Below are 1,129,352 nucleotides of genomic sequence, written 5' to 3'. Positions count from 1 at the left end.
GCTTTGCTCAAAGTGTTTACAATAGACCCTCGGTTCCTAGACCTTCAGCTGGAATGTGAAACCAGTGTGTGTGAATGAAGTGGCAATCACAGGCTTTCTACATGAAGGGTAAAATATTTCCTCTAAGCTCTTGCTTCCATTAGCATAGAATTCCTATATTTTTTGGCATTGTCATCAAACACAAAAAAATACATTCATTCATACTCACTAGCTAGCACTCTAATCATCACAGACAAGGGTCAAAACTTAGAATGGTGAAAACTCTCTCTAGACCAGATAGAGCTATTTTAAATGGCTTAAAGAACTTTCTGCATATGTAGTCACAAGCAGAAGCTTGGGAAGTTGCACTGCCTACATAGTGTATACATACAATATGTCCAGGAGGTCCAAAATCTTGGACCAGGAGGTTGTATCTAGGCAACATGAGAAACCATGAGATTCACCTCTTTAACGCAACTCACAAGAAATGCTATCCTTTGCATTCTGGCCGCTGGTACTGGCTAGCCATTGCATTTGAAACTAGCCTTTCTTCTGTATCTTAATGACATACCAGATGTTCAGCTTCTGCGGGTTTTGCTCACCTCTGTTCTATCAGTACCTCACTGCCTGGCTTAAACTTGACTCACTCCTCTATCAGTTATGTGATGTCTGTTCTTTGTACTTCATCACACCTACACACCTGCTGTGATGCCTCTGCCTCCATTCGGCCTCCTTCCTCCCATACAACAGAAACTAAACTGGCTTGAGTTTTCGTGTTTGAAAAGGAGGAATTGAAACCAGTGTCCTAAAACTGCACTGGTGATTTTTCTTTCAAAGAGCAGGAGCTAAGTTTTGCTTTGACCCATAGAGGCTGCAAATAAGAAGCCTGTCAGTCTTGTGCTATAATTGCTCTGACTTTGTCCTCTCTATTTTGGAATACGGGCTATACTGCTTCATAATATTCCATCTTGTTTCCATGGCAATAGCACGTGTTGGTTTTCTTATGTGAATCTCTAATGAGCTTCTGTAGAGGAAGATCAAGCTGAAGTTCTGTTCTTGATGTCACTGCAAGCGCTATAATGACATTCTGTTGTAAAAATCAATCCAATTCCAAAAGCCAGCATAATTGACATCTAAATGTCAAAAATTCAGCTAATAACCTGCATGATCACAACCCATCCCCACATGTAATCAGCTATAAACTGACTTAAACTCAGACACAGTGTACTCGGATCCACATTATCAAATCTAGTTTTGATGTTATACACAATTCTAAGTTTCATAATTTCCTCATTTTAAAGAGTAATGTAGCATTGTCCAAATCTGCTATGTGGTTTGTGAATGTCTCTATTGGCTCATTTATCATTTCAACCATGCAGATATGATGAGGGAGTGAGTGAATTACTGTCTCACTGTTTAATTGCGTGTACTTTGGAGTATGTAATGGTTTAAGAGAAGCACAGTAGCAGTTTTAGTAAATCCCTGTGCATATTGCAGAAGAACAAAATATCTACTTACCTCATAATGGAGCCTGGGAGAGAAAAGGCCTTGTTTGGATTGTGCCAAGGAATTTACATTCGTTGGACCCAGGAACAGAAGACTGATGAAATTTCATATGCATCAGTTTTACATGAACACAACAGCTTTTTACATGGTGGACTATATTCCAGGCTAACTTAGTGGGGAAAGATGTACAAAAACTAAAACAAAATGTAACTGTATTTCAAAACAGCTATTTGCAGTGATTTAAGGAGCCATCATGTTTAGCACTTTACTGTAAGAAAAACAAACAAGTAAAACTATACGTTGCAGTTTAATTGATAGGACTGTTGCCTCCAGTTTGTAGACCATGTTGTCCAACAGTCAAATTGTGTGTTCACATGGATAAAGCACTTTTATTCTTTTGCCTTGTAGGAGTAGGACAGCTTTTAAGCACCATAATTTTATTAAATTTAACCAGCCTTTATATCAAAGGAATCTACTGCCTGTATGCAGTGCAAGAAATTGCTAAAATTCTGTTTTTACAAATTGTACATTTCAGAAATATGCCATATTGCATCAAGCATTCATATTTTCTTAAGGTCTCCTGCACAAAAGCTCTGGGATTTGGATAGTCATCATTCCCACTTATACTTAGCTTGGCCATTCAGGGCCAGATTCAGCAGGGGCATAAGGACAAGCTTCAAATTATGTGCTTTCTTATTCTTCAGCAAAGAACTGAAACATGAGGTCAAGCCCTTTACAGAACAGAATAGATAGGGAAAGCTTTTCTGAATCAAGACATGATTGCTCGATCTTTCAAGATGACATTCGTTTTGGAGGTGCAATAGAGGAATGGCTGTATCAAAGCATACTTTACCAGGCATCTAGTCACAAAAGAGAGGGCTGGGATTTGGGGGAGGGGAAGCAGGGGTCGAACAGTTGCCTTCCAACATTTCTTATAGAAAATCATCCCTGAGAAAGTTTGCAGTTTTTCACTTATGCTGCCTCTTTTTTTTTTGCGTGGAAGGAGTCTGTATATGAAGAACAGCACAGGTAACTGTCAATTTGTAAACGCTGCAGTTTAGTTGTCTTGTGATTTGGAGAGTTGTATACTTTTTCCTCAAAATGCCAAATCTCACTCCTGAAGAAGAGTATGGCAATAGCCATCTCTGTCCATAGACGAAGAGGATGGGGTACTGCAACAGTTCAGAAATCCTGATCTGTCTCTGGCAGAAGATCGTGCGCTTCTTACAGAGCCAGTCTCCAATACTCTGGTAAGATATTTTTTTTTATGTACATGTTTGTGTGATTCTCCCACACCTTGAGTACGTCCAACGCCTGAGCCAAATACAGAGCTAATTCCAATCTCTGTGTTTAAAATGCAGTAGGAGAGTCTCTTAGGATCTGGTCATTGCTGAGGACTTGCACAAGGAGACGCAGTTCCAGGAATCGGCACGGTGACATGTGAGAGACAAGCCTGGCTTGCCTCCTGTGGAGCAGCTATGCAGTTTGAGAGACCCGATGAGCTCACAGCTTAGGGCAATACTGGAAATATTTTACAATTATACTTTGTGATTGGCTGGAGCTTTGATTAAAGATTCAGACATTCTTTAGAGCAGGGGGGACATCTTTCAGAGCATCTTTAAGGCTGAGCTGTATTTTTGTAGTGGTAAAACAAAAAGAATTTGTTTACTGATTCCTGATATTAATTTCTCTTTCATATGAAGTATAGCCAGTTATACAAAGGAAAATGTTCAGCAGAAGTTTTGAAAAGTTTTGATGGAAACTGCAAATGCCACAGGAGAATGAAATTTTTTCAACATGTTAGACTGCATTGTGAATAATCCCTAAAGAATTCCTTAGAGTTTGCTTGCTTTACTTCTGCATTTTAGGAAAAAAGGCAGCATTCGCTAAGCGATGCAGGTACCTGAGAAAGAAGGTAAGTCTTTAACTTGATAATTCACTTTAATGGGGATTAACTCTGTAAAGAGTTAATCACTTCTAATAATTCTTTGTAGGTGTGTTCTGCTAAGCTTTAGCGGTTTTCACTGCTTGATCCTTTCCTTTTGACCAGCTCTTGTGAACTAGAAAGGATCTTTTTCATTAAAATATGTATCTAAAGTTACTTTTTAACGCAAGTAGCTTCATTAATCTTCAAATTACTTGTCCCATCTGCTTTGCTTTAATTTGGCTGGCATTTACACAATGAGTTACAGACCAAAAACCAGACCAAGCCCGTTCCAGGATGCCTCGCTGCTGAGACAAGCAATGTGCTGTGAAATCAGGCTCAGTTCTGAGCTGCCAGTCTGCTCACCCTGGCAATGTGCAATTTGCCAGCTATGGAAGGTCTCATTTTAATTCAAGGAAGAGACACAGCATTTATGCACATGCACAGCATTTTGCTTCCAAAAGGCAAGAAAAATGTCTACATATTTTGTCTGGCAGAAAACATAAGAGAACAGCTTTGCATAATCACACAGCAGTTTGCAGAATGAAAGAAATCTCACTTTCAGAGCCCTTTTTCCCTCTCATTCATTTCTTCAATCAGCCCTAATAGATTCACAGTCCAGGTAATGTTTCAATGATTTAAATATTCTTGTTATTTACAGAAAGACAAGATGCTGTTGTCCTTCATCTCAAAGGAGGACAAAGCCAGGAAAGAAGTAGAAAGTCAGGGAAGGAGAGGAAACAGTCTGCAACGTATGAAGCGAGACAACAGCACAAAAGAAAGTTGGGTTGAAGATGTTACTAGCTAAAACACAATAAAAGAGATGGGCGGTGGTGGTCAGGTAGGACTCAAGACTTTTGATTTCTGTGGCAATAAGAATGTGGTTAGGGACAGTGGTTCAGGGAGCTGTGGGCTAATCTGAGAACAAGATAATGTACAGACCCAAGTGTAGCCAGGACATGTCACTTTGGGTCAGGTCTGGATGCACACTCCTCTCTGAAACCTGGGCTCCTCTGCCCAACACCTGGACTTCTCCCTAAGGGGAAGCACCAAATTCTCACTCTTTCAGAGACACAGGAGAGGCATTTGCCTTGCACACGGTAGCCCAGTGGGTGCAGCACAATCCATGCAAAGCAATAGCCAGGCTTCTCTATCTTCAGCCTGGGAAAGCTGAAGTGGACTCTGTGGGTGTGTGCCACACGCAGCAGGACATCACAGACATCTTTCCCACCTACCCTTGAGTCAGGGCCACCATGCAATGCTCACAAGATCAGGTGTAGAGCACAGCAAGAGAGAGCCTGACTCCAGGTCTAAGCCAACTCATTGCCAAACTGGAACATGTGAGAAGGAGAGATACAGCAGCTGCCACGCTGAGGGATGTTGGTAAGGTTTAACTTGCTAATAAGTTACATAAATGAAGTGTCTTGCTAAAAAGATACTACTGTTTTGTGGCCTAGAATGTCCTTGATTTAATTTCCATCCCATTGCTGGACATTCTACAGGTGGCAAAAACCAGAAGACATCAGCTACAGTCAGGGTACAGAGGCAATCAAAGCAATCAGCTGTGGCACAGCTAGGAGCAACCAGAACTACTTCAGATATACAGAAAGCAGAAAGTGTCTAAAGGGACACAAAAGGGCAGTGAAAAATCCATCTTCTCTACATCTCCTCTTTACTCTGCCCATGCCAGAGACCACAAGGCAACTCCACCCCTTCAGCTTTAAGGCCATAATTTATATATATTTAAAAATATATTATTATTATTATTATTATTATTATTATTATTATTTCACTACAGAGAAACCTTGAGTTGGGTCTGGAGACAGTTGTGGCAGAGGCTAGAATCATAGATCTAGACATGTTGGAAAGACTAAAGCTGCTCCACTCCCAGCCGCCTGGGTAGACAAGGGGATGAAAACTTCTATGTCACAGGGTTTTATGTATCCCATAAAAATATGACTCTTGGGAACTGGAGAAAGATAAGAGACCAGAAATTAGTCACAAGTGCCTACAGCAATGCTTGTACTCTTCTCACTTACACCACAGAAATGCGGCATGAAGGGATGTGAGATTCAGCTAAAGAAGTAACCAGAAGCTGCTTCCTCCCACCTTGTCCTTACTCCTGATAGAATGAATTTCCCAGCAGTTCCCTGTCGTCATCAAAAGCATTGTTCCAGTGCAAAAGGTGGGTTTCCCAAAAGCACATTTCTGAGACTTGCTTAAGTGGCTTTCACCTAAACTATTCAGTCTTAACAGTTTCAAAGACTTCAATGACATTGTAGCTTTTTTGAGTGTTTTCTGGTTTTGTTTTTTTTGGTGGTGTTTTTTTTTTTTTTTTTTCCTTCTGCCATATATATTACTGTCTTAACACATTGCAGCTGCGATGTTGCAGATGGAAACTGTTTTGATAACTGATGCTTTGCAATACCGTTTATGCATAGACTGAGATACTCAAGTGCTGTTTAGGGTGTCTGTCTATATCCATGTCTATTTTCTCTTAAAGACTCTGATTTATTCACCACAAAACAAACGATAAAAGAAAATCTGGAAACTTGGCTGAGAAGAATGTACTTCCCTGTCATACCATTTACAAACTGGATGCACAGAAAAGCAAGTCAAGATGAGATGTCATTCTACTTCCAGTCTTCTCACTGACCTCAGCAAGAGCTAGAGGTCTGTTATTTTCTCCCACGTATCTATCAGCACATCTGTGCTGCGTATATCGTCTAGATAATTCAACACACAGAGTCAGCACTGGTACAACAGTGCCACATGCAGTGCAGAACAATTGCAAATCAAGTACGAGACATTTTATAAGATAAAGTCCCTGCTCAGTGGAACTCAGCTGGAGTTTTGCTAGAAGCCAGGACTTCACCAGTGGGATGCACAGGGCAGGACGTTGTGAGTACAGTTAAGTACTTTGCTTTCTTACTACAGGGACCAAAGTCTCCTTGTTCCATCCCTTTTTATGGGTTCCACTGGTTTCGTTGCTGCTTTCATATTGTCACCCTGGTAGCAGTGTGGCTCGATGTGAAGTAATGCGGATAAAGTGGAAATGACTTTAAATAGAAACCTACGGAAAGGTTGTGCCACAGTCACTCATTTATCGAAGATACTACAGATAGTATAGAGGCAATGCATAACTCCGGCCAGCTAAATCTGGAGGCTGAGTCATTCAGCCACTTTTAAAAATTCATAATGATGACTGTTGCCTGGAGGAATTTCTAAAATGAGATGTGAATTGTGTCAATGCCAACAGGTAATATACACTGTGAATAAGGTAATTAAGAGAGTATTTAGCTTACTAAATGGCTTGTAATTTTTGTGTAGTCCTGCTGCTGCTGTTTCCTCGTGTAAAAATCTAAAATATTTTATTTATTAAAACAAAATACAGTCATTCTGGGGAGTCTAACACCCTCCACCCATATCAGGTGCTTCCTAGTCTCATAAAATTACAAACCAGGCAAACACCCGAGTGCACTCTCAATGCTTCTTTGCCAAACTAAAGATCTTTTTTCTTTGTTTTCCCGAGCAGTTGCAAAAAGAAGTCTTCCCGCCACGCGCTCAGATCCCAGCACGAGCCTAAGGCTCCCCAAGATCCTGGGCCGGCTGCGCGAGTCTCTGCTCCTGAATGCGCTATTTATAATGACCCCCCGCCCCCAGGGGCTGCCTTCCCCCGCACAGCTCCGCCCGCTGAGGCTCCGGCCCGGCTCCCGCTGCTGGGGCTCCGGGCAGAGCCGGGCAGAGCCGGGCACCGGCACCAGCGGGCAAAGCGCCTTCCCCGCCCTGCCCCTAAACCGGGACCAAACGCCAGGCTCGGCAGCCAAGCGGTAACGCAGGGTCTGAAATGGCTCAAAACACCCGTGAAAGCCGGGCAGCGCTTGCGGGATCTGCTCGCTAGAGGGAGGTGTTTCCGTGCCTGCCGCGGCCCGGGCGGGCAGCCGCCCTCCTCCTCTCCCCTCCCCGGGCCCGGCGGGAGCGGCCCCACCGGCAGGGCGGGGGGCTCCGGCGGTGCTGTCCCCCTCCTCCCCCCTCCACCTTCGCCCACAGGCCGCTTGTACACTTGTCCAGCCGCTGCGCTGCAAATTGTGGGGACAGGGGGAGCCCGGGGGGGTTCCTGCTCAGAGCTGTGTCCTGGCCGGGCTCCACCAAACCCCTTCTCTGCGCAATTCGCGGCCAGAGAAGAGAAATGCTGAATTTCTAGCTGACCTGGGCTTATTTCTGAGGGACTGCAGGCAAGGATAGCTATCTTTTTAGTCTTTTGTTTACCCCACAGCAAAAAATGTACTCAGTTTTGAGTAGCTCTGTAAATAAAGTGGCTCTGTAGAAAATAATAACTGAAAGGCACTGGTCTGCAAAATAACAAAAGCTTAGTGCTTTCAGCTAGGCCCTTCAAAGCTGTGCCCTGTCTTGCCCTATTCTACTTTAGAAGGAGAATGTGTGAACTGGAAGGATTTTGTGTGACTTTCAATCCCTCTGCACATTCAAAGCCCGTATGTGTAACTGCTCCGCGATAAATCTCCAGCACAGCTCAGCTAACTGGTGGAGGAACCCTCACTACCGCAAACCCCCATGAATGCCGACGCTGTCTGTGTCTAGCTTTGGTTCCCTCAAGCCTTTGAGTCCTAGAAGACTTTTCTACTTTTTGTTCTGAGTGCTTGTCCTCAGGCCAGCTAACTGCTCGGCTGACCTTTCTCCTCCAGCAAGGTTGACACTGGTGCACAGTATTGATCTCGCTGCAGCTGAGAGGTGCAGCTGAAATACCGATAGTCACTTACCTTGCGCAGCGTAGGACAGAGAACTTCCAAAAAGTAGAAGTGCTTGTTCAGGAGGCTGATAGAGTAAATCATTAAAAATACCTACTGTCCATTGTGCCTCTTGACATTCATTGTGCTGTAGCTGTGACTTGTTTTATTGACTCATTATAAGGATATAATGCACTGGGGAGTCAGTAACTTGCAAAGGGAAGTATCTGCTGTCCCATAAATTGTCTCTCTAATTTTGTAACACATTACAGTTTAAAGGCAGGTCATAATGTTCCCAATCAGTTACCAAAAGGTAGGTCTCTAACTAAAAATTACTTCATTTTGTGAGGAGCTGAGGAACTTGCTTCAAATTGGGGCACTGAAAATCAGGCCAGTTTGAATAACTGCTGGTGGAGTCTAGCTCTGAAAACACGGGCTAGGATCTCCAAGTACAAGGTTTGCCTTTTAAAAGAGATCCAGGGGATGAACAAGCATAAAAATATTCCAGACAACTTCAGGGTACTATTCAGGGGCACTGCCCCTGCCTGCGCCAATGAGGAGCGTGGCCTGAATGCCCTTGCCTTGAATGAAGACAGAGTAAAAATGCCATCTCCACTGGATGCGCATCTGCTTCACCCTGGACAGGTTCTTCACCTGGGACACCAGATCCACACTCTACGTGTTGTACAAGAGGAAAATGGGGAATTTGGATAAGTGAGGGTCTGTTTTCTCCCCTTCAGGTGCTCTTCCATGGACTAACTGTACAGCTAACTGTACAGCTAACTGATACAAGCAAGTTGGATCATACCGGGGGCTGCTTAGGGTTTTGAACAGCTGATTGACCTTTTTCCTTCCATTTATGAATCCAATACATATTAGTATGCTATTTTTTTTTTTTCAGCAAATTTTTGAGTTGCAGCATTGAGAGCTGCAGCTCATACATATATTTTAAGTTTTGTTTATTACTTATTTTTCAAATGTCAGCATGCATCAAAGGTCTGCAGGAGCCCATCACTTCTCAGGGACAGGAAGACTGCAAGAACCTTCTGATGGGGAACAGTCCGTGCAGTCTTCTGCCTACAATAAACTTTTTTTTCCCCAGTATGTGGGCAACAGGACAGAATATCACAGAGATTAAAAAACAGATTGAAGCTCTCATTGTGTTTAAGCTGCAGTATATATTAGGATATGGCATTTGTCTAATGATGAGTCTTACGGCTGAGGTGTTAAAAAAGAATTGGTCTAGGCAATTTAGCCACCAGTCAGCTATTGATATTAACAGAAGCAGTCTGATTGACTTTGAAAGTCTCCAATTATAATCCTTGCTATAATTACAATTATGCTTCTCTGTAGAGCACTATTGAGTCTCCACTTTTGACTCATACCAGATTCCCACTGAAGTCAGCAGGAGCTGTGCTTGCGACAGGCCTCTCATCGGCAGTACTGTTTGTCCGAAAGTAAACAAGCTGTTCCTGTAAATTGGCTCCCTAGTATGGACTGGTTTCCCCTTTGTATGGTAATAGCTCGAATCAGACGTACAGCTTTTGCTTTGTTCTGCCACAGGAACAAAGTAAGGTCTAAGGGACCGGTGGTCTGGAGTATTTTCAGACGTGGCCAGCACTGTAACAGTCTTAACTAGACTTTTCAGGCTGGCAGATTTAGCAGCTAGCTCGAGTCTCTTGACTCTCCATCCAATAGTTCACTACCAAGAACACTCTGCTTGCCTGTAAATCTTCTCCTCGTTAGTTTTTGGACAGACAAGTAAAATATCTTTAACTGATTTCATCATCATGATTAAAAAGAGGTAAGTAGATTTACTGCAAGTTCAGTAAATACTCAGGTTTATTGTGGAAAGCTGACACAGGAAAAATCTATCTTCAGCTCCTTACCTACTGCATTATATAGTCAGGAAAACTCTGCATATTGATTGTGAGTGAATTTGTTAATTGCCTGGCCAGCACTGCAAGTGAGGAAACATGTTTGGGAAACAGCTTTCCATTTTTGTAGAAAAAGAGGAAACAAAGACCATAAGCTGGAAAAAACCTGAAATAGCAAAATTCACGAGACTATCATTATTCATGTTAAGATGCACAATGTGAGAGGAAGATCGTCATACTAGGAAGTTTCTGCAAAGGTTAGCTTGCTGACAAATTGCCCCCATTTTCTCTATAATCATTTGCTAAGCTGTAAAAAAAAATCTCTCATCTTGCAAGCAGATCTGTGGAAGTAGAATCCCGTGGGATTCTGCCTGGCCCTACCAGCCTGTTAAGTCGATCAAAGGACAGGGTTAGGGCTGCCATCTCAGGCTGTGCTTGAATGTTGTCATATTCTTTTATTTCTGGGAGAATTGGGGTCTTCGCCCCTTCGGTATTTGTCTGGGCATCAGTGAGCGCATATATCCACAATCAGAAGTATATGGACATTTCATGGAGAGTTTTCAGAAATATAATTACAACTGTCCTTGAATACTGTGTTCTACACTTTCCTCTGTCCTTTATAGTGCTCTGCTACATGATGGCTGTGTTAACCTAAAGCCATACCAGTGTATTAATCTCAGGCTTTTTTTTTGATTGACTCCTCTTTCCAAACTTTGCAGTATCAAATACTTATAGTCAAGCACTGAAACAGAACAGAGAGTATCGCTCAAAAAGTTTTCCATTGCAGTGGTGGCTACAGCACGTTACCCTACGGTGTTTGAGCACTTGCATACAGGACCAGTTTCTGTCTCTTGAGAGCACTGGGTGGCAAGGAGTTGTCCTAGTTTTGCAGAGTAATACCACATAAGCATTTAGCAGTAATACCACATAAGCATTGTGGCCTTTTGAATGTGGTGTTAGGTGGGAGGCACAGCCTGGCCAGGTTTCATAGTGAGTCTGGGGTCTTGCAGGCCCTGGGCCCTGGGCACGCTGTGCTTTTGACAACCAAATCACTGCCCTCTCTCATTAATCCATAGCCATGTTGCACAACTCAGTAGGAGAAACCCCCTTTCTGAGCGCACAGTACTTTCCTTCTGTTGGGAGGGAAAACAAAATTTGAAAAGTCAGCTCATCCTTTTCTCTCACCGTACTTTTGCAAAATAAAAAGTGAGGCTTCCTAATGTGCAACCACTTGCATTAACCAGGCAGCGACTGTGTCTGAGAGGCGCTCCAGGAGCTCCCACCTGGAGAGGAGATGCCAGGTTAATCTGGTTTCAACATTTCTGCTACCTGCAGCCAGCGGCGGGGGCGGCAGGATCCCTTTCAAGAGACACGAGTGTCATCTAGTGGTGAAACAGACCCACTCGATCACACCCCAAGGGCCACCATCTGCCCACTGGTTTCCATACAGAGCATTGGGCGACACATTTTGTTTCTGCTGCACTTTAACAACCTGACGCAGAATGTATGTAGTAACGCTTATTTTAGCTTTTGTCCTCGCGGGATTTATTTTACGCAGGCTAATGGCAAATAATATGAGCCAACCACAGTTAAGGAAGCAGCAGACACTGATGGCTCTCTGCCTGAGGTTTTGCTATCCCTGCGATGAGATGCAGAAAGGGTATGTCTGCCTGGGTACAATGACCGCCAGCATCAGCCTTGCTCCCCAGGACTTAAGTGAAAATTTTACAGGATAAAGGGCTGCTTAAAGCTTTATTTACTTGTTATATTGTGTAATGTGTCCGTTGCGGGAATGGACGTTCAAGATCTTTGTATTTTAAAGTAGATTTTCTCCCAAACTCTTTTGCCTTATTTCACACATAAATCCAGATTCATTAGTGAAGCAGAGCATAAACATAGCAATTCTCTTTTAATCGGTCCAATACAAAAGAAGAAACACCATCTCACCAGAAGCATCACTAGCAGAGGAACACACAGGGAAAGGTAGCTGAGCTGGTAACAAAGCCGAGTGGGGAAATACTGGCTGGTTATGTATAATTTTCCTGATTTGAATTTCTGGCAGTTTATCACAGTAATCGCAATGCAACAAGCCCAGCTCAAGGTGTTGTGCCGATCTGAGGAAAAGCAGACTTTGAATGCCTGCAAGTCACCTAGAAATCATCATGTTGCAAAATTACTCACACAGTTGGGATCCACTTGAATGTAGTCAGTGCACATTTTCAAGTGCAGAACTGGAAACACTGTTTTTTAGGACAAAGGTGAATTTCCCATCTTTTCAGCTGGTGCCAAGGACTGAGGCTTAAGTAAAATCCCAAGTACTAAACTCAGGAGAGTTGTGTAAGGGCTGATGGATGGAGGAAGGAGAGCTACACAGCCTCGTAGCCCTGCTCATACCGTGGGCAGTGTAAACAGAGAGACCACAGCATCTTTTCACCCTTCCCTCCTGCTGGAACAAGGTCTGTGGGCCATGCCAGTGGAGAAAAGACTCAGGCCTATGCTCCCCCTTTTAACACGACCGTTTCTCTGAGGAGTAATCATACCCCAAAATGACAAGTGCCTGATGGTCCTTTGGGACTGGCAGGGGAAGAAATGTGCCTGGTCCCTCTGATCCCTGGGACCATGTTGTTCCATGTGTGTCTTGCCACCAGTTCAGTGCCAGAGAAGCAGTCCTGTGTTTAAGAAAAGGCACATTTCCAGTTCTGCCCTTGATGCTGTGAGCAAAGGATGCTCTATTGGCAAAGGATGCTCCAGCAGCACAGAGCCAAGGATGCTATATTTCTCTTCCCAGGGCAGAAGTTCTCCTTGCCCGCCCTTTCATGCCTTCTTACAATTGTCCCCAGGCTGTCTCCTGGCTCTGTGCTCTTCCTTTTCTTTGATGCCGGATCCTTTCCTGTTAACCAGACACCCCGCGTGGCTCTGCATCTGTCAACATCTGGCCTGCTGCCCAGCTGCTCACCCTGTGAGCTATGGTAGCGCTAATGCTGCTGCCAGGAGCTGGTACAGCACTGAAAAAGGTGCATGAACCTGAGAGCCTGGGCTCCCTGATCATCACCTTCCTCCTCCTGAACTATGCCACTCTGTGTGCTGCACGAAGATGAACACCGCTACTCCTAGATTTGCTCTATTCACCGGTGCATCCTGTATTGCACCTGCGATACAAGACACACCAGTTTGTGGTGAGGCTTTTGAATGAGCAGAATCAAACTGTGCCCCTGGCAGCTCGCTGATTTGCTGTGGTCACAGGGACCGTGCTGTGAGAATTTGAGAATCCAGTTCCTCTTCCAGGGAGGGAAACTAAGGGCATGCTTCATCGTCCTTCAAATGGCACTTCACCTCCCACTGCTTCACAGTGTTTTCTGCTAGAGCAGGCCTTGGGCAGTCACGCCACGCACGTTTCTTTATCCTAAGGGCGCATGCAAGGGGGGAAAAAAAAAGCAACAACCAACCAAATAAAAAGCACTAAATCCCTTTGCAAAGCTGCCAGCTGGCTGTGTAACAGTGCACTGGGCAGGGCTCAGAGCAGCCAGGTAGGCAGGGGCTCTTGGCAAGCCGAGGGCAGCGAAGCATATGGGTCTTTCCCCGCCTCGCTCCGCACCCGGAGCCACGGAGGGCAGGGTGATCAAGTGCCGCCGGCTCTTGCTGTTTGCCAGCCCATCAGCCTCCCTCTCCCGTTCCCCGTAAAAGCTGACCCAGCGGGGCTCACACTCGCTCCTTCATTTGTCAGCCCGCCTGCGTCAGCAGTAATACAGGGAGCTCAGCTGCTCATCATCCCAGCTGATAACGTCTCGGGAGGAATTAGGCAAGGCATGCTGGTAAGGGGGAAAGAGAGGCTTGGAGGGAGAGTAATCACAGGCACAGTGATGGGAAATAAATGAGATCGGAAAAACCCTCAAATGGGGTATTCTCAGGCTAGAAGGGAGTGTATTTTTAAGAGGATGGGGCTGTTTCAATCCCAGCCGTGGGGAGCCATGGGATCAGCGGCAGGTCTCCCCAGGGTTTCAGCGGGGTTTGGCTCAAGGCTGCAGCGAGCGAGTTGCCACAAGGCAATTGGCATTCAGCTCTGCTGCAGAAAAGCTAGATGGGTGGGCTGAGAGGCTGGGTTCTCCCCGTGTCCACAGATGAGATGTGGCAAGAGGCAGGGGAGGGCTTGCAGTGCTGTGCAGGCTTTTCTGAGCAGAAGCAGTGCTTCAGTGTTTTACCCACTGAAGCCCCAGAGCGACATTATTCTATTCTCCTTCTGCCAGTCATTCCTCAGCAGGATGTATCTCTTTTCATTGAAATTCAGTAAACATTGGGAAAACACTGTGGCAAGGTCAAGGATATTTTGCAAAATCATTGCTGTGTAGCCTAAATGGACCTGGCGGCAGAACAGATCATGCTCTGAACCTGGGGAAGAAGGTGAAATAACTCATCCTCATCAGTTATGCTATTTGTACATGGGACCAAAATCAGGCTGATTGTCCATCTATGTATCCTGCACTGACCTCCAGGTACACAGCATCCAGAGTTGCAGTGCCTGGATTGTCCTGTGATTTGCACCATGGAGCAGCTGGACTTTCCCAAATGCCACAAAGTGACCCTTGCGGGAAAGTTGCGTGTCCAGCGTGTCAGTGCTGGGCTCACTACAAAGCTACACACCACGAGTGTCAGCTTAGAAAGCTGCCTCTCATGGAAGCCGGGAAAGGAACAAGTATGAGGCCCTGAAAGGTAAGCCCAAAAAGGGGACACCTTAGTGATTGAATTCTTGGCCAGTGGCTACATTTGAATATTCAACTGCTGTGATGGTAAAGCCTCCCTTGAAATGAATTATTTTGCCTGATATCATGCCGCCAAGTCAAATTGCATTTCATATTCTTGCACAGAAATTATCCTATACCGTGTTTCCTTTTGGAATGTGCCTGGAGTACGCAGGCATCCTTTGCTAACAAGCCCGAGAGGAAAAGCCTACCTTACACAAATTAAAAACATCTGAAGGACTGATAATTTTGTCAGAAAGCACTTCATGCCCTCTAAGGGAAGATCATCAGCTATCATCTGTCGGCTAGCTCATAAATTATCAAGCCAGAGCAAGTCTGATTATTCATCCATTTATAAGAATATTTAAAATAAAATTCATCACTATGGTTTGCACATTGTTGGTTAGTTGTCTATAAATGATTATGCTTTGCAAAGCCTTTCACCAGGCAGTGTAGCTCTTTGGGTCTCAAGCAGCATTTGGGGATCAAAAACATTGGTGACAGAAATGGAAAGTTGTGTTCATCAGAAACGTCCCTTGCACTCGCACCAGCCTCAGTGCCCACTTTTGGTCTCCGGCTGTTTGGTGTTCTGCTGCCTCTGGGGCCTGGGAGCAGGGGATGGTCACCCAGCCACCAGGATAACCATCTTCCCTGAACAGCAAAAGTCTCTCATATTATACAGTGAGGTCTCCAAATAATCATGTTAGCTCAGCATTATGATAAACTCTGGCTTGTTTGTCCTTATTTCACTTTGATTTTTGTTTGGGAAATTCAAGAGCTGGTCCCACCCCTCCATAATCGTTGAGCAAAGCTTCACTTCATTACCGTATTGTGGGAAGTCTTCTGAAACGCATCTCATCACTGCCCAGATTTGCCTTGTTCCCTCGTTCTGCCCAAGTGAAGAGCTTGTTGTTGCACGGTGCGTACATGTCTGGCACAGCTTTTGATGCAGCTAGAGAGCAGCTTCCTGCTCAGGAGGTTGTTCCCTGCAAGAGCTATGAACACTTTTCTTCTTTCATTTGAGCTGATTTTTTTCCCCACAGGGCTTTGCTAGCTGCAGTTGCAATAATGGAGGCACTTAATTCCCCATATAATAACCTAACTAATTCCCTTCGGTGAATTCAGCAGTGCGTGTGTGCTCCTAGAAAAGCTGTAACCAGCAGCTCACAGGTGGAGCAGGCTTTGGTGTTGCATGCATGGCAGGCTGGTCCCAAGGCTCAGAGAGCCAGATGAGGCTTCATGGTGACCTTACCCCTCCTCCATACATACGTACCTCTCCGTTTGGCTCAGAAGACACTCTTCTCTAAACACTTCTTTAATTCCCTGCTCTGCCCTGTCAGCTCTGCTTCCCAAGTGCTGCGTCCCTGCTCTGACCCATGCAGTGATGTGCCAGCCAGGAGGGGGAAACCACTCTGGGGCCTCTGTCCTGACATAAGCTCAGAAAAAGCTCAGTCCTCGGGCAAATTAGCGCCTTCCATGAAAGCTGGGCCTTAGTGGAAGAAAGCTGAATGGAGAAAGCAAGCAATGCCTGGTGAAGGGACCACACAAAAAGAAACTTTGCCTCAGGCTGGCAGCAAATACAAAGTGGACCTCAGGGGCTTCTGCCTTGATATCAAGGTGTATTTTGGGATGAAGAAAAGACAGGTCTAGGTTAGCTGCTGTGAATAAAGGAATTTAGAGAAAAGTTAAACCATGAGAGGCTATGGATGAAGGGAGAAGATGACTGGGTACAGGCTGACAGTTTGAAAAACAGGCTTTTTCAGGATGGGTGTGAGAAGAGACAAGTACTGGCTGGTACAGCATCCACAAGGACTGAAACAATGCCTGCCATAAGCGATGCAGTGAGGATGGGGCCAGCTGCCAGCATTCTTCTGTGTCATGGGGCCAAGATGTCTGTCAGCATCTGGGTAACCAGCACAGTGGCTTCTACATGCAGGTAACAGGTTAGGCAGGGATGCGTTTCGGCTTCCTACCCTAGCTGCTGGGGATGGCTAATAGTCACGTCTCTCTCTCTCTCTCTAATGAAAAAAGCCCGTTTGGAATGTTTAAATATCCCAAGGTGCAGATCTTTCTGAAACCTGTCCATTGCATCCTAGTTTGCTGCCTGTGGCACATCATGGAACCAGTGCTGACAGGTCTAATTGGTGTCCATTTGTAGACTAGTGGGTGAGTTAACAAATTGTCCAACATACTCACTCCTTACTAAAATCTATTTATTCTCACTTCATAATACCAGCCAGAGGCCAGCAAAATCCCTGACATGACTGGGAACAGTCTGTGTGTATATATATATATACACACACCCCCTCCCATATAGGCTAGGGATGAGGCTTCAGGCAACCTGGTCTAGTGGAGGTTGTCACTGCCTGTAGCAGGGGGATTGGAACTAGATGATCTTCGAGGTCCCTTCCAAACCAAACTATTCTATGATTCTATGGTATATATACACACACATGTATATATATATGTCTGTATCTTAGTATATATCTACACACACAGAATACACTGCACTTGAAATGTGCAGGGTTCAAGACTAAAGGGGGAGAAGTGTAACCTGCATTTTACAGATGGAGTGCTGAAGGAACAGGAGAAGACGTGAGTTCCAGATCATACTCAACATCTGTGGTAGATCTGGAAACTCTGCCTAAACCTCCAGGGTCAACAAGAAAACCAACCCTCCTTCCTGGAATGGAAAGAAGGAAGTTAATACACAGGGCTAAATAGGATTGTACCTTCTGTAGAGTACTTGTAGTACTAAAATAACCTTAATTCCCTGCCTGAGACAGTCTCCCTGCTTTTCCTTCATTATGCATTCAGTAGTCTAAAGCATGAGCTGTGACATTTCTTTTTGATTTTTTTTTTTTTATGTCTTCATTTTTGCAGCAAAACCCACAATAAATCAGACTCAGGAGCTCTGTGAAGTTTGCAAAACCCAAGCCCTACTCAGCTCCAGGCATTTATACATGACGCATACACTCATCAGTACTCACTGCTGTTGTTTCTCTGCCAATCACCTTACCCAATGTGAAGATGTGTCACAACACTGAGCAAACATGGAAACAGCCACTTTAATCAACCATATTTTCCCCATCTGGTAACTTTCCTTTAACATGGTAGTCCAGCTTTGACACAGATTTTATAGAGAGAAAGTTTACAAGCAATAAAAATTAACAGCCAGTATATATGCAACAAACAAATCAACAAACCCCCCCTATAGTGTGTGCCTGAGTGGATCTAATTCAAACTGTGACTAAACTGTGGTTGCATTTCCATGAGATATTTTGCCTGAGGATGTGCAGTATGCAGAGTGTGTGATTCATCTCAATGAGAACCAGACCAGGGGTGACAGGAAGAAGTTCGGAGGACAAGCACAGAAAACCAGCCGTAACAGGAGAGGAAAGCTGCACACAACTGCTTTGCACGTGCCGTGGTGCCCGTTGCCCTCAGAGCAGTAGCTGGGCAGGGGAATGAGGGCCTTCCCTGCCCTTGTGCCTACAAAAAACTTAGCTGGCTCCCTTCATCTTTACCTATCATTCCCTGTAATGAAAAAAAAACCCAACAAAACAGAGCAATGTGGTTAAATGCTGAGAGAGTTCACATTTCCAAGCACTCTCTGTACTCTCCCTCAGATCACACTGCAGTTAGAGCTCCTCCATGGATGCTTGAAGGACATTTCTGTGAGCACTTCTTTCCCAGGAGAACAAGCAGTCTCTGAAAAACAGGGAGCGGGTGTCTTGCTAGAAGTAATCCTCTCAGTTGTCTGGTTCATGTGTTGTTAATGCACGGGCATCATTTCCACTGGCGTAGATTAGGAGTATTATTAATGGCAACAGAACAATGAATATCTATGCAACCAGAACCTGACATCTTGTATTTGTCATGCCACCAAAGAGCTTGTTTTCAAATTATAAAACAGTTGTGTGGTGAATGGAGTCAGGCTGCGATAATTTGTATGTATGAACAATATTTTAAGGTCCAGTCGTTGTTGCATCTTGTTCAAATACTGCAAGGATGGATGCTGGGTGAATGGAGGAGCATGCTACATTCTGCTTCAGAGAGGCTTCTCTTCCCATCCTTCACTGTAGCTGATTAAACTGTTCTCCTCTCATTATTCACTTTCGGTAAGACTGTTGGGAAGAAGAAAAACTGAACACAGCCTGGCATCTGAGGACATAGTGTTTTCAGAGTTGGCTGGGAGTGGTAGTTTCTTTTCCTAACGAAACAAAGATGATGTGACAGCTCTGCTCCAATCTTCTCCTTCCTTCCCCTTGCCCTTCCCCTTCTGTTCCATCAGCTGCATCACCTCAGTCAAATTCCTCAAAGGAATTGAGGGATAATATCTCAGCGATATTAAGTTCCTACAGTTTTTCCCAAAATCGGACACAGAGAGACCCTGCTAGTGCCTGCGCTGAGGGGGAGGCGGCTTTAGCCACTACCTTGCAGCCTTGAGGTAGCTGCTCGCTGGCCGGCCATTACACGCACTGCTCCCAGGTTCTTAGTTATTTGCTGCTTTTTGTCCAATTATCTTCTGCTTTTTGTCCAATCAAGAGGCCAAAGACAGGTGAGGCGGTGGGACGGAGCGGGACACAGAGGGATTGCAGGGGTGCTGGGTGCAGGAGATGATAGAAATCTGCAGCAGGGGTAGAAGTGGAGCTGAGGAACTGGAAGCACTGCAGATAGGGCTGAGGATATTGCCATGTGTGTGAGTGCAGGGGCCCTTAAGTTAGTCATGAGGAGAAGAGGGAATCCAGAAAACAAAAGTCTGCCTATAACACTAACTCATCTTGTCTATTTTCTGTGCAGAACTCAGAGTGAATTAAACGCAGTGAGTCAAATGAGATGTTTCACAATTTGTGTTTCCTATAACAAAATGTTTCTAAGGAATGCAATGGAAATATATTTTAAGAGAAACAAGGGAGAAGAGGGGAGAAAACCAAGAAAGGATAAGTATCTACATTTAAAGTATTCTTTATTTCCAGTTGTTTGTATGGCTGCTTAACCATTTCCTTTGATAAAATACACTTGACTGATTGGCATAATTTACTTTGTTTATAACAATGAAAGGTGATCTCAGACTCAGTTAAGAGATGCTTGGTGCTCTGTGGTGATTTCATGATAAAGTGGACTTGCAGTAGCTACTGTCCAGCTTGTGTTTTGGACTTAGTGAGAATAGGAGAGTATTGTTTCCTCTTTGCTGCTTGGGAAGTCTTGAGAGCTAGTGGTATCTGATGCCAAGTTAGCAGAGAGGAATGCCTTATGGGCAGATGCAAACAACTATCTCCAAGCATGAAAGGAGTGGGAAAATATATAGGAACCTGGGAAATATTTATGCACCATGATGGGAATACTAGGAAGACATAGAAAGCAAGAATTATTATGGCCAGAGCAATCAGGAGTTATATGACACCTATCTATGGGAACCTAGGCTTCCCCAGTTCCATACTGATGGAAATACTTGTTCTTGCAATGTTTGCTGACATGGTGACTGCTCTACTTAGCTGTATAGTGCCCAGAGGGTCTTTGTTTCCCTGGAAGGACTAAGGGAAGAGAGTGGAAAACAACTAAAATAAATGCTTAACTGAGGAGTCTTCCTGGTATGTGCTTATATTTTTGCTTGGTGTATTGAAATATATAATGTTGTTAAATGCAGAAATAAACTACATGGACAAATTTGACTGGAATCCTTTCATCTCTGTTGTTCTCTGAAGACCAATATGTAACGTACTTGTGATCTAATATGAATTTCATCAATACAAATTTAATTGCCAACTTCTTATCATCTGAGACTTTTCTTCATCATGGAATATTTCAGCATTAAATTTTGCACCCCAGCTCTACACAGCTAAGGTGCTGGATGAGGAATGCTCTTTAAACAGCTCCTCAGTTGAAAATGCCCAGTGATCATCTCCTGCAATTCCAACTGCACACTCAAAATGTCAGAACATTTCAGAATGGCTTTCTTCTGTGTTCCTTTTGTTATTGTTGTTAGTTTAGGTGCAGCTGAAGCAGTTGTGTGATGTCTGGACAGAGGAAACTGCGGCATTTTTGCAGAGCAGGTAAGCGCCAAGAAATTGTCTTATATTCTGTCTTGGCATTAACTCCCGAACTCTCCTGTTCACTTTTCTGATATCTTTTTTTTTTTTTTTTTTTAAACAATCTCACAAACAACAGGCTTCCTGAGAACTGATAAAGATTTTTTTGCTCTTTTGACTGTGGTAGTGTTATACTGTTCCAGCTCAGCTTATCAGCGCAAATTCTCTCGCCTTCATTAACTGCTAACCTTTCCAAAGATAACAAGGGGAAGATGATAGTTTTTCTTTTCCTGATGAAAAAGATTTGTGAGGTCTACCAAGGCATTGACTTTCTCACTCTCTAAGCCTTTTTTTTTTTTTTTTTTTTTTTACCTGGAGATTGCTGGCATGTTGGAGAGTGGCTGGCATTTTGGGCTGATGAGTACCTCACCCAGCATGAGGACCTACTGTTATCAATTCACATAGGGCCTCAGCTTATCCTAGAGATTAATCAACTGAATATGAATAGTGAGGGTGATTATCACATTAATAGCCAGCTCTCCAGTAAATAACCAAACCATTTATCCTGAGATCTGTTAATTAACTTTATCAAGAGTGGAAGATGAATAAACACCCAAGTATCTAAGTGCCAGTAAAATAATAATTTTTGCACATAGCAATACCAATCCTTTATGAAATCCCTGCCTACACTTTTAACTGTGAAGAAAAGCCTGAAGAGAAGAAAAAAGGATTTTCTGTTTCTCCCTTGACTTTGCCCCAGTGCCTGACCTTTGAGCAGACACGCAACAGCTGATGGGAATTCGGAGCTGCCTGTTTGCAAAGTCTTCTTCTGTAGGATGTCGTTTCAAGCCCATCTAGGTGCCAAAGCTCCTGAGTTTTTTTCACTATATCTGTCCGTCTGCAGTACTGAACCAAAGTGGAGGATAGGGCTGACACTCAGGTGTGATCTTGCAGGTGCTCCGACTCAGTTTTGAGCTTGCCCGAACACCTGCATTGGGCAGAAGAGCTCCTTAGCCTAGTTTTCTGTGGAGGTGAGGCTTGGATGCCTGCAGGTTAGCCGGTGATTCTGCCCGCTCTCTTTGTCCGGCCAAATTTGCTGGAAACACAGAGCTCACAAAAAATTATAGTTTCCCTGTGCTTTCAAACGTTGTCAGCCAGGAAGGAGGCGTTGGTACTGCTACTGAAGGTACAGCCTACTGGCAAGGGAAGACAGGTCTAGTTTTCTTTTGCATTAGTTCATTTTACTCATAAGCCAATTAATTAAGAAGGAAGACAGTAAGTCACAGTAACTTTCCATCTCCAGTCGCAATGCAGCCGAATGCATGTACTTCACAGGGTTGTTGCTCCAAAGTCAAATCCTACAGCAGTGCCATCTTGCTTTGAAGCATGGGCTGAAAATGAGCTGCCTGCAGAGATTTCTCTGTAAGATGGTACTCAGCACCGCTGTTAGGTGCTTCCTTTGGATCCAAGTGGCCCAGGCCCTGTTCTCTTCCCCAGGAAGTGCAGCAGTATGGCCCTGGCCTTTGCTTAACTCTCCTGTTACCTGAGCCCTTTTCAGGACAAAAAGAGTCCTCCGCTCTTCCCTTTTTTCAGGAGCTGCTCTGAAAATTCGTTCAGAGTCAGCTGCGTGTGCAACTCTTCCTGTGGTTTTAGAAACGGCAGCAGTGGAGCAACGTTTAATTTGCTGCTTCTACTTCTTAACCTCGAAGGAAAAAGGTGGTAACGGTTAATTGCATCACAGCGTGCGTGTGCTGGAGAGCACAGCAGTTTGCTCTGACTCTTGGTGCCCAGGGGCCAGCAAACTTAACCAAAGGCAGACCCAAAGCACCATGTGTACAAACCTAAGCCCAAACCACACTGCAAAATGTCTGTGTGTATTGTTCCCGTGGATTTGGATGCAAGAAATCGTTAACCATCCCTCAGAGCTCCTGACGCTAATGCACACAGATATCAAAGATTGTGGGAATGCTGACACATTCACTGGTGAGGGCAATTACACACTGAAGACGTACATGTGACAATTCTTTCAAAAAGAGCCTCAAGCTGTCCAGATCAGGCATGTTGCAAGAAATAGGTTGCGAAATCTGTTTTTGAGGCCCCGTTCTTTTATTTTGAAGTTTCCAGACCTCAGGGGTTTTGTTTGTTTGGGGGTTTGGTCTTCTTTTGTTATCTAATGCTGGCTGCAGGGTGCAGAAAGGAGTGTGCATTAGTCTACAGGGGAAGGATTTTGTGTGAAAAGGGGCAGGGGTAAGGCTCCGGGGTGAATTCTGCAAGGTTACGAATTCCCACTGTTGCTTCTGCCTCAGGCTTGACCATGTTCCTCTCTCCCCTTCCCTCCTCCTTTCCCTTCCCTGCTCATCCTTTGCCAAGTCTAAAGCTGTCACTGTGAGAGGTAAGAGCTGTAAAGGTCTGTGCTGCTCTATAGCAGCTTGCAGGGTAGCTGTGAAGATGGAAATACAATGAAAGTTGGACATATTCTAATTAACCTCGGGAAAATTGCCATCAGGAATGCGGACTATTCCCCTGGAAAAGATGCTTTTAAGTGGCTGATTGTGTGTTTGTCCATGAAGCTTTTATCAGACCACATAACAGCTTTGGGGAAAGCTTGTGAGGACTGTTCTTGAATAGGCTTCCATCAGAGAAGGAGGGGTGGGAAGCCAGCTCGGATGCTGAGAGGCAGTCTGTTGCATTTAGGAAACACAGTGAACAGCCATATCGGAGAGCAAAAGAAATGGAAAAAAACAACAGGGCTCTCTGTTTAGTGGCTGAAAGGCTTAGGGGCGCCTCAGCCAGCAGAACCCAGCAATTCCAAACTGATGAGTCCTTAATCATCTCACACTGGTGAAAGCTTTTCTGCACCAGAACAAATATCAAATCCTATTGCCATGCATAGTGACAGAATCTGGTAAATTATTTAGGCCAAGCTACAAAATGAAGATCTGAACCGGACTGGCAGCAGACAATAATAAGGTGCAACCCTGCAGCTTTACTGCTGTTCGTGATTTTTTTATTAGTAAATTCAAAACTGTTTCTGTGTGATTTTGAGAAGCCCATTTCAAACCGCACTGCGGGGTGGCATGGGGCATTTTCCCGGACTGTCTTGCCTGCCTTGGGGCTTGAGATACTTGTGTTTAAAATGTGTCTCCCCCTTCTCCCTCACCCCTTTCCAAACCTAGAGTTAATTTGTTCCCACACCTCAGTTTGTGTGAACAGATGCCTCCATCTCTGAGCTCACAATTGCTGGCTGGGAAGTGATTCAGCTACTAAACAGTTATAAGTGAGCAGGGGAATAATCACTGGGTATTGCTGACATCTGAAGAAATAATCTTGTGTTCATGACTTCGCTAGCAAATGAAAAGGGACAAAAATAGAGGCCCAAGCTGCCTCACAGCGCGGCCGCGTCTGAAGTCGTCTGCAGCGAGGAGCCGGTGAGCACCATGGCTCCTCGCTGCAGACGACTTCAGATACGGCCCCGCTCTGAGGTGAGACTTTCTGCCTGCAGCGCTGGACCTACGCAGCTGGACAATGTCCCCACATGGACAATGCTGCTGACTTTCAGTGCAGGAAGAGCACTGAAAGAACAGGGTCATTTTGGTAGCTATGGGCATTGCCTCCATGTCTTCCCACCATGGTCTCCTACCTCAGCCCACAGTTCCCAGGTGGGAGGTTTGAGTTATCAAGGAGCAGTACCAGCTCCATGGATGGCTGCTACTATGGCGAATGGATGGAGCCACCAGGGATGTGGGGACATGGTACCCCTGTACTTGGGGAGGTGTTGCAAAGCATGAGTACAGCCTTCAGTGCAGCTGAGCTCTGCTACAGAAGATGACATGAAGAAACAAGAACCAACTACAAAAAATCCCAAACTCGTGGGTTGTAATGAGCCAACGGAGGGCTGCAAAAATTTCTGACTCACTTTATGTTTTTTTAAAAATCTCCAGAATAAGCAGTTATTTTTGATAATCTTGAATGGTTTTTGTGCATGCAGTAAATACATTGGATTCAGTTTTAAGTGTTGAGTAGTTCCTAGCTTGAGTAATTTCTTAGACAAAATAGCTGAGATGATAGCTTTTCACAATTTATTAATCTTTGTAGATGCAGTCTCTTCTTTTTGAATAAATTGTGTTCAGTGTTATAAATAGAAATTTGGGGATTAAAATCACACACAGGTATTAGAGGAGAAGAATGTCAGTGTGCTGATTCTTTCTGCATTGTGTAATCTGAAGCGCAAAAGGATGAATTCAGTGAACAGCCAAAAATAAAACAAAAACTTGTGCCAGAACAATAGCACCTCTGCAGCATACTGACTGCTGCCTTGTCTTTTGTATTCTCTCCACTGCAACAGTCTGTTAAAAAAATAGACAACTCCAGTTAATAGTATAGGGGCATAACTCAGCATCTGTGGTTCTTTCAGGCTGATAAATCTAAATTGCAGAGTCAGTCACCAAAATAAAAAGCATAAACAGAGACTGTAGATCTAGCTCCAAATTCCTTTATCTCCATGATGGGCAAAACTATGATCCAGCATCAAAGTACTAATGTGTGATGGGACTGGAACTCCACATCTGAACCTCTTCAGACCCCCAGGTCTTAGCTTTTCTATGTACTGCATCCGAGGTGACCACAACTGTGGAAGCAAATTCCAAGATCCTCTCCTGAGTACAGGTGAGACTTCCCAGGTGAGGATGTGTTGTATGTTTTATAGTCTTTGTCTACTTTGAAGATCGAAAGCCATCATACAGATATTTTGTTAGGCAATAGATATTAGGACTGACCTGTTCATTGAGCCCCTTTTCGCCTCTATATGGAGAAATGGATTGGCATAGAAATTAGAGAAGTTATTCTGCTGCACCGGTTCCACAGAAAAAAAATCCCACTGTGTACAGACAGTACTGAATATTAACACTCATATTGCAGATAGTTATCTGCACAAGAGCCTGTTTTGTATTACAGTAGTAGAACTCATTGTACCATGACTACACTGATTTCACTCCTCATGCAAAGCAGCCGGTAGCAGTCCTGTCATCAGATTAGCAGGAGGTCCACAGGGAGTTCTATTTCTAGTTAAAAAGGGATTATTAGTTTTTCAAGTGAAAATGATCATGATAAAATCCTAACTATAATTCATTCAAGAAAGAGGAGCTCTTTCAATGAGCAAAATTTTTTACCAGTACCTAAAACAATCGTGACGGCTCACCAGTTTCTTCTTAATGTAAATCGTTATGCAGTGATGTCCTGCAAGCCAGCTTTAAACAGGGTGGATTGACAGAAGTGAATATTGGTAAGGAAAGAGACATGAACACATCTTACTACTACAAGCAGGCAGGTGCACCACTATAAATGTTACCATAGAATGGAGGTTTTGAAGAGTAAAGGATTCAAATGCTTTGGTTCAGGAGTTGCTGAGGATGGCTCTGTCATGTTTAAGATAGCATTGAAGCGGCTTGGTATAAAAGTGTCTCTAGCAGGAAGGAGTTTTCTGAGAGAATTAAAAGAGGGCAGTTTAGTTAACAAATATTTAACTCTGTCTTTCATCCTATTAACATATAAAAAATTATAATTATGAATGAGAGGCATCATATGCTCCGTCACAGAAATGAAGATGTTGAGACAGACTCTCCTGATAAAAACTGAAAGCTGGGTAGGCAATTAAAAACAAACCATGGAACATGAGTCCATGTTGGTATGGGTATTCCCTGGAAAGAATTGTTTGGGTGGAAGTTGTGATGATGGTGGGAAAAGAAACACAAAGGTATAATTAAAGACCACACCTGGACAAGATTGTCTGGACAGCTGGACACTAGCAGACTAATCTGGATAAGGTGGATTTATTTTATCTGCGTAAGATATTGGTGAACTTCAAAGCTGCCAGCTTGCACAGTGACCTGGCAGAAAGCTCTAGCACAGAGTTATGACAAAAGGGGTAGGATTAATTTGCAGATTAAAATACCTCAATGTAGATGTCTATGTGTAAACTGGTCTCTAAATTCCAAATATGGTCAATGGAAAGTTGATAAATTCAGGCAATGAATACGCAGCTGACCAAATGTAGTTCTCTATTCTAAAATGAGCTGAAATATCTTTCTGGACTGTTCTGGAGCTACACCAAAGTATCTTAGCCTGGACCTAAATCAAATCAAAAGTTGTCAAAATAAAGAGAGAAGTGGTAAGAGAGAAGAAAAGAGGGAGACAAGAAAGTAAAGAAGGTTAAAAGAGAGAGTAAAAGAGGAGTTCTTAATTTTTGTAATGACTCAGAAAATCCATTAGAGGGAATCCGAAACAATCATCACCTGTACTCTGTGAGTCTGGAGGCATGGTTGTGGAACATTGCACCCCTGTGGAACAGACACTACGGGTTCCCCTGCCAGGCAATGCCCCATCCCTTCTCCTTAAGGTAGGGCAGGAGACAGTGTCTCCGTGCCACTGGCAGAGTCCTAGGCAGCCTCTCTGGGCACCTGGCCAGCCTCTGGGGCACACACTGAACCTTACGTGTACAAATATAGCTGGAAGAGCTAACCCACACCTGGCCCACACGCACTCCTACATGGTCCCAGGGCCACTGCTGAATAATACAGAGCAGAATGATGTATGTATGTCTCATGAATAAGTCTGGGCTGGATTTTATCAAAGTCCGGGTATGTAGCATTGCTGCATTCTCGGGAGGAACTCCAGAATCGTTCTCCTGGATCTCTCATGGACCAGCTGAGGTGCCCTGCAACTGTTCCAAGCATGACCGGTATCTATCATGTGGTTGTGTGGGCAGAACTGGATACTACCCACTACGTCCTGCTGAACAGACCTCATTACCCAGTAAGCTTGGGTACAAACTCCACAATTATAGTTGTTTTTTCCCAATCCTCTAAGTGATTTCATGGGCTGGCAGCCCAGCCTGGATCTTTGAAGTGCCAGCACAGAAGACATCCTGAGCAGCATGCTTGTCACAGACAACATCATCATTAAATTTGCAGGTTGCACCAGGCTGGGAAGGACTGTGGATATGCTGGAGAACAGGATTAGAAACCAAACTTAATTTGAAAAATGTGATGAATTGAAGACCCTCTTCACAATGACACAAAATATGGAAGAGTTAGTTGGGCTGAGGAAGAAATGTAGGAACGCATGTGAATTGCTTGAGTAGCAGCTTTCCAGGGATGAATTCTGCTAGTGATTTCAAAGGGTAACAAGCTGATCAGGAGTCAGAAACATCGCACCGAAAAGAAAATAGCATATTTCATGCTGGGGTGTACTTACTGGAGCACAGCCTGGAAGACATATGAAGTAACCCTTGGCTGGATTGGCAATGGATGTTCATGTAGGATTTATTCAATTGGGCCTCTTTAAGCATCAAACCACTCCCTCCTCTCCTGTTTGAAAGAGTAAGCCAGATGAAGAGAAAAACTGATAAACAGATATGAATTATGTGCACAGCAAATAGAAAGTGAAGCCAGAGATAGAGTTATTTCCTCATTTACCATCAAACTGATTATGACAGTTCAATCTACCTCCCAAGTTCCCTTTTCCAGTCTGGAAGGCAAAGCAGACTGCCTCCTTTCACACTACCAGATGGAAGCAGCAATATACACATACTAACGTTGGCCCGGTGTCAGTTTTGCCCTACACCCGCCGGAAGGAATTGCAGAACGCTCATTGACTTGAGTGGAGCAGACCCAGAGCAGGTTACCGCATAAACCTTTTCCAATGTATTTGCAAGCTAGTGTGCATGGCTACATAGTCAAAGGCTTTCTTCAATGGGATTATTAATTTCAATCTTCTCTTATTTAATTATTTCATATAAACTATCAGCATCTCAGTCAGGGCTCCAAAAACCTCTGCCAAAGCCTTCAGTGAAATCCCTCCTTGGCAGCCACAGCTCTCAGACATTTGCCTGCTATTTACCTTCCTACATTCACCCCCAGCCACCGCCGTGGTGCTTGTAATCTCAGAATTTGGCTGTATCACACAAAGCCCAACACTGTACAAGCCCAAAACTTATCCCTAATCTTTAAGGTAGACTTTGTATGCAGTTTCTGCTCTTTATTTTCTGCACTTTTTGACTCAGCCTTTTAATTTACATATGCTTAGCTCATCCAAGCTTTGTCATATTAACACAGAATAAAGATTAGACAAGTAAATGTGCCTTGCCTGCATTTTCTGCCAGTTTGGGTCTAGCAAACCTGGTATGATGATATGATAATATTTTAGAATTGGTGATAGTATTATATAGTGATGCCAGCCCCACAGCAAAGGTCTCTATAGTGTGTAAGCTGTAGATGCTACTCAGCCATCTGGGGTGGCAGGAAAGGAACATCTGAAGAAGCAGCAAATCGCATCTTCTGTTTGCAGCCAGCCCACATCAGCCTAGCAATAGCGGGCTGAAAGGCAAATTCTTCCGGACTGCTAGGAAATATGTGATAAAACCTCGTTTGCATGAGGATTTGGATTGACTCAGCAGGTCTTGAAGCCATACTGCTTTCTCGCACCGGGATCTTTTTTTTTTTTTCTTACCTTCTGTTTTTCTTAAGGGTTCATCTTTAAAATCTTTTGCATGTAACTAATTGTGGCAAAGTGAATGGTAGACAAAAAGCTTGCCCCTGGCAAGAACAAGGATGAGACAGGCGTGGAATTAATCTTCCTTGTTTAGAAAGGAATGCTCCATCAAGCACGTTTTGATTGAAAAATAAATGATGACTAGCTTAAAAATCATAATAGAAACAGCTATTTAGAAATGTGCCTGAATGTGAAGGTGGCTGTGATCAGGACTTTGGAGACTGGCACCTAAAATGGATCTCATCAGCATCAGTCCCCATTGTGTTGGATCCCTTGGGACCAATAATTGGGTTTTAGCCTCCTGAGACTGGCAGACTCAGTGTACATAACAACTGGGTTTTTGTTTGTTTGTTTGTTTTTTTTAACTTTCCAAAAAGTGACAGCTTATCTTCCAAATAGCTGAGCTCAGACATTGCTGCGTTGAGTTTACCTGCAAACCTCAAGGCTCCTACTTCCATCTGGAAAGGTAGGCGCTCAGTTCATCAGGCCCAGAAAATGACTTAGAGAGGTAGCAAATTGGGGAGAGCTATGCAAAGCTTTCTGATGCTTTGTATAATAATGTAAAGTAATTCAAATATCCTACAGATGTCAGAGCAGTATTTAATAAAAGACTCTGCTGTCTTTCAAGTCCATAGGAAACCAGCTGAGGATTTCTTGACTTCAGAAGTCATACTGAAAATTATTTTTACCCCAGAACCCTATAAGATGACTTAAAAAACCACTAACAGCAGCTGTTTTCTGTGAAAAGATATTGGATTTTGGAAAAATTTATTGCTTAATTATCTATTATGGAACCCTCCCAATATGGTTATAGCAGGAGTCAGCAGATGGCACTGTTACTCATAGTGATAAAACAACTTTTTACAGCTGTGCAAAGCTTGCTACATCTTTGAATAAATTCTGCATTGCTGCTCATTTTCTAGTGAAATGTCCTTGGCCAAAAACTAGGCATTGGCTCCCCGCCTCACCTATCAAACCAAAGAAAATACCTGAGACAGATCTGGCCTTCGAGAACCGTTCAAATTCCTGAGAAAGGGAGTTGTTTGCATGCTGAGTATGTCTGTTGCCAAAAAGGTGTAAATAAATGAATACTTCTAAATGAATAGCCATACTTCTTGCCAGTGACTTCTGCTCAGCTGGGAAGTTGATGCTTTCAAGGATATTTGTGCATGGGCCACAGAGAGTCCATCTCGGAGCCCATGAGCACTGATGGAGACACTAGATAGATGGGCACTGCAAGACCAAATGTCTGCAAAGCAACCCGAGCCATGCAAACCGAGGGGGTGCTTCAGGTCTAGTAGAAAAAAAAAAATCTTTTAAAAAATACATGGTCATCAGGTCATAAAAACAGGGTGAAGAAGGTAATTGAGTTAAAGCTGAGGAATTTTAGAGGGCAGGAAGACGGAGTTGGAAACAAGAGGAGACTCACCAGCAGGTAAATGGTGGAAACATTTGAAAATTCAAGGTAGAAACACTTGTGTAATGTTGCAGAGGCAGCAAGACTGGAGAGAAATTAAAAGGGCAGTGACAGGTACAGCAGGCGGGCAGGGAAGCGTGCCCAGAGGAGGCTGGCAAGGCAACGCCATGGGCCACTCAGCGCTGCTTATTTGTTTCCCAGGAAGAAGCAGCACCTCTCAGAAAACTGCTGGTCCAGTCTGAAGTATTTACCTCACTGGTGACATGGACCAAAAGAAACATCGCGTAACACAGTAATTTTCTCAATAATTGCATCTGTCTTCATTAAAGTTGTTTTTTCTCCTAAGAGTCTTGTAAAACCTCTGCTAACAAATGCCACTTGTCAATGTTTTGCTGGTGTTTCTGCCTTCTGTTATTAAAATTGTGACATCAGTCACTTCAATCCGTCTGTTAATGATTAGTAGGCACACAGATGCAGACACACAGACACTTTTTGTCTCAGAATGACTGTTCCTAAGGTGAAAAGGATTTTACTATATGACTGAGGCTTCATACTGCATAAATCATCAGCAAAGTCTATACCTGGTGAAGATAAAAGCTTGTTTCTAGGAATTTTCTCTAGGATGTTCCCATCTGGCTTCAATTCTCTTCGGTACATGCAAATCCATAGAGATCCAGGTCCCACCAGAGGCAATTTGCTATTCAGCCAGGATTGAGGACTGATGAGCACCCTCAGCTCCTCACACCTGTGAGCCACAGCTGAGCCCAGTGGAGCAGAGCTGGGGGTGGATGGAGAGCTAATAGGGCTCCTTCTTCCTCTCTTCTACTCTCTCATTTAAAAATATCTGTCTTGCTCCGTTTCTGTTTCTGTCAGTTAATGTCAGCATCCCATACACAAGATATAATGTAGAGCCTCTATGCCCTGTGGAAATTTGGAGAGTGCATTCTTTCATCAAAGTCTTCACAAAGTGCTCACAACTGGGTAAGTTTATAGGCAATTAAGAAACACAGAGCTCTAAAAATAACAGTCTATTTATAGTCTATAATCTATTGTGTTGCTACCATAGTGGTCACAGTTTTCTCTAGTTTGCAAGATATGTTGTAGGTTTTTTGTGTATAAAAAAAAAAAGACAAAAGTAAATAAGGATGGCTATAATGGTTGAGTTGATTAACGTTATGCTTTAGGCTCTTGGTTTTCTTAAATTCTGCAGCCAAATTGTTCATCAGCTATGAAATTTATTAAATTAAAAGGACTAAAAAAAGACCTTTAAAACTGCAGGAGGAGCATAGGCTATATTCTCAATCTGCTAGCAAAAAAAAATCTGTTGCTTGCTTGTCATCTGTCCTAGGTTTGCTTGTACTAATCAATATTTGCTCCATTATTGATTAGAGTAGGGGTGGACAATAAGAGAAACTGGTAACATGGACTGATTGGCAATACACAAAAGGGACGAAAAATCCAAGTATGTAATAGACTTCTGTTTATGGGTTTCTGCACCAAAGCTAGTATTTTCTTACATTAGCTTCTCTGTAAAGTTTTGTTTAACTACTAGCTGAATTGATGAGAGAAAACTATGTCCAAGGCATTAAGGAGTGCGAATTGGATGCTAGAGAGAGCCCTGTTTACAGATTACTAAGTTACATGAGGACCACTGCTGTACAATGTGCAGAACATATGTTCAATAAGAACTGCAAGATTGAAGACCTGCTAAAATAATTGGAAACAAGTCACTTGCATGGCTTCCTTCATGTGCCTTTAGGCAATTACATATTTAAACTCTCAGTATCTTTATCTTCTCTTTCAATGAACAAAGAGCTACAAAAAATGCTTTTGAAATCCTTTTTAGTCAATGTCCGGTTTTGGGTTTGTATTCTTACTTAATTTTGGTAGGTTCAATATTTTTGAATATTTTATTTGCTCTACATAAAGGAAGAGGTCACAATCTGGAGGGGTGGGCGGAAAACACACATTTTTACAGTGAAGTACTATTATAGATAGTGATTCTTGTGTATTCATTTGGATGAGAATTGCAAGGTAATAATGCTTAAACCTTTCAGTCTATGTTTTGGAACAGATAAAAAAAGGCATAACCTTATTGTCTAGCAGCCATTTGATATCACCTGGAGCGTTGTGAGTTTGCAGACAGTGGAGTGTATGCCACTCTTCTTGTTATGCTTCATTTTTGGACTTGATTGTTTCAGTCTCATAAGGGTCTCATTGGTAGCACCCAGCCCAATTAGTCATTTGGCCTTTCATCATAGCCACCAGCTTATGGAGCAATAGCTCAGGGGGAAGGTCTGCATGTAGGACATGAGGAAGGGCAGCATCACTTCAGTGAAAAAGTACTCATTTCTAGGTTGTTATGTGCTGGGCAATAAAGAGTTGGGACAAGTTATCAGCAAGGCTTTATCTGGATGTATATCGGATATCTCTGGCTTAATGTAAGTGGTTCATGGCCAAAGCCAACTTGCAGTTTAAAAGCGAGTCCTTAAATCATCCTGCTTTCTCCTCCCTCCCCACATTTAAAGAGGGTAGGACACAATAAGTGTAAAAATGGTTGTGTAAGAGCTCCAGACAAAGCCTTTGGATGTAAGAGGATACAAATGAGAATCCAGGTCTTCAGCTGCAAGGGTTGAGCCTCATGGGTCTTCAGAGACTATTTTCATCAAAGCTGTGCTGGCAGAGACATCTGTTTAAGCACTGGTAGCCCTTTTATAGGCCTGTGGGATTTGTCTCCTTCTCTGATTGGGATTTCAAAGATGTCGTTATTTGGAACCAGGCAAAGTAGAGGGCTATCTTATCCAAGGAGATAGCTCAGGAAGAACCTTTCTGAATAATATCCCAGATCTTTCACAGGGGTAGTCTGTAAATTTAGGATAAAGGCATAGGACTTCGCTCCTGTTTCTGTTCTTTTGTGATTTAGCTCCTTCCCTTCCTGGGGAAGGTTTGTTCTTAGCTGTTCTGTGTGGCACAGCCTTGTATCATCAGATTTTTTGCAAACCTCAGCCTAAGGGCATGTGATCCTGAATCATGTCTTTTCTACTGAATTAACCCACGATTGTTTTTAGACAAGAGCTTTTGCTCATGGTGGTTTTTTACAGGAGAGGCAAGCAGAAGAGATGTCCCGGGCCACGTGTTGCTGCAGTGTTTGGATGGTCTGTCTGTGTAATTTCAAAACTGCTGATTCATTTCCAGACTTTGAAACTAGTGACCCCAAACATGGCCCTTTTCTAGCTTAAGGAACATTTTTTTTCATGGTATGTAGACAAATGACATGTTAATGTAAATAGTCAGGCTTAAGCTAGAGTTAATCTGATTTGCTGCGTGGACGGTAAAACAAGCAAATTCCTTCAAGGCTGTTCCTGAGATTCAGGCATTAGCTCCAGTCATAGCCTTTTTCTGTAGCTGCCAAAATGGGAGCAGTGGTCAGAAAATGTTGTGCTTCAGCACGGGGAGTGTAACAGCTAACAAAAGCAATACCTGACCCATCCCTCTGCGATCTAAACCAGCGCACAAAGGCAGCTGTGCGAGAGCACTTTCCAGACACTCTCCTTCTCCGTTAGCGCTTTTGAGTTGGGGGATGTGCAGAATTCAGCTAGGCAGAAACATTGTCACTTCTCCTTCTCTACCTTTTTTTCCCTCTGGGGCAGCTTGCTAATGGGGAGGGGGAGAATGGGTGGGTGGAAATTAAGCCTGAGAGTCATACAGGGAAAGTTCACTACAGATCACACAGTTGTATACCCTAGTTGAAAAGGGCTGGATGCATTGCTAGTGAAACAATCTCTCATCCCTGGGCTTTACTGTGCACTGTTATTGTGCACCTGCAGAGGAGATCACAGTACAGAAGCAGTATTTCTAAACTCAGATTAAAAAGCAGGTGCAGGATGCAGTAAATGCGTGCATTGGGGAAGTTACCTCAGAGGTATGGATGTCTGAGCTAGTACCTTTGCACATGTGTGGGGGTTGCTGGCATGACAACAGATTCAGCTAAGAATAAAGAGAATCCTTAGATGTGTCCCTTTGCTGTCTGTTTGAATTTCACTTCACTCTAGAAAAATGCATTGGGACTCAGATGGTTCCCTTGGGATGTGAAGGGTGTGTGAGCTGCAACTCTGCCTTTAGGTATTTCCAATTACAGAAAGTACAGATCTTGCAGAATCACCTCTTGGCTGCTTGCAGGTAAGCTTCTAGATGGATGTGCCAACTACTTGATCTAAACAAGCTAAATATCTGATTGAGCTACATTTTGGAGCAAAGAAACAATTAACCTATAGTAGAGTGCTCATCTTCCAATTGCTAAATGTGTAAATTAGCTACCAGTGAAGCAAATACTTGCAGCTAAACCAGCTAAATGTGATAAATCTGTCTTTGGAAAATAATTGATTAAGGTAATTTAAATTTAAGTAAACTAAGTAAACTCCAGATATCAAATCCCATTTCCCTATGCTTTCAGGTTGTTGTAATTTAATATTCCAGGCAAGAAAGATTATACCTGTTATTGAGATTGCTATCTAAGCTGTTAATGTAGGGTACAGTTCATGCTACTCTGAAAAGAAAATGTCTGAACAGAAGAATTCTTTTTTTACTCTTCCACAACCACCCGTGTTTAAAAGGGTAGAAAAATAGGTAGAAAGGCAGAGAAGATGAAACTTTGAACTTAGTGTTTTGGAGAGAGTATCCCTGCTGGATGACTCAGAATTCAAGCTGCTGCTCACTTTGCAATGCCAAGTGAAAGTCAAGTATAAACTTCAGTGATGTGAAAGAGGATACTGGATTGGACTGAAATACATTGGTCAAAAAGTGAGGTGGACCTGTTTAGTTGTATGCCGCCATCCCATTATCTTTCTGAGTTTTCCTCCAAGAGATGCATTCTGTAAAATAAAGACAGAGCAAGAAAGAGAAGACATGCAGGGTCACTACCTACAGTTTTTGATAATGAAAAATAGTTTGAATGGTCTATTGGCCATCTTTCGTAGCCTGCAGTGAACCTAGCTAGAGCTTTAAATATTTATCTGTGAACTTAGAGTTCAGGCTGGACAGCATGATGATGCCCTAAACTGAAAGAGATTTTTTGACATTATTTCACATGAAATTCTTGTGAATTAACTAGGGAAACATGGTCTTTAGGAAACTGGGTTGGGTGAAAAATTTATTATCTACAGATAAGCTGCTCTCTAGATGTGGTTATCAATGTTTCAGCTTCGAAATGGGTGGAGATATCGGGTTGAATTCTTCATATGAAATGGTGGTGGGGTTTTTGTTGTTGCTTTTACAAAGGATGAAGGAATAACCTCATCTGAACCCTTCAAAAATAGAGCAAAACCTCTGAATTCATCGAGTGTTTTGCTCAGTGAGCTTTAATTGCAACAACAGAGGTAGAGATCAGGTGCTGGGAAAAAAAAGAAACAAAACCAAACAAAACAACAATCTAAAAGATAACGAGATGTTGTCTTAGACTTGGGAAGCTGTGGAGGTCTTTAAGAACAGGTTGGACAAACATCAGTCAGAAATGACAAGACTGAAGTGGGACCTGGGCACACACTATGTGACTTCATAAAGTCCTTTCTAACCATCTTGTTACATAGTGCTGTAACTTATGCATAAAGCTTACATTTGAAAAGCAACACATACATATTGCCTTCATAGAAAGATTAACTTCTAAATGACTGAACCAGAAGTGAGGTCTTTTTCTCCTAAGAAATTGGAAAATACTAAATTGATAATGATGCACTGAGTAATTCTTTCCACTGCACCATCAAATTACATACTTGCATCTGTCAGCCATATGCCATTCCAATCTTTCCTGTCTTGATTTCATTAATAGCACTGGGCCAAACCAGGCAGAATTCCTGTTTGTGTAGGCAGGTGACCTCTCATTAATATCTGCTTGCTTTCTGTTTTAGCAAGTATAATCTCAATAGTATGACATTTCAAAATCACATACTTCATTAATATGTGCAACTTAGAGTTAGTTCCTAGATGTTAGAAATAAAAATGCACTGTTTATTTTCAGTCTGCTGCTTCTTGCTCCTTACAGGATCCCCATTTATGCTGTGATGTTCCTGGGTTGCTTGTTCTGTACCTCATCCCGCATGGTGGGACTGCAAATCCTAGGAGGAGCTGTTGTAATACTGACAATGATCTCAGCTGACACGAATATGAACTCTGTGCTTTGTCTGAAAATAATTATTCTAGTGAATTGATCCTCTACTGAAGTGATGGCTTGACCTCCCCACACTGAGTTATTTCCTTAGAAAACTCTGTGGGACACATGTGGGAGGCTGTTTTTGTAAGACTGGATGACAGTTCAGAGATACGGGAGGTAATTGTTCTCTGGCAAAAAGAAAATCTCAGTGGGACAGATATGCTAATAGACGACCTTTGCTGCTTTAATGAAAAGACACCTAAATGTGTGCTGCTGTGCCCAGAAAGCTCTTGGAAAATCAAGCCCAGGCTCTCTAATACAGCTAAGCAACTTGGATGTGATTGCAGTTTTAGGGCAGGGGGTGGGGGTTGTTTTCTTTGAAACGGTGAATAATTATCACCCCCCATTTTATTACCTTGCTAAGAAGGCACTGCAATGGGGTTAATTCTTAAACTTTCTCCCAAATGTTTCTCAAGCTTTTCTCTGTGCCTGTCAATATGAGCTGGAAACCCTCAGGCTTGCTAAATAAAACCCTTGCCATTCAGGTGGGTAGTGCAGTGATTACCCCATTGGCGCTGCACTGCTGCGAGCCAGGGGGAGCAGACAGGCCAGGAATAGGTTTCTGGCTTTTTAAACATTTGGCAAATGCTGTGAAGAGGTAACAAGGACAGAAAATTTGACATGTACAAGAGGCAAAGTGGTGCACTGCTGCAAAAATTATGGTGCAATGAGGAAGCTCTTTATATTTCAAATATTGTTCAGAGAGCTAAGTCATGCTACCCCAAGATACTTCCTCCACAAGTGGAAGAAAAGGGTTTGGATCTAGCTGAACCTCATTCATCACAGATGATGCCAAGTCAATGGCTTTTTTTCCCCTGATTATGTTTAAATTATTTTATTTACTGAAGGGGCTGCTTTTTCCAAAATTATGGTTTCCCTGACCTGTCTTAATGTTCAGCATAGTTCTGTGGTTCTATAGTCTCTTCACATTAACTTTACAGTAAAGTTAATACGATAGAATGACTTCATGCCAGAATCTCTCAATATATTTTATTTAAAAAAAAAAAATCAAAAATACAAACCAAAACATTTTGCTCTCTAAAGAAAAGGGATGCTCTATCGTTTCAAGACTCATCCAGCTGATGTGGAGGTGAGTTGTTTTTCTTCAGGAGTATTTTTAGAAAAGACCTAGTCTTCACTTGTACTCAAAGCAATTTTTTCTATCCTTTCTCAGTCCTCAGTTCCACCACTGACAATGTCTTTTCCTGGCATCAAGTCTCTGGTTAACAGAGATTTACAGCCCTTTCCCAGAACAGAGTAGATACTTGGCCCTCCTATCTAAATCTCTGTTTATATACAGACTGCTTCTGGTTTGGGAATCTTTAAGCTCTTTCAGAGGGAATGGTATTATCTTTTCCATGTAGATTTCAATTTTATTCTTATCTAGATTTTATTCATCTTTATCCATGGCTGTTTTGCCAAGAAAAAAATGTTGACTTTAAATTTCAGTTTGTTTCAGGAATCTATGTAAAAAAACTTAACAACAAATGTCACTTCCCTTGAAATTAAATCACCCAGCTGTTGTTTACTTTGCAAAAAATAAAACTTCCGATGGTAAATATACAGGTTCTTACGCTTACAGTAAAGCTAACAGCTTTGAAGTCTGACGTAACATGGTCAATTCTATTTTATTTTTATTATTTTTTATTTTATTCAGTTCCATTTCAGCATTTCTACTTAATATAACTGAACTGGCAGAAAAAAATATTTATTTGATTGTTGAGAAAGTAAAGCATAACTTTTTTTTCTCCCCCCCCCCAAGTTGACAGACTAAGACCTGCATCTACAAAGAGGTCCCCTTTCTATTCAAGAACAGTAGATGCAGGTTAGAGTGTGAAGACTGCCTTAAGATTAGCCAGGCTATCTCTGAGGTAGGAAGATGTGGGGCTGAAGTGGATTCTTCAGCTCTCAAGCAGGGGGAAAAAACCCACCATAATCCAAGGTGTATACTTGTATATATGCAAAGCAGTTCCTCTGGCATCAAGAGAATTCCCTTGGATTCCCCGCCCACAAGGTTCGGAAGAGGCTTTGAGTGGCTCTCTTGCCATGAATCCCTGAACTCTCTTTTAGATATGGACTCCCAGCCTTCTCCAAGTGTAGGTGCTCTTCTGTGCTGCAGGGAATAAGGGAGGGAACAGATTTGCTCAGAGCAGATTGCTCATGGTGGTGGAGGGAGCAACTGGAGTGAGGTCTTGCCTACATGTGGAATTATATTTTATTTTATATTTGCATATGTCAGAATAGGGTAAATAATAACTTTTACTCAGGCTAGTGCAACTCCTACAAGTGCCTATAGCCTTACAATATAGAAGTGAACCAGTAATTGATACTATTTCTGAGCTACCTCAAAAAGTATGGATTTTCTGCATAACTTGGCTAGAATAGTTGTAATCAAGTGGTGTATAAAAGGGCTTTTCATCATGTACAAGTAAACGCCAGACTACATTGCATAAGAACTATGAAAAGCTCAACACTCTTATGGCCTTATATGCTCATAAACTGAGTTATATTAATTGGGTGGAGTTTCCAAAGAGCAGAGAGCAGGAGAGCTGGAAAGAAGGCTCAACTGGACTTGTATTGAGTCAATGCCCAAGAGACTCAAATAGGCACTAAGATAAATAGGGCTGAAATGAGGGCAAGACATCTAGCATCCTCTAATCAGAAAGGAGAAAATTGTAGGGTCCTTGCACAGAATCTAGACTGGCTTTTTTTTTTTTTTTAAGGAGCAATAATTAAGTTTTATTGGGAAGGTATTTCTCACAGTTTATATCTGGAGACAAAATGTATTTCTTTACTTCAGCTATTTAATGTGGTGGTGTGTGATGTTATTCCTGAAGTTTACTTGATTAGCTTGGACTGAACCCATCTTGCTGCCCTTTGATCCATTTATGAAAGTTCTTATATTATTGTTTTATTGCAAAGTAAGCAATGGAAATGTTAAATAGCGTAAAGATTTCACTCTCAATTGTAGTCAGAATTTCAGTAGGATCAAATCTGTCACCAAAACCACTGGGAAGTGTAAATCATAGACAAACACACCTTCCTTCATCTACAGCTTCTCACTGGCTTTAGAGGAATCACTCATTTCATAAATAGGATTTCTAGAAGATTGTGGAGGGGGGTAGCTAGACACCACCTTTATCTTAACAGATCATGTAATGCTCATCTGCAACAAAAGGAAATGCACTTCAGTCTGTGAAGACTGCTGATCTCTTGTCTCTTTACTACCTACCAGTGACATACTATTTGCAGACACATAGCTGTCTCCTGGGCTGGGTGACAGCTGTACACACAGCCTTTCTGTGGCCACATAAGCTCTGGGCACGTAGCACGTGTGTTGCACAGCACATAGTCTCAGGTAAGCCTTTGGCCACTTTGGGAGCTGACAGAAAAAAGCAAGCCAGAAATATACTCAGCTGAAAAGGTGAGTAGGCTACATACCATCTATAGGTCACTGTAGAGTTCTGCTATACATGCTACCTCAAATCGAAGACAAAGCAGGAAACTGAAAACACAGTTCATGAAATAAATGTTGATCCTAGAAACGTGCCTTCCTAGTACTTCATGTCTGCAAATACTGGAATATTCCTGAAATTTGCTAGTTTTTCTAGCCTTTGTACAGGGAGAACACCAATGAAACAAAATTGGCCTTGTTTCATATACCCGTAGCTTTTCCTGCACTGAGGAGGCTGCAGACGATGTGACAATGGGGAAAAGAGGGGGATTTCAGGGCTTTAAGTGGAGCAATACACACATGAAGGGCTGCTGCCATTAGACCAATTGAGAGGAAAGACCAAGGGGTTTGAGCAACAGGGCTTGCCAGAGCACAAAGGCAGGAAAGCAAGAGAAAAATGTATGGGATGGGAAATGCAACAGTAGCATGAAATTTGACTACACGCTCTTTTCTTTGGTGGAAAAGTCCCGTCTTTTCCCTTGACCTCAAAGGATGCCAACTGACCTGGCAAAGATCCCTGTAACATCTTAGGTTTAGAAATGTGCCTATGAGTTTTTGGTATGGTGTTATTTGATAGGACCATGCTAACAACAGTATAGACCATCACATTCCCCAGCACAATCTCAAGTATTAATTAATGAGGACAGGCAGCACCAGTAGTCTCATTCTGAGACTCTTTGCTGGGTGTTCCTGGGGAGCTGCAGTGAAATGACAGAAGCTCTACTGATATTTAGCTACTGAAAATCTGATAGTTAATTGCCAAGAGGAAAGCACAGTGAAACAATTATCTCTGATTTCAAGAGATACCTGTCCTTTTAAAATCTCTTCATCTGTTACATGCATGCTTTTGTAGAGATGGTATTTGGATCCATGACACTTTCTTCTTGAAAAGCTGTCGGTTGTGGTAAACAGTATCTATATTTATCCTGTAATCCAGATAAGCTGCTGTTCTGGATCTGTAGTTTGGATGTATCTGAATTAATCTAGAAGTGAGGTGCTATGCATCTTCAACTTAATATGACAAAAGATACTATACGTCAGACTAAGGATCCATCCGGCTAGCTATCCTTGCTATTACAGTGGCTGCAAATGAAGGCATGTGGAAAAGTGAAAACAGTGCAAACATGGGTAACCCTTAATATTCTCCCACCTACAATGATTATTGTCTTGGAGAATGTTGTATAATGAACCTTATCCTTTTGTTTGCTCTGAACCTGTCTCCAAATGGCTTTCTTTAATGCCTCATTTATTTTAATGGCAAAGAGGGCAAACAATTGATCCCTTTTAACCTGTTCATGAGCTTCATGATTTTATAGATCTCTGCCATATCCCCCTTTGGTGATCTCTCTCTGTGACTGAGCAGTTCAGTCCTGTATCCTTACTCGTGTTTCTTGTCACCTCTGAAGCTTTTTCAAACTCTCACAATAGAGCAGGAGACTGCACATAATATTCATGACCCAAATGAACCATGGCATAAAGATGGTCTCATTTTGTTCTCTTTTTATCACCTAATAGTGCCTAAACTAAGTTTTAAAGCATTGCAAAGTATTGAGCTTGTGTTTTCATGGAGCTTCCTATTACATTTATATAGTTATTTATTATGTTCCTATTTCTGTTATAGTCTCAAGATACCACTTCTGAGTGGTAATGGTCAGCTCAGTTGTAATGGCCATTATTTATATGTGAAGTTGGGATTGTGCTTTTCTTCCTGTGCATCCTTTTTTACCACCTACACTGAAATTCCCCTGCTACTTTATTGTCCATTCAACTCTCTGGTCCTGCTGTTTTTCTGTTGGCTCTCATTCTTAATAACTTAATATTTACAAAACAAGAAAACTTTCTCACTGCATTGTTCAGCCTCTCTCAGGTCGTTCACCAGGATGAGAACCAGCATGAGTCTAGGCAGAACCAGTCAGCAAGAAATGACCACTTATTTCCAACTTCTCTTACCACTCCTTTAGCATAGACAACCAATTACTTGTCTATGCTAACACCTTCCTCTTATGCTGTAGTTGCTTGTTTCTGCCATTTCACTAAAATATCCCTTTGGAAATCTAAGTAGATATGATCAGCTTTATCAGTCTTATTCAGGAAGTTTCTTGCCCCCTCAAAATATAGTTTTGCAGGGCATAATTTGTCTTTAAAACCATGTTGACTCCTGCAGTTGATCATTCAGATGCCTATTAATTCTAGGGTGTTTTTTAAATTGAAGTTACCACTTGCCCACTACAAATGCTAGGTCAAGAGGCCTGGGGTTCCCTTGAAACTGTTTTTTAAAAACTGACATCGCATTTGTTGTGTTCCTCAGGTACGAATGCAATGAGAGACTGCATGGTATCCTTGGTAATTCAGTTGTTTCATCCTTGAGTTCCTTTAGAGCTCCTGGGTGAATACCATCTGGTCTTGGCAATTTGTTAAGCTCGTTTTGTCAGTTTGTTCCATAACTTATTCTATAGTAACTTCAATTTCACACAGCTCCTCTGAGTTGCTCATTAAAAAGAAGAAAATCCCTACAACCAAAAGACCCCCACCATTTTTTTTGTTTTGACATGGGAATCTTCCCAGCTTCTCCCAGAATGAACAGCAGTGCAAGAAATAAAGTGTCTTTTCTTCATAGGTTTCTGTCCTTACATTATGATCAATTGGCTCTTTGTAATCTTTGACAGGTTTTCTGTTCCTCATGTACTTAAAAATGAATTTATTACTGATACCTTTTATGAATTGTGCCTCAAAGTATTTTTGTCTGCTTCACTGTGTATTTAGGTTTTAATCTGCAGGAGTTCATGATCCTTTTTATTCAGCTCATTTGGACACATCTTTTCAGCTTTGAGGGCTGCCTCTGTTAAAGTACCATGTAGCAATATTGAACTCCTTTTGCTTCCTTTCTCAAGAATTTCTCTATAGATTGTAGTTATTGGCCCCATGCTTTCAATATGGTGGCTTTACACAGCTTTGAGTGTATGGATGTAATTTTTAGCTATACCTTGTCGTTAACAAGGTTTTTCTTTAATTTTCCATAGAGTACCGACTTTTTGCAAGTAACTTTTTCTGCTGTGAGGAAGACGAGTTTCTATTTTTTTCGCTCTGAGTGACTGGGTCGGAGACTCCTTGCTTTTTTTACCTTAAAACTTCTTCTAGATATCAGCAATACTTATGTAATCACTTAGGACTTTTGTACACTCATTGGACACTGAAACACACCCCCCCTTCCATATATATATACACACATATATTTTATGTATATGTAAAATATACATACACATGCATAGAAGGGAATTTGTGTGGTGTTCTGAATCAGTATTGCCACATAGGATGAATTAGCTAATTCAGGATAATTTTTATGACTTCATATAATAAATGAGTTCCTAATGAGCTTGTTCATAACCTTCTGATGTTTTTCTAGAAGTCTCTCATTGGATGGCAGTGACTGCAATGAACAGTTCAGATAGCTCATAGTTGCTAAGCACCAAGCAGGCCTTCAGTGAAAAGGAAAAGATAAGTGTGAGAATTTAAAAATACAGAAGAAATTATTTGAATCTCTAACTGCATTATTTGCTTTGTATTTTGGGGGGGTTTGGTTTCGTGTGGGGGTTTTTGGGGGGTTGTTTGTTTGTTTGTTTTAGTTTGGTTTTTTGGGTGGTTTTGGTTTTTTTTTTTTTTTTGTGTCATCCTAAAACAGGCAATTATGGATAGTAGTGGTGTAACCTGAGCTTTGCTTCCTCTGGTTGTATATGGCATGTCTTGGAGCATATCTTTAGGGGGATCTTAACATAAAGCTGAGGCTTCCTGCTTATAAATTAACAACTTTATCAGTTACTAAGAAACACAGGCAATATTATCTGTTGGTGGCAGCTCTCTGCATGTGGGCATCCTGAAATATTACTATCTCTTTGAACCGGAACAGTCCTGTGTAGTTACATCTTTAAGGCTGATTAAAACACCAGAAGAGTTGCATCCGAGTTTTAAATGTAATTATTAAAAGTAATTAAAAAGCCCTCATTGTTTATCTGCTTTCCTAATGCTACGAGCCCAGCTGAATTATGGGCACATTCTTGGTACTACGTGTACATCCTTGTCTTCCTGTGAAAGATGAGAAAAATGCCTAGTAACGAGATGAGTAAAGGAAGACATGCTGTTATCTTCCTAGCGACGCCAGGCTTTGCATCTAATGCTTTGATCACACTGGCCCATTAGCAGTGAGCTTTATGCCCTGTCCGCATGCTAAAAGTGGTCAGAATGCATCTCAAAACAAGACCGAAAAGGTTCATTTGCCAAACCCACCTTTTTTGTTCATATTGTGTTGAAATGCTTAATCTCAGAAAGGTCAAAAACAATTTAGTTGCGATAAGGTTGAGGCGTTTTAGTTCAATTTTATGCAGTGAGCTCTTCTCTTACACTAAAATAGAATTTCTAACATTGAGTATTTGAACCAGCTTTTAATGCTGTGTTGTGCCGTGACCAGAATAGCAGGCAGGGTGTCATGCAGAGGACACCCACTGCGGGCACCCCTCTGAGAGCAGTGCCAAACCAAAGCAAATATGCCTCAGTCCCTCCAGCTACTGCTGTCATCCAAGAAGAGGGAATATGATTGTTCCTTGTAAATAAGTCTTGACATAATATGACCAGCACTTCCACGTACGTATGCTATATTATATAATACAGTGTGTAGGCATTCATAGAACACTTTGCAATCACTGTCTTATTCTCAATTTCTTTCCCTTGATCAAATGTTAATTTACAAGAACTTTTTGATCTCTCAGTGGTGGTAGAATTGTAACTTACTATTTCTTCTGTGCTCTGATTCTAATACCAGCATAAATGCTGTTGCAAGTAATAGTTTATTTTTCAGAGAGACTGTTTAATTTTGTGTTATGCCATAATAGCTTGCAGCTGTTGATAGACCAATGAGAAACTGCGGTGGTATTTTCAGCCACTTGAATATGACTTTTAGTGCAGTTAAATTTGCCTGCTCATTTATGAGGTGCACTACATATGGTGAAATAGGAACTATTTTGCCTGAACTTTGTTCTCTGAAACTAGTCTAGGCAAGTTGTTTTGGACATCTCTAGCTGATGCACGAAGTATTTCCAATGCTCAATTCCTCCCATGCACTGGGGATGCCTCTATTTGGATGTGACAGATGGTCCTGTGGAGCAGGCTCTTTTTTTGTTGGCTACATGTCCAGCTCATGAATGGCTTTAAGTTGGATGCATAAAATCAGGGGTGTAGTTGAAGGATTAGGACCTCAGCAGTCCTCTGGTAGGATTAGTCTACGCAAGTAGGACAAGAGACCTCTACTTCTTTCATTTGCTAGCTAAGCCATGCTGTTTGCTCAGGCATGCAGTAATGCTATGCCATGTTCTTACTTTTGATCTGTGCAAAAAGAGTGGTGTCCACTGCTCTCAATATACAATCCACAATAGACTTCCTTACAAGCTGCAACTTGTTGTCAGCCTTATCAACAGGCAAACAGTTAGTATTTGCTGAATATAAAATGTCCACCCATGTTAATATGCCTGGCTTCTCTAAATTGATGTATGACTGCACTATTTTTCTCTTCATAAAATGCTAAACTGCTTCAGGAAGAAGGTTCTGATCTCCAGGTGAATGGCTCTTCTGAGGTAGTAACTTAAGGTTTGAGTATATTTTTACTAGGAAAAAATTCTCCCCCTTTACAAAGCAAAGGGACTGCAAGTGTTCAGAGGCTGTGATGGAAAATCATGGGAGGCATTGCAAACTGTATAAACCAAAACAATATCTCAGTGTGGACTGGTGAGTTAAATATATGGCTAGAGGCTGCCTCTTGGGAGAAGAGGTCTAAGACATTTTATATCATCTTGGAAACACTCTGGAAGAAAAAACAAAATGCACCTGGGGGAGTCACACTCCCCCCTTGATTGTCTCTGCCATGTAAGCTTCCCATAGAAACATGTTTTTGTATTGAATGACACTGCAATGTTAGCATCTGATAGTTTGTTCCTACGATTATAAGTTTTTCTCCCCTCCTTATAGTCCTCAAGTTATTTAGTGGTGAAATCAGCATTTTATGAGTGTCATTAAAGTTATACTGAAGCCAATAAGCTTGAAGGTTGGAAAGGGAGGAGACAGAATATATCTGTCTTGTCACTTACACCTGGTTATGCAGAAAGGTGAAAACATGTTCAACCTCTTTCCAGTGGGGATTGCAGTGCTCAAAGTGATTCCTCCTTCCCCCTTGATGTGGCACTAATACATCCTTTAGGAAGCACTGTGAACATCTGAAAGATGAAGGAAGTCTTCCTTCTCCAGCAATGAATATCTAATGGCCTCCAGGGTTTATCACTTGCTGTGGCCTGAAGTGGTAACAGAAGTTGAAGAGTCATTAGCAGAAAAATGTTTTTTTCCCAGGTAGTTCTGTTGGGTAGGGGCTGGTATGTCTAACTGCACTGCCAATGAGTTTAAAAACAAAACAAAACAACCACAGGATGCAGTGTCTGTAGTCTCCTCCTGTATACAGCCATCTCAGTATTGAGGCAAATTAACTGGCGAGAAACCTCAAAAGCATGAAGGCGACTGTAAAATGGTGCAAGTTAAATTACTGTGCAGCAGATGATATCATTTCATACGCAAGTACTGTCTGCAAGGCATGTCTAGCTAGTAGGATTATTATTTTTTTAACCAAGTCTCTCTTAATTGCAAAGAAGAAATTGCTGAGAAATAATTTCTATTGAGTTTCTGAAAGAGGCATTTTTCAGTTGCAAGTGGTAATTATGAAACATAATTCTACTTAATTTAATTTACATGTAAATTAAATTGTATTTCGGTTGCAACTCATGTCAGTCTTGCAAGATTATTACTAAGTGGGAAGAATGAGTCAGACCTGAAAAAGAGGCTAGACTTTATGAACTGACAATAAAATTCTAAATTATATTTCAAAATTCCAATTTTAACTAAATAATTGGTGTCACAAGTGCAAGACAGTTGAGAAGACAGAAAAAGATTTGTAATAAAGACCTTTAATTTTCCACACTCTGCTTGATATATTTGATATGAATAAAATCTGGCATATTTAGTCACTTTTCACAAGTTAATTCCTGTCAAATTCAGAGGGTCTTGCTTGAAAAAGGTGAACAAGGTTTGGCTGGTCTGAGTCCAGATACAGTATACAGCTAATTAAGTCCACACAGCACCCACCCACAGAATAACCTTTACATCAGCATCTAAAAGCACATTATATTTCATATGCATACTGGAGATGCAATCTAAGAGTAATGAGGGAGGAGGGAAAATATGCTTTTAGAGTTTTAGGCTCCTTCTTGATCACTCTATTGAAACAAGAAGCAACCCATCTTCTGGATTTGGAGTCTAATGGGAACATTTCCAGCCTAAGTGTAAGAGAAACATATCCCCATCAGCCAGGTACTTTTTTTGCCAAATGTCTTTTAAATTAGTAACCAAAATAGCATCTTTGCTCCTTTTGCCTGCAGTTACCTATTGAAGCAGCCTGGCACACGAGTTTGTTTCCCCGCATTTGCCTCCACGAGGGGATCGCTTGCCCCAGAGTTTATAACATTGCTGTATAGTTAGTATATAACGTTGCTGTGCTGAGAGTGGGGCTGATGGCTCCGGCGATGTGTTGCTGTTGTGCTCTGCGGCAGCGCAGCAGTACCGCCTGACGAGGTGCGGCGTCACAGCGTAGCCCGAGAGACAGACCAGGGTGCAGCTTCAGCCCGGCCTCTAAAAACAGCCCCAAAACTATTTGCTCCAAGGCAACGTAATTAAGCTGTACAGAGCATCCATTTGCTCCCAGGCACTTTTCTTATTGGGAAAACTTTCCTTGGAAAACTTCACCTTGTTGTAAGTCATAGCGCTTGCATTTGTGCTTTGACCAGCTTAGGGTCCCTATTAATTAAAAACTGTTTGTGGTCCTGGAAAACCCTGGCAGAGCTGCTCTGTGACAAAGGTAAGAGAGCCTGAAAGCCAGTGAAAATAACTGTGTAGAGAGAGGCATAGGTGTTCTAGCTGTTATTGGCTACAGTCATGATCCGGTGAAGTGCGCATCGTCGATTTTGAACAACAAGCTTCGTATTGCCTAGTGCAAACACTTTCTCTTTGATTTTTGTGACCAAAAACTTGCACAAGTTGCCACAGCTGAGCTCTGTTACCCAGTTTGTAGAGGGCAGGGAACCCAAGCAAAAAGAAATGGTTTTAAGAAATTCATGGGAAAATTTCTAAGTTGATGAACAAGTTAGTTTTTTCAGTAATGTTTTGAAGTTTGCTTATTTACACTATTCTATTCTCTATTACTGTATTTACACAATACAAGAATGTGTGCATCCTACCTTCCTCACTTTTGAAGGAAGAGGGAATTTTTTTTTATGGCATATTTAACTCCTAATTGTTTTTGGTTTTACTTCCTTTATTGGTGCAATACAAATATGGCTTATATAACTAGGGTCCTGTGTAAGAATACTAACTGAATCTCCTTGACTCCCACTTCTGGACAACAGCTAATGCAAGCTGTTATCTGTTGTTCTTATTAAATTATGTACCATTTAACATCATTTTTAAAAAGCTTCTTTTCAAGTATTTCTTTCAAATTAATTAAAAATGGAAAAATATACTAATATGTTCTCAATAAAAAAAAAAAGTGAAAAATGGGGAGAAATTATAACATTTCAATGTGGAACTTTACAAAGCTGTTTTTATGGCTCAACTTTTTTTTTTTTCCCGGATGGCTCAGTATGTACAGCATCAGACTTCTTTCAGCTGGCAAGCACTTGCTTCTAATCAATTAATGAGAGGCAATGTTCAGCTCCTCTCATATTTGAGCCTTTTAGATCCTGTGTTCCCATACTAACAACATTTTTCCTAATTGGAAGCAATCTGGGATCTTGCTGGGATTAGCACTAGGACCGTGAGTCCCCAAATTGACTTGTTTTGCTGGTTGCTTACGTATCTGATAAATGAGCCCTATCATCAAGAAATATGATAATAAAGTAGGAGTCACTTTTAAACAGGTATGTCATGACTAAAGCAAACTGTAGTCTAAAAATATGTGTACACATCTGTGTGCATATGCGTGCGTATGAGCAGACACCTTGTGCACAGTTTTCTGCTGAACTTGCTGTTCATTTCTTTTGTGCCAACAGTCAGAAGTCCACTTAGGGATTCCCAGAGGTTCCTACCAGGATTTATTCCAAGTGGTCACGCTTCAGCCTGGTGGGGCTTTTGGCACTTACACTCAATGAGAAAGATTCTGCTATGGAAACACCTTAAGCACTGCCACACAAAGCCAAAAGACTTTCACGTTTGCAGCTAACGTTCAGTGCAACTCCAGACTCTGTATCCACCTGTGCAGCAAAGACGAGTGCCTTTTCTGTGCAGGATGTCTGTCTGAGTTGGATTTCTGTTCCTCCATGTCTTATGTATTGTGTCTTTTGTAACTGTCCTTTTATACAAAATGCTACGTGATAAATTTATTCATTCAAAGGCTGGTTGAAGTTGTGAGTTGACCTTGTCTTGGCTAGTTAAGGTCATGAGGCAGTTAGCTGGTGAAATCCTGCTCCAGATGAAGATAATGATTGTTTTGTTACTGACATTGAGACAACATTTTCCTCCACCAAATTCTCCCAAAGAAAGGGAGTATCTGTGTAAGGGACAGGGTACAGATGAGTGTTTTGAGATGTCCTGTCTACTGATAATAAGCAATATAATCAGCCCAACAGTCAATACTAACAATTGTGCTACTAAACTGGCTCAAATTATATTTAGGGAGAAAGGAGGTCAAGAGGGGTTAAGGGTTTTGTTTTGGGGGCTCCACCCAACAATTTTATAGAACACATCTAGTTCCTCTCTAATTTCACTTCAATTGGTACACATAGACTCACTGGTCTTTTGCACTATCTCCACTTTTTTTTTAATTTCCACAGATGGAATTAATAATCTATGGCTTCAGTAGTCCGACATGACATATTAAACTGAGGGAGTGATGAGTGATCCACAGCTTGTTTGCAGAGATATTAAATATACAATGTTTCTGTTTTCCTGTGTTTGACAGAAATTTTCAGACTTGTCCTTCAGTCCAAAAAGCAAAGGCAATTGGAAAAGCTTCAACTTCTATCTAGTCCAGTGTGCAACTGAAACAGATGTTTAACTGCCCTCTATAGTATCTACTGGTAGCAGAAATGTTTCTGTAGGATAGAGCTGATCCTGAATGCCCCCTTCTCCCAGAAAGAATGTGCCTCCTGGCATCAGACTCGTGGCAAATGTGTTTGCAACAGCACCTTTCTGCACAAGCATGTCTTGCTTCCTTCTTTGGAAGTCCAAAAACAAAGCCAGGCCTCTTGAATTGCAGCCCCTAGAGTGTTATTTCCTTCTTTCTGTGCTGTGTGAAACAGCTATTTGGTTTCCTTTTGTTCAACCCAATACAACAATAATTCAGGAAAATAACATGTTCCTAAAAGCTAATGTTGTTCCAATTGGATAAACTGAAATCCATTTCACTGTTTTTTGGAGATGCTTGTTTAAAACTAAGCAGCTCCTTTTGCAGTCATTAAGGAAGTATGTGAAGTGTCTTTTGTTCATCTTTCCACTTTACAGAGAAGATGGTGAGATATAAAAACTTTCACAGACATTTCCAGAAAATTTTGTATTTCTCTTCCTCTACAGTATCCTATTCTCCTCCCATCCTCCTTTATAAATAGAAGGAAAATATGCTCAAATAATATGATGTTAAACATAATCGTGCAATATCTGTGTAGTTTTGGAAATGTGTGCATTGTAACCAATAGAGGCAATACTAGATGAATGGCACTATGATAATATTGTATTTATCACACCTTTGCTTAACCTCCTTCACTATTTATGAATTTCTTTGCGATCTGTGTGTGGAAACCATATTATTTCTAAGACTATATGCATGTGTATTGGTAAAAGGCCAGCTAAGCAACCTGTCATACACGCAAATAACTCTTAGTATTAGCAATAAAGTTGGAGCTTTATGTAGATATACTGCAAGTATTCAAATGGCTACATACGTGTCCGTATACAAGTCTGACATTCTGCAGCAGCAGAGAAACTTGCACTACTCCTAGGCACGCACTTCTTGTACTACCCCTCCTAATGGGGTGAGTTTCACAGCAGAATTTCAAACCTGCTTAGCTAAATCCAGTTGCCATCTCACCTGCTATTTACTGCTACTAAGGTATGCTGGTAGTAAACTCTCCAGGTATGGGTTGGATAGCAGTGTCGGTTACACAAGCCTAAATGGCTGGTGTAACTTCAGAGCAGCTGTATGTTCAGGACTTACAGATTCCCTCTCATGATCTTTTTCTGATTCTGAAAAGTATATTGCCTTGAGAGAGCTAGGTGTTAACATGCTCTAGGCATATACTTTTTTTTAGGGTTCATGGTGATATTTATGTTGCAGTTCTCACTGTAGTGAGACACCCAGAAGTGAACCGTGTGCAAACACGCAAGGTCTTGCTACCCTTGTACAATGCGTTTATCTCATATTTTATGGTTTCTCTTTAAAATATAAAAAAGATAAGCAGGGCAGAAGACTTGCAATCTGTTCAAAGAGTTGCTACCCATTTTCTGTGTAAAATACAGCCATGTACTACCAAGTGACTTCTCTATGTATCAGCAACCAAAATGCAAATCTGTTTAGGGCTCTGCATCTGCTCAAGAACAGCAATCGGGTGGGGGGTGAGGAGGTGGAAACCTATTTTTAAAAATAACTGGTTTATGTTTGAACTCACCCAAAAAGAGTTTGGATATTACTACTGTGTTACAACAACAATAACAATGCTGAGGACTCTTGCAAGAAAAGCCCGCTTACCTGTTGGGCATAAGATAAGGTCTTTCTTGTATATTAGAACTATCATAAAGAACAGAACACATCCAGTTTCAGTAAGGAATTGTCTAGCCCCCCAGGAAGAGTGTAGAGGAGAAGACAAGACTGTTGTCACACTCCATTTAGAAAAGAAGGTGGAACTAATGTATATTAATGCTGAAGAATCTGGCTAATATGCATGGCAAATTCATTTCCTACAGACAACTACATAAAGGAATATTCTAAAATCAAACCAATATACAATCCTTAACAAATACGGAGGTGGATAGGAACAGGCAGTCAACTGAGAACACGGCAAGTTGCTAATGATATCCTTCAAATAAATGATTCGTACACCAAGCCTTTTGCTATAATCTCACTCATACAGTGCAGGTCTCTGAGGGGAAAGAACAGAAACAAATTGTGTTTCGCATTGCTTGGCATCTCAGTATAATCAAAACCCCAGATCCAGGTGAGTGTGCTATTGAATTGTAAAGTATTCTTATCCCTTTCCTAAAAACATCTATTCACATGTATCAACTTTGAGTCCTTGTTCTCCTGCTTGAGCTCTGCTGCTGAGCCACAGGGAAACTCAAAAGCTCAGTTCAAACCAAATGTGATCATAAACAGCAGTGATACCAGGTTTTCTGTGAAACTTGCAACAATAGGATAGAAAGAAAGTCTGAATTTAATATGTGTTGCTGAGAGGTAAAACTTGCAAGTACCTATCTCCCAAATGTGGCATGGGGTCAGATTTTGTCAGTCATGATGCTGTGTAGACAGGAAAGTAGATGCTTATTGGGATTTTCAGAAGTATTTGAGAAGCCTGCCTTCCTAAAATCAGTGTTTACTCACATTGACTGTGGTGTTTTGGTCTGCATGCATGTTGATGATGGTCTATATATGAAAAGAATACAACTTTCTCAGTTCTAGGTGAAAAGGAGCTCTTTCAGTATGTCTTAGTTTTCAACATGCTCAATGAAATTTAAGCACAAATCTAATTTGTCTTTAATTCTAGTTGTTAACCTCATTGTGATCAGAAGCTTGTCTTCTGATCTGGCAGAGTTCAGTTTTATTCTGCATTATCTTGTACAACTACCAGTTGTACAACTTGTACTGCCTTGTACAACTGTACACCACCCCGTGAAGCTGAAACTGTTGAGTCTGAGACCCAGCCCTGACATTAGCTGCTCTGTTCAATGACAACTTAGTAAAGTGTATCTGACAAACGTATCTATTCAACATGTTTACCCTGAAGAGGGTTAGAGGCAGAAATTGTACGCTATTCCCTGATCATTTTGTTGACATTCAACTCTTGTGTTTTTCCCCTAATGCAGTTTTTTACTTTTTCTCCTAATGACCATATGTAATGACCAGTAACTCTTCCATAACTGTAGCAATAGTGCAAATGCTTTGCAAAATTTTTTGGGTTTGCAAGAAACCTTAAGTTTTCTAGATGCCATTTTTCCCCCCTAAGCTTGCAAGCTATGGTGTGCACCATGTGAGTGAATAACCAGAAGTGGAAGCTAGTACCACAACTGGGGTGTAGGGAGTACAACACACATTAGCAGCTTGACTATTTTCTTTCTCTCTGTTTAAATTGGCACAAGGCATTCAAAATAGTAGTACAGTCATGCTCAAATCAGAAGCAGTTCAGACCCTAGATAAACATAACCTGTCATGGGACCACCGCTAAATAACCAAAGTCCTGTATGATTACAACTTTGTACCAATCTCCATGCTGCTTCTCTACCCTTGAGAGTCTCAGCAGCGGTGACTTGGGCTCCAGGGACTTTCTGTTTCTGGAACTAAGCACTGCCACCAAGCCCAAAGAGGAGAAACTCCCTCATTCAACAGTGAAGTCTTACCAATTACCCTCAACCTTTTCAGTCCTTTAAGGAATGCTTTAGGTTCTCAGTATATTGCTGTAAGACTGGTTCTCTCCATCATTTTTAATAGCCAGAAATACACCTTTTTTTTCCTATCTCCTCCCCTCCCCCCATGGGACATCTAAGAAAAGTCATCCCTCCTGCCCTGGAGTCCCACAAGGAGCAGCAGTGGTTTGGGCTCTGAAACATCTGGCTCTTCTGACCCAAAGCGCACTCACAGGATTACCTGGGGTACTCACAAGTGACCATGACAAAGCTTACAGAGGAGATGCCACCTCCTTTGGGACCAACAACTGCTGCTTCTCTGACTTGAGTCCTCCTTACCCCAGGAATATCTAAGGCTCCTGTGGTCTTTCCCTAAGACTCAATCTCAGCCTGTTGTTGTGTATGTTCAGAAAGTCATGCCCTTCCCTTTGAAATGCAAAAGGACATTAAACTATACCAGTACTAGTCCTCAATACGAAGCCCTGTAGGCCCTGCAATGTTCAGCACTCATAGAGGAGGCAAAATTGAATTTTCCTACCACAAAGATGTGGGACAGGGACCAGGACACTGCTGCTGTAGGAAGCAGATGGGGAGGCAGGGGCTTAGAGAGGACCAGGGCTGAGATCGAAGGTGGCTGTGGGAGGTGCTGGGAGATGGAGTCCTACTGCTCCTTCAAGGCTGAATGAGGAAGAGATGTGGGGAAAGGAGAGTTTACTGCTGCTACAGATGCCAGCCATAGCTTGACCAACAAGCCTTGAGCCCTTCCTTGGCAGTAGGGGTGATACCAGCCCCACCACCCAGGGCTATCGCAATGACATAGCAGGCAGTGAATGGTAGGCTGCTTTGCCACTCCAGCAGCCTGTTGTCTGGAAAGCTGTTCTCTTCTGATGCCCAGAGATGTGATGTCCCACTGCCCACAAAGCGATCTTGCAGCAGATCAGGAACAGAGCTCAGCTCTAGCCATGCCCAACAGCCTGCTATCTGCTCAGATCTGCTAAAGTTGCAAAATTTGAACAGGAGTTTTAGGAAAAGTATCTAACAGATAAACAGATTGGTAATGAAACACTGTGGTCATTCTCTAGCTCTTTCTTTTTTCTTTTTTAAAAAGAATGCTTGTTATGAAGCAGATTAATCTTTTCATTGATTGATCAGCTCACTGGATTCTGTCCTTTAGCATCTGTGCAGTGTTTTGAAACCTGCAGTAATTCATGGGACATTCATCATAGGGTGTTGCTCGGGTAGACAGAATTGTGGAACTTTTGATCCTCTGCTGTGGTGGAAATATTTCCAATGAAAGGTGTATTTGTCTGTTTGCCAAAGCTTCTTCCTTCCTGTCTTCTCCCAGACTTGGAGTGTAGCCACGCTCAGGGCCAGATGTCTGAGTCTGCAGGCCTACTTTCAATTTCAACAGCAGACAGTATCCCAGCTTCATTAATAATTCAGGTTTTTCCTTCTGTTAAGAAAACAAGAGCTTTTCCTCCCTAATCTTTAAAAGATATTTTAGTCAATATTATCCATTTTTACATATTCTGCTAGGTGGCAATACAGTCTCTGTTGTATTCTGAAGGGGTTTTTTTCTATAGTTTTCACTTTGAGCACCCTTTAATAATGTATTAAGCAATGTGATCATCCCTGAGTGTCTGTTTTTTCACCTCCTCCCTTGAGACACAAATGTGTTAAGGAAGCTTCTTATTTTGGAAGGATGGGTCCTGCTCTGGTCTGAAGTGAAGGAAAAATTTCTCTTGCATTTTAGGGGGGGTATTTTAGATTTACTTGAATTAATACTTGCGTTACCTTGTGATTATGCTACAGAAGATCAAGTTCAAGAGATGTACCTTCCATTTGACTTGGAAGCAGCGCTTTTTGTTTGATTTTGGAAGTTCACTTTGGAATAGATATGTTCCCCGATTTCAGACCGGCCCTTCATAAGGCTTAATGTGACAGCCTTATAAAGTACAGAGTCAGAATTTCTGCTATGATATCCCTTATCTTTAATAATTTATAAAGTCTTGTCTTGCAGTTTGCCTTTCTTTGACATTCTGTGCTTTTATTTAAGTTTGAGTTTAAGCAGGACAAATGAAAAATCTAGGAGTCCAAGAAGAATTAGTTCCAAGGTAAGCATACTGGCCAGATGTATAAAATGTTTGGCTATGATTTCATTGCAGGCTCACATTCAGCTGATCTAACACGGAATGGTATATTGGCACTTCTTTCTCACTAACATTTTGTTCCCAGGAATCTGATTTCGTTCTTTTTAAATAGTCTCTAACATGGTCACTGAGAAAGCTCTAAAAGCTGAGTGTCATCAGTGTAGTAGTAGCACTGGGGTGCTATGGCTGCTTGCATTTTCAGGAACCTGAGAGAACAGCTTTGCAAAGGTATGAGCTGCTCCATTCATCACATTGCCCTGTCAGTGTTTTTAATGCAAGCCTCCTGATGTGCTGCTTCTCCAAGTGTATGGAAAAGCCTGGTGGGAAAAACTCTGTTTTCCTACTGCAAAGATGACTGACTGTGGCAGAGTTACAGAAATCATCAGAGAGGACAGTGATTATCCCACACTTGGAAACAAGTGGGTCTTTCTCTTCTCCCATCGTTTCTAGTTGATATGCAACCCTCAAAGCAGGAGTTTTTGCTGTCTATCCTGAAATGAAAAAGCTTTCTATGTGGAATGGCATTCACTTGTACAATTTCTATTACTCCAGTCTGCAAGGTCATCCATTTCTTCCAATGCGATTGTCTAACCCTATCACATCTCTGTAATGCCTCCCAACTTCATAGGGTCAGCAGACTTCACCGGCATGCTCCAAATACTAAGAACGTTATGTAAGGTGAGACCAAAAGACCAGTTGCTGAGGAGCTGCCTGCGTTGTTTCCTTACAGCTTGATACTCCCTTCCAACCCACCCTCTTTAGCCTCTTTCTTGCAGCTTACAATTCTCATAGGTATGCCCTATCTTCTCCAGTTTAATTAATAATTTCCTATGTGGTAGCAATTTAAATAATTTTCTGATGTTCAGATAGGTTAGATCAGCCATATATTTCCCTGTGTGAATACTAATTATCTCACCAGTGAAAGAAATCAGTCTGGTATGATCTAACACTGGCAAAATCACATTGTGTCTTGTCCTGTTTGCTGTTTCATTCCATGTCTATAATGATTCTTTTCTTTAAAATTGCCTTAAGTTTTGGTAATAGCAAAGCCAAACAAATAGCTACATTTCTGCCAACATAACTTTGTGGGGCCTTTATTAGAAAAAGGTATTGCGTTTGCTGTTGTCTAGTCAGCAAACTAGACCGTAACACTGCTGACCCCCACCTCTAGTGTAAACCTGGTAGATCTCTGTTTGCTTTCTCCAAAACTCTGGGGAGTGAATTGTCCTGTGCCTTCACTTCAAATGCATCAGTTTCTTCAAGTGTTTTACTTGTACCTGCCTTGTGGGTACTTCCTCTCTGTATGCTAACTTATAGCATTCCATTCTTGCTTTTCCTTAATGCAAATCTGAACCAAAATCTGTGTTTTGGGACCATAGTTGAAATGCCTTTACTCTAAATGTCCCTCTTTGGCAGGCTGGATGGGCCCCGTGAGGGCTCAGCAAAGCAGCTATGCCCTGTAGGTGCTGAGTCAGCAGGAGGGAGGGCTCCCAGCTGGTGGATTTAAATAGCATGTCTCTTGGGGGAGATTCCCAGAGGAAACTGAATTCAGTGAAAGTCTTTACAGGTGGAGGAGGTTTTCTTTCTTGACTCCAAGCTGAATGAAGGTATGGAACCTGAAACCTGGCATCAGCTGCTGCTTTTACTCCGTTTTAGAGGAGTATCTGTGGCAAACATTGCTTAGATTGGTAGGTGGCAAGAGCTCATGTGCTGACCTTTCCCAGCCTTAAAAACAGGAAGGATAGAGGGTGAAAAAAGAAGGAAAGAGTCCTCTTGGTTTAAAGAGGAAAAACACTTGAGGACAGATTTGTCTCAGTTTGGGAATGTGCCATTGTGTCTTTGTGCCAGTCTCAATGAGAGACAGTAGGTGCGTCTGTGCCACTAAAAATAAGTCTGCAGTTCACTTTCTTTCCACAATTGCATGAGCAGAAGCTGGAAACTGTTCCATCATGTAATCGGTAGAGACTATATCTTTCCTAGTGCTCTGAAGTTCCACTCATGCAGGCATAGTTCTGGATAGCAGTCTGCAGCGCTTCACAGTGAAAAGCCATATGTGAGTATGGCATAGTACCCTGAGAAGCTGTAAAACCTACTTCAGCCTGAATAATCTGAGATAAATTGAGCTTTTAGCCTACCTGTGATCCTACTTAAAATGAAAAATAAAAAATAGAAGGTATTGGAGGTTTTTTGCCCAATGTCTTTGAGGGGAAGGGTGTGGGGAGGGGACAGTCTGTCTCACATCCTACTTGGAGGGCAAGCTTGAGCTCCTTTCTCATCAAAACAAGCACAACACAGTGTGTGTTTATTTTCATGGTACTGCAAGCACAACTAAAAGACCTGCAGGCTTCTACTGCAAACCTCTATTCTGCAGGAGCAAAAAAGCTTCCATGACGTAGCATGATATACAAGACGATAAGCACAGATTGCACTGTTGATCTTCTGTGCACTTTGCCTGAGGAGATCATGTTGCAATTGTTTAACAACCTAATTGCAATACTGCAATGTAGTTTGGGATGGGCAGTGAAGACTATCATAGAAAGTGAATTAAGAAACAGATTGGAAAAAAACGTTAGTAACAAGACCGGGAAGTTGGCTGAAGTGGTGGAGGGTCGCACCTTACTTCTGTGAAAAATACTGTGAGATTGCTTTGTAAGACTACAGTTCTGATTAAACTCTGGGGAGCTTTGATTTTACTTTTATTAAAGTAGCCCCTTCCATTTTATTTTTATCTTAATCTGTATCTAAAATCTGAGAGGAAGAGCATGTACATTCTTCCATGGGCAGACATCGGAATAACAGCAATTCAGTATTTTCAGTACATGCAAAGAGCCTCAGCCATCACCTTCAAAATAAATTATTCTAATTGCTCCAAAAGAAGTTTGGCAGCCTTTGAGGCCTGCAGAACACAAAATGACTTAGTGTTGAGTTAAAAATCAAGACTTAGAATAGACACTGAATAACAAAATGCTAGCAAAGTGACCTCTTTGTCAGCAGTTATGAGAGTTTACTCTGCTTGACTGAGCAGACTGGACAGTCAGAATACTCTTTCACTGTAGAAAATTGAAATGAAAAATGTAATGGAAGTGGTGAAAGGCTGCATTCCTGCATGGAGTAGGTACATAAGAAGAAATTTGCAAATGAGTGATCAGTGATATAAAATTGTTAGGAGCTTTCCAAATTTGGAGGAAAAATGTTCAGTAGCCTTGAAATAACTTGGAATTTCTAGGCCAAATTCAACTCTGATGTTAGAGAAAAATTGTTTTGCTATTCTTCTCTAAGGGTTTAATACATCAGTAGTTAACAAGCCAAGGAACCTCACACTGTGAGCCATCAGATCTTCTCTTTATGACTGTGAAAGTAAAATAATCCACAAGAAGGAATACTTTAGGTATCAATGCAAGACTTGTGCCACAGCAATTATACAGACCCAAGTACAGAGCAGGAGAGGTGAGCAGGATGCATGCTGACAGTCTGACTTGTCCAGAGGAAAGTTTACCCTGATAAGACAGAGCTACTTCACTGTTATTTTGAATGCTGCAATATTATGACTTAAAACTCTCAAACATCTTGACTTTCCCCTGTCTGATATGTTTACTTATTACTACTTTTCCTAGTGTTCTGTGTGGCTCATTCTTTGAGGCCTGAGGTAGAGAAGAACAACCTTATTTTAAGCTGTCATCAGTGCTTCTGTTGAATGGCGATCAAGTAAGATAGAAACACTTTGTGGAGATGTATGGAAAATGTTTTTTTCTATTGTGTGATGAAATGGGTACTTGGCTTATTCTCATCCACAGCACCTCAGAAGGCACCCTGCTGACACTAGGTCTCTCTTGTGTGCTACAAGAAAGAGCAGCTCTAGTACAAATGTTGCAATCTCAGCTTTCAAGAAGCACTGAGCATTTTGACCTGTACTGTTTTCAGGACTCAGTATGAAAACTCAAAACTTGCATCAGAACTCAGCCATGGTCTCCAATCCTTCTCAGTCATAAACCACAGCTGCTCCTAGAAGCATATTGCAGGCAATTTGTTCAAGGTTCATTGAAATTTAGCCCGGTCTTATCATAAAGCTGTGGCTCCTGGTGAATCATAGCTGAATTGTGGAGCTGTGCTGGGACTGTCAAGCAGAGTCAAGGGAGCTTTGGAAGTGCAATATTTTGTCTGAGTGTTACTGAGCATGTGCTGCAATTAACTCTAAAAGTTAATTACAAAATGTTCTTTCCAAATAGGCTAAAGGGAGCTACCGCTAAAGCTCCTATGAATAAGATCAGGAGAGATTTCTGATAAGATTTGTCCCCAGCAATCCCATTTGGGGGCAGATGTGGAGTGGGGCTTGCAAGCCCTCCGCAAGTACAGATGGCAGCATGGTGTTATTCATGGTGAACTGCTGCTTCATTCACCGAACCTCTGTTTAAGCATTAGTTGGAAAAGGATGTACATGCAGGTGCTTCTTACTTAAAGGCACATTTTCACAGCTGTGGAGACATAAACCATCTGGCCTGACATTCGCAGGTGAATTATGGCTGAATCCGCTTCCTTGACTTTCGATAACCCAGGCAACATGTGCAAAGTGGGTGAGTGTGCACAGGGGCAATATAATGCTTTGTGTGGATAGGTGTAGGAGATGTGTTCTCTGACTATGCAAATCAGTTGATGAGTGCTTGAAGGGGAAGGTAATCTGTTATTCACATTTGCACATGTTACTTATGAGGCTATGCATTTAAAAAGAGGCATGTCATTTTTCTCTGCTGTCTGTGAATTGCTCAGTGTCATTTGGATGTCTATAGCCCTGGCATTAAAATGACATCTCTTTTATCTCCGATGATTTGCATCCGCAAAAAGCGCATTGGCCCTAATGTGCTGCTGTTTCCAAAAGCCTGATACTGGGGCTGCATTATAAAACACTTTCATAAATATTAAGTTTCATAAAATAAACTATACCCCTTGAAAATATTAGGATTTCAAAAGAGTTTAGAAACACTTTTTTTCATTCAGTGCAAAATAGAAGTATAGCTTTGTTGTTAAAGCCAGATAATAATTGACCTATATTTCAAACACCTTTGACAAAGGCAATGCACTCTTGAAGCTGATAAGAACTTGTACTGGAACCGGATTTACACTATTTGTGGTGGTTCTCTTTGCATAGGTTTTGAAGCTCCAATAACACTGGTAACTGCTGTACATTGAAACAGTTAATGTGATGAGCTGTACTTTTAGAGAGGAAGAACAAATCCTGTTCTTTATTACTGACAAGTTATGGGATGCTGTCCTAGCTAACCTTCACAAGTAAGCAAAACAGACTACTGCCTTCATCTTTCCTTAGCCAAGAGGTGATCTACCTAAAATGATAAGGAAACCATAAGGTTTCTGAAGTCTTTGTTGGCAGCAGCAGGAGAGAGAGAAAAATCAGAAGTTCCCAGTGAATTAAAATAAGTTGAACCCTATAGCAGTTTAGCAGTAGTCCAGAAATGAATTTAATTTACTTGCATGGCCTGCAGGGCTCATATTTTAACTTGACCTAAGGCTGCACAAATGCTTTAGTAATTCCAGCTCATGAAAGAAGATAAGACAATCAGATCTCTCTTTGCTTATGGTGGTAGTTAAAAATAAGCATAATATCCAAGATCTTTTAAAGTTATGTGTACAAATACTTGCAAGCTTACCTCAAACATAAATAAGTTTGAGCTCAGGCTTTTCATTCTTACCTTGTTCTTTTGTACCTCTGGTTCAGCCTAACTTAGATTTTTCAGAATAATAATCTCACAAATAACACACTTCCTTGAAAATGCCATTGGTTTCAGATGTTCTTGTCATCCTGGGATTGGTGAACTGCATATATAATTAAAGCATAATGGAGTAAGGAAGATCATCTGTGTCAGGAACAAAGCCTACACTGTAGTGTGTCTGGCTGCAGAACTGAACCAAGCGTACGTGAAGATGGGCACTCTCACAAGGTCGGTGCTTCCTGATAGCCTAGGAAAAAGGAAAACTGTAGAATTGTGTCTACTAAACAACAGTCTAGGTTAGGAAACAGGCTCCTGATATAGCGGGTCAGGAGAAAAAGGCTTATTTTAGAGAATGAATTAGACCTCCAGTGCGTTGCTGGCGAGTTCCCTCTCTCAAGGTGGCACAGTCTGTATATGGAGTATGAGCTGATTATATGTGTAAATTAGGTATGGCAATGAAGTCTCTAAAGACGCATGAATTGAATCAGAATTTCTACAGCCTTTAAAGAAGTTACAGGTGGGAACTGGAGAAATGTCAAAAGTAAGGAATAATAGATACAACATGCCTGATGGGGGGGGAAAAAAACCAAAATGTAGGATGTGACTCAATCTAGTGTAATTGTACTATGCCATGAATTTGAGCTTGTGCTGTGAAAAGGGAAATACCTCAAGGGCTGCTGTTGTTATAGAAAACTTTGCATTTATTTTTAATAGCTCTGCCTTCAAATGAAGGTTTTATGGAAACTGTAAGTCTTGCAATTCGAAAACTTTTTTCCCAATTTTATTAAAACACTGCTGTCCAACAAAATCAAATTTTGTTTGGTTTTGTTCAGATTTTCTGGCCAGTTTTAGTAACTAAGTAAAAATTAGACATGCTTAATCAGCAAATAATTTTTTGTTTCAGCTTTTTAATTAGTCAAGATTTGTTTTCTAAAACTCTCTTCCCCTACCCCAACGGACTGCTGTAATCATATGTTATCCCTAGTCACCTAAGGGAGACCGGCATTTCATAGAATAAGTAATGAAAGCAGAGCCAACCTGATGATGCTACGTGAAGGGAACAGCCAATTTTCTAAAGCAAAGGTAATGCTGAAATTAGCAATCTGCAGGTTCAGACACCTCTGGCCTCTTCCATTTGTGTGGAGTCCTGAATTCCTCACACGCAAGTGAAGTCTCTTCAAAATGGCCACGTTATTTTCTTTAGTGGTTTTTCTAACAAAACGTGCCTTCTGGTTTGGGGTTGGGGTTTCTTCTTCTGATTAATTTTAAATGAAATGCTCCCAAGCTGGAAGAGAAAATAGGATGCATGAAAGAACAGGAGAAGGCTACAGACAGCTGTTCTTAATGTTCCACACTTTATCACAAGATTGTTGTTTAGATTTGTTAAATTAAAACCAAAATTCTTCCTCCTACTACCAAATACTGCAGTCTAAGAATAAAATGAAGATCTATTAATTAAGGTGACAAATAAGGAAGAATATGGATAAAATGCTGGTCAAGGAGAGAAATTTGATCTAATTATCAGTCACGACCATGTAGCAAAATACAGTGCGTGGGTAAAACCTGCTGGCAACTTAAGGCTGAGATGCAAACACTCCAAGAGTTTGCTTTGCCAGCCTGTGTCTCCTCATTAGGCACTTCCTGCTTAAAAAATGGAGCAATTCCTATTCATCAAAGAGAATTCTGTTATATTCTCTGCTTAGGAGTATGTATTATTTTTGATACCGTGATGAGGTCTCTTTCTTTGTGAATTCTCCAAATCATAATTTCTTTTTTCTTTTAAAAATGCATGTTACAGAGCTTGGTTTATTACCAGGGAAAGACTTTCAGGTTATCTTCCATTTCAAACAAAAGGGGAAATGTTTTATAGTCAGAATTGACTGTAATTGACTGCTCGCTAGCAAACTTTCTGAGTACATCCACAGACATTCAGTGTGTTGACATTAAAAAAAGATAAAATAAAAGAGGAAACTGGGAATTTAAAGTAGATCCAATTCAGAGATGCATGTATATATTTGAACACTTGAAAAATATTCATATTTTGGTGGGAACAGGTAAATGGTTAGTTAAGTGTGATCAAGGCCTCGAATGAATATCTGGTACTGAAAGCATGATCGAGACTGATCCAGAGTTACTGAAAAGATCATGAAACTGTGGGCCAAATGACCCTTAGTCATAGATGTAATCTGCTCTGCATTCAGGCTTTGAGGGACAACAGCTGCCCTGGGTGCCCGTTACCGCGCTGGGAGCATCGCTGCCTGCTGCTCCCCGGTGAGGGCTTCTCCCGCCCCGCCGTGGCACGGCGTCGCACAGATGAGCTGCAGGAAAGCGGCCGTTCTTCCACCTCAAGTGCCATGTACCAAGACATTGTCAATGTAAATCCAGCCAAAGCAGCACGTAACTGGTAGCAGATCACAAGCACGGTATCTGATGAAAAGACTGGATTTCCTGACAGGGATTTTCTCACCCTTGAAAAAAGCATATTCCATAAGAGAAAAACAAGCTTTTTCTCAGCAAATTTCTAGTATAGTTTTTGAATTGTTTCTCTCAGTCCAGTAACATCCCAGCGCTGAGTCACTTTCAGTTCCGCTTTAATGCTTGAAAGAATAATAGTCTTTGATCTCTTAGAAGGACACGCTTCCCAGATAACAAGAACATCTGAAAAAAAAACTTGGGAAAGAGGCTATCTTCAGATCATTCTGGGTAACTTAGTGTTTCACCAGGTGACTCTTTTTTTCTGAGGCAGGACCACTAGTCGCTCAGTGTCTCAGAGTTTCTACCTCTCTGCTCTGCACCTGATACAAATATAAATGAGAGAAAAAATGTTTCTTAACAGTACCTAAACTGAAATAATGCTCTCCAATCCAATAATGAGTTGTGGTTTTCATAAGATTAATTTCTTATTGACTTGACTTCTTCCCCTAGCTTCAGTGAGAAAATTCCACTCAGTTTTGGGTTGGCTTAAGTCTTTTAAGTGCTCTCTAAAAAAAAAAAAAAAAAAAAACAAAAAAACAAAAACACCACCCAAAAACCAAAACATGACTTACGAGATTTTCCTCAAATAGACAACATATCTTTCTCACTGGCACCTGGGGATTTGTGTGTGCCTTGGCAAGTACAGGTGACCTCCTATCCCTTCAGCTTCCTGGGGCAGTAATGGCTACCACAAAGCTGCTTTGGGCAAGCAGGCTGGTGATGGGAGTAAATGACACCTTGGTTTCCCTGTCACTCTGAATTGTAAGCTACAGCAGAAAAAAAAGCTTGTAGGGATAAGAATAATCCAGACTTCCCCTCTGGTCCCTAAACTCTGGCGAGGCTATTTATAGCATGTCTATGCTCAGGTACCAGTGTAGGTACCTGGTACCATGGCAGGTCCCTGCCCACCACATTGAGCCAGGAGGATGAGATCCTCCTCTGGCAAGTGATGCCAACGCTGTCTGTCTGTCCAAAGAAGGATGATGTGGTGCCGGTACTGCCACATGTGCCAGTACAGCCCTGCAAGTGGCCCTGCTGAGCCAGGGGGCAAGCAGAGCCCTTCCTTCCCTGCAGCGTGGCCAGGGCTGCTCTGCCTGGGCTGTGCCTATGGGGCAGCACAGCCAAGTGCATCCCCTGGCAAAGGGGTCAGCCAGCTCCGCACATCCTCAAGAGACACTGTCTTAAATCTAAGCTGCCTGCCTGAAGGGAAGACTTGCTGCGCTCTTAGCTACTCTGGCACTCACAAATTGGAGCGGACTCATGAGCTCTGGCTTCTTTAATGCCCTGATGTTGTGGGTCTCTTGCACCCCCCTGCCTGAAACCTGCGGGAGGGCTTGTGAGTGGCAAATACCCAGTGAAGGCTTACCAGTGTTTGCCTCACAATATTAGCGAGGAGAGAGTATTTCTGCTGTCTCATGTTCATAGGTCATGCCCTATCTCCAGAAAACTGCCAAGAGGAGGGATTGTGAAGATGTTGAGGGGGGAAAAGGAGAGAAATAACGAGATATGAATCAGGGATAAATCTCTGGAGAGGTACAGGCTTCCTCCAAGTCATCTTCTGTAGGTGCTGGTCTATTCTGTCTTATTTTTGGTATGATCCAGCTTCAAAGTTTCCAATGATTTTTAAAATTTTTCTGCAACAATTGTTTCTACTATTTCTATCACTGGCTCCCTGGCCCCTGCTCTGCTGAGCTGTCTCAGCAGAAAAAAGCACTTCTGCAGGCAGTGGCTGGCAGCACGCTGCCCCAGCAGCACCTGAGAGCTGGTTTGTGGCAGTCAGCAGGGGATGTCATGCCTTCCAGGTCCTGCTGCTCCTCCACATGTACAGGTAGCACAGCTGAAGAGGAAACCTGCTTAATGTCTTAATGCACAGGCAGCACAGGATGCCAAATTAAAGAGCCTGGGCATCAGTGTTGATAAGGTGCCTATGAAAGGAATACAGTTTAAAGAGCTGCTGATCCCATAAAGAAAATCTGTCAAAAAGTCTTATTTGTGTCATTCCGTGAAACCAAGCACACTGTTTTCTTCCATTTGACACCTCTCATAGCAAAAGCTGTGTCCCTGTAGCTGAAATGGGGTTTTGGTCCTGTACTGCTGGAACATGGCAGATACTCTGTGCCAGTGTCTAGTGAGGCTATAGCTTGTTCACACAGAAGGCAGGAGAGAAAGGAGTGGTACCACAGAAAAGCCAGCTGGCTGCTCACTGACGTTGGTGTCAGTCATGTACAGCATTGCACAACAGCTTTACTAGAGGTTAATGTAAGGAACTACGCTGCACAACCACATCTGTGTGGAGCAGGCCGAGGAAACCATTTTGGTGGAAGCGTAATACATCTTCTTGCGGTTTGTATTTGCTCCAGCTGGTAGTTCTGCCAAAATCCTAGTTCACTGCGTGATGTCAGAGCTATGTCTTCAGCACCAAACCTTGCAGCAGGGTGCTGATATTGGGAAAGGTACAGTGCAGGTTGGGCTTGAGCACAACTAAGACCAGTACTTCTGTTCCTGTGTCCTATTTACAGCCGCAGCATTCCGACTGTGCTACAGGCAGCACGGCAGTACGGAAAGGCAGGTCCTGAAGAGCTTAAAATCATTACAGATGCAGACTTGACAACCAACAACAAAACGCCTTAAACTTAAACCCGTAGGACCTGAACTTTAAACTCAGATCAGACCCAAAGCAGCAACTCGCAAGGCGCGATGTGGGCCGTAAGCTGAGCCAGCAGCCCGCTGAGCGGATGCGCTGCCTGGAGGGGAGGCTGCTGGTGCTCGTGTCATGTCTAATACAGCCCTAACAGGCTACGGGCTTCAAAACGGGAGGAACGCGCTAACCTGGAGCAAGTCAGACCACAGTGCTTTACACTAGTTTGAACTGTCAAAGTCTTACTAGAGTCTTCCTATAGACTATCGAAAGCAGGTTAGCTCCCAGGCCACAAACTCAAAGCCAGCCACGTACGTGGCTCACGTGGTAAAGGGACTGTTGACTGCTTGGCTGACAGGGAAGCAGTAGAGTAGGAAGCTATTTCAATAAAACAGTTTTAAAAAGCAAATAATTGAGGATTAAACTTTAAAATATACATGCAAGCAAAAGAAGTGTGTAAACAAAGTGCAACCTGTGAAAAGCATAGTCTAGCTCCATGGCTGTTGTTAGAATGGAGCTTTCTCCTCTGTAGCTGCAGAGGAGTCGGTTTGCTGCTTCTGCACCGGAGTAGCATGTGAGAAGAGGGCCAGCAAGCAGTAAGAAGAAACCATCTTTACTGATGAGGATAGGTGCCAGCCAGCATAGGAGCAAGGCCTGTGCCTTACAGCCATGCCCACTTCTGCCTCTGGTCTCCTACGCTCTCAGAAGGACAGCTCAGCCTCAGGGTAGCAGCCACAGCTACAGGGCAGCCCCTGTAGCCCGCATGTCTGCGGCTGCCCTGCACCCAGTGTGGTCCGTGGGGCTCAGTGCGTGCGTGCATGCAATGAGGCAGAAGACTCTTCCCCAAGTAAAGCACAGGATTAGTTAGATGGGAACTTGGATACAATTAGGTATGCACACTAATTGCTCCAGAGCATTGTCACCCTGGGCTGCTCCAAATGCTGTGTAACAGGTAATATTTACACACTTGTACGTCCTGCAGGGATTTTCCTTTTCAGAATTCCTGTGCCCAGTGCAAATGGTTTTTGAAAGTCTGGATCTTTACGACAGTTGTAACCGAGCCCAGAGTAACCCAACTAACAAATGCTCAGTCTCAAATGGAAAGGCTAGAGACAGGTTCCTGGGAAAAGCCCTATCTTAAGCCTACCCCTCATCTTATATTTGTTTTCTTTCTCCAAAAGCTGCGGCTCTAGGACTGCTTTGTTGTTGGAGCTGAAACTAATGAATTCGTCTTTATATTCTGCTTTTCTTTTTGTGCTCTGGAGGCTACAGAGAAGCCAGAGCAGAGAAACAGAAGTAGCTTACAAAAGACCTAGCTGAGGTTTAAAAATTAATGTTTACCACTTTAGGTAATTGCAGAAATTTGCAGTTTAATTTAGGCAGAGACATCATGGCACAACTGCAGCTGCAGAGTGCCTCTTAACAGAGTGCTTTTAAGGTAACAGCTTCTCTTTTCCCCCCTTCACAAAGAGAGGCCGCAGACAAAACACGAAAAAATTGGCATCCTTGTTCCTTAGTATTTTTCACCAGGTGTTTGATGCTTTTAAAAGGTCATGGTAGGGTGTTGCTTGTTAGATGTACCAATCACTGCAAACTTTTTAAACTAGCTTACGTTCTCTGCTTGCTTTTAAAATTTCTGCTCAAGTGCTTTTGATGTTTTGCAATATTTCACGGACTACAAATACCTGAGAAGGTTAGAAAATTGCCATACTTACTGGCTGATACCTTCTTTCTGCTGCTGAGGCGATGATTTAAGACACAAAGGATGGTGAAAGGTTTTCATTTCGAAAATACTCGTATAGAAAACAAGTCACAGAGGCGACACTGAACAGACAGGATTAAATGGCATGCAGCATTGCTCAGAAATGCTACTTGAAAGATAGTGATAGCAGACTAATTAAAAGAGTAGCAAAGCATTAAATGATTGTCATCTAAAGCTTAAAAAAAAAAAGAATATTTATTGACAAAAAAGGGTGAGAAAATAAATATCCACACTACTTCTTGTATAGGAAGAGGAGGCTTTTTCTTGCCTCCTTTTTCTTGTCAAATCAAGTTTTGACATCATGCTTTGTATTTTGTCATATGGATATGCTTGTTGACTTAAAAAAAAAAAAAAAAAGGCAATCCCAAACCCAAAAAGCATTCTGAGCTTGCCAGCCTGGGTAAACATTGCTCCTGGTTACTCCTCCTCAAAGGAGTAATGACCACATGTAGTCTAGGCCATTAATTATCCTCCATATGCAATTCCGACTCCTTTTCTACCTGCTTTATCTCTTGTGCTGGTGTGTGCACACGTATAGGGTCCCTAATTCTCACTTAAATGCATTGACCTTAAGTTCTGGGAAAATGATAGTTCCTACCAAAAGTTAGAGGAAAATGGGACATCAGTATTTGTTTTAAAAAGGGCTGTAAAGTTAAACATGTACAGCACTCAGAGTGCTGGCTGGTACTTGAGTTGATGAGATTTTTAACGAAGTGATAATGGTTGATTCTTTGCTAAAGAAGAGTCAGTGTTCTTTCTAAGACCAAACCAAAACAAAGCTGTCATCTTAAACACTGCCTAGTCAAAAGAGAAAATGACAGGTTATGGGTTACTTTACTCTCTTTCCCAGTTTTTCTGTCCTCATCTCCTTGGATGACCCTGGTTCTTCCAGGTCCTTCCTATTTAAAATTGAATTATTTCCTTTGCTTATGGCCTGCACTTTCCAACATCCCTTCTATTTCTTTGGTACAATTTCCATCAGGAGTCCAGCTCCAAAATCAAGCTTTGTTAGAAATAAAGAATCTTTACTTGGTATTTGCTTTCATTGAGAAACTCACCTATGAAAAATTGTAGCAATAACTTTAGACCTTTAATATTTCTGCTTTTTTTGTGTGGGTCAAAAACATTGTAAAGAAAAATTGCCACTTGAAATGTAAATCCATGAACATTTATCTTATAAGTTAGAAGAGCTCAAAGAAATGGAGAAAACATGTTTATCTTCAAAAAGGAAGAAAAAATAGAAAATTCATCATAAAATAAGTACCATTGTGCAAAATAAAAAATTATTTTTTTAAACTAAAACCAGAGGAATTTGAAGTCCTTCTGTAAGTGCAAATTTATAAGCAGACTTAATTATATAACTTCTCACAAAGGTGGTATGTTGTATGGCTGAATAGCTGGCAATGTAACAGAGCCTGTTCCTCTGACGCTTCACACCTCAGGGAGTTCTTTACAAAAATGCAGACCCTTGCGTTCTGCTTGTGGTGAGTGGCTGTAAACGACTGACAGGTGCTCAGCAATAGCAAAAATGTAGGTCTTCCCTCCATAGTTTGATTTCAGATGGCCTGGATGCTGGGAAAGAGAAGTCAGTGACTGTGTATGTGTATTTATGTGAAGTGAAAGTACATTCCTCATCTGTGTGGCCAAAAGACACCTGAACTTACCACACAACACCCCCGTTGTGTCCACACCAAACCAGATACTTTCCCCATGAAAACTTTGGGTTTGCTACACTTGCTAGCAGAGGATGAATACATGAACCTTTCTAGGAATCAATGCACTCTCAGAGTTTCTTTTAGGCCAAGTTTGTGATTGGGTATAAACTTCCACCTGTATTGTACTGGTCTGGGGGCCAAAGAGAAAGAATAATTTCCTCAAATAGCAAAATAAAACCCCAAAACCTGCTAAACGTGCACTTTTATTAAAAGGATGGAGAAAAACCTGCTTGCTAGCTAGCCGTTTCATGGCTCACTTTATCATGTTGCAAAAGCAGAGGAACGGACAGGATTCCCACCTTGCCTCTGAAGTTGTGGCAGAGCACCTCAGCAGCGCCACGGCCAGCTAATCGCGCTGTGTCTCGCTGCCTTGCGCAGCAAACAGGAGGGAAGGTGTTGTGACTCCTTGGCGAGAGGGTTGTTTGCATTCTTTCCTAACTCACAGAGTCAATTACCTAGATGTAATTAAGAGATAAAGATACTTTATAACATCCAGGAAAACTGGGCCCCTCACCTAGAGCTATTTTGAGTGCCTTCCCTGAATGCAGTTGCATAAACAGCATAAGGCTCTTTTTTTAGCCATTCAGGACAGGGCAAGACTTTCCAACGAGTTTGCTCACATTGGCCTATCGCTGCACAGTTCACTACTGGGCTTTCGCTTTGCGAAGTTCAAGAGGAAGTTTCGATCTGAGGTTGTGGTTCAAGTGCGCTGTGAGAAAGGAAGTCAGATTTTGAGTGTAAGAGTGGCCTAGCCAGCTATGGAAGTGCTGGCTGCTTAGCTATTAGTACTTGTCGTTTCCATATGCTCGGAGTTTCAGCCAAATACTGAAAAGACAAAAGAGGCTCTTTGCTACGTGCCATACAATTATAGACCTGGGTGCAGGTTGGGTTCTCATTAAAACTAATCCATATACCTAAGGTTGTTAGACCTGCAGCCTTATAGCAGAAATTGGAGAACAAAGTAAAAAAGCCACCATGTTCCTCAAGCCTTGACTCCTTTCCTTTTGTTTTCCATTCAGCAGGGCTTCATGTTAGGACTAAAGGTGTGACATCAGTCTACTAGATAAATTAATTTAGATTCTCACCAGAAAGCTGGCAGTCAGTGCCAAGGAAGAGAAAGGACCGCAGGAGGAGTGGGAAGGCCACCATCTGCACAGTGAGGTGGCTGCTGCCAACTGGGCCCAGGGCTAAAGGATGGAGAAGGGGAGAGGATGACCACTGTTCTGTGTGCATGGCTTTTGTTGTTTTCCTAGCTACAGATGGGACATGTCCAGCATTTGAAAGTCACTGAGATTACTAGGAGAGAAGAAAGGTAGAGAACCTGTTTACTGGAAGCACATGGCTGGAATTTGTCTGGGGTACAATTTGTAGTGTCTAACTATGAAGGATGTGCTGAATTACATCAGTCCTGTCCTTCTGACTGTGTTTATTTTAGAGAGTTGGAGGGCTTAATGTTGAAAAAAAGATCAAAGAAAGAGTTACTTTCTCATGCTTAACTTTCATCAATTTGTTATCTGTCACTTTTATCAAAGCAATATTTTCCTAGTCTGGAGCATTCAAGACTATGATGATGCCTAGGAAATATCAGGATCTTTTCTCTGTGTAACCCCATTCAGTCACTAGGAATCTGGTATCAGCTGGAGACTGCTACTGTCGCATCTTCAGTTCAGACATAGGCTGTTGCAGAGGAGATGAAGACTGTTCTCCCACAGAGTATCTGCTTTTAGCTTCTTTTGTTGCTCCCTTTTATGCAAAAATAAGTATTTTTGAATATAAATATAAGATTGGGACTTGTATATGGAAAATGTGATTAGTGAGTGTGCGCCTACCAGCATGCATATTATTTTCATTAATCAGTGGTGACAGTCATTTTGTTTTCATGGTTTTTGGCAATCCGTTTGCTCTATTCTCAGAGACTCAGTATCTAAGGAGTTTGCTGGAAAACAAAATTTTGCAAGACGACACTGGAAAAACACATTCTTTCAACCAGCTAAATGCTGTCATTGACAGTTACTCTCACATTATATGCAAACCATGTGTGAAAGCACAACACAAACCCCCCTTCCCCTCTTGTCTGGTGAAGGCTCATGGGGCTGTATTGCACATCTTTCAAGATGAGGGGGGTTTTGACATGCTCTTTACCTCCCTAAAGCAGGTTTCTGACTTTTATCAAAGAAGCATTTGTATGTCCTCTAATCAAAAAAACAGTGAGATTTTAACTAGACCAGGTGCTATTACCTAACCTATCACCACTTCTAAACTAAGACTGTTTTCTTGCTGAGGAGAGAGATATCTCTGACTTTATGGCTGCGTCATTTGGATATCGGCCTAAATACGCATACGTATGACTGATGTGTCAATGGTAGATTTCTTCTTGATGAAAAACAGGTGTTTGACAGCATTGCCTTAGCATCTCCTCTTGATAATGTTAATCACAAAGAAATGAGATCTGTCTTTTCCAGCTGTAGCCATCAAAATGTTATTCCAGGCCATTCACCTAGGCTCTTACCATAAACCATGCAGGCACTTCTTAAGAATAATTTGTTCAGCCTTTATCTCTTCCCACCAGCTAAGGAGATAGAGATGTACATGAAAATAGCAGATATCTAACTTTAACATGGCTAACCATAAATTAGGTGGTTCTTCCTTAGTGTTAATGACCCAGCTCCATCTTAAAGCCATTTCTGTAGCCTTTCATTCAGTTCCCTACCCAGCTGCGACAGTTGAAAAGTCCTGTAGGGCTAAAGCTGCAAAAGGACTCACCTTCTGGGTTTCCACAATTCCACTTCACAATTTGAACCCACAGCCTTGAATCTGGTGCTTAAACAGTAACAGCCTTGGATCCCTTCTCCTCCCTGGGGAAGCTGGCACTTTGGTGGGATCTTTCCAATAGCTTGAGCATTGAACTCATAAATAGGAAATACTTCAGACACAAGTTTGTATCTTAAATCTTACCTTTTTTCTGTATTATATACAGCTTCACTTGTTGTAGAACTCCAGCTGTTACTTAGACTACATAGCCTCATGGTCTGGAGTACCAAATCACTTCCCAGAGCCAGGAGCCTAAAAGACTCAGGAGGCATAATTCTTTTTTATTTAAAACATCCATCCCTGAGAGAGTCCTACAAGTATGAACTAACCTCAGTCAGGCATGTGTTTGATGACAAATAATAGATGAATGAAAAGTATTAACAGGTCTTAGGGGGATGGACTCGAGTTAGTGCTTTGAGGCCCTGAAAGATTAGACATGTTCTTGCTGCCCAGTGATTTCACATCTGTATAATGGAAGGCCATGTTCAAGAGTCAGGATGGGAGTACTATATCAGCTGAGACCTGGTGGTTGAGAGGTTTTGTGTATCCCAAAGCTAGAGACAGCAAATCCAATGTGAATTAACTCATAAATAGGGTACTCCCTACTACTGGAGGGAGTAAGTATGCACGTGCTCATATGGTGAGGAAGAGATACTCAATGTCATTCTCCTCTTTCTCTGTAGCTTTGAATGATTACAGCTCCAGCACTGTTTTGACTGGGGATCAAACCTACTTATGTATATTTTTTCTAAAGAGTGTGCTGAGGATGGCTGCTAGGCCTGGTTCATTACGGCCGAGAAACATCTTTGGGAATTAAATACATTTTCTGAGCCTATGAGATGGAGAACTTGCTCTGGAGTTAAGCAGATGCAAAATATCTACTCCTTTAACTTTCTCAAAGAATCAAACAGAAAACTTGAGGAGCACCATCAAGACTCTAGGACTCCAAGTTGTCGATTCTCATGGACTTACTCCTTCAACTCTCTAATAACATCTAAGTACAAGGAGAATAAATTCTTAAAGTCACGAGTTTAAGATTCTGTGGCAGTCAGAGCCCCATAAGCACTCAAGAAATATAAAAAAGAAGCCTCGAGCCCTCACTTCAGCCACTCTCAGAACTGCTTTATGATATTAGGTATATCATTTATGACAGTTTTAAAATGACTGTTCTGCTATAAGGGTAGAATATTAATTCTAAATCCAAAGTGTATTTTGGCATCACACACACATATTGAGGCCTTCTTGCACTTTACATGAGGAACAATAAAAGTAGCATGAGACAATATAACAAAAAGAATAAAGAAATCAATTTCTTATTATTTGTCCCTTGAAGTATTATTCTGTTCAAGTTCAGTCCTCATTCTACTTGTAATACACTTACAAAGTTTAAGAGAGAGGAATACTACTCTATTGCATTTTATAGCAACCTGAGAGTAGTGGTCAATCTATTTTTTTTTTCTTACTGTAGGTATATTAATCTCATACTATTTCACCCAGCCGCCATGCCACAGGAACATTTATTTCATTGTGGTCATATGTTTCAGTCTCTCTCCCTTTTTATTTTGTGACTTTGTACCAGATGTCAGAGGCTACTGCCAAAGTCAGACTTGGTTTTCTCAATGGTCTTGCTTTAAATCTTCCCTGTCTAAAAGTGTGTCTATTTGCATGGCTCAGGGACTGAAGCTGTGACCTTCCTAGTTGCTTTCCAGGTATTCTTCAACCTTTTAAGGTCACAGGACAGTCTTTTAGAAGATGAAATGGTAAACAACTTTATTTGGAAAGGATGCAATATAGTCATATACATAAAAGTGAGCAAAACCCATTGCATCAGCAGAGTGGCCCACAGTCCCAGCCTTAATAACTGCTTGGCTTATTGGGGGTCAAAACTCTACCCATAAAATATTGCTTGTGCATCTGCAGCTTCCCTCATGACATTGGCTAGACTCAATCAGGTTGGCTGGTTGTTCTTGTGTGTGCTCATACCCCCTCCTGTCCAACGCAACCTAGGTGCCCAGAGTCCAGTCAGCCCACCCACAACCACCTTCTCTTCTTCAATAAGGCCGACCCTGCCTAATTTCCCTGTTCTTGCCAAGGCTACTAGTGCAAGGAAACGGAACAAAAAACCCTCCTCAAACCTCTTGTCTTTCAGAGACAGCCCTGTTATTGAGTGGAATTTTTCTACAACAGGAGCCTAAGTTTATCTGACCTTTAACATAAAAAGCATTGTTGCTGCAAAGTAATTCAAATGAGCATTTCTCTCAAGCACCAGCTATAAAACAGCACATTTTTTTAAATGAGTTCATGGCAAGTGCTCTGGGCATGTCGGTAACGGCTGCATCTCACTGGATAGCTGCCCTTAGCTTCTGTCTTTTTAGTTCCTCCTGCCATTGATGATTTTCCCTCATGTTCCCATGAACAATTCCAAACCCACTAGTAAGCCAAATGTTCAGATACAAGTACCACGGTACCCACAGTGATTCTGTCCTTCCTCCTTGTAGCCAGGACCAAATTCACCTTTGGTGTAATTTTATCACAGTCAATAGAGTTCCACAAGAAATGACTTTCAAGTAATTCCCAGTGGACAGCCCAGCAAGAGCTGTTCAGATTGATGCTGGCTCACCGAGCTGTCCCTGGTATTTTTAGGAGAGAGGCTGGAAAGAGGAATTTTGATTTTTCAGTATGATGTTTCCAGTGAGTATTTCCCTTCTGAGTTGAAAATAAAATAACTTTAAAATGTACAAAAAGTGACATAAAACTGTATGCAATCACTTTTATTGGACTAACTAAAAATAAAAGGCTAGCTTCCATTACTGTTGGGAAGCTGTAAAAGACTGGGGATGTGATTTAGTTGATAATGTTATTGAGCTTCTCTGACAAAGGTACACCCATCAATAACTTCTGTTATTATATTTTTATGTCCTCTAAAAATAGCTGCTTATTTGCTTTACATCTTTTTCGTCTCAGAAACAGTTTGTAAGACAGGCCCCTTTAAAGAATAATTAATTTTAGCTTATAAATTACAGGACTCCTTGAAGTTTGCATGAATAAGTTAGAACACATCATAAGTCATTCTTTCTCCATTTCTCTTTCTCATACTTGTATTCCATTGCCTATGGAGAAGGAGAAAACTCCCATGCCAGTGTGGAATTGAGCTGCAGTAAGGGAATCTGGGGTTGGCCCATGGGCCAGGAGTTAGCACAACTAGGCATTGCTGTGCAGGAACAGCCAGTTACCACCTGGTGACTTTAGGACCTTTATTAGGGCATGTGGAGGAGGTTTAGGACTCCTATGGTGTTCTCTGACAAAGAGAAAGAGATCACCATTGAACTCATAACAGAGGTGACAACAAACAGGTAAGCGTAAAGAAAACAAACCACCACCTCATCTCGTTTCAAAGAGCAACACCAGCCCCCATCAGGAATGTTCTCTGGGGATTAATATCTACTAGTGGTTAATGAGCCAAAGCACAATGTGGGCCATTAACTCCTCCCAGCTGGTTATCGGTTCCCCAGGAAATGTCCTACACCTCAATCATTATTGTTCAATTACACCCACATCGCTGGGTCCTGCAGCCTTGCTGTGACATCACGTTTCTAACAGCTGTGTTTGGCCAGCCACTAACTAAAAGGCTGCATCCCCATTTGAAAGTCAGTGGAGGGAGAAGGACATGAGGGTTGGTTGATGAGCAGCTGTGGCCAGTCCAGCACCTCCCTGGCTTTTGAGCGGAGTGTACTAACAGTAGATTCAAGTGGAGAGGAAAGAAAGCAATAGTCGTGCTGGCTCCTTAGCTTAGCTGTGGGCAATGATCAAGCCTGTGGAAATCAGGAGCCTCCTCCGAGCATCAGTCCCGCAGAACACGACAGCTTTGGTCAGTGGTTCCTGTGCAGAGGTGTTCAGAAACCTGACTAGCTGCATTGCATGGGCAAATCTCATTTCTCATTTTGTTTTGTAAAGTCTCATCTTTCACACTTCCTATGAATAGACACTGGAAACTGCAGTGTGAATCTGCTATCAAAATGTTTGCTTTTGATGCTGTGAAACCTTTCTTAAAAAGTTAAGCCACTAGGTCACTTTAATGTCAGGATACTATCTCTCTACATTATGTGAATCTGACAGCTCATTTAGTATTTAAATGCACAGTAAATCAAAGTGGTAAAAGTTGAGATGAGCTGTTTTCATAGCATAGAATTGAAACAAGAAGGCTCATTTTTCAAATGGGAAGAGTCCAAATGAATCAGTGCTGTCAACTTTCTGTGAAATGTGTCAATTTTAATAGAACTGTCTCTTTAATGGAAACATTATTCTGTCAGAATTTTTCCAACCAGTTATATACCCAACAGCAACTAGTAAAAATGCCAGCACTGACTTTAAAGGCTGTCCTGCTAGCCCAGGGCGGTCTGGCCAGTGAGCCAGCCGACAGCCTCCTTTGCCTGAGAGGAGCTGCTGCCGCTTCCATGTGAGGGTGCGGGCAGGTCCCCTGCCGGCCCCAGTGGTGGGACCTGCTCCCACCCCACCACACAGCTGCTTGCAGAGTCCTCAGTTTCCCTCCTTCTCTGCCACCTTTCAGCTAAGTATCATCTCCTGTAGCGTCACATACCAAACTGCCAATACTCCCTTTTCAGGCAGAATGACAAATTATGACATCCAAGGGGTTCACATCCCACCCAACTGCTCGAGTCCTAAGGGACATCTAGGGAGGCACCTTCCAGTCCCTCAGAGTATTTTTTTATTTGTACTTTTTGTGAAGGTGACTTTGGAATATTTTGCTTTATTCAGTGCATTAAGTGGAGTGAGTCAAGATTAAACAAATGAACATTTAAATACCTGGGGGAAAAAAGCTGAAGTTTTGAGGAGTCACAAGCACGTGGGACACTACAAATGAAGAGTTTGCAGGGCAGATGGCTATTTATTGGCTTTAAGGGACAAACTTAAAACCAAAAATCTCAATAATGCCATGAAATTTTAAATTAATTTCCATCCACTGAGAACTACATATGCAAGCACAGCAAATAATCACAAACAAAAATCTCAAAGTGCCACTTGTTTTCATGCATAAAAATGTAGGCGAGGTTTGAATGTCTATGGGGACTCTAAAAACAAACTGGAAAGTTTTATGCTAGTAGCTGCTTGCGAATCAAGGCACAGTATCTCTATCTTCTACACCTATTAAATTCTCACCAGGTAAGTGTGCGTGTGTGTTAGTTGGGTTTAGTCAGATAAACAGAGGTATCTGGGCTGCAAGAAGTCTGTTGTACAGTGTCTACTTTTTTCAATGTTAAGTTAAACAAGGTTTTTTCCCCTGGATATAGCATTGTTTATTTGTACAGCTGGAATCATGACTTGCAAGCTCTAGAAGCAAGGTAGTATGAGTGTAAAATAAAAATAAAAGATTTAATTTAAAAGCAATATGTTAAGACCAACATCTGTAGAGTGAATTCCAGACACAGTCTCAAAATAGACTTTTGATCTTCTGTTCTCATTCATTGCATAGTGAGATGCTGTTGCTACAGCAGAATGCACATAAAGTAGGTAATCTGTTTCTCTGTACTGACCCTTATAAATCTCAAGTCCACTTGTACTCCTAATCCTGTATTCAACTCATAAAAAATAATCCTTAAGAATAAAGGAAGCTAGTTAAAAGGTGTGAAGAGTAGCGATGCTGAGTGAGAGCCCTGCCGCGTTATGGAGGCCTGTGGTTTATCACCCTCCTCAAGGGGTGTCAGGGCCTTTCTGCAGCAGCTCTCAGGCAGACCTTGGTGGCAATGGCGATGCAATTCCAGGGAGAGGGCGAGTTGGGATGGCATTCAGACAATTTTTTCTTCACACATCTCAGAGGCCAAACTCCTCTACCTTCCCATTAGAAGATGCTATTCCTGCTGGCTCCTTTTGCTTTCTCTTTCCAGGGTTTGCTCTGATGTCGCCTTGCAGTTTTGTCTCCCTGCTCTTGGCCTTCAGGCCAAGCTGGACTGCCTAGAAGGCAGCAGTGCTTCCAGGACAGAGTGGAGTTCAGGGCAAGCCTCACCCCCGAGTATTTACCCAGCAGATCTCTGTGTCCTACATTATGTTCATTATTATTCTGATATTTTGTAGCTATCTCAAACACGGTTTACATGAGCCGCAGTTGCATCTTCGACAGGAATAGCAAGGGAAACTCCACTGCCTTCTGAATGGCAGGTGCTTTGTAATCTGCTCTTCAAAAATAAATCTAACCCAAACTGTCTAGCCTAAATGGTGGCTCCTTAGGCAGTGATTCCAGGAAAGCTTTCTCCTACATACCTGCCATCAGCGTTGTCTCCCGCGAAAGAAAAGGAGAAGCTTCTGCCATCCTTGTGCTTGTAACTCATAAATTGTGCTCCACAGCTATGCTTTGCAGGCTCCAGCAGCAAGGTTCCCAAAACGAGAGCTAAAACAGCTCCCCATAAATGCTAATGAGGGTCATGTGGATAGGTCATCATTCGCTGCACATTAAACTTACCCTGAAGGACAATTTCCAAGACTTTAAAACTTCAGTGAGATGGGGAAGGGAGGGAGGAATATTAAGACCCACTTCTAATGTCAGTGCCTTCTGGCCAGTTTCGTTACCTTCGTTTTATTTCTTGCCATTGATCCTTAAGTAGAATTTATGGTTGTCTATTTTGTGCTCACCTTTCTCAGACGGATGCAGATGTATCCATGCAGAATGATTACTATTATACAGCCAGAGAAAATAAATGCTCTGGGAAAAAAAGCTCCAGGAAAAAAAAGGAGGATAAAATCTCTTGGAAAAAATCGAACTTGTCCTGTCTGCTGTAGAAAAGACCCAAAAGGCACAGAGTAACTTTTCAGCTTTGCATACATTATGGCAGCAAACATTTGCAGTCAAGTCTCTCCACGTCCAGCATTATCCTTAGTAAGAACACAGCTTCACAGAAAGAATTCAAAGTTCATGGAGGAGAAGTTATGCTTGTCAGCATGCTGACAGAAAATAATCTTCCATTTACTTGTAAGTATTACATCTTCTCATGCCATGAGAAATATTATGCAGTTCCCTGAAAGTGCCATGCATAGAGTGAGGCAACAAAACATACACACTGTCCCAGGAATATCTTTGACAAAGCTGCCAAAATGATAGTTATACTTCACCTTGTTATTGCAACTCCTTTATGTGCCTCTTCACTGGTGGTGTCTTATCACAGGAACACGTAATTATGTTGGATTGTTTTTGTACATCAGACGGAATGGAGTACCATCTTTGATGCATCCTTTCAGTGATCCCTCCTTACTCAGGTCAGTGGTCTCGTTTCTATCCTGAGATGCCCCACATGCAATGCTGGTCTGATATGTGCATGTGTGAAAGCCAACACATCACCATCTAACCTGATGAGCCAAGGAAACATTGCTGAGAGGATGTGGTGCCCTGAATGTACTTTCTGTAAAGAGATTATGTAGTGTCTACAATGCCATCTGCAAAGAAAAACCTACATACACTAACAAACACAGAAATGGAGAGGACCCAACTGGTTTCACTGGGTTCTTAAGGATTCAGAACAAGGCCATGAATAATTTCATTCAAATTGGCTGAGCAAGATTTTGAAAATTTTCAGAACTTCAGCCTTCAAAATGAAAGATAACATAGTATTTACTCGAGAAAACTAACACTGCAAAACTGTCTTACTCAGCAGAAAAGTAGCTCTTATGTAATCTCTGTTAACTTTCGGCATTGTTTTGTTCTGAGAGATTGACTTTAGGATGACACTAGCCATGTTGCCTACTTATAATCATAAAATAGTTCACTGTCAAAGGGTAGAAAAGTTGAAAAAGTTTAACATCTATTTGTGAAGAAGAATGTAAAAGAATCTAAGTGAGCTGGTCGTGAATTTTGAGAAATCTATTTTTTTGTCTTATCTCCCTTAGCTCCTGTATCTTTCCACTTGGGACTAGAATTAGAAATGCCAGTACAACCATCAAAAAGTTGTTAGGCACTCAGATCCTGTTTCAGCTGGAGTTGAGCACTGAAGTACAAGGGGACCCTGTGAAAATCACAGTTTTCAGTGTTATTTGCTAGATACAAGGGATCCTAAAATATTATAAGTAATGAAGAAGATAGGGGGATACACTTTAAATGATGCCCACTGTACCTTAGGTAAGGTTACTGATGTGAAATGCCTATCCTCCTCAGAAGAAAGAATTCTACAAAATCTTGCAAACATTTGTTCTTATGAAAATTTCCACTGCTTTTTTTTAATAACCCAAGAACTTGTAGATCTGAAACACCCACATGTGGTAGTACTTAAAGTGAGGGAACTGGAACCTTTTGGAAATTTTTCACGCTTCTTTCACAATCAGCAGAGGGTTGCGAAGTGAAAGGTTGACATATGGGTCACTTTTGCTGACATACTTGCTAGATCGCAAGCAGCTGCCAGACAATTTGTTTCAAGGACATAGAAATCATTGAGTTACAGTAAGAGAGCTGCACACATCTTAGCAGGTAGCTCCTCTGCAGAAATGTATACGTAAGTTTGAAAGTGGTCTCCTTCATTAACTAGAGAATATACAGAAGAAAAACTGCTTTGTAGGTCTTTTAGAAGAATTAATTTGCTAACTGTAAGATATTTTGATTCATTTGCTCTTTCATAAGATGATAGTTGGACCAAAACTGAAGTGCACAAAAAATTCACAAACAAAAAATATTTCTAAAGAAATAAATTTCCTACAGAAAACCAAAAGCTAGTTTTGAGACTTACGAAATTTCTCCTGAAAAAAATATCATACTTCCTTCACTGCCTGCTCAGATGGTGGAATTACTGTGGCATTTGAAGTCCTTTGTGGCAGAAGTCTCCATGTAAGGTTTGCCGTTTCTATTTTTTATTGTGTGTGTGTGTTTGAACCAATCAGAGTCTGTTTATCGTCCCCAAAGCAAATGGTACTATTTGTATGTAATTCTTGCTGAATGAGTCTTCTCCATTGGCATGTTTTCTGCCTAAAAAGCTCTTACTAACATTCTCATTTGTAAAACCAATGCAACAATGGGAAAGTGAGCTGAGCGATACAGTGATTCACAGATAAGAGTTACACTTCAGCTGTTGGTCCTTATTACTGCAGAGGACACAACTTACTTTCAACTGGAGCTTAGGTTTGTTGGAACACAGTCAAACAGAAGTCACTGAGAGACAGTAAAGATAAAACCTTCCACTAACATCTGTTAAAAATTAACAAAACCTTCCTGAAAATATAAAATACATGCCATGTAAAGACAACTTCTGAGCAGAATTTTTTCCTCTCAGGGCACACATGGTCCAAAAGAAAAAATTATGAATGATGGATTAATCTTTTCCTGCTGCTTATTCCTCATATACACCTCAGTTTGTAACACTGCAGTGATTTGCTGTGGAGATTGTGATGGTTCCATGGAGAGTAATGACTGCAGTTGACAAATTAGGCATGGAACAGGCTATCTGCAGCAATATTCTTGTTTTTATCACTTCAACTCACTTGTAGCCTTGAAACTGGGCACATGGCTAGTTTGCGTAATTTGTTCTGCTTACCTTGGTTAACGTAAATTACTCCTTATTTCATCATGTCTTAATGTTGGCCTGAGACTCTTGAGTCTCTTCATGGATGTCCTGCCACCACAGGCATGAAACAGAGCTCCCAATCTTTCCCTGACAAGTCTTTTTTTTGCTTTTGTAGAAACCACTCCATCTTCTTTGCCAGTTTGCTCTTTACAGTAGTTTTCTCCCTGAGCCTAAAGCTGCATCAGATCTAAAGTTTTCCCCTTATTCTCTCCATACCCTTCCAAAAACTGGCTACCTCTCCTCTCCACCCTCACAGATAAATTTCTTATTCCCCTGCTATGACCAGAAGGCTGCTGCAACAATCCTTTTCCTGGCTTGTCAGTACTGTCTTGAAGAGGGCGGAGAGGTTGCATTCACTGGTAGAATGAACTATTCATCTAGAAAAAAAAAAATTATCACAGCACTACTTGTCACTTCAGCTATGATGCACTACAAAACCTTTCTCTGTCTCTCTGCTGCGAAATACCTGCCTAGACCATCACCTTCTTTCTGCTGTTGACCCCTTCCTCGGCTTTGCCAATAATACCAGTCTTCTTGTGTTCTCCTCTCATGTAAGAAGAGGCCTCCAAAAATTCCCCTCCTTCAAAACTGTCTCTTGTCTTAACACTGACAAAAAGCATATGCTTCTTAAAATTCAGGCAGCAGGCAAGCTGGGGTTACTTCATTTCAGGGTAACTAGTATTGAGTCGTCATTATCTCTCTGTTCCCCCTCCTGGTTTAGCAGACATTTTTCATTACTTACGCTACACTTAGGTTTTAAACTCCTATCTAAGGTACATACTCTACCTTGTAGGATGAGGCTCACATGCTGGATTAGTTTCTGACAGCTGCCTCAATACAATAACAGGAATGGTATGATACTACCTAAGTTGTGGAGAGCGAGACCTGCATTTATAGGCTTGTCAGTCTAATTGGCCCCTTCAACAGCCACCATAATTTGCATTAAAATAGCTGACACATAACACATTCCTGTTTTATATTAAAACATCTAGCTAACACAGACACAAAGGCTCAGCCCTAATGGAGAGAGTCAGAGGAAAGCTATTGAGGAAGCAATACTTCATGGCGTTTGGCATGTGTAGCATTACGTGGTGTGAGCACTGTGTGAGCTTGGGATGGGGAGGGAGGTTGGGGGTTGTATAGATACCCTTGAGACAGCAGCTCTGTATTAAGGAGCATTTCTAGTTGGAAAGGGAAAGAGGAAAGCAAATGAACAAACTTTACATGGGAGATGGTTGCCTAAAAAAAAACCTCTTTCAGAAATGAAAAGGCAGCCTTTATTCCACAGGAAATGGAATAAAGCCTGTAAGACCGAGTGGAGAAGAACTGGTCCCTCCCCAACAGGGTGCCCTGAGCAGGACCAGTACCTCCTGGGGTGACAGAACTGCCAGGGGAGGTTTCACCCCTCAGCAGCATTGCCTGCCCTTGAGCACACTAACAAGCCATGGCTGAGGTCCCTCAGCAGACCCCCTTCTCCTGTCCTTGGGCTTTTGCACAAGAAGCAACAGGTCTGCCTGAGAAGCTGCATTTGGGTGTCTGAGATGCTGCATTTTGTGATGTGGGCACAGCTTGCCCCAAGCAGCACTGCCAAGGGATGCTGGTGGCCCTTTGAGCAGAGGCAGGCTGAACAGACTGATACAAGATACACAATGCTGCTGAACTGCCTGCTTTTCACATCCCCATGAAGCATTGATAGCTTTGGAAATATATTTTAAAAATAAGCTTTTTATGACAATGAGTGAACTCAGAGCCAGGTGAAAGTGTGCCATTTAAAAGCTATTTTGAAAGGGGAAAGAGTATGCACAGCTATACAAGAAGTGGTTTTTATATATATTAAAAAAGCCCATAAACTAAAGAGATGATACCACAAAAATGAACTCTATAATGTGGTGCTATAAACCCAATATACTACCAGCATTTGCACATTTCTTGGCATTGATGTGTTGGGTTTTTCTGGTAGTGTGAAGAAACCATCTTATTTATGTCCTACTAATCCAATGTTATCATCTCCCACCACCACCATTTCAAGTCAAATAAAACAACCAATTCTGTCTCCACAGGTTAATCTGCATTGTCCTCACCTTGCCACTTCACTGGTATTTAAAGTTCTCTCTACAAATATGCTGATTCAGCTTGACCTTCATCTCACACTTAACATCCGCTCTCAACCAACTTTACAGCCACCTCACCAGAAGTCTTTAGTTCAGACAGTCTGGGTCCCTGCTCTTCTGCCAAACATTCAGTTTTGTGTGCATCAGTCCAGATTTTCCATTCCTCTGCTTCAGTGTAATTCAGTTATCCTTAATTGAGTTACCCCTGACATCCTCCAGTGGCAGAGAAGACACCTGGCCAATCGTCTTTGTTTTGTCAACTGTAATTCTCAGTTACAGTTTTCTTAAAACTATCATCTCCAATTCACTGCGTATTTCAGAGCAGGGGTGGACAAAGCTCAATTTGAATGGTGAGTCGTACGTAAGTGGCTTATTAGACCAGTCCCTGGGGGAGCACCAGCCTCCATTGAGCTGGAAGCTGCCTAGACGTCCAAGAGAGCCTCTGCACTGAATGGCATCCAGTTAAAATAGACAAGGAAGATGGCTGGAGGGAAAGTGTTACCATAGCAAAGATGTGGAGCTGAGGATCCGCTGATTTGCCAGGCTTACACAGAAGAAAACCGAACACACACCATTAAGGCTTGACTCAGTACCTCTTCCTCATGACAATACTCCTCTTCCCATCCACAGGCACATTTTAAAAAACATATTTTTTTTTCCATTCTTCCCATTATTTTTTTCCCCAGCTAAACAGGGCTAGAGTTGGCCAGTTCATTACTAGTTCATTCAAGGCTCGCTGTCCCCACTGAAGTGACGCTGTTATACATACCTCACACATGTTGAGGCTGATGACTTATATTTCCAGGAAGTACAGTGCTGCAGAAATAGTGTCCATAAGGATCTTTTTGCAGAATTTCTCAAGCTTTTCTGGACACTTCAGCTAGCATTTAATGACTTTGTATTTTCTGAGAATGATATTGGTGTCACCAGAGAACAGCATGGGAAAGACAGAAATAGTTAGTGTTTTGCCTTTTAAAGATTTCAGAGCAGAATTATTTAACAGATGTAGCAAGTATGGATTTGTATACGTGTTTACTCTGAGAAATGAGAATGGTTGATAACTTTTTTTATGAAGACAGTATAGAAAATGGGCCATGTCAGAACAAAAGTATTTCATCCTGATAACTCCTATTTGGAAGACACTATTAATTCTTTGTCATATGGCTCAGTATTTCAGAAAATTATTTTGTGCATATGTGCATATTTAAAGATTAGCTAAGATTCTTGCAACTTAATACAAGCAAGTAGAAAAGTACTTTGTAGTTTCCTTCATTACCATTATTCATTGTGTTTTATTGGTATGTTCTCTTTATTTTATTAGTACTTTATAGTAAATTTTTGAGTGTGTTATGCTTTTTGAAAGGAAAGCTTAAACTGCTTACTATTCTACAATAAACAGATGTAAAATAGAGGCAGCAATAAAAGCACATAGCCTTTTGGTAAGCAGCTGGATGTAGTATCAGGATCAGAGATTCAGTCTAAATAAATTTGCTATTTTAAATCAGAGCTGAAAAATAATCTTTAAAAAAGTCAGTTCTACATTTGTCAAAATATATGTCTAAATTTAACAACCATACCAGTATTGTAAAACAAAGCGACTGTACCAGAATTTCTTAAGCCTGCATTTCTCTGGTATGTTCTGAAAGCATGGCAAAAAATAAAGCTGATGGGAAACACCATTGAAACTGGCAAATTCCAATTTTCTTGCATTCATGAAATTTTGTTCTAGGGAATGCTCTTTCACTCCTATGGTGCCAGTGTATGTGCATATCTTTAACTTTACTGCCCTGAAAAGTCACATCAAATACTCTAAAACCAACCACAGTTTTAGAGTTAACAATGGAGATGGGAGCTTGCAGCATCCGGAGTGCACTTTAAGACCTTCCAGTCTTAAACTATAGCTAAAAATTTTCTAACTTTCACCTTCAGTAGAGTTCATCTAGTCCTTTGCAACATCTTGCTATTTTGCAAGTCAAGAAACAAAAGAACAGTTTGCAGTTTTGGGGCTATATTTTCTTAAGTATCATATTTCAGAGGCCTTGTTAAGTTTAGAATAATGCATAATCGAAGCTGAAAATTATCTTCCTCCTCTAAATTTGTCTCGGTGAACTTCTAGACCTCAGTATTCCTTGCCAAGTTTGAGTTAATAAAACATGAAAAGGATTTTTTTTGTTTGACTATGAAAATAAGTCTTTTCTGTTGATCAATTTATAAAATATTTTAGAAAACAAAACCTGTTTTCTGAAGTGAAAGACTAGATTCAGATGCTGATACACTTAGTAAATCATCGCTCCTGAAAACTGGTACTATTTTATAGTGTTTCATACCTTTCTATAAACAAAAATCATGTCATGCTAGTAAATGCGGCCCAAGGAGTCATATTTTTTCCTCTCATATTGTGTTTTGATGGCTTCTGTTAATGTCTAAGAGGAAATACTACATATTTCATTTAAAATACCATTTTATGCAAGACACTGTATATGAAGTATTTTGTTATTTGTCCTTTGAACAGATGTACCATCAAAGGTTTACAAAACAAAACCCCATTTTTTTATCTCTGTGAGCTCCTAAATGCCCCTTTGTTTATCTTATATAAAAAATAAGTAAGCAGGGAGAATCAGAAAATCTATTGTATCATTAGAGTTGTCTAATTTCACATGTATGAAAATGGGACCATTTCCAAAAGACATCTGCTTTTTTATCAAAACCTTTCCTGGTCTTTTTCCTGTATCTGCACAGTTGCCAGAATCTGTCATTCATTGACCCTTGCATCTGCACAAATGGAAAAATTCAAGGTAGTATTTTGTTATAAATTTGGATTCACAAATGAATATAACTTGTTAATTCTTAAGACCTAATGAGGGAACTGCAGCTTATACGATAGTACAGATGTACTCTGGATAGTGGGAATCAGTAACAAGTATTTGTTCATGTACTTTGGCTTGGATACTATTAACAATTTAAGTATCTTTTAAAAAATATGTACTATATATATATTTATATTCTCATATATTTGCTGATAACAGTAGTGGTATGTGGCTAAAGTACTGTCATGATATGTTCTCAGTTTAGACAGAGATACTGATTAATGCCTATTCATAAGACAGCTATTTAATATAAAACTATAACAATGGAAAAACATGTGATGTTAATATAATTAATGTGACAGCACTGATGCGAAGATCTCTCTAACATCAGCCAATTAAATCTGTGCACCCCACCTCTGGGCTTCCATTCTCTGTTTCACTGACCACACTGCTTGATTTCCTTCTCTAAGACTGCGATGCCCATTGTGGCCATGTGCAAGAAACAGCATTTTCCTCATTTCTTATAAAAATTCTGATCTCTGGTCGGCTGTAATGCCAGCCTCTGCTTCTCCTGTTAACCTTCAAGCACATTGTCTTCGTGTTTCAGGCACCCTTTGTACCCTAAAAGAAAGGTCCATGACTACTCACAGAGCTACCTCATAATTTTTCTTCCCTATCTTCCTTATAGTTTTCCTTTGCTATAAACTTTCGACAACAGCATGCTCAGAGCATATGTTGATCAATAAATACTATTTCTTTACTCTTTTATTAATCTTCTCACTTAGCCTAAGCTCTCTCAGAGGCAGAGGATGTCTCGTGGTTTCTGTTTCCACAGTGCCGAGGACATTGAGTCTTTCTCCATGACTTGGGCACCTACGTGCTGTAATATTCTGAATAGTAATTTGTATTCCCTATGAGTAGGTGTGGTGGGTTGACCCTGGCTGAGGGCCAGGTGCCCACCAGAGCCGCTCTGTCACTCCCCTCCTTCATTAGACAGGGGAGAAAAGGTACAATGAAAGAAAACTTATAGGTCGAGATAAGGACAGGAAGAGATCATTCTCTAATTATCATCATGAGCAAAACAGACCGAACTTAGAGAGGGAATTCATCTTATTTCTTACTAAGCAAAACAGAGTAGAGGAATGAGAAATAAAATCAAATCTTAAAACACCTCCCCCCACCCCTCCCATCTTCCCGGGCTCAACTTCACTCCCGGCTTCAACCTCCGCCCCCCTCAGCGGCACAGGGGGACGGGGAGTGGGGGTTACGGTCAGTTCCTCACGCGGTGTTTCTGCCGCTTCTTCATCCTCAGGGGGAGGACTCATTGTTCCCCCGCTCCAGCGTGGGGTCCCTCTCACGGGAGACAGTCCTTCACGGCCTTCTCCAACGTGAGTCTCCTCCACGGGGTGCAGACCTTCAGGAGCAAACTGCTCCAGCCTGGGTCCCCCACGGGGTCACAAGTCCTGCCAGCAAACCTGCTCTGGCGTGGGCTCCTCTCTCCACAGATCCACGGGTCCTGCCAGGAGCTTGCTCCAGCGTGGGCTTCCCACGGGGCCACAGCCTCCTTCAGGTGCCTCCACCTGCTCCGGCGTGGGGTCCTCCACGGGCTGCAGGTGGAATCGTTACACCCCCTCATCCTCCCTCCGTGGGCTGCAGGGGGACAGCCTGCTTCACCATGGTCTTCACCACGGGCTGCAGGGGAATCTTGCTCCGGCGCCTGGAGCACCTCCTCCCCCTCCTTCTGCACTGACCTTGGTGTCTGCAGATGTTCTTACATCTTCTCACTCCTCTCTCTGGCTGCAAAAGCGCTCTCTAACTGTTTTTCTCTTTCTTAAATATGTTATCACAGAGGCGCTGATTGGCTTGGCCTTGGCCAGCGGCGGGTCTGTCTTGGAGCCGGCTGGCATTGGCTCTGTCAGACACAGGGGAAGCTTCTAGCAGCTTCTCACAGAAGCCACCCCTGTAGGCCCCCCCGCTACCAAAACCTTGCCACACAAAACCAACACAGTAGGTCTCTAGCCATGAAACAGATACATAAACAGGATTTTAGAAGCTTGAATTAGGAAGTAATGTGTTCAAGGGCATTTTCATGCTAAAGCTTTAAGGAAGCAGCATGACTGACTTTTGTGCTGGGATTTCCCATTGTACATTTCTATTTTATACGCCCAAGGAAACCCTCTTCCACATCAGACTTCAGTTTGTCTTGTTCTGTAAAAACTGCTGGCTGCTCCAGGGGAACATTAGAAAAACTCTGTAGAGGAAGATTATGTAAAAAATACAATAGAAAGTTTGTTTAATCCTATCTGTTCATCACTGGCTTATATGCTGAAGCATGGAGGTCCAAAAGTACTCATTTTCTCTAAGGAAAAACAATTCTTCCTGTAAATTATTGCATGTATGATTATCATTCTGGCTTTGGAGATTTTAAAGGAAAGGATAACTAAAAGAAAAACTAAAAAAAAAACCAACCACCAAACTCAGAAACATACTCTTTGTTATACATTTCATCATTTTTCCCCATCTCCTCTCATTAGGAAAAAGCAAAGAACAGAAATAGTCACTGACTTCGGAAGAGAGATTAGGAAATAAGATGGACATGAGTTATCAGCAAGGTAGTAGGAGTAATGGCAAAAAGACAGTGATATTAACCTGGATAAACTCAGTAAGTTAGAGATAAAACTGTACTCATGACATGAATAGTCATTGCTAGTTCCTGTAGAAAAGAAGAAAAGTACCCAAGGCAATGATGGCTTAGGTACTCGTGTAAAAATGAAGATTTTACTTTTTTTTCTGTAAGTGAATTGAATGCTACAGGGAGAAGGATGATGAAAGAGCCTGAGAGCGTATAGCAATAAAAAGAGATGGCTGTATGAATGAACTCTGTGGCACTGGGAAGCAAATAAAGAGACTACTAGGTCTAAGGGGTGGCAAATGCAAAATGTCAGCATATGTGGAGGCATTCTTGAAAGAAAAGGACATAACAAAATTCAAAGACTTTAAATTCTAAGACACTATTACTAGAAGAATATGTTATGTCTCTTAATCCACTCACTGCAGAATCAATTAATGGAAAGTAGAGATATATAAAACATTAAGTGCAATTTTACTCCCTTTTAGAAAGTGCTCAAGCATGAAGAAATGTCTTTGCATAGAACAATGAAAACAAAGCAGAAACAAATAATTGAAAAGAAAGAAATCTGTAAGGCTACTTTCCTCAACGATACTTTCAGAAGTGCTGAGGGGTCTTGAACTTTCTCATGTCAATAATCTTCCTCACGCTGATTTTGTTTCAGGTTTTCCTAATGTGAAGTTTCTAACCTTGTTTGACTAACGTATGTGCGTAACCTGAGCATGTATGATGTCATTTGAAGGGTTACACCATTAAGATAAGAGCTTAGGGACTTCCTGAGCTAGAGGTCTTGTCTTTGACTGTGCCATACAATCTGATAACCTGCTGTGAAGAAGTGGTAATAAAATCCCTTCATACTGAAATAAATTAATGTGGCCAGTGTTATTTATTTTCTAGATAACTGCAATAGCAGCACATTTTGCTTTTGAGATTCCTGACACTGTAAGATGACATTCAGAGGTGCAATATCTAAAGACTCTAGGCTGCCTGTCTGCTCACTCACTGCAGCAAACTGGCACTGAACTCACCTCAGAAAAATGCAGTGTCCCTGTTCAGGGAAATACAAGACTTCAGACATGCTGTTTCTTGCATTTTTCGTATTATGTAATAGCCACGATTAAGAAAAGGTCTTTGAGCTCTCATTTAAAGAAACATGAGCTGAATCCTGAAACAGCATGATAGAAGATAGGCTCCCACTTGAAGGAATATGGTTATTTTTGTTAACATGTCATACCAGGGTAGTTTGTGAACCCCTAGTAGGGCTAAATCCCTGGATCTTTGGAGTGTCTTACCAATACAGAAAGAAAGGATGCACCAAGGATGACTGAGGTCACCTGAATGCCACCAACTTGTTCTAATTCATGCACATTAATGTACACCTAGACATTCTCATTGCCTGTTGGCAACAAATGTCGCCGTTTGCATCCCACTTTGGGGCTGTCGTGACCTTCCAGATGATGACCCGATCACTTTGATCACCCAATTGAAGGAAATCATGTGAGCGAGGAAGAAATCATCATGTGATCAAGGTGTTTCTTAAAAATAAGGTGTCCTAGACAAATAATTCCTGAATAAATACTTAAAGACACTGAGTTAATAAGGGAAACATCAATACAATTTATACTTCTAGCCTGCTGTCTTGGAAGAGAACTTAATAATCAAATATCCAAATGCTGTGCCATTAAGATAAATGCATGTTTACCCTGGGTTTAGCTTCACAAATTTGATTTGATAATTTACATTAATCTTGGAGCTTATTGACAGTTTAGCTAATGTCTCTTGCATCTTCTGTGCAATTGTTTGACAACATTGCTTTATGACTTTCCTGAGCTGTCAAACACACTGAATCTACGTCTCCACATGAGCATGCATGAATGGTTCAGTAGCTTCTGTGTACATGAAAGCCAGAATGATGAAGCACAGAAATACAGTTAAAGGCATAGATAACCAAACCCAATTACTCGACATGGTTTGCACTGTGTTGACTCTGGTAATTTTAATTGTTTTCAATCACAAACAAGACAAAGGTCAACACGAATGTGAATCATACTGTGTCATGTGGTTCTTGCAGACTTGCAAACAGGTTTGTCAGCATTTCTGGCATACAGCAGCTGCATGATGGTACCAAATGTTTTATGTCTAAAGCTCATTAGTTTTTTCCTTGCTTTACAAAAATAGAAATCTGCGCACACTTTGAAACAGGAAGCTCTGAACTCAAACTGTACATCACACTCAGTTATCTTTTCTTGAAATGCCTGCCTCAGGTAAAGACATTAGCATATTTATACTGATCCATTTTCATTCTAGAATGAGGAAGTAGGTTAGTTACAAGGAAAACGGATTTATTCCTCATAGAAGGAATCAGTCTGATGGTTTATTTGTAAATATAATGTAGCAATAGGGGGTGAGGGAAGATACACAAAAGTATCCAAGCTAGGATCAAAGGTTTCTTATGCTTTCTATACCGTTGCCCTTGCTTTCAAATGCCCTCTGCCCCCACTAACTATACTGAGGATTTTCTTTTCATAAACTCAATCTATAATAAATGATCAAATGGATGAATGAGATAGGTCAGATATGCTGGCTAAAATGGAATTGCTATTAGAATCTGTTTAGAAGGATAGTGTCCCTGTTTAACTTTCTGTATTTTCTCATTACAGAAATAATTTAGTTGTTGACACATACAAGGGCTTGTCACAGCTCACAGTTTATGACCTCTAGATGTTTTTTGCCCGTGACATTGATTGTACACAGTGTAACCAGAATGACTAAAAGCTAATGTATGCTCTTCTAAAATGTTTCATTTGGGTTAAAAATCTGTGTTAGGCCTGATTTGTTTAAAATCTATATGCATGAATAGATCAATGATACAGGATCCTAAATGATGAAACACTGGAAACTCTGCCAAGAGGCCAAGGGAGTGTTCACTTTCTGGCTTTCTCGTGATGGAAGCAGGATGGCCTGGAGGCAGAGCAATGCAATAATTAAATGGGCATTGCTGAGCAGAAATGGGCACAGCCAAGCTGGCCACAGGATGTCCTTATTCAGAGGTTTTCTAAGCTGCTGAAATAACTTGCAAATAAAAAGACTGGCAAACTGTAAGCCAGTGATGACCCACTTTTGGCTAGCAGAAAGGAAAGAGAATTCTTGATGTGACTGTAGCCACACAGACTTTCACAGCTGGAAAAATGGGGGAGGATTTTTTCTCTTCCCCCTGCCCCCCAAAAAACAGCAAGAATAATGACAATTGGCATCAGGGCTCAGATTTTGCCAAGATACCTTCTCTTCAGTGCTGTGATTTTCAATATGCAAAATTAAAGAATGATAATTCCTGTGCCTGCCTCCTTTGACACCAGGAGGAAATCTATTAATTTGCCTGGGCAGACTTTTGCAACTGATTGATTTGACATAATTTCCACACTGCCTCTGTGAAAAGTTCCCTCTGGGTGTGGGTAGGAAGTGGTTGCAATATACACGATTATATTTTCAGTGTCTGATATCCGTGCAGTGTCCATTACCTCCACCTCAGAACCTCATAAGCTTTAACATAATTAGTCTCTAGCTGTGCTGTGAGGACATGTAATGCTGCTACTCTTATTTATCAGCAGAGAAAATGATGTATTGGAAGGCTAAGATCTACACATTTAGATACTTAATTACAAATAATACCATCTGAAAAAAAAATAAATCACAGGCACCTTCATACTCCTAAAGATGTTGTTAAAACAGTTTGTCTAGGGGTACCACAGGAGGTCATGGGATCAGGGAAACTGGACCTGATTGTGTGCTCTAATGACAGATCCAGCCTTTCTCCCTAGTTGGTTATTTCCAGTATCTCAGTATCCACCCCCTTACAGGGGAATGTGTATTTAGTGTCAGGAGGGGAAATGAATTTATTTACTGATTGTAAAGTCAGTACACCACCTAGCCTGAAAAAATTTTAAAAAGCTATTATTACCCTGCAGTGTAACTGCATCCTTATCATTTGTTTCTGGGCATATCTGTCCTAGCATGTGCTTGTGTTACTTTACCTCTATCCATTTCAAAACCTATGAACTGGAATGAAACTAACCTTGTGTTTGAATGAGTCTTTAGTGCAGAAACGTAGCTCAGTAACGCAGGGAAACTTTTTTTTTTTTTTTTTTTTTTGGCATATGCAAAGCCTGCTGTTAATGTGTTTGGCCTTAGGGCACAAGGAACTCCACAAAGGTTTATTCACATTTGACTGCTATGTAAAAGGTAAATGCAGATACATGGGAATGTTTCACAGGAAACTGTAGTAGATTCTGGCTACTAGATTTTTGTTTCAGCTTCTGAGTTGCCTCTGACGTAGCTCATGTTTTTCCTTTTGCTTTCAGTGTTGCTCACGAGACTGTTCAGAGAAAATTATTTTGTTATCGCTTGTTATTGTTTTTCACTTGGACTGCTCATGATCTTACCCAAATACCTCAAAATCCATCAGCAGTGTTCAGTGAACCTTTACTAGCTAGAAGTTGGAATGGCATCTTCCCTTTTGTTCATTGTATGTTGTCCTGGGCACACCTGAATGGCTTTCTTCTGCTCTGCCAGCCATTTTAATACACACTTTATTGTAAGAACAATTGGCTACTAGGACAACATCAGCTTTCAGTGCAAGGAAAGGCTATTTTTGTATTTGAGAGCAACAACCATTTTCTTTCCTCATCCATAAATTTTCAGATGAGATCAGTTTGCAGCATGCAGAACTATGCTGAAGTTCAGCCCTGAGGCCTTTGCCAGATCATCGTAAAGATAGAAGCCATCTGTAAAATCTGGATCTCTGTGCAAACTTCCTCAAGACTGGAGCCATTCAGATCTGAGGCTTTGATTTGCATGACACACTTCTGAATATTGACATTTGGCTGTGTCAAAAAACACAAGTTAAGCCAGCCCAGAGCTTTCCTCTCCACCTGTTTGTACAAAGCTGCCAAGCAGAAAAATTAAATGCTTATATTACTAAATGGGAAAGCCTGATAAAGCTCCTGAGCTGTTAATTATTGCAGTTAGCTTTTGTTTACTTGTTCCTATTAAAATGTTGCTAGCATCTCTTATTAAACTTGTGTATCTGTTCAAGGGTGTTTAGAACAGTAAATCCCACCAAGTGTGGCTTTTCTTTTGGGATACAGGCTCACAGAACGGCAGAGGCTGGGAAGCAGCTCTGGAGATCAACTAGCCCCATCACCACAGCTCCGCAGTGGGGTCATGCCTAGCTATCAGAAACTCCTTTTGGTGCAGATAAGGGGTTCCTGTACAGCCATAACAGTGGTGTCGCTTGGACCAAAAGCTCAGGGACTTACTTACCATCACTGCACAGCCCTTGAAGACTTGTTCAGAACCAGTTCTGCTATGGCTGAGACTGTGGGGCAGGCTATGCCACTTTGTGTGTCTAATTTCAGGCAAGAACATCTATTTTACATTCCGCCAAAAGAATGGCACACAGGAACATAATGTGATAGCAACTGGAAATATAAGGAAGGCAAGGAGGGTAGTGAATCTAGCTTTGAACAGAGGAAAGCAAGTATGGTCAGCAGACGGGGAAGCATCTCTGTCCACCTCTTGCTCTTTCTCTGGAAAAGCTCAGGGTGACACTGACCACCTCCCCCCCTCCTCCCCTAACACTGCCCTGAAACAAATCTAACAGCTGACAGGCAAGTAGGTGACCAAAGTGATCAAACACCTCCCAGTGTGTGTCGAACAGTAGGCACAGCTGTATGTTTGTCGCTAGACTGCTTCCTCTGCAGAGAAAAAAAATCAAATGGCATTTGTTCAATTCTGACTGGGCTGATATTTCACATCTTGCTTTTGACTCTTTTTGATCTTCAATCTGTTGACTGTATTTCCCTTCAAAATAATGAGGGAGCCTGCTGAGGACCCACAAAACACATGAGAGCTGGGGGAGAGAACAGCACAGCCCAAGGTTCATTGTAATGGCAATTTAATGGGGCCTCCAGGGACCTGTACTTTAGGTGGTTGGGGGATCTCTTGCAGTGTAAATTCTTATTTCCCTTGGAGAAACTGCACTATATAACATTAAGAGACTTACGGGAACTTACTGCTATGCCTGCTCAGTCATTACTGAACTTCACAGATGTTCACACACCAAGCATCAAATCATGGTGCAAATCATGAGCTTTGTGACGGAGAAGCAGAATTCGACAGGGTTTGTCATTTGAAAAACCCTTTTCTGAAAGGCAAAAAGTAAATCTTGCCACTGCTTTCTAAGAGGAGGTGGTTTTGTTTCAGCTGACTCGGGTCTTTTTTTAAAAAGCTGCTTCTATTAAATGATCCCCATTCAAACACCTTCTCTCCCTCCTTAGAAGTTAAGCTACATACTGCCTATAACACATTACAGTTTGTCTCAGAAATGTTAAACTCAGTGTCTCAGTTCTCAAGATGAGGTGGCACAAAGCCAGTGTAAATTCATTCCTGCAGTGGATCCCTCTTTGGCTTAAAAAGTGGCAAATCCTACCAAAAAAAAAAAAAAAAATCCTAAGGAGTAGTGTAACATTTGGAAGTAGGAGAGCCTGTGAAGAGGCAGCACTGCCCTCTGTATGACATTCATGTACCACAGTGGGAACATGTCATATTCTGAAATTAATTTTCTGTTAGGGATTAGAGAGAGGAAGAAATGGGTGGAGAAGTTGGAAGGAATCAGATTATATTTTTGTGATGAGAAGGGAATCCTTGAAATAAGAATTCTTTCTGTGTTTCAAAGGAAGAACTTGTAGGGGCAAAGGTAGGGAGAAAGCTCTTGCAAGGAATGAATTTCAGAAGTCACTGGGAGCATTTTGGAGAATGCGTGACAGCATACTGGGAGGAAAAAGTTTTCTTAACTTGAAGTAAAGAACATAGCCCAGGAAAGAAACCAGCTGTTCCTGATGTACCCCCATCCTGTTCATCATCGCCATTGGTATCCTGCAAGCTGTCTAGTCCTGTCCTTGCCATCAGACTTGTGCAAATCCTGGGTCCAAGCAGAATTTGGCTCCTATTTTTCCACTATGAGAACCTGACAGATAGTTCGTTCTTTTCTTTCCAATCACTTTCTAGATCTAGATTTAATTTCAGAGCTATTTATCCATTCAGGCTTACCTCCCTGTCTTCTGTCTATAAATCAACATTGATCTCCATCTTCTTATTCTTTTAATTAATGCTTATTCACTGAGCAGTGTATTGAGAGGAGTTTTACAAAAGACTGCTGCTGCATGGCAAATGAAGCTGGGGGGCAGTGATGGGAAGGGTTGGAAGCAAACGGGAGGATACTGCCTTCTTTTTCCTTTGTTACATTTCATATATCTCATGTCTGCTATAGAAGACAGCGGAGTGTTGAAGCCAATCTTAGGGAAAAGGAAAGAGTCAGAAATAGGCAAATACCACCCTTAAGTAGCTGAATGGCCAGAGCACACATAGAAAATACACTTATTTGTCCAGGATAGCTTAGCTACAGGCTGTTTCCAGCAGTCCTTTTCCTTCTGGATGCACAGCTTTGATGCTGTCTGCAAGGAGTGCCTGGAGAAAAAGTTGCTTATGTTGGGTTAGAAGAGAAGGGAAATAAGAGAAGCGGAGGGAGGGGAGGGAGCCCAAGCTCATGTCCGCTCTACAGCTGCCTCAGTCTCTGCTCTCAGCTCGCAGTCACTGGTTCCTGATTTTCCAAACCAGCAAACTCCTCTGGGGGTGGCTTCTACTTTCCTACCTTCACCCTAAATCCCAAACACCATCGGTGCACCCTAGCCCCCACCCCAGAGACTACTGACAGCCACAGCCAATGCCCCGTCCTTGGCCTGGCGATGCCAAGTGCTGAACACAGATGAGAAATCCAACTCGTGTTAGGTATTCTGACGCCAGACGTTGAAATAGCTGAGAAAGACTAAGTCTCAGCTTAATAAGTTCCATTATAAGAAGACCTGTGCTTATGAAACATGAACTCTGAATGGGTCTAACCAGCAGTGAAATATCTTTCTCCGGGCTGTGTCTCAGAAGGCCTGGCGGGCCAGTTGCAAAAGCTCACTTTGAGATAAAACCAAAATTTCCTGCTGAGGATCAGTAATAAATGCTGATCTATGATGTGAATTTGGCTCAGGCTGAGATGTGGAAAAGCAGTGCATTGAGCAATGGGTTTTTCCCTCTGGCAAAGGAGGGGTGCAGCTCTGGGGGCTGAAAAGGGGCTCTAGGCTGAGCCCCAGGAGCTCTGGGCTTCCCACCAGACTTTGGGGAGGTTATTGACTGCTTCTGCGCGTCAAGAGGGAAGACAATTTACAGAAACTATGAGTTCATGCCAAAATCTGAGGTATAGTAAAGCACAAAGGGCACAGATCAGTGGAACAGAGCTCTCCTGGGCATGGGCAACAGCCTGCATTTTAGTACTGTCACACACAAAGTTCTTCAACCAGAAATGAAAAAAGAAAGCCATGATTACAGGAAGGAGGTCCCAGGACACAGTGACTCTGAAAAGGACTCAGGGAACCGATGAACTCGACATGAGAGCTCAGCATACCTATATGGCCACTCTAGTTCTGGGGATAATAGAAGGGGAATATTGAGTAGCAAACACTACTGACATTATGGTTCCACTGTATTCATTGTTTGCACAGCCACTATTAGAATACTTAGTCCAAATTTGGTGTTACAGATCAAAAACTGCACAGATAAATTGGAGAGAGATTAGAGCAATGAGAATCGTGCAGAAACGACTCCTGGAGAGAAAGAGTGAAGAAACTCAATGTATTTAGTTTACAGAGATAAACAGTGACTTGGTTGCAGTCTGTAAGTGTGAGAGTGAAGAACAGAAATAAGGTCTCTGAAGACTAGCAGACAAATGAATAACAAAATCCTGAGTGGGTGATGAATCCAGATAAGTTCCTGAACCTTCAAGAGCAAATTTTAAATTTTAGTAGAAAAGATAATTAACTGTTAAAACAAAATTTTATATTTTGTAATGGATCCTCTATCATTGGAAAATTTTTAGTCATTGTCAGATGCTTTTTAAACAATGGCCTCAGCACAAGCAGAAATTAATTCAGCCTCTAGCTTCTGCTACAGAGGAGATCATGAAGGAACCTTGTTCAATTTTAACACCAGGATTAATGAACGTATATTCATCCCATAGTCCCAGGAATATGTGTTTAATGTCTGGACTTAAAAGATCAAGATCCCCACCCACTCTACCCTAAATCTGTGACAACTCAGGGAGATGTCCTCTAGAGGAGTTTGAGCCATATTATCAGGTGATTTTTAGGAAGGATAAAACATTACTCAGAAAACCAAATTTTCCTCGAAACCTCCGGAGCAGAAAAGATGGTGAGAACTATTTAAGGCTGTTCTGCTGCCACATGTCACATGTTGTGGTGCGCTCTGTCAGTGTGGTTACACAGCACCGCTGCCTCCTCAGACAGAGCCACCTTTCTGTGCAGGGCCTGCAGCCCCCCTGCCACTCCCCGGTCCCCCACCATGCCAAGTGCAAAGTAATAAAACTCTGCTGGAATCTATCAAACCCATCAATTCTGAAGCAAGGATGCATTCTTCTCTTCCTATAGACTTCTTGCCTCTCTTGCTATGTTCAAAATACAATTGTTATTTTATTTTTATTAATTAGTTACTGACATTTAATTTGGTGTTCTACACACGTGTTAAAGGATGCTGGTATTGCATATGAGAGAATCAATCCAGCAGTCTTTCCACCTCCTGGCACCGGAGTATGAAGCTATACAGTAAAGGTAGATTTGCGTAGAGCCCTTCTGCAGCATCACACCCATAAGCAGCTGGGGTGAATCACTGGGTCTCTGTCCAAGCAATAGGAACGCTGGAGGGCCTTGAAATACTGTCTTGCAATAGTGTTTTGGTCAATATGAAAAAACATTAAAAATTAAATTACAACTATGATAGCTAGCAGAAGCTAGATAAAAACATGTAAGTAATTTAACATGAGTATTTTGCCTGTTTTTTGACTGAATTAAGAGAACTAGGGTTAATATATGTACTGCTGCGGTTATGATTACTTTTTAAAAATATTTCCAGGCTTTAGAGACAAGCATGTATTTACATAATAAACTACTGGCATGAAATATATATATATAACAAATAAGACTGCCAATAATCTCAAAGTGAAGGTTGCCCAATACTTTCCATAACAGGGCTGTGCCTTGAAGGATTTACAGATGTGCCAATTTTTTTCCTTTAAACTATAATATTATAATGCGGGCCTCTCCTTTTGAATGAATGTTTAGTGGGGAAAAAAAAAAATCAGCTATTTCTGACCTTGAGAATAAAGGAAAATATCCTGCTCTACCATTTTCAAAGTACACTTTCAACTGTTTAGTTAAGCAACGCGGACACCGCTGTGTTTCTTTGACAAGGGAGCCAGCTCAGGAGCAAAGGAGCTGTCCCTTGGGAAAACTCTGCTCAAATTAAAAGTCTTTCAAAATGTGCATGTTCAATGGAAAGTTCTTTGAGGATTCCAGCTAAACACCCCCACCATTCTGTCACGCTGAGAATAATCCAGTTCAGGACTGGGGTGAAGGGAAATGCCTGCGCTTGCTGTTTGTCTGTCGTGCGTGGCTCTGGCCTGAGCCATGGGAATACGGGAGCCATGGGAATACAAGGAACTGAAAGCAGCTGTCTCTGCTTTCGTGTCCAGGCAGTGTAGAGAAAAACAATGTGACCTGACCCAAGTGCATAGGAAGGGAGAGTAAATGAAAGGTAAGTATAAGTTTATAGGTGACTGCATCAAAGATATCTTGGGTTGAGAATGACATTAACTGTGAGGACTAAGTTAATGTTTTCAAGTGACATTAGTGATAATACTGAGTTTGCAAATTTACCATTCTCTGGAGGAAGAGAAAAAAACTGAATTTGTAAAGTTTATTCATAACAGAAGAGTCAAGCACTCTCAAAAAAAATCTTATCTTTTTTTTTTTTACTTAGATTTTTTAATTTTTTTGCCTGCACAAACCAAAGAGAGAGGCAAACTCCACTATTATTTTGATAATCCCAACCCATGAATGTCTCCGAAGGCAAGCCATGTTTTCTTTTTAAAAGAGCTTCACATAAAAACATCTCTTCCTTCTCCTTTACAAATACAAATACAAATACAGCAAGCTTTTCCAGAACCAAAGATCAAATGTGGCACTCAGATCTGTGCCCTCTGGCATTAGTCATGTTTTCAGTAGCTACTAAGAGCTTTCCACCCTTCTAAGCTGGCAGGAGCCCAAAGCACACAGGAACCTGCAGGATGTTCCCAGTTTAAAACTGCCCGGTGCTGCTTCTGTTAGGCTAAGTGCAATACACTGATACTTTGCTTCAAATACGATTTGTTACTCTCTTAACTTCACAGAATCACAGAATGGTTGTGAGGGACCTCTGGACGTCAGCTGGTCCAACACCCCCCTGCTCAGTCAGGGCTACCCAGAGCCAGTTGCCCAGGACCATGTCCAAATGGCTTTTGAATGTCTCCAAGGATGGAGACACCACAACCTCACTGGGCAACTTTGTGCCAATGCTCGGTCACCCTCACAGAGAAAAAGTGTTTCCTATTGTTCAGAGCGAACCTTCTGTGTTTCAGTTTGTGCCCATTGCCCCTTGTCCTGTCACTGCTGAAAAGCACCTGGCTCCTCTTTGCACCTTCCCTTCAGGTATTTATTTACATTGATAAGATCCTTCTGAGCCTTTCCCTATATGTGAGATAGTCCTGTCTCTTCATCATCTTTGTAATCCTTCATTGGTCTCTCTCCAATATGTCCATGTCTCTTTTGTACTGAGGAGCCCAGAACCGACACAGTGCTCCAGGTGTGGTCTCACCAGTGCTGAGTAGGTGGGAAGGATCACTCTCCTCAACCTGCTGGCAATGCTTTGTCTAATGGAGGATACCATTAGACTTTTCTGTAAAGGCCCATTGCTGGCTCACGTTCAACCTGGTATCCACCAGAAAATGCAGGTCATTTTCTGTCAAGCTGCTTTCCAGCTGGTCAGCCTCCAGCGTGTGTTGGTGCATGGGGTTGTTCCTCCCCAGGTGCAGGGCTTTGCACTTCTCCTTGTTGAACTTCATGAGATTCCTGTTGGCCCACTTCTCCAGTCTGTCAAGGACCCTCTGGATGACAGGACAACCCTCTGGCGTACCAGCCACTCAGCCCAGTTTTGTGTCATCCACAAATTTGCTGAGGGTACACTCTGTCCCATCATTCAGATTATTGATGAAGATATTAAACGTGATTGGACCCAATATTGACCCCTAGGGTACACCACTAGTTACTGGCCTCCAAATAGAATTTGCACTGCTGATCACCACCCTTTGGCCTTGTCATTCAGCCAGTTTTCAAACCACTTCACTGTCACTCATCCAGCCCATACATCAACAGCTTGTCTGTGAGGATCTTATGGGTGACAGTGTCAAAGGTCTTACTGAAGTCTAGGTATACAGCATCCACTGATCTGCCCTCATCTACCAGGCCTGCCACTTCATCATAGAAGTTTATCACATTGGCCAAGCATGACTTCCCCTTGGTGACTACTACTGATGATTTTCTTGTCCTTAATGTGTCTGGAACTGGTTTCCAGGATTAGCTGCTCCATCATCTTCCAAGGGATTGAGGTGAAGCCGACTGGCCTGTAGTTCCCTGGATCCTCCTTCTCTCCCTTCTTGAAGATGGGGGTGACATTTGCTTTCCTCCCATCTTCGGGAACTTCTCCCTGTCACCATGATTGATTATAGGTTATCAAGAGTTGCCCTGCAATGCTATCTGCCAGCTCCCTCAGCATTCCATCCATGGGTGCATCCCATCAAGGTCCATGGATTTCTGTATATCCAGTTCGCTTAAGTATTCCCTGACCTAATCCTCTTCCAGCAAGGGTACATCTGCCTTGCACCAGCCCTTCTCCCTGGTCTCTGGGACCTGGGATTTTTGAAGGCCAGTTTTACTAGTAAAGACTGAGACCAAGAAGGCATTCAGTACTTCCGCCTTTTCTATGTCCTGTATAACCAGTCCCCCATCTCACTGAGTAACGGGCCCACGTTTTCTCTAGTCTTTCTTTTGTCACCTGTGTGCTTATAGAAGCCCTTCTTGTTGCCTCTGACATCCCTAGCCAGATTCAATTTCATCTGGGCTTTAGTTTTCCTAACTTCATCATAAGTAACCTTACAGAATGGCAGAAATACTGACTTTCTGGTATTCTGCTACAATTCTCAGTAGCACCAAGGTCTGGCAACAGACTTTCTGAAAACAGTTCCAAATTCTGGATGTCCTGTTCTCATGCAAGAAATGTGAGCTTTTAATAGAAAAGGTCACATCCATCCATATGATTTTACTGCACTATTTTAAAACCGTCTATATGGTAATGGGTTCTGTAGCATTTCAAAGAAGTTCAGACCATGGAAATCTTACTTTTTCAGCAATACATCATATTTTATTTTGGAAAAAAATGGTCTCTCCAATAATCTTTGTAGGTGAAGTGGAAGTAATCATGAGCAGCCATACAAGCCAACTCAGCAAGGTGTTTTGGCCTTTTTTCTTTCAAGAAAAAGCAAAATCATGTTACAAGGGAACTTCATAATATGCTGCGAGCCATTGTGGCATTCACCTAATTTTGGAACTGTATGATTAGCATACAGCTAGTAAGTAGACCCAGTCAAATGGTATTTGCTGACTCATAGATGAATTATATTAAGCTTTGTTTTGGCATTAATGATATTTGCAAACCAATCCAATAATTTCATATTTACTGGTGGCTAAAAACATCCTTTAGATATTACCAGCAGATAAATGGCAAACTGGATTAATAGCTAAATACTTAGTGTTTGCATTCAGTAGTTAAGTTTGGGTTTGGAGACCCAAGCCATTTGCTACTTAAAAATTCTGTCTCTGTCTACTGGAGGCTTTACATCAATCTGCAGTCTAAAGTATTTGGAGATACATGTGTTTGATGTGGAAGATATATTCTGACATACTTTGAAATTGATTCAGTTCACTAACTAGTTCAGGTTCAGCTCAGCTGAAAAAGAGTTGAATCAAGCAAGACTTCAAAAATATTCCCTGTGTGTTTCTGACCAGCTCTAATATTGCTTGCTTTCCCAGGACAATTTTTTCTTTGCTCTTCTCTAAAATAGGAATTTTATTGATTTAGGGATTTGTTCAGCTAGCCCTGTACAAGTTACTAGAGTGAGCAAGCAGGCTGGGATCTCTGGGATCCTGGAACCAATGAAAAGAAAGGTCTAGTTGGCAAAAGGAAAGAAATTAAGAGTCAGCTTGTGGGAAATCATGTATCAGTGACATACGCTACTAACATTTTGTTTTTCTCAGTCCATTTTCTTAAAGCTTTAAGTCCTGAAGTCACTTGAAGAAATTAGAGTAGGAAGTGAAAGAGATGGGCTGTGTCTATCTGTGGGTAATTATATTAAACTAAAAGTGTACACCTCCCTGGTGTGGTCCTCTGCTCAAGATTTTTTCATGATGGAGATCCATGGAAATGCGCTTCTGCTACAAAGCCAGATGTAGTCTGGATAGAAAAACTACTGAGAGGGTAAACTAGAGCCCAAGGAGAAGATACCATTTTATTGGCCTTAAGAATATAACAGCTTGGAGTGCTGGGGTCCTGATGGAAATACAAGGGCGTAAACTAAAACAAATGAAACATCCAACCAGTTGATGATTAAGAACCAATTTTTAAATTGCCTGTGGTAGCAGCACAAGCCAGCAAGGGGGTATTCTTCTATGTTTAAATAGCTGCTAAATCTTTGAGGCAGTCCTTCTCTTAACTGAGGTAACAAGAACCAAAAAAGCATGAATTTCTACCCTGTCAGAGTAAGGTGTGAGTTCTCCAGCTAGATTAGTGTCATAGGGGCCCAGGGAGGTGATGGCCAGAAATTAAGGGAAAGGACTCATAACTGTGTTTGTCATGGAAGGTCAGGGAAGACTGGGATCTTGCACTACATCTTCATAGTGATGAAATAAAAGAAGGGAGAAAGTAATAGTTTGTGTCAGTGTGAGGGCAAGAAGAAGGGTGGAGAGGACTGCTAAAAGCAGCAACACATTCTGGCTGAACTTCTCAGCAGGGGGAAAGGCAGCCTTCAAACCCTCCCTTAGCATCACAAAGGCAGAAAATTACTGCAAATAGCTAAAGTGTAACTTATCCAGGAAACACATTCTGTCCTCTTTTGGGAATATGATGTATCCTCAGTGTCAGGCACTGCAAACTACAAGAACATGGTGTGGATCTCTGCAGATATTACACAAATGTACAAAAATCCATATTATTCAACCTGGCAGTACAGGCACATACATACAACATTAAAAAAAAATAAATTAAAAAGCAAACTTAATTTAGCAAAACTCACCAGATTTGGCCACTGCACTTGTGGCTACACAAACTCACTGAATGGAAAGGTCCTGTTATGTTCACGTGAGGTTTGCACTACATAAAATTCCATAAAATTCTGAAACTCAAGAAAGAGGTAAGAGTTAAATTCTCTTATTGTTGAGTGCTGACCTTTTTTTTTTTTTTGGTAATAGTTTACAATTTTCATTAGGTTTCAAGCTGTGTTGCGAGCATACTTAAGCTACTCAAGTATAGTCATCTTTGTTAGCAGTTAATCTCCTAAACCAGAGTAAGCAAGAGGGCAGAAAGCCCTGTTCCAGAAGGCAACCCACCCAGACACATCTCCTGCTGCAAATTGCCCCATGAAGCAGTGTCTCTCTCCATTAACTGTATAGGAAGCTGAAGGCAGCCTGGCTGTTCAGGTAAGTGGTTTCTAACGTTGCAGGTATGGAGAAGAATGCAAATGACAAGAGGAGATGGGAGAAGAATGGAGTTCTTCTTCTGAAGAAAACTTGCTAACCAGTAAATCAGACAGTTTCTTTTTTCTTTTTCTTCCCCCCATTGTCCCGCTAGTTTACAAGCAACACAAGGAATTACTAAGAACAGTGATCCAACAAACTATTTAAGTCTACTCTTGCCTTTAGCTATTGGATCATCTACTGTAAAAGGACTGCTTGTGTTCTTAAGAATGTACTTCAGAGTTTGCTGGCTCAAGGCCCATGTTAATCATCAACTATGAAACCATCAGAATGGTTTATTTGGAGGCTAGGTCTTGATAGAGTTTAGCTCTTTCTGACCTTATTTTTTCTACAGCACTGCTTGCTGTGCTTGTTTAATACTGTGATATATATTAAATCTACATAATTACCTGTAATGGGATTTGTTTATCAAGGTCTCCAGATTCAACAGTTTTTCCACTCGGTAGGCAAGTCTCTTCTGCTTTTGATCAAAAATATCTAAAGTTATAATGACTTCTAAGATTTCACTCTGAAGTAGTAGGGACAGGGGCTTTATCAGAGTGCTCAGAAATAGTGTTTGTTCTATGGTGTTAATTCTCCAATTTTGTTTGGGAGTTGTTTGTTTTTTACCCCTGGAAAAAATTTTATTTACTTAAAATCTGAATCACAGCTGGGTAGGGCTCTTCCTTCAAATTAAAATGATTTGCCCTGAGAGAATTTATGTAAATCTTTGGAAATTAATTTTAAAAGCCCTACTCTGGAGAATCCATGCTGTCCTTGTAGAACACACAATTATATTAAAAAAAACCCACCCACTTCTAAACCAACATAAAACACTGCAAATTAAACGGAACAAATTTATTCCTTTCTATAGGCCAAACCCTTGGCTTGTACAAAGTGGTACAACTTCCAAGTCTTCAGAATGTACCAGGTATCCTAGCCAGCCAACTGTTTTCAAAATCTTAATGTCTTGAGCCATACATTTAATTTTATTATATTTTGAATAAGTAGTTGATTAGCATGTTTCAAGCCCACAGCCTAGAGGATTGCTGGAAAACCTGTAGAAAGGAGTTGCCAATTGCTGGGCTAGGTTAGTCAACATTAAATTAATGTGATGTTTCATGGCACATTGAGTAGAGTATTCATAAAACCAATGGAGCAGGTCTTTGGTTTTATATAGGAGCAAGGGAAATCTGTTATGGAAATAATGTCGTTCAGGAAATACAAATATCTGCACCATTCATCTGCTGCCAATGTACTATTTTCAAAGGTCACAAGCCTTATATATAGTATGAATGTTCTCCTCAGCCTCATTTCTCTTGTGATTTTTTTTTTCCTATTTACTGTCCCCAGGTTTTCTTTTCTAAATGGACCTTCCTGTGGTTCCTTTCACCCTCCATTGATCTATATATCTTCCTAGAGATCTATATGTCTTTTCTCCTTTCCTTGGTGTTAGTTTCTTGGTGTGCTGCTTTTGCAGTCAACCAACTCCAAAATGGTCTAACAAAAAAAACAAAACCAAACCAAAAAAAAACCCCACAGACCAAAACCAAGCCAGTCCTCACAGATGCCTGTTTTAACTTGTTAAAAAAAAAATGCTAAACTGTAAATAAGAGTATCTATCTCTTCTATTCCAAAAAAACAGAGTTGGCAGACCGTAAACACGTGAGTAATGTGGTAATGAAAACTTTGCATACCAACAATGAGAATCCATGCCAACAGATCTAGCACTCTACTCTGTGAAGTAATTATTCATTTGATGTGTTGTGTATTATATACATCCAAACACAAATCCTTGGCACATTTGAGTGGAAAGCACAACCAATTAATCATAATTTGTAAAACTGCAAAGCCTCTGATCAGCAGTGTCAGACCCGTCTTATAAGAACAAGCGGTGGCTCACGCTAGCCATAGGAAGATAGTAAAGGAAATAAATGGGATTTAGGTGTCCTCTCATCAGAAATCAGAAAGGCTTTCATACAAAGCTGCTGATGCCTTGGAAAAATCTTTGAAGAATATAAGTAGTGCTACACTACATATAACTTCTAAATCATGTTCCAGACTTTATGGTTAGACATCACCAGATCGCATAAGCAGGAGTAACCATGTCACCAGTTAGAAAATGCAAATTAGCAAATCCCAAATTTTGATGGGACTGGCAGGTATATGTTAAATCCTGTTTTATTTATAGTTTCACCCAACTGTGTGTGGAGCTGGATGAATAAGAAGAATGGAGAGATGACTGGCTTGCTGTGCCTACTTTCGATTCTAGGTGCTGTACATTCACAAGAGGGAATTCCACTTGTCCCAGCTGGTATATGAATTCAGAAAAACAATGAATTTGGAAAAAACTTTTGTGATTTCCCATTATTCTCCATGATTTTCCTCTTGACTTTATTAAAAATTTAACTCATTATTTATTGTTCACATCTTTATTTTACACACAGAGTGTCTAATATATTGGCCCAGGAGCTAATGCAGTTAATATTGTCCAGGACATGTAACTAAACTCAAAAATTAGGTCCTGATCTTGATTTAAATAGGGAAACAATATGGGAATAGTTTTCTCCACAACAATATAATAAAAATAATATATATCCCTCCCAATGAGAGCAAAATTAACCTAAGATCAAAGACCTTTTATATGCCTTTTCAAGGGAAAGATCAATTTCTATGGTTTGTCCTCAAAAAATGGCAAATCTAGTAAAGTCTAGAAAGTGTTGTGGGACTTGCCACCAGAGCAGTTCTCTGATCTCTGTTGGCTTTTGGGCACTGCATTTGCAGCGAATGATGTAACTGAGAAACTCCTCCTTGCTCCTGATCCTGCACAGTAACTTGCAGGTCACCATGGCATACAGGTCCCTAAGTTACCTTCATACTTGTAGCTGCCCAGGACTACTGCATCTAGCCTTTATTCACAGTGAGAAACCCACAGAAAAGCAGGCATAAAGGATAAAGGTTCCCATGAAAATCAGTGGCATTCTCCACAGACAGGAGAGCATCTTTTAAATGAAAGATTGAGACCTAGTATTTTACCAAGATCTGGAAGGGTGTGGGTGTTGCTTTTAGTTGTTTGGGGTTTTTTGGTGGGTTGGTTTTGTTTGTTTTTGTAATGGTATGGGGAAGCCTGTAGTTTTCTTTCTTTTCCATCAATGCAGGAAAAATGAACTTCTTCACGTTTCTAATCATGCAGGTTTATTTGGAGAATCTCCCATTTCCAGAATGAACCACTTAAAGATAAACTGAATATATAATAAACTGAAGTAATCTGTTCCTGTTTGTATAGTATTTTGGCTAATGTCAGAACAATAATAAAGCCTGAAATAAGAAGGAGCAAATTAAATATTTATAAAGCAGCTGTGCATTTTTAAAGTAGATGAGGGGAATGTTGGAATTCCAGTGACTACTCACATCCAGTTGTGATATGGGACCTGATTTCATTTCACATCTGTAAATCCAGTGGTGTTTGTGACCTTCCAGCCATAGTTCTTTAAATGATGGTCATGTTTTGCACATGATTGGGAGGATTCATCTTTTTGGAGTTTATATATTATATGGACTAATTGAAAGAACAATACTCCCACATAAAGGCTTTTTATGGTCATATAGAACTGCCACCTGAAACGTAAGACCTGAAAAATCATAGCTGTGAAACTGGTTAATCCATAACCTTGTGAGTTTCTTAAGGCTCTATGGTGATGAATGGTATGTACATCTGAAGGCTAAGTTGATTACAATAGACATGAATCAGTCATTTTCAAACATGTCCATATAAAGTTGATGCTTTTGTTTGCTGTAATTATGAACATTAAGAAATTGGAATAAGCAGCCTAAGATCTTGAAATAAGGATGCAATACTTTACAGAATGTCCTGAGTTGACCTAATAGATAAGTGAAGCCATTTTGGTTTATCCTCAGATGGAATATTTAGTTCATGGAAATACCTATAAATGAACAAATCATGGCCTTGTGGTTTTGTTTGGGGTTTTGGGGGGGGGGTTTTGTGGCTATCCCTAACTTTCTCTACCAAAGTACTCTGGTATAATTTTGAAAGTTTCTGACCCCCTTCCCAGTTATGCATCTACTTCCATAAGTGTTGTGTTTAAAATAAAGGAATAAAAACCCTCATGCACTGAACAGCTAAGCAATTAAAGGCCCTGTGGATAGAAGCCAATAGCTTTAGTTTTCTTCCTGCAGTTATAGATGAGAGAATTGGAAGGTGTTCTTGTGTGCAAGCTCCAGTGCTGAACATTAAGTAGCTGTATCTAAAAATAAAGGTGGAAGAAGCAAAGGTCTTTCAGACAAATTATTAATAGTTTATTTTGATTTAAATGTAGGAAATAATCCCACCATCTGTCACAGAAAAAATTCCTTTACTGAAGTAAGAGAAACCATGACTCAGAGAAGCAAAATAACTCCATTGTTATTAGACAATCATATTTAAAAGTAAATAAGAAATAAATAAAAGTGACACTATATGACATGCTTGGGTCTGCAAAGAAGAGAAATAGTTATGTTGCAAGAAGTAAATACATTATTATGGAAATAAATATTATGAGAGTAAGAAAAGAGTAAAACTTAACTGGTCTTTTTTTATCACAGTAAATGGTGACATCTGTAAAAAAAAATAATCCAGAAACTTATCAAATCTCCATCATAAGACTCCTTTTGCTTCAGTAAATTTTAAAAAATACATTATTAATCAATGGAAATCTTCATGCATTTAAAATGAAACATATACTAAAATGTATTCCAAATGGAATGGAAAACTATATAAAGATATACTAACATCATCCTGTAATCGGGTCCATCCCACCTGTAGAATTTTTTTTGCACAAAATGCAGCAAAAGGAGTTACTCCCTGTAGTTTCACGGAGGCTGTAAGCTAAGAAAAAAAATAAATTTAAAGCTTTTCATTGAAAACCATGCTGGACTGAAATTGAGAGGAGTCAGTATTTTTTATTTTCTGTTAATTAGTCTCTGAATATTTTTCAAATATTTACAAGTTCTCAGATTTACTTCAGAGAGCTGTTGGTAAGTTTAATGTTTTTTTATTGCTAATGTCAACAGTTATCTCCAATAAAACCCTCCACAGCAGTCTGTTGGCATTTTGTTACATCCTTCCACGTGCAAAAACTTGTTAATGAATTTTATTTGAGAGTGCAGTCTAACATCAATACACATCATACTACAGCAAGTTAACTCCTCCAACGATGACTGTTTCTCCTAAAGATACTGTGTTCTGCTATTTGCTTTTCATATTTATGTCCTATATACATCTTAACCACCTTGGGTATGGCTAATAATGCCTAAACTTTCTTGGCTAAACAAATTAGTGACTTCAAGTTACAGGAACTGAAGTCAGCACTGATTGCAACCTTATGTTTTCATATTATTAGCACAACTATACTTTGCAGATGACTCATTAAAATTCCAGGCATCAAAACAATTCTGTTACCCAGTTCATATATCCTGATCAAAATTTTCATATGTTATTCTCTGTTCTCCTAATCAACTCTACCTTCTTTTGAATTAAATTAATTTACTTATGCCAGGCTGCATGTTATACAAAAATTTTTTCTGTGTGCTTTGTTGCAAGGCAAACACCTCAATAAATTCAATAGAAGTAAGGGTGATACAATCTACATCTAATTTTAAAAGCATGCCTTTGTGCATAACCTCTAGTTACCTGAGTCTGCAATGATTTTAGTGGGATGCTTCATAATTGCTTACTCCAGTGTGTTTCGTACCTCGGCTGACAGGCGGTAGTTTGCGTGCAATACTCCTCAGATCTGCTCCAGTATCACCAATCCCGTGTTCCTAAATAGTAGCCAGCATTACTGGAAGATCTAGCTGTGTACACCTTTAGTAAACAGAAAGAATTGATTGTAGGTAACAGTACTGCTTCTTGGACTCCTGGAATATTACAAGTAGCACAGAAGTCCCATTCCATTTTGGGGGTGATTTTTTTTCTCTTAGTTCAGATGTTTGTCAAAAAAACCCCCCCAAAACTGCCAAAACCTCCTTCCCCCCCTCCCCCCCCGCCCCGATCCAAAATGTTTGCACTTGGATTTGTTTTATTTCAATGAACATTTTCAGTGAGGGGCAAACAGTTTTTGTTGAAAGCCATTTCCCATTGTGCAGAGGGGTTTTTTTGTCAGCTCCAGCTGAAAAAGCACAGAAATGCTCCCTCACCCCCTGGCTCTTTAGCATATTAGCCATAAAAGCGTCACAGCATGCTATGTTAGTGAAAAAAAAATTTGCTTTGACCAAGTGCAGAATCCTATTTTCAAAAGCCTATAACTCAAGCAAATCAAAACAATTTTTCACTCGATTTCAGCTTTTAACATCTCTCCATTACAGTTGTACAGATGTTCAAAATAACACCAGTGCCTTTTCTATAATGAGAAATATCTGTCTATTTTCCCACGCTCACACTCTGAAATGAATTTCTGATCAAACATTTTAAAAATTCTTTTTGGATAGAAACCAAGCAAGAAATACTCCAGCCAAAAGTTCATTTTCCACACACACACACACCCCCCCCCATCCAACCCCCCAAGTTTAAGAATAACTGAAAAAAAAAGAGAAATCATTATGCCACCTCAACCAAAGCTTTAGTTGTCAGTATAATCATGTAAGAGGCTGGTATAATAAAGTGAGATTACCTGTGGCATATGCTCACTGGAGAAAGAGGTAGAATTAAATATAAGGCTTTATCAAAGTATAATTGTAACCCAGTGTTAAAAGTTACTAAATTTCTTGTCAGTGAGGGTTACTCATGCTGCAGACATCTGCGCAAAATATTTCCAACGTTGTAGTACCTGCCTATTCAACACTTATCTGCAGACACTGAGCTGAAATGCACAAAAGGACAAAAATTCTTCTTTAGTCCTTGTGAAAAGTTTAACAAGGCAAAATTAATTTGATATGTACACAGTAGTATTTTATTTTTAAACATATTTGGTTATTATATTTGCTTTTGAGGTTAAAGAGAAGGGGAAAGTTGAGAGACAATGGCTGAGGAATGTACTGACTATAGCAGTGCTAATCAGGAACTTTTGTGCTAGTCTTTTCTTCATGTCACGTTCATAAATTGCCTGAAATAAAGTCTGCATCAAAGTCCAGAAATATAAAAAAGAAGTCAAATTAAAAAAATCTACAGTAACCTCCATCCAGAAAGCACAAATATGATTCTCAACAGACCTACGCAGTCATGTTGCTGACATACACACATACCCTTAGCGGACCCACACTTATTGTGAAGTGTTATGAACTTTATGCCAAAGTAAAGTTGATGTTCAAGATTGTAAGAAGACTCCAAAGTTAAAAAAACCCCCAACCTTAGTAGATAAGGCTTGTATACTTTCTGATGATGATGATAATGATAAAGGATTTTGAACACTTCAGTCCCACTCATACTATACTGCCAGGTAGCAGGGACTGTATCAAGTCCAAATGGTGACTAATGGAATATTTCTGCTTCGAGTTCAGGCTAGGTTAAGGTTGCTACACTGCGAGCTCACTCACACCAGTGCTGAATTTAGCTTCTTGTGGCGTCAGAACCTATGACTGGTTTCACCAGCCTTACTTTGAGTCTTCCCTACTCACTGGGCGTGTTCCCATAGAGAAGAACTTTGAATCAGTTAAGGCTGAGTAAGGATGACATCCATGCAGAGAAAACTCTTGAAAGCAAGAAAATGTCAGATTACGGAACTCCTCTTAAAGGCACCTCAGTGCCCACACAACACATTTCCACTGACATGAGTAGACTTCACACCTCCCCACAGAACTTCCTTCTGCTTCCCAAATATAAGGGATCCCATCCAGCTCATTAATTTCACACTATAGAACCCCCACACTATAAACCTAGCTCAACACTGATTATTTCATAAAGTTAGTAAGGTCAAGATGATGTGTATGTGTGAGATTTTGAAATAAAGAGGAGATGGGGGTGTTTGAATTTTATTTATGCTTCCGATTTGTAGTTCAGAGCTGTCCAACTGACAGCATTTTTTATATATATCTTTTTTTTTTTTTTTTTAAAGAATAACATGCAGGATCTATTTCTAATTCTATATTTCAGAGTACCAGCTTGGAGAAAATGTTCTGCATTCATATAACAGGTGAGGTAGCAGAGCAGTTGGTCCAAAGATTAAATAAGGATAGCAGTAGCTGAGAAGAGTTATTAGGTTAAGAATATGAAGTGAAACATGCTGGATAAACACATGGGCAATTTTTAAATGGGATAAGGACACTACTTGGTTTCCACTGAGTTCCTTTTGAAAATATCTGCTGCCTAATGAGAAAAAAAGTATTTAGCATAATTTTCTAAGGCAGTAGATTCCTGTGTCTTTCATACATGACCCCGTAGTACTACTACCTCTTCTTACTGCTGTCATCTGATGTCTATACATTAAGCAATTCAGAATACACGCTTTATAACAGCACTTGCTCACATATATTCTGCCTAGAGTAGGTAGCTCACATTAAAGTTGAATGAAAATGTAAACTTAATGAGAAATAAAGTAAGCAGTAATGAAATTTTAATCACAGAGTCACCTGAATATTGCTACTGCTCAATAGGCAAACTGGTTCCGCAGACTCAGATTAGCAAAGCTCTTTAGGATCTTCTGGATACAGACTGGCACCAGGGAAATCTGCAAGTTTACATAATCACTCAGACACTTTTGTAGCCGCCCCCCCCCCCCCCCCCCCCCCATCTGCACGCCTAAATAGCTTTGAAATTCTGGTTTCATCATTTCTCTGGATTGGAATTGTGTCTTTGGTTGATAAAGGCTGTAGGAGCAAAGGAGACGTCCTAGTTAGGAATCTCAAAGGAATTTTTTTGCTTGCTTGCTCTACCACTAACAGTTTGGAGAGTAGTTACTGCATTACTCTAAAGTATACATAATTTGGACATCAGCTGCCACTTGTTAGAGTGCAGGTAGGTATTCTGGTCCAATCCCTATCAAATCAGATGTGTCTGAAAAGGCGGGAGAGTTATGAAAGCATGATCCAGAAGGCATCTGTATCAGCTTCACACCGCTTGAGTAATCCTTAGTGGTAGGAAAGGTTTGAACTCCTGATCAAATGAGTTTTCATTTTTCCTTTTGTGATTGGAGTGATGCAAATGGGACTTAAAATGGAGTTGAGCCCAAATTCACAACAGATTTTAAATCCTGTTGATTGATTCAAAGAACATTTGACTGTAGGTTAATGAGAGCGTGGTAGCAGAAATATAAGGAGATGGCACAATAAGCATTAGATTTGAGGCAAAGGAATAAAAATTAGTATAGCATAATGAGGGAACAATAAAAAGTGTCAATGTACTTTTCCCATTATTGGAAACAGTCTCAATGTTTTCCTGTAGGAGAAGATGGGGGGAAGGGTCTTTTCATTGTTCATTTTTCCTTCCAATGAAGTGCATTCCTGTGATCCTCTTGAATACCTTTGATGACAAGAAAGCAGTATTTCATTCTCAGAAAACCATCATACTTCATAGAATGCTAGAACTAGTTTGGGAAAAACAAATGTCTAACCCTCTAACTGAGTATTTGAATGCCACACTTTTTAAACAATAGGACCTGAACTTGGAGGATATAGAATAAGCAAAGTAGAGCTGAAACAGTGTTTTGAAGAGAAATTGCATACAGAGTTTGTTAAGCAGAAATAATAAGTCTTCTGCAAATGGATTTTCAGATACTTTGGAGGTTTGAAAATAGGAAATGTGCTCCTCCCTCATGAAAGCATAAGTAACTAGGTAGCAGAAATTAATCTTTAAAAGAGAGTTTTGGTAGTTCCAAGGCTTGGTTGGTTCTAAATGAATATGGCTTACAGAATGAAAGACCAGAATTTGCCACCAGAAACCTCTCTAAAATGTTAGGGAAGCTAAAATATCATGCAATGGTATCATATTCTGCCATCCTCAAGACCTTTAAAACATTCCTGAAATTTTTTTAAAGCTTTTTGTATTTTATTTGAATGCATCTCTTTACATTGCTATGACCATACTGTCAGTAATTCTTTCCTTGTAGAAGTTTATTGTTATTTTTTTTCTTTTAATTGAGTCAGATTTCCCCTTGTTCCAACTTGGGTCCATTGCTTCTTGTCCTTCCACTGTGTACCTCCAAGAAGAGTCAGCTTCTGGTTTTGAACGGTAGAAAGATCTCCCCTGAGCCTTTTCTTCTTAAGGCTGAACAATCCAGTTCTCTCAGCCTCCTCTTTGTACATCAAGTGCTCCAGCCCCCTTTATCATCCTGGCAGGCCTCTATGGGATTGCTCCAGTGTCTTGATGCATTCCTTAGCTTGAGCAGTATAGTTAGCTTGGGCATGGAAGCGCATGGATAAGCCAATCTGAGACTGGCAAAGCTGGGTGTTACTGGAGAAATGTTCCTGGCTGGGACTTGCTCAGGCATCTCTCCACTGCAGTCTTAGCCAGAGAGGAATCCACATCCTCGGTGGTGATGAACTAATCTTCTTTCTTCTGCTCAGACTGTTTAAATTTCTGGTTTTGTTTCAACAAATCAAATTCTAATCAGTTCCATGAATGGAACTGCATGTACTCCAGTTAGATTTAGGCCTCACAAGAGAAAATGTGCAGTCTGACACTAGGTTAGGACCAAGCTCTGTCTCAGAAACTCATGAGAAAAATAACACGTCACTGCTATCCCAGTCACTTCCACAGTGAGGTACTCTGAGGCAATGCTCCCAGACATTAGGAAGAAAATAACATGTTGGGGACAGTCTCAGGCATGGTTTATGAAAATCTGAGGTAATTATGAATAAGAATAATTAAAGCAGAACTTCTATTTAAAAATGAACAACATTTTTATTTCAAAAACTTTCAGACACTAATCCTTCCTTTGGGGATAGCAGAATGTCCCCCTTCAGCAAGAGAAGCTGTCAGTCATTCCCTGTTGTTTGCAGTATGTTCCGACAATGCAGCACTGTAAATAACCGCTTCCACCGTGACCCAAGTGTTTATTTGCTTTTCACCTCCTGAAATATTCACACATACTTTCAGTCTGAAATCTTAAAACATATTAATATTTGAAGATATCCAACTTTAAAATAAGAGGTCATAAGTCTCTATAATTTAGAAAGGAAATTATTCTTCTTGAGAAATCATGCTGAATATACTGCTTCTTTTCCCTAGACTGGCCACATAATTAGCCACTGGTTTGTATACAGTGAGGTTTTCTAGTCTGAAAATGCGAGACTGTTTAGGCATCTGTACAAAGTCTATAGAGGGTCCTTCATTCACAATTGCCACTCAGCAGCATCCGGAGCACAACCCATCTGTAGACTGGCAGTGCTTGCACATGATGTCAACAGTAGTAAGCAGGAACATTTTTATGAGCAGAACTGAAAACAACCTCTGCAAATGAAACTGTAGAGGACAGTAGACAATGGGCTTGGAAAAGGCATGAAATAAAGTTACTCAAGAGCAAATCAGTGAAGTGATGAGTGCTTGGGCTATTCTTGGCAGCTTCCAGAAATGCCTAATCACAATTTTTGCCACATATGTGAAGGGAGGATTGAAGTTACTTCTGTAATTCCAGTGGAGTCACCTCTGCTATGGTGAAATTAATTATTCTTGAACATAGTCTTGAATTTTAGGAATTTATTATTCATACTAATGAAGAAAAATAATATGCATTTATTTTATTTTATGACCTATCTCCCCTCTCATTAAAATGCATTTTTAAAGGGTCCTGTGGATTTCTGGATAGAGTGACACATCCATCAAGGTTTTTCTCCTAATCATATCTCTCAGAAGTTATTCTGACCACTGTACAGCTCCACTAGTTCTCTTTCTATAGTCTTCTGTGCATTAACATAAATGTCTTCACTAACACATACGTACTACACTCTATAATAATAACAACCTTTAAATATTATATTAACAGCCAGATTTTACTGATTTATCTTATTTGTAGGTTATTAATGTTATGAATAACACATAATACTAATACATTTATGTCTATGTGATTTTATTTCTGTAAATTTATTATTGTTCAGCTCATTTATTTATGCATACATATACTAGGGTCCAAACCCGAGGCCAAATAAAGGAGGCCCCAGTACTCTAGGGCCTTTTCAAATACATGTGACAGCACAGCCCTTCCTCAGAAAGGGAGAGAGCTCTGAACCAAAGGCATTAAAACTTGAAACACACATTGCCAAATAAAGAACTGGAAAAGACAATAGTGAAAAGGGACAGAGAACATGTTGTTGGTATTCTATTCTGAGATGTGCTTTCTTGTAGAGGCAGATTCCTTCTGTGTGTAGCTCTGACAGGAGGAAGCACAATAATGGCCCTTACTAGCACTATCCATGGAGCGTGGTGGAGCAGATTGCTTTTCCAGGCTGGAAACCAGAGGCCCTTCCTGAACCACTCCCAATGCCTACACAGCTGTCCCAGGCATTCCGATGATGGGCTTTCCCACATCTGTCCTAAGCCTGTAGCAGGAAACAGCGACAGAGCAGATAAAAACCTCACGTAGGCTGGATTGGATTCAGCCATTGGTCACTGCTTGGATCATCCTCTAACAATAACTTTTTGAAAAGACAGGTACTTTGATGATGTATTTTTCTTACCAGACTTGATCTGATATTTGTAAGCCTATGGAAATATTTCTGTAGGCAACAATAACTAAGGGAATTAACATTCATGTCTGGTATTAATTCTTCTCCTGAGAAAGTCATGTGCAACATCCATGCTACTATTGACACAATTTTTTAAGGTTTGACAGATATGGTGAGTCAAGCCTGTTTGTTCACTACAGATACAACTGGGACTGTTTTTAAGGAGTGCCTGTTTAAATATGTGTACCACACCCTCCATATCAAGGGGAAGGTCTTGCTCAACTGTGTTGGTTAATCCTTCTAATGTTTTAATGTTATTGCTATTTGTTCCAAAGTACTTAAGGTTTTCTGGTTTGCTCAGAACAATGTATAGATGTCATAGTACCTATAATATACACTGCACTATTCCATCAACATATGTGCACCCATTAACATCAATTTAATCATCTCTTTGTGAGATGTTTCATTTTCAGTGGTCTGAGCTCTGAAATTCCTACCTAGATAAAAACTACTCCTGTAGCTGCTGAGACTTCTGCAGAAATAAGTGTACCAAAAATGGACAGGCAGTCATTCTTACCACAGAATTAGTCGGGAGAATGCCAAGGTATGTCTTTGAGATTAATAATGCAGTATTAGAGTGCTTAAATCTTAATATTCTACTGGTGGTGGTTGCTGATGGTTCTTGCATACTGTCTATCATCTTTATAGCCTCAAACACTAGAGGAGGTGAAAGTAATTACTGGCTTAGAGTGTTGCCAGAAAGGTACAAAGATATCAGGGAAGTCGTGCCTTTTAGCATCTGTGCATCTGGTGTGTTGTGCTTACCCTGGTCGCACACACAGATGTGAGTATTAACACAACTGCTCTGCCCCGTTATCTGCAATATAGAAGCGATTTCCTTCCCCTCTTCTGGAAATTCATGTTTTTATCATGAGTCTCATGGTGTCTAGTGTTTTTTTATAAATCCAGTCACCTGGTATTACCAAATAAAATTTGCACCTCTTTTTCGTTTAACAAATTAAAATATACCTAGCCCTTGCATTTGAAAAAAACAAAACAAAAAAAAACCCAACAAAAAACCCCAACCACCCACAAAAAACCACCTCTCAAAGAATGATAAAAGCACACCTCAAGGTTCAAAACATAGACTGTGAGTGCAAAGAATCAAGTTTATCCTCATCGATTCACAGGGAAGTGGGGAAAGCTGATGTGTTAGAACTCCATTTATCAAAATAATAAAACACAGGCTTAACATTAAGCACATGAGAGTCACATACCCGTGAGCGCTTAAATTTAGGCCCATGATTTTATATTTTACTCAATCAACATTAGTATATTCATTTTATGAATGGACATTTACTTTCAAATAAAAAAAAATATCAGTGAAGAAAATAATTACTACAGTATTCCACTTTGCTACTCACTTGAAGGAGAATATACTAGTTTAGGGGGCTTAATATCTGTTTTTGAAAAAAAAGATGAAGTATCCACCATGCTGAACAGCTGTTTCTGACAACAGGGAAGACACTTAGGCAATTTATATTTGCAGTGTTGTTTACATATGGGAACAATACTCCAGAGCACAATATGTAAGCTAAGGAAAGCAAACACACACCCAATTTGTAAACATGTAATATGCTTGTTTTACCATAAAAATAGACTTGTAATTAGTTCCCAGGAGTTTTGATACAATAAGATGAAGCCTAATTTCATACATGATGAACAAAAGATTGTTGCTCTAGCTGAGACTTAGACAAGCATGCGAAGACCAATAAAATGAATGGGAGCCTTCCTACATGTTTAAATGCCTTTATATCAGAATAAATAGAATGAAATTGAGAGTGCTGACTGACAACCCTGAACCAGATGTATATCAGAGGATTTTCTTTTCCTATCTTTGGTCTCCGAGATTGCTGTGTAAACATAAACATACAGTTTTGATCAATTAAACAAGATAGGATGATTAGCTGTTCCAAGAGGGAGAAGGAGAGAAAGAAATCCTAAAAAGTAATTATGTTCTAGATCCACAAAAGCATTATGGTATAAAATGCCCTTTGATTGCAGTTTTACTGGATCTAGACTAAAAATCTAATTCTGTAAAGATTTATTCATGAGAGTAATGAATTATAGTCATCCCCTCATGACTACTAATATAAGTAAAATACCAAAAAAGTAGGCTTGCAAAATTAGGTCCAGATCATAACACAATATGGTGAGGCTCTGCACACAGAAAATAGATCTATCTCACATAAAATACATTTAAATGTTTACAGCAATTTTAACAACTCAGAAAATGAGGGAAAATCAGAAACTGCAACCTCTACGAGCATATTTGGTATAAGAAAATCAAATGTCTATGTGCAAAAGCTTGAAGGGTTTTCTGCCATAGTCATTAAAGACATAGTTTGGGGGTTTTTTTCTTGCATGTTTAATTTAGGTGATCAGCGCAGCTGTTTCAGAGCTAAATTGTCTTTTTTGGCATTACATCCTTTTTCCTCTCATCAACAACTCTGGAGATTCTGAAGTAGTTTTGAGCAACTTGAAGAAAAGCTTAAGGACTTCTTTTATTCTGTGGTATTTGTAATGAGCTCCTAGAAGATGCTGCATGCCTAAGGCCACTTCAGTAAACTCCCTTGGGAAAATATCCCAATATACCCTTTATATGCATCGATATGGTCAAAAAAGTAATAGCATATTCCTATTTCAAAAGATACCTGATTTCTATTCCTGCAATGTCTGATACAAAATCTTTGAAGGCCATTTCTATTTCCACAAAATAGCATGCAAACTTTCTCTGTAAATGAGATGCTTTTATTTTCTCTGTGCAAAGTAATTAAGTTATTATCAGTGCTGTAATATGTCTCTCTCTTCCTATTGCCTTCCTTTTAAAGAATTATTTTGGTGTATATTGCTATTCCTTAATCTGTTTTTCAAATTAATAACAGGGATATAAGCCCTAGAACTAATAAGTCCCGTTTGTTACTTAAACTCATCTGATAACGGAGTCCTCCCATGACATTGAGGGACTAAGGTTTCCCAAACATGACCACAGCATTCTCTATAACAAGGTTTGTAGCTCTATCATGTCTATCTAGTTGGTGGTGTTTGATTTCAGAATGGATGGGGTTTTTCTTGCTTGCTATTTGGTTGGTGAGAAGAGAATGTCTTGTACTAGTTTAATCAAGGAAGATTATTATATAACATCTGTCAGATTGACTTGTACCATATGGGCCCTGGGCCATCTTCTGTAAGAGAACTTACAGAGACATCTCAAAATGTCTGTGAAAATAGAACATATTTTTAGAATTGTAGAATATCCTCCTACACTGCCAAATGAACCTGTCAAAAGCGCATCTTGATTTCTTCAGCTCCTACAACTCATGCTTGTTTGCAGTAACGATATTTATTGACCAAAGGTGGGTGGTAGAGGTTTTTCGTATCTGCTTTTGCAGATAGTAAGGAAGGTTGGAAGGTTTTTTTAGGGTGGGGGTTTTTTTGCAAAGTTTTCTAGAAGTTCTGAAGCAACATCTTTTCTCTTTTCTCTTTTTTCTCTTCTCTCTTCTCTCTTCTCTCTTCTCTCTTCTCTTCTCTTCTCTTCTCTTCTCTTCTCTTCTCTTCTCTTCTCTTCTCTTCTCTTCTCTTCTCTTCTCTTCTCTTCCCTTTTCTCTTCTCTTCTCTTCTCTTCTCTTCTCTTCTCTTCTCTTCTCTTCTCTTCTCTTCTCTTCTCTTCTCTCCTCTTCTCTCCTCTTCTCTTTTCTTCTCTTTTCTTCTCTTTTTCCTCCTGAGAGGAGTAAAGATAAAAGAGACTAAATAACAAGAACAAAAGAGGAAAACAAGAAGTAACAAAGTAAATGAAAAGCATTTACATGGTACAGTCTTTGTGGTTATGATCCAAATACAAAGATGATATGTTCTGACCCTATTCATGATCGAAAACTCTAGATTTTCAGTAGCAGTAAGAAGAAAAAAATTGAAATAATAATGCTCAATTTGAGAGTGGCAAAATGGCATCTCCTGAGCCGTGTCATGAGCTACTGCAGCTGGTTTGAGGAGAATGGAGGAAACAAGCAGTAGGAGTGCAACTCGCCTGGCTAGGGTAGGAGGGCTTCAAACAAGCAGAAGGGAACTGGAAGGAAAGCATTTTGGAAATGTGGGAAAGCATCTTGTAACTCAGTATGTGGCTAGGATATAAATTTCTAAATGGTGATGTCTAACAAATGAAGAAACCTGAGCATAATTAAGACTGAACACAAACAAGGTTAAAAAGAAACATAAAGAAAAGGAAAGATCCAGAAATTGTTCTAAAAATGTCCCTTGTCCTGAGACTAATAGTAATATGGGTCTTTCATTAAGAGAGATGTTGATGGAAGATCACATTGTCTAGATGTATGCACTCACACCTTTCTATTGAGAGCATTAGTGTGAGCTGGGAAAGAATGATTCATGTCTTGTAAAGGAAGCTATGCCAGTGGCCCATAAAAATGTGTCTTGTACTGAAGAAAGTGCCTATTCCTGCAGTTATCAGGCTATTATCAGCTATCTATCAACTCTGGAAACCTACATACTTCTAGGACTACATTTTTAAAGACAGTAAGGGCAGGATCATAGATACTTATCAGCATCATGTAAGTACTAGTGTCAAAAGCCACAGTTCAGACACTACTTACCCTCTTAGGTGCCTACAGTAGAACTACAGTGCATAAGGAGAGGAGCGCATAGCTGTCTGAACTTCTGTCAAATGAGCTGGTATGACAATATGGTGTAGCACATGTGCCAGCATGCTAGTTTAGCCTCAGGAAGCAGTCTGGCTGTGAAAGGAAGCCAATGTGCGTGAACTAATAAGCTTTACATCTCAGCAAGACTAATGAGTTTGGGATGACAGTGTGCTGATATGACTATAGTGTGGACCATGCTCCTTTTTCCACTACGGACATATCCTTTTTCTCCATCTGCTAGCATCTGCTAGCAGTCTAAATGCTGCTTCCACCTCCCAGTTTGCAAGTTGCTCAGAGCCTTAGCTCAAGTCACAGCCCTGAAGATACTAAAGGATTTTAAGTTAGTACAGAGAGTGGCTCGAAGCATTTTTCAGGGCATACCTGATACCTGTGGCATGTCCCATAGAATCATAGAACAGTTTGGGTGGGAAGGGACCTTAAAGATCATCTAGTTCCAACCCCCCTGCCACAGGAAGGGACACCCTCCCCTAGACCAGGTTGCCCAAAGCCCCATCCAACCTGGCCTTGAACACTGCCAGGGATGGGGCATCCACAACCTCTCTGGGCAACCTGTTCCAGTGCCTCACCACCCTCACAGTGAAGAATTTCTTCCTAATACCTAATCTAAATCTCCCCTCCTTCAGTTTAACGCCATTACCGCTTGTCCTATCACTACCTGCCCTTGTAAACAGTCCCTTTCCAGCTCTCTTGCAGACCCCCATTAGGTACTGGAAGGCTGCTGTAAGGCACAAAGCCTCATTGTGAGGCCTGACACTTGGTACACATATGATAGCACTCCAGTGCCATGCAGCTTTGAGTAGGAATATGGACAAATGCCATTAATAAGCAGATGTACCAACACTTGCCCCAAGAATGCATGTCATGACATGTGAATGTTGAAAAGGAGGGATAAGACTGTAATCTTGCAACCAGGAGGTGTTAGGATTATGATGTACTTTGCTTACTGTTCCTCTCCATGTAGCTGCCAAAGTAATCCAGTCTGTTCAAGCAAAGTCAGCTTCAGGGACTAGAAATACTTGCAGTATCTTTTATCAGTTCTCACCCAGGAACCAGTAACTAACAGTTGAGCAACTTCTTGAATTGCCTCCTAATGCAACAGGCCATGTTTGTTTGAGGGCTGTGCCCTCAAAGGTTGGCTTTACATCACTGGCACTTTGCACTGAAATGCAGTGAAGGAGAAATATTCACAATTCAGGCAGCAGTCTCACCTGAGAGGCCACAACAAAAAGCCGAAGGATGGTCCCTGCTCCTTCCAGGAAAGGTCTTTCCCTGCCTGTGGGAGTGCTTGCTGCCTTCTGTTCTAGGACAAACATGGAGGAGCAACATGAAGTGCTTGCAGTACGGAAGAAATTTCAGCTAAGACGTTATGCAACTAAGGCTACCATTAATTTGAGAATACACTGGGCAGAAGCAGCAGTGAAACACCATTGACACAGTGAAGAACAGCTGAGAGTTAGTTTAGGATGCATCAAAGCTATTCTTGCCTGAAAGCACAGGTTAGTTTAGCATATGCTAAATACGTATTTGGCTGTAAATAACATTGGCATGACTTCTATTTTACTGGGTAAGCTGCTAATATTTCAAGATGCTTTTGGAAGAGGCTTTTGGATGCAGCTGCCAGAAGGTGGAGGGTAGTATGGTTCTCATCAAAACACAGCTGAGAGGCACAGTTACCACAGTGCACCTCTGTGAGATACTACATGTAAGGCAAGAGGAATTAAACTGCTGGACACAGACTACTAAGGGCTCAGAGACACCATCCAAATTTACCACAACATAAGAAATTACTCCTCTCTAGCTGTTCCTGCATTTGATCCTCATGCATGGTACTGTTTGGCTAAAATTCACTTCAACTTTATTCTTTGAGGCTTAGGCTGAGGGACTTCACCACTTTTTGTCACTGCTCTAACTTTGATGCATAACCATAGTCAACAAGATTTATGAGTTCTGCATGTGCCCTAGCTTTTGCAAGATTTACATAATGCAGATTCTTAGATTTGAAATCAACAGGGAAGTACAGATCAATTAATAGGTAATGCATGTAAGGCATGCAAAGCTCCTTTCTTGGCAAATTAAGTAAGTAACCCGCCCCGTGTACTGCATGGGAGTCTAACCAGCACGATACTTGCTAAAATCTATCAGGAATCAGGCAGCTTAGTGGAGAGGTGTTGCCCCACTCAAACAAGTAGTCTTTCAAGAATCTCCTAAAAATCTGACCCCATGCTTCCTGCTTCCTAAAAAACATGTGTAGTAGTGCAAGCAACCATTTCTAAGACTTGGGGTTTTTTAAGCACTTAAAATATAAAGAACTGGCATAACTGGTTGCGTGCGTGCAAGAGCATAACGCGCATGAGCTTCCACGGTAGGTAGTCTCGGGCATTACCCAGTGCAACAGTAGCTAACTGACACTGCTCACTTGAAAAGACCTGTCAATATGGAGCAGTTTAGAAGAGGACTTGACTTGATGGCAATTTTGTATCTCGTTTACCTTCAGAGAAGGAAAAGACATCAGCAGGAGGTCTACACTGCTCCCAGAAGGCTGAACGTAGACCAGATGCAGATCAGAAGCAGTATCACAATGTTAACATGCAACATGTGCTCAGGAGAGCGTATGCTTCTTTTTAGCAGAGATTTGTAGCTAGGGTACAATGCCATGCTAACGTGGCTACGTGACTTCCGGAGAACTTGGCAGTACAAGCAAGAGTCATTTGGGTACATCTATACCTGCCACGTAGCCACACACACAAGAATGCATCTAAATTCACTTTTTAAATTTTCATTGCAGTTATATAAAATTATGGTGCATCTGCATTGTTTCATTAAAGAGAAAGACAGCATCTGCTTTGAACATAGCAGGAAGAAAGCATTGCTGGCTAGACCAACTCTGAAAAGCTGAAAGTGGCTTTTGAAGCCTGTTCTTGCCTTTGAGGTAGCCATATGCATTCCAAAACGCAGGTAATTGTCTGATAGGCAATTACAAGGTTTTGATATATTCGTTTTCACAGGGGAGAAGATTTGAATGCAAATATAAATATTGCCAAAGCTGATTGCATAAATGGCAGTCGTCTTATGTAACACTGGGTATGTGTCATAGGTAAGCGTTTATAGAAATTCAGCAAGTTTCCTTCATTAAGTACAGATTAATTCTAGCTGATCTCTAGCTTCAGCTGCTTCAGGTCCAACTGAAAATGAGTCTGCAAAAATGTGTATTTTCTCATGTCAGTTTGAAAGCTTCTGAACCATTGATCAAACAAATTTGGAAGATTCTTGAAACATTCAGCAAAGGGAAAACAATCACGTGTATTTCTTGAGCATAAATTGGCAAGAGGGAAAGGTCATTCTATTGACAGGCTGCAAACAAAGGGCGCTTTTTTCTGGCAGCTGCAAACAAAAGTCACTGTTCCCTCAGAAGTGTAATATTTGAGGGTTTGAAATGTATTTCCACAGCAGGCAAAAGTCAAGAAGTGGCTTAGCCTGTCCAGTACATGCAAGAAGTCCCCTGTGCTTACTGTCCCCATTTTTCCTGCCTTGACATCTCCCACAAGATGGGTGCAGCACCTGCTAAGTAAAATTAAGAGAGTGAAAGTACCAAACTGGGCAGCTGAATACTTTTAATGTGTTGGCTTCTGCTGTGTAACTGCTATGGTAACCAACCACATCAGGTAAGAATTGGAGTCTACTAGCAAAATTGTCAATGTTAGTATTCTGAAGTAATGGTATTTACAAATAAGACATAGTTTGGATAAATGGAGCTAATAACATTTACAGCTCTTGTTTTAGTCTAAAGCACTTATGAATGCAACACTATATCCATTGGCATTTAGACTATTCTCCTTACAGACACATGCATGGAAAAAAAAAAAATGACATCTTAAAATCTGCTCAAGACAAACAACTTATTAGTTTTATAGTGAGAACATTTTTGATGGCTATAATTTGTGTCCCATAGGCATATAATGCTGGTTGATGTTTTTAGGGTTCTTATTAGGCGTGGCAGTGGCCTGTGGTAAGATTGTGCCTTCAATTACTGAGATCATCTCTGCTTTTACATTGCATACGTTAAAACCAAACTTAATACTTTCTATGCAGTAGCATTAAAAATAATTATTGGGAAGGATTGGCTTTTGGTGTTTTAGAGGTAAATTTAAGCATGTTTGCATTCTTTTCCATAAGTGGACAGATACTCAAACTGTCAGTTTTTGCAACAGCCTAATACTAATATTTATTTGCTAGGTTTAGATTTTGGTTTTGCATTCAATGTATAGTTCTTCCCTATCCTGATACATAACATGGGGCATCACTTCAACTGCCACATCACATCAATTTTCATACAACATACATTTTATTTCTTAGTTTTGACACAGATCCAACAAGACAACGGGAAAGTGAACCAGATTCTATATTGCCAATAATCAAAGCATTTATTCCACCTCCCTTACGTACTGTGTGATTACAATAGTGTAATTAGAGGCAAACAACTATTTCTAATATGCTTAGGGTGCCAAAGGGGTGGTCCATTAAAATGATACGTGAGTCAGTAAAATGCCAGTCTTGGTTTTCACATCTCAGAAGTAGTATGCTTTGCTGCCAATTAGAAAAACCTCTTTTGTCCATAAACTTGGCAAATTTTAGCAAAAAAGCACAGACAGTCAACAAACATGGAATTCTAATTTTTAGAATAGAATAAACAAACTTGAACACAAGCCTAGCAAATGCAATATTTAAAAAAAAGTCATTTATCACATGAATATCAAGAGGCACCACTTTTGTAAAGTTCATGTTGTCTGTTTAAGAAGTGCATCCTCCTAATATTTCATGTAAGGAAAGGAAGTTTCCATAGGCAAACAAGTTGTATTTTTTTATATTATTCTCAACTGCACATACTGTGAAGTACAATTTACAGTGCAGAGACTGCAACAACTACACTGATCTCTTGGTATATTTAGGAAAGTAAAACATACACATACAAATCTGGGAGGCTGTTCACCTCTCAAAATTAACTAATTTTCTTACCAGATGCAAGACCAAACTGAGGAAACTCTGAAGACTGAGTCATCTTTTCATATTATGAGAAAGTTGGCTGTAAAATTGGTCCTACCCAGAAGACTCCTGAGATTCTTTCACTGGGCAGGATATTAAAGACCCAGTCCAACTTAACACATCATTTGTCACACAGAGAATTTCTATTAAAAATTTCAGACTTACATCATTATGCACCATCTCAGCATCATTAAGTATGTTCTTCATGGCTGACTAAAGTTAGCAGAGACACACTAATAATCAGAGAGATATTACTGCTGAGAATTGTTAATGCCTCCTTTCATAAGGACAAGCTGCTGACCATGCTCAAGCATGCAATGGTTATATCTTCTTCCCAGCTATCTTTGGATACCAACAGATTCACAAATTATTGTCCTGCCTGGCACCTATTCTTTTTAGAGAGGATCTCCAATGGTGTTAGGTGGCTAAGTATAGACACACATAGAGACTTCATTTTACTTTATCTTAATCGGTCTGTACAGACTAATAGAATATTTAGCTTGATGGAAGGCCTCCTCACAGCAAGAATCAGAAGTAATTGTCCTGATTATTTAGGTCTTCTCACCATTGACCATAATGTATTTCTGGCCTATACAGATGTATTTCAGGGATTTCACTTTGATAGGGGATTCCAGACTGCTAGAGAATTGATTTGTTCTTTGAACCCTTTCCAGAAGAACTGACTGTACTCTCTTTTGACCCTTCTCCTGTTTGGTGAGTTATAAAAGTCCTCAAGGGGATTCCTACTTTTATAGTGAGTTTCACACCTCCAATGCTTTTTCATTAAACACAAATTCTGAATTTCTCATTCCTTTGCCAGATCTGACAGCACGGGACAGCTCAGTCCAGGAGTGAAGTGTGGTGGTAGAAAGGCATTTAGGGGAGCAGATAGAAGTTTTTTCTGCCCTGTTCTTTTAACAGCTTATTAGCTTTTACCTCCACAGTGATTTTTACTTGCAGGGTAACAGAGGAGTGGCTTTTCAGATGTTGATGTTGAGGATGACTGAAGCCCTGGGCAGCCTTGAACCAGAGGGTTCCCCGGCACAACTGCGGGTGAATTGTTCAGACCCAGCTGCAGACTTCAGTCAACATGTGTATTAAACACCAAGCTTTCTAGGATTAGGGATTTTGCAGAGTTTCTGCCACTCTAGTATCTGAGCAATTATGGAGTTAATCCTGCTTCATATCAATGTTGAATTCAGCCATATCCAGTGGCAGGAATTTCTCACTTGAGTGATCCTACCATTGGGATGTGCTGCACTTGAAGGCCTGAATCTCAGACCCTCCAGGGCACGATGCCCTGATTTTTCAGATTAGCATTTGATTCACTCTTCTCCTTCTTGTTTTGATTTTTTTATCTCCACTATAAAAACATTCACCAAACTCAATGCTCTTAAATTGAATTTTAAAAACAAATATATATATATATTAAAAATTGTATATATATATAATGATAGTATTTGCGTACTTTGAAACAAATAATTCAAGGGTGAATTTCATTGCAATGTTTGGGGTAAAAAAGCATTGTGATAATATGAAAACTTGTAAGTGAAATAACCAGTCCAGTGTTCAGTCTCAAAGCTCAACACAGCTGAAAAACAGACACACCATATTAAAATTACATATGACAATAATCATGTTAAGTCTGTAATACAGTAAAGAATCTTGAAGGAACTATAGGTACATACAGTGGTCTTTTAAAAGGCTCTTTGAGTTAGAAGTGCATGTCCTCCGTAACTCCCTTCAATCCTGAAACACTGCAAATGTTTCACAGAGGAAGCAGTTTCTTTGTACGCAGTGAAAATTTCCTGAAGATACCCAGGCATATTTGCAGCTTGAATTTCAAGTGTCTTCCAGGATTCTTGTCCAAATATTAATAAGTTTTTAAATGTCAGACACTGTGTTTGCCAAATATATATAAAGTTTAACATGGTTTCTCAAACACATACAAACAATACAGGGAATTTTCTTATTTATATTACTTATGAAGTTATGAATCTTCCCATTAACATTGTTTAGAGGGTGAAAAATGCTTGTTTCGAGATAAGAAGGGAAATTTCAGAATTCAGAGAATAATATCTGGAACAGAAAGGCTGTTGCACAGATGTTCAGTCTCTGCTAACAATCAAGAAAGTGAGATACTTATAGATACTGTAAGCAAAAAGAAACTCAGTCGTAAGTAAAAAAAGGTATCACAAAAGAAATAAATGCTGCCTTAGCTGGGACGAGAAGAGTTTACCAATGGAATTAAATCAGTGGTCCATATCATCCTGTTTCTAACAGTGGAAAATACGTGAGAGTTACAGGAAGTTAGAAAAAAACCTCCAAAATGAAGAAGTATAACTGATCTCTCTGTAGAGGAAATTCCTGCTTTAGTCCAGCTAAATTCTGACTAATTTAGTCATAAATGTCTATATGCAATATTTTTTCAAAGTTGTCAGCTAATTATCATAGGATGTTCTTATTAATCATCCAAATATCTTCTTTTAAAATCTTTCAAAGCTCTTGGCTGACTAATTTTTTTGCATTAAATTCCAACATTTCATTTTGTGTGTAGTATAAGAAATATTCCCTATTGTCAATTTTTAATTTGTTAACTCTTAGCTAACTATTTGTCATTTTTTTCTTGGATGACAGTATAAAGTAAACTCATCCCCTTCTCATAACCTCTCATAACCTTCTCTTTTTCACTATTATTTGTCTCATTCATCTCATTCATCTCTTTCCTGAATGACATAGACCTACTCTCCAATATCTTCTTACAGTTCTCCTGAACAGGTCAGACTCTCCTTACCTATTTTCATTTTGCAATAATCTTTAGAATGACAAAATTCAGTCTCAATTCCATATGTCATTAGTATCTTTTTAGAAATACATTCCTTTGATTGTGCACAGTAACAATTTATTTGTTCGCTATTACCAAGCACAGGTTCTCCCTGAGCTTTCTATAGGCATGATGCTGGCAATTTAAAAAGTGAAAATAAATACTCATATCTATATTTGAAATTTCCCCACTCTATACATTAATTTACCAGCATTTTATTTTGCTGGTCATATGGCTCTTCTTAGCTTTGTGAAGTCTTCTGACTAGTTCTCTCACATAGATATCATTAACTGTCTTTTCCAGATCATTACTAAATATATAATATATCAATGCATACATTAAGCATATCTTGTAATATTCTGATAGTATTATTATTGGTTTTAATTTGCTACTTATTCATGTTTCTTTTTACTTTCATTTTTTGTATTTTACACAGGTCTAGCCAATGACTTTTTTTTATGTAATAACTGCTCAGATGGACATCATTAAAGACTAGGTAAGATAAACCAAGTCTTCTTTTATCTATAGTTCCTTTGACAATCTACATTTCACTAAAATATTCAGAATAGTAAAGCTAGTTTTTTATTGTGCTTTTATTGGCTCTGTTTGGGTTTTTTCTCTGTTAAAGGTAAAGTAAATGCATCTCCACCTTTAGGATGTTCTCAGCATCCCTGATAATGTCAAGAAAGCAAATAGTCTTAGAGCAACCTCAGGCACTTAAAATAATTCTTATGTGTACAAAGATACTACAGAAAAGAAATGGTGCTCTTCTTTTTTTTCTTCTTTTCCCAAACCAATCTCCTGTGATGTTTAAGACTTCTGTCTATAAGGCATATCAATTCATATCCATTATTTTAATTTCTATTACTTTTTTTTTTTTTCTACATTGTTTACTATCTGGTGGGAAGGACAAGAAGTTCATACCGTGTGAGAAATGTGGTAAATTATATATGATAAGAGACACAAAACCCCATTTTCCTCCTTTTTTAAGCCTAACTTAGGCTGCATGAAAAGAATATGACTTTCTGAGAGGCTTATTCAGCCTTGTAAATCGATTTCAGAAACTTTATGTATACGCATATTGAGGAGCATGGAAGAGGAGACCCTCCGAAGCAAATAGTAGAAGTTAGGAATATGAGTATCAGAAAATAATTGAGGTATGTAAGGAGGAACGGGGTCTTACAGAACTTGAAAATGCTGACAAAATGCTTGAAGTTGAGATAATATCAGATAAAGAGTAAGTAGGTGTAAAAAGAAAGAATGACATAATGGTAAACGATGGGCAAGGATGATAACTTGTGTTGCTGTGTTTCATGGAAAAAAATGTGTGAAAAGATGTTTTTAAAGAAGCCAGAGAGATGTTGCATTAGTTGTTATGCAATGAGGACCCACGAAAGCAACACAGCCTTGAGAAGTGAAATTTTTGTGACACTGAGAAAGAAGATGAAAGCAAATTGGAGCTCATATTGCTGTGGAGAGGGAGTAGGGGGAGAATTCAAACACGCTACTTTTAGTGCTGGTAGTGTGAGCTCATGCTGTGAGCTGTGTCCGATGTATGAATAACATAATGTTCTAGGAGGAAGACCAAGGGGTCTGATTCTCTCTGTGTTAACTGAAGGCAAACAAGGGGATACCCAAGACATAGTTAAGAGATGCTCCAGGTCTTTGGTGAAGGGCGACAGGCTTACAGATCAGTATCAAGAGATAGTAGCTATCACTGTGATGAGACGGCACACAGGAAACATTAAGTTCAAAGTTCCTTCAGGGTGCATCAGAATAAAATATGAAGGACAATGAACCACATGGGGAAGTAGCCAGGATGGAGAAAAGCCAGTCGTACATAACATGTGATACTGCTCCTGATGATTATCTGACATCTGGTGGTATAGCAAGCACATATTTTTGTATCTTTTGTTATCCATTACCAGTAAGTTTTCAAATTTTATGCAAATCTACACAATAAATTATCTCGTAAATCTCTCCTGGTTCGAACATTTTCACAAAACTGAAAGTAATTTTTAAAGACTTTCCCCTTGGATTTGCTAGTATCACATATACCTTTACATTAAAGCAATACAAGGAACAGTTGAGGGCATGATTGTTGAGTAAAACAAGTCTAAGAGAAAAATGCATAAAAATAAGGGGGCAAGGGGTTACATTGTCCTTTGCATAGTTCTCCCTCATGTAACAGTTGAGGTCAGCTGAAGCACTCATGCTCACAACTCCACATTCAACCAGGCAGGAGCTGAAGGAAAAGGCCTCCACCAAAGTATCTTCAATCTTGGGATGTTTTCTCTGTTAATCCACTGGAACTGGAAGTCACTGACCTCCCGGTCACACTGTTTTTTACCCACTTGCATACTTTGTATTATACAAAATAAATGTCCAGCTTTTTCTGACTGGGGAGGGTGTAATATCGTACCACAGTTTCAAGTTGTATGTTTATTTCACAAACACTACCCAATGCACGCACATAATTACTTCAGAAATTAAATATCAGGCAGTGGTAGATTACAATCTTTTTCAAAATATATGAAAAGAAAAGCAGAATCTTCCTTTTCCCTATTTATGATCTTCCTTTATTTTGTTTTATTTTGGTATTTTCCAGCATGAAAATACATGAGCACATCTTTCTCCTATTAAATTTTAGAATGTTTTACTTCTACTGGGCATAAGTTTCACTGGTTGAACTATCCTATGGGTTTTTGGTAGCAAGACTTCTGTGGGGAAAGTTTATTTAAAAAACATTGACAATTTTTAAGTATTTACTTATTCTGTTTATGTTCTTAGAAGAAATATTTCTCTCTGCTTTCACCTTTATGAAAGCTTTTTCTTTATTGTTTAAACAAAGTTCTATTTTTTCACTAAATTTAATTTTCAGTTTTGATGAAATATGGATTGTCACAAACATTATCATTTTTTGCTTGAAGTGGAAGGCACATTTCTTTGATCATACTTTGCCTCGCATAAAAATACAGCAGCACGTATGTGCAACCAACTCCCTACCTCGAAGATAACTACCAAAGGGAAACATTATACTGCTCACATAGTTCTCCTTAGAGACTGAGAGAAAACAAGCTGCGTATGAGAGATGAGACTTATATGCTGAATGCAGAACTGCTGTTCACTCAAAAGCTACAGTAGTGATAGCGGTAATAAGAACCTATGCAGAACAGAATAGGGAAACAAGATAAATTTCTTACTTCATTTAATCATTTACTTAGCTCGAAGACACCATGCTTTCAAAAGATGTGAGGAAGAACACATTATTCTTCAGCATTATGTGAACAGTTTCATGTACAGGGTTTTTTGAGGCAATGGTCGTTAATGCTTATACGATGCATTTTGGAAGAGCTGAAGTTTTATCATAGTATAATTCTAATACACTTTTTTTTTCTGGGAAGACACCTTCTCAATACATCTGTCAACACCTGAAAGCTCCAAAGTCACAGGCATTATGAATCCAGATGTTAGAGATAAACTTTACCAAATTCATGCTTAAATGAGAATAATTCCTTGAAAATACTATTCAATGGCGTAAATTTTTTGATCTAAAAAACCTGTGTTGAGTGCAGGATCAGTGAGATGATAGACAAAGGTATATCTGAGCACCTAATGAAAGACAGAGCAGCCTCACAACTCTTCTAAGTATGCGGTGGCTTCTGGTGTGTAGTGGCTCTACGGGACTCCTGCCACAGAGTGTGTCTATGAGTGCCTCCAAACCGGAATGGAGTAGCCAGGAGGAAGTCTGCAGACATGGATATAGCACCTAATATACAGAGAATTCCTAAATACCTGGTTAGGAATTGAGGAATATGTAAGTGGTGGAAATGTAAGTAAGTGACCCGATGTCTAGCCTAGCCTAGCCATTGGTAATCCCTGATGGATTTGCCTAATTTCAAGGGAACAAACTATACTAAAAGCTAGTGCTAGGGACTACACACTCTTTCTGATAAGACTGGGGACAATGGAACAAGAACAGCAAAATGGATTTTGGAAATCTTTCCTTATCACTGCCTAAGATGCAGCATTTCTTTAATTTTAAGACACACACAGTTCTCCAAATCCATGTTAGGCTTAGAATGTATAATAAATAGGAAATAAAACTGTTTGTTTTCACTTATTTGTGGTGACTTATTACAAGTCCTGTTTCCTTTCATTGCAACTTGTGAAGTCACTATGTAATATTGGAAATAAACCGGAGAACTCTATTTTAGTGGCAAAAACTATGCAAATGAAAATACACAAGTGAGACAGACAGTGTGAGTGACACAGATCCAGAGAAGCTCAGGTTTTATTTATTCTTGAATCAGCTCTCACAAAATCAATGGACTCTCTTGCTTGGGAGTTAGACGACTGAGAGTGAGAAGATCTTTCCATTTACTTCCGTAATAGCAAGTAAGTGACATTGCACAATATAAATCTTAAACTAATTTTCACATTGAGTGAAACAAAATAAACAGCTTTAATAATATCACTCGTATTACATAACTATTATCAGATTTTCCAATTTTAAATTTGAGAATGGAGCAACTTTATACAATTTTCCTTATTTTCTAGGAATATGAATGCATGTCCACACTAAATATGCAGCAAGGGAATAACTCACATTCGATGTAAGGTTTATTTATGAGATACACTTTTGTCTTTAAAAAATTTTGCTTTTGCTGAACTTCTAGACAAAAATGGTCATGATATAGAAAAAAATTTTCATGGGACATAAAATAAGACTGCCCTTCAGATATGAATTGCTACTTTAGATGTCGGCATGAAATGCCAGGGCCTCAGGGGCACCACCAGCCCTGACTGTCCCTGCCCAGTCCCCTGGGGCTCCCCCACGGCCCACCACCCCACGCCAGGCCCCGGGGCCGTCAGCCCCTTCCCCAGCGAGGCCGCAGCAGGGCTGGTCTCCAGCTCCCACAGCCCTGCCTGGCCACAGCCCAGGTCCCAGCCCAGGCTCAGCCCAAGCCCAGGGAGGTTCCTGGTGTCTGGGGCTGGGGCTGCCCTGGTGCTCCTGGCTGGGGCTGGGTCGGGCCCTGCCTGCCCAATGGACGCCCACGGGCCCTCACAGCACCCTGACAGAATATGTATCAAACCATCTTTAATGAAACCTTCATGTCCCAGAGTTAGTGCAGTTTAGTATTTATTAGTCAGACTGGAGTGCTTCTCAAAAGCTCAGCTGCCGGTTTTGCCTTAAAAACTTCACAACATAACTAAGGGCTGCTCAGCCTCTGCAAGGAGCAGCATACTGTGTGCTGAGGGGAAGGACAGATGGAGTAGGGCTGGCCAGGGAAAGGGAAGAGGAAAACCGACCTTCTCATCCTGGCAGGGAGGCAGAGCTGTGAGTACTCTCAGGCTGTGCCCACAGCCTCCGCCATACCTCCGGACACGCCTCAGCTTTGTTACCGGCAAGCTATTTGCTCTACAGGTAAGGGGAAAAATGCAAATCTAATGCAGATTAAATCTGCTTCCACTGCAGATCATAATTTAGGCGTAGCTGTGTGAAGCAGTACAAATCGTACCGGGTACTTGCGCAGCTAAACCAGAACAGCTTTACTTGTGTGTGTGTCTCAATTTGCAGTTGCTAATTTCATAGAATCACAGAATGGTTAGGGTTGGAAGGGACCTTCAAGATCATCTAGTTCCAACCCCCCTGCCATGGGCAGGGACACCCTCCATTAGACCATGTTGCCCAAAGCCTCATCCAACCTGGCCTTGAACACTGCCAGGGATGGGGCATCCACAACTTCTCTGGGCAACCTGTTCCAGTGCCTCACCACCCTCACAGTGAAGAATTTCTTTCTAACATCTAATCTAAATCGACCCTCCTTCAGCTTGAACCCATTACCCCTTGTCCTGTCACTACACTCCCTGATAAACAGTCCCTCACCAGCTTTCCTGTAGGCCCCCTTCAGGTACTGGTAAACCGCAGTTAGATCTCCCCGGAGCCGCCTTTTCTCCAGGCTGAACAATCCCAACTCCCTCAGCCTGTCCTCACAGGAGAGGTGCTCCAGCCCTCTGATCAGCTTCATGGCCCTCCTCTGGACTCGCTCCAACAGCTCCATGTCTCTCCTGTACTGGGGCCCCCAGAGCTGGACGCAGTACTCCAGGTGGGGTCTCACAATGAAGATAATCTCTTTCTTGCCATTAACCTGTCTTGCCTAAAGAGGTGGGCCTCTGTGTCAAGAGCCTTTCTCCCGCTGTTTCTCAGAAACTGTCTTGTTGGCCTGAGAATCTCCATGGTAATGCATTATAGAATATAGGGATAATGAATAATTCTTGGCTATTCCTAATTGGCTCTGTAACTAGCTCTAACTGGGGTGCTATGGCAAAAGGGCTGGTGACTCGCAGGGAGATTTGAAGGAGCAGATATTAATGACTCCTTACACACCTTGCCTGAAGTAAAGCTCAAATCCGTGATAATACATCAAGTTGCTGAACCTAATCCCAGCAATAGGTCTAAATTCTGGTCAGGACAAAGCCATGCACTGTAGCGCTTGCTGAGCTGATCTAATTAAAGCTTACAATTTCCTCTAGGCTTTAAGTCAAGCAGTTACAACATGCCAAAGTTCAATTGCCTCAGTTAGGGTTTCAAAAAGTCTTCGATTAACTCACCAATTGGACTTAAAACCTGTCTTGGGATAGAATCTAAAAAAATGTAAAGAATGGGAGAAATGAGAATTCTCAGGCTTATTGGCTTTAATAAATTGGAATCTGTCCTGCATACTCTAGGCTTCTCCTACTCATTTGCCTTGTTACCCATTTACTTTCTCTGAAACAGTTCTTTGCCTTGTTAATTTCAAATTATTATGTTCTTCTTAAATTGGAGAGCACTAGTATTTTCACTGGAAATTCTCAGCTGTCCTTGCATTTCACCTCCCGTTTCACTTGTTGGGAGGGAGGGGCATGTTTCCCATGCTTGGAATAAAGTTAAAACTATATAGAATATTCTTGTTTTTCTGGGAAATCTTTGAATTGTCTTGAAATCTGAAATTTTCTCAGGTAACTGAGCTAATCAGAAAATTTAAATATATATCTGGTATTATTATTTCTGGACTGGTGTTACAAGAAGATTTTTACATTCACAGAAAAATGGTAACATGAATGAAATGTACTAAAAAAAAAAAAAAGCCTAAAATTAAATGAAGCGTAGATGCATTTTGGATCTTCTAGCTTCAGCATCATTAAAGAGATTGTCCACTTGCTTGCTTGCATGCTTAGCCTTGCAGTTTATGTAATTCACTGCTTTTAATCTAAAGTAAGAAGAAAAAATACCAGTGAAATAGTAGCCATTTTAAATAAAGGACTAATGTTTCTGTAGTCTAAATGAGTACTCATTTAGATTGTTAAAGTAGTGTATAACAGGAATCCCTTTCCAACTAATGCATTGTAATTACAATGACAGTAATAAAATGTGAGCTTTTTTTTCTAGTAGTGGGCAGTCATTTAAAATGAGTCATTGACGAAAGATTCTGTCTCAGAGGCTACACTTCGTACAAAATACTGTATATAAACACATCACTACACTTGAAAGACATTTTTTAAATTGCAGCACTATAAATCTGTTTTAAGAATGGATAAATTAGTTTTGTCCATCATATCTTAACTTTAATTCATTTAGTCCAAGAAAATCCTTCACTTGGCAGACACTCATACTTCATCTTAATTTGGCTATTTTATAAAGCTTGTGTTGATTTCACTTGTAAAATTTTGTTGCCTTTTAATGGAGACAGATTTTATTTCATATTTACTTTACTCTTAAAGTGGCACTGTAATAAGAAGCACTTGCATTATACTTGACCAAATACCATCAAATGTGTACGATAAATACATATCAAACAATATTCATTATTCAGTAAAGTATCAGCCCAGATTTTTCTAGATGGATAAAAGCCTTACCTTGTTTAAAACCTGTTCTGACTCTACTAGCATAGTACGTATGAGGTTTTAACCCTGGTTTAGGCCTACTATTAATGTGAAACTGAGAGAGAAAACAAATGCAGCACATGGGATGTGAAATTGTAAATTTATTTTGAAATAATGCAAAAAGCAGAGATTACAGAATCTCCATCTTTGGAGATATGCAAAAATTAGACATGACCCTGAGCAACATTATCTGACTTTGAAGTTGGATCCAACTTATGACTGAGTAGATTATTGGACCAGATGATCACCAGAGATCCCTTCTCAGTTATTCTGTGCTTATATGATTCTGCATTAATATGCTTCAAGTATCCATCAAAATAGATCAAATTGCAGAAGCAATATGATATAAGGCAAGTAATGATGCAAATTTTGTCCTGATGACAAGTACGTCACTATCAGTTGAGTAAACCATATCTTCTCCTGATGTACCTTAAGCTTATGCATACTGTTAATAAGGTGCACAGATTACATTGAAGGAAACATAGGGTTAATTACATGTTGAAGTGATGGCATAGATCAAGTTAAAATTAGAAATTCCTTAGTGTGATTATTTGTAATTTTGCTTTGGCATCTAAAGAACAACTACACCATATTAAGCAAACTTAAATGTTTAATGTACAAATTACATGCTCCTCCTGTAAATCATTACAATCCACTGGCAGCATCTGAGTAATGATTTTCTTATAAATATACAGAGACTAAAAACCCCAAACCACTTCAGTTCAAGTGAGAGATAAACATTATGAAATTAATTCATACACAAAAAAGTATCCATAAAAATACTATTAGTTAGGAATGGAAGAAATTGACAAAGTTTCAGATCCAAAGTATAACACACGTGGATTTTAGGAGTCTAAGCACAATACCGCACTTCAAAACTGCTCATTCTGTGGCTTCTGGTGGTGCTTACTCGTGACAATAAAATGAGAATTTTAATTCAGACACCCCACCTTCCACCTAATGAGTAGACACAATCTAGAGGAAAATCTCATGGAAAGAGAATCTCTCCTCTACTTATTAATTTTTTTCCAAAAAGAAAGTGGGTGACAGAAGGAGGCTACCTCTGCAGCTTACAGTGTATCTGCTTGGAAGGGAGGCATCCTAAATTGTGAACCCTGCTCCTAGGACTGTTTAAGCACTATACCCTAGAAACTCATGAACAAAATAGAAATACTCCACCACCAAAACTGCATGTTTTGATTGCACATGATATTAATTTAAAGGGTACAGGACAACTGAGGAAGCTGTTGCAACTAAAAGCGTGAAGAAGGAGAGTACAGTAGATGCTAGGGTTGACATACTTCTATACTTAGCACAGACCTGGCCCAGGCTCAAGTCAAAAGCGATATAGAAAGCAGAAGAAATCAACAGAATGCATGAACAAAAGAGAACTGTGCATTTTTAGTACAACATAGGAACAAAATTAATTAAATGCCTGCACTGGCCAAAGGAGATTTGGATAAGCAGAAAAATAAATTACTCCTTCAGACAGTGATAAAAGGAAAGGATTGGTTGGAGCCAAATCATTCAGACTCTGCTGCTAGGATGACCTAACCTTACATACTGAAGACATGGCTGAAAATAATGAAAGTAAATTTGAAAATAAAAAATGTGGTGTTAACATCCTCCTTAAATATGTATTTGGTGTTATTTATTTTTCATTTAAAGAACCTCTAGCTCATGAAAAAAGACAGATGGATGCTTAAGTACAACATTTTTTGAAGGGACCATGTATCATCAGTGAAGATGAGAATAATATGTAAATAAGTCAATAGATAATAAGCAATAACCATATTTTCATTAGATATAGTAATTTTTTGTGTATAGTTTAATAGCTGACACCGCCTTTGTCTGGTCCAAGATGATAGTGGTGGGACAAAAGTGCAAATAGGCATGTGAGTTACTAAGGATGATGGTGCACAACCTCTTTCACAAGTCTCACATTTCCATCGCATAGTGCTGCTGTCATTCATTCCTTTCACCTTATTTACTCTCCCTTGCTAGTGCATTCACCTCATCACATACCACTGGTAGTGGCCAGCAGTCAGAGACCCACAGTGGTCAACTGGTAACAATTCTTGAAATTCTTCCTGACAGCCACCCTCTCTCTTTTGCCGTGTTCTAGCTCAACACACAACAGCTACATGGGCACTGGTGTATTATTATCTATACTAGTTGGGTAGATCAATGCTGCAGAGCCCTTCCAGCTAATACTTCACCAACCAACGTATGCATTATGCTTGCTGACCTGAGCTGAATGTACAGGAATCTGGGTGCAGTCTCTGCAGCAGAAGGATGTGCCCCCTCTCTGCCATGCATGTCCATACAGCCTAATGGCATACATACATAGGGTATTAGTCACGTTGTTCCACAGATCTTTAATAAAAAATGCCCATGATCTGTGAGCCTCCCAAAGACCATACAGGCTCCCAGATGCAGGAACTCATCATATCAGTACAGGCACGGTCAATCTGGATGTTTCTGAAATAGGGGAATTTACAAACAGTAGACAGTTCATCTCCAATTGAGGTTATGGCATAGCTTTTTTCCAGGAGCTGACCATGCTCTTCATTTCCTTCTTGTTTACAGGTTATTCAAATTAAGCTGCAGAAATATCAAAAATTTCACCTGTAGCTGGAAGTCCTCCTTAGGATTTGTCACTAATGCCAATTACTGGGGGAAAAAAAAAATCATAGATGTTTGTTCGGCAACAGTTATGAGACCTTGAGCAGTTTGCCAGCAGCCAGGAAAGATTCCAAAACTCACTTGGACCTGTGGTTATACTGCCCTGTCCGATACATTTGAGTAGAACAACCTGAATAGGATTAGTTCAGAAATGTTTTCCAGCTTCTTTCTATTTATGGCAAGGAAATGTTTGGCTAGGGCTCAGTCGATCCTGATTCTGCAGTGTGAGTGACTAAGCACCATTAAGAAGTTCTCAGGAAAGATAAGCATCTTAGTTAGTCTTCAAAGCCTGGATTGACTGACTGGCAAAAGCTTTAGTGCATTTAGAGGTCAAGCAGAGATCTTGAGGTCACTTCTGATGGTCCTTTTCTCATATCCATGCTGAGTAGTACAATAATCATTATGGTGTACAAATCACCTGGAGTGCTCTGCCTTCTCTGGATACAACCGGTAACACTTTTGGGGCTTATGTACAAACTAATGACAACCACCATGAGTGGATCTGTCACTTCACTACCTACCCACTGCTCTGGGATTATTCTACCAAATCTTAGCATACATTATAACTGAGTAGGCTTTTACTCACTCTGGCTCATGCAGGACTACCATCATTCTGTTTCTTCTTCATGCTAACACTGGTAGTATACTACCCCACAAAAAAAGAAGGGGGAAAAAAAAAGACCATAAGCACAGTGATGGCTGCACCCTGCAGTTATCCATGAAGTTATTGTGATTACCTTGAGGCAAAAGACCCATCAAGTCTGACCTGCACCAACTGATAGTCTGTGGGATCGCACTGGTATGTAGGCCAATGCTACATGCCACATTGACTCAAATACCTCTTAGGAACAGTGGTTGCTGATGTGGTATCTGTGGAATACTGATCAAAAAATGAGCAGGTGATCTTCTCCTTTTCTAGGAGCAGTAAATAACAGAATCAGTAAGAAAAGGCGGGCAAAGATGACCAAAACCAAGTGGATTCATTTGGCAGCAGGGATTATCGGTGGATAAGAAATTGGCTGGATGGTCACACTCAGAGAGTTGTGGTTAACAGCTCAATGTCCAAGCGGAGAACAGTGACAAGTGGCGTTCCTCAGGGGTCGGTACTGGGACCAACACTATTTAACACCTTTGTCGGTGACATGGACAGTGGGATCGAGTGCACCCTCAGCAAGTTTGCCAACAACACCAAGCTGTGTGGTGTGGTCAACACGCTGGAGGGAAGGGATGCCATCCAGAGAGACCTTGACAGGCTGGAGAGGTGGGCCCATGTGAACCTCATGAAGTTCAACAAGGCCAAGTGCAAGGTCCTGCACATGGGTCAGTGCAATCCCAAGCACGACCATAGGCTGCGTGAGGAATGGATTGAATGCAGCCCCGAGGAGAAGGACTTGGGGGTATTGATTGATGAGAAGCTCAACATGAGCCGGCAGTGTGCGCTTGCAGCCCAGAAAGCCAACCGTGTCCTGGGCTGCATCAAAAGAGGGGTGACCAGCAGGTCAAGGGAGGTGATCCTGCCCCTCTAGTCCAGTCTCAGGAGACCCCACCTGGAGTACTGCGTCCAGCTCTGGGGGCCCCAGTACAAGAGAGACATGGAGCTGTTGGAGCGAGTCCAGAGGAGGGCCACAAAGCTGATCAGAGGGCTGGAGCACCTCTCCTATGAGGACAGGCTGAGAGAGTTGGGATTGTTCAGCTTGGAGAAAAGGCGGCTCCGGGGAGATCTAACTGCGGTTTACCAGTATCTGAAGGGGGCCTACAGGAAAGCTGGTGAGGGACTGTTTATCAGGGAGTGTAGTGACAGGACAAGGGGTAATGGGTTCAAGCTGAAGGAGGGTCGATTTAGATTAGATGTTAGAAAGAAATTCTTCACTGTGAGGGTGGTGAGGCACTGGAAAAGGTTGCCCAGAGAAGTTGTGGATGCCCCATCCCTGGCAGTGTTCAAGGCCAGGTTGGATGAGGCTTTGGGCAACATGGTCTAGTGGAGGGTGTCCCTGCCCATGGCAGGGGGGTTGGAACTAGATGATCTTTAAGGTCCCTTCCAACCCAAACCATTCTATGAGTCTATGATTTGTGTAGCCAATGAAGATGCACTGCTAGGGGCTGACTTGTGAACCTTTAACAGTGGCTCTGTCACAGCTGGACTCTGTCACAGTTGAGTACAAAGATGTTGCAAACTAGTTGGGTCTGATTGCTTCTTCCCCAGCTGTGCAAGAGACTTGGCCTTTGGACTGGGGGATAAAACACTGGCACGACATTGCAGACATCAGAAGCCGGAAGGTCTGAGTGGGCAACATGAAGTAAGGAGGTTAAGCAGAACTGGTCTTGTTTGTAAACAGGATGTGGTTATTGGGTAAGAGCTGGAGGCCCCAAAGCAGCTCAGAAATACAGCAGCCAAATCCTGAGAGATAATGGGGATGGTTCACTGAACTATAAAATTAAAAGGCCTACTACTGTTTCCACTGACGTCCCAGTGAGAGGGAATTTTTTACAGGCAGAGTTGAAGTCCCAGAAAGCATTCATTTCTTGAGTGGCATCAACTAGAAAGTGTGAGGGAAGAGAACTGCTGTTGTCTCAACCTTGTGTATATTTTATCAATTGCCTAAATGTTTGCAAGTGTTGATACAATGTTGCAATAATTAATGAGGTTCTCCTTGTGTTAGGTGCTAATGTAAACAGAAATTTAAATCCAATCTTTCCTCTAAAAATGTACAGTCCAATTAAAGAACGAATTCAAGGGCCAAGGACAGAGAAGGTAAAAAAATGAAAGTGACCGTAAGTACGCAAAAAGAGTGCTTTTTAAGTCCTTTACTTCTTCATCCAGTTTTGAGGTTTATTTTTTGCTGTGATTAACATTAGTATAAACAATGAGGCTAGTTGTGCTATGAAAGTTCTAACTAGAAGTGTTTGCAGGGCCTGGCCTAACACATACTGACAACAGAACTCAAATAGACTATAACTTACATTCTTAAAGTTATACCTGCACACGTGTCTTTACCTGTAACAGTCTGTGTTTACCATTTAGTCAATCATGGCCAAGTTCTAGAAGTTTTCTTCCCAGTTTAGTGTGTGAATAGATGGAAAAATTAGACATTATTTCTGTAACTTACAAACTGGATAATTAAAGACATACTGAAAATGCACACATTTCTGTCCTAAAATGAAGTTATTTTTTATATCAGATATTTACTGATCCTTATTTAAGTCTACTTATTTCTAGGACTTCTGCCATCTCTGGAAGCATGCTTTCACATTTTACCAAGATGATTTGAGGAAGTGTCCAACAGTCCTGGTAACCCAGGGGAACAGCTCTTTAAGTTCATGACTCAGTCACTTTGTAAGAATAGGTAAACTGTCTTGGTTTCTTTCAAATGATTATACATCATACACCTGCTGGTAACAGGGCTGTATATTGACATACAAGTCTAAGAAGAGTTTGTGGAATTTTTACTTTTGAGGTTATGGTGATGGCTGCATCGTAACTATTTTGTTGCATTCTGGTTACGCTTATCCTTCTGTGCACTATTACATTTACTGTGCTAATAAAGCGTGCCTGGCTATTAGGATGGAAACATCACTTAAAAGGACCATTTTACTGTGTGGGAGCCTTTTATTGCTAAGGCATTCACGCTATAGCTAGGAGATGTGAGCTGATGTCTTGAATCACATCTACAAGTTTTCCCTCCAAAACCGATGACTGATCTTTCAGTTCATTTTAGTTGAAGAAAGTTCAAGAAAGAGTCACAAATGATCACTACCTTCAGCAATATAACAACTGAGACAAGAGTAATATCTATTACCTGACCACTGACTAGATAATCCAAAAACGCAATATAGTGCTAAAAGAAACATAAAAGCGGAATACAGAATACTGTACAACAGCGGTTAGCAGAAAGGAACGTTTAACTCGCTGCCACCTGCTTGAATCGGTTTTGCTGCCGTAAGAATGAACGGAGGCACCTTCGTAACCCCAGCGGCTCGCCCTGCAACGCCAGGGCTGCCAGTGACTTCGGACGGCGCTGGGAGCTACCTCCGCGGTAGCCCTCGGTCCAGCCGGTTTTGGCGACGCACAGTAACGCTGCCGGGCCGGGGCCGCCCCACCTGCGCAGCTCTCACCAGCACGGTGGTTAGGGTGAGGGGGTACGGGGGGATCGCACCCCTCCGTTAACCGTGACTGCCGTTAGAAAAGCTCCTCTCGCCTCGCACCCAGCCCCGCCGCTGCTCCCCGCTGCCCCGGCGGGTGCCGCCGGCCCCACCGCCGCACCGTGAGGCAGCGCCACACGGAAACCGCCGGCCCTGGCTGACAGCCGCCACGACGTCCGGGCCGCCGCCGCGGGATGAAGCGCAGCCTTTCCCCTCCCCAACACACCCGCAGCCGCTGAGGGGATTTTCCGCGTGTAACCACGCGCGAAGCACGGCTTTCGCCTCGGCAGGCCGGCTCACCGGGAGCCTCCGTGCGCCTCCAGCGCCGCGCCAGCGGCAGAGACGGCTCTGCCCACGGCAGCCTCCGGCCGCCGCTGCCGCCACCACCTGTTACCTGCTCCCGCCTCCGTCTGGCCGGAAGCCAACACCCAGCTCACGCCCGGTGCGGTGCTCTCGTCGCCACGCCGCGCCCTGCTCGCCCGCCGCCGCACCCCACCCGCAACCCCCCGCACCCCTCAGGCCGCCCCGGCCCCCGCGCGGTACCCCGGGGGGGTGGGGGGGGGGGAGCGAGCACCACCACATCCGGGTGCCGGTGCTCTTAGCGCGCATGCGCGGCCGCTCCGCCGCTGCAAGCAGGGTGCCGCGGTAGTTGTCGTCGTCGTCGCCGCTCCTCCTCCCCGGGGCGCTGCGCTTCCGCGTTGTCAGGCAAGGGGGAGCGACCGTGAGGCGGGGGAGGCGCCCTCCGCGGCGGCAGGAGGAGGAGGATGGTTGTGGGGGCGGGCAGCAGCAGCAGCCGCTGGCAGCAGCCGGGAGAAGCCCCGCTGGTGACTGGCTGGCGGCACACGCAGCTCTGAGGAGGCGGAGGGTGCCTGAGCCCAGCCGCGGGGCGGGCGCCTGCGAAGGGGGGAGAGACTGCGGCGGCGGGAGGGGACCGGCACACACACGCACGCACACAGAGACGGATGACAGCGGCGGCCGCGGCCGCCACGATGTGAGGCGGGCTGCGCAGGGGGACGCGGAGGTTCCGCGGAGAAGAGAGGGAGCCCGCACACCCCCGGCAGCGGGAGGGGCGGCCGGGGCGGGGCCGGCCGGGCCCGGGGTGAGCCGTGTGCCCCGGCGGGTAGGGCGCGGGGTGCGGAGCGGTCGCGGGCGGCGCGTCTGGGACCGGCGGCGTCGGTGCTGGTGCGCTGACCCGCTCGTGTTTGCTTGGCTCCAGTCTCCGAGCCCGATGAGGAGCGCCCCTGCGCTGCCGGACTGACGCCTCGCCGCCCTCCCCGCGAACGAGGAGGAGCGCTGCTCTGTGGCGGAGAGCGCGGCGCCCCTGATCGCGGGCCGCCCCTGCACCGCCCTCCCCGGCGGGGGCTCGTCTGCCGCCTGCGGGGCGGGCGGCGCGGCGGCGGCGGTGACAGCGCGGCGGCGAGGCCGGGGGGAGCGGGGAGCGCCGCCGCCGCCGAAGACCATGAGGAAATTTAACATCAGGAAGGTGCTGGACGGCCTGACGGCGGTCTCCGCCGCCGCCTCGGCGTCGTCCGCTGCGCAGCAGCAGCAGGCGGGGAACCGGGAGACCGAAATTCAGGAGACGCTCCAGTCCGAGCACTTCCAGCTCTGCAAGGTGAATGAGTGTTGCAGCCCCGAGCCGGCTGGCGGCCGGGGAAGGGGGCGCAGCGCCGCGACGGGCTCTGCGGGCTTTGCCTCTCGGTACCGACTTCGCCGAGCCTGCCCGTCGCTCCTGTTTACTTGTTTGGATTTCTTATTCTTTTTTTTTTTTTCTTTTTTCTTTTTTTTTTTTTTTTGCGGGGAAGGGGGGGGAGGAGGATGCGGGGAGAGAAGGGAAGGAAGCGGTGGGTGTAGCTGTACGGGTCTTGTTGGATTTCCGTAGTCATCTTTCCTGGAGAGTTTCAGGGTTTGTCGTCGTCTAGGCGCTTTCATGTGTGTAATATTGACCGTGTTCACGCAGGCTTCGCAGAAGGCTAGAAGGAGTGGGATGGATGAGGGAAGGAGCGATACCTAGCTGTAGTGCAGATCTGATTATCGCGGCATTTGAGTAGAAGCCTCTGCTAATGGGCCCAAAGGACAGGGGATCTGTCGCTCTGCATTATTTGGAGATGCATTTATCCTGTTCCATTGCGCCTGAAAAAAGGCTGTAGACATTTGTGGTGGTTTCTCTGCAGCGTGTTGCCAAGTTGCCGATGCTGCTGTTGCAAATGTTCTCCAGAGACAGAGGAAAAGTTCCTGGTTTTTTTTTTTATTTGTTTGTGTGTGATACAATAACTGCAGTTTGTGTCTGCACCCTTCAGAAAATGATGCAGCGAATTAATCCACCAGCTGTACCAAGAGGAATAAAAACTGATTTGAATATCAATACCTGTTTTTATCTTTACAATGCACCCATGGCCTAGCTTGATATGGATGAGCTTGTTTGTGGATTTTCCTCCTTGTTTTATCTAGTGTTGCAGGCATTTCTGCCACTTTTGTGAGTTGTTCATGAAGGACGTGAAAAAGAACAGAGCTGTTAACGGTTAGACTTTAATTGCGAAATACTGAGAGTTGTGGGGTATGCCTGCAACTTCAGTGAAGTAAAAAGAGTATATCAGAAGTTTGCTCTGCATTTGAGGTCCTAAAATAACTTTACTTTCAACTAAAGGTTTTGAAATTAAAAAGCTAGCATTTGTGTGGCTTATTTCTGTTAAACATATGCAACATAAGAGTAGATGACACTTTATTATGTTCTTGAGTCTGATTAATTGCAGCCTGAGAAGTGTAATGGAGTTACTGCTTGGTCAATTACCGAACTAGTCCTGGCTAACCAAAAAGCTAATTGTGCCAATAGCTTCATATTAAGAAAGAATGCCATGGTTGAGGGGTTTTTTTGTTTTGTTTTGTCTATTTTGGGGGCTGTATTTTTCTCTTTGGGGGAAGCAGAGGGTGAGAGATTGATTCTGTGGAGCTTTGGTTGTATTTTTTCTTAATGTTCTGAGACAGGTTGCATTGTCATGTGGGGCCTGTTGGATTGAAATTGAAGTGATTCTCAGAAAAGCAGGTCTAGTAATTGGTAATAGTTTTAATGACAAGTCTGGCTTTGTTGCCAAACTTCCTAGGATTTTAATAGTTTAGTGCCTTTGTTAGAACTGAAAATAAGATTACTCAGAAAAAGAGGTAGATGAAAAAATAAAATGCTGAGTTGATACAGTCTTTGTACAGAAGAAATGTAGGATTCAAATTAAGTTTCAGTAAGTATGTCTGTCACTTGGTGATCAAAGATGAATGAGTAATTATGACAAAATCTTTCATAATTGGTTCATATAAGACAACTGTTTCTCTCAGTCTGTTGTTAAAATGCTCTGTAGTTCCTTTCTTAATTGTGATTAACACTGAATCCTCTTTCCTAACACACAATATTGATTCTGTTTATTTTTGGTCTGCTGCTTGAACCATCATTACTGCGATGCTCTGACTTGTTAGACTGTACGCCATGGTTTCCCCTATCAACCTTCAGCTTTGGCATTTGATCCTGTTCAGAAAATACTGGCCATCGGGACTCAGACCGGAGCACTAAGGCTGTATCCTTTTATATTCTGAAGTGGATTTAGTGTACCTCATGAAAGTGGTGTTTTAATTCAGCTGCTGGAACCATTCAGAAGTCTGGTGGGAACCAGGTATGCGGGAGGGAAGAAAAAAAGCTCTGTTTTCTGTTGGTGGGTGGCCTGGCTGTTCTGGTTGTTCTTTGTGTCAGTTCAAGTTGTGTTAGTGATGTGAAGTATGGCTGCTCAGTCCACGTTATCTCAAGTTAATATATAAGTTTTGTAGAGGGTTACTAGTGTGCTGACAGTTTACAGCAACTGACTGCAGATCTAGAGAGAGACCTGGCATGAGCTCTATTTTGTTGTTCTGTATCCTCTGGGACTGAAAAATTCTGTGCTGCTTGATGGGTTTTTTAGGGTGGGTTGGTTGTTTGGGGTTTTTTTTGAGGGGGAGGTTTAGGTTTTGTTCTTGAGAGAAGCTTTGTAATACTGTAGTTACCTGCTACTGCTTCTGTGTTGCCAAAAGATGGTTTCAAATGGGGACACTAAAGGGTACAGGAATTTATCTCACTAATAGTTTCCAAGTGACTGAGATAAGCAGAATTGATTTGTGGAACAAAGCACCAGTAACCCTGCTTCTTTTTGTTCACTAAAAAGTGAACTACCCATATGTTCTTAGCCATATGGTACCAAAGCCATATGGTACTATCCAAGCCATGTAATAACATATGTGTTTAAATTTTTATTTTTAAAAGATGCCCTGTAGATTCTTTAATCTACAGTGCCATTGCCTGAACCTTACTCTTCAGCAGAAGAGAATGAATTGAATTCTCTGTCCTGAAATTGACTGAACTCTGACCTTTTTGGGCTTAGGCCATCTTGCTAGAAAAAAAGATTTAATCCTCTTTAAACTGTAGGTAAATCTCTTTTTTTTTTTTTTTCTTTGCTGCTTATATTAGTCTGAAAGTAGACCTTTATTTCCCTTTGTAACATCAGTGGTGTGGCCAGCAGGACTAGGGAAGTGATTGTCCCCCTGTACTTGGCACTGGTGAGGTCACACCTCAACTACTGCATTCAGTTTTGGGCCGCTCGCTACAAGGAAGACACTGAGGTGCTGGAGTGTGTCCAAAGAAAAGCAAGGAAGCTGGTGAAGGCTCTGGAGCACAAGTCTTATGAGGAGCAGCTGAGGGAACTGGGGATGTTTAGCTTGGAGAAAAGGAGGCTGAGGGATGACCTTACTGCTCCCTACAACTACCTGAAAGGAGGTTGTAGCCAGGTGGGTGTTGGTCTCTTCTCCCAAGTAACAAGTGATGGCCTCAAGTTGCACCATGGGAGGTTTGGATATGAGGAAAAATTTCTTCACTGAAAGGGTTGTCAAGCACTGGAACAGGCTGCCTAGGGAAGTGGTTGAGTCACCATCCCTGGAGGTATTTGAAAAGAATGTAGATGTGGTGCTTAGGGACATAGTGGTTGGACTTGGCAGTGCTAGGTTAAGTGCTTCGTGATCTTAAAGGTCTTTTCCAACCAAAATGATTCTATGCTCACTACCCTGTCTGTAAGGTTAGTTGCCTTAAGAGGGTTGTCCTCTATGAGTTTAAAAATTAGAACTTCAGTATCTAAGGTTTAAAGAAGCTGAAGTAGCTTGTATGATATCTATTATGAACTCCCAAGATAACTTAATTCAAAGTGTGAGTGGCAGTAATGACCACACAGTGCTTGTAAGGGTACTTTCAAATACAGCATTAACTTCATAAATTTAGGTTTTAAAAAGGTGATAAAGTTGATTTAAATGAAGAATGAAGGGTGAGTGGTGCTGTTAATTACTCTCATATTGGTAGTATAGGTGAGAACACAAAAAGAGGCCTAAAAGTAAGGATTGGGATTGGAGGAAAAGGAGAGATCAAAATACACCTGTTCAGAAGTTACTCACTGGTAATTTTGGGCAACATGATGTTGTAGTTTGGGTAATGATTTGATAAAACCTGTTTACTGGCACTTATCTATGACTACACCTGTGAATTCTTGGAGTGTGAATTGCTTTCTAAGTAATTAAGTGAAGTATTGCAAAATTGTGAAGTTATTGTGAGAGGAAGCAGTAACACTGACAGAAAAACGTATTTCCTAAGGGAAGATGTTTCATGCAAAGGCTGAAACACTTGTGCTCCCCTAATTAGATGAAGATGAATATGCTTCTTGGTAGAACTGGCTAAAAGCCCTGAACCTCAGCTGATAAGTTAGCTCTGTGACCCAACAACACTGCAGAAGTTACATCTCCTGTCATTACTTGCTCTTTGGATTGGAGGATTGCGGGCAGAAGGGATAGACTCAGGCACATTCCCAATGTGAAACCAGCCTCTTGCTTTCTGCCTAGTGAAACCAGTTTGAAAAGCACTGTTTGGGAAGGAGTGAAACTTGCAAGAAGTGCAAGTTTCATTCTATTGCTCCAAGATAAAAACACAACCAAAAAGTGCTTGTTGACCTACAGGATGCTTTACCTGCTAAGGTTTTTATGAAAAATATATGTGCAAGAATTCATTAAGGCGGGAGCCACGTACTCTTTAGAACTGCAAAAGTGTTTTTTAATTGAAATGAGGTGTAGACCAGAAAGACTGAGAGTCAGTGAAGAGATATTCATTGAGAAGTAAATGCTAAAAGTGGGAGAAAAGTCAATCTTCATTTTCTTCTGCATTTGTGTTATGAGAGTATAGAAGTAAAGGAATGATAATGCTTCTTTCATTGCCTACCAGCTGATGGGAGGTGGATATTGGTGTCTTCCTTGCATCTTCAAGTATAGGTGCATCTTGTCAAGCTTTCACTTACTATTGCAAGTAAGTGATCTGAGGAACTGTGAAGCATTTTTTTTTTTTTTAGAAAGGGTCTTAAAATAGTTTTAAATCAAGGAATGAGCTAACCTGTTTTAGATTTCATTAATATGTGAATAAATTAATATTACAGTCCTGGTTGATTTTGGGGAATTTATCAGCTGCTTTATAGAATATGTTCTCTGTATTTGAGCAGTCTGCAATTCAGGTATTTTAACTTCAAAACCATTATTGATTAGAACAGATTAATTTGAGCAGGAATTTTCTTAACCACACTTCCATCTCATCTTTATTCTCTGTAACCACTAGTGAGGGAACAGAGAGAATTTTATACACATATACTAAATGTTGTTTCTAGTATTGATACAGTGACATGTAAGAATAGAACTAAAGGTTTTTCTGAAGAACCAAAAATCTGTGGATACAAATATACTGGAGTTCACAGACTTAGTATCTTTATCAATTAGAGATAAAGACAAAATAACTTCAACACTGCATTGAATTCTCTGAATACATAAAATAATTGTGAAAATGGAAATACTTAAACTATAGGTGGCATGTTTCACTAATTGGATTATAAGTAGAATTACTATTCCGTGAATACTCTTTGTCCCCAGTCCTAGGCTTGATGGGTTAAAATCAGAGGAGAGTGTTGTGGAGTTGGTGACTTAGTGTGCCAGAGGCAGGCCTTTGCTGTTCTATGCCCATAAGCAGCGGTTTGTTCTAGATCTTGCAGTTTTAAGAGGGAGAGAAGTCCATAAAAATATTAGGAGGACACTACTTTTAGTGTAAAACTTAAACCTTATGAGTCACCAAAGTTATGGTTTGGGATTGTTCACTAGCTTAACTTGAGAAGTGTATCCCTTGTATTCCTTTAAAAAAATATAATATTCTATTTCCAGAGTTACTTAGAAATATTTCTAACTCTGATTTAGCTACGAGACTTAAAAGCAAATGTTTCTGAGGCAGACTGATATTGCTCAGGTATTATCCTTAATTAGAGAAGCATTTTGTGCCCTCCATAAAGGAACACTTTGAGCAAGTAAGAACAGAGCCTTTGTTACTCTGTTTTCAGAGGTGAACATCAACTTGGTTCCTTTACTGTGTAGGAAGAAAAGTTACAAAGTGTATATAGCTTACTCCAATACAAACCTTGGAGGGAGGTCAGATTCTGGACCCACTGCTTTTGACTACAGAAGAGCCAGCTAATGTGACCCTTCTCCTTGACATTAGGATCTGTTGAAAATAGTTAAGCTGTTTGATAGTTTTTTGTATTGCAGGGGAAATTGAGTGATGAGGTAGGCACAAGAGCAGAAGCACAGTGCTGAGTGACGTAAAATCTTAAATTTATTTCTTGCATACACCTATGCTCATCTGCTCACACCGTTCCAGTTGTTCCTCTGAGTTTGTGGTGCTGATCAGGGGACACTTGTTCCAGCTGCTTGATGTGTTTGAGTCTTGGCTGGTGGCCTGGCTCTTATGTGTGGGAATTCCACCTCAGGCTCACCCTTTTGCACGCTGCTGGATTTTTGTGGATGTGTTCCCCACAAGGAGCAATTGTGCTTGCTGTGGATTTCAAAGTGCAATGGTCAGCGTAAGCTGCTGGTGGCCTCATTTGTCACTGCAGGCCAATATCTTTGATTTTCTCTGTACTTAAAGGGATTTAGTTGTTGTTATCAGGGTGGCTTTCACCTTTTAATCTCCTATCCCGAATGTGTTAGATATCAAGTAGTTAAAAGTTCATCTATGCTTTACTACTTTCCTGTGTATATCTGAACCATTATAGCAGGACACATAGTCCATAGTCTTTAGGAAGTTTTGTGCATAATTGGCTGTGCTTTGTTTTCTCAGCAGATATCGAAACCTTCTAATGAGTTACAGTTGAGTATATGTACTCAAGGTTTAACTTACCTGAATGGTGTAATTGAGTAGACTTCACCTTGTGAAATCCTGACAGCATTCAGTGTCATAGGTAATAGCCCTGTTTCCATGCTGTTTGTTGTTTTCACTCTTCTGCTTAAAAGTCCCTCTGGAAGTCAAATGTGATCTGAACAGGATAGCATTTAAACTATAAAGAGATTTGGCAAAGGTGAAGCAGACTTTTTCAAGATTTATCTGTCTTTAGGATGTTGCTTCCATAGAACTTTAAATTACTAATTGTACAGGGCTCCGGACTTAATAGTCGGCTGAGCTTTTTTGTTTCCTTTTATAGGAGGTAGAATAAGCTTTGAAGCTAAAGCAAAAAATTGAAGGAATTCTCCTCCTCTTGGTTGTTTAACTGCTCCATCTTAAGTTTCTTCAGTTTTGTGTGCTTTGATTTTGCAATAGCAAAACTAGGACAGCATATCAGATGAGATGCATTTTGATTGTCTGCCAATATGAATGCAATATCTTTATTGGTGCTTCATGCCTTAAAAATACTCATTTGCATCTTGAAGCTCAATTTCTCTCCTGATAGAGGGAATTCTAAAAAGCAAGACCATTTCCACTAGAAATTCTTCAGAATAAAGGGGATACCTGTAGAATAAGTGGTGTGCCTTCCACGCAGACCAAATTTTGCCTAGGACTCTCTATTCCCAAGCAGAAGAGATCATTTTTAATTAAAGTTTGGGTTGTGTTTTTTTTTTATTGCGAACTCAGTTCACAGGAAGGAGAAAAATTAGATTGTTTGTCATTCTGTCATTAAATATCTGAAGATCCCAATCATTCTGAATGTCAGCATCTGTTCATTTCCCCCCATTCTTTTCAGCAGTAAAAGATGACTTTTATGTAAGCAAATGGCTGAAGTCTTAATGTATTTGAGGCATATAGAACTTGCTTTCTGTGACTTCCATTCTCTGGCCTTTGTGAGAAGAACTCATAACTGTTACTCTGCTCAAAATAGCTCAAAGCCTGAATGTGTGGTTCCATGCAGTCAGTTTCTGATGAAATGTTTGTTTCAGCATCTGGATAGTTTTGCTGTAGATGTATACCAAAAAATTCAAGCAATTCAGTGAATTCTGTGAAGCTCTAACAAAATTTCATTTCAAACTTGAGATGTGATTATATCCATTAAAAATACTTTTCCTTTGGATCATTCAGACTATGCAAGGCAGCCTGGCAGTCTGTATTTTTTTCCTTACTGAAAACACTTCTGTTTCTTCTAACACTACCACATCTCTTATCATATCTTCCAGCACTTAGTTCATGTGAGTATCATGAGCTCTCTTACGTCTTTCTTTCAATGAAAAATCCCCATCCTCTAAATGAAGAAAATCAATAGATCTTTTGGTATGCTGAAATGAAATAAAACCAAATTGATGGAATGATGCAACATGTAACTCTTAAATACATGGAATTGCAGCAAGTTAACCTTACACAGGGAAAACTATGACTGAATTCTTCATAATTAGTAGGATGGTGTACATTTTAAATCTATGGTTACACTTATTGGGAGACTTGGTGACACTTCTATCAAAGTAAGGAAACCGAATGGATCTTTGAAGTATTACTGTATGCACTGTAATTCTACTAAGCAACACCTTTTAGTAGTAATTGTTTTTGTTCAAAAATACCTGAAATATAACTGTATTAAATCTCACACTGTAATTTACAAAATTTAACTTTAGAATGAAAGCTTTTCTTTCCTGTAGCTATTTTGCTGACAGAAGCCTAATGAATATAGCCTTGCAGCTTCAAACTTGCTGGGTTATAATGAGCTTGGGGAAGGAAATAACTTTGGAAAGTGTGTGAAGCTGTCAAGGCTGCAGGTGTTGCTGTAGCACTAGCATAGCCTGATTCCTTGTACCTCCTAACTGTTTGTGAAACACTGAGGGGGTATGGATTGTGTGATCTGATGTTAGGGTAAAATGTAACAGGGAATTGGAAAGCTGGGACCTAGCTTAGGCTTTCAGACTTCTGCTACAGTACTCAAAGCACTGGACTCTTAATTCGATGTTTTACTGGATTTGTTCTTTCTCAGTCACTGTGGAAGGGCTTTTAGAATTGAAGTAGCATTATTACTGCGGGAGAAGTGAGCAGTTCAGCAAAGTCATATCTAGAAAGGTAGAAGCAGCTCACAATTTGATATATGATAAGGCTTGAAAGCACAAGTCAAGATTGCAGACCTTTCCTAACAAAACTTCCAAAAATTTTGTAGCTGCATTAGACTTTTTCTAAGTGTCCAGTTCTCTCTTTTTACAAAGGTTTCACAAGGAAAGATAAGCATTCTTACACGTTACCTTTAAGGTGACTAGAAGAGCCCTCACTGACTATTTCTTTATGTTCTTCTTGCTCTTCTGGAACTGTTTTTGTTTCTCAGTGTAATGGAACAGTAAAAACCCACATTATTTCTTAGGGTTCCCATAGCACATCTGGTTATGTAGAAGCTCAGTGAAAAACAAAGTAAAACTTGTAAATGATTATATTCTATATGAAGTTAAACAAAACTGGAGGACGTGGATTTTGGGAACAGTTCACTCCGTCCTTTATCTTAGCTATCTGGTAATGGTTTCACATTTTGAAAAAAATTGAGTGCTTAGCAGTTTTGAGAGAGTTAATTCTGTGGTAGGCCTTTATCTTTAATCTCTTGGTTCTTCTCTTTTCCTCTTGCTAGTCTTGATGTAGCCCATCCTGGAGTGTACCATCAAACTGATCTTTATAATTATTTTTTTAAAAAATGCAGATTCTTAGTTCTGCAAAATATGTCTGCTTAAGTAGATAAGAGTCTACTTCTCCAGAGATCTAATTCTTTTACATGAATTGTATTTATTTGTTTGCTGGCCTGAGGAAGAAGTTTTGCTACTTGTGAACCAAAAACCGCATATGAGAGCACATTGCTTAGCCACTGCTAGTATGCTGTCTTTCAGCAGCTTTCAAATTACCTTATTTTACTGAACTATAAATTTAAATTGTGGTATCATAATTGGTACTTGAATGCTAATCAAGCATAGCCTCTTAGTATTCAACTAGTGATAACTTAAATGACCTTTTTCATGTCAACACTTCTATCCTCGGCACTTGATAATAATACAGCTTACATGTTTATCAAGGGGAACACTAAGTTACTACTTCTGTTGACTTCCAGTGCAAATACAGGTGAAGGTCTAATGACATAATTTAAATGTCTGGCAGTGATATTTGTATCACTGAATTTAGGCAGAGTTTAAAATAATGAAGGTCTTGGAAATAGCTAAAACTAAAATATATTTCATTAGTGAGGACTATAGTAGAGTGGTGTAATACCTTATTTAGTAGACTTCTAAAATGTAGCAATTCTGTCAGCCTCACGAGACTTATATTGAATCCTGATTCATATTGATCTTTACAATGCTTTAATGAAACTATTTTTTTCTATGGCTATCATTTAGCCTTATCTGACACATTGATGTTTAGTTTAAGACTCTCTGCCACAAATGAGAACCGTTTTGTCTTATAGTTAAAATCTCTCTTTAGTGAGAGATTCCAAAACTGCTTTTGTCTGAGATCTGTACAACTTGATGAGTGCTCTGGTCTGTGTACTAGTTGTTTGAACTTAATCACTTCCTGCAAAGAGTTTATTTTGAATCCCTAAGCTTGTCTGGTAACAAATAATTTCTAGTTATTGATAGTGCTTGTATTGAGGCAGTTATATCAATTGCTGAATTAAGATTGATTCTATCAGTAAAATTTTTTTTCATAGAAGTTCAGGAGTAGATCTTCCTTAGTCATTTGTCCACAGTAGTTCTACTCTGCATCAGCGGTTCTGTACTTAAAGAATTTTTCACTTACTTTGAATTTTATCTTAAGTGTCAAGAATAGTGAAAGTAGGTGAAACTTCAAATGTGTCTGCTTGTATAGAAAACAAAGTGCGAGTTTAAATGCTTTGAGGAATACTGGGTTATGCTGATAGAGGTAATTAAAACATGTGAAACTGATATTTTTTTTTTGTAATAATGATGCTTATCTTCTAATACTTGAAAAAGTGCGGTCTGAAGTGTAGCAGTTTGCAAAATCAACTACTTGATCACTCTTCTACAGAGAGAAGTGTATAGCTTGATAGAAATAACTAAAGGCTAGTTTATTCATTTTACTGAATGCTGTGGGATTTCTGTTTCATAAGTGCCTTAAAATAGTAACAAAACTTGGTTTCTGTTTAGGCAAATTGAAGCTTGATTTTCTTCTAAAATTCAGATGGTGATTGCAGTAACCACTGCTTCCATGTCCAGAATAAGTCTTAGCATGTCCCACTTGAACCAGACAGTATTCATAAGAGCAATACTGGTGGAGAGAGGAGGTTAGGTTTTCCATCAAGAAGGCTGTAGACCAAACTCACCCTTGTATAAGGTATTGCCCATGGATTCTCAAAGAACTAATTGTCTCCTTCTATATTCTTGTGAAAAGGCTTCACAGGAGCTGTTTTAACTTTGGAAACCAGATAACTAAGAGGATGCAGATTCAAAGGCCTTGCTTAGGCCTTTGTACTTCTGTTTAGTGAGCTACTTTTGTGTGTGTGTGTGATTTATGCCGTTTCAAGCAGGGGATTGCATTGCCTTGCCTCTTGAAGCTGCTGCCAGGCTTGTACTCTGTATGTGTTCAATTAACATTATTAGCTCTTTGGTTCATGTTAAGATGATATATTTAACACTTTGAGTAGCCTGCTGAAGAGGTAATCCAGCTGGTATCAATGTTTTTGATAACCTCTTCTGTTAAAGGTCCTGCCTCTTTCCCACGTAGTAACACCAACTTGTAGTCAGCAGCAGCAGATGGACAAAAGCAATTTGCATTTTTCCACTTGCTAATTAGGGGAAAAAAGAATAGAATGCTTATTTTTTTGTGATCGCTTAATGTTAAATTGATAGGATTAGTGTGCCTGTATTTTTTTTTTTAGCATATGCTCTATCCAGTCTTACTACCTTGTTAAACAGAGCAGATGTTCATCTTCACAGTTTAAAAACATTCTTGACTGAACTTTGTAGTGTTGATATTAGAAGTACAGTAACCAAGCTTAAGTGATGCTTATTAATATGCAGAATGAGCTGCATAGCAATAACTTTCCTGGCATTCCCTTTTATACGTGTTCCAAACATGTGCAGTGAGATTAGCTTCACAGCCACCTTTAAATGTCAGATAAAAAGGGAAGCCACCAAAAAAAGCCCTCAGTAAACTTCCATTTCAGTGACTAAATGTAATGATTTCTTCCTGGAATGGTGAATATTCCCCTCATTCTTTAAAGTAGTTAGGTGGGAAATATAACGCTGGGGAAAGAAATCCTGGTGAGTTACTAACTTGGAAAAAAAGAGATTAGGCAGCCTAACTCTTTAAAGTACAGTCTTATAAGTAAGGGCTGCTGGCCAAATGAAATAGTATTCACGTAGCAGCCACTCACAAAGAATACTACCACTTTCTTAAACTTGTTTTGTGCTTCTTTATCTTTCAGTTAAAAAAAAACAACATAGGTCCAAAACTTTTTTCAACTACCCACAGTATATGTGGCTGCTTAGGACTTGACTGTTGTAGTTGTTTTCTTTTAGACATTGCCCATGGAAGTGCTGTGTATATAGTCCCAATTATGTTAATAGTCAAATGGGTAGTAAAAAAAGTAAGATAGAATGGCATTTATACATGCTGTGAGGAAGGGGCAGCAGGAGTTAACTTTTATAATGTTGTTTCTGTTCTTGCATAGCAAAGGACAAAAGCTACTTAACTTTTGAACTATGGCAGTTTAAAAGAACTGTGGGTTTTTTGGTTTTTGTTTTATATGAACATTCTGCCAATAACTTCCAGATCAAATAAATGCTGTTCTGAGTTAGGAGGAAAAAAAAAAATATGGGGAGGAGGTGGCATTTCCTGAGTAAACTTTACTGACTTTTGATGATCTGTTCTTTCTGCTGGCAATTCTTAGTGGGAGAAGCCGCACATCAGAAGGTGCTAACAATGAAGTTTGGTTAGAAAATATTTAGGAACTGCAGTTCTGCATTTTAGTGTATCATAACCACAAGCAGTTACAATACTTTGATAGTCTAGTTGTGCATAATAGTGCATTCTGTCATTTCCAGACCAGTTTTTTGGTAACATTTGTGCAGCCTTTTACCTCTTGTAGTTTTCTGTAGACAAACTGACTGAAACTTAGTGAACACATCTCTTTTAATGCAGCAAAGTTACCTGTAATGCATTCAGTGTGGTATTAGTGCTAACAGCTGTAAAGACCCCTGTTACAGCAGTTTGCAAATACAGCTCTACCGAAATAAAAACTTCTGCAGATCTGCAAGTACATAGACATCACAGCTGGTGCACAGCTATAATTGGAGAGCTAAGTTATCAATATTTGAATGCATCAGTATCTGTTTGGTCCTCTACTTTGCAGCAGAAATGACTTGTATTTGCAGCAGACTTTATTTAAAGCTAGCTCTATTTTAATACCAGAGATTACAATTCCAAAGGGGCCCTAAATGTGATAGTGTGTTGCTTAAATGTGAGTATATGGTGATCACTTAAAAAATTGTCTTGATGGGTTTTCTCTGTTACAAAATAGCTAAAAATTAGGCTGTTATTACTCTTGCAGGATAAGGTCATCTGCCTTGGCATAAGCGCTAGAGGTGGTTACTATCACCACCTCCTCTGGCAAATAGGAGCTGCCTGCATTTCATTTCAGTAGACCAAAGTTGTAGAAATCCTTACTATTTTGTTAGGGTTACAGGCTCTTCTCCCTTAAGTGCTCAAAAGTGACCTTAGCTTATCTGTTTCTACTGCACCCTGGCTTGGGCAGAATACTTATTAGCTGTTACCTTAGTGAAACCCTTTTAAATAAGGATAGTTTTTAAAACCAGGAGGAGGGAAGTGTTTGGCTGTTGCCTACCTACAGGCTTTCATAACTCAGTTAAAGTTGGGTTGTTCTTTAGAAATGTAGTCTTCATCTATTTTCAGGATTGGCGTGTGTGTGTGAAATCAATTCCTACTCAGGCTGCAGAAACTTGGGAGACACTACTTCAATTCAAAGAATACTACTTAAATGTTCAATTCATAAGTTTTGTGTATAAATTCATTTGTCTGAATTCAAACTGATATTTACTTGAGATATGTATATTTAGAAACATTTATTTAATGTACTATATTACATGCAATATATATGATATATTAAAGAAAAATAGGATTGGCTTAAACTAGGTCTTTGAGACATAAAGATCACAGCAGTCAAAGCACAGAGCTTCAAATAGTGGATATTTATTTTCTCTGAACCAACTACTGAAACATGGCTTTTTAATTTGATTTTACCAAATCTGCCCCTCAAGTTGGAAGAGCATGGTGTACAAAAAAATCACAACTTTGCTGTCATGGAACAATAGTGTGTCTGTATTTTTAGTTCTGTGTTTTCCTGGTTTCTGCATTTTAAGTGGCATTGATTTAGAGGAGGGAAACTAGAATTATTGAGACTGGAGTGGCTGCCTTACAAGAGCATTAGCAATGCTTGGTCTCCTTGGTTTAGAGAGGAGGAGAAGGGGTAAATATGATCAAGGGTTGTGAAATCAGGAGGATATTGGTTAAAATGCATGCTGAGCTGTCATTTAGCAAATTTGCAGTGCAAAAACTAGAGGGCATTCACTAAAGTACTATTAGACTGATTTAAGATATGAAAAGCAATTTTTAGTTTGAGTAGTGTAATTCTAGAATTTGTGGGTGAGGGAGATGGTGTTGGCAGGCCATACTGGTGCATTTGGGAGGGGAATGGTCAAACTTGCAGACAATGCCTCTGTAAGCAAATGCTAAAGGGACTAGACTGGGATTTGTCCTCTGACATAATTAATCCACCAAGAGTGTTTGATTCGGGAGTGGAAGGGAAATAGGCTGCAAAAAGGGGCCAGGCTTGTGTCCTTTCCTTAAATAACCTTGTTTGCTGCTGTAGGAGACAGTGCTGGTCTGTATGGACCTCTGGCTGGAGTCAGTATGGTGCCTCCTGTGCTCTTTGTCTGACTCCTGTGAGAGGAAAGAATTTCCTAGCTATGAAGCTGTTCAGCAGTATAGTTGCACAAACTTCTTCATTTCAACTCTGTACTTCACAATGTAAAATTTTCTAAGCTTCTATGGTTTCTTAGCAAGGAAATACTCTTTGCTGCTTAAGCAAAATTTATCAGATGCCTGAACAGTTGATGAAACAATTTCTATGTTATGGTAAAAGATAAAATGCCAGGAGTGTTGGTGTGGTGTAATGGTGAGTTTTAATGTCAAGGAAGCTGGCGTGAAAACTCAAGTGTGGTAATCACATTGTGGTCTGATAATGTTCTCTGCCTTCACTTTTTTTGTCTGCAGCTGAGGTTACTGTTGCAATTAGAACAGTGTGCTGGGCAAGTTCAGGAAACAATGGTCTTGAGTAAGTTTTAAAGGGAAAAAACTACTTTGTGCCATTTTTCAAATGTCATAGTGTGCTATTACAGTAGTTGTATCCAATTTGACAAAGATGATTTTACTAACGCTTGCTGTTCTATCTAGAGCAATGGAGTGGCATTTTTAGGAATATGAACTTGCTGTAGGAAAGGTCATTCAAAGAGACTGTTATTCCAAAATAGTCCCGGAACTACATTTAGGGTCAAACTTAAAATTAGCAGATTTCAGTTGCAAAGCAGTTAAAATACTGAAAAGCATGGTTTGAAAACTTTGTTCACATAGTTTGTCCTACATTCCCCCCCACACACACACACCCCAAAGTAGAGAATCCCCTCATTAAAAAAACCCCTGTATTCTGAAACTTCTCATTGTCTGCTGTAGTACATTAAAAACATATAACTGTAAATTATACAAATGTACTTAATTTGAGGGGAGCTCACTTCTGATGAAATTAAATGCAGCTGGGGATATTTGTTGTTAGTGTTGTCTTAGTGTATTAATAGAGAATATTTAAAGATGATCAGTGTAAATGCATTCTGTATGAGTGATACTGAATAACTATAAATATATTTTCAGCTCCTAATAATCACTCTTTAAAATATTTAGTAGTCTAAAGTATCTTAGTAGTTCAGTGCTGGTCACAGCTATTATTTGGTAGTTAGTTCTGTAGTATTCGGCATGCTATTTTTGTTGATTTTGACTAGAATGCATGTGTCTGTCGTGGTGGTCTTAAGTAAAACAGATTTCATCATGGGTTTGTACAACAGGCTGCTAGTTTTCCTTTTTTCACTTGTATTTGAGGAGATTATTTGAAGAGATCGTTCCTCTTAGAATTGCTATTTTGAATTACTGGAAATTATTGAAACAATCTCTGCCTGTCTTTAAAACCTAATTTGTCTGTCTTTATCTTAAATATGTGATTTTCAATGTCTGTAGGTGACTGATTTATTTTTATCACTAAATGAGTCTTCAAAAATACTATTTCGCAGGTTTTGGGTGTGCTTTAGTACAGTGCTGCTTCTGGTAGAGTTAATTGTAGCTCTTTTTGTTAATAGTTTCCAAAAATGTATCCATTGTGGAAGAGGCCATCCTGGGTGGTCTGGGGCTAGTGATTTAACTCTTTCCTCTTTCTCCTCTGCTTCAAGAGAATCGAGTTCGTGTATGTATGCGGCTTGCGAGGAGGGATGAGGCTTGATGCTGTTGAAATGTTCCTTTGCCTTGACTGTGCAGCCTTGTTACCGCACAGAGCGTTTGAAAACCGCCTGTTCTCTGCAGACCTGCCACGTTAGAGTTGGGCATGCTCAGACCAGTGTGGCAATTTGTAGGTGATTCTTGATTAAACAGCCTACTTTAGCCTTTCCTGGAGGATGAAGATGGGAATTGGGAGATTCATGGGGAAAAATGAGTAGTAATCAGACTTAGGTTGCAGTGCTAGCATATCAATTGGGATTTTTTTGTAGTCCTTTGCTGCAAAAGTTGGGATGCTTTGCAAGCAAAACACTTCCAGACTTGTAATGCTTCAAAGAATTAAAGTGGATCTGCATGCAGTTGGCCAGTAAAAATTATCTTTTTGTAAGGGAAAATACACTTAGCTTTTTCTTTTAATACATATGTGACTTGAATTTCACTCGGGTGGAATTCTTTTCAGGAAGAGCATTAGACTTCCTGATGGTCATGGGTTTTTTTTTTTTTAATTCACACAGAGCTACTGACCACTGTAAATATATAATGGGATTATTTGTTCCTGTTTAAGATTGCCATTCTGCTATGCTAACATTTGAAGGAAGAAATAAATTTTGAATGGTACCTCGTAAAGATGGTACTATATATTATCTTCAAACTTTTCTAGGCAAATCTTGGAAACAATAGTTTTCCCCCATGTTTTTGTTATTTTTTTTCTTTTGAGTAAATGTTTAAGAACATCACAGGTAACTTAATGTGACAGATACTGACTTAAATGCTTACTGCTCTAGATGATATCTGAGCCCCCTGTGTTTTTTACTTCTCATGGTGCAGAGCATATGTAAAACATGTCGCAACTTGTAGTGAGTTGCGGCAGCTGTTTTGGAGTTACATTGCTGGCTTCCTCTTGCATTTTTTTTTGATGGCAGGTGTTGCAGAAGTGAACTTTCAAAACAAATTAACTTCATTTTGATGAGTAGAAAAAGCTGTCTGACACTCAAAACATTACAACAAATTTTTTAATCAAAACATTTTAGGCAGTGAGTTACACTGTATCAATGCAGGTTCTCTTGACTCAAAGCGGGTCTGAACTGAGTAGGCTACAATGTCACATTAAAATTAATGATCTGTATTTGCTACTTAGAAACCATCTTGAGGCTGGATGAAGGGTCCTGTTCCAGACAATGTTTTTCTTTAGTCTGAGCCCCTGGATATTTTCATGTTATGGCGTTTCTGAAGTGCTGTTTTCCACAGCTGGAAATTTCCCTAGGGAATGTGGGAAACCCTGTCCATTTGACATCTGCAACTTCAAGTTTTGACACTAAAACACAAGTAAAGCTCTGGACTGTGGTGATTCATAGTCTACCTCAAACAGTGAGTGATTGTTTTTAATGTCTTTTTAAATTTTATTTGTGGGAATAGTACTGTGATTAGTGATGCTAGAAATTGGTATATGATTGCTAGGTTTTAAAATACTTTTGTCTTAGCAGCAGTCATTTTACACTTTTGGAGTGGGTCTCATGTAAAGTTGCTGAGGATCCCAGTGGTAACCAAATTGCTTAAAAAAAGTCCAAACTTCCTTAGCTTTGTACTTGTAACAACTTTCTTTTTGAAGGTAACAATTTTTGGAGGAATCTGGCTGTATTTCTCCAAGTGCATCTTTGTGCAGACTTGCTCTGTACCTTGCTGCCTTTTTACCACTTAAAAAAAAAAAAAAAAAGCGGAGGAACAGTGAAAATGTGAATGTCTGCTCTTGGCATTTGGGGAGCAGGACGGTAGTGAAGGAGACAGCAGTACCCTGTGTGGAAAGGAAAACCTCTGCTCTGTTTCTGCAGCCTTTCCTTGACTATGCAGCAAGTGTAGACAAATACTCGGCTTTCTTTACCCCCCTAACCCTTTCCTTGCTCCTAACAAATCAGAAGTCAAATTATTAAATTTCAGTGTATGTATCTTTTTAGACAATCTCATTCTTACAGAAATTTCTTGCTAGAAATTTCAGTTAAGATACAGGACTGTGAAGGAACCTTGGAATTACTGAGTAGCATTAACAGGTATAGCTCTACATCTCTGAAGGGCTCAAAACGGCAATTTGCCATACAAAACACTTCCTTCAGGCCATCACATGAAGACAATGGGGTTTTCCTTTCCCTTGGAACTAGAAAAGTTTCAGTTATAGGAAGTGGGTTGTAATATATGTATATTCATTATTTTGGATACTTTTATCTGGAGGAAAGAAACAGACATTTTCTGTGAAACCTGCTATCATATGGCTCTGTCTTGTAGTGGTGTAACTTTTGAAATGTATCCTGTGACTGAAGCATTTTATACAGAGCCTCTATTTTAGGATGTTGAGGTAATGTTGCCACCTTTCTCCTTTTCATGAGATAGGGGCCTGATTTGGGTTTCTCCCTTCTCAGCTTCCTATTTTCATAAAACTTACAGCAAAGTATTATCTGCAAGACTCTTTCCTTCTGTCATAGTTGATCAAAATAGCTCTTCGGCCTCAGAGATTACTAGCAGATGACAAACGAGTAAAACATTCTTGCAAAAGCAGGGCAGATGAGCACTGCCTGAAGTATCAGACGTTACTTGGAATCTGACAGGAACTGGAAATACACAAGGCTAAAATAAGCAGATTCTCTAAAGTATCAAAAAAAAAAATCTCACTGAGGCTAGATTTTTGCAAGGTAATAACTTACTTCCATATGGTAGTTAAAGTGCCTGCTAGAAAAACTGCAAGAAAGATGCATAGGAGAACTACTTTGGACTGTGCTTTTGTGTTGATCTATTTTCCATCCTTTCGCAGTCTTAAACTGGGCTGTGGGTACTTGAAAATCTCATAACACGGTCTGAATTATCCCCTTCCCTATGCTAATAAGCTATTTGTTTCTGACATCTGCAGGCTGGATAAAACAGTAGCTCTGTGTTTATAGTCTCATGGGAGCTCTTTAGCACTGTCGAGTGGTACACTTGGGGCCAAAGAAAGGACTCGTCTGAAGTCCTCAAGTACACTGAGAAAGAGCAAAATACGGGATCTAAGGTGGCATCTGCAACAAGGCTGCATAAGTGAAAAATCTGCTATACCTGCATCACTACATTAATAAAGCTCCTAGTGAAGAACTAAACTTTCTCCAAAAGAATGTTTGCAAGAGGGAGTTATTTCCATCACTGATACAAGGCAAAATGGTGTGGGAAGCAGAAGGGTGGATTTAAGTCTCATTAACAAGTTAAGTGTTTGAAGGATTGTGTCCAAAGGGAGAAGCTAATATCAGCACTGAGAGAAAGACCACAGCAAAATCTGGTGGAGAAATTCATGTGTGTGACCAACTTTAAATTTAAACTTAAGACCACCTCATTCAAATCTACCAGTGCTCTGATAATGTGTTTTAGTTTCATCTGCTTTAGTCACCTGCTTTTTAATGCCTTCTTTCTCAAAGCAAGTGAAATAAAAGTGGATATATGAAGAATGATGAATTGAATAGCAATGGTGAAGGATGGGGCAAAACCTGGTTTGGAGTAAGAGCAGAGTTAAAAGGAATTAATAGTTAATTTGTGAAATAAGACATTGGTGCCAAAAGGAAAGGTGATGTGAGAATAACAATTTCTGTAAAAGGAGAGAAATATTAACTGAGTGGTAGCAGAGATTCAGAGGTGGGAGGAGGGAACAGTGTAGTTTAAGTTGTAATAGTACCTGTGATCTTATTCTATATAACCCCAAAATGATGTAAAGGATTAGCGAGAAACAAGTGAAATTGATTCAGCAGACTAGACTCGCTACTACTGTTTGTAGGGAGGGGATTGAAGAATGGGCTTGTATTTGAACAAAATTGAGATGGAGTGACTAGTGATTACAGTTAGTGTCTTCTGTCATCAATATCCAGTAGTCAGTGACTTAAAAATAACTGAAGAGGATTTGTTTGGAAGGCAAGAGTTCAGGGAAGTATTTTAGATCATGCTGTGTGAATGAAGAGAGACTTCTGGACCCAGCAAAGAATTGCTTTGCAGTCAGAAATCAGTGTTGATGGACCATAATTGTTGGGGGAAGGTTTGGCTCTGTTCTTTCAAAATGTTAAATTGTCCTTCTTATTAGAATATATCCATGGTTCTTTATGCTTTCCTAAGTTAAACTAAATAGGTATATAAATTCACTTAACATCTAGTTTAGAACATTATATTTGTTAATGCTGCTGTTGGCAATGTCTGTGCAAAATATTTGGACACTGGGAAGAGACATTCTTACTTCAAGTATTCTTCAGTTCTAGGAGCATAGAATGGCCTTGTCTTTAGTCTTGGCCAAGAAGCTATGGACATAAGAGGAAAAGCCTCATTAATTATTAATATTGTGATATAGTATGTGCTGCCAAAGGGATGGATGAGGTAGGATATATGTAATAACATGTTAAAATTTGACACTAAAATTAAGCTGGTTTAAATAGATGCAGATGAGCAGGACTTGGAAGCATGCAACAGAATACAAAGGTTTTGCCTCTGAATTTCGATTTCAAAATATATAATTATTTTCTGGGTGTAATTTTCTGTATATAGTCTTTGGAAAAACTTTAGTGAGTTAGTGGTTACCACCCATTTCACTGCATCTTGTGTAGTCAGAGGAACCATTATGCAGATGTATTTGTAGCATTTTCCTGCTTGCCCCTTGTGTTCTACCATTCTCCTTCCCTTCCATCCCACCCAAAAAAGTACCAGATTAGTCATCTTTTTTGCATTGTTAGTGCTGAAATGCAGCTTTTAGACTAGTAGAACCTGGATCAGAAAACAAAGTGAGTAAAATCAAAGAAAGCCTGTAGCCTTGTTAGTCTTCTGAAAATACTATGTTGTCTAGTCTAAATTGATGTTTTTACCTTTTCATTTAAAAGCATGCTTTGCTATCTGTTAATTGTGCGTATAGAAACTTACAATTAAAAACAATTTTGTTTCTTGTTTGATTTTAAATCACAGATTTTTGATCCTGTTTGCATCTGTACTAAATTTACATCTTGTTCTAATGAGTGATTGCCTCTCACTGACAGCTATGTGAAAACTCTACCAAATACAGTCTTTACAGAAAACTTGCTGGGACTTTTTATGGCTGTTTGAGAAATACTATATTCATGCATATTCATGTAAGCAACTTGGAAGTTTAAGATGTACTTTGACTCCTAGCTATTATCGTCGTTAGAAAATGAATTCAATACAAATGCTCACTATCCATTCCCTATCAGTTTCTATGCAAACTAGTTCAATAATTGTTTAATTTTAAAGTGTGTAACTCATACTAATTTAAGCAAAAAAGTGGTTTTGAGCTTAAAATTGCTGCCTACAGAAACTAGTTAATGAACTTTAACTGACGTCTATGTACTTCAGTATTTTTTTTAAAACAGAGCTCCTTTTTCACCCTACCAATCTAAGATTTTTTTTTAAGTTAACATTGAATCAGTTGGCTTCTGGTGTTTAAAGGAGCTGAACATTGCTTTATAAACAAACTGAATACTTGGGGAAGTTGATATTCATTTGTGCAGGAACTAATGTTATTGGTAGCTGTTTTGGAAGTTGAGAAGTAGTAGTTTGCTGTAACCTGTTAAGCTCATATAGTGTTTGTAATAAGATCTTAACATTAACTGGTTAAATACCATACCTGTTGTTGCCCTTTCTGCCCAACAGAAAAAGGACAAAGAAAATGCTTTTTTCCTCCCCCTAGGAAACTATGACCTCTTAACGAGTGTCAGGAGATGTAAAAATGCTGAACTCATGGTACCAAATAATTTCACAATAATACATCTCAAATACTTTTTTTTTTTGTACAAACAAACTGAATGCAGCTTTTCAGCCTTCATTGTTATTTAAAAAATAACAGCCCTATCTCAAAAATATTTAGGAATTTTGTATAATGTTGAGATTCCTAGAAAATGAGAAAAATAATGTGTTTTCAAAAAAATTTTTGTATGTAAATGATCCCTTCCAACTTACCTTCTTGTCTTCCCCCTTCCCTCCAAAAGAAGGGCAGACCTTTGGTGGAAAACCTTTTGGTAACCTTCCAGGACTGAGATCCTAACCTCCTCATCTCTGAGATGCCTTGCGTTATTTTCATCCTTGTGGCTAATAGAACGAAGCTGAATGTAGACTTTTTCTACTGCCTGGAAGCTATAGTTCTTTACTCTGTAGGGACACTTGATTTGGTTTCCAAGTATAATACGTAATGTTGACTTTTTTCTGTCCAAGTAACCAGGTCAAATTGTGTCTAGATATTGGCTAATTAGCAAGTGCTACGTTTGATGCACAGAAGTTGCAGCCAGTGTCTTCTGACTGTCAGTATCTGATGCCTTCCTTTTCCTTAGCCTGTTTCCTTGCTGTCTGTTTTCTTGCCTTCTCACTCTTAGCTGGCAGGAGGAGAATGCATCACCACAGTCCAGCTGGAATTCCCATAGTAAACAGTTACCCATAATTTGATAGTATTTCCACCTGACAAACAGTCTTCGTTTTAAAGGCCTAGTTTGTTTTTGCTTGGTGCTGTTATTTACATATAGGGAAGTAGATCTGAAATGTTAACAAATATTGTTGTATACTTTTGTAGACGTAAGTACTGCGACACTGGGAGGAGTAAAGATCTCTTAAGCTGAGTGATATAAACACAGCAAGATGCTATGCAGGGCTAAAGCTTTAGAAGGAAACTCTATAATCCTAATGCTGTTGAAAAATAGTGATGTGATACCATATCAGGATTGGTACAAAGTCTAAAACTCTCCCAAAAGTATCTTATGGATTTTTATCTTGTTTGGTAATACATGGATGTGAAAGGTCAAAGTTAGTTTTGTGGACAATGTTGACTGCAGTACTTTTGAACTTTCTGAGTATTCTCTTGTTAAATAGCTGTGTGTCTTGATAGATTGTTCTTTGAGATTTGTTTCTGTGAGAGATCATGCATTTGTATGTGCAACTAATAATACTGATTAGGTCTAGGTGCAGGTGAGATTGACAAACAGTTAGGAAAGTTGTGTGAAGCTGCTCTTGTACTGCTTTAGTCCTGCTTAGAGGTATCACCAGGACTTTATGGTACTCTGTAACTTCATGTGAATTAAGTCTTTGTTTTTATCTGTTGTTGAATTGTATCCAGATTTGGCAATGGTGAGTAATACCAGACAGACTTTTAATCTTTATATACTTGAAATACTACTTTGAAATCTCACCATCATTGTGTGTTTTTTATATGTTGGGATAATTCTTGGGGACCACAGCCACTGCACGTACAAAAGTGTGGGCAAAATAAATGGTGGCTTTGCTGCCTATAAAAATAATTCAGGGTCTGATTGAGTGGAAAACTGCTACATAGTAATAGCTATAGTAAAACGTACAGGTATAATATTCAGTCCTGGAGAGCTACATGCTACAGACTGGTATACATAAGAAAAATACAGTGAGTAATCTACTCCCCTTAGTGTTTTGCATGTGATTCAGATGTTTTCCTCTAGTCAGAGATCTAAATTTTGGATCAAAATTGACAAATATTTAAATACTGCAAGGCATTAGAGCTACAGTTTTGAGAGAAGTATCTAGGAATGAATCTTAAAAACTGCTACAGTTTCAGGTTTGTCTTAAACTTGAGCTATTGTAACAGTGGCAAATCTGATACAGGAACACGGTCCATATCTTGTGCTGTACTATCAAAACTTTTTATAGCGATGTAATGACATGAAGATGCGAGTAACTGTGTGGTGATACTTTGGAAGGTAATTTATATTATAAATATGTCTCTGTATACATAACTCACTTATGCTGGGGATTGATAGCTGCAGTTTTTGCAACTGCCTTCTGTGTCAGATGGGTCAATCACAGGTGAAGAACCCCCCAGTATTCCGGTCTATTTAGAGTAACTTAAAGAATTAAAAAAAGGACTACTCTTCTGAGCCTTTCAAAAATACTCTGGAATTAGTTTTCTCTTTCAAAATGTGACTTCTAAGGGCAGATGAGCTATAAATAATAATTTTTTAAAATAATGTTTTGCAGAGAGAGCTCACGTATCACTAATTAAATGACTTTAATTTTACCTGGAAAAAAAGTGAAGCTTGTTTGGAAAAATATCTTTTGGAACTGTTGTCTTTTCTCACAAATCAAAGTAAAATCAGTGTCATTATGTGATATTAGTGTGACACTGTGCTTTTCTTATGTATGACCTGCACTTCTAGCAGTTATGAAAATGACCACTGATGTTAGGACATGAATATGTTATCTCTTCCTTCTCTCAGCCACAGCTTTGGTCTCTTTCAAAAGAACATGCAGTGAAGACAATGAAATACACGTTTTCCATGGTTGATTTACTAATGGCAGTGGGAAACACAGAGCAATGTTCAAAGGTAAAGCTGAGAGGCTATTAATTTATCTTATTTGTTCATATTTGGAATAGGAATGAAGCAGGAATAGTAGAAGGAAATGCTTGGAAGGGAAGGAGGAAGGATAGGTCTTTGATTAGAAAACTGCTCAGAGCAGAGTATTTCCTCTAGACTTACCCTAGGACTCTGGCAGAGAGTTTTTCCTGTCTACAAAATTAAAGTGCTTTGCCCATCTTGTCACTATTCATTATAATTTTTGCCTGTTTTGGGGACTACTATGTGGTAGATGATCACTGCTTAGTACAGTGAGCTCTCTTGCCCTAAGCACACATCCGCAAGTGTAGAGGATTTAGACAAACTGCATCCCCTGAGATGCTACCCGTTTTGTGTGGTTGAGAAGTGCTTAACATGTACTGGAACAGGCATGTATTATTATCCTCCTACAGTCAGTGTTTAAGTGACGTACTTTTTCAACTCAGCATACCCCCCAAAACTGGGAGGCTTTGCATTGCTTTGGAAAAGAAGATTAATGCCGGTTAGGAGGATGATATTAATTTGAGATGAGAAGAATAATTTTAGCTACTAGGTGGAAAAGTGAACGTGACATAATCCTTGGGTAAAGGAACTAAATGTGACTAGTTGCAAGGACTAGTTTTGGTTTTTTTGATAACTGTAAGCACTATAAAAGATACCAGACTCTACTTTCTGATCTGTATATGAGGCTTTCACTAATTTGTCAAAAAGGCAAAACTTGCTCTGAGTGTTAAAAGCTTGTGTAAACTTACTCCCACTGCTGCATACTTACCGATTTCTGGAGAGAGAACTGGTTCAGGTGTCCTGGAAAATGCAAAATGATTTTTTATTTAAAGAAACATTCAAATATTCTTAATATTGACATTTTTAGTGACTTATCATAACAGTGCTTCCAGAAATATTTGCATCAGAAATGCTTAAAGACAACATTTGAGGGATAGAATTTGAAGAATCCATGGGCTTCTCTGTCTTTCTGGGTCATACTCCTCTTGTTTTGAGGCAAGGTAGCTGTAAAGCCTCAATTCCAAATAAACCATGGGTGGGTGAACAAACAAGGGTTGCATTTAATTATGTTGGAAGGTGATGTTCAGGGGTTAGAAAACTACCTGTTTCAGTGCAGATAAATAACAAGTTTTAAAATTCAGTTCCTATAAACATCTCAATTTCACTTTCAGAAATTGCTTTTGTCTGTACAAATAATTACTAATTCAAGTGAATGCAGAAGCATGAGCAAGGCTGAAACAAATTTCCTCTGAAACTTCTGGTATTCTTTGTGGGGTATTTTTTCCAATCTGGCAATTTGTGTAGTCAATCCAAGTTAATGCAAAACCAATAATTTTACATTAAGAGTACTCTGAATTTGTGTAGGAAGGTATTGTTTTTGAGGACAACCCTGCCACCACCGCAAGTTTTAAGCTCTTTTTTTTTTTTTTAAGAGCTATAAACTGTCAGTGGAATACAGATGATTTCTTTGTACAGGAACCATGTTGGTAAGAATGTAAAATACAAGGGAAAAAACAGGTGAGGCAAGCTGGCTCTTTAAGCCCTTCCATGCCAGAAGAAAATTAAATTACTAATTCTGTTCAGGGAAGAAAGCTGGTATTAAGTTTGCTGGATTATTCAACATCTGTTTAGTATAGCTTTCATCGTTTAGCTGAATGTTATGCGGATTCATTAGTCTAGGAGAAGAACGTGATTGAAGTTTAAAAGTTAAAATATTGCAGTGTGTTGAAGCAGACTTGTTCCTGTTGTAGTTCTACTTACATTTTATCGTGAAAACTTAGAGGCTGAGCAGGAGATGTGTGTCTCTAGTGTGAATGCATATGTTTGGGTTTTTTGTAAGAGTATTTGTATCCATTTTAGTTTTGACCAACAGTTTCTCAGTAAATGGAACACTTGCAGAATGGGTGAGAATTGTACTGTTTTATTAATTTCTAGTGTTTATTGAGAGAACAAATTGTACATTATATTCCCTGTTTTGCATACATTTTTGGAATGATTGCATTTCTTCCAAAAACTAAGGTGTTAAAACAAGAAGTGTTCGGTTCTTTGACAAATTATACTCCAGAAACCCTGGGCATACTATAATGATGAAATACTGACTGCTGTACATAATTTGTCTGGATTTGTGTTTTTTCTGGTCTGTTTCCTAGAGGGTGGAGAACTTCCTTGACTTCATATCAGAAGAAAGGGGATAACCACATTTGAAATACAGGATCTTTCTAACTAATAAATGAGTCAAGTATGGAGAATTGAAAGAATCTGTGTTGCTGCTGCTTCTATTTGATATTCATTATGGAACTATAGGACTGATTTGTGTGGGAGGGAAAATGAACAAGCTTTTGTTATCTCATAGTTGGTGCGAATCCAGGAGGTCTTGATACAGAGATCCTGGAAACTTACATTATACATAATTTCCCATTGACTCCTCCATATTTTGGCTACTGATCTTTTTATCTTTGTCACAGCAGATTTTTTCTTTAACATGCCTTGCATTATTCAGGTTTTCTTTCATCTGTAAGTAGTCTTTAAAAAGGAGAGAAAGCTGCTTTAGCAATTGAAAAATGTGATCACTTTGGTTATGATGTTTATTTAGATTAACTTCCTCTTATACTAGTCCTGATGGTTAACACTACTAAAATAACTCCTTTATCATTCTCCATTATGTTCTATTGATGAAGAATCCCTTAACTGTGTTAAGCATTTATTCATATCTTTCGTATTCCATGGGCATAAATAAGTTGGGTGGTTTAACTACTTTGTGTTACTTTGTGTTGTTTATAAATGGTATATTTGTGATCATTTGGATATACGTGATTAAATATGTTGGGTGAACTAGCTAGAAGCAGGATGTTAACCTGTTTGAATGTAGTATTAGTGATAGTGACAATGTTGGTTATAGTGGTTGGGTGTTTTCCCTGTTACATACAGTGATTATTCCTTAACAGTACTAATTCCAGCTTTGGTCGGCCAGGAGTTGAATGCTACTGCCAACATGACAGTGGAGCTGCAGTAATACAGCTTCAGTTCCTGATTAATGAGGTTAGTAAAATGTTGTACGTATTCCATAATTCAGAGAAGATGGAGTGTATTTTCTTCAGTTTCTCATTATGCAAGCATCAAAATCAGCTGACACAAATGACTCAGCATGAATGGCAAACAGTAATAACAATTATAAATAAATTAACTTTTTAAATCTTAGAAAACGCTTGACTAACTGTTGAAAATAGCTTTGTGTCTAGAGTACTCTTTTGCTATAAGCAAGAACTTTTTTTGTAGGAGTATTTATTTCCATCACTGAACACTCTAAATTGTCTCTTGAAACAGTGAAGTATGTTTTCAATAGTACTAGCAGTTTCAGTAGGCAGTTAATTTTATTTTGATAGTGTTACTGTTTTAGATGTGAGCTGAGCAAAGATCCCTAATCTGATCCCTCTGTAATTTCAGGTGTGTTTTTTCTAGGAGTGTAACATCTGACAGCAGTGCTGTTCTTGAGCTAGCTGGGACCAGATTTGTAGAGGGACTTCTAGCTCAGAAGAGTAGTGAAGTTGAAACCTCAGTAGCTTTGTCAGAACATAGCTATTAGCAGTTGAGTTCATCGCTTAATTTCTCTATGGAGGTGGGCGTGAGGGAGCTAATGTGCACACACCAGAAAAATCTTCTCCTTCCCCATCATCTCTCAGTATAGCACTGAACCAAATGTGAATGAGCTGAATGACACATGATCACATCAGTTATGTCACTACTGCTACTTGGAATTTACCTGTGCTATCATGTTGATACGCATGCTTATAAATATTTTTTTTATCCTGGAAGCAAATAATGTAATATTTTTCCACTATGATGATGATATACTGTTACTAGGGTTATGAAAATAAGTTGACTAAAACTTTTTCTTTCTTATAGGGAGCTCTTGTGAGTGCCTTGGCTGATGATACCTTACACCTGTGGAACTTGCGTCAGAAGAGACCTGCTATACTTCATTCACTCAAATTTAACCGAGAACGGTAGGGATTGGATTATTATTGCTTTGCCCCTTACCATCACACTCTGTGCTATTGTAAGATCAGATTTATTAATGCAGTCCAACTGAGTTGTTAAATAATTGAAACTGGATTTACATTAAGGTTTCAATTGCAGACTGTTAGGGCCCAAAGTACTTGTGAGTAGACATGCTAGTGACCTAAACTGAGATGACTTTTCTATCACTTTGCATATTGCATTGCTGAACATAAATTTTCCCATCCGTTATGGTTTAACCTTGCAGGCAGCTAAAACAACCCCACAGCTGTTCTCTCACTTCCCCCCTGTAGCAGGATGGGGGAAAGAATCAGAAAGTAAAAGGTAAAACTCATGGGTTGAGAGTTTAACAGAGCAGAAAAGGAAAATAATAATAATAATGTTAAAAGAATATTAAAATAAGTGATACAGAGCATAATTGCTTACCACCCAGGACCAACGGTCAGCTAGTTCTCAAGCCGAACTACCTCCCAGCCCACCCCCCAGTTGTACACCAAGAATGACATCATATGGAATATCCCTTTGGCCAGTTTGGGTCAGCTGCCCTGGCTGTGTCCCCTCCCAGCTTCTTGGGCACCCCCTGCCTTCTTGTTGGCAGGGCAGTATGAGAAGCTGAAAAGTCCTTGACTGCTTGGCAACAACTAAAATATTAGTGTTCTATCAACACTATTCTCATCCTAAATCCAAAACACAGCTGCTAGAGTTAATTTTTATTACTATCCCAGCTGAAACCAGGAAACTATCTTTAAAATGCAGAGGAACAGAAGACTTTTTGTTCCAAAATTCCTTTGGAGACATACATTGAAAGCGTGTGTGTATGCACCAACAAGACAAAAGGAAAACTAGTTCAATTTTTTAACTGGAAGCTTTTGTCCCTTGATGACAAACTGGAGTTCTGCAGTTAGAGCTCCTGTGTGTATTGGAAAAGCTGAAAAAATGCATTTTGACTAACAATTTTTAGACTCAAGTAACAGTGTTGTAAGCAAGCTAGGGGTACATTTTTAGACTAAACTTCTAAAAGTCAGTTGATGCTATTTCTGCAAAAAAAGTGTGGAGGTTTTTTAATAACAAGTAGTCCTTTCCTTTTAGGAATTAGCCCTTCTTTTCCAGTAAGGGTAAAGTCTCAAGTAATGTTTACTTTTGAGCCGCATGCTTCAGAGATGGACTGCTTGGGGAAACTCAAAGGATACTAGCAGGAACACAGAATAATCTGTGACTTGTAACCCTGTTGAATAGGGCACAAAGTACAAGGTTTAAGTAAAGGGTAGGAATAGAAAGAACTAAAATAAATATTTAATGTAAAACCTTCTAATATAATGTCATACAAAGTGCTAAACAGACTATTGGGTGGGTTATGGAGTAACCTTGTGGTTTTAAAGAGCAGGTTATAAACAAATATCAGCAATAACATACATGCAGGTTACTCGATTTTTGGGGGATAGGGGAATAAGTGATTCTAAGTCCCTCTAGAGGTTGTTTCTGTGGTCACTGTGCATAAACTCTTTACCGGGCGGAGCCTGGAGGGACAGGAGAAGGGTTAATGGCTCTAAGCTGAAGGAGGGTAGATTTAGATTAGATATAAGGAAGAAATTTTGCTCTGACAGGGCAAAATTCTCTGCCCCAAGGGAGCGATGGCATTTCTTTATGCAAGGTAAAAGTCAAATGGGGAGAAATGCAATTCATGACCACTAGTTTAACGAGGATTGCCCAACTGTAGGAGATGCAGTGGTGTATCCAAACTGAATTTTCTCCCCCTCCTTTTCCCCTTCTTTCTTAAATGACTTTTCTCTTACCTGTAGCACCTGTTTAAGTGTCAATATAAAATTCAAATTTGCAGCCTGAAACTACACTTGGATGTTGCCTTCTAACTAGTGCTTTAAAATAGATATCTGAGGAAGTGATTCTGATTGAGTGCAAATCTGTTGGATACTGGCTTAGTCTTAGATGTATGGGCATCTTTCTTTAAATAGAGTGCAAGTCTTAAACCATCCTTTTCCTGTAAATGTGGTGTTCTCACTAGTAAAACCTGTCACAGGGACTTGAACTGTGTGTACTCTTACCAGAAAGTGGAGAGGGTGGAAAGGAGTCTAGGTCATTCATGTCACTGGTTGTATTTGTTGTTAATTTTGAACAGAGTACTGATTTTTCGAGGAAAACCTGTGTCTTGCTAAAATAAGTAATGAGAGCACCATAGTTACTAAGACTGGTGAAGGTATAGTTTGCAACAAGGGCTTATTCTTCTAGTAATTTTAATCTTAAAGTATCCATTATAATAGCATGTAGAAGTAGCCAGAATACTTCAGACTCTTCCAGAGCCATACATTGTCATAGCCACTTATTAAGTCATGCTGGATGACTTAACTGTTTTCAAATATTCTGTGTTCTTTTGACTAGTTTATAAAATCTCTATAAAATAAAGTTTAACTCATTACTAGGGAATTATTTTGATTTTGAACTTTAGAGAATTGCACAATTTCACTGTTGAATAATTCTAAATCTGTGTTTTTTACTCTAAGAGTTCTTAGTAATTATTTACACCTAATAGATTTGTTATGTGAATTTGAAGTAAATGGGCTTTGCTTAGGCCAGTTTTATGATGTATGTTAACTACTAAATTTATTAAGAGTGATGGATAAAATTGGGTCTTCTCAATTCGCAAGTGCCAAGTTGTTAGATACCTAATTACTAAAATCTTTTAAATTTGTGTTGTGGGATTAAGATTTGCTCATAAGGATAACTAACTTCTCAAACAGGAATTATTTAAAATATTAAATACTACAACAGATCCTTGTAGAAATATGTTCTCTAATGATACTTCTAATTTGCCAACTTGTGTAAGGAACTTCAATATCTTGGAAATTAGTTTGGGTAAAAGAAATAAGTAAGTTGAAGTAGAAAAAATGTCCTTGGAGGAGAAACAAGCCACATTTTACAACGTGACTGAAGCAACTATTCCAGTTACGTCAGTATTTTCTCTAGAATGCTGTAGATGCTAAGGTTTAAAATTACATATCTGATTGGGAGTACCTGGAAGTGTGTTGACACTGTGGAAAAGCACTATGTGTCTGTTTAATAGGAGTTAAGCTCAACATGTCACAGGCGAATGTCTTCAGATTTTGTTTCCAAATCAGAGTTTAATGTGTAAGGGTTAGACGCGAACTAGAAAGTTGTTCGTAGCATAGAAAGCTAACTGTAGCAGTTAACTACCCAGATTAAAGGGTAATATATAAGAATAGTCTTAAAAACTATTCTTAAACCATGTTTAAAAAAAAACAACCCAACAAAACAAAAAAACCAACAACCTAAAAAATAAATAAGGCTATGACTTGTTAATGAATTCTGTATTTTCCTGGCACAGCCTTTTACCAGCTTTGGCTAATTCCGTCCTTTTAGCCATATGGAAGAATTACTGCCCAGTGTTTAACAATGCAATTTCTAGATTTCATATTTTTTTCTCCTATTGGTAATCTAGTTTGGCTAGCTTGCTTTCAGACCTGTTTTGAACATCTTTCAAAAAAGGAATAAAAACCAGACATAGCTTGTTTATAAATGCTTGTGTCATCTGTTAAGTATTCTGTATACTTACCTGAAAATTGAATTAGAGTATTAAATTACCTGTAAATTAATTCAGAATGCAGTCTCTAATATATGACTGGAGAGCGTTGTGAATTCTTACTTTTCTACTCATGAATTTTAAGAACAGGGAATAGTGAGAGAGTTGGTTTTTCTTTTAAAATAATTCTATGCCTGTTGCAGACTTTGTTCTGAGCTGTGGAAAATGTCTTCATTGGGCAACTTGCAGCTTTTTAGATTTGAGCAAAACATTTCTTTTAAAAGGAGTGGCCAAAAGTCTTTAAAGATACTGTTTTCAGTTGAGTATCTGGAGGTAAGAAACTGACCATTTATTTGATTCATAGCTCTTGACTGCCTTTTGTACCAGTGATGGTTAGTAATTTGAAGCCAATCTTCCAAACTGGTGATTGATGAAGTTTTTGATGTATATCAAAACTGTTTGTTGAAATGACTGGCAGCTGTCAGGAGCACGGTACAAAACAAACTAGTTCTGAAATTTTTCTAGCCTTTTGTTCCTGTTGCATTTGTGTGGGTTTTCCAGCTGCTTCATGTTCTAGTTACCAGACAAGTTAGACAATATTAAACCGAAGTGATGTGTAGGGGCCAGGAGAAAAGCATAATAGTGGGGAGGGGTTGCTTGCATGATTTGTCGTGCAAGTTAAAAGTATATGAGTAGTAGCTCTCTGCAGAACACGCAATTCAATGTGTGAAACTTTATCCTAGGTTTGGTACTTCTGTAAGCTTTCTTTGGGGAATCACAGTGTAGTTTGTCACCTACATACCTATATAAATATCCTACACATAATAAAATTGTGTGTTTACATGTAATGCAAGCCTCATGTCAAATTTGTTTTGACTTAATAGCAAATGTTAATATTAGGCTAGATTAACTCTGAAATAAGCGTAGCTAACACTTCTTACTAGAGTAAATATTGAAAGCGCGTTGTGAGATAGATATCCAATCTGGCTTTAGTTTTCCTAACTGTGCAGGAACTATTAAACTTTGTGCTGATTGAAGGTGTGAAAGGTGAAATACACATCACTAATGAGCCAGGGGCTTTCACACAACCAATTTGAGAGGGTAAAGTGACAGACTAACTTGACTTAAAAAGTGGTGTGGGATGACAAATTTGTGTCATCTTTGGTTTGGGGTTTGGTTTACAGCAATCAGCTCTATGTACAAGTATGCAAAAAATTGTTTGCTTATCTAAGACTTGCATCCTTCCTGATCTGAGATTCCCTGTTCTAATGCCAAAAGAAATAGTTTGCTTGCTTTGTGACTTAGCATAAAGACAAGAACCAGAATTGTAGCATAAAAATAGAACTGTTTAGTGTGTGAGTGCTTTGCATATCGATCACTGAATGCATTGGTAGCAGTTTAATTTTTAATATGTCAGCTTTGTGCTGTGGCATTTAAATAGTTTTCCTCAGCATGGAACTGTGCAATTCAGAATTATGAAATTATGCTTCAAGTATTGCTGGTTTTGTATTCTGCTATAAACAGCAACCTTAGTGTTGTGTTTAAAACACAAACTGTCTTGAGTGAGTGAAAAATCCCACTTGTATTACTTGTTATTAATAAACAAGACTTAGTTTTTATTATGACACATACCTTACCTTGTTAGATACTGTAACCTTGTACCCAGCCTGTGCATTAGCAGACATTAGTTGTGAGAATTTTTCCTTCTGCCTCACTGAATTTATAAACTGACCAATTCTGCCACTTTGTGGATAGCAGAAGGACATACAGGTCTTCTTGCCTGTGAGCAAGGTGATGATAGACACTGTTTGTGAGTTTTGGGTTGTGGGTTTTTTCTTCCCCTTTCTGTGTATCAACATCACTGTTTCACCTCCACTCTTTGAGGACTGGCTTTTTGCCTTTGCCCTGTGTGTTTGGGGGTAGGATTATAGTATAACCCACAGAAGGATTACAGATACATATCCAAACAGTACTTCTGAGAAGTTAAATGAGTCTTTGCATAGTCAATGATATACCAAGTACAAGCTTAATATATGACACAACTAAGTTTTTGACACATTAACTAAGGTGTGGGTTTTTTTTTTTTTTACACCTCTTGAATTGGCTTTCTTTTTGAGAATGAAAGGAAATTATTACTGGGTCTGCTTGCCTTTATGTTGTTACATAAAGCTGCTTTTTACCTGGTGGGCTTAAAAATGTTACTCAGTGGTGATCCACTATATGTATTTAGAAGTATTTTTATCTTGTTTCAAGAAGTTAGCAGGAGAAAATGAACTTCTTGACTGTCCGGATTTGCTGCAGATGTGAATGTCTTTCATGCAGGATCAGATTCCTTTGAAAAATGTTTTCTTGAGGCCGCACGTGCACGCAGAGTCCCATGTGTTGGTGCAGTTGATGGAACTGCAGTTGCATCAGTTGCCTTCTGCCTTTGGCACTGAGGAAGAACTGAAGCGCTTAGGTTTCTAAGAAACAGTGTTTAAAAACTGTCTCCATTGTTAGTTTTTTTTGCACACTTTCACAGTGGTAAGTAGCACGTAATGGCCAACTACCATGTTCCTGGGTAGAATTTGACCTTTAGTTTTTAAACCCTGTCTGTCAGACTTTTCTCTATCAGCGATGGGCATAAGTCTTCTGTCTCCCATGGGAAAGCTACATCTCTGACATGGCCACTTTAAGTTGTAGTGTGTGACAAAAGTATTCAGCCTGAACTGCATGTGTAAGTAGAGCAAGCTACCCAAGTGTCTTCTGATGCCAAAGGTGGTGGTTACTTTTTGAGTCATGTCAGATATACCAACAGGAGCTCGTAAGTATGTAGAGCAGGGGATTTTATCAGTGGTAAGAGATCCTCAAATCTTTAGGGTATTTGGTGTGAATTCCTTCAATGTTGAAAACTTGTCTTAGTTTTTAAATCAGTTGCCTCAAATGGCATGTGTGCATTGGTCTTTTGTCAGCCTTACAAGCAGTGAAGCAGCCCTTTTCTGTTTGTGTATAAATGAAAGTGTGGAGACCCCTTCTGAGTGAAGTACTGAAGCTTGAAAAGCCATCTTAAAACAGAGAGGTGAAATATGACTCCATAAAGGAAAGAATATGTAAGCCATGAAATATATTAGGAACATTATATTGTAAAAATACAAGTACCTGCAGCAGCTTAGGAACTCTCTAAAATTGTGCTTTTTTTCTGGAAGAGGATCTAAATGGCTCTAGTATTGATCACATCAGTGGTGACCACTTTATTTCTGTTCTTGGCTCTTACTTCCCCATTACTCCATCTTGACACCATTAGTGTACACCACAACTCAGGTACTGCACATAGGTACTTTTTAGCTCCCTTTAGAGGCAGCCCTTCAAGTAAATGTGTTTGGAGAAGTATCATTTGCAGTGCTGTTACGGGATCTAAATGGAATTGAAGTACATGTCCAGTTTCTAGGATATAGTGCATTTATCCATGTGGTCTTTTGAGGGAACAGTTTTGGGATGCATTGAAGAAGAATTCTTCCTCTGCATGTGCCTTCTGCCCCTTCAGGCCTTTTTCATACAGGTGGGTATTTTTATTGCAGTTACCAGATCTGGACGTAGACCCCTTGCAGGAGTCTGACAAAACCACAGCCTTTGTTCACTTCCATCAGTATGTCATTCTGACGCTGGCTCTTGACTTTTTATGCCCATGGAGGATTTGACAAGAGACTGTGGACATGGAGTCTAGGCTAACATAAGAATTAAACTTTTCAGCATGTAAAATTCAGAAGCTGGCTATCTCATGCATGAAAGGTTGAACATAGAGGTGTGCAGAATCCAACTTTGGTAGCTTAACACTTTTCTCTTTAGAAAATTATTTTGTGTATACAATAATGATCTGAGCAGCTAGTGTAATTACAGTAACTGCAGACCTATAATGATAGCCTGAAGTTCTAGAAATAGTTTTAGTGACTTAATAATAAAACCTGTTATCAGCATTTGTCATTCATCAAAGTATTTGTCACTGCTTTGTTAAAGCAGTGGAAAATTCTGAAGAACATAGTCTACTGCATTATAAATTATTATAAGGAAAGATAAAGATTAATTTAGAAGTATTTCTGTTGTCATAATAATACACTCAAGATAACAGCCTGTCATTTTTGCTTAATATTTCCCTTAAAAGCCCAATTCTTTGACTTGCATATTAATTTAGTAAATTGTATTCTTTGATATTTCTGTAATTAAATTCCTCTAGGGAGTACTATCACTTGCTATAACTACTTTGATATGCATTGTGAAACAACCACAATTAAGATTTTTCTTAACTAACTTTGACAGATTATCAGAAAAGACACATGGTCTGCAGTTAAGAAATGAAATCCTTTCAGTAGGTTTACAAACAGCTTCCCAAAGACTCTTGTCACTGCTAATACTCTCCCGTAAGCAATACCACAAATTATATTTTAAGTACCATAAGAACAAGAGACTTTGTGAGGGGTTTTTTTTATCAGTGTTTTCCACTGCTAGTTTACCACTGGGTTTTCTGTATATAACTTTGTTTTCTTGAACTATTGGTTCAAATCTCACAAATTAATTTCACAGGAAAGTGAAATTTCTTGTAGGTTTTTTTTTTTTGGAAGCAGGGGGACAGGGGAGAAGTGACTTTGAATATGTATACAGCGAGGAGGAAGATTTTGTATGTAGGGGAAGTACAGCCACGGTAGAGTTTAGAACTACCCTGACAGTTTTGGGGTTGCATAACAGTACCTCATTTTAGAAGTGATGTTAGCATTTATTGAAATTGTACTGTAGATATCAGACTTAAAAAACCCACCTCTTTAAAGCACTGCTTTTTTCTAGAAAGGGATTTTTTCTTTGTACAGGTATGGGGAAGTGAAATATTTGGAATAAAGTGCTGTGCACAATACTCGCATTATGCTAAGAGTTCAATCTGCTTCACAGAATGTACTAGATTTACTGAGGCAGCTGAAATTTCCTTGGAGATAACGTGAGGAATCTGTTGTGCTAGGGAGGAGCTGTCTGCAGAAGCCTGCTTTCTGTGATCACTGGCTCAGACTGTCCCAGGCTGTCTCTTTAGAATCATAGAATATCCTGAGTTGGAAGGGACCCATAAGGATCATCGAGTCCAGCTCCTGGCTCCACACAGGACCAGCCGAATCAGAGCATATGACTGAGCGCGTTATCCAGATGCTTCTTGAACTCAGTCAAGCTCGGTGCTGTGACCACTTCCCTGGGGAGCCTGTTCCAGTGCCTGACAGCCCTCTCAGTGAAGAACCTTTTCCTGACATCCAGCCTAAACCTCCCCCATCGCAGCTTCATGCCGTTCCCTTGGGTTCTGTCACTGGTCACCCTTCGCTCCCCCTCATGAGGAAGCTCTAGACCGCAATGAGGTGTCCCCTCAGTCTCCTCTTCTCTAGGCTGAACAAACCAAGGGACTTCAGCTTCTCCTCATACATCTTCCCCTCTAGACCCTTTACCATCTTTGTTGCCCTCCTTTGGACACTCTCCAATAGTTTTATGTCCTTTTTGTACTGTGGCACCCAAAACTGCACGCAGTACTTGAGGTGAGGCCACACCAGAGCAGTGTAGAGTGGGACAATCACTTCCCTAGACCAGCTAGCAATGCTGTGCTTGATGCACCCCAGGACACGGTTGGCCTTCCTGGCAGCCTGGGCACACTGTTGACTCATGTTCAACTTGCTGTCGACCCAGACCCCCAAGTCCCTTTCAGCATGGCTGGTCTCCAGCGTCTCATCGCCCAGTCTGTACATATAGCCAGGGTTGCCCCTTCCCAGGTGCAGAATCTGGCACTTGCCCTTGTTAAACCTCATGTGGTTGGTGATTGCCCAGTTCTCCAATCTGTCCAGATCTCTCTGCAAGGCCTCTCCACCCTTGACAGAATCAACAGCTCCTCCCAATCTGGTGTCATCCGCAAACTTGCTCACAACACCTTCTAGTCCTACATCTAAGTCATTTATGAAAACATTAAAAAGAACTGGCCCTAAAGTGGAGCCCTGGGGAACCCCACTAGTGACTGGCCACCAGCCTGATATAACCCTGTTTACCATAACTCTTTGGGCCCGACCCGTCAGCCAGTTGCTCACCCATTGCACTATGGTTTTGTCAAACTGTAGATGCACAGAACTGGTTTATTTTTTATTGATGCTTCTGTACTAGTATTTTTGGCCAGAATGGTTTGATATAGGAGAGGAAGAGTATGGTACTCTGCTTTTGTCTGATACCTTGTTTCAGGCAATTGGGGTTTGTGTGCAGGAAAGACTTGCAAAAGTTTTTTACTTGGGTTGAGTGTTTGTGTAGTCCTTTTGACCTGTTCCCAAGAATTGATTCTATTTTCCATATTTATGTACATATCCATTTGTGGGTAGGGAGAGAGAGGGAGGAATGCTTGAGTTGTAGAAATGGCCAGAGCATTATATGACAACTTCTACTTCTGTTGATCTTAAAGTATGTTATAGATGGAGTATATTATCTTGTGGTGACAGAAAGTTAGGTTTCTGGAAGAAAAATCTGCATTTTTCGGGGGGAAAAAAAATGCTGTCCTTGGCCAAGTGTTAAATAAGCAAGTATTGCCTCACTACCAAGATGACCTTGACCTTTTGTTTCTATCCTCCAAAACAAGTGTGAATCCCTTTAATCCTCAGTCCAATTTTCAATGGAGCAAGTGAGGCCACCAAATGTGGCCTGTATGTTGACATGCTAGTATTATGTCACTGGTCCTTCAGATGGTCATAGTTTCACTGAATTTTAGTTGAGGACTGTAACCTTTCCGATGTTCTTTAAAATCTAGTTTAAGGTGAAGCCTTAATCACTGAAGAGAGAGAAGCTCAGTATATGGACTTCAATACCGGAAATGTTATTCCGTAAATTGCTGAAGTAAATGCAGTTATCTGAAATGAATCACTTTGGACAAAAATATATTTGAATTTCTGAAAGTTGGAAGACATACTTTTTCTATTAGGAAAATAAAGAAATAAGTTATTTGCAAAGAAGTAACATTTACCACATTCAAGGTGAAACAGTGATTCATTATAGCAGGGTCAGTGTGACAAATTCCTTTTGGATCTAACTTGTCATCGGTTGTTCTGTGAAACATAAAAGGTCTAAGAATATTTTTTAGGTTGTATAAAAATCCTACAAGACTTTTTTCTGATTGTAGAAGACTGGTAAAAGTGCACTTTGAAGGATAAGGTTAAGAACCCCATTTTATATATGCCTATACTTGACAATTTTGAAGTATCTTCAACTTCCTGCCTTTGCAAGTTGGTAAACGTTTCGTAAAGTTACTTGTTCAAGTCTAATTCAGTCCTGGTGTGGAATCATTTCATTGCTTGCTAACTCTTGACAAAATTAATCTCACTTGCGCACAGGAGATGGTAGATTGAATACGGCTGCATATTCAATAAGAGTATCAAGAGTATTGAGGAGTTGGACACTTAACTTGCCCTTTTGCTTTAGCAATCAAAGTTGCAGCCCTAACTTACACTTTTGCCCACCTTTAAATGACACAAATAGATAATGTTTTATTAATGAAAGTGTTGGACAACTATAGTTGACAGTATTAACTCACAGATCAAGACAGATAGATCCATGACCCTGCTCCTGCATATTATTTCTGGCTGATAGGCAGCATTTTTAGATACAGCTGATCTGGCTGCCAGCTGCATCTGGCATGTGGAGTTCTGGTGCAAAAAGAAGCTGTGGTGTTGCAGAGTGCTGAAGGTTTGTTTTCATGCTGCCTCTCTTTCTCCTTCCACATGACCTGCTTGTAGGAGAGCTCTGTTGATGGTGGTAAGGTTTTGGGGCCTGCCTAGGGAGTGCATGTACAGATGTATGTGATTTAGCTTCCTATAAAATATTTTTTCAAGGATGTAGGGAAAACTCAAGTCTTTAACCTGTGGTGTTTGCAATTACTGTGTTTAGTAAAAATGTTACACCCTCTATAAGTTTGAGTTGGAAGAGCATTTTAAATCTTGTATATAGTCCTTTTTTCTGTGAAACATCAATGAAAAAAAGTTAGCGCAGCCTTTTGGCTTGAATATTCAAGCACAAGAAACCAAAGGAGTTAGAAAATGGATAAAACTAAAGATTTGCTTGAGCAAACTGCATTCCTTAATTAGAAATAAATTAGTGATATAAAAAGTGAAGAGGTACACTTTTGATCCAGGTAGTATTACTACAGAAGCCTTAACTCTTGAAACCTGTAGTACAACTTAACTTCTTCAGCCATTGGCAACTTTTTCACTGCTGCTGTTAGCCTTTGCTTTTGTGCTGAAGTTAAGTGTGTATATACATCTAACGCAAAGGATCTAAAGCTGTTCTTTGCATTAATAATTATTAACAGACTTGAAGAGATGTATGGATTTAGCAAGAAGGGAGTCCAACTGGGAGAAAAGAACACAAAATCTGTAAAGCTAAGGATTAGAGCTAACAGAGCAAATTTCCATTAAATAATTATTTTGTTATCCCTGCAACATTTTTGAAAGCCCAAGTTTGATAGCCCAAGTAATTTGGCAATTTCTTTCAATATTGGACCTTGCAGATTAAAATGGTTTAGAGTTTATGGTTTCCGGAAAATTTCTAGATTCTAATTTGATGTTAGTGTTTCTATTGTATAGAAAAATTAGATACTTTAGAAGCTTCAGTTCCTACAGACATTATATCCATATCCATTTTTAAGTAAACAATATGTAGAACCCAAGAGGACAGAAGTAACCAAATTTTCAAGTACTAATATTTGTACTGGATCTATGAAGAAAGAGTGCTCTGCTGGTACAAACAGTTGTTAGTTTGGGGGTTTTATTCAGGTACTTCCTTGTAGCAGAAGAGAAAACTATAAGGCAGAAAATTAAAATATGGTTGAAGTAAAATAATAGCCCCAAATTTAAATTACTTCTATGAACGTTTAGGGTTGGTTTTAGGTTTCCTTTACAGGATACTTTGGGTTACACGTACACTTACATTTCTTATGCTTTATTTCTGCCTTTGTCTCCTAACTTGAAACCAGCTCGATCTGCATAAGGTTACTTCTAAAAATCCTTTGTCCTTCAAAACTTGAAATTAGATGGATTTCAAAAGGAGATCTATAGATTATAACATGGCAGTATTGTACATGTTCACTTTAAAATGACAGCAATCTTGGGCAAATACATTCAATATGATAATTTTCAAAGGTAGCTGTGTGATTTTTATCTAAATGTCTTAATAGTTTTAGAATACCTTGGCTTCTATTTCGTGTTTATTCTAAGTCTTTACATTGTCTGTGCATCTCTTGTCATGTACTGGCCTTGCTACTTTTCTGTACCTGTAACTTGTCTTACTTCTTCCTGTTTGCCTCTTGCCTTTCATATACCTTTTGGCAACATAGACCTTGAAGTGTAGGATAGCTAGAAGACTTTCCTTTAATACCCTTTTTTGGTGGCTTTCTCTTTCAGGATAACATTTTGTCATCTGCCTTTCCAAAGTAAATGGCTGTATGTGGGCACCGAAAGAGGAAACATTCACATTGTCAATGTGGAATCATTTACTCTCTCAGGCTATGTCATCATGTGGAATAAAGCCATTGAACTGTGAGTTTAATCAAGTATTGTCCATTGAGGGGGAGGGGACAGAAGTGTCCCAGATGTTATTAATCAGTTGCAAAAGTGTTATTGTTACCTAGAATGGCCTCCATATTAGTCTCACTACAACAAATACCTGATCAAAGTACATAAATAGTCATGTAAATACTTTTTATTGTAAATGTGAAATGTTAATGTTCATATATATGTTTCTGCCTATAACACTATTTTAGTGCCTGGAATAGACAATATAAAATCAGACATAAAAATTATCATCTGTGGTGATAAAGAACTAGAAAAATAATATCTGTTAAAATACAATGTGGCTGGTACTTGGGCAGGCATGTCACCTCTATAGTTTTGGGGTTAAAGCCTGAAGTACAAAGACAGGCAGTGTAAGAAAGCTGATGGCATGCTGAGTATAAAATTACTGGCTGAAAGTGTAGATTTAAATAAGCCACTTCCAAGAATGAGGCTTTTTTTACAGCTATTATCATTGCTGCTCCTTTTAAAAAAAGAAGTTTCTTTATGCAAATATAATGTTTTGTTAGTGAAAACATATACTTGTGTGCTGCTGTTTCTCTGCTGTTGTTTTGTTCCCAGAATGTCATGTCTATCTTAAAAATGTGTGAAGTCTGTAACTTGCCAAAGGCAAGTTGAAACAAACACAGCTCTTCATTAGTCCATCTTCTTCAATAGCAAGAAGTCAATATAAAGTCCTAACTTTATATTGTTTTAACAATGTCCAGTTTGGGCAGTTTATGAATAATGGCAAGACCTGTTTTCCAGCGTAAAAATAAACATTTTACCCAACTGTGATTCTGTAACATCAAACATTAAATAGATATGCTAAAGCTAATGGCAATTTTCTTGTGTTGTGAATAAGCAGTGAATAAGTCTTTCCTCCTTATAAAAAGAAAGTGCCTACAAATAGACACAAAGTTTTTATAGGCTTGAAGATAAAAGTGACTCAATGCTGAAATGTCAATGGCTTGCTTACATGGAGTCTATATCTGCAAATCTGTATTACTTGCAGTCGTTTTGAGATGCAGTTTTAGACAAAGGAGTTTTTTTAATTAAATGGAAATGTTTGTTGTTTAGGTCATCCAAATCTCACCCAGGACCTATTGTCCACATTAGTGACAATCCAATGGATGAAGGAAAGGTAGGATATGTTTAAAGATTATTCAATACATTGTTTTTCAAGCAGGACTTTTTTAAAGTATAGATACTGCTGCTTTTTAAGGAAGGATTAAGTAGATAGGGACAATGTTAAAAGCATGAAGGAGGTCTAAATCAAGGTTTTAAGATCTAAAATACTAAAAGCAAGGTACAGACATGACATGATGGTAGGACACCTTACTAAAATAATTGAATGCATCTTGTAATCAGAAACATTTTAAAACACAGCTGAAAGTGCTTAATTGCAAAAATTCTTGAAAACAAAAGCAAAGAACTTTATATATGGTGGTTAAAAATTAAGATGTTATCAAAAACCCCCAGTCATAACCTGAGTGGAAAAATAGTGGGAAGGAAATTAAATAAACTTTATAATGCTCTTGGGTGTTGCTGTTTCACAACTTTAAAATGCCTGTTTATGTAGCATATTTATTTAGATTAGCTAAACTGAAGATGAAGTACAGAGTATTCTAAGGCAGCAGTTTCTATGGGATTTGAGGTCTGACATACATTCGTTTAGCAGACATCATCTAGTGATTATAATAAATTGCTTAAAACCTAACTGGCCTGTAGTACAACTAATACTTCAGAAAAGTCAGCTCAACTAAAACATTTCAGAAAGCTGTGTATTAGACTTTTCCCTCTTTTGAGATAGCATTATCATCATCGTTTTGTCTTGACAGAAGTTTCACAGTACTTGCAAGGGCTTCAAGAACAATTTTTGTCCTGTGACACAGCAGCCACAAAGAACAACTTGAGATATGAACTTAATGGTCATACGTTTGTTCTATATTACTAAAGTAAATCCACAAGTATTATTACCGTTTGCTTTGGGACATCTATTATGAGGCTCATGCAACACCAATGTAGAACACACAACTTTAGTTCGTAATGAAGACTTCATGAATTAAAAGAGAAAGCAAGGAGTTAAAATGTTAGTATTCCTTCTCTAGGTGACAGCAAATTACTGTAGTACCAAATCATATGTTCCCCACTTAAATCATGATTGCAAGACCAAGTCTGTGCTTCAGGTAATAGACCTCTTCTACAAGCCTTGGAATGGGATCACATGGGTCACCCACTCTATGAAGGTTCTTCTGCCTCTATCTTGTCTGCCCAATACAGTTATTTAGCAAATCTTAGTGGTCTACTGCAACTTTTGTTCAGATCCCTTCATCCAGACTGAAGGATAAGCAGGAGGGATTTTCCTTAGTTTTGACAACAGGAATAAAGCAAAATGTGAAAGAAGGATTTGAAAACAGTAGTTTCTACATGTATCTTTTCCAAAAGTGTGTAGACCCTGACAAAAGCATGGTTATAACTTAGCCAGAGACACGTTGATGTCACTCACTTTAAACAGATTCTAATTAATGATTCCACTTTAGATTAATCAGGCATAAGTGATTGAATAGGTTGATGAATTAAATTCTAAATTATTATCTTCACCAGTGTAGTGTCTCAAAAATATCCTAGCGTTTTGAACTCCCATTTGTGAAGAATCTTCAAGGAGAGAGAAAATAACTAGGCTTACTACTATTCCACATATGCAGGAGAAATATTTCTTTGTTTACTTGCTTTTCATTTGACATGTTAGTAGTGGATAAAACTGAAGAGAGAGGGGATGATACTACTGTCTGAGCAGTGGTTTGAATGTTTTAATAGCATGCTAATTATAAGCTTGTATCCTAGACACCTACAGTTTCAGTCCAATAAGAGAATTTCGTAAGTAGAGTTTGTTTTCATTGAGGTGAAGCTCACTGCAGTAAGCATGTAACTGATGGGTTTCTCTGTAGAATTAGGTTTGAATCACATTCCATAATCATGGACCCTAGAATATGAATGCAGTGAAGCTTTGCAAACTTCAGTAAAGACAAATGTTCTATTTATTCTGGTGTATTCCACCCCATGCTTAATTACTGTCAATGAAAGTTTAAGAATTACTGTTTTTATCAATCAGGCTATCAATCAGTGTTTTAGAATCTGGCCTTACACTCCTCTTCTTTCTCGTAAGAAAAATATTGCTGAAAAAAACCTGTAGTTGCAAGAACCTCCTGTGTACTCACTTTTAAAATTCGTTCACGTTATTAGCCTTCTAATCACTGTGACTTTTCTAATGCTTGAAGTTAAAATAGAAAAAATATAAAATATGGCTTATAAGCAAGATCACTTGAAATAATAGTATACAGACTGTAGTGAAGAAAATATCTCTAATATTCACTTTTACTAGATCAATTGTGTCTAATACTTTTAGGGTATTAGTGCTGTATAGCACTGAAATAGATCAAATATTTTATCTGCAAGCTGGTAGGAGATCATATGTTATTTTTCATACTGGAAATAACTATGCACCTTGAAAATCTCAACATAGTGAAAAGACTGTCTAGGCAAAACCTCTAGCTGCGGCAATAGACCATATTGATTTAGATCTCCTATCCTTGACTACAATGGAATGTGTGAAGGCAGTGTTTTCTAACTTGTAATATGAAGGACACTTCGCAGGACACTTCTGTTTGCTCACAGGAAATAGTGTGTTTTAACAGTGAGTAAATCCCAGCAGCCAACTACTTCTTTTTTGTATGTCCGTGTTGGGGGAAAAAGAACTGGGAGTGAAGGCATGCTACTTAATCTTAGGAGCTGCTTCTTCTGTAGCAACATTGCTCAAAGGACAGATCACATCTCGTAGTAGATCCAGCAACTATGGAAGATGAAACTGCATTGCCGCCTTCTATATAACAAGTGCCAAGACTGTTACTACTGCCTTATGTTGGCCTTGTTTTCTTTTCATTAAGAGAAGTGTCACTTAAGATAGAGCAAAACACATACTCAACAATGTGTTAGACCAATTATTATGAGCAATTGGAATCTTGACTCCCTGCAGAAATGTTTTAATCTTGGAAATCTAAGCAGAATGAATTCCAGTAATGAAAACACACAATAAAAAGTTCTTTTCCAACACTGTCATTTTCACTCAGGAAGGAATACACTTAAAGTTTAATGTTGGCCATTCTGGAACTCAAAGGGATTTCCAAGGACTCTTGTGAAGAATGCATTATTTTTTTTTTCTAATTTTGCATGAATGTAAGTTGTATTAACTGGAAGTTTAGGATAATGACAAGTACAAAGTAAACCTTTCTAACAGTCTTTGCTGCTTCTCATTAATTTTTGTCTTCATAACTACTTGCAGTTACTACATGTGGTATTATGCTGCATCTCTTTGGGGCAAGAACTATAGGCATTGCAAAAGGTATTTTGCTTCTTATAAAGACTTAATATATCTGCTTATCATTGCAGCTTCTGATTGGCTTTGAGTCTGGAACAGTGGTATTATGGGATCTGAAGTCAAAGAAGGCAGATTACAGATACACACATGATGAGGTAACATTTTTCATATGCATTATTTAATATGAGAATATCATTTGCTATTCTAGTCATTTTTATCTTTTTCATTTCTCCTGCTTCTGTCACCAGTGGATCAATAAATAGGTCTCTGAAGTTACAAGTACTTGAAGTTTTCTGCAAAAGACCCGTAGAATTTGAATAATAGAAACTTCAGAGTGAATAAGTGTTCACTGAGTTGAAGTTTGAAGCAATGAATGGTGACATGGGTTGGATTTCTTTACTGATTTCAGGGGCTGGGGAGGGAAGATTTCCCTTGTCTTTTTCTGTTATTGAGTACTGTGACTTTCACTTGTGTTAAGAGCTTGAGTCTTAAGTTGAAACAAGGTGGTTTAGCAATTTCTGTTACTTGAAATCTCTGACATTCTGAAAAGTGTATGTGGAAAAACTTAATAGTCTAAGACATTTCTATAAACATACTTTTTCTTTGTAGGATAAGATCAAGGTTTAAAATAAAACTGGGGGCTTAAAAAGGCATTTATTTCTTTAAAACTTGATTCTTCAGGATGTAGGTTTTTTGAAAGACCGGTATATTATGTTGAAAATTTTTTCTTAATATAAGTTGATGTATTTTATTTAAAGTAACATAAAATTAGTCTCAATCTATATTTCACTGATTGTAAAATGCCTATATCACTGTTCAGTACCAGTTAGGCCTGTTTCTTGTATCACAGAGGGTGTGTTTTCCTTAGCTCTGTGCTGAACTTCTCACAAGACAGGGTTTGGGTGTTTTTGTGGTGGTTATGGCTCAGTACTTCTGCTTGTGCGTGTTAGCTCTACCAGTGAAGAGTTTCTTTGAAGGGGGAGTCTCTGAAGTGGTCTGAGATCATCAGAGCTATATTAGAACATCAGAGCTGAATGAGGCTTCTTTGTGTTCAGAAATGTCTGTGTAAGACTCAAAGTATGTTATATGAAGAACAATTTTCTACCTTCCAGTTGCACTGCATGCACCTAATTCCCTCTGTTGCTTTGTTCCATAAACTTAGTTGTATCTCCATCTTTTCCTAGTCTTAATCAAGTTCTTATTCCTCTTACTCTTCTTGCTTTTCTCTAACTTTTTTAACCATTCTATTTTATCTTTGTTTTATGAGAGAGAAACACAACAACATAGTATATTCAAGATGTGGGCACACTGGATTTATGATGTGAAATAATTGTTTATATAAAGTTGTTTTTGCTGTTTCTAGAAACTTACCCAGCGTAGACATTGTGCTGCTTATTTTGGTTTTTTTCTTTGGATTTTGTGGTCCTTTTTTTAAATTTACTCAAAAGTTGTCATCTTCCTGAACCAACCCTGATTTAAGAGCTTGCAAACAGCAGTGAATAGTTCAGCTATTTCATCTTTGATTTCCTTTAGGATTTATTAGTGAATGCACATAGTTGTTCAGGTTGGTTTTTGATTGCAGAAGAGGTAATGAAATACCTCAGGTCAGATCCTTTGGTAAAGGAATGTGAATTATCATGTTTGCAGTGGATGGAGAGCAAAACATGCAGATCTATGGAGTGAACTTGATGATTTTTCACTGTTCTCATTAGTGAGAATCAACATACAGTAAAGCTGCTTAAAAAATACTGGCTTGCAGTATGCTTTTTATGTGAGTTTGGATTACCCTTTAAGAAAAATTTCTTTGGAAAAAGAATTACTGTATGCAGTAATAATTTGTTGGTTGTCATCCATTTAACATTGTATGACAAGGAATTTCTTCTTCAATGGGCAAGTTATTTAGATCTAATCTAAAGGCGAAGGCAGAATAGAATTAGGTCCCTTTTTTGAATTTGGATTTAATCCAGTTAGGCAGTTTCAAGTTCTTCTGAATTCTGACCTGAATGACACAGAAATAAAATGATTAATTTTGTCTAACAATTGAAAAATATGTGTTTCTTGAAAGGTGCCATAGTAGAGTGTGCTGTAATTGTTTCTGGACTGATGGCCTTGAGAGAAGATCCTATCAGATACAGAAAAGATAATGAATAGAAAGGTGCAGAAGGTGGAAGATATGTATACTATGTATATCTGTCTTTAGTGTGAGTCAGGTGAGGTGGAGGTTCTCCTAGATCTTTCACTTTATTCTTCGGTGCCTCTCAGTTTTGTGTTTAGCTGCAAAAATGGAGAATCTCCCTCAATTTTTGAGTGAAAGGAATATTCAACTCCATAATGTTCTCTTTCTAATATTATCATTGCTGACTAATTAGTGGCCTATATAAATATACTGTTCTTGCTATTTTTCTGCTAGCATAGTTTCAAGTAAGTGAATGTAAATGTTAAGAAACAGTAGAAACAGGGTTTTTTTAGGTGTATTTTGCAAGAATAAAATATTACCAAATAATAAAAACTTTGCTGGTTCTTATGAAGGAGATTCCTTAACAGAAAAGAGAAGGCATTCTCACTTGCTTAATGCTGAAAGGTGGGTAACTTCTTGAGTCTTAGACATGTAACACCATAACTGGTACTGTGAAAAATGCTGACTGGCTTTGCTGGAATTCTGATAAGGTAACCTGCTCATTCTAGTTGAATAACTTAGCAATTCAAATATTTAGCCAAAAAATGAGACATCTATATATATAATAAGCACATAATTCTTTTCAGTGGCAGGCTAGTAGGGTTGTGTAGATTTTAAACTTGAATGGAAAATCAGAAACCAGGGAAATAGAATTGAGCAGGACACGGGAGGGTGCAGGTAACCAAGGTTTTAGGTAAGAGAGTAACTAATAGAGAGGTTTAGACAGAAATAATTTAGCGTGTGGCCATTCTAAATTTGACTCATGCACCTTGATTTTTTTCTTTTTCAACATTTGAGACTGTTAATGTTACATTAAGAGAACAAAATTTACTTCAGAGTTTGAACTTTGGTCAAGAAGATGCAACACAATCTGATTGAGATATGTAACAGAAGTATTTTTACAAGGATGTTGTAACCAGGATGTAACATGATTCATAACTTCTAGAATTAAGCTTGCTCCTGAATGGTTTTCTGGAATATCTTTTCTCATTGACTGGAGCACTAAGACATCTGCTCCCTTTATAATAAAGGAGTCTAAAAAATTGATGGCCTATTAATTCCTTATTTAGCTCACTTCCCCCTCTATCCCCAATAACAAATAGTGTGACATACTATAATTATTAAAATAATGTAGTGTCTTGCCAAGACCTTTATTGATTAGCTCAGTCTAGTCTAAGATTGTGTTGCTGCTCAAAAAGGCAGTCTTACCCTGAACCCAGCAATATCTTTCTGTGATTAGTTGTGGCTACATGAAAATACAGCAAGTCACAGTATAATTAACTTGTCCCCTCTTCCTGTACAACCAAGAAAAGTATCAGTGGGAAAGACCTACTGCATGTGAAAACTTAAGGTGTGAGGAAAATCTTCAGACTTTCTGGCAATGCAGTGGTTTCCTTGCTCAAGAGTGCATGGAGTCTAGCAGTGGTGGAAGAATGCCTTATCTCATGAGATCTCTGCTTCTATTGCACGTAGCAGAGAAAGCTCTCTGCCATTTAGTTTCCTGCTAGCAAACCTTGTAAATTTGAATACTTCTGTGCACAGAATCTTTCTAGCTCTTGTTTCTTATTGGTTTCCTGGTTCGGTGGCTTTGCCAGAGGCTTCTTTTATACGCTGACTCAAAGGGCTGTATTTCATCCACGAATGTGTTTCACCTCTTCTCTCACAGAGATCATGTACATGATATTTTGCCCTGTAGCAGCAGCAGGATTTTCAACCTCAGGATTTATATTCTTGGTTCTCTACTCATTCTTGATGAGAGCTCTTCTGAGTGTGGAGTTGACAACCAGTAGGGAGAGCAACTCAGTCCAATCTTGTTGCACTTGAGATCTGGTGCAGAGCTGCTCATCAGACACAGGAAGTGCTGTCTCGTCTTCCTGACTGTGCCATCTCGAACTCCTGAAGTGTGGCAAGGCAGGGTCTCAGAGATCTTGTTCGGCGAATCAGGCCTGCTTATTAGCACTGGGGAAACATTGACTGGCTTTAACCCTATTGAAAACAAATTATTATTCTGGTACTGGTTAACTGTGTAGTCCAATCAGTCTCAATCCACCACTAGTCATTGCAAAGGTGATGACTGATTCTGTGGCTATTAGAAATTGCAGATGTGAGCTTGGTTGCTGATGGGAGTTGCAGGATTGACATCAGCAGAGCTTGGTGCTACAGCACAGCTGCAGTTCTCTATGAAGTCAAGGCACAAGATGTAGCTATTGGGACTCTGGAACTGGATCCTCTCCAGCTGTGCAGTCTTTCCCATAGAAAAAACACTTCTCTATTTGGAATGATAGTGACTGTTAATGGGTGGCTAGGCTTCATCAGGCATTATGAACAAGATAGCCAAGCATATTGATACCATAAAGACTGTTTGCTGGGAACTTTGCTGTTCAATTAGTCTCCTCCTTTCTCATCACTTTGTAGTTGACATTGGTCTTAAAACACGTAACTTGAGGGACTGTGCAGTCTACCACCGTCATTTGATGCTACTTTTTGACTCAAAACTTCAGATGCGCCAAGGGGTCCATCCGTTATGATTGTACTCTGCTGAGGAACAATGAGGGTCAAACTTCCTGCGCGATCAGAGGTTTATGGAAAGATATTTGTGATTTCCTCAGGGAAGAAGCTGAATGCTATTATCTTTTTGCCACTTCCTGCTTGGCTTCATTCCAAATTACCTGACCTTTAGGAGTCTTTCTTGAAGCAAATTCCCATGTTGCGGTGGGGCAGTCTTATTTATTGCCTGAAAGCTAGGTCATGCTGTCTTCCTGTCTGAACATGTGTACCTGCCCAGCACCCTGCTCTGAGAATTGCAGCACAAGAACACTAGGAGCGTTCATCCCAATGACAGGAGTGCTTATAGGGTGGGCAACACCACTACCTCTAAAACCTTTGTAATTGTATTTCTGCTTAACCATGGCTGGGAGAGGCAACTTTAGGTCGTGATTAGTATTAGTGCTGATTGCTGGCATATTCTTCCCTCCGCAACATTCTAGTTCATAACAGGGAATTTAGTTATAATTTGTTCTTGAATTTTCTATGTTACAAATGGCATCCTGCACTTCCAGTGCTGTATACTTTTTATTATAACAGCAATGTGTTGCATGTTTAGAATTAGTTAGAAGAACGCACAGATAATTTGGAAGAAATTATCTGTGACATAATGGAACTGCAGTTGTGAATGAACTTTTCTTTAGAAAGTTTCTTTGAAACCCTTGCCTGACAACATCCTTTTTGTCTTGGACAGACTCAGTGGAAAATAAGTCTGCAAATTCTTTTTTGCATAATTCTTAAGCCTTTTATGTTCAGACACTGGGGATTTTTAAAAGTTATACATATCTTATGTGGGATACAATTTATTCTGCAACGTTTCCCATCCTACGTTTTCAGCCATAAAAGAAATAAAATAAATTTCTCAACTATTAATTTTGTTTCTAAAAGATTGAAGAGCAACTTTTGAACACTAAAACTAGTTTTTTAATAAGTAGTATTTTGTTTGTTCTGATTTAAAGTAAGCTTTGATAGCATTAACTCAGCAAGTGTATTATAACTATTTTTAGACTCAATGTTCTGGTATATGACTGAGTGTAAGAGATTATTTTACAGCAGTAAAAACATGTCAAAGTAGCCTGTGGGATTAAGAGGAGGGGAAAAAAAAAGCGACCCTAACATGTGACTTGCCAGAAAACAAAGTGTGTCAATGCAGTCATTAGGCACTTGCTTATTTCATTGCATCAAAATGATCTTCATGATATATTACTATTTAAGTCTCAGTAGCTACATTCTTATTTGCAGCATTTTTTCCCTTTCTTTCTTAGGCTATTGTCAAGACAGTTAGCATAGGTATTCCCAAATTATTATGCTTGCTTTGAATATTTTGGTAAACCCGGAGAAAAGGTTTCAGTGTCATCACTTGTTCAAGTTTACCAGAAAATACTGTCCATGTCCACTCTTATTATGATAGTCCTCCATTTCTGTGAAATTTTACCAGGCTATGGAAAACAGTCTGGTTTGCAGAATAACTAATTTCATATCATGGACCTTACCAGTCATACACAGTATACTTCAAGCTGAATTAATGGCACAAAAGAGTAAAGAATCATGGTCAAATCCAAAGAATGATGAAAGAAGTTCTCCATGATTCTGGTGCATTCCTGTGGAGAAACATTTTACCACAGATTGTGTTATACTTGAAAAACAAGCAAGGAGTTGCATATTATTTAAAAAAGAAAAGCCAGTTTACTTTTTTTCCTGAGTTGTAATAACTGTATTTGCAGTAGTCTAAACTTGATATTAGAAAAATCAGGGTTTCTTTTTCCTGAAAAAAGCCTTTTAGAAACAGGGGAAACTGCTTAAATAATAGGTTTTTGTATTCACATCGAAGTATCAATACATTTCTGCATGTATCTTGTCTTGCAGGAAGGTAGGATATGAAGAGTAGTCTCAAACTGTTCTGAAAGGATATGCATATAATCAGCTGTAGGGTTAAAATAAGTCTGTAGGAATTGAAAAGGAATTTTTTTGTATATGTATTTCATGAATTGAAACAGTTAAATCCCCTTGGTGGAAAAATGCAATCAAAACTTGAGTCTCTATTGATGAACTTATCCCTTAAATTGTAAGGTTGTATTTAGAATTATTAATTTTTGTACTTTAAAGAACTAAGAAATAGTAGTGATTTCTAGGGATATTGACAAGCTATTGCAGCAGTAAAACTGAATTTCACAATGTTTTTAAACATGCATTAATCTCTTTAAATGCTAGTGATCTACTTAAGATATTTTTGTAGGAGACTTGCATAAAAATGCTTTTAATTTCTCTCTCAGACTTTTTTGGTTTCTTATTTGTGATTGCACTTCCAGTCCTACAGTCTCCCTCTGGTAACTGTTGCAGTCACTGCAAGAATGTTTCTTTCTGAAAATCAAGTACATCCCCCTTTTCAGGCAGTATAGGAGTCATTTTTCCGCACAGGATAATCCTTCTGGAACAGCTGGTGAAAGTGAGGCTTCCTTTGTGCACAGCCTGTCTCCACATAATACTCTAGGATGGTTAGTTTCCACGCTTCTGGTTAAGTTTTGACATATGTAGGACAGTGCAATCAACCATGCTGGGTTTATTTTTTTTTTTTTTAAAAAGTATTTGTTTGGGTTTTTTCCCCTAGAAAACACATAACTGTCTTGAAAGTTTTGAAACAAACTTCTGTATAGGCCAGAACACCTAACTTAACTTCACATCAAAGTGAAGGGGGTAGTAGGAATACCTTGAACAAGAAACGTTTAGTTACAATTAAGTAAATTTAAAGATTTGTTTAGATAAAGGGTTTTTTACATAAAGCATTCTCTGTGTAAGTCCCTGTACAGATTCCCTGTATTTCATGCATGTCTGTAAATGGAAATATTCAGAATGTTAGTGAGGCCAGTACTTGGGTTACCTGTGCACACGACAACTCTTAAGGATACAGACATCTTGTGCCTTAAATATAGCAACAGTCCTCTGTGGTACTAGTGCATGATCTTGTCATAAGGGATTACTGTCTGGGAGCCATATGACCAGTTATAGTCTACAAAAATATTTGACACAGTTGGATCAGCACCAGCTGATTTCAGCGTACTGCTGCATTATGGTACCAAAAGGGTACCAGATGAACTTTTAGATCAAGATGAGAGTTAGAATAAAACTCTCAAAGTTTTAATCATGGATCAGTAAGTTTTGTGTAAAATATGGAAAAAAAAATATTATCCCTAGGGGCTTTTGGTGTCTGAGAAGCTATGTATAGATTTGCAGCCTCAGTGGGTTCTGCTTGATTTTTCCATCTTGGATGTTATGCTTTCCTTCTAATTCTAGCACTAACATTAAACATGGGGAAAAATGTTAGAACTTTTGCTCTTAAGTATTGGGATGACTTTTCAGTTATTGGTTTTGTTTTGGTGATTGAGGCTATTGATATCAACCAACTAGTGCCACCTAAATTTATTGTACTTTTTGACTTGTCACTGTAGATATACTAGCCTGTTGTATACCTAGAGATTATGCTACAACTACTTACAGGTCTGGTTTTATTTTTCAGGCTTACAAAAAGTTGTGAATTGTGTAATAGCAAAGGATAGTGCTCCTGTTCCAAAGTTTATCATACTCAGTCCACAGGACTGTTAACTAGATTATTTTAAAAATATATAAAAATGTGGGTTTGTTATGCTTTAAATCATATTTAGCTGCTTTGCTAAATGTAACCAGATGCTCTATAAAACTAGGCAATAAATAGCCATAAAGCCAAAGGCCTCATTCTCTTTCAGTGTTCTTTCCATCCCATCAGGTTCCTTGGAGAAATTAAGTGATAGCAGTGATCCTTCTCTCTTGTGCTCAGTTTATCAGATCTTATGTTCACAAGCATTAATGCCATTTCAACGGTAATGGGTGGTTGTGTTTTCTTCCTCTTGACCTTTTTCAAGAAAAGGAAAAAAGTTCATATTTCAGATTTATCCTTCTACAAAGCTTTCTTACTGATTCTTAAGACCTGCTTCTATGTAAATGTGTATCAAAAACTGTTCTCTTGTCAGGGTTAGACTCCACATGGAACAGTATTTAAAACATACTTACTACATTTTATTGCTAATCATAGTATAGATAATTTCTTTTCTTAGTGAAACGAGCTCTTTGAAATGCAAACTTTGCTTTACCAAGTTGCACTTTCAAACTTGCTGATACCTGACTTTGGTACTACATTGGTAAACAAAAATAAATTTTCAATATTTATGCAAAATTTCTAATACCTGCTTTTATTTGCTAAATAATTATCTTATGGACAGAATGAGAAAGACTATTTCACTTTGACTCTAGGAGACTTTATGTGAGATGTCTAGCTACATATGTGTAGATGTGATAATTGTACACTGCATCTGTCTTCTATCAATCTGTAGTGATTCCACGTTACATAGGGAACATGATTAATTACTGAACTTAGTTAATCTGTAGTTTACAGATATCCAGATCTTCTGCTACTTTAAGTTGGAGAAGTTATTACTGGAGACTCTACACTCATGTAGTATAGTCATTTTCCTCTGTCATTTAATCTTTGAATTCTCCCAATCACATTGGTGGAAACCGTCTTGGTTTTCTGTATAATTTTATGAAATGTGAAGAGCTGATCTGTGTATAATCAGTTCAGGCAAAGCTAGCTTAGATCTGGCTTGTGTGATTTGCTTTTTACCTGTTAATTCACTGCCTAAGCTTTGACTGCAAGTTAGGGTTCCCCTCTACTCACACCCTTAGGCTTCCTCATAGAGGACAACCCTGGGTACCTAAGGAGTTGGAGCAAGTCTAAGCCCTGCTTACAGACAGAGCCTCTACTTGAGGGTATCCACTCAAAAGATGGTATTGGGCCCGTTGGGATTCATGTATTCAGGTCCTGCTTTCAGTTTACCTGGAGTAATGTCTTTACCATAAGTATTAAGCAAGCCTACCTTCAGTGATATCAAAGCTCCATAGTTCTTGCAGGTAGTACTTCCTTCTGCACCTTTTGGGTAGTAGAGAAATACTTTGGGTTTTCATTCTTTATTGATATTTTCATGCTATAACTAAACTTCCCTTGAACGTCACCTAATGGTTTCATAATTTCTCTATGTACTAATAGAGATACTGGAAATGGAAATAGTACTAATCTTTTCTTACTAGTTAATGTCTTTGTAGTCTTTGCTTCATTGTTTGCTTTTTCTCTCACCTTAAGGCAGCAGCTACATCTCATTTACTCAGCTTTCTTCAGCAGTAAGATTTCATGTGGCATGGCCTAATAATTGCATTCTTAATTTTATGAATATAAATATGTTTCTGTATTTATGGAAAGATTTACTAGTGGATTCCTATGCTTTCCTGTACCTCAAAACTGCCAGTGCAACATTAGAATGTTTATTCAAGCTAATATTTTGTCATCATCACTTCCAAAAAAATCCTATCATTACTTCAATTCTCACTTATGTTCTCAGCCCCCATTTGCCTCTCATGCATATCCACATAGACATCTCAAAATGCCATTTAAAACTTTGTATTAATAATCCCATTAACCAGATATTTTTGTTTGGGCAGTGTATTTTTTTCCCAGTAATATGAAATTTTGGCTAGCAAAGCTGAAATAAGTGCTTGCAGTTATTCTCTGCGTGCCACCTGAAAAATACCATAATGCTACACTTTGAGGATGATTCCCCCCCCGCCCGTAAACATGTAATTACAATGAAGACAGTATTTTTGATGGATAAAATATGTCTGAAAGAAGTACTTATGAACAGAAAACATACTATGGGTAAATTAGGACATACTAAGAGCAGTAGATTTAATTAGTACTTTCTCTAATTTCCTTTTGCTGTCTAATATCAGTGAGGAAGGAGTTAAGGATAAAATGGTACTATGATACTTGACTCTTACTGTTCTATTTTCTCTTTTCTTGCATAGGCTATTCACTCCGTGGCTTGGCATCATGAAGGCAAACAATTTATTTGTAGTCACTCAGATGGTACCTTGACCATATGGAATGTTAAATCTCCTACCAAACCATTCCAGACAATCACTCCACATGGTAAGCTGTGTTTGGCAGCTCTTAAATCACAGAGAACTTATTTTTTAATAGAAGCGTGTCTTGCAAAACCAAGTATTAAAAATGCATTTGCAGTTCAAGTAAAAACTTTGTCATATCAAATTCTGATAGAGTTCATTAAGAAAAAGCCCAGTCTTTATGAAATAAGAATCCAAATCAGTGCAGCTTTGTCTAAATCTCTGAACTTTAAGCTGGCCTTTAATACAATGTCATTGATCTCAAAGTTAACTAATGCATATTTTGCAGGGCTTGCTTTTTGCTTGACATTACAATCCCATATGTTGTTTAAAATACATATAAGCAAGCATCTGTTTCATGTATAAATGTGTAGATTACCACAGAAATTCTTGGAAAGGTTTGTAACAGAGTAAGACTAGCATCTGGTAAGATGTTCCCACTTCTGAGAAGTCTTGCATTAATGTTAATCTAGGAAATTAACATTACATGTTGTTCTTCTGTGAAATATGCTGCTTATCTTCAAAAAAAGTTCTATACAAATGCCAGGTTTACATGGTCTGTGTGTATGTCTAAGTCATGTCTTAGCAACTTATTTACCTCAAATTCTTAAGTGTGAATGTAGCAGGATAATCTGTGAGGTTACAGTCATAGTACAAGATGCTATAGCTAAACATCCTGGTTTACCGATCTGAGCCTCCAGAAAGTCCATGTTTACTGCGTTAGCTGTGAACTCAGTGGAAAAAAGGAAGCTGTGGATTTCTATATGATCTGGTAACAGTAAAAAAAACCGCCAAACCTGAACGCTGCTGTAATAAAACTGGTTAGTCAAGAATAACCTTATTTTAATAGGTTTTGGCCTCTTAATAAACATTTTTATTTGGATCTTGGGCTGAAAATTGAATTTTCTGTGGAGCTTTATAGTTGTATCAGATCTTTTCAATGTTCAGATAGAAAAGATACATATTTACACCATACTCTTAACTTCTACTGACTCCATGGGAAATTATATGTGTAGAAGCTTTAGTTGCTAATAGTGCATAATAGAGAAAGGGCCTTCATGTTCAAATTCAAGTCTTAGCCCTTAAGGATAACACTCAGAATAAACTTTATTTTACTTGTGAGCTGACCAATTTTAATTGCAAAATGATAGACACAAGAAATTTTAAATCTCCCAGTGCTACTTAAAACAACTTTTTTAGGGGAGGATTATAGTTTTAAACAAATAACTCTACAATATTTCTACACCAACCCACCACTTCCCCCCCCCCCCCCCGCACCCCCCCCTCCCCCCCGACAAAAAACACACCTAAAACCTAAATATTCTAGGTTGGGATATGTAGAGTTTTAATGATGTTATTCCAAGACATACTCTATAATTGTCAGAGGTGTTGCATATATATATGAATGGTCTACTTTGCAAGTTGCATAGTGAATTTCATAATTTGTCGTCATATTATGGAACTTTAAGATTAATATGAAAAAATAATTCACTTTAGGAAAGCAGTTGAAGGATGGAAAGAAGCCAGAACCCTGCAAACCTATCCTTAAGGTGGAATATAAAACAACTAGAGCTGGGTAAGACTTGTTTTGTATGCAAAATTAACATATGTGAAATAAATGCCTCTCTCTGGGAATGTACTCTGTTTCCCAGTTGTTGGGATACATATACTGATGGTACTGAGCTATGGTAAAACAGCTGAAATAGTTTTGGGGAATCACACATGTTTTTATAGTTTATTCAGCAATATGTGAACAAACTACAGACCTTAACTTAGGTTAAGATACTGCTAATGCATTACCTACATGCTTCTTCCATGCTATTAAACTCATGTGTATTTTTGCTCAAACTTTTGAGACTATTAAAGAAAAAAAGGCTGATAAAGCACAGAAAACACTGAAGCACAGATCTGAAAAACTGACAAATAGTAGCCTGATGCGAATATTCTTAATTCTGAATGTGTGTTCCTCCCCCAAAAATGTTACTGACAGATAAGCTCTTCTGGTAGAGTGCGGTAATTTGTGCAGTGAATTGTGCCTAATGATGCACATTGAGAATGTAACAAAGCAGTAATTGCAACAAGAGTCTCAGATGGAATTACAGTATCTTGAGTAGCATGTTTTGTTACCAAGACTGCAATTAGGATTGAAGGATTTCATGAACTGTATGGAATTTCTTTTATTTATGGTTCTAAAGTGCTTTAAATGTTTGAGTAAAAAGTGCAGTATAAAGATAAAATATTCATGGCAACCTGTTTGGCTATTTGCAAATGTTGATATTTTTTGGCATGTTTTTTTTCTTTGACTTGTAGGGGGGTTATTTAATTTACTTTCCAGGCATTCAAATCTATAGAAGTTTGTTACTTAATTGATGTAATATAGGTTTCTACTATATATTGCTATACCCATTGTGGTAGGTTGACCCTGGCTGGAGGCCAGGTGCCCACCAAAGCTGCTTTATCACTCTCCTCAACCGGACAGGGGAGAGAAAACATAGCAAAAGGCTCGTGGGTCGAGATAAGGGCATGGAGAGATCACTCACCAATTACTGTCACGGGCAAAACAGACTCAACTTGGGGAAATTGATTTAATTTATTACCAATCAAATCAGAGTAGGATAATGAGGCCAGGAGCCTGCTCTAGCACGGGCTTCCCACGGGGTCACAGCCTCCTTCAGGTGCCTCCGCCCACTCTGGCGTGGGATCCTACATGGGCTGCAGCCTTCTGTTATAAATAATCATTCTGAAGGAAAAGATTATTTGAATGTGGTTATAATATGACAGTCTGAAAACTAGTTGACTTTTCACACAGTTTAGAGGAGCTCATTCTAGTATAATTTCTAAGAACACATAGCTCTCTGGGGAGACTACTTTTTTCTAGTGTGGGCTCTTTTCTGTTACACCTCTCATTTTCCAGTGTTCATCCAAACAGTGTTTTGATGCATATAAATTTAATATTTCTTCTCTATTCAGTGTACTTCTAAACCTGTAACTATTGTGATACTTTTCCAGGACTTTAATTTAAAAAAGATAAACAAAAAACCATAAACCCAATTTGCGCTGTGATAGTGAAGCAGTGCACTGAAAATATCCGTTCATTTATTGCTACATGTACTTCAGTTCACACTTGAATTTTCAGTTTAACTTGCAATCTTATTACAAGAATTTTAAGGCAAGGCAGAACTACCTTTCAATGCTTAAAATTTTGATGTTTTTTCTCTTTACCAATTGAAATTGATTAGGTATGATGAACATGATACAATTCTGACTTTTAGCTAAAGCACTGTCATTTGTTCATGGCTTAATTTCCAAAGTTTTTTCTAGCCACTTGAAGAATATAAGAAACAAATCAAAAACTTGCTTCTACAGCAGTCTGTTCTAACTGTTCTTCAAAAACAAACCAAAGAAACCCACGAAAAACAACCCCCAAAATCTTATAACATATTTAAGAGTTTAATATATATTTAAGCTATTTCACTTCTTTATTGTGGAAAAACAGTGAGTAACTGTTCCATGTTCACTTTTTCCGTGCTCTACATGGAACTCTAACATCTTTGTCACCCCTTCTTTCTTGCTCCTCCCTTATCCATAGTGGTCTAGGATCTAGGTTTATTTCAGTATCTGCTCATGTGGAAAATACTTCATTAATGTGATCTTGTTTTCTTTACTGCTTCTAATTCTGATAAGGTTTTTGGAGAAAATACATCCAGAACCACACAGAAGGAAGGAACATAACTGATTGCAACCAGTAGTAGGGGCTACAGACACTATTCTTTCTACTGTTGCAGCTCTTATTAATCCCTTCTCACTTTTTTCTCCATTATGTCTTCCATACTGTGAAGCTGGAGTCAGGGAAACAGGAGGACACGAGACTACTGCTGGTTCTTATAGACTACCTGTTTATCTTAAGTTTGTAGCTTTTCTGTTGTTGGGTTTAGTTTAATGCACATGCTGCTTGTGAAGTCGCCAAAGCTTTTTACCCTACAACAATAGTATGTCTGTAGTTTTATATCCGGCAGAATATATGTAGAAACGTTACTATTGACAGTCATCCCATACCTAGGATAGGGAGTCGAAAGGCAAGTTTATGGTATATTCCTTGAGCAAACTGGCATAATTTTCCAATCCCAGAGCATAATGTCATTGTTCTCCATTTTTCAAGCGATGAGTTCTGGTAGGTTACCTTTTGAGCTTGCTGAAATTGTTTCCATGTTGCCTCTTATGCATACTTTTTTGTCTAAAGTGAATTTAGAGAAGCTCTTGAGCTTCCTAATGCTGTTTCCCATCTCTCCAGATTCAGTTCCTTATAATATTTACTCTAGTTGATATTAGCTTTATGGTAAAATTGCCCAAGGTTATTCTTTGCTACTAGAACTCTGTATAATAGAAGTTACAGCTCAAAAGTCTCCCCATAAAACATAACCAAAAGGGTATTGTCTTGGTAGCTAATGCAGCTGTCATTGACTAACTGTAGAGTTACCCCTTAAGATGGATGTATATAACTGGGACCCAGAGGTTACTATAATAATGAGGTCTCCAGATAAGTAAAACTTCTTGATCTGTTAATTTAGTTTGAATAGTACTATTTCGTTGTGTTCCCAAAATTAATTTGTAATTTATCTTCATTACTACTTTAAGATTTCCGGTCTTAGGCTAAACTAACTCTTGAAGTCTTTTTTACATCTTTATTACTAGGGATTAACTTCTTGATAAATTCACCTGTGGCTTGAAAAGTAAGCCAACTGGTACCAATGGCCTGACTTCTGTATATACTGTCCTGTCTTGCATCCAGATTGCCAGAAACTGACTGACAGTTTACTTCTAAAATTGAGCAGAAACATCCTTCAGGGTTGTGAGTCACTCAGCTCTCAGCTGGATTTTTTTCATACTCTGCAAGACCTCATCATGTGTCTTCTGAAAGTGTTTTTTTTTTTTTAAATGAAACATTGTCCCCCCTTTGTAGTGAATTTTTTATAGTGTTCCCCAAGAGATTTTACAGTTTTAACTGATGAGGAAATTAATGTAAAGGGATTGCTTCCATACTTGTTGAAGCAGAACTCTTTCAAAGAAGAGTCTCCGTGTTACAGCATTTTAGCAGCTACTATAGCAATTCTCTAAGAGCTAAGCACTGCTCTTTGTTAAATGTTTTCCATTGTTTCAGGTAGGTAAAATAACTGTCAAAGTTGGATCCATCTCATCTATGATGTAAAGTACAGCATTTTTTATTTTTCTTTTAAATTATCCATTTCTATTTATTATCCATGTGCACTAACCTTTTAATACGTATCATAACTGAAGGACAACACTGTAAGTAATTACAAAATGCACAGCTTGTCTTAGTGGTAAAATCAGTTTGAACATATGAAAAGTTCATATGCAAACCTGTATTAGTCTTTCTGGCAGACTAAAGTCAACTTTAATCTTTGACTCATCTGTGAAAAATCCATGTGACAGATCTATGTAATCTATTTTTAGCTCTTCCATTCTTTGCTTCATAAGGATACAGATTCTGGCAAGCCTGCTCAAAGCAACCTGATTACCTTGAGAAATAAAACCAGGAGAAACCAGCATGCAGTTTTCACTGTGATGTATGAAACTTAAAGTTAAATTTGTCACTGTGGTATTGTCAGTTGATCTTGGTGAACTTGCAAGTTCAATAATTACTTGCGATAATTACTGTAAATTGTCCTGGCAGCATTGTTGTTTAAAAAACTAATGATTTTGTGAAGACAAAAAATAGTGCAGTAAATCATTCCAGCATGATGAGATACTGCAAGTACATCACACCAGTATTTTTCTTTTCATTGACATCCTGAAAAATATCAAGTTAAACTTTAGTTTGCCCTTTTCCTGAAATTTACTTCATAGACCTGACCATAAAAGATTGTGTAAAGTTCCAGTATGAAGAATTGAGATTAAATGAAAGCTTGGAAAAAACTTACCCCTCTTCTAGAAATACCCTTTTAGCTACTGTTGGAGGCAGGATATTGAACTCGGCAGACCCATGGTCTAATTTATGGCCATTTAAGGTCTTTTTCTCAGCCAGCAGATCTCTTTGATCCTATCAACTCTTCAGTCATAGGGATTTCTGAAGGACCAGGCAGATTGTGAAATAATTGTACAAACTGAAAGCTTATCCTGGTCTGCTTTGCTTTCAGTGTTGCAAACACTGAGCAAACTTCAGCCAAGCCTTAAACTCATGAAGGGCAGCATGTGCATAAACTGAATACTTCATGCATAGTTTTCAAGTAGAAAGATGTACCTAACCTGTCATGTTTGTGTTTCAAATGCTAACTAGTGAAAGCCATTTAGATGGTATGGGAAAGATGGTGGTGTAGGAAAAGACAAAAAATAAAATATCTCTTCAGACTCATTTTCACAATATGTCAGGATGGCTTTTTTCCACATATTGACATCTTACCTGCTTCCAAGGTAGACGCAAACAAAGAGTAGGATTCCTACCTAAAGTGAGCATAAAAATAGATCAGAAGAATTTCATACTCTAAGTGCTTATTTTTCCTCCAGAAACATAACCTGGAATTTGAAGCAATAGTCAATAATGAAATTTCTTGTTGTGTATACTTATAAACAGTCAGTCTGCTCTTTAAAAGGTATGATACCCTATTTTAAACATAAACAGTATTGAAATGAGTGATGACTTCTGATAATTGGGAAAGAAGAAAATACCTAGTAAGATGAATATATTACTTTATCTTGTTTTTCAATAAATGCAATACTAAACTATATAATGTGCATATTGTTGAAAATATGGATGTATTTAAAAATGTTTCTGTAAAGACTTTTAAAAAATTTTTGAAGGGAAGTCTCTAATGCCTTTTTCTCAAGACTAGAAGAAATATTTTTGCTTTGCTATACTCAGCCATTTAATTATGCAGTAGAAGTAGTCTATGACATAAGTAGTTTCTTGAATTTTTTTGTGTGGTGGTAGGGAAATGGATAAAATGTTTACAGTAAATGTGTGATGAGAACACTATGGGCATTTATTTGTCCTTACTACTTAAAAGATGTTAGGTCTCTGAAGCTTATCAAGCAGCTGGTTGCTTCTCCAAGACAGGCATATTATTGTGATGGCAAAATTACTTTACACTGTTTGCAAAATTGTTCATCCTGTAAAACTTAGGCTAATACTATATAGGAAGTAAATGGGACTTTTTTCCTGTTCCTGCTGGAATATTTTATATCATGGATAAATGAGACTGTTGGCAAATCAAAATTTGCGGTTCAGTAGAAAGGAAGCAATTCTAAAGCTTAACAAAATTAAAAACAAACAAACAACTCTCATCTTGGCAAACAATTACAAAGATAAATAAGCAAGATAGAACAAAAACTTTGGAAGAGATGTTTGACTTGAGTTGTAGTCTTCCAACTCTTGGGTTTTAGGTTTTGAAACACATACCCAAGCTACACATTGCATGGAGAGCTGGTTTGCATTATTCTTTCTGTATCTGTTTAATGTTATATCATTGAACTTTATTATAAGGTTACAAAAACTGCCCAGTTTTACATATTATCTTGGCTTGATCCTAAATGCCTCTGCTTTTTTCTAGGGAGCCCTTCATCATTCTCTCAGGAGGCTTGTCATATGACACTGTAGGAAGAAGACCCTGTTTAACAGTTATGCATGGGAAAAGTACTGCTGTGCTAGAGATGGATTACTCTATTGTTGATTTTCTAACCCTCTGTGAAACACCATATCCTAATGGTAGGCTCTGTAAAGATTTTTATTTTTTTTCTTCTCAGTACTTCGACCTCTTCTCTCAGAGGTTTTATTCCATCAGAATATTCTTTTCTATGGCCTTTGTGTTTTGTCTCTGGGGATCAGACTACAGCAACAACATCTGTTATCCCTGTTGTCTGAAGTCTGTTTTGCTTTCCCAATGTGTTATAATAGTCTATTATAAAACCTATTTTGCTTCTAGGAGAATGCTGATTACTGGTTGCATGGTTTTTCCTTTTTTAATCCCAAAAGCATGTGCAGACAAAAAGTAGCATTACAATTTTAAGCTGTAGTTACTGCAGCAGATGCGTTCATCAATATTTGAGCGCATAAGACCTTTCCAGTCAATGCTAAGTCTTGATTAGTATTTGTGTAGTACTCATAACTTTTAGTGACTTTATTCATTCCAATACTCACATGAAGTTCATCACTAACCTGTAATCTCCCTTTTGCGGAAGGGGATATTTTATCATGCAGGTAGTTGTCCCAGATTAATAGTCTTATATTTCTGAATACTCCGATGTTTTTAGCTGTCAGCTTCCATCAGAGTTTATAAAACCACTTAGCTCAGAAAATGAGGTCTGCCTGAAAGTGGGCAAGATAAACTTTGGAAACTCTTTCAATTTTCTTACTTTAGTGTCAAGTTGACTGTCTTTCAATCCATTTTGTAATCAATTAGAATTTAAACCCTAGTGAATATGAGGAAAAGAAGTTTGGGGGTGGGAGTATGTTATTTTTCAGTAATTGGCTCTTCCTGAAAAATACTGCTTCTACAAGTTCTTCTACATGTTCCTTTTCCTGTTATTTGAGCTGGTTAAGTGGTTCTAGCAAATTGAGAGTTGGGAATATTGAATTAAAGGGATAGCATGGCTTTTCCAAACTTATCTTGGAGTATTCTGGGGAGTCAGTATATAAAATATCTTCAGAAACTGTATAGTCATAGAACTACACTTACTAATAGGTAACTTTTTCAGACTTTCAGGAACCATATGCTGTAGTTGTTCTTCTGGAAAAGGACTTAGTACTCATTGACCTTGCACAAAATGGGTAAGAATCTTGTGTAGTCTTTTTAATGGCTGGCTGCAGTGGTCAGCCTATTGTTCTGCTCTATAGTGTGTTAATCTACTGTAACATCTCCCTGTCCAGAACATAAAATTTTGAATATTAAATACAAGGTTTTTTCAGCAGAAATGAGAATCTTTATAGATCAGCTTTTCTCAATTTAATATGTTGTAGGTGAGTAGAATATTCAGTGACTTTTTCCAGGCTTGATTGACCGACAGAAATTACTCACAGATCACTGCTGCTTTTTAATTATCATAATTTATTCTGAAGTTGATTCCTTAGTGCTATGAGGGGAGCTTGGAATTTTGGGGAAGGGAGCAGGTGGAATAACTGCTCAGATAAGCCAGGTTATTTTGTCTGATACTGAGTGTTGTTGTCATTACATAAATATTTGCTGATTTGATTACCAAATGAATTGCTATCTGTATTGCTTAATGTAACTCAATACTGATGCAATAAATATTATATACATAAAATTAGAAAGGTAACATCTATTCCATGGTTCACTACTGTGGTAAGAGGTTGCTTAAAAGTAGTATCTTATGACAGTTTTCACAACTAATACTTGCTTAACACACTTTGAGTCGCTTTCCTTTGTCCATGGAGCAGTCCATATATTCTATTAGGTGGTGATTAAAAATTCTGGATCCTGCAAACTTTTTTTGTAAAGAGTTTTGAAATTATTATAGGCAGTAACAACTAACTACGAAGAGATTAGTAGCAAAGGATCCTGATGGATAAGATCTTTGTAGTGTTCCTGTTTAGAAGTCACCAATGGTCAATGAAGAAAAAAAAAATCCTTGTGAAGAACATCCTCCTAGGGCAAAACAAACCTGTAAATATGCATCATCAAATTCAATGGTGATAACTTAGATAATGAAGGCTCTATTGAATTTGGAAGGTTAAGTTTAGTCCTAATCTCTGCAGCAATTTCATTTAGATGTTCCCAATGTTACATGGCCGTATGCTGTATCCAAAACTTGTTTCTGATATATCAATGGTATTAAGCTTCCAACATTCATATGTTGACAGATTAATAAAATAAGTTTTAATGAGCTTGAAATAAAAAGGTTTGTTAACAGTACAAGGCTTTAAGTGAAATAATTTGCAGTGCCTGAAATTCAAAGTTATTTCAAAGTTATGTTAAAGCTTTTTCCATTTCATGTTAAAAAAAATCTTTAGCAGTTATTTTTTTAGAAGACTTATAATGGTCTTTGTAATGATTGGCTTGCAAAGTATTGTTTCACATCTTAAAAAAGCAACAGAATTAATAGATTTTTTGCTACAGGAGGTTTCCTTTTGCCCTGTGTTTTCATATGGATTTATAATATTTTGTTAAAATAAGCCTCTCTTCCATTCAATATTTAGAAGATTGCTTTAGCTTTCCAGGTATCCTGTATATCAATAACTTTATACAGAGCTGTTTTCATCTGTTATTGCTAATTTTTCCTTTAGATGGGTTGAGAAGCTGACCCTTTCTGCCTTTCAAAAAAAAAAAAAAAAGCAAAAATAAAAAAGCATATGCATAGTATGCATTTCTCTGAAGATAAATGTTTCTTTACACACAGATATATTTATTTCATTATTATTGGCTTTTTCCTCATTAAGACTATCACTTTGCTGATGAAGGTGGTGGTAGAGGGTATGTGTGTGTATGTATGTGTTTGCTTCTAATTGGTAACTGAGTGTTGCTATCTATAACTTTCAGGAAGTGATCTTGTAGTTGCGTGTAGGTTATGAAAAGTGCTGGACAACCTTCTCTCTGAGAACAGTATAGTAATACAAAGTGAGAAGTGGATTCTTCCTGCCTTTCTCCCTGGAAGAATATACTGAAGAGTTAGAAATAAATACACATTACTACAATTAGGACTTGGTAACTGCAGGTTTTCAACAGGCCGTTAAAATAGTAAGCTTTTAAAAATAAAACTGTCGGGAATAGCGGTGTTCTAGAAATAGTCTAGAAACAGTACAAACTTCAGGTTCTGTCTAGGGCACTACAGTATCTTGATAGTGTACTGGATGAACAGTAAAGTTGCATAGGATATTTTTTCATAATGAATTTGATGTGCATTTATTTTCATCTATAGGAAAAGAATGCAAACTTAGTCTTCAGTGGTTTTCTTGTATTCTGCATTTTTTTAAAAAAATATTTTCCCCCACATTAACAGTCTTCCCCTTTCATCCATTAAAGGTACCCTATATTTGAGAATCCCTATCCTTTGACTATACATGAATCTCCGGTTACCTGTTGTGAATATTTTGCTGATTGTCCTGTGGACCTCATACCTGCACTCTATTCAGTTGGTGCTCGACAGAAACGTCAAGGTTACAGTAAGAAGGTACAACATCTAGTACATACAGTATTTGAAAATACTGAAAATCAACAGCTCTAAACAATATGAGTGGCCATACTAAGACCAATGCTCCATTTGACTCATTACCCTGTCTTTGGCAGTGGCTAATAGCAGATGTCTAGAGAGGATATAGCATATGTCAAGCCTGGAGTCATGCTTTCCATATCACTGGAAGCTAAGGGACTTCCTGGAGCAGTGGTGGTGTTTATAGCCCTTGTTGTTTTGGGTTGTACTTTTTTTTTTCTCTGCAGTGGATATGTCTAATTACTTTTTGAAGTCACATGAAATACTGGAATCTGTAGTATCTGTGGTAATTTCAGTGGCTTAACGTTGCACTGGATGATATTTTCTTCCTCAGTGTATTTGTTAATCTTCCAGGAATGGCCTATCAGTGGAGGCAACTGGGGTTTGATCACTCAGAGCTACCCAGAAATAATTATTACAGGGTAAGTGATGCCATAGTGTAGTAATAACTTAGCTGATTAAGTAGAAGTGAGAATATTTTGTTCCTCTTGTAGAAAATAATGTTCTAAGTGTGATTTGAATGATTTAAGAAATTGTCTTGCATTCTTCTTGAGATGTTAACAAGAAAGTAAAGCAAAATGTGGAAGAGAAGGTAGGAACAAAATGATAGCAGGTGTTTTGCAGGGATTATTATTATTGTGATGTGGCATTGTTGTTATATCTGCTCGCTATCAATATATCCTGAATGAAACTTAGCTTTTATTCTTTAACTTCTGGAAGATAGCTGCGTAGAGTTTTAAAGCTAGGGAAGTCCATTAAATAGTTAGAGTTCAGTTCTCAAAGGGAAGCCAAGCTTATTTCAAAAAGGACAACCACATACTTACATCTGTTCATTTTGATCTCTTTTGAGACTGATCCTTCTAATAATATTCTAAGGAGCATAAATAAAATGTAATTTATAACCATGCAGTGCATCACTGAAAGTGAGAGCACTAAACTTTATTTTAGATCAGCCCATTAGCCCTAATGAGGATTACTGTCACTTTATACTAGACATTGCAGAGACTTTGAGACAGTCCTGAAAAAAGACTAGTCATCTGATTCTCATTTCAAGGATAAACAAATAAGTTAGGTGACTCATTTACATTGAAATGCAGTATACTTAGGCAGCTTTTACAAGTGTCATTCCAAATAAAGGGTATCTTTTAAGAAACATCACATGATAAGGTAAACCAAACTGCTTATGGGAAATGGAGGTAACTGAAATCAGTATTTGAAATGGTGAATTAGTATTAGTACAGTGGAATTTCAGGGAGTTAGCCTCCAAATGTTTTTTTAATCCCTTCTGTCTAAAGTAATTGGGGCACATATTCGTAAAATATCAGCTTCTAATAAATTGTGAAAACATATCACTAAGAATACTAATAAAAATAGAATGTTAGCTATATATTTTCTAATCGGTAGCAAAGACATCTAACACTCCGACTAACCATTTCACCTTCTTATTAATTTTTTAATATTTCATAGGCATGCTGATGGGTCAATCAAGTTTTGGGATGCCTCAGCAAGTAAGTGTTTTCAGTAGAGATTTTTTTTCCTGTGCAGTAGGAGTTTTCTAAATTTACTGATTTTTTTTCTAATGGAATGTAATTGAAGACTAGTCATTCTCATTATTTCCTGCCTCATGTAGAGTCAGTAACTCCATAGGAAACTTTGACATAAAATTAACATTATTTCTTAGTTAATTATTTCACTGTTTTTACCACCTCAGTGAAAATGCCCCAGTAATCCAAGGGCCAGCTAGAATGGAAAAGTTCTAACATTTTTTGGAAGCACCTTCAGAAGCACATTATTGACCATAGAGATGCATGACAGGCAAATACTTTCCCTTTTAGTACAATTGAACTTCAGTAAGTTATTTCTGTCTTTTTAGACAGGAGAGAGGCATGTGTTTATAAGACATCAGCTCCCCATAAATTACGGTATCTAAAAATGAGAATTGGAACCAGTAGTAGTTTGTGCTAATAAAATGATCTAGACAGTTGTGAAGAAAGGCAGAAGAACAGTAAAATAAAGACACTTTTCTCTGGAACACTGAATGTGCCTGAAAAGTCTAATACCATTTTGTGTTTCAGTTAAAGGGTCAATTGCATCTGATAGTCTATACAGCTAACAGCGAGAAATGCAGTAAGAATTCAAATTAGAATGGACTACACAGATGTTTGAATTCAGAATTACATGTTTTAATTATTCTAGTTCTGACTAACCTTACACTTGGTACTTAAAAGCTGTCTGAAACAATCTTGGAATCATTATCAGTTCTCTTTGAAAACTTGTGGAAGACTGAGAGTCCAAAATGCAAAGGGGTGTGTGGGTGTGGGAGGGAACAGATGCAATGTATATGTTTAAAAACTGGGAGGAGGAGTATCTGGAGTGTTAGAGATCTTTAATTTCAGTTTTGGGTGGGGGTGGAACCTGGGAGAGAGAGAGAGGTGGGGGGGAGGGGGGGGGAACCCAAACCTAATTGATTCTGTGTGCCTAAAAATTCTATTCTGTGTAGAACTGTCAAAAGGAGATCCTGTTAAAGACACTTAGTTTCTTTCTAAAACAGATAAATAAACCTGTTAAGGAAGAAACTGCAGGTGTCCTGTGTCTTGATTTTAAAACTTTAAATCTCTAATAACACAGTCTTACAGATGAACTAGGGAAGTGTGATTCAAGTAAAACCACTGAAATACGGAAGAGGAGAAAGGATGCTATAAATCAAGTTTTCCTAATGATATGATGAGTATTTGTAGCAGTGATTTGGGCCATTGACTGGAGAATATGCCTGTGAAGTTTTAAAGCAACACCAACACAGTTGACAGAAAATGTAAGAAAGAATTAGAATTACAATTGAGAATGACATTGCTAATTCAAGCATCCAAGACCATTTATTTGAATATAGGATCAATGATTTACACTCAGAACTTATTATCTGGAAAAAAAAAAGGAGGTCTAATGGATTGCAATGTTTCACAAAAAAATCATTGGGATAAATAAGTGGGAATATCTTTAAAACCAACATGGAGTAATTCTTTCACGATTTTAAACTGTAGCAAGGCCTCACTAGAACAGTTCTAGGAAACACACTGTCAAGAAAACTGTGGACTCGTCAGGGGCCAATGCTTTTGAATGATCAAACAGGACAAAATAAAAATTGGAGGAATTAGGGCTGTTAAGTCTGAGAATGCAGGTGAGAGGCCATGAATTTGAAATACTGTAAGGAGAAAGGAAAGGAGCTTCACTTTTGCTGCCATAGGTAGGCTTAAGTTGTGGGTGTGGCATAGTTAACTAGATGTTATAAAGAGATCCCAAAGTATAGTTAAGCCTTGAGAAGCTGTGAGGGCTTAGTTAATAGTTGAAACTTAGTACATATCTCTCAGGAAAAGTGTTGTGTTGTGGTTTTTAATACTAACTGATCCTGCATTGGGAAAATGGTGCACTGCGCAAAGTCAGCACTGATATTCAGTGCTTCTACTCTGTCCTCTTTTGTTGAATATAGTGGCTTTATGAAAAGAAGTTTCTAAGCTAGAAAAATTAAGGAGAAAAATATTTGGTTAGATCAAAGCTAATTTTTTTCTCTTTTGGTTTGTTCCTAGTAACGCTGCAAGTACTCTATAAGCTAAAAACGGCCAAAGTATTTGAAAAATCACGGAATAAAGATGACAGGCCAAACACAGATATAGTAGATGAAGATCCATATGCTATTCAGATCATCTCATGGTGTCCAGAAAGTAGAATGCTGTGCATAGCTGGAGTTTCTGCACATGTCATTATTTACAGGTTCAGCAAGCAGGAAGTCACAACAGAAGTCATTCCGGTAATTAATATAACCACTTCTTAACTTTGTAGTAGTAAGCTATAAAACAACTGTGGTAGCAATGTAGTTCTTCATTGTCTTTCATTAATGGAATGGACGAAAACAATTGCCTCAAAATGAGATGTATTTTTGTGGAGGAAAAAAATAAATTATGAAATTCAGCAAAAGATAAAATTGCACACCACAATTTTAGGTTTCATTGGCTTTTTGAAGTTTTGCAATAGTAGTTCTTTATATCTGTCAAAGTAAATTTTCGGTCAAAACTTGGCTGTATCAAAGGTAAAATTAAAACAAAAGTGAGTGAGAGGTGGAGTTGAAGAACTTTCAAAGCTTTTAGGGAGTTGATTCCATTTTTTTTTCTTGATTCCTAATAATTACCATCTGTCTTGGCAAAACTTCTGCAGTATGCAGAGCTAGAAGAGTGGAAATATGCCAGACATGCCATAAGGTCTGTTAAGGATTTTGCTGTGTCACTGTTAATCTGAGATACGATGATGAGGTTTTGAAAGTCCTTTGTTAAATCAGATACACACATGCAGCTTATCTGAATGTATGAGCTGAAAGCAAACTTGAAGCCATTTAATTATAAAATATTGTATGTTCTGAGTAAAGCATTAATTGTAATGTAGTTTTTTTTCCTCCTCCACCCCATTCTACCCCCTTCAGGTAAGTCTCAGTTTAAGGAAATGAGACTTGGGTTTTTTTTTTTTCCTTCTGATGTTTAGTTATGTACAAGTACATTCCCTTCTGAGGGAATAGTTTTTCTAAATTTTTTTGTTTGTTTGTTTGTTGGGGTTTTTTTTGGGTTTTTTGGGGTTTTTTTGCAAATCAGCACCTAGCAAACTATTCTTCAGTACTGGGAGTGCTTATAGTTCTTAGTTTTGGTCCATGAGTTAAGTTCTACTTTGCAGATGATGAGAATAAAACAGTGGAAAACTTTCTTTACATTTCACTACAATTAATACTAATATCGTTATAGACCCAGCAGAAGGAAATCTGAACTCATGATGAACCTACAGTTCTTTAAAATATATGGTCTAGTTCAGTGCAACGTTAAACATTGAAGTCCCGTGTGTACAGTGCTATAACAAAGTGGAGCTGTCTACATGCCTTTGGTGCTGCTTAGTTTTAGCATTCCTGAACTACATGAAACAAGTACATATGTAACTGAGAATTTATGTGCGCAGAATGATAAATGTGTCTTGTATCTGCTATTTAATTTCTTTCCAATATTAAGCAGCACACTTTTGAATATTGGGAAATAAGTTAGATTTTTAAGTTTTAACAACCTTCAGATATTCAGTCTGTAGTATAGTTAGTATGTATTTTTGAAGAGCATGTGTGTGTTTAGGTTGCACTGTTTATTAAACTGCTGTTATCTCTTAAAAGACAGAAAAGTCCTGGATGTCACTTTAATCACTAGTATCTTCAGTTGCACTTTTACTGATAATTCTTTTGCTTTCATTTACAGATGCTGGAAGTACGTCTGCTGTATGAAATAAATGATGTTGAATCTCCAGATGGTGAACAGGTGCCACCTTTACCAACTCCAGGCACAGGTTCCAATCCTCAATCCATTGTTCCCCAATCTCATCCATCTACTAGTAGCAGTTCATCTGATGGACTTCGTGATAATGTCCCATGTTTAAAGTAAGTATATTCTGTCATACTTTTGAGTGTCAAACTTTACAAGAATGTGATGAGAATACATGTACTTTCATAATTTTACAAAAATGTCATTGTTGGTAAAAATGTTTTATTTCTTGGAGCAATGTTTTCCAAATATCTGAAAATTGAGAAGTTGAGTTCTGTTCTAAGAAATTAATATTCAATCTTAGTTTCTTTAAACTTCATAAGCTGATTTTTTAAAAAAATCTGAAAATTCTTACCGTATGACTGCTGCCTTCTTTAGGAAACTTTGGCATAGATGTTAGTATAGTTCTAGATGCTTATTCTTTAGAGCAAACATTCTCAATAGCAACAATATAGTTACTTTGAAATCTTATTGTCCATTGAAATAAATAGGCAATTTAATGTTGTGGCTCTCCTTAACTTCAGGCCAAGTAAACTTCACCTGTTATTTTTCCAGAGCCTTAGATTTTTAGAGCCAAATCAAAAGCGATGAAAATGCTTACAAATGAATAACTGAGAGGTAACTCTTTTTAGGCTTATAAATATTTTTTCATAACTCCCTAAGGGAACTACTTCGTATTTTGGGAATAGGAAAAAGTTAAATAATATCCCATTCTCATGTATCTTCACTTCTCATGATCCCTCATAGTGCTTGCAGTGTTGGTCTTTGACCAATTTTCAGATTTTTTTTTTTTAAATTTGGAGGTTTTTTCCTTAAGGTTCTTCATGTGTGAACTTTGACTTACTTGAGAAATGAAGGTTAAAAGAAGACAATATCTTTTAATCCTCTACAAGAGTGCATTATGAGGCCTCTAATCATCACCTTTTCCTTTCAGAATGTATTTCAGAACTTTATTTTCAGATATAAAGTTAAGATATGTATGTACTTTCTTTTCTGAAGTTAAAGTCTGAACTTGGATTTTAATTCTGAGTGCATCCATCCAGAAAATAACTAATTCTGATGGGGTTATTTTCTCTGAGCATTTTCATATCTTATTAGTTATACTGAGTTGCAGAAGTGTCTTTCTAAAGAAAACTGGATGGAATAAAACAAAGTGGAAAATGCTGAAATTTTGTAAAATATTGCCAAACCAAAAAATGCATTAATGAGAATGAATGGGTAAAATAAGGGAAAATCAGGAACTGGAGGAGCTTATGTTCTATGTAACTTTCTTCACCTTGAACGGTGAAAGACCTAGTCCTTTCTGCAGGACATTGCATGCTGGTGAATGAACTTATAAAACAGAATCTTTCCAGGAGCTTCAATTCCCCCATTCCCAGATTCATTCCATACAACCAGTCTACCATTATAATAACTTACCTTGTTTTCTTTTTTCTCTACAATATCATCAGCTTTTTGTTTGTCTCAATACATTGTGCTTCAGTGTCCCTTTTCAGTACACTTCTTCCACATGCACCCAATCACCCCCTTCCATTCTCAGTTCATTTGGGAACTCTGAAAAGAATTGGTAACGCCTTCCTTTTAGACACTGAATGCCTTTATTCAAATCAATACAGTATGCTAACACTCTTATGCCTTGCTCTGAAGAGGGGAGAAATAAAATATTTTTTTATCATTGCTTAATTAGGTAATGAATCAAAACGGCCCTTAAAGAAGGGAATGACCAATTCCAATGCATTTTTTTTCTGGTTGCTTTTATGTGTTTGCGTTGATTTTTTGCAATGTTCCAGCTTTCTAAAGTCCAGTGTGGCACAGAATTTAATGAATTCTGAGCCCATAAGGAAGAAATGGAGACTGTGGAGAATAATAAAAAGATACCATATTTTGTTTACTTTGCAGAGTAAAAAATTCCCCTCTCAAGCAGTCTCCAGGCTACCAAATTGAGCTAGTTATCCAGCTAGTGTGGGTGAGTGGAGAACCTCCTCAACAGATAACCAGCTTAGCAGTCAACTCAGCGTATGGCCTGTAAGTATATTCTACACATTTTTTTCAGTATTCTGTTAAAGCGATTTAAAATTATCTATTAAAAATTAAGTTTCCATGTGTGTTCACATGAGCTACACAGGAACACAAGGGAGGCAATCGGTCTCCCGTGCATAAAAGATCATTCCTTTTGGGTCATGGCAGATCCTGATGATGTTAACATCAGAAACAAATCAGCATCACACTTCTTCACCTGACACTGTACAGCCAAGAGTAAATCTCACTTAAGACTGTCAGATAGGTTGGCAAGTACAATGACGGTGATCTGTTCTACTCAGTGGCACTGTTTTTATAACAGAACAATTAATACTGCATTCTAAAACAGTAATTTATAAATATGCATAATGTAGGGTAATTCATAAAAACTAGGAAGTCTTAAAATTCTGAACAGCAACAAATACCAATATAAAACTTTACCAACATTTGATTAGCACTATCTTTCCTTCCACTTCTCTCTTTCCAGAGTAGTTTTTGGAAATTGTAATGGTATTGCCATGGTTGATTACCTCCAGAAGACAGTGCTCTTGAATCTAGGCACTATCGAGCTGTATGGCTCCAATGATCCTTATCGCAGGGAGCCACGATCTCCCCGAAAAACTCGGCAACCATCTGGAGGTGAGTAACCCAAAACTTGTTTTAACCAACTGTGCCTTTCTTCTGAGCTTATCTGAGCTATTAGTGTATATTCTTTGAACACAAGCATACTTTCTCCATTGTGGTTTCATCCTTTCTTCTTGAGCTGTCCCTAATGTCACTGTTGCAGGTTTCTTACTTCATGTTTCTTGAAAACTGTTGCTTAGTGGAATCTACTGATGCTTGATATCATTACTTATTCTTCAGTGCAGTGTATGTTTTAAAGCAGACGGGAAAACATTATCTGTGTGAATAGATATAAGTATAAATGCAAAATGGATTTATGCAGTTTGCAAGAGTTCAACTTAACACAGGATGAAGAAGTAGAAGTATCCTGGTATTTCTGATAAACGTAGTACCCATATAACACATGCTTTAATGCTTGCAGATAGCCAGTGTATCTGCTGGGATCTTTAGGTTTCCTATCTTAAACTTTGACTAGGAATGTCCCTGATGAGTTAAAGCATGTTATGTTCTGTATGCCATTATGTTATGCTTGAGAGGAAGCTTTTGATTTAAATGAACCAAATAAACTTCCAAATACAAGCTGGTAAAATAATTTTTTTTTTTAAAAAAGGACTTTGATTTAAAAATATACTGAAGAAGAGTGTTTCTTTGCAGCTGAGGAGGAAAGTGACTTTTCAGTCAAAATTCCAAGCTTTTTATTGCCAAAAAGAAAATTTAGTATTTTTAAGGTTTTTTTTTTTTTCCTCCTTCATGTTATGTAGTGGATACTTTTAAGCTAATTTGGCAAACGGCTAAAGGCAATTATAAACTGTCGCTGCTGCCCCAAATGATTATTTTTTGATTGGAAATAAACTGTTCAAAAAACTTCTTCATGCTGTAGTGTTGGTTGCTTTATTTTGTGATCCAGAATAAAGTCCAGGTAAGTTCCTTAGGTAATATTTTATTCAAATTGAAGTGGGTGCTCCAAGATATATATTAGTAAATCATTGGTTTGAGAAAGATCCAGTTAGCACCAGTCAGCTTATTTCAACTGAGGAAGCTGGTCTAAAAATCATTAACACATAGCAGAACACAACTGGTATCCTGTCAGATGATAAAATATTTTCTTCTAATAAATAAAGCTTTATTTTTAAAATTACTTTTTAAGAGAGAAATAACTTTACTGGTTGACTATGTTAATTCATCTTGGGAATAAAGGGCTTAAATTCTACTTCAGGCATTTAGATGATAAACTGCCTTTTGAAGTGTTAAACATTACTTGCTTTGTTTTCTTGGCTTTTGTTGGTTTAATGTATTGGATCCACATAACTGAGTTACAACTGTGTCTAAGATGTTCATGAATGAAGTCTGGTTTGTTTGTGAATATAACTGTTACACAATCATATTTTTTCATCTTACATTTTAATACTAACGATCTGCATGGCAAGAGCGTTCTATAAACCTGGTTATACAAGTTATTCTGCTGGCTTTTCTGTCTCAAATGTACTGTTAGTGTCTCCGTCTTTCCTTTTCTCATTGCTTCATAAAGGTATGCTGACTGTGGCTTCTTGCATGTGCGGCCTTTCTAATTTATATTCAGAGTCTGTGAAAAAGCTTCGCACCTCTTATATAAGTAAGTCATCTCATGGCAATAAAATATTCTTGAACATCTGAATTTGATTTTTTTAATTGTTCACTCCCATAAATATTCGTTTAGTTCATTTTAAGTAATTGTTTTACTCTTAGAAACCAATTTTTAATCCATCGTGTGTCTATTGTGTTTCTTTCATGGAGTCTTCAAAAGAAACTTGAAGGAAAAAAAGCAGTCCTAATAGTCTGTGTATTTTGTGTTTTTTAAATATCAAAATCAAATGGAGATCCTGTGTCAGAAGTTACTGCTGTCTACAGACCCAAGATCTTACACATCAAACTTAGTGTTTTGAGATATGAGGCTAGAAGCTTCCCTTGCTTGATCCCCTTTCTGGCAGAAAAAGCTTCAGAACTCTAGTGTTAGATTATTAGTAATTTTAACAATGTAAAAGACTGATTTGTCTATTACAAACAAAAATTTACTTCTGCAGAGATGTTCTTTTTAGAGATGAAAAGTGGAGGTGTCTTGTGTAATGCACAGCCCTGTGGGGTTTGCAAGCAGTCTTGAAGTTAAGGTCCCTTTGCAAGGGAGATGGCCCATCAGAACCATGATTTACCTGAGGGCTTCTCTGACTTATTCCATCATTCACAACATCCAAGAATTTGGAGAACATAAAGCTGATTTCTAAAAGCATAACATTGTTCCTTTCCCTAGGATGCCAGTTTTCTCCAGCCCTTGGGCAGAGGTAGGTAATCTCACCCAATTTTTTAATGAAGGAGAGTAGAATAAAAATAAGGGAAGAATGACCTGGAGTTAATAAAAAAAGAGACTGTGGTCCAATTCTGTTAGTTCTGCTATGTTTTCTTTCTCCCAACAAGAAAAAAGCAGTACATTTCAGAGAGGAAAGGCTTAATAGCCAAATACTGCTTTCTGTATAGTCTTCCATTCTCTGCTGCCAAGGGAGAAAGGGAGCTGGGCATAAAAGAAATGCCTCCACCTTAAGATGATACAGAACTGAAAATCAAGATCTGCCACTGATTTATTATTGTGAAGGGAAGCAAAAGATGGGCAAAAGTCCCAAAACTGGTTTTTGAAGCCAACAATTGTGAAGCTGAACTTACTGGACTATTTAATTTAGGAATAAGTTAAAACAGGTTTTGTATGAAAGAGTTACTTTTTTAACCACGTAGTTAATTCTCTTTCCCTCCATTGTCCTCCCCATATCTTGATTAGCTGGAGCTACAGTCTTTTTAAGAACTGAAAATAATTTCTCTGGGGTTACCATTAATATTTCTCATTATTTGTAGTTCTTTCAATGTATGCGTTGCCCAAACTTCAATAGATTAAATAATAAAGCATTATTGCTGTGTAACTTTCCACAAATAAGTCTGCTACATTGAAGAACTATCCTTTGGTGCATTATAGGATTGGAGCTATAAGTTAGACAGAACACTTGGATTTTGCATTCTCCCTTCCTTGAACATTAATATCTGTGTTTAGTGTCTTCAAAGATGCAAGGAACTTATGTTTTCTTTGTATTATTTATATTTATTTTTCTACGAATAAGACATTTTCAACGACTACACAGCTCTAATAACCTTCAAGGAATATATAGTACGTTACTTCTAAATCTTTCTAGAAAATGCTTATCAAATTAATGTGGTTGTTTTGGAGAAACTGAGTATATGCCCTTTCTCTGAGACAGCCACAATATATTTAAAAAAAAAAAAATCATACTGGCCTATGCATGCATTCAGACAAGTTCTTAATTAGTTCAGGTTCAGACAGCATGCAACAGAGCAGCATATTGTTATTGTACATTGTATTCCAATATTGGCGGAACCACAAATTAAATTATTTCAATAGAGAGGGGAGTAGGAAAACATTCACTCTTAATTCAACCACTTCCATAGCTTTTGCCCAAAAAACACAGCAAGAATTGGTCCTTCCTCATTTAAGAACCCTGCTATTCTGCATGTTCCAGTCTAAAATGTCTATTTAATAGAACATCAGTATCTGCTTACGTATTTAGAATGTAGTAAATGGCATGTCCGGAGTCTACCAATTGAAAATTTAAAAATACTTTTTTAAAAATGCGAGATTTTTCCCTTCACTTATGTTGCAAGAATATGATGTATGTTTCTGTCATTTTTTCTACTCAGAAAAGAAATTCAGATTCCCGTCTTAAAGCAGCATCTATTTAGAGACAAGGCTCTCTACACTAGCTAGACTGTAAATTGTCATTTCAGGCTAGCTCAACAGATACAAGCTCCCAGTTGGGATCGTGTTTTGGAATTTATCAGTGATTCATACCAGGTATATTACTCACATGTTTTGGGTGGCAATTTATAGTTTGTGAAGCATGCAGTATGTGTTTTGTGAAGGCCTTCTAGACACTGTTGTCAGGTGCTTGTCAAGGATAAAAATAAGGTCAACCTTTGCCTTCAGGTCATAATAGTGGGGAGAAACAAAAACAACTTGGGCCTTGTGCCAAAAGACAGATGTGTAATTAAAAGCTTTATAGTGTGATGAAAACTCTATACAAAGTGGAGGCTTACATTGTTTAGAGACCTTTGCTTCATATACTGTTTGCTAAATATGACAGGAGCCATTAAGAAGGCAGGCAATATTGGTACCAAATTATAAAACAATTTGTAATTTTATGACCAAACACCAAAACTTGACAGCTGTTATTTTTCCTTGCTTAGTTACATAATTAAGTTCACATAGGACACCAGTTTTAAAACCTTGTAATTCACATCAACAGTAAGTTGCAAAAGAGTTATGTGACATCTCAAGTAGTACAATGTAATACAACTTTGTATAAGTTTGTACTACTTAGTTCTATCAGACACTTTAGGATTTTGACAAAATAGAAGCAGTTCTTGCATGCATGTAACTTTTCTATTTTTATAATACATGAAAAAGCCTTTTTTGAATGTAATCTACAAAGGTTTCAGAAGTGGAGTTGAGTCAAACCTGAAGAAAATATGTGCCTGGGGTTGCTTGTTCTAGTGGTTTTCCCTGTCCCCTTTCTCCTTAAACTGGATCTGGACATGAACTCTATTCAAATTTTTAACTTAAATGTCAACTAAACTAGACCAACATCAGCTGTGACCAAGCCAAATCCAGAACTGATTCAGAAGGTTTGATTGGGGGGTTTGGGGTGTGTTTTATTCCATTTTTCAGGTTCATTTTTTGTTCTAACTTTTGTGTTTTCATATCAAGCTAAAACTTAGGTGTAATTTTTAATTAGGCTGGTTTCCAGTCAATTTGTAGTTTCTTTAGAGATATATCTGCCTAAAGCTTATGTGAGAAACTAATAAATATCTTCTGAAACTTACTTTATGCATCAGTTCATTTCAGCAGTAATTCTAGGGAGTCTTTATTGCACCATGGTAATTATTATTGATTTATATATCTTTAACAACATTATTTGATTGTTTTCGTTCATTTTTGGGTTTTTCAAATTTCTTGCTGCTAGAGTTCAGAGAGACAAGCTAAAAGTTTATTAGAAGGTCACTTTTCCATATCTTTTATGTTCTAGTCAGGTTGTAATCTTTGCAGTTCTGAAATGGAAAATCTTGGGTCAACTTGCTTTTGTAATCCATAGTAATTTGCACGTATGCTGTAAGCCTGAAACTAGAGAACTTTTCCAGGAGAGCTGTCTTACTGCCACTGTGCGCACTGCTTCTATCAGGGTACCTGGGATTGTAAGAGGAACAGCAATAACAATTGTTATACTAGTTTCTTCTCAGTGATCACGGACAGACTCTCATAGTTCACAAACTTAACTGAGATCATTCTTGTTATTCTCTGCTTAGTTTAATTACTAGTACAGTCATAGATAAAGTTAATTTTTATCTATTCCTGTTCCTTCTTTCTCTTAAATAGCATCAGTGATGGCTTACATTTCCAAGGCTCATGTGTCATAATGATTGTCATAATGTCCACTTACTCTTTAATTTTATGGATTGGGTAAGATTTATCCCACTAGCGTATAGGTTTATGATAGAGTATTTTGGTGGTTTTCTGTTGGATCAATTGATATGAGTTACTCATTAAGATGTATATTAATCAAATCGTAGCCTCAAGACTTCTTACAAAAAAATCAAGCATGCAGGTGCGTGATTTCATTCTTGCCTAAAGACTATTCCTGTCAATGCAGGATTTCACTTCACAGGAAAACTAGTGTGAGAAGTTAAACTCTTCCTATGAAGATAATTTCCTCTTGTCCCATAAATTCTTTAGGTTCCTGAACTGCATGTTTGGATTTGTGCAGTTGAAGCAGCATGATCTAGAAACATAACTATTTCTAAAAGCACAGTAAAGGTTTGTCTTCCCAACACTGCTGCTATCTAAAACTTGTGTTGCTTGTTGGGAGAGGAGCACCTGGATTTTTGAAAAATCTTTTTACACAAGCCTGTCTAGTACAAAACATTTAGACTCCCATGCATTTTTAAAACTCTGGTGCTTTCAGTGGTTAAATCACGCTTTGTTAGAGAATATGTATCATGATTATCCCATAGTGCTCGTTGATTTACTGATAAAGAAATAAATTGGTGTTTTTTTTCCTCCTGTGTAGTGGAAAGGTATAGCTTCCATCTGAGACTTTACTATACATTTTACAATTGAAATCAATTCCAGGACTGTTAAGTGTAGGCTTTAACCAAGCCTTAAGGTTATTTGGCAATTTCACATCAATCCTAGTCATTGAGGTTTGAGGTTCAAGCTCTTAGTAATCTTGGAGCATGAGGTACATGCTCTTAATAATCTTAGTAAAGACTGTTTTGCATAAATGAAACTGCGTGTGAATGCAACATACTTTTAATGTGTTCCACATTGATATGATATTTCAGGAGACCCTTTCTTCCTTTAAATGATAAACTTCTGGTTTAGTATTTGGAAATTCTAAAGCTTTGATAAAGAGTAGTACTGTTCCCATATTTCTTATTGTTGTCTGTTAACAGATATGTACCGATGTGCTAGTGAACATGTAGGGTACAGCTGTATAAACAGGCTTTGCATGTGTAAGCTCTTGTTGCCTTAACCATTACACCTCAAGCTTTTTGACTGCTTGAAATATTTGTGTGCATGAAAAAACCTTTCATTTTAACAAATATTTCTTAACTACTCTTAGGTACTACATGCTTGCTTGCATTAGTATCACATCATGACATTTCTGAAGGAAAACTTTATTATGTAAACCTAAAGATGCATTACTAGCCTTAAAATACAATAAAATTAAACTTTTCTTAATCGTGGGCTGTCTTGACAGCAATTTCTTGTCAAAAAGAAAAATAGAAAAATTCCTTGTATACTTCTAGTTAGTGCTATGGAATAATATTTAGGCCCCTTATGAAGCAGCTTTTATCTTTAGCATCTGATTTGGACTCCTATGCTTTATTTCCTTCACTGGAATGGAAGGAATGAGCTTGTAGATATTAACATATTGCAGTTGATCAGGTTTGATGTGAGAATTAGATAGTAACATATTGCAGTTGATCAGGTTTGATGTGAGAATTTAGTGAAATTCCTCCATGTAAGGAAGAACACTTTCATAAGCACCCTAAAACTTAAATTCTGCACTGGACATCAATAAGGAGTTTTGCTGGAAAACAACCTTGGCAATGTAACAGTAAATACAAAGCATATTGCTGTAACAGTGAGAAAATAATTTGAAAAAAGGCACTGTAGTTCCATACGTCATACTGCACACATGATTGTAATCTTCAAGATCCTCTTTCATCTGACTTTCTTTTGCAATTACATTTTTAATATAACTCTAGGATTTTTTCAAACCAGAAATTATATTTGTACAGCATGTAAATAATTAACTGTTCTGATAAGTCTGTCTTGCTGAAAATATGGTGGGTTTCACTGAAATTTAATGAGAGAGTGTATTTTGTAAAGAAAACTTTAGTAGGAAGAAGTGACTCTACAATCACTGTGGGTAATGTCTAAATTAAAAAAAGTAGTATGTAACAGGAATTCTATCACAACTGGCTGGTTTCTAGCTAATAAGAAATGAAGTTCCTAACTTCAGTGGAAGAAAGGATAAAATAGCAGCTGTATTTATTATACACTGTTTTTTTGTTCCAGCAGGTCTTTGTGATATTAATGAAGGTACAATGGTGCCAGAAGATCGCTGCAAATCACCCACTTCAGGTAATCGTAACTTTCTCTGATTTTTCAGCTTTTTAATTGCCCAGAAGATGACATGCTTTAAGTCAATGTTTACTGGTTAAGTAATTATATAAACCCTGTTGTCTTCTCACAAACTGTTAGAGCTATCATAAATTTTGCTGTGTTGCACAACTGTATTCTGAAAACAAGGCTGATTTAAGAGATGCAACAGGAATATGTCATAAAGATGAGTGAATAGAGATAATCTGAAATATTTATGCTTCAGGGACCATACCGCACAATGGAATTTTGAAACACTTATGAGATGCATAAATTCCTGTAATAGTGCATGTGATTGTGTTTGAGTCCTAAAAAGTGGTGAACATTATTTCTGTAAAAAGAGCTACTTTACTTCTGCTTCCTCATAAGTGGTAAATTGCTATTTTTCTTTGTAATCAAGAGGTCTTCAGAAACTGGCATCCCTACTTAACAACCCCACCCCCCTTTTTTTTACTTACCACTACTGTATGTGAATATTTTAAATGAAAGCTTCAGTAATATATAGTACTAGTTAGTATTTTGTTTAATATTGACTAGTTGAGGCTATAGCCATGTAAATACTTAATAGTGCATGCCAATATATAGTATTTGAGATTATTATTTCACATAGTAGCTAAAACCTTGTCGCTTCTCTCAGAGTAATGGTGAAGATTTTTGAAATATGTCACTTTATCTTTTACTCTTTCAGTACAGCTTTGAATGAAAAGGACAAAATTGCCTCAAGTACCTAAAGTAGTATGTGCACTCTGCAATGTAGTGCAAAATGGTAATCAATGTAGGAATCTAAAGGTAGATTCCTTGTCTATTGTAGCCTGTACCTATCAAACCCAAGTTGAAAGCATAACAAAACAAAATATCTTGTTTGTAGAGCTAGTAGAAATTTAACATAAAATTTAATTTCTGATTTGACAACTGCTGTCTTTTGATGTTAATTTTAAATTGTGCACAACTCATCTAGATATCAGTTAATGTAACTTTTTTTTTTTTGCTAAACCTTTCTTAGAGTAAATTGGATTTATTATATTAAAGCAAAATTTGGCTGGAAATTTTAAAGTCTTAAGATGTGGTTTCATGACAAACCTGTGTAATGATAAGTATTGGCATGCTGAAGTTGTCAGCATCTTTAATGCAAGCATTTTTTGTGGTGTTTAGAATAAAGTTCATCTTTCCTATTTAGTTTTTAAATACTGACACCCATGTCTGTGAGCAACTTGCTGGGCAGTGCTGCAGTTGCACTAAATCACTTTCTCTGTCAAGATTAAGGAGGCTGATGATTCTTACTAAGGTATTTGAATTTGACCAACTTAAAGTCCAGGCTAAGTCTAGTTTCTGATAGACTACTATAAAATATGTACAGTGAACAGCTAATGAGTTGTAACCCTTAATTTGTATCCTTTTTCCCCTTGCGTCAGCATCACTCAAACATCAGCCCAAACCACTTCCAACTGGTGCTGCTAAAACTTAAAACACTGTATCATTTGAATTAGAGGATTTCTTCTGTAATCTGGAGTTGGAGTAAAACTCAGTTCACTGTTTCCATTAACAATGCAATGAAAGCAAGCCCAAAGATGAAAAATCAAGGTCTATATGCAAAAATCCTAAATATAAGTTGCTTCCCCTCCCTCTCTGTTTACCTCCCTCCTGAGTTGTGTTAGGTGAAGTAGGTTAAAAATTAATGCAATTTGGATATTTCTTTAAGAGGATCAAAAAAGGAGGAGACTTAAATAGATGAATTCAAATGTCATGAAAGAAAACAGAATTGGGGAAATGCCTAAGTCTGCAGAGGCAGAACTCAAATTGGAGATTGATTTGACTATTTTGAAGACTATTTTGAAGTTAGCTCATATTAGAATAAAATCTATAAGTTTGAAAACTGAGTATTCTGTAAAAAGAGTATATAATGTCTTGGGTACACATACAATACTAAAGAGAAGTAAGTCTAAAATACCAAAAATAGTGAATGCAGAAAAGATGGAGGGGAAAAGCCAGTGTTGCATTCCTCTAAAACAGAAACTTGAAGTACCAAGGTGGGACTGTGCCTGGCTTCCCTTGGTTCTGCCCTCTCCTACCAGCTCTTGGTGAATGAGATAAGGTTCAGCCTACACAGGCTTTTCCAGTGTTCCTTTGAGAATGGTACTTGGAGGAAGGCATCTCCCTGATATGGAAATCATTTGGTGATCTTTGTGAAGAGAGAAGAGCTCTGCAGTTTCTTAGGCTTGGTTTAAGTTTTACATCTTTCCTGGGCAAGAGCAGAAGCCTGGAAAGCGGCTTGAAAATGGCGTGCTTTTTTTCAGAGATGAAAGGACATTTTTGGGAAATCAGCTGCACAGTATTGGTGAGCTTGAGATGCAAGATAGAGGCTAGATTTAAATGAACTTTTTCCAGTCTAGGGGCTCTCTAGTTAAGAGGGAACTACACTAGCACAAAAAGTTTGCTTGTTACTAGCTTTAAGATTGAAGGATGGGATTGGCAATTGACTGCATTATTGGCTTTGACTGTTGCAATATGATCTGTAAAACAGACCAGCCACTGTTTTGGGCTGAAGTCTCCATTTGCTTAAGTGATGTAAATCTCCCACCTCTTCCACCTTTCCATGCCCTGGTGAAGAGAAGTGGAAGCTAACTTCCTCCAGTGGGAGGTTATACAGTTGTGAAAGGGACTACCTGCCTATGCAAGTTAGGAGAATATCCTACAGCTTTAATAACACAGAACTATAGAAATACTGTGCAAATGCAAGAGAAATGACTTTATCTCCTGCTTTTTCTACAGAAGTTAAAAAAACAGTTTTCAAAACTTGACTTTATTGTTATGGCTGTGTTCTGTGTATCATAATTTAAGTTAATATTTGTGTCTGGATCTATGATTAGGACAGCAATCTAGTCATTCAATGTAAACATTTTATTCAATTAGGGAAATATTTCTAGCTATAAACTTGCACTGTGCAACATTGTACTTTGCATTATAATTTTTGTGGTTAATCTCAATATGGCAGAATTCCTGTCATAACAAAATAATTTGTACTTTATAGTATCTAGTACAAGTACAGAGAATACCAGTATCAGTATTTGACATTTTAATACATCTTTGTATCTTCCTTAAACTCAAAGCTTGTATTAATACATTGGGTTTGTGTCAGATACATGTTTGTGTATACATTTCATTCTGTCTTCACTCATAGGTTCTGGTTCACCAAACAATTCTGATGATGATCAAAAAATGAATAATTTTATAGAAAAGGGTACAGTATTTTTCTTTTCTATAGTCTTATTTTTCTTCAGTTCATCCTTTGATACACTTAGATTGATCTTTTTTATTAAAATATTATTTACAGTGAAGACCAAAAGCAGAAAGTTTTCCAAGATGGTAGCCAATGACATAGGTAGGAACTAGAAAAATTCTGCTCTGTTTCTAATCCAGTGCCTTATTCTATGCAACACTAACCCAGCAGCAAAAAACAAAATAAAATTCAAATTTCAATCCATTAAGTTATTAATTTTTCATTCTTTGTGCTAATTGGTAATTCTTTGGGCTGTTTCTATACTAAATACATTGGGCACAATGATATTTTTTCTTTTTTTTTTTTTTTTTTAAATCAAGGATATTGGTGGTTTAAATGCTCTGATTTTACAATTGCGCTTCTCTGTTTTCTGGATGGGTGAAATTCTAATCTATACTAAGAGTTCAGTCTATGCAAGTCACAACACTATTCCACTACTTTTGCAAAGGTACCCTTTCTTTGAGAACATGTGGCTGATTAAATTTTTGTGTTGCATTCATAGCCATATGATCAGATCTCTATGTGACTATGGTCAAGATAGAGGTAGTATCATGTTTTCATTTAATCACCTGGAGGTCATATATGTATATATATAAAACTACACCCCATTACTTTTCCAGAACTATTTACTTTTCTGCATCCAACAGTGACACAATACCCTACTAGGTCCAGACTTGTGTCTTAGCAATTTGGTGACAAAATTGCCTTGGAATATGTTGTATGCAGGTAGATTGAACCCTTTTATGATTGGAATGGAAATTAACTCTGCTTCTGACAACTGGGTCACTAAATAAATGAAGGCAAGAGGCTGTATGATTTAATATTGGGAAAGGGACTTTTCTTCCCAAACTGGGATATGATTATTTTCATTTCAGAATTACTGTGTTAATGGTTCATTTTGTTTTCATTTAGTACCATTAGTATATCATTGTAGGAGGATTTCATTTTATCTCTTTAGTCAGATCAAAAGGTTGAAACTATATAGTAAAACTGTTAGCTAAACAACTATTTCATAGGTTGTGTTGAGCCATAGGTTAAAACTAGGGAGGAAGTGATTTCTTTTCCTATAGTGTCCCTTTGATTTGGTGTTTGGCACTTTGACTTTTATCCTAAACCATTAAATACTTTCATCACAATTCAGTAATTGAGGAGAAGAATCATTCAAAATTCAGTGAGATAAATATGAGTGATGAAGTCATCTTTGGAATCTGAGGTACAGAATGAGGAAGAGCAAGAATATTCCCTTTGCTCAGTACTGTGTTGAGCCCTCCTTGTCGTGATAACAGAAACGTTAAGGAAGATGAGTTCTGAGACTGTGGAAGCATGAATATAATTCAAGAAAGTAAATGGCTGTCAATATATTATGTCAATTCATCTGTAATTAAAAAAAGATTGAGTATCACTTACATGAGTATTGATTAATGTCTTCTAAAGGAAATTCAGGCTAACTAGAAACTTACATTCAATTCTTCTAATGAGAAAAACACTTAATCTCATGCACGTTATATCCATGACTGTCAATGAGATAGTGTTTCTCTTTTGTCGCAAAGCAGTTTCTTCTGAACTTAAGACAGCCTATCTTATGCAAAAAATAGTATCTTTGATTGGGACTTCGTTATTTTTTCACTTTTTGCAAAGAGTAATGTTACAGTATTAATAAAACATGCTAATGAAAATTTTATAGAACTATTGACATCTGTTTCAGCTTGAAGCCTTTCAAATGAAAGTATTGTGAATGTTTTTCACAGCTAAAAACCAAAAACGTTTACAAGTAATGCATTCTTTAGGGTATAAGTTAAACGCGGAGTTGAGACAATAATGCATTTGACATCTAATTCAGAAGTGTCTCCCAGTCAGCCCGTACTGTGATTTGTGTAACTTGCACAGTTTATTGGAAGTTCAAAGGAACTTAATTATTTCATCTTCATGCTGTTAGTTTTGTGTGGTTCGATGCAGTGCACTGAATGTTTGGGGGTTTTTCACTGCCGTGTTTTCTATACCTTATCTGGCATGTTTACTCTGCATGGGTCTTTCTGAACTTACATTCTAAGGTCTTCCACATAAGCAAAACACCTCTTTGGTGTTAATAGCTGCATGTTTTTGCATTTCGTTGTTTTAAACTGAATTGACAACTAAATGTGAATGGACAAGGAGTTTTGTAAAACGTGAGTGTCACTTAATATCATTAACGTCATGTTGTATGAAACAAATTGTTTACCATCAACTGTGTTCACATGAATGGATTTGATATAGCATGGTTGTAGCTCTCTGTACTGGCATACAGTGCAATCAGTTCAGGTTCTTTTCATTCTTTGTCAATGTGTGAAATGTAACCTTTCAAATGGATTGTGAAACAGAACAAGAATTATTTACGTTGATAATTTCAGTTGCTGTTAAGTCCTGTGTTTTTTTTGTCACATGGTAACAGTAAGTAAGGGAATACTGCTTGCAAAGTGAGAAGTAATTTCATTTCAGTGATAGGGAGATAAGGTGGTATCATGGAGCCATTGTCAATGTAATCACTTTATTGAAACTTATGTAGAGAGATCTTCATTTCTACAGTTTTCTGTCATTAGTGACAGTATCAGGCAAGGATCCTTGCATCACTAAAGGATCAAAAACCATCTAAGACTGCAACATTAGCATAAATAGAACAAAATGTAAATGCTTCATGTATACTGTTAAGATCAGTTGGTTTCTTTTTTTTTATTCCTAAATACTCTGTTGTTACTATCTGTTCCTTAGAATGGAATATTAACTCAAGTTAAAGACCTGTTGTGAGTGTGTTGCTTTTGGGTCACATTTCCATTTTATTTGCATCAGAGGTGAACTTTGGAAAAGTTACAATTACCTTAGATATATGGAGGTACTTGATTTAACTAACCATTTCTAGAAATTATAGAAAATACTGTGGCTATTATTAAAAGCAGCTGTTTGGCAAATATTTGAAAGTATAAATAATGTGCTGTAAGGTAATACAGAGAAGTGTACCAAGTGTAGATGAACTTACAGGAAGAAGAATTGGTAGGAAGCATTTAATTTCTAAGGTTGTGTCATTTTTTTATAGAAAGGCATTGTGATCCAACTTCAGTAGAAGCAAAACCTTAAGCTGTTTTACTTGTACTTAGGTCAGTTAATTATTTGGCATGAAGAGATATATGCGATTAAATAGATAGCTACGAATCAGGTCAGAAGCTGAGGTATTGTAACATCCATTACTGGAAGAAGCTTGAGTAAAGGTGCATGCAAAATATTGTAGACTAAGCCCTTCATAACTGTTCCACTAGGCTACATGTCAAATACTTTTCAGGAAAGTTTGTTTTATTTTCTGCGGTTTATAAATTTAAAAACAATTGCAAACAATATTAATAGGTAGATCTAAGCAGAGTGGCTTGAATTCCAAACTTTTATAATCCCTGCTGTTACTATTGACACAAGGTTTCTCACATTTGTTATATTTGCAGTGTACACCTAAATTTTTCAAACAGTGCTGAAATCATTGACTGTTAATGCTGTTTTCATGGAATCAGAGTTCTCATTTGCCCTAATGCCAGAGTAAGACTGTGTTTTTAATACTTTAATCTAACTTTGAATATATTGAGTGCATCTTTTCTTACATTCTCTTGTAAAATGGTTTTATTATTTTTATATCAAATGCAGAGATTTCAGCATTGATAACCTATTTCTTTATTGTACTGTCACCAGTACAATATTCAATTCTTTTACATGACCAATTTTGAGATGCTTAATCTTTCACTTCTATGTAGCTGTCAAATATAGAATAATTTGGGAACTTTGGTATGTCTAACAAATTCTAACCTGCTTACTGATTTCTTATGAAATGTTAAATGAAATAGGCTTTATGTAAACTCTTCTCTTGTCTGTCAAAACACCAAGACACTTGTCTCCTTTATAATGTTTAGAAATTTTTTAAAGACTGTAATATCCTTAAATAGGGAATGGATGAGAAATCAGTCTATAGCTTTCAAACTGATGTGCTATATGTTATAAAGTACCAGCTCAGGATAACCCACTGCAAATAAAATGTAACTATTACTTTTAAGCCACAGCTTCCTATTGGTAGCTCAGTCATGTCTCAGCCTTCAGGTTTTCTTCATTGAGTTGGTTGAGCTTGCTGTTACCTTGGCATGTGTGTTATATTTTTGGTACCTTTCATATTTTAACACCTACCACTCAAGCCTGACCTATAAGAAATCTCCAGGAATCCTGAACATTGTTTTTGGACAATTCTCCAACATCATACTTTTATAATACTTAGTTAACTATATATTAGCAACAGAAAAACTGTGTGTGTGCCTGTGTACGACTAGGTTTTCTAATTTAAAGGAGTATTAAATATAGGTCTAAACACAGGTGAAATAGTCATTGTTGCCTTGAGCAGCAGTGTGCCAGGAGAGGCAAAACAGCTCTTGGGTCTGTCTCCATGCCTCACACCAGCTGCAGAAGGGTAATGTTGGCTGTAAGTGCTGCAGCAATCACCCCACTACCAAGAGAGATATTAAACTCTGATGTGACAGCTACTTCTCAAGGTCAGTCACACCCAGCAGGAGCAGTCACCATCACCTTTGCCCTTTCGTACCACTGGAGTAAAAAGCCTGACGTTGAGCGCTCGCTCTGTAGATCTCCATCCTGTCGTTTCCATTTCTCTGATGTATCTCTTTGTGTTGTAGAACCTGCTAGCATATTGCTGGTTTTCATCTGAGAAACAGCAAAAACTGAATTTTCCGAAAATATTGTAAACCGTAAGCCAGAGATGATCACTAAGTCCTATTAGTTAAAAACTGCTTAGCTGGTGAAATATTCCTGTTTTCTTATTGCATCGTTAGGCACTTTTTTCTGTAAACACAAGATGGCACTACTGCTCTTTAAATAGGTTCTTGTTTCCTATTTACATTTGAATTATCAATGTTTTTGACACATTAATGTATGTTTTAAAATGTATTTTTTGCATAGCACATTAATTCACTATTACTACCTTTTTAACAGTTCATGTATCCTCTTATCCTATTAATGAGGTATAGTTCACTGTAGAAAGTGATGTCTTGACAAATTTGTTTTACCTCTATCAACCTAATTCACGCAGCTGGACTTTCGCTAAGGAACAAAAAGCTAAAATAGTGAATTGACTCTTAGAATCCAACATGCTTACCTGTACTTGTTATTACCTGCTATATTACCTGTTACCTAGTATCTTATTTTTTTCAATTTTCTCACTCATTAAAATTGTGTGTTAAACTTTTCTACTTGAAAAGCCAAAAGTGACTGCTCTGGTCTTCAGAGTGACTAAGTTAACAAATCATTGCTCGTATTCACACATGGTCAAAGCTGTGAAAAGCCAAAAATAGCTCAGATTATTTTCTGTGTGCATACTTAAGCTTTTGTTCAGTATCTCAGCTTTTATGGTTTACATGTTTAACACAGAAAACAAGTTTTATGATAAGGAACACCAATTTTTTTAATTCACAATTCCAGACAAGGTTTCATGATCTCTTTTCAAGCTGATGGAAGTTCAAGTTGACAGCAAAAAGATGTGCTCCTGCACATTAGTGCTGTATTGTACCATGGCTTTCTGTTTGTATAGCTGAGTTCTGATCTGAAACAGGAGTTGGCTTTGTGAGTTTTGGCCTCACCGTTAAGCAAGGCGGATGCCAGTGCCAATGCATGGATGAGGGTAGAAAACATGTAGTCAGGCTGTCCTTTTTGATTTCAGCCTACACTAAAATAAGTTAGTGACTAGCATGTCAGTCTGAGAGTAAGTAATTTCAATTTAATTTAAATAGGACATACTTTCTAAAATTGACACATGAAGGAAATGAGAAGATTATTTCTGGAGTCTTATTCTCAAATTTTTATAATGTATGACAGGAATAAAACTGTTCAACTATTCGGATAACTAGCATTTGCAATATTGATGAGCATAATTGATCATACAAAGAAGTATTTCACTTTGTGAAGGAGCGGAAGTAACTTTAAATCATATATTGGTCTTTTGGATTTGTAGAAAACAGGATAATTGCTGTTAAAACAATAATTAGAATGAGTTCACTTAATTTTTAGCTGAGAAGCAACAAGATTCAGGCTGCTTTATGACTGGTATCCATTACAAGGTACTCATAGAATTATGAGGGTATTCTCAACGCCCACTTTAGGTAGAGAAGTATTACCCTTACAAGATAGTGAAGAATTAAATGATATATCAAAATTCGAGCATGTGGCTGGGAAATGGTCTACCCTGGTCTGGTTGTTAAGCTACATCAAAATTCTTCCTTCTCCAGCAATTCTTGAAAGAAAGATGGAAGAGGGATGTATGGCTACTAGTTTACTAGTGACTTTTATTATAGCAGCATTTGTTAGTATTGTACTGTATTTTAAATGGGCCACAAGATTTCCATTCCTGTAAAGAGAATTTTCCAAGTCAAGGATGAGTTCAAGGGCTATTTTTTACTTTAGCAATAATATCAAAATTATACTGTCTTTTGTTGGACAGTTACAAATGTTTGTATACTGCTGATTTTATAATTATTTTCTATAACATCTTCATTCTTCTAAGGTTGTGGATTGCATCTCACATTACTAGATTTTTACATGTGCATTGATGTTTTAGCATAATGAAAAGTTCATCTTGTCTCTATTTTAAATATCTCTGGTTTGATCAGGAATTAGGGCAGAAGAAGAGGGGCTGGGATGTTAACTTTATGTAAACTTCAGTGCACGTTCTTGCAATAGCCAAGAGTCTGTATTCTGTCTTCTCACCTGAGGAGATAAAACTGGAGGTTGAGCCAAAGCAAAATTCATCCAATCCATCAAGTTCTGCCTGAAGCCTGAGAAGAAATGAAGCTTGGAAAAAGTCATAAAATGCTGAATTTGGGGATTTTGGTATCTTCCATGTTTCGTTTTGCACCCTTCCCTTGTGGGAGTGAGGCTCTGCTTTAGTAGAAATCCTGTTAAGTACTGCAATCAATGTAATAAGCAATGATATATTAAATGCTGGGAAAGAGGCAATAAAGGCCAGCAGAATCATGTTTATGCTTTTTAAAAAAAGGATATACTTCACTTTTCAGCAAAGATGTCCAGGAAGCTAAGTTTGCCAACTGAGTTAAAGCCTGATTTAGGTAAGTTTACCTAGTTGATTTTATTTTTACTAAAACTGTTTTACAGAATGCGAGTACATTAAAGTAAGGGTCCTAAGTTATGTAAACTATCATGACTTCGTTGCATTTATCTGAAGTGTAGAACTAAAATTTTAATTCCATTCTTTGGGGGGGCTCTCAGGCACAAAATATCATTGCTGTCATCATAAGGTAAGCCTGCAAATCTTGTACATGGCTTATCGCATGTTCATCATAGGTTTTTAGGCATCTGTCACTCACTTCATCAGTAGTTCTGTGATAGCCAAAGTGTGAATAAGCAGATAATGTAAGGAAAATTGCCTGTTTAGAAGCATCTGATACTTCATTTTTCAATTTAAAATGTATCTTAAGAATAACAGGATATGTTGAGGGCCACTCAACAAATAGTTGGACATAGTTTTACAAATGTTAATTGTCTTGTGACCACTCTCTCTAAATGAAAATAATATACAGCTGTTTGGATGGATGACCAGTCTGAGAATTTAATTTTTCTTGAAAAAGCACAGTACCTTTTTATATAAGAAGCAGTTCAGTTGTGAAGTCTGTAGTACTAAAGGTCATTAATTGCATAACTAAAGCAGCATACAAATGAGTAGGTTTATTGTTTTTTTAGTACTTTGGCTGCCAGCTTGTAGATCAGTTCCAGCCCTCCTGCCTTCTTATCTAAAGATGATGGGGCACAGCAGTAGACCTACAGCAGTAGATGCAGCCTGAATGTGAAAGCTGCCTTCTGCCTGCCACAGCTTGCTCCCCTTCCTGCAGCAGCATTGCTACCACAACCCCAGCAGAAGACAGACCAACATCAGCCTGGCAGGTGCAGAACTGTGTATTTGACAACTGCAGCTATCAGCAAGGAAAGAGTCCACAGCACTGGGATATCCTGAAACTGAGCTGGACCACCCTGATTTACAATTTACAACTACAGCTTGCTCTTCTCAGAGAAATGTGAAGTTAGAAGGAACCCTCAGAGATCCTTTAATCCATTGCTATGGCAAGGATCCAGATGTCTGACAATTTAACCTCTCATCTCTTCATGAGCCTCCAATAAATAAGTTCTTAGAAAAATCCCAGACAGAAAGTTTCAATGTTTTATAGTCAGTTAGACAAATTTCCTGTTATTTAATCAATCTTCCTTGCTTCCATATTAACTTTATCTTGTCCTTTTCACAATGAACAGGGATAAATGCTCCCTATCTTTTTGTTAGCCATCTTTTATGCTGCTGAATGCTGTCATCATATCTCTAATCTTCATTTTTGCAGATTTTTTTTTTTTACAAAACTCAGTTTCTTCTCCTTTTTTAGGTTATGTTGTCTAAAACTAGGATGGTTTCTGTTAATCTCCCCTGGACTTGGAATTTTTCCTCATCTTTCTAAAACTTTTGTGCCCAGAACTAGAGGGATTTAACCGTGGCCTTGTTGGCATGAAAGAGCAGAAAAAATTGATTTCTTTTTTCAATGTGTGTCTGTTTTTCCTTATTAGTTTACTGATGGGTTAGGGATAACTTCATTTTAGGGTAAATTTTATCATACTTTACAGACTGGACTACATTTGTATTTAATTATTATCCAATTCATTCTAATTCTACTGTTTTAGTACACAGAAGTTTTCTTTTTTTTATGAGGACTGGAGAAAAGAGAATGCTGAAATTCTTTTGGTATTTTCCGATCCTGAAAGAGTTTGTGTTATCTACATCACTTAATATTTGCTGTTCTCTCTACTGAAATAATGGAATTTTGTCATCTTCTGGTATACTCATAAAATAGTTTGTACCTTCCAAATTGTAATAGCCTTTGACTGGTTTACTTGACTTTGCATGTGTGTAGATCTCTGCACTTAGATGGCTCATTTTGTTCTGTGTAAAATTCTTCTAGGTTTTCAGGTCTGTAAATAACTTCCTTAGGCCATTATGATCTTTTTTTATTTTACTTCTATCATTTCTCCTAGTGGGATACCTTTTGCATATTCTTCAGATTGTCAGCTGAAATGCCTTTCACTATCCTTATCATTTCCATGATCTCATTCTTTCAAATTACTTTTCTGTCTAGATCTTTAACCTACCCCTTTTCCTCCCTAAATACCAAAACAAAATCTAAAGTATGTGCTTCTGTGTTTATCCTCCACTTTCTAAAACAGAAATTATCTTGAACATACTCTAGTCTGCATTATACCGTTGCTTTTCAATGTTGTAATCCAGATGATTAAGGTACCATGGCCACTAGGTCAAATCCTTTGGTTTAGTGTCTCGAGAGTGCCTCATCTTTCCATTCTTCAGATGAAGTGGTGTGTAGTGGGTCATCACATTGTTCCTTCCTCTTCGTCTGAAACTAATCTGTTAACAAACCATGGATTCTTCCTTGACTTCAGGATAAATAATATACACTAATGCAGTTAAACTCTTTACCTCTAGTTCTCTTTCCTGAATGAATGTCTACTCTCCACAATGCCTGTATTGTCTGGCAAGTTAATTTTTTTGAGGTTTTTCCTGTCTGTTCCAATCTTTCCGGAATTTGTACACATGCTCTTCAAATACTCAACCAGATGCAACTCAACAAATGCGCATTTAATCTGTTGCAGTTAACATGTGATTACATTCAGACTGATTAATCCATTTTAGAGTTGAAAAAACATTGTCAGTAAATATTCAAGCCTGAACAAACAAGTATTTAAGAGGTTGTGGTCATTAGAAGAATTATAAAAACAAATAATGGTTTTCATTGTTTTATTCTGAATTTGATTTTTTTTAAAGTGAGAACTTAAGATGTCAACATCTGAGTGGTTGACCTTAGTTTCTTTTTATAATCCATGTTTTACACTTGATTTAGCTAAAATTTGACAGAACAATAATTTTTCTATCCTTCTTGGAATAAGACAAGTATCTCCTGAGAAGACTTGGTTTCTGTTGAGTAGATGTCTGTATTTAGTCAGTTGAAATCTAGCTTGTATGCTTTTCAAATGCATGTTAGATGTTCTTTGTCGAAAGTTTTGCAATAATTTAATGAAATTAGCGTAGTGATACTTCCAGAAAGTACATGGTTAAATGTTGTTCTTCAGCTCTTAATCTTGCTTTAAAGATGCCCACTGCATCTATACCTTACCCAGAGATCTGAAACAACTTAATTTTTTCAAAGTCATGATATAAATTGCATCAAGCTTTTCCTAGTAAGGGTTTTCTTGTGCTAAAATTTTGGAATAATGAGTTAAGTAAAGCATTAATTTGTGAACGCACAGATAAATTCAGACATGCTGGTGTGTTGTCACCACTTGCACAGACAGCGCACAGCTAGAATGGAGCAGCACATTTACTGCTTTGAGGCTTTTGTTAATATTAGAATTCACTCTCTGTTCCAAGAACTGTATTTGCTGAGCAATGAGCAAGATGTCCTGAAAAGTTTTAGGGCCATTTTGTACAGTACTCAAAACAGAAATCTTCAGCTTTGCATACCAGGGCCTGGTGGCATTTACTAGCATTTGACATCTAAAAGTTTGGGTGTGTGTAAGTAGCCTGTTAGTCGTCCTCCATACACTTTCCTAAAGTGGAACAATATTATTGTGAGTCATTACAGGTTACATGTTATCATGCTGTCTGGATGTCACTGCAGTTCTTAAACTAAAATAGTTGCATCTTCGTAAGATTAAAGTGTTCCATGGAAGACAATATTTTTTAATCTGATCAATGAATTAATTGGCAGAGAGGTTTGTAATTCTGTTTTTTTTTAAAGGAGGAGTCCTGTTTGACTGTCATTCTCTGTCCCAAGGAAAAAAAATATGCATAACAATTATTCAGGACTATTACCTAATGGCAACCTCTGCAAAAAAACATGCAGTTCTTTGTTCAGGATACAGTGTTGAAAACTGGGCCAAAAGGAAATATGACTAAGGAAGAATACAGGAGTTAATAGAATGGTAGTTAGTATGTACTTTATGCTAAAGAACAAAAAACAAAATCTGAATTCTTTTAATGCCTCCATTTTGCCATTCTTTAATTAATATTGATTTACTTTCAGATGTCAAGGACAACTCTTTCAGTCGATCCCGGAGTTCTAGTGTAACTAGCATTGATAAAGAGTCACGCGAGGCAATTTCAGCTCTTCATTTTTGTGAGACTTTCACAAGAAAGGCTGATACATCACCTTCCCCATGCCTGTGGGTTGGGACAACGCTGGGTACGGTGCTTGTCATTGTACTAAACTTACCCCCAGGAGGAGAACAAAGACTTCTTCAGCCAGTAATTGTTTCTCCTAGTGGTACGTACAAAGCAGACAGGCTAACTTATACTTTAATAAAGTATTGTTGTCATTATTTTTTTAAAGAAAATGTTTTTCTCAATTATGGATTAATTGAAGCTTTATATACTTCATTGATTTAACTGCTAAGATTAACCATCTAGATTGGGTAGTTCATTACCAGAGTTTTAAAACTGCAAAATTGAAAATATGATCTCCTATAATATAAAAATATGTTTTTAATGTATACTTGCTGAGAAATGCGTGTTTTATAACCTTAATGTAGTACATAGCAAATGTTAAACAGAAATAATAGAAGATATGAGTATGCTTAGATTGGATATTAGGAAAAATTTCTTCACTGAAAGGGTGTCAAGCACTGGAACAGGCTGCCCAGGGAAGTGGTTGAGTCACCATCCCTGGAGGTATTTGAAAAGAATGTAGATGTGGTGCTTAGGGGCATGGTTTAGTGATGGACTTGGCAGTGCTAGGTTAATGGTTGGACTCAGTGGTCTTTTCCAACCAAAACAATTCAATGATTTTATTTCAAATGGTCTTTTTTTTTTTTTTTATCATGAGGTAGAAAACTTTCAGTTTTCTTGCATCATGAAAAGGGAATACAAACTAAGGGTTGTATATTGAACAACTAGCTTTAAATATTAGTGATAAAATATTCCTTTACATTGCAGTGAGAGGTCTTGTATCTTGTTTTCCTGATACACAGCAACTGATTTTGCTATAATTATGTATTAATGGTTTGCTGAATGTGCTGTTAAGCATAGAGTTAGTTGTCCTGCTACTACTGTCCCATGTAGAACATGCTGAACTGCTCCACTTTGCTCATGTAGATGGTATCAGGACACGGAAATTGCAATGCTGTTTGATTGAAATAATGATTAGGAATAGTGTGACCTCTAGACCGTATTTGTTTTGTGCTTATCAGGTATGGCATTGGCAGCAGTATTCAGATTTGGTAATATTTGATTGTAAAGGCAACGCTGCAGACTTGACAGTATCTTTAATCACTGGATCTGCAGCACAAACCTTAAATAGGGCCATGTGTATGATTTTTGCGTACTTAGCAAATGTTCATGTTTTTACTCACGTGTGAATTAATATAAGTAAAATAAGAAATGTATTAGCTTCAGATCTGGCCTACAGAGATAGTGATTTAAACAGTGGGGAGGGAAAACTTTTCCTCTTTCAGTTTATGCTAGAAAGAAGTGGATTCCAGTGTGAACTGCAGCGGGGGAAAAAACCTTACATGTTGCTTGTTTCTGAACCTGTCTAAAGAAAAAGTAGGTGCTCACCTTTCACTAATAACATGTATTGTTGATATTAAGCATACTGTGTACTCCTCAGGAGAAAATGAAATTAGTTGCATTTGTGACATTGAACATGAATACGAACGTGCATTCCAGCTTGGCTCTCCTATAAATGTATACATTTCCGTTGAAGTTAACAGAAGAGTATGCGTACACTTAACCCTTGAAAAGTGGTTTAACACTTCCTTGAATATGTACGTAGCTTGAACAACAATTTAGGAGAACTGCTTTAGAAATGTGCTCAACTTCTTTTTCCTAGGAACCATCCTGAGGCTAAAAGGGGCAATCTTGAGAATGGCTTTTCTGGATACCACGGGATCTTTGGTCCCACCAGCACATGAACCCTGGAGAGAACACAATGTTCCTGAAGATAAAGATGAAAAAGATAAATCAAAAAAGCGACGACCTGTCTCAGTGTCTCCCTCTTCCTCTCAGGAAATCAGTGAAAACCAATATGCAGTGATATGTTCGGAAAAGCAAGCAAAAGTTATCTCACTGCCGTCTCAGAACTGTATTTATAAGCAAAACATAACAGAGACTTCTTTTGTTCTTCGTGGAGATATAGTGTCATTGAGTAACAGTGTCTGCCTTGCCTGTTTCTGTGCCAATGGACATATTATGACTTTTAGGTAAGACCTGTATGAAAGTAACTTAAATATAAAAAGAACAAATAGTCTTCTAGATAAAATTTTCCTTTTCTGTAAGGAATATGAATTGAAAAAAATCTGCATTCGCTCCGTGTCGATGAACTTCTAACACCTGGGCCTGTATAATTTTGATTGTGCATTCCTACTAGTTATGCCTTTAACACATGAAAAAGTTTACCAGTTTAGCTCAAGCTACCCTGAGCTTACCTTTTTTGTTGAGTGGCTTGCTCATGTCTTAAAGGCCTTAAACTCAAGCTATAAAGACAAGATTAATTGCTAGCAGTTGTAGTATAGAAATAAGTCATCTAAAGTAAGGGATTTAAATGTGTAAAAGTAATGTTTGAATACTTACGTGTCACGTATGTAATTTTTAATATATCCTTCTTGAATATTGCCAAATGTTATTTTATTCGGAACAGCAGTGTGTATATATCTATACCCTTAAACCTACATTTTAGTCCTGGCTTAAAGGTGAGATGAATGTGGAATATGGCATTATAAAATTGTGCCAGTAAAATTCCTAAAAGATTATTTTTAAGGTTGCAAAAACAAGCTCTCAGCTTGGGGAAAATCTCTAAAAAGATACTTCTTCAGGAAGTTGTTAGGAATAAAACTAAAGCTTATCTGATGCATACTACAATTACAAAACAAGTTTTGATTGTGAAGTCTGTTAACTTTATTAATCTGTATCCCAACATATATTCTAAACATCTCTAGAAAATGCTGCTCACCTTGCAGGGCAAGCAGTCTTTTTTTCCCCTAATTAAAACTGAACTTAATAATGTTCAGGTAATATATATTCCAGTAAATTATGTTTTCCTCAGGATTCATTTTCTAAAGTTTTCTAAAGAACTTTGCATAGGTAGGTGCTAAATTATAAATATTGACTTGTTACATTGTCTAGGGAAGTTGAACTCCCAAGAATTAACTCCATTTCATAAGCATGAATTGCTGCTAGGAAGTGGACTTAATGTGCTGTCTGTGTAACATTGTCAGAGCATTATATCATACTCAAGATACTTACATACTGATGTAGGGCTAGATAGGACTTACAATTCCATTATAGATTTGATACTCTGAAAATGCTATCATGGATGTCATGCTTGTCCTATCTGATCTAATGTTTCTGTGTTTTGTCTTGAAGCTGTAAGGACATCTTATGCTTCCATCAGTCTGACGCAAAGCACTTCCCTGTTACTCACTCTTAAGAATATTTTTATTTTAGATAGGTGCACAGCAGATGTGTCACTTCTGGGTGATGTGCTTACAAAAGAATATTGGGTTTTTATTTCTTACCTCTAGAACTTGCCTCCAAATTCATGTTACCTGTTCTTCCTTTTGTTTGCCATAGATGAAGTCTCCTGCTAAGAGATAATCCACAATCTGTAAAATGCAAGCTTAACATTTAGAAATCTGTGTTATACAAAAAAATCCCAATGCTTACTGTTGCGGTTACTACATCTTTCTTCATTGCTTTCAGCTTCACTTTGCCCCTTTACTGCTCTTTTAGTTTCTAGAAATAATAGTCTCATGCAGATGGTATCTGCAGCAGAGGCTGCTTAATGTATTGTTGGTATGTTTGCAGCTAACATCTCGTCTAAATCATGTTTTTACAAAAATTTCACAGGGGATGTTTTTGAGACAGCGGTTTATTTTGGGTTCTCTTTATCAAGACATCAGGTGTTCAGTCACTTCTTACTTGCATTTATTATTACTTTGAGGGAGAGAAATGTTTGGTAGCAAGAGCATTGTTACAGCCCGAGTGTGTTGCATCTGTTCTTCAGTAGTTTGATGCAGTAAGTACTGCAGTTACATGTGCACAATCAGAAAATACAAGGTAAGTGAACTTTACTCTGAGGACTTCCTTTAAATATGCAGTCAGGCAAAAAAAGGATGTAATTCATAAGATTGTTGTTTGAGGCTTCTGAATTCTGTTTTCCTTTGAAAGCACACCCCTGCATATTTCCAAGTGTTCTTGAGGTGAGATCTTTTAGACTTGTATTTTTAGTCAAGGAGAAATTCTTCACGTGAGAGAAGAGGCAGGATGTTTAATTGTAAACTTTTGGCAGATACTTATCAAAATACTTCATTAGTAATTACTGAATAATGCTTTAAGTGAGTCTGTGATTTACATGCTCAGAGTATCATTTAAATGATGCTTTTAAATGCATCTGTGATGCAGATGTTTAAATTTCACTTTTGAGGTGCTACCTTGAAAATATTTATGTTTTGAGATTTTTCTAATTGCATTAAATGATACCCTGTTTATGTGGTACATATGCAGATGAAGAGAAAAATATTGTAACTTAAAAATGAGCCATGTGATAAATAATAGACAATCCTGCTATATTTAATGGGTTCTTTTAATTCTTTTTTCTTAAGTTTGCCAAGTTTAAGGCCATTGTTGGATGTGTATTACCTGCCACTCACCAATATGCGGATAGCCAGAACGTTCTGCTTTACCAATAATGGACAAGCACTCTATCTTGTCTCACCAACTGAAATACAGAGGCTCACCTACAGTCAAGAAACATGTGAAAATCTTCAGGTAATGAATTAAAAATAATGTCTGTTTTCTGACATAAATATATTCTGAGGTTCACAGTTCTAGGTTCACAATGCTTACAGTAATTAAGCTTGTCGTAAAGCTGAGCACTTCAGCTTCCGTGCTTTGATTTTTCTCACTGTAGATTCTAATTCAGGATGAATCACTTCCCCTACTCTTAAATTTTACTGTTTCATACATCCTCTTGAAACCATCATTTGAAACAGTTTGTTACTTAATTTCCTTTTTGATCAGTGGGAAATTTCCTTGTTTAACATGTGCAGTTAACAAAACTCCCTTGTTCAGTTGATGCTGGTGGAGGTACATGATGACACAAGTGGGGAATGCTAACTCAGGATACTTGAAGGAAGCCATTATGATTCAGGGGTGTTAACATCTTGAAAAGATTCTCAACCATGCTTTAGCTTGGAAGCTGTATAGAATGCTGAAATAGCAGAGATGCAGGCTGTCAGCTCTACTTTCATACCATGCATGGATATGAGCATTTGTAGGTACAGTTTTAAGAGAATAAAATCAGGAGTGTCGTGCAAATTGTTGGGGGGGGGCAAATACAGCTTTACTCGAAACCATTTCTTTTATAGCTGATGAAATTCAGTAGCAGCTTCCAACTATAAGAACAGATGGTTTGGACAGATTTCCTGTTATGTCTTTATTTTTTATTTCCTAAGTCACCTTACAAAGGCAGATGCCTATTAAAGCATATTCATTTTGAAATTAAAATCCACAAAATAAATCCTTAAAGTGAAAGAATATGCCATTAATTTGTCTGTGAAATAACATATGCCTTGTTGTGTGTCGTCTTTATTGCAAAGGAAATGTTGGGTGAGCTCTTCACTCCTGTAGAAACACCAGAAGCACCGAACAGGGGCTTCTTTAAAGGCCTGTTTGGAGGTGGGGCACAGTCACTTGACAGAGAAGAACTCTGTAAGTTTTTAGTATTAGTTATCTTTCTGGTATTTCTACTTAAGGAAGCCAGTGTCCTTGAGAAATGTATTACCTGTGTTAATAGAACATCTCGTTTGCAAAGAAGAAAGTAAAAAATGGAATGACAACTATATTTTCATAGCTTTCGTGTTGTATGCCTTACCAACAAGATCAGAAAAGCTTGGTACTGTTTTCTCACAGGCTTCTTTACTTCATTTATTCAGGAGTATATTATAAAACAAGAAATGGGACAACTGATCTTATTTTTATTCATCTTTAGGAAGTGTATAGTACTGACTTATTTTCTTAATGCAATTAAGCCAAAAGGGGCTGGTTCCAAAGAACATTATTCTGGACAGTGAGAAAATTAAAATTCCATTCTACTTCAGTTCATTTGCTGGATTCTTTTTCCTCATTTGACTTGTGCAGACGTGCCTTAAGAATGAGAGCAAGGACAGAACTGTATGATAGTTCAGTTCAGTCCTCTCTTTTATAGGACAGTAAAATTCAGATTTGGCAGGTTTTACTGCATTATCTTTTTCCTCATTGTTTTTTGATCAGTTTTTTTGCTGTGGTTGCGTGCAGAATTTTAATATATTTAAGGAAAATAACTTCCACTTATTCAGATATTTGCTAGATGAAACACTATATTATGCAAGTTTACTTATAAGAAGAAATGTTTCCTTTTTAACATGAAACATAGCTGTTAAAATGGACAAGGCTCCCTGGCAATCCTTTCTTTCTTTTATGGGTTCTTTTGATCTATCTAATAATAAAGTAGTCTTTACTACTTATTGCCTGTACACTTTGAACAAATATCAAATGTTTAGAGGTCACTTTCTGCATTAAAAATTCCATTTGTATTTATATATGTGTAATAGTTTGAAAGGTTGGTCAAGTATTCTATTAGAGAAATTTGTGTGCACAAAAGATATATGTTTAATTAGTATCACTGGGACAGGGGAAAACTGCCTCTTCATGGCAACAGAAAAACACACCTGTAACTTTAAAGGCTGTTTATATCATTTCAAGTTTCCACCATTTTGCCCTGACTCTTCTGACCTATTTTTAAGGAGATTACAAATTTTGTATAACTCAGTCTCAGATTTTGACTTCTGACAGAGAGACCTGTTTTGACTCAGATCTTCAAGAGGAACATAGTATTGATTTGGGGGGAAAAAAGCCTAATGAATTGTAGCCTGAAAATGAGTTCAATGACTATTTTCAAGAAATTTTCAGATGTCTTTTGAATTGTCATATTTAACATGAGGGTCATAGTAGAACCTGTAATAAGTGAAATGATTTCTTTCTGTAAATTCCCAAGTCTAACAATGTTTATAGTGTTAGTTGAAATCTAAATTGTTCTTCCTAGAAGCATAAAATCAAATCAGAAAATTGTGAAATACTACAACAAAACTTGTTAAATGAGTCAATATTATTCTTCCTAGAGATAAAAAAAAAATTTAAACCATAATTCAATTTTTTTAAAAAGCTAAAGATTATTTGATTTGACTTGAGTATCCAAAAATGTTTTGGCATTTACTTAAATTTTTGTAGAGTATACAATTCAGCATGAGATTGACACGTCCGTTAAGTGCCTAGACTGAACTAGGTGGCTGGCTACAGCAGCAAAGCACCTCCAGAACTGACGCAGCTTGTATTTTCAAAATTTTCTTGTTTTGTCTGCTGAATTCCCAACACCTTCCCTCTGAAGCGGTCTATTGAAGTGTTAAACCACTTCACCAGCACAATTCTGTTGTTGATTGTGATGCCAGCACTGTTGAGAGAGTTTTAATTTCACACTCAAGCTGTGAAAAGACTGTAATTTTATAACCTGCCTGGAAACTGCTGAAATATGTTTGAAAAATCTCAATTTTATTTAATATTAACATCTAGTAACAGTGAGTATTAGAGAGTACTGCTCGTAGTCATGCCTATGATTAGGAGTTCGGTATCCATGCAAAGAAATGACACCTCTTTATAAAGCAGTTACATTGGTATTTATGTAATAACCATAGAAAACCTTACTATTGTTTTTGCTGTTTTGCAAATGCCTCCAGTTGGAGAATCAGCATCTGGGAAGGCATCAAGAAGTCTTGCCCAGCATATTCCAGGGCCTGGAGGTATTGAAGGTGTCAAAGGAGCAGCATCTGGTGTAGTTGGTGAACTAGCACGAGCCCGGTTGGCACTAGATGAAAGAGGACAGAAACTAGGAGAACTGGAAGAAAAAACTGCAGCTATGCTTTACAGTGCTGATTCTTTCTCTAAACATGCTCATGAGGTGAGTCCATTGCATGTTAAACTGAGACCGTTAAACTGGTTCTCTAGCAAATAAATGCAAGTTTTGCAAGTAACTGACTTCTGAGAAGGCATGTTAGAGGTATCTAAAGGGAATGCAATATCATTGGTAAAGGACACTTCACTTGATCTATCAATCATTGCTCCTAGTAATTACTGTAAGCAGTTCTGTCTTATGGCACGTTGGTCTAGAGCAAACCTTCTGCCTGAGTGGCATGTAGACTTCCAAAAGTGTGGCTCAGTTCCCATTGCTTAAAGACTTTGTCACTGAATTGGATAAGAAGAGTAATGCTCTTGAGAGATTCCTGTGGTTCTTAAGATCCAGTTGTATGCAAACCCCATGAATCCAAGTTAATTTTTTTCCTCGCTACATAGGATGGCTGTTTTCTTCCATGTCCATGCAGATTTCTTTCTATCCCCTAAACTCTTGTGCTACCTCCTCATCCTCCCAAAAATGCCTTTCTTTTTATCTGAGGCTAGATCAGCAGTGATACTGCCATTAGAAAATTCATCCTGTTAAACCCTCACAGTGCAGCAATGTTGTTGCAGTTTGGAGAAGCCTTACTCAAGTCCCTCTTTCTCATGCCGCTTTGTAAGCGTGTAATTTGTTTGTATCATTTTACTTTTTGGTACATTATAGAAACAGTAATTAGAAAATTTTTGTTTGTTTTTTAGATGATGTTGAAGTACAAAGACAAGAAGTGGTACCAATTCTGATGATGCTCATCAATTACATCTGTTTAATTTTGTCCTGATGAAAAAAAATCTTGGTTTTTCATTAATTTTGGCAGGACCATTGAAACTTAAAGGAGTATTCACCATGGGATACTGTTGTTTCCTAGCACAAATCACACACTGTTTTACCTCAGTCGTGGCTTTAACTGAGGAGCTTTATATTTAAGAAACACACACAGAAAACCAAACTTGAGTGTTTCTTAGCTGTTAGTTAGCTGAGAGTTGGAACAGAAAGTAACTGGAACATGTGGAAAAGAGGGTAAAGGGAACACGTAGTGTGAGATGGGCAGGGGCAATGCAGGGTCAATCCTGTGTTAATATTTCATATGCCAAAAGTTTTTGTGCTATTGTAATTGCTGCCAGTGTTATACCCTCCTGTGAGGAGAGGCAATAAATCAGGGGTCCAAGAGCTGGAATAAAGTTTTGTCTCGCTGGACAGTAGCTGACTTACACTTACCCTCTAGGACTCGCTGTATTTACTATTATTGTTGAAGAGCTGAAGTTTGCTGTTGCTTCTTTCGTCGGAAAAGCTGGAAGCTTGGAAGATTTCATGTTGAAAATTGTATACATAGTTGACCTGTGCATAGTCTTTTCTTGGACCCCTGATCTAGTATTCTTGTATTCACATCATATTCTGTGAAGTGCAAAATAAGAGAATACACAATTTTTGCATTAAAAAGTCAAGTGAATAATATGACTGGAATGTGTCATGCTGGGAGTTTTCATTTGTGTTATGGCCGTGCTACGTGAAATGTGGTAACATCTTCATTGTGGTGAGAATACTTTAACTTCTGTTCAGTTAAATATTTTTTGCCAAAAATAGCTATTGATTCAGTTTGTATTACGTTTAGAATTGGCTGTGGGTTCCATCAATGCTGTGATTTTTTTATAAATGCTTAACAGAATGTATCTTTACAGCCATTAATTAAAATAGCTGAGATAGTTTTGCTCAAACCTTAAGTTCTAGGTGCCCCTTTAGTCATTTACTATGAAATCAGATAATCTTGGACTCAGGTTCTCAAACAATTTGACACTCTGTGGAGGTGCTGATGCATGAATAATGGCAAGCATCTAATATTTAATAATTGTCAGTATATTATTTAGCAAATTTGTAAATCCTGCCTAGTAGAGCTATCTTACAAGTAGCTATCTCAGCTGCACCCAGCACTACAGGCACTGGGCCTAAAGTTTGGATTTAGTCTCTAAAGCACTGTTTCCAGTGCGGGCAGTGGTAAGTGTCCAGTAAAACTTCAGGAACTGGTGAAATAATGTTCACTTTGGGTAAGGTCAATAAGATAGCTGAGCTAACTTCTTAATGACTGCTGCACTAAAGCTGTAACAGGGGGAATGACCAGAGCTCTTTTAGAAAGAGAGGATTCCTCAAAATAAATGTTTGCTTTTCAAAAATTAACTTAGACTTTTTTCCTCAAAGCAGAAATAGTTACTGACTAGTTTCGTTTTATAAAAGGGAGTACTTAGAAGCTAAGTCTACATTATCTGAAATTAGTCATTGGGTTTGCTTCTCCAAGCATCACATTTTGTGTGGGTTTTTTAACGCACATTCTGAATGTTCCCAGAGCAAAACTTTGGTTATATTTGTAAAGTGATGTTGCAGGTACATAGATAAGGTAACCTTACAAAACACTTAAAGGATGCAAAAATAGTAAAGTTACTGATGGTTCTTAAATAGTTTTTTCAGATGAAAAGCAAATGTTTGAGCTTTGTAGACAAATTGATGATTTTTCTGATTTTATGTATAGTAACATTTAAGACAAGTGAATTCTGTTGCCAGTACAAGGGCAGACCATACCTTGTCCACTGTTCAAAGAACTGAAATCAGAACATGACAATTTGAACAAGCAGCATTGATTTCTTGATAGCTCTGTCCTATACCTGCTGAGGCAATGTTAACTCCAGTTAACTCGGCTTGCCATGCGGTTTTTTGCCTCTGCTTGTTAATTTCTCTTTTTAGTGTCTAATTAATATGTATTTAGCACCATTTTGTTTAAAATCTAGGTAGAAGAAAACTAGATAAACTACTATCCATACAATTTAAAAAAAAACAAAACCACCGTAGCTGACATTTGTCCCCTTCCTTATCTCACATTTATAAATTGAGATGACTGATTATTACTTGACCTGGTGAAGATGAACTATATTTCACAGCAACAGAATCCTGGTCAGCCTCTTGCGGAGAGGATGGGAAAAGTACTCTTCAGCATATTGTGGTATCAGTTCAATGGAAGATGACATGGGCTTGAAAGAAAAGTGTACTTAACTTTCCCATCAAGAAACATTTGACAACCACCAGCAAGCAAAAAAAAAAAAAAAAATAAGAGGCAGTGAGAGACTGTCTGCCAGTACAAGAGGAGTAGTGGCTTATTTGGTATTACAGAATTTAGCATAGTTGAATGTTTGGTTTTTTTCTGTTGCATATGTTCAGAGCATGCTTCTAGATTTGAAAAGTAGTTAAATGATTGCTCATGAGATGACTACACAAATGGTTCTTGGTCAATAAAAGGGGCTATGTACAATTTTAGTCTAAAACGTTCCTTTTTCCTTCTCTGTGGAAGGAAGTCGATCATACACACATCATTGCATCTTATTCTGCTATTGGTGGTGCACTTTCTGTACAGCAAAGTACATTGAAATCCTTGGCGGGGAGCACCCCTGGTTTTTTCGCTAGTGTTTTAGTAGTGTGAAACTTTTTTAGAGTGTCTGGAAAACTATAAAATACAAATGAGCTATTACTTTTTTATTTTTTTTGATGGAAGCGTAAGAAACTGCTGCTACCTGTTTATATGTAGTGTGTCTCATTAGGAACTGTAAACTGAAGAAGCTTTTCTTCACCTTAGTCCTGCCAAATTGTAACTTTTGAATGTTGATATGTGTAAATATGCGTGTATTCCAAATAAGTCTGAAAGTGTTACACCACAGGCATTTCCAGTGATTGTTCTTCAGCAAACAGTCAGTTATAAAATATAATAATATATAGCTGTGTTCCTTGTCTGTCTTTATGCAAAGATTTTTGCCTGCGGTGGTACTTGCATGTCAGGTGATGTTGGAAAGCTACATCCAAAGGAGGACTTTTGGAAGCAAGTTCATTTCCTTTTTGCCTTTTTGTTTTCCTTTTCTCTTTCCTTTTTTTTTTTTTTTTTTTTAATTAATGGCACTGATCTTACCTGAACTCTTAAACTTGAATTTTTCCTGCACTTTAATTCAATCATGGTATTTTATTCCTTAATTTTCTTTCTACACTTGTGCAGTTCAGGTTCATTATTTGTATATAAACACACACATTCAATAAAGGCTATAGAACAGATTACTTTTGGGCATATTTGCTAATTATGTGACTATCATTTAGAATGTGTGTTTTCTTAGCAAAATATGTATATACAAGTATATACAATACAGAATCTAATGAAAGGCACTTATCCTGTGTCAGCATTCAGTTTATAAATTACTGCAACACTTTCAGATTTGTTACTAGATAATACAATAAAATCTGTTATATTTATACATACTGCTTAAGAATATACTTTTAGTTTTAAATAATTTTTATATGTACACTTCTATCTTTAATTTTAAAAAGATTATGTTCAATTTTTAAGTCAAAGTACTTAAAGTATGTATATTATCCATAGAAGAAGTTGTTTTAAGCTTATGAATACATTCATATCTCATATCGAGATGATAAAATTACTAATCAATGAAAACAAATAGCCCATTTGCTTTGCAGAAAATAATCATACTTCTTTTTACCTCCCATTTTGAACATTCTTAAACAATTCCCTAAGTATGGAGAGGGAAGATAGTGCATTCAGAAAACCTCATGTAAAAGTTTTCTCAATAGCTGCAGTCTGTGGCTGACTGGTTTTCTATGATTTCATAGTTTTTTTTAGGTATTACACGTGAAAGACTTTTCAGCTCTGTTCCTCAGACTTCTAAAATTCCCCAAAATTGAAGTGAGGTTTGTTCAATAAACATTTTCTTTGAGTAACGTATGACTATACATCAGCTCTTTACATGTAAATCAGTTTGGGCGGGGGGGGGGGGGTTTGTATACCGAAGGCGTTGGAAAACTTGCAGGCTGTGGCTGGGGTGCCCTTCTCTCTCTCATCATGGTTTCAGATCCCCAGGTGGGCACTGACAGCAGCGGAAGCTGGGTGCGGAGGGGACGGAGTGCAGCACCTTGCCTCCCTCGCCGAGTTACAGGGTAACTTGTTGGTTGAACCTTTGCTTCGTGCTAGCCAATTTCCTGTAAAATCTAGCTGAATCTGGTTTTTGGGTGGATGTTGATAGCTTTGCTACTACCACAAAATCTTCAATACTTTGTAGACAGAAATTAATGATGTTTGAGGGGAGGAAGTAAAACAGAAAAAAAGATATGTAGTGTAGGCAAATCAGCTAAACCGATTTTATTTCAGTTTTCATTGAAAAGCTAAGTTAAGCTGGGCCAATTTCTTCTTGTTATGCATGTTATAAAGATGTGCTGTATATCATCTGCTTTATTACTCTTGCAAGCCAGGTGAGTGTGCTGTGTTTCTGAGTTCTTTTACACTTCATAAAGTTTAGGCTTAAAGGTGTGGGTGTTGGGTTGTTTTTTTTTGTTTTTTTTTTAAAAAAGGAAAAAGGCAGAAACATAGAACAATCAAATGAAAGGTGTCCATCAGTATTCCTTTTTGTTTTCCATGTAAAGTGTATAGAAATGTTCAAGTCATACAGCTGTAGGTTACTTTGACACTTACTTTTTTGTTAGTATCTAAGTTACATATTACCAGGCAAATAATAACTAGAAGTTAAACTGTTTCAGTTGAAAACACGTAAGGAGTTGTATGTGGATTACCACTACCATTCGGTAACAGGTGATGCAAAGGGAGAGGGGTGGGAACATGTTTTAAATATTCCCTTTTAAAACAGACTTGTAAATAAGCAGTGCTGTGTTATTTTAGACCTGAGCTCTGCTAACTGTAGTGGTTAGAACTTAGGAAAACATGCTGCTTTCTAGTTATGCTGTTTCATTGTACCAGCACAATGGGGGGGAAGTAAAAAAAAAAAAATCAGTAAATTTTTCTAACATTGCCCACTTGTGGGTAAGCATGCTTGATGTGTAGCAGTTCTCGTTTATGTATATCTTGGTGTGTAAGTGTGTGTTTTCTTTTTTCTTTTTGTTCATTGCAACTTATTCTTCAGTTAAGTCTTGCTGAGCCCCACTAGCTCTTCTGAGGGTGATTACTGGAATATGCATTTTTTAGGTAGGGTTTGCAAATCCATCTGTCTACAAATATAGTTTCATATGAACTGCAAACTGTCCTGTTACAAACACAACTACGTTAGATTGCATAGAGTTATTTTACTTACATGTACTTGAACTGAACTATGTCATCATAACAAAGTTAAAAAATTAAGTATGGAATATTTTTGTAAATAAAAATACCTGTGCAGCTGGTATTTTAAATTTAAAATGTATTATACATTAATGTTTCAGAAAAAAGTTCATATATGTGTATATGAATGTGTCATTATGCTGAAGGGCTCTGATTGGGCAAAATAAACTATTCAAATCTCTCCTGAAATGAGTGGAGCTTCCTCCTTTTCTTCCTAACCAGTTCTTTTCCCGCTGGCTGGGGCGCGCAGTGACTCCTGGCCAAAAGAGGCTGTTTCATTTTGCCTCGGTTTGTGTGATGCGCTTCAGAACGAGCGGAGCGGCGTGCGCTGGAAGCAGTAGCAGCCAGCCTGGCAGTGAGTAGCTCCTAAGGAGCATGAAGGGCAAAATGGTTCGTGCACGGTGATATTCCCAAGCAGGTCTAAAAACATCCTGAAAGGCACCTCTCAATAGTGACCTGTGAAGCCCTGTTATCCTCTCTGAGCTATCAGAAAAGTTAAGGTCATTCATATTACATGCTCAGTAAAGCAAAGTATTTTCTGTAGCTGCGTTTTGACAGTGTTCATTAAGAATCCAGAGCGTGTGGGGAGAAGACATGAAGCTGATTTTTTTTTTTCTTTGCCATATTTACGGCACAGCAGATGCGTTCTTTTCTGTGGTTGAGGCTCAGCTTTGCCACAGACCAATTTCCAGCTTGCAGTCCATTAAATTTTCTGTCTTCGGGGTGGGAGGAGTACCTTCATAAACATGTTCTGAGTGATGCAGAAATACTGAATCTGGAGAGAGGCTGGGAGAGTAAATCTGAAGTGAAATTGCTGCACCTCAGTGAAACTTTTGGAATCTCATGATGTCAAATAGTAAAATATTTCAGTGTTTGTTTACTATGTGATTGATGTAGTGAGGATGCAGTTTCATCTATGGAAAAAACTGCTGGTTCCAGACCTCTTCTGCCTTCCTGTTTTTTCTCCAATATTTGATAGTTACATATTCTGAACTTTAAGCTCTGCAGCACATGAAGTTCTAAGTAGGACGATGCATTGGAATAAATTGTTTTAATCTCAGTCCAATTAAATTGAAGGCATGTGGAGCTGTCCCACTGCCTCCAGCCACTTGCTAGCTCTGGTAATCTCTGCTGTGATCACCAGTGGCACAGCAAGACCAGCTCCCTCCTCTGGGGGCTGTGGGGCTGCACATAGCATCACTGCACTGACAAGAGGAAGGGGTTGTCAGACTCAGGTTGCAAAGTGAAGCACTTTGATTTAGTGAAGGCCAGGATTTGATGAGACGTACGTAAAACTTGGTGCCTTTGCACACCATGTGTCACGGCAGTTCTGGTGCCAATGTACTGTAAATTAAATGCATCAAAGACCTACAGACACATGATGGTATGCCCATTACCCATAAACTGCGCCACCATCCAAGGGTTTCCTATCGAAATCCTTTGTTGGGATGGCCCCTGGCCAGCTGTGCCTGGGAGCAGGCTGAGACAGACGCAGTACAGAGGGACTGTAAATTGGGCAGTGCTAAGGACTGAGTACAGACACAGGGACCAGGCTTGTGTCCCAGCTTCTGGAGGCAGTCTTGTCACCAACCTAGGTCACTGAACCAGCTCCTCCTTGTTGCTCACTGGCCTGCAGGTGCTCAGGGCCATGGTAGTCCTGATCTTGCTTGCTCCTTCCTTCTGCCCTGGTGCACCTGGGCTGCTCCCTTGGCCATGGGTCTGTCAAGCAAGGGACACTGGCTGTTTCCTCTCTCTTGAGAGGTAGCAGTCTGGCTGGAGGCATCCCAGTCTGGCTGAAGGAAAGAGGATGTTTTTCCTCACAGTCTTGCACTGAGATAAACCCACGAGAGCAGAGTGCCAGCAAACACCAGCTTCTCACCGTCTGGGTTCCTGGCTGATTTTTCATAACATGTAATTAATGTTCCTTTAGTAAGGGCTTGGGGGCTTGCATATGTAACTCATTATAGTAGCAGAGTTCTGCTCTGTTGCTGTAGCAAACAGTTTTCTGCATTTTTCAGCCACAGGAGACAGCCTGGGCTGAGGCTTGTGTGCAGGCTGCTCGGGCGGGAGGGCGGGCGCTGTACCCCCTGGCTGGCGGAGACCTGGGGAGCACTCCTTTAGCCTCAAACACTCATTTGGAGCTGTTTGACTCCAAAACGACTCAGGAGGGGTGATGGAGAATCATAGCAAAGCCATAATAAAGAGAAAAATGGGAAGATTTATGTTCTGGTTTGGAGCAGATAACAGCGTTTCTGCATCTTGCTGCATTCACAGTGTGAGCAGGGCTTCATTGAGAGTTGATGGTTTGAAGGGGGTTGCAATCAATGTCAGACTGTGCTTATGTTTGGATAAGTTTACCAACTCCTCTGCCTAATTAAGCAGACATAATGAGAAATTTCATAAAACTGTCGTTTCTGTGGTGCAAGAGACTCCTGGGAAGAATAACGTGGAATGTAGTATCCTGTGTGGGACTGAATGGAAACCAATTTCAAGCTGGTATCTCCTAATTCTCTTGGGCACCTGCAAGTCTCTTAGCACCAGCTCTGTAAGTACTTTTTATCTGAATGTCAGTGTGTCACCTACCAACTGTGGTGCTTTTTCTTTCGGGATCTCCAAGCACGTAGCACAGGCGGCCAGGCCCTCACGAGGCTTCTCTTCGTTACAGTTACTGTCTTTAGACTGAGTATGCCCGTGCCTGTTGTTCAAGATGTGTATCACAACTTAATACTAATTCGTATGAGGAAGGACTGTTTTCTTAAATTCCATCCCCTATGAAAGGGGTAGATGAAAATGCAGTTATTAAAAAGAAAGACTAGTCAAGGTCATTGTATCAGGTTTTCTCTTTACTATGTTGAAACTCAAAGTCAATTCTAGCTGTGAACTTAGGAGACCCCAATATTCACCTAGTTTCCATTTTGTCCTTAAGCACAGCAGTTTCTGGTTGGTTTTTAGAGTTTTCAGCATCTTTTGAAAGAAATCTATGAAGCACCTGGGAAGATAGAAAGCAATTGTCTTATTCTACTGTTCCAGTTAAACCCATTTAGAAAAGTTTTGTTGTTTTGGGGGGTTTCTTGCACATTTTTAAATGTAATTTGTTGGCAGAGCAAGATTGATGGAACCTGCATTAACCTCTAGAGCTTTCCTCCAGTTGTAAAAAGTCAGCGGTCAGTTTGGCTCTAAACGTCTAACACACAACTGCTTGTTCTTGTTGGGATTCTTCTGGAAGCAGCTGCTTCTTCTCCAGTAGTCCAGTCATGCTGCGTGCACCGATTTCGGCAAGTAGCTTGTGGGCTGTAGTCACCAATGCAAACTTTCTACTCCTGTAGGTAAGAGAGAACTGAAAAATACCTAAACGTTGCTGGCTGGGAGGCTCTGATACCGGCATCACAACTACTTGATAGTATTTTGCAGGCTGTGCCCAAAGGAGCAACCAAAAATCCCCTCTGTGCGCTCTGCAGGGCGCAGTTCAATGCCTTGGGGCCCACGCCGTGTCAGAACCGGGGAGCATCGCGTCGGAGGCCTTTCACTATCTCACTGTGTTTCAGTTCTGGGAATGGGAACGGCTGTCAGTCTGAAGTGGATACGTAGTTTACTGAGGGCTTTAATACAGAGCTTCCAGCAAGGAATGGATGTGGTCTTCTAAAATATAAATGGTGACAGGACCTGGCCATGTACAACATCCTGAAAAGCCAATTTCAAGCCTGAAAACCCTGCAACTTATGGCTTAAACTGGGGGAAAGGCAAAGCTGATGTGAATAACGGTTGTTTGCCATAGTCCTACATGGGACTGATGGCAAGCAATAACCTAAAATTTCTCCTGTAGCTTTTGAAAGGAATTTCTTTACATCTGCATTGTAAACTCAAGGTTGTGATTTCACCTTGGTCAGAGCATGAGCTGCTATATCGAGAGTCCTAGTCATGGTCTACATTATTATTAAAGGTGAGGTAAAAACATGGGAAAAAATGTTGATCCAATCCTGTCTCCATAGGCTTCAGCCTGATAAAAGAACAACTGATGTAGGTGAGAGAGGCAAGAGGGCAGAAAAAGGGAAATGAGGTTTGGCTGACCTGGTTGGCACAACACCGCTTCACTACTTGCCACATTTTTTTGCAGCTATTATGGCAAAGAAATGCTTTCAAGAATGCATTTAAAATGAGAAGAAGTGGCTGGTTTGGTAGTTACAGGGAGCTGCTCCCTGAAATAAACAATAGCATGGAAAAAGTGAAGCGGGACTGTTTGAAAATCTAAGCAGAATCAATAGCTTTTGGTCTAGTTCACCAGTCATGAGAGATCTGGCATGCCACTAAAGGAGCAATGATAGCTCTGGAGGGGATGGGGTGCTGAGAAGGCAATAAACATGGAGACAAACTGTTTGCGCTTGCTGGTGTCAGGAAGGGGGGAGCAAAGGGAAGGCAGCACAGGGGGAGGCAACAAGCACGACGCAGCAGGCTTCGAAATGATCTTTGCGGCTGTGTTGCGGAGGATGGCATTTGTCAGAACCAGAGGAAAGGATCTAAACAAGCGCCGATGTGAAGCTTTGTCATGTGGACAAAGGCTTTGCTTTAGAAGCGGTGTGCAGAAAAGGGCCCATGAGACAGCAGGCAGCCCCATCGTCAGCGCCTGGGGAGAGGAGCTGGAAATGATGCCTGAGGAGCCACCTGTTTGACCAAGCAGAGCTCCCACATTACCCTAGGCATCACTTTGCATACAGACAGCACCAGAGATGGGCCACATGTTTCCAAACACAGTCACACCTGGAGCAGAACTGCAACTTGTGACAGGCTCCAAATTTGTCTGACAGCCAGGATGAGAGCGCTGACCCCAGGGCTCTTCTGCCAGCAGCGAGGAAACCGAAAGAGTGAGTCTGACATTGCTGCCTCCTCTCCAGCATCCAGACCAGGATCTCTGTCCTCTCAAAGTGACACAAGTGGGCTTCTTCCCCTTCACAGCTGGTGAGGGTGACTCAGGGACCCCTCATGCGGTCCTGCTGGCTGTGCTGATGCTGACATCAAGGCTTTGACCCTCGAGGTTTTCCAAGGTGGCTCTGAACCGAACATAAAAAGACAGGTTTTCTTTTAGGGTTTCTTTAGCAGAGAAGGTGAAAATTAATCAGCCTTTGATTTTATAGATCTTTTTCTTTAAGAGAAAAAAAACCAAAAAAAACCCCTCACTACTCTGTGCCAAATTAACTGGCAATGTTGCTTAATGTAACTAAGGCACGATGTGTGCAGCTTCCTTCAGTGCACTGACATGAGGCCACATCTGTCCGTAGGGCATTGCAGATGCCAGCACCCTCTCATGTGAAGAAGTTGCTAATTTGAGTGCCCTTCAAGTGGCATTTGGCTTCACAGTTGCTGTTCTGCAGGTCCGCCTTACCTTGGGACTCTTGCTCCCTGAAGGCAACATATGTGACATAAGAGCAGATTTTTTTCATTTATTCCCAGAGCTCACAGTGAAGTGTCACATTTTGGCTGAAGACTCATGAGACAGGGCTTCGTGGGCATGCCAAATTCCTGAGCTTCGCTGCCAGGTCACTGTGAGTGGGATCTGCAGCAAATTCACAGGCTAGGCAGCCAACGTGCCCTGTGAGTAATAAGCCCTGTGACTCTCGGGCACCAGATGGATGTTCATGGGAGCAGTATTAGTAATATTGCAAATTAATAAGAGCCATCCCCTTCTCATTGTTACCACCCGTCCTGCTCTGGAGTGAAATAAAAACCCCTCCTGCTCCATAATTATAATTAAAAGTTGTGCTGGTACATCATAGGGCATTAAGGATGACTGAAATTGCAGACTCCTCTTCCCCTCCGCTGAAAGGTTTAGTGCGCAGGCAACTGGGAGTTGTGTGTCTTCCTGACAGCATTATCCTTTAGTCCTTTGCACACCTGAGTAATACAGTTACAGTATATGCCATAGTAAAATTTCCCATAAAAGTTCCCGTATAACTAAAATATGGGTCTCTAGAAACTTTTTCTTTGATAGGGTCACTTAAAAGATTCACACACTCAGCTCGTTTGATTTTTTTTTTTTTTTTCATTTTAACTCTTCCTACCTGTGCGTGAGCTACAGGAAAAGCTTTCCCAAAACCTCTCCTCCAGTTTTTTGTAGATCAGCATGGCAGCTTGTTGTGGAGGGTTTTCCTTGCCCATCATGCCAGGCAAATAAATACAGCTGGGCCACAGGAGCGGAAGCATGACAAACATACCTTGCGGAAGAGGAAGACTCCTCCAAGACTTTGTCTCTTGACAAACAGCCACTCTTTTCCTGTCAGGTGGGTGAAGAGTGTGGTGTTTACACTGGGAGGAGGAGGAGAGGCAGGAGGCTGCAGGGTGGGACGGGGAAGGTTTTGTGTGGCTGGGGACACCTTGGGGGGGGACAGGACGCTGACGTGGCCACGAGGTGGTGGGCTGCGTGGGAAGGGAAGAGCCGGAGGGACCCAGGCTCAGCAGTAGTGGGGTTTGGAGCACAGGAGGGGGCTGGGCAGGGCCCCGGCTGGCTCTGCTGGAGCTCAGGCAGGGTGAGGCTGTGTTTTGGGCAGTTGAAGGACCGGGAGACGAAAACAAACCTGTGGATTGCCAACACAGTGGCGGGCACCTGGCAAGTTTGGGGATGGAGGAGGTGGTGCTGGCCAAGGATGGCGGGAAGAGGTCTGTGTGGGGAGTCGCTGCTCCAACCACACAGCAGAACCAGGCTTTGCTTGCCAGGACCTAGCGTCCTATTTTGCAAAAGTTAGGCATCACTGCAGACCTGTTTGGGTTCTCTGACTCCTCCAGCTCATGCTATTAGTTTTCAATTTAAACTCATCCTCTAACAAATGGAGTAGAACACAGGGATTAACTATGCAGAGCTCACAGCCTTTTACCCATCTTAAGCTTTAGGAAAATCTCCCAAGGACAGGAACAGCAGCACCCGCATGTGGGTCACCCAAAATCTGACCGAATGAAGCACTTGGGGATGCTGCACACTGTATAATCCTACTCACCTCCAACCTGTGTTTGCTGGGAAATCCTTTTTTCTCAGAGGATGGTCTACCGAGGCCTGTGATTACTGCCCGTCTAGGGGGCTAAGAGTTGGAGCAAGGGGAAAGATTTGCCTCAAAATATGTAATCAGGGCAACAGTGTGGATTTTTACATAGGTCTGACTGTAACAAAGTGAGCCCTGGGTCATTTAACAATTATTATGGTTGATCGATAATAAGCACTTCACGATTTAATGTACCCAGCTCCTATAAAAGATGAAGGTTTTACAGATAGCAACCTTTGCCATATTGCAACAACTCTGAAACAACCACCTCAGTCTTTTCTAGCGCTCAACAAATCAGCTTTTCTGAAAAGCACAGTGAGCCATTAGGCTCCTGCTCTGGGTTCAGATATATCAACCCTGTGGTTTCTCAGGAGTTTTTAAAAATAAAAACAAAATGCCTTTACTTAGCGTAGGCTTCTATTATAAAATGTCATTGTGTGCAGATTACAGATTTTGCTAGAGTTTAACAGTCAATCTTTTCCATATGAGTGCATGCTTTTGGCTGGGAAAACTATTATCTGAATATAATGGCTTGCTTTTCAAGCCAAAAACTAAGTATAGAAGGCACATCCAACTGAAATAAGAAATGCTGCGCTATTTCAGATTTTGTAAAACTGCTCTTATTTCTGACAGTGGTTTTGCTGAAGACAGTGGTTTTGCAGACGAGATGCAATCTTTCTTAAATAGACTATAAATAATAGCTAAAAACTGAATTGGAAGCTGAATAAATAGAGACAATTAATTCAGCTGAAAAAGGCTAATTTTCATTCTGATTACCCGTGCTAGCACACAATCATTGCTTAATGCCATTAGGAGACTGTAGGATGAGGAACAAATCATAGAATTCAATTGATAAAATAAATGGTACAATAGGCATGCTGTTCGCTTCAATCTGTCGGTAATTATTCTCCGTTGTGTTACACAAAAATATTCCCTTCCAGTTTGAATACAGTTTCAATACTCTCATTAGAAATTTCAAGACATATATGTAGACTATGTGGGTGAATGCTCAGTCCTCAGTTCGTCAATGTTGTGTGCGTCTTTCTGCCTTCGCTTTCCAAATACATACTTGGAAACCATTCTCAGTTGGCCAGTATGCTCGTGCCCGCTCCCCCACCCCTTATGTTCTAAAATATTTCACTGAGGTTATTCCTCTAATTTCAGACAAGTCTTACTGCTTCCCCTCAGCCAGCTAATTTCCTAAGCTAGCCCACAGTTAATTATTTTTTTGTTGTCCTACTGTGCTGGACATGTTTCATTCCTACCACCAGATGCCAAACGAAGTTCCCTGTAAGTGGCAGCTGTCACCCAAAATTGGATCTGGAGAAAAGCCCGTGCTGCTCTCTGCTGGGATGTACCTGCAGCGTTTGATGCCTGGGTTGGTTTCTCATTGCAATCACCATTTTCCCTGGACACCCTTTGCAAGAATGCCTTTTGAACAAAATTCCTCAATTTTATTGGTGCGGGCTTCCTTTTCTATTTGAAAGCATCACTGTCTGAAAGCTTAATTTTACTATAATACTGACCTCACTCGTTTCTGTGTTTCTGCCCATAGAGCAGGCTGGACCAGACCAAAACCTGTCCACACCTCAGCATTTCTGCCATGGGGTGAGGTGCGATAGTGCCAGTACGTCTGCTTTTCTCGTTCTAACTGTTGATGATCAGAGAATGAATCAGATTTTGGAGGGACTTACTTTTAGCATGATGTGAAATTTAACTGACATTGTTAAATTGAAGCTTAAGTTCAAAACCAATTTGCTCGGCATAGGCAGCTAGACTCGATGAGCACGTGAAACTTGTTTTCCCAAGAAACTAGGTTAAAGATCCAGTTTGAAATCCTCAGTACATTTGCATCAAACAGTATCAAGAAATCAATTAAAAAAATCATATAAACAATATCATTTTAAACATTAATTTCTAACTGGTGCAGCAATGTACTCCTAAAAAAATCCTGCTGTTTGTTAGCTGACTGAAAACTTTTCCGAGGCTCTATTTCAGCTTATCTCTCATCTTTATAGACTCTGGGAAGGCATGTTAGTCTCTAGGCAATGAATATGATTTGTTTACTCAAAGAGCTTCCTGAAATCACAACACGGCACTACTGTATGTTATTAAAAGATAAAAAATGTATTACTGTCAGGTGAAGGGTCAATGTCAAATCCTTGTTATATCTGGCAAATTCAGATTTAAAGCTGAAGCAGTCTTGAAGATGCTCAACTGAAAGCGTCATATTCAGCAAAAATATCTCATGATACCACATTGTTTCCTATGTCTGGGTCCATCTAGTGTTGTAAGGAGAGAAATATCACCCTAATGTGCAACTGCCTGTCAATTTACCTCTCTGGATACTTGCAATAAATTACAAGTTGTAAAAAAAAAAAAAAAAAACAACAAACCAACAAAAAAACCAAAACCAAAAAAACCCCCAAACCCACAAACCAAAAAAACCCCAACAAACAAACAAAAAAAACCCCAAAAAACCCCACGAGAATTTTGAGCAAGACCATCTTTATGGCAAGCGTGCCTGAGTTGGGGGGGAGCGGAGAGCCGGGCTGGTCTGAAAGGGTTTGCTGAAGTCCTTGTCTATTTCTGGCTGCGAGACGTGGTTCTGCACTGAAAGGAGACTTTTAAAATGGCATCGGTACGTACCGTATCTCAAGGGGAAGAGGCAATAAAAGTCACTGATGTCAAACAAGGAAGCAGATATGACTGGATATTGTAAGCAGCTAATCAGTCGGAAATCAGAAGTCATTTTTACATAACTACGCTCCAGAAGAAACATTCTTAATTTTTTTTACTTCAGGACTCCGTTTAGTCTTGCGTACTTCTCTTTCCATTCGGTTTTACATGGATACCCTCGTCAGAAGGGTTACTATAAAGTATTCTGTAGAAACTATGGTTATAACCTGAATAATTATTCTTGCCCTGGGGAATTATTAAAAAATATAGAAAGTGTGCTTGAAATACAGGCACAGCACTGTAATGAAGGTGAAGTAGCACAACTATAACTTTTTATTAAGAAACTAAACCAAATAGTCTATTTGGGGAGGGGGGTGGGAAGCAGAGCAGTGTGTTAGCATCACAAGGCAATCTGTTCTTCCAGCTAAATTGTAGGAATCCATCACATTGCAATGAGGTTCTCAGAGGCAATTTAGGTAGCTTGGTTTGATATACATCTCAAAACAGTAATGGTAACAATAAAACACAGAGAAAACAATTTACCCTGTTTCTGACAATTATTCTTTCAATATTGTGGTGACCCCATTAACCAGCCATGTGCATTAACAAAATCCAGCATTTCAGCTAAAAATAAGGGGAAAAATAACAATGTTTAAATGGGTTCATTCTAAATCTAATAGCCAGTTGAAAAACCTATAAAGCTTTTATCAGGCATATAGATTTGCCTAAATAGACAATGCTCTTACTTATTTTTCTGCTACAGAAAAAGATGAGATCCCTAAATCCAAGGCCTTTTCCACAAAGGGCTTGAATTTCTCTTGCAAATCTTAGCTACTGGAGACTGATTTTGTATTGACATTTTTCTGACAGCGGAGGATCAAATATTTAAAATGCATAACTTATTATTGCTCACATGCAAACAATTTCTCTCTTCCAGAATGAACAAGTGCAAATAATTACTTATGCATTCCTGACAAAAGAGGCACATGAATTTTTTCCTCCCATGTAGCAAGGCTGTATATCCATCAGGTACGTCTTCTGCAGTTGTTCTAAAGAAAAAAATTAATGTCTTTCAATGCCCTGATATGATAGCTGTAACATCGGTGGCTTACGATAAACCCTATTCTCAAATGATTTTGCTGAGACAGGAGTTCTGCTGAGTTTTCATATGAGAGATACTTGTTGACATATTTCTGCCACAAACAGCTACTGCAGGCGTTAACAAATCATGTTTAGTCCCCTGGGACAGCCAGAGCCTGGTGGAGTTTGTATCGTGTCTCATCCTTCCTTCAGTCTACTCGGGCATTTTACGCAGGTTGCGGTTCCCGTTTGCTAACACGGCATCTCTAGAACAGACCACGTTCTCCCAAAGCTGCTTGTGTTTTTACTTCAGAGTGTCTGTACCCCAACCACATTTCCATGTGCATTATGGCCGAGCTCCTTGGCTGGTAAAAGCCATACAGGGTGTAGATGCATCAATACCAGCTGCAAAGTAGCAACTTGTTAGTTTCAATTCTTCTTTTGGTCCATAAAAAACGGTGAGGTTTGGATGTTTCTCTTCAAGTGCAGATGTGATAGAGAGTGACTGTTTCAGATTCTTCAAATTCTACCACAAAATATTATGGATACAATGAGAACAGTGTTACAACACACAAAATATTATGGATACAACAGCCAGTCAAGCTGAGTGTGGTCTACGTAACACTTGGCCATATGCAAATCATTCTGGAGTTTGCCTGTGAGCACCCCTGTGTAAACTAGTGTAACAGCTAGTCACTGCTAATGAAAACACAAAGCAGCACAAGCTTATGGTCTGGCTCCAACTTACGCTGTGGCCCCATGTCATAAAGCAATTAGGACCAGATCCTCAAAGATACTTGGCTGCTTGATGCTCTTTGAAATTAGCAGAAGCCACATAGTGCTTATCTGTAAAGCTTTGCTTCTTGGGGAATCTTCAGAAGGAGTTAAGCACTGAATTTTCACAGCTTTCTGTGGGAGCTGTGACCCTGGGGGTTTAAGCATTGCTTTTGGGTGCCTATCTACATGCTTGGGTATCTACATATCTCTAAGACTCCTGCCTGTGGAGCTATGATCTCATTAATTCACAACAGGTAAATGGTATCACAGCTGATAAGTACTTGAACAATTTCCCTGCCACACCAACAAGCAGTAGCAGCCCCCTCGTGCTAGTCATGTCCTGTTTTATTTGATTGCTCGTGATCATTCATAATCCCATGGCATTTTTCATAAAAGACTTCAACCCACAATTTAATCACAAGCTTAAACTGCAGCACCAACACAGCTGCTGTTTGAAATGGTAGATGCAGTCTCACTGGGAGCCAGGCAGTGACGGAGCCAGCTTCATGGGGTGACACGGGATGGTTTGGTTGGGCTGAGGTGCTCCATTTCCCTCCCTGGAGGAGAAGGGTGGCAGGAAGGAGGAGAGTGGGACAGGAGGCTGGACCTCACACAGGTGGGGATGGCAGGGCCACCACCAGCCAAGGACAATGCGGCCCATGCCGCACATTGCTTGTTTTCCTTCCTATTGTGGTATAATCATCATTGTTATAAGCAAGCAAGCAAACGAAGAAATTAAAAAAAAAAAATGCAATAACTTAATCAAAAGCCATTACTGAAAAGCAAAAACAGAATCAGGAGCTTTCTTCAGAGATGGATTCCAGCAATACTGCTGTGTAGCTTCCATTTCTTTTCTTCCTCTGGATTTGAGGAACTACATTAAGTCTTCATGTCAAGCAAAGCAATTGTCTGTGACCCCAGGAAAATGACTGTACAGACATTTCATGTTTTGATTTGCACTTTCCTTGCATTTCAGAGCAAGACCTCTGTGGTATGGTAGCATAAATGCTGTACTCTGTGCTGGAACGTGCATCCCTGGTAGGATCAACTCTGAAAAATACAGTTTGCCCCAGGGTAAGTAAAGTTCATCAACCCGTGGTGGTGTGTGGGCTCTCATACAGCTGCTTTGCACTTAGTATTTATGAGCAAGAACCCAAGAGCTGAATGTGTTGGTTTATGAGGAGAGGTTTTTTTTCCTTAGAATTGTCTTCAAAGCAGTGTTATGATCATACTGTCTTCTAACAGTTTCCATCTGACAAGCTACTTCAGATGTCTGCCAAACAGAGACAGGCAGTCTGGATCCCATTCCCTTGACTCACAACCCTTCTTGTCACACTCAACGGTGACGTCTCTTTTGTGTCAGGCTGAAAGGTTTGCAGTCCTCCATATCTATTTGTGTTGCATGATCTGGTCACCATGCCCAAGCTTGTGTACTATCTATTTCATTTATAATTGTACCGAATTAAAAGGCAAGGAACAAAAATGCCATGCTGATAGAGAAGCCGTGCCCGCTGTCCATTTGCCATCAAACTCCTCCAAAAAATCTGTTAATCCAGGTTAAGATCTTGGAGTTGCCATTTCCCCTTCTTGCCTAGTTGCCATTTCCCTTTTCTCTGCTTTTAAAAATTTCTAGGAAATTTAGTAAATGCTGGCATAATGGCACGTGGAAATTTAATCAACTTCAGGCCAGACAGACGGGTCAGCATGGCTTATTCTGAAGGAAATTCTTTGAGGGAAAACAAACTGGATTAAAACAGAGTGATTTTTTTTTTTTTTCCCTTTCAAATCTAGAACAGAAATACGGACAGCTGTGATGGAAAGTTGAACATTAGATGTTAAGTTATGCTAATCCTTCATATTTTATGCATAAAATATTTATACTTTTCTTATGCTAACTTGAAACATAGCAAACAGGCCAGAACAGATTACATTCCTATTTTGGATAGTGAAAATTCAAGCCACTTAAGACAAAATAGGTTTGCCTTGGATGTATGTTGTAGGAGCAATTCTGGTTACAAGACAGACCTTTTCTCCACGCCCCTGTTCCCACACACCAGGTTTTCTGCCAGCACCCCCTGCCCCCGGGAGGACCCTGGAAGGTCCAGACAGGATCCTATTAACCCCACTTTGCTGATTATCCCCACATCTCCAGTGTCTCTATCCTCGCTAGGCTCTGCCCTTTCCTCCACGGCAGTCTGCTCCATCTCTGGTCTCCTACTGTGTCCCTTATAGTTCCTGCCAACCTGACTTTCTTCAGATCCTTCAGTGTTCAGGTTTTTTACTCCAATTCCATAGTCTGGTGTTGGCTTCCCAGCCCCATCTAATCTTCCTTCAACTCCCAAAGAGTTGAACCAATCATTTTCTGCCTGAAAATAAACAAACCTTGATAAGCATTTGCTGAATTGAATAGACAAGGTTTAACAAATGATTTTATTTTCACTAAGTCCCTCAGCGTTCCCCACCTCTGAGCACCAAGAAGGGTGACCAAGGCTCACTCTGAAGTCCAGGAGCGCTCCCTTCACCAGAGAGCCTGCTGCCAGGTGTAAGATGCTCTGTCCTCTCCACCACCCCACAGCTTTGCGCAGCCCTAGCGACAGTCTTGGCCCCCTGTGGGAAAAATCTGCTTTTTGTCCGCTTTAATAATTGCTCCATACAGCCATGTCCTTTCAGTCACCAAGCCGTAAAATTGCTTTTGTTATTTATGTTATAAAAGCACCTCGAGTGCAGCCTCAGCAGAGCTTTCTGTGCTAGGTGGTTGGGCTTTTTTCCTTTTTGCCTTTGTCTCACAATTTATTGATTGAGGTCCTTATACAGATGACTAACATCCCAGCACCTCCCAGAACTACTGAGTGTGGAAAGGATGCATTTACCTCTTTCTCCAGACAGGAGGTCAAAGAAGTGGCTTGTGTGTTTAGCCTTGAACATGGCAAATGTTTTGATCATGTCAGTGCCATGTTGTAGTGAGCTACAAACCTCAGATTCCTGAACCAACTGACAAGGAAACAAAACGAAACACTGTTCTTGTACAGGTAAGCACTCGTTCTGATCCAATTACAAATCCCAATTCCATAATCCGTTGGACTATGCAAACACAAATTACAATTTTTTCACAAAACAAGATGAATCAAACCTTTCCTTTGACTTGCTGTTAGGTATAGAATTACTAAAGACAGCAGGGCTGGGGTGATACCATTCTGATAACCTGTGCTACCTAGCACATGTCCTTTCCTCTGCCATGCTTTTCTTGATGCATAAAATTTACATTCATATTTCAAGCTTTCAGTTTAAAGCAGCATTTATCATACAGCTGTCTGAATTCAACAGGAAAATTGCTGCTGCCTTTCCAGCTGTCAGTTGGATCAGAAGAGCATCACTCTCCTTTCTAGCAAATTCTCCCATGAGATGCTTTCAGAGCCTGAAGAATATCTTAAGAATTTTGCTAGCCAAGTAATGCAATAATGCCATTTCTTTCCATGTCACATATTTATTAAATATTATAGTCATATCTTAATTAGGATTAAGCATTTTAGAGTTTCTATCACAAATGATGAGTCTTTTCAGAACGAGAAAAAACAAAAACAAACAAAAAAACCCTTTTCTGCTATTGAATTTCACCTTCCTGAGAGCAGGATAGCCACACAATTGAAAATTTTGCATTTGTTGTTTAAGAGTCTTTTGACAGTTCAAGCACCTCCAGTGTCTCACTGAGAATGAAACATGCCTGGAGGTCAGGCTTGGAGGTTAGGGTTTTTAAACCCCTCCCAGGGAGGAGGTTTGTGGTATAAATCAAAAGTCCAATTTTTTAGGTGTTTAGAACACCAAAATGTGTGACTGCAAGTGCACTTATTGTTCTGTGCTGTATGGTTAGCATCCATTTCTGTCTTCTAGATTTGTTTTCATATGACACACAGAACTTCTTCAGCTACCTGTAAGTCTATGGACTTAAATTGCCTTGAAGAATTCAGAATTTTCCTTGGTCTAGGTCATTAATAAAATGGTCTCCTGAAGGGAAAATGGACTCAGGCCATCCTGTTAGTAGTCTCTTTTCTTCTAGACAGTAGGGTTGAAGTCAGTAAACCACCTGAATATTACCTGCTCTTTCAAAGGACGAACAAAGCTCAGTGCAGGGGATTTTAGAGTCCTTGGATCAAAGGAAAGACCTGAGCTAGAAGAAAGTCAGTGCTGGGCTGTTAGAGTGACTAGGAAAAGCGCTGGTGGTGACAATGGCGCAATGTCAGGCCCTACCTGCCTTTAAGGTAGATGATTTGATGGGTAAAGTCCTCAAGGAGCCACTGGGCTGAAAAAGGCAAGGGGGGAGAAAAAGAAAAAAAGCACTGGAAACTGTAGTGATGTTGGCTATAATGACTATTTGTTTTGGTATTTTGCCTCCATTTTTGCCTAACCACTGAACTGGCCTGAAGCCATGTCTCACGTTGCCTTCAATTTTTAGGATCAGGAGGTGGTACATTCTAATGAGTGCCCTTCTTGGTGAAAAATTTGCTCTCCTAAACTTCAGTGCTTTCTCTCTTGTAAGCATTTAAAGGCCTTTTTGTATGCTTTTTGAAGTTTGGTGACCTTGTGCCATTCCCAGTCTTCAAAGCAATATGAACTGATGGACAGTGAAAAGGCCATACTTTGGGGCTATGTTTGAATTTCAGGGATTTGGTATTATCGCAGCAAGCTGAGCAAAACCAGCAACACTGAAGTCCCCTTTCCCTCGCCTCCTTCCTCATAAAGCAACAGCTGTGACTTCAGAACAAGACACAGCACCAGATATTAATTCAAGTTTGAGGAGTTTAATTTCAACTAATTACATGAGCAGTATTCCAGAGTACTGTCTACATTTCTGAGTTTCATCCATTTAATTTCTTCATTCTCGGCACTAATCCATGTGAACAGCAGATGACATGCAGACCTAGCAGTAGTCTTGTTGCTCCAGTCGTTTCTATTTAATCAATCATGAAAACCAGCCTCGGAGTAAAGTTTTCCACATTTCTCATCATCTCAGCTTGAGCTAGCTCTTTATCATTTCCCCTCTAGCATCAACAAAGATTCTACAGGAAAAAATAATAATTAAAAAAAAAAAATCCCCAAAACAAAGGACTGCATTAACCTACCTCAGAAAACAAAGAAAAGTTGATGGAGATGGGCATGCCACCAGTGGCATGACTTTGCTCCAAGAGAAATACTCGTGGTATTGGTCTCCAGAGACTTCATTGACGCTAGCACTGGAGGAAAAGACAACCTCTGAGTTCTGTGAAAATATACTTGGAAATTCAGTAATTATTTCTTAGTATTTTGTGACTCTGTGTGAATAATTATGGTTGCTAGCATACTTTGCAATAGAAATGGTCTGACAGGTTGCAGGTGATGGCGTGTAAGTTCAAAAATGACTTTGGTAATTTGTTATAAAAGCCACTTTTCCATGGCTGTGGGCACTTTGGCCCTTCTGCCTCCTGCTGCCTTTAAAAATATGCACTTGCATTTAAATCTGTGTTGGGGTTTTTTGGTTTGTGGTTTTTGTTTTTTTGGTTTTTTTTAATCCACTGAACATATTGAAGAGGATGTCACTGCTGATGATATTCTAATTCTCTGAACTGGAATCTTTGAAAGAGCTTGGGTACCCAATCTCTAAAGGCTGAACTTTGGCCTTACAGTGTTTCCATCTACTGCTGGGACTCACCTAGACGGAGCCCCTAGCTGCAACTTCCACTCTCCTGTCAGCAGTAGAGTCCTGTCACCCAGTCACTGTACTCAAAAGACTTTAAAGAAATCAGCAGATTTTACTCGTGTATATATATAATAAATGGGCCCTAAAGAAAAGAAAATAAGATACAACTCTGCTTTGTCACTATCCAGAGAATATAAGAGCTCTTAAGCCTAAAAAACAAATCCTTCTTCCTTGTGAGCAAGTAAGCTTCCCAGTCACAAAGAATGAATGCCTCATAAAGACTACAGTAAATCCAAGTTAAAATTTAGTGTACTTATAACTAGTGATGGATTCCCCAAAATAATTAAAATTACATACACTTGTACTTTTAAAAAAAGTATTGTTTTTTTGTTACAGTAGCACCAAGATGCTCTGTGACATTCACAAAACTCCAGAGGGAAGGTATCTTTCTTGCAGCTCAGTGTTTCACTCATTTCAGCCCCTCACGGGACAGCCTTCACTGCTTTGCTGCTCTTCATTGTACCGAACATGAGCTTCTAAGCCTGTTTTCCAAATCTCCTGTGATTTAGCTCTGACCAAGCAAGTTCTGGCTTAGCATGTGGGCGGGGGCGGCTGACTGCTATCACAGCTTTTTAAATGCAAATATGCAAATGACCTTCAGTTTGTCCTCCTTCAAGTTGCCTCTAAGCATAGCATGGATTTCCCCCAATATTTAGACTGCTAATACCACCCCTTTCTCCAAATCTCTAATTAGTGTTTCCTTCTGTGTTGGTGCCTGCTGGAATTAATTGATATTTGTTAGACGCCGAAGGGCAGGAACATACGGTGCCACCTTGTGTGCTGTGCTGATCTGTATAAAGCCCTGCTGCTGTAACTGCTGAGTCAGTTCGTTCCTTTCCTCTGCGATGACAGTAGTGCCGAGACTGACAAGCAGCGAAGGTGAAAATATTTAACCCGGTGTCAGAGCACTGAGGCTACAGCTGCCATTAGAGAATAGTGTTGCCCAATAGAAAGATATTTGTAGAGAGAAACACTCAGTGCTAAAGACCTGACTTTCAGACTATTCCCAAGTCAGGAGGGTTGCTTTGGACTAGGTCGATTCCAGTGCCCTGGGCTGAACCCCCACAGATGAAGCACATTGCATGTGTTGCTGGAGCACATTTTTTTTTTTAGTTTAGAAACCAGCTCCTGTGCTCCAAGGCTGCTCTGTGATGCCCACCAAGCACTTGCCAAGCTCTACCACGTTTATCAAAGTGGTAAGCAGGAAAAGTTGGGAGATGTGCTTCACAAGTGTGGTTCTGATCCAAATTAAAACACACAAGTAAGCACACCCTGTACATGCCAAACTTCTCATCTGTAGCAGCAATGCCCTCTGTGGGATCTAATATCCGATTAATTTCCCTACAGATGTCAAAACTGTGAGTTGTTAATTCGTGCCCTGGCTTTGAAGTGGGTTTGAACTAACCATTTCCTTTGGCAAGAAAACATGGCTGTGGTGAGAGGGCTGCTAATGCCAAGCCTGTGCAGATGTAAACAAAACTGTTCGGCTTTCTAAGACCGATAGAGTCTTCCAAAAATATCCCAGCAAGCTTTGTGACCTCTTTCACTCATAAGCCACATACAAGTCTCCATATGACACACATGGACACTGTGGTGTAAAACGTTGCCAGTGGTGGGCTGTGAAGCAGCCGTTTCATACCAATGGCCAAAGGACACAGGGCTTCAGTGACTGCAGCACTCCAGTTTGCAGTTGTGACTCGGACTTTGCTCCAAGCGGCACTATAAGGCGGCAGCTCAGCAACTGCTCGATGCTGGCTTTCATTCTAATTCATATACAAAAAGCAGCCTACCTGAAGCCCATGAAGAAAAACACAGCCAAAGGGCAGCAGAACATATTGGCCTTGTTTTGGCACAGAGACCTTTAGCACGGAGCCTGTGTCAGAAGGTCTGTTGGGGTTGGGGCCTGGTCTCCATGTAAGCTTGTTTGAGGCTGCGATTCCAAACCCCCCCTGCGAGTTTCTCAGCAACTGGAGCAGCTCCTGGGAACCGCGAGCAAGTCCTGCCCAGCAACCTCGGCCATGACTTATGGGGGCCTCTCCCAAACAGCATGCCTCCCCACTGCACAGCATGCCTCCCCACTCCCCAGCCCTGGGAAGTATCTCGTCCTGTTTTCCGTGTTTTGAGGAGAGAGAAGAGGGCATGGTGGCTGTGTGTAGAAGGCAAACACTGTCTGACACTGTACGTGGGCAGTGAGGTGTGAGGAGACAGGCCAGAGGGCTCAGAGGCAGGGAGAGGCTTCCAGAACTGCTGGACCATTTTTATTTCTGCCCCTTGACAGCTACACACAAGGTCTGAGCTGTTCAAGCTACTGGTTCCCGCGTCTGATGGGCCAGGCACCACTTCTGCGTTGCACTGACCCATACCACAGCCGCGCTGCCCGGCAGCCTGCTCCGGAGCTCGGGGCACACGTCCCTCCTCGGGAAGCTTTGCCCCCCTAGGCATCCTTGCCCTATTCCACACCAGTGGATAGGGATGCTGCACATCATTAAGCAAATATTATTTCCTAGAAAGGGTGGATTCTACCCTCATTTACATGTTGCTGCTGCAAGATTAAGGCATCTGTGTTCGTACTGCAATTATTCTGGGTGCCTTTTTTTTTTTTTTTTTTTAAATCGTCCTTATACAGGGACTAATTGTGGTAGTGTAAACATATAATGTATTACCAGCCTCCTGAGTTTATTGTTCACCACCTTTCCTCCAGAATAAATACATTGAAAATACACTGAAAGGCCCTGGGGGGGGGGGGGGAAAGAAAAAATTAAAAAACAAGAGGCCCAACAACCCAAAAGCTCCCCATTGCAAAAAAAAAAAAAAAAAAAGGTGGTGCCTAGGAACCAGACATGCTGAAAAACTGAATTGGCCATAGCTTTTTAGCACTGATTTGGTACACTTTGTTCCCAGGTCTTCAGCAGATGATAGTACCAAGGAATTAATGCAGAGCTGGGGATACAATCTAGACTTTGTTACTCCTAAACCATTCAGCTTAATAACTTCTTAAAGAGGATGCATGCATTGAATAGAATTGTTTTATTGTTTTAAAGCTATGCTGTAGACCCATCAGTTAAGATTTTTTTTTTTTTTTTAAAGTTTATGGACTTAACTACATACTAGTAGAAAGTTATATACACATTTTCTCGGCCAAGTAAAACCATAAATTGGCTGCATTTACTGACAGAAGAAGGTGCTGCTAAGGCAAACATGCTATTTCCTGCTGAGCGGTTGTGAATCATTGTGCACAAAGCAATACATACAGACTTTTTATTCCATTGTAAAAATACTGGGGTGAATTTGTTGCCTGGAAGAAATTAAATGCTGTGAGACACCTTAATCTGTTGCTTGCTGACATAATGTGTTTTGGATAGCTTTCCATTATATTACCCTAAACAGCTGGACATTTGGATTGATGAGATTTTATCACTTTTTCATAATTAATATAGGTTTTTTCTGAGGGAATGGTATTTCTAGCGCAGCAAAGGGTTATTTTATTTTCCTTATTTTACTCTCATTTATCTTCACATCTCTCTCACTGACTTTTTATTTCAGCACCTCTTGCTTTTCATGAGTCTTTAGTTCCATTCAACATCCAGCACTAATTAGACTCTGTTGTCTAAACTGTACCAACTGCTTCACTCAAAATCAAAGAGCATTTAATTAGTTAGTCTACAGGTTACACCCTATCTTGCAACAGTAACACAAATGAACAGTTGAAATGCTTGTTACAGCCTAGAGAAAATGTTAAAAAAAAAAAAAAAAAGACTTCTTTAATGGCAATCAAGATTCCATTTCGCCATTGATGAAGGCAGGCATGACAAGCCCTTTCTGCTCAGATGACTGCTGAGCTGTTTGTGGTGGAGGGAAGGTAGGGGAGCAGGAACGCTTATTTCTAGCCTTTCCCAGGAACAACTACCCAGGCAAAGCCCTGTGCCCGTGCCGAGCGCCCGTGGGGTCAGAGCTGAAGGGGTGAAGTGGCAGGGTAGCCTTGGCTTAGCGCTGCCTGCCACTGCCATGGGCGGGATCAAATTTCCAGAGAGTTCCACTCCTGCAGATTTTTTTGATCTCTGGGTGTTTGTTCTGGCATTCACATGGGAAGCAAGGAAGTCCAGAAGCAATTGCTAATCTGGTAATATCTAACTGTTTCTAAAGAATGCAGCAATAGGATGCTAAAGTTCAGTTTATATGTGTTTATTAAGTGCTTTGATCTCTCTGGATGTCCTACCACCATGCTACCAACCTCTTCTGATTACCTGATATTTTACTGAAGCTCAGGGAGGGAGGGTGTGCCTGCCAGATTTGGGGTGTATTGACTATAGTGGCAGCTCATTGTTAATCATAGAGTCACAGAATCATTTTGGTTGGAAAAGACCTTTAAAATCATCAAGTCCATCCATTAACCTAGCACTGCCAAGTCCAACCTCTAAACCATGTCTCTAAGCACCACATCTACGTGCCTTTTAAATACCTCCAGAGAAGGTGACTCAACCACTTCCCTGCACAACCTGATGTATCTGTCCATATCCTCTGACCATTCACAGGTAGAAAAGGAAACATTAAGCTGAAACAGACACATCAGACCAAACTAAACAAATTAAAGAGCTTAGGTCTTGTCCTTCTTTTCCAACTTCAACAGGGCAATAATGACTTTGATACAATTAGCCACATGGAGGTGAGGTAAGAGGAATTGAGCTACCATGTGCTATCAGACAGATCGTAATTCTTTCCAGACCACAGTAGACATATGGGTGAACTGGATGCCCACTGGATGCTAGACAAAGCATCCAATGCAAAGTTTCAAAGTTTACAGAAACTCCAAATCCCTAAAGCAAGTGATTATGTTAAAAATCTCACCTTTCTTTCTTAAAAAAAAAAAAAAAGTAAAGTAAACCCCACACAGTCTCAGCTGCCCCTCAAAAAACAGCTGTCATGAAAATGAAATTAATGTCATCAAACATCAGACCTAGTTCATGATTTCTGAATATTCTGGATTGAAAACACATTGGTTGCTACAGAAACAAAGAATATTAGGCAGCTCACTTATGAAGGAGATAAGTCTCCTAAGTAATGACTCTTCAAGTTGTCAAAACCACGAATAATAATTATTTGTGGTCTCTTGTAAAGCTGTATGTAGCTGTCTGAATGTTACGTTGAAAAAATGGAAATGGAGAAACAGAGCCAAAAACTTGATCTGAAAGTGCTTGAAATCTGTAAGATCTCTAGAATAGTTGGAGAAAAAGATCTGCTCGAGTGAACAAATTCTCAAAGTAGTTCAGACCAGTGACCAGCACTAATGTGTTCCAGGCATGCTTTACTCCTCCTTCCTTCTCTCCTCAGCAACAATCCTCTAGCGCCATTTTAAAAGAAAATTCTTTCAGGTTCAGAATCTGCCTCTATTTTGCAAGTGTCTGTTAAACTCCCCAAAGGAGCCTCCTCTTGCATATGAACCTACATAAGCGATTTTTCAAAGAAAACTTGTGCTGAAATATGCAGAACTGCTCAAGATGTGTTTCAGATAATTTGTTGATGACATTGGGTTAGGCAGCTCAGTCTGCAAAAGCAAGTTCTGCAGCTTAACAAGGAAAATAAAATTAACTACACTGCTAGATTCCCCCTTTAAAAACTGGAAAAAATATTTTTCATAGAGAAAAGAAAATTATTTGAAGCAAAACAGAATCCAATTTATAATGCTTAAATCCATTTCAGTGATTTTCAGAATGCTGCGCTTTTCAGTCACTTGCTTTTGTCTACTAGTATAGCTGACTATTAACAGAGGCAGATGTATTTGTGGTGTTCCCATTGTAAAGTATAAAACCAATATTGCCATTACCAGTTTCTAAGTATTATTATTTTTACAGTGCACTGCTGTCAAGAATGATTGTCACAAGTCGTCTCTCTTCCTTGTCCATTCTAGGAGTAAAAATCTGAGGAAATAAGGAAGCTTCTCCATTCTCCCTCATGAAATTAAAATCTCCAAAATTAAGTTGAACTGTGCACTGCCAAAATTATAGTAAATATTCCTGTTCAGTGTGTTGCTTTTTGATTGTTTGTTTATAATAAGACCTTGCTACAGCCATCCTTTAATACAATTACATTAAATGCAAGTAGACATGTACCACGTATACTGCTGCCACCTCTGCAGGAAGATTTCTAATAGACATGCAATTCCATGAGTTTGAGGTGTTTTGTTGAGGGGAAGGTAAGTAAATAAAGAAACATGTCCTTCTTTATATTTATTTTAGCATATAAAAAACCCAAAAAAGCCATGTCTGACAAGCAGTTGTGATATTTTATTGGAGAAATCGATCTTTAAACAACAAACAGAATTAGCACTTTAAAAACCATGTATTTGACTGATAACTGCCGCAATGTTTTAGGGGTGTTACATCTCAGGGGAATTGCAGAGAATATTGGAGCATAGGTCGGATCAGCCAATATTTAAAAAGCAGCATTAAATATCTTTGCTGCTTGTGAAAAATGACACAGTTTTCTATTTGTAGTTCAGGCAGAGGCAAAATTAAGATAATATGGCATTCCATCATTATTCTTCAGAGCTCTGAAACCCCTGACATCCTTGGTCTGGCTTCTATAAATACTGTTCATTACTATACACCACAATTAGGAGTAAGCTAGTGTTCAAATTTAGTTTATTCTAGAAGTTCAGTGAAGTCTTCTAGCATAATAAAGGTTTATGCACATGCTTTGTACACAGTGCCTTAAAAAATTCATTTAAAGTTATTCATTAAATTAATTGTTCATCAAAAGTTACATTCATGTGTCTTAAGGCTGAATTAGTAGGCAGACCACAGAGACATATATGTTTCACTTCTACAGTTTTCTTTCATCTCATTGATACAATCTTCCATTTTGTATTCCTTACCTAATTCACAAAAATCTTTAGCCTCTCTCTTGCTCTTACTTAACTTCAACAACGTGCCACTTCCAATGATCCCTCCTACAATTACAGTAGACGTGGTGCTTGGCTTAGCATAGCAGTGGGTAAGGGAGAAAACATCTGTGAAACAGGGACTTCAGGGGTTTAAAAGCTCTGATTGAAAGCATCCATAAAGGACTATCTTTTTCTGAAAGTAAAAGAGCTCATTTGGGTGAGATGGAATTTTATTAACACAAAACCCATGAGCCCTGCACTGGAGTTAGAGCATTTTGCAGAGGCTGCAGCTGATGAAGATTTGTTTGATTTGATTTTTGCTGCCATGAGAAAGGTGAGATTTTACTATAAAAAGACAGGGGATGCCTGCAACAGTAGCTTATACGCCTGCTAATGGAAAGGTAAACTACAGATTGCCTCATAAATTTACCGACTGGCATCACTAGAAAGAGTTGGTTTTTTATTTTATCTGGAGGGATGAAAAATAATTCATTACAGCACATCTCTGCAGAGTAATTCTGACACTTCAGCTGGACAGTCTGAACCAACGCTGATTTTACGAGGCTAAGACTGGTCAGAGATAAAGCTGCATTAATCTTCTAACTGGGTCTTCAGTCAGGCTTGAGTGAAACAGGAATTGCCCTAATATTTAACTAATCCAAATTAAGCTAATTCATCGTTACTGTATTAATGTTAGTTTTAGATCACACCTTGGATCTTAATTCCAAATCGGAGTCTTGAACTTGGTGAGGACATGATTTAACCTGTCTCACATCATTAGCAAGACTGAAACCCAGAGGCTGCAGTTAGATGGAAAGGTCGGTGTGTTTCTTGGCACACTTCTGAGGCCTCAGAAGTCTCTCAGCCGTGATCTTAATCAAGGTTTTGATTGACAAGCAATAGCTGTCTTCCAGGCTGTGTGACTGCTTTTCTTACCATATGAGTTAATACAAAGACAACTACCTGGACTACCAACTTCTACTCTGGTAAGAGGTTGTGACACAGCTGAAGAATTCACCTGGACACCTGGGAGCTCAGAAATGTCCTTGGTCCACCAAGCTGAGATACAGACTTTCTCTGATGCTCAGAAGGCAGAGCCATAAACTTACAACTGTGTTTTCTGAATTTGGCAACCTGAAATCGCGACAAGAATCAGGATGTTGACGAATGCCAAGGTGGTGTCAATGAGGCTGCTTCTGGACTAGGTTTGACCCATGCCTAGGTCAGAGTTGATGGATCATCTTGTATGTGCAGCCCCTTTTCACTTCCACAATAGTTAGCTCCTACATTGCATACTTGGCTGAAGTGGATGAGACATGAAAGCCTAAAGAAGCCTAGAAGAGAAGAAAACATTTCTTCCCCCCACCCCCCAACATTTCAAGGGTTAACAAGCATCAGCAATCTGCACATACGGTATTTTTTAAATCTGAGAGTTATTTGCTTTATAACTCGTCTTTCTCCCACCAGAGGTGCAGAGGCTAACCGACAGATCTGTCTATCTTTCTGCAGCCAAGGGCTGTACCCCTCAGCAGTCTTCCCAGATTCACTTCAAATACAAGCTGATAATTAAAGATGGACGAGGGTTCACTCAAATGAAAGGCTTTGTAAATGAATGGAAACTGCATGCATGCTATAGAGAAATGAAGACTCAGTTATACAAAGATAAAAAACTTCTGTTGAGCTACTGGTTGTTGAAAAAGGAATTAAAATATAATACATCAAAAACATAAAATTGGATATGTTCCCTGGAGATAAACCCCATCATCCCCACTTTGTATCTATGGAAAAACTCTGGGTTCTTTTAGCTGGCACAACTCTTTATAACAAGGAAGAATTGTCTCAGGACAGAAAACACATGTTTCTTCTTCCTTTTTCTTCCTTGCATTTCTAATTATGTTGTTATATCAACTTTAGCAGAAATATGTGTGCTGTAAATGAATTCATATGATTGTGAGGACTTTTGTTTGTTAATTCCCTGATCTCATAATATTCTGCTAGTCTTGTATTTACCCACCTAAACAGTTAAAACCCCACAGATGCACCAGCCATGACTGCCTGTGTCAGGAAGATAGTGGGTATCAGCTGCAGGAAGGCTCGAATCAACACTGACTTAATGAAGAGTCGGTGCCGTGTGGCGGTGTGACAGTCAGCGGAGGCAAGGTGGGCGCGATGGGCCGGGCTCCTGTGACGTGTGATTGACTCCTGACATGCCAAGGAATGGCGGAACGAGTCCCAGCCAGAAAAAAAGATCACACAAAAGTCAGGAGCTGGGATGCAGCGCTGTCTTTTGGGAGACCTAGTTGAATGACTGAAAAAATCTATTATGGAGAAAGGGGCGAGCATGACTAAAAGGTCTCACAGTGTTTATTCTGACAGGATGATTAATTTCTTATTACTCATCCAGAATGGGACTGTCTGAGGGGAATTCAGGGAAATATTTGATTCTTTCAAACATTGATTATTTGGAGAGGAGCTTTTGCATAAATCCAAACACTTTATGTCTTTGTTTTGAAATGGCACGGTGGGAGCTTTCTAATTTCTTGGTGGAGGTTCTTCTGAGTCTCAGCACCACCAGGACTCTTTATTTCAAAGCCAGGAGCCAAATCCTTAGCTGTTTCAGAGGGTCTAATTTACTTGGATCATGCTGTACCCTTTCATGCCAGGTGGTTTCTTCTCGTCCTCGTCTTCTAGGACTAGAGGTCCTGCTGATGTGTTGGCCCATAAGAGGAAAAATCATGACTGCTAACCTGCAGTGCTGCTTGGCTCCAGAAATACCTGATAGCCACCTGGATAACAATCTTGAATTCTTCTTGCAAGTAGGCACTTTATGTCTGATGACCCTCAAGAAATAGAATAAGTATTTGCTGCTTTACTCTTGCCGATTCTTACTTTGCATGGCTCCTGCTTTTATGTCTTGTGTCTCAAGTGCTGTTCAGGAAGCTCTGTGTGTGTTTATACCATCTACAGCAGCTGAGCTCAAGAGAGATAGCAAAAGCTAGGATAGTGCTTTCACTCTTCACATAAACCACACATAGCAATGGCCATGCTGAATCAGACGAAAAGTCCCTATAGCCCAATATCCTGTCTAGGTAGCAGGTGCCTAAGCAAAAAAAAAATAAGAATAGGAACAGGAAAAATATTACAAGGAAATTTTCCAACTTAACTATTTTTGTTGGAGAGGCAGGGGGAAAGAATCAGATCTGGACATAGTAGGAGCAGGAGGAAATACCTGAAAGTGAAGAGTGTTAACAAAAAAGCCATTCAGCAGAGAAGTCATGAAGGAAAAAGGGAGGAACTGTGGAAACAGGAGGTGATGCAAAACACAGTCCATGAGACAGGCAGAGCTGCAGGAAATTGGTTGGGATAATAGGCATGGAGGAAAGATGGATGAGTGGAGCACTTAGAGAAAGAGCCCATGGAATAAAGGAACTGAGCATATGCCAGCAGGTAATAAGAACAGCCAGTTTCTACTGTTAGCTATGTGTATAATAGGAATTTAAGAACACAGTTTTAATGCTTAGGTACTTAAGAGAGTCTGGGTTTTGAGTAACTTTGAAAATTTCATGATTTTATATCTATTTTCCCCTAAATACCTTCTACATCTGGGTCTTTGCCTATATGCCTCTGAAGAGAAACAGAGTAAAAACAAATATGGGAGAAACTAGGACCTGGCTGTCGCAGGGCAGCTTTTCTGAGAGCTCTGTAAAAGGAATGGGTGACATTGCTCCAGGAGTGCACAGAAGCCTCAGCAGTTCTGAACTGAATGGCAGGGGTTTTCCTCTAATTTTCCCTGGGGTTAAGATACTACCTTGCATTCCTAGGACATGGGAGGACTGACCCTTTTGGAATGGAGAGGGTAATTTCAGAAGGGTTGAAGGGTTTCCCCGGTCCCCTGACACACACTATGTATCCCCCAGTAGTTTCAGCTGGTAATTACAGCTAGTTCCATGATTTTTAGGGCAAGCTGCACAGGCTAGTTAAAAATGATGGATCCATTTTTGCCCATTTTATTAATTTTTTTTTTTTTTTTTTATTCCCCACAAAATGCTTTGGTGTCCTGGAAACCTGGTGCCTGATGTTTGCTGATTTTCACAATGTATTTGTTTAAGACATATGATTATGCTGACTGTAAGTGAGTTCAATTTTATTAGGCAGTAGCTGTATGCTCTAAATTCAATTTCTCACTGGAAAAAACCCAAACAACAACTTGAAAGCTGCATAAAGAGTGTTGTTTCATGGTTTGAGCACGTGTCTGACGAAGAAGCTCTTCTTGATGAAGAGAAGTGGAACTCCATAGAAAAAAGGAGACAGAAGCTCACAGTAAATGTCAAAGTAAGCAAAGCTTTCAGCTTTTTGTTCATTATGATTCCAAGATGGTATCATATGGAAGTGCTAGATTGTAAATTGTGAGGATGTAAATATTCATTAGTTTTCTACTCACTGTGCTGACACTCAGCTTGTATTTCTAGGGACAACTTAAGTAGTAGCAAGAACACTATTATTAGTAATAACTTAGGATTTCTTTTTATATCTACCTGCAGTAAATAGTTCATTTAAACAGCATTCAGTGTGAAGCAAAATGTTTTGAGTACAGGTAAAATTCAACGGCATGCACACCATATCGGCACTATCTTCTGGCTCAAATCCAACAGTAATGAGAGTTGGTCAGTGGTGTAAGTTTGTAAAGGCAAACCCACCCTGAATTGTTATATGGAACCATTTATTTATGAAAAAAGTGTCTGTCAGCACCTGGTAAAATAGCAGTCACAATATATTTCTAGGGATAAAGAGTATTTTTGTTTTGTTTTAGGATAATTTTGTTTTCTTTCAGGATAGTCTTTGCCATGAAAGGCTAAGAAGGTAGTACTTGTGCGAGTCAGTTTTAGCTTCTCATTGACAGTGACATACCAAAAAAAAATGTTAGAGGTTGACTGGTGAATAGAGAATTGGCTGTTCCATGGAAGAAGTTTAGCTCTTATACCTTCTCCTTCCATCACTGAGGAAAGAGAAGCTACATTTTTAGACTGAATTCTGGTTACAGAACTTGGTCTGGAGTAAAGAGTAGCCTTGATTTGGATATTTATTCCCATTTCTGTTCAATTTGCTTCTCTATTGCATTCAGAAAGTGATCTTCTAGTTATCACAGATTTGATCTTAAATTAATGCCTGTAAATGTTTATGGGAAAGGAGCATCACAGTAAATAAAATAGCTGCTCTGTTTCAAATGCGCTCTGAAATCCAAAATAATTTTATCTTCATGACAGAAAAAAGGGATGTTTCATCAGCCTGACCCTTTTACATTCTCAGTAAGATAGTCCCAATGAGCATGAAATTATTACATAGTAAGTAAATTTAGGGCAGGAGGCAATGTTTTGTATATTTTAAAATTTCCTTTAAAATTAAAACATCATTTTGTTTGTATAAAGTACTAAGTGATAAATTTGTTTTTGTAAACAATTCTATTTTTACATTTAAATTTTATATAAATTCCTTATTGCAATGTTCTCATTAGTCTTTTTTTTTTTTCTATGATAGAGCTTTTGCTTAAATAACCATTCATACCTCACAAACAGCACCTTTTCACATTTTTGTCTGCTGACAAAATATGAAGAGGCTAGGAGAACTTGGTTTGTTTAGCCTAGAGATGAGAAGGCAAAGTCTTTCACTGTCTATGGGGAAAGCTACAGAGAAGACAGAGCCAAATCCTTTTTAGACATGCCCAGCAAAAGGACATGAGACAAAGGTCACGATTGATTTGACTAGACAAGAGGAAGAAATTCTTCATGGTGAGAGTGGGTCAGTGCTGAAAGAAACCACCCAGAGAGACTGAGGAACCTCCATTCCTGGAGATTTTCAGAAGTCAAGGGGGCAAGCCCATCTGCAACCTGATCGGAGCTTGCAATTAGCCCTCCTCTGTTTGGGGTATGGGTCTGGGTGACCCCCAGGGGTCCTTTCCAATCTATATTTTCCTCATCTTCTATGAAAGAGTACTAAGATAATGGTCATCTGATGTTTCGATGAGGAAAATTCAATCTCCAGAATACTTAACAGCCAGTACTATTCATTAGAGTTAGCACAGCTCATGGGAGTGGACATGATGTGTACCAATATTTGAAGTTCTAAGCTTTATATATAAGCTTATTTCTCTGAAGAGTTTACATGACAAAATCTTCCTTTAGATGCTGAGTTTTGTTGCTATGTATTCTTTAGGATTTACACTTTAGATAAGGTGTGGGATATTTTCAAACCTTCTCTCACCGTCATCATTATTTTCCTCTGGATACTTTGCCAATGTATGCCAGGTACAGTCAAATAATTGCAACATTTTACAGAGAAGTATAAATAGCTCTATTTACCTGAACTAATATCCTGGTTCTGCAAATATTTGCCATTATGTCTGAGTAGTTCCATTCATTCTAGTGAATTATTCACCTTGTGCCCTAGTGGAAAGCCTAGAAAAGTATTTGAGAATCTGCTTCTGTTGTTTTAGAAAAGTACAGAAATATTAGCTTGCACTCATTCATTGCACACTATTCATTGCACCATCAGCATGTGGTTCTCCCTCACTCTGTGTGGGAACCTGTTTTCTTTCCTAGCTGAACAACTTCACAAATATCTTAACAGAATTGTATTCATTTCAGAGTCTTCCTTACATTCATCCACTATGTGATTACTCTTTCAAGTATTTATGCTCTTGTCTGGCTTTTTTCAACCATCAACACATCAGTGTATGGTTCAAAACACTGAAAAGTATTTAGGTATCCCGAGCAAAGGTCCATACTGCTTCCTTAATGTGTCAAAAGTTGAGTAAGTCTTGATAGAGGCAGAAAAAATAAACAGCTCTAAGGATTCCCAAATACATTTTGTATCTAGGTATAAATTAGTGTTCAGCTACATTTTTATTTATCTCATCCCAGGCAAAATAACTATATAAAATATCTCATGGCATAGAAAATGTGTGACCATAGTTTTGCAAAATCTATCATATATTATTGTCAGATAATGTAATCCAATAGATGATCATACGTTTTAATAGAATACCCTTCAGAACAGAAGTTCAAGTTCATTCCTTGGTACACTGCATAAATGTAGGGTGCCCTCTCTTTAAAGGATACCTAAATCAATGATTCAGTTAAAACATCCTTTACATTTGCTAAGCAAATCTGTCATTGCTATGCTGTATCTTTTTTGGCAATATCAGTCGCATTTATGTTGTATTACATGAATGATACAGTCTGTCATGGTGAAACCTGCCAGGAATATCAGTTTTTCCTCATAGTGGGCTTGCAAAGCTTACAGAGCAGAAAAAATTCCTCAGGAAAAATAGTATTTTTTCTGCCATGCATCTCATCTGGACTTGGTTCTTCTGAATACAAGTTAGAAATAACTTTTATCCATTTTGCTGGAAGCTACATTTAAATGCAAAAATCTGGTCCTTACCCTCCGCTACCAAACTGCTTACATGTAAAAACTCTACCAGCAACTTCATGGCAAACATTTCTGTACTTGCTCTCCATACGTGTGTACGTATGTTGTGGCTGCAACATAGCAACCCTGTATCGTTGGTGCAACTTCTAATACATCTTCCCACCTTCGTTATCTGCTGAATTTGAAAAAGAAAGTCAAGACTGAGTTTGGAAATGCTGCAGACAATCCAGTCATATGGCGCACTTCAGAAATTAAGCCCATTGTGTCAAATATTCAACAGCCCACACAATTCAAATACATTTCATACTGTGAATTGATTAACTTAAGCTCAGATAAGCTTGGAAAGAAGTGGTCTTTATCTGAATGACAAAGTATGGAAAGCAGGGACAACTATCCTTTTCTCACCTGTTTATAACAGGTAAGAAAATATTATTTATTATGTGCTGTGTGTCTTTCCTAGGACAATGCAGCTTATATTTCCTCCGGGAGGCTCATCCTTTCTTACGCAGTCCATTGGCAAGGTCAGAGACAACAGACCATCCCATAGCCTGTGCCCGGGCTTAGGTAATCCTAGAAAAGAGGATGACTTTGCACGATGAGAGCACGGTATTGTACTAAATGAAGGAAGCCAGGATGTGTGGCGCCAATATATTTACTTTTTAACTCATCATAGTTCATTCTGTTTATACTGGAACTGAAGGCAGACTCACCTGTATGCGCTTTCTCTCACCCATCTGAGTTATCTGCTTGTGCTTCTTTCATTTACAAATTGTTCGTGCTCCAGCTCTTTGTTTAGGCACAACCTATATTTCCAGCGTATGTCAGGAAACCCTATGCATTCAGGGAAAGCTTCACCCATCTTGTAACATATAAACACCTTAATTAGTACGTGTATAGAACACAAGTATAAATAGTGTACTAAGCTAAATTTAAGGTGATATGCAGTGTCTATATTCCACCACTGAAATTAATCTGCAAATACTGTAAGAAATTCTGTTCAGAGTGATACTACCCTATTGATTTTAATGGTTCCATAAATACAATATGCTTGATAGGTTGGGCCTTACAATCAGCAAATACACTCTTAGGTTTCTTAGGTGTATTGAAACCACGGTTCAATGTCTCGGAAATTAACTTTTTTTTTTTGGCGTTTAATAATAACTTTGCCCTTAATAAAAAGCACATAACGGAGATTTTCAAACTGAGTTTGCTGTTATCACTCAAAACATACCTCCATTTTCTGCTCTGCCACTCTGTGACCTTCCTCCTTTTTCACTCTCAAATTAACTCCCCAACATATTGACTACCCCTCCCAATTTGGTGTCATCTGGGAACTTGCTGAGGATGCACTCCACCTTGTCACTGAAAGCATCAGGGAAGATGTTTTACAGTGCTGGCCCCAGTATCCACCCCTGAGGAACACCCCTTCAAACTGCCCATCAAAACTTCATGTAAGTCTTCACAAAGACTTGCCCCAAAGTTTTCCTAGGGACTGAGGTGAGGTGGAGTGGTCTTTTGTTCCCTGAACTTCTGATTGTCTTTTTTTAAAGGTGGACATCACATTTTCTTTTTAATTGTTGTTTATTTTTGTATTTCACAGTCATGTAAAACTTTGCAGTATTTACTACCAGGTGAACTCATTTTGTGAAACTAAAATCAATGCCAAACACAACCAGAGAGAGTTTCACAATGTTGTAACCTGCTGCCAAACTCCACGCTCCCATGGGGGTGCACCACTTCTCCTCCTCCTGCCATCCTGTCAGAAGCTCAGGATCCTACCCTTTTACAGGTGGGATACCTGCACTTTGCCAAGTACATCTGAATCATAACATTTGCAATACTTTAAAAGCCTTCCAAGGCCCTTCCAAAAAGCACACATAAAAATGATATAATTCTGTATGTACTGTCAATAAGCCTGATGAATATGGGCTGTACCAGTCAGTTTTTCCTATCTCTCACACCATCAATTCCAGCTGCAGTTCACAGAACCTCCTTGCTAATTTCTGTCGTTGTTAGTCTTTCACCAGGTCTGTGAAGAGAAGGTAATTGCTGCTTCAGTCTCTGTCTCTGGCCTGAGAAGAGGGTTTGAAATATGATGTGGCCCGGAAGGAAAATAAGATACAGAAAAAGAAGTAAGATGGAAGGAAATTTTAAAAGGAATAAAATGTTGTTCCTCCCTTTCTCCCCTTTTAGCACATGAATCTGTGATCTCTAGGCTTTATACCCAGAGACTGCATTTTAACCATTTGTAAGTATCTAACCTTTTCAAAACACCTTGCAATATAATGCTTTTTGTGGGAATGCCGCTATGCTACATAATCCTGTGATGAACTACCATGAAGTCCCGAGGACAAACGTAGGCCTGTCTGCTAAAAAAGGTCCTTCGGGACACCTGTTACAAATAAACCCCAACAAATTACAAAAGGGAGTGTGCTCCTCCTCCGGCACCCCTGCTCCTAGCAGCGGTGTGCTGTGGGGAGACACCATGGGTGCCCCTACCATTGGTCCCCAGCTCCCCCCAGCCCAAGTAGGGCTGCCCCTGCCCCGTCCCTGTCCGTGCCCCAGCCCTCTGACGGGACCCGACAGGCAGGGCCAGCCCGAAATGCTCCGACCTCCCTCAGCACCCCATGCATCGGGGCTGAAGGGTCTGCCGGCGAAGAGGGATTTTCGTAAAAAAAAAAAACAAAAACCAAAACCAACAAGTTTCAATCTGTTTTAAATTAAAATGGCAGCGGGGTCCACGCCTCACCCCGCCGGGGTGGTCGGCGAGCGGAGCTGTGAGCCCCGGCCTCCCCGCCCCGCCGCCCGCCGGGCCGGGCGGGGCGATGGGCCGGGCCGGGCCGGGCCGGGCCGGGCCGGGCGGCGCTTTCCGCGGCGGCCTGGCGGGGGCGCTGCGAGCCCGGCGTTGCGGGTTGAGCGCGGCGGGCAGCGTGCGGAGCCTCCGCCGGCCCCGGGCAGCCCGCGGCGGCGGGTGGGAGAGCGGGGCCAGCGCCTCCCGCCTTTCCTCACCGCTTCCCGGAGACGCGGAGGGACGCTCGCCCCCGCCGACAGCCCCGCTCCCCCCGCCTCTCCCAAAGGGTCGCCCTTCGGCCGCGAAGGGGCTCGGTGCCCCCGCGGGGGAGCCGCCGCTGCCGTCGGTCCGGCTGTCCCAAGGGCTCTGGGGGCAGCTCCCCGGGCCGTGCCTCCTCGGCTCGGTGCCTCTCCCTTCCCGGGGGGAACGCGGACGGGCAAGCCCGCCGGATAGCTTGCGGAGCCGAGGCAGCCCCCCGCCGCTGCCCGGCCTGGCTGCCGTGCCCCCGTCCGACCGCACGCCGCCTCCCCGCGCCCTCGGCGCGTCGGGCAGGGGGGCGGCCGGCGGCAGGGACTGCGATCTCCCAGCGCGGAAAGTTGGAAAGGGCTTGGGGACAGCGTGGGGCAGGGGGCTGGCAGCGGGGTGACGGGCGCGGGGGGAGGAGCGGGGAGAAGCCGCACCGGAGCACCGGGAGGAGCCGGAGGAAATCTGCTGGCGGTGCGTCAGGCGCCTCAGGGGTAGGGGAGGAAGGAGGACCCGGGAGGGGAGCACCGCTCCGGGGTACCGCTGGCAGGGAGGGGAAAGCACCGCCACCAGCCGGGGGAGTGTGGGGGGAGCGTCAGTGACCTGCCGCAGATCAGCCCATCCGCCGCCGCCGCCGCCGCCGGAGGATGCACGGAGCGCCGGCTGCCCACACGGCCCCGCCGCCGCCTCCTCCCGAGGGCGGCTGCGGGCAGCGGCGGGAGGGCCAGCAGGGATAGGGGAAAGCGGGGAAAGTTGTGCGCGCCGGGCGCAGGGCTGCGTGCCCCGGAGGGGCAGGAGGGCACCGGCCGGCATCAGCGCGGTGAAAGTGGGGTTGGAAAGCAGTTTCTGGGCTCGCTGCCGGCGAAGCGCATTTAACCATTATCCCAGGGATGAAAGGGAACTGGGAAAGTAACTCGGAAAAGTGAGTGGGATTCTTATCTTTTTTTTTTTTTTCTTTTTCCTTCTTTTTTTTCCTCCTAATCCAAAAGGACCCGTTTAAAAGGAAAGCAAAAGCCGCCGTGTGCACCCGCTGCCGGGAGAGATACGGGAGAGGAGGGCACTGCACACCGGCACCCCTGCCTCTGCTGGGTGAGGGTGCGGGATCCTGCGCTCGGTTGTCCCCCAACATGACCGTGTACCAAAGCAGCTACACATAGTAAACAGATTCATCTTGCGACAGAGCGCAGGAAGGTGAGACAGAAGCAGAAACAGAAACTAACACTGAAAGGAAGAGGGGAAAAAAAAGACAGCGACTGCGAATTACTTCCAGAGAAAGTGGGTGGATGTTGTGCAGCAGCGACTTGGGATTTTAGGGGATGCACCCTTACATTTGCCTTCTCTCTAGTCCGAGTCTCCCTTCTCCGGTGACAGAAAGCGGCTGTACTTGGTAGCAGGAAAACAGGAGGAGGAATAAACAGGAGGGTTTTGTTCAACGGTGCTTGCGATGCCCTACTGATCTGCTTTAAGGATTTTTTTTTTCCTGGTGGATGTTGATTTCTTGACCTTGATTTTGAGACCTTTTAGTTACATCGCAGTTTTTGTTTTGCGTTTTTATTTCCTTCGGCGAGGAGTGGAAAGGGGGAGGCTGGCTTCGGTGCTGAAAGTTGCAATCATTATTATTTTGGAGCCAGCATGTGCACCAACATAGTCTACGAGTGGCTGAAGACCCTGCAGCTCCCCCAGTACGCGGAGTCCTTCGTCGATAATGGCTACGACGACCTGGAGGTCTGCAAGCAGATCGGAGACCCGGACCTGGATGCCATCGGCGTTGCCGTGCCCCACCACCGGCGCCGGATCCACGAAGCCGTGCGGCGGCTGAAGGAGGCGGACGAGACGGCGGCGGGGCTGTACTTCACCCTGGAGCCGCAGCCGCCGCCGCCGCCGCCCCCGCGGCCGGCGCCCCCCGCCGCCGGGCGCTGCCCCCGCCGGGTGGGGGGGCAGGAGGAAGCCCGGCGGGGGCCCCCCCCCCCGGCACCGCCCCGGCGGGCGGCGGGGGGCGGCGGGCGGCGGAGGGCTGGCCGCCTACCCCAGGCTGAAGCTGAAGATCATGATCCGTGACAAGCTCATCCGCGACGGCATCAACCTGAGTAAAGCCCCCTACTCCAACAAGGTAAGAGGGGCCCCGCCGGCCGCTGCCCCCAAGGGGGGGCGGTGGTCCCAGGTGTGGTAGGAGCTGGCCAAGTGCTCCTACAGGCAGCGGTTGGGTGGCATCCACCCGGAGATGCGGGGGTCCGGCGGGCCTGGTCCCACCTCTGCCATGCACTGATGCTGAGCGTTCAGGTGTGCCTGTGGCATTTTTTTGGAGGGAAACATGGTTAGAACTGAGCACCAGCCAGGTGTGATGAGGAACAAGGCCAGCGCGGGTCAGATCCACCGATGCTTGTTGGCCTGATGTGGACATACAGGGCGGTGCAGCGTTGCCTGTTTCGGTTTCACCTCTAGGTTTTTTTTCATTAACCGGTTCTTTTAGTCCAGTCTAGTTTGGGGTGTGAAGGCAGAAGTTGACAGGACAGTCTTAATGATTTGGGGTTTTGTTTGTTTTTCTTTTCTGTGAAATTTTTCCATTGTGTTGGAGGGTGATGGCTTCTCTCATCTTTTGTTAAAGGTCATATTTTAGTGTCAGTTTCTGTTGGCGAAGTAGCTCGTGAAGCAAGTGGTAGTGTGGCTGGAGGAACAACTCCTTGTGTTGCCTGGATTTATTTACTGGAGGACGGTAGTGATTAGCGAATGTCAACACTATTCATCAGCCGCTCCAGCACAGTTTGGTCCATCTCCGGGACACATGGTCTGCTGAAAGGCCAGAAAAGTGCAGGTCTCAGAAGAGTACTTTCCAGTTTGATGAAACCCCAATATTTACCTAATTCTCATCTTTTGAAAAGGTGAAAATGTAAGATTAATGTGTTTTGGAAGATAGAAATTGTTTTGTCTAAAGTTTTCTGTAGATTTCCTGCTGAAAACATCATATGCAGAATAAATAAAACAATAGAATTGAATGGAAGGTGTTACAATGCATGGTTGCTTCAGAGTTCAGAAGGAAGTGCTTTAAAATTGTTTGATGAGCCAAGTTGCCTGTATTTTCTTTAATGATTTGAAGTCTGATTTTTTCAGAAAGACTGAGCAGTTGCAGTCGACCTTCAACTTGTGGGCACTTTTTACCTTTGAAAAGCTTATGAAGGTATGGAAGCAAGGTGATGGGGAAGTCTGCGGGTCTGGGTTTACCGAAATGTGAGGAATTAAAATGGAGAATGAATTCTCTGCCATAGGGGACCTGGGTGTGAGGATGATGAGTAAGATTCACCTTGGATAACAATGTGGAGGTGCAGATAATAAGGCTGATAAGTTTCAGGACTCTAGTTTTTAACTCCAAACAGTGAGTTTCAGGACCCCGATTTTTTAACAGCTTGATGATAAAGAGCCACTAGTCACTTCTCGAGTACAGCACAGTTGACTGGTTTGAGATATTTATTTGTTCTCTTTTCCTGAAACATCTTGCTGATGACATTGTCAGCGACGGTGTATCAAATCGGACAGGACAGTAGCCAAATGAGCATCTAGTCTAAGTACAGTATCTTCCAAAAGTTACTGTACCATTTTGGAAAAGTTTTTTTGTTTGGGTTTTTTTGCCTTCCCTTTGATGTGATACATCGTTGGACTGACACCCTTCTGAAATTACCATTTCATGTCTTACATAAAACAACTTCTGTGGAAGTTCTGGCTTATCAGTGTGGCTGCAGCCCGTTACCCACCTCCGTAGCTATGTTTCACTTCTTGCTTTTGACTTTGTGTATGTTCATAGTCACCAATTCCGTCTTACCAAGTGGATCCTCTACCCTCTCTCTTCTATACCTCCTCCACAGGAATTGTAAAATTTCTAAGATGCCAGCCTATGCCATCAAGGAAAGTTAAATCTTTGCTACTGATTTCTTCTTTAGCTCACCTTATTTTAATTTGATGGGTTTGATAGTAGTGTGGATTAACTGCCACGGCAAGCTCATCTTACACAGAAAGTGTCACTCAGCTTTAATTGGTTTAAATCTAAATGCAATATTTTGAAACAGAAAGAGGAACCAAGCTTACTTTCCTAGTTTTATTTCAGCCCATGGTGTTAATGTATTTATTTTGGATAATAAATGCATATAACATAATTTTTTTACAGTAATAGAAAAACTTTCTCCATCTCCTCAGTGTGAATCACTTCACGTCATAGCATGTTGTAAGAAACTATAAAGCTGGCAAGGTTTGACTGTGTGTTGCTCAACATGTGTTATTCTGAATGCCACCCACCATAGCAATCCATCTCCAAAACGGCTTAAAGGGAATAGCAAAAGATCACGTCACTGCACATTATTCATTGGATGTTGTTTAGAGTAAGAAAAGTGAAATACTGTATTCTTTCATTTGGGAAAGAGCTGTATTATAACACTGTCTCTTTTTAAAAAAAAAAAAAAAACAAACCTTTAGAAAATTGTGGATATTATTATTATTATACATTTTGTATAGAATATGCAGTGTACAGACTTGTGCATGTCAAAAGAAACTGGATGCATTCTCTGCTGTGTGCAGAATTAAAGAATCAGCTTGAGGTGTGTGTGAAGTTTTTTGTATACATTTATCACATGTCCATCTACAGACGGTCATGTGGATATTCCGGAGCAAGGCACTAGACAGTGACCTATTTGACATCTATTTGCATTGATGGTGGTGCTGAGCTGCTGACTAGCCTTCTACTTCCCTCCATGGCTTACGTGGAGAATGCATCATCTTTGCCTCTTAATATCTATGAATGGAAAGTAGTATCTATGAATGGAGGAGCATGCTTGTGTGTGTGTATGTATTCATATATGTATATGCATTTTACTTGTTTCCTGAAGAATACTTCATGTGTTCAGTTACATAGTTCTCGGATGATTTTGGAGTTTTATTTGAAAACGTCCCTAAGAACTGGAAATGCTGCTTCTCTGTCTTGTTTATAGCCTTTTGCTAGCTGCTTGAGCTGTAGACGTGTCAAAAGATCAAAAATGAGTACTGAATGTGGCTGTGGAGATGTTAAAAGCATCCTTATGCTCTCCTTCCAGTGTTGTTGCTGTATTTTCAGATGAAGGGTGAAACAACAGAGTGGGAAGGATAGAAATGTATTGGGATGGTAAATTTTAGTTTAACTTAGCTTGATTACAGTCAGCAGAAATGACTAACAACTACTTAGCAGAGCTTAATATAAATCTCTTAAAGATGTGAAAACTTTGAATTGAAGCCATGTGTGTGGGCGACCAGACATGGAGAATTATCACAAGCCATCTTGATTATTTCTATGGAGAATTAGAACAAGGCCTCACCTCCTCAAATTGCACCTTATGTATTTTTCAGGTATAAACCAAGGAATATAACTGTAACTGAGGATAACTCTGCAGAAGTCAGATTTTGTTTCATGTTGGTAATGCTCCTTAATACTCAAAGCTTTCTGTTTTAGTTTCACGCCTGCTGCTGCTGGCCGATAGCCTTAGAAGTCTCATGTATCTAAGAAACTTCTCCTTCAAACAAGGACCCATGGTACCTCTCTGAGACAAGTGAAACATCTGTGTCTCAAAACATCTAGCTGCTTTTAAAAATTTCTCCTTGATGGTTGTAATTCTGTACTTAATTAGGAAATTAACTATGCCCAGTGCAGGAATAGTACTAATACTCTTTGCAACGTAGAAATTTTGGGGGATGGGGCAGAAGCAAACCAAAATGAGCAGCCCTCCTGGGCTTCAGTGAAGATGAATGAAGGAAAGTGCAGCGCTGACCTGAACCTGCTGGAGCAGAGGAAGTGGAGCCTTTACCTCCATGTGAAGACACTTCTTGCCTCGGTGGGCTTGTTGCAAAATCGATTATGCCCATGCTGGGTTTGAGCTAGGAGTAATGTCACTAAATGTCACTATGGTAGGGAAAGCAGAGGAGCACCTATTTTGTCAATATAAAGACAAGTAGGGTACCTTGTTGTGCAACATGCCAAGAGAAATTAAGTGTTCTATTTATCTGGAATATAGATTAAGTGACATTTAATAGTTTACTGGAATTTCATTACTATTTCTAATTGAAATAAATGGCCTGACCTGTTTCTTGAGGAACTTTATTCAATTTTTCATCTGTAGAGAATTGCAAATACATTAAAAATCACCAAAAACGTACATGTATTAAAAGCTCCCACACCAATTAAGATGATGTGCTTAAGCTCAGTAAGGTTATACTCATGTAGTTTTCAGTATTTATTAGAGAGAATAAAACTGTAATGTGACATATGTATGTGTACGTGATCTCATTGTCAGTCACTGTACTGTTCATGATTATCAGCATGCCTGGAAAAAAAAACCCACTAAAAATTCAGCTGCATTTGAGGTCATAATCTCAAGAGTTCAAGCAGATGTAGAAAAGTAAGAAGTCAGATCCAAGTGAGTATCTGCTTAAACACCCAACCGCATTTTTTTTTTAAGTCCTGTGCTGGTGATATAGCACAGATTTGTGGTTCTGATTAAATCTTTGTTTAATCCTTGCCACTACAAGATGAGGAATATTTCACATAAGTTAAATATTAAGAGGTAAAGATGCCAGCAATACTGCTTTGAAATACACTGGTTCAAGCTGAGTCTGGGGCTGGATAATGTAGTCAGAGCTTTAGATATCTACAGAAGTGAATTCAGTGAATTAAAAATATTGTGCTTTGAAGAAATGGCAACACTCACCCATACTGGAATTAAATATGAACCTTTTTCTAAAGACCTGTGTGCTTTGGAATAACTGCATCAACTCTGATTAGCAGAGCGTTCTCAAATATGCCTTGGGGAAAGCTGCCTATTGACAAAAGTACTAGTGCATTAAGTAGTAACAATATTTTCATGGCAATAAATTAGCAAAGCTACAGGCAATGTTCAGGAAGTGAAAAGGTATTTTATATAAGAAACCACTGAATTTGCCTTTGACTTCATAAGTCTGTTTTCTTTTAAAGAAAATATAGCAACTCATATATCGGGCAGTTGTTTCAAAGTCCTGGTTTATTAAACTCAGAGAAAACAAACTGGAAGAGATTTTCTTCCAATCAGACCATTAAGGCAAAATGTTGCGGAATATGAATAATACAGTACTGTACCATATTTGCATTTGAATTGTTCCTGAATATTTTAAAGTGTTTTCAATCTCCTCTGGAAATGTTGAATGTAAATCTTCCTGGGTTTCATTGCCTCTCAGTTTTGAGGGGAGGAAGATCCCATTAGGGTATATTAAAGGTGGAGTCCTGTGAGAGGAAAGGAACTCCACAGGCTTCTCGCTCCCTTCCTACAATCCTACTCAGTTCCCCAGTGCATTTTCTCAGCTCTGGTCATGGTGGGGGCTGGCAGAGGAGAAGGGGAGCGTGTGGGTCCCAGCTCTGAGGAGCTGTGCAGGGCCGAGCAGCGTGCCACCGCGAGCAGCAGCAGCTGCCCTGTGAGGGGGATCCTTTCTTCATCCGCCAAATGGCTCTGAGTTTGAAAGAAAAGCTGAACTTACAGGTCCCTCGCAAAAGAGAAATACCTACCTTGTTGTAGTTTCCCCAAAGGCTTTTTCTTCCCCCAAGGGACGTGAATCAGTCAGACCTCTGTGGTGCAAAGCTGAACTGAATTTTCTCACATAATGTGGGATTTTGTGTGCATACTGCACATCATCAGGGACGTCGCCAGTGGTGCAGCAAAAGTCTAACGACCAGTTTCATTCCCGCACACCGATAAACCTGTCTTGTTTTAAATAAGTTTGGATATCACACGTCTTTCTGAGGAGAAAATACATTTTAAGGAAAATATTTCTGATACCCCCACCCCCAGAGCTTCTGTCTCCACCATATGTAGGATGATGAAGCCCATGCACACAACCATGTGTGAGGAATACCAAAGAAACCAAGATAATTTCTCACCGATTAAGTCATCTTGTGAACCACGTTCCTAGTTTTGTTTATGACTAATATCATAATCTCACATATACCATAATATATAGGACAGCTCTGTCCCTGATTTCGGATATGAAATTGAACAATTTGCCTAAATTAATACAAAATTTAGACAGATGAAGCATTGGGACCCACTACTGCAGTGTTTTTGTCCATTGCCATAAGACTAAGAGTGAAGTTCCTTACATATAAGTAACAGAAAAGTGATCAAGGAATAACCAGTAACTTGGCTATATGGCAATTAGTTATGCCTGTTAATTTTGCTTGTTAGTTATACCCTGTGTGCATATGTCATTATGAAAAGTCCCTGACCGCTAAGGTATATAAATCCATAGGTATAATCGGAAACGTACTAACAGCTAGTGCAAAACTTTTCAAAAGTGCAGCAGAGGGGTTTGAAGTAACAGGAATATTGTTATTGTGGATTAGGAACAAATTTATTATATCACTTACAGGAGCTCAGTTACCGGTTTGAGACTCTTCCAAAGCAGGAGAGGACAGAATGAGTTAAGACTAGATTGGTAGGTTCAACTTCTGAATTTCTTGCTTTGTCAGTTTGAATGAGCCCCTTTGCTTGGTGTTTGACAAAGCTATCTGGCTCAATCTCTTTGTCTAGGCTAATATGACATCTCATATTGATGTGCTTATCTTGACAAATGGGGTGGCTCATACACACTGCAGGAATCGTCGTTTATTAAAAGAGCACGGCAGCGCTATGTTTAGCACTGCCACGTTATTTTGAGACTGGCTGTGCAGCAGGAAGGGGAGAATCGGGTGAACCTTCCCTGACACTGGCAGTCTGCGAGCTGGGCTGGCCCAAAACCATCACCAGTGACTCATCCAGCCTCTTTGGTTTGTTACTTGCAGATAGTAAAAAACTTTTCTTAGTGCAAAACAAAGGAGAAGTGGTGTGTCACATGAAACACAAGTAGAAGGGCCTTCAAATAGTATCTAGTCCGAGTTCTCACAAACTCAGCAGGATGTGAATGACAGTGATGCATGCCTCTCGTGGGAGCCTTGCTCCTCCAGTTGGTCTCATTCCCAGTGAAGTCAGTGGGGGTTTTGCCAGTGATTTCATTTGATGCTGGACTTGGCGTGAAATGTTCAAATTTAAATCAGCTAACAAGCACACTCTTACTGACTGTAATTGTTGTGCTGGGTAAGAACAAGATGACACAAGATGAGAACGATAAATTCAGCAGTAGCATGCAAAAAAAAAAAAATCAAATCAGAACTTTTCAGAGCTTTAAATATCACCATTAGCAGCTTGAACAGCAGCAAGGCAGAGTTCTGAACATAGATATTACAGGTTTGTGCTAGAATAAATGTTTGGAAATTATTCTCTGAAATCTCCACTAATGTATATTGGTTGGAATCAAGTGCACATAGTTGTTTACAGCTGTCCTCTCCGTAACTTAAAATCAGGGAGAAACGGCAGTAATGTATATCAAATACAACTTACAACCAGGTACAAATATATGTCTTCCAGAAGTTCTTTTTTCCCAAGAAGAATTACATTGGTTTTGAGTATCCACACCCTGAAGCAGGGATGTGGTGTTATCACTGCATATGATGTCAGTTGGAACTTCATGGGGAAATTAAGTCCAGTTCTGATGTCGGTGCCTCGGAAACCACATGGTAAATTTGGCGTGGTTAAGAAAAGAGTTAAAAAGCTGGAAAACCCCCCTGGCCTTTCAGTCGGAGACTAAGAAAAGCTTGTACTGTTTTTTTCCCAGAGTTAGTTAAGTGGCCACTTGGACATGCTGTCACATGCATGGAAGGAAATATTTTTATTAGCAGAAAAAGGGATTGAGAACTTCAGGGGCTGAGAGCTGGAGCTAGGCTATTTATGCTGTGAAAAGGCCAAAAGCCAGTATAAACCAAAAACTTAATAAGTCAATATTCCATAGAGAAAAAAAAAAAACCACCTCAAAAACCAGAACTAGGAGTGGGTGCCAGTGCTACGTCAATGCCCTTGGTTTGTGGATAGAGATGTTTGCTGGGAGCGACTCTTCTGCGCTAGCAAGATCCCGTGCCTTGGGGTCCACATTCCACAGCCCTGCTGTCCCTGCCTTCTGTGTGCCCCAGACCTACCCATTCCCTGGGTTCTCCTAAATCATTTCACCTAAGTCTACCTCAAGGCACACTATCTTCTTCCCTAAGAGCAATATCTTTCCCACCCAAGAATGTACATCTTTTACCTTAAGTCTCCCTGACCTTTTTCTCCCCCAATCTACATTCACTCCACAAAGCTGAGGAGTGTTAACCAGGATCTGTTTGGGTGGAAAGACGGAACTGGTGCAGTAATACGTTTTTGTACAGCTTGAGACAGTGCTGTGTCTTTCTGACTTGATCCCATCCTATCCCATTCCATCCCAAGCCCCTTATGAGTTTCATTCCATCTCCCTCTCCTGCTGCCCCGGAGTCCCAGGCTGTCCACATCCTTCTCTCTGATGAGAAGAGAGGCTTTCTCTCCCACTCGGGAGAGCAGGGCCATCACTTCTGTCTCGGCGCTCAGTGCCCCAGCTGCCTTCCCATTGACCAACGCATGTGGCTAAGCCCAGGCCGTTGTCTCATAGAGCCAAAGCTCTAGACTTCAATCTTCAAAATTTCTATCTTACAAGTGCTACAAGCTGCAGTTATACAAAGTCCCTCCAGCCCCAGCTCTGTGGCAGAAAGACGGGATCGATCTAGGAAAAGGAGGATGTATTATGGCTTTTGAACATATGTAAGGGACTAACTTGGTCTTTTTGAAGCAAGACCGAATGTATTGTTAAAACAATAAGTTGTAACCTCATCAAAAATTATGAGTTCAATGCAAATGTGTTGAAAGATTTTTTTTGGCATGATTTTTTAGTGCTAACCATGTGATCATGACAATTGCTTCTAATTGCAGCATTTCTGAATTCTTGTCCGATTGTTTAGTGGTTACCAGAATGTTTTTCTTCAAATTTTGTTTAAACCTGCTCTACTAATAACTGCTTGTGTTGTACTGCATTGAAAATTTTTATACAAATGCATCTCTGATCTTTAGTATACCTCATAGTTAAGGTTTCCCCCCAGATATCCAGCTATTAGTTTCACAGAGGTTTTTCCATAGCTAGGGAATGAGAAGTACCAGAACAAAGGATCATCAAGAATCAAATTTGCCCTTGAGAAGGTCTGTTACAGATCTTCATGTGTTAGTTCCTAGGCCAAAAATTTCAACCTAAAGATAAGAATGAGTGAGTATTTCAGCCTCTGACTCTACGATCTGTCTCATATCAGACCAAGCATCACAAGGAAATGTCATTTTAAAACTCTATCCTGAAGAAACTCAAGGATTAATAACAAGAACTATGGAAAGGTTAAGGTGTTAACATTCAAAAAAGGGGAAAAACAGAAAATAAGGGAATGGGACTGAAACTTTACCAAGAGATCTGGAAAAAAACAGTAATTTTGATTTCACCTGCTTTGTTACTTTCATGCGAAGAAAAGTCATTGGACTTTTGCTATGATAACTTCTAAAGAAAATTTTGCCAAGAGACTATTTCAGGGGGAGGATTTTTGCATACACTTGGTATTTACACAGTGGTAAAAATAATGCTCTGTAGCTTGTGGAGTAAGATGGAGCAAGAGGAAGTTTGACAGGAATACCACTAGCTGGTTTCTGTCCAGGTCTAAAAATTACATACAGTAAGGACATACTTCATGCAGCCAGTGACTAGAAGTAGTAAAATATGTCTGTGTCATTGCCAATAATGTCAAAACCAAACAAAAAACCCCAAAGTCACTTATTTTGTATCTCTTTAAGAAGTAAGATTACTAACCCAAATAAAGGTTATGGCAAAATTCTCCTAAAAATTTGACTTTATTTCCCAGCTTTGTGGTCTAGAAACTTGGTGTTTGAAGCAGTGTTGAAAAATTCTCCTTTCAGTAGTTCTTTGGGTCCTGATGCTATTATCCCCTGGGAAAAAGATTTTATTATTTTTCATAGAAAGGCATGCACATGCTGCATAGTGAAAGGAAGGGAACTAACTTAATTGCTATCAGGTAGCAATGGAAATCAGCTGAGCCAGCCTTGCTCCTGAGTATTCCCAGGCTAGTGGCCTCAGTGCTCATTTAATTCTATAAGTATGAGTAGCACTGCATAGGATTGAACCACTTTGGGGTATTTTTCTAATGGAGTTGAGATAATCTGCAGTACCACTTGTCATAGGTAAGTTTTGTGCATGTCAACGAAAGCAGAAATTATCATAATTAGAGGTAGTCTGAATCTCTTGTTGAAGTTGGCTTGTACTGATACTGTATCAAGTATGTGATAGTGTGGGTGCTGTGTGTTTCATAAAGCATCACTTACAAATTTGGGTGATTTTCATATGAGCCTTTAATTCATCTATATAGGAAGTTGTAAAGGATTAAGGTGTTTGCCTAAGGGATTACTTCATCCTAGAGCTGGAAACTTACTTCAAAGAGAATTTATGTTCTAAACTTGAGTATGTTAAAAAGAACTGCTTATGCAACCACTGGCTTCATTAAATTAATTCCTACGGTGTCTAACAGGAAACAAGCCATTGTAGTATATCTCTCCTCTGTGTGTGTGTAGATGATGCTTTAGGTTTTGGACAGACCACAGATTTGCCCAGGAGAACTAATTGTTTTCATAGAATTTGTTTTATAGATCTTTCAGTGGCTGAAATTGATGTAATAGTTAATAGTATTGATCTGGATTTGGAAATTCCTTTGTGCTGAACAGAATTCTTCATGGGTAAGGAAATGAGCATCATCTTTTTAATAAGAAATAGCTTCATACTTACAATGAATGTGAACCAAATTCAAGACCAAAGTAGTGAAAGAATTTCAAAAGCTTATTTTCCTTTTTTTTTTTCCTTACTTCTCTTGTCATATTTATCATGGAAAAATGTCTTTCTCTAATTTGAATTTGCTATGCAATTGGACAAAAACAATGTCCTCCTTTTAATTAATATACTAACTTTATATTCTTCCTTTTTTTGTAACTTACTCTGATAGTTTGTGCAGTATGAATATAAACTTCACGTACTTGATAGTTTTCAGTTCCTAAGTGTCTAATTTTAAATTTTCAAGATCTCCTATTTTTAACTGAAGTAGTAGCAGCATTGTTTTTCCTTCAAATAAAACACAATATTTAAATTTTATTATGAACGTTTAGAGATCATGTGTTAAGAATGAATTCCAGAATGATTCAGGTGTTTTCACTAGTGCTTCTTTAGGCAGTCCCTCCCAGAACTTATCTTGGCTCTTTAGTACTGTAAGCTTGCTCGCCTCCTTGCCCAATGTTTGCTGATATATTGTTTTACTTCTCTGGCTCCTGCTGACAAAAGAGAAAAAAAGTGCATTCTAAGTGGTATTGCTTTTATTTTAGGGCAGGTTTGGCTTGCAAAGTGTTGAACTTACCAAAATCCCCACTAAACTTCTGTAGCCTCTTTCAGATAGTTACCTGAATAGTAATAATCTATTAGTGATTATGTATATCACACAAACAAGGAATAATGTGCTAACAGAGTGATGTTTATGGTTTTTCTATTATGTGATTTTAGGGGCATGCATGAATATTTAGGTTTTAGTTTTAAGGAATTTTTTAATGCACTCTAAACTGACTGCAGCACTGAATTTTTGCCTTTCACGTACTTTTCTGCAGTCTGTTTTCTAGTTGCTTGAAAGGGAGACGTGCAGAACATGTAGCCGAAACGTGTATGTTGGTAAGTAAATGGCTCTTTGATGTAAGAGGAAACTTCAGCAGTTTAAGCAGCAAATGTTATCAGTTGCCTTTTCTATAGCAGGATTTTCAAAAGTAAAAGCATGTTTACAATAGATTCCGGCAGGTGTGTAGGCTCTGACCCTGTTACCCCCATCGTGAAAGTCAGTGGAACTTTTGCTATTGATTTGGTTGGGAACAGACCAACATGTTTGCAGAGGACCTACAATTCTGCTTTCAAAGTACTAAATTAAAAAATGTAATCATTATGGTTCCTGCTTGAAACCTTGCCTTGATCTAAATGGCATTTTAAACATATTGTTATTAGCTGCTATTTTAATGAGCTGGCGAAAGTCTTTTCTCTTTGGAACAAGCTGCTGAGATTGCGGATGCTGCCCCCCTGCTTAATGTTGCCATCCACATACAATTAAATTTATCTGTACCTCTTTTCTCCCTTAGTTTTTTCTTTCTTGCCTTCTCACCCTCCCACCCCTCTTTTCTTATTCAAGTTTGGAAACTTGTGAAGTAAGCCCTAGCCTGTCAAACAATATGATGAAATTCTGGATGGTTTTCCATTTTTTAAGCTAGCAGTAACGGAATAGAAAATGTGATCAGTAAGAAAAAAATGCTTTTTGGTACGTGAAAAATATTTAGAAGGCAAGAAATGGAAAAGGTTGATAATCGTGCTATAATTATTTTCTAACGCTGGATAGCCTTTTCAGAAGGATATTTAGCCCATTTAAGAAGAGTAATCCTGTCTGTTAGTTATTGGTGCCTTACTGAGCTTAAACAGCAGCGGAGGAGCTAGACTTGGAAAGAAGATATGAGCTGTAGTAAAGAAATGTCAAGAGCAGCCTGGTTGAGGAAAAGGTTTTTAGATTGTGAGTTTGTATCACGTAGTTTTGGAGCTATATACTCCAAGGAGGAGACTTTGGTGAAATGGTGAGATTTGTTTGGAAATGGGTAGACTGGCTTATTTGTGTGTTTGGTCAATCCTAAAGGTGGAAATTTGGCAGATATTGTAACTAATTTCCTGTTCTTTTTTTAATTTTTTTAAGTGATGTGTTCAGAGGACTTGCTGGCTGTTTGCCCATATGATCCTCTACTTTTCCTTCAGAATATCTGGCTTCTGCTCCCTTTCCCGATAAACACACAGGTTTTTAGACCCTGTAAACCCATTGCTTGTGCCCACGTAGAGCACTTTGTCAGCCTGGAATTGAAAAAAAAGGCATAAAAGGGTATGCAAATAACACTTTAAGGGAGTTTTCTTTCTATATTCCCCAAACTGTGTGTAAAGAATACTTAAATCTTGGTTTTCCAAATACTGTCAGTATCTTTTAAATACAAGAAAAAGTTGGAAGAGAAAAACATTTTTTTTTTCCATAAGTTTGTGTTTAAATTGCAGCTCTGGATGTTGTTTAGACAGCTTGCAGCTGAAGAATATGTTTAGAAAAAGACTCCTGCAGTTTTATGCAAGCTTCTTTTCCACTGTACAAATAAGTGGTAGTGCTGCATGGAACTGAACCAACTGCATATCTCTAGCGCAAAAAGCAGTGAAATTGGTGCAGCGGTTTTCCATGTGTTCACCTTCAATATACTTAAGGTTTGACTAAATGGATATTGCCAAATTTGAAAAAATAACTCTGATTATGCGACATCAGATCCACACTGGGAGTTCAACATCCTTCTGCTGTTTAGCTAATTGGTAGCACCAACCCTTAACGATTTTTGTGATTAAAATACTTGTCCAATACCTCTGAATAGAGGTGACAGTGGCAAGGGTTTTCCTCAAGTGTGAGCTGGATTTTGAAACTACTGATTGGCAAGCAGTTGTCTAACTTTACAGAGGCTGCATGTCTGGCAATCTTAATCTTGGTTATTAATCTTTTTGCAATGTTAAGCCGTCTTTGCCATTAGAATTTTTTTTCCTAGTATCCTACCGAAATCTTCCACGTAACAATTTTAGCTTCTTACTTCTTGCCACGTCTGCCGGGGCACAGAGAACAGAGGTGTTTTTCTTTTCTTCTGGTGGCAAGCTTTAGCTACCTGAGGGTACTACAAAGTCCTACCTAAATGTCTTTGCTAAAATAAAGAGTATGGTTCATTAATCTTCCTTTTAAGTTACACTTTCTAGACTAATTCTCATTCTTTGAAGTTGGTCTCTTCTATACTCTCTCCCTCGCTAATCTGAAGGAATCTGGACATGGTATCCCTGGGGGGCCTTACTGGTGTTGGGCAGAACATAAGTTACTCTGCCTTTGCAGTTTATAATTTGGTTTGTTTACCTCCATATGACTGTTACTCTTTTTGTAACATTATGATATTGCTGACTTGTGCCTTGGATGTACAGGAGGCCCCAAGACCTTTAGGTAGCAGAGCGAGCCATTTGTTTCCCATTGTTGGTGTACGTAATGATTCATAGTCAGGTGCACTTTCTTGCTGTTGTCCTTGATGAATAGCATCCCTGTATTTACCAGGCTCTCCCTCCAGTTTAAGGCCCTATTGAAATCTAAGCCTGGCCTTCTGTGCATGAATGCTCCAACCAGTTGAATGTGACCTGCTGATATAAAAGAACATCTTCTGTTTCACCATCCAAGTCAGTACTAAAAGATTATTTCTGTACTGAGGACAGCCCCCTGAAAAACTTCGCTTGATACCTCTTCATATTTTGGCATAGATAGTTTGCAAATATGGTTTTCCTCCTATTTTATACTGATTTGTTATTTTCATTCAGGCTGTGCTTCCCTGGTTTGCTAATACAATTGTCTTGTGAAACAGTATCAAAAGATGTAATGAAGTAAAGATTTTTTGGCATGTAGTAACTTCCTTTACTCTGGGAGGCTTGTTGTCTGGTATACAAAGAGATTAGGCTGATTTGACATTAGTTCTTGACAAGTCTGTGTTGACTGTTAAACATCTTGTCGCTTTTTGATTCATGAAACAAAGGCATTTGAGAGGATCAATAGGGTTTTCCCTATACAGCATAATAGTCTTGTTCCAACAAATACGGGTTTGTTTCATCCTTCTGTTATCTTCCTTTACCCAAAAAGTAACTGCTCTTGGTCACTGTTACACTACCAGTTTTGGGAGAGGGTAGCGTGCTTTCTTGGTACACAGTAGACCATCTCCTCCAGTTTCCCCCACCATGTTACCAATCTAGTCGTGATGATAAACCTAACCTAAAAGGTGAACTCCTATGTGGAACTGTTTACCCCTACATACACAATGTCTGTCAGGCACAGACACCTGTCTGTCCTCTGCATTTCAGCTCCTGCTAGTTCTCCAGCGGGTAGAGGGAACTGAGGATAACTCTGTGCTGCACTTTAGCACTTTGTGCCTGAGGAGTTCGTCCATAGGCACTACAGAATGTGTATGTGCAAAAGCAGGATCTGCAAAGGAAGGCCTTGAGACGCTTGTCTAAATCCTCTACTCGGGAGTGCTGTATGTGTTTTGGCCACTGCCAAGGATCTGGCATGGTGCATATTGAATGCTGTGTGGCATGTGGCATCCATTCTGTCGTTCAGGATGTAGTTGAAGAAAGCCGTAACGTGCCTGGGTCACACATGAATCATGATTAAATTTCTCAACCCTCGGACATATCTTTATTCTATGTTAGTCTGATGCAAAAGTATAAACTGTAGGAAACGCTTTTCCTACTGGGCATGTCGTAAAAATAAATGTGTCTGTTCTGCGTCTCCCTGCAGACATACCGACCTGATTCAGGGTCAGTAGGGGTAGGACTAATGTGGTTTTTTAATCACAGGCCTCTGGGATTTTACTATATACTTGCAAGGATATCTCCCTCCCTCTCTCTAGATAACCTGGTAGATTGGCTCTTCCCAAGGAGTCTCTGCTATTCTACATTTTTCCTCTTGCATCAAGACCTCAAAGTTTCCCAGACTTCTTGTAGGTCTGGCAGTGGGCAGAGAGGTATCCTTCAGGTTTTGTGGGGGTTTTTTTTGGGGGGGAGGGGTGTGTGTGTGTTTGTTTAGAAAGGCTAGACTAAAACCCAAACATGAGCCAGTTGATTAGTTTGCTCTAGTTTACACAACATGCCAGAGACAAAGGCCCCAGAGTAGCCTGCTGTACAAGTATGAGCAATTGAATGGTTGACACAGGAACAGACTGACAAGGCACACCAAAATTTTCTTTCATTCTGCACAGAGAAAAGGTGCCTTCTGCTTTCTCTCCGCATTGTGCTCTCACTGTTGCTTTGCCAGGAATTCATCATTTGTGCTTCTAATCCCTAGGATCTTCATCACTTTTTAAACCCACCTAACCTGTCTCTTACATAGGAGAGTTACAGCAGGACTATTCTAAATCTCTTCTTCTGTCAACAGTGGTCCAGTAATGAAATCTCTGATACCATTATCTCTGAATAAGGGCACTCTCTCTACTAATTGCACTGCATGATGGCCATACCTTGCGAGGATCTACCTGCTGTGATGTTGCAAAAGGCAGAAGCAAGAGCAGTTGACTATCACGCCTTAAGCATTTGGCCTAATGAAGAAATTCTTTCCTGACCCTAAACCAAGTGCTCAGTCATATGCGCAGCATCCTGAAACACAGCTTTTGTAATGTAACTGTGGGGAGGGAAGTGCTGCTGAAAGGAACCAAGTTCATGGAAAAGCCCTGGAGAGTTTAAATGCCCAGGCGAGAGAAAACCAGAGCCAAGCAATTCTTGCGTTTCCTTAAGCCTTAGCAGTGGAAGGGGAAAATAAGGAAAAGCAGCATCTGTATCCCCATGTCTGCTCCCTCTGTAGTGCCGTATATCTTACTCCCTGCTTGTATTATAAGCAGATCTTTCTGTTTAATGCAGTGAGAACACATTTAGTGTCTTTAAGTGCAGTCTGCATTATCATTCTGATGGACTGAATATGTTTTGATTCACAAATGCTGATCTTAATGTGAAAGGGGCAAGCTATAGCATACTGGAAATTATACTTAATTACTGAGCCACACATTCATCTACATATACTGATATGAAGTTTGGCATTTTCAACAGTTTATTTTTAAATAGCTGAAAACATTCTTAAATAAAGCTGATGTTACCCACTTTCAGCACACAGTGTTCTTGAAAACAAACAGTTCAATATATTGCTTTTAGGGGAAATATTTTGCGTGGTTGCTCTTAGCCTGGAGCTTTGGGAAAATTAGGAAATAATTTAGGAGAAGTTATAAATCAGTGAAAACGGACATTTAGATTAAGAAATGCTTCTTCAACCATGACTATGGGTCATAATAGGATGTCATAATCTGGTCATGTAGAAATTTTTGTATTAAAGTTGGGGGGGGAGAGAGGACAAAGTGTACTTTTTACCTTGTTCTGTTCAAATTCTGTCCCTGGAGGTTCTGTAGGATGGATCTACAAATTGTCTCTTACTGTTTGTTGTGGGTGTGGGGGTTTTGGGGTTTTTTTAGTGTCTTTAATTTAGGAAAATCCCACCGGAATGAACAACAATTGTTATCTATAACAAAATAAACTTTGGTGACCAGACAATGACATCAGTATGTACACGTGGAAGAATCTTTCTTATTTAGGAAACTGGTTTATCCTATCATTCATCCTAATAGAAGTACTTCAAGATCCTCAATACTGTTGGGGTTTTTTCCCCTTTCTTTTTTTAAATAGGACCTGTCTTCTAATTTCCAACCCATGTGTATTAGTGATTTTTTATTACTTTTTTTTTTAATTAGTGATGACTCTTAGTTTAAGTAGGGTACAGTGAAAAAAGAAAAAGAACAACACAGTGCCCCTCCACCTGTGCAGAGTCTCCAATATGGGTGTATCTCCTTGCACCCATACAGTAGGTCCTATTCAAGGAACACCCCAGATCCACCAGCATAATGAGAACAGTCATATCTCTTCAGTGTCTTCATTCTGATAGCTCAAACAAGGAAAGCTCTTCTAGTCTCTCCTTATAAATTGGGCTGTCCAAATTCAAGAACCTCCTGACATCCCTTTTCTGTACCTGTCAAAGTTTGTATTATCTCTTTTTTTTGTAGGTTTATTCCAGATAGGTTTTTTTTGTTCTAGTGTTCTGAGATGTCTAGCATACACTTTTGTGTTTCTAAAAACATTAAAAACTTTTCCTGTTATGAAGGATTTAATTTTTCTGATTTCCTTTCCACCCCTTCTAAACCCCATAAATTTCTAGAAGCCAATTTTCTTTTTATTGCTAAAGAAATGCAATAGATTTCCCAGGTAGTGTGTGGGCACTTAAAAATAAATAAAAAAATCATATACAGTTTTTTACTACTCTGTGGAATGTTCTTGGGTAGTGCTGTAGGTAGTAAGTCATACCAGGTGTTATAAGCTGTGTCTTGAAGTTTGTAATTACAGGTCCAAGCTACGTGTATGCTACTGCTGGCCTTTTCAGTATTTATACAGTTAGAGCAGATTTTTTTAAATTTTGTGATTTTGATGGCCAAATGTATTATGCAAACAAGCAGGAGTGCCAAATCTGATCCTCAACATTTTTTTTTTTTTTAAATACTCCAAAGCAACTACTACTGTCCCTGCCACTACCACTCTGTTAGATCAAGTAAATGTTTTTAAAGTTAATTCTGCAGGGCTGCAATTCTTGGCAACAAAGTAATCTTGAACACTAGTAAGGAAATTTATGGATTTCAATTATAGCTTGTAGTGTATCATAATTCTAGTTTTATACCCTGTGCAGTTCAGTGTTTTGGATTTTTAATGGGTATAGAGCAGTAATCATAAAAGTGATTCAAAATGCACCCAGTAATTACAGAGATTTGCTGTTGCTTTTGCATTAAAAATGATGATGATTTACAATCAACAAAATTGCAGTCTGTGGTTTTACTTCAGATACTCATGCTATTACACTGCTTATTAGTTATGGTCAGTGATTTAGAGCTTAAGAGCTACACGTTAGAAAGCTGTAAAATTATTTATTCTTTAATAGATGATAACAATAAATTTAAAACCGACATTATATTAATTATAATCTTGTACATTAAAGAATACATATGTAGCCCTTTGTATTTTCTTTTGTTGCTGGAAATTAATTACAACTAAAATGAAGTAGTTGAACTACAACAGCCGGAGTCACATATATTTTTTCCTCCTCGTTTCTTTTACAGTCCAAGTATTTTAAGGTTAGCTGCCAGACTCATTTTTGTCTGGCAAGTGATGTAAATAAGTCCCTTCCTTCACCCTTCCCTATAGTCCAAATGCATATCTAGGTATATATGAATTAAAAAGGTAGCTAATGTACTGCAATTGTGAACGTTCAAAATCATATAGAAAGAAGGATGACAGATTTTACTTGCAAGTTATTTTTCAGTATCTTTGGAATAAGGTAAGAATATGGAGGCTTTTTGCTCACACTTCTCCTTCCTGTCCATTTTCTTCCTTTCCTGAATATTTCCTCTTTTCTCATACCTTCAATGCTTCAAAACTCAAGGAGGACAGATTGCCACCTTTAAGAAGTATTTCTGAATTGGGCTTTGCATTTGGGCACCATTAAGAGTTAAAGCTATTTTAACAATAATGTGTTTCTTTAGAACATTCTCAAGCATTAGCATAAACAGCACTTTTCCCTTCTTATTAAACCTGGATTTTAACAAAGATAAGATAGCGATCAGGTACATTAGCAGTCAAGTCACGATGTAAACCCTACTGGCATAGTTACTGATTATATAGCTGTTTGTTAGAAATACTGACTGGAAAACTTAAAACCCGTGATTTTTCTGAACTGTTGGATGACATTGGGTTGTTTCTACAAACTCTCATGGAAAGTGTCCCAGTTATTTTTGATCAATAGTGTTACTAGAATAAACTTACAGTACCTTATTTTAGCTTGTGTTTTATGTGGAATCCATAGTTGACTGAAGTTTTAATCATTATCTTGCGGTAACGGTTGTATTCATCTTACTGTTTGCAGTTTGGGAACTGTCCTTGTCAAAACTCTTCCTCTGAAAAAGGGTTTTGAAATGCAGCGGAGACCACCTCAGTACTAGTTGCTTTAGGGTTTGCACACTCTGGCAGATTCTTTTTCACCATGGCACCTTGTTTAGGTGGTTATGATAGGGTGAGACGGGGTGCACCGGAAAATTAGAATAGCAAGATTTTATCTTTATTTTATCATGTTTAAGGACTTAAGTATTGTAAATGCAGTCAGGAGAGATGAAACTCAAATCCTCAACAGCAAATAGATTTTATTTCACCATAATGTATTCTGGTCTAGAGATTGTTGGATATTTTTTTATTAAAATTAAGAGTCTGAAGTGTTTCATTTGTATTATTCCAGGTTGAGTGAACTTTTGGTTTCTGATGAAACTAGGCCCAGGCTTCCAGCAGAATCAGTCTGGTCAGTAAAGTCTCATCTGTTAATTTCTCCTTCTCAACCTCTTCCTCACTGGGAGGACCTGAGAATCCCTAGCTGGTATCTGGCCCCAGTTTCTTCAGCCAGTCTCTGACATATCTGCGAAACCCAGGTGGTTTTGTGTAGTCAGCACTCCAGCATTTGAAGTCCAGGAATTGATTGTCAGGGTGAGGAAGAGTTTGCCCAGGAGCCATATATCCTGCAAGCCCTCACAGCTGCACAGTGAGATTGCATTCTTGCATGACTAAAGATGCCTTTTGCCAAATCAGGTTTTAACTTCAGCTAATGCAGTGAAGGTAAAGAGTCTGAATCAGAATTAGGCCCTTATTTTCCAGGTAGTTTAAACTGGTTGTGTTGGTGTTTTGGTTTTTTGGTTTTGTTTTGTTTGTTTGTTTTTTAAAAAAAAGGTCTTTTTTAGGCAGTTAGTTCTAAATTTGTGCTGCCTTCCTCTCTTGTACAAGCATACACACATGCAAAAGCTCCCCTTTGTATGAGAAGGATTAATTTTGACTTGGATTAGTCCTGTGGTATGGGCAAGTTCATGGTCATGTGAAGATGGGTGGCATAAGGAGCATTAGGAGACGGAGCAGAGGCAGAGACGAGGACATGAGGGATGGGGGGAAGTAATGAATGCTTCTTTAGAGTCAGGGTTTGCCTCTGCCTCCTTAAAATATGTGAACCTTCATCCTATGCGCTGTAGATTCATGTTTTGTGAGCAGGATTATTTTAACCAAGTATTAACTGGAAGGGGTAGTGATGATGGATGAGTAGCAAACAGCCCCGACAGAGTCCTTTGCTCAGACTAGCTTTTCTTCCATTTGTCAAGAGTTCTAGCCTGCCTGTTTCAGAATAGCTATGGATTTGCAGAAATAAAACCAATTCTTTGTTGATTTGTATAGTGGATTAATGGGTTAATACTTGCTTCTAATAATTCAGTGGTTTCTCTGTTTAGGCTCTGTTTTCCATGTAATACAGGAAGGACAGAAAAAGTAAGACCTTAAGTTTCCAATAAGTCTGTAAAGCGCGAACATCTGCTGGAGTCATGAACCGTGTATTGACTGTGTTTGGTATCAGGGCAAAGGCAGCTGATCATGATCGTCCTTCTCTTAATTACTTTGTCAAATGTCACTACAGTTCCATGTAGGGAAGAGAGGTATTTCCTTAATGTCAGGGCAATAAGATAAACAGCAAGCAAAAAATGGGCTAGACCGCCAGTATGCTGCTGCTCTTAGTATTATTTCATCATAACTGTCACTTGCTATGTTGAGTTCTTTCTTGCTAAGATCTCAATACCTTTTTTTACCAAAATATTTGGTCTCAAGTTCTAGTTTTAAAGGCTATTGGCTTTTCATACTTCTAGCAATTACCCAAAGTAAATATAGGTCGGAGTTAAAGTTTGAATGTTCCTTCTGCCACTTTCATTTTCTTCGGCCTTATGCTCATCCACCCTAATATTGATTTTTTTTTTTTTTTAGTGTCATCTTAGTGAGGGCTTTTATGCAGCAAGATGAGGAAGACGCACACTTTGAAAATGTGAATGGATTACCAAAATGTGAAATGGGCAGACTTCAAATGAATCTATGGCTTGAAGCTCAGCCTAGCAATAGAAATTACACTTGAGGCCCTTGGACCTTCAAGGGACAGTAGTAATCCATAGCTAATCTTTATGTTAGCAAAAATCAAAGACATGTTAATACAATTTTAACACTGAAGTACTTATAATATTCAACTCCAAAAGGGGTTGAATATATAAGCCAAAAGTGTATTATATCATGCTAATTCCATATTGATCATTTAGCTTGTGAAGCTTGAATAAGTTATTTGTGGTCTGTGAGGCAAAATAAACCCATGACTCTGTTAGTCATGACCTCTGCCTGCACAAAGGCAAAATTAGACTTTTTCTGGTTAAAGCTAGCTAGATGATAGCAGTAATATCACAGTTTAGATTTCAGTGTTGACTGTGAAATTCTGCTGGGAATTTTCTGGGCAGCAAGGCACGCACGCCAGGTAGATGTGCGAGTTACGCTTTCGCTGTCCTGGAGCTGAGTTTAGTCTTTTCCATTTGTTAAGTACTGTTGAGTCCCTCGAGCATTTCTCTCTGTGGGAGTATAAGACAGCAACAGTTTCCTGTGCAAAACAACCCGCTACAGCTGGTTGTTAACACTTACTATAAAAGTGACTGCTTGCCTTCAGTCATGCTGAATTATGTTAGCCTTTTAAGATGAAATATTCTGAAACAGCTGCATTTACATGCATTAGCTGAAGCTGTCTAATTAGTTTAATTAGCATAATTAGCTAAAGCTTCATTGTTCTGTGGAGCTATACCTCTGGGTAAGCCTTTGGGCTCAGAAAGGGTATTTGAAGTACCTGGGCTAAACTAGTATAGAGGGGGATGAACTGACTATTTATTTATTTATTAATCTCAGAAATAATAAAAGATGCTATGGAATTTATTGAAGGTATTGGTGGGGGTTAGTCTTTGTGCGTAAAGGAGATCTTTATGTCTGCTAGGATGTAGAGTCTTCTCATACGAACTTTATTTGAACGGTTTTTCTTGTGGCAAATATAAAACATGAGTTTGAATTATGCTACAGTGACTGCACATGAGACCAGAGTGTAACTTGTTGGGATGGTTTAATATAACTTATCAACAAAAGTTTCACTCACTGGTATCCACTTTTTATAATATAAATTCCATATAAGTTGCTTGGGAGCTCTGTTAGGTACCTGCGAATGGCAGCCAGGGCACTGAGGAGCACTGGCAGTGGAAGGCGCCGTGTTCACCGCTGCTCCAGACTCAGGTTGCTGGTGGCAGAGGAGCATCTACCCTCTGACATCTGAGAGCAGCACACCCGAGGCAGCTGGAGTGCTTTGGTACCCTGCTCTCCACACCCGCAGCCGGAGAGAGTGCTGGTCTCCGTGCCCTTTCACAGCCAGTACATGTGCAAAAGAGGTGGGCAACGGCTGCCGTGACCTCCTGCCAGTGCGTGCTCTCACACTGCCCAAGGGGTGGGTGCTTTTTCCCTAGGTCGAGTTGCTTCTGGAGAGAGATGTATTATTCTGTGTTCCTGTATGGCTGACAGCATCTTTCTTGACTGCTCACAAAACTTGAGGGGCAGGATGTAAAGCACAAAACTTTTGTGGAGTCACTGCAGAGTTGAATCTGGTGTGGTTTGTCTTGTGTGTCTTTTAAAACTAAAACAGTAGTTGCAGGATGAACAATATTCAGTAAAGCAAATGTAGATTTATATTTTAGATACTGTAAGTTTTAAGACATGAAGTTTGGTAAATAATACTGTCACAAGATAGATTTACGGGGACTTTAGGAAAATTGAAGCACCGCATTATTTGCTTTTAGACTAATTCTTTAATTATTCTGAATATAGTCACAGAGATATTAGTTCTTTTATATTCATTTACGTAATGATCTTCAGTAGTGTGAGAAAGAGGAGAGCTCACACCGCTCTTTCCCTCTTACTGGTTTCTCTCTTACTGCATTGCAAATGATCTGTCTGTGCATCATATGAACTTCTGTCGCATGCTCCTCAGCAAGCATGCAGTGCCAAAGCATGCAATGCACTACACCAGCAACCAAAATACTGAGGCTTATGTGGCAAATGTGTGAAAGGGAGGTAAGGCATTGTGTTATATTTTTCTTTACTTACAAGTTCTTAAAAAAATATTACAATAGGGAAATTGAGCAATAAAGAGTACATGTGTGAAATGGCAGCAGCTGGCATGGACTTACATAATTTCAAGTGTGAAATTGAAATTGTCTTGTGATTATAGTAAGTGTCTACATTATTAATACCTGGTGTATTGGTTCCTACAGCAATAGTGCTGTCACTTGTCTGTGAAGTAATATGTAGTAGACACTTTATTTCAGTGATTGGCCTAAAAATAATTTTAAAAGGTGCAATTTTAAAGGCTCAGTTGGAACCAGACACTTATGACTGATCAGTCCTAGGACACATTCAGTATCAAAGCTTACCATGAACACTTATTCATTCAAAATCTTGCCTCTTGTAAATAAATGGAAATGTTATTTTACTGTGTAAGCGTTTCCTTCACCAGCACCACTTGTTTCAGAAAACCTTGTAGATAAATGATGAGTGTATATAGGGGCCATATGGATAGAGAAGTGGTGTTGAAAGCCAGAGTAATTTATTACAATCAGCTTGTTCCTGGAGCAGGTGAGGTAAATCATTAGTTGCCAAGGACATCTCATGAGTGCACATAGAAGCAATATATTAACTGAGTAAAAAGCAGACCACAGCTTTAATATTCTCCTGTCCCAAATATAAATGAGGAAGAGGTACAAATAGGGTACTCTGCCTCACAAGGCTAAGGAAGACATTGTGTTCGGTTTTTTATGCTTGTGGCAAATGTATATTGCTGTGAGCAGCTAAGTTTTATTTGTCCTGCTAGTTGATGCTGATGTACAAATGAGCTCTTTGGAGTTTGCAACCCCTGTTTGTTCTTTAGACAGTGTTTTCTACACCTGATTATAATCCCAAAACTTGAGAAGCCTGTGACTTCCCTTGTCCAAATTTTAAAACCAGCTGTTGTTATACTTAATTGGACAGCAGAGCTGGTTGAAATTTTTTTTTCTGACAATATTTTAGTGAAGCATTATTTTTTCAAGTATGTGGGATTTGATACTACAGCATTTTTCTTTGTTTCAGTTTTTCACAAGAAACAACAACATTCATTATAGTTTTTAAAAAAAGGTTTTAAATGGTGAATTTAAAGTAGAGTACTTATTATTTAAATAAAAGTTTATACATCATAGACTCATAGAATGGTTTGGGTTGGAAGGGACCTCAAAGATCATCTAGGGCCAACCTCCCTGCCGTAGGCAGGGACACCCAGGGATGGGGCATCCATGACCTCTCTGGGCAACCTCTTCCAGTGCCTCATCACCCTCACAGTAAATGAATATATTGTGTTTTGGGGTTTGTTTTGTCTTGTTTTTATCCTCTATGGAAATTATGAGATTCTTTTCTGGAAATAAAAAAAATTAGTTGGTGCTGATGCAAGACTTGCAAGCTAAGGAATGTGGGAGACCGAAGTAAGGGATATGATGGGCCACCCAGCAGAGTCTTCACAAGTTTATTCTTTCTCTTTTTGAAACTGAGAAGGAAATGTTGCAGCGTAAAGGGAATACAAAGAAGTCTGAGATGGAAGTACAGGTTAGTATAGGCATCCTATACAAAAATACCAAACCTAGTGTGTGCCTGGTTATGGTTGCTTTTTGGGAGAGTTTGTTTCCTATTATAGGAATTAATTAAAGCTGTGGCAGGCCATATAAACTGATACTGTTATCCTTGCTGCATGTTTGAACAGTGATAGCTAAATGCTGTCAGGTAAGAAAGTGACTATTTGACTTGCTTTAGATAACTGGAATCTTCTAAAGCACGTTTGCATGCTCTGTGTGTTTGTTTCTACCCTTAAGGTTTGCATATCAGTATTCCAAAATAAACTTAGTCATGGCATTGTGTGACTGGTGGTCTCTTTGACCACCTAAAGCCTTTTGATCGCTACTTTTTGCAGAGGATTCCTTCCAGATCCTCTTCCAATCTGTGATGAATGACAGCAACTTTCTTCCCCATTGTTGTTCTTCCTTCATACACCCCAAACTAGGTCTCTTCTGCAGCTAGCACGTAGAATGCATCACATAAGGTTTACACAGAACTGTTCTGTTTATGTTCGTACAACTCTGAAATTAAATCAGACCTTGATTGCTGTATAGGATCTCAAATAATGAGATTTCCATCCTAATCAAATTTCTCTAGTTATAGCACCATTTCAAATTATACTGCTAACTTTGGTTTTCTTTATACTGTCAAGCTGACTTCTGTAGGTCATGTACAGAGAATCTCTACATATTGCTCCCTCATCTTGATTGCTTCAGGAATAAGATTCACACATATATGTCAATGTTGATAATTTGTTGCAGATTTTTATTTTTGTTGCTGACATGCTATGAAGGAGTGCAGCCCAACCTAAGAATGGTGTCTCTCTCAAGATTTCTGTTTGTCCAGACAAGATGATGACCTTTTCTTGTTCAGGAGGCTATTTGGCCAAAGATCTCGGGCCCTTGTCTTTCCAGCCTTTGCCCTTCCTATGTAGGGTGACATAGTTGGGAAGGGAGATGATTGGTGGATCCTCCTGTCCCTCTAAGAAATCTGTGTGGAGATAAGACAGCAGAGGAGTTGTATCACTCATCTAAGAATACTGGTATTTGAATAGCTGTGTGAATCAATTTAGTCTTTGACATAGGAGAGGGGGATTTTTTTTTTCTAACACTATTTTTATTATATTCTGTCTCTTTTGCCTCCTCTCCAGTTGTTTAATAAGGCACCCAGATGACTGAGTTAATAAATAACTTGCATCTTTCTCCTGCTCTGCATGCTAATCCAGTTCTTTGCGGCTGCTGTGTCCAGTAGGCAGTTGTGATTGGCTCTGGGGTTTTTTCTAAGCTACTTGGATCTCCTCTGAACTGCTCAGCCGGCGCTTTCCTGCTGCAGTGGAAGGCAGGAAATGTAATCTCTGATTGGTGTCAAGGAGATGCAGTGTCCTGCTGAGGGCTCTGTCATTAGTCTCCCTCTGTGTCTGGAAATCAGAAGATTCTTTTCCTAGTGGTAAAATATCAGTGATTGGAATTCATGTACGGCAGCATAAAGAGGTAACATATGAAACAAGTCATCTCCTGATGATGAATTCAAGAAATATCATATGTCACAGATGACAGAAGGGCTGTAACAGAGATAAATGGATGCAGTTAAATTCTATACTGAAAAAAAAAAAATAAAATCTTCTCAATAGCAGACTTGGTTGAACTCCTTATTGCTATATATGTGAAAAAGCAAGGCGTTTGGGAATGCAGATTGTTTCTTGAGTCTTAAAACCCAACACTAGCAATGTTTATTGAAATGGATGTTACTTTTTAAAAATTATTATTCTTTACTTTTACGTGATCCAGGTTTTATTAGAGTGCCTTTATTAAAAGGCACTGCAGTGTTCCTTCCATCTTTAACCAACTGAAGGACAGCGATTAAAGTCCTGGAGCTGGAATCAGGAAAATAGATACGTAATTGCAATTGAATGGGGTGTTTAATATGTACTTCTGTAATGTAGGTCTATATGCATTTCTTAAATTTCTTTTGCACTGCTTCAGTCCCGGGACTTCACGGAGTTAATCAGTGTGCAAAATTTATGCTATCGTCTGCACATTGTGTGTTAGTTTTCCAACTAGAAGCAGCAGCTCTCGGAAGATAGAAATTTTCGAGGATGATAGAAGGAAGAATTGGAGGTTAAAGTGTGGATCAGCCATTCATGGGAAACTTTCTGAGGAGAATTTGTTTATGCTCTGATCTTCAACTAAGTAATCAATGTGAAAGGGAGTCAAGTGCCATTTAAAAAACAAACAAACAAACAAAACCAAAAAAAACCCCCAAAACCTCCAAACCCCTAGCATTAGTCAAGGTAGCATTATTGCAGGCAAGTGTTTTACTGCAGAAAATCTTAGATAGTTCTCGTATCCTTTATAATTTCAATGTACCAGGTTCAGTCAACAGTGAGTGGTTTGGGAGGCTACTGGTAAAGAGCAGACCTGCAAGCTAATGGAGACTTGCTGAATTTATTATTCCATCCCTGGGTATAACCAGTTTAGCCTACAGGATCGATGACCTGAGGTGGCAGGCTGAAGAATCTCTGGTTTGGTACTGTCGTGGTGTTTGTTAATGAGAATATCTTTGTATTGGGTTAGCACTTGCTGCCATGCTGCTTTATGAATGTGTTAAGGAGAGTGTCGCTTGGACTTACCATCTGAATAGGCAAGATAAACTACGAAACGGAAGAAAAGGTGAAGGACAGAGCTGATGAATATAAGAGCTGGGACTAAATTTTCCTGTCTTCAAAGCTGTGCTGACTACTGCTGAAGGGAAATGGGGACCTTCCCCTGAGCTGCTCCTGTCCTTCGTTCAGCAGCCCTGCAGTTTTCCTCTGGGAATCTTCTTTTTGGCTGATTCTTAATGTATGAAGCCTGATGGTTTGTCCTGGGATATAGTCTGCATTTGGTGATCTGGTGCTGCCATTGTGCCAAGTGACATAATTTTTTTATCTTGCTTGGAGTATACAGAAACAACAGAAGAGTTTTCCTGTTACCCCCTTCAGGCAGGTAGCAGTGATGGAGGATGAGCTGGCTGGTGGCCTCTCAGTTCCCATCTGCTCCTCCTTTTCACCCCACAAACACTGTCATTTTGCTTCATCTTTCCAACCCTCTCAATGACAAAATTATTTTTCTCAGCAAATGTAAAGTTTTTTGAGTGTTATACTCAATATTTTCAGTGACAGAGTAACCTGAGCATAAATAGTATAATCGACAAAAATGCATTCGTTATGTATATTTTCAAGTAAGCAAAGACTTAGTAATATCTCCCCAGAGATGGGAAGACAGTAGTTCTGTAAAACATAATTGCAAACTACTTTGCTGTGTGCTTACTATTGACTTTTGTTTCTGCCAGTGTGTGTTTGTGGGTTTTTAAACAACATTGTTGCTAAGTATCAATGGTTTCAAGTTGGTGTTTAATGTTGCAGCAGTTTGGATTTCGGGGGGGTTGAGAAAGGGCCAGTTCATAGTTAATAAGTTTCTTGGTTTTCCAGCCAGTGCAGTCATATTTCTGAAGTCAAAAAATATAAACAAATCTAAATTAATATTTAGTTGAGCTGAATTGAGAGATTAATTTTTTTCAAGAAAACTATAGGTGATTTTTGGAATGAATTAATCACTTTCCAACAAAAGGCTTTTTCTTACAAATTGGGAACAATTATTTCAGTAGGGCTTTGGATTTTTTTAATCTGCATTATCTCAGCAGTGATACTCTCAAGGCTGTGGGAATACTTTTTAATATTGCATGTGATAATTTTTTTTTATTCCTTTAATCCGTAGATTCTGTAATCTCTTGACCTAGATGCCTACTTAGTGAACTGAAAAATAAAAGTACTTGATTACGTAGATGTCTTCATCAGTAGATCTCAAGTGTTTTACAATGGAAATAAGTACCATTTGAGAAGTAATGAAACTTAAGAATAGTACCAAAGTAAACCACCTGAATGTGCTCATTCGATCAGTTGAAGATCTGGGAATAAAACACAATTTTCCTGTGCCACTCTCTTGTTTTCTTTCCAATAAAAAAATACTTCCTTGTGCAGCTAGTTTTTTTCCTGAAATTTCCATTTTTCCTGAAAAGAATAGCTGGCAGTTACTAAAAATAGTAACAGGTAGCATATGCGTGCACATATAGTGCTATATATAGTGCTTGCCTGCTCATGGCTCTTTGCAAATGCTAATTATTCTAATTATCTGCAAGGTTAATATAATTATCTGCAAGGTTATATTTTATTGTATGTTATAAGTATCATTAATATTCCTAATTATCTACACTGTTAATATAATTTTTAAATTCAGACATAGCTGTCTCCAATGACATCAATCTTTATGGTCTAAAAGAATGTACAAAAAAAAAGTGTGTGTGGTTTATTATATAAAGTGAGATTTATCTTTTTTTTTTTTTTTCTATAAAGTTTGGTTTTGGTGTTTTCCCTTCTTAAAGATTGAGTTGAGGTCTCAGTATTGCCTTTTTGAAAAAGCTGTGGGATTGGTTATTCTTGGCCTCCAGCACAGAGCAAAGGAAGTCATTCTGAAGTGGGGTTAAACTTTTATTTCCATCTTAATGTAAATGGCGCATATGCATAAATTTGATTTATTTCAGCTGAAATTGAGTATTTTTGTTGTATATACCTTGTTTATCCATCACTGGATTATATTTGCTTTACCTGTGGTGTTATTGTCCTGCTGACACTCACAGTTAATTATAGTTTGATGTATATAATCAGGTCTTTCCTCTTCTAATTTTTTTTTTTTATATAAACTGACCTGGCACTCTGAAGCGTTATAGCTGTCCCTTTTCCATACATTAATCCTCAAGATCATTCAGTTCTGTGTGAGAGTGAACCTCTTGTGTGTTGGTGAACCCCCCCTGCTGTGACTTTCATAAATTCTACTTGGTCCTTTTTTCATATCAGGGAAAATACTAAATAAGATCAATCTTGGGACTGATCATTGAACAACACCAGCAACAACCTTGTTTACATTGCATAGTTTCCTTTTCATTATAACACAGCTATATCTCTAACTGCTTTCAAATTCATGTACTAATCACCTTGCAGTCCCTGTAGGGAAAAAAGTTGAATTTGCTGTGAATGTGGAGGAAATGTGAGACTGAACAGATGAGGTGTTAACAGGCCACCAGGACCAGATGCCATTCACTGAAGGGACTCGACTGTGACATGTAAAACTGCTGAGCTGTTGGCCAAGCTGAGTAACATCCCATTTTGGATGGCCACTGTGCAGATTGCCAGTATGGCTTCCACCTACAAAAAGGGCTTAAGTGGCCATCCTGGAAACTAGAGCGCAGTAAGTCTGACTTGTACCCATGGTACAATGGTAGAGCCTGTGATAAAGGATAAGATCAGTGACAAGATGGCTAAACGCTTTTGGAAGACTGTGAGCACAGCTTCAGTAAAGGGAAATCCAGCAAGGATTTTGTATGTGTACATGGTGTGTGAAGGAGGGGAGAGGATCACTTGGACATAAGTTCATTGGATTTTCAGAAAGGCTCTGTGGTTCCACACCAAACTGGAACTTCCACTAGAAGCCAAATTGTTATGGAAATGGAAGAAAGGTGCTTTCATGGGTTAAGGGGCAGGGAGGAAAGAGTTGGGGGCTAATAGTCAATTTTCAGGTTGGATAAGAGTCGCTGGGACGTGTTTTGAACAGTATCTTCAGTGATGTGGAGAAGAATTGAAATAGTAAAATCCCTAAACTTATGGATGATGTTGAGCTTTTTTTTTTTTTTGAGTGGCGATGTTGGGGAATTGCAGGAGGAGCTTCACCAAACTGGGTGGGCAAAAAGGCAGCAGATAGTTTTAATATAGAAAAATAGTGTATTGGGTTTGTTTGGCAAGGTTTTGGTAGCAGAAGGGCTACAGGAGTGGCTTCTGTGAGAAGCTGCTAGTGTGTCTGGTAGAGCCAATGCCAGCTGGAACTCCTGTCCCCCTGCAGCCCATAGGGGTCCGTGGTGGAGCAGATATCCACCTGCAGCCCATGGAGGACCCCATGCTGGAGCAGGTGGAGGCACCTGAAGGAGGCTGTGACCCCTGTGGGAAGCCTGTGCTGGGGCAAGCTCCTGGCAGGACCTGTGGAGAGAGGAGCCCACACCAGAGCAGGTTTGCTGACAGGACTTGTGACCCCGTGGGGGACCCACGCTGGAGCAGTCTGCTCCTGAAGGTCTGCACCCCATGGGAGAGACTCATGGTGGTGCAGTTTGTGAAGGACTGTAGCCCGTGGGAAGGACTCACGTTGGAGAAGTTCATGAAGGACTGTCTCCCGTGAGAGGGACCCCACACTGGAGCGGAGGAATGATGAGAGGAGTCCTCCCCCCGAAGAGGAAGGAGCAGCAGACACAGCATGTGATGAAGTGATCACAACCCCCGTTCCCCGTCCCCCTGTGCTGCTCAGGGGAGGAGGTAGAGGATTTGAAAGTGAAGTTAAGCCTGGGAAGAAGGGAAGGGTGAGGGGAAGGTGTTTGAAGACTTGGTTTTATTTCTCATTATCCTACTCTGATTTGATTGTTAATAAATTAAATCAATTTCCCCAAGTCAAGTCTGTTTTGCCCATGACAGTAATTGGTGAGTGATCTCTCCCTGCCCTTTTTTCGACCCACGAACCTTTTGTTGTATTTTCTCTCCCCTGTCCAGTTGAGGAGGGGAGTGATAGAGCAGCTTTGGTGGGCACCTGGCCTCCAGCCAGGGTCAACCCACCACAAATATGTAAGTAGTGCATTGAGAAGAAGAATAATCCAAACCAGGTCTACATATTTCTAAACTTGGAAATGCCAATTACAATGCAGGAACATTACAACAATACAGAGTGGATTGCTATTTGCCAAATCTTGTGGCATGAAAACTACGGTGGACTCCAAACTTGTAGGATAAGGGTGTAAAATGGATAAAGAAAGCATTCCTGACACAGCAAGTAGGGAAGTTCTAAAACTGCCCATCCTCACAACAGGGAGGGAGATGAACTGCAGAAAGTGGCCGTTCCCCTGTGCTCCCTCCATACCCCTTTCCCGTTGCTGCTGCTGGGGATGGAATACAGGGCTAAATGGGCCAGTGTCTGAAACAGTGGGACGTTTTTCTTGTTCTGCCACAAGTGATCTCTTAGGTTTATGCAAAAATCTTCCCACTGACTTGATGACTTTCATTCCTGCTCACAATTATGGAATGCAGGTCATCTAGTTCTTCAAATTCAAGTATAAATTGCCTTGATTAGTCTAAGAGTTCATCTTCTCTTGTTCATGATTCCTGCCCTCATGTTCTGTATCTTCTGCTATTGAAAACCGAGCCAAAGTAGGTTTTGGTCCATAGCTTAAATTTAAACACCATCATCCCAATTTTTTTTTAATGACTGATGAAAATAATCTATTTTCTACCGCTTCTAGCAGCCACTAAGCCTTGCTGTTGTTAGTTCCCTTTTTTAATTAATTAGTGTGGTAGATTCAGTAATGGAGATAACTGTGTATTTGTGGCTTCTTCAATACAACACTGTTGTTCACTCATAGCTTCATATTTGTGTTTAAGATGAATTTGATACAGCAAAATTTTGGTGATCTTCTGCGTGAAAGTTTGATGAATGCTGTGAGCAGCCCAGCAGTGAGCGTACGTTTATTATGGAAAGTTAAGCATAAGTATAAGCCTTCACAGGATCGTATTTCTGGGTTCCACTTAATCAGTTACCTAAATGTCTAACGTAGGCTACGACTTGTTCTTCTGACTTCAAAGCTTGTGTACGCTCATGTGGGAGTTTTCTTTCTAAGACCATAACAGAATGGAATAGAGCTGAAGAAAAGCTCTAAGGGACCTTTCAAAGGATTATTTTCAAGAGCAAACATCAGAGAGTTTATTTTTTTTATATTTCACTTACATGTCATAAAAAATGAAATACAACAATGCGTGCTGTATATATCCACTATAATTTCTTTAAGTTTTACAGTTCATCATTTGACTTCTGTGTCTCACTATCAACTTGGCTTAAGATTAAACAACACAAAAAAGAATGTTTTAAGTATTATAGTTCATTCTTTGTCAATGAATTTCACTAACAAAAGATAGATAGCGGGGGGTTTGGTATGGAACAACACAATGCCACTTTGTTGTTGTTGTATTAAAATATTGAAAATATTGATTTATTTCCCTTAGTTCAGTATTTTAATATTTAAAAAAAAAAAACAACAAAAAACAAAAAAAACCCCAAAACTGAAACACTAGTCCAAAAAGGTGCATGAGTGAAATTCTCTGTGTAATCCATCCAGTATTTTGTAGTTGTACTACATAACTTGGTAGGATACCGAATCAATTAATAGAAATCAATTAATAACAGTCTTGTAGTTAACATACTGGCACCAGCAGGCAATTATTTCAAGTGTGACATTTTTTGATCTCTAAAAATTGTTTGTTGTTTTAATGCAATTTAAAATATTAGTATAATGAAAAAAATATGAGAAAAATATGCTTTTGAGATATCCGTATGTGCTTTGCAAAAACCTTGTGTGATCTATAGACAAAGCTTATGTTCTTGATGGGGAGGGAAATTAAAATGTCTAAGAATACTTCAGAACGTTGGATTGCTTTTAATAGTAAAAGAAGGGGAAGGTGTTCCTGGGTTTTAGGATAGTAACAAATATGAGATCATCTAAGCATCTTCATATCACCAACCAAGGAATCTCTCCCAGTTTCACCCATGCTTCTACTCTTGGAAATCTTTATTGAAGTATACCCTTATGCTGACTCCTCCACAATAGCAGGTTGAGGCACAGACTAATGTTCCATTTCAGCTATTTGTAAACCTTTTAGTAAGATTTTTGTTGGTGCCTGGGAGGTTGCATGATCTGCAGCGAGGTGAGTGGCCGTTCCGTTAAAGCTCGCAGGGAGTGCTGGGGCTCCTCTCCCCAGCCCCTTCCCCTCCCGCTCCTGGCCCCGACTCTCCACCCGCGTCTCCCCCAGAAGAGTCAGGCCAGATGCGCAGTGATGCCCTTTTCCAAAGGGCTGACTTTCAGCCTTGACAGATGGGCCGTAAATCGTAAATTCTGCTCGTGTTCAGTTTTGCAGAGGCCGTCTTTCCAATGAAGGCGGTTAAAACTGTCAACACCTAACAGTGCTTGAAGATAATGAATGTAATATAAACCTGAGATGCCCGTGAAGAGCGCTGGCTTCCCACGTAGCAGATGAAATCCACTGGGTATCTGCATTTCAAGAAAGTCTCTTAATCCTATTCAGGCATTCATAATAATGCAGTGCTTATGTAAAAAATTCTGCTTGTTCAAAGCAGCATGTTAACAAAAAGTAAAAAGTCTTTAAGCATCCTATGTTTAATGTGTTCCAAAACCACTCCAGTATGTTGACAGCTGGTTATTAATTATAGTGCCATGGATAAATATGCCATTCTAATGCAGCACATAATTTTATGTAACTTATATACGCATTTTCCAGCGCATACTCAATGTTTCCTTGGTGGATTTCAGTAATAAAATATGATACAGTGGATTTCTATGTTCTTCGCTAGCTTAGGTACTTTTAGTTGAGTGCAATGCAGAAGTGAATTTCTTTATCAGTTAGTAAGGTTTGTGATATCAATTCTTGTAGAAGAAAACATCTTTGTCACTTTCCAGGAGTCTTTGGTTTGGGGTTTTTTGGGGGGTTTTTTGGTTTTTTTTTGAAGGAAGGTAGGAGAAACGAGCCCTTGGTGTAAGGCTCGTTCAGCAGGACTAAAAGTAGGAAACTTAAGGATGGAAGAGTCTTGTCTTTCAAAATCCTTTGAAAGGAAATAGAATATGAAGTATTGTAGTATTAGGTAATCCCCAAGGAAAAGAATTAAATGGAGAAAAGATCATGAAATGTGTGAAGTAATTGCTGAGAATCATGCATACAGAAATAATTTGTTTTCTGTCAGTGTGTGTGGCTTTGACTAGAAAAGGGTATTGTTTGAAGACGCTTACTGCTGCCACTAGCCATGGAGTATTGTGTAATTTCCCTTTTATTTGACTATTGCAATTTAAGTGGCTTGAGCTTTTTAATTACATGACCCTATATGATAGGAGGGATTTGTAGTGATAACATATGACTCTTGTAGAAATCACATGTATGCTCTACAAGTGTTCAGTAATTATTAAAAATGCTGGTCCATACACATATCCACACTTGTCCATAATATTTACAGAACTAAAGATAATAGTTTCTGCCAAGAATCAATTTTACTGTAATAAATGGCTTATCTGTGTTATCCTCAAACATTTCCATCACTTTGAGAGCTGTGCTCTTTGTTGTCCACCCTCTATATGTAGAGTAGTATATTATTAGTTAAAACAGTAAAGCCGTGTGTGACAATAGGATGCAAATTGAAATTCATCAGTTGCAAGCTCAGCGAAGTTCACACGTGCTATGCTTTTGGTAAGTTGTGTTGTTGTGGGAACACAAAAAAGATCAAATGAATCTGGGGAGAATTTACACCAGCTATGAAGGCAATAACCCATTTTATGTCTGTCCTTGAAGGTGCAATTCAGAATTTCACTTTCAGCTTTCTGGCATAGCAAGGGTGTCCAAATTAAATCTACACGGGGGAAAGGAACTATTTCTGCAGTTTTTAAGACAAAACATTACAGGGCTGCAGTGGATAGTGCACATCAAGGTGCACTACAGAATCAGGCCAGTAGTAATTTTTCCCACTGAAAAGTGCTGCTGAGGGTCATACCAAGAAACAAGTCAACTAGCTGAGGGGAAAAAAAGGAAAGTTGGACTCTTCAGCTAATTTTTCAAGTAATCTCCTCTGAATTTCTCGGGAGAATAAATATCAAAAGGCAAATTAAGTGAATAATAAAAAAAGAGATTTATTTTTGTAACTTGCAGCTTTGGGAAGACCTCAAAATTTTATAAATGTTAATATTAATTTCAGATCAGGCACAAATGGGTTAAACCCTGCATTTAGATCTAGTTTCTACTTTCCAGCTAGTTCTGCCAAGAAGTCATTCCACTGGAACATTAGGAAGGAAATAAACTTTTAAACATAATTTAAGACCGGAAAAATCTTTTATGGTTGTATTTTGTATCACGACTTTTATAAAAATGACAACATTTATTATTTCAAAAATGAAACAGTCTTACAAATACGTACAGGATAAAATAGTACATCCCTGAGACCAAATGTCAGACATGTCACTGTGTTCTGTATTTGCTTTAATAGTTCTAAGTGTTTAACATTCTTAGGAACTAGTTCATATACTTATGGTTTAATTCAGTAAAATCCTCTAAGAATACGGAAATCTGCCCAGTCCCTGAAAAATCATTCTGGGGCTAGTTCAACAATGCAAGTGCTTACATAAGAGTGTGTGGGGTCTTCATTTTTATTTAAATACTGTCCTAAAAGTATTTCCCTGTTTTTTTTTTTTTTTTTTGAGGGACCTGTAACGCTGAAGCAGTTTGTTTATTCTTTTCAAGACATCATAAATATGTTTTTTCCCCTCTCTGTCTTTTTACTTAAAGCTATTATTGCAGTAGAACTATACTTGATGCCATTATTTCCATTGAATAACACGTTATCCTTGAAGTATTTCCAAATTCCATCTATAAGCTGCTACTTGTAAGAATAAGGGTCTTGAAACTTGGTCCTTCTAGAGAAACCAACACAAGAAGCACAATTTTTCATATAGTTTGAATAACTTTAGTTTTATCATGACTTGCAGAATTCTATAGCTTATTATTTTTATTCTTGCAAGATCAACAAATTAGTCCAATGATGGCAGCAGTTTTCCCTCGCTTTTCCTTGGAAAGAACTTGTATGCTTTGGGCAGCTCTCAGACCTTCTGTATATTCAATGAACAGGGAGGTAATGGTACATAGACATTTGGTTTCCAAATTTTGGACAATGGGCACGTATTCTGAAAGAAAAAAATCTTTGGTGATTATTATTGTTGCTTTCTTTTGAATATTCATTGGGTTGCCGTTGAAAGCAAATCACGCTTGTGACTAAGTGTCAGAAAAGCATGTGTAGGGTGGTGAGAATGGTCTGCAGCTATGTGCCAGCTCCAGCCAACAGAAGTGTGGGAGGCCTTGTGTATAATTTGTCAAATGCTAAAATTAACACTTAAAATGTTGGCTGGACAAGGTGAACCACAAGCATATAGATGATTGGGACCTGTCCTTCTGGAGTCAAATATAGACGATTGAGGCCTCAAAGTCCATTGTGAAACAAAACAAAACAAAAGTCTGGTTTTTAAACTAGCTGATTGCGTGTGTAGGCAGGGGATCATCTGGGACATACGAAGAAGGTAAAAACACAATTCCCAGTCTTATAAATGAAACAATCTTCCAAGAATTCTACTGCCCCCATCATAAATACATTATTTCTTTTAAATGAAGGTAAACCAAAATGGTAATTTAAAAAAAAAGTTAATAAAACTGTCACTTGAGCTACAGCTACAGTCAGTCTCATAATAACACTTAATGTTACAGACATCCTTAATTCTTAAAATTAGGAAGAAGGAGAAATGAAGACAAAATATCTTGCTTTGGGAGCGCCTGCCTTAACAGTGGTTTCCTCATTTGCCTATGCATCTGTGGACCCTTCCCCCCAAGTCTGGTGCTCAGAAGCCTCACTAGGTTGAAACCCAGAAAAATACCAAAATCTAAAACCCCAAAAATACCAAAACTTAAAAAATAAAATCTAAATATTTTCAGTCACCTTGAGAGTCAGTTCCCCTGGAAAAATGGAAGACAAATGTATTCTGTCAGCCCTCTGAATGGAAGGGGAGAAGAGCTTGGAGAGTTGCATATAAAAGCCCAGGAAATGAGAAGTATGGATAGCAATAAGCAAAATAATAAACCCTAAAGTATTCTCCATAGGGAATTTGTTAAGTAAGGGGAGAAAATAGCTATGCATTCAATGAATTCGAACATGTGCTGAAGAATATATGAATTTATTTTGCTATCAAGTCAAGTTACTGTTAATTGGGGTAGAAAATTAAAGTACCTTGGAAAAATTCAGTCTCATTGAAATGTTTCACATGCCACCTCCTTTCCCATTCCTTTCTAGTGTACGAAACAGATGAGGAGAAAATCCAGCTGTAGGAACAAGTTGAAGCACTTGAAGTGCTTGTTACTTTGAGATGAGAATTCAGTCAAAAAGATCTGAAACTTAGCACAGGGGGTTTTGCATGAGTTTAACTTGTTAATGTTCTTGAAATGCATGTATTAGGATGTGATTGATTTTGGTTTTTTTAAGTGGTAGGCCTTAAGTTTGCATCTTGTTACTCTTCTGCTTCCATCCTGAAAATCCTTCCACTAGATTGAATGTTCCTATTTTAAATAACATAGGTTAATCTCACTTGTTCTGTATTAGCCATAATACGTATGGCTACCTTTCCTAGGTAGCTGAAATTCAAGATTTTCAATTAAAACTATAAATTCAGGTTCTAAAACAAGTATCTTCTGTAAATACCAAATTTGAATCACTTGTTTGTGTTAGTTGATCAGAATTTGACTGTTTTAGTAACTTTAAGCATAAAATAACAACTTTTAAAATGTTTAGGTGTCTCTGTGGAAGAAGTAGTTATCTTGATGATTGTTAATAGAGATTTACAAATCATGTTACTTGGTAGATCTTAAAAAATCTTTTAGAAAAAGAATGTTTTGCAGAATGCACTGGTTTAAATCATCTTATGTCAGTGAGATAATGTAAGTCTGGTCTCATACAAGTCAAAAAGCAGTCGAATATTATGCTAGTATATGTCTAAAATGTATTCTACTTGCTGAAAGAAGGTTAATTATAAAGGAGAAGCCTTGAACAAATTGTAAATGTGATTATCAATCATTTTTCAGGTTGCCTAGGGGCAGTGTGCATTTCTGTAATTAAGGGTGAGCATTTAACCAGCACAAACATGGGGAAAAAAAAAATCAATGTCTTAATACTGAGTTTGTGAAATTGTGTTCATTTCTTTCCTGGAGTACATATATGATTATTGTATCAAAATCAAATATCAGATAATTGTTGCTTACCTTATTTTCAGTGGTTTTAATGAAAAACAAACAAACAAAACCAAACTTCTTAAAGTAATGGAAACCTTTTATGTTTAAAAAGATTTGTGTAATGCTGTCTATAAATATTAGGTAAAGGATGATAGTCATTAAAGAACAGTTTCAGATAGTGTCCAGGAGAAGAAAATGTTACTTCTGTTCAGATGCTGGACTACCAAAAGAAAAGTTTAAATATTGTATGCTGACTCTTCTTGAAAGTCTTCCCCTCTCCTGCTCAATCCTTGCATCATTCTACCCATGTTTTGAATGACAAAATGGTATTTGTATGTCGTGGTTGGCTATGGTCTGGTTTAGATTAACCCGGGGCAGATAATCCAGTTTTGAGATGAACTCCAGCACGGGGGCGGAGGGACTCACTGGGGGTAGGCAGGGTGGGCTCTACCGCAGATCCCCCCAGGCCGCTGTGGGAACAGCTCTGCGCAGGTGCCGCTTCGCTTTTCCTTTTACACCTTCCGGTGTTGTGTAAACTCTCTTACATGAGAGTCAAGAACTTGATCTGTTGTTTTTTTCCCCTATGTTACTCATGGTGTGAATATCTCAGTAACCTACAAATGTAATAAAAAGGGACAAAAGTGCATGACTCTCAACCTGAGTTTAGAGTTTGTCAAAAAAAGAAAAAAGTAAATACAAAACAGAATATCCCATGCAATTTTTTTTTTACCTTCCCAAAGGTCTTCGTCCTCTCACTTTGAAAGAAAACTTGTGTGTTGGAGTTGCAACCATTCTAGTCTCCAATGTTTATCATGAAAGATGCCGGCTCTTCCAAACCAAATGTGTAGCACAGTTGGCATGATTAGATCATTTCTCAGGCTCCTGATGTGTGTTAAGAACAGTTAAATTGAACTGTCTTGTGGTATTGTAGGTGATCCCTGTGTCTCACTGAGCAATTTATGTGGCATGGATGCTGTCTGCTTTCCTTTTCCATCATTTTACCTTTTAGGTCTTCTACTTATTATTATATTGTTAACTGTATCCTTTCCCTCAGTTCATCCAGAAGTCATTTTTGTATTTGCTGTCTCTGAAGATTTTATTCAGGATCGTAAGTTTTAATACCAAGTCATGTCTGCTTCAATGGATATAACATACAACCATTTTGCTCAATATTTCCCCTGCGCTGTAATATTGCAAATATATTGAGACATACTCTGGTGGGTGGCTCTAACACTGTGTTGCCCAGAATAAGCTCATCATAATTCTTTGTTTCATATCAGCTTAAAAATAAGAGCAAATTTAATTAAAAAAAAAAAAATTGAAAACAAAGTTGTGTGGTTGAATTGAAATCCATCCCAAACAGCAGGGTGCAGTTGAACATCATAACTGCAGTTGCCTACAGTGTCATTCTGAATGACATTAAAAGCAGTGGCTGAATATTCTCTACTTAAGCCTTTTCTTATTTTCATCAGTTTTCCTACTTCAATCCTACCCCTTGTGTGTAAAGACAAAATATGTCAAGTGAAGAAAATCTAGTTGAACAATCACTTGGACTCTTTGTGAACCCTGTATTTTACTGCTTTTTGAACTGTATACTTCATTAAAAATCAAGGCAAGAACTTTGATTTAAAATAGCCTTTTTATATAATAAAAAAGAAAGCAAATGGAATGTCATGTCAAGCTGCAGCACAAAACAAAATTAACGTACATAGCTGTATATTTAAAAGGATGTGTTTAAAACAGAAGTTAAATTAAAATTCCAATGTGCTGTGTAGAAGTAGCCCAGAACAGAGACATCCTGGAGATGTGTACAGCAATATTAAGTAAATTATTGCAAAAACCAAATGCATCAAACTAATAGATCTATTAAATAGATTGTATTTCCAGAGTTAATCTGTGCATTTGACAGCCCTTCACTATGTAAAGCATTCTGAAATACGGCTATTTACACAACAGTTTATGTGGTCTCTTATTTCTCACAGTATTTCAAAATGTTCTTCTTCCAGTCTACCACTTGTCAAAATGTATTAGTTGGCATTTGCCTTTGTTAACGTTTCAGAATCCTGCCAAGTTAGTTTAAGGATTTGTTGACAATAATTATTAGGGAAGGTTGCAATATAATTAATATTTTATTTCATGTTGTATTATGGTTCTTTACACATTGAGTTGCTTAATAGTTAAAAGCGAATTTTCCTTTAAGGAGAAAAACCCCCCACAGTTTGTGTCAGTGAAGTTAATAAAGAATATTAATTTAGAAAATGAAAAGCTGTGTTAAATTATTTAGTATGGTAATATCATGATTTGCTTGAGATCAACAGTTGTTGGGAATAAAACAGCTACTTAACACCTGTGTCAGTTTAATAAGGGTAGATATGTTAGATATAAGGTATAGCTTGTAAAGTTTTACTCTTCAAAATTTTTCTATCAACAGACCTTGAAAAATAACAAAATTACTTCTTCCTTCTTTTTCTTGATCCTCACTGTTAAAAATCAATATGCTTTGTAATAGGAAATACTGTTTTGGAAGAGAGAGTTAGCACTCGCAAATGAGTTTCATTGGGAATTTGGGGATAAAAATGCATGCGTTACACTTACAAGGATGGAATAGTGCACAGTTTTATGCTTATGACTATTTTCCTTCTGCTGCCTGTAACTTGCTGTTCCTGAGGCTGTTTCAAAATGTCTTGTTTTCAAAATCGGGAGAAGGAGTATAACACTGGCTAAGTTTTAAAATAGAAGAACTTTTGGCTGTTTTAAAAAGGCCAAGATTTCCCAGCAGACCTTGTTGCTTGCTTTTTCTTGTTATTTAAATTTGCTATATAGGACAGTGCTGATCAGCGTGGAGAAGAGTCCACCTCATGCCCCTTGTGTTGAACCCTCTGATCCTCAAAATAGTGTTAGGTGAGGATGAAGGATTTCAAATGCTGACTAGTAAAGCAACAGGAACTAAATGAGGTGGTGCAAAGGAATAGACTTTCTGGATCTGCGTGGACCAACATCCAAGTAGCACCTGGCTACGTCTCGTGCTCTGGGAAGCCTGGCACGTGGTTTGTACCAGAGTTGTTCTGCTCAGTGCCCACAAATCCTCAGACTGTTTTGAACTGCAGCTGTTCAGGTAGCTAGAATATTTGGAGCATGTTCCCTGGGGTGATGTCCCCAAAAGAGGCTGTGTTCAGGTGATGCGAGTGCAGCACACGTGGGTTTTTAATGGATTTGCACTTGCTTTGGTACCTGAAAAGCTCCCTCAAACCTACATGTTCAAGGTCAAACTTGGTTGCTTGGCAGATCTACAAAAGCAAGAGCATAATTTGGAGAACAGTGTAAAAACATGTTTAGCTGCAGAAAGCATTGTTTTCCTAAGCTCTACTCTGCTGAAATTCATTTGAAAAATGTTTTCTTAATAGTAATTTTTAATATTCCTATTCTTAAAACACTTTGTCTTGTTGAGAAGCTGTTTCTTAATGTACCCTTTTTATGCCAGCTTACACTGTTCCTGTTTTCCCTTTACGTGCACAGGTGGAGCAAGGGATTGTCACCAACAAGATTGGAAGTTTTTAACTCCTAGGTCACAAGTTCAGTTTTTGTCCTGTGTCAGTACTGGTAGACAGGGTCACATGTGAGGAATTGTATGATGTGGACATGAGATCTCACTGACATTTTAAGTAGCCTTCATCCATAGAAGAGAAAACCTAATCTCATTTCTCTTCACAGCCTAGGTGTGATCCTCTGCACCACAATGGACTGAGTTTAAAAACATGCCTGATTCATCTACATTCTCTCTTTTCCCTGGATAAATAGACTTTTTAAAACTGCAAAACCCACATCTTTTCTCAGTACTAAATTCATTATTTTAAAAGATGTGATAAGAACAAGGACAAACCTTTAACTTCACCACTTAGTTGTGAAATTTGCTTATGACTCTAACATTAAAATAAATCAGCAGATATGATTTCCTATCAGTGCATTACTTCTAAATTGGTAGTGTATTACTACTAAAATTTCAGAAACAGAAATCACTTAGTGATTTATAAGTGTGTAATAAGCATACTGATTGGTTTGATTTTATTTCTAGGGATGAAGCAGAGCACAGAGCGCTACAGACCTTTGCTGAAAAAATCCTTGAGTTCTTGTCCTTGTGTGTGCTAAAGGAATAAGGACAAGTGAGGGAAGAAAGTTGGGTTATGATGAAAGTAGTGGTGTTGAGTTACCGTTGATTATATTTAGTTTGGCAGTGTTGCAAATGTAGACTCATGATGAGATACACGTTTTTCCACTTTCTGTTGCGTAGTGTAGAACATGTTTTCTTTGGAACTGATAGAGAAAAGTAAATGTCATAGGATACACTGGGCATACTGGTATCCAAGTGCACCTCCTCTCCCTGTAAAACACGTTACTATGTCACTCAAAACGAGAGCAAGTTTTTAAAAGTTCTACAAGTGCTGTATGGTTTTGTTATGTTTTAAGTGTAAAAAAGGCAAATGCTTTTTTGTGGAGTGGTTTTGTGGTTTGGGGGGGTTCTTTGAATGCTTTCTTAATGGATATTTTACAGAACAGATAATGAAGCACATGTTTCAACAGATGTCACAGGGGGCCTCTGGAGAGAATGGCTCTTCCATGCACCAACAGCATTAGAAAGCCACTGAAACAGTGGGGAAATCTAGAGTTGTGTAGTCTGAGATCCAGTGAGCTAGAAAGCAAAGGCTTTGAGATTACAGCTATTAAGAGTTGCAGGTTCTACTCTTCCTCTTGCATTAGGGCACAAATTCAGAATCTTTCATCACAAACAGTATTCCTCCTTCAGCAGCTATGAAATATCGGCAAGGATTGCGGTGGCCTTCTGCCAGTGCTTGTGCAAAGTGCTCCATCTCCAAGAGGGGTGTCAGAAGCAGATTCCCTTGCCTTGCGAAGAATAACCTTACTCAGGCCACTGCAGAGATGTGCTCCGTGGAGAAGCTGCCAGAGGGAAATCAGGCACACCTGTCTGGAAACATATTTTCTGGGCTGGTGAAAACTGTGGAAGTGAGGGAAGGATGAAGAAGAATACAGACTAAAAGCAACTTCACAAAAACATAGACCGAGATTTGAACTTTAGATTCTTGCCACACAGTTAAGTGGTACCAGTTGCAGCATTTAGTCAGCTCTAAATTGAGACTAATTTAATTTCACAGCAAGGAAGAATTGCAGCAACCTCCGCATCCTGTCTAGTAGTGCCTTGCTCAGGAAACAGCTTTCCTATCACCCTCCTCATTTTTATTTTTATTTTTTTTTAAATCAAAGCACTTTTCCCAATTCTAATAACCATAACAAGAAGGGGGGGGGGGGGGGGGAAGTTGGAGTTTAAAGATAAGTGAGTTGCCTGTCATCTAATTTATTGTATAATGTTCAAAAATGTTTTTTTTCACACTATGTGAATATTGGCTCTATGGGTCCTAAGTCAGCATGGTTATTTGTAGGGTGTTCATGCCATGAATGTGACATGCTCCATTCTGTAGATGCAATTTTGTGGAAAATGTCATCTTGCTAATGAATACAAACATATCCTAAGAAGAAAAAGGAAGACCTCATTTCATATGGGAATAAAAGCTTTTGTCAGTGTGGCCTTGTAGCTTCCAAATGTATCTGAATCTTCTGTCTGAATGACACAAAGCTACAGGGAAGATAAAGCAATAGGTCTTAGGAGTCAAGCAAACCTTTCGAAATGCAAAACAAGCCTTTGTCTTTTTAATTACCCAGAGTGGGCTGTTGAAAGTAGTGGGATGATGGAGAGGGCAAAGGTAAGGAAAGCAGCTCATGATTTCTGGTAGAGCTGAACTTGCCCAAATCTGCAGAGGCAGGAAACGTACAGTTTTCCAGTTCATTAAAAGCAGCAAGCTGTCAGTCAGATGCCTATGAGCCAGCTCAGTTGAGAGAGGGCACATGCCTTGGTTGTTTACACAGAAATCCTACGACTGCTGCACAAATGCTTTTGCAGCCACTGTTGGCAACACTTAACACAGTGGCATGTTGCTTTGATTTCAGACATGCTTCCCGGTTTGGACCTACTTTCCCATGTCCTCACAAATCAGCTCAGGGGGATACAGAGCACCCTAGATTTTTAAGTATTATTTCGGAACTAAAATTTACATGCTGTATTTTACCTGGAATTGCCTGTGTGTATCTATTCCTTTAATCTGTGAGTTACTGCTGCGAAGAATAAATTATTGCAATAAGTTATACAATAGAAATCTGTGGCACAGAAATAGAATTATTTCTCTATAAATCCATCCTTTCCCCTGCTGCATGCTGCAATATGAAGAACAGCCATCATCCTGCTTCTGAGGGGGAAAAGGATTGCTAAGGAAGGAAGAAGAGAGAGATTAAAATCTTAAGAGGATTTAAGAATTCCTGACAAAATAGTTTTTGCCTCATGCTTTTCCAAAACGTGAGAAGCACAAAATGAAGGGGAGATGAAAACCAGAATTAAACAGAGCAAAACAAAACCTAGGACCATGGAGCTGTAAGAATATATGAGGTGATTTTTGGGATGGAGTTGGGGGTTTTTGTCTGGGGTTTTGTTTACGTGTGTGATTTGAGGAGTATCTTTTGACTCTGGGAAGCAGCGAGCTGCATGAACAACCACGTGTGTATGAGTGTAGAAAACACTGAAGAGCTCCGAGAGGAGTGGAGCAGAACCTGGGACCATCCTGGGCCACCATTCCCAGAATGGTGTCATGTCCTGCAGGGATGGGATCAAATGGAAAACAAGTTTGCTGAGAGAGAAAAAAACCCTACAGGGGTAACACTCACCAGTCCCTTACAATACAGCAAATTATCGTGGCTTAAGTGTCACAGCATTTGGAGTATAATATTTTGGTGCAAGTATTGTGGCAGATTTACGGGTATTATCCGCTACCTGAATGGAAAGAAATGTTCTGCCAAATTCTTAGTTGTGAAAATGTAAATGGCTGGAATTATACTCAGAAAGATGTTTTCCTTTCCTTTTCATTACATCATTTAGTAGCTTCTGAAAAAAAAGAGAATGGTTTTGCTGATTCAAGGACCTTGGAGATGTTTGTTGCTATTTTTCCATGTGCCATAAATCTCATTATTTGTACTTCCAGCAGCAAGCTGATTTGCAGATGTAAAAACTGAAATTTACGGCAAGAAGTAGAGGACTCCAGTGGTTTTAATAGTGTCCACAGTTGAATTTAAATAAATCCAGAGCAACTGCATTTAAGTGTAATAGTTGCTTCAGAACTTTTTTATTGCAATACTTTTTTCTCCAATGTGGGGCTTTTCCCCCTTTATTACTACTTATTTACCAAGAATCACCTAACTTGATACCATTAAAAAGGGAATCAAGAATTAAATGTTGGATATTTGTGGCCCTTATTTAAACATCTGCATTATTCCTAAAAGCCAGCCTATTGTGGTGGCAGATCTCCTGGGTTGTTTTTTGTTGTGTGTGGTTGGGTTTTGGGTTTGGTTTGGTTTTTTTTTAAGTAATGCACAGTGAAAATATGTAAAGACAGTTTCTTGCATGGTAGAGATTAATCCAAAAGGATTTTTTTCTATATTACACTGATATATACACTTTTTAAATTTGATTTATAAAATCCAGTATAAGATATTCCATAATACAGCATACTGCAGAGCCATGAAAAATGCTGCTCTGTTTCAGAAAAGTGCCATTGCAGGTTGCCCTCCCATTGAAAATGAGAAATGCAAGCATTAAAGAAGCATAATTGCTACTTTTTATCATAGTTTTCAATATTTTCATGCATTTGTGATCTGAAGGTGAAGCAGGCAGTGGAAGTGTAGTTATACTTGATGTGCACATTAAATGAACCCCCTATACTGTGGTGATGTGGATATGTTTGTTTATAGTGCAGTTTTATTTATTTTCCATTGACGTACCTTGACAGAAAGCCCCATGGAAACACCTGGGCCTTTTGAGAGAAGAATCCATTGCAGAGCAGTGACATTCTTTCTAAAGCTTTATTTATCAAAAACCATGAGGTAGTTGTTAAATACCTGGGATAGAGTATGTATAAAAAAGTCAAAATATGGAAATGTGTATTACTTTTCAGCAGGGCCAGATTTATTGCCCAGAACACAGTCAGAGAATTCATGCCTCGAGGAGGATGATGTGAATGGGGGAGAAAGGATGCTACCCTCATGACTTACAGAGTGTATTTTAATTCTGTTCTCTGTGGTCTCTTTGGGAACCAGGGACTGTGTAATGCCAATGAGTACAATTATGTTACTTTTAAAAAAGAAGAAAAGAAAAATCACATATGTAGGTATGTGCAATAGATCTGCCTCTAAATGGTTGTCAACAACAGCATTGCTAAACCATCATGTGCTCATGCTAGAAAACCTCAGCTGTTTTCTCAGGAATAGGAGTGCCAGTCCAGCAGTGAGCATAATTTAACCCAGCTCTGGTCAGTGGAAGGTATTTGCTGCAGAGGCCTGTTTAGATATCTGCACAAAACCCTGACTTGGTTCGTCACCCTCACTCTTACCTACAAGGAACATAGTGGATTCTACAGTAAATCTCTCTCTTGTGCTGGATGTGGTGAGGAGCTGTTGTGTTTTTCCATCTGCGCATACCGGAGACTTTGATGGCGTGTTCACCTTGGTGGTACCTTCCTCTTGATGGCAACTCTCAATTACTTCAACTCCTTCCTGACTAGGTTTAGTGTACTGCCATCCACAGATCTTACTGAGAGTGCAGTAGCCCTTTATTTGTTCTTCCAGGCCACCACAGCTGTTTGCCACTCAAAAAAAAAAAAAAAAAAAAAAAAGAAATTGACTGAAAATCATGAGATCAAGTCAGGTTCTTCCAGTTCTGAATCTTATTCTTTGTCTGTTGTTTCTGCTTTTGTACTTTTTAAGCTTTTCACCCAGCTACAAAGAACACATTATTAACGAGTGGATGCTCATTGGATTGTCACTTAACCATATGCCATGGGGGAAAAAGCGCTGATAGCACTTCTGACAGTGTTGTAGAAGTTGGCAACATGCTCATATCCTCTCTGTGTTCATGACAGAGAAGGCAGGCTGACTTTGACACTTATATTTTGTCACTCTAAATTATTTGGCTGATATGCATATTAAAAACAAAAACCAAGAAAAAAAATCCAACCAACTACTGCTAGTATCTAAACAAAGAAGTGGGAATTACATTTAAATATACTGGTGTCACAAGACATTTTTTATGGTCAGGCACAGGTGTAAAAACCTCATTGTCCCAGATTTCTCTTTCCACACTGGTAGAACTCCAGTCCTCAGTTTTTGTGTTTCCAAATTGTTTGATCTTTTACAATTTTTATTTTATGACTATTGTTTTTCCCCCATATAAACTTCCTTTCCTTTCTTGTACATTCTGTCATCATAAAAATTAGCCTCTCTTAAAACAAATACATGTTTATTGGACTGGTGAATTGGGTTTTATTGCACTTTTAATTGACTTAGTCTGTACCACCCTAAATAATTATGTAGTTTGAATTATACGGGGTTTTTTAAATGCCAAAAAATAGAAGGAAAAAGGAAAAGCTGAAGAACCATAGAGGTGCTACTTACATCACCAATAGCGTTCCATGCTGGCTGTTTAATTCCAGTAGTTTGGCTCAATACATTCTCCTTTAAATTACTTTTCTGTTCAATTAGGCTCTTCCATGCTCAGAAAATCATCTACTTTCAGCTGATGTTTGTGATTTAAATGTCTGATTTGGTAAATGCTATGTTAGGAATTTGTGTGTGTGCGCGTGTGTGTCAGGTGAACTGAATCATTGATTTGTATGTGATACTTTCTTAAATAGGCCTCAGGAGGACAGGGGTGTCAAATGCAGAGGAAAAAGTAATATGTAAAGTCACAATATAAGTTATAGATAAAGGTTATTTTAAAAAATGTAATATCAATGATTTATCTTTAACCAGTTGATCCCACTTGGTCCATCTTTCTGCTGACACTTCAGTTATTAATGTAATTCAAACAATAAGTCGTTCAGTTCCTCTTAGTTCTTTTTATGCTTGTCAGACACATTTCTGTACAGACTGTTTTGGCAGCAGCAGTGATGAAATACATTTATTGACTGCAGTCACAGCAATCTAAATAGATATCTGTCTTTCCTTAACACCATGTAATAGGAATTTGTGGGGTTTATCCCTGAAGTAAATCTACTCAGAGAATTTTTCCTACCATAGGTTTTAATGTTTGGTTTTGCCTAGAGTGTTTTTGTTAACTTTTGGAATACTTACAGAAGGCAAGAAGGTGGTTTCCTGTAACACAACTTTCCTTTGAGCATATTTTGCTATATTTTGGACTTGTTTCTGAAAATTCATGTATAGAATTTTGTGTGCAGCTACTTGGTAGGACTTAAGTTAATGGCAAGTATCAGCGAAACTTACTTGACCCATATTCTGATAAGAAACTTCTGATTTATCATGCAACTGCAGAATTTTTGGGCATTTGTGACCAGGAATTTTGGTTTTTATAGGTAATATCCAAGCATTACACTGCAGGTAAAATAAGAACCCTGAACAAAACTAACAGTGACAAGTATCTGATATATATTTGATAGTTTCACTTCAGTTATAAATTAGATTTCTTTCCTGTTGTCATGTAGTCTAGTATAACAATGCGACATGCGTTCATGAAGTTTTCTTTGACTTCCTGGGTCAGAGGGAATTGGGCATAAAGAGTTGCAGTAGGATTTAATGAAAAATCCTTGGTAGTTCTTACCCATTCAGATGCTGCCAGGCACCTCAGTGAATTTTTATTTTACTAAGTAGCTTTTAGAATCTAGTGTGGAGTGGTTTCTTTCAGTTTTTGGCTTTGGCAATATGCCTGGTTTTCCAAAAATAAACAGCATACTAAAACTTAATAAGCTGAAGAATTCAAGAATGCAAGAAGAGATTATTATGGCTGCAGAAACATGCACTCAGAATGGAGAAAATACCAAGTTGAGGCTACCTGTGCAGTTTTAACTTCTTTACATTTTCTCTTCTCCTTCCATGTGTATGCTATTTCATAATTTTATTTTATTTTTTCCCAACTGGTCATAAATTTTTTCATTGCATGGGAAGTTTTATGTGCAAAATGTTACTTTTTCCTCACTATATCCCTAGTAGTTTTTTGTGTGCTAATTAAACTGTATTTAAAGCAAAAAAATTAATTTCTCTGTGGGCTTTTGAAGTGGATGTCAGTGAACCACCTTTGTGCTTCACAAAGTTCATTAATTTATTTTCACAATATCCTTTGATATACTCTTTCCATTATACATTTGGGTAACTTAGATACAAAGGAGGAAAAACAGTATCACAATTTTTAGCATATTTAACATCGCATAGACATACTGTCAGTCAACTATGATGGCAGGAGCATTCTACAATGACGTTTTTAGCTTGTTATTAAGCAGCACTCTAAGCTGGGTGTCATACATTGTAGATGATTATGGTTCATATGAAATACCTCATACAATTACAATATTTCTTTTGTGCAAAGGGGAAATGCCCATCTTGGTGAGATAAGAGCATTAAATAAGGATATTCACAAACACTGCAGCCCAGTCATAGCTTTGCATAGGCTTCTCTTTGCTGTTGTATATCGCTTGCATAACTTGATGATTTTAAATTAAATCATGAGGCAGCCTATGAGTATTACTTCTGTATCCCCTCACAGGCTTGGTATTTATAATTGTTTTTCTCATATTCCTACGTTGTTGCCATACTTCAGAATAAAGAAATAGGTAAATGATTTTTTTAATAGCATTTGTCTCCAGTGATATACATGTTAGAGACCAGAAATATCACAGATTTTTAGAGTTGCTCTGGGTGTTCCCACAGCACATACGGTCTTGTAAGGCAGTCGCTAGTTAGCTAACATGTTCTAGAAACGTGAAGTTAATCATGCAGATGGGCATTTAGGAAGTCAGCATTCTCTCAACTCTACGGGTTGATGATGATTTTCTTTAGGACTAATTAGTGGGGTTATTAATCCAAACAAATTCTCTTCTAATGCTACAGCTGTCTAATTAATGTATGTATTAATTAATCAGTAGGTTCTCCAGATGTCTACTGAGATACTGTCCCTTGAGCAGCAATATTAGTTGTTGAATTTTTGTAAACCAAGAACTAGAATCTTTCATTTGTTTGTGTATTAAACAGCAGCTGGATTTATTAAAGTATGAGAGTTGTATCTTTTCCTCTTTTTCTTTGAGTAGAAATTTATTTTTAATTATCATTGTTTATGTTTTCCATTCAACCACCTGACGTACTTGTGAATAGACAATGTGCGATTAAAATCTAAGGGGCTGTTATTCAAATGCCTCCTTTCCAATGACCCAGAAAAAAGCTCTTGCAAAAATGAATGTTACCATATAAACATGCAAATAGCTTAATTGCTTTCAATTTCAAAAACCTACTTAATTTGTGCTGGTAAGTCATGATCTTACTACGATACTCTTGCTGCTGAACTCTTGTGTTTACTTGGATGTTTTTGGTATTTTCCTACTACTGTATGAGAACACGCTTGCTGAGCCCAGGGTCTTTATTTGGTTCAAAACTTTTGGATAATAAGCCATTACTAAAGATCTGGTGAACCTACCTGCTGCCCTCCCACATGCTCATTTCTTCCCTCATTCAGAGTATACGCATGCAAGGACGGGGAAAGTTATTACGTCTGCTTTCACCTAGAGATTGCGTGTTGTCCTTCTCAGCCTTTGGTACAGGGAGACCAATCTGTGTGAGGGCAGTGTGCGCTGTATCATTCCCAACGCTCCGCTCTTACCTGCGACGGGCTGTCGTTTGGATCAAGTCTGGCAAAGTCATCCTGTCTGGTTTAATTTGACTGATACTGTTTATACCACAGCAATGGAAAGTGCTTTGACCACACACTAGCCATATCTTTATGTGCATGGGTTTGACGAAAAAAAGTTTCTCTGCCTACTGAAATAGATAGGATATATTGCGCATGTTTGTGCTGGTCTGCTTGGTTTGTAATTTCTTCTGAAAAAGTGGGGTTTCCAAAATTAAATATTAGATCTTGGTATTTACCATCTTTTGTTTCACAACTAAAACAGTTCTCAGTTTATTCAGTAATGAAATCTTAGTCATCTAAAAGTAATGAAACCAGTGATCATGCTTCCCTCTCTGTTCTGTAGAAGCCAAGGTATAAATTACCTCGTCAGTTCTAATTATCGTATAACAGGCTAGAATGTAACTGCTAAGCTGCCGTGGCTGCATTTTTGCTAGCACGTTGTCTCCTTCAGAGGCAAGGACCTATTTTATTTCTCCTCTCACTCCTTCCTCTTAAAATTCCTTCCCTTTTCATTTATCAAGTACAAAAGAAGGTAAGGAGGCGGAATTTAAGGCTCAATAAAACTGTATTCATTTTAATTAAAATCCTAGAATGCAATCCACACCTCTTATATTCCTGTGTTGGTGTGCATGAGACTCCAAAAGTTTCCAGCCCACAGCTGCCAATGTTGCTGTATTATTGGAATGTGTGCAGAGCTGGCTGCCGTTCCCAGTGCCATGCATCTATGCTGAGAAAGGTGCTGTACTGGGAGAGGATGGTGTCAGAGGAGCCGAGGACATATGTCCTCAGTTGGAGTTTGTCTGTAGTGACATTTTGCTGGAGGCTTGTGCTGTTTTGGGTGGTAGTTTTATTGAGGTAACAGGCTGGGTTTTGCCAGCTAGTATGAAACTTAAGCAAGCTATTGGCAACAAGAAACAACTACTTTGAGTAAAACTTTGTAGGAGATCAGACCTGAATGAAACTGGCTTCACTCAAGAAACATCTTGTTCGGGTTCCTTCAGCTTCTGTCCATCTAATTTAGTGTTAACACAGATATTTTAGGGAGTGTTGAGATTACATTGGCTCAGCTTCCAGCTGAGTTCTGGGAACTGAAGACTGAGCAAGGGTATAATTCTCTTTCTAGCTATAGACTGAGCTAGAGATAACTGTTCAGTGTTTATTGTCTGTATGTACTATGTTGTGCAGAAACCTACAGTTGCACTATGTCAATAGCTGTCTGCATGTGGCTAACCAAGCACAGAGGACTAACTGGAAAATAGAAAGAATGCTGAACAACCAAGGAAATAAATCCTCAATTTATTAAAGGAAGAAAATAGAAAACCTAGCTCTGTAAAACTCTTCTGAATTAGGAAAAGCTGCAATGTGCTTCAAGGGCATAAGCTTTATTTAGCTCATCTTAAAAAAAAAATAATTCACTATTCCTGTTCCTCTAAATTCTTTCGCTGGGATTTAAAAAACAAATCTGACATATCATTAATTGAAAACCTTTCAGTGGCAGCTGAGCAGTAGTATTTTGTGGGGTTTTTCTTGTAATTTATATAATATATTTGTATTCCAATAACTGTGAAAATCATTACTTTTTTAAAAATAGGTGTTTAAAAAACCAGAAAAACTCAACCCAAAACCAACACAAACCAACCTCTCTCCTCAAAAAAACCCCAACACCAAAACCTTAACTATGTAGGCATTTAATAGAAAAGAGTGAGAACCCCTAAAACAAATGATTGTGTTGTTGGAGAGCTTTGTATAGTGGCATCTTGAATATTTCCTCTGCCTAAAGAATCTTTGGAATCTGGCTAATTAGAAACTGGAAAACAGTTTCTGTGTCTCTCTCACATACCCCCTTAGCTCAATTCATTACCTAGTTTAGAATTTTATGGTCACTTGATACTGTATTAGTCCTTGTATATTCTGTGGATTTGAGGCAACAGTGCTAAGAATCGTTTGAGCAGTAAAGTTGAAATGAGCAAAACTCACTGTTTGCCTGCTTCTGGGCTCTTGACTTTCCACTGTGTCATAGAGGTTTTCACTCTGTGGTTCACTAGTTATTGGTGGTCTGGGAAGTATATGGCAAGTATTTGATCCTTAGAGAGCTAGCTAATCGTATGGCTTTAACTGTCCTCTTAATTTTCAATTTAAAAATTGCATTAAAAGTAAGACAAAACCACATTGCCAATATTGCTCTCTTATGTAAGCAATTTATATAGTCATTGAAAAGCTATTCTATGACTTGCGAATGGAAAAGGAAAGTTGTCTGTGCCTATGAAAGGAAAGATATCTGTTTAAGAAATATGTTAAGACATAGTCTGCAATATAAAAACATTTGAGAAATCCTTCTATCCAACCTCAGCCTCAGTGTTTTCATGGATTCAAATTCAAGGATAACCAGTGTGGTCCAAAACCTGGGTCTAGAAGTTTTCAGAGGCAGAATTAAGATGTGCCCGAGTTCTGATCTACAAGACAGTTTGGAGCATGTCCTTGTACTTTGTGCCTTTGAAATTGTTTCCTGGCAGTGAAATCAAAAGGTCCATGTTTTAATCTTGGCTCTATTAACATCTTGATTTCCCCTTTTTGTGTCCTAACCAGAGCTATATTTATAATGTTTACTCCAACCTCTTTAGTCTACTTCTGAAAAAAGCACTACATAGCTATTACTGCTATATTATTCTGCATCTTACACTAGTACTAATAAAGACAACTTTAGTAAGACAGAACCTTTTCCCCATCTTGTTTATATCTACTCTTTATTATAGATTTCCACATTAAGTGCTCAAGAAATATAGTTTTATGATCTCCACAACTTAATGAGAAACGTCCTTCTAGAATGGACAAAGTAGGTAATTTGTTGCAATGATCTCCACTTTCAGCTAGGGTTGAGAACTCCCTGAAGAGCATGGGTTTAAAAGCATACCTCAAAGGTGAGATTATTGCAGGAAATGGTAGTCTTTACCTCCCTGCCAAACTCTTCTATGTGCTTCAGTTTCTTACCACCCTGCTCTGTTTCATTCCTTTGACGCTAGCTACTCTTAGTGTTTAGAGACGCTTTTACTTTGTCAGGGTGTCTTGAGTACAGTAGATTCTTGCTACATGAATAAAAAGATCCTTTTGAAATCTGGGAGACAGTGATGTGCCAGCCAACTTTCCAAGCAGGTGTAAATAAATTCCAAAGTAGATTTCACAGAAATGGATTCATACCTTTGGTCCCATTTCTTCAAACATTAGGACAGCACAGAGGCTACACTATATTTGGTAAAGACAAGTTTTTAAAGGCAACTTAGTTTGAACCTTCTGGTCTTTGATGTATGTGGTAAGGATCCTTGAAATACGAATAGCTTTTTGTTCTTCCAGCCTACCTAAACACAGCTCCTGGAACGTCAAGCCCCGTAGTCTCCTGTTTGGACAGACTCTCTCAATATACAGTGCGTGATACTGCAGCACTTTAAATAAACGTGCTGTGTCAGGCATGCTTGATCAAAGGTAGACTTCTACTTCTGATTAGGGCAGGTGTGCCTAGAGCCTGCCTTTTCAGAAGTGCTGAGCATCTACAAAGCTCTGAGTCACTTGGATTTGCAAAGACTCAGCATCTTTGGAAGTCACACCACTAGCAATGACAGAATTGGAGTATCCAATTAGGTGATCTCATTATAAGTCCAGTTAAATTATATATGTTAGTTTACTTACAATGCTTACCTCCATTGAGATCAATAAATGTTAAAATACTCGGTGCTTTTGAAAATCCCATTAGGCACTGAGACAGCTGAATAACTTTAGAAACCTGATGTATGGCAACATTATTTTATACATATGGCATCCGTTATGTTAGGAGACTGTTCAAGAAAGCTGAGCTTTTTTAGAGGGAGTAAAAGGAATTAAATGCCCAGTCAATGGGGCATTCAATGGCTAACTGTCACAAGCTGCTTTAAAGCCCCAGATTGCTGCCTCTGCTTCCAGAGGTTTATGGCCCATATGTGGGAAGGGAACAACTAGGGATACTGCGACACTGAAGCCCAGCAGCATGTTTATAATATTCAGCACTGTTGCCCTTGGCAGAGAAGTCTAAATATTGACCCACTGCCATACTTTCTAACCGTTCTTAGCGAAATTCTCTTCTCAGACTGTTCATGCAATGCCATTAAGTTCAATGGATGGAACCTGATAAACATCAAAAGGGGTGATAGCTGGAAAAGCAGGAATTCTTTAGAGGTGATTATTTTTTTAGTATCAACACATTTCACTGGATTTTCTTTTTCTCCTGATCTTTGTGGAATACAATAAAATAATTTCTATCTTGAAAAGCTCGTGTGTAAGAAAGGGTTATAATCTCTTTACACAGGGAAGGGGGAGTTATGGGTGGTAATCGGAAAGCCTGAGTGGTAGAATTGCAGCTATAGTGTTAGTGAGGAGCAGAGTAGATACTTAGCCAATATGAGTCAGACGAGACGATGCGAAGATATGCAATCTTACTCATCTGACAGATGTTCAAAACCTTATTTCAAAGGCATGCCTAGAAGCCTTCAATGAATATGAATATATTAACATTGTTACTCTTTTTAATGTTTCAAAAAATAAAATTCATTAAAGCTACCACTTGGCTATCAGCTCTCCCATGAACTTTTCCAAATGCTAGACACAGATAATAGCAAAAAAGTTTGTTTCATCAGGTATTAGCAGAAAAGTCAAATGATGCCTTAGTTGCACTTTATTGAAACAAGTGACTTATAGAAAAAGAGTGAAAACTTTATTCGAAATTTCCTTAAGTTGTGTGTTTGTTGTCTTGCTTTACCTTGACAAGTCTAGACAGCTTTTTGAAAATAGATTTTTAAGATCTTAAAATGTTAGAGACCTTTATAATGAAAATTTTACAATGTGGTCAGTTAATCCATTTAGGAAAAAAAACATATTAAAAGCATGTCTTCATGCAATGCATTTACATGCTTAAACTTTTGAATACAGGAACTGCTAAAATTAAGGATTAAGTAACAATTTTCTATGGTCTGAATATATTTATGATCTCATTTTGTGGTAACAACAATAATCAAGCTATAAATTTTAACCTAAAAAACATCTGGTGAAATGCAGCTAAATTAGTGCTTATTCCTACAGTGCTAGTCCCTTTTCTTGGGGCAGGGGGGAAGTGAGGAGGGGTAGGTTTGGGGCTTTCTTTAGGACATCTTTGGGGAGGGACATGTTTTTATTGGGACAAACCTTGAGGATGGACATCTAGCTGAATTTTTAGCCTTCACAATTTTAGTTTCCTTTTTGAAGATAAGGGTCTGGGTCAAAAAAATGTTGTATGTGCTTCATGATGATAATGTTTAATAGTGCTGCAGACTAACCCCTGTGAATGGATAGTTCTGTACAACTCCTCTCTGTTGCGTGACATTATAATTTAGTGTGCAATAATCCTCAGTAAATAGCTGTAGATTTTTTTTTTTCCCCTCAGTATGGCATGTATTTGGAGGTAGGGTAATTTGCCATTGTTTGACTTCAGATAACTTTATACCTCACTGGAATGACCTATGGGAACCAAGACATAATATTCTTTATGGGACTCAGCACTACATTCGTATACATGCGTGTGTTAACTTTTCCATTGTAGTTGAATTTCTATTTTTAGTAGTTTTAAAATTTTTGGCCAAAATGCTTGCTCAGTTTCTGGAAATGAGGAGAAAAAAATGTTTTACATTTTAAAATAATTCCAGCAGCTTTTATTATTATTAGCTTTATCTACTGTGTTCCATAATTGGAGGTACAGCATTGAAATTTAGGAGCAGGTGGCCTTTTTGTCAGAGATATGTCTTTCATTATTCATTTGCCAAATTATAAACTTTGAAAGTCTGCTTGCATGGGCTGAGTAGAGACAAAAGTGAGGTATTGAAAAAGGCTAATCTTCTCTGTAGTTAATGGCAAGACAAGTTCTTCCAGAGCTGATTCAAAGAATCAAAGTTAGGTTCCTGCTGAGTTGCTCTCATCTTTCATTACTTCTGGAGGAAGTCAAGGGAGACAAAACGAAGTTGTCTGAAGCTAGCCCTGCTGAATACTCCTTTTAAGGTTTCCTGAATTCTCTGAAGTTGTGTGTGAGCATTTTGCTGCACCTTTTAGTTTAGCTAGTGCTGACCAGTCTGTGCACATAGCAACCCCCCTGAGATACTGAATATGCTTTAGCCTGGAGCTACATCATTAAAGTTGGATTCATTTTACTGCAATTGCTGCTCATAGCTGAAGAACTAGCACTGAAACTGATATCATAGCCCCTCTCTTGCTGTGCTCGTGGTGAACCCTGTGCTGGCCCTGAGGCAACGCTGTGGAAGAAGCTGTCAGATAGGAGTGTGCAAGGCAAGAGGGAAGGAGCATGGCTGAAGCGCTTTAGTGGCAGTGGAATGACAGCAGTGGGAGGAAAGAGAAATAGTAATCCTGATAGTTCATACCATTTTTGTGACACAGGGGAAGATAGGGATTAGAGGAAATCCAAAACAAAATCCCAGCAAACCTAAAAAACCACAAAACCAAACCAAAAACTCCTTGGTTCTTCAACATGTCACTAAACCTCTTGCTTTTACATGTTTTCTTTTACTTGTACATTGTTGCCCAATGTTTTTTCATTTCAGATTTACATAATAAGTCCATTTATACTCAAATGTATGAGAGAATGATGCTTTTGTATGCTGAATGTGTTTTGACATAATTTATCTAGAACTTGTCAGGGATGTCATCCTTGATGATTAAAAAGGCATTAATGAGACGAGTACTTGTCAAGACTGGATTATGGCCATCCCCATGTTAGTTAAATGGCAGTGGAATGACTCCTGGAAACAAATGTGAAGCACACATTTTTGCAATGAATTATCATTCTTGATAGAGTATATAAGAAATTAGAATGACTGGACAACAGAATATAAACACTCCTTGATATTTTACTCAGGCATATTATGATGTAGTCGACGTAAGACAAAAAGCTGCACATGATATGAAGTCATTTCTCTTTAAAGAAGCCTATTTCAGTTTAGACATGAAAAAATGAATGCATGGGGTTTTCTTTTTTGATTAAGCCATAATGCACTACGGTTTATGCAATATGCAAATAGATTTCTTCAACGTGTACATGGGAATTCTTAATTACCATTAGATAAACTGATAATAATTCAGCTAGATATTAAGCATATGGTTGACATTACATCTATAGTAATTCTCAGAGCTTAAAAATTTAAGCGTACACTAATGCTGATTTAATTTCTTAGCTATTTAGTTATCTATTTTCATTTGACAAACTGAAATAGGTGGCATCTTGGGGAACCAGACCAAAATCTGATGTGTAAAGGCTTATTATTTTTACAAAATGCTTTACAGGCACTGCTTTGCTGTGAAAGTCTCTTCACAGATTTTTATCTTGTAATGTCAAAACAATTAATGGGAAAATAAGCATTTCGAGATGCTTCATCTTACTTGTCTTCAGTTTGTTAACGAGCTCATCTATCGGGAAGTTTTTAATATGTATGTGTGAGGAAAGACGTACTGCAATGCTGCTGGTTTATAGGGCAGTAAGGTTTCAAGAAAATTGTAACTGTAAAGGAGTATTCCTTCATTCCCCCCCATCTAATCTCAGAAGTATGCAATGTGAGATACAGTAAACATTCTCTACTCACCAAAAATTTGTGTGTCTTCCAGCAAAAGATAAGGGAAACAGCATATTAGGGTTTGGCATTTGCAGAATTTTGCCAAAACATGTGGAGATATGTTTAGGGTATATTGGTCTCTAGAATTAGCCAAAAAAAAGAAATTTCTTTTCAAATCTTTTTTTTTTCTTTCTGTTGTTCTCACCATACAATTAAAAAAAAATAATGCAGGAAAACAGTTTTAATCACTTTTAATTCTGCAATACAAATTTTACTATTTCTCTTGTGTACATCAAATAGGCAGTCTTTATCCACTTTCCTGTTCATTACTGTCCCAGTGTGCTTTCCTATTTGAAACTGGATACGAGAATTTTAAAAAGTCTTTATTTTCACATCTCATTTTCAAACATTATTTTAGTAAACTGCAACAAAGTAGTAGTTTGGAAGATCTAGCACTGACATTAATATGTCCGGTCTTGCGGAAAACCATGTCTTCTGTTCTGAGTCAGCTGTGTACTTTTTGTTGGCACTTTGGTTCTGGGTTGCAGCACAGGGATTACAGGCTTAGGCTGTCCACTAGGTTATTAAACCATTCCTGCCTGGCTGCAAGGCAAGTATGTAGCAAGACGTACCTAAATTTTAGCTCTTCTTTTTTTTAACGTTTTTGTTTCTGAATGGCAATAACTTGGAATACTACGCCCTGTCTTCTCAATTCTTTCTAGTTGTATGTGTTTTTCCACTATGGCAGGTAATTTCACTTATAAATATCTAAGCATAGATGTCTTGTAACACACTTATGGATGTAAGCATGCCAAAATACCCTAATTAGTTTACTAGGAAGTGTGATCATCATGTGTACAAACACTATCAAGCACATGATCACTTGTTGTGACTTTAACTTCCCCCATTTGGCAATAATATGAGATACTCCGCTTCCTCTTAAGCAGTGCGAAGGGAACTGTTTCCTGCACTCTGGCCAAGCAGCAACGCTGGCAGAGGGATCAGCTTTGCTTCTCCTACGCTAGGATTACACCAGGAAGAATTTCCAAGCCAAGTCAGCCATCACCTGGAAATGGAAAGGGGTGTGTGTGTGTGTGTATGTATGTATGTGTGGTAGCGGGGTGGGGTGAGTAAAGACCATTTCATCGAGAGAAGAGTTTGGTCTGATTGGTTTTTCAGCTAAATTAGCACTGAAGCTAATGGGAAGCGACTTAAATACCTGCTCGAGCTGTAAAGTAACTGTTGGCAGAACAGAAGAGCACAGACATTTTCCTGGCTGGTCGGATTCTGCCAGGATGTGAACAGCTACATTTTAGACGTAACGTGTAGAGTAAAACCCATCCAGGTTTGTAATGCACACTAGGTCTTTCATTGTAAATGGTAACTTTGAGTGTTGGGCTTTTTTCAAATTGTTTCTGTTATTATAAAGGTTCTACACTTAGAGAGAAATACCCCTTTTTTCCAGTTTTATGACACTTGGGTGTTTTACCTTTATGTGAAGGGGTTTTAAAATAATGAGACTGTTTTCAGATTAAAATTTTCCTCTCACTGAAATTAGTAGGGAAAACTCATGAACTTGACTGAGAAGAATATCAGGCCAATAGTGGGTAGGAAAAAATGAACCATGCTCTGATACCAAGCTGGTTCCACTTGTGCCCAAGCCCACGGTATTTTCTCACACGACAGCTGCTGGGAGGTTACACGTGTCAGCCCCGCGCTGGAAGCCCTGGACTGACTGGAGCTGCCCCAAACAGACCAAAATATTACCAGATACAGAGGAGTCTCGTGCATGCTCCCATCATTCCTGCCCATAAGAAGAAACTCAAGGGTAGGTGTAGGCAGGCACAAAAAGTCTTTATGTCTAAGTTAGGTTGCCACAATAGTTTTACCAGATTTTACCAGATCTACCACAAAATTACAGTTTAAGAGAATGGTATGTCATAGCCAAACCTGTTACACCTCCGTGTTATTTAGTCCTTGCTGAGAATTTAGCCAATGTAGCAAATTGTAAGGCTTTATGTCAGCAATTTGCAGCTGAATCAACATAAAATATTACTCATAAGAACTGTTCTGAATACAAGTCCAAGCATACAGCGAAAATTAAGTTTCCTATGGAAACTCTCTCAAAATATTAACAGTGATGATTCCACTATAAGGTGTTAGATCTTATTTAGTTAAAGAATATTGTGGACATATAAGTAACTTGAGTGGAGAGAACTGTGAGAGAAAATAGGTTCTCTATCCATTTGGTAGGTTTAAAAGACAAATGACACTAAATTAGAGGTTTATGTTATCATTTATTGATGGTATTTTTATGCTTCCATAACATCTTAAATTTGAAAATATGAGTGCCTCAGGAAGGTAACTGATTTCTCTGTAGGTGCTAAAATTTCCATAAATGCGTGGCATGAAATCTGTTAGATTTGTTTTTTACTGAATTGAGATGTAACTGAAGCTCTATTAACTTGTTATAATCCCTCTGCTAAATTGAGTTCTGCATATTTTCTTACCGTTAAGTTTCACTACGCACTGTATATATTGCAAATATGTAACTCCACAATTGACTGGGAATAGTTGTGTAGAGGTTGTTATGGTCTGTCTTGTGTAAGTAATACATCTTTAGAAAACAGAATTAGGTCATTGGCGCACACATTTAACAGTGATTTGACTTAAACAGAAGAACTGGAACTGTTTCTTTGCCCCCTGGGGAAAAGAGCAGCTCTCTATGTACTAAAGTCCTTCTGACTTTTCATCGTAGGCTACATGTTTAGCTCACTGTCTTTCCTTCAGCGGACAACTAGACCTTTTTGTACCAGAGGATACTTCTCCCCTTCCCACCAGACACATGGTTTGGCGAGGATAACTGCTATGGCTGGACACACTCAAGGAGCTGAGCTCAAGCTCTTAAGTTGAAGCTTGTGACTATCCAGTTTGGAACATTTTTACAATTAAAAGTTCCAAGACCCGCAGTACACTTCCTTGGCAGTGATAGAAAACTCACAAACTTATCCTGGAATTTGCAGTTCCAGAGAATCTTTCAACAAGGCTGTCAAGGTATTCTGCAAATGTTAATTAAACTCTGCAAATGTTAATTAAACATTACACTTTGGTTTACTTTTTCTCCTGGCAACTGAAGCACCAGCAAGCTCTGGGCTATTGCTATGGCTGTACACTAAATCAGTAACACAAAGAGGTAAGAAATTCAGAAGTCCAGACTGCTCTATGTTACTATTGAACTACTATTTCCTAGAGTATATTTAATTAAATAACATCTAAAGGTTAGCTACACATCCAAAACTGGTAAGCAGTTTTACTAGTTTGTATGAGAACAACTGACAGAAGTCTTATTTTTTACAGGATCTCAGTGGAATGAAATTACTTCAGAAAATGAGGTCTGTTGCTGATGCTGGATGTTGGCTGGCTGGAGTGATACTTGTGCAGCCGAGTTCCTCAGTGAAGGCTTGAGTTGCTCGGTCTATGCATGTGGTTGTGCCTCTGCTCTGCAGGAAGCACTGCATCAGCATAGCCATGGAAAGGCACACACAGAGATCTCGGTGTCCTTCCTCCTCCCCACCCCTTGAGTATCAAATGGCTGTTCAGAATATTATATTTAAATCTCATTTCTTTTGTCTACACGAGACCCTGTTAAGGCTGGTTCTTACTCAGCTTTACGCAACTTTCACGTTTTTAAGATGGCTTCACATGGCCTCAGGGAACATCCCCCACTGGTGGGGTGTGCCTCACTGGTGAGCTGGAAATAAACTGTGAGCAGATAAACTTTGCCAGACTTGTACTGGTCTTGTACTGGTTTTCTGCATGGTCAGTTTGTTATTTCAGTCCCTAAATCTTGGTGCGGGAATTTTGTAGCCATGACAATTTCACAAGAACCACGGCTATGAAAAGGTTAGGAGTAGTTATTCTGCACTGCTCCACAGTGTGAAAGAATGTTCAGGAGAATTTGTTTCCTAGTGTTAAAATCTCTTCATAGATATGCTGGTCAAAACAGAATAGCTTTGCTAAATCCAGTGTATATATTCTGGACTCTCATTCAGCAAATACAGCACACTTTACTGCTTGCATATTTTGTTTCATGCTTAATACAATGTCCCTGACAGAGTAAAAATGTATTTGTATATATATATAAAAAAAAAAAATCTGGACTGCAGTAGTAGGTTGCATAAGAATCTCGGCACACTTTAAAAATAAATGTATGAAGTAATGCTATATGTAGCAACCGTCATATGGTTTAATCATAGTTTAATACAACCAAGTTCAGCCTGAGTCCAAGAGATAGTTATCCTATTAAAATCCAGTGTGATTACAGAGCTGTTTTCAGGAAAGAGAGGAAAAAGGGCTTGTCAGCTTTTGGCACTGCTGAGGTGCTGGACTTTGATCAGAAACTTTGATTCCTGTGGCTTCTATTACACAGGAAAGGAACTAGTCTTGGCACATCTTCTAACAGGTTGTGAAAGATCTGTTGCTCATGCCCATTGGAAGAACTTTCTTGACTATCAGACATCTTGGTTTCATTAAATAGTTTCAGAGAAGTCATGAATTAGAACTTGAGCATTCACAAAAATGGTTTTAATAATGACTTTCCAGGCACCATATTTATGAAGCATAGGAGAATAGTACTTCCCTGCCTGCCAGATATCTGGAAGGAAAAGTTTATTGAAGGTTATGAGATGCTGTACTTAACTGGAGATTAGAACATGGTAATGGAATGGAAGGTGAAAAGTAATTTGTAAATACTGGTATAAAAACTAGAAGTTACTGTATATGATTTATTTTAATAAGCATATTAAACAATAGAAATTATTGAGATTTATATATTTGCTTAGGTTTACATTTTCTATTAAACTTATAGTTTGCATGTTTTCATTCCCCTCTTAAAGTCAGTGTAGTGCTCTAAGTGGTCAGATTTTTCTGTGTTTACCCCTCAAAAGCCACTGGTGAACTTGAAATAGGAACATGTACAATTCCAAACAGTGCCAGTAAAAGGAGAGTAAAGAGTAAAAAGATACTGACTGAATCCACCTTATTCCTATTTCTTTGATAAAGCTGAACACTGCAAGCACTACACAGAACTCCACAGATGAGGAATGGATCTAGACGGAAATATAGTTGCCCATTTTGGAAAGCTTCTAGGCCGGCATGGGTTTTCTAGAAGCGGAGAAGTGTTGCTGCTTTCCCAGCACTGCCTGCTGCAAGGCATCTGGCCCATGTGAGATGGGAAAGACTGCGCAGGATCTCCTCTTAGTGATCAACCAGCCCACTTCCATGTCTGCAGATACAGCTGGCCACCTACTGCAGTTTTCAGAGCTGTGGAGCTCCCGCTGGCTGATCTCAGTCGTATCCCAGTTGTCAGCCACCTGAGGCCTCAATGTTTCTCAGCCTTAGCTCCCTTCCAAATGTTTCTCATTATAGCAGAGTGTGAATTTAGAGTGTAATAGCTGTGTCTGATCAGCTCCACATCCAGACCCTAGCAATAGGGGTGCCTATGTGTGGAGCTAATCAGAAACACTTTCATATGCAGATAGCCAAACTGGTTCATCCAAGGTGATGGAGACTGGGAAACAGATTTCAGGTACTGTAAATCCACGCTTGTAACCTTAAGATTTAGCTTATCTCTTTCTTTAAATGTAGCTGTTGTACTGTTTGAACAGTGTGGACATGTCTGCAAGTATGTCCCCCAGGGCAGAGATGCCCTAAGGTTATCCCAGCTGGATGTGGAGAACTAGCCTTTTTTATAGAGAAATAGGGACTGCAGGGGGGGCGCTGGAGGATCCTCAGTGTTATTTCATTTATATTCTCTCTACAAAATAGGCAAGTGCTAACTTGCTTTAAACTAGATCCTGGGCTCTAAGCCACACTGCCATCTGTGCTAGCTAGTCAGGGTTCAAGATATCCAGACTCAAGTTAACCATTTGTCTCTGTGGAGGTGAGGGGTTTCAGCCAAGATTCAGTAAAAACATTAAACTATTGATAATACAAAAAGGACAGGGCTTATTTTATTTTTCATTAGCTTTCTCGACTGAAATGGTTTGGTTTTGTATCTGTAGTTAGAGATAATACGCAAACAAATTGCAGTCTTTAAAAGAAGCTTGGGGTAATTGTAAGTTTCCATGCAAAATAATAATAATAAAAAATAAAAACCCCAGGACCTGACTGGAATCAATGTGGTTTTGTTTTTCTTACCATTCCAAGGCAGAATTCTTCAGTTCAGCTCTGGGCTTGATTTTTCACTTTGGATGACACAGCTCTTGTTTTAGCTGAATAGCTAAAGCTGTCATGATGTTGTAATAGTTATTTAAGCCAAAGATGTTATATAGATTTTTTTTTTAAATCTTCCCCTGTTGGGGGGGGGAGAGTAGAGTAAATTAAAAACATAAGGGTGGGGGCTTTTTTCCCCAAAAATATATCCTTTCTATGTTCTGTATACCATAATTTCCTGTTTAAACTTTTAACCAAAATCCAGCAGACTTAATGAAGGACAGCATGCAGATCAGTGGTTTCTGATTTTTCTGGTGTTTGTGAATCCAGTGACAGCATCACAGCCTTTTTTCCAGTTGCTCCTTTGGTCTGTGAACCCTGATTTATTTGAGAATCACTGAGTTTGCAGAACCATGGCTATGGGAAACCTCAGTGATGAAGCATGAGCCCTTTGTTTGCAAGAATACCAGTTCCCAGTGCTGCCTTGGCTGGTGTCCTGGCTCTGACAGTGCATTTGACAGCATCAGATAACTAAAGTTGTAAAAATGGCACAGTAGGCAGATAATTTTTTCTTCACAACTGTTTTCATCCTGATTACATATATTTGAAGACAGATTTTAAACCATAAACCATGAGACTAATAGCCTTTCAAAATGTGTTGGTTTCACAAAATCTGAGTATCCTTGACAGCTGTGCAAGTTACATATGGTTGTCAAAACTTTAGCTATATCCTTGCCCTTATTTTGTGGTTTGGTTTTTTTTTTTTCCCGTAAAACAATACCGATCACTTTTTTGTTTCTGAATTACTCTGCCTTCAGTTTCATGGCATGACTCTGTTCTTGTATTGTGAGACAGGGGACCCTGATTCTAACTTCTCTATGCAAATGCTATTTTACTTTTATATCCTTGCTGTTTGTATTCTTCTTTTGCTTGAACAAAGCAAAAAGACTTAACATTTCAGTCTCTCAGTTGCATGCTACCAGGTTTTTCCATTTCCCAAAAAGAATGGCACAGGTTAGTGGATGGACCGTGACAGATCATTGCACATTTCCCTGTGCGTACAGCCTCTCCCTTTTCCCCTTCACATTATTCCCAGCTGTGTATGCCTCTTATTTGCCTCTGCATTGACCCCACCAGTTCTGTGATGTCCTGTCTATTTTAAAATACTTCAAACATTTGGTCTTCTCTGGACAAGAGGTGGAGCAGCAGGGTGGATGAACAAGTGCTCTGGCTGGACGAGTAATGGAGGTGGCTGGGAACTGCTGGGCCAGTCGGCTTCTGTCTCTTGCCTGTCAAGAACTTGTGGCAATTTACTCTCTCATGGTGTACTTGTTTTCATAGCACAGAGGTGATAAATTTAAATTGCTGGTTTTTGAGCCTGGATTGCATAACTAAGTGTATTGCTATATTGTTGATATATTTACCATTTGAATGTACAGCTTCATTTTAGTAGGGAGCTGTTGGGAAAAAAAAAAGTAGTAACAAAAATGAGTATCAGAAAGGAAACTACTTCTGTACAAATATCTGAGAGCTGTTGGTGGAGAGCGACAGGACAGGGACATGTGAAAATGCAGTGGAGAGCTGAGGGAATGGGCTGGTTTAAGAGAGAGTATGACTTTTTTTGGTGAGGGAAAGCAGAGAATCAAACTAAGATGCTGGCTGGATTTATCTGAGGCCTTCCCTTGACGAGTCAATCTTCTCGTTGTGAATAATTTCACGTAGAAATGCTTTTTTTCTAGAGGCAGTGTGAATTCTACTTATGTTTTAAGTCTGCTTTCATCACTTGTGATAGATGGCTGGAGGCCCAACTGGACAGGCCGAGCCATGCCGGGGCCTGGCGGACACACAGTGGATGTGGGGGCTGCGAGGCGGGGGGCTCTGCTGTAGGGCTCTGCGAAGGCCACAGGTCTCCAGGTCTAACTGGATCAGCCCTCCAAGCAAAACTGAACTTTTTTTTCCTCTAGAAGTGAGGGGCAGTGCTGGAGAGGCAGAGAGAGGCAAGGGAGCTGGGGCAGGCCAGCTGCCTGGGAGGGCAGAGCTGGCTCTTTCTACTGCCATGCCTTGTGCCTTTCCTTGGTGTCACCCCTCAACCCTCTGGTTCCTCGGAGATCTGGCACGGGAAAGCAGGCAGCAGGGACAGGACTGTTTTGCTGTTCCCAGCCATCCGCTGCTGTAGGCAATTGTCTACTTCAGCTGCACGTGTTAGAGGCTCCTGTGCTGAGAATTCTGAAAGAGATAGCCTCGCGCTGTGGCAGCAGGTCAGTTCCACCAACCGCCACCATATTGGGAAAACTGAAGTTGAAAAGGGATGAAATTGTATTGCGTTTTGATAAAAAATGTCAGCACAGGTTCTTTTTTTTAATATATATGTGTGTGTGTGTGTATGTACCTGTATATATATTTATATATGATGTAATATATATGATGTACTAATTAAGCCAAAGGGAAAAGCTGCACGGAAAGATGCTGGGATGTCAATTCACAGACCAAAGCAGACCAAAGGACTGTACCCCTTAGAAGAAGATGCAGAGGTATCTTATGCAATACTTTCTACCCTGTTTTGGAATAGATGTCACTTTACAAAGATGTAATTTTGTATGATGTTCTGGGTGGGGCATTTCTTCAGTAAGTGGAAGAAAACCAAGAGAAAGACTTTCTAACCATGCTAGCAGTGAGAGTCTTTAACATTGGTCTGTTGAAGCTGTGTGAACTTATTTTGAAGGGTATTCATAAATCTCTTCTGTTCAGCTGTTATTTATACCTTGTCCTATAACTATTGATGAGAGCTGTGTTATACTCCATCTATGCTTGTGATGGACCCCAGAAATCATGGGTCTGAATTTTCTTGTAGGGCTGTAATGCATGTTTCAGTAAGTGTTCTTTATAATAAAGACTGTGATAAAAGATCTGCTCTGATAGAATATGCATGGTTTTTCAAATGCTTTGCTCAGATTAATTTTTTATTCCCAGTGTGTCTGATAGCAACTTATAACTAGAGGTTTTTTTTCCATTAAGTTGTTGGAAATAACTGTTCTGCAGCAAATGATAAATATGCTATATTATTCTGAAAATTCTGCACTGTAAAGCATGAACATAATTTTCTTACTTATAAGATACTTCCCATGCTGTGCACAAATCTCTTATTATGTGTCTTGTGTTGTGGTTGTCCTTATTTTCATTTAAATTTATTGCAGGGCTTTGTCTGAAGAAAATATTTTGATTGGTTAGTAAACATGCCACAGGGGGTAGGTAATTTACATCAACTGGCAATTCTGTTGAAATTGCTATTCAGCAGTATAAACTACCTATTTCATCCTCACTGTAGTTAAACGAGGGGAAAGAGCTCCCCAAAACATGACCTAGTTTAAAAAAAAAAAAAAGCCACTTTCAGAAATATGGAATAGGTGGTTGGTTTGGTTTTGTTCATTTGCTTTAAATCAGGGAATAACTTGCTGGGAAAATGTAGGAGCATGGTATATTAGTCTCTGTGAACACCCCAGTGATGTGTTTCTGTTGCAATAAACTCCTGTAGCCATTGATGCTGCTCTTGTTCTGCTGTAAAACTGGACAGGACTGAAGCTCATTACTAGTAGCTTCAGACAACTAAAGTTAATTTCTTAAACAGTCCAATTAGCACTGAAACGTGCTGACAAAATAGCAACTTCATTGACAAAATGAATCAAATGAAAACCAGTGTCAGAAATCTGTCAAGTATGAAGAATGCTATTTCCTCCAGAACATGAAGTTTCTTATAAAGCTGTTGTTTGCTCTTGTTATAATAAATCTGTGAAGTATTTAATAATATTATGAATTCTGTGAAATCATCTAATGCCTCAGATATCACCTGACAATTTATAAGGAAGGTTTAAGCTGCGAATGGCCTTCCAGGTCTGCTACAGGACTTTTGAAAGTTGTGCAACCCTGGGCCTCCATTTCCCAATCTTTCAAGACTGTCAGACTGCAAGTGAAAACATTTGTGTCTGGGAACCACTGAATTGCACATGATGCTGAACACTTTCAATATGCAAAATATTCTGCTCTGGGACATGATGCAATAGAAAATGTCCTCTGTTACTCTTGGATATTTCAGAGCATCTTGCACTCTAAGTACTTGCACAGTGTTCATTGACAAACTGTTTTCTGCTGTTTTGCTACTCTTATTTCCATTTTCATGCATTCCAATGAAATACTGAGGTACAAGCCCCAGTGGACCTAAGCTAGATAGCGAAAAAAATTTAGAAGCATAAGTATGTTCTCAAGATATACCTAAGCACACAGGTTAGGTCAATTAGTGCCCAGATTTTATTATTAAAACTTTCTGAGAGCTGGAAGCTCTGTTTCTGCCTAGGCATTGAAGTGTCTGCCCTATTCACGTGATTATTCCTGTCACTTTACTACACTGAAAAATCACAATGGGGCTGCAAAAGGGGAAAAAGAAAACAACACCCCAAAATGTGAGGGAGAGGAAGCCTTACCATATCTGTTTGAAAGCTCAGCAAGGATATGAGAGATTTTCCATCTGGGAATGTGCCTTGCAGATGACACTCATCTGGGCTGAGGTACAGTCCTCAGTTGAAATTGCTTTTTTTTTTTTTTTCCACAGAAAAAGATGCAAGACTCATCTAAAAACAATAAACAAGAGTTTAGATTTTTAATGTTTATGCATCTGACTCTCGGACCACATTCAAAGCTGTTTAAATGGGCACATTGCTGCTTGTGCTACAGGGGGAGTTGGGTTGAAGATGTGCCATTAGGTTCCCCACTTGCATTTATGGTTCCCATTAGCTAACTTCAGCATGTTGGCATGTTGCTGGTTTCTGAGGGTGCCCTGTGAGGCACCTCCTTTCCCTGCTCAGGGCTGTAAGGACAGTGCCTGGAAATTTGGCAATGAAATCTAGGCAGCAGGTACCTCAGCCAAGCAGAGGCTGTATCTCTTCCCAGAGAAGGTAATTATCAAGTTGCATTCTCTGTCCAAGAGAAAATAACCTGTAAACTTCCTTCATAAGTCAGGATTTGTAGCCTACCTAAACACTTCAACTTCATGATTAGTATTAGCCCAAGCCATTTCCCCATCTGAAAATTGCAAAAAGTTTGTACCAGGACAAAGGAGGCAGCATGTGCTTAGCATGTCCGCATATAAGGTGGTGGTCAAAAAGCCAGAGACTTTACTTTTTCCAGATAGTTTTCTCCAAAACATAGCAATGCTTTTAAATCCTGTACATCTAAGGAATTAACAGTAAATCTTGAGACCAGCTGTAACACATCTAAAGAGTAAATGTGGTGATCCAGGACAGAATAATTCATTCAATGCTGAACCACAAATCTACAGCATCCCTTTCTGTTGTATTTCATGATGCCTGTGGATGGTTTAGTGTGTGAGACTGACTCACTACCCAGAGTGTACAACAGAAGCTCATTAGCTTTTCACTCATTTTCAAATACTTTTTGCACCAATTAAAGCAATGAATTAAAAATCAAAGCATAAGATACTCTAATATTTCTTCTTAGAGCTACATGCAGGCAGTTTTTCTCTTTTCTTTTATTCCTTACTTAAACTCTTCTTAAGTGACCATTTATTTATGTAAATATAGTTTATAAAATGTACCTCAAAGTTCATTCCAATTTCTAAAACGGTTGAGTTTGGAATGCTGTCTCTTTACTGCAATTCTGTAATCGAAATACTTCATGTCATGCACACGAAGGCCAGGCTAAGCAGCAAGCTACATCAGAATTTTCCTGGCTTCAGCCTTAATAGGAAATGGTCAGGAATTTCCTGCTTTGAAATGTTTTTGATGTACTTTTGAAATTGTTGTGACATTCTAATTTAACACTGTTTAAATGAAATAGTCCTGCTTTACTCTTTGGTGTTTATTTCAAAAGCTGTAATAATTTATAGTAAAACAAAAAAATTGCAGCCATCAAAATAAAACATTTAGATTTAGTTAGGATTACTTTTGGCTTAAGGCCGTGTTTGGATTTTTGACTTTTTTCATAGTTAGAAAAAAGAAATTGAAATTTTGTGTGGCAGCAAAACAGCTTCCATCTTAGGTCTAGCATTAATATTGTGTATAACCTAGTTTTTCATATAGGAAATTATGAATGGAGGAAAAAATATGGTAAGACTATGTTTCTTAGACATAAGAAGAAATCATTATGAATGACATGAGAAAACTGCTAACCTTCAATTGACAAAGTCAATGTCATAAATATCTGAATATGTTTGTATATGCTCTAGTCTTAAAATATTCTGAAAGCAACAGCCACCGCTCCGTTTGAGCATTTTCTCATAGTTTAAATACCTGTTTTCCCTTTTGCTCCTGTTGTGTCTCCTCACTCATGCAGATGGGTTTGGTATTTGTAACATTACAGATAGTCTTGCTGCCCCAATGTGTGCAAAAGATCAGTATGTGATGAATATACAGCATAATAACAATCATGATGATAATGAAGACTAGTTCATTACTCTGTCCAAAGCCTAATCTGATGCGGTTGTCAATGTCAGATGTCTGTGAGGTGGTTGTTCTTTTCATATTACCAAGTTAGGACCAAATTCAGAGTTGGCAAAAAATGGCAGGAACATTTTCACTGAAATTATTTTCAACCTTTGTGAAATACCTGTAGCCATTTGAACTTTTACATTTGGAATGATTCCTGTGAAGTTATGTTGGTACTAAAGTGGAGAAGAGGAATGACTGCCTACCCCAGAAACTATGCTGTTGTTTTGAAATCTCGCATAGATTCTGGATGTGTGTATTATTTTATTGGAGATTTAATATGAGCCTGTGTGGCCATCAGAGTGTTTGAAAGCTTATCAACCACCACCTTTTTAGCTATATGCTAATCTATTTCGATGCATCTATTTTTGGGAACAGCCCATCCCAATGAATAACTTATTTCTGGGCAGTTAAGCTTGAGTTACAGAAGCACAAACAAATTTTTTGCTTCTCTGCATGTGGAGGGATTCAAAGCCCAGGCTGGAAGTGGGCAACAGCAAACTTCATTAAAAATTGCAACCTGGCAAAAATGCAATGTAATTATTACAAAGAACTAACGCCACTGATTATTTTATATGCAGAAAACTAGTTAAAGGTCACAGCTTTTACTAGGATCCCCTCTTAGTATCCTAAGGGATGGAGGTAAAAGGAGGCGTGCCAAGACTGCAAGAAAGAAATCACCTTTTGTTGAGGAAGTTTAAGGTGTTCAAGGCAGGCTCCCAGGCCATGGTACATGGGTTATTTGCCCACCTAAGAAGCAGGAATGTGCCTGCTAGGGAAATATACATGATAGAAACAGTACCTTCTTGTTAACTATGGCCATTTTAAATGGCTTAGAAATAGTAGCCATTTAAAAAGTAAAGATATTTCAAAGCAGTTTAGAATCAGAGTAATTTCAGTTGGGAGGGACCTCTGGAGACCTACGTCCAGCCCTCCACTCCAAGCAGGACCAACTACAGTGGGTTGCCCAGGGCCTCCATCCAACTCAGTTTTGAGTATCTCCAAAGATGAGCATTCAACAACCTGACTGGGCCCCTGTTCCAGCACTTGACTCTTTCATTGTGAAAACTGATTTCCTAATACCTCACTGGAATTTCCTGAATTACAGCCCATGTCAGTGTCACTCATCCTGTCCCTGTGCACTTCTCAGAAAACCCTCCCCTCCCCCCGCCCATTTAGCTAGCTTTCATTGCCATGTTATGCTGCCTGTAATGGAAAGAAAGAACAAGCAGCCTTGTTTCCAAGAGGAGCTGCACATTCTGACTCATATAGTTTTGCAGGGAGCTAGAAGGAGAAATTAAAAATACAAAACCAACATCTGAAGTGCAGCATTTTGCTTATGTGTCATATTAAATATCAGTAGCAACAGAGTAATAATTTTCTATCTGATTTTTTTCCTGGTTTAAAAAATGCATATCTTAATACAATATTTAAAATACAACCCACATCCAAAATACAACCCACATCCAGATAGACTCTAAATGTTATTACTGACAGGAGTCTAGTGTTACACCTTTCCTCCTTTTTACCATTTCCAGTCTAACTCTGTGTTGATAGTAGTTATTTAGATTTAATAATGACATGTCTTCACTTCTGTGGTGGGTTGACCCTGGCTGAGGGCCAGGTGCCCACCAGAGCCGCTTTATTACTCCCCTCCTTCATTAGACAGGGGAGAAAAGGTGCAATGAAAAAAAAACTTATGAGTCAAGATAAGGACAGGGACATCATTCACTAATTATTGTCATGGGCAAGACATACTGAACTTGGAGAAGGAATTCATCTAATTTATTACTAGGCAAAACAGAGTAGAGGAATGAGAAATAAAATCAAATCTTAAAACACCTCCCCCCACCCCTCCCATCTTCCCGGGCTCAACTTCACTCCCGGCTTCAACCTCCGCCCCCCTCAGCGGCACAGGGGGACGGGGAGTGGGGGTTACAGTCAGTTCATCACACGGTGTTTCTGCCGCTTCTTCGTCCTCAGAGGGAGGACTCCTCTCATCGTTCCCCTGCTCCAGCATGGAGTCCCTCTCACGGCAGACAGTCCTTCATGAACTGCTCCAGTGTGAGTCTCTCCCACAGGCTACAGTCCTTCACGAACTGCTCCAGCATTGGTCTCTTCCGTGGGGTGCAGACCTTCAGGACCAGACTGCTCCAGCGTGGGGTCCCCCACGGGGTCACAAGTCCTGCCAGCAAACCTGCTCTGGTGTGGGCTCCTCTCTCCACGGGGCCACAGGTCCTGCCAGGAGCTTGCTCTAGCGTGGGCTTCCTATGGGTGTCACAGCCTCCTTCAGGTGTCTCCACCTGCTCCGGCGTGGGGTCCTCCATGGGCTGCAGGTGGAATCGCTACACCCCCTCATCCTCCCTCCACGGGCTGCAGGGGGACAGCCTGCTTCACCATGGTCTTCACCATGTGCTGCAGGGGGATCTCTGCTCTGGTGCCTGGAGCACCTCCTGCCCCTCCTTCTGCACTGACCTTGGTGTCTGCAGATGTTCTTACATCTTCTCACTCCTCTCTCTGGCTGCAAAAGCGCTCTCTAACTGTTTTTTCTCTTTCTTAAATATGTTATCACAGAGGCGCTGATTGGCTTGGCCTTGGCCAGCGGCGGGACTGTCTTATAGCCGGCTGGCATTGGCTCTGTCAGACACAGGGGAAGCTTCTAGCAGCTTCTCACAGAAGCCACCCCTGTAGCTCCCCCCCCCCCCCCCCCCCCCCCCCCCCCCCCCAGTACCAAAACCTTGCCACGCAAACCCAACACAACTTCAAACATAACTTTGTCTTCACATACTCCTTGATACATATCCTAAGAGAAAGAAGTGCCCTCTCTCAATCATCCTTTTAGGCATTCCTTTGCCTGTCCCACTTTGCTGCGGAGCAGCTGCTGTGATTTATGGGATAGTTTCTATGCCAGTTACATAAACTGTGGGGTGGCAAGTTCATGATTAGTAAAGAATATGTACAGCTGATCACAGTAAACATAAACATTGATTATGCTAAATGTGATAGAATACAGTACAACACTGGTGCCAGTGTTGCTTTGATGAGCCAAGCACAAATGCCTGACACGTTTTTCATGTATATATTTTTGCTCTATTTTGTTGCCTGGGATGAGTTTCAAGTCACCTAAATCTAGCTGTCTGGACAAGGACCAGTCTTGAGCATCTCCACACTGTGTCTTTTCTTGCCTACCTCCAAAGATGCTCTCTAGCCTTTCCTGTGATAAGAGAAGTGCTTGGATTCCTTTTTTTAATTTTTTTTTTTTATTTTTTTTTTTACTGCTGGCCTAAACTGGATAGATAAATCCTACCCCTAAGCAGTATCTATTACTTGTGTGATTCCCAACTTCATTTTCATAACAGCATAGATCCTGTCATACCTTCTACTTCTCATTTATGGATTTCAAAATGCAGTGGAGATTAGTAGCAATATACCAATTTCTGGCTGGGAAATTGAAGCATCATGAGCTAATAGTGGAAGCAGATAACAAGAAAGCCATAATTAGAATCTGTATTTTCGAACTCCCAATGTGCTGCTTTAACCTCTAGGACAAACTGTAATGTCCTTTAGGGATTTTTTTTTTTCTTTCCTTCCAGAAATGCTAGTGCTTGGCATTAGGTTATTAGCTGATAACTTCCATTTCCTTTTTAAATTTCAATTAAACCCCTAGCTTGAAAATATAAGACTCAAAACTCTAAATGTGTAAGGAAAATAAAGGGCTTTACATACGGTCTCTAAAAGAAAGCCTGTTTTTAAACATAATCTCCTGAGCTTTGAAGAGGGCCTTAGTCATGGCTCTCCCTTCCCCAAATGCCTAAGACTTCACTTTTTTTCCCTAACTTTTGCTGTCTCTTCTTAATATGTATGCATTTAGCCAGCACAGTATGCTCTGTTTATGCAGCGATGGTGGTAAATAGTAATAAATATATTGCAGAGTAGCAGGTCTTTGCAGAGAGACTAGTGCAAAGATGATTCAGTATGGAAAATCTGGGTGGTCTTGGAGGGGAAGGAAACAATAGCCTGTTTTAAGTAGCTATATTTTAAGCAGGCCACCTCCTTGCTTTTTAGTAGATGAGGGAGAAGGGATGGGAGGAAAGAAAGTGAAATAATTTGATCTGTCATCAAAAGCCAAGCAAGTCTGGAAGGGCTCCTTTTCAACACCTATTACATTTGTTTCAGTTTGAAAACAAGAGATTCCTGTTGCAAGTTTTTATTGGGTTTGGGGTTTTTGCATGTTTTTTGCATAACATTGCTGCTTAGATACAGTGGTGGGAGTCTATCCTGGATCGATGGCAACTTACAGTAAGGCTCTGCATCTGTTGGTGTGGAGTAATTAATGATACAGAGCAGTGCAGGTGCTTACACCTGAACGGAAGTCAATGAGACCTTTTGTGTTCTTAGAGCTAATTGCAATAAGTCTGCATAGCAGGGCATTATACTGTAGGAAATACCTCTTACATTCCAGTTTTGTCCAATATGAAAGAATTTAGTAGTAAGGCTCATTAGGGTTAATGAGTTATGGGTCAAAATTATTTCTCTGGATGATTATGTTAGACTAAAGGTAATAGATTTTTGTTAGTGGTTTTCAGTAACCTGCAAGTAGGTAGATACTGGCTTTATGCCTAATATACTGCATGATAACATTTTGTATGGTGTTAAATAATGTTAATTTCCTAAACTTAACAAATACAAGTACAATGAATATCATTCTGGTAACCTAAATGGTGCTGAAAGGACATGGAAGGGAGTTCATAGAGGTAAACATTCGCTCTGTGTGTGTTCTTCTGGGGGAAAAAAAAAATCTAGTGAGGAATATGTAACTACTTCAGTGTATGCGGGGGGATAAAATATACGTACTCTTGTTATCACCTCAGCATATGTATATGCTTCATTTCAGTAAAGTGAACTTACTGCTCATAATGCAGCAAAAATCACCATTAAGTGATATCTAAGAGAGTATTTTAATTAAATTTAAGCCTCTAAAAATGAATTTAATTAATAGGTTGTGTTTCTTAATGGCCTCTAAATAAAAAGGAATTTGTTTTGTCTTCTGTTGAAGAACAAATGGTTCATACATAATAAGCTGCTTTAGGACTTTTCCTTTCTAAACCTTTAAAAGCTGATTTGGTCTTTACAGAAGAAAATTCAGTTGCATCTCTCACTTGTGTTGCCCTGCTGCCAACATATCTAGGGAATGATTAAGATGGTACTGCATGTTACTGTACAAGTTGAAGAAAATATAATGCGTTTTCAGTACTACTCACGATTTCACATGTGCATGTATGCAAACGTTATATGGGTGAAAAGTGAACACCGAGATCTCTAGCTGAAGCTGTTTTTAAGTGTTGATTAGCTCTTTTCTTTTTCTCTTTTTTTTCCCCCTTAAATGTATGGCCATATTGCTGTGTATATTTGACATAATTTTAGATACTGTTATTTATTTCTCTTCAGTAAATGTTGGCTGTCTGCCTTAATTTCTTTATGTCTGTGCCTGTGATAAGTTTCTGGACAAGTAGTGCTATACTTTGGAATCATGCTGTTGTAACTCAAACATTGTTTTAGCAGAGACTTGAAAAGGAGTATTTTTACTATTATATTAACTAAGCTGTGGACTTTTTTAATTGGCAATATAGTATACTTTCCCACACTACATTTATGAAATCAATTTAAAATCTTTTTTGCTCCTTTTTTTTTTTAATTTGGCAGTCCCTGAAAAATATCTAGAACCATAACAATTGTGGTTTATTCCTTGCATTTACATTTTTTTCTTCTGTTTCTTCTATTTCTCTTCCTCAAGGTTTGCTTGCTTTTTTTTTAATGTACTATCTTTAGATTCAGTCCTTTGCTTGAATTACAATCACAAAATTTTATGGTATCATAGTAAGCAAAGTGATGGACTATGGCCCTTGTTATATGCTCAGCACTTGGCTTGGATCTATTTTTCGAGACAGTACAAACAACCCTCAAATGGAGAATGGCTTCATGGGGAAGGGATAGAGATCTCCTTTTACGGCTGACTGTTGCTTACTTGAGTTGCTGGTAGGAAAACAAGAATAGAAACTGGACCTACAAAAGAAAGCAACCCTTCATGTAAGGAATTAGAAAATGTAGCGCATATTTTCAGGTGAGTTTGTGCTGTGTTCCCGTCAATGCAGTGCCTCAGAGAAGCATTAGGGAACATATATTGCAATAATACGGACTCTGTAAACTTTACTCTCTTCTGGAGCATGAGGAGGAGAAGAATACAAACTGAGTCAGTCTCCCTCTTAGACTGTTTCAGAGGCTGTATAACTGCATCCTGTTTGCTTGTGATCTGCATTGATTGCAAATTTAGGAAAAAATGCCTTTTTATAGAAACTTAACAGGGACCAGAGTGGTTTTATTTGCAGAACTGTCCTGCACAAGGCTGTATTTTAGTCCTAAGTATTTAAGCTTGTGTGGTTGAATATGTGACATACTGCTAATTGCAATAACACCTAGCTCCTAGCATTTGTAGTGCTTGTCCTGAGGAAATCTGAAAGCTTCAGTACGGTTATTGCCATCGGCCTTCATTTTGGATACTGGGAAATGGAGGCACAAAGTTGCAAAGTGATATATCTAGGTCAGTGAGGCTTTGGCAAGTCTTAGTCCTCCCAGTGCCAGCCCCACACACAGTACTATAAGCTGTTAACTTCTGTTTGGCCCATCTGTTGTCAGTGAAAGCATGATTGATTCAAGTGCTCTTTGGATACATGAGAGCACTATGTAAATGGACTATTTGTTCCTATTATGTTATGAAAGATTTTTTGTTAATGTTGTTAAATAAATGTCCGTATTCTGGAATCAGTCATTGCCTTTTGCTTTTAGTCTTTTGTTTTCATATTGTACCTGATTCATCTCTGTGCTTTCCTTATCTGTTAGTTTAATTTTAAAACTGTTTTACAGTTTGGCAAAGGTTGATGGATTTCCATAATAGTCTTTATGCTTACACATTCTTAATCTAAGATCAGTTTTCAACAATAAGGATTGTGCAGGGCCCCATCCCTGGCAGTGTTCAAGGCCAGGTTGGATGGAGCTTTGGGCAACCTGGTCTCGTGGAGGGTGTCCCTGCCCATGGCAGGGAGGTTGGAACTAGATGATCTTTGAGGTCCTTTCCAACCCAAACCATTATAGGATTCTATGATATAAAAGCTTAATTTTAAAAGGTGGAGTAGAAGTTTCTATGTATTGTGTGATTTTAAGCCATGGATAGCAGTGGCAAGCACAGTTGCTGCAGCTCAGGTGAGAGAGAAGGTGTTTGCCATGCAACACAGCTCAAGGAGCGCAATCCAGGGGTGTAATTTTACACCCCGCTACAGCCCTATGAGCACCCATTAAATAATGGCAGTACTCAGACAAGATTTTCAGCGATACTTCGAATGGGCATTTAGATTTATATGACTTTGAAGGCAGGTGACGTAATTGTTCTGAAACCGAATTGAAGTGGTGGGTATGATCTATGTGGGGATGGAGTTTATTTCAGTATGCTGCACAAGGGAATGTGTGAGCAGTGGATGGGGGACTGGGAAATGTTTTCTTCACTGACGTAAAACCCAACAAAACAAACTAGTCTTATTGTCTTATTGCTGCTCATCACAAGAACGCACTTCAAAAATCTTTAAGTAATTCCAAAATAAGTAAAAAGACTTTCATCTCTTGTTATTTGTCCATCAGCATAACTTTTGATCCAGGCCTACATACATCCAATCTTCTCTTTTTGCAACAGTGTTCGGTACCTCCTCTACCCACACCTTCTCATGAGCTATGGAGAATCATTGACTTTAGTGGCAGTGTGCATTTTACTAGTGGGACACTGTGGAGAAAAAAAATAAATCAAAGAGGTATTCTGTAGGCTTATGTGGTTCATTTTTGTAATGAAGATCGAATAGGTAGTAAATTTCAGTTTTAAAACAATTTTACATTTGAGGTACTCAAGTGGGGAGAGAAAAGCATCTGTATAATCCTTAAATTGGTGATGGAGGATTTTTATGCTTGGATGTTTTTTGTGGTTTGGGGGGGTTTGTTTGCTTTTGGGGGTGTGTGTGGTGTTTTTAATATGCAGTTTTACAACAATGGCAGATACCCTTAGAAATCATGGGAACAAATCAAGCATAAGAAATTTCATCCCAAAGGATGACCTTCCTAAGAAAACGTATGCAAGCGCCTGACATAGGGACTTACGATAAAAATTACTTTTCAATCATATCTATGACAATCATAGCGATTGTCCCTCTGATCCTGTTTTCAATGTAGCAAACAAGATTGGATTTTTTTTTTTTTTTGTTGTGGCAATACGTTGCTGGTGTTACTGAATTCTTCATGCAACTTGTTAGAGCGTTTATTCTGTTGTTCTGTAACATTAACTTAGAGCTAAGTATACCATAGGAATTCGCAGGTAAGCAGGAGGCATAATTAGAATGGATGCAGCATATTGTGCTTTTAACACAAAAGTTATCTTCATATTGTCAAGTAATTGGCAAACCTTAACATGCTGGGATTGGCTTTGGCATTACTAAAAATCTAATTGATACTATGCCAAATTCATTCATGCCGTAACATCATTGACTTCAATGGCATTACACCAGATCTGAGTTTAGTCTATTGTGCTTCTGTTGCTTGGTTTTTCCAGGCACAGATACAGGAAGGAACAGGGTGGATATAGAATAGTTGATATCTTCTTTGCCTTTCCCATGATTCATTTTCCTTGTAAATTAGTTTCATTGAAGGAAATGATATAACTTAGCAGATCTTTACTTGGCACAGTTCTTCATACAAACAAAACACATTATGGAAAAAAAAATCTTTGTCCATTACAGTTTGACAGCATTGTGTTCACTAACCATGTCTGACATCTGAAAACATAATGGGCCCATTCCATCTGAAGCAAGGAAGGAACAAAAAAAGCATTTCAAATATGATGGCAGTGACCAAATAACTTTCCACAATATGGGTTTTTGTTTTCTTTCTTTTAGATTTTTTTGTAACGTTGTGGTAATCTTTACAAAGCCCAACCAAACCAAAGAGCTTACACAATAGTTTTGTTTGGAGTATTGTCAGTTAAAGTAGGACACAAAGTAGAAAAATAAGCAAATTTAATCTATGCAGCAAATTTGGTCTAACCTGATGATTGTTACCATCATGTCTCATGGAAAGAAATTTAAGAACAGAGAAAACAACTTAGTCCTGGATTCTGCCCTGTGGGCAAACAGTAAAATGTGAATCTGAAAATGACGTTTTAAAGAACATCTCTTCATATTTTACCTATTTTTTTTCATTCATCATTTTTTCAACAGTGCTCGGAGCTGTCAAAAAAATGGAGGACAAACTTAGTGCTCATCCTATCTCTTCTGTAGACACTCACCCTTCTCTTTGCTTCTGTAAATAAAGCTTGCTTGTCTGTCTTCATTTCTGGTTGACTGCATGGTATGTCCTTTTCCCAGCCTATTGCATTGAATGTGCTGCTCTTTGAGTCTGTGCACTTGCCCCTTCTTTTCTACTACATACTTGTCTTTGATTGTTATTTGTGATCCATTCCCTTTTGGCAGCAGCCTGCTCTTTCACTGGATAGGTCTAACATGAAACTGCTCTTGGGGACATCATCTTCTCCCTTGCATCAGTCTATGATCTCTGTCTCTATTGCCTACTAAAGAGATTCTCAAATGAGCAGCCATTGCAGTTTCTCGCACACAGCTTTCTGTACTTGGCTGGAGCTCATCATGAAGATCTGCAGAACCACTTCGTTGCTCTCTTTCACATCCCTCCTTTAAATGTCCTTCATCATGAGGCCTATGGAAAACAGACTTTGTAGGTGGCTGTTGGCCCGACTCACACCACTCCCACTTCTTGTTTTATTTTACTTCCATCTTTCCAAATCCATCTCCCTTCCTTCCCTATTGACAATATTTTACTAAAAGGAAGGACCATCCTTTTGTTCTTCATTCTGTTTTCCACCACAGTGAGATCTTTATCCATGGCTAAGGCAGAAAGTAAGCCATCTTACTCATATTTGTTAGCATGTTGCATTAAAGAAAGACACAATGGAAGGATAAGGAGAACAACACTCAGGAAAAAGTGCTAAATTAGAAAAGTTGTTGGGGTATCAGGACCACTCCTTTCAGAAACAATGCCACCTGGCACTGTTCCTTGCAATAGGATTTGTTTCAGGACTGTTTTTCTTAATTGTTTTTTTTTTCAATTTCAGTGTCAGCACCCTGAAATATTTATCTCCAGTGCTCATGAGACAAAATTCTGTTGTGGTTTAGAGTTGGCATACAAATCTGAAAGTTAAACCAGACTAGTAGTTAAGCAGCTCTTGAAAGCAGCACTGCTTTGAAGTAAAATTCTATTCTTCCTGCAACCCTGTTCACCTAACATACAAGGACAGGTTTGTGCACAGGAGAGACCAGCCATGACATAATAGCAGTACAGATAAACATTAGTGGGGTTTTCTTTGGGGTGGGAGAGGTGGGAGAAGAGCAGCAGTGGGAGAAATTTTGATTATAGATTTGATTTATGACCATTCTCCCACTTTGCTGATCTGGTTGAACTCCCTTTAAAACTGTATGTTCGGGATGGGGCACCCTGTGTGCTTCTGAGGGTGCACAAAGCCCTTTGCTAAAACCCTTCACTATCCTTTCTCCACTGGTCGCTCGATGAGAACTGCACATTCTTCCTGATTGCTGATGTACTCTGAAATAACTGTATGTATTATTTCTTGTGAGATTTACAGCTCTGGTTGTTTGGGTTTTTTCCTTTTTCCCTAGTATTTTCTATGTATGAGTATACATCACTACAGTTGTAGGTTCTTCCTTTATAGGGCATCAATATCTACTCTGAACCTAACATTACGATTATTAATTTTTAGATGCGGTATTTGTGTTGCTCTGTAAGTCCACTGGCAAATTTCACAACCCAGTGAAGTAGCACAAGTGTCTAGGAACTATTTTAACTATTCCAGCAAATGCCGTAAGCCAAATCCTGTTCTGTTTTATACCAGTGTAACACGAGTTAAGGATTTGCTGGTCTAGCGTGGATTTACACTCATGTCATAGATGTTTCAGTTCTTTGGATTTTGCAAAATTATGCTATTAAATTAAGCATACTAATAAAATAGAGCACAAAGCAGAAATAAAATCTCTCAGTATTATTTTTACATTCTTTTCTAATAAGTGCAAATAATAGTGATGGGCCTGTTTTATGAAAAAAAAGGAAAACTCATATGAAAACAATTCAGTCATTTTCTTATTTTTTAAATCAGATGTCTTTTCATAAAACTTCATTGTGCTGATAATGCTATAAATGGGAGGAAAAAAGCCCTAACAAAATGCAGAATTCATCCTCTAGCTTATTTGTTATTAACTGCCTATGAAAATTAGGATTAGATTTTTTTTTGTGTGGTGGAGATAGAACTTAATGGTGCATATGACATTGTGGTTTACTGGAGCTTAATTATCAGAGGGATGATCTGTTGCTCTTTTGTGTCGAGCAACGGGGCATTTGTTTAGTAGCAGAAGAGAATCCAGAGTAGCATCAGCTATGCCTTTTCCAACAGGTGGGCAGCCGAGAGGGCTGCTGAGTTTCCTCTTGGACTGTGACAGGTGAAAAACGCTATTTAATGAGTTTTCTTCCCAGTCAATTAGCAGACGGAGGGAGCTTTTCCATCTGTGCCTGACACAACCAGGGTTTGCCGGTTGCCACATTTCTTTTGTGAGAGTGATTGGCAATTCATAGAATGGGGTAATGACAATGACTTTGCTGGCTGCAGTCAGTCTCACTAACTGCTCTGATCTGTTTAATCTCCGGGGTTTTTTTATGAAATACTTCCCACTGGTGAAAAAGGGCGATGTGGAAGAAGGGTTCTCACTAGGACAGTGCGGTGCTGTACGTGGGCTACAGATGTCTCACAGTAAAACAAAGAGGAAAAACAACTGCCAATTCCCAGGCTGTACTTAACTTTCTTATCTATACATGTAATGTATCAATGGGATGTGTATGTTTGTTTGGATTGCTTACTATCTGCAGGAGCTACTGGTAATGTTGCCTTATTTTTGACTACTACTGGATTTCTTGAAGATGTATGTTATACCCACATTGGCAAAATATGCATAAATCCTTCTGAAGACTGTATTAATCTTTTCCCACCCTTTTCTTCTCAGGGTACCCTAGTAAAGAAAATTTCGGTCTGACATCAGAAAGCACAAAAAAATTCAGTAGATTACAATTCACATGAATGTAATGTGCCTTCCTCTTTGAAAATTCTCTTCTTAATTTAAACAGAATTTTCTAATTGCGTATTTTATTCCTTCCTAGACTCGATTAATCCATCTAATGCACAGACTTTAAATTTCTTCACACATCAGTTCTGCTGAAGTAATGGCAATTAGAGCACAGTAACATATCACATCCTACTGCTGATACATTATATTTACTTGCAGTGATACATAGAATTTTCACAGAGAAAAGGGCAAGATGGGTAGCTATGCTTTCTGTACAGCAAATCAAAATCTCTTTGCAGGTTTTCCTGGAAAGTAAGGTTCTTAATAGTATATAGCATTTGGCTGAGAATCTATATATTGAATGGCATTCAAATGCCTGGTAGCAGTATTATTCTGGTTACCTACACCCTTAGTATTTATTTTTCACTTTCCAAAACCTAATTTTGGTCTTAAAAATCTACTTGAGCAGTTTTATTTCATATGTTTTATTGTGGGTTTATAAACTAGCATAAATACAGTTTTGAGTAGAGGGAATTGCTTTGGTTTTCTTTCTCTTTTATTTTAAATCTTCAATTCTGTGAAATACAGCTGCCTTGGGGATTCCTTTGAAAAACCTGATAATGAATGTAAGATGTGAGTGACTGGTGTGTGATTGTGTTGATGTTTTCCCTTCTCTTGAGCCCAGTTTGAAATTCAGCTCTGCACAGCAGGGATTGTCCTCAGCCACATATGACTATTTTGAGGATTGTGTGCTCGAGTAGCTGTGCAGGCTTTGGGCAACTGGCAGCAGTTTGTCATGGCTGCCTTTAGGCTAGTAAACCTTGGGGATTTTAATCCCTGTCCCTCTCTGTCAATCAAGTCTGTTTCACTTTTTAATGTAGTATTATATATTTTCAAACAAATGGTGTTCACTCTACAGTAGGTGCAAAAATACCAAAAGGCAAAATGCATAATGTAGGGGGGTTACCCATTTTACCCTGGCTGTGTCACTGAAAATTATTTGCTCTGTGATATAATTGTTCATATTTAAATCATCAGGCTCGCTTGCTTATTTTCTCATTGTTTTATTTTCATTGAGTACTTTGATGCTGTGAATCCTGGCTGCATTTAATTCATTATAATCATGTGAAACTAAACCCTGAATGGCTTCCAAATGAATATTATTTAATTTTCTTTGGCGTTCACACAAGCAGCAGCTTTGCCAGCTGAGTAGTAAGTACAGACATGTTTTTCACTTCTGTGTGACGTGGTCAGATTTTAGAGCTGTTCTTTTTGCATTTCCAAAGTATTTAATATGCTGTTCTGAATATTATTAGAAATATTTTTTCCTTCCTTTTAGTCCCAAAATGTGAAAAGTAAAGAATAAATGGTTAATAGTTGTTTTTTCAGTGATGTACAACATGAAAAGGGAGTTTGCACACTTAATAGCCAGGTACTATGCAAAGATGATCAGACATACTTAACGTCCAGGAAGAATAATTTGATGTTATTTGTGACACATCTTAAAATGTTCTTATATAATATGGAAAAAAAAAAAGACATTTGTATGGCTTTATGTGTATAGCCATGCTATTCAACTGCAAAACCTCACATTGTAATGTTGACAGGACTTCTAAAACTCCAAGTGAAGTGGTTTTGATTTTAGGCTTCTTCTTGTCTCTTGTTTCTTCTTGGGCAAGTCAGTGAATGTGGTTCACGGTCTCCATAGGTAACTCATACTAAAATATTGGAATTTTGTTTCCAACAAGTTACTCATAGAAAAAAAGTTAGAAACAAATTATGCTCAAGTATAAGCGATTTCAGTAGGAGGCTGAGGTATTATCTTTTATTGCCTGATATGGTTGGGGAATCAGTGTGGCTTTCAAGGGCTTTTTTGATTGTTGAAATCCTACAATTCCTTTCATGTCTGAAAGGAACAGGCAGCCAAGAAGACAAAGGTTGCTCATAGTGAACTGATGGAGCTGCACTGCTAACTGTGGTGTGCAAGAAGCAAACCAACAATACCCATCCTCTGCTGACTTCTTCCAGTGGAAATAGACACGGAGTCTAAACTGTGGGGCTTTGCAGCATTGGGGTTTGTTTGTTTGTTTCAAAGAAAAGAGCAATGTAATTTCTGTTCTGTGGCACCCCAGTCATTTTCACAACTCATGAAGCTTGCCCAAAGTCCAAGTATGCACTTTTTTTTTTCCCCCTGCCTTTTGAGGATTGTTACCCTATTGTAGAAAGATGAGTTTGACGGTTGGTGTGGTTTGGTTTTGGAGGGGTTTTTGGGGTTTTTTTTGTTGGTGGGTTTGGGTTTTTTTTAATGAAATTGCAGGATCATCATGTGAGGGATTTCCCTACCCTACAGTGGATTATATGATGAGCAACAGCTTTCATGATATGATGATATGGCTAATGCCAGGTTGCCTGTCTCCTGCCTTCCTGTTGAGTCAGAGAATGGGTAAGTCTCTAAAGCCATTGCTTAAAAGAGTGAAATGGTAAAAACCCTTCATAATGGACACCAGAGACTTTGTTCAGAACATAGAGATCATCTTTTAGTGATGATTAATGTGGGTCCTCTGGTTACCATAGTATGTGTGCTGCTATGAGAGAATGTCTTCCCTTCTACTTACTTAATTTGGTTTTTCTGATAGCGTTTGAATACATAAGAACTGCAGGCTGCGCTGCATGTATTAGAGTGGTATGAACATCAGTCCAAAACAGGAATCAAATGGGAATCCAAAGAATCCCAAAATGAAGTGGCAGTGAGTCCCAATACATGAACAGGAAAAAGGGAAATGGAGGAAAGGCTTAAATCCATGAAATGTTGGAGACAACTCTTGCATCCCATTTCGATATGACAGTAAGGAGGTATGCTAAATACAACATACTGTGCTTGCCCTTCTTGTATTCTGTGAGTCTGACCAGACATTTGATTTTTAGAACCCTTGGTTCTGCATGCCACCCTGAGACCTGCATTTCCTGAGGGACATGCTTAAACGTGTCTACATCTCCTGTAGTCATATTTTTTGAAGCCTTTTTCCCCTTGTAATTTCTATGCTGTTATTACTGTTACCTACTCAGTCACCTAAACACTGTGCATTTTGCAAAACTTTGACCCACTGTTCATCAGTCTGGCAAACTCCCATGGTACAATTACAGAATGCATGAGGGAGGTTTAAAAATTATTTGGTCCCCTAGTTTTTAACAGTTTTACATATGATTAACTATTAACTGTCTCAAAATGCTGCTGTAAGCACCATCTTTATATTCCACCAGAGATTTGCTCTCAGGAGAACAATGAGACATTTATGGTATTTGGGTGGGAGGGAGATTAGAAAGTGTAAAATAACTTCTTACTCATAAACTCCCAGTAAATTATCTTTTCATTTTGTAATAAAATACTTAGTTTCAATAAAGATATACATTAGTGGATCGCCAGAAAATGGCACTATATTTCTAGTCCTTACTGAAGTATAATAGTGAATTAATCAGACATTTTTGGAAATTGTTTCTCACAAATCTTTGGATCTTTATTTGTGTGAATTCTACTGTTGAGACCTTTGATTTATATTCCCCTCTCATCATCTCACTTCCATTAATTCAGAACTTCAAGTTACTGAATTGCAAAGCCTGCTTTTCTTTTCATTTAATTTAAATTGCAGAACATTGAACAACAGTGATATATTATACTCAGGTGGCAGTGCCATTTTTATCCTGAAAATAGAAGACATACAGCCCAAGACCCAGATCTTCCTCTGCCACAAGAGAATAGATGGTCCCATAGAAAGACAGCATCCTGCTTGCGCTGGCCACCTGCTTCCTTTACAATCTTGTCTTACGTCAAAGATACAGTCACAGTCTGTGGCTGTGTCACTTTTTGTAACAAGGTGATGGCCCTTCTCCGTAGCCTACCTGGCCTTTGGCATGCTTTCCTAAACAGGTCTGTATTAATTTTATGTGTGGAAAAATAATCAGTGTGATGGATGCTATGGAAGTATTAGAGATCTCTTTCTACCCCTGCAATTCCATCTTTCATATGTAAAACTGCATGAAGGTGAGATGATTTGGGCACAAGGATGTTAGGACATCAAGCTTCTCACAAGCTTCTGCAATTCAAATGATTGACTTTTTTTCTGGTTCTTTTTCTGGAGCAGAGCAGCTCACTTTGAGCTGGATCATCAGGCTGCAGCATCACATTTGTTCAAATCTCGCTTGGTGGGTTTGAAATTCTTCAGGCTTAACCCTGGGAATGGAGGTAGAATTACCTTTACAAATGGCATCAAAAACACAAAGTAAAGAGTCTGAAGATCATGTCCTTGGGCACGAAAATTATTCTTATTAAATCCCCATCTATGTACCATGCTTATATTGTGGATCTTAGTCTTAAACTGACCTTTGGAAAACCAGCCTGCAACACATCTGGTAACAATTGGTTAGAGATCTTCAATATCTATAAAGCAAGCTTTTGATATAGCTCCGTACAATTGGATAATGTCTAATAGATAAACTGAGGTACAGGCAATATTCACAGTGAATAATGAGTCTCCTTCATTCATTATAATCCTTATTTTTTTTATTATCTCTATTTTTAAAAATAGGAAAGAATTGCCATATTTACTGGTATTATCAGTGTGTAACTTTATTTTAAAAATTATACTTAGTCCATTCTTATGACTTCTAATTCTGCACTAAAGCAGAATGTTAGTAAGTTTAGTTTTCTTGATGGCTAGTCTTTGGCTTCAGACTTTTTTTTCCTGTCTGGTTGATTCAGATTCCTGGTATTCTCACTTAACATCCAGGATTCAACAGCCTAAACTAATGGACCTATGTGTGTGTCTTCCGATGGCTCATGTCTGTACGCAGCCAGCTGAGTGCTGAGCAGCTGGGGATTCCTTCACCAGTGACTCTGCCCAGCATTTTTTGAGGCGTGTGCAGTACCTGGCTGATCTGTGGATATCTTTTTAAATTGGGAACATTTTAGATGGACAGAATAGATTTGACAAAATGCACACTTTTCTAAGGGAGGTTCAACCAACTAATTTTTTTTTTTTTTGTATTTATGAATTTCAAAGTGTATGGCCAGACTTCAAATAGCTGATCAACTTGTTTGATAGGGAAAACTTGCATAAAATTACAGTCATGTTTCCACACTTGCTTCTTTCAATGCAATAGAAAATGAGAGATGCAATATGTGGATGGCATACTCAAAGCAATAGCTTGAGGAAATGGTCACAACTGAGCACTGTGGCATTTACCAGCTTTAGAAAGAAAGATAATACAATAATCAAGATGTGAGATGCTGTGAGCTTGTATAAGCATTGTAGACATGTGGATGGATACAAACCAGCTTTCTTCCTTCTTCCTTCTCCCAGCAATGCAGTCAGCTCATTCTAACTCCTTTTACTTGCACTAATGCATCAGTTTGTAAATCACAGAACTAAGAAAAACCCAAGCAAACCCAAAACCAACCAAACAAAAAAAAAAAGAACCAAAGAAAAACTAAACCCCCCCAAACCCCCTCCAAAACTAAATAAAAAACTCCTCCAAACCCACAAATGCTACATTCAAGTATAAAGAACTATTTTGCTATACTATCTTTCCATGCTTACATAAAAAATAATTCTCTATGGAATTGTTATTTTTATTTTTAAATACAGGATCATACCAATTATGAGGCCTTCTATTCAGTTGTTTTCTTCATTTGTAATACAATACATATTTATAAACTAGTAATACATATTTATGGATTGCTTCTGAGGCAGCAAGTATTCCACAGTTTGTATAGAAAATGATTCACAGGGCTCTACTGTGTAATTTTCAGAGCTCATGGAAAAATAACATTGTCTGTAACCTTCTCTTGAAGAGATACAACCTTAGCAGATTTCACTGTTAAATTTAAAAAAAAAAAAAAAAAAAAAAAAAAGAGCATGCCTGTATAGCTACTAAGGCTTTGTTTTTGAAACATGGCAGGAATTCAATTGCACCAAAATAGATTTTTGTTGTTGTTATTTCTTTTCCCCCTTCCTCCCCAAAGCACAAGGAACGGAGGAGGAGTGATGTAGGTAATCAGTAGCCTTCCCACTCAGACTATGTAGTACCATACGTTGTGTTTGGGAGGAAGCCTGTGGACCGAACAGAAACATTGCTCTGGCTATTTTGGGTTATGGAGCTGTCTGCTGGTAACTGGGGGAAGAAGCATCAGAGCATCCTCTAGGCAGTTTAATACATCTAGGAGGCATAAAGGTGTCTTTGGCTTCCTCATTCTCCTAGACTGAGTCTACTCTGCTGTACTTCTTTATTCACCCAACACCGGTTATAGGAGTTGATTATTGTGGTCCCAATTAAACAGAACTAAGTTTGTCGGTCAGAACCAATCACTTTTCATACATATGTTTGTGGCTGCTTTCTTAAAATTAGCATATTTTAGAAAGAATTGGACAAAACAAAATGACCAGACAACAAAATATGCAAGTCCCTCGGAAGTTGTTACAGGAATGAGTTGTCTGCTTTTAAAAAGCAGATAGCAATGGGAAGGAGTCATTTCCTAGACTTAATGTTCTGTCTTCATAGCATAATACTACTGATCACTGTAACTTTTGTCTTTCACTTCCACAAGGAAAAAACTGGGGTTTTCTGATTCCTCAATTGATTCATGCTTGTAGCATGAACATCTCTGCCTCAGGGCTTGGTTCAGTGGCCAACAGCATGTTTCCCACGTACGTAGGAGTTAATCAAAGATTTAGATTATTGTGGGTCTTAGCTGCTCAGAATACACATTTTCTGTCAAGTGAATGTAAGTTCCCATAACACTTCAAAAATAGCTTTTCCTCTTGCAGGATGAGGAATATATTGGCATATGTAACTTGAGGAACAGGGCACTTCTGTTTCTGCTGAAGCTTACACTGGATGGAGAAAAAGCGAGAAAGATGAAAGCCTATTTCTTCACCTCTGCTCATCTCTAAATTATGAGTCTTGTAATGTCCCAGCTTCATGTTGGGACAAGTCTAGACCACACAGTAATTCCTCCTACTCCTTTTGCCCCCCCTTTTTTTTTTCATCATTTCCCTGCACGCACACACACTCAGGTTAAGTGCCCTGCAGTTCAGGCACAGTCTGTGACTAACAAGCCCCAGTGCTGATGAGAATCTCCAGCTGCCTTGTTACTGCAGCACCAAAGGAGATAGCGATAGGACTACTAGGCAAATTTTGTTATATAGAGAGATTTTTATATTCTGAAACCCTTGAAATCTTGAAAATTTTACCTTTGAAGCTCTATTTTTGTGATTTTTCTATATTTGTTTTATTATTATTATTATTTTAATGATAAGTGCTTGTATTAGTTTCATGGAGGCTTTGCTACACTACTGCAAAAATATTTGAAGTGCAAAGAGAAATTCTTTAAAACAGATCTGAAATTTACAGTTGCTCAGAGTCCTTTTTGGTAAAATAGTTTCTATTCAGCTTTATTGGGGTCCAAACTAGTGGGTTTGCAAGATATTCCAGCTTTGAATGTTCTTAGCAGTATTAGAAAGTTTAGATTTTGTAGGCTGCTAGTATCTTACACAATTTCAGTAAAAGTCATACATGGAAATCACTTCACTTTGCTAATTTGGGAGGATAACTGAAGATACCTTTGCAGGTTTGCCTTTGTACTGCATAGTCCTCATTGTCTAGAAATGAGAAAGGACTCTCATGCTGAGGGAAAGAAGAAAGGAGCTTTCTAATGAAAATTCCAGAGAACCACAGTCACTGTACTTTCTTCAGAGGACATAAGTGGAGATGATATTTCTTCCCAAAATTTGCAGCCTGTCTCATGTGGCTGATGATTGTAGACAAAAGTAAGAAACCACACTACAAACTAAAACTACGTAATTTAATACCCTTGTCTGCAGCAGTACCAATTTGATGGATCTGAAAATAGAATTTCCTGTCTCAGGGTCTGGCACATAGTGTGCGAGCACAATGCGTGATGTTAAACCCATGGCTAGTAAATTGTATAAGGTAAACTAAGCTATGATTCTCAGCATTGTTTCAGGTATCAGCATCCAGACAGGTAGAGAGCTGGGGGCTATCTTGAAGTGAGCATGTATACCTGCCAGTCAGCAAGGGAATTCATAGTAACGCTGAGGCATTAAAGAGAAATATAGGTGGCAGATACTTTTTATTTCCTATTGCTTTCAGGGAAAAAAAAATTACTGTTAATGTTTCAAATGTATCTTTACACAAGCTTGGTAGGTGTTTAGGTTCTCTTCTTTCTTACAGGCTGTAATAAGGGATTTCTGCTCTTTCTCTTTTCCTTTTATTTTCTTAACTGAATCTGTTGCACATAGCAAGAATGAAGAGTTTTATCGTACTAGAAAATGTATGATGAGTTTATGATGCCGGTGTGCTCCAGGTAACCAGCCCATACAGTCCTCTGCTGAGAATGATATTTTTCCATTGCTACTGTGTTTTCATAAGGCTTTTTTTTTTTTTTTTTTTTTTTTTTTTTTGTGACTGTCGTAGTAGCAGTGTTACATGGAACTTATTTCCATTTTAAATGAATCCTCTTAGTGTTGGTAATTCAGCAAGATTAGTTAGTCTTAATGGTCATAATATTATATGCTCTCTCACCCTCCCTGCCCTCTCTCAATTTCTATTCACTAATGTTGTCACGCATCTTTTTGCTTTGTGTATTCTGTTTATGGTTTTGGGTGGGGATCCTGTGACCTAGTCATCTGTGGTGTACACATCCACATGTGAATTCAGCTACCTTTGCAGTTCATAGAAGTGGCACTTAGAGAAAATGATTCACACGTTCATCTTCTGACAGATGTCTAGAGCTGGTCAGGTGAATCACAGCCCAGAAATGCCCTTCTTTCATGGTGAGTCTAGGCAGCTAGCCAAGTTGAGGATGTCTGCGTTGCAGAAGTCTGAAGCTGTGTCCTTAAAATAAAATGTCATTGCTTTCATTTCCTGAACAATGCAAACTATGGCATTCTAACACTATGAGGCTATTCAGATAACTATGAAAAAAAAAAAAGTTTACTTTCAGAGTCTGAACTTTAAGAAAATAATTTAAAATTATGGTCAACTAGATGAGAAAGTGAATTTATTTAAAATGATGGCTAAGTAATATTGACATTTCCTTTATTTGTTTGATTTTTCGTGAGAAAAGTAGGACTTGTACCTTATAATATGCAAAAATTATTTTGCATATTATATGGAATACATTGTAGGCACATAGAAACTTTTTTTCAGTGACTGTAAAGGCAGATGCTCCCTCTAGTGCCTAAGACTATTTTCTTGTAATAGCAATAGCTCTGTTGGGCATTCTGCTATGTTTTAGTATACATTTGCTTGAGTCCTTCAGGTATTGATCTTAAAATTGGTAGTATGAAACAGGGATAACCTTTAGTGTTGTATGCCTCCTGCATCTTTCCCCTTGTGTGTAGCAGAGGGAGTCAGATAATGCATTAGGATAAAACCTATGGGAAAGTTAATATGTTATTTTAACTAATGTGAAGGGGTTTTTTATAGACTATCAGTCAGTAAACTGTTCCTCCAAATTAAGTATCATCTAGGAAAGCTGTGGTACTTGTGAGCATTTCTGGACCCAAGGGTGGTTCATTGTGTACGTGGAACATGAGGTACTCAAAAAGTACCTGGACACTAATCTCATTGCTTCCTTTGTGATAATTTTGTTAGCTCATGGTTTTAATATGGCTATTGAAGGTAGCAGACTAAAGTTATAGGATGTGTTCTAAACCAGTATATAAAATCACTGTGTAGAAAGAAGAAAGGCCTGAGCTATCTAGACAGCCATATACACTTTTTAGTAAGAGGGTGTAAGCTATGAGAATCTATGCTAACATCTGGGAGGAGGAGAGGGGAAAACGGAGTATATTTGTGTGCCATGGAAGATGCCTGAGGATGCATATCCTCCTTGCTGCTTAGGCTGTGGCTCTATTCATCTCGGCACACAGTCCTGTCTGAAGGCAGCTTCCAGATGCTGTGCATGTTCTAAAGTTTTTAAATATTATTTTTAAAAATATGCATTCTGCTTTTTTGTTTGTATCTGTAAATCATGCTTAAAAATAAATGATGTTAGAAATAATATGTGTAAGGAAAAAATATGTATGAATCAACGTATATTCCTAGCAACATTGCACAATAAATTGTAAAATCCAAGGTTATGAACAGTGCTGCAGTAATGCCTTGCCTACACCATTACCACACTCTGGTAGATGTGACAGCTGAGGGTTTTGAGAGAAGAGACTAGGTGTAGGGGTTTCTGAAAAAATTTCTCCCAAGTATGATGATGAGTGAATATTCTTGTCCTTTGTATTTATCCTGACTAAAAGCTGTCTGAAATGGTGAGGTTTTAGGTTGAGGGGTTTTCTGTTACTTCCATAGGTAGTCTGCATCCCTTCTCCCTCCTCTTCCTTCTCCCAATCTTTCTCCCCACAAGGAAAACAAATGGAAAAATCTATTGTAAAGTCTCTGTTGACATCAGCATTCAAACCCAAGAAAAATGTATACAAGTAAAATGCATGTTCTACTCAGGTGCACTGGGAATATCAGTAATATTTTTCATTCTGTAGCTTGTTTTTATACAGCTAAGTGGAAGAGTGATCCATTGCAATTTGAAGTAGCGGTCAGCAGCAGCCTCTCTTCTTTCCTGGATCCTTTAATCTTCCTCTTTCCCAGGAGCAGGGAGTGAGGAAGTGTCCATGTCTTTTATCAATCTTTCTTTTCAACATGTACCAATATGCAGTGGAATAAAAAGTAACTGAGAGTAATTAACTATACTTGATTACATTTTAAAGTAGTCTGAAACTAGAGCTCAGTACAAAACAAACAAATAAAAAAATCCAGTAACTTGTTACTATTGTAACTGATTGTCTATTAAAAGTTACTTTCTCAGCATTGCCATTGGCAAAGTCATTTGCCTGCTGTAAAGATTCCTTTTCTCCTTGTGGTGGCATTTTATCAGCATTAGTGGGTATGACAGTAAACAGCAAAATCATGTCGTTTAAGAGCTAGACTCCACTACAGATAACCCCTCCATGAAAAGGATGCTTCTTAGATTACCTCTCTTAAATTCTGACAAGATATGTTTACATCCTATTTGATGTCTCCATATGCCTTTAACCACTTGGAAGTTTAAATGCTGTGCACTTACTCTTTTGTTTCCAGCTGTGCATTGTTGATTTTGTGCAGTAAAATGTTCCACTTACCTGCTTCAAAATTACTAGGTAGGCTAAACCCTTAGCTAACTGAGTCTACATTTTATTGTGTTTCTTTGGGTTCTCAATGACCTTGTCAAGAAGGGCACATCTTTCCTAGGAGGGGAACTTGGCCCCTAACTTTTTATTGTGTGCTACATGGTTACCTTTGCTGAGGCTCTTTCAAGAGAAATGGTGTTTCTTGGCAATTGCAGTATAACTTCAGTAGAGGCAAATATGGTTCAACCGTGTCTTATTCAGGAATTTTAAAGATCAGGTAACATGTCAACATCCTGAAATACAGTATGGAAATGATAACTCTTGAGGATGCCGTTTGCATGTGAACATCACATTTCTCTTCTTTGAGGAAATGGGAAGGAATTTATCCATCATGAGCATTTGCATTCCTGCTTCAAATAAAGGGGTTTTTCTTCAAGCTGTGTTGAGTCAGCAGGATGTGGCCCATCCCTACAGTTCCCTCCTTGCTGCTGCTTCTCTCTATGACTATAGCAATTAGCTGATAACCTGGTGGAACAGCAAATTATTACTCCCCCTCCTGCTGGCTCTGCTTAAGGGAGGAAAAAAAGGAGGATAAGGTTTTGGATATGAAATGCTGAATTACCTCCTTTTTTATCTGATGATCAGCCCTTGTGTATTCAAATTGAAAATATGGGTGCTATTTCAGAAATGTTTAATGAAGTAGACTTTTTAGTGTAATCCATCCTTAATGTTGTCTCATAACCATTGCTGTTGCAGAACCAAGATGCTCAGGCTTGTGATCTTATGCCTGTTTCTGCTCTACTGCATGTGATTAGCTTCATGCTTCTTAGTTAAAATTGTGATGTTCATTTAGAAATTACTAAGAACAGAAGTGCACAGCATGGTGCTGCACTGATGCAGTTATTATAATTTCTGTGTAAACATCAACTGCTATGAGATTCAAACTTTATCAAGATATTTTTGATTTATAGTTTTGGTTTTATTAGTAAAGGGTAAAGTCTGCCCTCAATTCCAAAAAAATGCATTGGCTTTTGGTTTTTATACTATATAGTATTTTATCAGGTAAGAATAGGAGGATTTCATGTAGCTGACTATGTATTTTAAAAATGAACATTTCAATAATTATTCCTTGGAGCTATTTTGTTTTTGCTTCCCTGGTCCTGGGAATGTCTGAGCAGTGGGACACTGAACTGACCTGTCATTCTGTCATGAATTCAGGTCCCATCATAGCTATTATCTTTTATATCGCTGCTGAAGTTGAACTATGACTTTGACCATTTATATATCATGTAGTGATTTTTTCATGTAGTTTTTCTTTTGTTCAAAAAAGATGAGTGTTTACTTTCTTTAAATTATAGAATGCTTAATGTTTTCTGCTAGTCCTGTAGTTCTCAGTTAAAGTCTTCCCCAAACGTGTTTGTACACTGTCTGAAAGCTGATTTTAGTATGATGCAACATGAGGGCAGAACTTGGCTTGATTTCATTTCGTTCTATTGGTGACCTATTTGACACAGTTTGCAGTTCACTTTTTTTATAGATATAAATTCATACCTTGCATCTTATCTCTTTGTATTTCATCTGGATTTTCTCAGGATAGACCCAGTGGAAAATGTTGTCTTTGACAAAAGAGCTTTTAGATGCTAAAGCTACTGCCTGTATCAGATCTATATTGTTTGCAAAATGAGGCAGCTGTAATAATGAAACAAAACCCCATCAAACCCTTAGCATTATCCTACGTTCCTAACTTAAAACTATAAAATAAAACCATTGCTATTTCTCTATTTTTTTTCTTTTGTAACAGTTTATCATATCAATAAACTCATTTACATCATTCATCTGACATGTGCTACCAGGGGTTATCTTTTAAATGTAAATCAAGCTTTTGGAAATGTTCCAGAATATATCACAGTGTGATATATGTCATTGTATAAACATGTTGGCCAAGCTTACCTCAGTATAACTCTAGTGAATTGGAAGTATGAACCACTGAGTTCATGTGTTTCCAGTAGCTATTTTTTCTTTTCACGCTTTTGTGATAGTTGACCTGCTTATCTTGTATTCTTTTCTCTGATTAGTATGCTCTTTCTCATTTTCCATCTGAGTGTTATAGTGCTGTATGCATTTTCCTGACAGCCAATTAATTGGCTAGCTCTTCACACAGCCAAGAATAGAGGTAGCAGTTCTACACGGACCCCTCATGTCCATTGATGTGTACAGCAGACATCCTAGGAATGGGGACACATTTTCCTGGTCTTGTGGCTGCATGCTGTTCACATCAATTTCCCATTAAAAGGTAATTTAAAGGTATAGCCCCAGGCAGACTCAGGAGAGAGTTATAAAAAGAGTTTAATTAACAGTTCAGAGTAATATAATCTAAGGTTGAATAGTCTGTAACCAGCTCATTTTTTTGTTCACATTTGTCATTTCCTTCACTTGCAGATTAGAGGAGATTTCCTTGTTTGGTAAAGAATGCAGTGAAATAAGTCTTCGAAGAAGCTTTGTTGTACGTGTCTTGGAGCTAGATCACTGCGTTATCACGAGCTTTAAACCTGCCGCTGCTTATCTCCCCTCTGCATTAGCTCACCTCTTCTGGTCAACACGTTTTAAAGGAAGAGATTCAAGTCACCTCACAGTTGGGCCCTCCATGCTTTTTGAAAGCTTTATTGCTGTTCAAAAATGCATTTAGCCCAACTTGTTCCAAAATCCTCTAAGAAATACCTGTTTTCACATGGAAAAAATGGTAGAAAATGGGGCTAGCAGAGATATAGGAGGCTTTGTATTCAAAAGCAAGTACTGTTGTCTCTCTTTCCTCCACTTGTTAGTTGTATTTTTGATAAAACTTTGCGGGGGTTTTCTTTCTCTTTCTCTTTCTCTTTTTCTTTTCTTTCTTTCTTTCTTTTTTTTTTTTTAAACCACTTCCAGTGTTTTTGTTGTGCACGTTTCTGCACACATCCAGCTAGGCTGATATAGCAGGATGTGTTACTTTCATGACTCCTAACAGCCTGAAAATCAGAATGATTTTCTGTCACACTGGCCTGACCTTTTCCTCGAAAAATTTATTACCCAAAAGAAGGGAAGGAAAAAAAAAAAAAAGACATGTAAGGGGATCTGAAGTACTCTCTTCCTTGAGGGCTAAAGATATACAGTACTTGTTGTCATTTAACCATCCACCCACCTAATTCATTCTAAAATGCCAGCTACAAGTGCAACAATTTGTGGACATGACATATCTTGCATGGTTGGTGCATTAGGACTACAAACCTGACAATTTTATTCTCCCACAGAAATCTGTCTTGCTTTCTTAGATCTGCCTCCTTTTCTCTTCCAGTGGAAAATATGTAGATTTCCTTAAAACTTTTGTTTTTTACATAGATCACCTCTGAGGAATAGAGTGGAAGCAGTGACTGAACTCTTGTTTTGCCCTGTGGCCTAGTATGTTAAGTCATTCCGCAGTTAAATATGGCTATGCTGGGACATATTCTGCACAATTTAAACCTGACTTGTCAAGTATTGAGTTTGTTTTGATTGCAGAGAAAATGAGATGAGGCATAGTTTGATCTTAATTCTTTTGTGGGCCAACTTTGTAAGTATGTTATGACAGTTTAGAACAAAAAAAAAAAAAAAAAGCAAAACAAGAATCTTTTCATATGATTGACAGAAAGACCCCTTAAGAAGTGCTTGAAGTGACTACCTCAGTTAAAATTGTTGTGGAGCTAAATCAGCTTTTGCAGTATCTAATTAACACTGCCATAACATCCAGATAGTTTGTTAATTACTGTTCTGCTTCTCCCTCCAGTTGCTGTGTCAGGTAGGCACAAAAGTTAACATGCACCTTCCATAATACACATCAAATCTGTTAATTTTCATCATGCTCTCACAATGGAAAGCTGTAGAGGTGGTCAAAATAAATTTTAACTATAGCCATTCTGCAGGATTAATAAGCTTATGAGGCAAATGTTAATTTACACATGTCTATTTCAAACATATGGTGGGTTTATAATTATAACTGGAGAATGCTTTGGGGGTGGATTCTGTCTTGTAGAACTGAGGCTAAAAGCAACATTTTTCAAGTAAGCCTGAAAAACTCCCATGATGCTGACAACAGGGATTTTCCAAAGTGAGCATAACCCAAGCAGGGCTGATGTTCAGTGCCAGGAAAATCTGACTTCAGGGGTCTCTAGCATTCATGAGTTCCAGAGAGTTGGTGAAGGAAATTAAAAGTAATTTTAAAAGAGCTGTATGTATTAGCTGTATTGTAGACATGCTGTTTCATGAAAATAGTCACTCTGTTACTCCATTTTTTTCATTTTTTTTTCTCCCCACCCCCATTTGCAATGCAGGCTCCTGATCTGTATCTGTCCTATACAACAGACCACATATATCCAAAGGCATAATGTCTCCATACAGAGATGCGAGCACTGCAGTGAAAGTGGACTTTACTGTCCTATATGCATACACAGCAGTTCATTGCAGGATTGAGCACTCCTGCAGAAGAGGTCTAGTGCTTGACTTGTACCACTGCTGAAGGACACCAGCGGTGATGTGAGCAGAAACAGGCACATCAATAGCTGCATTTTATTCTTAGCTTTCTGTTTGCTCACAGGTAGTTGCTGACCTATCCAACAGTATATATGCTACTCACTAAGCAAGTCTGGCTAGTATATGTGGCCACCTGGAAAGAAAATTCTGCAGTAACCGTCTACTCTGAGAGGAATGAGGTGAAAGCAGTCCAAGTTTCTCCTGTGATATAGGCTTGAGGACTTGATAGCCCCGGTAAAGGAAGAGACTGGAAGATTCTCACTGGCTTGCATAGTGGAAATCTCTAACTTGCATAGGCCTGAAACTACAAATTTCTAAGAATGACAGTAAGATACATCTGCATCTGGCTGTCACTCTATCTTGTATTAGGATCTCCATCTTCTGTGAGAGTAAGAACATATCTAACCTTGCCCAAAACAGTGTACTGCAGACAGTTTACCTGCTGAGAGGGGCACTTGACAGCTTCTCCCTGAGGGCCATTGCAACGTGATCCTGGACATCAATCTGGCTTGTCTCTCAAAAGCTGGCCCAGCTAGCAGGGACAGTGAATTTTCTGTGGAAGCATCACTGAATAACTAATAACTTCTGACATGCCTCAGCCTTCCTACATGGCAGAGAGACAGTGCATTCAAGGGTTTGTTGACCATTCCTGTGCAAAGATGACTGGAGAACAGGAAAACAAGAGACACTGCCTGCAGAGTCTCATGCTTTTCAGACTCAGGAAACAGTGAGATCAGACAAGAGCGGGCAAGCCCAGTGCTTTTATTATTACGGTTTGGAATACAATTTCCAAACCTTTTAGAGTATCATGGCTGTGATTAAATAGTTCCCTTCTTTAGCCAGAACTGGTAGAACTATGAACAAGAGGAGTCTGCAGTCAGGGGAAAGACTGAGGAAGAGTGAATTCAAGGTGCACCAAAATATTGAGAGGAGATATATGTCAGACCTGGAGAGAATTGGATCTATGAAGAGCTAGTGGGCCTGCAGATGTTTTAACTGTTCGGTGGTGGACTGGGCCAAACTGTCACATTGAGCATCTTTTGATGGACATCCTTAATTGCCACAAAAACAATCAGGAGAAACTCAGCACTTTGCGGTTTTAAAATCTATTTGCAGTGCTCTTTCATTTCACCAGCTGTTCTGTCCTTACTTCGTTGTAACTTCCAAAGTTTTAATTATTCTTGCCCATAGTTAAAATTATGCTTGTGTGAGTAAATGCAAGTGTGTTGTATCTAATGTCAGAGATAATTGCTGGGTGCCTCAAGAGACTTGGTAGATTCATTACCTCTACCTATGGTAGGAAAAAACTGACAGATTTTATTTAAGCTTTGAATAGCCTTTAAAAAGGGTTAGAAATCATCAGAGAAAGAGCATCAGTCTGCTAAACAAGGTCCCACACATTGCTACATTAGTGCAGTATATTTAGGTCAATACATCTTTCCTACTTGTCTTACAAAAAACAGTCTGGAAACAAAATATAAAGGATATATAGTGCTCTCTTTCTGATGCCTGTAGATCTTCCAAAATGAAAGAACTTCATGTTGGACTCTGTCATTTTGTATGTCTGTAGGAGGTCTGTCAAATATACTGAGGTATTTTCCAAGCAAAATCTCTGATGCATCTGATGCTATCACTTACTAAGAATATGGCCAGTTCAGCAAACTTTACAAGCGGCTTGTTCACTTTGATGTCTTCTTATTTTATCTGTTTTACTGAATGTTTTCCAGTGTGATTGCACTTAATGGCCTCATTGAGTTTGAAGTTGTATTGCATAGAATGCAGATGAGACAAGTTCCTGTCCCAGAAAAGTAACTGAAGTGCTTGTAAGCACCTAACTGGAATTAAGGTTGATCCTACTGCTGGCTGCATAGTCCCACTCTCCTCCTTTCTTTGCTGCATAGTTTCATCCCATTCACTTGTGCCAGTTCTGGTATTCATCAAGCCAGTAAAATCCTGGTCCAAGTAGCCAGTAGCTGGTTCTTTTAGCCTGCTGTTAGAGCCTCAGCCTGAAGGTTCAGGTACATGTTACAGCTGAGCTCATTGAGAGCTGTAGAGAGGAGTCCTCCCTTGCTCCTCCTGTCTGCTGCTAACCACACGGTTCTGCCCATAGCCTTTGCTACAGCTTTGGCTCTCACCAGCTTTTCATTTAATTTGTTCAACTTGCTAATTCAGCAGAAAGTTCTTCAATTCCTTTTCTCAGGCTTTTTTTCTGATGAATGACTCTACCCAGTGCAAAATCGGACAAGCACTTGATGTGGTGCAAAGGAGGATGAGGGACAGATGAAGTGACTGGGATTGAGGGGGGAAATGGTGGAAGAGTTGGCAACACTGGGAGCTCCTTCTTCAGTTGCAGTGTACTTCAGATCAGCTCGGGTCATAATATGCCACTTCTCCCCAGCACCATAACCAGAGGAGCAGGTAAAGCTGAGGCCAGGAAACAGAGATGCAGAGAAGCCAGTAGCAGCAGAGAGCTGGTAATTAGCTCAGGAACCCTGCACCCACCAGACTGTACTGTCATCGTGGGTTTTTATGATCTTTGTGAACTTCTGGCAAGGTTTTGAAAATTACAGCTGCTGCAGAAAAAACTGAAACAGATTTTCCCATTTTAATCCCTCTGCCTTCCCTGAAATATTTATGTGAATGTAACAGATACTTTTTTTTTTTTTTAAAATGCTCTAGAAACATTACAGGCTAATTTCAGTGTGTGAATTAAATATTTAAGTAATAAAAGGAGAGGAGTGTGTAGTGGTAAGAACAACAGGTACTTTCACTGACACAGAGGAAATGTGAAGGCTGTAGGGCAGTGTGGTGGCCTAAAGAGGTTTCCCAGTGCTGCTTTCTGGAATTCTTAAAAGCCTGAATCCTCCCTTTGTGCTGAGCTGTCATGGGTGTTTAAATCTGTCATGAGCAAGCAGAGAACTGATCAAAATATAGCATGCATTTGAAGTAATGGCAGCTACAGAAAAAGGGATTAAATCTGCTGCAGATGTTGACATATTGCAGTTAGCTCAAGTGGAAATCTAGCTTGTCTTAATTAACACACAGAAAGCTGGAATACATATAAAGAGGAAAGTTCTTCAGAGCAGATATGGAATCTTTCAGCTGGTTAGCCAGCTTGCTCTCATCTCAAATTCAGAATGACATACCTTTGGACAGAAGAGTTAGATGATGAAGCACAATTCTCTCTCTCATTTTTTCAGCATTTAAGGTTAAGGAATCTGGTTATCCACAAAAAGCCTATTTGTAAAAAAGTTGTTGTGCCAAATATCTGCAGCAAAATATTGGGAAACTGTGGAAATCAAAATTGGTGAAGAAACAGCAAGAAGATTCACAGCTTTTACAGTTTTGAAGCCTTTCCTTCCAGTCAGCCAAGCACCACACAAGTGTACTACTACTACATATGCATTACTCTGATATGAATTTAATATGAAAGTAGATGAGAAAGCACAAAAAGTGGCTATATTATTATGCAGAATAATCTTGTAAAGCAGTGAAAGCAAGTGTGAAGTTTTTTTCCATGTTTGTCACACCTGAGAAGCAGAGGGCTACTCCGCAGACTGGCATGTAAGAAAGCAGTTAGTTCACGGTGTGATGTAATGTGCATAGAGTCTTAAAACCCTTCTGTAGGGTTTTATTTAGAAGTAAAAGAGCATTTGTTTGTTGTTGTGTAAGCCTCCTTTGAGGAGAACTTATATTGGTTCTTTTGTCCTTAATTCTGTCAGTGAAACAATTTCCGTGCATTCTGCATGTTTCTTTTTTTCTCTCTCTACGCTGCAATTTTCTCTGTTACTCTGGGTAAGAGAGTTTTTGTGGCCAATAACTTAGAAATTTTGCAGATGTCATCCAGAAAGTGAAATTTGTGTCATTATTTTCTGAGCTGTAGAAATTAGCTTATGTGGTTAACAGTGAAATAAAAAATGAGGTTTGCTGCGATCTTTATTGTTTGTGATTTATTTTTGGTGATTTATTTTTGGTAATAGCCTCTGTCATACAACTAATGACTTTACAAGTGTTCAAGGAGGACGTTCTTTGCTCTAGGGAACTTGCAGCATAAGGAAAACCAGTCAAGGGAATGGGGGGACAGTGACAGGCAATTTAAAACTTTGAAAGTGATGATAAGAAGCTTAAATTTGATGTGATAGAAGTGGAAGGCTTCAAAGGGGGAGTGACTTGACATGATCAAATTGACAGGTGAGGAAGACAGCTGTTGCAGCTGTGTTTCGCATGGAATGAGAGTCTTTTGGCAAATCAAGGAACAGGATTTACCAATGCTCAAGATGGGATATAGTGAGGGTCTGAGTAAGAGATTTGTCTGTAGGAAACAGCAGTAGGATCTTGGAGATGTTAAGAATGAAGTAACAGTGGAATTGGAGTGTGACTCAGCTGCGTGGTAGAGGAAATAGCAAAGTGAAAATTAACTCTGAGACGGTAAGTATAAGCAATGGTGAAATCAGTTGAATTGTTGTCTTTCATAAAGAAGTAGAAAAGTGGAAATAAAATGTTCATAAAGAAAGATGTGGATACTGTTGTCGCAGTGTTATATGATATCCATGTACTTTGTTACTGGACATTGAAAAATCAAATTGGAAGTGCAATGTCTTTCACTTTAGTTTTCCAGGCTACAGGACACAGACACAAAGCAAATCTTCCACTGTGTGCAAGTTATCAACAATGCAGAGCAGAATTGTGTATGCTGAGGAAAACACAAGAGCAGTTCAGAGTAAGAAAATTTAATTCATCCATGAAACTGGGTTTAAAAGCTTCTCAGAGCAAAGCCACATGAATTTTACTGATGGGAAAAAGTTTGTGTCTCAGAAGTCAGTGAGATACAGAGAAGCTGTGTTCAAGAGAAATCTAGGCTTTCTGGCTGAAGAAAGGGCTATAGAAAAACTCAAAGTCAAGCAAAACCATTTTAGTACTTCATATCAAGTTCTAAAATATTTCAGCTGTCTTCTATGTGCAGCCAGAAGCACCCTAGTCTGAGGAGCAAAGGCATAACTGAACACAAAGCGCTAACACAAGTCACAACAGTATAAAAACTTTCTAAGATATTTTTTCTTGTTGGTTATCGTTGATAATTTTTGTGGGGACTTTTTTGTTTGGGTGTGGGGGATCAAGGCTGAAGGAGATTTTTTTTGGAAGCATCCTAATAGACTACTGGGATTTAAAGCCACAATTCTTTCTTATCAGGAGAGTTGTCTAACCAAATGGCTTCGGAAGGGTTGTATTTGGGTGAGTATCCAATTATGAGGCAGTAACTATGGAGAAGATGCCCATTTCATAAGTCTGTATCTCACCTCTTAACTTCTCTGAAGTATGAGGGACTATTTTTTCTTGGCTGATGTCAGAGTAGTTGAAAATTATGAAGTGCTTTCTCTAGATTTCTACATATACTTTTTTTCCCTGCTTGTTTAACTTACAGGATATGAAGTCTGTGGCAAAAATTATTCTGTTGCAGGTTATAATTGTGCATGATATTAAAAAAAAAAAAAAAGAAAGGAAAAAAATCCTACAAAAATCAAATTAACACTCAGATAGCACTTAAAGATACTCTAAAACTGTTGCCAACACAAGAATATATGGAAAGGCAGGCACAGATAATTTTAAACAGTCTCACTGCATAAAAAAAATTATGATCTGCCACCTTGTCTTTTTTGTGATTCTTTTCTTAGCCTTGAGCTTTATGAAACACATTTATTTTAATTTTATTTTATATCACCACCCGAATAACATGGTGGCTGAATGTCAGACTAGAGTGAAATATGTTCTTCTCTACTATGGGCTTTTTAATTCCTCCTGTTATTGCAGAATCTCTCTTGTCTGGGCTCTCATAGTGAAATGTGCTGCAATTCTCTCTGGCTGTCCTGAGTGTTTATGGATTGCTGCTTTAAGAAGTAGAAAAGTTCACATTACCCTTAAGGTAGGGTAATGGAAGAGGCAGATAGTCCCTTTGCTACTGTAATGGCACAAGCAGCATTACATTTCAAGTTGCACTTGCTCGTGGTGACCCAAAAGTGCTAGTTTTTTACAGGAATTAGTGCCTGGTGGGACAGGACTAACAGAAAACTTTCTTTAAAGTGGAGTATCTGATGCATAAAGGCAGAGGGAACAGAGACAATGTATCATCATTGTCGTGATAGAAATCACAGGCTTCCTGGGAGTCATTGGCACTTACTGCAAATAAAATTAGTGGGCAGGAGCTGTATTGGCTTATGGCAGATCTGAACATGAACATGTTATAGGTTGTATTTTTATTTTGATAAGGTTGCAGAGACTTTGCCAGCGCACATCAACATTTTAAGGGAAATGAGGCTTAAAGTATTTACACAGATAGAGTGTGTGTGTTTTCATTGCAAGAACACTGTAGTTTTGCAGGTGCTTCCTTGTGATGGTGATTTCTTTGCTTTCAAACTTGCAAAGTGAAGATTTCTAAGTACTATTAATACGCTTGTTTTTTTCTTATCTCTCAGTGTATCTACCGGATTACATAATCCAGTTTTCATTTTACAAAGTCACGTTCCTCAGTGACGATGTCTTTTTTGGGTTTATATTCCCTTTCCATGGAAGTATCCTGGAGAGGACAACATGGGAAGGGAAAATTCACAAAGAAATGGCTGTCTGTTCAGAATAAAGTAAGTATCTATCTGTCATACTAAGTCATATTCTGTGTACTTACATATTATTTGCACTTTTCTACAAAGTAAATGTAATATGCAGGAGTTTTAACCTGTGAAAAGATGATGTTAAGTCTGACTGAAACAGCAAAATGTAATGTAAGGGCTCATCTGAAATAACAAAGATCAGATATTATTGTGATTCATGCGAAAAACCCTTGGTATTTTAACTTCTCTGTCTACAAGAGTTAACTGCTGTTAGGTGTGTGGGTGACCAGCTGCAGATGTTCACCACATATGAGTAAGGAAATCTTTTTTTTTTTTTTTTTTACATATTATCTATGTCTTTCAGTGGCTATGCACATATATACATAAATATATAAAATATTTGGATAGTAAGATGGGTAAATGCTGTATGTGTAGGAATTGTAAAAAAAAAAAAAAAAGGAAAAAGAAATAAAAAAAGGAACACAAAGGATAGAAAATGAGAGGTGTTATATTAGAAAGGTCTTCAGAGATGTGGAAGACAGAAACCCAAATTATACAATGAAAAGTTATTCCGTAAAAGAAGGTCTGTCTCCCTAGACTTGTATCTTTATTCCCCATATTAAATTCTAAAATCTCCAATTATTTACATATTTTGGTAAACACTTCACAGTTCTTATTCTATGTGCAAACTAGTATTATTTGAATGAATTTAAGTAGGAGGTTGTAGTAAAGAGAGACCTTGAAAGAGAAAGGAATTCTACTTGCTATTATTCTGTTCCATCTTTTTATTTAGTAATAGACCATAAATCTAAAAAAAAAGGGGGGGGGGGGGGAAGGGAGGGAGGAATAGCAGATATGTGACTTGGAAAAAAGTACACTTACATGTAATATACTGTAATATAGCAGTTATTGGTAACTTCTTGAGGCCATTGCTTTTAAAGTTTTAGCAGAAGCAGTATGAATAGTCATTCAAGCAAAATTGTATGCCATATTTCTTCTGACATATATGTTTTTTTCAAAATGTTTATATGTTGTTGGGAGGGGAATTTAGCTGTATATTTTGAGGAGATACTGTTTAGAAGGCTCTGTCCCAAATTCCCTATGATACGTGATCATGTTTTACATTCTGAGTATTAGAACTGACTTCTGAGTATTGAGAATGGTAGCAAAAGATTAGTCATTTGTGGACTTCCAGAGGTGAAAAGGAAGGTTGTTAATTTTTTTTTAATTTCCATTTCATACTTTCATTTCACGAGATAAATGTTAAAAAAGTCTTTGTTAGTTAAAAAAAAGAAAACATTAAATTCTTTGTTCAGATGAACAAAGAAAAGGCATATGGATATGTTGGTAAAACATATGGAGACCCTTATGTAAAGACAAAACAAAAGCAAAATAAAGTTACTGGCTGGACCCCCGAGGTGCAGCATGTAAGAGCATTTGGTGGAATGTTGCCAATTCTCTTTTCTTCTGAAGAACAAAAGTTCCTTTATATTCTAAACAAGCAAAACCAAATAACACAGACAGTATACATCTGGTAGCAGCAGAGAGTTGCACACTACTTGAATCTCTATTTTTATACAGGTTATTTTCACTCAGTGCTCAGAAAATAGTAACCTTAAAAAGTTCATGGCAATTATTGTATTACACTAGTTGGTTTTTTCCACACAAGTGCAATGCACTTTTTTCTTGGGTTGTATATCCACAATATACAAAAATTCCTACTGCAGGAACCTCCTTTCTGTTAACAAACATCTTTACCCTGAAGTGATGTTTTCCCACTGTAGTAACTTAACTACATTTGCAAATAAAACTTAACTGGCTGAGCCCAGAAACAGCTTACTCCTCTTACTGTTTCTCTAAATTTTATGCAAATTTTTGGTAATTTTTACTTCTTTAGTAATGGTTCATGTCTCCTCTTTTCATTCATGGCAGCCATTTAGACACACCAGCTGTGCAAAGGTAAACATGTACTTTAAAAAATTAAAACATTTATCTCTTGCTGAACACAGTAGCTATTAATAGCTTGCTCTGAACATATTTGAATCAACCTCTGGAATCTGCTATAAATGACACAGACTGTCATTACTAAATTAAACATACCAAGAACTGTTATGGCATATCCATACCCTCATAATACATTTTTGCACTCCTTTCATGTCCTCCAAAGCAGAGGCAGCATGGCTGCAGGCAAACTGCCTGTTAGGAATGGTCTCTAGTGTATACTAACTCCTGAACTGTGGCAGGAAATTTTTAGGGAGCGCACTGGTCATCACAGCCCGAAAGCATATTCTAGTGATTTAATAGTAGAGACAACTAAGGTTTGGCACCCCGGAACATTCCCTGGCACAGTAAAATTTACTGCTGTAGATGTAACGAAGGAGTATTTCTAATAAGTCGTCTTCTAGGCTACTACTGTCTCTCTATTCTGAGTTATTTTTAGAGAATATTGCTTGGAAAAAAAGACCTCCACACTGAGTGTTGCCCCTTTTCAAAGCACATACATTGACTAGAAGTCATGTAGCACTGTGCGCATTGTTTAAAAAAAAAAAAATCAAGTCATCCTCTTTGGAGATTTTGAGCTATGAGAACTTTCCAGCATTGCTGTTGAGTAGAAGGCTAATGAATTGTGTTGAATTTTTTTAAAGGTCTTGGAGTTGAGCATTCAGCAGCAACCAATAAAGATGCCTTAACAGCTTCAGGTTCTTTTAACAGTAATGGTCTCCATTTTTATGCTATCTTTTTATGATATTCTTAAAATTATTAACTAAAAACTCAATAACAATTACTGTTGTAAATTTATAAAGTTTCTTTTTGCAAAAGAGTAGAAGCTACACTGGACCTCCCAATGTATAACTGAGGTTAAGTTCTGAGATTGGAAATATGTATTTGGGAAAGCTGAATAGTTGCCGTGTTCTTCTCTACTCAGGTGTTATGTCCTAAAGTATATCTTTAAATTACAGACCACAGTGAAGTAGGAGCATGCATGGACATGAGGGGAGAGAGAGGGTATTAGACCCCCAAGGGGAACTGCCTACCAGAAGCAACATCATTCAGAGCTGTGGCTAAAACTCATGCGATGTCTGCATGGGCACTGTGACAAGACCGCTGCAGCACCGTTTCTACATCAGCTGCAAACTGTTTTAAATGCACAGCTTCACCTCAGTCCTGCCCAACCTAGTACATGTGAGACATGCTTCTGTTTCCAGCTTCTCCCAAGCTAAGATGATGTCCTGCAGGTATGAAGGATGGCACTGGCCTTCCTTTTCAGTCTGTGACCCCACATACCAGAGAGAGAAGCTCATACATCTGCCTCTTGGAGACTGCTGCACTGCAGCTGTGTGTGCTTCCTAGTGTAGCCACATGCTGAAGGAGGACCTACTAGAAGGCTTCTTGTTTTCCCTCCCCGCGTTTGGAGAGGACTGGCACAGCCCATCACCTCTTGTGTGGCCAGAAGTACTCGCTGTGCGTACCTCCGTTGTGTGGGGCCTTGTAAGAAGGGAAAGTTGGTCTCTGCCTGTAATGCATCTCAAGTTTCTGTAGTGTCTCCATTTTGGTTTTGGAGAAGATCTATAAATTATGTTGTTAAACATAATTCATTAGAAAGGCAGTTTACCATGGATAAGTATGTCCAGCTGTTAGTGTGAAACAAATAGACAAGTGATGCTTGGCCCCAAGCCGTGACTGAAGACCAATTGGGCAACGCGTGCTACATGTCACAATTTGTTTTGCCATTTGTTGGCTGTAATTCCCCTGATATGGAGAATTTATTTTATATCCCCACCTCTTCTTTTTTAAATGGCAGTAGAATTTAAATTGAGAACAGTTTCCCAGACAACTTTAGCATTCCTTAAATGCTAAAGACATTTCTGCTGTTTACTGTAAATGGGGTGGAAAAAAATCTTAAAAAGCCAAGCAAGCTATGTCTTAGTTTATGTCAGCATCTTAGCAATTTGCTGTGATTAGATTCAAAATTCATAAATGATCTTTACCTTTATTGCCTATCAGTTGTACCAAATGGGGTTGCATTTTTTTTCTCTGTAAGTGTTCTTAAATGTCAGACTGATAGAAACAAATGCAGAATATCTTTGCTCAGAAAGATGTACTAAAAAACTTTGAAAAGAGATATTTGGAACATAGATATAGTTTGGAGAGTGAAATTCTACTGCAGATAGAGCAATTTCTTCTTTCCATTCCACACCCCTGATTCGATCATGTTGATAAGGGTCTATGTTATGCTACTGCATTAGAAGTCTAAAATATTTGGGGGCGCTTATGCAGAGTGTCCCTGCAAGTAACAGACCATCTTTTCAGACAAGTCTGTGCAATCCCAGAGAGCAGGATTTGAGATAGAAGTCATGATAAGCAGGAGAAAATCAGGAGAATTGGTACATCTGCTCCTACACAGGTTTAGCAGCCATTCTACAGAGAGTCTGGGCATGGGAGAGACCAAGGGGCCGCTGCTCTGCAGCACAGTTAAGGAAGAAAGATAACTTTCATCCTAGCTTTATTACTATCAAGTATTTCTGCTAATAAGTGTTTTTGTCCCGTGGCAGTTTCAATATGCCACATTATTAAAAAACACATAAGAGAAGAACAGAAAAGCTGGAAATTACAAGACTGTCTATGCATGAAGGCAATTTTCCAGAAGACTTACATGGCTAATACATTCAAATCTTTCTAATATGATGCTGCATTTAGTATTTTTTTAAATTTCTGCCAGTCCAAATTATTATGATATTGTGATGAAAAAAATGAAGACATCAGTGCCTGATGTTATCCCAAGCAGTAGGTATCAGCAGTGTTTCCCCTACAAGTACATAAATAATTCCTTTTAAGGCTTCGATCCTCAGGTAGGTTTCACCATAGGTTCACAATATCTTCCTGTTTCTGTAGTACAAGATGGCTACATCGATTTGAAGTCACGCACTGCCACAGTATAGAGCTCCTTCTATTGAATGCTCAGATAGCAGCTCTGGCTGAGTTCTAACCCACTGAGCTCCATGTCTTGAACTTTTCCTCATGGTTGCTTAATACAAGTAGTTTGCATTGTTATTGCTTTGTAAGAGCTCAGTGGCACACTTGTACATACACAGTTTATAAGAATATTTGGTTCTACAAACACTCCTCAGACTATTTCCCAGTCTCTTGAGTGTGACCTATAGGTATCAATTGGATGGGTTTAGGTAGGGGAAGCCTAATATTGAAATAAAACATAACAGCAGATTAAAGGAAAATAAATTGGAAGTCAGCAAAAGGTAGCTGTTTTTGTTGTTGAAGTACAAGATCAGTTGAAACAGTTGCACCAAGTAGCACGACGGTCTGTCAGCATTGCGTGTTCTACAGAAGGATTTTGAGAGGCTCAGACTAATTCTCTATGCAAGCAGGGTATTCACTATCGGATTTACTCAAGTAGAATACCTTGATTACAATTTTTTGTCCTCTTTCAGTAACTTCTATTAGGTTTTTTGTAATTTTTCATATTGACAGCAATAATAATTACAACTAACTTAGGGTATGAATACAACATACTCCTACAGGTGTACTGAAATAATGGGGAAATACTGTTTTAGATATTTTTAAATTTAATCATACATGCTTTATTATTTTTCTTTCTCCTTCAAATCAAAAAGGTGCTAATTTCCATTACTAAACTGCTTTTGTTGTATTAAATAGTTTTAAAGTATACTTTAAGAATAACTTTCAGTTTTGAAAATTTAATTAGTAATTTGAATAATGGTAATAGTAATGGAAGTGCAGGTTTGGGATAATACGTTTGCCTTCAAAATCAAAGGCTCAATTTTAATCAGAATTACAATTATAAAACTTCCTGAAAAGGAGCTGTGATACATCTTCATTGGTCTACATGTGTGGAGAGCCTGCTGATATCAGCGGTTCAAGGACTGCGAATGGTCTCATGAGTTCTGGTAACTTGAGGTCTTCGTCTCCCAGAGTGGTATCTTAAGTTTCTGTTGTTGGGGATGTAAGTGTGTGCAGAAAGGCGGGGGACTAAATATTCAGTGAGCAATTACCTTCTGTCAAGGAAATTTATCTTTTTATCACCGAGTGATTTCTGAATTTCTTATATTGTTAGTCAAGATAGTACATTATTGTTGCCTTTCAGAAAGACTCAGACATGTATACCTTAATTTTACCATGTTGCTTTTTAGAATGGAAGTTGCATTTAGCACCTCTGGTTTCCTGTATAGCACACTGAGAAGACATTTGTATGTATTTAGCAAAATGCACAATGTCATTTAAGACTTTTAATCCCAGGTTATCAAAATTATTTTTGACAGCCAGAATTGTGGATAATTTAACATTCAGAAGTACCAAAATGTCAAGAGGGAAAAGAGATGTAAAAAAAAAATAATTAAATCTTAAGCATGAGAGTCATTTTGTAGAGCTAAGACAAACTAGAACTTAGTCACACTAAATCCCCTTAAAAAACCTGAAGGTAACAGCTCTCTGCCTGCCTTCAACCTTCATGTAGATACTGTCCAGGTATGACAAAGCATATCCTTATGACTGAAAAGTTGTCAGATCCTCTGGGTGTGTAGTGCTCCCATTTACAAAGCTTCAGCAACATGAAGATTCACTAACTTTAACAAATTGAAGGGAGCTTGAGAGGAAGATTAGTAATAAAATTAGTTAAGATATCTATAGCTCCTTCTTACTGCTAACATGGTCGTGTGTGCATTTTATGCCTCTGACCTTGCAGCTTCATAAGAGGATGTTTACTTTAGGAATGTGTGATAAACCATGTATCTGTAAATTTTTATAAGTATTAGTTTTTTCCAAAAAAAAAAATGATAGTGCATCGTTTAAAATGAAAGCAATTCACATAAAAAAATGTTATTACCAAAGAAATGAGAATTCCACTTGGTTGTTAGTTTGCTGTAGATTTTTAAAGAAATTATAATATTCTAAACCATATGGAAATTTATAACCTTCTGCTATAAAACAGCTGCACTTTTCATAACTAGTAAAAATTATGCATATTTTATATTTGTCAGATTAACTGCTGCATTTGGTTTTTGTCAGAGCTGCTGTTACAAGATAAGACAGAAGTATTAAGTTCTTCTTTTTAGAGCTCAGTCTGTTATTGCTACTGTTATTATTCTTTCCTTTTTTCCCCTTTTTCCATTCCCTTATCTCACTGTAATCATTCCCACCCCATCTCCAAAGATCTTTTTTCAAACAGGGTTAAGTCTGTTGTCGAAATTGGTGTGAGTACACCATTAAGAAGGTGATAGAGTGGTGCTCCCAGGCCTTTGCAGTCAAGCAAATTTATGGAAGAGTAAGTGTTTGATATTGAAGACTAAGTGTTTTAGTTCCTATTTTTTTTACATTTCCCCGAATCAACAAAGTTGGTCCTTTAGTTATATGCAGAGCTGAGCAAAAGGCGTCTCACTGGGCTACACTGACTCCCCATAACCTTAACCTCCCAGGTCCTCCAGCTAGATAAATGTGCTGAGTGTCTGCACAGGGTATTAACTCTAGATTTCATTCAGGAGGTTTGTGTGTTAGATCATCCTATGAAAAGCAAGCAGCTGAGCCTGAGTAATAAACACCTCACTCCAACTTTGCAAAGGACAGGTGGGAGTTCTCTGTTTTCTTCCCTTCTCTCTCCACAGCTGCTCCCCTTCTCCTCCATTTCAGACCGTGAAGATATATCTCCTTGAGTGCTGGTATTAGAATATTTGACCAGAGGTTTCAGGTTGCTTCCATTTGTCTCTGTTGATGTAGATGAAATTAATTTTGAATGATGAGTTATTTCAATTACACAGTCTTTTCTGCTTGCTTGTCTTTAGAAAGAGTCCTTAACTGTCTTAGCTATACATACTGTAATTATTGTTTTCTACAAGCTTATTATTCATTGGTTTAAAATAGAAAATCCATTACTAAGGGAAGAAGAAATCTCAGTATGTCTACTGTTAATCTGGATATTTTTTCCCATCTGGTTTCCTAGTAATGATAGGTTGTGAAAAAAAGAATGTTTATATTTACAGCTGTAACGAACTGCATGATCACATGAAGAATTGGTAGGGGCCTGCTGGGGATAATTCAGGAAGGAGGAAGTGAGACACAGAACATAAGTGCTGAACGCTGTGTGTAATTAGAAAATCTGCCGTGCATTCTTATGAACTGTGACCACTCATCTGTGCTACGTATTTGCCCTTAAAGGCCTGATCCTGTGAGATATGGACCGTGATGCTTGCAGGGTAAAATTTCTGTTGATGTTAGTGGGAACTGAGGGCATATGTCACCTTGCATGAACATATGGTCAGAGGGGTAACATCAGTTACCTCCCTCCACGTGCATGCCCGCTTTGATCCGTCACAATGCAGTTTCCCAGATGTGTCCTGGGTCAGATCTCTGTGCTCAGCCAGTATTTTTTGCCTAGAGGGCGAGTGTCCCATATCACTTCTCTACCCCTTCTTATACACAGGAGCCTATTGGAGCCAGCATAGCTCAATTACTGCAGTAACAGCCCTCAGAGTTTTGTGGGTGGGTGAATCTTCCTGTGTGAGTGGTGATGGGGTATTTACTTTTTAAAAAGAAGGAAACTCGTCAGCGGAAGAAAACACAAAGCTTAATTCTCCTTCTGGAGGAACTCAGGCTGATGGGCTGTTTTACTCTGTTAAAAGTGCTCAAAATGTACTTACACTACCTCAGTGATTATCATGACAAAAAATACACAGGAGGAATTTTGCTGGAGGCAGAGACAGCACCAGAACGTCTGGCAATTATATTACCACTTAAAAAATGATCTTAACCTCTGCTTTTAATCAGCATCTTCAGCAAAGTTATTTGTCGAGGGGGTGTGTGTGTTTGTGTCTGTCTCTTCCTTCCCCTTCACTTTCCACATTGTAATGGAAATGCAGGATGCCTGTATACAATCTTTCACCTCTGACAGCATGTACTGCATACTGCACACAGCTGTCATGGTAATGAGAAGTCTGGTGCACCAGGATAATTGGGTACTTGAAGAAGATTCATAAGGCAATATGCTGCACAGTACTGTGTTGTGCCCTGGGGCAAGGGGCAAAAGAGAAAGGGTACCAGGCAGAGTAGGGAGTCTATTTGTGACAAATGATATTCTAGTAATGTGATTTTGTTTGCCTGTGAAGTGGTTTTCTTCATGCCCACCCTCCCCACAGAATTACGTTAAGGGTTGCAAAGTTGGTTTGTACCATGTTGGAAATTGGGTTCCGTTTTATAAGTAATGGAATTGAAATATCCCAGCAGAGTGAAGGAGGTGTCGTCACAACGCTGCGGCTCTCTGTAAGTAGTAGTTTGGTGTCAAACCACACTATAATCCTGCCATCTGACAGCTCATTATTAAGAAACAACAAGAACTGACTTTATTACTGTAGACTATAGTTGGCTTATCTGCAAATTAGCATCTTTTGTTCCCTTGTGACAGATTCTGTCTGCTTTTCTGGCATCTGTCATAAGGTGTTAAAGGGGAGCATATTTTTAGAGTTTAATGTGATAACAATTAACCTCTGATCTCTTTTTCTGATATGTCTCTTTTTTCATTATTGTTGAAGTTACTTGTCTTGGAGTGAAGATGAAATGCTTGGAGACCATGTATTTATGCGCACTGATACTGGTAGTCCGTGTAATGCACTATTAGATGTTTAACAGATTTCTCATTAAAATTTTCATGATGGCTTCTCTCCAGCAAAATGAAAGTTAGTGCTGGTCACCATTAACAGCAGGTACCTAGGATTCAGACCTTCCATCTGAATCTCTGATTTGTTTCTGCATCCTTGAAGTCATTTAATCTCTTGATATGATGGAAATAATAGCCATAGTACCTCACCAGCATGTTGAGAAATCTAATTAATTACTGTTTATATAGCACTTGGGTACCAGCAAATGACGTGTGGCAGAAATATGAAGTACTATTAGGAATAATAGTTTGGAAAAATTAAAAAACTGCCAATATTGTTTTGCCTGGAGAGTTTTTTGTGGTATCATAGAAACAGAATTTTCATCCAAAAAATAAGTCATTGAAAAATGAGATCTATAATACAATTTATGCTGTAGATAATAGTGATAATGATACCAGCATAACACAATATAAGCACTCGTAAACAAGAGCTGACTTGTAGTTATGTAGAGGAAGGTCATGTGCCTGAAAACCTTTTCTAGCATCACCAATTTTGACTATCACAGAAAATGAATGATGTATCAAGGCATCCTTATCTTATTAAGAATAATGAGGTTGACATAGGCCACAGAGGATGCTGGAAGAAGCACTTCTTAACTGCCTAAGTGGTAAATTAGGCTGAGAGTCCTTTTCATACGTTTTTACAAAGAACATTTATTGTTTTTTAGATCTCACCCCTTGGGAACCCAAGTTTTTTGGATACCCTTCAAGGAAATTAATTTGCTGAGTTTTTCATTTTGCAGTAACATATTCAAAAAGTAATCTAGAAGCTATTGTGCTGTCTTCATATAACCTCTGTTTCTGGCAGACTGAGACTGTGTATGTTGAGTGTGTTTGGTCTTCATCTGAACAGATGCTTCTCTTCATTCTCCCTCATTCCTCTTATCAAAAAAGGATCTGAGCTTTTTCACTGCATCCCTATCCAAAGACGTCTTTGTATTTTAACCATCTGAAGACGGCTGTCTTAGGACAGTCCAGTTCCCATTGGCTTGAAGCGAAACTTCTAGTGCAGAGCACTGCCACCTCACAGTGTCCTCAGTGGGAGATAACGGCTCTTCATGCGCTTGAAAGGTTCATACTGCCTTGCAATTTATTATCATTATTATTATCATTATATTATAAATGGATAAGTTCAAAGGCAGCATACAGGTGGAAGTAATGTACTATTTAGCTGCTGAGTCACTGTGTTTGCATTTTGATGACTTCTGATTTTCATTTTTTAAGTATTGAAGTAGATAACCTTATATAAATAAGGATAAAATCCACACTTTGTTGCCTAACTAGCATTGTACGCAGTTCCCTCAGATAACTCTTAATGTATATGCAAACCCTATATACATGGGACTTTTGATCAACAGTGTACTCTCTTGGCCAAATTTTCCAAAGAATGGAATTTGTTTTCACTCCTCTGAGAGCTGCAGACCTACATTATCTCCTTGGATGTTATTTTCAGTACTGTGATGAAGCACAAAGGATTATTTTGTGCTTCTGAAATCTCTAATGCCCGATCTTTATTATTTGTTAGCACCAAGATGATTCAGGCTATACTGTGTGGAATTATGCCTCTGTCTTCTGACTTTTGAAGACACATAATGCAGGAAAATTTCACTACCAAACTGATAGTCCCAACTGGATATCTGGAAAGCTCTGAGGTGGGGTTTTTTGTTGTTGTTTTTGTTTGTTTACTTTTTAAATTCAGTACAGCAAGACTCAACCTTAGTTTAGCTTCTAAACAAATTTCTTAGTTTTTCAATAGGATGACGAGTGCTAGAACAAATTAAATATATTGTAAAGAATTTTATTCTGTTTGTGTTACAGTTGAAAGAAAAGATCAAGTAAGGAATTAAATTTGTACCAAATCAGGCACAAGTCCATGACACTATTTTGTATGCTGTGAACTGAGGCGTAAGCTTCAGAAAGTATCGTGATTTGTCCTCTGAGGGCTTGTAGGGTTTTTTGTTCTTACCCCATTGGCTTTAGTTCACTTTAAAGGATCTTCTGCAGGATTGTATCCATGCAAATTAAAGCTCATTTTGTTCTATTTTTGCACAGAATGATAACCTGGGACCTTAATTCATTTTGTGAATATGCTGCAGGTTGGTGATGACAGCAGGCAGATAACCAAAGCTACTTACAAAAACAAGTAAAGACAGTGGCCTGGATTTCTAGCTGCCCAAAAGTGCTTGGTTGCAGCTCCTGATTCTGATGATGGTCTGTGCCCATGTGGGCCTAGTACAGTCTTTTTTTTTTCAGTCTGTCCTGTATATGAATTGGCCAGGGCTCTATTTTACTATCTCCTTTAACGTATTTGTTCTATTGGGTGATAGAGAGGTAAAAGTTAGATATGCCAGGTGGGATGATCTGCCTACAATCTGTCCTTATTGACCTGCCAAAAAGGCAGGGTGTTGCATCCGAGGATTTGACCCCGGTTATTTTAAGTTATAACTGAGCCTTGTCAGGTTATCAGGGTATGAGTGCGTATACTTGAAAGGGCGCAGACCTGCAGTAGGTGGGAATTTGTGTTCTTCATCCTCACATATTTGTACCATGTTAAGAGGCCTTTTGAACCTTAGGGAAAACATATTCCACTTTAATGATACCTAAGGGGTTAGACTTTCTTTGCTTTCCATAATTCTTGCTAATTATAAATGTGCATGTGAAGAACTAAATTGTAGAACAAATAAAGACTAATACAAATATGTTCACTCATTGAGTTCATTGCTGCTATTAACAGTCTTTACTCATAAAAAATTGGTATAAAATGGGTATAAAATATTGTTATTCAGAGGTTTATTTCTCATATGAGATTTTTGAGATCTGTTCACCACATCAGCTCGTAATTTTAAGGGAGTCTGCTTTCCATAGTACTGAATGAAAAAAATGTTAACTTTTAACCCTAAGCAGAGTATATAAAACCACAGTAAAAATTATGTTTGCATAATACAATCAATAAATCACAAGATACTCTTCAGTAACAGCCTGATGTTCGACATCTGAATTATAGAGTTTATAGCAAATTCTCTAGGAATAATAATCTGTAATTAGTGGTTTCATTTTAATATCAACTACAGAGAATCATAAATGGTTGGAATGAAAGAACCTACTTTTAAGAAGTGAGTCTTTTTAGTGCTAATAAATTCATTAGTTGTTCACCTTTCACCATTCATCTCCCCTTTTTTTCTTTCTTTTCTTTTGAAGACCATTGTTGCAGCACCTTTTTGCTCAGTGCCTTGAGCTTATATGCAAAACTGTCAGACATTCAGATTGGCCTGCATTTTAAAATTATAAATGTCACATTTATTTGGAGGAAGCTCTTCAGTCTTCCCTTGGTTTTGTTTTATTTATTTATGTACTATAAAAATCATAATGATCCCTGTTTCCCCACTCCACAAGAAAGCAGGTAACAAAGGAATTAAGACCTTTAAGGATGACAAGGAATTACCCTTAAGCTGCAAACACAGGTCTTCAGCATTATAGGCCAAGAAAATCTCTGAGGAAGTCTGTTTCCATCTTTGCAGAGCCTGTAAGATCCCTTGTAGGGACTTCTTTTGTTGTGGCTTTAGGGCCCTTCTCACCTTTTGCAGTCTGTTCCCCAAGGTAGGCTGTTAGCAGCATCAGTAGGTGGGAGCCTCATAAAGTCTTTCCTGTTGCAGCTACTACGCAGTATGAGACATTTGGGGGGCTCTTTGGTGTAATCACCTGGGATATCCATGGAAATCTGATGGTATATTTATTATGGTAACTGCTCCTTGGCTACTTCAGCTCCTGTCCTAGACATGCCCGTGATTCACAAGGAATGGTAATATCACAAACTAATGATAAAAGGTGCCTAGGAAGAGCTCAAACAGAGCAGCGGCTCCTCTACCCTTTGTCACTCCTGCCCTACTCACACAGGTTTAGTTGATCTGGTGACTTACTTTCTCTTGAGTTATTTTGCTGAGACCATTTGGATCAGTATCCAGAAAGTAACAGAACTGTAACTGAGGTATGAAAGTAATTTAATCATCAGTGCACATATGATACTCTGATTCAATCTTTTGTAGCTGAGTGGTTTTTAGGATATATGGGACCAGGGCAGGAAAAGGTAGACAAGCAACTGTCCTGAGGCATTAGATTAAATTTTGATGATATTTTTGATGTGTGGTATGCTGTGGAAGGATAGAAAGTTGCTCCGCAGGGGAGCTAGCACATTCCTTTATGCAGATTGAGGCTTAATGTGACCAGATTGACAATACTGAAGACACTATTTAAAAGTGAGACAACAAAGCACCACATCGTTTAAAAACAATATTATTGGAAACAATGATGGTAAATGTGATTTGCTGGTGGTAAATTGAAATCACTGATTAAATTACATCTTTGGCTAATAAATTCACTGGGGGAACAGTGCACAGCAAGTGCCAACACAGCACAGCCCTAAGGCATAAATAAAAGTTGTTTAATTGATGGCAAAGATAAATCAGAATAGAAGCGAGTGGCTTGTTAATATGCTTACACAGAATTCATTACAGCTGGTAGAAAAAGCTCTTCCTCCCTGCACACTTCACTGCGCAAGGCAACCATGGTGTCTGTCACTTTTACCCACCTGAATTTGTTACCTTAAAGTTTCTCGTGCATGTGGGTTCTTTTGAGGGGGTACAACTGGTATACTGTGAGACACTCTGTTCTTAGTGGTCTACATCATGGTTAAATTGACACTTGAGCTGTCTTTAATTGCTTTCATAGTATTTCTCTGTTGCTCAAGAAGTATTTTACCAGGAGATGTCTTTTCTTTAGTTACTGGAGTGAGCAGGGTCCCAAGCAGATTTCAAACCTACCTCTCTCAACATAGTGAATGAATTCCTGAACCAGCTCTGATGGGGAACTACAGTTGTTTCTAGTCAGTGCAATTGCCTGTACAGAGGGAAGGGGATGCACTCTTCTAAGATGCTTTCCCTGGAGTGCCCATCAGATCAAAGTCAAGTTTCAGTCTGATGACTGAGCAGCCATTAAAAGTCTCAAAAAAATGTAGTATGGAAATTATCTTTTCTTTGTAAAATACTTTGTAGTATCCTTGGTTGCTCTTTTGGCTCTATGATCATGTGATTAGCAAATTAATGCTTAAAAAATCAATTTGTTCAATAAAAAAAAGTTAATCTGATTCTGCAGCCTTTGAGATTTATCTCTAGGAGAAATAAATCGGAATTTGGATATCGTAGTTCTTCAGTTCTGCACTAATACATCTTTTAGATCAGAGTCATCTCTAGCACAAACAGGTAAGCATCACTGCATATACCGTGCTGTCTCATCTGCTGCTATTTATGATTGTGTTCTGCTCTCAGTGTCACTGAGTAAGACTCTTGGGTAACTGCTGCATTTAAGAAATTTATTATTCCTCTAAACAAAGCTGAACAGAACTTGTCCTGCTACCTCAGGCTGACAATTAGTAAGGATCTAGTCACTTCACAGAGGTTATATTGTGCTGCTGCTTTGAGATGGGAATTTTGTGATTGATATTCACAGTGTTTCTACAGATTAAAGTTTAAACATAAATATGCATGTTCAAATAATGGCAGCAGACTTAAGCTTCAGTAGAAATCCCAGAAGCATTTTCAGTTGTGTAGAGGCAACACATGTCCCACACTAGACAAAGTATAAAAGAATATAGAAGTGTTACAAATGCAAGTAACCATTGCATTTCAAGAAAATAACAAAATGCAGTTCAAACCTGACAGTGATAAACCTGAAAGACTTTATGGTCCTTCTATGCTAGCACAAGCAGTCTGGTTTTTCATTGTACTTTGAAAGTCTGGAGCTGCAATTTAGTGGGGAAACCATCATCATCTCCCTTTGTGGTAGAAGCGGTAATGGTTCAACTTTTCCGATCTCGGTAAGTTAAGAAAAGAGGCAAAAATTGCCTTACTTGAAATGATTGTGTAGTTCTCCAGAGACAGAATGACTGAGCAATCATGATAACCTTATTGACTTATTTTACGTGCCTTGTTGAGTGGACATGTCATTCAAATGAATGCTAGTCAGCATTGAACAATCCTTTGAAGCATGTTGCTGATTATTTTTCTTTCATCATGAAGTGCAACTTCAAGCACCGATGAGTTTTTGTAAAAAGAAGCAGGGTGAGGATCAGGAAAAATGATTGTAGTGAACAGGAGACTGGAGTGGGAAGAAACTGACTGTTAAAAAAAAAAGTATACATAATAAGTGGGACAACCTGCATCTTCACCTCCAGGTGAAAAATTTTCTTGCCTGTTGCAGCATATTTTTCTCTAACCTAGCTCATAGATATGTCTGGCGAAAAATATTCAATTTTGAATGCAAGAAACTAAAATTACACTGAAACAGCTAAAATAGGTTTGTCTTGTTTGAAGTTCTGGCAGCCTTTGCTAGAGCCATTACTCAACACTTCTGAAAAGAGTTTCTTTTGCAGGGAAGGCTAATTGAAGGTGCTCAATTCTGAGGTAAAAATGGGCTTTTTTTGTTTTTTTTATGTACACAGGAATCCATTCAGAGTCTAATGCTATATCTACCACATGCACGTATATGCTGAAAGCTATTCATAACTGGATAGGGAAGGCTCTTTTTCCTGGTGGGTCCCATAGTGCTCATACTCAGTGGCAGAGTGGTGGGTCCATGGCAGCCTCTGAATGCGGTAAAAGAGAAGGAAGGTCTGGAGGTAAATCATTCACTCCTTGAGCTAGAGATTAAAGAAAAAGAGGTTATGGAGTGGTAGGGCCTTTCTGGTGGTTTACAGAGCCAGCTCCTGCTTTGGAAATGGGTTCTGTACCTTGGAGGCCTCCATAATTCCTTGCCCAAAGCCAGCTGCCGCTGCTGCTCTTATGCGTGGGGAGGAGTAGATTTCCCCTGTAATGAGTATAGCTGTCTCTTTAGCACTGAAATGCATTACTTATTATAAATGGCAGCGATGGAAAACCTCCTGAGATTATTGTCACGGCTATGTGCTATCACATGACTTGACATCCCCATTCAAGGTATTAGAGGTACAAAGAAAATACTCAATGAGCTGATTAAATCAAATAAATAGATTTTTAATTCTCATTAAAAAACATTAAATAGTTACTGCTTTTACCAACGGAGGGGGGAAAAAAGCCTAATAAAATCTGCTGCTGTAATTCAGAAAATTTAAGGTAGTGGTTTGTATTAGAAATATTGGGCAAATGTTAGTGTATCTTGCTGAATGTTGTAAACCTTTTGCATTATAAGCAGCAAAAATGCCAACATACATTTTGTATTAATCAGTCAAAATGCAGAAAGTAAAATCTAAAACCTCATAGAGCAGCAGAGGATATTCCTCAGGGGCTGTTTCTGTGGAATTGCCTGACTTTTGCCACTGCACAATCCAGAAATCCAGCTATTGATTTAAGTCTAATTATGTGCTTTTTAGTAATAATACTTGTGTATTAGAACAGTTTCAGGAATGGAGTAAGGAGGTTGAGAAGCAGAGGTAAAATGCAGGAGTTATTGGAATTGAGGAAGATAAATTCAGAAATGTCTTTGAATTGTTGTGAAACAATTTTGTGCTTATGAGATGCGAGAATCACAGAATCAAAAAGCCATTTCATTGCAGGCATAAACACATGTTTTGTTTAGCATTCTTGCTGTTATAAAGGAACATTTATTTTGCTCACTGTTTGGAGCACCGTAAAAGCAGAATTAATATGTTTGTTTAGTTTGTAAAATTGTAAAATGTGCTGAAGGAAGGGCAACTGGTTTTCAGACTGGAACAGACAGATAGACAGAAGGGAGGAAAGAGGAAAAAAGAACTGGGAAGAATTAGACGAATACCATCTTGACTTGTCTGTCTGGTTCCCTCTTTCCTTCATCCGTCGTCTTTTCATCCTCCTCTTGGCCATCTGCTTTGTTAGTGGCTCCCACAGGTGCTGGAAAGATGAGCCCATGCAGTGAGTAGTTTCCCTTTACTGGAACTGGGGGTTTTTAGCTCATTATAAAAATGCCAACCACTTTTGACCACCTTCTGAACCAAATACTTCATTAAAAGTTCCATGGGAATTTAGCAAAAGAAAGTCTCCCAGTTCGAGCATAAGGTAGGCACCTGGTGGTTGGGAGCTTTTCTATAGGCCCCCTAGCAGCTGTGGATTTAAAGTCTCTGCATTTGAAAGGTTCTTTATTAAATGAAAGTAACAAAACAAAGAAAAAAAAAAAGTCAAACTAAATTCTTTCAAGGCTCTGGTATATTACTATGAGATTTCTTTAGATTGAATAATATGTGTAGTGCTGAACTAGCTGTACTTTGCAATTCTCTGTTTTGAGATTACTAAATTAATGGTGAGAATGTTGAGGACCAAGTAAATAATGGTTTTTCCTTGAGGGTCCATTTTAGCAAAACACTTAAGAACACACAGTACTAAATAGGCAAAAAGAAAGTAGTAGTTAAATAACAGCTAATGCACTTGAAATATATGGACAGCAATGAAGACACACTACATGCTTCTCAGAAACCTTAGCTTGCTAATTTATACACATTTAGTAAGAAAAATTAGAAATTTATTTAGATAATAGTTGCAAATCAATATTTGAAGGTAAACTTTTACAAAAAAGCTAAGTAGAGAACTGAAAAAAAATCCTATGCTGTCATTACTATAAGAAAAATTTTTTTCTTTTTAATCAGATTCCTAATGATTTTCCTTGGTGAGTTGATCCTATTTCTTCATTTTCTCTTCATTCAGACTTATTACAAAAAAAATATTTGTTATAAAAATAGTTGACTTCAGTAGTAGTCTGAGGTAGGAAGAGATCTTATTTTCAGGAGGACCTGGTATCAAAGTTAGGCATTTGAGAAGGTCCTGAGCTGCCTGCCTGTAGCAGTGAGCACCCAAAGACCTTGAGCATTCTGGTAGTGAGTTATTTAGGAAAATAGTACAGTTTGAAAGTGGAGTCTAAATTACATACCCTAAACTAGAATTTATTCACTAGGATGACTATTTTAAGCATTTTCCACTCAGTACTATGACGTGTGCCAAAATCTTTGCATGCACACAGCTTCCTTATCTTTTCTGAGCTTCAGCAAGACAGCAGCTGAACAGTTGTTTTATTTAATAAAGTCTTTGGGTTGTATGCTTTGTATGCTCATCTGACCTTGTTCCTAGATAATTTGATTGTACTTTTTTCCCAAGTAATTATCCCCACTGAAGATAGACAGTCCCAAAATATTAGGAAATGAGTAATGGAATGATACCATAGACTTTAAGTGACAAATGAGTCATGCAGATTCTATTTACAACTTGGGTGATATCCTTATCAAATTCCTCTTTTCTGAATCATATGGTTAACTAATTGTGTTTATTGTTCCCTATGGAAGAACACTACAGGGTATTGTCCAGAAAAGCCAGTGTGGACAGAGGTGATATATAGACTCTTAAGTAAATATTAACAGAAACTTTTTTGTGCCTTAACATTTGTAAATTATCTGGTTTATCTTTTTTCCCTCGTCAGTCTCACTCTAATTCTTTAGTCTATTTGGGGGGGGGGGGAGATAAATTATGTCTAAATTACTACGTGGAATTAAGATGTAACTGCAAAATAGGTATATTTTTCTGACTCTCCCTTTCCCATTGCCTCCTGAATGATTAACTTCTGTTTATTTCTAATTAGAAAAGCCACATCAGACTAAGCCACAAAGCATGTCAAAGAGTATGCAAATAATGCAGAGTACTTGAAAACCTAGGGCACTTTGCCTTTAAATGCCCTGCATGGTTTATTAAACTATAATTGCACTCTCTGAAATGTCATATTGCAATTATATCCTGAGTTATTAATTAAAAGAAAAGAAACTATAAATGGTAAAAGATAATTTTGCCTGTAAAAACTTTATTGAGATTTTAAAGAAGGGCATTCAGGCAAAAAGTCATTTGTGAGAAAAGCTCCGACTGAAAGAAAATTAGATGTTTTGATCACCTTCTGGGGAAGTGAACCTCCATCCATTCTCAGCAGGTTGGGAACTGTAGCTGAAATACAGTGAACCACAGAGGAAGAATTGTACGTGATAATGACAGATACTTATGCAAATTCTTTAACACCAATCTATATAAGAAAGCTCTCATTTTCTTTATTTATATCTTTGAGAAAAAAAACGGTTTGTTTTTCAAAAATATGTTTCTGTGTTGGAGTTACCATAATGTGGAATTTGTTAATGTTCTTTAAAAATTGATGCAGATGAAACTTTTGAGACTATCACCAGCACCACCACCACCTCCAGTAGAAGTGGGGATTATGTGCAAATCTTCACTATTTAGGAATAACACTTCAAAACAATAAGTGTTTATGTACCTGATAGGAGTTTACTTTCCATTTTCTATAGAATACTATGGCTTTTTTAAAAAAATGGAATTTAATTTTATGATATACAGAGCAGACCTAAAATACCTATCTGCTAAAGTAGGAAAGAAATCTTCTGTAAGCCACAACTCACTCTTGTATGACTTCTCTTTAGGAGTTTGTTTATGATTTAATTCATCCTGAAAATGAGGGATTTCAGTTTGGCCAGACCTTTCTGGTATAAAAGGATCAGTTTCCTGGGTCCTTTTGTGTGAGAATGCATTTATACTCAGAAATCATTGTGCTGTTGGACTGTGATGAGATGGAGCACATCGAAGCATTTGTCGGTGGTTTTTTCCATTAAAGGGTTCCTCCTGTGCAAACTGCATGCTTACACTTTATTGCTTTGCATTTGATGTCAGAAAAAAATATCTGGCAGAGCGCAGTATGCGTTTCTGTCTACATGGATATTCTCAGTCAGACCATAAATAAACTATGTTTTTACCTCTCTATGTAGAAACGTGGGAATGTTTGGGGTTTTCTTCTTCTTCAAAAGAATCCTGCAATTAGCTGTGTTTGGGAGAGGGAGAGGAATGTCCATCAGATTACTTGGTAGGTTTGTCTCCAAAACCAAATTTTCTGTGCTTCTACATAATAGCAGCAGGTCAGGATGTGTGCAATGCTTCTGAAAAGATGATACTACAGTAGCTGTTTTTTTTCCCTAGTATTGTTCTGTCAGTGCAAGTCATAAGGTTGCTAACATTGGGAGAGCGTTCAAGTTATGTGTTTTTAGCATACGGTTTTCATTTAATTCCAGAGGGTTCGGTCAAGAGGTACTGGCAAAGAGGAGACCAAGAACAACTTTTAAAAGTCAGCTTTTCTGTTAGTTTTGCAGGTGTAAGTAATTCTTATGGTCAAAGGGGCTACTGGAATGAATGGAAGAGTGTACAAATAATAAATAAACTGCACCTTAGACTGCACAGAAAGACAGCTTTTTATGACAAAAAAGTCTCTAGTTCCTATCTTTTCCTTTCAGCTGTTGAGAGAACAAGCTCAAGTCGTTGGTGATTTTGTGGAATACTAATCAGAATATGGTTTTTGTTATACTGTGTGTTTTAATTGGGAGAACAAGAGGCAAATAAAATAAATTTTTTTAGGGGGATTTATATACGTCTCAATGAATGAAGAAAAATCAAATCCTCTCCTCCTGTTAGGAAAAAAAACCCCTACCTCACAGTCCCACATAGAGGCACAAAACTTTAAATTCACCTCTGTATCGTCTCTTTTGGAATGTGCCAGGCACAAATGCATTTAGGATAGTAAGAAAGTTTCACTGAATCTGGTGTCCCTGTTTGAGAGTTACTGGAGGAGTGGAGCACTTCTTGGAGACGTGCCACTATTAAACCCATTCCTCTCATAGGAAAAATGATATATTTTTTGTTTTGGTTTTTTTTGCACAAAGCAAATAACTGAAAAATATGACCTCTCTGAACCGCCCGAAAGTGCAGTACAGCCTGGAATGAATCAGGAGCTCAGTGCTTCATTGTAGCCAGTGATCTTTGGCAAGCTCACAAACGTTAAATAGTAATCAATCAATATCGATATATGTCCTTATCTGCTTTCTCTCTCTGATAGAGGCTGTATTTCACCTTTCATTTTTTAATTTCTTGTATTAGAGATATATCAAATTTAGGAGGTCTTGGAAGTAGCTGGGGAGAATAGCTGAAAAGTTTGTTCCAAAGTAGAAGGTTTATTGAAAAAAAAAACCCCTTCAAACTGTAATCATCTAATTGTTCAAAACCTAAGTGATGGAAAGAAAATATTATACCTTTCAACAATAGGCTGTAAAGAACTGAGAGCATGATGTTTGACACCATTTATTTTTAAGGGAGAGAACACTTTTAATCAAATAAAGAATTCTTAAACCTGTATACTTTCTTGCCACTAGGTATTACAGATGTTTCATTAAAGCAAGCTTAAAATAATATCAATATAGATGTAAATTTAAAATCAAGTTCTTTTTTATTATTATTATTACTTAAACAGTACAATTTGGACTCATTAGCAGCTCATCAGTAGGGTCAGGATTTGAAAAGCTCAAAAAGTTTCATCTGTTAATTGCTGTGAACCTGCATTACCATTATTGTGAGGTTCTGAACCAAAGCATACATTTAAATAACTATTTAATTGATGAGTGTTAAGGCAACACTGAAGAGACTCTGCCATGCAGGTGTAATAAAAGTAAAGTCATAATACGGTAAAAGACTCATATTTTGACACTTTTACACTACTTTTAAATCCTTATAAAACTTTAGAAATTAGTTTTTCAACTCTGTGTGTAAAGGAGTAATGAAGAATTGTATTTTCTACAGTGTAAGGCTGCACTGAGCTTAAGCTCAAGGAGGTGTGGATGGACTGCCTGAGAATGGAAATTACTGCGTCTGAATTTCCAGAGCTTGATGTGCTCAGTTCTGGAGAACTGCATAGTTTATACCCCAGATTTCTGAGGAAATTTGCAAATAAGATTGTCAGTTTGGAATTAATAATTTTGAAGGGATCTACAATGACAGGAGTAATATTGAAGCATAGCAAATTATTTTTAGAGAGGAATGCCAAAAACTATTTACAAAACTGGGGAAGAGGGGACTTAGTATGTGAAATATTAGGAAGTGGAAGAGCTGGCTAACAGGACATGACAGTGGATTGTATTGAAAAAGAAAATACTGGCTTGAGGGGGGGAAAGCAGTGGAATTTCCCAAAGATTAATAAGTTAATGGAGTTAGTTGTATTTTCATTAATAATACTGTATCAAGTTGTAGTGCTCTGCTGTTGCAGTTGACACAAATTTCAGAGGGACTGTCAACAGAGAAAGAGGATTGAGATAGTGGGATGAGAAGAACCAGATGAACTGGAAGATTATAGCAACAGAAATGTAATGAAATTCAGTTTTAGAAAATGCAGAATCATTCCTGTAGATTACGTGTAGACTGCTAAATAAAATGGAGATAGATCATGAAATCAGGCAGTGACTACGGATTTTACTGCTTAATTTTTAGCATGGTGCCTGATGTGGTTTTGGGCCATGCCAACTAGCCCTCTTCAAGACAACAATCAGGTATGGCTCAGGGAATAGCATGCTCCAAACACCACTCCTGACAGCCAGTTTGAATAAGACAATATCAGTGTCGACACCACCTAACGCTCACAGGCTTTGCACTTTCGAATGTTCCCATATGCTTTCATACTGCAGCCTTGTGCTGCACGTTATACATGCTCTCCACTTTGTAGCTTAAAAATACTACAGTGGTGGGCTACAACATGGGGTTCTAATTATTTCAGATGCTTTGAACATAAAAAACCCCGTACAACAGCAATAGTAATACTAATGGTAACAATGATAGTCATTGCCATCATCACCATGTCCTTGGGCCAAATATTCCTGATCATAGACCCTAATGCTGTGCAGTGTGTGCATGGCTTTAGGGATAGAGAAATCCTGGAACTTGTTTTCTTTAGCCTTACTGGCTACCAGTTTCTGCATTGATGTGCCCCCTTCAATCACAAATTAGCACGTAAAACTGTGGTGGGTTGACCCTGGCTGGAGGGCAGGTGCTCACCAAAGCTGCTCTGACACTCTCCTCCTCAGCTGGACAGGGGAGAGAAAATGTAAAAGGCTCATGGGTCAAGATAAGGACGGGGAAAGATCACTCACCAATTACTGTCACAGGCAAAAAAGACTCAACTCAGGAAAATTAATTTATTACCAATCAAATCAGAGTAGGATAAGAAATAAAACCAAACCTTAAAACTCCTTGCCCTCACCTCTCCCTTTTTGCTGGGCTTAACTTCACTCCTGATTTCTCTACCTCCTCCCTGAGTGGCACAGGGGGACGGGGAATGGGGGTTGTGGTCAGTTCGTCACATGTTGCCTCTGCTGCTCCTTTCTCCTCAGGGGGAGGACTCCTCATGCTCTTCCCCTGCTCCAGCGTGGGGTCCCTCCCATAGGAGACAGTCGTCCACCAACTTCTCCAATGTAAGTCCTTCCCATGGGCTGCAGTTCTTCACAAATTGCTCCAGTGTGAGTCCCTCATGGGGTCGCAAGCTCTGCCAGCAGACCTGCTCTGGTGTGAGCTCTTCTCTCCATGGTTCCACAGGGTCCTGCCAGGAGACTGCTCCAGTGTGGGCTCCCCACAAGGTAACAACCTCCTTCGGGCATCCACCTGCTCCAGCGTGGGGTCCTCTATGGGCTGCAGGTGGATATCTGCTCCACCATGAACCTCCATGGGCTGCAAGGGGACAGCCTGCCTCACCATGGTCTTCTTTGCAGGCTGCAGGGGAATCTCTGCTCCAGCGCCTGGAGCACCTCGTCCCCCTCCTGCTTCACTGACCTTGGTGTCTGCAGAATTGTTCCTCTCACATATTCTCTCCTCTCTCTCTGGCTATAATTGCTCCTGGTGGTTTTCCCCACCCCCCCTTCTTTACTATGTTCTCCCACAGGTGCTACCACAATTGCTGATGAGCTCAGCCTTGGCCAGCTGCGGGTCCGTCTTGGAGCCAGCTGGCATTGGCTCTGTTGAACATGGGGGGAGTTTGTAGCAGCTTCTCACAGAAGTCATCCCTGTAGCCCCTCCACTATCAAAACCTTGTCGTGCAAACCCAACACAAAGAAACAAAGACCTGCTAAGAACCCACCTACCAGAGCTACTTGTATGCTGAGTCCATAAATCAGGCTGTGGTATTAGCCAGTGGGAAACCGTGCATTTTGGTAGAGAGAGGAGAGCGTTCATGACATTGCACAGGACAGTGGAGAGACCTCACCTGACAGTTTCGTTTAGCCACATTCATGGAAAATGAATTTGAAATGGGACAACTGGAGCTAGAGTAATTAAGGAAATGGAAAGCTTGCCACGCAGAGGGGACAAAAGGAGCTTGGCTTGTTAAATGTAGTACAATTAAGGCTAAGTGTGATTACTCCTTCAGGGGCAGGCACCAGAGAAGGAAGTGAAATAGTTGTTACAGCTAAAGGGCAGTGGTAGCACAAGAGCAAAATTAGTGTAACTGTCCCTGAATATATTTGGCTTGGCAGAAGGTTTCTCACCATGAGACAGGTATCGTTCCGGAGCAACCTCCCAAGAGCAGCAAAGGGAGCGAAAAAACTGATTAGTTTTACAATGTATCAGTGGTGACTTGTGAAAGGACCAATGATCGGCATAAAAGTTTAAAAGATGGAATTGCTTGCACTTCCTGGGCTGCCCCTTCCAGGTTTATCTTTTTATTTTTGTCTAGTGGAATGAACAAAACTATTTGGCCATTCAAAGAAATATAAGCTTGAACATCTAACGCCTTCAGGACAATACTGAGAGTAGTCTTTAGTTTTCTCAGGTTAAGCTGTACTGAGAAGCTGCAAACACTCAGTGATCCTCTAGTGCTAAAGAATAAAATCTCTCTGTACATCAGGTTAAACAAATTATGTGAAAACAGTGCAAAGAACCTTTTTTATATTTTACTTATTAACTAAATCTCTCAGATTTAAAAATCAAGTTTGAGTGACATGAAGTACCATCTATAACATGCCAGTGTTTTCCTACTTTTATTGTTGACCTTTTTCAAATATGAAATGTAGTTTTGAAATAAATCTAGGCTTATTTGTTTGTGTACCACAAGAAACCAGTAATATCCCCAAGGACTCGTTTCTTTCAATTTAGCTTGGATGTAGCATGAGCTTATAATCCCAACGAAAAAAACCCCAACAAATTCTTTGTGTGCTCACAGTGAAATTAATTGCATAAATCCTGTATGCTTTTAATTAAAACTACAAAATAGTAATGCTTTTATGGAAGGACGCATGATACATATGGTATATATTGTCTACAATTTTCCAGTTTATTTTTTATAAAAGTTGATCAATATTTTATGTATTTGTAATTACAGTGTTCTTTTAAGAGAGCCTATTTGATACAGAAAAATATTTAATGCTGTATTTTCTAATCTTACAGCAGTTCTGAGGATTGTGATTTCTGAAGTTCATCCAGGTATAAAAAGAATAATAATATTAGGTTAGCCAAAGTTTACCAAATGAAAGTATTGCCCACCTTTTAGTAGTGAGATAATATTCAACACCACAATTAATTTGGCAGTCTTATTTTGGGTGCTACTACCTTTTGCAGCTCTTGGAGATAGTTGGGGAAGTGGAGAATTTGGGAACATTTGCTTTTAGAGAACTTGTGTCCAGTTCTGGTTTCCTTTTCCTGTATGATGATCTGATGATGACTGGGCAAATTCTAGAGGGAGAAGGTCAGTAATAGAGTAAAAATGTATTGTTCCTCAGGAAATAAAAAAAGCTGCTGCTATTTAAAGAAAAAGCTTGTTATTTTAGGGAGAGACTGAAGAGTTTTCAGGGTAGTGCCTGTGGTCTGGGGCTGGACATTCAATGTTACCTGTGGTGGAAAAGTTGATTCATTAGGGACCATGTCTGGACATCTACCAACCTGAGCTGTTGTTTGTAGGATATGCTGCTATAATCTCAGTTGTTCATATACCCCTATTTTTTAACATGATAGCCTAGTCTTATTGAAATTTCTGTTTGTGCTATATTAAAACTACCCATTCCAAGCAGTATTACTGGGGGGGGGGGGGGGGGGGGGGGGGGGCGGCGGCGGGGGAGGCTAATATGTTATGCAATTATCTTTATATATTGACATTCTCAAACATTACGTATGTCTAATAACTTTTCCTCTGAATAGAGAGACCCAATATATGCAAATGTATGAGGAGGCATCCATTGTTCATCTGCTTTAGTGCCTGAGGGCACTTTATGAAGTGTCAGTGATTACAGGTGCTTTTGTTTCAAACAGCATTTCCCCTAAAATAGCAACAATCACCAGTAAGAGGAAAACAAAGCCTTGCCAATATCAGCAGCATAAATGAACTCCAGGGTGCTCAAGGGCCCTTCTAGCAAAGATAACTGGTAGGGAGATGGTCTCCTCTTGGCATATTAAATGTGTGTTATTGGGCTTTTTTTTGAGAGAGAGAGGAGAATTATGCCTCTTGGAAACGCAGTGGGAGTGGCACTGCAGCATAATGGGGCTAACCTTTGAAGTTGCCTCATCACAGTAGTGAGAGATTCAGGGAATGGGAGCTTCTAACCATGGCTTGCGTACAGTCCCCACTGTCTGAAGAAGCTGGAGAAAAACTAATATTTTGCAAGGAAATTTAAATAATCTAAAAGGCTCCTTTAGGAAAAATGGTCTTGTATTGTTAGAACCGCAGAGGTTAGGCATTCTCCCACTGTCTGTGCTCGCCAAGGACCCTCTGGCTGAGGCTGGTTGTTGGAAGGCATTTTCTTCTGAATGATGCCTTGGGTTATCTGTTGCCACATCAGCCACTGCAGCTCTGTGCAGGAGCCCCTCCCACCCTGCCTCCCGCTTTTGACTGCTGGTGTTGGGTGCTGTCAGAGCTGTTGAGTCCCCCACTAACTATAGTTAGAGGTATGGAAGGATGAATAAAAAACATCCTTAATGAAAGACAAATGTTCACATAAAATGAAGATGTTAATACTTAGACCATGGTAAATACAGTATTAACACCTGTATTGGAATTTGAGATGGCAAAATACAGGAAAAATCAAGGTCATATCTTCCTATTCTTGTGATTAACTCAAAAATATTTTTGTCTTTGTTACATCTTGTTCTGGGGACACTAGCATGACATCATAGCTGGGATCCAGTGCTTTTTTTGCTAAGTAGAGCCCTCATTTGAAGATGCAGGGGTTTTTTATGTGTGCAAACCTGCCCAGGATGCTGTTGCATTCTCTTCCCTCCGTTGCTGTGGAAGAGAGTAATTCAGAATGCCTTGACAATATCCCTGACTACTGAATGTAATGTCTAACTTCTAGAAATGCAAACCTGGATGTGGTATCAGGTTGTAATCTCATATCCAGGTAAGGGGAAGAATGCGTAACCAGGTCTCAACATTTTAGCAGTCTTGCATCAGTGTTAGCCCATTCTGAGGTAAACCCTTGTATCTGATTGACAAGCAGGGGCTCACAGCTCATGTTGTTCATGCTCTGAGTGCTACGTTTTCTGTACAAATGTAGACAGACAATGACTCTTTATGCAAGCCTGTGTTTAGATGAGAAAAAAGCATCTGACTGATTACTAGCTCTTGAATGAAACCAGACGTAAGATAGCCATTCTGAAGAGAGAGCATGTTTGGAAGAAATATTTTGGAAGAACATTTTTTTCTGTTAGCTGTATTTTGTTGGAGCAGCAATATTTTGTTGGATACTGCTGCAAGTGTAAAATAGGAATTAAACGAGTATGTTCCTCTTGACATGAAATAAAAAGTTATAGGCTTACTTAAAACAATCTTGAGTAGATTTTAAGATTTTTACTTTTAATTAAGATTTACCAACCTTGGTAAGAAAAAGGGTTGATGTAAAAGTAAAGTTAAAAATTATTAATAGATTTCACAGATGGAAGTGATGCCAACTTGAACACTAGGGGATGAATGACTATATGATGCGAAATCTAAATAGCAGAGAGCAAAAGAAATAGACATGCCCAGCAATGTTTCTTTGTGCCAGGCTACTGTGAACGAAAATGTATGATAGCTCCAAAATCAATAAGAAAATCCATTTTGGGGAAACAAAGGATGAAAAAATTGTGGAAAATATGTTGGTTCCCCAATAGACTCTTTAAAAAGCCATTTTCAATTTCTAGTGATGCGTCAAAAGAAAGATAGCATCATTTTCTATAGCGGTGCTCTTCTAAGGCAGAACACATGAAGAGTTTCTATGATGAAACAGATGAAACATCAGATGCAATTAACTTGCATCCAACTCCTTAATTTTGCATAGCAGTAAATGCCATTAGCAAATCTGATCTTTCCTTTATGATAGAGTGTATCATGTCCTTTGTCTCATATTTGTGTCTATGTGAAGAGCAATTAATTTCAGACTAGTTTTTACTGAGGTTCTCACTGAACCAGTTTGCATTATAATGCGTATTACTTGCCAGAGAAAAATAAGGTCACATGGTTTTTAGTAGCAGCCTAACTCAATAGACTGTAGTAAGTAATCCGTGTCTCAGTTGTCAAAGACTGATCCAAAAAAAGAAAGTCCAGTTTATGGATACAGTCTCCTTTCAACAGTATAAAAGGCAGTGAGCTGAAGTGTAGACATGTAGAGGCCTTGCAGTATAAGGTAGGTGCAATACATGAAATAAATTAATTTGGAGAAATGTACATTTTGCCAATAACCAAGTAGCTGTCAGGTGTTCAAATTGTTTTCAGGTTTCTAGAAGGTCTTTTGGCACACTATTTCATTAAATGTAGGTTGTACAAAAGTTCTACAAGCAGTTTTATTCTGTATACCATTTTTAAATAAAGCAAGAAAAATCTTGTAAAGCAATTCTTATTAAATAAAGTCAAATAGTTCTAAAGCATGAAATTCCTTGCATGATCTATGGGCAAATACAGTATTTAAGAAGGCTTTTCAGTATTTGGTTAGTGAAACAGTCATAGAGCACACATAGCCTATTTGCTTTGTAATTGAAATTTCCTGGGCATCTGAGCAGTAATATGACCCTAAAGAAGAGCATTAGTGATTGCAATCATATCTAGCTAATCAAGGCTTCTGCAGTGAGCCATATTTGAAAATTCTCCACGTACACAGGATGTTTCAATAGACTTCTAAATTTTTTTCTCCCACATTTTCACAACAGTCCAATGTTGCATATTTGCTAATATTCCCTAATGTCATTAAGCAGAGCGTGGAAGATGGAAAGTTGGTAGAGGAGGAGAATAATGTCAGAGACTTCTGCGAGCAGAAGTTCAGCTGCTGTGGCTGCTTTGTAAGAACTCCTGTTCTGTTTGTTGCTCTGATGTGAGAATTGAGAAAGCTCTGATGTGGAAAACCAACATCTCTTTTGAGTGAGAAACAATGGCTGATCCCCTAGAGAAATTCACTGGCTCTGGTTTTTTTCTCAATTGATTTTTCATTTAGTCAAAAACATGACAATGCGCTAGATGATAATAATAATCTCATAAATAAAAATATTCATTTTTATAGGAAGTATTCTTTATCAGACTTCTTTTTGAGACGTCTTAGCTCTAGCCTGCAAAATCACAGTTTCTTCCATACCTACACTGTCACTCATGTTCAGGTAGCAAAATAAGTATTTTCTGCAGATTCTGCCATAAAGAAGCAGCCTTATAAAATTATTTCAGACAAGAAAAAACCCAACCAAACAAAAAACGTAACCCTGAATTATTTAAACTATGACAGAGATCTTTTTCCTGATTGGTTCCAAGCAGCAATTTAATGAGATTTTTTCCATACACGTTTAACATGTGCTAGCTCTCTTTCCCATTTAAATTGTCTCACTGGAGGAAGAGGGGTTTTGTCTCTATCTGGCTGAGCTACAGCTAAAGACAGCAGCACAGGGCAAGACTGTTTTATTTGCAGTAAAACACTGGCTTTGAGGCAAATTTTGTATGCCTAGTTCTATAAATTATCAGGGAATTGAGCTTGGGGTTTGAAATCTGAATTCTTGCATCGTAACGGCAGTTCTCTTTATTGATTCTCACTGTCCAGCCTCGTACAGAGAAGGTGGGAAGTGTAATGTCAGATTAGATGATTATAATATCCTTCTCTGGCCTTAAAAATCTATGGATAAAGCACATCAACCTCTCTGTTCCCTGGTCCCTCCATTTTTAAATTGAAATAATTCTTGCACACACAGGTCATGGGTTATGCTAGGATTATTTAGTGTTTGTTCATGCAAGGAAAATAGAAAGGCATATATTTTTAAATAGAAATAATACTCAAATACTGTTAGAGATTTTCTTTAAACATTTACCAAAGTATCATCTAGCTGTCAGAGTTAATCTAATATGATTAACAATTATATTATTGTGATAGGCAATGCAGACATTTCAATACACATTCACAAGGGATTGCTTCTGATTAATTTGTATGGTAATCCACAGTCATTTATTCTACTTTGTGCCTGTTTGTATGGGGTGGTTATAGTCTATGTTAAGGTGTTTGCGTGCTGGATAGGCAGCTGGATTCATGCTCATTAAGCCTCAAAGCCTCTCACTTTCTCCCCTGCTAGCAGTGTTCAACGTGCTGTGGTTTTGTGATTTGGAAGTACAGCACTGAGGGAACCAGGCTGAAACCACCAGTCTAATTTCACTTTGGTCTTTTTTCACTTGACTGATCAGAATGATTTTCAGTCACTCCAGTCAGGGCTGGAATCCCAGAGGTGAAAAGTCAGTGAGTAATCCTTTTAGCCACCAGGTCCTCCAGGTGGAGCTTAGCAAATGATAACAATTATTGCATTCTCTTCTCTCTTATCATAGCATGGCCATTGCTAATGCTGTGTCGAAGCTTCCATTTTAAACCATGCTTTGCAGCAGGTGTAGAATTTGTTGTAAAATTTCCCTACGTGATGAATCCGGACACAAAAGGTAGCAATGCAAGAGCAATTTTTGGCACCGATATAAAGATGAGCTTCAGTGACTTTTAATCAAAAATTGACTTTTCCATCCAGGATAGGTTCCCCAAAAATCCATCCACAGAAGAAACCTTCTGTGAGGGGGAAAAAAAAGGGGTATTTGGTGGGATATGTGTCACCATTTCTCCCCAGCTGCTGCAGAAGTTGCAGAGGACCCCTCAGTTTAGTATTATGAGAAATGTGGAACAGGAAAGGAATACCTATGCACTGACTCATTAGTTAAACATGGTAGAATACATTTATTTATTTATTTATTTGACCAGTAAGACCTCATTTTGTTACACTTAAAGTACCGTTTAACCACTGAAATTGCTTTTCTTGCTTTATGGTTTGGTTAAGCCCTTGCATTTCTTTCAGGTTGGAGAATAGAGATCTGAGAAGTCACTTGTGTAAACAGGAAATTTCAGTTACTAAGTTCCTTATACTTCAACATCTGGGAAGCAAATATCACAAAATTGTTTGGTTTAGTACAAAATGGTGGAATCAGGATGACTTTTTTTTTTAAAGAAATACATTTTTTGAATCCTTGAGTTAGAAAAAGCTCAAATTTTTGATAAATTAAAAGTAAATTCATATTAAATTACTCTCCATCCCTTTTAAGTTTCTCTTGGCAAATCGCGCGCGCGCGTGTGTGTGTGTGTGTGTGTATGACATATCTATATTGTCACATGTGATTTTTTAACTTAGAAAGTAACCTCTCTTGAAAACATGAAATCTTAAGGTGAGAACCAGGTGGAAGATGACTAGGTCAGTGTTTTTATTTTAAAAGCAACTCTTTTTAAACCAATCTTATGTTTTGTGAGGCCTTACTGTTAAGGACTACAGACACTCAAAGGCAATATTTCTGAACAGTATTCCATTTACTGTCATTTCTCATGTTTGGGCTTGGTTTTTGGTCTCATATCCTTATATTCATCTCACTCCCAAGAAGAAAACACTTGAAGATTAATGGCATTTCTGTTCCCAGGCAGGAAACAGGATTATACCCTTAACTTGTTACTGTTGTTAACCACACAGATACCTTCCCAGACATTATTCTTCCAGTTTATCTCAAGTGCTGCCATTTCTCAGGACTCGATGGCTCCATGGAGTTGCATAAAATCTTTTGGTAGATGCACAATTTATACTTTAACCATATCTTTGAAAATTCAGCCTCCAAAAAAATACCTGGGGATAAAACCCACACAAACCCCAGGAAAAAACTTTCTGTTTTGTGTTACTGACCTTTCATAGCTGCTGTGCAACCCTTATAACTTTATCCTGCATTCCCAGTAAATGAGGTAACATTTAGCAGTATCACCAGGTCTTCTTTTAAATCCTTTGTACATGGATCTAGTTTTGTACATGGAACAAGATGATATGTATGAATTTTACGCACTCAGGATATCCCAAGTGTTTTCTCTTTGGGAACTCAAAAATAGGGAGAATTATCAAATAGTGGGAAATATTTTGAATGCATCTTTCAGTGTACAGAACACAATGGAAAAGCTGACAAAGCATTCCTGAATTGCAGATCCTTTGTTTATTACAAATCTTTAATAGTCTCTCGGTTGTTAGAAGTGAGATGGATTTAATTATTTTAAAAGTGACAAACTCTAATCAATATTCAATTATTGGTGTGTTAATTAGTAGATCATGCCTTGTCTCTGTTATTAGCACAGGCAATTTGCTGCTGAACTTGTTTTCTGTTTTGACTGTGCAGTCTCCAGCTAAGAGTTGAGTATCAGTAGAGAAGCACAAGCAGTGTAGCAGCTGCCTTCTTGGAGTTTTAGGTTAGCATTTGGCCAATCAACATTATTAAGAAACATGAAATTTCTGTCAAGAAATATTTCTGTGGGATAATGTTGCATAAAACACTTTTAAAAGCTTTTTCTTAATTAAGCAAAGGCAAAACTGCAAGGGATATTACAATATCTGCCTGTGCTTGTTTGTAAAAGGCAAGTGCGCTGCTTTTGAGTCAGTTGCAAAATGTTCTTTGACTTCAATGCAAGCTAGCTTGGATTATTGTTGTGCACTGCTATTGGGATGTTCTTTCTATGAAGCTAGCTACACATTAAATTTGTGTCTGGACTCCACTTTCAAACTATTAGGCATCGTACATACACTCGCATATATCGAAGGTACATTTCAATTTAGGGCTCAGAGTGGGGAAAAACAAGAGCTGGAATTGTTTCTTACAGTCATAAAAGCCTAGAAATTTATATCCTATCAAATGGCTGAATTGTTACTTACAACACTATTCCTAAACAATGCCACTAAATTTAGGACACTGTTAATCTGTTGTCTGCTTCTGAAAGTTCGTTTATGTAGGACAATAGAACATTAATGCAAAATGAAATGGTCTGAGTCAAGGATTATTAGTAGAGGGAGAAAGTTGAATGCAAGCTCATTTTAATCTGCGAGAATGATGTCAGTAAGTACTGGAGCACTATGGCAACATGCTTTTGGTAATACCCAGTAATTCTGAAAAATACCACGTTTGAGTACCATCACTTTCCAACCACAGTATAACACTGGCAGCTTTTCTCTACAATGGTTCCATCTGCCTTTATGTATTTTTTTTTTTCCTCAGAACTTTCCTGCTGGGCTACTAATGCACATTGCAATACAGCTTTGTTGGTTTTTTTTTTTAAAGTATTAAATATGAATTAGAACACATGCAGTTTAGCGTTATTAATTTTTCCTTGTTTTATGATACTGCTTTTCACCCTTTGTGTATAAGGGGGAGAAAATGAATGTTGCATGTTGAAAGGGATGCTGTGGAGAGGAGTGAGAGAATTTTTGCTCATTAGAAACTGCCACTGTGTAACCCACTCTAGCTTCAGCATTTTTTCAGATGCAGCCTTTTGCCTGACCGCTCTGTCTTACCACCTCTGTGCAGAGCTGAAGTCCTCAGTATTCTTCCCACCTCCTTACGCTTTTCTCAGTGTGATTTAGCTGGGCAACACTTAATTAAACTCCATTTCCTCTCTTTACGCTTCAGGTATTATTATGCAGCTCCCTTCAAGAGGTAATTTGTGGGCTGTTTATCAAAGCTGTGACTTTAATAATATCAAAGCCATGCTATTGCACTGTCACTGTAATGAGATGTATTGACATTTCTTATGAACAGAATTTTCTCTCAATAGGTGTGTTGTTCCTCTCCTGAATATTGTGGGCTTTCAAAATAAATAAATAAAAAACCCCAAACCCACGACATCTATGTTAGTCATATTATTCCATTACCCTCACCTCATTCACAGTTAGATATTGCCATCTAAAAAACAGAACTTCAGCACCGTAGTACTTGGACTGCAACAGGAAAACCATCCCATGTTTTAGCTAGCAGTGTTACCTGCAGCACTCAACTAATATTTCTGATATGAGGCATGAGGGGAATGACAGCAGTGCCCTTTCAAACTGTTGGAGATGCAGGTAGTCTCTGCTGTGGTTCCAGAGCAGCACTGAGTACATAATTCTAGAACTGGCCAAAACCACAGATTTTTTTTCCTGTGGAAATTGTGTATGATTTTTTTTTTTTTTTTTTTTTAGGAGAGAGACTTCTGCATAAAAACCATAATTATTGTATAGAAATTAGATGCTGTATTTGATATAATGGAAAATTACTTGGCGATTTTTTCTATATAGTTTCTCAATAATATGTGGTATGATTACGATGTTTGTTCTTTTCATAACTAATGTGTATAGCTCTGTTTTTTGTGTAGTTTGCTCTCCTTTCCATAATTCTTTCCCTTGCATTCAGGAGGTCTGCTGAGATTGCATATCTAAAATATAACACAAATATTAAAAAATTATCATGGAAGGAAGTATGGAAAAGACAGACAAAATTACCAAGTCTAACTCCTACTCCCCCCCCCCCCCTTTTTTTTTTAGGGTTTTTTTTACTTTAAATTTCAGGAAAGCAGTAGAATGTGAAAAGGAGCATCTTGTAGACATTATAAAATCTGCAATGATTTAGGTAGTTTTAAATTTAAAGGTCACAATATGCAGTATATCTACATATTAATGCTAATGTCTATGGTAGCATTGTGGCAGCCCTGTGGTATTTTTGAATGAAAAATTATTCTTTAATATTCAATCCAAATTTTTTATAGCTTTTTATTTTAAACTTGTAGATTTTGTTGTTGCACTTTAATGTTTTTGAGCTTTTTGGGTTATGGGGTCGGTTTTGGAGGGTTTTTTTTGTTTGGGGGGGGTTTGGTGGTGGTTTGTTTTTTGTTTTTGAGAAAGTATGAATTAATTATTTTCTTAGCATTAAGAACCAATGACTGATGTTTCTGCTCCTCTTATCTTTAGGGGCAACCCAATTCTTGTATTGTTTCTTCTTTGACTGAAACCCTACAAAGATTCTATATTTGGTTCATGTGTGACTCATGTACATGACACTAGATTTACTAGATTTACTACTGTAAATATTGTGGTCATGGATGCTACTGTTGAAAATTCCTGGCGTAAGATTACCCTTGCTTATCTAAAAACTTGTTTTCTGTTGACAAAGTACTTCCTTAGAGCAACTGCAGTTATGTGCTGGCTGGAGAATCATTGATAAGATAGTCCTAGCTAGGCATTTTGACTGAAGTGTTTCAGAAAGATCCTTAAAAAAAAAAAAAAGTCCTCATCTGCACTATCCTGTAATCTCATCTGCTACCTCAGTGACTGTAGTTGCTGGTATAATCACATAGTAAAATCCAGAGGACTTTCTCGTCAGCAGTACTCTGTTCCTTTCTCTCTTCCCTTCTTGGCGATTCTGCTCGCAGCCTTCTCAGGATGTGAAAAAGTAATGTACACTGATTATTGTGGAAATGAACATCCAACAAATCTAAATCCAGAGATGATTTTGGATGCTGGAGATTGTGGAACAGCTGCACACCCCACTGAAAATATGCAGCGTATCTTCAACTACTTAATCAGCATTGTCCAACGACTTCAGTGTCACAGTCAGAGAAGCTGAGGGTATATTGGAACCTCCCCCAGGTCGGCTGTCCCAACACTGGTTAGCAGAAAAAGGATCAAAATGGTTACTAGCTTTATCTATGTTGCTTGTACTCTTCTCAGATCAGTAGCAAACGACAAAGAAATCAGTCTTCTCATTTTCAAAGATAATTCATCTTTTAGTTATGAGGAAAAATACAGATCTGATTTTCACTTCACTTGAAGTACAATGATACTACACTTTTTTGCATTTCTCCCTGAGTCTTGGATTCTGTACAGTCACCATATTCAACACATTGAGCTGTTGGAGTAGCACAACCTATGCTGGATTCTGGAGTTTCACTGTCACAACCAACACATCAAATGCGGAGGGCATACTGAGATGTTCTTCAGTACTGGATGTGATCTGGGGTTTCATTTGCATTGGGCTGAGTACACACAGAATAACAAAGTCTAGGATTCTCAAAAGGGACCTTTGCTGCCAGGTACCTAAGCAACAAAAGAGGAGCTGATGGTATTCGATCAGCTCAGGAGAGGAAGCGTAATTAAAAGTAGTCCTGCAGGGGAGACAACACAATATTTTAAGAAGAGCCTAAAATGCTCCCTTAACTGCTCCATTAACTGTGTTAAATTAGTCTCAGTGTATAGTGACTAGAGGGTTTAAGCTGAGAAAACAAATCAATTATGGGACTACCATAGTGTTTGTGGTGAAGCATACATTCAGGAGAGAGAAGAACTTCAAAGAGAATTAGTCACCACCTTTCAATTGTGTTAATTTGCTTAGTTGACTTGTAACTGTGTTTGTTCCTCAAGTATCTGTCTGTTCTCACATGAATGTTCACATAGACTGTGTGAGTACATTACAGTGAAGAAATGGTTGTTGACCACAACAAAAGACCAAGAAGTCAAGCTTAGTGTGAGACCAAATGCTGGCCACGTGTTCTGTCTCTTCTATGACAGAGCTTACATATGGAAGGTACAGTTGCATTCTCATTTTGTGATTGGATTTTATTTCTCCTATTTTTTGAGCTTCTATAAATTTGGTCTTTGAAAGGAAAAAAAAGTAACTTTGCATTTATCTGTACACCTAGTTTCTCCCTACTGACTACCCTTTTCAAGAGGCTACTTCAGTCAATGGGGCAGATCCCTAGGGTCCTGGCTTTTAGGCCTGCCTGCCGTGTTCTTCAGCATGCAAAGATTCTTGTGGCTTCATCAGCTCTGGAGACAGTCAAACAATTAAGCTATTGCTGTTAGAGGCTCCAAACTAACTGTTTCTTAGAAGCCAGGAAAAACTTCACAGTTGCTGTTTTCAAGGGCTGTTGTTCTTGATTCTAGGTTCATTATTCCAAGACTTGTGCCTGTAAGCACGAATATTTCCTTTGTGTCAAAGGATTATAATGCATCTGGTGTTTTCTCCTCTGCAGCATCTCACACAGACACCTGTGATTTCCGCAGGTTTGGTGTTAGCACCAGTCAACTCTTGTCAGGCCACATAGCTCAGCACTGAACATTTCATCACTGAAGCTGCTCAGGACGTTAGCCAGTGAACCACGTTAGTGCAGTGTTGAAATCTGCACTACTAAACTTCATGAAAGGTATGATATTCAGGTAGTTACAAGCTGCAGTTCCACTAAACCAGCATGAGGTAAAATTGGCACTCTGCAGATCCAGGCCCTCAGTGGATGATCTTGTCTCTGTTTTATCTGTTTCTGAAGAGAAGCCAGGGTGCTCTCTCCAGTCACTTCTCCTTCACAGATCTCACAGAAGGGAGCAATACATTGAGTCATTTTCAGAAAATGAAAAGGGGACATTCTCCTTACAGCGACAGATCACCTGTTCTCAGTGTTCTGTGTTTTTCAGGAGCCCTATAGGTCTTGGATGTCTAAATCTCACTGAATTGTGAATTTCCTTCAAAGAAAGTTCTTCTAAATAATCCTGTTGTTCCAAGGTCTCTCTCAGAGGAATTGAAGTACATGGTTGCCTTTCATACCTCTATTTTTTCAGTCACTAGAAGGCAAGGAGTACTTTAGGAAAACCTCTTTTAATGATGGTGCCTCTCCAAATTTATGAGGCAGTCCTCATCAGGTGCTTTCCACACCTAGTCCACCTCCTAACATATGGTTTAAGAATTTATCAAAGGATAAGTTGTAAAGAAAAGTAATCATGGATAACCTGGGAGAGGTATCACAACATTTTTTATAACATACACACAACAGCGTTAGAAAAACTCATCTTTTGACAAGAGTGCTGTCAGCGCACTGAAGTCATTGGGCACAATCTCACCTTTCCCAGAAAAAAGGAGTAGGAAGTACTGTTAGGTCACTGCCAAGGAAGAAATCTGGGATGGTAAAATTTAAGGAATGACCCTATACAGTGGGGGACACATGAAGGGTGCTATGGTTCAGCTGACCCTGTGGTAAGTGACTACTAAAGGAACCATCTGTTTGCTCTCCTACCCCAACATCATGTTCTCATTTCTCTACTTTTTGTTGGATCAAGTAATTTTATCACTAGAAGGTGAGGTGATATATTTTGTTGATCCATCAGAAAGCTTTCCTTCTCTTTTTCTGTGTTGGCAGAGTTAGTTTTCCACAGGATGAGCCAATTGAACTAACTTGCAATGGAGTTGCATAATTCACTAAATCTGACACAAGGCAGAGAGACATGAATCCTTGACATAAGAATGCAGAGAAACTAAATTGTTTTGGATGTAAAATCTATTCAAAGGCTAATATCCAAAGTGAGGGTAGCCAGTGCTCAAGATCTCAGACTTTAAATCTGACTTTCTCCTGGGGATCCTTTCAAAAAAGGTGAATTTGTAAAATAAATGTTATTAATATTGTATGCTAATAATGTGACTCATAAATGAAAAAAGATAAGCTATCTATTAAGTTGACTATGCAACACATTGTTATATAATGAACATTTTGCACTTTGTATGTATGAATGTTATTGCCAGTGCTCACCAGGATGCATCTCTTATTTGCTTGGATACCCTTTTTTTTTTTATGCTTGTTTTCTCCTAGTCGTACACACAGAGGCTGTATCACAGATCAGCTCCATTTTGAAACAGAATCTTAAACTTACTTTTATACACGTGTCCATTAATATATACCTGGACTAAGTTTTGAAATGAAATAATCTTGATGCTTTTCTGATGCAACTGTGTATTATATAGTCTCTTGTGGTGGTGCTAGTTACTCAAAAATGAGAATATAAATTCATTAAAAGGTAAGACTCATTACATTTTTAGACCTCACTGAAGGCTTCTCTTTGAATGTGCTACAGCTGTTCTATGATCTTCTGAATCAAATACTAGATTGCTGAAAATGAAATGAAGTAAAGCACTTTGTTCTTTCAAGTCAACAACAAATGTAATAAAGTCAGATGGCCTAACTTGTAAATATTCCTATGCTTGTCCTTTGAATAAAACAAAACAAAACAGAGCAGAACCCAAATCTAAATTTCCTTCTGCTTGACTTGTCATGTGTTTTAAGGCTACAGTGCCTTGTAGCCATGTACTGTGTTATAGCATTTGAAAGGAGTTTTTTCAAGTGTGCTTTAAAGATTTAGCAGCAGAAACATATATTGTTCTTCTGTTGTATACAAGACAACAGATGAGAGGAAAGATGGGTATTTGCCATAGATAAATATGCATTTCTAGAAACATTGAAAACAACTAATGATCTGAAAAGCTTGTAAAAACACCCCAAATTTATCCTTCATTTTGACGTTTTCCCTTTGTATTGTAGAAACTGAAATATGAGAACTATTAAATGACAGGTATAAGCTCCTTACAGTAAGCATAGCAATTTTTTACTTTCTGCCAGACCACAAGGTGAACTCTGGGAATGCTGTGTTTTCTCTGAGCTGATCTCAAGGAACTTTGCTCATGCTCTGAATTGGGAGTGAGAACTGTGTGGGCAGCAGCGTCTTACTTAAATAATTCTGAAAATATCTTCAATATCGTCTCTAGGAAATTATTCTCATCACCCACATGAGAGCAGCAGTTAAAATATAGCAGGACACTGCCACCATAAGTTTTCCTTTTCCAAATTATGTCAGTGATGGTCAGTGCAGTAAAAGCAGTAATAAAAGTGAAAGCCTTTTTTCTTCCTTTAGTTTGGAAATCTGACAAGGACAGGGTGTGCTCTTGCCCATTAGTGTCATGTCATGTTTCACAACTGGAAGAAGACAGCCTCATATTCAAATAAATTCTTTCTCTGTGTACCCCAGAGTATGTGCCCTTTTTGCTTTCTTTCTGTATCCCAGAATACTTTCTCTGAGGCTCACTCAGAAATGCCTGCTGAGTAATACACATACTACTTTATTTGCTCCCTGTTGTGTCCTACTGAATTGTTTCTTGCTTTAATTATCTGTCCCCCCATGGGATATCACAGAATGTGCTCCAGCATAGCATGGTGAGAGGCGGGCTCATTCAGCCTTTCTCCTCTTCTTGACTCTGCTAGGAGATCTGTACTTTTTCTGAGGGATTCCTGTGGTGCTTTTCTTCTTTGGTGATGTAGCCACCATGTGAGTCATATAAGGAGGAGAATTAAATTCTAGCACATGGTAAGGGAAGGTATAAGTACAAGTGAGAAATTCAGGGATTATTTTGAAGTTTGCTTGAGATGTTTGGTTTAGATTTGGGAGAACCAAAAAGCAGGAAAAATACGCGATAATGTGAAAGTGGGATCATATTTTCAGTGTCTTAGGAAGAACTACTAATGGAAGACAGGAAGGACTTGGACCATGCAGATGCTGCATAAGAGAAAAGGGATGTTCAGAAAAGACACAGAGGGAGATTGAAATAGCTTTAGTGATAGGCACAGCAATTGCAGCATAGGGAAATAATGGTAGCTGGGGGCAATAAAGGATTGCATAACAAAGGAAAATAAGAAGAAAAGGTAATAATATGGTTAGAATGGAGAAAGATTTCTAATAAGATAGACATGAAAAAGAGAAAAATAAATGGAATGTGCAGGAAATTAACCACAATTTTTTTTCCACATTTTATGTAAAAATAGTTTAATGAACAGCTCAAATATAATGGTTTTTAAGGAGAAAATAAAAAAAGATTGTGACAAATTGGAATGTATGAAAATGCATAAAGACAATAAGAGCAGTAGCAGTATTTGTAGGACACGTGGAGCAGCTGTTCTGCATTGTCCAGGTTTGATTTCTATTCTGAACAAATTCTTTTACCTGTGTCATGGCTTAGCCTGGTGGTCAAGTTTCTCCAAGGTTGCATTTAAGGTCAAAACCAAATGTGGAATCAGTGTGGTCGTCTTATCCAAAGCTTCATTGCAAATGGTTTAGTAGAAGGTCGCTTCCAAGCTTGCACTATTGACCAGAAAAAGTCAAGGCAGAGAAAGGGCATAACGCGGAAGAGGAAGAGGAGAATAGCAGACACAGTATGTCACTGCGTGTGTGCACCACACCTCATGCTGTAATGCCCTTTTCAGGAGGAAGCAAGTGAGGACGTGTTATTTATCCCACGCTTGGTTCTTTCCATGTGGCCATAGATTGGATAGCGTCAGCAGCCAAGTGTCTAGTTGTATTGAGAACTTACCTTTCGCCAGGCTTTTAATTAAACCAGGGATATTAATTAAGATCTGAACATCATAAATGCATAAAGCGTTAGGATTTTAAAATCAAATTACTACTTATGAAATGTTCCCAATGACTATTAAAACAAAGCACAGCAAGGCATTAAAACCACTTTTCACTGCCACATAGAAGGGCAGTGCACAGTAGTAGCCTAACACAGCATTTTCTTTTGCTGCTCTGATAGCTCCTCCATTTCTGCTGCCATCAGATATACAAATCAAAATATTGTAAGAACTCATCTTGCTATACCAGGATCAGGCGGACTCAGCTGTGCTTTCAGCTTCAAGATTGCCCTGTGCTATATGTAGGTAGCTATTGCGTGGATGGTGAACAGCAAGCTCGCTGCTTTAATAGCAGGGTGCTCAGACATGGGAAACTTCATGTCTTCTCTTTTTTTTTCCCCCAGATTTTGAAGGAAATTCATTGTCAGAAGTAGCCAAAAGGGTCAGGCTTTTTTTTGCCACAACATGAGATACTTATGGACAAGTTACTTTATTGATAAATAAAGCCTAGTGTTGCGGCAAAACATCCTGTTCATGCTGCTGCCAGATATTGCTACTAAAAATAGATGGAAAACTGTTATCTTGTGATGTACTTTTGATCTTAATACTTTAATACTTAAAGGGAACATTTATAAATTTAATTCAATAACACTTTCAGTTCCATTGAAGCTAATGGCAAAAATCCCTTCAAATCTTCATAGTTTTCGCTACCATATTTCTCAAATCTACCTTCTGTAGTTTTGCTTATGTGTTTTTAAATTATTTTCAATGCATGCAGTACCTTTGTAACTATAAAATGTACAAATATTTCATGTATCTCTCCTTTAAATCTCAAATCCATTCCAGTTATTCTCAGTGACTCTTTTCTCCATTCTCTTGGCTGTTTTTCAGCATGAGGAAAACCCGTGGCAATTTCCTGGGGAGATCTGCCTTAGGCCATAGGATTCTGAGACTGTGGTTCTCGTCTATTCAATTCTCACTTAAAACCAGAAGGCTTAGGGTTTAACTGTGGAGAAGTATTTTTCTGGACTGCTTTTCTATTTGTACATTAAAATTAAAGATATAATCTTTAAGGTAAATGTAGTTTATATTTAAATTTAGATTAAGTTATAGGTGCAAATTATAGGATAGTTGAGTATCTTTGTTAGGCTTTCCTAGAAAGTGAAGGATTCAGGATTTGCTAATGTCTAGTGATTTTCTGAAATGTCATATTTTGATAGTATTTCCTTCCATCTGATATTTTGTGTAGCTGCTTCATTCCTCAGCTGTAAGTAACTATCAGGCCTAAAGTTTCATTCCAACCAAGTCCTTGGATTTGGAATAGGTGCATATCTTCCATTGTATTTTCAATATTGGATTGAGCAAGAAAAGAAGGTGTTGAAATGGAAGTCCTTTCTCAAATAAATTCTTACAAGCAAAAGTAAAATATGACATACATTAACATACATTACATGCTTGAAAGATTGGTCAGTCAGAAAGTTTTCACTAATTTGGATCCTCTGTATGGTATGACACACTCACAGTTTTGTTCACTCTCAATCCAAATGTTTTACTTGAGAGAAACTGTTAAAAGGTGTCTATTAATTACCTGTGTAAGTAGCCTTGCTACTCCCCTAAAATTATTCTTTAGCCTATAGGTGCTTTTTTTTTCTTTTCCCTTTTTTAAAAAAATTTTTACTTTGGAGACATTGATATGAAACATTATCTGTGTCTTTTTCAAGGCTTTTAGCACATTTCTTTTTTAAAATCTTAAGGTACAGGCAGGAACTGTTAGTTCGGTTATGACTTTGCAACTGTTCAGGGTATCGGGTCCTTCAGAATCTGCTTCTACCGATGCTTTTCTATGAAATGTTAATTGAATGATAAAAGCAATAATTACAGCACTTAAAAAATGACAGTCTGTACGGTTTTAGTGAAAACATGCAAAATTATGGTTCAGATTTGATTATTTTATAATAGTTTCTAATTACGTTATTGTTAGCAAAAACAGAGAGGTGTTTATACTTGTAGCAATTTGAAAACTAAAATTTTCCTACATAATAGCCTTGTTGGAGTAAGACAAAATTGACCCCAGCAAAGCGTCTGGCCTGGGGTAACTGCAGCATAGCACCTTTGAGTAAGAGTGAAGGGGAAGGAGGGTGTGCTCAGCTGCAGGCTGAGGCATGTCGAGGTTTCTTTGGAATTCAGGGCTCTCCTTTCAGTAATACTCAGTGTGTGCTTAAGGTAAGAGCATGTTCATCCTGGTCAGTTTGAGAATTACTGTAATTTTCTTTTACTACGCTACTCCATGCCTGGTAAATTGCTTTACAGCACAAAAATAATGTAACACAATGCCTTTGTCACTTCCAGGAAGACTTTTGTTCCCTGGAAGACGTGACTGACTGGCACTGAATAAATCCCACGATACCGCTAAAAGGACAGCATGCTAAAAACCAGTAACTTGTCTCTCCTCACAGCATCAGCTGAATTTTCTTTCTTCTTGTTAAATTTGACTAACACAACAAAGCTGTTAAAAGCATGTCTGAGAAGCACTTACGTGTTTGAAGGATACTATTTTTGTAAACTGGCTTATAGTCTAAGAGTCCTCTTCCTTTTGCAACCCTTTCTCTGTCACCTCTTCCAGGGCTGTTAAAATTCAGCTGCATATTCACATACAAGGTCTCTGCTGTCCTGTGTATTGCTCAAGAAGAGCTGTTTGACAGGTTTTTGGACAAACCATAAAATCCTATACACACAAAAAATGGTAGGTAGTAGCATGAATAGAAGTGATAGGAGGTTTCTTGGATAGAAAGTCTAGAGACATTTTAATCACCAGTATAATATAGGTGCACAAGTATGGTATGATGAAATGACTGTGTCAGTGTCATTGTATCTTGCATAGCTCCTATTGTTTCTGGGCAACTATAAAGGATAGCTGCAATATAACCAGAGATACTGCAGTACGAATAAATGATGACCTTGCCTTCACTCTGTATACATACAATACTTGTGATTAGATGCATTACTGAAATATTGTTGTCTTTGAATTTCAGTAAAATACACAACAAGAAAACGCTGTTGAGTATCTGAAGAACTTTTCTTTATTCCCCTCTATGGTCTGGTCAAATGCCCAAAGAGACATTGTTCTTAGCAGAGAATATTTGACAAAATATTTCAGAAGAGTGAGTTTCTGTTCAACATGTCTTTCTCTCAGGCTTATGTTCTCTATGGGAAATAATCTTGACCTTTATTAACCCAAAGATTTAGACTGGAATTTTCTAAGGCACAATAAAATTGAATATGAACCTATGGATACTAATACTGGATGAAATATCAGCATATGACTGCTGCCAAATCATTTCTGGAGGATTTAGTGGTTTCCAGATGAATGAAATGGTGGAACCAAACTGTTAGCTTCTCTCATAAGAAGTCTGATTATCCATCTGTACAATGACTGGTGTTCATCACTGCCTGCAGTAACTTCACATAGCTTCTTCAAAAGTAGTTGGGCATACCTACAGAAATCATAGAACTAAATTCTTTTCTAAACATTAAGGTGTTTTTAAGCACGTATAACATATGGTATGACACGAGACAATTTCCTAATAGTCTAATGTGGGCCTCAGCTTTAAGAAAGGATCCTGTAGAAGAAAGGATAATTTTTTTATGAGCTTGCTTTAAGAATGTAGATTTAGTTTACCATTTATTTTTCAACTGCATCCAATTTTGTCTATGTTTGATTATAGTTTTACCTAAGGAAGGACCAGGGGTTGAGAATTCTTAGATATTAGGGAAGTTCTGTTAAGTTACCTGTCCTTCTGTCTGCCTCTGCACCACTGCTCTCCACAGGCAATTTTCCAGTGGTTTGTTTAATTTGCTTTTAAAAATGAAAAACAAATTGTACTTTTGCCATGGAAGATGATATTCAATGAGTCTCAACAACCCTATATATAATTTATTTCAATTATATATGATGTCATCAGAACTTTGTCATCCAGATAAAATTCAAGCAGAAAAAATATCTTTATTTATATTTGTTCAGACAACTTCTAGCATTGTGGGGATGTGTTCTTTTTCAAAGTATAAATTTTATGCCTCAGTGCGCAGCAGCTGCCTACACTGCCATGTTCTACAGGAGACTACGGAGGAGACACATTTATATAATATAGTCATAATTTGCAGTCATTAATATGAAGATATTTTATCAATTACCTAAGCAAAAATACCCTGCAGAATTGATATCTTTTAGTTATTAAAAAGTGGTGACTATCTTAAATTAGTTATTGGAAATAAAGAATTCAGCAACAGAAATTAATCACTGTCACATCCTTGTTCGTGTCTTGTGGATGCTAGCCCATGTAGAACATTTGTTTGGAAAAGGGAAAAATATTGTTGTGATAGCCTTAATAGAAACAGACAATCAAACAAATCTTAATTTGAAAAGGTTTTTGCAGTCATAAATCATAATGGCACTGTGCTCTAATGGAGGAAAAACATCTTCATAACTGTACGACCTTGGTGCAGAAGGCCACGTTCTGGGAGGGATATGCTCTCATCAGGCATCTTTATTTTTCCGTTTCAAAGATGGATGACATTTTTGCCAAAATACAAAGCTAAAGACCTGCATTCTACCTCTTAGTAAAATCATGTTGTAATTATCCTTACATTTTGTGGCAATTAAATATGTATTTGATCAATGTGTTAAGATTATCTCTCTCTCTGTATTAATAGATACCTCATGGTCATTTGCAATGTCACTGACGCTAGCACAAATTAAAGGTCAATATATGTTTAACATAGATATAAAGACCAATGTGCTGCTCTTTGATTGTTAGGGTCATGAGTACTTGGGCTGAGCAGAATGAAGTCAAAAACAAACAAACAAACAAAAACCTCCAAAAGGAAAAAATGTAAAATATGGAATTTAGGCTGCACCAACATCAGTTGGGGATGCAACGTAGCTTAGCTGCCATTTAGGCAATCTGCCCATACCATCAGGAGAGGATTTATTTTTACACACATATGTATATTAAAGATAGTAATCGCATTTTCATTCCCATTGAAGGGGAGAAGATAGTAGGATATTGAGCAAATTAAAGGCTGAAATTATGAAGATATTTATCTTCAGCCTAAGAAGAGATTAGTATGAATTTAAACTAATGAAGAACTGGATAGCAAATTAAGATAAATGAATTTTAGTTATTTATGTAGTTTACTGTATTCTTTATTTACAAAAGCTACTGTCATCTCACCTATCACGCCAGTGGGAGGAGACTAGCATAGTTAAAAAAGATGAGGGAGATGTTTTGTGAATTATATGTATATGTAGTTGATACAATTTATATAATCAAAGTGACTGCCACTCACCTACAAGGCCTGTTTGTCTCCCACAGTCATATCCCTGAGATGCACTGAGAATGGCGCTGCAATGCCCATATAATGCACGTATGTTTAGAAAAAGATGATCTCCCTGCCAAAGAGCAGGGTAAAGGGTGTAAAGGGAATATAGTGTAAAGACAAGAGAGAGAAAAGTTATAGTGATGTGGAACTGAACCTATATCTGCCAAGCCCAGCTCTGATACCTGAACCACATCTAGAGTCGTTCAACAGCCTGCGCTGGTTGTATTTTGAGATATAGTAGTGATTAAAAAAAAAAAAAAAAAAAAGTAAAATTTGACCTATATCTTCTGAAAAGGAAATAAAAATGTGTCACTGCTGAAGCAATGAAGGGCATAGCAAAAGATTAGTGATATTGTTCCCTGGTATACGTTTGTCATCTATCAGTGTGTGAACTTGTACTGTATCTGGCTTACGTCATTATTGTGCATGTCTACTGACTGTTTCTCTTTGTGCGCTGGGATGCACTTCCTGCAGGTTTTCTCAAACAAGGTGTTTTGGAGTAATGTTTTGGAGTAATTTTTGAGTGTGGCAGGTATTCTGCTGTAAAATGAACAGGCCTCATAATAAATAGCTCAGCAGCATCACATAATTTTTTTTCAGGTCACCCTTAAAGACAGACATGGTGTTCCTACTGTGCTACATGCCCCCAACAAACTGCTTCCTTAGCAGGAGCTTTGTTGTTTTATTGATAGCACAACTAAGTAAGGATAAATCCTCTGATTTGGTAAGTCCCTCGTTACCTCCCTGAAACAGGGCATCTCCTACTGTGTTTCCTAACTATCAGATGATCAAAAAACTGAGCTGTGAAAACAACAGTAACCATGAATCTTCCTTTCAGAATCCAATTTTTGAAATAAAAACCTTATCATAAATTAGTAGATGAATGAAATATATCTCATTAATATACATTATAGCAGTGAGAGAGAGGAGATTTTGTGCTAATTAAGGAAATACAGCAAGGTGGAGACAGTTCAGCTTTGCTCTTTTACTAATGAGCTATATGGTGTGGACAGTTAGTCATTTAAATTACGGCATGGTATGTGATTCAGACAATGCCTCCAATTGCAGATCTGTAGAGCAGAAGAATAATGATTGTGTATAAGGTGGTGCATTATTCAGCTTATCTGTACACAGGATCACTCTCTGATCTTGGAATATTTCTCTATTTGCTTTCACTGAAGAAGGCACTCACAAGGGTTCAAGACTCACTCTGAAAGGAGAATCTGGAAAAGTTACTGACTTGATTGTATATATCAGCTCTATGTCAAAGCTTCACAACTTTGCTTTAGCAAATCTCTGATTTAGGATGTACTGCAGTATTTACTCCATAGGGGTAGGAACTAGCAGGTCAGAAATACCTTAAAGAAATTAAGGGGCCTTTGGTCCAATCTTGGTAACAGTCTTAGTACATATTAGGAAGGCTGATTAAGTCTCTGGAATAGCTGCTTTATATAAGAAAAGTGGGTAGTGGTTTGGGCTGTGGATTTGTATAAAACAAGTCTTGATAGTTTTCATGGGGTTTTTATGGAGCTGTCAGCTAATAAAAGTAGCACTTGCTAGAATGCAAGTGTTGCCTTTCCTAGTATTACTTCTGGAAGAATTTCAAACAATTTGAATATGTTTGCAGAAATCCAGAGGACTGTTCACTCACTGAATATATTGACTCCACAAACCAATCCAGGACAACTGAAAAGAAACTTTCTCTGCTTCTCATCAGTCTGACCACAAGAGTGGCATTTTGTCTGATATTCCTGTGATCCGGAGAGCATAGAAAAAGAAAATGCTGATGGGAAAAAAACTAGCAGATTTTTTCAAAGCTCAAAAAATGTTCAGTTTGACTGTGATTTGGATTTTGGATAAAGAGGCAGTGGAAAGAGAACATAGTTTCTGTTGTCAAGACTGGTTTTGCTGCTCATCTGATTTCGTGTTATTTCTGGATGTTATGTATTATGAAGATCTAAAGAGCAATGGGTTATACTTCTCGTATACATATATAGATATACAAACACCCCATTTTCTTTGAGAAGCCAGATCTGCATTTTTTTGTCTGACATAAAATACGGCAAAGTGAATGTATTTATTTAAAGAAATAAGGTAATATTCCCTGATTGTGGCTATAATTAGAGAACATTGATTCTGTTTCAGAAGTAGACATGTGCTCAGATCTTGAAATACAGGTCAAAAGCTCGAGTCAGTGTAATTGCATTTAGTGTGCTTACTATACTTTTACTGAGAGTAAAGATGGAGAGATACAAGAAGGGAAGGGGTGGAAAAGTAACTAACGTAAACCAGAGGCTACTGAAACTTGTCAAACTGCAGTAATAGCATAATGAGCACCTAAGCACTATTCCCTGGGTAGTGCATTCCTGGACTTAGGGCAAGGGCAGGAGAACTTTCTGTAGATTTTTCTCCAGTTGGAGAAAATCCTTTCTTGCTTTTTATTACTAAAGTGCTCCGGTGAAGCACAGGAGGTTGGAACTGTCACTTTGGTTTCTTTATGATGGTAAAGGGCTCAACATAAAAGGGTTGCAAAATGCTAGATTTTAATGTATCACTTCATAAATGGTCTTAAAAAAGAGGGCAGTCTCTTTTGGAAATAGAGGACCACACCCTCATCAATTGGACACTATCATTGTAATCATATTACTTTTTCACTAAAAAGAGTAACATAGATGGTTTAGGGTCCAAAATGATGAAGTATCAAAATTAAAATGGATTTTATGCTCTCATAAAACATATTAGAAACTTTCCAACTATGTGGTATTCAAAAAACTGAAATTGTCCTGTGCCCTTAAGGAAGAGGGCAGAGAAGGCAGCTTTCATTATTTACTGATTTAAAAGCCTTTACTCCCAAATTACACAAGCTTATTTTACGATGAAACAAGTTTATTATGTTTTGATTATAGATAAGAAGCGTATGGATAGCATATGATAGCCAAGACCTACATCTAGATGATTTTCGACAAAGTAGAAAATTATCAAATGTATATCCAGTTCAGAGAGTGTCTGAGGTTATCCCATCCTGGAGCTCAACACATACTGCAAGCAGATGACATCCAAACCAGATGGACATCCAACTAAGACATCCACATTCTCTCTTCCTTGAACACATACATTCCAAATTTTTAAGAGTTTTGGCTCTAATTATAAAGATATCTTTGACTCACAATAATACACAAATGATAGAGAAGCAATGTATAGGCTGCCTGAAAGTAACTTGTCGTTTTACAAAAGCAATAAAGATTGTTAATTGTTTGCACAAGATATTATTTACAATAATACTTTCTGAATCAGGTAATGATCTTTTAAACTTTGTGCAATGGTTTGGATATTATATCATGCTCCAATGCATTTGGACTTATTACCAAGTCATTACAACAAGAGTAAAGTTTCCATAATTTATAGAAGTGATTATGCTGTGTAGTGTAGGATCTGACCAAATAAATAATTGAAAATGGCATTTTTTCCTTAGATCCCTTCCCACTAGCACATTTCTCCACTCTGACTATGAGGAAAACGTGTCCTGAGCTACTATTCAGACAATACAGAACATGGTTACAAGCATCTTCATTTCCATCAGTCTGAATTTGGTATGTGCTTAATTCAATCACGTAAGCTTTGTATACTGGTAGTACTGTATGATAACTTCTGATGTAGAAAATGGAGTTTTCAGATGCTTGATGATTTCATTCCATCACTTTTTTTTTACAGTTCCATATGTTGTACAGATTGTCACAGCTTTAGATCTGCAACCTATATCTCCTTAGGGCTTTTGCCTCAGGGCAAACCATAAATGTCAAGTTTCCTTGTTTCAATTAGCTTGTTTAGAGTGTGCAGCAGGAAGAGACTAAGTAATGAAATCCATTTCCCAAATGTATTTTTAAAACCCCCTTTTTTTTCTTACTGAGAGATCTGAACCTGTGTATTAATTTTGGGCTGGTTATAGAAAGGTCTGAAGCACCAATTCTAGACTTGTAAGCAGTCCTACTTGTGAAGTAAACCAAAAAGTGCTCCAGAGCAGTCTGGCTTCTGAAAGAGCAAATTAGGGGTACAAATTATATTTAATTCTCAGCTTTTTACAATTAAAGTCTTAAGTGAATGTCATATGGCAATCAGCTGCAAAAGATTAAGACCAACCAACCAACTGCCTGATCCTGCTGGACAGCTGCGTCAACAGGTCATGTGAGAGTTCCTCAGCCAGTGCAATGTTAAGTGTGTGTATTTTTTACTGTCATTGAAATGTGGCTTGGACTGAGCTGCTGGATTTCACGCTAAGTGGCTGAAGAATGCAGGTCAATGCAGTAACCTTAAACACCAAGTCAGTAACATTGCTGTGGAACAGCAGCATGTTCAATTACCGTGGGTGCTTGATAGGCAAAATATACATCTGATCCTTAAAATCTGTATTCATTTCGTGAAGACAAGGATTCATGACATCCTTTGCCTGAGTTATAGTACCTAGTTTAATAATTGAATCTTTGAATATGAGCTTGATTTTTCATTTCCATTTTTTAAAGAAGGGTTAGTTTTTGAAGTTACATTGTCTTTTTTCTTTGTTCATGCTATTAGGTTAGTCTATATGCATACTTTCAGAAATCTAGCTGCTCTAGAAGGAGGATTTAAGCATTCTGACAAGTGCTTTCCTTGACAGCTGATGTGTATTTTTTCATACACAAGAGTGAGGTGGTGTGTTGATTATAAGGGTTTATTTAGAAGTATAATAGAAGATGAAGAAGGTAAAGAAGAAATTGGGACGACTTTTTAAAACAGAAACCAAATCTTGAGAGCTCTTTCTGACCACACCAATATACTGAGTTACTGGCTTCTGTCATGCTCATAAGACTGATACAGGATTCTTCTTTGTTCCTGGTTCTTCTATAGAGTATCTTAAGATTTTCTATTTTAAAAATCATAGCAAAAAGGAAGAGGATAGGGTATGCCAACCATCTGCAAGTTTCTCAATAAACCGTCCACAATCATGTGTTTGAGTAGAGAGATATATCAAGAAAGGGTAAGGAAGAAAGCACAATACTTTCCTTTAAAAGTTTTGAATCTTAGGTCAACAAAACAACATTCTGAACAAAAAACCTTCAGTAGTATAAAAAGTAATAACCTGTTGTAATCAGAGTGTGTCAGGTTGGTAAACTGCCATTTTATTTCAAGGGCTTAGCTCCACATTGCAGCCTTCCCTTTGCAGTGTCATCTTCTCTGCCTGTTGGAGTGGGTTACAGCAACAATTTTGTTGCAGATGCTTGAGAGCTAGTGGAGTGCCAGGCTGCAAATGGTCACCGTGCAATAAAAAGCCTTTGAAACTCATTTCCCTATTACAATGATAGTTTCTCATTTATAATCTCTCTTTAGAGAAAATAAAGGAGAATATGTATGTGTGGGATTGGGGGAAGAGAATATGGAGAAGGCAAACCCCTGAAATTCTCCCGTGAGAAGTAATCATAGTTAGCCAGGTCCACATAGGCAGGCTTAGCCGCATAGCCCAGTGAAACTTGTTAGCAGAGGGATCAGTGCCACATAAGGAGTGTACTCTTTTCATGGCTCTTTGTCAGTCTGATAACTCTCTAATATATTTTCTTCAGACAGAGGTGTTATAAAGTTAAGGAATTTGATTGCTGAGACTCAATTATTTGCCTTCTTGCCATGTTTCTCCAAGAAGGTTTAGCTCATCAGCAGAGAAGTTAATTATGTAGGGGCAATGTCTATGGACAAGGACCCATTCCTTGGCCCTAAGCTCAAGTAGCACAACAGAGTTTGCACCCATATAGCTAACTTTTTTCCTCCAAAACATATCTTGGCCTCATCCACACAGCCTTTTCAGAACAGTCTGCTACAACCAGGCTGCTACCAAGTCACACCAGTGCTAGCTGGTTTCTGGGATTTCAGAAATGATAGCGCATTTGAGAGCTCCAGGACCACAAGACGTCATTAGTCACTAGACAGACTCAATGGATTTTAAGTCATGTGGGAGGCAACAGGTATACCCATGTGTTAGAGGCATGTCCATCCAATAGAGGACTCACTAGGTCATTTCCATGTTTTTACAATAGCTTGCTTACAAACCTATGCAAGTACACAAGTGACGGAGAAAAGCTGAGGAGAAAATCTTGAAGAAGATAAAGGAGCTATACTGCAGCTGCCACAGTGTCACTTCTTACTCATGTTTACATAATGAAACTCACAGGTTTACTCTTGCTTATGTAATGCTCTAAAATTGTGCTGACCGTTCTTTCACTGGGAGAGTTTAATCTTCAATTGCAAATGACTAATGTAAAATGGAGCAAACCTGCAAGGTCATACAATTACTGTAATGGTATGTTTGAAAGTTTTCAAAGGATTCAAAGTTGATATACAAAATTCACCCTCAGAGTACTCTTTAAGATGTGAAATGTAAGCAGTATACATATATGTGTGCATATAGACTACCTTTCAGTTTCTAATGAGTGCTTGATTGAGGGGATTCTAATCTGATAGCAATTTTCATCTTCACTTCCTTATTTCTGGCATGGAATACTCTATCATAAAAAGTAGACTGTGTTCTTTTCAAGTATATTCACAATAACTGTAGGGAAATGCATTTCCTGGTTTTATAATAGGACTTCAGACTTCACAAAGCAACTGTATTGGGTTTTATGCATCCTTTCAGCATCTAAGTAACTTTATTCAGTAGTAATCACCAGTAAAAGGCATAGCACTCTCCTGAGATGTGAAGACATTGATTGTAAATCATAGTTTTGTAGTGGTTCACTACAGGAACTAGGAATATCAAACCATAAGTATTATTTTTATTTAAGTGGCTGGAAGTATGCAGCATCTTTCAAGTAAATCACAAATAACGTGATGTAATAGCAATGACTTTTGTTTAGGTGAAAGCTTCAAGACTTGGTTTAGTGGTGATTCAAGGGGAGGAGGGGAAACAGGAATGCAGATGTATGTGGAGGGCAGCAGTGCTTCTTTGGGTGGCAGAGCAGATTTAACCTGGTACAGGTCATGAAACTCCACTGAGTACCTGTTTCCCCTTCCTGTTGTCTGAGGACAAGGCTTGGTTGAGGTATGGGTTAAGAGTAGAGCAAGGTTAGTGCTTCTGCAATTCATATAACTATTATAATCACTGTAGAGCAAACCACGTTATTCTGCAGCCTGGATTCCACTGTTAGAGCAATGCCTCAATGTGAAAGCAATACATTTTTTGTCCATGTCTACAAAGGTAATCAGTCATCTTTTGATTTGGATATTAGCTGATTTGGCCTTCAGCCCTTCTGTGCTTCAGATCTTGAACTCTGTAACATGTATTCATTTTTTCCTCACACTTCACAGGAATCTTATATAAGAAATTTGTTTAAAGCTATGAAAATTCAAATAATGAAGTGTGAAAATGGCTCCATTATTGTTTTGTAGAAAGGATAAGAGACAGCAGTTGAATGGAGGATGTGGAAGATAAAAGGTGCTGAGAAAATGTCAGAAGGGTAGAATATATAGAAAGTAGGAGAACCATTCTGGAAGTTTGGGATGCTCTGCCTGTAGGATACTGTAACTTTCTGGGTTTACTTATATAATATTTCACAAAATCTAGCAATAATGATGACTTCTAAGATTCCAGAGATAATAGCAAACCTGAAGCCAGATCGTGGCTTGGTCCTTCCATGAATATACCAAAGCTTTTGCTCCAGTAGGAGCAGGCCAGTTGACTCAATTTAACAAAGCACATATCCCCCCTGATGCTTAAAACTGCAGGTTCTGCTGGCAGAACATTAGAAATTGTAATCAAGGCTGAAGGTGCCAAATTTCAGAGCCTAAGGCCTTCAGAAAGTCCCAGCGCATCGGGAAGGTCTTTCAAAGGCTCTAGGAAAGGGTTGCAACAAACGAAACTGTAGCTTTTCTCAAAAATAGTTTTCTAAAAAGCAGAAGCGATTATTTCTGAACTCCTTATGACACTGAAATTTCTATAAATTACCTCAAAGGGGTACTTCTGTCATCTGGAAAGGTTAATACCTCACTGTAGTCTCTGTTTATCTCATTGGTCATTAATTTCCAGGAAGTGCCTGGTGCATCCCGTAATGACTCTTCAGATAATAAATAAATAATGTAAACCAAGTAAACCTTAAATTTAAAATATAACAAACTGTTATTAAAAATTGTAGTCATGTGCAATAATTAGATTCAACAGTATTAGACAGTCAGCATGTAATAACTCCCTCTCTTCTTGGTTGATTTGCTCTGATTTCTCAGACACAGTTGCCAATAAATAAATACATTTCTGGATAGCTTTCCCCTGCAGTAATGTTGCCACTTAGCCTGCTGAGTCACTTCTGCCATTAAAGTCATAGATATTTTTTACGTGAATATCACCAATTTTTAATGGGAGTAGGTTTTGCATGTGTCCTGCAGATAAATGTCCTTCAAGACTTGGACTTATATAAATTAAATTTAATGAAGACCTTCTGTTTGGACACTGAATAGTCATGCTGGCATTTTCTTACTGGGATACTAAAGTAAGGTATCTAAGTCCAAGTCCATGTTTAAACATCAGAAAGAAACATCCAAAGAAGAGCACCGAAGCTGGTGAAGGATCTAGAGCACAGATCTTATGAGTAGTGGCTAGGGGAACTTGGGTGGTTTAGTTTGGAGAAAAGGAGGCTGAGGGGAGACCTTATTGCTCCCTACAACTACCTGACAGGAGGTTGTAGCCAGCTGGGTGTCAATTAACACAAATGTATCAGTTTGTGGCCATTCAGCATCATGGAGGGAACCTGTGTTTCAAATTCATCTGGTGCCTCTTCAGAGTCAGGATCCAGAAAGGAGGCAGTCCTCTCCCTGAATATTCAGAGGGGCCTGATGCACTGAGTGCTTCAGAAGATCCCAAAGATGTGTTGGCCAGCAGAGCTTCTCATAGACTGGCTGCAGCTACCATGTGTTGCTGAGGGAACTGGGATACAGATCTGTGTCATCTGCCTTTCTACTGATTGCCTTAGCCTTAGGAATGCATTGAGGATCAACAGGTCCTGGTTGACTTCCTTCTCAACATTCAGGCAGAGCTGTTCACCAGCAGCTTATTTATTCTCATTTTTGTAAGTTGTAATTGGTTGAGCATAATTTTAAGAGAGTCTGGCCTGCTTCTGCCATGCCAGCAGTGGCTTTTCCCTCAACCCTGAGGAATAGTGCTGGGACCATGCCCAGCTGAGGGGGTGAGCAGCTGTTTTTTGCGGTGCCAGAAGCTTGGGGAGAAGCAGCCAAACTAGTGGAGGAGGGTCCCTCCCTTCTCGCTGTCATCTTCTCCCACTGGATGTATATCTCTGTCAGTTGTAATCTGTGGTCAATGCCCATTCAACTGCTGTTTCTAAACTTTTGATGCAACTGCTGCCAGTGGAGGTGGAAATCTCTGCCCGGGAGAAGGGGAAAGGAAACAGCAATTATAATTTTTACAGTTTGTATTACTGCTGGCCTCTTTTTTTTTTTTTTTTTTTGGTTGTAACTGTTAAAGAGTTGGCTCTCTAAGTTTTGAACTTACACTGGAAAGGCTTGAGGTGAGTATTTTGATCTTTGCAAGGTTCAGGGAGGCTCAGAAGGGGCCTGAGAGGACTAGTTGCCAGCGCTTTTGAGCTGAGCTCCAAGCTGTTTCCTTTGTTCTACTTGGAGCCAGCATTGATTCTTATGAATTGTGATGGTGGTTAGACTTTTTTTTTTCCCAGTGATTTTAGGTTTTAGCATAGTTTAGGGGGTTTTATTCTTTATTATTTTCTCCAGGAGGATTAGGTATGTTAAAAAAAATCAATGGATAAATTATTCCAATCTAAGTGTGCAGAGGGAGGACTGCAACCGTTCTTCCCCTCCCCTTCAAACCTGCATATTTGATTGTTTCAAAAGAGACCTGCCCTGGGTTTTGTTTTGCACCTTGTTTTAGCAACTAGTCCGCTGTGAGATTGGCTTGTCATCATTTTGAAGGAGTATTTCATATTCCATTGAGGAGTGTTGTTTCTATATAACTGTATAGGACACAAATTACAACATTCGTGAGGGAGAAGACTGCAAAGATTTCTTTGTTTTGAAGTGCTGTTTCAGATAGCAGGCAATGGGAACAAGGTAGCCTGTGAAAATATACATTATATTCACATTTGTTTGGCATGTGGCTGTATTCTTGTGTTCTCATAGTAGACAGAAATGTGTTTATGCTTAGACTTGCAGTTTGGAGCAAAGGCTACCATAATAGGAATGATATGTTGAAATTTAACTGCTCTGTGATTTGTAGTACAATAAAGCAGTAATCTGTCTCCCCTGTGATGGTTCTAATTTTTTATTCAGCTGTGGCATTCTGTACCATACTGTTTATCTTGTACTTTCATTCACTCATGGATCTGATAGTTGTGAAACTGGCAGATGGTTTGTGATGCTTTGCTAGGAGTGGTTGTATCAATCCCAGTGATTAAAAGGCTTGCTGATTTGCTTACCCAAAAGGATTAATGGCAGGCAGCAAGGGCTTTGTTTGAAAAATCCATGCCCCATAATTCAACAAGGGGACAAAAAAGTAGACTGGAAGTAATCCAGTATTAGAGCTTCTTTATGGAGAAGCTTTATAAAAAACTTACTGACTCAGCAGCTGGACATTTCCTGATGAGATCTGAACTATCAAGGAAAATGCAGCTTTACACTACTTTCTCAGTCATTCCATGAGAATAAAGTTCAAGTTTTTAAGCAGGTCAGCAGAAGAACTGAATGACATGTAAATCTCTGGAGAGCTGCCCTGCATATTTTTCTTCTGTATAAAATCAGAAATGCAAAGTAGAGAAGTTTGACCTTGACCCATCCTCTCTTATGTAATTCAAGCATTCATAAATTGCTGTTTTTCATTGGTATAGTCGAACGCTCCGGCAGACCAGACTATGAGCGCTGTAACCTGCTGCTTAGGCTTCTGTAAGTTATTGTGATGGTTTCCTAGGAAATTGTAGTTGCAAATTGCAAAGTATAGTCTACTGTAAGCATAGGCTATTTAAATTTAAAGTTAAATGTCAAGTACACATGCATAGCCTAGTGAAAAGCAAACTCCTCTGGGAGTTCAGGATGCTGGTCCCTGTTCTCAAAACCATTGTTAAAGTGTATGCAATGATCCTTGAATGGGAACAGAATGTGTCAGCCTTTCTCGTGCTCATTCTTTCTTCAGCCCTTCGCCTCTTCCATTCTCGGTTTCCTAGCTCTAAGAGGGGGCAGCTCCCTCTCAGTTCTGCCTCTTGTCAGATGAGCAGGACACTCCTGAGTGGTGGATTTCAAATGCTCTCAGGCTGGGAATGCCTGGGTCCTGCTTCTGTCAGCAACCATGCTAACTACTGGATGCCCCACGGAGACAGGCATGCCTTCATCCACCCAGCGTGAGCTTCCCGTTTCAGTCAATGCAGGCTGCCTTAGTCATTTGTGAGAGATTTGTTCTAAATGTATCTACTGACTTTATTTCTCTGGGGAGTTTTGGTGGAGATAGGTACACTAGAGCTTTAATGACAGATAGATGCCTCTCCACAGACTAAGGTGCTTCTCCATATGCAGAAAAAACAATTTTGTGGCTAGGAAATTGAAATGGAGTTGTTTCGTGACTACAAATTTCTAAAAATGAAGAATGGGCATAAGAGTAAACAGTCTAAGTGTGCCTAGTTTGGGACTCTAATGGACTGTAGACAATTGGTATAGGGTGACATACAGTCACAGTGCTGTCACCGCTCTTTCTGTATGTCAGCTGATTCTGTATATTGGTATCCTTTATTAAAAATTAATGGCACCCCTTGTATTTTTTTGCTTCATTACATTATCTCGATTTTGACACTTTGTGCAAGCTTCAGGTATTATTAAATATACATTGAACTGGCTCCACTTCTTTTTTGCTTCCAGCCCTTCCTTGTGATACTTCTCCATTTTCAGTCTTTCCTATGAGGTCAGAAACTTCAGCCTGGTCAATGTGGTGGCTGTTGCTGGGAAAATGAGAATCACCTTGTAAAGGACTAATTCTAAGCCTCCTCGAAATCTCCGAGATTTCTGTCCTGTAGTCTGATCAAGAATTGGCCTTTTGTCTCAGCTAATCCTTTCAAAGTTGCAAACAGCTTTTCAGCCTTAGATCAGCCACACACTTTTCTCAAGGTTTAATTTATCTTCTGTTCTCAAGGTTAAAACATACGTGTTTTTAAACAAACGTGTCTGTCTTACATGAGCTATGCCTCTCTGCAGCTATACGCAATGCACTTGCACAGTTAACTCCCTCTGCATGATTGCCAACCAAAACACATCAAGAACACAGCAATCTGCTGCTATCAGACTACTCTCTGCATGTTTTTCTTTTCACCAGCACCCATTCCTTTAAAATACAGAATGCAGTTCAGACCTCTTGCAGTTGTCTTCCATATATCCAGATGTTTCCATCTTTCCTGCTCAGATTATTTTCTGTAATTTCGTTTTCTTCCCGGTGCTAGATGCTGTTCAGAAATTGCTTTGGACCGCAGTGCTTGAGACCCTTATTTAGGGATGCATTTTCAGTCACTTCTGCTTAATAAAGAATATGCTTCTTCACAAGACCTTCCCGGGTCTTCCAAAGAATAAGCAGAATTATGTAAAGTTCCAGTTCTTATATCACATAATATTTGTAATCATATCAGCCAAGTTACTCATCTGGGGGTGTTGTCTACAGGATCTCAGACCCAGCTGGAAAACTGGTCTTACAGACCAAAGATAAAATTGTGAAATGTGTCCAAATAACTTATGATCCTACCTGCAAAAGAGAAAAAAATACTTAGGATTCTGAACTTCATTGAAAGTACTCCATCTACATTCTTTTGCATTCTTTGCTCTGCTAGATTTAAATCCAGGGATTTAAAATGTGCATATTTTCCATATTGTCTCAGCATACTCTGGAGACGCTCTATGTAAGCTAGTTTTAATTAGGTTTGTGTTAAAGAGAGACTGCTTTTATCCTAGTTGAGCAACTAGACGTATGTTGAACACTTTTAATGGCAGTCTCTCACTGCTCTAATTGTATGTGTGATTGATTATTATCTTTTTCCAAGTTAGAAGAAGAAACCAAAATTAGCTTCGGGCAATAGAGGCATGACACAATGTGATTCTCATCTCACAGGTAGCAGATGGGAATAAACTACTCCCCCCAGAAACACCTGAAGAGTGAATGAATTTAGGATGCCCACTTACCTAAAACTCAGTGTTACAAGATAGCTTCAAATAATTTTCCTTTCAATTAATTTCTCTATATGCGGATAAGGCACTCTTCAGTAGAAATTTGCTTTAGACAATTTTTTTCCCCCAGAGCTTTTGTTTTGACTAGAAAGAATTAGCATAATGGACAAAAAAAGTCCTGCACATGAGTAGTTTTTGTTGCCATGAGGAAAAGTGAGCAGTTAAACACATGTAAGGGCAGTAAATTCTTTTCTGTTCATATTCTCAATGTATGGAAAAGCTTCTCAAGCAATCCAATTTTAGCTTCTACTCCACAAGTACCTAATATATTCCAGCATTTTGTTAACCTTGTACATAAGTTATTTGTCCAGCCCAAACAGCTTAGGTTATATCACTATTTTCCTGTGTCCAGGAATTGTTGATTAAGCTGAGCACATGGGAACTTCTGTGTATCTGTGATTAAGCACATGAGCATATCCCAGTGCTATACAGTAGTTTTGGGGAAAAAGAATATGACTTCTATTATGGAAGAGACTTGCAGTATTTCTGTACAGATTTGTGACATTCAGTCTGATCATTTTATAAACACAGTATTTGCTGCAATGAGCAGAAATGCAGTGTAAATGTAGTTTTGCATCAGTCTTTACAGTGGGGAACTTCATAGAGTTCCATTGTACCTCAGGTTAAGGGACAGTTAATTTCATAACTTTGGAGTTGAATAGATTTTTGTTCAGGGTTTTGTTTTGGTTTGGGTTTTTTTTGGTTTTTGGGGGAGGGGGGAGGGGTTTGTGGGTGGTTGTGCTTTGGGTTTTTTTTTCTTCATAGTTAAAAGAGTATCATTGCATTTAACCTGTGGAATCCACGGCTTCCTGTTTGAAAACTGGTAAAACGGGTAAAATTGGTTAGGACAAGAGTAAAGCTCATTCTACTTTGAAAATCCTCATGCGGACATAGGGTACTAACATTAATAACATAATTTTCAAGTTGTTGGGGTTTTTTTAAAGGAAAATGTTTTTCTTTTCCTTTCTGATTTGATTGCTAGGTGTTCACCTAATGAAGACCTGTAGAATCTACAGATGCAACTCTAATGGGGCATTTCCCTGATTTTAATCACGGTTTGTAGTCTTTAACCATGGGAAAAATATCCCTGTCACAAGTTTGATCTTCCTAGTAACGCTTAGAATGACTTGACTTTAAGACTCTGCATAGTCTGTAACTATAAGATCCCGTTCCTTGGACCATTGTGTGATACCTTATTTCATCATGCTGCTTCTATTGTATAAGGCATAAAAGACTCAATACTTTACTCTTCTGTGCTGAATAAATATTCTCCCTATTATACAAATGAATATGTTCCCCAAAGTGTAAATACTCCTAGGATAGAGTGCCACAGGTGATCTGTCATCTGACTTGATGACACAAAAAGTGGAACTATTGTCTTGTGGGGACCTTGAGGCAAGTAGGTAAAGAGGCTGGATCCTATCCACGCTGTTTTCTGCAGGATTAGCATTAAGATTTTTTATCTTCTCCATAGAGTACTGGTCCTCCACAGTGTAAGCCTTATTGAAACTAAACCTCATTCAAAATCAGATTGCAGGTAAAGAAGAAAGTAGCAATCATTATGGAGTAAATTCAGAGAGAGCAATTACAGGGATAAATTAATTCATTGTGATTTCATTCAACAATAACCTAAATTCTTCTGAATAGACTTTTATATGTTTAAGATGTTTCAAGTAAAACAATGAAAAATATGGGTGTGCACATATGCATACGTATGTGAAGCTGATACTTTTATATTAGTTTATACACAAATCTGAGGCTTCAAAAGTCAATATAAATAGCAATATTTATATACTGTGTTTTCAGTTCAATTTTAAATGTGCCTGATAAGAGGGAACCTGTAAGCTAAAGTGAATTTATCTTTGCCCAGTATAATTTTTTTTTGAAAAAAGTAAACAAACTCATGAGTATTGAAAACACATACTAAAAATTAATAAAAAATTAATAAAAATTAATAAAAATGGAATAGTTAGAAGTACGAGAAGGAAAAATAAAATCCTAGGTATATTATTAGTAGTAATTGTCTCACTGTATCACTGAAATATTCCAGTGAAGAAAAGATCACAGTGAGGAACTTAAAGAGACAAAATAATAGTTCACAGTCTAAAGATTAAAAGCAGATTGAGGTTAGAAAAAGAAAAAAAATCATATAAGGAAATCAATTTGGGCAAAGAAAGCCCTGGCTTTTTTAACTATGTCTACTTATTCTATTTCCTGACTGTAATTAAGTGCCGGATATGTTTTTATTTGTTGTGTTTCTTACATTTATTTTACTTATGTAAAGAATGAATAGGTCTCACCACATGCTTTGTTTGAGAGTTATTTGAACATATGATTCAGAACAGGTCAGCATACCCTGGTGCACAGATGTGTTTCTCCATTTGCACACTATCGCTTTCCCAGATGAAAGTTTGGCTGTGTCTTGCTGGGTTGCTAGTGAGTTTGCCAATACTGCCTTTGGACTGTGATCTATCTGGTATCTATCTCTCTTTGAATCTGTGTAATGTAGTCATGAAAGAGAGGAATTTTTTCTTAGCATGGACCTAATTGACTCTGCTTGTTTAGTGACATGATAGCTTAATGTGTTGTCCATAATGAAGCTAGTCTGTGATGATCTCACTTGGGATGGAATAAGCTTTAGGAAACAAAAGACCACCAGCCAGATAATTTTTTTTTTTTTTTTAATACCTTCAAAAATCTTGTGGGCTATCTTCAGCATCCTCCTGCCTAACCTCTTTTCTGCCAGACTATATAACATTAAAAAAACCCTAACACCCACAAAAAAACCCAGAGTTATTTGTCAAAAACAGATATTCAGAAATTTGGAATCTGCACTAAATTTGGAAACAAGGTGTTTTGTGTGTATTTCAAGAGATTGTTTTTCAATAACTGATGAAAATCAAAAGCTAGAATACCCTACCACCTACCAGTGAGAGACTGGGGATGTAGTTTTTTGAGAGATCTTCCAAATAGGGACAGAAGGTTCATATAAGAAAACAAGAAATAAGAAGAATTCAACTTTCTCCCCGCCCCTGCAAATGAGATTCTGATTACAGATTTGATTAACTCTGCTTTGGAACAAGCTAGCTGTAAATTTTTGCCACTGTATGGAATAGTAAGATTGTATGAGATGAGATTTGTACAGCAAATGAAAAACAGGGAACTGGTGAAGCATAGGAATGACAGGTGCATCAACTTCAGCTGAAGACAGTATGCATGTTTGTGTCTTATTCCATGTTCATGAAAAAGATGTATTTTTGTCCCGTTTCTAGAATTTCAGTGTTTCCCTCCCTTGCAGTTATAGGTAAACCATTTGCAGTAACAAGGAAGTCAAAAATAGACCTGTGCTTTTTGGTTCTTGTTTTCTACTGGTTGTTGTGTGACACTGGTAATCTCATCAAGTCATATATTTTCAAAAGAATAGTTCTGTACCCTGTTCAAGTAATTTTTAAGAGAAGTGATGACTTTAGTCTGATTTGGAGTGACTTTAGTCTGACTTGATCATGAGACTGAAAGGTGAATATATTTTTTCTGTAAAAAACTACCATATGATAGATGAGTTTCAATCAAACAAACAAACCTATTAAAGATGCTGGCACAGGTGGTAACTGGTTTCTGCCAAACATGCACAGAGAAAATGACTTAAGTCATCACAACATGATACAGAATAGGCTGCCCTGTATGATTTCTTTATGAAGGAGATAGGTGAACATATTTGTAATACTGTTGAAGAAGAGCTTACATCTCCTCACTTGAATTGGTGGCCATCATAAGGTTTTCTAAAAAGTACTGCATAAATCTTACTTTTTGATGATTTCTGAGATTGAATTCAGTTGAGCTGAAGCCTTTATTGCATTGAATCGCAATGTGAGTCAAGGACCAATGGATGTGAATAAGAATTAAAGAGATGCAAGAAAATAGCGCTAATAAAAAAAGCACAGCGCTTGGATGGCACAGTTAGATTGAGTCCTGAATTGTCATTGATGGGTTTCTCAATCTTGTCAGTAATGATGGTCTCCCATGGTGCCAGCAAACTGCAAGCAATTTTCTGCAGTAGCTGCTGTGACCAGATTGTGTTAAGATGAAATGTTGTCATGAGACAAATACACAAAAGCTTCTACTTGCTTGTGTCTGATGCAAGGAAGAAAACCATCTTTCTCTGCTTGGTGAAGCATAGAGAACCCTCCTTGAATCAAGGCTGGAAGAAAATGCACTGGTATTTCAGTCACATGCCATTTATTGTGTCTCTAATAGAGACAACTTTTGTAACCAGAATAAAATGAGATTGTGTATGTACAGACTCTTTTCAATATATTAAATATTATTTGGCCATTTGTGTGGACATATTATCTACAGTAATGTTTTCCTCATGTATTGCGTAGTAGAACAAATGGTTTTTGCATAAAGAGTAACCTAACCTAGTATGAACATTTGTAGATAGCATTGCATTATGGCTAATGCATGTTTTATGTACATAATTCAAATTTGCATTTCTTAAAAATAACCCTGAGTAGTGGTGGTTGCCGGTGAGACAGCAGAACAAAATTGTTTGAATGGGTTTACTGAGAAGCACTGACATAGATGACAGGTATCTGCATCAGACACATTCAGTTCTGTTAAATCTTTCGCAGTCTTTCATTTGAGACCTTTAAGGTGAGAAAAGTTCACAACAAAACAGCTCTCAGAAATCTAGATATTTTCAATTATAATTAAATATGAACTTAATTACACCAAATTCTGGAGACAACAGGAAGTCATCATGTCCAATTAAATTTAAGCAGGAATTCTTGGGAAGGGTGCTGTTTAAGGTTCGAGTTCTTGTAGTTGCTTTTGCCAGTAGTGAGAGAGACAAGCTAGCAGGTACTGCATACAAACCAGTTTCTGGTCATAATCAGTAAATCAGAAAATTGCTATCTTTGGATAATTGAGAGGGATATTACTTTCGATTTTAAGTGGATAAAGTACATATGCAGACAGATGCAGTTGAGAAAAAGTAGAGCAACAGCTCTAGATCCTTTAGACACATCATTAGCTGAAAATGACTTGTTTTGGTTTGGTGTTTATTCATCATTTTTGTGTAACAGCAGCCTATAATTCATCACATAAACTACTCTGGTACTTGAGGATTGCAAGGTGGCAAAAGTGACACCAGTTTTTAAAAAGGGAAATCAGGGTTAACATAGACCTGTAATCTATACAAGTGTTTGTAAGACAAACACAATTTTCAGGGAAATTAATAAAAACTGTGGTAAAAATAGAATTAATGGACACATGGATAAATATGATGAACATTTACAATGGCTTTTTAAATGGAGTGCTTGACTCACAAAGCTACTAGAATTCTTCAAAGTTGTCAGCAAGTACATGGGTAAAGGAGATTGTCAGAATTTCCAAGTGGCCTTCAAAAATACTTCTTTCCCAAAAGTTTTATGGAAATTAAGTGAGTAAAGGGTTGCTGCCTATACAGTTTCTTCTTTAGTCAGGTAGTGGATCAAAAAGCTGAAACCAAAGAGTAGAAATGACTAGCATGAATATAGATGTGACCAAGTCTGACGATGATATTAAAATTAACTCAGCATAGTAAAGACAAGGATCATCGGTAACAAACTGCAAGATGAACTTAAAAGAATCAGTGACTGAGCAGTGAAATGACAAATAAAATGCAATGTAAATAGATATAAAGTGATGCATATAGAAGAAAAGTCCAAACTTCACACAGAAAATGAAGGCTTTGAGCTCACCATTAATACTCAGGAGAACTAAGAGTGGCCTGGATAGGCTAATCACATTTTCCTCTATAAGTAAGAAGGAGCTGAACAGAAGCTTGCAGGAGGCAGGTTGGAACAGTAAAAGGGGGGATTTTACCAGTCATGGAACTCTTTGACACAGAACAAAACTTTACCCTGACCCAAGGTCTTATGTGTTAAAGTGAAGGAGCTAAAATAGCCCTAGAAATTATTTCAAGGATAGTTCTCTCTCTGACATTCCCAAATCATGGCTTATATTAGAACTAGAAGATGATAACAAATAATAACGTTCTTTAACTGGCAGACAGGAGTTCTGAACTGTGCGGCTGTCAGCACCTTTCACAAGCAGCCATATAGTAATACTGACAAATCTGTGAGGTGTTCCCTCACTGGTACTGTTTTCAGTCTTGTGAAGATACAAAGGACAAATCCCACAAGTACTGTGCTGTCCTGGGTGAGAAAAAAACCTAAAACACTGAGGTTGAAGCACTCACAGATGACAGTGACAGCTGAACAAACAGGATGCTTTTGAAGTGGTGAAAGTGAGAAATTGCATTTCTGGACTCCTGGACCCAAAAGCTGAGACAGGATAAAGTGAAATGGAGGAGTTCAAAATATGAGAAATACACCAGCAAAGGTGATTGAGGTTGATGGATACCTGTGAGCAAAGTGCAATAGCTCGCTGCTAGAGAATCCCTGAAGCTGCCTGACATCATGAGTAACACTATCTCAGTTTCTGATACATAGTCTCAAGTGAGACTAGAGTAACTTTTCAGAGCTCTGCCAAAAGGAGTACTTCCAAACATATTTTAGGTGTATTTGATTAAGTAGGTGGAAAAAATTTCTTCCAAAAAGTTTGTGAAGGATTTTCCCCCCACTCTGATCATGACAAGATGTGGCAACTTTATAAGTGCACACCCAGAACAGGAAAAAATATAGTGCCTTTTCTTTCTTTTACTTTGTCATTTCCTGTTAATTTGATGGAAATAAGTAACTGATCTTTTCATATCAATATCACAGCACATGTCTACTCCCTGGCAGGGCTTAAAACAATAATAAGTGCTTGTTGTGTAATGTTGGTTATCATCATCTTCTGAGATTGTTTTGAGTCCTTCAGTAATTTAAGTTGCAGTTTAGACAGGCAGTAAATATATACTCCAGTAATCAATTTGAGATGAGGATTTGGAGAGAGCTGTACATACTTAAGTGCTGTTAATATATCCTTTAGCCTGCAGGTGTACAGCATGTGAAAAAAATAGAATATAGCAGGTGGGAATACTAAAGACCTCTGGAAGTTGATGAAAGTCATGTCTATTCATCCTGAGAAAATATGTGGGTTTAACTACTATTAAATATGATTTCTTTATATGTTGCCTTAATTAATTATTTGCTTATTTAGGATGCTTAGATTGGTTAATGTTGGTTCTGCCATTTGTCATGGATGCGGGTAGTTTTTTTATTTCTGTTGCCAACACTCATTTACTTTTTTCCACTAATTGCATCTTTGGTTTAGCTTCTGATCTTTCCTGAGGCCCACTCAAATTCTTCATCCATATCTTGTGTACCTTAGGCATCTCTGTTGAGTAGATAGTCAGCATTTTGAAGTGGAAAAATCCCATACAATACAAATTTCCTGATTTTTTTTTTCCTTAAACTACTCATATTTTCCGTATCATCTTTCTATCAATGGCCTTTTCTCTTTATTAACCATTTAACTCTGAAGCTCCTTTTAAAAACAAAACAAGCCTACCAAGCATCAATTTCATTCCTCCTCAATCTAAAATTCTATTTTTCTATTGCCTGAAGCCTCCTGGTAATTTTCTGCCAAATCGTCCTTCACACCATCCCTAGATACTTTCCACTTCAAAATATCGCTCCCTATCTGCCTTCTAAGAGGTGTACCCTCTTTCTTTATCCTCTCCTCCTTGCAAGCTCCTACATCTTTCTTCTTTCCACATCTCCTGGCTACTCAATATATATACCCCTCCTTTTGCCTCTCATATGTATATTTCTATATTTTAACTGCTCAAGATCACTTCTGTTGCAAAAATGACCTGCTTGCTTTGCTTCCATGAATTGTATGTATCTCTAGCCCTTTGACTCATCTCACCAAGTTTTCTTCTTTTCTAACCCTTGTATTCTTCTCCATGATTGAGGGGGCAGTTACATTTTCTCCTCCTCCTTCAAGAGACCCTCTAACTCTGTTACAAATCCTTCTGCTAGTCCTTTTCTTACATCTCACTCTCTTTTTTGCTTCCCCTCTCAGTCACTCAGAATGTAAGGCAAGGAAAATGATGTTTTTCACAGCAGTGCTATGAAATTGAGACCAATATTTCCTCCTTCTCCTTTGCAGCTTTCATATTCTGTATTGCTGGCATGAAAGGACATTCCTGTTCTCTCTAGAAAGCATAGGTTCCTGCTTAGGGCATCACTATGAGTAGAACTATGCTGCTGAAAAGTCAGGGCTGTATTTGGCGCAGTGTGTGCCCAGCCAAAGGGTCAGCTCATGTCCCAGAAGGTTAATTTTGACCATTTCTTACTGTGATATGAGTTCTTCAGATGTTGGCTAACCTCAGTTATAACTTGGAGCAAAATAATCTTTGTGAGCATTAATAAATAAGGCCAACAACAAAAAATTGCATCAGAAATGTTCTGATAATGTTTCCAACAGTGCACAACTAGAATGCTGAATCTGTAGGACAGGTAGACGTAAAAATGATTGGCCAAAAGATTACACTTCTCTGCCAGACGCTCTAAAGATATTAGGCACCTAACATCTAAAATATCAGCTGTCAAAACCCTCAGAAACCTGCTTCTGAGCAATATGATGTCTGAGCTGGGGTGGGAGGAAAGGTTATCGCGTACAAGAGTCTGAGATGAATGTGTGTTGTGCCAGTTTCTTTCAGTTCCTCCAACCTTCACCAGGCTTTCTGTGTGCAAAAGCAGAAAGAGATTAAAGTGGAAGACAAACTTTAAAATGTGGGGTGCACTGTATGTTATTGTGGGGTGACTCCTACCTGCAGAACTGCTGCATGAGGCAGTGGCAGCTTTCAGGCATGGGACGAGACAGAGGCATTGGGTGAGGATAAGGAAAAAACCAAAAAGCTGCTTACCGGATCATCTTGCAATAATTTTCTTGATGTATGACATAGATGGATCTGTTCTGAATATTTTACACAGAGATATCTTAACCAACCTATTTTTAAGAGTTGTCCTTGAAATTTCTTCAGTTTCTGAAACTAATTTTTAGATTATGGATGACAAATACATGTGAAATACTCTTATGTCTATTTAGCACTGAGGTGAAGTCTTTATTTCTGCTTAATACACCTTGGTCATGCCCAAGGATTTCAGTAGTACTCCTTGTCATAACATCATCCTGGGAGTTCATGTTCCCTCTGAATCTTTTTCAGCTTCACCATTTTCCAGGGTTCAAACCTCCTGTTCTGTTAGCATGGCCTGCATGCTCAGTTCCCCTTTGTGCTTACCTTCCCAGTAACTGATTTCTATGCACTACTCCCTTCCCCATATCACAGTCTTACAAGCAGTCTTTGCATACTATTAAAAATCAGCAATAGTGGGGGGTTTTATTTACTCCTAGATTATTTTTTTTAAATTGTTTCTAGTACTCAATATTACAAAATCACACTTTCAGCATTTTGAGAATGATTCATTATTAGATAATTTTAGGTCACTTAGTATTCTGAATGTACACTTTACTGGGATTGTCCAGTGCTGTACTATTTTCTAATTAGCAGTTAATGTGGTTCTAACTGAACCAATATAAAATTCTAAGAATATCCCAACTTTGTAGTTACCAATTTATAATGTCCTAAAATAGTTGAACTAGGTATGGCTGCCAAGACTTTCTTTATGTAACCCCAAATGTAGCGTTTAGTTGTATTCCCAACCTTTAGAAACCAAATATTTGCCAATCTTTTTTTTCATCATGTACAGCATTCATACTTCTTTGTTTGCCTTCGTTGCATACTGAAATGTTAGCATGCTTCCAAATTTCTTAAGTTTCCTGAGTATTACAAGGTGTATATAAAAACTGGTAACAGTGGTTGAAATATCTTTCCAACCATCTCCATAGAGCTTTGGGAGGTCATTATAAAAAATAAGCTGATTTAGTAATCCTTATCCCTAGTACATGTTAGATATTTATCCACAATAAAGAAATCTTTCATCACTCTCATGTGATGAGTACCACATTCTGCTTTTTGCAAATACAAGTATTATTTGAATACTTGAGCCTTGTTGGCATGCTATGAAGTTTTATAATTTCCATCTATAATTGAAGTTTTTCCTATTGCTAAGTCTTCTCTTGTTACTGTATTTTAAAGGCTTTTTCATAATGACTGTATACCTGCCATCTGTGATTTGATTCTGGTTGATCTTAGATCTCATGCCCATGTTTGTACTAACATCCATCCCACTGGTAATGATAGCTAAAAAATTTCCCCCTTATTTTATCATTCTCCAAGCCAAAGTCTCCGATGTGGATTTGACATTAGCTACAGCCCTTGGGAAGATGGGGGTAGAAAGGGAGAAATATCAACCAGTTGAATCCTATGATGAAGTTCAGTTCAGTCCCTGTATAGTTGTGCTTGAATAAAGATTGCCTTTGCTTATTTTTAAGTTTACCAAAGCAGTGACAAATTTACTATTTCGTTATTTGCATAGAATTTGCTAATTAATTTTAAATGAGCTCCTAAAAATCATGAAAGAAGCAGCTCCGATAAATAATCCGAAAGTCAAGGATTTTTTTTTAATATATAAAAAATAGCAAAGCAACTGTATTTGTCAGTTTAGCTGAAGAAATCACACATTGCTTTTGCAGATAGTTGAGGTCTGACAGAAATTGTGGGTATCTTTTGAAACAAGCTTTTATTACCTTAAACTCCAGTGTAGTTAAATTGCTTTCATGTGCAAATCCTTTTCTAAATATCTCTGTATCAGCAAGCCAGGCGTCACATCGTGAATCAAAAATCATGTTGCTTTTTGCTCCCTCTGGAAGTCAGGTGTTGATATTTTCTGAGAAGATCTTTGCTATGTAGTTACTGTGCTGGAGCAAGTCTGAAGACATATTACCATGGAGCCAGTGGTTTTTTGAACATAAATGGAACACCCCTCCAGCCTGCTGTGACGAATTTCCTGCAGAGTCATGTCCTTGAATCATAAGCAATCAGTGAAGCACAGTTGCAGGAGAAGATTCTGGGAAAGAGACCTGGGGGATAACTACCTTTTAGAGGGACAAATGTAAGCAATAAAACTATAGCTCTGATCCCACAATCAGGTCCATGTTAATTCTTGAAATTATGTGTATTGAACCTGCCACAGTATCTTAGTCTTGAAAAAGCACAGGTATGTAGTAACGATTTTAATCTTAATTGATACAAGAGCCATCCTACTAAATTAAAGACTCTCCTATTCTTAAATAGACATTGAATAACACGTACCTTCAGCTATTTTAAAAGATGGTGAATGCCTTCAAAAAGACCTGTTTGTTATTCATGCCAAAAAGCCAAACCTGTTAGATACCCAAGTGTAGATTTAGGAGTCTATCTTTTGCCACTCCTGTTAAGAATATTTTGAGTGCTCTTCAGGGCAAAAATCTCTATTTCTTTCTCTGTCTTGGATAAATGGAACTAAAAAATCTAATAAAACATATACAGAAACTGGAGTTAATATCCTAGGTACAAAAATGCAAGTGCAAACAACTTTTGTTAAGCCCCTCAAAAGAAACTTTTTTTTATGGATATCAGAGATGATCGGACATTTTCTTGTTCTTAGTTTCTTAAAATTCCAGCCAGCTCCAAGCAAGAGGTTTATCTCGGCACCCATTCACCTGGAAGAGTGCAAATTTCCATTTTAATATGCATTCTTTACAGACTCCATACATACTTGGGAGAAGAAGGATTGAAAGTAATTTTTTGATATATTGAAAATAATGTAACTGATAAGAAAAAAGAATCTCAAAAGATAGACTCAATAAATAGTAGAAAACAAAAGGTTAACTATTGAAATACAAGACTTTCTTTTTTTAAAAAAAGTGTATTTTGGATAGAATATGGCTGTGGAAAACAAATTTAAAAGTGCAATCTAACTTGAAATGCTGATAAAATCTGTCTATAAACCAAGCAGAAGTCTCTCATATGCTCCTTTGTTTTTATGTATTCCTCAAAAAAATATTTGCCCAGTAGGCTACAAGTGACATTGTAGTTTGTTAGTGTCCTAAATATTATTAATTATTAAAGCAGCTGTGTTCTCTTCTTTAAAGTAGTTATCCATCTGAATAATTCATAACTTAATTGCTTGTGCTTATTCCCATTACCTAAGGGCTTGTCTATTTGCTGCTTTAACACAGCTATCTGGAAGGAGGCTACTGATAATATGTAAAACATTTTTAGTGCTTATTCAAGAGGATAAAAGGGTATTATAATGATTTTTGGTGAAGAATTTCTACATACTTATACAAAACCTGTGCTATATCAGTGTCTCAGGGAGGAAATGTCACTACGATTCACCTTGGGATATTATACAATAAGCAGTTGGTACATTTTGGTGTTCCTCTGATTTTCTTTCAAGCAAGCAGTTGCCGAACTCTATCCCTTGCACAGTAGCATTGTTTAACAGCACCCACAATCTCCTAGCACTCTGTTTCCCACATCTTTGATCAGATGGCAGCATGCAAAGCAGTTTAAAACCAGCTAAATGGCTGTCAAGGGATCATAGTGGTGAACTGGTAAGGCTATGAGGATGGGAAGAAGGATGAAGAGGAACATGGACTGATCTCATTATTATGTGTGACACATGGAAGCCATGCTTCAGTCCTTGGGTCCTTGAGACTTGGCAGATTTTTGGCTAATACTGTGAGAAAATTATAAATGGTGAATAGGATTTGTGTGGGCATTGTCTAAAGTATTCATTGGTTGTGCAGGAGGATGGGCTATTGAGCACCAGAGTGGTGAGCTGCACCCTGATTGCTGAGCCTCCAGTCTGTACTGCAAAGTGGAGTCTTTCCAATTGCATCAGATACCTCCTGGAGGTCCTAGGTGGTTTCTTCACTTGCTACTGTAAACAGAAAGAAGAGCAGCCTCTCCAGTTATGTCCAGCTCCACCAGTAGTCATAGGCGTAGAAAACATGACAAATGGTTCATGATTCATTCTTTGGCTTCCCAGGTCTTTGACCTGGGAAGGTGTGGTATGCAAAGGGAAGGAGCTCTTTGCCCAGTCATAAAAATTGAAAGTTGTCTCAGCATGGTAAAAAAATTATTAAGATGAAGGAAGTTGTAATCTCTGTGGAAAGGAGGGTTTTAATCGTGATGCTTCAATAGGGGAGTAGCTGTTGTACCAACAGCTTGAGAGCTTTCTCAGCTTCTATACTAGACTACACAAAATTCATATAATCTTACAGGGTCTACTTCTGTGATTACTACATTTTTGTAAAGAACTAAAGACCAGGAGCTCTGGAGAAATTCTAGGCAGCTATTGCTTTGTAAAGATCTAGAGAATCAATTGCAAAAGTTTTGTAAATGGAGATTCTTGCTTATTTTTACATGGTAACAAAAAGTAGCTACCACTTCTTCTCAGTTAGTGCCACTCTAAGAATTCACAAGTGTGCTCCCAAGACTTCTCTTTAAGCAATTGTCATGCTGCACACATAACAATGTGTGTGTTGGCTGCCTCCCTACACTACTTTGTGACAGCAAAGCAAGTACCATTTACATTCGTTGCTGTGGAAAATAAACATCTGGCTATCTTTCTCTTCAGAAAATATAAAATGCAACTTCTAAGAGACTGTCTACATACTAGAGCATTGCTTTGTCAGAGAAATGCTTCATCGAAGAAAAAAAGCCCAGAGAACTCCAAAAGCACAGTGTACAGCATTAACATCTGGTTTAAAGTGTGTTAAGAGCCAACAACTCAATGTCAATTTGGTCTGACTTTACGGTATAACTTGCTTGATTATGGCTCTCACTGGGGGAGCCGAGCATTTCGATATCATCCAAAGCCCCTGAGAACGATTCAAACCAGCTGGTATTCTCTATATTACATAATTACGAAGCACACGGTGCCATTTGGCATACTGAAGAGGCACTGGGGGCCCACTTCTCAAAATATTTACAGCCTTTTATTCTTCTCTAAACAATCATTTGCATAGTAAAAGTGATATACAGCACACCATCATGCGGGTTTACTTTATTTGCACTTTCTCAAACTTACCTGGAAGTGGCTGTGTTTAGCAGTGAGGAGGCAGAAGGGAGATGGAGACAGCAGGAATAAAGGCTGTAATGTTTCCAGGAAAAACTTTATGTTGACTCGGTCAGTGAAAGATGAGGAAACTTTCAAAGAAAACCTGAAAGATGTATAAAACTTCTCTTGCCTATGTGAAAGCATAGCATGAAACATCTCCCCTGGAAGCAAAGAAGCTAGAAACCAGGAGAAGTTGCAAGTGTGCAAGCTGATCATGGCGAGGTTGTTCATGTGTAGATGAGATGCGGTGGCTGCATCTTGGTAAGAGATGTGTGTGCATGTCCTTGTTTTGAGTAACGTATATTTGATCGTAAGATCAGCTTCTGTATAAGGCAAAATTGGTACAACTGTATTTTATCTAAAGTGAACGCAAAGCCGTGGAAGTTACCAATACTTGAGATGCCGGGAAAAAAGGAAAAAATCTGTTGGAATTCCATCATTATGTATTAGTCCGAGACATTTAAAGTTACAAAGGGATAGGTGAAGGGTTAATGGTAATTGTTTCTTTTCTCCCTACTGCACCAATAAAATGTACACTCTTCTTGTACACACACAGGTCTTGAACTGCAAACCTCTATCTGATCTTAGCACCCACAACTTACCATCATGGGAGATACTGCACAATGCAGCTAAAATCCTTCAAAGCCCCAAATTCTTCTCAAGTTTTCTCTTATTAAATTCATGTTTGTCAAAAGGAATCACGTACGGCAATGTTAAATGATAGATTAATGAATTTTTAAAGGCCTTTGTGTTGCAGAGTACAGGTTTTCTCTCTGTTTTGTTTTGGTTTTAATTAAGAGATCATTTAAAGTACTTAGTTATATTGTGTGTAGGGCTAAACCCCAAATGCTTTGGTTTTTTATCCACAAAACTTCAAATCTGATTTGAACCAAACTTTTACAGCTTATAAAATTGTTTTGGGGAGGAAAAAATTATTAGCTGAAAGTGAGCATAGACAAATTATTAGATACACTATAGGGAGCCTGGTATTTACATATTGTCCAGGATCAGAATGGTTGGTACGAACAGATATGATTACTTGTAAGTCTCTGCACCCCTGCAGGGAGTGTTATCATTCAATTTCCACACAGCAAGGGCAACTGAAACTAATTTTTGGTGCCTGTTTGCTTCCCACTTTCCAGATGTTTTAATGCATTGCATAATTTGGACTGTAAGTGAAGGTATTATAAGTGCAGAATCGAAATGAGAAATGTAATGGCAGTCTGAACGGACCATTACAAGTGGTTTTCTGAGCACAGTGACACTCTGTAATTAAACCTGCAGATTGCAAACCTTACTAAATTCTTAACTATTTTTTGCTGTCTGGTCCACTGCAGAATTTGACTGAGTGCCAGTGAGTTTCATAGACAACTTCCTAAACCTGTGCAAGAGATAGGGCAAAGAAATGATTTTCCTGTCACACAGAACAAGGAGACAAACACTTTCACCATACAATGTCATGTTAAATAATCAGATATAAGCAGACCATTGGATCTCCTATTGCACTGTTTCTTAATTTAGGCATACCACCAGAATACCTGCCACAGGAGATGCTAGAAAAAATTAACTTAAGCCTGCTGGACAGATGGAGATGAATTTGTCTATTGCCTTAGTTTTTCCAAGAAAATACCTGACTACGTTTTAATGCATGCTGTTTCCGTAAGAGCTACATGAATGCTCAAATAGGAAATCATACCTTTGAGAGTTGCTTTATAACTAATTTCATCCTCTGGTTCTCTTTCTTTATGCTTCTGCTACTTTTAGTTTACAAACAAGGAAGAATTTTGGGGGGGATTTGAAGGCCAGGGGCAGTCTAGAAATGGAGACGTTCAGGATGCTGCAAGGAGGTAACAAGACAAAAAGCAGGATCACAACACTGGGCTTTTGACTGTTGATGGACCTACTTGGAAGGATCCCATGGGATATGGTCCTGGAGAGAAGAAGAGTCCAGGACAGCTGGTTGATTTTCAAGGATCTCCTCTTCCAAGCTCCATAATGGTCCAGCCTGATGTGCAGGAAGTCAGACAACGTTAGCAGGAGGCCTGCATGGATAAACAAGGAAGTCCTGACAGAACCCAAACATAAAAAAAATAGCAGACAAGAGGTGGAAGCAGGGGTAGGTGACTCAGGAGGGATATAGAGACACCGTCCAAGTGCACAGGGATAGGTTTAGGAAAGCCAAACCTACAAGCAAAAAGCCATATACGAAATAAGTGCTGATATAGACTAAAGGTTTACCTCTTGGGTCTCACAGACTGTGAAATTCTTTTCAGAAGTGGATCTGTGTATCCTAGAACCTGTTATTTACATAACAGCCATAAAGCATAGAAGGAAATCTGGATTTTTTTGTTATGTTTTTTCTGTGTCATTTTTAGGCTTTTCTGAATATTCTGTTCTCCTAAGGATAACATAGATTTAGCCACCCACTCAACTGGAGTGCAAGCTTTTATCAGATATCCAGTCTTCCAGAAGAAATATTTTTTTGTTATGTTCTGACATCTTTTAGGACTCTTCTTCTCTAGTTACTCAACACAGTGGCAAAACCTAATTCTATCTTATATGACTGTGTAGATGAGACAGGAAAGGAGGCTGCAATGCAGGGCAGAAATACTCATGCACTTTTGAGAACTTATTCAGAAATAGCAGAAACCTCCTGCACAGTAGCTCACTGAACTCCCAATGATAGCATTTCCCCTTCTAATCTAGACAAATAGTGTTCCCAGTCTATAACATATACCTGAGAAGTGCCCCAGAAAGGGGGACAATTATATCCATCTGCTCTCACTACAGAAAGAGAACACTCAAGATAATGACGTATCATCTGGTGAAGTTTATGTTCTTTCAACACCACTCGTTTTAACACTATGGTGACTTTTTCAAAAGCCATGCACTGGAGCATCCCATTAGCATGTATATTTGTAAACATAAAAATGCCTGTCGAGTTTGTATTTTGAGGTTGAATTTAGAAGTCTGCAGAGGCAGAAGCTTGGAGGTTTCAGCTACATACTCCTTTCCGTATACTCTCTGCTCATTTGGTCTGTGAAATCAAAGGAGAAGAAGGAGGGGTAACAGAGTCATTGACATAATCAAATCTGGTAAAACAGATGATGGATTTAATGGAATTCCTCTGGAGCCTCAAAGTAAAATCCATAAATCAGCTATGAATAAATCAGCAAAAGTTTACCTACATGGATTTCAGATTTGTTGCCGTAGCACACGACCTATTAAGGAAACTTGAATCAGTGTAAGAACATTTCACAAAAAAAGTCTGTTTTCTACTAATATGAAAGATGCCTTGAAGAAGGTTTCACACAGATCTCTAACCACACAATGGGTCCATCTACACCGCGGCTGGAAGGATGTTGTGGATTGAACACCCACCTTCCTGAATGGGCTCTGGTCTGCACACCAAAGAGATACGGGCTTTGCATTTCACCCTGACACTTCAAACACATGTGCATGTAGATGAAAGGAGGATGTTTGACAAGAGTCAAATTTAAAACAGATTTTTGTCCCCTTGCTTGTAGGTTTTGCTCAGCAGTTAAGGCAGCTTTCAAATAGACAGTCTTTCTCTGTCACATCTCCAGAATAGTATTCCTTTGCATTCTGACATCTTTTAGCACCTCTCTTACCTTTCCAGCTACTTTAATATAGTAGTGACACCTAGTTCCATCCTGTGTGATTATGTTGTTTATGGAAACTGGAAAAAGCAGTTGTAGCTGGAAGCCTGTCTGCCTCAATATAGATAGACCTTACTAGTAGCTACTCAAAGCTGACTGAAAATTCCGTTATGTGTGAGTATTTTGCTCTCCACAAACCTAAGATATTTTACAGTCTAATCTGCTTCTGAAACAGAAACTTCAACAAGAAGTAGCCATAATCCTCTTAAATGATACAGGCAGAGTGGATAGCGAATTGCATGTAAAACAGATAATGTACCTCTCCAAACCTATGTAAAATAGTGTAGCTCCTTTGTTCTTTGCTAAGTTTAAATCCATTTTTAGCTAGCAGATTCAACAGTCTGTGTGGTGCTACTACACAATTGAATGGTATTTAATGAATGCATTCAACACTATTATTAATAAAGTTCAACAAAAGGAATAGTGTTGTGGAAAAGCAATAATATCTCTTATGACAGTTCAAATAAGGAAGTAACCATTATTGTATTGAATATGTGCTGTGTCCTGATATGATTAACTTTAATTCATGTTGAAAAGACTTTTCACCTGTTACAAGAAAATAGGCTTTTCACACATGGTTCAATTTCTTTTACTAGCTTTAATAATTAGAGTTATCTGGTACTAATTTTTTTCCTTTGCAAAAATGTGCATAGTAATTTGTGTGTGTGCATATATTAACTTGAATTGCCTAATTTCTTAAGTCTGTAAAGCTGCACTTTGAAAGTCCATGCATCTTGCAGCAGGAAAAGAACCTCTGTTGTACACAACTACTGTCAAGATACTCGAGGTGGATGATGTAGTTTGTGTTCTTCTGAATATTTGTGCAACTTTTTAAACATTGATCCGTATGCTGCTGTTATATATCATAATCAAACCCTTATTTGCTGAAAGATTCTAAGAAACATTGCTGTAAAATGTGCCTTAAACCATTCAGTTGAAAGTGATACCTTTTTAAAATGCATGGCAGCTAGCATTTTGCTACTTGAAAAAAGAAAAAAAAGCTAAAGCTTAATGAAGCAAATGCATCAATTAGGTAATTAGCTTGAAAAGCAAAAGGGAATTTCATGTCACTTTTACTTACTAAACCTTAGGATGTCTTACTAATTTACACATTAGATTTTTCTCATAAAGAGGTCAATAGATTGTGTGCTCGTAACTTCATTTACATAAATGGTAAAAATAGCAGACATAGAAAAGGAAATTTGTAAAACTTGAAGAATGGTGCTTACTATGGAAGAGTGGTTTGCTCTAAAATAGGTCTCAGCATATGAAATTAAAATGTTGATTAATAAAATCATGCTTTGATTTCTTTAATTCAGTTGCAGGAAGAACTTAAATAAGAATAGTGCACAGAGAGAATATTATGTCTCGAATGCTATGTTGCAGAACCGGTAATTATTCTTACAGCAGAAGATTTTCGTTTCCCTCTGTTAGAAGCTGATTACCTCTGTTAGGGAGGCAGAGTTTCCAACCTCCCATCCTCTGCCTCTACTTGATGGGATCAAAATGTGATTTCCCTGTTATGACTTATCTTTGCTTACTTGAACAGCTACAGGTGTATGTCCTCACCTTTGTACTGCAAATGCAGGACGAGGCAGGTGAAAAGAAAGGATTCTTGCAACTGTGTCCTGATTTGTAAGATGGTCTGATCTCCTTTAAAACGGCCAGTAATCCATATCCATTTCTAAAAAGCACCTAATACCTCCCCCTTCCTGTGAATTATGTCAGCTGTTTTTATTGATCTTCTTTTTGATACGCACAATATTTTCCAGCCACTGTGTTCTAAGAAACTTGTGCAAGACTACACGGGAAATGACATAGAGAACTTTTCTCAGTTTTACCTATTTCATAGTACTAATATGTAACCGGTGAAGGCCCAAAGAAAGGGCTTCAGTATAATAGTTTTTAAAACAAAGAAATTACTGAAAGATGTTGCATATCTTTATAACCTGCCTTTGCAGGTTTTTGGTGTAATCCTTAATCACTGAGTATCCTTCAATCTAAAGTTCCCTTGCAGGCGGATTTTATAATCAAGTACCGTATCAGTGCTGCTACGGTTCTTGATGCTCTCATTAGAAACTTCTTTCAGATCACACTTTGATCATTTCTAGACTTCTGTTATTGCTTTCTCACATTGATTAATATCCAAGGAAAATAACTAATGAAAGAGATTCTCTACCTAGTTAAAACCCTGACCTTGACTTCTGACATCCCGTCTTTGCATGCGACATCTATTCTTGGAGACTGATTGACAACTGAGTTTTCTTTGAAGCCCTAGGTCTTACCTATTTTTCTAAGAAAGGGATTTTCAGAGGCTCACCTAATTCTTCAGGGTTCTATGAAAACCCCAGATTAATTCGTGATTCATTTGGTTATTGACTGCACAGCTCTTTTTTTCCATTATACTATTAGCCTCTGTCTTCAAATAAATTAAATTGTGTTTAACTGGATTTTATGGGTATCTTCCTTAGAGGTACTTGTAAGGACTTTTAAAACTCAATTTGTAACTATTCTATAAAGCTTAACTCTAACTCAAAATTGTAAATTCCTCAGACTGACCCAAAAAACTAAGCCATACCTACAGAGAAAATCTTACCACCAGACTGTTCTGTAAGTTAGCTTTCTGTAATAAGCTGCCAGCCTGGCTGTGTTTGGGATGTTTCTGTATGGCTGCTATAAGCCAGCTGAGGGCTTCTGTGCTTCAGCAGAGGAGCAATGGAAATGCAAGAATTTACTTGCCTATATCAAATTTCTATGTGAACTCCTGTAACCTAGTTGCAACCAAAACAAAATTTTTGACAATAAATCCTTAAAAAATAAACCAACATGCTTCAAAAGCCAATTTATATTTCCTTATATCATGAGGCAATGTGCTTGAATCAGGGTCAATTAGATGCAATCAATCTATTTCAGTTCTACATTTTATCTTTGCTTTCTCCTCTTTTCCCTCCTTCATTTTCTACCTCTCAACTCCACACCTGCTTTTACTGCCATTACTTGTACTGCCAGTCTGCATAGGCCAACAGGTGCAAAAGTAACTGGAATATGCTTGAAGAGGTTCAATTAAGCTACCCTTCCCTTTCCCCTTCCCTTTCCCCTTTCCCTCGTTGTGCCAGATTGGCTTAACCTGAAAACTTACTAAGCCTAGCAATGGCTTTTATCTAAGCAACGTTGCTGACCGTGTCTAATTTCTTGCCCCATTGGCCTGCCAGCTCCAGTGGACTGGCTAAATGGTTGTGAACCTGTCAGCACTAAAGGACAAGAGGGCAATATTTTGTTGTACAGCTATAAAACCACTTCAGCAAAGCCATAAGAATTGCTGAACATTATTGTACTAGAATGCATAATGTCATCTGAACCTTTCACAATATTGATACTAAAAAGTTCGAATCATGATACTGCAAAATATGTGATGTTATGAAACTATTTAGGTTATGTTTTAAGAGTCCAGGAGTCCCTCTCTTTCCTCATTTAAACTCCGTCTTCCATGACGGTCTTGGTTTTATTGTGAACATGAGGACAATTCTCTGGGAGATTTTGCCTTACATTATCAGCTCTGTTGCTGCAGCTGGTGAGGACTCTCTCTCCTTCATCGGCGCCCCCTCCCAGCTTTCCTCTAGGTCCCTCTAGCAGCCCCTGACCCCACACATGGCATTTTGCTGGTAAAAGTCCCTTTTGCTGGCGTGCACAAGCCACGCTTGTAGTACTGTCCCCATGCTTGCCCCAGGCTGGTGTGAGTTTGGCATAACAAAATGTAGTGGCTTAGTGAAGGGCCAGACCACGTGTGGGACTAAGAACGAGACACAGGTCTGGTACCACCAATACCACAGTAACATTAATATGTAATACCTTTGATAATACTAACAGGTCTCACTTTGTTGCTGTTCCAGGAAGAGGCTCGTAGCAATCGAGTTCATTCCTGATCCTTTGTCTATTACATGTATGCTCCTTATCTAGCCAGGATGATGGGTTATCTTGAAAGTGGAGTATTTCAGGGAAAAAGGATATTAGAAGAGTTCATCAAGTGAACAATCTTATTTAATATTCTCCTTAACGACCTTGACTCATGACTGAAATTTGCTGATAAAGCAGAGATGGGGTCAATCTCAATGCAGAGGAGGAGTTGAATAACAAGTAGGATGAACTGCGTAATATCAAGAGCTGAAATGAATAAAAAGAGATGGATTTTAATAGAAAAGACAAAGCCGTGCATCAGAAGCAAGTAATAATTTCTGCTATATTCTGAGCTCTCATCAGTTAGAATAAAAAAGACTTAAGTGCATTACAGAGTCATAGGATGTTTATGAAATACTGATGAGATTTGGCTGTGCGAAACACAAGCTAGCAAGAGGCATATGATAAGGTATTTCTAGCCCTTGTACTGAGTAGTATCAACTATTTAAAATGTTGATGAGATTCCTTCTGAAATACCATGAACATGTCTGTCTTCAAGAAAGATGAAAATGATACTGAAATCGCTGTAAATAAGGATTTCTAGGATTGCAGGTTATCAAGGAAAGGACATGTTTTTTCAAGAACAAATAGGTATAAGCCAGTTGTGTGTACCTCTTGCCTAGAAAATTCCTGCAAATACTGAGACAACCACTGCACTAGCTTTCTAGTGGGAATAGGAAATCTAACCAGATTTAAGATGACACTTGATAAGGTTATAAACAGGATTATGTGACATAACTGCTTGTCTGGTATAGCAGGGGACTAGATTTGGTGGCGTGCAATTGCTTCAAGTATATGTTTTCCCTGTGAAGAGAGCTCTTAAGATTTGAAGCATTGAAAATAAAATTTAATAATCCACATCAAAGAGGTGCATTCTCACAACTATTTAACCTCTACAAAAGAGGCAGTGAAGGATAGAGCTGTGAATCACTTTTGCCAGAAATATTTACCTTTTTTTTTTTTTTTTTTTTTCTTTCCATAAGGGATTCTGGAGGGGTTGTGTTTAAGTTTCTTTGTAATAGAAGGAGAGATTTGCTCAGTATTGACTCTTCCCACCTGACTGGAAGAACCTTTTCTTCACAGAATCTAGACCTCCCTGGTTTGGAAATAAAAATATTTATGTCCTGGAGTTTCATAATTTTTCATCATCCTAAAAGGAAGCTTGCCCTTCTGTGTTAGTTTTGCTGAGTCACTAGTCCTTCTTGAACTTTGCCATAGTGCAGACTGATTCTAGGCCATGCCTTTTCATCCTCTTTGGGTTTTTTTCTGTCTGCAATGTGTGTCTGGACTGTGACAGGAAATGCATATGCAACTTGTTGATAATGATAACATTTGTGTTTAGTGACAGAATCTTTCAGCTGAAAACACTTTTCAGCTTTTTCATCTTTTTTCCAGATGAGTTCCTTTATTCTCAGCCCAGGTTTGGCTATTCTTTAAATATATTCCAGTTTTAGTTCAGATACCAAAGAAAAAAAATCCCATTGCTTTTTTCCTAAGAATTTCTAAGTACTTACTCTCAAGGAGCTCCAGTTACATTGACAGTGACCAGATATAACGCTGGTTATTTTCCAAGTTCTCATTAAAGATCATTTCAAAGACCTCAGAAAACAGGCATCTAATTATTAAAAGTGCCTACTTCTGAACAAAAAACGTCAGTGGTTTTACCAGATCCAATAGGATTTGTGAGAATGAGAATAAGAGAGTCACTAGACAGTTCACAGAAAGGTAATAATTCAATTATTATCAGAGTTTTAACAGATACCAATTCAGGATCCACAAGCAGTTTTCTATCAGACTCCTAGATATTCATATCTTAGGCTTCAGGACAAGAAACCAAGGGATTTACCTTCTAGATGATAAGCATCATTGTAAGTCTCAGTCAACCTTAGAAAATATAAGCTTTTTTTTTTTTTTTACTTAGGCATTCATTAAATAACTTGACCTTTATTGTGCTCCAGAAAGGACAAGATTTCAAAATTCAGCTGAGGCATACATTAGTGTTCCTGTGCTGGTAATTATACCCATATCCTAGTTTTCTGAAGTTCTGGGTTTCAGTGGAAGAAACATTCTTTAATTTTCCTTCTAGTTCTGGATCTCTTTCCCAGCATGTTCTAATTTCCCAAATTCATAAACTAAGTCTGCAAGAATAAGTATAGAGAATTCTAGCAGGAAAATATTTTACTTAATCATTTCACTCTCAATATTCCTTGAACTCTTGATAATTTTACAGAGAGTCTTTTTTAAAAAAAGAAATTTCTATTCAAATTTTCCTATTAGCAGGCCCACAGAGTTAGTATGTAATGACAGCTTATGCATCTGGAATCCTTATGTGCACATGTTTCCTTTGCATACTGTGGCTCTCAGGCCAAAAGCAGGATTTTCTATCATCTAAAAAGTTTGGTTAGAATTAAAAAAAATCTATCTATCTGCTCCAGGATTTTCACAATTGGAGCTAGCTGACCGCGAGTTTGGTTGACACAACCAAATTAATGCAACAGTTACCACTGAAGAGAAAAATTACGCTAGTAGTTACTATTAACCACTGTTCACTACTTTCAATCTGTACACCTAAAACATTTCTGAGTGCGTGTAATGCTTCATAAAAAGTTACCCTTGCTCACGTAAAGAACAGAGGTGCTTCTTGAGGAAAGAAGAGCAGCGTTTCAATTTTATCAGTTTGCTGCTTGGCTTCTGTATTTTCAGTGCATTTCTGCACTTGGCACTTTAACAAAGGGAAGAGAAGAAGAAAAATACAAGTTGTTTAATAAATGGCACTATTACATCCTCACAATCCCTGTCTTACTTCCTCTGGTCTCCCAAATGTCTTCACCAGTTCTTCATCTCCTCCAGCATTTGCTATCTTCCCAGCTGGGCAGGAGTCATCTGCTGCTGGGACTGGCTTTGAGTTCTGGACATACTGGTTGCCTATTTGATTTCTGCTGCTTAAAATGAGTAAAATGTTCTTACTTTCAGAAAAAAGGAGGCACTTATATGAGTTTTACTCCTCTACCCAGGTGATATATAAGAACTTAACTCCCTTTTAAAACATAGTTAAAACATTTAAACATAGACTACTATAACATCCAATCATCGTATTTAAAGAGGTTCAAACCAGAGGAAATAAAAAAAAAACAAAACAAAAAAAAAAACCAAACCACAAAACCAAAAAAAACCAGGAATCACATAAGGGTCTAAAATTTTTTTTAAAAAAATCCATCCTTTTCCCTCATTTCTATTTTTTTAGTCCAAGATGTAAGGTTTGACCCACTATAAATGATCATAGAGCGCTATATGCACATTAGTGAAGGGAATACCCTTCCTTGTTCGGCATGCTTTTAAACAAAAGAATATCTAGAGCAATTTCTTAAATAATTATTAAAAATACCCCAGATATATAACTAACTGGTGGGAAAAAACCTCAAAGAGAATGAAATGGGTCCCATAGGAACATGAACATGAAACATAGATGATTTTGACTTCTTAGATTTCATGGGAGGAGGGTTGATAACTTTGGTTGATCTGAACCTGAGATCTACAATGCAAAACTGTAAGATGTGAAAGACTGCAGAAGCAATCTTTGGGGAAGCAGTTTATTAGACAAAAAGAAAATAATGGCAGGATGGCCAGAGAGATTGTTCTCAAAAATATTTTCTGTTTTGTCAGTAGAAGGGAGAAAGATTTACATCATTTAAAAATACAAGTACTATCTGGCAGTCTGGTTTTAAGAAATGTTTGCTGTTTGTTGTGTTTTCCACAGGGCTGCTCTAGATTAGCCAAAGTTGCTGAAGTATGACAAGTGTGTGGTCCTCCTTCAGCATAGTCTTACTCTTCACCTTTGTCAAGGAACATCTCCAGGTGAGATCTGTTCCCAGCAGGTGGTGGTGGTTGAATGCATGACAGGAAAATAAAGTAATTTCTTGGTTTAGAAGTACAAAATCTGATGGGGAAAAAGAACTCTGACATTTTCGTACTGTAGTTCTTTTTCTATTAAGTATATCTAGAGAATTTTGAGACCCTCTTCTAACTTTAAAAAAACATAAAGCCCCAATATGTGTTACTCCCTGAGAATACTTCAATTTATTCACTGCGATTTTAATCAACACTACTTTTCTCCTTTATTTTTCCATTGCTTTCTTATCTCACCCATAGTTTTTAACTCAAAATACTGTCTGTAGCTATTCCATGTTCCGGTACGCGTCTTGAACAATTATCAGCTATGATTACCAGTTCCAGTGGAGAATATATTGGGTGGCTTTGTTTTCTTTTTCTTCTTTCTCCCGCATGCCGCTCCAAAAGACACTGACACATGGTACTTCAGCCTTTGGACACAACAGTTGCCATGGGAATCTGAATGTTTACCCCCAGGTCCCTTGCAAAAGTACACCTTTCTTGTGGCAAAGGTGTTTCTATAGTAACATTTTACTGGAGGCCATAGAACTTACACGGGATGTGCCATAAGGCTTCTTTTGCACATTATCTGTCTTAAATATGTCAATATAGGTTAGCTATATTAAGGCAGGTAATAGTGAGAAGAAATGTTTTCCTCAGTGACTAGACTCTCTAGGAGTAGCTGAGCAGAATTCATCAGAATTTTACTTTATTCCAGGTTTTTATTCTGTGCTCTTTCATTATTTCTGATGGGGTGTCCTACTTTTTCAGTGGTAGTCATTCTCTGAATAATATTGGCTGATTTTATTACCTTCAAAGAAAATACTCTATCAGTGTCACTTCTGGTCCTTCTTTAATAAACCCAATAGGACTTTTGATTTCTGAGAAGATGATGGTGGTTTTCAACTTTCTAAGATGTCATTTTGGTGTTTGCAAGGAAGTCGCTATCTGTAGCAAATGTACTGGACTGAGGGGTTAAGTATGGGCATTTTTTTTGTTTCTTTTGATTCACTATAGATCTTTGTCACCTCTGATAATGGCTTTCGCCTTAAAAAATGAGATGACACTTCCCAAATTAAAATGGGCCATGTTTTCTCGCTGAGAGTCATCCATTGATGTCGGCTTCCATTTACAGCAGAGCCTGAGCAGGCAGCAGTGTTCTTGCCTTGTAATAAATAATTTCGGGTTATCATCATTGTTTTATTACTGTGCTATCAGCCTTTATATTTATTTCTATCCATCAGTGAAGGGGCTCTTATTGCTGCCAGGTATGTGGGCCCATTTTCTTTCCCTGCCTGTTTAAAAATGCTGGTCCTGGCTTTGCATCAGCCATTGCTTTGCTTTCACTATTGGGACTAGCTACAGCATGGGTTATTATTAATGTCGATCATTCTCTGCTGGCAAGGGTACAAAAGAAAGCTTCAGCCAACACTGTGCTACTTTTAACAGGAGTTTTAATCAGATCATCTTCCTTGGCCAGGGAAAGGTATAGAAGAGAAAATGAGATGAGCTAAAAGAATTAGGACAAATAAAGGCATTTTGTGAAGGCATTTGTGACAAATTAGCTCAGACTGCAAATGGAGATTGATTTGTTTGGGTGAAATGAATTGGTTCTCAGGAATGTAAAGATCAGACTCTTCAAGTTTAAGGTGAGGGAAGGTATATTTAGAACCAATGTTAGATTTTCTTCTGGCCTTAACCATAAACTGAAAATAGAGTCTGAAGTTAACACTGCGGAAGCTTCATATATATACAGGCTTCTTGCGTAAAGAGCAGCTGTTCTCACACAGAAAATGCAAATTCTGGAAGTGAGAAACAAATGGGGTCTCACTCTGTAGAATACCGCCTGCCACCTTACACATACTGCCACCATGGAGGAGGGTGCCAGCATCCCTCGTGCTCACTTGCCAAGAAGACTGCAGAGTCTTATTTACTGCTGGGCCACTTAGATTCACATCCACTCAAGGTGAGTCCCATTAGTCTCCTCACACTAAATACTCTGAGCTCTTTGCCAGCATATGATTGATGCTAATTTTTACCTTTGCTGTGTAAAAGCATAAAGAGGGGAGAGGAAATTATTTCCATCCAACCTGTTGGCATTTGGAGTCTTTCATTCAAGACAACATTACTTTATTCTGCTTTATAACATAGGTGCCATGCAATTAAAAGCTTTACATATGAAAAATTCATGTACACATGACTTTATCTGGCATTAAATCTTCTACTTGGAAAAATAAGCAATTCAATAAAATATGGAAGCTATCTTTTCAGAAGGGTCTCAGGGAGGCATCTGAACATACTCAAGTACTTTTTAACAAGAATTCATTGCCATGCATAAGTTACATGCCTGTGCACACAATCATTAGATCCTTATGTGTACCATTTGGTGCTCAGTTTCAGACTGACTCAAAATTGGAACATTTGTTTACTTAGTTGGATTATTTAGAAATGTGTTTTGCCAGGACCTTAAGCAAGCCAAATATTTATAGATGCTATTTGCTAAGGATTCTTCCTAGGGTCAAATCTCCCAGACCCTGAGAGGTAAAGTATTCAGCCAGTTTACCTGAAAGGGGATAAGAAATGCTCTGTGATGCTACCTGCTCCCCCTCCTGCATTTCTGTGGTTAATTTCCATCCATATATCTTTACTTCTCTGAAATAAATCATTTCTGTGTTCAAAATAATCAGTTTAACCCTTTTGTAATTGAATTGTGCCCAGCCAAATGAAGTCAGTTAATTCTAGTATCTTGGCCAAATCAAATTAATTAATGCTGGCCTCCACTCCTTCCTCAGGTCTTCTCTGCTGTTACATGAAACTGCACCTTAGATAAGTAGCAGGCCTTCAGGGCACCCTTCATTTCTCTTTAGTTAAGCCTGCTGCCCCCTCTTCTCAGCAGTTCAGAAACTATCGAGGCACAAAGGTTAGCATAAACCTTGTTCTCATCTCGTAGACTGTGAGAATATAGCTGCTTCCTCAATTTTTCCTTCTTCTCTTCCTTTAACTTCTATATCTATCAGCATCTGTATTTATCTTCTTCTGTACCTTGATTCTCTCTTCCCACTCGTGCTTGTTGCTCTTGGAGTGCAGGCCACTGATGGAGGACAGAGATCACGCGAAAGGATAGCAAGGCATTTTAGTTTTTTCATGACTTGCAGGAAAAAGAAGTCCTGATGTTTTGTTTTGTGGTTGTTTTTTTTTTCATGGTGTTAGAAGAAAATGATAAAGTTAAATAAGGGATGTGGTATGAAATTTTGCATGCTGGGAATTCTCCCTTGAGATTGCACAGCTCTACCTGTGCTCCACCTGTGTCCTAGGAGCTGAGCAGTTTTACAGAAATGGAGGGAAGGAGGTCCTGGTGATGAGCATTGTCCTCTCCTTTTTTCCCTAGCCAGCAGCAGGTTTTCCTTATCCCTTGACGTGCCAGAAGAGGGCTGTCATTTTCCTCCTGTCTTAGGGGGAGCACTGGCACGGGGAGGCAATGCAGTACCCAAGGAAAAGGGAGAATGTAGAGAGGGTCCTAGAAGTGCTCTGGGCTGCAGCCTGCACCATGGGATCCTGGCCTTTCCTGCAGGACTTAATTTGGAGTAAGGGTCTAGTTTAGGGCAGAAAAGGAGATTCCTGTCTTTGCTCACCATCTCCTCTAACCTCTTTAAAAATTTTTGTAATATTTCCGTTTAATCCTTGTGGAATTTTGGTGAGAAAGACAATATTCCTTGAGAAGAGGAATATTTGTATCTAAACAAGAAAAAATAAAACCTGGAATTTCAGATAGGCTGACATGGGAGAATGCGCATTTTTCTTGTTAAATACTTAAGTATTTAATTTTTATAATGGTAAGTTATAAAAATGTGTTGTAATGAAGATTTGTAATACAGTAATTGTTAAGAGTTAGCACTGTAATTTGACAGTAGATTTTTCTGTCAATGCACTTGTATGGTGACCATCCTTTCTTTTGTTTCTCATTCTCATTTATGTGAAATGATTGATGATACATATATTGTTTATGTGTGTTCAGCAGTTAATTGCTAGTTGGGATGAATATGGGTATACTCATATGCACCTAGTAGCTTGGCAAAACTAACCTGCTGTTAATGCCATTACCTTGAAATCACTCTAGATAGAAATAAATCCAGGACTCCTACTTCCTGGGCAAGTTCTCTAGCCACTAGGCTGAGACTTGATACCACCTTTCTCTTTCCAGTCCTTAAACCAGGTAATTAATCACTGCCGAAAGTTTGGAGCTTTTCACATCTCTTGCAGTGATGTTATTTGGGGGTGGAGCTTGGCTGGGGGGTGTCTGTCTCACCTCACCTAGCCAGCAATTTCAGTGTCACTCATAATATGATATATAGGGTTCAGTAATACAGCACTCAATTACAGTTTGGATATCCTATGCAGCTATGTTAAATGAAATTTTAGCAGTAGATTGTGTGAACTCAGTTATGGCTGTCACAAGGTTTTGAAAGAATTGTTGTGACTGTTTTTGCGCTCTCTTAACTAGCAGCCAAGGTAGGAAATATCAATTTTGTTCTATAGGAGCAAAATAGTTTAAAAACATATGAATGAACAGAATTTATTATTCTTTGTTGTACCAGATTCTTCTATAATGAATTTTGGCTGGAGGATCTAATTAAACTAAATAGTAGTAAATGGTGACAGTAATACATGTAAGCATGTCAAATAAATAAGTAGGTATCTTGAGAGACTTGGTTGAATATTTTTCATAGCCTGTTCAAGCTGTAATATTATGCAGTGCTGTATTTTGCATATTGCGTAGTGACTTGTTATTGTAAGAGATTTTTCTCTTTTTTTGGTGGTGATTAACTGCTTTTGGGGGTACAGTCACATTAAGTCTAAACTAAAGCTTTACTTGTCATGTACTTTCTTCCCAGTAAAACAACAATATGGCCTGCCCTATTATTGAAGTGTAGCTGGCTGAGCTATCTTAGCTGTCTTTTTCTTTTGGAAAATATAGATTCCAGGTTCTAACACTTAGTACCATAATACTGATCTCTTTATGTAAAGACATATGGGGTGGGTTTGCTGTAATCTACTAAGAAATAAGCAATTCTTTTAGAATTGCAGTGCTTGGAAATGTTCTCTTAGTTTCCTCAGTTTGTCATGAGCAGAGGCTGGATAAATTAGTAAGGAATCTATTACCAAACTTCAAATCTTCAGATTGCAATTCAGTGTTTTCTGTCTTTATGTGCTGGGATCACTCCAGAATAACAAAACCTATAGGCAGAAGATGTCATGTGAAAAACAACCTTATTTCAAAGGAGAGTTGAATACGCAGTCACATCATCTAATGCTCCAGTTCAATCTAGCCCTTATTAAAGGTCATTGGGCACAGAGATGCAACTACCATTTTATGCAGATATTTTAATTCAAGGAATTCCAGTAATGTAAAAAAAAAAAAAAAAAAAAAAAAAATCTTTCTTGTCTTTTATAAGCTAATTTAAAAAAAAAAAATCAGTCACAATTTCTTTCTGTGATTCTGGCTTTCAGTTATATAATACCACATTGCCCCCCCCCCCCCCCCCCAAAAAAAAAAAAAGGTGGTTAGAAGATTAGGATGGGAAAGAATTGTTGGGTTGTCTTCTCTGTTATCTCAAACACATTGAGCACATTGGATAGGGGGCAACATCAAGATACAGGGATTCAGAGAGTTTTTGTTTTTTTTTTTTCTCAGCACTATTAACTTTGATTTTGCATAAATTCCATGTGCCTCAGGGACCTGCTAGCTTGGACAGAGGTTAGCCAGTAACTGCTAACCTTGTCTGCGTTACTATTGATTCTGTCTTTCAGACACAGTTAAAAAGACAACTTTCCAAACAAAAATTGTGTCTCGGTCCATTGCAAAGTGTTCACCAAAGCAAGAGTAAAAAATATCTAAAATGTGCCCTTCTGTCTCCCCCTTAAACAGTGGGATTAATTTTAAATAAACGTGGATGCTTCAAATGTGCCCTATGATTAATATCATAAATGGATATACGGTTCTTTGATAAGCAGTAGAACTTTCTGGATGTTTGTTCATATTTCTTGGTTAAATATTGAATTTTAAATCATTGAGGAAAGACAAGATAAAGGCATGATGGATCTCCCTTTGACCTGGTCACCTGGGGTTTAGCCTTCCAGAGAAGGCTTCTCTTTCCCAGGAGCCATTGAGCTTCCACGGCTGTCACTCGTGGCAGAGCAGAGGACGTCAGCCAGCAGGAGCCTTCAGCTGCGGCACAGCCGAGGATCCCTTGGGAAAGCTGGAAGCTGAAGGGCACCGGGACACCCAGTCTCTGAGCTGATGAAAAGAGGAGGCTGTCCCCTGCCCTCTGATATGATGGCAAGGAGTTTAAACCTAGACACTGAGAGTTGATGAGCTGAAGGAAAGGCAATAGTCTGTCTTCAAGCCCTTTTGCTTACTTCTTGTCACTCAGCAGTTCTGAATTTCTTTAGCTGCAATTATCTTTTCCTAGTAATTCTACCTGTTTCCTAAAAAATAAAGTCTTAGAGACTGCAAATCTCCAATTAAAGACTGCAAATATTTGGTGTCGTTAAGGATGCTTGACAGAAAGAGGGAGGCAGTTGTATCCCAAGGCTCCAGAAGACTTGAAGTTATGTCAGGCTTTTCTTCAGCCACTCTCTGGTTTGCACCATTAACCTGAAATTCAAACTATCCTTACAGAAAGGGATGGGGGAGGGTCAGGATCACAGTAGTGATCTCTTATCCGGCCAGTTTAGAGTCACTCTTTAAATCATGCGTCATGTAGTACATTGTGTCACTTTGTTCAGTCTAGTGTTAGGAAACCCAAATGAAAATTTCCTTCCTATGATCTTCTCTCCTTAATGACATCATAGTTCCATTTTTGTATCTTCCTTAGAACACCTTAAGTACTCTAGTCAGTCTACAGGCTGCTTTTATACCTTTTCAAATAATTTAAATGGAGATTGTTTTGCTGAAAGAATTGAGTGTGTTTATTTACATTTTTAACAAGTGTTATCCTAGTCTTCAGGTGTTTATTGGTGATACTGTAAAATCATTTGTAAAACCATTTGTTCCTGTGGCATTCCCCAAAATTCACAAGGTGGTGAATGACACCCAATGTCCATCAGCACATAACCACCTGCCTGCCTGCTTTTCATTTACATGGGTGAGTGGTCTGCTGTGAGAAGTCCTCCTCTTTACCCATTACTGGATAGACTAGCATGAGGAAAGAGGTTATGGTCTGAGTGAGTCCCAAGATCTTTGACAGTGAGCTTTGCCTCACAAAAAAACTAGTTCCAGCACTTAAATATTCTGAATGCTCATATATTTTCTGTAATAGCAAATGGTAAAGTTAGAAAGTTTTTATAAGTTGCTTCATAATAATTTAATCACACATCACAGTTTCTGCTGTGCATTTTTCTTAGCTGTGTAGTAAGAGCAATGTGTGCGGTGGGGCTTGGGCAACAATGTTAGGGGAGAAATGGGATGGAGAAAGCTCAAGGGAATCAGTACATCATCTTTCTACATGAAAATGATGTTTCAGTAGTAGTGATATTGTTCTTACTGAAAGCTATTCTAAATAAATGAAATATTCCACTAGAGGAAACGGAAAGCAAATTTGTTTTGACTTTACAACATACCAATAAATATTGTATTTTCAGTGGTGTGAAAGGAAACCTTTGCTATAGCCAAAGGAACAACAAATTTCTATTGTACGAAATAGCCTTAAAAAGCAAACCAAACCATGCAATACTTTTTCTTTAAACAAACAAAATGTCTTTAATTAGGAAATGGAGAAAAAAACCTCATTATTTTCACTCGACAACTAATCATTATGCCCTTCCTTGCCCTGGTAAACATATATTTCTCTCAGTTTAGCTGCATTACATAATAAAATATTCTGGTTTCAGCAAGTGTGTTTTCTGCTGAGTGTTGTGAAATTTAATAGAGAAGTAATGTCTTATTGATGCTTAGTTTTTGTGACCTTTTCCGTCTTGTATTAGTGACATATTGGTCCTCTGTCTCCAGTACTATGGGATTCTAATGGATAGTATAGAATGGGTCAGATAATGAAAGTCCCTGGTACATTAACTTTCAATTTCATGAATGTCTGAATACTGCCTAGAAGATGAATAACAGGCATTTCCTTCCTTTTGCATTTTAACATTCATGGCCTGGTTACGATTTTTTTTTTTTTTTTTTTTTTTTTTTTTTAGTGTATTACCTCACAACAGGTCCTATATTAACATATTAAACTGTGTATTATTTCTGCTTTTGGCAAAGATCAAATATTGTAATTTGCAGAGGGAGGCAGATAATGCCCAAATACTGCTAAATGAGATAGTCTAATGCCCATTCTTTATTAGCAAATGCAAATTTTTTGTCCAAAATTACATTCCTTGTTTAATAAGGTCTCACTCAGCCAGTTTAGGAAAGCAGTTAGACTTTGTTAGTGGTTGATCTTTAACTGAAAACAATGGTAATTACTTTTTATAAGCAGCATTTGAGCCTTGTAAGATTGTACCAGTAGGCATGATATATGGAAGACAGCCAAGGGTAAGAATTAACCAGTATTTGTAGGATGCGTGTAAATGTACATAGGGTACAATATTACATATATAATATGTATATTATATTGTATATAGGATATACTGGGAAGCTAGACGTAGTTAGATTTGATGTTGCCACTGTTAAAAGAAAGAAAGAACGAACTACTAATGATATGACCGAGGCTACAGCAAGGTGGGAACTCAGTCAGTCTTCCAGCTCTTCATAATATGTTAATATAGCAGTCAGTCTTTTTGCAAAGTGTGTAAGAGCTGACCTGAAGTTTTCTAGGCAGGACTTTTAGATGATGTTTTAGAAGGCATTACCTTGCAGGTCAGAACAGCCTCATCTGCTGATTTCAAGAAGCCTGTGCAACGTCAAGTTGTATAGAAATGGGTATCAGAAAATTTCTGAGAACACAGGTGATAATAATGCTTAACGTTAAATAATGTCAGTGTAGCATCTTCAGAATCTTTCTGTCAAAAACACTGGTTTTTGACACATATTTTCAGGGGAGAACAGAAGAAAGCCCACATTCTGTAGAAGAGTTCAGTTGCATCTACTCTCCTTCCATTCAGCAGCATTCAGAAACTGGAAACAAAGTTATTAGTGTCAGTACTTGTTTCATCCATTGAGATTGATGGATATAGATGAATAAGGTGGTTAACAAGATGGGAATATAGCCAGTGCACTATGTCTAAATAGGAATTGGACTAGATTTCCTCACTAAAGTGAGGTCTGTGGTTTCTCTTCCAGGTTTTAAACTGATCTGAGGTTAGGACTAGTGGGAAAAGAATGTTTTTCCCATGTCAGGAAGGAAGAAAATCCACAAGCATCTTAGATTTAAGTGAGATTTTCTAGAGGGAGGTATGAAACGTGATGCCAAAAGCAGGGTAGGTTACATCAGAATGTTTTATTGTTTTGTGGCTGCAACAGCTGAGTCAGTTCACAATACATCTTGGAGACAAATTATATGTCAATGATTTTTCAATTCCCAGCATCAACTTTATTTATGATCTCAAAAGAAGAATTCAAAACATTCTGGAGCTGGATTGAATCTGCTGCCCAGGATCCCATTCTTTCTCAGAAAACATTTTATGTTGGAGTATTTCAGAAATGAGCAACGTGTGACACAGTGTGAATTTAGCAGAGGTTCTGCGGAACCAATCGCAACACTCCTGTGCCTGTGTAGGCACTTTATAACTAACTAACTATTTGATAGACATTCTTATTTTACATCTAAAATTGTTAAAGAAAAAAAAAAAAAACAACTTTTTTGTGAAACAGCCCATGTTGATATTTTTGCTTTCTCCAAAGGTGTAATTTAAAGGTCAACTGTAATTTAATAATGGAGTATGAATAGCAAACACATTATATATTTTATTAAAAAAGGAAAAAGCACATTTTCTTGGGCAAGCTGTATGCAGGAAGACCAGAATTTAACTGCAAAGTAAGACTTGCAAAGTAACTTCTGTGTTGTACCTTTTGATCTAAAAGATGCCTTTTTAAAATAAGCAAGTATTTTTGGAGGAGGGATTCCTCAGCATGGGTCGTGCTTGCTGTCATTAGCAGTCCCATCTGTTGCAAGAGCAAGGACTTTTTTGTGAACAGCTGCTGATTATGCAAATGCTGCGTCTTTTACAGAGGTTCTGTCATGAAGTCAAACATGAACGTATATGCACATGGGCATCTTTTACCTGGATTTAGAGGAGTGCTTCATCTTTGGTAAAAAACATAGTTGCAAAGACTGTGCCCGAAGCCTTGTTTAGCATTTGAGAGATAATACCTGACAGGCCATAAAAGCCTGTTCATGTACTTGGCATGTGTAAAAAGGCTGCCTTGTACAATAGCCTATTATAAATAGCCAGCTAACTGCTGGCTGGTTCCAGCATCAAACAGGAAAGCTGGTGTTTGGAGTGTTGCTGAGTGTGCAAGTATACAAGATAACTCAAGTTGTCCTCCTTCCACCCAGGTCTGGTTGCCTTTGGAAGATCACAGCTGGGGTTGTGGGGTTGCTGTTGTCCCTTTCCGGACAGACGTTTGACTGTCACTGTAGTTGATGATATTGCCAAAAGCAGGTCTAATGGTATTTGGCCAGAGGTAAATTCTACAAAGTACAGATGTCATCTATTTCCCCAGTTAAAAAAGATAGCCTACCATATTCAGCGTGAAGCAGAGCAAAACTGTGATACAAGGGAGAAACAACGAATCAGGCTGCCATCTGGAATGAACTTGATTTACTTGTATTTTAAAATTAACTGGATTGCATCAATCGGTTTTGGTCTACAGTTAAAATTTCATTTATTTTAATGCACAGACAAAAAGGTATTGAAAGTCATCATTTCAAAGTGCAGACATAAAACATTATACAACATGTTTTTCCCAGATTTAAGAATGAATCAATAGAATAAAAAACAAAATCTTCAGTTTAATTTTATTACTTTTAAAGCATATACAATACAGCCAAAGAAGATATACTGTTTGTAGCAGTGATGACTATACGGTTCTTTAAAATGAGTGAAACAAATCTGGTAAAATTAATTTAATATGCAATCTGATAGTATATTTTAAACCTAGACATGTGACTCTGTATGCATTACATGGCACATTCATGATTCAGTTTCAGACAAATCTTACAGGTCCCATTTTCTGTCTGAAGGCTCTTGTCTGCCTGGTCATTACATGAGTTAAATGGGAAGTTTAATTTGTTTTGTGCTACACACAGATCTGAGGGACTTTTAAGATGACTGGGATTGCATTGCTCTCCATCATCTTACCAGGGCAGCGACCATCGCAGCTTTCTTACAGTGATGAAGAGTGTGACCTCTCTGGGAGGTAAACACTGTTTAACAGCCTCGTGAAAATCAGAGAAGAAGCACAAGGGGGTATTCCTGCACTAGCACCTTTACACACATCCTAAGTATAAACCTCTGTGCTCGAGGAAAGGGGGAGTTTGTGAATAACTTTTTCTAAATAAACATCTTGTACTAAGAAAATTCCCCGGCTCAGGAGTGCATCAGGGTCTGTTTAAGTGAGAAGTGGCTCTGGAAGGCCCCTGGGTCTGATCCTACTAAGCAAAGCATCTACAATACTAATAATGAAGATACTAGTTAAAATTTCACTTATCAGCAGTTCAATTCTCTATTAGGTCTAATCAAAAGTACATCCTGTTGAGGTGGTCCTGCTGCAGCCTTGCTAAGAAACGCTGCTCTGAAAAGGTATGGATGGCTGTTCTGCAGAAATGTGTGTGCCTGACCCAGGGCAGAGGCTGGAACAGTGGCAGTGTGAATACAGCTGGTGTTTCTTAGAAAAGGCTAAGAAATTCTCTAAGACAGGAGAATTCTCATTAGAAAAAGGGGGGGGTGTGTGTGTGTGCGCGCGCTCACAGACATAAAATGTAACTACATATTTTCAGGGTGAAAATCCAGGAAACCAATGTGCTTGGGGAAAGCGAGCTGAGGGGATGTGCTTTAGCAGGGAAAGGCTGATTTTCACTTTCCAGTGATTACAGCTACAACTTGATGGATTATTGGTAATAAATTCATCAAGTTACATTTGAAAACTAATTAGAACAGTTGCCTCCCTTGCTTATACAGATGAGTAATTTCCTTTTAATTCCCAGACTAAATTTATTTATAGTTAGCTTATACTCAGTTTTTCTCTTGCCAACATGACCAGTTTGCTTTGATGTCTTTTGCTCCTCCCTAGCGTCTGTACCCCCCAAGTGCCTGGTTCCTTATATTATTTGTATGCCCAAATACAAATTGTCAGAATTTTCCTTGTCTGTCAGAATTTTCCTTGACATATGTGCACCCACCCTAATTCGTCAAAAAAGCCATTATAATTAATTACTGTGCTCTTATGCCTCACAGTTATATCCTCCTCTTTCCCATTCAACCCCATTTAATCTTTCTGAAATTATACTGCCCGATGCTAAGAACTTGGGCTAAGAACCTGGGCTAAGAACCTCTCCTCTTATGAAGGCATATAAAATGCTGATCTTTGAACATATTCTTCCTGGCCAATTCAATCAAAGCAGAACACATTAAAGGCGGAGATGACATTTAACTTCCATTCACCAGAACTGGGAAAAGTGCAACCAGGAAACCCTATGACAGTTACCATATTTTTCTCATTTTGTTGGAAAGTTCCCTTTAACCCATATTAACATCTTACACTAATTGAGAAGGAGGTAATAAATTACTTCATGGATCGTTCGAAGTCTGATGATGCAGTGACATACAAAGGTTTTCTCTGAAGAGTCATTAACTAATTATTTAATCTTTGCCAGATCCTGAAATTCTATATTTATTTCCAAGACTTTTTTGGAAGACGTAAGTGAAAGATGTGATGGTCATATCCTAGAGATATGGTGCCAGAAAATTAACAGTGAATGTATAATCAGTATTTCCAACATCTATTGATTTATGTCAGTAATTACTCGTGAACCCATAATGCCGACTTGTCAAAATAACCTGCTCTTTATGGTGTAAAATACTAGATGTGCCAAGGGATTACTTATTTATCTCAATAAATTGAGTATAATAGTGATAACTCTAAGCAAGTGTTTATATTATATGGCACCTTTGACACTAGCCAGAGAGTAATTCATTTAGAAGGTTTCCAGGCATGAATTAGTAAAGAAAATAGTAATTCCAGTCAGAGTCAGACAGCAAAACCCTTGGGCTGAGTCAGCCTGGGAAATGCTGATGTAAAATACAGTTGAAATATAACAAGTCGGCTTTCCTGAAAATTTGCACAGATTCTGTTTTGGTTTGACACTTGTATTTGATTATTTCTTTTTTTTTAACTAAGAAGCAACACTCTAAGATGTATTGCTGGGAAACTCTTCATTACACAATAAATTAAGGTTTATCAAAACTGAAATACAGCACTGAATTTCTCTAGGTTAGTAGTTCATACCTGATTCTGAAAAAAAGAGGCCTGCAAATTTACCAGTTAATTGCAACTCTGTCCCTGATGGTTTGAGCAGTTCTTAAAACAGGAGCTTTAATTTGCCAACTACACAATGCTTTTTCAAGGTGTAAGGTGTTTGCAATTTGATCAAAATTCACAGGGAGCTGCAGAGGACTGGAGTCATGGATTTTCAGTAGCTTGGATGTATACTCAGCTCCTTTCAAAAACAAACCCACAGAAACTGTGGCAGTGTATCGTGGTAATTGAGGAGCAATATTGAGGAACAGCAGTTGGTACAATCACAATTCAGTTCAGTCCATCTTAGAATGTTTACAGAGTGGCCTCAGCTTTATACCCGATTTGGTTGTAATGATGTTAATTATCACAGCGGTAATTCATGTCTTGAACCACTTGACTATTTGAGTGTTCACCTGTTGCCTAAATGTGTTCTTGTTTTGTTTTTGATAAACACCGTCCTTACTCAGCCCCCTATTTTTGTGTTAAAATCACCAAGATTTTAAAGGAAGAAAAATGATAAAACCTCTTTCTTTCTTTTTTTTTTTTTTTTAAACTGAAAAGAACAGTAAGAACATGGGCTCGGATTAATTTAGACATGATGGCAAAGGCCATATGTTAGAGCTATCAGTACTCCATTACACTAGAGCTTAAAATACTTAATGGAAGTTGCTAAACTTTATTTTTCTACCATGATTTAACATTGGCAAAAGTTTTTTGCTGATCCATGTTGCTTTAAGATTAATTGTTCAAATTAGCGTGTAGTTTGCACAGTTGAAACTAAGTCTATGAAAGGTCCTTTAGCACAAAAGTCACCAAAGATAGAACAAAAACATTTTTATCACAGAAATCCTCTGAATGAAAAATGCTTGTCCCTTATGTTTTTCTGAGTTAACAGATACTAAAAAAGTTTTGGTGTCTATTATCTATGTTTAATATTCCATTATATCTTAATGGTCATCACATAACTTGGTTAAGTGACAACAATACTGACACACACTAAATCTATTCAATTAAAAATTCAAGTGTAAAGCTATGGTGAATTAGAAGAGCAGAAGACTTGCAGACATTCCTCTGGTTTCTATTACATCTTCAATAACTTCATTTAAGAATAAAACATATTAAATGAGAATCTAAAATATCTAAAAAGAAACTATAGATGAATTATGAATAGTCTACGTTACTGGAAATCAAAAGAAATAGTACAGAGATTAAAAATTCTCATAATGAGTAGGACAACTGAAGACAATGAAAATGTAAGAGCAAATTTGAAAAAAAATGAGGTGGATAGAAAGTATGTGCTGAATGTTTTACAAGCATGTTGGATGTGCAAATTTAAGAGAAATTGTAGTCTTTTTGTAAATCTATTACCTATGAACATCTGAAGTTTTTTAGTAAATAGTTTTATAAATTAAATGGCTATAGTATATGTTGTATAGAACAAAAGAAAGAGAAAATTTGGGAATGGAGGAGCAACAAAACAAATTTCTGCTGTTCCTGTGTGAAAGCCTAAACCTGCCAGCTTGACCTGACTGCAGCAGAATGCAGTCCTCCTCTGAGACACCAAGGTCTAGGTGCCACAGGGAGCCTCACACTGTGGGAACAGCCTCCGGGGGCGAGAGCTGCAGGAATCAGTCCTCTCTTCTGGAGTTACCGTGTTTGCTCCTTATGGGACATAGCTGAAGCCATCCTCTGCTGATGCCCAGCTGCCGTGCTGATCTTAAGGGAGAGGTAACTAAAAAATTAAGACTGGTAGAACAGCAATTTATAGGCTACTGGAAACCACAGTGAAGGACTCACCTATTATGTGACTCCATCAGGGACACTAAAGAATAACAGCTGCTGGCAGCAGGGCTACCCATCAATTGTTTTTGCTGGTTTCATGCTTAAGTAAATAATACTTAAACTGGAAGAAGTTTACAAAGATAGCATTAATAAAATTTCTTATATTTACCTAATCTGGAATATCAGGAAATTAAATTGTCCTATACAAGTTATCATAGTAATTAATTTTATCTGTACTTCTCATGAAGTTAAGATATAATTTTTTTTTCTTTGATTACATGATTTTGAACACATAATTTCACATTCTGACATGAGAAAAGAAAATCACAAGATCACTTTCCTTTAAGTCTCTTAGCTTCTGATTTGTCATTCAAGACTATATCACCTTACTCATCTCTATGATATGTTAGAACCTTGAATTTTCGTTGATGTTCATTTACAATAGTTAGTATGATCAGAAATTAGAGAACGTCCTAGAAAAATTATACAAGTGCCTGACAAGAAAAGGTGGATACAAGAAGCAAGCAGTGTGTTCAGAGGATAATGGTTCAATAAAATTAATTGAACTGAGCGAAAGAGCTCCAGGTAACTCCTCCTTCTCTAAAACTGTTCAATTATCCTAACTAAACTTCTGTGGCCGGAATGTCAATCAGATAGTCAGTCCCTTCAGGCTTCCCTGATTGCAAGCGAAAGGATTTTTTTTCCCCCATTTGCTACAAAATTAGCATAGGTGCAGGGTAGAAAGTAATTAACTATAATTTGACCCCTAGCACCAGAGAAAAATAATGCAAAATAATATTTGGGAGGAGTTTTGAGTTTATAGGAAGACCAGACAAAAAAAAATAGAGGGTCTTCATCTCACTGCAGCACAACACTACGTGCCTACTTGGAGGAGTAGGGACACAATTCTTCCTCCAAGCTGGAGAGGCAGGGCAATAATTGGGAGTTCCCTTCTTCACCCAACTCCAGTCCCCTCTCCAGAGACCGTGGGAGCCTACAATGTTTCTCTCCCTGTATCGGAGTATGGTGTGTGAGTCTCTTCAAGCAGCTTTTGAGTTTCATCTTGAACGGCTTCATGTCTTTCCCACACATAACAATTGGTGGCTGAGTATCATCTCTGACCCGCCTGGGATTTCAACAGACACATAATTCACATACGAAGTCTTCAGTGGCTTTAACAGGAAATTTCACTCTTTCTCATCCTGGAGCACATGGGTGCTCAGCCTTGCTTTACAACTTTTCAGATTTCCTCTATCCAAATCAAGTAAAGGATGAGACATTGCTTCCTAATTTTAAGCAAAAAAATCTCCCCTGCTAAAACTATAGTTTGTGAAGAACAGATTTGGGTGTTTCCTTGAGAAAGATGAAATACAAAGCAATATCCTTTGAGAGGTCATGCCTGCTAAAGTTAACAAGAGGAAACGCGTATGATGCAGTGAGCTTCTGTCATTCAGCATTTCATGTGTGATCGGTAATGCTATAGTCACCCCTTCTGCAGTCAAGGGCATAAATTAAACCCTTCAAATTTACTTACATTATTAATGCTTCAAAAAGTTAACCAGCAATAAAAAAAAAAGTGCTGATAAAAGGGTTTTTTTTGGAGTTACATTATAAAAGCATTGAATCCTTTTTGTCAGAAATGGATGTTAATATTTTAATTACTATGAACCTGCGGCTTCACCTGAGAGAAGCAAAGCTATGGAGCTAGCATATAAGGAGGAGAGATAACATTGCAGCCTAATTTTAGGATTCTTTTTTGGTTTATTTTTATAGATATAACCTATCCATTATCAGAAGAAAAACCCACAAAACAAACAAAAAACAAAAGCAACCCCCCAAAAACCGAAACACCTCTAATAACTCCAGAAAGATTCAAGCTGAAAAAAACCCTATGGTCCTTCAGTTTGTGACAGACACAGCATTAACAACCTTTCCCTCACTATCAGCAGCATTTCTGTGAAGGCTGCAACTAGGAGAGTATTGCAGCCACAGCTGCAATCAGCAGATTCTGCTGCCACGGCTATTGCGTAAGACTGTTCTTCAAAGAGAAAAGCATCTTTTTTGATGAAGAACTTAATACCTTGAGCTCTCCGCATGACACATGCAGTCCCAGTTGCCTATGGAAAGATTGAGATGGCAACTCGGAAGAAAAGTTTGAATTGCCATCTGGTCCAGAAAAAGAAGTAAGCAAGAAATTTCATACTCACATGTCTGCCTGCATACCATGGTTTCCTTTCAGGCTGGAGATGAGGGATTGCTAGGGATATGTTCATATTTTGAAAGGATATGGTGTCCTTTACAGGCAGATTTTTCCCTGCCTGGTGACCATCTATCTCTGTGTTTCTAAAGACCATGGGCTACACAACAATAATGTTTTTCTTGATCTTGAGGAAAAGCCCTGGTGACAGCTGTTCCTTTGTATTTTCTTCTGCTGTAATTCCCAGAAGTTAGCACCTCTAGCATTAGCAACTACTTTGAAGTGTTTCTTTCAACGTAATTTATTTCTGAGTGAGTATATCTGAAATATATACACCTTCAAGGTTTTACACCTTTGTTTTATCACCTCGGGTATGGCAATCTCTTTAATAAGTATAAAAGAATTTTTAGTACATTTAAAATCTGCTGGGTTAAGAGAACCAGAACCAGAAAATATAAAATAAGAAGGTTTTGTTGACAACCCAGACTGGGCTGTGGAAAGATTAAATCTTGTAGGGAAGGAAAGTTGATATTACGACAAGTGCTAATAGCTATAATGGTTGTGATGAGTGGCATGAAGTACATAGCTAGCTGAACAGCTCATAAAAATATCTGCTGTTACTAAGATTGAAGGACAGACCAAATCTTACCTTTGCCAGTGCAGTAAAGATGTCTAGCTATGGCCTTGTCCTCCATCAAAGGAGTCCAAGCAAATGAGTGCAATGCAGCATGCACGTACTCTTTTTCTGAACAGAAACTGCAAAGCTGTAGCTAGGGTTGTTGTTGACTTTATCAAAGGTGTTAGCTAACTTGACGGTTTGACCTTTCTCTTCTGATGACAAACACTTGGGAACACGCACTCAAAGTTAGCTTGACTTGACTTTTTTGTGCTATTGCTGCTGCCTTTCGGCTTTTGTGAGGGAAATTGCCCTTTTCCTGCATTCTCAGCTCTAGCTGTAAAGCAGACTGCAATGAACAAACTTCTGCCCTGAAAACCTAATATATAGTATCTGCTTGCCAGCAGTTTGCTGGCTGCTATTAAATACAAAATCGGTGTCTTTGGGTATGATCAAGTTTTTACCTTAGCTTTATAAATATTCATTATCTTACATTTTCACTAATTGCTCTAGAGCAAGAGAAAATGTTAATTTTTAATCAATAATACAGCATCCTTGAGAACATTTTTCAAATTAGGAGTTCATTTAAGTCCCAGCATATGTTGTTAATGTTGGTTGTTACATGCTAATTAGTTTGGATTTTTTTAATCAGGAGAAGCACTGGAAATGCAAGCTATGAAACTGGCATTGAGCAAAAATTTTCCAAGCAGAGGTCAAGTAAGAGCTCCTGTATAGAAGCAGCAGGATGTAGTTACTTGCTGTTTGAGTTTCATTTATGAAATCAGTTGATAAGGAAATTAATTCCTTTTCCTGATATAGGTTAACCAACTGTATGTGTAATGCTCAAGAATTTCTTCTGATTAGTGATTTCACCATTTTAAGGCACCATGATTATAAATTGATGGGTTTTTTGAAGGTTAAGTATTTTAAAGCACACAGATTTATTCATGCAGACTATCAATTACTTTGATATCCTTTGAATTAGCATTAAAGTTAAGGGTCTCTGAACTGAAAGGATTTCATTAATTGCAGGCAAAAGATATGGAGTCCATAATTCCTTTGGATGTACCTGTCAAGAATCTTGAAATGTGGCAGCAAGAGTCATTAGCAGAGTGCCATTCACGTTGGCTCATCAGAAAGGGAGTTTGATGTGATTGCCTCAAGCAGAGTACAGAAGGTCAGCACGGGCCAATACCCTCAGCTAACAGAAATGTAGAAAGTTCAGAGAGCTGCATGACAGCTAGCTCCAGTAATCCTGACTCCTCCGTCTAGATGAGTTGTTTCTCTGGGAGAAACCTATTGTCAACTGCTCAAGGCTCTTGCCATTTAAATTCTTAAAGGGTTTTTTATTTTTTATTAGGTGACATTTCTATAATATTCTACATGACTTAACATTATTTTTAGGGGTAGTAGTAAGGTTCAATTAGAGATTAAGGATCAAGACGATGACCCGCTCCCTATTTTCACGTGTTTCACTTCCAATTTTTCTCTGTGTTTAATGTTCTCCTACTGTAGCTCTTGTGTAATTTCACATACTATTAAATGCAAAAAGAAAATCTTGAATCTTTGCAAACTGAAAAGATATGTGACAGATCAGGAAGGGACATTTCTCCAGTTCATTTAGCAGAGCTTGAGCACAAAAAAGATGGATGTGTGAGAGAGAGAGAGAACCAGTCACCAATTCTCAGTTCTTTTGTGCTTTAGTTCATTCAGCTGGTGCAGGACCAGGAAAGGAGGCACACTTGAATGACTGGAGGCATTTACCTTTCCCCCCCGCACCACTAACATGGATGGGCACAATTCTGAGAGCGAATGAGGAGGTGCAGGCTGGCAAAGCCACCAGAAGCAACGTAACATCAGAAGTGTCCAGAGGCTCTTTGTCCAATATAAGAAACTTAAAATTATGTTAGTAGGAAGGGGAATATTCCTCTAAACTTTTGCTATTCATCTTATCCAGCATCAAAAATACAAGATCTGGAGCTGTTTCATCTGCTTCACTAGATTTCAGTTACGAAAGTTTAAATCTTAACCAGTCCTGTAGTGGAGAACAAATACTTTACTCTTACTATGGCTGTTGAAATTATATATATGGTTTTATGGTTGCTGATTGACTCTCAGAATTCATTACAAGGGGTATCTGCCTCAGTCTTCCCTGCTGCTTAATCCTTCTACCACCCCATTGTCCCATGTTAATGTTAAAGTGAATATTCCCCAAAAGGAGAGGCTGAGACACCAAAATTGACCCAAGTGACCTGCCCTTATGGCTGACACAGATTGTGTGTCACTTACACGCTTACAGAGAAGTAAAGGGAGGAGAGTAATTGTTCTGAACCTGTTATTTCTCTTGCTTCTGCAGAACAGATCCAGTTTCTTCACACGATACTTACTGGTCTCAGCCTCTAAAAGAAGGTTATTTGAGACTGGGGTTGACTGAACAAACCACTTGATTCATAAATCTTTCAAATTACTAAATTGATAGAACTGGAAGGACAAGAGAAAGGATGAGAGAGGCCTGGATCTGACTGATTGGTAGCAAAAATTGGTCTCATGTAAAGATTACAGTGCAGAGCAAGGCTCATTTTTTCGCTTTGGGAGGGAGAGGCTTTCTGTGGTGGCTTTTACTGTGGTCGTTATTTATCTTTTTATACAACTGCCTTTTCGGAAGTGTGTGAGATGCACTCGCTTCTGGTTGCATGAAAGTTCACACTTAGCCTCTGGGGCCGTGAAAAGGTTCAGTTGATAGTTAAAATAAAAGGTAGGTTACTTACTGCTAGTCATATTTTAAATATGGTGATACTTTTGGGGAACTACTTTCCATGCCATAACAAGCAAAGGTGCTTTTTCCTCTTTTAATTGGCATTACAGGTTCTAGCTATATTTTCTCTCATAGTCAGGTCTTGAGCTTTTATGTCTTCTGTCACAGTAACAAAGTGTTAATGGTTTCATTCAAGCAGCCAGTCAGATTAAAATCTCACACCATCTATATTGTTCATCTGTCTTGTCCTACTATCTTTTAATAATAATTTTGATCTCTAATGATCAATGACTGTTAAACCTTGATCAAAGTTTAAGTCTTGACCAGAAGTTTATTATTTTTTATTATATATTATTTATCTTTATTAGTTAATTAAGTATATTAGGTCTGTACCCCATCACAGTATCTGCTTTACTTCAGTCAGATTCATAAGTTTCAGTGCTGTATATATTCTCAGATTCAAGCCTGCCATGCGAGTTCCAGACCTACTAGTCACCTCTGAATCAAGTCAGAAATTTTAGAGACTGGAAAAATCATAAAGTCACAAATATTTGTATTTAAATTAACAGCTTCCCAGATCTTCCATGTACCTCCCGTTTTATTCTCTCCTGGCATGTGAGCTACATTATTTTGACTTAGCTATAAGTACATGCAGTTTTCCTGGTGGTAAATGCCATGATTTAAAAAAATGGTATTGGTGGCACTACTGCCAAACGATGGAGCTTCATTATTTCTGTCTTTTGCATCCAGATCCAAACACATGCAGTATCTGGAAATACTAGTATGCTGTATGAGTTATTTACCATGTACAAGATGCTTTTTCTGGTAAAATACACCCCTTTTAAAAAAATGTTTAGATTTTGTAACTGGTGATGCTGACCTGGCCAATGGTGATACAGCGTTTTCCATATGACTTCACTGCTGTCCAGTAGGAAAGGTGCAATAGTCCCATTTTGTGGGACCCAGAGATGATAGTATCATCGTGAGGGAAGAAAACAGTGAATGGCAAGTTGGATGATTTATATATTATTGTGTCTGTGTGTGCATATGTATGTATAAAGAGTAGACAAATCTGATAAGATCAATGAGTGGTTTAATTTGGTCTGATTTTCTAGTTATCCCAGAAATCCACTGAGCAACCTTCTTTTTTTTTTTCAAATGTAGATTAAATCTAAACATAAATCCAAAGCAAATTGCATATCCATTTATTCCACACAAGGGAAGAAAACGCCTAAATAAGCTTAGAATCAGCTTAGATTTTGTTTTAATGTTCACTTTATTACACATGCCCCCTGATAGTTATTTGATTTTAAATGGTTTGGGTTTTGAGTCATAGATTTTGAGCACATATCTCTTCAAAGAGATTATCAATGCTGCTGCATTCCAAAATAAACTATGATTTAAAAATAGCACAGTAAAAATGTTTCAGTAAAAAAATTTAAATGTACTTAATGTTGTAGTTCACAAATCTCAGATAATTTTAAACACCATTCCTTTTCATATTTAAAATTGTAAAAAATAAGTAGAATATAAGCTATAAATGTAAAAATATACAGTGCATTTAATAAAAATGTAACACAATATTGTATACATTATATACATACTTTCACTTTAAGCTAATTCAAAAAACTGCAAGTCAAATTCAAGTAAAATTCACAATATTCAGACCACCACACCTACTAATACACAGCTTGCTTTGGTTCAGATCTGTATAATGGGGTCTAAAATGGGTTAGGAGGAAACAGCTCTGATGTTTAAGTATAAGTTTATATCAAAACCCATCCAACTGAGGTGATGCTATAGATGGAAATATTTCAATACAACTATAATAGGGGACGTAAGTAATGTTTGCTTGTTTGTTGTTTTGTTTTGTTTTTAATTTAGCCCTTGAAGGATAAAAATCAGTCAGGACTTTCTTTAAAATACATATTGCAAAACAAAAGACAGAGAGAGAGAGATGCACAGGCATGCAGAGAAACAGAGCCACTAAACATACTGGGATGTTAAAGGTTTTTCTAGCAGAAACCCTTAATCAAGGTAATATATTGACTTGTCCTAGGGTGGCCCTCCACCTTTGCCTTGTGTTTCTTCAAGTACCCTCATTAGGACTTAGAGAACTCATAGCCTTCCTAGGAAGAGCCTTATTGGTGAAGAAAGAAATTAGCATGGAAGCACTCAAAATAGTTAGAAATGTCACTACCTGACATTAATTTAAAAGTAAAGATCCCAGCAACATTGATTTTTTTTTTCAGATGTTTCAACATTTTCAAAGCCACAAAATGATCTCTCTCAGGCTATCAAAGGCTGCTCTAAGATTATGTGAGCTCTTTGTAAGAAGAGTCCTTGAGGATTCCCTGCCATTTTTGATCCAAATGTGTAGCTTTCATATTGATTGAATTGAAATTTTCATGAGAAGAAATCTCCTTGTAGCATCTTTCGCTTTTATACCTTTGGGTAAAGCTGTGCTCTCCAGATCTCAATTAAATCAGCATTGACCTTGCAACTCCCGGTAGAAAACACAAGAGTTCCTCTTGTCACTTTTTTCCCCTGCTGCTTTCAAGAAGTTGTTGTGCCCTCCAGAACTGCAGGAGCAAACCTTCAAAAATAATATATCCAAAACACACCATGGAAGTATTTCAAATGCAATCTCTATATTAAAGGTAACCAATCACACAACTCAATATGCTCCTTCTGGAAATAGTTAAAATAATATGGAAGTCCATCAAAATTAATTTTTCAGTCCTCATTGGCACCATTTGCTAACTTGAGGTCTCCCTAAATTTCTGTCTAGGAAGATGCTGTGCCTCGTGCCAAGGTGAACTCGTGTAGAGGGGATTACTGGGATAGGGCAGAAGCAGTATCGGTAGAGCAGGGTATATCATAAGGAGGTTTTAACTGCCCGTTGAGGAAGCAGGTGTGCCTTTATCTGTGGGCTCAGCCAAACTGAATGGCACACAGGTCAGCCACTGGGTTGTATACCAACTAGATGGCTGGTATAGAGGACAAGCTGTATAGGAGATCTATAAAGACTGGGACCCTGAGAAAAGTTGAACCCTGCAAAACTGACTTTTTTCCTTCACCCTTGCAGAAGGGCTTGTAGCTTACACTAAACACAGAAGATAAACCTACAGTGAAGCTGATGCTTCCTGAATTCTAAAGATGGAGGGATATTTTTATAGAAGCGTAGACATTCCCAAATAGGGAATGGTTAATGCAAAGAGAGTTATAATTGATTTGAAGGCACTATATTTTCCATGTTATTCTCTACATTTTATTGAGCATTAACTCAAAGAGAAATTGCAGCATATTTTGCATTGTGATTATTCTGACTTTTAAAAATAGATTTCTCCAGTAACTTCAGCAGTTTGCAGTATTTTTTCATATGTTTAGAATGTGGTACAGGTGTTTTATTTTTCTTCTCTTCCATTTTTCATACATAAATTTTGGAAACCCTTTATTAGGTATTGGAAGTTATGCCATGCTCTATTCCAAGAGTACAACAAACCAAACCCTAAATCCATTCCAGTAGGTTCACTAACAGTTGTGCATTTTAACTATTGCCTGGTTTTCAGAGTCATCTGTTCTATCACTTGAAGGGCTTTTTTCTCCTAAGAAGCAAGTTTGTAAGGATAGGCAGCTCAGAGGCTTGTTAAACCTGAGATCAGAGTCGTTTGTCCATTTTAAATCTCAATCTGTTCTGGGTTTTTTCTCTGTTTTACTTTTAGATTTGGATGAGTACTAAAATTATATTTGTTATAGGTTTGGGGAATTTTCTGCCTTCCCTGCTATGGATTCTTCGGTAAAATATGTTTCTTCGTGTGCTGTCCCCAGAACTGCAGAAGTCAGGTCCAAACTCAATTGTCCTTTTCTATTTACAAACCAAATAAGATGTTCTGACTGGCTATTTTTCATTTTTCTTGCAGGCATTTGGTGTGCATGAGTGCAGGTATTTTTTGCTCAGCACTTTCTGTTATAATTACGTGTATTATAGTAGAATTTGTGGAATCAGAGACAGAGACACTTAATAAATTCTCTTCTTTATGTACTCTAAGCACTTACTTGTCTCCAGTCAGACTGGAATATGTGTGTTGATTGTAATTTCTTCTGCAGATGCTAAAGGGAGACAAGAAGAGTTGACACTTGTTTTCCATTTTACTAAAAATTTTGGGAGAGAACAGTGTCCTGGTAAAATCATGACAAAAAGAAAACAAAAGTAAGGTGTAATTGGGCTTACAGTCTGAAAATCTGGGACTCGGAAGTTGTCCAGTCATAGACTGATCTGCTGTGCTTAACAGAAATAGGTCATGTATTCAGGGGAAGAAATACAAAAGTGGCAGGCATTTTTGCCAGTTTGGATCAGTTTGTTCAGGTGTCGTTAGCCGGTACAAAAAGATGTAGGATACAGAATATATATAACATAAAGTATAAAGCAATTGTTGTCTAACTAGCGCACAGAAGATATAGATAAGATTTAATGAGCTATTAGGCTAAGCATCAGTCCATAAGCATTAGTGTCAGCTATTACGCTATGTATGTGGCACCTCCGTCCGTCGTGAGCCCGGCGGGGAACAGTCAGCCTCTGCACCCCCCGGCACTGGCTCCGCAGTGCTGCTGAGCTGCCGTCTGCCATCAGCTCTGTCATCACTGCTGTCACTGGCAGCTCAGACCCGTGACCCGATGATTCCCAACTCGCTTGACCAGCATCCATGTCTTTTCCCCTTAGGATTTCATACCTTTCCCTGTTGGTGTACCTTTCCCTCTTGAATACTTGAGCTACTAACAAGCCCTGTCTCAACAACTGTACCCCATTTGTAATTTTTCTTTTCTTGTCTTTCTACTCTTTCCACAGCTTTTTCTGCAAACTTAGTAATTTTCTCAGAAACTGGAGGCACAATTACAGTTGGGCTGGATCAGAGTTGGGCCTTCAGTCCTGGAAACACAGGCAGCCAGGGCCCCAAGAGATGAAGGGGGAGCTTATACAGCTGGTTTTACTATAGCCTGTTTTTATTACTGTTAATATTTAGCTTTATCAATTTTTGGCAACTAAACTGTTCTGAACAATTGGTTTGTGGAAGCATAGCATTGCATCCTACTTTCCTCCCTACATCAGTATAGGCAGCTGTTCTATATTGACCCAGTATTTCATCTTTCTACATTGACTTATATTTCTATATTGATCTATTTCATCTTTCACTACTTTTCTGAACCATTGACATTGTTTTCTTTTCACAACCACTTTCAGGTGCATAGCATCTGCTGTAGGTTTGTAATACAAATTCTATAACCAAGTAATGTATGTGTTGCATACATTACAAAGGAAAATAAGTCATATTTCCATGAGGGCACCTGTGCTTTCACTTCACAGCACAACTATGTTATCTTGCTGTAATCACAGAAGCAGTCCTTACAAACTGATATTTATGTAAATGCTGAAAAAACAGACATCCAGTGAATTATTTTTTTTCCAGTATAGATTTACATTTGGTCCAAATCCCTTTCTTGAATGCAGATTGAAAATCTATGTTTTGAATATCAAGGAAGAATATTTTCTATTTCAATGGATTTTGTGTACTTATGCAAATTAGTATTTGAGTTATATAAATTTAGTTTGAGGTCATTATATGGATAATTTGTTACTTAGTAAAGTAGTTTGTCAGGTTATGAGACATTAATCCTCCAATAGGTCTTTAATTAGGAGAGATGAACTAAATAATTCATAGCAAGACTTGGCCTGAAAACATTTATACTACTCGATTATACCATTTTACATGCAGTGACAAATTGTTTTGGTGTAGTCTGGAAATAGCGGGACTTAATTAATTACTTCCAAGGTTTTAGACATCTGTGATAGGTTCTTTAAATGCATTAGATTGGAAATTCATACAGAGGCTAAAAATAGAGTTCAAGTCCTTGGGGTTAAAAAGCTGAGATGAAAAGAGAGCAGCATTCTGCTTGCTGAAAGAGGAGAGGAATAGCAGCTAACTAGCGTGTCCAATTCCCCAAATATTATTTTTGCAAAACTGAGCTGGAAATCATTAAATACTGAAAATGACATGGTTTTAAATTTGAATAAAAGGAATGCACTAATTACTTGAGCGCCTTTTACTCATCTGGCCAATTAGATGGAAGAGGTGGCTGAGAAAGGAGTTCTGAATAGTCTAAAGAGCCTACAAACAAATGAAAAAAAGATGAGATGTTTCTCTATTCTGAAATCACCTTGCAGATGAAATCGACTCAATGAGAATAATTTACTAGCCTGGAAGGAGAGATTCTTTTTCTCAAAAAAAAAAAAAAAATACCAAGAGAAACAAGCTGAATATTGTAGTAACCCAAGGTTTGGTATATGTCATTAAGTGGTATCTTCAGATGATGAAGTGGTGAATCACACTGCTATTGCACTTACAGCTAGTGGGAAGAGCAAATAGCAAAGGGTTATAGCCATATGATCATATAAATCTGAGAAAAAATTCATTTTTATAATAATATTTACCAATTTATGCTGTGGGAGAGGATATTTTTTACAAATTAGGTATATCTCCTTGAACACTTGAGCTGGGAACTGTAAAAGATTGAAATTCATAACCCCAAATCTGGAATTAATCCCTGGAAATGTTCCTTCTGAGTGTGGAAAATTACCTAATTTTTTCTTTTACACAGACCAGTTGCTGACCTTTACATGTAGCCTCACAATTGGAGCACTCATCCAGTGCTTTCAAGTTCTGGCTTTACCTTGCCCTATGGCCTGAGAAGACTCAAATGCACATTGCTACCTTGCAAGAGGACATCTGGGTTGGTTAAAAGGAACTGAACGTTGTGCTGAATGTAGCTGTGGGAGACCAGAAAATGAGCAATCAAAAAGGAGAGTGATGGAAAAGATGTGTCATTTGCAGACTACATGATGGGAAATGACAGTTTGAACACCATAAAGACTGAAAAGGGTCTTTTATCTATGACTGCTTTCTACCTTTTTGCTATAAATAACTACTACGTACCTACCAGCAGGCCTTAAGATTATGCCTGTTTAATTTATTGGTACAGATATGGCTTGTGGGGACAGCTGGAAGTGTGTGAAACATCCTCTATGGATCCAGGCCACTATCTTCCACTTAAACTGCACGTTAGGTGCCTCAGCACTTGTGCTCTTTTAGACCTTTGTCACTTGAGGTTCAGGTTATCTATCTGTTTGTAAAAGTGCTGGATTGAAAACCCCCTCTAACCAAAGCACTGGTATTAGGAATAGTGGCACAGAGGACAGCAACAGGTATGAAAACAACATGAGGTGGAAGAATGGAAATAAGAAAGAAAAAAGCAGTAGCCATCCAGTAACCACTACTGTTAGAGTGCACATACCTAGCCTCATTCATAACAGATTTCACAGTGATCCTAGGAAGTCTCAAAATATTTCCCTCTTTTGGGATGATTCTAGACATATGTAGAAAATTTCAGACAGGTATGGATTTAATGAAGAAAGAATCTGACATCCACCTCAGAAGCAAAATATCCCCAGGTATTATAAAAAGATACTGATAATAGAGATGCAAGAGGCAGAAGAAAAGGGATTTGTAGAGTTTCAGCAAAACAATGAAGTTATGTAAAGAAGGCTAAATGCTAGAGAGTAGACTTACTGATTGTGTTTCTCCAATGCAGAGATGTGGATTAGGTTGAGACTGAATTTTATGGGTTACATGCGAGTAAACAAATTGCATTTCACAGCTTCAGAGCAATTGCTTTATTTCATAACCATCCAAAATCAGATGAAATTTTCTTGTTCCATTTTTCAGTCAGAAACACGTTTTTACAAGACCTACTTTTTAGCAAGTCAAGGCACTTAGCAGGAGCCACAGCAAACTCTTTCAATTCATTTATCAAAGCATTTGCAGAGCCCATTATAAAACAACAATAGATGTTAACAAAAGGAAGTTAATCTGTATTCTATAAATAAAAAGCTAGAGAACATCAAAGCTACTTGCAAAATCTTGTGTTTCTTTTAAGTTTCATTCAATTTCCTCTCTTTGCATCTGTGTGATGAAAGTTTACGGAGCGCAGCTAAAATATTCAACATTGTAGAAAAAACAAAACAGCCTACATAAAGAGAAGTGAGAAAAGTGCAGCTGAGTGAGAAAGATGTCAGAAAACAGGTTAGCTGTCAGTAGCTGTCATATGCCGCTGAGGGAAAGCCCTGCAGACAGGCTTTAGTTGCCTGCTGCCCTCCTCAGCATGAGAGGTCAGCGCCCCGAGCAGGTCCGGCAGCACCGCTGGAAGGAATCACAGGAGCACACTCTCTCCCTTCAGCATCCACAGCCCCAGCGCCTGCCTGAAGCTGAGCCTGGGTTTCAAATTAGCTGATGCTGCCAGCCTGGTTCCTCCCAGTCCACTCCAACAAAACATGAGCTGTTGGCCTTGCAGGGGCTGCTCTGCTTTCTGTGTGAAGCTTTGCAATCCTGCTGCAGTCTGCTCTGCTGTTTTGAGTTTGTTCTGAAGGAACTGATTGATGGAAGTGACGGTCACTCCTGTGCCCCTGGCACTAGGAGTAGCACTGGTGGCTGTGGCACTAAAGCACACATACCAAGACAGCACCGAAACAGTCTCTGCCTAAAAGTCTTTAAATCAAAATAAACAGGAAAAAAAAAATAATAAAGCGAGTCTCAAGACAAATTGAAAGGTCAATGGCAGAGTTTGAATATAGAGCCCAGCAGAACATCTTCCTCTGCCAGGATGATGCATTACACGCAAAGGATGCGGGGCAGAGGCAGTGTGATCTATCTCACCAGAGCCTGGCTGCTGAGAGCCAACATCAGGTAGTGGCAGACGCAATCCAAGTTTCCTTCCTTACAACAGAGTCCACAAAACCTGAAATAGGTGTCCTTCCAGGGGCAGATTGTCTCTGTCATTTTCTGAAGAGCTTTTCATTATAAAGCTCGTTGTGTGTTGGTCTAGCGTTAATGCATCTCCATTTGCTGCATAGATTTTTGGGGGGCAGAAGAGGTGGTTGGTTTGCCTGGTTGGAAAAGCTACCAATGGTAAAATCCTGCACTGATGATACCAGTCAAAAAGGTTAATCTCTGCTTACATCATAGGTGAATTCAGCCTGTGAAATTGTTTAAAAGTTAAGCTGACTTTTATGATTTATGGTTTTTCAGAGCAATTCTCATTACTGGATAAAATAGATATGATTCAATTATTTTTCTTTGTGTGTGGAAAAAAAACCCAAAATACCCAAACCAAAACCACAAGAGGCACCTTCAAAACATTACTCTGTGTTGTCGTATATTTCTTAATCATTCTCACTAAAAATGTTACTAAAATGAAGAATAATGACCATTTCTCAATCGACTTAATATTTTTCATTCCCGTTATTTTTCGAATTATTACTCAGATGCATACCACCATCCTAAGTGAACACTGCAGTCATGAGATGGATCTTAAAACAAGGAGATAGTGTATAACTCAAGCAGCGTTTACGTATTTGACTGTTTGCAAAAAACATCTATTAAATGCTGAGAGTTGCAAGAAATGTAAAATCTAGCAGTGAGAGGAAAAAAAAGAAGAAAGGGGCTGTGACATGCAGGAGCGGTCACGCTGTGCTCAAGTGTGCATGCTGTGCCACCTCTCAGGTGTGGCATTTCAGGTAAAGGGGGTGTGTGTGCTTGTGCAGCTTATGCCTTTGTTGGTGTTTGGTAATGGTAAAATCTTTCTTTCCCAGGGCAAGGCAGATGAACTGCTCAAACTTTGTTGCGTTGCATAGATGTGTACAAACATCTCCCAGATATAGGGATTTGCTGAAGTTTGTTTGCCGAAGACAGGGTCGGGAGGGAAGATGTGCAACAGAGAGCAGGCAGGAGGCTCACCCCCCTGGGAGCGCAGCAGCTGCCCTGCCCGCACTGCTGGTCTCGCCTGGTGTCCGCGGTCTCGTGGGGATCCGTGTGCTGCTTTTGAGGCATGCGTGTTGGGAAATACAGAAGTATTTGTAATGAACATACTGCATTCAGAGATACGTGTATACTAATCTTTTAAGAGCAGCTGTATCTTCCATGGAAAACTCTTCTATATACATGAATCGGAAAAGGCTGAAAAACACTGAATTGGCAAATAGACAGCCGTTGCTGTTATCTGAACTGTGGTGTTTTCACTTCATCCTGGTTGTAGTGTGGAGAGCAGTTTGAAAGGTTCTCTCTTATACTTCCTTGCTATGATACTGCATTAACTTTTGGATAGAAATAAATCAAGTGTTAATACTGCTTTTGTGGAAATACAGTATCCATGATTACTGGTAGTTAAGGAAATAATTCACTCCGTTCCAGAAACTCTTGACTCTGCTTTCATTTACTGCTGGTTGTCAAAGACAAGAGATACTGTGTAAAATACCTGCATAATAAAGTAATCTGGAAAACTAATGGTCATATTCAGAAGACACATTCAGGATACTCTATGTTCACATCATTAGGTAGCATATTGTAGTTCCGTGGCTCTGGGTGTGTGCTGAATTTGCTCACCAACATTCAGTGTTTTAAAAGCTTCATTAGAGTGGAAAACGGAGCTAATTTTTAAACTGCCTTCTGGTGCGCTTGCAGAAATGTTTCAAAAGTGAAATAAAGCTTTTGAAGCCTGCCTGTACTCAGCCCCTCAAGGTGATGTTTCTCAATGGCTCCTGCCAGACTTCTGCACAGCCAGATCATCTGGTGGATTAAACTTGGTCTGTAATTAGGCACAGTTACATGCCTGCTCTCTGCTAAATGATGGCAGTCGTCCAGTAGCGACTTAAACCTTTCCTGAACTTTGTTTAAGAATTCAGGTGTAAACAAATAACTAATGCCCTCTCTCCCCTTCACCCAAATGCCAGTATCTTAGAGCACCTGCTATGTGCTGAGAGTTCTTCTTCAGTGCCTTTCAGTGTGCTCAAACTGCGTCTCTCTGTCATCCATACAGACCTCCATGAGAATTTCCAGGAGAAGGCATAAGGAGTATTGGGAAAACGTACAGTAAAGACTTAATGGGAAGTCTTTTGTGCGATCCATGTCCTCTGCCCACCAGGAAAGCCATTTACCTCCCCTTTGTTCGATGTGACCTCACCCCAGATATTCTGACCCTGTAATTCTTCAGCCACTAATGTTTCTCTCCACAGTATTTGTTTATAACTTTGCATGGGGATCTTTTCTCCCTCTTTGGCCATTAAATACACTGGGAAGTGCTGGAGGAGGAAGCTCCATGAAAATATTACTTGGAAATGAGGGGGGAGGGAGATGAAGTTTTCTTCAGTCTACAGAACAACCTCCTTTGACTGGCTTGTGAAACTAACTTTTATTCAAAATGCAATTAAAAAATTAAATTTGAAATATCTATGAACAAGAATGTATGAAACAGCATCTCTGGTTTGAAATATATTCTGCAACTCTTTTCAGGCCAGCATTGTTTGGGGTCCCTCTGTATAAGCGGTGTGTGCCTGGGCCTAGTTTTGGTGCAGAAAGCTCTTATACCCTGTCCCTTGGTATAAGCATAACTGTGTGATATATAGATTGAATTTGTCCTGTGATAACATTACCATTGAGTGAAATTGCTAATTTTTTAACTCTTAATACTTTTTGAATAGTATATTCTATTGTAATATTCAAGTAATCAATCCTTCTAAAATAACGTATCACTTAGGCTACGAGACTGTGTATGTAGATCTTTCTTATACTGATGAATTTATTTTTACGCCTCTCTGATATTAATTCAAGGGTATTGGAGAAATATTATATGTCTGCATGGTGAAAGCCAAAAAGCAGAGGTCTAATATGGCCTGGAACCCCTCACACATGAGTAGGCCATAGACTTTTGCACTGAAGTCTCAAAGGGAAACAGCCACAAAATCTGTGTTGGAGAAAGAAAGGAGCATTTGACTACTTGTCAATATATCCATATCCTCCAGAACAGGAGGCAGGAAAAACCACGCTGGACCACTTCCTTTAATATAACATATGAAAAATGTCTTAAATGGAAACTTCTATTCCATAAATGGTCCTTTGCTTATGACATCTTGGTAATAAAGGAGAAGCGTGTTCACAAGTCGATTAGATAATTCTTATTATCAAAATGCTGTTTTCAATCAAAGATGACCTTTTCTTACATTTATTGGGAAGCTAGCTTTACAACACATTAAACCGAAGCTTTTGTGCTGGCACTGAAAAGCTTGCTGTTCCACAAAGATGATCTTCAGTTTGTTTGCTCTCTGCAACCCTTATTACAGACAGCTGGCTGCTTGATAAGATTTAGGGTGGGGGGTGCGTGTGAGGGGTGTTCTTATATTTTGGCTGACTTCCTGGTCTTTCAGTCTCTGCTGCATGTTATTAAGTGAGCTTTACAATGCTTTTGCTCTGCTTAAATTTTGGGCATAAAGAAGGATGGATAAGAGGGGTTTTTAGTCAAAAGATTGTCCCCTGAACATTATGCAGCAGCCTGATTACATGGGGTACTGCATCAATGTCATCTTTAGATGTTGAAGAAGATGATTTTGTTTGAATTAAGTTATTTTAGAGAATCTAAACTTGCTATTTTGAAGTTTGATTCTTATCTCCATTCTAATTCTATTATTGGTTGTTGTTTTCTAGTAATGGCATTTTTATATTAAATAAACTTCTGGCTCCTTTCTGAGCCTTTCTCAACCTGCTAAACAACATGGGGAGTAGAATCAAGGATCTAACTTATGCTGGCTTTTGAAAGAGGGAGAAAGAAATTGTAGGAGTTAGGTGCTATTTGTCAGAGCAATGCTTTCACCTGATGTCTTCTATGTTTCTTTTGTCTGCTCAGTGGTACGTTTTTCAGAGTAGAATTTTTATGCTTCTCCGGCATTGCTTTTTGTGGGGTTTTTTTTGTTAATGATCATGGCAAGGAGTTGTTATCTCAGAATACTGGCTTTTGCTACAAACCATTTAATATTTCGTATTTTTCTGCAGCATTCGGAAGTACTGAAGCATCTGGGTTTTGTAGATCAGTTTCTCCTGTATGTGTGAAAGTGGAAATAACATTCTTGTTAAAGATGTTAGCTTTGGTTTTTTCAAGCTGTAGTTTTTTGCTAATCAGTCATTGCAAGACTTCCTTCCAGACACACAAAGTGTTTTGTATGTCACAGCCATGGTATGTGAATCATGTTCCTCTACCTGTTGCTAAACAAAGTGTTCACTATATTTTTTTCCATACAGTCTTCTGTGTTATGTAACCTATAGCAATGCTAAGCAGGACAGAGCTGCATCCTTGTTTTGCACTGAGAGTATGGCACATCTTGCTTAACTTAAAACATTCCCAACATAGACAACTACACGTGAATGGGTGGTGTAGATGTCCTTATGTGGTCAGTGAAGAGAAAAAGGCCTTCTAAGACGTGGTCAAGATCATCCTGAGGATAGGGTCAAAAATACAAGAGAAATGTCTGCTTCTCTCCACCGACAATAAAAGTCATCTAGAAGTTGTCATTCTCTAGATAAGTGACATTTCTGTCAACCGTTTCCTCAGCTGCTGAAAGCCCACAGAAAGACAGAATTTGCTTACTGGGGGTCAGTAATGCCTCCAGGTGTTCAAGTTAATTGCTGTGTGGTTTTTAAGTTCTTTCAGAAGCAAAATTGTGGGGTTTGAGAAAACAAGGGTTTGCTTTTAGATGGGTGATAATTTTTAAATAGTAGCTATGCCTTACGACTTAATACCTAGGGATGTCAGAAATACTAGAGAGAGAGAGAGAGAGAGATGGATTTGTGGGCAGAGGGCAGGTGAAGATGGCCTGAGGTGCACGGTTAAAGCAATTTATCAAGTGGTTTTACTGCACAAAAAATGTAATTTATTCTGTAGGTAGTTACCACATAACATTTTTTGCAGTGATTCATCGTAAGCTGAGCCTCTATCATGCCACTGCAGGGGGCACAATGTAGACAGTGACTTTTGTCCTGTTCCTGTGCAGGAGACTAGCAGAGGCTCATAATTTTCCAAACTGCATCTCACGAGGCTTTGTGAAGGCTCTGATTTGTGTCACACTTTACCTAAGATTTTGTGGAATACATCTGTCCACAATTTCAAAGAATTATAATAGATTTGGAGAAAGCTTGCCTGTTATTCCCTAACTGCTTGATGACCTGACAGAAGAATGCAACCTTTCTGCTAATGTTAATGGTATACAAGCTTCTTGGAATTATAAAAGACAAGCTCCTGTATTTGTTTAACATGGCAAAGTATCAAATCAAAGAAACTGGGGTTTGGGCGGGTTTTTTTGAAGCCTGTTTAAATTGGGATGTCTGCAGATAAAAATCTTCTAGAAGACAGAGAAAATTTTTTTAATAAAGAATTCTGATATGTATGTGTCAGACAAACAGGCATAACACCGCCACAGGTAAATGTTTTAAATCATTTGAAGGGTAAATGGAGCAGAAATGATGAACTATCTATACTTTTCTCCCATATAAAGTTATCCATATAATATATAAATATGAAAGAAGACTGGAATTCAGGATGTATGTGTCAATGTTTTTACATGAGGAAATTGTTTTCAATGCTGTATAATTAGCCAGGTATTGTAAAATTAGCATAGAGAACTTTTTGTCTGAGAGGCTGATGTGTTTTATGTTTTTTGTGATATGGCTTACCTCTCATATAAAACATTGAATTTAACCCATGTTACCATTACAAATACTACTGAAGTCCCAAAGATTTCATTTAGAAAAGTTTTGACAGAGACATGACAGTTCATAACATGAAGTTAAAGCATGTCTTTACTTCAAGCAGTTAATGTTGTTTAAGCTTTAGAGTAAAAACTATTGCACTTTTTAGTTATGCCTTAAAAAAAGAAAAATAACAAAGAAAAGGTTTAATCAAAGTAATTCCAGAGTGCAAGAGGGAGCTATTAGTGTTTGTATGCAGTGTTGTGTTATAAACTACGTGAGATCTACCAGAACCAGTCCTTATTAGTGGTGTTTGTAACCTAGGGCATCATTTGAAGATTCTAGGGTGGCTCTCAACTTGAACATCATTATGTGGAAATATAAATTATATAATCTGGATTATAGTATCAGTGAATTGTGTGAAGGAAGAGCAGTCTGGTAGTAGTAACTTAACTCTGAGGAAACAAATACACCACTCAGAAGACAGTTGTTTTCCTCCTTCAAATGCAAAGATGAAACGAGGATAGAAAAATACTTCAATTTGCTCTTAATGTACTCTGATATGTGAGTCTGTGAATGGGTGGGATAATTTAGTTATTTAGGCGATTTTCTGACTTTATGCAGATGAAAATTCAAATGAGGCAGAAAATGGAAACTCCACGCTAAATAGAGGCTGTTCTCCTTACTCACAGTTTACTGACTGGAACAAGTGGAAGTTAAAAGCAAGCCTGGAATTTAGTGACCCACTGATAAGATGCCTCTGTTCAAGTAAGACAAGGCTGGGAGAAAAATTCATTGGGTTCAGGAAATAATATGCAAGCGTGCTGTTATCAGACAAAGAAGGATCAATTTGCAAACTGTGTGAACTTCACCAGGAGTTTCTCTCAGACTTCCAACTACATTATAGATATATAAAAAATACATATATAATATAAATATTATAATGTATATTTTACACATAACTTTTTTTTAAAGCACATTCCTTTTCAAATGGCATATTAATCTGCACTCCTTCTTTTGATCTCTCGGTAGTTCTTAAAAAGAGGTTATTAATATTACATTCCTGGCTCCTTTAAGGTTTATGAGGACAAGTTGTAATCTCTGCAATTGCATTCTGTGGGCATTACAAGCCCTGTGAGGAGGCACGTCTTTCTTACACAGATGTTGCAGCAGAAGCACTGAAGTCATAGTTAAATACTTCCAGTATCTCTAGTGTGCAAACGCATTTTAAAACTCAGTTCTGATCTACTGACACTGTCTTTTTAATTTATACATTTTATGATTATGTAAGTGCATCTCCAGAGGGGGCTTTAAAATGAACAATTATTTGGGCTTTTCGCTCACTTTTTGATAGACTTCTTTTGTCTCAGTTGTCTTTGTAACATAATTTCCCTTAAGTAATTACATAACTGAGCAGACTAACCTTCATTTAGTCTCTGTTGATCTTTCTCAAGTTAGAAACAGTCATAGATGGATACTGAAATGTCTGTCTAATGGCAAAAGTCTCAGTTGCAATCCTAAGAAAGGATTCTAAAATCTGCACTAAAACCTGGACTTTAAAATTTTTTTTCAGGGTCTTATTTCTTAATAGTGAAGCTAGCAAACTGCTAGGGAGAGAATAGATTTTTAAAGGTGGCAATCACAACACTTCTACACTTCTTGCCTCTTTAAGTTAGCACTTTCTAGATTGTAGACTTAGAAACAAAGTTGAAAGCTATAGGATTTGAAGTGGGGTTTTATGTTTGTTCGTTTGTTTCAAATTTGGTTTGTAGCTAATGCTGAAATAATGCATCCATATTTAAAAGGAAAGAGAGAGCATTCATTTGAAAAAAAGAATTATAAACGGACTTTTGTTATAACTTCAGGTATACAATTGCAAATGTTGCATAAATAAAAACTCTCTTGTGCTTATGAGTTCCCACAATATATGTATATTTATTGAATATTTTAGCCAAAAACCACAATGAAGAGCCAGCTCTTTTCTGTGCTTAAAATGAGTGTTGCCAATTTCAAAACACAATGGTAATGATCTCTAGCATTATATGTAAAAACAAGATCTTTTCCCAGGACCAGAGTGGATACAATTTAGAGCCACAGCTTTAGAAAGAACATACTTCCTTCCTACCTTGGCAGTTGCAAGCGGCCAGGACTGCTCCGTGTTCTCCCCGTGACTCTCTGACAGCCACAGTCCACGTTATGCACTGGAGGGGGGAAACTTAATTTATCTTTCAGGGTGTTGATAACGCTAATTAGCACACTGCAGTCTGTGGTGTGCCGTACTATTTTTCCTTCCTGTAGGGTAGTTTTGAGAGGGTTTGAGGAGGACTTACATGCCATCAACATTCCTTTGCCTCTTTGTTGGTCTGGTTTTGCTTTTGAAGCCAGACATGTCGTGGTTTAACCTGACAGGCAGCTAAATACCACGCAGCTCTTCCTTCACTCACTCCGTCCCTCAGTGGGATGGAGGAGAGAATTGGGGGAAAAAAGAAAAGGTAAAACTCATGGGTTGAGATAAATACGGTTTAACAGGGCAGGAAAGGAAAGGAAATAATAACAATACTGGTGATGATTATAATACTAATAATGATAATATATACAAAACAAGTGATGCACAATGCAAATGCTCACCACCCACTGACCAATGCCCAACTAGTCCGCAGCAGCAGTCCCTCCCCTGCCAGCCAATTCCCCCCAGTTATATATGGAGCATAAGGTCATGTGGTATGGAATATCCCTGTGGCCACTTTGGGTCAGCTGTCCTGGCTGTGTTCCTTCCCAGCTTCTTGGGCATCTCCAGCCTACTCACTGGCAGGGCATGAGAAGTTGAAAAGTCTTTGACTTAGTGTAAGCACTACCTAGCAACAGCTAAAACAACAGTCTGTTATCAACATTATTTTCATCCTAAATCCAAAACACAGCACTATACCAGGTGCTAGGAACATAATTAACTCTGCCCCAGCTGAAAGCAGGGCATGTGTTCATGGGGAACTTAGACCCATGGAGAGAGTTATGACATTAGGTAATGCTGTTCCTTAACAGTTCCTCCCTTCAGCTCCTGTTCTCACAGGATCTGTAGTCATACTGGTTTTCCTGCTCTGCTCCAGCCCATGTTGGAAAAAGGAGTACAACTGACTGGGAAAAAAATGCCTGACTAGGCCTTTTCCATGTATATCTAGCGCAGGGAGCACATGTGTATAGTATTCCTTTACCTGATATAAGGAGAAAGGATGTACAAGTGGAGTTGCATAAAGCCAACAACACTAGGTTGGAGATTAGTAGAAACTTACTGGGGGGGGTTTGCTGAGGTTGGTTTTTTTTTTTTTCTTTAATGATAGGGTTTACCGGTTGTACATTACTAGGAGGAACATGGCAGTGATATCACTTATCATTGAGTTCTATGAACTTTTACCTGTTACTTATGTATTTTTTAAAAAATGATAAAAATTTTGCTTTTCCACTTCTATGCTTCTGTATCTAACTTTCACTTAATTTAGAAGGGAGGTTTGACACACAAGGGTCACTTGCTTATAATGAATGTAATCCATAAAATAATAATTTCCATGGCCCAGAGGGCTGGGAGGGGTATTGTTGTTTTTATTAATACGCATTCCTAATACCCTCTTAGAAAGCATGCTTCAGCCAACTATCAAATCTGCTATAGCTTTTCTAACGTGGTAAGTGGAGAGGAGATGCTCTGCAATTAAAGAAAGTACTTGTGGAGCCTAGTTGATGCAAACTGGTACAAAACTTTTCCTCACTTCACACACGTCACCCGAGAGGTCTCATCCTTCCAGAGTTCTCTCCCTTTGAGCTCTTTCTCTGACGTGCAGGCACGAGGCCCTGGCAAAGTTTTGATGGTTGCGCTTTGCTTTCTGTTGTATTCAGTAGAACTTTTCAAGGAAATAGAATCAAATCCCTGTGAGTTTTCAGGGAAATATCATTTTGATGTTGAAGTGTAGAAATCTTCTCTGACCTAAATATTCGGAAGTGACTAATGCTTTGGGGAATTGCATTTGCTAATGCTTGAGCTAAGGTTATGTAAGGAGACCTTTTATGGAAAATGAGTGCTAACAATTGGGGAATTGACAAACCTTAAGTGATCTAAACTGGTTATCTGAATATTCATGCCTTAAAAATGTATGGAATATAGTTCCTTTCTCTCTAATTATATAATATAAATACATTTTTTTCAGTTTTTTTTTGCAAAATCTACTCAATTATTAACTGGTGCACAAAGATGTGTTAGCATGAATCACAGCAGGATTATTTTTTTTTCCTGTTCTGATTGACTTACTCAGATCTTTCCCTCTCTCTTTCTGAATCACTTTATGAAAGCTACATTAAATTTTATGGAAAACAAACATTAGGATATGGATAAAAAGGTAAATCCACAGAAGTCAGGAAAATAAAATGTAGGGTCCTTGTGATCTCTATCCTTTATAGATATGAAGTAATTTGTTACTGAGGTTTGCAGTGCTAAACGTACGGTATAAGGGAGCTGCTGCTGGAAAAAAAAAATTTTCTTTTGATTTTTGTGCAATTTTTGTGTTTTTCAACAGGACTCCTTCAAATTTGGGGATTTTTTGTTTATTTTTTTCTGGTTAGTGTAAATTGTTTCAATTAAATTCCAGTTGACTTTGGGAAGAAAATGTGAGTAAAGAGATACTTCATTTGGAAGAGGGATAGAGAGAGATGGATGTAAGGTTTCTGTATTATCTGATGGAATACAGTTTGCAGGCTTGCCCCCACACTGACTGAGCAGCTTTGGGTGGTGGTCCAGCAGATGCAAAGCAGCTTTCGTAATTGTGCTTGTTGTAGCCAGTTTTTCATGCTGATGTTTAAAACTTCAAAGAAGTATATGCCAAGAAAAACTGTGTTCTCTTACATAGATAAAACAATAAGGAGTTGCGCTTCTTTAAAGATGATCTGATGTCTTCATAACATTCCTGCATTAATTTACATATGCTGTATAAAGTGTATAAATTTGTGCTTAGGAAAATGTATATCAGTTTTGAAATGTAAATACCTATTTGTCCTCTAAGTAGACAATCCACATGTACCTTCAAACCAGGTGGCAATCTTCATCAATGTAATGTAAAACAATGTAGATCACTTACAGAGAAGAGATTTAGCCAGAGAAGCAAGGTATTAAGTTACTTATGTCTTCTTACCTGTTACAGAGAATAGGCTGGAGTTTAGAGAAAAGATGGAAATATAAGCCATCAAAATTAAGACTTCCTGATTTAGAGAGCTAGAAATGTGTGTTTGGTCTCCAAAACCTTTAAGTGGTTTTCATATTCAGTGTCTTTAGAAGTGCTGCTTTGCTATAACTGAAGTTAATTTGTTGCATATGAGAACTGACAATATTTTTTAAAGTGCGTTGTAGAAGATACTTTTTTACTGCTGAATTACAGGCAGCTTCTAAAAACGTGTTGTTGACTACATTGGATGAAATTTAAGTCAGCTTTACTTGATTGAAATTTACATCCAGAAGGATCGTGTATTTCAAAAGTCATCCTTTAATACTTAGCATTCCATGTCCCTTCTTAAGTACTACCTTGAGCAATTAGGACAAGATTTCTAAATGTGTGGGCTGCCTAAAGATGCAGTGAACATGTGGCAGGATTTTGGAGTCACATGCGTCTGATGTCACTGATTTGTGGGGTAGCTCCTGACACTCAATGTGGAGGGAAGAGCCTACATAAAGCCACAGCTGCCTAGCAGTTTGACCAGGCTGTGACCTTAGGCACTCTGAAAGTGATGGAAACATGCAGGTTTTAAGACATTTCTGTAACTTAGAAAAATTTTCTCATTGTCTCAGATACTGAAAATTGCTTTGTACCCTTATGTAAGGTTTAATGGCAGGAGATGGCAGAGGGGAAACTCGGGATAAAAAAAGACGTACAGATACCTTATGAACAGAACACTCCCTGCCAGGGAAAAGAGAAGGGATGGCCAAGCAGATGGTATTATTACAAATTTAATTTAGTTTAAGAAGCTTTTAAATCTGAAAGGCAAGTGCAGAATTCAGCTGCAAAATAGGTAGCCATGAAAGCAGCTGTTAGGAATTACCCCATAAGGTAATTTCTTGCTGTTGAATGCTGCATTCAATATACAATAGCTGGATACATCCTCAGTGCACAATGTTCTCTCATCACCTTTTTTTCTAAGTACATTTGTGTAAAGAGCTCAACAAGAATTTTCCTCCACTTGAATCTTTTTCTCCTTTCCTGTGCAGAATTCTACAACAATGCTTTTGAAGACAAGATTCCTCTCTAAACATGCTTGGGGAGGGGGAAAGGCGGTTGTTATTATTAATTTATTCAACACATCAGTCTCACTGATCTCATAGGATTTAGTAGTCTTCTACATTAGTAGTTCACCTTTATGGCTGCTGAACGAATTATTTATTTTTCTTTAAGTTGGCATGAGAAAGTTTCTTGTTACTCTTATGGATACTTTTGAGTATCCAGGCAGCTAATTTGGAGGATTAAGGCCAGCAGTGTATCAGTCTATCAGTGTAAGTTGTGTATGATCCTTTAGTTCTTCGATGAAATTGTGCAAAAACAGCTCTTCAGACTTTGAAAACCTCTCTTTTGGCTGCTGAGTATTAAGTAAGAGCTATAAGCAAGTCTGAACTGGAAAAGACAGAGTGGAAACTAGCACATCTACTAGCAGGAGATTCTGATGGCCTGACTGAATCTTTGCTCAGAGCTATGAGGGGATGGATCCTACAGGATTTATCTGAGTTCACTGTGTTCACAGAAACTGTACACAGATGGTAGTGGAAATGTTCTGAAGTAGTGCTCATTAAGTTACCTTCAATAATAAGATACTGGTCATTTGTTGCAAGTATTACAGTAAAGCACCTGTAAAAGCCCTGGTTACAAACACCTTTGCAGTTAAATCCTTGTTTTGAAGTGATGTTGAAATGTTCATAACTTCTGTGAAGCCCTTTTATGTCCATAGAACCAACAGAAAAGAATAAAATATGAGGAAGTTACATCTAAAATCCATTTGTGGAGGGAATTACCCAAATACATTTGAGCTGACAATAAAATTCTTCTTTCCTTGCACCATGCAATCGTTTAGATCTTTGGCTTATGACTTATATGCAAAATGTTAGTACAATTACATTATTCCTAACTAGAAAAACACCATCAGATGTGTGTAATGAATAAAGGTTGCTTACATTTTCAACAATGAAATGTTACACCAAACAATGGATTTATTGTAGAATAACTGTAATACTTTGCACACACTTAATTTGAAAATACTTGAGAATCTTCTTTCTTTCATGCACTTCCTTCCTCATTCAGTAATAAATGCCTGTGGTTTATATAGCTGTATTAATGACTACACATGTGTGCAGGTATGGATAGTTTTAAATTTCCTTTGGAAAGCTGTATGGTTATATTTGAGTTCGTAGTTTCCTCCTATGCAATGTGAGCCATGGGAAGGACAGTCTAAGCTGCAGCAGCCTCCTTTATTACAGCACAACCACTGATCCCGTGAAAGGGCTGTGCCATGCTGCATTGTGTATGTGTATTATTTCTCAAAGAGAATCACCATTCAGAATAATTAATCATAATTAGCAGCAAAGCCAGGAACAAGGTCAAAATACTAAATGATTTTTTTCATTCACATCAATCCCACCTATTTATGGTGCAGTCAAGAAAAAAAGCGGTGTGAATTGTGTGGTTTTTGTAGTTTGGATCCAGCAACAAGAGACATTAAAATGCAACTGTTACAGCTGAATTTATGCAGGTTTTTTTTCACCTGATAGAGTCTCCCTTTGAGCACTCAAGTTAGGCAGTATTTATTTTGTCATCCCTTAGGAATTCTAACTAGGATGTATTCATCCTATTCAGGGCTGTAGGTTGTTGGGGTCTCTTTTAGTTCCTTCTAAGTATATTCCTGTCAGTGCTGGTGACATATGTCAGCACCACAGAGTGAAATACAAAAATGAAAATAGAATTTGAGGATCGCACATGTTTGCTAAAAGCACCAAAAGAGATGTCCTTAGCAATAAACAAGAAAATAAAGGGTAGACCACAACAGGATTTTGTGCATGTCCTCCAAACATGCACTGATGCTATAAAGCTGTACAAATGGAAATAATAAAGGGAATGGTTTTACCCCTAGGCTTGACTCCAATAACTGATTAAAAGTAAGAGGAGGGAAAAATCTGATGACCTGTACACTGAGGACTGAGAAGCTGGAGAAAAGGTTGTGAATTATTTGACTCTGGATACATAAGGATATCAAGCTGAATGCAAGACCATTACAACATGATGCTGTATGCTGGTTATCCTTGTAGATAAGAACCAAGGTTGAAGGCAAATTTGAAAGTAAGAACTAGACATTTTGTCCTTAATGGGTCAAAGCACTCTGAAAATGTTAAATCAACTTAGTACTAGTTTAGTTGCTATGCTTCTACTTGAAATACAAAAGGCTTGACAAATGTAAATAAACTGACAAAATTCTTTCTATCCTTGAAAAGTTAACTTTTCAGATAGTTAACAGATCTTAATCTTTACCCCTTCCCCCTTTACATTTCTTTTTTTTTTTTTGTAAACAACAAGAACTCACTCCTGATATAAGAGAATTATTCCTGACGTTAAAACCAATGTTTTAGGTGTCATTTACACGCTCTACATCAGATGTTGTAACTACAAATTTTGATAACTTGGAAGCATAGGTTTCTAATGCAAATATATCCATGTGCTAGCTACTAAAGCTCAGGAGAGAACACTGCTGGGACACATCACACACTATTGAATCAAACCAGAGAACACAATGAATTGCTCCTTAAGTAACTGCAAATCATATGAGGAAAGGGAAATACTGCTGAACATTTTCTACAATTGATAGGAAAGTTAAACTCTGTAATTTTTTTAACCTTGTCAAGTTCTGTAAAATACCCTTTAGAAGTGACAGTGTTTCAGAAAGGTGGGGAAAAAATATAAATAGGAAAATGAAAAAAAAAAAAAAAAAGAAAGAAGGCCTTGAGTAACATAAACTTGGAGACAGTAGCATTTCAATGCCAGTGAACCCAAACAATTTAAGCTCTAAATCAGAGATTGTGGAAGAGGTCTAATTACAGTGGACCTAAAGAGTGTGTTTCAGTGCACGAATGCCACATTACAGATTTGGCAATGAGATTTTTCATAAGAAATATTGATCTTTAAATCTGGTAGAAATGTCAAGTAGGTCTCTATTTTTCTCTCTCCTTCCTAGTATCTCTTTCTGGTAGGTTATTTTAATGATGATATTTTTTACTTTGTGTTCCCCTCATGGAAGATCTGACATTAGATTTCTGAAATACATCCCAATTCTGTTCCCATTACCTCAATATCAAAGTGAAACAATATAGCATATATTTTTGTGTATTTTATATACTTTGTGAATATATGTAATGAAATATTTAACAAATAAGTAGCAAATTAGGAGACTTTATCCACTTTCCTTTCTCTGAAGGAATATGAGGAGCTGAAGGCTTGGCTCTACTCAGATACGGCCAAGCTATCAGAAAACTGACTAAGGCTGGAAGAAGTCATGTGCTAATCACCTTTGCCTATTTTCTGTACTTGTATATTCATTTCACTAAGTTACTGGAAAACTTAGGAACAACTGAGGACAAGATTTTAGACAGGAAAATGTGGGAATGACCATAGGAATAATTAATTATTCTCTTACTGGAGAACAGACGTGAACTGGAATGCCATTGTTTGAAGTGCTTGCGACCGCCTCATAAATTACTTCAGTGATTTTTTTCATTACTATAGAAGAGTAATTGTTTATTACTGCTGCCCTCTGTCCCAAAGTGCTGCATCATTCTAGAGTGCTCTGCTGAAGGGATACTTCCCCAGCATCCTAAACGTTGTGTTTTAATGAGCAGATATGTAAAGCATGCTATTAGTTTTTTCCTGATAATTCCTTGCACATTAATGTTTCTGAGGTGTTTTCTAGAAGGTGATTGAAACAGGCTGTTTAAAAGCAACAAATCCAAGCCACTAGGGCAAGACAGACTAACAAAATTTAGATGAAAAGCATAAAGCAGCTTTACGGCTGCCTTATTTTGCCTTAGTATCCAATATGCCCTTGACTAGATAGGGTCTAACCATCTAGTACAAATTCTTATACTTGCCGCTCCAGTGGGTTTTGTTGAAGATACTGGTTTCTACTATATGAGTCAGCAGTGTTAATCAATTTTAATATCATGCCTCAGGAATATTGCCACTTACACTTCAATATGACTTGGCTTGTCAATCCAAATCTTGTTTTTTTCAATTTTGTACTCTCATAATATTATAATTTATAGGGCTCAAAGGTAATTCACGAAACTATGCCTGTTCATTCTTAGATAAACAGTTTAGGAAGATGTGGCTTTTTGTTCTTGCAATGAGGTGTTTTATTTGGCAGGTTTTATTTACTATATTTAAAGGTATAACATTGAGAAAATTTTAAATGTAAGTTTAGAAGTTCTTATTTCAATCACAGTGGTCATATCAATTGGAAAATGCTTCTGTAGAATCCATTCTGTAAAGATTTACTTCTTGTTGCTGTTATGCCCTACAAAATCCTTTGTACAGTGACGTTTTAAAAATCACACCTTTTCTAAGCTTATTCATATGGGAAATAATCATCTTCTGATATAACCCGATGCCTTAATTCATTGTACCAGCACCTCCTAATACCCATCAGAAGAGCTCTGTTTCCCAGTATGAGCACAGACCCAAAATCATGACTCCTTGATACAGCCGTTGGTTTAGAATTTTGCAGACAACGCACCATGGGAATTTGGGGGATTTGCAGTGCTGTTCTCAGCTTTGTATAGCCTTTAGCAACTTACTTGCCTCCTTGTTGCTTCAAAGTTCCTTGAGAGAGGAACTTCTTCCTGCTCACCTCTCTCCATGTAGATACCTTAAATTAGTCATCAAGTGACTGGCATGTTAGAAGCCTGAACTGAGTTTCTGAGTTTGTAAACGGTGTGACATTAAGCACTAATGGCATCTTCCTGTGCAGGAAAGAATGTGTATTTCATTGCCTTGGCTTTTCAAATATAGAGATAGGTTGTTTTATCTCTGTCTTAAAGACCACTTCGAATTTTAGTGGCAAAGCAGTTTTCATTGTTTATATAAAAGAACAATATATTTGATTTAAATAAACAGTATTGCTAATTTTGTATCATCTTTCATCCCAAAGTTGTACAAATCTTTTTTAAAAAGTCTTAAGACATGCTTGTGAGGTATCATGTAAAGACAAATTCTTTACGTGCATCAACTATTAGTAAAACAAAGTTGGTTTTAAACATTTGCTGTGTATTATGATGTAAAGCTGGGAGTGAGAATAGTGCTGCCTGTGCATTGCAGGTACCTAAATACTAGATTTTGGTTGGCACTGGGACTTTTGTTTTCGTGTTTGGAGTTTCTTCAAAGGGAAATATAGTTGCAACACCAAACAGTTCCTCTTGTGTTTCCCTAGGCAAACCATGCTGTCATTAACAAGAAAATTGCAGAGCAAACTCAACTATTTCCTTTATAGAGGATTTTGGCTCACAGATACGGCAGTGCAAACCTAAATCATTCTGAATGAACACTAAATCCCACAAGCGTGCTGATAATTGAGTATACTGCTGAACAGTGGCTTTCAAGATGTTTGAGCCTTGATTATGGGGTGTGGTGGGGTTGTGGTAAGGGTTTAGGGGTATTTTGTTGTTGCTCTCTTACCCAGCATTTTATCAGCCCCATTTTTTTTTCCCCTATTTTCTTGTCTGTAGTGCTCACATCTGCAAGTTACTCAGTACAATTTTTTCTTATCCCTCCTGCCACCAAGGTATTTGTACCATTTCCAAAGTGATACCCCAGGTCCATAGACGATAACTGGTGAGTTAAAATCTTGATCAGCTGTAAAAGAGTAGTTTAGGGAGGTGGTTTACTGTGAAGTATTAACCAGCAAAGGTGGGCTCAAAACATCTGCTTTTGGAAAACAGTATTTCCAAAACATGTTGCTACTGTACTGACTGATAGAGAATTCATACGCCTCAGTTGTTGGATATCACAGTCTACATACATATGCTGACAGAATAAGGGAAAACAGACGGAGCTCCAAGGATTTAATTTATAGTATATGCTACAGTTGTAAAATTGTATTCTTGTTTTATGTGTTTAGTTTTCTCTAAACTGATGTTGATGGGGAAAAAAATATAATGAATCCCTATATATCGCTTTCCTTTATTCCAAATTTATGGCTTTAACAGTCTTCAGTAAGAAGCTGTTTTTCTCAGCTCTGTGCATTTTGACATAGAGGACTCATGTGGCTTCATTTATTTAATCTAGAATGCTTCTGAAAGAAACACCACTTGCAATTGTGAATATTCAGAAACGTATTGTGATTGTCTGTAAAAGCGGGACATTTTCTTTACTGCATGGTCTCGATCTTCCAATATTTTTACTCTTTCATGAATAAAGTAAGCATTTAGGTATAATTTGTATAAATTTAATATAATTCTTTAAAAAAATCAAAGTGAGGAAATGAAATAACTTTTTGTGGTTTTGTATGTGTGTGTGTATACATATATATGTGTGTGCACACACTAATTTATTAAATACTGAGCTTCAATATATATAATGCTCTTACATTTACAGAGAATAACTTCATTGGAGTTTCCTGACAATAAAACCTTACAGTTGTGCAGGTTTTCTTCTGCAGACATCTGCCCATTGCCATTCCAAAAGCTGCATTTTGGGTTCAACTGACAGCATTTGGAGCATGTTAATACTACACAGAAGTTAGACAAAAGAAGGAAGCTGCAGTATTTCTAAGGTTTTCTGTAATTTATAATTTCTTACAGGTGCTTTCCATTTACATGCAGGTTTATTGTTCTGAGAGTAGAACTGAGTCAATCAATGAGCTGGTCCATAATTTTAAATTGGGCAGGTGACAGAGGTGACAGGCTTGGGCTGTCGGAAAAGGAAATTTATGATAGCTTCTTAGAGATGGGTTTGGGATCTTTTGTTTGTTTTTCCACAATGCTCAGCAACTTGATGATCTTAAGTTTTCTTGGTGTCAGAGTCAGCTCTTCCTCCTTTTTCATGATCTCCTTTCCAGTCACATTGCAAGAAACCATTTAAGTGATCTTTGTGATATTTACAGTGAAGCTCTCCTTAATACACATTAAGCATTGGTTCCATAAATTGGTCTGTTCCCTCTGGGCAGAGCTGTTACATCTGGGCCCATGCAGAGCTGAATAGGCGTTTGTATTAATAGAGCGCTGTGTGGTCACTGCTGCCATGGCTATCTGCTGTTTCACAGATAACATCACAGTCTGATCTGATGCGTATAAATAGCTCCCTGCACTGAAAACAATATTCTAGTGAACCAGCCTTCCAGCTCTTTCCTGATCCGAAGTACTGTGCCCTGTGGTTTTTCTCCTAGACGCTGAACTTTTTTTGTTATGTAACTGCTTAAGTTCCTGAATTTTCTGTCCTTATTTAAATGCAAGGAACACTTACTGTATGCCAGGAACATTTACATTCCTTCCTTCAGAAAGCTCTGTGTTTTATTTCTCCCTCCAAACCCAACATATCCTGGAAATATATCATATTTCTGAGAGATTCAGACTTATCATCCATCTCCTCGTCCATTTGTGCAACATCCTGTATCACTTCCACACACCTTTCTGACCATGGGATAACTCAGTTTTCCCTTAGAAGACCCCCATGATTGAGTTTTGAATTAGGATAGTGTTGTGGTTTGACACCAGCCAGCAGCTCAGCCCCACGCAGCTGCTCACTCACTCCCCCACAGCAGGATGGAGGAGAGAATCAGAAGAAAACTCATGGGTTGAGATACAGACAGTTTAATAGGCAAAGCACCAGCCACACACGCACAAGCAAAGGAAGACAAGGGATTCATTCCCCACTGCCCATGGGCAGGCAGGTGTTCAGCCATCCCCAGGACAGCAGGGCTCCATCATGCGTAACGGTTACTTGGGAAGACAAGCGCCATCACTCCAAACATCCCCCCTTCCTCCTCCGTCCTCCAGCTTCGTATGCTGAGCCTGACATCACATGGTCTGGGATATCCCTTTGGCCAGTTGGAGTCAGCTGTTCTGGCTGTGTCCCCTCCTTGTGCACCCCCAGCCTCCTTACTAAGGGGGCAGAGTGGGAAGCAGCAAAGGCCTTGACTCTGTGTGAGCACTGCTCAGCAGTAACGCAAACATGCCTGTGTTAACACTGTTTTGGTCCAAAACATAGCGCCATATAAGCTATTATGAAGAAAATTAACTCTATCCCAGCGTAAACCAGTGCAGATAGTTAAATAAACTCTATGATCTATATCACAAGAACAGTAAGGGAACATGTCCTTTAACAGCAACGGATGAAATTACTTAGGACGGCCAAAATTTTAAGTAGCTCCTGGTAGACTGGTCAGGAGGAACTGCATAACAGAAAGCACGTCTCTGAGCTCCCCTGCCCGGCAAACATCTCCCGCCTTGGCTTTTGGGTAGATTACGGCTACTGGGTCACTTCTAGCTCCCCTGTACAGACCAAACACTTTGACTATGTGTTTGTCTGTCACTGTCCTCATCTAGTGAGTCTTTAGGAGACTCTGTCTTAAGTGTGATGGCCTTGGCATATGGTAATGTTTTACCACACAGTAAGCTCAGTGTTTCATGATATTGCTTATCTGCTGTGTTTCTTTGTGATTTACCTATAGAGGTTCACACTGCCCATTTTAATGGTCTAAGTATGTGTAAGTGGTTCCCGACCTTCTTTTCATGACTGACTGCATCTATCACAATGAGGCGTAAATGAACTGTGACTGTCAGGAGCAACATGGAATTTTTTTAGTAGCAATGTATAGCCCAGCTGATTGCTAATCAGACCCACAGCCTGGTTTACTGCTGTAGATGAGTGCAGAACCATGGCAGTTAGCTGTAGCAATGAATTTTGATCAGAGTAAACACCGAGAGCTCATTTGTTATTGAGATAGGCGAGAGTATGGCAACAGGCAATGATGGAGGAAAGCAGGGCTGTGTGCTGCTAAGAAATGAGACAGTCAAATAACGTTACACTTCACAAATTTTCAGACACGAAATGTAGTATGAGGGTTTACAAGGCTGGTATATAGTTAAGTGCCTGGCATTATCTGGTAGCACTTGGAATGTTTTAGTACTGGGTAACTGAGTGTCTGTGCCTACACTGTTCAAATAAATCATTTAGGCAATGCCTCTAATAAAAATTAGAGAAAATTGAAAATGCTTTCAATAAAAAACTGCCTATATGTGCACTCAGTCTACAGCTGTTTGCATATGTCAAAAGAACATCTGTGTTAAAATTGGCTGCTTCATCAGATGGAAATAATATTTGATGTCCAGTTAGACGTTGTTAATTTTGCTTGTCTGTAACATTTCCTTTGATTTTTTCCTCCCACTCTTGGTAACAGCATCTTGGAATTGTACAGATTCTGATATTCTATTTAGCACATTGACATCGTCTATCAAAAGCAAGTAATCTCTTCTCTCCACCCTTCTATCATGTTGATTTTATTAGTTTGCTCACCTGCTTATGGTAAAGATATGCTAAAAGTGAAGGCACATGGGGACAGGTGGGACTGCATTTGAAACACAAGTGACATTCAAGATCTGGGTTACATTTCTAATTGTTAAGGTCCTAAATGTTTCAGGAAAAATTATTTTGTAACTCTAGGAACTTCATTTTCTCATCTTTAAGCAGCTCTCAGTTTTACAACAAAGGACTTCTTGTGATACTTTTCTTTAAGGAATATTAAGATAATTGGAAAAGATACTGTTTTGTTCACTGTTTGCACTGTGCAGTATTTCTAAGGCCCCAGTGAGCTAATACATTACTACATTTAACAAAAAGTTGGTCCCTGCCTCTAAAGTTTTACAAAGTCTGTTTTTTAAAGAACATAGTGACATTGCAAAGTCAGGGGCTCAGAAGTTAAAGTGCGGCTGCCCAGGCTGCCCATGCAGCTTCCAGCCAACTCCTTGGTCTCTGAGAAATACAGCGTGCTGTTCCCTAGTTTTCCCACTCCCCAAAAGCCACCGCCTCATCCAGTACTCAAGATCTTGAGAAGTGCTATATGGAAAACCAATGCCATTGACTGTGGATCATCAGCATTGTTTGTTCTCATATTTAGACATTTGACACGCCATACACACAATTTTAATGCCTCCAGTTGCACAAGTACCTTGGGTATGTGTGTGTGTGTATACATATATCGTCTTAGAAGTGTTCAAAGATAAGTTCATCAGAGTTTGTACACTGCCCCGATTCTGCCATGATTGAACACTGTATAACTAACCATGTACAATTTAACAATTCTGCCAGGATTTTGTTGGGGTGCCAACTTGGGCTAACATAAAATTTCAGAAAGATGAAGTCTGACTCTCTGAGCAGGTGCTGCATGGAGATAAAAGTTTTGGCACCAACTATGTACAACCAATACTTTTACTGTTGTGAAATATATTTATGTATGCAAGTTTTATCCACTTGAAATTTATTTTTTGTTTTATATTTATATTTAATAATAGGTCATTTAGGTGCCGAGATACCAGATGCAGAGAGTTTACGAAGTTATGTTCAGTAACTTACTGAAAGTTTGTCAGTGAAAAGAAGAATTTTTATTTTAAAGAAGATATACACAGAACCAAAAGATTTCTCAAAGACGGGCAACATTTGGCAGAGATTTTATGATTAGCACTGATATGATGTATCTGTAGCATGGTTTTATGAATCTGGGGTCTGTTTTATGTCGTGACCAACATTATATTGAAAGGGATTCACCTGACATTGACATTAATTCAGTTCACAGAGAAATACTGAGCAAAGCAGAAAAATGAAATATTTTATTTTTATTGGAAGTAATTTTTTTTTATATTTGTATGGAGGAATTGCAAAAATATGCCAGAACTAATATGCACAAACCTATTTTATAACATGGCTTACTATTTTATTAAAATAATACACACACCCCCTCAACTTTACAGAATATTTTATAAAATAATAAGCAACAGAAATTGTTCTGGGAAATATATTTTCATGTTTTATACAGTATATGTTCTAGAAGTCATTAATTCTCAATCACTGGGCCTCTGTCAATTTTCTCAGTTCCACAGTAGATACAGCTCTCAAAATATGATGAAATTGTATTTCATGTAGCATTTCTTTTCAAATTTTCTTTTTTGGCTTTTGGTTGGTTTGGGTTTTTTTGAGAACACAGTGCCCTTGCCAGTGAGATGGTATATGCAATAACTATATTATTTGAAATCTCTGTAACTTAACAAGGCATCAGAGGCTGAGCTGACATTATCTCCAGTGGCTGATTACATTTCCTGCTGGTGGATTACTGTCAGGAGTGAGGGAAGAAACTCTTGGTGGGACAGATAGAATCTACCAATCAGTTCTGCTGTAATTAATGTAGAATTTACAGCAGAAAATCCAGACTGTCAGCAATGTGTTCAGTAACTCGTGCCAAGGCCTCTTTATCAATAATGCTTATCTTTGGATGGGGCATAGTTAATTTCTTCAGTAGTCTGTAAGTTATTACAGAACTTAAATATCTGCTAGAAAATCAATACAACTAATTGTAAATTAATAGATTTCTAAGTGTGAAGGAGCATGTAATAATGTAGATGAGTCCTTGAATGAGCATGCCAGTTCTGGTGTCAGGGGTGGGAGCTTCCCACTGTTTTATGTGACATCTTCAAGTGTAAACACATTTCTTTTCCTTTCCCCAACTGATTTAGCCTGCTACTGTAGCAAGTAACATTTCCATTAGCCTCCTACCGTTAAATCGTGGAGTAACTATAATCACAAAAACATCCACCATGCAAGCAAACTAATAGAGCAGCAACTGTGGCCATAGCTTATCTCCATCTTACAGACATTTTTTGTGAGTTCACCACAGTTGGTGCAGAAACAAATCCCTTTAAACTGAATCTAATGAAGGAGAATAAAAATGGATGGTTACAATACAGGCTAAGGGTTTATAGATATTCTTGGGTACGCTTGCTACAAAGAAAAATGTTGTTTGTTTTGTTTTCCTTATGCGCAGGACCTAGCAGCAAGGCAGTGTCCTCTGTGTTGATGCCTAGACTGCTCGGGATTGAAGTGGCAGAAGAGGAATAGTCTGACTTCAGGATACATCAGATTTTATTTAAAATAAAATCTATGTAGATGCTGATGGGGTTAGCTGTGTTACAGTCAGTAGAACAGAAACAATTTTAAGGCAAGAAAAACTTCCCTGTTTATTGCTTGCACTATTTTGGTTCTGGACTAAACCAAACTGTATTTGCATATGTGCCATAGCCATAAATTTCTGTGATTTAGCCTTTCTTTTTAACTAGAATTAAATAAAAGATAGCTTTCATGGGATAGCATACTAAGCTTTTGTTTTTTTCTAAAATCTCAGTTTGCTAAAGCATGTAGACTTGAAGCTGAAGTGACTCTGAAGCAAGGTTAACTCTTACACACAAGTTTTTCTGATCTGGGATTTCAAGGTGTCCTTATCTTCCTCTGAGACTGAAGTCTGGAAACTTGGCAGAAAGCCATTTATGCCAAAGGCTTATCTTGCAGCACAGCTCCTCTCTTCCAGATACAGCTATACCTGTTAGTATTCATGAACTTGATGGTAGCACCTTCAGTCCCTATGTGCTGTGAGTTTGATTGGTGGGGTTTTTTAAATAATAGAATCATGAATAGGATGATCAGAGAATCATAGAATGGTTTGGGTTGGAATGGACCTCAAAGATTATCTAGTTCCAACCCCCCCCTACCATGGGCAGGGACACCCTCCACTAGACCGGGTTGCCCAAAGCCCCATCCAACGTGGCCTTGAACACTTCCAGGGATGGGGCATCCACAGCCTCTCTGGGCAACCTGTTCCAGTGCCTCACCACCCTCACAGTGAAGAATTTTTTCCTTATATCTAATCTAAATCGACCCTCCATCAGTTTAAAGCCATTACCCCTTGTCCTATCACTCCACGCCCTTGTAAGAAGTTGCTCTCCAGCTTTCCTATAGGCCCCCCTTAGGTACTGGAAGGCCGCAATTAGATCTCCCCAGAGCCTTCTTTTCTCCAGGCTGAACAATCCCAACACTCTCAACCTGTCCTCATAGGAGAGGTGCTCCAGCCCTCTGATCAGCTTCGTGGCCCTCCTCCGGACTTGCTCCAACAGCTTCATGTCCTGCTTACATTGGGGGCCCCAGAGCTGGATGCAGTACTCCAGGTGGGGTCTCACAAGAGTGGAGTAGAGGGGCAGGATCACCTCCCTCGACCTGCTGGTCATGCTTGTCACATTTGTTAAAAGTCAACTATTGTTCTGTGTTTGTAACTATCCTGTAGTGGCAAGATAGTTGTAGAAATAAGAGGTACCTTAGAAAGAGTATCTGACCTGTGGTCAATGTCCCCAATCCTGGTTTGTCAAATGTATCATGAATACGAATTTTCTTGTCCAAACAGGAGCATTTGTTTAGGGCCCATTTTGAGTCTTCTCCTGCAGAGTGTCTGGATGAAAGGACGCAGAAAAACAGTGGTTTAGCTATGAATAATATGCAATCATTAAGGGAAAGGTTGAAGGAAAATGTATTTCTCAAGAGGTCTTAGTTTAGTATTTCTCAAAAGGTCTTAGAGATTATATGAGTTTTGGAAAAAACTGAGAGTCAACAAAGAGCTTTACATAGATTGACAGAGGGGTTTTATTGTGTCATCCCCATCGTGTCAAATCCTTCCCCCCCCCCCCATCCTCCCCTCTCTCCCTTGGGATAAAAGAGGGGTGTAATAGGTGAAATCTGCTGAATGCTGGGTGTGAGTAGAAAACATCTATGGTGTGCCAGCATTGATCTGTACTCTCATGCCCAGCCAGGAGGTCCCAGTGGAGGAGCAGTCCGCTATGGAGCTGCTGAGTGACCACCCTCGTCTGCCAAGAGTCTGGTGAGGGGGAGCTCAGTCCCTCTGGACCCAGGGGGTGGCTCATCATCCATTTTCTTCTGCGGCTTTATGATGAAAGGGGCTCTGCAACTATGCTGCGTGACACAGCCTTGTGCTAACTAGATGCCGTTTCTGTCTCCAAAATAATAGGAACATTCTTGCTGTGTTAAAAAAAAAAAAAAAAAAAAAAAAAGGATGCACTTTAAATATATGTTGGAATGGTATAGCTGCATATAAACTATTTAAAATCTTCTGAGAATTAGAGGTTTATGATATAGTCAACCATTCTCCATAGAAAATCCTTTGTTTCTCCTTCACAGGCTTTCAAGGCTCCTAATTTCAATGCACAACATCATGTTTTAAATGACTCAAACACTTCCTATGATGGTGAATTTAGAAAAGGAGCAGTACAGTTCAGAGGTGGTATCAATTGTAAATGAGTGGCTTTGATCTCTTCCTTTTTCTCTCCTCCTAACTGCTCTTTTAAGTGTCCTTATGCATTAAGCATTTCATGTGGTGGAACAGTGGCGTATTCTCAAACTACCCCTTCTTTGATAATACATGCTAGTAATTATACAGGTTTTAAATGTCTGTATACACATTTACGGTGGAGACAATATGTTCTATTTTTTAAGCCCAATGTTTCAGACATTACTTCATTTCAGATTTTGCTAAATTCATACTTATTATCACAATTTTTGCTTACAAAGCTAATGAATTATGGAGCACTGCTGCTCTAACACCATTCCATTTATTAAGAACTGTTTTATGCATACTGGATTAAATACTACGCCAATTGTATAGTTCTTGATTTTATATTAATGTATGAATTTAGTTTTCACTGAAGGCCACTGAAATCGATGAAAGCATTCAGAAGGGGTGGGGCTGCCCCAGGTGTGCCTTGGCTGAGTCACCCTTTGGCTGTTGCCCCAGGCAGAAGGTTTAGTCCCGACACAGCCCCGGAGGGAGAGGGTAGGTGAGCTGGGGGGCTGCCCCCTGGTCAGGGAATTGCCCAGAGCAGCCATTCCATTCCTCCCTGCTGGATGGGGTTTGTCTCCCCACCACCTTAGATTATATATCCTTTTCCCAGTATTCTGAATTTCTGCACCATTTTGGATAAGAGGCATATTGATGTTGATCTGTATTGTTTAAATGTATGTACTGGTTGTTGTACGCATGCAGACTACTATAGTTTCTTAGCCCCTGCAAGACGTTTCCTTTTTTTGTTGTGGGTTTTGTTTGTTTGTTTTGGGTGTTTTTTGTGGCAGGAAGGGGAAGAAGGGAGAGTCAAAACTGAATGAAGTAAAACTTCCTTCCCTCCACTAAGCTTCAGATCTGTAACATAGGTTTCCTAAATATATTATTTTCATCTTCTCTCTTTTTTTATTTATTTTAGGTAAGTGGAAGCTTTCTCTTTGTGACTTGGGGACGTGTTTAATTGGTGTGGTAAGTGTTCTCCATCACATGAATATGGGGATCAGCTGTGTGTAAACTGACACCATAAGTTGGCTTCACAATGGGTAGTGGAGGGTCTCTAGAAGGCTGCATATATATATATGTATGCTGTTTCTCCTACCAAGTTGTTGGGTTTTTTTGAATACAGAAGATTATTTGTTCTCTACAGATCTGCTCAGTTGTACAGCTTGCAGGTATCCTTGCTCATTTTTATTCATGTAACCGTGGTTTAGCATTAGTTTGTCACGTTGTGTTTGGTCTTACGATACAGAAGCTTGTTAGCTGAAGTGGTTTACCTGTGTCTCTGTTTTGGCTGCTTGTACTCCAAATTTCCTGTGTTCAGTTATAGTAATAACTGTTTTCCTCAGTACCTATAGCATTATTTCACACTGCTTTGCAGTAGCACAGTTCTGGTTGGTAGTGGCTCAAACTTCTTGCTGTATGCATTTTTTAATTGCAAATTACTTTATAAATTGCATGTGTGTATTAAAGGAGAAAAAGAAAAAGCAGACCTAGCCGTGAGTTCTTTTGGAGTAAAAATGAATGCTTGGATTTGCTTTGGTGCACTAACTGATCCTGATATACTGTAGCTGGGTAAAAGGGAAGGTCAGACTGTTGTTTAGGAACTTGAATTTTAGATGGTAAGGGGGGAATATTCTATTTGGGGCTTGTAAATTCCACAGGTTGTTTTATTTAAGCAGGTGTGTGATGAATGAGGCAGTGGGCTGCAGGAGAGAGAGACCTCGCTGTGTGTTTCTGGCGTTGTCCTGGGAATGGCGATACATGTGTAATCCTCCTGTTGGAAGGGCTGTGATCTCACATTCTAGCATCATCTATTCAGTCGTGGCTTTGAAATGAAATTTTATGATCCTGCTTGGTTTTTTTCGTTTCTTTTGGAGGAGTTTGAGGGTTTTGTGAATGTAAATCTTTATCCTATGTGTTTTTCATTTATGTATTGGATTAAAGAACACATTGCTTATTGTGGTAGTATTTTAAGCATATCCAGCAGGCTCAGCCTTTGCCAACAGCATTATTTATATTGATAGTATTTTTGGATGCAGGTAAAGTAGGTTATGTTAGTGTGGAATAGCTCTTCACTTTATTAAAATGACTTTTTTCAGGTGTTTTTTTAGATATACGCAGTTTGTACACTATAGCAGAAAAGGACAGCTCACCTTTTTAACCCAATAAGGTTGAGTTATTTTTATTGCAATTATCTTTTGTTGCTTTATCAAAAAGGTAATAATGGTGATAGTTATCGTAATTTTTAAATAATTGGTTATTAAATACGAAAGCAGTAAAGCTGTAATATGTCCTGCTTCAGAACGATCATACGAAGGCTTGGCACAGTCCATCTCCGCTGGTGTAGCTATTTTCGGTGGAAAAAGATCATTGCATAGTTAAACTCGTTCTTATAAAATTCAGGTTTTACTCAAGGCATTTGTAAACTAGCTGGAGGATACCCAGTTGTGCTTTCTTGTTTTCTAAGGTCTGTTGCTTGCTTAAGGGAAACATTTACTCAGTATTATACCCAGATCAAAATTGGATATATATTTTTTTTTTTAAAGGCTATGGCTTATTGCAACTGCAGAGCTAATATTGGGGTGCAGGAGAAGCTAGTACAGCAGATAAAATCACAATGCATGTGTGTGATTATGTACATATTTAAACAGTTGAACTTTTTATTTAAAGACGTTGTCCAATGATTCAAAAGCTTTCCAGTGCTTAAAGTAAACCCCACAAAACCAAACCTTTTGATAACATATAAGTCTTAAGTAGGTTGTATTCAAATTATTTTTCATAGGATTCAGTGACCTGATAAAGAATGTTTATTTCGTGTTTCAAAAATTTTGAATTTAGACTGGGAAAGTACTTATTTTGTTTCAAGTGTCCTTTCCCCTCACCTACATTTTTCACTGAATGCTTACTAAAACATTTGGGTTTTCTTTCTTTTTTTTTTTTTTTTTTTTTGGTCTTACCAAAATGAGTTTAAATTTATTGTCCAAAGAGACAGGTAGGAAAATTCAAAAATAACTAAAAAAAAAAAAAAATCCAGTTACTCCTTATCAACACAAATATTTATTGCCTAGTGATGTACAGTAGAAAGCTGACAACTCTAAGAAGTAGAAAATGTCCGAATGGAAGAACATTTCATGCCAAAGTTGAGTAAACAAACTCATGGAAATTGTCATCCCTGTTGCTTTAGTTGAGTGTTGGCTGTATGGTTACAAAGCCCAGAAACTATCCTGCTGGTGATACCTATCATAATGGGGGGAGCTGTGTGTACATGTAACATTATATACAAACTGTCTGCTGATGAGTTGCCAGTAGTTTATGCGTCAAGAAAATTGTGTGCTTGAGTACATAGTTATATCAGTGTCAAACCTAGTTACATATTATTTTTCAGCTTTTAAATTTTATGTCCTTGTTGGGTAAAAACACTTAAAAAATGAATTCAAGTTTTTTCTTGAAATGTACTAAAGACAGCAGATTTTACTTTAGATACTACATTGCGGTCCGTGCCCCATGCTGTTCCCAACCCTGTTATAGTTTTCTATTAAAGAAATAGGACTCGAAAGATCAGAAAATAGAAAAATAGGAAGGTGAAGAAGGTCAGGTTTTGTGCTTGCATAGGCTTTTTCATACTCGTGCTTTGAACCCTTTTGAGAATGAGAGAGGCAAGCAAATCCAGATGTTGTTTGAAGAGCTACCTCAAAGGAGGTTGGCCAGAGCAAATCACACCAGTGTCAGGGCAAACCTGTGTTGTGGCTTTTCATGACCACATGCAGTCCAACAGCTTGACAGCTGCACCCCATTTCAAGTGGTAATGGTCTACTGATATGCCTCTCTCGCTTTTGATTTGAAGGTACTGGTTCTTGACACCTGAAGCTCTTCACTGTAAAAGCTGCAGTTAACAATTTGTCATAGGTTTCTTGGGTTTGTTTTCTTTAATACTGCTTACCCCCAGTGATCCTCATTTGTACTCGACATCATTATATATGAAGCTTTTTTTAGCACTGATAGATATTCTTAGTTCGCATTGTACCTCAGCAATCTTCAAAATGCGAAGAACTGAATTTGAGATTAATGCAGAGAATTCAAAATTTTTCAATTCATTTTGCAGCTCAGGTTGCTGTCAAATTTATGTAGAGAAACCTTAATAAAACAAAATAGCATTGCAGGAACTGGGAAAAGTCTTGAATCCTTTATACACAGCAAACATTTTAATTAGTTTGGCTTTGCAGGTGTTCTTGGTCATCATTATTTTAGGCTGTAAGTCACTTTTCCATCTTCAGTCACTCATTATATTCTTACTGATCAAGTTTAGTTTTGTTTTCAGAATCAAATAACTTTTTTAAAACCTTTAGCTTGCAGCTCTTATTACCATGTTGCTTGTTCTCTTGCATTAATAGCTAAGTCAAAGGCTCCAGTAAAGATATTAAAACATCAAAAGCAACAGCTGTGCCTTTTGCTGCTGCTCAAAGGAGATGCCAAATGTAAAATTACACTATCAAAAACACTAAAAATCTTATGTTTCAGAATAGCTATTCAAAGTAACAATTCAAGTAATAAATGTTGGATTTGGTATTCATAACAATTACTTTAGACCTGTGAGGTTTGCTACATGTGTATGGGAAGGGAAAGGATTTCCCGACAGCTCAGCAGGTCACTTCAACTGACCATGATTTTGAAGCGTGCCTGGAGTGCCTGTATTCCTAGGTGGATGAAGGCTATCACAAAGTCTGGCTAATGGGATAACTTCCCTTTCAAAAAGAATCCTGGATTGATGACCTTTTAGGGGTGGGGATTGTTGGGGGGGGTGGGGAGGGTTGTGGTGGTGTGGTGTTTTTGTGGGGTTTTTTCACTTGCTACATTTCCCAAAATATTTTTTAAAATGTTTTTTGCCAGACTGTATATTCATTAACAACATTGATTTTTTTTTTTAAAAAAAATATTTGATTCTAGGAAATGCTTTTAAAGCTTTTTATATTAAAATATAAATCATTGCATTTCAAGATGTTTCATGAACAAGAACGAAGCAAATAAGTCTTCTGACAGTACAAGGTGCAAAAAAAAAAATCACCCACCACCCAACCTTTCCTTTGGAACAGATGTGAAATTTGCAATGACAGATTGCTTCTAATAAATTTACTTTCACTGCATTAATCTGTTAAGTAACATCTAACTTTGCTTTTCATGATAATACTATTGAGATTTTCTTAAGTAGCCTTATTTCTACGGCACGCTGATTATCTGTCAAAGAAACTTCAGCTTCCACTGAGAAAGAACCGGTGCCTTTCGTTGAACTAAACCACTAAAATCTACAAATTTTGAAACTGTATACATGTGAATATATGTATGCATATATGTAATGAAGCAGGTTTATAATATCAATCTAGCTAGATTATACTTGCCAATTTGTTTTGATGATCAGAACTACATTACTTTTCTGATTTTTTTGCCCAGATATTTTGTATTGCATTGTGATCTCTTATAGCTCATGACCTCACCTTTGCTTTAGTATGTTTTTGGTGGGATTAGTTTGAATTGCATTCCATAAAGCAAAAATCACATTAGTTGCATTAATTCAGAAGTCCACTCTGGAGGGATTGTGGTGAGAAGCTTATAATTATACTTTTTAGTCTATTAAATTTAATTTAAAAGGCTTAATAATAAGCTTGTGGCTGCAGCTTTTTTTTTTTCTTTGGTTTCTTAATTTTGGAAGTGAGGGGTGAATTTGTACGGAAATAGTTGCTACAGTCCCAGAACATGCACACGATCCTCCATAGCAGGATTTGTTCCTTTATGCTAGAGTGAATAGAACCGCTCTGGGCAGCAAGAATAGCGAGCTGCTGGGTGTTACGGCTTCCGATTCCTTGTTTTACTTGGTTTGCTCCATGTCCCTTGTACAAACCCAGTATGCAGCGAGTTGGAGGTGACACGTTGTCTTGTTAAATTGGAGCTCTCGGATTTGACGGACATCCTGTTGAGAGCACTTAGCTCAACGTTTACCTGCCCTTATTTATGCCAGTAAAAGCAGGGCACTGAAACTAAGCGTCTGCTCCTTTACATGTTAATGGAGCAGTCGGCTGGCCTTAAACATTTGATGAAGCCTTGAAAATATCTTGATATTTTCTTGTGCTTTTTTCCATCAGTTAGTGAGGGCAAACTGAAAGTCAAGTTATCTGGTGGTGTGTATCAAAATCGGATGTTAAAAAAGAATCATAGTTTTGTTTATGGAACAGAATAACTCCAGTGTATTTAATTGCTGTGAACGTGCAAAAATTAACAATTATATCATGGATTGCCACATAGGTAACGATCTATGCATTTTACTACCATGAAACTTTTGAAACAAAGTGAAATTGATGAACTGCAACTGAAATCTATTTTTTAAATGATTTATGAAATATTTAAGTGAAATATTTGTTACTTTGCAATTATTATTTGAATGAGTGCTTTCCTAATTATATGAAATATCTGTTTTCCTCAGGGTCTGCCTGACAGGAAGCAGTAAAATGCTATTTTATAGTTGGCTGACAATAACTTCTTTTTATATATTTTTAATATTTTGCCAGCTGTGAGGATTTCTTTCTTCTATATTCAGAACTTTTTTCCTTTATGGAAAAGAGATGGGAAGAGAAACTTGTACATAACACCACCAGAACAGAGTGACAGGAGAGGTGTTGACAACAAATTGTTTTAACCTTTATTTACAAATGTAATTAAGAACTGAAAAGATAAGCTTAAAATAAGATCATGGGGGAGAGTCTTATGCATGATAAAATCTGCTCTTTCATTACTGCACACTTTCAGCACTCATTTACATTGTTATTTCCCGAAGTCCCTGCAACTGTTAAATTATGCAAATCAAGTTACCATAATATTCAGTGCCAAAATGTTTTATTTAATAGCAGTCATTAATTTATTTCTCTAATCGAATCCACTAGGAAATCATTTTAAATGTATCATTTTGTTTTAAATAGGTCCCAGTTCAGCAGAATGAAAACCTGTTGGGCCTTACAGTCATGAGGTATTTTCAACACATACATGAGAATTCAGTAGTGACGTCTCCTCTTTCCTGCCATTTTACCTAGTAATTTTGCATAATGGAAGAATCAAACAATGTATTTAAATGCGACATAACCATGTATTTGATAATGCAATGAATAACTACTATTTTTAATGCTTCTGCTCAAAGTGGAGCATTGTGAGAAAAAGGAGTTGAAGCAGACCTGAGAGAACTAGGGTAGCACCTCTGAGAGATCATGAAGGCAGTGCTAATGAGATTAAAAAAGAGCAGTAATTCTTGCATAGCTCCAGGTCCCTGATTCACGTGATCTTTAGAACAGAATACAAGGATGTGTTGAATGCTGCAGTGAGGTGAGTTCAAGCAGTTTCTGGACCTTCCCAGGAAAGTGATTTTTTTAAAAAATTTTATTTTTTTCTACATCTTAGCAAAGGGGAGGCAGGGGAATTTCCCATTGGTTCATCCCTCTGCCATGTTATTTTAGACATGCTCTTTAGGGAAATTTTGAGGAACATGATTTGGTTTACTGCAAGCACAAGAAGGAACATGATTATGGAGTTAGAGCTGCCCTGGGCTTTGGGAGGGCTAAACAAAATTTAAAGGTTCTGTGATCTGAAAATACTACTCAAGTAACGTACACAGAATTTCTTTTTGTCATAGGAAGCTATTTCATTTGAAATCCTGAATTTTCAACATAAAATATAAAGATTTTTATGCCCATATTTATAAGCAAAACCTGGATACTGGATAGATTTTTCTCTCCAGTACACTCTAAACCTTTGCACGTGGTCCCCCCTCACCTTGTGCAGCTGTTGCAGGAAATTAAATTCAGTGCAGGACTGGAGATTGCAATCATCTCTTCTCCTGTACCTGACACATTTTACCTTTTTCCATTGCATGAAAGATCTGGCAACTTGTTTGAAAATGCAAGTGAAATATTTTTGCAGGGACAAGTAAGGTTAACTTTGCACCATTTAAAAGCCACAGGGAGCAGAATATCCTGTTGTCTTTGAGAATGCACAAATGAGATTCTTGTCTAATTGAAAAATAGGATGTTTCTGGGTTAATTACTAGAAATGACCAATTATCCAAACACCTCCAGTAAAAGAAACACCACCACCCCTCTGCTATCTTTCTTCAAAGAAATTATTATCATCTTTAATCTGTAGCACATTCACCAGAAGACTACATGATTCTTATTATTCTGCTTTGTAAATAACTGGTAAGATTGTTACCCAGCTGTCTTATTTGCCTTTTGAAATTAGATGGAGCAACAGTTCTGATAACAGTGCATTCCCTCAAACGTGCCAGTGTTCATCTTAGTGACAAGTTACAGGACCTGAAGCACATGAAGTGATGTGAAAAAGTAGGTAGGTGGCCATAACCTCACATTTTCCCATCTTTCTTCCATCCAATTTAATCCAGCCCTAAACAGGTTAATTCCTTCTATGTCCATTCTTCCTTCTCAGCTTTCCTTTTAGAAGCGTTGGAAGCAGAGGAGTTAAAGGAGTGGAGAACCTGGCCATTGTTCATATGGGGTGAAGGGCAAGCCGAGGCTGCCCTGCTCTTGTCAAGCTTCCTCTCTTGCCCTCCCCAGCCCCTCTTCTGCGGGTAGGCTTCAGGAAGCTCTGGCAATGAGGAAGAAGGTTCCTGGCTTTAATCTTTAAAGCAATCTCTAAGTGTTTTACAGGTTTCTTCATATACTTATATAATATCTGTTTTTCATGCAAACCCAACATAAATAATGCGATGGGGTGTGTCTCTTTTGCCTAGTTAATGGTGCTTACTTCAGGTCACTGATTCTTTATATGTAAAATATCAGGACTTAAGACATGAGAAGAATAAGTAGGTCTTTTGGAGAATTCTGCTTCTATTTCTTTAATTTGAAAGCTAGGAAGTTCTTAATACTGAATAAACACTTATTTTCATGCTCAGGATGAGGGGTTTTTTTGATAATTATCTTCTGAATCAGTAACAATTTCAAAACAAGAACAGCACATAGAAAAAATATATTAACATAAGATAAAATAATGTAAACTGCCTTTGACTAATCTCCCCATATATAGAAGTGATGTTGTGACAGAATTAAATATTGCATTTAAAGTAAAATAAAACAATAAACAAAAGCAGCAAGTAAAATTTGTAACTATTTCTTCTTTTTTCCTTCCTCTTGACTTTCTTCTTGGCAGATTTCCCATCTGTGATTATATACCCCTTCATTCCCAAGACATAAAGCTCTCTGCTGAATCTCAATGACAAGGAAAAGTCTCAGCAGGTTTATTCTTTAGCAATCTGACCTTTTCTCTGTCAACTTGTTTACTTGCAAACTGTTCTGCATCTTTGATTCAGCCCACAGTTTACTGAAAAGCAAGAAACAAAACTTCTGAGTCTGGCTCTCTACTTCTGTTGGTGTAGAATAATAGTTTGGAAGATTAAAGGGAGTATTGTGTTTTCTTTTTTTAGGAGCTCAGGGTCTTAGACTTGGAATTTTGTAGGCACTATTCGCTATCTCGAAACGCTGTTTGCCTCACTGTAGTGTCAGATGTTAATCGGATCAAACGGAGGCAAACAGCTGCTAACACTTCCATTCTTGTCGCCTCTACATAGAGATAAAATGCAGGAGGTAAAATGCCAGCTCATCAGTCCTAGGCTTTTTCCAGTTCTCTGGTTGAATTTCTTGAGAGTGATCTAGAAATACTTTTACAAACTCACCAGTGTGAGAGAGGCCACTTGGAAGGGGACCGTGGCTGTGGGCTTGAGGAATGAGGGAAACCTCTGTCAAACCTCTCGGCACCTTCCCTGTCAGCCTAAGCCTTGCTTGCAGGAATAACAGTTTTCATCTAGGTCCCCCTGCCTCCTAACAATGCTTTTATCTGTCCCCAGTGACCAGACTCAGCTAAACTGAATCTACCTTGTCTACCTACCTCACCCTTCAGGTGAGCATACATGATTTTCTGTTTCACTGGTCACAGAAAATGTGTGGGTATTGTGATTATTTTAATCATAACAACATGGTAGGGACTGAACTGATACATTCAAGTGTTGGTGAGGTTTGGTGGGTTTTTTTAAATCTAACAAAACTTCCTTAGCTGAAGACTGTCCAAAGCTCAGAAAGTGCATCTCCTTTTATAAGGATGTTTATTCATGTCATGTATCATAGTGTATCCTATAAAATAATCTTGACTTTTCTTTCCCTCCTCCTCTTTTCAGGATTTTGATGTCCTGATGAGTTGGTTTTTTAAGGTAACAGAACACTGACTTAGAAACTGTTTAGACAGAGAAATGTTTGCATAAACTGCTACTTTGGTCATCTTTTGTAGCAGTCCCTAGGCTTCCTGTCCCCCAGATTTCCCTCTAGAAGAGCCTCTCTCTACTCGTGGCTTGGGAGGATGATTGGGGACCTTCCCATTGCCTGGCAAGTGCTGGGCTCTCTGAGGGTGCCCAGGGTGGCAAGGTGGACTTCTCTACCAGCACTCAGTGAAGACAGCTGGTAGTGAGGACTTTTTTCAGTTAGGAAATTACTTCCTTGATGATTTGCTGCACCAGTTACCAATTAGCATTACTTACAAATAATGTGTTGGTTACTCATTAAAGCCCAGATTCTTGGTTATTTATATGGCCAACCTCTGTGGGTTTCAGTATGGAAAACTTGAATAAATTTTGTGGAAGATAGAAATGCCTTTTCAAACTTCACAAACATCTACAACCAGTTTGCACTCAGCTTCGCTTCCTTGGTAGCCATCTGCTATGCTGCTGCACGCTCCTTCATGTAGAGAGTGGGTAAGGGAGCTTTCACTGTATTTGCAGACTGGTTGCTTGTAAGTTATTTTCATCAAGAAGATGGTGGCTAAGATTATTTTTTTTTTTAAACCATGTGGTATGAAGCACCTGAAGATGTTCAACTGAAAATTAATACTAGCTATTTTTTTACTGGCAACTTTTACTGTTTTGTATCCTGCTTTATTGATCTTCATTATCACAAGTGTTTGTGTATCTGCTTCTCCTGGGTTTGTATTTTTAGCAAGATATGATTAATTTATAAGGAATAAGTAGTGAATGATTTAAATGCAAAGATTGTTCAAACTGTACAAAGGATCAAACTTAGCAATATTTAGTGCCCTTTAATGATGCCTGTTTCAAGTGCCAGCTTTGAAGCCATTAGTATCTGTTAATAGCCTTTGGAGCTATCTACCTGAAAATTTGGAGTGGTTCAGTACTTTTACATTTTATCAAATACATAATTATATTTTTATTATTCAAACAAGTCTATGTAAATTAAATATACTCTGTACTTCTTTCTCCTGATAGAACTAAAATTGCAAATGTATAAGATTATTTTTCTTGAAGAGTAGGCTGAAATCTTGACAAAGAATGTTGACTGCAAAGGACTAAGCTATTTAATGTTATTCTGACTGAGTTAATGACAGTGCTGGTACAGCCTATACCCTCTTTCAGGTAGAAATTCTATCTGTTAGGTATCTGTTTGTCTTGGTCATATAACTTAGAATAAAACTTTCTTGAAACTATCTGCCCTTTCTGATTGCAGTCCTAAAAAAGCTAAAGTGCAAAAAAAAAAAAACATTTGCTGGATGAGGCTCAAGTCTGATTATCGAACTAGTTTTTGCCTGCTGCAGGAGTGTATTCAAAAAGAGATGGGGAAATTTATATTTTTGTAGGATTCAAATGTACAAGATTGTCAGCTCTTCTTTCTGACAAATTAAATTTGTTTGTTTTCAAGTTTTAATTATTTAATTATTTTTAACAGAATGAAACTATGTAGAGTTAGGGAAGTGATTTAAAATTAAATATGGTTTTGGAGGTTAATGAGCAATCCGTTCTTCAAATAATCTGAAGACCATTAAGAAGATATTGTATAAGTAAAATGTATATCATCTCTAATTATATAGAGAATTTGATTTGAGAAGGGATCAAAGTCTTAATTCTAGCCTTAGCAGCCTGCATAAGATTTCTGACTGTGCAGAGTCCTTTCACACTGAAAGTGAACAAATGAATGATATTGGTAAACAGTAATAGAATAAACTGAAGGGGCTAGAAAGCATGTAATGCTAACGTTTTCAATATTACATCATTTTGCATTATAGGAGTTCTGGAAATTGCTTGGCAGGTTTATAAACTGTACTCCTGAGGGAAATGTTCTGACCAACAGAAATGGAACAGCAGCTAGAATGAATATGTATCTGTTCACATTTTGTTGTGTAAAAGCTGTGTATCCTTTCAGCCTGTCGTCTACCTAGCTCGTCAAGGAAGGAAGATGCTTGTTTGCCGATATTCTTCCTATTCTGTGTTTTAAGTATCATAAAACCCTCAAACTTGTACTATTCCTTTCTAGTAAACTGTTTGCAAAAGAAGGCCAAACATAGAAGCAGCGCAGCATTTTTAGCGCAGCATTTTTGCAGTAAGGTATATATTATGTAATAAGCTCAAACCCATAGTTTCTTTTCTGAGTCGGAGATGTTGGCCTTTAGTCAACTACATCATTGCTGCTAATGGACACCACCAGAGAACTGATGACAAAACTCACCTCCATTAAACATATTTTCTCAGCAGATGTGTATTGCTGAAAATAGAATTATATTAATATTTCGCTCAGAAATCTAGCAAAATTATCTTTGGTATGCTTTAACCCTGCAAATTGAAGTGATAGCTGACTTAATCTTCTCTGTCAGATATTTATTTACATTTCTCACAGGGAAATGCATTGCACACTTAGAAAGGCACTGGAATGTGTTTCAAAAAATAAAAAATTAGTGTTTAGAAAAAGATTCATCTGTCGTCAGTATGGATGACATTTTGTTTAAGTGTGATGAATGCATATTTGTGTAAGAAATGGGACATTCCGATGCTATTGCACATACATCTTTGCAATTACTGTTGTGCTCTCTTCTAAGGAGCAAGTTTGTTGCAGATAAATATCTTATTTTTGCCAGTGTGCTTTAGAATGCCACTGGTATTTGATGCTCTAGTAATTCCCAAGATAACCTGAGAATCTGTTACACGGTGCAGAATTGTCCCTGGAAACAGCAGTAGATCCTAGAAACCACATGGATGATTTCTTAGGGTGGGCTAGTGGCTACGGTAGCAAGATCCCAATTTCCACGTACTTTGCCATGTTAGTGTGCCTCCAGTGCTTTGTTGGACTCTGTATGTTGATGAGGTGGAATGCCTTTGGCATTACTGTGCCTTCTATGTGGCCGTGGTGGCAGCTCCAATATTAAATGTCTGCTTTTATATATATATATATGCCTCATGCTTTCCCATCAGCTATTCTTCATCTCCCCTAAAGGAAAGTAGAAAGTCACATAGCAGCGGGCTAGGTTGTTCTCACCCTTGCTACCTTTAGGGTAAGGAAAGTTAAGAGGAGGAGAGCTTGAAACAGCAAAATTAAGTGGAAATACCAGATTTTTTTTTTCCATTTTAAAGTTTGGTTGAAGTTTGTTTTATTAGATACCTCTCAATTATCTTGCTCAAAAAGAAGAAAAAAAAAAAACCCAAAACTAGGAAAGTTATTTTCAGATCTTTATTTTGTTTTATAAGACCTTAGTCTGGGCTCTTAAAATATGATCTTTTCTTGTGCATTTTTTTGTAAAAGTATGATTGATATCTTAATGTATTACTTTGTTAAATACAATAATACACTGAACATCTCTAAAGTGCAAGCCTTCACTTTTGGAGCCCTCTGATTAACTGACTTGCCTTCATATTCAGAGTAATCACATCATGTAATTTTAAATAAAGTGAAGCTATAAGGAATTATGTAAGATTCTATAACAGAATAACCTGTTTTGAAGCAGATAATATGTCAAATTGTAACATGATATGGAAATACAGAAAAAAGTTGTAAATGTGTAAAAATACTTTGAGAGCAGCGCCATGTTTTCAGTGCTCTCTGATGTATGGTTTGATCATGGGAAAAGAAGGGAATATTTTTGGAAAATCAAAAAAGATCACATACAGGGTGGACTTTATGGTTCACATAAAGTCTGAGCTTTTTCTTCTAAAATTCATCTGACACCTGCAGCTTCATCTGTGAGGGTTGGTGACTTTCAGTATAACAGAATTTTGTTCTATATAGCATTCAGTGAAGTGACTATACAGTCAGTTATAATTTCATCAATAGGGAATCCATTGTCTGTGATATCAGAACAGGAATACTTTAAAGGAAGGTCAAATCTATACTTTTAAAAACATACATTGAAAATCTATTAGTAATAATCAAGTTTATCAAATACCTTAGAACCTGATCTTAAGGGTTACTTGACATTTCACTTCAATACCATTTGGAATATTAAATTTGAACAGTGTTACAGTCGATCCCACCTGTGGGCAGATAACTCTAGTCTGTATACAGTAGATCAATGGCACAGTACTTATTGCACACGCTCAAAGTGTATGTGCATGTATATAAATGTCTGGTAGTTTAACGCATACCAGGTGAAATTTAACAAACCCGAAAAAGAGCAGACTCCCTGTGGTTTGTGTCAGTTGCTGTACATGCCAAATAGAAAAGAAATTCCCTCGCTTAACCATCAGTGAATAACATGGTAATCTTTCAGCATTCTAGTATGGCTTCTCCTGGGGAAAAAAATGTTTGAGTTAAATAGAAACAGATAATACTAAAGTCAAGGATGTATTTCTGTTCCAGTTGGCATTTTAAGTAGCAGACTCCTGATTTGTGGCATTTGGTTCAAGTAAGGGGGGATTCCTTTCAGAAGGGCAGAGGAAATACTCCCCCAAGTACTGCAAAAGCACCAGCAGAGCTGCCCTTCCGTGACCCCACCGCGTGTCCTGGCCCTTGCGTATGCCTCCCTCACAGCATGGGCATCGTGACAGATCCTCAGCTCCCTCGTTCCCTGGTCTGTCTTAAACCTTGCAAGCGCTTGCACATCTGTCTGAATCCAGAGACGAGCCTTGTGCCAAGTACTGGATGCAAATGTAGTGTGTGGCTGCTTCAGTTCGTGCTGCCCAGCCTTCCTCTGAGCTGCTGATAAAGCTGCGGTTTCAGCTGGAAAATAGGGGTGTAAGAGTTTGCTCCTACCTGCTTGTTTGGTTTTCCTCTGCTGTGGTCTTCAGCTATCAGTCAATGTAGTCTATTGTTAAAATGAGTTGCCTGTTCAGCCACATTTCCACCATATTTGTTTATAATCTTCTGTTTGAACTCTGGCTTCCTCTAATTTTACTACAATTCATGTTGTTATCATTACACGTGGCAACCTGTTCCCTTATCAATGGGAATAAAATGGCAGAGAGCAACTCTATCTTTTTTTCAAATGCCTTGCAACTGGCCCAAGTGCAAGACTAAAACTCCTAGCAAGCTGAACCCTCAACATCTGCAATTTAAAATCATTTTAATTTAATTAATTTCTGTTTTGTATTGCACAAGCTTGCTCCTTCAAAACTACTGTTATTCTGTGTTTCAAATACCTGATCAGATCCCCCCAAAATCATGGCTGGCTCCCCTACAGACACAGTCTGTGTACTTCCCAGAGAGAGCAGAGCAGGAACCATGGATGGTTCTTCCACAGCTTTTCAAGTTGTGCTTATGAAGGACTGGGGGAAAGTCATAAGTCTGAGGAAGTAACATAGTCTAGTACCTGTTCTATAATAATTTTGTTTTCTTAAATGGCATGCTACGGGGAACTTGATTCCTTGCTGCGTGTCCCATATCAGTTTGGGCCACTGCAGGTAGTTGCTTTTTTCTTTTAAACTTGTGTGCCATGTCTTAAACTGTATATAAAATACAATATGGAGATTGTATCAATGGCATTTCTAAACATAGGATTTTTAGTTTCCTTTCCCTACTTTGATGTCAGGGTTTTGACAACTGCCCTTTACTTGTGTGCCTACCTGCTGCAGTTGGGGGCCCAGCTTATATGCTGTATTCTGTCTTTAAAGCTATATTATTTTTTCCTTGACCTTTTTTTTTCTCTTTTTGTTTTCTACCCTCAAAGGATTTTGTGTTTTCATGCTGGTTTTCTTTTACTGTATTTTTTTGCAGTAACAGAAATGAGCCCACCCAGGTTCAGTACCTAGGTTTTTGTGGTTTGGTTTGTGGGTGTTTTTTTTTCTTTCTGTAGTTTTTCAGCTTCCCTGTTGTTCACAAGGTTTGCATGGACATGCTACACTTTACAGACTTTACACTCTAGTCTGGCATTACATTGTATAATCATTTGTAATCAAAATTGCTTCAGACGATTTAGCAAGCAACATTGAATGCAGCTGCTAAGTATAGGAAGTATGGAAGTAGAGCCTGCTTTTAGGTCTTAAAAAGTAAAACTAATGGTGCTAAGATGGTAATGTGGAGACAACTATATGTTATGTGAGGCTGGCATGATAGAAGCCTAAATTATGTTATCACTGTACTGTAGCCTTCATATGTAACAAATACCGGTATGCATAAGCAGAGCACAGAGAGAAATAAAACCAGCTCTGCCTGTCAAAAGTGAATTCACAGGTACATCTGAAGAGGATGGGCAGTGTATTTGTACAGTTCTGTTCCTGATGGTTTCCTTGTTCTGAAATAGTGCAGTTCTGCTAAGGATTTTAAGATCAAAAGGGTTGTTTTGCTTCAAATTAAAACTGAGTCAGGGGATTTAGATTTCTTATTTTTATTCCACTTTTTCCCATAGTAATAAAATGCAAATATTACATAAGTCTTTAAGAGCATAATAAAAATTCTGCTCTGAATAATATGCTGTTCAGAGGATGCAGGTGTAATTTATTTTCTCTTGTGTATCATCTTGAAAAAGATTGTATTAAAATTTTAATGGAAATATATTTTTGAACCTCAGTCTGAAGGATCTGTATATAGCTATTAGGATATAAGAGAAAAGTTCTGATTCCAGTTTTAAAACAAACTTTTCTTTTAAAGATATAAGCAAGTTACTTGTTTTCTATAAATCTTAGCATTACTATACATTTAAAAAATTAGGAAATCACGTTTGGACATTCCGATGAAAAGCTAGGAGGTTGATGGTGTAAAAGAACCACATCCAAGCTACATTTCATAGCTATCCTTGGGGAAAACTGTTTGAGACGGCTTTTTCTAGCAAACGTTTAATTTCTGAAGTGTTTGGGAAAAGTAAATGGAAATACTGATGAGGATAATCAAAAGGAAGGGAGCCTTCACATTGAGGGGGGAAAGTTGAATTGAAACTCTAAAGCTATGGCATAGGTATTTCAGTTTCTTCGTCTACTATCCAAAAAAGCCTTGTTCATAGTTTTCGACTCAACTAGTAAGAGCGTATGGTACGAATGGACAGACAAAAAACTGGGAAGGTGAAGTGCTTGGGAGAGATGGGCTTGTTGGTTTTTACTTGGAAAGGCTAAGATGGAGGGAAAAGTGTTTCCCCTGGAAGAGGAAAATAGTTCCTGTTGAAGATGCCAAGGAAAAGAAAGCTAATGGGGATAAGTATGGTTGTGTTTCATGGTGCAGAATGATGAAGAGAAATATTTTTGCAGTCTGTGGCTGAAGAGATTAGATATGATTTTTACTTCTGCAGGTGGCTATAAGCTTTATTTGTTAGCTTTCTCTAATACCATCTCTGTATTTAATTTACAGAATTCAAAATTTAGCACTGACTTTAGTGGTGCTAGCATTGATTTGCAACAATTTCAGACAAATGTAGCTTAAATGGGTTTCTAACACAGACCAACATGTTGTTCTATTGATGTGTTAATTAAGCTCTTAATTAGGTGGTGGTAGACTATGACAATATTGTGTGATGTGGCAGCATCCCCAAACTGTTCCTGAAAAGTTACGTGTTTAAAAAAAGTGGAGGGTATTGCAGGTGGGATGTTCATTTCCATGAAAATGGTAATAATGCAGTTTTTAAAATCAAACACATTTTGTTTTGCTTTGAAAAGATATGGTTTCAGATTTATTCTCTTACTGTGCTTAACATTTTCATTTAGTAATCTAATTCTGAAATGTTTTCGCTTAATATATTTTTGTTTATATTTATTTATTGGCCTTTTCGTTTCCTTGCAGTAAGTGTGTTTGCAATTTAGTGGATGTTAATTTAATTTTTTTAAAAGTCTTCAGAAGCTGGAGGTTAGCACTGCTTCATGTAGAAATGTCTGGGTACCAAATGCAGCACCCTCCTGGTGAACAGCATAGAAGACAGAAATCTTCCCCAGGAGCATTTCATTTGTCTATGGAGACAGTGTCTTTTCAATTGCAGGAAATTTATTATTACTGAAAAATCAAAAAGCATTCAGTCTTTTGGTGGTAAATTGTCTCATTGCAGTCAGACACTTCTTCTAAAGACAAAGGCATTGATGAAATATTTACACTGAAAGGTGTAGCAGACAAAGGGATTGTGAGGTTCTAATTGTGAGGTTGCCAAGACAATTATGTTTGGGGATATTTTTAACTTGGGTGATCTGAAGGTGAAGCATAAGGAACTTACAGAATACATCGGTGAGTTAAGCCAGAGTCAGAAGCCACTGATGCTGCTGTTTCTCTTAGGGTGGCAAACCCAGCAGTTCCAGTGTCAGTAGTTTTTTTTTTTTACATCTGAATGATGTAACCTGTGCCTGGGCAATAGTACTGTAGTTACTGTTAAATAAAGATAGAGAGGGTGAGGTGATGATAGAGAATTATGTTTTAAATACTCTGATTGTTACCTTAACTATGCTTGGAATTTTTTTTTTTTCAAGTTTCCCAATGTCATTTCTGGCTGCACAGTGCAATGGTGGGAGCACTGGCATGGAAAGACACAGCTGTCCCCTGAAGCTGTTTACAGACCCTGCAGTCTCAGTAGCTCCTCTGTACGCTTCTACAACTCCCACATTCTAACAGGTGGTACAAATATTGGCTGTCCCAGGGGAAGGAGAGGGGGGAAAAAAGCTGTTGTAAATAAGATATCTGTATAGTAATTTTGATTCTGTAATTACCTACTAATGCTGTGAACTACAATTATTTAACCCACCTCCAGTTTACAATTTGACAACACTGCTATGCAAGCCCAGAGTTATAACAGTGGATAATTTCAAGCTTCAAAGCTCCCAGCATAGATGTGTCCAGAAGTCCATTCTGCCCTCTGAACTCTTTGCGGTTTTCAATTACTACACACAAAGGTCATGATTTCCAACTCTATTGTTCTGCTCTCCACTAGCTTTTCCAACCTCTGATCTATTACAGTAGAGAGTGAGATAAGAGCCAGTAAGTTAAAGTGTGTATGTTTTGAAGGAGGATGGGGTGGGAGGAAAGGCTACAATTCCTTTTAGTAAAACAGAATGCTTTCTTGGTGGCTGCTTTGCTGGGGTTTATTAGTTCACCTGCCTTCAAATGAGCCCTGCAGGTGCTTTGACAAGTGGATTGAGATTGCCTAGTAAGTTCCTCTGCTTCTTGTAAGTACTTCTGTGTCCTATGTAGAGGATTTGTAACTTGCTATGCCGAGATGTCTAGTAAATCACACTGGAGACCCCTATGCCTTCCAAAGCCATATTGTGGCTTGGAACGGGAAAGGAATGAAAGCTGAAGAAAGATGCTGACAGAAAAAGTATTAGTAGAATTTCAACACTTTCATTTTCTAAATGCGTATCGAGGAAAGTGATGTTTTTTCCCCTCACTAGCTCTTCCTGCTCATGGCAGTATGTGCTGCTTGCTCCTGGAGTTATAAGACCAGTTCTCTCTTCTGCCATGTACCAGGGTCCTAATATGAATCTCCTCCTCGTGAGTCTCATTTATGTTGTGGCTTTTCCCTGTGCTAGTTTTGTTCCTCAGGTGATACTTCAAAACTACTTGAGTTTGGCTTGTCCCAACACCACCTCTGCCTTGAGAAAGAAGTTTAGTTTAACTAAATGCTTTTAAAGTATATTCAGTGTGAGGTTAATCTTGTATGCAGCTCTGAGATAGGCAAGTGTGATGTTTGCACACAGGGAAGAAGGGAGGAACACAGCATAAAGTGTCATTTCCAAGGCTCAGTCTCAGAAGCTGAAAATTCCAGAATCCCCCATTTCAATGCCCTCCCCATTTATAAAGAGCTTTTTAATTTTCTGCAAGATGCTGCAGGTTGAAATTCAGGGCAGCACCCACAGGTGAAGGACATCTTGGTGGTACTTAAGCTAAAATGACAACTTAATTTTTTTTCATAATTCCAGAGCATGCTTTAAGTCAAATGCAAGACATCTGGCTCCATACTGGGATACTTGGGTAGAACTTAATTTGCTGTGATTTAGTAACACCTGACTGATTCTTCTTTGTGGGAAGAACTTGTTGACCTGACAGGTCATGCTTGTTTGGACTGAGGAAAAATTGTTTTACAGAACAGGTGTTTGGGTCTACTCAATTTTGGAAATGTTTCCTTCTCTATGTATAATATTCCCATGCATATATATTTGTATGTATATATTAAGGGTGGGAATAGTACTGCCATAACTCACTATGTGAACTTCTTGTAGATATCCTTACTTTATAATTTCTTCTAAAGTGTTTACTATCAAAGCCAGACTCAACATTTTAAGATTGACCTATTAAATTGCATCCAAAATGAATAGCATTTGAGTGTCAAAGACATTGACCTTTTTCCTAGTAGAAAAAAGCTTTAGAAAGTAGGAGTTTCAAGTTTTAAATCTCTTGCAAATTCTGGTGGTACTTTGTTCTGATTTCATGTAACATTCTATACTCTTTGACTTCAGAATCAAGCATTGCTATAAAACTGGAGAGAGAGATTATTTCCAATAGAGAGAGCACATACTAAATTTCACTAAAATCTTTGTTCTGCAATTGAGCAAGTTTGGGTCCTTTTTCTTGTTTATGCAAATGGCTGGGGTGGCAGGGGGAGGGGCTTTCTGTTTCCCCTCCTTTCCTAGAGGGTTAGCCTGTACCCTGCTCAGCCCTTACTAATTTCTGTTTCAATTTTGGATCTGTATCTTTATCACCTATTAATTTCAGAAAAATTAGGGGATTTGAGCAACTCTTCACCTGCAGGTACTCTTCCTTCTTGGTACAGGAGGATAATTTTTGATCCCACTTGGAAAGTATAGGTCCCTCTTCATCAGCTGTATTTTCCTGTGGCCTCCAGCTAGGGAAAAAGTTTTCTGGTAGGTCTGACATTTCTCCTACTTGTTTTGTACCTTAAGTCTTAGGCTGTGGCTAAAATGTGCTAGCGTGCTGACGTTCCTTGTTTTCAAAAATGTTGATGTAGCCTCTTAAAATTCCTGATGGAGAGAAATTAAGAAAGATTGGTAATTTTTTAGAAATATTGTTTTACCTGCTGGGAAAGTTATAGTGCTTCAGGTGATGTAAGTGATAAATGCAATCCCAGGCAACCTACAGGTTAACAATGACCTTTGATTGACCATATAAAGTCTGAATAACTGACTCCATACAGAGACAACTTGTAGCCCGCTGTAGGTAGCAGTAACTGAGGGCCATTATAGTCTGGTGGAGATTTGGAAGCTTGTATAAAATGAGGTGGCTCTTGCAGGCTAAACTTGGGTTGACAGATACCTATACCTCCATAAATTCTTTTATTGGCAAAGGCACAATTCAGCCAGGATTAATATAAATTGCCTTCATGTTAAAATCATAAATAAGGACATAGTTCATTCTTTGGCTAAACCAAATATTTCATTAATTTTTTTTGTTGTATTCCCGATTTAAAACAAAATAAAAGAGGAGGACTGATACAGATATGAGTTCCAGAAAAATATTTTAAAAAATATGTATAGACATTAGACTTGATCAGCATTCATTAATGTAAGATAGAAGAGCCTTCCAAATTATTGACCACGTTTTGTATTTAATTTGCTGAGCATCAGGAAAATCTCTAATATATTTCAATTTTAAAGAGAAATTTCAAATGTCACTGCAGGCCATATATAGAACTAATACTAGTAAAAGACCTCTACTTCTTTCTTGGTATACATATGCATACTTGCAGTGTTCTTTCTTTTTTTTCTTATGTAGTGTTTGCTAAGCAATGGACTATGTTCTGTTTTCTGATGATGATTACCACACAGTGGGATACCTGACCTGTCTGGGCCTCCTTAGATTACTCTTTTTTTTTTTTTTTTTTTAACTTCTCTTGTGTGAAGCTGAACTAATAAAATTTTCTGTCTTTACACAAGAGAAGAAAAAAACGTTCACTATTTTAAATTATCGATCTTTTCATTTTACGAGCTTGGGAGGTGATAGAATTTAACAATAAGAGTAGTGGTGTTTTCTGAAGCATTTGTTAAGGGAATAAAGACAAGAAAAATACTGAGTTGTAATTCTGAAAAGACATGTGGTAGATCACCGCTTACCTTCTTGATGATGCTTCTTCAGCACTCTAACAGTGAAAATCTGAAAGCACAAAATCAGTCATCTCACCATTTAAATTGGCATGTAACTTTATGGAGAAATTTCTAGATACTTTGAACAGTCTAAGCTTTTCTTACAAATGCTAACTAAAACTATTTCCCAAGAAAAGAAATTGCTTTCCTGTGTGTACTTATATCCATTTTACTTTTTATTATCTTTTTGTTACTTAATTCTTTGCTGTAGGAACTGTCTCTTCCTATGCAGAAGAGAAAAAGTGTTCTGTTAAATCATTCAAGTTTCCGAAGCTGTTTAGGAATAACATAATAAAATGCTTCCAAATTTATTAATAAACAACAAAAAAACCCCAAACCAAACAATCAAACCAAAACAAACTTATGTTGGCATTTGTCTTAACAAATCTGTACACACTAGGTATAGTAGCTTTGAATTATACTTAACGAGTTAAACAAATTTTCACTTCCACTCTGCATTTTCAGGGTCTAGTTTTATATTGTGTGGGTATTTGAACAAGCCAGGCAGATTTATAGTAAAGTGGGGGTTAATAAGGTGGTGAATTTGGAGTTTGAAGTGGCTTAGTACTAGATCAAAAACATCTCAACCATGTAGACGGTGAACAATCCATTTCGGTTCCAATTTCTTTGGACAAAGCTATTCTTTCAGAGCTTTGCAAGAAGATTCAGAATGTATTGGGTGTTTCCTGCTTGCTTACAACATTTGGTATTCAGGCAAACTTTATGCTGGAATGGTGCTTCTGTCTTGCCACAGCATAACAACCTGCATGCACTCTGTCTGCATGGAGAGGATGCACAAACATATCTTCAGGCCTAATCCATTTCAAACTGGTACTACATGGTGCAGCATTAATGAGTACAGCATCGTGGTACGAGAAGCCCATGTATATGAACTGAACTTGGAAACCTCTTGTTGGAACCCTTAATATAAAACAGAGCAAAGCCACCTTGGTCAGTAGAAGGAAAAATAGCAGTATGGATGGCAGCACCACAGGATGAGGTGCCTACTGAAGAGAACCGAAAGCTCTGTTTGTACTGAATGATTTCTGGATTCTGCCTCGGCCTTTACAAATAGATCACAGCTGGAGTATTTGCAGAACTTCACATCATTGGGGCACGCTCAACACTGGCTTTTAGTATAGATCTGGTTTTCTTTGGCTGTCTCAAAAGGAATTGGAGTATAGGTCAAAAAGAGCATCTGACTGAAAATACCCAAGTCAAGATAGCAGGACAATTAAAACGGGAAGAAAAGGGGAGGATAATAGCAGGACTTAAGCAATCACCAAAGCATGGTAACCTTCGTAGCTGAGTCTGACCTCCTTGCCTTTCAACTCCCCATGTCGTGCTTACATTTTGGGAACATGTTAACTGAAAAAAGAAGAAAAAGCAGGCGCTAATCTAAGAATGCTAAAATAGTTCAGCAAAATGGGGTATTGATATTGCAATCTGAATGCTATTCAAACATTGTTTTAAAATGCTAATTTTCCATTTTTTAGTCTTTTTTTTCATAACTAGGCACAGATATACCCGTGAAAAATGACACTTGGCATGCGGTGATTTGAAAATCGCTGTCTGCCCCTTGATGTCTTCATCTGACAACATCTATATGTTGCCAGGTTGCCATGACAACTAAGTACAGTTGTAATTGCAACCCTGGAAAGGTAATTCTTTCACTCAAAATGTGGCATACATTTAGCCTGTCTGAAGTTTCAACAAACCATCTTTTAATGACAAGTATTTTGAAAGGCCTGAATGAGGTACTTTCTTTGATGTCAATTTTTTTTTATTATCTCATGTAGCTTAACTAGATAGATGTGTTGGCTTTTATTCAGTGCAGTCTGTATTTTTTTAACCTTTTTATGCTTTATTTAAGTTTCAAATATATGGTATCAACTGTGAATCTGAAATTAACATATGAAAGCAAAATACCACAGAAAGTATTCATTTACTTGTATTGGCAGTTCTGAAAGCAGATCTCGTTACGTTCCTCATACTCACCATCCTTTGGGTTATGTCAAATGAGTTTAGTTGTATGGTTGACTGTATTTTCTTAACTTGAAAAAAAACAACAAAACACACCCATCAAAACCAACAAAAAACTCCAAGTGTTTGTACTCAGCAGGCCACATAGGCTTTATACTACCACAAAAGCAATCTTAAGAATCAGCAAAACTGCAGTAATTCTAAGAAATTCCCACCTGATTTGTATGGGGGGGGGGGGCAGAGAGGGGGAAGAACTGGGGATTATGTGTGCATAGCTGAGCCTTATTATTCATCTACAATCCCAGGTACTGAGATCTGGCAACATGTAGCTGCATTTTCCCCTGTTGACAGCCTGACCTGTCTTCTCCATCTAAGATGATGTACGGTCTCTCACCATCCATTTCCATTGCACAGGGAAAGTAATACGTTGGTCAGCTAGATCACTTTGCAGCAGTGGAAAAAGCCACATTCCTTGGATGTTTTGATTGTCATTTAGGGCTAGAATATTGGGCTTTATAATCTCTGAGGGGGTATAAACTAGCTCTGGAAAGTAGGAGTGAACGTAGCCCTCAGCTTTCAACATTAATTTCCTCAGACTGCAGTACTATTCCACGAGGACATGTTGGGAGCATTTCTGTAGGTGGCTGAGTTCTTGCTTACTAAATGATAGTACTGTCACTTTGGATTTCTGGGGTAAACTGGGCAACTTTTTTCTTTGAATCTGTTAGAGCTTCAGTGAAAGCTGAACATAAATGGTGTGGATTTAACTTTATATGGGAAAAATGCCTGCATTTAGCTGCTTATTTGTCTCAGCAATCCACAACACTAAAATCACCCTCCATAAGAGAGATACAGAGATGTTTGTGATTTTTCAGGGAAGGAAGGAGAAAAAAAAAAAAAAAAAAAAAAACCAAGAGCAGAGTAGGCCTTTAAATCTGTTTTGAAAATCAGGTTGATTTTGCTACAACAGCTTTGCCTATTCAGCATAAACTTCAACTGTCAGTTGCAAAATACTTTAAATGTATCAAGGCCATTCACACTCCTGATACATTTTATTTTTATAATAGAAGGTCTTCTTGCAAGTTTAGACATCTCTGACCGTTTCAGAAGGATAGGTCCTCTGAAACAGTTGTGACATTATGCTATCTGATTTTATTATTATTTTTATCTGTTCCTTTGTACTTGAAATTATTCAAAACATTTTTCTTTGGCTTTTTTCATTGCCTCCTAATGAACCAGAGGACAAAACCAGGACATTCAGCAAAACAGAACTTGTATATTTTGAAACAAGTCACAGATGTGTCCCTAGAGATGTCCTAGAGCTCATTGACCAAAATACTGAGGGAGGCTTTCGATATTGTAACACACAATGCAGTGGTATAAATTGCAGAGAAAGAATCATGATTTCTAATTTGAAATAATCCTTTTATCTCTGAGGCCCGTGCTTTGCATAGATGTGCTGTATCATTTGAACATTTTGTGTGATCTGGTAAACAGTGTTCTAATTGGTTTTGCAGATCATTAGTTTCAAAAGCAAGGCACACCTTCTTCACAGGGTAGAAAACAACCATTCTGTGACTAAAAGACATTGAGTAGCAAGCATATAACCATACCAACTGGTAAGGCAAGTGGAGTAGGAAAGGGACCACAGCAATCTTCAGTATCTCTCTGTGTATATTACTCTGAATATTAATATAGAGAGATATTCTAGTGCCTCTGGATAAACATACTTGGGTGTGCTGGCATAATTCAGTTCAGAATTTGCTGCTTAGTATATATGAAATATGTAAAGTGTTTTATTTCAAAAGTTATTTTTCTGCAATGTAAATGTAGATAATAAGCTCTCATTTAATTCTTTCTATGAACTTTAAATACTCACTTTGGCACACAGGAAGATCAACTAGGGCCTCACATCCTGGTTTTTGGTTTATGCTGTATTTGTTACTCTTCCTTTTCTGCAAATATCAAGATCTAAAAGCTGGCCCAATATTCTTGCAGGAAAATGGGTCGTATGCGTTTTGAAAACTAGTTATGACCATGACTTTCAGTTCTTATCCCTGTTGCCACTGTTTCCTAGCAGAGGCATCATGTTCTGCCATCAAAGTTCAGGAGTTATCACAATCCTGTAGCAACTCTGTACTGTTGGAGTTTACCTACTGGACTGCTCTGCTCTGAATCTTCTCTTGGCACATGAAGCGACAGGATTGTTTCTTCATTTGCTTTTTCTTCTTTTTTTCTTCTTGCCTTCCTGTCATGAGAACTGTGCTTTCAGGCTGTCCTGGAAATAGCTTACGTGCTCTAGTAGTCTGCCTGATGAATGTTCCACATCTACAATTTATCTTTTCAGGGGTGTTTGGTAGGCTATAATGTACACAACTGCTCACGTTGCATAGGATTAGAATGTAACTACTTCTTAACTTGCACAAGATCTGCAACAAATAGGAATCCCTTTAGTGTGTTTTCTCAGTTGCCTCAAGGTCCTTCAGAACCCTTCTCCTTCTGTTTTAAACTCATTTGCTTTCACCCTCTGTCTGACCCTGTACTTGAACAGGACTTGACCTCCTAAGAAAGCAGGCTTTTCACTTTCTCTACTGTGCCAATGCTCTTTAGGGGCTCTGTTCCTTTTTTATTGACCACATCAGCACCCCTTTGCACAGGACCTTTTGACAAACTTGTTGCCCATCCGGGCAGCTTGCTTAGCCTGCCTGCTCCTGGGTCAGGGCAGCAATGTTGGGGTTAACCACTTCACCTGATCCTGCTTCGCACCGAGGCATGTTACAGGGCCCTTTCCCGCAGACACGCGCTCTTCCTTAAAGCAATTACATGTCAACATTATAATGGTGCGAAGAATTCATAAATTATATATAGGCTGCCTGTACCATTACATTTCTCCTTTGTCAAGGAAACCTCATTAAGACAGAGGTGAGCCAGTCCCCTGGGTGCCTTTCTGATGTTCTGGTATCTCAGTCACAACACACCTGCTTATAATCCTTATAAAATGAGACTTCCAGCATTCACTCTGTGTATGGCCCCCTATCACGAAATTGTTTTAGGTCAGTTTTCATCTCCCTGTGTAAATCTGCTTTCTCATTACATGTGGTAAAGCTGTACAGAAAGAAGCATTCATAGCTCCCACTTCTCCTTAAGTTCATTCATCCATGAAATCTGTTTTTCACACATGAATATTCAAGAAAAGGATTTACATGAGGTAGACGTGAATTAACCTGTGATGCTTTTGCGAACCTCTACATCTGTGTGATCATTGAGACAAATGGGTGACTCTAAGTTTGTAGGAAAGAGGAGCCACTTATGTGCAGTTTTGCCATTGCTGTAGAGCCACCTTTGAGAAGTTTGGAGTCCAGAGCATGTTTGCTTGTCAGGAGGGACTTGTAGTTAAAAGAGAGTAAAGACTATGTCTTTTCTGTTGCCCGTTCAGTGTATGTGAAGCTGGCTGTTTCTCAAATAGTATCTCTATACCACATTTCTATCTTGTGTACTCTGAAACAGTTCTGATCTTGAATATGCATTCTGTGATTAATACAGTCCTCGTGGCCTTTGGTTATAAATGTGGAAACATGGGTTAATCTGTAAAAAAAAATAATCATACATTCAAACTGTACAATCTATGTTTATAAATCTAAGAACCTATTTTGGCAATGAAAAACATGTTTAAAGGGAAAATAGTATTTAAATTAGAGGGTCACACAACATTTTCTTGAAATCATAATTCAATAAAGAAATTAATGCTAATTAGTGTTTCAGTCTCTCATCTTGCCAGCTCTGTGTGGTGCCTTGTTTGAAGTGAAATGTTTTTTTGACACAGTCTTCCTAATGCAAAATTTGTTTTCCTTAGTTCTTTGATGTTGTTGTTAAAGGGAAAGAAAAAAAAAAGCTTCTATTTAGCAATACTAGTAAAGGAGGGGAATTGATTTGATATTCATATTAAATTCTCTGGGGCTTTGCATATAAAGCATCAACAGCTCTGACCTATCTTTATCAAGAATAGAGGGAAAAATGATTTATTTTTTGTATTATAGTAGCACCTAGAGGCTCCTTTCAAAATCGGCTTTATCATATTTGACATTATACATGTTAATGAGCACCTGTCTTTCGAAAATTCACAAACAGGCCAGGCAAAGACTGTAAGTAAAACCAGTGTTGTAGTGGTAAGCTGAAAGGAGGTACCCAAGGTCATTCATAGATCCAATGTAGAGCTGGAAAAAAATGCAAGGTTACAGAGGGTAGGACCCAGCACAGCACCCTTATCCCCACCGGTGTGCCAGTGCCACCACAGCAGCGTTTGGGGGGGTTTGGGCTACCGCAGCTGGATGCTTTACATCAAACTCTGCCCCGTCGGGATAGCTTTGTGTAAATGAGTGGGGCAATGGCAGCGGCAGCGGCTTGAGGTGAACGGAAGGAGGAGAAAATAGTGACAGTAAAGGCCCCTGCAGGAGCACTGGTACTGTACTGAATGGCACTACTTCTGCACTCTGTACTCTTAATGCAGTGTAGTATAAAACAACACGAGCTTGCTTTAAAAGCTGTGATAGTACAGTGCGTTATAATCTGCAGTTCATCTTGCACCTGGCAGATGCATAAGCCAAAATATTCCAGGTGTAAGTGAAACAGAAATAATATGTGCTATGAAATAATAATGTGAGGATGTGTTTGGGGAATGCATGTGTGTGTGTAGACATCATAGAAGTCACAAATAAACCAAGATTATATAACATCATGTACAAAAGGCAGTGTTAAAGTAGTCTTATTAGGGTTGTAACATTTAGCTTTCAGGAGCTAGCAGATGTTTTTGTGAAGGTTTTCTTCATGGTCTCCATTTAATCCTGTTCAGGTACAATGTAATTATATTGCATACACTATGTTTTTTTCACCTCCCAAACTCTTAATTCATTCAGGTAGGATTGTTCCTCTTTTCTTCCCCTCTCCTGTACATTCTTTGTGTACAGTCCCTATAGCTGCTTTACTGCACGTTATTCAAATCCTGTTCAAATAGGACAATTTATATCCTTGTGAGTTTTCAAAGATATTTTATCATTGCACAGTGCAAACAATTAAATGTTAATACACCTATAAACAATACTATTGTGAAATGCTATTGGCATCATTATCCTCATTCAAAAATTAGTTTTTCCAGAGTTTTATCACAGAAAGCATCAAAATGGCTGGTTTATGAGTAGTAGGAAGTCTAAATTATGGTCAGAAATAGCAATTAAATTTATTTACCTGATCGAAGCTGTCTGGGATCATGCTTCTCAGGGTACTGTTTGGTTCAAAATATAGCTCGTGCTTGGATCCACAGCTAAGAAATCTGGACCTACATCACTTCTACAAACAAGAACCCGACTCTTCAGCTGAGAACCTAGACACTGTGAAATGCAGACATATAACAGTCTATGAAAGTTGAGGTTCTGATTTTACCCAGTATTCTGACTTCTCACTCAGTGAATACGCAGAATTAAATTCACCATGGCAACATCATTAAGACATGATTTTTTTTTTTTTTCCTTTTCCTTCTCTGCGGTATCTAGCCAGCTTTTGGCAGGGGAGAGGCCAGGGAGAACCCCAAGCCTGAAACAAATGACACAAGAATTTTCTTGGTATTAGTAATCTTTATGCATCCCTGTCATGGTTTAACCCATCAGACAGCTAAAACAACCTCACAGCTCTTTGCTCACTTCCCCCCTGCAGTGGGATGAGGGAGAGAATTGGGGGGGGGCGGGGGGTAGTAAAACTCTTTGGTTAAGATGAAGATAGTTAATAGGACAGAAAAGGAAGACAATAATAATAATGATAAAACAATACACAAAACAAGTGATGCATGCCACAATTTCTTACCACATGAAGCTAATGCTCAGCTAGTTCTTGAGCCAAACTGCCTCCCAGCCAACCCCTCAGTTATATATGGTGCATGACATCATATGATATGGAATATCCCTATGGCCAGTTTGGGTCAGCTGTCCTGGCTGTGCCTGCCCCCAGCTTCTTGGGTATCTCCAGCCTTCTCGTTGGCAGGCAAGCATGAGAAGCTGAAAAGTCCTTGACTGCTTGGCGACAACTAAAAACATCAGTGTGTTATCAACATTGTTCTCATCCTAAATCCAAACCACAGCACTAAACCTGCTGCTAGGAAGAAAATTAACTCTGTCCCAGCCAAAACCAGGACAATACCTAAGAGGAGGTACATGATAGCCAACCCCAGTTCACATATAGAGTGAAGAACAATAGTATCTGGTGAATTTTAAAGATAGATAATGCAGTTAGCAGCCAACGTGACACATCTTGTTTATTATCTGCCTTATGTCATTGGTAGGAATGGAAATGGTAGGACAACCTGCAAATGATGACTGAGTTAACAGAACACCCAACAGTAATGGAAAGGTTTTTTTCTTTAGGTCAAAGGGAAGATATTGAAGGATTGGTGGGGGTGGAGCTTGGGTTTGGCTTGGGGGTTGTTTTGGGCTTGTTTTTCTATGGTGGTTTGCTTTGGGTTTTTTCTTCTTGAAGCACAGTTGCTCAGTCTTACAACCAGAGGTCTTTTCTGAATAGCCTGTATCCTAATTTAATTTGTATAAGCATGTTCCATTTTAAGAAGAAATCAAAAAAGTTTTAAAGCTTTTTCTCTGAAACTAAATATAATAAAAACACTAAAAAAAAAAAAAGTTATGTAAACTCTGGATGTACCTTTTTTATGTCATAAATTTTTTTCACGTCACCCTGATGACTCTTGAGTAGGTACAAGAAATCATAAGCTGGGGTAAACTAAGCCTGATTACCAGATCTGGGAAATAGAAATCAACACTAAAATACATTCCTTTCTATACATAGCACAGGATTAGCTATAACGTGGGATACAGCTGAAGATTACTTCAAATGCTGTGTTTGTATTAAAGGATGTTTTATTTCCAGTGTTTTTAAATAATAGTCAATTGCATGAAACTTTAAATTGCTAGATGAATTGATTTATTTTGTCTATATTATTAATGATGAATTGCAGTTGCAATGTTTGTTTATATTAATGATGCATCTTCAGGCAATGAACAGCTTCTAGCAAATATTTGAAAACTGCAATGAAATCTGTTGGTAGTTTCCACGGCTTAATTTGTATTGTATGACTTCTGATTTTCCGCTCAGAAATTTCTTCTCAAAATAGCAATAATTGTAATGTGAAATTTGTGTGGAATATCTTTTATTAAGAAACCTGATAACTATTGGTTTCTGTATGATATCAAATATTTTCCTTTATCAATGCTATTATTTCCTAACTTGACAATTTGGAAATTTTCAGTTGTCTTTCACAGTCTAAGGCAGCCCTAAGTGTAGTATGATAGTGCCAGTGAGCAGCAAGTGTAGAGAAACCATCTCATGGAGCTGTCTGAAAGTCAATGATATTCATTAAAAATAAATTCTAATATTTGCCTTGCTACTGCCAGATTTTTCCTCTCCTTGGACTAGGTTATGTTCCATTTTGGTGTTTCTCCCTTCTTTGCTTGTTGCGTGCTGTAAAAATGTTAAAGAATTCAGGCTATTTTAATAATCTATTTAAGTACCCCTAATACTGTTGGTTAGCTGATCCGCAGTGGAGCGTCATTAGTCAAATAAGTCATTTCACGTGTTCTACCAAAATTGTAATTTTTAGAGATATGAATTGCACCTTTCACTTTGTGTAGCTGTTGCACTGTTATTTCAGTATATGAGTAGCCTGGAATGGCCATTAAGTCTCACTTCCATAGGAAGAAATGATTTTTCTGATCTCCAGGGCACACCTCTGCCAGCAGTGCACTTTGGGAGGGCGCGCTCTTCTGTTGTTGGCTGTTTTTTCCTCTCATGTTGTGTATTTGTGTCTCTCAGTCTATGACTTCCACTTAGGTCAAGGGCAAGCTTTGGCTTGCCAAAGGTTGTGCCTTTCTGTAACTGGAGCTAAAGGCTGTCTGTTCAGGCCTCAAAGAACTCATCTTATTGTTCATACGGTATTTCAAAACACTTGTACAGTCAATATTCACAGATTCTTTAATATAGCACTAGCTTTTAGAGTTTTCTCAAAGTAAGTGGAAGATCATGGATTGCAACTGCAATTGTTACTGGTGCCAGCCACCTACGGAGCCATATGAACACCTAGTGTCTGCAGGAAGTATTGTAGGTGTTCGGCTCTTGCTCTGCCTAGTTTGAAAATGTCATTTTGTCGGATTGAACGCATCACTGTTAGTGTTACCGTTTAGATGGCAAGGAAATTTCCTCTCATCATAGGGTAATATGTTAAATAGAAAACATTAATAATGTCAACCTTAAAATAAAAGTTTGGGGGGGGCGGTTCCTATTATGTAGCAAAAGACCTGCATCTTAAAGGTCAGGTACTCCTTGGTAGCATTTTGATAAGTAAACTTTTTGCTTACTGCAAGATCAATTTATCTCAGTAGCACCAAAAATATGGCTAACTATCCGTGTCAGACCTTTCCCTGCCTCTGTCATATTGCCACCAAGTGCTGCCCACTTCTGAATTAGTGAGAAAATGATGGATCTGTCAGAGCAGTTTAAAGATTTAGGAAGTGTAGCCAGGCAGGAGGGATATTCTAATGGTGCTGGGGCTGCAGCACAGGAATAATTTTACTAAGATTTATCTTTTGCCACATATAGTTATGCTGAAGGTCTGTGTGTATTGGCTTGCTGCACCTGTCTGACATCTATATGTAAATCTATTTTGTGTCCATAGATAATTCCTTGGTATTTCATTTGACAACAAGCATAAAAACTTTAGGAACATGTTACTTTTCTCTTTGATAATGTCAGAAACGTGGGTTCAGGGCTTTTAATCTCTGATTAATCAGGAGTGTAAGAAATCTTTTGCAGCAATGCCATATGAATTTAGTTAGTTGTATGTGGAAGATAAATATGTATTCTAAACATAGCCCTCAAAGGCCCTAAGTTCACAGGTACCCATGCTGTGTCTAGATAATTCAGACCAGTATCCTGTGTGGAATAATGTATATTACTTTTTAAGCTAAAAACTCCTGTACACTTGAGGCTAATATTGCTAGTGGCTGTGCAAGTAAGAAATAATTTAGCCTTTGTATTACATCAATATGGTTTGTCAAGAAGAAATGAAATAGCTATAATTTTTCTATTCATGAGCAAAACTAGTAAATTCCATGACTTTTTTTTTAATCACTGCATTGTGCATTTAGATTACAATAAAAAAAAATTTAGGGGGCTCTTTTCTCATGTTTTCCATATAATTCTAGTATTGAAAATCTGATCTTTTGGTTCACCTCTTCACTGAAAATGAGGATAACAAAATATATCTAGATATGTATATGGATAGATCTAGATATTACAAACATGTCTTGTTATATATTCAATACATTTAAATGTAGAGGTAATTTTTAAAAATGCTATGAATAGGGCTGACTATATCTGTTGAAATGATATCATGCTTTAGTATTTCTGAACTTTAGCTTACTGGGAGAAATGTTTTGCATTCTGAAACTCGGAACACTTGCCTGTATCATTTAATATTTTTGCTGCTGAATTATATGAAGAAAAAAATAAAAAATAAATACATCTGAAATGAGTATAGAGAATTAAGAATTAATAGCAAGATAATGCTCTAATACTTTCTCATTTTGTGGGTTGCCGACTGTTTAAAGTCATCAGCCCAAGATACCAAAGAATTTTATACCTGTAAAGCTATTCCATAATGAACTGGAGGATTAGCCAACTCACTCCAATCTCCAACATTTCACTGGTAGCCTTAATATGTTAAATCTTGAGTTACATTTTTAATAGCTGGAGAGATATTTTTCTGAATTGGAATATGGTACCTTTGCTTCACTGTGTTTCATACTGACCTTGTCTCCTTTGGTAAGGAGACAGAATGGTAAGGTGTGGAGTCACGGAAGGTTGGTGGTGGGCTTCTGAGAAACTGAAACTATATACAGATATTAATGTCAGTAAAATAACTTTTATTTTTTCCTTTGAAAATGGTCATTTTGTCTTTCTACCACTTTATGGTAGCAAATGTTAATTACATTTGTAGTTAATAAACTTGTTACCTGGCAATCAGAAATTTAGTTCAGTTGCTCTTCAGCTTGAAAACTGAATAAACTCATGAAAATGTTGTATCTGAATATTCAGTTGGTAGAAAGAGGTCTTGATGCAGGGTTTAAATGTCAGACTTTCTGAAACTTTATTAAAAAAACATGTTTATTTTCTTCTAGGGACAGGTTTTTAATGGTTTGCGTCTTTTCAGCCAGTTTTTATGGGAACTGTTTGGAGTTCAATCTGCCAGATAAACAAGCAGGGGATTTTAAAGGAAACTTGCCTTTTGGTGTTTCAGGAGACTCAAGATAATTTCCCTCTGTTAAAGGAACTAAAAATAAGCAGGGAATGGATGTCCTGGCACCCCAGAGAAGGGGAAAAGCTGCACCTCTGGGCTGGAGGGAAGGAAGATCAAGTGGAGAGAGTGCACTTGGCAGGATGCAAACAAATGTAGGCTTCTGCAATTTTTGCCTTTATGTCCACTGATATAAGGCTTTGATTTGGAAGAGTACATCTGAAGGTGCCTTTACCTATGCAGGTATGGGTTGCAAATCAGAAGGAGCAGCACAGATTTATATTGTTTGGGTAGATTGAATGAGGGAGATTCAAAGGCCCTTAAGCTTCAGTTAAAATTCCTGGAAGACAGAACTGAGTCTGGATCTCATGTCTCTGAAAGCAGTTAAGGTAGCTCGTGAATAATTTTGCATCAAATGATTTTTGAGAAAGCATAGTCCTCAGGCCCAAAGACTTTAAATCTTGATTAGATTCAGGCCTCATGGGTTGGGCTTGAAATAAATTTATGTATTCAGGGCTAGATATTAAAAGAAATTGCTGTCTCTTGAAAAATGAAAGTAAGCATTTGTTAAAGAATCCTTTTAATTATATTCCTAGTCTACATTTAAAAAAAAAATCATTCAGCATAATCTCCAACGTTGTCTCCAAAATAAAACTTGGTTTAGTTAATTGGCTGCTGAAAATGACCGGGCTTTTAGGTAGTTGCAGCATGACTCTTTCAGTGATAACATGGGAAGCGGGGTGTATCCTCTATGTAGAACTATCAGGACATGCATGTTGCTGTTGGCAAGAGTTGCTGCACTTTCCGTTATCATACTTGTTTTCCTTCTGTCTATATTCCAGACAAGCACTGAATACTTGTGTGTGTTTTCACATGTAGTGCATTTTATCACTATGCAAGCCCCCTTTATTTCTTTGCAAGAGCTGATAAACATCAAGCAGTACAATGGTTTTTATGATGAAGGCTAGATGACAGTGATTTGTCTGAAGCCACCAGATCAGTTTTCAGCTTTGGTCAAAAATGGATTTTTAAACTAGCTCATGGTGATAAGTGGTACAGAAGAGTCATAGGTGATATTAAAGCAATAACTTGGTAATACTATTCTTCTTATTGGACTGCATATCAAGTTGCAATAGAAAATATGATTAAAAATAATTTAAGAAATCTTTCATTAAACAGAATTAAAAGGCTGAGAAGTTCTGATCCAATTTAGTTGCCTGGTTTTAAATACTTGAGAATAACTTCACAATAACTTAAGAAAAAATAGGTCCTTTGTGAAAAATGTTATTAGTGGAGTCCTTGAAGCAAGTGCTGGAAAATGGCTTTTCCATTACTTCAGAGGCAGCATTAAAGTACCATGAAATGCAGAGTTTCTGGTTTTATCACAGACATTTTTATACTAGTATTTAAGTATTTCCCTTATAGACCTTGTATCTAACAGCCGGTATTTTAAGAGAACTGATATAACTGGAGATGGATCACCAAGTGATCATTAAACAGCAAGTTATAAATCCATCAGACTTTCTAAGTCTTGTAGATACTTGTATATCATCAACTGATACTACAAAACATATTTGGGTTTAATTAAAATTCCAGTATATAAAGAATTTGCTCTTGTAAAAGGAAGTTGTAAATTTAGCTCACCTGAAGCCAGCTCTTCGATCTTTTTATTTATTATTTTATCCCAGTTAGGTGAGTCTTTACAAGTTAAATGAAATTATTAGGGGTTTTTCTTACATAAAAAACTTCCAGAGATCATTCCAATTATTGTACTTGGTCATGATAGGAAATTTTCTTTCCTGTTGCAGTGTCACCTGCAGTTTATAGAAAATATTTGTATTTTATTCCTCCCTGGAGACAGGTTATAAGAAAGAAGAATTAGTAGGTAAAATGGAGCAAGTCTGAAATAAAGCACTTGTGCTGACTCTCCACCCTACCATCATTCTCCCCTTGCCAGCAAATTCATCGAAGCAATGGTTTTTTTCAGACCTGTAGATTATTTAAGGTAGCTGTGGCTGACGACTCCAAGAGCACAGCTCCTAACACCTGGGTTATAAATAGGGGTAACTGCAGAGGAAGAGCAGATACATACCTGTCTCCAAGCCAAACCATTTTACTGAAGGACCACTTTCAGAAAAAAAATGGACTAGGACAATGGGAACAGATTCAAAGAAATATGCTTAAATGGCACTGTACCAGGGCAGGGCAAGAAGGGCTGCAAAATAAGAGCAAACACTTTGCTCCATATCCAGAGCTACGGCTTCCAGGAATCCAGAATGAGGGAGGAGCTAGGCAGCTCAAGAAGTTAGGGGTGCGTTGCCACGCATCCTGCTATGCCACTTTTTCTTTCTTAAATAAGGATAAAGGAACATGGTATTACACGCCTCTTCCTTTTCAGAAATATTTGAGTGCCTGCCTAGTACATACATAAGGCAGACGTATTGTTCTTTTCTTCAATTACTGGTCAGAGGACTGCTCTTTGAATATCACTCGTCAGTGTTAATGTTACAGGAAAATATAGTGTATTATAGCCATAGTGTTTTGTTGTCTCCTTTCATTGTGAAAAAGGACAAGGCACAGTGAAGGCTGGTCAGTGCTTGGATGGGAAACCTGTCAGGAGCTTGAAGATTCACAGGAGTGATTGGTGAAGGCACAGGGGAATAAATGACTGCCTTAAGCCATTGCATAAAGTTTATTCTCTTGGAAAAGTTGTAAATCTGAAGTTTGATCACTTAAAGTTTTGACATTGCATTTCACGTTTCATAGGCAGCTTTCAGAAGTGATAACTAGTGACATCCAGACCAAATTTGACTCTACCTAATTGTCTTCTATGTTGCAATTCTTGTAAAACAGTGTAATCACATCCTCTCTCCAGTGTTATTGCATTTTATAAAATAATTGTTCCTTCTTCCCTAAAGCATATATATTGAAGGGGAAATAGGCAAATTGCTTCTGACAGAAGAATTTTAGGCAAACTAGCAAGGAAATAAGGTTGTCTAATGCTTTCATTATTGAAGCCCGCTTCCTGTAGCGTATAGGTTTACCAGACTTAAATTTCTGGTTTGGATTTTTCCATGTTTGATCTCTGTCTTAGGACTTTTTTTTTTTACCACACTAAACTTGAGACTGTAGGTATAAAGTCTTTGCACTGAACAAGGTTTATAAGTATTACATACACCTGTAATTATAAGACCACATCATGGGAAATAAATTTGATTTGAATCAGTGACCTTACTGTTAAAATTTTGTGAACTCTTGCGTGCTTTTAACAAGGTGAAACATTTCAATAAAACTAATGTGGCAGTCTTGTGTTTGGATAATGTAAGAAGTAACTAAGAACTGAGAATTCACAAGTTACCAAATATTGCATTATGTATAGTGTTCTTTCCAGAAATTTTAAGTTAGTTCTTAGTATGATGAAGTCATAAGCTTGAAAGGAATGAATCTGGTCATTAACAAGCTAGAGGAACCACCCAGAGGAAGAGCAATGGCCTCTACTTCACATGACATTCTTTCATTTGATCACATTTTTAATGTCAGTATAGTTAGGAGACAGTTATCTAGAGTTAATAAATTTTCATTTGCTATGAGATCATATGAAATGTCATTTGGAAATATATGTCTAATTGACTTAAATTTAAATACCCTTTGGATGAAAAACTGACAGGCAGTAACCCAAAACTACTGAATAGTCGATGACAGTGCACTGACTATAGGAAGGAGGATCTATTTGAGGTCATCACTGGTCATCGATAACCCTGCCTATGCTGAGTGAAGAGTTTCAGTAGTACTTTCTTTGAAAAAATGCCACATATTTATAAAACACATTGATTACACTAAACCAGAAAAGAAAATAAGAAACGAAACACAAAGCAACTATTAATATAGACAACCAATAAAAATTTAGATTTTTTTTTTTTAAATACACCATAGGTGTTTAAAAAAAAAAAAAAAGCAGCTTGGTATTAGAAAGATGTGAGCTGAAAGAGGAAATCGTGAGTTGAACCTACAGTAGTAAATCAGTGATTAGAGGTTGATGTCTGGCTTGCAGAATAAAGAGGTCCAGAGTGCCTCAAGTCCACAGCATTCATATTAATCTCCTCTACACTTGACTTGATGGAGTTCCCACCATGTACATATTGGTCTCCCCTGCTCTACATGAGGCACCCCTGTCACTTCCATTGTTTATAGAGGTATGTCTGGATGTGGGACAGAAGGGGAGAAGTTCAGTTTGTTATTCTATTTAGAGAGAAAGGTAAGTCACAGCTCACCAGAGTGGTGGTTTATGGCATAATGTCAAGGCCATGACAGACAGCATAGTCAACTTCAACAGGAGAGCTGGTCCTGGCAGAAGGTGACATTAAGTGGTGCTGCCTCATTCACGCTGCCCGTTGGGAAGAAGCCGCCGAAGCAAGTCCGCACAATCTCACCACAGTTGTGTCTGAGTGAACATTTTCTCTTTCTTCAAAGAAAGACACACTTAGCAGGACACGAACCATGATCACACTAGAAATCTGTGCTGCTTGGTGGCATACATGTATCCTCACAATTGTCTGTGTTGGCTGGGATGACTTTATTTGAGTCTGTTCTCTGTAACAATATATTAAGTAATGACCTACAAAGAAAGGTTAATAAACTAAATTAAGATAGAAAATCATGATAGCTTGTGCTGGACTAGTTCCAAAAAACTTATAACCTGATGGATCAATGGATCATTGTTTTTTTGGTTTTTTTTGGTTTTGGTTGGTTTGGGGTTTTTAGTATCTATATCTCCATACCATTGAGACTAATAGTGGATGCTATATGCCTTTAACAAGCCAAGAGTGACTGTATGGCAAAAACATGCCATTACTGATTATTACTGTTCTTCCCAAGCTAATGCAGTTGATGACTGTTGGCCTGAGAATTATTAGGTATGGAATCAATGATGGGTGTCATCTGTAACAATGAAATTGTAACTTTAAATTGCAGAAAACATTAATGTCTAACACTTCGTGTTAATAAAAAGGTTTACGTTAGAAATACTATAATTGACAAAATCGAGGTACTAATGAGATCTCATGTCTAGTTCTATTAATTTCAAACATCTAGGGTTTGGTTTAGAATCTAAAATAGACATCTAAATCTAGATAGATATTCCCAAGGGGATGTATCTGTGCATGTTGTCAAATTTTAGTAAAGTATAACTTTTGAATTTTTTTACAAAACCAAGAACGTTTTTTAGTTGGTTTTATTTTTCTTTTTTAATGCCTAGTGTATTTCCCATTTTTCTGTTAAGAGCAGAGCTGTTGCAGAAATTAGAAGCTATTATAGGATAAACAATTAGGATTGAATAAGGGTAGACAAAGTCTGTCAAGATTTTTGGTCAAAATTGCTACTTGAAATATATTTCAAGTATACGAATAATTCTGACCACCTCATTATTTTTTTAATACGTATAGGTACTTATAACATACAAAATATACTGGTCACTAAGGTCTAGCATGTTGGATATAGAAAATAATCCACAATTTGATGCCATTACATATAATGTTATTTCTGTATATTGAAGCAGATTTTCCAAGGTAAGAGCTACTATTACGTGGCATGTTCTGTGATGTTTTCCTTTAAGATGCTACTTGATCTTCATGCACTTCCTGGTGAGTCCCTTGCTGCCATATGAAAAATATATTATAAAAGTTGCCTGTGAATATGTTCATGTCAGTCACTTTGTATGAAAACAGAAATTCCATCTGAGCAATGACCTGCAGAGAAGAGGGCAAAAGAATGAGCAGTAGGATCTATGCCAATAGTATGTCTTATGTCTTGAGGAGAATGACTTTCTAAGATTAATTCATTTTAAGCAAGAGGAATCACCTTGTTTTACGACCAAGTAGTAATCTCAAGGTCTGTGCATTAAGTTTTGTCATTATGAAAGGAGGATTCTGAAGTCATATAAAAAAACATGACCCGTTAGAACAGTCCAATGCACAAAGTCTTTTTGCAAAGATTGTGTTATAAATCATGATTCATTGTGTGATTGTGATCAGCATGTAGTAGAAAAAATTCATCTTTTTCAGTGGCATATTCTTTTTATGGCCTTCTTTTTATACAGTTAAATTGCTTTACTGCTTTGTTCTTTATCTGTGTTTAAATAATTTTTACATCTTTGCTTGCATATTTTCACTGTATCTATTATACAGCACTGAAACCTTTAAAAGAAAAAGGAAAGCTGCTTTTTCTTTCTTTTGTTCTTTACAGAATCTTACATTTGCATTCATGCATTAATGTTTCAAACACAAGACAAGGCAAGTAATAGTGAAGTATCACCTTGCTCATTTTTGACCCAGATTGTGGCTGATGCCTATTGCAAGAGGAAGAATCACATAAAGCATCCCAAAGTCCTCTGCACCAGTGGCCTGGGCTGTAAGTTATAGCCCAGTGGGGAGCAAACCAGTGCTGTTAAGCATGGATAAGAAATGAGGCAGACACCCTTCCTCACTGCTCCTTTTCTGCTAGCCAGCGTGCCTGAGCTGACACAGGGGTGGGAATGATCTGGACCACCATAAAGCTGTCACTGATAATGTCCCTTGCCTTTGACTGACTGGCTGATACCTCTGCAACCATGTTTCTCCCTTGGGTTTTGTATCAAAGGTAGAGTTTAGTCCTTTATAAGCAAAGGGATATAGGTATTTGCAGTTTGTGTGAAAACTTCATTTTCACTGAGTCTCAAATGATTTAAAAGTACAGTTCTGGTCTAAAACTTGATGACATTACAGACTTGTAACTTTCCTTTACATGACATGAGCTCAATTTACACCCCCCATTTTTTTCATTCTTCTGTGCTTGAAGTAATTGAAAATATTTTTCTCTGCCAGCAAGTGCGGATAGCTTACAGACCCTCTGTATTTAAATACCCCTTGTATTTAAGAGGGTTGCCAGTTACCAAATTCAGCAGTGTAAGGAACAGCAGATGGAGAGCATAATAACTTTACTACCTCGGTGGAAAGCCAAAAAGCATCAAACTGTCTGACAGTGGGCCCAAGAGCACACGCAGTGATACCTTATTTTTTTTTCTTTCCCACTAGAGAACTTGGAACCTAAGATCTCATTTGACCCACAAAAAGTGAAAGGAACACTTGGGCATGTACAGTTTTTAATATAAAAATGCATTTGTGGTAGCTTTCTTATTTACATTCAGATGATCGCTCAAGGATCTATAACCATAATCATTTAAAAATAAGTAGTTATAATACTTCACTCTAAGAATTTTTGATATAGAGTACTCTATTATTGAACTGATTAAGACTGTTATGAATCTTTCACTTGTTTTGTGTGCAGAATCTTGAACTCTTCTACCGCAGACTATCAAACAAAATGTCATTTCTTTTGCACACTATGATTAAACATGTATGGGCCTTTGAAACTTTGAGCTAAGCTTTCCTAAACATATCAGTGCCTGATTTTTCTTTCTTTTTATTCCAATGACATGACCCCTGAATCAAATCAGGCAAGGCTTGCCTTAGAATTAGTCTCTGTTGCTTTGAGAGCAAGCCAACAAGGGATGTGTAAATTATGCAGAGAGCAAATCCCAACTGTGTGCCGTTTACTTGCACAACAAGCTCAACTTTAATTAAGCCAGGGCCTAAGATCCTTTGCCAAGTTGCTTTCAATACTGATTTTACAGTTCATAGAGCAACATCCTCACTTATATGAAAGCCTTTTTAACCCTTCAAAAACCTGCCTGTGGTAGAATGTACGTGGCCCTCGGAATTCCATGGCTGACAGAAACACTCTACAATAAATACAATTGTTTTAACAGATTGCAGAACTGAATTTAAAAATGCAGATTTTTAGACTTCAGCACAACAGGCATAATGATTGACATGACCTACCACTATAGTGTCGGTATTAAGTCTACAAGATTACCACCTGCTAACATCAAACTGAAAGGATTAGAAAGAGGTGACCTAAAGGGCACACCCAGGATTTTGAACTGAGATAAGTTGTCATAACTCAAGAACACTGAAACTCCCATGTGAACTGTGAAGGTATTTTTCAGTGAGTGGAATCCATTCTAGGGATGCTCATTACCATGTGAATTCTTTCCTCCATGAGGAAATAAAATATTAATCAATTTTGCTTATATTCTACAGAGCAATATATTTCAGTTCTTTTACAGCTGCCAGCTAGCAACTGTGACTGTTTCACTTCAGAGGGAATGTGGTTCCTGTAATTTATATTTTAGTGTGTTAAACATTATATTTAAAAATTATAGGGTTTGATTTCTAGTACTAAAATTCAGTGTTGCACCTAACAATAAAGTTGATCTAAAATCTCATTTTAACAAACAAGAAATTGAAAAAAAAAAAAATCACCTTACAAAAATTAGTGATAATTAGGTGCATATGGTTAAACTTGTCATGTGCTTATAGCGGTTTGGACTTAATTCTAAGTATTGAGAGAAACCAATTTCACTAGATTAAAACAAATTATCAAGAAAATAAGAGAGAAAGGAGTTTTAAAGAATAAATTAAGATTGGAAGGATTTTCTGATTTTTTTTTTGGTTGTGTTTTTTAAAAAAATCACTGTACTAGCTCTCATAAAAGACTTAGTCCCTTAAAATATGTCCAAATGCAAAACCTGGGGGGGAGAAAAGGTTGTATAAAAAATAGTGGTTAATTGGGAGGTGGAGCAGGGGGGATATGTTTTGGTTTGTGCGTGTGTTTGGTGGTTTGTTTTGGGTTTGGGTTTTTTTTGGGGGGGTGGGGTGAAAAATTAGACCTTTACAATGCGCAAAGCTCACTCTTGACAGTTTCTAATGAGCTTCAACAGGTTCTCTTTGCTTACTCAGTTCACTTCTAGGTTCTGGTAGACCTCTGTTAAGGATGGGAATTTGGACTTTTAATTAAGATTGAAGTGAAATTTTAGTTGTTGACAGTCTGTTCTAATTATGCCACTGTATTGCAAATACATCCAAATATGGGTCTGTCATTGAATTTCAAATCCTTTTATTAGAAATTTCAAAAATACTTCAAGCTCCATTATGCCTCAGACCATTTGAATGAAGCTGTCTGGGACTTGATGGTGCAGGTTAAAATAGCAAAGTGCTGTTAGTCCTGGTTATTGAGCTGAAAGTCATTATCAGGTACTACAATTTCTAGTGCACTGATCTGGCATATACAGATGTAATGCATGCCATGATACATTTTTATGTGAAATTTCCTTTTATTGTCATATCTGGAACTATAAGTAACAATAGTAAAGTGTAACCTCTTTATGTAAATATGAATTCCTGGTTCAGATGATATCTTCAACATTATGTGCCAGCACTGTTTCTTTTCTGAGTTTTTTAATTCCCATAAGACACTCAATGGATTGTTTAAGGTATATGTTTCTGTTGGTATTTTCAAAACTCTGCATAGTATCGAAGAGTAATAAATATTCTACTGGTAGTTTTTAATTTTCAACTCATGGTCATACAGTATTTCAGCAGATGTTAGTTCCCCACTAGGCACCCTTAGTTTTACTGAACTTTCCTCTGTGTAGTTTGTCTTCCTCATAGGTTGGCCATTGGTGATCATGTAAATGTTAGGCCTAGAAATATTATAAAGATTCAATATTTAGTTGTCAGCTATACAGGCACAGAGAATTCATGCATTTTTGTTTCTTTCTGAAGGACTGCACACATCTTCATAGCTTTTCCTAATTCTAGATTTTCCAGGCTTTTCAGTGGCTTTTTTTATATATTTGTTTCTAGTCATTATCTGATTCTATCATGAAATCTGTAGTCTCATCGTTATGTCTTACTCATTAGCTTAAGATTAGTCAAAAAAAGTCACGTTTTCCTTTTTCAGCCTCATATAACTCTTGCTCCTCCCACCCAAATTTCATGCAGTATTCTTCGATGTAATCACTATAACTTACTGCCCAACTTATCTTGTATTAGTGCATAGCAATTCCATAGCTCTCAGTCCTGTGGTATTTTAGAAAATTACTGAGTTTTCATTCTTTCTGAGCCCAGTTCCTTGTTTCTGGATCTTGAAGCTTTGCACCAGTATTTTTTCTGTGGAGTCTACAGATAAGGCCTAGCTCTTTTCAACTTCTGAACGTTCTGGTTTTCTTGATGTTGCTGTTTCACTCCCAACAGTCTTCCTATTTGGTTTTTTTTTGGGGGGAGCATCTTCTCTTCTTCTGATATCCCTTCTTTTTTAGGTACTCAGTCCTTGTTAAGGTAGTGTTTGAGTAAGGACTTCTAGTAGTTTATAGAAGTTTTGATAGAGATCAAACCTACTGTTTAGAGACACATGATGTGTTGGAGAGCCTACAGCTGCCTGACTCTTGGTAACAGATAATTCTCATAGTCTCATATGCCCAGATGACCAGAAGGGTAAGCTGGTTGAAAGAAAAACAAAAGTGTAGATTAACAATAGCAAATATAAATAGAGCAAATACACATTATGGAAAACATACCAAGTTTTTTAAAAGAAGGTTTGTCTAGCATGTGCCGAAGAAGACTTCCCAGTATTGCTAGCACTTAAAACCATCCCTTGCAGTTCTTAAAACACCAAAATGTATGTTGGGTAGTATGTAGTCTACAATAACATCAGCCCTACCCCCCCACCCCAAAAGAAAAAGATTTAGGCGGGGAACGTACGTAATATTAACCTAGCTTTTACTGGAAATTTCTACAGGGAGATTCACTAGTTATGCAGAGCAAACAGCTCTGTCCTTCAGGGCTCTGCTTCTAGGACACTGAATTTCAAAGAAAAACTTCAGAGCTATTTGCTGGGCAGAAGTCAGCCATAGCCTTGTTAATCACACTCCACTTCAAAGATGAAACAAGAATAATACTGAAAAGCTCAAAAAAGCAGAGGATGATTAGAAAGGTTAGGAGGCTGGCAAGTATAATGTAGGAAGAGAGGCTGAGAGGTAGGTTTTACAGCCTGAAGAAGACAAAGATGGGCATATAATTACAATTTTCGGTTAACATGTGTGAGAGAAGGGTTTTAGAGAAAGTAATTGGATTCATTTTGGAGGTGCACAGAGAAAGGACAAGTGGCAGCAGACACTTGGCTGGACATACGGGTGAAAAAATTCTTCCCCATGAGGCTTCAGCACTGAAACCAAAGCCCAGGGAGGTAGTCATCTCTCCACCCTTGAAGATTTTTTTCAAAACTTGGCTGGACAAGGCTCTTTGCAACTTTATCTAGCTTTGAACTTGCATCTAAACTTGAAAGTTATCCCTGCTTTGGGTAGGCAGTTGGACCAGGTCACCTTCAGAAGTTGCTCCTAGCCTAAATTACTTGGCAACTTTATGATTATTAAATCGTCTACATGGCATTTGATTTGAAATCACACGGCTAAAAGTTCAAAATGAATGACATACACAGAATAGGTTTAGAATTGCTAAGCCATGTGTGTAAACAGAGAATAATTCCCATGGGAGTGTTTTCTAGTTGAGTCTTGTAGGAATTTATTCTTGTTCCATTGCTAATTAATATTTTTACCTGTCACCCCCACTTTCTACCCCAAAATAGAAAATATTCCATGGCTGGTGAGGAAAAAGAGAAGGGAAGGAGTCTTCTGCCTCCTGACTATATCCTCCCTTTCCCTGCACCTCTTAAATACTTCTTGGTTTAAAATTCAACCTGTAAAATTCTCATTTTAAGCTATCAACCATTTATTTGAAAACTAGAATCAAGCTGTCGGTTCTAGTGCTTTTTTTTTTTTTCTTCATTTATTTATCTCATTATAAAAAGGTAAAAGAGGGGGAAAAGAGAGAGGAAAAGAACACCCTACCAATTGTAATGACTGGCAGAAAGGTCCTTAAGTGAGCATTTTTATACTTTGCCATTAAAATCTATAAAAGAAGACTGAATCGATTCAGGACTGATTGTTGCAGTGCAAGTCTTTGGATGAGCCGGGATAGACGTGGGGTAGACAAAATACTGGTGTAGTTCTTGCTCCCTTTGCTGAGTTTGTATGATGGGGAACAGGTAGAGAGTTATCCAAAACTCAGGTAGTGTTAGCTATTTCTTACCTCACACTCATATGCAGAATGGATTTGAATATGCCCTAAAGAGACTATCAGATGTCTTTAGTACATTGGATTAACCCAACTTAGGTCTCTCAGGTATTACCAGCAAAAGGAGGAGGGGAGGAAAAAAAAAAAAATTCTTCACAGGATTCTGCTTATATTGGCAAAAGAAACCTCCAAGAAACTGAGTTACACCCAAGAAAGAATGCTAAATTTGTACTATAGGAAAAAAATGTTAATTAATTAAAGTGGCATTATGTAGCAGGAATTTGTATTTGTTTCGGTTTTATTTGGTTTCATTTTTCATTCACGCATCACCCCTAACCTCTAGGGTAAAAGGTATTTCACATTAACATAAATATTAAACAGATGCCATTTCTGCTACATAAAGAACTTTCAGCTAATCATTTTTCTATGCATTTAAATAGGAATATTAGAATGAGGGTAATTACTTCAGTTTTCCATGAGTGATCCATCAAGACATTGACTTTCACTGTATATTGTTGCACAGATTAGTAAGTGTAGAATTAAATTAGAAACCAGTGTTGGAATATTTGAAGTGTTTTGACAAGTTTGATATTTTTTAGTTTTTAACAAAGTTAGGATTTTATTTTTAAAATGCATTCTCTTCTTATGGAGAGATAATTTTGTCAGGGAAAGGTACATCAGATTGGATACAGGAAAATTTTAGTTTTAAGATGTGACCAGTTATATGAAGGAATAGCCTAGCAGGAGTGAAAATAGAGCGTGAACAAATAAGAGGAGTTGCTTTAAAAGTAAAGATTCCAAATTATTATTGTGAATTTTATTTCACATCAAAAATGTCACTGTTGGCATTGGGGAAGGACAGTACAGCATTGTTGAAGCAAATGTAATTGTAACAAACAAGTATGACTTCAACAAAAGTATCTCTGGAAGATTCCGGTTTGGCTATTATGAAATAAAAAGAGTTTAAATTTGCTCCTCCAGTTTTTGGCCGTTGTACCTAGAAAAAAAGTTATTTTCCCAGTCCTTACAAGAGCATTCCACTTTCAAAACATGAAGCTGAAAAAATTGTACTTTTATATACTAAGAGGCTAAGCAGCTGCCTCAAAAAATGTCTCATTAAGCTAGGCTTATAAGGAACTGCCAAGAATTACACACCATCATGTACTACCCACCTTACTTAAGTGCAAGAATGTCCCATTCATCCCCTGTCCAGGTGTGGAAGCAATGCCTTTTTTGTGTCCCTCTCTGCTTGACTGTAGGCTTGAAAGCTGATCAGCAGCTAAGCAAGTGATGGGACTTGGAAAGGAATTTGCTTTTTGAGCAAAACAGATTGCATTGCCAGAATGAAGTATGAGAGGAACTGCTTATTGCATGATCGCAGATCTGATATTAACAGGATGCTTTGTCAATGGTTGGAAAAATCCTAAGTAGGCATTGACTTCTCTTGCCAATATCAAGATTTACTGGCGCGAGAGATATTGACTTCAGCAAATCCATGACATTATTATATCATGTTACCAGCCAAAACCGTAAGTCAATATAATTATGCTTGATGATGCGTGTTTTCCCTAAAGATCTCAGCTTCATATTATACTTCCAAGAAATATCAAAATATCGAGGAAAAAAACAACGAAGGGATAAGTCAGTATAAATAGCCACATTCACATTATCTGTCTCGTAGTCTCTGGGTCTTTGTGAAAGACACTTGCCTGTTTCTGTGCTATTTCTTATGCTTTTTGAAATGAATTGTTGGCTCTTAAAATTTGGACTCCTTTTCAGCAATAGGATTCAATTTTTATTAGTGAAAAATAACAATGACACATATATGTGTCCACAGGAACTTCTTGAATTCACAGATAGTCTTGTTTCCAACTTATATTCTAAAATATGTAGGCCTAATGGGCTGCATAGGATTGTGGTCTGCTGAAGGGACCATGTTTTATAACGCCCAAAGGAAAACAGTACTCCAGCGTGCAATTTAGATAAAAAATCAAAAACCATGCTCTTTAATACCCTGATTTTTTTTTTAAGCCCATTTATTGTTTTGTGGGAAAAGTAATTTTTCTTTTAAAAAGACTCTCTGATGTTGATTATACCCAGGGTTCGTTTTCATCCAATTTTTGTCTTGGATTGTGTCCTTCAAAGCAGAAGGAAGGCGAGGGAAGCCCAGGAAGGCTCCTGGAGCCGAGCGCAGGCTCACTGGCTTGCTGCGTCCCTGTCTGCGGTGGGAGGGAGCCTCGCTGCCACCCCTCCTGGGGACCGCACAGGACCCAGCTGAGATCTGGCGCACGGATGCTCCCTGTGTGGGACGTGGACAGCAGAACTGCTCAGGATTCACAGTTTCTGCAGTGAATAGTTCAACATAAACAGCGTCACTTTGGGACTGTTTGTACAGTAATTCCTGGATCTCTGTGAAGTGTACAGAATGTAATTAACAGTGCAGAAGAGGGGAACAGTCATGAAAATCCCTTTGCACTGGATTGGGGGGGGGGGGGCAGTTTACTTCTTTTTGAATTTATAACTGATTTTACAGATCTGAAGAAGATTTTGTCTGAAAATATGAAAACTTTTTTTTATTATTTCCCAAACTATTCCATGATTTCAAAAAGTTCTTTTAAATGATCCTCTTGCTGAGCTCTTCTGTTTTCCTCTGGCATTTTCTTTACCTGTTGACATCATTAGCATTAATAGCTGGGGGTTTTTTTCCAATTTACAAAGTAAGCAGCAATCATCTTATTGTGTAAGTTTTGGGCTAATCTGATGACTTAGAAAAAACATATAATATCGAATGTATAAGCTAGTAAAATTCTGAAGTAAAATAGGAAGGTTCACAAAATGTAGCCATATGTTAAATTGCATATTTGCATTTTTTGAAGAGAATTAAAAAAAAAAAGGTGTGAATGTCTACAATCACACAACAGTGGACGTAATAGCTCTGCACAGGAGTTAAATTCAATTTTGTGACAAACCAGTTACTGAAAATACATTTTAACAAAATGGAGATACTGATAGGGTTGAAGAAGAAAAGTTTTAAGTTTGTCCTTTCTTCTCAACTACTTTAATTTCAAATTTGTCACTAATTTGAGGTGAGAGGGCTTTAGCAAAATATTAGAAGGTCACCTTTTTTCTGAGAAGGGTAAGCCATTTATCAAAGGATAGTTTTAAGAATAGGTGCTTTGTCACATCTGATATAGTTGGGGTTGCAAAACAATTTTCATATAATGTGAGGGAATGTAAAGTATTAATGGCTCCATGAAATCAGGAAGCAAAATCCCTTCCTATAATCTTCCTTTTGCTTCCACAAATTAGTTGGAAGATTGCTTTACTTCAGAGCAAATAAGAATTGTCAAGCTCTTCTCAAAAGCAAAGATTAGATCAGGGAGATTTATCATGTTACAGGATCATATCAGTTGGTATGTTAAGCTTTTTTTTCATGCACGATGTGGTTTATACGTTATTCAAAAGTTGAGATAGTCGGTCTTACATGACCTGAAGCAATTTATAGAGATTAGGGTTGGAGCATAAAAGAATAACAACAATCTAAAAGTAAAAAAAAAAGCTGCATACAAATGCTTATATAATTACAACAGCTTTTTAAACCCTGTCTGTCCTGTGCTACTCAAGAAGTTTCAAGGTGACACCCCTCCTAGAACTGAGATCTTCACTAATAGTGACAGTACTAGCACTGAGGGAAGAAAACAGTTGCCACTTCATCTGTAGACTCAAAACAACATAGGGGGTTTTATGCTGTGAATTAGCGTACGTTCTCCAAAACAAATTTTGTTGTATACGCCCTTTAAGTATTCCAAGTATTGTACTTCATATTTTAAAGATGGTTTCACAGATGTAGTTTCGCCCTTAATGTGGTATATCCATCACAAAACAGCATAGCACAGGCGATCAAAAAGAAGAGGTAACAGAACCTATGGTAAATGAGTGTATAGTAAAGTCTACCATGATCACCTTCTGTTTTGCTAAACTTACTGCCTTTCCCTTCTGACTTGTACATTCGTCTTTTTAGCTGGTGATTCTCTATGGCCTTTACAGTCCTTTGGTAGAGACTTGTAGATTTGGCATCTACAAGGTAGATGCAGGCAGGTATCTACCACAGAGAATGAATAAGTGGAAAGAATATACTTATTTCTAGCACAATTTCCCTCCTCTCAAAAATTGAGAAAGGTGTACTTTTGTTTCTCTTGAACATAAACACTAGTCTCTCAAGTTTTTTATTTATTTTACATAGCATTGTAGATTTGGCATCTACAAGTCTGCACACTAATTTGGGGGGAATTTGTGGCAGTATTGCACCATCACGTTGTGGTTGAGTGCAGCATCACGTTTTGGGGAAATGTGAACACGTGGTTAGATAACTGCCGTCTTCTCAGAAGGTCCTAGGAGTGCAAAAGAATGTGAAACTGTGCAGGAGGAGAGGGGGAAGCAACGTCTGTGGGGAAGGCATTGAGGGGAGTTGTGCCAGAAAAAGGGAAAAGGCACTATAATAAGTACAGATACAGTGAAAAAGTCATTCTTTTTTTGTGAAGGTAGTGGGGATTAAAAAAACCCCAAAACTGTACAATGAGGGAGTTCCATGTATATTAAAGACAAATGTTTATCCACTTGGGGTGATAATGGGGAATTGTTTACTCTGGGACTGCTTCAGCTTCTCTGCACTGCTCTGGAGTCTGTGTGTATCTCTGATATAACCAAGGCAGAACTGTGACTTACTGAGGTACACATGACAGAATTTCAGCATTTTACAAAGCAGGTAGGTCAACCCTCTGTCCTAGTACAACTTTAATGCAATAGCTCTAAACTGCTGAAATCTGTAGCTAGGCAGCATGTCTATAAGGAAATAATTTTTCATACTTCTAGTAGTCGTTTATACCAAACTTCACCAAGTCCTTTTAATTCTCTATTTTGAGTTGGTTATAAGGATAGCGTGAGATGCCTGAGTCACTGTTATAATACTATATTATCTTAATTTTATTGACATATATTGCCTTTTCCAAGGTGAAACACAAGATTTCTCAGTAGGTTATGCAAAGGCAAAAACAAATATGGCACCTGTGGTTCTTTAAAGGCTTTAGAGTAGCACGGCTGGAGTCAATTTATACCGCAAATATCAAACCACATGCTATGAATTTCCTGATGAATTAGTGACTTGTCATCTTGCTTATGCTGTATGAATAGACCCAAAATACAAAATTCTGTACTATTTCCCCAATCTACTGATCAAATCATTTTGTTTATGAGCAATATAAGATAATGGTATGCTGTACTGTGTGTGTAACTGAGCTATAAACCTTTGCTGTCTGCTCTGGTAGGGGTTCAATTTGTAATCTTTGATTCAAGCTATTGCTCATTCCTTTTATATTCTTCCCTCTCGGTTGGCTGAGTCCCCACACAGTTTGTTCTTCAAGCAAGCATTGGGAGCCATAACCATTAACCTTTTTAAAGTGGCTTTTTAGCATGTCATGAGTTTAGATGTCTTGTTTCTTTTTGCCATTAACCTTTCTGATGGGACAGTGCGCTGTGTTTTGCTTACTTCAGCATGTCACACACATTTTCAGCCCTTGCCCGTTTGCAGGCGCTGTACTTCATTACAAAAACAATGGGGGAATGCAGTGGGGAAAGGACAAAGGTGCTGCGTGCCATACCTTTTTCCCTAGGCATATGAGCAGCTAGTGTGACCCTAGCTAAGAAAAATAGCCCATTAAAGTAGTATCCTTGTTCGGGTGCAGAAGTAGTAGTTCCTCTAAACACTATCACTGGCGCTTACTACAAGGCCTTAATCGTCAACTGTGGTAAGGCATCGCAACCAAAGCCCTCGAAACGAAAGCGTTCATCTAAGGCCAACATCAGTGAAAGGTTCAGTTATTCTTGCTTTACTGAGCATGAAATGGAATTGAAAGGCAATATTAAATGGGTTATTAAACTTAAGACATGGTGTCTTGTGATCTTCTCTTGCAATTACCCTTACCACATGCATGTGTAATGTGTGGAATATTCTCTATAGGACTAGTCATTTGTATGGCCTTTAAGTTTCAAGAAATGTTAGCATTGCAATTATTCACTCATCATTTTATGATAAATTAAAAATATGGCTCCTTTGGAAACTAAATGTCTGTTTTCTGGTTATTTTCATCCTCTTTATATGCAGGCAGGTATCTACCACAGAGAATGAATAAGTGGAAAGAATATACTTATTTCTAGCACAATTTCCCTCCTCAAAAATTGAGAAAGATGTACTTTTGTTTCTCTTGAACATAAACACTAGTCTCTCAAGTTTTTTATTTATTTTACGTAGCATTATGACTTGCCTCATGTCCCATTGATATGGTCCTAGGACAACTGACGTATGTTTCCTGAAAACAAACCAGGTGTTTAAAAATGAATGCCAGTGTCTAGAAGCCTTTTGATCAGAACCTTTTCTCAGGTGACCACTGAACAGTTGTTTCCACAGGCTTTAGCTGGCTTGCAAGCAGGCCCAAGGGAATTGCATGAAGGTACATTTCTAGTGCTGGATTCAGTGTTTGTTCAGCTTGCCTAGAAACTAAAAAGGGCTGGAACATTAAACAAAAGGAATTGATCTAAAGGGCATTTGCCAATTAAAGCCAACAGCTAATAAAGGTGCCTGGTAACATAGTATTTCCATGGTTGCTCAAAAACTACAACCAAACTGAACTGGGAAGCTCCCTTACAACTCTTTGTCATTTGCCTGGCAACACAAGTATTTTCTAGATATTAGCTATTTCTGTAACTAATTGAAAGACTTATCCAAACTGGTTACTTATCTTCAGAAAAGACCATTCAGTATCACTTCAGCAGCATGAAGCAGCAGTTGGAGGAACTGACACTGTGCCTAACTGGCAACTAAGCAGAAGATAAAGAATCAGGTAATTTTGTAAACTGAAGCTTAGCTGATAGCCAATTTGTGTTTAACCATGTACCTGAGAGTTCTTGCTAAAGAACTGTAAAATCTAGAAGAAGGAGAAAAAAAAATATTCCTTGTGAAATGAAAGAAATGTTAGAAGATAATTCCCAGAAGATATTGCTAGAAACGTGATCGCTTCCACTAGGATTTGACTGTCTTATGTGAACAGTTTGTACTGAAACCAGCAACTGGACTTGGGAGTGGCTGAGAATCATGGTATACATGGATAATCTGCATTAGAATTTCTAGTGCCTATAGCTGCAAGCTATGATTCTATTTCTAAACCAGTAGTAAAGAAATTCACCTTTTTCCTTTAGTGATTCTGAAAATATTTTTAATTACTATTTCTTTAATAATTCACCTAACTCTGTAAGATCTGTCAAACAGCAAAAGAAAAAGAAGTGGTGATACAGTCAAAACACTCACTGCCTAAGAGCAAGAAAAAAATTGAATGGAATTAAAGATGCCACTGGGGAGGATTTTAGTTTAATGATTTGGTTTGGTTTATATCTGCTAACAGACAGGTCAACTGACACAGCTTCATTTTAACACCTTACAAAATCATCTTCCAAATTGCTAGAATCACAAAGAACATTTAAAGGCAACTTTCACCTGAAAATAGATTTCTGATTCAGAAGAAAAGTAAGGCTAAAATTAAATGCTTCGGTAGATCAGGTTTGAGTTGCTTGGACCAATACAGATGCTGTAGTGTTAATCTGAAGATTCTCTGAAATTAGGGTTCCATCTTATTCAGAGCTGAAACTATTTAGTTTCAGATATTTAAGGTCCTACCGAATTTTGGTGTGTTTTAGGCATGGGATTTTGGCTTATCCTAATGGTCTTTCACAAGAACTATAGAATGTGACTTTGTGGGGCCACCTCAGCCTGTATCTAAATCCTGGATGTACTATTCATAAATCACTTCTTGGTCATAGTATTTTAAGGCTATACATGGGAAAAACAAGGATTTGTGCCAATGATCTTGTCTATTTTCTTCTTTTTGTTTACAGTAATGAAATTCCGAGTTGTACTTTTTTTTCCACACCAGGCACTTCCTCTCCCTGCCATTAAATCTTCCATTGTTCTTCAGCACAACCCCTGGAGTCCAGGTAAATGTACAGAAGTGGGTTGTTTTTTTTTATTTCAAACACCAACAGTACTGATCCTATTTTCTGTATTAAGGAAATAAGTAAATCTATCCTTCCTGCATGGCTCAACCAATTTCCTTCTGAAAGAGAAAACCTGTGCTTGTTTTACCTTCAGATGGTATGTCAGCATTTGTACTGTGATATATAGGTAATGGATTTAGAGGGATTTTTTTCCCCATAAACCAACTAGACTGTTTGCTCTGAAGTTCATGTTTGAAGTACGCGTACTTCAATTAATCCTTCAAAGACTGGTTTTAGTGTTGCAGTTTTTGCCTCTGCCTAGGTGAGGTTGGTTGTTCTCGCTACTTCTGCTCTCTTATTTCATAGTGATTCAGGGACCTGCCACACAGATTTGCACTGGTTGTGCAGTGCTCTATGCAACCAGCGATACTTGGTGGGTTGAGTCTTCCAGTGACTGTGGTGACACAGTAAAGTTTTGAGCTCTCCCTGTAGCGATGCCAGTGGTCTCTGTGTCTGAGCTGGGCATCATTCACATTTAGCTTGCTGAGCTCCAGTGAAAAAGCAGTAGTGCAATACACAAAGATGTCAGGGTGCTTTGTGATTTTTGTACAATAATCTTTTGCAGCCTTATTAAGACATGAGATCTTAGAGGTTCACTCTAAAATTATCAGAAAAACAAAGTTTCTAGTTTGTGGGAAACTTCAGACCTAAAATTTGCATTAGGTCAGGTTGGGCTTGGATGTTTTAAATCTACTCTTAGCTTCTCTGTAGAAGATCAATTTACTATATCAGGAGCAGGAAGCTCCAGCATCTTTCCCCTGCACCCAGCCTGGGGAAACCTATAAGGAAGCCAGTCACACTTTCTTTAAACAGCCTTGTGGTCAAGAAACCCAAAACGTAAGCAAACAAACAATAATCCAAGTAAACAAGCCAAACCAAAACCGCAGAAAAAAACACTAAATAGGCTATAAAGATTGACTTTTTAAAAAATTAATTTTAAAAGATAAGATTTACTTGCCTGAAAAATTTTCAAGCCAGTTCTTGATGTGAAATGCAGCGCTCTGATGCTGGTAAGGGCAGGGCCTCGAAGAGGTGAAAGCACCGTCTTCATCACATGCAGAAACTTTATGGTGACATCTAAGAATTGAACACAGGCTTTTCTTTTATTTTTAGGTCCTACATCTTACCTTTTATCTTTCTGGTTTTCCATTTATAACTTACAAAGCATATCTATCAATCACACCAATAAAAAAATGAATAATTTGTGCTTGGTCTAAATGTACACGGTTTTAAGAGAACCTCAGTCTGGCATTTGAAAACCTGGGGGACAGAAATAAAAGTACAAGTTTATGTTGGTTTTCAGGTCTAGGATAGTATTCTAAAAAATATGGGAGAATATGGAAGAGAATTTAAAACAGTATGGCTGTCAATCCATGCTACCCCTCACTGAGTTCCCTTGGTAGAACAGTGGCTTCTGTAGCCTGCTGATGTATTCGGAGACATTTCAAGCTCAGCAGCTTTTAAAAGATTGGAAACGTTTTGGGTTTGGTTGGGATTTTTTTTGTTTGTTTTTTTTTGTTTTGTTTTTTACAGTACTTCTGAATCTCATTGGTGTCTGCTTTTACATGCAGCAGACATCCTTTTTAACTCTGAGGCGAGGCCTGAGGCTCTAATCCATGTCTCCAAGTGACCTGTAGTTATGGCTTGTCAGAATAATTACATCTTGCTGTGGATGGGCATAAGCATTCTCTGCCTTTTTTTAAGATTCTTCCCTGTAAACTACCTGACCTGAGCTGACTACCCTTCACAACAGGGGAGAGGATCGTAAAGTAAAATTAGCTATGCATGTCCTGCTGTCAGCCTGAGATCTCCATCATTGACTTCTGTCAACCTCCTTGGCAGGAAAACAACCTTTTCAGCCCGTGCTTTGCTTTAGGAAAACAATGCCTGCTCATTAAAATGGGGGGCGGGGGGACAAAAAGAAAGAAAAACACCACAAAACCAAACCCATCATCATATATTCATTTACATCAAATTGTCCCAGAAACCAAACCACACATGTTTATTAAGATGTGTGTCCCTGTTGCTGTGACCACCTGGCATTGCCTTGAACTGCAAAGAACAGACAAGGAGTGATTGAGTGTGGATTTTTCTTCTTTATGTATTATACTTGAGTTTAGTCTTGGTCTGGCTCCTAAATAGAATAATCAATGCCATTATCTCTTCCTCCCTTATCTAAATCACATCAGGAGATCAATAACTACAACAAAGATGGCCAGTGCTTTCTTTCCACTGGGACTCATTACTGTGCTGCCCAAGATGGGGGTATAGATATTCTCAGGAAGGTTATCTGGTGTTCCCTGGTAGTTAACAACAACTGTCAGTTATTAATGGTGCTCTGTAGCCTCACCTTTACAGTACTGTGACTGATAACAGGACATGTTTATAACAAAATGAATCTCTGTTGGCTTTTTCTCCTCGCCCTCCCGATTCTTGTTCATTCTTTAGTTTCCTTTCTCCCCTCCTGTCTGCTGTTGCAATCTAAGGCAGCATGTCTGAGAATATCAAATGTTGGGGGCCTTCTCATTGAGATTCCTCGCAAGTGCAGGTTTGCTTTTATACAGGCTAACATCTGCTGCAGTATTACAAAGACTAATTAAAATAAATTCAGATCCTAAATTAGTCTTTTCAGTAACATTTACTACACAAGACACTGGGTGATAAAGTGTATAATATGGTTAAGCTGAAGCAAAAGTCCTATTTTGATTGGGTTTGCTGGCCAGTCAGAAGCAATCTCCCCAGAGAAGTTCACATTTGCAATACAGTACTTTCCACTAGACGAATAATGAAGTCTACCACAATGTTTTTCTCATGTTTATTTATACATATCAACTAAATGTAAAAAATGATGCTTAAAAAAAAGAAAAATACACTTCTGTCAGTTTGCACTACGCTCCCAGTTTTTCTTGTCAAAAACAGACAGCCAGTTTGCAAATCCTAGGTGAACGGTATGACAGACAATTCACACATCAAGTCATCAAACCCTCACAAGGGTAGTTAGCCGCTAATGTAATGGCTTCACTTTCTGCAGTGGTACAGCCTTGCTGTAAGTGCAGATCCCACCCTACACCAAGATCCTGCCTTGGGTGGGATGGCCATGGAGTTTGGGTAACCCCGAATGCGTATTTCTGTGGAGCAGTGAGCAAGGAGAAAAGCCAGGCAACGGTACCTGAAGTACATTGTGTATCGAAAGTGTTTACAGCAGCTGGAGATATCTGGATGACCAGGATCCTATTTATTCCTCATTATGTGCTTCAGAGAAGCAGACCAGGGTGCCCAAACACCACCACTGTCACTTTTCTGACCTGTAAGGCTGTAAATGAATGAAAATGAAGAGAGAGTAGTCGTGAAGCTGCGCTCCAGATGCTGACAGTTGTTACCCTAAGCGAAGGAGCCAAAGCATAAAGGAGTTGCAATAAGTCTCTCTTCTAATACAACATCAGGATTTCCTGTGGAATCTTATAGGCCTGGTCGTATGCCAAATGAAAATAATGGGAATTTAGCAGGTAGATTCAGGTAGGAACAAGGGTCACCTTTCTCTGCATAAATACTAAGGGTTTTCTGATATACAGAGTAGAAAAGAATTTGTGATGTTTTAAGCCTTCAGATGATGAATGAATACCAGCACAATGTGAAATGTGTAGCTGTAAAAAGGCTCATTGTAATAAAGAACTGGATTACTCATATTTCCAGTCATTATGCCACTTATTAGGAGAGGTTATTATGGCGGGGGTGGGTTGTGGCTCTATTAATAATTCCTTTTGGACTTTTTGTTGGACTCTTATCTGCAATCTCTCCTCATTTTCTGTGAAATCGACTAAGAAAGAGCAGAAAACATTTTTACTTTTGCATTGTCTCTTAACGTACCTAAGGAAAAGTATCCAGGAACGTGGAGTGTGGGAGTATTGCTTTCCTTTTCCTGTACAGTGTTTCAAGTGCAAGACATCTTGGCCTAGACTATTCCTACTTTTATTTCTTTATGCATTTTAGGTGCCTTTTTAAAAAAATTTTTTCTTTAAAGATTTTGAGACCTTTTTTTAATTAATAACTTGGTGTCTGTCCTGCTACTCAGACTTTGTGTGCCTTCCAGTGGATGACAAATAAGTTAGTTGGAAAGAACCTGCATTTCTTTGTGTATCACAGAGAGAGCACCCTCACATATACTGTTTGCTTTGATACTATTTATTCAGGACTAAAATATAATCTGAAGAAATATTTTCCAGTAGCTCTCCCTTGGCTACTTCATTTTTCTTACATGAAACAGCAAAGTAGTGTGGAAGTTGATAAAAGACAGATCTGTAAAAAGGGCATAATATGTTACAGACCACTCAGCACTGATATTTATGTTTTCTTTTACTCTGTCAGTCCCCAGATTATAATATACAGATCAAGTGTTTCCAAGGACACCACAGGGAAACCTGTGGAAAAATAAAAATGGGTTATGGTAGGCTGTAATCATAACAAACAAAAAGTATCATAAAAATACCCTTGAAACTAACCAAGCTTCAGAGTAAGATAATCTCAGCAAAAAACTTAAAAGTAGCATAATGAATGAATGAGATGAGCAGCAGAAGTGACTGAAGCCGTCTTAAATTAGAAAGACACAAAGGAAAAGGAGTTGTACGTGTCTGAATTTCTTGAGAAGTTGGTATAAAGTTCCTTTTTCTCTGATAATTTCGTTTTGTGGCATAAACAAACTCACTTGCATTTGGTTTGCTGCCTGAGATCTGTCTATGAGAAAACATGAACTGGTAGTTAAATTATGGATAAGGTGATACCAACTTTTTACGCCTTTGTTACCTGGGTGACATTGTATCTCCATCTGATGTGATGATGAAAGGTTTATATCTGTCAGAGTATACCATTCTTTTCTTCATCTGGCAATGTTTTTGAGCTTTTCTCTGCTAGTTTGTGGGCTTTCTATACACTAGTAGCCATCCACCATCGCCTCTGCATTTCTGTTGCTGTCACTACTGTTCAAGACCAAGATGACATCAAAGGAAACTGCTTATGTCTTTAAATCAAAGCGTGATCATTAACTAACACAAATACATATCTCTGCTGTGTAAACTGGGAAGCTGCGTTAATGCACACCTTCACCTTCGCCATGCTGAAAAGTCAGTGGTACTGGAATTTGGTTTCAGTCTTGCAGGAACTCCTAAAATAGTGAAAGTTTAGTCATACAGTTTGCAGCACAATGTTTGGCTGCAGTTCAGCAACAAGATGAGAAGGGAGGAGCAAGGCAGCAAGATAGGCACGCCACGCGGGAGCGCTGATGCTGATGAGACGTTTCACTAAGATGATTAATGCCCATTTACAAAATTGGGCTATTTACAAAATTGAGCATGTAACTTAAAGACTGCCTGGGTTAAAAGGAAGTGTCCCTGCCTGCTGACACCACTTTTATCCCACACTGTTCCCTCTGTCCCATTGTGCCGTAATTACGGCTGAGCCTTGTGCAACGGCCTGTCTCAGGTGGCATTAGTCCAGGTCCTGCTCGCTGCAACTGCTCCTGTCTCTCTCAATGCGTTGTGCCAGGCTGCGGGGACAAGGGAGCACTTAATGGAAGGCAAGAGGTTTCCATTTATGGCTGTTATTCCACTCTTATTCTGGGGTAAGAGCCATTATAAGGGTGTTTCAGAGCACAACAGGAAAAAACTACCATAACTAGGAGTAATGGGATAAGATTGAGCAAAGGCAAATGGAGGCCATTTCCTGACAGTGAGATCTATTAGACTGTGGAACAGATAAGACTCCCAAGGGAAGTGGTAGAAGTCCAAGCACTTGAGTCATTTAAAACTACAGTGGACAAAGAGCTCAGGAGTATGTAATAGGGAATAATCTACCAGTGGCCACAGAATGAAAGATTGACGTAGTACATCCTTCCATCTCTAATTTCTGGGATACATACAGACTGATTGAAGCTTTCCAGCTTGTAGTTTCCTGCTAAATGTTTTTTAGAAAGTGTGGTTTCTAGAGGAAGAGTAGTAGCTGCAGGTGCCTCTTAAAGGAACTACTGCTTGGTTTACAATGCTGTTCCACAACCCATTCTGTAGACATCTCCTCTGCAGGTGACAAAGTTCAGGCTTTTGCAGTTGAGTGAAGTCCAGCTCAGGGGACAGCTTCCCTTTCAGAAACAACATTTTGCCTCCACCCTTGTTCATCACACCCTGTACCCAAATATGCATAGCATTATTAGTATTAGTTTCAGGCTCTTGCATGCTTTGTACCTTGTTTAACCATTTATATAAGTAACCTAAAACATAGAAATAAGGTTTAATCTAAGTGCTAGACATCTCCTTCATCTTACTGCCATATGTTAGCATGATGGAGTGGACCTTTCAGGAAGAGAAGTCCGTGGTCCTACAGTTAAACTCAGAAAAAGCATGTCATACATGAGGGACATTAAGAATGTGAAGTACAAAGAAAGTACATATGAGAAACACAGCAAAGTCTAGAATTATTAAAGGAAGAAGAGATGGGGAATGATGTGGTGCGAGAGGAGAGCAGTGAAGGTGGGAGCAGCAGAGTTCTTAAGTTTACTTGAGCATGAACATGATGCAGAGGGATAGCGATGGTGAGCAGTGCAGTGCCCTACAGCAATAGACTTGAGACGCCAAGTTTTTGATAACTAGAAGGTAAAATTAAAGGTGTTGCACAGGAGTCACTGGGGAGGGCAGAGAAAAACGTTAAATTCTTCTAGTTTTGGAAATGCCACTGCCTCCAGTAGGCAATATTGATCTTATGATGTGTTGAGCTAAAAAATGCATCTAACCTGTAGCTTTGTCCTTCTCTCACTGTTGCATGCATAATGTAAACTTAGATTAAACCACAAGTTGCAGAATTCATAAGCAGGTTGTGCCATGTATCTGTGACTCACTCCCCCTCTCAAGCTATACCCCTTAGTGGCTATTGGCAGAACAGTACTACGAGCACAAGAATTGGCTTGATCTAATCTGTGAATGTTGTTTGCGCTAGAAAATGGAGAAGAGAATAGTTACTGAAATGGATCATGTTCAAGAAGCCCTAAGGGTGGCTAATATACTAAAAAATTTTTAGCACCCTGTAATGATTTGCTGTCTTCAAGAGACTGGTTTGTTTTTTTCTGTGACTTGTATTTCTTTTAGCATTGCAAGATTCATTTTTAATAAGTCTGATATGAACATTGTATTGTTTGCTCCATATTTTTTATCTCCTCTCCCTGTTTTTTTAACATTTACATGTATCGTGTTTCCTATTTACATCTAAGCACACATGCTTTGCTATCTTAAGTTTCTCTAGTTAAAAGCCTTAGCTGAGAACTGAAACAAACACATTAACCCACTCTGAACTATGTACATATCACATTAAGTCTCTTTTTCTTTTTTGTTTTTTTTTTGTTGGGCTGTGTGAATGTATGGATCTTTGCTTTGTGCCTGGATGGTGATCAGATTATTTATTATTATTGTTATTTATTATTATTAATTATTATTTTATCTAGCAACAATGGTTAATTCCAAAATTTTGACTTCTCACTAATATGTTCATTTGGTCAGCACCTCCTTATGTCCATTTCACCGATGTGAGTGGTCAAGATATTGAAGACAATGTATTGTGGTGCAACTTGCCTGTCAAAAGAAATGACAAAATTGTTTATTGGTCTTTTTCTAATTCTAGACCTCTATTTTGCTTGATGTGTTATCTCCAATTAACAATAGCAGCTTAAGACAATTCTCTGTGTGTTCTGTTGTCTATGCTAAGCAGACAGATCTTCTCCTTCTTGTTTCATCTTCTCTTCTGGTTTTTGCAGAGCAAATCCATAAGCTTTCTGTCTCAGAATTGATTTGTATAGGATAATAATAACGTATGAAAAGTGATACCAGAATAGCAGTTACTTTATATGTATTTTATATCTATAATGCTCTTCTATATTTAAAATAATAAAGAAACGTTAAAGGAGGAGCAAAATTCCAGTGACTATACCAGTATTTATTTGCTAAATGAATATCTTTATTGTACCATTTAGGTGAAAGATAGGTATATTAAAAAGCATGTGTTATGGCAGGATACAGAGTGTGTATGCATACTGTATCAGTCCAGTAGAAAGCTATGTTGAAACATGTAAATGGATGAACACAGCATATGTAACCATAGTCTATCAATATATATATTTCCATATTATTTCTTGTAAAGCATTTTCCAAGAGGGAAAAGCAAGAGCATGTGAATGGAATACTGATTCCACTGGTAATAATGGCATCTGATCTACAGAGATCAGAGATGGCTAGTAGATTTAAATAATTGATCTACAGATACAGAGATGGCTAGTAGATTTAAATAATTGTCAGTCCCTGCCTTCTAGGCAGCAATCTTTCAATGCAGGATTTACCATAAAGATCAGAAAAACAGATGGCAACTAGCAACTTGTCACATAAAAGACCTTTAAATGTCTTCTGCTATCTACCTGTGATGTGGTGTGATTTACTTAAACATGTAGCTACTGAATGCACAAAATTATTCAAGACCCAGAACTCAAATTAGTTGATAAAATCCAGTTATGGCTTTAATTGTTTTAAGGTTTCTGCAGGGATATGAGTCTGTGAAGAGCTGAAAAGGGACAGGGGGTGGGGACGGACTGTGTTCTAGAAATTCAGTTTCCTAACTGTGACAGGAATGTTTCACTGGACACATTTGCACTGTCATTAGTGAGCAGGAAGTCACAAGGCAAATAGTAAAGAAGGATAAGATACAGCAAACTGCAGGAAAATATAGTCAAAAGGAAAAAAATGAATTTTGGGGCTGAAGGGCATGTTGGACATTTAAAGCAGGGGAATACCAGAGATAATGATTTTCCTTGACACTCGATTAGAGTACCCATGCAGGTATACAGTTCATACAAACCCATCCGTACTCTGTGCTGCAGGTGGGAATGATGTGTCTGCACCACTGCAGTCGCTACTGGCAGAATTGGATTGGGATGATTTTGAAGGTGGATTTTCCAGGCACCTTCTTTCCAAAGTAGAAAGCTATGAGAAAATGTAGTTGTCATCAGCAGGATTTTTATTTCTATTTCTCTTGTAAGGTGCAAACTTGTTCTTCGGTCATCCGTACTCACCCTTTTTTTTTCTTTTTTTTCTTTTTCTCACCATGATTCCTGGAGCGCTCTCTGTATTACCAAGTATCTAATTCAGCTTTCATATCTGTTTTAGCTATCTATCTCTCTGTTATAACTACTATAGCTGTATTTCAACAAGCTATCCTGCTAAAATATCCTGTCTGAAAACTCAGACTGACAGCTTAGAGAGTGAGTTTGGATGGATAGATAGATAAACGGTTATCCAGAATAGCTCTTAGAGCTGTCTATTTTAGCAAACTATTTAAGCTGTCAGCCTCTGTGTATTTATAGCCTAGTTATCACACTAGTATCTGAACACCTATCAATTTAGCATTAGAAATCCAGTCCAAGTCTCAATCCAATTGTGGAGCCTCACTGGCTGTTCCCTATTTGCCGTAGATGAGTAGAATAAAAGATGCGATATCAAGCCACACTTTGCTTTTCCCTACCTCATCTATTATCTGAAAGCTTGATCTAGGGCTTCCTAAACTGTCAAGAGAGGCTATTTTCGGTGATTCCTTATAAAAGATAGTCTGTACTTATTCAGAGATCTTCTCTGAAAAAGGTTTACCCTTTCTGAAAAGGAACTGTCATTTAAAATTCTTGCAAAAATTTCAAACTAAAATTTTAATTTAAATTTTTCACAAACTTTTCCTGCTTTTTAAAATATTTTACCCTTTTCTATGTTTTTTTTTTATCCATGAAGGTGTGTTTGGTTTTCACATTATTAGTTGGGCAATATGCCAAAGAGACAGTGAAGATTATTTTTTTTCCCTAGTAAAAACAACGGATAACACTTTGACTGTATCACTAAGTGGTAGAAATATTCACTTGGCAGTCAAAAATGCTAAGCTTTGAAAGCGAAGCAGTTCTGCAGTATGCTGAGCTGAGACTCATCTAAAGAGAGGAAAAAGGAAACTAAACAAAACTGAAAGTTTCACATCTGATAATTCGGTGAAAATATTTAAGACAAAAGAAATGAATAGTTTTCCGTGCTATGTTCCCAAGCGTGAGAAAGCCATCATGAACATGCGGTAGACTGCTCTTGGGGTTTATGCTGATGACAAAACTGCATCCCACATGTATCAAAGCAGGCATTTACATCTTATCTTTAGAAATGGCCAGCATTATAGACTGCATAAAAGAAAAAATGGTTTTCATTACTCCCTAGGTTAAAAGGCAGAATAAAGTCAGGGTATGACAAAATACACTATGATAGGGCAATACAGCTTTTTGTGCAACCTGTGATAGTGATTGTTAACGCAGTCATATGTCACTAGTAGAGCTCAGTCCATTTGCACTCATGGTAAGATCCTCACAAAGGCCCTTCTGCAGCACTGGAAGGTTTTTGTGTTACCCCAGGTGCTCTGAGGAAGCACAGATAAAAGAAACCTGGTCGGCACGGTCACGAGTTACACACGTGCCTACAGATGTAAGTTCACACCTCCATTATTGCTCAGGTCAGATAATTTTCTAGTCATACCACTCATGAATAAGTAAAGAGGAAGACCACATGTGTGCCTGCTTTTGTTCGAGAAAGAGCACTTGATTCTTTTCAGGGTGAAAAGCGTCCTCATATGGTGTTCTCAAGGAGCAGAGAATTTAAATTTTTTTTTTTGTCCTTGCTCAACCATAGCTCTGAGGCATTTGAGAGAGCAGTCACTCTGTAATATATGAGAATCCACCCCTTGGCCAAAGGGAAGTGGCATTTGTGGCCAAGGTCAGAGTTCGCAGTTTCTTAGCCTTTGTTGCCAAATCACACACAGCTCATTTCTTCCATGTCAATATTTCTGTCCCATTTCCGCTAGCGGAGATCAAAAGGGAAAGAGCTTGGATTACACTGCTTCATTTTCACTGAATTTGAAGTTCTGATGCAGATAGGTGATTAATTCCCTGATTAATTCAGTATGGAACTGAACTGCAAGTGTATTGATGTATTTGTCTCTTCAGTTAAATGGGAGAGATCACAGGGCAATGTACTAGATGTTTTTGTAGACTCACTCAGCAGGCTGCTTTTTGATGCAGTCAGGAATATGCGTATTCTTTTTTCCTTTCTTCTTTGTTAATAATATTTTTTTTCATATTAAATCAAAACAAGGTGTATTTGAAATACTAAAGCACTGGTTTTCATGAAAACAAGAAAACCCCAAAACATTTAACTGGTTGGAGAAATTCAAGTTAGAATTGGGCAAAACATAGCAGAGAGTTGTCCAGATATCTGCTCTCCTGAAAGTGCTGAGGGAGAGAGCAACCAAAAGACGAGGATGCTGCAGGATGGATCTTTGTATTTGGTTAGGTTGAGACGGGGGTAATGTTCTTCAGAGCAGACTGTATTGTGCTGTGCTTTAGATTTGTGGCCAAAACAATGTGGATAACACACTGATGTTTTAGCTATTGCTGAGCAGAGCTTGCACAGCTTCAGGGCCTTCTCTGAGTAGGCTGGGCATGTGCAAGAGTCTAGGAGATGAAGCAGCCGGGACAGCTGACCTGAACTAAGCAAAGAGATATTGCAGCCCATATAACATCATGCACAGCAGTAATACGGGCATGGGCAGATCTTCCAAAGCAGACATTGCTCGGAGACTGGCCAGGCGTGGATCTGCTGGTGGGAGGTGGTGAGTGATTGCCTTTGTACCACTTGGTTATTTTATTTTATTTTTTCTTCACTTATTAGACTGTCTTTATCTCAACCTGCAAGAGTGAGAGCAAGTTTTTCTTGCTTTTGCTTTTCTGATTCTTTCCCCCATCCCACTGCAGGGAAGGGAGTGAGTGGGCTGAGTGGGTGCTTAGCTGCCTGGCAGCATCAACCCACCACTGTCTGTGATGACCTCACTCTGGCAATGGTGAAAAAGGCCAAGTTTCTACTTTTGAAGTTAAGAACTTAGTATCAGCTCCCCCCTGCTATGCAGCTATAGTTACTACTAACACACTTGTTGTATTCATAGGTTACTTGCAATAAAAATATAATGGGGAGAACAGGACACACATATTAAATATAAATCTCTAGAGGTGTTAGAGACAAGTTGCTTTTAAAGGAAACAGCTGATCAATGTATAGGAAAGATGAAGGGGTGTGATCATGATCAGACAACAAGGTTAGCAATAGCAGCCTATCAGGTCTCCTAAAATAGATGGAAGAGTTGCAATTTCATGTCTTCAGCTACAACCTGGCCTTGTTTGCTGGTTTCAAATCTAAAATAGCAATAAAGTATCCATCCACCTGACATCCTTTTATGTTACCTTTCAATCATGGGCCACAAAATGTTTCTTTTCAGGTTTACTCTGGTTTGGCAGCCCTGTTATTGCCTATCACTTTAAGGAGTTGAAAGGCTGAGGATTGATTTCATTTTCTTTTAGCTTGCAAGCTTTTTTATGTGGAATCTGTTTCTCACTTGGTTTGCATTTCATCTAGGATAATGCTGGCTATCAGCACTTGAATAATAATTGAACTGAAGCAAGCTGTTCAGCATTAAGGTCTCAAGCTGGGAAAGCTGTGTATGTCGTGTGCGTGCAGGTATTTCAAAAGAATTTAACGTTCCAAAATTAAGTTGCAAGTAAACACAAAGGTAGGGGAAATCTGTGCAGCTCTGGCTACGCAGCTATGCCGCTGCCTTCAGCAGTTCCTCGGTGTACCTCAGAGCTAGCCCTTCATGTCCTTTAGCCATTTCCATCAATGGTATGTAGTAAAGCATTACAGCACTGGGGGGTGGAAAATAACATACTGGTAATTTTTGAAACATGGATGAGCCATTGGAATTGTCTGTCCCACCCCTTCACATGTTTAGCTTCTGCTGAATGGGCCTTCTTAATAGTTACCTGACTTGAAACTGCACTTTTCTTGAGATACAATTAGTGCTGCTAAAACATAGATGCCTGTGGTAGCTTTTGTAATTATGTTGCTACACCTTTAGTTTACAGTAACGCTATACCATTATTGCTCTACCACCTGTAATCTCTGATAATAAGAATTTGAAACTGTGACTCAGCTGGCAGGAAAAGCAAGGTTATTTTACAGTACCAGTCTGTAAATGGATTGGTGATTATGCAGTTTGTAGATTGCTTATATTGAATGTCACTGTTTGACAAATCCTACTTGAATTTGGCAGATGTTGGAGGTAAATGGTTTGGGGTTGCAGTCTGGGCTCACCTGCAGTGAATGACGAAAAGTGCCAAGTACTCAGAAAGCTCCTCCTGTCTCCAACAGGCTTGGGCCATGACGTGAGGGCAAGGTTTTAGTTGGGGGTAGAGGAGCAGAAAATTGTTCACTTCGTGAAACAACATGTCTACAAAACTACAGAATGGTTGTTTTGGTTTTTTTTCAATTAGATTGCTGTTTCAATCATTCTAATCCTCTTTATAGTCTCTTACATAAACAACTTTTTCTTCAAGTTGGGGGAAAAATTCCATTAATGGTCCAAATAGTAATTGCATCTACTAGGTCACAATCTGATGGCTCAAAACCATATGATTTCTCTGTGCTCTGGAGATGAGAGACAAGGAAGGATGTGTTAATTAAGAAAAGGTCTTTCTATAAGAAATTCTGACATTTGCATAAAAGACGCTACAAGACACAAAAGTGTGAGTTAATCACAGAGGTTAAACTATAAAAGAAAAAGTCATGCTTAGAGAGAGAGATGTTCCTGTTGTAGCTATCTATGAATTTATGATACTGCTGACGGATATGTTTTAAACTTCAGAATTAACGAGCACCCTGAGGACAATGAATGATAGCTGGTTAAAAAGGAATAGAAGAGTGAAGGGGCAGCATTGAATATGGGATTTTTTGCTCTGCAGGGATAGGCCATGCTAAAATCCTTTTGCTGATAAATATAAAATATGTTGAAGGAAAAAGTCACGCTTCAGCCAAATAAGAAATTGCACAAACAAGCTGCAGTATAGCCCCTGCAACTTTGTTCCGTTATGTAAACCAAGAGACAGCTAAATAGCATAACTCAAACCAAAATCCCAGCTTTTTCTTTACCTTTGAAACTTCAAGGAGAAATGCCAAGCTTTCAAATATCAGATCGTATCCAAACTGTTAGTGACTTCCTTTTGTAAAAGAGAAGAAAGGAATTGGGCTGCCTTGGAACTGGTTTTTTTGCTGTGTACATAAAGTTAGGAGAGGAGTGTACAGGTTTGAAACATCTCTTCCTGAGCAGGTGCCTGCAGAATCCCATAGCATGTACGTTTGCAGTCTTTCTGAACTGTAAACACATTGCAATTCAGTGTGAAGTACTTGCTTAATATTTTCTTTCTTAGGTTTAAAGTGCTTCTCATCAGTTTTGAGCACTCCAAATCAGGGATGAGGTTTGCTACTTTTGTTGGGCTGCTCAGGCTGATGCATGTGATCTTGATGGGTTGATTGAGAGTCAGATGAGCCTCAGACTGGCATGGGGTTTTTTGGGGTTTTGGGGGGTTTGGTGGTGTGGTTTTTTTTGAGTCCTGCTACAAAGTGAGATTAGTGACACGTACAGCAAACCTCAGGAGGTATTCAGCTTTTCAAAAGGCTGCAAGCTTTTGCATGGGCATCTGCTGGCAGTGGATGATCGGTGTGGTGGTGCGGATTCAGCTTCCCTCTCTTGTGGGTACGCACTTCATTAACACCCTTGTGCAGGGCTTTGGGTTGCACCTGGTCTCTTGCCTGGCTGTGCCAAACGAATGGCCATAAATTTGTCAGCGGCCTCGCAGTAAGTAATTCTTCAGGTTGTGAATCTGCCACCAGCATTTTGGAGGGAAGGGAGCAGTGTATTTTACAGGTTTGTCTTAGTCTATTAACATGTGGGGTTCTTCTCCACACTAGATGCCTTCATCTTTGCTCTGTTTGTAAAATATTTGGGTAATTGTCTACATCTTCCAAGTTACGTGACATTCAATTGTGAAATTTGATGAGTTTTTCCTTGGTTCTAGGAAAACTCTTTATCCTTTAAACATCAGTTCAGGCATTTGTTGAAAAGCTCTGCACGGCTGGCAAACTGCTTTTAATCCCACATACCCCTCCATTCTTCTGTATTGTCAGCCCTTTTCATGAAAAGCCCTCTTTCATGTGAGTAATTTGTCCTTATCAGGGCAAAGAGTGCCTTGCTGTTTGGTATAAAGCCCTAAGATTTCCCTGTATGATGGGGTTAGAGAAGGTTAGACAAGCAATTTCACCTATCCTCATACTTTTTGTGTCTCAAGCTGATCAGGTTTTTCTTTACTGAAAACAAACTTTTTGATAAGTGAGCAAACCGAGGAATATGTGACTGCAGTAAGTAGGACAAAATCTTCCCTCCTGTTGCAGAGGTGGAGTTCAAATGGTGAAGAGAAGGAACTTAAGCAGTCCTCCTCCAGTTGGGGGGTGTTATCTTGGGAAACAGTAGTTCTGCAGCTGTTATTCACAGCGGATACTGGTTGAACATTATTTCCCAAGGCAAAATATGATCCACGATCTGTAGATACTTACCAACTTTAGATTTTGAACTTGGTATGACTGCAGCTGAAGTACTGTCTAGTTCTGACATCCCCGGTACAAGAAGGAAACCAGCAAGTTGAGAAGGTCTCGGGTGAGACCCTTGCAGTGGATGACTAAAGGATCTTAACTGGTTCAGTTGGTCAAGAAAATGATTGAGAAATCAACACACGTACGTAATACACCCTCCATCTTTCTCTTTAATTCCATTATGTGCATTCTTTATACTATGAAATAATGCCTTTTGTTGTGTTTGCAGACTCCACAGCAGCTTCTCCTTCTGCTAGACACAGTATCTGTACTGCGTATCAGGGACAGTGATGTGAAGATCCTGACTGTGGGTTTGGTCTCAGTACAGAAATAGCAATATAAAAAGTGAGAGCAATTATTTTCCTGGGCTTTGAAGCTGCTGCTTTAGAGGACAAAGCAGAATAGAGCAACATGAGAGCATTTCTAGTCTTTGTTCATCCTCATCCCTTTTTCAGACCTTTCACAGTTCCTACTTGATAAACAGGTCTATACTAGTGTTAGGTTTGTAGTCTTAGCATTAGACTGCCCTACTAGTAATGTAAAGGTAGATATCTATGCATGGCCAGCAGGTCAAGGGAGGTCATTCTGGCCCTCTACTCCACTCTGGGGAGACCCCACCTGGAGTACTGCGTCCAGCTCTGGGGGCCCCAGTACAGGAGAGACATGGAGCTGTTGGAGCAAGTCCAGAGGAGGGCCACAAATTTAGATCAGCAGGGCTGGAGCACCTCTCCTATGAAGACAGGCTGAGAGAGTTGGGATTGTTCAGCCTGGAGAAAAGAAGGCTCCGGGGAGACCTTATAGCAGCCTTCAATACTTAAAGGGGGCTTATAAAAAAGATGGGGACGGACTTTTTAGTAGGGCCTGTAGTGATAGGACAAGGGGTAACAGTTTTAAACTAAAAGAAGGTAGATTTAGAGTAGATATAAGGAAGACATTTTTTACGATGAGAGTGGTGAGGCACTGGAACAGGTTGCCCAGAGAGTTGGTAGATGCCCCATCCCTGGCAGTGTTCAAGGTCAGGTTGGATGGGGCTTTGAGCAGCCTGGTCTAGTTGCAGAAGTCCCTGCTCATTGCAGGGGGGTTGGACTAGGTGATCTTTAAAGGTCCCTTCTAACCTAAACTATTCTATGATTCTATAAAGCCTTATGTTAAGCTTATACCTTAATTAAACATGGGGGGTTTTAGTAATCATTCCTGAAGCCTATTCCTTCACTCTACAGTTCACTCAGATTCCTTGCATGGATCTCTTGAAAATGAGCCCTAGTTCTGCAGTCTCCTGAGCCTTCACCAGGGCTGTGGATGGCAGCTATGCTGTGTGATGATCTTTTTTTTTTTTTTTTTTTTCTCTTTTTTAATAAAGGTGGTTCAGTGCCTGCAGTACTTCATGCTCAGAATTGAGAAAATGGCAGTGTGCTCCCAGCAAGCATCAGAATATTTAATCCCCAGGGCTAGGAGATGCAGTGTTTAGATCTGTATTTATTTCTCAAGTGGTTTTAATGTCTTGGCTTCCTTTTACAAAATAGGGATACTTTCTTCTTTCCTTTTTTTTTTTTTTTTTTATGACAAGGAGAGCATGGACAAGACAATAATAACTTCCATTTTCATTAGCTACATCTCTGCCTGTCCTGACATTTTCTGATTAATACTCCCTAGAATTTCAGCAGCAGCAAAACTAGCAAAAAATACTGACTGTACTTGAGGTTTATTAGCAGGTTGAGAGACAGGGAAGAAAAAAAGAATATTTCAAAAGTATGTTGACTGTGGTGGAATTTGGGTCTGCTTCCAAGTGATTAATATAACCAAAAATACACCTGAGAAATAAATGAGTAGGAAATTATTTATATTCTCAGAGATACTCTCCCTTAAGCATATAATATTTGTTTTTCCTCTCTCTCAGTTTTTAAAAATACTTTTCTACATAGCTAGTGTGTGTGTTCTCCCCACGAAACGTGACTCTTCTGAGAATGAGAGCCACTGTATTTTTAAAGCTTCATCTGCTCTGTAAATGGTACAGACCAGCTACGACTGGTGTTGTTTGTTTTAAACGCCCCGTTGAATGGAATTGTTTTATGGAGAGTTGGCTGACACAGTGGCTTCAGATAATGGCAGTGGCCAGGAGGGCAGCTATGCCTACAACTTTGTCAGCAGTGCTGTTGCTATTTGGTCTGAGTCCTCAAAATAAATATGAACAATTTTTTGCAAAAAACTTAGTGGATAGACAAGCCTTTACTGGTTTAAAAAAAAAAAAAAAAAGGTATTTCTAAATTTGATCTGCACAATTATATATCTGTCCCAGTGTTTCTGTCTCCAGCAGTGGAGAGTATTAGATCTTGGAGTAAAGTGCGAAAAGTCCCACAGTGGACAATTATGGAATAAGCTGCTCTAAGGAAAAGATCTTTCCTAACCCCAGGATGCCTTGAAGTATTTCTGTTCCATCTAATGTAATTGTAGATCTTCATATTAGTCCTATAAATGCCAAATCCCTTTATTAATCCTTCTGCAAGATTAGTTCTTTTAAAAGTCAATTCTGTGCAGTGGCTGTTCAGAAGAAGTAGAAATTAATCTTAAAATAAAAAGAGATTTTTTTCTGTTTTCAAAGCAGGACAAGATCTAACTGATAATTTATACATATATTTCTCCTCATGACTAGCCTGATACGTTCCAGCTGAAAGACAAGAATGATTATTCAGCCTGGTTGTATGCAACTGAATAAATGATGTTGTTGCTAGAATATTCTTGAGACTTCTTTTTAATGTTGCTGGGTTTTTATTTATGTGTTCCAGTAATTCCTATAATTCTTCATACAACATTCATTCCATAATCCTTTAAAACATACCTCAGATGGTCTTCAGAGCATCCTACACCTTTTTTTTTTTCCCCATGCATGTTCATGATCTAAGTCTTAAATGAGTAATTCACTACTAATCTTTGTAAGAAATAGGATCATAAATTCAGGCATTAAAGATAAATATTAGGTAAATTATAAGGCTAATGTGTTCCCAACTAAGTCATTTTCTGATAAGCATTGACATTTCTGGAAGACATTTAATTATTGATGTACAATATATCAGGAATGATTAATCAAAAGGGTATCATGAGTTCAAATGGATATAAATTATATGTTTTATAATGCTGACATTATTTAATTTACTAGGATTTTAGTTTAGTAGTCATCTCGGATTAGACAATGTAGGGGCACACTGTGGGAATATTAATTTTTGTCTGACTTCCCACAGATTCTGAACCAGCAGGAACTGGGCACAGTTTCCAAGGCTAAATCCTATGTAGAATTTCAATATGAATGCACGCCTGAAAGACTGTTTAACTTGTATAATGGTGTCAAGCACAAGCAATCTTTTAAAATAAAATTACGTTGGCTTCACTTTTCCAGGACTGGGGTGGGGGGTGGTGTTTAACCCTTTAATGATCTTACCAGTGAGACCTATGTTGTACCATAAGGTGGTGAAAAATACCATCCATTTTTATCCAAGATTTAATATTCTAGGGTTACACTGAATAGTTTACATTCTGTAGATTTGATTTTTCCTTGTAACACAAATTTTACTCTGGTAGCATAGTGCTGATATTGCTTTCTCATGAATATGTAACAGCATAAGGAAAGAACTGGACAGTATGTGTTCTATATTAAGAAATCTATTTTCTCTTCATTATAAAACACAAATATGTTCCTAACAGAACTATCCATACTGCACGCATGTTTAAACCAGCTGTTACATACTGGTCTTATGTAAAAATGCAGTTCTTTTATATTCAGCTCCTGGACATGCTGTCTGTTCTGCAGGCTATGTGCTATCTGACAGATTCATTGCTAGTAGGGTTGGGTCTACGGTGGTGATTTCTCAGCACTTGTGAAGGTTGGTATAAAGTTTGTAGCCTTTCAACTCTGAGATGAGTTTGTTTTTCAAAGTCAAACTCATCTCTAAAATGCCTTTTCAAGTTGAATAGTCAGCTTACCAAAAATCTTCTATGGTAACACAGTACCAAAGTAGTTATGACTCTAAAGCTTTCAAAAAAAAAAATCAAAACAAACAAACAAGAAACATTTTAGTGGCCTTCAGGCAAAACACATTTTCAGTGAAAATCTGGGTGCAATTTTAATTAGAGAATCTGTATTGGGAAATGCAGGCAGATAAAAATGTTTGGACAGTTTGGTATTTTCTCTCAATCTGACTTGCTCAATCATTCAAAGCAGATAGAAAGTCCATTATTAGGGCTTTCTCGTCTCGTAAGTGTACTGGGATAATACTGCTCTTCCCACAGCTTCCATGGCAACTGAGGAATATTTAGAGGTTTAGTTCAGCAGCACGCGTCAGTGATAAGTAGGAAAAAGACAATAGCTGTCTGACAGTAACCTCTCCATTCTCAGTTACCCTGGAGAGCAAGCTAATGGAAGAAGAAAAAGAAATACCTCATCCCTGTTACAGGTGAGAGCAGTCCTGGGTTTGCCGGCATCTTGTGTGCGGAAGTATAGCTGGCTTCTTAGGCCTTTTGCTTTCCCAACATACCATCCAGCCATTACTGGAAGTCATGCAGACACATGTCAATGTATCACTTTTTTGCTTTTTTCTTGAGAGAGGTGACAATGTCAACTGTATGGCAAATGCCTTATTAAAAAAGGAAAAAAAGGTCGTCTCCTCAGTATGACAGACATCAGCCCTTGTGATGATGCCATTGCTGGAAATTCATGCAACTTCTTTTTTATTACTACAATATCTGCACAAGGATTGTGATAGTATCTTTTGTTCAGTTTGGAAGAATTAAAGATCAAAATATCTTAGGTAGAATTCACTGAAAGGCTTTTGATGGGTTTTGCCTATGCGCTGATCATTTTCAGTAAACTGTTTATAGTGGAGGGGTAAACACTGCAGTCAGTCAATTGTTAATTACTGAAATAAAGAGATCTTGCTAGTTCTTTTTCTCATTCCCATTGAAGGGAGAAATATGTGTCTAGGGGTGGAGATCAGTGCAGTTTTAAACAGTCACGTTAAATCACATTTTTAGAAGAGACAGTTCTGTATCAAAAGAGAAATTGTCCAACAGGCTGAGTATAGAATCTGGCTATAAGTTATTTAATAAGCTGTAAGGTTATGACTGTGTAAGAAACCTTTCTGTTCTATAGCTATCGGTATAGCTTTTAAAAAAAAAAAAGTTTGGCCTCCACTACACTTTCTTCAGGCTTGTTGTGCCTTTGAAAACACCATGGTACAATAACATCATTTTGAGCCGGCAGGTTCTGTACAAGTGGAAGTATTTGAGATGCGTCTGCAGATGCCTTTACAGAGCTTCGCCGTTGTCTGCTCCGACTCCTCTATGCTCAGTGGCTCTGCTCCTGATGTCCAAAGTTGAATGATTACCTTCATGAGTGGCCTTTTACTGTAGGCATTATTCAATTTTTCTGGTGTGTGCACTGCTTTTTGAATTGTGTGTTTGAGCTACTTTGCAGGTCAGCATGGCTAAGATTTTGTGCAGGAACTTAGCTTGATTTTTTGATAAACAATGATTTTGTTAATAGCAAAGCAATAATGTAAGCGGATACAATGGAGCTTTAAGTAAATGAACAAAGAATAGAGAAACATGATTCCCTCATGTATCTTGTGGTTCACCTGCCTATGAAAGGGCTGAATACCAAGGAATCGCTGAAGATGATGAAGGGTGAGGTGGTGCATGTTGGAGGTATTTTGTGCTTACTGTCACCCCAAAACAAGTTCTGATCCCTAGGGTTTAGGAATTCGACTGTCATGATTAACTTATGGCAAGGAAAGATTGTAAACAGCAGAAAATACCAGGTGGAATAAATCTCAAAAGCTCCATATATGTTTGTGGAGAGTAACTTTAAAAATCACGTATTTTAATCCATGAAATGCTAAGATTGGTTTGTAACTTTAGAAGAAACTGCAGAAATTGTTTCACTGAAGATAGTTTCTGTATCTTATAGACTACCTCTTTTCTTCTTTGCTCTTTATTGATCAACAGAGCTTAGAAGCTTAAAAAGCCCCGTATTTTCTTGGCTAATGAAATTGTTGTTCTGTGGGGAGTGAACCTTGAATGCTTAGAGCAAAAACCCCAAGCTACACGTTGCATTTGGCCAAAGAGTTAACTTTAGGTTTTTTGTTTAAGCTTCTCTCTGCAGGGGTCAGACAGCCACAGTATTCTGGAGTGGGCTGCATTTATCAAAAGGGGTTTTTGCTCTTTTCTTCTAAAAATGTTTATGAGTGCTGAGTCTACAGCATGAATTTGGAATGGGGAAAAATACAGAAAAGGAGGAGAAGAGTAAGGATTTTGCATTTGAGGGACATTGGTGTATTCAAGGATGGTCTTATTTACCAGTAGAGATTTTCTACTTCCTTTCCTCTTACACACCATGAAATGTGGCTTAATATTGTTGATCTATTGCATCATTTTTACAGTGGCTGGCTGCATGGTTAGGTGTAGGGGGCACTTTGCCTATCTGAAGGCAACCTGGTAAGGACTCATTCCACTGCTGCTGAGTTAAAATTAATCTATTTAGGGAGAGAATTCATCTATGCACTGCTCTTTAAAGAGACTAGAAAAGGCCTCTTCTGCCAGGGTTAGCGGGTTTTCAATAGTCAGAGTTGTCAGGCGAATGAGCGCTCTGTCGGCTTTCCCTCTGTGGGGGCCTGTGTGCAAAGTGGAAATTCAAGGTTGAAATGGGATCTCTGCAATCATTTATGTGAAAGTTGTACAATGATGCCCCTAGATGAAAGAATACATAAAAATTCATAAGATACATGAGGAGCAAATTTCATTAATATTTATCAGCCTTCTCCTTTGTGGAATATACAGATGTTAGCTCATTGTTGCATTTAAATGCAGTATACTCAAGACAGGAAAGAAGTAATGGGCAGTAAGTTTCAGCAGCCTAATACTTCTGAGTATATCTGTACATGGCCACGCAGCCAGAATGATAGTATCCCTGCTTTTAAAACAGCATTTTCAGCTACTTTTTTCCTCATGTGAGTTTGTGAAAATTAATCAACTTAAATTAATTAACATCCCAAATTAAGAGCTGCATTAAGGCAATTTGGTTTTTAAAGCCTGGCCTTCAGACTGTTCCAATTGCCTATCCGCATAACCCCAGTAACACTGGAAAATTAAATTATGATGGTAAAACACCATTTCTGTTAACATAAATGGCTTTCAATCTCTTGCGCTCTTTCTGAGGACAAAAGTTCAACCTGTAGCTCATCATTTAATGCTGCTCCAGAAGTGTAGCTGGAGATGGTTGTTTGGAGTTACAAATGTGCTGAAGCCTATCAAAGTCTGCTGTGGCTACTTTTGTTCTCATGCTAGGGCATAATTACTTGGAACCAAGGGGCTTGGGAGATGTACTTTGTGCCATACCAGAAAATCAGGCTGAGCAGTGCAGTGTAATAGGCAGTATTGTATAACATGTTCTGATTAGCTCATGCCAGGACGTATTAACAGCACTTTCTCACATTTTTATTTCCCGGCCAAACACAACAGTAATACCACTGGAAAACACAAGAAAACGATTACAATCAATCCATCGGTTCCAACTAAATGGCAATATATAATCAGTTACTGAGGGGTCCTGTACTGTTTTGTGTTGACTGACAGGGCTCCCCTGAAGTAAAACCAGAGTGTGAGCAGGCTTAACTGTGGTAATCCTGCTTGTGCCTCAAACTCTGCGGTTTCATCTGTTGTGGTTCTCACCTGAGACTTTCTCAAGCAAAACAGCATCCCACTCTTCTGGGATGTGGGAAAGATACCACCACCTACTTCTGTACAAAAAGAGCCTATCTTGGTTGACAACTTCACGGAATACCACTTTTTGTGATGTCCTGCTATCTGCAGCCATAGTTTTCCATCACAGACGCTTGTTCTTTCCATGGTAATCTCACATGTTACTGGCTTTTGCCTTCTCTCTATCCTTAAGTTACTGCAAGTCCTGGCTGGGTCTGATGTTAGTTTCCAGCAGTGCATGCCTTCTCCTTGCAGTTTTTGGTTGACCAAAATGCAATAGCTATTCAGAGAATTTCTCCTCAGCCCATGTTTTAGATCAGGTATTTGGGCAGATCCAAGATATACTGAAGTGCCAGAAACATCTGTGTGAATTTCTGCAAAGTGGCCCTCCAGTTTCACACTGCACTACTGTGAGAGTCAGCTGTCAGCTGCAAGATAGCAGCTAGATCCTTGCACATTCTCCAGGCTATTCAACAGACTTCAGAGAATTACAGCATTAATCTCTGTGTCAAAGGTGGGAAAAAATTTAAATAAAATGATCAAAATTGATGCAGTTCTCTCCACAGTGGAGGCTGGCTCTAATGGACTGTCAGAGGCACACTCTGGTGTGGAACTCTGTGTGTCAGACCTGGGAGATGCTCACCACACAACGGGCTATTACACAAATGCTACCAAATGAGCAGTTTCAAATGGCCCTGGGGGGGGGGGGGGGAAATCAATGATCTAGAAAAACAGAGTTGAAGAAATGATGATAGGACTGTAAGAGTCCTGAAGGAATTGAGGGCTCTGACCCTGAGAGGATTTTAACTAAATGGCTACTTAGTTGATTGGATTTACTTGGGGACAGAGGGGTGGAGGGGCAGGGAGGAAAAAACTTAAATTAAGCTGAATGGAGAAAAGATTCTCTAATAGATCAGACCGAACAATAGTAAGAGCTTTATTACAGTCTTATTAAAATTCCCCCAGCTGAATAGTTACTCAGTTATTGTGTTAAGATCCCACTATAACATGTTCCTAAGGTTTTTTTTCAGTCTCAGAGGTTGCATCCATGCCATAGTAGAAACAAGTAGTTTCCCAGCTTTCATTCCAAGGCAAGACTGTGAACCCTTCCTTGTGAGACATCACCAGAACTGCACCAAGCTCATCAGCCCAACGTGAGCCAGGTACAGACCATTAAGATCAGATTTCTGCACCTGCCTTTTCATCCAGGTCATAGAACATGTCTTTAATTTCTTGCTCTTGCCTACATATGGCCAATTTGCTGCTTTTTTCTGGCATTAAAATGTCACTCCTTGGTTTTCCTACACTGAATGGCATGTGTCTGTGAGTCTCCCCAGCAATTCTTGGATCTTGTTTTTAAAATCTACTACTAAGAACTACTGTTTTGTATTATTCTGAATATATTCCACTGCCCCAAACATCAGTCTCTCTCCTCGCCCCTTGTCTTCTAAACACTTCACTTTGGTTGTAGCTCAAGATCATTCTGATCTCACTGTAGGGCACTTCAGCTCAAGCGATGGCTCTCCAGCTTCAATGCCCTTTTGCTTTCTCCAGCCAGGAAAATATGTGGTAGAATCCCAAAAGTATGTGACTGACTGCATGAGCACCAAGGCAGTGCTAAAGGCGTACTCACTGCTGTACGTCATACACTGCATACAGGCACGTTCATGAAACCATCATACTAGGTCTAGTAGGGGGATGGTTAGATGTTTCTATACAAATGCAAAGATGAAATGTAGTGCAAAGGACAACGTCAGATGAAAATATGTCAGCAGATGGCAAGCTGCTACTACTAGTACTACTAGTTTATTTGTTTCCATAGCAAAAAGTGTGTAGGAAAAAATATCAACTAACTGAGCACACAGCAAGCCTTGGGGACGGTGGGGGTGGGGGGGTGTGTCTTTATCACTGATTGGCAAGAAAGATCATTTATATCATGCAATTTCTGACATCACAGATTTGATCAAACTGTTCTTCATGGAAGAGGCTGCTAGGTTGGACCAAATTCTTATCTTGCTGTTGCAGGAATGCTGTCACAAGGCACATCTGTTTGGGACTTTCTCCTCCTAAGAACTGATTCCTGTGGCCCAGCTGTCTGAGGATTAGTAGTGACCTCTCAGACTGATAAAACGAGTCTTCCTCCAGAACACCATGTGGATTCTTTGGGGCAACTTTTTACCTCTTTAGAAGTGTTGTAATGGCTGAACTTGTCATATGATATCAGCACACCATTTCTGTTCATCCCCAACTTTTCACTAAGAAGGAAGACTTGGGTAAGCGTAGATATTTAGAAACCAAAGGATCATGATCAAAGTTCATTAATATAATGCTTTTCTTTGTGGTTTAGTCTTCCTTGGGAGTCTAGCTTGTTCAGAAAGACAGGATTCTGCTTTTGCTTCAAGCTCAGTTACTTTATTTTAAGCAAGTAAATCAGGATCCAAATGTAGAACATCTCTGATCCATTTATTTTCTTGTTATCATAAAGTGACAGAGCGATTCCAAGCAGAGCTCACTCAAGGTTCTGTTCTGAGTGACCTCTACCCATGGACACCAGTTGTCAAGGGCAGTGCCAGCCTGCTGCTTAGCAGGAACCTGTTTAAATTGCTTTGTAAATATGGAAATTAAAAAAAAAAAAAACACTTCATATAGAATTTTAACTTAAAAAAACCCAAACCTAAATTAGTCCCTAATCTTGTTGGGATTGTTTTTAGTCTTTGGGGGTTTTCAACAGCTGGATTCATGATTTATTTTCATACAGAGTTTGATACATAGAGGTGCAACCTGAGCACACCCGCTTATAAGCGGTATTGGCACCTTGCCTTGGTATTCCTGCTTGGTACTGACCCACTGTATCCTACATTATTTAAAAGCCTTGATTTTGCATACATTTATCTATGTTCTTAATTTACTCTCATAAGTAGTCTATCCTTCAGAAAGACTTTGTCTTATGCTTAAAAAAAGCTTTCAAAGGCTAATCTTAATAGGTTCCTAAATAAGTAGTGGGATCCTTTCTCAGTTGTGCTGGTTTTGGCTGGGATAGAGCTAATCTTCTTCATAGTGGCTAGTACGGCGCCATGCTTTGGATTTGTGCTGAAAACAGCGCTGATAACACAGGGATGCTTTCGTTACTGCTGAGCAGTGCTCACACAGAGCCAAGGCCTTTGCTGCTTCTCACCCCACCAGCGAGGAGGCTGGGGGTGCACAAGGAGTTGGGGGGGGACACAGCAGGGACAGCTGACCCCAACTGACCAAAGGGATATTCCATACCGTATGACATCATGCTCAGTATACAAAGCTGGGGGAAGGGGGGGGGATGTTCAGAGTGATGGTATTTGTGTTCCCAAGTCACCATTATGTGTGATGGAGCCCTGCTTTCCTGGAGATGGCTGAACGCCTGCCTGCCCGTGGGAAGTCGTGAATGAATCCCTTGTTTTGCTTTGCTTGCATGTGTGATTTTTGCTTTACCTATTAAACTGTCTTTATCTTGACCCACGATTTTTCTTGCTTTCGCTCTTCTGATTCTCCGCGCCCCCCCCCCCCCCCCATCCTGCCATGCAGGGAGTGAGCAAGTGGCTGCTTGGGGCTTAGTTGCCAGCTGGGGTTAAACCATGACATCAGTGTAGGAGCATGCCGTGCATTTCATAAAAGCTGCTGAATGTTCCACATATTTGAAAGTAAGGCCTTTATTTTTATTAGCATAAAGAGGTTGTGGTATATGAGTTGATAGTTTTCATCAAAATTTTGGGCATATTTGCTAGATGAGTACATAAAACCAGAAGCTTGAAGGGCAGGGGTTGTGTTTTGGATGGGGTAGAATGAATAAACCTGCAAGGACATCCTCATGTCCCAAAGGCATGGAAGAGTGAAAATTCTGGGGTCAGAAAGAGATTATATGACAGAAAACATCAAAAATGTTTATACGTTAAGGATGTATTGAAATAGGCTGATGTTAACCCATGATGAATTAACAGCGGTATTAAATGTTGCAACCAACCGAGTACTGAAAGAGAGCATTGGCATAAATGCGAAGTCAGCAAATACTAGGAAACAGAAATCAGTTGCAGATTGTTATGACAGGTGTTATCTCAACTGTCTCAATAACACAACTACATTTTATTTATTAATCAAGAGGAATACAGAAGTTTTACAAAGAGGAGGATGGAAGTTGAATATTTTGTACAAACTTCTGTTGTGTTGCTTTTAGATTTTGATCTCACTTGCAGTTTGCGTGGGACTTGGGTGAATGGTGTGTACCGGTGCTCCGGATGGGATTGCATGCACGAGAGTGGTTTCAGGCTCCACAGAAGCCCTGCTTCTTTCTCACCCAGGGCGAAGGCACCATCAGGCTCATCAGTAGGCCCTAATGTGATTATTGCTATGTTTCTTAGGTATGATCGGCACAGAGTACTGGACTCGGGTCTCTCACAAAGGCAGGGTAGGATTAACGTCAGCCTGGGGGAGAGAGAGGCCTCCATCTTCCGCTGAGTTCCTGCTGACGTTGCAAGTGCCTATAACTTTGGGGCAAAAAAAAATATTCCAAATAAAAGGGGAGGGACATAAAAAGACAGAAGGATTGAATACCTCAGCATTATGAACAGCTATGATAGTGCTAGAGAGCTCAAGGAATGATTTGCACTTTACATAGATGTAAACACGTAAATTGTCATTATCTCAATTTAAAGAAAAATTATGTGGTTTTAATAATAAAATTCTCCATTTTAGAGGAAGCACTAGAGCTATAGCAAAGTATGCTTAGTGACTTGGAACTTTTCTCAACTACATATTTACCTACTGTAGACTAGTTATTTAAATAATTACACATCCAGTAACATTTGTGAGTTCAAAGAGGTAGCAGAAAATGGTGCCTGCAGGTAAATCGCCTTTGTGTGTTTGGAAAGTAAAGGATTGAAAGACGAGCCTTTTCTCAATGAAAATACAATTGGAATTTCTGACTGTACCGCTGCTCAGCCTACACCTTGGTAACGGGTGGGTTTCCTGTGCTGCTGTCGAAGCGTAGAATCCCTAGAAGATGTTCTGTGTTTAGACAGCTTGCTATGAATATTCATTCACTGAAGTCACATAAATTCAGATGATGGTTGTTACGCTATTTAGAAAACAGACTGGAAAATTATTTCCATAGTTCTAGTAATGGTTAACCTTCAGCAGAAGAATAATAGAGGAACCAATAGAGTAATAGTGCATTTTTTAGATTTTCCGTATTTTTACTGTGCCTTGTAGTTTATTAAATATAAGTACTTGATACGTTGTAACGTATAGGGAGTGTTATACTTAATAGTTGGTCTTTTACCCAGTTTGAAGTTACTGAGCAGTTTTTAGGACATATTCTGCTCAATAAAGGACACCAGCACAATTTATAACCTCATTTTTCTGATTTTTTTTTTTAAAAAATAAAATCAGCATGACTAAAGGTCTGGTTATAAACTGAAATGCAGAATTTTTAGAAGAATCCAGAAGTTCTTTAATTGTTAGCATAAAGCGAAGCATCAATTTGCCTTCTGAGGAGCAAAAAAGAAATTTCTGACTATTGGCTATTTTTCAATGTTTAAAATATTTGTGAGGCTTGCATATCATGTAAATACTGTGGAAAACTTAATAACTTGAGTTATCCTGTTATCACAGACAAGTCAATTTTTTGTGCATCTAATTTTGATCCTGGCTATAATCACTTTGACTAAGGGCTCTTTACTAAAGCTTCTTCTGTAACATTAGCTATTTGAGGTAATTTCAGGTTATTTTTTCTTTTAATATAAATTTTTTTAAATGTATCTGAACAGTTATCAGTGATGTTTATACAATTTATTTCCTTGCATAATCTTAGCAACAGCGCTATGAAATTGTTCTTTTTAAGATATATCACATTTATGAAATTCTTATTCCTAAAATTACTAGTGGAGGTTTTTCTGTGTTTGCTTTAGTGTTTTGTTGAGTGCAGATGGACCATTATATTGAGAATTAGTTTACGAGACTTGTAAATCTAGGGGTGAAGTCTGTGAATTTAAATACTGATATAGGAATTAAGCTTTCCTTCAACAAAGACAATTCACGGTAGATCTTTTGGAAATGCTGCAATCTGTTAAAGCTGAAATGACATTAAAATACACATATTAAATATGTATTAGATAAATCTTAAGCCTGAAATATGCAAATGTCGGAGCCTGTAATTGCATTTATTTGTTTTTCCTGATGTGTCTATTGATTTTTTTGATGACACCAAATTTTCCTCTTCTGATCTTTTAACGCTTAAAAAAAATAAAATACAGCCGTACTAGGGTTATTTGCATTATCATTGAATCCATAGTGGATTCTCTGTTGAACTAGTGACTCACCTCACCTCCAGTATTTATAAAGTACATTTGGTACATCTTAGATATCAAGGGAAGTAAATAGCTATATAAAACCAATTTCCAGTCAAATGCCATTTGAGAATTTGGAGTAAATATTGCGTTATTGTATGCGCTATCATTTATTATTTACGTGGAATAAAAATAAGACTTTGACCTTCAGCAATTCAGCTGTTTTCTAGGATACAATGGGTTTACTAAATGTAATTTAATGTTCTGGAACATGGGTAAAAAGATGTGCAGATACAGACTGTAAGGAAAATGTTAATTATCTTAAATTTAATTACAGAAAAAGATCGTGATGAGAATACATAAAAACACTTGAAATGCAGCCAAAACATTTTCCAAAGAACATTAAAAATGATTGCTGTTTACTAATCACAGATGATGCAGACACAAAGCTGCGGTGAGAATGATGCTTAAATTTCACCTCTGTGGGTAGCAGGAGAGATTCAGGGCCAGGTGTAAAGTAGCCTGGAACCTTAGTCTTATAAAAGAGTGATTTGTCTCAGTCTGAAGCAGAGCGTTCCCCGTTACCTCCCAACCGTGCCAGCTGGACAGGTCAGCAGCCTCCCGAAATGACAAATGTCTCCATACGGGCTTCCTCATTCCCAAGTGCCGACGCACACAAATCGCGTGATCTTTGTCAGGAGTCCTGCAGCTTTCAGTGGTCTCCTTTTTGTGTTTAATGTAAAGTCTGAGGATTGTAGGTAGGGAAGAAGTAATGGTACATGACAGCAGCATTACTTACGTGATAATTGCGGGTGTTTAAGGATTACTGTCTCTTACGTCCAGCTGGGAGCTTCCTTCATTGTGGCAAAGAGGGAAAGTTTCACAATCCTGCACTTTCAGACAAGAAATGTGCATTAGCCAGGGATGAAGCAGAAAAGTCTGTTTATTGGAAGAATTGCCCGTGACTATTGATTTTCATCTGAGCACTTGGACTTGCATTTCCTTTGAACATAGTGCCAATTTCTGACAAGCCTCTTTTTTACGTTGTTTTATGCCAAGCTGAAAGTTGCCTGTTCGGCCAAGCTGAATCCCAGAAAGCTTTTTTTTTCATATTAAAAGTAATATTTGAGATTTAGATAAGTCATTGAATTCAAGCGAGCATTAGAACATGCACAATTATTCTTTCCTTTCAGAATTGTTTGAGCTTTTTCCAGTTTTGCTTAGACCGCTCCCTTCCCCCCCGCTTCTTCCAAGGAAACAAAGTGTAGGCAATTGTGCTGGCCATTTGTCTGGCCGGCTTCCAGTTCTCCTCTGTTTAGTTTGACGTGAATAGGCAGAAAAGACAACAAATAAAAATATCCACACAGACACGCTAATGAAAATGGATTGGACTTATCACTCCTCCTTAATATCCAGGTGGTTTGTATGAACCTTTATATTCCACAGAATACTACTGTTTCTCAGGCCGCCAGGAAATCTGAACTTAAACTTCCCAGATCTGAAGGTAAGACAAGTGCAAATTTTAAGGTAAGACAAAGGATAAATCTTCAGGTAATGCAAGGACAATCCTGAGACAAGGGTTCAAGACCATCTTCCTGGCGGGCTGTAGCATAATACTTGAAAGCATCAACTCGCTCATCCCACCCCCATCCTTTTTTATCGCCTTGACAAATGAATTAATTACCCCAGTGCCAATTAGTCTTAAAGTGAGAAGAGGAAAGAGGCCTGAGATACTGCAGGAGAGAAGGGAAGGACTGGAAAGGAAATCAAAGGGACCAGGAGCAGGGCAGAGCAGGGGGCAAAGGGAACGCAGAGCAGCGCAGCTCAGCCTTGGCCCCCGGCCCCCCAGTCACTAACTTACCCCCTGACATCTGTTGAAAAACCGAATTGCAGAGCGACAAGGAGCCTTGAAACATCGCGCTCCATCCCATGGACCGCAATTAGAAACCTCACGCAGACTTGGCTGTGGACTTGGCACGCGTTTGCAAGCTGTTTTCGGGGAGGTTTTGTTGTGACCTCTCAGGCAGTGGGCGCCGTGAGCTGGTGTGGGGCTGGCCCCCGTGCCTGGGTGGGAGCAAAGGGAGCTAGGGGAGCGAAACAAGCACCCGGCAGAGCCCTGGGAAGGCTGTTTGGCCTGCCGTGTTGGGGGAGAAGGGATTCATTATATTTTAGGCAAATCAGAAACCACTGTGGCTCATAGACCTTCCAGGCTGCGCAACAGATGGTGTTGTTTTGGCTGGCGCAGGAGGCAGGTGTTAAAGCAACTTCCACAGATAATGGAGCTGCAACCGGCAGAGTCGAAAAGAGCACAGAGAATCACAGGGCATAACACAGTTACATGGAGGACAGGAGAAGAGGAACTTTGAAACTGCACTCGGACTTTGGAGGCAGCCACCTGATTTGTTTGCTGTTTCTAGCAGGAAAGGAGATACGATGGCATGAGCTGCTTTGGGCTCCCACGGGAATGGTGTGAATTGCTGAAAATACGTAACCTTGTCAGGGCTGAGACATTGTGGCTATCATCTTTTATTGCTGATGTTTTCCATCCCCATGTATCACTGAAAGAAGAGATGTGCTGTCTGGGAGAAGTAAAAGTTGTGAAAAATGGGTGTAGATGGTCCCTGAGCACAGTAGTATTTATCCCCCGGAGCAGTCTGAGAGGGGAAAAAAGCATTCAGCCAGGGAACGGGTCTTCAGGCTGCAGAGGGTCTTGTCCTCAGCGATGAATCCCAACCTGTCAATTGCTGGGGTTTGTTTCTGCAGCTGAATTTCAGATCCAGATTACAAGCCCTTGCTGGGCACACCTCTGCTCTGACGGTGGGCCTGGCCTGACCTCGCTGGCGTCTGCATGGCAGCTTCACCACCCACCGGGGTGCCTGGGGTGGTGGCAAACCTGCCGCGTCTCTGCTCTGGGACACGTGCCGCTTCGGCTCTGCTCAGCCTCTCGCCGCTGTGGCCAGACAGTGCTGGGCAGCTGATCCTGCTACCTGCCTGATTCACTTACTGCTCGCTTCACTACAACCACTTGCACTGCAACCTGGGCGGACATACCTCATGTTTAAGTGAAATTCCAGAGGCCCTTAATGAAAGGGCAATATATTAAATCTTATTAACTCTGTATTCATGTTAATTTGCCCCTTGGCAAAGACCTGCTACCAGTCTGCCCGATTTATTTTGTGACTCAGGCATAATTTCCCATAATGGGACACTTGAAATTAAAAAGAAAGGCTATCACGCTGGCTGTGCCAGAGCAAAGAAATGCGGGGTGCACCTGCACAGTTCTCTTGCAGGTCAGACACCGATATTGCTGCAACCTCATCAGGTCAAGCAAACCTTAATAACGCAGAGAGCAGTGCATGTGATGCACATACTGCTGTTTTTGTGTACCCAGCTTCAGAGCCTCTAACTGGGAAAATGACTTTTTAGGTATTGATTTTTTAGGTATTTCTTTCAAGCTGTAATTTCAAGGGTTATTTCCTCTTCCCTATCTTATTTTAGCTGATTTTATTTCCATTGTCACATTGTGACATATTTCATCACTGTTATTGTGAAAGTAAATAGTAGCAGAGTTGCTATAATAGTTACTGTATACAGATAATTAAAATAGAAAAAATATTATTCTACTCGTTTCCCTTCACTAACTTAATGAAGAGTCATTGAACATCTCAAATGCCACTTACTGTTTAAGATGTACTTCCTGATTGTTCTAGCTCCTCACTTGGCAGATAAAGAAATACAAGCTATGTATCCCAGTTATAAAACTGTAATAATACCTAGGTTATTGCATCATGGGGGTGCTTTTCATCTAAGGAACAGCATGAATAGATTTTGCAAAATATTTTAGACCTCTAAATCTCTAGAACTCTTTTTACAGATTTGTCAATCACGTGATCTGTTCTTGAAAGTATGTATGGATTATAACTGGTGTATGCAGATGAATAGAACATAAAATAATCTTCTTTGGAAATGTAATCTCTTGGTTTTCTAATTTAGACTGCCAAGGTTAGTACCAAGTGTTAGTTATGATCTGCCAGGAAGATTGATGCTCATCTTGTCTAAATAGTCAACTGGAAATCTCCCTTTACAAAGAGAGTTACAAAGCTGCTGGTTTTCCAGTGACTAAATGCTACAAAATATGTATTATTCTTGAAGTACAACTCTAGATTTTAAGTGATTTAGGGACTTAGCTTGCAATAGGACATTGTGTCTAAATTATTGTGTCTAAATACAGCAGTGTTGTGATATCATCCATGTTAAAATAGGGGCAGTAGAAATTATTTCTTTGGCATGTCTGTAGGAAAGTGAGTGACAACAATATTTGAACTATCTCTGATCTGTGCATATTGCTCTTGGCTGCATGCTGCCTGGTAGCCTCAAACCCATAACTTTCAACATTTGAGGTTGACTTACCAAATGACAAAATAAACTCAACACCCACCCTGAAAAAAAAAAAATGCTGAAACATAATGCAAAGAATATTTTAAATTTTTTGCAGGGCAAAATGCTTACAGACTTATTTTTAAGTATCAGGCGGTATAAAAGGATAGGGGTTTATACTTTGTTTATCATTGTCTAGTCAAGCAGATTTTCCTCGCTTTCAATTTGCATTTAATATAATGGGAGCTTTGATAAACCTACTGTAATTTAATTTGACATGTAGTTTGTATATCTGCACAAATTTATAATATGTGGCACTTAAAACATACTAAAGGTCTCAATCTTACTGAGTTTTGCTAGGCAAAGAAAGATGAACAAAATAATCTCATCATGAGTCTTTAGAAAACTCTCGCCTGTTGGCCTAAGTTATCAGTGTTCTCAATAAAATGTGAGATTTCGCATGGCAGTTGGTGTGAAGTTAGCAAGGTGCGTAATTTCTTGGTATTATCAACAAGAGATTTGAATATAAAAATATAGTTGTTATCATTAGTTTAGAAAATTTGAATTTTTTTAACATTCAGGAATAAATTGGTCTCATTTTCATTTATTCCAGCTTGAACATATCACAGCATAATTCAGGTTTGAAGAAAGATCAGGATGCATCCGCTCCAACCTCCTGTTCAAAGTGCAGTGAACTATGAGTTCAGATGAGACTGCTCAGGGTTTTCTCCAGCAGATCTTGAAATCCTCTAAGGATGGGGATTGCACAGCCTCTCTGGGCAATCTGTTCCACCGTTTCACTGTCCAAGCAGTGAAAGAAACCTTTGTCTGATATTGAATCTGAACTTCTCATTTCAACTTACACCAGTCATCTCCCATTCTCCTGCCATGCACCATTGTGAAGAGCTGGCTCCATCTTCTCGGTAACCTCCTTGTAGGTACCCCTTGTAGGTACCAGGAGCTTCTGTCAGGTCTTACCAAAGCTGTCTGTTCTCCAGGCTGAACAAGCCTAGCTCCCTCAGTCTCTCCTCATGAGGCAAGTGTTCCAGGCCCTTACCACGTTGGTAGCTCTCTTCTGAAATTGGTTCCATTTATCAGTGTCTTTTGTGTATTGGAGGGCCTAAAACTTGGTCTATGAAGTGCTGAGTAGAGGAGGGCTGTGGCCGTGGGGCTCCTGTTCACTCAGACCCAGGTGCTGCTGGCTGGCTTTGCTGCCAGGACCACTGCTGGCTTCTGCTCAGCTCGTGCCTGCTCACACCTGCAGGGCAACATCCTCCGAACTGCTCCCCCACCAGCACCGTTGTAGGCATTATTCCCCCTAGGTGCAGGATTTTGCATTTGTCCTCATTGAGTTTCATAAGGCTCCTGTCGGCGCTCTCCTTCAGCCTCCCTAGGTCCCCCTGAACAGCAGCTCTGCTCCCAAGCATATTGACAGCTCTCACCATTTTTGGAGTGAGGTGCAAACCTGGTGACAGTGAGCTCCACCACCTCCTCTGGGTCACTGATAAAGCTGTTAACCAGGACAGGTCCCAGGGCAGACTCCTGCAACGCTGTGCTTGCAACCAGCCTCCAGGCAGAGCACAACCCATTGACCATCATCCTTGGAGCCCAACCAGCCAGTCAATTTTGTGCCCACATAGGCTGAAACATCCTAACGTGGATTCAAGGATATTGTGAGATGTGTTGAAAACCTTGCTGAAGTCAAACGGACCCACTTGTTTCCTTGTTTGGCCTTTTACTTCTAAAGTATCTGTGGGTTTTTCCCCTTATTTTAAGTGCTTTTTGCTGACACTGTTATCCCTGTTCTTTGGAAATTTTTGAAGCAGCTCTTTTTGACTGACTGGACTAGAATCTCTTCTTTTAATGACTGGTCTCTTGCTTTATTGAGTGAAAATCAGAATGAATGATACTTGTCATTTAATAAAAGAAGGAGCGGAGACTGTTAAGGAAAGGAATACGAAAATTTCATAGGTTGTTCAGTGAGTAACAATTTGTTGTGCTAGACTCTTTTAGGCTTTTTAAAAATGTATATCTTTTAATTATAAAGACAACTTATAATGCGTTGTAGTGGAAAGCTTTGTTTTCAGAGCACTATCTTTCAAAAAGGTCAGCCTTCGGCCTCAGTATGTGCCTTCAGGCAGACTGTTTAGGCTGATTTTTAAAAGTGTTCTTACAGCTGTCCCACCCAGGTAAGTCCTATTAGAATAAAAAAGTTCATTTCTAAGTAGCTGCAGTCCCTAAACTGTCACAGTTAAGGGATCTGAATGTAATCTTTGCAGGTAAGAAACTCCATTATGTCTGTACGCGCGTGCACAAAAATTTGCGTCTTTGAGACGAGAATGCTGAAGAACCTGAATTCCATTTTCTGATATGGCAGATACTGCAGGTCAGGTTTCTAAAGCTACCTAGGTACCAAAGGATTTATGCAAGCAGTGGGATTGTTAAAAGACTCTGGGAATCTATTTTCATCATACTTTACCTGCCTCAACTTTAGTCATCTTCAGCATGTAGCGACATAGAGTATCCTAGGTTCGCCCAGCCCATAGTAGAGTGAGGCAGATTCACCATACAGTGAATTCTTCAGTGCAGTGCAGATACCTCCTGGACCGCTTGTGTCCTGTACAATTTTAGACTGTATAGTGCTGCCATGATTAAATATGTAGTTATATTTGAGCCTAAATAACATGATTGTGCCTACTAAAAATTTAATATCTAAGGCCTGAAAAATCAAAATCTTGAAAGCATTTATAAAATGGTCTTTTAGAATTTTTCAGCCCCGATTTTTTTTATTGTCTGTATTTATGGCAAAGCCCACAAGGCTCGCCTTTAAGTCTGAAAGACTTTGCAGACTCCTTTTTGCCTGTAAAAACAAAATGGAAAAATCAAAAGCATTCATAAACTATGTTAAAACATGCTTTTATGTAGTGGGGGGGATCTTCCTTCTGTAGTATTTGTACAGCAGCTTTCGTGAAGGTAGCTATCTAGCTGTCCTCTGCTATGTACGTAAGGAGGCATGAGCTAGGTACTTTTCAATGGTGGAACCAAAACCAGAATATATGCACAAGCTGCAGACCAGCTGCCCTGGCCAAAGCCCACTCTGTTTCATCAGTTCAATTACCTTTTTCTTCATGCATTCAGATAATAAGAAAACAGTGTATTCTAATTTCTTCATCCTGTTAAAAAAGAAATATGTATGGAGCAAAGACTAAGATTTTATTAATATTTAGGAATAGAAGTGTGCTTAGACAGGTCCGAGGTACTAAATGGAAATACTTCAAAGAAATATTTCATGTTATATCGAAATCTTTATGCATGTGTCAAAAGATTGCATAAACAGTCTCCTTTTTATTCAGGGTGGTAAGTAGTAGTGAACTTCATGCGGAAAGGTGTCTACTAGAAGCTATGGGACAGGATAAATGAGAGAAAGATCCTTGTTTGGGATTTGAGCTCATCAGAATAACCAGACTGTGGGCTCTCAGCCCGCAGCTGTTTTTCAGGGCACGGCAGTCAAGCTAGAAACAGGAACCGCCTGTGTCAGCCTGCAGTGCAGAGGGCAGGCAAGAACCCGCGCCTCTGCTGGGAGCAGAGTTTGAAGCAGCAGCCCTGGGCAGGAGGGTCAGAGAGAAGGGGAGCGAGGGGGGCACGCACTAACGGGTACCTGGCGGCACACTGCAACCGGGATGAGCAGCCAGTTCTCAGGCTCCTCGGCTCTGCTACCCTTCAGCTCGAAAAGCTCTGGGAATGAGATAAGTCAGTCAAACGCAATAATTATATTCCTTCAAAAGCAAGTGAAAGTGGCACATGTTCGACACAGATCTCCTCCCCCTCTTCTTGATTGTAACAGAAGATTTGGGCGGATTTCCTATTCAGAGTCAATCAGTGAGTGTGGAGAGCGAGGGATGCAGGATGCCCTGGCTGACCTTCAGAAGAATTATTGTTTCTTTCACTCATGGTTTCTCCCCCCGTTTCCCTTGTACAAGGCTTGGGAGCTCCAGAAGCTTTCTATTTAAAAACAGGTGCATAAGTGGAGCTGTCTGCTGCGGGGATGTAATTGATTCAGGACAACAGTGCCCCTAATCAGACAGCTGCTTTTGTCGTCTTGCCCTTTTGTATGAGGGAATAGGAAAATAGCTATCGCTACGCGTTTTAGTCAGGAAATATTCGGCAAATATTTGTCAAGTAACATGTGTTTAGAATATTGCTTGAAATTATACGTATATTTAACACTTTCCCCTCCTTTACTGCTCAAAACTGTCAGGCTTTAAAGGATACAATTTAATTAGCAATGGTATTTTAATACACTTACTGGCGCTGGCTGTGCTGCATGCAAATAATTTATTTCAGGGAAATTGTATTGGGATTGAAAACGTTTTTCCTTTCCCAAGAAGTATTATAATTCTTAATTGACTGAAGCTTTGCTGATTTAGAAATGCATTCAAAGAAACCAAGACGCAAGTCAAGGGTGTAGGGGGATTAAAGTTACTGTCACTCTTATGCAAATGTCTGTCACCCCACACAAGGCTCACAAATTAAAATTGAAGTACTGGTTTGCTGCTGCAGTCATGCTTTCAGAATAATCAGTGATGAATTCAACTGACATACCGCAACTGTTTCCTAAAACTAGAGCATCGTTCTTGTATAACATGGCACATTTATATTGTTAGTGGAGATTTATATCAATTTCATTCTGCATTCAGATTTTTGAAAGATGCTAGATATGAACCAAGTGCACTTGCTTGCCCTTAAGATGAGTTTTCCGTGTGCAGCACCATGCTTGTCATTACAGATTAGTGTGTCGTTTAGAGGGAAAATGGATAGATAGAATAGATAAAATATTTTGCATATGCATAATCAACACAATTGCAAATAAAGGCAAAAGTCTTGGGAGGCAAAACACAGCTGTAATGCTAATGCCGAGTGAATAATTTTCTTGATGAATTTAGCCTCTGTATCTGCTCACCAAATGTCCTCAAACACATTGTAATTTCTGAAGATTTGGGTTTTCTTTAGAATTGCTGCACTGGTTTGGGTTTTTGTTTTATTTTTCACTCCAGATTGCATGCAATTCATGATTATAAAATATTTGATATTCAGCCTGCAGGCTTTATTAGCTAGTAGTCATCGATCATGTAAACGTACCTCATTTCTATCTACTGGTTGGACTGATGTAATTCCTTTAGGAATACCGTCTGCAATCAGTTGGCCCATAGTAAAGTGCTAGAACTTTATTTGTGGTGTATTGTGGCATGTCCTAGAATTAGTTGCTTTCTGCATGTAAGGAAAACATTTAAAATTTACATAGTTGCAGTGTTTGAAGGAAGGGCAAAAGATAAAATGATGATATGTTTCCCATAGGATATATAGCCTTTTCTTATCACATTTTCATCTACTTGGTCTAGTTGGACTTTTTCTTGCTATTTTTCTGTGGAAAGAGATGTTGATTTGCTTTTTTGTTTAATGTTTATAATTTTATTCATAAGCAAATTAATAATGATCACAAGCATTTTGAGAGAGGATCTGTAAGAATTCTCTATCTGAAAAGAATTAGAACCTCTTTCAGGTACAATAATAACCAATTTACTAGCAAGGAATAAGGGAACAAGCGTTATTTCAGAACAGTGTCCTTCCTAGAGTGATTAGATGATTGGTTTGCATTTTGTGGAAGGAAATATTTACTGTAGTGGTAATAAGTTTTATTTCACTTTCTTATTCTAGTTATTGGAAACTGCTGCAGTGAATCTAATAGGGCAGTTTAGTATTGTCTTAACATATACACAGGCTGCCCAATGATTTGGGAATATTCTCTGCGATCATGTGCTAATGGGCAGCAGATGGGTTATATCAAGAGCCATTACAGAAACTATAAAGCTATAAACCTTTTGAAGTATTTTCAGTAAAAAAATCTTGTGTCTTCAAAAACAGTAAATCAAGCATATAAGTGTCCTTACAACTTGGGGGTGGGGGACGACACGTTAAATGGACTTACATTCGTTCATGCAATTTAAAACTATTTAGATGTACAAGCACCAAACAACAGACAGCTGCTTCCAGTAGTGACTGTATTCTTGCATTTGCTTTTCCAGAAATCCATTAGTCAGGCACCACTCTTCAACAGCCTCTATATTGGGTTTTACAAAGCATTACATTCAGTTATTCTAAAATCAGCAAGTTATATATACCAGGAAAAAAAACCATCACAAATACTGTATTTGTCAGTGGCTCTGTACTGGTGGTAGGGTTGCAGTCAAGCTCCCATATGTATGATATTGTTAATGGTTCTGATTGCGTAATCATTGCTCTCATAATGCAGGAGGATAAATGATTGACCAAAACAAAACAGTGTTTGCAAAGAGCTCATCGTATACTATTTTCTTTCATGATACATTCAATGACTAAGTACACCACCTTGGTAACTCCATAGCTATTATGCAGCAACGTGATTTATTCTGATGTGGGGAAGGAAGGTCAAGTTCATTTAACAATACTACATTTCCCCCACCTGTGCTTTTACTATGTTTAGTGTCTAGATGTTGCCTATCAAATCATGTTTCTCAAGGCCTTATTTGAAAAATTATCCGGATGCAATGTTTATGTCTGTGACGCGCACTACGTTTTCAGGAATTACTAGAAATAGATCAACTGGATGGATCCCTTTAGCAACCATAATTTTTATTCTCCATTTTGTGGCTTGCTGTCACCCCTACCCACAAGCATTCATCCCCGGCGAGGCACGCAGTATTGCTGTTGGTCCAGTGGCTGGCTGGGCTCTGAGGGCTTCGCTTGGGGTTAAAGCTGTTCCCTTGTAGGTCCTAACTTTGCAATTTATTAAAGCAGTACACCTCAGTGAGGCACATTGGCTATTGCTGTCCTTCCACATCATGAAGCAACAATTTACAAACTGGAACTACCTTTTCTTTTTCCCTCTGAAAGTAATTATTAGCTACAAAGCTGTAATAAATCAGAGCACTTAAAGAGGTCCTGAGGGAGCTTTTATATACGTAAAACCTTGTCAGTCAGGGTTTGGTTTTGCAAAAACTCCAAGGAAAGTTCCTTGTTTCATTTTTATTTGAACTTTCAGAGCAATGAAGTTGAGAAGGTTTGGATTAAAGGTTCTTGTTGAGCTTTGTTTATTATTTTTATGCTGTTATCAGTGCTAATTCAGATATTAGATATATTAAATCAGTTCTCTTTAATTCCCAGACTGCAAAACATTTAAGCTGGGATGAAGATAAGATATACATTTTTATATCTTTCGCAAATCTACCTGTGTCTAGCCAGACCATATAATTGCTTACGTTACTCTGTATTTGAGGATGGTTTGCCTTGAGCAGCTTGCAGAAAAGGACACACCGTGCTCTCAGCAGTGCTGGAGAGCTAACACCAGGCTAAGCCAGAGCACTGGCAGGGGTGGTGTTCGAAGGGTGCACTTACTGCACTGGGAGCTGCGGACTTCTTACGTGCTCACAGAGGTTACTGTAAGTGCAAGCACCTCAAGTCCTTGCTTTACAGTGGCAGCTTTATTTTACATACTGCAGATGTATTTTTGCATCGTGCACAATGTTATTGAAAGTGCCTTGAAGTACTTCTGGTAGAGGGAACAAAATACCTCACAAGATGGGTGGGGGTTGGACTAAATTATCTTTAATGGTCACTTCCAACCCAAACCATTTTGTGATGCCATGATGATATGCTGTGCAGGAAGAAATCTCTTGAAAGAGAAGTTAGCTCCAACATTGTCAAAGACTGTGCTGTTGCAGTGATTTGGGCAAAGAAATATGACAACTATTGCTCCTGCAAATGCTGAAAACTGAAATGATTTCTAAAACTATTTTAAGTACTGAGCCTTTAGTTTTATCTCAGTAAAATGGATTTCTTTTCTTAATAGAAAAGTCATTCCTTTTTTACAGTGAATTAAGTCAGAGTTTCCAAAGTTGATATATATACTCTTTTAACAAACTGAATGGGACTAATTTAATGGCAGTTTTTGGTAGGGCAGACAAGGTTAAAAGCATTAGTGGAGAGAGCAGAGACATAGGTTGTCTAGAGAATATCTGTTGGAATAGTTGAGGTAGTTTTAGCAAGGAGAGTACAGTTACAAGCCATTTTCTGTTTGCTGTGTTTCTTCCAGGCAGTAAATCTACTAACCAATTAGTATTTCTAATGCAAAAAGTGGGGTGGCGGGAGAAGAAGTTGCTGGTGCAGCTACATTTGGGAATATCGGAGGCATAAAGATGAGTTGGCACAACTGCAGAAGGAGCGCAGCCCTGCAGTGTGGTTCAGGTGGGAAGGGGCTGGAGCTATTGACTTCTCATGTTTTAAGTCTTTCCTCTCTGTTGTCCCTCTGCTCCACTGCAGCAAAGGTAAAGAGATCACAGGAAAAAAAAAGTTATCTTCCAGTGGTGTATATTACAAGCAATTTATTGTAGATACCCTAATCTAGGAATGAAGCTGTTACTGTAATTCTTACTGTATTTGTGGAGTAGCTGCAGGCCTGATTAAAAAACAAACCAACCAACAACAACAACAAAAAAAACCCCACAAAAAAACAAACAAAAAACAAACCAACAAAACCCAACCCCAAAAAAAGTGTCTTAAAATAGCGGGGAGTGTTAAACTACTGCATGGGTGGTTAGATGTATTTGAGAAATGTAAGTGTTACTTTAGGTAAGACTAGACCAGGGCATAGTGATAATGCATTGATACGCAGGGCCAGCTATCTAAAAACACTAGACCCCCTATTAAAATAGACACTTTTTTCTTATTATTATTAAAAAGTCATTGAAGTATGAAATACAATGTTAGAAGAACAATGAAAAAGGAAAATTAAAGAATTGCAAAAAATTCTTCCATTTCAAACACTCTCCAATTAAATGCCTGTGTAATCTCTGCTAGTCATTAACTGAGATCAGTTAATGAAGAATGCACAGAACAGTTGGGCTGTAGCTCTGCTGTACAATCAGTCCTGTGAACAAAATTGTTACTCAATAGTAACGAAGCGTTACTGAAGCTGATTGATAGTAAAGCTCCAGATGACTTTGGGGAAAGAGAGGAGCCAGGATCTCACTCTCCACTTTCAGCTAATAGACAGACTTTTAACGTCATTGAAAAGGGAAAGAAATTCTGCTCCAACTTTTCACTGAAACACCTCCAATAAATAGGTTTATACGTTTGTAAGCTCCTCTGATCTCATATAAACTCAGCAGACTAACAAGCGCTTGCTCGAACTACTGAGTGGTCTGATTGCGGACAGTGAACAGTAACTCTGAAATGAGGGCGGTGTATGTAGAGTCAAATCATTCCCTCTTTCATTTCTCTACGCATATATTGGGAGAATTAGTGAAAAAAACTGTTCTCAACTGCCAATGATGTAGTCATAAAAGTATCACAAATCACAGTCCCACATACATTTAATGGCAGGTTCCCAAATGACAGCAATCTTCTCCTCTTCTAACATGTTAAAATCTATGCACAAAATCAGGCTGTGGGTGAAAAGCAGAAAACATAAAAGTGACACTGGATGAAAATGTGAAACATTAAAGAACAAAACCAACAGGTTACTTTGGTCTTACAGTCCTTACGAGCAGTGAGAAGCATGAGCTCCTTTTTGATGCTCCACAAAACTTCAGTACCCTTTTTTTTTTTTTTTTTTTTTTCTCCTCTCCTTAAAGCTTCAAGCTCTCTTGGAGATGTCACTCCTTCCTCCCTAATAAAGATTTGTGAGTCGTGCACATATTAACTCCAGGCTCAACAATCCTAATTCATAGGCTTTGTAGCCGCATTTGAAAATGCGGTCGAGCTCCCAGCTGGCGGGCTGTCCGGCTGCCCTCTGGGACAGCCCCTGGGACGGTGCTCATGCTGGGCTCCTTCCAGCAGCTTCAGTCACCCCTTGCTAAAACTGTTGACAAGGATCTGTTGCCCATTTTTTGTGTGGAGGGTGTAGCAGCAGCAACAACAGCTTGTTAGTTTTAAGCTTATTTACTCCTTTTTGGCAACTCCTTCCCCAATTCAAAGGGGCATCTGAGAGGTCACAGTTGCAGCCTTTCTGCTTCCCTTCCCGCTGCAGGCATGTGTACTCTCTGTTCACCTTGCTGTAACAAGGTGAATCTTTTAATCTTCCAGTTCAAAGCCAAAACCAGTGGAAGGGTGTTCAAAAGCAACAATTATTTTGCATTTCTCTATAATGTCACCATCTTGAAAACGGTATTTATCAGTGAACCTCTGTGAGAAAGTCAAGAACATCTGGTCCTGGAAAGGCAAATATTAGGTGAAAGTCTAGTTTGACAATTGTTCACCATGAAAAATTACTTTCCATCATAAGAAGATGATATTTACTTGGCATTGCTTTATATCCATAAATCTCAGCTCCTTTTACTCTTGCCAAAATAGTTTTTATTCTGAAAAGAAACTGTCAGAGAGTTGAAAACTTTAAGACTTTTGTCTAAAGTTGTTGCTGTTATATGGAAGATGCATGAAAGTTATAATGATGGGGAGAAATGTAAAAACCTTAAAATAAACTTTTTTTGGAACTGGAATGATCCAATGAAATGAGTAGAATTACTGTAGTATAAATCATGGTTTGGCCCAAAGTCCAAGCACTTCTGCAGTTTTTGGTAATTCCATGTAAGGCCTTTGTAATTTTGTCAGTGTGGAGTCAGTGTTGCCCATTTCTTTTAGGTTAGCCCTAGTCACACTTGTTTCCATTAATTTCTAAATGTGCTTTTAGGGCTGAGTGGTGGCAGGTTTTTTCTTCACCTGCGGAGAAACAGGGAAAAGGATCCCATAATGCTTCCTTAAACCAGACTGTCAACAAACCTTAACTAGTTTTCAGAGAAAGCAAATATTCACTTATGTTTTCACAGCACAGAAACCATCATCTCAAACCAGGAATAGTGCCAGCAAACTCTGATCCCTGAATAAGTAGCTTACTTGCTCAGACTCTTAGGCTTTATGGGAATTGGCGCTTTTCTCCCCCCAAAATACCTCCGTTACTTCAGATAAATAGTCCAACTGTTGCACATATTCATGATCAAGGGTTCATACTTTGAATTTCAGTTGAGAGTGTTATTTGCATGTAAAACCTGATACCTTCCTTTCACTCAGCCTTTACTAGCTATTTAGAGTTGGTTAATAACAACTATACAAGTGAATTTTTCACATCTTTGTATGGGATTAGATGGGATCTAATCTGATGGAATTGGATCAAATTAGCTCTTTGATACATTCGGTGTGCCTAGTTTGGGAAGTTCAAGTTTTTGGGTAGGCCCAGTACTGCTTGAAAGCTGCTGACTGGGGAGTTGTCCTGGTTTCAGCAGGGGTAGAGTTAATTTTCTCCCCAGCAGTGGGTATAGTGCTGTGTTTGGGATTTGGGATGAGAGTAACGTTGATAACACACTGATGTTTTAGTTGTCGCCAAGCAGTCAAGGACTTTTCAGCTTCTCATACTGCCCTGCCAACGAGAAGGTGGGGGGTGCACAAGGAGTTGGGAGGGGACACGGCCGGGGCAGCTGACCCAAACTGGCCACAGGGATATTCCATACCGTATGACATCATGCTCCATATATAACTGGGGGGAAGCTGGCCAGGGGTTTAGACTGCTGCTCAGGAATTAGCTGGGCAGCGGTAGTCTGCAGGTGGTGAGCGATTGTGCTGTTTGCCAGTTTTTTTGTATATTCCATTATTATTCTCTTCCTTTTCTGTCATATTAAACTGTCTTTATTTCAACCCACGAGTTTTGCCTTTTTCTTTCCAATCGTCTCCCCCATCCTGAGGTGAGGGGGGAGCAAACGGCTGTGGGGTTGTTTTAGCTGCCTGTCAGGTTAAACCATAACAGAAGCTGTCAAAACCTAGGTCATAACCTAAATGCTAGTGTCAGTGTGACATCTAATGTTAAGTTTCTTCAGGTCTAGCTTGGGCTGCTTCTAAAATTGTGAAGGAAGATGCTGAATAGTCTCAGACACAAGGTCTGGGGGTATGTGTTCGGTCTCTTGCTTCCAAAGCAGCAGGAACAAGTCGAAGCGTCAGGAGGTCACCTGGCTGAGACCTTGTAATGAGCTTGCGGCACAGCTTGGCACTTGCTGTTGTGGTTGAGTCTGCTTTGGACCAGCGCCAGGCTGGAACAGAAGAAGTCGGGGGTGCTTTTCATCAAGTGTGCTGTTAAGAAGCTGCATGCATGCTTCTTGTTGGTACTGTGCAGTTTCTCTTTTTTCTTTTTTTTTTTTTTTTCCTGGTCAGTTTGCTTAGTTTCTTTATTGGCTTCCTGAAAATGTTCAAGGAGAACTGAGAATCTTTAATAGGTAATAAAATTAAGCCTTTTATATCAACAACAGTGAAAAAATGACATTAATTTCTCAAACTATGTGGTGCTGGTGTTTTTAACGTAGTATTTGGGGATGTGTGTGTCTTTGTTATTTTTTTAATATTTTTTATTATTATTTCTCAAGTAATATCAGTATTCTGAGAGATACGGAATCCTTATTGCAGAAGTGGGAGCACAGGAAACTCAGGTATTCTGAACCAAAGTGATAGGAACTGGGAAGTCCAGGGTTGCACGTTATTCTTGCTATGGGTAAAGGCACTGTAAGCACTCACAGACTTTGCAAAGGTGAAGAGACATCAAGGTGATTGTGTCCTGAAAAAGAGTCAAAATTAGCTCTTTTAATGCTTGTCTGCAGGGAAAATTTGTCAGTGTAATTAAACTGGTTGAGTTACACAGGTACAATTCCTTGTTCGGTCGCTCTTGTTTCAGGAGGAGTGCCCAGGCAGGGAGTTTATACCAGAGAAACCACGGCAATGGGCCGCCATACGAGTACAGTGAGGCCATTTGCCAGCTGGTGCGTGCCAGGTGGTTGCCATCTGAGATGCTCAGGACAGCATTGCTCATAGTGAAAAAAATTGCCAAGCTGCGCCAGGGCCTGAGGCAGGACACACATTCCCATCAACGCCCTGAAAATAAACATTTTAAGTCATAAGTCAAATGATTTCCCTATGTATATAAGCTCCAGCTGCCTTTGAAAACCTCCTATCGCAGCTTTCTTTCACAGTTCCATTTGACAAAAAGATGAGTTTAACCGTTAATATTCAGCAGGCTTCTGATTTTGGATCCTTAACCCAGTTTCTCACCACCCCGCTCTCCTGCTGCCCCTCTTTTTCTTCATCCTGCCCATGGCTGCAGAGTGAAAGGCTGGGAAAGGGTGACCAGCTGGAAGCATGGGTGACCTGGCTCTAAGTCCTTGCTTTGCTTCAGACTGTCTGTATGGTCTTGGGTAAGACAACCCCTCCATGGTTTGATTTCTGCTCTGCGAAGTTGAGGAGCAGCATGTCCGCGACTCCAGGAAGAGCTGTGAGTTGTGATAACCACATCAGAGAAGATGAGTTGCACAGGTTGTGCAGGCTGAGAGGTCGGGCTGGTATTTCACCTGCATTGCATTTCACATAGGAACTGAAAAGTTGTTCATACCTCAAGACAGGCTGCTTTTATGGAGCAAATTCAGTTTGCCCTCCCTCCTCTTCCCTTACTGAGCAGCCTTCCACAGCCTTAACTGCCCAAAGCAGCTTTCTGTTTGTCTTAATGCACTAGAAAATATCTTTCTGAAAATGGATAAAACCCCCTTGAAAGCCCTCGTGACCTTGAATTATTACAACCTGAAGAAATAATTTATTTTAAAGCAGGAAGGTTCTCGACACTTCTCAGTTCATTTGTCTTATGAAGATTTGGCTGGAGAAAGACAAACCTCATTCAGAGAGAGATGTTCTAAAGCAGTTGACTTTTCAACGTACAAGGTATCACAGTTCATTACAGGACAGGCTCTGCTGTTACTGTCAACGTTTGCTAACAACGGGTTCAGAAAAATTGGCAGCAATGTATGTTAATGTTGGATACCAAATAAAGAGAAAAAGTAAAAAAAAAAAGGTGGTGGTGGGGGAACCATTAAATCTAAGCTACAACTAGGTTTCTCTTCATCACCCCCATGTAGCCTCCCATGCTTGGCCTTGTCTGGACTGGAGTTATTTATTTGGTTAGTGGGTTTTTTTCAGGGTGTTCTTGAGCTGCTGAATATTTTGTGTTCATCAGCTTGCATAATTTGCTCTTACTTGTCTTACACAAGTTTCTGTCTGAGGGGGGGAAAAAGTATGTATCTTATGTGAGAATTCTATTATACAGTTGTTAAAAGCAGCTGTTTGAATCCTACTATGCAATCTTTTCTTTACTACATTTCAAATGGGACAATTCAGATTGTGAGTTTAACTCAAGGATATACAATGAGGGTAATCAAATGTCTTTATATACCCTCAGATTTGTGTCGCAGAGAACTGCAAAAAAGGCATCCAAACACAACATTGAAAGTTAGATGGCAATTTATTTCTACAGTGTAATCTGGCAGTCATTTCCCTGGCCTACAACAGGCTTGGAAGTACTCTGCTGTGGTTTGTACACTCTAGAGAGAAAGAGACCCTCATGAAAGTAAATACACACTGATGTTAAACATACCTTCTGTGTTTCAGAATTTGTGTTTACTTGTGAACATACTTGTAGGCATACACTATCCCTGAGATAAAAATGGATAGGCTAATATTTTATCTGTAGTCATCTATGTTCCCTCTGTTGGCCATACCACTTTTTTGATGTTAGATGTCTGGCGAGGGGAGAGAAAAAGCTGTAGCTTTTTAACGATAAATGGATTGTGCTAGTAATCCAGTCTGGTCCTTGGTCAGAATACTGGATGGGGTGATAGAGATGTGCTTAGTGGGTAGGACCTGCCAGGTCCAGTCCCTTTCCTTATCCAGGCTTTGGCTGGCCTTCCCTCCCTCCCCAGGCTAGCGAGCAGCTCGGGGGGGGGGGGGGGGGGGGGGGGGGGGGGGGGCAGCACTTGTCTGAAATTCACCCACCCCTGTTTTCTCTTAAAAGCTGTCTCTGGTTGAGCATCTCTTCTCTTTTTTTTTCTTTTTTTTTTTTTTTTTAATAGTTCATTCTTGTTTCTTTCAACGTGGAAAGCAAAATAGTGCTGTGTTCTTGCAGATCACTAATAGATCTTTGTTGCTTTTTTGTGAGGAGGCAACCCAGGGTGGCAAAGCCAGACTGGGCCTCCAATCCAACAGGCACTATTTGACTGTGCATAAAATCTGAGATGCTTTTGCAATCGTAGCTATTTATGGGAAAGCGCACAATATATTCAGTACTTTGTTGGATTTGTTTCTGTGTAATTTCATCGGTGATGGAGCTCGCTTGCTTGGACTAAACAGAGATGGTGGGGATGTTTTCTTCAAAACATTCTTTGCTAAATTAAAAAAAATCAAAACAAAAAAAAGTCCCAAACAACCCCACCACAGTACCAGCTGTAAATAATTAATCCTTGAGACCTGGGAAGTTTTGTAGCAAGTTTTATCCAAACGCGTCCTCTTCAGAAATCACAACACATACTCGGGCTACTGTAGGTGTAAATTTGGGGCAGACCGTTTATCCAGTAGCGACCGCCCGAGAAGGGCCTTCCTGGCCAGCGCCCGGCCAGCGCCCAGCGTCCGGCACCGCTGAAGCGACGGCACAGCGCGGCGGCCTCAAGGCCGGGCGGCCTAGCAAACGCGGGCTGACACCTAGCGGCGGCCGGGGCCGGGGCGTTCCTACCTCAGGTGGTTGTAGTACACTTCGTCACTTAAAAAAAAATAAAAAATAGCCAAACAAGCAACCCCCCTCCAAACCCAAAATCAACAACAACAAAAGGTGAAAATAAAAGCAAGGGGGACAAGGGAAACCTAGGACATGTCCCTTGGGTTTAAACGGTAGGGTTTGGGGCTGGGATTGGGTTGGGGGGGTCTTTGTCATTAATTACCTGGGGAGGAGAAAGCCCACAAAGCGCTGAGTCCTTCTGTCCCCGGGCACACGCCTGGCCGCTGGGGTTCGACACAGCCCTCGCTGGAGCTCTCGGGGGTCTGGGGGTGCAGTGGAGGGGGGAGCTCTCTGGGCCACCCAGAGCAGCCGCTGTGGGGTGCCATCAGGGGCTTTTGGGGTCTCCCGCAACATCAGTAACAGGGGAGGAATCGGCATTGTGATTCGCTTTTTGTATTTCAAAAGAAGTAAACGTTTGCTGAAGGAATACCCTGGGTCTGCTGAAAAAGTCCATGCCAAACAGCCTCCCCTCCCTGCACGCCCCAAAACCCCAACAAAATGAAGGAAAAAGGAAGAAAACCATACCACAACTTAACTTGAAAAGGCCAAAGACAGGAAAGCATAATTTGCTTATGTACAAGATCACAACTTATACATGATATAGAGGAAAGAGCTGATATTTTGTCCTGACTTAGTAATCATAATTTTACTTGCAGGTTTTGTGTTGTTTTGGGGTTGTTTGGTGTTTGGTTGGTTGGTTTTTTTGGGGGTGGGTGTTTGTTCAAAAATTAAATACTTCAGATAAGGATGATGACGTGACTTAAATAATTTAGCCATTCAAACTGTTCGTTCAAATTATCTGGCATCTATTCAGTGAAATGAAGTTATGTCTTTGGCTTTTTTCAAGTCCTAGATCTGAAATTACAGATTTATTTGCTATTTACTGTCACTTCATATCCAAAATCACTACTGTAAGGTTGCTAGTATTTGCGTTGTATTTTGGTATTAAACATTGCAAGATTAGTAGTCTGCTTATAGCACATAAAAGTTGTTTCGGTGTGTGATTTCCTGCTAAGCCGTACTGCCTTTCTGAAATCAATGGAACCTAATGCATTGGGAGAGAGAAAATATTTTGGGTTGTTGATGATATTCTGGACAGAAATAGATGAGGCAACTGAGTCCATTGTGGTTTATGCTAGAGAATTGTGGATATAAACAAAATGCTGAAGGATCCATTGGTGCTGAGAGGTTTTGGTTTCCCAATTTCTAATGTCAGATATCTAAAAAAAAAAAAAACAAAAAAACCCAAAACAAAACCAAAAACCAGTTTTATTTACCTTATCATGTTTAAAGCTTTTAGGCATCAGATTTTATGTTGCTTCTCTGTGACCCTGAGTACTTAAAAACATGCTGATGTTCTTCATGAAAACTGAGCTCCTCATAAATAACATGATTCCAGGAGCGGAAGCTTTAAAGAGAGCGCTATGGTTATATAACTTTGAGGAAGCTCCAAGTTGCAAAAATTATGTTAATTAATTGACAGTAATTGGGGGGTTTTAGGGTTTGTGTGCCATTTTTAGTTATCAAAGTATCTGTGGGTATTATATATACACATAATCTGGAATGAGACTCACCAACAATACTGTTAAGTATTATTTGATTAAAGCTCTGTGCTGGGGAGGCAACCACCTCTTTTGCTAAGAGCCAAGTTCAGACTATACTGACTTCTAGCCTTGGACATTTTTTTTCCCATCAACTATCAATGCCTGACTTATCCTCTGTATAGTACTGTCAAGGAGTATGATAAATCCCTTGCTGATTATTTATATATTTTATATAATTCTGGCTTATTTTTGACAGGTAATCATATCAGTCTTTGCTGTAATCTAGCTTGTGCTATAAATGTTTTTCCCATGCTGTCAGGTTCCTACGTTAAGTTGAACACAGGAGCTGTCTGCCATAGATGGAGGGAAAATAGAGCTGCACGAGAAAACTATGCTTAAAAAACTCTGTTTGCAAGTCTAAACAGGAGACAGGGAGAGTGTTGTTTACTGGGGGGCTTTATACAAGAACAAATCAACTTGTTTTTGTTTCCAGGCAAGTCCTCTTGACTGAAAAATACTTTAGCTTCTAGGATTTAGGATAGTAACTCTAATAATTGGTAGCAGCCCCCTATTAATGGGTAAGAAAGTTGTGTAGGAAGTCGGCAATATGAACAGCATCACTTACAGAGCCACTGGAAAGTTCAGGGTAAGATGTCTTTTTCCCTCTCTGTTTTTCTTGGTAAATGAGATGGTAACTCTTTTTAAAATCACTGTCAACCTTCGCTGCATTCTTTCCAAAAAACACATAATGTTCATGTCTGGGTAGGCCTGACTGCACAAAGAGCATCGGTGGCTTTGTGACCTACCTTTCAGCACGGGCAAAGTGTAGGATAATGTGCTGTATAAGAAATTCATGTAAGCACAAACCCACTTTTCACAGAGATTGCTGGCACCGCTCCTGCGGAGGTAGCAGAGCTGCCTAATGGTTTTCTCTTCTCCCTTCGGAGCAGCAGAGCTCTGTGTACGTTGTCTGCAACACACAGCACAGCCTATGTGGTCAACAACACGCGTACACAAAACCTAGGTCAGATGAAAGTAAGGCAGCTAGCAGACATCAAATATTTTCAGGAGTAAATGGGGGTGGGTTTTGTTTTGTTTTCATTTGGTTTGGTCTTTAACTAAGCTTAAAATTGTTGTTGTCAGTCTGTCCAAGCTGGTGAACTCTGCTAAGGAAGAAATACTGAGCCACTTCCTTGGAAAGTAGCTAAAAATGCTTTTTTAAAACAGTGAATATTTTATTATGCACTCCCTCATTCCCTTGCTTTGCTTGTGTTAGTGCCCAAGTGTCATGATCTGTGCATGGGATGTGTACGCACAGATAAACGTCTTGAGTTAGACCATCTCCAGATGGAGAGCAACACCATCTGCTACCTCTAACTCGCAGCCCCAAAGACCGTAGATCTGATTCAGAGGAATGCCTTTGTGCTCCTCTGCTTGCAATATTTCTTAAATGTTTCTCACACCTCCCATAGGAGTTGATCTTGATGTCCCAGCTTCATTTCAGCAGTGAAAGGACACCTGCTACTGTAAATTTTTGTTCATACCAGGGTTTTCTACTACAGGATCCATAAAGAAGAAAAAAGCAACGAGAACTCTTCCTGTCAGCACCCTGATTTCAAAAGACAGCAGTGTTCCAGCAAGGAGGAGGGAGGAGAGGGGGAAAAAAGCATAAATAGTTAGAAAACTAAAATTAGCTTTCACTTGCTCCTCCATTTTGGCAGAAGTATCTGGGAACACGACAAAGTTTTGGTACCTGTTGATGCTGAAGACCTGTGTAGGTCTTCCCACAGGGTGAAGGTGCTGACCTCTGCTTTGAATTCCCAAACCTGCCATGAACTTTACTGTCCTCAGTGTCCCAACCCCTTTGAAGTCTCTGTGCTCTTCCAGTCTTTGTGCTCTGTGCTCTCTGTGCTCTTTTCATTTTAAATGAATGAAAACAAGGACTGAAGAAAATGCAGTAAAGGTGTTTTTCCTCACCAAATTTTGCCTCGATCCTTAGAAATCTCTGTAGTATAACAAGCAAAGTCAAATGGTAAAATTTAAGGTACCTTTAGCACAGGTACATCCAGATTTACTATATAGTTTGCATTTGGAGTCACTATTAGAGATATTAGAGACCTTTCTGCCCCATTTCCTCTTTTTTAATTGCCAGAGTCATTTCTGTTGTATCTTCATGTACTGCTCTGTAATAAACAGGAAAAAGAATTACTCTCACCCCTCAGACTATGTAGTTAGAGCTGTTACCTTTTCATGTAATGGGAATCTCAACTGTAAAATTGAATCCAGCATGGAGAGTTTACTTAAAGTTCAGTACTGTAGGCTTTTATGATCAAAACTCACTTGGCATTTCATGACCCAAAGAGTATTTTTGGAGTGTCAAAAGGAGATCATGTGCACAGGTAACAGTGGGGACTTATAGCAGGGTTGTGTTTAACCACTTGCCTTTGTCACAAATAATCCAAACCAGCTATTTTCAAGGATCTTCTACCATGGTACTTAGTAAGCATACAATAATTTTTAATATACAAGGTCTAGAACCACCATTGCTGCTTATACCTTACCACACTTCTAGCTTCTCTCATGTATTTTAACGTGATGAATCTGATCCAAATTCCATTGGCATTAATGAAGAACACTCATTGACTTCACTAATCTTTGAATTGCATCTAGTATCAACTATATTAGCATAATCAAGTGAGAGGCAATTGTTATGGATGCATTATTTAGCACTGATGGGGGAGGTACTATCAGCTCCCAGTGTCAGCTGGTGTGAGATGTTACTTTATAAGGGCTTGATTATTAAATTACTATTGCAGGTTATGAATCTTTCAGTTGTGCTTTCACTTCTTACTGTGAAATATTCTGTATTTATGTTATAGTTCCCCTAAAGTGTACGTTGGAAGGGTTCAGCCACTTTATATAATTTCCAAATCTGTAATATCTTCTTCTACAAAGTGGTATTTCTTACAAACCTGAGTGAAGCGATGGCCACAATGTGCCTCACATTCCTCTCTGCATCACGTAGTGAGATGCATCCTGCATTGCTGCAGATAAGGCCTTGACCTGACAGCACTCATCCCTGCATAAAGTGGGAGGAGGACTGTACCAGTTTTCTGACGCTGCTAATTCGAGTCAGACTCCTGGTACGCAGTGCTCCTTAGCTTGAAAGTCGCTGGAGGCCGTTAAGACAAAGAATATCAAACTACTGATGCCACATCCTGGAATAACTTCATCAAGCCCTGTTCAGGAGGTATGATCAGCAGTCATAAAATAGGCAGTTGGGAGTAGGAAGTGAGATGCTGGCAGGTCACATGCCTATGGCAAAGCTCTCATCCAGCTGGTTTTAGTTGACAGTGTTAGGTGTTTCCCTGTCTGCTAGAGGCTTTGCCTGTGCCCAGGACGTGAGCGCGGTTGGGTTGGTAGGTGCAGTAACGTGTGTTTTTAAGTTTTTTAATATCGGTATTTAGCTTGACTGAATCTAGAAATATCTGTGGTGCCAGTTGCCACCAGTTTAAAAGCCATACTTGATCACAACTTGAGTGAGCAAGTTCAGAGGCCGCAGTGGTGTGGAGACAGGATATTTTCTACAGTCATAATCTCCGTTTTGTTACTACTTGTAGAACAGTTAAACATAGTTTTGTTGGTGATTAGGGTTTTTTTCCCAAGAGCTGCAGGGGACCTCCACTGCAAGTTAGCTGCTTGCTTTCCAAGAGCACATAATTTGCTCTTAGTGAAGTCCAAAATGATTAACTGTCATATTAGCCAATGCATATGCTTGTGTCAGCGGTTAGAATTTCACTGTAGATCCTAACATTCAGGCTGATGGACTTCTGTGCCGGTGTAAGACTTCATCAGTCAATAAAAGTTGATTTGCAACCTTATTTCATGGTGCAAAAGCCAGACCTCACCCAGTAAACCAGAAGTGAAATCTTCCTCTGCCTTGTCAGATTGGAGTGGAGATGCTGGAAAACGGTGTGCTTTAAATTTTGGGACAAAGACACATGTGTATGTCATATTTGGCACAGTAGTGTCACAATGGGTTGTCCTAATCACCCACAGGATAAGGGAAACCTGCAGCGTTACGCCAGTAGGTAAAGACGACCCCTCGCTGGGATGAACTGCTGCACTTCAACAGCAGAGAGAAAAGAGGTGGCCCGTTAGTATGTAACTGTGGTACCGAGGTCTGCTTCAGAAATAGGTCATTAAAAACAGAATCTACTTGTGATTGCTACAGAAACAAAACCATGGAAATCTTTCTCACAAATCAAAGCAGGTGAAGTGTGCCGAAGTGCTAAGGAATAATATTTATAAGACATTAGTACAAGTGTAAGATTTTAACATGGAGCTTTTTTCATAGGTATTGAAATTAAAATATAAAGTTGGGCGGGGGTCTGCCTGGTACAGGCAGAAGCATGGAGCTAGATGATGGACATGTTCAGAACGTGTTTTCTGGGGGGATCAATATAAAAGAACTTCAGGAAGGGTACATAAAGGTGATTTACTTTTCACCTTTTTCTGGCTTACTGCAGAAAAATGTAATTGAACTTCAACTGGTCTCTGAATTATTTGGCCTTCTGTTAAGGTAGCAAAGAAAGATCTTTGATAGATGTTTATTATGATCCTGATGGAAGATTTTATGCTGTGTAGCATGAGAATCAAGGGAGAAAAAAATAAAAAAATAGGCTTTTAAAGTTGGTTTCTACTGTGTGCCATTTCACCTCTGTGGTTTTCCTTGCCGTCTCTGTCCTGAGTTCCTGCTTATAGGATCCAATAATGCACAAGCTGCTATCACTCACCCTTTGCTCTACTTTTTCACCCTCCCCCTCCAAATATTAGTTTGAGGCCAAGAAGTTAGTAACTTAGAGTTTTCACCGCAGATTTTCACCACAATATTTCTGTCAAAATTGTTTTCTAGTTTTTTAAATAACTGATCTAAGATGAGGTAATTTTCCCTGTAAATTAAATTTCATAATGCAAATTCAAATGCTCTTCTGTGCCTGTTTTGGCTGGGATAGAGTTAATTTTCTTCATAGTAGATGTAGTAGCTTGTAGATAAGGCTCCACTTGGAGCAGGTACACCCCTAAGGGACCTCAGCCTGTGGATAACTCCAAGCCGGAGCAGGGACCAGGGGAGGAGTTCATTGCAGTGTTAAACCCCATAACCTGGCCCAGAGGGACCAGAGGTGGAGATTGTAATGGAAATACCTTTAATTTGTTGTAACCTGGGCTTTAAGTTGCATGTTATAGGAATTACTATAGCAGAAACCACCTAAAACAGTGAGGGACAAAGCTTATGAGAAGCCTGACTGGCTTTGGTGCCCAGTAACTCCACACAACACACCACCTCTCCTGTCCTGAGTGGCCACCATAACAGATGGAGTCCAAAATCACAGACTAAGTGAACTCAGTGGACATTTTGTGGACATTTTAAAGACATTTTACACTAGACATAGACTAAGGGAATGATGTCTGTGTATTACATCAAAGGATGGGAAGGGGGGTTAATAAGAATGTATTGGATAGCATGGTACCTGAGCATGATGTAAACGGTATGGAATAAGGGGTGGAGAATGCACTTGTTCTGGCTGAGTTAGAGCTAATTTTCTTCATAGTAGCTAGCATGGGGCTATGTTTTGGATTTGTGCTGGAAACTGTGTTGATAACACAGGGATGTTTTCATTACTGCTGAGCAGTGCTTATACAAAGTCAAGGCCTTTTCTGCTCCTCACACCATCCGACCCCCGAGGGGTGCACAAGAAGTTGGGAGGAGACACAGCCGGCACAGCTGACCCCAACTGACCAAAGGAGTATTCCATACCATGCATACGAAAGCTGGGGGAAGAAGAAGGAAGGGGGTGATGTTTGGAGTTGTGGGGTTTGTCTTCCCAAGTGACTGTTACGCGTGATGGAGCCCTGCTTTCCTGGAGATGGCTGAACACCTGCCTGCCCACGGGAAGTGGTGAATAAATCCCTTGTTTTGTTTTGCTTGCACATGAGGCTTTTGCTTCACCTATTAAACTATCTTTATCTCAACCCACGAGTTTTCTCACTTTTACTTTTCTGATTCTCTCCCCCATCCTGCCGTGCAGGGAGTAAGCGAGCAGTTGTGTGGTGCTTAGTTTCCGTCCGAGGTTAAACCATGACAAGCTCAAAATGAAATGTCCAAGTAAAATAAAGTAACATAATCATGATAGAGTAACGGATCTACAAAAATTCCTTCAAGCTTACAGTGGAGCTCAGTGACAGGACACGTTTCCAGCCCACTGGGTTCAATATACATGGTTCAAAACAACAATAGAGTACTGGAGACATCCTGGTTATAATTGGAAAGCCCAGAGGGTTAAGGATCCTTTGCAATAGGACAAAGATGTCTATGTTCCACAAAATGCCAGAAGAATTCTATTCATTTGCCAAGTTGCAGGATTCACAGAATAAAGCAGGAAAAACATACATGCCAATAAGGAACAGTTTGCCAGTTTTTGCAAATCAAAAAGCACTAATAACGGGTTTATTGCTGAACAACATCCTTTGTAATTATTTATTTCTGGACAGATACAGGATGATCGGCATCCTGTTTTATTTCATTTTGTTTGTGTAAGTAGAACACTGAGGTGATTAACTGGGAATATGTGCTGATTAAAGGGGCATCTAAATTTATCCCACATTGTTTGGGGATGGCATAGGCTCAGGAAACCTGCATTCAGATCATTGGATTGTAAGTGTTGATCGGTGTGTTAAACAGCACGAGTATATCCCAGCCAAAATGTGCAGTCAGAGGCCGGTAGGGATGTTTTACTAGCCTGGGCAACTCTATTGGGTGAAAACGTGGTATTTTTATTCTCTTTTTCATTTTGTCCCACTGATCTAATTGAAACTGTCTGAAAGTGTGTAAGTGGTTCAGTCTATAATAGTGTAGATACTATGCTACTATATGTATATTATATTATTAGGTATCATATATATAGGTAGAATTTCCTAAGCTGTAAGAAGGCGGAAGGCTTTTCCTGCGTTTTAAATGATTTAACGGGGCGATGGCATTACTACTATCTTACCCAGCGGAAAGCCACCGGGTAGGTGTTTCCCAGCCCAGCTGTTGAGGGGGCACTCCGGCGGCGAGCACAAGCCGCCCCCCCGACGGGCTGGCCCCGGCGCTTCCCGCCGCTCCGGCCGCCCGGCACCGGCAGAGGGTGCTCGGGCTCCCCCGGGAACCCCTCGGGCTCCCCCGGCAGCCCCTCCCGCTCCCATCCATCCTGGTTTTGCCTGATCACTTCTCCTCCTTACAAGAAGAGCCAGCAAGCACAGCAAGGGCGTCAGAGGAGGATGTTAAAGATAGGAGCTTGGCAGAAAAATGTAAGAGTTTAAATATTAAAACTTGGAGCTGTGGGCAACGTTCGTTCTGGATTGTCTCAGCAATTCCCAAGCCACAGCGCCTGCACTGGTCCCAACTCATTAGGAAACGCCAAGAGGTGTAGAGTGAATACTACCTCAGACCTCAATGTGTCAGAAAAGCAAAAGCTTGCAAGGGAAGAAAGGTTATCTGGTAAATCTGGTGAGGGCTTGATGGTCGTGTAAAGGTCTGCAACGGCCTTTTTTTTTTGCTTGGAGTGATATTTTTAGTATGGGACTTGAAAGATTTTGAAACTTCACGAGGTTTACCTGTGAAGGCAGCTGACCAAAAGCTTTAAAGATAGGCAGATTGAAATAAATGACAAATGTTGGACTGGAGTTTCCTAACCGGCAGGCAGTCACTAGCTTGTTACATATTTCCCTCCTTTTCAATCTACTGCAGGCAGTTGTTACCAAACTCTTTAGCCTCTCTTCTCAGGGCACAAACAGGTCTGTGTGCCTGTGGACAAGGAGACACAGCGTTTAGATTCTCCCTGGATTTTATTATCCCCATTTCTCAGAAAATGCGCTGCAAATTCTTCTGTACTTTTCTTGGGGGGGGGAGGTGGTTAAATTGTTAAAAGTGGCAATTATAAGCACATTTAAATATGTTTTTGTAACTTCTTTCTATTGCAGTAGTTTTGTGCGTTAATCTAGTAATGCATTGTGGCAGACTAGATGTCTTTAACGTGTGGCTTACGATGAACTTTATAATATTTATATATGTAGCAAGCAGGAATCCACAGTTACGTTCCACACGCAGAATGTAACTTCATACACCTTAGGGACTTGCGCTTCAGAGACTTTTAAATATGAGCCTCTGGCTTGAAGCTATCTTTCTCTTGGCTGCACATAGCACCCAGTAAAAGTTTGTATCTGGCACGTCATTTTTGAGGTGTGGCAGAGTTTATAGCTGGTAATGCGAGTTGAAGTTTTACAAATTATTATGTTAGAGACACGTATGAATCCTTGAGTTCCTTTATTATACGTTGTGCAAGCATTCAGTTAGCTGAGGCATACTTCACTTTTGAATCATAAGGAAAATGCCACTACCCAGCTTGCTTGCAAACTCGTTTGCTTAGAAGCCACATTGCATCAGCGAAAACAACAGTGCGTGTTTAGTGTGCTCTGTGGAGCACAATGTTTCCTTTTCTTCGTTCAGTAATTTAAATGATTGGAGCGATACTTTTGACAAGGAAGACATTTCATTGTTATGGATCACTTTTCAAGTGAAACTGAGTTTTGGAATAAAGTGATGGTGAGTAACCCATGTGAGTGGGGAAAGAGGGATTATTTTTCTTCTGAGTTTTATTCAGTAGTTTCTGAAAACTAAGATGGAAGTGATTTTGGTATTCTGACTGCAGGGCTATATGGTTTTTATTAAGAGGAAAACATAACGTATTGATTAAAGAAGGGGTGAGACAGTAAGAGGCATGCTTGCTGTCGTGTTCCATGAGAAAGTGGAATGTGAATTCTCTTTTATTATTGAGATACAAATCTGATTCACAGTTAGTTCATCTGACTGCTTCTGAAAGGGAAATATATCAGCTCATTACATAGATGCATTTCATCTAAGTAGCTGCTTTTAACAGCTATTAGTAACCTAGAATTTCAAAATCATTTGTGCCATTGCTATCTAGATATTTAAAGAGGTTTGGGTGGTTTGTGGGTTTGGTTTTTTTTTACTTTAATAAAAAAGGGAAAATAAAATCAAAATGTAATTTTATTTCAGATGGGGGAAAACTTTTTAAATGACTAATTATGATTGTTCTCTTTCTGGAAACTGCATTCTCTGTATTAACTGTATTCTGCATGTTCTGTAAGTAGCCATTTTCTTTTGTTCCTTTTTTCTCTTTTTTACCATCAGAATAAAAATAATACTTCAGTCACTCAATTATGGATTTCATCCAAAGAGAGCGGGTGGATTTTTGAATCCAAGTTTTGACCATAAGAGCGAAAGGGCCAGAGAAAATAATGCTGCTTCAGTATAGGGAGGTAACCATATGCATAGCTGCAGGTTAGGGCAAGTAAACTTTATTGTGCCTTCTCTTGTTGCTGATGGTAATCAGGACATTCATATTAGCCTGATGAAAAGAAAAAAATCAACCAGAGGTTTTCTAAAGTAACTTAAGGAACACTCCCCCCCCCCCCCCAGAGGGAGAGAGGTAGTGTGATCTATTTGGTAAAGCATATAATCAGTGTGTCTGGCTTACCGTCTCAGGCACTGCCACAGGCAGCCTTCTATGAGTTTGAGGAAGCTACTATACAACCAATTTTACTACACTTGCTTACAAAGTGAATTGTACTTTATTTATGTAGTTAGGTAGCCCTCCTCCCTTATCTTTAGGTTTCCATATTTTTAAAAGATCAGTAATTTTTGTCTCCTTCACAAGGCTTCTATGCTTCTTACTTCATTGGTGCATTCAGTCTTTGATGACACTGGTTCAGCCATCTCTAGATCTTTCCTCCATAGACAGCGCTGCAGCTGGGAGAGAGTAATTAATATAAAACTTGTTCAAATTTGCGAGGACTTATTTGTATTTCCTTGTTTTAAAAAAGGCAACTAAAATAACTGTTTGGCTGTCCAACTGCTGAAAATACAGGAGTATATAAACAACCTGCATTTTAGAGGTATATGAGTTAAGCTAATCTTTTTCCATATAACTTAGTTCAAGTTTGCAAGCTATGAAGTTCTTAATTTTGCTGTCTTGTATATATGATTTGCACAAACATATGACAGCAGGTTTGCAAGTGGAAATGATCGTCCTGTTGAACCTTTAGGCTGTAGTCATGCAATCTGCTTGTAAACCAAGAGTTTTGTGGGTAAAGACAACCTCTGTGGTTGTTTGAACATATATATTGAGTTCCCATGTGCGGAAGTTACCTTTGCAATTTAGTTATTTCAGGTGTGCGGTGACGACTTTGAGAATGCGTCTCCTTCGTGATTTGCTAACTAGTTTAAATGTTTCTTAAAAAATAAAACTGAGAACAGCTCAGTTTTTTGTCTTTTTTTTTGCAGTGACTGAGGGGTTTTACTGCCTTTCTCTCAGAATAGTAGCATTTCCATCTTCACTTGACTGTACTTTCTTCTCGGGTGAGCTCTCTCTGCCAAGAGCAGAGCCCTACACTCGGAGCTGAGCTTTATAAACACTGCATGAAGAAAATGCAATGAAAACTTGTCTTTATGAGATTTCCCATCTCTTGAAATCAAATTTTCAAATAAGCATCCATGTGTCCTAATGCTTTCCTGTCACAGAGCGTTGCTTGTAGGATGGTGCAATTTTCTTCATTGTTTTTTGCACTTGAACACAGCTTAATAATTTAAAATATCCAAAGGAGCAAAAACTATTTTTGAAAAATAGGGCTATGGTTGTGTGAACACTGTAATTTTCAGGAAGGATTTTAAAAGAAAGGTGTCTGGAAATATTGTTTGTAATTTCAAAATAGAACTGTAAATGCTTTGCATTCCTGTGGAAGAGGCCAGCTGATTGTCCTGAAGAAGATATGCCAGCGTCCTCATTCTTAGTGAGGTTTGCACTAACACTGCTGAGCTGAGCCGAGATCTGGAGGGGATTCTCAAGTCGCTCTGCAGAGTATCTCGATGCTGGAAGCTGGCAAGCTGGTTCCCCACGTGTCTCGAGCACGGGGTTATCTAGCCAGCTTGGTAAAAGTGAGTCAGGATAGCTGATCTGTACTGGATCATTAGACTGAGCCACATCTCCTGTCAAAGATAAAAAGAAGAAAACACTTTGAGGCTTGCTAATGCTTCAAAGACAGTAGTGGACCCGTTCTCCTGATCACAGGCATTTTGCTTACCTCAGTTCTGGTTTTGAGTTTTGGTAGAGAAATACACGATCACCAGAATGTGGCTAATGATGTCAGGATAGAAAGTGTAACAGTGGTAGAAAAGCGTTTAATCCTATAGTCATCTTACATTGAAAACTGGGGAGCGGGAGGAAGGTCATTAGAGCAAAACAGCTGTTTGATGCAGGGCAACCAAATCCCGTGGAAAGGTTGGGGTTTCTTCCTCAGTTCCTGTTAGACACTGATTTGCTGGCGCTTTTTTGTATTTGTGGGTCAGGTTTGAACTGTGACTCTCAACAAGGGCTGATGAATACGGAAGGTCTCTTGACTTCCCTTCGTGGCTCCCAGCATCCTGAGCCCAGACATCACTCTTGTGGGCTCGGGACTGCCCTGCCGTCCTTATCGTCTGCTGGATCATTTCATTTTGGGGTGCAGCAAGTCACCAACCCAATCTCTTAGTGAAGGGGGTTTTCTTTGTATAAATTCAGAACTGCTGTGGTGTGCCAGTTGGTGTCAATGCAGTGTTTGAACCAGAGAAGGAGAGTATAACAGAACTGTTAATTGCCGGTTCATGGGGTCTGCCTAACCCTAACATGGGGTGCCAGTGTTTGCTATTGGCAAGTGCAGCATCACTCTGCTAAGATTTTTGGGATGTAGTTCAGAAACTTGGCTCTGCAAAACTGTAAGTTAACTGTGTGTGTTGTCAGCTTCACCATATAATGGAAAGAGTGATCACACTTTCCTTTCATTAAAGTGCTTAAAGTAAAAAGATAAGCTAAAAAGTGCTTTAGCAATAACATAAATAGAAGCTCTAGTAGGTTTAAAACGTGAACACTGAAGAAATCACAGTTTAAAAAGCAAGTAACCTTTCTTCTGAACTCAACTCTTCTGCAGTCCCGGGTGGAGAGGAGGGAAAATCTGACTTGTAAGCTCAGGCACAGCAAAGGAGCGGGCTGCATCTTCTACTCATTCCAAGTTCTGGAAATGCTGCTTGTAGCCAGCTTCCCTTGCCAAGAAGAGGTCTCACCATTTTTGAGAGGCCTGCTCTTGTCTGCATAGAATCCACCAACATCTGAATTGTTTTACCCATCAGTGACCAGGTGGAAAGTTCAAATTCACGTACATGAAGAAACTGCTGATCCATTTGCATGATATGCCACAGTTCCACTGCTTTTTGTGTTGTTGGGTAGTAGATAGCAAAAGATACTGAAATATATTTTTCCAGAGTAGTTGCATATAGAATGTCTTTTTTCTCCCTTCCTCCTAACTTTCACTCCCATTTTACTATCTCAATTTATATTTTGTTTCTTTTTCACCCCATCTATGGAACTGATCTATGGCACTGTATCTACTGTGCACCTGCATTTGTTTTCTGTCAAGTCATCCAAATTCTAAAAATCCAAACCCAATATTTACAGGTAATCTGCTCATCTAGAAGCTGATAATTTTTTTTTAAAACAGGTTGAAGGCTATATGCTTCCCCAGAGAAAAGACACATATATTGATGTGTTTATGCTTTGCAATAATAATATTTGTCCATGTGAGAAAGTGTGAAGTTTTTTTCTTCTGCCACACCATATGGCTTATGACTATTTACAATCCAAACAATAACAGCTGCTGCTGCATAAGAGAATCCATTCCTCTGAGCTGGAGATGCGCTGAGTAGTGAATGACAAAGTACATGTCTGCAGATGTATTCCAAATATCCACATTTACCACTCAACATCCTGTTTATCATTCTCCTCTTGGAAACTGTTGGAGCTTTTTTCTTATATGCTTAGCTAATGGGGGGGGGCTCTGACAGCTTGGTTTGGGAGCAGAGAAGCTGTGTCCAATGACTGCTATCCAAATGGGAAAAGGGGAGGACATTCTGGTTGGGTGCTCAGCAAAGTGAAAATGTGAATTATGCTCTTAAACCCTGTCAAAGAAAACTCAGTTGACTCTCTTAATAAATTAGAAGTTTCTAGTGTGAAGAATAAACTAGGTAGTCCTTAGACCTTTAAAATGTGGGTCACTTCATGCCCTTCATTGATGGCATGCTTAAAGTTTGGAATTCCATATTACAAAGATATATTTTGCATTTCTCAGCTAGTATCAGTCATTTTGGTCTCCTATAAGTTACCTCCTTTTTTTCTGTGGTTTTCTGCTGGCCATTTTGATAATTCCTGAATTTTTGTATCAGGTGATGTAAGAGGTGACTTACCATTGTCAGTCATTCCTGTCAACAGCAAGAGGACAATTTCCAGATATTATACGATTGGGCTACATACCTGGCCTTTACCTATAGTGCTTTGATTGGAAATGGCATTTAAACCATGTCCGTGCCTGTCAGCAGGTTCTCTCATATTTGCACCGAGTTGGTCATGTACCTGCTCTTTCCCGATGGGTTAGATGATTGGCACATTATATTTATTATGACTTATCTCACAAAAGCATATTCCAGGGAGGATGAAATGGGGGAGGGGAGGTGTGTGGTATTCCCCAGGCATATTCTTCCTGTCACACAATAATCTAACAATGCTCATTAGCAAAAAAGCATTGCAGGTTTCTTGCAGTTGACGCTTTATCTGCCGTGAAGCTTTGCTGGTAAATAAAACCCACTGGATTTCATCCGACTTCACAGTGCATTGAAAGGTGGCTATGAATAGAAGTGATCGCACTTTCTAACAGCATTTACTGTTACAGTGGAGCCTTTCTCACTGAAAAGCCTTAAAATCAAGCCAGATTAATTCCTTGACAGCATATAATGATTTCTATCATTTACATTTTATTTTCTTAAATGTATCTGTAGTACTCCTGTGCCCCTGGGAATTTTTCATGTCAGGGCCACAGCTACCATAGAAACAAAAGGACCGAGAGGAGCCTTCGGAGCCTTACTGGTAGTTAGGCTGGCAGCCCCAAACCTCACTGCTTCAACAACCCTTTAATTTGGGTGCCCTTGTGGTCGTCTTACAGAGAGATGTTTTTAACTTAAAATAGTTTTCTTCCCTCTGCTTGATGTGAGCAGGTTTCCATCTCAGACTCCACTTTACTAAGGTCAACAGCCTCTGGTCCTCTCCTCACGTACGACAGATGCTCTGTCACCATGATTACACTGGCTGCCTACAATTTCTCTTTCATGACTGTGCAGAGACCAGAAGGGTTTTGAAGAAGGGACCCCACAGAAATGAAGTGGCACTTGTGACCACTGAGAACGACCTGTAGGGTGCATCTCATGTGCCAGTTCAGCAAATAAATAAAGTAGGGCTCCAGGTAGATGCAGGTCAAATCCCTTTATTGTAGAGCCCAAACAATGCTGCTTATAGTTAATGAAAAATCTCCTTTATAAATCTAAGGGCTGTGGTATGGCACTGCATAGTTGTGATTCCATAATTGATGTGCTGAGTCAGGTCATTCCCACGTGAAAGAAAGAGTTACCTAAGAACATGCTCCTCAGTGTGAATTTCATCTCGCTTGCCAGAGATAAAATGGAATTTACCGGAAATATTTGTATGAAAACTATAAGTGCAGGCTTAATCTATATCAGTGCTATGGGAAAGAGCTTCTAACATATTCCTACCAGAAAAATGGTGATAGGTACCGTCTTCTGCCCCATTTCTGCTTCGCTAGAAGAGACAAATTACTTTAGCTTTCTTGGATCAATGCAGCTGTGCCCGGGTTAAACTTGGAACTGCATGGGGAGAAATCAATATAAACCAACTGACAACAAAAATGGCAGATGGGAAAAATTGCTCTGTATAAACCAAGGCTACGTTTTGTCATGGCCTTTGCCTGCCAAAGCTGTTCTGTGAGCAGTAACAATGGGTTGTGTAAACAAATTTAAGGGATTGATGGAATTTGATTTCATGCTTTGGTCTTGCTAGCTGTCTGCTATGTTAAGCAGAGAATCCATTTCAATACCCACTATGCAAAATTCTAGAAACAGCTGTGAGTATTTACTTATCTAGGGTGCTGCCTAGGGATAGCTGGGCTTCTTGGCAGCTCTGTGTTAGAGCAATCACTGTCAAGAAATCACCTAGTGAATAAAATTATTTTGCTGACCTGTGACATGATTTGATGCCACTATTACCAGATGTTGAAGCCTCTGCTCCTCCTCCAGTCCCGACCTTAGTTCGTGCAACACTGAGATGAGAATTTGCTATGGAAAGCTATCTCTGCTTCCCAAGCATGGAACCCCTGAGCTTCGTCTCTAGAGGAAAGCCACTGTATTGGCTTAATGAAGGGAACATCCATATGGACTGTTGACTTCATAAAACAGAGAAGACTATTGTCCCACTGTCCAAAGGTGGAGACAGAATTTACACCCATTCCTTTCAGCTGCCCCATGGCTTTGAAAACTCAGTAGAAATAAATCATGGAGGGTCTGTGATTTGCTATCAACTTTGCAAGCTGGTGAAATTGAGCCCCTCCTGTACAGAGGCAGCCTTGTGTACTAAAATTGCTTAGCTTTAGGACTTCATAGGTGTTGTCTGCATTTTGGCTTCAGACCAACAAGCTGGAATCTAAGAGAGTAATCTCTCAAAACCCATACACTTGCTTTAGCACAGCAAGTTAGAGCAAGAAGCTGTGTTTGGACAGCATCCCAGTGAGACAGCATGGAAAGTATGGGACCAATTAATGTCAGAAACCTTTATCTTGATGTGAACCCTAGTGTCCCTGTGTTGCTGAAGCACACCTCTCAGAAGTCTCCTCCTGGAAGTTAGACTCGTTGATTTGCCCAGAGACCTTTGCCAGGACCGGAGTGATCTGAACGCACTTACGCAATGACCTTGTGAAAGTGCATCCATTAGCATCAGGCAAGCACCTCCAACAGCGATTGTTTGTATGGTGTCTACTTGGTGTGCCAGAAAAGGTTGAGCAAGGGATGAGGTAAGAGGGAATTTGGGGACGTCTTCTCTCCATCCTACTCAAAAGCAAAGAAGAAAGTCCTGCTCCTTACATGTCCTTTCTGTAAGGGTTCTTCTTTCCCCTGTTTCCACAGGCTGATGATATGAGGGCTCATTTTGCTGGCAAATACAAGGTAGGGATAACAAGACAATGCAACAGCAGTCTTACAAGAGAAGAATTAAAGTGTAAATCCCCTGTCTTCCTCCTTTCCCCTCCAGAAATGCCCCATTTCTTATCTCTGCCAAAGAGCAGGGATGCCTGCAGTATAGAAAGCTCAGCAATGCTTGGACTTCGAGATCCTCGGGGGAGCCTTAGACCCCGCTGTACCACAGGAAAAGCATTTGGGGCCATTTTTCCATAGTGTGGCTGTCACTCTGTATCTCGAGAGTGCAGAACGGTCAATCAGTGCCCCAAGGAAGGCTCTGACAGGCTGGAGCTGTGCACTGGCAGAAGAGTTCACAAGGCTTCAAGCATCTGCATGATCTGCTTTAACATGGGCTATTTTAGATTTAAAATGTGCTTCAACTATCATCCTAAACTAATTCCTGCAACATGAATTGCTCTTTATAGTGCCATTGATCTCATTATTTCTGCAATTTCAATCCTTTTATTGTGAATTCTATCGGGGGGGGGGGGAAGAAAAAAAAATTTACCGTTCACCACTTTGTGCTGTCACAGGATGAACTTTCTTTCCCCAATACCTTTACTAAACTGGCGGTGCAGATCCCCTGTGAAAAACCTGCAGCTGCTACAAGAATTTGAACATATATCTTCAAAATCCATCTTTTGCCTCTTGATTTAATAGTCTTCTAAGCCATTACTTCAAAAGGAGATGTTGCCTATTTTTTATTTCTTGGGTTCAGTAGTTAGTGATAAATGACTCTCAAGAGAGAAAATAACTGAAGATGATGAATAGAAGAAAAATGTTCATTATTAGCTCAGGCAGAAAATGAATCCCTTTTCAGAAATTCAGGAAGTTGATAATAGCGGATTTTTTTTTTTTTTATAGATGATTACCCTCATGACAAATCTATCACTTTGCCTTCTCAAACAAGTATGATATGTTTTGTCTTTTTTTTCCTCTTGACAAGGGAATTCATGACATAATGTCACCTTGTTGGAAACTGTGTATGTTTCTGGTAATTACTGGAAAATGATGCTGTTCTTAATTTCCATATTACACAGGGTGGTTGTGATTAAAAAGTTAGACTTTGACAGGCAAGAAAGTGCTGGGATAAGTCAGTTAATTTCTCCTAGCTGCAGCAGACATTTCTCTGTGAGAAGACATACTACCATTTGCGTGTGGGGTTTTTTTAACTGTTTAACAGCAATCCCTGCACAAAGCAGAGCTGCGATCCCACCACACAGATGCTGAATTTCTGTGCTATCTTCAGCGAAGGTACCCCATCCCTCATGTAAATTTTTACTTCATCATGAACTCTGCAATACCTTTTATTATTGCCACACAAAGCAAAGATAGAGCTGTCATCTTATCTATTTCCAGGTCTATATGTATTATTTTCAGAGATGCAGAGGTGAAACTTCTTCTAAAGCACCCATCCCCCTATAGTGTTGTGCTGCATTTGAAACTCAAGCGGAGAACACGCTGTCCTTATCCGTAAATCAAAAGAGTGTCTCTGGCTTCTTAGACATACCCTGCCTTTGGACTTCATTTAGTATTTCTCTCCAAATTGTTCTGTTACAAAGTCAAAGCCAAGGGTGACAGAACCACTCTTTCACCACACGTACTGGTCGTTTCTCGCTGTCGGCTTAACGAGTGAAGTCACAGTTTGTATTAAATCTTGCCCAGCCCTTTATAACTCCTCAGCTGCACTTAACATGTCACATCTGGCCACCCTTAGGTGTGGTTGGCATCTTTATTCGAAAGACGTGATGGCATGCTTACCTAAAATGTTTGCCAAAACACAGCCAAGGCTTAGGGCTCCCTTGGGAAATAGGAGGAGAGGCCGGCAGTGTGGTCCCTAAGGGGTCCTTCCAAAAACCGCTGGGAGAGAAGTACTCAGTAAAGAGGGGGAATCAGAAGGCAGCTGATCCTCTTACCAGTAGCCCAAAATAAGGCAAGATTTGCGTTAATGGATTGCTGCAACACAGGCAAACCCTTAGAGCTTTCTGAACATAAAAAGGGTTTTTTTCTGACTGGTCGTGGTAGAGAAGTAATCTTTTAATGCAGTGAGAATTTATAGTATTTCAACACATTTTTCACTCTCAAAGTAGGATGAAAAGCCTAAATCCTGGCAAGCATCATAAATTCACAAACTAAAAATAAATAAAAAATTGATCGCAACATCTCTTTTTGTTTTCTATCCCTTTCCCTCCCATTTTGCACCTTGTTTCCCAGGTTTTTTGGTCTAAAATTACTAATGCTTCAAAACAACAAAAAAATACTGTCACAGAAAATACAAACTTTTGCAATCAGTTTTGTTGTTGGCAAATTAAAATCTTTTATAACGATAACGTGTTTACTGAAAAAATTTGCAGTTGACTCTACTCTCAAAAGTAGTCCCTTCAAATCCATGCAAAATGCAGATAAAATCCCCTTTAGTAGTGCCTTTCCCTGGACCTTGGTTAAGGAGTCTGGGTCCCATGGGCTCAGGACATAAGCTGAAAACCTGTTATATTGACTAGACTACGGTATAATCTGGGTCGAGAAATTGCATTGATTTGTATAGCATGTGGCCCAAAGTCTTCTAAATTCCCTGTCTGGAGAGGAAGAGGAAAGAAATCTTGTGTTAAGTGCCTAGATTAAATTCCAATAATCTCACTGTGCTATAATGGAATGATTGATAAAGAATAGCACAGTACAAAATGATATGAAAATGTGAATACTGTTCAACAAGATTAATATGCTAATAAAGGGGATTTTTTTGCTCCGAACTAATTATAAAATCCACCTCCTGCAAACAGCTGAATAGGCTCAAGTTGCTTCTTCCTAGCATTTCTTTCCCATTGGTTATCTTTTAGCAATAAAGTTCATTATTTGCAATGTAATGGTATAATGAAAATTAAGAGAAAGAATTTTCATCAGTTCAAGAGGGTTTGGATATTTTTCATCTTTACAGGCTTTCTGGCAGTTTAATTTAGCTTTCAAACATCCAGAAAGCTGCGTTTAAATTTTAAACCTTGGATGCAGCATACAAAAATTTCAAGCAGATGTTTTAGCCTGAGCACCGGGCAATCAGCGTGGAGCCCTGCACATACGCTCTGGAAGCTGACGTGTGGTGTTCCCTGCTTGTGCTCCGGTGAGATGCCTGCCGGGTGGCTTTGGCTGATTGGAAAGGTTTTGTCACATGCAACAGACAAAAAAAAAAAGGGGGGGGCCTTTCTGGTATGATTCCAGAGAAGCTGTGGAGCGCAGGGAACTGTCAGAGTGGAGATGATGGAAACGCAGGATAGTTAAGCCAGAGGAAGACAAAGACCCTCCATCTACTCCTTTGCTATCAGTAGTAGGAGGTGGTAGTAGGAAGCAGGTGGTTCTGCATAAACATGACAGATGTGTGGCGACTCTCTCAAAAGATTTCTCTTTCTCCTGCAAGGCCCTCATTTTCAAAGTCGCCTTGCTTTCGCACAGCTTTTGTCTGATCTCACCTCTCTCATCTAGCATCAGAGGCTTTTTGGTCCTACCAAAGGCTGCCGAAAACTTGTGCTGCCTGAAAGAAGCCCTCCTTTATCTTTCTGAAGCATCTGTTCACCATCTAATTTCAAAGCAGAGCTAAAAATATGTTGGGTTGTTGTTTGTTTTTTTCTTTTTCCCCATGCTAGTGCTTTTAAATTTCTTAATCGCTTTGTTTAATTTGTAAATTTTTAGACTTTTTTAGGTCTGTTATTTTTCTTTTGAGAGCAAAAATATTGCCTCAGATTGCTGTATCACAACATATATCAGAAATTTTTTAGTTAATTATACTTAAAAAACCCCCAAACCACAACACCCTCATTCTGCTTAAATCAGTGTAATGATTTGGACCTGTTTTGTTTCACCAAACAAAAAAGCACAAGGAAGAAATCAGCTCTTTGACTGAGAAGATGAAATAGTTAACCTTGGTTGATTTTCACACATCAGTTTTGGTCAAGTTTTTATGTTTGTTTCCTCTAATACTGTAAGTCCCCTGTCTGATGCTGGGATGCTTGCCATGACAGTATAATTCCTGACTTACAGAGACTGTATGTTCTCCTTGGTGCATGCAATAATAACTTCAGTTTTCCTTTCCTATCTCTTATTCCACCCCCGCTAGCTCTTTTACCTCATCCATATTTATACCAATAGTGATGAAAAAAAAGGAGGGAGAGCTGCCTCCTACCATTTCCTTCAAGGCCTAAAAAATTGGGGTACATATCCAGCTGGGCTACAATATTCAGTTTATGTGGACTTTTTTATTCTCTCAGTTTATAGACTGAAGGCAGGAAATGCCTTCCTCTTACAGCCAGCCACACTCTGAGGCTCTTAGAGAAGAAAGTGGAGGGACCCTGAGAGCTTTTTCTTTCCCTTCCCTCTCCCCCCACCTCTTCCCCCTTGAAATCACTGGTCCAGACAGTTTCATCTCAGCCAAACACATCTTTTAAACTGCACAGATACATTCCTTTCAGATCTTTTAAAACTTATTTTTCAAGAGAAAGGAGTGGAAAATTTGCAGTCCTTAGTGTGGGTGGGAAAAGCCTTGAGAAAGACGTATCCAAACAGACCATGCTGAGCTTATGAGAGAGGCTCCTCCCCCTGAGCACCTTCTGAATTGCATTACCCGAGTCTGCTCGATGAGAAAAGATCACACCGGGCATTTTCACCAGTGCAGCTTTGCCGGACATTTTGCTGTGTTGTTGGCCTGCGTGCTGCATCACTGTGTGTGTTTGAAATCTGAGATTTAGACAAGACAAAAATCTTTTTTTCACTAGAAAACTGGAAGTTGCATCTTATTGCTCCTTAAATAATATTTTGGTACCAAATATTTTTCTTCTCATGTTAGGTATTTGGTGATAAAAACTCTTTTTAAGAAATGGTAGAGATTATGACAATAACATCTAGGTTTTCATAGTTCTCCAAAACTTTTGAACTGTGGAAAAGTCATCCTCCAAGAACAAGAAATACAGATGATGTGAGTCTAGAAAGTAATAGTAATTGTAGCTGTAAAGGTATGAAAATCAAGAGGATCCACTAGAGGTATTCGTGCAACACGATAGTTACTATTCTTCCCTCTGTGATAGATGCCTATGTCTGAATACATGGGTTTGGATATATACACTCAGTTACTGTAAAACTGGTCCTACTGAATCCAGAAATCCTGAGAACTCAGTTGAGAGGTTTTGAAAAAGTCGATGAATGTTGAGTTACAGCTGTAGCAAATAAGAATTCTGCATCTATCATCGATGCAATAGTTTGGCAGGGGGGAAATCTCATCTAAAAGCAAGTACAACGAGTATGATTTGCCTGAGTTTTTCCTTTGAACTTGGAGAAAAATGGTCTCCACCTAGGTGAGCAAGAGCCAGCTGCTTTCTTGCCTATACACGTACGTGTCTGGTCCTGTAGAAGGGGCAGAAACTGAGCTGATGCACTGAGCAAGTGTAATTTAAATAACAGGTTTAATTACAGACCTAGAACTGGAGTGTCAAGTTTGTGACAAATGCATAGTAATTTCCACTGCACTTCATAGAGTCAGCAAATGTTGATCAACAGGTACTGCTTACTCTGTCTTTCTGAAGTTTTGATTTAAAATAATCGAGATCAAACCAGTTCTAAGAACAAGATATGCATGCATTGGATTCTTAAAGTTTATTAATTTTACCAATTCAGGTTTTTTTATGGTACACATTCTCAGTAGAAATAGACATTGCAAAACAACTGCTGTGACAAGAGAATATGGTTTTAAAAGTCAGTGCTGATGAGTGCAGGACAAAGTAGTAGAGAAACGAGTAGCTCTTGTGTAGACTTAGAATTTGTGTGTAGTGACAGTTGTTTTCCTGGATATCAGTAGTATATCAATAATCACATCCTATTCAGGGGATATGTCTTCAAACCATTCTAAAGGCTACTAACTATACATTTTTCATTGAATCAGAGCTGTATTCCCACAGCATTTGGAAAATCTTCCCTTAAATCTTCCTTTTAGTTTTAGAGTATGAATGAAGCCCCTGATGTTAAAATTATTTTGTCTCTGGATAATAGAGAATAGTGTTGTTAATGAGGGAAGAAAAAAAATAAGGTAGAAAATGGTGCACAAGCACTTTATTTTTAGAAGCCATTTTCTAAACATTTGATTTGTTTTATGTCTATTACCTGCACTAAAAATGAATGCCAAAGTGGGAATTGTGTTTTAGAAAGAAACCTCTTTTCCTCTTTAAAACTTATTTTGTACCTTTTTATGAGGCTCTCTGGAGAATGAAAACAAATAGTTGATTCTCAGGAGGACTTTCATTTGCTTAAAAGTGAGGGGTTTTCATTTTTATTTTTTTACAGCGGGTGTTAGTTTAAACAAAGTTATTCAAGCTCAATGGGTTATTGCTTTCTTGTTTCTTCGTTTTTCCCAGTAATTTTTGCTTTTCCAGAAGACTCCAAATAACCACCTCCATATATTTCGATGTTCATCTGTTACTGTTAAATCAGTGCTAGAAATAAATTACTCCAGAAGATATTTTAAAATTCAAAATCTCTCCATTTTATTTTTGTCCTTTTAATTCAGGCATACTTATCCTGCTCCTATTAGGAATCTGGGCCCCTTCAATTTTTCTTCCCTCTCCCCCTCCCCTAAACCTTTGCAGCATTTTAGTCAAATACATTGATGACTGCAGGATTTTTGTCTTGCTCTGTGCTCCGATACTTGAATTCAAGAAGCAGGTTGTATCTAATCTGTTCAATTTTGATGCTTCTGATGTCCAAACCCAAGTGAGATGCACTGAACACCACCTTGGTCTCTCCATGATGAGAAGCCAATTTTATGTTGTCTTATATCTGCCCCTATGTTTTCCATAGTGCACAATTAATAGACAACAAAAGGGCTAGTCCCCTGTAATTTTAAATTGATCAGTTCCGTTTTCAAAAAACATTAGCTGAACAAAAAATATTACCATGTGTTAACTCTCTGCTCTTTTTCTTTGCCAAACTTTAGACCACCTTGCCACTTTCAGTCATACTTGAAAAATAGTATTTTGGTTTTATTTGTCCAGTTACGGAAACATAGCATCATTTAGGTTGGAAAAGACCCTTATGATCACTGAGTCCAGCCATTAACCTACCACTACCAAGTCCACCACTAAACTATGTCCCTAAGCACCACATCTACACGTCTTTTAAATCCCTCCAGGGAGATATTGTCAAGACCTATGAAATAACTGAATAGAAAACATATATTCCATTTATATGGGAGCAGATTTTTGCTTTCCTGTTTACAACATGAGGATAAGCAATTCCGTTAATCAGCTATTGAATATAGGGCCAGATAGCGAGACAGGTAATGGGAGCTCCATGAACACTACTGGATGTGAGCCATTCCAGGTAATGGTGGTGAAAGACCTGTGGGTCCCATTATGCAGTCCCCCAGCCTGGTTTCTTTATCTTTATACCTTTCCATCTGAAAATTCCCATCCTCAGAAAGTGTCTTGACATCCATAACTGACAAAATTGTGCACTATCTTGCAGTGCATTGGTTCCAACCGTTCCCTATTCCATGCTCCTGAAGGGACCACCCTAAAAAGATTTATGTAAATTCTGCCCTAGAGTATCTTGTGTGAAAATGATGCTTGAACTTTTGTCCATGCATAAAGTCCAAGACTTGACTTGACCATTGCTGTTCCTTAGTGTGATATGACACCTTAGATCCATGAACAGGGCTCCCCTCAAGTCCTCCTCAGGATGCCTCCAGAAAGAGAAGTTGCAGCTCATGTCACTCCACCACAGGGAGAAGGGAACAATGCACATTCCCTCCAGGCTTTCTGCTTCTCTTTAAGTAGCTGTCTTGGAACCAGAAGACTTAGGAGATCATGCTATAGGGGTGTTCATGACTTTTTGGTGCAAAATGGAGGAAAGATCTTCAAGAAAGGATCACAGCAGAACTATCCATGCTGGTTTTGCACTCTAATAATATTCATGTTCCCCCTCAAGTGCTGATGAAAGCAATACCTCCATTAGATACCAGTGGTCTCTTTCTGTTATTTATATCAATCTTGTTAGGTGCTACTGTTCATCTAGAAGCAATCCAAAGAAAGGCAGGCTGGTTAAGAAACAGACAGTTTTCTGGCGTTATAAATATTGGCCCACGGCTTTGCCCTTAGTGACCTAAGAGGTACCATAGGTTGAATTTTTATTAGCAGTACTTCCCCAATAAAGCTATTTTCCCTCAAACATCACATATTAAATTGATTATGCACCATGTCATTTTAAAAGTATGCAGTTGCTGTTTGATTTATATGGTCAGACTGCCTGCCAATTCAGCAATTTCCATCCTAAAATAACAGATCCAAAAAAACCCCAGGCCCTGCAGTCGGCTGCTTTATGTTGTAATAAGTCAGCTGCAGATCTGTGCAACCACTAATTTCAGCCCATTTGTCCAAAGGGACAAGCAAAAACATGCAATTTTCTAGCAATTACAATCAGCAAAGAACTCTACGTGGAAATGGTCGGTAGAAATATCAAGAAAAAAATTTTGACCAGGAAGCATTTTCTGCTGTTTTCTGCACTCTCTCTTTCTCTATACATGTTTCCAGTAAACAATTAAATGACAATCACAGGCCTCGTTGGCCAGTTCTAGGAAAAGAAAAAGAAGGGAGGGGAAAAAAACAAACCAAAACCAAACAAAAAACCCCAAACCTGGTGAAGTCAATGAAGTTGCTAGAGGTTTGCAACTAAGTGCGTAATTAAGTGAGTGAATGCTGGCAAGGCAGTGCAAGTTTTACTAATGTCTCTTAATGCCATAAGAAAATGAATGAAAAATTTTATTGGCAGCTCTTCTATGTGTGGTTATTTCAGATGTAAACCAGACAGGCCTGTATGTGTCATGTATGTGCTACTCTGTCATTGCATAGCACACAGACTAACAGAGAGCAGTAGTAGGTATGGAAAATACAAATGTATGGTCGTATCTAAAAGCAAGAAAAAATAGGGAGGCAGCCTACGAAGCTAAATAATGCTGGTATACTCTTCATGTTCATAATATGCATCTTGGTATTAATTAGGAAGGAGTAAGAGAAGAAATGATTCTACTCTTACTTCTAGTAGTTCAAGATATAGAGCTTGCTCTTCAGGATATTCTGACAGAGACACCATGTGCTGACCGCGTAAAACCTACTGCACCATAGTGCTACAGTCCTTGCTTTGTGACTGGAACATGAAAAGCTGTAGGGTAAATTCAGGGTAAGAAATGGCATTCTCAGAGTTCTCTGGTGGCAGCAGGAAGCAAAAAAAAAAAATTCAACCCATGCAGTATGGCATCTGGGAAACAGGGAGCCGATCTCCATTATCTTCCCTTTTGGCACTATGAAGGTCACCAGGAATTCAGATATCCTTTTTGATGCGAAAGAGCCAACAAGCATCTGACAATCACTGCGGATGCCAGCTTTTATCAGTCCAATCACTTATGACTGTAATCATGTGTGACTTTGTCGTTTTAAGGTGATCTATAGACCCTCATACTCAACTTGTATATTGTTTCTGTTAATGATGCATAGTTAAGCCCAGAGCAATAACGTAATGAGACGAATCCAATAGAGTTCATTTGTGGGGCCTGTGAAAGGAACATCTTTAACAAGCCTTGCATTTAATGAGAATATGGTATTGATTAAATTAGATCCACGATGGCATAAACAATAACACTGAATTTCCAAAGTGTGCTCTGATTGAGCTACTATTTCAGATTTAGGCTCTAGGGTTAGGAATGGGGTAAATGCATATCCATAAATAGCATTTGCATGGCATCAGTACTAATTAGTATAATTATATCCCAATGTCATTTGCTTAATTTATGAGTTGGCAGCGTGGCTGAAAGTAGGGGTTTTTTCTTGCCTTTTCTGTTTAGAATTTGGTTATTAGGATGAGGTCGTTAGTTTACAATTAAGTCACTTTATTTCCTCTAGCACTAATATTAATGGAACACTTCATCACTGGAGCCCATATCTTGCCTTTCTGGTAAGTAGAGGGAGGAACTCCTATGGGGTTTAGCTTCCCACTCCATCATTAAAGCTGCAGGAGGAATTTCTTACACGTGTTATATGAGACAATGAGGCAATTTCTTATGAAGTCATTTCTGTACACACATTCCCATCTTCATGCCTCCAGTGGGCCTTTGGATTTCCCCCCATCCCGCTGCCAGCACAAGCCATCAGTTCGGATGTGGAAGAGGGCTTTGCTTTGCAGGGGGACAAAAATATGAAACTTAGCTTTAACTACAGAGTTTTACCAACCCAAACCATCCCTAAACACTCAATTCTAGCATATGTGTCTGGCAGCAGTTGACATCAGATTCCTCTGATGAAGGCTTTTTCTCCTTGGTGTGGAAGGGGGATAAGGGAGGAGACCTGTTCTTTGGACCGCTCTGGACTATCAGTGTGCCACATAAATAAAACCCTATTGTTACCATCATGCGATGCTTAAAAACAAACAAACAAGAACATAAAAAGGAACAAAAAGGTAGGAGAGAGTCCTTTTTTTCCCACCTATATTAAAAAAAAAAAAAAAAATGTGGCTCACGGCTTTTTATTATTAGTCACAGCACGATCTGTTTTAAGGATCCTTCTCTCTCTCTCTGCCGTTCCCCTCTAGCGGTGGATGAGAGGAGGAGAGCCGCCGCGTACCCGCAGAAGCTGCTGCAGAGCAGAGCCAGCTCCTTGCTTATGGAACTGGGCAGCAAATGTTTGGGTCACGTTTTAGGAGGCAAGTTTAGAAGTAGTTGTTCTTGTTGTTTTAAATACTGTTTTTTCCAGTCACGTAGTCATATCCTTTCATAGGTTTTCCTTTTTTCCCCCTGAAACTAAATGACCTACAGCTACATACCACTGCCATAAAGCACATACTTCCCTTTTACGGCCCTCTTTGCCAGCAGCATCTGCTCAGAGCGCGAGGCGTGCTGTTATAATAAAACACTGTATTTTAATCCCAATTCACTAGTTGTGTCTTTTATCCTTCTAAGTTATTCTAGATGGGTTTTAAAAGAATCCCAAATCTAACCGCACCTGAGAATGTGTGCTATGGCTTTTTAACAGTGTAGCTGTGTTTTGTGTACGCATAGGGGATGCATGTCCCTGCATATAAACTCTATGCTTGAACCTTCTGAACTGAGATCTTGAGTTCATTGAAAAATCCCCTCTGCAGTTCCTGATGGAAGCCTTGGGTGGCTGCTTTGCAGCGGGTGACCACGTGAGGATGTGTCAGAGCGGGCCTCTTGCCGAGACTGGCCTCCTTCCACCCTCTGTGTTTGCCCATCAGCCTCTGGAGGAAGGTGCGTGCTGAAGAGCTCTGCCCCTTGACAGGAGGATGAGCTGTATTCCCAATTTTCTGGGGTGGTGGTGTGCAGAAGGGCTGAAGCTGAGCAGCTGGCAGGGCTGTCAAAACTGTTAAATGGAGAGCTGGGGGTATTGCCTGAGAGTGGAAGTCCTGTCCTGGCGTTCCTTCGTCCATCCCACATTCCAGCCTCCTGCATTCATCTCAGATGTCTTCCAGAAACCTTCCCAGGAGAAACAGCTGCCTCATGCTTAAGAGAGGAAATACTGAAAGCTCCTGAGGTTTTAAGTCTGGGGGATTGATGCAATTTCTCCCCTTTGGCAACACAAACAGTGATTAACTCATCTCTTGCCACAGGCAGGGGCTGAAGAACTACCCTAAAATTTTTTGTTTGCTTGACTAAAGTTTGGTACCTTGTGCACACTCTCAGTGGTCTTAAAAGTAGACAGCTCTTTGGTATTAAATCACATAGCTTAACAGGATTTGAAAAGCTATGTTGAGAAAAGAAGTGATGTGATATTGTCACGTGGGCTCAGATTTTCAAATCTAAGGTACCTTTAGCTTGTTTATCTAAAGGCGACTCTTTAGTGGGGTTTTTGAAGTGTCTGCTAATAGGAGAATAGATAGATCATTTAGCAAATCTCATTTTTTGCCCCCTTGAGGCCCTAAATAGCTGTAAAAATAAGCATGGGGCTTTCTCTCCTACAGTGGCTGAAGTTCTGACTGTAATGCCTTGGGAAGGGACGGTCGAAAATCAGTCATTGGTACAGGGCTGACTCCTAGTGATAACTCACAGACAAGCAGCAGCCTTAGAGGAGTCTGGCAGAGAGGCTGGAGTCTGAACGTCCACATGCACTGATGTGTTCGTGCATGTATTGATGTAAACAGGCAACTTGTGAATTGGACTTGCAGCAGATTAATGTTAATTGTTAAATAAATTGCTGGGTAGGTATTTTGAGTCATGGACATGTTCTCCCATTCCCGTAAGAGTATGGTTCAGTTTGTGTTAGCACTTGCAGTGCTGTAAATCCAGAGTAACTCCCTTGAGACAGTGGCTTTAGCGTAGATTTTACCACAGTGTAAAAGGGAAGAGGTACCTGAAGAAGGGTGGTTAAGACATGGAAGAGAAATTAATTGTTGTCATATACACAGAATTTTGCAAGCTAAACAGAGGAGGTAAAGACGACATTTGTACTCTTTAGAAAAATGAAACAGCAATTCTTCATAAAAATAGAAGCCAAAGTCCCTGTAGCTAAATTGGATATGAAGTACTTTTTCTTGTATTAATTTCTTCCAACTTGTTTGCTTCAGGTATTTGACAGCATTTTGAGGATAGCTGTGTTTGCTGTATCCCCTAGCATATCATTTAATCAGTTTTCAGTGCTGTGCCCGGGTCGCTGCTGTTAAGTGTTTGCAGGAGTGCCAGCTGTATGCTTGGCACTGTTTAAGCACTCGAGGATGGCAGCTTGGACAACTGGCAAGGCAAAAAGATATAATATTACTCTGTGCAGCTTAAAAATCAATGTATTTGCATAAGCAGCATGTTGCAACTGGATCTGCCAGGTTCATAAAGCAGGGCTTTTGGGGAAATTTGAACGGCAGAAGTGATATGGGGCAAAAGACAAGGAAACTCTGAAAACTTGGCAGGCAGGAGGGCTGGGAGGAAAGGGGCGGGGGGGAAGAAGTTAAGATAAAACCTAACAAGGGCAAGATAAATTAAAAGGACCCAGAATTACATTGAGCTTGGAAGGTGCTGACATCTGTTATGATTTTGGAGGGAAGCCAACCATGAAACTAAGAAAGGGGGGGGGGGGGGAGGAAAAGAGGTGATCAAACTTCCAGGCAAGAAACACATGTTTATTTGGCAGCACTTTGATTTGTATGTCTTTGTGCAAGCGGGAAGCCAGAAAGGAGGAATGGAGGCTGCAGTAATCAAAATAGGATATGTGTGAGAGCTGGAGCAAAGGATTGCACTCTAAGGATGGAGAAAGGGTGGATTTTGAAGATACTGAAGTGATAAGTGCTGTGACTTGGAGATGATTTGGATGTGGCTGAGGGGGAAGGAATCAAATACACCCCCCAAATGTGGGCCAGTGATAGAAAGAGGAGTGGTATTGTCAACAGCACTAGAAAAGTTTTGTGAGGAAAGGTAAATTTGTTTTGGCCATAATCCATCAAAAATGACAAAGAATTACAGATTATTTTGGATAGCTAATTCATACTTGAACGATGATTTTTTTCATGGAATTAATACAGTGTTAACTCCCAGCAACTGAAACAGTTGGCAGCTAATTTAAACTGCTCTTCCACGGATCTGTGAAAGGTTTCACGTTTCATGACATAGCTCTGTTAGTTCTTGAATTATATAGGTCTTTCAAATAATAGTGTGGTAGGAGAAATACATGTATTTCTAAGGGCAAGCGTAATTGGAAGATCCCAGGAGTTGGCAAGGAAACGTAAGGCAAAATGTTAGTACCTTAACTAGGTATATGGATATGCCCGTAGTCCCTCTTTGGGTGGCCAGATTTCATGAGAGCCATATCTCTTGAATTTCCATGGATGTCAGTCTTTCTCTCTATCTTGCTCTTTTGTATTTCACTAGTACAAACAAATGCAGTATCAACTTGTAACTAATCAAATATGATGGCTAGTTTTACTCTTGATGCCTTCCTGGACCACAGTTCAGAAAAAGCTGTTTTTCACCCAGTATTGATGTAGCTACATAGAGCTGTTTGTTCCAAGAATCTCTACAGTAACACAAAAGTTACCAGGTTTAGTTTACAGAGCTGAAAGTCGTGGCTGTTTCTTTCAGGACTGACAACAAAAGTTTGTTCCTCTGGCAGCTGTCAGGTCCAGGGCACCCGTGAGAAGTCATCTCCTAATTTACCATTATGGAGCTAGCATGGGAAAGAGATTCTTGACGCCAGTGGGTATTTGTAGAAACTGGTCTTCTGTGTGACAGCATGGATCTAAATTCTTAGGCAATGCAGTGCCTTTTGTCTTATTTCAACATACAGATGAACGTACTGCTTCTTTTCAGTGTCTTGGTGCAAAAGAGAGGCTGTAGCGCAGTTGAGTTTAAAGTGCTAAAATGTATTTATAAACCTAAAGCTTCCTCCAGCTGGGAGCTGGAGTAATTCCTGTAGTTCCTCATTAGCTACCCAAGGACAGTTGTGGCTGGTCTGTGATGAGAGAAAATTATTCATGCGATCTATCTGGAATACAGATAGCATCCTTTTTTTTAAGTTACTAGAGGAAGAACGTGCACACGAGAGATGGAAGGAAATAAAAATGTAAGTTTTAGGAAAGTCAGTCCAGCTCCTACTTCTCCTCTCAGCAAATGTTTCCTTGTGCAACATCAGGAATTTTGCTTTCTTTGACATTACTAAATGCTATCATTATCATCTTACAGCACTCATTACTGAAGAAAACTGAGCCGGAAATCCCCTATTTTTAACCCAAACATTGTTTGCTAATCAGGGTATACATTTCATTTAAGGAAACCACTGTCTGATTTCCTGCTAAGCAAATCTATTATATTGGCGTGGGGAGGGAGCTGTAGCTGCTGCTGCTGCTGCTACTGTTGTTTTAAAATGCTTGTCTGCATTTGGTATAAAGTTTGGGGCAGCCTGTTTCCTATGTATGTAATGATTAGGGGAAAGGCACTTTAAAAAGTTTTGATGACTTTCCTCCTGAACCAGACTGTGCCGTCGCACCCATTGCTGGCCACCTCCTGGGGACGCTGTGCAGGATTTGTGGTGTTCAGAAGACCAGAGAGCAAACAAAAGTGGCAGCTGTGGAGAAGTGCCAGCAGCGAAGGTCTGCCCTTATCCCTTCAGCCCCGGGTTGAAAGTTACTCAGACTGTGATAGCTGAACGCTTTCTTTATAGCAATTAGTCTCAACATAAGCTTCCTCCAGGACGTAACTGGGTCACTTGCAGTGGGTTTTGCTATCTGCCTGCTATGAAGTCGTGCTTGAAATGTATAAATTGGTGAAGAACACTAAAGCTTTGTGGGGAACTGTTTTCAGGGTTAGATCAGGATTTCTGCGTACATGCTCGCAGAGGCAGGGCTTAAGGCACGTAGCCCTGCATACGCAGACTGCCTGCTGGCAGAGGGGAGGTCTGTGCGTACTGAGACAGATTGACTTCTTTCCACTTGGACAGTAACAAGAATACAGGAGCATGCTAGGTTAGCCAGAATAAATTGAAACTAGATTACTCTATACTTGCTGCTGAGAAATGCAGAACAAGAGCATCTCCATTCATATAACATTTCTCCACTCAGGCATTTGACTAAGAAGGCATGAGGGAGTGCAGCTTTACTCTTGCTAGAAATAAAACAGCACTGGCCCGTATTTCCTGATTTAAAAACAGTGCTCTGTGGCAGTATTGCTTCTGCTTGGCTGGAGCAATAGCTCCCGTCTTGTTTTCTTCCAGTTTTAGTACTGCTCACCTAAATATAGTTTTTCTTATCACAGTCATCTAATCCTTTACAAGAACAAGGCTGGTATTTTTTAAGGAAAATAATTATCTAAAGCCATTCTATTTCAAAGCTCAAACCATCAAGTTAATTGATTTATTTTCTTGCTGCTTTTCCAGGCTGACTTGTCACTTCACTTCCAAACACTGTGTTGGGGGATATTTGGCAACCAGAGCTTAATTTGCACCTATAGTGTCCAGGATCAAGGGCTGAATGATCCAGTCATGTCTTAACCACTACCTCTATCCCTAGGGTACCTATCTCTACCTTTAGCTGTCACACTGATGCCTATGCTCTGCTTTGATTGCCTCCACTGTTCAGCTCCATGTTGTCCTTTCGTTGCTGTGATTCAGCTTCCAGCATGGTTCTAGAGCACAGATTTTAGTGCCAGAGAATCACTGGTATCACCTGCACAATACAGTGCCAGGGATTTCAGCATGGAGCGCATTCAACCTCTCATTTATGTTGGATCAGTGCTAGGGATCCCAGATGCAGTCTGGAGGACAGGGTTCATCTTTGTCCCTTAAGTTACAGAGGAGCAGTTGTGAAACCATAAATAGCTTGACTTCAGCACTTTGATTGCACTGGTTAGTAAAGTCTGAAGTGGACAAAGATGAAGAGGAAGGCTAGGGTGAAGGCAGCACGTTCATCATCTGCCAGGCAGAATCCATCAATCATTAAGTTTAGGATGCCTAGAGCAGTAGTGGCTGCCATGGCCAGTTCTGTCTCTTTCCTGTGTGCATGCACACTTACGCGCGTACGTACACAAACACATACACACCCTCAGTCTTTGATACAATAGAATTTGTGATGTTAGCTTGTCTCCTTTACCTACGTGTCAGTCCTTCCAGGTGTAACATATGCTTCTGGGAGCACAGAAACATCACTGTGCCAGCTGAGATCTGTGAGCAGTTGTCCTCCCCTGCTAAAGCAAACATGCTCTTTGTTCTGATGAGATGCCGTTTCTCATTTACATCAGCCCTCTTGCAGTACTGCATCCCTCGGGCTGTGGTCCTAGGAGGGCAAAGGAAGAAGGATGGCTTCAGCGGAGGTTATGGCTCATTTCGAATTGGCTTCCGAATGCCCAGGTGTTATCTCACCAGAAAAATAACCCGTTCGAGTATCCATGTGTGCCAGTATAAACCCCATTACTCAGGATGTGCCTGAAAATTTTGCATATATTTACTATAAAAGCAAGAGATGCTTTAAAAAAAATAGAAAAGAAATGTGACATGCTTGTGCGATTTGTATAGTGAAGTAAGTGAGCATGAGCACTAATGAGCAAAGTGTGAAGCATGGCTTGGAAAGCATGCAAATCTGATGAAAAGTATGTTGGATTTCAGATGAGACAAAGAAGAGGGAACGCAGACATGAGAGAGAGTTTTACCTTAAGCCAATATTGTTACTGTGCTTCGTGAAAAGGAGGAACTGCTCTGAAATGCTGAAGCAGTCCAGACCCAAAAGCATTAATTCCAAGTTCAAAGACTATCACAAACCAATCTGGGGCTGGGTTTGTTTTTTGTTTTTTGGTTTTTTGGGGTTTTTTTTGGGGGGGGGTTATCTTTTGTGATCCACCTGCACGCCAGGGGTAAATCCTACTTGCATTCTTAAAAGTTGCTCCGTCTCTCACTGGCGATGCCATGGCGAAGCAGAAGGCTCTGCGTGGGCTCACTGAGCTGGAACAGCATATTGATATAAACAGACCTGGGACCTGCTGAAGGAGACGCCTGCTTGGCAGTAACACCACCTTGAGTTCAGACGGGACGTACATCTGTGCCTCATTGATAATGTAATAACCTTCATTACGTTTTTGGCTGAGAGCACCTGTGCACAGCCCGAGACGTCAGCCCAGGGCAACCATTTTGATTGAGGTGATATTAACAGCTCTCATTAAAACTGATGACTATAGCAGTGCCCAATAGCACTGCTGTACTAAAGCGTCTGTCAGCATTTCTATTACAGAGCTCTATTTTAAGGAGTTAATAACTTGGCTGTAAAAGTTTGCCTACCTCTGAGCTGAAACTTGAATACAAAATATCAGACTGGAGTTTCTTCAAAGCAATGTAACTATTGCAGGTCTAACTTTCACTGTTTTCTGAGGATGTCTTGTGTTTTGTTAACAGTGCAATGGCATTTATCTGGCAATCATAAGACGCCAAAAGAGCCATGTGTCTTCCTAGGCTGGAATGGGAGAGCTGGAAATGCCTGAAAAGTCTTGGGAGTCCATTGGAGGAGGCGTCCTCCATCTGCCTGGAGAGGAACCGAAGCAGGCTATTAACCTTCAAAATTGGGCATTGTTCTAAAATATGATTATCTTATTTGTAATTGAACTTTGGCTTTTTTTTTTTGCTTGACTTGCATGTGTAGGCTGTACAGTATTTTTCTCTGTCTGGATAATAATTGTCTCAGTAATAATTAATGAATAATTCTTTCAGATAAAATATTCCTGGATAACTTTCTGCAGGTAGACATGCTTATTTCAAAGTAAGAATATAATCTTCGTACTAAGTTTTCATACTTTGGAGAATGCATTTAAGTAATTACCAAAACTTAGGCATTCTGATTTTGGAATATAAAATTTTGCACTGAGTTATTCCTGAATCATGTTAAATTTAAATATACTTGCCAGTGGGAACAGACCCTAAAAGATGCGTAGATTCATTTAAACATGTAAAGCTAATGCATAAATATAGACCCTGAAAATGTCCTCTTTCCCATACTGAACTTTACTGGCAAGTAACATTAATGTGTTTGAAAGGTTTAAATCACAATAATTATACAATTCCTTACAGACATAAAATGACCAGCTAAATCAGCAGGACCACAAATCTGCAAATACATGTCAGCAAAGAAGAATGTGGATAAACAGCAATTATGACACAGATCTGACAAGTGAAAAATTCAGCTGAACTCTAGAAGTTTATATTTTGGCATCTGGCTCTTTGCCAGCACCAATGTTTCATACTTGACACCTTACATGGACAGCGTGTACTTTTGAGAATATTCTTAGACAATGATGTGCATCTTGGCGAGCCAATGTCCGCCTTAGGGAAAGGAGGGGGTGGGAGAGAGGAGAGAGCAAATAAGGGGAATATTAATGATGCTTCTTATTAGTCATAAATTATAGAATCACACAATAATTTAAGACAGAGATCATGTAGTCCCAACCACTGGCTTGAAGCAGGGCTAACTTCAAAGGTAGATCAGGAACTGTTAAATTTTGACTGTCTTCAGGGATGCTGGTTCTGCTAACTCCCCGGGAGCCCCTTCCGGTGCTGAATCGCTCTCGCTGTGAAGAATTTTGTCCTTGTGTCCAATCAGATTTTATCTTGTTGCAATTTGTGACTGTTGGCTCTTGTCCTGTTGTCATGCATCTCTGAGAAAAGTTTGGCTCTGTCTTCTGTATGGCCCTGCTTTTGGTAGGGGAAGACTGGTTAGGTTGCCTTTCTGCCTTCTTTTCTCCAAGGTAAACAAACACGGCAGCATTTGGGTTGGATCCAACCTCACAACTCTCTGGCCGCTACTGCATTTCTCTCTTATTTATCAGTATTTCTCTTGTGGCGCATGGCCAAATTGTCTGCAGTGCTTTGGATGTGGTTTCAGGTGCTGGAGAAAAAGAGGAAAAAAAAGATTTCACTATACTTGCTGGTCATTATCTTGCTCATGCAACCCAGTATACAGCTAGTCTCTATCACTCCAAGGGTGCATCGCTGGTCCACGTTCAACTTGACGTCCAATAGGAGCCCCAGTGTTTTTCTGCAAGGCTGCCAGCTAGCCGGGCAGGTCAGGCTGTATCAGTGCTGCCTTTGGTCCCTCAGCATATTGATGGGTGATGGTTTTTAGGTTTTGGTGGTGTGGGTTGGTTTTTTTTTTTTAAAAAAAGGAAACATTCTGAGATTTCCATGTACTTTTATTTAAGAAGCAATAGAGATGTGAGGGTAGACAGGAAAATCAGTTCCTGTAGTCTGTGGAATTAATGCAATCAATGGAAAAGGTAACCTCACCTGTAAGTTGTATTCATTGTCTGTATAACTGTTTAACACATATATATAAAGTTTCATCAAAATTTGTCTTTTATACAGGTGAGTAAAACATGCTAAGCATCCTTTCTATGTATGTTACCTAAAGCACTGCACAAGGGTGTGCTAATTAAGCATTCCTCCAAATACTTCAGCAAGGTAGGGGGATAACCATTACAACCACCATAGAGGGGACAGGAAAACTGAGACACAATGGTTCAGCTTTTTCCAGAGGTCCATGCAGTAAGTCATTAAGTAAGCCAAAAGGAAAACTCTCTAATCCTCCCCCTCAGTGATGTAGCCATCTCAGTCACTTAAGCTACGCTATATGTGTATTTTAAATCTTTACACATTTAGTAAAAATGATTTGAAGATGGTTTGAGGAATGCATGAGTGTTTTACATGACACTTATGACTTAAGCAAATGGTTCTTATTTCTGCCTTAAAAAATGTTTATGATAGGATATACCTATAAATTACCAGAAAATCAAAAAAATGTTTTCCTTTTCCACAAATGAGAATAGGATTTGGCTCTCAGTGTTAGAATGACTACAATTTACAGGAACAAAAAACCTCAAAAGTATATTAAAAAAAAAAAAATCAAATGGTATTAAAATGAGCAGTAAAGCTGAAGTTAAAAGACTGAGAGAAAGCGACTGTGATTTGAGGAATGCGGTCCTCAGAATGCAAAGACAGATCCTTAAATCTTCACTTTCTGGAGGAATCCATCGAAATAATGCCTTTGTGATCAGTCCTTCCCAGAGCAAGTAGACTGTGCTTATCGTATTGAGTGGTTTAGATTAATTCACATGGGGTATACCAGCCAAACCGGAGAGGTGGGAAAGCAGATCAGTTGCTTGGCAGTCCTCTGCGGCTGAGCTCAGCCAACAAGCTGTTCATGATGGCAGCACATGTTCCTGACTTTACCTTATGCCAAAGTTCACCATACGGACTTAGTCCGTGGGTCATTCCTCCCAGCTGCAAATTCCAGTGCAGACAAAAGCCTTTCAAAGGAGAAAAATTGGATGCTGGGGCATCAAGACCTGGCAGTAGTCAGTGTTTTCAAAAAGGTGAATGACAGAATAACAAGAATCTGCAATGTAACAATGTGGATGTCGGAATTGCTTTCTTTCTAGTCTTTGGCCCAGTGTTGTTCTCTTTTGTTCCAGTCATAAACACTGAGGTTTTTGTGGCTGGACCACATTAAAATTTGCGCTTTGCAAAGTCCGTGTTTCCTTTGATGTAGGCCGTGAATGTTTGGGGACAAGGTTCCTCGATGCCATGATCCAGCCCTGTGGAACAAATGTTAGCATGGATTTGCACAAGCAAATAATAATATAAGAAGATTTTTTTTATTATTATTTATACTTCTTTTACCCAGAGAAATCCTGGTTTTGCTAATGAAGGGCTTCACAAATAGCAAACTTAAGACTAAGGCCAGCTCCTGTGCAGAGGAGACTATCTCAAGAAGGGAACAAACTTTGTCACGTGCCCCAGCGAGGTGTAAGATACGAATGCAAACTCTTTCCTCCTGGAAGCTCCGCATCCCCTCTGAGCCTCTGAAAAGCTCCATGTTCTTGAAGCCATCTGGGGAGCGCAGGTGTACCCCACTCCTGCCTTGGTCGGGGAGCCAGGCTGCGCTGCCTGCAGCACGGATGCACCCAGGCAGACGTGGCTCAGGCTGCGGGGATGAAGCCTGCGCTCCAGGGGGAACGGGGCTTCAAAAATCGCAGCCTTAAGTGAAGAGATCAGAATTCCTTTTCAGCTTGGGGTTTTGGGGGGGTTCGGGGTGTTTGGGTTTTTTAAGGAAAAGAACCAGGTGGCATATTGCTCATAATTTCAGAATAAATAGGTCATTTTTTTCAATTACTCATCTAATCTTGCTCTAATAAATGCATTCATTATTTTTAAGCACAGAAAGTCAATTAAATGGCTAGTTTTATAATCCTGATTTTTTTACGTATTAGAGAAAGATAAATGGACCTGCCTTCAATTTTATATTCCTTTTTGTGTGGTTTTATCAGGGTATACCAGTGATTAGTAATTTCTCTATTTTGCTTTTGAAAAATTAGAAGTATTATGCAACATGTCAGAAGTTCTGATCATTTGTCGCAAAACTTTTTTTTTCCACACATATTTTACCGTAAGACATGCTGATTAGTCCTATATGGGACGAAGGCAGAAAGCACACGTGGGTGCTCTTGCAGAAATACAACATCAGTATTTGTATATTTATTACTGCAAAGGCATTCTTAAATATATACCACTTTTCAGTTTTCATAAATGGGAATATTGGAGTCATTGGCTTTTATTCAAGAGAGAAACCTAAGAGCGGTAATACTGCTGAACAGGATTTCAGTGTCTTTGGACCTCTGTTCCCGATTTTCAAAACTCAAGCAGTTAATGTTTAAATTGATTTTGAAAACAGGACTTGGGTTGCAAGACCGTGTAACTGCTTCAGAAATCTGTTGCCTTTTAACGACACTACAATAGAATCGCAGCATCTGGTTAGAACACGTTGAAAATGTATAGCGTGGCTGGCACCTAATGGCAGAGCTTAACATTTTGTTTATTTTTTAAGAGGATACATTGCAACCCCCATCTTTTTCCTTTAAAATTGGTTAGTTATGTAAGCCCTAATTTTTCCGCGTGCTTACTGACAGTTTGATGGAATCCTAAGTAAGCCTCGGGAATCAATTCCTCTGTTTTATACACCATGCTAAGAGTGATTTGATTATCCCTGTGGCTAAAAAAAAATAGCCTGCATCTGTCCTGAATTGAAAACAGATCCGCATTAAAGAGCATTACATCAGTATTGCTGATACGCTAGAAATGAGTCAGTTGGGAAGCACATTTTCAAATAAAATATGATAGAATTACAAGCAATTAACTTCTTCCTTAGAGTAACGGAGATATACAAGATATGCGTTGTTTTCTTTAAAAATACCTCCCACTGTTAGTTAGAGGGTAAGACAGGAATAATGCGCTTAATGAGTGGACTACACAGGTAGCAAGGAAATTCGTGCTGCGCAGCATCAGGGACTGTTGGCTTCAGCCTCACCCATGCAAGCAGGAGGTGTTCAGTCAGTTAAATGGTCATCGCTGCTTCCTCCTTCAGCTGAAAATATGGCCTAATGTCTCTAATCATGCTGGTGCCTCGTTAGCCTCATATCAGGCTCTAATACGTGTTTTAGATTTGCTCTTACTCTGCAAGAGACCGCAGGTCTATAGAGCCAACACGTATTTGTACTTCATACAGTGCAGTTCTTACTCAGATTAATCTGTCTTTGGTACACCACGAAAAATTACTTACATCATGGGCATTTTTACCTCTCTCTTGTAATGAGGAGAACACAGTAGTCAGTACTGCTTCTTGATAGCCACCAAAATTTATTTAAAAAATCCAGTAGCGAGGTAGGTTTTTCATAACCCTTTCCATCTTAAACATATGTGTGATTGATCTAAATTTTTTTCACCAGAGAAAACCTCATTTTAGCCAATTAAAATGCAATATGTCAGTATGTGAAGATTTAAAAACTATATGAAGCATACTGTAATTATTATCTAAGTCCTTTGGCTTTTCTGCTTCTTTATTTATTTTGCTTCTCAGCAGTTTGATGTATTTGAGGACCAGCTTATGCCAGAGCTGACTGAACAAAGCATGGAGCGGTTTTGCTGTAGCTAGTCATTCGCTTTGAAGCTGCCCTTGGCTGTTTCACATCCCTTTAAAAAAGCTAATGAATAAAGTTACACTGCTTTGCTATTTTAGTTCATTGTTTTGGTGATTGCATGTAAAATGAAGTCTCTTCTTGGCATTTGGGACAACAGTGACAAAAATTAAAATTGAATCATCTAGATATATGTTGAGTTCAAGCAGCGGTTAGCACGAAGAGAGCTGGGACACCCGCTTTGTTGATTGCTTTTGGACTGTCTGCTTGGGACAGGACAAGACTGTGGCGGCAACAGGCCCAATTTTTAAGGAAATGAGGCTGTGAATCAGAGGTTGACTCCCTGCAGGAGGTATGAGTTACATCCAGTGACTAAAACCACATGAAGGATAGGGAGCCAAATAGCTGACAGAAGTGGAAAAGAAGGATTTTTGTTGATTCATTATAAGAGAAATAATGAAAGCTAAAAAGATTTTGGAAAGCTGGGGTAAGAGTCACTCAGAAACTTTCTCCCTTTCTTTCTTTCAGAGCTGTCAGAAAAGTGGGAGCAAAAATCTGACCTAGTCAGCTACCACTTTCTTTTTTCCAAGTCCATTGATCATAAATATTGTGATGGTCCTAAGAGAATTTATGTTACACGAGATTCCCATAACTGAAGTAACAATATATTGGCCAGGAGGTGATGTTTTCTTTAGAGGATCCAAAATTTTGTTGTGTTTTGAGAACATGCCAGCATCCCTTAAATGATGTCAGATTTTCATGTATGCCAAAAATGACTGCAGATTGCCACGGGACCATCTTTGCCTTATGATCAGCCAGATTTTTTATTTGGGGTTTTTTTGGGTGGTTTATTTGTCGTCACCTAACACTGAAACCAAAAAAGTCGATTGGTAGAATTAACAGATTATCAATTGCTCAACCTATTTGAGTAATACGTCGTTGAGAGTCAGTTAAGGAAGTAGATTAGTGGATAACTCTTTCACCTCTGAAAACCTAGATCACTCCAGATCAATAGTAACAGAAAGTTACCTTTTGATGGTTGTATTTGTCTTGCCCTTGAATTCATTTTGATCAAAGTTAAGTACACATTCCTTGGTTTTGACTCACTGGCACTGCTGATGATGATCTGGTTATGGCAGTGGAGCTCAAAGCACAGAGATAGCGCTGTCTTGGGGGTGAGATAGGGATGTGCTCTTTGCGCTCAGATAAGTCCTTCTGCATTACTTATGTAAAAGGAAGAAAACTGTTACTTGAATGTTTTACCACTGCACAAGCTGAGTTTTTAAAGAAAATCTACTGCACCGTTAGTATTAATTTAGGCTTCTGTATATGCTATTACTGAAGAAACATGACAACATTTGTGAGAAAAATATTAACTAATCTCTACATTTAATTTGTTTTTTTCTCTACAGTTAATTTGTGTGTGTGTGTGTAAGATTACGTCGTATTCATAGAATTTTACTTAAAATATTTGCAAAATTGCTGAAATGTCACGAGTTACTCCTGGCCTTGCATGCTTTGCAGATTGTCATTAGGCTTTAGTCACCTCTATTCTGTAGTCTGAGAGCAGGAGAAATAGTGGGCAAAAATAGCCAAAAGCATAAGTATTATTTTACTAAATTATTCAGGTACAAATTATTAGCATGAAATATGTTCTCATTAACAGACCAAATGAAGGTGCCACATAGATTAGCGGAGAAAGAAAGAACAATGCAACGATGTGGGCACTGTGCCGTCACATGAACCAGTGTTACTGAATATCGGTACGATCAGGGAAGGGCACTGTCTCCTTAGCTTCTCCCTGAGAAATCTGCATTTGTCATCTGTTAGATTAGATAATCAAGCTTTTGTGTAGAAAAATACATCAACTTTTGCTTAGTGGTAGTCAACTGGCTCTGCTGTCAGTGCCCAGGGCGCAGCGGTGAATGGCCTATTGCAAACCCTGATATATCTGCCGTGGATGCTACCAGCTGATTTGCTCAGAGTGTTACACCATGTACTCAAGTGACTCTTACTTCCTGTTCTAACATAACTAGAGCACAGCCTTCCAAGATATACAGCATTTAAGCATGAGTTTAACTGTAGTCACATAAACGGTTGACTTGACATGACCCACATTTTTAGTCTTAAATATGTGAATAATTGCCCTGATGGACTAACACCACAGCACTTTCCAGCACCTCATCAGAACAAGACATTGGTTTATTATTTGGCAGAATGAAGTGCATAAGCCAAGTGCAGGTTTGTCTGCACTATGCTTGTGACCATATCAGGACATTCAGCTGTAAGAAAACTGGTTTTAGAATCATAGAATGGTTTGGGTTGGAAGGGACCTTTAAAAGTCATCTAGTCCAACCTCCTTGCAATGATGTCCTGGTTTTCAGCTGGGATAGAGTGACTTTTCACAAGAAGCTGGGAGGGGACACAGCCAGGACAGCTGGCCCAACTAGCCAAAGGGGTATTTGAGGGGGGAGCTAGCCGGGCAGGAGAAGTCGCTGCTCGGGGATGGGCTGGGCATTGGGTTCTGGGCAGTGAGCAAATTGCATTGTGTATCACCTGCTTTGTATATTCTTTTATTAGTGTTGTTGCTGTTTTCCTCTTCCTTTGCTGTCCTAGTAAACTGTCCTTATCCCAATCCACAAGTTTTACGTTTTCCTTCTGAGTCTTCTCCTTATCCCACGGTGGGGGAGGAGTGAGCGAGTGGCCGCGGGGTGCTCAGCTGCCGGCTGGGGCTAAACCACAACAAATGAGCAGGGACATCTTCAACTAGATCAGGTTGTTCAGAGCTCCATTCAACCTGACCTTGAATGTTTCCAGGGATGGGGCATCTACCACCTCTCTGGGCAACCTGTTCCAGTGTTTCACCACCTTCATCGTAAAACATTTCTTCTTTATATCTAGTCTGAATTTACTGTCTTTTAGTTTAAAACCATTACCCCTATATATAATCCCCTGTACCCACAACAGGTCCTACTAAAAAGTCTGTCCTGCCTTTTTTATAAGCCCCCTTTAGGTACTGGAAGGCTGCTATAAGGTCTCCTTGGACCCTTCTCTTCTCCAGGCTGAACAACCCCAACTCTCTCAGCCTGTTTTCATAGGACAGGTGTTCCAGCCCTCTGGTCATCAGTGTGGCCCTCTCTGGACAGGTCCATGTCCGTCTTTTTCCCCACCATGATTGTTTCTTTCCCTTTTTACTTGGTTGGTTGGCTGGTTGAAGGAATTTTTGTTTCATGTGTGTTGAACCACCATTAGAATGGCTGAGGAATATCCCTGATGCTTAATTCTCTCTCTGTCTTGCCTCTTTTGTAACCATCCTCCGCAACTGGGTTCTTCCCACGGCCAAAAGTAACATCGCCAGTACTAACAACGTACATTCTCTCAACTTTTAAAAGGTTGATACTCAAGAGAGAATAGCTTTCTAGTTTTGAGTAGGGAATGTAACAAAGAAGAATAACGATAATAAACCAGATCATGACTTTTTATTGACCATATCATCAAAACTTTCTATATCCTGTATATCAACACATATCCATATCTTGAATAGTGATCTTATTAAAAGGGGTTTTTTTAGGGTAAAAAAAAAAAATCCTCATTTTCAATGGGAAATATTTATTTTATATTAAGACATGCGGTCTGTGTCCTTAGATTTTCATGTATTAATTTCAGGAATATAAGTTTATTTTATTTATAATTTTGGAAGGCTTTTTACCATCTCAGCATCTGTAAAGGGAAATGGGTGATGTATATTAATTAATATTCTATATAGTTTTTTTAGTAAGCAGCCATGCCAAGTGATTTGCAAGCAGGTTAGTACAGGTTTAGAAGCAGGTGACTACAGCTATCAAAACAGTTTTTCTTCATTTGTTCAGTTATAGACCATATGACATAAAGGACAAATGAGTGTCAAGAACTCAGGTGTAAATTATTTACTCTGTTGTGTTCTGTAATGTTTTAAGAGTCTTTTATTTAAAACCTCTGCTTGCTTAGCAATACACCAGTTTTTTAAAGTTCAGAACGTACGAAAATTCGGGCATGCACATAGAAGGTAAGAACTTACATGTATTCTTTCTTTTACCATTATTGTGAGCAATTACTGCTTTGTCAAAACCAAAAATACTCTGGTCTGCAAAACATGTAATCTTTTTCAGACTATTGAACCTAAGGGGAATTTAAATTTGAGAGCCTTCAAAGGAATTACTAGTGACACTTTAAAGTTTATGACAGAAAGACAGATAATAACGAGCTCTCTAAAGGGAAGGCACCAAAATAAGGCGCTGCATTTGCCTTTTCGCAGTCTCTTGAGCGCCAGCTTCTGCTCCGGAGGATCCAGCGGCATCGCTAACAACGTCGAGATCACTTCAGCTAATTCTCTGGTTTCCTTAGGGTAAATTTCAACCTGAACTAGCCTGTTTGAAAACATGCAATTTATCTAAGTAGTCTGTAACCTCCTCTTTTTCCTAATCTGACCTGAATTCTCACCCCTTTGTCACTCATCTTAATGGTGTTAGACACCTGATAACAGTTAACATGGTTAGTGAAACAGAAGCAACAAAATCTTTAAATGCATTAGCGGTTTCTGTAGTGCCTGTTTGCTTTACATTCCTCTTGAACTGTGGATCAAAGCATTTCCTGATCCTTGCAGTTAATCTACTGTACTTTCTTGTTAGGCCTCCAAACACAGGAAGTTTACGGCTCAGGTTGCACTTTGATTCAAGTATAAGATAATGTAAGTACAGGGAAGGTATTTGCCTGTAAGTCTTAAGGCAGTAATTATTGCATAGAGTAATTTACATTTTGACAAATGCATCTCTGAATCTTACCTAAAGGAAAAAAAATACAGCTTTTCACTTTCGCCCGGTATACGTGATTATTCAACATTGTTCTTCACATGTCAAAGTTCATCTGGCAAGATAATTTTATAAAGGTATCCTGTAAGGAATCCAGGAAAAAACATGGTTTCTTTTTGAAATGGTCGATACTCCCCTTTATTCTTAGGGGACTGGAAATTACATCCTGAAGACAAAAAAATCCCCATTGGAACAGTTGATCCTACCTGTTGTACAAAAACACAGCAGACTAACTTGGCTACCATAGTAGTTTTCTAAGCCAGCAGATCTTTTGTCAGTCACGTAAGGTTGTGCAAGCACTCAGAGCAAACCTCAATGGAGAAGCACTGCCCCACACTGTCAGGAAAATATTGCTGAATTCCATTATATGAAAAGTTAAGTGTTCTTCACGCATGAAGACCTCTTTGCAAATGTTTTCCATTATCTAAACTGTTGGCCCAGATCCACTGGCAAAAGCAATAGTGGGAGTGTAGAACAAGTGGTGAATATTGTTGTCTCTTTTCGTTTTATTATATTTCTCATGATATTTGGTATTTTTGCTAATCCCTAGTTACTGAATATAGTGATTAAATAAGAAAGCTTTCATTAAAATAAAATAAATAAGAAGTTGCATCCGCGATAAAATTCAGCCCTTGCTGTTGCAAAGACTTTGAAAACATATATGCTGGAGGTGCAAAACTCCGAATGAAAAAAGAGTCCTGAAATCTGCCTCTTACATGTGAATTTAAGCCCCTGTAGGACATTGGGGAGTGCAAGCTATGGTATTTGAGAGTGCGATGTCCACGATCTAGGGTACAGGCATTGCAGACCCGTTGCTCCTTGCTAGCTTCCGAGGGTAGCACATGAAACAGTAGTAACCAGCTCGCCACGTCTGTGCAAAACCTCTTTCTCCCAGTGAGGCGGGAATGGGTGAAGTTGCTGGGGGACCAGGCACTTCCAGATAACATCAGATGCATGTTAAAAGTGATATGCAGCATCCTCCTGCTCTTTTAAAATAGCTTTGAAAATCAGAAGGTGGTGGTGTTTTCAGAAATGGAAAAATTCAAATTTTTAAATGTTAAGCCGGTAAGATTTAGATGGGAAGATAATGTAGTTGAGGTCACATCTGTTTGCCTTGCTAGGACTAAAACAAGACCAAAGAATAAATCTCAAAGTGCAGGCTCAATGCAGTGAGCGGTGTGGGTGAGCACAGCCAGTCTGTGAGCAAGGCGATGTGAAAAATCCATCTGAATTCTTCAAGAAACGGTGTTGATGTGAACCGGAGCAGGAACTACGGGTCGGCAGCAGGGATCAGGAATCCCCCTGGGCAGCGATATTCCTCTGTCCCAATTCTGAACCCGTGCTCCAGGGGGCCCTGCTCGGCCAAAAGTGATGCTCCCTCCCGCTCACCATCTGCAAGCCGGGGATTTGTGCTGCTGCAAGCACTGTGAAACAACGCTTTGCTGCCCTGCATTAAATAAAATATCGCAGGGGTAGTAGCTCCCTCCTGCCCAAGGCCTGCATGCTTCCAAGAGGTTGCTGCTTGCTTTTACCTCTGTGTTTATCGGGTTGGCGTGATGCCGCTCTGGCTGGGAAAGAGTTGCTGCGTTCTGGCCTGGCAATGATTAGGTTTCAGTGCGAATGCAGCGTTCTCACTTTATCATACATAAATGTTGGTTTATATGTCATCTTTAGACTCCTTCAGAAGTCCTTAAATGCTGTAACAAATCAAAGAGTATTGGAGGAGTGATGGTTTATTTAGAGAGAAGTATTTCATTTCCAAATAAGAACTGAGCCAACACATGAAGAGCAATGAATTTTGTGTGTGCTGTGTTTGCATGCTTGTGATTGTTTTCGGACTAAAAAAAAAAAAAAACCAAAACCAACAAAAAACCAAATTAAGTTAAAAAATTACCTAGCTGGAGCTTGCAGTGCTTGTGAATTGTTTTCTGTTTGTGAACTGTGGTAGGAGGAGGAAAGAGAGTATTTAGTTCTTAGGTTTTATATGATCTTGTTGCTTAGCAGGTTTCAAAACAGTTGTATCGCACCTCTCGGAGGGCTCCTAATCTCCGTAAAGTTAGTGAGCACGTCACTGCTGCTCTTCTCTTCCCACAGTCTTCCAAGTCCTATCTGCAAAACTGAGACACGTTGCAAAGGGTGAGAGCAGCCGATTCAGTTAGCTGTAAAACCTTTGGACTGTCCAACACCTCTTGCTTCCTTTAAATAAAGCGTGTTTCCATATCACAAATGAAGGGAAGTTCGGACTTCCGCCCTTTCTTTTTGTTGCTTAGGTTTCAGCTGTACTTTGCCATGTGGCCTCTGACATTGTACAAGAAAAGCACCCCGTCCTTTTAACAGTTCCTGTCACCAAGACAGCCCTTCTTCGAGGAGACACGGGGATGTTTTAGCCAGCAGTAGTCCCCGGGGCTTGAAATGAAGCTTCTTGGAGCTTGGCTAACTTCAGGAGTCACAGGCAGCCTTATTTCTGATAAGTTTCAGTTATTCCAAAAACCAGTGATTTGGAAGTTGAGGTTTTAGAGTTGGAGGTAAAGATTTCTTCTTTCTTTAGCAGCCTCTAGTTTTTCTGTACGTAACAGTAGACACAAGACAGTTTTCTGGAGTAAAGGGAGGGAATGCAATGAGTCAGGCTTGCCTGTTACATGTAGTTGTTTTTGTCTATTAAGATTAATAGTAACTGTGATAGGTCACGGAGCAAGCTTCAACTTCTTCAGTTTCCTGCAGATTTGTACAAAACGCTTACCTAGTTTTGTCTCATTCATGGCTGGAGTTTAAAAGACATAAACCTGCCTACTCTTAACAACAGTGATCATTCTTGCTTCAAAGCCCTTCAACAATATTAGTGTGACAGACTTGGGACGCCACTTAAAGATGCAGTTAGAAACTGCCATGGTTGTAATCGTGGCCGGTTTCCACAGGGCACTATTACCAAGCTTATAAAAACGGTGCCTAGCTTTATTTAGCTTTACAAGGGTTTAACTTCATTCTAGCAGAACCACACGAGCCCGTTTCTCCCCACACCCCCGTGAGAAGGAGGGAAAGTTTAAAAAGGGGGCCCAGCCATTACTAATGAATGCCTGAACTGTGCACGCAAATCCCACTTCTCAGGGACGCAGGAGAGCGCTTTGGCTGTGGCTCCACACCCAGGAGCAGCTCTGTTTGAATAGCACCTCCAATAAAGCGGCCTTCACTCTTTCCTCTCTCCCACCCCAGGCTACGCCAACAAAAGCGTTCATGTGGCTTCCTGCTGTACCTGATCACAGAAGTGATCTGGCTGGAAAAATAGCCCAGAAATTTATTTCAGGTTTCTTTTCTCCCCGCCCGGATCAGCTCCTTGATACATTTCACCACGCAGCTGCATAAATAGTTGGCTTTGGCAGAGCACATGGAGAGGAGTGGGTTGGGCACCAATGTCCGAAGAAGAAGGGGAGCCAAGACTGTTTAAACTATCCTCGCCATCAGAGAAATGCTGCAAGAACCACGGTCCCAGCTGTATGAAGTGCAAAAGCACAGATTTAGATTGCCAGCTGCTTTTCGTGCGTGCACGAAGAACCTCTGCAAAACTGGGAAGCCATCGCGTACAAATATGAGGCTCACCCTGATCTGTTTCTTTTGTGTGGGCTGCTCTCAGTGTGCTGTTGCTACAAACCACGCTGCTTACGGTTGTTCAACATGATGATGTTGGATACTATCCAGAAGTAGCTTTGTGCCTCTGAAAAGCAACCTCCACATGTAAATAAAAGTGACCGTCGGAATGGGTGGTGCTAGCACGGTGGTCCCACAGACATCCATCCTGCTTCCCTTGCCGTTAAGATCAGGTGGGTGCAACACCAGATCCAGATCAACTGGCCACATAGATGTATGCCGAATCAGACTTGGGCACGTGGTTACTCTATTAGCCCAAGTCTGCAAAACAGCATGTGTTTCAGACTTCTGGTTATGCTGGATTCAGAGGACAGACAGTTCCTAGTCAGGAGTAACTTCTGCCAGAACAGAAGTTGTTCTTCAGAAATACTGTAAAACAAATTAGAACCAGAAATGTAGGTTTGGGCAGGTTCGGTGTTTTAAGTCAAACAGCTAGTTTTCATTTTATTTGGTACTATGTGCCCTAGAACCAGAGGTACCACATCATATGACAACAACCTGATATTCTGCACAAGAGCTACAAAAGGAATGGGGAAAAAAAAATAGAATCTGCCCAGCTAAATCTAGTTGGTTAACATCCAGCTAACAAACTCTGAACCACCAGTAGGTCATGAAGTCTAGCATGCAGTTTTCTCTACTTTTTTTAATGCCTCAGGCTTGCAAAACTGCTCTGAGGCAGCTGAATGAAAAGTAACAGAGTTTCCTGGTTTTTTTTTTCGTGGTGGTCCTCTTTCACGGAGGGCAAGATGGTTAATTTTGGTAACTATAGCAACCGAGAGCAGCATCCTTGTATCTTAATGAGTCGGGGAGGTGTATTTTTTAGGTACCCAAGCAAAAGCTTTTTACACAACGAGTTTAGCTGTTTGCGATTTGAGGTTTCTGAAGCCATCTATGGAAGTGGTTGTACTGCAGTCTGTGTGGACATATGACTGGACTGAGCACCTGCCAGGCGGCTGCATCTGACTGTACAGGGCGTTTTGCAGAATCCTTCTGGAAGGAAAACTGGCTACAGAGGTCCGTTTGAACACTTGGGATGATAGCAGAAGGGAGCAGACTAAACTGTTATGGAGTACCTTGCTACAGGTCACAGAAAGCAATTTGCAAACGTTGGAGAAATGTCAGGGAAAAGAGAGGCAACAAGGTCCACCCAGCAACGAAAGCATCTGTGAAAAATTACATAGCCCAGATGGCTGAAATGGTTTTCACATTCATTGCACATGTAGTCTGGTTTTAGCTATCTCCAGTGCAGTCGTTCTGCTGATCTATGGTAGTTATTGCCCCCTCAGTGCAAGAGCATGTTTCCCATTCACATAAATAAGAGTTACGTTCTTTGTATCCAGAGAGAGGGGATTTTATTTGTCTAGTGCCAAAGCAGCTTCTCACAGGACTGTTTTCCTCTCGCACTCTCGGTTTTGTTCAGCTCTCATGACCTGTGTTTTCTTTGTTTTGAACTGTTTGGACTTTTATATTTTAGGTAATAAATGATAGTAAACTATTGGAGAAGGTGACATGGCTAGAAATGGAGTCCTTAGTGGGTTTAGCCATCTAAGTAAAGGAGCCTGAAATATGAGAGGTAGCTAGAAAGAGAGAAAAAAATCTTGAAAGTTTCACAGCATAGAAGTAATTTTATTTTATGTGATGATATCACCACATTTTTCCCTTTCCTTTCCCCTAGTACCTGTCAGTGAGAGTGTTGCTTTGCTATATGTGGGAAAGCTTGTGCTTATTTACAGGGCTTTTGTTTTATTTAGCTATTTTTTGTCAATTGCTTTTAAAATCTCTGTCACAAGGAACTATTCAAGCAATGACAGTGATGACTATGGCTATCGCTGCTAAAAAACTTCTAAGCCATGGAGCTGGGTTTCTTTTGTATGTGAGTTTAGGGTGTTCAATTAATGGAGTGCAATACTGATGACCGGAGCGCCTCGGGCTGTACAGACACTGATGCTGTACTCCCAACCACAGGGTCTCCTTTCATACCTCCTATTTGTTGTCCAAGACTGTTGCTGGGAAGGTGGAGCCGGTGATGTTCACTCAACATTAGGTTTGATGTACCGGGGTTCTCAAAGGAGCAAAGGTTTGTCAAGTTGAAATAGTCCATTTTTTGCTGTTTGTTCTGCTCCCTGTGCAGTTCATTTGGTGACAGCCATGCTGTGACGAGGAGGTTAGGTGTGCTCTCCTCCCTGTGAGCTTCTGGAAGTGCTGCTGATGTGTCTGCTTCTCTCCCCCTCGCTTTTTCTCGGGGAAGAGGGGGGAGATGGGAGAAGAGGAGGAGAGGTGGCAATACATTTTTAGTTTTTCTATTTTTAATTTTTGTTTATTTCTTTTTATTCCTCTGCTACTGTTCGGGCCCAGGCCCTCCACCCACTCCAACCTGTGTCCTTTTGTGTGACTGAAGCTGTCATCTGACTTTCCGATGGTGCTATTTCTCTTTACCTTTTGTATCTCTTCTCCTTACAGTCCACAATTTTCCTACCCTGCTTGCTGCCTGGTTAATCAAATTGGTGTGCAGCCACAAACAGATGTATCACTGAAGATATCGGGGAGAAGGCAGGGAAGGATTTCAGCAGTGTAAAGTCGGTAGCAATGCAGGAGGAATGAGCTCCTGGATAGCACTGCACCCTGCTAGCGTCCCCTCAGCTGGCTCCTGTGTAAGTCGGGGTCAGCTAAAACCACCGGCTTTTGTACTCGTATTTTGCGCAAGGCGCTCGATCCCTGTAGCTCTAGGGTAACTTTGCCTCGGGCTATGGATAGATCCTGCTCTTTTGCATCCTCCATGCTGGCAAAAGGCAGTTTTTCCTCAGCTGCTCATGGTGCTGGGCGAGTGCACTGTTTGCCCGGCCGCTCCCCAGGTTATCAGGGGCCGCAGGAGGAGCAGATTAGGGCCATTCACACCGGCAGTTTCCTTAGTGCCTTTGCGAGACTGATAACTTCTGGCAGAGAGGCAGTGACGCCAGCGGGCAGTAATCTTTTCCCCCGGGAGAGCTGCCTGCCCAGCGTGTGTGTTTATCCCCGCAGGTGTGGCTCCCGGCTTCTGGAAACCCTGTCTCTGCTTCTGGCTTTTGGCGCCTGCAACAGTACCCCAGGCCGGTCACTGCGGCCTCTCAGGCTCCAGCGGTCCTCCCCCTGGAGCTGCCTCTGGACAAGCTCTCAGGGAACAGCTGCTCAACAGCAGCTCCATCCTTCCCAGGTGCCGTTACGGCCCTGCCGAGGGGGCATATGCTGAGGCAGCCTGGCTGTGGCAGGTCACCGCCTTCACCTCCGTTGCCTCCCTGCTGCCTGTGGGGAAAGGTGGTGGCTCGCAAAAACAAGACGGGCTGGGCGAGGAAACAAGAAGAGGCATGAGAATTGCTCGGTTTAATTCCAGGCCTTCGCGTTTCAGCGCTGGCAGTCAAAAGGGAGGGCGCAGCCCAAACAGCCCGGGATGGGTGGCAGGGGAGCGTGCCCACTCTGGGTACACGGCCAGCGTGCAACGTGCTGCCGCAAGAATGTGCTGCGGGCACAACTGCGATTGTGCGAGGCAAACGCCTGCTGAGCAGCAGCACGGTACGGGTGCTGGCCCAAATCACTGCACCTCGCTGAGTCCCTTCACACCACGGCAGTGCTGGGTACGGGCATGCCCTTCATCTTTGTTTCCTACCCTCACCTTCAGGGGAGTTACGAAAGCAAAGTCCCGCTCTGCTGGAGAATTTTTAAACACGGCTGTGAATGTATATTAGCTTGGTTGGCCCAGGATATAGTGAGCTACTGAGAAAGAGTGTTTACTGAACTGTACCCTGGCATCCTTATCCTTCCTTTGCAGCTGCTATTTACCAGACAGCATTTGTGGTGAATGTAGCTGGCAGGAAACATCGTCTAGGAATGAACTGGATGAGTTAAAGAAATTTTCACACTAAGGTTGTCACAGGCATTTGAAAATACTTCACATGAAGGCATATTTTTGTAACGCTGAATTAAAATAACATTGCATGAAGGTGGCTCAACTAAATCAAATTTACCATCAAAATATTTGGTGTTTTTGTTTTGAGTCCCTGCCTCGTTTACAGCTCCTCTGTGTTCTGCTCTGCATAGCAGAGAACATCTCCATCCGCTCTATTGGCGCGTTGTTTCACAAACGTGGCAGCAGCACAGCTAATTCATCAGTGCTGGAGGTGGGCGGGGGAGATTTGGGCTTTTTCTTGACAATTGAAGAAACTGATTATGAAAACACACTTATTCCTGTTTTAATCAAAAAGGCCTGCTATGCTGCTATTTCTTTAAGAAGCACAGATTGCTTAGCTAGTATGAGAATGTCTTCATTAAAAGTTATCAGAATAAAATAGCAGGATTGTTCCTTCCATAGGCTGTTCTGAGATTCAGAATTCACTTTCTCCGTTCTGGGATTTAACTTGCCAGTCAGATGTAATTATTCTTCTCATAGTTTTGTAACTCGTGACTGGACTTTTTTTCTTTTTTTTTAATCATCATTCCAGAAACTGAGACAACTGCTTAAAATTTATAAGAGATCAGAACCCACAAAACCAGAAATCCGCAGCCATTAATATGCACATCAGTCCGCTGTGCCGATTCTTTCTTTGTGGGTTGTGCAATCTACGCCTTCCTTTATCCATTGCCTTTGTTTTCTTATTTAGATCCTTGTTTAGATTTCTTGTAGGTCTGTAAGTCTCTATTTTGTTTAGAAAGTTCCTAGCAGACTGTGGTTGCTATTGCTGTATGGGAACAGACTATTTTTGCTATTTATTTGAATTGGGACTCTAAAACCCCCTCCTTGTCATCAATCTAATAGTGAAGTTCCGGCAGTGTATTAGTCATTACTGGGGTGATGTGAAGCAGAGCATAGTGTTTGGAGATGCCCTTCCAGTGAAAGACACTGAGGTTTAAGCCTCCTCACAGATATGCAGAGCTGTACTAGCCATGCCTAACTCCCTTGCATGCTTAATAGGCTTTTTGCCTATAAATCCCCGCGGGCCATTGAGAGATGGGTTCTTCGTAGAAGGGCCGGATTTAATGGGAAGCCTGGATGTCTCTGATGGATCTCACAGCTCCTGTCCTCAGCGTTGCTGACGGGGGTGGGTGGAGTATGCTGCTCTGACACCGACTTCTGTTGCCAGCCGGGTAAAAGGAGCAGAGAGGGAAGATCTCCCTGCCCAGCACCCAGAAGCAGGCTCAGAGCTGGGGCTTTGTCTCCAGAGCTCTGACAGCAGCAAGGCCTTGAAACAGCTGAAGTAAACAAACCAACAATACAACCATTTTTGTACAGAATAGATCCATTATTCTTCCTGACAGCATGACTTGGATTTTGAGTTCTCATTCTTTGTATTGTTCCTTATTTAAAAAGAAAGAGAAAGCAGAACAAGGAGTAATACAAATGAGACAGCCTAGGGCTTGTGCTTGCCTATAGGATACTATTAAGGTCCTGTCTGCGCTACAAATTGGAACCATTTTGTAACCAGGTCCCTTAACCCAGCTGTATTTTTAAAGCAGTTGGGCCCTGAAGTCTTAACCTGCTTGCGTGATCGATTTGCCTAGGACTCTTACATGGAGGGCAGACTAATAACCAAGAGGCGATAAGCAATCACTTACCAAGCCCAGTTCATTGATCATTCAACGTACAGACAACAGAGTTTTTCTTAGCCAGACAACGTGGCTCAGGCAGTCATATAGACTGGCGCGTGTGCGTGTGTGCCTTTACTGCCCTTCCCGCCTCAGCCCCAGGTGGGATTTAGGCTGGAGGATGCTCGGTGGGGGGCACGCTGCTGCACCTGGGCATGCTGAGCGGTGAGCCCTGTCTGCAGCTGGTTTCTGCCCTGGCCAGCCCTACTGGGCAGGGGGCTTGGAGGGAGCCGGCAGCCAGAGGGCTGCTGGAAGGGTGCATGAAGGTGTCAGGGCTTTCAGACAGCAGTTTGTTGCAAGGCTCACACTTGTTGTAAGGCTTCACAACACTTGTTGTAAGGCTTCAAAAAGTTTGCGTTATATAAATTGTGAGCCCTTTCTGGTCATTTGGACTGGAAGTCCATGCTGTCCGCTGAACGCAGAAAAGCCATCATGGATTCTGGGAAACAATCTATTTTTTCCTTACTGCAGCAGACGCTGGCTGTGCCTGAGAAACAGCCCTTGAGCTTGCTGAAGCATCAAGGGTGGAGACATTTCCCGCCTACATCAAGAGAATCTGGATTCCCATGCTCCCAAAAGCACGTGAAGTCCCCACCGAGGGGTAATGAGTCTGTCTGGTCTGTGTGGTAACCCCCTTGCCTGGCCAAGGACGACTTCTGGGATGCCCCTCCGGCTGGGGAGGTATGGCTGTGGGAGAGCTGAGGGAGAGTCTGTTGAAACCCTTACAGTCTCCACATGCTGACTTTTTCCCATCTGGGCGGCCATAGCAAGGGACAAGCGATAAAGCCATCATCGCTGAAATGAGATGCACTGTTATCATAATCAGATTAGCTATCCTGAGCCCGCTCCTGGAAAAAGCACATCAAGAACATTAGGCAGAAAATTGCCATATGTTTGCAAATTGTTAAAGCTACTGATTGTGTGTGTTAGAGATATAATGTCTTGGGTTGTTCCATGCCATTTTTGGTTTAATTTCTGCACTTGTGATTTTTCAAGGAGGTACATGGCGTAAATCCTTATTCCACTTTGAAGACTGTGTGTAAACATTTTAACTGGGCAGTCTGGAAGACCTTTCATTCAACTAGTCACCATTTCTGTTTATACATCTGCAGCATTTAAACATTGTGGGATTGTTTAAATACAACATTTAAATGCATTTAACATTTAATGCATTTATGTTTAGGTTTAAATGCATAAACAATGCATAAATTTATGTTTAAAAGCATAAACATTGCGTGACCATCTCAGTTCATGGTCTTAAACATAAATAATTGGCCTGAAGCAAGCAAACTGGCAGTGGAGGAATTAAAGGAAATCACAGAACATCTCTCCATTATTGACAGATAATAGATAACAGAATAACTTTATTGACGGATAAATAAATAAGAGGCTGAGAGTCATATCCATTAACAGCGACCAGCAAACCAGCTTCTCCACTTACTCTCCTGATACAGTTTGAGAAGCAGACGCCTGGACGCCCGGGAGTGCTGTTCTCTTGCAGCAGGAGGTGGGAAAATGTAAAGGACAAGCAGCGAGGAGGACAGGGTGCATGAGGGGAGGAGGAGGAGGCATGAGGAACTCGGGTAGGCAAGCCAGACACATTGAAATATCTTTGGCCAAGAGACATGGAAAAATGTAGAAGTGAGAGCTGACAGGCATCTAGCAAGAGAGGTAAATGAAAAAAGATGGAGGTCCTGGTACAGGAGAGCATTAAAGCATCCTGGTCAGGAGACATGGAGGGGGAAGTTGAGGGGACACAAACGTTTTATGTGGAACAGGCTGTGGCATTCAGTGAGGATCAAGGGATGGAGGCACAAGGGAGGGAAAGAGGTCACACATGGGTTAATGTCCATGCTTACTTGAAGGACCCAGGTACCTGGGACACAGGGACATAGGCGGCATGGGGGGATTAGAGAAGCCCTCACTGGGAGGACACAGGGTACACGCAGAGTTGCTGGCACTGGGACGCTATGGTCAGCTGCAGGAACATCCTGTGTGGCCCTCGGTGAATTTCAGGCCTTTTCCCTACACCTTTATTGTTCAGTGCATAGTGGGGGCAGCATATGTGGCGAGACTGTCCTCAGCAGTGCACTTCCCAGGACTGACTGCAATAAAATTTCCCTGGGAAATATATTGCGCATCTGTTATTTTCAATGGATGTAAGGTGGGAGAAACAGCCCAAGGTAATTCAGTGGCTTACTTCCCGCTCATACACTAAATTTCAAACCTTACGCCTTTTTTCTTGGCAATGTGGCTGTTCAGCAGACGTTGTAAAGCTCTGCTTTCAGTGGGGAACTCGATCAACTTGAAAACAAAAAATTCTCTATCTGACACTGTCTTAATAATTCTGTAGTTTTTACTGTCCTTTTGTCCTTTTTCTGGTTTTGATTTCTCAGTGTGGGGTAGTTGTGCCATTGTGCCATGTTTTTGAATGCATGCATATGTCTAATTGAACATTTGTCATTAAACATATATAAAATTCAAACACACACGCATTAAGCATATGGAAGTCCTGTTAAGAAGGATTTATTCCCTTCATGGCCATATACAAACATTTGAAATACTTGAATCAGACTGAATCACGAGGTTAAAAATAGATCGGTAAAGTCTTCGTATTTACTTTATAAATTTTAAACCCTGTGGAGGCGTAAGGAAGCATTTAAAGTTTTCCCACTTTAATCTTTTTCTCTGATACCAGAAGGAGTAAACAGAGGGTTTTCTTTCCTTTTCTTTTAATGAAAACAGGAGATGCTCAAGACTTGAAATGAAATCCCGAGAACAGGCGACAGCACGTTTCCTGCTTCCTTCCCGTGTTGTTCCTGCCAGGGATCCTCAGCTTTTGGGCACAGCCCCAACCCTCCCGCACTCCCCTTCAGCCCACCCGCTGTCCTTTCCCTCCGTGCTTCTGCCTCTTGCCCCTCTTGGTGTTTGCTCGGAGGGGCTAAGGTTGCTCCCGCTCCCTTCGGCCCGAAAGTCACTGCCACCGGGTGTACCTGCGGGTGTAAATCCCTGTCGCGGAGCCTGAACGCTGAGGCTGTTTGTTCCACACACCTCGATCTCAGCCCTGATTCCTGTTTCCACAGCAGCAGGGACGGTTGGTGGGGTCGGGATGATGTGCAAGCTCTAGCCTGCACTGTTTGTCCCTGTAATATTGAGGTCAGGCCCTCTTTCTCCTCCTGGGAGTGCAGGAGAACCAGACCCTCCAGGAACTGCCCGATTTAATAGCTGCAGATGGAAATGCCACCTACAGCGACTGCCCAGAGCTCCTGCTGCTGCCAGAGCGCAGCTTTGCTCTGCGAACACAGGAGCTGCTGAGCTGCAAAGGTGAGCTAATGAAAGTAATGGAGTGCAGGGAAATTACTTAAAATCACCACAATCACCATCATCTGTAGAAAATGGGTTTCTGCCCTTCCAGTACTCCAAAATAGCAATGCCATTTTTGGTTATATGAGAAAGAAATCAAGATGTTTTTAACCCGAAAAGGGAAAGTCTGAGAACATCAGTGACTTCCAACAGCGTGGAGGGAAGTCACATGGCACTCCAGCTCAGAATCATTTTACCCCTTTTGAACTCATAGCAATAGATGTCTTTGATAGAGTTTTTTCTTAATTTTTAATTTGCTTCCAAATAGAACTAAAAAGGTATTTTAGAAAATTTTACGCAGGGATCTTTCTAAAGGCCTAACATTTAAAATCTTCCGTGAGTGTGTGTGCATATATCTAAGAGAAATTTGTGTGTGTATGTACATATAGGAACAACTCACAATTTTCAGCACATTTGCTTGCTTTCTGCACTCCAAGTTCACTTTCATTTGTGCAGTTACAAAGCTTTTGCTGTATTTAGTCCTAGATAAGATTCAGAGGACCACGACAAATTGGCGGTACAATCCTTATCAGCGTTTTTCATAACTGGCAGGACTGGGGTTGGTGCAGGAAGTTGGGAAGGGCCCAGCCTGGGCTGGGCACCGAGGGCCAAGACCCCGACCTCCGGGTGAGGGGCACCCTCAGGGTGATGCTGGGGTGATGCCAGGGAGGGGGGCCGCCCGCTCCCCTCGCAAGCCGGAGAGCCCAGCCCCGCCGCACCGGTGTTTTGTCAGTCGGCGTTAGCGAGTAGCCGGCGCGCAGTGGTGGAAACGACACGTGTCCAGCAGAAAAGGAAAAAGGTGTTTGTCAAAGGAAGGCCAGTGGCTGGGCAACCGCAGCTGGGTGGCTCTGCCTTTGCTTGAAATGTTGTGCCGGGGAGCCAGCAGAGCCTTTAGCTCGGCTCCTCTGAGCCTTTCTGTCTGCCCACCAATGCACTTTTCCGTGTGTTAGGGGGTGGTTACCCAGCGTTTTTAGGAGGCATGGCTCTTCTTCGGGAACGGAACGGTTTGGCTTGCTGATGCTTTTTGTCTGGAGAATGAAAGGCTGTTTTGATGGCTGATGGGGTTTTTCCTCTCGCTGGGTCTGGATGTGGTGGAGAAGTGAGTGGCACAGATGCTTTGGAGAATAGTCTGGGCTGTAAAGAAGAATTAACTTAATAATCCCTGTTGAGGCAGTTGCTGTTCATTGGTGTCAGATGGTAAGTCATTCAGGTCACTCCACCCATTTACCTGTATTTCCAAACTACATTCAGATACATTGATGCTTTTTACAAAGCTATCTTATGGTTAATTATAGCTGAATTTGAACAGGCATGACCTATTTAATTGAAAATAGTTACTTTCAAACTGTTTTCACCCTGAGAAATAGAAGCATTACTTCTGATATTACTGGTTGTGAACAGTTCGTCTGCTTGCTCTCTTCCTATTGCAAAAAAGTAAGAAATTAGATTAGACAGTTATAATTACAGGTAAGATTTTAGTGTTGGTTTGTATTCTTAATTTCTCCCTTTAAAGAAAAATTGTGGATAAATACGAAGGTGAGGAATGTTTAAACTGAAAGGAAAGAGACCAATAAATCCAAATGTGGAGCAGCAGGATGTGGATAAAGGTTAGTTGTGGGTTGTTTGGGTTGTTTGTTTTTTTTCTCTCTCTGCTTTAAATACCAGTGAAAACTTGCTTCTTGAATTTAGCTTGAGTTCAGATTGCTTCTCACTTGCTACATCTTCTAATTCCTCACCCATTCACATTGGTTTAGAGCTAACCGAAACTGAATGTTGCTCCTGTGCATTCACTTGGCCTAGGTGTAATTTTCTGTTCAGGGCACTGCTATCGGAGAACATAAAACTTCAGTGATTCGTTGGGTGACTGAAGCTGTTCCTACTTCCCAGAGATGGCACAAGAAATGAAATCTCAATTAAGAGTGACTTTCCCTTACAAAGTAAAGCCTTTGAATCAGAGCATACTTCTGAGCCTTTTGTCTGCCAAATGGGTGGGGGTAAGTCACTTGAGAAAATGCAGTCAAGATGTGAAAAAAGGTGCCTGGGGGCATGCGAGGCCTGTTTCCAATGATGCACGGATGTTAGCAACATGCTGAGCTTTAAGATCCCAGAGCACAATAAGGCAGAATATTCCCTTCTCACTCTCTGGGAATTAAATTAGGTGTCAAACCAAAGGGCTTTAGGAAAATAAAATCAGAAAATGTTCGGTTTTCAGTTGGAACGTTTACGTAACTTACAAATTTTCTGTGTGTGAAAGCTTGCAAAAATATGGTTCTTTGTTGGCACTGAAATGAAGAGTTGTCACTTTTTCAGTGACAGTATCTTTTATGTAAGTGAGTTGTAACTTTAACTCAGAAGCTGTTCAATTATATGCCTAGTTTCCAAAAAAATTGCAGACTACACTTCAGCACAATGAATTCTAAAAATTTTAAAACTATAAATATACTTTATAGTATATGGTACTTTACAGTATATATACTTTATAATAGATGGTATAAAATCAAGCTTAAGATTCTTAATTCCTACAATTGTGTGTAGAACTGAACCAAGTTATTTTAAAAGCTCCAGTAGAGACTCTTGTTCCAACTAAATAAGCAGGTTTCCACAAGTGTAATCATCTCGCATATTGTGCCATTATACTAGTGCATAAGAATTTAAAATGAAAGAAAAGAAAAATCTGGACTGTTCAGTTTCACTATTCCTTCAGTGGTAATAAATAGAGAACGCATCCCCGTCGAGAAGTACTGAAAACATATTTTCAAAGTCCCTATGATTTCAGAAGACTCATTTGGGAAAATGATTCTGACAAAAATAGGACTTGAGTCATTCTGGCTGGTGAAGACTTGGCTCTTTGCATCCCTCCCTGTATCAGTGGGAACCGCTGCGCCCTAAAGGGACTGAAGCTAAATGTGTATTCCTTTGAAGAGAGAAAGTAGAGGAAGTAAATAAAAAGGAAAGACAATGTACTGGCCCTATACATTTGGTTTAAATGAATTTGGAAGATATCACTTGAACGTTGTATGAAGATATCACTATGGAGGGATCTCTAAGTGCAGATTGTCTACTTTAAGAGAAAATCACAAAAAAATAAAAGAAACACGGCTTTATTCTCTTTCTTCATAAAATATGAAGAACTTTTTTTAAAAAAAAAAAAACTTTCAGTTTTCTTCCTTTTATAGTCTGTTGTAAGTAGGTAGTATTCTTGACCTCAGCTGCTCAAGCTTAGGTTAGGCTTCCTGAATAATGAGAATTCTTCTTTAAGCAATTCTCCTCAGTACATTTTTTGGTATCTTTTTATGCCAGGTGGGGTTTTGTTCAGTATTTGAGAGATGCTGAAGTTGTATTTTCATGCACTGTAAAATCAAGAGGGTTAAAAATTCCTGCTTTCTTCTCCTAATCTCTATTTCCATTTAAAAAATAAAAATAAAAAATTGTGTCCACAGAACTTCGTGTGTTTGTAGATGGGCAAGGAAATGCCAGCTGTCATAAATTCTTAGGTTGAAGATCTTCCAACTGAGCTAGCGCTAACTCCCAGGCAGTTGTGCGTTTGGTTTTTGTTTTTTTTTTTTTTTTGAAGGACCTGTCTTGTAGACCTAATAACTAGGCCTCTAGGTTATTTAAGGTGTTCTCTTCAGGACTCTTCTTAATTGATTCAGACCTTTTTTTGAAGTGCAGTGTCAGCAATGAGTCTTGTAGCCCAGCTGATGGAGGTCTTGCAATGCTGAGAAGAGCAAAAGATTTATTTTACGTGCTGTCTGTTAGTAAATCTTGATATAATGGTTGCTTTTATATGACAGCAAGAAAAAAGTTGACTCATGTTCAGCCTGCAGATCCTTCTGTGAGAACTGCTGCAGGGCTAGCTGTCTCCCATCTCCTGCTCATCCTCCTAACTTATTTCTTCCCAAGTGAAGTATTTTGCAACAATAGATCCTTTTTGCATACTGCCTCCTGTTTGTGTTAGCCCATTTCTCCAATTTCCATATCCATCTGTGAATCATGCTCTCCGATATGCCTGCAGCTCCTTCTAGCTTTGTGCAATCTGAAACGCAGTAATCGGGTTGCATCATCCGCATCAGAGGCTAGCCTACGACATGGTCCTCTCTTACTCACTGTTTCCAGCGTTTTCTGTTGGCCTCTGCAGGCTCAGGCACTTCTTGCAGGTTGCTGCCAAGCATCGTGATCTGGAGAGGATGGTTCCTGGCCATGGAAGAGCCTCAAAATGGATGTCTTGGTCACAACTCTCAAAATGTGAACAGCCCCTAAAGGAGTATGCTGTAAAAATAGTGGATAGTGTCAACATGTCTTGATGCATCTGTCCAATTTGATGAGAAACCACTGATAAATACTCTCTGATATGGTTTCCCTGTCATGCACTGACATGCACTGACAATTTCATGCAGCCCATTCTCTTCATGCATATGCCATGTTAAGCAGCATAGAGAACTGTATGAAAATGGAGATATATCTCATCTGCTTCCTTCTTATTTGTAAAGTATATCATTGTACCATTGAACAAAAATTAGCTTTGTTTGACAGTAATTCATATTGTTTCTCACAAAGGCATGTGACCTTGAAATCTACATGTGCTTGCAAATAGCGTGTGTGATTCTTTGTTCCCAAGCATTTTTTCCTGTAAATGTAGGTCAGACCTAAAACCTACTTTTGGCCCATAAAGATGAGTGTTGATTTGCCTTTTTTCTGTCTCCTACAACATTAACCATCTGTATTGTTGTGCCTGAATCTATGCCATTGGCCTCGCCAGACCTGTGCCAGGAAGATTTTGGTGTCCATGGCTGAGGCAGCCGGAGGGCAGAGGCAGTGTGGGGCAGGGCAGCAGCATGGGGCGGGTCGGTGATGTGGGGCAGGACAGCAGCATGGGGCACCCCTGCAAGGGGCTGGCGGGGACCCAGACCGCTCAAGTGACCTCTCTGGGGATGGATAGGGCTCAGTTTCTCTCCCTGTTTCACACCCAGGCTGCATCTGCCGTGACTACCTCTAGCCGCTTTCTCTCGCCTACGTACCAAGCGGCCTGTGGGTTCTGTGTCTCAGCAGCGTTTGGGTAGTTAGGTCTTCCTGCTTACCAGCAGGTTCTGCTTTGTGTGATGCTATTCACAAATAGTAACTTTTTGTTATTTTTCCTGCTTATTAATGCCCCAGAACTCCCAACAGGGCTTTCTGCTCTGTCTTTCCAGAGTTTGGGACGAGCGTAGGTTACCTTTGAAATACAAATACAGGCCTCTCCCTTGCCTATCATTCCCAAACAAGCTGTACCTTTTCTATATTAATATTTCGGTTGTGTGAATTCTCAGCAAGTTTCTGTTATGCCAGTTAAATCTCATACTTTATTATGCATGAAGACTTCCAGTTCCTCCTGTTTTATTCCTCATAGCTCTTTTATTAGCACACAGGCTTTTAATGTATTTGCCAGACTGAGCTGCTATTTGTTCCTGTCCCCCTTGTGACCTTACAGTGAACCCCAGTATCTCTTTTCCCCTCTCCCCCTCTTCAGAGTTTGTGCTCTTTTTTTTTCCTCCTTTCCATCACTTCCCTGGGTTTGACCGTTGTCGGCATTGTTTTGGTTGAGAGGGGAGAATTTAGTTCACTTTGTTGTTTTCTGTCTGTCTTCGCTAGATGGATAACAGCAGAATAGCAGGGATTCTGTCGTGGAGCCATTATCCCATGATCAAAGAAGTCAAAGCACGCTTGGCAGTGTCCTCTGCACAGGCTCTGCATCCAGCCCCAACGTGTGTTTGCGCGTGTGCGTGCACGTCCATGCATGCCCCTCTCCTCTGCCTGGTCTTTTACGCTTGTTTGGTAGGGTCTGAGGTGATGCTTAGGGAGCTCCTGCACCTTCTCCCTTAGCCCAAGTATTGTCTAAATTTGTCCCACTTTCCATAAGGAATCCATGGGTTTGTTTCTGGGCTTTCCTGCTCTGTTTTTTGAAGTAAGAGAAGCTTTTTGCTCCTCCTGAAAGAGGCCAGAACTGTGGATGGAGAGAGGTCACTAAGGTGCCTAAAACACCTGGAGAGGAGCAGGAGCACGTCCCACTCGGACTGGGAGTGCCTGGGCTCCTGACAAATCGAAGGGCAAACAACAGGCAAGGGAAGAGGCTCAAGACCTTAACACAGGGAAACAAACCTCTAAATAGTTTTTTTAAAAAAAAAAAACTTGTGAGAAAAATCCTGTATACCTAAGGGTTTAGATGTCTTAAAAGAGACTTTGTCCTTTCCTTGAAAACATCATGGCCACCTCCTCCTCCTGATCGCTTCTTCCTCCTTCCTTTAAAGACTGTGCAGTTCAGTGCAGCGTACATGTATCTGAGTGTCTCTGTACTACTTAGCCACGTAACTGCTAGGACTTTGCCATGTTAAACTGACTACTAAGCTGCCTCAGAATAACTAATTATCCCACAGACTTTTTGCTTGCAACAGTTCCTACACATTTGCTGTGGCTTCCGTTAGTCCATACTGTCATTTAATGGCATATTCTGCATGTGTAACCATTGATCTGGTACTGTAACTTAGCTAGTTCGTTTCAGAGTCTGGTTGAAACTCAGCAAAAGTGATTTGCAGCCTTTCTGTATTCCTGAAGATGTCTAGGCATAGATGCAAATTGGTGTGGTGAATTTAAGGCTATTAGAAACTAAGACATTTTCTTAATTACTTTATAAGAATGTCAGGAGATATTTAGTAAGGCCTCAGAAGTTCATGAACCACAAGCTGAAAACCACAGCTTCAGAAACAATATATTAGGAATTAAGGGTGAATTCCCAGTGTTTGTTACCTGCATTGCTACTAGTAAATAAGAGGAAGTCACCTGCTATCTATTTAAGCAGTGAAGATTAGCAGTAGAGGTTTCAAAAGCAATTAGTTTACTCCACTGATACTGATATTGAAAGAACTTCAGGAGCTAGATGATTCTAAACGTCTCATTTCTCTTTCTCTCCTTTCACCATATTGGTGTATAGTTTTCAATATGGGGAGGTAACGTGAAATCCCAACGATGCGACAGCCTGAAATGAAGAGAGATGAAACTATTGCTCTGATTCTTATGAGCCTAGATTAGGGCGGTTGTAGTTGAACACTTCATGATTCCTCATCTTTAGTACTGTGTCCGCAAATGATGACCGTGGGTCACTATGATACAGTTCTATAATTATCATTAATACAATTTTACACAGAAAATGCAATTGAAATATGATTGCCTGTCACTGTGCTACCTTCCAGAAAGATCACGGTGCTGATAAAGTTCTCCAGATGACTATAAAGCTTTTTGTTCTAAGTTATCAAGTTTCCTTGCAAAAAGACTTGACTTTAAAAATATTTGGTATATCAGTTTGGTTTCCTGTGAAACTGCATTTTGCATGCACTTTGTAGTACAGAAGTATTATTTTCCAGCAAACACTCCCACGTTTTCACATGGTTTGGGACTTCATTACAGATCACTTTCCCTTCCCAGTTACAAAAGTAAGTGTCTGCTTACAGCTGCGTATTTTCTGTGGTTGTTGCTGTAATGTTTTTGACAGGTTTATTTCTGTTATGTTATGTCTATTTCATTGTGTAAAAGGTGTCCAGCAAACCAGATAATTTCCTAAGACACCTTTGCTTTCTTAGAGTCATGGAGCATGTGATGTGCAGCCTGGACTGGTGCAGGGTTATTTACAGCACGAGGAGTACAGCATGGTCCAGCTGGCAGTGCCCTGGGCCACGACTCAGGAAGATCCTGATTTCCTTTTTGGCTCCATTACTTACTTGCTGTGTTTTCCAGTGTAAATATCTTCATCTTTGTGCATCTTCATCCTCTATTTCCAACTCAGATAAAGAGTGAAAACACCCTTAATCTATATACAGTGCTTAGTACAATAAGAGCGAGCTTGTTCTTTAGGTCAAGTGTCCAGATGCTTCTGCAATAAACACTAAATACATGCTAAATGCTAAATAATATTTGAAGATGTAATAAAACATGTTCAGAAACTGAAACTACATAAAAGATCTATTTGGGCAAACACTTGTCAAGAAAATTTTCATCATGGTCTCACTATCTGTCAGTTCCTGCTCCTGAATTTATTCCTGCATTATTTATTTCTAGACTTTCTGGAACCTTATGTGTAGACAAAAGCTCCCATTTTACTTCACATGTTCCTCTGACTGGTAAATCTAACCTTGGTAGCATTGTCACTCATTATTAGTGCAAGAATATCTTGAATTGTGGATGGCCGGCATCATGGCAGTTCGGGCAGTAAGAGCAAGTTGCTTAGAAAAGAGGGAGCTCCCTTCCGCAGTTGCCAAGGTAATCGTCAGCTGTGATAAAGTCCAAGCACTGATGATTTTAGATTGAGTTTGGGTTTTTTAACACAGAAGATAGTCATACCAAAGAAAAAAAAGCTCTTTTTCAGGAGCTGTGGTTATTGCTTTATAGCCACATCAACATTAATTTTCTGAGGTTTGTGCAAATTGTATTGGTTTTCAGACATTTTAAAGCAACCATAAGCAGCTAATGCAGAGAAGCTGCAGGGGGGGAGGGCTGGGATTTCAGGGGAGATCTTCTGTCTGTTCAGTGCAACAGGGAGAACGCAGTGGCCCTCCCCGGTCCTGCCTGGATTATGAAGGAGAAGGGAAACCTCTTGCTGCTCCTTTCCAGAAACTGCTCTTGTGCCAGGGGAAGCGAGTGGGAGATTTACCATTGGCATTATACCTTTTGCAATGTGCAAACCTAGAATTTACTAGGAATGGGTTTAGACCCTTCTGGCAGGAAAATGAGATTCTTCAAGTGTAAGTTGCTGACTTCATTCCTCTTTCAACATTTGTATTTGAAGAGAGTGTTTTTCTACCAGTGGAGTCTTTAGCTACAGTTATTGCACCTTCAAAGTTACAGCAAAACTCACTCTGACTTTTGTGGTAAGGCATTTAGTGTGGAAAGGGTATGTATATGTTTTCTCTTTTTTCACCCTCTGATATAAAATACTACTGCAAAAAATATTCCAAACGACATTTGCTGCAGAAGGCACTAGTACAAAGAGTCCATTGTTTCGCAGGAGTATCCAAACCTGTGGTAAACTCTTGCTCTTCCCCCCCCCCCCCCGCACCAGACAGGTGCCATGAAGCTCTTTGACATTTGTAGAACAGATGGGATGCCATTTTACTGTTGTATCTAATTGACGGAACCTTACTAACTCTCTCCACGCATCCTGCCTCAGAAAGGGTGGGCTGTGGAGCCTCGGAGAGCACTTTTTCCTCATCTGCAACTTGCTTAACTCACTTGCTGCTGGGTGAAGAGTGAGAGCGATAACTTGCTAACTGGCCTGTGAAGCCTCTTGGGAATTCATAAGCCAGGGAAGGGATTTCTTGCTGCTGAATTTGCCATTTTGGCTGGTTGGTCACTGGCTGTTGATTTGGCTACCGTGCATTGTATTATGTATCTCTGTAGCCACAGATGTTATTGCGTGCCTGTATTTTAATGTAAATAGCAGTGTTGTCTGTCTATGCAATCACATAATGACATAAGTAATTGAATGTGTGTAGAATACATGAAGATGTCTGTGAAATGCTGTCTCTGGGGATGTGTGAAGGCACACGTCTCTCCATGCCTCCTCCCCCTCTCAGGCTCCCAAAGGAGGGATTTTGGAAATGTCCAGTTTTGGGATTCCAGACACAGTGAGGGTCTGATTTCCAAAAGGCTGGTGCCTGTGAAGGTCTCAAAGAAGAATGTGGCTGTCCCAATCATTTCTGCTAATCTTGGCATGCCGTCCCTGTGCTCAGTTCTTGCACGTATGTATGTCTCACGTGAAAAACACAGAATAGTTGTTTTGAGGGTAAATTCTGCTAAAGGTTGTACAGAAGAAAACCACATTTGCAATGTGGTTCCAGCATTTAAATCCCAATAGACACGTATGCTTCCCCAGAAGTTCCTTCTTTGAATAAAGCAGGCGATGATTTCACTTTTGGAAAGGTAGCTAAACTGTATTTTATGGTTATTGTCATTGGATATGACCAGGAGGGGTAGAAATACCCAAACAAATATTTAATGCATTTCAGTTGGAGTATAAATGAACTAACAAACCCCTTGCCCTTGAGCAGCTGTAATTTTTAGGATTATTCTTACAAAGCGTATTGAGTTTGAGATTCTTGGCTTCCTTGGCAGCAGCCTGTCCCTCTGGCAACTGTCATCCTCAGTCATATCAGTTACATACTGCCACAGCCACTCAAACATCCTGTGCAAATGTTAATATAAAAGCAGGCCACGTGGTAGCAAACTCTGGGATAGATCTTCAGGTCACTGTCAGAATCACAGGATTTACAAATAACCTGTATAAAAATTCTCCAGGTGTCAATAGTTGTTTCTGTGGCACTGGCACACAAAGCATTTCAATGCCTTCTGTGGTATCCTTGATACCTGTAAGCTCTAATTCTAACCTGCAGCATTGTATGTTGGCCTTTTGGCATGAATGCCATTCAGATATCCTTTTGAATAAATGCTGGCTGCTGTACATAGGGCTTTCACAGTCTGGTTTTAAAGAATTAAACCACCAAAAAGTATTAAAAAAAACAAAAAAGACTAGGAAGAATCTTAAGAGCTTATTTAGCCAACCCCAAGCCCCAGAGGAGAATCAGTTGTACCAAAATAATGGGATGTTTGGAGGCTCTCAAGAACAGGTTAGACAGTGATGAAGGCCCCACACTGACCCCAGGCAATCAATTCCACCACTTTTACGAACCTTGCAGTTAGAAAGCTTTCTCTAGTGTTTAACCCAACATCGCCCCTGCTGCAATTAAGCCTGTTCATTCTTGCCCTATCCTCAGTAGATAGAGAAGTTTATTTTTCTTAGTGAGGCAAAGCTTTTACATATTTGAAAATTATTATCCTGTTCTCTGGCAATCTTCTTTTGCCTTGGATAAAGCATCCTCATCCTTTCAATCTCTGCTTGTAAATTTCTCATTCATGTCTTCTACATTTTCTCCCATTAGTCCATGTATGTCTTGAGGTCTAGGGCATGCTGGGTCAAAACACAACCAGAACTCCAGCTGAGGGCTTGGGCTTGGTGAGCAGCGTATAGATTGCGACACGTCTTGCATGTGGTTGCGTATCCTACTGGCTGTACTGGGTATATCCTACAATGCAACTTGCTGCTCTGCAACAAGATGACTTGTTTGATTCATGTTCGGTAGTTATTTTCAAGCTCTCTCAGCTTTCTGTCATCTGTAAATTTAGTGAGCATATTCTCTATTCTACCAGCCAAGCTGTTAATTAAAATATTGAAGAACAGATCCCTGCAAAACCCCACTCAATATATTCTTTCACTTTGGCTGCCAACCACTGAAAACTAATCTCTGAAAGTGTTTTTTTCAACCAGTTGTGTACCACTTTATAATGGCATCAGCTGACTGTGTTGAATAAGGTAGAAACCTTATTAAATTCAATATGTACTCCATCTGCTGCTACCTCTTATCCAGTACCAATTATCCTCCAAGGAGGGGAATTAGATTGCTTTGACACAATTAATTCTTGACAAATCCATTTGGCTGTTTTAAACTCTTACAGGATAATAGGATAGAAAAAGAAATGTTATAAAAGTCATCCGTGTACCATTCCAGCCCCATGCTTGCCCTCCCTTAGCCTCCTCGAACTCTCCTCTTCATGAGCCCTCATTTGTAATTACCATGGTGCAGGAGTGGGAACAAGAGATGGAGGCAGCAGCCGTTATTACTGCCAAAATCTTTGTATCTTAAAGCCAAGCCTGGGTGTTCTTGGACAAACGTGAACAGGTTAAGCTTATTTGAAACCACCAGGCATGATTAGCCCTTTGACACTGACATGAACCCTCTGTCATATCTGGAGCCTGTTACAGTCATTTCTTGTACATCCGTATAAAAACAATTCCTCTATTTAACCTTTGTTACCTATATATATACACACACGCTTCTTTGGGAAATAGTAGGTGCTAAAATATTTTAAAACTGTTTCTGCCTTGCCAAAATCTTTGGATGTATTTGAACTTGTTAGAGATCAGGAAAGTATCGTGCATGTTTGGGGGTGCTGTGAATAACTTGGTCCTTTGAATTCCTTTCTGGTTGAACAATAGCTGGGCAAGTACTGGCAATCAATAGAAGGCGTAAGTTTAAATGATGTTAATAATTTAATGTAATACATTGAAAGCTGCCTTGAGTAACTATCCAAGAGAACAATTGTATTTCCTTTCTAACATAGGAAGTCCATGTCTGTTAGTATGTTACCTGGATAATACTAGGAGATAAAAAGGTATGACATTTGGCAAATGCTTTCAGGAGGTAAGGAATTTGTCTTTTTGACAAGTCAAAAAGCAGTCTTTTCTTAGCTCTGTCTGCTCATGCAGTTTAGATTTACAAATATGATAAATAATAATAATAAATATAATAAAGATTTTTATCTCCAGGAGTTTAAAATTTCTATATAAAAAACCTGAAAGCTGATGAGTAATGAAAATCATCTAAACGAGGCCCAATACTTTGCTGGTGTCTTACCACATGCTAAGGTATTCCCTAAATGTCGCGTGTGTAATCATGGGGAACCTAAGGGCCACAGAGGCTTTTTGGACTTCTTAGGCAGTTGCCCAGGTAGCATACCCCTTAGAATTATCCATTAAAAACACCCAAAATAATCCACGTAGCTGCAAGTCATGTGAAATTAAGTCATGGATTGTATCTAGCCCAGAGCCTTATGGGCTCACCACCCCTGCTGCTGCCTCCTCAATGGTGGCGATGGTTGATAATATAAAGTGACTCCAGAAGGTCACCGGGCTTGTCCCCAACACACAGAGTTACTGCTGCTGTTTCTCATATTCCCCACACCAATATAGCAAATTTCTTTCGTTCCTTTTAGTCCATTTTCACATATTTTTTTCTCAATGACAAATCACGATGACTTCTGAAATGACCAGAGCTTCTTTTGTATACACAAATAATCTCATCGTTTTAGGAGCCAACAATTCAGGGCTTAAAAACACATATATTTATCTCATTGCCCCGAGTTACACCCTCTTGAGCTTTCTTCAGCAATCTGACTTTCCCCTTGGTGTTTACACACCCTTCATGCTTTCAGATAATCATTGCATCCTTTCCAGTCCCTTTAACCTTCATCTAGCTAAGCAACAGTTGTTTGTTTAAATTTATTCTCATAAATCACATCTTCCCACAGAAGTCAAAAGGAACGTGTGATGCACTTCTGGGATCAAGTGGATTAGTAACTTTCAAAAACCCAAATCTCAATTACTTTTTCTTAGGCATATTTTGTTACAGGATACATATTGTAGCGCAGAAGCATATTGGCCATCTTCAAATAGAATTGCCTAATTATTAAATCCTTGCAAATGAAGATTCATTTTTCTGAGAACTAGAGATACCAGCCTACTCTACATATACTTAAACAAAATGACTTCCTTGTAAAACTGCATCAACACGGAGCCAACGCAGTTAGCTCATTGCCCTCGAGGGCTGTTGTATCATCATCGATGCAGTTGGTTGAGTTGTGGAGAGTAAATTCCTCCCACTCACACCACCGCAGTCACAATAATCCTTCTGTTCACAAACTTCCCAAAATATTTATTGAGAGAATAGCTCGGAGGTATGTTTTCAGCAATGTTTAAGCCTGTTTTCACTTGTCTCCCTCGCTTGCTTTTTTTTTTTTTTTTTTTTTAATTACATTTTGGGAGTGGGTTGGCCAGTGCTTAAAAGCTGGAGTTTCAGATAGATGGCTTCTCCTCACTTTAATTAGTTTGACAGGCACCTCTGCTTTCCAGCTGAGTTGCCCTAACTGGAAGCAGCTGCTCTTTGGAATTACTCCCTCTCACTGTGTTACAGAAGCACTAAGCGTCTCATGCCCCTTCAATGAGTTTATGGACGTAAAATGCACAGTTCCAGGGCTTCAGGTGTGCCTGACTGTGAAGAGATGTTTCTTTCCTTCCTCTATTACTTAATGAAGTTTTATGAAGTGAAACATGTCATTAACAATATAGGGAAAATGAAATGTACAGATCGGATACGATTCTCCGCTTCTTTGTTAACTCTTGTTAGTGAGAGTGGAGCAGGTTTTAATATATTTTTCCATGGCAATTTGAAACTCCGATTTGAGAGAGACCTGAATGATTGTACAGCTTGCAAGGTGGTGAGGAGTAAGGCTCCTCCAGAAGAGCACGGGCTCTGTGAATCAAGCTCATGCCTGTGTTTACAGCCACAGCTGAAATGAATACTTATCGTCTTGACTACATTGTCACAGTCTTGTGAATGCTTCTGATTTCATCACTAGCTTGATGATTTATTTAACATCCTACCACCTGGAGCCAAGTGATGTAAAAACCTCAATTTGCTGCTGTTCTTTTTTAATAATGGAAATGTAAATTCTGGCTTTTATTTTCCAATAAAAGCATGAAAATGTGACCTAAGTGCACCGTGATGACTCAGACAATTGAAGATGAAGCACTCCAAAAGTCTTACTTTAAAAATTCCATTATATTTAAATACAAGTGTAATTTTCAGGTGCCTGACATCTGTGAGTTTTGAACACTTATCATTACAACAGAAATTGCAACACCACGTGTAACACAACTGCTTGCCTACTGCTTGCTAGTCAACTGCTGTTTGTTTTTCCATAAATTATCTCTTAATGTACATGTCTGGGCTTGCTGAGTGGTGCACAGGTCAGCTAACCCAGGGGTGCAACTCTGAGACAGGGAGGACACCCGTGTTTTGGTCTGATCTGGTACTCTGGGGAACGGGCAGGAAGCGTTTAAAAGGAAAAGTAGGGCAGCTGTTTGGAAAGTGAGAGAAAATGGAGTGCTCTGCATCCATCAGACCCTGCTGATGAGAGCTGTTTCCAGGGATGGAGGCAGGAGGAGAAGCTCTGGTGATGGAGCACCTGAAAGAAGCCAGTACGTTCTTCACAGTGGCAGCAGTAGGGAGAATTGACCCTAGGCTGACATGATCTGTAAGCAAACATCAAATAATCACATCTGGTCACTGGTCTATTTTCTTCACCTGTAGCTAGCTGAGATCATCAGGCAGGTTTTTTTTGTTTGGTTGGCTTCTGCATTAAGTAGGCCCACCTACTGCCCCACTAATAACACATCTATGTGACTTGGGATATAGGCTTAAAAAGCATGAAGTCTGAGCTCAGTACTGAGTCCTTGTGAGACTGAAAGTTGGGTTTTGGTAGGATCTGTTTGCTGCTTGTTCTGAATGGTGGTGTATTAAGAAGCAGTTGAGAAAATGCTTTGTGCTCTGTTTTGGGGCAATATTTAATTGGTAAATTGGGGAGTGGGTGCTAGGTGGAGCATGGAGAGGTGATTTTTGAGTGGAAGTAGTCTATTCTGGAAGAGAAGCTAAGCAACTCTTTCTCTTTTGTTTTCTTGCCATGTTTGTGTCATGTGTACTTTGCTCTAATATTTTGCCAGGGCAGCTCTGTAGATTTTTATCTGTCCCCTGAAAGCAGGTAACTTTTTTTTAAGATCTACGTTGCATTTCATAATTGGCTGCTTCTGCAAAGATACAATTAATGAAAGTTCTTGAGTTTCTTTTTCCAGAAAGTATTAATTTTAGAAAAGATATTTTTCCCTTTGAAAGGGAGATGCAATAACTGTCTTCTTTGAGGTGTATCTGTTCTTATTTGAAAAATTTGAGCTGGTCATGTAGTGAGTAGTAATAAAACAGTCACTGTGTGAGGTTGGCCATCTCTTTGGTGCTCCTCCCATCTTACAACAACCAACTTGGCATGATATTTATGTCAGTGCTGAGCATCTCTGAAATACACGGCTATCGCACGCTACCAAGTTGTACCTTATTCTTGGCTGATTTTATGATGCGCTTTGGGATGAGATCATCAGACTCCTTTTCATTAGTAATTTACTAAGAGCTTCAACAAAGGAATCAAAGGACACCGTGTTGGAAAAAGGAGAGGCCAAAGTCCTATTCCCAGTTCTCAGGCATGCTTTTCTCCTTTTTCACTTCCCCAGTTCTAAAATTATTTGGGATAAGAGCAGCCAAAGGACGCTGAGCTAAATAGTTCTCTCTCTGTGGATTTTGTAAGTCTCTTACAAAAGAAGATTTCTATGCATTCTTTCTACTAGATGCTTATGAAAAGAATATAAGAAGTTGAGCAAGCTCCTGTGACCAACAGTGTAAAGACTGCCCCTAGACATCCCAAAGGATGCTAAAGTCCTGTCTGAAAAATTAATTGAGGTTTCTAAAATTTTTGTAAAAAGTGCTGCAGAAAACTAATAGAAAATGAATGCTAACTATTTAAATGTTGACAGGAAATAATAAAGCTTCAAAGCTGGCTTTGCCACACAGCTAGAGAAGGGGGGATGCTGAGTTTGGGTGGAGAAGGCAGAAGTAAATAATGTGAAGAAGCCAGAGTCTCAGTATATTTGGAAGTTGTTCAGACAGTGCTTGACATCATGGGAGGCGAACAGAGTCCTGATCTGCCGGCGGTTTTGGAGCAGCGTGCTGTGCACCTAAGCAGGATCGTGGCTGTGCTGCCCCCAGGGGTGTCCCGCTCCGGCTGCCAGAGCCCCTCCGCTGGCTGCGCTGGTGCTGCTGCCTTCCCGGTTCAGAAACGCGGTGCTGTGCTCCACGGTGGGGAGGGGAGCTGGGCAGGATATGAGAGGCCTTTGTGGAGCACATCTGCGGGCAGGAAGGGAGGATAGGAACCTTTCCTTTCTCCTTATGAGTCAAAAGGTATCCTTCCAGAAGGGCTGTGATACTCGTCGTGTGCTGTGGTTAGATTTCTTTTCCTTATATGATTGCTCGTGCAAAGTCACAGCCACCGTATTTTAAGCGAAGCCAAAGCTTAGCAGTGTTTGTATGTCTACTGAGCGTGGTGCTAGCCTGAAGTGTTAAGACTAACAGAATGATTTTCCTGGGCATGTGTCTCTCCTTCCTCCTTATATTTTAATCTAGTAGGGTACTTGTATGTAAGGGAATAATGGATCAGGTGTAACGTGGAGAGTTCAGACTTTTATCAGAATAAAGCAATTCGTTGCTCTTAACTGCTTTCTACTGATAGAATTAAACAGACTCAACTCCATCTCGTTCGTGTTGGGCGTATTAGTGTAGTGCTCTGGCTGTGACGTGATACTCTGTAGTCATGAGGCTGGTAGTAAGACTGGGAGCTGACAGCTTAGCCTCTAAAAGAATAATTATTTCTAACTATGCAGCAAAGAATATATGGTCTAAATACTGTCTGTTTTAAAGCCACTAGAAAAGTATTGTCTGCACCACTTTTAAAATCAGGAATATTTTCTGTAGTTATCTAACTGGCAGAGGATGCTGAAACTTGATCATGGGAATATGTAGCAGTCTGATGTGCAAATGCACATGTTGGATCTAGCGGTCTCTTATAATTTATGCTTGTACATACCTAGAGTGCCTGAGCCCAAGCGACAGCCTGTTTGGCAGAGCGGCTGATGGGCTGGGTGCGTGGGTCCCCACCTGGTCTCGCACTAGAGGCTTTTTGGAGCAGCCGCTGGCACCTCTGCTTTCTGCTGGAGAGCAGCTGCCGGCTCCTTTGGCTGATATCGGTGATACAGAGAACCCCACTCCGAGGGACCCTGCTACCAGAAATAATAATCATACTTAAATAATTCTTAAGGAAAATACTTTAAAAAAATAAGTAGCAGGTGAGAATTAAAAGAAATGATGTTTTAGAAGGACTTTCAAAAAATGTAGTGAGGACCATGAGATAAAATTGTTCCAGAATGGATCCTGACAGGTTGATGGGATGGAGCCAGCAGCCAGTAAGGGTTGCAGTTCCGACCAAAGGCTGTGATGTGAAACTCTGTATGTTTCAATTTGATGACATTCAAGGGGAAAGAGGGAGAGAGCTGAAAGGAGATACAATCACTGCTAATAGTGTTTTGCATTGTAATTTGCCTGTGTTAAGAGTTTTAGGACTTCTGTGGGTCACCTGTAGGGACAAGCTGGAATTTTTATTTCTCCCTTCCCCTGTACCTATTCTCTGCGCACACAATGGCTTGTTTATTTATTTCTCTGTAGCTTTGATGTTCCGATTTAGGCTCGATATACTAGGCAAGGTGTTGTTAGTGATGTTGAGAAACCTCATGTGTTTTGTTCACGCACACAGAGGTAATTGCCAGGCCTCTGAGCAGGAAGCAGTTTCCCTCAGGTCATCTATCAGGAACCCATAAAGTTCGGTGTCCATTACGCTTTCCAAGGCAACTTGATCTCTCCCAACTTCTTGCATGTAGTTTAAAATTCATATCAAAGTCCTCAGGGTTGTTTGTGGTATAGATTTCTTGGATTGGTTGCCAGCAGTTGTGAGAGTCTGGTTCTGATGGCACGCATAGGTTTTTCCAATTTATTTTGATGCATATTTCAATTTTTCACTATTAAATGCTTTGTTGAAACCATTGTGTCACTTCTGTGTGACATGGTGGTGAGATGATACACACTAGTTCAGGATAGAGAGATTGTCATCTTTGGTCTTAATGACTCAGAGGTTTGTGTTTGGAGTTGTACTCGTGAAGAAGTATTCACAGAGAAAGAGTTTGGCTGGGTGAGGGTCTTCCTGAACACTCAGTAAAGAAAGGAGAAAGATGAGCTTCTCTACGGCCACCTTAACCTGGAGCTAGGATCCTGCTCTGAGTATCCTTCTAGAAGAAAGTCCATCTCTCTTGAATACAGAAGAGTGCTCTCCAAGTTGTTTAATCCTGCCTCGTGTCTAGATGTGGGAAACTTACGAACTGCCCACCCACGCATAGCTGATGGTGTGATAGGAGGATACGCTCATACGCACAGTGCATCTGCCATAACCGGGCGAAACTAGATTCACCACATAGGTGTTGGTCGTTTCCATCTCCTGTGTAGAGATTCATGGGAGAACAACTGCAGGGAGCTTCGTAGCTGCCCTGTGGAGGGACTTTCAATCCAGAGTGCGCTGGAGTGTATGTGAGCGCAACCACGAGCCTGTGCGCTGCGGGTGTGACACACTGGGGAATCGTATCAGGATCGCTGCCCCGCTGCCTAGTGTTGCCCTCTAGGTGCACAGTGACCATTTGCCAGGATTTCCAAATGTTAAGTGCCTGGTCAGAGCTCCTGTGAGATGTCCCAAAAGTCTCAGAGAATTGACCAGATTTATTTCTTCCCAGTAGCATACAGAGGTCCAGTACAATATGCTTCTAGAACGTGGTCTTTTGTGGATGCTTGAGTTATCATCTAGAAAACTACAGATAAAAATGCAAACAAAAAACGTATTCTAACATGCTAAATTGCAATTAATTTGTAATTCTACAGTAGCAGTTGTAACACAAAACAAATAACTGCAGTCATAGCTGGGCTTCAAAACCCTTGTAAGATCTGAGTTTCTGCCTGTTCTAAAACTCCCATGTTCTTGTTGCAGCCGGTTTTTGTAAAATGCCCCTGGGATTTATAACTGCAGAACACTGGCATCATTAAAAGAGAGGAACTCCGTGATATCAAGAAGGAGGAAGGTCTGTCTGAGGGCAGGAGAGCAGGGAATATTTTAGCATGTCATAGTCATTGGATGTCTTGGGGGGAAAAAAAGGCACCTTGTGAATGTCTGAAGATGAATAGATACTAGAATTGCGAGACCATAGAAGATGGCAGCTATTGTAAACTGCTATGGATTTGTCGTGATTCTCTCATGTCAATTTGTTTCTTAAAGCAACTGCTCCTGGAGTCAAGTGATTTTGCAAGACCTTTTTTCCCTTGTCTCCCTTTTTTTAAATATCAGAGGCTCTATGTCTCAGATAAATTTAAAGTCAACTGGCTGAGGGCAAGACTGCCGCAGCCATGTGTCATGCTCTTCTGATGAAAATTGCTGCCTCCACAAAAGGGATGACATCATAGCTCAGGAAGCAGCTCTTGGACCACCACAATTTATAATCTAGTTTCTGTTACCTGTAGTGCAAGGCTGAAAAGTGCAGATACTTGGGACCTCCCTCTGTAAGTAGTGCAGTCATGGCTGCACAGGAGCAATGACCTCCATCGGCAGGGAGGGGCAGGTGGGAGTGCTGCCTCTTGCACCCACTTCATCTTAATCTGTTGCTGCCTGAGTCAGAGCAATGAGGGGATTTTAGACTTTGTGCTGCAGAGATTTGCGTTTTGGTTGGCTTTTTTTTTTTAAATATGCCTTCAAAATATAAAAAAGACAATGAACCTAAAACAGTATGCACAAGAGGAGATCAACAGTGTGTCTTGTTTTTTGGGTTTTTTTTTAAAGTAGGTTCACATTACTATTGTAAGTGGTTCAACATGGATTTCAGAGGGTCCCTAAGTAAATTACCCTTTACTAATTAAACCAGTTTTGAGTTATGCAAGCCATCTCAGAGTACAGAGAGACTCCACTGGCACGCCTTGATTCTCATACTTCATAGGCTTATAGTCGCATACAATTTAAAGGTCAATTAGTAGAGATTTTATACCTGGTTTGAGCCTTTCATTATTTCTCATTATTAGTCAATAATATGATAAATTACATAGTGTGTATCCTACATATTAATCCTAAAGAAGGATCAGTAAAAATGTGCATATTTCTACATCATCGATGGTTTCTTTACCACTTTCTCTCAGCATAATTATCTCTCAGTTTTTCTATCTGTGACCCCTACCTCCTTTTCTCTGTTCTGCGTGTGCTATTCACCACACCCGCAAAAGGTGCGGTAGCACAGTGCTTAGAAAGGTCTCGTCCCTCTCTCTGCATACCAGTTGCTGAGAAAGGAAGAGTTTCAACCAGCTTTTCTCTCTGGTGCTAGCCTAAAAAGTAAAATAAGCAATCTTAGCTTTGAGGGCAGAAAAAGACCATCACGGGGAATGTGGAGAGAAGATGAGGAGCACGTAGTCATCCCACTTCTGCTTTATGCCTTCTCCAGAAACTATTTTTAGCCCCGTTAGCAAATGGTGTCATTTGCTGCTCCCGTCCTCCCAGGCTGCCGGCGCCGCGCGATCGGTGCGAGCCTCGTCAGCTGTGGGGCCGGCCGTGGGGAGCCGGGTGCTGGGAGACCCTGCAGCTGACCGGGGAGCCCCAGTGCCAGGCCAGGCCCTGGGTTGTGTTTGGGTGGTGCAGCGCATGCGATATCCAGCCTGGCAGCAAGCAGGGCTGGTGGGGTGCTGGAGAAGCTACTAACTGCCCAAAGAGGTGAGCTCTTAAAATGCTTGGCCAGTGCACGACAGCTGCATAGCCATTAAGTACATCATTTCCCCACGCACCCACCTGCACAGATAGGTGCTTCCAATAAACAACAGCTTGAAACAGTAGCGTTTCCAAGACCCATCCAACGGTTTCACAGCTTGGGGAAGAGCACTAAGAGTAAAGGATGTCGTTGCAGCAGAAGGCAGGAGTGAGGTGGCGGGCAGGCCCGGAGCAGCACTGCATCCCTTGGGCTCATCCTCCCACGGGCAGCGGGGTTCGGCCACCGTACACCTCCCCAGCAAGCGTGCTCCAGTGCGTGTGCATGGGCGCTCAGCTGCTGCCTGCTGCTCTCTGTAATTAATGATTACTTTTACTATAGCATGGGGGGGAAGTAATAGGAAGCAGAAGGCATAGATGGAGGCAGCGTTTCCACAGGAGAGCTTTGCCTTTTATGATGCGATCGGTGACAGATTTCTCCTCTCCTCAGGAGAATGATGCGGTCCAGGTACTTAAACTAAAAATCTGAATTAACCGGGCGCCTCTTCCCTTGCCGGCCATGTAATGACCGCGGCAGCTGACACCACGTCCCAGCTAATCTTTCCCCGCTGTTAGGGCTGGTGGCTTTGCCACCGGCGCTCCCGGCAGTCAGGTGAGGCGCCGGCAACGGGGGCAGCCCGGTCAGCAACAAGCCCATCCCCGGCGATCACACGTTCCCCCCGCCGGGCCCGAGTTCGGGCCCGGCGGGGGGAACGTGTGGTCGCCGGGTCCGAGCCCGGGCCCAGCGCTCGGTTCTTGGGGTGGGGAGGCCGCCGGGGGCCGGGACCCCGCCGGGGCGGCGCTGGGGCCCTTTGTTGCCGCCCCGGTGCGGCCACGTGCGCCGGGCGAGCCCACGGTCAGGCGGGGGGTGCGGGTTGGGGGGGGGGGGAGGAGAGGAGGGGCTTTAGCACCGGGTGAGCGCCCCCGCCGCAGTGGCACCGCCGGCCGCCCTGTCTGTCGCTGGGCCGAAAGTTTGAGGGGAGGCGGCGGCAGGGGCGGCCCGCGGTGTCCCGGGGCGGGCCGGGAAGGCATGGCTGGGCGGGGCGGGCCGGCGGCGGCGGCGGGGAGCCGGCGCTGATCCGGCGGCCGAGCCGGGGCATGGAGGGGGAGCGGGCGGGCGGCCCCGCCGCCCCGGCGGAGAGCGGCACGTCGGAGGCGTTTGCCCAGCTGTGGGCCGACGTAATGGGCATCCTGGTGAGTGCGGCCGTGGGACGGGGCGAGCCTGCCGTGGGACGGGGCGAGCCTGCCGTGGGACGGGGCGGGCTGCGTGAGCGCCGCTGCCCAGCGCCGCTTCCCCCGTCGCGGGTGTCGCGGGGACGCCGGGTCTCCCCGGCACCTGCTGCGGAGTTTGCCCGAGTTGGAGAGAGTCCTCGCCGTGCTCGTACATCCCCGAACAGCTTCTTCCACGGGCAAACCCGAGCGCTGTATCAGCGACCGCTTCAGTCACAGTTTTGGAGGAAAGTTTCCTGGGCTGTCACCGTGGCGGGGACGGCAGTGGAGCGCTCAGCACCGCCGGCGACCTGGGGTTGGGCTGGGGGTTGTTTACCGGCGCGGACCGGACCCCGCATCTGTTTACACACCCAGAAGCGCTCCTTGAGGTCCGTCAATGGGCGCATTGTTTCCTGTTGCTCCGGCGCGCTGGCGGATTTAGTTAAATTTGGGCGAAAGGCCGGTTTGTTGCCGCCTTTACATTCCACGCACGTGCTCCGGCGTGCCCGCGCGCAGCCCCGCGCGCGGGGGGCGCTGCCTGCCCGTGGGGCTGCGCGTGCCCGTGGGCACCGTCCTGCAGCGCTGCCCGGTGCCCTGCGGCGCTCCCCGGCTCGGAGCTCTCGGTCCCGGTAGCTTTTTGGAAATGAGTTGCTCGGTTACGGCCCGGGGAGTTTCTGCGCTGGTGATCTTCTGAGGAGGGACTAATCCTCGTCATTCGCTGGTTACAAACAAAAGAGATGGCTCCAGTAACAAGGGCTCGAGGAATTATATTTAGGGGGCACGTAGCGTGCCGACAGGACGGACTGGATGGCAAACAGTAAAAAGACAGGAAGAGTCAATTCTTTATTTCTACTTGCAGCGAGAGAATAATATTTACTTTAGGTGTAAGATGATAATTACCGCGGAGGACTGCCACTCAGCAAAAAAACAAATACTGATGTTACATGCGTAGGGGAGCTGGCAGTTTTCCAGTGATACAGGAATGTGGTAATCAACAGTAGAGTGCCTGTTGATTCATTTTAAAAGCAAATGGATAGGCTTGATGCATATTAATTTTTGTTGTTAACATTTAACCAACAGACATTAAAGTATATTGTGAGAAATACCTTATGGAAAACTGCTGCGAAATGTAATGATCGGTAAACCAGTAGCATGTAATTCAGATGTGTTGCAGAATCGAACAGGGAATTTAATTAGCATTTTATGCTGCAAAATTTTTTCCACAGGAACTTTATTGTTAATATATAAAGTAAGATTAAAAAACCTGCCTCGTTCTTTTTCCTTGTAGAAATTATCCATTGATATGGCATTCAGTTTAATAGCACCCAGCTTTGTACACTCTTTCACTGTTAATGATTTTAATCTAAGAATGCAAGCAGAGTCAGTTCTGCCAGTTTGTAGGGAGCACACAGTTGGTACTTTATGAACAGTCTCTTTCTCTCTTTTTCTGGCAGGTTTCAGTACTGCATTTAGTAAGAGCAAAGTGCTATTGGATGCCTGGGAAGGAGTGTTGGAGGAGGCCAAACCAACAGCCTAGCATGCTGGATCTCAGTGCAGAAAGAGATCTGATTCTCACACAACTAATAATTTGAATAGGTTTCTTCTGGCTGTGCAAGCTAGTTTCCTTCCTGGGAAAACAGAGCTATTTAATCATTATTTGTTTTCTAATAAAACTAAGCTAAAGTCATTTGTCTTAGAGTTGGTCTGCTTTGCAGGAAGGAGTCATCTTAAGACTATGAAGTTGCTGGTTTATATCGGGTGCAAACATCACCCAGCACTATTATCTTTCCTTACTTGCAGTGTTTTGTGTTGCAACACAATTACGAATATGAAAAGATACTCTTGTGTTGGGCCTCAAATAATAACTTTATCTGAGGGCATGCAGAAGCTCTTCTCACTGCAAACTGTCAGCCTTCTTCAGATTTAAGGCTTTTAAATAGTTTCTACTCTTTATGGTAGTAAACTATGTCTTAATATGAACCGAGTATAAACTTATTTGGTGCTCTGTCCTTGTCTGAAGGCAAGGAAGAGGTAGCTCCAGTGCCTTTTTCACTGCTCAGTACATACAGGTTTAAAAGGGAGAAAGCTTTGCTGTGAAAGGCAAACGGTAAAGTAGATTTGTGGCTTCCAAATGGAAGTCTGTAGATGGTTGATCGTGGTCCACGAGGCTGCAACAGTATCCTGCGTAGCTAGCTGGCTTCTTTTGCATTGTCAATTAAGTGAGAGTGTGGGTCTTAAATTCCTGGGACTTACAGTAATCCATGATCCAAAATGTTTAGGGAGCACAGAGGTAGACACTGGAGTGATTCACTGGGAACTGCTCTATGAACCAAGAAGTTGGTGCCATAGTGAGCTGGCTGGGTTGGCCCTGCAACAGCTTGAAAGCTACCAAAGGAATGTGCTACCAGGGTGGAAGAGGCAGGAGAGAAGAACCAGGATCTTGGGAGGGGAAAACTAGAATCAAATGAAAGAAGGTGATCATCAAAAGCTTGATCGAATGAGAGAGAGAGACAAAATTGCATTCTTATGCAATGATCGTAGGATGATGCAGGTTAGAAAGGACCTGAGGTGGCATCTACCTTGACCTCGAGCTGAAGCAGGGAGAGCTCAGAGGCCAGGTGAGTTTGCTTGGGGCTTTATCCCGTTGGGTCTTGAAAACCTCCAGGGACAGAAACTGCACAACCTCTCTGTGCAGCCTGTTCCACTGCTTTGCTGTCCTTATGGTAAAAAAGATGTTCTTCATAAAAATGATGAAATGCCTGACTCTGTCCTCCTCAGACTGAGGAGTTAGAGGAGGAGGAGGGAAAGGTTTCGCCTTTCTCCCACTGACCCTGTTGGAAGCCTTTTGGGGCACGGTGGTGGCCATGGTGGTGTCTCCTCTAGGTGCAGGTTTAGGAGAGGCGATGCAAGTCAGCCCAGGTGGTAGATTTGGTACTGCAGTTACTTAAAATAAAACTGAGCCCCACTCACTCAGTGGATAAACGTATTTCATTGCTTGTGTACCTTTAGTTAGGTTCCTTAAAATAGGACTTCATTAGCGGGAACCTGTGATGGCAGATCCCAGGTCCGGAGGGGAAGCAAATACTTTTCAAGTGTTGCTTGTAAGCAGCATATTTTACGGACTTTGAAGTCACATAATTACTCTTTCTATACTTGACAAATATTGAGTGTACTTGCAGTTGTACTGGGATTTTGCTGAAGTAAATGTGACTTTTCCCTTTTGCACTTATTCTAATGAAATATTCCATAGTTGCAGCTGTGGTATAAGCGCCTCAAAGCTATTTGTGCTGTTAATGGGGCTCACTAGATAACATAATTATACTTAAAAGCTTTTGCTTACTCTGTAGCAAGCTCATGTTGGAATGTACTGGTTAATTATAATTTGAAGTGTCTCAAAGCAACAGTGGATGGTGGAAGTGTATTAAGGTTTTAGAGAGAGATTGCAGTAGGTGGATCATGAGTAGTGATACAGAAACTTTCAGCATCTCCAGAACTTAACACCATAAAAAGGGATATTTTTTGGCATAGAATCATGTATTGATATGGCAATAACAAACTCTTTGTTGCTGAGAGTCTGAAGGTTTGTATGTGATCAGATGTGAGAACAAATCGTAATATGAAGTAAAAATCATGAACTTTATTCTTTTAAAAGTGTGCTTTCAAAACATGGGCTATTGACCTTAGTATGGGGAAGACCCTCTGGCGTCTTTCTTGTTAATGGGATGTTCTTCCTTCTCGCGTACTATAGCTGGAACAGGTATCTGGGTCAAATCCTGACATTAATGAGATCCCTGGCAAAACTGGTCACTTTCGATAGAACAGGGATTTTGCTGAAGAAAATGTCTATTTGTGTGAGGAGCCTTTGCCTTCAAGGACCAAAATGCAAAAGACAGAGGAACTTGCAAGAGATGCAATGAAATTAGAAGTCTTTCCAGCTTTTTATTTCAAAGTGATAGCTAGTTTCTTGTTTCAAACTGTTGAATCAATTATAAGAGCTGAAAAAAAAGATAATTCTTTATTTTTCGATAATATTTTGTGCCTATGCTAAGAGAAAACCAGTGCTTTCCCACCATCTGCTATTAGCTAAAGAGAAAAGAGTATTTTGAGGGCAATAAAGCTCACTTGGGTTTGTACTGGGAGCCCTAATATTTACATTTATAATCTATCTCTCTCTCTCTCCTTGTTTCAGTAACTATTTGAATTTCTTATCAAAGTAATAAAGAAACAAACCGAAAGAAAGACGCCAGCTGATAATACTACTGTGATAACATGTAATTACATACTGCCTAGCATACTTTGGGGAGAGGAATTTGATACTAAGCCAGGGAGCCTGGATATCTGGAGAGATCGGGGAAGTAGATCCCTGACTGATAACAGCAGTCAGAGGACTGCCAGGAGGAGTTACAGCAGCTCACGCCAGCTGCAGATTTCTCCCAGGATTGCTCTTCCTTAAACCATCGCTAGTTCACTGTGACCTCCCATGGAAATCTCTCTACTCCATCGCCCTCCCAACATCTCGTTTGGGTGACTCTGTTTCTCTGAAGGATGCTTGGCACCAAGAGGCCGCTCCAGATGAAGCCATCGGCGCTCACCATGGCTCTACGGAAAAGCACGGGCAAATGAGTAGCTGCTCCAGGTAGAATGTGCTTTTGAAAATGCAATATACTTATTTTTTCTGATTTTTCTTTTTTTTTTTTTTTTTTTGTGATGTGTTGGCAAAATGGCTGTGGCACTGTGTAATTAGCTCAAAAAGCACTTTGGGACATTCTGATTCAAAACATTTTTGTTCTGACTTCTACTTTGGAGTGCATTTTTAAAGTATATCCCAGTTGCAACAGTAAGGATAAACCCAGAAGGCCTGACCTCTGCTTTTCAAACTGGCAGGTATTGTTTTCTGTATTCACAAAACCATGGAGTATATTTTGCCTTCAGATAAAGGAATCAAAACAGTAACTGACTGTCAGTTTAGGTGTTGGATTCAGTTTTATATCTTAAACTTGACCTGTTGCATCTCCCCTTCCCTCTTTGTCATCTCCATGTAATGTTATGCCTAGCAGCGCTAATCCCTTTATGAAGAAAGACAGCTCATAGAGATAACCTTTGGTCTAGGCTTTTTCTTGCACGTCAGGTCACATAAAACAGATGTCTCCATCAGACAGTACAGTCTTCACAAGAACCTGTGCAGCCAGGAATGATAAGGGGGTTTGGTTCTGGTGCCCTCTTCGATCTTTGTTCAAAGCAAACTCTGGGCTTCCCTGGCCTTTGAATTACGGAGGAAAAAGTAGGGAAGTTTTTTATACACCTATTTTTTGACTGCTATGAACTGTTGTTTACTAGAGAAAACTATAAACTTAAGGTAAACTGGAATCTTGGTGATAAAATCTATTTTCTAGAGTGTTGCTGGTTTGCTGTGACTACCAGCTCCGTTATCAGTATTTGGAAATCCTCTTTTTTTCTTTGTATTTTTTCATGTTTTGAAAATCAATCAACCAGGATCTCTCTGTCTCTTTAGAGGTGTAATACTAGATTGCCAGAATTTGCTTGTAATGATGCTGTCTTCCTTTTTCTGGATGTGAAAAAATGGGATTCTTTAAACAGAAAGAAAATGTGCAAATTGATGCGGAAAATGAAAGTGGTGCACATGTGGGACAATGAGCACTTAAAGGAATTTTTTTTACATGGGACGTAATGCATTATTCTACATGTGCTGCTTACAATCTTCCGTAGGCAGGTAAAAAACTCATTAGTATACCTCAGAGCAAATGACATTTTATGGAACTAGACAATGATTAATCTAACTTAGTCTGATGCTGTTTAGAAATCAATGTAAATGAGTCCTGATGCCCAAGATGTTGTGCAAACAGAGGTGCAGAGAGGTTAAGCTGCATGGGCTGAGCGGAGGCAGTGTGGCAGAGCAGGGTCCCTGCTGGCTGTGGCATGGGGCCGAGGGACAGAGGGAACGGGCAGTGCCCGGGGCCAGGGAGTTTGAGTCAGAGCGGAGGGAGGACTTCCCTCTCCTTCCGGACCCCAGTTGAACTGGTCCAGCTTTGGCCCTGGGCTCAGGGGCCAAATGTCCTTCAGGACATTTTTTCTCTCTGGAGGTGGCATGGTGGAGGAGAGGATGCCGGTGCGGCCAGCCCTGCTGCCTCTGCCTTCCTGGGTTTCCTTCCGTCATCAGCAGTCTCTGGTTGTAGCCTTTCCCTCATGCAGCAGCACAGGCTTTCTCCTTTTCCACTTACCCCATTATCACTGTATTAATGGTTGTAGAGAACACGCTGTGCTCTGGCTTTAGGAGGTTCAGTAACGCAGGATGAATAAGAATTACTTTGTAATGACCTAGCAAAGTGGTTTGTCACAGTATCTGTTTTAACATAAAGTGCTGCTAATAATTTTCCTCTTTGTGATGATGTGACACAGACGATGACTAATGAACCTGCTGCTTTCTCTGTTACCATTATTGGCAGTGGGAGGAGGAGGAGGAGGAAGGTGGTTGTGACTGCGGGAACGCTGGAGTGGCTTTGCAAGAATTTGGATGCCAGGTTTTTCACGAGGAAATGAACAAAAAGAAGGAACTGGGTTTAATATGTGCAAGTCTGTAAAAATTAAGTTTCTACTATAAAAGCATATTCTCCATTAAGGAAGTAGGTGGACATGTTGTGTCATCAGATAAAGGGGTACAAAAGGCTTTTATTTCTCACTGCCATCAAGAGACTTAACGGTCCCTTTGGCAGGAAAAAAATAACAGCCCAGTTCACTGAAATGCATTTGAACCTTGGAGTTCACAAGACAGATTTCCATTATGGAAAATAACTGCTCTAAAAATAAAAGGAGCTGGCTGCACCGCAGGGCAGTAGCTGTGGTGTGGGTCAGGTGTGGGCACGCCAGCTCTGCTTTGATCTTCTTGAGGTGAGGGGAACGTTTCTCCTGGCTTACGGTAACAGCAGACCTTTCTTGTCTGCTGCTGTGTTTTGAAGCACAAAGTTATAATGTACTATTTTTATCTGAACTAAGATTAGTATAATAAAAAACTTAATGCTTTAAGTTTTTATGACACCTGGATAAGCATCTTTGAGCCATGTACTAGTTTTAGAGGCACATTTCCTATGAAGAGTTTGAAATTGAGAGTGGGGATTGTATAACCTATCTGGAAAACAGTTTTAGGCAGAATATAACTGGAAAATTAGATGGACAAGCTTAAGAATATAATACAACAATGATTTATAAATCACACTTTCAGGCTTTTTTTATGGAAAGTCATACAAAAAATTGGAGAACTCATTCTTAATATCCATGTCATGGTCTGGTTGGAGCGCTGTTGCAGGTCTGCTCTGCGACAAGCCCGTTAGATTTTGCTGATTTGACTTGTCTGTGGCCCTACATGGACACGGGGATATGCTATCAAGATCAGTTCACATGATCAGGCCTCCAGATGGAAAAAATACAGTTGTTCTTATGTGCATGGCTAAACACACATATCGAAGCTTACAAGCATGGTAATATAATTATCAGGAATATAAATACATCCTTTTCTGTTTCATTATTCCCACTGTATTTACGATGATATACACTGTTTTTTGCTCTTTGGTAACAGCATACTAAAATTTTATATTGCAGTGTTCTCCACCTTCACTATATTCTCTGCGTGTGGGAGTATGTGTGTAGAGGAGGTTAGGTAACTATTTAATACAACAATAAAAGCAATATTTTGAAAGCTTTGCAGGGAGCATGGCGAGAGTCGATAGATGGTAGTGAAAACAGTACCATGCTTGTTACAATATTAAATTGAGAGTACATGACTAATCTCTTGATTGCTGGACACTCCTGACCCTCTCGCAACTGAAGATGCTTTGTGCAGTGCTGATGGGTATGATGGAGACAAAAGATGAAGAAAAGAACAAAAGATAAAGGGTCTTATTTCTGCCCTGTTTACATAAAAACTTCATGAGCCTAATGCACAGAGTTTATTTATACTGGAGCGGTGTGTGGCCAGTGGGTTTCAACATGAAAGGAAAAAGCAACTCTTGTCATTCCTTCACAAATTCAGATGAGTTGAACCTCCTGGTCCTTTCAGTGCCAGCACCAAGCTGACCCTGCTGCGCAGAGGTCGCTCTCAGCTTGACTGTAGCCCCAGTCTAACTCGACAGAGGGGAAAAATAGATTGAAGAGCACTTATCACAAAAGCTCATTGTACCACAGTGGCACTGTTAAAAGTTCTTAAGTGAGTATACATCCACAGCTGGAGCTTGGGTGAAAAAACGTGGTAGGGCTGATTGCATGGCATTACGTTGCACTTCAGGAAAAGGCATTTTAGGCTTTTAAGGTATTTTACTTGCCAGAGTAGTATCTTACCAGTCATAATATGTACCTCTAGAAGTGATATGTCATTGCTGTAGAATCTGTGGTTTTTATGCATTTACACCTGAGGACATGTTTGTTTTGTCTATGTTTATCATCTTTGTTTATCTGTATCTGGTACAGTTCTGAAACACATTCATCCTCTTTGGATTTTGTGCTTGCACTCTTGCAGCAGGAGCTTCTTGTGTATTCTAACTCAGCTAAAAGAGTTTTTTACACCAGAAATTTCTAGTGCAGTCTTAGGGATGGAGTGTAAAGTGAAGATACTTATTTTCCACTGCTAAGCGGAGTCTCATCTCTTTTCACCATCCCTGTTAGACGTATTTCATGTTGTTATCAATATCATTGCATAGACGTAAACGTAGCCTTCAGTTATACAGAATAATTTTTAATACTTGTGAGCTTTGGAGCTTTCAGTGGTTGGCCAGCTTAGTGACGTAGCTCTGGAAGCTGACAGTAAATGCTTTGCGTTTAAACTGAAATGTATACTCTGTGAGGATGAAAATAAGAAAAATCCTTGTGCAGAAGTATATTTATATTCATATGTAATATACACCACACCTTGCAGGTTGTGATTTCAATTCCATTATTAGGCTTCTTTCCAACTTTAGAATTCATAAATAATCATTCTAAAATGGGAAAAGGTAGAGGCAGACTGCCATGATGGTGTATGTCAGTCATCATTTCTGTCTTCAAGTTTCTATCTTCAAGGTGACTATATGCTTCAAAAAATCAATGTTTCAGAGTGTGTTGTGGGAATATGTCATGTTTTATGCAAAAGTTGGGGAGAACAGATTTCCATGTGCAGTGTTTTATCAGAGGACTAATAAAGATACTGTGTTTCAAAACAAACAAACAAAATCTAGTAAGTTCAGGAAATTTCTAGCTTTGCAAGCAAGCAAAAGTTCATGGCCAACTTGCGTTGGAGATACCAAGAAATACAGCAGTTGATGAGCAGTGGAGCAGGGACACCAGTGCCTGTGGCACTAAGCCATGTTGGCCAGTTTCTGACCTGTTCTTTGTGAGATTTACATGATGCTTCGTGTCAGAATGAGGACGAATTAGGCTCAGAACAGGTATTTGCTTTTAGCTGTCTCTCTGGCATACAAATACTTCTTTTTCAGCACAGCAAAAACAGTGGGTGATCTCCACCACAGAAGCTGTTTATGTTCCTGCTTCCCTTGGGGTCGCTTGTGATTTGCCGCTGATTTGGTGGAAGTAAGAGCAGGCTGCAGATAGCAGAGGTAGCTCCAGGAACCGGAGTGAAGGTGCGCAGGCACTGACGTCCCAGCGTGGCTGGAGCGCTGGTGTGGCTGCAGTAGCAGGCGTCTCTCTCTTCCCCCCCGGACATGTTTCCTTAGGTTGGTCTGTTTTCATTTCACTGGAGAAAAAGGACTGAGTAAAGGCAGATTTCCTGCTGGCGAGGCATGTTGTGAATCTTCGTACATGGCAAATTCTTTGGACGTTTTTCTCTGTGTTTTTACATACCATACTTCTCTAAAGTTTCTCTGAGGTTTTCATTATTGAGGAAAATGGCAATTTCTGGTGTCTCTTCTTAATGATCCAGATTTCTCTGTCAGTATTTCAGCTTGTATGTGGACATTCCCACCTTGCTTGCTGTGCACTGTACAAATAAAAATTGGAAGATGTATATCTTTTGTTTTATTTTATGATGGTGTGTCCTGTTGATTGTCTGGAGAGGCTTGGGGGAAAGGTCTATTTTATTTCTTATTTCGTCAGTGGAGACTGCTCAGCTGTAGGTAGTGCAAAACAGTTGTCAGTCCTTGAAAATTCTGTTTTCCTCTTTAATTACTGCTACCTTTATTCTGAGTGTTTTGCAATGAGGCATGAAAAGGAGTCTAATCCTGTGTCATCCCTCTCCACCGTGGTGGTGTGTTCTGTGGTGTACTGAATTGAAGGGAAACCAGGATGTTGGCTCAGTGAGGTATATTGTTTCTTGCTCAGCCTAGATCCAGCAATGTATTGTTTAGATTTTGCGTCCGGGAGTGAGTATATATGTGCAGATGGATAAAATTTGTAAAACCTAAGCTTTGCATGATAGCTATCTAAACTCAGGAAGTTAACAGAGAACATAAGGTCGAGGATTTGATCAAAATAATTGGCATGACGATGAAGAATTGCGTCATACCACATATGGTGTGTGTTCATGCATAAATGAGAATGGAAAGGAATGCTTCTGTGTATCCTTGTTACAGACCTGTTCATGATGAGTCTCATTGGGTTTGGTCAGTGTGGAGATTGAGTTCCTAATTACCAAAGTTGAGAGAAATGAAAGAGGTGAATGTTCACAAAATTGCTTTTTTCTTTCTCATGGAACAGTACTTTATTCAAGTAATCTTTGCCAAGTTACTTATGGTTTTTAATCCTCATCTCAAATGTACTTAGAATACAAGAGATTGTACAAATTTTCATTTTGCATCTGCCAAATCTAATTACAACTACTGTAGAGTGCTTACAGATAGCTATTTATTTTGTAAACTGCCATGAAAAAGGAGAGGGGAGGGAGGTAACAAAGTATGTTAGCTCCTCTCTGGCCTTTCTGCCTTTCTTGGGTAGATATGTTGCTGCGTGGGTTTGAGCAATTTAAATAAATAAGACAATGAGGTTTTTTTCTCCAGACTCATGCCTCTTTTAGGAAAATATCTCTCATATAAAGAGAAACAGAAGATGACAAGGGGTGGAAGTGCAGTGACTCAGTATCCAGAGTTGTTTTTCTGCGGCTAGAAGAGTGAAAAGAGAATCCCAGACGAGAAGGGTAATGCACAACTGTTATGAAGAGGGATTTAGGAGGATCATGTGAAAGGAAGAAATTGCTGCCTTCACGTCAGGAAGTGGCTGGAGCACGCACCGGGACCTTGGCAGGGGAAGGTCAGCGTGCAGGCTGGCTTCGGGGAGCCCCAGAGGAGGTGGCTGAACGGTGCGGGACAGGCAGGGAGCACGTCGGAAGTAAGTAATGGAGATTTAAGCCCTACTCAGGCACTGAGTAGGGAAATCAGAGGGCAAAGTAAGCCTTTGTGTCTCTTTGGTTGCACCTTGGTTTGTTTTTGCTTAAAGACAAATACAGACTATAGGTGGGTAGCCGTTGATGTGCATATGAGTCACGTAAAACCATTCAGGTATTGCCAGCAGATGCTTCAAATGGGTAATTTGTAGCAGAGGGCTGGTTAGCTAAAACAGGCTGAGGATGAGAGCGTGATTTACTATTTTGCTAGAGACAGTCTGAGGCCCTGACTCCATGTTAACACATAAGTCATTCTGAACCAGCCTTTGCGTTTTGGGTTGTACCTCTCAAGCTTTGAAGAGCTCTCCACATCTGAAAACATGTGATTCTCCTTTCTCCTTGAGAGAGTCATATAGCACAATCTTAGTTTCCCTTCAAGTCCTGATTCTTTATGTATGAGGAAGCTTATTTACTATACATACTTTGATTTGAAACCCATAATGGTGCATACTGTGAAAAGTGGTGTAACATCTTCCTTTTGCTCAGGGAGCTCCCTGCTGTTTTTGTGGTGCTTCAGATATGTCCTGGTATGTAGGTTGTCCTGCCACTCTTGCTGGGTTCGTGGCTTGGTGTTCCCTGGGACTGCAGTCTCTTCTTTCATCTTGGAAGCAGAGTCTGTGAGCAAACTCCTTCCATCTGAGACTTTCTTCTCGTGTTACAGTTGCTTTTACAACTAGGTGAGATGTTTTTCATTGGCATGACAACTCTCCTGACAAATGGTTAGTTAGCGGGATGCTCTCCTTTTGATGTTCAAGTTCCTGTGCATAGAGAAGTTGCTCAAGTGAGAACTTGTCTTACCCTCTGAGTGCAAGTGTCTTTATGTACAGTTGTTGTCTTTCAACCAGTGGTTCAGGGCCATGGGTGGGTCAGAATCAGCTACTGGGTTTTGTAGAGATACACAATTCTTTGTGAGCTTTATTGACACTGGGGTTCTGCCAGCTTCTGCTTTTTATCATCTCTTTAGCCACATGGGGCTCTTCAAATTGTTTCACGTTCAAGGTGCATCTCTGTGACGTGCAATGCTCGAGTAATGCATTCGGTCTCCATTAAAAGCAACATAGAATAATAGAACACCTCAAGTTGGAAGGGACCCATAAGGATCATTGAGTTCAACTCCCTGCTCCTCCTAAAACTAAACCATATGACTAAGAGCATCATCCAGACGTTCCTTGAAGTCTGACAGGCTGGGTGCTGTGACCACTTCCCTGGGGAGCCCATTCCAGTGACCATCTGCCCTCTGAGTGAAGAACCTTTTCCTGATGTCCAGTTTGAACTTCCTCTGACGCAGCTTCATTCCACGTCCTCATGTCTAGTATCAGTGGGCAGAGCCACTGGACTGGCAGCACCCGTGGGCTTAAGCCTTGAAAGAAGCCCATAGCATCCTGCTGCTTGGGAGCTCCTGTAAGTAATAAATTGCATGTTGCCCCTTCAGAGAAATATGTGCTTGAAACACCTGGGAGATACTGCAACCATACAGTTATTCAAGGCCAGACTGTAGGATTTGTTCTGTAGGTAAGCAGAAATATTTCTCTTTTATTTGGGTAAGAGGCCTATTTAGCCTAATTAGGAAGTGCTTTGGCAATGATGAAGCAGTATGAGCACATAAGAACACAAAAAGCCCATCTTCACTGTACACAGATAAAGGGAAATGAGCAAATAAAATACGAGATCCCAGAGTAGAAAGGATTATAAGCTGGCAAGAGATAGAGTTCTTATTGCTAAATTGATATCCCTAATTGATACAAACATGAAGCCCTGTGCAGTCTGTGGTAGTTAAAAGATACGCATCTAAATAATATTTAAATAGATTCCTGCATTTTTAAGACCCACTGGAGTGTAATTGTATTCAACTTAATTAAATGAACTGAAACCCCCTGATAACTGTGCATTACTGCTCCTAAATAAAACACTCTCCAAAGAGACTTCAAGATGCTTAGTTAAGGCGATAAAAAACCTGAGCCCAGCACCATGAAGTTTTGCACGAGCAGCTTCATTTTTAGTGCATCTGTATGCTACCTGCAGTGGTTGAGAGTGTGTGTTAACAGTGCCGTACGTCTGCTAGAGTCAAAAGCTGAGGCTTCACTGAAGTGCTTCAGGGCAGAGTCAGTCTTTCTGGTTTTACATTATTTGTATGAATGTGGGGTGTCCATTTAAGCTAGCTTATTAATGCCACCAAAGAGTGGGACCCCCTCTGCGCCTGTGCAAGGAGTGGGTACCTGTTTCCCACAGAAGCGAGGGTTTGGGCAGGGAGCATGGGCAGGTGGGGTCGGTGGCATCGGCGAGGGGGGGGCCTGGGTGCAGTTTGCTTACGGGAGCTACAGGAAACCATTTCTTCTGCTGCTAAAATTACACGGGGAAACATGGATTGCTGCCATGCTCAATTACGGCTGTTTCCTTTCCTGGTAAAAGACGGCCCGTCAGGAAGCGGTAGGAGTGAAGGCGAGGTTAGTCCCTGGGTACGCAGAAGTGTTGGGTGTATCCTCCAGGCTGCAAGCTGCTGAATTTCTAGCAGGAAAAAAATTAGAAGAGTTTGAGAAAGCAGTTTAAAAGTCGACATTCTGGTTTTCCACCACTGACAGCTAGGCTGCCCTCCATGCTCACAGCTGTAGATCAAGGGCTGCGCGTCCCTGGGGCGCACAGTGCCCTGCGCTGCTGGGCGCAACAACCAGGATAACACATTTCCATGTCTACTTCCCAAAGAGAGAAGAGACCCCATTGCACCTTGGTGTGCAGAACAGTATTTTTTCATGCTTGTGAAACTGGACTTTGGGGTGAAGGCAGATACCCCAAGATTCCCTTTCCAAAACCTTCACATGGATAGCAGGAGAGTGCCTGTCTCATGGAAATTAGGCTTTTAAATGGCACATGGAGGAATAAGGAATTGTGCTTGCTGTCACACGTAACTTCATAATAGCATAGTAGCATTTCTAAATGTTGGGAAGCTCGTTGCTGAGCTGGGTGCTGCGTGAATAAAGGCACATTGCTGCCCCACAGCTCTCGCTGTATAAGTGCAGATGAGGCGACAGGCTTGTCCAGCCAGAAGAAACCTGGGGTGACTGATCCCTGCCGGGCTTTCTTGGGTGCTGGCTTCCCTGCAGAGTGGGATGGAGCTGTGCTCTCTCCTCCACTCCCCGGTAATTATAGCTGGGAGGAAAGGTCCCGGTGAACGATTCTGCTGCTGAGATGGTGAGAAATTAGGGATGGAGGGCTCTGCTCCTTTGGTGCATCCCTGAAGCCAGTACCACCAGGTTTCAGTGGGCTGGGGGAAGCTGTGGTCCTTAGGGAGGGCCAGGAGACCTGTTCAGGATCTCACGCCTCGCTCTTGAAAAGGGTGGGGGAAAAACCCCAAACCCAGAGAAGCAGAAAAAAGGGGTGAGGAGCACACAAAGATACACTGAGGAAGCAAGGAAAAGGGGCAGGGGGAACAGAGAAAGGAGGATAAGAAGGCTCATTAAGTGAACTTTCCTTTTTCTGGGCAAAGTATGTCCTGCTTGTGCCAAACTGTCCTGCTGAAAAGCATAGCAAAGCTTAAGATAAAGATGGTTTTCCTTACTACTGTGATGCTTGGAAAAATATATGAGTAGAGAGGAAGAAAGGTCAGGGTAGGTACTTGTCACTGCACTGGGTTTTTTATACAACACCTAGCATAAGGTAGAATAAAATACAGTTTCTTCCACAAAGAAATTACAGATTGTAAGAGCTTCTCAGTGTCGGGGGGGGGAAAAGAAAAATAAACATTCCATAGGCCAAACCAAATTCAGTGCCTTTTATTTGGAGAAACTATTTAGGGACCACCAAATTGGATAAAGAGTTATTTTATTAAATAAGTATTTGTTCTGCCTTGAGTAGTGTGGTGACAAATACCTATATGCCCCTTATGCATATACCTGTTAGGAACCTGTGTATTTTGTGTCTCAGGCAAGAATTAACTTGCGCAGTAAACATGTAGAATATAGAGTGCTATAAAGATTTTACTGCCATGTGTTGATGCAATAGAGATTCACAAATCTGAAGTTTAAGTGCTTTCCTTACTGTTTTATGATGTCGATGAGATACTTTCATGACAGTGGGATCGAGTGCACCCTCAGCAAGTTTGCTGACGACACCAAGCTGTGTGGTGTGGTCAACACGCTGGAGGGAAGGGATGCCATCCAGAGGGACCTTGACAGGCTGGAGAGGTGGGCCCATGCAAACCGCATGAAGTTCGACGAGGCCTAGTGCAAGGTCCTGCACGTGGGTCGGCGCAGTCCCAAGCACGAGTATAGGCTGGGCGAGGAATGGATTGAAAGCAGCCCCGAGGAGAAGGACTTGGGGGTATTGATTGATGAGAAGCTCAACATGAGCCAGCAGTGTGCGCTTGCAGCCCAGAAAGCCAACCGTATCCTGGGCTGCATCAAAAGAGGTGTGACCAGCAGGTCGAGGGAGGTGATTCTGCCCCTCTACTCCACTCTTGTGAGACCCCACCTGGAGTACTGCGTCCGGTTCTGGGGCCCCCAATGTAAGCAGGACGTGAAGCTGTTGGAGCGAGTCCAGAGGAGGGCCATGAAGCTGATCAGAGGGCTGGAGCACCTCTCCTATGAGGACAGGCTGAGAGAGTTGGGATTGTTCAGCCTGGAGAAAAGGCGGCTCTGGGGAGATCTAATTGCAGCTTACCAGTACCTGAGGGGGGCCTACAGGAAAGCTGGAGAGCAACTTCTTACAAGGGCATGGAGTGATAGGACAAGAGGTAATGGCTTTAAACTGAAGGAGGGTAGATTTAGATTAGATATAAGGAAAAAATTCTTCACTGTGAGGGTGGTGAGGCACTGGAACAGGTTGCCCAGAGAGGTTGTGGCTGCCCCATCCCTGGCAGTGTTTAAGACCAGGTTGGATGGGGCTTTGGGCAACCTGGTCTAGTGGAGGGTGTCCCTGCCCATGGCAGGGGGGTTGGAACTAGATGTTTGACGTCCCTTCCAACCCAAACCATTCTATGATTCTATACTTCATTTAAAGGATAAAAGGGTTAGGAGCAGAATATTAGTGTACCAGTAGATGGTATTCATATTTTGGATATTGTTCATGTATGGAGGTTGGCTTAAAGACAAATAGAGTTGCAGAAACAATAGGAAAATAATTCCCTATTCCTAAAATAAAATCACCCTTTGAATACTTCTCAGAATACTCCTAAGAGTATGTTCATAGTGAAACCTGTATTTTACAGTAGTTTCTGACTTTTTTTTCTCAGTTGAAAATGAAACCAGAATTTCATAGGCAAAATCATTGTTAAACAGGATTTCAGTGTCTTTTGGTTTATTGACCTGAGACTAGTGCATTTTATTGTTTTATTGCGTTTCACCAATACATCAATCTATGAGGGAATGTCCCTTTGTGATTGCTGGTATAAAGTAGAAATCAGTTTGGACTATGCTTTCTGTAGTAAAACTTGGACATAAGCATGACCAAAGTTCGCTTTCTCTGAATCCACCATGCAACTTTAACACCTGGGGAAATACTGTAAACCACTGTTTGTTTTTTTCAGGCGACTGTTTTAATGAGTTGCTCACACCTCAGTTATGTAGACCCAAACCGTCACAGAAGATTTGTTTTTGTCATATTGTGTTACTATTATATATAAAGAAAAGATATGAATTTTAATGAGACCTCCTTCACTCTTGCAGTTGATATGGCCAGCTCACTGAGATAAAGATTTATTTTATCATCTACTTAAGATGTTTGGCTTCTGCATATCTAATTCATTAGACTCAACTCAAACATGAAGCCACCCCATCACGTATCCTAAACTTCCTGATTTTGAAACAAGGAATTAATCTCCATCTCCTTAATGGTGCTTTAATCACATACCTATTCATTTCTTAATTCTTGCCATGCTTTTGTTTACCATTTGTTTCTGCTCCAAGTGTCAGGATGGGAGTCCACTGTGGCTGGTGTGCATGAAGAGATGCATTTCCACTCAATTTGATAAAAAGTCTCGGCAAATACAGTGTGCAAAAGGAGAAGGCAGCAAGAGGGAAGGAAACAAAACTAGAGAGAGGTGATGTCAGGTGCAGCTATTACATAGCTTAAGGAATTGTTAACTTACTCTGCTTTACAGGCTGGCAGTGATAACCGGTGCCTGACTGCTGACCAGCCTGGTGGGTAGTGGTGGCCTGGCAGGTATTGGAGCAGACAAGAGTTCTGAATTACATTTTGATGAGCTTAGTGCAAATCACCTCGGGGAAAGGAGGGTAGAAGATAATATACTGTTATTAGGGAAGCTGGACATTAAGGGTACTTTGAACTAACTTTTCATGAATAAAATTTGCATGTAATCTTGTCTGTCAAGATAATGAGCATGTGAAAGCTGGTTCTACTTGTGATAAATACCTACTTTTTAAGTATGTTGGAATGTACATTTGCATGGATAGAACTTTTTCGTTAGCATGCATACACACACACACACACACTCTTTTATTTTTTACATAGAGGACTTCCTTGGTTGTATGCCAGAGAGAGGGATCCCAGTAGTGTGCTTTCAAATTGATTTTAATATACAAAGGGAGAAATGTAAATTGCATTCAGAATGCTTTTCCAGAGATGCTTTGTTACACCTTCTTGACAAAGACTTCAGGGCTTTACAGTGAAAAGTGAGGAGAAAAAAGATTATGGTGCTGCTGGTGGAGGAAACACTTTATTTGCAGAATTTTGAAAAGGGGAAGAGTTTGTTTTGGTGTAAAGATAGGGCAAGTTCATATATATTAGAAAAAAGCTTACATAGCTGTGTGGTTTAATATAAAGTTTCTGGGTCTAGAGTGACTGTGCTCTGAACTCAGTGGGCTGTATCAGTTATTTCAGATAACTACTGCAAAAGCTTTTATATCAAACTGTACCATTGTGCATTCTGCTTATTGTACAGAATCTAGAACTGTTTTAATCATGCTGTACAGAGCTTGACACAGTTTTATTAGATCTATTTTTGTAACTCTGTCTGTAAAGCTGCATAGCTTAATGACTCAACCCTCAGATGCCATAAAAATTAATGGAAAGTCTTCTATTGAGTCAGTCTGATCTGTATGTTCTCTTTGTTCTCGCAGTGTCCAGCTATAGAGAGGTCAAGGGAACCATGACAACCTTTCAGCATCCTCTAAAATAGCTCTTCTCAATATAAAAATGTCATGACTTCTACACTGCGTATTTTATGCCTTCCCCTGAATATCAAGGCAAGTGCTGGGCTGTCTGGCCTCGCACTTCTCTCTCATTCACATTTCTGACCCCACTGACTGTCAAGACAGACTTTGAACCTGTCACTTCATGGATAGAGGAATTGTTACTTCTGCTGAATGGAAGATTGTCTTTTCTGAGCCCTAGGAAAAGAAGGGAATGCTTCTCTGGCAGCTTGTTGGTTTATTTTTAATGGCAACCATTTTGAAGCTAAGCCAGAAGGCAAAACATCAGCCTTCTTCCTGGCAGAAATACATTGCTAGCAAAGGACAGGTAAGAGGGTCAGAAATGTGTAACAGATACAATTATCGCAAAGCTCTGCAGGTTTTCCTACAGATGGCTGTCCTCATCGTGCAAGTCTGTATTACTGTAGCAAACTGAGAGCGAAGCCCTAGCTAGAGAGGCGTGCGCACGTTTTAACTCTTCTGTTTTGAAAAGGCTCGGATCTGATTTAAATCTGCCTCCTTAGAAAGAACTGTGGAGGAATGTGAAATACAATGTGTCTCTCAGATTAATCACTTGAAGTCTAAATTCATGTATTACTTTATTTTGCAGTGCAGGGAGGTGCGCTGCCAGTCGGCAGTTGCCTAGGGAAGGAGCACAAGTCTCTTGAGCTTCTATGAAACTGCATTAGGAAAAATATCTAAAAAGGACTGGTGTCTTATTCAAAGCTGTCCCATGAAAATCTGAGCATCCCTTGCTTTCTAGGTAAGCTAGTTCTGCTTAACTTGAAACATCTCGTAGGATGTGCACTATGTCGGTGACGTCCTGGTGAAAACAGTGAGTTTATTAGGCACAAACATGTTTCCCTTCAGCAGATGGTCTCATTTCACCACTTTTTTGGTCCCTCCTCCCTCTTACCGCTCTCCCCTTCCCAAACAAGCCTGTTTGCTCTGGCCCAAGTTCTGGCTTCCGTACTTGTTACAGCTATCCAAACCAAAGGTATTATTGAAATGCAGGGTCGTGTTCCACAAATTTTTGGTAGGCGTCCCTGTTAAGATCCAACTGCCAGAAATAAGCTGCTAATGTTTACAGTGACTCTCCACACAGTAGTCCTGTGTTTCAGGCAAGGAAATGGATTTTTTTCTCATCTTGGGCTGTGAAGGTCAAACCCATGCCTTTGCCAGGGCATGATTGCAAAGCGTTGTGAAAGAGCATCTTCCCTTCATCTGTGCCCTTTCCACATGCATTTATACTTTAATAGGAAAAAATCAGATATTATTTATTTTTTTCCTCCCAGTTTCTGACCTGTTCCTCACCTCCCAGTTTATGCACGTGCTGTGGCCATAGCTGGAGTAGTTTTTAAGTTAGGAGCCTGTATAGCTGCATTGTGTGCTGTAATCTGCATTGCCGTGTGTCAGTGGAGACTCATCTGTCTTGCTGACCAAACGGGCTTGTAGCATGCACATCTTTTTTTACATTTTTAAGATTCATGCAGTTACATGAATTTTACCCAGTGTCTTGGAGGGTGAGCACGTATATCTGATAATCAAGACCTCTTTCCTGACATTCCTAATATCTGCTGGAATAGGAGGAGGAGGATATGCTGGAATATGCAGCTTTGTAATGTATTTTTAAGAATCTGAGATAGAAAAGTACAAACTCAAATAGTTGTATTTTTGGTAGCTTTTTCTAAAACTCTTACTCTGCATGGAAATTTATGCAGAAAGTATGTATGCTGTGCCAGTGCCTAGTATTTAAGTTTGTATGCAGGTTCATGAAATGCCTACTTTACTTAGCAAAGTCCATTATTCCTCCTTAGCTAATAGTGGCTTTTATTTTATTATTAAAATATGAATGTATTTTTACTTAGTTTTATTGCCAGCAGAGTTCTCTGACAAAACATTTTTCTCCTTTATACTTTCAACAATGTCAAATACAAAGGATTCTACCAGCGTATTAAGCTAACTGATGTGCAGTGACTGATAAATCCTAACTTTATAATAAGCATCAAATGATTCCAACTTCTCTTTGTAGTCACTCCATTAACAGGAATCTTGACAGATTCCTTTGGTATTCACATGCATTTCGGAACTAATTCTCTGGGAATTCCAGGGCAATTCATCATTTACTCTGTGTTTTACGATGCCAAAAAATGTTGCACGCGTACATTATAAGATGGAAATTTACGAATGTATTTGACAACTGAAAATAGAAATCTGAGATAACTTCCATTTTCATTATAGTATTTCATTAAATCTTTATTTTAGGTTTAACCCTTTAAAACTAGTGGGTTGTTTACTTTCCTGGCTGTCAGACTATTTTATGGAAAGGTCTCAGGCAGTAGTGAAGTCTTAGGAGAAACACGTTGTAACTTTTTTTACAAATAAATTAAAGCATTTCAGGAATGGTATTTCTGCTCAATATTTGTGTTGCTTAGGAATTTTTTCCACCAGAGAAGATCTGTGGGATTATATAGCCGGAACATCGCAGTTTGTATGGCACTAAAAGCAACTGGTGCAAAGCAGACTTCACAGTACGGCTTTGTTTAACTGTTAATTTGTAACAAAATGAGAAAGAGTTTATTTTGAGGTCTTGGTTTTAAAAATACTACTAACCTAAAGCAGTTAAGCTACTGAATTACAGATGTATCAGTAAGAATAAAGTTGAAAGCTGTGTCTTTTTTGATTACTCACATAAGCTGTTTCAAATATAGGACCTGTCTATATCAAAATGGGACATAGTGGCACATAACTGAAGGCTTATTATAAGTTGCATTCGCTGCTTATTTTTGGTATCAAATAGCCTTATGCTTTTTCCTGCCTGTGAACTAAAATGGCCATTCATGTTTGTTTAGACCCTGGTGTATTAGTATTGCAATCAAGCCCACAGTTTAGGGCTATGTTTAAGGAAGAAGAGGAATGAACAAACTGATGGGTTTAGACTTTTATTTCCATTGTCTTAAAAAGTCTCTAGATTTTGGCTTCCATATGAAAGCAAGAAAGTAAAAGGATCTTAGAAAAATTATCTTAATTATTAAAATTATTGTGAGCTGAAGGAGGGTTGATTTAGATTAGACATTAGAAAGAAATTCTTCACTGTGAGGGTGACGAGGCACTGGAACAGGTTGCCCAGAGAGGCTGCCCCATCCCTGGAAGTGTTCAAGGCCAGGTTGGATGGGGCTTTGGGCAACCTGGTCTAGTGGAGGGTGTCCCTGCCCATGGCAGGGGGGGTGGAACTAGATGGTCTTTGAGGTCGCTCCCAACCTAAACCATGCTGTGATTCTATTATGTGAAAATTTAAAAAATTATAAAATATTGTTCTATTTTATTAATAATGCTAGGGATTTTTTTTTAAACATTTCAGACAGTTCCTTTGACTCTCTGTGCTTTTAAGGGAATGAATGACTTCTCAAGCCGGAGCTAAAGTTTTACATATGAATATTTTTAAAATACTCAATTAACTTGAAAACAAAATAGAAATACAAAGTACACTGGTGGTAATTTTGTGTGAGACATTTTAGAACTGTTTGGAGAAGCTGGGGGTCAGTTTAATGAATATACAAGCAAAATGTCATTGTTCAAAATTCATCTTCTGATTAGTTGTATTTGTGGCTTGATGATATCTAAAGTAGGTCTTCTCTGCCATTATCAATGCAGTAGAAAACTGAAGCATCTTCTCTTATTTCAGTTTTGCCACGTTCTTAATAGTACTTGAAGAGAAAAGGAGGATGATAGAGGTAACTATATGTAGGGATAAGATTTGAGGTAATATAAATCAGATATACAGTCCTTTGTTAAGTTATGACGTTATTTCCTTATATGTAACATGAATGGATGCCGTGGGATGTGAAACACTTACTGTCTTTGGCTTGGGTTGATTTGTGTATCTGTGTTTCTTTTTTGGACAAAAGCAATACTTTCTGGATACCCGCGCATATAAACTCATAAAAGAAGTTCTTTGCCACAGGGACAAACAATTCAATCGGCATCTTCCAGTGCGACTTTCTGGCAAGCTGAGATGTCAAAGCAAATGTTTGTATTTTTGTTCTCATTTTTCGAAGCTAGAGGCTTCAAGCCCCAAAGTTGTCTGCATCTAGTCAGGAGGTTGCGTGCCGCTTTTGTGGAGCGGCTAACTCGTAAAACCAGCTACCCTCGGTCTGGTAACCCAGCAAAAGTGTATGGCAGGGTTGCAATGAGTATATGTTCCAGTTATCAATTCTCATCTCTAAGATCTTGTGAGTTTTTGGTTCCTTCATCTTTTTTTGGACATTAATTTTGCTTTCACACAGGACTGGCCTTCCCTGGAGAGCTGGCATGAGCCGTATGTAGAGCATAGCCCCTAATTTGAGTCCCGAGCGTTGACAGCAATCCCTTCTGTCAGTCAGGCAGGCTGGTGCCTGCAGCTCAGCTTCTCTGGACGTGGCGGCACTGGCAGACAGGGTTGCTTGTGAATAGGCCTTTCTTCGCAGCCACGTGCTCGCTGGCGGCAGGGCCACCCGCGGTCTGTGGGCTTTAACCTGGGTGCTGCATTCGAGCTAATTTTGCTCTAGGGACGGTCACAAGCCTTCAGCCTTGTAGAGACCACCTTTTAAAAAAGCACAGCGAACTGCACACCAGCGTAAGTGAAAAACGAGCACTTGTTCAGCTTGGTTGGATCCGTTGTGCAGCGCCGTTGCTATCCCACCAGCAGCCCGTCACCGCCGACCTGAGGAGCGTGGATGTGGGAAGGTGCGTGGAGGAGACCTGGAGCATGCTGCGATCCTCACCACAGCTCTACCCGGCTCTCGGCTAAGCTGAAGTTCACTTGATGTGTTTGGATTTGGAGCGTATCACTCAGTTTTGGAGTCATGACTTTACCTTCACAAGTTACACCTGTTTCAGAGCAGGTTTACTCCCTGAAATTTAATGGTTTCCAGAACTGAGAGAGGAGATGGACCAATGCAGTAAATAGGTAGATTTCATATTGTTCTAATAAAATGATGTTTTCCCATCTTGCCCTTCTATCGTTACTGTTTTCAGCTCCTATACTTTTAATTGGCAAAGCTTGTTAAGGAATAAACAGACTCCGGCTGGGGAAGATTCTCCAAAGTGGGAATTTTTGGTAACCCTTAGAGAGGGATGTTTGTTATGATGGTGTGGCTGGGATTCAGATGTCATGTTGTCTCTTTGGAAGTCATACAAGTTTTCTTTCTGCCTGCAATAGAGAGCAAATGAAGGTTAACCTTTGGGGTTACTTTTTCTATTTGGCGTTCATTTCACACACCCCCCAGCACTGTGGCGGTAGTGATCCCTACGGAGTGTGCAAACCTCGTGAAAGCAGCTCGTTGTGCGCGTGGGATTGGTGAGCGCACCCTCAGCCAGGCCTGTGACAACCCCTGGGAGAGTGCCCCCTTGCATGGGCAGATGTGTGGAGCTTGTGGCACGGGTGGAGAGTCAAAGTTCCTTCTCCAGCTTGTTGGGCCGTGATGGATGGTGAGGAGGCAGCTGGAAGAAGACGTGCTCGCTGAGTGGGTAGCGCTGCCGCTCGGGTAGAAGGGCAGGGTAGCACTGTTGTGCTCTCAAAGATGCTGTTGTTTTGTCCTCATAAACTACACGCTTGTTTAGTGGTGTGGAAAGTTGTTTGTCCAAAGCTCTGGAAAGTCTGAAGTTCCCAGAAGGATATTTGCACTAAGAAACCCAATCTTGTAACGTTTGAAATATCTCCTGTTTGAGATCTTTGGCAGGTTGAGAGATAGGAAATGCAGTAAAAAATACATAGGTATGCATAGAAGAGGGAGTGTGTGTATAGATATGTATTTAGTGTAGTTATTTTGCTTCTGCTGCGGCAACAAGTGACATACAAGTTCTTTTCTACCTGTACTGTACACAGTTTAAGAAAGTGCAAGCTGTTCTGTATTCTGAGAGAGTGAGCTCTACAAAACTTTCTGGAGCATTTGAGAGAACTGTTGCACGTGTGGAATTGCACTTAAAAAAAGTAGAATGTGTGTTTCACAGAGTCTGAGGTTTAAGAGGCTCTCACTTTGATTTAAACTGGAATGTTTTTTCCAATTCTCTGGAAGTGATACTTCATTAAAGCGGATCTGCCTCTTCAGTATAGCCAAGAACCCCTAGAGCAGGACCACGTACTTATTTCCAAATAGCAATAGTTTCAGTAAGGTGTGGTTTCTAATTAAGATTTTGTCCTAGCTCATATGCTAAAACTCTGTATTGCAACTTATGTATATTATTAGCATAATTATTTTAAATGATTCCTTGATTGCTTATTTTTTCCTTAATATTAAAGCCATAATTTTATATTTATGTGTTGCATCTATTAACAGCAGCAATGAAATAACGTGCTGCAGTCTATTCTTGTTCTTCTCTTAGAATATTCACAAAGTATAGATTGTTATCTTTTAAATAATGTCTATAATAATGTATATGCTTTTTCATAAATTGGACAAATAGAGAAACAAAGTTACTCCATCCCATCTTTTAGACCTATTTTAAGTATGTGCATATTGTACCAAAAAAGTTGTTAATGCACCCTGCCCACCGCCTCGCCTGGTCCTCTGTGGCACACATATCTGGAGTTTGGAAGGATTTCTCATGCCACTTAAAATCCAGCCTGTTTTTTGTTTTGTTTTGGGGTTTTCCTTATTTATCCATCATGTTAAAAGTATGAATTTTGAGTGTAATTAACAGATGATTACAATTAGATTCCTGCCTATAGCCATTTTATTAACAGGATGGCAATCCTGCCTAGCAAAGCAGACATTTGGGTCTGAGCAAACCATGATTCTGCCTCCAGTATATCTTAAAAGACCAACTGGCAGAGTGTCTTTTTGGGTGGCATAAACTCGCCTGTTGAAGTCATTTGGCTGGAATTGTTTGCAGTCTGGCCGATTGTGCTTATAAGCAAGAAGTTTAATGTTTTAAATTGCTGTTAGTCATTGTCAAGGAAAGCAGGGCTACTCCCAGTAAATAAGGTCAGTGAAATGTATGTAATGACTGGTTATTGGATGAGTGGGCAGCTACTTGGGAGAACCAGATGGAATATGAATACATGTGAGTGGGAGGGAATTGGGGCAGATAGTGCCTGGGGATGTGTTGTTCCTCTGCTGTGCGTTGCTGTCCCTGCCTTCTCTCTCTGTGTAGGAATTAGCAAGGTCCCACCTGTTTCTGAAGAGCTGCTGTGGTACTGCAGTTCCCAAATGTTCTTGTGTGCTTGGGGCTAGGGATTAAGAGGATGACCCAAGAGCTGTGTGCTGGACATGCTGCAGGGAGAGGGTCTCCCTCAGAGTGGTGGTATTACTTTAAAAGTAGAATTTTAAAATTGGTTAAGCTCTTTTTTTTTTTCTTCTTTTCTTTGTCTTCACCATAGGATGGGTCACTGGGAAATATTGATGACCTGGCACAGCAGTATGCAGACTACTATAACACCTGCTTTACAGATGTGTGTGAGCGGATGGAAGAGCTGCGCAAACGGAGGGTTTCCCAAGACCTTGATATGGTATGTAGAGAAGTTACGACTTTATTAACAAATGATTGCCATTCATGCCCCAGATGAAGAATCAGTATTTCAGCTTGAAGAGTTCTACCCAGGGAAATACGCGGTTGTGTTCACACACACAAACATTTCAGCCTACTCAATTAAACACTTGGAAATTAGCAGGATTAGTTTTTTCTAGGTATTTGTTGTGATTCATTAAGCCTTGGAGTCTGCATTTCTTAATTCTTCTTTAATTAGAGTACTTTTTGCTTGCGCACATTTGCTTGCAAACCTCAACTCTGAGAGGCAAGATAGTGTCCGATGAAAGCATCGTTTTCTTGCTCCAAGATGCTCCCAGTGTGAGCACAACAAAACTGTGTGCTGTTTTTCAGTTGCTATGTACAAACTGTTAAAGTACTGCTGCTCAGAACTCCAGGGTGCAAATACTAGTTTCAGGCTCCCAAATGTAAGCAATCTTCAGTTTTGTGAACCCTCTGCCATTACTGTGCATTACAGAACCTGTAGCGGGGGACATTCTGTCACCAAGTCCTTCAGGCTGGAAGGGACCTCAGGAGGTCTGTAATCCAACTTTCAGCTCAAAGCAGTGTCGACATTGAATTCAAACAAGGTTGCTCAGGGCTTTATCTGACTGGGTTTGCAAACCTCCAAGGATGGAGGCTTTGCACCGTCTGAGCAACCTGTTGTACTGCTTCAGTGTCTTCATAGTGAACTCTTCCTTTTTCCTCATATTCTATGAGATACCCTCCATGGCAATTTATACCTGTTGTCTCTCATTCTCATGCCATGCGCTGTTGTGAAGAACTCCATCTTTTTTTATAACCTCCCCATCGGTACCAGCAGGCTGCTAGTAGGTTTCCTCGAAGCTGTCTTTTCTCCAAGCTGAATTTCCCGTCTCTTCTTGCAGGGCAAGGGCTCAAGTCCCTGAGTACCTTTGGTGGCTCTCTCCCAGACTTACTCAAGTTTATCAATACTGGTCTAGCACTGGACTGCGGAGCCAGAGGTGGTGGTCCAAGCATGGCCTGACAGGTGCCAGGGAAAGAGAAACAATCGCTTCCCTCCATCTCCTGGCAACACTGTTGTTGATACGGTGTGGGATGCTGCTGGCTGTCATTGCTCACTGGACACGCTGCTGGCTCATGCAAAATCTGCTGTCCCTCAGGCCATTTCTGCAGAACAGTCTGGCCCAGACAGTCAGTCCCCGGCCTGTGCTGGAGCATGGCCTTGCTCCTTCTCAGGAGAAGGACTTTGTGTTTGTCCAAACTGAATTTCATGAGGTTCCTGCCAGGCCACTCTGAACAAAAACATCATGTGTTTTCACTTGTTGGATAATTTCCTCAGTGTCCTGTAACGTTAGTAAATGTTTGTCACTACTTAGGGTGTGTATGTGTTACTGATTACTGTGCTTTTTTCATTGTAAACTTCTTTGTTAGTTTTCATAACATTCATAAAGATCATCTGTGACAGAGAAAAAAGCTTTTAGGTCTGCTTTGTTAGGTCTTCAGTGTTAAGTTTGTGTTTCCCAACAGTATCATATGTTTTTACATACAGTCTTATGGATATTTCCTTCAAGTCTTGTCTTGCAGAAAATGGGTTACTGAAGGAATTATTTTTCTCACTTATGATTTTGCTGTGGTGGTAACTTTTGTATAACACAGAAACTCTTAACCAAAGCATGGTTAATACCTCTGCTGAGGCACAGTGCTGTGGCAGAGCCAGCATGGGATCTGGTCACTGTTCTGCAGTGCCTTTACAAGATCAAATTCTTTAAGACAAATTTGGGAGCTGAAGTTGTGTAATTGGGTCTTCTACCTTTGCTTGCCCAGATCCTAGCACTGACTAGCAGTGGGGAATAGTTTGTGTCCTTTCTTTAGCAGAGATGATGTGGATTACGTAAGGCTACTTACTTTCTTCTTGGGATTCCAGTTTAGGAACTGAGAGGCTTCCAGAGCTTGTAAGGACTACAAACTTCAGTTGCACAATGAATGGCTGCAGAGGGAGTCATCTTCTCTGCCCCACTGAAATTTGCTACATCCTTCTTTATTTTTAAATGGAAAAAAAAAAAAATGTATTTTGTAGATCTGTTGTTGCCAAGAAGTTCCAAGTGTTAAACAAAAGGTTATTGCAGGAAATCCCCTTGTAGATAGACCCTTGAGGCTTCCGTGCAAAGAAGCTGACAGCACAGAATCATGGTTCTCGTGAAAACCCCCCTTCCCTGCTCGGCATACCTGCTACTCTGGGTGGCTGTTGGCAGTGACGAAACCCCCTTTCCTGGTGCTCTTGGAAGGCAGCTCCCATGCTGGGTAGTGAAGCATGCCTTATGGCGGGAGAGGACTCCCTTCCATTTAGACAGATGGGCCTAATTTGGCTCCCTTTGCTTCCGAAGCTGCAGAAGCCAGGCTGGAGAAAGCCATGTGAGCTTAATTAACTCACATCAAAGGTGCAGAGCTTCACACTGGTTTAAATAGATGTGAGCTAGCCCAAGACAGACCAGCGAGTGATTCACTAGCTCATTTCTGCTCAAGAGAAGCTACGGTCAATGAAAGCGGCTGTGTGAAAAGACATCCTGGAGAGATTCCTCTTTAGTGGCTTTCGTATTGAGTTTGCTCACTCTAGCAGTCCAGTGATGACTTCTTGAACTGTCAGGTCAGAGAGAAGATACTGCAATTGAAAATGAAATTAGTGCTCAATTTTTGCTACGTCCATCACCACTATAATACAGTTTTTGGACATCAGATAGCCGTTCTGCTGATACCGCATGAGACCATAGATATTAGTTCACTTCCAACAACAACAGCATCCAAACAGCACTGACTGCAGCTGAAACTTGCTCTCATCAATAAGTAGGCAGCCTTGGCTTGGGTACACAGGGAGTGGGAAATGGCCATGTTGACCAGAATGCGTTTTCAGTGTGACAGAGCAATATGCCTGCTTGTAATCTGCTGTAGAAACAGGAGTTGGTTTAAACAGCAGAGCTGTCAAAGTGACTGCAAGAGTACTAATGTGAAAGACAGAATTGAAGAGCGACTCGTTTGTGGTGATGTTTTTCCTCTCTTTACAGCTTGAGCAAAGGTAGTATATTTGCAGAGGTGTTTTGGAATAGTCAATGGGGAGTAATGCTGGGGGAAATGCACCCATGTGTGTTATGATAGCAAATATACACAGCCCCAAAATTATTATGTGCCAATATTATGGGGCTGTTAGTCTAGCCTGGCTTTGCTATGCCATACGTTGCTCTCCTAGCTGGGGTGAGGAGAGCCAGTGCTGTCTATATACCCTCTCTTCCCAGTGGTGGGGTTGTGCCAGAGCTGGAAGTGGGCAGTACTTCTGCTCCCCCCACCCCAATGGTCTTCTCTCTCTCTTTAGGAAAGTGCACGAACAGAGCAGAACTGATACACATGTAGTGATAGTGCAAATTTCCAGGGTTTTGCTGGAGTGAAGGTTACTGAATCATGAGAAGGGGTACCATAGGATAAATCCTATCGCTGCACTGAGATCAGACCTAAATGAGGAATAAGAGGATAGGAGGGAGTCTCAGTTGACACATATCGCAAAGCTACAGATCCTGTGTGCAAAAAATTTCATAAAGCAAAAGGTCTTGGGATACATCTTTAGATTTTATAATCATGAAAGATCAGTCAATCAGCATTTGTGATACAGCTGGGAGACTGCAGCTTGATTTTTGGTTGACAGTTCCGATGTCTTCCTCTGAAATGCGATACGAGTGACAAATAACACATAGCATCAACACTGAAGGCCAAAGTTAGGTTTGAAGTTGCTTTTACCGAATGCTCTGAACAGAGAAAGAGTCACCCCAGGGGTCGAAGAGTCCTCTAGAAGTTGTGCAGGGAGGCTGTGTTGAGAGGAGCAGCGTACTAACAAAGAAGTGCCTGAGCTGGCACAGCTTTGCCAGGAACGTGTATTTAGTGCCGGCTTGCCCAGATTGCCCTTTGTAGCGTTTACACTGGAAGGACAGAAATATGAACTGTTTATTGCTGCTTCTGTACACTTTGAAATAATTTTAAGCTGTTTGGGAGCAAGTGTTGATATCTTGATTGTATATTGTACTTTCTAATCAGCTCCCCAACCCTTTCCTATCAGACCACGGCCATTTCAGTCTAGATATCCTGCTCTGGAGATGAATTTTTTTAAAAAAATCACTTGGTAAAATTGTTTGGGAGAGCAGCATATCTTGTAACAAAACAGTAGCTGGAGCTGAACACAGAGTATTTTTCCAAATGGTAGTGCCGTCAAGGATTGTTAATTGTCCCTGACCACGGTAACTGCTTTTTGCGTTTGGAATTTTGCCTCTGTTTTTGTAATGGCGAATGTGCTTTGGTTTGGATATTAATGTTTGTGACAGCATGGGAGTTGCCCACATTTCCTAGCATTTGGCCTATCCCTGTGCACCATGTGTTTTTTTGGCTGAGGGAAAAACTGCAGTCCGACTAGATACAGTGGATATTCAGGCCCGTAATGGATCTATCACTGGTCATGTTGAACTCGACATCTGCTAAAATAGGTGGTTACAGCCAGAAAAGTGACTCTGTAGGAATGGCATCTTGTTACTGCTGTTATATCTGCTTCCTTTGTCTTCAGGATCATATCTGCCTGGCTCACTGACAAAACCAGGTTCGCCTTGCCTGTCAGCAGGGCAGGATGGCATTGATAGAGCTGTGAAAGAGCAAACTGCATTCTCTTATCTCATCCATCACTGACAGTGGCCAGCTAACTGCTGCTGCCAAGGTCTCTATCGTAGCTGATGATATTCAAATCAAAGAACAGCTTGAGGTTTTCTGATGGACTCTGACAGCTACGGTTGTAACACTGAGAAGTTGCACTGATTTTTTGACTTGTAAATTACATACATTTAAAATGAATGCCACTGGAAAGCTATAAGGCACACAAGTATACCTTTTTTTTTCTCTCCATCCATTTAATTAATTTCAATGAGTAAAAGGGGAAGTGTTCAGAATCTCTCTATATACATGGTGGTAAAGTACAGTGCATGTTTTTGACAAATTGACTTGCCTAATCCTGTGTGTTTTTACAGTACCTTCTCATGTACACATGCAAAGTCAGAAAATAGAAATTAATGTAAAACCAACATAAGTTTCTTGCCTTACTGCCGAACACTTATGTAGTCCTCATAAGTCTTGGCTGTGCATGGTTTTGTAAGATGCTCAGCAACCAGTTGTTTGATTACAAATGGAGTTGATCATCTAGATCATGTCATCATGTATAAATGGTATGTGTCCAGCAAGGCAGAGTGGAGGAAAAGTGGCAAAAGTAGAGTAATTAGTAATTTCAGTGATAGAGTAATTAGGCTTTAACCTTTTTAGAAGTGTATTTGGCTGATATTGCTGGCTGGCGATATCATAAAACTACCTGAGAAACTAGCCAACCTTCACTGAAGGAGACTAAAATATCCAGAACTGTTGCAGTCAGTGATTGATGCGTATTTAAGAAATCTCTGTGGGAGTTAGCCACCGAAGCTGGAGTTACGACGCTGAGTATCTTTGTGGAGTCCGCCCATGCCTGCTCTATAGCTTACTCTAGCCACATCTGCTATTCTTTGCATCTTACATACATTAAAATCACAGGATTCTAAAACAGACTGCTTATTCCCTGCCATGAAATGATCAGCTCTGCTTTGCAAATGCAATACTGCCTGCTTTTACCTTTGTCCTGAGAGGACACCTCTATATCTTGCTGGAACAGGATCCCGCTATTTTGTTTTGTCTTGCTGGCTGCAAGAGGCCCTTCAAAGTATAAACAACATCTGAGTTGGATTAAAAAGGTATCTACAGCACAAAAAAAGAGCTGGAGAACACACAGATTAGACTTCCTAAATTTTGGAGAGTTTCCAGGCCTTATCAGGTAGACACACAAAAGAAAAAGTAGCAGTAAAAGACATGGACTTTCAAGCATTTTTTTTTTCCCCCTATAGCTTGAAATAGAGGGGGGGTTTGCCTGAATATGAGGTGCATAAAGCAGATTTACACAGAAAATATGTAATAGAGATTTACTATGTATGCAGTCTGTCTCTCAGCATTCTAGGCTTTATCTTCATAAGTTAAATTCACAGTAATTTTTTCATCATTAATGGTGCTTTTCAAAGGTAGACACAATGGAAATTCTGGAGCAGATGGGCTATTTTTAGTGTCTCATGTATCACACACCAAGACAGCAAAGGCATTTAAATACAGAGCTAGCATGAAAATAAAGCGAGGCTTGTTCTATACACACCAAAGTGAATACCACTCTTAAACAGTTCTTAGTCTGCTTAGTGCTAGCAGACTAAGTAAAAATCTCTCAACTTTTTGTAAGCCAATGATCTCTTGCAGTCTTACTACTGTTTTTGTTGGAAGCCCATTTATGAATAATCCCTTAAGCAAAATCTGTCTGTTTATAGGCAGACTTTATAGGCTGGAGACTCAGCAGAGTGTGCAGCTGTGGTGGGTTGGGTGACCTTATCTTCCTTTCATACATTTGGAGGGTCCCTGGTTTTTGGAGCAGGATCTTCAGTTTAACACTTCTGGTCTTCTGAAAATATTTGTGTTTTTGGCAATGTCAGCATTATGGGAAGAACAAGTTGTTAAAAGTAGTTGTTGGGGTTTTTTTTCTGAACTTACAATACTGTTGTGAATAAAATAATATTTATGTAAGAAATAAAAAGGATAATTCTGGTAGTCTGACTGGTAATTGTGGAGGGGAGAAATTCTCCTTAATGTTATAAATGTTTTTCTAGTTACTCTTAATCTTTTAGCATCATCTGTAGTCATTTTCTTGTCCCTTTACATTCAGCAGGACTTTTACTTTGAACCTAAGATCAGTTGAATGTATTCTTACTCTGCTGTTCTTTTATCCTAGAAGCAGTGCATATCTGCTGGAACTGACAGACAAGATTTGTATTAACTCTGTGATTTAATCTCATCGAGGCCTGAGGACTTTGGGGGGAGGAGGAAATTGGTTGACTAACTTCAGCTCCCTTTCTGTATTTTTTTTTTTTCTTTCTCCCATCTGAATTTAAAAATGACAGTAAAAATGAAAATGTACAGCGTCATGCTATCTGGACCATTAGGTAAATTTCATTGCAAAGGATACAATTGTTAAAAAAGAAAGCAAATTAAATTGTCATTTATAGAAGGTGCATCTCGGGGTGGGGGGGGAGAAAAAAATCCACCCCAACAAACCCAGAAAAAATAAAACCAACAAATTAAAAAAAAAAATCCCAAGACACCCAGACTCTGTGGTGAACAGTTTCTGTGGCATGCAGCCCAGCTTGCCATTCACATATTGCTAGAAGAATTCCAAAATATCCAGCTGAGCAGCATTACTCTGGGAAGGACACCAATGTTTATTGGCTGGGTCAGAAGAGTGTCAAGCCTTTGTAACGTGGTAGCAGCTAAACCAACAGAAGAATCGACCTAGAAGGTGTAACATCTTGTATTTGGATTACTCCTCTTTTGTCCTCATATAGCTTTGGTCTGATGCCCGAGGCAGCCTCTGCGTACCCTCCTTCTGTCCTCCAGCCACTACTATCCAGTCCACCTATGTGTGCTGAAGATGGCTGACGGCAACTTCAGATGTCAAGTAATTGTTGTGCTAGCTTGCACGTCTTCTAAGTCCTTGGGTAGAGGAACACCACCCTGGATCCTAAAGGAATAGTAAGGATATTTCTCGAGACAAAAGTTTTGAAGTTAGTGAGGTATTCAAAAACCACACTTGTAAGAACTGTAACAGTCTTGCAGGTCATCAGGGAAAACAAACAGGTCTTAATCAAGAATAAAGCAAGAGCATGGTGTGATGAGAATGAGAAACACATCACGAGTATTTGTGCACATCTGGATGTGCTTTGGACCATCTGTTTCTCTGCAGCAGCAGGACGCTCCTCCAACAAAGATGCCCAGAGGAAGGCAGGCGTCCATCTGTGAATTCAAAGCAGTTGGTTTCGGTTTTTGTTGGGTTTGTTTTTTTTTTTTTTGCCAGCCTGGCCCTGTTCTTCATGAAGTAGATTCTGATGCTGCACAGCTACTCCCCTTTGATCTCTCCATGCTTTATCTTCTCTGTGTTGTGTAGGTTCCCTGTTTCAGCAGTGTCGCCTGAAGGACACAGAGAAATGCTCTGTTTCAAGCAAGATGGTCTGTGAATTTTGTGTTTGAAGGAGGACTCAAGCAGTTTGAAGAGATGTGATTTCTTTGGTGATTGATAAATCTGTTTCCCACAAAATAATAAAAAGGAATGGCTATCAGCTGGAACCCCCTCTTCCTGACTCCCATATGTCATATCTATTTGATTTATAATTCTAAGTTTCCCCCACCAGTTTAGATTGCAGCTGTATCTTACATCAGGGAACAAAGTAATTTGAGATTACTGCATCCAGATTTTCCCTGATTCTTAAGTCTTTTTTAGCTGTTTAAGCAAATTGACTTGGGGAAGACAATAATCCTGTAAAAATATACGTATCAAAATTAATGGGTAATATTTTGCAAAAGCATTCACTTTCAGTACGTTATCAGAGGGATGAATTTCTTGTGTTGCTGGGCATGATGAACAAAGTCAGTCATGGATTAGAAACTAATTAAAGAAGAAAGACTTGAAATTATTAGCAAAATTAAGAATTCAGAAGTTCCTTATGAAGCACACACTGGTAATTTTTTATGTCTGTGTCTTTTGCCTGTTGCTGTTGAAGTTCCTGATAAGACCACAGTTATAATCATTTGGTTTAGGCTCCATGTGAAAATAGTGGCAGTATGGTTGTGTACCCAGGCTCAGTTAAGGACATAAAGAAGGCGAGTGTTTGCGGGAATAATGTCTTATTAAATCAATTGATGTAGCTGTGGAAAAATAGACAAGCGTTTCATCATATAAGGCTTTATTCACAAGCCATCCAGAAAAATTAGGAAGATAAAAAAGCTTGCAAAAGACAAATCAGAATTTGGAAGCTTCTTTTAAGACAAACTAGGCTGATAAATGAAACAGTATTTGAAAGAAGTCCATCTGCCCCTTGCCTCCAAGGGGCACACATCTCGGGCTTCAGTCAGCTTTCTGTCTTGGTGAGTCCACAGACCTGTTCAGGTGTTGTCTTGTTCTAGTATCCCAGTAGAGGTTAAGCCATAGTTCAAGTCCATTTTGACAGAAGAGATAGCTTTTAAAGTTTTGCAGCATGTGGGAGGTGCTGAAAGTCATACAAATGAGAAGTAAGAAGGAAGTCAGTCGTCAGAGTCATTTTATTATGTTCCTGTGGTTAACTATTGAAAACCACATAATTGGAGCCTTCAGTTGCTAGCCTACACAGAAGCTCACAAAATAATTTTATTTCTCCTTTGTGTAGCACTTTCCACCCTCTAAACCTTTAAAAAACATTAATTAGCCTTTGTTGCATCCTTTGAGGTTGGTAATTTGAGTACCATTATCCCTATTAAGGCCTCGCCTCCCTGAGATTCAGCTGCTGATGAAGATTTACCTATGTAATTCCCTAATTCCTACTCTGTAACTAAGTTTGCAACAGGGTAGCATGAAATTTATAGTAAGTTCAGAACAACTTAATAACAGACAATGCCATTAGTCAGGGTCTGCCCCAGTGTAGATGTAAACAAATACTGGTGACAGGACCTCATTAAGCAGTGCATGGTCACTGAGTGACAGACAATCTAATCTAGGTGACGTGTGACTCAAACATAAAGTCCAGTCTGCTAGGCCACACTTTAAAAAAAATGCAAAAGTCAAATGTATCTTAAAATTGCGCTGGACTATTATAGCATTCCTGATCTAGCATCTTTCAGAGAACTGTCCTATTTTCCTCTGGAGTATGGAGATCTGGTGAAGAGTCTGGCTCTACTGGTGAATAGCTCACTGCCAGCCATCTCTTCTACCATCCTGCCTCTACTTTAAATGACTGACTGATGTATGGCAGGGATAACGTTAATATAAACGCAGAGGCAGAGAGCTGTGCTACTTCACTGTGGAGCAGGCTTACATTACTTCAACAGTGCATTAGTTCCACTGGAATAACGTTAGCTGGTGATGACTGGAAAAAATGCTCTTTCATTAAGCCCCAAACTAAATATTCATAAAATGTTCATTTTGAACACCTGTGGGAAAGTACGCAAAATGAAGGGCATGGTGTGCAAAATAGTAGTAGGTGGTGGTATGATCCAGCAGTGTAGAAAACCAAAGTTTGGTTCTCTCCTCTGCCTGAGGAAACTTGAACTCTTATCTGCTACCTTGAAGCAGAGTGCTCTGAAATTTAATATTCTGCAATCGTCTTAACTTTATCTGGTGATCAACCCTATTCACATACATAAACAGTTCCTGGTGTAGCAATGGGAACACCAGTGTCTCATCTTCCAGGTAGGCATCTTCTCTACAAAGCTAGTGAATCTTTTCTTCTTCACTTGCAGGTTAAAGAATTTAAATATTTTAAACAGGGTTCTGCAGCTTTATTAGGAACAGAGTAGGAATATGAATCTTGGCCTAATGGTTTTTGTTGTCTTTTTTATTATTTTACATGTTTTGGTTACTTCACGTCAGAATGATACTCTGAAAAGGAGCTGAGCTGCTGAACCTCTAGCAAAATTCAAGTTTCTTTTTCTTGATTGCTGTTTTTGACTCCATAACTAGTTTGGATAACTTTTTGTTTGTAGGATAGACGATAGCGGGCAAATTATCTCCCTTGATCTCTTTGTTTATGAGTAGCCTCCCAACTTAACAGCAAGAGTAGAACTTAGCTTAATGCTTGGCTGGATGAGCATTTCAGGGGACTTGGTAACTTTATTTGTTTTTCCTCCTTTGAACTCAGTTATGTTTAGCGTTAGTGGATTAGTTTTGTTGTGGCTATTGAATTGCAGATGGTACCTGTAAACTTAGACCTCTGCTCTTGAAATATACAGATGTCTTGTAGCAGTCATCCCAATTTGCTCAGAAACGTTAATGTTCTTCAAAATTTCTTTAAACAGTGGAAATGGAAAAACACCGTGATTTATATCAGCTCTTAGACTTGTCTTTGGTAACGTGGAAATATGAAGTATTTCAGGAAGCTTTCCGTGACTGAATGACAAAGGGTAGTTATACATGGAATACGTGTTGTTAAAAACATGTAGAAAAACAAATTAAATATATTCTTTTCATTTTGTTACAGTTTGGCTAAGGTAAACAGTTATTACAGAAGCTAAGTAGCCATGAATTTTTCTCACCAAATTTTTGGTCCAAAGGGAATAAAGGAAGTTAGGAAGAGACAAAGGTGAACATAAATTTTGGCCATCAGACATGCTCTTTGGAGCTTCCTGCACAGTTTTTCCAGTCTTGTAGGTTTTGTTGGGATACTTAGACTTTTCAGGTACAGGAGGTGACGAGCGCTGAAGGAAGGAACTTCAGCTTTGAGGCACTGAGGGAGGAGTAAAGAATCCAAGAGAGCCTGGAACAGGTGTCCCGGGAGCTGGGACCTCTCAGGTCCCTTTGTCAGGCGGAAGCAGCGGAAAGAAGGGAATTTGGTCATTGCTTGCTCACTAGGGTGGGGAGTGAAATGCTAGAAGGTTCAGCGAGTAGGTCACTAGAAAAGTAAGCACGAGTGAAGAAAAACAGGTGATGCACTCTGGCTGCAAGGGGAAAAACTGCTACAAAGCAGCGAACTATTTTTGCTTATGTGAGCCCTGAACTGCCTGTATTTATCAGGCTACCATAACAGTATAATATATTTTAAAGTGTGATAATAAATATATTTTAAAAAAAACAGTAATGTAGCACAGTTTCTGTTATTTTAAAGCATTTTAAAAATATGTTTCAATTCTGTTAAGAGTTAGAGCTAGAATGGAAGCCACAGTTTGCCAGAAACATCATCACTCAGCGCTACGCTCTTTTTCTGTGGATCTGTCATGGTCACTAGCCATAATTCAGGTTCAATTTGATGAGGCATGAGGCCAAAGGAGGAGATTTTGAATAGCAGTTTTGACCTTTTAATTATAGGTACTGCAGGAGAAGCAGTGAGCCACAGTCAAAGCTCTGATTCCCACTGCAATAGGTTGCTCTGAAACTTTGCAAGCTCCAAGATGGAATGAATGAGAAAAGAGAAATGAAAGAGTGAAAAAGAGTGTCATGGAAAGGTTGAACAGTTTCGTCATAGAGTGTTTCATGCACTTGAAAGCGGCGGGGGGGGGGATGAAATTGAGGTTTGCCATATCTTAGTCCAGCTTCACAAAATGACAGGACTTAAAACTGTTAACTTTTAAGAATAAACTGCACAAGTTCAGTGAAAACCTGAGAAGATCCTGGAATACAAAAGGTATTTATTGCATTATAGCCTCATTTGGAGCAATGTCAGGGCATGAATATCCCTAGGGTTTGCATCTTTAATGCATTTCTTCTACTCTTAAAAATTACAAAAATAGAACTGTCTTCCTGACCATAGTTCAGACAGGGAATGCAGAAGGCGGCAGGAAGACATTTTAGCTGAGTGAGTGATATCAAAAATATAATGTTCATAATGAAGTTTGAGATTGGCATTTTGCCAAAAGTCACTTTCATGGGAAGCATAGCAAAGTATGGTAGGAAACACTCTTTGTATTTTCTCCTATGTCCGTGCTACATGGAACAGGAAATACTTATTGTTTTCTCTAAACAATGCAAACACAATTGATCTTCTCTTCTTAGTAGTGATGCATTGAGATTCTTCTGACTGAAATTACTGAAATTTCTAAACCAAGAATTATTCAATAGTGGCCTTTGTTGACAGTAAAAGGAGTATAGTTAGGGCAAGACATCGCAATTGGCTCTAAAGATAATTTGGCTTATAGCAAATTACCTGTTTTGTTTCCTTTCAGCCTTTGACATAAATGGCTTCTTTAATTCTTCTCTATTGAATCTTGGGGTCCTCCTAGCACTGAAGAATGTTTTACCGTTATCTTTGAGATAGTGCTTCAAGTATGAAAGCTTTCATTAGAGATGATTATAGCATTTTTCAAATCTCTACCTATAAGCTTCTGGACTCTCTTAAAAGGCTAGCATTCTTGAAATTTTTTTCATGATCTCTGGGGCGCAGTGAGTTGTTGGGGTTTTTAACACCCATTTTCCTTTATCATTTTATGATCATAGTCCTTTTTCACCCTCTAGCGGACTTGAAAACAGGAGTATAGTATTTTTCTGTATGAGATCACAAGAGTTTGGCAGGACCCGAGGCCTAACGATTTCCTTCTTTAAAAGAATCTGAATTTAATCTTACACATAAGACAGGGCCATTCTGTTTCTTGCTGCTGATGTGATTCCTTCTGGTTGATCTCTGTTACCTGAGAGACACCTTGAAATTTACCGGCTTCATTTACTTGCAGGGAGAGTCTTTGTGAATGAGTAAAACCTAAAAATTTGGTAGTAACGTTCCCGTAATGCTTTTTCTATATGAACACACATTCTATTGTAGCAATGTTTTATGTAATGTAACACTTGTAATGCAGAAATGCTGACCCCTTGGCACATAGAATCTTGCATTATTCATACCCCAAACCCACCCAAAATGGAACGATACGAGATGAGCTGTGTCTTGTCTCACCTCTTTAGCTGGAAGGAAATGACACATTTCACTTAACAGGTAATAGAAACACCAAAGGAGGTTTGGAAAGCTAAATGTCTTACATAAATTGGTCTTTCAGCTGTCTGAAAAGTGGAATGAAAATGGAATTGAGGCTTCACAAGTGTGACTTATGAGTATTTGATGTAATTTTAATAGCTCTTTTTATTAAAAGTGACCTATTAGAAGTTTTTAATGAACCTATTGACTGTCCATGTCTCCAGCTTTTGAGTTTGGTATCTGTAATAAGGGTGTGCAAAAATCCATCTTATGTACTATACTAAGAAAAACAACTTTACTTGGCATGAATCACGCTGCTTATCCTGGCGTCAGTAGCTGCTGTTGCTCATCTGAGGATTGGATAGGTGAGCAAAGCTTACAGAAGTTGGACCTATTTCTTAACCTGGTTCATTACCTGCAGAACATGGTAAACCCTTTTAAGTAAGAATTTACAAGCCTGCAGAAAGAGATTTCACCAAAAAAAAAAAAAAAAAGTTTCTTGAAACACAAATATGTCAACCTTTGTACCCCTTCTGTTACCAGCACCTTCAGTTGGTTGCAGTTATGTTGAGTGGCAAGATACGTTCAAAACAGCAGATGTCATGGACTATTACCATGTGTCAGGCATTTGTATTGTTCTAATGTACCAGGTTTTATCTCTGGATTTGACTGTAAGACTCTTATTTCCATGACTGTTACAGAGCTGCTAAATGGCAGGTGAAAGGTTTTGATTACCAAAACTGGATTTGTTAGCCTCTTTCCCAGAGTGGATGTAGGATAAAATACCTGAGGAAACTGTGTTGTTCCAGAATTAACACCTGCCTGTCCCTCAGTGATAGTTCAGATAGTGCCTCTGATTGCCTTGTTACAGGAGACTCAAACCTGTGGGAGGAACCTCCATCTTTTATCTGTGATAACTCTCCTTCCCTGACACCATCTTTTTTCCCTCAAGTTATTCTTACTAGTCCCTATCAATCTTCCTCTTCCATTCCTTCCCTTAGCAGCTCAGCCTATGCCCTCCTGCCTTCCTCATTTCACTCCCCCCATGCATTTTTTCAAAGCTTCACGACCATTTCTCACTTCAGTACTCAGAGTAGAAGAGCCCTTGCAGCAGCCTTTCTTCCATTCACTTTGTCCCACATGCTTCATTTTCTCTTTTCCTTGAGTGCCTCCTGCACCATACTTTTCTTCCACCCTTCTGTATTCCTTATTCTTTCTCATACTGAGTTGGATGTTGTTATCTCATGGAGAGCAGGAGCTTTGTGAAAGAAGCTATGCTACTTCTGCAGAATAGCAATAGAAAGAATTTAAAAGATCGGAAATCTACACACAAACATACCCTTGAAGACTGAGCTGAGGATGGTGCAAATGTAAAATGTCTCTCAAAACACAAAATAAATGAAAAGTTAAGCTGGTGTATTTAGCTACTCTACTTGCAGTTTTGGGTTAGACATCACTGTAAGCAATCTGCATCTCAACCACACCAGATTATCCCAGAGCAGGTGTTGCAACCTTGTTGCAAATGAAGGAGTGGAAATTCTGTTTGTAGTTGTGTGTGAAATATATAAACCAGAAGTGAAACACAATTATAGCAAGATCTGAATTTTTTGTGTTGTTGTGGTTGAAGATGGGGTTACCAAACTTACTCTTTTTAAGTTTTCTGCTGCCTCATCTCTGCTTTTTAATTATGGCATGGAATTTACCTTGGCTTCATCTTATAATTTTGAGAAATCACTTGGTGCATCCTTTGCCGCAAGACAGATTCAGGTCTGCTTATCATTCCTGACAGATGTTGATCTGACCTGTCTTTAAAACTGTCCCAGCATGTTAATTCCACCATCTCCCTAGGCAAACTATTCTAGTGTGCATAGTCCTTACCACTGAGTGTTTTTATTGGTGTCTTACAGACATCTCTCTCTAACTTTTACTGTCTTCATGGATGCCAAAAATGTTCTTCTTTACAGCAACTTTTTTTTTATATTTATGAAGGCCATTGTGTTCTCTTCCCTCTCCCTTTTTTTCCCCCTCCTTTTTTCTCCCCACAGGTTAAACAATGCTAATTTCCACCATTTCTTAGGCCGTTCACAAATACCGCTGTTTCTTTTTCTGGACTCTGTTCAATTTGTTGCCTTGTTTCTGAACAGTAGTACCCAAACCAGAGCACATGATTGCACCAGAGGTCTTAGCAGGACTGACTAGATCAGGAGGATTGGTAGCACACCATTATCTTGTTTATGTTTGTAATACAATGGAGGTTCTTTACGCAACAGCGTAACACTGAGACTCATGCATAGTTTATGATTCGCGGTAATCCCTACATCCTTTTCTGCCAGCTTGTTAGCTCTCCAGGTGTTCCCCACCCTGGATCTCTTTCGGTAATTCTGTTTAAATGCAGTACCTTTCAGTTCTCCATATTGAATAGCATCTGATTTCCAAACCTTAGGCCAGAATAACCTGCTTTTTCCTCAGTTATTTTCCTAGCAGTGGTAGTGGATTGACATGTTTTTCTAGAATGGAGCCTTACATGAAAACAACCTCTGTCTGTGTAATGGATAATGACAGTACCTTCCAGCCCTTTGCTCCTTGGTGATAGAAGCAGACAACAGTCTCTCTTTGTACCTTTCTCATTTGATCTATCAGCAGAGATCAAGCATATATTTATTGATCTAATATGTATATGTGTGTGTATATATATAGAAATACATATGTGTATGTTTATACAGATCACGCTAGCTTTGGCAAAAATTAGGCAAGGTTCTGGGGTGGCAGTTTTTAGTTGTGCAGTCCCATTATGTGTTCTCTTAGTCTTCCCAATTGATGTAGATATTTTTTCAACTCTTTCTGAAAAGCACATGCCACTGTGGGTGTTTGTAGGAAAGGGTCAGTCTGTAAGTAAGAGTGACAGTGAAGGGTCCAGAGAACCCCCTGTATTTACATGTGACCTTGCAAAAAGATGGAAGAGGACTTAACCTGTCTCAACACTGAGGTCATGTGCAAAATGGTAAATAGTTTATTCAATGCAAATTATATTCCATGGGTTGATTTAGTATATACTTACTATGTAGAAAATTTTAGCCATCCTCTCAAGTGGAGCTACCAGTGTTATTAAGTTGTTTGATTCATAATGCCTTCTTTAGTCACTATTTATTGATTTCTGTAGGGGAGCCTTCCATAAATTTAGCAATGAATTACTTGATCTTGAACCCTGAAGGCCGTATTTATTGCTAGCTACAGTAAAGAAAAAACAAGAGGTCAACTCAGGCAGTGACATGACTGCCATCTGACCTTCCTATCAATAGAACTGAGCTGTAAAAATAAGTGTCTATTATTTTTTCTCAATTTTATGTAATATTAATACCTTCTCATTTGTATATGTTTTTAAATGTTCCTGAGGTGTTTGCAAACTAAACACAGTTGCATTCCTTCTGTGCCTGGTGACTTTGAAATCAAATGACAAACTATGTTGCGTAGATTTACAATTATACAGTTGCTTTGTATGAAACAATTACTTGTGTAACTTGTTTCCCGTTGTCAGACATTCTGTTATTCTATGGAATTGTATTTTAAAATCCTGAGTTAGTTTTTACTGTTTCAGAAACAATAACCTGAACATGTCTTATGATGGGGAGAGCTCTATTGTTTTTAATATAGGTGTTTGCCACTTTTTTAAGTCATAGACTATTTTATGATCTCGTTTTCATTAATATGAGATAGTACCCTATTCACAAACATTGCTGCTGAAATTTCTTTCATGTGCTGTCCCCTTGTTTGTGTGTCCCCCCACCTTTCTGTGGAAAATACCATTCTTCATCCAAAAAAAAGTTTAAAACCATACAGGAAAGGAGACTTGTGCAGTGCTCACTTGGTTGGTCTGTAAAAAATCATTTTAGAAGTGTAAGGCCATATCATGCAAAATATCTTCTGTCCTTCACCATCATCATGACATCTCTTTCTGAAAACACATTTTCAGGTAGTGGATTATGACTACCTGTCCCTGAAGAGGACAGACTGTATCTACAGCACTGCGAGCAGTTACTTTCATTGTGCCATGCTATTGCTGTGTATGCAGACAGATTATGGTTACATATGATTTGCATCTGTGCGTTGCACAAAGGTGGATGCTAAAATATCCATTTTACAGATGGCTAAACAGAGCATATAGCAGTTAAATAATTTGGTGGAAGTATTTGGTTTTGATCCGATGCCTGTTGACAAAGTCCATTCTCTTGATTGGATGTGGATGAAGCCTGCGATGGGAGAGTGACTGGATGTGAGTAATGACAAATGACAGGGACAGTGAGAAATAACACAGCACATGAGTGTTCCTGGTGTTTGGCATACAGGATGTTCTGCTGCTTTGGGTTTCCACATTTTCTTGACAGTTGGCTGTAGGCTGTTTGTGGATTTTCATTTGCCAAGATAAATTTTCTCAAAATTGCAAGAAAATAAATTAAGCTTGTGAGTGTTGAATGTTGCAATGTTCATTCTCTGAAGCTGATGAAAATTTCAGGACATCCATTCAGATATGCGAAAGGCTCTCCAAGTGCAGAAAGCAACAATCACCAAAGGAACATAAGTTAGCATTTGAGTTGCAACAGAAATTAAGGACACCCTGTTTAAGGGATGCTAGGTCAGAAGAAGAAGGGGAAAAAAAGTATATTTATAATGCTGTCCCTTTAAATCATCTAGAAAAGGTACTCTTGTACAGTCAGAGATTTTTCTGGAGGAGCGGAAGGCTCTCTGTGGATGGCTCCTATTTCTCATTAATACGCAGCAGACAGAGCTTAAGTCTCCTCTGCGTTGCTAGATGAGAACCTTATCTTAAGCATTCAGCAAGGCAGTGCTGATAATATGAAAACATTTGCATATACTGTGAAATTGGCGTATAGAAACAATTACATTATGGCTACAGAGGGAATTTATGGAGACCATAAATATGTTGGTTTAATTAGGGGGCATAGTGCTAATGCTGGCACATTCTCCTCAAAGTCTGCTCTTAGAGCACAATTACTAAATGTTTTTTTCCAAACAGGGAAAGTTTGAGGAAGAAAATTAAGTTGGGTAATTCAGTTGGGTTTTGTATGTGACTGGAAGTATAGTCACAGTCCGTGAAGTCTGCAGGGCTGCTTGTGTGTGTATCCAGAATCAGAGCCAGAGCTGACAAAGCAAATCATGAATTGCTTCATAGATCAAAATTATAACAGTAAGAGATGTTATCCTGAGTTGGCACGCACGTGCAGGGCGAACTGAGAAGAATGAGTTTTCAGGGAATTGGATTGTCATAAAAAAGCAGCTATATTCTTTTGTCCCCCTCATTTATCTTTTCAAAACGATTATTTACTCTAAAAATTAAGGACCTGACAATAGCCGTGCAGTTACATGAGGTAGGGTGAACTATTTAACCTACTCAACAAGACTTTTATCTGTTTGCTGGGGCCTTTGCCAGCTTTGCTTTCACAAGAGCTATTTGTAAAATAGCTCCTCTCTCTTAGTGTTGCGTCTTTCTGCTTTCTTCAACCCCTAGAGATAGCTATTCCTGCCTTTAGTGATCAAGTGTAATTAAAATCTAATCTGTCTAATAAAAATACACAGGCAGAAACACCATATACATTCTTATATCCTTATAAGAATATGAAGAGAGGTTTGTCTGGGACTGAGTGGGAGACAGTCACAGAGTGTTTTGTGGTTATTTACTCAAGCGATCATCTTGCTGATAGTTTTCAAGGTTGGTTTTGGCAGCTGCGTGGTTGGAGCAGCAGAGTCCTCTTGGGCACCATGGTCTGAGTTGAGACTGCATGTGTTGATGGCCATCAGCTGCAAATGCAGGGCACTGAGGAAAGGAGATGCATGCTGTAATACCAATTATTTATACCTCCGTATGTCTTTTCTGAGGTGTTCAGGCAGCTTCACAAAAAACTTTTACAAAGCCATGAAGTGCAGTAGGTAAGAATTCTTGTTTCCAGACAAATATACTGAGACACCAAAGGTTTAAGTAACTCCCTTGAGATAATATAGAAAGCCCATAGCTGAACTGGAAGAGGGACTGAGTATTCTTTATCTCTAGACTTCTCTCTTACTGTTTTGGGAGTGCCATTCATAGGAGGTGACAAGGGAAACACTTTAGTTTCTGTGCTGCATCTGTCTTTTTTTTTTTCTTTTTTTTTTTTGGGGGGGGGGGTGTCCCACCCCCCAGAGGTCAGGCTTTTTATCTTTGTAATAAATGATTCTCTGTGTTGTCTTTGGGCATTGTAGGAGGCATGTTATCAATATTTTTGGCAATTTGAGGCAGAATAGGCACCAGTAACAGCTACCTTTTCCTTTTTTGATGTGATAGCCTGGGTAATTCCAGTTCAGGGTCTAAATCCTGGAGAGGCTTGTTCAGAGTATTTGCAGTCAGAGCACATGAAAAAAGTGAAGTGGAATGTTTTTCTTTGTAGGTTTGCTGGATGAACCTACCATAGAATCACTCAGCGCAGCATTGAGCTAGTTTATTGCAGGAGGAGCAGTAGGTGTGAGGAGCCTCGCTGTCCATTGGAAGACCACAGCAGTCTGAGCAGTGTCAAGTGTAATCTACACATACATCAGGACTTTACTGCACTGCTGATTTTGTCTCAAGCTGTTTCCTCCCCAAGAAGCACCATCTTCTGAAGCAGTCTGCTGTGTGTTTGGGTTTTGCACCGAGTTCTCTTCGGACCATCACACCATGCTCTTCCCAGTTTTGCCTATGGAGCTGCTGATCTGCTCTTCAGCAGTGTGAATAAGAGAGTTCAAAGCAGTATGACAGACGTGAACCCAGTGGCTGTCCTGGCGGTAGGTGTAGTCACAAGGTTGAGTGGATTTGGGGTTTGTTTTTCTTTTCCTGGGAAGAACAGTGCATTGTGTGTTTCATGGTCACCACATAAATCACTTCTCTAAGTGTGTAGCTGTGGAAAAATCCCTTGGGAGCAGGTTCCAGAGAGACAAGGACAGTGTACAGTAAAAACAGCTCTAAAAAGCAAATATTTTGCTTGAGGCAGTACAAAGTACAAAATATGCTAGAAGAAAACTCTAGAGGAGACTCTTTTTTCCTCTTTGAAGACTTCCCCTTTCCCTGGTGCGGAGGACATCAAAATTTATGGCTTGTAGTATGCCCAGAATTAGAGAGATCGGAGATACAGTTGGAAAGAGAGAAACAGGCTCAAATTAGCCTTTCATGCCCGCCTTTAAAACTGCAGTGGTCGTCTTTTTGTAACTCCTCCTATTTTACATGGACTGCTAACCAAAACAGTTTCATTATTTTCAAGCTTGTTGAAAATAATGATTACAAGTAAGCATATTTATAGCTACCAAGAAACTGATTTTCAAGATATTAAAGCAAACAGATCATTTTTCATTCTGACCAGCAACATTTTTCTTTTTTCAGTAAACTGCAAAATGTCTTTTTGTCCTCTAACACTGAGACTTCAAGTGATAGAAGGGGATAGTATAAAAGATGAGTATTTGCCAGTGCTAGAGAAGCCAAGGACGTGCAAAGAAAACAGATTAATTTAGTAGCAAATAGGCAAAGGCCACGAAGAACAGTTTTTACAGCAGATATCTTGCATAGCCAGCAAAGGGACTGGAGTGGGAGTGATCTACTGAGATAACCTCACATTTTAGTACCTAAACAACAGTAGCAGCAGTTTGAATCTTTGCAGGCACTTCAAGGCCTCGTCGAGGGGTGCAGTTGCAGAAGAGCTGTGAGAATCCATTCAGTTCATGCCTTCCGAAACATGCAGCGTTATGGTGTTAAAAGTTGTTTCTTGATTAGATCGGAAGGGTACTGAAGGAGTGAGCAAACAAAAGTGTTAATACAAAAGGCTAATAATTGAGTTTACGTAATTAATAGTGTCTAATTCAAGCTGACGGCTGTGAGGCAATTGAGTTATTTTTTTTTTTAAAGTGTGAAGATAAAGATCATGTCAAATTTTTAAAGTTCTAGCGAGCTACATGTGATTTGGAAACAGGCCTCTGTTTCAGTATATACATTTGCCATCCATTTTTTACAAGGAGCTAGAATTGAGTACTTGTCCAGGATAGGGAAATATAAGAAAGAATTGAAATCAGGTCTGAATACAAGTATAACTTACCTGGTCTAGTGTCGTCATGTACTTTGGAAAAAGTTAACAACAAACAGTTGGTGGATTGATTTTCAGGGCTTTTTCTCTTCTTTGTTTGAAGCATTGCTTCAAATCAAAAATTAATCTGGTTTTGGCATTGCAATTTTGTCAAGATTTGGAGGTTGTTTTTAGAAGTGCAGAGTCCAAGTAGGTCTCTGATGTCCAAGCAATTCTGTTACGTCTGCCTTTGCAATTTAGCAGCCATAGGAGCACTCACAGAGTTTCAGTGCATAAGGAGCATACCTGGGTGTGAGGATTTGCATGCATTTATGAGGAATGGTGAATAATGAAACTGGCTTCAGGTAATCTCCCTGTCATTGCTGCAGCCCCTGCTCTTTCAGTTTCCTCCCTCTTGTCTTCTTTCCTCATGTCATCCAATGAACTGACAAAGAGCAACCTCTGGATATGCTTGGACAGTGAGTGACTTTTTTAGGTTTTTTGCAGATTTAGAAAAATCTGTCTATCCTCTAAAGGCTTGCTTAGTTGTGTAGAAACTGCAGCTTATGCATTGTGAAACATGAAAGCTGTGGTTTCTACAGGAACTGCAATCCCGTGCAATGAAAAATTAAGATATCCTGTATTATTTTCTAACTTCTCTTACTGCTTCTCTTACCCTGTCCTGTGGGATCAGGACTCCGTCCAGTAAAGCATGCAAAAACATGCCGAAGTTTAAACACGAGTACTGTTGCCAAGTATGTGCTTCAATAATTTGTTGTCCTAACCCCTCAATTTTTCTGAAAGGTAATATTTTTATATATATATATATATTAGAATGATCATAGATTAAGCTAAATGAAGAGCAGACTAGAAAGACAGGGAAGGTACCTTGATGCTGATGAACTGCGCTGTGTGTCTCTTTCTGGTTTGAAAGCTGTGTGAGGTAGATAAAACCATAGTTTCTTTGTAGAAGTAAGTAGCAACCTGAGCACATTGCCATAGACTTGATCTGATTTATACAGCAGGACCCGTTGGTATCTGTGAAAGCCTAGTGTAGTATGTGGGAGATTGTTCTGTATTTTCAGCTACTAATGCACTGTTTTTATTTCACTTGTTTTTAACAAAACCTTGTGTAATTGAAAACCCATTCAGTATCCATTGGCATGCACTTAATCACAGAGTGCACATAACCTTGAGTAAGAGACAAAAAATATTATTGAGAAGCAGCTTGTGTTAGACCTGGATCTGAAACAAGAAAAACTTTTAGAGAAATGGTGTATGCACTGATGAGAGCCTCAAGCTGTTGTAACTAAACCCTGTTAGGGCCATAACCTGGAAGAAAAATGAAAGTACTAAGGGGAGTCTGAGCAGAAAAAAAAAAGAAAAGAAAAAAAAAAAGCTTTTGGTCAAGACATTTTGTTGCTGTCATAATTAGAGCAAACTTGTTTCCAAGAAGCCAGGGAAGCTTTCCCATCTGAAGACAGTTGAGCAGAGGAATTTGTACCATGGACACTCCCATAACAGTGGCAGCACCTGCCCAAACAAGAAGGTCTTGGCTGCAAAAACCCAGGCATTTAGAAACTCTTGCAGGTGTTTGTACAGCTTAAATTTTACTTTGCTCAGATTTTCCTTACCACAGTAAATTAATTTAGTTGGAGGGCCTACCAGCAAACTGAGTCATAACGCTTACACAAAGACATTTGCAAAGACGGGGTGTTTGGTCATTTGTTCTCTGGGTTTTGCATGCGTAATTTATATTTGCTGGAGGGAAGAGGAGACAAGACACAGCACGCTTCTTCCCGCAGCAAACTTTGCTTGTTGCAGACAGACAGCTTGCGGTGCACTTGCTCCATGGGCTTGCCAGCAATGACAAAGCAGCACTGAAAGTGCTTGGCAGCAAAGCTTTAACTGAAATTATTTGACTTCAAGAGATGTTTGGGGTTTTTTTCCCAGTCTAAAGCTTTTGACTGCCATTTAGTTTAGATTGAAATTGAGAATTGTTATCACTCATAGCAATATTACAATGTCGTTAAGAGGCACCAGGGTCTCTGGACCTGTAGGTCTGATTTACTAGACATTTGTGAGTTTTACGTTTCTTTTGTACCTTTGCTACCGCCTTTCTCTTTGAGGGGTTTGTGCAATTGGTTGGATTTTTTAATGGTTTTGCTGATGATTCTTTATTCCAGATATTTTATATGTCTTCAGGATGAGGTCTTGCTCAACACTTCTTACCTTGAGGATTGCAGTGTACAGTCTGCTTTGCTCTTTCTCTTACTACACATGCATCCCAGCTGTCAACGTTTTCTTTGTTGCTTCTAGTCTTGTTATTTCATTGCCCATAATATTTAATTTATTCCCTGGGTTTTTGTTTGTTTGGTTTTGGTCTGTTTATGTTCAATGTAGACACCTGTTTAGAAGATGATTGGGAAGGCTTACTTATATATGAAGTAGGGGTCGTGATGAAGCCCCAAGTTTCTGCAGCAAGATGGTAGAAGATGGCCTTCATACTGTCCTTAAATCACCTGGGCTTAATGCGGAGCATACTTGCTCTAGCTGGCCTCCAGGGTTACAAAGGCATTTCTTGCATTGACAGTTATAAGTGACTTCCTTCCGATTACTTAGTTTTACAATTCTGCTAAGGCACATGGAGGGCTGACTCTCTGCAGCAGTACAGGTGGGGCGTGCTCACGTAATTCGCTAGTTTTACCTAGTTGGTCATGGCATCTCTGGAAGTTAGGGCCAGCTCTTGTGCTGCTCCATAGCCTGCGTAAGTACGCTGGTTAGCGCGTTTAGCAAAGGGGCTGGGTTTTGAATGGACCTCCAAACAGAAATAGTTACTGGTTGCTGCAGGCTCTGTTCCACTTTATATATGTTGGGAAGACAAGTTACAAAAATTCAAAGCAATGCATGCCAGCATTTTTAATGCCATAATTTGATTAACTGTGACTGCAATATTCCTGTAATAGTAACATGTGGTGCTGAGTGGATAGGTGAATAAGAAGGTGCATGAGGGAGTACAAAGCTGTACAGGCTTTGCTGGAATGAAGTGTATGTGCTACTTGTACATGCTGCGTCACTGAAAAACTGCGGGTGGCTCTTGGAGTGTAAGTCTGCACTGCACGTCTGCTTTGTTGGTTTCTGTGTTGCCAATTCAGCGCATTCTTCTCAAAGGCAAGTGTGATCCACAGGCTGGTGGAGAGAAAGGCTGAAGTTGCAAGTGGAACTTGGGAAGAATCTTGCTCACTGTAGTTGCCACTTCGGGAACTTCAGGTCTAAGCAGCTGAATTGTGAGTACGTAGTCTAACTGCGCAGGGAGAAGAACGTTACGTGAGAATCATTTTGTAAAGCTTTACTGGAGCCCTCTTAATTCTCTGGTGAATTGTGGATGATGACTGGAGATGATTTGCTTGGAGCAGCGGTGGCAGCTTGCTTTGCAGATTCCACAGGTCTGAGTTCTCTGTGATTACTGAAGGACAGCTGTTTGCTGAGGTCCAAACGTTTTCTCTGTAAGCAGCACGTAACAGTGTCATCATTACATTTTTTGCACAGACATTCTTGGTACTAGGTTTGTTCATCATTCAGCAATTGGCCTTTTGTTCGAAAGAGACCCTGGCTCTGTCTGCGATGGGATAACTGCCATGCTGCATAAAAACAAGGCAAAGCAAAATTGTGCATTGCTGCCCTGCGCTCGCCTGAAAGCGGTGCGATGCCCCAGGGCCGGAGGGAGCAGGAGTCAGCCCCAGGGACCACCCAAGCCTGATGTCACCAGGGGGCTGCTGTGGCCCTGGGGAGAGGGATCTGGTCCCCACTGTCCTCTCCTGGGGAAAATCTCTCGGCCTCCTGCTTTGAACACAAGAATGGATGAGCATTATATGGATCCTCAGTATTTGAATTTGTTTCCCTTTAAATTTAAGAACCACTGAAACCTGTATTAACCACTTTTCTGCTGTCTGGCCAGTGTGCCAGGGCACCTTCTATCCCAAGTGCTGGTTACGTGGTAGGAGCCCACTTGTGCCTTTTCAGCAGAACAGCTGAGCTTTGCGAGAACTGGCTGGAGCTCTGCAGCTGGGCTGGAGCCTGGCCTCACAGTGGGAGCTGTCAGTGGTGTGATTGAAGCCTTGAATTTAACCCCTTACCAGCAGTTGTGCCAGTTAATATTGAAGCTGTCAGGTGTCACTGTCGCACCATTACCCTTCAAAGTGAAACTTGCTGGACCAGTAATCCCATAGAGCACGGCTTCCATTTGCTGCACCACCATCTGGGGCCATCACTGTTATCTACTCCATGAGAGTTTCTAGTCCAGTCTTACTTTAAATGTAAATAGAAAATGAAGAATATTTCTATCAATAGTTGTGTAGATATAGATTTCTATCATGAATGTGGAGAAGGCAATAATTACTTCTTAATACTACCAAACAAGGAGCTGTGCATCTTCTTTGTGAATACACAGAGTTGTGCCAAATGGTATAATGGCCTTCAATAATAATTTTTCCCCCTGATAGGAACAACCTTGCATGTCATCTTTGGGCCTAAAAGTACTATATAATGCATCAGAGTTGATTTCAAATTCAGTTTGATAATAATCACCATGTGATGGCCAGTGATGAAGACTTAAATAAGAAAGGATCTGGCCCAAAGCATCCATCAAGTACAGGCTTCAATTTCAAAGGTAGAGAGAGAATGGCTAATTTTAAAGCCTCTTTATCAAAGGCAGTTTTTATGGAAGGGAGGATGTAGAAATACAGACTAGCAATTTGTGGGCTAATCTTTTTTTGCATTAATATGGTTAATTTGTTTTCAGTTCTCTTGTTCAAGAAATTAATTTCTCCTTCACTTTCTAGGAGACTTTGAAGTTAGCATCCAACTATCCACCTCTGTCTCTCTTCCCTCACCCCCTCACATTCCTGGAGTGCATTTATGGAGGTTGAGGGCGAGCAGTTCAATGCCTAGCTCCAGGGAATGAATTCATATTATCCACCTTAATTTTCAGGTGTTCAGTTTCACATACCTACATAGTAAACAAAACCAGTTTGATGTCAAGTTATATGTTGATTCTGCCTTTTAAATTGTTATAAAAGTCAGATTAAAAAAAAAAAAAAAACACCACATAAAAATTTATCCTAGTATGACCAGGTTTTTTTCTTCCAAGTGTGTCATCTTAAAAAGGATCCTGGAATGGTTTCTTCGGAATGAGTTTACTGTAATAAAGAAATGTTAGCAAAGAGTCAGTTCCCCATATGTTGACATAAGCTTGTCAGATAGAAAGTTTTTTTTGAAACCTTTTCTCATCTGTATTCCTGCTGTTTCCACTGTCAGAGAAGCTGAAATGGGGGTCAACACACACACACACACACAGAGCTCTCCATGTTTATAAGTGATGAAATACACAGCATACATTACAGCTTTCCGACTGGGGTCTTCTCATGAAATAATGAACGTAGGAGCCACTAAGGGGGAAATGAATTGGATTAAAAACATTAAATTGAAAGTGCAAATCTGCAGAAAAGGCCTACTGAGTCTCAAACACTGAGAATGGATGGATTCAAAGCTAGGGCTGCAAGGCTTTCTGCCAAGGAAGACCTGAACTCAGGATGTCTGCATTTTTAGCTTGCAGCTATTGATGTTTTTAACCTCTGAAAGAGGAAAAAAGAGGTACAGCTTTACTGTCACTTGGAAACCAAGAATCATTTTTTCCCAAATGTTTAAAGTTTTGACAAAATTCTTTTTGCATAAAAGGACGCAACAGGAGGTGGTTTGAATTCCTCCATGGAAAGAGGAGAAAAGCAATAAATGTGCATATAGGCATAGCCTTATGATAAGACTATTTGTTGAGGCCGTGGGATAATTTGGCTCAGGTCCTGGCTCAGCTTAACTCTGTTACATGGTTTTGTTGCCTCTTTTTCCTGTTTTCTACTGGATTCTTTCACTTCTCTAAAAATTAAAAAGAAAAATCCTTTTCCTGAGCAGTAGCACTAAAACTTTCAGAAATTCTGTGCTGAGTGTGCGAAAGTCTTAAGTCTGGTAGATTTTCTTTAATTAAATAAGGGTTTTAGTCCTGCTCTGAAAGGTTCGATTTCACATTTAAAAGAAAACACAGAGAAGGTGTGTTACGCCTCTATACATACAGACTTTTTAAAATTGGAAATGTGGCTATAGGTGCAGATTTTCCTGGAGGCGTCCGAAGCCAAGAGGAGGTCATGAGCTCTGAAGAGCTTGGCCTGATAGCAGCAACAGGCAGCTCAGAGGGGAGCAATTGTAGAAACAAGGTTGGCGCCCGGTTTCTCATGAATTGGTGCTTTTCTTCAACTGTTCACCATGCTGTCGAGTTCTGAATTTTGGTTTTGCCCACCACAGCTAAAGGATCCAACGGAAAGAGTCAGATCTCTTCCATATTTGTTTGTGTTTTGAGTCTCTCTGATGTGAGGTGTCTCAGTTAAAAGAAATGGGGGGAACTGTCTAATTTTACTGCCGTAGCCAATGTGTGCACTACAGTGTCTGTAATAATGGAAATTTCTGACACAAAATGCATTTCAGGTTATTAGCTTGACATAAAATTAAAAAAAATAATTAAAAAGTAGGGGGAAGTTTTACACTAAAATATCTTTTGTTTTCCACTAGATAACTTTTGTAACTTTTCTTTAATGTTTCCTTTTTAACAAAGTAAAACAAATCTACTTTCTCAGAATGAAATTAATGCAAAGTTTTGTGGGGTTTTTTCCCCCTAAAATGTGGGACTATGTTGCTGGTACCTCATGCACCTGTGGTAATAAAAAAAACCCCAAAAAAACCAACAAAAAAACCCCACAAAACCAAAACCTTTGTGGATTTCTTAATGAGTAGTGCTTTCTTCTGATTTACCTACTCCTGAATTTCACCAGGGTTTTTAAGGCCTTATGAACTCCAAGTCAACTGTATTTTTTGTTTTCTGCTACAGATCTTCAGAATAATTCATTGGTAACTTATTGTTTGGTACAGCATAAAGTGAAAACAATGTAGAGTTTTAAAATGTTAGCTAGCACAATAAATGATGAAGTGAAAGGGAGTATACTTGCAAAAATTCATCAGTATTACGGTAACAACCCGTTTCACAAGGATCTCTGAGGCTTCAGTGTATTGATTGATTGAAAGCAAAAGCTTCCATTCATTTGCAGTATAGATCATCTGAAATTTCATGTGCTGGAGGCATGGATATTGACATGTAGGTGCACAAATACAGTTTCAATACAAATACGACATAGAGTGGACTTGTGTTAGCCTATGTTTCCGTGGTACATCTGAAAAGATTTATAGCACAGCTGTAGAAGTTTCCTGGAGGCATTGGTCTTAGCCTGGGCTTCCCCTTCTCTTTTGTTGCCACTTTTCAAAACAAAAATACATCTTTAGTTGTTCTTGAAAGTATTGAAGAGAAATTGCAAGAAATGTCAAATAAGCTTAATACAAATGTAGTACAGCTTTGTATACATGAAAATGAAAAATTGGTAAGATCTGAACAGTGTTTCACAGAGGGAAATGGAGAACATCACTGACCCTGAGGAATGGGTATCCCGAATTTGAAGAGCATGTAAAACCAGATCAAGACTGTCAATATTCAGAACAAAGTTTGGCATATTCTGTGATGGCTTTCAAGATGAGGAGCTGCTTGTGATAATTTTCATCTTATCAGCGATGCTGTGAGTGCTTCACTGCAAAACCAGTCTAAATTCCTGGCCCTGCAGTTACATGAAAGCAAGGGGCGGGGGGGGAGGTATGTGGTTCACAGGGATGCTGCCTTCCTAACTATTTGAGGATATCGGGTCAGATGGTGACTGAGGCCGTCGTTATTTCTCCTCACAAAAGTTCTTTTTGGCCTTACCCTGTACAATAAAAGTGCTGACAGACCCGAGGAGTTTTAGGCAAAGATGGCAGGTCTTACTCATTCTATTTATACTAGCAAGAGCTCTAGTATAGATGTAGTTATGCCAGCACAAGAGCGCTTTACTATTTTATCGTTTGAGTAATGAGTATAAAATACATCAATCAAAGACCTGCTGTGTCCCAATCACATATATACGCCTTTATAATAATATGTTTTTAGCATAGAGACAGCCACCATAGTTCTGGGCTTGCTTCATCTTGTTTGGAGAATTGATCAGAAGGTATTTGATTTCCCTGCTGCAGAATGCTGCGTTCCCATATCGACTTTCCTTCCTCTGAAGCCCTTTGCTGTTGGGTTTTTGTCTTTGTGCCGTAATTTCGCTGGATTCAGCCTCTCTTTGTTACGAGTGGATTTATGAGTTAACGCTGCCTCGCTTTTCATTGTTACTGGGCTTTACAAAAGCTGCAGTTTTTTTGTAATTGCTAATGAATTATGTTTTTCAAAATCATCGTGGAATGTTTTTCAGCCCCTGTGGCTTCCAGCTTTAGTGTTGAACGCAATGTATTTGAGATGGACAAAAAACCCCTTCTGTTTTTATTGTTGGCAGAGGGGAGAGTGTCAAACGCTCCCGCCCGTGACGTGTTACGTTCGATAGATTCCAGCGTTTGCATCAAGCTGAGAGGCATGATTTTTCTTCCCTACCTAATACTAAAAGCAGACATGTGAGTGCTGTGGCAGCGTGTTCTCCCTGAAGCTGCATTTCATCAGTAGTTAAGCAAAATGTTTACCTATGTCTGCACTGCTGTATGAGGCACTGAGACACTTGGACTGTTATTTCATGTGTAGAAGTATTTATTGTTTGAAATCCCATTTTTTTTAACCATTCCTCTTGCATAGCTCATTTCCTTGATCCAGAGTTTTGCTGCTGCTGCAGGATGTTATCATTTAGCATGTGTCAGCTCTGGCTCTAACGTGCAAGAGTAATGGAGCAGAAAGCCTTCCCTCTTTGCTGAAACAGCCAAGGGGATGGTCCAGAGGTTACGATTTGAGGCTCAAATTGGGACTTTTACTAATCTGTACCACTGGAAACTCACTGAGCTGGTTAATTCCCTCAAACACTTGCTGAGGGGCTTGCTGCAGGGATAAGTCTTTTCTATTTCTTTATTTTGACCTGTGACTTGTAGCTAGTGTCTTGTAGGCAATTTCCATTACACACCTGCATACCTGCTCTGTCTCTGTGCAGAGGCTTCCCTTCACCTTCTCCAGAACCTCTGCAGAGGCTGAAATATGGTGTGTGGTGGAGAACGCCAGGCAGAACGGTTGCTTTCAAAGTAAAACAAATTCTTAGAGATCCTTGGTGCTCTGGCTATCTTTCAGATGTAGCTTTGTTTAATCATTTCAAAAGCTAGGCTAGAGCATGCACTGTGCATTCAGAGCAAACAGGGAAAATGTTTGGGTTCGGAAGAGACTGGCAGAATTTTCTCACAGAAGTTTTCTGCTGTAGGTGCCTTATTTACACCTGCTGAAATGGTTTCATAAAATTATTTACAAACTTATGAGCATTTTAGCCATCTCCTTTAACATTGGTTATGTCACTGAATTTTCCCACCACTCACCTGGGTCTCACTTGACACAGTTGCTGTCTGCACAGTGAGATTAATCTTGGGATCTGCAGAGGAGTGTTTAAATTTATAATTCAAATGGATACAGCTCCTGTGGCAGAAACTGTGAAGATGTTCATGAATTTCTAATTAGAAGGGATTCATTCAATGAATATAATTTCCTAAACTGACTAAGTCATGGTGTGGAGCATAGATGAAGCTTAATGTTTAGGTAATTAAAATATGTGCATTCCCCCTAGAACGTGTGAGCCCTACCCCGGGTGCCCAGGTTTCCTTTTGGAGGCTGTCCTCTCCCGTGCTTGTGTATTTCCGGAGCAGAACAGCAACGCCTTCAGATAAGTGATGTCCCTTATCTGTTATGTTACATACAGAACAACTGAACTGAAGTTATCACAGGAGGAAAAGTCCTTCATGAATTCAAAACCTGCCGTTCCAGTCAGGAAATGGGTTTCCAGCGTCTTCCCCATGTATTTTGGGCTTTGCACTTTCTTCCCATCTGTGTTTTTCAGGCTTAGCTCACAAATGATTCTAAAACTGTTTTCAAGATTTTTGTGAGGAAGGTAGTATCTGAAACCAAAATCATAGTATTTAGAAGCCTGCAATAATTTGAAAAAAAAATACATCCAAATGATCACGTAAATCACACAGTGTACAAAGTAAGCAGAAAAGCTACCTGTGAAGAAAGCTTCTTTCTTGAGCCCTGAGGCAAACAACTTAATGCTTGAAGCATAAGCCACAAATCCTGCTCGTTAAGCTTACAACTCACGTTTTCATTCAAAATGAGATTTGTAAGAAGCTCTTTGCTGATTTGCACTCTTGCACCAGAGCTCCCAAGCCTTATCTGTTCGGCTCCTCAGTTGCTTTCTGCAGCGCCCGCAGTGCAGAAGATGTTGGTGACACCAGGCAGCACCTGAGCAGTGTGACCCCTGGGAACCTTCCCTTCCTCTAACTGCTGGATCACAGCTTCAGCCAGGACCTCTGGGCCTTGTCCTGCAGCCGTCCTCTCCATGTCATCGGCTTCGAGTGAAGGAAGAGACAGGAAGGAAATAGGACTGATAAGAATATGTTTTAAAGCTGGGAGAACACAATGTTTCTGCAAGTTGAGATTGTTTTAAATCAGCTGTAGGTGACTTAATGGAGGAATCCCTAGTTTAAATTCAGTGGGCTTTGCTCTACAGGATATTAGCATTACTAATTTTTAACAGCTCCCTCTGGCTTTATTATCAGTATTTGAGATTCTGTGCTGCACTAATCTTGGGCCTCAAGGGGAGCTGGACAAGCTGGTGCTAAGCCACTGTTTGCCCTCCCTCTTATGTGTTCCCTGGGGGCTAGATACAATTTATGAATATCTCTGTTTCTCCAGAATCTTCAGATCTTAGTTGCTGTGATTTAACAGTGTATTGGATGTGTGCAGTATGCACCAACAGTGTCTGGGTACTGGATGGGTGATTCAGGCAGGGGCCCTTAAATACGGAAGCCATGCAAGTAAATCAGACACTTCTGGGAAACAGTGGATCTAATCACATAGCTGAAGGAGTCTGCACTCCATTGGGTACTTTCTCAGATGATTGGGTTTCTTGCACCAGCACTGTGTAGTGTGTAGGTGACGTGAGTGTCTGGTGCACTTTGTGGGCACACGTGAAGGGCAGTTCCCCAGGGCAGCAGACTGCTGGGTCAGAAATACCCATTGCTCTGATGCCTGCTTTGTCTAGACCAGTCTCCTGGATGGGATGTCTGTTACTGCAGCGGCTGTTTCTATAAACCCAAGCCCTCCTTTATTTCAGTTTTTAAGATTTGGTTCAAAAGGGTGAAAGGTATACTTTCATTAAACTAATCTTTGAAAATATTTTTTGAAAAGTTGTTACAGCGTGCTTGAGAGCATGCCAACGGTCAACATTTGCTCAACCTTCTAGAATTAGCCCTTGGTATAAAAAAGGCCCTGATCCTACTGGATTAAAGTCAACACAACCTGTGGATTTTAATGTGAGGTTTAATGGATTTTAACCTAAATAAATAGAATTGCTCAAGGCTGATAAAAGTTCTGTAATCTGTGATATAGATCTATGCCAAAAGTTGAGTCGAGAGTAGTATTTTCCTAAGTATTTTCCTTTGGTTTCTTGTCTAAATAACAATAGAAAAAATATCATTCTGCTGGAAAGGTAGGCAGGTAGGAATATTAATCACAACAGTACAAGACTATCAGGTGTTTTTCATTCCAGCATTGCAAAGTAGAGCTTTAGAGGGGAGAGAGGAGAGTTGTCCTTGCTTCTGTCCTCCACAGTCATCTTGATCCTATAAAACTGCTTCTGTTCTAACAGGGTGGGCTTAACAGTAAATGAGAAAAAAAGAAAGCAAATACAGTCAGCTTTTTTAGGATTTTGTTGCACGGAATGCAGCTGGCTATTCACCTGAATAGTTTTAGGCTGAAAGTAGTAACTTTCCATCTAATTGCAATCTCATACTACAACTTAACAAGCAACTGCTCAAGCAAAAGACTTCTATAAAGCCTTGGGAACCCAGATAGCATCTTGTAAATGATAGTTTACAAAACTAGCAAATTTTTTAAAAAAAAACCACACTTGCAGCAAGCAGCTTTTTAAGGCAACAGATAAATCATCAGGAAGTTGGGATCTAAAGGCTTGTTGGGGACACAGTGGATTCTCCTGACTGGCTATGTGAAACTTTAAGGTGGGTTAGCTGATAAAATACTCCCTTTTTCATCTGTGCAGCAGTGTGTGGACAAACAACAAGGCACTCATGAATAGGAGGAGTTTGGAGCATGGGGCTTGTCTTTCCCTCCCTCCTTGCAGACTGCTAGGCGGTGGTGGGAGAGTGCCCGAGAAGGATTTGCAGCGATGTGCCTGCCATCTTTTCCAGGTGCAAAACTTTCTCGGATTCCATTTTGACAGAGCTAATGGAGAAAGAGAGGGATGCCTGGTGCCAAATAGCTAATTTTGCTTTCCTGATCTGTGAACATCTGTGGAATTTCCCTGGACTCAGTCCAGCTTCTGCTTGACTAGAAGAGTCTTGGTGGAGCTATCAGTAAGTGAACGTGGTCACCTTTTCATGCCAACTTCCACTCAAGGACTTCAGTTCCCTTTTCCTGCTGTAAAATCAGCAGAAGCAGATACACAGACCACACGTGGTCAGGCAAAATCCCCTAGCTGGGCAATGACCCTGTGTCAGCCCTGTTTACTAGCAAGCACATGGCCATGAGCTGTCCTGTGCCCTCCTGGCTGCCATGTAAGCCCACTTACTCATGTGTTGGCAGAGTAGGCTCCTCTCTAGATCTTGCAGACTTTCTGTGTGGGCTAATTGTGTCTTCATGGCACTCAGTGGTAACTTCCTGTTTAGTATGAAAAGGCTGCATTTCCAGAAAATTGTGTCTGGTTTTCTTTTTTTTTTTTTTTTTTTTAAATTAAATCCTTAAGAAGGTTTTGTCACCCTTTCTGTAAACAAAGGGCATAGGAAGTATGGAAGTATAATTTCACAGAGATAAGAGATTTATATGTAGGCTGAGAAATGTGTGAACAAAAAGACCTCCAGTATTGAGAAATCCACGTCCTTTTTTTATTTTTTTGGAGCATGTATGCTACTGTGGTTTGCTTACTCGGCTATGATGGCCTTTTGGTTACAGTACTCACTTTGCAATACTTCACTTGGGGTAGGACTGGCTGAGAATAAAACAGCCATACGTAGCTTACCCCCATGGTTTCACACACAGATCAACCAGCAGAGTGTAGTTCTCAGTACTGACAGCTATTGTAATTTCTTCTTCCATTATAATTGGAGTTTTCCCACTGACTTCAGCTAGATGTGTTGTTAATAGTAGGTGCCTCTTAGGCAGCTGGCTTGCAATCTTAAATTAGATACCACTGGTGGGACTCACCTCATCTAACTTGAGGCAGCTGAAACCTGTTGGGTGAGTTGTTCTGTAAGAGTTCCTGTCTCTCTCCATTAACTGTGAAGGGAGCCTAGATGACCGGGTCCTGGAGTAGATGGTTATATCCTAGATGTTTGAAGGAAGATGATTTGAATTGTGTCCTGTTGACAAATTTCTGTGTGAGAAATGGGCTTTGCTGAAATCTATCAGAATCCTCTCAGTATTTTTAGCTCAGAGAATGCTGGTTTAGTGGCAGATTTTCCCTGTACATTCTTTCTGAAGGTAAATTTTGGGAAATGTCACTTGAGCTTACCTAAGAAATTGTGTGATGATCTAGTGAAAATAACACATTCTTCTCTCTATTTTGTATTGAATCACTTCTGTCTGGTAATGTTACCTTCTTCTATATTCTCCAGTGATAAGGATGGAATTAGCTGTTTTATTGGAGTATTTCAGAATTTATCCTGAAAATTATTCCTTCTAGAGAGGTTAATGTTTCCCATTTGAATGGTTTTGAGGTAGTCCTAGGTTCTGTTACCCTGTTTCTTCTTCCCTTTTTCTCCCCTTCCAATTTTTTCTTTCTAGTGTTTGGATATTTCATTAACCTAACATCTGTTCTGTTTTAGGAGAAACCTGATGCCAGCCCCACATCTCTACAGCTGCGATCCCAGATTGAGGTTAGCACTTTGATTTTGATAATCTGTTTTTATTTGTTTGTTTGTTCTTTAATTTGATATTCTGCATAAATAGAGCAAAGGCTGCTCTTATGCCTGCTCTCACCGCGATGTGTCTTCTCTTGCAGGAGTCACTTGGTCTCAGCAGCACCGCGTCAACACCCGACACTGAAAGAAAGTAAGTGAAGACACAGGAGGTGAGAAAGAAGGCAGGGGAAATTTGGTGTGTTTTCTTTTTCCTTGGAGTAAATTCATTTTAGATCATATTGGTATTTCAAGATTTCAGATCCAGCCACTATCAATGAAACCCATTTTTCAACCTGCTCCTTCTCTCATTCTCTTTTGGCCTTTTATTATTTTGGCTTTTTAGATCAAAGGAGGCTTATCTTTTTCTCTCCTCTATGAGCACTTGGAGTGTGCATACAGCAATATGACTGGTAGTCATTTTTGAGGAACATCGCTGATTTAACATTCTCTGCAAATTAAACCTGCTTACAAAATAACTTTCTGTGACTAGACCTAAATGCAGCCAAAACGAGATAGGGGAAGGGAGAGTTACAAACTTAAACCACTTTCCTTTTCCTGTGCACTCCTGGGTTTGTAACTCTGCTTTTGAAGAAGGTGCCAAGGGAATGAAGTATTTAAAACCAACTTAAAAGGAGCTTTAATTTTAGCAGTCCTTAATAAAAACCTCTTTGTGAGGTCTGAGAGGGTTTCTGTTTACTATCACCTCCTGCTGCAACGTGTGTGCTTGTTTTCTGCACTTCCTTCCTTTGATCTGAAGATCTTGGATCCCTACTGCTAAGGGTAACGTGCAGCAGTGCATGAGAACAACTGACACTGTATTTCCAATTGCCTGCACTTCGTGGGGTAGTGCCAGCTGGATTGGTTCAGAGGGAGTACATGGAATCCAGTTGTGATGTGACACGCTTTCGTAAGGTTTTACAGTCCCACATTTGAGTATCTTCTGATGATTCAACACTGGACTGTAATAGGAAGGTTGTAAGAAATTGCCGCCCTTGCTTCTGCTAGTTCATTAGAAGGAGCATCAATCCCAGAGGGAGCTGTGGCGGATGCGGGGTATAGGACTTGCCTGAGCACTGGCCCTGTTAAAGTCCAGTGTATGGTAGAGAACAGCTGCTCAGGGGCTTTGTGTGGGGTTGTCTGAAAGCTGATTCATGCTAAAGATCTTAGAAAGAGATAAATTATCTTTTACAGGTGCCATCTCTCTCTTAAAGCAGTGATGGTTTGCTTGAGGTAGATGCTCATTTTCAAAACAGCGTAAGACAGATAAGGTGAATTTTACCTTGGGTACCATCGCTGCCCCCATGTTACATGCTGTTAACAGAAAACCTAGAAGGCTTAGAGTTTAAAAGAGATGCTTCAGATACTGAAACATGGAAAGGTTTCCTTCAAGGATACGTCCCTGTCTAACATAATCAAACCAGAAGTGCCAAGTGGATGGGAATATTATGAGAATTGTAATCTGGGAAGTAAGCTTCCAAGATTATCCTATAATCATACTACTTTTCTCTCAGTCTCAAAGCACTTTCCCCATGGGTAAATATCATCATCCCACCTCAAGTAATAGTGAGATAAAGATCTCACAGGAGGACAGCACACAACTGGGAATAAGCTCCTCTTACAAGTTCTAGCCAGCTTCCTAAAGTGTCTTTCTGTGTAGGTGTTGTACCACAAATAACTGAATGAGAAGGCAATATCTGCAAAAACATCTTCTGAGTGACTATTTTGAGAGAGCCCATTTAGCTCACCAAGAGGAAATTAACCTCATTATCTTAGTTCAGATGGAAGGGACCTGTGATTTTTGTGGACCTTTCAAGAATGGAAGTGTCCTGTTTGAGGAGGTATCTTGTCACTCGAAGGGCGTACGTGATTAATCTGATCAGATACACGAAATGGGTGTAGGGCAGGTTGTGTCTAATATTTGCGCAAGAAGAAACAAGGCAAGGTGATGAAAATAATAAATGATATCTACTCAATACCATACAAATTATTCAAAACTGAAATTATACAGGCTTGTGCCTGTTAGTGACCGCCTGCTGCATCAATGTTAGTTTCATCCCTCTAGCGTGGAGGGATTCATTGATGTGGGAATGCCTCTTCCAGGGAGGCAGAGTTTATAAAATTGATCTGCAGGAAAATGACCACTTCAAGTCCATCTGATGTGTCTGTACTTGCTGCTAACATGTTGAATTTGGTGGGTTTTGGGGGAGAACAGCATGTTGGCCCTAGAGGTTGTTTTTTTTTTTTTCGTTCAGTGTTTAGTTTATGGCTTTCATCTGAATTTGCTGTGTGGGCATGCTACGAGACCGGAAAGCTTGTCCCTTCAGGGACACTGCTTTTGTGGCCCCCTCATGCTGCAAGATAGATCTGGAGTAAACCTTTTACAAAACTTCTTTTGTAATGAGAGGACTCCAGTTTGCCAAACCTAAAACTTGATGCAGATGTGCATTGGTTTCTCATATTTGCACAGAGATTTGAAGGGTAAAAGGAAAGATTTGTCCCAAAATAGCCATCCAGATTTTCAGGAGCTGAAAAATCTGTTGTTGTAAGTACTTTTCCAAAGCCCAAGTAAAAGCTTGCCCAGGAAAAAGTTATATTTCTGCATATTGAAAATACCAACGGTTTCCTAGGGTGAGGTGAGGCAAGTTGTTTCTGATCTGGTGTTCTGAGTGGGTTGCTTCAGAAAGTAAAAGCAGTCCTGGGGAAAAACCTGCGCTGGGATGGGGAGGAGATAACAAGCGCCCAGCTGGAAGGTGGCCTCTCTCGGTAGCTCCCTCACCCAGCGCTGCTGCCTGCACGCCCCGCAGCTTAACGCTACCAGGGTATAAAGTTTTAAAATAACACACCTGGATGCTTGTTTAATTTGCCAGAGTTGAGAGATTCCAGACAGAAGGAGTCTTTGAGGGAGTCTGGAAGAAGCTATGTTTGTTTTAACCTGGTTTGGTTTTCCTTTTCTGTGGTGCCCAACTGAAGAGAGAGCCTGACAGGCTCTACTGTACGCTGCACTGAAAACAGATTAGCCTTGATGATCCGTGGTAGGAAAAAATCCTGTTTGTGTGGACAAGCAGTGTATGTTCAGTCTTGCCTTGAGTCTTACTAACCCTGCTGCCCAGGCCGTTCAAAGCCAGCGTGAATTTAGTCTGTGCCCTCAGTCCAGCAAGTTGCTCAACAAGTATCTGTCCGGTGGGTGGTGTGCTGTAACACAGAAGAGCAGTCGTAGTGCCTGGAGGGAGGCAAAAAGGGTTAAATAAGCCTGGAGGCAGAGTTGCTTGTCACTTCAAGTCATAGTCTCTCCAAAAGGCCTTTGGGGCAATAGTATCTTCTTCTGTTGCAGACAACACTGTTCCTGTTAATTAGATGAAGCTACGAAAAAGACTGCACATATGAACCTACTCTGTACATTATAAATGCCCTACCAACGGTGGTTTTCATTTGATTGATTCTGACAGAGAAGAGTCTTTGCTGTAGCAAAGGCCTCTGAGATTTATGTGGATAACAGCAAGGGTACTGATGTGGCCTCAAAAGCTATCCATAAACAACAGAAAACAAAGTCATGTTTGTTCAAGCTTTGCCTCACAATTGCTCTGATTTTTTGGAGTTCCTTCTGTAAATTTGAAATGGTTGGGCAGGCTTCCGAGTCATATAATATTCAACAAATAGCACAAAACATGGAATGAGATGTTCGTAGCTTTCTTCTCTTAATAATAAATTTCATTTCCCTTTGCCCTTTCCAAGATTCCTGTCTTTTAAACCACAGTCTTGCTGTTGGTTGTGGTGCTAGTGTAACTTTGCAGATTCTCAGTGTGCCTTCAGCAAAGTGGCAACAGTGTCTGTAACAGTGATATTATTATTTTTAAACAAAAATCTCCCCAGAACTGCAGGTGCTCCTCTACAGACACGCTGACTTCTGCTTTTGCCAGAAGAACCATCAATGTAACAAATAGGAAGTAAATGTGTTCTTAGCAGTTACTATTGCTGCTTTGTCCCCAGACCACATTGATCTGGGGATATATTGTATATACAATCCCTATTATTTCCAAGTGATGGCAACACCCCAAGGATGTTTACTCAGGCAGGGGACTGAGCAGGGTTTTCTCATAATTGTAAACAGAGCCTTTAAAACAATGTAATCCAACTTTTAGCCTGTTCCCGTTTTTGAGCATTCAAGTCTACATGACAGACTGATGAGCTCTGCATGTTTGCAGGAAATCCAGGTTAAACCCAGTCCCCTGAACTCGGGCTTCTGCATCCTGACACTCATCCTGTTTTTAGAAGAACTGGGGATGTTGCAGAGGGGAAGTTGTGTGTTTTCCTTCTTGGGAAATAGATCTGTTTGCTGTCACTGTTTGCTCCAGCGGCCTCTGGGCAAGTTTCAAATGTGGCGTATCAAAGAACTGCCAGGAAAGAGAAGGAAGTGGGTGAGAGACCCAAGAGCACTGCGTACAGATAGGATGAGGTACAGTCACTCCTGTATACTCATTTTTTTCTTTGCAGCTGCTAGAGAAAGGAAGGACAAAAAACCAACGCCTGAGGTAACAGTTGTGGCTGTATCTGGTGTTTCGCAGGCATTCCCACCACCTTCGCATGGCGATGGGTGCTACGAATTGTCACGTCCTACATGAATCACCTGCTGTTTCTTGAACTGTACCACTTGAGCACACTCCTGACTAAGTAAATGGTCATACTTCATATTAAGTGCCACAATTCATCCTGCTGTACTTCTCAGCCTGCGACACATTACAGTTTAAGCATTCTCAACCCTGTGATTCTCAGAACCTAAATCCCAGACTCTGCCAGAGCAGGGAGCTGAGCAGAAACAGACTTGTTGAATGGAAGGTGCTGGAGAAAAGCAGACATGTGCAGGGTGCAGGCAGTACAGGGCAGCATTGCTCGGGGGCTTTGCATTCCCTCCGGCGTGGGGGAGCTGCTGTGCCTCTGGCAGCTGCGTCCTCAGCTCCCTGCTTCAGCTGCTCCCGAGAGTGAATGCCTTTGTCATCCTCTCTGCCCGTGCAGGACGTGCATCTTAAACCGAGCCCCTCACGCATGAAGTTTGTACGGTTTGGTCAGATCCCTGATGGCTTGTTGGGAATGTTGGAGCAGGGCTTGTAAGCTGCTCGGGCATTACGGCTTTCTCTGAGGTTGTTAGCAGGCAACCAATGAGGCCGCAACACAAGTGGCTGCTATCTACATGCTGTTGTCTCTGCAGGAGAAACTATTGACTGAATCTGTTTTTAAGGATTTTCTGCAGTAGATGTGCTATAGTAAAGCCCGTCACTCTCCCGTGGTATAAACTTGAACGCCAAATCAGCCTAAGGCTGGGAGAGTGCCTGCAGTTCAGTGTTCCATCTTCCACAGTGATTTTCAGTGAAAGCAGCAGTCTTTTTGAAAACGACTTTCGTTTTGCAAAAGGGGTTCATGTAAGCCTCAATTCTGCCCCCTTTGGTGCACTAATCTACTGGCCTTTGCCAATATTTTTTAACACTAGATTTCCTAATCCTCTTTCCCTGCAGCATCCAAACTGCAGGTAAAGCTTTGAATGCAGGAGGTTATTAAATCATCCCTCCAGGTCATGGATGGGGGTGCTTAAATTCCATCATGTTTGATTCTGGCAACTTCTCAAGGTGCCCAAATTAACTTTGGCAGGTATTCATAAGCTCATCTGCAAAGAAACAAGAGCATGGGTCTGACAGAGGATGTGAGGCAGAGAGAGAGCAGAAACTGAGAAGAACAAAGCAGAAAACAAACAGTTTCCCCAAACCAAGGATGCTAAAGGCTGCACTTAATTACTAACAGACTAAATTGTTCTTTTTTGTGTCGTTTAAAAATGGAAAGGAATATTGGAAGAAAAAGAAGTAAGAGCTAGCTGTACTTGAGATGTCTGTATTTAAGATACAGGGGGTGGGGGGGGTGGGGTTTATACCCTGTGCTTGCAGGAATCGAAAAGAATCAGTGAATGTGTACGGCCCTGTTTTCACTTGTTTGAGGCCTGATTTAGTCAAAGCCAAATTATTCATGCTGCCTTTAAACAGCCTCCTCAAGAGAAGTAGGGCAGGAAACTCCCACAATAACCCGCACAATGGGAGCGAGAGGCCAGCCAAACGCCGCCCGGGACACGTGAGGAGGGAAACCAGTGCGCCTTTGAGCAGCTGGAAGAAGATTTCAAGCCTGGTAATTTTGTACGAGGAAGCATGAAGGGCGCCTTTCACAAGAAAGCTCGACTTGTCGGAGCTAGTCGACACGGCACGGAGTGAGCAATGCATGCAGAACGGGGTGCATTGCGTGCAGTACGTTTGGGCCCTGCTCTTTGCTAACGAAGAGTTTTTAGCTGACAATTATCTGCCTCCTGGCTGGGACCCACCGGTCGGTTATAAAATACGTGACATAGCCTCATCTGCCTGCCACCAGTCACCAGACCAAGCCCGTGGGACCAACGTGGTGGCTTCTGTGCTGGTGGCGGCAGAAAGTACACATCCGCACGCACGGCCCACAAGCAGCTCAGTGTTTGTTTCCACTGAGAAAGTTTTGACCTGCTTAAAGAGCCATTGCTATGGAAACCTAATGAGAAGATAATTGAATGAAATGTCTTTGCTTTCCATCCCTTTCTCACACTGGTGCCAGCAAGGTCAGAACCTTGCAGGCCTGCTTTCTCTTCAGGTTCATGCAAATTTGATAAAAATACCAAAGGCCCATTTTCTTCCCTGTGCCAGCTCTGGTTAGATAAATTATCTTGTATTCAGTCAGGAGCAGTTACAAGTCTGTCAGTTTTTCATACTAATTATGTGACTGGGCCATTTCTAATGTACACGGCTAACCAAATGGCTTTGTAGCAGAGCCAGCATGCGCTTTTGCATTGGTTTATTCACCGCTATGAACATGTATAATATTTGTAGATTGAAAATCCCATCCAAAGCATTTTCCTCAATGGGCTATAAATAGTCATTGGGAGGGAATAAGAGGGCTACTATCAGTTTATTGAAGATCATAACAGTAGTGGTTTTATTATCAGATGGTGCTATGCACCTGTGGATTTTATGGTCCATAAATGAGATGCGGCCGTGTGTTAAAGCACATCTGCATTTAAAATACTTAGCGCTGAAACAAAAACCCATCAGAAATCCTGTCATTCTCAGTTCCCATGTTTGTTCTGTTTCGAGAATGGTGAGCTTTCAAGATTCAACAGGCGCATTCATGAAAGCAGCACATGGTGTCATTTGTTTCCTTTCCCAGTTCTGCGGTGTACCAGCACATTCACATCTCAGGGCACGTGTGACTGTCTCTGTTGTAAAAATCAAACCGCTCTATATGCGAGATAAGCCCTGGTGTTTTTCTGTCTGAGATCAGAATCAGTCCAGAGTTAACAGGGAAAGCTGTAGCCTAGTAGCTCGATACAGCCTAGTTAAAACCCATCTTAATAATCAGATAGTCTCGCTTGGCTTGTGACGTAAATTGGTTCTTCCTTGCACTCCAAGTTTTGGAGCCAACCTCCAGGATTCAAGGGTTAATTAATAAAAGGGAGGGATTCCTTAGGTATAGCAAGGTCATCCCCACTGCAGCACTTTTATGGAAAGATAGACTCAAAGATGGTTTTGGACGCCTGGCTTTGCCATTGTTCATAGATAACCCACAGGCTGCAAAAGAAGACCCAGAAGTGCCCTCCAGAGGCAGTCCTCATGTCCAGATTTTTGTTGTCAAAGACCTCTGGTCTGGTCTCTATCTTTCAAGCACCCTCTTTAAAGCAGTTAGTTTTTAAAGCCACCCTCTCTTTCTCTGCCTACTGTTGGAAGTTTGTCCAAGTACTTAGGAAACATTAACTCCTCTTTTCTAATTTCTTTCCAGCTTATGTCAACTTGTTCCTATGCCTGGTTTATTAATCTTCTTGTAGTTTTCAATTTTGACAGATTGAACAGGCAAGACTTTTCTAGCTTTCTCTTGTAAGATAAGCTGTCCAGTTCCCTGACTGTTCTAACAGCTTTTCTCTTTACCACTTCTGGTTTGAATTCATCTTTCTTGAGCGTGAGTAATGACGCTTGTACAGCTATTCCCATATACATTCATTCTTTGTACTACCATTGGAATTTCCCATCCTTGTGCCTTTTAGGATTAATGTGGGGTTTTTTTCTCAGTTATCCTTCTTCAGCTGGTATCCCCAGGTATTCTGTCATTTGCAAACCTCCAGCATTTGAAAGACTGACTTGAGTGTCAGTCCTGCTTGTGTACTTGCATATTTTTTAGCTTTGAATGTAAACTCATTTCTGTTAGGCCAGTCTTTCTAATCAGCTAGTTCCTGGGACAGGTTCTGTGCTCCAGCTTTTGCTACTAAAGTTTGCATCATTGATCACTGAGTGGTCTGATGTAATTTACTAAACTCCACTGAAACCCATTATCTCTCTAAGACAGTAATATTTGGCTATTCCCAAAAGTAGCCCCATTTTTAGATTATCTATTGTGCTGCTTTTTTTTTTTTTGTTGTTGTTCTTCCTCATTTGTTTATTTCAGCAGTTTGGCTCCAGGAGGCCCAAACTATCGTCCTAGAGATCGGTTTGAATTTGTGAGATTAATCGATTAAAGTTTTGACCCCTTCTGCAACTCGCTTCCAGAGATGATGGGTTGATAAGACAGTACTCCTTCCCTCTGGCCATAAATCTTTTTTTCTTCCTTCTTGTCTGAACATATACCCATACATTTCTTCTGCTATATGCTATGACAGAGTACATTTCATGTGAAAGCTTGCTAATGAAGTTGTACATCAGACCACAACAAAAATGAAGGCCTCCACAGTGGAGTAATGGCATTTGGCTCCCTTTCAGACACGCAGTGCTGAAACTTCTGCCAAGTGTCACTGCATCATTAACTTTCAGTACAAGTTATCAGTCTATGAATGGAAGAACACAAATCACTTTCAGTGCACGTTCACAGAGGAGCTGCAGATTGAACAGAGTAAGGGAGTGTAATTGGCAAATCAAACATACAGCAACTCCGAGCTACTCTGGAATTTTTCACCAGACATCTAGGAAGTAAAACGCTTGATTGATTTCACTGAGGATTTTTAAGCATCAGAGTTGTCTGGTGGAACTAAAAAGCAAGTGCCTTATCAGGCATTATGTGGTAGGTTTTGTTGGCATTTCCATCTCTTCAGACCAGCTGTTAGCGTTTTCAAGGTCAGCCCAGGCATGGAAGATTTCCTCTTTAGGGAATGCATGAAGCGATAATTGGAATTTGCATCCTCTGATGAAATTCAGCATAGTTCTTAAATCAGTTATAAATGAGAAGATTGTCTGCTTGCTGTGGATCCCACTCTTCTCCTCATCCCCTCTGGCTCAGGCGTGTCAGAAGTTTGCTCCTACTGCTCTTCCCCTTCTTTGGAGGCCAATGTGCGAGGAGTCGGTGGCCTAAGGCTAATTCCCAGTGAACAGATGTCCGCATCACAAACATTGCCGCTACACCTGCTACTTACTTGCATCGTTGTTGGCAACTGTGCAATAGAAGAAAAGGATTAAAATGGATTTGGAGGCTGAAGAGTCCAAGAGACTGCCTCTCCACTTTGAGGCTGATGTCACTAGTAAGGCAAAGTTCTGATCATTAACAGATTTCAGTTTCTAAGGATGGTGATTTGGTGCATTTCATGGATACTAGATAAATGGAATAACTGCTTGATGGGTGAGGTCTGTGCTCGGGTGCAAAACATGTAGTGGATTAATTCTGTCAGTTCCAACAGAACTTGGCTTTCTTTTTACTTGGTTGTCTCCGTATACAAGTCCACATACTTTTTAACTGATTTACCTTTATTTAGAAAAATAAGCGCTGACAACTTTACTTTTAAGTGTCTGGATGAAATCCTGCCCCTGTTGAAAGTCTTTAAATTTTGACACTGGCTTTTCTGGAGTTTATACCCAGAAAATATGGGGTAGGTATTTTTGTCCTGCATTTGTTATTCAGGCTTCTTAAAAACTAAGCGTTTGGTGGTATATCACCTATATCATTAACTTTTCCCCTTCAAGGGTAAACTTTATCAGCAAGGAAAACACTAAATGTCTCCCTCCACCCGGTGCGCTACAAATCTGAAATTTGGTTGCTTCAATAGGTTTGCAGTTTGTGTTGGATTAAATTTCTAATCAGTCTGAGGTGGAAGGAGGTTACATTTCAGAGCTTCGCTGTGCCAAGCCCTCCTTGTCTAGATGAATTACTAAATCAAACTGAAACTTCATACTGTCTCATTTCCCCTTTAATGATGTCTTTGCAAATTGATGAGCATGTTTTTCATGCTTACAAAATGTTGGCCGGTAATTGCTTACATCTTCTAAACTCCAAACTGGCTTGAACTAAAATTTTTCTTCAGGTGGTTTACTGAATTGATCAAAAACTCTTCATTGCCCTCTTCTGGAGGTCTAAGAAAAAGCAAGGAGCCTGTGCAAACACTGTGGACCACAACTAGAGGATGGCATGTGTGTGTTGTTATATGGCCTCATACTAAGAACAATTTGGTTTGAGGTCACCTTGGTATGCTGGGGTACTCATGTTCCGTTCTGCGTGGCTGCAGTACAGCCACGGCACAATAGGGCATTGTCATGTTGCAGGGCCGAACTCTTGGCAAAGACGCTGCAGTAATGTTTTGCATTTGGAACCTCCAGCAAAGCCATTGAAGCTGGCAGAAGTCATTTCGCTGGCATGGCGCAGCTTGGTTAAATAGTGATTCCCATAGGAAGGCTTCAGAGAATTGCAGAAGGTTTGGTAATTCCTATTAGCTCCATTTACACAGACAGAAAAAAAGAAAAGGCAGTGAAGGGGAATGATGTTGTCTCATCAGAGATCCCACAGTGAACTGTTGGCACTGAGTTGGAATCCATTATGGAAAACTAGTTCAATGAACATAAAGACCGAGAACAAAAGATTTACTTACTATTTTAGTGGGTTGTTTGTAAAGTCCATGTTCTGTTAAAATAAGTCTTTCCAGCTAGCTTTTGAGGAAGGGACTATACACTGGTGGGAAAGCACACAGAAGAGACTCCGGAGAAAGAAGCTGTAGTCTCCAGTCATCTATGGTTACACTTCAGAGGGTCTGGACGAGCTTTCTTCACCTTGTCTTTAAAAAAATCTCTACTCCTCTCTTCCACACAGCGGCTTCTGAAAGTTTAATGAATGCATATTTATAAAGCATTTTCAGATAAAAACAAATAGGCCGAAAACTGTTATACAGCTAAAAAACCACACCATCCCTGTGCTACAGTTTCTAAGGCAGCCAAAATACTGTTTTACAAATGGAAAGTGGGAAACTATGTGAAAAAGTGTTTTTCTGAGGGATCCTTAGATTCCTGTGCCTTAACCATAGGTTTCTGTCGGTATGCATTTTCCTATGCTGGTCACAAAAGGCGTGTTTAAGAGGGGAACTCAGTTACTGTGGTCAGACCAGCGGGTTTGTTTTTTGTTTCCAACTTACTGTGTTGGGAAGAAAAGGGAAGAGAAAACAGCTCATGATATACTGTTTGGAAACTATAATTTACTGTAATCAGACAGCTCCCATGAAATGTGAGAAGCCTGCATCAATAAGTCCATTTCTCTTTTTTGTCCTAGGCTCTCCATTCATAAATCAAGTTCGGAGGAAGGCTCTGTAGGTCAGTATATTTCATTTTATTTGATACTCCTGTGGAATTCTTAAACAGGTTTTGAGTTTTGCTTGTGCTGGGATGTGAAGAGCTGAGTAAACACAATGCTGGCAGAAGTTAGCAGCATTTGTGGGGGCATGGGGAGGCAAGTCTTAGCAACTTTAAAAGTCAGATGCTAGGTGTCTCGGTGATCACTGACTGCCTAACCAGCATTGTCATGTGATAAATAGGCATCTTTTGACTTGTTATATTGAATTTCAAATGTCTGCATGTTAGATCAGTTAGCCTATCCGTTTGTATTCTGAAAATTACCACCACCAGTGAATAACTGGGGTTTCTGTTATTTTTGTTCATGTCATGCCAGAGTCTCTTCCTTTGTTTCTGAAATATTTTGCATTCTTAAGTTTGTGTTTTCCATTGTCTTTCACTTTTTCCTTTTTTTTTTTTTTTTGTCACTTAGTATAATTAGTTCATATTGCTATCCTAACTTATTAGCTGAGCTAGTACAATTCTGGACAAACTTTATTTTGCTCATTAGAGAGGAAGAGAAAAACTGGAAGGGTTTTTTGTTTGTTTCTTTTTGAATTTTTTCTAGGGGCATTTACACAGTCTAAACTTAAGCTGCGTTTCAGAGAGTCAGTAAACCCAGCTCTAAGGCTTCTAGGGTGAGATCTAAAGCACTATAGTCACATGCTGAAACTCAGTGGCACAATATAAACTGTGTTAATTTGAATTTTTCAAGAGCAGCGGGATGAAGTAACTCTGTATCAGTAGCATTTCTGCCAGATCAGGCACAGTATGTTCTTTTGCAGATGGCATAAACTTTATAGCATGTGGCCTGGTTAATTCAACAGAACACAGTTATATGCCCTACCTTGAGCTGGATTCCGTTCTTTTTTAGAACAAATTATTTACTTCTGGATCATGAAGCCATATGCACATCTGGTATTAATGGACATGGAGACCCAGCCTTATACAGTCCAGGCATACAGACAGCAAGAGTCAGATGTAGCTGGTGGTCTTACAAAATTTCTCATGCCAAGTAGCAGAATGTACGTGTGCGTGCGTTTATATATATGTAAAGTATTTCTTTTCTGTATAGATAGACACAGACATACTAGAAAATTACTTATCAGAGTTGTGGCTTAGTCTGCATAATTGCGGTTCAGTTAAGGAAAATGAAACAACAACATACTTCAAAAACGCATCCAGACTTGACATTAACAACTCAACAGATACCAAAATGAATGTAAAATATTTTCTGTTTATAATTCAAAATATGTAAGTAACTGGCTTATCTCAGTCCTCTATAGCATTGGCAATTATAAAAGAATGTGCATTTCCCTGAAATAAGCTACATCAGTGTAGTTGTAGTGCAGAAAAAAATCAAGAAAAACAAGAAATTTGAGATTTATTTTTTTTAATTATTAGTTTTGACTTAGAAAATATAACCTAATGCTTGAAAGCTTCTCTAGCATTTACTAACTAATGTTTCTTTCTGAAATTCTTTTTCCCTTTCCCCTCATCCTCCCTCCCCACTTTCCTTTTAGGGAAAGCAGACTGGAAAAAGAAAAATAAATTTTTTTGGCAGAATTTCCGAAAGAACCAGAAAGGACTAATAAGGCAGACTTCAAAAGGTAAATCTTTTTTTTAAGGACACACAACCTATCCATATAAAATAGAAGGAGCCAGCATCAGAAAGGAGTAAAATTCATTTACAGCCATGTAGCAGTTGGGAGTCTGTGGGTCTGGAAGTGTCGCAGGTTTGGCTTGTCATGACAGCTCAGAAAGATGAGTCATATTCTGTGAGACGGCACCTGCATGAGGCTGGGACGCCTTCCGACCCGGCTGCCAGTGAATGCACACACACAAAGCGATGGGGTTAATATATATTTATAATATATGTAAATGAACAAGATGCCTTTTTTTTTTTCTGATCCTGACTTGGAGAGAAATGCTGATCTGTTTTAATTAGAAAGATGTTTCTCTTTTCTTTGGCGTTTGCTTACTTTGACCTGTTTGCTTTAGGCTTGAATCCAGCCTCTCATTGTAGGAGAAGACACTACAAGGAAGAGTAGTAAAAGTGACTAGTGCAAGTGTAGGATTGATTTCACCTAAACTGTCAGGTGTCTTTCTCTAGTTCTTTTCCAAAAGATGCAGCTGTGCATTGCTTTAAGTATTTCTCTTCGCACAGAACATTTCTGTTTCCCCATCTGTATCTATTAGATCCTTCTGTTGTAAACAGGTGCTTCCCCATGGCACTCTGGATTGTGAAAGATGACAGGAGCCCACTTATGAAGTTGAAAAGGGGCACATTTACGCTCTCAGTTAAGCATGGGTCCTTGCTGGCTCTCAAGGCAAGTTCTAACTGTGCTGACACACTGAGCTCATCCCAAAAAGAGAGGCCCTGGAGTTGAGAGCCCCAGTGCTTCCAGCACCACGTGCCAGCTCAGTGGCTGGCTAGGTAGCCCACGTAGGTCGGAGGATGTGGCCAGTCGGCAGCAGAGAGCTGCAAGGGCCCAGCACACCGTTCCTGGAAGGGCTTCCCATCCACTCTGGCAGCTGACTACAGTATTCCGCAGGGCTCAGTGCAGGACTTCTCTGCAATTAGCACTTTCTCTTTCGATTCATGTCTTTCAGGGTCAATAACTGTGTGATGACAGTCACGTTTTATTTCTCCCTGTCGTGCTCTCCTGCTTTCAGTGTCAGAGCAGACTTAGTTTTCTAGGCCTAACTTACTTCCTTTTCTTGCTCAGTTACTTCCAAATCCTTCAGTCCTTTGAAATCATACTGTGGGACTGCTCCAGGGAAGGTCTGTTTCTGGCCAGCCAGATCCACGTGGCGACCAGATTTCAGAGCACTGGGTAAAATCCAGTTTCAATAAACCCCGCTCTGTGCGTGACCTCTTAACATATGCTTGTTATCTCTCTGCTTTGTCCTGCAGGTGAGGATGTAGGGTACGTGGCCAGTGAGATCACGATGAGTGATGAGGAACGAATCCAGCTGATGATGATGGTGAAAGAGAAGATGATCACCATTGAGGAAGCACTTGCTAGGGTATGATATGTACACACTTCACTATCCTGGAGAGGCGTGTTTTAGGATGTAGGATATACCAATTTGGAGTTTTCATTTGCTCAGAAAACATAGGAGAAGGGGAGAAAGCTTGCCTGTTTGCCCCATTGTGCTAGGTAGCATAAATTAGATAGCAATGACTTTGTATATTAGAAAAAGTGAGATTTAGCTCAACAAAAAATAGATGTCTAATATATGGCAAATTAGCGAGTCCTAAAAGCATTTGCTTCTCTCCGTTGGCAATAAAGGGTGCCAGCCAGACAGAAACCTTAAGTGTACACATTTTCATTGCAGCTGTCTAAAGGTAAGGAGGATGAATCCCACCTGTACTAGTCCTTATTTATCATGCATGCTCATTGGTTTGTTTAAGTACTAAAAGGAATGCTTCAAGCTTTGCTGCGCTTGTCTTATTTGTTTCAGAACACATATATTTCTTATTATTTTCCTGCTGCTAATGGCTGAAGGGCAGTTTGATTGAAGGCTTCCATTATCAGCAATTAAGACTTTTAAAAATACTAACGTTTAAGCTGAAATTTCTTCTGCTTGTTTCTTAGCCAAAAAGGTGGAGTTTTGTTTTAATAGCCTTCAAGAAAACATACTCAGCTGTTTTTGGCATTTGACATTAAAATTAACACAGGTGTATTTTTTTGATAAGCGGCTGTCGCAAGTGTTTCTTTACAAAATCTAAATGTTAATAAACCACAGGAAAAATAACTGTAATGAATCGTATTTGTGCAGCAACAGGGCTGAGATTTGAATTGCTCTGGAGCAAAAAGGTCAGTGTTAAAGTTTCCACACCACTTTTGATTTTTGTACCCTTGTGCAAAATACTGTGATGGAACATAGGGTACTCTGTATGGGCTCCATTAGAGGTGCAGGAAACATGATTTTGATCATGAATTGACACTCAGATAAATTTCTATACTGACATACTACATCTTGAAATAGGTTATGGTATTGTCTGAAGAAAATATTGCTTTGCTGGGAATCGTATCATGAAAAAATGCAAAATTTTAAGAATTAACGGGTGATAATATTGGAAATTCTTTTACTTCTCTGTTGTTAAAAATTTTTGGGCAGGGAGAGTTGTACCTAATCTGTATGGTTAATATATGTACTCATACTGTTTCCCTCTAGTGGTTTGAGCTACTAGCTGCAACTTTTTTTTTTTTTAAGTATCATCAGTTCTTGATCCTCTCAGCAGTTTGACTCCCGTAGGATTGGGTTTATGTCTTAAGCCTTTTATTGGAAAACGGGAAAGATCGTCTTTAGTTTTAAAATTATGAGAGATAGTTCCTAGTCTTTACTGCAGATCATTTTCTTTATGAAGGAAATTGGCAGGTTGTTGTGATTTAGTCTGTCTATTGGAAACTGTGCTTCTGAGATGGGGATGTTTAACTTATTTTTTACCGAAGACAATTAATCAAAATTCAGTGTTTACAGATCAGTTCCTTTAGAAAAAAATAATCTTGCCATTGAAACTTCTGATTTGAAAGCAAATTAATTTATTTTGAACAAGTGAGACATACAGTGCAAAAGTTCTGATTTTCCCAGTTCCACGATGATTTGGGGGAAAGAAAACCTGAAAGAACATTAACTCTTGCTGTATTAATGAAGATTGATAGCTTCTTCTCACTGAAAAACATTCTCTTTGTCGTTTCAAATTTCAGCTGAAAGAGTATGAAGCCCAGCACAGGCAATCGAGTACTGTAGATGCTACAGAATGGCCTGATGGTTCTTACTCAACATTTGATGGGTCTTCCAATTGTAATGTAAGTACCTGCCATTCTGATATAGCTCATCGGGATTATTTAATATTTAAATTATTTTATTGCAGTACAGAAATATCCTGATTTACCTGGTGATTTCCTTAATAGCAAATGTCCAGCCAAAAATGCCCATGTTCCAAAATGCACAGGAAAGGTTTTTTACGTTGTTTAGAGGGAACTGTTTCATTTTACAGTTTCCCAGCCCTTGTTGATGCATCCTAGATGAGGGTCTGGCTAAGCCCTAGCTGCCTGCTGCTTTCAAACAGTTCTATCTCTTTATTTGCTAACTCTCAGCCGAGAGAGTTTGCAGCTTTTGCCAGACCCGTAAGCTGTAAGGCAGCTTTCCTCCTTCATTTTTACTTCTGAGCTGTGTAGCTTCTGTTGTTTTTATGGGCACCAGACAGTCTTTGTGTCATCCCGTATTGAATTAATTAATTTTTCCTTCCAAATATCTTCATTTTCACTGAGTAGTTTATTCCACTTCATTTCTCTAATTGAAAGTTCACAGATAAATCTTAGAGAAGAACACTTTCGTCTGTCAAATCCAAGCTCTTTGTAAATTGAATCATAGTCTTTTGAGACCATTGATTGATTTATTTGTTTTATTGTCAATGGAATTTCCTGCTAACTGCAGCAGACAGTTAGCTTCTCCTCCCTAAATGAAAAGAGGAATGCTGTATCATTTTATGAGATGTTTAAAATATTTTGTGGAGAAAGATTTTCTTGTTTGTATTAAAAAAAAAGAAAAGCCTATCTTTATTCGGATGGGAGCAGAAGGGGACTGATGTTGCCTTATACTCTGTTCTGATGTATCAGAAATGTGTAAAGCATAGAGAAGGAAGGATCCTGCACTGATTTCTTTTTTTTTTTTTTTTAGTAGGATAAAAGATTTCTCGATGTTTTCCTCATTACTATTTACAGCCTGAACTTTCCCCTCTTAAGGCCTTTGGCTAAGGTACCTGTAGTATAAAAGCCTCAAGACTCTCATTTACCGTGGTCAAATCTCAGAAGGATACTGAGTTTCTCTCTTAAATCTTCTGATAGTAGTTTACGCTTGTTTTGAAGTTACTGAAAGCTGTGTATACCTCTGAGGACCGAACGTGACTCAGTATTTGGAAAGACTAGGCGCCTTTTCTCTAAAATCATTTTCCTAAGCCGTCTTTGTGCTTTGAGTCAAGAGCTCAGTTGCCTCTCTCTGCTGTTCTGGTAGGATTTGAATCATCTTCCTGCTACCTTTGATGAGGGATCTCTATTCCATTGTTGTAGATACCTCTCAAGATCTTTGCCCTCACTCCTAATTTTTATCCTGGTTACCTTTAACAGAAGCTGTGAAGCTGCTTGCCTTCATGGGAAAATCAGATCGTCCGCAGAAATGAAACTTCATGTTAGAACAAAAGTCAGCTTGGCTTCTTTTTTTGTGGAAAATAATGAAACTAGAGTTAACTGGGGTGAAGGACTTTGGGCTATAATTGACATGCAAGAGGGAAAAATAAACAGTGCGAAGTAGCAGATATGTCTAGAGATAGGGAGTGTGTTCACCTAGACTGTTTTGCCAGAGGACATCTCTATTAATCTAAAACAACCAACTTTTGAGAGGTGCAAAGATGATTCTGTTTTCAAGCCCGTTCTTTGCCAAATGGTTTGATTTTCAGTGTCATTTGTGTGATTTGTACTCTGCAAATTTGGAATGTCAACTTAAAACTACCCCACTCATTTTTATAGAGGCCATGAAGCAAAGATATTTTTCCATATATTAAAAACATTCTGTTAGATAGCCCACTGCCTTCTAACCTCAGAAAATAATTGAAAATATGAGTCACTGAAAATGAAGTTTCTGGTTTGAATTAAAACTCCTTGGGCAATGGCTCTTCTGGTTCTGTTGGCATTTTTTCTGATTTTTTTTTTTTCACTGTCAAGGCCAAATTGTTACTAGGCAGTTTTTAATGGAACATTGTGCTCATATTTGATCATTTTGTAGACATTTTGTACACACAAATGATGAAAGCAAATTGCAGGATAATTGCAGATTGAAGGAGTTTAGGAAAAGAATAATTTTTAGTTTACTTGCTGTACATTTGCTTGGTAACCTTGGGGATTTAAGACATATCAAGACATTAGAATAATGGCCTTGGTTTTTTTTCTTTTGCTTCTCATTTTATCTTTGCAGGAAGAGAGACCTGGTAGTTAGGAGGACTTGGGAGGATGGGTCACTAGGTTTTTGTGGAGAATCTTGGTTTAGCTTTGCCCAATGACTACAATTCAGAAAAAAAAAAGTAGAATCTCAAAATGCAGACAGAATCTCTGGAGTGTTCTAAGGGTTTAAGTACTCTGTTGCTTTCAGGTTAGCTCTGCCCACAGCATAAGAACAGCCACCTAAAAAATAACATCTAAAGGGCAAATATAATTACTTGTTGTTTTCCTTTTTAGGAAAAAAAAGACCTTTTTTTTTTTTACTTTTATAACTATCATGTGTTTATGACTAACATCACTGGTGTTGATCTTTAACTCATTTTAAAGATTTATTTAAGAATTCTTTTTCCCAGCTCCTCCTCTTTTAAAGTATTGTACCAGGAAATGGAAACTTGCATTTCGTACCCTTACAAAACTGAACCACAAAGGATCGAAGGGTCGTCATCTCAGCATCCGAAGGGAGGCAGCCTGGTGTCATTGCTGTGCTGTTAATTGTGTGTCCTGTTTGTTTGCTCTTAAGAAACAAACAAACAAAGGCCTTGCCAAGTCAGTAGGTGACTTGGTTCTCTGCCACTTGAGAGCAGTTTGTAGCTTTCAGTCTCACAACTGTAGTCTGTTTGTTTCACAACAAAGTATGCGTGTTATTTATTTGCTAATGTGGGAATGCAGTTGAAACTGTTTTTCTTTTTAGTTGGGTGTATCCAAAGTCTGAAATGCCTCATCATTTTTTTATAAATTTATTTCTCAATATTTATGTTTCATCTTTGTTGCAATGAAGGCTACTCACAGTAACACTAGACAAGCTTTCATTGCCTTGTGCCAAGTGTTGGGATGTAAAGCAGGTGCAGATTACAAATGGATCCCTTTCTGGATTGTAGATAAGGGCCTATTTGTCCTCAGGAGTCAGAAAGTCCAGGGAAAGAGAGGACTTCAAAATTGTATCACGTTCTTTCTTTACACTGAGGTGCTTTTTATGCTTCTTAAAGATAGAAGCTCATTTGATAACTCCTGGGGGCTGAAATTCTCAGTTCGTCTAAAACAGGGCTGCTTCGTCCCCAGAGCCCCACTGGTACGGCTCCAGCCCAGCTTGGAGAGCCAGTATTAGGAGAAAACAGTATAAATCCTTTCCTGTGCCCTCTGCTGAAAGACTGCTAATTGGTACCAGTTGCTGTGTTTGATGCAGGAGTGGGGGAAAGGAGAGAAGCAGGAGGGAGGTTGTGACAGAAGTGCATATCATACGTATGCAACCACTGAAACAAACCACTAATGAACTTTGCTGACAGTGTCTGTGGATGCAGGTTAAATGAAGTTGTAATTTTTCCTGGACTGAACTGTTCTGTTGGGCTTCTTCAGCAGATAATGGTCAGCCACCCAGAACTCATTAATGCGAGCTTCCAGGTGGCATAGCTGGCCTTCCTTTGAAGGGTGCCACAGCGAGCTGTGCCGTGCTCCCCCGAGACCTCCCCACCTGCCACATGTGGCCTTAGCAGCCTCAGGAGAGGGGCCATAAAATTTATGAGCAGGGAGAACAAAACCAGCATCTCCCTCCAACAGTATGGCCCGCGGGTGGCTGGCGGGAGCCCCGCAGTGCTCTTTTACCTCCATGGCCTCCCAACACTTCTTCACCCAAGACTGTCAGCGTGGCACTGTAACCAGTATGAAACTGGCACCCCATTTGTTTTCGCTGGGCAGAGTGGCAGCAGTTGTGCAGATGTGGAGGCATGCCATGCACATCTGCGTCTGCTGTGAGGCCGATGCTCGGGAAAACTTCCCCTGCATTGCTGCTCCTTTCCATCTTCTGTCAATCCACTTCGGACCAGATGGCAGTGACTTGAGTCCGCATAGCCACAGCTCTAGCTGGAGCGAGATAATCTTTTGTTGCTCCTGTTCTTCGTGTTATTTCCTGAGGACATTTCCATTTACCAAGTCGTTAAATGGGGCTAAAAGTTGAAAGAGTGTGCAGTAGTGGGTTTGTGACTACTATCATTGTCAAAGGCAGAATAACAGATGAGAATGGACATTGCATCGTATTCGTTTCAATCTGAGAGATGCTGAAGCTGTTGAGTCAGGGTTGTATTACCGATGGTACAAAGCTGACTGACAAAAGACAAAGTCTGATAGAATGATCTCTGACTCACAACAGTCATTACTGTGTTGTTTGGTAAGTGTGAAGAGTAGGAAGAAAAGAAATAATTACAGTATTACTTCTGTAGCACCAATTACCTCAAGAGTAAATCTGAGTGTAACTACAGCAAATCCACATTATTCAGAGTTATACTGTATTGCAGTGATTCAGATTGTGGATGCTTTCTAACTACAGCAATTTTAAAATTTATTTTTATTCATGTTGCAGATAGATTCTGAAAATGTTTAACCATTTGTTAACATTATTATTGCTCATACTGCAGGACTGTTACAGTAAACAGGAAAAAGCCCTACTTTTGGTATAGTCAGTTTAACTTATCAGAAGTAAGCTTAAAGTTGATGCATATTGGGAACCAGCATTGGATATCAATGGAGACTAGGGTATGATGGGGGGGGGTTTAATTTAAATAGTAGTGTTTAAGATGAAACAACATGGATACTTTGAGCATTTTGAAAGCTATGCACTATTTTAGCCCTGTTTTTGCTGTTATCACAGGACTTTCCAGTGTTTGTATGGTTTGGGGGGGGGGTTTGCCATGAAAGGCTAAAGGGTGGAAGAGGATGTTTCTATGTTTCAGTTCTTGGAGAGCTTGTTGCCACCTTCAGGCTCTGCATGGTCTTTGAAGTAGCGGAAAGGAGCTGATGCTGAGCATGGCTAGGAATGAATGCAGAGCTTTCATCTTTGCTCCAAAGAGTCTAGTGACCCAATTTCTGTTAAGATTTCCTGAAAGGCACTGATGTGCCTCATTGGATGGTGTGTTTATTATTACTATCCAAGTTCCTATAATACTGTCAGTGCTTAGTAACAATTATGATGAAGAAATAGCCAATAATGAGATATGGCTTCAAAATGATAATGCTAAATTCCCACGCTATGTGCCTAACACAGGGACCTGTCCTGGGAGATGCTGGCTGCCCTCCCTTTCCACTGATCTCGGGGATGGTGTCCAGCATCGCTTGGTGAAAGCCAGTAGCAAAAGAATTACAGTGTATTTTGTTACGATTGTTCCCCCCACTCTCTATCCATGCATAAGAGCAGGGTTTCCCATGAGTATAGTAATACAAAAACCTTCATGAGAGAAACGCAAATCATCATTACAGTTCCCAGGACGCCACGCAAAGTTTTAAGGTCAGCACTATGGAGTGATGACAGCAGAGCGAGAGACCATCGATGTGTTTATATTTGAGTTTGTAGAACACTGTAAGGAGTTTTTCACCTATTTGGCCTAAAATTTTCCAGAACACTTTAGCATTTGCAGGAGAAACGCATTTATTTAGGAATAAAACTATATCACTTCTTTAAGTATTATTTACCATGCAAGACCTGTCCGTGTTGGCATCTGATACAGCTTGGCTAGGTATGTGTCCCTAGGGGTACTAAGCATTGTCACCTCAGGATTGTACCGAGTGGTTAGCAGTAATGTAGCCCAAGTCTGCTCACTGCCAGTAGGAGCTGCTCCTGCGGATGTGAAGACTGGATGTAATTAGGCCATCGTAAGGTCTCTGAGAAAAATCTTCCTGCTATCATGACTCAGAGAAGAGAGCTTACAGTAATGCGCAGGCAGTGACTGTAATTAAGCGTGTTTGTAACCACTTCTGTTTTGACTGCATTCAGACAATCCCTATTGCCTTACTTTACCACAAAATGTTTGGCCACGTATTTGGGGAGGGTGGGAGGTGGGAAGGCAAATTAATTTAATATTCATTCTAACACATTACTTGGCTTTTTATACCTTTTTGCCCTTGGGCAGCTGCCTAGTTTCTCTGCCTAGTACCTAGAGGGTGGGGGACAGTGGTAACAGCTTTTTCCTATGATTTCTCCCTGCATGCATCCACCAGCAGGAGATGCTGTAATCCATAATGTGGTCTCCCTACCCCCATCTTTTCTGAGACCAAGCCTATTAAATTGGAACAAAGCCTTGCTCAGTTTAAGAATTAGGAATCTCAAAAGCCATGTGTTTCACTGCCCTATTTGGCAGACTCAGGCTGAATAATCTTTACTTGTGGTACAATAGAAAATTTTAATTGTGCTCCTGTCGGTTACCACTTGCTCCCCCTCCCCGCCGCTGATGTTTCCTTCCTCGCACTTAGGACAGTAACATTAACACTTAAATTGTTTGAAAATACAATAAGAATGTAATATAAATTACCACACCCTTCACTAAAGGGCTCTCATTCTCTCTTTTTATTTTCTCGGGTACGAATTTTCCTGTTTTTCATGCATTGCTGTTCCACCCTTGGTTTTCTGAATTGCAGAGAGGTTGGTCTCCAGCACCAGTGCTGTACTTCATTCATTAATAGTACAGCCTACACCAAAGAACAGGGATTCTCTCCAGGCCCTTGCAGCCTTGCCAAAACACAAGATGCAGTTGAGAGCGCCTTGTTAGAGACTCTCTTTGCCATGCATAGAGGAGTCTGCAGGAGAATGGGAAAGGAATGATGTATTCTAACAGATATGGAATAATGTAGTGCAGAGCTTCATTCTGCCACGTATACCTATGACGAGTGATACATGAGTACAGTTGTAATGTCATTAAAATTAATTATGCTAATCAGTGAGAGAAACAGTTCGCCATGAGGAATGTGTCTGGCTTGCAGATGCAAACATCAGCAATGTGCTTCTCAAAATTATTTAAGTAAAACGTGGAAACAGTTAACATCTAGGAATTTGCCTAAGCGACTATTCTGGTATCAAGACAGACCTCCTGGGAGAATTAAATTTTTGTGCTCTTGTTACTTATGACAAATATTTCCCACTAATTTCAGCAAGCAATGTCGTCACCAGCTAATGTGTAATATATCTTTCACCAAAGTAGCCGTTGGATGCTCCTTTGATTTCATTGTAAGTAATCACAGACCGAACCCAGACATGGGATTACAGTTTCCTGCAGTTTACCTGGGGGGGCTGACACTACCACTGCACGTTTTAGACTTCCACAGCCTTTGTAATTCATGCTTTTGCAGTTAATTATGTGAAGTGGCAAAACCATTTATCACCTCTGTTAATTTTCTTAAAAATTTTGGAGGCCTTTATTTGTAACCTCAGGATATGCTGCAGATTATCACATCTGAGCTTCACAGTTTTCTACAAACAGCCTCTGCAAGGATTAGAGGTTTGCGCAACTTTCTTAATGAAACCCAAAACCTTCAAAACTCAAGTTGCAAAGCTCCAAACTTAGATCAGTTTCACTCATGGCCATGAACTTCTAAGGGAATCTGGGATGCATTTCAAGGAAGTCACTGTCATGTTTCACTTGATGTGGGTTGGTATGTTATTGAAATTGGAGAACACTAGCTGGTTTTATCTGAAGCTTAGAGTTTTCCATAGGGTTTTACATCAGAGTTTTGGGGCTGAAGTAATTCAAGGGTAAGAACCCAGCTGCAACATGCCAGTAAATCTAGTTTACATGACCACTAGGGAGTAGAAAAGTTGTGTACGGTCAGTAGTACAAAGGTGGAGAAAATTGGAAAAGGACATTTGGCTAGGTGGCTCATTAAAATCAGCCCGTCATAAAAGGAAATAGATATTTACTCCCACTGTGATTTCACTGTGTGATTGATCTGTGGTGAATCCAGTTTAACTGGCCATTGATGGTATGGTCCTGAGTAAGGGGAACATTTTCTTGGCTTAAAGAGGGTGCTGTTGTGGTATGCCTTTGCTACTGCTTTCCGCCACTGGATAGCAGTGCTCCTAATTAGTAGAGGTTTTGGTCTGTGTTTTCTTGTGCTCTGAGAAGAATCGTCTAAATTCTGGATTTGTCCCAAGGTTTGGGATTAGGTATGGTTGACTATAAGAGGAATGTCAGTTGGCCATCTCAGAGACTGTTTCTTAGGAAGTGAGATCTGAGCCCAGCCTAGGAGGAGAAGCTGGAAGTCACGCTACAATGCTTCATAAAGCCGCAATGTGGCTAATTCTAGACCAGTCTGAGACCTCTGAATTAAACATCATTTGCCTTTCCAGTTCTTAGTGATGTTCTTTTTTTTTTTATAGCACTGAAACCAAGGGGAAGGGGAAAAAAAAAAAAAAGGATCTAAGTTCACTAATTTAAAAAACATTTAAGCAAGGTTTATTTTTCTGTCAAATTAGCCCTTTATAAAGGGAAATTCTATGGGGGGCTTTTTGTCAAAAGAATTAAAAAGTGAAAATAAAAAGAGCCTGGTAAAGGGCTTAAGTTATATTTCCTATAGACACAGCTTCCACTCTAGTGGTCATGTTTGAGGGTCAGTCTTCGTCCTGGCTTTGCAGAGATTCTCTGTAATTTTTTTCTTTCACTGAAATTCCATAGACAGTAATTAAGGAACTGGAGGCCAGCAAGAGGTCAGCAAGCCTTCGTCAGTGAAAACAGGGATTGTTTGCCATGTACAACACTCCCTTTTTTCCTTGTGGTGAATAGAAGATTTGCTTAGAGCTGATGACTTATGCCTTTCTTGCAAGTTATGCAGCTAGCGAGTAACTGGGGGAATCAATCAGTGAGCAGAAAACAGCTAATTGAGTCCAGCATCACGCTTTTTTCTTCTTTACATATTCAGCACTGGAATCGGAGCCAGTTTGGTGTCTGATAATGTAACTCCAGAGAAGAGGCATTTTGTGCGCAGGATTCGGAGCGAATACAATACTTAAGAAGAAGTGTCTGCTCCTAAATTTTAGGGTTACGAAGCTGACAGCAGTTGAGGACTCAGGGGGAATTACTCGAAACTGAGCTTTAGGCCTATAAATGCCGAAGCTGGTAAGTCACTGAGCATGAAGCGTGATGTGGAGAGGATGTGCCTCCTGTTTCAGAGGGAGAAAGAGAAAAGGCTTTTGTGGTTATTCTTAGGCACAGCACAGCATGCATAGCTTTTCTCAGTTCTTCTCTTCTTTTCCTTGGGCTTTTAAGTTATTTTCTGTTCTGTTTTCCTGTCTCTGACTTTATCCAGGCATCTTTAATAAAAATTTTTAAAAAGTTAGAATCGTTGTTTTTTTTGGCGAATGTAAAGTGCGTGTTAGAGAGAAAGAAGAAAGGACACGTGTAGCCACGTCTCCTAAAGGGAACAGCAAAATCTCTTTGCATTCACTACAGAGCTCGTAGTTCTGAAGGGAGCTAGCCAGGGCTGGGGGGTGTGATGTGATATGCCCACGAGTCTGAATGTGGTATTTTGCCCCACTTTGCTGGACAAGGATTGTCTGATAGCCAAAAATAATTGCAGCTTGGGCTTAATGAGATATTAAGAGATTTCCTTGTTTCTTAAGTGGGAGGTTTCCTAGAGATTTCAGTTTGAGGCTGAACTATCACTGAGCATAAAGCAAATTGTAAAATTTTAACATCACTCTAAATGGCTTTACACAGCTCATGTAAAAGTCACATATGTTTTTGTTTATGGAGCTGTAACAGATTAATCAGTTATGATAGCTTTAACTGGATATTGTCCTAGCGTTTCTTAAACATTTTTTATAAGGACCTGGCTAGCAGGCTTTGTCTATCTTGTGTTTTTTAAGGGCTGCTGCTATAACTATGAAGTGTTTCCAAACATAGTCCTGCCGAAAGCTGCCTACTTACTTCTGGTTTACATTTTGCCAATTAATTCCAAGTACCCTAATAAAAGCTAATTTTCTGTGTGTGTGTGTGTGTGCATGTGTGAAGCACTAATTCAAAGGGGGAGGTTAAGATTGTTATTTCTATGGTGTGTGAAATGGGCTGGATGTTAGAGAGCGACAGAGCAAGGCATGTGCCTTGCCTCTAGAGCAGGCAGCAGCAAAGAGACTGCATGAGAAAAGTGGGACAGAGAGCAAAGAGGGCTCCGGGAGCAGAACTATAGAGATGTCCTTGCATATCGAAGTATATGTGCTAATTTCCTATTTGTTCCTGAACAAAAGGCTTTTTACTTTGATCTTACGTACGAGATGATGCAAAGCGTGGCCTTTAGAGGTGCACGAGTAGGAGAAGTATTCCAAGTGGAAGAGACGCTAGAGGTGGCGGCAGGAATTGATCTCTCCTGGATTTGAGAGCATCTTCCTATTTTTGTGGCCATGTTTGTTAGCGGCAAAGAGCTGGGTGGTGGGGACGGGCCTTGGCCTCTCCATAGTTTTCCAGCCATGTGGTACGTGGTGGCCGCAGTCCTCTGCATGCAGTCCTTGGTATTTCCAGATGCTGTTAATTTAGTCCCTGTTTCCCTGAAGTCCTCTGCGCGTTTGTGCAGCCGAGCTCTCCAAGCTGGCGGGTTTCCGCACCGTGAGAGCATTGCAGATGTCGGGGATGCACTTGCTCCAAGCGGCACGGGGAAAGGCGTCCCCGCCCGGCCAGCCCCGCCAAGGGGGCCCCGCAGGCTTCACCGGCTCCCCGGCAGCCCGGCCGAGCCCTGTGCTCTCTCTTTAAAGCAAGCGCGATTTTTGTGCATTGGCTTGGCCAATTTGTTATGGTTTAAGGCTGTGGAGCCAGCTGTCTGCAATCTGATGTAATGTTGCCCTGGAAACCAGAAATGAAACACTTAAGCATTCGCCACAGAATTACTACATACAGCATTAGCCAAAATAATTAAAAGTTGAGCCATATGGGCTTTAAGATGGAAAAATTTGGAGCAGAGGAGATGGAAGTTAAGTTGTTCCTATTTACAGTACTGCAAATCCATTTGTTTTCCCCTTGGAGCGTGGGGAGAGGCCTGCTCTGGCAATGCGCGGGGGAACGGGGAGATGGAGCGGCCCTGGCTGTTTTACCGGCACGTTAATGGTGCTGAGGCTTGGCCTGACGGGACTCTGGGGGAGCAGGGGGGCATGCAGCATGGCCTCCTCCCGTGCCGGCGAGCCTAGCCTCTTGCATATGTGTCATTCCCTCTTTAACAGACTATGTCTACCCTTTTGCAGTGCTGCAGCACACTGAAATGCTTGTTAAGGGGGGGAAAGGTGGGGGGGCGGTGTGCCAGCAGCCAGCTGCATGGGAGCCCCATGCCAAGAACTGGCTGCTAGAGCTGTCCGGGAAGCCATTTCCCCGTCCTGCTGCACACTGGGGAGACTGGGGTGATTTTTCCGATCTGAAGTCAGGAACAGCCACCAAAAACCCCCAATTCGGTCACCAAGGAAGCGGGGAGGGCAGAGTGGGTTGGGACAGTCAAAGCATCCAAGTTCAGTGATTTCCAAATATGTCGCTTACAGTCTGAATGCTTTACATTTCTGTTTTCTGTTTAATATTAGCTGTAAAAGAAAGCATTGCTTGAACTGGAAAATTAAGCTCTGTTTCCCATGTGCCAAAATGGAAACTTTTGATAATTTCAAGGCCTTTTTTTTTTTAAAATTGTCAAAAACAGGAAGCGAATCAAAAGTAACCATTTTTCAAAATGGTTTCATTTTCATGGAATAGTATTGTTTCACAAGAAATTTTCCTAAGCGGCACCACTGGCGTAGTCACCAACATTTTCAGTCCTTTTTGCATAAATTTATTAGCCATCCTTTTCCTTTACAGGAGATTTTCCATGCCATGTGCTATACCCAATATGATAGGAAATAGGCTGCTGGAGAGAGACTGACTTTGGTTTTATTCTCGCCTCTCTCAGCCAAGCACCAGCGCTAGGAAGGGTGGGGGAAGACCCAGGCTCAAAGGGTGCCGGGAATCCTGATGCATTGGGGAAAAGCAGCTGGCACTTGGATCCAATGGGACTTCATTTTGAAGTGTGGTGGGGACCTGCTGTACTACCTATTCGGGTCTGATGTCGGTACCTTACGTTGAGGCTGTTTTGGTGCTCACTTTCACTGCGGTGGTCATGAGTGCAAATGTCAGACATTGTAAAAGTTTTTGTTGTTATCGTTGGGTCTTCATAACACAAAGGGGGACAGTTCTTTATCAGATACCAGTGGTGCAAAAGTAAAACTTGTTGCTTATTCTTTGATGAAATCCTGGGTGGGAGGACCATGTACAAGCCATTCTCTAAATCATACAGAGCTCACAGTTTTACAAACAGTAGTCTTGCAAACTAAGGGTGTCCGAAAAGTAATGAAGGAAAGCGATGACTTAGAGTAATTGCATTTCAAACAAACATAATTTGAGTGCAGAGTATGCATGATGGGTGCTTGCCAGGATGTGCTTCGTGGCCTAAGAAGTCTTGACTGAACTTCTTGGTTATGGTTAATAATCCATTTGTCATCTTATCTAAATATGTCTGTCTTGTTGTTTGACATGCCACTAAGTTGTCCCAGCCATAATCTCTGAATTAATGCTCAGCTTGCTGCTTAATTTCTCTTGATATAAACAAATCTGGTACTCCTCTTTACAGCCCTATTTTTCCCAAAGGAACATTATTAATTACCTAGCCAGCCTGTACCTGTAATAAACTCATTCCTGCGGCTCTCGGATGGCAGAATGGCAATTCCTGCTGCCATATGTGGCCCATTTGCTATTCCTTCTTGTTTTGGAGTAACATGAAGTTTGTGGGAGATCAGTAATTGAGAGTGCCCTTGCAGAAAGTGGCTGAAGTTTGCTCTGGTGTGGTTCTGCTGGCCTTGTGAGGTGCGTGCCTCTGAGGTTGACTTTCAGAGCTGCCCTGGCTCCTGCAGGCACTGTTTGTGCCTTTGAAAGTGTACCCATGCATCTGCAGCTGCTAATTGATGTCCTGCCCCGTGGCATCTACCGTTGTTACCACATCCTGATATTTAAGTGTATTAGAAAAGCAGAAAGCATTTTTTATATTTGGACTGTCTTTTATTTCTTTTTTTCAGCCTCTGGGTAAGAAAAGACAGCATTTTTGGTGGGGAAGAGGAGAGGGTGACTTTTTTTTTTTTTGGCTTGCATTTGGGTTTTTTTCTTTTTTTAAAAGTTTAATTAAGGAGAAGAAGAAAAAAGGATGAGTGTGCTGTGGAAACCCAGATAGCTGTGCCGGCAGGAAGTTGCATGAGGGTTTTAGAGCCGACCATTAGGAATGCGGCAAATTGGCTGGGACTGCGGGTGAAAACAAAGGTATACGATCCATACCACGCTCCAGCTGGAGCCCGCGCAGGAACGCGCAGCGGCGTGCAGTGCCAGGGCTGTCCTGGCCAAGCCGAAGAGCCCTGCCGGCCTCCTCTCCTCTCTCCCCTTCCCCTCCCCCCACTGCTTTCCACATTCTGAACTGATTAAGACAGAGGAAGTAGCACATAGAACGTTGGATCTGGCTCGAAAATCGAAGTCGTCGTCTTGTTCACAAGGAATGGATTGTTTCAGCTTGTTGTGTCACTGCTGCTGGAGAGAAGGGAATTTTTTTTTGTCTCTGTAATGTTTGATACTTGAGGGAAAACAGCTGGAACTGAGCATACTGGATCAGATGCAAAACGAAACGGGATGCTGGGGAATATGGACTGCACTGTATATCTGAAAAGGTCAGAGTTTTCCCTTGGTCAGTGCTGGAGGAATGCTGTGTCCATCTTAATTCCAGCCTCGAGAGCGTTCAGGAGGAGTGTAGGGAGCAGGGAGGAGGAAAGGAATATTTTGTAGCTGTGGCAGTTCGTGAGCGAGGCAGATGAGGTCTCCTCCTTCCTTTTCCTTCCCATCCCTTTCTTGTGCTGCTGTTTTTGATTTTCTGGGAAGACTGGGGGGAAAAAAAAAAAGAGAAGTCGTCAATGACAGAGCTTCAGTTTGGAGAAGCTGTTTATAACCAGGTTTAAACAGCAAGTTCTGAGATGCCAGACAGACCAGTGACTGACCCAAACCACAGGAGCATAACTGGTATGGTAAGAAGAGCCCTAGGAAAGAGCCCTGCCTGAAACGTACTGAGAGAGGACGTTGGAAGTAGTTATTACACAATGCATGGGAAGAAAGACAAGGGCAGGAATGCATTTTAATGCCTAGGATCTTACGTTGCACATATTTAGAAATCAAAATGGTATGTCATGCTCTCAGGAAAAAAAAAAAAAAAAAAAAAAGCCAAGAAAACCCTCAGTAATTTAAATGTTTCTGTCTGATCTGGGATGAAAATACAATGCTAGTTACAGAGCTGCATTGACACAGCGCAGCAGATGAGCTGGGTTAACTTGACTTGAAGCACCAAGCCGGGGAACTACTACTTTATTAATATTCCCTTTGTTTCTTTGCCAGTCAAGAGAACAATCCGATGATGAAACAGAGGAGTCCGTGAAGTTTAAGAGGTTGCACAAGCTGGTGAATTCTACTCGCAGAGTCAGGAAGAAACTCATAAGAGTAGAAGAAATGAAAAAACCCAGCACAGAAGGTAAAAAGTATTGTGCATGTGTTTAAAACTGTGTGTGTGAATGAATGTTTCTATTGAGAGGGCACAGAAAGTGGAGGGCTGGAGGAGGGGAGGGGTGGAGTGTTCTTAAGGGACAGTGGGAAAGACTGCCTTGCCTATGGTGCATGCCTTACCCAAGTAATGCATTTTGAGACTATGGAAGGAGGAAGGTGACAGCCTAGAATATGGTTACTGCTGATCTCCTGGTACTCCCACAGCAGTGCTGGAGAGCCCCTCATTAAGAGATTAGAACTTGGTTTATGTTTTATGCCCCATGCTGGGGAGGGAATGAGACTAAGAGCAATCCCAGCCAGCAGCCCCACAGGCTCAGCAACGAGGTCAGCAGAGCCACCACCATATTGCTCCCTACTCCAAGGCCTGGGACAGCATGCAGGTGAAGCTCTCACTAGTTTTGGGAGGGTAGCAGCCGGTTGGTAGGTACAGTCGTGCCATGGCATCATCGTGTGGCAAAAGTACAGAAACTCTATCAGACACTCTTGTGGGATGGTGACTGCCTTGTGTAATATTAACTCCTACTTCTAGGGGAGCCTGCTTGCAGTTTGGTTCCTGAATGAGCCCTGCTGCCAAGAGAGAGGGGGAGAGGTGGAGAGAAGGGAGGAGGAGGAGGGTGGGGAAACGGGAAGCAGAGTTCAGCCCCTGGGAATGCCATGCTGCAGAATTAACTCTGGATGACCTGTACCCGTGTGTGAGTACTCAGATTAATGGAGCCTTGGGAGCTTCTCTGCACAGCCCTGTTTGAGTCCTCACTGGAGTTGTGGCACCCCTCCATGTTAGTGGGCTTCCTGGGATTGTGTGCTGATTCCTCTCAGCTTTGCAGTGAGCTGAGCTGTATTATGATTCCTTCCTAGAGCATTTAAGGAGGACGTGTGTATCTTCTTGGGGATGTGGCAGGAAGCTGTTGGCAGATTTATGATCTAGTCTGCCTCTCTCCTGCGTGGTGATGGTGTTACTGGCTGGCGTGAAAAGCACAACCAGTCTAGAGCTCTGGACCAGATAGCTGTCTTGGTCTGAAACGGTTTTGTCCCCTCATAGGGTGTGCATAAAGCTGGGTTACCTTGGAAGCAAAAACATGGATTATGAGATGGGGCAAACAAAACAGGGCTATTTTTCCTCCTCTCTGAGGAAAGAAGGACCCCAGAGAGGCCTGTCCTTCCCTGGGTGCCTGGGGAAAGCTGCAGGGAGCAATCAGCCAGAGGCTTCAGGAGTGGGAGCAGCTGCAGGAGCAAGCAGCCCAGGGGCCACTGGACATGCAGACGCCTTCCTGCGGTTTGACCAGACTTTCTCTTCAGCATGTTAACTGTCTGTTTTGCTGTCTATTCCCTCTCTTACAGCGCTTCACCTCCTTATTTTCTTTTGTCCTTCAGTCTTTCATTTAAGTGTCCCAGTTCCTTCCAGGTTTTTTTCCACAGTTTTCCACCCCTGCCCTCCCACCACCCCACCCCACACCCCCGCACACACACCCCCCCCCCCCCCCCGAAAAAAAATTGCTCTGCTTCCTTCTTCTCCATCTCCTACCTGTCTTCTCTGTTTGTACAGGCTTTTCTGAATAAATTATCTATAACTCTGAGTTTGTACTTTATCTAGCACTCTGGAGTTCCTTTATAGGTTGGCTCTAGGGAAACTCTGTAGCAAAAACAGTTATTGCTAATTAAGAACATCAATTACTTCTGCATAACTTTTACATAAGTAGAAGGGACCTTAAGTAGCCAAGTCTATATTAGGAGTAGATATCTATGGCTTTCCTTTCAGTAAATTCTCCCCATATCCAGATTTTCATGTGGCAAATTAAAAGTGCTTCATGAATGCTGTCCACCCCCATATCTCATAATGTACGTCCGTATTCCCATTTGGATATGTCAGAGGGCTCTGCAAGATCACACAAAATACTGTGGTCAGATTTGGGGATTGCCGTCTGGCCTTCCAAGTTACCTGTGGTTGACTGGATCGGTTCTTGAGCTGTTGGCTGCTGCTGTTTGAATCTGTGTTATGAATGTTGAAATACTAAATTGCTAGGTTTTGGGAGTTGACTATAAATTTTGATTGACTAGCATCAGTAAAATTTCAATAAATTCATCAGTGTTCAACAGCCTTTAACAAAGTGTGAGAGTAGGTTTGGTTTGAAAACTTGATGTGCGGTTCCCCAGAAGAAAGATTCCTCATAAATCCTCCTCAAGAATTTCTTCACAAAGAACAACTTTGCCAAATTTCCCTTATACATTCCTTTAATTTTTGAAGAAAAGTATACTAGTCCCAGATCCTTCTCCCACATTTCTACTATTGACTGTGTTATCACACTAAATATACATCTGGATGATCTGGTACTCACTAGAATGTGCCAATGTGTGAATCTGTGTGTATTTTGTGTTAGTCTGCTCCTAGTGAGCTAAATAACTGAAGCTTCCTAATTCCTGGGCACCATTCTTATATAGCATTTAAAAACAAATCACTTCTACATCTGTGTCATTATGGCTTTGTGTCATGGACTCCCTCCAAATAACATCTGTTACAGTGTTGACACACAATGCATATTTTACAAGCTGTTTAAAAACATATTTACTCGATGGACTAAAATTGTTTATCAGCACATACTTAGTCCCAGGAGAATGTCTATTTTCTGTTCAAATTGAGAAGTAGAGGGGAAAAAGAGCAAGTTGGGCAGTCCAGTGAAAGTGGTGTCAAAATCAGACTCCAGTCTACAGACCTACCCCAGAAAAGTTCTCAAGAGTGAAAGTTATGTGTCAGATGTGATCCACTATCCCTTCAATGTCACAGCAAGTTTTGTCTTGGTAAAATAACATCTTAGGTTTCAGCAAATGTGTGTCAAATATGTTTTGCCAACAGAGTGAACTGAAGGTAAGACAGGAAGTCTGTACATGGCAACTAATCTTCTCTCATCTTGAAATGTGTCCTCTGCTATTGAATTCAGTAAATCATAGTAGTGGTTCAAATTTAGCTCTGCTGTAAGGCTGTGGAAGCAATCAAAGATGAAGGCAGATTTGGGTCAGGCAAGAAATTTATTTTGGCAAGAAATAAATACAGTCACATTTCTGTATGTGTTTCTGATGCATATCTATGAATGCTGTGAAATTTGTCAGGCAGGACTGAGGAGGATGTGTACTCTTGTTTGACTCTTTCCTCGTAATGGTATCTAATACCTGAGCCCATGCTTTGCTCAGAAGAAAACACCAGAGAAAAGCTTCTTAAATGATAAATGTGAAAAGGATTTGCAATTTCAGGTCCTTTATTCCCTTCCCTCCACTCCAAAAGGGAGACCTGGCTGTTTGCCCATCTCTAGTGCTTGCACTGCAAAAAGTCTTCTTCCATTTCTGTGTACTACATATTTGGTGAAAAACAAGTGTTTCTGTCATTACCAGGGCACTGTTGAAATTGGCACACCTGCAATTCGACCTACTTTTTTTTCTTTGCATCTGTTTAAGTAAATTCTGTGTGATGAAAATTGGTGCCTCTTCCCCCATCGAAAAGCCAGAACTTTTAATTTCATCCTGGAGCTCAGCTCCATAACTTTCTGGGGAAAATACTGCTTTCTGCAGCAGCAGCAGCAGCACTGGGCATTGGAAAACTGGACCTGAGAGATACTTGTTTGGTTTTTAATATCTGACTATACTTCTGGCCTATTGTAATCTCACTAGAGTGGAGCATCATATGCAAGTATCAGAAGAAAAACATGAGAAACAGATCCCAGTTTCAGCTTTTAAGGGGTTCTTAGTGAGAGCATCTGTGGTCTTACTTAGCTGCAGATGAAAGAGAGAAACTTAAAATAACAAGGAGTTTACTTACAGGATGCTCTCATCTGTCTACTGTTAACTCATCCCAGAACTCTCACTTCATGAATGGAAGGAACTGCTTCAGATTTATCCACTTGCAAATAACTTCTGGGCTGCTTATATCAGGAAGAGTTTTCTTCCATTTTAAGTGGGTGATATCTTAAATAAATACAATAAGGCTCTACAGGGAAACATCTTAGAGAATTATGATCAATGACGTCCGTTGTGCTGCTTTTGTCCCCTGTAGGTGTTGAAGAACACTCGCTTGACAACTCTCCTATACTGGATGACAGGTCAGCACTTTACTCTGGAGTTCACAAGAAGCAATTCTACTTTGACGGCTCCTGCGAAAAGCAGCCAGAGGATGAGTCGGACTCACTTACTACTTCTCCCTCATCCAGCAGTCTTGATACATGGGGAGCTAACCGGAAGCTGGTGAAGACCTTCAGCAAAACTGATAGCCGTGGCCTTATCAAGCCTCCCAAGAAACTTGGGACATTTTTCTCTTACCCAGAAGAGGAGAAGACCCAGAAAGTTTGCCGCTCCTTGACAGATGGGGAAATGAAGAAGAGCCTCGGCTCACTGAGCCACGGGGTAAGTACAGAAAGCATTTGCTTTTATGACAGCAACAGGCACAAGCACCATCTTCTGGTGTCCCTGGAGGAGATTCAGAGTGTAAGGAAGCAGATCCGATTGAAGAAAATGGATACTAACTATTCCTGTTCCAGAGCTTTTCTTTGCCAGCGCCCTGCTAGGAAAGGAGCATCCCCCACAACTTGCGACCTACAATTACTGCGGCACAAAACAAAAGGGGGTGGAGGTTGTGGCTTCCCAAACAGAAGGCTACGAGGGCGCACTTCTGTCAGCGAATTCAATATCACCTATGTGGTGGAGAGAAGCCTGTACAGTCACCTCAACCTCTCACAGCTGGTGCGTCCCGTTACTGACAGGACCCTGAGCAAGGCCGACAAGCAGGACCTGAGGAGATGCCTGCTGGAGGAGGATGAGGAGGCCAAGAGGAAGTGGGCTGCTACAGTGGATCGCTGTACTAAAAGGGTTCTCTTGAGAATCCACCAAAAGTCTGTGAGTCAAAGAGTTGTCATGAAGGTGGTCTTCCAGTTTCTGTGAGGTTGCAGTCAACACTTTCTGCTTTATACTTTTAACTAAAATTCAGTGCTTCTGGTTTCTTTGCCGTTAGAAACTCTTAAGCACTCTTATTCAGCTGTAAGGGAAGAGTTTGATATAATCTCGTCAGAGAAGAGTTTTGTTGAGTCTGCAGTTTCTATGCGCGCAGAATAACTCGATGAAGAGAGAGCAAATACGACAAAATGCTGCTTTTTAAATTCACCTAGTGCAGAAATTGAGGTGAACAGGTGAACAGAGGAACTTTGAGATGCTATAAATGTGTTCTTTGTGATGCTTTGGGAGTCGGTATTCCCTTAAAGGGATACCAATAAATGAACAAAATTTTCAGAGGATTAGAGCATCCTTAGTCAACTGTGCTCTGTTTCTCTCCTGTTGTCATTGCCCCGTACTGGCCCTCCACTTCTCAGTTTGCATCTTATCAAGTCATCCACCCAGCTCTGTATTCTCTGTTACATGCACAGCTGCAGAAGGACAGGGAGTTTTACATTATGTAGACACTGCCCTCCTGCTTGCTGCTCACCACCACCAGAAGTGCCCCTTCTGCTCTGTCCCTGGCCACCGCTCCTTCTATCTAGCATGGGGTGAAGGTGGTACCTTCCTTCAGAGCATTGTGGAAAGGGAGTAAGGGGTGGCCAAAAAAAGGAAACTATGCTTTACAATGGGAAATTAAGTGATCTGAGCACTCCAGAGATATCCAAAGCTGCTTCCTGATTATATGACCCAGTTTTTACAGTTCCCTTTACCATGATGCTGAGTTTCCTAGGAACTTGCCTTTGAGGCCAGCCAGGTCTCCAAAGCTGACAGTCTGTTGTCTAGTTGACAGTGTAGATATGTTCCCTACTTCAGTGGGTGGAAACAGCAGCACACCCGTAACATTAAGCAAGATGTTCCAGTGAACAATATAGTAGAAACAGCTTTTCCTCTTGAACTACAGATTTTATTTGGAGAGGTCTCTTCTTCATTTCTTGAGATGTGAGGTATTCTTGATTGTCACAGCCTTGGTCTCCTTGAATAACCTGTGGGAGGTGACCAAGCCTTCATGGTTCACTTTTTGCTCTTCAGCCACAAAATAGATAGGTTTTTCCTACCCAGTACTGTGAACATTCTCTCTTGGCAGCTTCACTATTTCGTCTGCATTGACTGCTTGCCCTGCCACTCACAGACATTGTTTTCCCCTAAGGATATTACAATGATAAGAGAAACCGTCCTTTTGTGGGTTGAACAATAGGAGTAACTCAGGCAAAAGAGCATACTCGTATGTTCTAGAGGTGCCCCATAATTAAAAATACCATCTAAAACTCTTTGTAAATACAGATGACAGAAACAAGCTTTTCAGTTCTTCTAATAGGTAGTCTCACTATAGTAAACCATCTAGACTGACTTGCTTATTCACAGAGACACAGACAGAGAAGAAATGGGTAGTGTTTTGTTCTTGTTGAGGAACTCCTCAGTCAACTGCTCCTCCAGCCTTGTTTGAATGGGATAAATGGTGGAGACACGCTGCTTTTACTGGCTTTTTCAACACGCTTCTTCCTGAAACAGCAAAAAGCTGGCAAACTTCAATTAATTCCATTCCTTTTTCCTAGAAACACTTAATGTTTGTTTGCTGCAACCTCAGGGAAATTGCAATGCCTATGTATTCAGTGGAATTGGTCACTCTGTCTTGCCTTGCCATTCATTTTGTCATTTATATTTGTTTCAGTGACCTGGACATGCATGAAATTTTCAAATCGCATCAGTTTTTCTTTTCTCCCAAAACGATAATACTTTTGATTGCATGGCCATTCCATTGAATATCCCTCTCCTCATCCACAGACCTTTTGTTTGGTACAGTATTGCCAGGGTCACTACTGGAATCTGAAGGCAGAAGTTAACCGTATGGGGAGATCCATAATGAAACAATAAGCATCCTTACTATGGTACATTTATTCAGAAGCTTTTAACCAACAGACATTTTGCTCTCTGAGAAGAGAGCTTTAGGAGGAGCTCTGGCTGGTTTGACAGACAAGTTTGCTCAGAGCAGTTCCAGATGTCCTCTCTTCATTGCTGGGATTACCATACACTGTAGGATTAGTTAGAATGGACTCTTCACAGAAGGACAACATTACTCATAGCTAAACATGCTGTGCTTTAAAAACTGATCTTATTACTTGTGGTTGGTCTCAAGTGCTTTCCAAAACCAATTTTTAAAAGCTATGCCATAGTCACATTGCCTTCTAGAAAAGAAAACATTAAATTATTTTAATGTGTGTGGGGCCTAGACAAAGCTGGCTTTGAGTTCTAGTAGAGTTGTGGTGGGTACAAAAGCTGTCATCCAAGCACTGTAGGTACACAGCACCCAACATAGAAGCTAGAAAAGAAAACTTTTTAAAAGCTATTAATACGTATGCTGATTAGTGGTGAACAGGGCAGGAAGAATAGTTACTTTAATAGAACTAATTGATATAATTGTTTACTAAGTGGCACAGTTTATAGAGCTTGCTTCTTCCTAACAGACTGTCAAAGCAGAGTGGTAGTTCTCAGGTGGTGGGTTTTCACTGACTCTCAAGTACACACTCACGGTACTGATTGGGCAATCATTTGTAGGTCTGATCTGATGCTTAGCTGAGTCTGAAGGTGTCTTTGAAGTTACTCTGTTGGGTAGTTCAGGCCCTAAAAACTTACAGTTCGCAAGTGGTTGATCTTCTGCCTCCTGTCTGTCTCAACTGTACTGCTGAAGAGAATACTTATAACAGACATCTGCCTGTCTCGCAACCCACGCTCAGCGCCCAGAGTTGAAGTTGTGCAAGTAAATTGTAACTGCCATACCTTCATTTCCCTGGATTGTTATGTGAGACTTCGGGCAGGGCCAGATACTTGAGTACTGTGCAACTGGTTGTTCAGTGGCCAAATAAAAAGTCAAAGGTTTTACCTTTTGGATTGCAAAGCAAAAGCTGGATTCTTTCTGAGCCCCCTTCTAGTGTCTAGTCTTTTTTCAAGTGATACCAAAGCTTTAGCAGAGATTCGTCTGCCACAGTTAAACAGTGATTGGCTGTGGAAATGCAACTGTACTGAGTTTGGTTGCCCTCTCCTTGTGGGAGGGAAGCAGTGTCAGAGTGCTGATATTCTTTTCTTTATTCAGGATGATTATGATAAACTGCATCTGTGCATTCAGCCAAAACTGAGTCACTCCACTAGGTGATTGTGGCACTGTAAATATAGCATACTTTCTCCAAGAAGTAGCAGAGCTGCCACGTTATCAGCACAGGTGTGATGGTACATACCTAATCTGGAATCAGGGCTTGCTGAGTCTCAGGGGGCACAATGCTTATGGAGAGCTGGGCTGGTTCTTCCCTCCTCTTACCAAGAGCTTGCCTTACGAGGCCTCTAGTGTTTCCCTGTATTTCAGTGGAAATGGAGTCTATGCAGCTGTTCCCAGAAGGTAGGTTATGAAATGCTTTAAAAGATTGGTGGTTCTCTGTTTCAGTGCTACTGTGGACTTATTTATGAAGGCAGATGGGAGTGCTGAGGTGGAGTTGCCAGCACCGTGGAAAACTTGATGCATAAGATCAACAGTTTCGTCAGACCAAGAAATCTTTTTTTTTCTTTTTAAAAAGAAGAGTAGGCAATAGATGACTCAACAGCAGCAGACCTTAGGCCAAAGAGTTGTCTCTGGAAAAGACGAATTATTCAAATTGCTTTGTAACAGATTTCTTGATTTATAATCTCCCATCCTTTTGTTTGTTTGTTTCCATTTTTGCAGACATTTGTGTTTTCACTGGTATTCTCCAAGTCATAGATGTTTTGAGTGAGCTAATCATTGTGATAGAACTGTATCCATCCTTATTTTTTGCAGAGAACCTGTAGCTTTGGAGGATTTGACTTGACAAATCGTTCCCTTCATATTGGAAACAGTTCTGACCAACTGGTGAGTTTAAGACAAGAAGGCGCAGACTTGAAATAGCATAAAATGAAATATGCAATAGAGTTATAATAGACTGAAGTGTAATTTAGGTCTGTAATAACAGTTTGGGGATCCAAGAAAGCAGAGTATCTTTGTTAACCTCAAACTTCCTTAGCTTTGAGAATAACATACCCACCCATATCCATGTGTGTATAAGTATTTATATATCGTATGTGTAGAGGCAGGAACAAGTGATCAAAGTGCGGATCTGGAGGCACATCTGTGGGCTACTCTTATGTCTGACTTCCTCAAAGCATCACCCCAGGCAAAACATACGATTGGTATACTTTCTTGGTAAAAATATTTACTGTTTGGAATGATGAGGCAAACTTTCATTCGCTGAAGATCTGCAAGTTATTTGGGTGGAAGTCATTATGTAAGAGATTTATTATTTGTTTTCTCATTGTATCTAAGAGTTCTGGAGTACAGCAGGATCCCATTGTGCTGGGTGCTGCGCAATTCATCTCGGAGTTCTTTGTATTTAAGAAAAAAAACACCTCCCCTGAGAATTAATTCCATTTTATGTTACTCATGTTGATCCCAGAGTTACTGTTGGTCAGCCCGCGGCCAAAAATAACGGAACAGAAATGAGCCAGAACATTATATCAAATGAAATTGCCAACATTTTTTTTTTCCTTTTGCCGATATATGTTTTTCTTTTCTATTTGAACATTGGTTCTGATAACTTCTCTGTTCACTTAAATCAAGCCAAAATTGTGAAACATTTTATATGGCAGCATTATATCATTTTTTTATGTCAGCTGGGTTTTTTGGGGTTGTTTTTGCTTTTCTTATTTTTTTTAAACATCATCAATTACCCCTAAATTGGCCAAAACTGTGGGTGATTATTCTTCAATTTTCAACTCAGTAAAAAAGTTAACTTCCAAAGTTAGTGTTTATCTTTAAACATAGATACTTTGGCATATTTTCTTCAGATTGGTTTTGATATAGGAAAGTGTGAAATCTAGATGTTACATTTTTCCCTACTAACATCAGCAGTGGGAGAGATGTGGTGCACCAGAATAACATATGCAGATCAAGGGTTTTTTTCCTGAAAACATTTAAGTCCATTAAGTGGAAGGTTTTTTTCCAAAAAGATAAGGCAAAGAGCTGTCCTTAATTTCTGCTGAAAGACCAAAAGTTACCAAAGAAGTTGTAATCACAAACAGCTTGTAAAGGAAAAAATTGTTGGAAATGAAATATCAGCTGAATTTCAGAGAAACTTTTGGGGAGAACATTAGTAAAGTAGCAAACATACATAAAATTATAAAAAAAGATAGATCTTTTATGTAGAATATAGTGAACACTTACTTTAGGGTTTGTTATCTCATATACCTAGATTGTCCTTAGAAGGATTATTGAACCACGTCAGAGACCAACTCCAATAGTCACTCTATTTGGTCAAACAGATTTTGGTCCTTTTTGCGTTACGATTTTTGGTGCACCCTTGACAATGGAGGGTGCTGGTGGTAGCTCTAATGAAGCTGCCTCGCTGTGGTTCCTGACACGCTGTAGAAGGAAAAGCCGTGTCTAACATGCTGCCTGGACAATCTGAATAAGGGCTGAGTCATACAAGTAAGTTTGGCAAAATGTCAGCCGATCCATGTTCATTCTTTGCATGTGCTTGTGGTATAAGTAAATGCTAGGTATCTTAAGCTGGGTTAGAAAAGGTTAAATGTGTTCAAAGCAGCTGGCCTTTGTCATCCACTATATATGAACCAGCTAATTTAGTTCAGCAGTACCCTGTTGTGTGTCTTAAGAATAGCCGTGCAAGTGTAACTTTCTACCACGGTTGATGGATTTAGTAGCTTTTTTTGGGTTGTTTTTTTTTTAATAAACAATCCACAGTAAAACCACAGAGATGGTCATCAAGAGAGGTTAATGCCTGTCTGAAAATAAAAAGTAAATTTGGGTAGCCAAATGTAGGTATCCATATATATACACACACACACAGAGATATATATTTGGCTAGGATCTCAGAGGTACCTTTACTCCTGTTAAACTGTATGTAATATTGACCGACATGAGCCACAAATAGTGTATGTCCTGTCAGGAGGGCTTAGCCTGAAACGGTGGTGCTTTCTGTCAGGTCACTTTCCTGAAACTCAAAGGGATAAAGGCATCCTAACAGACCCCAGCACATCTACACTCAGTACCTGCAGAAAAGGTTACGAATCAGGCCTGAGGAGTAAGGTAGAGTGGACTGCTACAGTGGTTTGCACAAGGTCTCAGCGGTGAATTTAGAGCAGTAAATTGGACACCATGCTGGCCTGTGTCTGCTCTGCAATGACTGCTGACTGAGGAAAAAAATGGCTGTTGTATTTTATGGGCTTAAACCCTGTTTTATTTTGCAGGGCAAAGAAGGAGACTTTGTTTATAAAGAAGTGATCAAATCACCCTCTGCTTCCCGTATATCTCTGGGCAAAAAGGTGAAGTCTGTCAAAGAAACCATGAAGAAAAGGATGTCCAAAAAATACAGCAGCTCTCTGTCTGAGCAGGTATGTAAGATCTGCAATGGAATCCACTTAATAGTGTAGAAGTGATAATCAATATTGATTCTCATGCTTCAAGGCATCTCTGAAGAAATTTCTAACAAGCCTGTGGTGTGGCTTATTCCTCTGTTCTTATAAAATCCCTCACTGTGAAATGGCTTCCTATAGATACCAAACCATGAAAATGCATTTTCAGATTTTCATTCAAGTAGCTCATCAGCAGAAGCCTGTGGTTGATGGCATTACACATCTTGCTGTATATTTCCATTCCTTTGTCTATCATCATTATTTATTAAGGGAACCAGTCTGTGACACGGGGTCACAGTAATATATTTAATCTGCAATTTACCCCTTAGTTTAAATTCCCAGCATAGCCTCATATACACGGTTGCTCTCTGCTATTACAGATCTGTTCTCCATCATAGCTTGCCCTCCGCAGCAGCCCATTAAAACAGATGCACAATGTAGTCAGAAAGGGGCATCCCACAAAAGAGTTTCCTATTCTTTCATTACAGGTTTTTATAGCTTATTCTTAAAGGCAAACCTGAAGTAGATTAGTCGTAAATTAGGCTTTGAATTGCAGTGGCCTAGGAACAATCGCTGTCTTGTTCTCTTTTGGTATACTTTGGGTTCCGTGCTTTGGTGGAGTGTCAAAAATTCTTCGGCATTTGTTTAATCTTGGCGCTTGCGAGGTGTAACAGCTCCGGCAGCCTGCGGGGGAGCCGAGCTCTCCCTGGCTCACATCGCCCCCGCGTGGCCCGGGCCCGGCCGCCGGCTCGCCGGGGATGCCCGTAGTCGGACGGGAGCGGCGATGGGGCGGGAGTCGTGTCCCCCCACGTCTGCCCTTTGGTACTAATGCAACGCCTTAGTGCCTGCAAAAGGAGCGTTTCGGACACTCGAAATAACAACCCCGAACTGCAGAATCTGGAGACGTTCGTCATACTTATTCATAACTAGGGGCAGCGGTACGGTTATGGTTATTTAATTTAAATTTGCAATTAAAACATTTTAAGGTCTCACATGATTTAATATGGATAAGAAGATGCATTGATATCTGAGTGGCCTTACAGTGCCCCTCTGCAAAGTCTGCCTGAGAAGGCCATGCTTTGAGAAATTGGTTTACAGTGAATTAGCAATACTTCTGCTCTCTAGCTCTCTCCAAGATTGACTTGACCTTTGAAGTCATATGCTGGGATTACTTTTTTTTTTCTGATGATTCTGCAGCATGCAAATAATAGCTTTCATCTGAAAGTTTTATGACCACACATCTCCACAAAAATTCTTCTTGTATGCAAGCTACAGTTCTTTTGTTTTCAAACTTTTTGGCACAGTTGTTTTAGAATATTTGTACCTTTCTGGCATCATGACTCAAACTATATGCCGGTGTCTCTCTCTGCATTCAAAAAAAACAAGCAAAAGCTATTCTGGCTACAAGATCTGCTGCTTTGCTTTAACTGTGCTTCACAGAGGCTGACAGAATTTCAGTTTAGGAAAGACCCTTTTTGATTTCCTGTGATACTTGACTGAAGGAAAAGAGAAATAGCTTCACCCATTGCATATGTGGCAAAATCTTTTTATATTTATGCATTTATGTTTATGAGTATTGATACTATGCACAGGCTGCATTTTCTGGTTAACTTTTTTTGCTTCGAGGTAAATGGGCTAAGATATCAACAATTCACTGCAAAAGATGATGTACGTTGCTGTGTGTCTCACGTTGTCTGATTTGTTTGTATTCGTCTTTGTACAAAATTCTGATTTGGAAAGCTGAATTTGGCGTTAGCTGGTTTGCAATACTGCTGGCAAAAATACGTGTCATTAAAACCTTTGAATTGGGAGTTTTGTGTAATATTTCTTTCTACTTACAATGAGCTTTTTCAGACTGGACTATTTGCTCCTGTCCTTGCTATCATGCCTAATAAAGGCATGCTTATCATGCCTAATATTAGGCTATCATGCCTAATAAAGTGGGGTTTCTGCCACAGATGAGTACCACTCAATAAGTAGATAAACATAGAAGGTTTCATCCTGTCTGGTAAAGGGCAGGAAAACAGAATCTCTTTCCTCGGAGATGAACAAACAGCTCCTGTCAGTGCCTCTGTTCGTTTACCAAATTGAAATGATTCCATCCCTTTCAGGAGTCGAGCCCTGGGGTCATGCCGGGTTCTCCGCAGTCGCCGCCGGCAGACTCTGACTCCCTGGACAAACCCAAGCTGAAAGCCGGAGGCTCAGTAGAGAGCCTGAGGAGTTCCTTAAGCGGTCAGAGCTCAATGAGTAAGTTCAGTTGTAATTGCGTTGCTCTGTTTCTGTGGCTTTGGAGAGAGAGATCTCCACAGTAAGCAGAATCAGAGAAAGTCAAAGCAGAAGCAGTGGTTAAAAAGTAGAAAGCCTGATGGGTTAGTCATTAAGGGTTTACAAAGAACCATAAGCTCTTTGGTGCAGAGATGATCTATTTTGCTTTGTGTTTATACAGAGCCCTGAAAAAGTGAAATCTGCTTTCTGGCTGACTCTGCTGGGTCCTGCTATTTTAATATCAATGATTGGAGTGAGAATTACAGTCCCTGGCCAGTAGTAAACAGGCTCATCTTTACATGAGATTTCTCCTGGACACTCCTGATGGGCTTCCCACCCTTCCCTCCAGTGAGACATTGATGTCCTCTCAATAACTAGTTACAGGAGTATTATTTAAAACCTCTCTGGTTAACATAGTCTCTACACAAAACAGAGCTTAAGTGGGACACGGATGGTGTGAACTTGCTTCACTATGAACTGACCTATATTACTGACCAATAGAAACCAAGAACATATTGGGGAAAAAAAAAATGAAGAGAAAGCTCCATTGTTAAATAACTAAAAGTGTGTTCTGGAAATCATCTGGGGTTTATGTGGTTGTTGGGGGTTTTTTAAATATCAATACAAAGTGTTGCCATAAAACCAAATTTCTGGAAATGAGGAGGATTCTGGAACCCTCATGCAGGATTCAGAGCTTATTTTTCAGGGTAAAACTTCCCAGAAAGATGACACCTCCTGTGATGTACCATAGATGAGACACTAGTTAAAAAGCTGCTCAGTTAAATTTTGAGGAGCTGAATTTGGGAAAACAGGGGTGCAAAGTAGATTAACCCTCCCATCACTTGTGTATGTAAGAAATAGCAGCATTTAAGGACTTTTAACCTTTTTGTAGAAAGAAGATCCATTTTCTGCCTTGCCTCTCTTTCTGACCCTTCTTCACGAAGAGATTCTTTTTTGTGGACTGGTACTATGTCTCTCACACAGGTGGTCAGACGGTGAGCACAACAGATTCCTCAACCAGCAACAGGGAGAGCGTGAAATCAGAAGATGGTGATGATGAAGAGCCTCCTTACAGAGGACCATTTTGTGGGAGAGCCAGGGTTCACACTGATTTTACCCCAAGTCCTTATGATACAGACTCTCTGAAGCTCAAGGTACCAGCTATATTTGGTTTTAAGGGGTCAAACATTTATTTTGGCAAAATTCTTAACTAAGAACTCTTTGCAAGAACTATACAATTCTTAGTCTTTTAATCAGTTTACACGTGTTTTTTGAAGCCCTTTAACCTGTCTTATTCTGATACATTTAAGATTTGCTTGAATTATAGCAAAATGTTACAGAATATAAGTAAGCATTAGTATTTCTGTATGTGCAGGGAAAGACACTTGGGTCTTTAGTTTCTGGAAAAATAAAAAGGTGCCACAAATTCATTTCCATTTTGCAAGAACTTTGTTTGAAAGATTGGAAAAATACTTTGTCTGCCATAATGAATCAATCCATCAAGGGAAAAATTTTCAAAATCCATGGAAAAAATGTAGATGTGCCTACACATAGGGTCTCTTAAAGGCATTTCAGTTAATGAAATTCAGTAATACTGAATTACTTTACTGACTGTGAGTTGTCACCTCCCGTTAATTTTCCTGGATATCAGCTTTTATTACTTTTAGTTGTGCTATATTTGATTCAAAGTATCTGACTCCTTACATTCATTACTTGAAATTCCAAGGGCAGCTAATTCCTATTAAAGCAGATATAGGTAAGGTAATCTCTTTAAGGATACAGCAACAGTTGTGCGTCCACTTCTTTCTTATGGTCAGGAGCATATTAGGAAAAGCAACAGTGTTGCACGGTTCCTTCTGCATATGTCTCCTTTCCTCAGGAGATCTGATGTGAGATTGTGCCCATACACACTGAGCATGTTCTTATTTGCACCAGTTTCAGATAGTTGCACAGCTTAGAGGTAACTGTACAAAACAGCAGTGATGCACTACTGGAGTGTAAGCAGGGTTGTGAATCTGGACAGTTGGGGTCCGTTCCAGGTTCTTTTGTTGACTTGCTTTGTGGTCTTAGGCGTGCCACTTAATTCCCTTTTCTTCCATTTGTAAAACAAATATAATCAGACATTTTTGCAAGACCAGTCATTAACTAAAGTGTGTTGTCCATTCTGTGTACGTGAAAATTGAAGAGAAAGAGAGTGTGTTTGCTTGAATGTCCATCAGAAGGCATGCCTAAATGGTTTTCTTCCTTCTTTGGTCTGCAGAAAGGTGACATTATTGATATAATCAGCAAACCCCCCATGGGCACTTGGATGGGCCTGTTGAACAACAAAGTTGGCACTTTCAAATTTATCTATGTGGACGTGCTAAATGAAGAGGAAGAGAAGCCGAAGCGACCCACCAGGAGACGCCGGAAAAGCAGACCACCCCAGCCCAAGTCAGTTGAGGATCTCTTGGATCGCATCAACTTAAAGGTCCATATTCTCTCCTTCTGTTTACCCTTCAGTTTTGCTTGTGGAAAGGGGACTACACCTTTGGAGTTGTTAGTTTTGAAAGCTGGACACCAGATTCATAATCCTAAGGATCATGGCCCCACTTAGCAGAATCGGGTCTTAGCTGCAGAGTGAAAATAGCTGAGGCCAGGCAGAACTGCCTGTCAGGCTTGATGGAGTGCTGCAGGCTGCAAGTCTCACACACTCGGAGACCGTAAATCGTTGCATAGTGTGGCTACTAGCTAACACACTTCAAAAGCAAGCAAAAAGTGTGAAATAACAATAGTTACCTTGTCTTTAAAGAGGAAGGTTTTTTCCACGTTTCTGTTCAGAAGAGCTAGGGATAAACTGGTGTAGCTGTAATTCACCATTTTTGCTTCTCCCTTTGTACAGAGCTGTGCCATATTGTGTGTCCGGGTAGCGTGCTACCTAGGCCATTTAATACAGTGCATTCCAATTACAAAAATATGTGTAACATTCTAGTTCTGGCACAGCTACCTTCCTGAACTCTGAGCAATGTTTATGCAAGCTGTAATCCTATGATTTTGCTGTTAAACAGTGGTTTGCTTTTGCTAAATTTTTGCTGGTTGTGAAAGTCTCTTCTAGTATCTTTATTGACAAAATAAATTGAATAAATATGTTGTCTTACAGCTCTTTTTTTTTTTCCCCCTTTTATGCAGGAACACATGCCCACTTTTTTGTTCAATGGTTATGAAGATCTGGATACCTTTAAGCTTTTAGAAGAGGAGGATTTGGATGAACTGAACATCCGAGATCCTGAGCACAGAGCTGTTCTCCTCACAGCAGTGGAACTTCTACAGGAGTATGATAGTACGTGGGATGTTTGAGGTTTTCAGTTTTACTAGAGCTCTGCCAAGAATCTTGTGAACCCCTTAAAGCAGAAAACTGGTTCCAGGATTTTGATCTTTTTTTTTTTTTCCCTAATGTAATTATTTCCAGGGTAATCCTGCATAACTACATGTAGATTTTTGAGGAGTGACTTAAGACTTGCATTTGTTCTGCCAGAATTCTTTTGTTCATGTAAGCCCTGCTACCCAACTTATTCAAGTGATGTCAAATGTACAACACATACCCTTTAGAATACTGATGTTGAGGAATAAATCCTGAGATAACCTACTCAAGAAGCTGAGGCATGGAGAATAGGAAAGAAGAAACTTCTAGACTAGAGGGAAGAGATAGAGGTTATCAAGGGTAAGAAAAAGATCAAAGCCCAGAGGGCTGTGGAAAAGGGTAATGTGAATTAAACTTTCTCTTATTTTACCTGCACACGCATATGATTCTTGGACTGCGACTTGCAGGATTGTACAGGTTAGCTTCAGGTTGTACACATGACAGCACAGCAATTTTCAAAGGGAGAAAATATGTCAGTCAAGTGCAAAGAGTGAAAGACCGTGACCCAACTGTCTCAGGTGCAGCAGTGCAATTCTGGCCGTTGTACAGATGGCCTCGGGCAAGTGGTTGCAAAGATGAGGGGAGGCAGAGTAAGTCATGGCAGTCAAATTCGATGGTGTCTTTACTGCACAGGAGGAAGTGAGGCTGTACCATCCATGCAGTAGTCATGGTAGAGTAGAATCATTTGAAAAGCAAGTGTAGCTTGGGAAAGGAATTCAGATGCGCTCAAGACCTAGTTGCAGCAACCTAAGACAGCACTGAATTTCCCCTTGGTCCCTAAGTGTCAGCAGAAGTTTAGTATCCCACCGAGCAGAATCAGTGGAATGGGATTATGTGAAGGCTTTCTCAGCTGCTTCTGTGCAAAATCCTATATTTTAGCTTAAACTGCCATAGCAGCAATTTAAACAGCTGCTTATTAAGTGGGCAATGCTTGTGTTAGAGATGTGTGGTTGGTATCTCTAGACCTTGTTGTGTGGCCTGACTTTCACTGACGTGTAGCTTGCTTGTTCATTTCATTTCCAGAAGAGGCATCCACACTTTCTGCACCCTCCTCTATCCCCCAATAAAACTGCAGTTGCAGAATTAGATTCATTTATTTCAGAGTAGCTTTTCATCTCCTAATAGGAGCTTCTCTTTGTTATTTACAGACCTATTTAAAATGCGCACTTCCCTGAAGTAATAATTTTTTTAGGGCCCTTCAATTTTGGTTTGAAAACTTGAAGAACTATGTGGCGTGGTGGTTGGAAAGTATAAATTCCAGCTCCAAGTCAGAGTGTTGAGGAGAAAGAGGAGTGGGGACCAGACAACTGGAACCTGGGAGGGGCAGCAGCACTTAGTTCCACCCCATAATTACCTTTTATGTGCTGAGAATAGGAATCGGAATAGCCATTTCTGACATTTTATTGCAGGGGAAAAAAAAGAGCATAAACTATATCCTTGCGTCATGAAGTTGGTTTTCTGTATCTTCAGCTCCAGATTTAGTTTCTTTACAAAATATGATGTCTGACCAAACATTCTGGGTAAATTCCTGGAATCCAGCCTGTGCAGCCTGGATGGACCACACTTGAGTGTTGGCTCTTTGCACAGACCAAGGAAGGAAGGAATTTTTATGACTAGTCACTCCCCTGTCCCTTCCCCCTCCGTTAGGGGACAATATCTAACTTTGCCAGACCCCTTCCTGATCCTTCCTCTTGGTCCCTTCTAGAAAGTAGGTCATGGTTCGGATTTTACTCTTTTTTACTTGATTTGGTTCTTTTCAGTGCTTTTTTGTTTCTGTTTTTGGTGTTGGGGTTTTTTTTTAAGTCTTAGAAAGAACTTTGAGACCATCATTTTGCATAAATCTCCATGGTTGTAAGTTGCAGGACTTGGCCCCAAGGCAGTTGAGGCACGTACACAGTCCATTCTTTTTTCATTATATACCATACTGCTCCCTCACACTCCTGCTGAGGCTGTTGCTTAATCCTTTACCAAACAGAATGAGTGTTTCCAGCATTTGTGATGGCTCTTGCTAATGGTCACTCTTTCTAAAACAGTTATCTGATACAATTAATACAACAAGGAAGATAATGGTGTTGGAAGGTTAAGTTCAGCTGGATTTTCTGTTTACCTGTTTTTCACTGTATTCTTGCATCCTCTAGGTAACAGCGACCAGTCAGGATCTCAGGAGAAACTTCTCATTGAAGGCCAAGGCCTAACTGGATGCTCTCCTCGGGATTCTGGCTGCTATGAAAGCAGTGAAAACCTGGAGAATGGTAAGGGTGACAGCAATGAGCCTTACAATCCCTGCAGCCTTTTTTCAGTAGATGACTTCATATACTTTCTACTCCTGTTCCTAGCTAACACAAGCTACTTCATACTTACTCCTTTGCTCTGACTGCCTCTTTCCCTCTTGGCTTGAGCCATTGGTTTTCATTGCTACTGTTTCTAATTTATTTATTTGCATTGGTAGGAAACAGATCACATTTCACAAACCTTCTTTCTTTTGTGATCTTAAAGGCAACAGGCACTCTCACTGCTGTTCCCTGCCTTCTCCACTCCCTGTCGTATTCTCATGCAACTGCGCCTCATGAGGCTTGCACTACTGACAGTCTGACAGCCCGTGTCTAAGGGACCACTGGCAATGGAGAAGTCGCTGAACGCCACTGAGATTAGGAGTATTTCTTGTAAACCCATACAAAAACTGTTTAGAAAAAATGGTCTCTGTTTTAGGCCGTATTATTGTGTTTGCTTAGGTTGCATGTTGCATTCTGCTCTGATTGGAAGCCAACTGCAGAGATACAGGACTTTTTAGTGTATGAACACTAGCAAGTTTAATTAATTGAGAAGTTGGCAAGGAAATAAACTATGGGGAAAAAATGCTTATGATATCAATTCCCATTACCTTGTCTTGCATCAGTGAAAGGTGATGCACTGAAAAATTACCAAGACAGATGATAATAGAGATTACTCTCTCTGTTCTGAATAAATCAGGTGGTTGTGCTGACTGAGCGTGCTTTACTTGAGAGGTGGTGTAAACTTGTCATGAGGGATGAAATACTAAAATGGATAAAATTGGTTTGATTTTGGACTTACCACCCCAAGCATTTGAGCCCCGGCCTGGCCTCAGACTGCCTGGTTTCATCGCTAGCATCCAGTATAAACAGAAAACCAAGAACAGACCTAATATACTGTATGCCCCTTGTAGTGGCTGTTTTTCCAATTTAAAAGATGAGCTAAAGATCTATCTCTTAGTATGTGCATTTTCTGTCAGTCTGCCACTCAGAAATAACCATTTATTGAAGAAAATTGCAATTTGCTTTGAAGCTGAAGGCCTGAAATCAGCAATATACTAAATTCCTGAAAGCAGAGAGAATTTTTTTTCTTGAATATGAATCCCCATACAGTAGGCATGCTGGAATATAATCATAGCTAAATATATGGCATATGTGACAATTTTCTTTGCTTTTTATCTCTAAGTGCCATCATAATGATAGCTGTAGCACTGAAGTTAAATTGCTGCCTGTACATTTTCCTTATTTTAACAATATAATAAAACCTTTAGAAAGCAATTGTCATTGCCTGTCTGCTTAGATACTTACTATTACATTTAAACTAATATTTCTATCTGAGTTTTGCAGAATGTGAAATACCACTGATGATTTTTATATTGCTTTTCATTTATGGCTTGCTGCATTTCTGCGTCATTTTTGCTCACGAATGCATTTAGTGCTTGCTTTGAAAACCGTTATGAAAAGAACATTTGGCATGGGATTCATTCAGAGATTTTGTCAAGGCTGGTTAATCTGAAATGTGCTCCACCTTCTTTGCAAAGTTCATGGAACATAGTTGTTTATATGCATATTTTTTCAAAATATATTGGATTTACATCTGTGAAAATAAGGATGATCATTTGTCTAGTATAAACATTGCAATGTGCAGATTGGCAATAATAAACTGCTCTTCATAAAGGGGAAATGCATTCCAAGAAGAAATTGGTCTTCAGATTTTCTGGGGAATGGTTATATATAATATTTTGATGACCAGTATAGTGTCCTGTTTTGGGCTGATATTGGGCTTTTTGGCATCAGTTCAAGATTTCAGAGCTGCTCTTACATTTTGGCTAGAAAATGCTTTGCCGTGTACTATGGCAGTGATACAGATGTATCTTTTATAGGTACTTCTCTGAGTCCTACTGCGGAAATATTTGGGTATTCTGATAGGCATCCACAGTGTACTTAACAACAGCATTCTGATTTTATTCCAGTTTACAGAGAACAAGGAACATACAGTTTGTGACTTACTCAGTGTTAGACAGGAAGAACATAAGAGCAGAAAGCAACCATCCATGATCCATTAGTTCACATAGTCCAGTCCTTGGTTTGAAACAAGGCAGAGCGAGCAAGCTCTCCTTTAGACTTCTGACAACGGTGCGGCTATTGAGCTCGTTTTGTGAGCTCTGTCTGAGACACATTTGGAAACCATATCGGAAATCCAGTTCTCACAGGACTGGCCAAAAGCAGATAGCTAGAGAACAGTATAGGAACAGAGTAAGCATATTGGATGCTTCCCAGGGTACTCTTGGGGAATGAGTGACTTAAGGACTTAAAAATTGGGTACTGTTTCCTGGCACTTGTCCATTTTCCTGAAACTGTTTCTCTTGATGAACATCCCTGGTCTTCCTTAGAACCTCCATACCTAGCAGTGTCTATGTATAGACCTCTGTCATTCTCCTTCCCAAATCATCTCTTTCTAGTCTGGGAAGGCCTGATAATTATTCCTTATAGGTCCTTCATGTCTCTGATCACGCCTGGCTTCTTTGAACCTTTTCTTCTTGTGCTGCATAGTTTTTCGAAGGAGAGAAGGGATGTGAAGAGATCAGAATTGCACATGCAATGCGCAAAGCTGAAGAGGCAGAGAAACCGTGGCTGTATCAGGTGGGATAAGGGTGTTCTCTGACTTGTTCAGAAACTGAAGCTGAGATTTCCATAGTGCCAAGTGGACATCCTAAGCACTTAAGCGTTCAGTGCTAATTAGTCAGAAAAGGAAGCAACAGAACAGATGGCCTCATTGCCTAACGTAATGTGCATTTCTGCTGGTTTGTAATCGGTAAAAAAAGCAATGAGGCTAGGATTGTCTACCCTGTCATCATCTTTGTCGTGTCAACAGAGCTGTTTGAAATGCACGCAAAATATAGCCACTGAAAGCAATGCCAAAATGCAGTTAAAATCTGGGATCTGGACGGGCCACTGAATACATTCTGTGTCTGGATTAGAGTACTTAAATTTCTGAAGGTGATCTTCCATACAGAAAAAAGTACTGAGAGAAACACTGAAAAATTGTTGCTGTAGCTCTGGTACTTCTGGAAATATACCCCAAGATTATCTCCTTTCTTCTGAGGCAGATGATGACAGGGAATTGAAAAGTTCCTTCTCTGTATTCTAATAACAAGAAATATCATGAGTGGAAAATGCATTGTCTAACAAAAACCGCACCATGACATTAAACAAAAGAGTTGAAGCCTGTAGCTTGAAATGAATCTTGAAACAGTATAAATTTTCCATTCGTTTTGTGGAAGGGCCACCTTTGTGATCTTAGTTTTTACCCAGACACCTGTGCCTTTCTGCACACATTTAAATCAGAGATGCTACTGTGGTTGACAGCACCATGAAAGGCATTAAACTGCTTACCTGTACCGAGGAATCATAAGTATGAATTATTATAAAAAATGCTAACATTAGAAATGTGTTTTAAACCTTACTAGCTATACACTTTAACCCTTGTAGGTTTTTTCATTATTTTTTTTTTCCGAGATAGGGAGGGAATGTTACATTTGTGGACATTGTTCATATAGCAGTCTGCTTTATGAAAACAACTTAAAAACATATTTAAAAGTCTTTTTTCAGGAAATATTATCTTCCTCTCTTAGTGTCTCAGAAGCGTAATGAAATTACGCATGGCAGTCAGGGGGAGGGAAGGAATAGCTAGAAAAAGAGAGATCGCAGCTGCCCTCCTACTATTGCTCTTATATCTACGTAAGAGCAATTACATTCTGAACCCCTGTCCTTTGTACAGAACAGTAACATCGAACCCAGCACTTTTTTTTTAAACCATTTTGAAGCAGAGAGCTTAAAGATTGCATGTTTGGTTATATATTTTATAGACAAAATCTTTTGAATTCTCTCCTCTTCACATTTGTATTTTTATGCAAAACAGGGCTGCAATGAACTAAAGTTTTGATTTGACTCTCCAAAAAATTTTCTTATTTTGCTCATTTTTTTCTTCTTCCTTTTCCTATTCCCCATTTCTTCTTTTTCCCATTCCCAGGCTACTGGCTTTACACAGACATATCCCATTTCTAAAAAATGAAATATTGTTTACTAGATACCCTTATGGCCTCAGTAAGAGCTTATACTGCACAGTAGTAGCATTTCTCACAACTTTTCTTTCAGTGTTGAGGTTCCTGAGTGTGCCTTCCTAAAACCAGTATAACCCCTGATCAATATTTCAGATTGAAAAGAAGGCACATGGATTTTGTGATGTGAGCTGTGACAGCAAGCCCCAGACAATATGGTGAATTACTGCACAAGTCAGACACGTACTCGCAAATATGAATAATGAAAAGAGAACGTTCCTTTCCATACTCATTACATATTGACATTAGTGCCTGAAGGCACTAAAAAATGAATGTAACTTTTCTTACACATGTCTTTTTAATGTGTTTGTAAGTTATTTTCAGAAGGCGGTGGCCTAGCTCCATGGAAAGGTGCAGGCAGAGAAGTCTCTCTGCTGCTTCTCTGAGCTATCTGAACTCAAGGTAGAAGCAAGGGAGCCAATTTAACGTGTGATGTGTTTTGTTAGCATTTTGGGGAAATGGCAATATTTAGCTTGAGTCGAACTGTGAACCGTACAGCTTCTGATAAAGGAGTTCCTGTATGCTTGCATTTATCCTTGTAGGCACACCTTGGATTTAGATAGAATAACCTTGCTGGCATACCAGTAAACACAACCAACTTTTTTTGAGCAGAATGTTTTCCTTATTTCTCTTTAAATGTAACCTCCATTTTCTTTGCTAGTTTTCTGGATACTTTGCTTTTTAAACTCCTTGAGCAGAGAAGGAGGCAAAGAGAAAGAGAGAAAGACAGCTAATTCTCTTTTAGGTTAAACAAGTTCTTTCATTCATATTCAAAGCGAGCAGTGTGTATTATTCAAAAGCCCAGCATTGAGCTTCTTTCAGGATAAAGTTTTGAAGGCAGGCTGTATGAGAAGAAAGCATCCATTTCTCAGAAGTACACCAGATTCACTTAGTTCCAATGAAGTTAGCAAAACTTCTCAGAACTCTAAAAGTAACTGGTACTTTAATTAGCAGCTATTGATTGCTTATTATTACAGACTTTTGATACCATTTAGCCTAATCTGTTAATCTGTTGTTTGGTTTGGTTTTTTCTCTGTGAGAAAAAGAAGTTTCAAGCTCTGTCTATCTGTCTGTCTATCCTGATTTTAGAAAGCTTACTGTACACGAGGGGGTAAGTATCCCTGTCACCCAGAAAACAATAACTGTTCAGGATGTGCTGTCATTCTGAGAGGTCGTCTGCTTTGAGACAAATTTACGTCTGTCTTGTTAAAAAGAAATTAAAAAAGATCTATGCAGTATTCAATAAATGACCTTGTATTTCATACTAATGAATACTCTAATGACCTCAGTCCCTTTGATCAGAATTTTTCTGTCAAGCAGATTTGATGGACTTCACTGTTTAAAATCAGTGGTGCATATCTCATAAAACTTATAAAATAAAGCTCACAAAGAACATGTGGTTCATATTGATTCATGTCATCTCATCTTAAGTGGTTATAATAAAACACCACATTTCTGACTTTCCACTTCAATAAAACACTATGACATGAGAATAACACTAAGATTAGTCACACTTCAAGCTCCCTTTTGAAACACTTCTCCATTTCATCGTGTAAGACCTTTTTCCATTAAACACTGGTGTCCCTGAAAGTAACTTTACAAAGGAACTGGTGCAACACCAGTCTTCCAACACTTTTTTGTTCTCTGGTTTGCCATTGCAAATAGTTTGCTGCTCATATAAAAGATTAAATAACACTATTGGCACACTGTGTAATTGAAATGAATAAACAGGATCTTTTTTTTAAAAAAAAAAAAAAAAAGCTTTCCTGAGCAATCTAGTAAACTTCATTAGAAGGTGAACATAATTATTGATATCCTGAACAAATTAGGAAAGTAGGAAAAAATGGCAGGTCTTTTGAATTATTTCTGTGTGGAGTCAAACCAGTACATATAACAGGTGTAGGGTATCAGGTCTAACTGTAGGATATTCCTACACTGAAAAAGGTGTACATGAGCTAAACCTCAAATCTCTGCAAATTGGGGAGCAGGAAGGATATTAAGTATTTTAAATGTATTTTTCTTACATGATTACGAAGTTCTTCATTAATAAAGCTGAAGCTCACATATTCATATGCTTAAAATGGCATCAAGTTTTTGTACGCTTAGAGTTAACAAAAAGAGTAAATAATTTCGCTTCAAAGGCATTTAGAAGTGATCCGTTATTTACACTGCAGAGTTATTTGGGGTTTATTTTAACGATGGATTGTGTTTTATTTGCTTCTAGGTAAAACTCGAAGGACCTGTCTTCTGCCCTCAAAATCAGCAAGTGAGCATAGTTTTAAGGACTTCAGCAGAAACCAGCTATCAAATTATCCTACGCTTCCACTGACCAAGTCAATAGAAACTCTACAGCAAGGGGAAAAAGAAAGCCATTTGAGTTGTGCGCATCGTGCTCTGAAGTGCTCTGTCAAACCTCCAGCTGTTACGGGTCTGAAGAACCGTAGAAGTTTACCAGTTGCTGTCTGTCGGAGCTACGAAACTCTGGATGGCCCCCAAGGGGTAGACCCATGGCCAAGATCCCACTCGCTGGATGATCTCCAGGGAGAATCCAATACAAACCTACAGGACACTAGCAAGAAAGTAGGTTCTTTTCCTCAGGATTCGCTGGATATAGCAAAAAAGGCAACTGGCTCTGCCCTGCTGCTTCGGTCTCATGGAGGCAGCTGTATGGTAGATGACTTGATGCCTAAGCAGGGTAAAGGAGCTGCTAGTTCTCAGAAGGGAAGAGCTAAGGAATTGGACTGCTCTGTAATGGAGACTGCAGGTGGAAAGCCTGCTCCATTCCCCTTGAAAAACTGTGAAGCTCAGCCTGCCTTAGTGACGCATCTTGCAACAAGGATGCCTCTGGAAATAAAAAGTAAAGGCTTTCATGACCTTGCGCGAGCTGATTATGCTCCAGTCCTCAAGGGAGGTCTAGAGGCTGAGCAAAAAGGCACAAATGAGGGGAGAATGCAACCAAAAAATCCTGCTCAGCCGCCACCTGTCCCTGCCAAAAAATGCCGAGAACGCCTTTCTAATGGATTATATCATCCTCCCATGACCGCAAGTGGGAACCACTCAAGTCTAGAAGCACCGTGTTTGCCAGTAAAAAAGACCAGCTCATCCACTCCCATTGATTGTCATGGAGTACCTGTCCATCGGATATCTTCTGAACAGGAGCCCAGTACCCCTCCTAGCCCACTGCCACCCTGGCTGTCGGAGCTCCCAGAGACTGCTAGTGTTCAGCAGCACGTGATAAAGCTGGGTCCTGCTTCAGCAAGGAAAGTCTCTTGTAGCAGGGGAATGGATCTGGAAATGGTAATAGAAAACAAGTTGCAGTCTGAAGACATTGATCTTACTGAAGAACCATACTCTGACAAGGTAAGTGGAGAGGACATTGCTTCAAAGGTTTTATTCCACTAGCATCCCAAGCAAGGAATAGTCTTTCATTTATCGTATATGTTGTGTTTTTGTCAGTGACCAGCCTAGATAAACCATAAATCATTGGGACATTAGACATTCTATAACTGTTGTTACTATCTGGCCTTATGGCTAAAGTAACTCTTGTGTTGTGGGGGGCAGGGACTGAGAAATCCGAGGCCTATTCTGAACCTTCATCTTTTCAGACCACTAGTACCTTGATGGCACTGGGCATGGAAATGTCTCTTTCTCTGCTGGTGTGGGGAATTAGAGCTGAAAAAGGAAGTCATGATTAGATTTTACGCTTCCAAGAAAATCTGAATTGATAGCATAGTGATTGGGATAGCTTTTGGGGAAAGGAGTCTTAAGGTCCAGTTCTTCATGTAGGGATTGCTTTTTTGGTTTTCATGGAATCTCAAGGAAAGCTCCTTCTTGTTCCTATCCTGCATTTCTCTTTTATGTTTGCATTGGTTGGTCTGTATCGATACGCTTCTTTCATCTATCCTCTTGCCTTTTTGTCTGGCTGGGAACATTCAGCATGGTCGCTGTGGCATTCCTGAGGCTTTGGTACAGAGGTACTCCGAAGACTTAGACCAGCCTGAAAAGGATGTTGCTACAAATATGGACCAAATCCGGGTAAAGCAGCTGAGGAAGCAGCATCGCATGGCAGTGAGTATTTCTACAAACCCAATTCTTTTATTGATGAGCAGACTTTTAAAAAGGACTGGCTGCTGGTAAAGGCAGATACCTGTGAAGTCCTGGTACAAAAGCTCTTCCTCTGTTCATCCAGCAGGTACAATGTAGGTACCACAGTGGCAGGAGGTACCTCCCCCTGTCCTGAAGGAGGACAGTTAGTTGAAAGGAGAGCGGGTAGCCCTGTCTCAACTGAGTAATAGTCGTTAAAGTCTAAGGTGACTGCAAGCAATGGTAACAGAGACTTGCTCGCTAAGGGTGGCATGTATTAAATGCTTCTGTATTGAAATCTAAAGGTTTTACACTCCTTTTTCATTTCTTAAATTATGCTATTGTCCACTCGTCCTTAGCAAAAGTCGGAGGGGGAAACCATCAAAAGCTTTCATGGCTTTTTATAAAAGAACTTGGTCTATCTGGGGAGGTAATAGGCAAAATCGGTATTCTCTTGCCCTATTGAGAAATTAAATGGATCACCCTGGAAAGTCTTGTCACTGGGTATTTTATACTGATCTTGGACTAAATCAGAATGGCACATGACGGTCGCCCAAGCAGCTGGATACAGCCCACTGCATGAACATGGCCAAAATTGTTGCTGTTGCTCTTGTGCCAAGTGATCTTAGCCTTTCAGCCCACACCACTCTGACAAATGTGACGTGAGAGAAATTGAAACATCTGCTATGAAATTCTACCAGTTTGGAAGGAAAAATAAAAGAAGACTAGCTGTAAACTGAGAAGTTATGTTTAACATTAAGGGTTGTTTTCTTTTTTTTTTTTCCTTTACTGTCCAGATTCCAAGTGGAGGGCTCACTGAAATTTGCCGAAAACCTGTATCCCCAGGACTTATCACCTCTGTATCTGACTGGCTGATTTCCATTGGTCTACCTATGTATTCCAGACTGCTCACAGAAGCAGGATTCAACACACTGAGCAAAGTGCCTTCTCTGTCACAAACTTGCCTTCAAGAAGCTGGCATCACAGAGGAGAGACACATAAGCAAGCTCCTGGCAGCGGCAAGACTCTTCAAATCTCTTGATCCAGAGGCAATTTAACATTCTCCATAGCATGGCATTGCCTGGTCGAGAATCCACTGCTTCTTCCTGCACCAATATGGCTCTAATTACTTCACATAGCTAAAGGGATCAAGGAAGTGGCTCCCAAGGACAGGCAGGTATCTTCAAAGGATATGAAATGTTTCTGTTGCTGTCTTTGGCAACTGAAGGAGAAGAGAAGCAACCACCAGGTAACATAGATGTGGTACTTCCCTCCCCCCTCACTCCCCTGTAAAGTATTCTTATTTCATAAAGTGCACAGGGTTGGCCTGAGAATCAGACAGCTTCACAGAATTAAGGGACCCTTGCACATTTTCCTGAAGTTTGTGAAAGTAATACTACTAATAGGCCCCATTTCTATGGAGAGCTCCTTAGGTTGGGGGTCTTCCATATATCTAGGTTCCAGGTATCTGAAGTCAGTCCTGAAGACCAGGTACAAGCCAAGATGCAAATTCCAGTGGAAGCTGTTTGGCAAATGCCTTTTGTTTATTTTAGCAGTCTAAAGCTAAACACACCCCCGCCCCCGGTCATCTTTGCTGTTGCTTGGTATAGGTCCCAATACACCACAAAGCCTTTAGCTAGGCCAAAGTTAATGGACTGGAATTAGATTTCATTATGGTCCATACTGTCACTCCAATGCAACTAACCCACGGAGAGTCAGAAAACTTTTTATTTGTACAGAGCTGAGGTCATTTTTATAACTGCTTTCTAGCAATCAGCTTTTTATTTGCCTTAAAATGAGCTTTTAAGCAGTTACCTAGTGTTCACTTACCTGTATTCATGTTTCTCAAGCCTTGTTTCAACCTTTCGCCCTTAGGCTGCACTTAGGGTGATTTCCAGCTGAAGTTGCTTCTATAAAATGCCTCATCATAACACCTTCTGTTTTGTAGAGATGCTTTTATAAATGCAGGGTTATGCTAGGTTTCAGTTGTCAGGATAACTTCTTGTTCACTACAGTCTGCATTTACTGTTGTTACTAAACTGTTCCAAGATATACTGCCTTGTATATATGTAACTGCTTCATTTTAATCATATTCTGTGTACTGTGTTATATTGTCAATCATTATGCTGCAGCTTTGACTTGGTATCCTGACCATATTGATTCCAAACAGTGGGTTTCTGCAAATGAAAATTCACTTGTGGGAGATAAAATGCATCGAAAAAGCAAACTGTGTCCCACAGAAATCATCAGATCCGGTAACTCCATTGCATGGATGAAAAAAAATCCTAGATAGTCTTACGAATTACACTGTGATTTTAAAACAGTTGATATCCCTCATGACTGTACGTTAATGTTACCTCTCACTGGAAGAGAGCATTGTTCCAGCATATGTGGTGAACCATTTTTCCATGATGTAATGATATTTTTCTGCCTAAATCCATGTAAAACATTCCATTCGCATATGTGGCTAATGACAGATTTTATTTTTCTATATGGGTACACGTTTTATATACCAAATACAGATTATCATGAATAGCACATAACTAACTATTTGTTTGGGGTCTATATATGGTGTGTCCTTCAGCTTCTTGTAGCACAAGCACTCCATGGAAGACAGAGCAAGCTTACTCTGGCAGGTTGAAGGGAGATAGTATCAAAACCGTCTCCAGGACGTGTGGCTGTTTCCAGTATCAGTTCTGACATCAGCTTACTGTAAAAAAACAGACAAGGCACTTCCCAGTTTGGTGCCTCGGTTATCCCAGCCTCACATTGAGCTAATGACACTTTTCCTGATCAAATGCTCTCAGACTGATGAATGAAAAATTGTGGTTTACCCCATGATTCCTTACTATATACGGTCCTTTCGTGATCATGATTTAAGTCAGAAGATCTATTCATTTTACTATAGGTGATAATTAATTTGGCTCCTGGTAGAATTGATAGGTATTAGGTTTACTCTCCTCATTTCATATTTCACCACTGTCTACTGCACACCGTCATGTGAAGGCAACTAATTCACTGATGTAACTTGAAGTTATTCTCGAGCAAAGCTCCTCTGGATCTGTTTCTGTAACGTTCTCCTTGGTGTGTGGATAATCAGCATGTTCTAATATTGACAGCATCAGGAAACATACAGTATAGGTGTTGTGTAAACACCTATAGAAAAAATTGTAAAAAAAATGGTCAAGTGTCTTTTCAATATGATGATGATTTGTGTGTTGTTCCTCTCTGAGGCTTACATGGCGACTATCAGTAAGCAGGAGATGGAAAGAGTAGTGAGACTTCCTGGGATTGCTGGCAGGGGCCAGAACTGAGTAGAAGTAAGTAGACAGCAGCTATATTGGCGTGAAGGAAAAGTCCAAGCTGGCTGTATGCGATAAAAAAGGAAACAAATTTCCTCATGTTGCTGGGAAGGCAAGTCACATAATAAAGCTCTCCCGTATTAATTACTTTCTCCCCTCTCTTAATAACAGAAGGAGAATTATGGGAATAAGCTGAACCTGTGTGCCAAACACTCTTTGTAAATCCATGATTTTTAAATTATTATGTAGCCCTGGGAAACCAAATCGCACCCATCAGGGCTAGAGTGAGCAGTTTGAGATTTGTGGGGTTTTATAGTTGCTTTGTTTTTCTTTTTAAGACTGTGCTCTGTGGTCTTACTTGAATTACAATTTTCGTTTATATTTAATCTAAAAAAGCCTTAAGCTTCTCAGTGTTTGAGCTTCCCTGCTGTGGTTTCAGTGACCTGTGGCGTTCCCGGAGCAGGTGAGGCGGTGTAGTATGAGAGCCATAACCTCTTACATTTTCTTGCAACCGTTCAGTGCTCTGAGCAGAAGTTCACTCGTTGACTCTTGCGAAGCACGAAAGAAACCTGCTGCTGGAATCCAAATCTGCTCCGCTCAGGCTAACAATGTTAAGTATCTATCCATTGTACCATTGTAACTCAAACAGCTATTTAACAATAGAAGCAGCAAGCCCAAAATATTACCGAATGCCATCATAATCATAAGCTTTGATCGACAACCCTCTGTTACTGCCCAGGTGGCAATGATGCCCGTAGTTCCTGTGCTCTCTTACGAGCCTGGCTTTGAATGCGAACTGGGAGCGTGATCAGAAGCATTAACCATTGTATTGTTCAAACAGGTCATCATCTCTAAAAGCAGCAACAGTGGTCGATTCACCAAGTCACAGCTGTGCAGTTGTACTGTATTATTTTTAGAATAAATAATACTTTTGGTCCAAGATACTTTTATCTTTAATTGACACCCTCTGGGGAATCAAAACTGTCAAGCAAGTTATGTAACAACTAACAAAGTTGCACTTTCTGTATATGAAATCAATATTTAAATAACTTATTTTTCTCCATTTGCTGTTCTTAAATGATGTAAGTAGCTGTAATATACCAGTACTCAATATGTCCTTGCAGTTTGCTTCAACCCAAGAAAGCTGTGTATTGTAAAGAAAAAAAAAAAAAACAAAACAACAAAATATGAATGTGTAAAGATTATTGTGCTGTTTCATTTAGCAAAAAAATGGTTGACAAAAGGGTTTTCCTGTGTATCAAAACTTGTCTATAATTATATGTCATACTGTTCATAGATAAAAAGTAAATAAATTTCCTTGGTCTCTCTCTTTTTTTTTGGTTGTTTTTAGTTTAGCTAACAGATCTTCTGTTTACTGGTCTGGTAGCAGTGTCCAGCTATTTAATTTCTTTGCTTGTATCCCGGGCCCTCTCCCTCCAGCTTACCAAGCCTGTAGTTCCTCATCATGTAAGCACTCCCATCACGTATCTACATTGGGAGAAAAAAGGTTAAACATAAAGATTAAAAGCCCTGATAATCCAGGACTAGAAGCAGCCCTCAAAATGTGTTTACATGGGATGTGGATCATCACTGTGCAAACTTTGTCTCTCATATCCCATGAACATCCGTCTGCTGGGCTCAGGGAGGTGTGTGTGAGAGGTCTCCCAGGTCCCCCCTTGGCAGCTTTCCTACATTGCAATGGAATAATTGAAAATTGGTGGAACCAGAGAAACAGCATGTCAGTATAATGCTCCGGAGTTGCATTTGCAGCTCTTGCCTGAAAGAAGAGATTTCAAACCTGGTTTTCAAATGCAGCTCCGCTTCATTGGACTGTGAGGTGCCTCATTCTGGAGAGGGTGGCCGTGACTCCTGAGCAGTCAGGTAGTCTCTGCAGTCTGTAATAAGGTGCCAACGTCCTCTGGGTTTTAAGGCAAAGGAGCCTTAGATGTGACTCCTGGCACTTCCTTCTAGCTCACTCTAGCGACTTACTGCTTAGTGTGTTGTGTTTGTTGATCTAGCTAAATGTCCTGGTTTCGGCTGGGATAGAGTTACTTTTCTTCCTAGTAGCGGGTATAGTGCTGTGTTTTGGATATTCCATACCATGTGATGCCATGCTCAGTACATAACTTGGGGGAAGCTGGCCGGGGGTTTAGACTGTGGCTCGAGAACTAGCTGGGCATCAGTGGTCTGCGGGTGGTGAGCGATAGTGCTGTGCATCATATGTTTTCCATATTCTTTTATCATCATCATTATTATCATCATCATTGTTATTCTCTTGTCATATTAAACTGTCTTTAACCTTTTATTCCCCAATTCTCTCCCCATTCTACTGGGGATGGTGGTGAGTTTGTTTTAGCTGCCTGCCGGGTTAAACCACTACCAAATGGGTACGGTTAGCTACCTAGCAGAGTGCTGGCAGGCCCACACGGCAACAGCACGCCATAGCTGGAAGTTAATCCTTTGTGGATTTAGCCCTAAATAGCAAGGGTGGACTGTGCCTGCATTAGTTGTCATTAACCAGAAGCTTAACTCTGGAAATGACATAAAGAGAAAACAAACAAACAAAAAAAATCTATCATTAGGGTTGGATCCAGGCAGCTGAATCTTCGGTTCCCCTCGGGCAACGCTCCCCTCAGAACTGTACAACGTGGCAAAACGTTGGTCGGAATGAGGTACCGTGTCGGCTGTGAACTTTTTGTTTTTCTCCTCTGTGAAGCGTGTCTCGGCTGAGCTGAGGAGCCGGCCGCTGCTGTGCTGGCGCGCCAGAGGGCACTTGCTGCGCTGCTGGCTGCAGACAGCCAGCCCCGGGGCTGCAGCTGGCTCCAAGACAGGCCGTTTCCAAGAGTCTCTCAAGTAACAAAACAGAAATAAAAAACAAAACAAACACCGCGCAACATGAAAAGCCAGAGCGCTTGCCATTTCTGCAGCTGGAAGGAGTACTGCTTCCCTTCCAAGACTGCTACGCTCCAGGATTGCTTTGGGAGCAGCTGAAACACAAAGCCCCTATCTATTGCTCTCGGCGTCCTGCTAGTGTGTTTGATCCAAATGCGTGCTAACCACCATCGCCGCTGCCAAAACCAAACACCCCGCAACACATACATACCTCTCCTTGTTCTAAAAGACCTCTCTCCACGAGGAAGTGTTTGCACCAGAAAAAGAGACATGGGAGAAACGTGTTAAAATTCTTGCTACTAATACTTATGAAAAGAAACTTTATGCCTGAGCAGAAGGTTCACATGTGAGCCCGTGGAGACTTAAAAGCTATGAAAGTAATGTTACATATACCACCAGAGCTACCTCCTGAGACTACTAAAGGTTAATCATTTAACATTCAGGAAGTGATATAAAGCAAAAGTCTTACTAGCTCTTAAGCTTGCCCTTTTTGCAGGTACTACAGTCTTTCATTGCCTGAATGGACGTAATTATTGTTTTCCTTCAATTCTGCAACATTGTGAATTCATGCTGAACTTATGCCTGCATGACTGTGCTTTCAGATGTAAGCCCTGACCCCAAAGCTCTGGTATTACTGGGATTCTCTCTTTTTCCGGTGGGTTTGGGCCTGTCTTCACAGAGAAGAAAAATTTTTACACACGTAAATGACCTTGTAACATTCTACACTGAAAATTCTACACTGAAAAAAAAAAACCACAACCAAAAAAAAACCAAACCCAAAAACACCAACTTAAAAAACTTTTCAGGACATTTATGATGGAATTAGTATGCTTCCAAAAAGAGTCAGACTATAGGTCTGAAAGCTATAGGTCTTACTTCAAGGGAACCTTGTTGCTTAGGCTGCTGTTTGGAGTTCATGAAACCTCTAGGTGCCTAAGGTCAAACAGACACCTGGTGGGATTAGTTGCTTCCAAGACTAGACAGGTTGGAGTAGGAGAGAAAGGTGAATTGGGATTACAGTTCTGACTTCAAACAGCTTTGTTGTTTGTTGAATCCAGCCTTTTAACTTCATCTCTGAGACAAGTCCTGCATAGGCTTGGAGGTTCTTGACATGACTCTTCCAAGGCGGATCCCATCCCAGGCAGGCTAAGCTCTTTGTGTCCCTGACAGGTTCTACATTCGTTATGGTGGCATATACTTTTTTGAAAGTCCCACGAGTTGTATTTCTCCATTTAGACACAAAAAGCATACACAGCTCATACAAGTTTATGAAAACAAGACCTGTATTTATGTCCACAAATCCTGCCTTAAGGGGACGCACTTGAGAATTAGACTATCAATCTGCTACTATTTCTTTTGCTCTTTGTCTCCACTGACTCCTATGATACTGAATAGATACTCACCAGGAACTAAAAATGGAAGTTACATTTTTTTATATTTTACCAAAGCATGGGTAAGCTGTTATCTAATACTAGCATTCACTTTTAAAGTTCTGACTGAAGTGGCTGATTTGCATTTAGCCAAACAAAACCCCGCCACCTGTGACCGGTTCTCTGCCTCAAAGAGGGAAACTGAATTGCCTCTCTTGCAGGTCCAACGTTGATTAAAAACAAAATGCAATGCCACCTCAACCATACGGTGAGCCTTTCCTGTACAGTACTAGCAGTGTTAGAATAATCTGTCTTTCACTCTGATGTCGGTGTGCCAGTGTCCCCACTGGACCTAGCTTGGTACCAGGAGCTAAGGTTAGCTCAACTTCCAGGTCTTAACAATCTGGATCTGCTATTCAGTTCTTAGCAATTCTACAAAGCCAAAAAAAGGAAAAAAGAATGGCAAAATGGCAATGCTGTGGACCATCTAATATACCCTGAGCTGTGAGTAATTGTATAAGTTACAGTGGCTATCTGAAAGCAAGGTTAATGATGCTGCTGAGCACACTAAAACTATAGACAAATGCTATACACCTTTTTGTTTTCTTTTAGCAGCACCAAATTACCTGCCATCCGCAGTAGCTGCTGCACGAGGAAGACTGCATTTGCTGACAGTGACAAGCAGGACTGCTCCCCTTCTGCCTCTGCCTGCTCACCACTTCAGGTCTGCTGCTGTTACGGAGCGGCACAGGCTGTGCTTGCTTATGAGCATCAAAATACGAGCACCGCAGAAGATGCTTTGGATTTGGAGCAGTGCGGTTTCTGAAGGTAGAAGAATGACTTAGATAAATTCAATTACACAAATAAGCACTTATGTGCTTAACAAAGTCATCTAGTGAGATGAGAGATGAGAGGCGCTCTCAATTCATTAAGCTTCATTCCTTTGAGAGAAACTTTTTTATCCCCCAGGGGCTGGATTTAGTGCATTCCTTGGGACCAGTCGCTTCCTTCTGAGTTTTCTCCTCCCCAACCTAATGACAAAGCAGGAAAGGGTTCCAGGCTGCTCTCTAATATCCATGCGAGCGTGAGTCAAAATTTGCCTTTTGGCACATAGGAAAAACCTCTGGAATGAGTCCAAGGTGCTTAATAACTTTTGGGTTTGTTTTTTTTTTTCTTTTGTGTATATTTTAGCAATTCAGTCAGTCATGTCTTGCTTCAGGAAGATGGGAGGCTTCTAGCTAAGCCTGTGAGGATTCATGCAAGCTAACGTGAAACACAACGGCACAAGCCCCCATGCGATACTGCTCAGTGAGTAGCTATGCCTCCCCTGGAGCAGATGAGCATCTGCAACGCACAGTGTTTAACCTTGTGGGCAAAGCTTCCCAACCATAGATCTTTCATGCCCAGGAAGACATAAACACATTTGTCCACGCTTGTCTGCATAGATTCAGCCTCGCTCCTTGCACCTTTGCAAGCTCCATCCTACTGTCGTGTTAGTTGTTTGGCATGTGAGAAGACCAAAACCAAGGGTTTTGTCAAGTTCTGGTCTCCAGCTCATCATTTGGTGCTCACTTAGGTGTGTGCAAGAACAAAAGCGGCTCTGTGATCCCTCATGCGAGCAGCACCAGAGGTGTAAAGTGTCATGGGGAAAACACAGCTAAGACGACGCTGATTTGGTGAACACCTTGTCAGGGGCTCACAAAAATCCCACATTCAAATGGGACACAGAGGTGAAAAACCAAACAGCCGGAAGCCCTCCAAGCTGGTAACTATTTCTACTCGTTTATCCAGGTGTATCTACTTTGCTGAGCACTTGTGTAAAGTTCTGTGAAGCCAAGATGCTATTTGGAGAAGAGAAATTCAGTTCAATTGGGTGAGAGAAGCATCCAGGCCAGATGCACTGTTTAATTTTGAGTGATGTTGGTTTTACCAGGAGCGTTGGGTCCTGAGGCACAAGCAATGAGAGGCCCAGGAGAGCAGGAAGGTACGGTGGATAATAGCGAGATCCCACAGACGCTGTCTTCTTGATACAAGTGAGGTAAATCTAGATAAATCCTATTTAGAGCAAACTTCAAAGATCTGTCAGGTTGCACCCTGAGGCTTGTGCAAGGTTTGCACAGTGCCAGAGTAGGAGACATTTGATTTCTGTTACTTGTCTTCTGTTATTGCCAATATCATCCCCAACAGTGCTCCTTACCTCTGTTCAGTCCTGCGAGTGCGGGGGGGGGAGCAACATTTGGGGGCTGTGCCTCTCCTCTTCCTTCGTACCCTCCCGAGGCGTGCCTGAGCTGCCCAAGCACGGCGGTCCCTCCGAGCAGCCGAAAACCGGCTCCTGAGTATTCCTGGTGTGTGTTTGCTCTGGCTGCGATGGGGGCAGAGGAGGAAGGAAAACAGATCAACCAGCTCACGGAACAGCTGAGGTGGCAGTGAGGGTTACTGGGAGAGAGAGGGGGGAAAGACGGAAGGGCTGGGTGAGGACACTAGTGGAAAGCTGATGAATGACATAAAAAATAAGAGCAGTGTTTCTACCTGCTGGGAACACAGAGGTCTCGCATTCTCAGATGTATATTTGGTGTGTATGAGACGAGGCTGTGCCATGCATTTAATGACTTAGTTAAAGAAGATGTTTTTGAAAGAACTACTGAAAAACATATAAAGAATTGAAGGAAAAGAAGAAAGTTCTCATTTATTTCTAAACACTTGTGGGAGCTGCATGCTTTTATCCCCCAGCACAGGCATCTCGTGACTCAGGGCAATTGCTACTGAACAAGGCAAGATATCAGGCTCTCAGCATGGACCAATCTTCTCTGTTTCTATGTTGTTCTGAGCAGGCTGTCGCTAACCCCGAATCACAACGGCATCTGATTCATCCTTTCTCACACATAGCAGTGGGAACATAAAATAGATTGTTAGTTTTTCCAGACATATAGTTTCTGCTCACTGGTTTGACTCAGAAAGTAGCAACTAAAAGGTTTGTCATGACCATGTGTTAAGTACCTCCAAACCCCAAGGGCTTTTAAAAAACCAAACAAACAAAATCAAAATTATGAGAGCACACCAAATCAGCAACCCCACACTTGTTGCTAATGACCCAATTAGACAAAAACAGCGTGAGCATCTCTGAACCACGTTTACGTAGAAACTCTGCCAGTTGGTGCCGTTATCTGCACCCCATGCAAACCTAGAGTTTGCTTCCAGCTCCTCTTCGATCCAAAGTGGAACGCAAACAGTAATTGATGTTGGTACGAGGCTCTGAAAATGTAAACTGTGCTGCGAGCGCTGCTGCTTTCATCTCTGTTACGGAAGGGTTAAATATTTGACAGAAGGCCATTTTTGCCTCTATCAATCTGTACTTTTGGAAATCACAAAGCTTTAAAACGAATGTATAAATGAAACAATGAAGAAAACCTAAGAAGACTTAGAGATGGGAGAGGTTATTTAATATTAGCAAAGTACACTTGGATCTCTATTGATGCGCTGCCTTCCCTTCGCTTTGATGCTTACCGACTTGTCGCCCTTTTTCACAGAAGAACGTGTCCTGCCGCCCTTCAGGTAACCCAGCTGGACTACGGCTCTCCCTGCCTGTGCAGCCCTGAGCCGGGACGCAGCTGTGGGATTGTGAGGAGCACTTCAGCCACCACTGTGTCACGCAATGCACAGCTGGTGCCAAACCCCCGATCTCTCTTCTGGTGCCCCTAAATCCATACCTCCCCCAGCTTCCCTGCTCTGGAGGGCAATGCCACCACTCTCACCCTCCCCAAGCTCTGCCGAAGGCTCTGGAGACCTGGGCAGGTGGGACAGGCGAATAGCTAGGCTACCAGCTGAGGCAGGGCCCACGCCAAATCTGACATGTTCTGAGGGTTTGATCTCACAGTGACAATCCCAGAAGTGGCCCTGGAGCAATGTGAAGAAGCAGGAGAGGCACAGACACTCGTGTGACACACGGTCACGGTCTGGAGAGAAAGTAAAACAGAAAGGAGAGGATTCAGGGAGTGCTGTGCAATTGTTTCTTAAACACAAGAAATGGATTTACACTGTTCCAAACAAGCGGACACTAAAATTTACGTTTTTACCCCCCAAGTCTTCTGAAAACATCAGTGTAAGAGACTGTCATCACTAAAACAACCAGCAGCCTTTAAAGACATTAAAATCCTCCCCTTTGCTGAAAGGCACTGCCATTTGCACACACGCTTCTCAAGTCTTATTTGTTCTGGCGTTGTCTCATGCTGGCCAGCAATATAATAAAACACCAATCAAATGATTCACTTGGATAACATTTGCAGTCCTAAGTTGCACTCAGAATATATAATTAAAGCCCCCATGGACTTGTATACAGAGAACTCTCTCCACATGATTGTTTTATTGGCCAAGTACTGGATTGCCATCTACTGGAGAGTAAAGAAATAAAATCCAACAAAAATCCCCTTGCATAGTAAGGGAACTATGTTGCCTGTGCATTTTTGGCTTTAACATTCCTAGCTTCTATACAATTGATCCAAGTCTGTGACAGCCTATAAAATTGTTTCTCTGGTATGGTAAACAACTTCTGGTCTTCACTATCTTCAAAGTTAGACCACATAAACATTACTTTTAGAGTGAGGCTCTTCAAAAAATTTTTTAAAAAAAGTTTTTTTCAAAATGAGCATATATGGTCCAGTTAGAGCTGGAGTTACTAGATAAGCAGCCAGAAAAAAATGTTGTTAAGGATTAAAGCTTTCTTAGTCCTGAATGTCAGTATTTGTGTGACCTTTGTGGTCTAACAGTTGTAAGAATGGCTACCAGATAGCTAGAGTATTACTACTGAGAGATAAAATTACTACTAGCAGAATTTATGCCAAAGGCAAATTAAAAAGAAATATCTTTCTCCCTCTGTCCATCTCCTTTTGCCTGTGTAATGAATCTGTGTATTTAAGCCTATTAATATAAAGTAAGCTTTTGCTGCCTTCCAATTTTATTTTTTTTTTTTTTAAAAAGACTATAAAGTCAAATGTTCGTAGAAGATAGGAACTAGAAGAATTTAAATGGGTGGTACAGCCTCAATTCACCCCACCAAGTGCTCTACAACTGCCTCTGATGAGCTGAACGTGTTTCCTGCAGGATGCTCCTCTCCATCGCTGCAGAACCTGACTCTGCATTAAGAGACTGTCCAGGTGGCAGATTTAAAAGGGGCTGGGGGGGGGGAAGGAATCTATAGGACTGTGGACTGCATTGCTGAGGAAGTCTGGGGCAGACATCAAATGAGGCAGATATGTACAGTAACAGAAAGAACGGTTTCATGGCTATGTCAGTTGAGGCTGGTTTCAGTCATGCCTGTAACATAGAAAATATGAAAAAAGCAGATACTTTGCTTAAAAAGACAGATGAAGGGTATTGGAGTGCTGGCTGTGTTTCAAGAAGAACATGCTCCAGCCATCACAGCTCTTCTGAGTCCTTCTGCCCACCTGCACCCCTGCCTCCTCCCCATCTTTCTTTACGTCTATCCTGTGTATCATACGTCTATGCCACATTTTACGTCTATCCTGTGCCCCTTTTCTCCTCATCACCTCTCCTTGCTTACCTTGTCATCAGCTCATCTTTTGAGGTGCTTGTTCCAGCCTATTCCTCTCTGTTGAATACCACAGCCATGAGTATTTCACTGAACACAACTTAGTCACTCATTGCTGCCGAGGCTCAGCTGGTGCAGCAGGAGAAAGGCTTTTCAGGGAACGTCCCGTTCAGATCCTGCAGCGTTACAGCAAATCTGCTGAACAGATTTGCATGGTGCACAGCAGCTGCAGCCAACATTAAGACTTGCTGGACTGTTTTCAGTGCAAAATAAAAAATACCTCATCATTTACCTGTTACGTTTTGCGAGCAAAAGATCACAGAAGTGATGAAACCCAGACTTTGCCAATAGCTGTGATCCTAAAGTGATGAGGCAGCAAGTGCTCAATGACAAAAGAGGAATAAGTACAGCTGAGGAATTGTTGCTGTTGTTGTTACATCATTCTCTTTTTTTTTTTTTTCTTAAACTGTTGAATGATTTTTCTTAGGAGAGAAAAGAGATCAGTCTGCAGCATAAGCAGGGCAGTCCAGCCTCCCAGGGCTGGACACTAATACTTCTTAGAATAGTGTTTATCACATTAATTTGGGGGGGGTTCCCTTTTCAGGAGAAAGTATATTTCTGCTAATCTTTCCTTGAAAACAAAGCATGTTGGTTTTATTCTCTGCCCCTCATACAGGGCATGCTGCCTCTCTCTGAAGAAAACCTACCACACCATCTGACTTTGATTGTATTCCATTTTGTAGCAACCCTTAAGACAGAGCAATGTATGACTGGGAGGAAAAAATAAAAAATCACTTTTCTATTGGTACAGTTATCCTCCAGGCTCCACATCAGGAGATCAGGCTCTTGGTTCAATTTTCTGTGCAGCAGTTTGGATATTTTTCCATTTTGATGAGACTATATTTCTTGAAAACAAAGAGAAAAAGCCAAACAGGGTGGGGAGCTGGGGAAGTTTCCAAGCAGAGCTCTGAGAGACAGTGTGCGAGAGACAGAAACTTCAGAAATAATAGTATATTATTAGTCCAATAATAATAATAATAGTATATTATTAGTCCAATAAATTATCTGAGTGGCATCAAAATAAAGAGCTCTGCAATTCGTTTAATAACATTCCACGCAGCTCTGTGCCGTGCCATTTTATTTGCTTCTTGTACTCCTACAAGAACCAATTCCAGGTGCTAGCCGGCCGCGCGCCCCCGCAGCCCCACCGCCTGTGCCATCTGGGTGCCACTGCAGCCCCCCGCAGCCGGGCGTCCGGGTGAGGGGTGCTGTGCCGCGGCGGCAGCTCTTCCCTGCAGCCCACCCACGCCGGTGGCCCAGCCAGAGCCCAGACGGCCGCCGGGTTTGACGTGCGGATGCACAACTGGAGAAAGTCCCACGTCTGCTTCAACAATTTCCTGTCTTCGGATCTAGAAATCTGGGCTTAACAGCAAATGATCACTGTCTTGATTTTGTGTCTTGCTGCCGGTGGCTACTTTATATTTGCCTGAAAATGAGCGGTCACGTTCCCATCCTGGGTCAGCTCATACCTCCATCTCTGGTACGGACAGCAGAGCACTTAGCCTGGATAGCCAGCTGTGTCTTGGAGAAGCTGAAGTCTTTTGCAGAGGGAGTGGGAGAATGAGAAGTCTGTGAACTGTTTTTTGCAAAACCTTTTAATAATCTTATTCGGATACTATAGCCAAGTTTACGTGCTATTTGTTTAAGTTTTGTTATTTTATCCTTAAACCAACAAAACATAGTGACATTCTGCAATATACTCCCATGGGCTGCCCTGAACTAAGGCACGTACTTCTGCCCATCTCGATTCATCAAAATGATAGACCAACCTATTGCTGGCCCTGGTGCCATAATGAAGTCTAGCATAAGCTTGATATAATCACCCAAGCATGGGTTTGTGTATTTATTTATTTATTCTGTGCATCCTTCGCCTTCAGTGGTGTGACTTGAGGGCAAAAAGACAGACCTTTCCTCCCCAAAATATGCATATTCAGCCTTCCTTACCCCCACACACAGTACTTCCCTCTACGCTGTCCTCTGCTAATTCTTGCAGGGGCTCCAACAAGCCTAGCCACTTTCTTTTCTGCTACTATCATTAACCCCTCCCTCAGTACTTTCCCAATATTAACCCTATTTTAGGCTCCACTACCTTAAAAACTGACCGCCCGCAGTTCCGACCCCTGACAAGTGCCCCTCTTCTTCCCCCTCCGTGGCGCGAGTCCTACCCAGCAGGCTGCCCCCGCCTGTGCCATGCCTTTGGGGGGGCATGTCTTTAGGGTGGCACGTGTTTTGGGCAAACTCCACTCTGTGCTACGGCAAGTCTAGGATTGCCTCGGCGCAGTCGGAAGAGTCCGAGAGGACACCTCTGGACTTCTGCAAGGCCAATGTGGGTCCCAGCGAAGCAGGGGGGGGACTTCTGTTCTTTCAGTGCAGTTATCTGAGGTAGTAATATTTAACTGAATAACTTACTTCCTAACTTAATAGCTGTGGAGTTTGTTTATCTATATCTTACCTACTGGATGTCATTCAGGTCACTGCCATCTCAGAAAAAGATGTGTTAGAATTATAGGAGGTACAGGATGAGGACAGGGATGTTCAGTGCGGTGCAGGTTTCACATGAAGAGAGACTAAATAGCTCTGAGGTCTGAAAGGAGAGACCGAGGCAGGATAGGATGAAGACCAGTGAAATTATGATGGCCAGGGAAAATGTGAATGGGGAACAGTTTGCTCAGCGACTTCACAACACAGCGAACCACTGATATTAAATCAGCAAGAGGAAATAATTATTCATGACTGTGTAGTTAAATCATGGTGGTCCTTACAGCAAGCTGCTCCAGAGGCCACAAGAATTAAGGAACCGGAGAGATTGTGGCATATAGTTTCATTCATGGCTGCTGAAAAGATTACGGTGTGAATGCAGGATTTACATCAGGACACACTTAAACCACAGACAGCTAGGAGAGTGTACGGGGGAAAGGTCTCATGCTCTTTGCACAAACATAGCTTAGGATGCATCTGAAGGAAAGATACCAAGATGAATAAACCCTTAATCTGACCTAACACAACTGTCCCTACATTAATGCATTTGGGAGACTTACCGGTAGACTGGAAGGTGCAGCTTGTGCTTTCCTCCTTGTATATCATTTTTTCCATAGTCCAGACTAGCAGTAATGACAAGGATTTAGCCACAGTGGTCAAATATGAGATCACTTTTCTTTTGGCTAAGAGCAGTCTGCAGTACCTCAAACCCCAGTTTAATTGCCCAGAAGCCTGTGAGAATTCAAATTAGATAGGAAAGGGCCTTCCCATTAAAAAGTGAGTAGCTCACTACTGCGTTACTCCATAGGACTTCTCAAACTTCAGTTGATGCCAACAGCAGCAGCAGAGGGATGATCTCTCCTGGCTGACACTCCATTTTTGTATACCATTTACGGAGCTCCGTGTTAATATATGGCCTTAAACAGATGTTGCTTTTCTCCTTCCATGTGATGATGAAGCTTGTGACAAAGCCAGGAGTACCTGATGAGAAGGAAAGGAAGCAGAAGTGTTTTCATTGCAAGGGTCATCACAGGGAGACTGCTGTGAATTAAGCAGCTGTGCAGTGAGTGCCATAAGCGTGTTTTGGATGCTGTCATTGCCCCCCGTCCTTCCCTTCCAGCTTTCCACTAACGCCTCGCAAAGTGGGAAGCAGAGAAACTATCCCTCCCGTTTAGTACAGACAAATTCCAGACATCTATTTTCTCACTGGAATTCCAATTACTAATGTTTCAGGGTCAAAGCGACTGCACAAACTAGAGAATCAACCAGGGCGGCCACCGCCAGACCTCCAGCGCCTGTCTCTGGGAGAGGCTGGGGGCTGCCATGGCTGCGGAGGGGGAGCCTGGCGGAGCATCCCCGGCACCGGCGGCCGCCCTGTAGTGCTCCAGCAAGTTCTCCCGGGACACGCTCCTCCGGGCTCCACTTCACTGCCGTTCCCATCAAATAAATGGCTTTTTGCGACCCACAAAGCCCACATTCACCACCCACAGCCTGCGCATTGAAGCCTGCTCCCTGCCATTGTTTTTCTACAGGAAAGTGGCTAAAAATCCCTCTGTCGGTGCCATGTTTTTCCACAAATAGGGCCTGTCGTGATTAAGTATGTGCGCATGAGGGAGCTTTCCAAGCTTGAGCAATCCATCTGGCAGCAGTACGCGACGCTATAAGATTTGTTTCTGCGGGATGGGACCGAGAGCTGATTTAATTGCATTAGTCACCAAGCAGCAGTACCGCTGATCTTGGACCCAGCGCGCTGGCCGGCCAGCAAGTCTCATGGTTATTTTCACTTTGTTTGTTTGACCTTTCCAGTGGTCCAGACCCCTCAAGGAGCTGAAGAATGCTTCATCCCCTCGCTGTTGCCTCTGAAACGCAGAGCGGCTAGGGCCAAGTGTTAGGCTAAGTATCGGGATGCACAGGCTGAGTAATGCTTCATCTTCACAGGGAAAGAGTCTTACTGACTGACTTAAGAGAATCCGATTTTTAAATCATGACCGAATTCAGTGGGAAAGAAAGAAATGGAGCTGGTGGCTGTTTATTGCTTTGAGGATCATCAAACATTTCTTTCTTCATTTATTAGCTGTGAGATTTCTTTGTAGACAAATAAATCAGTAAATTTGTAGAACAGAACCAAAACCTGACATTTAGACCCAGATTCAAGTTTTCTCAAAGTTTGTGGGTCTACGGCTCATGTTACGTACTGATTCAAGCAGGATAAAAAGAAAGAAGGTGAAAAAGATTATGTCCTAAGAGAAAGTTTTCCAAGTCCACCAGGGCTCTCTCTTCAAAGTAGATCACTTGAAGATATATATTGTGTATCTAATACTGTTACTTGCTGCAATTCCTATTGCTGTAGACAAAGCATTGCACAAGTTTAAGTAGGTCTCCAAATAATATTTCTAAAAAGCTGTTTACTGCCAGACCATTATTTTTTTAACCTCTTGAGCCAAATTCTCTCAAACTGCACAGCATCTGGGGAGGAAATTATTGCTCGAATTGCCAGTGTCAGGACAGACGCCAGACAAACTTTGTTCCGTAGCAATGGTATCTCGCTCATTGCTGTCTGAACTACACACTTTTGTCTTGGAGTCCTGCACTCTTCAGCTTTCAGGAAAGCACTTGTCAAAGCTGAGCTGACACAAGAATTTGTACATGAGGAACCACAGTAACAACTGCCTTTGACTCCTAGCATCAGCTGGATTACTCCTGCATGGCAGGTTCAGAAAGAAGAGAAAAGCCAGAAGGTATTTTGCACCAAATATTCTAGAAAAGTGTGATACTAAAAGACAAGTCATATAGAAATAAGGATCAAATATATAAAATCTATGATATGATACCTGACATCATGGACTCCGTACCCTATGGTGTTCGAAAGCCTTCCCGATAAACCACAAACTTGGTAGCCCAAAACAGTTGAATCATAACAAGCCACCACAGGAATCAGATCTCTGTTCTCATAATCTTTATCTCACAAGATTTGGTAAGATTTGCCAACGCAGTCTTTTTAAAAGATCCCCCACCACCGAGTTTTGAGGATGACAAAGGTGCTCTACCTGTCCTAATGGGTTATTTATGCTCAGTCCAACACTGAGCTCACAGGCTGGTGCTCCCAAAGTCAGAATAGTTACCCCTCAGGGAAAGACTGCTTTTAGCTGGAAATACTTCACTAGTTGAAACTTCCCGATTAACACTTCTTGGGAGTCTGTAAATAGCTGGGGAGGAAGACGCCTGTGCCCAGATAAAAGACGCTCGTGGATTTGCTCTCGAAGACTTGCAGTTCCCGGAGCAGCATTAGCAGGGATCCCCGTGAGCCAAAGGAGGTTGTGAACAGGATGCTGCTGCTGACACAGCGGGCGAGCGGGAGGGACAAACGGACAGCCACATGCAGACGCTGGCTCTGGAGGTCAGTTAAGACTCCAGTAGATTATCCAGTGAAATTTTCAAGAGGGAGAAAGATAACATTTAGATTCCTCCAGATTTATTTTTGCTCGGTTTTACTCAGACAAGAGAGTCAGGGCAAGCAGCTGTGTTTTCCAAATTCACTTTTATGGTGTGAAATTGCTTTACGGTCTAAGGGGAGGGGAGGGACCTGAGGCTTGGGTTTAGCAGAAAGTTAACATTTCAGACTAAACTTCTTTTAGCTAACTAAAATATGATAACCTTTCTTCCTACACTGCCACATAAACATATATGGTATGGCTCTGTCCCAGCTTCTGAGGTTAAGAGCTCCAACTCAACCTCTACTCTGAAAAGACACTCTGTAAAAAAAAAAAAACACATGTATTTACTGGTTCTCAGTCACTCAAACCTTATATCTTCTCATTTAAAAAAAAAAAAAAAAAAAAAGATGTTTTTTCTAGCAGCCAGTGCTTAAACTGCACCTGGCTCACAAATCACCCCTTCACTTCAGCTGCACCTTAACTGCGCCTGCGAGGCATCTCGCTGGGCTGGGATTATGGACGGGGCGGTCGGTGCCAGGAAGAACACAGCTTGTCTTTCACAGCCCCGAGAGGGTGTGCAGCGCTGGCAGCCTTATAAAACATCTTTTTTTGCTTATAACCTGAATGCATTCAACCAGCTGGTCAGCTGAAACGTTCCAGAAATCACCTGAGGAGGTGCCGAGTGCCCGAAAAGCAGAGGTGAGAGGTGGTGCACGTTCATCGTGTAGTTAATGGAAAAGGTGACTGTTCTTCCTTTAATGAGGTGGGCCAGCTTCCTCCCAACATTTCTGGCTTTCTCTCCAATGCACTTCTCAGAAGGAACCCTGCAAGGTACATGAACTACAAAATCGTACTGGAGGGAAGAAATAGTCTGCACAGGTAATTTAAGTGTCTCTTTTTTTTTTTTTTTTTTTTTGTGTTGTTTCTTATAATTGGGAGTCATCTCAGAAGATAAATTCCCCATAGCTTTCTAGACCAAGAGGAAAACACGAGGACCCCGCAGAGCAGCATGGCTCCCAGGGAACTGCTGAGCCTCCGGCAGCGGCCGTGGGGAAGATGTGCTGTCAAGGGAAGCTGCCAGCCCATCCCCAAACGCTGCCAACCGCGGGGCCTATCAGCAGGAAACACTCACACTCTGTGGCAAGAGAGGTTGGGGCTGAGGAGACACTAAAGCATCCGTGGGAAATGCCGAGCCCATGCTGGAAACAGGCAGGAGCACGGAGCAGCAAGGGTGAAGGCTGAAGCAAGCCCTAGGAGCCAAGCTGAGGGGCACAAGGATAGCTGCACCTGTAACTTTATTTAAAAAAAAAAAAAAAAAAAAAAAAAGGACAGTTCGTCTGATAATTGCTAATTAGGCCCTTCTTGCAGGGATCAGAGGCTTTGTCAGAAGGAGGGAGTGAGCCCCTGAGCTGGTTTTGCCAAGGTAAGCTCTGCACCGGTATTCTTAGCCTGACTTAGCGCAGAGGCTGTGCGAGGAGGTCCTCTGCTTTGAGGCAGGGCGAGCCCCGTTGGGGGGGCAGATATGTGATGGAACTCAAAAGCAGCCAGGTCTGGGTCCTGCTAAACCTTCTTTCCCAAGCTGAATGTTCTGCAGGTGTTCACCAACTGCTGTGGCTGCAGGAGTAACGGTTCTCTGTGGTCAGTTGTATTTCTTGGGGAAAGTTCTGTGGTTTACCCTTGAAAAAATGAAATTGTGTGTTGTCAGGAAGCAAAGGGTGAGCTGAGGGAGTGTGTGGGCCATGGTTGGGTTTGATGTAGGGTGTGCTGCAAGGGGTAAGTGATTGCTGGCCCTTGTCCCTGTGGGTGAGTCTTCAACCTGTGCCTACAGAAGGATCATTCCTTCCCTTTTTCTCCCTTTTTTAGTTTTATAGGTTTCCCTCCCACCTTGTCCTTTGGCTCCTTAAGCTAATGGATTATCTTTCAGCTTTAAAGTCTTCTAGCTTTAGCTGAAAGCCTTCATTGCAATTTAACTCTTCCTGATTGTCCAAGCCATGGTGGAGAGCTCTCAGCATGTTTTCCTCTCCTTTTGCAGCTTGTTTATGTTTCTCTTGTGTAATTCTTTGAATGACCTTTTCCTCTTGTCTACACTGCCTCCTACTAATTTTCTACCTTCCAGATCTGCTTTTCCCCTGCAGTGGCAGTTTTTCTCTCTCATCTATATATGTCTGACTGTGCGTACGCTAACAATAGGGTTCAGTGTTTTGCAACACAAGGTGATTGTTCTTGCATTACAAACACACATAAATGTTCCTACTCTGAACCAGTTTGGTCTATGCTCTCTCTCATAGCAGAATGATAGGAAACTGTTTTGCTGAGTAACTGCCCGTCTATTTTCAAGCAGTCCACTTTGAAGAGGAAGAACGTTGGCAGCTCATTTATTAAATCAATGTCAGTGCAGTTATGCTTTTAAATGGGTGAGGTCTTTTATTGGAGGGGGGAAAGCTGCCTAGTATAGGCCATCAGAATGTTGTTAAAACTTGTTTTTAAGTGGCAAAGCTGATGTAAAGAATCGCTGTGTGACTAATAAATGTATTATTATCTTTAAGCTATACAAATTAAACGATTCCCTTCTCCCTTAAGAAGGAAGGTATCATTTATCAGCCACTACAGCTTCAGGGTGTAAGAGTTCAAGATGGTCTGCGGTGATGTAAGCATGCTTTTTGCACAGTGCTTAACCTGTAGGGAATATTTCATTTTTATTTTGAGGCTGAGGCAACCGAACCTTTATCATGGGTCTAAGGAATACGCATATACATATAGTTTCCAGTTCACATAAATCTCAGTAAACAGGGTTATGCTTACAAGAATAAAAATAATTTTGGCAGTTATGGCGGAGAGCAAGAGAGATTAGGATAGTTCACGCCACTAAGGAAAAGATAATGCCTTCTAATTCAGATAAAGCATGCTGGTGTGAGATGTGGGGGACTGGTCTGTCTGTCGTTCACCCTCCCCAACAGCACAAGGGGAGAAGTGGTTTAGTTCCCACCCACTGACAGTAGCTAATTCTCCCTGCGCTGTGGAAATAAGAGGGAGGGTTTTTCCGAAGCAGAGAGGGGGGGAATGAACGTCATGAAATGGATGAAGACTACGCTACTCATTGGTTCTGTTCTATGCCTGTTGTAGCTCCAGGGAGCACAAGACTTCAGCCTAGCCGGAGCTATTGGTGACTGTAACTTGTACCATCCCTTATCTTGGGAAGATTTACCACAGCATCATTTCTCTAAGTCACTCCACAGAAGTGACTGCACTTGTAAACAGATGATGATGAACTACCTGTGGGAATTATTCCTCCTACATATAGTGCTGTTGGAGGGTAATGTCTGCCTGGTAGCAGGTGGCCACAGGAATCCACTGAGAGCAGAGAGGCTAAAGAGACTAATCTTCATCCTGTTCTTCCTGCCCTGCAACAGCTTGACTTTTGGTGGGACAGCTTTGAGGCTAGTATATCGAACATGTGCGGTTTGCATTGCCCATTCAATGGTATGCTTAAATGTCGCATTTGCTGAAACAAGAGGCTGGGACATAAGAAGGGAATAAAAAGGGAGGGATCTGTAGCTCGCTCCTATGCAGAAGTATCAGTGCCGCACGCTCGCTCTGTTTCCCTCTGCAACACTGACTGTATCTCCAAAGCTCTCCAGCAAATACACTCCTCCAACACCATCTACATTTACCTTTTTCACAAAAGCATCTATCAAAGTCTGTTTAAAACCTGAATATGCTGCTTGACAAGACCTAGTCTAGGATATCAAAGGATCAGTCTGGTAGAGCCAGAATAATCTCTGGAGATGGGTACAGTCCTCTGGGGATGGACCTGCATCCAGCTTCAACTTCTGTCAGCACTCACAGATGCTACCCGCACCAACAGTCAAGCCTCACGTGTGCTGCCAGCTACCTGGACAGACGGCGCTGCCGGTGCCCCAGTGGTACCCCCTCTCGTACAGTGCCACGCACCCCATCCTGCCTGCCAGCACTCTTCGGGACATGGGCAACAGCCTCATTGCTGGGAACCTATTTAACGTGTTCTTTAAAGATAGTTCTTTAAAAATAGAAAGGAAAGCATGTTTCCTTGGGTTTTGGTTTGGTTTTTTTTTTTTTTTTAAAAAAAAGTCCCTTCTCCCATATGGGCATGTTGAGTGAAGAACTGTGTAAAAACGATGCTCTCTTCTCCCCTCGCTTTCAACTCTAACAGACTTGTTCAGAATATAATCTGACCAAAAAAAGCCAAAAGTATCAAAGGTTTCTTTCCCACCTCAGGGAAGTGCGATCTTCTACTGGCAATCAACAAGACCATTCATCTGTCACTTGTCATCATGTTTCATGAACTTTATGACATTTTAAGCAACTCTTTTTATGGAATTAGGAACAAACCTAGCAAATATTCTATATTGCTCACTGAAGATTTCAGGCGTGCACACACACAATAAGCCAACACAAAACAGCTTTCATTCAGTTATTTCCATCAAAGAATATTTTATTAATTTTCTGTATTGGGGAAAAAAAAAGCTTTCATAAGAATACAGAAGACATACAACATTCTTCTAGTATTAAGATACGAAATGTACATGTCGTGGCTTGGAGTTTATTGAACCTTACCATAGGCCTTATGCTTGGTGGGGGTTTGGGGTTGGGTTTTTGTTTTGTTTTTTAAGTGCACATTAGTAACAAAGGGCATAACACCAAGGAGGGCAGACTCCTGTAATATCTAGGAGCTAGTCAGTATCCATTTGAATAATTAGGTGTTTTCTAGTGTGCTTTATGGTCCTCTCCTTCCACCGGGGCCTGCGAGAAGAATGCAAGATGCTGTGTTTGTGCACCATTACATTACATGTACTATGTCTAAGTGATTTCTGAACACAGCTACCTCTACCCCACCCAGAGTAAGAGAGACTGGCATGATGAAAAAGCATGGATAATAGTGAGAGCATTTTGCACAGGCAGGCATCCAGGAGGCTTTGTTAGGAGGGTGGCTGGCATCGAACCGCAGGTGACAAGCCCTACAAGCGGGTGCCTGGTGCTCAGCCTGGCCCCATGGTTGGGGGGCAGAGCTGCCCGGTTGCTCCGTGCTGCGCTGCTGCGACATCCACAGAGAGCACTTTTGCTGAGGCGCTCAGCAGCCTCCCCTGACGGGCTCCAGAGAGTCACGCCATGCCCCGCACCACAGCGGGAGCCTCCCCAGAGCCGGAGAGCTGAGCAAAGGTGTCCAGTCATGGAGCACTGGGTAAGGTTTTTGGCTCTGGTCTGGCTCTGCGCTGGGCGTAACAGCTCCTGGCTGAGTCCTGACCTGAGCTACTGGGCTGTGTCTGTCGCGGTCCCAAGTCTCCGTGTTGTGCTGGGAGCGTTTTTGCCCAGGACTCTTACCTGGGGCCTCTCTGAAGCTGAGCAGTGCTGCATGGTGGGGCAGTTGGAGGGAATGACACTATCCGTAGCTTAGATATGGAAAACCACAGGAATTCAGGCTTTAGGAAGTTGACTGCTACTCTTTTAAAATTTACTGAACTGTCTGTTATGATCACACTGACTTTTCTTCTCAATACCAGACTGAAGCCCTCTGGGAATTATGACTTTTTGAATATATAGATCAACATATATATTTGCTGCATGGTGTTGTCGTGACCTGTTGCCCAGATTTCACAGGGTAGAACTCAAGCCATGAAATGTCTGCATGTTATTCCATTTGCACATCTAATGCATAATTTCTGTAATGCTTACAGTCATGTGCTGGATATAACAGAGTTTGATGAACCATATTAACAATTTAACAATGTATGTAAGATACTATACAGTATAGCTAACTGAACAAGGAAGAGATTTAATCTATGATCTTTATCATGCAGTGTACCTGAGCAGCTGAGTCTAAATTTAGAGACCAAAAGCTAATCGTGATATTTTCAGATTGATGTTTGCAAGTATCCACCTTTACCTTTCTTGACCGCCAGTTCTACATTGTAAATGCTGCAAGAATTCCCTTGGTGTTCCCACGTGATCCAGCATTTGCTGGAGGCTAGTCCTCTCTTCCCCTTACCTGAGCAAATACTTTATACACTCTGTGAAAGAAGAGGTGCAGAAACAGACTCCCAGCTCACAGAAAACCACATATTTGAGTGCCCTCAGAAGAGGTCCTCCATCCCCAGTACCGCAGTATCTAGATAAAGAGATATTATGAAGCAATATTGCACTGCAAATCTGGATCACCATCACCAATATTTGAAAATTAACCTACTCAGATATACTGTTGTTTAAACACGCCCTGGTAAAAAGGCAAAATATCTGCAGAGTATATCTCATTTGGATCAGTTGAGGTGAATACCACTGAGGTTGCAGAGTTTTGCACTCTGTGTGGGAGTAAAGCCAGATTCAAAGCCAAGTTCAGGAAACCTTCAGTAAAATCAACACAAATTTTGATTGTTGGATTTGTTTTTCTCCTAGTGAAAAAGCAGATAAGGGTCCAGGATAGCTAGCAGCATGCTAGCTTTAAGTAATGCAGGAAAATCTATCAAGTGGGATGACAAATAGAGTTGTTGTACTAGGTGTTGGCCTGGTTTACATTTAGATCATTTTCTGAAAAGAATGTTTCTGTTTTATTGTGGCTGAATGTTTGTCCCATCTCCATTAAAAACTTGAGACAGACCTTAAAATATAAAAATTGATGACACATGCAAATAAAACCCTGATATAGGGGTCTGCAGTTTTTTTCGTTGGAAAGGAGATGGCATGGCCCAGTGTAGAATGCATATATAGTATATGCATACTATACGTATACATTCCTATATGTGGTTTGGCACTTTAAGTTTGGATAATTTTCCAGTATTGACCTAGGCAACTTATCTAAGCTCCACCTCCCATGCGTGCCTTACTGCTGCTTGGTATGGCTTTACATTTTCCTCATCACTGAAGCTCACAGTATATACTAAAATATCTGTTGCCAAGAGAAATACTGATCGTCATAGTGTTTTTAGCGATGAAAATGGTGGGTTTTTAAGGCTCAAGTGCTAATGCCAAACTCATTTACAGTTACTTTTGGCATTGTAAGAAGGAGGGCTGTGCATTCTGTTCAGAAAGTATGTGACAGCTTAGGTTAAATGAATGAAAAAAGCTTTTGCATTCTTTTTTATTATACCTCCTATGTAGGAAGGAGGTAGCCTGCAGAGAAGGTGTTAGAAACTTATTTCAAAGGCATGCTATAGATTATTGAGGAGACACCCTTTAAAATCTGGGATGAATGATCTGTCCCAAAGCCAAAAGAATTTGAAGGAAAAAGCTTAACCAGTTGGAAGAAAACAACAGATGATTTTGTCAGCTTGAATCAAGCAGAAGAGCGAAACCCGATTTCCTGGGAATTCATGAAAAGAGGTATTTAAAAAAAAAAAAAAAAAAAAAAGAAAGAAAGAGAGGATGCTGCATCCAGATGGTCAAAATCACAGTGTGAAGAACTGTCTTTAGCAGGTGGAGATTGCCAGCCTTTTTAAGTGGTGGTGTCAAGTCTCATCAGCTAAAGCACTGCAGATGCGAGCAGTAGCTGGGCGGAAGGCATCAGAAAAATGTACAAGCACCGTGCCTCTCTCAGGGACTCACTGGATGTCATTTCCTACTCCGGACAGAGCACGTGCTCTCTCTCAGTGCTGAAAGGTGCCATTTCAAAGTGAAACAGTAAAACTGAGCTGCTGACCTCCACAGCAATTTGAGAGAGATTACTGCCATTTTTTCATAAGAGTGATGATTTCTACCCCAGCTACTTGTTTTATTGTTTGTTGGGGTTGGGGGGGGGGTGGTGGTTTGGTTTTGGTTTGTTTTTTTTTTTTCCATTTCCAGGAGGACAGAATGTCTTGAAAGTTTTGAAAATAGTAATATAGATGTAAATGTTGGCACTGAAATCTCAGAGCTGGAGAGGACAAGGGAGCTAGCTCAGAAGTCCTGGCTCCAACCCTTTCAGGTTCTGGATGCCCTCTAGAGAAAACTGCTCGTGGTGCTGCCAGTCTGCTGTGGGATGAAGCGTGAGGAGCCTGGCAGTCAAGGAAGAGGGGTTGGTGGCCACAAAAGTTCCAACCACCTAAAGCTTTCTTACCCTAAAAAGTAAAGGTCTAAGTACAGCTCTTACAGCTGCGCTACTGTCTCTTCAGGTACTGGTTTGGACCACTTGCTCTGTTGCTGCTGGCTTAAAATTCCGGGTGGAACCTTCTCACTTCTGCATTCTCTCCTTAATCTCCCATCTGGTCCTCTCTTGTATCAATGTGTGGTTGTTTGGGGTTGGGATTTTCTTTTTCCCCACGTAAAACCTAAGCATTTACCTAGCATTCTACATTTGTAATTTTGGAGCAATAACAAGAAGTTATGCTTGCTGCACTCATCTGCCTAGAGTGTTGATGTGAAGTACTCTGGGTGTGGGGTTTTGCTTGATGGGGTATTTTCTGCTGTTTTCATGGGCAAAGATTGCTTCCTGTCTTCTGTGTGTACCACCATCATTTGGGAAGGAGAGGCCCAGCCCTGCCATGGAGGAGCAATGAGTTTGGGGCTATTTTGGCTGATACTGCCTGAACTAAAATCCGTGGACCAGCTGATTCACACAAGAGTAGTGACTAAATAATGATAAACCTTAAAAAAAAAAAAAAAAATCACCTTCCATTTTGGGATAGTAGAATCAATTTTCAGCTCCTGACTCTAGAATTTTTTCCTAGATGGCCTTGAAAAATTTTAGAGCTCATCACAAATACTCAGAAAAGAATAATTTGTGAACATACTTTTGTGAGATTTACTTCTGTTCAGAAATACCAAGTACAACCAGTTTGATTGTACAATCAGGCTGATTCAGTGCTCTAAGTAGAACATAAACATATTCTTGTCTTTAAGTATGTTTTCTATGTTAGCTAAATTTCTACTAAGATGATCAGCAGTAAGAGAGTTAACAATGTTAACGTTTAGTCTGTCATCTTTAGATTTCAGAGTCAGTATTGTATAGGGATGAACAGTTCAATCATCCTTTTGATTGTCTTTGGTCCCTTGAAGGTAAGACTGCGTCAGTTCTGCTTGATTCATGTCTTCAAGGATTTCTTCACAGCCATGACTCTCAGGAACATAACTTTATTTTAAATGGGATGTGAGACTTTTGGAGCACCAGCTTGATAAAAAAATCTAATAACAACATAAAGTCTTGTGTGAATGCAGCACAAGAAATTTCAGAAGCACAAGAATTCAATTGAACGTGACCTTCATCCTTCCACCTTCTTGCTTTCTCCCTGTCATACCTAAGTTCAGATTGGTGTGCGTTTACAGAGCACACAGTAAGCTAACACCAGCTAACATCTCTCAACCTCCCCTGCCTGTTTATTTCCATCTCCATGAAATATTTATTGCTGTTTCTTATATTCTTATAACCTGAGGGGTATGCCTTTTGTTTACATCATAACAGAATTAAGTAGCAGGATGTGTTTGCACAAGCCTTACAGGCATGCTCCTGCTCAGTCTGTTCAGGTATTAATTAAAGCTGCTTGTGAGAGACTTGAAAACTGCAGTTTTGCAAGCAAAGGTCTATGTTTCCGGTAGAACAGAAAGTGTTTTACATTAGTAACAAGAGAAAATGTGTAATTTTAGGACCATTCACCCAGCTGAGCAGTTTATTTCCCTGCAGTAGTAAATGTATTTTGTATCTTTCTACTCTTGCTGTGATTCACAGTTCTGTATGTTTACCTGTAACAGGGCATGGACACAACCTAATCATTTGGCAGAAGGTTTACCAGTTCAAAATCTGTTTGCCTGTCCCTAAATCTACCGCAAAACAAGTTCTCAGTAGTAGTTAAATTTACAAAAGGATGTAGCGGTCCTAACACCACAAGACTTGATTTACAGGCAAGCATGGCCCTCCCGTGCAAGGTGTAGGAGGCGAGCATGGAGTCTTCCTCTTGCCTCAATCAATCTAAACTCCGATCTGTCACTTTTCTGCAAAGCTCCCTCCTTTGGGGGCTGCTGGTGTCTGCTCCTAAGCCCAGGGATCTTTAAGTCTTTATGCGAAGCGGAGCACCTCTGAAGAGGGGCAGCGTGAGACTGTCTGCCCCTGCCCAGTATCCGCCTGGGTAGGAGGCTCACCCGTGGGTGAGAGGGAGCTGAGCCTCACGTCCTGTCTTCTCCGTGCGCTGAACAGACTGACAGAAATTGCCAGTGGAAACAAAACCTCTTTGCGTGTCTATCTGGCACCTGAGAGCTCTGAGGAAGATATTGTCTCTATGTTTCAGTCAACTTTTGTGGCAAGAAAATGGGTATTTATTACAATCTATCTGATTTAAACTATACCCATTAACTGTGCATACTGTGACATACTTTTCCCCTGGAAGTACTAAGAGGAATATGTGCGTGAAATTGTATTTACTATTAAATAACTCCTCTTAGCTGCTTCTGAGCAAGTTTCATTGGGTATGCCTGTCCTGCTAAATAAACCATGGCAGGAAGCAATACATGGCCGAGTGCTATAGGGTGCATCCTGTTGGTCCTCCCGGTGCCGGGCTCCCCTCTGAGCAGAAGCTGCCCGTAAGTCCTGCACAGTGCTCTGCGCCTCCTTGGGGGCTCATCTGCCGTGCTGAGCCCCTGTGAGGTGAGAGTTAGGGTTTGGAGGAGGTTGGATTTGGGTTTTATTTCCATTTCAGAGCATCCAAAGCAATCTGGGCTGCATTACAGCCCACAATATTGATGGTTTTACAGTGTGAAGCTGAGAGTATTGTCACATGCCACGGGGTCAAATGGGAGACATTTTGTAGTACAAAGCCTGCTAGAATAATGTCAGCAAACTATGTAAGGTGCAAGGAGCCAAACTCAGGGCAGCCGTGTCCATATTGTTCTTCGGGAACAATCCATGGAGTGAAATATTTCCAGAGATTCACCGAGTCTTTCTCCTGGAGAAGGTTATCGGGTGTAGCCCACACCAGGGAGCTCGCGGGCATCTGAGCAATATACCATGTGCTAAGGTTCGCTGCATGGCCATTTTTTCTAATTTAGCGGTAGGGGTGTGCTCAATGAATCTCAGCAGAGGCCAGGAGCTACAATTTCTGTCCTTGCAGAGGTAGACTGTAATGAGGGAAAACGGACTGCAGAAGGAATTTTGCTTCCCAGTTTACATAAGGGCTTTTTATTTGAGCCATAGGACGCTGTTGGCTTGGGAAAAGAGAAACAGAGATGACTCTTGCAACTTTTTTAAAAAGATGTATATTTAATATGGCTTTAATGGTCAAGAGGAATAAAATACATCTGGGGAATATCTATCTCTAAAAAAATAATCAATGAACAAACCCAAAACAAATTGGGACTTGAGCAGGACATAGAAAGAATGATTAGGAGGCAAACATAAATTAAAATATGTAAACATATTTTAAACATAATGCAAACTTACACTAAAAATAAATATTCTATTTCTGGTTTTACATTGTCATTTAGGTCTAGGCCACATTTTCAAAAGCAGATTTCAAAAAATTAATCTAACATCTTCATAGATAATTCAACTCCTAAATCACTCAGATGTTACAGAAAGTAAACCCCTCCCTCCCATTTTCTAATTAACTAATTAACTTTCTTAGGAAAGAACAGCTTAGTTAACACACAGCTGAAGTTAAAGTTTTGCATAGTCTGTCATTTGTTGGAGGGAATAAGAAAGGTTCCCTAAGAAGTCAGAACTATGATTAATACCCCTGTATCTGTAAGAGAAAAGGATTTAGACTTCTTTTGTTACGTTTCAGGGAAAATGCTAGTTGGAAGATTATGGGTTGGTGTCCAACTTTCAAAGCTAATTCTCTTAACTGGGACTCTCGTTTCATCACTTTGCCATTCCCATTGTCTGTGAAAATGAGAAGTTTGGGTCCCAGAGAGCAGACTTAAATGGCAAAAGGTAAAACTGCCTGCCCTGGTGAGAGGTCATCAAACCACAGCTCTGCCCCTACTTTTCAGCACTACGTGTAAATAGAGTACATACAAAAAGGGTATTCAACAACTGAAGAGTCATGGGCAGCAACAGCAGTGAGCAGAGCTTGAGGAAATGTGTGCCTGTGACAGAAGTCACAGGAATTTGGTTTGTTTAGCTTGGAGAAAAGGTGACTGAGAAAAATGGTAATAACAAGCCTCAGCAATGCTGGAGGCCACCAGGAAAAAAGGGAATAAAACTGTTCTCTGTGACCTCTGTGACTAGGACAAACATAACGATCTCAAACTGCATCAAGTGAGATGTAACTGAGACATCACTGGTCAGAATAGCGAAGGACTGGAGTCCAGTGAGGTGGTAGGCTCTTTGCTGTCAGAGGTTTTAAGAACATCTCTTCAGATGTTTAAGTACAAACATCTGTCAGGGTAGTCCAGGCACAGCCAGCTCTGCCTTGGGAGAGGTGGATGTGCTAAATGACCTACCAACGCTCCTTGTGGACCTACTTCTATCATTCTACTACTCTTAAAACAAACACAGCAATTTTTAGCTACTGTATATGTAAAGGAAAAAAAAAAAATCCTTTTTTGTTTTCTAATGGTGTTCTCCCCCAAGGTCACAAACGATATAGGGATCCTCATGCTGTAAGGCTTCTGAGCAATGGTTTAGCCAAATGTTTTCTGAATGCATCATTTCTACCCCTTCCCACTCCCTACATAGTCCTAGAAAATTGCTTTACTTTTGAGCAGAAAAAAAAATCTCTTGACGCTCAATTTTCACCGCAATAACTTGGAAAGAGAGGTGTTTTACATGAGCAAAAACATGCCTGCCTTTTTGGAAAGTGTTTTTCATGTTTATGATCTTGGCCGCAGAAGCAAAGAGTGAATGATATATAGCTGCACCCATTGCATACAGGGTTTTTTTCAGTGAAGGCAATGGCAGAAACCACAACTACAGCACAGCCTTTTTCTGTTACACCCTTCAGATTCCATAATTGGCTGGGATTGTTCCTGGAGTCACTCCATGCCACATTTAAGGTTACTCAAAGGGAAGAAATTCCTACCTCTATAATTAAAGCCTTTAGGCCTTTCATGTTAAACTATATGTGAGAGAAGTTTTTAAAGTAATGAGATGGATATCTATTCAGCAAAATATGTACACGTTTTACGGAATACATTTAGTTCTCGATACCTGAACACACTCAAGCATGAGCCTTTCTGAATCACAACTGCAGTGCCATTAAACTTTGCTGGTTCATAACTATGGAGCTGAGAGGCATAGCACACCCTGACAAAACTTTAATACCTCTGTGTGGTGGTTTAACCTCAGCTGGACACCAGGTGTCCACCAAGCCGTTCTATCACTCCCCTCCTCAGCAAGGCAGGGAGGGGAGAAAATAAGATGGAAAAAAACAACCCCAAACTCGTGGGTCAAGATAAAGGCAGTTTAATGTAGCTAAAGCAAAAGACCACGCATGGAAGCAAAGCAAAAAGCAAAAGATTATTCTCTACTTCTCATCAGCAGGCGATGTCTGGCCATTTCCTAGGAAGCAGGGCTTCAATATGCATACTCCTTACTCCAGAAGACAAAGGTAAAAAAAAAAAGAATGCCCCCACCCTGTTCCCCCCCCATCTCTCAGTTTCTTATTGCTGAGCAGATGTCATATGGTGTGGAATATCCCTTTGGCCAGTTTAGGTCAGCTGTCCTGGCCGTGTCCCCCCCCAAGATCTTGCCCACCCCCAGCCTACTGTTGAGGGGGGAAGAAATGTTGGAGAGACAGCCTTGATGTGTGCTGGCACTGCTCAGTAGCAGCCAAAACACTGGTGTGTGATCAACACCTTGCTAGCTACCAGTACACACCACAGCACTGTGAGGGCTGCTGTGGGGAGAATTAACTCCATCTCAGCCAGACCCAATACACTCTTAAATGTAGAAAAAAAAAATGTGAAAATGCACAGTACAGAGAATAGCAGCTTTATTTTCTTCCAGTCTACTTACATACCTCTAATCTACACTCTTTTCTCTTTCTAGTCCTGCTATGCTTTTTGCAGGCTGCCTGGTCAAGCTGACTCAGTCATTTTCTTTTGAAGATCTTCTGTTAACCAGTGGTGACTTTCAATTCATCATTCAGCACATCATCTCCTCTGCCATGTCCCTTGCTTAATTTCGGTGTCCTTGATTGTCCTCTTTGATTCTATGATTCTTTCTCATTTCAGATCATCTTAGATTAAGATGAAAGCTTTTAAATGTCCTCTTTATCTGTCTTAGTCTATATCATATCCGCAGCTTGCTTCTGTCCCTTGAAATGTCTATTCCTTAGGAAGCGTGCAGATAAGCGCCCTTTTTACTTTTGTTCTTGTTGCTGGTTTTCACTTATGCCTTTGCTGTTCCAGTTGTTCATTAATGTATATCAGATTCAGTCATCTTCTCACACTGTTATACTCTCCAGGGTTTTAAATTTGAGGCTTCAGTAGGATCAGAAAACCTCATGCTGAGGGCAAAAGGACATTTAAAAATGTACCGACTCAGATCTCGGCTACAAAACGGCATATATCTCCCAAATTCTATGCTTGGAAGGTGTGACCAGGAAAAGATCAACAACATTATGCACAAGAGCTCTGACTGGGGTTAAAACTAGTAATTGGGCCATAAAGCTTGTGAGATGAGCCAACTGTACTCCACCTGAGGGTATCATTAGGCCTGCTGAATGCTGATGGGACCCTGGGTCTTCACATGGAGCTCTGGCCCATGCAAAGGGAGGGCAGAGTGGTGCTTGTATTTTGTTTTAACGGATTTCATTTCTGGTCTGCTTTCCAAAAGTTCTTTCTTTCCTTGTCTCCCATTAGCTTGTACTTCCAAAGGGACAAAAATGGACTTAACTCTGTAGTTAATGCCTCACCCCATGTTCTGCTTAAGCTGTAATCAGAGAAGGACAGAGAAATAAATACTACTAAAACTGAGACGCAAAGTAAGCGCCTAGAGCAGTTTAAGCTGAACGAATGGGTAGGCAGAGTAGGTTACAGTGAATTGGTAACGTTTAGATATAGCCTGGGTTGTTGAACTCAGAGGTAACGCCCAGATGTCAGGGCTGAGAGACTAGCAGGATGGCCAAATGCATGAAGAAGAAAATAGAAAAAGAACATGTAGAGGAAGATTGAGTTCTTTTCCTACTGTACGAACAGCTAATGATCCATGAAGTGCAAGGGAGACGGGCTGCAACCTTAGCTTGGACAGGAGGTGGATCTGAAGTGAATCTGCAAGACAACAAACCAATGATAACTGTGTTTGTGTTCACAGCTCATGTTGCCCAGAAATGAGGTGTGGAGGGAGAACAACAGTGCCCACAGAAAGCTGGGGAGGACAGCAAGGCTCCTCCGAAGGAGTGGGCAGGAGGGAGAGGAAGGAACCACAGAGGGTTGTGGGAGCTGGGGAGCACCTGGCTTCAGGCAGAATCAGCAGTGTCCACAGCACCTGACAGGTCATGGAGGAACAAGTTCTGCACCCAGCTTTGCGTTAAGGAAATGGGCATCTGAAACCTTGCCAAGAGCAGCCTGCCTGTTCTTTAGGCAAGAACTTAGGTTTTCTAAACATTTAAAAGAACAGTAAGTGTTCCTATAGCACTTCTAACTGCCACAGAAAAGGCCCCATGTCAAAGCTAAGTATCATAGTTTTATCACCTATTAATTTTTTCATTCTTCCTATGTTCAGAAACCTTTTACATGATAGGTATATCTGTAACATCAACACACCAAAGGAATTGTACTCCCGTAAGCTGATACATCTTCTAAATCAGCTAGATTATATTCAACTATCAATGCCTTACCTGAAAGGGAGAACTGATAAACTAGAAGGGGATAAACAAACTACCTTTTTGTAGGGAATTAAAATGCAATGCATAATGTTTATATGTCCATTATACAAAAAGCATAAAACTGCTCTGCTTCCAAAACACTAACTCCGCAACTTGAGTTAGAAAAATCCATCCACTCATTCAGCTACATTAGTATTATACAAAGAAGACATGACATAAAACACTGGTGCCTTTTTCTCTTCCCTTTTTGCTTCTATTATTAATAAAAGCAAGAAGTAAGAAAAACTTGTTATGCAAGGTAGGTTATTCAATAAGCTAGTTATAACTCATATGGAAACATAATACTGATTTTTATAGAAAGGCTGAAATAAGATGAAGAGATATGAAGGATCCTTTTGTCAGGTAAGTTTCTGGGACTACCTACTTGAACCACATTCAGATAGAAAAACTGCACTTCTAAAAAGAGAAATAATCCTGAAAACCAGACTTCAAGACATGACACATTTATCCAAGTAATAAAATTTCTCTAATGGAAATGACAATGGATAAGAAAAGGAACATTTATAGCAGGCAAAATGATCCATTGGAAGAAAAGAATAGATTCAAGTTTCAGTCTAACAACTTTTTTCCATGGAAAATCAATGATCTATGGTGTATAGTAAATTAGTTAATTATGTAAGCTGTCAAACCCTGTAAGATTCGATTTTACAAATCAGTTCTGCCTGTGAGAAGTTTTGCAATAGAAAGTACTAGCGATTAAAATGTCGACATGAAAGACTGCTGCAGATTCTACCACTCTAATAACAGAATGCAATAATTACATGCTTGGAAAGTCCACATGATAACAAATACAAAGTTCAAATTATTCTAAAGAGTGGTTTCAACTCAAAATTAAAAAGCAGCACTAAGGTGCAGCAAGGTGGTCTCCATATGTGGCCCTATTTTTAATCAGAACATATTCTACAGCTGCCTTCGCAGCACATTTACCACCCTGCCAGCCACAGGACCTATGTTTGGGGACAGTGTCAGATTGTCTGTGTCTGGCTTTTGCAAAAATTGCACATATTCTGACTATGATGCATTTGGAATTTCTGAAAACACTCTCCTATTCTCAGTTATTTGCATTCTTCATTTCCCAGTCAGCCAAATCCCAACAGGGCTTGACAGTTTCAGTGACAGCAGTTTCTTCTCACTTTCCAGAGCATAACATAAAGAAAACACAGCAGAATTCCTATAGGCTTTACCTTACCTCTTGATGTAGCAGTTGCTTTCAATATAAGATCCAGTCCTTCATTCCTGACAAGTCTGGTACTACTATTTTTAAGTGCGAAAGGAATGTGTTGCATCACACAGTAGTCACAGCTCAAAACTGAACTCTGTGGTGGCAGTTTAGTTATATTTGATAGGCAATGTCTTCTTTAAAAGACAAGGTGACATTATGTGTATTTCACATTTAGCAAAATGTAGACTGTTGGAAAATAGTGGCAATGGAAAATTTTTTTGGACTCTGAATTTGGAAATTTCCCTACTGTAATTTTTTTTTTTGCATTTTTTTCATGTTTAGCATTGCGTTCCTATAGTTTGCTTTCATTTAACTAGAACTGTATCTGCTCGCAAGAACACAGCTTGTCCCATTTTGCTGTTGTTACAGATGTGTTCTGCACACTTCAAGACCTGTGGTATTTTTTGCATCTTAACTTTCTCAAAAGCTTTTCTTTGAAGCATTGCTGTCCCTGAAGCAACGTCTTTAACGATTTCTTCTAGTTGGACACACCTGCCAAAGCAGGTATGTGAGTATTCCTTTTGGAGACTATGTTACAAAGCATGCTCAAAGTGCAAACATCTGGCAGCCTCTCTGAAGCAAAGAGCTGAGATGTACACAGTATGTTCAGCGTCCCACCTCAGCTTCTCACCGCAGACATCCCCAAAGCATTAACATGGTTTTATATTCAGTCAGTAAAGGACCGATAGAGTTTAAATTAGGAGGCACTGGACAAACTTTGGGAATTCTCACCTTGCTATCATCAGCTAATCCTTGCCTCTAAGCAAGTTAGCGTGCAGTGCCGCAGGAGGGAGTAGATTTCTACTCACAGTAGAAATCACACTATGAGTAATTTCCCTTAAAAAACATAAGACAATGATGTAAATGTTATAAAATGTTTCACATTCTCTCTGCCAAACTTCTTTGGGATCTTCCAGCCCTGCTTTAATTTACAAAAGTCTTGAGCTATGCAGAAAAACAGCACGTGGGGTAATCATGTGCCTTCACCGTTCCCCATTTAATAAGTCCCACCATTAAGCAGTGTTATCCAAACTCTTCTGAAATTATATTGATTTGTTTGCTTCTCAGAGTTTACCCAGCTGTAAAACTCCAGTAAAATGACTGCCATCGCCCCCTCCCAGTTTTGGTTGCTTAGCTATAGGTTTGCTCTAGCAAACCTATTCCATCTATTGGATGAAAAACCCAGTGTAAGGAACATCTGTCTGGTTGAGATACAGGAAATATGTGGGACTATCTTCAGGTGAGCTGTGGCTCTGCCCCAACAGCAAATGGGTTCCCCAAGCAAAGGGAAAGACTTGGGAAAGCAGCCTATAAGGTTCAATAAGCCAGGATTCACCTTTCTATAGACTTGTAGGAAAGGGGTATCCTTTCAAATATTTGCAAATAAAGCAAAGACCTAGAAGCTCATACTAGGTAGGCATTTGGTAGCTCATTTTTGCAGAGGCTGGAAAGGAATTTGCATGAGAAGATTAATTAATTGTGCCACCCAAGATTTTGGCTTTCTGTATATCATCAGGAGACAGGTGTGGCTTTTAGGAGAGGAAGGCATGTTTCTTCGTTGCAACTTGAGGGCAACAGGAGTCCTGACTTTCAGTATGCAGGGTAATAAAACTGGCCTTCAGAAGGCAAAAGATATAGGAGCAGGGTGGAAGACTGTAAGCTGGAAATATTCCAAAAAGGACCTTTAAAGAACATGGAGACCACCAGACCAAGTCTCTTATTTAATAGAGTCATGTTGTAGGTGGCACATGCAACTCATGTGCTGAATTCTCAGTATTCCTGGTTTTAGATGTATAAAAAGTGATACATAAAAATAAAACTTCAAGCTTGCTGTTTCAACACTATGGCAAATAACTGGGCTTGTAGTTCTTGCTTCCAAACCACACAGAAAATGGATTTAGACTTCCATGTCCGCAAGCCCAGAGAAGTTGAAATGTCTCAGCTATAAGACTTGCAGCTACAAGAACCTCAGCTGTCTATTAATATTAGAAACTTGATTGATAATTAATAGGTAATAAAAGTCTTTTACTCATATTCCCTTAAGAATTCAGAGAACACAAATGAAAAGCCTTTTTAAAAAGAGAAAATACAGTGAGTTTCAAAAGGGATATAGGAGAGAAAATGTATCCTCTGTAATGAGAGATGAATGTTTGTCATTAGTTTAATGAAGGGGCCCCAGAAACCTCCTGCAGCCCCCCATTAGTCTAACAGTTAGTCCATTGTATACATATACAATACACAGTCACTTGTCCTTGTATGGGATCATGTCTGGGGCAAGTCTCAAGGCTAAAAATGAAGCCATTTCCACATTTCTGAAGCTTAGATTTAAAGCATGAGGAATTTGGAAAAAAAAAAAAAAAAAAAAACCAAAAAAAAAACCCAAAACAAACCCAACAAACTTTTGACATCCCTATCTTTCGAAAATAATGTCTCATCACTGCAACAAACTTTCTTTCTCCTTTGGTTTTGGCTGAGGGCTCGGCCTAATTGTGATTTATTTCCATCTAATATTTATGTTTCTGGTTAAAAGAAGAATTTTCAATACATCAGTGTTCAGTTTTGCACCTACCTCCCCTGGCTTGAGCAAACATACTACATTTGTGAAGACAGAGACATTTTGGCTACTTGTGTGAGCAATTTTAGCTTTCTATCTTGAGAAGATTGAGAGGTACACGGCAGTCATTTGGAAGGGGAGCTTGTATGAGGATAAAAGGTGCGGTTTATCCTCTAATTATTATGATCCATAACTATATGGATGCTGATGGTGTAACACTCAAACGAATAACAATTCAAGTAACTGTTAAAGTATCCTCTTGGGGTGAAATTCAACTCTTGCAGAGATCAACAAGCCAATCAAATCTCTGAATTCAGTGGGAGAATCACACTTTTGACCCTGTATCGTAATTTCTTCCACAGCACTTGCTTTTCATACATTTGCAGCACAGTGCTGTAGTTTTTTCCTGACCTGGGATCAGACACAGATGATTGCAGGAGGAATAATTCTTCATCACACTGTGCTTGGCACAAGAAACCTAGGCTGAGGTCCAGAAGAGTGGAGATGCAGCTGGTGCGATGTGCAGATTTTGGAGCAATAGCCTTGTCTTGCCACCCTTCTCTTGTCATCTGTCCCAAAGGAAAGAGGGATTTGCATACCACATGACCTCCGTGTGTATTTGGGGGTTTCCATGAAGCAATTCAGGGTGAGATTGCCTACCCAGATGCACATCTGTCATCTCCCATCCCTTGGCCAACATAAGACTCTACAAATGTAAGAGGTCTGTAACTCATCTGAGGCTGTAAGCAGGGACTGTCATACACAGCCCTTGCAACAGTCTTCTGTCCATGGATTAATGGGGTTGTGAAATAAAAAGGCAAGGCTGAGGAGAAGGCAATATGTTCTTTCTTTTACAGTAAACAAACAAAGATTTTTCATAAAGAAGTTGCAAACATACAGCCTTTTTGCTGTATTCTGTTTGAATATGAAAATGCAATGACACTTTAAGCAGATCTTCAAAAGACACGGTGTTCTGTTCTCTTAAATGCAAATGACATATGGTTGAGCCTGCTTGTGTTAATTTGAGATAAAAAGAAAAGGAAAAAAAAGGTGACATCTTTTGAAAGAGCCTCCCATAAGGGCAGTAGGAGCTGCCTTTACAAGGTGTGATGTTAAAGTCTGGCTTAGCTCAATCAGCAGCACACACACAGTCCCAGTGAAACGGCTACGGTGGCTGCAGCAAGAGGCAGGGACGTAAAATATTGGGGGGGGGGGGGACAAAATAATATCAGCAGCAACAACAGAGTCAATTTTTATTTCATCAAGCAACAGAAATCAGACCAGTTGATCATAATTGCTGTTCTGGGTTTTAAACTCAAGTCTCTCAATCAGGAGATTACTCAGTTGAAGGCCCTGTATAATGAGAATATATGCTTTCTTTTTCCACAAAAATTGCAACTAGTATGATCTAAGACTGACAACCCCAGCATCTGGGAGTGCTTAAAGCAATTCATAGTTTTGCTCCAGTCACGTGGCTCTGGACAAAGACTGCAGAAAAATCAAATTGGTCCAGAGGAAGCCTTGCTGTTGGGTAAAACTCAATAAATTGAGCAAGGAGTCTTTGATTTATTTGCCTTAATTCATTATAAATGAATGACATTCTTTCTTCTCTTGCAAATACTTGGCTGCTATTTTTGTGTAAACATTCATGACTATGTTAATTGCACTGCATCTTTTTATATTCATTTTATAGATTTTATTGCTCTACTTCAGAGGTCCTAAATAATTGATTTATATAGTCTACTTTTTCAACAGGCATTTTTGTAAGCATTATCTTCCAGATGTATTTTGTATAGGTTTAAAAGAAACACTTACTGCATTCCAGAAATACTGTTGCCAAAGAATCTAATTTAAAAGGAGGGGGGGATAGTTTATGATATGCAGACCTACTTGCTGCTTTGCCTATTTCACATTTTAACAGCAACATGGAACTGCAAGAGTAACAAGAATTAATTATTTAAATGAGAAATATTCTTACTGAATTAAAAAAATTAAAAGGTTCCATATTTCCCACAGTTATTCTGCAAGCTGACGCTGAATAAAACTCCTAATCTGACTGTATAGAATCAAAACGAAACTTTACATACAACTTAAAAATTTTCAGGTTTATATGTGCATGTGTCAAGGAAATGATAGGAAGCCAAAGTTACTGTAACTGTCTGGGAAATGAGTCAAAACTAAGTTAGAAGAAGAACTCTCTGGGCCATTGCAATAAGCTGCCTGAACTAGTCTAAGTCAGCATTTTACACCTATAGCTACCTCATATATGTGTGTGTGCAAACTTGTACACAGGACAGTGTCTTCACCTTTGGTGCACCACTCTTTTCCAGCCCCTGATATGAGGGGAGAAATATCGTATATTGTTCTAGCAATTGGAATATTACTCTGTTGGCTTGAGGTTTTTAAATTTTTACTTTCCATTTCAGTTCTCAGCAATGTATCACCACTCTACAGTTAAACGTTTGCTGATAAAACTGAGTGCTTCAAAGACCAAGTTACCTATACAGCAAAAGCAAACAGTTCTGAAGGACATTCCCTCTGCTGTAGCTCACCAGTAAAGTTTGTATCATCTCAAATATGGTGCACTTCTGGTTTGGGGTTGGAAGCAGCAGAGCATCGGTAGCTGAAGGAAGAGCAAAGGCAGTTTGATGCAGCACATGCACTGTGGGGGCACCACTCGTGGGAGGTTAGAAGATGAAGTGACCTGATTTACAGACTTTACAGTAAACTTTATCTTGTGGGTCAGTCCCTTTCTTGTACATTGCTCTTTCCAAAGTTTGACCTAACATATGTAATGACATCCCTGTGGCAGATTATACAAAAGCAGCAAAAGCATAACTATTTTTGGTTAATACCACATTACCAAGTGAGGGATCCATGCTAAAGATCTTGACATTTGCTGGCTTTTTGATAAATGAACAGTTTTTCTGACATACTTTGATTACATGCAATCTGTCTATGAATAATTCAATAAAGTAACTTTCAGCTTGTGAATTGTTTCATGTATAAGGTCTGAGATGAGCTGAAAAAACACAGGGCCAAATTTACTGAGGGATTTAGATCCCTAGTTGTTCAGACAGCTGCTTTTGAAAATCCCACCTGGAGTCTGAGACTGCTGAAGATTAAATGCACCAACATCAGGTGCTGTTTTCCCCATCCCACTAGGAAGGAATTTCCTTCTTCTCCCCTTTAGGTACAAATCACCTCCCCACCTTGCATACCACATTAGGTGTAGGATCTTCTGTCTTGACCTTCAGAGCACCACTCTTTTCCAGTTCCTCATATGAATTTGCTTCACACTTCTTTTTTTTAACTTGTTTTAACTTTGGCTTTTCGCCTTCCTTCTCCCTCACCTTTTCCACCCCCAAAATCCCTAAAACCAAGAAACAAGTTGGAGAGTCTTCTCCCACCAGTTGGAGCCCTCACCTGTGGGAAAGAGAGACCTTGGTTGTAGGTCTGCCTTATTTGATAAGACAGCAGTGCTGGTGTTATTATTAGTAGAATATTAGGAGTTAGAATATTAATTTTAGGAGTGGTTTCAGAGATGTGGATTGAGGTTTCTTATAGGCTAGATGAGATGGCTTTGTCTGACAAGGTCTGTTTCATCCCCCTGTGACATTGCCAGCTGCAAGACCAATGCACCTCCTGGTGCATTAGCTTACTTCTCCCCAAAGCTTTTCCTGATGCTACAGAATGCGGTGTACTACGGGGAGCTGTAAAATGGCTCTGGGACTGGCCGAGGTAAACCAGTGCCAGGATGGCGTTCTGCCCATCCTGGCTAATCCTGCTGAGAGCCATGCACTAACTCGGCTCTGCTGCTCCCTGGTACTACAATGGCATAGCTTTGCATGGAGGTGCATGCATGCAGCAGCTATTTTGGAGGTAGCAGTGTGTTTCTAACATATTTTTTGATTTCCTGGATTTAGACATAAGTGCCTAACTATCTAGTTTAATTAGTGTCTAATTAGCACCAGTACTGTATTTTCCCCATGTGACTGTCTCCATCTTTATATGTCTAAATCTGTCCAGTACATCATATGGTGTTACTCTGTTAACTGTCTAAACAAATGGAGCTTTTAATGGGTCTGCTGTGTGAAAACTCATGTTTACACATTGCAACTTCTGCCTTTCTATTAGTAGTTTCTGCAGACAAATGCAGGAATTAGACTGCTATTGGAAAATCAATACATAGAAGACACAAAGTCAAAGGGAACTCAGGGGGTTCTGAGTGGGTATTTACAAGAGGAAAGGATTGATCTTCAAGACTATACATTATACAACATCCTCTTGTACATCTAGCTTCAATTACCTCTTCCAAATCACATGCATGCTGATTAAAAAGGAAAGCATCCTGCTTGAATTCTCTTGTTACCCATTTTCTGAGAAAAATCAAGCAAAGAAATAAAAATAGTGGTATCAGAAGTTAGGATAGCCGCATGAGTAGCACTTTGCTGGAGACAGCCAGCAATGCCAAGGGATTAATATAAATACCTTTGGATAAACCCATCACGCTCCAACTGATGTTGATAGAACATGCTCATGTAATTCCAAACGCTATTTCAATTACTAATTATAAACACCTCTTCTGACGTGAACCTGCTCCATCAGAGTGTCACTAAGTTGTATCCATGTGGCACACAAGCTCATTTCCCTCTCTTCAGATACTTACTGTCATATTTTTCCCAGGGATATAGCCCTGAACCCTCCACAAAGGACAGCAATGAATACAACCAGCCAGCACAGGGCTGCAATTCCAATTCAATCAAGGCAGATGAAACTTGCAAGCATTCTATATGCATGAAATAAAAGGGTATGGTGCACCCTTATTTGATCTCCATCACATAATCAACTGTTGCTGAACAAAGCAAAATAAAGCCTGCACAGTTGCCATCAATTACTTTGTTATGTTCTCAACCCTTCCTGAATCAGAGTGGGTGCTGGAGGAATCTAAAGCTGTGATCTTTCACGGGTGCTTCACAGATGACTTTATGTTACTCTGCTATACTAGTGAACCTTTACCCAGTTGTTCTGGTTTCAGCTGAGAGGGTTGATTTTCTTCATAGTAGCTAGTGTGGGGATACGTTTTGGATTTGTACTGGAGACAGCATTGATAATATAGAGACGTTTTTGCTACATGGACCTATCGTTGAGCAGTGCTCACACAGAGCCAAGGCCTTTTCTGCTTCTCGCACTGCCCTGCCAGCGGGATGGCTGGGGGTGGACAAGGAGTTGGGAGGGGACACAGACAGGACAGGTGACCCAAACTGACCAAAGGGATATTCCATATCATATGATGTCATGTGTCATGCTCAGTTTATAAGGAGCTTGGGGGGGGGGGGGGGGGGGGGGGCGGCATTCGGAGCGATGGCGTTTGTCTTCCCAAGTCACCGTTACGCGTGACGGAGCCCTGCTGTCCTGGAGATGGCTGAACACCTGCCTGCCCATGGGAAGTGGGGAATGAATTCCTTGCTTTGCTTTGCTTGTGCACGCAGCTTTTGCTTTACCTATTAAACTGTCTTTATCTCAACCCACGAGTTTTCTCACTTTAACCTTTCCAATTCTCTCCCCCATCCTGATGCGGGGGGACTGAATGAGCGGCTGCGTGGTGCTCAGCTGCCGGCTGGGGTAAAACCATGACACCAGTGAAGCCTTGCATCTACATTTCCTCTATCCTTACTGTCTTATGAAAACTAGGACCCAGGCTATATCTTATCCCTTTCTAGTTGCTTATACCTTTGCAAACTGCCTATTCTGAAATATCCCCAGCTGGGGAATTTTGCTTAATGAAAATTTATTTAGAGAATTTATTTATTCAGAAAATTTCAACAAATAGTGTTCAGATGTTTCTAAGAATAAGGGAAAGATATTTTGCCGATGTTAGAAGCAAAATCCTACCACTGCAAAAATGGGAAATCATAGTACATCTGTTCTTTGGAGCATTAGTGCGGTTTTAGGCATGCGGGTTTTGCTAGAGATGTCTGCATAACCTCAGATTATGTGTGCTCAGTAAAAAAGAGCTGCAGCACCTCAGCAGCCTGGCGTAGACTTTCCCAGACAAGATAGTAGCAATGTAGGCTCAGAATCAGGACCGCACGGCCCAGTTGGCAAGATGTTACAACTGAGCTGACCGAGCAGCAGAAGTGACTAGCTGGTGGGTAACCCATGCTGATGTGGCCAAACGAGTCTCTCTGCCGAGTACTGCCAGACACACAACCTCCACACACTCTTTACCTTGCTCATTGAACTTGTTTCTGAATCCGTCCATTTGGAGTTATGAATCAGCTCAGGAATCTCTAGCACAGCACCAATATGGACCAACTTTGAAATTTTCAGCAGCTCTGTTCTCTGCTCCTTTCATTGCATGGAGCATCCTCTTCCAGCCCTGGGGAAGCACCTCTGCGCTCGCAATGTCCTTCTTGCTGGAACCATCGCAGTTGGAGGGGGATTCGGTCTGAGCAAAAGCTGGACCCACACTGGATGAGGTCATGGAAGGAAACAGATTTGGACAAAGATCCTGGAGCTGAGACCAGATCTAGGAGAGGAGGAAAAAAAAGAGTGGGACAAGGTCAAGGCAAACAGAGGATGAGGACTGCTGCAGTGAATACCGCTCTGAAAAGGATTGATCCTGTGTCTAGCATCAGAGCACTCCTATATGATGTCAAGCAGATTACTTGAACTACAGGTGGCCAGCGAGTACTCTTTTTATGCTTGGTGTTCAGTTTGAGAGCCCGAGGTCTGATTTGTGGTAGTTAGCATTCACAGCTGCATCTGAAGTCAAAGGGAGCTACGCTTCGAACATACAAAGTGATGCATAATGCTAACTATTTCACCAAGGCAAACCCCAGTCATCTCAAGGCTGGCAACCAAAATTAATAGACACATTTAACCTTAATCTCTCTGTGTCTCATTTCCCAATCAATAAAATGGTGATATTATATACATGTCATGGAAGTAATTCATAAGCATTCATCATATGCTCAAGGTATTGTAACAATGAATGTTGTAGAAAAGCCTGCTATGACGTTAATAATTCCACATTACAAGCAGGCTTTAAATAGCTTTAAACAAAGCCTGAGGACATATGTTGAACAAAGAGATTAAAAATAAACTGAAAAGCTGCACATACAGTGAACAGTGTCTATCCCATGCACTGTACAAGGCAGCGGTCCTCTGAGCAAAACAGTATCATCTCACAATTCAAGGCTAAATTGTAAGTCATACCCTCTACAAGTCAAAAGAAGTTTGTCTGAAAAAAACCTTACCTTTGAATTAACCTAAAGTATTGACACTTGGCTTTTCAACTGTAATATTCCTTTAATGCGGAGTTTGTGTTTTGGATTCTTTGGGATCTTTTGAGTGAATGGGAATGTAATAAGTTAAGGAGGTATGTATGTTTTAACTGCTTTATGCTGTGCATGCAAAATCATACTGTTTTCGTTAAAGTAGATGAGTAAAGGGAATTAAAAATACGGAAACAGTTGCACTGTATCAAGCTATAACACAAAGTAAATAGTATTTATTTTCCTGGTTGTTGTCCTAGTTTTACTTTTGGCATTTTAACTGATAGCATACCATAGTTGTGATAGTTCATGTATGTGAAAGTTACTGATTTTACAGCTGATTTATACATTTAAGTATATATTCCAGCAACAAAGATTTATATTTCTTCTTCCTCCCAAGAGAATTTTTTACCTGTCTATGCTTAGAACTATGGCAAGTAGTCTCTCAACAGTACAGTCTTCCCACTTAAATTTTACGCCATTGATTGGTCTGTTTCTCCATCTTTTTTTTTTTTTTAACAGAAAAATCTCTTTCTAGAGATCAAAGACATTCTTTGCAACCAGAAAAATAAAGATTTATTGATTCACCTTACAGGTGTTGTCTGTCTTCTTGTCAAAGCATCCATTTTTCTCAGATGTTCAGTGTAAGTGCTTACCTGTTTCTCATGTGCAACAGCAACTAGCGCTACTAAACAAATCTGCAGCGTGGGCATTACAAACAAGCCAGTAGATATGGAAGTATTCAAAAGATTATAAAGCGATGCAAAGCATCCATGGAAGCAGTGCAAGACAAAACATCCATGGCAGCAGCGCACGTTGAATAAGCCCCCGATACTTCCTAAGTGTTTCAAAGCAACATTCATGAAAATTAAGAAGTAGTACTTTCGCTGTGCAATGCCAGTAATGACTTTATCTGGTGAAAGTTGTTGGATATTTCTGTTTAAAGTGAACTGCAGTCCTAAAGGTTTACCTTTTGCTGTCTCCTTTTTTAGTGCTTAAATACTAGCCCAAAGTGGAATTATTTCTTGTATCATATTACTTTTCTCTTTTTCAAAAATGAGGTGCCATTCCTAACTTTGTCTTTGCCACAGGTTTGGTGTAAGATTGTGAAGGATCTGTGCAGTGATGCCATAAAACTGTGTAACTAAACCCAGGAGATTCCTCTCCGAACTGTAGAAGATCTGCTCTTTCAGCCAGTACATGGATATTTTTTATGAAGGAATGCAATGGGATTGGTTATTTATTGTCAGATTCTGGCTTTGTGCTCTTGTCCACACCAGCAAGATTAATTTCCATATTTCAGCAGATGCCCTTCACTGCTGGACGCCAGTAAAAAATCGAAGCCAGTAGCATAGGTAAGATTCAGGCATTTACCCAAGCCTTTCAATGTAAGTGGCAAAAACATCTGAACACAGTCTCCTGAGCAAAATTTCCAGCTGCATGTGCGCAAAAATTATGAGTCAGGCCCCCTAAATCACGATGCATTTTTTTAAGCCTAAAAAGGAAGAGGTTGATTGCTTTTTAATTTCTGACCTGGCGAGTTGTACTTGGGTCATGATTTCCTACTTTTCTCCCAAACCACAGTGGATAGAACTTGCTGTTGCTTAGAAATGAAAACGAAGAGTTTTGTGTGATCCCATGAGCAGGATCTTGGGGAAGGCCCCCCTTCTAGCCAGGTCCATTAAACAAAATGGTGAACCAGCAATACCATCCCAAGCCCTCCTCACACCACTGCTGCGTTGGCAATGCAGCCACATGAGGGAACAAAATGTATTTCTACTTCAGACAATGCCCAAGGATGAGAATAGCTCGAAATAAGCCATCAGGACATATTGAGGACATATGTTGTATAAAGAGGATGAAGCTATTAAACAGCTCAGCGCTGAGTGAATGCCATTCACCCTATGCATGGTGGGAAGCGGTTCTCTAGGAAAAATAGCATGATCGAGTAATTAGAGGCTGTATCATAAACCATATGTGCAAGGGGGTCAAATTAAGGTTGCATGAGCAATCTTGATTTTGTAATTTCCATCTAAAGCCCTGCTTTAATCATCCCAGCAAAGCTGCAACAACAAGAGCGATCCCGCTCTTCCCCCATGAACAGTATAAAGGTGTGGGATCTTAATGTTGCATTAGACTTCTCTAGATCACCAGAATATGAAATCTTTTTACGGCTATCATCACCGTACGGAAAGAAATTGCAGTCCTAACATAGCTAGGAGGGGGCACTGGGGTCCTGCCACCCACCAGGCGGGATGAGACCCCTGGCCCAGGCCCCGGAGAGGTGTCCCGAGGCCTGTCCCAGCGGGAGGGAGGTGGGCAGGAGGCCATGGTGGTTTGGGGCAAGTCAGGCCCAACCGCTGCTCCCCGGGGGGCCGGCTGTGAGGGCAGACCCCGCCGGCCGGGGACAGCGAGAAGCCCCGTCACAACCCCTGCCCCACGGGCACCAGCCCCGCTCCCCGCGCAGCCCCACGGCCCCCAGGGGCCGGCCGGGGCAGGTGAGTTAGGTCGGCCGGGGCGGGCCGGGCCCCGCCGCAGCCAGGCGGGTGGGGCGGCGGCGCTCGGCGGCGCCCGCAGGGGTCGCTCGCGCGGAGGCAACGGGCGCGTCGCGGTGACCGGGGGCGGCCGGAGGGGGCCGGGAGGGGCGGGCGGCGGGGCCGGGCGGCGCGCACAAGTCGGCCGGGAGTTGCAGGCGGTCGGCGGCGGAGCGCTGGCTGTAACTTGACACCGGAGCGAGAGGCCGAGCGGAGAGAGGGAGCGAGAGCGGCGGAGGAGAGGAGCCGAGCCCCAGGGAGCGGGATGGTGACCACCTCCTTTCCCTCCCCTTAGCGGCGCTCCGCAACAGCCGCCGCCGCAGCGCCGGGAACTTTCGCCTGCCTGTGGGGCCGGGGACAGCCGGCGATGGGGACGGGACGGGTTCCCTGAGCTCCCGGGAACTTTCCCCGCCGCGGGCAGCCGAAGCCGAGCAGGCGGATGGAGGATGCGCTTTCCCCGGCGGGCTGCGTGACCCGGCGGCGGCGAAGGGAAGGATGAAGAAGAAGCAGCAGCCCGGCGGCGGGGACTGCCCGACGCCCCGGCCCCCCGCGGCGGCGGCGGCGGCGGGAGGGGGCCCGGGCCAGGGCGGGGGCTGGAAGAGGCGGCGGCCCCTCTCGCTGCTGCCCTTTCTCTCGCTACGCGACTACGGCTTCTGCATGGCCGCCCTGCTGCTCTTCTGCCTGGGCTCCCTCTTCTACCAGCTCAACGGGGGGCCCCCGCACTTTCTGCTGGACCTGCGGCACTATCTGGGTAAGGGCGGCCGGCGGCGGCGGGACTTGTTGCGGCTCCTCCTCGCCCCCCGTGGCGGCTGGGCTGGGGCCTCCCTCCGGCGCCGGGGCCCCCCGGCTTCCCGGGCGGCGGGAGCGGGGCCGGGGGCGACGGGAGGCCGGGTCTGCCCGGCAGGGGTGGGCAGGCGGGACGGGGGCGGTGAGGTCTGACACCGAGGTGGAAAGGTTCGGCGGCGCCGTGGGAGCAGGGCGTGGGGATGCGCCCTCTCCGAAGTTAATTTTGGCGAAAGGCAGAGTCCCCGTGAGACCCTTCCTCAAACCCCGGACAGGTCTGTGGCCGGAGGGGGCTCTTTGTCTGCCCGGCGACCGTCGCAGAGCGCGATCTGCCGGCTACCTTTTGCCGTCAGGTGGGGTCTGAGGCGGCAGCGGAGGGCAGGGAGCTCGGGCGGAGCGTCCTGTCAGCGCCTCCCCACCCCGCTCAGGTGCGCGCAGGGCGGGGGTGCTGTGCCTGCTGGGGGAGGAACGGGATTACCGATGGCTCATGGCAGGAGCAGGCTGTGCTGGCAGGGTCAGAGCAGCAGCGCTCAAACACCGGAGTTCACTCCGGTGCTTTGCCACGGCCTGCGTGACCCCGGCGGAGCCGGTACAAGCCCCACGCTGTGGCCTGTAGTCCTCATCCTCATGTGGACCGCAAGTTTGCACGTGGTTTTTCTTTGTGCCCGGTTTCCACATCGCTAAATGTCGCTTCCCTGCTTAACAGAGAAGTTGTGAAAAACAGAGTGTATCGTGAGGTCATGTAAGTACCTCAGACCGGCAGGGCTAGTTCAAATAGGGAACAAAAACTAAGGGTTCCTCCGTATGGGAGGGCTACTACAGACTAATTTGCGGTGTGAGTTTTTACCGCATTAGATACTTTCTGTTACTTGTCTGTGAAGGTAAGCCTTTGGTGGTATACGCTGCAGAAGGGCAATCCATAAGAGACAAGGTTGCAAACAAATATACAGTACTTGTATTTCAGAAAAATAAGCTGCAAATCAGTATCTGTGTGTACATATTTTATGAACATCTTGGGAATACAACTGTGCGTGTTGCTTTGCTTTAAAGGAAAACTATCCCATGTCTTCAGTTAACTGATGAGGGGGTACGCAGCCAAGAGATGAGAGGACACAGCCAGGCTCTTCTGGGAGGTGTATGGCAGTAGGACAAGAGGCAGCAGACACAAGTTGCAACAAGGGAAATTCCAATGAGATACAAAACAAAACAAAAAAAAAAATTTCAATGTGAAGGTGGTCAGAGGTTGGAACAGGCTACCCAGGGAGGCTGGGATGTCCTTGCAGATATTCAGAACTCAGCTGGACACGGCCCTGAGCAAACCAATTCATTTTTTCCCTGCTTTGGGGTGGGGGTGTGGGGATAGGATCAGGTAAACAGAAGTCCCTTCCAGTTCATGTTTATTCTGTGATTCTGCTGTAACAGAGAAAAACATAAGTGAAAACTCAAATGAGAACAGGAGAACATAATGCCTTTTAGGCTTGGATTTTAATGACTTTTTTTTTCTTCCTTTAATGTTACAATTAGGAAGAAATTTCTCAATTGAATAGGAAAAGGACAAATTTTCCACCAAGGTGAAAGCAGGTTTTGTTGCAATTGGTAGACTCTTTAATTGGATTAAACACAGATCTCTCTATTTTTCAAAATAAAGTTAATGCCTTTTTTTTTTTTAGTTTATTTTAATCTTCATCAGGGATGAACACTGCTTGGCTTGTGTGGTAATAGACTGTGAGAAACACCGGGTTACGCAGCTTCTCGCTTTGTGGCCTTTTGACTGCGTTTGAGGGATCCAGGAAATAAAGCTAGGATCTGCCACCCTCACTGCTCTAGCCTGTAGTTGTGTGTCTGCTGGAAAGTCTTCTGAGGCCTGCAGATGAAAGGCTTGGAAACCACTGTATCTTGATGAATGGGTCGTGATCATTTTTGTGCAAGTGCAGAAAAGCCTTTATTGTGTGTGTCTGAACGTGATGAGCCTCTGGGGAAGGAGTGCAGTCTTCTTTGAAAATGGTTTGGGGTTTTTTTTTGACGTGTTGGTTTCTCTCAGGAGAAGGTAGACAGATCTGTTAATATCTGTTCATCAACAAAATTCTGCACTTGTTATGTCAATTAGTATAGGAATTTCCTCTCTGTCCCTGAGTCACTTGGCATCTTGAGAAGGCAAGGACTTGTCTAGCATCCTGCAGCAGGCTGGTGGCTGAGAGGGAAGCAGAGTCCTTGTGGCTGGAGTCCTAGTACCCACTAAGCAAGCTGTGCTGCTGCCTCTGCAGAGAAACGGAACGTATTTTGCCTAGATGCTAAGGTGCATGCTGGCATGCTACTTTCTAAAGTTATTTTACACTTCCTTGGTGTACAGGTTCACTTGAGCTGTCAAAGGGGATCCATGTGGATGACATTGCTAAAGACTGTTGTTGGGGGGTTTTGTGCTAAGTGTAGGTTTTGCAAGAATGGCGCATATTCCTTGGAGTACCCAAGTGGCAATGTTTGTAAATTATGAACTTTTTTTTTTTTGTAAGCAGGTAGTCTGCTTGTTTTCCAGGGGACTAACAGAAGTGTTTGGAGGAATAGGTATTGACATCCAGTCCAGCTAACTACCAAAGCCCTACATATTTGCATGTGTGTTTTATACAACAATCTCATGACATTAAAAAAATAAAACTTTTTTTTTTCCTTGAAGCCACAAATCCAGTGTACAACCAACTCTTTCCTTCCAGTCCTTCCAACCCACAATTTATAGTGTTAAAATTTAAATCCCCGAGCAGAAAGGAGCAGTTCATTTGCAAACCATATTTGCAATGTGTGAATTTTGCAACCACCCTTACTGCGTTTAAGTCTACAAGAACCAAGAAGGACTAGACCAAAGGGAAAATTGATTTCTCTGTTTAACTACTTCGTGGCCTCCATAGCATGAGGAGAGGTCATCTTGTCTGGCTTTGGGTTTTTTATTTGCATTGCAAGTTTCAGTGTGTTGCTCGTGGTTAGTTATGTTACTTTGCATTTGTAAGTAACTTAGAAACATTTGGAAGGAATGCTTGGATGTTTTTTTTTAACCTCAGAATTTGAATTGTTTGTTCCTAAGTAACAACACAGAACTTCAACAGTGATCAGGATAGAAATCACACCTGCATCAAGCAGGTGTGTGCATAAAATGCAATCTAGGCAGTGAAAACACTGGGGCTGAGAAACTTTCATTTTGTTCTTGGGCCTGCATCATACACTGTGGAGGAGGAGTAATAAGTTTATTTTCAAAGGAATTAAGTGTGAAGATTTGCTGGTTCTGTGAACTTTCCTTTGTTGATTGTGGGGATGAGTGTATTTTCAGACTGTTAGTAAATTTATTTTTTTTTCCTTCTGGACCAACTTCTCTGGTGTCTTGGATCAGCTTCTCTGGTGTCCTGTTCACATGCATCTCCCTTCTTGTTTGATTGCCATACTGATTGGGGAGCACCTGTTAGAAAAACATTATGGCAGCTCATAGGGAAGAGGGTATCTATATTCAGTATTTCCAGTTTGCATTGCCTTCTTTTGTAAAGCCCTAGCAGAGTCATACAGAGCAAATGGGAGAGTAGATTAATGGCTATGAGGCTGAGCTTTGTTATTTATCCCATTCTGACTTCAAGCTCATAATAGTTTGGAGGACAGAAAGGTCTGTGGAAAGCTAATGGTTTCTGCTGTCTGATCTGCTGTGATTCACGGGGATACAGCTCAAGTTGCACACTGTAGGCATCCCATCAGGACAGATGTAGAGCCCTGGTTTTCAGCATGTAATCAATTCGGGGCATGGACGTTAGTGGGTTATTTCTAAAGAATCTGTGGAAGATACTTAAAGGCATAGCTGTTGCCAGTAGGCTTAAATTTGCTGTACGAGGATGTGTACCAGTCCTGGACCATCTACAAGCTCCAAAAACCAGAAAGTTTAAAAAACTGCCAGGCTTTCCAGTAATAAACTGGAATATTGGGACTTGCACGACATCTATGAGGTCTTGCTTGTCGATTCTGCCAAAGTAATCCTGGCTCACTAATCAAAACCCAACTGCAGCAGTGGGAGGAAGTGAGAAGAGTCTTCCCTTAGATGAGTAAGACAGAAATCATAAATCTTGGACAGCCCTGTGGCTTTTGGGGAATGCACTGGGGACTCCATTCCCCTGCAACTACACTGGTTTTGCATTGCTTTATTCTTCCCTGCTTTGGCTTGTGATATATCCAGGCTTCAAAATACAGAAATTAGTACTTCCAAGGGCTGGTAGCAACCCTCTAATGGCCAATAAAAAATAAAATCTTTTGATCTGCAGTATTTACAGTGCAAACTTGTTCATTTCAATTGAAGCATTTCCCCTGTTGAACTCCCCAGGAGCCTGCCAACAAGTATGCTGGTTTGATTGCATGTGGAAGTTGCCTGTGCTGTGGCTTCCTATGTAAGACAAAAGACTTAACTGGCCAGTTGTGTTCTTCAAACAATCTCTAAATTGCTCCCTATTCTCACTCTTCATGCCACTGGTGGCTCTCAGGTATTTTGGCCAGATGTGCTCCGTAGGCTTAAAGTTGTCACAACAACAGTTATGTTTATTTTGGACACATGGGGGAATTTAACCATAATTTTCTCAAATAGAAGAAGCAGAAAGGAATCTGAGTATTTGGGGAGATTGTAACAAAAATCTTCAAACTATTTAAAAGTCAACACAAAGTGAAACTTTTTAAATTGAGGTCCTATGAATTGGCTTTATTTCGGTAGGGTGTTTTGGGGGTTGGTGATTGTTGGTTTTGTTGTGGTTTTGTTTTTTTTTTTCCCTGAAGTGTCTGGGTTTTTCCTGTTAACATGTTGAGAGAGACAAAAAAGAAAAATTGACTCTCCAAAGCAAACAGTAAAAGTGACTGACAGTGTTTTCTTATACAGATTTTATTCCTAAGCTGTAGAAGGGAGGAGAGAGGGAACAACAGTTGGGGTTTCTTGGGGGGGGGGGGGGGTGTTGGGTTGGGTTTTTTATTCTGCTAATTCTACATTTATATCTAAAATGATGGAAAGCACAGAATTATTCAGGGCAAGCTTTTCTAAACAATAAAAGCACCTAGCATGCTCCCTTGTAGGTAGACAGCAAGCTGCCTTTTTATGGCCAAAAAGGATTGTCTCCTCTCGTTTTGTTTTGCACATGGATCATGAATCCTTTACAGTTTTGAAGGCCCTTTAGGTGTGAGAGTAGGAGAAACACACTCAAGGAAAGACAGTCAGGTCTATGGATGAGATTTACTGTGTGGTAACACAATACCTGTTTCTGAAATGAATATGCTTTTAACAAGGCCCTGGTTATTGACAATTTTTTTCTTATTGTTTTCAAGAACAAAAGAGCTCTTCTGTACTTTAAAGCATTTTGATTTTTCTCTGGCTTTTCAGTGGATTGTTTAACGTCATTGCACTCAGAATTTATTACATTTTAAAATTCATTAACATTGTAAGGAACTGAAAGGTCAGTTTAGAAACTGCTTCCTAAAACCTTGAAAAGAGATGATCTGAACCAAAATGACAAGTGTGTAGCTATATCTTTCTTCATTAACTTTTCTGTCCTTTTTGGACTTCCTCATTTTGCTATTGTGAATGTGACACATATTATCTTGCAGATAAAATATGTTTGGACTTCCACTTAGGTTGTAAGCTCTCAAGTTATAAATGAGCTTTTTTGGAATACAAAAGATATGCCTCATCTTCCAAGAAACTTTTGTTAAAAGGCTGCATGACATGCTTATCACTCACAGCTTGTCTGATTGTAAGATTAATAAAGCTCTACCTAACGCATGATTCTGTCAAGGAATACGCTACAGAGAACCAGAGTGCACTTCGTTTTATGATTAAGTTGAGCCTTTTCCTTTCAGAAAGATGAAGTGGTCACTGGACTGCATTATCCTGGCTGGCTGTAAAACACTGTGTACAGTGACGTCATAGAAAAAATGTTTAAGACTATGTGACTGTGTTGTGATGATATTCTAAATATATTTGGAAAATTAGACAGCATTTACTGAGATGTATTTTCTGCTTTCAAAATCAGACTCCAGTCTGTGTACATTTTTGTTTCATATTGTCAACTTTGTTGACAAAGGATTTAAAGGATTAATTCAGTTCTTGATGAGAGGGAATATTACTACAGCTTTTTCAAAAATGTATTTGGTTTTGGTTTACTTTCAGGTTAGTGGGGTATGTACACCTGTGAGAGGTCAAGTCTACTGGTTAAATGGGATGCTCCACTTGGGCTTGGGGAGATAAGGGAGGCTTCAGTTCCCTGCCTTGACAGACTTCACATGACACTGAACAAGTTGTGTCCTAATTCTGTCTACATATATAATCCCCTTTTGTCCAAAGGACATTTTGAAGATAGATGTGTAACAGAATATGATATTCTCTGATATTACAGTGATTGTAGCCATAGAAATACTTAAAGGAAAAGGATACTTGTGATAAATCCTGTTGTCATGGAGGGATTGTAGCCATGTCAAAGAGATAAGGCAGATAGCATTAGAAGGGAGCTCCTCTGTAGGAGGTCAAGTCCTGACTTGGCTGAGGCCAAGTCAGTGGTCCAGCTACTTTATATTTCAAGGGTATTGCCTCTGGTCATTAACACAATCTCTGTGCAGTTTTACTGGAGGAGTTATTGCTATAACTGGTTTCCAGAGTCTCCTCAAAGGGCATCATTTTTTCTAAGTGTCCTCATGCAGAAGATTTCATGTCCCGGAGAATGCAACCGGGTCACTTATTTCTTCTTTCCAGTGATGCTGCTTAGACTTGATTTGCAAAAATGAAAGTAAAAATACAGTTTCTTGAAGGTTCGTTCACCCGAAGTGAATGGCAAGCACTCTGCTCTATCAGAGAATACTCAGCTAAAATGAATCGTGGCTGTCATGGGAGGAAAAAAGTGATTGATGCAGTGGTTCCCATATTTTCATACTAAATTAGGGAGGAGGAAGATTGCTTTTGCTTAGGGTTTGACAAAGAACGATAAGCATCAAAGGCTGTCAGAAAGGGAGACTCTAGCAAAAGTAACTCATACAAAAGCTTCAACACTTAATGCTCTGTGGGAAAAATAAAGGCTAACTTTTTTTTCCTTAACTTTAGTGAAGGATCTGAGATTAACATCTGTGCTAGCTCTGCTGCACTGATTCCTGCTAAAACTGTTTTGAAATCAATAGTGCATGTCAAAATCAGCAGTGACAGTAAGTGGAAGTTTTTCATTTGTTATTTTAGTATAGGTTTATATTGTCAGAATTTGTAGAACATATGATGAAGGTATAATGGAGAGATTTGACTTTGATGTGATTTTTGGTGGGAACACTGTAAAATGGTCAAACAGGTCCAACAAGATGCTAGGACTGTTCTGACACAAAAGCTTGAAACAGTAAATACAATGGGATAAAAAGATCAATATATTTATTCTTCATATCTCTTATTTTCCTGAAATCCTGTTGTACCCCCTATTTCCAGTTGGTAATCGATTCTTTCTCCCCCATCCCATCATTTAAATTCATATATTAATAACAAGAGAGAATTCCTAATGTCTTTTGTGTCTAGCAAGAAACTGGAATTACTGAAATGGCTTGAGTGTGTTTTGTATGATAATCACCCCTTTTTTGGACATAAATTTTGGGCACTTAAGAGAGCCCTTCTTTCTGGGTTGTCTTAGCCTCACGTGAAAGTACTTTCACGTTGTTAGCTTCTGGCTCCTGTAACCCATTCAAGAACAGCACTGCTGGTTATGTTGGTTTTGTAACTGTCCCTCTGTGCAAAGACAAGTTTGCAGGTGAGACGTAAAAGTTTACACTTTCATCTTGGACTGGAGAAAAAAGTCTGTTTATAGTTGGTGTTTGGTTGGTTGGTTTTTGGTTTTGGGTTTTTTTGGAAGTTGTGACATTGCACCTGCTGCTGACCCCCTGTGAGCCGTGTTTTAAATTGCAGCGCTGTGAAAGGAAGCCCTGTGTGCTTCCGGAGTACAGCCAAAGGGGGTGAATAGACACTCTGTGTGCTCATGCGAGTGTGTTTGAACACACTTAACCAAAATAAACTACCGCATTGTTATGCAGGGCAGATAGATTTTAAGGATGCGTTTACAGCCCTTTGTAATTGGATTGTCTTTCTTGAAGAATTGGATGGATGGGGGAGGTCCTTCTGCCCCCCCTTCTGTGCTGTTGTGCTTTTGGAGCAGTAAGTTTTGGAGCCAGGGCTTGCAAGGATGCAGGGGCTGCTCATTCTTACATGGGGGCAAGAAAGGCATGAGAATCCTTTTGAAATTGGTGAGAATTGAGTATCTCTTTGGATCTTGCTGCAAGATTCATATCACTCTCAGCTATTTATCTGGATTTCCTGTTTTATCAGTGAGGGGTGAGAGCTGCATCCAGGTCACTACAGTTTATGGTAGACAATTGATGCAAGTAGGATCAGACCTTTTCAGAGATGTCAGTCATCTGTTGCATTTAACTTGGAAGGGAACACCAGGCTTGAGTACACTGCTGCTGCCGCCTTTCCCTGGGCAGCGGAGGTGCTTACCTGTAAGACCTAATCTGACCAGTACAGCAGTGGCTCAAAAGCTTAAGCTAAAAGCTTGTGGGTTGTTCTTTTTATTATTATTATTATTACTTTTTTAACTTTCAAGTGAAAGCTGTGGAAAATGATGACACATGACTTTTCACTAAGGAAGGTTTCCCCATCGTTACTGGTGAGCAGGCAAGTAGATTTTCAAACATAGCACGTGTTTATAGAATGAGGCATTTGTTTTTCTTTGTTTTGGAATCTGGGTTAGAGGATGTTTGGAGACTGAATGGGTGGATAGGAAGTGGAGAGCAATTATTTGACTGAAATTTATTTTACTCTCTCGCTTTTTAGAGCTGCACTGGGGGAAGCAGGCCCTCTTATGTGGAAAATAGATGTACGGCTTTGTAAGTGTGGAAGCACAATGATTAGTTTTGTATTATGGTTTCTGAGTACTAATGCTTTAGAAACAGACATTTGGATGTTTGCCAAAGCTTGCTTCTTATCACACTTCACGATTCGGGGTAGAAGTCATCAGGAGACTGGGATGGAGATCATGGAGCCCATGGCTGTTTGAGCAAAGAAGCAGTGCATCTCTGCCATACGTAAACAGTATGTTTTAGCACCCCCAAGAATGTTTGTTTGAAAAGCCTCTACTGGTCAAGTGGATAGTTAGTTCAGTTTAATGTATCTGCCCCAGAGAGACAATGCCTTGTACTCATACAAGGTCACCAAACTGCTAGCAAGTGACAAATCTGTGAGATGAGCTGCCAGTGGCTGGATTAAAAACTGCTAGTCAAGGGGATTTTCAGTCATCATTTCAGTTTTTTTCAGTTTGGAAAATCTTGGACGTTTGAGGGGAGAAGGTGCTCCCTACAACTGTCCTTGTAGTTTAACATTAGGTGTTTCTAAAATACATACAACAGTTTTGTGACAAATAAGTGAATGTTTCATACCTTTTTGCCTCGTTACTACTAGGAATTATCATGAAGTCTCCGTCAGGCCTTGGCATTTGCTCAGAATAGTTGGTTACTTTGGAGGAAACTCTGATCATCTCAAAGATTTTTTTTATTTTTTTTTTTTACAGAATATTTCAGCCCAAAATTGAAAGCTTGCTCATGAAATCTGAATTCCAGCTGTGTGTCTCTTTACCTTGTAACATCTGCTAAACTTTGGGAATTCTTGTGCAGATTAGAACTTGCATTATTTTCTGAATAGATTTTTTTTTTAATTGTCTATTCATAATATGAAGTTATACACTTTTGCACCATGGCAGTGACTTGTGTTGAAACAGACATGAGACTTGAAGGGATTGGGCAGATGGGGAGATGTGAGAAGAAAACAAGCCTTATGATGTTTCAGAGAGTGTTAGAGAATTTGTCTCACAATATACTAATTTCAGCTTCAATTTCAGATGACACAGTAATTTTGTGAATACCCATAGTAATTGATTAGTGTTATTATGACTGCATTTATCTCATAGCAATTAGTAGGAGATAGTATTAAGTATGGCCACTCCTCTTCCTCTTCTCTTTCCATCAGAATGGAGTTAAATACAGTACCGATATACTCTTCTTCAGTCTCATTTTCTCTCATCTGTTTTCTTACTGCCTTCCAAGATGTGAGCACATCCTTTTCCTTCCACTCCTCTTGTATTTACAGGTAGTTGCCCAGTCTTCTTGTTCCTGTATAACACCAGACCATGTACAACAGCTGGTGTCTTCCAAATCATGTCTTGCTGGTGGTCCTACTTCCTTCAGCCAGGTTATCTTTCCTCAGTGGCTTGCGTTATAAAGCAAATACTCTTGCCTCTTTTGTCTGACCTACATCTAGAGAAGAGCCATCTGAATCTGTGCATTGAAAATCAGAAGTGGGATCTTAGAAGAAGTGTCCCATGAGTAGCTCATGCCTTTGCCTTCTTACAAGGTAAGGAAAAATGTTAATGAAATACTTCGAAATACACAGAAAGATCTTGGAGCTGGGATGTTGGTAGACCTCTTCTGTACAAGTTTGATGAGATTACAGATAGAAGTGGCATTCAGATTGGGCAGTACAGTGCCACAAAGACATTTTTTTAGTAGGAGACAACTAGTGGGGGTAAGAGGGGATGGACAGTTGTCTTGATGATCAGAAAAAGTTACACGAGATTTAGACTGTGTATGGCTTGTCTATAAGGCTTTGACTTCTCTTTTCAGAGGTTCCCTCTGAAGTCAGCAGGGAGAGGCAGAGGTATCTCCAAAGAGCAACTCAGGCTATCTGTGTCTTTATGGCAGCTGGGCCCCAGACTTGTAAATGGAGAAATGCTTTAAGTTTGGTGGGAAGAACGTGGGTCATCATGGTATTTATTCATAGAAACATTGGTTAATGCCCAGTTGAAGGCTTCCAAAGAGGAGGAGGAGGAGGGGAGAAGTTACACTAGCAAGATTTTTAGATGGATAGGTCACTTCATGTCAGTGGGTCACTGAAGCCTGAGTGCTTAGGATGCCTAAAAATAAAGACCTCATAAAGCACTGGAAAAATACCACTGCAGGGGATATGTGTCTCTGCTTGATGGGTGGATTTGATGCCATGTTCGTTTCTTCCTAAGTCTTGCAGTTCCATGAAAAGGGTGTGCAAGAACTACTTTGATAGAATATCTGCTGCAACATTTTAGATTATAAGGCAAAGGCTGTGAAAATGCTTACTTCTCAATTCCTTTCATATCTGCAGCTGATTGTTCTTTCCTATCAGAACTCCCCACACAAATGTACAGATTTCTTTTGTGTTGCCCATTGGGAGATATGACAATAAGTAAATTAGGATGAGTAACAAAATAGCAGGGCCTAAACATTACCACCTGTGGTTATTTGAGGGTTTTTTTGGGTTTCTGTGTTTTGTGTTTTGTAGCAAACATATTGGCTACCATTAGGAACAGGCATGGAGGCAGGAGAGACTGAAAGTTGGCTGCAATCTGAGGATGCATTGCCGCTTACTGGCTGAGGAAATGTTGAAACCAGAGGCAATTTGGGAGGAAGTTTGGTGATTTATGAAAACCAAGGAGCAGCTGCTATAGATACACATCCCCTGATTGTTGAGTATTTCCCAATCAATTTAATTTTCTGACAGAACTAAATGATTTTCAGCCACCCTCACAGAATCACAGAGTGGTTGAGCTTGGAAGGGATCTCTGGAGGTCATCTGGTCCAACCTCCCATGCTCAAGCAGGGCCACATAGGCCTGGTTGCCCAGGACCATGTCCAGGTGGCTTCAGCATCTCCAAGGATGGAGACTCCACGACCTCCGTGGGCAATCTATGCCAGTGCTTGGTCGCCCTCCCAGTAAGAAAGTGTTTCCTGATCTTCAGAGGGAACGTCCTGTGTTTCAGTTTGTGCCCATTGCCTCTGGCCCTGTCACTGGGCACCATTGAAAAGAGCCCAGCTCTGCCTTTCTCCTTTCAGGTATTTATATATGTTGATAAGATCCTTCTGAGCCTTCTCACCTCCAGGCTGAACAGTCCCAGCTCTCTCAACCTTTCCTTATGTGAGGTGCTCCAGTCCCTTCATCATCTTCCATGGCCCTTCACTGGACTTTCTCCAGTATGTCCATGTGTCTCATACTGAGGAGCCCAGAATTGGAGAGAGTACTCCAGGTGTGGCCTCACCTTCTGGACAAGACAACATGCTTTGAGAATGTGTGAGGGAAGTCCTTTGCAAAGTAGGGGCTTCTTTAGAGGTCTTTTCAGCACATGTAAGAGGGAGAGAGAAATCTAATTAAATACTACATGCTTGCATATTGTCTTTCTGATGCAGATTTGTTTCTTAAATCACTTTTGAGCTGATAGAAGTTCAGGTTAAGAACTGGATAATATTACCACTCTTTTGCATGTGAAGTAGCCATTCTCAGAAGTGTGATTAAACGAAAGCTGAAGTAGTAACTGCTTTGTTCTCTAACTGCGCGCTCTCTGCAGTGCCTCACTAATAATGAGCAAAACCAATCACTTAATTTCATCCATTCAAGAATATTTTTCTGGCGAGTCAGTCAAATTCAGCATGAGTTATTGAATCTTCTGATAAACAGCCTTACTCTATTAAGCCTGTTGCATTTTCCCCTCTCTAGTGTTGAATCTGATACTTGTCTCATCAATAAGACAAATTTTGGCAAAGCTCTGCGATTCTTTATAGCTCAGCGGTTGTCTGGTTTTTGCACCATGCTACATGGAAACAGCTGACAGCTTCATATTTTTTTCCCCTGGAACGTTTTGCTTATGAATGTTAGAAGCTGAAAGATTTTTAAATAGCATGTAGTGTCTTTCACCTTCTGACCCCAGCTCAAATACAGCTGAGTTTGACAGTAGCTGGATCTTATTACTGTGCTGAGGTGTTCAGTGACTCACATGCAGTAAGTTCATTGTGTAAGTTGTGATACCATTGCTGGCACTGTTACTCTCCTCTTCTCTCCACTGGCTCAGGGATACAGCATGTCAAGCCAGTGTGGGAACGTACAGCAGCAGTGGAGGATCCAGTGGCAACGTGCCTTTCTTGGTGTCATTTGGCTGATCAATAGCAGTGTCAAGAATAGGGCCATGATTCCCGGCACCCTTAGAAGGGCAGGGGTTTGCCTGGAAATGTGTGCAGCGTGTCTGACAAAACACTGATGCTCAGCAACACAGAAACTCTGCTGCTTGTCCCTATCTCAGCACTTACCCCTCTCCTGGCTGGAGTGGCTTGAGTTTGTACAATCTCTTGGGCTCATAGCTGCAAAACATTCCTGAAAAGTAGTGAAGTTATTTTTCTGATGGGGCTTCTGAAGCACAAGATAGTTAAGGAAAGTGTGAAACCAGGTCTACCACACTGTGGAGCAGCTTTTACCCAGCAGAACCTTCATCCAGCATAGATAGGTATGGAAACTCGCATTTTCCTGTCAGTAAGTGGCAACTTTCTAGAGTCTTTTCTCATCCTGTTCCCTTCGGCAGGGAAGCCTGCCACTGCAGAGCTGTACATTGGACTTGAGACTCTCAAAATGACAGAGAAGCGTGTGGGAGGGAGTGATAGCTGGGAGAGGAAAAAATGAGGTGAGAGAAGGACAGGTTGCTGGGTAAAACTTTCCCAATTTAATCTAGAACAGCATACCTTTTAATGTATTCTGCTTAAAATGAGCCTGTGAGACACAGGAATAGTACTGGGGGGAGCAGATAAGCAATAAACGGCATGTTAAGGAGCCTATTTCCACTGAAAAGTATTTCTTGCTGCTTTCTGCAGCTGTCTTCAACACCTCTGTGGAATTTGCTCAGTAAAGCCTCTACTGTGGGTGGAAAAAGTTGTATTTGTGGCACGGGTAGATGTTAAAACAGCTGCTTTATGTAGCCAACACAGCTTAAAAGCTGGATAGTCAGCCTCAGAAACGTTTCTTAACTTATTTATTCTGAAGACAGAAATACTTTTAATACAAAGGAGCTCATAATATGAGGGAGTCAATGAGAGGCTCATGCAAATTTTATCCATCTGTTAGGCCCTCTAGCTATTTTTGGCTAACATTTTACACCCACAGATTTCTTTAATTCTGAGGTAACAGTTGCATTGTATGAGAAAAATGGCCAGAGAACTTGCTTTCTCATTCTAACAGAATCATTACCTTGTCACAAGCACAAAATAATTATGAAACTTTATGGTAGATCTTGAATGGCTTATGCTCTAGCTCTTTGCTCTTGCAGCATGATTATGTTTTGGCTCACAAAGTTTGAAAAGTTTCTGTTTTCAGGCAGACTACTCTGGATCCTCATTCAAGCTTGAAATTTCATTTCTGTAAGAAAGAAATGCAGTGGTCTCAGACTATTCCTTTGTGAAGATGGTCAACATCAAAGAAAATAAGAAACCCACAGGGATTCAATATATAGTTAAGTCCGAGTTAAAAATGACAGGTTTAGCTATTCAGTTGTAATATGGCCCTGGCTAAAGATATTTCCTTACTCATACTCTACAAATAACATCATAAGTATGGTTTACGCTCCTTTTCTCCAAACACCCATGCTTCACTTCTGTTCTAGACTATTGACACTCCTGATCTCTGACTGTACTGGGTCCTGCTCACTGGCCAGGCATCTCTCTTATTTTCAATACATCTCTTTTATTTGCTTTAGTTGCATGCTGGTGCAGGGAATGGTTCATGAATTGCAAAACTGTGGACTTTTAGTTCCTGATGCCACATCACTAGGTAAATTTCTTAGTACATACCCATATACTGCTTTTGGTCATACCACAGAGAGTCGGTCACACCTATAGTTTGGAAAATGCTTCTGCTCAACTGAGAAAGAAGGTTGGCGGAAAGAACAAGGAAGAGGAAAACTGTAAGCGTTCTTTCTCTCATTCACTATGTTTTTGGACACTTAAAGCAAAGTGATGTTAGAACTAATGTGAGACTTAATGTGTTCTGACTCCTGCAGCTGTACTTCTTTGTGAACCACAAAGAACAGTTTATAGAAAGTATAAACTTGTGAAACGTTCTTTTGTGTGCTTTTGAATGCATTGCAATTTCTTTGACAAAAAAATAATTGCTTCACCAGCTTAAAAATCCTGGAAAGAAAAGGAGTTTAGAATTGGGAGAGTTTGTATTAGGCAACTAAAAAGTCAGAGTTTGCATTAATGGTTCTTATGTGAGTTTTACGAGCTTTAGTCTGTCTGTTACACAAAAGTTAGGTTCCTGCTGAGAATTACAGTTCAGTAGGTCCTGATGTTTATTTTCTTTAACTAGAAATAACATAGAGTGTGTGACCAAAGTAGGTTTATTATCCTGGCATATATTGAAATTTCTTAGAATTTACATTTCATTATTTAATATTATTTTATTTATGCAACTCTATCTTCAGTTTGTTTTGTTTGGAGTTCAGTCTGCAGTGCCATATTTTCTTTCTTAGAAGAATCTTTTTTTTTAATAGTGATTTTTTCCCCGTGTGTAAATGTGGTGCAAAGCTTGGATACTGGTTTACGGGACTTTTTCTGTAATAGAAATAAGACATAGTCTGCTTCTGGAAAAAAAAAAAAAAGATCAGTAGTACATGTGTATGAATATAAGTATGAAAACAGAAATCATATTCTAGGTTACACACAGTTTGATCAACAAGAAAAGGATGCAGTTGTTCATGGACAACATAAAGCTGAAGCATGTGTAATACATTGTTTAAAACCGTGCTTTCTTCTTTGCCTTGCTACTTGTCAGTATTTGTGTCCTCCCTCTGAGTTAAAAGTGAATAAGGAATAGATATAAAGAATTAAAACACCATTGGATCTCCTTTATCCATGAAGTTCAGGTGAGAAATGTTTGATGATGTATGTTCTACATCTGTGGTAATAGATAGCTGGTATTAAGCAAGGATTGAAGTAGTTAATAAGTTTTGTGTATAAGAGTTAAATAACCCAGTAGATTGATCCCAAATACTCTCTCTATTTATCTGTTTCATACAAATTCTTCTCAAGATGAAAATGGCAAGGTTGCCCGTGAATGTAGATACCAATATGCCTATGAAGAAATTGGTCTGAGGTGCTGCTGAAAGTAACTTTGGTTTGTCTGGGTGGTCTCATCTTGGAATTTAGAAGCTTAGACAGCAATGAGTATGTGTTGCTCCCTTGCTTCTGTAAAAAGTTGCTTTATACTTCAAACTTCTTAAATATTTTCGTAAGTTACTGCACATGAACTCACTGATGACTTTCTGATAAGATTTGTATTGAATCCTTCCTAGGAGGAGTATAGAGAAAGCGTTCGAGCAAGCAGGAATGGGGTTAGGAAAGCCAAAGCCCCCCTGTAGTTGAATCTAGTGAAGGATGTGAAGGGCTTCTACAAGCACATCAGCAGCAACAGGAAGAGCAGGGAAAATGAGGGCCTACTGCTGAATGGGGACAGGCTAGGCTGAGGTACTTAATGCCATCTTCACCTCAGCCTTTGTTGGTGAGGTTCGCCTTCAGGAATTCCAGGCAAGGAAGACCTGATCTCAGATGCAGAAGATCAGGTTAGGGAACATTAAAACAAACTGGACGTACACATGAGTCCACGGGGCGCGATGGGATATACCCATGAGTGGTGCTGAGGGAGCTGGCCGATGTCACTGCAAGGCCTCTCTTGGTTGTCTTTTGAAAGATTGTGGTGACTGGGAGAGGTTCCTGAGGGATGGAAGAAGCAAAAGTCAATCCTATTCTTAAGAAAGGCAAGGACAGTCAGCCTCACTTTGATCCCTGTGATGGAGCAAATTAGTACTGCAAACCATGTCCGAACATGCGAAGGACAAGAAGGTGATTTGGAATAGTCAGCATCAATTTATGAAGGGGGGGATCATGCCTGACCAACCTGATGGCTTTCTGCAGTGAACTGACTGTATCAGTGGATGAGGGGAGCGCAGCAGATGTTGTCTCAACATTGGCAAGGCTTTTGACTCTCATCTTCCCTGATAGACAAACTGGTGAAATGTGGACAGTGAGATTGTGTGGCAACTGGCTGAACTGCCAGGTGAACCCTCAAAGTGTTGTGATCAGCAGCACAAAGTCCAGACAGAGGCAGTCGCTAGTGGTGTAACCTGGGATCAACACTGTTCAACATCTTCATTAATGACCCAGATGATGGGAAAGAGTGCACCTTCAGCAAGCGCAAGAAAGGTATGGGCTTAGTGGAGCCAATCCAGTGTAGGGCCACTAAAAGGATCATGGGACTGGAGCATGTGTTGTATGAGGAGAGGCTGGGAGAGCTGGGACTGTTCAGCCTGGAGCAGATCTAACCAATGTGTACAAATATCAGGGGGTATTATAATTATTTTTAGGAGCAGTAAAGAAGGTGGAGCCAGACAGGAAAAGAGGCAGTGGGTACAGACTGAAATACAGGAAATTAAACATAAGAAAAACACTTTTTTATGTGAGGGTGATTGAACACTGGCACAGGTTGCCCCAAGATACTCAAAACCCATCCCTGAGCACTCTGCTCCAGCTGGCCCTGCTCTGAGCAGGGGGTCAGAGCAGGCAAGAGGCTCTGCTGAGGCGCCTTCCCACCCTGCCATGCCATGAGGCTGTGCTCCTGCAGTCTAACAGTGTGCTGACCCTTCAGAAATTTGGTTAGGAGTAGGAGTGAAAAGTCAATTCTAGCTTGAAACATGGAGAAGATGTTTCCTCTCTGGTGCTAGGAAAGGCAAAAAGCATTCATTGTACTACTCTGTATGTCTTGCTGTAGATGAGATTTTGTAAAATTGAGACTTTGAACACTGCGAGAAGACAGTCTGGTCCATGTAGCCAGTTTTCACTATTTGCAGTACTATAAGTGGAGCTGTTTACACTCTAATATATGCATGCATTAAGAAAGATGGCCATGATAGGCATGTTGCTGATTAGTGGGAGGTTTAGGAACTGAGCTTGGGTCCTAGTATCAGTCACAGCCTAAAGGAGATTGATATGTCAAAATTGCATGTCACATTTGTGAATTGCTTCTAAGTCTTGGATTTTCTTTTTCAGGACTATGGAAAATTATTTTCTGGGAATTGATTAATTGAACATGGAAGAATGTAAGTTTTGTGTTGCAAAGGGAAGGACAGACTATTTGACTGCTAACTACCTAACTTTAGGCACTTTGAATCTTACTCATTCTTCTAGGCTGGAAGGTAGAATATAGTGCTGCAAGCTTTTCTTGGTCATGGTGTCCCTTGCATAGGTTTCTTTTAGTAGCTGTGTGAAATCTACCTGTCGTCTTGCATCATGTCATACTCAAAGAAGGATGTAGCAAGCAATTAAAGCGAAAAATAAGTAGTGACTTTGGTAATAAACTTGTGTTTATGTTTTACACACAGTTAAGTATCAAGTTGGAATCAAAATTTACAATTTTCAACTACAATTTACTGTAGCTGAAAACATTTTAGAAGTACTGTTTGATTAGCTTCTGTATGTATTCTACAAAGATAAGTTTTTCCAAAAAAGAGTCTTAGCTAATGTGTGTGTCTGAGAGTGAAGGAGAAAGAGAATGGGTAGGAAATCCAAGAGAGGGTGTGTGTGATTGTGTTGTGAAGGGAATGCTCCATAGCGATTCCAGTTATCACTTACCACTTCTAATGCCGTCACTTTTTTCCCCTTCTTACTGTGTGTGTTTTTTCTCTTGGGTCAGTAGGAGAGCAATTTCTTAGAACGGGTAAGTAGTACAGTAAATCTATTGTGCCTCTAGGACATATTAACTTCAAAAGATACGATGCTTCAGTCTCCTAGCTAAAGTCAGACAGAATCTAGCCTGCTTGTTTTTGTTTCTCTGACTCCAGTGTGATTCTATCTTGCAAAGGCATGGTCTAATTCTTTCAAGTGAAAAATATTGAAGCAGATGTGTTTCAATGAAATTGATACCTCTGGCAAGTTGGATCTAATTCAGATGGCTGTGCCAAGGATGGGAGTCTTGAAGTTTAAGGAGACAAAAGAAAACAAAGAACTTTTTCAATTATAGTTTAATTTTAAAAAAAATTATAGCAAGCTTAGCTTAAAATTACATTTGGATTGAGAGTGGAATTGCTATTGTGTTAATTTATTTACTGAGATGAACAGTAATATTCTGCGATTTTCCTTCAAACACATGACATTCATATTTGGCACTGGTAAGCATTCCTATCTGAAGGAATTTTTCTTGGGTTTTTGCAGCACTATTTCTGTTTCCTGGAGTAACGGAAGAGAAATTGAGTACTTTTGCATCCCTTTTCCTACAGTCCCTCTGTAATTGTATGTGTTAACTAGATCTAGTTAACTGGGTAGGAGTTTCTGATGAAATTTCAAAGGAAACCTTCAAAGGGTCAAGACTGCAAGGATCGGTGCTGTTTCATCAGGGCAGGCTCTGGTATCTTCGCAGAGGTTCAATGGATGCAGTGATGTTGCAGGTTGAAAAACAATTAATTTGAATAATTCAAATAATAGAATTGAAGTGTATAATTGCATTTAATTTATTTTTCTTCTTTTTTTGCCCACTTCCTTTTCCTCAGATGTCTTAATAGATCATAGAAGTCTTTCTTGTGATGTTCTCCATTTAAACAGATACCAAGTACTTTCTTCTTTTAAAAAGCTTTGCTTTCTCTCTTTATTCTTCACAGTTCTCCCCACTGAGTTGCCTACTGATTGTCCGAACTTCTGAGTTAGAGTAGCAGGAAAAGGACAAAGCAGCTAAGTGACTTAGCTTTTCACATGGAGTCTGCCACTGAATCACCATTGGGTGAGAGGTGAAGGACACTTCCTAGTTTTTGAGGTGTTGGGGTTTTTTGGAAACAAAGGAAAATAAAAAGGATTAAATACTTAAAAGATTACTTGTGACCTTTGTGGAAGGGTATCTGTCAAAATTTTAATTAGACAAATAGATAAAACAAGAGGGCAGCAATTCTCAGATAACAGGCCTGTGTAATGGTCCCTTCAAATTGGCAAATGCTTTGTCACTCTGGGAGCGGGGACGTGCCCTGTTAGTTGCAGGCCATGCGAAAGATCTGTTTCCTTTGGTGTGGTGGGCTGGCTTGTTTAAGAGAGAAATGAAAAGTGTTTCTGCTGTTTCACTGTCACTTCAGCTGACTCTTTGATGTAAACTGGATTCAATGATGTTGGTGGCCGCTAGCGCCCAGACTGCAAGCACAAGCCAGGCAAGAGGGTGGCCTTGAGACGGAAGGGGGACCGTGATACCGCACTGCTGACCAGCCCTCATTTAAAGGTGATGATTCTCTGCTCTGAGAAATAAACAGTGGCAATAAAGAGAGTTAGGAATACACATAAGTGTTGATACTGTAAAGTGAATATTCAATCATGCTTTATTATTGTAGACTTGTATGCCATTTTTAGAAAGCTATACTTTGCTCTGTAGAACTGTACATGGAGTTACAAGGAATAGGAAGTTTCAAGTAACCTTTGGGTAAGAGTCGTTTGTCAGCCCTTTGTGAGATGGCAACATTATGATATGCTGGCAGCCAGCATTCCCTCATCCACTGTGTTTGCTTTTCCAGTCTATCTTTTCTCGGAAAGGCAGGAGTGTAAGCAATAGCACAAAGAAATTATTTTGAAGTTGCATTGGAAATTAAAATTTATCTCCTTAAAATATGTACAATACCTTACACTGTGACGGAGTTTTACTATTTGGAAAAATGATTATGTGATTTCTCCTTCTTACATGTAGGAGATTCATATTTTTTTTTGATTAATTTTTTTTTTAAAGTTGTGCCTCAGTTGGATTGTAATTTCCTTACTAACTAATTTGAGAAGTTTTGAAGTTAAAAATTTAGATAATCAGAGCAAGGTTATAGAAAGAGTGCCTGTCAGAAACCAACACTAAAAACCCAGCACAGATACCTTACAAAGAATGTTTGAGACCAGAAAGAGGAAACAGTGAACTTCATGAAATACAAACTTTGATTTAGATAGACAAGAATTACAAAGAGGGAACCTTCTATAGCTATAGGGAAGAATGAGAAATTACTTGAGTTTTAAGCTTATTTCTGACAGTGTGTCATTCTCTGTACCACATGAACAAGTATCTAGAAACAACCAGGAATCAGATGTTATTCCACAAAGTTAGCAGTATTTTAAGCTTCAAGGAGGAATGTTTGAAATTGCAGGAATTTCTGAATATCTCTTTTGCTTTTCTCTTAAACAATTTGGATGTGCATTCGAATCTGGCTTTCTGAAAGTGAATATCAATATATTCTATAAATTTTGAAATATATTGTAATTGTCATCACATAGCTGACATTTACTACTAACAGTTAAGAAAACCGCATGATCTAAAGAGAACAAATAACCACTGCTTACTGTTGGACTTGCATCAAAATCCTTCTCTCTCAGAAAAATGCAGCCGGCTGTAGCTGCCAGCTAATGTACAAACAGAACCGAGAGAGGGAACAGCTGCGCTCTGAAAAATAGCATAGCTCAAAGGCAGCAGTGCCCGCCTTGGCTCCTCTGGCATTTGGTTTCAGGCTAGAATTATATCTTTTGGGGTAACTTTACATATGGAAGTAAGCTTTTCTAGGTGATCTGTAGGGTTAAACATTTCTCAGCTTAAAAACAACATATCAATAGGTTTTTTTGGTTTTTTTGGTGGGTTTTTTTTTTTTTTTTTTTTTAGAATAACATCATCCTGGTTTCTCTTACCTTTGTGCTTCTAGCATTTCTTAGGCATTTCTGTGACAGTGTTTGTCGGATAGGGATTGCAGGTCCAGTATTCTGCAGTCAGCATCTCTGAAGCTACTTGGTGAGCGTGTGTTGGCCAAAAAGGCCTTATGCCTGGTTCACCTGGATGATGAGGAATATCATCTAGAAATAGGTGGCAGTGGTCTAATAAAGTATTTCTACTTGGTGGGCTCCTGTGTTGAGGGAAGTGCAACCCCTTCGTTAAGGAGCAAAAAGTATATGTCATATTTCAGTTAAGACTGCAGCTGAATCTGCACATGGGAGATTTGAAACAAGAGAGTAAGTTGTGACTGAAATTAGGGAAACTACACTAAAAAAAAAAGCAGTGAGCATAAAGAGTGGTGAGTATGAAGGTGTGTATTCATGCAGCTTTTTGTGCGCATCGTGGTATGACAATTATCACTCTGTACCTTTCAGTGAAAGGTACTTAGAGCTTGTCATATGGAAGGAAGTTTTTTAAACTAGAAGCTCTTGACTAACCATCTTCTAGTGAATATAAATTCAATACTGCTGTAAAATCTGACTTCCAATGACTGCTTTAAGTGACTCCAAGTTTTATATAGTATTATGTCCATCAGTTATTACTGAGAACTTTGCCTCCATCATGGAGCGTTTTGTTTCCATTGCTGTTGTGTGTGTTGTTCCAGATGCCACAGAATGCACTATCTTATTTTTGAACTCTACAAAAATAAGCTTAATGCTTTATTTGCCTCAAGCCAAAAAAGCATTTATTTCCTGTTTGTTATGTTTTAGCCAATGCACTGTATTTAAGAAAGGGTGTAACACTGGCATTTTCTAGGTAGCATGAATATAATTTGTCATGCAGGAAAAAAATTGTGTCGATTGTCTTAATTGCCAAAGAGGTAACCTGGTTTTGGGTTCATGTTACAAAGTTCTGGTTTACTGAGGGAGCAGGGTTTACTCCTCCTAGGAGCATATGGTGTTTTGTTTTCTGCGTAAAACCCAGTAATTTTCAAGGGCAAGATGATTGCAACTTGCTTAGTGTTTTTAGAAACTTGGGTGCTGCTGTTGTCAAGCATACAAAGTAATGTTTTACATTGTTTTTTGACAGGGACGCTAACATGCAGCCAGGATCTGTTTGTCTGCTCCTTCACTGATACTTGGCTCCTGAAAAGCCTTTCCTTGCTGGGAAGGTGGCAGGCAGAATCTGTCCCCTGCCTCGCGACCCTGGGGTCCCTCACCTCACCTGGCTGTGGAGCACCCTCTGGTCCTCATCACTGGGTGTAGTTTTGAGCACAATTTGTCTGATGTACCAACATAAACGTTCCCCAATAGGAGTAGAAGTAGTGCTAACACGGCCCTTGTTAACAAATGTTTGAAAGGACGTGGCAAAATAAGCATCTGAGGTTAGTAACAGCTTCTGTGAACATTATGATACGTTAATATACTTAATTGAAAGTGTATTTCAATCGGTAGTGTCCTAAGTGATTCTTGTGGAGTCATGCTAGGTAGTTTGGGACAAAATGAATACTCAAACATATTTTTAATTAACGCCATCTTTGGTGGTTGTAATAACATTGTTTTTGCAACATCTCACAGTTTAGGAAGAGAGGGAAAAAAACAATTATGGAAGGCACAAAACTATTAATTTTAGTTTTATAGCTCATATGAGATTTATTCCATAAATACAGAAGTTACTTCTCTGAAGAAGGAAGGTGAGCCACTTTTTTCTTTTTATTGTAGTCACAAGGGGGAGAAGACCCTGACATTTATTAGCCACTTTTAGCTTTCTGTGAAAGGCATTTAAAAATGTTATAATGGCAAGTGTGGTGGTGGCAGTGGCACACAAGCAAGATGAAGGAAAGAGAATGTTGGCAGTAGGAAGATAAAACTTTGAAGGTTTTTCAGAAGTTGTAGTGTTTTGGCTTTATTCATATTTTAGTTCACAAACTTTTTCTGTGGCTTCAGAGTTGTGGAACTGTAGTAATTTCTGCATTTTGTCTGTACTTAGGTTTTAGCATGAAATCAGTTGTTTTCTTCAGACATTCTCGAAATCTGATGGCTCCTGGGATAGGCACATCTTTGACAAATTAGAAAGCTCCTTATTTTTGTGAAATGGTATCAAGAATGTAATACAGATTTTTGTATTAAAGCTTCTAGTAATACTGAACAGCTGGGAAAAAATCTGAATGTTTAAAACCCAAAATAAACAGAGCAGATGCATGAGAATATTGTTTTGGACATGCTGTAGCCATGTCTTCTGGTAATTGCAGGCCGTGTCCTGGTCATGTTGGCTAGTGAACGTCTCCTGTAGAGCTGGAAGTGAAGGGTGCGAGGGAAAGCGAGCTTCCCTTGGGATACACAAATGGTGTGTCTTGGGCTGAGGAGGTCGCCCTGCCAGAGTTATTTTCTGTTAGTGTCAATGACTGACTTAGGGATAGTGTAGTCAGTGTTACCTGTTAAAATATTGAATTATATTAGCAGAGTAATACTAGTTGGATGGATGCTGAATCGTCAGTGCTGACCACGGCAGAATGACAGGAGATATCACTGTAGGCTGGGTGTAGCCCTTGTGCTGTTGAATGCTATCATCAACACTGCAAATGGCTTGAAGGTTGTGGGAGTAAACATGCAAGGCCTTTGTGGTGTATTGACCAGACGATGTTCATTCAGTCTTACCAACAGGGGACTTAAGCTACATATAAATCCTTGCCTTCCTCCAAAAAGCATGAACCCCCCCCTCTGCAAGGTTCCTGGTCTGGGCTCTGACTGAGGGGCTGGATGGCCAGCCGATACCTCTCGCAATGGCACTGACTGCGTTTGGACCAGCACCCTGTAGCTCTGCGTTAGCTTTTTTGGGGTGTGTTAGAATAAGTTGTCATGTATTGTGGTGAATCTAGAAGCTGCGAACAAGGCCATGGGGGTGCAGAGGCTGAAGAGGGTGCTGTTTTGTGCAACATCTGGGTGCCTGCGCCGGTCCTGAAATAGACCCATAGGCGTGTGTCCTCTCTTCCCACCCTAAGTCATGGAGTTAACCAGTGGCGAACTGATAAACAAACTGAACAAATTTGCTGGTTTACTTCGTGAGATATGGAAATAAACTGTGTATTGGATAAATTAACAATATGTAAACTATATTTACTTATGTTTATCCTTAACTTTGTCTTTGGATTTAAATGTAAATCTTGGGAGGCTGCACTTGTGAATTTTCTAAACAATTAATCTCCTGCCTGTCAAAAGGGGCGCTCTGGCCTTGATTATGATACCAGATCCCATCTGTCCTAGCTGGTTTTATCATGCTGCTTCAAATTGTGTTAACACTTGAATGGGAAACTAAATGTTTGCTAGTTTTTGTGTGATGATAATAAAACTGGGAATTCAAAATTCAAGAAATTAGTTACATTAAATGCCTGAGCCCTTTCTGCAGATCTTGGAGAATGACATTTAGAAAAGCTGGAGATGATAAACTGGATTAGGTTTTGGAGATGTTTTTTAGTGATGTTGAAAGCTGATTGCAGTAAACTTCTTGATTTGAGCCCTGCCAAGTTCCCCGGCAGTGCTGTCTTTTGTATTTTGAACTTCGCAGATGTCAGACACTTCCTTAGTGCATTATATGGAAGTGTTGAAAATGCATGCATCAAGCAGTAGCTTTATGGAAGCATTTGTAGCATAAAGCTAAGAGTCAAAACCACTGTTATGTCATGTGCATCTCCCCCAGGTACCGAGAACCTTTGCAGTACTGTGGTTAAGATGTTTTCTTTCAATTTTTTCCTGTATGTTAGAGCTGTTGACATTTTAGAAATTTTTGTCACAACAATTCAGTGGAGGAAAACATGATTAGAAGCTTGGGATGGGGAGACAACCCATGTTATATATATGTGTCTTACTACTGGATATATTTGGTACATTGTTTAAAATAGCTTACTTTTATTTTCCCTTTTGATAAGCATATGGGCTAAGCTGTTTGGTTTTGAATAGTAAGCCACACTGAGGTGGTTCTGGATGTGTAATTCCTGGAATGACTCTGAACATTATCGAACCTACTCTTTTGGCATTGTCTGAGTCAGATCAAAATAAGCAGCTTTTAATAGCGCATATCAGCAAACCTGCCTGTTTAGGAGTTGTTGACTTTATCTCTTACACTTGAATTTTAAAATTCAACTGAAACTTTAAGATGATGTGGCATAATTTGCTGAAAATGTGAGGGTGGGTTTTTTTCTGTTTATTAGCTCTTGTTGTGTTGTCAAGTGTGGAAAGTTGCAAATAAGCCCAAAAAAATCTGATGCTGAACCACTTCCAAATTTGATTTGTATGTTCCACAGCATAAATGAGGCGCCGTGTTTGAAGAGACATTCCATCCCTCTCATGGGGATGCTGACCATCAGCAGCAGAGTGCGGAAGCCACCGTTTGCCAGAAGTCCACAGTGAAGGAATTCAGTTCCCCTATTGAATTCAACTCAATTATTAGAAATGATGTAGCTTGTAATGTTTTCTTCTTACAAGCAATTTTTTTATTAATGCAGATCACCATACATCATTTGCTACAAATTGAAAACAAGAAAGAGGAAATGCAAGTTAAAGAGAGAAGAAAATGATGATAAATGTTTTGGAAGTATCTGAAATAGGTTTTATTGAAATGAAGATTAGTGTGTCTAGCTCTTGGGTAGCTGTGACTCCATGGTGCATTTCGTACCAGTTGCTGACTGTGTGTTGATTGAGCTGTAAGGTGAAGGACTAGATTTATGGGGGCGTTGATCTTGTGCTGAATCCCTGCTCTGTCTGTTCAGACATGTCACTGGAGCAGTAAGCTGTGAACACAAGTGGTGACAGTAATAGTATTGAAGCTTTTGGGTGCAGGTCTTTCAACCCCTTTAGTTAGCTGAGGTGAGAACTCTCCCCACCTTCTTAGCAAAATAATTTTTTCCAATCATGAATCACTAATTTTTTTAGATGGCTGAGCTTGCAAATAGATTTCAAACTGTAGAGAGATGGTTTTAAGATAATGTACTGAGGCCTCCTTAAAGATCTGGCTCTAGGAACGTAGGCTAAGGGCTGAGCAATGTTCTTGGGCGTCCCACTTCAGTGCACTTTCTCCTTCATGTTCTCTCTGCCTCCAGGGTCGCTTTGAAAGCTTGCCTCTTTTTGGAGAGTTCCTGAACCCAACTTGCATTCTTTGGCAACAACATGAGATTATGGAGGGAGTTGGAGGGGGTGGGTCTTGCCCAGCAGCTGAAATCCCTGCCCTTGTGTTTTCTTCTAAGAATATGCATGAATCCATAAACAAAGATTATAGGTTTGTTCATAAATGTTGTTTTCAAGGTCAATTTTATGGATACCAGCTATACTGGGGAAAAAATAACCAATAATATCAGCTAGGTTGTCAGGCTGCCAAACTTCAAGGAGAAAATTGCCAAGTGCTACCTGAAGAAATCTCAAGTGCTCTTTTCTTTTTCTTGAGCAGAGCTAGAGACTTGTGACCTATGTAATGCAGAAATCAAAGCTAGGAATACAGGAGGGAAACACCCTACAATCCAATCCTCTGCTATTGTAAGCAACTACCTCCTAGAATCCATTTTAAAAATGTTTTAAAACTAGTTAGGTTTGTTTACATTTGCATTCCTACTGAAAGCTTGTTACCTAACAACACTGCTCTAATGTTTAGAAAATTCCTCTCATTTTCAGCTGAAACTTTTCACTCAGGCATCTTTCTTTATTCATCTTTCTTCTTGTGCCACAGTCTTTTTGCAGTTTAAATAGCTCTTGTTCCTCTGAGCCTGTAAAAGCTAACATAGCTCTTTCATGTAAAGAAAAACAGTGCTTTTAGTTTCTGGCTGCACTCCCTCCTTTCCTCTGATGATGTTAGTAACACTTCTTGCACCTGTTACAGGGTGAATTACTCTTTCCGCAACAAAATGGACAAGAATAGTATATGGTATTTTGTATAAAGTCTCATGCAAGGCTGTGTTCAGTGGCGTTACTACTTCCTTTCCTCCAATGCGCATAACTTTCCTGATGCACACTACTCTCCTGTTTGCCTTTCTTAACATTCATTATCATAATTTTATAGATAGGGACATTTTATAGATAGGGACATTAATTGTTGTCCGTTGTTTCCAGGTGAAAAGCTCCTGTCCTGTTAGGGAGGGTCCCTCCAATGCATGGTTTTGTACTATTCCATTTCACCTCGTTTCTGTTACTCTAATCCTCAGCATCGCCACAGTTCTCCATGGACTACGTTGTAATCGTCCTCTGCTGACAGTTCCAGCTTTGTGTCACCAGGAAACTTCATTATAGCCGTCCTAACCTTTGTCCCAAAGTAATTACCAAAATTATGCCATTCTGATTATACACTGCAGCATGTCCAAAGTAAGGTTTTTGCAACTTTTGGTTCTTATTATACAGTTACAAACTTATTTTCTGTTTATCCTGGGCAGAAATGATTAAGTTAAGAGCAGAGGGCCAAATTCTGTCGTGTTTTGATTTGGTGTTGATCTACAGTCATCATGTGATACTGTAACAATTCTAGAATATCAGACTAAGATCAAACAAGCCCTTCCCTCTGCATTTGACATTTCACTTCCTTATAACTTCAAATGTATTTGCAAAATATGAACACAGAATTGGAAATTTAAGTCTTAGATGGGTGGTAGCAGGGAACACTCTAAGATTCCTAGATAACTGTTACGGTTACTTTTTGCGTCTGTTTTGTTTATGCGTTCTGCTCTGTACCTGAAGAAGTTCTGTGGCAGCTTATGTGTGAGGTCCAGTGTGTTCCTTCCACAACCCTGGCAGAGCTCACAGGAGACCAAATTCAAGATAAAAGGATGAGAGCCATGTGTGAGTGATTGCTCTGACTGGATCTTTAAAGACTTGTCGTTAGTTACTTATTTCTTGAATAGTAACATCAAATACTTGGAAATTCCCAACATTGATTATTTTTAATTGGAAAAATCCAATAAATCACTGACCTACAGGTATTTAGTATTTTTTCTAATTCAATTTAAAAAATATTAAAGTGATATTTTTGACAAATCTCTGTTGAAGGGAGCTTAGTGTTGTAGTCCACAATCTTACAGACCATGATAAAGAATAATATTACTGTACTAACTTAAGGTAAGTAATTACTTTCTGTCATGGCAGTTTCTATATATGTGGTTTGGATTTAGAGGTAGGGTTGAAAAGTTTTGTACCATAATGTGCTGAAAAGTTTTTTTGGCAGTATGGAGCCATTTCAACAGTTGCTATAAGATCTGGGAATGTATTGATTTATTTTATGAGTAAATACCACAAGTAAAATCTTAGTGTGTTAGGTATAAGCTGCTTACCTTTCCCTTTCCATGTGCCAAATATAATGCAGCTGACTCTGGATATTATTGGCTGCCTTTAGAAGACTTTCTTTTCAGAAAAACATATGGAGTCATTTATGTGAGATATCAAAGTATCTTTCCATCATTTAAATACGTGATATACTTCTGACTGTTGACCTCTGTCTCCTCCTATATTTTTGTACGTCTGCTAAAGCAAATGAACTGTCACGATGAGGATAGATGTTTGTACCTCGTAAAACCTGAGAGATCTGATGTATTAAGCAAAAGAAGGCTTGCACATCTGCAAGAGAAACTTTGTGTGGAGCTTTAACATGTGGGTGGTCTGTTTTCGCTCTTGGAGTTTTCCAAGGTTGCCAAAGTACCTGGGTGTTTTATTGCAAGTGACAGCTTTCTGATGTTTTCTTGTGCTGGAAATAGGCAGCGTTGGGCCCTGAATTTGGAGGTGGAGGGAGGACTAGGGTGAGTTTCATGCTGGGGCAAGAAAGCCCTGCTAAAAAGACTTGCAGATAGGCTCTGTGCAAGGTTGGCCTAAATTGCCCTAATCGGGATGTAGCCCTGGAGTGGTTGTATCGGCTCTTGTTCCTCCTATTGAATTAAGCAATTGATAACATGGCAATGGGCTGCTTGGAAAGTAACATCTGTTGTTTGAAAACTTTCTAAAATGCCTTAAGTATGTCAGTTTTGCTTTCTTACAGCAATTGTTTCTATCTGTTAAACGACAAAAAGGTTGTCTAGATGCTGAGAAGTGCACTAAATGTTTTGAAGTGCTCAAGCAATCTGCTCAGTGCTGCTGAAGCTGAGCTGCAGGTTTGTCGGATCAGGTGCTTCTGCTCTCAGTCCTGAACAGGTAGTTAGACCAGCTGCTAGTGTCATACCTGATGTAGGGAATTTTGTTAGGAAGCCAGTTTAGGCTATTTTGAAAGAAGTAGTAGCTTACGTGAACAATTGGTATTACTAACATGATCATGGATGCCTAGGAAAGCAAATGTCAGACAAATAGTTTTTGGAAGATACAGAATTCAAGAAGCAACTTCTTTGTGAGAATCTAATTGCAATGGGACCTGTACATACACCACATGCCATCCATCACACTAGATGTATTTTGCCTCTGGAAATCATGTCCTCATTTGCCAGGAGTTCGAAGAGTGGATTACCACTTCAGTTCTATACTGTTCCCCCTCACTGATGAGGGCTGGAGGAGATTTGGGTTTGGTTTTAATCTGATGCTCTGGGTTTTGATTATCATTGCCATGGTGTTCTGCTGCTGCAGTGCAGGAGAGCCTCATGCCAGGACTCCCTCTAAGAGGCTGAGCGGGGTAAGACAGGCCCACAAAATAAAAGGAGGATAGCGTGTATTAATACCATGGCCTTTTTATTCTCTCTGGTCATCTTCTCAACTGTTGCTGCGCATGGATGGCCATCAAGCGCCTGCCTTGAATAGAGTGGGTAGTGGATTAAGACTCAAGGTTGAATAGAAATCAGAGGAGTGATCCTGTGCTCCAGTGAGCTTCCTAGCATTGGTGGATTTTGCTGACACTCCTAGGTAAATGTATTTCCATTTAAAATGGCTTAATACATGGTTGTCTTTAAACAATGCAGGAGAGGCCAGCCATCTTCTATCTGAAATTCTTGATTTTATTCTAGCCTGAAACTGATAGAGCTAAGTTGACTGTAAAAAACGACACTGTCATACTTCAAACTATTTTATTTGAAGTTGCATTGAAGTAAAATTCCACTAACTTTCACAATACTTCTCAAAGCTCAGAGCTGAGGGGAGTAAAAGTGTTACAGTTCCTCCCTAAGAAACCCGACTGATGTTTTTGCCACTTGATACAGCACTGGAGGATAAGTCAGGTTCTTGCCTCTTCTGCTAACCTTATGAAAAGTGTAGTTTATTCCCAAATAAAATCTTTGCTTTATTATAGGAAATTGGGTTAATGCTTTACACATTAACAGTTCGACCTCTGTGATACACCTGAGTAATTGGCCTGTTAAGGATTAAGATGCAGTATGATATCAAGAAATCAGAGTCAATCCTTTCTCAAGGAGAGTCATGAGGAAGCATTGCTCAAAAGGTGTAGTAAGGTTATACAGTAACTGGAAAAATAGCTAGTCTAGAGACTTTTCCCTTCACTAAGTTAGTAAAAACAATGAAGATGAGAAGAATAAGAGAATAATCTGTAGTCTCCTTAAGTTTTCTTTAGTTACTTTGGTAATTTGTATACCAATCCAGGATAATGAGCTCAAGCAGAGTACTGCGCTAGTGCCATGAGACTGATGCATATCAGAGTGGCTTGTTTCCAGGACTAGCTGGATGTCTCCCATGGGCCTTCACTGGGCAGTGCAAATGTGCCCTGAGAGCTTTCTGGTTGTCTGGTCAGGCTACATCTCAGTTCTAGTGAGTGCAGCAATCATCACATAGGGAAAAAACCCACAGTATTATGTTTAGGTTGTCCTAGGTACAGTCTGCCTTTCTTTGGCCGTATGTTTGATTTTGCTGGAAAGAGGAATATCTTTGTCGTGGCCATAGTCTGCAAATCCAGCCTTCATGATGGCTAATGGGAGCAGCTGTTTGGGTCTGTCTGTCTAACTCATTCAGTTAAAGGGAATGATGGAAAGCAGTTGAGGTTTTTAACATTTATCTACTGCTTGTCCTTGGAAAGAGCCTGTGATCCTAAATCCTTTTCCCTCACATCAAATAGTTCTCCCTCGGACCAGATACCACTTCTTGTGCAAAAAAACTTGAAATGTTTCCATATGCATATTCGTGACACAGACAAATCAAGGTTTAAAAGTTTTTGTATGTGGAGTTACCCATATTTGCACAAATCGATACTCCAGTAGGTAGAGAGCACAGCAGAGATTTAGTCCTTTAAAGTGTTTGAGCATATGCAACTTCTGCTTTTGCATTCTTGCTTCCTTACATGCAGGGAGAAGGATTTAAACCACAGTGAATCTGCATCAGAGGTGATGCTTCTGTCAAACAGGTGAGGGCCTCCTCTCTTGAAACAACTTTCAAAGAGAATAAATCTTGTTATTTCTTCATAATTAATTTGTCTTTTTTCGAGTGGCATGTTTATTCCAGAAAATGGAGTGGTCTTTGAGTGCAATTAGTGCTGTTTCTCTGGAAATTATTATTGTATGAAGCCAGCAGAAAGCTTTTCTGCTCATAGTGTGCTGGTTGCAGTTGTTTGTAAAGTAAGTCAAAGGGGTTTGAAGATGTACAAAAAGATGGGAGACATATGTTGGGCTTTTCATAGTTAGGTGATTAAGCAGGAGAGTTACAGTACCAACAAAGAGGCAATAAACTGCTGCGTGCTGGAATCCCCAGGCTGTGGGATTTCATGCATGTGCTGGAAGGTCTTATTGTAGATTCAGATAATTTGCCTAAAACATAGGGATTATATAATAATGAAAAATATTACTTCAGTTAATGTTTCCTAGGAGGAAGAAAAATTTGAATCCTTTATTTAGGAATACCTATTTCAATAATAATGCTGTGAAACTCTTGTTTTGGGAGGTGGGGGCAAGAGGAGGATGAACTGGCTGTGCAACTGGCTCACCTCGTTGCAGAAGGAGATGCCAGGAGACCGAGCAGCGGGGAATGTGATACTTGCAGTCATGGCAGGTCTCAGGAGGTGTAATTCCTTCCTTCCCTTCCCACACCTCCTGCCTACACTCTTTGTTTACACAAGTAATTTTACTCACAGTGACAGAGTTACTTTGTGGGCTGTGGTGGTGGTTATCTGATGGCCACCACTATTCTAGAGGTACAGGCTCTGGGGAAGCTTGTGAAGGTTTTTAGCCATTGGAAATAGTTAGGAATAGTTATAAAACAGACACTTTCTGTTGGAGAGCTGGAAAAGGAGATGGTGGATAATGACCTGAAAAACAGAGAGGAAAGAGAAGCCTTTACAGTTGTCCCATCCTTTCTTGTATAAGACAAAAGATGAGAGAGGAGAAATGATCAGTTGAAGTCAAGAAAGAAATGACCTTTTGAATGTTCATATTTTGCCTTCTTCACCAAAAAAAAAAAAAAAGTTTTAGAAAAACAATTGACAGTCTTGCAAGTAGGGACAAGTTGAGCCTTTTGATATTTTCACCACAGATATCTCTAGTCCCTTGTCTGGGGGTGCTGAGAGTTTTCTGTGTACGCTCCAATCAGCTCTGGAGGCAGTGAGAGCCCCTCAACAGGGGCTGGAAAATGCTGTGTCAGGAAGGAGCTGGGCACATTTGTCACACTGGCTTCTGGTTACTGCCTTTGAGTCACTTGTGTTACAGAGATGTCTTTGCAGTTTCTTTAAAAAGGTGCACATGTTTATAACTGTTAGAAACTGGGTGTTTGGGGTCATATCACAGATTTACATCCTGTTTGGTTTTAAGTTTTGCTTTCTCTGCTAGATGCTTCATGTACACGCACATTCTTGTTAGACTTCAGAGAGAAGAATGCTTACATTAAAAGATAAAAATGTAAATGCATAACTATCGAAATGATTTTTGTTTGAAAAATCTGGAAGTTATTATGTCTTATATCTTGTACTGTCTTAACTGTGGATACTGTATCAGAGAGAGTTGCCCCAAAAATGAATGGGGTGAAATCCATAGTGCTCTACTGAGTATTGATGTCAGGTTGAAGCCATTGTGTGTTTGCATCAGTGACACTTCTGCTATGTTCAGGCAGAAGTACTGGAACTGCTCTGCCTTCAAGAGATGAAAAAATATTCCATTTCTGCCATTATGGAAAGAGGGCTAAGGTTTTTATTAGATAAGTTATGACTTGAGGAAAAAAAAAAACAACAAGCTTCTCTGTAAAAAATCTTTGCTAGCTGAGATGACTAGTTTGTGAGAGCAGGATTTCTTATTAGCTCTGCAGATATACTCAATATCTTTCTTCTCCTGTATCTCAGAGGTCCTGTTTGCTTTGCTCTTCAGCTTGTATGTAATCCCCTTGTTTAATCCACAGGTCAGTGGGGTACTACACCAAACAGTTTTTCCTGGGTTGCTCTCACGAAGTGTGTGCACGCCTTAGTAAGATTCATGCCACCTACCACTGGCAATTCTTCACGATGAGGTAAACAAGTGCTTTCTCTCTCAGGTAGTCATTCATTGCTATTGTTTGCCTATTTGGTAAGAGAAGACTTCCTTTTTGCATATGTTAAGTGTTACTTCCTGAAAGCCTACAGCACAAGACAAAGGTTTGATGTGTGTCCTGGTTTCTGCTGAGTTATATTTCATTCTAGTAGCTGGTATAGTGCTGTGTTTTGGATTTAGAATGAGAATAACATTGATAACACACTGATGTTTTCAGTTGTTGCTGGGTAGTTGTAGTGCTTACACTAAGTGAAGGACTTCTCAGCTTCCCACGCCCTGCCAGGTGCACAAGAAGCTGGGAGAGCACAGCCAGGACAGCTGACCCAGGCTGGCCGAAGGGATATTCCATACCATATAATGCCATGCTCCAGATGTAACTGGGGAAGTGAGCTGGAAGGCAGATTCGCTTCTCGGAAACAGACTGGGCAATGGGCTGGGGGGTTTTTTTGTTTGTTTGTTTGTTTCCCTTCTGCGTGTGGTGAGCAATGGCATTGTGCATCGCTTGGTTGTTTTTGTTGTTGTTGTTATTATTCTCTTCCTTTGTTATCCTATTAAACTGTCTTTATCCCAGTCCACAAGGTTTTTTCCATTCAGGGCACCGCTAAGCATGCAGAGATGCCCGTGCCTGGTGAGGGCAGATGTTTCTCGTGTACGGGACCAGGGCAGCAGGATGGGATCACTGGACAAGGCTGTCCCATCGGCAGCGTGGCACGCTCTGGTGCACTCTGGCTTTATAGTGTCTTAGTCTGAGTGCCAGCCCTCCATTGAGGTGATACTCCCTTCCTGTTTCCAGGTGTGGCTTTGCTATCTGCACCACCCATTGTGGGTCACAGAGGTGTCCACAGTTTCATACTTTCATGTTGTCATCAGTGCATATTTTGGCAAAATCTAGAAATGAATAAGTGTTTTCTTGCCTGCCACCAATTTTATGGCCAGCTCTAATGATGATCATCATTTATTACAAGAGGAACTTGTCAACAGGAGGGTGGCTCAACAGATGCAGGAGAGAAATGCTGTTTGGAAGAAAACTTCTAATGGAAATGGAATATGAAAAAAATGTTTTTCTTGTTTCTGGTACTAGCAGAGCTTCAAGATTTAAAGGTCTGCCAGCAGATCAGTGAGGAATTGGTGCTTGCAGAGGCATATGCTAACATTTGGAGAGATTTAGAATTGAAATTGCTAGTTCAGATTCACTTGATCTGTATTTAAGAATAATCTGAAACATAAATTCTGTGATAATTAAATACAAAGGGGGAACTGAAAGACCTAAGAACCTTCTAAATATTCTATAGGCATTGTCTTTGTTTAAGTGTTGAAAGGGTAGATGCTAAGTATTTCTATTTCTTGCCTTGTTTTAAAAGCTAAGCCCAGGTGAAGGCAGGAAGTGCCTGTGCACTTCTGTGTACATCTGACTAAATCACCACGATAGCGTAGGAAATTGCCTCTACTTATGGAAAAAAGAGGGGAAAAATCTACAGAATGGTAAAAAAAACCAAAACCAAACCCAACAAAACAAAAACCCAACAAGTAAAGTTCTTTGGAGTTTAAGAAGTTGTAGCCTTTTTGGCTGTGTCCAGTCAAATACTTCCTCCATACGAAAGGAAGACTTCAAAAATCATGAATTCTGCAGAAATATATATATGGGGGGAAGATATCTCCAGTCATTCTGTAAAACAGTGTTGTCGTACAAAACGTGATGCCTGTATGATGACCAAAGATGATGATAAATTTTTTTAGAAGTTGTACTTTGACTTCTGCTGCTGTAGACTTAATTTTTTGAATGTAGATGTACAGTTTCGCTTCAGAAATATTTAATGACATTGACCGACATGAGGTATAGTTCAATGGCTATTGACAAAATAGCGGTTTTAAATTATAGCTATTATTAACTTGCTACAGAGATATGTTGCTGGTGTCTATTTAGAATCAGTCAGTAACTGCTGTCTCTGACTAAAATATTTGATTTTAGTACTGTGTGTGTGGAAATGACTCCCAATCTATAGGTCAAAGGCAGCATTTTTAAATGAGTCAGACAAGTAATACTTGTAAACTCTATTTGATAAACAGCATTATCCTGTTCAGCTTTTCTTGGCTATTAGTGTTGCCAGTATCAAGCATAGTAATTTAAGGAGTAAAACTTGTTTTGGTTGTTAAAATCCGAAAAATCCTCACAGTCTTGCAGAGATAGACTGGTGTTTTATATATTTAAATACCTGTTAATTTTGGCCTAAGCAGCAGTTGCTACATCACTAGTATAATGTTTGTGCCAATCAGATTTAGAATCCTTGCAAATACTTAAATACATACAATAACTCAATTGTATAGGTCTATAATCAAGTTTAAGCTTGTGTTTATATATTATTTCCTTTATCCTATGTGTCAACATGACCTTCAGACTGGTGCTGTGGTGAGAAGGGAATGATTTGCTCCTGACACACATCAACAGAACAACAGTGAGATGACATTTATCTCTGTGCATAGTATAGTTTTGAACAACCGCATTTTTTAGGAGGAAAAAACAAATTTGAGATAGTACTGGGGAAAAAAAAAAACATGGAAAATTATTTGAGGGCTGGCAAAAATGCCTTGCAATGTGAAACTTGGTTTAGCAAAAAGAAGACTGGGACCATATCTTGATCACAGTGGTCAAGTACCTTTGCAGGGAGAAAATACTGAGGAAATGACAGCATGTGAGAAAGTCATAACAGGAAGCAATAGCTGGACGCTGCAGTCAGATAAATTTGAATTGGAAATAGCAACGATAATGTGATTATGTGGAGAACTGGGGACAACCATAAGATATGTGAAGAGAAAAATCTGTTGTGGAGAATCTGTCTGTGACAAGGTCAGTATCAGTACTAAGTGCTTTGCTGAAAGTTGTATTATGAGAAGCATTTTGGCTTTCCTATGCTGTTTGTGTAGAAGCTATGGAAAAAAACTCACATTTTTTAATTAAGGGAGGAGAAAAAATGTTCTGGGAGGTTATCAAAAATGTAGGACAAAAACATTTCTTGTGGCAAGGAGTCAAAGATATGTCTTTTCTGTACAAAGAAAAATTTAAAAGTTCTGCTGATTGCTTTTGCAAATACTAGTGTTGTAATACTCAGGACTCCAAAAATAAGTCATTTTTTTTACAACCTCATCGTGGCACTTCAGCTTTGAAATAAAACTGGCTGCAACAGTCTTTGTCAAAATGGACTTGAGCTGTTTTGAGCAGCATCAACTGCTTTTCTTCTGCCTTCAAAAATGGCAGCTCTTGCCGAAAGCAGATGGACTCTGTAAATACTTTGTAAATACTCTATGGGTGGGAGAACTGGGCAGTAATTGAGGGGTAAAATTTCCTAACCTGCTGTACAGGACTGTCATATGAGAATCCCCTCCCACAGGCCAGAAGAGGTTAGAGAAGGGAGATGCTTTCTGATTTCAGGAAAGAATCTGAACTTTATGCAGCATTTTTGGCCGTGTTTGTTCACTCTACATACTTTTGCCCAAGGGTTAAACTCTGTGTGCTTGAGCTGAATATTTGTCCCTTTACAAAATTACAGGCGCTGTGAGGCTTGGTATTATAAACAACTGCGGATAATAGCTTACTCATGACGCTGCCTTGAACGAGTAGCTTGTGTGGGAGTCAGAGAGAGGGGCACTCCTGCGCTCTAGCAGACGTCGCCAGCAGACCTACAACATTGTTGTGGAAAGGAGTTTCCCGTGAGCTCTGAACAAGCTGTGTAAGTTTTCACTGAGCAAGTTTTGTAACAAGAGTGGTTTCCTATCTGTTTTTTCTCCCACATGATCCCCTTTCAAGATCATCATCCCTTTTGACTGCAAGGGAAGAAGAAAGCTTGTGGGCGCAACGTGACTTGGGATACACGGGGGCAAGGGAGCATGCTTCGCTGAGCCCAAACCTGACAGAGCCGGCCTGTGTTTTGCAGATACAGGCAGAGAGAGGAAGCAGGCTGGGGAAGAGGCAGCAAGAGCCAGGGAGGCTGGCAGAGGCGCTGTAGAGGACGGCCAGCAAGTAAGGGCTGCCTTCGGCCACACCGGCCAGCCAGGTCTCACAGCTGACAGCGGCAGTGGAGCGGGACTATCCCAGAAGCAGAGCCAAGTGACCAGCGAAACAATCGTAGCTGCTCCTGGGAAATGTTTGTACATGCCAGGAGAAAGCTTTGCTTGTGCTTTTCTTGGATCTCTGTCTTGAGCTTTTCGTAGAAAACAGCAAGAGGGTTAGCATCAAATTGGAGTTTGACCTCCTGAAAAAATGAAGTTGGAAATCAAAAAGCAAAGCACATGAATTCTTCTGGTTTAAGAGCAGATGTCCAGTTTAATATTATATACCTTCCCAAAACACCGCATATTTCCAAGCAATTCTAAACTAGTGCCAAGTACCAACATCAGCGTTAGTGCCCTGTTTCCACATTGGCCTTGCAATACTTGGGTATTCCATCTTCCAATGGATGGCAGGCAGTCTTTTCTCTTCACGGTACCTGAACCTTTTATACTTCTGTTCTTAATGTTTTGAACAACAGGATTAAACATACTGAGTGATGATTCTTTCCTCCTATATTCCTTGGTGTAACATAGGAGGAAAAGTAGGACATTAGCCCTTGGTTGTAACAGAATAATCCCAGGTGCTCTTCCTCAGTATTGCAGTTAGTCGTAGGCTTTCATGGGTCAGGAGTAACGCGTGTATGCCCAGCATTACCAGTGTTAGCTGTGAGCTGGAAATCTGCTCAGAGATAGACTAGAAGAGTGCTTTTGCTTGGGATCGCCACCAGAATGTCACTAAACAAGCTAATTTTATATATAGAATCATTTTAGAAAAACAAACAAACATACTTGTTCTTGGCAATGTGCTGTTAAGTCAGATGTGATAGGTAACAATTTGGAAAGAAGTGTTTTGTCATTTGAAACTGTGAGGCACAGAAATGATTTTTCTGAACTTAGAGATGGCAGTTGCTTCTCACACAAACACCCCAAGAAATGGTATAGCGTCTCTTGTCAGCTTTACATGGAAGTTAATGATGTTCTGTAGTGCTTGATAGTCTCATTTGAATGTGTGTGCTTTGGTTGCAGAGTGTGTGAACAAGTTTCTCAAATTTTGAATCTGTTTGTTTTGAAACCGACATTTTCTACTTTGGAGAAGAAAAATAATGCTTCAAATTTAGGGTTGGCTTTACCATGGCTGATAGATATTGTGATATTGTTGTGTGGTTTGAGTATTTTGTTGTCTTTTGTGTTGTGTTTACAATTCCACAGAGGACTCATAGGTCACAAGATGCACATCCCCACCCTTGTAATAACCCAGGCTTTTATTCCCATAAAGCTGGAGATCCAGTAGGGTGACCAGTTAATTAGTCCAGGGAAACTTGTCATATTTAAGCTGGAGGAGAGGCAGGCATAAATGCCTGCATTTAAATAATGGGATACTGCAAATGAGGCTGGATTTAGTTACTTTTATTGGGCAGTGTAGAGACAACAAAAGCTAATGGGCTCAAGCTGTGCAGAGGAAAGTATTCACGTGGACAGTGCTGGAAGGCTTCTTGCTCTCACCCTCTGCTTGCTGAGATCTGTACTTCTGTCTCAGCTCTTGTTTTTGAACAAATACTTCTGGAAAAGAAGGTAGATCTGGTGCAAACAAATCTTCGATATATTTTTGTCAGACATGAGAAAGGAGAATGGTGATTTTTTTTTTTTCTTTTTATAAGAAAAGACTAGTCATGACACCTGTGCAAGGCACAGCAGCCTGAGACATCTCTGTATGTACAGCCTCTGGAGAGGAAGCGTCTCCTGATGCAGAATATTATGTAGCAAGTTAGCCAGAGTAGCACCCCTAAAAAGACTGGGAGAAGATTCTGTTGTGATCTGTTGACAAATTAACCAGTGTCTGAAAATGTCCAAAATGGATATTTTATCTGCATTGAATGGCTTGACTGTATCAGCAGCTAAACCCCACCCCCCTCCCCAAACTCCTTCTCTCTCTCATTGGTAGTAGCAGCCTGCCCGCATTTTAATATATTTAAGCAAGATTATTCCATCTTCCTCCCATGTGCCATGTCTAATACTGCTGTGGATTTTTGTGGGTGTTCAGGATTTCATGGCTTTCAGTGCGTGTTCTCGCAGACCTAATAGACCACTGCTCCTCTGTGTCTTGTAACGGCGGCTGTCTGCCCCAGGTGTAATCGGGATCCATTGGGATCGTGGCAGGTTTTGGAGGAGGAGTTGTGTAAGTTTGGGTGGTCATTCACACCTCTTAAAGGAAGGCAAAGGAAACCTCCCGTAGGTCAAGTCCAGCCTATAGGTTGCCTATGAGACATACTTCAAATAAAAATTGGAAAGTTATAAACAGGGCTGTGCTTCCAGAGAAACCCAACTTGTCATGAGGCACAGCAGAAAAAAGCTACTGACTATTTCTGTGTTGTTGCATCAGAACTTTCTGTGTATTGATCTCCACGTATCGGGTGCAAAACAGTATCTGGAATTACTAGGGGAAAAGAACTCTTAATTACATGCATTTTTCAAGTTTACTGATTTATTTGAGCGGCCTTTATATTATCAGGAATAAAAAGAATCTTAATCTATCTTCTGAAGAAAAATCATTAAAATGAGACTGTTGGGAACAAATTAACACATCATCTGTATCCTCAAGACTTTGAAGATAAACAACTACCGAAATTCAGAATATATGAATTTGTAACAGCATGACTGTTGCACATCTCACTGCAGTATTTCAATGTGATCACATTCCACATTTGTTTTACACACAGCTTTTCCTAAGGAGCTATTCAAAACTTGGATTATGCTTTTACCATCCCGTGATCCTGACATTCAGCAATAATGAGTTCACATAGTTAAATTTTCAGTACTTAAAATAACAAAACAAAACCACTAAAAAAAAAAATAATATGCAACCCCCAAAACAAAACTTCTGTTAATGGAATTCAGATGTCTTGTCTGGAGAACATTCAATTAAACACAAAAATAGGATACTCTTTTGTTCAGCAAAAAGGTTTTTTTTAGTTTTAATTTCTTTGTTTCTTGTTCTATAATTGTGTTTCTTAGGTGTACTGAAAACTGTCTGGGTAGTGCAATATCGAGCTTTTGTCTGTATGTATTGTCTTGCTTTCCTTTTTTTCTGCTCAGTGAAAAACCAGGTTGTGTTTCCAGTTATAATTTCTATGTCTAGCTTGAGAATCAGTTTCAAAATATAAGTTCACTGTTTTTACAAGTCTTTGTAAATTATAAGACTTTAGAAGGAAAATGCTCAAAGCTGTTCACACATTCTGCAGTCTTTAGATTTCAGAAAATAATGTCATTTATAAAAATTCACTTCAACCTTGCTTTTAACGTGACTTGATGCCAGAAATGATATCACATTATGAAAATAGTGGTTTGGCTGGGGGAAGGAGATGAGTAAAAGTGACTGTGTTTAGTTGTAATGCCATGTGAAGATGCAGACATTTGATAGTTAAAATATTGGTGATGTTTCCCTCGCCATTTTCAGGAAAAGTAGTCACCCTTCTTAATTTGTTCTGTTGTCAACCTGGGAGGGTCAATGAGAGCAGATCTCCTGTGCCCAGCCAGGCGGTCACCGGGCAGCATGGGGTGCCATCAGGACCGCTGCCAAGGACCAAGGAAGGAAAATCAGGAGACAGTGTATATCAAAAGTGTTGGTGATAGATGCCAAGGAGCATAAGTAGAGAAGCTGGAGAATAGGTGCAGGACTCTGTGTTGCATCAGTGATGCAGGGAGGCAGGCTGCCCTCGTCTTCATCAGGTGCCAGCATAAGACGGGTCCCAAGTGAGGCAGAAAGTGGCAGAGTGGGAGAGGAAAGCCTCCTGCCGCTGGCACCAGTGCCCCGCTGGAGGCTGGCATGTGTTCTTGCTTCTGCAGCAGGTGCTCCGGTGGGCACTTCGGTTAGGTTCATGTGCTTGCAGGTCATTGCAAACTGAGTATTCCTTGTCTTTTGGACACCAAAAGGAAAATGTTTCGGTCAGCTTTCTGGAAGCTTTAAGTGCGCGAATGACACCAGCTGCAGTTCAGGCAGGATGCTTGTCTGCCCTGTGCGCAGGGAGATTGTTTTATGGACTGTTCTGTAACTCCACCAGCCGCTATGTACATGTGTACGTGTATTACGTACTTGCTAATGCTCTTCATTGGCATGTGTACCTTGGCCTGTCTTACTAGCAAAAGGGCTTGTTGCCCTGAAGAGCTTTCCTCAGATTAATTACTACTGTGGCTGCCTGTGTGGCCGCAGCAAACTCACTGTGGCTGCAGGTCTGAGAGTTACTGTAGGACCACAGCGCCTCTGCGTGAGGCAGAAATTCCTACTGGGTGCCTGTGGGCATGGGGAACATTAAGTTTTCCATGGTGGCCTTGCTCAAGGGTCCCTCGTCGCCAGGCTTGCAAAACGCTGCTGTGGGGCCCCGCGGGGTTTGGCTGGCGCAGGAGCCAGTGAGGAAGCTGTAACAGGCCCTTGGAGGAGATGTGTCAGCTCAGCTGGGGACTTCAGTTTCTGTGCTGAGAGGGTGGCAGTTGAAGTGCTGATGGGACTGTAAGGCTGAATCGATGCCTGCCTGGCTTGCGTTGTACCCTTGCCATGACTTGCGGCAAGAGACCGTCGGGAGGTTTAGTTTGGTTCATATTGCGAGTGAAGTCTATCTGTAGTGCTTGAGCAAATGCTGTCATTCTTAAATTTTGTATGGTTGGGGTTGTGGATTGGGGCTTTTCTTTGTTGTTATGGCTTTAAAATGGCATTCCTAACAGGTGAACAAGGTGCAGAATTGTCATTGTTGAAGTGTTTACAGGAAATGTAAACATATGATGGAGTACACTGGAAGAGCAATTTAGCTGGCCTTCTGTTTAATTTGGCAAAATCTCAAATATCATTGAGCGCTAGTGGGTTATTCAGCTATTGCTTTGAATGTTTTATCTCTCTGTACTATTTTCCCCTGTTGTTGCTGATCAGGTGAGTGACCCAATCAGGAGGAGTTCAGGAAGAAGCAGATCAGGAGCAGTAGCACAGCTCTCCCGCTGTTTGGTGTGGGATGCTCTTGTCACACCAGAAGTATGATTTTATTTTTTTAAAGTAGTTTGCAGAATGGGGATTTCTGCTAAAGTAAAAGCAAGAGATTAAATGAAAGTGTGAATGTACTTGAGCCTTCCTAAAAGCAGAAGGAAGAGAAAGCAAACAAGCTTCAGTTTCCATAGAAACAGAGAAAAAAAGAATATCTCAAAACAGCTTGTAATTCATGTGTCTCCTTTCTCACTTTAACATTTAACCAGAAGTCTCTGAAGTAACCAGCTTATCGAGGGTCCTACTTCCAAAATGCATGGTTTCAATTCAGGGCTGCTAGAAATGAAAATACAGTAAAGGATTGTATCTCGGTGAATAATTTCATGCATACCACATTGTAGTTCTGGAGCATTCGGAGCTGCATTTGCTGATTCAGTCATAAACTAATTCAAGTTTAAGAACACCATGTGCAGTGTTACACAGTTTGCTATCAGCCATAAAAACGTTACTGTCCAAGTGCTTTACAGAGTGCATAGAGGAGCCAGAGGATGACTGCTGCACACTGGGAATGACAGTCTTGCCACAGTGGTTTGGCACTCAGAGGTGGTGTTGAAAAAGCCACTCGTGGAGCAGGTGGTGTGACACTCCCCAGTCCCACTCGGGTGGGAAGCGGCACTGCTGAGGTGCAGCTCGGGTCCAGCTGCCATGGCTGGACAAGGTGGAGGGAGGCTGCTGCTGTTGGGAGGTAGTTCGGGTGCTGCAAGGTGGTACTGGGGGGTCAGTGATGCAGGTGCTACATTTGCGCCCAGGGATAGCTCAAGGCAGGTTTGCAGAATGCAGAGGGATGACCACGTGCTAGTTGCGATGGTCTCTTGCAATGCTGAGGATGCTGCTGGTTTGGAATAGGGTCTGATTGCTGGATGTGGTTGTGTGTCATTTAGGGTATGCTGGAGCGCAACACTGCAGTTATAATCAGAAACCTGATAATGTTTTATAGAAGCAAATTTTCTTTACTTCATTTAACCTTCACTCTCCATTAGCACATATTCTTTATTGATGAGAATAATAGCGATGAGTTTATATTTTTCGTATACCATGGTGCTAAGCTATAATGGCATATGTACACGTTAAGGAAGGTGTCTATTAAGGATCAGTACTCTGGTTTTGTGCAATGTCTGCTTTAATGCTTAGAAGAGGGAGCGTTAACATTTTGATTATATTTGCAGATTATTTTAAAGTAAAGATGTTGTAAAAGCTAGTAAGGGCGGAGAGACATTTCGGAACAATCTAGAAAAATTAGGGCGACAGTAAATAACAGGTTGGTTGTGGAAAAATATGGAACTGGCATAATTGCAGTAAAATAGTTAAAATGCCAAAATTGCATAATGTTCTGAGTACTAAATAGCATACTAACAACGGAAGTCAAGTCAAAAACAGGTTGCATGCCAGATTGCAAAGAAATAAAAAGACTATAATTTCAGCTGTGTGAAAACAGTGTTATGTTAGACGTGAAGATATTCTTCCATTTGTAATGGCAGAAATTTTCTAATCACTGAAGACATCGTAACTGGGTTTCTGGCATTTCTATGCTGCATTTATGAGTTTCCTGAAAAGTGTGAACTGCCTTCACTTACTTCTGTACTGAAAACAAATTTGCAAACTGTGAAATGCCTGTTTCTCCGTGATCGTTTTAACAGAAACTGTAGCTCCTCCAGGATATTGGTCAGCGGCTGGGAGGAGTAAAACTGCTTTCCCCTTTGTGATCTTTGAGTGACTAAATTATTCCTAGATCTCAGTTTTACTATGAAATCACATTTCCCAACCTACCCTAACTACTTCTGACATACATTGCTGTCCTATTCTGTCTGGGTGAAGCCATTGCTTACTAGCAATGTCACATAGAGTAATATAAACACGTTAAAGTCCTTGAAGCTTCAGTCACTTTTTATTTGCATGTTGTTCACTTATGGATGCGTGCATGCTTTGGAAAGGGTGCCTTGTCTGTCTGGTATTTTTGAGTTAATATTGTCAGAATATTGCACGGAAAGTGAAGTGTCAGAAATGTCCACCTTATAAGAGCTGAGGTCTGTGCAGGAAATCTCTCTTTCCTTTAGAGCAGAAACTGTTTTGCATAACCAAAACTTAAGTAGCTGGAAGTTTCCACTGATTTCAGAACTGGCTTCCAGCAGAGATTTTTTTTAAAGTTCATTTGGGTTCTGATGACCTGAGTATCTGTTCTGCAGAAAGGTTGAGAAATGAACATCAGGAGTCCCTAGGTAAATGGTGCTTCTGTTTTGTTTTGGTTTTTTGGGTTGGTTTTATTTCTTGTGGTTTGTGGCTAGAGCACCATTTTCTAATGTGATGATATAACCTATTTGCTTCTTGTGCATCATCTGCCTTAGCCCCAGCAAGGATACCGATGTCGGTCAATGTATTGCGTCAGCTCTTTTGAATTCAGAAGTTGGAGAAACAACTACAGAAGTTCGAAAACTCCTTAACAAGTGTTGAGCTTACTAATACTTGTTTTCTAGTTCATTTTTGGTAAAAGAGAAGTGGGATCCACTTGATGCTGTGATGTTTCACTCCACATGTCTTGGGACTCATCTGCACTGCCCTTTGTCGGTGTTAGTTCCCACAGTAACTTTGAATTTACATTCAAACATGTCCAAATTTTGTGTCCAAAGAAGAGCGACAAAGCTGGTGAAGGCTCTGGAGCACAAGTCTTATGAGGAGTGGCTGAGGGAACTGGGGCTGTTTAGCCTGGAGAAAAGGAGGCTGAGGGGAGACCTTATTGCTCCCTACAACTGTCTGACAGGAGGTTGTAGCCAGGTGGGTGTTGGTCTCTTCTCCCAAGTGACAAGTGAAAGGACAAGAGGAAACGGCCTCAAGTTGCACCATGGGAGGTTTAGATTGGATATTAGGAAAAATTTCTTCACCGAAAGGTTTGTCAAGCACTGGAACAGGCTGCCCAGGGAAGTGGTTGAGTCACCATCCCTGGAGGTATTTTAAAGACCTGTGGATGTGGTGCTTAGGGACATGGTTTAGGGGTTGGATTTGGCAGGTTAAGGTTGGACTTGATGATCTTAAAGGTCTTTCCCAACCTAAACAATTCTGTGATTCTACAGTCTAAACCAAGGCTTGTGATTCCTGGGAGCTGTGGGCATTGACAGTTGTGTAAACTGTCTCTCAGGCTCTGTAGATGTTTAACTTTAAAAAAAAAAAAAAAAAAAAAAAAAAAAAAAAGTGGTTTTGCTCTTGCTGGTAGCATTCCCAGATTCAGCAGTGATGGTGGAAGAGATTGAGGATGTAGCCCAACCCCTTGCAGCAAGGCTGGTATTTTACATGGGGTCCGGGCTTTTCCTTGGGTCCATGTACCTGCAGCAGCCCAGCTGCCAGAGTAGCCTAGGAGGCTGCAGCATAGGGCTGAGAGTTTGCAATGTCAGTGATGAGGTGCTGATATCCATATTTCTGTTTGTTTTTTCTTCTTGCAGGGAATTCACAAGGGATGACTTCTGTTAGTTAATAGCTTTCAGTCGTGGTACTTAAAATTTGACTAAACGTTCAGCGAGTGCCATGAGAATACATGGTGAAAATGTATCCTGTATTTAGCTGTGTTATAAAATGGGAGAATATCATCAGAGCTACAGTTTGTTGAGTGCTAGAAAGAAGCAGAAGGCCCTGAAATCTTCCTTGACTGAAGGTGGCGGAAGAGGGTATGCTGAGCCTGCTGGCATCCTTCCCAGCCCAGGCAGAATTATAGTAGCTTAATATGACATGATAAATCAAGTGCAAAGTTGCTTTTCTTCCTGTGGAGATTGTATGTAGAATAACATATGATGCCATTACAATAAAGACACACTGCTAAAATAGCTGGTGAGGGGGAAGGACAGAAGCACTGAACAAATTGAAACCAAAAAGGATATATGAGGGCAAAGCTGGCCTTCCTAGTTCTGCTGTTGAGCTTTAGGCTTTTTGGGGTTTTTCTGGGGGGGGAGTGGGGGTGGTGTACACTGGTTTGCTGCTGTGATTCGTGGGCCAGGCCATTTGTTTTAAAAAGAAAACAAAAGCAACTCAACTACGCTGGTTTCCACTCAGGGTGGTATGTGAGAGTCTCCGTCTTGCTGTAAAGTTGTGTAGTTTTATATAAGTCTTGTATAGCTGCTTGTGCAAAACCCTGCTTGTGCTCACTTGCTGCATGTTCCAGCTGATAGCACCGTATTTATGCCTCTTCCTTTAAGTTTCCATGAACTAAAATGGCAGTATATTTCAGGGTTTCTTAGGAGCTAAATGTAATGCTTGTTTACATCCCAAAGAAAGAGTAAAAAGTATAAGAGTACATGAAGTTCTGGACTTAAGTAAATGAATAATAAACTCTTAGGGATGTTGGAAACTTGATGTGTTTTAATTAATTGTGGAGTCAGTGCTGGGCACTGTATGAGCATGTCAGAAGGCTGGATTTTCTTTCCAAAGAGGTGCTCATCTGAAGGCTCAATCCTGCAGGTGTTACTGGTATAAAACTTATTTCATCAGTTGCTCTCATGGCTTTCCAATAACTACTGTACACAGGATTTTTAGATCAGTTTACTTCTATAACAGCTCTTACAAAATAGACCAAACAATTATTTGGATTTAAAGATGACTCTGAAGGAAAAAAATTGCTGTTAGAGATGTTTGGGGTGACACTGTTTTGCCTTACTTTAAGGAAGGATTGCAAAGAAGGGAGTAATACTGCCTGGCATGGGAGTAGGAGCTCTGGGCCCAGCTGAGTCATTTGAAGGACTTTATTGCTTGTGCCTTGGCTGCGACCTCACAGTTCTGAGTAAATACACTGGTGTCTTCTGAAATATGAATATTGGTAATCCTAGTGCCACGGCATTTTGTCAAGGTTTCTACTCCAGTTTTACTTCCTTAAGGTCCTATTTTCAGCTTCCTAATTTTCAACAGTTTCAGCTGGTCATATGTTCAGTGCCAGAAGTCTATCTCAGGTTGATTTTTTTTTTCCTCTTCTTTTTCTTAACTAGTTGTTTAATTTGAGTAAAAAATAATACACTATTTTTTGAGAAGGCAGCTAGGGGAATTACATTTTTTCTTAGCATTTGACAAAAAAGTTCTGGAGGACTCTTCATTGGTTAATAATGTAATACAGTGGAAACTGCTGTGGGAAACGAGAAGAAAACAGTGGAGACCTCTTAAAGGGCTTGTGTGAAGTTGCAGCGGCAGCAGAGAGGAGATATTTTCACAGCTGTATTTTGTTTGGAGTTAGGGGAGCTGAGGAGCTGACACTCTGGCTGACCATAAGCATGAGAGCCGTCGATAGCAGATCCATAAGGATGTCAAGACCTGGAACGAAATGACTTGTGGTAAGAAGTCTGAGATTAATTTTTGTGAGCTGGAGAGGAAAATAACGCCACAAAAGTCCTGACACGTGTCCCAAAGCCTAGAGCGTTGTCAGGCCAAACACACTGAAGCCCTGAGCAATCTGCTACAACAATTTCACTTTCATAGCAGGGTGGCAAACTGAGCGTGCCTGCTGCTGTGGTAGTGCAGTTCAGTTGAATGCACTCCTTTAAAGTGTGAAGACTGTATTCAGATTGAAACAAATTTGGTGTTGACATTATACTGATTTTTGGGTGGTGTTTGAAATACAATCCCTTTCCCACAAGAGTCCATTTGAGGGAGAGTTCAGTATTCATCAGAAAGTATCCTCTGTCTTTGGGTCAGAGGTCAGGGCAATCAACAGAAGTGTGAAATTCTCCATGAGTAACTAATATCGGTACTGCAGGCACCATCCACATAGTCGTCTGTCTGCCCTGATGATTTTTACGCTGCAGATCATTGTTTCTATGTCTGGAGATGCTAGGTTACTTAATTTTTAGGTACCTAGCTTCAGAAAAATCTGAGCATTTACCCTCTGAAAATGGCCTCTTTCAAGACGCAAGGTATCCAATCTGTTAGATGGCTTTAAAACATAAGCATTAAAAACCCCCAAACAAACCAACCCAAAACAAAACCCATGAGCAGCGAACGCTTCAATACATGGAATGAGATTTAATTTTGTTTCTGTGGTGCTTGTGTGAATGCATCTCCATTATACATCTCCTAACTAAAGGCTGCCTGTCATGCTAAATGGGGCTCATTTAGGAGAAGGGAGTTTTGCAATATGTTGCTAACTGGGGAACTCAATAATTTAACTTCAGAATTAGTGTACTTAGAGAACCTCTGCTGTAAAAGGACAGAAATCCCACATGAAGAAAGACAAAGCCATAAGAAAATTCATGAGCGAGATCTGGATGATCTTGCTTTGTAAGAATGTTTTTATTTAAGGAAACATAGAGCTCAGTTTACTCCTTTGTGCTATAATTGTATTTAAGTTAGTATTTAAGCTTCTAATACACAGAAAACCAGAACTCTATAAACTTTGTAAGAGAGAAGATACTTATGTATCACATTTGTATAAGATGAATTATTTTTGTATTCTTCTTGCTTTCTCAGGTATAAAAAAATGAGAAGAACCTACGTTTAGTAGTTAATCATGAACTTTTCATAAAATCATGTTAACAGGTGTCGCTGTTGGCAGTTAGGTAACATTAAACAGTAGCATGGATTAGCTCTAGAGGGTTTTCAAGCTTTCTTTTCTGTAAAACAATAAATAATTTTCTAGATTAGATTTCTCTAGATAGATTTCTCTATCATTACTAGTGACCAAATGTCATCTTTCTGAGAAACATAAAATCTAATACAGAATAAAGGATGAAGAATTGCATTTTTCATGTATCTGAATGTTCATTTCAGTGTGCTGCCATTTCTTTACTCTGTATCTCAGCCAAGCTCAATGGAAATTTGTAGAAATGAAATACTGTTGCTGAAATGACCCTGTGAAATGTTGTAGAATTACACCACTCTGCCTGCTATATGATTAGAATAAAAAGCCTATTCTCACCTTTCAGCAAAAGTTTAAATATTACCATAAAGTTCTGGAATTGTAAAAGTAAAAATGCTTTTTTTAAAGAAGGCTGGCAGGCATGTCCTAAAAATAATACACCACCTGATAATATAAAGCAATAATACATCTAAGTTATACTGTCCTGTAGTGTGTGCCAATGTGAATACCTTAATTTTAACTTTTTTAAACAACTAATTTTGTGTTGTTTAGGAGTTTCCTAACCATTCAAGCTGATATATATAGTTATATGTAGATATAGTAAAAAAAGTCTCTTAATGCATATGTACACTGAGAAGCTGAATTTAGATAATGGCTACTATTTTGTGATAGTCTGCATGGCACAGATGTTTTTCATATATTTTAAGATGTCTCTTGTAAGAAGCATGGTCTGCAGGAGGGCTGGTGAGTGGCAGTTAGAGATCTATTAAACTGCCACGTCTTAGTGGTGACATCCTGATGTGGTTCTCCAAGCTAAATAAAACACAGGAAAATGATATAAAAAGAAAGAGCACGCCTAGGTAATTGTTACCAGCAGTGAATGTTTGCATCTCAGAGTTCGTAAGTGTGGTCAAAGCACCCAAGAGCAGCCCTAAATAAACAGTTATCCCAGTGAGTCAAAATGCATTTTAGACCTTCTTAGCACCTTCATCAAGTTGAACTGCTCACCATTTAGGTTAGTAGTATATATAGAAAGTGCAAATCCTTCTGGGACAGGTAGAGAGCACAAGAGTAGTGCCAATTTGAAGACTTCTGCTGAGGTTGATGAAACTTGTGTGGTTGTGTGATACTGCATCCAACGTAGTTACCTTTTCAACGTAAAGATGTTAATGCAGAACGTGACCTTGCTGACATTTCTGAGATACTGTTTTAGTCATTGGAGAGCTTAAGGCTGCAAGCATTAATGCAGCTGAAAACTCTTCATGTGTCTATTGTCTTCCAAATGTTTTTACTTAAACTTTAGCAAATTGAAAGCATAATAAATGCTTGATAATTGATAGCCAAATCTTTGCTGTTTACAATCTAGGAAAAAAACATCAGTACATATTTATATTTACTGCTGGATACGTTTATGAGTTGATGAAAGTCATGAGGGTTGTGTTACGTCTTTCATACAGGTAAGCCTTGTATATGCGTTGTGGGTCTTAGGCTTCATTAATAACGACAGCATTCGATTTTGAAGAGCAAAGGTTTTTATAACAATACACGTAATTATTTTTTCATAGGGCATCCTACAGAACGTTTATGAATCAGTCTAACAAATCATGCACTCATACAAAAATAGCTACAAATCTTGTTTAAGATCATGAGAAATGAGGAAGAAGGCAGGAAAAGCAGTCTTTCTAGAAATCATGATGTTAGTGTTATGCACTTACAGCGTCTTGTAGAAGATGAAAATTGTTTCAGAAAATTTGAGTTTAAAGTTATCTCTTCCATGTACTGAAATTACTCTTTTCTCAGTAAAGGCTGAAATCTGCAGTAGAAATTATATGTTGCAAGGGGTTGGAATGACAGGAATGGGGTTAATTCCCTCCTTTCACAGTTGCAGGAGATGAATGGGTGCTGAAATGCAAAGGCAGGTTGAAGCCAAGTCCAATGCTCTGTGGTTGCTAAATCTTGCCTCGGATTTTTAAACATGCAACTTCTATTTTTAAGTTCCTAAAATACAAAACACTTGCACTGAGAAGTCTTTTTGTCACTCAAATGGCATCTGTTTGAGACAGGGGTAGAAAGGAGTTAAAATGTCTTCATGAACAGAAGCCAGTAGCTGGATAGTGTGAAAATTGAGCAGTTTGGCCAAAGCATTTATAGTAATGGAAAATATTTGTATTAAATGATATTGAAGTCTAGAAAACCATCTGAAGCTCTAGTATTTTGTGTAATAGAGATTAATAAAATTTTATGGTAATGTGTCATAAAGAAGAAATAGCTCATTTAGGTACAGTATGTTCCTTATCTGATCTACTTATATATTCTGCTTTGCAGTTATAGGCTTCTAACAGACCTTGGCAAGAAATGTTACTTCCAATTTTGTGCCTGTTAAGCCTTTTGAGGATGGGAAGTTGTTAATGGTTAAACAATTTGTAATTTTTTAAAAATTTTATCTTCAGAGAAGAAAGCAATATAAAGATAACCACTTCTGACATAGACCACTCTTGCTTTTCAAGATGTATATAAGTATAGGAAAGAGTTTTACAGCAATTCTCTCGTGGCACAAAAAAATGGTAGAGAGGAGGAAAAGGAGACAGTCTTGTATAAAAGCTCTTTTTTAATTTTCAGTCATACTTTTGGAGAACAGATAGAACATGAACTGTGAAGACAGTGGAAAACCGTACAGACGTACAGCTCGATCCTCATATAGGGGGGTCCGTTATCCTAAAAGCAGCTGCCTCTGTAAAGAAGTGTGACAGAATCATAACAACTGTATGACTTGAGATGTTATGAAAAGCACATGCAAGGAAAACTCATTTGGCTTTAGCATGATAAAAATGTGAATAATTCTTTAGAGCTTTATGTGACCAATTGTCTGTGAAGCATGTTCGTTTCTTCTCCGCTAGGAAGGTGCTGCTGGGGTCAGACCACAGACCTAGGCAGCTTCTTGGAAATATGCCTCCGGGGACAGGAGCTTCTAACCAAGCGTCCAACAAACAACCCATTCTGGACAGCATTTGCAGCCTAGTACTTAATAATACTAATAATAGTAATAAAAGTTTTTCATTGAATAACTGGTGACTTGCCAGTTGGGTGTATTCCAAAATTCATTGACTTGCTCTTTTCCAAGCTTGCCTGTGCAGTGGGAAAAGAGAGACGTGTATCTGAAAGTATCTGCATAAGTGCAACGGACAGGAGTACAGCTTGCAAGTTGAGTTAAGTTTGAATAATAAAATCCTTGTCTCTGGAAAAACATCATGCAAAAGAGCAGAGCGGATGTCTGGTATGGATGTAATAGGAAACTCTTGAGACTGGTATCATCTGAGAAGGTGTCTGGTCAGATACAGATTCCCTGGAGTTTGTAGCCTGAATGGCAGAGTGAAGGGAGACTAAGAGGCCTCGCAAGCGACAAGATCTTCATTGAAGCTTCATCATTATGTCCTTTGTCCAGCCCTCAACCTCACCTTTAAATTGACGTCACTTTGGTAAGGAGAGCCTTGTAGAAAGAATGTTTATCTGTGGAGTTGCAGTCCTGTACCTCAGATGCCCACAGGGAGGTCTCCTGCGTTTGGTGTGCTGCTCTCCGTGCAGGGGATAGCATGCACGTTGAAAGGGGAAGTGTCATGGCCCTGCCACCATCTTTTGTCCCACAGAGTTTCTTCCTGTGTGTCTTGCATTCTGCAGGGTAGATGTTAAAAAAGTTTTCTCTGATGCAGAGATGCAAATATCCTTGCACCTATCACTTGGGAGGAAAAGGGGAAATGGAGTAATCCTAAGCCTTAAAAAGTTTCGTCATATGACAATCAATTAAAACAGGCTTCTTGCCAAGCTAGTGAAACTATTGCTGTACATTCAGCTGGAGTGACAAGATCTTCCTGAGTGTTCACAGAGTGCTCGGAGATCCAAAGGAAGGAAACTGGTATTCACCTCCCGTCATCTCTCCCCACACTCTTTTCTGCAATTTCCCCTTTGTTTCTGTTCTGCTTTGATGAAGATGTTGCTCTTGCCCAAGTTGAAATTTTTGTGCTTGTTTTTACTGAATTGCATCTTGTGTTTTCAGACCACTTTAACTGATCAATATCTTTCTGTGTTCTCCCCAGAGTTTCAGCAGATGTCAAATCCTCTCATTTGGTATTGTTATCAAATTTAATACCAGTGTTGTTTAATGCATATTTCAAGTCATGAATGAGGATATTGAGTGATAGGACCCAGAAGAACACCCAGGGGAAGTTTGTTCGTTCATTGGTTTGTGTTTTTTTTTTTTTAAAAAAAAAAAAAATCAGTAAAAAGAGAGAGGCCTGGAATAGGAGCTGGTTTGATTTGCCTGTTAGTTCTAAAGCAGCGTGACAATACCTGGGTCATTTCTGGCAGATGCCCGCCTAATCTGCTCTTGGAGATCTCCAGAGGTGGCCAGCGTGCATCCCCCAACTTACTGCAACATTTGTCTGTTTCCAGTTTAAGAGTGTTAGTTTTTGATAACTACTTTCAGAGTATTGTCTTTCAGCCAGATTTTTGCTCATTCATTCTGTGTTAATTCTCAAAGCAGACTGCCACAGGCAGTTTCCTAAATATGCTACCTGAATGTCATTAAGTCTAGCTCATTTCCAAACATCAGATGTTTCTAACTACTGTCTAACTTGCTAGTTTCTGTACTACACCAGTCCTTTTTGTATTCAGTCATAGTAATTTGACACAGTTTCCACTATTCTTCTCATGTTAGCCACTTAGGAAATGAAGTAGGAGACCAGCCTGGTCTTTGTCTGTGCAGTTTCAGTGGGTGGCAGTTCAGCTGTCGAACGGTGAGCTTTTCCCAACTTGCCCCTTAAATTTTGAACAGCTTCATTTGCAGTTGCCTAGCTTTAAGTATTGCTTGACTGCACATTTTGGGAGGAGAATTTTTCCCAGGGAAGCCCTAAACGGCACCAAGAAACATAGTACTACGTGTATTTATAGAACTGACTCTGCATTTTTATTAAGGTAAATCTAGCTAAGGAAATCAAGAAAAGAATACAAGTCATAGTCATTACAAGAGATCTGGTACACTTTGTGACAGAAGGTAGGATAAAAATCTTCTTTGGGGGCAGGTAGGGGGAGACCCCATGTTTAATCAGTATCCATTTACTATGTGATACCTGAAAGCAGAATTTGAGAATGAGCTGCAAAGTAGAGTGAAGATGAAGAATAGATTAATGGGGCTTTGAAGTGCATGTAGTAGAGAGCAACCTGGCCTCAGAGATAGATCACAGTCTTTGTTTTCATAGCAAAACACATTAAGATAAAATGAAAGTAGTTTGGCTTAATGGCACCTTATAGTTTTTTGGTCATTTGGTTTTCTCTGCACTGTCTTGACAAAGCGCTACATATCTACTTTTTCTTTTGATTGCAGGAAAATACCTGTTGGGGCTGGTTTTATTACTTGATGTGATTTTTATTTTTTTTTCCCTCCCCTCTGACTGCCCCCAGTAGTAATAAAGCAGTTTATTGACAAAACAAACAATAAAGTGAAACACCTGTCTGCACATTTTGAAATGCTTGTTATATTTCTATATAAGGTGTGTTGAAGCAAGGCTTAACCACACAATTTGGAGAGGATCTGTGTTTTCAGAGCAGCTTTGCCTTCTGGAGTCTCCTCTCTTTGCAGGAGGAGGGCCATGCCTAGCGTGCACCTTCCCCTGTCCTGCCTGCACCTCTCTGCTGCATGTGCCGAAACCAGCAGGACAGCAGTCAGCCTCTCACTGGGGTAACTGGACAGGTGATGTGCTGCCATCGGGTCCAGAAAGGATGACTGAACCTGCAAAGATCTCGGAGAAAGGCGAGGAGGATCTCAGAGGAGCAGAAAGGGGCTGAGAAGTAGCAGTGCAGAGGATAAGACTGCTGTTTGTGGGTATGTTGGGCTGGGGCCAGTATATACTGGGCTATGAAGGTTTCTGGGTGCTAGAAAAAAGTTGGTGTGAACTTGTCATGGAAGACTTCCAGAGTGAAGATTAGATGCATGTGTCTAACAATTGGGGGTTAGGAAAAATCTCCCAGCAAGAGTCTCAGAGCGAAATACTCAACTGCTTGATAAGCATAGAGGACAAATACACAATGTGGGTGTTGTAGTAGGAAGATTATGAACTTTCTGATGTCAGGCCACGTAGGTCTGTCTTTTGAGTTTGTAAGATGTAAGGATTTTTCTCTTTATTTGAAAGCAATTTTAGCCAAGAGTTTTCATTATCAAATATTCAGATTCAGATTCATCTTGCCAGCGTTTCGAAACGTTCATTAAAATGGGTCTTTCATCTTGTAGAATTATAGGCTGGAAAGTCTGTCATTAGAGAGTAGAAGCAAAAGCAAAAAGCATCAGGAATATCACCAGTAAACCAAATGTCTGCAATATTTCCTTTGAGGTGCTTTCTGTAGATCACATAATTTGGATAGATAGGGTCATATCAGAACTTTGATTTTTTTTTTAATTTTTTTTATTTTACCTAAACCACTGAAAGTTTTGAGTGTCTTATTTATGAATTATAATCATACATTTCAGTATGTTTGACTATAACAAATACAGTGAATATGGACAATTTTCCAAAGAAATTGATCTATGGATCAATTGAGTGTGCTAAAAGGCAAGAGTATAAATTTAAACACTAATAGATTTGGACAAACTGATAAGTATACAGCAAGTCAGTATTCTTTAATATTTGTTTTCATAAAAGTATTTTTCTTCATTCAGAATCTTTCTCTGATGTATATTCTACATTGATTTAGAACCCACCATTTTCCAAACCTTTTATATCGGTATTCCAGTGGTACTTTTATATAAATTACATATATAGAATTACCAGTAAGTTTTAAAAAACTGCGCTTATGTGTGCCAGTTTCTCTCCTAATTGTGTTAAAGTGTAAAACTGGAAGGTAAACAAATCTGAACTGTATCTTAATGAAGTTTCCAGGGTTCAGTTGACTGGCTAATAAAGCCAAATAGGTATTTTTATCATGTTCCAGCTGTTTTACTTCATTGCACGCAGTGATGTAGAGTGACTTAAATGTATGGCTTTGGAGTTGGGGTTTTATGGTATTTGTGATTTAAAAAAATAAGGAATAACCAAAATGTTTTGAAAGGCAAGAAAAGAAGCAGAAAAATCCATTTCAGAATGTTTTTTTTTTAAAAAAATAATGCTTACTCTATATTTTCTTCATGGTCAAAACGAAAATTTTGACAGGATGTTAGTCTTGCACAGAGGAAACCATTTGTAGGTACAGAGCCTTTTACTTACGATGGAAGAAATTGCAGTAAGTCACTTGGTATTCCAGTGCAGACTGGTCAGTGGGGTTTTGCTATGTTAATCTTCTCTGCACACCTGTGAAAAAGTTCCCTTTGTTAAAGCTGGTATGGCTTTGCTGACCTCAGCTATAGCAGAGTTTTCACTTTAGGTTGAATTTGAGCTGGACTGCGTCATTCTGCTAAGTTGTTAGTTTTCAAGTTGTAGTCCTTAGCCCCCTTCCTGCTTTTGGACCACAAAGGGCTCCATGGCACGATTACTAAGAACATCTTATTATTACAGATGTGTAAAAATCTATGACATTTTTAAGGATATTCACTGTTCTGCTAGGAGGAAAAAAAATAAAAGTTAAAAAAAAAAAAGACACCTATAAAATGCAGGAGGCTGAGAATAAACTGCAGAAACCACCCCTAGTCTATTGTTCCTAGCAGTCCTGCCTGACCCTGGGTACGTGCTGCCAGCCATGGGCATCCTGTTCAAGTTAATGCTCCTACCAGTGAAGCCTCTCCACTGTTTTCTGTAGCAGGAAATTTTTCATGGTGGAAGGAAAAGAGCAAGGAAATTGCCTAGAATAAAATGGTAACTGGCACTGGGGAGCCATGAACTGATTTTGATTGTGGGTGGATTTCAAGTTTCTTGCTTAAATAATTTTTTGTCTGGAAGCAAAGCAGAACTCATCCTCTTCTGATTGATCTCTGGCACCTTCATTTATTTTGAAGGTGCAGTTCTTAATGAGTAGGGGTGCTTGGTGTGAGAGTTGTTCTTCAAAGCCTTGAGTTCCAGACCAGAAAACTCATCAGACAACTGTCAAACTGCTCCTTTCCTTTAGACGTCAGATGATCTAAGGGATGGTATGCCTGTAAAGGTTGTGTTGGCACCTGGAAGTTTGAGACAGTGACCAAGTGGAGAGAACAAAACTCAATTTTCACAAGACACATTAGTTTGGCAGTAGCTAGATCCCAGCTTCTTTAGACTGCTGCTTGTGATTCCCACCAAGGGAAAACCTTGCTCCAGGAAAACAGTCAAAACTCCACATTTTCCATGTTGGCTTTCTCCCTTCGTCTTTACTCAGTTATTTCCGCATGATACCTAAATTGTTCAAATGGAGTGATCCTGTTTCGGTTGCTATCAAAGGGTCTTCCATTCATACATCAGCCCATTTACCACATCTTCCTGTACTCCCCATTCATTTTTTGGAAAAGTTTTATCCAGGATTGCAGTTGTTCTTGTTTTCCGTGATTGTGAACTGGACACAGTAATATTTATCCTTAATTCTGGTGACTGACCATCTTTCTCTGTATAAAGTTGGCTCGCTTCAAGCAAAACCCCCACACTTAGTGATTCCAAGAAAAAAGGAACATAACCATGAGGTTTCCCCAAAGATTTTGTATACAGCTGATTCACTTAACTTCAAAGATAATAAATTATGGAAAAATTTGGACGTATTCACCATGTTCTGTAATAAAGCTGAGGGAGGGGTGAGGGTTTTTTTGTTTTGTTTTTTTTTCTCCCTGACAGACTGGAAGAGAATGTTCATTCAGCTCAAGTGTGCTGTTGAGCATGTTTGTGTAATGCGGGATACCACTGTTCTAAGACTTGATTATTCTGTCTGACTTGTTCCTAATGCCTTAAACTTTCATGCTATTACAGGAAGGCAAAATATATTATAAGGCAGAAAATCTGTTTTTTTTTGAAGAATAAATGCTCCAGGAAAAATAAAATGAATCTAGAAGTGTCTTGTCAGACAACAGACAAGAGCAATGATATCTTTAGTAAAGCTTTATTAAAGGACTTCTCTGAAGTGATCCTAATAATTTAATCACATAGATTGCTTCAGGGCAATGGACTAGATGGTTAATGAGGAAAGATGACCTCCTCTTCTATTGCTTTATCATTTCCACCTCTTCTTTTTTTGTGGCACTTAGGGATGTCAAACACATGCTGTCTGTGCCAGAGCATATAAAAGCTGCCTAATAATGTTCACCATCTTAGATAAGTTTGTCATGTTGATGTAGTTAAACATATGAGCTTATGAACAGCGGTTTTAGTGTTTATGGAATGAATTCCTAAGTCCCTGATTTCTACTGTGCAACTTTCTTTTTTGTACTACTTTGTCATCTCTTAGTGGACAATAGTTCGTAGATTGGCATTACCTTGGTATTTCTCCACTGTTGTAGTATTTATAATGCTGAATTTTTCTTTTGTTTTTAAACTAACCTAGTCTGATATGTATTCTCTGAAAAGTGGCCCTATGTGTGAAAGCTGCATCCTGTGTTAAGTTCATAAAATTTATAAATATCCAACTCAGGAGTCATGCTTAATAAGTTTTTTTATAGCCTCTTCTTGTGTTAAAAAGTCATCATCTTTCTTGCAGCTTTTCTGCAGAAATATTCTGACCTAGATGCACGTTTTTCAGGATATCTCTGCATGCATTAAGGCTCCTGTAGTGTGGCCCCTGCTTTGCAAGCAGAATGGAAACAAGCCCAGTTCTATGATATGATGAGAGCTCATGCAGGGCTGCGTGGGGTTAAGGAACTGGCCGGCCTACTACAGAGCCTACCTGCTCTGCTCCATCGTAGTTGGATTTGTTGAGTTATTTTAGTGTTTTTACTTAGGGTATGGTATGAATCATACAGCGAAATGTTTCACTTTTATACTGAAAACAAATACTCATTTTAAACATGAACCCAAAAGAGTTCAGACTGTTTGAATTGACGTGGCATGCAGTGGATGCTGAGATGGGCTCTGGTTCATGTGCCTGAGGAGCAGAAGTAGGAGATGGGGCAGGGAACTAGCTCAGCACGTGGCCTTTGGGGCAGCGTAAGGGACTGGGGAGGGTCTGCAGCTTTCTTTCCTCTGCTTCTTGTTTGTAAGCTGTTCTGACTAGGTTTCAAATCAGTGCTTTTAATTTCCTTGATCACTTGTGTCTGCCTGGCAATTGGTTGCTCTCACCATTAGTTGCTTCTGGATTTGAGCAAGAAACTGCCATGAAAAACCCCCTTATAGAGTCATAGAAGGTTGGAAAAGACCTCCAAGATCATCAAGTCCAACCGTCAACCCAGCACCACACTGTCTACTAAACCATGTCCCGAAGTGCCACATCTACACTTTTTTTCTTTAACACCTCCAGGGATGGTGACGACTCCACCACCTCTCTGGGCAGCCTGTTCAAATGCCTGACCACTCTTCCGGTGAAGAATTTTTTCCTAATATCTAATCTAAACCTCCCCTGACACAACTTGAGTCCATTTCCTCCTGTCCTTTTGCTAGTTACTTGGGAGAAGAGACCAACACCCACCTCACTACAACCTCCTTTGAGGTAGTTGTAGAGAGCAATAAGCTCTCCCCTCAGCCTCCTCTTCTCCAGGCTAAAATGGGCCAAAATTTTACTGTTGTCTTTTAAGTGGATACAGTAGTAAATAGACTGTGCTGTATTAAAAAACCAAAACCAAATGCACACACAACACCCCCCCAAAAAAGAAAACCCAAACAAACAACAAAACCCAAAAAACATTTTCAAAGCAGAAATCAAACCTACAGGATGCCTGTTCAAATCCAGGGATATTTTGATGTAATCATTAAAAAATTACAAAGGAAAGAAAATGCAGCATGCATACTAAGAACATAGATTACTGACACAGAAAGGTAAAATTGGTTATGTTATTGGCTCCTTAATTTTAAAGAATATCTCAGAAATGTTTCTGTAATATAGCTTATACACTCTTGACGCTGCTCTCTAAGATGCCATGTGAACTATGACTGTAATGATCTATTTTCTCAAGAGAAGGTGGTAATTCAAATCCTTGTCTACAGCAAAAGAGGCCGTGATAGGTCATTGCTAAAGATACAGTTAATGTGTGTGTGTGTGCATATATATATGTAGCGAATATTTCTTTTTTAATTGGGTAAACATAAACTGCCTATGTTTTGGGGAGATGAGAAATATATATGACTATTAATGTATCCTTCTTCATACAAATTATAAAACTCTAAGTTTTGTTACTCCTTTTAAGAAATCAGTAGTTTTCTTATAATGTTTATGGCATTTCTAATGTGTTAACTTATTTAGACAACAAAAAATGCTTTTTTAGCATGGATCAAAATCAAACAATTTTCCTGACATAATGAGAAAACCCCAAAAGTTATTTTTATCAACAACAGTGGCAGTGTTTCAATTTAATTAATTACAAAGAGGAGAAAGTTACTATGAACTACACAGTAACAGCCTGATCCTACAGCAAAATTAAATCCTGAATGAGTGTGAAAGGAGAGGCCCTAACAGAGCTTTGCTTGCTTCTCTCCAAGTGTGACTCTGGGTTTTCCTGAAATCCTTCTTTTCAAGTCCATCTTGCTGTGTGTGGAGTAGCTACTTTATTGGAAAGCCACCCACAACTCTGTTAACAGTCTGGGAACTGAATTGCTTCCCTGGCAATTGCAATTGTATCAGAGGAATGGATAATAGAACTTACCCTGAATATACGGAATCAGCCATATTATCCATGACATTAAAGTAATCAACTGGGTTGTTCGAAGGATGGTTATTTGTGTCAAATGTATAGAAAGATGAGTGTCTGGTATGCTTCAGAAGATGATTCATGATCTCAGATGACCATCAAAAATTTACTGTTCAGGCTTTTGTAGTTGTGCGAACTCTCGCAATATCAAGGTACCTACATCTGTGAAAGAATGACTTTGGGGTATTAGGACTTACCTTTAGATGAGTTGGAAGCCTTTTGACTCAAGTTTTCATAACTTTATAACCTATGCTAGAAAAGCATATTAAAAGCAGAAAGCAAAACACTTCTGCAAAGTAATCCTGACTTTTTATTGTACATAGAAATTTATCACGCTCACTCACATGCAAACTTCTCCTTCCTGCCTCATGGATCCAGAAATCTCTGTTTTTTCTGGTACTCCAAAAAACAATGTGAAACCCTGTTCTTTTGGCCAGATTGACAAGAGAAAAGCTCTTTGGTGCCAAATTAAGTTTTATTCCCACTAGCGTGCATTGGCCCGGAAGTGGGATCTGCTGCCCGTTCAACACCCCAGGAATGGAGATGCTCACAAGTGGGACGTGGTTATTACAGTCCTCCTCCACCTGACATTTGGATATCTAGTAGGCACTTGCAAAAATTATTCTTATACTCCATACTGATGTAAGGTTAGAGCAGAGGTATTTTTGCTGTCTTTGGTATGAGGATGACTGAAAGGAGAGGTATGTGTGGCCCCAGGGGAACTTTTAGACTCACTGCAAGGTTTCATCTTCTGCTGGGACATGTTGGGATTAATCGTTTGAGAGAAGGGTTCAGGAGGGACAGTTGCAGGGAAGAAAGCATACGGGTGTATGTGGGACAGTGCATTTTATATATCAGTATGTGTTTGTACATAATGGGTAAAAAGTCTGCAATTGTTGTCTTTTTAATTGTAGCTAACAAAGAAGGGAGCATGTAAAAATTTTGGAAGCTTTTTTTTTTTCCCCCCCCTGAAGCTTTTTGTCTGAATGGAAAGAACATCTTGAAAAGGCAGGTGTCATTACATCAGAATACAACTCCCATTCAATTGATACTGTTCGGGAACAAAAAAGTAGCTTGGAGGTTGGGGAAGATCCATGTTAGAAGAGAGATAAGTGAATGCTTGTCAACTCCATCAGACTGAAATCTGACGAAGGCCTTTGATACTTTATTATTTAAGAAATCTTTTTGAAGTTAACTGTGCTCACTTGCTTAAAACGTACAAGGATGCAGCTGACAGTTTTTGCCATGCAAATAATTGAATGCCATGATTATTTAATTAAAGCTGCTTTGGCATGTTTAGTTTTATGCTAAAATGACAACGTGCATCTAATCTTTTATCACAATTGTAGCCAAAACAAATTAGTTTTGTTTTTCTCTTGTTAATCAAAAATTGTTTTTGATTAATTGTTAATCAAAAATTGTTTTCCTTGATTTGACACCAAAGAACCAGTGGGATAGAGATACACTGTTTCTATGAATTGGCAAGTTTTCAAGTTGCATTGGATGACTTTTGTTTATCTCCATCCTTCTTCTTTTTGTAGGAAATTCCACTTATTTGGATGACCACGGACCACCCCCTCAAAAGGTGAGCTGCTATTATTTTGCATTTGCTTTCTTCTTGCTTTTTTTTGGTTTTGTTTTTAACTAATTGTATGTTTACTTTTATGCAAAGCAACTGCTGAGTTTACATCAACAGCATTTCTGACTTTTTTTCCCCTGGTGTTTTCAGACATTTGTAAGTAACTTGGGTTAAATCTCTGTGTGATTAAACTAATAGAATTTTTGTCATTGAATCAAAGGGAGGCAGGATTTTAGTGATGTTTTGTCTGTCAGCACCTTCATGGAAAACCAAGACACCACAGTTGGAGCTAAGTCAAGTGAAGATGGTCTTTTTGCTGGCAGCAGTTCCTAGACAATGGGCTTTGCTGCACTTGCAATATTTTCAAGTAGAGCAGTAGGATATTTTTAATGAACGTGTGTAACGAGCCCTTTTATAGGGATAGGGTACACTATTCCCATTGTGTATGACTGTGCAGCCTTGACTTTTCCCTCACCATCATCATGGCACCTCATGACATTTCAAGTGAGGATCACTGTCATGATGGTTTCTTCAAGAGGAAAAAGTGGAAGCAGACATTTAGGGTCTCTTGTTTTGTTTTCTTTTGTTTTACTCTGTGTTGGTTTATTCTCTAAAACATGATTTGGTACTATCTTGTGCCTGGCTTTCCAGACAAGAAGTCTATCATAACCCCTTTTGATGGGGCACTGGAACAGGTTGCCCGGAGAAGCTGTGGATGCCCTCTCCCTGGTGGTGTTCAAGGCCAGGTTGGATGGGGCTTTGGGCAACCTGGTCTAGTGGAGGGTGTCCATGGCAGGGGGGTTGGAACTAGATGGTCTTTGATGTCCCTTCCAACCCAAACCATTTTATAATTCTGTGATTATGTATATAATAATAATTAGCTATAGGTTAATTTATATAATATAGCTTACGGCTTTCTTTAATATTAAACTTTTCAAGTAGTACTGTTTTAATGGAACTTAGATGCCTGAATGCTTTTGTAAGCTCTCTTGGTATTTAAGTAGAAATTTTACCTGTTTTAAGAACTCCCCATGAAAGGGTGAGATTCCATGGTTGCTTCTAGTCAAAAAGTACTGGATACAGTACTCCAGGTGGGAGTCTCGGTTCAAACTGACTGTGAAATCACATCCTGAGTCACCAGGCCTTGAGTTTAAATGCTCAACCATGTGCATGCATCAGTGTGGTGAAACAGTTGGCTTTTGGTCAGCGGAAGGAGGGTAATGTGGAAAGCAATTTGACTTAGCTTAGCTATTGGTGAAAGCAAGCTACAATAATCTCGGTTTATTCACCTTTTTGCTGCAAGCTCTGTGTGCATGAGATCTTTAATTTTCAGCTGACATGTGGAAATTTGTTATACTCTTAAAGTTCAGATAGCTCACTTAGAGGGGTGACATACATCTTATTTTCTTCCTCTCAACACAAATTGTGCATGTACAGTTACAAAAACAAATGGATGTAGACAGAAGTGGCAAAATCAGCCTGTTAAGTTCATCATTACTAGCTGACATGGGATGGGAGAATCTAAGGCTAAACAAATGTTTCACATTTAAATTTATTTAGTTCCCTCTTGTGCTCCTGAAAGATATTTTTTTGCTATTTGGGTACCATCTGCTTCTCTTGCCAGAAGCACAGCAGCTTGCATGGAATAAAGCATTATGTTTGTCAGGTCTTCACAGTGAACACTCAGCTCAGAAGAGTAAAGCACAACTTAATCCAAACCTGTATTTTTCATGCCTGCAATACCATTCAGAAATGCCTAGCTGTGCTGGTAAGGAAAAGGCTGTAATCTACATAAGACTTTTTAGCCTTGAAAACTTTATTCATGTTTTGGTCCTTTTACTTCAGGAATTTTGCATTACCAATTAATGGTGCTGTGGATGGAAACTGTACTCCAACGGGCAATAGCAGTTGGACAGATTTATCCAACCCAAACACTTTCCTGTTTACATTATGACTATTTCTTTTGCCTATCTAAACATGTAATTTTGGGCTATGTTCACACAGCTTCATCCAGCTGCTGTTCAGCTGTCTATAGAAAGGCCAGCTGATTAGATACCTACACAATTGGTTGTGTTGGTACTCTTTGATTAGCTACTCACAGTCAGTAAAGTTTTTTGGGCTTCCTCAGTAATCATCCTCACTCCTGAAAGCTTGGTGAATAGCTCAGTGGAATAACAGGCTATAGCCTTGTATAAGTTACAGATATTTTGCTTTTCGAATTACTTGCCTGTGTTTAGAAATATTGATGAAAGATGGATGTATGTATTTTGATCATCCCTTGGACAATGTGTGGGCGACCCTGCTTGTTCTTGGGTGGGTTTTTTTGTTTTGTTTTTCATTCTTTTAATCAAAACATGGCCAGAGATTGGTAAAAGGACAGATGATTCCTGGTATTTGCTTAGGGTCATGTTTTGCACAAAGATGCTCATGCTTTGTAAATCTCATGTATAGCATTATTGGCTAAGTGCAATTATTTACCCTCCTACAGCTTCAGCTCTGAACTGTGAACTCTACCTGTGTGAGTGAAACTAAATTCACTGTAATTGTCATTATCTTTGAGGTAGCCTCTAGTCATTTGACTAGATAACTGTCTACGCTTAAACTAATAGATGGTTATGGTCAATGAACGGTTTAAATGACATATAAAAAGGCATCAGAAGAAATTCATCCTGAATCCAACTTTTAAAATATTTCATTACAAATAGTATTTTCAGTCATGATCCTCACAAAGCTCAGATGACATGATGCACCTTTCTTTAGTAGCACCTGTAATGCACAGATGGAAAAGCCCTTGATTTGTTTCTTTCAATCCTGGCAGTCACTTGCCCTGGAAAGCATACCTTTGGCCTGCTGCGTTCAGCTGTGGTCAGTCCTTACGTGGCACTATTATATGAAGCTCTCCAGCATTTTCCTAATGCCCACCGTATTCATCAGAGGGAATTACAGCATGCTCTGAGTGAAATGAAAACATGAGAGGGGGATTTGGTAGGTTTAGGAAGTAAGTTTTAGAGTCAAAAGGATTCTAGTTTTATGTGTCTGCTTAAAAATGCTTAAAAACTAGAAACTGAGATAATGAACAACAATCCATTACCTGGGGTTGAAATGACTGATAGCTAATATTGGCGGTATGTAGTTAGCTGTAGCAGAAGGCCACCAACAGTTGATATGCACCAGACTGTAGCTGTTCTGCAGAGTACATTCCAGTGTTTTGTTGGAAATTGTATTGGTTTTGGCTTTTTGTCATGGCTAGGTGCCAAAACTTTGGAGTTTTTTAAATACTACATTGGGGTTTTTTCCCAGTGGAAGAACTGAAAATAGCACTTGTTCTCTGAATAAGGAATACCATCATCCAATTTCAGGAGCTCAGGGTACTGGGCTGTTTTTTCAAATAAAGGTGGCAGCAGCAATTTTCTCAGTGTAAATAGAGAAGGAGAGCTTTGCTCACCACTGTACATGAACATTGTTGGCGAGGTTCTGGTTCTCTCTCTAAGGCCAGTTGAACCAGCTTTTCAAGTCTTCCCCCAGTAAAGGTTTACTCAACTGTTAAAGATTAGCAGTGGTTACCCTTGCCAGTGGTATGAAGGTAATGTGTCTGGCATAGGCCACTCTTCTTTGGCCCTTAGGCACCAAAGACTTGACTAATCCTAGATTTTCACGAGTTCTAATACAGATCTGTGTGTGCTTCTCTGCTGGTAGATGCAACCTCCAGTAACCATAGCATGCCTCTGGTCTTGCTGGTGTTAGTATGTGACAGATAAAAAGGGAATATAGTTAAGCCAAACATAACCTTCTACTCTGTCAGTAAAAATTAACTCTTCAAGTTAGAGCACTTGAATTTCCTACTTCAAATCTCTATCTTACTGCCTCCTGGGTTTTTTTAATACACATCTGAAAATATCAATTTTAAGGTTTTTGCAAAGTGATCATCTGTTTATCCTTTCTCTGTAGATTGGAGTCTAAGTGATGCCTTTAGATAATCATAGCCTGTTTTTAAAAAACACCTATGAAATTGCTGTTCATTAGTGACTGATGGTGTTCAGTTGATATATTTCATGTCTGAGCATTTTGACGACTAAAATGGGTGTATTTTGGTTCCAGTATTTGGGCTAGCTATTTCCTTAGCAAAACTTTCTGAGGTTTTTTTTCCTCCATCCAGGATGGTGAAGCTGACTTCTGAGGACAAACAATACGATCTTTATCAAACCTACTGTTGCTATTGATTGAAAGCTTTACCCCTGAGAACTTAGCAAGAGCATCAGGATGTGTCCCTCTTTTGGTGCAGCTGATATATATGTGTAAAGGAGCTGTGCACGTAGGTGACAGATAAATTACATTCAAGTGGTCTATTCTTCTTTTCTTGACAGTTTTACCATGGGATGCCTGTCATGGACCCAGTGTCTTTTGGCAGCTGTTTAGGTGTCAGCAAAGCCCTATGCTTAGCACGTGTGTGACAGTGCTTCAAAGCTTTAAGTGAATACAAAAATGGATGTGGATCAGGATGAGGTCAAAATGAAAAGAAATGCACACACAAAATAGGTTTGATCTGATTTTATTGGTTTGAAGCTGGAAAGTGGATAAATACCCTTTTCACCATTCTTTCAGTTCTAGCCTAGTACTTATGTGATAATTGTTCATGTTTTCCTTATGGATCAAGACTATGGGAAAAGATAGCAGACTCCTTGAGTTGCCTTTAGTATGTATGTACGGTAGACAGCCCTTGTGACCTTCTATTGTCAAGAAGATTTTTTAAATTTTATTTATCTTATTAAAGTTGATGTCAGCATTGCCTCCATTGCATTGAGTTTTTGTGTTCATCGGGTTTGTATCAGCTTTGGTTTTTCCCATTCTTTTGATAACAGTACTAAGATAACAGCCAAGAGATGTGCATTTTTCTTTTAGTTTTGATGTATTTTTTTTAGTGGATACTCCCTGTTTCATTTGAACTTGTGTTTTACTTCTAGCCGTCTTTTCTGAGAACGTGGCTTTACCCTTTCAGCACTGTACATTCTTAAGTGATTGATTTGCTAGGGATGAAGTGCTTGATTTTTAAAAAAAACAAAAAACAAGTTAGATTTGTTTCCTTTTAAGAGCAAGAATAGTAGTGTGTGTTTTTGATAGAGTTTCAATTCTCTGTTCAGCTATTCTAAAACAAATGGTGGATAATCTTTCAAGCAATCTATTCAGGGCAGGGTGGGAGGAGATTTCAGTGATTATAAAAAGCCCTATCCTGCTTGTAAAATGAAGAGTCATTTATGAGATGATTGTGTAGTGTGAAAATTTTTAGCTAGCAAAAATTGTCGGAATTTAGAAACACTAAAATAGAGTAAGTTAATTCCTGTGGTTACCAGACTCAACACCTGGCTGATAAACTCAAGGTGTTAAAAGAGAATTCAGTAAGTGCCTTAATCACAAAGATCCCCTCTATAGTTTGAAGTACTGTTTTACTGTATAACTGAGCTTTTGAGCCTAGTACAGTCAATAAAATACTGTGAGTTAAAAAAAAAAATTTCTCCACTTCCCTCAGTTTATTAAAGGTGATATAATATAATTGTGGAACTATTGGGAATAATTATTTCATGTTCTTTTTAAATTGCATTCTCCTTCCTTATAAATGACAATATCTCAAGGGAAGAAAAATCTGATTTTTCCAGATTTCCCTGCTGTCTGCCATTTATAATCAGTTGGAAACCTGCTGAAGCTACAGGTGGTGAATGGTATAGCACACTGGTATTACAGAGATATTGCCAAAAGCTAGAATTGAATCTGTACTATTAAGTGTGAATTGGGTCATAAAAATATTTGAATAGTACTAGAGTACTAATTTGTTTGTTTTGTTCATACTAATTTATTGATCAAGAATCTTCCGGACAAGAAATTATTTTATTCTGTTACTTAGCAAAATAGAGAAGCTGATTACTTATTTTTTAGTACTTCTTCTGTTTATAGTATATCAGAAAGGTGTCGATATGGGGAGGCTGACGGGTAGTAAATGGACAGTCCAAAGAGACTTGGGAAATTAAAGCCAGATTGCCTGTCACAAGAAGATAAATCTGTGAGGGGTACTGTGCATGCTGACATCCTGCAGAAGTTTCAACAGTAGTGAATTGGCTTTCTACTAAGCCTGACATTTTCAGCCTCTCAATTTTGAGACTTCGAGAGACAACAGGGTTGCAGGTTTTCTGAAGGACAGTAGTCTGTGGTTGTAATACATCTAATTTCAAAGATGCTTGGAAAGTATTTAATCATTTGGTTTGTACTTGTCAGTCTGTGTGCATAGTTAAAGGTGAATTTTGCTTGCCTCTGGCATTAACATAGCAGCCTACCCACTGTTGCATAAAATAGAAAAATTCTGATCTCACCAATTTTGCAACCTGTAGGTTTTGTTCTTCGTCACATAGCATAGCTAAAATCTACCCAAGGCATTAGCATCCCCACTTCTGAAACTCGTAGAGCTCTGTGTTTTCACTGAAATTTAGGACACAATCCATTCTGAGTTGACTTTTGTTCACCTGCAAAGCATCCATGCAGATTATTTCACAGCATATGACTCTCTCTTGCAGATTACAGTTTTAAATTTCCAGCTGTCCAATACATCTCCCTCTTCTTCCCCTTCTTTCCTTGATAGGAAGGTATTCATAAACTAACATAGCGTAGGAGGAGGTCATAACCACTCAGTCATATCTACTCAATCATGACCACCTTCATTATATTTTTATTAGGAAGTACTGGATTATAATACTGAAGTCCAATCACAGCTGGGTCTGGATGACCTAAACCTGCAGTGGAAAAACAAAAATCTGCCATTCTGGATAGGGGTAGCATCTTTTGGAAGTGACAGACTGATTTGTTTGATGTTGCTAAGCCTTGTGACTCAGCTGAGTAACACTCATGATTTTACCATGAGTCTTATATTTATTGATGCTGTTCTTATATCCTTAACTGTTATCATTAAAGAGTTCTGGAAGAATCTCACTTGACCTGAAAAAAGAGGGAGTTTTTTTCTAGCTACAATGTTTGAAGAAGGAAAACTTGAAACGTGGAGGCTTGCAAAGCTCGAAAGAAAAAAAAAACCACAAAACAAAAAAAACCCCAAACAAACCAAAAAAGCAAAATAAATAAGAATTCTAGTATTATTTTGAAAGCCTATTGATTTTGAAGATAAACTAGTAGGTCCTGGCAGTTTTCTAGTCAGGCTTTACAAAACTATAAAGTGTAGTTCCGGAAACAGTAAATAATGGTGAAATACTCTAATAAGGGCCATAAGCTGTAATCGAAAATGAAATTATGAGCTCACCTGTGAGTGGTCAACCATAGAGTCAAAACATCAGGTGAAGAGGGCAGAGTGTCTTGACTGGGCTGAAGGGGTCTGTGTAAGAGCGATGGTACTGTGGTAATTCAGGTGAAGGAGGAGTTTGGGCAAATAATGTAAGGTCAGGGTAAGTGCAGATATGGATAGGTAATTCTCAGGACAGCATTCATGACATCCAGTGTCCTGCTGGCACCATTGAGGATTTTGAGTAGACGCAGGGAGAAGCTCCCCCCATTGAAATGGAAGGGAGTCCTGCCCTGGTCAGCAGGAATGAGGTTTGGGTTGCCTGAGCAAGCTAGATTAATCATTTCAGATTGCAGAAGGGTGAAATGGGAGCACTTGATGCTGGGCCTTGTCCACTATTGCCTCCAACATATGGCATCTCCAACACCAGAGGATCCACTTGTGACTCAGATGTAGATTGTGGTCAGTTGGGGAAGGTATTCTGGGCCTTTGAGTAATTTTAGATGACACTGGAATTTTTGCTTATGTTCTGGCTTTGCTGGAAGAGTTGGCCAGCAGCACGTTGTCCTTCCTGTAGGTGCTTCTTGGTGTTGCTCCTTCCAGGTGGTGACACATTGTCATGAACTAGATTTGAATCTGTTACCTGCAGAAGCTGTGATGGAAACTCAGTCCCTTTGAGTTCCTCTGAGCACACAGAGCGAGAACATCTCAGAGCCAGCTCATCAGTAACGAGCTTGTGGGTTACAGTCCAGCAGAACTGGCCTGTTTTACAAATTAAAATCCAATTACGGCTATAAACAACCTTTATTTCATACTGCAATTGACTTATAAAGTGCCTGCCCAAAGTGCAGTGGAAAAGACAAGCATGCTGGAGACATTAAAATAAAATGTGAAACTACTGAAGGGGGCCTAAAGTAAAGGACAGGAGGGCAAACTGAAACACAGATGACAGATCCTTGGCAATGGTGAAACCATGAGTTGTTGCACTAGCTGCAGTCTAATAGACAGTCAACCACAATAGGTAGAAAAGGGTTAAACTTTAATGTGAAGAAAGACAAGTGTATACAGAGGAATAAATTATTTAGTCTACCACTCACCACGTTCAAATCCAATATTATTGGCTTCCGGCGTGAATTCATGAATATTGCGTTGGAAGGATAGAAACTACTGTAAGGTAGTTAGGTTACTTAAGGGAACACCAGTGCTGTGATGTATTATAAAAAGTTTTAAAACCAGGCTTAGCCACTTAATATCTCTCATTTTGTAAGTATCCAATATAAACATGTGGGTTGGATGTGATAGGATTTACTACTTAAACAGAGAATAACTGTGCCAGTGTGTTCTGAGCACATCACAGAGTGTACAAAACCCTGGGCTCAGGAGGAAAAACAGCAGTTTTAAACTTTACAGTTCCAAGATACATATACATATAAAGTGAAGCTGCTCTGGAGTTAAAATCTGGCTTGCACAAATTCTGCAGCTTAAGGGGGTTTTGATATTACATGGAAAACCTTCCAGTGGAAAATTCGGTAATTAAAGTGACACCAAAATTCTTAACCTACCTGAATTCATGCTAGTTCCCTCAACCAATACCAGCGTCAGTGAACCATGTCCTTACATCGTTTATCTCCTTTATCTTGTTACAAGATAGGTGCATACCAGTAAGATGACTTCCACAATGTCATGAACTTTAGAAGTATGACATGAAAATACTGTTTTTCAGAAGAAAAGGGTCTTCCTGTTCTTTTTCAGTTGTAGTCTGCATACACTCATGTAGGCTAAAGAAGAAGAGTGATGGCTTTATGTTCTGCACCCCTCTCTATACCAGCGACAGTCCCATATGCTTTGAATCTTCTAAATGCCATCCTGAGAAGATTTAAACAGGATGTCTGCAAGATATGAAGCATAACTGTTCAGTTCTCTTTGGCACTAGGGTGGCAAGATACAGCACTATATCTAATTTTGATCCCAGAAAAGGTGAACAAGTTGCAAACTGCAGAGGAAAGCAACAAGAATGAAGAGGAGGTTGAAAAGCATGTTATGTTAAGATAGGGCAAAAGGAAAAGATTTGGTTAATCTAGCAGGTGTTGGTTGTACCCCCTCCCCCAGCAATTATCTGTTTTGTAGGGTGATCCCCTCTCACCTGCTTCAGCCCTGAGAGGAACTGGAGCTGCTGTCGCTTGTGTATGGTGTTGCTGAGCCATGAGAGCCAGGAGTCCTGCTCACACCTCCAGAGGCTGCCTAACCTCAGTGACCACCTGAAAGTGCTGAGTGAACAGAGCATCTGCTCTTTACCAACCTGTTTGACTCTATGTATACATGTACATTTGAACATTGCTGTAACTTCACATAACTGAAATAAACCTAGTTCTGCAGTAGAGGTTTTGCTCAGCTGCAAGCTGTTGTTGTAAGACAGTAAATCAAGTGTAAGGTAGAAAAGGAGCAAAATGAAATGTGTTGACAGGAGGCAGCCAAAACTTTGAAAACTTGATCTTTGGCCCTTTTTGTGGTAATTTTCTCAGGTTGCTATGGATATTATCATGGTTTCAATTTGCTGTATGTGTAACCGTAGTATCTTGTAGTAGGACCTGATCGGAGACTTAACAGGGAGACTTTACTGTGCTTTGGACTGAGCTCTTTTTAGATTTATAAGGGTGCAGTACTACTTCACAGAAAAATTAGTGGAAGTTTTGATATTGGCTATACAGATGTCTTTTATGGGACACATCGGGAACCATTAGTTTTGGCAGACACTTCATAGTAATGCTTTTCTTTACTCTTAATAAGTTTGAGGACTATGTCTACAACCAGTCTCCTTTTGCGGCTTCTGCTCCATGCTTATGTTTTCAATTTATTTTGGTACTTAGGGATGTTGAATCATTAGAGAACACATTTTAACTTATTCTTCCAAATATGTCAGCTGCCAAACAGATGAAATGTATTGTTTGGAGCAGGGCGAAGGAGAAGTCATCCTTTTTCAATTAAATTAGTTGCTTAATGAAAACGCAACAGAAGAATCTTCTGTTTCTTCTTCTGCCTTATTTTCAGTCCTCCACTGCAGCTATATGGCTTTCAAACTGTGAAAACAAACAAACTTCACCCTTATCTTTCTTGTGGTTTCTAGTGTATTTTCAGTGACCCATAGAGAAGATCATACTGTCTGGTCTACTTTAGGGTTGGTTAATTCCAAAAGCTTGTCTCTAGAGGTCCAGTGTTACTATATGCTACAGGTGGATCTTACCATAACTGGATCTGTGTGGTTTACCTGGGGAAGAAGGAGGCTAATTAGTAATTTATTTTGTTTTCTCTCTTTTTCATCTTTCAGTCATGTTTTCTGCTGACGTATCTCTGTGTTAGCAATTCTTTGTTGTAATTGCTCTAAAAGTGAGTTGATATTTGTTTGGAATGAGATTTTGTGCAGTAATTCCTGAAGTTAGGTTTGGAATATGTTATCTCTCAGGAGTGTTAGAGTTTGTCTTTAAATAGTGCATGGCAGGCTTGTCACAAGCCCTAATTGCAAAGAGGCACCTGATGTATCTAAGATCTTAAACCTGGTGACTGAATTATCTGATCTGTCTTTATGAAACCCACAATATCAGAACGGATATTCTCTGGAAATGGTAGAAGATGAGCTAAAAATGAAATGCGTAGTGGGTAATAAAATTATGCAATTTGTTGGTATAGCAGGTTGCATAAGAAATTCTTCAGGCCACAGGCAAGGATGTTCATTCTAATGTCCCATATGCAATCTCTGGGGGCACTGGAGCAGGAGGAGAGATGCTGGAGAGAAACAGACTGCTGACAGTGCTCAGGTTTGCAGGTGCCTAACGAGCATCTTTCACCACTCACGAGCCAGATGGGCCCTTGCTTTGACCCAGTAAGTCATTTTTTTAAATTCTTACAATTCTGTCTCAGTTGGGCAGGAAAATAAGATGCAGAGGTTGCACTGGGAAGATGTGATGCTATATAGAGATGTGTGATGTCAGCAGATTTTTCATTGCTTTCACGATCTTACCAACTGTGCCTGTGTTTATTGGCCTCATTCACCTGATAAACACAGAGCACTATCTGGCCACAGGTTAGTGTCTGCTCAGAAAGGAGAAGCCAATTCTGGCCCCTGTCATGAGTAAGGACTGGGGTCACTTACTTGCAGAAGTTGTGAAGATAATAGATTGCTTTCTGGGAACATGTATCTCTGATGTGAGTTATTTGTCTGGGCAAATTGTACCTGGGCTGGGAAATTTTTGGCAAATGTGCAAAATTATACTGGATTTGGCTCATTAAAAGTGGAATGAATTAGGCCTTTGGGTCAATCCCTAAATTGTTGACACTGCAAGTAATTATCCAGCTTAATTTTTTTTTAAATGATGCAAAGGTTTACCTGGAGACAAAACCACCACTGAAGATGGAAACCCAGGTTTTTGTCAGGCTATCTGAGAAATGGCTCCACTCCTGAGACTGGCAGACCTACCCTGCAGAGCTGCTTGACAGTCATCATCCATAATGCAAATTGATTTTGGGTTAAACTTGCTTTTTCTTCTCCTCAAATTCATTCGCCACGGTTCTTGACATCTTCTTTAACTGTGGAACAAAAGAAAAGAAAACTCAGTTTGAACTGACAAGTAAATTGTTATATAACTTTCCAAACCCTTGGAGAGAGCTGTTGTAATTATACTGTCGGTTTTACTCTTTTATAGCTGTAAGTACTAATTCATATAACTCCAAAGTGAATTACATGTTTGAATTGTTTATATTACCTCTGGGCTTTGCTGCAGTGCTCAATAAAGTCAGTCTGTAATTATTTTGAAGTTGTGTATATTGTTACATGAATATCTTGTTGCCAGAGCATCACCTCAGCAGTTAGTCAGTCTACATGATAGGTACTCTCATTGTAAAATATAAATGTAATCCAATTAGTATTTTGTAAATCTGTAACTGCTGTTTTCCATCTTGTTTCTCCTAATATAATAGGAGCCTTCTTTTCAAGTGGCTCTTCTGCCACCATCTCTTGTATTGTCTGAGTCTGTTGTGAGTATCGTGAGGGGGAAATGAAAGAAGTTCCTCTCTGAAAAAGTCTTCAATTTGTTGCATTTCTGTATCTGCCTGATACAAGCTCAAGTTTCTGGAAGAATTATTTCCTCTACTAAGAAATTACTTAGCCTTTTTCTAAAACGCAGAAAGCAATTTGCAGCGTCCTAAGGGAACTGGTCACATCAAACAAGTACTTGCTTATGTACCAAAAGTATGTGTGGTGCATGGCTTTGTGTATTGGGCACACCTGCTGGTGCCTTGAGGTGTGTAAGTGGAACGGTGATGTAAACAGGCAAAACATGAGCAAAGCTTCAGCAGTGCATCCCTAAAGCTTGCCACATTCAGCAGTGCTGCAAGTGAAGTTTTGATTACTGTTAATGACTGTGTTCTTCTGAAGCAAGCTTTGAGCTGTAGTGTTTATCTTGAATCTTGTCCGATTTTACCTAAGTGCATTCAGATGTTTACTGAATCAAGACATTGATATATTGGCCTCCTTTAAGCTAAACAGTTGCCTGAACATAACAGTCCTTTATTTCAGTTTTCTCTATCTGCAGTGTTATGGTTTCTTTTTGGGGGTTGCCATGGTTATTGTCTGTGTGCAGAAAAGAATCGTGTTCATAGGAAGGTGCATTTCAGAAACAAAGGTGAGAACTGGCCAAGCTTGGTAGCAACTGTCTTTTTTTTTTAGCTGGTAAAGTTGTTTGCAATTAGAATAGAGACTTTACAAAGGTCTGCTTTCATTTTATTTCTTTTTTAAAGAATTACATTAACAAAATTCAAGTCAGGGATTTAATCAGAGCTTGAGTGTAACCTGGGTGCAGTGAAATTACACTTGAATTAAGTACCAAGGAAAAAAATACTTTGCTCGCTATATTGCAAAATGCAACTCTGCTATGAAAATCAAAGCAGTTAATAATTATGAAGCATTTTTAAATGTTTCCATAGCCCTACAAACTGTCATCATTTACCACATTTCCATGATGCTAGGCAAACACACACTGTATGTGCTCTCGCTCCTTCACTGGCACTTGTCAGCGTCTACTTAGCATTTCTCTTGAAGACTTTGGCATACTTTGCTGTGCAAGTGTGTGAAAAGTGCATGTCTGAGCAGAGGAGAAACTCCCATTCCACAAGTTGCAGTGGTGGTGCGTGGATAGTGCTGCAGGGCTGTGGCAAATACTGATGCTGTGTTTTGTTATGCGAAGAAATGAATCAAAAAAGGGACAATCCAGAATATGGCTCTTGTGTTCTTGCATACGAAAAACTTCCATGATGGTGTTCCTGGTGTTACAATCAACATAGTAAAATGTGTTCAAATGTTAACCTTTCAGACATCATTAGCAATTGTTTTGGAGAAGGTTAGCTACTGCTGTAGCACAGAGATGTTAAATTCATCACGTTTGGAGTTCTCTAATCATTGAGGCTGGGATTTTGCATTTCATAGAAAGCTAGGCTTCTGAAGGAAAGATTGATAAGGAGTAAGGGGGCTAGGTTTCTCATAGAAAACTATAAAAAACATTACAAAATAGTAAGACTTGGCATGTTATGTGGGTTAGGTATGAGCCTTGGGAGGCTTATGTTTACTTGCTGAATCAGCAGATGTGGTGTCCTAGAACTTGGAAAGCTTAACTGAGGCAATGATCACCAAATACCTACCCCTTGCCCAGGTAATTTGGAGAATGACAGCTTCCATGTTTATGTTGCAGTGAAGGATATCTAAACATTGCGACCAGTAGCAAGAGTAACGTTGTTCCGGTCATGAAGTGTAGTGTTGATAGCAAAGTGCCAGTATGTTCCCGTGATAGATAAGGAAATCCAGATTTTTTTCCTTTTTTCCTTCTCCTTTTTTTTGTTTATTGGTTTGGTTTTTGTTCTGGTTTGCAGTTGTCTTTGAAAGTAATGTGAAGGGTTGCCTGAGGAATCATTTTGCTTCCCTGATGAAGATCTATTAGGTGTTCAGATACCATGAGAAGTGCCAGAAGCCCATACGCCTCATCTGACTGCTTTTATGTTTGAAATCCTTTTGCTAGGAGAACGTGATTGCATCAACAGCAGAAGTAACTATAGATTAAGACACACCATCGCTTTGGCACTTGAACACGTTGCCTGGAACCCAGATGCAGGCCCCATGTCGGGAAACGTTTTGTGCCATCGTCTTAATAGAAAACGGAACTTTCCATAGTGAGTTCTGTACATGAACTGCTGTGGATGAAACTGTGAGCTCCTGACTATGTTAGCCAATTCAAAAGGCTTGAAAACAGATGGCTCTTGGCCTATTTTATCAGATGTTGCTTCTATATGCTATACACCAAATACTTGTCCAGCGCGATAGTGGACTTCAGAAGGCCTTTCACTGAAAGAATAGCCCATGGACATCGCCCAGGAACAAAACAAGGTTGCATCCAATATAATTCAGGACAGCCAATTACTACGCGCTTGTTCTGTTTTCCGGGGAAGAGGAGCATGATGCAAGAATTAGCGTGGGCTGGAGACTCTTCCCAGTGGGCAGGCTGGATGTGGCTGTTCTGTTTTGAGGTTTAGTGAACATTACCTGAGCGGATGTGACTGGACTGTGCCAGTTGGCCTCCAGGCCACCTGTGGCCCCTGGCGTTGTTTATTCCACATGCCTAGCCAGTGGCGTGATTTGTTCTCCGAGTCTCTTTGGAAGATTCCTGTTTGCGTTTGAAACTGAAACAGTTGATTAATTTTAGCTCTATACAACTGGTGATTGTTTGGGGGTTTTTTGTTTTTAAGCTGAAATTTTGCAATTCCAGCATTCCTCTTGTGTTATGTCAACTTCACTTTGAGTTGCCAAACTGTAGTGCAAATTCTCTCCTCTTTGTTCTTTGTATGGGAGCACTCAACTAAAGCTGACTCTTTGCAGTGAGGTTACAAGCAGCAAGCTTAAGCCCGTCATCATCTTCACTAGAAGACACCAGCAGTGACTTAGTGTTTCTGGAGTAGGTACGAATCTGCACTGTTACTTTAAACTGGATTATGAGGGGGAAATCTCAGTTTGCCACTTCCTGAGCCATGTGTTTCTATTCTAAAGAGCTCGCTGGTGGAAGTGAATGCTTCTGACCTGAGCAGGGTCTTAGAAATTCTCCTGTACATATCTGTTGGTTTACAGTCAAAACATTTTGTGATTCAGACGTACACAGAAACAAAAATACTGATACGCTAACTCCATTTTTTTCAATCTTTATTTAGGTACTTCCTTTCCCCAGCCAGGTGGTCTACAACAGAGTTGGAAAGTGTGGGAGTCGAACTGTGGTTTTGCTTTTGAGAATTTTATCAGAAAAACATGGATTCAACCTGGTTACATCTGACATCCATAACAAAACAAGACTGACCAAAAATGAACAGGTAAGTTGTTCTTGTTCATCTTATTTCTTGCTATGTTTGTGAAACTGAGAAACAAAGGCATATGCTAGCAGAAATCGTATTGAAAAGGCATACTTCTACTTTGACCTGAGTAATCAGCCAGAATTCATCATCCTCTAAGTGGCTTCAGTTAATAGGAGAAATGGATGATAGAGCCAAGAGCAACATGATGTGGAAGCTAACCAGAAAAACTAACTTCCAGTGAGCCAGCTCTTGAATTTAGTCAGCATAGCAGTTAGTCCAGCAGTGAGGCAAGAAGGGTTAGTACAAGTGAAGTTAGGTGCTAACAGCTTCTGGAACCTGTGTTAATGTGTCTGCAGGGCACAGCCATTTATCATATAAGCAGGCCATCTTATGCAGACCTACCTTGAATCACTTTAAGCAGAGCAGGAGTAAATAATAGCCAGCAGGGGTTTTTTGCTTACTTTCTTAATTCACTTCTAGTAATCACTAGCTTCAAAAAGTTGTTTCCCAGGGCCATGCTAACCCACGTTTCTGTAATCTGACATGTCCTTGATTTTTATCTCAGCCTCTTGCTCATCTGCCTTTTTCATGTTACCACACAACCCTCACTAAAGCAAATGAAAATACTGCATGAAACCTCTTTACCCAGACATCCCTTTTTCACTCCTTTCCCTTAAAGTTACAGAGGGCATTATTTTTGCAGCTTTGATTCCACAAAAGATCCAAATATTTAATTCCATTGTATTTAGGGTAACCATGTGCCCTCTGTAAGTATCACTGCCATCAGTTAGGTATTGATGCAAGTAATACAAAAAACCTCAGGCTCTGAAGTGTACGGATGTAGTCGGATGCTGTATACACAACTGTTGCACACATTGCCCACAGCTGCTATTTTGATCAGCTGATCAGGTAACTGTCACAATAACTGCCTGCGTCACTCCTAGGAGTAGCAGCCTGCAAACCACAGAGGAACGTGTGCAACGATCAAAATATGGATGTGGGCCTGCGCTGTGACCGGGAGTGATTTATTTGTAGCCTGTTTATGAGCATACGTTTGGTATTTTAGATACAGCAGTTCATTCCAAATGGAAATTTGGGAGCAGATATTGCTCCTGCGGGTCCCACCTTTCTCCCTTCCAGGGTGGCCATGGGGGTCCCACCCGCAGCTGGCTCACCTGACAACCCCACACGGCGCTCAAGTTCAGCCCACGGTGGGGACCGGCTGGCCAGGGCTGCCGTGCCAGCGCAAAGGCTTCTGTGTGCAGCTGGGTGTGACACCCCAGTGAAAGGCTTTGGGGGAGGACGGTTTCCCCCCACTGCCTCTGCCTGTGGCATAGGGAAGGAGCAGAGCCCTGGGCTGCAGCTACTGCAGCATCCCTCTCTGCATCCCACTGGCAGCACCGCAGAGCCTGGAGAGTTCGCCAAATGGTCCCGTCAGGTCAGGATCAAACTATCCTGTGCTGCAGAGTCTGCCTGGTTAGGTTTTTTTGCCTAACTGGTGGAAATGGTATAGGGGACTTCTGTGGGTATGACAGCTTTTGTGTTTCAAGTTGTTTGGGTTTTGTTTTGACTACATCCTTTGTTGAGTTTCATTGCTGATTGGGAGATGCATCATAAAACTTAAAAACCTTACAGCTATTAATAATCACCAGTTTTCACCCTCATCAGCTACTTTAGTTCTGTTCTGCCTTTCTCTGGTAGGTGGATTTCCCTTTGTTAAACGTGATACAAGACCACATTTCAGCAGTCTTCTGTGCTTTAGTCCAGTATGTGGAGATTGCAGAGAGGTCCAGACTTACTTCTGATGCAACAGACAGAGGATAAATATCTGCATTATGTTTTGCACTCCAGAAGCTGTTAGGTTACTAGACAGCGAGTGTGCTGGAACACAGATGGTGCTGGACGTATTGCTACAGAGCTGATGATTTACTCTATAGATTGCCCTACTATAACTTGAGTCTATTTTAATTTATGACTTATTTACATAGTTACAATAGGTTCATAATTTAATGAGTACTTTTGCTGAAAAGTGCCTTTGATTGCCAGGAAACATGCCTGGAGACAGTAACTGTTCTGTTGTTCAGGGTATTTTTAGTTGTATTCTCATTTTTTATGAGCAGAATATGAAAAAATAAATTATTTCTCCCACCTTTAATGTGGTGCACACAAGAGGAAGTTAAGAGAATGGATGGTCTCAAGCTCCAGGCGTTGGAACGAGAGCAAAGAGAGCTGGGCTGGGCGGTAGGCTCCCAGTGTGAGCACGGGCTTCTTGCTCAAGACGATACGTCTCTCCTCCTTCTGTCATTTGCCTGTTCTGTGTTTGGTTAAAGCCCTGATCCAGCCAAGACTTTTCTGTAAATATTTAGCTTATGCAGTCTGCTGTTGTTAAATAAAGTTAAGCACGGAGGTGTTCATAATGATTGCAGAGATTGCACATCACTGGAATCCATATTCTCGTTGTCTTTTCCAGTCTCCTTCCTACTAAGAATTTTTCCCGAATTATGTGTGCCTGCCAGCAATTAGAAGTGCAGCCTTTGAATGTCTATGGGCATAAGGGAGCGAGTTCTGGAAACAGATGAGTTAATCTATGCCTTACCATTTACTATAATATTTCTAATTAAATTAAACACAGAAAATTATACATAGTATTCATGTATACAAAGTCAGTCTAATTGATGTGGCTTTAAAATGACACATGAACTGTTGCAAAATTAATTCTTCCTCTTCCCTGACTTCCCCCTGACCCCCCATTTTTTTGCATTTTTAGAAGTAAGAATGAGTATGCCTATAGAGATACAAATACCAATCACATATGGGTGTAACTGATAGTTTATCCTCATATCGTTTCCTTCTACCACCCATCCTTATGGCCGTGTAGCCAGCTTTATAAATAATTCTAGTTTAATACTCTAAAAATCCATCACTAATTTTTCTTAAATGCTTTTAAAGACAGAGATTGGTCATAGCAGCTTGGGGAACTGAAGAAATTCTTGAAACTGTTCCAAATTTTTGAGAGCTGAAAATGAAGATCTAGTCTCATACCTGTGAGATGTTTATGGAAATGAATACTGAGATGAAAGTGATATATCAAATACCTGTAGATACTTGTGCCTCTTGGACCCTACATGCCTTCAGTAGAGACTGAAAACAGTAGAAGAAGGTAAAGAACTGGCAAGAAAGACAGATACAGAGATTTTTTTTTTTTTTTGTCCTATTTGTATCCATGTTGGTGGAGACCATAGTGTCATCCAGCTGACCTCACTTGGAAAATCCCAGTTGCCTTTCCTTTTTTATACATTTTTGACCTTGAATTCTCCCAGTGAAGTACAGCAGCTTAAAAAGTTAGTAACATTTTTGACTGTTGTCTGGGCGTGATTATTATTTTGATTATTTCTTTTTGTTCCCAGTAGAATTTACCTCTTACAAATCTCGAACCAAACAGGACTGCTCTGAGCAGCCAGCACAGGGGGCTGGCCATTTCCAGAAGAGGGAAAGAAGGTGTCCTCCCTCATGAGCCTGAGTTGAATTTCTGTGCAGGAACAATGCTGTGGCTGGAGCAAAGCCATCCTCCACGTTTCTCCCCTTTTGGGGAGGGCCTCGTCCAGTCTCTCTCGGAGTCATTTTGTTGTGCCATCTGCTGGATTGCTATTTACAGTGCAGCAACAGCGGAGTACAAATACACAGATGATGCTGAGCCATTATGGTTTGATTTCTTCAGTATGGCCAGCTGAGATCCTACAGTGGTAGAGTAGGACAGTAGACTGAGGAAAAAACTTTTCCCTTGGAGTATTGCCTCTTGGTGTTCTTGCTCAGGTGGGCTTTAAGATTCAAAAAAAGCTTGTGATTTACAGGATTGCCTCTGTTTGTGGATCTGGCCTTGTTTAAAGGTCCTGTATAAAGTCAGTGCAGACAATTAATTTTGGAGAAAAATTTAGAATAAAAGCTTAAGCAAGGAGTCACAAAGGTAGAAAGATATTATGCTAGGGAGCAAATCAGCATTTAGGCTAAAGACTGTTCCTTACAATTAATTGGTGTTGGGTGAGAGATAGATTTGGTTTGGATTTTTAATGGCCATGGAGTTTATCTTTAAATCCCAGGCATTTCTGTCAATGGCAGGGCAATGCCCTGGGCTCCACTGGTGGATGCGAGCACGTGGTCACAGGGTGCCACTGCCTGCCTCGCCCACCACGCTCTTGTGTCCTGGCATTTTCCTCTCCCTCTGCTTGGATCCTTGTTTAGCAGCATTAACTATCTGGTGCAATTAGGTCATTTCAAAAGCAGACTGCTGTCTTTTTCAGCACTGTGTCAGTGAACCAGCTAAAAGTTAACTCCCGCAGGAGAGCTCAGGGCAGCAGCGAGAAAGAGGGATGGCCCTTTATGGGCCCTTATCCTAGTGGGCATGTGCTCCTTTCAGGCTTCCTTTGGATATTTTTACATCTTCTCCCTCCAAACATTGATGGTTCTGGTTCTTATCTCCCCTAATGGTGTTTTCCAGGGTAATTTATCTTCTGCTGGTTCTGCCTTTTCATCTCTTTTCAAACTTAGATTGGTTTAATCTAAGATGATCTCCTAGATCATCTGTGCTTGTATGTATCTCTCCTTCATCGCTCATTCCATCCAAAGGTACTTGCTTTCATGAGCTCTCATTCTCTGGTCACTCTTCCTGTCTGTGGGTTCTCTATACTAATCACCTTGTAAAAAATAATAATAAAAAAAAATCCCAAACGAAAGAAAAAAACCATGAAGAAAAAAAACACAAGAGACTTTATTCTTCTGGGAGATGTTAGAAGATCTTTTTATTCTTTTTCTTTTTTCCTCTTTTTTCCTCTTTCTTCTTCTTTTTTTTTTTTTTTTTTTTTTTTTACAGGCATGCATCACTAGGTATTCCTGAGCAATACATTTGGCTTGTTAGGCTGAAATCACTTCAGCACAGTGGGATCAGAGAGAGAGGCCCATGGGAAATATGGCCACAATTTGCATGTGGCCGTGAGCCATTACGGTTATTTATTTTTCCCTCCTGACATCTGTGTGTTGTTTCTGTTGAGCCTTACTTACCCTTTTGGCAGGGTTTTTAAAAGAATGTTTTCTACTTCTTTGTCCATATGCACACTGTAGCTTTATCCACATCTGCTTACAAGTCCAGTTGATCATTAAGTGTCTAAATATGAAGGTACTTAAAGTCAGAACAAAATTTTGCGTCTGCTTTGGAGTAAGCCATTATCAAAGCTCAAGAGATTGAGTTTGGTAGCAAGAGATTAAAAAAAAAAAAAAAAAAAAAAGCCAGGAGCCAGATGCTGTCCTGTTCTCTGTGCGTCTTTCCAGACTCCCTTTGCTCCCAAGGCAGAAGTGGCTCAGCTCGTCCAGCAGCAGGTTGGCAGGAGCCTGCCGCTGACAGCAGGTGAAGTGCCGTGGGAAACGTGGTGATCGTGGTGCTGCTGTCGTGGGAAGCCGCCTGGCACTGCCAAATTGGTACCTGCCCCAGGGTGAACTGAGGGGCCAGGGAGGCTTTGTAACACTCACATATATCCCCCCCCCACGTTTATCTAGCAGTGTTATATTAAAGCTGCCTGTCTTTTTAAACTCAGTGAGATTACTTTGTATGGGTATACTATCTTTACATCTCCATATTTATACTCTAATGATGGTATTTATTCCAAGATGAAATTACAGTGGTGACTTTAGTGGCATGAATAGAGTTTTTATCCCATATCAATAACTTCCTTCTGCCATCTTCCTCCCTTCATTCATGCAGATGGAGTAACACAGGTAAAATGCCAATATGACATAAAGCTTCGTACAGTTTTGAGAATTTCACTTCTGTAACTTGTCTAGGTAAAACCAAGAAAAGACACTGAGACATCTGATGCCCAGCCTCCAGAGTCTCCCCTTGTTTCATTCTGCAAGGTGAATGAATATAACTTTTTGGCGGAGAAACTTACCAGTGCTAAAGAAACGTCCGCTTATTTGGTTTGCTAGGAAGGCCTTTGTCTCTTCAGAGCATTAACAAACAATACCTAATTACTTTGTGGCAATTATTGCAAAGTTTCCTGGCCTTTCTAATTCTGATCTGAGCAAGTTCTGCTCTTCAGGTTTATGAATTTCTTGCTCATAGCATTTATGAAGGAGCTGTGTAAAGACCTGTTTGTACTTGAATCAAAGACTCCAGAGTCCAGATATGACTAAATAAAGCAAGGGGCCATTCCCTTCCTGCCTTTTAAAAAAAAAAATCACACATCTTCTCTCTGTTTTCTCTTGTTTCTCTTTTCCTTTCGTATTGTCTTTCTTTTGGTGGTCGTCTCTTCTTAATGTTCCATTCCCTTGGGTTTACAGCCTTTCTCAGACCTAGTTATATACCTTGATATACTAATATACCTTGATATAGTTTCTCAGACCTAATATGCCTTGATGTACTTGAACTAATTTGACAGGAAAAGGCCCATCCTGAGAAGACGGACAAACTAAACTATTTGCTTCAGTGCTCGTTATACATGTATGTGTATAAAGTTGTTGAAGGCAGAGGAAAAGTAGGGAAAAGCACGTTACTGTGAGTACTTTGTTGTTCAGTCCTAGAAGTTAAATGGGTATAGCTTGTGTTGTCTGAACAAAGAGGACAGGTTATGTATCCTAGGAAAAAATGGAGAATGGAAGATGGATGAGAAGCAGTAAAATGTGACATACAGTGTAAAAACAATGTCAAAATATCAGTATATCAAAACTGGGAAATAAAAGGGAAAAAAAATTGGCAATTGCTGTCCCTTAAATGTAGTTTAATATTTCTGATGACACAGGCATAACTTTCTACCATGCTCTTCAGGCTTTTAGGGCAGTAATTCATCATATGCCAGCCAGTTTATCTTGACCACATACCAGGCTGGACCCCATGTTTTTCCTTATTTTGTCTATGTCAGCTGTAGCATTCAAGTTTTAAGAAATAGGGAGGTTTTTAATTAATGTATCCTTAATGATGTTTAAATTTACTACACGAATCAATGTAACTCAAACCAGAATATTTGGTTCACCTTCTCCTGTATGTTTTTTTTCTAGTTTATGAATTTCTGTTACTTTCTGTATTACTTTCTACTACCCAGTTTGTAAAATCAGTAAACCTACCATTTCAAATGCATTTGTGTCCAATATCCGTAATATAACCTGCATTTGAGCACAGAATAGAAAATCTGAAAATAAATCTTAGGAAATTAATAATGAGGAAGCAAAATTAACCAGGACGTCTCAACTCTCTAGCATGATGTCCCACTAGACACTTTCAGTTTCCTCTAGATCATAGCTAGAGCTCAACTTGCACAACACAGATAATCATATCCACAGTGTGCAGTCTGCAATATATGCTGTTTACATTATTCTAATGATCTGAAAATTTAAATATAATATCTTTTAAAAAAAAAAAAAAATGGTGTGAATGTGCCTGTACTAGAACTTAGCATCATCTTTCTAAAAGTGCCTTAATTTGTACTCTTAATTTGCTGTAATAGTAGGAGGAATGGCAAGTGCTGATTTCTATAATATTTAAACAGGCGAATCAGTCAGTGTTTTGGCAATGTTGGCAATTTTTATTGTTATATGAAAATGGTCATTGGCTCAGCTGCTGCTTTCTGTTACAGTTTCAGACATTTTACATTTTGGCATTCTGATGAATAGAGCCAGTGTCTGCAGAGGGCAGCTGCCACTTGCAAAGCTCTGGTGCATGTTTAGGCAGGGTTTAGGTTTTTCCTTTAGTTTATACCTTTCTTTAAACTGATACCCACTTTTGGAAGTACATAAACTCCATGATAGCAGGATGGTGTCTGCAGCTTAACCTTTCTTGCTTAGACATTAAATGGTAGTCATGCTATATTGATGACAGTGTTTGGGAGGGATAGTGGGGAAAGAGTTCCTGAGTAATTCAGACTTGAAAATTACATCATCATATGTTGTTTGAGAGTGATATTTGTCTCAAAATGTGTGTTGACATAACATTGAAAATTTGATTTGTTAATTCTTTTTAGATGGAATTGATTAAAAACATAAGCACTGCTGAGCAGCCCTATTTATTCACTAGACATGTTCATTTCCTCAACTTCTCAAGGTAAGGCATTTTTTCAGTTAAAAGTCTTTTTCATTGATTTCTATTAATTGTAATACATGAACATTTTCCCTCCTTTTTTACACATAAACAATACAATGTGCTTTTTTTTTTCCCCTTCCTTTCTGGCACTGGAGGTCACGTTCAAAAGTTGGTTTGTGGCTTTTTTTGCTGCGCTCTCTTTGCTACAGAATAGTTATGTGCAGTATGTTTGTGAAAAGCCAGGATGCTATTTGCACGCCTTTGCCTCCTTGATGATCTTGGTTTATTACGTTTCCAGCCAACATGAGATGGTAACTTGGGTCTTTAAACTGTGCACTTGTATTTTAAAAGTGGCAGCAGACTGTTGTGAATGTTTCATCTCTGTATAGTCAGATGCTAATACAAGACTGAAAACTCCACTGAGTTCATTAATTTTGTACCTGGAATGACTGTTCATCAATTTAACCAATTTAATTTTGTTCTGACAAAATAGTCCCCATTCCACAGGGTACAGAAGCATTTATAAACCGTGCAAACAGGTTGTGCTCTGTATTATGGGAGTGCAGTCCCTTCTGGCAGCTATTTAAAAGTATGCACCATGATTCTAGAGACATTTATAGCATGGAATGTGAAGAAAATTGAATTTGGATGAAACTTCTGAGGAATTTTTGGAAGGATGTGAATGAGTGATGCCAGTTAGCATTTAGCCAGGACACAGAGGTTAAAACTTACTGCAGATGGTTATTGCCTAGGCTGTAAATCTAATTTGGAAATTATATTCAGGAACCATGCCATCTGTGCCACTAGGCTGGACTCTTCGCATGTAGATAATTTTTTTTTTTTTGTAGAAGTGTGAATTTTCTGCAGATCTTTGCAAGAGTTTGCCTAACTTCCCAGCATTTTGTTATTTCGTTTATGTAGGAATGTCGGTGTGTGCCCTTTGAATGCATGGCTTCAGGCATGGGTAGACAGTGTAGTAAGAAATGATAAAAAAGGAGGGGGAGGCTGTTGGGGTTTTTTTGTTCTAGAAAATAAAATATTTTGAGCAATTGGAAATTCCCTTGACCTATAACTTAACTATGGGCATGATTTCATTACATGAAAACAAGGGTTAAACAAAATTCCCGTCTTCCATGTTCTCTATACTGATTCCATGAGAGTTCCATTTCTTTAAAGAATAAAACTCGTTTGAATAGGACTTCACATCTTTGGTAAATGAGCTCTCTGCTGAAATGCAAGATCAAACAAGAAGCCACACCTGAGGGTCAAAGGGATGTTTCTGGATTAAACTGATTTTTCAGAGATGGTACACAACATTAGGTACATGAGAAAAAGATGAACATCCTTACCTCTTGCTGCTCCCAAGATCCCATTTTCTACGCATATGGTGCATCCTTGCCACATAGGTAACATGTTTCTTCTGTAGTGTATCCATGAGATTAAATAGCTCTACATTTTTCTTCCAACACAAATTTTTGAAAATATATAAATATTGTATTTGGAGCTTCCTTTTTGGCTGTTCCTTGCAAACCTGAAAAATGTATTTTTCATTTTATTGGGAGGATACTTGGTTTAACTAGTGGCTGTAGAGTAGTGAAAAGGCTGATGAATCTTTTAAGTGAGACATCGTTGAAGTCCATCAACATTGCTTACTTTTGTAAGTGTTTTCTAATAAATTAAATATTTATGAAAGTTTTAGTCTTTAGTTTCAAAAGTTATTGGTGGTGTTACACCTAATAGTGAAGTAGGATTTTGAATATTTTCTCTGTTCCTTAATTCTAGGGTGATTTTTTTTTTAATTGAATTTCATTAGGAACTGGAGTGTCAAGTATTGATTTTGCAGAAATTTCAAGAATGTGATTTATACACATTGTAAGTATTACAGTATTGTGAAAGTGGTTTTTTTGAAACTATTCCTTTATAGACTCTCTGTAGTGAATAGCTGAACTCAAATTGTCTATGGAATATGGTCCTTCCGATTTGCCCCAGCTTTTCTGCCAGCTCAACATAAAAGCCATGCAATATCCCAGAAACTAAAAGAATGATGGTCAAAGTATCAATGTGGAGTTTCCTGGCCAACAGCTGAAGACCTGAGACAGCAGCTCGCCATGACCAGCCAGCACCGTTGGGAGTGGGACGGATGCCCAGGGATGGGTAGGAGACAAGTGACTCCTGACTGCAGGCTTAGGGCAGCTTCAGATCTGTAAGTCTCAAAGTTCAGCTTGAAGATTGAAGAACCCTACTTTGGTGAAACCCCTTGCTCCTTCCCAAGGAAAGGGATGAGGCTTTCTACATACCGTTGTAGCAGAAATGAATTTTTGCAGGGGCAGCCATCCTGGGCATTAGTCCAGTGACCAAACTTTCTTCTCCTGTTTGGCATTTTATACCTTTGAAACCAAGCTTTTGTTTGCAGGAAGAGATAAGGAATGCTTTATTCTCCTTCCTCCTGTGTGTATCGAGCTGGCAGACAGGTAGAAGATAGAAGGCATGTTATCTTTGCTACTCTTTTGGTAAGCTTGAAGGTCACTCTTGGGACAAAAGGACTCTCTTCTGCTCACCTTGCACTTCTCTACTTGAGTGCTTTCAAGATCTGTAGGGATTGCATTAAGCTGTGTAGAGCATATCACAAAGGTTCTAGAGAAGCAGAGAAAATATAAGCAGAGTTGTGCAAAACAGCGGTCTGCTTTGTTTTCACTTATTGATGGTTCTCAGCTTCCCAAACAGTAGTAAGAAAAATCACTTGGATTTTTGTTTGACATCACTGATGTGAATAGCAGCAATGACAAATCACTTGGATTTCCCCTCTTTGCACCCTGCACCTGCTTATAAACCTGTCAGCACTTAAAGCTCTCTGATTATTCAGAAAAGCATCACAGCATTTACTTATGGTTGTTTACAACTGAAAAAAAAGGGACTATATCTTCTTTCCAGAAAAAATGTCTAGTGGAAGTCAGCTAAGCCTTCAGTGGTGAATTTGAGCACATGCATGTTTCTGAGGCACCATTAGTTTTGCTGAATAAAGTTCTAAAAACTTGAAAATCTCATCCTGACCTGAATGCTTGCCAGGGCCATTTTCCCCTCATTTTTGAACAGTGTTTTAAGAGTGCCTGCTGGTTCAGCGGAATAAATGAATCCTCGTTTACTCTGCTGCATCTTCATCTTTTAGCTCAGTATTATCTTTTCTCAATCCAAAGTAGTGCAAAGAGGCGGACAAAAAGATAAATCTTAAAAGGATGCATTAAAGCAATCTTTTTTGTGAATTTTTACAGACATAAATCTAAGTAATTGCAGCTTCAAACAGAAGATAAAAATAAGTTTCTTTCTCTTCTTTGATGTGAGTGCATTTCTACATAGCACTTGTCAACAGGTGAAGCTTGTATTCCCGGCGGTTTGCAGCTTCTCTCCCCAGTCTCTCCAGTGCAGCTAGGGCTAGCTTTGGGAGACAACCCAGTGCCTCGGGAGGGTGGCTACTCCATCCAGTCCATTTTGGGGCCGTTTCTCTTGGAGAAGGTGGTGCTATTTATTGAATTCTCCTTCACTTGTGATTCCTGGGTGAGGCTTTTCATTATGGTTCTGTGGTCATTGTTCTGCTTGTTTCATCCTAATTGCTGGACTGAGCTCTCCATACCTGGCTTTCTTTTAATAACCCTACTTGGAAATGTTCTTACACACAGAGGTAAACGTTTAGGTGCTTTTTGGTTTCATACTGGCTGTTGCTACTAGGGCTAGCCAAGCTTGGGATTTTCTTGCTCTTGATTGGAGAAAGAGTCTATTTCTCAGGAGTCTTCCGTTAAAGCATCCAGGCTGCATTTGAAGGCATTGAGTTACGCTGCCTCTGCCACTTCCTTGGGCACTTGGTTTCAGTTGCCTGTCAGCTTTACAGTCAAATTATTGTGGATAATTTCTAATGTGAATTTTTCTGGCTTTTGCTCCTTATTGACTGAAATGCTGGTTTTGTTCCCTGGTGTTTCTCCCCATGCATCTGTCTGCCACTACTGTCTCCAAGCACCTTTCACTCTTCCTTTTGATCACAGGTACTCTCAAACCTCTTGCCAGTGGGTGTTTTCCTCATCTGTTTAATAACTCTGTGAATCTTCTCTGAAACTTCTCCAGTACTTCCATAGTCTTCATTAAGTGTAAGCATCAAACTGTTCTCTGCACCTATATCAGCTTCACTAATGCTAGGAAAAAAGCCCTTTTGCAGTCACTACGCTTATATCTTCTAAAGCTACAGTTCCGCCAGAGGAATCTGGTCTTTCCAGGCAAATTGTTTTTCCAGTGTGTTTCCTAGATCCTTTCCTAGTCACTGTTTACCAGGCTGTCATTTCCCATTCCTTCATTCCTTATTCTTAAATGTGTCAACCAAGGGGAAAAAAATGAGCAACATGAAGCATGCAAAATTACTAGCTACTGTCCTACTGCAGTGGATGTTGGAAGTAGAAAATTCTTTGAATAAAAATTAAAAAAAAAATTAAAAAAAAACAACAAAGAAAATCACCCTTGATATTTATGTGTACTCTCAGAATGCTGAGATCCGTTGGCCTATGTTAACAAAAGACAAGAAAAAACAACGTTTTTTCTCAAGTGCCCAAGGAGCTCTAGAACTTGTCGGTCATAACCTGTGCTGTGGTCTGCAGCGCAAGGAGCAGAGGGACCCACCTCCACTTGCGCGGAACTCAGGAATTCAGGAGGTTTGTCTCCACACAGGGATGTGTGCCTGAAAAGGGCACACTGCAGGACCAGGATGACAGCTATCATTTATCTTTGTCATATTCAATTCCTTTTCAAAGTCAGTGCTGCATGTATATAAAATAAATGTGGGAGCCATTAAATTAGTAAAAATACGGATAATTTTTTTTGTCTCTTTCTGGATTGAAATGTGTATACTAATGTTGCTAGGAAAAGTATCCAAAATGTTAATCAGAAGCAAATATGAAAGAATGTCTGTACTTTAAGCAGAAAAAGATTTGTATGCTGATACACTTGCTGAGATTTTAGGTGTTATTGGTAGACCCAAGCAATACAGTGTTAGAGTGCAGAAGCGGTGAAGAACTGGAATTAGCCTGCAGAGAGACAAAAAGCTGTTTCAGGATAGTTGCAGGTTGTTCGCTGTGCTTTGTTATAAATGCTGTTTGTCATCTATTTATTTACTTAGCCTGAGAAAAAATTAAACAGGAAGAAGCTTCAAGTTTGTGGAAAAGCCCCACTTGACCTCTGACTTAATTCAGCAGAAGATTACTAACTATAACAGTCTTTGGGCAGCTACTCAAGATGCTTGGTGTGCACTCCAAGTGTCACAGATTTCAGAGAAGCAGAAAGAACATTTGCAAGAATGCACAGGGGGTGGTGAGGCCACGGTTTTGGGTCAGGATGAGTCAGGGATGGGGAGAATTGCGCAACTCCTGTTTTGGACAGAGGAAGACAGCTTTCCTCCCTCTGACCCCAAACTGTTATCTTCCGAGCATGCACTTACGGACCGCGTGCGGTTTGGGCAGAGCAGGAAGCTTGGCCGCTCCCTCCTGTCTTGGGGTAAATGAATGTTACAGGGAAATGTGTAAAAAACCTAAAGACGTGCCTCAGTCAGTGACTGGTAAGTGGCTTTTGCTTGTTTAAAGGCTGGCTGATTAGGTCAGGGTAAAGTCACAGGAGGTAGAAGCATAAAAAAGACCACCCAGAGAGAGAAACAGGCCTTTTCATGTCTCACTGGAGCCGTGAATTCTTTACTTTCTGCAGTAGTTACAGGCCACTGGGGAATGGTCTCCTTTAAAATTTCCTATGATGTGGTAAGGAGATGCAGAGATAAAGCTTGGACACAATTTAATCTTACATTTTAATTAGCCCTTATAATTCAGTTCAGTATGTCTTATTTATTCCAAGCCAGGATGAATGATCACCCGGTGTTAATATGTAAGGAGTCATCCTTTCTGCACTCCTCACATATTGGAGTTGAAGTTGGGCTGCTGCCCTCTTCTTCCTCTCAGCCGCAGCTTAATATCTGTGGCGTGTATTTACCATATGTGTGCGTGTGCTCAAGGGGAGGGGGCAATCCTTCCCTTTTAGCATAATTTTCTAAGGAAATAAGACTCATACAGAAGTTCCAGCTGCTCTGCGTGTCTTTCCAGTTTCCCCCGCACACCTAATTCCTAAATAATTTCTGAACCCATTAGCCAAATTTGAAAGGCCAGTAGAAGACTGGGAGACAACCACACTGCTGCAGATACATCTGCTGAAGGGAATGCCAAGGAAAACAGAGCTGCTGGACCTTCTGCTGGGTCACAGCCAGCAGCCACCTCCCTGCACCCTGCTTGGATGCCAGCCCCAGCTCTGCCATCTCCCTCTTGCTTGCTGCTTGAGGGGTGTGGGGGGACAGGTTTTGAGGAGAAGAGAAAGATCTGTTGGGTCTTCGGCTTGGGAAGGTACTTGCCAACATAAGAAATATTTCTGGTTTTCTGTTATTCATTAGCAGAGCTAATGAGTAAAGTTCTTGTTTTGCTTGCAAAAGTCTATTTTGGTAGACAGTCTGTATCGGCATTACTGATATTTTTTTTTTAGTACTGTTTTTTTAAACAGACACAATGGCCAACACTAATAAAAATGAGTAAATCAGGCTGCTACAGCAGCAGTGTCATATGCAGCAGTGCTGATCAGTTTGGACACTTTCCTTCAACTCTGACCTGAATTCTGAATTACAGGTAGCAGTAAATCACATGCTGGATGAAGGCAGAGACATTCAGTTCTGGATAAGCCCAAAACTAAACTTAGTTTCTGAATATTGTGCAGATTTTTTTGTTATTCATCAGTTTTGTGTTTTTTCTAATGCAGAAGCAGCTCTAAAAATTGCAGTTGAACATAGTGCTTTGACATTAGTGTTCCCTGTTCTTGTGCTCTGTAAATTGTGTCTGTAGCCAACAAAAAAAAAGAGGTAAATCTTGAAGAATTAACTTGACTGCATGTCACGCGAGTAAGCTGCGTATTTGAAAGCAGGAGCACACTCTGCGCTGACAGCGTGGAGCTTGAAAGCATTGCATGTTAGGTTGTTGATATTTTGTAAGAGTTGGATGATACGTTTGCCATATTTTATGGCAAATAAGTATCTTGCTTTGCCATGATTTAACCTATGTATGTGTCTCTGGTCCATTGACTTGGAAATAAAATTTCACTTTTAAATTTTTGTATCGATTGGCAAGGTCAGTAAAGCCAGGGTGATTCTGTGATGCTGTTTTCATTGACTTAAGACGGAGTCGTGGAATATTTGTCACAATACTCAGATTTATTAATAAAACTCGAGGATTCTTGTTTTCTCCCTTTCTCTGAAATAAGTAATACCACACAGGGTGTAGAAGTTTTGCAGAACATGCCTATTATGTGTTTCAAGTGTGCTCCACTAGCTTTTGAAAATAGCGTGCTGGGCAAATGCAAGGAGCTGGCATAAAACAAGATGCCGAATGTCCATGACCCTTTGAATGCAAACGCAGGTGTACTTTGTATGAACAGCAGTGGTTCGGTCAGCTCACACTGATTCTGTCCAGCTCAGCTGTGGGAGGGATCGGGCCCTTTCAGTGCCTCCTTGAATCAACATCTTGAAACAGTGATTGCAGCTTAAGATTATCTACCGAAGTAGCTGTGGATTTTTTCTCCTTTAAAAAAACCCGTACGCACCTAGGAAATGTCATTAAAAATATGGTAATGAAAAAATTACTACTCTCTGGGTAAGCTCTTAAAAGTAGGGAAATGTCAGCTAAACTTACGTGCACGGCCTTAACACTGTGTCTTTATGTGTGTTCATTACGATCTATACTTCTTGCTAACACATCATGAAACACTTTCTACCATCATGTGAGGTCTGCCTTGTAAAGTACACGTTTCATGAAAGGACACATGGTACTGTGATCCCTCCTACATCTTTTTTCCTTTTTTAGACTACATTTTTTCAGTGATCTGAGTATGTGATGATGTTTTTTAACTGTGACTTGATGGAAGGCTAAGCACAAATCTAACGTGCAGTTTGACCTTTGTATGGCCTAAGGGGTTTTTTTGGGTTTATTTTTTTTAAAAACATTGCTCTATGGTGAGTGTTTTCCACAGATTTTAAGATTATCTGATTTAAAATTTATTTCCCTAGATTTCCTGTGTTCTTTGCATGATATACGTATAGCTTTCATTCAGCTGGTAATATGATATTCTCAGAATGGAGATGGATGCTTGAAAGTTAGTTACTGAAGGTGGCATCAGGCATACCACCTAAATTATCCTTTTTTTTTTTTTTTTACTGTTGTTTGGTTTCCATGCTCACATTCACACTGTAGATTATATTACGAGTTTGGGAGTACCTTAATTTAAGAGAGATGTTCATTAGTCCAAAAGAGTCCAAAAGACAATAAAGAGAATGATCAGAGATACAAAAAATACTTACGAGGAAAGGTTGAAAAGGCAGAGAAAGAAAAAAAAAATAGAGAAGACTGGGAAAGAGGGGACTGTGACAACACTTTGGAATTTTGAATTAAAAAGGTTCTGCAGAGCTAAAGGGACCATACGGTTCTTGATAAGTAGATAGGAGAAGTGGTGGTCTTAAATTGCTTCGACAGAGTTCTAGATCAGACACTTAGGAAAAGGCTTGAACAACAAGGACAGCAAAGCAACAGAATAGATTGTGCTTAAGGATTTCAGAGCTGGTAGTGGCAATTACATAGCTGATGCTGTCTTAAGGCAGAAGAAATGGGTCATGGCAGTCCTGAGTCATATCCAGTCTTTTTCACCCTTGTGTAATGCGTAGTACAGACTATTTAGGTTTGAACCTAAAACCTTCATCTTTCAGGAAGGAAATTTAAGTCTTGATTCAAAATCACCAGTCATGGAGAATCTGCTGCCCTTGGTAAATTCTTCCAATACTGAATTGTTCTCTCAGATTGTAAATTGTGAGTCATTTTTCCTCTTAATTTTTCTGAGAAATCCAATTGATTCCTTCTCATTGGATCTCAGAGTATATTTGCCCACTATGTAAAGACTCCTTTTATCAAATTTTTCCCCTATGTAAGCTTTCATGGTAATTTCTTACACGCTGCAGTACAGTCACCTCTCAGCCATCTCTATACTTTTTTCCATTCTCATTCTCTTTTCAAACTGAAGGTTTTGAGTTTCTTGACATTTTTCCATTGCAAGGCATTTTTTCATCCGTCTTGTGACTGTGCAGTGAACTTTGTGCATGCTTTGTTTAAAATGGACTCTGTTAGTGGTCTCATCAGTGCTATGCAAGGCCTTTGCTCCTCTCTGCTCCTGCTTCTCAGAAAAAGGGAAACTAGGATTATTCTGCCCTGTAAGGTCTCACACACTGCTGATAATCTGTTGAGGCATGCAAGTCCTTGCCAGAACTGCTCCTTCCCCGGGAGCGTCCTCTGCTTCTGGTTCTAGATGCTTTGTGGTTTATTTGCTGTACTACAGCGCATGATGTTTGCTTATGTCTTGCTTGCCCTGTGGCTCAAGTTGCTCTTCATCAGTAAACTGCTCCCTTCATTATTCTCTCCTTTTGCAACTTTGTTATCTGGAAAAATGTTATCCGTGGTTTTGCACTTATCTTCTGAATCACAGATTATCATGTTAAACTGTGTAGATTCAAAGCCTCAAGCATTATGATATCCACAGCTCCCTCTGTTTGATGGTAATTACGTAGAATTTCTTATGTGGGACAGGGCAGCCATGTTTTCAATTTCAGTTACGTTGATTTTCATATTCTATACATTGTATACATGATACATACTGCCAAGTTACAGTGATTTTTTTATTATACCCAAGTTACTGTATTTCAGTTTCCATATAAACATTCCTAGCATTATCTTGAGTAGCTCTCTGTGACAGCCATTTCCACAGGACAGCTGGAATCACCCATGACACTCTTGATAAATGTATTCGTATAAGAAGTTGTATATGCACTGCTGAGTGCATTGCAACATCCATTGCATTATAACCTTCCTAAGAAGTCGAGTCTCAAGTTTTTATATGAACATAACTATCTCAGCCAAATCTGTGGTCTCATTGAATTTTGAAGATCTATCTATTCTACACACCACATTTGTTGATTTAGTACTTTCCAAAGAGCTGTATCAGCTGTTCTACTATTTGCTGGAAATTTATTGTAATAATTAGTTTTTCTCATCCTCTATATAATGTGCAATATTTGCATCCCTGAATTATAATGAAATGCTAATCAGAGGCCCAGAGGGATCCTGAGCCAGACCTTTAGGAAGTCTTGAATAGAAGGTATCTGGAATTAAGTGATTTTAAATAATGCAGAGTTTGACTATAGCTGCTGTTAGTGTTTTGTGAAGCATTAGTGTTTTCTCTCTTACTTGTTTCCAGCTGTAACTCTGTGTTCCATAAATGAAAACACAATTAGTATTTCCTTCTCAAGTGTTGCCTTTACTTGAGTTGGGGATATTATGCAGACCCAGGCAGGATTTGTATCAGTGTTGGTGCTGTTCATTACGAATTTATATATTAAACTACTTCGATATCCTCAGCATAATTAAAGGCATAGGAAAAAAAAAAAACCCTCATTGTTTAGCATGCATGAATGTAAGAGACTGACAGAAATACGACATAAAATATCCTGGGAAATTTACAGGATAGTGGAATAGAGAAATATAAAGCTTTATAGTGTAATCTTTTAGCCATTTGCTGGTCTGAGGCAGTTTACTATGCAATTCCCAGAGGACTCAGTTGTGATTTTTACAATGATGTTACCCAGACACATCACCTCAGAAGCTGAAATTTATATTGAAATCACAGCTCCAGAAAGGGTAATTAATGAGTGCAGTGTTGCCAGTTTGCACTATTTTGCTGTTAACCTTGAACCACTGGGCATTTTGGATCCCCGCGCACACTTCCTATGCGAGGCCAGGCCAGCCAAGGATGCAGTTTTGAAATGAAAACATTTATTTCAACTCATTTTCCTTTTTTCACTCCTAATTCCGAAGAAAAGCTTGAAAACATGACCACAGCATAGGGTGAAGGCACAAAAGCTGGAAGCGAGGCACTACAGACAAAAGCAAGAAGATAAACTCCTAGGTTTTGGAGGCTGGCAGTACCACGTAGTCCCAGGCAGGCGGTACCTCAGCCCGCTCCTCTGGGCATCTTTGCAGCTCGTCCTTGAGGAGGGTCACTGGAGCATCCCAGAGGTGCCTGGTGCCTTGTGTGCAGAAGAGGGTTGCTTTGTCACAAGTGCATGCTAATACAAGATGTTATAATAACTTTTCCTTTTAAGATACCTTTTTCAGAAGATAGATTTTGATGTAAGTGCATCTTATTCAAATCCTAAAAAGGTAAAAGTTGTACATTAGTGCTTTTACGTGGCCTCCCTGTGAAGCTGTGCTACAGAGCAGGTAATGGAGCTGTGACATAATTGATGAGTAAAGCTGGCTGGGCAGTTGTGCTCTTGGCGTGTGATTCTCAGTTGTGTGAAACTGTAAAGAGAAATTTGGCTTCTTTTCTAAGAAGGACACAATATGCCTGTCCTTATTAATATTAGGTGACTGTCAGTTCTTGTTTGTTTCTATATTTAATTTCTAGCAACCAATTTATTTGTTTAAGGGGAGACATTTTACATTAAAAGAGTAAGACACAGCCGAAGTTCGTACAGAGAATAGGTTGGGAGTCGTCTTTTCCTTGAGGAGTGTGGTTTGCCTGCAGGGCTGAAGAAGCCTGCTTCTGCTTGTGCAAAGAGTTTTTTGCTGAACGGAAGTGCAGCAGCCTGCTGAAGTGAAATGAAAAATAATAGGAGCTGAGAGATCCTCCATTTCAAAGCCAAGCAAATCACTTTGGTTGAAATTTTAATATTTTTTTTTTAAAAACTCATAACAGGTTTGTAAATGGTTTTGAACAAAGATTTTGCTCATCTAATTAATAAAAATAATAAAATTGGAATTCATCAGAGACGTGGCGGACTTGCAACATCTGGCATACATCTCTGCCTTTTTCTTCCCCGTTTTTATTACAAAAGGGATGGGGGAATATATTATTAATGAACCTAAGTATCATTGATTGAAGCCTAGAAATATTCTAGTTATTTTGATGAGGACTCCAAAAATATACTTGTCACAACAGAGCAGTTAAAACTAATGGGATTTAATAGTGTATACAAAATAAATCAGGAGAAGTTAAGTACAGGAAGAGCACTGCAGAGGATCTCTGTATGCATTTCCAGTGCTCCGCTGGAGTGGTGGTGTCCTGGCCCACTCTACCCAGTTCAGTGATGTGCTGCTGGGCATGAGAATGAGCAGGTACCTTTATCATGCAGGATCCAATCTTGATCCCACTCAGAGAAGGTAAGCCTTCTGCTCAGGCCTAGAAAAATATGATTGTGTCCGGTTTTGAATCCTTCATAATAGGTATTTGAGTATAAATAAGGTGACATGATGTATAATGAGAGCACAATATGTTATTGTTTGCAAGAGCACTTTCATGTGGGTATTGTTAATTTGGAAAGTTTCACTCTGGAGAGCTAAGTAATATTTAATATGTTGTGATTGATAGGTACCTAAAAATATGCAGAACATACTTGAACAAATGGAGCATTGATTTGGCCTTTTTTTTTCCTCTAAATAGCTTAAGGTTATTGATCTATTTTTTTTAACCAGTAGGATTTTTTTATGCCACACGAGTGCTGCTTAGCTTCCATAGAAGAGTCCCAGTACAGTCCATAGAAACAAATGGTTAGAATTTGAAGTATTATAAACTATGTTTTTTAAAAAAATGCAGATTTGACTGAGACCCAGAACAGACTTAATTTTTCTAAAAATTCCTTGCTTGTTGCCTGGTGGAGCAACTGCAGCTGGGTATGTACCAGGCTGGTTACAGTGTGCAGGAAATCAGAAATTCAGGCTGTCCCTGTGTTTTGGGGGGCATGGTCTCCATTTCAGAAATGAGAAGTTCCTCTGTAGCTCTGTGTGAAAGAGTGACCTCCCGTCTCAGCTGTCCTCTTGGGATGGACAAGCTTGCATGTGCCTCCTCTCAGAGCTGTTGGTACTGGATTTAACAGTTCACGTGTTCAGGGCCATGACCTTACCGGCAAAAGGACGGGCTCTGACACTTTGGTGGGTTGGTTATGCAATCCGACCCCTCCTTGTACTTCAGAAAAGACAATATGTGTTGAATATTTCTATCCAGACAACTAATAGCTGCTTGCTTTTGATTTTTCTCTCTTCTGAGGAGCATTTAGGCTTGGCGTCCTCTACAAAACTTGGGGCAGGATGTCCCTGCTCTCTTGCTTCTTTCTGGCTCTATCTTAAGACAACTTGCTGCTGTCATTGCTTCTCACTGTCTTCATTGGTTCCCCTTTTCTTTGCTCTTCTCCACTCCCTTCTGTCTTTAGATTATTGCTGATCTGCATCGAGCAGCAGAAAGATAACATGTTCAGTAATTTAGGTGCAACCTATTCTTGACAGCAGTTTCACTTGAAAAATTTAGTTTTCATGGCTACCAACCATGGCATTTACCAGAAGCTTTCTATTTGAATAAATATTGTCAAAGCTTTGTGCCTTCATTAATTGTCCTGTGGTATTTGCAGGAATGCCTTTTTTGTAATGCAGGTATTATTTCTGTATAAAGACAAAAACCAGCAGAGACAAGCTCAGAGAAGAATTCAGGATACTTCCTTTGCACACCCATGTCCAAACTGGGCTATGCATTAATCAGGAAGCAAGGAGCATCTGCGTTCTTCATTGGATTGTTTTAAAGTTTTATACTATCGGTGCAGTTTCAAATTATGGCAGTGATCCTCCAACATTGAGGTCAATTAAATTACTGAAATGCATAGTTATTCATGAGACAAGCCTTTGCAGACTGTATTTAGTAGTCTGGGGAGTCATGCAGAATAAAAATCAAGGTGAAACTCTATGGGATTTTTCTCTTGTCTTTTACTAGAATTCATATTTTTAAACAATTTTGCTGGCTCTTTAATATTTATGAGGTGCCCTGATCTTTTATTATACATATTCAATTATTCATCTGACTCAAAAGATGAAGAGAAGCCGAGAAGGTTTTTTTAATCTAAACGATGTCTTCAGTTTTCTCTCTTCTAATCTAATATTTTACATTTTAAAAGAAAAAATATAAATTATGACTCAGAAAATCATCAGAACAGCATTTAAATTTGGCTCTGTTCTCAGGCTCCCAAAAATAAAGCATAAGCTAGTGCTTAAGTGTTCTCCTGATGCTGTGTGTTGGCATCAAATATGCAGTCAATATATTTTAATACTGTGAAAATACAGTATAATCGCAGACCTTCTCAAACTCCCTTTTCCTCCTTTCTTCTTTTTGTATCCCACCTATTAAATTGAAGATGTTTGTCGTTCACTACCAGGAGGCGGCGTACAAGAGGGTAAAGTCGAGCTGATGAGGTTGCACTGATTTATCTTCTCCTCATCTCTAAATTGCATAATGCATTTTGCTTTTGTGCGGAGCCTGGTCACAGCTGGTTTTACCATTTCCTTTTCCTTGGACTTGTCTGTACTGGAAATTGATAGTTTCTTTTTTGAAGCAGGAATTTTCATATTGACTCTTTTTAAAAAAAACTTTATGAAGTGTAGTACAAGTGTAAGGCGTTGCATAACCATGCCATAACCTCAGATCCAGCCGATGGTGCGAGCTGGGGGTGAGGGGAGGAAGATTTGCACAAGTTCCAGCATATATAAAGATGGAAATACCATGCATATCTGTCAGTTCATCCAAAGGAAGCCTTTTGAAATAAGCTCGAATGTTGCAAAATCCTGTGCATGTTACTACACTTACTGTACAGGTGAAGGCGATCCAAGGCTGCCTTATGGCAGTTGGTGTTCGCAGTGCCTGCTCTGACATGACTTCCCAGGTGGGAAACGTGTATTGAGAAGAAGAAATGCTCATTCTTGGATTCAGCTGGATTCAGGTTCTTCATGTGAAAACAGAAAGGAGAAAACTCAAGAAGGAAAACTATTGACGCAGTGGAAAACATGATCTTAAACTAAAATGTTTGTTAGTAGTACACATTTAGCTTAAAGTGATATCATATTTACTGTTCATCCTAAAGAGATTGTGCATGCTTTCACAAAGTTTTGATAACTAGTTGTAAGCTTCTCAGTTTCACTCCTAACCTTGTAAAAGCTCTGAACTTCTGTAGAGAGTAATTTGAAAACATTCAGATGAAAGATGGATACGCGTGCCTGTGTGCAACCTTCTGATGAGATTCACCTATTTTTCTTCCCGCCAGGTTTGGAGGAGACCAGCCGGTGTACATCAATATTATTAGAGATCCTGTCAATAGATTTTTATCCAATTATTTTTTTCGACGTTTTGGAGACTGGAGAGGAGAACAGAATCACATGATCCGTACTCCCAGCATGAGGCAGGAGGAAAGATACCTGGTACGTTTAAATAAAAGGCTCTGATTACCGAATTCCCATTATCGTTACATAATTCTGATGTTCAAACTGGATGCTTGAAAAGTGGGAGACTGGGGCATCTTCCATCTTGTGTTTTTTCCTCTGTCTTTGTCCTGCCTGGTCCTTAGTTTGGTCAGCTTTAGTATGTAGAGTGTTGCTGATGAATTCAGTGATTCGGTTTCATCTTGTATAAGCTGACAGCAAGTCCCAGATCGCCACTGTTGAATTATGGTCCTTTCACTGAGCTGGATTTGCATTGTATAGTGGTTAGGCATAATAATTCTGCCTAGATTTATCACTGTGAATATTCAGACAGATTTTTAGGTTGAAACTATGTCTGTAACTGTGCAGCCTTGAAGGAAAATTGGGAAATGGGGCATTTCAGTGGGCCTAAGCCTCTAATGTTCTTGCTGGTAAGGTGTGCGTAGTGTTCTTTGTACTGGGGCTCTGATCTCAGTTCTTGGTTTGGTTTTGTTGCCTTTTTTGGATTAAGAAGGTGGCAATAATGCTGGATAAGCTGTTCATAGTAAGTTTTATATTTTGTGCAACTGCTGAACTGTCATAACTCCTGTCAGCCTTTGTCAGAGACCAGGGTCCCATGGTAGTAGGTGTTGTACAAATGCTGAATGAGAAACACTGGAGCCGGGGAAGTCAGTTTGTTTGATACTGATCTCTTTGCACGCACACCGACACCTCCCTAAGACAACAATGAATTCTTACCCTTTCTGTAATGGAGATCCACTTTGATTGGACTCATCTTTCTGCCACACTTGAATGTGCAAACACAGGAATGACAGGACAGCTTCATGGTCTGCTATGAGATGTTGCAGGCCAGATGTAATGTCAAAACAAGAGAAGGTTGTGGCTTTCAGAGAACAAAGAGAGGGGTTATTTAGATGATGTTTTGGAGGGGCAGTAGAGTACAGGATGTGGTGTGGGTGAACCGTAGAGAACACAGCTCTGAACGACTGCCGCACAACATGATACAGATGTAGCTGAGGTCAGATGGATCCAAGGTAGGCTGGGAGGTCTCACCATATGACAGGGCTGTGTTGATTTCTTTTGTACTTTACTACTGTTGTTTGTCGTGCAAAGCCCTGTGAACAAATAAGCTTAGAAATTAGGAATAATTGAAGGAGACGGGTATCAGTGTAACTATATATAGCCTTAAACTTTAATGATATCTGCTATACAGATGTAAACTCATGACAGTAATGTTGTAAAGGATTTCTCATTTGCTATATGTCTAGAGATACCAAAAAGGTCCCTGCGTCAGCTGAGCAGGTTTTGACCTCCTGGTGTGCAGAGTTGGAAGGCAGCCCCAGCAGCTTTACATGCTGCGCGCTGTGCACGTGGACTTTTGTTTCCCTGTCTGTGAATAGGACAGGGGGTTTGCAGAAACGAATGCAGGATGAGGTTTTTACTACACCATTATTTTGTTAGCGCTGTCATGTTTTCTTTTTTTGAAAACACTAAAAATGAGAAGTACAGTCTATATTTCACTCTGAGTGCCTCTACTTCTCATTTGAAGTGGAATGTGCAGTGATCGGCACCTCTCACGATTGACTGACTCTGTAAAAGCTGGTATTAATTCAGTAACGCCTGTGCAGTTTGGAAGGTGATATGTACAGCCAGTGAAATTTTACTTCAAACAGAACTGAAATGAATAGATCTAATCCCTGTTGTTTGTGTTGGTTTAAAAGCTAGTAGAAAGAAATCACCTTGCATTTTCATTTGTGTTGGGATGTTCTTAAATTATTTATATGCACGCATGCATATGTACACGTACACAGATCACTACAAAAGCTATAATGAAAAGGAATAAAAAGTGGCCGTCTGAGGTCAGTAGTCATTTTGTTCAAAAGGCAGTTTGTTGGTCTGAGGCACCATCAGCATCCTTTATAAAAACTGGTTTTGCTTTTTCGTTTTGATCTTCTCTGTTGGTAATTCAGTGTTAGAATCCTGGAGATGTTTTTGGAGTGTGTCCTCCATCCCTTCTTGGCAGACTTTGGCTGTCACTTGCACCGCTCAAAGAGGGCGGTCACTCCTGTCACAGTAACGTATAGGCCACCCGCCAGTGAAATTAATTTTAACAAAAGCCACTCATTTTGAATGTTAAGCATTTTTAAGACTTGTTCTATCCAACCACATAATGTATTGCATGACTGCATTTTAATCTTTTCCTCAGTGGTGCAAGGAAATCTCGTGCCATATATTTTAAAATTCGGGTAATGGATTTTGTGGAAGAAGCTAAATTCAGAAGTCTGCTAAATCAGTTGCCCAACCTAGCTATGAAGAAAGTAAGCAGCTGGTTTTAACTCTGAGCATGAGCCAGTGCGGCTCTTTAGCACAGGGCCGATGGCTGGCCTGAATGCTGGCCTCATACCTTTTGCAATTCTTCCCTATTTTTTTTTTTCTTTTAATTGAAAGCTCACCATAAAGCATTGCTTTTTTACAGGGGACTATTTGAAGGATAAGCTCAGATTTAGCATATTAAATAGTTTCTATATTGATCACAGTATTAAACCCAAGTCATCTGGGATGAGGTGTGCCTGACTGTGAGCAGATGCATGAAAGTGGAGGGAAAGATATAAGAAGCTTTCTCTTCTCTTCTTCCATCATGCCTCAGATCAACAGCTAGGAAAATACAAAACTCCTGATTGCTCCACAGTGTTGAGTTCATTGCTGAAGAGCCTGAGAAGTCTTGTGTTGACAGCAGTTATAGACTTACAAAATGAACCGCGGAAGCTGTAAATGTAAACCCTCTGTTTTACCAGGAGAGACAGGTTTGCCTGCGGGAAAATATACATCTTTTGAAACTGGAGTATTAGGGCCTAATTGTGCTTTTTCTCAAGCATGGTGTTCCTGGCTTCCCATCTCTTGGAAGATGGCGTGGGCAACTGGGAACCTTTCCAGGCCATCCCGGCATCTTGGTCAGTAGCTGCCAGCACTGGCCTTCTCCCTTGAAAAGCTGAGGGCAGCAGGCATTTTCTCTCAAACTGAAGTGTGGGAGCTCATCACCTCCATAAAGTGGAGTCTTAAGGGAGGAGGAAAAGCATTTTAAGTTCAGGTTTTGTGTCTGATGAACTCCTACTTGGCCATCGAGCTGTGATATCCTTAATGGAGACGTTCCCTCCACTCAATTCTGATCCTTAAGAAGAAAAGGGTGTTGGGAAAAAAAAAAAAAAAAAAAAAAAAAATTGAAGTCTTGTAGTACCTTGGGCGCTGTTTTTTTAACTTTGAAAATCTGAACTGCTGACATTGCAAAGATCAGGAAAGGAGACAGAAATTTCCACTGTTCACTGATCATTTGAAATTTTCTCTGAATAGAGCTTCAGGCTTTGACTCTGTTCCAGAGAAAACAACCATTCATTCAGGAGTCAGATAAATTGTTCTAAATGTTTTGGTAAATGTCTGTGTTTACCAAAATTTAATTGAAAGCCAGGATAGAAAACAAGCCCTTTATTCACAAGTCAGATACGGCAGAGGCAGCTGCTGCAATGTGAGACTTTCCACCCAGATCAGCCAGCTCCCTGCCCTGACCCGGCTCTTCCTCTGGAGTGAGTTACTGTCAGTCACCTAAAGAGAGCACTTCCAAGCTTCCCCAGAATGAATAGTGGCAATGTGTTACCATGCAATATGGCAGAGAACTAATGGTTTGAAATGGCGATGGGCACCTCAGGTAGAGTCTCAAGCACACTCGTGCAAGAGTCTCCCTACCTTGTGGTCCTGTAAGATGAGATAAATTCACAAAAGTTAGTTTAAATCCATCGTAGTAAATGTGTTCCAGGTTGAACTAGGGTTCTTAGAGTAAACATGCTTCAATAAAGCGAGTAACCCCTTATCAGTGCAGCTGTGAGTGCTGCTGGTACCAGGCAAAAGAAAAATATGCACCAGATGATTTAGTTTAAGGCTTGAAAGTGCAGAAGGTAGGAAGCACTACTGATAAAGAGAGGGACTACCATAAATATTGGAAAGCTTTGTATTAAAATTGTTTTTTCCAGAAGGTTTGTTAGTAACTACCTAGTATTTATTACAACTGCAGCGTAAGACATGAAATATAAAAGGTATGTATGGGTTTTTCATCTTTCCTTAATACTTGCTAAAACTTTGATATAAGACAGCTGAGGCTGAAGGAGTGTGTGAAGCGATGTGGGCTGTGTATTGTTGCCTAAATTGCAGGAAATCTGGTTATATGCGATTCTGATCTCTGTTAGGCTCACAAATAGCATGGCTCCTAACCCACTCAAGTACAAGATCCAAACACCTGTGAGCTAATTTATCAGAAGAGAGAGGTTTTATATAAAAAGGATCATTCAATAAGTTAAGAACTTGTCACCTTCCTATAGGATGTTTCAGATTTTCATTATAATTAGTGGTTAAGTTTGCACCGCATCTCTGTCAGGCTCAGCATAGTCTTTCAACTTCATCTCTGAAAATAAATGTGCTTTTCTCAGCTAAAAATAAAAATATTCTAACAATATTCAGCCTCAGTTATGCTAAAGATTACTCATGCAAGTAATCCCATAAAGGAGCATCTGTCTTTTTGTCTTTTAAATTAAATGTTAAAATATTTGTAAAAAGTGTGTTAGGATTACTGCAAAGAAGGGAAGTAAAATTGAAATGACATCAGGGAACTTTCAAGTCAAATTTCTCACAATAGGGACCTCTCCTGCGGCAAAGATTGGCTTTTCTTGCTAAATATTTAAACCAGTGTTGTTTAGGTTATTTCATAAAGTTCAAACAAAATTATAGAAAAAGCTGAACAGTTAAACTCCACAGAACAATTTTTTGTATTCCTGAATTTTGAGAATTTCCTTTTATGACTACATTGTTTATCATTAAAATAAGAATATTCACTAAATACATTTAACCATTTTTATTATTTATATCCCCAAATTTCTATCTACAATGAAAAATATTCTTTTACCCAATTGCATTGGTTTTCTGAGAGCAGCTAGCTGCCTCAGTTCCTGTCTTTATCTGGATAACAGAACTATTTAACCATGGCGAATTGAGTTGTGAATTGTCCTCAATAGTAACACATTGAACTTCTTCCTTCATGACTTTAGGTACGTTTCTTGAAGCTTTTCAGTCTACCAGGGACGTGGCCTCCAGGAAAGATGATGGTATGGAGCCCATGCCTCCACCTCCTGCCTGACGCTCTCACGAGTGTCTGTCTGTATAAAAAAAGCAGTGGGAGAGGACAGTTGCCTGCCCACCAGGTTTGGTGGAGGGGGGAGTAGAGGGTTCATTTCTGTATAGGATTTTTCTGCTGAGGACCTCACAAGGGGCTACATGTGTCTGTTGATTGAACCTTGGACCTTTTGGGGAGGGTCTGGTGAACTTGATTAATATTACTTAGATGGGAAATCTGAGGCATGCAGAGGTTAAAATGATTTGCCTATGTCTGTGCAGCACATACCAGACAGTAGGGAGTTAAACATATAAATGAAAAAGTACATTTTTCAGTTACTGGGTTCTGAGCTGTACTTAAGAGACTAAACATTTTATGCACCGTCAGTGTTTTCCCTAACTTACTCCCATACATACAGTAGTCATTTCGCTCCCTGTGTTATATATCGGCGTTGAGATGGTTTGAACTGGTCACTGGATGCCCCACACCGTGTCCTGAGCTGCAGGGTAGCTATGCAGATGTAGGTCTGGTTTGAGGATCACACGGTAGCATCAATCGCTGGGGTGCCAGGAGGGCACTGCTGAAGCACAGCCACCTGTCAGCTGACCTAATTAGAACAGTTTGCTGCTTCTTCCCTCTAATGAGTGCTTTTAATAGTCTCCAGCTGTTCCCTTTTACTACATTAACTCTTCACAGCAAAATTTCTGGCCCCTTTTTCTAACTCTTTTCTGCTGTATATGCTCTAAAGCCCCATCTTTCCCTTAGATTCTCCTGTTTTGTATTAATAATTTATTGAACCACAAAGTTAATGATAATTCAGACCTCAGCTGGAGGCGGGACTGATTGAACAACTTATAAAATGTAGTATTAAAGGAAATGTTTTCATGGCTGACATTTACTTTTCAGTGACTTTAATTTACAAACCAATATTTTTTAATGTTCCCCTGCACAGTTTGCATTCCAAACATTGCAGCATTGTGCAATTATACGAGAGCAAGGAAATGTGCCTTCCTAATCTGTTTTCCTTTGCTAGTCTGAGTCAGTTGCACATAGTGAATAAGCAATATACCATTGGTTAAGATTGCAGCATTAAAATCTTTCATGTAATTCATAATACATACTTATATTAATAGCAAAGATAAAAAGATCTGGATTTTATTAATACCAGGCTTTTATTTTAATGTTGCCATTTGGTATTGCATTCCTTGTCGTGGAGGCAGGATACAGGATAACCACAATATTTTGCTTCAGAACGTAAAAACGTGAGGTATTTCTTCATGCAATGTTGTACTGGTCTGAAAATTTCTGTCTGTTGCAAATGCTAAGAACCTACACGAGAAACCAGAAGCCAAGTAGCAAGAGTCCCAAGCACTAAGTACCCAAAATCTTATTTAAACCTAACATTACTATGGGGTCTTAGTAATGCCACTAAGCAGTATATGGTATTTAAGACATTAGTGTATATAGTAATTTATGTTCTTTTATTTAAGGACCTAGCTGCATTAAGTTGAGATTGATGAATCTTCATTTTTATGGTGATTTTGCCAAGTTTTTTATTTGTGCCGTTCTCAGCACAAATACAGCATAGATCTTGATGTTCTCTTTTGTGTTCTTTTTTGGGTTTTATGTGTTGTGGTAGCCTGGGGAACTAGTTTTCTCCAGCTTCTCTATAGGAAGCTGTTGTTTGTAAAGTGGAAAATGCCAAACGTAGAACAAAGAGTCTAATATATTGATGCTTGCCTTCTAAGGCCATATAAACTGTGTAAGAGAAGAGGGTATGTCTGTGTTATATTTTCAAGAGATATATTTTTGGAGATTGAAACAAGAACAGAAAGGAGCATTCTTGTGTAGCCCAGGGATAAAAGACAGCCTTCCCTTCAGTGAAGGCAGGAAGGTGGTTTTGGGAGGGATAATCCTTATTTCACATAGAAAGCAATGGGTTCTCAGTGGACTGTTACCAGTCAGGAATGAGATCTTGTGTGTGTGGTGGATGGTTCTACCATAGCATCAGCTCGGTTCTCAGTAGCAGTCAAAAAAAGGCAAATCAAAAGCAACAGAGAACAAAACAGAGAACCTTATTGTGTATAAATCTGTAATGTGGCTGCATAAGACACCCTTCATTTGACATTTGTGACCTCCCATTCCCAAAATGGGTTTGGAAGAACTGGATAGGAGCTACAATGAAAGGATGGAATAATTTCCATTTGCAGAATGATGATTAGAACTCTTCAGATGAGGTAGAAGTAAACAAGGGAAAGGATATGAGAAGACAGATTTCCAGGAGGCATGGAAATGCATGAAGGATGATTGCTTGTGGGCTGTTTCGGTGCGAGACCTAGAAGAACCCAACTGGAATGGGCAGTTGCCAGATCCAGGAAAGAACGGAAAAATGCAATGGTTCAAACAACATGTGATTAAGCTGTGGAAGTCCTTGCTGGCCATTGCTGTGGATAACAGTTTATATGTATTCAAAAAGGAAACATTTTAGGAAACGTTTCTTTCGAGAGTGGGTGGTCAAACCCTGGAACAGGCTTCCTAGAGAGGTGGTTGATGCCCCAAGCCTGTCAGTGTTTAAGAGGCATTTGGACAATGCCTTTGATAACTTATTTTCACTTTTGGTCAGCCCTGAACTAGTCAGACAGTTGGACATCCTTATAGGTCTCTTCCAACCGAAATAGTTTATTCTACTCTATTCTATTTAAAAAAAGTAACTATGTAGCCCTCAAAGGCTATTAATTACCAAGGCAAGATCTCTTCATCAGAAAATGTCTAATAAGTACATTGCCAGCGCCTTCGGGTACCCAGAAAAGGGTCTTGTGCATGCAGTAGATGGTCCTCATAGCCCATGCTGATTTTCTGAAATTAGTGACTGCTCTGTGTAACTCAAAAGCAAACTTTGTAATTGCATGCTTGCAAATGAATTCTGCTACTCGGTGATTTGTGTAAGATAGGTACCATTATAGACATCTCCAGCTGAATGTATTGTATCTTGATTTTTAAAGCATTTGAGTGTTCTTGGGTTTATGCCATAGTGACATTTTGTTGTCTCACAGCTCTGCCAGTCAAATGAATTTTTGTAATTTCCACACTGATGCTGAAGCTCTTGTTAATACTGTCATGACTGTTCTCAAATTTATCTCAAAAGGCTAAGATATGAAGATACATTTAAAGTGTGGAATGCATCCACAAGTTCACATTGTGCACTGGTAATAGTAAAGGTACCAAAACAGAAGATGTGAAAATCCTGAAGATAGTGGGTTTAAACATTTTTTTCAGTGCATGCTTTCCAGAACGCAGAAGTCTCTTGGTTTTGATGTACAGTAGTTTCAGTATGGATGAGTTTCAGGTGGTTTGATAATCTTTGTAAGTCTCGGTTTGAGTATTTGCGCTTTCAGTTCTCATATATTTTGTTAATGTGAAAGCAACAGGAAGACACATCTAAGGAGAAGCTTAAATGGTTCCCAGTAAGCGATGATTTAACAATAATTAGCTGGCAAGTGACCATTGCAGGTGAATCTGTGTGTGATGTGAATGTTATCTTCAGTGCCTAGTACAACATTTTGTGCGTTGTGAAGCTGGGGATTTGGCTTTAGTAGCCATCAAGTAAAGCTAATTATTGATTGACATTTTGTTTGTCTAAAGTTGGAATAGGGTGATTTTTAGAAAAGCAATGTTTTATCATACAGAAGAAAAGAATGTCTTCAATTTCCATTTCTGTTAGAATAAATTTTAAAATTCATCTTTTTAAAGTTACATTTTATACATGGCCTAAATAAGAGATGAGGCATTGACCAGCAAATAGTCTGTTTTAAAAAATATGATGCAATCATGTATATGTGTGTGTGTGTGTGTGAGAGAGAGTATTTAGAAGTCTGACTTTTTGAAATGTTTGGTATTGTATTCATGTTTTAAAAATGTTTTGAAGTCTTGTCTAATGAAATCATGGTAGCCTTCCCTAGAAAAGCTTACCAGATACCCTCCTAACTATATTCCTTGCTAGGAGCAGACCTGTTTCCTTTCCCTGGTTGCTTTATGCTCTAACCACCTTAAATGAAAACTGTTTTATTGGCAGTGTGATGGGGAAGGAAACCGCAGAACCTTTCAGTCCTCTTGACGGAGGGAGGGCAGAGAGAGGCAGCCCTCCCCTTACTGCCAATATATTGAACACATTCAGGCTGTGGCATGATAATGTAATTTCAAGCAGTCAGATATTCACTGCACTCTGTAGGTGTCAGAACCTGCAGGAACCAACAACCATGAGAATAAAACAATTTATTTGCCCGTTTTATTCCTTGTCTGTCATTCTCCTTCCTCTTTCCTTTTTGTGGCTCATACATGAGTTTTCTGGCTGTCAGCACTGCCAGCAAAGTGAAATAACTGAAATCCTGATCTCTAAAGCTTGTTGGCTAAAGCAAAGCTGCAGCTCTGAGGTGGTGGATGGTAGGGAGGATTCAGGGTGGTGGACTTAGGAGAACTAGCTGCCCGTGGCGCGCGACTGACGTGGTGAGGGATGGCTATGTTTTTATAAAAGCATCTAAGGCTATCCTGGGCTTTTTAGGTGTTTGTCGTCCACAAAATATTTTCCTATCATGTAATTTTTTCGTGGTGGTGTGGACTCTTCTGTTGACTGCAGAATGACTGGATCACACTTGTGAATTCTGTGTTTTTAAGACTCTGAAGTAGTTTATGTTGAAACCACATGAATGCAGAGATGGCATGTTGCAGGAAAAAGGGATGTTCAGTGCCCAGGCATACTCAAGACTTAGTTTATCCTAGTTCTTCTGGAGTCTCTAGGGTTTATTCCAGGCTACAGAGTAAAATCCTGTGCCTGGTCCTTGTCCCAGCTTGCATGGACCCCGGGGCCTGTTGGAGCACAGGGTGCTCCTTTCTGGTTAGCGCCCAAGCACACGTCCCTGGAGCCGGGTTGCACACGGGGTGCCTGAATGCCCGTCTCATGGGATGCAGGTGGGGTGCACACACCGGGGAGGTGCCCACCGGGCAGAGCCTGCCAAGGCTCCACAACTTCTTGCCTTCTGCCTTCCCCAGTGACCGCACAGTGTCTCAGCTGCCTCGGCACGCACCCTCCCAGCAGGTACTGGTGCTCAAGGGTCACTGCCCAGGGTTCTTTCAGGTGCTGAAGCTGATGCATTGTTGTCTGCCCAGGCTATAAATAAAACTACTGTTGCGTGTGATCAACACATCTTCTGCTGAGGCAAACCCCTATCCAGTACTGTCTGTTTGGCTTCTCAATGAGGAACAATCTGGAGCGCCATGGAAAAGATGCCAGCCCCGCTTAGTTTGACAGTGTAATCTTGCAAATTAGGGTATCACGTGAACTTAGGACCAAGAAGAGTAAGAAGGAGATGGAGGAGAGGGGGAGCTGCTGGTGGGAATTTAAGGAGAAGTCTCAAATCCACATCCTCAGTGCAGGGGTCATGATGTTTTCCAGGATGGTGCTGCTATTTGTTCGGGTCTTTCTAGTTAAGTGGAGGAAGGGACAAAAAAAAGAAAGGCTACTTGAATTAAAAGGGCTAATGTCAACAATCACAGCAGTAATGTCTGATGCAACAATAAAAATCTTATCATGTGAGATTTGAGAGCATCTTGTAGCCACTCTTCAGACTCGCTTGTCCTGTCAGAGAAACACTTCCACTTTTAGAGCACACAGTCTTTACCCTGAGTGTCCTGCTGGAAACTGTGAGGACAGGGAGCATTTCCCTGTGCAAGAGACACCTCCCTGTGCATCGCTGTGGTCAGCCCTCTCTGTCTCTCTCATGAGCAGAGAAGGACAGGCATGAGTTTCTCTGCGGTGTCAAGTATCAGCATCCTGCTTTGTTGAATGAAAACTATGGAGTGTTAGTAGTAAGTAAATGTAACAGAAAATATTTAAATTGTAAGGGTCTTGCTTTCACAATATCGTGAACACAACTGGTTGCATGCTAAGTAGTGTCTCTTCATTTAAAAATAAAATTGACTGTACTTCTTGACTCACTAAATGCACCCAAATAAAGGAAAGAACTCTTTGTACAGTAGTGAAAGTGAAGCACTGAGGTTTTGTTTCTGTCTCATTACAGGATGAACAGATCTGAACTGGGGAATAGTTTTCCCAAAATACAGGTGCTGGTTGTCTAGTCTTGCTCTGTTTGCTTCAATATGCTCCTGTGATGTAGAAATGTGCATTTGTGTTTCTACAAAACAACAACCAAATGCCATAGGTTTGTGTTGGCAACTGGATTGGGATGTTCTCTCTGGTTGCTTGGCTCTGACTGGCAAGTGGCTGGTGTGCTTTCCCACAGGAGTGCTCTTCAGGTGTCAGATATTCCAGAAATCACATTTTCCATATTGGCATAAAGATCATTGCCACAGATGTTTTTCTTTTTCTTCTTTTTTCTTTTTTCTTAGAGTTTGGTGGGGTTTTTTTGCAAGAGTGTAACTTGAGTTATGAGGTTATCAGCATACTAATACCTTCAGTTAAATGGACTTTTTTAGTATGGAGGCTCCAGACTTGTATTAGGTGTCCTTCCTTCTCATTTTTTTCCCGAAGGGATATCAGACAATGAGGCGACGGATTGCCGCCTTTGCCAGACTGATAAGCAATTGCAGTCAAAAGAGCAGTTGGCAAGTTTTGCTGCTCAGTGCAGTCTTTGGGAAGACTAATGGCCTCTGTGCCCTGAGATGAGGACGGATTCAAACCACATGCTCTAAGGCATCTTGGCACCTTAATGAAATGGAAAACCAATGGAAATAAACCCAGGCATCTGAGAGGTACTGATGGTCATAGTGAGTCCTTCAGAAAGCTATGCATACCCTGATTCCTTCAGCCTTTTTGTGGTGGATTTTGCTTGAATTCAAAAGAAAAAATAAAACCAGTTTTTTATAGCTCGGTGAGATGATGCTGCCAGAAGAAAATGTGAGGGAACAGACTATGACAAACTGCAAACCTGTATTTGTTGACATTGAGCTGGGGTTTGGGGCATTTGGCCATTGTTTCCTTATAGTCAGTCAAGTAAGGAAGGGTATTGCTGCCAGGAACTAATTTTTTTTGTCTTTCTTATAATTCCATCTTATTTAAAGAAAGAAATGAGAGAAAACAAGAAACAGGTGTCAGCTGTTTCATATACACTTTTTTCCCCCCCTTAAGATGACTATTTAAAGCAGAATAACCTTATTAAAAAATATGCATGTCCCTCTCCAGTTGGTTGCTGATGTTGCATGGTCGTGAGCTATCACGGGGGCAGTTGGGGCCTCTCTTGAATGAAAAGGTAATTCCATCTTTTAGTAAGCAGTAGACCTTCTGTGTCAGGTGAGGAAATGGGTTGCCCATGAACAAGGTAGGGAAATCCTCCTTTCAAGTAAAAGCAGTGTTGACTTTTTCTGATTTTTATTCTAAGCATTCTTTTTTTTTCTTGTTGACTAGTATTCTCAAAGCTCCTATATCCCTCTAACTGTAGCTGCTTTACATAAAATCAAAAACAAAACAAAAAATAACCTAACAAAGAGTGTTTATCTAATTATTTGTTGTTCTGGACTCTGAAAAATGAACTGCCATTGTTTCAGCAAAGCTGCCTACTGCTCAGTGAATTATTGAAACACAGTCTAGTCAGGTTACCTTGAACACAACTTTTTCCTATGAACTCTGATCCAAGCAAAGCCAGCCACTATTCATAACTGAGCTTGTCAAGAGTAATTTCCTTTTTCTTAGGGAAAAATCCATTAACTGGTAGCAAATAGAAATTTTTCCATGGTGAACATGAATTGCTAAATGTGAATTTTTTGGGGTTTTTTTAGAAATTATTTTTCTTTAAAAGGAAAAAACAAAAGTGTTCATCAGTGGTTGAAGGAAAAAAAAACGGAATTTCTTCAGAAGGTAATCCAAAGAAGTGATGTCTTTGATAAATAGGAAGAAAAAAAGGAGATTTTACACTTTTTCCCTCCTTCTAGCAGAGTTATTAATCTCCATGATTTTATAATTGATCTTGTTACTTGCTGTGCTTTTTGAAGCCATAGCACCTGAGATGAGGGGATTTGAGAGATGGCGGCAGGGGCGGAGCATGGTTTTGGTTTTCATAGTTGTAGAAAAGAACTTCAGCAGATGACTCAAGGTTCAAAAAATGTTAAAAAGAGGCAAATAGGAACATTAATTATTCCTCTGAACCTTTTAATTTTAGGAGTTTTTAAATACTCAGAGTATGTACTCAATGCAGCAATAGTCTTGTCAAACTGAAAAGTGGAATCAATATGTTTCTTCCATTTTTGTGGCTGCTATTCAGAATGGCAGCGCTACGAATGATGCAAAGCGTTAGTAATTTTCCAGAAAAGCGTTAGAGCTGTTCAGCGGGGGGAAGATTATAACTAGGGAAATTAGATAGGGGCACCAGAGCGGAAACCACCCCCAGTTGCAGCAGCAGGGAAGCCACATGCGGCCGCGGCGGCGTGGTTTGCTCTGTTCTGCAGCTCCTTTTGCATTTCAGCCCTGAGAGATGAAGGGAGAGATTCAGTCAGTCAATGCTGGACAGGAGACTGATAAGAAAGCAGAATTAGCACCCAACTCGCACTTCTGGCTCTTTTCTCGCCATTCAAGAGCTTTGTGGTAAAGTGCCGCCACAAATGTGGTAGGTCGAGGGGACATCAGACATTTAGACCTGGCTGCTATGAGGAAGCCGGTTATTTTTTTTTCTTAAAAGTCAGTACCATGCTTTTAAGATTTATCATCTAACTTAAAAAAATGGGAAAACCGAAAGAAATTTATAACCTCTACTGTTTGATGATCATCAAATGTTTTCTCTTTTTTTAATGGAGAGGTCAGCAGCAGGTAGCTTTTTCTTTTTTGTTAGGCAGTGTACTCAATGTGACTGGATTATTTCAGGTGGACATCACAAGCTGTTGGATACAGTCCCTCTCCCTTTAGCATCAGTGAAAGGAAATTGTATCACTGGCATTCATGACAGCAGATAGGCTAAGCTATAACTGAGCAGTATGTTGAAATAAAACTTTTAAGATGCATCAGCTAGCCAGTGTTCATTTTTTTACTGAAAATTGTGCTACATCTGCACATAAGAGAAGCTTAATAATTAGAAGAAATACTGCTTTCCTGAAGGCTGCAATATTTTTTTTATATTTATTGTGGCATATCTTCCCTTCTCCATGTATCTCTCCTTTATTTTTGAAGATTTATATTGAAAAAACAAGCATTTTTCTCCCTAATCCTTGTCACGTGAAGTTCTGTCAAAATATATGCAAATGGAATGATCTCTCTTGTTTGTTTTGCCTCTGTCTTGATGGGATGGATGAGAGGAATAATATTTAATACTCACAGCCAATGAAATTAATTTCCTTTTGGCTCATGGATTGCTTCTCTCTGATGACATCTTTAACATTCAGAACTCTGATATCAGTTTTAATAAACCTCTTTCAAACTTTTGTACTCTTAAAACTAGTTGTTGTGGACCTCTATTAAAAACAGTGTAATGCTAGCTTCAAGATGTTGTGGCATTCAGAGGCATTAAATGTGTTTCTGTTAGTCTATGTGTTTTTGAGGTTTGGGCTAAAAATCTGCTGGAGCATAATTTCTGTGCATGCAGTCAGGCGTTAAAGGAATGAGAACATTTGACCTGGGAAAGAAAACGTGAGAAAAATGTGAAATACAGAAATTTCTCGTTATTAAAATAGGCTTTCCTGTATTGTAGCAACAAAGTATTATTTTGAAACATTTCAATCTCATGATATCTGTGCAAAGGACATTGTGTCACATGTAAAGGTGTGAACTTTCTGCATTAAGCCCTTCTTGAGACACGAGCACCATCCAGCCCAGCTGGGGAAGATGGTAAAAACTGGGAAAGATGGCAGAAGCTGGGGAGAGGCTAAAGGGTTGTTTCCCCTCCAGTGTCCTCCCAGCCTCTGGCCTTCTTCAGCTTACCAATTTCCTGAGCCACACACTGCTTCCGTATCTGTGTTTAATAGCCCTTGATAGACCTTTCTTTTATGAATATATCTTTTTTTTAATTATTCTTTTGGGGATTTTCTTAAACCCAGTTACACCTTTGTCATTCAGAGTATCCTGTTGCAAGGACCTGTGCATTTACCAGCACTAAATTTCTTCCAGCATTTTATTGCCTAGTCAGCATTATAGGGTCCTTCTATAACTCCTTGAGGTCAGATTTCTTATCTGCTCTCATTAATATTACCTGACAAATCTGCTACTTCACTGTTAACCCTTCTTTGTTGTGCACAAGAGATGTCTCAGCACAGATGCTGTGCGACCGTACTCAGTGTCCCGTTTCACTAAGAAAACCTGCCATTTTATTCCTGTCCTTAGCCTTCCTATCCTTTATCAGCCTGTCCTCTTATTTTTTTCCCCTGAGAGTTCAGAAACACAGGACTGCATTTATCACATCTTTAGTGACTGAATCAAAGACCTGTTGGGAGTTGGAGAGCCACAGCTTTCTCTGCTGATGTTGATTTTTGCACTTGATGGTTGTGCTCTTCCTTATAGTGTCTTCTAATACTACTTGGTTCTGCAAGTCCTCTGTTCATTTTATCCATTTTTTCTAAAGCATCTTTGTCACTTTTTTTTTTTTTCCCCTGACCTACGTCCTCTTGAGGACCCTTTTCTGTACATGAAAGCATCCCAGATCTCCTGTGGTATTTTTTGTGACTTGATTTTTCATTCTAAGCAATCTGTAATGCCTGTCACTGCTCAGCTGTGAGCAGGACTCGCTCTCAATCCAGGCCACACCAAGTCGTACTGTCATAATGTGCTTGGCTGGACAGCAAGGCTTTTTAACTTTAACAGAGTGCTTTATTAGAGAGGTGATGATCTGCAGTGTTATATGATGGTTTCCTCTGTGTCTTTTCCAATTTGCTTTTTAAAAAATGTGGAGCACAAATAGTTTCTGGGATCCAACATTTCAAGTCAAACAGAAGATGTTGGGTTCCAGGGGCCAGAGACATGAAAATATTCCTTAATTCCCTCCATAGCATGCTCTTGTTCAGCTGAGAACTTATGTAAGGCACTGACAGGGTCTTTTCTGCTTTACTTGGTGCTGAAAATACCTAAGTTAAAAAGTGTTTTGTTTTAGGACTTCTAAGAACTTGAACAGAGTTCAGAAAAAGGTCTTAAAAAGGAAATACTTTAGGGAAGTGTAAATCTATAGATGAATAAAAATGTCCTATGAAGCAGATGCCCTGCAGTTATTCCTTGTGTTCATCAAGATTAAGACAAAAAGGAGTTTCCTTAAATTACATTAAGGTGGTTCTGTATCAGATACTAGTAAAGGTTTTCTGACAAGTAGGAGCAGTAAAGCACTGATACGAATGATCAGATATGAACATTTTTTTTATGAATAGATTGGACAAATGGCAGCTCTACTTTAGATAAACTTGGTTCTCCATTGGAAAGGATGGACTAAAATGCTTCTCGATGCCTTGGATCTTGTGTAGCAGCCTTTCTTGCCAGGACAGGCAGCAGCCAGGGCTGCGCTGTTTCACCAGGTAGGTATGGTGAGACCACCCTGCCAGGAGGACCCTCACCCACCAGCTGCATCTCTGTCCACTTCCAGCCTGCTGACTTCAGCCTCATAGTCAGCTCCAGGCTGAGGCTGTCATCTGTTGAAGAATAACTTTATCTGTGCTCCAGAACTACCTTTTGTGAGCATTAAATTGCTGGATATATGTGTTGACTCGCTGCTTTTCTCACAGGCATCTGTCGACTAGGGTCCAGCAGCACTGCATTAGGGAGGGCTGAGAATCCTTGGGGTGGGGAGTATTTCCTGCTCAGCGTTTACAGAATTTAATATGTGCCATCCCTAATTGACTTCATTAAGGGTCATCATCTGAGCAGACTAATTTTCCAGGTTCTTTTATGAAGAGGTGTTGTTAGGAAACAGAATTAACAGATGCACTGTCTCCCTGCTGTTAGTTGCTGCTGGGATTCATTCTTGATTGCAGTATAATGGTCTGTATTTTTGGTCTTCCTTGGATCTGTGCCCTCTGTAACAGGATGGTTATTGAATGCTTATACACTTCTTCCAGCTGGGTGATGTTCTCCCTTTTCTTGGCATAATTTCATTCTATTTTTTTCATATATTTCCTGTACTAAGATGGTTCAAAGTAAAAAATACAAAAGCGGTGGAAAAGAAAGCTATGACAAGGTGCCTATTTACAACTACGAAGTACTTCTGTTCCAATTGGTAAAACTGGTCTTTGACAAAATACTAATGTGATTTATGATTAACAGAGAAGAGAGAAATATACCCACCTACATAGTTTTTCGATGCTGTACATCATTTTAAGTTAGAAAATTGGGATCTGCAAATGTGTTTAATGTTTGTCACATCTAAATAGTAACATTGTGGGCATAGTTCATCACCTCTGCTGTGTTAATACTGGCAGAAGTTTGTATATGAATGAGTAATTTATGCCTACACTGAATGAAAATGTAGGCGGTTAGCAGAAGATGCTGTTTTGTTAGCTGCTGCTTCACTTGCTAAGATGCCAGGAAGAAGAGCTGAATACATTGTTGGCAGAAAAGCCAGGCAAATTAGCCCAGCCGAAAGAGTTTGTCAAAAAAAAAAAAAAAAAGTGGGAATTAAACTTGGCAGCCTAATTGCTTATGTGGTCTGGGGGAAAAAATGAAAAATGTATTTTGCCAGAAAAAAAGTGGAAAGTCAATTCAAAGAAAACCCAGAATTATCCTCTACACACACAAAAAAAAAAAAAATCAAGGACATCTAAGCTGATGTAAAGACAGCACATACTGAATCTAAGCAAGCCATAGGCTACCCTAGGCTAGCTTTAAAAGGTCAGGTTTCCTCATTAGAGCACAATTAAAAGAAGACTTAACTGAACCAGCCTTCATGTCCTAACACTTGAAAATACTTTTAACTTTTTCTCCAGATTTTCATAATAGAATTTTCTCTTGAATAATTTTACTCTTACTGTACAGGCTTTCTTAATTAAAGAAAAAATATCTCGTACTATGAAACAAAATGAAGTTTTATTAACTTGCAACTACTGATGCAGTTACTCGGGAAAAGTATCGAGCTTTGAGGAGAGGAATAGAAGGTGTATATATTCCGTATTATACTATCTCTGCTGATATTTAGGGTTGATCTCAAGTCATCAATAGTTGCCAAGGGTTCTGTAAGCTTCCCATCCCCTCTCTCAAATGCAGCACTAATGTGCTACCATGGAGCCTGTGAAATAGAAATATTTAGTATAAGCTGTCCTTGTAACCATAGGTGAGGAAGGCTTAGCAGAAAGCCATGGGGAGTTACGGCATTGCTGCTGCTGCTCAGTGGTGCAGTGTGGTGGTATGCTTTGCACACCCCAAAGATATGGGGCAGCAAGGAGGTGACCTGACCATACATGTTGTCTAGATTAAAGCCATTTTTGTCTGTGAGAACAGCATTCATACTACACATAGATAACAGCACATGTATCTACTCAAACCTTTAAGTTTGGATGCTTTTTGGGTACAGAGTTCAGTTTTGATCTAAACATGTTAATTGGTGAAAAGTCATTCCCTGGATATGAAACTGAAAAAAACCCCATACCATACTATTTCCAGGCTTTCCAAGGTTTTATTGTAAGTACCAGAAATACTTTCAAATTTTATTTTCTCAAGTCAACTAAGCACTTGCAGGCAGCTCCCTCCACCCTTTCTCAAGATGGCTGGTGGACTTCTCCCTGCCTGGAGGGAAGGGGAGCTGTCTGGCCTGCCTTCTCCATCCATCCAGTCTCTGAGCTGGAGACTCCACACAGGAGAGTGTATCAGTCCTGCTCATGAGAGAGAATGCCATGCTAGACAATGAACAAAAATTGCTTATTTTCCTTTAATTTTATTCAGATTAAACATTGGAGAATTAGGGGTTTTTCAAGCTTCTAAAGTGCATTTTTATTTAAAGAAAGATTTTTGGTTTTTTAGAGCAGACACCTTTATGTTCCCCACTTTTTTAATATTTTTTTTTGCTTGTACACATGGTTGACTGGCTTCAAGCCAACATACTGGTGTGACTTGCTATCCAGACCAGTAATGCCAGAGAGGGAGCTCACTCTCAGAGAGGGAACAAAATGGCTTTGGAGCCTTTTGGTTTGCAGTAGCCTAGCTAGATGGCTGATATGGAGCAGAGCTGAATTGCAGGCACTTGAACGTTGCCTCCGTCCATAGATGGCTGTTGTTTCTCCAGAACAACTGTATATGGTCCTCTCAAAAATAGCCCAGTGAATAACCAGGAAAACATAGCAGGATCCAGTTGTTCTCATTGTTTCCTGGAAACTTCCTGCAAGATGCCAGGTCGTAGCCCCTGGCTACTGGCAGCGCGCTGCCACTGCCCTTCGATCCCCGGGACTTCTGTTCACCTGCGGGAAAGCCGGTCATCCGCAAGAGAGGGACTTCATTGTAGCTCGTAGGTAAACTCCCCCAGCTGTCAGAGTGAGTGGCTGACTAATGATTTGCTGACAGAAGCAGAGGTTGTAGGAAGCATCTGAAAAATCGGAAAAGAGGAGAAGGGAAGAGAGTATGTTTCCAGATAATAATAAGTGAAAATTTATTTGAGGGGGCAAAAAACCCAACACATTTATAAGAGCATGTTGCTTTGTTTTACACATTAGCTTCTGTTTTGAACTAACCTTTAAATAAGATGGCTGGAGGACAGCAGCTTGAATCAAATGACTCTACGGGGTGCTTTTGCTTGTCCAGCGTGCTGCTGCTAGGAGTCCCTGAAGCTTTCTAAAGGATATTCTTCTGATCTCCTGCATAGGCTGTTACTGTCTCCTTCTCTAGCAGTGCGCTGGGCCTTACAGAAGTATGGGTCATGAGAGGGCTCTTCTCTCCATTCTTCAATTGCTTGTGCTGCTGCTTTTTATCAAATACATGATTTAGCTGAAGGCAAAGAGCAGTTTGTTGAAGAAATTATAATGAGGGTTTTCTGGGAATTAAAGAGAGCAAGGATTTATTTTTTTTAAAAAAAACATATTTCAACTCCTGACAAATATGTGGAGGAAAGGAACTTGAATACCTGCAAAGGTATGAAATGTCTGTGCGGCCTTTCAAGAGCTGTACAAAAACATTCAGAAGAGAAAGAGTTGAAAGGAATATTATCTGTGACTGAAAACTAGTTTTAAAATGCAAACCTTAGCTCAGCTTTCAAATGTACTGTGTGTTGAAGATAAAACAACATACCTATTGACCTTTAAGCAGGAAAGCAATGGTTAAAGCCAGCTAGAAGAGTTCATCTTTGGGGAGCATGGCCCGAGCTGTTTGGTGCCCCAGGCGCTTCCCTCTTTTGTGCTCTGGACCCCAAAATCCTGTCACTGGCCTCCATCTGCTGTAGCATCTGTCTTCACAGGGCAGACCGAAATCTGTTGCATGGACCCACCAGAGGATTAGGCTCAGGGGATGTCTCTCATAGCTGTAGTCTTCTCTTTCACAGCAGTTGAGATCCTCTTCAGCATGAAACGTGAGGCCCACCTCTACTGTGTCGTCAGTAACTATGCGAGATCTGCCAGGTAGCTAAAGAGAGAGAAGTCCCTGGGATCCATGATTTCACGGTGCCACGGAAGATGATGCTGGGAGTGTGGATGGCTCTTGCGGCAGTGGCAGTATTTGGGCATAGGGGGACAGTCAGTGCTGGGCTGAAACAGCCATGTGCTCAGGTGACTGTTTCCCAATGACTGCATTAACAAAATGACTAAAAGAAACAAACGTGGTGACTGAAGTCATTAAATGTGGCCTGCGTCACTCCAAAGGGGATGCGCCCTGCACAGCTGGAGTGCAGAGGTGCTGTGGTGGCATCACGGCATTTCCGTGAGCAAGGTCTGCATTGTTCGCTCTTCTGGTAGAAGACCAGAAGGCAACAGAGGGAAAGAAAAGGGTTCTGATGCTTTTTGAGCTGATGGAGCCCACGCAGGAGTGAAGGGGCAATCACAGCTGGTGCAGGGGGTAGTTTGGGGACAGAAACCCACGTTTTAGTTTGCTAGATCAGCTCTGCCATATCATGGAGCTTCTCCTTGAAGTGCCCACTGCTCGCTCTGCAGCCTGCCACTGGTGTTCCAGTAGGCTTGTCCAGCTTGCTGTCATCTCCAGAGGGCCATCATCCCAGTCTGGCACAATCCAGCCCTCCTTGGAGGGGCTCAGTACTGCAATAGCATGGGCTGGAAAACACTTGGCTTTCGCTGCATTGGCAATGCTGGTTGGGAAGTGATGCACAACAGTGTGCTGCCAGTGCCATTAGCATAGCTGCATGGACAAGTACCAAGTGACTCCAGAATTTGAAAGAAATGGATTGTCTTGCTGCTGTGTGACTCTCGTTATCCAAATACTTGATTGAGGTTGAATAGAAACATTAACTATCACCTGATGAAGTAAAAACCTCTCTAATTAGGGTTAGAAATGTGTTGCATTATAGTTTGTTTTCCGTAAAAATATGTAAATTTGTGCTCCTAAATAAGATTTAGTAAGTCACGTTACTTATATTTGAAAACTTTCATGCCTTGAAGTCAAGTACCTTGACTTTTCAATGTCTCTCTGTAGGAAGTTGTGCTTTTCCTTATTTCATATTTACACTCATGAGCCCTTCTCTGAGCTTTCATGTTTACATTTTCTTCCCCATCACTCTACGGCCACCCAGAGCTCCCTAGCTGGGATCAGAGAAAGCAGTGGATTTATTTTTTTATTTTTTTTTTCAGCGTGGTTGTATTTAGTTTATATGATGTAACATTGTCCTCAGGATGTAACGGTCAGTTTGACCCCTTTACAAACACTGAGCAAGTATGTGAGAAAACATTTTACAAGCCACAAGAGGATTCTTGGGGGCTCTCAGCAGAGCAGAAGAATTTTCCTTGGCTGGCAACGGTGGGGACTAGACTGCACCGCTGACTGTAGCAGCGTATGAAGAACAGCCTTGTAAGCAGGACAGGTCACCATAGACTGGGCTCACTCACTGGTTTTCCACATCGTTTTACTTCATTTCCTTTTATGGAAACTTGAAAGGTATTTATTTAGGTTGCTGCTTCCTCTGTAGCCTTCAGGACACACCTCAACTTGAGGCTTAAGTAAGGAGCATGCACCGTGGCTGGGCTGTAAGCGGGGGTCTCCTGGTTCCACAGAAGTTGCAGTATCCCACGCGAGTAGGGCATGGAAAGATGACATGTCATATTTTTCATTTTGATTGTGACAGAAAGGCTGTTTTTATGGCTTCCCATAGATTAACGGAAAAATCTTTGCAAGGCATGTATCTATTTGAGTTACGATTGATTGTATGGGGTACTAAGAATTGTCGTACATCCATGGCACAGTCTGGTGTTTCTGTAGTTTTTTGATTGAGACACTGAGGATCAAGAAATAGGGAATGCTTTGAAGCTCAAGAATTATTTCTTTTTTGAAAAAAACTTAGATGGTTCTTCTACTGGACAAAAAAAATTATTTCCCTCAGTACTCTTAGGATTTTACATTAGGAGAAAAAAAAAATCAAACTCTCAAATAAAGGTCACATCCTTTTGTATATGGTACAGTTTTTGCCATGAGTTAAGGACATTAACTTAAGTAAATTGTTTATTGTTCTACAAAAAATATTTTGAAATTTGCCCCTTTTTTGTGATAGCATTAAAATTCCCTAAGGAATTTCATATCCATGAAATATTTTTAATTATGTGCTGACTTCCTCTTATGACATGTGTGAACTTGCTATGGCAAATAAAACTGTTTGTTTGTTATTAACTTTAAAAAAATATATTAATAATACACCTTTTATCTATTTCTGATAGTTCAGTAGTCTGGCTCGTTGACAGATTAATAGATCAGGGCATGTTGTGATTTTTGTACGAAAGACAATTTCTCAGAAGAAGGAAGTAGACATTACCAATTTACCATTTCAGCCAAAATTGTAACAACAATAGAAAAATATAGTGCTATTAAAAAGAAAGATAGTTTCTGTTGTTACTTGCAGCCCCAGGGCTGGTTCCCGGGCATCCCTCTGCCCTGCTGGAGACAGAAGCCCAGCGGGACGTAAGCAGTGTGGATTATAGCCAGGAGCTGAGGAATACAATAAAATTCCTCTTCCTTTATTGTGGAGGGATATGATCAAAGTATCTCTGTGTGTTTTCTTTCTGTATCTCTCCTGGTTGTGTTGGAATAATTATTTTTTTTTACAAGGCTTCTCCAGTGATTTAAATGAGCAAGACTGTCATCTGTCACCTTGAAATTTTTAGTCTCACATAAAAATCTTTCTACCCTGAAAGATCCATGTCCTGCTGGGAAAACACACTTACTGGGAAATGTGGCATTAATGTTGCTTAGGATAGCAGAATAACAGCACCTAGAATAATGTCATTTCACTTTAGCTTTCCGTGCTCAGAAAAAAAAAACCACCAGAAATTCCTGTAAGTCCTGCTAGCAACAGAAGAGCAGTTTCCTGTAGGTGCGTTTGAGTTTTGTAATGACTAGCACACAGTTTGGGCCAACCTGTCTTTTTTCCCACCTCTTGGTTAAAAACTGTGATTTCACATCTCACGGACCTGTGTAATTATCACCAAGTAAAATCTCCTCTGAGGGCATGGATGGCGGCTGCTCATTTATTTCACAGATAATGAATACAGTAAAATAGGAAAAGCAAGCAGGTGCTGGAAGTGCATCAGGACCCTCCGGCAGCTGTAACACGGATCACGGTGGTGGTGGTGGTGAACAGAGACTGGAAAGGGGCAGCGCTTTTACTGCAGAGAAAACCTGGTGCTTCTGATGTTGGGAATGTGAAATGTGTGCTGTTGTGTGGCGAAAAATTGTAGGTTCAGATGAAACTATACCTGGCCTTTATCTTAAAGTTCATCAACGGGGCAGGGGGGGAAGATTTTTCTCTCTCATCCTTTTGCATTCCTTCCACAAATCAAATTCAAAGGGAGTTACCACTCGATAGTTTAGATTAGTGCTGTCCTGGTTGTTTCAGTGATCCTATAGCAGTTTACCCTGAAAGGGAGTACTAAAAATCTCTTTTTGACTACTTATAAGTTCTTCACTAGGTAAAGCTGCAGGATTTTCCATGTGAATTTAGGTTGCTTTTATTGTATGGATGTTTCTCCAGCTGTATTAATCAACTATTTTTTTCAGAATGACATGAAGGTCCCTGTTACACTTTTGTGTTGGGTATTGATACTTATTTATCCCAGGGAATATTTTCTGACTCACTGTATTCATTATTCTTGCAAAGAAACGATAAGTTTCTTTGTTGTGAGGTAATGTCCGTTCACCTTTGTATGGGAGTGAGAAAAGAAGAATGGTTCTCAACTGGGTGTTACTAATGATTTTTAAGTCTTACATAGGTGTTTCTGCCTTTCAATTAATCCATCAATCAAGTGCAAGCTGGCTTGGACATAATTTAAAGTATTGTCAGGACAATATCAGATTTTTTAAAATCCAAGCAATTTATGAATTAGTTGCAGGTCTCTGTAGGTTCTTATGGAGACCGAAAATATGTATCCCTGAAAACTTCTCTGGTGGTGTCTATTTTAAAAGCACAATAAAAACCTTTAAAGAACTGCAAATTTAATTCATGTTAAAAAAAACCCTATTGGGATGATAGGAGGGACGCATTGCCTGTGCCACCTTCCTGTGCCACCAGTAGATTTTTTTATCATAGATTAGCATAGATTGCTTTTTCATAGCATTAAGAGTGGGGGGCTGGTTAGCTTCTGCTGAGAGCCTTGAATGTCAAAATTCAGGTCTTGACCATAAATCTTCTCTGTATTTAAGGCAAGCCCTTCTCAGTATGCTGGAATACACTGGGGGGAGCAGGGGAGATGGGCTGCCTAATTGGCAATTTTTAGGTTGTTTTCTTTGATAGTTCCTCACCATGTGATTTACTTCCCAGCCCAGGAAGGGTGTGTTGCCCACTGGAATGTTCTCTATCGTGTTTTATTTACTAGATGAAGTATGGATTTGATTAGTTGTTGGTTTGATATTGATGTGTATCAAGCCTATTGTATTATAAAAGCACGGGCCTTTAAATAAGAATGAAGATTGGTTTTGCGAAGATGAGATCCTTTCATCTTTGCTTATGTTGTCTTGCACTTTCTTTTTTTTCCCCCATACGTCTCTCTGGAGTCAGTGGATCTGCTTGCCCCCAAGCAAACAGACCCCCAACAGTGGGTCTGTTTGACTAGATAAGGATAGTGGAATTCAATCCCACTTGCAGGTACGTTTATTACTGTGCTAGAGTAAAGCTAGAAATGGAATACACTTTCTCAGGGTTCAGGAGCTATGCCTAGTTTTTGAAAAATGATAAATAGCTCCTAATTAGATGAACGATAAATCAGGAAAATGATAAATACTTCCTAATAAGCCCTTTTCTCAGTGGGGGTTTACACAATAGGCTCAGTTTTGAACATCTGAGGAATGTACAGAACTGTAATCAAAAGTGATGTATGTTTTTATATCAAGAGTAAGATGTGCAAATTATAGCTTACTTCTGTTCATTCTAGTCATTGAATGAAGCAGAATAAAAAAAATTAAAAAAAAGGAAAATAATTGTTGTCTCAGTTTGATTTATTCTGGCTACTTTAGGTTTCCCCCAGGGTGTATTTAGAAGAAAGGAGAGACTGAAAATAATCTCCTGAATATTTTAAATATAGCTCAAAATGAAAGTTGATCCATGTGTTCTGCTTTGAGTAATGCAGTAATCTCAATATAATAATTGTGTTATTTGCAACAAGGAAAAAAAAAAGGTCTTTTTTGCATTCTGCACAAAAACACTTTTTTTTTTCCCCCCCCTCCTGAAACTTTGTAATGATATTTAGAAGTAGGTAAATTGACCGGTAGATGACTTTTAAGGTATTTGGTACAGCCTCAGCACAATTCTTTGACTCTGAGATGACTGTATAAAATATGAGGTAAAGAAAACACTTGAATAGACAAAGGGAAATGCAGTATTCAACCTCTTTTTTTTTTTTTTTTTTCCTTTCCTCCTCCACAGGACATTAATGTATGTATCCTTGAAAACTACCCTGAATGTTCCAATCCCAGGTTATTTTACATCATACCGTATTTCTGTGGACAGCATCCAAGATGCAGGTAAATATATACAAGGTTTCCCAATTTGTTCAGCAATAACTATTGCCAATATTTCATCAGAACCTGGTAATAGAGAGGCAACAGTTATTTGAAGTACAAGAGAGAAGTGTAAGTACAATGTGGCGCTATATACGGTAACTGCGTGCATGTATTTTAGAACAAGGAAGGTAATGCAAATGTAGTACTATTTTTTTTTTCTTGATTTAATACTTGAATAATTCATCAAATCTGAATGTATTTATGTGTGGGTTTTTTCCTGGGTTGACAAGGTGAGAATGGCAGTGAGCACTCACTACTCATTTTACCTGCACTGTAATTTTGTAATACACGTTTTAGCTCTGCTCAGATGCTCATGTCAGACCTATATATGAGGAATTCCAGGTTTCTATGTCCATGTAAGAAATAGTAATCATACTTAAGACTCTGTAAAGTGCAGCTTTCTACTGCTGTAATTGAGCTAGCTCATTTTTAATATCTCTTTATGCCATTCTCATATTGCTGTATTAATCATACTGCATAGTAAACTTTTATGCAATAATACGTGAATAATTTTAAATACCTTCTTGTTTTCAAATACTTTTATGTTGTTGGTCACAGCATGTTCTTTATTAGGTTTGTTCAACTTCAAAGTATTCTATTTATTTATTTATTGTTACTGCTTCTCCATAGTGGAAAAACTGTACATGTTTTCAAAAATTTCTTTCAAAAGCCATACTTTGTTGTCGCAGTAATAACAAGTGAAAATGTGTTCCTTCTTGGGTCTCAGTTTCTAAGTATCTTTGCTGTAAAATCCTGCTTCAGTTTTTTGGCATAAGTGAAGTTGTGATTAAGAAACAAAACAGATTCATGACTTCATTTTCATTACACATTTTTTGTTAATGTATTTTGGCCTCATTTGCAAATGCTTATGGTTGCACATTTAACTTGTGTGCATGAGTAATCCCATTAACAACAGTCACATACCTGAATGGTTTCACAACCTATCTCTGTGAGGTTCACAAGCAGTAAATTGCTTGTTACAGATCTTTGTCTCTTATCATGCCCTTGCACTTCCTCCAGCTGCTGCTTAGTCTCAGAAGGAGCTGCAAGAAGGAGGCTCATAATATTTGTTAGGATACTCTGCTCTTCCAGACAATGGATCAGTGCACAGAAAGTGGTAGGGAATTAAAACACTGCTCCAAGTCTGCTCTAGTAGGAGTGTAAAGCAATAAGCTTTTCCACATGTCATCAAAAGAGCTTCTGACAAATGCTGGTAAATTCAGTATTATATAGATTTTGCGATAGCCTAATAGAGTCAGGGAAGACAAGTCAGCCACTCACAGGTAGCATATGTGACTCAGATGTTCATCACACCAGCTGGACCCTGTGAAATAGCTGATTTCCTTTAGTTTGGGACACTGGCATTATATCCCCTATCAATATGAATGCTGTCTGCTGCTCCCAGGACATAATTGATATGAGTTAGTCTAAGGGATTTAGGATTCACATGCTTGTCTAACCAAACTCTGCTTCCAAGAAGCTATGAGAGAAGCATAAAGATGTACTGGTGTTCTGCCAGCTTGTCCCACTGGGGGAAAAGATTGAATAACCCTAAACTGATCTTCAAAACCAGTATCAGTCAGAGCAAACAAATGTGAATCCTGTAGTGGAGCCGCAGATAATGGCAGGGCAAGGAAAGCTCATGGAGACTTTGGCAGAAGATAAAATGAAGGACAAGGTGGGAAACAGTCCAGTAGCCTCCTGTGTGGTATTCACTGGGTGACAGCAGGCAGTGGTTGCTCACAGCAGTTCTGATGTGGTTCAGAGACACCGCCCCCCCTTAGCACCCTTCATCACCCAAGGAAGTCATTCCTCCTGTGAGACGGGTCGTGTTTCCAAGTCAAAATACAGAAGTTCACAAGTTTGAACTTATAAACAACTTGGCGGAAGATGTCTTCAGACCGGAGTACTTCCACGCAGTGATTAACCTCCTTTTAATGTGATCGTGTTTTTACATGCCAAACCAATTCTAGATGTTGTGCAGAAAAGCTCAGTAAGCCACTCAGGTTTGCTGGGGGGGTTTTTTAATGTCCTGTTAGAAGTACAGAACTAAATATTTTTTGATTCAGTTGTGTTCTTGGCTTGAATTTCTGAAGTAAATACGTATTTAAACTTCTGGATTTTTTTCTCTCCTCCCTCTCTCTCTCTCCGTTACTTTCATACAGGGAGCCTGGTGAATGGGCTCTTGAACGAGCAAAGCTGAACGTTAATGAAAATTTTCTGCTTGTGGGCATTCTGGAGGAGTTGGAGGATGTGCTGCTTTTATTAGAAAGATTCTTACCTCATTATTTCAAGGATGTGCTTAGCATCTACAAAAACCCAGGTAACTTTTTCCATTAAAAAGCCATTCTTGCAGAAATTTCCGCAAAATGTGCGTGGCTGCTGAAAGGTACGTGTTTATGTCTCGTTTAGTCAATGAAGAGATTTATCTCCCTGTTAGGGAGCAGATTTGATTGATGGGGAAGCATACATACTCAGCTTTTATTCTTAATGTTACTGTGTGGGTTTCATTCCTGGGCAAGCACTTGGTGCTCCACTGATCTTGCCACATGCCAGAAAGCTTCCCGTTTACCACTGCAGTGGCTTTTTCTTTTTTAATTCTGTCATACTCAGCTCTCAAATAATACTGTCAAAATATTCTTAACGTGATGTCAGCAATATCAACCTAAGTAAACCTTCAAGAAATGGTTTGGGGAGCTGGATGGTCTGGAGATTCTCCAGTACCAGGATATTTATTTTCCCTCAACCTTGACCAAGAGTTGAAATGAAGTGAACCTTCAGTTAAACTGAATTTAGGTAAAGTGCAAATAAGACCACTTATTTACAGCAGTTTAAGTAGCATGCTGAGGAGGGAGACTTACGAGCCTTGAGTAGAGAAATGAAAACAGAGAGCACTTAACCTACCCCTTAATGTGCACTCCACAGTCAATCTGAAAGGGTTATCTCTTCTCTGCGTCAGTCCATCCCTCCCAACACTTATTTATTGCTAACTTCTTTAGAAGACAGTCTTGTGTCCTACGCCTAAACCAAGAAATACGATGCTTCTGTGGGGCTGTGCATGTCATTCCAGCAGAACTGATTTCCTGCTTATGTTTGGCTGGGCCATCAACACTGTATGAACCAAGGAGGGGTAAAACTTCCCTTCTTGCTTGGTGTCTCATTCATGTCAGCATGAAACGCCTACAGCCACTGAAATGTGTGGTTTGTACCAAGTTGTATATTAAAAACACACGGATCAAAGATTGATTTTTGTTTGTAATACATGCAGTTGATGGCTTGCTTTTGACTGAGAGCAGCTATCACAGTAACCAGTCACTTTGGAGAAATGATGGGCTTCTGTCCATAACCAGGACTTAGGGGTGACTGTCCACCAATCCCTGCTTCCAGGATGCATCTTTGAAAATTTTGTATTTGGCAATGATACGGTTATTACAGGGACAGCGTGTCATTCCTCCTCTGAACATGATTTCAGTGGGTCATTACTGCTTGCAATAAGGCAGTTAAGGCAGCTATTTAGAAGGTGTGAGTGTTACTTTGTTGTGGTGCTATATCCAGCCATAGAGCTATCTTAATAACAGACATAAGGAGAGCATGGTATGGTATTGACATGAGAGTAGTGCCCAGTTTTGAATCAGTTATTTTTATTTTCTTTGTACATTAAAAAATAAAAAGATCTAAGTTTGTAGTATATGGAAGTCTTCCTAAAGGTTTGCACAATTCAGTCTCCATGGTTTTCCCATGGGGATGTTAGATGAGAGGGAGGCAGGGGATCAATAGAAGGATGCTCTCTTTGCAATGAGCGGACTTTTCTTCGGAAGTCTATAGGACTTCCTCAGCTGTTCTATGCACCATAGGTTCTTACTTCTCTTACGTAGGGAGAAGCTGACAAACAGCATGCAGGGTCTCGATTTTCATCAGAGTGCCCTAAAAATAGTCAGGTGTGAAATCAGCAATCTCCCAGAATAGTTAAGTGCTGAATAATCTTTCTCTTCTCTGTGTATATTCCAGTATCTGGGGGAAATTTGATCCCCTGTTTCAGGACAGTGATTTCCTCTGGGATTTCATGTTTAAGACTGCTCTTTTGTCATGTCTGAAGATTCACCTCTTTCCTTCAGTATTCCTCATGCGAATTAATTTTTTGTTTTATTTTTCCCATTCACTTATTGACAAGGAAGAACAGAAAGGAAACAGTTTCCTTGTGTTAACTCTCTCTTCCTCTTTTCATACATGCGTATGTTTGGGAGTTTTTTCCAATCATAATTATTTTCAGGTTATTTCTGAGCTGGTGCTAATGCTTACCAAAAAACTTAACAGGATCAGCCAGAAAGAAGAAAAAGAAAAAAAAAAAATCCAAGTGCTGTATAAGAAATCTTACATCGTTCTCAGGGCACCTGAGACCTGATCTGCAACACCCTCTGCTGTTGCATCATGAAGTGTTGGGAAGAAGAGATGTTATTCTGTCCAGCTGTGTAGTGATCCCAGAAAACAGCAAGACACTTGGGACCATAACTGACGTTTTGTGGGAACTAACACTTGCAGATTAAATCTATACAATTTATAGTTTTGACTGCTGACCTGCTGCTCTACCCAAGATAGTCTTATGGCAGTCTTTTCTCTTTTCATATGAAGAAAGTAAAGCTTTTCCAGAACTTATCTCTTATCAGTTGAATATATTGAGATGAGAAAAACACGGTGAAGGACTGTGTACAGAAAGGTGATCCACTTCCTGGTCAGTGAATCTCTGCACCAGAGTCCACTGCAATAAGCAGTTCTGGGTAGACACAATTCAAAAACTGGATTTGTAGAGCTGCTTTGAAGCAGAAAGTAACTGAAGGAAGGCAATTTGCATCTAGTGTTGCTTTAGTGGATTACATAGATTAGAAAGCAGAGTAGGAAATTGGTGATTGCTGTCCCACCAACACCATAATCTAAACCAAACTAAAAGCATATACCTCTTGCTGTAGGAAGCAAACTGCTGGATGTTACTAAACCCATAAAATCACATGTGCATTTCAATACATCTGTGGGAGTTCTGGGTTAAACCCCTTCTTCCCAAAGATGGGACCCTCCACCCTCGTTACAGGTGCTTTGGGTGGGCACCAGATCACTACAGCTCCCATCCAAGCAAACTTATTATCGGGAGCCTTCGGTATAGGTTGATGTTAATACAAATCAGGAGATCTGGAAACTTCTTCTCATCTCTGTTTCCTTTAACCATGCAAGCCATATTCAAGCTTCTTTGTTACTTCTGTGTCTGTGGTAAAATTTCTCATCTGAGACAACCTGTAACAACATTTATTAAGGAGCACTTGCTCAGTGTCCTCCTCCTAGCTAGAAGGCAAAACCTGTAGCATTTTTACCTTCAAAAATACGTTGTTGTTATTGTTCTGAAGCAGAAGATCAGTAAAACTGTGGCTCTATTGATCAGATAGTTAGTGGGACATTTACATCAGAGAGCACAGAAATGTGAGTGCAGATGTCAGTCTGTATATGTGATGACACAGATAACTGCTTAATGCAATATGACTTGAATGCTTTTGTCGGTGATGCTAATGATATGTTTTACATAAGCTGGCAGAAGGAAACTGTGAAGAAAGGTGAAATATAAAAAAATTAGAAGAGTGAAATGCAATTGTCTGGTTCAGACATTATCACTAACAGTTGGTTATCAAGATTTTTAATGTATTTTACTTGCCAGCTCCTGTGTATTTGTTCTGTGCTGGCTTTTTCTTTTTGAAGGTGTCACATTTTGAAATGCACGCCAATTTTTCTCAAATTTTGTGAGTTGGTAATGCTGCATGACAGGAAATTTTAGTTTCAGAGGACACTAGGAAGATAATTTTCTTCATTGCCTTAATAAAAATGTTGCATTCAGCTAATCTGTACACCAAATATTTTGACTTGCGTGTTTCGTAACAATGCACAACAAAATGTGAAGGCTCTTTGTGGTGCTGAAGTTTTCATTGGAATCAATCTGGGTTTATCTTGTAGAATACTTTAGAGCTACAGGCTTCTTGTTTTTCTCTTTTTCCACTCTCTCCTTGAAATTAAGTATTTTCAGAATGTTCATACCAAGTCCAGAATTGCAAAAGGACTCTCTTTTTTGATCCCTGTCTTTGCCAAAATGACAAACTCTTTTTGCCTCGACAGCCAGAGCTGCCTTTGACAAGAGATCAAAAGGAGGGAGGGAAGATGGATTGTGCAATAGATAGATGGATCAATAAATGGGTAGAATAAATTAAAAATATATATATATTACTGTGTTTACTAGATTTCTTTGCTAATACAGTAAAATTTGCTCAAAATTTCATCTTTTTTCCCCAGCATCAGAGCAGATAGGGTCCAATCACAGAGCCTTGGATTATATTTACTTCAAAATTTGGAAGTATTCACTTAACTTTTTGAAAGACCTGAAATAGTTATAGCATAACTTCACATGTAAAATCTCTCCTCAGTCTCAGGAGCACAACTGAAGAAAAAATAATTGGTCAGTCCTGTTCATTTTTGCTGGCTGTAGCTCACTTCCATAGCCTGGCCGGTAGCCAGAAAGCAGAGAATACTTACACAGTTTCTTTTGACATGGGCATGTTTGGGTTTCATATCTTTGGTGGTTTCAAGAGGCAGAAAATACACACTATACACAGCAAAACATAGAATTTTCTTCTGTCTTGTCAACTTCTGTGTCATGGGGTAAAAGTTAACAGCATCTAATTTGAAAGAATAGGCAATAAAATCTTTATCACCTCAGAAATAGCCCATATCCTCTCACCTTTCTCCAAGAGTTCATAAATTTTCTTTGGCACTAGAAGCCCTATAAAAACACTTCTTCCCAATACCAGAAAAAAAATCTTTGTTTCTTGAAAGTTAAATTTTGCATGGAGAATGTGTAGATCTTACTCTATGGCAAGAAGACTGACAAGCTTTTCAAACAGTGATTTTTATTGAGCACAATGAAATTACTCATGCTGTCAGCTGGAAGAAAATATATTGTTCAGATAAACTGTAAAATGTGCTTTTTTTTTTGAAAATGCAGTAGAAATGTGTGTCTCATTAAGAATCACATTTACAGGGAATGCTTTTAACTGTAGTGTAGTATTATCCATGGTAATATAAACTTGCTGATTTTTTAAATCCATTGTGTTCATGAATACAATGTCACAGTCTTGATGTTTTCTATTTATGAGCTTCCCCTTCTCTTTAAACTCCGTAAGGAGGGAGATGCTGCCATTTGTCAGTAGTGCAAGGCTGAGGTCTTGTGAGGCAGATGGTGAAGCCACCTTTGATGGAGGTAGGAAAAGGATGGGATCAACCCTGGAAGCCTTTGCAACTGTGCTGAAGATTGCTCCTGTGCTGGGGCAGCACTAAGGTGGGGCATGCCTTCAGATGATTGCTGAGCGTTTTCCCACTCCTTGTCAAAATGAAACTCTTTGCAAGTGGAGAAAGCTGAGAGAGGCTTTTCTTGCTTTCCTAATCTTCTCTTCCAGGCTATCACTTTTTTAGCAGTGCTCCCCATACTCTGACTGACACCCTTAGTACTAAATTCTTGTGGCAGCCTTTCTCCCACCCTGTTCTTGGGCTGCTCTGGCAAGGTGTGGATGCTATGCATTTGGAAATGTTCAGGAACTTAAAGTCATTGCTGGAAGAGTTGCTGTGATATGAAGAAAGTAAAGGGCGGGAGGGAAGATCCCACTGGTTTTTTACCCCTCCGAGGAACTGGAATGGATGTCTTTGCAGGCACAACCTCCAAGACCAAAAACTCTGAATAAGAAATGTTCAAAGAAGTCTGATGGAAGGAGGCATTGCTTTTTGTGAGTGTCGTTAAATAGTGATCATCTTATATTCCGCCTTTGTTCAGCACAAAATGAAGAGAAAGAAAAAATGGGAACAAGTGATCTGCAGCTTCCAATAGTCTGCCTGCTTCTCATGAGCTGTACTTTCTGGAGAGGGTTGTGACTGAGATGTGGAAAAGGAATATATTGGTTCATCTCTTGTGGCACAAATGCACAACCTTTCTCCCTCCTACAAGCAGCTTGGATTAGATTCAGTTTAAATTCTGATTATTTTTTTTCATCACTTCTTTGCATCTGCTACCTTCTTAAAACAGAATTTGGGAAAACTTTGAACACATTCATATATTCAAAAACTTTGGAGACTCCAAACATGCCGTCTTTTCTTTTGCCTCACACTCTAAAGCAGCTTTGTGTTTTCCCTAAATAGTAATCTCAGGAGGAATCACTGTGTATGAAAGTTCTCTACAGAAGAGGAAAATTCTAAATTTTGTGTGGAGGTAAAGCATGAGATGGAACATGGGAAGTAACTAACCATGAAACACTTCCATGGCACGTTCCCATCCATTATGCGAAGCAAAGTAACTGTATGTGCGACTGAAAACGTTTTGTCCAGAAGGTGGTGTAATCTCCCTGCTTTTTTGGGACTTTCAGGGGACGCCAACACTCTGCCAGTGGTAATAGCGCATGTGAATGTACATTCTGCCTGGGTGGCATTTTCTTCTTTATCACTCAACATCCTGTTCTGAAAATAGAAAATAAAAATAGGAAATGTGAACAAACCGTTTCTTTCTTCTCCCTCTGAAGTCTGAATGTTCAGAATTACTTAGAACGCTCTGAAACAATGTGTATGCTAAAATAGGCAATTTGAGCTCTAGGAAGAGTGTTTAATTTTATTTTTGTTTCTTGTATTGTAAAACAAATTCCCAGTTCTCTGTGTGCAAGAAAGGCAGGAGAGAGGAAGAGCCACAGCGCGTATCCCTGAGGGGTGTTTGTTCCCAGTTAGGTCGATAGCATCTAGGACATTCTATTCTGCTCCTTGGTTTGTTTTATAAAGCTGAAGGTAGTATCAAAAGCTGTAGACACATTATTTAGCTCTTCAGCAATGAAAACACAAGGTTTGGAGAGCAAGGACAAAATTGGACTGCCTGTTCTGAGATGCCTTGAAGTTAGTGGATGTGCCAATCAGTGATAAGCCAAATCAGTGGAAATACCCTTTCTTTTTCCAATTCCATACAAGGAAAATGTGGTGTTTTCTGTCTTTCAGAGGTTTCAAATCCCTTTGTGGATAAACTAAGCAGTTTTAAGAATAGGAGCTCTTGGAAGGATTTGAGCACTTCTGGGCTTTCTCATGACTGTGTTTTTCAAAAGCTCTGCTAGGTCTTTGGAAGATTTGTCTCAAAAGCTAAACTTCTCTGTGGCAAGTTCTGCAGCAAGATTGGCAGCTCATAACAGCTGCAGTTCCTGTTCTGCTGAGGAAGGTGAAGCCACTCCAGACTATGTGTGTGTTGCATGAGAGACATAACTGTGGCACCAAAAGCTTTATCCATGATAGTATCAGTCTCGTGGCTAAAATACAGGCAACAGTAAAGGTGTGGCAATAGAGTTTGGTGTGGCTTTCCACGCCCACGTGGACCTTGTATGCATCCAGGCTCAACTCCGCTGTATTTACTGTTCCCTGCTAGCGTGTGCTTGTTAGATTGGAGTTAGCTTGTATGTGCGTAGTTACGCAGCAGAGTAAACAAATATACCTATATATGCCTATAAATATATCTTGTGGCCCAAAATGAATGACACATTTTGAGATGAAAAGTGAGGTAGCTGGCAGCCTGACATGACAATGACACTCACTCCAGATAAGTGTTGCCCAGAGAGGTTGTGGCTGCCCCATCCCTGGCAGTGTTCAAGGCCAGGTTGGATGGGGCTTTGGGCAACGTGGTCTAGTGGAGGGTGTCCCTGCCCATGGCAGGGGGGTTAGAACTAGATGATCTTTAAGGTCCCTTCCAACCCAAACCATTCTGTGATTCTATGATATGATTCTAAATCTGCTCCCTCAGCTTATAGTGCAGGGAAGTGCAATTTACAGGTCCATCTGCCAAACATATTACTATGGTTCTGCTTTCTCCTAGAGTCAAGATGTGTGGTTGTCTTTGTAAGTACAGCAGCACCAGCAATAATCACTTAGATCAGGTGAGAAATTGAAGTGCTTCATATTGGCAGGTTGGGATGGTGGGCATGGTTCGTGAACTGGAGGAACGAGGAGGGCCAGTGTTGATCCACAGTGCCCCTGCCCAGCGCTTCTGGCATTGGAGGAGGTTGGGTGCATTCCAGGTCTCACCAATGAACGTGGCAAAGGGAGGATATGGTTTCTCTGCTTGCCAGTTACAATGCAGATTTTTGAAGACTTATTTTAGGCTTGGATTTTCATGGGACTTGAATTTTTAAATGCTTGGAATGCGTTGTAGTGGAAGGTGGCATCCGTGTTCCCCTAAATCATCCTTTGAAAAACCTGTATCAAATGTTTCTTTTCTGCTGAAGTTTATGGACACGTGAGCTCATAGACTGGCTCTGGAAGCCTAAAATGTATTGTAGAGAGATGCTAAGTATTTATTCGTAGAATTACTGAATCTTCCCTTTCTTTGTGCTGTAATACATATTGTATATACAGAGCTTGTGCTCTGCAGTCTACTACCTTTTTGCTTTTCCTCTCCACCACCTTTTTCATATTGCTCTTCCCCATCAACTGGCAAGGTCCTTACCTGAAGCCAAACATGCTTTATTTTTTTGCAGTCCCTTGTCTGAGCCTCTCCATCATGAGCAGAGTTTCCCCTCTCTAAATTTTCTGTATAATGCATTTATACCTGCAGGATTATGAAGGCTGCCACCACCTACGGCATCATATTCAGCTTCTAGTGCAATTGCAAAAGACTTCAGCCTCCAGATTTTGCATTTCATCCCACATCTTCATGATGCTCGCATTGTTTCAATTTCCTTTCATCAGATCTATTGATGGGCTGTCTGCTTTTGGACTAAACCCACACAGATGTAATTTCATACTTTGTTGCAGTAAAAACAAAACTTACTTGTAGTCTAAATCCCAAGGGGCCAATCAGCCAAACCCTTGCATCCCACGTATCAAGAATTCATGTGTATTTTTTTGTGTGTCAGGAGATCATTTTGAAGGGTTGGTGCTGGTATCTTTCAGGCAACTGTCATGTTTATCTAATGAGCATATCAGTCACTAAAGATGTTATGGTTTGTAACAGTGCTCCTGCTGTTCATCCGAGTTTGATTCCCTGATGCATCTTTTGAATGTTTCCTGTTCCTAGTATAACAAAATTAAAAACCTGTGGACAAGCAGCTTTGTTAAAGCCCTGGTGCAGAGGGAAAGCTGTGTTCGGGTGCAGCGTTAGCTGCATCTCATAAATAATCCAGGGTCACTGATGACAAAACACCACAAACTTTTTAATGACAGACAATTAAAGCTTGCAACGACAGTTCATTCCTTCTTGACTAACTTACTAAATAAAATCATAATGCTATTTTAATCAGTAACATGCCAGCTAAACCTCTATTACTCCTTCTGCTTTAAAAATAGCATTTGAATAAAAATTATAACAGATTATGCAAAGTGCTTCCTTGACAATATTGACCTCTATGCAGGCGGCAGAAGGCATAGAAGAGGCGGCGGGCAGCCATTATATCCCAGTTAAGAAGCCTACTTCTGTTCCCAGCTGCAGATCCAGGACATTTGCACACATCTTCATTTCACCTACGTGGAAACAAGCAAGTTGCACGAGGTGGCTGGGGCTGGAATCTGAAAAACTTTTGTTAATAGGACCAAAACAACTGAGAATTTACCTTGATTATTGTTGTGTCCCACAATATGTTTTCAGGAACAGTGTTCAGGGAGAAACATGTTATAACTGAAAACTGAGCGTATTGGGCATTGAAGACACAGGAACAGTATGGAGCAGATCACAGAGCTGACTATTCGCTTTGTTTTTAGGAGCATAATCATATTTTCAGTCTTCAAAGAAGACTATTGTATTTTCCCCTCAGACTTTCATGAAGTCCTGCCCCTTGTATCAGTGATAGAATACTTGTAAGAGCAATGTGAGTATCTTTTATGGCTCAGAAATGTTTTGAAAAATACTAAAGGCAAAGTAACTACAGAAATTTAATTACAAAAAAAAAAGCTTTTGCCTGTAGTTTTTTGTAGAGACCAGCACCCCTTCCTAAGGAATTACTTGGGGTTTCATGTAAACATTGCAATTTAAAATCAAGTTTATACAGTGATAAAAATGAGCTGCTATAATCATTAAAATGCTGTAATCATTAAAATGATGAAAACATGAAAGAGCATAAATTCTGACAAGTGAGGTGTGAAATTATAGCAAGGCACTTTCGGGCATACAGCTCGCTAAAGGCATTAAAGCTAATACCAAAAGAGTTTTTTCAACCACATCAGAACTAGGTGGCCCACCAGAAAGCTGGGGAGAGGGAGACAGTGGGTAGCTGGCAGAGGTGGCAGGGAGGCACTCCCAGGGAAGGCACGACCCCAGGGTACATCTATAAATACACCAGTTACTCCCAGAGGACACGGTGTATTGCGCTCTAAGTCATCTTAAGACCACTTTTACTACTATTAGAAAAGAAGGGAAAGAATTAGAATAAATTTCAGCAAAGTGCAAAGGTTGGTCCTTGATTACAAAGTTATAAGAATTAAAATGAATGAAATATATTAGTAGTGTAGCTCTCAGCTGCTACACAGGAGTCTTCTGGTATGTCTCCCAGCCATCGTTCCTGAGGGGATAATCTGCTCAGTGGAGCACAGCTTCACACCATGCCTGTGCTCCTTCCTCCCAACCCCTTTGCTTTACCTGCCCTGGGGGCAGTTTGTGGTGCTGGAGAGCTGACCCCTTGCTCTTCAGAGAGTGAGTCTTTCTTGGAGCTTATTGGAATTTCCCAGCCTTTTTGATCTGTCCCTCTTGAAAACTTGCTCTCTAAGAAGCTATAGCAAGAGAAGAGGTTTTTACTAAATATGACTAGGAAGATTCCTTTTTTCTTCTTTTTCTCTCTTCTTGGAGCGGAATCATAAATTTAGAAATGTAGTAAGAGTGTCCTTCCCTCCACTGCTCTCTAGGCTCATCTTCCCTCTCTCCTCCTTTTCTCCCAAATTGCATTCCCATTGTGTTCTTTAATTAGTATCTTCTCTCCAGTTGGGCTGCTTTTTCTATCATCTCCCACATTTGCACAATTGTTACTGCACTTTATAAATCTCAAAAGATGAGTTGTACTGTTTGCACTCAATTTAAATAACTTTTTAGTTACTTGCAGATGCTATCTATAATACAGATTACAGATTTGGTATTAGGGTGTGGCGGTTTTTTCTCCTCACCTATCTTTTCTCCTTGGCAGTGTGAGGAGTGCTGCTGTCAGAGCTAGTATTCACCAAGGATCTCTTTGAAACTGAAATTGCCAACTCTGCAGTGTGTCCTGTCATTCAATCAGCAGCTATTTTGGAAGAATGGGAGGTAGTCAGCATGACTACAAGCTTTTAAAGGGCTGCAGTGGTCACTTGGAGAGCAACAGATGAAAGAATCCAATTTTTGCACTGGTAGGAACTATAATAAAGAACAGGATTAACAGACAGTTTTGAAAAGTCAGTATGGTGTTTGTACAGCCTCACAAATCAACTAGTTCCTTGAAGGAGTCAGCAAGCGCAGGGATATAGATGGTACAGGTGTGGTTTTCAGCAGGATCTCTGTCCAAAAGCTCTTAAAAAAACCAAAGTGTCAGGATATGAGAGAGAATGTTCTCTGGCAGGGTAAAATTGCTTAAAGAGGTAGGCATTAATTGCTCCATAGTCTCCCCTTTAAACGAACAGGAGTCCCGCAGGGACTGTGCTCCAGCCTGGGACAAATGTTCTCTTAAAAAGATGAGACTGAGGTGAGAGAAGTCACTGCCAATGTGAAATTCCCAGGAAGCAACAAGAGCAACACTGAAGTGTTTTAGTAATCGTAACAAAGCAACACATTAAAATTCAGCTTATGTGCAGTTGAGAAGGTCTGTCCTCGGCACGCAGGACTGCAGTCCGCTGATGCTCGGGGTCCTGGTCTGTGTCCAAGTTGGTAGGAAAGTGCACAGCTTGTCAGATGGGTGGGTTTTTTTCTTTCTGCGGGGGGAAGCAGTTCCCTACAGATCACCCTAGCTATTGGGCAGCAGCATTTCCATGGCAAAGAAATTTTTATGCGAAGCTAGATCAAGCCACAGCTCCGTTTCTCCAGATGGCAAAAAACGATGACGCAGGACAGAACGGCTAAATCCTGGCTAATTCTCAAGAGCAGCTGAAGGAAAGACATTCAGTTTTGAGGTGCTGCCCTAGTTGCAAAGCAGGAGTTCACACAGCTGTAGTTCTGATCTACATTTAATTGTAGGTGATTCAGGAGCATCAGTGCATACCTGCTCTTGCTCCAATTTATCCGTTCTCTTTCAAGTCCATGGTCTGGGTAGGCAAGAGGTGGCGAGGATGACAGTGAAGCCAAATAAAGATAATTTTCTGTAGAAACACCAGGCCTCATTTACCAGCTAGACTTAGCAGAGGAAGAAAGAAACTGTTGAGTTGGTCTCTGGTTTTCTAGCAGTGAGCAGCAGCTGTTTTGGTAGCAGTAGCAGCAGCTCATATAACAAATGCTTCATGATGAATGCAAACAAAAGCCAGCCCTGAAATTCCAGCTCCACTATGTACGCATAAAATATAAAACCAGTTCAAAATAACATAACTACTCAACCTAAGGGATTTTTCCCCCCCCTCTAAATAAATTCCATATGAGCATTAGTGTTCGGTCTGCTCAGTTCTCCAGGGCTCACCCAGAAAACATTTTTATCATATAGGCTGAGGGCAAAAAGTGAGCATAAAAACAGACCAAGAAAAAAATATTTTTAAAAGAGGTGCACGTGCAAAGAGGTGTGTGGTTTGGGGGAAGATTTTGAGAATACCAAACATGCTTACGGGATTGAAATTACTGCTGATGTTTGTGAGTTGGCTGAATTCACTTGCCTCCAAAATAGATCTTGGAGGAATTCTTCGTGCACCTCTGTGCAATTTGGTTTCTGAAGATGACTTGTGGTTTTAAAGGCATCTCCATGTTAGAAGAGTGTTATGCCCTCTAGCATGAATGTCTTTCCAGATAGCTAGTGGGAGGATTTCTGGGGAATGCAAGTTGCTGATGAGTGCATACTCAAGGGAAATGAGGGTATTGAAGAGAAAGAAAAAAATAATAACTGGAGACTCAGGAGAAATAGAAGAGCTGTCCAGGGGGCAGTGCCTTAAATTGTCATCTTCCTCCAGTTGCTCAAGTTAAAACAACAAGTAAACCCCAGCATTTACCCATCCCTCCCTGCTTTGCTGCTTGCTGAAAGTCTGGAGCAGCATCTGTTGTCTGCCCACGCAAGTGCTCCCGCTCTGTTCTCAGGCCCTGAAATACTCTCTCTTCACAATCCCTTTGCTTTCCCCACAGCGTGCTTTGACTCCTCTGGTCTGGCTTCCCTGTAACTGTGGGATTAATCAGCTCTGCGCATCCACCGTAGGAAGAAACCCTTCTTCTTGTGTTCTGCCAGATCAATGATAAAACAGTATACCCTATCCCTGTGCCTTTTGTGGTATGATTCCATCTAATACTTTTTGTGTAGTGAAAATCTTACGCAAGGTAATTGTAGTGGTCTGTCTTCTTCCATAGTGTTTCTTTCAATTGAGTTTTGGCGAGTCTATGAAGTTGCGTTACTGTGAGATGTATTGCTGTACTTTGGGTACACACGTACCTCTAAGTCATTATGACTGTTACATCTCTGGTATTACAGAGCATGCAAATGCAGGGCTCAGAACAAAATTGGTGTGCTTGTCTTAGTCTTTGCTCCTCCTGCTGCTTGCATGCTCCGATTCACTTCCAAACAATCAGCTACATTATTTGATTTCTTGCTTTTTGTGGAGTGGAAGGGAGAAAAGGAGTTCAATAAAGAGCACCGTTGGACCTAGCAAAAAAAGAGGACAGAGAAGGTGGGTTGTTTCGTTGTTTGCTTGCCTCTAGCCTGAAAGAAGTGCAACACAAGTTACTGGGAGAGCCCAATGGCTGGTTGTGTTGGCCCTGTGTTGAGTGAAGACATGGAACGCACCAACGTTGCTGCGGCAGAGTATTTGGTGTATGCCCGCCTTGCAAGGAGCATGTTGTGCACAGGCTGGTCAGAGCCCCCGGTGCTTTGCAGAGCTGCGCTCTCAGGGTTTTCAGGATGTTAGCAGATTTGGAGGTTTACTGCTTGGGCAAGAACATGTGCTTTTCCTGTTACGTAAAATGAGAGTGTGGGATTAATGTGTGGCTGATACACAATATACATCTCCCTAAAGGTAGTGGAAATTGGACATGACAGGAATGAGAGCGTAGCCAAAGCAAATTTATTTAAAATGTTGAATGAAAATATTCACAGAAAACTCTGTTTTAACCTAAATACCACTAAATATTTTGCTGGGCATTGAAGTAATATTTTTATTTTTTAAGTTTTCTTCCGCTCTCCACTGTCCCTGTAAGAGCTCTGCCAATTTCACAGTAGCCATGACTGATCTTTGAAGGGTCTTCAGGCAGCTGACAAACCTGGTTTACTTCACTGGGTATTGATATTACTTAATGTCAGGTGCTTAAATTATGTACCAGGGAAACCAAACTTCTCTGCATGATCAGTGAAGAGAGGTAAGTGGCTGTTTATCTCTGGGGGTTTGTTTGATGCCCTGAGTGGCTGCCTGGAGTTCAGCAGCAGGAGTATTTCTCACTCGTGCTGTATACTGGCATACCGTTGGATAGAGATGGATGTTGTCAAGGATTTGGCATGCAGTAGTGTTTGTAGGAGCAAGGAGAAGTATGCATATAAAAACAAAGTTTATATCATGCCTTCTTAGCGCTCTCCTTGTCTATCCAGTAGATAGATCTGTGCATCATTGTGTGCTATTTGAGCTTAGCTTTTGGTGGAATTGTTTGGGGGGGATGGGTTGTGAGGTTTGTTTGGGATTTTTTTAGCACCCTCGGTAGTATCTTTTCCTGCAGTGTTTCCAGGAGCAAAGTCTGTGACCTAGTTCCCTGTGGGGCAAAGAAACACAGCAGAAGCCCAGGGCTTCCTTGCCAAGAGCGAAGGAGATGAATGAAGAGTAAGACCTATTCAAGTAAACTCTGGAGAAACCCCTGCATGGTGACCAAAGCAGCTGCTAGAAGAGTGCTTAGCGTGCCTGAACTGCAGAAGACAGGAAACCTGGCGAAGGAGTTTGGATAGTAAAACTGTGAAGGGACCTTGAAGAGGGTGAAGCATGGCAGGACCTGCTGGGGTAGGGGACGATGGTCAAACAAACCTGCTCAGGTATTTGGCAGCAAGATAATTTCACCAGTTGCTTCCTCTATGTTCTCTCCAAGGCTTTTTGGATGCAGCACGTGTGAGATGCATCTCTGGTCTTGCACTGACCACAGCTTATTTTTCAGTGTTTGAGAAGTCCTCAATCTGTTTTTCTGTGCTGAATCCTGGTTCACAGGGACTAGTGTTTGTCCAGTTTCACCATAAAGGTATCAGGTAATAATATTTTCCATGTCTTCCTTGGGGTTATTATTTCAGGATTTGTGGATCTCTCAGGCATGGTTTGTTGTGGGGTTTGGGGTTTTTTTCCCCTCTAGATTCTTATCCTATCCATTCCCATTTGTTCTTTAGTTCAGTAAGTGGTAAACTCAGTGGTAAATTTGGAGTGCCTGTGATGGCAATTGAAAGCCATTAGAGACAGGGTATAATCTGTGAATCCTGGATGCCAAATAGCATTTTGAAGAGATCATGGTCTTTTCTGCTTTTGGTTACTTAGTTTAGCCCATGATTTTGTGTGTTAAACCAATTGATTTTTCTTTAATGAGCAGGTGTGATGTTTAGCATAGAGGATGTATCCTCTTTTTAAGCACAATGAAACAGATTAAGATTGTTTTGCTTTGTTTGCAAATAGAAAATTGTTTTTTCCAGTCAGCATGGTGAGAAAGGGTGAGATGAGTGCTGTTGGTGTCCAAACCCTTGAAAGAAAGACATTATCCCAATAGGCGCATATATATATATATACACACACACACACAGACAGCCTGATATACATATACATACAGCCTGATAAACTAAGAACAGCTTCCGTGGGACTGCAAACCCTTTTCGTAGTCAACCGTTTTCAGCTCTTATTTGCTGAAAATAACAAGAACAAATTGCAGCTTGTGCAACTTTGCCTGTTTGGGGCAGCGGCGCCAGTGCAGGTGGCTGATAGTAGGAAACCTCAGTCTGTCATCTTATACTTTAGCAAACAGCTTACCAAAAATGTCAGCCCAGTTCATCTAGAACTTCTGCTAACAGAAGAGCAGTAAAGTTGCAAAGCATATTTGTATATTGAATTTCAGCGTTTACCTGGCACTGCCTTCTGCTGCTGGTGGAATATGGCGTGTGGTCCCCAGCAGGCTCCAGTACTTTGTGCAGTTGCAGAATAAGTTATTTAGCCTATTTTAAGGGCAGACTCACCACTTAGCCAAAGGTTCTGCTTTGAATCACTGAAAATTATTTTCCTTGGTGCATGTTTTTGCAAGCTACTTGAAGAAATCAATGGTTTGAGTCCCTGCTTAATTCAGCTATTCAATTCACAGAGTGCTTCTGTTATCCTTCCAGACCACATCTTGGTGTACATCCCACTTGTTCAACAGGTTTTGTTTTAACAGAAATAAAAAGTTAGCTCGTAGACACTTTGTATCTCATGTATAGAAAGGGAAAAGCTCCCAGTCCCACGCATCTTTTCATGTTGTATACACATGTGTGAGTAATTTTGTGAATAAATGGCACATAATACGTTGGTATATTTTATTAGCAATTGGCAATGCCAGACCAACATTTTGATTTCAAAGTAGTGGCAGAACTTACACAGATTGCCACTAAAATCAAATCTAGCACCGCATCCCTGTTTCTAAGTCTTAGCAGACAGATTGGATAATCAAAGGCAAGAGAGATACAACAAAAGTATTTTGATAAACAAATGTCACCCACTTTAAAGTGTTGAATCTTAGTTTAATTTTTCCCATGCTACATAAATAGTCCCTTCACTTCCTTCATCCTTGTGGTTTTTCATTTCCCACTGTTACTCAGACCAAATAAAAAAAGAAAAAAAAAAAAAGTAGTTATATTTATGAGGACTCTGTATTTGCTCAGTTTGGGGGCTTTCGTTTCTTCAGTAAATGTACTTAACAAAATTAAATGCTCTGGGAATGTGCCAAAAATGCTGTCAACCACTGTGGCAAGCAGATGGATGAAGTGTCAGCTGAACATGATGTGCCTGGGTTACCGTGTTTGTTTAGAAAGTGATGACCATAGTGACTGGCCACACCAGAGGAGCCTGTGAGGAATGTATTTTTAAAGAGCTCGGAGTCATAATTTCATATTCGCAGCACCCACAGGCTTACAGGAGAACATTGGCCTCCATCTAGACACCAAATTGGATTCTGGGACCTGTATACTCAGCATGAAGACAAAATCTGATTGCACACATTGGTTTCCCGATGGGTGCTGAGCCTAGGTCAGTGCATGTGCCTGAGGGCCCTGTTGCCATGTGTAAGTGCATATATACATCCATCCCGGTAGGCGTCCCTTCTACGCAAACATACACCAAGCCTCCCAGAGATTTTTTTTTTTTTTTTTTTTTTTTTTTTGGACAGGCCTTTACAAAGCTCTCTTGATTTTTATTGTTTTAAATTGTTTCTGTTACTATGGAAATCCCGAATGTGCCATTCTCTCAGATAACTTTTTCATCATGTTTTCCACAGAACTTCATTAAAATACTTTGTTTAAAAAAAAAAAAACAAACACACACCATAATATATTCAATGGTGCAGTCTGTTTGCAGATTTTTAAAAGCTGATCATTTATGGTTTCAGGATTTCTTTGAACCATGGGGCAGGAGTGAAATTTAAGCATTTATTTTTCTGGTAAGCTTAGCAAATTGAATAGATTTCATAGATTCAGAATCAGATTTGTTGTTTTGAGGAATATCTGTTGAAATTGGGCACTGAAATGCTAACTCTTGGTTCTTAATGATGTTTTCTGTGTTACTTTACCAGATAAGTTAAATTTACCTATAGGTTGCAGTCTTGCTTTTAGAATTAGCCTATGAAGTTGAAGAAATCTCTTGCCCTGAATTGCCTTTTTTGTTAAAGTAAAAGAAGTATTCTCAGTCTGTGCTTTGGGACAAGCAACAGTTCAAATCTGTGGTAAAGGCACATAGGCTATCATTTACTTCTGGTTCTTAAATATGAGAAAAAGTTAAAATGAGTTATGTTGTACGGCTTTTTAACCACAAATAGCAGCATTTTCCATTAATTATTTGTAGCTCTAATCACACCATCTCAAAAAGGATCTAACAGAAATAGAAAAACAAAAATACAGAAATACAAAAAAAAACCCCAAACAACAGAAACAAAAAAAGAAATACAAACCAGAAATAGAAAAGGTACAAAGCAGGAGCAAGGGGAGATGGTCAGGGACATGGAATGGCTTTCATAGGAAAAAAAATTTAATAAATAGACCACTGAGTTTGGAAAAGAAACAACTGAAGTGGGATATGCTAGAAACAAAATATGAACTGTGGTGCAAAGAGATTGAATGCAGAATGATTAGTCTTGATTTCTCAAGGAGAATCAGTTTTTAAAAGTTTAAAATAGACATAAAGGGTTGGGTGGTCTTGGTTGTGTTTTTGGCTTTTTTAACCAACAAATAACTGTAGTGTGGAGCTCCCTGCAACACACCATGCTGATGATCAAAATCTTGGTAGGATTGCAAAACCTCTGCGTACATGAAGAAGTTTATTGTGCATATATATTTAGTAGCCATCCGTGCACCTTCTGGCTGGAGGGGCACAGAGCTGCTGAGCACCAGAAGCTGCGAGACAGTCTATGCCTCTGCCACTCCTCCTCCCAGCATCCAGTACTGGCCACCATTCAAATACTCAGTGTAGTGACTAAGTGGGTACTTCATCTGATCCATTGTGCCTGTTAAATGCATTATAATATATGTATTTTGTGTGTATTTGAAATTTCCCAGAGACAGGCATGTCAGGTTTGCCCACACCTGACAGCAGCCATTTTTACTCTGCTGGCTCTGGATGGGTTCAAGCTAACTTCCTTTGTAGCAGCCTATATAGTGCTGTGGTTTGGATTTGTGGCTAAAACGAAGCTGACAACGCACCAGTATTTTGGCTGTTGCTGAGCAGAGCTCACACAGTGTCAAGGCTTTCTCTGCTTCTCACTCTGCCCTCTCGGTCAGTAGGCTTGGGACCAGCAAGAGGTTGGGAGTGTGGACAGCCAGGACAGCTGACCCAAAGTGGTCAAAGGGATAGTCCGTACCATATAACGTCATTCTCGGCAATAAATACAGGGGTGGAGGAAGAAGAAGGGGATTTTTGGCTTCCAAGGTGGCCATTGCTCAGAGACTGGCTGGGCATTGATCTGTCTGTGGGAGGTGATGAGGGATTTCCTTTGCATCGCTTTTTCTCCCCCCACCCCCCCCAACCTATTGAACTGTCCTCATCTCTACCCATGAATTTTCTCGCTTTTGTTCTTCCTGTTCTCTCCCTCATCCCTTTGTGGGGGCAGGGGGACTGAGCAAGCAGCTGCATGGGTGTTTGGCTGCTGGTCAACACACCACAGCAGGGTTTCTCTCTCTGTCTTGATGCAACTCTTAACATTGCATGTCTCGTGAATAATGTTTGGGGCCTTTATTTCGCCACTCCTGAAGATTGCACTGTAGAAAATGGTAACGTTCTTGAACAAGAGCCTGGTTTCTTGCAGGTTTAGGGTTCTTTTTAGTAACCTCACTCCCTCCCAAAATGCCTTTTTCTTGAAGAGTTCTTCCTAATTGCTACCGTATCCTTCCTGGTTTCTGTCCCATTTTATCGTCATTCAGAGGTGTTAATGTTTACGTGTGCCCATAAATACTGAAATGGAAAAAGACAGCAGGTCATTTTATCTCCTGTTTTATTAAGCACAAGGGAAAGTTTTGTGTGGTATAGCCATGAAGCACAGTAGTCATTATGTCAGGGCTAGTATTGTCATTAAATCAAAACAGTGCAGTCATCCTGGAAACTTTGATACTAGCCAGTCTCTCTAACGCTGGAATGAAACTTCTGATTGAAACATTGCAGACATAAGACAATTTGCAGGACTAAGTGCAGGAGCAGTGGCTTTTCATACCCTCTAAATCTCTTGTTCTGATTTGTGGGTGTTTCCACAGTTCTCATCTAATTCCTTCAACCTGCAGTAGAGTTAAGGCTACTGAGAATACGCTTCCTGTAACAAGGTGATAGATGGCAGAACGATGTGCCCATGTATCTCTTCCCTCTCAGCGCAGTAATGCTGAATGCGAGTTGAATTAAAAAGGATCGTTGAACAAACGCTGTTTCCTCAGTGGATTGCTCTTGGCACTGATGCACAAGCAGGAACGGTCAAGGTGTGCTGGGCTGATGAAGTAAGTCATTGGAGACAGATGAGGGGTACTACAGGGAGGCTGTCTTTGCTACTGGCTGGTGCAGATGAACGGGGTACATCGGGAGGCCTTTGTCTGCAAAGTATGTGTCAGAAATGCTGTTCTCCCCAGCTTTCAGAAGGAAAATCTATTGCCTGGAGTACAGAGCAAGTACATGCATGTGTAAATCTCAATAGTATTTGAACAGCATCTAAGCACCTAAAAATGACCTGTATTAATTTATATTAACCCAAGCAGATTAAAATCACACTTCTTGAACTGGGGGCCTGCTTCCAAAAACTCTCAGATGTCTAAATAATTGCTAGGGAAGTCTCATGCCATAGCTCGCTGAGCTACTTGCCTCTGAGGTAGCCCACCTCATCCAAGCACTTCCATGTCCAGAATCAAATGGATCACGTCAGCCCTCTCCCTTTTTCAAGTCCTCAGCCCTCACCTGTGGCTGTACTGCTGAAGCAGTGCTGAGGTTGGCATGAAGAGCCACTGCGTCTCTGTGTAACCTCTGCAACAGCATCTCCCTTGGAGGTTTTGGGGAGGGGGATGATGTGTGGTGACTCAACCCCAGGTGTCCCAAGTTCCCCATCACAGAGCAGGGCTGCAGGCTCTGATACCTAGGTGGCAGAAAGCCCAGGTGTGAATTCACCTTGACTTGGGTTTAATGACTTTGTGGACATCCAGCAGTAGCCTCTTTCACTATGAAGTCCTGAGGTAGCTAAATGTTTGGCTTATTTATCTGTCAGGCTCTTCAAAGTCTGCGAGGTGCATAGACATTTCTGTCTGTTTATGAGCAAGGATGTTTGCCCTTCACACGAGATTATTAGTGCAGGCATGGAGAGGAGCAGTGGGTCACTGGGGCTTCCTGGAAGGAGGAAAGATGCATTCTTGTTTCGGGTTCATAGTAACCTAGGGGGATGCGAAGACCCTGGCAGCCTTAGGGCGTTAGTCCTGTTGAGACATTGTACTTTGCCTTCTAGCCTGAATGGTAGAGAATCAAGACATTCCCTCTCCAGGAAAAGCATGGGGTGAGAATTGCATTAGCCATACTAGGAGATTACTCTTCTCTCCCAGGACTTCCAGTTAATGTAATTCCCCCCCCACCCTTTTTTTTTTTTTTTTTTTTTTTAGTTTTTTTCTCTTGCTGAAACAAGTCTGCCTGTGTTAAACAACAGACCCTTTTCCTCAGTTTTGGCCCGAGGAGGAAGCCTTTGTCCCGATACCCTGGCAGTTGGCCAAGACAGTCAGGCTGTGGGCCAGGACGGGGTGAACTTGAAAGGAACAGTGTGTTGTTTCTGCTCTGGTAGCATTCTTCCTTCTTCACCAGTGCCTCAGCCCCTGACCGCCTTCAGTCACTCATTACACACAAAAGAACCTAAGGGCAAAAGAGAGAATTTTCTCTTGACCGCCTGTAACTTGCAATAATAAGAAATAAAGCCGTTTCAGGGCTTTCAGTTGTCTGTGTGCAGACATAGTTGGGAGAAAATCTTCTTGGAACTGGCAACTTTCTCAGAAGGGAGAAGAGAACTGATATCTTTTTCTTTTTTCCTCCATTTTCATAGCAGCTTTCATATAGTAATGTGCATCTTCCAGTCCCATATACCTTATCTGTAGCAGTTTTACCTTGGCAGTGCATAAATTTTATTATTAGCCATTACTTCAGTCCTAGTTAGTATTTTTGCTTTCTCATTTCAGTAGTTATTCTACCCTTATATAAAGCACTAAGCAGTCATATGTACACTCTAGGAAGACGGGAAGATGCAGCACTTAGAACTAATAATTTTTAAGGCCATGTTTTCAAAGTTTAAAAAAAAAAAATCAGTGTTACTTCACAATCCTGCAAGGCCTGGTGCTGCAGGGTCATTACCACTAGGTTTGAACAGCCAACGACTGGAAAGGGTAGCAAATTAGGTGTTCAGACATCTTCCAAAAATGACATTTACACTGAGGTATCTCAAAGGCACTGACAAAAAGGCTTTCCCAAGTGGTACTCCAGACTTGAAAGCTGACACATGCAAGACTTTTGGAACTTGCATTCTATGAAAGACTTAAATGAACCATTGGGTCATTCAGTTTATCTTCTTGCATGCTACAGGCCACGCAGTTTCTCTTACTTCTGCACAGAGATCAGCAATCGGAGTTGGTTTAGTTATCCAGTGTTGATGTAAAAATATCAAGTGATAGCAAATAAACTCTTTTTACTTTGTTCTAGTGATTAATCACCTTCACCGCTTTAAAAAGCTGTGCCTTACTTCCAGTCCACATTTCTCTTGCTTCAGCTTCCAACCCTTCAGTATCCATAGTTTTCTCACCATGAAAATATGCAGATACTGTAAACAAGTCACCTCTCAATCTTCTTTTTTTGGTAAGCTGACCAGAGTGAATTTATCATCTTTCTCTAAAGTGTCCCTTCCAATCCCAGTATTCATTCTGAGGCTGTTTTCATACCCTGTCTGATTTAGGATGTGGTTACAAAACTGGATGCTATATGCCAGCGTTGCACTCATCAATACTATATATGGAAATAAAGACACCTCCACCTCGCTCCATCCCTCTTAGACATCTTAAACTTGCACAGCACGCCTCTTCCATCGCTTCCTTCTTGTGGACAAAAAATCACAGATAGCAGTCTACTGTGACTTGGAGCACAAAGGCAAGATGCCTGCTCTAAGTTCTCAAGTCCCAGGCTATATCTCTGCAGATTTTCTGCATAGCATACCTGTGGTGAAGCTTTTCCTGCTTGTGACTGTTGCTGAAATTTGTCTCAATCACTGCAACTTGCTCTTTTCTCTGCAAAAAATAATGTTAGTATCTGCGTAACCTGCTGTGCAACACTGCTCACAAGTGATCTGTAAGGACCTATTTTTAAATTGTGGTTTTGTCAGATCCAGATTTGACTGGATCCATTCATAGTTATACAGCTATAAAAGGTACATTAGAAATTGCATGTGAACTGCAACCATAGCAATTCTCTCGGCAACTCGAACCAGAGAACCCTGGCATTTCCTCTGCAGATGACTTTGGTTTTGGCACCTCCAACTCTGTCTAGTTCAACTTAGAAGTTGCTTAACAGCAATAAAAGTACCTGACCACATTCTCATAGGAATCTGCCTTTTTGCTCAACCAATGTGAGTTAATTTTCAGCTTTTTTTTTTTTTTTTTTCCTTCTGTGTTAACTTACCTTAACTGGGAATACAACCTTAAAGTGCACCAACTAAAGGAGTCTCTTAGAAGATCCTGTTGAGATTTGTTATCTGGTCACGTGTGAGATACAGTACGTATCTCCAGGTTGGGGCAGCAGCAGAGGCAGTGTGTGGTACAGGAGGGTCGGCTGAGGTGTCCCATGCAGCTGGAAATCCACATTGTTGGATCCACAGCTCTGAACTGGTAGGAGCAAAGGCATAACACCCTGAAGTTTCTAAGAGGAGAGTTGGAGATTTCATGATAAATACTTCCTGGCTGGAGAAGAGACCTCAGAGAGTGGTAGCTGTTTACAAACTGTAGAGAAAGATATGTATTTGCATCGCTGAGTGTGTTGTAAGGCAAGGGTTTCATAGTAGTGATGTAATGCCTTCAATAGCTTAAGTAGTATTTCAGAGCACTGTTGGATGCCTATCACTGTTGCCTTGTCCAGTTGACAGCCAGACCAGTGCAGTATTGACCTCTGCAATATATTCCCAATATATGTTACTTGCTTACTGTAGGAAGATGTTTCTTTTGGTATTTTCAGCCTTATTGGCCCAAGATACTGCTTACGTTTATCACTAGCATTCTTTTTTTTTTTTTTCTTTTTTTTTAATGTTTCTTCCTTGTTCTAATTTTGTGCCATACTTTCTTGATGTTTACAGCCTTGAGCATTAGTAGTTGTTTATGTGTCTTTCAGATTACCTCTGTGAGCTCTTCCTGGCTCTTCTCTGTTTTGGCATCCCTCCATTTTTCTCTGCCAGGTTACCATTTTCTGAGTTCTCTGTATTTTGCCCATGTTAATGTTAATAATGAAATTGTATTAGTTTAACAGTGACATTATTCTTCCCTCTGGTTTCCTTATTCATTGTAGTGGTAAGAAAGAAGAAAGAGCGTCGCTGTAATTCTCTCACTTAGATCAGTCTCTGTCATTGGCAGCCATGTTTTGCACTGTCCGTGTGTCCTGGTTTGAGCTGGGATAGAGTTAATTCTCTTCCTAGCAGTGGGTATAGTGCTGTGTTTTGGATTTGGGATGAGAATAATGTTGATAACACACTGATGTTTTTAGTTGTCGCCAAGCAGTCAAGGACTTTTCAGCTTCTCATACTGCCCTGCCAATGAAAAGGTGGGGGGTGCACAAGGAGTTGGGAGGGGACACGGCCTGGACAGCTGACCCAAACTGGCCACAGGGATATTCCATACCATATGACGCCATGCTCCATATATAACTGGGGAGTTGGCTGGGAGGTGGCGTGGCTCCGGAACTACCTTTTTCTTTTTGATTCTCCTCCCCATCCCACTGGGATGAGGGGAATGAGCGAGCAGCTGTGGGGTTGTTTTAGCTGCCTGCTGGGTTAAACCCCGACACTGTGCTAATTACAGTCTCGTGTATTTGCTCCCTGTTTGATAAATAGGACATCTGATTTGCCTAGGATTGCAGGTCTCTGGAGTTCTGGATGTTTCTATGACCCCTGGAGAGCTGTCCTTTCAGAGACATCCATATCTGACCTTTAGGAGACGGGACATTTCTGTGTGCCAGCGGGCTAGAGTTCTCCTGATCCCCTGGAGTTAGGAGTCGTTCCACGCCATCAAAGCAGCACAATGACTCAGGACAGAAATGCTAAAACAAAGCAAGCATTACTAGTGGGCCTAGTGTAACTGTCCTCAGTGTGCACATGAGTGTCTAATTTTTATCTACACATTGTTAAAACTTATACCTTATTTTGTTGATGTGAATAACTGAGAAGAGAGTAAACTAGCAGTAAGGAGGTTAATAATTGGGATTCATAATATTTCAGACAAAGGTACTAGATGCTGTGTGACAAATTATTACTTACTTTTTCATCAGCTTTGGTTTTTAATGCACTTCTTCCCAATCGGTGACCCTTTTAGGTTTTGCCCACCGTCTCTGCTTTCCTTTAGCAAAGATGAGCCTACATGAGGCGCTCAGTCGTGCAGTACAGCCATGGTGTGTCACCCCCCTCCTCCTGCCTGGGACCTGGGACCCCATCTCCTGGGCGTCAGAGAGACAGTCCGTGAGCCCAAACATATCGGCATCTCATCTGTTCTCCCAAAACCATCTTTCCAGGATACCCTTCAAGAGCCCAGCTAAAAATTTCAAGTTTGAAAAGCGGATCAGTTGTGCCAGAAAATTTTCTGCTGAGCTGCAGTTAGATATTCTGGGAGGAGATCATTTCTAGCGTAGCCAACAGAGCCCTGTTGTAGCACCACAGCAATCCTTTGAGTAGCATATGGAGCAGAGGCACTCGCTGATTCATACGTCACATCTAACCGCAGTGACATACATTTATTTCCATTTAAAACTGTGGAGAAGTAGGTATGTGCTGCAGCTCAGCTGCGTCCGATTGAAACGTGGGGCCTCCCCGTGCAGTTCCAGGAAATGAGTTTACTATATCTGTGACAGCCATCGTGTTCGCACAGCCTTAGAGCAGCAGAGCTCCGCATGAGGTTTTTCCAGCGCAAGCTTTAGCTGGGCAAGCCTGCGGTTACGCTCGCCTGCAGCCGTCCTGCGCTGGCTCCAGCCTGGCTCACCTCTCCCCACCGGATCCCCGAGGGCGCTGGGCTCCCTGGGCTTCGTCCGGGAGCAGCGCTGGGGAGCAAACCTCTGCGTCGCACCCACCAAAACGGCAGGGTGCTGGAGAGCGCGTCACTCCGAAATTCTCTTCCTGAGGTGGAAAATGCCTTTAGGATCATTTTGTCTAAATATGGCAATCCAGGGGTTTTTGAGCCACAAAGTATAAAAACCACTTTTCCCTATGGTTTGGATTACTGCAGTGAGTAACACCAATTTCTTAGTTAAACAAAAACAAAACAAACAAAACAAAGTAAGTGAGAGTGGGGAAAGTAATGGTAAATATCATCACCTGGTAACCCAAAAGAATTTAATTTTCTTCATGCATATCTGTATACCAATTTAGTCTTAATTTAAGGCATGAGCAGGCTGCACTGGGAGGTTGAGTTACTGTATAGTACATTCTTTTTAGTAATTTAAAAGAATGCCAAAGTAAACACAGTTTTAAAAAAAAGAACCCTAAAAAGTAAATGGCGTAGTTTGTTGCCCTCCATATGGTTAGCTCTCTCAAAGGTCATAAAATGGGGGTCCTTTGGTGGGACAGCTGGGTTTATGTAACATACGCAGATTGTTATTTTGGCTTTAAGCCAAATCTGCCTAATTTTTCCATTTTGCTTCTATGATGAGGAGAGGTGGTTAAGGTGACTTCAAGGGGCAGTCCTGTGATTTCATTCATATTTGTTATTAAAGAGCCTTTTAAGAGTATTTAAGATTAGAAACCAGTCTAAATATAAAATTCAAGTGCAAAAAAAGCGAAGTTGAGTTGTTTTATCAAAAGGCTGAGCCTGCATCCAGGCACAGCCCCAACTCATGCCGCCTGACAGCCAGCACCTCACAGCTATTTGCGCACTGCGGTTACTCATGATTATACTGCGAAGCGAACCAACAGAAGCCAGAAAATCTACGTTGCTCCTGTAGCCTTCCAGAGTGTGGGTGTTTCTGTCTGTACGTATGTATATATCTACAGGCGTAGGTGTGCGCATAGAGCAAAGAAGAATCGCACGCATCCAGGTATCCTCTATGCCGTGACTACTGCAAATTTGGAGGAGGAGTATGTTTCGCTGTTTTTTGCTGCTTTCTCGCTGCCCACCGCGAGGGTGGCACGCAGCACCTGGCTGCTTCGGCAGATCGGGTGCCGGCAGGCTGCTCCCCACCTGGCACCGCACCAGTAAATTCCCCTGCGGCTGGTCCTGCCCCACACCGCCCGCCCCCCCAGGACACCCGGCCAGCACTTTTCACGTTGTCGCGGTTGGCAGCGCTCCTGGGCCGAACACAAGTGCCTCTCTCTGCTGCGAGGAGCAGCCACCAAAGGGAGCTGGAGCTGTGAGAAGTGGCTTTTCCCGCTTAGAGTCCTGGAGGGACCGTATAAGTAAAGAGCTTTTTCCAGCAAGGTAAATGGAGTTTTCTGTAACAGAAATAACCTCTGTAAAATAAAAATGAAGTTGGCCAGCAGTATAAAGGCTTAAGCTTAATAAATGCAATATTTAGTAGTGTATATTTGCTGCTGAGTTTGTAAAGAAAACCAGACTGCAAAGCTGGCGGGAGCTACCAGCTAAGCACCAAAAGAGGAATGTCTTGAAGTGCTCAAGAATGATAAGGCAGCGGTCGCCTTCTCACCCAGGGACAGCCTGAGTACAGTGTCCTTCCCGGAGCGTGTTCATCTAATAACCATCAATGGCAACTTGAACAACTGACTGAGAATTGCAGAAAAAAGGAGACATTTGTTAGTCTATTCCGGTCTATGGGTAAAAGTGGTGTAGAAAAGAGTAAGCTCTTGGGGAACCCAAATATTTTCACCAAAAATATTTCACCACATTCACTAGCTACAGGTAGTGCTTTCTATGCTAATAATGTCTATTTTAAATGCAAGCATTTCACAATCCCTCCTCTATGCTTTTTCTTAGCTAGACAGCACACTAAAGATCTCTTCTTTATTTTTAATTCAGTTTTGGTATATTTTAATCGTTTCACTCCCATCTAAATAAAACTCCAGAAATTGATAAACTCTGAACAGTCTGTAAGTGTAGAGCATATATCACCATGCGTTACTGTAATTGAAGAACAAAGAACTCTGTGTACTAAGTTGTTTAATTACTTAGATATATGAGTAGAGACAGAGATTTCAGTGTAAAGGACTACGAAGTTTGGTGTAAAAGCTCCATTTAATTACAGAGCAGCATGTTTTAATTGTTACCAACTAATGAAAACCATTCTTCCTTTAGAGAAGAAATTAAAAGTAAAAATGCAAAATAGAATTAATGCTTTAAATATTTTTTTTGCGATTTAGAACAGCATTATGTTTGATAAGCTAGTCAACCTATTCTCTCTTTGTATCATATTCTTCCTACATTTCAAATTACTCTGCTGTAAATGATAAGTAAAACTGAGAGGGAGAATACCTCTTTCAGATACAACTTTTTTCTTCTGCACCAGATGTTTGTGACGCAATGGAGTCAAATGAATATGAGAATGTCCAGCCCAGCATCACTTGCTGTCTTGTGTAGCACTATTAACATGAACAGCTTTCAGTTGTTTTTCTTTAATTCCTTTACTCTGAAGTAGGAAAATGTGTGTCCATTGTCTGAAAATTAGAACGTGTTTATAGGTGTGTATATCCTAAGCTATATGAACATCAATCATTTAAAATGTAAAGAAAGCCATTTATGTTCACATAGCTGTGCTGTACCCTTCGGTTGTACTTTTTAAGATTTAAAATCTTGTACAATACATATTTTTTGTCTAAAGGTCATTGCTGTTGTGTTCGCTAGGCGGACTTACTCATCTTTTATTACCTCTTGAAATAAATGGGTTTGCCTTTGGTTAAAATTCCTCTCTTCCCTAAAAAGTTATTTTTGGTTATTTTTCTTGGATGAACGTATTGCTTGTGAAATCCCAAGAACAACTCACTTTCCCTACTAGGAACCATCGATCCATCCCTTAGCGTTACGTGCAAGTGATTGTGAAAATGTGTTTCTCTGCATGTGTTTAGCCTTGCTGGCAGGTGCTTCGGAAGACTTCTGTTTGGACTGCTCACGTGAGCAAAACTCTGCCCATGATAAAATCCCATTTTGATTCAGGCACTCCCTCTGGAAGTGAGGGTGGTCACTTGCCACTGGGACCCAGTGGGAAACATGAGATGTTCTTTGTTGTCTGCCTCCTCCTTGTAAGTTTTTCCTTTGCCATGCTTCATGGTCTCACCCTTTTGAATTCCTCCAGCTTGCAGAACTGCTGTTACAATAAGAATTAGGTTTCTGTATCAAAATCCAGCTCTGCCTCATTGCAACCGTTTATCTATGTAGTCATGTAGAATATGGGGATTTCTGTTTGGCATTTGAAGCAGCACAAATAGAGGATATAAATATTAAGAAAAGAACGAGCATCAGAAGCCAAGACATTATCCTGGAACAAAAAATACAGTTCTCACACAGACCTTGCTGTTGTAGCAAAGAGCAAGGAAGCAAAGTAAGGACTGACAGGACTAAAGTTAATCTACTGGTTTTAGAGTCATGGAATACAGCTTTAAGATGTCCCCTAGTCAAGTGGCTTCCCTCAGGAGAGAATCAATCTGCTCTTAAAATCCTCCAGGGATACAGCTTTTGTAACCTGTATGCTCTACAGCACTGCCAAACTATCCTTGCCACAAAAAAGACTTCTTACTCATGTCTAACTGGCATCTCCTTGCTTCCATGCAAGCCCATCATCTTGCCGTGTCTGGACCCAGCTCTGTTCTGAGGCTATTACTGCCATTTCCATGGGCGTCATGTTCTCCCAGAGTAACGCATGAGACTTACTGGGTTGGAGCACTGAGGTTTCAGAAAACCTCATTGTAGAAGCTAGTACTTCAGCAGTGTAACATTCATCTCCACTTCTCCTTAAGACTGTTGCAGTTGTTAGGGGGGATACAGTGATGCTACAGGTCAGTACTTCCAGCTTTTACTGTTCTCTTCTTCAGAGTTGACTTTCAGTTACATTTCTGTCTTGCAGAAGAAGAAAATACTTAGGACGTTCTGGCAGCCTGTTGCCATCTGGTAGAAAACAGAAAAGTTAGTGCCTTGAGAGTTTGCTTTACACCTTGTTCAAATACATCAATCTCCAATGGAAGAATAATCTATTGAGAGAGGAGGCAAAGAGGCAACGCCGTATTGTTGTTAGTAACTCTCATTCTCTATCGACAATAAAGGTGCTTTATTTCAGTTTACCAAAGCAAAAGTTGTCAGGTGAAGAGAAATATACTGAAATTTTCCAGTCCCAGGCACAACAGGAAGATGAGCCTAGTTTAATTAACAGGTATAACAGGATGGGAAGGTGAACAGGGACATTCGGTCTTGAAGTGTGATGTGGTGATGCCAACAATGCTTTGGTGCTAGCCTGAGGTGGATTCAGACTGATACATACGTGTTTAGATCTGAACAATAATAAAGGGCAACTGAGGCGCAACGTAGAATGTCACATAGGAAGTAATTGGTTAGCTCAGCTCAGCTGTGTGCTGGGTATATACTTCACATGCATCAGGCAAAATTTCCAAAGCGAGGCAAGATTATGGGTTTCTCTGCATGCAGTTTGTGCTTATAATTGGTATGACCTAATTTGCATTTGTAGATAACTATTGCCACTTAAGATCCTTGGTGGTTATATGCAATGCCAAATGCCATCTATGAACTAGCCATACATAAACATGCAAGTCTAACGTCAAACATCTATATTTTTTCGTCTCTCGCAAAAAATAAATCCATTATTAAGTAGACAGATTGAGCTCATTTGTATCAGTAATGCAGTAGGCCCATGCCTTAATCTTTTAAAAAAAAAAGGTTAGGTCTGGTCTCATTAATCAGCACCCACCATTTTGCTTGTTGGGTTTTTTTACAGAACATAGGAAACTTGGCAATCTGACTGTGACAGTGAAAAAGACCGTCCCCTCTCCAGAAGCAATACAGATCCTCTACCAACGCATGAGATATGAATACGAGTTTTATTACTATGTCAAAGAACAGTTCCACCTGCTAAAGCGCAAGTTTGGACTGAAGTCTCATATCAGGAAACCACGTCCCAGACCTGAGTTCTTCATTCCTTCTCCCCTGGAAACAGAGGAACCGATGGACGATGAGGAAGATGATGAAAAGTGGCTAGAGGATATCTATAAAAGGTGATGGATGGAAGAACTATCCTTTCTCTTCTGGTGATCCCTCCAGCTTTCTTAAGATTTTTTTTTTTTAATTATTATTAAAAGTCATTCCTTAAGGAACTGAGTTAATGCGCAGCAGCATTTGAAACGGAACAAAAGAGACCATTCCCACATGCTGGGGCCATTGGGAGGTACCTGGTTTTGCAGGTTTGGTTCATTATATGGTGTTGGCTCTATAGCATCCTTGCTATAACATAGTTCAAGAGAGAAGTATCTACTGTCTATCACAAAATAACTTTTGGAGTGCACGGTAGTCCTCTGGGCACCTGCAAAACATAAAAGAATAGGTGGTCTTGCAAAGTAAATTTTACAGGCTGTTGTCTCTCTCTCTCTAGAAACAAGTCTTCATTGCACAGCACTGCGGCATTAACTACCGGCAGGGAGCCGTTTGGGAAGAGTGCCTCCTCCTGCCCAGAGCACCCCGGTATCCCAGTGGTACGGCCAGAGCCACTGCCGTGTCTGTGCACATCGAGGGGGGCAGGCTCAGAAAGCGGCTAGGTAATGCCTGCTCAGTTACCCTGCCTGGGAGGAGCGAGGCTCCTCTTCTGGCAAACTAATACTAGGGGACATAAGGCAAGTTATGGGAACTAGATGTTTTTGGTAAACCCTTCTAGTTCATAGAGTGGAAAAAGTTTCCTGGTCAGTGAATGGGAACAACAGATGAAAAGGCCAAGGGAGAGTTGCCTAAACAGTAGTTTTGTTTCTGCAGTTGAGTGCTTTTCTATTAGACTGTGAAGGAAAAGGTGCAGCATACGGTTTTTATGTTCGGGAAGGGTATTTGTAGAGTTTTATTCTTATGGGTCACAAATCCAAAGAGATACAGAAAAAGTCAGTCATTAAAAAATGTAGATGATCTGGAACTCCTATTAAACATGACTGGTATTTCTGCAATCGCAGAATTTAGTTGTTCACTTCTGAAGCTGAACACAGCGACCCCACGAGCGCAAACACTAGGCGCCTGCTTTTAGCATGGCTAGACGTAAAATTAACAATGTGGACATACACAGTTTCTCTAGTAGCAATATTTCAGAATGATGAAACAAAGAAAAGGCGGCGGCATACTCTGTGAAACCAAAGCTGATTCAATGATGCGTTGTTATGAGAGTCACTGTGGAAGTTTGCCCTTGTTAATCACTGCCAGTATTATCAGCAGACGCTAGCAATGGGATCAGTGGAGGCTGGGAGGGGAAAGGGGAATAGCTCCAAAATCTGACATGCTGTTGTCCTTAAGGTGGGTGTCCCCAGGGTTCCCTGTGACGTGTGGGCTTGCCGGCTGTTCCACAGCCTGCCAGGACAGTGGTGCAGAAGGGACAGACCTGCGTGCAGCAATGGGTAGAGCTATTTGGCCATCTGCTCCATAGCAGAATAGGGGGGATTTGGGGGTCTTGATGAGGCCTTGGCATCTTGTGCACCACTGTTGCTAGAGGAAGCTCGACTACTAGAGGATAATAGCAATAAATTCCTGCCATAGAGCACAGGAAAGAAGCAGAGCCAACGAGTTGCAGCTCCTTGCCAGGATGAGTGCCAGTAACGCTTCAGGGGCAACGCACCTCTGCCTAACTCACGTCCCTTCTCAAACATCTACTGGACAATTTTTGCTTCCTATTCTGCAGCTGCCTCAGCAGTGTGTCTGCCGTCTGCAAAACTTCGGTTTGCAATAACAAGCAAAAGTTATTTTGTGATGGACGAGGCATATAAACTCGGGCTAAGCTCGAATGTGCTTTCCAAGGGTTTCCTCTTCCATGAGCCTGCTGAGAGCCAATAAACATTATGGCCCATCTTCATCACCAGTCAGTCTTTACTGTACCTACACGCAGAGAACGAAAATAAAGAAGTATAATTGTGTTAGGACAAGATGCTAACTCACAGAAAATATTATGTAGAAGATTCTGTTCTGATTATTAACATCCCAGGTTGGTAGTAGCAATGCACTACCGTGGGGGAGCACGTTAAAGAAAGCTGAAAATGGCACAGATGATAACAACTAACATATTAGCTAAAATACGAATCTGCTGCATTGTATATTTTAAGTGGTTTCTATGAAATTACATTGAAAGAGTAATGATTAGTTTACACACTGTGGAGTTGTTATATTTTGCAAAGAAAACTAATATTCTCACCTTTCTGAAATTCTGTTTGAATCCTTTTTGCCAACGTTGTAATAGAATAATCAGTCACTTAACACATTCACCCTTCCTGCAAGTTCACTACCGCTTACCGTAAAGTCTATTTTTATCTGTTTATTTAATGGTATCTTCAGCCATCACTACTTATAGCCTGAATACAAAACCTGTTTAATGATTTACTCGCTAGGTTTTAATGTTGTATTTTTTGTAACAATCAACCTGGCCTCTCCTCCTTGAATGGTACTTCATAAATTTATCTGGCACATAGCATGTAAGATTCCTGGTCCTACAGCCTATTCATCTGTCATGAAATATACTTTACTTAATTGTTAAAAGATACGTTCTAAGCTGGTTAATCTTTGACTTATTTATTGAAACTTTTCAGCACATTCCAAATTCTAAGTTGCTCAGGAAGAAGTTGATTTAAATGATTATATTTTGGTTTGATGAATATTTCTGATTCAAAAAAAAAAAAAAATCATTGTTCGTAAGCCGTTAGCCCACAACAGCTTTGTAGGAAGTGCCATGCATGTACTTGTAAATCTTTGTGGGGGGAAAAAGGTGGGTGCTTGACATTTATGAAAATAAGAAAAACGTATGTGTACATTAGCTTAGCTATAAATGAAAGCAACGTATGTTTTGGGATGAAATATCCTTTAACTTATTCACTACCATCTCCTGAAATATAAATAAGCCATATGACTCCCTATTTTTCGGTCCAGTGATGTTTAAAAATAAAACTTGTACATTTCTTCCTAGCACCATAGTCCACTTGCTTACGCTAGTTTTCTTGCCTGGGTATGGCGGCTGTGGGTAAGACGTTGGCGTTGCACCTAGCAGAACAGGAATGGATGCGGCATAGTTTATCATCTAAAAGTCACACTTTAGCAGCAAGATGGGGGTAGGTTGTTCCTGGGTTATTCTATGTCCCGAACTGTCCAGAGGTGTGAGAGTGAAGGTGGAATTATTTTACTCACCTGCGATGTGCAGTAAGTACCCTGAAGTACATCGTCTCACGTGCTTTGTGGCTGCAAAGTAGAAGGAAGTTTTATCCAGGAGAGAAACAGCTTGGTCTCCATACTTGATATTTGATGGCCGGGCGCAAAAGCTCCAGTAGTCCAGAGTGGTGTTGTAATGTAAGTGAAAACATCGGTGCTTTCACACTAAGGAGAGAATCAGCCGTTGTTAAAATACAGCAGAAAAAATAAATTTTAGTCTTCAGTTTCAAGTGACAGTGCCAAACGGTGCATTTTTTTGTTCCTTTTTAATTAACTTCTCTTCCACATAAATTGTGCTGATGATGCAAGGCTAAATCCAAGTATCTGAAATGTTCTTGACTTGTATGTAGAGAAGTAGCTTGGCAGAACTGAAGGTACGTGAAACTGATGGTGTATATTTGAAGCATTTCCATTTCTTTGCGACTCTTTATCATTGGAACTTTGTTGAATTGTTTAAATGTTGTAATATAGAATGGTACATAGTATCAAAAAGACACAAACAAAATTAGGAATTTTAAATACTGGAGAACAGATTTGTGGATTCCAGCCATTGAATTCTTCCTCCTTTCAATACTTGATGTAATAAAAATATTTAATGTAAAGGTAGATTTTTTGACTAACAAAGGAAGCCCCACTGCATGCCACCTTGGGTCCTCTTATCAAATTAAAAAACGTCATTCACCAAAGAGTAAAACTCTACATCCTCTTTAAAAACAGAGGTCTGTAATTCCCAGTTAAGGGTAACAGTGCTCTGATCTTTCCCTCCATTTTAAGAAAGGGAACATCTGTGACGTTAGACCATGGCCTAAAACAACACAGCAACATTTTTGAGAGCTAGAATACTGTAGTACAATACCACAGCATTCCTTCTGGTTTATTCTTAAGGAATCAGCCTTTATTGCAAAGAGTTCAGCAAACATCTAAAACACTGTTGATCAATCTGCTTCCATGAGCCAAGCCCAGAGGAAAGAGCCGAGCGTTGTTACGTATCGACCTCCATGTGCGGGGACTCCATGGGAAAAGCCAAGGAAGGGCCCATCTAGTGGTGCCAGAACCACTGGGACCACGTCTGCAGGGCCTGGCCCAAGGGAGCGTTGGCAAAGTCGGGCTCTGCTTAGGTGCCCACAGGTATGGTGGGAAGGATGCTGGGAGGCAGTTCCGTGAGAAACAGCCTTTGGGGGGTGAAAAAATCCCCTGTAAAATGTTAGAAGTGGATGGAAGGGGTCTTATTCTGAAGGTCAAAAGTTAAATCTCAACTGGCATGAATCAATTGCTGATGTCTCACAACTGAAAAACTGTCATGTATTTTCTTCAGTTTGCCCAGCAATGGCATTGCATGCCAAGCTGCAGCACAAAGTGACCTTCAAAGCTCAGCTATAAGCTTTTGCAAGCAAATGTGGGTAATGGAAGCACCGGCACGCCGGAAAGATTGTGTCCAGGCACCGATGTCTGATGCTGTCGTATTGGAAGAGCCGGGAGGTGGGGTGGAAGGTTGGTCTGGGGGCAATAAGGGATGGAGAAGTGGGGAGGTTTTCTGCAAATACATATTTGGCCTTTCGGGTGACATAAGATTGTAAGATTTGACCAGTGGTATATTTTAATGTGGATTTTGAATATAAACATGTGGATTTCCTTTTCTGAGTACGGAAAGGAAGAACACGAGTCTGGTTTTGTATTTAACTGTGGCTGAAAGGGTAAGCTAATAACACTGCTGTCAGGCAGGCATGGCAGGAGCGTGTTTTATGCGAACTTTCGCCATCCTTCTTTTCCCTTTGGCTCCGATGGGCAAAAAGGCCGATGGCAAAGCATTCTGCCACACCGCAGCGGGAATTGGCGCTGTGGAAAGCAGAGATTAGCGGGAATACATGGAGGCGATGCTCGCCAGGGTTAAGAATAATGATCTAAATACTAGAGCACCCAGAAGAAGTGTTATACAATCTGCTCCCTCTATGGCTTTGGCTGGTCTGGAAAACTGAGATCATGCTTCGAAATCAAATGCTGCTTCGGATTTGTGATTTGTATCAAGTTATAATTTTTGGCTTTCTCCATGCACTTCCGATTTGTCTCTCTACCTCAGAAAGCTGGCAGATTATAAGCACACAGCTTGTGCCCGTATCTGATGTGCAGGAGCTGATCTGAGACACTGATTTGATCCTTCAGCAAACCTCTCTCCAGGTTGAGTGCAAGTAATGAGCTGAGTGAAACAAATCCTTCTCGGCACAGTGGTGCTGCTAACGAGCTGAGCAATACTTAGTTACTGTGCCACAAGGGAAAATATTCCTGCAGTTTTACAATTTACCAGGCCAGGATGATACAGGAGACTTTAGATAACCTCAGGGTTATGGAAGCGTTGTCAGGTAGCAAAGGCCAGTTGCATCTCCCAGTTTTGAACTCGTGATCATCTCCAGTTCGGATGCAGGGGAAAAAAAAGGCTGTTACAGCCCATGGCAGACACAAGAGTGACAGTCCAGGGTATGGCTTCCCACAGCACGGGAATTTCTCTTCTAGGAGCCTCCGATCTAGTTTTTGCGGTGGTAAGCTCAGGGAGGAGACATCAACTCCAGTCGTTAGTCTCAGATTCCCCAAAGATGACAAGATTCCCAAGACTCTGCTGGAGAGATGTGCTAGAAGAAGCAGCAGTGAGCCACCTATGCCTCACTGAAGAGCTGTGAGCCTTTCCCATTTTCACTTTCTCCAGTTGTTTGTCTTCGAACAGGCCATAGACTGTATTTGGTGTATTTCCCAAGGTCAATCTGTGTAGGGTATTGCTGCTCTAACCATGTTGTCTGAACATCTTGGAAAATTATTAATATCTTTATCCTTTTGATCCACAGTGGAGGTAAAGAAGTACTGTTATCCCCATTTCATACATTGGGAATGGATACAGCAAGTGGGTAAGTGATATTCACAATGCCACACAGGAAGGTTCTGATAAAATGATGATGATAATTTAGCCAAGTGTCTTAATCCTTGAACTTTCTTTCCTGCCCTAAAATCAGTCCTAGATTTTAGAAGGCAAAACAACAGGATACTTTAGTTACATGGAGTTGTCTCCCTTTATCTTTTCCTTATGTCGTGGTTTTACCCCAGCCGGCAGCTGAGCACCACGCAGCCGCTCGTTCACATGCTGGAAACTTCTCAGGTAACAGCCTAAATGTGAATGATTTTGTAGCCCTTCAGCAGACCATTTATGTCTTTTGGGGACAACGATTAATTCATAATCTTATCTATTTAGCTGCATAACGAACACCTGCAGAAACAGCATGGCTGCAAGGTGGTTTTATGTTTGGGTGAGGTGATCCAGTAGTAAGATAAGTGAATGAATGGGTGGCTGAAGTCACATCTTGCAAATTTAGCAAGAATATGGTCACACTTCCTCCTGAAATATGTGGTGCCTGTAGCCTACCTGAAAAGTCATCAAATCTGTGTACATGTATGTAATCGAAGTTGTTTCTTCCTTTGTTGTCCAACAGTGCTTAAAAACCCAGAACATGAAGGATGCCTTAGAGCAACCAGCATCAACACAGGGTGAAAAGACAGTTCTCCCTCAGCTCACCATGTAGCTGGTTTTGTCCAGTGTATCCATAAAGCAGAAAGCTTTTCCAGCTATCGGACAGGGATATATGCCTCTCAGTTAAGAGATGGGGTGCTTTCCCCTCATCTCCTCGCAGTCCGTCCCTTACCTAGACAGTACGCATCTTTAAAGCTTTTGCCTGCGTCTTCTGGGGAGCATCTTAAGGAAGAGTGAGGAAACGTGGCCATAATCCAAACTCCCCTGTCCAAGTGCCTGTGCTTTGTGGAGGAGCGTGAGCTGCTGAGCCTTGCTCTAAACTTCGATACTGGGAGAAGGCTCTCGAGGTTGATCCCACCTTGTAGGTGTCAGCTTTGTTCCTGCTCCAGATCTAGTTTCTTCTCTGAGTATTAGGGCGAGTCCCGGCCTGTGTCTGTTGAAATAACTGAAGCTTAGCAATGCCAAATCCGTCCCCTTTGGCTTCGGGCCGGGAGGCTGAAATGTGCTGGCAGGTGAGCACATCAGGGCGCAAAGAAGTCTCCCCAGTGTCAGTCCGACGTGAACAGAGACGCTCGGTGTCAGCAGCAGCCCTGGAGGCCGGTGTCTGAGCGGGGAGAGGGAAACAGAGCCAGTTTCTCAGTTGTAGCTAGCTGGTGGGCATTTCTGCCAAATCTCCCTTGGACAAGTTTGTGCTAGTCCTGTCAGCACTTGCTGTGGGAAAAACCTTTCTTCCTACACTTCTTGGGACAGAAAGCTGGCAAGGAGAGCCCGGCAGTGCCTCTCTTCCAAGGAGGCTGGAGGCATCTGGGGGAGATGTGAGGGTGCAGGGGAGGGAGGGCAGCAGCCTCCTGCCTACCTGCCCCACGGGGGGCTGAGCTCCAGGCTGTTTCTCACCAGACCCGGGCAGGACGGTGCTGATAGAGGACAGTGTTGCTCCTTGAAGCGTGAAAACCCAGCTCCTCACAATGGGATTTCTTGTTAGAAACTCCGCTGTGAAAACTCCCTGGGGTCTCCACACAACTGTAGCTTTCCAGCAGGTTTTACCCCCAAAGAACGTGATTTGGCCCATCAGCCTTGGCTGGAAACTGAGCTTTCTGGTGACTCCACAATCCAGCCCTTGTCAGTCACGCCACTTGGGTCCGTGCATGGGGCTCTTTGTGATAAACCTCACTGGAATTTGGAAACCGTTCAGCAAATTTGACCTCTACTTTGTCTTATAAATATCACAGTGTCAAGCAGCATCGCGCATGTCTTATCACTCCAAAACTGGGAGAAGGAGATGGAATTATTATGTGGTCAGCTCTGACTTTCCAAAACAGTATCTTTTGAGTCAAAGGAAAAAGCTTTTTGCTTCTCAGAAAGAAAAGATAATGTCCTCTTTTTGCCTGGGGGAAGGGGGCTCTTCCCAAACTTGCTCTGATCCCTCATGGGCACGTACCAGTCACCCCAGAGGAGCCTAAAGCATTTTTGTCCTTTGTAGGTAGAGCACCATGGTAGCTGGCTCCTGCAAGGAAGGGGAGATGAGACCCAACTCATTTCTCTGTTCTCACCATGGGAAAGGGAATGGAGGCATCAGCAAAACCTTGGCCAAGAACAGCTCTGACCAAAGTTAAGAGCTTCTAACTTCTCTGCAAAATAGACAGAAAAGTGCCAAATAGATAGCAACGCTTACTGGAGCAATCCAGGGCAATCGCGCTTAGCCACAGGTCAGCATCTTTTAAGAAAGCTGCCTGCTCCTTGCTAACACGAGGAAAGTCAGGCCCTTTTTTTCCTAAAAAAATGTCCGTGGTCCCGCAGTGGCCCCTCCCCAGTCCCCCTCACAGCCGCTGCCCGGGCTGCCGCAGCCGTGCCGAGGCTGTCGCAGGCGGCAGAAGAGGAGGCAGCGGCACCGCTGCCTTGGGAGCCCCGCACAGCTGGCGGCCCGGCTTGCTGCCGAATCGCTGTGTGGCCCGGCCTAATTGCTTAAAGCTTTCCTTTTCCCCTCGCCGCGAAGGCTGGAGTGTAGTATTTATCTACTCTGCAAAACTTTTATGAGAATTGGTACGGTTTTTGTAGAATTCCTGAATAACAGGGATCACAATAGCTGCGGTGGAGCCAGACTTCGCAAACCCGAGCGCCTGCGCTGTTTGCCTTATTTACGCGCAGTCTCTGCAGGCAGGAATCGTGCTCCTCTGTCTCCCACCGATCCCAGCAGCGAGTGCCCCAGACCGCTCACAATCCAGCTGCGCTGCAGCTGCCCAGCGTGCCCCGGGCACTTCGGCCTCCACCTCCCTCCTCCTGGGTCGAGGCCGGGCACCAGCAAGAGCCTGGGCACCGCTGGAAGGCAGCTGAATGTCGCACTCTAAACCACTCGGGGACTTTGCACTAGTTTATATTCCTCCGGAAATAAAAAGGAGGCACTGAGAATTTACCTGGGGAAATTTTCCACGGGGAAAACCTCCTCATTTTCCTGCCAGATAGCGAGCTGGGAAAAGTAATTTGAAACAGGACAGGGTAATCCCCACTTTGCCCAAAATACCTCTTCAGGTTTTAGCCAGCCCTTAGGTACTGTGAAACCAGCGGTGTCACATCATATCCTTGAAGACTGCTCTTACAGGCAACATTTAGGATCAAGTAGTAATAGTAATAACATAGTAATGATAATAATATTGTGTTTACCTCACTGTGTTAATGTTCAACTGAACAGTAGATGCTGCAATTGAAAATAACCAAAAAAATGCTTCGTATGCAGAGGAAGCCTTACATGGGAGGTGGATGAGCGCAGGTGAAACTGCGGGAGCCTCTTGCTGAGGAGGCCTAGACTGCAGTGCTCGATGCCCTGGGCATAGCTAGCTGTTGCTTCTTTCCTCCCCTCCTGTGCACACCAGTCATTTCAGTTTAGATGAAACAGCCTTTTAGAAAAAAATAGCAAGCCAAGCCAAACCCAAGTATCCATTGTTTTCTTCAGCCTGTTTCCTCCAAAAGTGGTTTGCTTTAGTCCAGTGAGTCAAAAGGTATTGTTCCCTTACTCATCATTCCCATTTGCATTGCTAAAGAGGAGACCTGGCAGAGAAACGGTGTGGACAAGCCCCAAAGCTTGCACTGGGGCTCAGTAGCTCATTCCCTGGGAGGCGCTGCGTTAGCTGTTGGGACTTCGGGCTTGGAAACTGCCTAAATGGTTGTTGTTATCTGCTCAGGGCCGATGGAGCCTGCGTGAAGGTGCCACCCTAAAGGGAACCGCAATCTGAAATAACCAAGTGGAGCAAAACCATGCTGGCACACGCAACGATGGCAAGTTCCCACCGTAGCACTGCAGTTACGCAGTTAGCATGCGTTAGGTTTCTGCACTGTATAGGAACATAAGCAGGTGTATGTGTATAGCTTCAAAACACTAGCTGTGGCCCTCTGGAGCTCAACAGGGTTTTCAGACGTGAAAGACAGAAGGGGTTTGCTTCTGTAAAGTTTGAAAGAAGGGTGGAGACCAGAGCAGAGAAACCAGAAAAGAGGTGAGATGCATGGCGAGGTGTAAGGAGCAGAACCCTGTGCAAGGGGAGGCGAGGAAAGATACTCCTGGTGCAGGTGTTAAGCAGCTGGATATCTGTAAGGGAGCTGGTGGAAAGGCCAGTTACAGCTTCTCTGGCACCCCTGTCCCTGCTGCTGAAGGCACATTTTGTGAAAAGCCGACGCCTGATAAAAGACAGGAGCACACAGCAACAAGGGAAAGGATTCAAACCGGGCCTAGGTGAAACTGCTTAACAAGGCTGGAAGTCACTGGCTTTCAGGTGCTGGAGCCGATCTGGGGGGAGGCGAGTAGAGGCAGGATCCTTTCTTCCTTTTGGTTCCCGTCAGTGAAGGCCACTGCTGGTGCAAATTAACTAATACTGCATATCTTTAAAAGGAAGCAAGGCTGCCTATGATATTGTTTCAAGCTTTTTTTCTAGCAGCTGGCCACATTCAGCTTTTTTTAAAGGTTTTCTTCACCTCTCAATCTCCACTTTGTGCCCTCTGCTTCTCCAGGGGGGAAAAAAAAAAAAGTCAAAGGAGGCTCTGGGCTGACTCACTTTTGTCAGAGCAAGGGTTTTTCCTCCTGCTGCTGTGGTCCCTAGTTCCCACACCTCATGGGTCTCTGCATTTCAATGCAGAGCTTGTGCTCCACAAAAATGCACTGCAAGCTTGCAAAGAATGCATCTGTTTATACTACCTCTCCCTGGCCCAACATCCTGTTTTGGGAAAAATAGATTCTATAATGAGAAGCGGGGGAAAGCGAACAAATGATTCTTCATGCAAGAGGTGAAGGTCCTCCTCTCCCCCTTAGCTTCTTTTCTGTTTCGGGGGTGGACTGTCTTTTTTTTTCCCCCAGAATTACCGCCTGGAGAAAACAGTGGATAAAGCCAGTAATCCTCTCCGCGCAGGGACACGGGGTGCCCTCTGTCCCCTGAGCCGCAGCCCGAAAGAATGGCAGCCACCTCAGAGGAGCTGCCTGGGGAGCGGTACGGGCCCCGCCGGGGCTCTTCCCCCGGCCCGGCGCCGGGCGGGCACTAGAGGGAGCCGCGGCCGCAGCCGTCCCCGCCCGCCGCCGCCCGGCCCCGGCCCCCGAGCAGGGGGAGCAGAGCCGGGGGTGGCTCCCGGTCGTAAAACAACCCCAGAAACTTGCTGTCGGAGCTGGCTCCGTGGCTTCGCTTTGGATTAGCGCTTTTACTCGGCTGTGGCTCGGTGCCGGCGGCACCCCCGGCGCTGCTTCGCTCCTTCTCGTCTCCATCGGCCGGGCCCCGGGTACCTGCAGGCCCTCGGCAAGCCCGGGGCAGCCGGCGAGGAGGAGGAGGAGGAGGAGGGCTGGCTGGCTGGCAGAAGAAAAGAGCTGCCTGAGAGAGCCTGGACAGAGCCAAACAAACGGCTCTGGAAGGCAGCGAGCATCCAGGCACCGAGAAAGGCAAGAGGTTACAGGCGGGAGATGATGTGAGATGTGGCAGGATATTAGAAGAGGAAAACCGGGGAGTGGCCACGTCTCTGGAGAGCACAGCAAGGACAGGCTCGCTGGAGGAGAGAGGAAGAGAGAGGAAGCGTCTTGCTGCATACTGAAATGATATATAGCTTGCTCTCAAGAGCCAACCAAAGAAACCAAGTATGTGAGAAGTCCTTTCCAAGCTGGGGCTATAACAATCTTTGATGAACAAACGTAAAACCTGCAAAACCGTATTCCCATTGACTTTTGGCAGTGGGAAGAACAAATTAAACTTCTGCACAGATGGTACCTTCCTTCTGGTGACATCAAAGCCCAGTAAAGATGAATAGTCTGAACCTTACCGCTCTCTTGAGAGATCATTCACTATTATAATCCCACATTATAATGGCACATTCAGGAGCACGTGACTTACCCAGTCCCACATTTCAGGAACGGGCCTAGGTCTCTTCACAGCACCTTGCTTTAAACAGGAGCCTTCCACCCCATGCTTCCCCCTTTCCCATTACCTCTGCTCCAGCAGCACCCTACAAGGGACAGGCAGTTATCAATAGGTGAACTCGCCCAGGGTTCCTTGTTCGCTATTTTGGTCCGGACAGAACATAGATCCTGGGACACGGGCACAGAGAGAGATTAGGTGGTTTAAATCTTGTGCCTCGGGCCCCTCTCCAAGGAAAAGCTGTTGCTAACTTACAGCTGTCTCGTGCTCTCTGTGGAATGGGAGGGAAGTCCATTCAGTCTGGTGAAAATAAACCCACCATCATAGCTGGCATTCTCGTTGGTAGTCTCAGTGCAGAGGCCAAGGATTTGAGGGCTATGACACATGAGGCAGCTCACTCCTAAAGAGCTTGATCTGGGTTGAAACGTGTCATCAGAAAAGCATGAGGAGCCTTGTGCTCCTGCTGTCAATACAGTACTTGCCCTCTTCACACAGACCAGCTTTCCTTTTCGGTCCTGCCAGTCTGGCACACGGCATGGGGACCCTTTACTGTACGTTCACTTTAAAGGAAAAGGACACCCCGTTTCCTCTCACTAAGCTCAAGGACTCAACCATCAATCCAGCAGCTACCGGTTGGCCATCACCATTTGCCCTTCTCTCCTCCTGAGTAAATGGTTGCATGCTCTCCCACCTCCTACCTAGCAGGCACCTTGTCATCTCCTCTGCCTGTTCACCCTCCTCTCTTGTTCCCCAGCTCCTGCTGGGCATGAAGCTGAGTGCCCAGGCGGTACCTGGGTACAGGGACACGCAGCTGGGCAGACTCTCAAACACGTGAGCAGTGAGAAATGGGTTGTTTCACAGACATCCTTCTGCTAACGGCCTGGTGAGGAGGAATTGGGAGTCCCTGCAGACACAGTTGCACCACGTTGCACACCAGGGAAAGCCTGGGTTCCCCGGCAGCAGCCATGAATTTTGGTCTCCTGATGACAGCTGTCAAGGGACTTGAGAAACTCCCCTTGAGTTTGCCAGCCCCACAACATCAGCTGTTTAAGCATCTTCTAGCAGCCATACTTCCATGAAGAAAAGTGCTTCTCTTTTGTGAAGCAGTGTTGGGTGAAGGGCCACAAAAATAGTGCTCACCTGTTTTAATCATCGCTCTTCACATTAAAATGAAGTTACTATGAGACATTGCAAAGGGGGACGTTAAATGGAGGCATTAAATCTCATCAAATAATTGTTCAGCACCACAGGTGCAGCTCTAAGAATAAAGCAGTTGTCAGGAGCACGGCAGCGAGGTAGCTGTGTACGTGCTCTGCCATTGTCAGCCTTCCCCTCCAGTTTAGGAGCAAAAGCAAGTCTAGGGCTGTGCAAGAGGCTATCTCAGGCAAGAAGTGTTGACTCTAATAAGGCTATTTATCATATGATATGAGAAAGCAGAAGCTTTCATCATAGAGGCCTGGAGTTTTTTCTCTTTGCTGTTTTATCAACAGGTCTGAGAGTTTATACAGGCTCCTCCTAAGGCGTGAAATCTCTGTTGAAGTGGGTTTCATAATCTTCCCAGACGAATTCATTTAATATGGTAAACGTAAGTGTAGCATGCAGAAAATAGGCCAGAACAACTCTGTGAGACAAGAAGGTACAGCGAGCGAGGCAGACGTGATGGTGGGATACACCACCAGCAGAAACCGGAACGCAAAGAAAAGCCTTCTGGAAGAGCTGTCATCCATCAAAACTGATTTGTCACCTTACATTGCCATTGTAACAGTCTCACATTTCACAAGCTTTTCCTCATGGAGCCTAACCCAATGGCCACTGTCCCTGTGGGTGAAATTAAGGAGGTGAATCACCCTGGGGATGACCTACAGGCTTTTCAAGTGAAAGAACAATAAAATAAAATTTTTAAAAAGTTTTAAAAAACCCCTGTCTTAAGTCTCCAAGCTTTCCCAGGCAATTCTGGGTGGCCTGGTTTGATCTCTTTCCCCTGCATTCACTCACATCATAGGTGTTTTCTTGGTACAACTTCCACACACTCACTGTGAGTCCTCCTCGGAGCAGAGCGTGCTATGATGTGCTCATTCTCCAACTTAAAAAAACCAAAACAAACAAACAAACAAACAAAAGGCTAGGAAAATGTAAGTAAGGGGTGCTCCAATGAGGCCGTGTGGACAGCCCTGCAGCCTCTGCAGCGCCCAGCTCCTGCACGCCTTCCTCTGAAGGCTATGGAAAGGGTTTTAAATTATATGGTGCCAAGAGAAGGGGAGGCCTGCAGCTGGTCCTGGGGTGAGGAAGTTAAAAGAATAAAAGAATTAGAGGCAACTCTTTCACGTAGGTGATTAGTGCAAAGGAATGTCAGATTCGGCAAAGAAAGTTTGCTTATCAAGCTGCAGATTTATTAAATGCGTTCCAGACTTGCATTGCTTCGTTCAAGTTTAACAGAGCTGTAATACTTAATATGCCCTTTAGCAATTTAATACTCTCTTGTACAAATCATTGGAAAATTTAAAATAGAAAAATATGTCCAGGCTTAACTGTAAGAAGAAGGGGAACTCTGTACAAAAACAGAGGAGAAAGAATGCATGGGTAAAGCTGAATATCACTGAATATCTTACCACATGTATTATTCTGCTGAGTTATTAGTACGTGCACTCTCATCTGCAGACTAAAGGAGGAACTAGCTGTAATAAGTTACAGAACAACAGTTTTCAGCATCAGGGCTCGAGACTGGCATCACATCATGCCCAGAAATTACTCCTCAGGAAACACGTTTTATACTTTTTTTTTGCCTTCAGAGAGCAGAAATGTGGATTTCTTCTTTAAGGAAATGAAAATCATTTGTTGGTGCTGCTTATAACAGACAGGAAATATTGCTGTCAAACATCATACAATTGCTTTCACAATAAGAAGGGATGTAAACATTGAATTAGTACTTCATTGAGACATTAAAGACAAGCTCTTTTGGAGACAGAGAGAGGACAAGCCTGTAAAATGCCTCACTGCTGCATAATTACATGTGAATATAAACACATCCATATAAACATATTTCTGCATAAATATTTTGGGTCTCATACCCTGCATGAGAAAGTTCCTTGGAGGCTCTGCGTGCCCAAGGTGTGCAGGGATCTGTCCCAGTTTGGACAAGAGGATGCTATTTAATATTGGGCAGGCATGTGGGAAAAAAGAGAAGGGCTTTATTTTGTTATAGTCAATTAGACTGCTTGACTTCAGGTTTTTTAAAGGAGTAGAGGCTCTTAAAGCTGCCTTCCCAGCCAATTAGCTGCATTAGAAAAGCATATTCCTGAACCTGTAACTGCCCTGCAGAGGGTTGGACCCGAAGGCACAATGGTGCCTGTTGCATCCTACAAGGAGACGTTCCCTGGACAGAATCAGAGTGCAGGAAAGGGATAGTTACAGACATGATGAGTACATCCATCTTGATCTAGGTGCAACTGGTACAGAACTGTATGGACTACAAGAAGTCTGCTGGCCACTTCTAATGGCACTGAATCATTCTGTCAGTCAGTGTATTGCTGCTGACCCAGACTGACTGCCAGGAGCCAGCATGAGTCAAGGATATGCTCAGATCACAGGGCCTTGCAGGGGCTGGGAAGAGCCATCCCGCCCAGGGGACAAACCTACTCGGAACATAAAGGAGAGTGGGATTAAAGATTTGCCAAAACTCATGAACTGAGTTAAGCAACAGCTGGGACCAGAATCTCCCCTCTCCTGCCCTAGTCACACACTACCAGCCCCTGAGCCATTTTTAACAATTGTTGTTGCCTTCCACTGGCAACCTCAGACTAACTCTTTCCGTGCTATTTAAGGGCTGCAGGACTGGAAGTCACCTCCTGAATCACTGATCCCAGTGCCTTCTAATTGGAGGCAACCACATCATATGAGGCTAGTCAGAAATGCCTCAAAGTGAGCAGGGTGGTGGGATGTGTGATGATTTCATCCTTCCAAATTCCAGAAGCAACACCCAAGCAGTTGTGGCAGCGATAGTCTCTTGCTCAGACATTACGGGAAGACTATGGTCGCCTCTTAACAAAAGGAATTTGTGCTGAAAGGTGTTCTGTTGTGCTTGTAATTTTCCTGACATGGCTATGGAAATACAAGTGAGGTGGGATCTGGGTAGAGCAGCCACACATTTCTCACATCATGCTACGTAGCAATGGCACAGAATACTAAAAAACAATTTGCCAGCATCTGAGACACTAGGGGAGTTTCCTAGACCTCGGAAAGCCCTTTTGAAGCAGAAGCTGGTACAATATATTGAATATCGGAAAGATCTGGTGTATGGTGGTGGGGCCTAATTTAGGCATGAATGTGTTGGCAATGTCTGCCTTTGAAAGGCACATAGTTCATGATCTGAGGAAGAGGGATCTGATTCTCCTTCTCCATTAGCCTCCACCTCCCACTTCTCTGCCATGGCTGTGGCACGTGGCAGCCTGCCTCTACGCCTGCAGGAATGACAGGAGGCAGGACCTGGGCAGTCCATGGCTCTGTCTCTGCAGGGTACAGGTCTTAGAGAGAATGATTACTTTTTTTCTTTCCTGTCATCTGGTCCACTTGGTGGAAGGGGTGCCCTGTGGGATCAGCTCGCTCTCCTGCTGGGGAACACACCCTGCAAAGCGCTTCTCCTACCGGTCCTTTCAGAGACCTTGAGCTAGGGAGCAGCGTGGAAGCAGCACCATGTCCCTGCGGTGGGGATAGGTGACCGCAAGAAAGAGCAGGGTGAGCAGGATTGTTTAGATTTTGATGGTGGGATAGAGAAACAACTAAAACAAGAGAATAGGCCTGTCATACCAGCCTCTCTACGGACCTTAGAAGCAGCTGTGGGTCTGGGTCACCTGGATGCTCCTTCAAAAATGGCTGTTGAGCACAGGTGATATATGAGGGAGTCTGAATATGGCCCAGAAGCACAGGGGGGAAAAGGATGGAAAGGACTTTAGAAAGAAGGGAATGGATATTTGCAGCAGCTCCTCGGTAGAAAGCCGGAGCACCCAGCAAGTGTCGGATTCACCCAGGTATGGCAAGGCCCAACAGCATCTTCCACCACAGCACGGCAGAAACAAGCAGCAGGAACTTGGGACTTCAGACCTTCCACAGAAAGAACCCTCTTGTGCTGGTGTCAGAAGAAGCTGCCAAAGTAAAATGGCAAACAGCTATGTGCTAAAGAACAAAGGCCCCTTAAATATCAAATAGCGTTTTAGCTTGCCTCAAAATGCAGGAATGAAACTGAGTTTCACCACTGAATTGTGACAAGCTACCAACAAAACCTACTCCGGAGAAGCTGGCATGGTTTCCGTAGCTGATATCCAAAAGCTACATAGAATTATCTGCAGCAACAAAGTGAGGGTAACAAGCAAAAGAGATTCTGTTGCCAGGAGCAGGCAAGGGGAGTCACATAGCTCAGATGTTCTGAGGCAGATGATCCAAATAGCTCAGGTTTGTTTTTCAGTCTCGTCCTCAACAAATAGCTAACAGAACAACTTATTAAAGCTGCTTTCTCAGGAAGAAGGAGGCAGATTACTTGTATGCATTGTGTGCATACACTCATTCACATAGGATTAATAAGTTGCTAGTATAAGATAGCTCAAGTACAGCTTATTTCACTTACATTAATTTTTTTTTTTAATTTAAAACTAACACTCTTGTGAGTCCTGTTATTTAGGATACTATAAATTAGTGTAGGCTAGGAGTCAACATTTGGGATTTGGATTGGAAAGAAGTAGTTTTGGCCCTTGCAGGAAAACAGTGCAGTCCTGCTCAAGAGGTTGGTCATTCACACTAAGTGGGACATAATTGATCGGTACAGAGAAATTCAGCACATTCACAAGCAAAGTTGTCATTCACTGTGAGGAGCTGCAGTGGCCAGGGGCTTGGGCATGCTCTGTGCATCAGAGCGTGCCCAGAAGCAGCCAACATGTTTTGAGCTTTCCTCTCTTTTCATAAGATGCTGGCATACCTGTGGGCATTAAGGTCAGAGAGAACCTTTCAAGCCACCAAAAAATACACAGAAGGCTTCATCCATTTCTGCTGAACATTAATCTGCTTATTTCTACATGTGGTGGTGTGAAATTTCTTGGAATGTGAATATGACATGTGCCCAACTGGGGTGGTGGTGGCTGGCAGTGGAGTGACAAAGCTGTTTAATGCACGTGGCAGGTCAGTTCTTAAAGCCCGTAAGGTGCTGTGGTGAATGGCCAGTTTTTGCTAGTAGTTTATGTTGCTACATAGCCAAATCGAAGCTACCTCTGCAGCTCAGAGCATCAGCACTCATTGTAGGTTGACAGACCCAGATGTTTCTCTCAGGCTTCAGGTTCACAAGCACATCTGTCTGACAAGGTTTGGGGCACTGCAGGCCTCTCTTTCCTCCACGGGTCTCTCCAGGACGAACGGTCTGCTAGCACTGGGACAAGTTGAGCTTTCACCTATGTCTGGGAAACTCTGGTGCCCAGGTGGTGGTACTTCACCAGACTGTGGGAAGGCCATCCAAGGTAAAGGTGGATTACAGGAGTCCAGCCTCCAAGATGTTAGACAGAAAAGACTTTCCAAATCTTTAGGCAATTCTTCACTACTGTAAGGAAAATATTGAGCCTGTGTCTCCAAGAAAATACTGGCCATCCAGACAGATTTTCACTGTCACAATGAGTCTATTACAGCTGTGGAAAAAAGTTCCCCCATCCAAATCAGAGACTTACTCAGCCAGCTCACTCTGAGAATAGTTAGAGATATCAGAAGGTGACCGTGGGCTGCCCGTTTCCTAATGAATAGTTTCATTTATTACAGTATTTGAAATGTGAGATCCTGAGATAATGACTCAAGGATTGCTCAAGAGAACAGGATGAAACCTCTCTGAAAAGCCTCTTTCTGCTCTTTTGCTGGTAAGATAGCTAATAAACATCTTCTGGAATGGAGGTCTGGTGCACATTGCCAAAATTCAATTTGTGCATTTGTTCTTCTGAGGCAAAGATGTTGAGTGATGAAAACCAAATTGCCAGTGTCAGCTGGGTAAAACCAGTTTAATATTCTGCAGCCTGGAATAAAGTTCCCATACCTGCATTCCTCCTAGGTGCAGTTCACTTAGGCATTTCAAATATCTATTGAGTGAATCCTTTGGGGTTCGGAGGTCAGCAGTGGTTAAACCAGAAGTGCTTAGAAGCTAGTTTGCAGAACAAGCTCTTTGACTGGAGAAAATGAGATATAAACAAGCACTTTTTCCTGGGGCACAAAAGAGAGAGGGTAACTCAAGAGCTTGAACAGTTTGCCTTCTGTTAAGATGCACGCAGTTCTGTTAGGCGGTTCAGTGGCCAGGGCAAGTGCCCTAGCAAGTGAGCTCCCAAGCACAGAACATCTACCATTTACAGCAGCATAGAAGAGGTCTTCATCTACTGCACTGTGCACCTCACAGTGGCAACAGTGGTACTACTACTACAACATAGAAATGGCCAATGACAGGGTAACTGATCTTGAACAGTAGGTTAGTCACAGTTAAGTCTTTTGGGGAGTTCGTAACATTTTGAGCCTAAGCATAATGAAAGGGTGCTATTAGTGTTTTATATGAGAATTAATGCTGTTTTATTAGCAGTGTGTGGATGCATGCACATGTGAGTGCATGAATGTGTCCACTGAACATAAAGGTTTGACCTGGACAGTCCATATTTTGAGGTTGCTTTAGGTTAGACTGCATACCCCGTCTGGGTATGAAATGCTGTACCCGTGGCTTTGTCTCTGGGAACATGAAACCTTTCCATTCAGGTGCTGCATGTCAGTACTTCCCCTTGATAGCTCAGCCAAAAGTTCCAGCTGGCACTGACACACGTCATCAGTAGGTGCAAATGCAAAGCAGATGGAGGCTCTGTTGGCATCCTGTTCCACTGATCTCCGCCCTTGGATTTTGCTGATATGGACAAGACCTTGCCCCTTGGACCAGAATGCTGCCCAGCCTCCTGAGTGGAGTGCAGGCAAATCCCCTTGGATTGTTGGGCTGCACCATGCATTGTTCAAAAGCCTTTCGCATCTGCTTGTAACAAAAAGCTACCTGAGACAGGTGGCAAAAAATTGGAGCGAAGCAAAGAATCATATATGCAAAGCCTGGTGTTTTACTTCAGAGGTCACGGCGATACTAACGTGACTTGCGATCTTCTTTTTGTAAAGAGTTGGTTTCTGAGGGTCTCTGATGGTTTGTTCGGATCCAGCACAAACCATTCAGATCGATGTGTTTGCTCCTAGAACTCCTTCAAGGAAGATGGGAGGAAGGTCGAGGGGATGAAGATGGCAGATTGCTGATCCTGTGTATTTTTCTCTGCTGAAAATGAAAGCATCTCTCTTCTGAATGCCAGAACATTACAGCTAATGAGAGAGTAACTACTGAGATGAGGACCACCATTATAAACTTACAGAGCAAATACTACCCAGAGGAAGAAGCTCATGCTGACAGGACACCTGCCTGTTTGTGACCATCACTTTCAGTAAGCAGCCTCTGGCCTGGCAGCTGAAGGGGAATCAACATGGGTCAGGTAGATCAGTGGGTCTTTCCACAGGAAAGAAGCTTTTCTGTGGGTCCTCCCCACAAGAAAGCCACAAGAAAGCTGTAGCAGCTGGATGAAATGGGTATCTTGGTCAGAAAACAAATGACAACTTTTAGCCTCTGAACTTGACAACCCAAGCTGATGTGAGGTACTATGAAAGGCATGTGTCATATACCCATAACTAGTTCAGGGTTAGCAGGCTGAAGCCCTGCCTATCCATCTGCATATTTCCACTCCAAGTTCCCTTGCACAGCGCAGTGGCAAGGGGACGGCCGTGTCACTGGCCAAGAGGAGTGAAAACAACAGCGCATTTGACCTGCAGTATGGGGATGCTGGTTCCAGTAAGCTCTCTCCCTGCTCTGTAAATTACTTTTGAACCCACAAGAGGCTTGATAAGTGCCACGGAAGTGGCATGGAAAGTTGAAGCATTCAAAAGCAAACGGAAATAATGCACAGTAAGTACCTCTCCCTGCAAAGCTTGCCTGGCTTTTATCCTTACCCTGCCACTGCTAGAGCTACTCCAAGTGCCGCCTCCCTCCTTCAAATGATTAAACCCTGACCGTGCTCGGGGGAGGAGAAGGTGGTTCAAACCATAAAGAAAGATGTGAGTCTAAAGGTCAGGCAAGCCAAAGCGATGTTTCAACTCCCAGTCCATACTGGGCTGTACAGCCAGTTGGACTCTGCGTCCAGTAGATATTTATAAAAATTTACCTCTATTAGTCCATCTAATGCCTTTCTCACTTCCCAGTGCACACCACCAGATGTCAACTCCAGTGTTGCTGCTGTATTAACAGCATCTCATTTGCAGTCCTTAGCCTTGTGTTCACGCACATACACACAAATGCACGCCCCAGTGAGACAAGTGAGTCTCGTTAGCCCTGTTTTGTAGCTGGGCTTTAGAGTCAAGGCGGGGTGCCAGGCTCATACCCGAGGTCAATGGGAAGGACCCCAGATAAGAGTTAACGCCCCAACCTGTGGCACAGCATTCTCCAATTTATCAGAGGTTACTGGGACCATTGTGGAAGGTGGCAGCAAGGTTATGACGGATAAGCATGCAATCAGATGAAAGATTCTTGTTTCCTTAATTCATGGTCAGCCCTCCAATGATAGCAGGAGATAAATGCAGATGCAGAAACTGAAGTATTTGCAATTTTGTGCTGAAGCAAGTTTGTAGCTTTATGGTTTATTTTCAAGGATAGGCATTGTACTCACTGAGTTGAGCACAAGTATCTCTAGGTTTGAATCTGTCCTGTGGGATTAGAGTCACTGGATTTGGAGCCAACCAGCCTGTTATTTGGGGAAGATGAGGAAGTGGCTGTGTCTGAACTGCCCACCCGATCTTTCCAGCACTTCAGTGACCTTTCTCTAGAAGTGGAGAGCTGGAGTGCAGTAGGAGCACAACCATCGCTTTAGACAGGAAAGAAGTGGAGGCAGCTTCTGATTTTGGCAGCGTAAGCCCACCTGTTTCAGGGATGCAGCAGCCTCAGACCTCACACCAGTGAGAGAGAGCCTGGAATGTGGTTTCCCCTTCTCAGTGAAACGAAATTTGTGCCATATCAGTAAGTATCTAAGGAGATGCGTATATATGTATGTCTTTAATTGCTGAAAAGCTATGGCCTAGAATGCCAACGTGCTCAAGCACCCTGCTCCCTTAATCGTTTAAAGTGCTGTGCATGCTGCATGGATACTTCCTAACACTGTTTGCTAGATCAGATATCAAACAGGAATGTTAAACTTTGAAAGCAGGGCAGCGGTATGCCTTCGTAATTGCCCTTCTCTCTGAATTATGGAAGCCTGCTGGACAGGACAATGATTTATGAGCGTTACCTCTCCTGCCTTCTCCATGCACCATCTCAAGCAATTCAATCAGTAATTTTTTACTGCTATATTGTATCATGGCATACTTATCCTAGAGAACTAACAAATTTATGCCCCTAAAAAAACTCGTATTCTCATAGTTGTTGCTGGAATCCAAAATATTTTTCTACCATTGTTGTGTGAACATTTTTCTCATTCTCAGAGCCACAATGGTTTGTACTTCTGCTCAGGCTCCTATTCCCTTTACTTCCATCAATAACAAGAAATTGCTGGAAGTTAGAAGCAGTCCTAGGGCTGGAATCTGGCCTGCGAGCTCTTCGCTGCTGTGATGGTTAGGACATCTCAGACGTGCCAGTAAACCCAGGTGTGACAGAGCAGGGTTTGGACTGGAGCTTCCCAAACACTAACCAAATTGCAGGAGCTGCTACAACAGAGGGCTGCTTCCTACCCCACTGACACCACTGCTTGCGTTTCATTTCCAGCTAGTCTGGGAAATTCATCATATTTCATCTGGTCATTGGCTTTATGTTTGCTGAGTTGTTAAATTAGTATCAAGTTAAAAAATCTCACTGTGCACAATGGCTGAAAGCCAACTTCTAATGTCCAGTGAAGCTTTTCCCTTCATTGCTCCAGGGACTCTATTTGCCCGCCAGCACCACGCTTAGCTCAGAAAAAAACCCAATTAGCAGAGAAGACAGACCGACACCAGCCCATGGTCATCTGCAGCTGATCTCTCTGCACCTTCTTCTCACTCATGCTCCAGTGTCTGCACCCCCTTGCTCTGGAGCCCGTGGCTGCAGGGGGCCTGCCCGAACTGCCCAACCTACGCCACTCCCACCGATCAATGCTCCAGACCAGCAGGCACTTGTTGTCTCCTCAAAGCTATTATCTCAGAATCTGGAAATAATAGCCCAGTAGGGCTTCTTGGACAGGCCTGCAAGACTGAGCGACAGATCTGCTTCTAAGAATCATGAAAATTGCTGCTCTTTAACAGGGCAAATTTAGCCCCTTCTGTGCTGCCAATGGGACTTAAAAGGCCTTATTCACACAACTGCCACTCTTCTCAAGAGAGTGCAATAAAACCTCCCAGACTGGAATGGAAGAAATTGACATTTGCCAAGTTCATGTGTAAATGATCAGTTTTTTGTAGTGAGCCAAATAAGCCACTGGAGCAAGCTATCCAAAGAAAATTTTCAGAAATAGGTGACTCCTGATGACGCAGGTCAGATCTAACTATCTCGTTCAACTTGAAGTTATGGTGAAATGCAGGAAAGCACTCAAATAACTCTTTTTTCACTGCAAACACGATATGCAAGATATACAACACACACAGTCAGTCTTACTGATAATATATGCCAGTTAAATCTCCCATCTCCTTAAGGCTTTCCCCTTGTTGCTCCCCTGACGGACATCATGACTGCACAGATTTTGAAAAGAAATTTTTAGGGTTTTTTTCCAAGTGATGATTGAGCTGTGGGAAGCAAACTGTGTCAGAACCAACCTCTATGCTGGATAGATACAACTTTAACAACTTACTGAAAATCAGATAGATGTGCCCGAAATGGATCCTGTGAAAATCGTTACCAAGAGAAACTCAGTTCATGTTTTGCAAAGCAGTGACCCTTGCTGTGATCAAAACATACTCTTTTTACACATACTTTGCTAAAAAAAGAGCCAGTACTTCATCCTTAAAGGGGAGACAAACATATCTTTCACTCCTTTACAGTGCAAGTGTCTTTCCTTCCTTGTGGATAGTAGCTGGCAGGTGGACCGTGTTCCCATAGGAATGGCTGGATTTGGCTCGTGAGCCCCTGGGGGATTGGTAGGCACTTTGGGATTCAGCCACGGCAGACGTGGGAGGAGGCTGATGTGCTGCCTGTGGGGCAGTCTCTCCACAAACAGCACAGCGTGGGTCCCATCCACGTGCCTGGTGTGGGAGTCTCTCTACAAGCACAGCCGGGGCTCACCACGGTGCTCACCCACGCAAGGTGGAAGTAAACAAGTCTAATACTGAAAGCGGTCATGTTGCCTTCCTTTACAGGCAGCCTAGATGCAGCCATGTGCCCATCAGCGTGTTTCTTCTTTCCATGCTTATCTCGGCCAGCGATTGTTTACACTCATCTGAGGGACTGGCCAAATTAAAACACCAAGCAAAGGAGTGCTTATGTGCCTGCCCATCTTCCCTATTCAATGGGCCAAATTCTGCCCAAAGTACAGCGTGGAGAGGTCTTCTCATCAGGGTCTTGCTAGGACTATCCTGTGCCTGGCATCTAGCTCAGAGAGCAGCTTCAGGTGAAACAAGGAGAGAGAGAGTGTTTGTTCCCACATGAGCTTCGCTTCAGGAGGCGATGAAGAGGTTTATGTTGAGAAGAGCGTATCAACACGGGTTGGAAAGATTCATGGCACCAGTCTTCCCAGTGTCGCTTATGCTTACTGTGCCTTCATAAATAGTTTTAAAAAGCAGCCTGTGTCAATGGAAAACAGCTCCTTTGTATCAGAAGGCCTGCTCTCAATTGTTTTCATGGAGCTAGGCGTTCCATCCAGTCACTTGTCCAGAACAACTCGGCAGAAAATATGGTATCATGTCAAAAAGTAATTTCGTGGTAACGTGGCATCTTGTTTGGCAAAAGCTTCTTAAAACAAACAAAAAAAGCACAATAGATAAATTTCTCAATTCCAGGCTTGTTTTAGACCATGTATGCCAGACAGCAAGCACTGTTGGTCACACAGTAAGTGACTTTCCCTTCCTTCCTTATTCCTGCTCCGAGGCCCTGCACACACTCTACGTATGTTTACGGATACAGCTCTGTGATTACTTTGGAAGTGCAAAATACTGGCGTAAGGGATTGTGTTTCATTGGCTCTGATGAGTCTCCTCAGTGCCTTCAGTTTTGGCTAGCCCAAAACTAAATCTTTGCTTCAAAATACCATTCAGGTTTTTCAGCAATAAAACAACCATCTCAGACGTTACTCTCTGGTGTTGCCTGACCATCTGACCTGCTGTCTTCAGGATTTTAGGAAGGAGACTGGGGGATGAATGCAAATGTCCATCTGAAATTGGCACTGAGATTCCTGGCTTTGATTCCTCCTTTGTAGAGTCCTGTTAACCAGCCAGTTGTCTGGGTGTGAGTGTTTGAGTGGTCTTCCCTGACCGTTTCAGTGTGAAACGTTAATCAGCAAGTGCGTGGGATACAGTCCGCTCCTTTGGAGGTGACCTTGTGCTCGGATTTAAGGTTATTTGTTGCTTCAGGTTTGCTACAGGCTACCTCATACCTGAAACGTATGTTTTGTACTGTCTCCCTTTCCCTTTTCTACCACCTACCCACTCCTGCTTCTTCTGGCTCCCACTAAACCTGTGTCAGACAGCTCGAGCTTATGCTTGTTACTGAGCTCGGGACTGCTCAGGACTTTTGCAAGAGCTCCACACAACGTGCACATGGCGTTGGTGAATGAAGAGTTTTGTATTGGAACATTAATTACCGAGGGGCCTGGCGCAGAACAGGAAATACAAGTGCTTTTCTTACATAAACATTTTCAGTTTGGTTTGGCTGAATACCTGGATACCAATTCTCTACGGGTTGGGATCCCTTAGGCTTATTTATCCAGTTATGTTCCTGGGTTTGAATTTAACGACTCCCTAACTATCATCACGCTAGTAGGAAAAATATTGATATGCAAGGTACAGGAGACACTTTTATGTTCAATCTCAACAGAAACTAAGAAAACTGTTCAGCCAGAGGCATCCCTGAACAGCTCTGTCTATTCACACACGAAAAATGGATGAACTACGTTTGTCATTTCTTGCCATCAAACAGCATTTTCTATTTCTTCTGCTTTTCAGAATGGCAACTTAAAACTCAGCCACAAGTAAACAGCAACTTTTTTTAAGCTATCTTCATTCTGATAAGAGTATTTTGTTACAGGAAAAACAAAGCAAAAAAGCCTACAGAAGGGAAATCAGGGGGTTTATAATCAGAATACTGCATCCCACATGGGGTCTTATTGCACCAGTATCAGAGATTTGTACACTGGAAGAAATACTGTCAACACTGAAAACAGTCTAAGCAATATTGCTTTGAGTTTTTAATAACATGGAGTGTCAAATAAACAGAGTTTGGGGTAAATACAAGTATTAGTTAATTATGTCCAAGTAGAAAGGAGGCAGAGGCATTCCAGAGATCAAAATAAAGTATACTGCTTAACACAGTGGAAATAGATTAGGGTTGAGAAGACTGTCCATGAAGTAAAAGTTCACCGATTTGTCTGCCTCTCAATCAGCCTTACTCGGTCTGCCCCTACCCCTCCTCCCATTTTGCTCGTTTCCAGCACAAGGCCACTGGAGACATTGGGAGGGCTGGGGAGGAGCAGATATGACTAACTGCTTTATTTTAAAAAAAATTCTGAAGAGATAAGATTCCCTTACAAGATAATGCCTGTCTGAAAAGAATTTCTAACAAAAGGGTATTGTCCCCATAGATCTAAATCTTTTGATTTTCTGTAGAGGAGATAAAGGTGATTAGTTAGTGGACTGAAACTTGATAGTAGCCTGCCTGTAGTAGCATTACAGTCAGTAGGGGTAAATGGAAGACACTGCTGACAAGTCGTAGACATATTTTCATGAAAACAGCTTATTGGAACTGAGAGGAGTTGGGAGAAAAGAAAAAGTAGGTAGAAGACTCATGATTATTGACTTAGAGCAAATGTATTCGACAGTCATCTATATCTGATTTAGTAATTTGGTAAAACTGAAGAGAGAAAGAAAGCTTGAGCTAAAAGGAAGTAATCTAGGACCAAAAACTGATCTAAAGTGACCCACACAACAAGAAAACTTGCAGTCAAGAGACCTACAGAGATGATGGGGAAGAGCCTGGCCTAGAAATACTAATTTTTAGTGAATCTTGAAACACCAGAAGGACACTAGAACAATGCAGAGTGTTCAGCCAACGTCACAGTAGGTCACCAGCACACTTGACAGCACTGCAGCTTAGTTTGCCTGACAAGTGATCCTAGGCAGCAGAAAAATGAATTGTTAATTAAATTAGATGGGAACACAGTCACTAGAAGTCTACGCTGGCTTACAAGATAGATAGCATTCTTGAAAGAAAGTAATGATATACAATGTCGGTGTGGTTTCTTCCAAAGGGATTAACATAGGGCTTGAAGCCACTCCAAAGAGCTCTTTACTTTGTTTCCTTCAGATAGCCATCTGTATGCAGCAGGTTATTCAATCCTGCTTAGATATGACCAGACCGAACCAACAAGCAGTTAGGTTGTAGTTTGACTACAGCATCTCAGTCATCAGCTGTGGGTCACAGGTGAGACCGAGGCAGAATCGATCTTGCCACACGGGCAAGGAACTGTTCAGGTGCAAGATGCATGACTGATCTCTGCTGTAAAAAGAGGTGAAGACTTCACAAAATTCCTTCATGATTTGACCTTTCAAAGCCAAGTCAGGCGATCGGTGTGATTTTGAGCATGTGAGCAAGAGACACCAGCAAAGCACCTAAGGGAGTGGGACTGCATTAGTGACTGGAATTCAGGTCAGCTCCTGATAGTGACTGAAAAAAATCACCTCAGAATAAGAAACAGAAAATTTTGCTACCTCAATCCAGTTTGAGCAGGGATGTGCTTTTATCCCTGTATACAGTATTAGGAAGATTGTTGCAATGCCCACAGTTTTAGAAGGTTGTTGAAATATTGGAGTGGGTGCAGAAAACAGCCACAAAAATTATGCAAGGTCTAGAGAAAAAGGCCATAGCAAAGACTTGGAGAACTCAGTCTGTTGAGTTTAATAAAGACTTGTAAAAAATGAGAAACGACTCAATTACAGAGGATGTTTCCCTCCTGGCAGAAAACGTCATGGACTGAAGAGCTCTTAATCTAGCAGAGAAATGCACAACAAAAGCCAATAGCTGAAAGCGGAAGCCTGGCAAATTCAAATGAGAAAATAATCAGAAACTTTTAACAGTGAGAGTAAGCATTAAAATAAATTGCCAAAGATAGTGGTTGGTTCTTCGTGTGAAGCTATCGTCACATCAAAGCTCCAGGCCTTTCTAAATGATGAGCTTCTGGTAGACAAGCCATTGGGCTTCTTATGAGAATGACTGTCCAAAACCTAATGGCCCATCCCAAGCACTGAAACTTAACTGGCTTCAGGAGGCTCAGACCAGATGAGTTACTGACCTCTTTAGCCCTTGTTTTGTAGATCTAAGAGACTGGGTATAGGTTAGTTTAATTGTTTAAATTCTTATCTACCAGTCTTATTTGTCATCTCTCTTGTAAACAAAGACTTCCTGCAGCTTTTGCCTGTCTGGAGTCTACGGGTGGGCGAGAACTGTCTCTGCATTTCTGGAGATGCAAACCCTCTGCTGAGTCAATCTCTCCTTGTAGCTAAGTACCCTGCGATAGCAGGGACTTTGCTTTTCTCAGACGTTTCCATTTTTCCTGGAAAAAGGGTAGTTTCTCTTTATCCATCTTTTTCTTTCTTTCTTTCTTTCTTTCTTTCTTTCTTTCTTTCTTTCTTTCTTTCTTTCTTTCTTTCTTTCTTTCTTTCTTTCTTTCTTTCTTTCTTTCTTTCTTTCTTTCTTTTTCTTTCTCTTTTTCTTTCTTTCTCTCTTTCTTTCTTTCTTTTCTTTCTTTCTCTTTCTTTCTCTTTCTTTCTCTTTCTTTTCTTTCTTTCTTTCTTTCTTTCTCTTTCTTTCTTTCTTTCTTTCTTTCTTTCTTTCTTTCTTTCTTTCTTTCTTTCTTTCTTTCTTTCTTTCTTTCTTTCTTTCTTTCTTTCTTTCTTTCTTTCTTTCTTTCTTTCTTTCTTTCTTTCTTTCTTTCTTTCTTTCTTTCTCTATCTCAAGCCACAATTGCCAAGTCTCCTGGAAAATATTTTCTAGCTTCTGGAATGGATTATTATCCCTGCTCAGTGCAGATCTTCTGTACTGTATTTCTCTGGGTGGTTTTCAGAGCCTCTTGGGGCCCACTACTTCCCATGGTCTGGCAAAATCCCTGACCACCGCTTGGGACCTTGGTTTGTTTATTTTAACATTTATAGTGTAAAAAAACTGAAACCAATCGATGCCAACCATTGGTACAGAACAAAAAATTAATATAGACCAAAGACTTTTCTATCCACTAAAGAAAGATGCAGAACAAAGGCCTCACCCAGTGGCAAATTAAATAAAGGCCAGAGTTAAAAGTTTTGTCTTGCAACACATTCTACAACTGTCCAAACTGCGTGGCAAGAAATAATAAATACTGGAGCCAAGGGCTTGCGGGGATGAGTCCTCCTGCCTGGTCCCAGCAGCTCAGGCCCAGAGATCGACAGCAGGAGCATTCTGGTTCATTTCAACAATTGTAAAAATTTAACAGCCCCAGGGCAGATGCCAGCTCCTGTTGGAGAGGACAGGGCTGACAAGGCGCTCAGCTCTAGGAAAGCTGGTGTCTTAAATAAGCACACGTGGCACAGACTTCAAAGGAGCACTTGCCTCTCACCTAGGGCCCTACTCTTCTGACACCCTGGTTTTCTTACTCCTCTCCTGCCCTGTGCAGGAGGTGGGCTGTGGGACCGACTCACTCCATGGACTTTGCTTTGACCTTTGCACCTCTCTCCACAGTCTTCCCAATTTGGGGGATTTCTCTGCTCTGTTACAAAATAGGAGGTGAAGGAATTAAGTGCCACTGAGGCATCTGGGAAAAGCTGTCTTACACTTCATGGTGGCATGCACACCCAGGTTGAAAATGGCAATCTGCCTCGACTCCCTTTCCTAGGTCCCTGGTGCTGCTGCTCGCCCCAGCTGGGCTCCTGGGTTTCCAGGCTCCTGGGTTTCCATGGCTCAGACAGTGCCAAATCCATTGTTTTTTCTGCTGGAGCTATGTGGTTTCTGTGCCAAAATTATAAGTAAACCATGAGAAAATATTCACGTTTTTGTGTAGACTTATGCAACCTTTTTCCATGAAGACCCTCAAAAATGGCAAAAGTCTTGCCCTGTCATTAACCATAGGGAAGTGTATGGTGCATGTGTGTCTTCTTAAAAGAGCAATAGTTTGTGCAGAAAGAGCATGTTTGCAGACCAGAGATGTTCTGAAGGACATCACATATACAACTCCAACCAAAAGGCCCCTGCAAAGGCCAAGCTAAGCAAATGCATATGAAATCTGCTTTTCAGGCAAACTTTGGTCTACAAGCACAGCTGCTTCTGCTCTTGAGCAGTCACAAAGCATGGCTATAATGTCAATTATGTTGGCGGCAAAGTCCTACAATAAGACCCAGTATCCTCTAGGTCCCAACATGGTGCTGCTTTTTCCCAGGAGTGGTTTATCTTTTCCATCCAGGGGCAAGAACGGTGGTCATCGCCAGCCACGCGTGCATACTCTGGGGCCCACTGGCTTCACCACTGTCTCTCACCTAGGGCCCCAGGAATGCTCCCTGTGCTCTCCTAGCAGGAAACACTGCTGTACATGAGATCCCAAACACTTTATAAAGTGCTTTCAGCCTTAGCATGCGTATCAGCACTTTGTAAAGCACATGGGGACGGAAACACACATGCCAAATTCTCCAAGCAGTGAGACTGATTAGTGGTTCAAGGTTTGTCCTGAGGAAATGCTTGCTTTTATAAAACAGTGGGTTGCTGTCACTCGTGTTTGAGCAGCCTTCATTGCTCAGGAGTTCAGATATATCCTGTGAAATTTGCAGGGACCACCGTGTGCATTTGAGGTTGGTGGGTGGACATATGCCCATTACAGAGACTAGCTCTACAGATGCTCAACAATTAAGCCGTTAGTGGACTCCTACACACTTGTAAGGTACACAGGGCTCGTGGAGTGCCTGCCAAGTTCCTCAAGTAGTAACAGTTCATGACACTCTTGAGATATCTGCCAGATGCCGACACAGTGTTCTGAAGTTCCTATTTCAGGACATAATTTAAAAAATACTTCTAGCTCAGGATTTAGATGCCAAAAAGCATTTGTGTATGAATTGTAATGTAAACCATAAACCCAACAGGAAACATCAGAGCCTTCTCCTTTTGTAGATACGATGTGACTAAGGAGTGATAGGAAAATGTTCCTTTATTGGCAAAAAAACAAATACATTTTACTGTCCCATATGTGCAAAATGAAACAACCAATTAACACATATCTGGCAAAGAAAGAATATTTTTACCTTCCAGCATTGCCCACACATCCCAAATTGTGTATTGATTGCAACATTTATGGGTATTGCACGGGGGGCAGATGGTGAACACTCTGCTAAGCACCAAGTTTGGCTGACAAGGACTCACTGCAGTTTTAATCGTGGAATCAGCAATTCAGCTCAGCCTGAATTTGCTCATGTTTCTGGAGCTCACGCTGGAAATGCTCAGTGGCCTAGCAAAAGCTTTAATGTAGTCACTTTCGTATCATCAACTGGCTGGCATAATCACTCTCATGGAACTAATATCATTCTTATCCTTTCAGTAGACACCAAAATGAATTGCAGTACAAAAGCAGTACCAAGAACAGACACTTGTCTGCTTTGCCTAACATAAGATCTACTTGTGTAGATCTAAGTTCAATAAAAAGTGAGCGCACGTGTGTGTTGTATGTATGTGTTTTCGGCACATTGGCCCTTTGAAGCTGACTTTTTTTTTTTTCTCAGTTAAGATTCAGGTGGGTATGAGGAAGCCTTAAAGCTAACAAGATGCTAGCTCTGTTTTTCCCAGTATGTTTTTACAGAGGAAATGAAAAGACAACAACAGCGTGAGCAAGAGAATGCAACTCCCACTGCGGCAAGCCATCCTCAGTGCATGTTTTTAGCTTAGCCGCACCAGCCTCTGGGCCAGAATAAAGTACATATTTGTTGTTCCTGGGATATTGTCACAGGCTCTTTGTAACTGCTGAATAGATTCAAATATCCCAGACCACCATTTTGAGTCACTCCCCATTTTCTTTATCAAGTTTGTATGTCAGGCCCCTGAGTGCACTAATAAGTCTTAATGGCCTTAGTCAGCCTCAGCTGGGGCTTCCACCCACACCCAAGGGCCCAGAAGCTCCATTTCAGCTCAGCCCAAGGCTGCCAGCTCCTGGCTGAGTTGTGTTAGACGAGTGCTGCTCTCCAGTTTGTCTGTGTCTTTGGCCATGCTTTTGTTTCACAATGGGCTTTGTTGATCTAGACCTCAACCTGCCAGATTGACACCCTGGCTAGATGACCTCAGCCCAGCCTTGTTGTTGTGACCCTTCCCAGCCATTGCTCAACCTGATCTTAACCCTGACCTACAGATTGAATTTCCAGCTTGACCTCAGACTTGTCTCACTGCTGTGGTATAGCCTTATGATCTGGACTCTCAGCTGGTTCTGGCCGTCATCTCCAGGTATGTCCTGCTCACCTCATTCAGATACTGTGGATGGGCCCTGGTTGGGGAGGTTGGGCCCTGCTGGCCCTGGGTTCTCATCACTTCCTGGCTCCCCTTGCTTTAGGGAGCAGCTGGCCTGTGTAGTGCCATGACAGTGCAACCTGCATTTGGGTTTATAGGAGTGTAAAAATGGCCAAGAGGGTCTGAACAAGAGTCCCCCAGTGTAATATCCTTGTTACACAGCAGCTGGTAGGCAATGCTTACAGAAGAGCGTAAGTGGCCTATGCTGCTGAGTTTCATCATCTGGTGCCTGAGGAACCTCCTGAGCTCAGAGGTGACATCTTTATGCTAAAGCTCAAAGTCCAGGCACACCAGTCCATGCCACTGTTGACCCTTATGGTCAGTCTGCGGGCTATTGACCAGCTCTTCCAGGAGTCCTTGGGCTTGCCACTGGCTTGTTACCTTGGAAGCTACCCAGTTGCCTCACGTTGTCACTCAAACTTACTTCCCAGTGTCTGTCCACTGATAACTGCTGGCCTTGAACAGGAGAAGCTGTCAGCAGCAGTCCCTTTGTATTGCCCTCTCGTTCCTTTGTACTGTGCTACTTCTTTCTAAGGCCCGCTGCTAAATGCAAACTCATGAGGAGGGGCAAATAACCCTTAAGCAGACTTTTAGAGAGATTCTGGTTTGCAAATGAGGCCCACCATGTGGATGCTGTGGGTTGGACAATGCAGTATGATGGGGTGGAGATCTGCGGCTTGGGCCATTTGGTTAAAAGTAGTGTCAAGGTCAAGTCTTTTCATCAGTGTAGTTATACATTTAGGTCTAGCTTTGGAAATCAGTCCCGTTCCTAAGACATTGAAATGCCAGATGAGTGATAGCTTTGAATCCTTTCTACTGAAAGCTTTGGACCTCATAAAAATAATCTCCAGACTCATGTAGTATATTAGTACATGTTACTGACCCATAAGAGGTATAAATAGGGAGCTCTGGTTTCCCATGTATCTGCATCCCTTGTCTCCTATGGTCTCCACCACAGTAACCCCATCTTCTTCTTGGTCTCTTAAGGCTTCCTCGTAACAATATCCCCAGGTTCTTCCCTGTCCCCAGAATGATTCCTTCTCTGGTTCCCTTAAGCCTCTGCTTCATCCCAGGTCCTCAGCATTTTCCCTTACAGTGATAACTTCACTTCATCCTGCTCCTCAACTCAAATATTTCCTCATATTTTCACCATCTACCACTTTTGCCTGGTAGGTGAGCAAGAGGCTGTGTGTGCAAGGTGAAGGCTAGAGCTGCACACTCACCAAAGCCACAGGTAATGGCTGCCCTTCCCTTGGGAAGGGTACTAGTTTGGGTGTCTCTCTTTCCCTCCTTCCTCTTTCCTCATGGATTTCTGTGAAATTAGTTTTAAGAGGCTGCTGCTCTCTCAAACATGATTGAAACTGGCCACTGGGTTCGAGAGTTACTGGGAAGAAGGTTGACAGGCAGATGGGCTTTGCATAAGCCCTTGTTCCTCTGAACTCTCGCACTATTAAGCGAGATCAAAGTACTCAGGGAGTGGGGTTATTTTACCTCCCTCATTGTGTAGTTCAAATTCATCCGACAACAACTGTAATAGTGCATTAAGTGTATTTGTAAATTATTTTAAAACAACAGCTTTCTGCCTTCTGTTTTCAGAACTACTGTGCAAGAAGAGCGTTTTACTCCTGGTTGTGATAAGAAAGAGCTTTCAAACAGCCATTATGCCACACAAGTATGTGGGGAACTGCTCATCGTTAATTTAGAACAGAGGGAAACCTGCAATTCTGGAAGAAAGACTAGTAAGTGCAGTTTAAATGTGCCTCTTTCCTCTTCCCCTTTCACTGTTTCCTCACCAGCCTGATGTGTAACCAGATAGCTTTCCGAGACCTCTGTTAGCAAGCAGAGTTTAGTGTGCAGGCACCAATCCTAATATTATGGGAGCTTAGAGGCCTTTGAGTGTGGAACAAATTGGTTTTAAAAGCAATAGCAATTGCTAAGAGGATCATATTACAATTGTAGATTTGAAAGCTTATGCTGTGAGCAATGCAGCAGATGAGAGCCGATGATATAGATGAAGTATTTTGTGAGCTGCTGGGAGCAAAGCAGATCCAGATTATTGCATTGACAGAGGTGGGTTGTAGGGGCAGCTGACACCTCATTAAAGTCAGGTCTTTCAATCCATCCATGACTACCGTGGGACTTGGGAAGGGTGCAGGAGCAGCACTATTAGTCACAGGCTGGATGAGGGAAGAAGGAGAACCTGTATCTGTATATTCAGCAGCGCTCTGCACTAACCTAAATGCTGCTGTGATAAACAGAATAGTAACTAACTCTAATAGGAAATGAAGAAGAAAAAGAAAAATGGAGCCCCCAAGTAACAGGAAATCTAAAGAGATCTGCATGACCCTGACAGAAGACCCTGAGGCCCAGACCCCCAAAGCTGTTTGAATGAGAGTCAGGTGGCTGAATAACTTTTAAGATCTCAGCCACAGTCTGGAGACACAGAAAAGGAGCTGGAGGTCTACTAAGCTGCTTCTTGACAGACGGCTTTTCATCCATTTTGAGAGGAACTGTGAAAGTCTGAGCTGTCAATATTTTTCAAGATGTTCATGCTATTGGGAGTTTCTCCTGCTTTTATTTACTGTATCGTAATATTTGCATTCTGGTTTACATGTGGTATATACATTGGAAGTAATTTGAAATTCTAGAGGTTTCTTTGCCTGGCTGCCTAAACACAGTGACAGACAGAAGCAGGCTGAAGAACAGATTAGAAGTTTGGCAGACTGAGGAAAAGATTAGAAGTGTTTTGGCTGTAACTCCCTGCCATGGTCAAATCAAGACCTTGATTTCCTCAAACACAAACTCCTCATTAGGACCACACTTTAGCAGCAATGGTTTATGTCTCTAAAATAGAATAGTTATTATTAGCTAAAGCCAAAACACATTCAGTCAACCAGATTCTGGTTTGGGGATGTTATGGGTGGCATGTAAAATGAAGTACTAATGACTGACAAAATAGCACAGCAATGAAATTCTATTCATAAATTCATGCTCACTAGTTTCCAAACTATTGTTAATGGCAACTTCTTTCTGGATATCAACAAGGCAGGAACAGGAAGGCAGAAAACCAAGAATCAGTAAACTTTAATGTGCGTATACGTACATGCATGCACATACATACACACGTGTGGGTATTTTTACAAGTGAGATAACACAATGTCCATTCTAAGTATCACTTTTCTGCTGTTCCATCTGTACAAAGGGTTCCTAAAACAGTTATAAAAAGATACAGAAGACAAAGGGAGGAGCAAGGGAGTATATGACCCAAGAGAAGCATACAAATCATGTGGACACATACTGTGTGGGCAGTTTGAGCTTTCTCATAGGCAGCACAAGATGAGTCTGTCTCGCAGAGATTGCCACTTTGTGCTCTATCCCCTGGCTTTAATATTTTACAAATATCCTGCTAGCCCTCAAATGGTTGTAAGGATGGTTTTGAAAATGTAAGCTAAAGCTAAGTAATACAGAGGTGTCTGCAGGCAGAGCAAGATCTTCAAAGATTGGAACTTTTGCCATTAATCCTAATGGCATGTTACTGCTTAAGTCATGTGGCAATATACAGTTTAGTATTGTTAACTATTTCATTGCAAGGTAGAGCTTGTAAGAAAAAACTAGAATGACAAGTAATAGGAAGATATATACTAGTCGCTCCCACTGGTATCTCATTTTGGCCTCGCATCACAGTAACGTTTTTCTGAGCTTCATATTTGCACTATAAAGGATTATCTTGAAACTATTTGCTGTTAAATAAGCTAATATTCTATTCTGACTGTTCTGCTGTTTACCTAATAACCTGCCTTTCCATCCCAATTTGACACTATTGTGACCATGAAATGATAAAATTTAAATATGCAAGGAAAGAAAGGAAGGCAGGGTGATAATCCTGGACTTTAGGAGAGCAGATTTCATTTTCTTCAGGTTACTATGGGAGGCTGCCATAGAGCAGTGTGAAGGAAGTTCACATTTGTTTTATCTTCAAGAAGAGTCCCCTTGGAGCCCCAGAATGCTCATTTCCTTGCCCACTGGAATGGACCAGTCCTGGCAGAGGATCGGCTTGGGAACAGGGAACTCCCGACTGAAATAAAATGCATCCTTTGAGGTTTTCCAAACTTAACTGAATGAAGCTTTGAATGACCTGAAAGTTATCCCTGCTTTGCACAGCAGAGGTGGGGTGGTCCAGAGGTCCCTTCCAACCTAAATTATTCTGGTTTTTATGTTTATGCTGTGCCTTAATGGGTATGTATTAAAAATGTGGGTTCTTTTCAGTTAACAAATGGAAGACTCCCAGCCATTGTTTGAACTGGATATGCTGCTGCCAATTAAGAAAGAAAAGTCTGTCTGATACTCAAATATGAAGGTGATGAGCCCAGTACAAATGACTCCACTTTTGCAAACTAAGGAATTGCATAGTGTATCAGGTAACAGTAATCATCCTTTTGCCTTTCTGTGCAAAACTGGTATTGCAAGACCCAGTCCCTTCCATTTTCTTTAGCTGTCCAAATAAGCCATTTGATTCATCTCTTCATTCTTCCAATGACCTTTTTTCCTATGCAGCTTGTTCTGATTCCCCACTGTAATACAATCAAGATATAAACCTCATATGACAGCAAAGATGAGCAAGAGTTACGCAAGTAAATGCAGACAAAAAGGTTGATGTGTGCTTCGTATATAGTTGTATCTTAGTTACTTTGAAAGTTTTGAGACAAATTCTGTGTTCTCTTCACTAGAGAAAGCAAATGTCTCTTCCCCAGGTAAAAATACCATGCAGGTCTTTGAAGGCAGGACATAGGTATCTGTCACAATATTGCAAGGTATTTTGACAAAGCCTGGCACTTCAAGATGTTTATTTCTTGTTACTCCCTACTGAAATGGATGTGTTCTTCACAACCTAAGGTGGTGTGATGGGACTCCAAGTTGACTGAACGTTGGGGTAGATCTGCCAATTTTTTTTTTTCTTAAGTTGGGCACTCCCAAGACTGCAAAAGACCTTTTAAACTCAAACCCAAGTTTTATTTTAACACAAACTAGATCACATCAGTTTTAAAACAAATAAAACTTAAAGTGAGACAAAACAGAAATGAAAGCATTTGGAAATTGAATTCCTTCTTGCCCACTGTGTCCTGGCAGGAAGGGTCCTTTTTTTTTTTTTTTTTTTTTTTTTCCAGGCTTCCTCTCAGTGCAGCAGCTCAGGAACTTTCTGTATTGCAAAAAAATCTCCTCTAAGAAGATCTTCTAGGAAATACATTTCACCCCATCACTGAGGCCTGGTTGTGTGTGTGCTCCTCTCAGCCGTTTGGCAGTCTCTGCTCTGTGCTTGCTGAGTTCTCCTTGTACCCGCAGCATGAGTCCTTATGCATTTTACTCGGTGATGAAGTATTTTAATTTGATTGCTATTTAATTGGATTCTTAGTTTATACAGTATCCAAAAAACTCACCTGAAAAATGAAAGAGGCTGATAAGAGGGGAACTATCGGGGCGAGAGGGGGGGAGGTTGGAGGATATAAACTGTTGAAGGAAGTTTATTTTAAGACCAGCTTGGCACTGAACATATGTGGTGAAAGAACACCATGTAAAGAGAAGTCTCTGGCCAAGTTTTTAGGGTTGGTTTCATTGTTTGTGGGGGTTTTTTTCTTTAGCTTTAATGCTTAATACCATATAAATTGCACATGGCGTGACTGTAAGAACTGGCCCGTAGAGGAGATTGCTATGGTTGTCAGAGAAGAACAGAATAATGATCTCCAGAAAGGGCTATAGGAGATAAGGTAAGAAAAGCTACAAGAGGTAGAGAAGCATCAAGCACTGGCAGAAAGAGGAACTGAAATGGAGAGATGATTTTACCATATGATAAGATGTTGTTTTGTAGTAACATTGTAAATACCGTAAGAAATTTCAATCTATATTGTACATAGACTCTTCTAGCAAGGTAAATTGCGTGTAGGAAAGAAATTATCTGGTAAAGATATGTTGACATAAGAAAGTCGTCTTGCTCACTGGCACTCTTTAATGGAAGACTGCAAGAGGCATACAGATTTTTTTCAAGGACTTAGTTTATTCAGTTTAACGCCCTGTAATGCCATTGGTTGTCATGAGCCTGTTCTAGCCCCCAGTTTTGGCTCTTACCTATTTTTAATCTGGAATTCTGAAACTAAACTATCAAAGAGTCTAACAGTCCCTATTTAAAGCAACGGTTCCCAGATGGACAGAGAGAGAAAACTATACAAATACTATTCTTTTCCTTTGCTTTTAAAGGGACTGTGTGCATAGAAAATGGTCCAGATATCTTGGTCATTCCGCTCTAAGCCACAGAGAGTTCTGCAAAGGACAACCCAGGCCCATCTCTGAGTCCGCTAGCAATAACAGATCTGCAGCTGTACAGCTCCCCGGAATAGATGCCACACCACCAGTGATGGTCAGGCCAGGGAGATGGTAGGTTCCGGCAGCTCATACTGGGAGGAAGGTCTGGGTGTGAGGGGAGAGCACAGTACCCAGCTGCTAGTCACAGCGGCAGGTTGGAGTCCCAGAAAGGCGGCAGGTATGCGCGTAGGAAGCTCAGAGAGCTATATCCCTTAATGAGCCTGCAGCATGCCAGTCTTTAGATTGGCATGAGTCAACTATTTGGGTTTTAATCTCTTCCTCTGCATGCATAGTGACTATTCATGAGAGGATTAGTATGAAGTGCCCTGAAACTAAATGGCATGTTTAGGAGTTCATGGCTGCATGAATAAAAGTCACAGGCAAGTTTGGATAGCACAAGCAAGATGCAGCCTTGTTCATATTTTCCAAAAAGAAACTTAAAAGATCAAATAGTGTCACACTCTTACTCACATTTATCCAAATTGATAATGCCGCATTGGCTCCAAAAGTTCGATTGCTGTTGCCAGTATGTAAGCGAAATACTTCACATGGGTGTCACCTCTTCAGGATCACCTTGTTCTTTCGGCTCAAGAAGTCAAGCAGTGGGAGCAGGTGATCGCATCAGCTGAGAAAGTAGACAAGCCAGTATCTTCTGCAGATCTAATTTTTTAAAATGTTCTAAACAAGCATGTACCCGCCTGGATTTACCCTGTAAGACGATATAATACCCAGCTGTGTAACTACAGGCTTACTGCTTGCCAAAATAAGACTCCTGTAAAGCTGAAGTTTTGTGTAGATCCTGGTACTTCAGGCTCACCCTCACCTCCAGAGCACATTTTGCAATGCTTAGCAGTTAGTTACACACATATGCTCAGCAAAACAAGATCCCTGCCACTGAGAGTGAGGGGAACAGGGGCATGGTAGCTAACTACCAGCCTAAAGAAAAAGGAAAACGAGTCACAGTCATTAAATAGGTCACTTCCACTTTGTATAAAAGTCCTCTTCTAGTAGTCAGGTTAGCCTCTGAAATAAGGAACTCTCTCGGCTCAAGTTTTCTTCTGTGCTTGCCGTTTCTGCTCCAGATAAGTGGGGAAAAGTAAGGAAAAAAAATCCCTGTATAAAAACTGGTGTTTTCAGCTGATGAATGTATGATTGTGGATTCTAGCGAAATTATTCTAACTCCAACTGATTGAACATGTGGTTTAGTTTTGTTTCATGCATCTATGTAGCTTCTTTAAAAAAAAAAAATCAAACTCTGTAGCAGCTGCATTGGCTTCTGCTAATATTTGCTTCCCTTAGAGAAAAACTTCAGCAGTTCAGCAAAAGATGAAAACCCTTTCTTTATTTTTATTTCAAATCATGTCTTTGAAACATGAGTTTCTGCTGGAAGACAGAACGCAAGCTTATCTGTAGTGAGTGGGAGGTGGTAGTATTACATCTTTCAGGAAGCCTCTTTGAGCCCAAATAGGGGGTCAAAGCATTTTCACCCTCAAACCCCCCGAACAAGGGGGTTTACAGCATTTGAAGATTTAGAGATAACAATGTTTTTTCCAGGAAACTTCTCAAAGAAGAGGGGAGGGGTATTATTGTTGTTGTTTTGTTGTAGCAGATAGACTGCTGTTGGGAGACATTCTCCTTACTGGAAAAATTGATTACAGTTCAATTTTGAAAAGTAGGTGTTTCCTCTGCTTTTAGTTACCATATTAGGTTTTCACAAGGAAAAAAAAAAAACCAAAACAAAACAAACTCGTTTCTCATGTTCCTGTTACTTCCCTCAGAGCTCTGTGTCACCATGACTTACTGAACGTGAAGCAAAGCTGCTGCTGCTTTTCTTTTTTTTCCCTCCCCCTCTAGGGAACAGTTGCTTTAGGACTGATTCTGGTAACCTGATACCTCTTGATGTATTTTTGCTGGAATACGGAGCCTACATAAATTGCACCATAAGCAAATTTCTTTATAATGGAAGGATTGGGAAGCTGCAGCTTGGCAGGCCGTTTCATTGGTGTGGTTTTTTTAAGGTGGATTTTCCAGATGCTTTTTAACAGATGATATTGGAGATTTTTTGCAAAAGGTATTAGGAATATGCACTTGCCCCTGTTTGTAGAGCATCCCACCCGTAGACACGATGCTCTACATTTGGAAAAGATGCTATCTGGCTGACAGACACCACTCTACAACCTGAAAGAAAAACTGCTGTTATTTGCCCTTCCCAGTGTGCCTAATTATTTATTATCAGTGTTACACGAGCCCAGAGACTCCTGTTGAAATCGAGTCCAATCTTTGCATGGTATCAAATACAGATGAAAAGTTAGTCCCTCACCCCTCCTGCAGAGATGAACTGACAAAAATTCCACAAGTAGTAAAAACTTATACATTCATTAAACCAAAACATCATTCCTTTGACTGGGATGCAGTAACTGATACAGGGATTTATTTAGATGCATGATGGGCAGATGTAAGTGACTCTGCAGTGTGGCGTGATGCAGGCAGGGGATCTTCCAGTGCTGGTCCTGAAAAGGAGTTTGAACAGAGCTTCAAGGAGGGGAGTTTCCTCCAAGCTGAGCAAAAGCTCTTGTAGATTATGGCTAGAGTGAGATCAACCAAACCAGCTGGATCCACTGCACACTGAGTGCATCCCAGGGTTCCCTTTCCTTCTAAGTGTGGTGTTCCTCCCCCATAAACTGAGCCTGCACTCCAAATTTTTTTCTTTTAAATTGTTTGCGTTGGAAGTAATGTGTTTTAAAGCAGACAGAGGGAGACTGAAATCCTTTGGGCATCCCCAGGGCATATATAGCAAGCATAGCTAGGAGAGAAGCTTTCCCCAGGCTGCCCTGCCAGAGGATATTTGCATCTTGTAGGGCCTCACCTCTGAGGGAAAAGTAGTGAAGCTTCAAGGTGCCTTTAATTCCTTATTCCCCCTGAGGACACTGTCAACAAGAGTGCCAGATGAACCAGACAGATGCCTTTAATGCCATAGCTGCTAACCAAACTCAGCCAGGTGACAAGGCAGCGTGTGGGTGCAGCAGTGCTGGCCGCGGGTCCCCAGGGCCACAGGCTGTGCTCCAGCTGGTGAGAGCCATCCTGCCCTCCTACGGATGTCCCGAGGCACTCGGCCCCCAGCACCTCCTGCACTGCGAGGGACTGGCAGTGTCTGTCTGAACAGATTAGCAGCAGCGTGTCCTTTTGGCCTTAGGCTTTTCCAGGGCACCATGCTGCTGATGCCTTTGCTAGGACCTCCTGACGCTCTGAGAAAAACAATTCCTCATAAGGCCGAGACTTATTCCTGCTATCAGCAGGAGCTGCCATGCCTTCCTGCATTCACACGACAGAGTGGGAAACCCTGGCTGGTGACTTTGACAGGGGAAGAACTTTCCAGAGAGTTTAAAACTTGCGTTGTTTGCCTGGCATGGGCTGAGGTACTGGGGAATGCTCTGAACTATGTGGACCATGCAACCTCTGTCACCATGTTGTCCCAGCGGCAGAGCTCCATTACAAGCCATTAAATCTCCCAGACCATTCAGACTTGATCACATTGTCATTACAGTATTATCTGTCCCCAAGATACTGCAGAGTAGTGCACCTTCCACCAGCTCTTCCTCTCGCCACAGCACGTGAACAGACATTGCGTGTGGCTGAGCTGTTTGTCGATCTGTGCCGCACGGGAACTTCTCCTGATAAGGTAAATGCTCACGCTCTACCCAGAAATGGAGCCTAGCCCTCCAGAAGGAAGGAAAGAAGGAGATTCCCACTTTATTCCTTTCACTGGAAAGAATGCTGCTCACTGATCAGATTGAAGCAGACGCGAGATAGGAGGCTGGAATGCAACTCTTGCCTTATCAGCTCCTGGCCCCTGCCTCAGTAACCCTTTATCATCTCATAATGTTTATTGTGAGCTTACCAGGCATCAGAAAGGCTTCTGGGTTTTGGGCTTCTGCTGCTAAATAACTTGTGTGATGATGAATGAGTACTTTAAACTTACAGCACGTTGCTTCATTCATCTCCAAAACTCTTAACAGGAATTTCATGAAGCTCCCTGGAAACTCAGTGTTCATAAATTGCTTTGAGATCCTTTCCTCAAAGGCTGTAAAGACACAAAGCATATCTTCTTATGTACAGTGTCATAACCATAACTCCAGGTTATAATTCCACAGCCAAGTGGTAAAGACCAGCTCAAATTCACAGTGCTCAGGGTTTGTCCGCCCTGGAGTGGGGCAGCTGCATCCATGCTGTGCTGCTGCCTTTGCCCTGGGTTTCCTCTAGGTCCTGTGTAGCATAACCGTGGCTGTGAAACTCAGCTTTTCTTTTACATGTAACTTTTTTGAGTTCAAAGTCTCTGAAATAACCTGATCTCCTGGCAAACTACCTACTGAGAAAGTCCTTCAAAAACAGTCTCAGAGGTTCCTGTTCAAAGAAATGGTTACAAGAAGCTAAGCCACGCATCATCACATAATAATTATGATAATTAGGTCCTATCCCTTCATCTTATGCTTTAACTATTCAAAAATGAGGGCATAGCTTTAAAAATCCCTTTTAAAAATACATGTTTAGGATATGTGGCAACCTGGCTTCCCTAAGCAAAAGATCATTTCTGCTGCTTGCTAACTGCTAAGGAGGAGCTGGTCTGTGCCTTCGGGGAGGGAATTCCCCAAAACTCAGCACCTGGGGATCCCAGCCCTCAGGCATGGACACTTTGCATACACCTCCAGCTCTGGGGGTTGCCCCACGTCATCTCAGATTGTAGGTATCTGTAGTCACTAGTTCTGAGATTTTTTTTTTCATTATTTTTTCTTAACTATTTCATTTGTATTTTAATAATGTGTAATAAAGAGGGGGAGTGTTTTTTGAAACCAGTTTTCCAGATCATGTTCATTTGTTTCCCAAATTCTTAAATACTAGCTACTGAGATCACACTTCTTCCCTCACAGGGGCCAAAAACTTAGACATGAGGCAAGAGCAGTAACTGAGAACCAAAATGTGTCATTTTTCTGTAGCTGTGCAGAAAATAGTCAGATGCTGCAAACGGGTATTAGGGAAGCAGCACAGCCCTGAAGGAGCCAGGGAGGTAACGCACCTACCGCAGAGATACAAGCTTACACCAGGAAAATCCTTCAGCCACAAGAATTCCCAAAGATCCGGATCACTGATTCCCAGTGAATAAATAATTACTGTTCTTATTTGACATTGCATGGAACAGGTATCCAACACTAAAGTTTTAAAAATACAGAATAAAAAGCAGATCATCATGATACAGCTTTCATAACTCCAAGATGGTGCTAAAAATTGTACATTATTTGGCTGTGATAACATGTCCAAGTCTTACCTGTTTCAGATGGAAAATATTTATGAAAAACTAACTGAGCAGTGTTAATCAGAACGTACTAGACATTTTCTGTCCTATCAATAAAGCATCAGTACAGATATTCTAACAAGAAATTACTTCCCAGAGAGAATAAACAGCAAGGTGTTTCTGGTGGAGCTCGTAATATGTTGTGCAGTCTATGCTGCTACAAAACAAAGCAATTCTTTCTGATTTGGGGATGTCAGTGAGAGACCAAGGCAGCTTGGTTAGCAAGGGGGAAAGTACATTGTTCAGAGAGAGAGACAATTAAAAGACAAGCGTGTGTGCATCAGAAATGCATGTAACATTTGTTCTTTCCCATCCCCTGTATTCAGAATTAACTCTTTACTGTACAGAGTGAGGATAAAGTGGCGGATGAAATTCAGTGATGAGAAATACAAGCCAGGGGATGCAGGGAACAAGAGAAATCAAGCTACCTACGCAGAATGCTGGGTACTAAATTACTTACTGCTGTTTAGGAAGGGGACTTTGCAGTCACTGTGGCTAATTCTCTGAAATGGCTACGTTAGGCTCAGAAAGAGTCAAACAGTGTCTAAAAAAGGAAAGGAGAGTGAAACAGAAAACATCATTGTTTCACTGTGTAAATTTATCATCCACCTACACAGTGGTTATTGCAGGCAGTTCTGCTCCCCTGTCTCGGAAAGAGCTGGTCGAATGAGAGAAGGGTCAGGAAAGAGAGATGAGATGCTAAGAGATATGGAATGTGAGGGGAAGCTAAAGAGTTTGCCATTTTTTATCCTGAAAAAAAAGAGATAATTGTGAGGAGATGTGGTAGCTGTAAAATAAAGGTGGCAAGGGAGAAAATACATAGGAAGCATTTATTCAATATGTCTTATATCAGAAAAAACAGGATGATCAGGCATCAGGTTTAAACCAATACACACAGAGCACAATTATACAGTGGAATTCATCCCCACAGGATGCCGCGGCAGCCAAAAGAATAAATTAATTCACAAGAAAATATTATGCAATTGATAGAGAATAGCTCAATCAAGACCTATTAATGCAACAATCCAGATGCTATCTCCTGCTCCAGAAGTCCCCTACCTGCCAACTGCTGAAAAGCGTATCAGAGAAAGAATCACCCTGTCCCTACTACTTCTGCTCTGTCTCTGGGCATCTGCTGTGGTCCCTGGTAAGAAACAGGATACTGGATCAGACCGACTGGTACAGATACTCATACAGTCCAAGCTTGCCCCAATTATGTGAGCTAAGGAACACTCAACAATGCAATCAGAAAGTGAACATTATTTATAAAACCTAAGTTTTCCAAAGGCCCCAGCATTGCATTAAGTTGACCAGAAGTGTCAGGAATAATAAAATTAAACACAGAAGCACAGGTCATGTTTTTTAAAGTCTTTAGAAATAATAGTAACCTCATTCAATCAACAGAAGAGTGATTCATTGGATACCTGTTTTCCTTTAGGGATGCAGAACAAATATGAGAAACTAATCATCAGGGCCCTTAATTTACACCCAGATTACAATGACATTATTTATAACAAGGAAAAGTTATTGCTCCACTCAAGGTGGGAATGTGAAACTTTTTAAAGCTGGTGACCTATTGCACTTCAGGAGCAAAAGCACCTCTTGAACAGAGCAGAGGCTGGCTGCTGGGTGGCCCTCACCAGGGTTTGCTGCAAGAAAAGCTCCTCTGCAAAGGAGGCTGAGGCCCTTTCAGAAACAGACTGAAAACCCAGTAGCTTTTGTTTCAGTGTAGCAAAGCATTTCCTATACCATTTAAGGAGAGCCAAACTTTTGACGAATAACAACCTGTTTGGGCTGCCTATACCCCTTGATAGCCGTAGCGCGAGTGCCTAGCAGGTACTGTCTTTCCAGATACTTTGCTTCAGAGCAAGGGCAGCGAACGTCGGCAGCTGAGAGGGTCATGACATTTTTCTAAGGCCATCAAACAGTTAAGCACATATAGGTATTTATGTATGTCTGTATGGAAGAGTACATGCACACACACTTACGTATTCAATATATTCAAATAGGCTGCAATATTTTAGCAGGAATTGTGCAAGTGGATCTGTGTGAGAGTATTCAAAATTATTCATTTTTGAGGTTTCTTCAGCATTTCCATCATTTTTATTAAACATTTTTAAAACGTCCTCTTTGAATTCCTATCAAATGTTTGCATTTGCCTAAAATGGTTTGTTTCAGTAAATTAACATATCTGTGGATTGAGTAAATTTGACTTTGGTGTTGTAGAAACTTTTGTGTTTCTGTTGGTGAGTTTTCTCCCGGGGGGGGGGGGGGGGGGCAGAAAAAAAGAGGCATTTTCTGCTGGAAAAGACTCCTTGTATACAATTTTTTTACTAACTTTAATAAAAAGTCAAAGGAAAGAAAACATTCAGGTCTCTAGGCTCTTGCCAGCTCCTGCTGCTGCTATTTGGTTTTAGTTTATTCTTTTATTTTTATTATTACCGACCATTTATTAGTACTGTAGTGGTGCCCAGAGCCTCCTCACGATGATCATAAGGAGACTTTGCGGAATGATTTACAAACAGACGAGTCGATACCATTTCTCCCACCAAGACCGTACACTCCCAGCACGCAGTCAGCCAGCCTGGAGCCAGGAAGAGCAATACAATAAAATCACGGGGAGGCTTGGGGCATGTGTTGTGAGCAAACACAACCGGGGAGGGTTTTGAACAACTGCAGGGAAAGGCAGTGCCGTGGACACTGGTATATCTGTCCTTCTTGGAAGAGGAAGAGGCATTCCTCAGACAAAATAAAGGCTTTTGTTCAGCCTCCAGAGATGGCCAGTAATGGATTCTGGAGAAGGCTCATCCGGTGCCTTCAGACTGTGGGTCTGGGCGTGTGAGCAGTTCCCCAGCAGCCCAGCTGGACGTGCAGTTTGGGGCCTGGCCGCTGCAGGTGCTGAGTTTGACGGGCACCCCAGAGCGTGTCACCCCTGCTCCAGGGACAGGGCGCTGGGCTGGCAGGACAAGGTACAGCCACCGCGCTGGGAGCCCGGCTGCGTTGCTTCCCTACCCAGGGCTTCAGTAGGCGTCACCAAAGGGGGAGCACAGGGCCCTTGATAAGGGAAAGGATTTGTGAAGGCAAGAACTCATCTGGATCTGAAGCCTAAACAAAAAAAAAAAGAGCTAGATAACCAGCTACGGTAGTGCATAAAGTTTGGGAGGACTTTGAGAAGGAGAGGAGTGTGTGGTCTTGTACTATTTTGAGAGTCTGGATGGCGTGAGAGAGGACTGATGAAATTTAGTAAAAGGAGGGAAGACATCACGTCCACTGAGGCTGGGAGAAGGGATTTCCTTGCCTACTTGCTCCTTCTCTCTGAGAAGGTCTAGTCACTGGGAGGGAAAATCATCTCAGTCCACCAGAAATGAAATCTGTGGGTTTTATAAATACACAAAGATTGGGAGGGAGGTATTAAGAGGCTGCAGACACCCTCTATTATAAGACAGTGGCTAAAATTGTTAAGACATTGCTGAGTGGAAGGAATGCAGGTGGAAATGTTCGGGACTGAGGAGCACAGAGGGGATCAGTGGCTTTGCAGTAAAAGAAGCGCTGGGCAGGACTGGGAGGGCTCAGCTGGTAGCACCCGAACCCACAGCCAGAAGGAAGCCACTGAGGCAGCCAGAAGGAAGCCTGAAGTAGGAGAAAATGAAGGAGTAAAGAAAATAAGGCTGCTAGGGCACTGGAGTGAGACGTGCCTGTCAGGATGTGGCAGGAGGGTAGAGCTCACTAAGCCCAGCCACCTCCCGCTGTAAATAAAAGTAATTCCCTTGAAGCTAATGGACTTGGTTTGACATTCGTTAGGTGAGGACAGTGAGGGGGGTGAAAGAAGAAGATGATGACGGTGATGATGATGCAAAAGCTCTGGAACATAGTTCATCTCTAAACCTGCCAGGTAAGGCCTGACTTGGGCAGGGCCGTGCAGTCAGGGATACCAACAGCAGGACAATAACTCTGGGCCTGCCATGGGGCTGAGGCCGAAGGGAATTAAGTGAATTATTCACTGTAGTTTTATGTCAACGATGGCATAACATTAATCCTGTAACAAGCTAAACTGATAATAACTAGTAAGAACTGTTTATGGCTTATTCAATGTAAATTAAGCCAACAATGAGTAAAATATAATCAGATATGTAATAAATGCTAATTAACAAATCAGAGACAGTGAGACAATCATTGGCAAGCATGATTAGAAATGCTTCAGTACTATAGTAGTTGCAGAGCAGATGTAAATTGAGTTAAATGGACAGTCTTGGTGACAGAGAAGATATATTTAACAGGTAGTAAAATCAGCAAGGAAAACCATATTCCACAGTGGACTCAGAGCATAATACAGGGACTAGGAGAGCAGTATTGCATTGCCTTATATCAAATATTTTGTTTATAACATAGCCATGATTTCTGCTTCTTTATGAGAAAAATTAAAAATAAAACATCCATGTTCAGTCTGTGGAAGAAACCATATCTGCAAAATTCACCAAGGCAAGTCTGAAAGAGCACAGAAAGTTATCACTTTTTTTAATTCAATAATCTGGAGATACCTGCCTTGGGAAGGTATTAAATACATTATATCCCATATCCAAATATTGAATTCCTAGATGATACAGTCAAGGGGCATCAGTCAGGGTCTTTTTTAAAAACTCCAGTGAGAGAGGAGAAAGAGTTCTCTTCCTTCCACACAACACAGCACGTTCATTTTTCTGGAATAAGCTTTTTCTGTGTATAATTTGGTTGAAAAGAAAAAACTCTTCCGAAGACAGAATGAGTGAAGGTTCATGGTTTGAAAAATGCATTTTATATTCTGTATTTCTGGAAGGGATTTTTATTGCGCTTTTTTCTGTTTGATTGTTTTGTTTTTGTTTTTGTTAGTGGAGAGGAATTCAAGGGAATGAAATTAAGCCTATGAACTAGTACCAGTAATCACATTAAACATGGGAGAATCGAACTAGCAATTTCCCCCAGCTGTAGGCACTTTGTGAACTGCCAGGCGGTAAATCCACTGCCATTTACCACAGAAAGAACTGTTGCTTGGATTCCCTTCCCTCTGCTTTGGGATTTGCTTTGCATTCAGTAGACCGTTTCAAATCCTTGCTTGCATTCGGTACGAAGGCCGCGGTCCAAGAGCAGCCGAGGGTTTCCTCCTTTGCAGTCACTGACCGGGGAGTTAAACACGCTTCAGGGGTCAGGCACAAAGAAGTGGTCAGGTGCTGGGGAGCCTCCTGTGCTGCAGAACTCAGAAAATAGGTCAGCTGTCCTTCAGCTGCCTTGCAAAAACAAAACAAAAAAAAAAAAAAAAGAGGGGTGAGGAATAAACTTCTTTTTCTTTTCTTCCTATCATCATTCTTCCAAACCCAGAGGGGAAAAAAATATCCATCTCCTACAAGTGGTGCAACTGCTGATGTTCAGATTATTGGTTGTTTAATCTTTCTTCCTCTGTGCCTTCTCCACTCCTTGGGCTGTTAAGGGCTGTAGGTGCCTGAGCAGTGCTGGGCAAGCGGGAACGCTCCCGAGGCGGATCTCCTCCTGCCAATCCCTTGGAGCACCACGGTGTCGGGGCACTGCAGTGCTCTGCTCCTACCACCTTTCTAAGCAGAATCACAGCGCTCTAGAAAGACCTCCTTTCTCTACACCCTGGCTTTAATTTCCTCCCTAATCCTGCAAACAGGGATGGGGTTTTTTCTTTCCTTTTTTTCCCCCTGTACAAAGAAAAACCTCTCTATGAAAAAGAGGGCTTGTACTTGGCATGTAGCATAGTAACATGAGTATAATAAACAAGAGTGGCTGTCCCCATAAATAATAAAAGGAATGTTTCTCCTCACATGGCAGCTTTTCAGAGGAGAAAAGGCAGGGAATAGGTAGTCTCTAATGCGCACGTCGCAAGCTCTAATCCCCGCTTCTGTTGTTTTCTTTGGCAAGCCACCAGCCGGTGAAGCAGGGGGTACCTCTCTGCTCTGCATTCCCTTGTAACTTTTATTTTGTTTTTATCTCCTGTGCTTTGTGCCTGCTGGAAAGTAGAAGGCTCCTTAAAAACACCGTTGTATTTCTTCCCTCTTTCTGTACGGTGTTTTACACTCTCACGACGACAGAGCCATGCTCTGCTGGCGATGAACTTGGACTCATAATACCAGCTCGGAGGTGAAAATAGACCATTCTCAGCTTAACATCATCCTGATTTATGTTACTGCAGCAAAGGTGATGAGCTTTTGATACAAGTGAATAACTGTATCACTGGAAAATGTTTCTGATGTTGTTTCAGCTGCTTATGTAAAAATGTTAAGCTTTCTCACCATTAGGGCCATGATTTACTGGCACGTCAAAATTTCCCTTTTCTGGCCACTCAGTTCAAACTTTGAATATATTGTAGTTGGCTTCAATCTTCAGAACCATGTGTGAGCTACTGCAGTAGCTGAAAACGCATGCAAATTATCCTTTTATTCTGGCTGCGATTACAACATTAAAACAACAACAACAGAGAAAGGCCCGTGCAGAGAGTATCATAAATAATTTAGCTTAAGTGAATGCTGAAATTAGTCAAGGCACCGCATTGCTTGGCTCCAAGCAGTCTATTTGCAGCCAGATATGTAGAGTACCCTCTGGCCAAAGCCTAGCCTTTCAAAAATGGAAAGCAGGACAAACAATATGATCTTCTTTTAAAGAAGCATGTTGGAATGATCCACGGGGTTAAATATACCTAGACAGTCCTCTGTGCCACAGCTCCAGTGATCTCAGGAGAAAACAGACCGTTTATAAAGAGCCCTGAGATAATGAAATGTGCTCGTGTATTATTGGCAAGCGCTCTGAATGGTACAGGCGAGCTAAGTGCATACAGTATTATCTTGCATAATTATTGGGTCACTGTACTGTAAACTAAGTGGTTACTATACTTAGCCATACTACTGCGCTCACTGCCTGATGAAGGACTAGATCCAGCCCTCACTCCAACCGGGCTGTATTTACGCACGCAGTTCAAAGGATTGAATCGGGGGCCTGGCCATTCTTCTTGGGGTGGCCTTCATTTCTGAATAGCTGAGATGAACGTGGTGACAAAATAGCGATGGGCATTTCTAATCATAGCAGTAGGGGTGCTCCCACTGCGGGGGTGTCTGGGGAGCCCCCGGGGGTTGGGAGCTGGTTGTGGCCAGGCACCGCGTAGCCTTTCCCAGGGAGTCCAGGGCTTGAAGACACAGGGAAACAGCGGGAGGACAAACCCAAATAGATGACTTGGAGGATTTCGGAGAGAGAACTGATGTGAACTACGGACTAGACTATTTCGCAGCTACTGCTTAGTCTGCATGCATCAGAAACCCAGATAATCTCAGCTGGGGAGCAAATGTGTGTTTCTCATACGTTCCTTTGAATGGGGGCAGCACAGGCAGCTAGAGTTTGAGGAGAGACTTCTACCAGTAAAGTACAGGAGATCAGGGAGCAGGCTATCTGAGCACTCACAGATTTAAAGATAGCTCTGACAGGCAAAAACTGCATTCTGTGAAAGGGGAAAAGCTGAAGGAGTTTTTTATTATGGGCACTTTCAGAACCAGCCTCCTCAGTACATTTAAGAGTCCCAAAGTGATTGTGCAGTTGAATTATCATGGAGAACGGGGGAGACCCCCAAGATAGCCCAAGGCAATTAATTAAGCAACAAAGTAAGTGTGTGTCTGTGTCTGTGTCTGTGTGTTTCTGTGCCCTCATGCAAAACCACACAGCTACTGAGACTTTACTTCACTCATGTCAAGAGAGGCTGTGAAAATAAGGAGTGAGAGAAGGAATAAAAGCCAAGGTCATAGACTGAGATAGATGGAAACAAAGGCCAGGAACTGAAATACAGAAATGAGAAGCAGAAAACTCACCAGCAAGAAATGAAGTTGTGAATAGAAGACAAATGGAGAGGGAATGGAAAATGAAAATAAAATTTCTGTTGGTTCATAGAATGGTTTGGGTTGGAAGGGACCTCAAAGACCATCTAGTTCCAACCCCCCTGCCACAGGAAGGGACACCCTCCCCTAGACCACATTGCCCAAAGCCTCATCCAACCTGGCCTTGAACACTGCCAGGGATGGGACACAACTGCTCTGGGCAACCTGTTCCAGTGCCTCACCACCCTCACAGTGAAGAATTTCTTCCTAATATCTAATCTAAATCTCCTCTCCTTCAGCTTTAAGCCATTACCTCTTATCCTATCACTCCATGCCCTTGTAAACAGTCCCTCTCCAGCTCTCTTGCAGGCCCCTTTATGTACTGGAAGGCCACAATTAGATCTCCCCGCAGCCACCTTCTCTCTAGGCTGAACAATCCCAACTCTCTCAGCCTGTCCTCATAGGAGAGGTGCTCCAACCCTCTGATCATCTTTGTGGCCCTCCTCTGGACTCACTCCAGAGGTCCATGTCTGGTCCACATCTGTCTTGTACTGGCAACCTCAGAGCTGGACGCAGTACTCCAGGTGGGGTCTCAAGAAAGTGGACTAGAGGGGCAGAATCACCTCCCTTGACCTGCTGGCCATGCTGTTTTTGATGCAGCCCAGGATGTGGTTGGCTTTCTGGGCTGCAAGCGCATGTTGCTGGCTTGTGTTGAGCTTCTCATCCACCAACACACCCAAGTTCTTCTCCTCAGGGCTGCTCTCAATCCATTCTCTGCTCAGCCTGTAGTTGGGCTTTGGATTGTGCTGACCCACATGCAGGACCTTGCACTTGGCCTTGTTGAACTTCATGACGTTTGCACAGGCCCACCTCTCCAGCCTGTCAAGGTCCCTCTGGATGGCATCCCTTCCCTCCAGTGTGTCAACCACACCACACAGCTTGGTGTCATCGGCAAACTTGCTGAAGGTGTGCTCGATCCCACTGTCCATGTCGCTGAGGAAGATGTTAAACAGTGCCGGTCCCAGTACTGACCCCTGAGGAACGCCACTTGTCAGTGGTCTCCTCTTGGACATTGAGCCGTTGACCACAGCTCTTTGAGTGTGACCATCCAGCCAATTCTTTGTCCATCAAGTGGTCCATCTATCAAGTCCATGTCTCTCCAATTTAGAGACAAGGAGGTCATGCGGGACAGTGTCAAATGCTTTGCACGAGTCCAGGTAGATGACATCAGTTGCTCTTCCCTTATCCACCAATGCTGTAACCCCATCATAGAAGGTCATCAAATTTGTCAGGCACAATTTGCACCTAGTGAAGCCATGTTGGCTGTCACCAAACGCCTCCTTATTTTCCACGTGCCTGAGCATAGTTTCCAGGATCTGCTCCATGATCTTGCTAGGCACAGAGAATAAAGGAAGAATAAACAGCTTGAGCCTTGGGAAATATACGAGGTGAGATAATACATGAAACAGAAAACTTTTGTAAAGGAAGTAGTGGGAGAAACCACTGAACAACACTGACACGGCAAAGGAGATGAGAAATCTGTCCCAAGATGCTAGTGGCAGTATTTTCTCTTAGCTGACAAGTGAAAAATGGGTTAGATTTTATACTCTTATTGCCCTTAAGCAATGCTACCACTTTTTCTAAATGGTTGTGCTGCACTATGGAAGGCCTCTACCAGTTCTTACTGTGAAAAGTTTGCAGTATAAGAGTGAATATAGAGATAAGTAAAAGTGTAGGGTCTATTTCCATACCTGCATTGCCCGATGCATTACTAATGCTTTTCAAGTCCCAGAGAAACACTCCAAATTAGCAGATCGTTAGGTCAACTCAAAACGGTTCTTGATAACTGGGGCTTCTTTCAGTTCTGGTTTCGTGGGAAAATATAATGACAAACGCTAAACACTAAGGATATCCTGTGTATACAGCCATCCTCCCCAAAGCAATCACTGGGTGTATTGCACCAGGTGACTGCTGCAATGGAGAACTTCCTCTGCCAGTCACACCATGTCAGTGATGTCCACCATCCAAACAAGTGGACATGAAGAGAGAATGGTACTGCCCTCCTTGGAGAAACAGGAGATGGTGAACGTGCTTTAGGTAGTAGATAAAGGATCTCTAACACCTCTTCACATCTAATGCATTCCTAATGCCACTTTCATAGAGGGAAGAAAAGGCAAAAAGAGTCTGCTTTTATCAGTTCCATAGGAAACATTAAATTCTGGGTCAGAAACTTCCAACGATGTGTTTAAAACTCTATAAAAGTATCTTTTCCAAAGATTTAATGCTGTTTGTAAACAACGAGTTTCAAAAGGACCTAGATCCAAATGATCTGACATAAAACCTTAGAAAAATTCCATTAAGATGTTCAGCCTTCATATGACGCGAAGAGTAGCAGTGGAAACAGAGGCTTAGCCCATTCACCTCCCTTCCCCTGCAAGCTGCGACAGGGCTCGCCGCAGGAGAAGCAGCTGGCCCAGCTGCGGGCGTGCACACGGGGAAGTGGCCTTTGCTGCCTGACAATGCAGAGCACGCTACAGCTCACCCCTTATCACTGCACTTGGACTGGCTATGAACCTTGCGTACAGATAGGGTGTTGTGAAATACTGTGGTAAGGGTGTTTCTTTTTCCTTTTTTTTTTTTTTTTTTTTTTTTTTAAGCTGAAGACTGCTGGTCTGGTCCTTGGGAGCCCAAAAGTATATCATTTTTATGGCACAAAAATTCATCTTTGGCTAGAGTGAACCAGTCTAGTTATGGTAACTGGCAATTGGTTTTAATTCCTTGGGTGTGTTTACCTGTTTCAGAGATGGCTAGTTATGGAAAAGGTGGCTTCATTTTTGAGACTGAGAGGTGCAGCTTTGTAACACTGTAAGTGAAGTCTGAGGTACACTAGCAAAAAGCGTTATCAAAGCAACTCTTTCATGAGAGCTGTTCGGGTTTTTTTGCTTTTAAAGACACAAAATCTGCCTTACGTATTTAAGATTAGGAAGAAAATTCACCTTATTGCACAAGACTACTTGCCTTATTCAGTCATGTTCGCCCCATGTATATACCCAGAGCACTGAACAAGATGCCATTAGGGCTAGGTATGGTTATTAGGAACTTGCTACAAGTCAGAAAACCTCACAAGAAGATGAACTTGGTATTTCTCATCAGCAATCTTCACGTCTTTCCTTGTGGAGGGGTGAGGATGCACAGGAGCCCCTCGTGAACATTAAGGTGAGGTCTAAACAAAAGTTTCAACAAACAGAAATTATTTTTGGAGGTTTTTGATCTTCAGCTCACACATGAAACAAGTTGCCGTAACTCAATAATCTTTTTTTCTGAATCCTTACGTGGTTTGTTTGGTTTGGTTTGTTCTGTTTTGAAGGAATTAAATTATGCTTGCAGTTCAAACCTGCAGTGTGTGCATGCAGGGTAGAAGGAGGTTGCTTGGAGGGAAAGGGTTATACATTCAGTAACCTGTGTATACTTATTTGTTCAGCATGCTAGCTCTTGTGCTATTTGCTGGGAAGGAATGCCTGCACAAAAAGCTATGAAGTGGCTCAAATAAAAAAGCCTAGAATGTTTTGAAAGCCTTACCCTTGATTTCTGATTGAAGGGATCTGTAGAGTTTTTGGCACATTGTAAATCTGTGTTTACTGGGGGAAAAAAAAACAACAAAAAAACCCCCAACAAAATAACAACCCAACAGCCCCACTCTGATTCTGGCTTTATGTCTATGAAAGTCTATGCCAGCCCCAGTTTATAGGATGTCAAGTGCTAATAATTCACAATAGATCCAATACAAAAGAAGACTTTAACTGCATTTTGGGTCAAAACATGTACAGTATTAAAGTCTAAAAATACTATGCAATTCGATCTTAAGAGAATGAGAAAATCCAAGCTTACTCCACATTGTTCCAACTCTTCTCCTAGAAACTTGAATGTAAACTTTGTGTTTAAATATAAACCCACCTCTGGATTTGACCTACTCTATTTATTTATTTAATTTGCCATGCTGCTGAAAAGGTCATGCGCACAAAAAGAATGCCCCTCTCCTAATGTTTTTAAGCTATTGGTGAGGTAGCTCATACAAAGCACTTAGATTCATTGTGCCTCTAGAAATGGAAAGCAAACTCTCTAATTCCTCAGTCCCTTTTTTCACACTGTTGCATTTATTCTTTTCTCTCTTAAATGCTCATTCTGGCCTTTGGTTGCAGACAGGCACATGCAGTATGGGATATAGATGTATTTCACAGTTTAGAAGTAACTTTGGCACAAAACTCTTGTGCCAAACAAGATAGAATCTTTCTTTATGAAGTCCTTGCTAATATCAACAGATTAAGTTGGCATTTCATTCCATATTACTTGTTTTAATCCTATCTGCCAGTTATTCATATGCTTCCTGAGAACTGGGGCCAGAAGAACTTTGGGAGTAGAAGAGTGTGTGCTTACCTAGGGTGTCGTCAACTTCATAACCTAAATCAGAGCTCTGAAGATGAAATCCAGCACTCAGGCACATGAGTTTGTGTCATTTTCTGTATGGTGCCTTCTGAATTTTCCTGAACTTCTGTCTTCCGAGTTTTCTTGGACATTTTCACACCTCACCTTGCATATGCATCCCTCAACACTTGCACCCTGGAAGAGGCAGAGCTGACTGCTTGTAATGGTGATGTTTGGCTACACCGTGGTGAACACCTTTTGTGAAGAACCGGATGAATCAAGTTCAACCCTTTGCTTTCAGCCCTGCCCCCGAACTTTTAAAAACTCATGTTTGATCACTCAAATGAAGAGTGAAAATGAAACAAACAGGTGCTTTATTTTATTATATTATATTATATTAGCCTAGGGGCTGAATAAAGCCTTTAGAGCTAGTTTCTTTCACAATTTGTGGAAAGTTTCTCTTGCAAAGGGGAAGGTTTTCCACACAAACGTCAGCATCAGAATACAGCTACTGTGATGGGTTTTAGAAGCAGAAGAAACCTCTGAGACAGAGAGGTTTATTGGCATTAGAAATGATGACAATTTCTTTCACTGACACCCAGAAGAATCTTATAAGGACTCAGCGATTAGGGGAGGCCCTGTGTCCGAGATGTCCAACCTCCCTGGGGCATCTCGATGTGTCCTGCTCGCATCAACGCCTCTATGGCGATGGTTACACCAAAGTCCCACGGACAGGCTTAAAACCACCTGCAAGGTTTCCGTGCTTCCTGCTGGTTGTTACTTTAGCTGTGGGTCAGAGCCGAAGTATCCAGTTGCTCTTTAGAAGAGCTGAGTTTAAGGTTTCCACTGGGGACCGGACTGTAAATGACCTGCGAGGCAGGAGAAGCCAGGGTGATGCTACCACCTTCTACCTCACCTCTTCTGCAGTTCCCAGACTAGGTAAAAACTGGGAAAAGAAGGGAACCACAAAGCCTGTAGTATCTCAGGGAATGACGCGAAGGGAATGCCCAGCTGGTTCATTAAATTGGTTTCCCAGAGCATTATAGAGAGGGAGCAAGTACTGCCAGTGACTGCCTTCTAGCAAGGTGAATGGAGCTCTTTCTCTCGTTGTTTCACAAATTGTTTTGGAGCAGATGGAGCTATTTACAGGTGGTAAGTTGAGCTGTGTTGTATTTTGTGAGGAAACATCCAGAAAGCTGATTCTGCATACATCAGCAGGAACAAGAGGTGTTAAGGGGGGGGGGGGGGGGGACGGCAGGGAGCAGTGAGGGGCAATTGGAGATTGGAGACCTGTAAATGAACATAACGGTAGTAGCAAAAATTGCCAGATTTAGAAGTTTGGAAGCTTCACTGATAACCAGAGTTTTACAAAGTTTCTTATAGAGAAAGCCTGTGAGCTGCTTTAGTATGCTCTAGTGGAATACAGAGGCTTATTTTGTACTTGCTGGCCTTTTTATATTTATTTTGAGGCAAAGGAAATGCTCAAACAAAGAGCAGGATTGAATCTTTAAAACGTGCTACATTGTTTTGTTTATTCCTGCACTTTATCACTGCAAACTCAATCATCTTTGCTGGCATTTTAGACACTACACAGTTGTTCTACTCTCAGCACTGCCTGATAACAGGAGATTTGTGAAAATGTCTCTGTGCAAAAGAGAAGGGGATGGACAGAAACAAACTTTTCGTGGTGACTCAGAATTATCTCACTGGTAAGTTTAGAGAGAAACAGCTTTTTAAAACCTCCTTCTGCCTTTGGAACAAATTGGGAGGAGGAGGGAACAGTATTCATTTACATTGTAAAGTATTCATTTTTAAACAGAGAGGAAGAAAGAGGTATTTAAAGGGGGAAGGGAATAATGTGTTTTTCATAGCAACACTTGACTTTCTACCCGTAGTTCTAGAATTTCCATTAGACAGAAAAACAAATAACAAGGCTGCCAACCACAGAGATGAAAGAAGCCGCCAATGGAGAGAAACAGATTTTTACAAATAGTACAGCGATGACAAAATACCAAGACTCATTGACAGCATTGACAAAGCTTAAAATTATAGTTAATGATACAGTAGTGGCTCTCTGACATTTTAAAACACCACGGCACATGGATTTCTCACTGTATTTGTGGTTTCCTTCTCTAGAGAGCAACAAACTTAAACTGATCCTGCTGGTAGGTGATAACAGGCAGTATAAAACAATTACCGTCTCAGGCTATAGCATAAATTGAATCAGGCGCTCCTCCGTACACTTTGTTATCAGCTTGCTGGGAGCAAATATAGCACTGTAGTATCAAGAGTCGTTAGTTCAAGTCAGGACTTGGGTGACTGAGCAGGTGGAAGTTTTACATGTCAGATGGAGGAAGCTTAATGCAATATTGAGTAGCAGTTACATAAACTCTGCGAGGGTGTTACTGCTCCTTTACAGACAGGCAAGCTGCAGAGGTTACCGAGTTTGAAGTGCTTAGGAAAGTCAGGTGATCAACAGCCACAAAGCTTCGCTTTAATTTCTGTTGGACTCAGGTTTTATCAGCAAATCGTTGATAAAGAAGTAACTTCGTAAGCACCAAAGTGCTTACATTTGGTTTAAAGTGGAATTTAGGTGCCTAACTATAGCCATGCAGCCTGCAAAACACCCAGCCGGCCTCTCCACCCAAAGGCACACTCATTTGCACCACAGCGGTGGGTTTCTCTCTCCTGCGCCCCCAGTAGGCACTGAAATGAGTACGAGACGCAGGATTTCCCATTCACTCAGGGTGATTTTGTTGTGAATCTCATCTTGGAGCACCCACCTTTCTGCATCTGATCCATGGAGAGCTGGTATGGACAGCCGGTGCCGTGCACCCGAGTGAAATGCACCAACAGCCTTGGGACTGCACCTCAGGAGTCACCTCTGCCCAAACCCCTGACACTGGGCTGTAGGCACAAGCTCTTTCTTCCTCCTTCCACCTTTGGCCCCAATAAGGTTTTTTCTCTATTTGAACTATGCAGTAAGTCAGGCTAACAGATGGGATGCGGGAGGCCCTACATGAGAATTGCCGTAGTGGAGTAGGTGAGCAGAGCATTCGTGTAGGAATGACTTGGTTGAGGAGGATGCCAAATCCTAGTTGCCTCCTTTCTGGTAAGTGCTGTAGGCTACCACACAAAATGTAGCTGGTGAGAATATTGACTAATGTCCTCTGGTTTAAATAAGTGCTAATAATCAACCATTTGAGGAAAGACAGAGCATGGAAACCAGTAAAGGGAGTGAAACCATATGTAAAAAATGGTATTGCCTCTAAGTTACTGCGTAAGGAATACACAGTTTCAGGAGAAGGGTGTTTAACAGCGAGAAATGGAAATGAGCACACCTGAGATGGCAGCAAAGTTGAAAGACCTGAATGTGCTCCTTTGAAGGGTGGGTCAGAGATAATACATTAAAATAACCAGTATATTGCAAGAACTGTTACGTGAAATGGAATCCAGAAGTAAAGATTTTGAATAAATACCTAAGACTTGGTATTTATCCCTCAGATAGTGAGGAAAGGACATAAATAGCAAATACTGTGCCTATGATTAGGAAGAAGCAAAGCCTACAACATAATCAGTTGGATCCATTGATAATATCTCAGCCCTATACAAGGCTCTTAAACACTGAAGGAAATAAAACTGAAGATATTGAGAAAAATTAAAAATAAGATAAAGCACAACATCTACTTCAGGAGTAGATTATGCCATACTGATGAGGTACATGTCTGTCTTTACCAACTGTTCTTCTTGCTGACAAGGAAAGCAGTGGATCCAATCCATCTGGATGTCAAAGAAACACATCAGAGAAAGCAAGACTTAATGCAGCAACAATGAAAATTAGTAGGAGAAAATGAAAGGTGGCTATGGGACCAGCTAAAGAAGAGACAACAAAAGTTGAATCTAAAAAACAAGAGGGATAGAATTGCTGTCACTGAGAGACAGAAAAGAGATATTTAAGGTAAAAAAAACAGTATAAACTGTCATAACTAAATTTACATTGAAAACCTTAAGAAGTTTTGAAACATCAGAAGAGCAAGGTCTGGAACAGCCACCCAGTCAGTATAATGGGAGCAGCATTTTAAGACAGAACTTTGCGAACAAGTTTAAGCTTGATAAATTGTAGACTACAGGGCTGACTCCGATAACAGGGACCTGGGCTTGATGACCCAGGAGATCCTTTCTAATCTTTTGTATATAATTTGGAATATAAGAGCTGGAATACTCATGGACCAGTCTTCTTACTGATAATGCACGAGATGATAATTTCTAATACCAAATTAAAGAATAAAGTGGCTTGTTCCTTCATCACCTGTTAGTCTGAGGGAAGAGATAAAGAAGAGAGGTAGGGCCTCTTGTGAACCTTAAGACTTTGTAAAAATGCAAGTCTTTTTTCTGTTTACGTTGGACGACAGTTTTTTGCGTGTATCTAATATGGTACTGGTTTACATTGATAAAGGAGTTGATCACAACAGTAAGAAATTGTGATAAGCTAACAAAAATATTTGCATCTTAATTACAATTTTTTACTGTAAAACCAGAATTGTGTATAATAGAAATAGGCCTGGGGAGGGATTTAAAGACATAATCTAATCCATCCCCTGTGGGATGAATTATACCCTACAGCATTCCTCACAGATGTTTATACATTAACCTGTTTGTAGAAATCTCCAAAGATGGAACTGTCTGAACTCCCCTAGACATTGCAATGTTGTTGTTGCACTCACTGTTCAGAAAGGTTCTCTTAAGGTCTGGTCACAAACCTTGCAGCAACTGAAACCTTTTTTTTTTTTAAGCAATCGTTCCATATTTGAAGATTGTTATTTTATGTCTCTTCAGCCTTTTCTTCTCTTGATCAAACAGCACCAGTTCTTTCAATCTTTTCCTCATAGGTTGCATTTTTCTGACTTCTAATCCTTCCTTGTTGCTCTTCTCTGGTTTCAATAAAACTGATCTGAAGCCATAGTGAACTCTGAAAGCCAGTGCTGAGGAGGGCAAGATTACTTTCTTTATCTTGCTGACTTTACTCTTGTTTATAAAGTCTAATATGACATTGTTTACTTGAAAGTTCTTCCTGTTTTAAAAAAGGATCATTTCACGAAGGTGAGAACACGTGTGAGCCAGGCACTTTCGAAAAAAAGAACTGAAACAAACTAACATGTGAATGATGACCAAGAACTGGCTCTTAGCAGAAATGTTTTTAATAGGCTGCAAACAAGAAGAAAACCCTGCACAATGAAAAGGCATAGATTTTGAGTTTTAAAAGGAAACACAGAAGCACAAGTAACAAGGAGAGTTGCTTGTTCATAAGTTTAAATCTAAGAATTGTAGAGCTTTGCCAAGGGAGAGTACACTGGTAGAAATGACCCAGTAAACATCAGTAGAAATTTTAATTTCTTTTGGTTTAAGCATCTTGGAAACTAAAGGAATTCTAATAATAGTTAAAATTTTATCTAATACAAGGCAGAAATGTTATGTTGAGAGTATCATGGAAGAGAAAAAATGTTCATCTAATGGAACTGTCCTGTATTTTGAAATAATTCAGAGGTGCATTTGATCTATTTCCCAGCTTTTGCTGTCGTTGGAGTGGGGGTTTTCTGTGTTTTCAGGTTGTTTTGTGTTGCATGCATGCCAAATGCCAATGGCTCCGTGCTGCCCGTGTGCCTCCATTCAGCCTGGGTTTCCTCAGTGCCTGCCAAGGAACCTGTTCTGCACTAGGGGGAAGGACCCATCCTTTGCCCAGGTAATTCTGCTGCTCTTTGGGTTTTGGAGAGGTTTTTCTACGTGTAGATTTGTTTGCTACAAATTTCTTTGTTGCTGTGTTGTCCTACATGCTTGCCTTTTAATTAAGACATTTGTAATGTCTCCAGAGTTAGGTGGATGGCACATAGTTAGGGGGTTTTTGTACCACAAAAGGAAATAAATATTCTACAGGTGAGCATCTCCCTATAGAATTCAAACGTTAGGAATTACGGCACTCAAGCAATGTCTTTATTAACAATGTTTCAGGCCTTGGTACTGACCTCTTGTTCACTTTTTATTCTGTTTTTCCCATAAAAATAAGTTGACAGCATTCCCTCTCCCGTCCCCTCCTTTACTTTGCCAGGGCAGCAATATAAACAGTACTTGTTACAGAGCACATGCAAACAACTGTCCTGCATTATGCAATGTGATTAAAAGGCACATCATACTGCTTTCAGTACCTGCTGATTGCACACTCTTAAGCAGGGTGTCTTTAAGGCGCGAGTTGCCACCGCGGTACAGGTACTGCGTGTTGAGTAGCGACATGAAAGAACTCTGCTCGTAAAATTAACTTGATTAATAAGGGGTCTGTTTCGAGAAGGGCTGCCGAGCCAGCTGGGGCTGTAGCTGTGTGCCACAAACCGCTGCCTGGTACTTCCTGCAGCCTTGCGTTCCTCCCTCTACTTCTGCAGAGGTTCTTATGAGCCAGATGGGAGAGTTTCTGCTCGCAGGGAGTGATTTGACATAGCACGCATTGCTGCCGGTATGACGCTCAGAGCAATTTTGCCTAATACTACCTGGAGTTATGCCACGAACACAGGACCTCACTACAGTCTACTCTAGTCAGCTCCACAAGGTCAATGACCAAAAGCCTTCAGATTTATGTTTTAAATGCTCTCCTAGCTAGTACTAAACCAGGAATTAATGCTCACAGCACCACAGACTTTGTGGAGTTCAAAATGCTTATTATTTGTACCGAAATGCACAGTAATGAGGCCTCTTAAAATACATAACTGATTTGTTAAACAAGTTCTTTTTAACTACTGATCTTTTCCTGAAGTACAAAGATTAAAAGCTCTATTAACTCAATGCTTGGCCAGGTAACCAGAACAGAAAGTATCTGCTAGCTACATTGCAGCGACACTGGAGCTGTGCTCAGCACAACGTTTTACATGTACTTTTGAACACTCTGATTATCTGATCTGCATATTTAAAGGCAGGGCACTGGATTATCTCAAGAAGACGTAAACTGATACAGATACTGCAGCTCTCCTGTATTTCAATAGCTATTTTCAGCCTCATTTCAGTGCCTAGAAATGGTACCACCACAGTACTGCTAAAACTATTTCCCAAAGTAACATATGTATTTTTTCTTAAAAATTGTACCAAATTATTGCTGTTTCAAAATGATACACTTTTTACTGTTTATTGTAAGATGGTTAGAGCAATTCCTAGGAATTGTTATGAATCAACATGAATAAAAGCCAATGTGTACCCCAAGATATCCATGAAAGAGTTCTTCATTTTAGTGAGACAATTGCAACATGAAGCACCTTACAGGAAACGTAGGTGTACTATCTGCAAGCCAACTCCTTTATTGCAATACATTGTGTTTTAATGCTGTACACTATTATTTTATTGCATCATCTATGGCAGTGTGTCCTTTCATTTCAGCAGAAAATTACGCATTGTACTGCAACTTTTTCCCCCTCCCTTCTACAACATTTCTATTGGATTCCATTCTGAAATGATACCAGATATTGTTTTTTTCAGCACTACATTGCTTCAGGGTGACTACATATATGTAATTTTCCTGTACAAGTCATTATACCTCTAAAAGAAACAGAAAGCACTTGTAGTTATATTGCCCAGCTACATGGCCACGCGGTCTGTGTCATTCCTTTTTTGAAGCTGAATTATCTATACTGCAAACTACAAATTTACTTATGCTACAGGCACAAGAAATACAGGCTGCAGATTAAAGTAGGTGGAATTGTGATTCAATGAATGGCTTATACATTCTTAAACTAAAGGTTGGATAGATTAAATTAATGATTTATCACAGATGGACAACCAAAAGGAAACCTGTTATTTAGGGCATCTTGACTTTAAAAATCACCTCTGGCCTCCTCTCGTGCAGCATGCTGTGTTACTTGTTCGTTATACAGGTACCCTGAGTCTCAGCTGCAGCAGTTTAATGTCGTGTCTTAATTGTTTTCCACATCTGTTTTTCTTTCATTGTGATCTTCTTTTGTTTTTCAAGGGTTAGGGTAACTAATCAAAACCTAACTTTCTTTTCTGAGTCCTTTGTGGTATGTTATTTGGGGTTTTTTTTTTCTCTCCCATATAAGCTGATGGGTAGAAGCTAGTGTAGATTTCAAAGTACTGATTTGTAAGCCCAAAGTTCTTAAGAGCACTAATCATACTTGAAACACACTTACTATTTGAATATTTATCGCCTTAGGAATGCATGGGTGCTTTTGTAATTTAATTTATGCATTGCCTTTGTAGACCATCATTATTTGGAAAAAAAATTTCTGCATAGTACTGTAGCAAAATTTCTGGATAGAAATATTACTCCTAAAAATAAAACTGACACTCTCTAAATTAAAACCAAAGTCTGTTTATGCTGTTGGGCATCAGGTATTTACAAGCAAGCTGACAAGTGTAAAAAAATAGTTACTTATTGTAAAAAAATAGTTCCTAACAGTGCTTTAAATCTTCTGTTTTTCTGACAGGGATGGTCTCACTAAAATAAATGTTCAGTGGCAATTTTTTTAATGGGTTCAATGCACATAGAAATTTCAGGTATTGGATTTTCATAGCTAGGAAATTGAGCCGAATGAGACCTCTGTGGTTCATCAAACATAGTTCCATGAAGCTGCAATAATATGTTTTTATTCCATTTTGAAACTGGTTTTCACTCCCCATTACTGCTGGAAGACTATTTCAGAACATCATTTCTGTGACTAGAAACTTGTTTTTAATTTTTACTTTAATTGCAGCCTGCTACCCAGTACCAGGACTGATTCTGACAAAGATTAACTGAAACAGGTAGGAGTTTTGCTTGGAGAAGGGCTGATGATTAAGCTTTTAAATATGCAGTACACTAGGAAAAAGCTCCCAAACTGGAGACCTCAACCTGATGGGAGTTTTTATGGTTCCATTACCGCAGCTATTTAAAAACACAGTACTGAGTTAACTGTTGGTGAATGTGAACTGTCAGTCTGGCCATCTCGTATCTTAGCCGGGTATATGGGGCTGGTTTCCGCACACAGGTTAGCGCATCTTGGCCTAGCTGGCCAGCTTGACTTAGCCCCAGCCTTGCTGCTAGTGCTGATAAATCAAACTTTCCTTTCTCCCACACTTCTGGTCAATGTGCAGCTGAGTGCTGAGGCTTCTTTGCAGCACTGCCCAGACACAAAACCTGCAGACATGCAGCACGACACAGCTTCAATTTGTGCTCAGGTCTCCTGTCCATCAGTAGAAGATGACAGGCATACAATGGGAGTGAGACATGACTGGCATGTGCTGTGGGTTCCACAGTGCTTATTTCCAGCTGAACAGGTTATCACAGTGGTTTACTAGAAGTGTGCAATTTTAAAAATTATTTAAAACTCTAACCTGATTAATGGTATCCATATACATCACTGCCATCACTGCAGAAATCAAAACAGGACTTCAGAAGTGTTGGTGAAGGGGTCAATTTTGAAGAAAAGGCAACCTCTGACACTAGAGGTAGGAAGAAGAATGGAATTTTTATTTTTTTTTTAACAAACCCTGATAATCAGAGTCCCATCACTGTGCATAAAGATTACTGGAGAAAATGTTCACTTGGAGCCATTTTTCTTCCCATCTGTGATCTCATTAGTTTTATGCAGTCAATAAATTTACTGTTTAATGTTTGTTTGTACTGTAGGGCATTGGGACCTTGAACAGGTCTTCACTGAGCAGTGGATTGCACAAATAAGATACAAAAAGAGGATTGAGGATGCTGAGCTTTGAATCCTGGTGAAATCAGGAATTTGGTAACAGTGGAGTCATGAAATCTTTTTTTTCTATAGATCTATGTCTCAAGGCGGGGGTTCCCAGTGGATTCTCTCATGCATAATGAGGGTTAGGGAAGCCCCATCTTTAGTCTTCTCTTTTGCAAGGACACCCCAGACACACATTTTTTTGAAAAATTTGAGAATTACAAATGTGTCTGTCTGGAATTGTCCAATGGGCTTGGAGGCTGTGGCTGGGAAGGAGGGATGAGCGCCAAGACCTGTGGGCTGTGTACTCAGCAACCTTGTCCCCTTCAGAAAATTTCCTATAAGGAGAGGGCTACTAAAGGTGGGAGAAAAAGCTAACTTGAAACCAAATGATTATGTCTTGTCCTTTGAAGGATTTGCCTTTTGAAAACACAAAAAATACAACGCACATGCCTTGCCTGGTGATTCAGGCATGAAATAATGCTGAAGGAATAAATGAAGCTGTTCTAAATTAAGAGTTTAACACATTTTCTGTGTAAGGGTATTAGTGAGAGGATTTCCCATTGGTACAGCTCCACTCCTACTGGGAAGAGCCAAAGTGCTATTGCAGAGTAAGCTGCCGTGACCACTGGTGTCCCGATATACAAGACAGAGTTGTTCTGAACGGGGCCAGATAGCACTGCACTTAAAACGCCAAAGGAGCTATATCTACACTAGAATTCATA

The 1,129,352-nt window shown here is 40.1% G+C and overlaps 3 protein-coding genes and 1 long non-coding RNA gene across 13 annotated transcripts; 3 read left to right on the top strand and 1 right to left on the bottom strand.

Annotated features, from left to right (window-relative positions):
* Positions 1 to 147,019: 147,019 nt before the first annotated feature.
* STXBP5 (syntaxin binding protein 5) lies at positions 147,020 to 259,323 on the top strand. Of its 8 annotated transcripts, none has more exons than XM_075748451.1 (28): positions 147,020 to 147,816; positions 149,667 to 149,764; positions 175,382 to 175,463; positions 176,328 to 176,428; positions 189,423 to 189,557; positions 190,650 to 190,713; positions 194,019 to 194,102; positions 204,557 to 204,680; positions 206,153 to 206,231; positions 212,221 to 212,375; positions 213,365 to 213,437; positions 215,647 to 215,794; positions 216,188 to 216,255; positions 217,301 to 217,341; positions 219,415 to 219,635; positions 221,107 to 221,285; positions 223,069 to 223,194; positions 223,676 to 223,827; positions 231,488 to 231,550; positions 234,747 to 234,806; positions 234,900 to 234,947; positions 241,928 to 241,978; positions 246,002 to 246,241; positions 247,805 to 248,174; positions 250,575 to 250,740; positions 251,571 to 251,682; positions 253,743 to 253,963; positions 254,656 to 259,323. In XM_075748451.1, the coding sequence occupies exons 1-28, from the start codon at positions 147,664 to 147,666 to the stop codon at positions 254,695 to 254,697; spliced, it is 3,456 nt and encodes a 1,151-aa protein (XP_075604566.1). In that variant the 5' UTR covers positions 147,020 to 147,663; the 3' UTR covers positions 254,698 to 259,323. The 8 variants fall into 8 exon arrangements, with proteins under 8 accessions (XP_075604566.1, XP_075604565.1, XP_075604569.1 ...); XM_075748450.1 differs by having other exon boundaries at positions 231,485 to 231,550; XM_075748454.1 differs by lacking the exon at positions 234,900 to 234,947.
* A 36,408-nt stretch (positions 259,324 to 295,731) lies between these two features.
* SASH1 (SAM and SH3 domain containing 1) lies at positions 295,732 to 855,951 on the top strand. Its single transcript, XM_075748449.1, is given in 21 exon segments — positions 295,732 to 296,692; positions 296,694 to 296,846; positions 756,985 to 757,113; positions 792,733 to 792,783; positions 792,909 to 792,958; positions 804,373 to 804,413; positions 805,955 to 806,041; positions 807,349 to 807,461; positions 809,150 to 809,251; positions 823,618 to 823,750; positions 827,822 to 828,168; positions 832,556 to 832,627; positions 835,018 to 835,161; positions 837,294 to 837,429; positions 838,432 to 838,601; positions 839,708 to 839,917; positions 840,616 to 840,766; positions 842,986 to 843,099; positions 849,463 to 850,598; positions 851,175 to 851,306; positions 852,119 to 855,951. Coding segments are annotated over 21 exon segments (4,056 nt in total). The 5' UTR covers positions 295,732 to 296,368; the 3' UTR covers positions 852,380 to 855,951.
* Positions 855,952 to 861,596: 5,645 nt separating this feature from the next.
* LOC142601286 (uncharacterized) lies at positions 861,597 to 864,582 on the bottom strand. The gene is made up of 3 exons (XR_012834888.1): positions 864,443 to 864,582; positions 862,758 to 862,838; positions 861,597 to 861,756 (listed from the first exon to the last, which is right to left on the bottom strand). It is a non-coding gene; the product is annotated as an uncharacterized LOC142601286 (long non-coding RNA).
* A 35,308-nt stretch (positions 864,583 to 899,890) lies between these two features.
* UST (uronyl 2-sulfotransferase) lies at positions 899,891 to 1,128,925 on the top strand. 3 transcript variants are annotated; one of them, XM_075748443.1, is made up of 9 exons: positions 899,891 to 900,504; positions 963,475 to 963,518; positions 979,027 to 979,182; positions 987,168 to 987,247; positions 1,002,462 to 1,002,615; positions 1,028,731 to 1,028,828; positions 1,031,033 to 1,031,190; positions 1,061,865 to 1,062,141; positions 1,128,718 to 1,128,925. In XM_075748443.1, exons 1-9 carry the CDS (start codon positions 900,249 to 900,251, stop codon positions 1,128,908 to 1,128,910), a joined length of 1,416 nt encoding a protein of 471 aa, XP_075604558.1. In that variant the 5' UTR covers positions 899,891 to 900,248; the 3' UTR covers positions 1,128,911 to 1,128,925. The 3 variants fall into 3 exon arrangements, with proteins under 3 accessions (XP_075604558.1, XP_075604561.1, XP_075604560.1); XM_075748446.1 differs by lacking the exon at positions 1,128,718 to 1,128,925 and adding an exon at positions 1,070,296 to 1,070,314 and having other exon boundaries at positions 899,894 to 900,504; XM_075748445.1 differs by lacking the exon at positions 1,128,718 to 1,128,925 and having other exon boundaries at positions 899,894 to 900,504; positions 1,061,865 to 1,065,534.
* The last annotated feature ends 427 nt before the right edge of the window (positions 1,128,926 to 1,129,352 follow it).

The sequence above is a fragment of the Balearica regulorum genome, chromosome 3, assembly GCF_011004875.1.
Source record: "Balearica regulorum gibbericeps isolate bBalReg1 chromosome 3, bBalReg1.pri, whole genome shotgun sequence".
NCBI lineage: Eukaryota > Metazoa > Chordata > Aves > Gruiformes > Gruidae > Balearica > Balearica regulorum.
The sequence above is the reverse complement of the archived record's forward strand: the minus strand, read 5'-3'. Positions and strand labels throughout refer to the sequence as shown.

Bases quoted from the DNA above. Each gene is read 5' to 3' on its own strand.
- UST (XM_075748443.1), top strand. From the start codon at position 900,249: ATGAAGAAGAAGCAGCAGCCCGGCGGCGGGGACTGCCCGACGCCCCGG. The intron at 963,519-979,026 runs GTGAGCTGCTAT...ATCTTTATTTAG, and splicing joins ACGGACCACCCCCTCAAAAG to GTACTTCCTTTCCCCAGCCA. The intron at 979,183-987,167 runs GTAAGTTGTTCT...AATTCTTTTTAG, and splicing joins GACTGACCAAAAATGAACAG to ATGGAATTGATTAAAAACAT.
- STXBP5 (XM_075748450.1), top strand. From the start codon at position 147,664: ATGAGGAAATTTAACATCAGGAAGGTGCTGGACGGCCTGACGGCGGTC. The intron at 147,817-149,666 runs GTGAATGAGTGT...CTGACTTGTTAG, and splicing joins AGCACTTCCAGCTCTGCAAG to ACTGTACGCCATGGTTTCCC. The intron at 234,807-234,899 runs GTACAGTATTTT...TATTATTTACAG, and splicing joins GAATAATTTTATAGAAAAGG to TGAAGACCAAAAGCAGAAAG.